Genomic DNA, 1153433 nt, shown 5'->3' on the forward strand with positions numbered 1-1153433 from the left:
AACTACAAGCTCTCATTAACCGCCTGCATGCCTGTATGTTTCCTACAGAGAATAATTCTTAAAAATGTGACTGAACTTTGAAAAATGTCTGTCGCGTGCACTCCTCCTTTACCAACTTACGCTCTCTTTACAATAATTAAAGCCAACACAGATCTTGCAAATCTGATACTAAAGAAAGAAAAGAGCAATCGTGCACACGTTTGAACTGCAACTACGCTGGTAACATTGATGAAACTTTGGTTGCATCATGATGTTTTAAGTAAAATAATTCGGGGTCCGGGGAACGCAGCGCGCCTAGATTTGAACGAAATGTATTTCCATTTCAAGATGGCGCGTCCTTTTTTTTTTTTTTTAGCAAATTGGGGAAGGGGTATGCCGCGCAAAAGTGAAAGTTCATGACGAACGTTTGGGGAACGCAAGGGGTGTGGTTCGAATGCCACACCTAAGATGGCCGTCTCCTCCAAACTCTCCTACTGCACAAAATTCACAAAATTTACTTTGGCGGTTTAGTGTTTGACCTGGCTTGGATACGGGAAGGCGGAGTATTTTGCCGCCCCTTCTCCTCTGCGTTTCTATTGGTGAGGATACCGGGGTGTTGCCAAGTGACGGCCTCCTGACGCCATCTGTGTTACAATTATTTTACCCTTGAGCGGCAGTGATCGGGGTCTGCCTGCTGAGCCGCTGTCAAAGGTTCTTGAAGGTCGGCAACGATGGCGGTTGCTACAGGTCTGCGCGCGTCCTTGCACCGGGCCCTCGACCGGGTCGAAATGATGTTGCCGGCCAAGATGAGGCCCCTATACAACCACCCGGCAGGTGAGTACTGAGTCACACGCGGTGTGAATATCTGTTTGCCATAGAAAGGGCACAGAGACTGAATCAACTGCACAATATACCCTGTTGCGCTAAGCTAAGAGTACTAACCAGATTGTCTTGCTTTGCAAAACGACGGCGAATGACTCATTGCTACTCCCCCGTTCCCAAAACTAGGAGAACATTGTGTGTCATTATCACCTTCATATGTCTGTATCATTGACCGATCACGAAGGACTTGAATTGTTTTCAATATATTAATCCCAGAATTGTGACCATTCTTTCCGTGTATTTATGTGTTTACATTGTTAAGGAGTCTGTGTACATAGCTAAATTCTAGGGAATATCCTATTTCCACGCCTTTCCAGCGAGTATCCTATTTCCACGCCTTTCCACATATATAGCTCCGCTAATAAATAAGCTTGGGACGATAACTGATGTAACTCATATTCATTTACGCTTCTGTAGTAAAAGTTGAGCACACAACAGTAAATACTAGCGCAAATTCAATATCGTTATTCCACACAGAATCCACTCGCGTGAACGGATTTGATCATGTAAAAGTACATCAGCATAGCGTCACTTTACGTGTGAGTATAGCTCTTCGCGGTGTCGTGTTTACTCTGGAGTTTGGAACGTACATAAATTGCAAAAACCCAGAAACTTACAAGTTTGTGTGTATTCATAAAACTTTGGCAGTTGAGTTGGATTTTATACTTGAAAACGGTAGATTTTCTCCAGTTCAGAGAAAAAGTAAATACTTTTCAGAATGTTATCAGTGAGTGGACATCCCCAGAACTGATATGCTTAGAAGGGGATTCTACACATAGAACATATTCTCTTCGTATGAAAAAAGGTTGCCAGTGCACTGATGCAGTATGTTTCCTTGTTGAGAAACTGTCAAACCCCTTTCAGGTGGGCAAGTAGGAACTACTGGGTCAAGTACCAAAGGCGAAGGCAGATGCAGGGAGTGAGCACAGGCTAACAACTGAAAACGCGTTCCATAGAAGTAATACATGATTATCTAGGCAACTTGTATGCATAAACAAACACAAAATAAAATATGGCATAAACAAATAGTACACACAGGTCACCAGAGGTCAGAACTCTAGTGTTAGATAGTCAGGTCCCTGAGTCCCACTTCCGTTTCTGTATTGTCAGTAGTTGCTCCCCATTCACAATAAGCAACATTCAGTTTAGGCCCTACTAGAGTTATGAATCTTAAGAGTACCACTGGACTCGTTCAAAGTCACCAGTATTCCAGCGCTACAAGGGAGAACAAGTTGCCCTGGACCCTTCAGCCCGGGTTGCTCTGCTAGAATCCCCAGGGATGTTCATGCTTGTGGAAATCTGCAGTGTCTGCCATCAGTTAGAAGCACTCCCAGCCTTGCAGGGATGGCAGCTGGTAGTCTGTAGTGTTCCCCCTCCCCCGCCCCAGTGCTTCTCCAGTAAGCCCTGGGTCTCCCAAAATGGAGACCAGAGTCTTCCATGCATTGTAGCAATCACAAAGCAAGCACAAGGAGATGATGGACGGAGCGCTGAAATTTTTCAGACACTCACCCCCAGTCACAGATCTGGGTTGAATCCATCATCGTTCTTTAGCTCACTTCGTCACCTCAGTTCAGACCCAGCTATATGCAAATCAGTCTTGACCCTGTTCCTCATGGGAACAGTCCAGCCGAACTGCCAAGCCAGGTCTTCCCTGAACCGTAAACAAGCATTCTGGGACCGGTTTCTGGGTAACACCCTTCATCAGCCAGGCTAGCTTGAATCCAGTGGCAAAGTGAGCAAGGGACCCACGTCTGGGCATACCCTGCCAACTAAGGGCGAACAAAGCAAACACAAGGAGATGATGGACGGAGCGCTGAAACACTCACCCCAATCACAGGCACACCTACAGCCAGTTCCCGCATGCATCCACATATGCTCTTCGTACTGTTGATTTAGGCCAAGGGTGAGTTGAGCACACGGCAGCAGAACTTTACTTGAGTGGTCTGTAGGCCTCACTCCAGTGACACAGGTAAAAAGGCCTGTTCGCTCCTACTGATTTCTACAAGGTATGCTGCTACCCCGCGCTCGTACTACTCAACTCATGGAAAAGGCAGTAGCCTTTCGCCACCAATAGCACCCCTTTTGGTCCAAAAAGACCACAAGCTGTGTGACAGGCTGTGTCATGGTGCACACTCATGATCCGTTTTCACCCATGACTAACAAAATATAAACGGGGATCCAGATTTCGTTGCAACTGGGGCATTCGGTGCAGGGCTGCACGTTCATCACCATGCAAGGAACTTTTCTGTCCCAACAGAAACATACACTTATTTTTCTGAATGCGCAAATATGTAGGTATCCTAGTACTTATGGGAAGTAGATATGATTGACCGCTCTAAGAAATACTGTCATGAATTACAAGAAAGTCAAAGCCTTTCTCCAACTGCATGAGTGACACAATGGGTCAAATTTCCATCTGTATACTCTTGGTGTTTCTGAACTGTTACAGATGTCGAGCTTATTGTGGTCCTGTTTAATATATGGTTTATGAAGTGGACTTATCTTTGCGCAAGCCCCATATTACGTACCTACATGGGCTGGCTGTAGTTAACTTTCTACCAGTGCTAAGTTATTTCGCAATTAGTGTCCTCTGGCCTGCAGTTTGAAGAACCTATGAATTGCAGCAGATTGCCTTTGGTCACGGTCCACTAGTTTGGTAGTTGGACATTTCTTTAGTCTTGACAAATTCCTGTGGATGAAAGTGTCGTCTGCTTCTATTGTGAAATTGTTCATGCCATGCACAGAAGTTTGTAATGAATAAACAGGAATTTGACTTACTTGTTCATTGACTACATCTATTACTTATCCAATAATTCACAGAGACAGGAGAGTGTGCTTCGGTACTTTCCTTTCAAGCTGCACGGACTGTCATACAGTACGGTAATCCGCACCCTAGGTGGCTGGGTGCTGTCACTATGTGAGCACCACTAAAAGGATTTTTTCCTTGTTCGCGACACTTGAAACTTACTCATTATGTGTGTGCATTATTAGCACTCCAGATACGTTTTGAATTTGGTGTCCAAGCATTTTGCATAGCCACCTTTTGTTTGGTTATTCTGGGCCTGAAGGTTAGTTTTCATAAATTATACAGGGTTGGGATACATATGAGGAGTCAAAAGTTGGTATCTAGTCATTAGATTCGCTTGTTAGGCCATGAGTGAATACAATAAATGCACACACAAAATTTGCAACCATCTTGTTTTGCACTGCCGTCTGTTTCTATCCTTCCCATGGCTTCTACTGATATCTTCCTCCTGAGCAACTCCAGATAGTGTTCCCAAAAATTGTTTATTTGGAAGAGGGTAGGTCACCACATATGGTGCTATAAACGAGCAGCAAAGAACTTACCTACCATACTATACCTCTTGGATGACTTTACTGTTGGTATTGTCTGGTATTGGTAGAGGGGTGTTTGTTACATTGATCACTAGTTGGGTGATACATCGGGTCCGTATTGGAATCTGAAATTCCCATAAGACCAGGAGCCTTTGACTGATCTCCTTCTATCTTTTTAAAAGAGGGCTGGGTTGACCTGGCTGACGGGTCTGCCTAAAATGGTCTGAAAGCCAGCTACCCAGTTGAGATGGTTCGGGACAGTTAAAAGCATCACAATTTAGGACAGAGTTTTTGAACACCTTTCATTGGATTGTGCTTAATTCAAATAAAACACAACAGTGTTATAGAGTGTCATAGCCAAGACCACCTACCCCATATAAACCAGTTAATAACTTTTAGGATTTTCAAACATTACCATTATGTAAAGATGCACGTACCCAATGGCACTGTCCAGTTTCCAAATCACTGCTGGTTCAGTACTAAATTAGTAATCCCAAATCTGATCTTGATTATTGCCTGTAGTAGTTTTCATTTAGAGCAGAGCTGTCTGTATTGGACCGTATGTGAATAACAGAAAAATAGCTTTCTAAATTAGTACAAAGAGAGGGGCATTGGCTCCACCCACAGGTTGATTTTCCCTTCGTACAGCAATTGATTGGTTAAGTTGTGTGCTTTCACAGAAAACGTGTGGTGGTATTGCACTTTATGACTTGTAAGGAAGCTTATGCTCAATGCTGAAGCACTGTTTTGGTTATGGTGCCAAGCCAATGACCAAGGCTACAGGTCTGATCTGTTTACTACAAAAAGGTATGTTAAAGACAGCAGATATTTGAAGGTGCATTGTTATCACTCTATCGTAAGTCCTGCAGAGTAGTATTTTATTGCGTGCAAACTCAAAAATTTCCATTGTAGACAAACGTATTGGTTTTGGTTACCCCCTTTTACAAATCATGTGGGCAGACAAACTGCACTCTGATAATCCTTGTAAGACCCTCCTAAATATTATTTTCTTTATATTTGTAATGTTATGGGTGTACACCTGATGCATTGTAGGAAGGCTTCCTCTCAATATAGCAGGCCAGAGTTGGTGATGGTGGCAAGCCAGTGGTAAAGACTAGACATCTTATCGGTTAAAATTATGTGTTAAGCCATGGGTCTGGCGCAGACTTGTAGAAGATGGTTCCTGGCCTGACGGCACACCGCAACTGGAAAATACCTCGCAAGTACTATAACATTGATGTCCACGAACAGTAGCGTAAACCGGCATCGTATCGCACTGTGTCAACTGACGGCACTTACTCATCCTGTTCAGCGGACCATGATGGGCAACATTGGCTCACCCCAAATGCAAACTATACGATTGCCTGTCTGCACGCTGGGCAAAGAACGCTATATGCCGAGAAGCTGTGTAGACATTTGTATTTCAAACAGTTTCCTCAGCATCACATACAGTAGTATGCTATGGATCTCAGTCTAGTACACTTGAATCACTTGACATGCCCGCAGTATATGTTGGAAGGTACCCTTCTAATTGCACCTTTCAAACAAAGTGCCAACCTGACACCGTTTTCAGCGGTGGGATTTGGTGTTCATTCCTGGCCTAAGCCAACACCTATTGAGTTATTCCTTGTGGCCTGCTCTATATTAACCAATAGTGGGAAGAAATCTTAAGTGACCTATTGTAGAGTTAATAGGCATGGGGCCAGATGTTTGTAAGGATTGCAGGTAGATTAAAATCTGCGCTATTACTGTGTAAATGTGTTTTGTCTGTGCTGTTGCGCACACCTCTTTGTGACAGGAACGGAAACTAACGGACATATACAGCAGAATGAAACATTTCAGTGCAAAATACCTCCACATAGAAAACCTAGAATGTTTACAGAGTTGTTGCTTTGAACATGTGAATAAAAAATGTCTTCACTATGTCTGATTGGAATACACTCTTATTCTAATTATTTTTAAGAATTTACAATGGATATTTATGCTTATATTATGCATCTTTCACACTATTGATGACAGCACTGTCATTCATCTGTCTCCAACAGTTGTCCATTAATGCAGAACTTTCCACCTTATTATTTGCAATTTCTTTATCATTAAGGAATTTGTGAAAGTGGGTTTGCTGTGCACTGGCCTGTTTGTCAATCAGAAAAAAATCAAGTAAAGCTATTTTAGTTAAACAAAACGTTATGTTTTTTAATGCTTTTCTTTGACCTGGTACAGAACTCCAATGCCTTTTGGCATGGTTCGCGATATAGAAATACCGTATAAAAACAACATACATACAAAACAAATGGGAAGCAAGAGACACTGCCTGGAATCCATTAGCCAGTTACGAAATATAATTGTAATCTTCTTTATTGTAGTTCACCTCATGTTCAAATCAAGAGTCTTTAAACTTTCCATTGTAGAATACTGTTTGAAACTGGTCTACTTCAATTTCCACCAGCAAGTGTCCCATCCTCCTCCCCCAAACCAAATTACAGTTCGAACATCCTTCTATTCTTAAATTCAATCAGCTCTTCAAGCTTTTTTGGCAGAGCAAAATATGGTTTGGGCTCGTAATGCCATGCGCAACTACACTTCACTAAGCTCCTCGCTGCACTACCTACCTTCTTCCCTCTTTTATTAAAAGATGTGATATTTGTTCTGTCATAAATTGCGACAATTTTGGAGCAATAAAACGAACTTTCCATATTTCAATTAACTTGTGCTTCCCCCCCCTCCCCCCACAATGCAACCCGAGTGCTAGCAGCAAAGACAATTCACATGCGGACGTGGTCAAAACTATAGGTCATGCCCTTTCTCCAAACAGCAGCGCAGAATGCAAAGCAGGTATCTGGGTTGGGTCTGGGTGCCATAGGTGCTGTGACGTGGGCCCCTAAGGTCGTTTGAGCAGTTATTCTAGTTACACAAGATTCTGCTAACCTAGGTTGTATCCGTTGGCAGTAGTTCCCTTACAGACTTTTGCCCCTCTGGTTTTTGTTGACATTTCTTAGCATTGCTGTACAGTAGCCATACTCTTCCCTAGAACCAATATATTATAATAGTACCCATACTCAGCACACACACAAAAGAAAAAAAATGTTGTTGCAAGTTTCTTTACCGGTGGTATGGGTTAGCTGACAATCATTTAGGGTTAGCCAGCAATGTAACAATCTCGGCCCACACCCCTCCCAGTTTTTTCATTGTCTTGTGTCATTGTCCATTGTAAACTGTGGCTTTTTATTAGTCAATAGGCTTGGTAGTCCCTCCTTAGTACCTCCTTTTCCCATTCTGTAACCTCCCATGAGGAACTCCCCTGTTACGTGTATGTTGTTGATTGGTAGGCTTTAATTCCAGCTTCCGAGCACTATTTTCTGAAAGAGTTTTGTCCGCCCTGCTGTTGCCGGCAGGAAAAGACAGGACACGCTCTCTCCTAATGCATTTGCAATGCAATAGGTCTCGCATTTACAAGAGTTCAAGCTATTGGCATTGTAAATGACAATGCCTTTTTATTTATCTGTTTTAAAAAAAAAAACTCGTAAATAAAAGGCATTGTCATTTACAATCCCAATAGCTCAAACTCTCGTAAATGCTAACCTATTGCATTGCAAATGCTTGTTATAGCGGAGGTAGCGAAACCCTCTTTGCAATTTTTGTTTTCCGCTCTAATCCTATAGTAGTACGTTGAAAATTGCTTTCTGATGTGTCCTCTTGGGACTGTCCAGTGGTGCCCTGCTGTTGTGTGGTGAACATACGACACCTTTGTTACCAGGTAAATAATAATAGAGTAACCCAGTATCCTGCAAAACCTGGGGAATATCGACAATAAACAGACCGTCGTTCTGCCATGTAGAAAGAAATTTCTTCTGAAAAATCTATGACCGATTCCACTCAAAGGTAGGAACATCAATTAATGACACACAACACACTGACCATGAACATAGACATTAACTCTAAAATGACAAATACTCAATTCAAATACAAAAACCTGTGTGCAATATATTGTAATTCATAGACCGTATGTGTTTAAAGACATACTATTAATAATATCAGACAGGACAATATACATTAGACATTACACAACTGAGAATACAAATATCAAACACAAAATTACATCAGGTACACATGTGCAAATGGGACAAAAAAGAAAATAATTTTTACACATAAATAACACCAAATATACTTGTAACAGCGTCCTACTCTTTTTATGATAGCTCTGAATAGACATGTGATTACTATTTCATATGCAGCTTTGTCTATTTGGGCAGTGAACGCTTATAAAATCAATGTCGCAGTCGACCCCTTATGTCTGAGTGTGAATGAACAGCATCAGGACTGTAAACCAAGAGTGTATATGGCCTGTCTGAGAAAAATCTCAGTAAAATCAAAGATGGTATAATGGGTGAATCTAACACTTGCCCAATAGTAATAATCCAAACCTTAGAGCCTGGAGTGTATGGAAAGGAGTCAATCCAATAACTATCACACTGAAGGGCAATCCTTTTAACTTCTTACAGTGGCTTGAAATACAGTTTCTCCGGCATGTTGGTCGACAGCGGGTCTCTCTCTCGCTCACTCTATTCCTATCTCTCTATCTCTCTCTCGAAGTCAGTGTTCAAAACACCAAAATGTCACACACCACCTTTTGTTATAATACAAAGATTTGTATAGCGCTGCATAGCCTTGCGGTGTTGCCGTAGTTTGGATATCTTCGTGACCTGGTCACTAGGATTCCGTCACAGGCTGGAGCTGTTTTCTGGTGTTTGAATTGGATCCTTTGTAGTGTGTTATCTAGAGGTTATCTGTTGTAAAATTTCGAAGGGCAGAAGATTTGTACAGCTATTGAAAATTAAGTAGACTATCAGTTTTATAATGTAGGAGGGGTAAAGAAATGGGTCAACTCTGTGACCGCCCTGACATTTTTTATGAAATTTTGCACCATGCTTGTCAAATTACAGAATATTTTCTTTCTGATATATTAGGATTTACCTTTATTTTGGCAACCAATTTTATAAATATACTATGCTAATCTCAACAGTTACACAAGTCTTTAGAAAAATAAGGGGCTGCCTGGTAGGATCCACTTCACTTTCGCTTCTACCTTGTGAGTTAGCTCACATTACCAGTAGCTTTTTAGACTTTGACCTCTACGTTGACATAGTATGATTTAGAATTGGGCAAGAAACAGACTATTCTGGCACAGCTTGTAGAGAGGGCCTGCTGAATGCAGCTACATGACCTTAAGTTTGGGATCCATACTTCACCACTTTCCTGAGCTGATCAATGGTAACGTGGCAGGCACTTGGCCAGACGTGGAAGCAGAGCTCACTCAGAGCGCTGCCTTAAAAACACAGCTTCTTCTCCCCTAGATCACCAACGATGAGAAGGAAAGGCTTGCATTTCAAGGGCATGATGTCACTAAATTGCAAGTGCTTTAGGGCGATTTGGTGCTAACCTATTACAAGAACATCTTTTTCTGGCTCTAATTGGACTTCCTGGACCTAATCGACGTAACAATCTCTCTAAATGGATAGCGTGTGACTACAGGGAGATGTACCCTTTCCATCTTCCATTCTCACTACCTATAATCGGGGTGAGTTACTTGCATTGACAATGCCTGAACGCCCTTGTCACTTGAGTCTAATGCTGGGCACAGGTTGTAATGTACCACTGATTGTATATGCACACCCATCACCATTTTGTATGTGAAATGAGTGTTCATGTCTGTTTCTACAGGAAAATCTCTGAAAAGATGTGAGCGAGTATCTGTGTATGTTTATCTGGTGTTTGTGGTGTGTTTTCACTACCAAATTAGAATATAACTAAAAAGTGAGACGCAATGTATATCATAGGGAATCTTGCAGTCCTGACAAAAGTCTTGTGACCCATGGTGGCTGTTATAGCAGGCTGAAATATGTTGACTGAAACTTAAAAAATTATGGGACAATAATTTCCCTTAACCATCTACACTTAATTTTTAACCTTGTTCAGATTCACTAACATTCCATTAAAAAATGTATTGTTAATACAAGAAAATTGTAGATCTTCTCATGCATCTTGCTCTGATCCCCCAAATATAAGAGCTCCTATATTATCTTGGCTGAGCCCATCCAGACAAAATCGTTGGGATGAAGACAGGCCTGCTGATGAAGCATCCCACAGACAGTGGATGATAGCTGTTTTGTCTTCCCAGCGGGATCTGGACATACACCATATACAACCAAATAACCGTTTGCTTTAGCCTTGCTATGCCCTTTGTGTGATAGTCTTAGCCAGAGAGGAAGTATTATTGAGCTCTCGTTTTTCTCTCACTCGTTCTGTTGGTGTATGTACATTTTGCAACACAATAATCATTAAACAATTCGGCTATAACATTTGACTATGAATTTTAAATTATAAAACAACAACCTTAAATTGGAATCACAGGCTCCCACCCCACCAAGTACCAAAATGTGCCAGATTCAATTAGTAGTATCAAGTTTAACAAATACTGAAGAGAATAAAATCAGATGGGCCGATGCATGTGCTGTCGCTTGTGAGACAATTTGTTAACTTCAAGTTTAAGGTGTCATTGGAGCCCACCGATACACCCATTGCTTATCATTGGTTGGCTTCGTTGTTGCTCTTATTTGCTGTCCCCTGATTTATTATTATTTTTTTTCTACTTATTCTTCCGCTGTTACTGAATTTCCCCCCCCCCCCCATGTCATTGCTTGGCCCATGCCCACTCTTGCGTCGTTGCTTGCCTGTTGTTGCATGCACCGTTTTTCTTTCTTCCTGTGTCCCCACCCGTACCCCTGCTGCCACAAAAAACAAAACCAAAAAAACAATGACCAAGCCAAAAAGCTGTTGCATACCAAAGGGTTAGTAGGCTTTATCAAAGTTTTTTTTTAGTCATGTTATAGAGCAGCGTGGTTGCTGTGAACCTTTTCGGATCCTCCTTCCCCCGCAGACCCAAATGGCTTCATGGCCAGGAAGAGACATGTGACGGAAGTTTGGCTACAAGGTCCTCCTTACTCTCGAAGATCTCTAAATAGGACACTACTAAAGAAATGCAAACCTAGAGACCAAATGAGTCAGCATGTAGGAGTGTAGTAAATGGAAGTTTCAGTATTGAATGCACACAGATGGGATCCTTGTGAGGTCCTGACGAAAGCCAACTAGCCTGGTGAGGCTTCGGTGTGATGACTGAAACATGTTGACCCAGGGTACTTACTCATTTCCTTAGCGCATCCCCATTCTGTCATTGTGCCCTTTGAAAATAAAATAAACCCCCAGGACACCCAAGACTATTTTAAAACTAGGAGCCCACCCAATAAGCAAAAAGCTCCCTTGGCTATCAAGGTGGAGCCCGTCCAAATATACTAGGTATCTGGATGAGGACTGTGTGATGAAGCATGCCACTTGGAATCCCAGTGGGGTGAGCGTTCCTTTAATACCATAAGGTGATCCCTCCTTGGGCAGGTACAGAGCTAGGCTGAGCACGGTAGGGGTTCCCTCCTGTGTTTTTTTGGGAAGGTGTACGAACCCTGTCCTGTATAACTTCTCACTCCCTCCTTGGAATATATTGTAACAGTGCATCTCAGCAACCACATTGGCCTGTGATACCATTTTATGGCTGATTGCACCAAGATGCAACAGTTGCAAAGATGGTTGGGAAGTACGGTTGCATAATTAATTATTTGTCAGTTCTTGATGTAAACGAGTTGTGGCGTCATTGTGTTGGTCTCTTGGTGTACTAAGCACGCCTTCTGGTCTTACTGTTGAGGGCAGTTGTTTATAAGCATGTTTAGTCAGTCTTTGCCTGTGAGGAGAGCCTAAAATATCTCCTTTTGGCGAGGTAGGGATCCACTGAAATTGTGAGGAACCTTCACGACTCGGACCACAATAAAAAAAAAATCATTTAAAAAAACCAAGGGTAATTGGGTGTAGAATTATGTAAATATCTGGAAAATAAATTAATAAGAATAAAATCTACAGGGGAAATGTTAATGTTTTACTTTTGATATTTTATTTGTCAGCTAAACTGTCAGTTGTCCAGTTAGTATAATACCAAAAAAATAATCCTACTCAACCAAGGCAGAAAATGCCAAAAGAGGAAATACTTTGTCGTAGGAGTGCTAAATATTTAACAAAAGCAGGCAAGTAAATATAAAACCATCTTTTACAGTGAACACAAAACGGTGAGTGGAAAATAAACAAAAAGCTCACCCCCCCCCCACACTCCTCTTTAAGACCTGTGCAATTTTAATATTAAAAAATATATAGAATTCCAACAAGACAACATGGTGGATCCAAGTTCCATTTTAGACTTTGAGGAATGTCGTGAGGCGTGCCTGAAACTTGAAAGCCTAAAAATAATTTGTAAGCAATAAATAATACACCTTTGTGGGAAGAAGTGTAAAAGGTTAGTACTGACTGTAGGTCTTTATTGGTATACCACAGTCAACAAGGCAATAACAGTAGGCAAAATTAACAGGCTGGCAAAATCAACGTATTACCGGACCTCTTATTTAGGTTAGTTGCGGACGGTCAGTGGTGTATATTGCGTTACAGGTCCCTTGTGCCGGCAGTGGTAGAAACATAACTATCTTCCCATGTCAATTCAAATAATTATCAATGAAAAGTATCCATTTTACCGTAATACAGTCTTCCTTTCTTAGTTTTTTAAAAAGTTTTATAACACATTTTATTGAAGTTTTGAATCTGCTTGTGCAATGAGCAAATAATGTTAACAGTATAAAAACCAAAAATGCCCACTCTTTCCAATCAACCGCCCCCAACCAACGTTATACATTATAGACCCATTAATACCCATTTTAATTCTCTGACTACCCTCTACCTAGCTTTTCAGGCCATAAAGCTCCAGAATCCATCATCTCCATCAAGTGTCGCTCGTGAGGACTTAATGGGAGCCATCTCTATGCCCCGGAAGTGGCCCCAGATTATAAGGTGTTATGCGGGCACCCTCTGGCCTCGTAGATAGGCCACCCGTTGTAATGCTGCTTCCTTTCTTATTTTTAGCGTTCTGCTTTGGCAACATTTCATTTTTTTAAATACATTTTTTACAATTATATCACTTCTGTTCGAAAAACTAATTTTACAGTGTATGTCTGAAAATACAGGAAAAGCAATTTACGGACGATGTTCAGTGTGTTTCTAAGCCAAACTTTCCTGACCTCATTGTCCTTCAACAGGCCTGCGTGCTTGGCCCTTCACCACGTGTTCCTGCTCTGGCTTGTGACTGCACCTCTTTGTTTCCTTTTTAAAGGCTTCATTTGCATTCCTGTCAACAAACTGCAGTTTATGGAGTACAAATTGGGTCAGCCTTGCTCGTTCTTTTCCTTTGCTTGAACCATTTATGCATTAACTCTTCAGAGAGTTGTTAACGTTCGTGATTACTTTTATGGACTCCTTTTATCTTAAAGTGATAAGAATGTGTGCTTTGAGTTTACAGTTTAATCTTTGAGTAAACATTGTTAAAAGCAGGCTGATGCCACATTTTCTAAAAATGTTGCTATAAATGGAAAAAGAAAATCTTAAAAAGCAGTAAAGTGGTGGAGGGGCGCAAAGAGTGTAAAAATTTCAAACCCAGTTTTAAGTTCTTTGGGGCCGTCGGTCCATTCTGTTGTGCTCACAAATCATTCCTAGCAGTTTGTGTGGTGTGGGTAGGTCATTGGCAACGCACTTATCAACCATGCCATACTGATTATATTGGCGTCGTTGTGATTCTAATCATTGGTAGATACAGCCTTTGGTATGTGGCACTGTTCTGGGTCTTTGTGTGGAATGTTTTAAGCCCAAAGCGAGTGTTCCACAAACATGCTACAGGTTTTGTGATTTTCATTTTGCAAAGTGCTTGTTTCTGAACTTTTTTGTGTTGGTGCTATAAAAGATGCCCATTCCAGAGGATTTTCTATAGCATTTTTTGCCTAACACCGAAATTATTTTATATCCTATTCGGACCTGTGTACATCCAGCACACTTGTGGCAAAATGCTCTCATTGTTTATTCGTCCTTACTTGCCCCATCTTCGTTTTTAGTTTTCTGTGCTATCTGGTAATTAATAGGGAGTTCCAATTGGTCTCAAGCTTTAGATGCTCTACCTGGGGACTTACAAACCAGAAGCCTACAGATACACATGCTATGTTGTGTTTTTGGTTCAGCTATGGGCAGAAGAAGCATCCGCTTTGAACCCCTCTTGTTTGATTTCTGCTCTACAGCAATGCTAAAGTGGCAGAGGAAGCTACTGCATGTGGTGGAGAACTTGTGTAAAATTGAGTTGCCCCACAGCCTTTGATTTAAGTGAATCCATTCTCTTCTGCTTGGTGACCATGGTGCTTGTATGAATAGCTCCACCAATATCGAAGGATATTGCATGTCTTGTTACCTGTGTTTTTTGGGTCTGGTTAAACAGCAAAGCTGTATTTTTGCATATTTCTACTAATGCTTTAATGTATACATAGAGTGGGCTTTGGCTCCACTCAGGAGTATTGCTGGCTCACCTCATGCTGTTGGCTATTTCAGTCCTCCAAAAATCTTAAAAATGTTACCAGGCCTGCCGATCTAGTGACTAGAATTATCTACTCTACTGGACTGTGGTTCACATCATACACAAACTGGTCTCACACGATGTAAAGTGTGCTGCCAGCGGTAATGGAAAGGTGACCAAACTGACTGCCAATCTATATTAAAATGATTTTTAAAAAGTATCAAATTTCAATACTTCTAGTAGTAGAGTGTCACTTTTTGCTGAAAAACATGGTGGTTGGTTAGTCGGGACTAGGGGAGGGCAAAAGGCTGAACTCTGTCCTCCAAGTCGGACGGGCCGAATTTCAGATGCCAGATAGTGTTAGTGAGCACTAACTTAGTAGTCTAGTATGCCTGGCCAAGCATGGCAAACCGTGTGCGTGTGCAGTGATTCAGATGCCACTGCTCCCGCTTCTGGTATTAGTAGGGAGGCCTCCATCAGTCTGGTTTCTCACTGCCTAGTTGCCCATGGGGCCCACACACGGACCAGGTCACTGGATGTGAGTGGTGGCAAACAAAAAAGCACATGTGGCACAGAGATGGGAGAGCCACTGAAAGCTTGAGCCGGATGCCAGGCTCAGGTCAAGGTCCCCTTGCGCTGTCCTCTGCGAGTGGTATTGTTTTCTATAAAGGGCTTTTAGCCCGTCTGTTGCTTACCATTCATTTGAATTTTGTGCCACTCTTCTTTGCTGCCTCCTAATTGGACGGTGTGTGCCGGGATTCTCTTCCTTTTCATCTCTCTTATCCTCAACTGGCACGATTATATCTTTCTCACTAGCCCCTCCCAGTCTAAAACGCATTTATTTGCAACCAAGCCAGTTCTTGCAGAAGCATTATACATGGTAATAAGCTCCTGCATCGAATCGGAGGCATCAAATGTTTACATAGCTTGTAGGCCGAGATTATTGATAACACATTGGATTATAATTGCATTTATATAGCACAAGGCTGTTAAGCGCTATAGGGCAATTTAGTAGCGACTTGGGCATCTTTCCATATCCCACGCCACACCGTGCCACTCCACACAGTGCCACTCGACTCTACATAACGCCACTCCTCACAATGCCTCTATACACAATGCTACTCCACCCCACACAGGGCCACTCCACTAAATGCCGTTCCACTCCAATCAATTGCAATTTTATTTATATATCACTTATTCCACCATACGAGGTTTTGAAGCCTTTTGCAGAATGCCACTCCACTCTGTTCAATGCTACTCCACTCAGTGCCACACCACATAATGCCAACCCACTTCATTCATTGCCACTTCATGTCACACAGTGCCACTTCGCTCCACTCCACACAATTCCACTCCTTTACCATATAGGTCAACTCCACACAATTCCACTCCTTGCTATATAGTTCCACTCCATGCCACATAGTGCCTCTCTACGCCACACAATCCAAATCCATACCGCACCACTCAAACAAAGCCAATAGATTTCACATAGGCAAGACCCATGGGCGTTGCCAATGCTTATTGACTCTGTCCTAAAACGAGTAGAGTTCTCACTTCGTTTCTGCCTGCCACCCTGTTCTAACCTCATGCACCAAGAATTGAAGTTAAAGGTGAGGGAAAACCTATCTAGTGACTCAATTGCAAAATGTGAAACCAGAAACCTAACCGTTGGAAATGAGTTGCCTTGCCAGGTTGGCCCTGTAGGCAAGAAAACTGGTTCACCCTGAAAAAAAATTACTTGCCATAGCGTGTAGACTTTTTGAGGCCTGTATTTGGAGCATCATTCTGTCTTCCAGGAAGTGCATATATTGGATTGAATAAATTATTATTTTACATATATATATATATATATATATATATATATATATATATATATATATATATATATATATATATATATATATATGTTAAAATTATGGCTAACTCCCTGTTAACAAGCTAATTCACCCTTTACAGGCAGGCTTCGTTAAGGGCCATTTTGTGAGTGAGAACACTTGCACTTCCTGCCATATAATTGAAAGAGCCTCCCTTTCGTACTTTGCATCCTGCACCATTGCCACAGATGCTTAAAAAACATTAGACTAAGTGACTTGGCCTTATTTGGAATCCACACTTCGTCCACATGTTATTGGTGAGTCCTTTATAACAGTGGTTATGGCCTTTTAGGCCAACCCCACTGCTAGAATCAGAATAAATGCTCCCCTCTCAATTCCTTCACCCTACAACAAGGAACACGCCAGGGTTGTCCGCTGTCCTCTCTACTCTTCCTACTGTAATAGACCCCCTACTTAGATTACTGAATGATTGCTCTGACATTAAAGGTTTACATTTTGGCAACAAATGTCTCAAAACTGCGGCCTATGCAGGCTATACTCTGATCTTCAATGAAGATGGCAGCTCCTGTCCTTAATATCATTCAAGAATTTTCTAGCCACACCTTAAATACTGACAAGACGGAAGTTTTTCCCTACAATTCCGCTCTGCCTTTCTGTCTGCATTGGTACCACTTGACTCCATTGGCAATCGAAATATATAAAATGCTTAGGCATATGGTTCAATAAAAGTCTTTCAGACTCAGTGAATTATAATGAAATCAAAACCATTGAGAAGATCAAAGTTTTATTTTCCCCCTGGCCTCTCCAAACACATCTCTTTGTGGGGAATATTTGAAACCTTGAAGATGATCTCCCCAGTTATAAACTTCCTTGTCAGTATGATGCCTGTTCGTTTCTCCCAATCCTTCTTTGCTGCTATTGACACAATCACAACAGAGTTTCTTTGAATAACAAAAAAAACAAAACTGAATTTCTGACAAAACACTCCGCCTCAAACTGAGTGAGGGTGGCTGTAACTTAGCAAATTGGTTTACTTACCAAACTGCATTTTTTCCACCCAATGCGCCCATTGGTAAAGAGGAACTGTTCACTAGTCCACCATGGGTTGTAATTCAATAAGCTGTATGCTCTCCCTTTCCTATGATTGCCCTCCTAACAATGGCTTCCTACAAGTTTGCCCATTCACATCAAATTTTGTATTGACACGCTCAGGACGTTAAAGTTACGTGATAAATTGGTGTCTCCGCCCCTCAGTAAATCAACCTGTGTGTTGCTATGGTACAACAAACTAAAGCAAACACCTGACTCTTCTTCGTTCCGTTCCACCTAGGCCTCCAAAGGCCTATCCCAATAAGAGACCTCTATGATTGTACTGATCCCCTGGCTTATGCTAACCTACAAACCAAATTCTTTGTTCCAAATACTGAGTGCTATAATTTCCTTTGTATGAAAGTAAAAATTTCCAAACTTGGCTCCTGTCGAATCCTGGCCTACCAATGATCCTACCAACTGATTATGTTTGGGTCATACAGCTTCTAGAATATATGTGCTATTCGGCTCCAAAGTTACTGTCTTACCTAACCCCATTCAAGCTAAATGGGAGAAATATTTTAAAGCTACTGATAGAACCCCCACTCTCCAACACCACTTGGTCCAGGCTCTTCTCACGTACACTTCAGAATAAACTGATCCCATCACTTGCTCAAACTAAGCTTTTTGCAACACACCTACATTATTGGACTCCAGAGAAACTATTCAAACTAGATTTGCAGGACACATATCTGTGCTGGACTTGCAAAGAATCGTTTGGCAGTATTGAGCATGTACTCGTCTCCTGTAAATCTGTTAATGGCTCACGCCTTACAGGAACTCAGTCCCCAAACACCTCATCAACATTTTCAACATTCCAATTGCACTGGAATTTCCCACAAGGGTGTGTGGGCCATTAGCGGCCCCTAAACCTCTTGATGTGTCAGTCTTATTTGGCTCTCTTTGACCTACTCCTTACAATTGCACTAAAAATAATTCTCATTGGATAGAAGACATTAAATCATGTCTCGTGTTGTGCTTGGTGGGCATGGGTTGCCTATCTTAAACCACACACAAGTCTCAGACTGTTCTCGTGGGAAATCAGACTATTTTGCAGAAAATACGGAGCTTCCCGTATAAGTTCATGAGTACCCCTCAGTCCTGCTTAACATTTCTGCCACATTCCCCCATAGATACTCTCTCCCTTTTCATTTCATTTTTAACCACCCACTTGGTGACTTCTCTATCTTACTTCATAGATTGCTTCCGCCTCCCTTATTGCTCCTCCCTCCTTATTGCTCCCCCCCCCCTACACGTTTTGGCCCTTTTCTAGTTCCTCTAGTTGAGGTTTTTCTTTTCTCACTTGTACTATGTTGTAACGTCTATTAACTGATTACTTCCTGACATCTTTGCTTATGACATAGTAGTTAGTCTCATCAGTTCAGTCACCAACCTTCGTTCTCCTCGTTCATTTGTACATTAAGTATTCACATTTTAGCATTTCTATGTATGATGAATATAACTTGTTCATTGCTATTTTGACGTACTCCAGGGTGTTATTTACATCCCTAATGTCTTATTTTCTGTTATTGCTTATGTTTTTAGTCTGTTATATAACATCTCTAATACAAATTATGGAAAAAAATAAGATTATTTTACGTATGAAAAGTACACCTAATCATCACTTTGCCACATTCAAGTTTTTGTCTCCTATCTTCACTCTATCAAGAGGAAGCAAATATGCAGGGCAGCTAGAATTATGTAGAAATGAGGGCCAAACTATGCGGCAGGGTTGACTAAATTATACTGCAAGAAAAGATAAATCATGCAGCGTAATACAGCACATTTTGTGATAGTATTACTTCATTATTTTCTCATTTTCAGACTTGTTAACACTGTTTGGGCATAGGTTGCACCTCATTAGTACCAGTTAAATTAATACTCAAATATAGCAGTTGGCAACAGAAAGGTGACCAGTCAACTTTTGCAATGGGCCTTCCACTGCGCGGCAATATGTGTTGCTGCGTTGTTAGTAACTTTTGAACAGTTTGAGCTAGAAAAATGTTTTTGTTCTGCGGATTATGCAGCAGTTTTGGGATTATGTGACAAATACATAATTATGCGGAAACTGACCGGGCCACACAATTGCATAATTCCATAATTGGGGAAATAACAAAAGATTTAAACTAACCAATTAATAGTGCAATGTTCCCTAAAGAAACTTGAAAAACGACTCCTTGCAGCCAGAAATCCCGCATTGAACAAAGTGATAGAAATCTCCAAGATTGGAGAAGAATCAACTTCGGCCATGACGGAAACGAACAACATAGAGATAAGGAAAAGAAGGGACTTTGGGAGCAGTAGGAGAGGATTTTACGAGCAGTGACCTTAATTTGTTGGGCAAGGAGAATGTGACAAAAGAAAAAAAACCCTTACCCATAACTAAACCTAACAGTGACTACAGGTGCGGAAGTGAATTCCACAGCTCAGATTCCAAGTTGTGTTTCACATCTATCAGGGAGTGTAGGCCTTGTGGAAAAAGGGCCCATTATGCAAGAGCCTGCAGACCGATATTTGGTGGGAACAATGTAGTAGTGGTAGAAGATGAAGGGAGTGAAACAGAAAAAATACAAATACTTCCAGAAATTGTAAAAGAGGGCGAGAAGTGCAGACCTAAAGCAGATTTCAAGGTAAATTTTGCACACAAAAAGGTAACATTTTATGGTGAAATCAAGGTTCCTTGTACACGATTATCCTAAAGGAAGTGCTAGTGAGAGAGTGGGATAAAGAAGGTATCATTAGGGTGGATGTAGTGTCAGTAGTCTGTCATGTTGGTGTTTATGTGCCACTTAATGTCCACCTAGAGTGCTTCGGCGAACCGTTGTGAATACAAAGTGGAAGTAAGGAGGCATTAGATAAGTGAATTGGTCTGGTAGGAAGCAGTATGGTGTGCTTCAACCTCCTTCCCCTCTACCCCCAAACACAAAAATCCCCACCCACTCCCCATCTTCAAGAACTGGGAGCGCTTCTGGGCATTCTAAATCCCAAATTAAGAGTAGGCACTTAAATACGTTTCACCACAACTAGAAAGAAGCAATGCAGACTTCTCCCACCCTAGATCTGTGCCATATCTTCTTTACAGAGTTAATTTTGGGCGTTTACTAGAGTAGAGCAGGTTACCTTTCCATGTCCCATGCTCATGCTCTGGTGGCAGCCGATGTTCTCGAGAGGCTCGGACAAGTCTCTTGTGTACTGTGTGAAGGAAGCTGGACAGTTGGGTGAGGGGTACTCCAAGGGTGGGCTCTCAGTCTGTGGGTTCTTCTCCATTTGGAGTCCTTGGCCTGTGCACTTTCTTGCTCTAGCTTCTTACTAGACCACTAATGTGGTGCCGGTGGAGTTCTGGAGTTTGGGCTTCTCTCTTTATATGTGTGGTTCTCTCTGAATACTGAACATAGCCCGGTCCTTTCCAACCTGAGCTGTAGTTTTTCATTTCTGCTAAGAGTGCAGTAAGTGTAAAACTCGGAGCTTGTAGAGGCTTTACGAACTTACTGAGATACAAGCACTTTACACTGTTTTGATATTTGAACAGAGGTGATCTAGTGAATGCTGCGTGGAGCGCGATTCATTTAGATACCAAGAAAAGAGAAACTGAGGTTCTCTAAATATTATTGGGTCTAGATTTGGGTCAGTTTACGTAAAAAAATAAAAACGGTTGCACTTTTAGATCACTCCTTTTCCCTCATCTTCCTTTTTTTTCTTCCTAATATTAATTTACACTGCTATGCAGACTTCCCAATGAGTACCAAGTATTCAGCTGTTGGCCTTCAGAAAGGGTGTAAATCAGCATTGCATAAAGTAATTTACTTAATTAAATAGCGGCAGATTATGTGCAGTGACCTAGTGTCAATGTCATCACATGAAACCAGTGTCTCGAACAAGTGTTTATAAGCATCAGGTGAGTGGTTGTTCCTCGTGACTAGAAACCCGACCTTCATCTGCTCCACAATTTTGTAGGCGGTTTCTTTCCAACTCCAATGTGTAGAGCGTTGTTCTAATTCACTTAAGTGACGGCTTTGCCAAAGTGATAACCCTTTCCAAGGTGACCTTCTTCTCGACCGGTATGGTAGGTTTGATTGTTAGCAAGCACATTACAGTGTTACATAATCATTTTGAGGTATGTTGGCAAATCTCTCCATGTCGAGGTAACAGACTAATTTAAACCAAGAGGTTTTACTTTATTCTGTGAGGCACTAAAGATGTCTGGCCGTGTCATGCTGATATACGCCAGAATTGCCTATGTTTTGAGTGAGTTATGAAGTACTCTGTTGGAATGTGAGTATATAGCATATGGAGTCGAGGAGCCATGTTGCAGAATGATAACTCTCTGAATGTCCTCACAGAGATGGATATTAAAAGAGTCCCTTAAACGATTTGTGATCTAGACTTTGAGATGCATGGTTTGGGCCATTCTAAGCTGTCTAGATGACTGTTTTGGTTCATGGTTCATGCATCTGTATGTAGCCTGCAGTTTCCTGGTTCAAATATCACCATTAATGTGATTATGGGATTTCGAGACCGCAACATGCATTAGCCAGTTTAGTTTTAAAAAAAAGAATACCAAGATAGCAGTGTTGCCTATGCCCTCTGATCCTTGATATAGTACTGTAGAAATACATTTGCACAGTAAAAATGACTTGGTCTGGCAGGGCATGCTGTATGCAAGAGTTGAGCCACTTCCCAGGGTTTGAGAAGCATTCACCTGGTCACTGACACTTTCTACTGCGTGGGGTTTTAAATTTCTTTTTAGAAATGCACTGGCAACGCGTCCTGTAGGGCTAATTTGCCGTCAATGTCCTGAAAACGGAGCAGCACATGTACGTCTGAATTGGAGAGTATCCATGCTCTGCTGGACACAGATTTCCACATTCAGGATCAGCAGGGACCTCCTAGTTCCAGAATGCTCTTGCGCTTGTTGGCTTTGTGCATCAGAGCTGCTTGTTCTTGCAACACAGAGTTGAAACTATAGATAACACTGTAGTTGTTGTTGTCCAACGCCAAAAATCGAGAAATGGGAGTTGCAGTCCAGGGTGTCAGATTTGACCTTCTGCAACTGCTGTGTACCACACATTTACCTCTTTTGCTAGCATCACAACTGAAAATCATATCCACTTACACTATAAGGAGATTTTAGTTCGCTAAAAGAACACCATACTGTTTCATTAATAAGGGGTGGTTGATAGTCATACTCCTCTTTCCTTTACTCCAAACCCCAAGTTAGCTGAAATGAGACAGCCCTGCACGGTTCGCAGCGCTTAAGTAAATGACAAACCCAAGGAGGTGATGGACGGAGCGTTGAAACCTTGCAGACACTCACCCCCAGCCACAGATCTGGGTTGAATCCATCATCGTTCTTTAGCTCACTTTGCCACTCCAGTTCAGACCCAACTATATGCAAATCCGTCTTGACCCTGTTCCTCATGGGAACAGTCCAGCCCAACCTGCCAAGCCAGGTCTTCCCTGGTATGCCCAGACGTGGGTCCCCGGCTTACTGTGTCACTGGATTCGAGCTAGCCTGGCTGATGAGGGGTGATGCCCCGAAACTGGTCCCAGCATGCTTTTTTACTGTCCAGGGAGGACCCGACTTGGCAGTTCGGGCTGGACTGTTCCCATGAGGCACAGGGTCAAGACTGGTTTGCATATGGCTAGGTCTAAACTGGGGTGGGATGGTGAGCAAAAGAATGATAGATTTAGCCCATATATCTTGACTGGGGGTGAATGTTTGATTTGCTCTGCGTTCCGTCCATCATCTGTGTGCCTTTTGCTTAAGTAAAAGATATAATCTCATCTTGCATCAGTCTCAGGTGAGTGAAAGGCAAGGTGTCCAGCAGCTCCACCCAATTGCCATACTGTCTTTTAAGGAAAGTATTTCCTTATTGAACCCCATTCCCAGATCAATAACCGTCTAGCTGGCTACAGTGTCCAACGTAATTCCACAAGGCCTACTCTGAATCAAAAATGTGATTGGGCTATTTCTGATAATACGATTTGTATGGAGACTACCAAAGCTGGGTTGACAACTGTGAGCAGTTTTAGATTTGCACTATTTCAATAACCTGTCAAAAGTCATTGAACTTATGTTTTAGGTATCATTTGAGATTACCAAAATAACTTGTATGACTCTTGTCGTCCATCACCTGTCAACTGTTATGAAATTAAATCCTGGAATATGTCTAATCATTTTAAGAAACGAAACCAATAGAAGAGAAGAACAATTGGATTTGGGGATCCGAATTTGAGAGAGAGGCTATTCCTTCACATTGCTCTCTGTTCCAGGGACAGTTCAAAAGTAGTGGTCTAGAATTGTAACTCCGTTTTAACCTATGATTTTAGTGCAGACCTACCCCAAAAAAGTATAGTATCTGCCACTGTTATAAATAAACAAATAACACTCACCTAATGATTGTAATAGGGTCAGTTCATGGTGGCTAAAGATATATAGAGAGCGAACTGTATAGGTAATCTAAATATTAAGTCAATGGGTTTACTTGATTGTCTTTCATAGGTAGCTAGATACATAACCAGATAGTGGATTCTAAAGCTTTTACCTTCAGAAACTAAATCGGATATTAAGTTGATCAGTAAGAGTGCAATGATCAAAATTCATAATGTGGGTTAAAATATTGAAAGGTAAGCAAATCTGCGCTCAAAAAATAAATGAAAGCTAGTCTGCCTGACACCATATTGAAATGTTTTTTTTCTTCTAGCCTTCCGTAACATGATTTAAAAAAAAAAAATTTTTTTAAACCTTTTAATTGAATTTTTCAGGTGCAGACAGAGTATACGAGCGTAAACAACATCACTTGCAGTTATTCATCAATCAGTTACATTAAATTGCCAGTGTGGTGAACAAGTGGGTGTGTTGAGTGTTTGGGCATGTTTTGTCCGTACGTGGCTGATGCGTTCTTCAGTGTTCTCGATCAGTAATGATGCGTTTGGTTTTTGGGACCTCGTCAGTGTAACTCCACTGCAGTTGTGGATAATGTGTGAGTGTCTATCTCAACAAACCACCTACAGGGTGTAACTAGGGGGGTGGAATTAAGGATGGAGTGCCGGGCTATGGCATTGAATTTTCTGCAGCGGTCTGGGCCTCACTAGGGGTCGCTCCCTTTCCTTCAGTAACATGATAATGGATATAAAAGGTATATATGTAGTTTGCATAAAATATGACCTATAGTTTCTGGGAGTGCAAGCAGTGCATCAAACCAGATAAAGCACTGTAAAGATCCTTTTTTCAATTTTCTCCTTTTCGTCCGTAACAACCCACACAGCGGCAATTTCTTTTTGGATTGCCATTGCATGTTGTCCTTGTCCAACCATGTAGTCTTTTCCTTTAGGTGGCTTAGTTGTACATTTGTGGGGCATCTTTGTTATTCATAGTTTATCAAGTGGTAGACTGTTCTTTCCTATATGATTTTTCAATTTCATGTCCACAACCGTTCTTTTCAATTAACATAACCATGTTTTCCATTGGGATCTGAGGACCCCCTTTGCCCTTTTTCAAATTGATGGGTGCCTATTCATTGTTGTAATAGTCATGTAAATTGTGGAAGCCCTTTTTGTTTTATTTTGTGGTATCTTTAAGGATTCTGTGTTAGATAATGCAAGTAAAGCAAATAGATATTGCATATGAAGTATTTAGAGGCTCAAGTAGTCCTCCAAATACTTGGAGGGTGAAACCACCTGAACCACCCCCTGTATTTTCTTTGTGTTTACATTTTGAGGGACATCATGTTTCTTTGTACGTAGTACACTTGACAGATAGTGGGTTTCTTTAAAAAAAAATTGACTATGGTTATTCTCATGACTGTCACTTGGGTCATTGAATGTTGCATATGGGATAAAGTATCCCCTGCCATACATTATAAGAATGCTCCAAGTCACAGAGTAGTTATAAGGTGATGGAGGTCCGCGTTAACGTTCAGGATCCCTTTAATATGCGGTAGGGGGATATTTTATTTCTTATAGTACATGGTCCCACCATTGCCGTTTCCACAATCTAGTTAAATCTATGGGTTTTGGCTCTATCATGTTCATTGCAGACAATAAGAATGAAAACATAATCTGCACTGCGAAGTTAAACACACCAAAAGTAGATAGTAATTTGTGCAAAAAGATACTAGAACGAGTTTTATGTAAGTCAAGTTAAAAAATGTCTCTGTGTGGAAAAATGCAGAAATTCTATTGTTCATGCAATTACCTATAGCATGGAAAAAAATAAACATGTTACCATAAATATTCTTTCTGCTGATTAATTTGTCTTTTTGGAAAAAGAAGCCGCTAGATGGAAAAGCCATTTCTGTTTTCCTGGTTTAAACTTCAGTTGTAATTATGCTCCGTTAACTGTGTTTCACTCTAGTGCAGGCCTTGACACATCAGAACTCAACTGTAATAATTTATTATAGTTGTGTAGTTGCATAATTTCTTTATTAGAGGTGACTAGAAGCATCTCAAGTCACCTGTAATAAAGAAATTAGAGAAAGGAGTTTATTCAGGGATTGCAAGTTCCCATACTAACATAACAGGTAAAGCGCTCACATGCCGTGAAATGCTTATCTTAATGATAATCCACTTCCCAAAAAGGAGCAAGTGTAGTCTATGAACTCCATACCATAGGTGTGTTAGAAGATCAACCGCTGCTGTCTTCTACATAATAGGGATGACCCAAGTGGTCTTTAGCCAAATACCAACACAGAGCACCAGGGGCGCCATTGCAGGTTTAATCGCAATCAGGTTCATTTAAATCTGCAAATTAAGGTGAAGACCCAGATAAACTTCTTTTCAAAATCCATTAATTATAAAATCCTGCTTCTTGCGGCCGCTCTAGTGGTTGGTGCCTTTCCTTTGCTTTGACCTTTTACATGCTTATCTTGTGTGTTTTGACTACAATTAAAATTCAAGTCAAGCACCTCTCATGACTCCACATGGATTTAAATTTTTCCTCTCCGATCGTTTTTGACACACTCACCCCCTTTCTTGCCTTTAGTAGCCATTTCTTTCCATGGTTAAATTATTACTCCACCATTTGCTACCAAACTGAACCCCTATGTCATTCAACTCCGCAGCAAGGTAAATCACACTATACTACAAAACACACCTATTACAAGGACTGAGCACATCATCTTCTCGTTTAGATCGCAAAAAATTTCAACAAAAGCCCACCAACCCACTTTTATACTTACTAAAAGCTAGAGTTTAATCTAGCTGCCCCTCAGAACTCTTACCTGCACTTATTGCCAAAAAGATCCTTTAATCAACCTCGGCATCTATTCCAGTCAGAAATATCATCATTATAAAATCAGGAACTTTCCCAGCGATATTAAATAATATGCCCACTATTTAGGAAGAACTTGAATCCTCAAGACCCCTACAGCTGCAGACCAATCTTTAATGTGCCTTTTTCTTAGCAAACACCTGGAAAGAGCAGCCTTTTACCAGATCCCAGATTCGTAGAAGATAATAAACTAGTCTCAGACTGGCAAACATGATTCTGCTTAGGAAGAGGGACCAAATCTGCGCTACTTGCAATTTGGGACAACTTCAAAAACCCAGTCAACAAAAATGGTGTCACTACATCACTACTCCTGGACATTTCTGCTGCTTTTGGCACACTACACCATGACACAGTACTACTTAGACTGAAAGAAGTTGGTATAGAAGCAACCCACTCAACTGAATTTCCTCTAACTAAACCGGTCCTACTAGAGTGAAACACCGCCTTTATCGTCAAATCCTTGCTGTATAAAAACAGGAGTTCCACAAGGATCCATCAACTCACCGCCATTCTTTAACATATACATGAAACCACTACAACCGTTTCAAACTCTCCTGCTAGAGCTATGTAGATGACACACACACATACATACAAACTGGAAAACCCTAAGGACCTAGAAACATCAAACTTAACACCTGTCGCATAGCCGTAGAACAGAGGTGTGGTTTGGAATCGTCTAAAGCTGAATGCTTCAAAAACGGAAATACTGACCAGCAGCGATTGGAATAACTCTGACTCTGTATCATTTTAGCCAGATGAACTGGAACACCCGCCAAAAAGTACTCACAAATGTGAAACATCTCACAATTGTCTTTAACTCTACAAATTTTCACAAATAACCAAATGGTCAGGCTGTCCCAATCAACTTTCTACACAGCAAAAATACTCAAACATTTTTCCACATCTTGGATTTCCTCAAAAGATACAAGCAAAAACCTCACTCATCTTCTAAAAACTTAACTATGCCACAGCACTCCACTCTCAACTGTCAGAAGGCTAAAAAGAATACAATACCCAGAAGCAAGACTACTTCTGAAAGTAAACTTGCAAACACACTTCTCTGATTCTGGAGGCTCTACTCTTTAAAACAACTGTGCATCACTCGCAGCACTATTAATTGGAAAAAATGCACAATGCATTGAAGCAAATGTCCCAAAATATTCCTAACCCAGAAATTTAAGTTCCAGGCTGGCACCAAACTTAATAATTCCTGCTTATAGGAAGAAAAGCATTGGTAGCACTACTTTCTCAGTGCAAGCCACAAAACATTGGAATTTCATACCTGCAAATGTCCGAACTACTGACCATCCCTTTGAGTTTAGCAAGATGGTTAAGAGCAGTGCTATCTGACCAAGAATCCACACTTTCTCAGTTCCTTCCTACTGACAGATACTCTACAGTACTCAAGACCAAGATCAAGGAAATGTTACACCAGCATCAGAATCCCTTAACAAACAAACCTTTAATATCTGGTAGATTTCTGCCCCCCTTTGAAATCCACACCTATATTTCTCCAACACATAACAGCATGATCATTGCAAACCCCATGAATTGTCCACTCCTCAAAATCTTAAGACCTACCTAACAAACCACTATCCAAGCAAGCCACATAACCCAGTACTGCATATTAAAAAGGAGTATAAAGTTAAACAGTTTTAATAATTTTCAATATCTATGTACAAGGAACACACAATATCAACAACCTAAGATGGAACACCTTATCTTTGCACGGGTAATCAACTTTAAGCCTTTCTTTCTACTCCTTCTACTTCCTTAGATTGCATCCTACCTCCGCATTCTAAAAACACCCGTATGAAAATTACCTGATACATAGCTAGGGATTAGTTTCTCTTGCCTTTCTGTTCGAATGATAGTCTCCTAACTCCCCATCTTCCACATGCCTAAATCATTCTGAATTCTTGCTATCCTTTCACATGCCTATGCCTTACTCTCTACTAAACGTCAGTAAATTAACCATACCCCTGCTCACAAATAATAAACTCCTCCTCAGCAACCATTCCTGCAGTGTCAAAACCTTTCTAACCTATCTACTGATCACGCTCCAATAAATCACAATGTCTCATTCTGTTTAACCGCTCCTTGCAATCTCCAAATATCTAAACCCCTCCATCATATTTTCTCAGCCCTTTTTTCCACTTATATTAGCTCATTGCAATAATTACACCTAACTCCTATTAGCCCAAAACATAAACACTTGAAATTGTCAGAAATTCTCCAGTTTCCTTTGAGCACAGGGCTAATGCAACCAGCAAATGTACAACACAAGTTAATAATAACTCTATTAACCACTACCTTTGGGCTACGTAGTAGTGTACAACCTGCCGTAAAGTCCTTCAACGCCTTGTCGGAGTAGTATATGCTGTACACATGCAATAACAATTCAATTAATTAGCATTGAATATGCTATCCGACATCTTAAATGTAGTAATGCTGGTGCCAATGTTGTCTTTAGCAGCTGAGAAGATTTAAACTCTCTTTTTCGTTTTAAGTTAACGCAGCAAAGATTTAAACATCAAGGTCAAAAAGGGAGCTTTGTTGAGTTAACGAAAGTTCCAGATTTGATGCAAGTTTCGCTTAGGTAACTCGTGTCCCGTATTGAGAGAGATCTCATTGGGGAATTAGTCATTGGTCAAGAATAGTGGTGAGAAAAAAATTCTCCTCCGCTGACTGAGTTTGCGGAATTTTGGGCACTCCGCATTACGCATGTAGTGTGGAGTACCGTCCAAAGTTCGACAACTGCCGTGTGGTGGAGTTTTTTCTTGCGTGCAGCTCGCCTACGGTAAATTGGCGTGAGCGAGATTTGGTGTTCCCCTAGTGCAATTTTCAGTCACTAGGAGGGCACCTGGTGAGATTTCCCTATCACAGGCGGTTTCGAGTGTTCGCGGTTAGAAAGCTGCCACTCAAGTAGAAAATCTACTTGAGCGGCAGCAAAATCAACTTGAATAGCACCGTCCTCTAGTACACTGCATGGTGCTAATCACGTGGATTTTGTGCAGCACGGAATGAGCTTCCTGCACTAAAAATCAGCATGAGAAGCGCACCATGCCTAATTCCACCCATTCGCTGAACTCCGCAGAATCTAGTGGAGTTTTTATGTAACTTCATGGAGTAAAACTCCACGAGTTCCAACCATCCCTAATTTGGAAGAAGCTAGGGGCAGATGTGCCAAGCTTTTTGATTGAGACTAGTGTATTTCTTTGAGGAGTTCTCATTAATAACCAGCATTGGCAAAGACAATAGTTCCTGCTTTTCAGTAGCATCTGACTTTTTGGCTTTGCCAGTGCTTTGTGCTGAAACTGTTCTGCATCAGCAAAATGACAAAAATGCTTGTTTGCTGATTCCCAACAGTATCGGCAAAAAAAGTACGATCAGTACCTACGCATGTGTCAATATGCTCAAGTGGCCCCAGTGTGATGATGCTTACGTACGTCTGCATCAACATGCATGCAAATGTCATGAAACAGACAGTTTTGTTTTAATTTTCCGTTCCAAGATGGCCTAAGCCGATGTTGGAGTGGTAAGAATAGAGTGCACCAAAGCTCGTTCTTTTGTAGTAAGGAGCGGCCCAGCAGCATCCCCAACACCCCCATAGTAGGACTGTCCTTAACCAGCACAATGTTCATACAAAGCCACGTTTTGACTAAATAGTGAGACCACTAGTGTGAAGTAATTTTGCCACTTTCTCTGGTAGAGCAACTACTCTTCATCTGTCCAACATCAAGCCAGCCACTCAACAAACATTACATGGCAGATTTATATTGTTTTATATTGCTGTAGTTTGCATGAATTAAAGTGTACATTTTCAAGGTATTCACGTGAACCAAGGACTGTGAAATGCAAGCTTCAGTGAGCCTTTCAATGTCACATGAGCTGGGGGTAGTAGATGCTATTTTCATTTGTCGAAGAAATGATTCAGAGGATTGAATTTTTTTCCTATTTTGGGAGGATAGCCTCTTCGGCAGTAACTGAACTTCAGCAGTTTGCAGTGCAAAAAGCTGCGCAGAATTATTGAGAATTTAGAAAATCAAAACACACATGGCACTCTTGTGTCTAATATGCTCTAGCTTTGAGTTGCTTGTTGTTGGCCGTTCACTCTATTCCTGCGTGTAGGTGGAAGCCAACTTTAAATCTAAAAAATCTCTCCCTTGGACATCTGGAATATGACATCCTTTGCAATCCTGCCAAACAGTTTTCATGTTGGTTATGAACTTGTAGACATGACCATACTGCAGCTGAGATTAAATTGTCCTTAGTTGCTCAAATTACAAGTAAAATGTTTATTACATATTGTATATTCCACATTAGAAACTGTGTTGTAACAGCATTTGGTCAAGCATTAATTCTGCTTGCATACAAGTTTCAGACTGTACCAAATACTATTATTGTGAAATTGACATTTAAACTATAAACGGGTGTTCCAATAAATGTAGGTGTTAAATTTGGGGGCTTGCCACATTTTAAAATGGATGTTCTTGTGGTTAAGCAAACCTGTGTAATTTAAGGCCGTTGTTGCAACTTCAAGGCTTCTGTTGAAAAGGAAACTGTCTTACTCCTTTTGGGGACAACTCTCAAAATCTCTTGCCCTGCTTGAGTTTCCAAGACCTGCTTTTCGGAATGTTCTTGATAGTGTCAGTGGAGACCGCTAAGCCTGAAGTAGCCAGTTACAATATTTAAGGTACCTTTACTAGTGGCTACTTTCTCGTGCTGAATTTGCCATTTGACTATGATTTTTAGCTTTATCTTGTCCTGGGTAAAGTTAATCGTGCAAACGGGATGCAAGAAGTTTCTTATCTGGCTTCTTGCAATTCTTCTGTTGGATTTCATTCTCCAGGCTTTGTAGCAGGGGTCTCGAGGAGCTATTCTATTTTAGCAAAAGCTATGTTTTCATCCTTTCTTACTGATAGATATTGGTACCAACGAAGGTTATGTATCTTACATAAAAGAGAAACGTGTAGCCACCTTTATTGGAGTCCCTCCATTTAACCTAATTAAATATACCTCTTTCCCATATACTACTGTCTTATTTTCTACTTCTGACAAAAGCTCTGGGCTTTGAGCTGCATCATAAGCTCAATGTACTGGTTTAGAATTATAGCAGACATCACAAAAAGACACATTACATTGCTGTGGAGCTGGTACGGGGGTTTCACTTTTCTTGAGCACTCTTTAAGAACTTTAAGAAGTGGACTTTAAGAAGTCTGATCACATGACATTAGTATAAAGCAGGCATATGTTGCTGACCAAACATATAATGTAAAAAAAAAAAAAAGGGCTTTATGGTTTGGAGTACATGACGGGAAGGTAAAAATACAGTTTGACGTTCTACCAGTATCAAACTTGCAATAATTATTAGTTATGTAAACCTGTGCTTAATTTGAGTCGGGGGGTTGCAGGTGGGGTACACCCGCACTCATGTTTTTGGGACTTGCACTTTGGCAGGGAGTGTCTAATGGTGGAAGAAAGAGGCATGAGGTGGAATCGGGACTAAGCAGTCTTAGTATTCACCACTCCCCGATATTCTTAATGCCATCTGCAGGTGTCTGAGCTGTATTTATTCTTTTACAAATTAGGCACTGCTTTGAACTTTCAGCTCTTCATTGATGTAGCAGAGAAATCTTTAAGGACTCTTACATTGCCACCAGGCCAGGGTTTCCCACAACTTCCGAATTCTTTCTGGAGAAACTCTTAGGCCCTGATGTACGATCCCCGTTTGCAAACCAGGCATGCACAAATTGCATGCCAACTGGTTCACAAATAGTGATCTGATTTGTGATAAACCTGTATACTAAAAGATTGCATCGTAAATTGTTCATTCACATAGTGTTCCAGATCTACCTGTGTAATGAATATTAATTGGGCAGGTCGCAATTTGTGACCCCCCCTGTGATTGATTGTAAATGGGAGCCTTCAAGCGACAGCAGACTTCTATCATCACATTTGCAAACTGCAAACATTTGTTTTTTTTTAAAAGCCTGCCATATCTATTAAAGGTACAGGTGCTGCTCTCTAAAAAAAATAAATCCAGTTTGGGAAAACATCGAGTGAGCATGCTCCCACATAGGCGTTTAACATTTTTCTCGAATGGGAAGCTATTGTATCCGCACTGCCTCCCGTTTGTGAATCGGTTCCCACCCAGACTCTGAGGTTGGTAACTAATAGTGGTTTGCAACTGTGGTCACAAACCAATAATACATAGCTTTATGACTCATACATACAAGGGCCACCCCTTTTACATTTTCCTCATATTTGCTCAATGCAATGAGTTGTATAGGCATTTTTACTGGGTCTAGGGGTGAATTCCGCTCCGTTGGCAGAGTTTTCAGTTTTCCGCATCCCTTCTCTAGTGTGCACACTGAAATGGCCAGAGTTAAAAGGAGTTTCCCGCTGAAAGGGCCAATTTCTGCCCAGAGGTAAAGAAGCTTCATGTGGGAGAAACAGCTAAGGATAGTTTGCTTTCACTACAGGGTACCACAGCCTTGGTCAGAACGCTGGGTTTTAAAAAATTCTTCCATTTTTACTCCTGTCAACCATGGCGAACTAAGAATCTTCTTCACTAACCAACAACATCACTAAATCCCATTCAGATCAGCCCAACCACACTTCTATTTGCCCCAAGATTAACAACCCCTCTTGTACATGGAGAATTCAGAGGCACATTATGTTTCTGGATTGTCACATTCTGGATGCTTAAATTGTCCATGCTGCTATCGCAGCTACCTCTGACCTGTGGCGGTTGAAGGAATTTCACTACTCGCTTCTTCTGTTACTTCACCTGAACAGATTTGAAATCTGGGGACCTATTGTGATCTTCTTTGATTGTACTGTCCAATTGAGCTCATTCCAAATTCAATTGTGTTTTCTCTGAAGGGATCTTGTGTCAAATATCTTCTCAGAGGCAGCCTTATTTCTTCTTGAATGTGGCCCACGGGAGCCTAGCATTACTAGAACATGCAAATGAAAGCCCTGATGTTGCTGGATCATTGGAAATCGAAATGTATCCTGCAGAGTGAGATTGATGATTTTCCCAGGTTGTCCTTAATTAACCAGCTCTCGACTTTTGCTTTAGTAAATGTAGTTTAGTTGAAATATCAAGATCATTGATCATCTTTTACTTGATATACTGATTTATTTCTTAAATGTTTTCACTTTTTAAGAAATTAAAACAAGGAGATTATTTATCCGCATATAGAATGTTTCTTATTCTTTGTGGACCAATATTCATTTCCTCTACATCCCAAACAGTGAAGAACTGTTGGTAATACATGGCATACAATGATTTGTCAAACAAGTCTCTCTTAAGAAAGCCTCCATCTCTTGTCCACATGACCCTGCAGGCAGGCCCACCATCACCAAATTATACATTTGGTTCTGTCCGTGCAGCTATTCTGTTATCCAAAGATACTTAAATTATAGGTGGTAAATAGGATTTTAGTTGGATCCTATTATAATCCACAAGACAGAATATTGTGTTGCCATTATCTCACTCGGGTGTAGGATTGTTCAACAAGTTAAATTGGAGACTATCACTGTGCCCTTGTGGATATATTTTGGGGTCTTCACCCACAGGTATGACCTATGGCTTGCTTCATCATCGGACCCTCGTCCCGTTCACCTAGTGTGGGGGGGACGGGCTCAACACGTTTGTAAATGGAGTTCTTTGGCTATGTTTTTAGGGATTGTAAGAATAAATTAAAATCTACTGCATTTTTAATGGTTGGTCTATTGGCAAGGTTAAAAACAGTGCGATGTCATAGGGGAGTGGTGACCCTCTACTTCTGAGGTCGACATGTTTCAGCTGTTAAAATCACCTGTGGGGGTCCGTCTGCTTTCTTCAGGACCTTATTTTTACACTAATCCCTATAGGGTTAACTTGCATTTATCACCATATATATCTGTATTTTTGTTCATTTTCAAAAGAGGCATGCACGCAAATCATACAGACCAGTATTTTGGACTTTTTGCATTAGTCTGAGGTGAGGGAGAGAGAATCAGTAGTGTTATGCCGTAATGAAATAACTTTTTAATGTTTTATCCATATTTTTTCCCAAGCAGTTGTGCGTCTGTCATGCACACTTATGTTAAAAACCTCTTATAGTCTATATTACAGGTTAAAATTGGTATCCGGCATTTATAATAAAATCAAGTGATATTGCACACCATGCATGTGATTTTAAAAGTGTACATAATCTAATGTAGTCAATAAGGCTTCATATGGTTAATCTGGGGGCGCGGGAGCTCCTTATAGTCACACTCTGTTGGAACAAATTGAGGAATTAGACTCCAGCATAGCGTGTATATTAGGTGCTCTGAAAAAGGATTTTAAAACCGAAGGTGCATCGGGGTCTCTCCTGCTTTTGTATTTCTCACTTCGTCAAAGGACAGCGCCTGCATCTTTACCTATTCTTCTCCCCGCACCCTGCATTAAGGGGACGGAAGCCTGCTGTCTCCGGTTTTATCCCCTTTCTTGTCATGTGATCATCACATGAGCGGGAGGTCTGTGAAAGAACTACAAATGTTTGGGGATTTGTAGTTCTAGGTTTTTTTTCTTTTTCCTCTGTGGGATGTGAATAAGTGTCTTATTAATATTTGTCATGTAGATTAATGGCCAATATTTTAGGCTCAGATTTATCATTAATTACAGGTTTTTGTTTCTTGACAGAAAGTTACTTCCTTTTCTTTGTCATGTGTTATCTACTGATATTGGATATTAGCATAAACCAATAAAGAAAGCTTTGAAAGAAACACAAATTCAAATGACAACCCTAGAAGAAGTTATCCCTCAACTTCAGCAGGGGGTTTACATGGCAACCACAGAGCTAAAGGGTGTCTATCTGTACATCTCAGTGAACCACAGACACAATAAGTTTCTGCACTTCATAAATGGACCAGGCACATTACCAATTAAGGGTTTAACCATTCAAGATCAAATCAGTTCCCAGAGTGTTCACAAAGTGCTTAACAGCCGTAGCTGCTTATCCGAGAAGGAAAGGAATACATGTGTTACCCCTGCCTAGACAACTGCCTGGTAAGGGCAACTTCTACTCACAAGTGCAGAGACAGTAGAAGGACAGTGATGACTACACTCCACAGACTTTGATTAACCATAAACATGGAGAAATCTTTACCCACAACAGAACAGGAGAAGCTTTAATTTGGAGCAAAAGTAAACCTAATGCAAGCGAAGGCGTTCCCATGCGATAATGGAGTACTGGCAATAACGCAAGAAGCTCGCCGCTACGAAAAATGTCAGCCTCTGACATTGAGGACTGTAGGGAAGTTGCTGGAAATGATTGCTTCCTGCACACCACTAATACCACAAGTGATGCTACACATGAGACAAATTAAGGTGTGGTCCAACATTAATGGTCACAAGCAATGGGGATCTGAGAAGATCTAGTGGTTGTCACACAAAGAGAACAGGAGGTAATGATGTGGTGGAACAGGACGAATATAACAGTAGGCAGACCCTTCATGTTGGCACCTCCAACAGTGACCATCACCACGGACGCCTTCCACAAGGAATGAGGAGCTCATATAGGAAGCTCAACATCAGAAGGATCTGGAAAGCAGAAGAAGCGGTACAACACACAAATTTGCTGTAACTAAGGACCGTGTTCCTAGCCTTTCAGAAGCGGTTGTGGAACAAATCAATTCAAGTTCAAAGAGACAACAAGTAAAGGGGGGGGGACAAAATCCTACGCCATATCAAATTTAGCAAAGTAGATATGGGAGGTGGGCCATCCAGAAACAGTTATTCATAACAATACATCTACCGAGGGTCAAATGTGGAAGCCGACAAACTGAGCAGGCAAGCATTCACCTCCCACGAGTGGGAGATGATTCGGGGGGTAATCGAAAAGGTGTTCAAAAAGTGGGGGGACACCAGAAATGGACCTGTTCACAACACCAGAAAACACAAAATGCCAGTTCTTCGCATCAAGGCACCCACACCACCACTCCCTAGGGAATGCACGGTCAATAGACTGGTCAGGGAAATTGCTTACGCTTTTCTCTCTATGCTCACTAGTGATCATCAAGTGCCGACAATCACAGATGACGTTAATACTATTTGCTCCCCAGTGGGCAAGACGTACCTGGTTCTCAGGTCTGATAGAGATGGCACACAACATACAGAGACTGCAAGCGTTACAAGACCTGTTTTCCATACGGGGGAAGGGGGTGAAGGTTCTTCATCCAGAACCAAGCACATCGAGTCTAGCAACATAGCTCGTGAAGACCTAGAATTTGGCTAACTAGAGCTGCAAGAGAAAGCAGTGATAGTCCTCAGGAAAGCAAGAAGAGGAAATGCTACACGGCAAAATGGGGGAGTTACACAAGGTAGTGTGGGAGGTCTGTCCTTTTTCAGGACAGGACACAGTCATCAGATATGTTATACATCTGTTAGAAATCTAACCCATGCGTCACTAAAGCTACATCTAGCATCGATAGTGGCCTATACAAGGGGATGCATAGCAAGAAGTTTGTTTACTTTCCCCAATGGTCAAAGTTTTCTAAAGGAATAGCCCCACCAAGGAGGGCACCAGTACCTATCTGGAACCTAAACGTGGTGCTGACCCAACTGATGAAATAACCCTTCGAACCACTCCACGGGCCACCTTCAAATTCATCAAGCTTAAGACCACGTTTCTAATTTCAATGACAACGCTTCGCAGGGTAAGTGAGATTCAAGCACTCACCATAGAAACGCCATACCTACAGATCTACAAGGGCAGACAATCTAAATACCAAGCTTTTTCCATGATCCAGAGACTCAGGCGAAAGAGCACTTTATACGCTTGACGCCCCCAGGGCAACAATGTATTACCTGGAGAGAGCAAAATCAGAAATCGGAAAAGGGATACCGCTCTTTTTATAATTTGCAGACCGTAACAAAGATCAGTCCGTCACCAAAAACACCATCACACGTGGGGGGGGGTAACTCAGATGATTCAAATGTGTCACAAGAAAGCTGGCATGCAGCTAGAAACTAAACCAAGAGCACATACGACAAGAAAGAAGGAAGCTATGGTAGCCTTCCTGTTACACGTTACACTGAACGACATGTGTATGGCAGCCAAACAGCGGTCAGAACACACATTCACAAGACACTACTGCATTGACGTCTAGGTGACCAGAGAAGCACAAGTGGGACAGAGTACTGATACACTGGTTTACAAGCTCATTCTCCTCTCCAATCCAGCCACTATAGTGAAGAAACCAATACAAAATCGATGCACAGCATGTGAATCCAGAAAAGATTCATGCTGCAAAACGAAATGGTTACTTACCTTTAGGAATAGTTTTGCAGCTTGAAGAATTTTCTGGATTCATATGCAACCCACCTGCCTATACAAGAAATGAAACCTCCAAAAAGGTGATGGGTGGAATGCTTGAATTAATCTCAGACACCGGCAATTGATCCAGGTCCCATTCCAATCCACTGTTTTTCGCACACCATGCCACCTCATTTTGGACCCAGCCATATACAAATCAGTCTTGACCCTGTTTTTCATGGGAACAGTCCAGTCCGAACTACCATGTCCTCCCTAAATCGGAATACAAGCAATCTAGGACATGTTTTGACCTGATACGGACTCATCAGACAGGTATAGCTTGATTCCAGTGGCATAGTGAGCACGGGACCCACGTCTGGGTATACACATCGCACTTAGGCCATCAACTGCAACAACAACAAGGTGATGAATGGAATGCTTGAATATAACTCAGCCACTTGCAGTCGCTTTGGGCCTCATCCCACTGGAAATGAGGCAAGACAAAATCATGAGGACATAAATAAGGTACAATCAAGGGTAAGCCCTCAGGACATTAAATGGTCAGATGATCGCCAAGGGAAAAAAGGATCCGAAGATAGTGACCACGCTCAGAGGCTTTTGGGGAGGGTGTCTGACATCAGGAGAGGATGGACTGAGCACCAAATGATGAGGACTGTTGATGCTCTACAAAACACAAACAAACAAAAAGACATTTACAAGAGGAGAGTTCCGGACCCAACCTTTAGATGGCAGAATAATGCACAACATGTGAAGCCCAAAAATTCTTCACACTGCAAAACTACTCCTACAGATAAGTAACCATTTTGTAATAAATCAAATGACATTCAGGAGACTTAGCACTCAAATATCCGCTTTGAATGTATTTTGAAAAATCATCAATTTTTCTAAAAGTCACCTTATGAGTTCTGAAAATACATATAGTTTCATCTGCAATATATACTTTTTGATTTTGATATAACTATATTAATTCATCCAAGCAAAAAGCTACACGTTTTGCGGACTGGGCTGTCCACAGGAGAGCTACTTACAGGTAGCTGGAGTGCTACCAAAACCTCACGAGCTACTGGTTGTAGAAGCCTGCCACATTCTTTTACCATAGTGTTTTTAACCTCCTCTTGCATACTCTGCCACCAATGAGTATTCCTGAACAGCATCATAGTAGCCACTGAACCAAAGTGTCCATTAGAAGCATCCTTTAATGACTTCTCATGCACAGTGATTGGTGATACAAATTTCTTCCCACACAAAAACATATCTCTATCCATTGTGACTTCACTGGCTGCTGACCTAGCTCTCCTTCAGCCACCAACCTGTCCTATTTAGGTGTTAAAAGCTTGCAGCTCTTGAAATGTAACAAGCTTCCTCTTTTATGTAAGCTGTTTAAAAACCATCCTTAAACATGCTATGATGTCGCAACAAACTCTAAAATGTTTTCTTCAAAACACTCCATGCCATGCCTAGCACCTTCTTAAACAATGTATACATTCATTTTTGAAAGAAGGCAGTGGCCAACTCCCATCCAAATGGTAAACCTAAATATTGGAAAACTCTTTTTGGTGTTACGGAAGGTGGTAAGATGTTGGCACTCGCAATAAACTTTACTCCATGATACGCAGCAATAAAGTCTAGGATAAAATAACTAGCCTGTTATCTATTTATCTTTTTTTCTCAATTTAGCACAACTCTGTACAGTGCCTCAGATGCCCAGCAATAACAGAAACCCAAGTGACTAATCCAATTCTGTAATTTTCCTTTACGCCTCACGTTCTATAACTGTTTCCCTTGGCCAAACAGCCTTGTGCTGTACTAGAATGTATTTTATCTTCAAGTTCCAGTTCAGGTATTACTTTTTGCCTTGAATAGGGCTTTATTCTGCTTTCCTCATGCTTCATACATCACATGAGCCTTGTTAATGCTAAGAATGTTTGTTCAAAGTAAGTTTGCCGTTGTTACTTACCTCTAGCCCTGGATTCCCTCCAATGCTCTTTTTATCACCACCATCTTTTCTGTGGCCATAGTTAGGAGGCACAGCTCCATTAAAATACAATCCTTCTGGGATTGATTAGGGACATTCTATTTTTGAAAGTTAAAGTAATGACTAAAAAAGTAATTCACTCCATCCTGCATCCATAGTTTATACCGTTTTATCCTGGATGTGGTAAAGCCTAGAGAACAGATAAGTAGTAAGAACCACAAGAGCGACACGGAGACGTTAGGTGGATGTGTTTTAAAGTACGCAAACAACAATGCCACACTAGGTATCATTAATGATCACAAAAAAGCAACTTAAGGTGTGATCTATAAATATGCCACAAAATCAAAAATATATAAGCCAGGATTTTATTTTTTATTTTTAAAAGAAAGAGAAGACCATGTTAATACAACAATGACAAACCATTAGTATGAGATAGGCAAGTGTATAGTTAGATGTTGGAGGACCCAGACAAATGCTTATCAAATAAACTTTTATGTGCTCAGTGTGACAAAGTGAACACAGGGTGCTGGTGAGTGAACAGAATCAACCCGAAAAGCGTGATCAAAGTAGAGAAAATTGGAGGACAGACTATATTCTAGTTTATTTTATCAAACTTTTGTAACCGATCACAACAAATATTGGTGTCCTTACATAGTCTTCTAAATATGGTTTCAACAGTGACCTTTATACTGTCCTTTTTACACCACTTCTCCAAGGCATGCATAGTTTTACAACAAATGACAAAATGTGACTTAGAATATGTTTTTTTGCACTATTTTAACTTTAGGGTTGGACAGCTTCACAATACACAGATTTCACAAAAATAATAATTTTTACGATTGATATTTTTGTTTCTTTGCAGGTCCTAGAACTGTATTTTTCTGGGCACCACTCATGAAGTGGGTAAGTATTAAACCTTTCTAAAACACAAAAAAAAAAGAAAATAACTGATGTAACTCTTGACACTTGTCTACTACACCAGCAGATTAGCAAAGTATTTGCGAGACATGACATGCCAAAAGCATGGATTCAATGCGGAGTGGATGTATCCTAATCGTATTAGAGTATTGAAAAGCTGTTTAATTAACTTGTGCAGCTAACCAACCTAACGTCTTGTTTAGGACAGACAGTAAAATAAACCCCTCCACGCTCTTACCCTCCCACCCTCCCCAAGCCCTTACCCTCCCACCCACCCACCACTCCCCCATCCCGTACCCTCCCACCCACCACTCCCCCAGCCCGTACCCTCCCACCCACCACTCCCCCAGCCCGTACCCTCCCACCCACCCCTCCCCCCTCTCCAAGCCTGTACCCTCCCACCCACCCCTCCCCCTCTCCAAGCCTGTACCCTCCCACCCACCCCTCCCCCTCTCCAAGCCCGTACCCTCCCACCCACCCCTCCCCCTCTCCAAGCCCGTACCCTCCCACCCCTCCCCCTCTCCAAGCCCGTACGCTCACGCCCACCCCCTTTCACCTCTCCGTTCCCTTAACCTGCCCCTTCACCTTTCCGTTCCCTTAACCTGCCCCTTCACCTTTCCGTTCCCTTAACCTGCCCCTTCACCTTTCCGTTCCCTTAACCTGCCCCTTCACCTTTCCGTTCCCTTAACCTGCCCCTTCACCTTTCCGTTCCCTTGCCCTCCCTCCAACCTGCACTTTCACCTCTCCATTCCCTTACCCTCCCTCCCACCTGCACTTTCACCTCTCCATTCCCTTACCCTCCCTCCCACCTGCACTTTCACCTCTCCATTCCCTTGGTGTCCACCTACTTCGACACAGGGATTTTTTTGTCAGATGTAAGTTCACTGACTGAATTCTAAATCAAGTTATTTTTCATTAGTGGTAGTTTGGCTTTAGAGGCATGCTGTAGTATTCCATCCCTGTGATTTTCTGTGGAATGTTTATTTCCCTGTCTTCTCTTCTTTGCGGAGCGCTATATTTTCTAAATCAGCACAGTGAGCTAATGCCGAACTCTACCTTCATGGGGATGGTTGTACGGCATTTGAGGCATTGCCATATATGTAGTTAATTCAGCCCTGTGTAAGAAGTGAATTTAAATTGGAGGTTTTAGGGCATGTTAATCAAGTAAGCAAGAGCAGAGCTCCTTTTCATTCAATTCCCTCCCTAGGCCTAGTGATAATTTATCCCTGAGAGTGGACAGTGATTAGGTGATTCTATAATGGACTTGAAGACACAGGAATTTTGGTCTCCAGCTTCTCCTCATAGAGTGAAGTTTGAACTAGTGCACGACTGGGATTAATTACCATTGACCCCCTCCCCTTATCTTGTGTATGGAATTAATGAGCCCTCATGTGTCAAACTGGCTTCTATGCAGCTACTTTTCTTCTACCAGTCCATTGATTGAGGATAAGTTTCCTATTTGAAGTCTACTACTAAATCTACTTTCAGTGAACAAGTAAGTACAGTATTTCCATACTGTCATGTTCCTGTATTTTTTTTTTGTTAACCTCACAGCAGTGCTACTAATGCTCTGTTACCAACCCCATGAGAAGGGTTCTACTTACTCTTAGACACTTGTTCTCTAGTAGAGTACTAGACTTATGTTCGAGCAGTGAGTGCATGCAGGGTGTTTCTGTAGTAGGGGATCTCTGTGTATAGTCATAATCTAGTGAATAGTCCCACCCATGTGCGCGGACCCCGGAGCAATAAAAATAATCTCTTAAGTTGTCAAGTCATGCAGACCTACATCTACACTTAAGAGAGAATTTCAAAGACAGATAATGCAGCCTATATCCACAGGCTACACTGTCCAGTACTTCAACTAGAAAGAATTCCACCAGCAACCACCAACAGCACTGCCTGTCCAGCTTTTTCCATAGAGAAAAAACCTGCCTCTTCCAGCAAAAGCCTCTGGAATGATAGAGAGGAAGGAATGGACAGACAAGCCCCATAGGCTGCCATTATGTGGCTCAGAACAGGATACTGTGCCTTTAAGAAAACTTTCCAGAACTTTTCCAGTATTCCAGAATGCACAGCAGGTCCCTTTTACTTTCAGTTCGTTTTTCCGGCTCCTGCTAGCAGGACCCTGGAGCATTGAGCTCTCCCTTTTCAAGGGTTTATTGGTGCTTTTTGTCAATTTTTTCAAGTGTTTAGTGTTCTGGTGCTGTCAACATGCCTGGCTTGTTCGACAAGTGCCCAGAGTGCGACAGGAAGAAGGCTAAGTCAGATCCACACAAGGTGTGTATAGGCTGCCTTCCCCAGTCCCATGTGCCTGAAGAGTGTGATATCTGCCACTCGTTCTCAGCCAGGACCCTGAGGGAAAGAATGAAGATCAGGCTCCAAGTCCTGGAGGACAGAAGGCTGAAGGCACAAGGTGGGTCAGGAGGGGCTGATTCTGCCCATGCTGAGGCCTCTGGGGGGCTCCCCAGGGGCAGGAAGACCGGCAAACGCCCCCACTCTCCACCGGCGTCGATGACGTCGACTAAGGCGTCGAGAGGGATGACCACGGTGTGTTCACCGTCCCCCCAGGGCTCTGGGGAGAAGCGACTTCGACGTCGAGGGAACTGATCGGACCGCCGTCGACGGCATCGTCTGCGTCGACGCCGTCAACATCTCCGTCGAGGCATCGACGTCGAGATCAGGCCCGGCGTCGGCGCTCGCCGTCGAGGGGAGGTCGCCGTTCGCCGTCGGTGAAGAGGAGGCGTTCTCCGTCGAGGCGTCACTCGACGTCGAGGCGTCACTCGACGTCGAGGCGTCACTCGACGTCGAGGCGTCACTCGACGTCACGGAGGCAAAGGCGATCGACGTCACGGAGGCAAAGGCAATCGACGTCGAGGAGGCGATCGACGTCGAGGAGGCGATCGACGTCGAGGAGGCGGTCGCCGTCGAAGGATTCATCGACGTCGAGGAGGCGCAGGGGGTGCCCGGACACCAGGAGTCCCTCGACGGAGTCCCCGGGCTCGGGGTACTCAGTGGTATATACGCCGCCTCCTCCACCGCCACTGACGCCACCACCACCACCGCCGACTCCTCCTCCTCCGCCTCGCAGGCCTTCGGGCCCACCACCGGTTCCGGCGCGATCGGTCTCATTGCCCAGGTATCCGCTGCAGGGAACGCCTAAGCCGCGACGCCAGGGTAAGCCACCGTCGCCGGGCCCGGCGAGGCCGGCGGACAGACCGAAGCCAAGAAGATCGCGTTCCCGCTCCGGACGGAGAGGGAGATCGCGGAGCCGTGGGCGTTCGTCGTCAACATCGAGACGACGCCACAGGAGGCACAGATCCAGATCGCGAACTCTATCATCGGCCAGGGACTTCTCACCGAGGCTGTCGGACTCACCCGGGACGAGGGTGTCGCCGGTTGACGATCTGGTCTCCTTCCAGGAGGTGCTGCTGAGAGGTGCAGCCAAGTTGGGAATCACGGTGACGGTACCGACACCTACGACGTCCGTGATATTCGAGACGCTGCACAAGAAGCACCTGTCTCGCCCCCTGCTGCCTCTCGTGCCGGGACTGGTGGAGCCCGCTATGGAGTTGTTCCTCACTCCGGCAGTGACGAAATCCGCCCCCTCCCAGCTTATGAAGAAGTATCGGGCTCCGGACTCGGACCCGACCTTTTTGAGGACGGACCCTAAGCCGGATTCAGTCATTGTGACGGCAGCGAGGAAGCAGCATGCTACCACCCCCTCATCGACGGTTCCGCCCGACAAGGAAAGCCGCTGGCTGGATTCGGCAGGCAGGAAGGTCTGTGGTACGGCTGCCACCACCATGAAGGCGGCAAGTGCCGGGGCTCTGTTGGGGCGTTACGACCGTGCCCTGTGGGAGTCTCTCCAGCAGTATGCGGAGCTGCTGCCTCGTGACAAGAGGGAAGACTTCCTGGGGACTTTGCGCGAGGGGATGCTAGTCTCCAACCAGGTGATCAGTGTGGCAGCGGATGTGTCCCTGCTGGCGGCGCATGGGTACTGTCATGGCGTCCACCAACGACGGCACGCGTGGCTTCGCCTTACCTCGCTCAAGCCGGAGGCTCAGCAGAGAGTGGCCAATCTACCTTTCTCGGGGGAAACCCTGTTTGGCCAGCATGCGGACGACGAGATGGCCCGCATGAAGACGGAGGCGGAGACCCTGACGGCTGTCGGGTTGGAGAAGCCAGAAAAGAAGAAACTCCCTTTCCAGAGACGGTTCGGGTCTGCGGGCAGAGGGCGTGGGCAGGCCTCGGGACAGCAGCAGCACCACCAGCAGCAGCAGTTCCGTAAACCCTTCCAGAAACGCCAGAAGGGTAGAGGGGGCCAGCAGTCCGCTCCTGCTACCAAGGGCCCGGCCGGGGCGCGGCCCTGAGCATTTACTTCCCCTGCAACCGTTACCCACTCCAGTGGGGGGAAGCATTCAATTTTTTCTGGCAGAGTGGAGAAAAATTACTCAGGACAAGTGGGTGCTGAATATTGTTTGCAATGGATAGTCTTCGGTTCATCAGCCCGCCTCCAGCGATTCCGCCGGTAAGCTCGCGGTATCAACTGCGAGAACTCAAGGCGGAGGCAGACATCCTGTTAAGGAAAAAGGTGGTGGAAGACGTAACTCTGTCTCAAAGGGGAAGAGGTCTGTACTCTCGTTTCTTCCTGGCTCGAAAGAAGGACAAGAACGAGTTCAGGCCCATTCTGGATTTGCTGCAAGCAAACAAATGGATTCGCAGAGAGAAGTTTCGCATGCTGTCGTTGCATCAGATTTACCCTCAGCTGCAACAGGGAGACTGGTTCTGTGCCATAGACCTACAAGATGCGTACTTCCATGTGCCCATTGCACGGAAACACAGGAAGTTCCTGCGGTTCCAAGTCGGCGCCAATCATTATCAATACACAGTACTGCCATTCGGGCTAAAGTCTGCTCCAAGGACCTTCTCAAAGTGCATGGCAGTGGTAGCGGTGCACCTGCGAAGGAACAAGGTGTTTGTCTACCCGTACCTGGACGACTGGTTGATCAAGGCCTCATCTTTTTCGGAAGCGCAGGCGCACTTCCGGAGGACGTGCGTTCTCTTGAACAAGCTGGGGTTACACGTCAACATGTCCAAATCTGTCCCGACTCCGGTCCAGTGCATAAAGTACTTGGGGGCCTCCATCGATACACGGTCAGCAAGCGTGTCTCCTTCGGAGGAGAGACGGTTATCGCTCCTTCGGAAGGCTCAGGACCTCATGGCCGCTCCATCGGCGACAGTGAGGAAGGTGTCTTCGCTGCTGGAGTCGATGGCCTCCTGTATCTTCCTCACGCCGCACGCACGGCTGCACATGAGACCACTGCAGGAGTGCTTGGAGGATCAATGGGATCAGAGAACAGTTTCTTGGGACGACAAGATCCGGCTGTCTCTACATGCTCTTCAGTCTCTGAAATGGTGGTGTTCGGCGGAGAATCTCCTCAGGGAGGTTCCCTTCCACAAGGACATTCCTGAGACGACTATCGTGACGGATGCGTCTCTCCAGGGTTGGGGAGCGCACTCTGGAGACTTACAGATACAAGGAAAGTGGTCCCCGTTGGAGTCGACGTACCACATCAATTTCCTGGAGCTCAGAGCCGTGTACCTGGCGTTGAAGGCCTTCCATCCGTCCTTCCAGACCACCTCGTTGCTGATACAGTCGGACAATACAGCCACGATGTATTACCTCAACAAGCAAGGGGGGTCGAGATCGCGCACTCTGTCGCAGGAAGCGCAGGCGATCTGGCGCTGGCTTCTGGCCCGCGGACTGATGATCACGGCCACGCATCTGCCGGGGGTGCAGAATGTTCAGGCGGACGCACTGAGCAGGCTGCTTCAGGAGAACCACGAATGGGTCATAAACGACGAGGTACTAGGAGAAGTCTTCGCAAGGTGGGGGACTCCAGACGTAGATCTGTTCGCCACCGCCGAAAACAGCAAATGCAGAGACTTCGCATCCAGGTACTACCAGAAGGGGGGACGCTGGGGAATGCGCTATGGATCGACTGGTCGAACAGCTTTCTGTACGCTTTTCCACCCATTCCCCTGATTCCGGCAGTGCTCATCAAACTGTCCAAGTCCGGGGCGCAGATGATCCTGATTGCCCCGGAATGGCCCAGGCAGTGGTGGTTCACGGACCTGCTTCACAGGTCTCTCCTTCCTCACATGCGGCTGCCGTGCAGGCCGGACCTTCTCACGAAGTTCGGGGGGCGGATGGTGCATCCCAACCTCTCGTCTTTGAGTTTGGCGGCATGGCTCCTGAGATAGTGCAATATGGCCATTTGAATCTACCAGAAGATTGTATGGGCATACTGAAGGAGGCTAAACGTCCTTCCACTAGGACTTCCTATGCTTACAAGTGGAAGAGATTCTGCATCTGGTGCAAATCCAAGAACTTTGACCCGACGACCTGTAAGGAAGATGTCATCCTGCCATATCTTTTACATTTGGCGCAGTCTGGCCTTAATTTCCACTCCATTAAGGTTAATCTTGCTGCTTTGACTGCTTACAGGAAATGCCCTTCACAGACTTCCTTCTTTCAGATCCCTGTCGTCAATGATTTTTTGGAAGGCTTGAAGAAGGTGTTCCCTCCGGTCAGACTTCCCTCGCCTTCCTGGGAATTGAATGTGGTGCTGTCCAGATTGATGAAGGAGCCTTTTGAACCTATTCACAAGGCTTTGTTTGCAGCACCTGTCCTGGAAGGCGGCGTTCCTCGTGGCCATTACATCGGCCCGCAGGGTGAGTGAAATTCAGGCGTTGTGTTGCCGAGAACCTTATACTGTATTTCATGCTGCTAAGGTTGTTATGCATACTCACCCCAAATTTCTTCCTAAGGTTATATCTGATTTTCATGTTAATCAGACCATAACTTTACCTACGTTTTTTCAGAACCCTTCTTCTCCAGCGGAAAGGTCTCTACATTCCCTGGACGTTAGGAGAGTGTTGAAGTTTTATCTTGATAAGACCAAAGATATTCATAGGTCAGACCAATTGTTTATCAATTATGGATCAGTCAGGACCGGTCTTGCTACCTCCAAACAGTCCATCTCTCGGTGGATTGTGTCCTGTATACAGTTGTGTTACCAAAAGGCTAATAAGACCTTAGGGGGTAAACCTAAGGCTCATTCCACCAGGGGCAAAGCTGCCAAGACTGCTTTGCTGCGTAATGTTCCGATTGCAGAAATCTGCAAGGCGGCCACTTGGAAGTCGGTCCATACCTTTGCTGCGCATTACTGTCTGGACGCGGATGCCAGGGCAGATGCTCAGGTTGGGCAGGCTTCGCTGCGAAATTTGTTCGCACAGTAGTGGTATTATTTTGTAATCTTCTCCACTGCCGTTTTTGTGTGGGGATGGGCTTGCCATTCTATTCACTAGATTATGACTATACACAGAGATCCCCTACTACAGAAGGAGTAGTTTCTTTTCTGTAACTCCCGTTCTGTAGTAGGGGTATCTCTGTTATAGTCATAAGCGCCCGCCCTTCTTCCCGGTGGAGAGATGAATGTTAATATAAGGAATGCTACAGGTCTGGCGTGCTACGCCTTCAAAAAGAACTGAAAGTAAAAGGGACCTGCTGTGCATTCTGGGATACTGGAATAGTTCTGGAAAGTTTTCTTAAAGGCACAGTATCCTGTTCTGAGCCACATAATGGCAGCCTATGGGGCTTGTCTGTCCATTCCTTCCTCTCTATCATTCCAGAGGCTTTTGCTGGAAGAGGCAGGTTTTTTCTCTATGGAAAAAGCTGGACAGGCAGTGCTGTTGGTGGTTGCTGGTGGAATTCTTTCTAGTTGAAGTACTGGACAGTGTAGCCTGTGGATATAGGCTGCATTATCGGTCTTTGAAATTCTCTCTTAAGTGTAGATGCAGGTCTGCATGACTTGACAATTTAAGAGATTATTTTTATTGCTCCGGGGTCCGCGCACATGGGCGTGACTATTCTCTAGATTATGACTGTAACATAGATACCCCTACTACAGAACTGGAGTTACAGAAAAGAAACTACTCCATCCTCACCACTACTAGAAGAGGCTACTGCAAAAAACAGACTATAGAGAGATGGGTGACTGGTAATAGTCTAATTCTTAGCAGGGACAGGACTATTGTGCCCATCGTCCCTGCTGCCAAGGGTATTGCAGTTTCTCAAAATTAAATTCTGCTCCGTCTCTCCTAAATACCCCCTTGCTTTCTACTGAGTACTTAGTGATTGTTGAGTGGTTTTGTGCATGATGGGTTGAAGTACTATTTGGGAACCCGGTCAGTGGTTAAAGACCCAAAAGATGGTAAGTTTCCCAAAGAGGACAGATTTTGACTATTCCAGACCTCTGTCTCCCTGTCCTTCTACAGCTGCTAGCCATTCTCTTCCTCCACCCCCCCCACCCCCCCACCACCTTTTGACCATTTAGCTGTAATTTTGTGAATGTCTGGGTCAGATCTATAATGTTGGATGAAAGCCTTTGAGTATTTGCTGCACCAGTTTGAAAATGATCCAGTAGGTCAGATTATGTCCCGCAAGAAGATGGCACGATGGAACAGAGACACCCAAGTTGCGCCTTACTATCTAGCTGAGATGAATTGGAAAGGCTGAAGACTGCTGGGAAACTTGCTCACACCTAGCCTAAGGATTCCTTCTGTACCCATCTTCTGTATACTGTGTTCATCTCAAGTAGAAGAGCTGCATCCCCTGATTAATTATGGACTAGCTACCACCAACTTCCCCTGCTGAAATTGTTGGAGAATGTGATTGTGGAGTTGAACAAGAATAAAGAGTTGCACTTGAACTTGGTTGATCATCCAAATATTTGAGTGCACCTCTGCACTGCAGCAGCTGGTTGATTTTTCTGTTCCTATTACTCTCCTCCTTAGTCCCTCTCCCATTGCTGAGATCCAGTTACTTACCTTTTTAAAGAGGTAGCTGGTGCTGCTGAGCACTTGTGAGGTGGAAGTGACCTTATTGCATTCACACTTGTGCTTCAAAACCCCATCAGGGGTACCTAACGCTATATAAATGCAAACCTCTTTTCCCTCTTCTATCCCGCCTCTACCCTTCTCTATCCTAATAACTGAATAACATATCCACCACTCAAATTACTTTCATATTTCTCTATACTAATTTTCAACACTAATCTTTTATGGGTTCCGGAGTAGCGTGCTACTTGCCCAAAAAAAAAAAAAGCGCTTCAACTCCCCATCAGGGGTAACAAGTGCTATATAAATTCAAACCTTTTTTCCCTCTTCTATCCTTCCGCTATCCTTCTGAATCCAAATAATTGAATAACCTATCCACTACTTATATTTCACTATACTAATTCAACACTAATCCTTTATGGGTTCCGGAGTAGCGCACTACTCGCCGAAAAAGCGATTCGACACCTCGTCAGGGGTAGTAAGCGCTATATAAATGCAATTAGAATACAATACACTTGTACAAGCCTACAGTCCCTTTCCCAGACAATAAATCAATTTGAGGTCCCACCAGTAGGTGGCAGAGGAGTCAGACATTGGCAGTAGGAGAGACCCTGCAGACTAGGATTCGCACCATGAAGTTCCTGAAAATTGGAGGTGGAGAAACCGAGCCAGAGTTGCACATTCCAGCCAATATCTCCACTTCAGTTACTTTACATCACATATTTCTGGCCCTGGAGTGGGGAATACATGCTGGACCCAGAATTACTTGGGCCAGGGCTAAATGTGGTTGCTGATTTCAGGCCCATTTTCGTTCACATTTTGCTCCTGCTTTCAGTAGGAGGGAAATGAACAATGAAGCACTTCGGTTCTCTTAATGCATTCCTGCAACCAGTAAAACTTCTAATCAGAGCAGTATCGATCCATGCCAACTGATTTTATAACGGGCCTCTTGCTGATTAAAAAATAAAATGTAAAAAATGCCTTAGAATAAACATATATTTATCCTATAAATTTCTGCTAAGCCTCAGTAACTGAATGTTTCTCTTCCAGTGTGTTTTTTTTGGTTGCAAAGTTCTGAACTTTGCTTCTTTCCTCGAGTGTAGGAGAATTATATTGGGTCTTCATTCATGCTATCAGATTCGTTTCTCCATCAAAGCGCTTCTCAATCTGAACTTTTCTTGCTGAAATGCAACCTATTGAAACCTTTACATGGCACCCAACACACAGAATAGGTTTATAAGTATAGGAATTACTTTCATTTTTTAAATCGTCCCTATTGCTACTTATATCAATGTGTTGTGCACTGATTAAATATATCTGAAATAGCTTTTGTCTGTATGGCACTGACTCCATGGGATGTGAATTTGTGTCATTTGGCTGTAGAACGTACCTGAGAATTGCTGTAGATGTGAGCTGAGCAAGTTGATCTGCTGGCTATGTAGGTTTCTCCACTGAGAGGGTCAGATTTCTGGTACTATAATTTTCAAAGTTAAGCATGTTTTGGGTGTAATGTGTACTTTCATCATTTTTACATCCCTAAGTCTTCTTTTTATGGTTGAAGTTAGTAACTTTAGAATGTTTGCAGGAGATTGGAAGGGTTACAGCGGGTTTAAAATGCTGGGATCATCTTAGTGTTCCCTTCAACCCACAAGACCGTTAGGGTGAAGGGAGTATCAAATCACTGAACATGGTTATGTATCAACTTAAGACTTAAAGTTAAAATGTCATCACCAATGAGGAGCCAAACACAAATGTGAACTACCTCCTCTGTGTATGAAGTAATTGTTGAATAATCTATACTGTAGTTGAAAGGAGAAGGATGATTACTATAGCAGATCTTCACCTTTTAGGCGCTTCAAGTGAATGAGACTTGTTTAAAATAAATTTGCTTGACTATGTGATGTTTGAAAAGTGGGTTATAATATCCTTATGCAAGTGAAAGCTGCACTGGTTTTTGGATTCAGCAGCATGAGCTGTTGAAACCACGTATACTAACCAATGATTTTAATTCCTTTCTGCTGTTGGAATGTTCTTCATTTTCTTTACAATATTGGCTGGGGAAAAAAGGTTCAAATTACTTTTGAAACATTTGAACTGAAGAGAAGATTGTTCCATTGTGGTTCATTAAGCCACAATTTTCAAATCCTTCCCCTATTTGAATATTGTTTAAGTGTTATTTAATAAAAAAAAGTGTGTTTATGCTTTATCAAGGGAAATCTATTGTATATTGGTGATTGTCCAAGACTTTGAACACCTTTAAATGTTTCAGACGATACAGTTTATTACTTTAAAAAAGGCAAAATAGTTTACTCCTGAAACACTCTAACTTTGTGCTTTCTTTTGAAAAGTAACATTTTGATTAAGGATCCTTCAGGTAAGTTACAGTTGTGCAATAAAAGGTATAGCAACCTGTGTCTATTATTTTGATATTAATAGTAAGAAGTTAAGATGTAACTGCGGAGTTCCTGTTTTTAATGTGACTCACATATTTACTATCAATGTTTAGTGCAATTACCTCTTGTGAGCTCTTTATGCATCTATTCTCAAAACACACATTTTCCAGTTTTTGTTTTATTTTGTTAAGCAATGTAATTGTTATAATCATGATAGTTTGTTATTGATATGCAGTCTAGATTACGTTAGACATACAGAATAATATTACATACATTATTGATTTCCTATTTGCAGTTGTTTAAACTATTTTTTTATTTACCTGCAGGGTTTGGTGATTGCAGGTCTTGCTGACATGAGAAGACCAGCTGAAAAGCTCAGCACAGCTCAGTCTGGAGTGTTAACAGCCACAGGTGAATGTTTTAAACATTTATCGTCCGATTCTGCTAAAGAAATGATGCATTTCACAAATGCAATGGGGGAGGTATTGCTTAGTTTGTGACTAGGATTTTGTGTAATCCATGTACTTAATTTATAGCATTTAAATCTGTCAAAATGATAGGCGAGAGTGACCTGGGTGGGGCGGATAATGGACCTGGAGAGTAGTGATTGTGTGTGGAATAATTGTGTGACTTCCCCTGACTACATGAATATATTGAGATGGTTTCACTTGAAATTTCACAATCAGAAGAATAGATGTCTTGGGGGCACATGATGATGTGCACAGAACTGTATTTAACTGCTGCTGCTGTTTATGTATGTTTGTTTTTCTGCAACAGGAAAAAATTCAAAATTAAAGTTTAAAAAAAAATAATCTGTCAATGATAAGTTTTATCATACATTATTAATTCACAAGAACACGGGCCACTTATTATACCAAGCAAACACAAGGAGATGATGGACGGAGCGCTGAAACTTTTTAGACACTCACCCCCAGTCACAGATCTGGGTGGAATCCATCATCGTTCTTTAGCTCATTTCGCCACCACAGTTCAGACCCAGCCATATGCAAATCAGTCTTGACCCTGTGCCTCATGGGAACAGTCAAGCCCGAACTGCCAAGCCAGGTCTTCCCTGAACCGGAAACAAGCCTCACATAATTTAGCTTTATAAACTCCAAAAGTGGAAATTGTGCTTATCCTTCCTATGGCAATGCATTGCAGTTGCATTGCAGTTGATTACATAATTTGTCTGTTTGATAGCGTTTGCTTATTTAGAGATTTGGGTTGCCAGAGAGGAAGATTCCAAAAAGTGAAGGCCCAGATTCGCAGTGGTACAATTATTCACATAAACAAAGAGCTTAATAAGTAAATCGGTTCTCTGGCCACTGCAAAGTAACAGCATTTTGCTACATTGATTCTTAGTTTGTTTTATCTCGTGCATTGGGAATGAACATCAGTAAGGCACTCTCAGGTAAGGGGAGTGTATACCAGTCTTCCTAGAGAAGGAAGGCGGAGGATACCTCTGCAGTTCACTCGGATGATGTCAGTTCTTACTTTGAGGAGTTGAGTTTCTAATTCATTCAAATATACATGGAGTACAGTAAGCAGCATTCCACATCCCTGTGCACTCCAAAAGGGATCCTAAAGAGCACAATGTGGCCCCCAGCCTCCTTCATGTTTTTGGTAATCTTGATTTTATTTGTATCTAAATATGTCCTTCATAGCCTTACTTTTCAAGTTTTCCCTCAAGTATTGTACTATCCACATTGTTGTAATAGGTTTGCATACCCATATGTATTACAATTAATTTTCCTTGACCCAAATACATTTTGCTAACAACATCTAAATTGAGGGCCAGCTCATTTGTCTCTAGATCCCCTTCAGATCCATTTTTGCACACCAGTTCTGTTGTTCCATCCAGTCGTTTAATTTTTTTCTGAACCAATTTTGCACATAATCTTGCTCATCAAGCAATAGCAGCTAGCGCCCAGTGCAGTGTCCCCTCTTGAAGGTCAGTATTATCATTGCTGATGGCCACATGGTTCATAAAAGTTACGAACACTGCCAATAACCACTGTGATAAGGTCTTAGTTTAAACACCTCACTAAAGACACTTGTCTATAACAAAGACTATCTTGGACGATAGTCTGTGGAATATAATTTGATGTTTTATGTGTTTATCATACCTGTGAGATGCCAAAGTGGCTCCAAGGTGAATGGAATAGTGTACAGCTTTATAAATTAATCCGTCCTAGTTATAAATCCTGCGTTTTTAGATTTGAATAGGGACATGTTAACTGATTGATGAGAACATTACTCATGGATTAATTAATCAGTTGTTTCTTCCAGGCATCTACACACAGATTAGGTTTGCCAGATTGAGTTTGCCAGAGCTATCTTTCATTTGTTGAGGCAGCTGTTTCTTCGAGTTCCGCCTATACTTTCCTCTGAAGTTGTCTTCCTAATTTCTATCGCTTTCTTATAGTGGCTGAGTTGTTTCTTCATTATGGTAGCTGCGCCATCATTGACTACATTGCAATATTTTATCCTCCTTTTTAAGCACTATTAAATCAGCTTTTTCTAGGTCTCGCCATTCAACAAGTATGATGTTCTAAGAATAGCTGCATCCTGCTCTGCACTAACCCAGAAGGCAATAATCCCCTCCAGTCCTTGGGAATCTGAGTTTAGGCAAATTTCTGTATATTATTGATGACCATGTGGTGAGATTCCTTATATGAAGCATTATTGTTCCAGTCAATACTACTTATCTCAGGAGATATTGTTATGTGTACCTTGAACTTTTGTCATTGGTTTCCTGATGGCAGCGCTTCTTGTGCACAAATGGAAAAGGCTTCTATTCTCTCTCCACATTTCTCATCATCCACACGTCCCTTGTTTCTCGATATTTTTCTAATAATCAACTATGGTTAACATATTACAGCTAGCTCATGCCATGAACTCTGAGCATGACTGATCATTTATTTGTATTTTTTCATTCAACATTTTATTAACATTTCAATACACAGCGAGTAAAACAGCTCACAGACATGACCGTATACTGTCAAGAAGCTATACGCTGGAACACATGGCAAATTATTATACACCAAAGGACCTGTAGGTGCAGATACGTACCCCCGCTGCCACATAATTACCGCGTTATTACGAGCCACATGTAATATTTCCCCCATATCATCTCCATATTGTGAGAATCAGTCACTTATGCCAATGTCTGAGTCATCGGGAGGGGGGGGGGCATGTTTCCCCGAAAGTTGTTCCAGTTCCCCCACACACGTGCCCACTTTCGAGGGCATCCCCTGTTGATAAAGACTGCTTTCTCTGCTACCATGGCACTGTCTAGATCTCGAGTCCACTGCTGATGGGTCGGTGTAACTCGGGCACCCCAGTGTCTTGCAATGTTCCTTTTAGTTAGGGTGACGCTGAGTGTAGCCCAGCTCTGCGCCGCATGATTAAGGTCAGCGGGTTCCCACACATTAAGTAGACACATTCGGGGCTCGGGAGGGACCTCAAACCCACATACCTGAGTGATCGTTGTCATAACAGCTCTCCAGTAGTGTGAGATGTGAGGGTAGTCCCATATTGTATGATAAAAGGACCCAATAAGCCCGCTGCCCCTCAAGCAGAGTGGCGTGTCAGCCCTCCCTATTTTATGCAGCACCGATCTTGTATAGTAAGTTCTATGTAATATTTTTAGCTGCACAAGTTTTTACCTGGAAGGGGTTGCCACCTCCTGTGGGGATGCCAGAGCCTCCTGCCACTCCTGTTCATCCATTTCCCCCACCTCTGCTTGCCATCTCTCCTTTAATGTCTGTGTGGGATCTTTCTGATTGTTTACCACTTTCCGGTAAGTGAGAGAGATTGCCTTTTTGGATAGCGCGTCTGTGAGTAGACGGTCCTCGAGCGGGGAGGACTCCGGAAGATCTGTTCCGGGGGGTATGTTCTTAGTAAGGGCATGCCTTATTTAAGTGTATCTGTACTGTTCCTTGTCCGTCATTTGATACGTTTCTTGTAATTGTGCAAAGGAAACCCCCATACCCTTTTTCCATAAGTCGCCGACCTTGGAAATACCGATAAGATCCCATCCAGTGAAACCTTTGCATGTGCGCAACTTGCAGATTCTCGGGGAGTCCCACAGTGGGGTATGCCGCGTGATCACCCCCTCCCATCCCAGTGCGCGCTGCGCTGTGTACCAGATTTGCACGGTGTGGGCCGTGGGTCCAACTAGCGTGTTTTTTGTGTGCTTATCGTACAGTGCCTCCATGGGACCATTCACACCCAACATGAGCCTATCTAGGCGCAGAGCTGGCTCATCCTGTGGGGCGTGCAGCCACTGATTGATCACTGAGCTGAGATGCCCAGTAGTATAACCGCATGTTGGGCAGGGCGATACCGCAGTCGTACCAACTGCGCGTTAGTTTACTAGAAGCTATCCGAGGAGGTTTTCCCTCCCATAGAAGAAGGCCCACCTCCGCCTCAATGGCTTTAAAATACGAGTCGGGAACCGGTGCGGGGGCATTTTGTAACACTTATAGGAACCTGGGGAGGGCCATCATCTCGAACAATGGCGCTTTCCCCAGTAGTGTCAATGGGAGTGTTTGCCAGTTTTTAACATCGTTTTTCAGTCTTCGCAGCGGTGGGAGCAGATTACGTTCCATGAAACTTTTGTGATGGGGCGTGATATTTATACCCAGGTTTTTGAAACCGGTCTGTGTTGTCTGGATCTCCGCTCCCCGGGGGACTGATCATTTATTACAACTAGGCCATAAACGATAACCATTTCCAACAAAAGATTACCCTGTTTATCCACAATATTTGCAGTTCCATTCCTTTCTAGGATTCTCAAGCTAGTAGACTGCTACTTATTATTGGTGAGGGTGGACATTCTCCTAGTTTTGACGCTGACATTTCTTCGAATTACCGATTTAAAATAAAAAAAAGAGGGTGCAAGGGATATGTTGGTGTCTAACAGACTGGGGAAGCGAAGGGGTTGTGGCACATGGCCCTTAAGCGCATTGCCATTTTCAACACATATTTTCTTTGTAAGCTTGCATATAAAGGATCAACCGAGGTCAATCCTCTGCTAATGTAGAACTGTATTGCAAACAAATTATTTGAAAGTAACAAGGCCGTGTTTAAAGCATCCATACTTTAAAGGCATAGGAGTTCCCTATTTCAAACATAAACTACATTTTTATATGGCATACTGCGAATGATGACCGGCTAATACTAGCATTGTGTGTAGCTGATAACATGAATCTGTTCAACATAAGTCATGTGAAACAGCTCACGACAGGGATCAATGTACAGTTAGGTAAATGACTTATAAGGATAAGGAAGGATATTAAATAGATGCCCTTAAAACCACAACTGAGGGAATTCTCCATTTACCCATCTTTTTCTTTCTAAGCTAATGACCAGCCAGAATACGGAATGACAATCATGCAAGATAGTTGTGTGTCATGTTCCTAAATAGCATCTTAAGGTAGGGATGCGCTTAAATGAAGGGACAGAAACCTATGACCACTGTGATGTAATGTGTGGGTTGCAACTTGTATCTTTTCTGTGTACAGTTAAAAACTAAAATGCCCATTTACTATTACTAGGACCTACATAAAAGTAATTGACCAAAGGAGAACCTCACAGCAGTGTGATGGAACCTAAGCGTTAAGATGGACCGTTAAACAGGCCAAACCTAAAGTAAATACATGAACATGTTCTAAAGTAGCCTTTTGGAGTAATAACCATATGAATTGGTAAGTGCTGCTGCTTTGCATTACTGCTTTACAAGCCTTTTACTCTAACACTTGTAACACTAAATAAATAGTGCATGTTGGATATTCGCTATGCCTCGTTGAAAAGTCACCTGGCCAATTTTAAAGGAGTGAAATTAGTTTATTTATCACAGCAGCCTCGTGGTTGATCAATATTGCAATGAAATGAAAAAGAAGCCACAAAACAAAATGGCAGCTGGCCCGCCTACACTCCGGGGAAGGGGGGGTGGCGGTCGCTCGTCTCCCCCCCCCCCCCCCCCCCCCCCCAACCTCCCTCTCAGAGCCATATTCAACCCGAGAACCCCATCCACCAGGACCAGAACCAGAATTATCAAATATGGAGAGAACAGCGAGTGCCCCCTTCTTTCCTGAGCCATTACAGGCCCCCGGAAGCCCACCCTCTGTGCTGCATTTACTGCACTCATGACATGTTCTGGGGCATCATTTATGACATCACTGCTGACGCTTCTTAATAACATACAAACCAACACACCTCAATTTCTATAGTTTAGTATGGAACAAATGCCAGGGGCCAGCTGCATGGCTTCAATGGATTCTTGTGGATACAGGCTACAGCATGCTGCTCAGGGAAACCAAGTGCACTCTCTTTATAACTGCACTGGAAATAAATTGGAGAAAGTGGTCAATAGTGCAGGAGTGTTTGCACTGCTTTTCATCACATTTTGCAAAAAAAAAAGTTTTTTGCCCTATTTGAGTTGCAAATATAAAGGCACTACATCCATGATGAGTCCATACATTGTAAAATCCATGTTGGCTGGTTAGATTAACTAATTTAATTGAAATGATTAATACCACTTGCTAACCCTGATGAGGTATTGAAGTACTTTTTCGGCAAGTAGCGCACTACTCCAGAACCCATAAAGGGGTATAGTATAGTGAACTATGAAATAAGTTTGAGTGGTGGACATCTTATTCAGTTATTTGGATTGAGAAGGATAGTGGAGGGATAGAAGGGAAGGATTTAGAATTTTTATATATTTTACTTTTTGTTTGTTTGCTTTGGAGCTCATTGCAGTAGGAGGAGGCTTGGGATGAGTAAAAGGGAGGGGGAGGAGTAAAAGGGAGGTGGAGGGGGAGGAGTCAGAGGGAGGGTTTAGAAAGGCTTGTTTTGGGGGATATGAATAGTAAAAAGAGGTATGGGATGATGCAAGGAGGGGTGGAGTAGGGATCTTGGTCACCCTATGTTGGAAGGGTATGCCCAGACGTGGGTCCCTTGTTCACTTTGCCACTGGATTCAAGCTAGCCTGGCTGACGAGGGGTGTTACCCCGAAACCGGTCCCAGGATGCTTGTTCCCGGTCCAGGGAAGACATGGCTTGGCAGTTCGGGCTGGAGTGTTTCCACGAGGCACAGGGTCAAGACTGATTTACATTTACCTGGGTCTGAACTGGGGTGGCGGAGTGAGCTAAAGAATGATGATGGATTCAAACCAGATGAGTGTCTGTAAAGTTTCAGCACTCCGTCCATCATCTCCTTGTGTTTGCTAAAGTAAGAAAACACCAACTTTCTAAAAGTAGTATTTTCTAAACTGGAATTTAAAATGCAACTTCACCATACGTTATGATTTTAAATTGTGACTTCAGTGACCCTAAACTCGAAGACTCTAACCTTTCCTAATTGGGAGTTACACTTAAAAGATGTGAAAGGTAACCCCAATGTTATCCTATGGGAGAAATATGCCTTGCAGTAGTGAAAAACGAAATTAGGAGTTTTTCACTACCAGAACATGTAAAGCTTAAAAGTACCATTCCCGCCTATTAAATACATGGCACCCTACCCTGTGGGTACACAGGGCCTACCTTAGGAGTGACTTATATGTAGGGCTTCCAGTTTTACAGTATTTAATTTTTTGAAATTTCAGTCTGTATTTATCCATATTTATTTTTTTGCTCATTTTATCTGTATTTATCCATAACTATTTTGGTCTTTGTGAAAAAATGAGGCTGAAATTAGTATATGTCCACATTTATTTAACCAATAAATATGCACCCATGCTTGAATACCTGCCAGGTTTCAGTGCTATGCACACTCACTGAAGTTAAATCAGTGGATTTATATGAAAGCGTACACATTTCAGAATCAGCCTTGTGTATATCTACTGCTGTTAAAACCTCTTAAATAAAATACCTTTCTTTTTTAACTCCCTTTCCTATCAACCCACACAGCTATTTGCTTGGCTGTCATGGCAGACAGCATTTAGAATTACTCGAAAAACAACCCAATTTCCGTTTTTATTCACATTTAAAAATGAATACAGACACGGAAATACATGTTTTCTGGCTGTATTTATCTGTAGAAATCAGTAAAAAACTGAAAACAGGGAGCCCTATTTATATGTATAAACAGGGAAGGGTTAGGTCTGGCAAGAGGCTTACCATTCCAGGTGGACACAACAGTTCAAATCTGCACAAACTGGCTCTGCAATGGTAGCCCTGAGTCATGGTTAGAGGGCTACTTATGTGGGTGACACAATGAGTGCTCCAGGCCCACTAGTAGCATTTAATTTAAAGACCCTGGGCACATGTAGTGCACTGTACTAGGAACTTATAAGTAAATTAGAAATTCCAATTGGATATAAGCCGATTTTACCATGTTTATGGGAGAGAGCACAAGCACTTGAGCACTGGTCAGTGGGCAGAGTCCTAAAACCAGCAAAAACAAGTTCAGAAAAATGGAGGGAGGCAGGCAAACATTTGGGGAAAGACCACCTAAAGGCAGGCAGGTCTAATGATATAAATATATATATATTCACACAGGTAGTGGGGAACATGGAATGGGCATAGGACAAGCCCACTGGTGAGCAAGCAACGGGGGGGGGGGGGTTAAAGAGAGCAGGTGAAACATTGAGGCAGATGGGAGGAGCACACTGGCATCAGAACAGTCTCTATGTTCCCCGCTCAGGGAAGCACAAAAGGGAGGAGAGCGGGGAAAGCAAGGAGAGGGAGAATCATATGGGCAAGAGAGCAAAAGTGAGTGCGACAGAGTGGGAAGAGATGTACATAAGGATAAAGCTAGGAAATGCATGGACTCCCTTGGAATGTTTAACCCAAAACAAAAAGGTACTGCTTGAAAAGCAAGCAGTTGAAGTATAAAGAACAGTCAATTAAAAGAAGTGGTTAAGCGGCTATCTATCGAGTGAGGGGCAAACACTAGAATAACAAGCTGGGAAACGAAAAAAGAAGCGGGCAAATGAGAGTGCCAGGACAGCTAACGAGTGGTAATCAATGGGTGAGCTCCAAGTTTTTGTAAGCTTGTGGTAAGCCCACAATATGTCTCAAAACAGACCGTGCATGCGCTGACTAGCAGGCTTGGCCTAAACATGAACAATATATTGGGGCAAGCACCTTGAAGCCCTATAAGCTGAGCGTGGAAACTCGCACAATGTGGTACTCTCTTGGCAGCTGTTATAGACGGTCAGAAAAATGGCCCACTTGCGTATCCTCCTCTTTTTCAAACAGACCCTGTGTATTATGCATTTTAGACCTCATTATATAACTTAGGTGGAATAGGGTGAGGTTTTTTCCACACATTATAAATACCATACTCTGAATCAGGCCCATAGTCGTATCCACTTAACAATATATACGTTTTCCGATAAAACAGCTGGTATGTTAGTTTATAGAAATCGTTCCTTGGATTCATTGTGTCAGTGCTCTATCTGCTTTCAATAAAATTGAGGCTGTCCGTTCTCAGAAATAAACTGCTAGTGAGACAGCTGAAGTTATTTGGCCTAGCACCCCTACTTTGATATTCATTGTTTCTTCCATAACTCCTCCCACCAGATGCAACGTGAGTAACATGAAAGGACAAAAACTTCGGGTTAATATTGAATGACTCTGAAGATGATATGTTAGAAGCTGACATCTATTTTGGCATATTGCCTGAGGAAACTACTGCCTGATCTTGTGGTGATAATAAAAATCATATTTTTAATTGAAGGGTTTCCTTATTGTAGTAAATAATTACCTTGCTAGATGTAAAAATGAAAGCATTAAACAGGCATTCAGACACGTTGGAACATAAGATTGATTTATTAACCAGAACTGACCATGCTTATAGTCTGGCTTAAGAATCAAGGTGCCTTTTGTGTGGTTAATGGGCTGTTCTTCATCTTTGCACTCGTGCATCTATCCTATCCTTTTATCCATCCGGTGACTTTCTTGCATTCACCCTCTTAAACAAAACCAATAAAGTCAACAGCACATGCAAGATAGATTAAAAGTCTACAAGTCGAAAAACTAAAACCTGTTGCCGTCTAAACGTGGCAGAAATGTGCTTGCAGTAACAAAACTAATCATAGCAGCAGGTGTCAGTCTTGCAGTGATATTGTACATAGTCTACCTGGTTTAGAGAAAGTGGCCAGTCAGAACGCGGTACACCGCAGATGAAATGAGCAGCAAGCAAGCGCCCCGTTAGCACTGCCTGAGAAGCTGTTGTATCTCCTTAAGAAAAATTAAAATAAAAACCGGAGAAGCAAAAAGAGAAGGAAAGGGGAACTATAAAGTGTGGATACTGAAAACTAAATGAACGGCCAACCAGCAGAAACACTAATACACATTCATTTTCAGGTTGATATGCACATGTGATCACAAAATGCCATCAATGGCCAGATAAGAGAGCTAATGACTGATGTGGACTGAACCATTACCCTGTGCAGTATGCTGTCATGGGCGAAAGCCAGAGTGTAAATGACACTCAGACGGATCTAAGTCAGAAGAGAGCGGACGCAAAAACTGTCTATATAGATATACATTTATATACACAAATGGAAGTTTTATTTAATGAATTTGTTTTTCTTACAATATCCAAATGATGCAAGTTTATAGTTGGCAAAGCAAATTACTATCTCACATAAGAGGGCCTAACGTGGACACTCGCAGTGCCAATCTTCTATCCTCAAAGTTTGTCAGCGAGGGTAACCAACACCAAAATCCTTACCGACTACAGTAATCTGTGAGATTCCATGTAACAAAATTTGGCCTATAGGCTTTAGTACAAAGTGATAACAGTTCATCTTTAAATACCTATTGACTTAAACATATGCTTTTCACAATAAATATGTCCGGCCTACTGCCTTTATAGTAACTTTTCATAACAATCCATTCAGCCGATGTTTGTTGTTTATCATTGGCTTCTCACCATAACCAACTCAGTTATACTGTGTTGAGCATAAGCTTCCTAACGAGGAAAAATCAGGTATATTGTGATAAAATTACAGATATGTATAAATTTACAATTATCAAAACGATATAAAATCCTTCCTAAGAGAGCCTAATAAGGATTATCGAAGTGCACAGTCTATTTGTGTGAGTCACCAGCACAAAAAACACTTGCAACATAACGTGTATTTTTAAAGCGCATGTTCACCCGTAGGCATCTTACAGTTGAATAACATGTTTATTGTTACCCAACTCAATGGTACTCATTTTATCGCCCTCCGAAGGATGAAAGGCTGAGTGGACCTACCGGGATTTGAACCTGTGACCATGAGATCAAACACATGCCCCTGCAATGGACGCGTTAGTCCATTAAGCCCCCGGACCCGGACTGGGCCCGACCTGACAACCTACAGTACTGTGTAAGATTCTATGTAGCAAAATACATGCCTAGATACTTTTAGCAATATATAATATTAACCCATCCTTAAAAGCTTATTGCCTTTAACACTTGTTTTTCCACAATAAACAAGTCTGGCCTACTGGCTTTGTCATGATCTTTCATAATAAACAGATTAAACCTATTTAATTTGGCATACTTGTTCCCTATGAACCGAGAAGGGCTATAGTGTTTACAAATAATTTGTCAGAATAACCACCTCCGGCCTACTGTTTTTAGTGCAAGCTTTCCCACAAGGCAGCCACCAGGGACGTAGTCATAGAATTACTAAGGTAGGCAAAATTACAGATAGCTAACAAAATACTACCTCTAAAAGAGCTTAACAAGGATTCTCACAGCGCAAATCTTCTAACTCATATGTTTGTCAAGATGGCAATCAATCACAAAACACGTGACTACTACAGTAATCTGTGACCTCTTTCTCTGCATGCTTTCATATCGAGTAATAAGAATCCACCCTTAAATGATATTAACATAAGCTTTTCACAAATATGTACGGCCTACTGTCTTAAAGGTACCATTTCAAAATAAACAGATCAGTCCTACACCCATTATCATTTCCTTGCTCCCATAACAAACTTTACCCTGCGATGGCAAGCATTAGTATTCCCACAAGGCAAAAAGTGCTATCCAAGCTCTCTTTTCAGTGGAAGCACACAACTTCAGCCCAATACAAACGTGCTTCTGTCTACCAACTTGTGGGTAGAGCCTAAACTCCTCTGTTGACTCCTAAACTCCTCTTTTTAGGTTGATCCAATAAGGTCTAGCAACAGTTGTGCTGTCAACCCAGCACTAAAAATCTTAGTCACATATGTGGCTTAGCACATTTTAATTGACCAATTTGAGTAGAGCAATCCGTCTCTTAAATGGTGGCACTAATCTCCCTCAATGCACTTATGTTCTGCACTTGTTAAAAAAGTAATTTTTACTTCAAATGTTACTTAATATGCTTGTAACTAGTGTGAAAGGATTGAATCCTGGTGGTAGTTGCAACCAGTGCCATACTATCCTCTGAGGCAGCCTTAATTTTTGACACCTTAGTAGAACAAACTGAAATAATGCGCCAACCCACACTAGGTAGTTTTCACATATAGCGCCATTACAAAGCAGCATAGGAATTCTCCTTGCTGATTCTAATATGTCCAAAGGCTGCAACCCAAACTCAATTGCCCAGAAACAAATAGCAAAAAATATTTCAAAATTAGATTCAAGTAGAAATATCCTTAAACTACATACATGCCCTGAATAAACTGCTACAGATAACGGCCATGGATCAAAAATATTTATTATAGAATTGCTTGACTCCGGCTGCATATATACTGCAAATTTCACCTTTGGGTGTGATTTTTGTTTTTTTCCAGCTTCTTGATTAGATAAAGTTTAAAAAAAAATTCAAAACGTAAACCCCCAAACGACCACACCAATGCCAGTGTGAAGCTTCTTTAAGGAAGTTTTGTATATTACTTTTTGGATCCACTCAAAATTACCTTGGTATGAAGTGGTTTTACTACTTCTTTTCAGCCCTAGAGGTCCTTATGCAGTCCTACTTTAGAAATAAAGGTATTGCTCTCCATCTTCTTTGTGTTCTAACAAGTATGCCCGTCCTGTGCTGGGGTCATGCCTACTTAATGAGCCATAGTGGGCTTTGTGGCGCTTCAGCTTCCCTTTCCAGATCACCTCCGTGATCTTGAGGGCAGCTGCAGTGGGTTACCAGTAGCTATCTTCAGTGCCAGTTTTTTATTTTCCCCTTCATCTCGTCACAGCTGTGTGCCCTGTGGATCTGCATCCAACCTCTCAAGGTGCTGGGTGTGGGAGTTAGTGCAGTAACAGTAGGTCACACCCACATAGAGGTGGCAACCATTTCTCCCTCTCCCCCTGCACAAACGCCTTTTGTGGCACCTTGCCCACCCTTTCCATGTTATGCAGGCAATCCTAAGGACAGCAGTCAGTTCATCAAAGGCTGATTTAGCAGCAACGCAGGCAATGTCTCCCTCCCTCCCCTCCCCCACTGTTCAGTGGCACTCATTTTCCTTTTCTCTATGGCCATTCATTCAAGTACTGTTTCACAGACAAGCCAGATTGGCACTGTCCAAGTAATTTTAGTATCTTGCAACAATAACCAGCATTTATGAAGCTAGCAGTTTTTGTCCAAAAAACCTGAAGGTTTTTTCTTTTTTCTTAAATTTGTAGTTTTTTCTCTGAACGCTATGATGCTTCCTCCAGAGTTAGACCTTAAATACAGAGAATCTAGATAATGTACAAATGTATGTGCGATTGGCTAATACCTGGTTGGTATATTTAACTTATCTGTAAGTACCTAGTTTATGGTACAGAGTATACACAGGTCTTGTAAGTTACATGTCACTAGTGGTCTGCAGCACTTATTGTGCACCACTGCAGTGACAAAGTGAAAACATGGCTCAAGAATTGTCTCTGCAGCCTAGTCAGGGTGCTTTTAAACTGCCCATCTGACATGGATAAATAAAACCTTTTGCCAAATCCAAAACCTCCTTTTTAGGTCTCGCCTAGCGCAGCGCGCATGCCCTGCTCTTAGCAGAGGGCCTCTTGTAATCACTACAGACTTCTCCAGACTTTCACTAAACTTGTGCGTGTCGCTTTTTATCCCACACTTTCTATTGGCCTTTGCGTGTGGCTTTCAGCACGCAATTGGCCAAAGGCGTGTGCATGTCCCACCTTTTCTGTAAATGTTCACTCCCACGGCCTACAGCTGTCGGTAGCGTGCATTGGCACCATCTGTTGTGGATCAGGTTACTACTTTGTCTGGGGAAGGCTGACCGTACCTGCCCATTCATTACACTAAAACCAGCACGTGCTGCCTGCCTACCCCGACCGTCTCGTGCACCCTCGCAGCTGGCATCTGCAGACCCAGAGCCCCTCCCCCCCCCCCCTCATTCACCAGCCCCCCCCCCCCTCCCCCACCTCCCTGGCCCCTCGCTCGGCACGCACCACTTGTTTCATCGTGCACTGTAGAGCTCTGGTGCCTGCCTGTCTGCTTGTGATGTGGGTTGTTTGGGGTCTTGTGTATAGTCTCGTAGGCTCACCGCATGGTGTAGTACTTTAAAGCAGGCCGCTTCTCTTCCCAGCCGATAACAGAGCCAGGAGCTTGCACCTGTGCCACATGTATGCCATTTAAATATGCGAGTCTAGTGGTTGTCACTTGTCGTTATCACCTGCAGAGACGGCAAGTCTCACTCATTGCGCGTGAGGCTCGCACAGTTGTAGGTGTGGTTGAGACCTCACTCACGGCAGGCTAATGCCCGACCTGCTGGGAGGACTAGAGCCTGGTCTCTTAGTGCACCTCTATTTAGCGCCCTGCTTCGTGCAGGGAGGCTTCCGGGAGCTACTGAAGCTTCAGAGAGCAACATCAAGTCTGGAGAGACCCTGGTCCAGACTCCTTCATCCGATGGGCGGCGCCGCTTTGGACACAAGAGTACGGCCCACAGCTTTGGTTTGCCATTCCCCCACCCTAGTGACATTTGGGTGTTATTTTATTAGCTATACCTTCATTTTGAATAGTCATTTAATTAATGTCCGATCCTATATTGTCATTGATGGCTACTTTTGTGCGACACCACTTCCTGTGATGTCATCAAATATGTGAATTCGTTCTCACTCCTTAGTATTTCCCAAACTTGAGAACTCTGACCCTGGTAAAGATGCTCACGGTGTTTTGTGTATTTTGGGGGGGGGGGGGGGGGGGGGGGGGGGGAGAATTCAGTGCACACAAGGATGTGTCCGATGTTTGTGAGGGTTGGTTTTTCGTGCATTCACGGCAGTATCTGCTTGGGACAGATTAAACCGGTGACCATGACGGTCGTACGGGGGCAGTGGTAAGAGTTCCAGTGGACACCTTTTAATTTAATTTTCCTCCCTCCTCACATACCCGCAAGTGCGAGGTGGGGGTGCCATTGTGCCACTAATACCCCTTGCCCCGCCCCTGTCTTTCTTTTCCCTTTTGAGCACGTCGTATTTTTATTATCTTTGTCATTTGTTTATTTTTCTGATTCAATGCATTTCCTTTCGTGCTCCTGTCGCTTCCGTTACTCATATGTAGATAGTGTAAGCTAGCTCAGTGGGTTAACTGAAGCGGTTGCGAGATCTCCATATTTACTATAGGTCATGTGTTTGAAACTGGGGTGGTCAACTCAGCCATTCATCCTCCCAAGACCGCTAAAAGGAGCAGCTCAGCCCAATCAACTAACTGTTCTATTCTTGGCTATTTTGGTTTTCAATGCAGAAACATGGCAGCAAAGCACCTGTACCCCACCAACACACAAAAACATATATTGAATGCAAACATTAGCCAGCATTGCAAAGCCTGTAGTTCTGGCTTGTATTGAGTCCTGTCTAAAACAATTAACCCCTTCGACACGCATGACGGAATGGTTCCGTCATGCACGTCGGTTGGGCTGTGCTTATGACGGAACCGTTCCGTCATGGCCCTGCCCGCGCTCAGAACCTTCAGCGTGGCGCGGAAATCCGCGCCGCGCTGAAGGGGTTTAAAAAAAAAAAAAACTGCTGCAGTGAAAGAAAAAAGACTGCTTTGTGTACATGATGCATCGGAGTTCAATCACTTAATGTATTATGATTCTGACAACTTCTGCGATAGAAAATTGTTCATCAGACTTTGCAATGCACGCGCTTCATAGAAATCGGAATGATAAACTAAAGAACCAATAACAAGAAGAGGCAAGAGAAACACTCCCGAGTGGAGCTAAAAGTCCTTATCTTTTTTTTTAAGAATTTCTAAGGGCAGGCCATGCATACAGCTGTGCAGTCAACCCACATGCAATTCATTTTTTTTTTTAAACAGTAAAAGCTTAATTGCCTAGCCTCCACCGGGTAAAATAATGATAAAGTGTGTGAGGGTAATGGCTACATTCAATAAGCAGTTTACCTGGTTTTAGTTTTAGCCTCCAGCGAGGTCAGTGTAGAGCCTTAGTACAGCTGTGATTAAAAAAAAAAAAAATAATAATAATTTGTATTGCTTTTTTCCACACAACTACAAACAAATAAAACATTATTACTTGTATTCATTGTCCTTCAGTCCAACAGTTCCTTTAGCCAGAAACCTCGCAGCCTTCTACATGCACATTCCTGTAGGCTATGCGCGTATACTCTTCAGGCTACCTCTCAATAGTTCTGTTCCAATGCATCTTGCAACAGGAGGACAGGGGCTTAATTATTATTAGATATCTTGTCGTAAATGTTCCCAAATGACTAATGAAAATAACAGTTAACAAAAGGCCCACCCTCCTCCCATCCCACCCTCAACCATCAAATGCTAATACATTTTAGAGCAACCACCCTCTCAGCAACACTATTCGTATGAACAGCAATACGGCATACCTTAACCTATAAGCACTCAGTTACATTGGCCACATAACATGTCTGCACTGGGGGTTTTCGTTATTTTTTCGCTTAGTATGCTGAAGCCGAACTGTACTTTCGGTCGCCACCCACTTAACGAGGTCTGCTTTCCACCTCACAAAGCTGGGCACTCCCCTCGACTTCCAGTGTGCGGTAATATCCCTCTTTGCCAGCAGCAACCCCAGGTCCAAAAACTTGCTCGTTACCTTCGTTTTGGGAGTGTGCGGAAACCAGTGTAGCAAGCACGTGACTATGTCAGTGTCTATTCGTCGATCCGTAATTTCGCAGAGCAGGCCCACCACCTCTTCCCAGAATGTTCCTAGTTGCGGACAGCCCCACATCATGTGTTGGAACTCCGCCCCCTCTAATATAAAGCGTGGACACTGGGCAGTATCTACTCCGAAATACTTCTTAATCTTAGCAGGAGTGAGATACGCCCTATGTAATAAGAAAAAGTGCACCAGCTGAAATCTGGCGTTTCTGGTCCTTTTCCACGCTCTCTTGACTATTTGTGCCCATGCTGTCTCGGGAATCTCTTTGCCCAGGTCCACCTCCCATTTCCGTTGCAAGTCTCACAGCGGCTCAGTTCCCTCTCCTACCATGCGTCGATATAAGCATGTAACTGCTTTGAAGGTCCCCGCTGCCATCACTACATACTGACACACCATGGTTGTCCACAGTTCCACAAGCGCCTCCCTCCAATTTCTCTGCATCGCCGTAACCAGGGCAGCATGTAATAAATAATCTCCACGAGGGAGATCATACCTATCTTGCAAGGCCTGGTAGGGCAACAGGGCTCCATCCTCGTACAGATCCCCCAACACTTGTATTCCCAGTGCCTCCGACTCAGCCAGCGATGTCCAATGCCCACCGTGTGGGAGGGCTGTGCACATACCCAGAGGTATCTCCGGGGCATAAGGCCTAGCTGCTCCAGTTCTGCGCTGTCTCCGGTTCCAACACAGCCTTAACGTCCGCTCCTCGTTGGTAAGCGTCCCGAGGCACAGCCGCTGCTGAAGCACTATGAAGGACAATAAATGACGCGGTATCCACCGTCCCTCAGAACCAGCAGAGCCCCTAAACTCTAACGCAACCGCTTGTTTAGTACAGCTGTGATGTGGCATTAAGATTTGGGTCCATGGATTTACCTGGCCTACAGCAGGAGGCCCAGCCTTTATGAGAGTCGAGGCGGATGCAGGAAGGGAAACTAAACTGAGTACCTACCTGATCAATACAGCGCCATGAGGCGCTCAGGGTGTTCACAAGGAGCTGTTTCTAAGAGTTGGCGCAATGTTTTAGAGCATCTCGCCACTGTACCGTGGCAACAGGTCTAGCCTCTTCCATCCAGAGTCCTGGGTTGTACCTTGATGACGTTAATCCCACCATTTTATTCTTGTGACCCTTTTCGCGTCTACTCTTATAAGTTCAATGCTCCATACCCCTACCTGTGCTGGTTCAGCCACTAGGTTTTTACCAATAGGTGTGCTGGATCTAGCTTCTTACCGCTACTTGTGCCTTCTATCACACAGATACAAATACAAGCATAAAGGATTAACAAGCATTGGCATAGCCAATAGGTCTCGCTTTTGGGGCCTTACAAGTACTTAGTTATGCAGCACAATGTCCTTGGTGCAACAGCATCAACCGTTGCATGGCTAAACACTTATAAGGTCACAAAGGCGAGACCTATTGGCTATGCCAATGCTTGGTATTCATATCAATATGCCACCTCCTAGGGTAGGCCTTAGTAGCTCTAAAGGCAGATGTCTATTACATGTTACATGTCCTGGCAGCTTAAACTTGTTATTGTCGTTCACAGTAGCCAGGCCTATCGTTCCATTGGCTAACCTGAGGTTACACTAGCCCAATGGCTAAGTGCTGACTTCGATTGTGGACCACCAAACATAGTATTTCAAGGTATCAAATTAATTGTTACATTAAACCTGACTTATTGGTGAAATCAGATTTAAGTTATCTTTTAATATAAAGGGGACTTCAGAAAGACACCGCCTTCTTGCCCAAACATTCTAAAAGCTGCCTGAAGGTGTGAGTGGCTCCCAGAAAAAGGAACGAAAGGCCTGTTGTTGGGAGGAAGTGTAACCTCCTCCTGACAGGATGGCCACATGGCTGTGGCCGCAGATGTCCAAGCTTCAAAAGGTTAGCCGCTATGTCAGTCAAATGCAAGCAACACCTTAGCTGGAAACCTGTTGCAGAACCGGTTTTTCAGGGGGAGTTGCTCATTATACTGGACACACCTCAGGAGTGGGCTCATAGCTCTGACCAAGGGAAGGAAGGTTCCGACATCTTGGATCTGTTCAGGGAGATGCACTGTGGGATTGTTTAGTGTCAATCCCCCAGAAAGTTATGTAAAAATGGGTAAGGTTGTTTATGGGATTGGTTCCCTCATTGGTTAGGGAGTCCTCCCCACCCACAAACTTGAAATTGGCATAAAGGTTGAATCCTTGGCTACCAGTCTCAGGACATTGCTGGACTCGGAAACAACAGAAGGAGGACTGCACTTACGTAACCTGTGGACCTCAGAAAGAAAGGTTGCACCTTCCGAACCAAAACAGGACTTCAGAAAACGAATAGCTGCTCCTGCTCTTAACTTCACGGAGAGATACTCCCCAAGGGCCGGATTTGCTCACACATGTGCGAAGGACCAGTGAGTGGGCTCCAAGAGCTAGTTGACTAGCCTCATGTTAAGCTTTAGGTACACAAAGCTGCACCTGCAAAGAGCCCAATTGACTACCTGCCTCTGGACTTGCGCAGGACTCTGCTGGTGCAGCCTGTGAGATAGAGCTGTAGCTGGTGCTAGAGGATACTGGAGGCTTTCTTACAATAGAACTAGAACTTTTGAGTGAACCCCTGTCACGAATCACAGCTGTCACAAGACCACTGGGCTTCGCTTGTCCTCCAGCGTTGAACCCAAGCTTCAGAGGACCCCGTCGACAAGAAAAAGGAGTCAGAAAAGTTTCTAAGTGCAAAGGTAAAAGTTTTACTGATCAATCCAGCACCTGCAACCTACCAGCGCTCCATCATAGTCCGCCTGAAACTTTGACTTTGGCTCAGAACCTCGCATTCAAACCTAATGGACTACCACTACAAGTGAAAAGCACTGATTTATAAAACTTTTTGGGTGGATTTCAGTGATTTAAAAACCATAACTTTGGTTTCCTTCATCAGATTGTTGTTGTCGGTTTGATGTCTATTTAAAGGTAGTGTATACAATTTTTATAAGTTGGAGTGGGGTTTTATTTTCGTGTTCTTTACTTTTGACGGTTTAGGTGCCGATCAATGCTTTACACTTGTTTTCCTTTGCGTTAAGCCTTGCTGCTCTATGCCATAGCTAATCAGGACGGTCACAACCACCCCAAACTAATAATCCACTTTCCCTCATTGACCACAATCTTTGTCTGCCAATTGTATCATTTAGTTTTTACTATGTAAGAGTTTGCCTTTTGGTTGTTTCAATTTAATGAAAGGCCTTAACAGCGAACCTGCACTTCATGATAATTTAGGAGTCCTGATGGAAGACTGCACACCTATGACCTTCTGTGGAACATATCTATAGTCTATGTCACGTTTTTCAGGTGATGAGGTTTTCCCCTTTAAGTCTGCAGCATGCAGGCTCAGAAATCCCAATTACTTCATTTTGGTCTTTCTGTTAAACCTTCTAAAATGTAAGCGTTGTCTGCTCAAATTCTTTCGTTTTTTTGTGTGTATTTTTACTGACTTTCAATGTAACTTTTTTTCTCACAAAAAGTTAATTTTTATTTGTTTATATTCAAATATTCCGCTTCTTTCAATATCTTTTACTTGTCATTTGTACAAACCTTACACACAGCAGTATGCTATGGTTCTCAAATAATGTCTCAATCGATAAAATGTTTAATGTGCAAGTGAACTGCTCAGCCCACGAGCATTCGGGGTGCATTGTTTCAAGTATTGATTATTTTGCACTTTTGCAATTTTCTTCCTCCTACGATTTCCAATAACTCGCTCAGTAAGTGTTGAGACTAGAGGATTAAGACTCGTGTATGCCACTGATGTCAGCTTAAACGCCCAAAAACTTAGTGATTGTGCGCACTGTAAGTAAAGTTAACATAACCAATAGTTCTCATCAGTTAACTTGACAGAGTGGATACTTCGGCTACATTTACTAGGTTAATTCTTCTGTTTGAATACAGGTTTTAGAGTGGATGTTGGTGGGAAAGCTGTGGATAGCAAATATTTTTGTCAGCAACCCTCCATTTCTCCCTTCTCTTGCTTGAGGTGACTTTTTTGCCCTTCATTGTTGAAAAAAAGTAACTACGATTGTTGATTGAAATGAGCAAGACATATTACAGATGTGTAATATGGTTTACAGCTGATTGTTCCATTCTGTCTCAAAATATCTATGGAAAGATGCATTTGCTTTCACTGAGCCTTAATTGTAAGAATATGAAATGCCAAGTGTTACAGTTTCCCAGATTGTTGTTAGGCAACCAGCGTGTAAAGTAAATCATTTGCTGTACTTTTCTTGCTGTCTACAATTCACCTTATTTGTATTCTAAACAATAATTCTCTTCTTTATTCAACAGGTCTTATTTGGTCACGATACTCCCTTGTCATTATTCCAAAAAGTTGGTTTCTGTTTTCAGTAAACTTCTTTGTCGGGTGTGCAGGTGGTTCACAGCTGTTTAGGATATGGAGGTATGTGAGTTGTGTTTTACATTGTTGTTGTTGTATTGTAAGCCTACTCCCTATAGATATGGGATTCACCAAACTGGAAGCGATTTGTGCTCTCCACGGATCTGCGAAGTTATTTTATTCTTGAATATAGCTTCAGCCCCTCTCGAAAAAAACATTCATTGAATGTACCTCTAAAAATTGTTTTAGGTATTAATTTAGAAAGGGTTTAAGTTTGGTAGAGCAAATCAGTCTGCTCTGAAGTGCTATATTCAGTCAGTTGGGCAAAGAATGCCAGGTTTTTGGTTTGAAAAATTCCCTACCTCCTTCACACTGCTTTAGAAGTAATAGAATACCTTGGTCACATAGCTCTAAATGGTTTTGTGAGAATGGCTGCTTAAGAACATGCATCCAAAGTCAATACTGCACGGCGCTGTAGTGTGTTTAAGATCATTCTGACTAAAATCTGCTGGAAATAACGAAAACTGTAAACTTGTACATAAATAAAGCATTTCAGTTGCATCTGCTACGGTCCATGTGTCAGCAAAGTACCAAGAAATGTTACTTCATCCAAATAAATGAGAATTGGAAAACGGTGATGGAAGATGTCCAGGTAGTAGAAGTTGAATGTACCTGGAGCCGTCCATGCACAAAATTGTCTTAACTCAATAAATTAGTAGGATATCATATAGTCTAGACCAGTATTCAATTCTCGGTGTACAGCCAATTAGTATTGTACAATTTTGGATGGATTTCCTAAAGGGAAATGCATGTATTAGGACGTTGTTGGAAACCGGTTTTGTGGCTGGTATAATATTCAACTGAGACCTGATTTACTCTAAAGTATACAGGCAGAAAGGTGTATTCCATGATGTACCCAAGATCGCTAAGGAAATGTATACAGTTTGAGAATTTCCATCCCAAGCTTTGTGAATATACATACTTGATTGTTAGGCTACCAATTTGTTCCACGTATCCAGAATTGTACATGCACCAGTAATCATTTTTTAAATTACTCTACTACTCATGCAGAGGGAGTCAGCATTCTTCTTTGGTCTAGTCCTGAAGAACCTATATTCTTTATTGGCAATCTTTTGTTCTCTGCACAAAGCACACTCCTTCACTTCTTTATTCTAAAGGGCTGCTTTAGCCTAAGCCTGCTTTTTACCGAGTATTTTCTCCATGCACACCGATAAAGACATGGTTACTGGGATGGTACAAGGGTTTAGATAAATGTTAGGCATTCTGAACTTAACAGTCACATTTACATGTTTGCAGGATCATTGGTTTCAGGGCAGAAATGGAAGATCAAGCAGAGGCCCCCACCCAGTTTCGAAATAAAATATATATTTTTTTTTTTTGCTTCTTTGTTTGCTGTCTGAAAAGGTGTTTTCATCGCCGTCTCATGCATGCAGTTTTCTATTCCTACACAAATTCACAGTATTTTTTCCATGTTAAAGTGCTTAGCAGGATTCATATAGTCCTGCTCGGACCCACTCATCTTTTTGTGAAGAAACACATTGACTGCCTCAAGGGAACCTTTGTTCCACGGATCTTGAATTAGTGGTTATATTGCGTTTCCATTGGTGACGATTATCACGTGAGAAAACTGGGGAGTCCACAGCAGTTGCAGGAATGCCATATTGGGAAACATGCCGACTTAGGCATTGTGTAGCTTATGCTGTTTTTTCATAATGAGACTAAGGTTTTTTTCCCTTTGTATATGATGGACTCCAACACTACACTAGTTAAAAGAATGCAAAGAAAAACGGAACTGCTTGGAAGGTGTATGGAATTCCCACAGCACCCAGTTAGTACCTTGCAAATACCTAGCTGGCACAGGGAACTTTCAGATGCATTGTGCCCGGATGGCTTATGTAACCACCTGAACCAGAGGGCCACTGGTGCTTTACAAATTACTATCTGAGGACAAAATAAAGTTGCTGATCATGGCTAGTCGAAAACAAACAAGCCTAGAATGTCAAGGTTTCTGCAGACCATTCCCAAGAGGTAGACCGATGTAGTTAGGGACTTGATTTAACATCACCAGATACCCTCCTCTTAAACAGTCTGTGTACAGAATGCGAGTGATAAAGACTAAAAGGACCACATGCATTATTCTGGTTATGTGGAAAAAACGGAATGGATTGTGGACTGCAGTTCAATTTCAGTAATTGAGGAGGTTTGTAATCGTGTGGCAGGGTTACTTCGGAGTTCATGGACACCAGCAATGGTATCGCAGAGCAACCCCTTGGTGGTAGAATGACTGAAAGAAAATCTAGGATGTTAATTAATGGACTGTCACTCGGAAGAGATTAATTTCCTTGCCTATGTATAATTCTAGAAGAAATCCCGCTCCTTAGTGTCTACATTGTTCTCATTAATGCGGTTTCTGAACCAGGATCGCTTGCAGTCAATAGCAGCAGAAATACGTGTGTGCAATTAAAAATACTTCCCTGCTCTTTGAACTGTGTAATGAAGTGTTGAAATACAGAGGAACATGGAGATAATGGGGAGTAACTAAGCATCATTGTGGAAAAATGGTCAAGGCAGTACCGTTTAAGTATGGGAGAGGTGACTGAAAAGAGTTTGCAGACTAAAGCACTTGTTACGATTGGCGAATTTGCCCCAAACCATTATCTTCGGGGATGCGAAGGAAGCAACCAGGTCTCTTTCAAGTAGCTGGTTTTCGTACCTAATAATTCGATGGCCAAAGACAACCGGATCTGGTGAAACCACTGCAGGAACACTGAAAAGGGCTGCAGGCAGCTGCTCAGTTTGGCCTCTTTAAGACCCCTGCATCTCCTCATCTGTAATGTACTATGGTCCTCCCTCCTGAACTTGACCCCACCAATGTGACCACCACTGAACCTCCTGCACACATTTTCCACCTGCTGAGCCTCTACTGTGGCATCCAGCTCTTGTCTGCTTGATGTTCCTGTCTCTTAACAGAGGGAATAGGAGAAACACATTTGTGAGGGTAAGAAATGTCTGGGGTATCCCATATTACAAACCATCAGACTCATCTCCTTTTGCACTGACATGGGTGCCTGTCTGACCTCTCCCAGCCCTACAGGAGAGTTTGACTTGGCACATGATCCCCCGCAGGGAAAAGTATGAAGGCAGGCTCCCTTCTACTTTAGTAGGAAGGATTTAGTGCGTGCTTCTTCCTCCGATTTCCTTGTACAGGCCCTTAATGTAGTGTCATACTGTGATTATTTTGTTTCAAGTGGTGGGGTATAATTTGCTGCCCATACTGGATCAAGCAAGTGAGGCTCGCCTCCTGCAATCCCTGTCCCAACACCACCTTGAAGGTTTTGAGGTTCAGACTCCTAGAAAACTTTAATAAAAATGGGGCACATTTGGGAATTTTACAGCACAGTTGGGAAATAAAAGTTCATTTCAGTAAGCAGACATATACCTTAATTTACACTGTTCCTACTGCAGACATCAAGCTATAGCTCTATTTTAAGACGAGAGTGTTATAGAAAGCTTTAAGTATAGATAATGAAAAACCTCTCTGAGTCCTGGAAAAACAGCCATAGTAATTAGTGCCCTCGAGCCGTAACGTAAGCAATGACCATATACATACCTAGTTTTGCTAAATAAAGCATTCTGATGGATACTTCTACCTGCAGATTCCATATCTTTTGAATGTCCTAGGTGTCAGACTAAATACACAAACTTTTCGGTTGTTCTCCACACCGGTAGGTAGCGCTGGCCCCACTTCAATGTCAGATTCGACACAGTCCGGACATCACTGGAGCCATAATTCACCCCCATCAGCGCCTTGACGTCAGTTTCCTTTTTCTATTGACGCAAATCTAGAATTTCCTCTCCTCGGGGAATCTCCATTTGTACGGTTCCTTATAAATGTTGAGTCTTCAAACCATGTAAGGACTATTATAGACAAATTTCCATCACTGGCCCCATGACATCTGCCTATGGTCGGATCACAATTTCAAGTCTTGCGAGGTCTACAGGAGCATGCACCCAAGGCCCTAATGGAATGGGAAACCAAACCATTTAGGGCTCAGGATTGAGATGATAGTCAAGTGAAAGTCTTGGTCCAGAACAAGGTCCCATAAGTCCACGTTGTCGAAGTCATCCTGAAGAACACATAAGAAGAAGCAAAGCCATGTCCCGAGTGTCTTCTATCTTCGAAAGGTAAGTCACCAAGCCACTCCCGCCCGCTCCCCTCTAGTCCTTGTCGAAACAAGAGCGTTTTGATCTTCTCTACAGAATTTAGCGCCGATGGCTCCTTCAAATCTGATGCTGATCCCTGATTTGACAACATGTGCAGCACAGTCTCCCAGACGTCAGCCAGCGCTGGTCAATTTATCCGTCCCTGGCGCTATCTTATTGTTGAATGCCATGTTTGACATATTTCACGGGTCCAAAGTCTCCTCTGGAATACCTGCATGCCTCATCGGTCCTATAGGTTATGCTTTTGGCGTGATGCTTGCAGCCTGTACCCTTGGGTCCTTTCGCTCTGAAATTCTTTGTTTCCCACAATCCTGATTCCGATGCCTGTCTCCACCTCATGCCTGGCGCCATTGCCAATGTTCCACCCCAGCCCTCCCAGCCCTCCCCCAAAAGGCTTTCTTCCTCTGCCCCCCAGGTCAATGCTTGCTAGCCCTACTGATACCACAGTCCACGCTACTTGCACTGTAGACACCTCCCCAGAACAAGTTTCTGCCTCCTCCCACTATCTCAGATTGCAATTTCCTGCTCCTACTTATAGGTTAAGAAGAGCGGCACAACATCTCATGGAATTGGATGCTAATTCAGTGGGGACTATGACCCACTTGAGAAACCCATACTAGATATGAATGACAGTGATGTAGAGTAGTCACTGTGGGCAGGAATTTTCACAGCGTTTGGGATAAAAGTGGGCTTGACATCATCTGAGTGGGAGCTATTCCCTCTGACTGGCCTTCCACCCACATAAGTCCCCTCCTACCACTTTATTAAAAAGGCAACAAGGCCCCTGATCTTCAGCTCCCCTCCACAGAGGCCTAAGCTAATCTCTTGACTGAAGTGTTCCATCTGACCACTCACACTACATAGCACTTACAATCCTTCATTGAAGCTCTAACTGAGCCCATTCTCGCTGTGTGCGAGAAGCCAGCCTCTTCTCTCACTAAAGCTTTGTCTTTCAAGCTTCCTTCTCCTCCCAACTATCGCAAGGGGCTCCCCCCCCCCCCTTCCCCCTCGCACAGAGTCGAAGAAAATAGAATAGTTTGCCAGGAAATCCTTTCGAGAAGACTCTCAAATCCCTCAATGTGAAATACCTGATGGGCCGTTCTACCCACACTGTATGAGGCATGGCACAGTGGGGGATCCCTAACTTGGCACAATAACTCCAGCTTCATAGATTTAGTGAAGGATGACCAGACTGCTGCAGAGCAAGTGATTTTGTTAGATCTTCATACTGTGGACTCCATAGCACAAGCCATGTCCACATCTGTATCCCTTTGTCTTCGTGCTAGGCTAAGGAATGTGGGGTTTCTCCTGACTTACAATCCACTTTGATGGATCTCCGGTTTGATTGGTTGCACCTGTTTCCAGCTAAAGCAGACTTTGCTCTCAACAAGTTCAAAGAGACCTAGACCAATATCATATCGCTTGGCCTGCAGAAACATCGGGGACTATTTGAGTACAGAAGATTTAGAGGATTTTTTAGAGGGTTCTCCGTTTTTTGGGTGTGTTAAGAAATTGGTTACAAGCCAGCAAATGGGTATAATAAATACACAAAACACCTAGTAGAACCAGACCTGCATCTTATTTCTATTTCAACTATTGACGCAAGAACCGATGCTACTTATGTCACCCTTTTCCTATTTATGTAGCACTGTAGTACTGTCAGTTGTTATGGAGCACTGTTCATGAGATTGCTACATGTTTAACTGAAGTGTACGTGTGGTGTGTATGATTCTTGTTCTTCGTTGTGCATTTGTGTTAAGGTTACAAGTGCTGCATTCTGGCAGTATATACAACTACATATGACATTTCTATATATGAAAAAAATGAGTTTCCTTGCGGTCAGAAGTGTTCCTCTGGAACTCTTAGGTAAAACTTGATTGGATCATGCACTGAGCATGAAAGGGTATTTGTTGTTGCTCCTATTAAGTATATTGCTGGTCTGCTAACTGAATGTTTAGCCATACAGAAAATGTGGACTACTAGAAACAAGTCACGGCTTATGGGAGGAAACTGAGTTACCAGGGCCCGCCTGCCTCCCATCCTTAGTGACCAGATCCTTACCCATGTTTGGCCTAGAGTATGTTGTGCACCGTATGACCATGCTCAATATTAGGCCATCTCTTGCTGAAGGAGGAGCGTTTGAGTCGTTAATGTGCGGCTGATGCTCACTGGTAAGTAGCTGTTTGATTCCGGAGCTCTCATGTTAGGCTCTAGAAGCATCTCTTGCGTTCGGCCGTCAGAAGGGTCGGACTGGCCTGAGGGACCATAACTTCATGCCAAATCTGTTGTGAATACTGTGTAAAGTGGGTATGCTCTACCCTTCCAGTAGGCCCCTCTACCCATTCCTCAGGGTACCTCTGCCCCTCCAGCAGACCTTCTTTCTATATTTCAGCCGGAGGTAGACCTTCATGAAGGTGATGGCAGTTTTAGCAGTCCTACTCAGACGCACAGGAATCCTAGTGTTTCTATACCTGGATGACTGGCTTCTCAAAGCTGGGTCCCGGGAGATGGTGTATCGCCACCTGGAAGTCACAGCCTCTCTGCTGTTCGACCTGGGCTTTTCCATTAATAAGCCCAAATCTCACCAGGTGCCCTCTCAGTGCATCATATTTACAGTGGCAGTACTGGACTAAGTAAAATAAAATAAAAATCAATCCTTTTCCTCTCCCCAGAGGCTACTGGATATTCAGGCTATGATTCTGATGTTTCAGAATGGAGCCCAAGTTCCAGTCCTTATGGTCTTATGTCTGCTAGCTTCCTGCATTCTACTAGTATGTCAGCGCACACTGGCACACAAGGGACCTCCAGTGGTGCCTCTGCAGGCATTGGTCCCAACATGGTGGAGATTTACGCAGTTCTCTAGCAATCTCGGAAGACATAGCAACAGGCTTGATGTGGTATGGTGTGGCCATTGCAACCGCCACTGTTACTATGGTGGTAAGTGATGCTTCCGCATAGAGTGGGGATCTAATCTGGCGATCACAAGCTTTTGATTTCCGGAAGCGCTGCTATTGCATATAAATTTGCTAAAGCTACGGGCCGTTCGACTGGCACCCAGGCTTTCCTGCCATCCCTTTGCAGTCAGTCCATCGAAATCTTGACCGACAACATGACCGCGGTGTGGTATATCAACAAGCAGAGGGACATAGTGTTGCATCTACTCTGTTGAGAAGCACTACTGCTCTGGTCTTGGGTGCACAAGAACCAATTCAGGCTGGTTGCCAATCCTCTGGCTAATGTTCAAGCAGACAGCCTCAGTCCGTGTCACCTGGCTGTACGCGAGTGGAGACTTCATTCAGAGGTAGTCCAATACATCTTCAATCTTTAGGGCGCACCTCCGGTGGACCTTTCGCCGCTTAATGTCCATTGTTATGTGCCCTCCGTTGCCTGTTTGGGGGATGCATTTTTGTTGGAGTGGAACTTTACGCTTTACTACACTTTTCATGCATACCCTTGATTCCATGGGTGCTGAGGAAGATCTGCCTCAACTATACCCAAGTCCTCTTAATAGCTCAAGGCTGGCCAAAAAGGGTGTGGTATGCGGACCTGATGAACATCTCTGTGCCCTCCACCTCCCACACAGGGTAGACCTCCTCTCTCAATCACAGGGGAAAGTATGGTACCCCAACCTCCTGAACCTCCACCTTCAATGCTGGAGATTGAATGGGGTAGCTGAAATTTCTTGTATGTACCACCTGAACTCTGAAGTGCTGGATGTTCTCCTTAGTGCCCAATGACACTCCTTCAAAATGGTCTATTTTGGGGGAATGGGATAGGTTTGTCAAAACGTGTATGAACAACTTGGTTAACCTTCTTAAATCCCGCTTGTCAGACATATGCATCATTAGCTCAAAATGGTGCACAGTGGGTATGGTAAGGGGTTACTTATCTGCCTTGTAGGCCTTTCCCTTCCTGTCTCCCCCAACCAACTGTACCTCCGCAAATCACCAGTAGTCATGAGGTTTCTGAAGGGCCTCGCTGACCAGTATACCCCTTCTCCTTTTATAATCCGGCAATGGGATTTTAATTTTTGTTCCGATGTTTTTAATGTGTTCCCCGTTCAAACCCTTGCACAGTTGCCAGTTGAGGCTGATTACATTTAACACTGTTTTTCTTGTAGTCATTACGTTGGTGAGGCGTGTCGGTGAGTTGCAAGTTCTGAGCATCAAGTCCCCTCTTCACTAGCTTCTTGCCCAACAAGCTGGTTCTTAGAACCAGGGCTGCTTTCCTGCCAAGGTGGTCACACCCTTTCACATGGGGCAGTCCATCACCTTACCAGTGTTCTTCCCTTCTCCACATCCCACTAAAGAGGAAGAGAGACTTGGAGGCTTCATGGGCTGGATTCCAAAAGGGCGGTCAGTGTTTGACCATACCAAGAACTTCTGGATTAACAATCAGCTTATCAAAGACTATGGTGGCAAAATGAAGGGTAAAGCCATCCAGAAGAGAATGCTGTCAAGGTGGATTGTCTGATAAATTCAGATATGCAATGCCTTGGCTCACAAAGAACCCCCAAAGCGTATCAGAGCTCACTCCACCACAGCGAAAAAAACAATCTTAAAATCTGGTAAGGGGAGTGCCCATTGCCAACCTTTGCAAGTAGCAGCATGTTTTCGAATTCCCCAGTACAACCATCGGGTCAGGTGGCTACCATTCCCCATGAGATACTGCCTGTGTATCAGTTTGTTTGTCGGGGGTTCCGCCCCAGGTGGTGCCCATGTGGTCCGAACATATCTGCTAACATTGGCTTAGAGTAGGAATGACGAGTTAGGCACACCTTGTTCCCTTACAAATGTGTCCTGATTCATTAAGGTATTATCCAGGAACAACATTCCCACTGTATTTACGCCTTTGTCTGCCCTTTTAGTTATATGTTGCGATTTTACTGTACCTAGCGGTGGAGGAAGGCCCAGCAATGTTATGTTGGAAGCATAGGGGACTAGTGCCTTCGTATAACGAAGTGCTGCTTTCCAATATTTCATTACAGTGGTTAGTAATGGAGATGCATTTAGTGGGATTTTGCTAGCTGGTAACAGAAGCTTATGCAATTCCCCTCTCTCCCATTCGCGTTTAGACATGGCTATCTCCTGCAGGTTACGCCCTGCTATCCAGTACGCAAGCCACTGCAATTGGCCCGCATAGCAGTAGGCTTTCAAATCAGGAACCCCCAATCCCCCGTTTTTTGTGCCTAGTTGAAGTTTTGACAAACCTATTCGTCTGCGCCCACTTCCCCAGATCAATTCCACCAGTAGAGTATCCATTGTCTTGAATATATGGGCTGGGGCCACGATTGGTAGATTCGTAAAATAATAAAGCAATCTGGGGAGCATCACCATTTTTGCAATCGCCACTCTCCCTGCTATTGATATTAGCAGTGACGTCCAAAATGATATTTGCACTTGGAGTGCAGCGACTGCCCGGCATAAATTACCATCCAGGAGGTCCTCGAGTTTTCTATATATATTTGAATGCCTAGGTATCTGAAGGTGATTGTCGCTGTTTGAAATGTCCAGGGACCAAACCGAAACGGATCAACCTGCGTGGTGTCTGTAAAGAAGTATGCGTATGACCTGTTTTCATTTAGTGCTAGCCCAGACAGTAATTGAAATGTATGGAATGTGGCAGGAATTGGTTCATGGTCTGCTGTAAGATCCTTGAAGTATATTATTAGATCATCTGCATAAGCAGAGATAAGATGCGCATCAGGGCCTATTCGTATTCCTTTGTGTGCCGCCACCGTTCGTAGTTTAATAGCTAAGGGCTCAAGGGCCAGTAGAAATAATAAAGGTGATAGCGGGCACCCCAGCCTAGTACCTCTCTCCACTGTGTATTGCGATGAGATATGAACACCTGTATGAGCACGTGCCGTTGGATTCGTATATAGCAGACTAACCCATTTAACATAAGCCTCCGGAATGCCAAACTTCGAGATTGCACGTAACCTGTAATTCTAGTGTAAGGAATCGAACACCTGGCGTAAGTCTAAGGATACGCACCCCTGTTTGTTATCTGTTATTGTTGCTCTTGACATGACTTGGTGCAGACGTCTAATATTAAGGGCCTTGCATCGCCCGGGTACAAACCCGCATTGGTCCACATGTATTAATTTAGGTATAAATTGGAGGATTCTGTTTGCCAATAGTTTGCTTAAAATGTTATAGTACAGTGAGAGGGGGCGATATCCCGGCATATCCTTACTGTCCCTGTCCGGTTTCAGCAGTGAAACCACCACTGCCTGCATTGTAGTGGGTGGAGGGATCTCGTGTCAAGGGAGTCTTGGCATAGGCTTTGTAAGTGAGGTGCTAATAATGTTATATACTTTGCATAAAACTCTGTTGGTAATCTATTCATACCTGGCGCTTTGTTGCGAAGGAGTTGTTTAATTGCAGCCCTAATCTCCGCTGTTGTTGTTGGTTCCTCTAGTTCTTTCTTTTGATCAGCCGTTAATTGTGGAAACTGTAGATCCTCAAAAATGGACTCCTAGTTAGCTTCGCACGGTTCTACTGGCACTGCATACAGCGTCTCGTAGTAGTTCTTAAATGCATGTATGTACTACTAAGCTCCGATCTTCTCCGTCGCGCGTCAATATTTGAGGTAGCTATTCCGTTGTTCTTCCCTGCCGTGCTCTGCACCGTTTGTGGTCCATACATAAAGTATAAGGAAGAATGTGCCATGCGTTCGAGTCTGTAAGGTCCTTATATGCCTTTCAGCATACTATGCCACCCAGGAGGTTCATAGGTGTCAACACGTCACAGAGGTTCCACTGCAGTGTGTGTTTTTGTTACCAGCCCAAGCACCACTGTGCAGATGGGATGTGGTATTGCGTCTGACCAGGTTGTGCCGCAAAGTGGACGGCAGAACATACGTTTATGCCACCAAAAAGAGAGGAGAAACCGGAAGTTTTATTATGTGCACCTCCAGTACCAGCAATGGGGGTCTATTTCCCAAGCTACTAAGCACCGCGGGTCAGTGCCATCAGAAGGAGTCGAACCGCACCAGCAGAGTCCACAGCTTCTATAGTCCTGCAGGCCACCGGGGTCCCCACCTTCGCAGGAGCACCTTTGCAGCCACAGTCCCCCACAATTCAGCGGGCCTCAGAGAGTTTACTTGCATGCCTGGGCTCCGACGTCTTCCAGCAAAGGAGCGCCCACCATCTTGTTCTGCGCCACAATACGCTCCGTACCTTGAGTTCGGGTTTCAGAGGGGACGTGAGATCTCCTTCTCGATTGCGTCCGGTACAAGCAGATTCCGAAATCACTGCCTCTCGTTGCCGTCGTCACTGCACAGCCATCATTTGCAGCGGCGCTTCCCCTCTGGTACCGGCAGGTAGTCTCGTCCAGCGTTGCTGCGGAGGCGGGTGAGTCGCTTCGCCTTCTTCAATAAGTCCACGCTCAATTTCCCCTCTCTGAAGCGCCGCCGCATTCATGGGCGTCCCCGCAGCACTATACTCTACATCCAGAGTTGCGATGGATGGCCAGTGTCAGGATAATTAGCGAAGTGTCGGGGCTCGGAGCTTTGCTAGTTCCCGTCCCCCCATGTACGGCAGTCGGCCACGCCCCCGGTCACTTTACACGGTCTGCCATTCAGTACTCTTTAGTTGAACCAGCCTTTCAAATCCACCTCCTAGTTGAACACCGATTGGGATCTAATCAAAAGGTGAGGAATCTGCAGGTACGTATCCATCAGAAAAAAGTTACTTCCTTTCTGTAACGGCCTTTCTAGTGGTTTCTCTGTCTAGTTGCAGATGTCAGTGACCTCATTCTGTTCCCCGTTTGAAGACTGGCTTACTACATCAGTTACCCTAATAAAGTTCCTCTCTAGATATTGTACTGCTCCTCATTAATCTGATGTCGTTCCCCTAATGTTCACCTCGAGCACATCAAAAATGCATTGGAAACCGACATCAGGATGCCGGTGTGGGTGTTTTATAGCACCAGTGACTTCAGGATTGCGTTGTTTCTGGCGCTAAAGTGGAACCAGCGCTTCCTGCTAGCGTGGAGAGCTACTGAAAAGTTTCCTATTCAGCCTGACGCCTGGGATGTTAACAAGCATTTACAATGCAATGGTCTCGGCAATATTATAGGTAGAGCTATTGGTATTGCTCATTATTTTTTTATCATTTTTGTATCCCTAAATAAATGGCATTGTCATTTCTATTGACATTAGCTTTTTTTGCATATGTGATACCTATTGCATTAGCAGAGAGAGAGAGTGAGGTAGTGAGATAGAGAGTGAGGTATTGAAAGAGAGAGTGAGGTAGTGAGAGAGAGTGAGGTAGATAGAGAGAGGTAGTGAGATAGAGAGTGAGGTAGATAGAGAGTGAGGTAGATAGTGAGGTAGTGAGATAGAGAGAGTGAGGTAGATAGAGAGTGAGGTAGTGAGATAGAGAGAGTGAGGTAGTGAAAGAGTGAGGTAGTGAGGGAGAGGGATGTTGTGAGGTAGTGATATATAAGTGATGTTGTGATGTAGTGAGATAGAGAGAGGTAGGGAAAGAGAGTGAAAGTGAGTTAGTGAGATAGAAAGAGTGAGGTAGTGAGATAGAGAGTGATTGAGGTAGTGAGTGAGAGATAGTGAAGTTGTGAGGTTGTGAGCTTCTAATTCTGAACTCTGCATCTTATTAATTTTCGGTCAATGCATATACGCTGTTCTCTTAAACCTACTCTGCACATTTCTTTGAAACCTCGCTGGTTTAAGGTCGTTCTGTGTAACACAATACATTCGTAACATAAATTAAGCAGTGTGTCCTGTTAAGGAGATCACGTCCGAAGGCCTCACTTGGAGCAGTTTGTTCTGCTCTGTAGTGTTTATAGGTATAGGTGACGTGATTAGCCAATAGACCTAGTTTATGATGTGCCCGTTGCAAGTTTGGTGCATCCATGTTAAAATGTAAACCTGTAGTCTATGGAAGGTGAAGTGAATGTACAAATATGTGTGGGGAGATTAGGGGTGGTAGATTTAGGGGGCGGGTGAGAAAAAGCGCTCGAGGGAGGCGGGGAAGGGCAGACAGGTAAGGTGAGAGGATGAGGGGGTGTAAAAAGGAGATGGGAAGATTTTACCAGCAACCGTTTAAAAAAAAAAAAAGAGGCAGGGGCGGTTGAGGCGCGGGGGGCGAAAGATATGAGACTGCAGGAGAGAGGGAAAAGGAGACGGGTGGGCGAGGTAAGGTGGAAGAAAGGATGGTGTGAAAGAGAGGGCGCGAGGAGGTGGAGAGCAGAGAGGGGGAAGGGGAAAGGACGTTAGAGAGATACATGGTGGGGGGGACAGTAGAGAGCAGTCACCAGGAAGAGGCGTGAGGGGGGGCCGAGGGGTGCGTGGAGAGGGTGAAAATACTGGGCAAGCATGAGGGCGAGGTGCGAGAGAGGAATGTGCCTGGCTAGAGAAGGGGGTGGAAGAGGAAGAGCACGGGTCAACGGAGAGGAGTGGAAGTCGGCTTGATGGAGAGAGATGAGTGGGGGGGAAGAGCACCATAAACACAATGCACCAAAAGCTCAAAACTTTTCACACTACTACCTCCCACACGAAACAGTTGAAAAAAGGGGGAACAAGTGTAATAGCTGAACTATTTATTCACGCTGATCAATTAACCCGTGAAACAACCTCCACGCCGGAAGAAAAAAAGTCCTAATCTACACAAAAACCGGAGTAACAAGAGTGGGTGAAGCAGTGCCGGGGACATTGTAGGCAGTGTGAAACCCCAGACATGACAGGGAGGAGCTGTGGTCGCTATCGGCCGTCAAACGCATGTATCACCCGTGCGGCTCCACGTTACAAAACCAAATAAATAAGACGCTTTGTGAACAGGTTTGCACGCCAACACCGAGATGCTGTAATACGTGTTACTTTGTACGGACACAGAAGAATACTAGACAACTGCGGAAATGACGTTAATGCGGGCATTCGAAAGAGGGCCTTCGCTTCTACAAGGAAAGAGTTTGCGGAAACTGCCTCTTCTGATTAGCAGGGGGTTTACAAAACAGCACTCATGTTTCATAAACCACGCCTCTAGATAAACACTACTAGCCAAAAATATTTTGGGTACTGGCATGGTCTGTGGGCCATGCCGTCTCCATGTCGCACAAGCTGCCGGGGGTAATCAATCACGTCTGTGTAAATGTTAACTGTCAAGACAGCAAACCAGGTTACTTCTGGCGAACTGCACGTCTGCCCCTCCTACGCACTCGCTAGGCTCAATGATGGACAAGAGGGCGGGGCTACCTGCTCCAGAATGTCATATTGTAAGTGACCGCTTGTTTATTGCCTGTGCTATTATAAGGCTGTCTCAAAGTGCTAAAGATTGGGGGGAGGTAAGAGGGAAGGGTGCGTGGTGTTTCACACTGCTGGCACAGCACTTACTCAAAACTATAGGCGAATCGAAGCGTGGGGGTGCAATTTGTCGACTTCAATCGTATTTTCCAATTCATTACCTCTACCACTCATCTACTATGTAGTCATTCAAGTTACATATCCGGTGTACAACCGTATTACCTTGTTTGGTTTTCTGATAAAATACTTTGGTAACAATACAATTACTTCGATGAGAGTGAACAGGGAAGTAGATTCTGGCGCTTCAAAGGGCCGAGGGTGAAAAAAATGCAATGGATGGTCTGGTCGTTTCTATGGAAGCTTCGAGGCGCCGCGAAGTCGGAAGCGTGTCGGAATGCAGGGGAAGGCAAGTAATCAGGCGTCACTCAATTCATTGCCATTTCATACAATGTACGCATTTTCTCATAAAAATCTCAGTACAAAAGTGCATAGACCATATATATTTATAAAAAACGACTCGCTAGTCTTAAGGTGCTTAAATCGAGAGCAAAGGAGATTTTAAAGTTCATTCACGATTGGCTCCTGAGGCGAAAAGCCGGGAGCGGGGACTAATTACTTTTAAAATCATTGTGATGTGATACTGTGTTTTTTAACTGTTACCCCCACCTACCTGAACATTTGGCTTCTCAGAAACAGCGCTACTCGCTGCAACGACTCCCTTCCTTCGGCCGCCATTCCCGAGGGCGAGGCGAGACACGCCCCCTCGGCTGGCCACGCCCCCCCGCCAAACATACAAATAGAGCGCGCCAACGCTAGGCGCCGCATTCACGATTGGCTCCTGAGGCGAAAAGCCGGGAGCGGGGACTAATTACTTTTAAAATCATTGTGATGTGATACTGTGTTTTTTAACTGTTACCCCCACCTACCTGAACATTTGGCTTCTCAGAAACAGCGCTACTCGCTGCAACGACTCCCTTCCTTCGGCCGCCATTCCCGAGGGCGAGGCGAGACACGCCCCCTCGGCTGGCCACACCCCCTCCAACCCCCCGACCCATCGGCATAAAGCATGTGTCTTGGTAGGAAGCGCAGCGGACGAGCGCAGCGGGCGCGACGTTTGCGCGCCGAAGGCGCGCCTAAGGCAAGCCCGTCTGCGCCCGTCTGCGGCCGGACGGGGCTAGGGGCACGACTCCATGCCAATTTTATCTCCTACTCCTCTGAGGAGCTTATCACCCTCCAGGGCCACTTGCCACTCTCGGACTCTGTCCGCAGGCATATTGCTTCTCTAGGGATTGCACCCTCTCCCACTCCTACTCTGCCGTTCTCTCCGCCCGTCTGTTTCCCGCAATGCCCTCTCCCACCCGGCCCTTCCCCTCCCACCCCGTCACTATCCATCCTCTTGCTTAACACCAGGTCTGCGGTCAAGCACCATCATGAGCTCTTTGTCTTGCTTGATTCTGAAAAGCCTGACTTACTGCTCTTGACCGAAACCTGGTTCTGTGACTCTTCCCTGCCTGTTCTCTTGGCTACCCTCCCCCCCCCTCCTATGTGGCCTTACACGCTGACCGCCCAGCAGGTAAGGTTGGCGGTGGAGTGGCGATTATCGTTCGGTCGGAACTAAATTTTCAACCCATCCCCTCTCCCCCCATCTCCTCCACTGAATTCCTCACTGTTCGTTCCCTCGCCCTCTCCCCTCCTATCACCTGTCTCCTAATGTACCGTCCTCCCCAGTCTTTGCCTCTATTCTTGCCGGCTTTTCAAGACCTTTTGGCCAACATGGTGGTCAATTATGCCTCGGTCTTGGTATTAGGGGATTTCAACTACTGGCCCTCGGACCCTTCTGAGTGTACAGCCTCGAAAGAATTCACAGAGACTCTCACATCTTTAAATTTCATACCACACATCTCTGTCCCCACTCACTCTCACGGTCACACTCTTGACCAGGTCTGGTCTCTTAATCTTCCAGTTTCCCCGGTGACGGTCTCCCCCTGTCCCTGGTCCGACCATGCCCTTATTTCCTTCTCCGTCTCTCTCAACCCGATATCCAAAGTCCCCCACGCTAAAAACACCTGGGCGCGGAATTGGAATAGAGTTGACTTTCCCACTCTTATGTCTCACCTTCAGAATTCTACCCCGTCCCTCTCCGATCTCTCGTCCGACTCCCAAGCCAACACTATCAATACCTGGTTGGCTAGAGGTTGTGACTCAGTGGCTCCCCTGCGCCGCATCTCCGTCCGGCGACCAAAGGAGTCTAACAGGTGGTTTAATGACCACCTAAAAGAACTAAAGCTGTCCGCTCGACAGGCAGAAAGGCACTGGAGGAAAAATTATTGTCCCTCACTCAAATCCCTTTATCTGAAATCACTCGCCAACTATAAGATCGCAATCATTTCCGCCAAAACCTCCTATTTCTCAACCAAAATAATGTCTGCCGAAAACAAACCTAGGGAGATCTTCAGCATAGTGCAGGACTTGGCTTACTCCGACAAGGCTTCACCTCAAATCCCCCCCATCCCAGCCCCTTTGTAATCAACTAAACACTTACTTCCTCGATAAGATCGCTACCATCAAAGCCAACATCCCCCCCCCCCCCCCCCCCCCCCATCAGCCTATGTCGACCCCTCTCCTCCTACTGTTCAAAACCTTCTCACCTCCATCCCCCCCCATCACTGAAGAGGTATTCCTAGACTTACTCCCCAAAGTAAAGTCAGGCTCTCCGGCAGACATCTGTCCGGCGCGAATTCTCCAACGAATCTACTCCTCTTGTCCTGAACCCCCCATTACCTTTCTTAACAGCTCCCTAGCGCAGGGAGTAGTGACCCCTACGCTCAAATCAGCCACCATAGTGCCCATCCTAAAAAAGCCTGGGGCTGACCCATTCATCTCAGCCAACTACCGCCCCATCTCCCTGCTGCCCTACTTGGGCAAGGTGCTGGAACGTTATGTCACCACGGTACTCAGCACCCATGTAGAGGCCAATGGGGGATTGGCTTCCCGCCAGGCTGGCTTTCGACCTAGGCACTCGACTGAATCAGTCGTGGTATCAGTCCTGGACAACCTCAGGAAGGGCATGGATTATAACAAACACCAGGCCCTGGTACTCCTCGATCTCTCGGCCGCATTTGACACGGTAGACCACACCATCTTACTGTCCCGTGTCAAGGCGGCTGGAATTGAGGGAGCAGCCCTGGTGTGGCTTTCCTCCTTCCTGAGGGACCGCACTCAGGCGGTCCGGCTCGGAGATTTTACAACCATCCCACTCCCCGTCACGTGTGGTGTCCCCCAGGGTTCTTCCTTGTCCCCCCTACTATTCAATCTCTACATCTTCCCCCTCATCTTCGCTCTTCAACAGCTGGAGGTCACCGTGTTTAACTACGCGGATGACCTCCAGCTCATCTTTGATCTATCCTCTTCTCCCCTCTCTGTTTCCAGCTTCCAGTACACCATGACATTTATCAGGGACTGGATGAACCATAACCATCTCAAGTTGAATCCGGACAAAACCGAGTTGGTTCTTACCGGAGGTTCTTCCAGTCCCTGGAATTCTCTCTTCTTGCCCCCTACCCTTGGTCCTGCCCCCACTCCTTCTACCACGGTCAAAACTCTGGGGGGTTAAAATGAATAATCAGCTTACCCTCCACTCTCAAATCAGCTCCGTAGTCTCCTCCTGCTTCCTCACTCTCCGAACTATCCGCACTGTCGCTCGCTTCTTCTCCCCCCAGACACTCAAAATGATCATGGCCGCTCTAGTCATATCACGACTGGACTACGCCAACGCCCTCTACAACGGCATACCAGCATACAGCCTAAGGAGGCTACAGGTGGTCCAAAACCAAGCCGCCCGACTGGTTTTTGGTCTCCCACGCTACCACCACTCCACACCCCTCCTCAGGGAGCTTCATTGGCTCCCGATAAAGGAACGTTCTCTGTTCAAAACCGCCTGCATGGTTTTCCAGGCTCGTCAAGGCACCGCACCTGCTTTCATCTCCTCACTAATAACAGAATACGTTCCCTCTAGACAACTTCGTTCCTCTTCCAAGTCCCTTCTCCAAATCCCACGCTTCAGACGCAAAAAGTGGGGTGGGTCCAACTTTTCCACCTTGGCCCCCACTTTCTGGAACTCCCTTCCAGACCACCTACGTGCGTCTACCCACTATCTATCCTTCCGTAAGGATCTTAAAACGTTTCTTTTTAATCAGGCATTCCCTGTGTAAACCCCCTCTCCGGCCCAATCCCGGGCTCCCTTCTGTCTCTGTAGCCAATCCCCTCCACTAGCGCCAAGAAACCGTTCGGTGCACGCTGCGCTTTATAAATGTTTTAAATTAGAAATTCAATCCTGGCATTTTCCCAGATACATCTGGATATTTTAAACGCACCCGCACTCCGTGCATACCGCTCCTCCCGCTGTTTTACGAAGCATAAGAATAGCAGGACGTAGGGCCAGCCCCCTCATGGAAGCCCGCATCGAAAGCATAGCGCCGATGTTGCTGGAAACATTTGATGCAAGCGGTATAATAAAGCCCATTTGGAACAACAAAAAAATCATCCTTACTAAATTCGCTCCTCGGACAGTTTTATGGACTATGAGATTATAACAACCGAAGTCAATTTTGGAGCCAGTGCTGCAGCTTCGTTCGAATAAAGACAAGCACACCGCCGCCTTTCTCCGAGGCAGAGCAGAAATTCCTCGGAAAAAGGCAGCGTCGTTTTCGGATTCGGGGGCGTGTTTTGCTGTTATCTCCTCCAGCCATTGGCTGGAGGAGATAATTAGACTTTCTGCAAAAAACACGCCCCCCGATCCGAAAAGGACAGGGCCTGATCGGAGTGACGGGACCTCTTCTCCAATGGCTGGCCAGCATTGAAGAGGCCAGCCAATGGAGAACAGGGGAGAAGAGGGGCGGGTTCAAGCCCCTCTTCTCCAAAACATTAAATCTCTCGACTTCCGGTTCTGCCTTCGGCAGACCGGATGGTCCCGAGACCTAAAAAGGGGAAGAATCTGGAGGTAGATAGAATATCCATCACAAAGACTGTTACCAAAGGCAAATAACATTTTCATTTCCCCAAACAGAAACCGTTTTCTGAACACACAATTCAGGAAGCCTTCCAGTGTTGCAGGATGGATTCCATCCGCAGCAGATGTGTGCCAGTCTTATAGTTTCATGAGAGGCTGCATTTGCAATACTGCATGCAGGTGAATACTTAGTCAACATATATTTTTCATAGACTGGCAAGACCCTGGCCATTAACAGAGTGTTGGTAGTGATGCTTCTACCGGCTATCCATGCTTTTAGAGACACACCTCTTGCTCATTACAGGAAGAGATCTGTCCATTGAGAACCACATATATCGGCTATCTACATCATCACCTGAACATTGCAAGTGAACAGTTCTCAATAAACATGGATAGCAAATTACATCATGTCTAGCGTGGCGCCTGCAGCCAGCCACAGGCTTTTATGCAAAAGGACTTTGAATGGAGTCTTTTTAGCTTCAGTTTGCAATGTTATATGTGAAACTTTACCCATCAGAACGTAACATTTTCTTGGCTAACCAAACCATTGATGAAGCTGTTTGAATTAAAGTCAGACTTTGATCTACAGGATGGAGGGTCTTTTAGACTCTGGTAGGTCCGACCTACGTTGACCCAGTAAGATATAAACTGTGACGCTCTACCTGTTTACACATGTCTCGAGGCTCTGGTTCTCACCAGAAACTTGCCTTGGGAGTGATGTCTAAAATATAAAAAAAATGATGAATAATTCCCCTGGCTACTTGGGCAACCTGAAGAAGTGGCAGATTGGTCTATGATATTGAATGATCCTAATTGGGAGGAAGCGCTCGTGTACCGATGGGAAGGGACCATCCTTGCCAGCCTTTAAATCTTTCAGCTGAACCTTCTGCATTGAACATATTATAAGAGAACCTGACTTTATGCTACGGGGTTGGTACCCAGCAAGCGCTACCAAAAGTCCAACATTAAAGACTGTATCTTTCTCAGACCCACCCTACTTATTGCCTTTTTAGGCATATTTCGGGGGGGCGGGGGGGGGGGGGGTGGAGATGTTGGACTACCCAGATGTAGTCAGATTTTATTTCAGTATGATAAAGCTAGGTAATGGTGAGGCACCACCTGGCCTGGCGCAGGGTAATAGGCTGGCGTACGGCCTTGCCGACAGTGATCTGTGAGGGACAGGTATGGCCCCAGTCAATTTTTAAGATACGAGCTCCATGGCAGGGATATTATGGGTTGAAATTAAAGCAGGTAAGTGATGTCGGGCCGAACACCATGGAAGAACCCGCTAGCTGATGTTGATTGTACGTATTTAGATGTGATCTATCCTTCGCTTGACCTGCACAGAGTTTTTGTGCGGTTTGAAGTGTTCTGCTTATGTGTTCAGCGAAACTTGATAAAATGTATTTTAAAGTGTTCTCACAGCAATGGGCCAATTTGCAGCTCCGGATACAATGTAATTCAGCACGTAGCCTATTCTGTGTGTTTCGAGTAAAGTCAGAGTTCCCATACAGAGCCATCCTGATAGGCTCAAAACAAAATACTTTTTGACTTTCTCCTGTTTTCATTGACATGAAATTATCTGTTCTTACTTTTTCCCTCTATGCATGGTGGGGTTTTGAATGATTGCGGTAGATCCAACATATTCACCCATCATAGCGTGAAATCAAATAAAAGTTAAATCGCCTTCAGTGTAGTCTTTCTTACAATTAGAATACATTCTGTTTCCTTTGCAAATTCCTGCACTGTAAACGGTGTCAAGAAACTAAGCAGAAAGAACAGTCTTTCACGAGTCGCCATACCACGCCTATGCCTTGAAAGTGGAAATTGAGGCGAGTAAGTCGGTAACAAAGGTTTTTAAGCCCGCTGCTTGGATTGGCCGTCTGTTTAGCAGGGTACACTCTCACCGCTTGCTAAGAACAGCCTGTGAAAAATCAGTGAAAGCGAATTACGTACATTTTTTAAAAGAAATGTGTTACTGTGTTGTGTCCAGGTCAGACCAGGGGGCGGTTGTTGTGCTTTGTGGTGCTCATGCTTGCCCTTTTATGGTGCTGGGCTTTTGCCATTGCTCAAAGCTAGAAATGTTGTTGTTACTGGTAATAGCAATTATGCCCTGTTTGACAGCTTTTCCTGCCCTCATTCTACCCTCAGATATGTCAATTGCGCATTGGATTTTGGGGTAAAATGAATATGCCCCACAGTCCTCCACAATGCATATTTACTGCTTTGCTGCAATCTTATTGTCGTTTGTGCCAGATTATCGAAGTACAAATAAAGCAAAGCCGTGTAAAAAAAAAAAAAAAAACTCCCTCTCTTCCGCCTGCCCTCTGACGCGACTCCGCACATGACAACTGAAGATGGCGCGTCTGTCATTCTTGCTATGTGGGATGGTGCGAGTCTGGGACTACGTAAACGAATGGGTGGGGTCCTGATGTGAGATGCTCCTCGGCCCTCCATCCACGAGGCTCGTTGGAGCCTCTGAATGCTAAACCAGTGTACACAGACACTCCTTTACTATTTATACATCGAAGGTCATGCTCAGGAAAGGCATGACACTTGCTGTATCTGCCTGAACGGGTACTTTTGTGAATAATATCTTTTCTCCAGAGAAAAGATTCTGGCACATTTATTAAATATCACACACGCTATTAACATAATTTGCAGACTCCTCAATTAACAGGCTTCCTTTGTTATTTTGTCGTTATGTTCTTCAAAAACTGTTTTTAACATGCGTATGCTGTCTTGAATTCAAAATGGCGTCTTTGCTCATATGTTCCTTAACGTCTGTAATGTTTTTTTTTCCAGGTATCACCAGGGGCTAAAAACAAACGCTATTGAGCAGCCACCGAAAGAAGAACCATGAACGATAGAATACTTGAAGCAATTAATGCAATATTTTTTCCAAGCACTGGAAAATGAGTTGCACTAACTAGTTCATCGATTGTTTTTGGTATATGGATGTTGTGGAACTTTTACTAATCCTGCCACCATTTAAAATGAAGTTTCTATAAATATAGACCTTACAGACTCTAATAAGGAAAATAAACTGTTTTCCTTTAAAGCTTTGTGGCGGTCATTACAAGCGAAGAATATATAACGTTTATTTTGGCAAGTACCATGTTTTATTAATTCACATTCTCTTGTGTTTTTTCATATTTTTCGACCTTTACTCTTCGCCTAAGCATTATTAATCAATCTTTATGCACAGTATAAAAAAAAAACTAAAACCGGAGTTCACATAAGAGGGCTATGCAAACAAATGATTGACGGAATGCTGAATAAATCATACATTAACCCCCCAGTCGAGATCTGGGTTAAATCCATTGTTCTTTTGCTCACCGTGCAACCCCAGTTTAGACCCAGCTATATGCAAATCAGTCTTGACCCTGTGCCTCATGGGAACAGTCCTGCCCGAACTGCCAAGCCAGGTCCTCCCTGGACCCGGAAACAAGCATCCTAGGACCAGTTTCTGGGTATTACCCTTCATCGGCCAGGCTAGCTTGAATCTAGTGGCACAGTGAGCAAGGGTCCCATGTCTGGGCATACCCAACCCAAGGGATTCTTACTATTTTGGTCCGTTTAGTGCAAGTGTTTCAATTGAAATAAATCCTATTCCTCAATCGAAGCACAAAACTGGTTTAGTTGTTAGCTAGAGTTTGATTGTGCTAATGTACTCTCATGGGCCTCCGTAATAGTTTACCGTGTGTCTGCAGCAACGAGGGGAATATTATGTTTAAGCCCTGATGTTTGACAATTTGTTGTACATAGGCATGGATGAAATTTAAATTACGCCAGTAAGGTTCTCGCAATTTCAAGAATTTCACATTGCGCTTATTACAGGATGTTCCCAAAATTATCCACTTTTCTTAATTGCGAGCCATTCACTGTACAGAATGCGAGCAGCTGCTGTTGCCTAATTTTGCTGACATTTTTCATAATTATTCGAAAGCAAACTATACGCATTTTGCACACCCCTAGTAGTATGTGTATCAGCTGAGCAGATTTCTGACTTCTGCACCTCGACTATATAAGGTGCTGTGTATGCGTGTCTATGGATGGATTTATGTTTTTTACTGTTCTCTAATGGATTTATTTTTGTGTTAAGTACACAGATATTTGTTTAAAAAAAAAATCTCTATTGTTTTGTTAAACCTTTCAAAGGTATACCTAGCCTTGGGTTCAAAAGTTGCTTTCAGTTAGCTCATTGTTCAATAGGTAACATGGGTTTACCCTATTTTCTATATTATAATGCAATTTTTTATTGTATGACCTGTTACTTCTGGCTGCAGTTAAGAAGATTCATTTTAACTGTTTGAAGTGCATTAGAAAACCAGCTTTGGCAGTGCCAATAGGTCTGGCATTGGCCACCATCCTTCTGGCAATTCTATTTTTTTTGTCATACTTTTTGCAAAACTTTGTTTGGCAATACACTGGGTCCCCATCATTCTAAAAACAAAAATAATTTGCTGCAAGCAAAAACGTTTATTTAGTAAAAAAAACACCGTATCATAATACTCCCTGACACTGAAGGGAACTACTTTGTGTGTGGATGTGTTCCTTGCAAAAGGGCAGCATGACATAACCTGTTTGTGAAGTCAGCCAGTGTCTGAAGAGGCCTGATACATTATCCCTTAATGCATGCTGGAGTGGGTGAAACAAACAAAGAAAGAAAGCAAGAAAAATGTTAGGAAGAAGGAAAGAAAGAATGGAAATAAGGATGAAAGAGAGAAAAAAGGGAAGGAAATAATGGAAAGATGGAAAAGAAAGTAAAAGGATCAGTTGTTACAAAACTGTTTCAAATGGACCCAATTTGGTATGCTGTGAAATAATAGCAGTCAGAAAAGCAAAACACTCCCAAATAAATTTACATCACGATTGGCTGGAGATGGGATATGATAAAGATGAAATGTGCATTAGAAGCGTTCTGCTATCACTTCAGGCTCTAAACACAAAGGTGACACTGGTGTAATTCTCAAGTAAAAACACTGGTGTTGAAGGGGGACTAGGTTTGGTGCGGATGTGTTCCTTGTGAGAGCGCAAAATGCAGTCACTCAAAGGGAAGTTAACCAGTGGTTTAAGTTGGCTGCCCCACTACCCTTGCTGTAGTGGGGTGAAGCAAAATGTGAATGACACAACAGACCAATGGCTGAAGAGATGGTGTCTGAGAGGCCCTTTATGTAAGTATGTGATGCATATTTTAGTAAAATCAAACTGTCTTGGCTTACGCCAGACCTAAAACTGACCTTTTTGAAAGTTAATTAGGAATCATGAAATATGTGAAAGTGCTCAATACCTCTGTATTCTGTTCCCTTTAGTAGCCAGAGCTATCTTCTATAAATATGTTGTCAAGAAATGTGTTAATTCAAGGAACCCACTAGAACAGTAGTTCAAATCCAACTTGTTTATGGAGATCTTCTGCAGCACCACTAACATTTCCTTGCTAGGTTCCACTCACAGGGATAACTGCCAGTCTGCCACCTACATACATCCAAGGAGCTGTCAACATTCCTTGCATGTAACATGAAGAAAGGACTGCCCACTACACTGTATAATCCCTCCAGTGTATTAACCCACAACAAATCATCCATTTCTTTATGAAAACCGGACTCATAATTGGGTATTAGATCTATCTTGACTCATACTTGCTCTCCTAATCTTGTCTTCGTATCAGAATATTATAAAAAATAAATGGATCCAAAATACATTCCTTAGTGGAAGTTCAACTCGACTGTTTGAGAGGCTACTGCATCTCATTGCGGAATATAGTTTTCAGTCATATGCCAGTCGAGCATACTTCACTATCTCCCGTCTGACACCGTTTTTAGGTCTCGCGCCTAGCGTTGCACTGCATAGCTGTGCTCGCGCAGCGTGAGACATTTAGTAGGTGAAAAACGGGGATTTAGCACTGACCTTGGAATCGCACACGCTTGTGCGTGTGCGATTCCTTTTGTGCTACCCCATTGGCCTTTGTGTGCGTTTTTTTTATAAGAGACCACGCAATTGACCAAAGGCGGGCGCATTGCTCCGCCCATGGCCTATTGGTTTCTATTACGCGCTTGGTGCGCGTAATAGACACCAATAGGCCGTGTGCTTTCAATTATCGTGCACAGACACGGGCGCGATAATTGAAAGCCCGTCTCGCAGTGGCGCGTGGCGTTAGAGTGATTTGCAACAGACGAACAAGCGCTACAGTAGAAAAGTAGGAAAACAGCCATAAAAAGATAAGGTACATGGGGCCAATGATAACACACTTATATTAACAAAGGACACATAGGAGAAAACACAAACATGAAAACGTACAAGTTGGGAGTAAGTAGCGGTGCTGGTACCTGGGAACTGAATTCACAAAGAGTGAAAAGTAGCAGGCAGTGGCCCGAGCCCCCCGCCACCCCCGCTCCCCCCCCCCCCCCCCATTTGAAGGTAAGGAAAGAAGGACACCAGAATATTCACCCGTGCAGAAGAAACAGCCAGCGAGTGGAAGGGGAGCCATCGGGCTGAAAACCAGTAGAAGGAATTAACCACGAGAACGGGTTCTCCAGATCAAGCCAGAAAAGTAACTAGGCCACGTGATGGAGCCAGAAGGGATGTAATTATGCAAAAGTCATTTTAATATCCTTGGCGAATGTAAACAAGAGGCGTTGAACAGAGTTCGGAGAGTTCCCAGTTCTGATCTGGCTGCCTGAAGTGCATCGTGCCACGGAAGGGTCTGTTTTTTAGGCCCGGGGTCCTAAAAGGAGTGCTTCCACCCTGTGAGGCGGTCGTTGTCCACCAGACATTCAGCAAAGCTGAGAGAGTTTTGTGTGCAACTCATCTAGCCTTCTGCAATGTCTGATTGCTAACATCGTAGTTTTTCGGGGAGTTTTATATAGCGCAAACTAGTCCCGAAGGGATCAGAGCGCTTTACCTGAGCACCAGTTGCGTTACAGGCGATCGCATAACTTTGTTAGGCACGGAGAGATTAACTGATGTGCCCAGATTCACAGGATGGTGAGCTTCCCTGCAGAGACTCGTACCAGGTTACTGAGCTTTGAGGTAGACCGCTCTAGCAGTTAGCCCACGTCCTCTTCCCCCTTAGCAAGCTCCCATCTGCTAACAAACCTAGAGGTCCAGGCTCCATGCCAGAAAAGATGAGCTATCGAAAGGTCGTGCATCCTCTGCACAGGCAGCAAAACCGTGCAATCCCACTCACAGCATCAGAACAAGGCCAGCGCCTAAGAGCTTTCTGTCCACCAGTCAGGCGCGCAACGCCCATTGGGCTCAAAGGGCTTCAGCCTCTTCCCCCCCAGCCCCCCACCCCTCTACCTCCCCCCCACGTGTGTGGCAGCCCCGGCACACACTCAGCCGTACCCGAGTACTTCAAAGGTCTTTTAAAGACCATTTGCTTGTTTACGAGCCTTTGTTCCTGCGGATAGTTAACTGTCCTACAGCGCCTAGAGGCCTCTCTGGTGAAAGATACATGTGCTCTACAACTCCACTGTAACATTAACATACATTTAGCCCAGTCTCACTCACTCGCAAAGTTTGTCAGACCCGCCACGTGCTGCAGTCGCACTACACATGGCAAGGAACGCCAGCCTTTGTTATATGTGGCCTGGCACGAGGGCTGCGTAGTGGCGCAAGGGCATCCGGTCCGCCAGAACACACTCGCCTCTCCCATGCAGCTTCAAAGGATGCAGGTCTACATTCACAGCAGATGGGCCCCTGAGAGCAAGGCCTGGCCACATTTAGAAGGAAAATACTTCTGAGTGTGAACCACGTTTCACGTCCTCATGTACCCGTGTTCTTTCACCGAATTGAGCTCCTGTCCCGGTTTTTAGAGAGGGTGACTGAAAACTGTGGGAGGTGCTTTTTATACTTTACAAAGCAGGGATAGTTAGCAGGTGTTTCAAGAAGCAATTTAATTAACAGGCAAGCTTCTGGGCTTAAAAATTGCTTTTTATGTATGTTCTAACTGCCTGTTCTGTAATTCTCTGCTGAGGAGCGCTGTCATTCTGTGCGCTCGCTTCAAGTAAAACTGCAGTCCTTCTTCTATTTTCGTGAAACGTCCTGGTTTTTGGCTTTAAAATTCTGGTCACCCTACTAAAGAAAACCCACTCGATTTACAAAAACGTAAAGGATGCTCGTGAACCTGCCTCCCCCCCCCCCCCCCTTCCTCCCCTCCCCCACCTCAGTAAAAGCAACTAAGGTACTAATCTTGAAGCAATGAAAAACACGGGCGGTCTAGCCGGATTCAAAGCTGTGAAACATAGAGGCCTGCAGCATGCGCCGAGCCACCGGAGCTATCTTACCAATGGCAGCTTGAACTGGCTAAGTTAGTATAGTGCTTACTCTTAAACACGATGTGCAGCCTACCAGTTAGACCAGATCTTGGCTGGGTAGGCGCAGACTTTCAGCCTGCCGAGGCGTATAAGATCAGCACCACTGTGTTGGGTGCTAGTAAAAAGTATTATTTTAAATTCCATTAAATCACAAAATGACAGTGTAGGCACTATGCTTGCTGAAATTGGCCAACAATGAAAGCGCATAGAAGGAGTTTTCCTCAGTGTTGACAGGTGCACAGAATAGTAGAATGCTCTGGTGCAACATCCGAGTTGAGTGAGCAGAGCATTCATTCATATAATTTGTGCAAATAGTTCAACAACCCATTGATTAGAATCATGTACTCCACTGGCGAAGCAAGCAAGCACTCTGGGAACTCACGCACAAACACAAACTAGTAGCTAACCGGATATTCCGCAGCAGGCCGAGAGCAGGCAATGTGACAGGTACAGGAGAAATCAAGGGACCGGCAGGTGACACTTGTGACGCAAATGCTGGCCTAAACCCATTGTTTTGTTTGCTCCCCATGCCATGGACCCAGCCATATGCAAATCAGTCTTGACCCTGCTCTGGGGGCTGCTCTGCTCAACCTCTGACAAAGGCAACTGCTGCAGACTGACAGCATGAGCTCGGCCTGTGACAATAATTACTGTGCCCTCACTGCAACACGAAAAACCGGTACCTCTGCCGTAAGTAAAACAATGTACACCGATTAAATTACGTTCCACTTCCTGAGCAGCCCTGCCAAGTGCTACATAGTGAGATAATTTTTGGGGGCTTGTGGTGATGTGGGGAAATGATTAAATTGTATTAAGCTAACCGGAGATGCGTGGCACATGGCAGAACTCTTCCCGTTCTAGGGCTGGTATAAAATAAATACATACTAACAAAAAATGCTACTAAAAATGCGATTTAATTTTGGATCGGCTCAGATGACAGCGTTTCGGTGGAGTGTCAGTGATCGCAAATGATGGCTGAATCCGCATCCGGATGGGGTGAACACCGAGAGGCAAAGGAGTTCTGTTGTAGTTTCCCCTTTAAGTCTTGACTCCCGATTAGAATGGGGTGACATCAATAGAATGTACGGGAGTGGGGAGACGGTTAGTTTTCACGGAGCCAGCGAGAGATGATGTACAGCTGGTGGGTGTATTAATAAACCAACTTTGAAGTCACGATGTTTACGAGTCATAATACTGGCGACGATGGTTGGCCTTCTTTGAATGAAGTTCCAAATTCTGTGAAGGGTTTCTGGAATGTTCGTGATGAATTGAATATTTTACAAGGTGAGCTTTTGCGTGGGGAAAGACTGATACCTCCTAATGATATGAGAGAAAATCATCAATCTAGCACATAAAGGTCATCTTGGTCGTAGTCTGACCAAGTCGAGAGTTGGAGAGTCTTATTGGTGGCGTGAGGTAGATCGACAAGTAGAAGGTGTTGTTAAGGATTGTGTAATGTGTGCAGGCAATGATAAGTCGAGGAATGTGAGGATTAGTCCTTTCTCCTGTTTCAATACCTGAACTTCCTTGGGCAAAGCTTGCTGTGGATATTGTAGGTCCTTTTGACACTTTGTATCCTTCAGAAAGGTTTGTTGTTGTTCTGGTTGATTATACCTCTAAGTGGGTTTCTGCTGCTTGTATGAATTCGGTTGTGACTAAGAATTTCGTTGAATTTCTCAAAGATGCTTAAACATGCGAAGGTGTACCTGAGGTATTAGTTTTCAGACAATGGGGTGCAGTTCACCTCCCAGGAGAGGTTGGATTTTTTTAAAAGAGCTTTCCATCACGCATCATAGAACTGCTCTTTATTCTCCTCAGGCAAATGGCTTAGTTGAGAGCATGAATAGATTAATTAGAGCTTCTGCTCAGATGGCCTTGGAGAGAAGAGTCCCACTCAAACCCATTCTTAGGCAAAAACTGTGGGCACACAGGAACACACCGTTTAAAAAAACTTAAGGGGAGAACAGCTGGTTCAAAGTTAAATCCACTTTGGTTGAGTGTAAGAGACAGGGGTCGTGTTGTAAATAATTGGAGACTTAATAGATATCAAGACCATTATAAGCGCAGATTTGACACAAAAAATGGAGTACGTCATTCTACTTAGAAAATAGGTGATCTTGTGTTTGTAAAGAAGGCAGTTTGGTCTCCTAAAGGTGAAACAAAATATTTTGGCCCTAGGTGCATTATCAAGGTAATGAGGAATGTGGTGATGCTTGAAGGGGGTGACGTATGGAGTATGTCTCGTTTGTCACAATTTTCAGGAGAGATTGGTTGTAGAAGTTCCTTGCCTCAGTCAAGGTTTCTCAATTGCAATGTTGATCGTCCTCGTTCTGATCCACCTACACATGAGCCTAGAGTCAGGAGGCCACCATTCTATCTTCAAGATTACTGTGTCAAATATTAGTAGTACGAGTACTGCTTCATTTCTTTCTTTTTTGAGTTGTTCAGTATTTACATTGTCTTCTGGATTATTAGTTTGCTTATGTATACAATCTAAGTTGCAATTTCTTTATTTTCTAATTTTCCTTGTTAATTTAATTGACCTTTTTATATAAGGAAGATGTGTTGTAGTTTCCCCTTTAAGTCTTGACTCCCGATTAGAATGGGATGACATCAATAGAATGTACGGGAGTGGGTAGATGGTTAGTTTTCACGGAGCCAGTGAGAGATGATGTACAGCTGGTGGGTGTATTAATAAACCAACTTTGAAGTCACGATGTTTACGAGTCATAATAAGTTCCTCTCCCGAGGAGCAGTGTGCTGTCTCTGCCCTGCCATCGGCGCCCTGGGGCTGGTGCTGGCTCTGGCGCTGATCCATGGTCGCCACTGATTAGGGTAGAGAAGGATGAGGCTCTTTTCAGCTCCTGCCTAAGCCATCGCCTGCACTGTTAAATGACATTTTATTAGCTTACAGTGATCTTAGATCCCACCCATTACTTTCCATTGGTTGCCTCATTGTCGATCTCATTTGCTTTCTTCTAATTCATTAGCGCATAGGAACTTCACTTCCTCTTGTTTGGTTTATTCCTCCCCCCGGAGCATAGACCCATTACATGTGTCCTTCCGCTGCTCTGTTTTCAGGAGTTAGTTTTTAGGTCTCGCCTACCGAACGCAGCGCATGCGCTGCGTCTCATTGGTGAGGCTATTGTTGGTTTGGTGTGCAAAGGGAGACAAAACATGTGCGCGCGCAGACGGCCGATGTGTACGCACACGGCATCTCTTCTCTGGCGCATGCGCACCGCGTCTCTTTTGCTCGCTGGCTTGTTATTCCCGAAGAAACTGTTGAAGAGGCCACAGAGTGCACTCAAAAGGCACACACGCCAGTCGTTCATGGTGATATTAATGGAATGCTTTTATGGCCCTGAAACCAGAGCAGCACACTAGCTTTTAGCTCCATTCCAGGCACACTTGCTTCGGAATTTAAGATTAGAATTAAGGAAGAACAACACTTGACCGGCACATAGTTTATTGAAGGAATCAACAATGTGGCATCATTCATGCCGCATAAATAATACATTGCGTTTTGTTTCTGCTTCTCCTTTTTGGTGAACAAACATATAATTTAAAAGCGGCCGCCAAATGCTAATTTGACAGTTGAATTTCCAGGCATTGTATTTTTGTATGGTGCCAAATATGCTGAGACATTTTACTCAGGGTCGTTTCACTGGTGGCCTTCTGGCCGCAGCAGATAAAGGATACGTTCTTATGCTGCAGCTACCCTGAGCAGGAGGCTCATGGGAGATATTTGTAATTATCTGTTCATGCACTTTTAACGAAATTGACCCGAAAGGTATCCGCGCGCTTTACACGAGCACCAGTTGCATTACAGAGGAACATGTTCATTTTTAGGCAGGGAGAGATTAAGTTATTCGTGCAGAATCACTGGATGTTTGAGTCTCCTGTCAGACTCTAACTTGGTTTCCCTGCTTCAAAGGCCGCCGCCCTAGTCATTACGTCATACCCAAAATATTTTTTTACTTTACACCTATGATACAGTGCTGAGATTATTAGGGAATTTGTTACTCTGTTCTAAAACACCTGGGTTGGTTTTTTGTGTAATTATATTACAAATTGGCAATTTAAAGGGGCCCTCCAATGGAAAGAAAAATAATTATTCGAACAAGTAGAGCATTGCTTTCAATCTCCTACAATAGACATTCTAGAATGTTCCATTGTAAATTATTTCCGCTTTGGTTTAAAAAAGTATTGTGGCATGATTCACATGATGCCCTTTAATAATTTAATTTAAAAGAATACATGCGTATTTGCATTATGCGTTGTTAAATAATACCATCGCTATTGTTTTAAATTGAAAGGCATTTGTATTTACATCCTCTTTCTCTAAAATATGGTGCTAGCACTCCGGCTTGTGTGATAGAATTACGCATGGGAATGGCATTTCTAAATGGTGCAGTTGTGATTGAAAACATATCTTCGCTCCGTGGGATTAGCCCTTCAAAATCAACGGGAACTTAACTACATTTAATTTAACTTCCTGTTTTATTGCAATTTTTTATAAATGTTTCAAAGACAAATAATTGAAGGTTAATGCGGTTGTAGGAGAGTAGTATCTGCTTCACATGGGTACCCCCACTTTTTTCTGGTGTTTCACTGTTTTTCGACCTTAGTCTGGCTGTGGTCCTGCTAATCAGGACGACAGCGTAGCTGCTTCCTCTCAAAAATGTACATTAGGTACATATCTAATTGGATTCTGGAGTGCCTTATAAGTCGCTAGTATATGGTATACTATGTACCTAGGGCATAGGTACCTCAGAGGCCTACCAGGGGCTGAAGCATATATTATGCCACCCCTGGGAAGCACTCCAAAATGGCACCACAGGCCTGCTACTGCAGCCTGGGTAAGGGTGTGCTTGCACCCCTTACTGTGGTATAGGCTACCTATATCACTATCATTGCACACACATATAAAACCTATAAGCCACTCCTATTGCAGGCCTTAACAATCCTGAAGGCAGAGTGCTTGGTTTTTATGTGAGAGGGTGCCCCTGCATGAGCAGAGCCCCTCTGCAGCGTTCGGAGTACCTCCTCTGATTCTGTTTGTGGTGCAGCCTGATCATATACTCAAGTGCATTATAACCTTGCGGTAAAATGCTAACTTTGGGATGGCTGCACGGAAACATGTCATGTTTGGTGTCAAACGCTTTGGAATACTACGCCCCGCCAGTTCTGGCGGCGGGGGTAGCATTCCACCCTTCTAGAGGGAGAGATATGTTCACACTGGTCTAACCCGATAGGGCTTTCTACAGCCCTGGCATCACAAAATGGATGCCTCTGCCACAGACACTGGTCTGGCCTCCTGCTGCTGACTGAAACTCCGGCAGGGGGGGGCCTGGACAATAGGTTTCCTGTCCCAGGGAGGTGTAACCACCTCTCCAGACAGGCAGATGTGTATTGTGGCTGGGCGGGAGCACTCTCTGGTGCTTTGAAGTCCTGCACTGGAGGCACACTTGGTGTCCCTGTGCATAGTCCAGTTCAAACCGGTTGCAGGGGCTACCTGCCCCTGCTCTGGCGTGAAACTGGACAAAGGAAATGGGTGTAACTACCCCTCTTTCCAAACCCTCCCATAGGTGGGTCCCTACAGTATGTCCAACCCCCAAACTTAGTATAAGCATGGGAACCCGGTCCTTGTGACTTTAGATTACCCTGGACGAAACTCTGTAATATATATCCTGGACCTTTGACGTTCTATCCTGACTGGAAGACTGAAGAAATCTCCCTTGGAGTCAAGGAGTGACTCCCCTGCTTGGCAGGCACCAAGAAGCAACTGACCAGTCTGCATCGCTGAAGCTCCCGCTGGACGCCGAAGTCTTTGCATCGCCAGAGGTGTATTTCCAGACTTCCCAGAGGCTACCCTGAGTCCACAGCAAAGCTGAGGCCCGTGACTATCGTGGGTGACGAGGAACCGTGACCCCTGGGCACCGCGTAATATTGCTGGTACATCAACTTCCTGTTTATCCTTGAAGTTCTGCTTTGGGCTCCGAGTAGCCCCAGCCTTGAGCATCGACTGCACCAAAGATCTCTGGCCTGCACTCCACGAGTGACCCGTGGGCCGGGTTCCAGTGCGACCGCTCGAGGCTCCTTCGCGATCGCTAGCCCATTGGCTAGTGGGTCCCCACAAAGGCAAATCCTCTTCTGCTTGGGCTTCCATGGTTGTTCCAGACGTGCCCTGACTTACCCTCGCTGGGTGAGTCCCTCAGACCTTGCTGGTCTGCACCGACGTCCTTCTTCTCTTTCCACGAGACTTGCCGTTGCCAAGGATTGTTGGGTCCAATCTGGTCACCGACACCACAGCACTCGACAGACTTGGTGGGACAGCTCGAATCCGGCTTGTGGACTTCGTCGACACCTCCTGGACCTCGTGGTTGAAGAGTCAAGACACCCGTCAAGTCACCTGAAGCACCCGACATCTGTGGGCATTGGTCCATCCTGCCCTCGGTCACTGGCAAGTGACCCAGACTCTGTCCCATCTGCTTTCAGGTTCCTTCCATCCTAGATCCAGGCTTGGATCTTTTCGGACACTTCTCTTCACGGCACCAGCAGTTCTTCGCCAGCTTCCATTGTATTCGACGACGCAACCCGACACCAAAAGACACCTGGCTGAGGAAACTCGAGTACTCTGGTGCTCCCGTGGGTGCTAGCTTAAGAACTGCTTAAGTCCAAAAGGGTTTGGTCCTGACTCGATTCTAAGTGTCCCTAATCTTTAAATTTCCAACCGCGACATTGCCCATAGAAGGTAACGGGAACCTGCGGTTGTGTTTACACACTGCGCACAGTCCCCGTGGGTCCCCTGTGTCACTACCTTGGGTGGTTCCTTGGGGTCCCAGCGATTCTACAGGCTCTAGGCCTTGTGTCTAGTTCAGTCGTGGTTCTTATACCACTTTTTTTGGTATATGGTTTGGTACGCCCCTAGGGCCCAAACATGTATTTGTGCTCTTACTGTTGATTGATAACTTGTAAATTAAGTACTTCGAACTCCAGTCTCATAAAGAGACTAGAGAGGTGTGTTTTTAACCTAAATACATATATTTTGAATGTATACCTGGTGTGGTTGTCCTTTCATTTGATCATTCAAGAGATTATAGACTGGTAAAACAAGCTGCTTTACATTCCTTCAAGACTCAGCCTGAAGGCTGCTCTCCATAGCTACCACTAGGATAGCTTTCAATAAAGGTTGTCTTTAACCAATTCACCATAAGGGGTTGTTTGGACTGATACAAGGTGCCCACTAGAACTAGTGGACAGCATATATCAGGCCACCTTCTCACAGCGGTCATCTGAGCCTACAGATTTTGGAGCAATTCAGGAAGCCTTTGCACTTCCTCTAGGGCATGGGGAATCATGACTTGTCATTGCTCTGGAAGTGGAGTTGTTTGGTCTTTGATCACTTTGAAACGTATTTGGGTGATTCTTGGAGGCATCCAGAAGATTGTCTTGTGTTTTTTGTGGAAAGGCGTGTTAGCCAAAGGCCATCTTTCAGGTTTGCCCTCCCCTCCCATCCAGGAGACCTCCTGCCTCCGCTCACTTGTTTTAAAGGAGCAAAAAGTGAATTTATCGTCTGCCTGTGAATTCCTGGCATTCCCGCACCACCCCTGCCATCTGCACAAGCCCTTATATATCTTTGCCTTCCAGCATCTCTGGTTACTTTATCTGCCAAAATTGGGTGTGTTAAGAAATTGGGTACATTCCAGCATGCAGGAATGCCCAAAACGCCCTTACATATAGGTATACACAAAATACATAATATACATTCAAAATCTGCATAAATAATATACAAAATAGGTATACACAAAACACTCCTAGTAGAACTAACTAGACCTGCATCTTTTTTCAACGTCCGCTATTGACGTAAGAATCAATGCTACTTATGCATCTTTTTGCTATTTATGTAGCAAAGTCTACTATTCAGATCCCCTTGTAGTACTGTCAGTTGCTTTGGAGCGCTACCCATGTTATTGCTACATGCATCACCAAATTGTACGTGTAGTGTGTATGATCCCTGTTCTTCAATATCTATTTGTGTGAAGGCAACAAGTGCTGCCTGCTGGCAGTATATACAACCGTATTTGAAAATTTTATATATTAAAAAAACAGGAGTAACTCGTGGTCAGGAGTGTTCCTCTGGAGCTCTTTCAGGTAGAGGTTGATTGGATCATGCACTGAGCATGAAAGGGTTTCTGTTGTTGCTCCTATTAAGTATATTGCTGGTTTGCTAACAATGTTCAGCCAAACAAGAAACTTGGACTACTAGAGAACAGTTGACGGATTTGTGGAGGAAACTTGAGTTACCGAGGCCTTCCAGCCTCCCATCCTTAGTGAACAGGTCCTCCCCCCCCCCCCCCCCCCCCCCCCCCCCTATTTGGCCAAGAGGATGTTCTTCTTACAACCATGCTCGATATTAGGCCATCTCTTGCGGAAGCAGGAGGGTTTGAGTCGTTCATATCAAGCTGATGCTCAACGGTAAGTAGTTTGATGCTGGAGCTCTCATGTTAGCCTCTAGAAGCATCGCTCGCGTTCAGCAGCCAGAAGGGTTGGACTTGCCTGTAGGTCAATCTGGCAGTTCCTGCGGTTCTGGTCTCATAGATCAATGTATGGGCTGGCTTTGGGGATGCTTATCAGTCGATTTTATGGTCTGGGGGCCGATTTTGATTGTTGATTTGATATTTCCACAAACCTTGCCTGCAGCAAGCAAAAATGTATAGTCTTCCATACTTCTGAAAATAAGTATACTGCTTGTATTTACAACTTTAAAACTGTCTTGATTTGCAAATGGGCGGCATGTTTTTAGCCAACTGAGTCGCTAATGGGGGTGGTGGGGAGCAATTTGGTAGCAGGGCAGGTTTTCGGTTCTAGCCCGACCTCGACCATCAGAAGCAATCAGAAAGCAGTATCTTAATCTTTGACCTCAGGAACTCCGATTTAGTGCAAACTAACAAGATTCCTAGAACTTTCTCAAGAGTAGACCATTCTCCAAGCACTTCCTCTCTCTAGCTTGAAATGATCTGAATTGGACTAGAATGATTGCTGCCCTAGTGTCAAGACTTTAGATTCATCGGGCACCCCCACATTTTGGTACAGAACAAACTCTGGTTTTGTAAAAATAAAGGTACGGAGTGGCGATATGAGGGAAAGGGGCTTGGGGAAGGTGACACCGATGGAGACCCGGAACGAGATGAGTGAAATTGTGTGCAATGTCTTGATCTGTGACTGCTTCTTAATTTTACTGCACATCCGTACAGTTGATTCTTCACCAGTATTACAGCAGCTCTTTTCAAACCCTATTTAGTCAAGTTCATCAGTTACTCTAGATGGGTTATCAGGTTATCTTTACCACTTAATCTGAACGGTCTGCAAATAAGGTATCTATCAAAATATTTAATTAACACTTAAGAGCCAACAATTTATTCAGTAAACTTAGTTGATCCTATCTTGCAAGTTTCCTTTCAGTGTAGAACCTGTTTCCTCACAGATCTAACAGTACAAGATGTAGTCTTCATCAGTACTCATGTCCTATAATAGTTTTTAGGTCTCACCTGACCCAGCGCATGCGCTGGTCTGGCGAGACGTATTGAGAGGGCTCCAAAAAGGGCTACCAGGCCAGCCTAGAGCTACAGTGCATGTGTGCGGGCGCGCGCGCCGAGCTTGACCGCGATCACTTTCGCGGCCGCATGACCGCTTGGCATAGCCAATAGGTCTCGCTTTTGGGACCTTATAAGTATTTAGTTATGCAACTGTTGCATGGCTAAACACTTATAAGGTCCCAAAGGCGAGACCTATTGGCTATGCCAATGCTTGTTTAGCTTCCAGGTGGTTTTCCCTATCTTTTTCCCTGTGGGAGGGATGTACTCCGCCTGCTGTAGTGTCCCAATCAAATGCCCTACATCTGAGGGCTCGAAAGGTCTCCAAAGATAACAACTGCAATGCACTGTACTTGACGAGGTTTATCAGAACGATGCACCATTAACTGTCTGTCTTTCAGCCACAGCACTAAATTATAAAACAGAGAAAAAGACTTGCTTTAACGGGATCAAGTGTGATCTCCTGTACACCACTAAAATCTGGGATAGTCCCCGTTGACTGCCTTAATCTATCCCTCAGATCACGAGAATAACATGAATTCAAAGTTCCAGCAATCACTAAAGTCCCCGGGTGCATCAAGAATAGGCTTGGGCGAAATTTGTTACTTTTGTCACACGAAACAGCTAATGCATCCTAGCATTTAAATTGTACGCAAAGACTCATTTTGCACGAAAATATAGCACAAATGTCACTTTTACATTTCATATAGCCTTGTGTAATTTTTTTAGAAATTTCCCATAATTGCACAAAAGAAAATGTCTTGGATTTGGCACACCCCTAGTCTAACAGTCACACTTTAACATCACAAGTGGAGACTGCTCAGCTCATTCATCTGGCTTCTAAAGTGCTCAAGTGTGAGCATCTGAGTCGGGTCTCGCGTTCATGGGTACAAGTTTTAAGGAAACCAAGGAGACCGCACTAGCATAATTTACACATCACATATGACTGGAATCTGGCAAACTTGTGCAAGACATGACCACACGGGCCAAAGTGTGTTTGGTTATGCATAGACTGGCATCCCTAAGGCGCTTCATCAAGAGCTCCACTGACATTTAATTATACCTGTCCTTAGTTATAAATCTTTAGTTTTAAATCTCAAGAACAAGGCATAACTGACATCCATTTTATGAAAATCGAATCCACAAAAAAATAATGCACATAACTAAAGAAAGGGAAATAGTTTGGAAAAGATACAGAATCCAAACGACTAGAAGATAAATAGGATCAGTGGGAAGCATCTCTGTGTGTCAAGGACAACACCCTGGGTATGGTTAAACCTGAGCAAAGCAAAAATATATATAATTTGTCATGATCAAAATAAAGAGTCCTACATGTGACAACTCAAAATGGGAACCCATTAACTTCAAAAGTTCACCTCAGCACTTGCTTGGAGTTTGAGCACTACAGGAAGCAAACGTTTGGATGTTACTTTTTTCAAATTTGAAAACATAAGTGACTGACGTCAGTAGTCAGAAGGTGATCTAGGAAAAAACAAATCCGATTCTAAGTAAAATGATGAGGCACCCCTCCTTTCCCTGTGAACAGGAGGTTGATTTGCTGCTGTGCCGGAAATGGACAGTGCTGACCGCTGAAAAGGTCAGAGTACAGCATTGATCTGGTTTATATAAGACCTATGGGTCTGATTGCTGCCCCACACCTCAGTTTTATGAATATTATTCCATGACTCCTTGCATTGGTGGGGTCTGGCACAGGCCCGACTGCTCAAAAAGGAACTGGATGTCAGTTGTATATTTACTGAGTGTGAAGAACCGGAGTTTAACCCAGCGGCGTCAGGGGCACGCCTAAGATCTTCGAGTTCACCTGTCTTGGTATACAGAGACACGGAATACTTCTGGATGGCATCAGAGACCAAGTTTATTAGCTGCAGCTAGTAACAGTGATCCTAGAAATACATCACGGTGTAAATTCTCAGGAGACTGCTCATTTTACTAAGGCGAGATGTCTCCTTTCATACCCAATATTCACATTAGAAATGTACACCCACTGCACAAAATTCTAGCCAATAAGGTACATTTTCAAACAAAGTGTCACATAACAAAAACTCAATTTACAGTATCCCAACCCAAAAGTTAATTATTAGGAATGTCCCAAATTCAATCTCCACAAGCCGGACAAACCTATAATTGAAAGCATAACCCATGTAATGAAGAAACATAAAAAAAGAAACGGTAACAGATGCTGAACAAGATAAGGCATGTGCAAGGAAACTAAAAGTTAACAATGTCCTGAACATTGATTGGCAATCTCAGACAAAGATCGATCAGGGAAATTGGCTTTGCGGGGTCAGTTTCAGGTGCAGAGGTCAGTTCCTTACAGTTCATTTCAGAGTCAAAAAGAAACCTAGTTAATGTATACATGCACTAAGAAGGCCAGGCCACTTTATTCGCCAGGCTACCTTCACAGGCCTACGTGAGGGCAACACAAAATGGTGGCACAGAACAAAATGGAGTCAGACTCGAGAATTACAGAACCTCAGACCCTCCTTTTGCCATTACGTAGGCAATAACCTAAGACTCATGTTAATCTGAATCTAGGTCTATGTCGATATTCATTAGGTCATCAAGGTGTTGCTGTAGCATCATCTTATTATTCTCTACGGACAGGTCTCCGAACACACATAGTAGCACAAAGACTATAAATGGCGGGACCACACTGGATGCAAAGACAACAAGAGAAAAGGATGGTTAAACCCATACCAAGGAATGTCAAAATCTTCAATCCCCATTTGGACAGCAGTCCCCAAAACCATCCTGTCAATGACCAGTCTCCTTCGTCTACATGGATAGACTCAGAGATTTTATACAACCTAGAGATGGCTTGGTACACTGTAGGGGCATTATCTGGTATGTAAACACAGCAACTGGATCCAATCAATTTACATACTCCTCCTCGATCTGCAAGTATGATGTCTAATACCATACGGTTCTGCAAAGTCATAAGGCGGTCCGCTTGAAGCTCAGCTGTAACATTACTAAGAGCCCCTGCTGTCTCATTAATAGTAGCTTCAACAACCCGGACAAGCTGTCGAATATGTCTACTATTGATCATAGGACCCCAAAAGGGCAAGAAGCCCTTGAAGAAATCTCCTACTTCGTGTGCTGCGGTATCTTCCTTATTGAAGACACCTCTACCATATCTCGTTCTATGATAGTCTGAAACAGTAGTGTATGTAGGGGGAAGTAGAAACGCCACATAACACGTTCCTGAAAAATCAGGTGGCAACCATGTGTAGGCTCTGTCATGACAAACAAAATATGTGCCTTTAGCTGGCACAAACAGTGGAGAAGTCTGAGATGAATAGACATAGGTTTGAGCACACACACTCTTACCTAGCTGAGCTTTCGAATTCCGACCATTACCTTGAAAACAAAAGTGGCCTCTGTGGGGTACAATCCAAATAGGGGGAGACCTTTTCGTCTCTCCTTCTCTGTCAAACTGGTACTATATCCAGTCGCGTTCCAACCAATGTAAGCCTGCACCTCATCCTTAGGGATAGAATTATATGCATCAATATCTCGGATCATAGCTACTATTCCCCTTATTAAGGCACTATTGCTCGAGTTATCTTTAAGGGAACGTAAGGGGCGTACCTCATTTGCATAGATAAACATGGTCTGAAAAGCCCACACAGACCCATTAAAAGAAAAAGGCAAAACCAAAGATGGCATACCTTTATCTGTCGTATGAGGCATAAGACCACAAACCCAACAATTAGTGGTATTTACTACTAACTGATACTGATGCAACAACTGTATAAACGAGTTGTTGACAAATTCTGATCTCCTTGTCTGTTCATGTTCAGGCAACGTATAAAACTGGTGCAAAGAAACAGTAGTGAAAGAAAGCATAGGTTGGGAGGTGGGTGCAGATGTCTGTTGTGTAGCATAGACAGTCCAACCCACACAAGCTAATGTGATACTTAAAAACATCAAAAAGCACAATATTATAAAACATTTGCTATGTATCAATGTACAAAATCTTGTCTTAAGATCTATTCTCTCAACATCTCTTTCAGTTACAACAGACTCCATCCTCTAACGTGCTGCTCGCGGCAATTTTCCTTCTTCACTGAAGTGTGCGTCCAGGTGTCCTAGACGTCCCTAGAACCGCAGACCTTTCGTCAATACGCGGGCCACCCCTTAAGTTCTTATACCGCGACCCTGCAGCTGAACCCGGATGGTGGTTCGAAAAAGAAAAAGAAAAATAGTCTCTTGTCTGAAAGAGTGTAATTCACAAAAAAATTCAAATTTTATTTGTCCTTTTTAGACCTTAAGTTGTAGCGTTCTTTACCAGGCACAGTTTGATCCTGAAAGATTGTCTCTGGGTGCGTAGTATCAAGTCTCAAACACGGCGGCACAGCTTCTTGCAAGACTTTATCATCCGCACGTTCTGACTGAGTCCATTCCAGACGTGCATCGCTAAAAGGTACAAATCTCAGAACCCTTTCACTCTCGGAATCGGCAACACCTTCCCGGACCCACTTCTCGTACGGTAAGGGCAAAGGTATCTTCTTACAATGGGTACCATGTACCCAGTTTTTCTTGCCGAACACCTTAATAGCAGTCCGAGTTGATAACAGGACTTGGTATGTACCGGTCCATCTTGGTTCCAAATTCTTTGACCTCTGGAAATTCTTTGTTAGAACCCAGTCGCCAGGTTGAATCGTGTGGCCTGCATCTAAAGAAAAAGAAGGCAAAGTGTCATGGACCTGTTGGTGAAGAACACGCAATTTAGCAGTCAAATCATGTAAGTAGTCAACCAACATAGGGTACTCGATATCACTGTACTTCTTAGGCCTCGGCACACCCCAGACATTCGCCGGGCGTCCAAAAACAATCTCGTATGGGCTAAGTCCCACGCGAGAATGTACTGTCGTTCTCGTGGACAAAAGTGCCAATGGTAAGGCATCGGGCCATGTAAGACCAGAGCTCGCTTGCACTTTGGCCAACTTCAGCTTCAGAGTGCCATTATAGCACTCGACCAGGCCTGCTGACTGGGGGTGATTCGCAGCGTGAAATTCTTGTTTAATACCCAGACCCGCACATACTTTCTTCATAATCTGACCCACGAATTCACTTCCATTATCACTCCATACCATCCTCGGCAAGCCATATCTGGGAAAGAATTCTTTAAGCAAAACCTTGGCTGTAGACAAGGCAGTATTATCCTTTAGGGGGTAGGCCTCTCTCCATCTGGAAAAGGCACAAACAACCACAAGGACATACTTCAAGTTATTGCATCTTTCCATATGAATATAGTCTATCTGCAGCACCTCGAACGGATACGTTGGAGGAGCAAAATGACCCGCTGGAGTTGGGGTTCCCTTTCCAGGATTATGCATCAAGCAAATCATGCAGTGTTTAACCAAATTCTCAGCACACTTAGGAATTCCACCATTCTGCCATACCGGAGCCAACAACTTGCATATCCCTTTTGAACTAATGTGAGCCTACCCTTGAGCCATAGTAACCACCGGAAGCACATATGCATCCGGCAACAACCATCGCTGGTGCTCTGACAACTCAACCCAACAGCCTGTTGAATCCAACATTCCCGTACTCTCTCTCCACATACTCAATTCTTTCTCAGTAGCTTCTGCCTGAATCATCTTCACACTTTCTGTTGTATCTTCACACATTCCTCCTTCCACAACCCATCTGGCAGGACCTGCAACATACATCCGACTCGTCACATCTTTCGCCGTTTCTCTCGCTACTTCATCTGCAAACGCATTCCCTTGACCCACATCATCCGTAACCTTCTTATGTGCACTACACTTCACTATCGCAATTTGGGTCGGCAAAGTAAGTGATTCAAGAAGTTCACTCACTAATTGTCCATGCTGAATTTTCGTACCATGGGAAGTAAGAAATCCTCTCTCTTTCCACAAGCGACCAAAACTGTGAGCCACGCCAAATGCGTATTGGCTATCAGTATAAACATTCACTCTCTTTCCTTTTGACAGCACACATGCTCTAGTCAATGCTATCAACTCCGCTGCTTGCGCTGAATTCTGTGCAATACGTGCGGTTTCAACAATCGTGTGCAAAGTTGTGACAGCATATGCTGCAGTCGTCTCTCCATTCGGAAGCGTAAAGCACGAACCATTTACCCATAGGTTACCATCAGGATTCGAAAGAGGAGTATCTTTCAGATCAACTCTACCCTTCGTTTCCTCCTCTGTCTGGAGAAAACAGTCCTGCTATTCCTGAGCATTTGTCTCTACAAAAATCGGCAACAATGTAGCTGGATTCAATGTATTGCACCGCTTAATGTGCACATGGCTAGCCAAAAGCGTCAACTCATAACCTGACAAACGCGCACTGGTAAGATGTTGAGTCTTCGTTCTATTCAATAGGGTATCCACTGCATGTGGGACCATCACAATCAATGTATTATCCAATACCAAACCAGCAGACTGTCGGATAGAAACAGCCGCTGCCGCTGTAGCTCTTAGACAACTAGGCAACGCCCTAGCTACCGGATCTAAAGTAGCTGAAAAATACGCACATGGGTGCTGCTTGTCTCCAAATTGTTGCGTCAACACTGACAACGCACAACCTTCTCTCTCGTGTACATAAAGTGTAAAAGGTTTACTGTAGTCGGGGGTACCCAACACCGGAGCAGAACACAATGCATCACGCAATTCGGAAAAACTCTTCTGATATTCGTCAGACCAAGGAAGAGGGTGTGGTATGTCCATAAGAGTAAGTGCCAACAAAGGTTTCGCTAGCAAAGAAAAATTCGGAATCCACTGTCTACAATACGAGGTGATACCTAAGAAGGCACGCACCTCTCTCTGTGTGCATGGCACAGTCATTTGGGCAATCGCTTGAATACGCTCTGGGGTCAATCGCCTTCCCTCCTTCGACAAGAGATGACCTAAGTAGGTCACTTCTTGGCGGCAATACTGCAACTTCGAAGGTGACACTTTATGATGAAGGTCAGACAGGTGTCGCAACAAAGAAAGAGTAACTTCTTTCCAAATCTCTTCATCATCAGCAGCAACCAGCAGATCATCAACATACTGGATAAGAGTAACACCAGAAGGCAATGCAAGAGTATCAAGCTGAGTTTTCAAAGCCTGACTGTAAATGGAGAGACTCTCACAATAACCTTGAGGAGCGCGCTTAAACCGGAAACAGCGGCCTCCTAAAGAGAAGCCAAAAATATCCCTACTTTCCTCAACAATCGGAATACTGAAGAAAGCGTTCTTCAGATCAATAACGGAAAACCAAGCAGCTGAGGCAGGGATCATAGTCAATAAAGCAGTAATGTCTGGGACAACAGGAAACTGTGGCACAACGATCTTATTGACCTCTCGAAGGTCGATCACAAACCGATACACAGGTGGCTGAGAAGAGTCAGTATGCTTAAGGACAGGCAGAACAGGACTGTTGCACACTTTACCTCTTGTTTCTTCAACCACACCTTTCTCAACCAAATCATAGATAATCGCTAAAAGAGCTCTTTCACCATCCCTGGAAATTTTGTACTGGGGAATGCGAGGTAATTTAGCATTCAACTTAAGGGTAACAACATAGGGTGGAATCTGCAAGAGACCAACATCATTGGGACCTGTAGCCCAAAGTGTATCAGGGAGAGAACGCAGTTCCAGTGGAAGGCGATCCTTAGACAGATACATCGGGGAAATCACTTTCTTACCCACCGTAAGATGTACTCCCAAAGGAGAACAATGTAATGTCGCATGCAATCTTTTCAACAAGTCCAAACCAAACAGATTCTCGCCACAGCCCGTCGTTAGAATAAGGGGAGCCTGCAATTCACAAGGACCAATAGAAAGGGGCAAAGGACAAGAAACCGGATTACGAAATGGGGCGCCAGAAAATCCTACTGAAACATTGGTCAAGCCAGACAAAGGTGCGCCGGGGAGTTTAGAGTGCATGATAGAACTCTTTGCTCCACCAGTATCCAAAAGAAAAGGTTCTGCCACACCAGATGTAATCACCTCAGCATAAGGTCCACTCTGGTCTACTGGAACTGACACTACTCCCTCCCTTTGTCCATGGCTGTCCTAACTATCATTAAAACCAGCACTCTCACTTCCAACATAATAATCATCAGTGTAGTACTGAGCGGACTGGACGGTCGGAACATTCTGTTGGTCAAAATAATTCATAGAATTCTGAGGGGAAAAGGAACGTTCATTCTGGGGAAACGTACCACGTCCCCTACCCCTAGGTACTTGTTGGAAACCACCACGACCTCTCAGACCAGACATTCCATTCGCACGCTGTAGCAAGATCGGGCAACTATTCTTGAAGTGACCTTCTTCTTTACAATAAGCACACTGATTAGCGCCTAACGGGAGTCGCGAAGCAAAAGACTCAGGCTTCTGCAACAGTTTCTGAAACTGTGGGGGTTGCTGAAACTGGGAAGGTTGCTGAAACTGACGCTGATTAGGGCGAGGCGGATAAGCCTGCTGCAGAAGAACTTTCGTTTTTAATTCTCTAGTCTTCTTCTCTACTTTATCCTTCTCATCTTTATCTCTATTCTCATAGTATTGTGCAGTAGCCAATATCTGAGCCGAAGAAGAAACAGCCCATGAACTCTGAGTCCTTTAACTTATTAGAAAGTTCAGGAAGTAAATTAAAAACAAACTTATCTACAAACAACCTCTGACCACCTTCTGTACTCATATCCTGACCACTATGATCAATGAATCTTTCCTCAAACCTAGTGAAGAAATCAGACACACTCTCGTCTTTCTTTTGTTTACATGCTGCTAACTTGTCCTAATTCACCCGCAGAGGAGGCATCATAGTTTTCATTAAATTAATGATCCTACCAGGTAGTTCTGCAACTAAGGGTTCAGGTTTGGCACCTCTTACCTGCCGACCATCTGCAGCAGTAATATTAACCCACGTATCTCCTAACTCTGGCACGTGATCCTCGTGACGGATCTTTGCCCACAAAGGTTAAGGAACTACATTACCCATCAACATATCTACGTCAGCTAAATTCATAACACACGCATCAACTGTCTGAGACAACTCCTTATAATAACCAGCAGGATTTGTACTTGTCCCAATTCACCCGCAGAGGAGGCATAATAGTTTTCATTAAATTAATGATCCTACCAGGTAGTTCTGCAACTAAGGGTTCAGGTTTGGCACCTCCTACCTGCCGACCATCTGCAGCAGTAATATTAACCAACGTATCTCCTAACTCTGGCGCGTGATCCTCGTGACGGATCTTCGCCCACAAAGGTTGAGGAACTACATTACCTATCAACATATCTACGTCAGCTAAATTCATAACACACGCATCAACTGTCTGAGACAACTCCTTATAATAACCAGCAGGATTTTTACAGGGGTCAGGCAAAGTCTGCTTAAGAGCCAGGACCTCAGCTCTCTTCCAAGGGACATGCACCCACACTCGCTGAAAATGAGCCGGTGCAGCCGCAATACCATGAGCGGCATCAGCCACAACTGCCTCTCTCCATACAGGGGGAACCTCCCTCATAGGATACTGCTTCACTTTTCTCTGAATAGAAGGGTCAGGTTCGAACAATGACTGAGGTGGAAGTCTAGACCTAAAAGTAAGTAGTGTCTCTACCGCTTCCTCAACATCGGAACCCACTATCGTTCCTTTAGCAAATTCAGACTGAACATTAAGCAATTCCAGTGGAATTGAACCCAACTCATTATCTTCCCACTCCTGACGAAGGAAGGTACACATGACATCAAAAACATACATTTGTTTTGGTGCCTCCCACTGTAGGAAGATATCCATAACCACTTGTGGACTGTACTTGGAGGTATTCGAAACCCATCTACGAGCAAGGAGATCTAACACTGCCCGCTCTTCGGGACCAGGGAGCTGACTACGTCTCTGCTTACGTTCAGAAACAGGGGTCATATTCAGTGACCCAAAGAAAGGAGACAAAAGACTAGTGACCGTCTCAGTCATTCGTTGCCGAGCAGAAGGAGAAGAGGTTGACATGAGGACAGGAGACAAAGTGTTTTGAGGTGACAGAGACGTAGGGACAGAAATAAGAGAAGTCGAAGATAAAGGAGTGTAAGGCAAAGGAGTTTGAGGCAAGGCTGGCGGCCCTGGAGGGGGCTGCGCCGGGGGATGAAGAACCACCTGTGAAGCAACGGGTGGCTGAACTACAACAGGGGGTTGAACGACAACAAGGGGTGCAACAACTGGAGGTAACGAAGGTGCAGTAGCACCCTGCACATAAGGGGGTGGTAATCTCAGTAAATGTGACATCAAAGGATCCTTTTCAGGGTCTACAGTCACATTTGAAAGGGGAGGTGGCAAAGCCGGGTAACATTTGTCACTGGCCATGCAATGTTGTCTATCTGACACTTCAATCGCACGATCTTCTTCATCATCCTTAAACTGCCTAGCAGCTTGCATTACCGATATATTCCTTTCCTTCCTATCTCTCTTAGCTTGCTTAATTTCTTGCTGTTTGGCTTCCTTACGCCAAAGGCGGAAAGAGTCAAACATCGCCGGCCGGGCTTTCTTCTTAAATAGTGCAACTTCTAGGTTATCTAAAACATCTGATTCAAAACTACCATGTTGGGGCCATCGTAAAACACCATCTTTCCTTGTATAACGGACCCATACTTCATTAAAGGTAATGGGACCTACACCATGCTTTGAATAGAGCTCATAAGTTGGAGTTCCAACCGGAGGTATCGGATACGAGTCCTCCAATCGGGAATCCCTATTACAACTACAACAAAACCATTTCCTAAATTTGCTAAAACCAGGCATCTTTTAGCTCATTAGTCTTGCTTCAAACTTCAACTTATCAAAAATGATACTCGCAAATATATGAACCCCCCGGCTTCGACTATTGCAATGGCCGAATCAAAACCAAGAAACAAAACAAAGTCGTGGGAGCGACCCACTTATACTTAACCAAAATGTCTGTCACGCCACCAGAAGACCGTCTAACGTCTCGCCTTACAAATCATCACAAGAGGGTCCAAGACAGGGCGACAGTCAGGGCAGCAGTCCTTCGCAGCCGTCGGAAAGGGGAAGCCTCGCAGAAAAAAAATCTTCGGTCCACGTCGACATGCAGGGGTCGATGAAGTGGCAGCCGTCCTCCAGAATTTCCTAACGGGGCTCCTCACAATATTCGGGCTTGGACCAGTACCGCTGAAGTCGCACCACGTTGGGCGCCAGTTGAAGAACCGGGGTTTAACCCAGCGGCATCAGGGGCACGCCTAAGATCTTCGAGTTCACCTGTCTTGGTATACAGAGACACGGAATACTTCTGGATGGCATCAGAGACCAAGTTTATTAGCTGCAGCTAGTAACAGTGATCCTAGAAATACATCACGGTGTAAATTCTCAGGAGACTGCTCATTTTACTAAGGCGAGATGTCTCCTTTTATACCCAATATTCACATTATAAATGTACACCCACTGCACAAAATTCTAGCCAATAAGGTACATTTTCAAACAAAGTGTCACATAACAAAAACTCAATTTACAGTATCCCAACCCAAAAGTTAATTATTAGGAATGTCCCAAATTCAATCTCCACAAGCCGGACAAACCTATAATTGAAAGCATAACACATGTAATGAAGAAACATAAAAAAAGAAATGGTAACAGATGCTGAACAAGATAAGGCATGTGCAAGGAAACTAAAAGTTAACGATGTCCTGAACATTGATTGGCAATCTCAGACAAAGATCGATCAGGGAAATTGGCTTTGCGGGGTCAGTTTCAGGTGCAGAGGTCAGTTTCTTACAGTTCATTTCAGAGTCAAAAATAAACCTAGTTAATGTATACATGAACTAAGAAGGCCAGGCCACTTTATTCGCCAGGCTACCTTCACAGGCCTATGTGAGGGCAACACAAAATGGTGGCACAGAACAAAATGAAGTCAGACTCGAGAATTACAGAACCTCAAGTGAGCCTGCATCCTATATCTATAACTCTCCCCTCTCAAAGGGCCGTGGCCAAGGTCACTATACGCATAGCGCTCACTTGACTTTGCAACATGGACGCCTGCTCCTCAGAGCAGCCTGTCCCTCCTTATTATATGATGCAGTCGATTTCATGAATGGTAATAGGTTCATACCAGAACTCACCCTGTTAAGTAGGTTGCCATATTGAGAAAAACAGTCTAAGAAACCTAACGTTGATTGTGCGATACAAAATTTCTTTTAAACAAAAAAATTACTTCAAAACGTAGGAGATGGTATGATGCCCAAATACAATTTGTACTTCAGAAGCAATGTAACCGCTTCAGGTGTATAGAATACTACCCTCATCCAGGCCCCAATCAGATGATTCCTCATTATTAGGGGAGTCACACTGCTTGATGTCTTTAGTGAATGATTTAGACCCTCTAATGCGTACCTGTGAAGACTAGACCAGATACAGATGGAAAACCAACAGGCTTCAATGCGCCTACTGCATTACACCTATGCTAATTGCCCTAGCTGGGCCAATTTAAAATCTAATTGTGGAAGAAAAGCATATTGTCTGACACGTTACTAACAGATTATTAAAATAAGCTAATTTTAGAGAGCCAAATAGGTGTTATGATAACTGTTGTTGTGATGCAAAACCTCAAAATCTTTGCACAATCTTTGATGACACCACTGTTAATAACACTGACATTCAGCTAAGCAAAAATAATCATGAACTCCTCATGTGTCCAAGTCGGCAGATACACTACAATCGGCTTCATAAAGACCCTTAAAACAGATTGGAGCCTCCGTTACAAAATCTTGGGGGTGGTAATACAGAGCGTACACCAAAAATCTCAGTCGGTGTCTGCAGAACTCTGTTTATTAGTGTTAGAATTTGGCGATTTATGTACCTTTATGAACCGATTTTTCGCTATGATATGTTAGCATTTAGAAGGCTATGATTAACAGTAATCGCTAGGCCTGACGCTTGTCCCGAGGAGCCATGTTCATGATTCAAGCTTAGGTTAGCATTTGCGGCACCATTTTGTATTTTTAGGCCATGATTAGGTGGAAGCTGATTCAAGCCCCTTATTTCTGTATTTCTCACCTTGACAAACGACTGCTCAGCTATTTTTAATTTTTTTTATTTGTGTTCAAAGTTGTATTTCTATTCACTAATAAATAGACAATTTTGCATCTGCATGCCTACGTAGCCCTGCTCCCACGTTGGGAAGAGCCAGGCTCCACAAGGCAACCTTGAGCTAGTGATAACGTGTACGCGCCATGCAGGTGGCAGCCCATCCTTCTTTGCCTTCAATGTTCATGTACGGCTCAGGCCAGTAACTTTCCATTGGGGGCGTGGTTGAGGGTTGTCAGAAAAGTGAATACGGGTTACCAAGTGTTGGTGAATTGGTCCCCTCGACAGACATCTTCGGGTGCTGATCAGATTGGGCTCCACTGCAGAGTAATTTGCTAATAAACAAGTGTTTGTTTTCTCTACTGTCTGATCGACTCGTCACTTGTTTGGAAGGCTAATAGGTGGTCGTGAGTGACCCGGGTGACCGTAATTGGGTCACTTCCTTCATTAGCAAAACAGTACAAGAATGTTCTGAAAGAACAGTTGGATTTGTTATTTGAAGGAAGACCAAAGGAACATTTCCTGTTTAATAATGTTTGTTCAATGGTCAAGGGTGTTTTTTGGGTGGTCTGGGAACTTCTTAATATAATCTCCTTCTATTAAGGACTGTATCACATGCTAAAACAATCCTGTATTGAAGTGGATGGAAACCACTGCCCTCATCCTACTGGATCATTCGGCCGCCTTCAACACCTTCTCCCATCACACCCTAATCACGAGACTCCACGATGCTGGCATCGACAACAAGGCACTGAAGTGGATCCAGTCCTTCCTGACTGGCCGAGCACAGCGAGTCAGAATACCCCTGTTCCTCTCAGAACCTACAGAGATCCACTGCAGAGTGCCCCAGGGCTCCTCCCTGAGCTCCACCCTCTTCAACATCTACATGGCTCCCCTTGCAGCCATCATCACAAGCCACGGACTCAACATCGTCTCCTACACCGATGACACCCAGCTGATCATCTTCCTCACTAATGAACCCACAGCTGCCAGAATCAACTTTCACAACGGAATGAATGCAGTTGCTACCTGGATGCAAGACAGCTGCCTCAAGCTCAACTCTGACAATACTGAAGTACTCATCCTGGGACCCACCCCCTGAGCCTGGGACAACTCCTGGTGGCCTGCCGCACTAAGAACCCCTCTCACCCCTACAGACCACGCACGCAACCTCGGCATCATACAGGACTTCTCTCTCAATAAACCGCCAAATCAATGTCATCCTGTTTCCACACACACAGTCTGCTTCGAAAGACATTCAGATGGCTTCCCACAGAATCCAGAAAGATGGCCACTCATGCACTCATCACCAGTAGACTTGACTACGGCAACACACTCTATGCCGGCGTCACCCAGAAAGATCTCCGGACACTGCAGAACATCCAGAACACGGCAGCCAGATTGGTCCTCGACAGCCCCCCGCCGCAGCCACATGACGCAACACCTTTGACAACTCCACTGGCTCCCTATCAACAAGACAATCACCTTCAAGCTCCTCGCATGCCTATAAGGCCATCCACAACACAGGACCAGAATATCTCAACTACAGCCTTGCTTTCCACACACCGGCCAGACAACTCCGCTCCTCCAATCTCGCCCTGGCCACCGTCCCACGGATCCACAAGACCTGAACCGGAGGAAGATTGTTCGCCTACCTTGCTGCCAAGACCTGAAACACCCTACCCCTAGACCTCAGGCAATCCGGGTTGTTGACCCAGTTCAGGAAGGACCTCAAGACCTGTCTCTTCGACTGACCCGCCACACCCAGACGAATCAGCAGCTCCCCTCCCCAGCGCTTTGAGACCCACACGGGTGAGTAGCCGCGCTTTACAAGCCCTTGATTGATTGATGGAAAAAATATAAGCTGTAAGGATTGAGCTGAAATTTATATGTTCTGTAATCCAAGGCCTTAACAGTTCTCACACAGAGACGACACCACCCCATTTGTGGCCGAGAAACAAAACACATAATCCTCATTCGCCAGTGTAGTGTTGTGCTGGAAACTATTGGATCATGGGATCGCTGTTGCCAGGAATAAGAGGCTTATTTAGAGTTTTACGGACAGGATTCTCCGCAAAAAATGTGGTGGCATACACTGCCTGCCCAACTGAAGCCTCCCCCCTTTAGTTATTTGGGAGAACTGTCACATTTCCGACAGTGAAACCTATGCTAGCTTCCCCTGCAGAAACATTTGACTAATGACCTGATGGATATTAGACTGTTAGCCAAACCAGCCACCCTAATATACCTGACATCCATTTTATCCTGTTTGGGATTGCCAGCAAAATCCTGGTGGTCCTGAACAGGAAATAGGATTAATGACTATCACATGCAGGGAAAAGCGCCTAGCGCATCATTGTTAGTTTTTCAATTACAAACTCACGCTTTCAGAGCCATGGCTTCCTATTTGGTAGCCATGCGTGTCACTAGGGACATGGCTGCCTCCACAATTCCCACCAGAGGTATTCTGGTGGCTGACATCTGCCAGCGATCATATGGTTATCCCTCCGTATGCTTGCTTACAGTAGCTGCTGCTACAAGACACAGGTATTGGGGCAGGGGCGGGAGCTGAGAGGTGGGGGGAACGAAAAAAGTTTAAAAAATAAAATAAAATAGAAAAGCACTTACCTGTGACGGACGGCTGCCGCCACCTCTCCACCGTCCTCTTCTTCCTGGCTCCGGTCCCGCCGCAAACTGCAGGAAGCACCCGGCTCCCAGTGCAATGCAGCATTGTGATTGGTGTAAGCGCCATGTATCGGTGCTCAGCCTAGGAATGGGGACCTGGGCATGTTCTCCACACAGGCAGTAAAGCAGCCTGCATGGAGAAGAGGCGAAGTGCGCTTGAATGTTTGGCAGGTCTGAGAGGGCCGGCCAAAGAGTCATGTGCACTTTGGAGTGGGCAAACCACTCCTTCCGTGGTCCTCTGTCTCCGGAGGAGCCCCACCCCAAATGCAAAGCTGCAGCAGAAAGAAACATAAAATGATAATAACTTGAGTTATATATGTTTCCTTTACTTCACTGCTACGAAGCAGTGGGGCGACGCTCCTCCGCTTAGCGGAGGGGCCGCCACTGTACTGGATTCTGCATCTTTCATAACATTCACAAGCTAAGGAAAGACCACAAACTGGCTGACTTCTTATTGAAATTTCCTATACCATGCACAGCATTTAAGCATTCAATCGCTGAAGAAAAAATGAAATGTACAGCAAGTATGCCCGGGGATCCTAGGCAGGGATGATCTTGTCAATTAAACTTGAGAAATCCCACACCGATTGCTGTGGCTCAAGGCATTCACACAGAGGCTTGAAGGGACCCTAATCAAAATAAGAGGGTTCCCAAAGGCAGCAACATGGCAGAAACAAAGGCAAATTGACACGTTGATGAGATGCTTAGAAGATAGGTTATTGTTCTGAAGAACCAGACAGATAGTGCCAGAGACCCTAAAAAAAGCATGTCTCGGACCTTGCTCATAAAGGACACAGGGATAGTATCCAACAAACGACTGCGCAGTCAAAAGTTCTAGTTCTCATTTCAGAACAGGAAAGTAAAGCAATCTTCAGCACCTGTCCTACCTGACAGTGCACCCGAGCCTTAAAAAATGTCTCCATTAGGAAAGGGTATACAGAAGGACGTTGCAATTAACTATTTTGGTCGGCTCCCAACTGAACAACATCATCTTGTCATCATGGATCAATGCTCCCAGTTTGCCAAAGTTATGACAGGGCTCAGACCCTCCAATGATTTTGTCATGCCAGCTCTGAACAAAGAGCTGATGGACTGAGCGCTGAATTTGACACTCGCCCCCAGTCACAGATCTGGGTTGAATCCATCCTCGTTCTTTAACTCACTTCGCCATCTCAGTTCAGACCCAGCTATATGCAAATCAGTCTTGACCCTGTTAATTATGGGAACAGTCCAGCACGAAATGCCAAGCCAGGTATTCCCTGGACTGGACACAAGCATCCTGGGACCAGTTTTGGGGTAACACCTCTCATCAGCCAGGCTAGTTTGAATCCAGTGGCAAAGTGAGCAAGGGACCCATGTCTGGGCATACCCTGCCAACTTAGGGCGAACAAAGCAAACACAAGGAGATGATAGATGGAGCTCTGAAACTTTTCAGACACTCGCACCCAGTCACAGATCTGGGTTGAATCCATCATGGTTCCTTACCCAGTTCAGACCCAGCCGTATGTAAATCAGTCTTGACCCTGTCCCTCATGGGTATAGTCCAGCCCAAACTGCCAAGCCAGGTCTTCCCTGGCCTGGAAACTAGCATTCTGGGACCAGCTTCGGGCTAAAACTCCTCATCAGCCAGGTCAGCTTGAATCCAGTGGCAAAATGAGCAAGGGACCCACGTCTGGGCATACACTGCCAACATAACGCTCACTTGGCCACCTGAGTTCAGACCCAGCCATATGCAAATCAGCCTTAATCCTGTCCCTCATGTCGGCGCTGAGCAACATAAGTTCCAGGTTCGGAATAGGTGAGGTCTTCAAATGGTGCAATGACTGTTTTTTTCCATGGAAATTAATTCAGAGGGTTTGCAAAATATATGGGCTTCCATTCTTGCAAAATCGCTCCCCTCTGATTGCAAGTGAAAGGCATTGTGCAGAAGAATGGCCTTTTGAGAACACCCTCCCCATCCGCCTATGGCAGACCGAAGACCTTCTATCCTTCAGGAGACTCCTCAAGACCTGGCTATTCGAACAGTAGCAGGATCCCCCCCCCTCCGCCCCCCCCAGCGCCTTGAGAACCTCACAGGTATGTAGTGCGCTTTACAAATGCTATGATTGATTGAGAGGTAGAAAAGCATGCATCACCCTCAAAATAAATGATCATTGTATTTAATGCACCAGCAGGTGCTTGTTTGTTGGTGGGGATTTATGGCATCTTACGTTTCAAAAAGCCTTGTTTTGTTGAGTCAAAAGGTGTCCCAAATGCTGATCCTTTCTTTCACTCCGTCTATGATCTGTCAATGATGCTCAGTGGAACACCTTGTGAGACCCTTCACAACAGTAATGGTATGGATGTTGAAAATCTTTCTGAGGATGATCACACACTTGATAATTGGATTCCTGAGACTGTTAACCCTAAACAATTCAACCCCCTCTCTCCTGAAACTACAGATATCTTTACCCACTGCAATCAAGCCTCCATCCAGCTCACAAATGTCATGGACTGAGCAGATGTCACTCAAGCCTCGAGTATGCCGTGGGAAATGCTGTATCACCATTTCTGATGTTCGTCTTCGAGTGCATACTTAGGAGAATGGACCAAGAGGAGACACAATGATTTGCTGAATAAGCTATCCGAGCTCAGGGGAGCTCATTGCAAACCCTCTGAACAATATTCTATACTTCATCAGTTCCTGATGATCCTAAAGCTTGCTTTTATATCTGCACAATGCTTGTCAGCGTCTCATTGGCAATCTTACATCAGCAGTTTCTGCAAATATTTCTGCTTGCTGCTGTTTGTCGGTTGATGTTTGAGGTGGCGATCCGGAAGAAGACGTGCTCCTGGCTTGCCATCTTCTACCAGTTGTCCTCTTGTATGCTCACACTTGTATCTTGCTGGTGAAGCACCCTCTTCACCTGCTTGTCTTTGCATTTGATGTAAGAACTTTGCACTTTGGATGTGCAAGTGGTGTGGTGCTGGCAGAGAATGCAACTGCAGGAAAATCTGTATGGTGGACTCACCCCATGTACTGAGAATAGTAGTAACAGAGAATCGCAATAATAATAACATTTTCTAGAATATGGATTTTAGTTGCTCCCTTCCGAGGAAAAGGAGGACACATAAAATATGTGAGTAGGTTTGTGTAGGCTGTTAAGGTTTCAGAGAAAAGGGACAGTAACATTGAGGTTTTCAAACTTCTGTGATGTGATAAATATTATCTATGATGCAATGTTTCTTGAGTTTGAACAGCAGCTTTTTCAGAACGTTCCCAGACTAAATACAACTTCTAAAAACATGGTATACTAACGATAATTAAAACGCATTCAACACTAAGCGCAACTGATTAACTCATCAAGTATCTGATCGGCTGATATAGATCCACGACTCTAAGGTCAACCTTGCTGAAATCCAAGAAAGTTGTACAAGTCAGACAGGCAATGAATTCAAGGCAGTAAAGGACCGTTTGCATGCAAACCTCAAAGTGCTAATAATGCAGATTGAGAAGGAAAAATCAAATGAAACATGGTTAGGGTGACAGAAATAAAAAAATATTTTTGCCATACAAACTTTAGATCCCACAAAGCAAATAAAGATTTATAAGAGGCAATTGCAATCCTTCTTAATATATGGGATAAAGTACCTTCTGCCTTACATTATGAAGATATTGCAAGTCACCGCACAGTTCAGTGGTCATACAGTGAAACAAGGCAGAGTGCCAAGTTTATTTGTAAGATCATAGAACTCTGAGGTGTTTTGCAATATCCTTTTAACGTACGGTTGAAAGTGTTCCTTAGAATACCTAGTCACCACATCACACTTTCCACAAACCTCTTGACGTGCTCTTTCATATTAAAGAGATAGTATGTTTGCGGACATGGAGACTAAAGGAAGAAACTGTAGTGAAAAAGTAAACACACCAAAAAAGCAATTAGTATTTTCTTGCAAAGATATTTTAAAACCAGTTTAATGTAAAACAGATTTAAAAAATGATGTAGAAACACACATAATTTTCATTTTTCCTGTTATGGAAGACAGTGTAGAGAAAATAGACATGCTGCCATAAATATCTGGTTTCTGCAAATAACTGTTCATTTTGGAAAAGCAGATAAGAGGAATTAAAAACAGTTCTCATTTTCCTTGTTTAAACATATGTGACTTGCCTTTTACCATGGTTGCTGTCTATTGCAGAAGACATTGTGAAGTCTCAACACAGCTGTAATAACCTATTACTCTTGACCACGTAGTTCATTTCAGACATCACAAATTGACTGTAATAAGGAAAATAGAGGCGGGCGTTTATACAGGAATTGCAGGCTCCCAAGTATTACAAGAGATACATGCTCTAATGCTGAAATGTAACGTTAAAAGAACCATTAACCCAAACCCAACATGTATTTATATTTCTCTCAAAAAAGGCGTACTAAAACGACAAAACCAGTAGATACCCTGACTGAGAAGCTAGCACCCAAAGGGGAAGTTATTTTATAACCAGGGTGTTATGAAAGTCTTCCTTCCTGCATGAAAATACTCACTTGATTGAGAGTACCTTTGAGCTTGTGTACTATAAGACTTTATTAAAATGCATGAATTTAAATTAAAGAATGGAGCTAAAGGATTATAAAGAGGGTGTTCACTAATGCAGAGCAAACAGAAAGCATAGGTACATGCAACGGAAAAACATAAAAAGGCCTTTAACAGAAAAAGTGTCTAAACTCAAAACACAAAGAGAAGATTTGCTACATGCAGTCAAGCCTTCTCTGGACGATGTTAGGATGAAAATCATGATTCTCTGAATGAGTGGTTCTTAAACTTTTGGCTTATGTGAACCCCCACATAATCATTACTGGAATCCGGGTCTCCCTGCTGAATCATTATTGAAATTTAGAGACCCCCACCGAGTCATGACTGAAAAGCTGAGACCCCGGCCTAAGCAATTTCAATTATGTGAACCACAAAACGAAACAAAGAAATACAGAAAAATCATTGATCGGGGGGGGGGGGGGGGGGGCGATAAAATACAGGACAGAACTAATATAGCAAGGGTGTTTGCCAAACATTTTGAACGGGTATATATGTCTCTGCAGTCGTCTACTCAGGCGGAGGCGGCGTAACTGCTTGCTACTTTGCCGCTGCCTGTTTTAGACGCCCAAGACGTTGAGGAACTCAATGCTGCTTTGACAGCCGAAGAGGTATCTAAAGCAATTTGCTCTTTGCAGTCCGGCAAGGCCATGGGCCCGAGTGGTCTTCCAATTGAACTGTATAAATCAAATGCTACGACCATCGCCCCATTTTTAGTGCAAATGTATGAGGAGAGCCCGACTCGGGGTACTCTGCATGAGACGCAAAGACTAGCTAATATTGTAGTAATTTATAAAAAGTGTAAACCCCCCAAACAATGTAGCTCTTATCGGCCTATTTCCTTATTGGACCCTGAGGTTAAAATCCTAGCTAAGATTCTGGCACAACGTCTCTACCTGTGCCTCCTCAAATTAGTGCATCCTGATCAATCCGGCTTCATGCCTAACAGCCGCCGTCTATATGGTGTCCTGGGAAGAGCTTCCAATATACAGGAAGATTCCATTATTATGTCCCTTGATGCCAAAATGGCCTTTGACATGATCGAATGGCCCTTTCTGCTTGCTGCACTTGACAGATATGAATTCGGTGGTCAGTTTCTGTCTTGGGTGCGTCATCTTTACTCTGAGCCCCTGGCAAGGATTTCGGTACATGGAGCTCGTTCGGAACCCTTTGCGTTGGGTAAGGGCACAAGACAGGGTTGCCCGCTTTCGCCCCTGCTCTTTGCCTTGGCCCTGGAACCCCTGGCGTTCTGGATAAGGGTAGACCCCCTTGTTAGGGGCCTCAATAGGTCATTGGAGTGGACGGATAAGATTTCCCTCTATGCCGACAACAACTTGCTATACCTGGCTAAACCCCCCTTTTCTACTCTTAGAGTGCTACATATCTTTGCTCTCTTTCAAAAATATTCCGGCTACGTTATTAACTGGGATAAATCCCTAATTTATGTTTTGAGTGGGGACCCTCCGAGTTTACCAACAGGTAACAAATAGTAACAGACGGCTTTCAATACCTTGGAATATATATTACGCCGGATCCTCAGTTTTCTACGAGCGTAACTTGGTGCCCCCGCCTTCGAGCGGATATACTCCATTGGAAAACGTTACCCCTTACACTTTTAGGTAGAGCTGCCCTTTACAAGATGATGGTACTCCCGCGCTTTTTGTGTGCCCTGCAAAATACCCCATATTTGCTTTGGAACCAGGGTACTCACCATATTGCCCTCACTAAACTAATAAAAAGCTGGTATGATGGAGGCATTGCCCTACCCGCCATTAGCTCTTACTACTGGGCCACACAATAAGCTGTTCTGAATCACTGGGTTCATCGACCCATATCAGACCCAGCTTACAGAATGAACATACATAACATGCTTCCTGGTACTTGTCTAAGGGCCCTTTACGGGGGCAAGGTACACGTCTAGATTCACTCCCACGTCCTCTACTGTAGCCTTATAGCTCACAGCAGTATGTGTTCTGGGATGGAAAGACAAAATAACACAAGTTACTCCATTATTGGAAACAGCCCGTTTAGGTATGCTATCGAAACAACCAGGGCTCGACAAATGGAACTTGATTGGCCTCTCGAAAGTTGGAGACATGTGGGTAAAGGGTAGAGTTATTCCATTTAGCGACCTGTAAAGAGACTACCAATTGCATGAAAGGGAAACCTTCTGCTACCTCCAGGCCAGAAACACGTTGTGCAAAGCTATTCCGAAGGATTCGGATTGGCCGGTCTCCTTGCCTCTGGAAGAAAGATTTTTAGATGACTATCTCCCGGAAAGAGCCATCTCAATGACCTACCGTAAAATTCTCAATCGTACTCCAGACGCCCAGGAGAAAACACGTACAAAGTGGGCAGACGACTTAGGGGACTTGGATGACGACGACTGGCAGGAAGCATTGGCCTCCCCCCACAAAGTGGCGATCTCCTCTAGATTCAAACTTATCCACCTTAAATTGCTACATCGGGTCTACTACACCAGCTCTGTACTGGTCAAGATGGGGCTACTGGACTCCTCTGACTGTACCCGTGGGTGTGGTCATGTGGGTACCTACATACATCAATGGTGGCACTGCCCGATCCTCCAGAAGTATTGGGAGAAGGTTATCACTGGTATGTCCCGAATATGTAAGTCTCCGATTGATGTTTCCCCTCAGTTGTGTCTGTTAAAGATCTGGGATCCCACAGATCTGTTACGCACTGAGAAGTTGTGGGTTACTTTGGGCTGCATGGTGGCAAAGCGCAATATAGATAGAACATGGAAGGGAGGAATCCAGCCCAGATACACTGACTGGGAGTCGGATATCGATTGGTGCATGCAGGCGGAGAGGGTTGTCTACGAGAGTTGGGGTTGCCCGCATGAATGGACAAAAATCTGGGGCTCTTGGAATGAGAGTAGAGGTTTGTTGTGTTCTCCTGTCAGCCTCCCTCCTTGCCTTGTAGTTGATGAAGAAGAAATGTAATGAACCACAATATGGAACAATGTTATGTGCTTCTTGCAAGGTAACCCAGTGCCTGAACTTGTATTGTATATTGCTATTATTGAATGTTTTGATCGATGCATTGTACTGCACCTGTTTTGGTTGTATTTTTGTATTTTATGTTATTCTTTGAATAAAAAAGATTTTTTTTAAAAGAAATACAGAAACAAACATTCTTCAAACAAATGCACACATTTTGAAATATTTTATTTAATTCACAAATAAATATTTTAAAATTTTTATTTTAATGGGAAGGTTGGGATGGCCTAAATTGAGGCACTGCTCTCAAGAATCATGCTAAGAGTACCAACTTAATTTTTAGCTTCCTATTTCCAAATACTTCACATTTACAGAACATTTTAAAATGTTCAATTTCAATTTAGCTTCTTTACTTATATGCACTTTATTAATCTGTTAATATTATTTAATTTTCTAAGCAGTTACCGACCCCCATGAATAGGCATCACAGAACTCCAGGGATAGGTTAAAAACTACAGCCCTACATAGCCTGCAGCGGCGGCTGCTGCGCTATGGCGGAGGAGCGTTGCCCCACCTGCCAGCAGCCCAAAAAAATAAAAATAAAACGATAATAAACCCTTGTTGGCTGGGGTCGGGGCCAAGGGATGATAGGCTGGTGGACAAGGATTTTTCATTGCTGTTCAATGAGCATGATGGTCTGGTTGGCCGTCTCAGGCTGGCCAAATTGTCTTGGGCACTGAAGCTCTCTCCAACCCGAGCTGCGTTGCCGGGTTGGAAAGAGCAGGCATAGGCTCCCAGTCTAACTGGGAGCGCAAATAATCAGCGCTCAGGCCAATCCTGATGCTGCTTTCAGCAGCATGAACGCAGCATCAGGATAGGCTGCAGTGCACCCTGGGAGCCTGTGCCAGCAGAAGAGAGGGGAGCGACGCGGTTATGCGGCAGTTAAGTGTTTTATTTATTTATGCATTTGTCATCTGTCTGCCCCCACCCCTCCACTCTATCCACAATCCGGACACTACTAATAACCTGTAAAGCATATGATGTACAGGCCACAATAACTGTAGAAACTGATTTCTCACTACTCATCAGTCAAACACCTTTATTGAGTGTCTGCCGATCTGATCAACCAAGAATCCCTAAAGAGGAAGATACCAAGGCCTAAAAAGATTGAGATGTAAACTGACTCATAAGCAATCCAGGAAAGATCTAAAAAGCAGAGCTTTTTAAAATTACTTTGAACTAAATTCTTGCAGAATGCAGGTCGCAACTGAAGAATATTGGTTTCTCACCTCTGTGATTGTACACTAACTTGACTTCTCTTCCTAAATATGTATTTCTGTCATTTCTATGAAGTAAACGAAAAGCAACATGTAGCATTTGAATACATTTATCAACTAAATAAACAAATAAATGCTGCATTGTCAGATGAATGTGTGTAGCGTATCTTTGTGTTTGGCAGTGCTGAAAGCAATGTGGTAGCTAAGAGGCATATCTGTGCTAAGATAACAGAGCCTAATATGTTCTGTTGGGTGTTGGACTGTCATGTAATGACCAAACAAACTTTACATTTCTTGTTAAGTTTTCATTATTTGCTAGGTAACCACATGATGCATTCATGAGTTACAATGGTGACCTATTAGTCTTCTCAATGATAGCCATGAGGTGGCTGGAGGCTTAAGTATGTACGTACATATGTATGTATGTGGTATTTCATTAGAACTAACCTAGATAAAAGGAAGCGGAACGCTGTACTGGGTCAAAGACAAACAAAGTCAACAAGTGATGGGAGAGGTAACTGCATTGTCATCTAGTGTCATGTAAAGGGTCTGTCTACAACACTTTCCTAAATTGGAACAGCAGTGGGGTGGTCCTGATGGATACAGGGATTTTGTTCCACATCCTAGTTGAATAGATGGAAAAGGTCTGCTGACTTATTTTGTTCATTTATACACTTCTTAGTCTGCAGTCTTATGGCGCCTTAGCTGTGAGTGTCCCAAGAGTGACCAGTGATGGCGAATTCTCTGCAAAACAAACAGGAGTACTGGCTGTGACGCCTGTGTTAATGTTGTAGCTTGTTTTGAAGATGGTATGGGATGGAAAGGGGAGCCAATGGAGTTTCATCAGGATTGGGGTGATGGGATAATATTTTTTCAGCTCCTGGATGTAATGCGCAACGGAATATAGGATGCCCTTAAGTAAGATATTTATTGTTTGATTAAGTAAAAGTTACAATTATAAATACAAGAGATAAAAATAAAATAAAAGTACCACCCCATTCACAATTAAAATTTGATTGAATAGTTAGCCATTGCAAAGCTCATGATTTTCACTCAGCGGTATAACTATGGTTCATTACTTCACTGCTATATTTAGGCAGTGTACCAGAGCGTAATCTTACTGTGCAAAACAGACATGATCCAATAGTCCTGGCCTCCCTGCTTGCTGACACATTAGTTGCTGCAGTCAAACTGCTGTCCGCAAGCAACATGGCTTTCCCCAAAGTTGGATTGGACAAATTCTGTAGGTTCAATGCCAAATTGCAGTGCGCTGCCACAATCCACGTGCCTATTCAAGTTCTCACTATTACTGATTCACAGTGGCAAATTCTATAAAGGCAGCATTTATTAAGCATCCCTTCTCAGCCATGGCTTGGTCCACCATGTAGAAAGTTGTCTTTAATGTTGCAGCCTTTCTGGAAATCTGTCTGAAAAAGGGGGATAAGAGTGCGCTCTGTTGCCGTTCCTTTTTAAATACATTTCCAAAAATACTTTTCTTCAATGTCGAGAGAAAAATTAGGTGGTCATTTTCCGGGGCATTAAAGGCCCCTTTTTAGGTCTCGCCTAGCATTGGAGCGCGCATGCGCTCCTCGCCTGCGAGAGCTATAGTAAACAAGTCAGTTTCGAGAAGGGGACTCAAGCCCCGCCCCTCATTTCCATTGGGTAGCGTCAGCGTTTATGGTAAACGCTAGTTTTTCGTTGCCTCCCTTTGGCTTTTTGCCGGACTGGCTCGCCTGATTCACGGCTGTCGTGAGGAATTTTCTTATCTGCTTTTTTATTTAAGAAGCAGATAAGAAAAGCCTTGACACAGCTGTGAAACAGGCACGGAGCTCAGAGGCGCACGGGGTCACGGGGAGGACAAGGCAATGGCGAGCACTTGTCTTAATTAACCACTGTGGTTTCAGTGCACGTGGAGCATAGCTGGCATGATGAAGAGAAAACGAAACTGCATGGCTAACTTGTTTTGGTAGTGGCAAGGGAACTCTTAACTCAAAGCGCAGTGAAGAAACTATTGCTAAATTCAGATCAAAGTGCAATTTTCCAAGTGCCGATGAACAGGGGCGAGAGGACACCAGTGAGTGGCAGGGTCTCTTGTCCGAGAAACGTTTCTTTGGCGATCTCTACGCCACTACAGGACCAGGAGAATCATCGTGGGTTTTAACGTACTGTCTTGCATCTTGTGTGGGGATGCTGCACTCCAAACTCCGTGGGCACGCTTCTCTGCCTACAGGGCGCTGAAGATCAATGCTGAGCAAACGTCGCCCTCTACACGGTCCCAGATGCAGTCTCTGAACATTCCGCCCGAACAGTTCACCCGCCTTCTGCGGGACAACAGCGTGACGGGGAGGGAGTTCATCGAGCACTTCCAGCTGTAGCCGCTGGTTTACATCCCGGAGCTGCCTCTGCCGACCAAGCTCGCCTTCGTTCTGCTCTGCGCGCTCATCTTCGCGCTCGTGCTCTTTGGCAACACCTTGGTGCTGTACGTGGTGACCCGCAGCAAGGCCATGCGTACCGTCACCAACATCTTCATCTGCTCGCTGGCGCTCAGCGACCTACTCATCGCCTTCTTCTGCGTGCCCGTTACCCTGCTGCAGAACATCTCATCCAATTGGCTGGGCAGTAAGTAGCTGGCTGTCTGTCCGGCGGTTTTCCCTTTTGATTTGTCCTATGCCAGAGCAATGAGTTCTCCAAACCAATGAAGGGCTCCTTTTTGAAAATACAAGCCATTGGAAACTTACCAGTACATTGAACCTGCCACTTCCTTCTTCCCAAGTGTTGTGGCCCACGTTTCCAAGAGAAGTTCAATATCAGAGGGATCATTTTGCATCTTGGCCCACCACACCGCCTTATGGTGCAACATGAATCCCTGCTCAGATTTGATGGCGCACACATTGTCTTTTAATTATGTTTGCTGCATTTTGCTATATCTGTTTAGGTCAATGCAGCACGATAATTCTTTGAACAGGGTAAATGTTTATAAAAACTCTCTAAGTAATTTTTAAAGTACTGGGGTCAGTGACAGAGCTTTTTTTGTAGCCTATTATCATTGCTTAATTGAAAAAAAATAAAATAAAATTGTCAGGGCCCTCGTCAGGAGACCACTGCAGCTTGCACCACCCATTGCCCCTGCCAGCACTGCCAATGACACTATCAACACAACTACTGACCCCTCACACTCCTAAAGATTTGACAATTCAGACTCTTCCAGGAGCCCATCATTATGGCATGGGCAGCAGTCCTTTTAATGGATTCTGAATTAAGAAATAACTTCTGATGTGCTCATCTCTAAATTAGATAAACAGTGCCACCATTTGACAGACTGTCATAAATGCTGTATGTTGACAATTGGGTGCTGTTGTCAAGCACCGAAAACCACCAGCTCAAATTAAGCACTACTAGAAGTGGAACTAGAAGGGGTTAATAGCTAGACATGTGAGCATCAGTATTCTAAGAATGCATACAGAGAAAGCCTTTTTTTTTTATTAAAAAAAAAGCTTCTTTTAGGTTTTGTTAAATATTTATTGTCGATTCCTGGAAGGATTGCAATATTTCTAATGGGAAAGTACTAGTGCTTCTTGGTATAGATATATTCATTTTAAAGTGAGAGCACTAGCGCTTCTTGCAGGAAACAAAACTGTTAATGCGAGAGTACTATCACCTTGTTTCCTACCCCACCCTATCAGCTCCTCCCCAAAACCACCCAAAAAACCAACAACAAAATTCAGCTCTATATTGGCTATTTTCTCAGTGCCCTCCAGAGAAATGGACGGACTCTGAGTTCCTATAGAATTCCAAGGATTTTGGAAAATCCAGGATGCAAATTTAGTGTGGATATCTTTTGTTGAAAAAAGTTTGAAGGTTTAAGCACAAACTAACCCAAACATCCAAAAAAGCATTGGTAATGCCGGTAGATCTGGCATATTAATGAAAGTGCATTTTGTGCCAATATTGGGTTTAGGCACTCAATAAGTCATCATACATGCATTTTGTCACTCATCTTTGCACTTATAACCAATTCATCCATCCACTGACTGATTCTTGCAGTCGCCCTCTGACACTACAATAAAACACACATACTCAACAATATATGCAAGATAAATTAAAAGAATACAAGTAGAAAAAAGAAAAGATGCTTGCAATAATGAACCCAAACATAGCAGTGGTTGTCCGCCTTGCAGTAGTATTGTACATAGTCCATTGTTGTTTTAAAGCTCCAGCATGGCCGCCACGTTTAGAACCTACATGTTTGTCATCTTGGAATAGTAAAACAATGATAAACTATGGACAAACGCTTTCCAAAATAGTCACCTGATTTAGAGGAAATGACCACGAGGATGTGGCACACAGCAAATTAAATGAGCGGCAAGCAACCAGCCAGTTAGCACTGCTTGGGGAGCTGTAATTTGCTCTTAAGAAAAAATTCAAATAAAAACAGGAGAAGCAAAGAAATAACAATCATTGAAAATGCAATAGGTCTCGCTTTTGATTAAGTTAAAGCTGTTTGCTTTGCTAATGGTATTGTGTTGCAAAGCAAATGGCTTTAACTTAATGAAAGGCGAGACCTATTGCATTTTTAATGCTTGTTTTGCTTTAATGGTACCAAGAGGGTGCCCCTCCAACTGTAAGATGTTGTGTTTGCAGTCAGACAATTTTGAAAGAGTAGTAGTAATATTTCGGCCTATAGAGCTTGTGCTTGTTTGAGAATAACTGTGTGTATACCTTTTAGTCTGGGCGCTCCAATGTGCCCTACTGATTTGATGGTATTCTCCTCCCCCTTATTGTTAAAGACAGCTCTGTACCATTTGGTATGGTTGAGGTTGACAATCAACAATCGGCTTCACAGTCGGATCTTGTTCTAGTACTTTAAGTTTGAGTGTTTTGAGACCAGTTAGCTGGACTGATTTTGATATAATCTCTTTGAAGTTTCTTTGATGTAGACTGATTTACCAAATTCCAGAATTTCCTGGCATCTTTTGACTTTGCAGCTTCATGTAATTTGATCCATTATTTCTCTTTGGACTTTTTGTCTTCCCAAAATTTTCTTTTCTGTATCGTGTTCTTATCTATTTTACTTCCTTTTTGTGCAATGTCACCGTTATCACGTTTTGCGGTTCTCATTGCTTTATTTAACTTGTAATTCAAATCTCTGATTTCATTCCTTTGAGCTTGAGATGTTGCATATGGCGACCCGACTGATGAGATAGCTCACCCAAACTTAATTCCCCTAATATTGTAGACCATGATTGACGGGAGATGATGAACTTATTTCCAACCATGGTGGTTTTCCCCATTTTGGGCTTTCAGTGAGCGGTTCAGGCTTTTTCATTTTACTATTTTTCATTTGATCTTTTTATCTGTTCTAATTCAACCTAGCTGTATGACCGAAATAAACGCTGTAGCAATAATGGCTGTTTAATTTAATATAACATTTACAATGCCCACTCTGTTTCTGCCTAGAAGTTAAAGAACTTGCCCAAGTGTGACTGTTCCCTTTTAGAGGGATGGGGAAAAGATAGTCTCACTCACAACTGTACATGTTAGTTAGGTCTTTTGCCGTCTGATCGAAGAGGTCTTAGCTACTTAGCCTTGTAGTTGAAACTCCCTGGCACAGTAAACCTGTGAAACTCTGCACCGGATTTCATTGATACTGACCAACATGGCATGTTTATCTGCACAGGAGACCCATGGAATATGCTCCACTATCTATTCCTCGGCAGAGTACTTAGTTCTATTAGAGAAACGATTTTGTTGTGGTTTAATAATTCACAGCTTGTTTAATTGTTTCACCCAAAGTGGACCTCTTTTTGACATGGGTGACTACTGCTCCAATTTCCTGGCCATGACATGGCTGGTGCTAGCTGATTTTTCGTGAAGGGCACTGGCTTACAGCAAGAAGACTGCTTACTGGCCCACCCTTGCAAATTTGTACTATATGCCATAATTGGGACCACTAACTCCCAAGTGTGTGACGTGCATACCTGCAGTATGCAATTGGGGATGGGGACCTCCATTCTGGGGGACCCCAAGTGTGCACAGCCACAAGAAGGTGGGATGCCATAATAGACCTGGGATGGCTCTCTTTTGGACGTCTCTCTCCACGTCCCTGTGCTGATTATTTCTGTGTCCCTCCCCTTACACTCCACTGTAGAAAAGTGATTAATACTATTTAACAAAGCAGAAACAGGTTGTTTGTGTTCACCTCACTTGTTTGAGCAACATCTATGCAAATGAAGATGTCAAAGTCAAAACCAGTGTCTTTTACCTGTAAAAATGGGATGAGATCCCTTCTCCCCCATTCTCTGTTCAAGTTTGGCAAGAGAGCTGCAGCTCAAGCAACATCCTCCAAATGTCTGAGGTGTATTTGTAGCTAGTCCTCATTCTATATTAGTATTATGGCATGTCTGCTCTTGCCAGAGATTCTGGAACACTGTTGTTCTCATTGGATAAAAGTTACAGTGGCATCTGCTGAGTACCTGGAAAGAAGCACTTGAATTTGACTGGTTCCCTCAAAATATCTATTTTAGGTACATAACCTGCGTGGCTGGTTGAGCCGATGACAACTGCCCCAGAGACTGGATATAAGTCCGACCTGTGAGCCAGAATTATAGTTCACTTTTTCACTTCAAGCATAAGCACCTGTTATGATTCGTAATGTACCCCAATATAGGCTTGGGTAGTCACCTAACCTTTCACCTACATATACTGTGACATTGTACTACATAATGGGTTTTTGCTGACCTTTTACCTAGTTAGGTGCTGTATAAATGTCATGTGGTTTTCTCCAAAAACTAGCCTAATTTATTATGCAAGAGAATTCTCAGAATCACAGTAGGACTACCATCTTCTGCATCAAAACTATGTATAAGGGTCATCCCTTTCTTCATCCTCTGCCGACATGACACAGCAAGCTAGAACCACTGAGGGTACCTTCTGGGTATATAAACACCATATCTTTGTTGGGGCAGGCAGAGGAGAAAGACTTCCATGCTGACACACTGACGCGAGACGCTGAGGTTCCTGCATGCAGGCACTCCAGCATGCAGTGGTCTGACATCCCTCATGGGGTGTCCATCTCAAGACCAAGATTGGCTCCTTCATTCTCTCACACCAGGTAATGGGGTTGGTTATATCCTAGGGGAATTCTTGGCTATACACATACATTCATGCTAGGTACATTTAAGTACATCTAGTTAGGGTCTGTACTCATTATTACTGACGTGTATTTATATGCCTGCATATACTCATTGTTTTAGCACAATGGAAGAAAACTACCATCCTTTTACTCTGTTGGTGCTTATAATCGTTTATATCTGTTTCTGTTTTATTGCTGTTGCAGCACACATATTTTACACTAGAATAGCGCTGGTTCAATAAATACTTATTGAAAACAGCCCCACTGTTTATTCTGTGTATCTCTCTGAGGCAAAGTAAGCACGAGTGACTGAGCGAATAGTACTGTACTGTTTCCACGATCCCTGAGGGGTCAGGGTTGTCATGTTCGATAGTTGACAGAAACTATTCACTCCTTGGTAAGAGGAGTTCATAGTGGCATTGTGAGCTAACTGGTATAAAGGCGAACAAATCCGGTGGAGGTGTCCGGAATCAGTCTGGACACAGATCCCACAGTTTATGTTGTCTAAACGCGCAGATCCTATATAGGTTTATAGGAACTACACGACACACCGCATAAAGCTTAAATTGAACCATTGTATGATGTGTCATCCATAGAGAATCAGGCATAGACGTTAGGACTCCCGAAAAGCAAGCTTTATGCTGCAACCTGAGGAGAATGAGATAAATTGCTTGGTACTCCTAGTGAGAACCTGTCCTAATTTGGTAGCAGCCATTCCAGTTGGCTTTAAAATTCACCATTCTAATTGGACAGGTCACATAGAGGGGAGGGGGTAGCTATTAATCACCTCAAGGAATTATCCTGCATAATTGTGTCTCCTCTCATACTAGGCTGGGTAGAGTCCTTAATTTGTAGGCATTCTCCTTCAGCTGTTTGCTTTACTTATTATGCTTCGTGATAGTCAACATAACCAAGAGACCAGCTTTCTCTCCGAGAGGATGACCTTAGTAACATGGGGAAAAATGATTAATAGATGGTCAGAGTGCCCAGATCATAGACCTCTGTAAGAAAATGAGTGGGGGACGTGATAGGCAGAGGTTGAGAGGGGATGAGATGCTGGTAACAAAAGATCCACATACACTATCTTCAGTGCTCTGTGGATGATATTTAATAGCACATTACTGTAAATGTAGCACCCTCTGGAGCGGTAAGTTGCTCTGCTATTTCTGGTTATTTACAAAAACAAAATAAATCAACAAATAAACAAATTGCACAATGTAAAAAGTTAATTTTTCTAAATGTTTTTTTTTTTTTTTACATACATCTTTTTATTGAGTTTAAAGGAGCACTCCTGTAGCGGTACACAGCTGGTTCGCCTACAACCACAGGGGCTGGCAGCTACCACATTCAAGCAACAAAGGGCGAAGGCCCAACCAATCGAGAAGATATGCCACGACCCAGGTATAGCTGGAGGTGTAGGGCTATCATGTTCAAGGTCCCTCGGCCCCAAATCTCCCTACCCAGTGACATCTCCAGGGTATATCAGCAGAGACAGGCAGTCGCAGGGTTGCCGTAGGTCAGCAGCAGGCTCAGAGAATGACTACATGCCCCGTTATAGGATCGGCAGGATACCGAGAGTGGAAACCCCTTAATGCCTCCTATGCCTGGCAGATAGTTACTGTAAGTGCGCCGCCACCCCCGCCCCCTGAAGAGAGGCAACATCTAAACAAGTGTTCACCGGGCGGGAGTCCCACCCTTCCCACTTCTCTTCCAGCCGCTCATGATCACACCTCCAGCATGCAGTGGCGGGGGGTCTAGCGCGATGGGAGCGCAGCATCTCTCAAAAGGGGCCTATCCGGTAAGGGGCGGCTCAACCGCTATTAGACGAGGCCCGCCCGCAATAAGCCGGCCATAGGGCGTTTCAGATTTGACCGCGATAGAGTGGTGCGCAGGGCCCCCGGGGCCATCCCTGAGACCAGGAGTGCCCACAATACAGTCAACTACCCAGGGGGGAAACTGGGACAAAAAGGGGAAATAGGGAGGGTACCAGGGGGGGTTAGGGGGGGGGGGGAAACTTCCTAGGCGCGGGGAAAGCCAAAAGCATCCGCTACATTACCCCCTAAACAGTGGGTGCCGCGGTGTCCCGGCTTAGTAGAGGCGAAGTCTCCTCGCCAGTGGGTTGAAGGGCGGTGGCCGGCTCTCCCTGCCCACCACCCGACAACCCCCAATGATCTCCCGGATCCACCGGGCATACAACATCGTCGAAGAACCTCAGGGCCCGCAGCCGTGGCGGCTTCATACGGGCATGTTCCAACCGCCCCAGGTGGTCCACCAGGGGCGCCCAGAGTTTCCTAAATTGAGTATCTCGGAACTGAAGCCGGGCCGTGAGCAGCTCCATCGCCACCACATGCCACAGGCGAGTAAACCATACGTTGATGGAGGGCGTCTCCGCCTTTTTCCAATACAGTGCCACCGTCTGTTTGGCGGCGCAGAGCATGTGGAGGCTAAGGTGCCGATCATGCCCCGTCATGGCTCTCGTAGTCTCCGGCCGGAGGCCCAGGACCACAACCAGCGGATCCGCAGGCAGGGGGTACCCCAGGACCCGTTTGATATGACTGAGGATCTCTTTCCAGAAAGTAGCTATCAGGGGGCAGGTCCACCAAATGTGAATGAAGTCTCCTGGCGCCTGAGTACAGCGCCAGCAAAGGGGAGACGTCGCAGGGAACATCTTCTGAAGCCGAACCGGGGTGTAATACCATTGAGTCATCACCTTATAGGCCGACTCTTGTTGCGGAATGCTACGCAGAATTTTAGGGATATCTCTCCACAGCCTCGCCCATTGAGAAGGAGCGACACCCGAGCCAGAGGCGGACTGCCATTTCGATTGGTATAGATGCGGAACAGGTCGCTGCGCGTGCTGCAATACCCCGTAGATACGTGAGATCAGTCCCTTGTATGTGCCGAATGTGCGCGCTAGCTGTTCGAACGGTGTGAAAGGTCGTACGGCTGCCTGTGTCAGGGAGGAGCCCTGGATCCAGTGGCGAAGCTGAATGTATTAAAATTTGTCATTCTCCGAGATCCCAAATTCTTGCTTGCATTGCGCAAAGGACTTAAAACTACCCCCTGTGAAGAGGTTCCCTATCGTTCTGCAGCCAGTCTCCGTCCAATTGGCAAAAAAGGGCGGATGGCAGGCTGGCGGAAACTGCGGGTTGTGCGCGATGGGGGTGTGCGGGGATGGAAAGGAAGTGAGACCCCTCCGAACTGCCACCTTGTCCCAGATCTCAAGGACTGTTCTGGTGGGGACAGCCATATACGCGCTGCGATGACGCGCCCCTTGAGGGAGCCAGGCATGATCCCACAGAGGACGGCAGGTGACAGCCCGATCCATGTGAAACCACACCTTCTCACTCTCCCACGCCCCCCATTCCAAGACAAATCGGAGATGGGACGCCCAATAGTACTCAAGGAGATTCGGGCACGCTAGGCCACCCCTGTCTCGGGGGAGCATCAAGATTGTGTTGGAAAAGCGCGGTTTCTTCCCACCCCAGATAAACGCCACTAGCTCCCGTTGGAGTCCCTGGATCTGGTGTTCCGGGATCGGCGTCGGCAGGGTTTGGAAGAGGTACAGGATATTTGGCAAGATAGACATTTTCACCGTGTTGAGTCTGCCGAGCCAAGAGAGTGGCAAGGCTCTCCACGCGCGCAGGTCCGTCTGAACCGAACACTTATACTCTTGCCAATTGGCCTTCGTCCAGGTGGCCATTCCGGAGTCAGGTTGAGGCCGAGATAGCGCAACGAGTGGGTCGCCCACTGATAGGGGGTGGAGGTCCGGAGCGCCAGCAGATCTCCATCCGGGATCGTGATATTGAGGGCCCATGATTTCGCATGATTGATTTTGAGCCCGGACGCCCGTTCAAAGTCCTGGAGCAGCAAGTGGGTCGCCGGCAGGGAGCGCAGCGGGTCCGATAGGGTAAGGAGGAGGTCGTCCGCGAAGAGGGCGATTTTATGCTCCACCCCCCGGAGGGAGATACTCCTTATGTCGGGGGACCGGCGTACCATGATGGCGAGGGGCTCCACCACAAGAGCGAACAGTAGTGGGGACAGGGGGCAGCCCTGTCGGGTACCTCTACAGATGGAGAAGGCCGGCGTGAGCTGACCGTTTATGCGCACCCTAGCTACCGGCAAAAGATAGGGAGCCATAATGCGCGCCACCATCTTCGGGCCCAGGCCCACCCTCTGGAGCACCGCGCAGAGGAACCGCCAGTCTACCCGGTCGAACGCTTTCTCTGCGTCAAGCGAGAGCAGGCACGCCGGTATCCCCCAATGTTTGGCTTTCCCGACGATGTGTGCTATTCGGCGTACATTGTCCGCCCCTTGACGGTGCTGGATGAACCCCACCTGGTCCAGCTCGACAAGATTGGGCATGTGGACACTAAGCCGTTTAGCCAAGAGTTTAGTATACAGCTTAAGATCTGTGTTTAGCAACGCGATGGGCCGGTAAGAGGAGCAAAGGGTATGATCCTTCCCGGGTTTCGGGATGAGAGCTATTTCCGCCATTGCCATATCAGTCGACGGGCCAGTCAACTCGTCGAACGAGTTGAAGAGACGCAGAAGGTAAGGTTGCAGTTGTGGCCAGAAGGCGCGATAGAAGGATACCGGTAGCCCATCTGGACCAGGCGCTTTCCCCAGCGGGAGATCACGCAGAGCGCCCGCCATTTCCTCTGAAGTGATGGGGACCTCAAGAAGTCCCGACTGGCGCTCACTTAGCGGTTCCCAGGCACAGGCCTCCATGGTAGAGGCAATCAATTCCGGCGCGGGGGGGTCGGCAGCGTAGAGAGTTGCGTAGAAGTCGTGAAACAACTGGAGCTTAGTCGACTCCGAAATGGCCCAGGATCCATCCGCCCTTTGCAGTTTCGCGATGTGGGCCTTGGCCGCCCGCGTGCGCAGGCGTCGCGCCAGCACGGCACCCACCTTGTCACCCCCTGTATAGTAACGCTGCTTAAGTGCCAGTAAGGCCCGCTCTGCCTTGTTCGTTCTGTGGGCTCGAAGCTGGCCTCGAAGGACAGCCAACCTGCGCTTGTGTGCCATCAACGGGCGTTCGTGGTCCATTCTCTCAAGCAGTCTGACCTCCCGTTCGAGTTTGTGCTCGTAGAGGCGAGCCTCCCGGGCTCTCGCGGCTGCGATAGCAGTGAGGGTACCCCGAATAGTAGCCTTGAAGGCGTCCCACAGGAGGGGGAGGGGAGTCTCCGGGAGATCAATGGAAGCAAAGTAGGCTAAAATAGCCTCCTGTATTTCCTCCTTGGCCACCGGGTCCCTGAGTACGTGTTCCGGGAACCTCCAGCGACACGAATGCGGGGGGCCATTGCTACGTTTGTGGAAACTCAGCTCCACGTGGGCGTGATCCGAAATGGATATGCTGGAGTGCGTCGCCGAAATAGTGTCTTTGAGCAGGGAGTGAGAGACAAGTATCAGGTCTATCCGGGAGTAAGAGCGGTGCGCATGTGAATAGTAGGTGTAGTCGCGCAAGCCTGGGGAGTGGTAGCGCCAGACGTCTACTAAGTTGAGGGCGCTGAGGGAACTCTTCACTGCCGCAGACATAGCCCCCACCCCGTGGAAGGCCCCCCCACAGCGATCCATCTCCGCATCCCACACCAAGTTGAAGTCACCCCCAACTATGAGGTCCGTAGTGACCGGGTCTAGATGGTCCCTGATCAGCCGGCGTAAAAAAAGGTCCTGACCCTGATTGGGAGCGTAGAGATTACATAAGGTGAGCATGCGATGACCCCTCTTGACCTCAACCTTCAAGAACCTACCCTCGCTGTCTCTAAGCACCTTAGACGCACCTGTTCAATTCCCGCCCGGCATAGAGTAGCCACCCCCGCCGTTTTAGTGGTCGCTGAGGCCCAGAACTGCCTAGGATATCGAGGGTGCGCCATGCGGGTCACATCTGCCTTAAGGAGGTGAGTCTCCTGGAGGAGAATTATGTCAGGGTTCTGAAGCAGGAGGTACCGCCACACTTGGCGACGCTTGTTGGGCGAGTTGAGCCCCTTCACATTAAGGGAAAGGACCTTCCAGCACGGCTCACTAGCCATAGTCCCAAGTCCCCCCAGCTTGCATTGACCCTCCCACACCCACACATGCCAGCACTCCCCCCCCATCAGAAGGGCACCAAAGGTGGGGAAGAAGAAGGAAAGGGAAAAACAAAGGAAAACCACATGAGTCCTGAACCGGCCAACATGGCCAACGTGTCCTATTCCAGTCTAGGGAGTAGCCAGGCCGCGTGGCACAGGCTGTCCCAGAGATGTCACTCTCCCATGGATAGGCGTGGGGGTTTGTCACCGCTCAGCCAAGAAATCACAGCACCAAGAGCCCGCTCCGGGCCACCGCCTCTCCTGTAGGTATGCGAGGTATAGCAAGAAGCAGGTCCAATCGCATCGCCCCGGCGGGGCGCCAGAAGCAGGAAAAGTGGAGCCACCCAGCAGCCACCGGCCCAGAAGATCGTGAACACTCCCCGGAAGAGCGCCTGCAGCCCGGGGAGGCGACCACCCCAGGGGATCTCACTCAGGGGGCAGGATCTGAGAGCCCGTCGGTGGCGAGCCGCCCTCTAGAGTTTTGATATGTTTGATAATGTCTTGCTTATCTCGTGACGATCTGCTGCCATCCGGAGAAGAAGGGTGCCGTGAATGGCGCACCATGGACCACTGCGGCTTCAGAGGTGCCCCGCGAGCCTTCGCAGAGCGCAGTGTCGGGCTAGCTGATGGGGAGTCTGGGATCTGGAGTAGCTGGGCCGCCTCCCGGTAGGAGCGGAGCACTCGGCGCTTGGACTCCCACTGGAAGATGAGAGCGAAGGGGTGGCCCCACTGGTAGCAGATGTGTAGCTCCCGCAGTTTGTCCGTAACGGGCCGAAAGTCCCTGCGGCGCCGGAGGGTTGTGGAGGCCAGGTCCTGGAACAGCTGAACTTGCATGCCTTTATACAGGATGTCAGGTTTGTCTCTGGCAGCTTTGAGGATCGCTTCCTTCTCTACAAAGAAGTGGACCCTCGTCAGGATGTCAGGGATGAGTCCAGGTCTCCCAGGCGGCCCCGAGACCCTATGCGCCCGATCCAAGGCTGGCGGCGAAGCGTCATCATCCCCGCGAATCTCCTGGAGCAAATCCGCCACAAATGTCATTATATCGTCCCCTTCAGCCCCAATCGGAACAACCCTGATGCGAATGTTGTTGCGGCGCCCTCTATTTTCCAAATCCTCCTGTTTGATCTGGAGCTCAACGTGCTGTTCCTCCAGGGTCGCCAGTCGCTGCCAGAGGTGTTCCTGGTCTTCCGTGCGGGCATCCAGGGTCTTCTCCATGTCGTCTACGCGATCTCCCAGGTCTCCCACCTCCTTCCGGAGATCCTTGACGCAGGCCTGGACTTCAGTGCGAAGAGACCCAATCTCCATCTTGAGTTCCTGCATGAAGAGCGCCATGAATGACTGGGTGACCGGCTCCGCGGCGGCACCCCCTCCCGACGAAGCCGCTCCGGACTTTCCCCATAGGTCAGCAACCGAGGCATCCTTGGAGGTCGCCGGGGGCTCCTTCCCGGACTTCGTGCGCGTCATGCTGCAAGTCTGCCAGTCGTTTTCGGTGAGGCCAAGTCTCCGGGCAGGCTATGGCCGCTGAGCGCGCCGAGATGAACCAAGGTCTAGACGCACCGGTCCGGCAACTTCTCTCCCTCCGGGACCCCTCCACAGGCCCCCACCACGTGCCCCTGGGTCGGCAGGGTCTCCGCAGTGCCCCACGTCCGGTCAGCCACTGGACCCCCTAGGCCGTACCGATGCCCCAACTCCCAGTTCAGTACAGTCTAGGGCCCCACAGTGTTCCACAGACTCCAGCCTTCTCGCCTGTGGGCACAAAGCCCCCGCGCAAGACCCCAGTGTAAGCAAGGTGATCAAAAGGACGAGGGCCCGCAATCCTCCCCAAGGAACAACTCACTGTGCACAAGCTGGTGTCTCTGCGGGTCTCCGTCGCCGGGTCTCCCCGGGCTCCTGCCCCCGCGGATCAGCCCACGAGGGCCAGCGTGGTAGAGTAGTCAGCCGCAGGTCGCTCCTCCGATCCCCGGTGCCGACCAATGGTCTCAACAAGAGCGAAGCAGGCCTCCAGTGGCCCCCGGGGCCGCCCCGCGTTCAGCCGCAAGAGCCGCAGGCCGGAGTTCCAGGGCACTGGTCTCCACCAACTCGAGGTCCAAAGCAGGCTCTCAGCCAGCCCCCAGACTCCAGCTGCCCACCTCAGTGCCACTATTCACCCCACCGAGGGGCTCCCAGGACCGTCACACTGCCGGAAGCAGGCCGTCTCAGGGGGTCAGGGGTGCCGCGGCTCCCGGGGCTTTCCACTCCGTCCTGCCCCGCACCGCCAACCACCGGGGGCAAGGCAAGCAAGACAACCGACCTCCAGGTAAGGCCCCAGAGGCCCCAACAATCACCGGCAGACCTGCGGGGGCCCCCAGCGGTCCAGGCCCGCACCTCCGCCGAGTTCTCTTCAGGGGTCTACCCTGCCGCCCAGCCTCAGCCGCTCCTGTCACAGCAAATGGCGGTCAGGTTCTCCCCCGCAGCGCCCCGTTGCTCCGGTGAAGCAGCGTCGTCCGTGTCCCACAGCCCGGGTCTCCTCACGGGCCTCGGGCCCCGCCTCACCTCCGCAGCCGCCGTCGTCGTGGGCCCAGCTGTCGCGCCACTGTCCGCCGCCTCTCCGATCAGCGCCCTCAGCAGCCCGGCAGGCGGGAAGGCCAGGCCGGGGGGAAGATGGCGGCCACCACTCCGCAACTCCGTCCGCAGGGACCCCAGGACCGATGCCCCAGTCAGTCCAGGGCCCGCGACACCACAGGGCAGCTCCGAAGCAACGGGGGTCAACCCCGACGAACTCCGCCGGATCCACTGGGCCTCCGCTCTCGCCCCCGCCTCAGATATCAGGCGCTGGTTGCCGGGAGCAGGCAGCAGGCGAAATGCAAGATGGCGGGCGGGACCGCGATCTCCGGCACTCCGCCGTCACAGAGCCCCGAGCCTTCCGCCGTCTCAGGTCGCCTCTAAGCCCCTCGTCAGGAGCCCCCTGCCTTCAGCCGCACGCAGGCGTTGGTCCGGACCCGATCGCTGCAGGAGAACCGCTTGAAAAATGCAGATGACCCCCGCGGCGGCCCGGAGCAGAAGCAGCGCACGTCTCACGCCATTGCCCGGCGAGACCACGCCCCCTTCTAAATGTTTTTAACGTACATTGATAAGGAAATAGATCCAAAATACAACAATTAATTGAGGCCATGAGTTCTTTTGATATGCATCAGCCTATCTGTTTACCCTTGCGTGTTAATGGTCACATTCTGCACCATATTTGAATATCAATCCTGATCATGGATTTTTTTATAATTGCCCTGATCTGACAACAAATTGATTAATTTTCTGATTGTGTCAGAATCTGTAAAGGATGCATTTTCACCGAAACCTACCGTCTTAACTTGATGTTGGAATTAGATAGATCATCGTGTTACAGGTAAAACTCTAAATCTTTCCCTAGAAGGAACACTGAACCAGAGGTTTAAATTCCCTTTGATTGAAAAGGTTCTTAACTTTTTGTTTACATGGTCTTAGCCTATGTCGCTGATCAATGTATTCCCTTTTCTTTGAGAAACTGTAGTAGAACTAGGTCTATCTGTAAATGGTTTAATGAGAAGCGGAGTAAAACAAAACTATTTGAATAGTCAACTGGAGAGGAAATGGCATTAACCTTATGATGCAGATGCTCTTCAGCTTTACACACAACACTTAAAACATATTAAGTGAGTAATATTTATACCAAATACTTATGTGCTAGCAAAAAGTTGAGAACCACCTCAAATCCTGCTTAAGAAATGCTTAGCTCGCTTTAGCCACTTATTGTGCCTCAATGCTTAGTGTTTAACATTCAGCCTGATCATGTTTTTGTGACGAATTGGCCAACATTTTCATAGGGAAAAAACAGAAAAAAAACTATGAAGGGATCAAAAATTCACTGAACTCAAAGTCGACTCAAATACCGTCTTCAGATGATAACATTAGCCATTGCATCACTTGGGCATACTTGTCAGCCTGGCCAGAAGGAGACCGAAATCTCGCTGAACAAGGTTTAATTAGGTTCCCCAGACAATTCCCATCCTGATAGATTTCTCAATCGAGTACCAAGGCAGTGGTACAGATAGTGGGAGAGATAATCTCTCCGAGCCTCACATCTGGTGCAGTCTTAGAGGAATGGTAGTAGTATTTAGGCCTCTTTTGAAAAACAAATCAATCTGGACAGCAGCAAGGTGGCGAACTATCACCTAATTACCTTATTTTATTACTGAGTGAGCTTACTGAGCAGGTAGAAGTTAGGAAACTTGCTGACCTCTTAGGAAACAATAACCTACTGAGCCTATATGATTCAGAGTTGGAAGGGGTATGGAAACAGCGCTTGCTTTGGCTGCTGAGATCTGCTCGATCAGTGATCAAGGAGACTCTGCAGCCCTGTTGTTACTCAATCTGTCTGCTGCCTTCGACACAGTTGAGGATAATATTTTGATAACATGTCTAGAAGGTATTGGAATCCAAGGTCAGGTGCTTTCCTGGTTTGTCTCTGTGATAAGCTGGCCTGGTATATGATGTCCACTTATGTAAGTGGGCACCCTGCACCAGTCCAGACAACCCTTATGGTGATTTAAGAGGTCTCAGACAATCTTAGCAAGCTCTCTAAGTGGTAGCTGTGCAGAGCAGCCTTCAGGCTTAGTCCAGAAGGAGTGTAAAGTAGCTTGATTTACCAAAATGCAATCTTGTATGTATAGATTAAGTGAAAAAGAACCACACAAGGTATTTATAAAAATACGTATTTATTATATAATCCTCTCTAATACATACAAACATCTCCTACTCGGAGATTTGCACAATGCACACAATACTTTTCAAAGAAATCAAGTAAATAGCACAGAATACACAGTGGACCCCAAGGGGGGACCAAACCATATACTAAGAAAGTGGTATAAGAACCACGAGTCAGTATGATGTCGAGAGGACGTAGAAGTTCTGGAGACCCAAAGAACCTCCCGAGGTGAGTGACGAGGAACCCCACGCAGAGCGTGTGCAGTGTGGGAACACGACCACGTGCTCCATACAAATCAACGTGTAAGTTGCAGTTGGAATTTTAAAGATTAAGGACCCTTCCCAGTGGAACCTGAAGAAACCCTGTGGAAGACAGAAGGTTGGAGAGCCACCCCACCTGTGGATATCCTAGTACCCACGTTACCTACACCAGGGAAGCTGGGTGCATATCTGTGAAGTGGTGTCCGAAACCGCAGTCGAACCCAATGGATGACTTCAGGAAAGTGCCGCTGGTGAAGAAGGAGAAGGTGTCTGATGGTATCTGAAGGTGGATTCTAGTTGAGAGGTACCTGCATGCAGAGGGGACAGAGTCTATGTCACTCGGGAGTGACCAGGGGATCTGGAAGACGAATGCCCACCAATGTCTGGAGTTGCGGTAGAGTTGGCGATGAACTTGACTCTGCAGCTGTGAGCAATGGCGATGCTGAGGAAGCGCCGGCCAGAGAAGGAGCATCCCGATGATGAAGCATGACACCCAACAGGGTGTGTGAAGGCATTACATTCCAAAGAAATGGATTCCCATCTCTTTGACCCTGTAGCCTACTGACCTTTGTATATTGCTGAATTTTAGATCATTCAGGAACAGCACACGTTTAATTTTCATATTTCATGATGTTGAGAAAGACCAGGAGCCATGCACAAGCTGTCCCACGTCGGATGTCGAGTGCTGAGGGGTTGGTGCCCAGCGGAAGCACCAACAAGCCTTGGCAAATGCAACCAATGCAGACGTCGGAGAAGGTGCAATGTTGGGACCAGCAAGGTCCAGGGGACTCACCACAAGCAGGCAAGTCAGGGCAGGCCCGAGCAATCAGGGGAGCCAAAAAGAAGCAAAGATGACCCTCAACAGGACCCACAGGGTGGAAGCACTGGAGTCGAAAGAGGACCTCAAGCAGCTCACCAAAAGATGCAGGCCACGGTGAAACCAATGTGATGTTGACAAAAAATTTGGTCACTGGAGGGGCTTGAGGTTGGGGCTACTTGGAGCCTGAAGATCGTGGTGGAAGGAAGCCAACAGGCCTTTGCAACTGCAAGTTGACGCTTGCACAGGGGTTCGGTTCCTGCGGCTCCCACGAGGGATACTGGCCTCAAACTTGGTGAGGGGGCAGGTCAGGCTTCGAGAGCTGTGGAGAACCCCCACCTGTGTTGCAGAACTTTTCGGAGTCCGAAGGACCTCAGGATCAGCAGACCGGTCAGCTTAGTTGCGACTGAATTGTTCAGTAATTGACCCACCTAGCCCTGCACATACCACTCCTCAGCGCGAAGATACCCCTTCGGGGGTAAATCCAGTGCTTTACAAATCCAATAAATAAATTCCTTCAGGTGTCTTTGATGCCCACAAGCCTTGGAAGGTTCCTGTATGGTGCACAGGCACAGACGATGCAGCAGACTGGAAGGGAGACAAAGTCGAACCCAAGCAAAGTCCAGCGAAGTCCAGAGTGCCCAGACGGTAGAAGTAGTGTCTGACTTGAATCTTGTCCCACAACGAATCTAGGGACCTACACCCAGCTAAGCCCATAAGTTCCCTAAAGAAAGGGTTGAGACAATTCAGGGGAACCTCCCAGGGGAGGGTCTGGACAAGAGGGGAGGTTACCCCCATGTCCTTTGTCCAGTTTCACACCAGAACAGGAGCCAACACCTCCCAGAGCTGGTTTGAACTGGACTATGCACAGAGGCACCAAATGTGCCCCTCATGCAGACTTAGTGGCACTAGCAAGCGCACCCACCCGGCCCCAATACACTAAATCCTGTCTGGGTGGTGGTCACACCTTCCTGTGGCAGGATACCTATTGTTCTGCCTTCCCCTGCTTGAGCTTGGCTCAGCATCAGGACGGCAGAGTCGTGTCTCTAGTCGGCAGCAATCATTTTGTGCTGCCCGGGTCTAGAAGACTGGCACCGTGAACGATGAGAGCCTAACGGAAGGCTCTTCCAGTGCTTGGAATCATACCTCCCACACACTTTACAGTGTGTGGAGATGATTCCAACAAGTGATGATAGGCTTTGTTGCAGCCAATTTCGAGATGGACATCACGTAATTACGAAGTGCCCCTCTATATGGTATATGGGTGCTTCACTTACAACCCGGGAGAATGGACTACGTAGACTGTAGGGGTGTCCTGCTCATGCGGGGCTCTCTCACCCTTAAAACCAAGCACCCTGCCTTCAGGATTGCAAAGGCTTGCTATAGGGGTGACTTATAGGTTTTAAGTGCAGTGAATGAATGAATGAATGAATGAATGAATGAATGAATTCAAATTTGTACCGTGCTACTAAGCCCAATGGGCGTCAAGGCGCCTAACCAAAAGTTAGCTAAGAAAAAGATGGAGGAACTTACTGATAGGCTTTAGAAAAACACCAGGTTTTAAGGGCTTTTTTGAAAAGTACCAAAGAAGGTTGGGACTTAATCTCCAAAGGGAGAGTATTCCGTAATAGCGGAGCAGCAATGGAAAAAGCTCTGCTGCCCCATCTAACCTTCTTGGAGCGGGGGACTACCAACAGATTAGAGTCTGAGGAGCGAAGACGCCTACTGGGAACATAGCGGGTTAGCAAAGACCCTAAAGCATCTGAGGAACCAGCCAGAAGAGCTCTATAGGTAAGACAGAGAAGTTTAAATGAAATCCTATAGTAGATAGGAAGCCAGGGCAGGCTCTTCCTGGCCATTGTAGCAGAAGATGCGTTTGGAAGTGCCAAAACAAATCTGGCCGCCGCATTCTGCACGATCTGAAGGCGCTGGACAAGGTACTTATTGGTCTCCGCATACAGTGCGTTACAGTAGTCTAACCTAGAGCCTACCAGAGCAATCACGGTCTGCTTACGCGCCTGAGGGGACAAATAATGAAGGATTCTTTTAAGAATCTTAATGACTCCCCAACATGTGGCGACCGTTCTGTTGACCTGAAGATTCATGGACAGCGAGGTGTCAAATATGACGCCGAGGTTCCTGGCTGATTGGGAAGGAGTGGGGCAGGTTCCTAAAGATGAAGGCCACCACTCACTAGACCAAATGTCCTGGTCCTTACCAAAGACCATGACCTCTGTTTTTTCACCATTCAGTTTTAAGGAGTTTAAGATCATCTACTCCGCCACCATCTGCATGCATGACCTAAAGCCGAGCGCGGATGTACTCACAGAGTGGGCCAGGGACACCATGATTTGCGTGTCATCAGCGTATGACACCACCTCCATCCCCTGCGATCTTACTAGTCTAGCAAGGGGGGCCACATAGATGTTGAATAGAGTCGGACTTAAAGCCGACCCCTGGGGCACCCCACATTGCAAAGATTTGGCAGGGGAGATGAACTCACCAAGCATGACTCTTTGTTCTCTGAGATGTAAAAAAGAGTCAAGAAGACTCAAGGCCGGCCCTGCCACACCTGCCTCAGCCAAACGAGATGTTAAAATAGAGGGAGATATGGTGTCGAACGCTGCAGTAAGGTCCAATGAGACCAAAACAGTCGTCTGACCAAGATCCACCTTACGGCGAATGTTATTAACCACCATGGTAAGGGCAGATTCTGTACTGTGGGATTTCCTGAAGCCATGCTGGGAACTGTCCAGGAACTCAGAAGCGTCTAGGAAAGTGGATAAATGGACGTTCAGGTGAGATTCAAGCATCTTTGCTGGGGCCGGTAACAGGGATATAGGTCTAAAGTTTTTAAGTGATCCGGGATCAAGGGAGGGCTTTTTAAGGAGGGGCTTCACTATCGCCTTTTTCCAGGCCAAGGGAAAAGTACCCTGGGCCATGGCCCCGTTCATTACTTCCAACAGCGGAGGCAAGAGAATGTCCCTACAATCCTTTAGAACTTTCAAGGGACAGGGATCCAGAGGGGAGGCAGACTTAGTCCTGTCTAACAGGAGATTGAGCCCCTCCAGGGAGAGCGGCGGAAAGTGAGTGAGAGTCTTAGTTGGATCTCTCGTCCAAGATTCTGAGATCTTAATATCAAGGGAAGAGTGATCGCCTAGCGTACTCCTCTGAGTTTCTAAGGCGAGATAAATATCTGCAATTTTCTTATAAAAGAACTCCGAGATGTTATTACAAAGCTCCTGTGAGCCAACAACAGGATCGGGTATCTGAAGGGAGCAAAGAGAATCCACAATCTTAAACAACTCTTTAGATGAAGTAAGAGAGGTCGTAAGATTCGAGAAGAACTCCTGCTTCTCTTTAATCACTCTAGCTTTATACTCCAGTAACAGCCGTTTATGATCCTCTCTGTCGGAGGTATCCCACGACTTGCGCCATCTTCTCTCCTTACTTCTACAGGTTTGTCTTAGGAGTCTTAAAGGCTCCGTAAACCAAGGCGCTGAGGGTTTCCGCCGAGCCACATATCGCAGAGAGGCGGGGGCTAGCTCATCAACCGCTATAGTGATGGAGTTGGCAAGATCTTGAGCCGCCTCACCCGCATCTCGCGCAGACGAAAACTCAGTACCTCTTATAAAAGGAACAAGGGCTTCATTAGTAATATTCCTGAAACTTCTTTTAGGACCTCTATTGGTGGCAGCAGGGTTAGGACACTCTCCAGAAGGGGATGCAAATTCTAGAGGTATTGCCAAATGGTCCGACCAAACCAAAGGCAGGGGGGAACCAACTGAGAGTCTAGAGTCGTTGGTGAATACCCCGTCCAGTATATGCCCAGCCCGCTGAGTTGAACTCTTCACCAACTGAATAAACTCACAGGCTTCCAGCGAGTCCATCAGCCGAGAGGTGTCCTTTGCCCCCAGATCGTCCAAATGGAAATTTAAATCCCCAAGAATGGTAATATGTGATTTGCCAAAATAGGGCTCCAAGATTCTAAAGAGCTCGGAACAGAAACTGGCCCTGGGACCAGGCGGTCTGTAGACAAGGATGCCCGTAAGGGAAACTGTGGGAGAGCACGAGATGCAAAAATACATTGCCTCAAAAGAGTCCAAGGGCTCAGACAGGGTTTTAATAGTGCAGGAAAATGAGACCTTACAGAGAATTGCTAGCCCTCCCCCTCTGCGTCCTAGTCTATCCTGTCTGTATAGCGTAAAACCCTCAGGTATTGCCAATAATAAGTCATGACCAGAAGAGTCAGACGCCCAAGTTTCGGTCACGAACACCCAATCGGGTTGCCTATCATTCACAAACTCATGGAACGCTATATTGTTCTTGATAAGTGACCTAGCATTAATCAAGAAACCCTTTCTAGATTGAGTAGCAGACTGCAACACTGGAGGGGTTTGAGGTCTCGTCCAAAGAAAGGGAGAAGGACGAAAAACCGCCCACAAGTATGACAAAAAGAAGAACGTCTCAGGCCCTCCGGAGAGAAGCGATGGTGGCAGGCTAAATGAGATGGTCTGAGAGCTAGCATCTCCCATGGAGAATATACCCTCACTACCTGCTGGGGACGGTAGAGGTCCTCTGTGTGCAGCCCGACCAGCAGCCCGTCCTCAGCGCGGACGGGCGCAGACGGGCTGAACTCAGGCGTAACTCCGGCGGAAGTCCGGCGACCCCGCTGTGCGATTCCGCTGCGCGTCAGTATGACTCCCTTTTAAAGACGTCTATCGTCCTTGGGACAGCTAGAGCGTCCAAGCTACATGATGGCGCCGGCAGGCGTCACGAAGCACTCCCAATATGGCCGCCTATCGTCCTAACCGAGACCGGGAAGTGGGCCCGCCCAACAGCGGTGAGAGTCACAGTATTATAGTGCAGGCGAGGGGCATAACATTTAAAAACAGGGTATAATTCTGAAAGCAAAAATGTAACCAATATACAAAACGAGGAGATTTTTAAAATCCTAATTAGCAGCAGTTCCGTCACACCAATCGCGCTGTATACGCTGTGCGCTGTGCGCAGGTAACAATGACAATAAACTAGCGGGAAAGAGCACAAAGTTTACCTCCCTTTAAAGACGTCTATCGTCCTTGGGACAGCTAGAGCGTCCAAGCTACACGATGGCGCCGGCAGGCGTCACGAAGCACTCCCAATATGGCCGCCTATCGTCCTAACCGAGACCGGGAAGTGGGCCCGCCCAACAGCGGTGAGAGTCACAGTATTATAGTGCAGGCGAGGGGCATAACATTTAAAAACGGGGTATAATTCTGAAAGCAAAAATTTAACCAATATACAAAACGAGGAGATTTTAAAAATCCTAATTAGCAGCAGTGACCCCAGATGTAGGAAACCTATATCTTCAGTGAGTGGTGCTAGCACCAGCTTAAACAGGCTGCAATGGTAGGCCTGTAGTTCCATTTTGAATGGTATCCCATGTGTGGCACAATTCATGCTTCAGCCCATTGGGGACCTCTGTAGTACCTATGCCCTGGGTACCTTAGTACCATATACTAGGGACTTATAAGGGTACCCCATTATCCAATCTGGGATGTACCTAAGTACTGAACATAACAATTTAAGGGAGAAAGCAGAGAGACTGGGGTCCTGACTAGCAGGATCCCAGTCAGACTAGTCAATAACACCTTAGCCCCAGGCAAAAAGTGAGGGTAACCATAAAAGCATATCCTACTTTCCTCCAGTCTCCTTTCTTAAAGTTCTCAAACTGTGATATTGAACTCTTATTGATCAAAATCCTTCCAGCTTTAATGTAGTGTGCCTCAGGGCTACTCACTATTGACAATATTGTTCAACAGCTATGTCCTGCCTCTGACAAATCTTTCAGTTGCTCTGCTGTTTCATATATGGATGACACCAACATAATTATTCTTTTAGATCAACACTCTCCAAATTCTGCTGCCAATCTACTGCAATGTCTGCTAGCTCTGAAGGATGTCCCGTAACGCCTTACTGCTAACAAGACAGAATTGCTGGTACTGGATAAAATTCAGAAAGATGCTCAAACCATCAAGGGCCATACAGTTGGGATGGGTACTTTTTCCAGTTAAATCTGTAAACTCTCTGGAGACTCCAGACTATGGCATCGCATGTCAGAAGGAGAAACGCATAAATTCTGTGAGAATAAACGACAATATTAACATAGCTGTGGGAAAAGGACCAAAAGAAAACCTAAAAGTGGCCTAAAAGGGTTGCATAGCGAAAGAAAACATATCCAAATTGCAAAGAAAAAATAGGTTGGAGGCACATGGAGGGAGATAGCACAAAGGAAAGAAAGTGAAATGAAAATGATGAAAGAAGGCAGGATAAAGGGAGCATGAAGGAAAAGGGTGCAAAAGGACAGGAGAAAAAATGTAAACGAAAAAAGGAAGAAAAGAAAGAAGGAAGGGTGGAAAGGAAAAGAAATAAATGAAAAAGAAAAATGAAAGGAGAGAGAAATACAGAAAGCAGACAAATATAATGAAATAATGCAGAAATGTGTGATAAAATGATGGGCTACTGAAGGAAAGAAGAAAAAGAAAGAATTAAATGTCAGGAATACAAAAAGTAAGATGCAAAGAAGGTGCGAAGGAGTAACAGGAGCATAAGAGTAAATGGATAGAAAGCTAGAAAAAAGGACAGACGGCATGAGAGGTGAATAGACAGAAGGAAAGAAAGATGGAAAGAAAGAATGAAGTGCACATAAAACCGAAAGATGATAGAAGGAAGAAAGGTAAGAAGCACAAAAGGAAAGAAAGAAGATGGAAAGGAATGAGAAAAATAAGTCAATACTGGTAAATTTATAGTTTTTGGCCAAATTCTTTTAAGATTATGCAATAATACTGATTTTGTACCCTTTTCTGCAAAATGTTCACAGGGGTCCAATGATCATGGCACTTAATTTGGGGTTGCTCACTTTACTCGCACATTAATTGCCATATATGGGTCAATGTGGGGGTATTTGTTTCTGGCTACTGGCTACTCCCTTGTATGGCATCACATATAAAATCTTTTGTGGCGTATTGTTTTTATCAACTGAATCTTTTGAGAACAGCCCTTTGTTCTATCCTTCTAACCTTCCTGGGCAAGTGATTGCTTCTTGCGTCTTATCCAGATTAGATTATTGCAATGTTCTCTATGTTGGTCTTACAGAGGTTTTTCTTCACTAGCTTCAGCAAGCAGAAAACGTTGTAGTCAGAGTGGTGCTTGGGCTGAAAATAAAATATCTTTTGATCAGAGTCTGCAGGCTGTGCACAAAATCTTTTAACTATTGCCCTGGCTCTGGGTTCCAAGTCTATACTCATATGGTAAATCGTTCTCCTGGAAATGGCATTCTTTTCTCTATTGCCAGAGTAGGAAAATCTAAGATAGGGCGAAGATCACTGGCTGCACTCAGACCTCAGCTGTGGAATGCGACAGCAATCAGCTTTAAGTCCAACCATTCTCACCTGACTTCTAGGATAGCTTTAAAAACGTTCCTGCTGTTATAATCTTTATTTGCTTTGTCATCCACTCATGTGCCCGTTTTAGTTTCAGAATTAGTGCCAATATGCCTTTTTAGGTGGATGTTTGTGCTTTATAAGATTCCCTTTCATTCAGTTCACTTCAGGGACTTTGAATACTGCTATTAATTTCAAGCTGCTACTAGTTTTAGAGTGCCAATGCATAGCATTTTGTTATATGTTTTTAATCAAACAGAATTTGCCATGTAGACGCTAAATCTATTCATAATAATCCATTCATGAAGTGTAAAGGCAACACTTTAGCCCTTCAAACATTATAAGAATGTGGAAATTGAAACGCATTTAGCCTGAGTAAGTTAGCTACACAGGTAAACTGTGAAGGGTCATATAGAAGTAAGACAGGTTATTAAAGGCTCGGCCATTAGACCACTGATTACCCAACGATCAGGAACAAATCCATTAATAATGCTGCAGCAGGTGAAGTGCTATCGGGCCAGCTGAACCCAACATATGTCTGTATGTCACTACCCAACAAGCAAGAGGAGGACCAATTTTCTTTCTTACACATGGCAACTTTGTTGTGCCACTGAGAATGATACTAGCTGGCATTGCAGACTAGTCTGTCATATCAGCAGTCTAATTAGCAAATAATAAGCATGGCCAATAGCAAAATTTGATTATGTAGCCACAGCATTTTCTGCATACGCAAGAATTTGCACAAGCTATCGTCCATTGCATAATTGACATATTTCAATAAAAAAATGCTGCTCAATTCAAAAGTACTTACAGAAATGGGAAGTCTGGGTAGAACCCCTTGATTACACTGTTTGGAGAGAAGCATGCATAAAAAACTAATCCTTGTGAAACTGCAATATCCTACATGCTTTGGCTAATTCAGCTGCATTACCTGCGTGTGACTTATCGTACAACACGCCACATCTGGCATGCCGCAACGCTCCCTGAGCCCAGGTGCTTCCGGTGCTCACACTCAGATGCAGATTTGCAAACTACTGAAATATGATGGCTAAAACACTCATTCGGGTGTTGGAGAGACTATCGCTCTGTCTCCAAGAGTGGCATTACGGGAGCTAGTGGATGGTCCGGGGGGCAAGAGGTACTGGTCAAGAGAGACATTGCACTTAAATGGAAGTCCTCCAAAACCACACGCTCTTGAAATGAAGATCAGTGATGGATTGGTGCTTGATATAGGAGGAGTCCATATATAAGGCCAGAGGTTGTCCTAAGAAATGTTACAGAGTTTAGGGACGGTGGTGGGAATATTAAGGTTTGAGGAATGTTACTGGCGCGGCAATCTGACATGAAGAGGACCTGTGAGGGGATACACGGCAGGGGTGGGGTTGAGTTACAGTTGGGTGGGTTTGTGTTGTATCTACAAATATCTGCCTGGGGTCAAGTACCACAGCACACACATGACGAAACCTAACTGGTCACCTTTAGCTGTTGATCGCTGTAATTAGTCACATAAACAGGCGGCAGTGTTGCCCAGATAGTATAAACATCTCTATTTGATGGGCTGGGGTTATGGACTTTTTGTCTGCAGCAGTTAACACAATATCCTTGAATCTTTAAATGTAATTTAAATAGGGTAGATAGAATGATTCCTTCTTTACAATGTTTTTTTTAATCTTACATATGTTCACATCAATGACGGTTTTTTCAACATGACACCCAGGCTTCTGACCAATCACAAACATGTTACGTCTTGATCTACGTTTCCATATCTGGAATCCAAGAGTACCTCCTAGAGAGACACATGCATAATAACTATGAAATATATCATCCTGTTGGTCCAGAAGGTCTTGCATAACAGTCACATTGGTAATTTACTAAGAAGCTGCACTGTAAGTCCACCTCTTATCTTTTGAAGGTCTTGCCTACTACACAACACAAGATGGATGGTTGCGAAAGACATACAGTGGGCTTACAGCCCAACCATTGCTTACTGTTATTGCCACTCTAATTTGTTTGCTTTATATTTGTAAGCTTTTGTAAGCTTGTGTGAACTCTCCTTTCTCTTCTTGTGTTTGGCCCTCCCAAAGCACGTAGCCTCGTAACTTGTGTGCTTCCAATGCTTACTTGTGAGGCACTACTTTTTCCTTCTGGGTTAAATACTCTGTGAGTGTGATACGTTTCCAGCTGTCTTCCTCGTGTACTTCTCTTCTCACCTCTACTGCGCTACATGGTACTCTCTCACACATGTGATTCCTCACCCCACCTCTGTGCTGCTCTTAGCCTCGTGTGCTTCTTACTACATTACTTTATCACTTGTGTTCTTTTGTGAGTGGTGCTAGCCTCGCCCTGCACTCCCCTCTGCTTCCCACCCACCTGTTCCGCCATTACAACTCCTTTTTAGAAGTCAAAGCCTACTAAGACATCTTGTGTACATTCTGAAAGCTTCGATGGGAAGGCATTCCGCCAATTGCTTACCATTGACTTTGCGGTTTGTAACTCACATTTTCTGGCTTTCTATTTGCTGGCTTTATTTGCATTCGACTGTATAGCATATCTTTGTCACTCCCATGGAGCAAACCTTGTTCACCATTGCTCCTTGTATTCTTCCACAAGTCCTTGTTTTCTGTAAACACACCTGTAAATTTTGATCTCATCTTGTCACATTTGCTGTACGTTCAAAGACAGTGGTCAAATGTCAGGCTCTGTCTCCAGAGGGAGCTAGGTGTTTACTTTTCTTTCTCTGACTGCAAAGTGAGAGGATTTATGTGACAATCTTGTTGGGTACTGAGAAAAAAAAGTTCACACAAACGAACCGTACAAATATTTTAGAATATATCATGATTATGAAAGCACAAATTAAGAACTTTTTTGTAATTCTGAAGTGTGGTGGAAACAAAAATTTTAATACGATCAAAACAAATCAGTACACCAGGTGATCCCATTTCAACTCATTATCATTTGTGCGCTGTATTGTTTTATAAGTAAGACTGTGTGTGCAAATGTAATTGTCATTTCAATTGAAAGTGTGTTGTCTGTAATGGAAGTGCACTACCACAATGCATACTCCACACTATGCCACTCCACTCTACAGCACTCTACTCCACTCTTTGCCCTTCCACTCTGTCACTCCACTGTACTCTGCAACACAACACTCCACTCCACCACACTCCACTCTACGCCTCTCTATGTCATTTCACACTAAGCCACTCTATGACACTCCATTATATCCACTCTATGACACTCCATGACACTTTACTCCTTTCTACGCCTCTCTCTACTCCATTCTATAATAATTTACTCCACTGTATGCTAGGCCACGCCACTCCACTACATAATATGGCACTGCACTCTATGGCACTCTACGCCCCTACACACTATACCCTCCACTCCATGACACTCTTCTTTACTACACTCTACCCCACTCCACACTGACACCACTTCACTCTATGCCACTATACACCTCTCAATTCCACTCTTTGCCACTCCACTCTGTCACTCCACTCTTTGCCACTCCTCTCTACACCACTTACCTTAAGCCATGCTGAACAGCAGCCACGCTGGTATACAACATGGCTAAAACACATGCGCAAAACCAATACCTTTTGCATAGGCTAGATCTATTAGCTTTGCCAAAGCTTGTTAATTTAACTTTTTTTCAGGGCAAGGTAGTAAACTGCTGCTGACCCTTTGGCTTTTTTTATGAAAAAACCCACTTTTGTGGTACTTCAATGTCATCCATCCATCTTAGATCGGTAAATAAAACAAGCATTTGCAATGCAATCGGTCTTGCCTTTGGGACATTATATGTTTTTAGCTATGCAGCACATTAGCCTGGGTGCTGAAACATCTATTGTTCTTTAACATGGAGGGAAAGTAAGCACCAAACTGTGTGCCACGCCAGGTATGGGAACACATGGAAAGAAATATTGCCTTTCAGTATAGTCCAAAGCTCTGTTTTTAATATAAAATCAGGGCCTTCGGTGGTCATATCACTGAAAATACAAGATTTGAAAAAAATATTTTTATCTATGGGTGCTAGTGAAAGATAATTTCTATGGACTGGAATCTAGAGAATGCTAAAGTGATTTTAGTATTTTACTGTGCTCTGCTGGTCGTTTTCTATCAAGAAAGTTAAATAGAGGCAGTTGCCAGAAAAATAAAAGTAAAAAAGTCCCTCAGCAGAAAGCAATTCTGGTATTTTACTGAGCTCTGCTGGTCGTTTTCTATCAAGATAGTTAAATAGAGGCAGTTGAACAGAAAAGTCCCTAAGCAGAAGCAGAAAAGTCCTAGGACTGATCTCCAGAGCCCACAAAGTACAAACACATATAAGTAGATAATAAGAGGTCTCGAAAGCTCGACCAAAAAAGTGTCTGCTAGTCTCATTTGATGGATGTGTGCATGTGTGGTGGCGCACATCAATCTCAATATTGGTTTGCACTTTACCAATAGAATACAGTATAGCTCGAAATACCTCATTTTTGTGGGCATTCTTTCTTCCCGAGGCCATCATTCTAAAGCCAGCCTGCTACAATGGAATCCATATTTATTGTATGCACTGATGACGATCAAAGAGGAACTGGTCTGCGAAGCCGTTCAGGATTACAAATATTTATCTTCAGAAGAGTCTCGGATACGCTCAGTAAACAAGAACGTTTCTCCCTTATCCGTGGGTGCGCCGCTTAAGTAAGGTGGACGTCTGTCTTCAGTTTCTATTCTGTCACAAGAGCGCGCGGTCATTGCTTTTATTGGGAGGGCGTTCGTGCAACCGCGGTCTGTACAGTGAGTTCTCTGCAGCTGCTTGTCTGAGACAGAAATATTTGCCATGACATGAGCGAGTCAGACCCTCTGTCTTTAGGACTAGGAGTTCTGTGCCTATTTTATTATTAGGTCGTAAAACTCTGGCCCCCTCCTGGTTATCTTTCCGGCAAGGGGGCACCGTGACAAGCTTTTGAAAGGGTGCTGTGGGCGCCGCATACACTGCAATCTCGTCCATTTTCTTCAGGAACGTGCGATTCCTGTTTCAGCTGTTCTAAACTTATAAACGCCTTACGTGGTGGCACACGGCTCGCGCGTGAAACGGTGACAGTTCAGTTGTACTTGTACTTTGACTGGATGCTGCTGAGAAACGCTTGAACAGTGCCCGGGAAAAACATGCTAACACATAAACATGGTTCTTGTGCGACATAAGCATTGGCAAAGCCAGTAGATCCCAAAGACCCGACCTATTGGCTTTACTAGTGCTTGTTTGTCTTGTAACCAAACTCCCTTCAGCGTCCTCTCTAACTTCCTAGGCCCCCTTACTAGCCCACTAAATCAAATAGTAAGTTGAAGCCTTTAAGAACTGTGATCCGCAATCTCCCTGTGACGTTCTGCTGCTTCCGAGAACATCAGACTCAGGCGAGCTGCCTGCAAAAATGTCTTTGGTGATATTGGAGGGGAGGCCGGTGTGGCAATTGTGGGACCCCCTGATACTCACACTAACAACAAAAGAGGACACCAGGGCATCTTCGATGCCTCCCAGTGTGGGGTGATGGAAGCTTAACTTTGCTGCCTCACAGGCCAAACACACAGGGAAGGATATTTTGTCAGGGCCTCCCTGCAAGATTTCCTTGGCTAATTGACAGTACTCGCCGTTGAAAATCTTTCTAAAGGTAAGGAGTGTGTAGGAGAGTGGGTTGATCAAAAGTAAAAGTTACTATGGTAATAATATTTCTGTGCATATTCCTCATTGCTCTCTTTTATGCCCCTTCATTACAAGCCAGCATATAAATCTGTAGTCATAAATTCTATCCCTTGATTTGGAGAGGCATCTTGCCTTTGGGATTTCCAAAAATAGAGATTAGTGTCTGATGAACTGTGATGAAAATTGAGGTTATTGAAGTAGAGGACCAGTTGAAAAGCTTCACAGGCCTATACCGCTCCTAGGCTCTCCTTTTCTGCTTGAGTGTACGCTTTCTAAAGTCCAGTCAAGCTCTGAGTCGCAAACGAACGGTGTGTCTGAGTGAGTCACTGAAAATGTCTCCATGGAAATTTAGTGATGAGCAAAGACATATTCCAATGCAATCTTCTCTTTATTCAGGTTAAGATTTTCCTTGATGAGGGACTTTCATGACAGTCTCGCTATATTCCTGCTAAGTCTTCTTTTATAAATAGCTGTCCTCAATTTCTTAAAGCAATTTACAGTGCAGTGAACTGCCTTCCTAATTTCATCCACAAATACTTCAACGGCGAATGAAATGTCACAGTACAGGTACTGGGGCATAGCTTCCATTGGTGCAGCAGGTGCCATGACGCCGGAGCCCAGGGGCCTAGGGGTCCACTGAACCATGATCCTGGCTGTTTTTCACAGTCCAAGCAGCGGTTAGGAGAGCCAGTGCTTAATTTGTAAAAAAATAAGTGCAGAGGCCCAGAGTTTTACTCCGATGACCACGGCCGATGCTACTGAATGTTGGCGGTGCCAATATCAAGGTTTTGGTAGTCTTGATTCCACCTCATGCCTCTTTAACTCACCACCAGACATTCCCTGCCCCTTTATCTCATTCTTACAGGTTCTTTTACATCACTGATTTCTCTCTTTGTCATTGCTTTCCCTCTTTCTCTTCCTCCTTCTTTCATCCGTTAGTGTTGTTTCCTCTCCCTCACTCCGAGTCAAAGTTTGATGAGGTAAAAAAAGTGCCAGTCCCTAAAAATGATTGCCGTTGGGGCCCACCTGGAAGAACCGGCTCAAATTTTCCTCTGCAGGGGGACGATTTATTTCCTTTCACTCTGGATGTGAGCAATGAGGGTTTGTGAGCTACTCTTGCTTAAGAAGGAGAAGCCAACGAAAAAATTGCTGGATTCGCGTCAAGAACGTTGAAAGAAAATGAGAATTCTTATTCTGTGATTGAGAAAGAGCTGTTAGCATGTTGTTGGGCTGTCGAACACTTTAGGTATTTTATCTGGGGAAGACAATTCTCAGTATAAACTGACCATAGACCTTTAGTCAACATTTTAAATGGCAATGTAATCAAAGATCACAAATCCAATAGCCAGGTTGAGTTCAAAACAATTACAATATAAATTCCAGATTGAGCATATCCCTAGTGGAAAGGATATCAGAGCAGATTACGTGTCAAGTTCCCCTGTTTCTAATTGTAAAGACAATGTGATTGGAGGTGATGAAGATGAAGAATGTTTGATCGCCAGCATAGATGTGTGTAAAGAGTGTGGTTTCATGGGGAATTAGTGAGTTGTGGCTTTATAGGACGATGAGATACTAAGAGAAGTCACACAATACATTAAAGAGGGTTTGCCCAGAGAGAAGTTGCTACCTGCTAGAATTCAACAGTTAAAAAAAAAAAATGTTTTATTGATTTTTGTAGAAGTACAGAGTGTTCAAGCGGCATGAGACATACACAGCCTGTTAGAATAAGTTCAATGCAATCACAAGTCCCCATCTTCTCCCGAACAGTCTGAGGAAAAAGAAAAACATCATACCATAACTCTTGTATTAACTTATTACTTTCAGTGCCTCATATTATATACCATTAACAATCTAGACAATCGTTTTTAAGGTAGCAAATGAGCTGTCTCTTGAGGGAGATGGTATGTTGATGCGAGGAAATAAATGTATACCACAATGTAGGTTGAAGGAAAAAATAATGCACATTGCCCATGAAGGGCATTTGGGGCAGACTATCACTAAGAAAAGTGAGAGCAAATTATTGGTGGCCAGGCATGGATAATGACATAGTTGATATGGTCAGAGGATGTGTTGTTCTAATAGTGACAAACGTTTGGAAACTGTGTCTGTCCCACTACAACCTACCAAGATCCCTGACGAACCTTGGTCCAAATTAGTGATTGATTTAATTGGACCTTTCAATTCTCTTCCACAGAGATGTAGATTCACCATTGTATTGGTGGATTATTATAGCAAGTGGTGGGAGGTGGATTTCATGGAGGAACCTAACATGTAGGGTGTCATCAATTTCTCAAGTAGGTATTTCTGAGAGAAGGGTATCCCAAAGAAAGAGTGCCGGACTATGGCGTCCAGTTTGCGTCTGTACTGATGAAAGGATACTTGGAAAAGAATTCCATCAGACATAGAAGAATTTCTCTCTGTCATTCAGAAGCTAATGAACTTGTAGAGAAAATGTATCGTACTTTAGTGGCATGTGTGCAGTGGGTAGTTCAGAATAAGATTGATTTGCAGGAGGGGACATTGCAGTTGTGAAACCGGGCTGAGTACAGGGACTCCAGCCCCCACCATACATCACGCCAGGAGGCGCTGACAAACTCTTTCCCTGCCTCACCATTGCGCTCATTAGCAGTCCTTCTCCCCCACTGCACCAGACACTACAGTGGCAAAACTAGGCTGAGTACTTGGACTCTAGGCCCCACCATACATCAGGCTAGAAGGCACTGACAAGCTGTTTTCCTGCCTCACCATTGCGCTCATTAACGCTCCTTCTCTCCCACTGCATAGGACATTGCAGTGGCAAAACCGGGCTGAGTACTGGGACTCCAGACCCCACCACACATCGCACCAGTGTAGAAGTAGACCTCAGCGAGGTCTACCGGTGCTAGGGGTTCGCCCTTCTTTGCGAACTAGTCCTCAGACCAATAAGTAGAGATTGGCACAGAAGCTGGAATATCAAGAAAACAGTTTATTAAACCTCATGAGGTGGAACTACATCCATACAAAACCCTCAGGCAGTGTATGAGGTAGTACAAGGTGTAGAAGAACTGTGGGTCTTTTATACCCACACAGGAACTCAAAAGGAGGAGGTTCAAGTACACACAAGAATAGCTATTCACTTACATGGACATACAGAAAATGCTCAGTCAACAAAGTAGGAGGAGAAATGAGTTACTGACATCAGTTGAAACAGCCTGACATTTACAAACTAAGACAGGTGCATTCTAGAAGCTGGGCCTTTCTGAGCATGTGCAGTGCTCTGGCTCAATACTGAAGGAGTTAATTATAGTTCCTGACGCAAGTGAAATACAAAAGCAGTCAACAGTGAAGAGGGAGAAAGCTCATGGCGAGGCACATGGTCAACTAAAATGGCTGCCACAAACATGATGAATTCAGCTCATGCTAACAGCGATCTCTGCTAAATTCCATAGACGACCCTTTTAGCATTAGCTGAAGACATCTATACTTTAGAAGAGTGCAAATATACATCACATACATCTTATCTGCATCATTTCATTAACTTCTTTGTCTAATACATATTGGTCATTTATCTTCTTGACATTGTGTCTAGCAGGTGTACAAGCAGTGATACAGAGGGAGCAACACATCGGTCCACATTGTATACATAGGCAGCATGTCATTAAAATTGCAAACAATATACATAATATCGTTAACAGTTTCCAGCCCCAGGTAGTAAACAGTGTCCATAGCCAACCAGCTAAAGTCCATGTTCCGGTATCAGGGTGAATCTCAGCAGTGATTCTATGCAATTTTGAGATCGCATCAACAACTGAAGGGGCATAATCAGGGATGAAGAGACAACAACTACTCCCGATGATGTGACATGCACCACCTCGATCAGATTGAACGACATCCAGGACCATACAATTTTGGAGCGCCACAATCCTCGCAATCTGTAGTTCTTCAATGATATTCTCCAGTGCCATAGCTGTCTGATTAGTTACAGCCTCTACGACACGTGTCAAATGTCTAATCTTTCGGCCATTCAAAGCAGCCCCAACAAAGAAAAACAGCCCCAAATTGAAATCAACATATTGCTGCAGCGTAGTATCAGTCTGATCCACTTCATCATGATTTATTGTCCTCTTAAATCTATTTTTGGAAATGTCATTGAACAGTTTGAAATCTCTATGATATGATGCAGGTGCTAAGAACACAGGTGGTAATAGGAAGGACACAAAACATGTTCCTGACCAGCCAACAGGTAAATTATAGTATCCCTTATTCCCGCAAATAAAATATGTATTGTGCGATGACGTAAAACTGCTGTTATTTACTCCAGAAATATTTAAAACCAAAGTACAATCACTTTTCCCTACAGGAATTCTGCCAACACTGTTCACACACAAATCTGCACGGACTCTAGTCACAGCTATAACAAATGGTCCATTGCCCTTAGCAGTTCGAATGTTCGGAAAAACATAGTGTGTAGAAGAGTTTCCTTTACGATATTCGGCCATCTCCCATATAGTTCCTTTAGCCTGCGGATCACCTTCATCATCAGGATAGCACACCTTATTCAGCTGATAGTTCAATCTTCCCACACCATAATCAGTGAAATTAGCAACATGGGTGGCCCAGAGTAGTGCAAACCAGGCCCTACAAGAACCGTTGTGTGAGAATGGCAAAGGAATAAAAGGTGTTCCTCCTTTTTTCTGATGAGCTGGCATCATTCCACACACCCAACAGTTGGTAATGTTCGTAGCCAATGTTCCCTCTATATTTTTTACTCTGTGTGCGGCAGTGTAAGGTCTATGTGCGCTGCAGCCAAGGTTATGTGCACCAAGAACCAGATCGCGTGTGTGGGTGCAGCGTCTAAAGAAAGGGGCGCGGCCAACATTAAAATGAAAGTGCCTATGGGGCACTTTTACACAAAGTGTAATAAAAAGAAAGAAAGAAAGCTTTGTAGCGCAGCCACTAAAGGGAAAGCGGTTGTGCTGTAAATTAAATAAATAAATAAGCTCAGCTGCTCAAGTGAAAGCGGACCGCACCGTAAATTAAATAAATAAACACGGCCACGGTAGTTAAAGCGGACTGCGCTAGAAATGAAAAAATACATGAGTAAATGACATAATATAAAAGGTGGCGGCGTGCTGCAACATCCTGGGTGGAATAGGGAAGATCATTAAAGAAAACAGTGCTCACCCACTAGATAAAGCAGACCGTGTAACAACACAAGTAAAAAGTCCAGTCGTTCTGAGAGGATACAAATGCAGACAAGGCAGTACCAAGGAGGGACTACTAAGCCTATTCACAAATCAAAAGCAACGATTTCGAAAGGACAGTAACAAGAGCCAATTAAAAAGATGGGTGGGAAATGGGCAGAGCTTCTATGCCATACCTCAACCATGCCTTGCAGAGCAGCACATGTGCTGCCCAGGCTCGAACTAAAAACAAATAGGCACTTGGCCTAAAATGATAGAGCGCTGTGTGAAGAAAATGTGCACAAGCGCCAGTTGGGCCCCCAGGGCACTGTATCTAGTATGACCCCCGGGTGGTTCTTTTTAAAGGGCGGAGGAGCATTGCCCCACCTGCGGTGACTCTCCCCCACCCTATAGACCATACCATTGTTACTACTTTAAAATTATCACAGGCAGTCAGGCACGTGCAAGCTGTTCTAGTGGCGAGTGTCAGAGTTTCAGGGCGGTCAGACTGGCAGCAGCAGGATCGGAGTGATTTTTGAAGCTGGCTGCCCAGTGCGCATGTCAGAATGGCCGGCCGTCTTGCGATGGTCAGCTAGACATGCACACTTCACACTGCACAACGCACAGCTGGTGTTAACCTGACGGGTATTGCAGGCACAGGGACCTAGGCTCAAAAGGAGCACTATGTTAACCTGCTCAAACCAATCCTGGGGCTTCTCTCATGCTGAGAGCAGCTGCAGGATTGGTTAGGTTCACGTGGGCACAAAGTCAACGTGAACCACTTTCCGTTTCGTTCTTACCCTGAACGCGTGCACTATACACCACCTGGGCCTTCGAGGAAAGCAGAGGAGCTGGGGTGAGGAGGAGAAGAAGGAATGGAGCCAGGATCTGAAATGGCGATTGTAGGCAGTGAGCGAGGCTGGGAGCAGTTGAGGAGCCAGAAATCGCTGCACTCACAATGCTGCCAGTCTGACTCTGGCCTCCGTATTGCTGGCGTCCTCGGTCTCCCAGACTAAGGTGGAACTTCAAGACAAGTAAGCGCTAATAAAGAAACAGCTGTGTGCTTGCTTTTGTTCTGCTTTGAACTAACCCGAGGTAAGGGGGTGGTGTACTGGGGGCTGTTGATGTCAATGCTCCAAGGTGCATGCTCACTGTGTCTTGTCGCATTAAGCAGTCAACTTGCCCCCCTGGCATGTCCTCACTGAACAGCAGTTAATAAATAAATACGTTTCCCTATTAATGAATTTCAATGTTTGCCCTGCCACTCCCGGCGACACGAACGATCTCCATAGCTGCCAAGGTTTCAGATTGCTTATGTGTGACATTTTCACAATTTCAGTGTAATTATGAGTGACATTCAACTACTATGAGTGACACTTCCTCGTGAGCAAAAATCAAGCAATGAAGACACTAGAAACATATAAATATCAGAAATTACACTCATTGAGCAACAAGAACTCTAAGAACTTGCACAACCTATTCACATCCTACATGATTTTACACCTCTTTGGACCACTGCAGCTAAGCTGACTCAGAAGGTTTAAGCACACGATGAAGAAAAAGTCTGGAGCTCAGTGGATAATCAGGTGGGCAAGCAGCTTAGATCCTACCATCACCAGCTACCCTTGGATTGCTGGCAAGATAACACATTACTTGTGTCTGAGTTTAAATACAATTATGCCAATGTTTCTCCGACAACAAGGTGTTGTCTCTGTTTGTGCTCTTGTGTTCTTTTATATGGGTTTGTGTATACATCTGACTGGGACTACAAGTGTGGCCCTGGCTATGGGATAACAGCTCTATGATGGCAGAGCAGGAGTCTCCACACGCAGATGTCTGCATTTGGAGTGTCGGCATGTTAGAGGAGAGAGAATGTTACATTTTTTACAGATTCTTGCTGTTCCCTCTTAAGTCATGTATAAACATAAGAAAATCTAAAATAACAAGTCACTGGGGCAGCTCAGCTTCTTATACATATGCAAAGTGAACATCCTGCCTATAGGGTTCTCTAGCACTCTGGCTACTACCAGAGTAAACATCCATATATTGTTTCCTCGCCTCTTACCTGCTCTTATATTTCATGAAACCCCGTAAAATATCTCCACATATGACCATCCCCCTAATTGACAGTGAAAGCCCTTCCTGACAGTCCTTGCCCGCTCTGACTGCTGTTCCTGACACAAAAACCAGTCTGAGCCACTGGACTCCATGTGTTTTTGACATTTTCCATCAGATGTTTGCTTAAAAGGTCTTACACCGATATCTCAAGGTTCAGTAGTTTTAAGACAAAACCTCCAATCACAGCCCAGTGCTGCCCATTTAGATAGGCGTTGAAATTATCTGCGACCCCTTCCCAAGAGGCCACCATGGCACGTTCTGAAATGTACCACGAAAAAGACACGCAGAGTAGGAGGGGAATGGGACAAACGAGAAATGGAGGGATAGAATGAACAAAAAAAAGAAGAAAAGCAGTAAAAAAGAAAGAGCACAAAAGAGAGCAATAAAGAACGGTTGAATGAATTAAGTTCTGGCTGAGGAGAACGAGAGTCAGAGATAAGACAGGCAGAAAGGGGAAAGCCAGGCCGAGAGAAGAGGTTGTTTGAAAAGTACAGTCAGTGAGTTGCAGTTTCGCTATTAAGGTTGCATGTGTGGGTTCAGTCAATGGTATGTGCTTTCAAAGCACTGTTAGGTTACTTAAAAAGCCAGTACTGCTAGGGAGTTCACATGAAATGATCCCAGTCAGTGGCGTGATCACTTGCTGTTGTGTGCTTCTCTGCAGCGTGAGTACACTGCTTTACACTGTAATGTAACAGGCAGAGGCGCAACTAGAGCCAAATTACGGGGACGGGGAGGCGATTAAAATTTCAGGGGGGGGGGCTTAATTCTTCCAGCAATATGCAGAGTGGAGATGTGTAGGGGCTCTAAGAAGGGGTGAGACAAAGCCTCGTTAACAAGTCAATGGTCTTTTAAAGACCTGTGAAGTACTCTGGTGCGGCTGGCAGCTGAAAAACTGTCTGTGTGTGTGCCCGGGAAGCTGTCTCAGCCCGGGCTGACACACATGACGGGGGAGGTGGTGATGGTGGGGGTCGGGGGGGGGGAGAGACGTAGCCCTTTGAGCCCTAAGGGCGTTGCGCGCCTGGACTGTCAGGCGACCCTGTTTCTACCGGCCTACCTGGCGCACGGATATCTGTATTTGAGGGGGCACTGAAAGGCTGAATGTGCGCGGGTTTGCACGCCCCATGAACAAACATGTCTGGAGTGCCCTGGCGCCTTCTATCAAGATATCAAACAGTCATCTTTAGGTGAACACCAGATGGTCCAGATGGAGCCCTCCCACAGGCTTTTGATTTTAAATCAAATATAAGCTGGTGGTCTCTTTTTCTTCTGAAGGCATTTACCATGTGTATGTCGAAAGGACTTATTCAAAGATGTAGTTGGGCGCCACCATAATCCAACTTCACCAGAAGACGAGACATGATCTAATTTGTTTCGTTTAATTTCCCTGTTGTGTGCAGCTGGTCAAGTATTTGTCAGACTGAACCTATGTAAATTACCAGAATATTCTGGACGGTGTGGAATTATCAAGGGTCCTGGGTTCTGGGTGCCGACTCTGTGTCTGACTGTGCGACTGAAACTGGTTCACATGAACGTTGGCAGTGTACAGTGCTTGACTTTCCACCAGACCATGCATAAGTCTCTGTTAGGGTGACCAACTGGCATGGGTGCAAATTCAGGACAGTGAGTGTAAAAATTCAGGACAAAGGGTCAAAATTCAGGACAAAAATTCAGGACAGGAGGTCATAATTCAGGTAAAAGTTACGTTTTACAGACACATCAGAGGAGGTTGCGCAATAGTATATAAGTAAGTAAATAAACAACCACTTAAGTACAAGTGAAAGTAAGTTTATATTAGGTTGAGACAATTGTGCACTTCATGGTTTTTCAGTATGCGCGCAGCTTTAGGCAAATGTGCAGGTCTTATTGTGGTAACAAACCCGCCCCCACCTTTCCAGCTCCTAGGGAAAACGCCTGATGCCCGGTCCGGCCGGTCTGGCCTTGCTACCACCCTCCAATGGCACCCCTCATCTTCACATAGAGCCTCTCTCATGTGTATTTAATTTCTTCTATAGTGCTACTCATCCCAAGTATGTGGGGCAGTGTTGGAGTGAGTTACAACTCACACTTATTATATAGAGACAATCACTCATATAAATGTTAAAGTCAATGTATAGGAAATGTTGCTTAAGATAATGAGGCTTACAATGTGTAATCATACTATCATCCATCATTCAGTCTTTCACCATTCATTCTGTCCTTCCATCTGTGTGCCCATCCATGTCCAGATTCAACCATTTACAAACCTATCCATCACGTATCCTTCCATCCTCATTTCACTCATCCATCCCTCCATCCACCCTTTTACTCATCCATCCATTATCCATCCATCCTTTCACCTTATCCATCCGTAAAACTCATCCATCCACTCTTCCACCCATCCATTCACCTATCCAGCCATCCTTTCACTTACTCATTCATCCACCCAGTCACTCTTCCTTCCACCCATTCACCCGTTCAGTCATCCATTTACCCATCCTCCCTTTCTCTCTCAATTCCCCTTTCACTTAGCCATCCATCCTTCCATCCACCCACCCATCCATCTACTCATCCACTCATGAATCCGTCCATTGAACCTCACTCATCTATCCTTTCACTCATCCATTCTTTCTCTCATCCATCCACCCTTTCACTCATCTATCCATCCTTTTGCCCATCTACAAGCCCTTACATCCACCCTTTCACTCATCCGTCCATCCATTCACCCTTTCACTTATCAATTCATCGATCAATCCATCATTTCACTCATCAATTCACCCATTCTCTTGTCCATCATCCACCCTTTCACTCATCCATCCTTCCATCATTTCACTCATCCACCCAGCCATCCATCCACCCATCCCTTCACTTACTTACTCACTCACTCACTCACCTTTTCACATTAATTATGAGCTGAGCCTTTGTCTGCAGAGTTGCAGACAGAAGAGTCCCATCAAGAACTCTACCCTCACTGTAGTTCCTAAAGCAAGGGGTGGGGCAGGGTTCACTATGCCCCTGCACATCGGTAAAGTGAGGCGACTGTGACATAGTGTTATTTCCAGAGCTTTAAGTGGGATGAAAAAACGAGGGGCGTCTCGCCAAAAGGGTGTTCGATGTAATTAAGGGCGTGGCTTAAAACACATAAGCTATAGATCTGTGCTTAGTATAATGTGCCGCCCGACTGGTATTTTTTGTTGCTTCTGTCATCTCATCCAGATATATAATACAACAAGTAACGTTACACCTAGAACAAGTAACGTTACACCTACAGCAAGCCAGAACTAATGGCTTTGTCAATGGTTGTTAGTTGCATAAAATAAAAAAGCAGGAACCATGGCTTCCCTGAATATAATTTTGAAAATGCGTCAGTTCTAAACCGATGAGACTTTGAGAGAACTATAATCCTTCCCTTTAAACTTCTTTCACCGCCTTCCTTTGGTTAACTGGATTCTCACCTAGCAGCAGCATGGGCGTTTTTGAAGTTCCATGGGACAGAATGCCCTGCCATGGACTGAGGCTGGAGAAGGCCACCACATGCTGTGCCAGCCCAGACTGACCCATTGTCATTCTGTATGTGGCAATCAGCCCCACACAGAATGACAATGGGCGGGTGGGGCTGCTCTTGTGCTCAGAGGAGTGCGAAGCGGCCACATCAGGGGCGGAGGCCTTTAACAAAGGAACAGCTCTGTTCCCTGAAAGGCCCAAAATTACGGACAAAAGGCGTCCATAAAAGGGATCGTCACGGACAATGGACGTGAGGTCCAATTTATGGACGGTCCGTGAAATTTACGGACGCTTGGTCACCCTAGTCTCTGTGCCACCAAATGAGCGCTACGAACAGCCTTTGGGTTTGCATAGTGGTCCATAGACACAATAGAAGTTATTCTTCCCACCCCTATCAAATCCGCTAGTAAAAAGCTACACTGGGTGTAATGAACTACAAATCACCTCTTCGTTTTTCTTTGATTTTATAGTTTCTTATTGGTTAATTCACATTCGACTTTTCATCAATACTCTTGCTTCTCCTCCATTTCACTTTCCTTTATTTACGAAATGCTTTTCTCACTTCAGTCCTTCTCCCCCTGTAACTTTAACCTTTTTTCTTTAGTAGTTTACCCAAACACCTACACCAGTTGCTATGTAAATATTTATCATTTATCCCGGAAGGGCTCCATCTGGACCATCTGGACCCCCCCTCACCACCACCACCTCCCCCGTCGTGTGTGTCAGGCCCGGGCTGAGACAGCTTCCCGGGCACACACACAGATTAGTTTTTCAGCTGCCAGCCGCACCAGACACCAGAGTACTTCACAAGTCTTTAAAAGACCATTGACTTGTTACTTTTATTGTATGGTCAGCGGAGATTCAGACATTACTGCGTGGCAGTCTCCGTTCTGAAAGGTCGCAATGGTGGATGTGCTACGCTTAGGAGATGGACAGCTGAGTGGGTGGTCTTTGCGTGAATGACTGATGAACAACGTTAGGCTATTATAATAGGCTGCTTAATTGATTTTCACATCGGTGCTAGTGAATTTAATTGTGCCACACTGGAATGTCGCAGAGTGATTGTTAAGTTTGTTGACAGCCCAGATCGAGCTGAGTGAGTTAGCCACCTGCTGCAAGCTGCTCGAGGGATCGGCTATGTGCGCGCTTCACATAGGACAATGTGCGCTTGGGGTGAAAGAGGTAGGCGCGCGCACGCGCGCAGGTTCGAGGGAACACTGTTCGTAGCATTATGTGTGTGGTGTAACATCTGGATAAATGTGTTGTTCAGACAGGACTGTCGATGCTTCTGCTCATGATAAGGGAGAGTAAAGTAGTGGTGCTCAATAGGTGCTGAAGTAGTGGCAGTCAAAACTCGTTGAGCAGGAGCCACTTCCTCTACAACCCAAGCAATTACTGCCATAATGATCACACTGACAGTAAACCCAACAATGCACAAAGTCTTCTTATCGCAGATTCTCGCAGCAGTCTATGTCTCTTTCATAGGCATGTTTATCTTGACGTTGAAATAAGCAGATGGAACTCTAAAGTCCTGGGCAGCCGTTGATTTCTTCTCTGAGTTTGAGACGGGTGTCACTAATAGATCCCCCCCTACTTTGCAGCTCAGTTTTTCACTAACCCAGGACGGTTGCTCAACCAGTCTCTTTCAGCAATGCAGTTTCTCTCCGGGGCAGTAGATGATATCGAGATGTACCAGGGATCGTGTGGTCCGGGAAGACTTCCTCAGGTTCCTCAGGTGATATGGCTTGGCCACTCTCTGTGTCTAGATTGTCTCGTTGGTCAGGAAGTGCAGCAGGTTCCACCAGGGCAGATGGCACCTTTTTACAGTGCGTGGAGTGAACCCAGTTCTTCCGATTGGTCACTCGGACTGCAGTTCTTGTTGCCAAGAGCACCTGCTCAGGACTGCGCCATCTGGGCTCCAAGCTATTTGACCTCTGGAAGACTTTGACCATTACATGGTCTCCAGGTCGCAATCCATGGCCTTCACCTTTCAACCTGTCAGGAAGAGCTTCTCGAACCTGGATCGTCATCCTGCGGCACGGAAGTCTGAACTGTTTGTTCAGCTGTAGCAGCTGTCTTTTTCTCCTCTCGCAAACGGAATACATCAGTTCGCAGTTTAACCAAGCGTCTAATTAAGTCAGCCACCTGGGAAGGGAGAAAAAGACCGTCACTCAACTGTTTATGATCATTTTTTATATCAACAGGCTCTAATTCAGTGGAATGTTTCCTGAACCTTTCAATTACTTCTGCAGTAAACGACTCTGTAAAATATAACTGCTCTTTCTCCGGTGATTGCTGAATTTCCGCTAGAAGATCTGGAGCAGAAGTGTCACCACGAGCTGCTTTACGAGCAGCAAATCTAAAAGCGGCTGCACGGTCAGCAGGCAAAATTGAGCGAGTCTGTTGTTTTCAATCTAATTCTGTCCCTTTCTCACCTGAGAGAGATTTGTCATCATCAGAATCAATCTCAGGGGCAGAGGGAAAAGTGTAAGGAGGCGGAGAACGATCTAATAAAAGTGAATCGTCCTGTGGTTTGTTAAGTAGAGGATAAAGGGGGCGCCGGACAGGGTATTGGCCATTTACCTGTAAACTACGCTCCCTATCCTCTTTCTCTTTTATTTCCTTCATTTCTTTGTTTTTCATCTCCAGCGCTTTTGCATAGATATTTTTGCGCTGTTTTTTTTCTACTAAAGCTTGCTCTCTTCTCACTCGTTCATGCACTTCTTTCTCCCACATTCGTACACAGTCAAACATATCTTGTCTACTTTTGCACTTAAACATACATTGTTCCACATACTGAATTTTTCTAAGATCGAAAGACCCATTTATTGGTCAGCGCAACTCAGGATCCTTGCTAGTGTATTTGTTCCATAATGCACTATACATTATAGAAGAAATACCATATTTAATGTACATATCTCTATTTGGTGTCCCCTCGGGGGGAGCCAGCTGATTCTGTTCTAGATCCATATTGGTACCTCCAAGAAAGCAACACATTCTACAAAGTGTGCTTGAAACAGGCATGCCAAGAATATTGTAGTATATACAATATTATACGTAAAATAGCACTTAACTCAAAGTGTGCCGTTCAAGTTTTCAAAGTTTTCTCATTACCTGCCTATATAAATTGCAATAGATATATACCCAGACAAATCAAGTTTTTGGCCAAACAAGCACACAAATGTCGACGACCTTACCAAGCACAAATCTCCAGCCTTCCACTGCCAAGTTCTGAATCGACCAAATAGCCTTTACACGGCGAACACCAGAAGGATTCTCAGTCGAGGCCCGGCACCACCTGGAGGGTCAGGTCAGGAAGATCGGAAGGGCACCTTGGCTGCCAAGACACGGGTCTCCTCAAGCAGTGATCATCCGTAGTAAGATTCCAATCCTCCGTCAAGACCACTCCGTCGGGCATCCGAGTTGCCGATGAGCCCCACAGGTCGGGTGCCAATTTGTAGAAGTAGACCTCAGCGAGGCCTACCGGTGCTAGGGTTTCGCCCTTCTTTGCGCACTAGGCCTCAGACCAATAAGTAGAGATTGGCACAGAAGCTGGAATATCAAGAAAACAGTTTATTAAACCTCATGAGGTGGAACTACATCCATACAAAACCCTCAGGCAGTGTATGAGGTAGTACAAGGAGTAGGAGAACTGTGGGTCTTTTATACCCACACAGGAGCTCAAAAGGAGGCGGTACAAGTGCAAACAAGAATAGCTACTCACTTACATTGACATATAGAAAATGATCATTCAACAAAGTAGGAGGAGAAATGAGTTGCTGACATCCGTTGAAACAGCCTGACATTTACAAACTAAGACAGTTGCATTCTAGAAGCTGGGCCTTTCTGAGCATGTGCAGTGCTCTGGCTCAATGCTGAAGGAGTTAATTATAGTTCCTGACTCAAGTGAAATACAAGAGCAGTCAACAGTGAAGAGGGAGAAAGCTCATGGCGAGGCACATGGTCAACTAAAATGGCTGCCACAAACAAGATGAATTCAGCTCATGCTAACAGCGATCTCTGCTAAATTCCCACACCAGGAGGCGCTGACAAGCGGTTTCCCACCTCACCTTCATGCTCATTAGCGCTCCTTCTCTCCCGTTGTGCAGGACACACGTGGGCTAAAGGCGGGTCTGTCCTGCGCCCATCAGCGCCAGCAACAGGCAGGGCAGGGCCACCCCCCCAGGCTCCTCGTTTGCTTCTTCGGCGCCAGAAATGGTAAAAACTCATAATCTCTGCACTTATTTGCTAACATTGCACTGACTGCTCTGGTTGACGTCTACTTGGAAAGTGGGCCCTATATGCTGGGAATCAAAAGGAGGAAATCCGTTGACATTCACAGCTGGCCTGATGCCATAGAAGAGGTCTAAGCCCATATGTCCTGTATAGACTCTCTAGCTGACTTATTAACTAGGCCACATATCTTTCTACCATGAAACGTGCATGGTTGCTAATATTACGGGGGATGAGGATCACAGATACCATCACGCCAGATACCAATTAAGCCTTTCCCGCTTTGGGTGCTGTATATACTATCTTTCCTTTTGCAGGCTGGCACAGGGATTCAGGCCCATTGTCATAAACTCTGACTGGTGGGGGCGTGGCCACGATGGCACCGAGCCTGGGCGTTCCTTGACAACTCTCCTGCCTGCTGTCGCCCCAAATACCGCTTTCCGGGCCTGATACAGGGATAGAATAGCACCCAAAAGATCCACAGCGCCCATGGAACACCGGGAGGCTCCAGGGTCCCGAATTTACACGCTGGGAACTGCCGGATGCGGCGAAGGAGAAACGCAGCACAGCCAGCGGCACGCGCACTCACGCTTGAGGCTCCTGGTGGCGCAGGCGCTGTGGTCTTGGGGTGAGGGGTGGAGTGTCACAGCATCGGGCCCTCCTGTGATCGTACCCCCATCTCTACCACTCCCCGGCGAGAGGACCGGCCTGACCAGACACCCGCATAACACGGAGCAGGGGAGGAGCCATGCCAACCACAGGGAGACACGAGAGGCGCGGCCCGCTGCAGTGCGGCAGCTATCGGCCTTGAGCTAACTAGTTGTGCTCTGAATAGTCAAGACTCCCTCAGCGCAGGGAGAGGAGGCGGCCCGTACCGGGTGCCCTCATCCAGCGCAGCCGGGGAGAAGGTGAGACAGCCACAAAGAGGCATGAGAGGAGCGGCCCCCGGGCCACCACAGGCCGGGAGTAACCGCAGCGGCCAAGATTCCTAGGGGGCAAAGAAGGTAGGCCGCGATCGAGATCCCCGCCGCCTCGCGCTCCCTCCACGGCACACACGCAGCAAAGAGAACAAGCACCCAGAAGGGAACACAGCCCCGCAAAGCAAACTTGAGGTGCGGGGCGCTGTGTAACCAAGACATCCTTGGAGCAGGGAGTGGGGGGTGGCCCGTAGTGCTGGAGAGGTGATGAGAGGAGGCCCTCCAGGGTTCCACCCCCTTCTCTCTCCAAATTTCCCCCCTATCTGCGGGCGGATCGGCCCGAGCAGAGAATCCACCGATGAACAGAGCAGAGCGGTAGCGGCGATCGAGGCAAGCAGAGGGGCACAAGGCCCAAGTTTAACCACCGGCGCCGCGTGTTGGGGAGCTGCGGACGGGAGGCAGGGACAGAGAGAAGCAATCCCGGGAGCACAGTATCTTCCTCCAGCCAAGGGGGCCCACTCCCCTGTAACGCCTGTGGCAGGCTGCACCGGAGGGGCGGTTCTCCCTCTCCGCCTTCGTGGTCGCGGGTCCCTCCTGGTGCCAGTGGGAGAGGAGACGCGACGAATTAGGCAACCCTAGACGCCCGGCAAAGCTTATTCCTACGTTATGGTGTCCGGGCGTCCCAAAAAAGACCGCATAATCAAAGACCTCCTTTCCCGCTCTGGGGGGACTTCATCAGAGGACACAAGCCCACAAACAGGCGGGGCGGGGTCCCAGCCCGAGCACCCAATGGAGGAGTCAATGACTCTGTCATTCATGGAGGCATTGTTTACCTCCCTGAGGGACGAGCTGCAGATCGGCGCATATAAATTTTCCCTACTTCCACGGACAGAGTAAACCTACAGTCGCACGCACATACACTCATCATACGCTAGGGCCCATCACACTGAAATTCATACTATTACTCTATCCACACTGAATATAGGAGAGAAACCTAAACCAATCTACATCTAAACGAGGTCAATGCGACCATAAAGATATTGTCCTGAGTCATGATTTTAAAACATAAGGAAACACATTAGAAATTCAATAAATGACAAAGAAATAACCACCCGACACTGGAATTCAAACAAATGGTTGTTTATCTAAATTAGTTCAAATGAAAGTCAATCAATAGCAAGATCATTATTCTCATAGTTACCTATTCTGGCTAAATGGGTCAGGACAGGTCTCTCAGTAAAGTCTCTCGAGCTGCCGTCCTCAGCATAGGTTCAGGAAGAAGTGGCCTCAAAATCCCGAATGCAAAGACGAATGCAATGACCACAGACCCTCTCTAGTCTAGTATATTTATAACAAAACTAGCGAAATAAAAGTTACAAACAAATTTTGAATGTCCGTCGAGCCGCTGAGCAGAGCGAGCAGGAAAGGATGTCACTTGGTAACATTTAGGAAACCTCCGCTCAGAAAAAATCACAAAAATAAAAACACGGAAGAAGGAAACTCGAGTTTGCAAGTGATACATTTATGAATGCTCTTCCTTGGTACCATAGCAGAGCCACCGCAGGTTTATCTTTGTCCATTGTGGCTTTATTCTTCTCCAAGGACAATTGGAAGCATGCCCAGAGCTGCTGTCCTCACGGAAACTTTTAATTCAGGCAGAGGCTGTGGTCAGGTGACTTTCAACCATGTTCAGCAAGGCCTCTCGTCAAAATTCAATCACTCGAGCGCAGGCTGTAAATAGCAGCCATCTTTGTTTAGGCCAAAACGGACCATCTTAATTAAAAGAAACACAAAACAACATTACCACATCATAATGACTATACAGTGTTAATCCCCACTAATACCCTTATGTGTATGTAACTACCTATCCGTCTGCAAAAACAAAGAAGCATTAGCACACGTTATTTTAAAAGCGTATACTCGAAACAAATAGCACTTTTGCGACACTCATTTAATAAAATTGCACATTATTATTAAGCAACATATATGCATCCCACGTGTAGTTTCTCTCATTAGTAATGTTGGTTAATCTTGACTCTTAACAAAACTAATATCTAGTGATTACAAATTAGTAATTTTAATCATAACATATAAACGAAACTGGAGCTTAAAACTCAATAAATTTTCAACAGAAAACTCTGCTCCAGCACTCCCCTCCATAAAACGTGAATTCTCCCAGGAGATTAAGGAGACTCAGGGGACATGGATGCCCTGGGGGAGCGAGTAGCGGAACTAGAGGACAGAGAGGGGGGCCGTTAAGATGAAGTGGATGCCCTCCAACAAGAGGTTATCCGACTCCGGGAGCAGCATATCGACTTACAAGCACACTTAAAGGATTTAGAGAATGGCTCCCGGAGGAACAACGTGCGCATTAGGGGAGTGGGCTCCGGAGCAGAGGGGGAGGACATATTTGGTTTTGTTCGAGATCTTTTCCATCATATCTTAGGAGGCCCCCCGCAATCCCCAATCCAACTGGACAGAGCACACCGGGTGGGCCCTTGACCGAATACTGCTAACGCCCCAGACATACTTGTCTGCATGCACAATTTTCAGGTCAAGGAGGCGATTCTAAGGAAAGCACACAGCGCACACCCCATCACTTTTCAGAGCCAATCCCCCACCCTTTTTCAGGACCTCGCAGCCCCTACCCTGCAGAAACGCAAGTCGTTCCGCCTGGCGACAGCACACCTTCGCAGTCATGGAAAATCCTACTCCTGGGGCCATCCCTTCCATCTGATTTTCCGCTGGGAAGGAAAGCTCCATCAACTGTGCCAAACATGCCGGGTGCTGGCACTGGACCCTCCAGAGGAGCAGCAAGCAGGGGCCTCTCCGCCCCCTTCCCAGAGAGTGAGGAAAAATGGTTGGCAGAAAGTGGGTCGACGTCGTGCTCCAACTAAACCGGATCCGGAGGAGATAGCCAAGGGCTGGCAAGCTGCCCTGGAAGCAGTGCCTTTAACGTTGCCCAATATTGTTGACCCCTGATTAAGTGCCCTGATTATGCATAACATACAGCCAATGGAGGGGTGGCAGGCGGGAGGGGTCGAGCCACTGGTCATCTAGATTCCCCCATCAACCTCGCCATGTGGTTACATCGGGCCACAGGACTATAAGTAAGACTGAACTTTCATTTTTTCTTATTGTTGTTGTTCATGAGCTTTGGGAGGGACTTGTTTGGGGTCCGCACTCACCCACACAGGTGCTGCTCTACCACTCTACTCTGGACTGACACCACACGTGGCAAAGCTCGCCATGCTCCCTGGAGGGGAGGTAAAAGGAAAAGGTTGGTCAAAGCGGAAGCCAATCTATCGCCAGTATGACAAGTAACACAATCCAAATTGTTACAATGAATGTACGAGGGCTCAACAACCCGATCAAAAGCCGGGCAATACTTAATTACCTTGAGTCCTCTCGGGCAGATATATGCCTACTTCAAGAAACCCACCTCCTCTTTGGTGACTGCCACAGATTGAAATCAAGGGTCTTTCCACAGCAACTCCTCTCGTCTGCCCCCTCCAAATCAGCAGGAGTGGCTATCCTGGTGGCTAAATCCTTAAAAGGAGTGGTCGAACACAAGGTCGATGAGATTAAGGGACGACTCCTGTTATATAGGTTCTCCATAGGATGGAGGTCTCTAGTGATTGGTTCAATCTATGCTCCCAATGATAAACCAGAGGGGTTCTTGCATGAGGCCCTGGAGAGGGCGCTGGGATGGGGGAACCAATTAGTGCTCCTAGGAGGGGACCTCAATTTATTATTTCATAACTCAGTGGACAGATCAGCGCTGCGATACGGCCAGTCTGAGGCTCTATCAACAGCAGAGCAAGCGCGATTGCGCAAGCTGGGCGATTGCGCAAGCTGGGCGTTGTGGATTTATGGAGGGCTAAACATCCACAGTCCAAAGAATTTTCATACTACTCCAGTGTCCATAAAACATATGCCAAGCTCGACCATTTCTTGGGATCGGGGGAAATCCTTTCTCTCACAAAAGACGAAGATATACATACAGCTGCGCTGTCCAATCATGGGGCTGTAGAGCTCTCGCTTTCTCTGCCCCAGACTGTTCCTTCCCCTAGGTATTGGCGCTTAAGGGACTCTATGCTACATCTCAAAGAGGTCATAAACCAAATCCAGCTTTCACTCAAAGACTACATTACACACAACGATATCCCCGAGACATCGACTGTGGTACTGTGGGAAGCACTTAATGTAGTCATTAGAGGGGAATTTATGGCCATAGCCTCAGCAGACAATAAGATCCGTAGTGAAAAGAGAGAGGACTTTACCAAGCGGACAGTAGAGCTTGAACACATACACCAGTGCACGGGAGCCCCTAGGGTCTAGCGCCAATTAACTAAAATGCACGCTCAATTGGCAGCGTTAGACACAGATAGGGCGGAATATTCCCGCACTTCGACTGCGACATTCATATTATGTGGGGGGAAACAAGTGTGGCCATCGCTTGGCTAAAACACTGCAGGCTAAAAGACAAGAACAGGGCGTTTTGGAGATTTACTCCTCCAGGGGGGACCTGGTCTCAGAAGTCCCAAATATAGCGAATGCCTTCAAGGACTTCTATGTGCAATTATACAGTTACCAATACTTAGATGCAGAGGCTGGATCTCAGTATCTGAAGGGGGCTAAAACCTCGACTCTCACCCCTGAGCAGGCGAATTCCCTGGATAAGGACATCCGCACTGAAGAGGTAATCTCGGCTATAGCGCGCCTTAAACACGCAAAATCCCTGGGCCCAGATGGGTTCTCAGTGGCCTTCTACAATTACCATTTGGAAGTGACAGACACTCCGTCAGTCTCTATGCCGATGATATTCTGGCATCCCTGGCACACCCGATTGCCTCCCTGCCGGCCTTTATGGGAGAACTGAGGGCCTTTGGGGCGGTATCAGGGTTCCAAATAAACATAAACAAATCTCAAGGACTTAACCTCTCCGTACCCCAGGGCACAATAGACCTCCTTGCGTCCCAATATCCCATCCTATGGGCCTCTGAGACTATCCCGTATCTGGGGATCAATCTGGCCCCTACGATCCAAGCGACAATAGACAGCAACTATAAGGCGCTTTTTCAATGCATACGGAGCAAACTAGGGAGGTGGAAACGCCTACATATTTCCTGGCTGGGGTGGATAGCAGCCTGCAAGATGACAGCCCTTCCCAGGATATTATACCTCTTTCAAACTTTGCCCCTCGCTCCTCCAAGGGGAATGATCGCCAAACTCCAGTCAGAATTAGCACAATTCATCTGGCAGGGACGGAAGCCACGTATGAAGCGCTCCCTGAGTTATCTCCCCCCCGAAGACGGAGGCCTAGGCATCCAAGACCTACAACTCTACTTCAAAGCAGCTTAGCTGCGATATTTGGTGGAGTGGAGTCGCCCAGAGTCTGAGAAGCATTGCCTCTTTCAGGACAGGTCCATTGTAGGCACGGCCCTAGGGAAGATTCAATTTCTCCCCAAAGTACACAGGCCCAGGGGTCTGTATCTGTCCCCAATAACCCGGGCAACGATGACGGCCTGGGATGGCACTAGCATTAAAATGGGTCTGACTACATACCCATCCCTGCTGACACCCCTCTTCGAGAATCCAGACTTCACCCCGGGCATGACGTAGACAGGCTCTGCAACCTGGAAAACATCAGCATGTCACTCCATGGGCCACTTCTTTGATTCAGAGGGCTTGCTCTCCTTCCCGCAACTGCACGACGATTGTAGGCTCCCAGAATCAGAACGATTTCATTACCTACAATTAAGACATTGGATCACACACACACCTCAAACTGTGCCAACGCGCAATGCCACCTAACTCAGTACGAAAGGTGGCTTTTGGCCAAATCGTCGGATAAGGGCATGATTTCGGAGTTATATGCTATCTTACTCCAAACCCAGGTTCACATATACCAGGCGGGGGGGGCAAGATGGAAGGAGGTATTGGGGCGGTCCATGAGTGCTACAGACTGGGAGGGCATAGCCTACAGGGCCCACCACACTGCACACAGCACTGCCCTCACGTACACACTGACCAAAATCATGACACACTGGTACTACACTCCGGTCACGTTACATAAAATCAAACCCACGCAGAGGGACTGCTGCTGGCGGGGATGCAGGAGCCAAGGGACATTATCACACATTCTGTGGGATTGTCAGTGGATCCAGCAATACTGGATGCAGGTCATAGACGATATAGACAAACATTTCGATACGCAGCTCCCACGTTTTCCAGCCTATGTGTCGCTGGGCCTCACGAACCCATGAACATATCCCCTAACATCTACCCGTGGCCGGCAAATAGGAATGGCGCTAGGGGCGGAGGCCCAGGCCATCTTAGCTCACTGGGGCACCATGCTAGTCCCCAAGCACATAAAGTAGCTGCACAGGATGTGGCACATTCTGGTAATGGGGGAGATTTCTATGTCACTGGCAGGGAAAGGGGCTGAGTTTCTGGAGCTATGGGGCCCGTTTGTGTCACTACTATCGCAGGAATTTCATGAGTTGACATGTCGTAAATATCTTAGACTCCTACGTCTCCTAGAGGCCCCCCGGCCAGAGAAGCCTACAGAGCACTGAGTGTCTCCATATCCACACAATGGTCTTGGTATCACATGAGGGTGAGTGGGGAAGGGAGGGTGGAGTTAGGGGGCTGGGTTTTGTGGTGCTTTTTTTTCTTCTTCCTTTTGTGTTGGTATCAATCACAGCACGGAATTCTGTTTGTATCGCTCCTCAGTGGTTCTGTACCCCTGCGGACTACAATCTGCTGTTGTACTCGTTCGATATCTTTGAAAATGCCAATAAAATATTTAAACCATAAACTCTGACTGGTGGAGTGGCCCCTCCAGTGACACATTGACTGGTTAATAGTCGATTTGGTCCAACACGTTTGAAGACTATTCTGCTTGGTTTACTGCTTCCAATGCTTTTCCTTGACTATTGTCTCTCTTGAGTTTGGCATTATCAATGCTATACCCATTTGGGGATTTGCTTACTCAATAGTCCCATGTGTTCCCCTTTTGGCATTAGTTTAGATAGAAGTGCAAGGTTTGAACCATGCTACATTGTATTCAAAAATTGTTATACAACTAATTGCACTAGGGTTGGGCTTATTGTTATTTATTGTTAAATTTCTGGTTGATTGTGTTGTTAATACCATAACTGACGCTCTCTCATTGACATTGACATTGACGCATTGGCAGTGTTGGCAAGATCAAGGGGTGGTGCCAGCTGCAGTAACCCCTTGACGGGGGCTTGGCACCTAAGTTTTTACAAAGTATGTACTGAGAGGAGCACAACCTGAACCGGTTTTGAGTGATTACAGAAAAGGTGTTGCCCGTTTCCCTAGCTGCACCTCTAGGATGGGCACAGGAGCTCTGGAGTTTCTGCCATCTTGGTGTTTGGTAGAGAGGGGCACTTTGGGATTGGTTGCAGGTGGGCACAGGGGAAATGCTGCCAAAGTGGTTAGGCTACCCATGGGACCTTTTAACCCATTGGTTAGTAAATGGTTAGGGGTGGCCCCCACTCACAGGCTGGTGCCAGGCATAAATGTGGCACCCACAGTACCCAACTCAGAACACTTTTTGGACCTGTATAAAAACAGAAGAGGATTGTACCTGCTGTCTGTGACCTGAGAAGAGCCCTTAAGACTTGACCTGCTCTTAGTCTTGTACCAAGGACAAAGAAGTGGACTCAAAGGGTCATAAGGGTAAACTCCTGTTCAAGCTACAAGGTGTTTTCTGCAACTGCCCAGCTGGCCAGTTCCACCTGAACCTGCCCTGGGCTCTTCTAATGGAGTGAGTCTTTACCTCCAAGTGATGACCTCTAGCCGTTGACAAAGTGTACTCCTCCTTACTTTTCCTTATATCCGAGACGTAGAAACATTTTTGCTTCTAAGACCTCCAGAGGACTGGGGCCAACAGGCCAAGCCAATTTCACAAAGGTGTGTTGCCGCTGGGCCAAAGATCCAGGTTGCTCCCGTTCTGAACGTTTCTGCAGTAGCTAATCCAATCCAGTGGGACCTCGTGGAGAAGGAATCTGGCCTCATGGAGCCCTCTACGGCTACAGCCCACAGCCTTGAGGAATTCAAGCTCCATAAATAATGACTGCTTTCGAAGATTGAAATCTTTACCAGGAGAAGACATGAAAGTATCTGGCTGGCGGGGGACTTTCTTTGGATGTGTACAAATTAAGTACTGAGAGGAGCTACCTCCTGAACCGGTTTTGAGTGACTACTGAGGAGGGGTTTCTCATTTCCCTAGCTGCACCTCCCACACTGATTTTTCCTGACAAAAGTCAACAGCTTCACAGAGATCTCGTCCAGCAGCTATCTGATGGTGTGGAGCTTTCTTCAACCCAGCCTGCTGCTTTGCCCCACAGAGGATTTTTGATTTTCATTTCAGGTTCGACCCAATCAGAAGGTAAACCTTCTGATCAGGTTGAACCTGGTTTCTGTATCTGACTTGCGCTCCATTGCGGTCAGCCTTAAATTGCATCTAGGCACCGGTGAAGCGCAACCAGATGACCGTGTTTTGTGCTTTCCTTTTCATATTATTTTCACATTTAAACTAAATTGGATTTTTGTTGTTTTGGAGACATTTTACTAATTACAATTTAGTCAGTGAGTCAGTCAGTCATAAGTCTTTATTTCGATTGTATCAATCATAAAAGACAAAAAATTACAAAAACTTTTTTTTAAAACAGGTCATATTAAAAGTCCATGATTTAAAAGAATATAAAAGTCAACGACCAACATTTAGAAGTAAAGGGCCCTCAGTATATAAAACACATGATAATTAAAAAATATAAAAATATACAATAGTACATACATATATACACATACATAGACATATATATTTATATATACGTATATACATAAAAGCAATGGGCCGTAAGACCACCAAAAATCGTATATCAAAATACTTTACACACTAAGTAACACACTGTCAGACACAGAAGTGTGTGTCAAAGCAACCATAATACTACTATGCTGGTCCCATGCCCAAACTCTTTGTATAATTATTAATATAAAACCTGACTAGAGTTATGGCCCCTCATATTTTTAGCACGGATAACCCACATCCAGCTCAGAAATTTGGCAACTGCAATTACGATTGAATCATGAGTATTAGTTTTCAAAATCCTTAATGCCTCCATGCTTGATCTAGTGCCCATATTGAGGCAAACAGGTTTGAGCCATTTTATCCTAGGATGCTTGTAAGCAGGGCATACAAACATTATATGGGCTATTGTTTCAGTATGTGCTGGGCATGTAGAGCATTTATCATCCGACCTTGAGTCCCAGCATTTTTTAAATTCTTTTAACGGGAGGGAACCCACCCTAAATTGATGATACCGCTTCTTATCATGGGGTTTATTGATCACCTCCCAATAAGCAAAGTTCTTAGAAGACACCTTGGGGAAGGCCACTAATAAATCACAGACCCTATTCAAGTTGGTTAACAACTTATCCAATCCATCCTGCACAGTCTCTACCATTCCGGCTTCTCAAGATCTGTGCGATTCTTTGGCTCTTGCATTTGAGGAGAAAATTAGGACCATTTTGAATGGACTTTCTGTGCCCGGACAGTCGGCGCCGTCGCTATCTTCTTCCCTGGAACCCTTTGGCTTTTCGATGTCTGTATGGGATAAATACAGGGTAGATTCTTCTTATTTGCCCTGTTTCCCTACTTTTTCGCTAGAGGATTTCGTTGCTCTGGCCAACGGAGTATCCTCAGGTTCTCCACTTGACCCAATGCCTCATAAGATCTGGAAGGCATTTCAAGATGAGCTGTTCCCTCCACTCTATTCTATCTGCTGTCAGTCATTGAGGACAGCGGCAGTCCCAGACAGCTGGAAGTTGGCAATAGTAGCTCCATTGCTAAAAAAGGCCTCTTTAGATCCCTCATGTTCAGCTAACTACAGACCCATCTCGCTTTTACCATTCGTGACAAAAATCCTTGAGAGATGGGTCTCGAGAGCCCTGTCCAACTTCCTGGAAACAAACTCCTGTCTGGATGCAGCCCAATTTGGCTTTAGACCGGCCCACGGTACTGAGACCGCATTGGTCACAGTGTTAGACGATCTACGGACGCGTGTCGACAGGGGCAAGTCAGCCTTTCTAGTGCTGCTTGACATGTCGGCCGCGTTCGACACTGTGGACCATGAGGTCCTCCTGAATCGTCTCCAAAGCGTGGGAGTAACCGATCTGGCCTTAAGGTGGCTAAGGTCCTTTCTTAGTAACAGACAGCAAGCTGTGGCCTTACCTCCATTTCAATCAGCCATACGACAGGTAAATCAGGGTGTCCCTCAAGGGTCGGCGGTTAGTCCGATCCTGTTTAATCTATATCTCCGACCCCTGATAGAGTTAATCAAGTCATTCGGCATATCAGTCATCAATTATGCCGATGACACTCAGTTGATTTTCTCATTTGAAGGTAGTGAGACGGTTTCGAAGGACACCTTTCATCGTTGTATGTCGGCCACAGCAGAATGGTTGCGAGCTAACGCACTTCAATTTAATGGGTCAAAAACGGAGGTTCTTTATTGCTCCTCTGATCGCCTCCCTCGTGCGTTACCTGATGATTTTTGGCCAATTTCCATTCCGGGTTCTGTGGAAGCCGCCAAATCGGCCCGCAATCTAGGAGTGCTGTTTGAACCGGGCTTATAGCTGGATGCCTCAGTAAATAAGACCGCAGCGACTTGTATGGGCCTGCTCCGTGCCTTGCGTAAAATCTTACCTATGCTCCCTCATAGTGCGAGAGCTGAGGTAGTGCGTAGTACCATTCTCAGTAGGTTAGACTACTGCAACGCACTACTTCTGGGAGCTCCTAAGGTTCTGATCCTCAAGTTGCAGAGGATCCAGAACATGGCTGCGAAACTGGCTTTGTCGCGACCACGCTCTGTGTCCTCATCTGCAGCCTTAGCTGATTTACATTGGCTGCTGTGCAGCAGAGGATCGTTTTCAAGGCACTATGCCTTGTATTTAGAGCGCTGCATGGATTAGGGCCAATCCCTCTTCAGAGTCTTTTCTCTTGGTACCAACCTGCCCGACCTTTGAGATCTTCATCGGCGTTCCTGGTGAGGACTCCCAGGATTACTAGAGTGAGGATGGGTGGCCGTGCTTTTAGCTATACGGCCGCCACATTATGGAACTCCCTACCTCTGGCACTGAGGAGTAGTCAAGAACTGCTTTCCTTTAAAAGGGATCTTAAGACCTACCTGTTCCCAAGAGTAATGTAAACATCTTTATCTGATGGTTTGATTGGATCTCAGCGCCAGGATACCCTTTGGGTGACAGTTGCGCTTAACAAGAAATAAATACATACATACATACATACAAGTTTCAAGCTCGGTCTCATGTTTAAGTTCCAAAAAATGCCTAGACATAGTAGACCTTATTGTGGATGAAAACCATATTCCAGTATGCTGCTTTATACACTTTTTTAGGTGGAAATGGGTTATGGGCAGGATCCTTCCACAGGCTACTCATTCCCATATCAATCAGGATGGCTTTTAACTTATATAGCCATGTAATTCTACGTGAACAGTCTGCCCCCCTTATTTCGTGCAGTGCATTAGCATACAAGGACAACTCAGGGGTAATCCAGAGCCTTCGCCAAAAAGCAACCGGCCGAAATCGCGCTATGTCCTCAATTGCTTGGCAACCCAACCAGATATAAGGGCAATAATGGCGTTGATTGCGGAAGGCCTATTAAAGATCTCATAAATTTGTTTTGTGCAACCGTAAGGGATGACAAATCCTCAAAGCCCCATAGCTCAGCACCATACAATACCGAGGAGCTGATTTTTGAATTATAAATCTTTAGGGAAGGGGCAATGGGCTTTGTCTGTGATAATCTCTGTTCTTTGATAAGGGCACCTGCTAATTGGGCGTGTTTAAGGGCCAACATATCTACCTGAGGCTTCCAATTTAGTCTCCGGCCTAGAGTAATCTCCAGATATGTGAAGACTTCTGTCTGCTCTAGGAGGACAATATTCATAAAAACTCTCCCTTTAATTACTTTATGTTTGTGGAGGACCATAAACTTGGTTTTTTCCACATTAACCTCTAGCTCATTCTCGTGGCAAAATACCTCAAAGTGGGATAGGGCGGATTGTAGACCTATTTGGGTTTTTGACAATATCAAAGTATCGTCCGCAAACATGAGCAGGGGTATCTTCATACCAGCCAGTGTAGGGGCATCCGTGTGGTAAGTAGAAAAATACTGAAATGCCCTGTTGATAAATAAAGAAAACAGGGTGGGGGCCAGCACGCACCCCTGTCTTACCCCCTTTAAAACCAGGAACCTGTCTGTGACATTCCCCTGCATACCCCAACGAACCTGCGCATAATTACAATTGTGTAACTTGACTAAGATAGCCAATATTTCCGATGGCATTCCCATGTCCACAAATGCACTCCACATTTTGGTTCGAGGGACCAAATCAAAAGCAGATTTAAGATCTATGAACGCTGCATAGATTGTACCCCCACCAATAATAATAACCCTCCAATAGATAAGCATAAATCGAAAGACTTGATCTACGGTACAGGTGTGTGAGCGGAACCCCGCTTGTAATGGAGACTAGATGTTCATATCGTCAATCAAAGACTTGATTCTGCCCAACACTCATTTCAGGTTCAACCCAATCAGAAGGTAAAACTTCTGATCAGGTTGAACCTGGTTTCTGTATCTGACTTGCGCTCCATTGCGGTCAGCCTTAAATTGCATCTAGGCACCGGTGAAGCGCAACCAGATGACCGTGTTTTGTGCTTTCCTTTTCATATTATTTTCACATTTAGACTAAATTGGATTCTTGTTGTTTTGGAGACATTTTACTAATTACAATTTAGTCTATTTTTCTTGTGTTGTGTTTGTATCTGTTTTGGTATTGCATACATACTTTACACCTAGCTTCTAAATTAAGCTTGTCTGCTCTGTGCCATATCTACCAGAGACCTCAGCTTAGATTTATTTAGTGACTTCAAGGGTTCACCCTGATAAGGGTTGTGGTTATTTCTTGAGGTGGGTACTTACCCCCCTCAAATAATCCCCTATTTCTTCAAAGTACCAATCCTTAAGCCCAAAAACAACACAGATAAATTGATGTGTGTTACTGCATCAAAGTCCACAGACCAACAAAGTAGCCAAGATAAACAAAAGACACTGGAAGTTACTCAGGGCAGACATCTTGATCTTGAAACTCCACTCTTCTCTTATAAACAGGGTCCCAATATTAGAGATCACATAGTCCTCACAGGAGATAGAGTAATAATTACAGCAAACACATTGACAAGACTGCGAGATTTATGTGTAACAGGGCATTTCAAGTGCGGGAGGGACTCTGCTTGTACTTTCATGTTGAATGCAAAGATATTTGTTTAAGGCAGTACAAACTATACATTTAAATTATTTTTAATTGTTACATTTCAAATGTTGTTCACTGTATTTGGTCTCCCTGCAGCATGGTCCTTGTGGGTCAGACAACGTATCATGTAAAGAACAGAATCTGTCAGCACAGGAGTAGAACATATTACAAGACAACTACTGCTCCACTGATGGGGCATGTTGTGGAAAATGGACATACAGAAGATGACTGATGCTGGCAAGTGACATGTATTGCAATAAAACTCATAAGAGGTGGGAACCTACAGGGGATTCATGCATATGGATGCATCGATGTGACTCCACTGCCAACGGAGTACCATTGAGAAATAAATTGATGCTTTACAATACCAATAGTGGACTATTAATCAGAGACTCCCACTCTTTTGTTTATCAGCCGCCACACTCCATAAATTCTATCAATCCTTTGCTACATATTAGATGTGCCCTTTTGTAGTGTGATATATTCCCAATTTATATCAAGGATGGCTCCGTTTTCTGTTCATTAACTGTTACCTCTTCTGTTCATCCACAACTGCTGGCCAGATACTTCTATCGAATTCTGTGGCATACATGAGATGTATTATAATTATATTTTAGTGTGTGTGAATGTGATCTACTCCGAATTTAAATACCGAAACTGCCACCATTTCTACGCATTAGCCACTGCTACCTCTAGGTTGCATCCTGTTCCTGTGGCACACACATGGCGCATACCTCAATATGAACCAGATATAATTTTAATAGGAATATTGAACGTGTCTTCCTTCCAGTTCATCCAACTGAATTAGTTATCCAATTATCCCTATATTATTTCACACACCCACAGGGCAGAGTTGTCCAGTTTGCTCCTTAAGTAGGTAAGCGAATCGTTTCTATCTGTACTATTCTATCGAGGACACCAAATAGTGTCCCACAGCCATAACTCACTCCATGAAAACAATGGATACCTTATACAGACCACGTTCATGTTTCTTTCATTTCTTATGTTTTAATTTTTGATATATACAACTATCACTTTGACTATCATTTTTTGTGTGAAAAAAAAAAGATTGATATCAAAACAATTCGCTGACTAGCTGCATATTTGTGGAGTTAAAACATTTTGTGACTGCCTTGGCACAGATTCTAATTCCCAGTTGCAGAAAGGTTGGCAGTGGCAATGCTGCTTGTTCTTTAAGCAGACTGCAACAACAGCATAAGATACTGGCCTGAGTTACTGATTTGTACTGGCACCGTCTGCATCTGCGAATATGCCATGGTGATTTTCCTCTTTTCTTTTACTTCTCCAATTGCAAACTGGCGAAAGCGAAGCCTGGCAGAATCTGTCTTAAAATGTAATGGAAGAGCTTCTGTCAAGTATGGGTATAGAGCGCCTAGAGTGTAAAGATTTAATAGAGTGTTGAGAAGTCTTGAAGCTTAACGCAATTTGTTGTGAAGTACGAAGGAAAAGGGACTTAATTGCTTTTTAAAGATTGTTTTAAAATTAAATGGGGAAATAAGATTTGCAAGCTTCATGTAATTGAAGGAGATCTAATGAGCCGAAAAGAAAAGAGTTATGCTTGTATTTGACGTTTGACTCTTTCTGAAGCTAACCATAGAAACGTTTTTAGTAAGCCTCCTTTTGCACGTTTGCATGGTTGCCAGAAACGTAGTATATGTGATGCTTACAGGGCTGACTGGTTGATCAGGTAGAATTCCAGTTGTATTTGCATCTGTTATGCAGAAGAGGGGAGGGCAAAAAGCTGGCTGAGTAGAATGCTTTGCATTATATCTAGCCAATCGATCACAGGTGATGGAAAGTCCTAAACCATAAGACAATGATGGCATATACGTGGCCATAATGACATAGGAAAAACCTTAATGTATTTTGTGGTGCCAAATGCACTGAATAACAGCAGCAGAGTATTGGTGACATTAATGTGAGCGATTGTGGCCACAAATTAAATTCCAAATTGATATGACACTGGAAAATGGACTACCGAATGTTGAAATTATTCTAAAAGCAGTGCATTGAATTCAATCCGTACACTTTAATAGCTTTGCAGGAAAAGTAACAGCGGCATCAGTAATAGTTGGCATTAACTTAGCCAAGATCATTGATTGTATTAAGTTCTGGATAATGTAGACAACTATGAATCTGTACTAAGGGATTGTGGTAGGGACTATTAAGGTCACACTATTGAATGGTCACAATTTTATTACCAGAATAGCGAGGGACAAAATATCGAAGCGGTAACCCACAGAGGGATATATGGTTTTACTATTGTTGACTCCACATTTAAGTACCTTGAAGACATATATATCAACAAGGTACATATATGTGGAGTTAGGTATAGAACATCTATACAAACTTACCTATCGATACATAAAGCTCGCCTACGCACAATTAACTAATCTATTTTACGCAATCTTATACTAAATAAACGCATTACTCCCTCAAAAACTAATTTATTTTTTATCATAGACTTTTAATAATGTTAATGAATACCCTAAGTTTACAGCTGTGTGATCCATATTGGTGGTATTACCACCATACTCAAGAACATGTGAACCGTAAGATACTATTTTAGATTGAGTAATGTAATCCATAAGAGTTTTGGCTGCCCTATTGTACGGTTTTTAAATGACAAGGGCGCAGGGGCACACCGCTGTTTCAAATCCCTATTTATTGGGATCCTGTTGGAGAGAGGTGCACTAGGAGCCAGCTTGGCTTGAATCCGTGTATTACAGTATTGTGACTGAATGGCTCGCAATAGTGGCTGAGGAATACTCCGTTTTGTAAATTTAGCCCAAAAACTGGCCTGCTCTGCAATACTGAACACATCGATTGCCACTGTGTTTCTTTGTTTTAGAGTATTTTCTCTGTGTGCAAACAGCAGAATCATGAACATAAAAGGTTACCAAACCTTTACAATGTTACTATATTTGGAGGGTGGCCATGATCCTCCATTTTACATTGCTGTGTACATGACTGGGTATCAGTCGTGAATGATACATGTTAGCAAACACTGCTTAAGTTTTTCAATTGTTACAGTAACTGCATCAACAGTGTTTTCAGGAGTATTTAATCATTGAGTGGATGCAAAGGTTACATTTTGCCTCAGGCCAGGCTTGTACCACAATGCTGTGTTCCATTACCATTTTAATGAGCATTGTGTTTTGTGTGCTTTCTACCAATTTATCTTAATTTCTTGAGAGTAACTGTACATATATTTTGAAATATTTTTTGTAGTTTATAAAAAAAAAACTCCCAACTTTAGCTGGACATTCACATATTTGGAGAACCTGTGGTAATTGTATTCTAGTGTACATCAACGCCGTCTTATCTGAGCTAGACCAGGATTGCTCATCCACCTCTACCAGAAGAGTCTGAGATGGTTTGGAAGCCAATTTCTCATATCCCAATGAATACCAAATGCCATGGTTAGTGGGGTACACCCCACTGTCGCTTTTGATAGTGCTAGGTTGTCCCTATGACTGCAAGGATTGGGGGAAAAAAGACTTGCATCAGCTACACTGCAGAATGCATATGGCTAGTGATAGTAGTAAGTTTCCAGTTAGTGACTCTGCTCAGTTACCTCAATGAAACTGTGTTCTCTTCAACTATTGGATCATCACGAGGCTGACCATGCCTTGCCAAAAGAGAAATGCCACTTGATGTACTGTTTAGTTCTGTAACGGGCAGTGGGAAGTAATGCATCAGAAAATACTGTGGGTCTAAAAAATATATATTCTGTGTGGATACCTGATATATTTAGAAGAGTGAAAACCATCTGGGGTGTACCCAAAAAGGTTGAGTTCCCATCACCCACAAAGGTGGCTATTCATCATTTGGGAGCTCTGAACTGAACCATAAAAACCAACCACTTAGGTAATGATGGCGGTTATATGGTAGTCCTAGTCGTGGGTGACCAAAAGTGGGGTGATGGTTTGCAGTGCCAAGAATATAGAAGGAAAAAGTGCTATTAAAAATGGCTACCAAGACACAAACAATTTTATTCTGGTGCTGTCTTGATGCCACTTTAAAAACAGTGCGTGGACAGTATAACAAATGACTGTCAGAGTGGTGGTCTACATGTTTCGGCTATCGGACTATGAAGTCCAAGCTCTCATCAGGACCTTTAGCGCTACTGCAAAAACGTGAACAAAGGAAACTTATGTAAATTAGTGGTTGGGATGAAATCCCAATACGACCTTTTATGTTAGTCCGTTTCCCTGGAATTTTTGGGAGGGGAAACCGGAAAACCTAGTTATAATGGAAGAAAAAAGTCAAACATTTCTAAAAATTATCGATATCCAACACAGAAGACGCTAGATACAGTGTACTAGCAGTCATGAACACAATACAAGTGTGAGTGTTGTGAACACAAAATGGTAGAAACAACAAGTAAATTTCAACAAAAGTCTTTTGACAACATTTTATGTTGGTTCAGTACTCACCCGTCAATAATCGGGTATGTACCTCGCCTCGCCTGGCATCCGCTCAGGACAGGAGGCACCGCTCTATAAGGAAGAGAGCATCAATGCATACAAAAGTTACAAAAATCGGCCCCATGGTAGTTAATCCCATCTTGTTATAGTGGGAGGGGAAGAGGGGGGAGAGAAAAACTTCCACAATATGTCGTTTGTAAATACAATTACGAAATACGGCAGAGTCAAACAGGCTAGTGAGGGGAAAGCGAACACTGAAGGCACTGAACGCTTCCATCTTTAAAAGTGCGCTGTAGCGTTGGCACACGTTAAAGAGCAGATGTCATCATATGCTTATGTATTATAAAGTGCGCTGTGACGCTGCGCAAGGTGAGAAAACGGCCAATGACTAGGCACAAGTCTCAGTGACCCGAGTAGTAAAATCTACGGCTGAGACACCAAAAACATAGCAGTATGTCATCATATGTGTAGAGACCCATGTCCCATCTGTAAATCCTGTGTAAGGTATACCGCACTGGGAAACAGAACATCAGAACAAAAGTCAAATAACAAAATATCAAAGTATCAGGACTCACCTCTCCGTCGGTACCCCACGCTGTAAGCTGAGCTGGAAGGGGAGGTGGCGGACCGGACGAGGGAGTTACCTGATATAGGCCAATGGGCGTCCGGTTACGTAATTCAGTACGGAAGGATCAGAGGGACAGAAAGGATGTGTGATTACTCATCCGTAGGGAACTTGGGAAATGTAGTGTTGTACCAATCCAAATAGCGGCGACATGTTGGAATATCTACCCGAGTGGTGCATTCAAGCTGAACTTAGAAGCGCGAGGCGTGTGAAAGAATACTCTGCAAACAGGTCACTACATGTTTTAAGAGTTTTAAGTTTTGGAATTGATACAGAGTTGATAACGGCGACGTAATGGAATGTCTGCCAAAATGATGAAATCAAGGTGTGTAATAAAGCGCGAAGCGTGTAAGAGGCTGCGCTGCATGTAAGAAAATTGTGTGCTGTTGGAATAACACCTTATAGGTTTATACATGCGGTCACATAACCTTAATTTGAACAAGTAATGGCACAGTCTAGGTTTGGGATGTGCGATTGTGATTAGTGACTGTGCTCATCTAGGATCAAATATTAATCAAAGTGGGGTAGTAGAACCAACGCTCAGTGGAGAGTCATGCCACATATAATATACAAAAAACCCAGAGTGGTGGCCATTGATTAAGTCCCCGTACTAGACAGTACAAATGTTAAGAGCTATGTCAAATGTACACAAATAGTGAAGATCTAAAGGCTGCATAATATCTGGGTCTCTCTCTGAGTTGTAGATTATAGAGATGACCATGGGATATCGTCGTTCAAGCCAAACAGATCGCTTTTGAGTTTGAACACCCATTTTTGTTCCTTCAAGAACAAAAATCTGCTGATGTCTGTAACATGAGTGGGGATGAACGGTTGCTCTAAAACCACCCATCTCAAGTCTTCCGGTTTATGAGCCAAAGACAGAAAGTGGTTGGTAAGTTTGGTGGCTTGTTTGTTCCGTCTGATAGTACTCTTATGTTCATTAATGCGAGTTTTGATCTTCCGTGTGGTCATACCCACATATCGCAGTGAACAAGGGCAGGTTATGAGATAGATCACCTTGTCAGTGTTACAATTTGTGTGTTTTCTTAGAATCCAAGGTGAGTTGGTACCAATATCTATGGTTTTAGTTGCCTGAGTTTGAGGACAGACAGAGCACTGGCCACATGGGAAATGTCCCTGTACCGGTGGCAGGTTCCACAGGGTGTTAGTAATGTTGATGGATTTTTCCCGTGGTCTTGTGTGAACTAAGTTGTCTCTAAGGTTAGTACCTCTTTTAAAAGAGAAGAGGGGTGGTGGTAACGCCTCATTCCCTACATTTAGAATACGCCAGTGTCTCCTGATCGTTTTCTGTACATGGTTAGACCATGTGCTGAATGTGTTGACGCAGGTCATTCTCGACAGTGGTGGTTTTGGTACTGGAGGCTCTAAAAGTGCCCCTCGATGGTTATTGGTGGCTCTTTTCCAAGCGCGTCTAACCAGGTTCCTAGGGTATTGTCTATCTTGAAGCTGACTAGATAGCTCTTTTGCATGGCGATTGAAAGTAGTTAGATCAGAACAGTTCCTGCGAACACGCAGGAACTGTCCTATGGGTAGGTTTTCCCGGAGTGATCTTGGATGGTGACTTTGAAAGCTCAAAAGAGAGTTCTTTGAGGAAGGTTTTCTATATAGCTCACTCCCCAATCTGCCTTGGTCCGGGCTGATCACGATGTCTAGGAAAGGCAGTCGGGTTTTGTCATAAGTTACTGTGAAGCGTAAGAAATCGTTTTGTTCATTTAGCCACACATGGAAATCCAGAAGAGAGGTAACAGGTCCATGCCACACTACCAGGATGTCATCAATGTACCTTCTCCATATCTTTATCTGCTCTCTGAATGGATTTGACTCACTTAGTACATTGTGCTGTTCAAAAAGATGGACGTATAGATTGGCTAAGCTCGGCGCGAAAATGCTGCCCATGGATGTTCCTGAGACCTGCAGATAAATTGTCTCCTCGAACCTGAAAAATTTTTCCATCATAGCCAATCTGGCGCATTCCATGATGAAATGAATTGGTGTGATGGTGTCAGGGGTTCTCATCTCCAAAAGACTCTCTATGGCTGAGAGGGTCTCTATCTGTGGAATGGAGGTATATAAGGATTCCACATCAAAGCTCACCAGTATGTCTGATTCTGTGTCAAAGATGATGTCGGGGAGCAGGCGAAGGACATCCTTCGTATCTTGCAGATAACTCGGCATCTCCTTGACAAGCGGCTGCAAAAAAACATCCACAAAAGTGGAAAGAGGTTCTAACAAGGAGCCTATACCCGATATTATCGGTCGCCCAGGAGGTGGTCTTTGTTCTTTATGGATCTTTGGTAAGACATAAAAGTATGGCATGACCGGGTATTTGGTAGTAAGAAAATTGGATTCTTGTTCGGTGATCCAGCCGGAAGCAAGTGCATCTTCGACGAGGGTTTTAATCTCTCTCGTCAATCTGGGAGTCGGATCCTCAGAAAGCGGTTTGTACGCTGTGAGATTGCCGAGTTGTCTCAGGCATTCAGTCCGGTATGTCTCTGTGTCTAAAATGACAATTGCTCCGCCTTTGTCAGCTGGTTTTATCGTGATGGAATCATCCTTTGCAAGTGCCATCAGTGCTTGTTTATCCCTCTTTGAAAGATTGTGATAAGCCTTGTTTCCTCTGGCATTATAGGTGGTGATGTCTTGGATAACTGCTTGTTCGAATACTTTTACCCGATCTGGAACAAGATGGGCTGGAGGGTTAAAAGTCGAAGCAGTTTTGAGACCTGTATTCCTATCAGGGGAATCATCTGCAGAGGGCGTAAGTTCTTTGTCCTTAAAAAAGAAATGCAGACGTATCTTCCTGAAGAATCGGGCCAATTCACAGCGGAGCTGGAATGGGTCTCCCTCATTAGTGGGTACGAACCCCAAACCTTTATTGAGGACTCGCTGTTCATCGGATGTCAGAACTTTAGTGCTAAGATTAACCACTAGTTCGTTGTGTTCGTGCTTGTCCCTGGTTGGGGTTGTCCCTTCTTGCTCCGGGTATTCGGTTGTTGTGGTTCCTCCGTTTGCCAATGTACCTGGGAGGACCCAGTAAAGTTCTGACATCCGATGAACAGCGAGTCCTCAATAAAGGTTTGCATTTCTTTTTTAAGGACAAAGAACTTACGCCCTCTGCAGATGATTCCCCTGATAGGAATACAGGTCTCAAAACTGCTTCGACTTTTAACCCTCCAGCCCATCTTGTTCCAGATCGGGTAAAAGTATTCGAACAAGCAGTTATCCAAGACATCACCACCTATAATGCCAGAGGAAACAAGGCTTATCACAATCTTTCAAAGAGGGATAAACAAGCACTGATGGCACTTGCAAAGGATGATTCCATCACGATAAAACCAGCTGACAAAGGCGGAGCAATTGTCATTTTAGACACAGAGACATACCGGACTGAATGCCTGAGACAACTCGGCAATCTCACAGCGTACAAACCGCTTTCTGAGGATCCGACTCCCAGATTGACGAGAGAGATTAAAACCCTCGTCGAAGATGCACTTGCTTCCGGCTGGATCACCGAACAAGAATCCAATTTTCTTACTACCAAATACCCGGTCATGCCATACTTTTATGTCTTACCAAAGATCCATAAAGAACAAAGACCACCTCCTGGGCGACCGATAATATCGGGTATAGGCTCCTTGTTAGAACCTCTTTCCACTTTTGTGGATGTTTTTTTGCAGCCGCTTGTCAAGGAGATGCCGAGTTATCTGCAAGATACGAAGGATGTCCTTCGCCTGCTCCCCGACATCATCTTTGACACAGAATCAGACATACTGGTGAGCTTTGATGTGGAATCCTTATATACCTCCATTCCACAGATAGAGACCCTCTCAGCCATAGAGAGTCTTTTGGAGATGAGAACCCCTGACACCATCACACCAATTCATTTCATCATGGAATGCGCCAGATTGGCTATGATGGAAAAATTTTTCAGGTTCGAGGAGACAATTTATCTGCAGGTCTCAGGAACATCCATGGGCAGCATTTTCGCGCCGAGCTTAGCCAATCTATACGTCCATCTTTTTGAACAGCACAATGTACTAAGTGAGTCAAATCCATTCAGAGAGCAGATAAAGATATGGAGAAGGTACATTGATGACATCCTGGTAGTGTGGCATGGACCTGTTACCTCTCTTCTGGATTTCCATGTGTGGCTAAATGAACAAAACGATTTCTTACGCTTCACAGTAACTTATGACAAAACCCGACTGCCTTTCCTAGACATCGTGATCAGCCCGGACCAAGGCAGATTGGGGAGTGAGCTATATAGAAAACCTTCCTCAAAGAACTCTCTTTTGAGCTTTCAAAGTCACCATCCAAGATCACTCCGGGAAAACCTACCCATAGGACAGTTCCTGCGTGTTAGCAGGAACTGTTCTGATCTAACTACTTTCAATCGCCATGCAAAAGAGCTATCTAGTCAGCTTCAAGATAGACAATACCCTAGGAACCTGGTTAGACGCGCTTGGAAAAGAGCCACCAATAACCATCGAGGGGCACTTTTAGAGCCTCCAGTACCAAAACCACCACTGTCGAGAATGACCTGCGTCAACACATTCAGCACATGGTCTAACCATGTACAGAAAACGATCAGGAGACACTGGCGTATTCTAAATGTAGGGAATGAGGCGTTACCACCACCCCTCTTCTCTTTTAAAAGAGGTACTAACCTTAGAGACAACTTAGTTCACACAAGACCACGGGAAAAATCCATCAACATTACTAACACCCTGTGGAACCTGCCACCGGTACAGGGACATTTCCCATGTGGCCAGTGCTCTGTCTGTCCTCAAACTCAGGCAACTAAAACCATAGATATTGGTACCAACTCACCTTGGATTCTAAGAAAACACACAAATTGTAACACTGACAAGGTGATCTATCTCATAACCTGCCCTTGTTCACTGCGATATGTGGGTATGACCACACGGAAGATCAAAACTCGCATTAATGAACATAAGAGTACTATCAGACGGAACAAACAAGCCACCAAACTTACCAACCACTTTCTGTCTTTGGCTCATAAACCGGAAGACTTGAGATGGGTGGTTTTAGAGCAACCGTTCATCCCCACTCATGTTACAGACATCAGCAGATTTTTGTTCTTGAAGGAACAAAAATGGGTGTTCAAACTCAAAAGCGATCTGTTTGGCTTGAACGACGATATCCCATGGTCATCTCTATAATCTACAACTCAGAGAGAGACCCAGATATTATGCAGCCTTTAGATCTTCACTATTTGTGTACATTTGACATAGCTCTTAACATTTGTACTGTCTAGTACGGGGACTTAATCAATGGCCACCACTCTGGGTTTTTTGTATATTATATGTGGCATGACTCTCCACTGAGCGTTGGTTCTACTACCCCACTTTGATTAATATTTGATCCTAGATGAGCACAGTCACTAATCACAATCGCACATCCCAAACCTAGACTGTGCCATTACTTGTTCAAATTAAGGTTATGTGACCGCATGTATAAACCTATAAGGTGTTATTCCAACAGCACACAATTTTCTTACATGCAGCGCAGCCTCTTACACGCTTCGCGCTTTATTACACACCTTGATTTCATCATTTTGGCAGACATTCCATTACGTCGCCGTTATCAACTCTGTATCAATTCCAAAACTTAAAACTCTTAAAACATGTAGTGACCTGTTTGCAGAGTATTCTTTCACACGCCTCGCGCTTCTAAGTTCAGCTTGAATGCACCACTCGGGTAGATATTCCAACATGTCGCCGCTATTTGGATTGGTACAACACTACATTTCCCAAGTTCCCTACGGATGAGTAATCACACATCCTTTCTGTCCCTCTGATCCTTCCGTACTGAATTACGTAACCGGACGCCCATTGGCCTATATCAGGTAACTCCCTCGTCCGGTCCGCCACCTCCCCTTCCAGCTCAGCTTACAGCGTGGGGTACCGACGGAGAGGTGAGTCCTGATACTTTGATATTTTGTTATTTGACTTTTGTTCTGATGTTCTGTTTCCCAGTGCGGTATACCTTACACAGGATTTACAGATGGGACATGGGTCTCTACACATATGATGACATACTGCTATGTTTTTGGTGTCTCAGCCGTAGATTTTACTACTCGGGTCACTGAGACTTGTGCCTAGTCATTGGCCGTTTTCTCACCTTGCGCAGCGTCACAGCGCACTTTATAATACATAAGCATATGATGACATCTGCTCTTTAACGTGTGCCAACGCTACAGCGCACTTTTAAAGATGGAAGCGTTCAGTGCCTTCAGTGTTCGCTTTCCCCTCACTAGCCTGTTTGACTCTGCCGTATTTCGTAATTGTATTTACAAACGACATATTGTGGAAGTTTTTCTCTCCCCCCTCTTCCCCTCCCACTATAACAAGATGGGATTAACTACCATGGGGCCGATTTTTGTAACTTTTGTATGCATTGATGCTCTCTTCCTTATAGAGCGGTGCCTCCTGTCCTGAGCGGATGCCAGGCGAGGCGAGGTACATACCCGATTATTGACGGGTGAGTACTGAACCAACATAAAATGTTGTCAAAAGACTTTTGTTGAAATTTACTTGTTGTTTCTACCATTTTGTGTTCACAACACTCACACTTGTATTGTGTTCATGACTGCTAGTACACTGTATCTAGCGTCTTCTGTGTTGGATATCGATAATTTTTAGAAATGTTTGACTTTTTTCTTCCATTATAACTAGGTTTTCCGGTTTCCCCTCCCAAAAATTCCAGGGAAACGGACTAACATAAAAGGTCGTATTGGGATTTCATCCCAACCACTAATTTACATAAGTTTCCTTTGTTCACGTTTTTGCAGTAGCGCTAAAGGTCCTGATGAGAGCTTGGACTTCATAGTCCGATAGCCGAAACATGTAGACCACCACTCTGACAGTCATTTGTTATACTGTCCACGCACTGTTTTTAAAGTGGCATCAAGACAGCACCAGAATAAAATTGTTTGTGTCTTGGTAGCCATTTTTAATAGCACTTTTTCCTTCTATATTCTTGGCACTGCAAACCATCACCCCACTTTTGGTCACCCACGACTAGGACTACCATATAACCGCCATCATTACCTAAGTGGTTGGTTTTTATGGTTCAGTTCAGAGCTCCCAAATGATGAATAGCCACCTTTGTGGGTGATGGGAACTCAACCTTTTTGGGTACACCCCAGATGGTTTTCACTCTTCTAAATATATCAGGTATCCACACAGAATATATATTTTTTAGACCCACAGTATTTTTTGGTATAATGCTTGTTGATTGGGGATTTATACTGTAGGTGGTCTCTAAACACATCCCTTGGACCCTCTTTACCCACACTTCCCCTTTTGTGTAGGGTTGTCTTATATTAAGTAATGCATCAGGCCACTGAATGCATGCAAAGTATGTAAAAGAGTTCCCCTTCTATTGGTGAACAATTCAAGATGGTGTCTCTTGGTGCTTCCAGTTCATCTGTGACCCTTATTCCTGGCAGAAGCACATTTCTAACCAGTGACGCTGTGCTACTAGTATGCTAGAGAGCAGGTAGTTCAAATTTCTCAACTGTAATATGCTGTGGTAAAGGCTGGAGGGAGGGAGGGTTGTTTAGGGGTGCACAATACTTCTGACTGTGTGCACACACAAGTGTTAGACCTGGCACCATTGGCGTGGGTCTCCCTTCCATTTTTCGCTTTTGTCTCCTCTGTTCTTGCTGGTGATAGATGCTCTGGGTACTGTGCCTCTGCCATTCAGTGCCACAGCGCGAATGCTACCTGTGTAAAGATGACATGTGAATTGGTATATCCATGATTGGCTTATTTGGTTTGCCTGTTAGTCCCTAGTAGTGTGGCCTGTGTGTACCCAGGGCTGGTAAACCAAATGCTGCTGGTGGGCCTGCAGCGCTGGTTTGCGCCACCCACAGAAGCAGCTTGTAAAGTGTGTCTCAGACCTGCCGCTACAGTGTCTGTGTGTAGTCTAGAACTGCCATCTTGGCTGTGAAGTGCACCCACTTCCCAGCCCCTGAACCTTCCCTTGGCATCATGTAGGCCACCCCTATGGTAGGATGCATTGTATGTGTAAGGTAGGACATGCTCTGATGTGTGTAGCATGTCCTGGTAGTGAATTACACCCAATTTCGTTTTTCACTACTGTTAAGGCTACCTGTTCTCCATAGGCCAGAATGGGAGGTTTGGCTATTACATTCTATAGTCCTAACGGACCCACAGAACATGGTAGAACAACAAATTTAGTATGCCTGAGCTCAGAATATTAAAATACATCTTTTAGTGAAGTTTATTTTTATATTCTGTGTTTGAAAATACCACTTTTAGAAAGTAGGTATTTTCTTGCCTAAGCCTTCCAGTGTGCTCTGCTGTTATGTGTATTGGCTGTCTGGTTTTGTAGGGACAGGGCAGGCTGAGTCACACCTGGGTTGAATAGAGAGATCTGCATTGGAGTTTGGGGAGGGGTAGCTCCTTGACCTGAATAGGGCTGTGCCTGGCAAGGTGAATGCTGGCCTCACCTCCCACTGTGCGTCTGATGGCAGACCCCCTCTTTCTGAAAGGAAGGATGCAGCTTGGTAAACAAAGTGCTCCAGGGCTGGGCAGAACTGGTTCTGGCTGGGTTCAGTAACTTGCAGCCTCTGAGAACAAAGACTTTTGGGGTATAAATATCTATGCCCAAACCCCTACAATTTGTATTGCTCCTGGACAACAAGAAGAACCTCTGTCTGTCTAATTGAAGGAATCTGCAGGAGAGGACTGTCCTTGTGTGCTGTTTCTTGGACTGGCCTGCAGTGGTTACTACCGGACTTGAAAGAAGAGGAAAAGGACTTTGAAGGAACTTTTATTTTATCTTGCTACAGCAACCACCCAAGGGCTAGAAGAGAGCTATCCTCCTGCAGGAGTCTCAGGCACATCAGACTCCACCACCAGCCTCCTGTTTCTCCCCAGCGAGGATTTCTATCTGCAGGTGAGGCTCCTGTGGGTTTCAGGGCCTCTAGTTCTACTGTGGAGAAGAGAGTGCTGAAAATCGTCGCTAACGCCCGTTTGCGAGCCGCCACAGGTGAAGAGCGTAAGGAAAATCATTGCGCTGCTGCCGCTGAGTGCTCGCTACCAGAGATCATCGCATCACCTGTTTGCGGGCTGCCAAAGGCTCGCTAACCAGAGATCATCGCATCAAGTTCATCGCTTCACGACATCGCAGCGCGGACGCCGAGCGTCCGCCATTTTCATCGCATCGCATCAGGATCGTCGCTCCTTCGCGGAGTGCCATTTCTTTTTATCGCAACAAGATCGTACACGCAACAGGCTCGGCGCATCATCCTCCCTTCGCGGCAAGGATTTCAACGCATCGACGGCTTAGCGTGGAGAAGTTTGTCGCTTTGTCCTGCACACAGATCAGCGCATCATCCTCCCTTGCGGCAAGGATTCAACGCATCGCTGGTCACGCGTGAGGAAAATCATCGTTACAACTCCTTAGCGACATTTTGGTTGCTTTGCTACAGAATCCAGGTATTTTGTGAGTAAAGGGTCGCAGAGACCACTGCCTTGAACTGAACTCCTCTTTGCACACTTTGAACTATTTTTGCAGCTTTTTAAGAGTAACCCTATTTTTCTAGTATTGTGGATTTTTACTGTTATTGGTCTTGTGTTAAGTTTATATATAAAGATACTTATTTTTTATAACTACTTGTGTGGTGTCCCTTTGTAGTGTTCTTCACTGTGTTACTGTGTATGGTCATAAATGCTTCACACACGGCCTTTGAAGTAAGCCTAACTGCTCGTGCTACGTTACCACAGGGTTGAGCAGGGGTTATCAAAGGGTGTAGCCCGCTTACTCTGACTTAGGAAGAAGGGTCCCTACTTGGACAGTGGCCAGCCATTGCCAACTAGAGACCCCCATTTCTAACAACAAGCACATTCACTTTCTGTGGCGAGTTGAAAAAGCATGGTGTGAAGTACTAATCGTTTCCCAGTTTTCCATAATGTTGTTGAGCAAATGACTCATTTTACGGTGGAAAGCCAATGTTGAAAATGTGCTGCCTGCGTCCTACTCAATATATTGCAGAATAATATGCTCTGTGTACATTTTTGCAATTGAATTATTTATTGGAAACATAAGTTTTTAGCCCTGAGGATGGGTGACTGGCCCTTTCTGAAGAACCTTCCCGATTGGCGCCGGCCAGGTAGCAGTACTGAATGCAGGTTGTGTGGCTATCATTCTGAAACAATGGAACACATCGTCTGTGCATGCCCTGCATTGCTCATGGCCAGACGGTCATTGCTGCGAGGTCAATGTATCATGTTGGGAGTTCGATCTTGCCGCCAAGCAATAATGGCCGCTCTAAACCCTGACAACACCAAGCTAAACATTGGGCTTACGAAATTCGTCACAAAGCGCCAAAATTACTGGAAGCCATAACCACAACCAAACCCTCCTCATCTTAGCATGGCGGCCGAGTCAATAGACTCAACTATCGAATTAGAGACTACAATATCAGAAAACCAGAGCGATGTCTTCCAGCAGAACATCATTAGTCCATAATGGTCCCTCTAATTTTTATTAATTTAAAACCCACAGTTTTTAACATTTATTATTGTCGTTTTTTATCGTTTGCATCAATCATGTTTTAAATTGTAAATGGTTTTTTAAACCAATCAATAATGAGTGTTTGTTTGCAATTGAAATATGTTGTGTTTGCGTGTAAGTCCCAGGGTGAAGAGCAAATGGGTTTTCAGCTGCTCAGGACATTCATGTGATGCAAGTTGTTCAGTTACGGTTAATGTGAGGAAAATTGAAGACACAAAGGAATTGAAGGGTACCAGGTGCCTTGCTGCTAGTTTTGTTAAGGTTACCAGAGGTCGAAGACATTCAAGGGATGCAATGTGCCCAACTATGCTTAATATACATGTTAATACAGACTCAAACCTTGACCAAATATTATATTTAAAAAAGACAGGTTTTATATTTTTGTTTACGAGTGAGTAGATGATAAGAACCGTCAATAAGAACATGGAAAATAGAATATTTCATTTTTTTAAAACATTTACATATTCCTTTATTATCCCTTATCCCATTGTACTATTCCGATCGAGAAAAAATTGGATTACAGCCAAACCACATTTTAAGTAGATGAAATGCATTTTGGGATTTAGAAGATCTGTCAGGCAGGGTAAAACCTGTGCTTGATCAAGAGTCTTAACTGGAAACATTATAGAGGGTTTAGTAAGAAGACGGTCCATATCCAATGCTTGGAAGGCGAAAAATGAGAATTCTCCCAAGGTGAGTTTATTAGGAAATGGAACCCAACCAAGAGTGCTATGCATAGTTTTAATCTCATTGACTCTTCTAATAGGACATGTGGCCCATTTCCTTTCATTTACGAGAATCTCTTCCCAGCAAAATTTTGAAAAATGTGATGCCTCTTCACAACTCAATAAGGAAACTTAGGAGGCATGAGCATTCCATGATAAACCAAGAAGTGAGATTAAATTATCTGCATATAACTTGAATCATGTTTTTTTAGGTAAACCCAACATACTTTTTATGTTTAAATTTCTTTATTGACTCTTTAAGATAACCATAAAACAAACAACAATACAAAACACTCTGTAAGTATTGCTATAAGCCCCATCAATTAGGCTGGCATGATACAAAAAAGAGAAATAAACAAAACCCACCACCAACCCCCCCGCCCCTCCCTCTGAGGCATGGAACTATATGTTAAGTGCCCTCGGACTCGCTCCCCGGCTGGCGACTCCTATCCTGCAGTAGTCTATGACCATTGGTATGTCTCTTCTTCTTGTGGTGTTGTTTGTGGTGGGTTGGCTAGTCGCGACAGTCTCAGGTACCTTGGGCAGGTGAGTTCTTTAAACTCAGGTCAGCAGCGACAGAAAGGGTTTCTAGAGATCTTGGAACAAGGCCCCTGGGTTGGAGAGCGAAAGAGAGATCCTCTCCATGCCAAGAATACGCCAGAGCCTGTGATGCCATTCCAGGTAAGTGGGCGAGGTGGTCGTCCCCCAGTAAGAGAGGATATTTTGGAGGCACGCCTCTAGCGCTAGTGCAATGTGTCGACCCCTCCGTGCTCTAAGTGGAAAGGTGAGAGAGTTGGGGCATCCCAATAGAGTGTAAGCAGGAAAGCGGGGTACCTGGGTATCAAAGAGGGCGTCAATGTCATCTAATACCTGCATCCAGTAGCCACAGCAGAGGGGCTAGGGTGCCCAGCGAGCCTCGCGCTCTCTAGCATTGGGGTTTTCAGGTTGGATTACCTCTATGAAGCTTTGCTGGGGTAAGGTACCAATAGGTTGCTATTTTCATTGCGGTCTCTATGCCTGCCACACTACGTGCTGTGTGGTGAGCTCTGTAATAAATGTCCGACCATTCTTTCTGCGAGAGTGTCCTGCCGAGCTCCCCCTCCCATATCAGCTGTCCGGGGGATTTATCTGTCCCGGGGGTTCGTCGGAGAAGTCTATAGAGTTCTGTTGTCAAGCGCGAATCTGTGTATTTCATCACTAACCATTTTTCGAATGGCATAAGGGCCCTCTCCCAGACCTCTGTCTGCATAACCCAATGGCGGATTTGGTGGAAGTGGAAACGTTCCTCCTATGGGAGATTCTGTTGTGTACGGAAGTCAGCAAATGATAAGGGTCTCTGCACATCAAAGAAATGGCAGCCCTCTTTAGTCCATTGAGCAAATGCGCTCGTGAATGCAGAATTGTGGACGATAGGTGTGATTGAGGACGGAAAAGTCGTGAGCCCAGGAGATATGGCCACTCTGTCCCAAGCTGATAGCGTAGAGTGTGTGACCTTTGATAGGTATAAGTTGCACGGCCTTACCGCCTTTGTGAGAAAGGGGGCTCCCCATAGGGCTGTCTAGCTAAAGCTCTATCCATGAACAGCCAGTGCTTCTCAGATGCTGGCCTTTACCTCTCTACCAGGGGTCTCAGCTGCACTGGCCAGTAATAGTCCTGCAAATTTGGGATCCCCAGACCCCCTTCGATTGGGGGCCTATAACATAGCTCTCTGTGTAATCTAGGTCGCTGATTACGCCAGATAAATCGCTCCAAATCACGGTGCATAGAGCACAACACTCCAGAGAGAGGGTTCAGTGGGAGGGTCTGGAAAAGGAATATTATCTTAGGTACGACTGTCATTTTTATCGCCGCTATGCAGTCCAACCAAGTCGGTGAGTGTGGTCTCCATCTGCGGAGGCAGTCCTGTATATGTCGCAGTTACGTTGTGTAATTCAATGAGATGGAGCGCTGTATGCTGGCTGCGAGTTGAAGGCCTAAATAGGGAATAGTCTCTTGTGCCCACTGAAGGTGATGCGTGCGTTTGAGTACCTGTATTGTGTCAGGGTTGAGGGACAGATCGAGAGCTTGTGACTTGTGGACGTTTACCTTGAATCCCGACACTTGTGCAAAGCGTTCCAACTCAGTCATGAGGGCAGGCAGGGAGTCCCTAGGATTTTCCAAGGTAGCGACTACATCATCTTTGTATAAACTGATCTTATGTTCCTCACCCCCAAACACCACCCCAGATATCAAGGGGTCAATTTTGCACCTTTTGGGCCATAGGCTCCGTGTAAAGGGCAAATAAGAGTGGTGAGAGGGGGCATCCCTCTCTTGTTCCTTGTTGAATAGGAAAGGGGTCCGAGGGAAGACCATTCACATGGACAGAAGCGGTAGGGTTGGTGTAACTACTTAGGACCCAGCTTAGAAATCTCTCTGGCCAGCCAAAATGGCGCATGGTTGCTGTGACGTAGGGCTAGTGCACTCTATCGAACGCCTTCATGCTGTCAATGGAAAGGATCATGCGTTCTGCATCAAAACGCTCGGCCTTGTCCATAATGTTCAAGAGGCGTTTAGTATCATCTGAGCACTGGCGGCCTGGCACAAAGCCCGACTGGTCTGGGTCTATCAACCTCGGAAGACAAGGGGAGAGCCACTGTGCTAGAATCCCTGTGAACAGTTTCAGGTCCACATTAAGGAGGGAGATCGGACGATAGGACGCACAGTGCAGCTTATCCTTAACCGGTTTGGGTATGACTGTAACTAGTGCCTCCAGCATCGTGGACGGTATTGGGAAGGAGAGCACAATTGCATTGTACATCCTCACCAATATCGGGGCTAATGTGTGCAGACGTTTTTATAAAAGGGAAGAAAACACATCCGGGCCTGGGTACTTAAGCAGTTTTTGTTTAGAAATAGCCGAAATTACCTCCTCTAACTTGATCGGTGAGTCAAGGTCCTCAGCCTGATTAGGCGTTAACTTGGCGTTTATCACGCCATGTAAGTATTCGGAAGGGCCATCGTCAGGGAGTTGCTGTGCCCCATATAGGGTTGCGTAGTATTGCCGGAATTTTTCTGCAATGTCCTTATCGGACGCTCTGCCCAGAGTGGTCAGTAACTGAGGGTATGTTAGAGGCCTGCCACTGTGCCCTTAACCTATTAGCCAGGAGTCTTCCCACCTAAATCCCCCTGTGTAGAAGGAGTGTCTAAGCCGTAGCGCTGCATATTCTGCCCTGTCGATGTCCAGGCCTGACAATTGGGTTTGCGCCACCTTAAGCTGCCTCCAAACCCTGGGAGCGCCTGTCCTCTGGTGTGTACGTTCTATCTCTTTTAGCTTGCTGAAGAGTTGCTCCCTCTTTTCCTGTCGAATTTTGTTGTCAAATATGGTAATAGTGAAAACTCTCCCCTAACTACTGCCTTCAGGGAGCCCCAAAGGGTTGCAATAGGGGTGTCAGGCGTGTCATTGACGTCTAAGTAATCCACTATTGCCTTTGTGATCCGCTGTAATACCATGGGGCGTTGGAGCATTGTCTCTTTGAGCCCCCAAAGGCGGCGCGCAGGCCGAGGACCAGTGAAGGCCAACGACATACACACTGCCAAGTGGTCCGATCTTGAGCAAGGGAGTATCTCTACCTGTTGTGCCTGCTGGGTCATTGTGCTGGTGATTAGGAGATCATCAATCCTAGTGTAGGTCTTGTGGGGATGTGAATAGAAAGTGTACTCCCTGTCCTGTCGGATGATGAGACCTCCAAATGTCAGTCAGACCTGCCACAGTCAGAAGCTGCCGTCCCTCATTGGTGAGTGACCCGGTCTGCCCATGTCGCTGGCTTGATCTGTCCACTTAATTATCAAATTATAAAGTCTCCCCATATAACCAACAATCTGTCAGGGGATTTAGATAGCTCCAGCACCACCTCACGAAGGAATCCCTTTTGGCCATCATTCGGGCCATATACTGTGCCGACTTTAAAGGAGTGTGGACCCAGTGTAAATGTATGTGCCTGTTTGGGGCCAACTCTGACGTTAAACTTGGAGGAGACTAGGATGGCCACACCAGCTGTCTTGGCAGAGTGAGACGAGAAGAATTGCTGAGAGAATGCCCTGGCTCTTAATCTATAAGTGTCCCTTGACAGAAGGTGTGTCTCCTGGAGAAGTCAGATATGTGCACCCGCGTTTTCCAGGAACGAAAGAATGGCCTGCCTTTTAACCGGGTTGTTAAGGCGTTTCACATTCAACGAGATAATCTTGAGGGTTGCAGTCATGTGATTGGTTTTATGAGATCGCTATACATAGCTGAGTGCCTCGTAATGACCATAAGGACCAGCCACTTTGCGAGTTGACAGGTGTTTATACACTAGTGCTCTAACTCCTGAAGTGCCTCTTTGAGCTTTAGGAGGTATATGTGGGGGAGGAGGAGGACTAAAGAACCCCATAACATTATAAACAAAAACAAGCATCACTGACAAACAGTACAATAGTCCTGGGTGGAATACCCAATGAGTAGGCGTGAGATGTCAGCAGGACCAATTCCGCCCCACCCGGGCCCCATCACTTTAAAAGAATGGGAGACTTAATAATTTAGGCCCACAGTACCCCAGGCCCCTCCCCTGTGGCATGATCAGGCAGATATCAATCTGCGTTAATAGTGTCTTCTTCCAGGGAGGCAATGACCGCCTTTCTCTCTTTGGCAATAGTCTCTGGGTCAGGCCGGAGGCGGAGCGGAGTCCGGCCCACCCTCTGCCACGTCTCTGCTCTCGGGGGTCTATTTTTGGAGTCTGCCTGTGCAGAAGCATCCAGATCATCCTCCGATAAGTTCAACAGCTGTTTGGCCTCCTGCAATGATCTGATATGGTGTGTCTTACCATCCCATTTAAAAATTAGTCAGAAGGGATGGCCCCAAGAGTATATCATTGGATCGCATGTGGGCAGTAAACGGTCTGAGCTCCCTCCTCTTTTGCGATGTGGAGGCCGCTAGGTCTTGAAACAAGAGGGGCCTGGAGGCCCGGAACTCGATGGGTTGCTTATCTTGGGCCTCTCTGAAGATCCGTTCCTTAAGTTGAAAGTCGTGGACTCGCGTGAGGATGTCTGGTGGATGGGCCAGTGCTGCTCTCCCTGGGCCTGCACTGTGCGTTCGGTCCAGTTTGATCCGCTGTTCAGGTGGGGCACCCAGAATAAAGCGAAGAGGTCCTCTACGTAGACTTCGATATCTGACCCCTCCGTCCTCGAGGAACCAAACAGATTTGAGAGTGGTTTTCGAGGTTCTCTGCATGCGCCTGGAGATCCAGATGCTGGTCCCTTAAACGGAGGACCTCCTGTTGGAGCTGATTTATCTCTTGATCCCTGGTGGATGCCTGTGTCTCCAGCTTGTTCACCCTGTCGCCCACCGAGTCTAGGTTCCTCCAAACCTCCCGAATCTCCTGGGCCAGCTCCTTCTTCATGGTGTGGAGGTCATCTTTCAGGGAGGCAAACAGATTCTCAAGAAAGGGGCGTGTCACTGGGCCCTCTGCCTCCCCAACCTCTGGGTCTATGGGGCCTCCAGACAGGGAAGGGATCACGTCTGTGCTGCTAGTGCTGTCTTAAGGAGGAGATCCTTGAAGGAGCGGTCCTTCTTATTTTTGTTTGAGCCCATTTCCAAATTGAGCAGTGGCTTTCGCTTATTTAGGTGAAGCTCAGCTGTATCTTGTGGGGTACTCTCTCAGGGTCCACTAGTTTTGGGTGTAGTGCTCTCCATCCCACTCCATTCCTGGGAACCCCAGCCCCTCAAACTCTTGTACATGACTTCAACCGCTAGTGGGCAGCCCGGTCTCCGCAACCCGCTCCGCCGGGGCTGGCATCAACACAGCGGGGGTCTGTACAGCAGGTGTTCCATTTTTTAGATTATACACCAGGTCATAGTTAAACCCTGCTTTCATGGCTACCCCCACCCGAGAAGTCTTTATAGGCCGTTTGGCCCAATCTGTCGAGGGCGCAACCCAGCTGTAGGTTCCCGGGGGGTGGGGGGGGAGGGCTGTTCTCATCTCAACCCAGTTGCAGGAATCCTGGTCAGTAAAAGCAGGGGGGCATTCTTCTTAGTCCTCTGTGTTTATTCTTGGCCCTCTAGGCCCGGGACTCTAGTCGCAGTCTTGGTGGCCTATCAATAGCTCAGCTTCTGTAGGCAGTCAGGCAGCTCCTGCAGCGAGCCAAGTGCCTCCCCTCATCTCTTTCTCGACGACGCCCACCTTCTTCTTCGCCAATCAGCCTGGGGCCCTTCTCCTGGCCCCGCGTTGCACACTGTCTCGGACCCAACCAGTCACACCCCGCCAGGCGGCAAGACTACCAGCCGAGCAACACAGGGGAGCCGGTCTCACGCTCACTTAGCCCCAGACCAGTTAGACTAGGGGGGTGCCCAGGTGGAGCGCCCTGTGCTCTAACCGTGCGGCAGTTAGATCCGCACCCCCAGCGTCAAACTCGGCTTCGCAGAACCGAGGGTCCTCAATGAAGGTCTGGGTCCCTTGGTATAGGTGTGTTTTCCTGGGTTGTGGGCAGGGGGAGGGAACGTCACTCACCTACCCCAGACTGCAAATATGGCCGCCCGGACTCCTTGCAGGCTATAGGGCGCTCAGTACTGCAAGGCGCCTCCTCCTTGATTTAGGAGCCGATCCGTGCCCCTCTCTGCCGAGAACGCTCAGCATCTTTGCCCCGCGGTGGCTCTGCCGGTGGCTCCAAAGCACTCGTCGGAAAGGGAAGGGCCAAGTCCGCCTACTCTGACTCGGGCAGGCTCTGCATGAGTCCGCTGTCTGTTTTCCCCACTCCGGGTCGTCTGGTGTGTCTGGGCCTTACGTTCTCCCCCGATTGTCTCTGGTCAATCGGAGCTAAACCAGGTTGCCCCCGCTCCCAGGGACAGCCGCTCGATTGCGAAGTCGCCCACCTTCAGGCGCTGCCGATCTGAGGCCCAACTTCACTCAGGGCCGTCTGTACTACTCGGATGAGTGCTGATTTTCTTTTTCCTCGCAGCTTGCTCCAACCAGGATTGGCTCTGGGGCATCGCCGGGGAGCGGGGACGAAGTCTCGACACCCTTCCCGGTCTGCTATGCAATGCTGTGTCAGTGGGGCCCAGACGGTAGGACGGAGCGACGAGCAGGCACGTCCTACTCGTCCGCCATCTTGGCCACACCTCCCAACATACTTTTTAACACTATGCTCTCTACAGCTTCCCAAATATTCCCAGCTTCTAACAACATAACCTCTGCTCCATATAAGACCAAAGGCAGAATTTTACTTTCAAAGGCTTTCAGAAGAGGAGTTAGTGAGAATCCCCCATATGTACGGGTTCATTTTGCTAGCGACCCTGCTTGTAACGGGGCTCATGCCCTTGTTATTTTTATATTTACTTCCACCAACCATCGAGAAGACTATTCTCTGCCTCCCTCTCACGTGTCCATACTCCCTTCATCTACCGAAGCAGAAGTGGAGGACGCTTCTTCGTCCACATCCCAGCAAAGGCCTGGAACAGCTTCTCCTCGCTACTACTGACCATCAACTCACTTCCGGAATTCCAAATGGCCCTAAAGACCTGGCTCTTCGAATTAGCCTCCAGGACCTGCAAGCACTCGGATACCCTATTGGGTGATAAGCCACGCTTTATAAACCCTTATTGATTAATTGATTGATTGATATGGTCAACCTATTTCAGGGTATCTTAAAATAGCAATTCTAGATACTTATATGATTGGACCACCTCAATTCACTTTTCATCCAAGAACCATTTAGGTTTGATTACCTTTCTCCCAAAGGTCATAATTTTTTTGTTTTCAAGATTTATTTAAAAAAATATTCTACAATAGAGTGTTAGAGCATTAAGTTTCCACTGCAGGCCTACCACTGTAAAGGCCATTAAAATTAAATCATCCGCATAAAGGAGACAAGGTATATATTGGGACCCCATCTTTGGTGAAAAGGACTGAGTAGCTTTCAAAACTCCTGGCAAATCTGACACATAAAGACTGAAAAGAAAAGGAGCTAATACACAGTTTTGGCGTGGGCTATTCATTATACTGATTATACCAAATAGCCGCACTAAGTGTCCATTTGGACCTGGGCCCAGTTTGTCCGTATGCAAGTATGAGAAATAGAAGATCCCTGGGGCTAATCCAATGTCTTAGCTTCTCCCACAGCCGCCCAGTTTCCACCGGAACTCCACACAACAACATAGCCTCTGGTTCACTTCTAATGATTTCCTAATAATAGCCGAGAGGGCAAAGCAGTGATCAGTGGTGGAATGTCCCTCCCGGAATCCTCCTTGTTGAATCAGGAAAAAGGTTGTTTAACAACACCCATTCTTCCAGGTAAGATCATACAATGTTTTAAAAAACCTTTTCGGAAATGTCCAAAAGACTGATCAATCTATAATTAGAGGCTAGGCTACCATCACTTTTATTCGATGTTGGTTTGACTACAGAGCCCTTCCAAGCATCAGGGAATAGACCAATTTTAAGAATCCAATGAAACAGATGCAAAATGAATCTGCTCAGCATTCAGTGTTAGATTTGATAATAACATTGTCAGGACCTGCAGTCCTGCTCAATTTCAGTCAAAGGTTGTGAATAAGATTGTTTCCTGAGAGAACCAGTCTTATGGGATAGCATCAGTTGGAAAATTTGCTAGAAGAATTGGTAAGACTGGAGAGCCATATAGGTCCTTAAATTAGGCCATCCATTTATCTTCCGCAATCATACATGCCAATAAAGTAGGACTATCATTATCCACACTGGTGACTATTTTCCAGAACTATTTCTGATCACCTGAATAGATTATCTCAATCATTTCTTCCCAGGGATGGTAAAAAAAAATAAGCAGTTTTTTTCTTGCTTTATATAAGATTTATACATATTTCTCAAACAACAGACTTCTTCTTTTGTAATATTTGGGCTACCTTGTTTGTATTTCCACTGTATCCTACATAGATCCGATTTTAACTTTTTACAAGAATGACCAAACCATCACTTCCTTTTCAATTGATAAACAATCTTGATTTACATTAATTTGAATATAATCAAGTACATTTTGTTTATGACTTGTATACCAGGCTATTTTATCCTTGGTCAATTAATAACTAATATTCATACTTTCTTCAACCTGATAGATGGCCAGATTATTGGAATGCAAAGGGTCGAGACGTGTGGTGAGCCTTCGAGGAAAGTCCATGACCAAGGGGAAAACTGTCTTGGATACCGGTGTTTCCATAAAACACAAACTTGCTTCCTATGCACGATGATCACTACCTTTTATGCCCAATATCTTAAAATCTTTAAAATAACCAAATTGCCAAACAAATGCTTAAATGTAATCTATTGGATTGGACAACTATGGAGGCCTGATTGGAAAGCTTGTACAAAGGGAATATCATCATAAAAATGGCCATTCAAGCAGATCAGCCACTTTTTATTAAACAGTTACCCAGCACCGTAGACTCATTCCCTTCAATACCCACTGGAAGGATGCCACAAGTAGCCTATAAACTTCAAATAGAATTTGCATCAGATCATCAGAAGTTCTTGGGAACAATTTTGCATTAAAATCACATGCTATGACCAGAATGGCCTTTGGATAGCTATAAAAAACATCAATAAATACAGGATCATGGTCATCCAGCCATTTCTTTATACCTAAAAGTTCTGCTTTATGGATGTAAATATCAATTAATGCAAACAATGTAATTTTGTTATCGTTTACATCCAGTTCCACTTTAGTTATTTCTCTCTGCTCGTGTCCAGAACCCTTTCCACAATTCTACATATTTTGGTGGATACTAGAGTCAATAGGTCCTCTGAAAGGTGGCCCGTCCACATTTGGTTCTTGGGCTATTGATGGCCACGAAGCCATTTATACTTGTGTTCTCTTATAACCAAGTTTCCTGAAGAAAAGCAATATGTACATCCTTCAATAATACACCTAAGAAGTAGGGTACCTTCATCCACATAATCTGGGAATGCATATTCATTTGAAGATACTGGGCAGATGTGCTCCAATGTATGGATGTAGTGCTCGGAACAAAGATGGAACTAGAGATTGGAAGGTGCCTCTTAAACATTTGGGAACCTACAGATTTGAGAAGTAAAGGGAAAACTTGGTCAACGCTGGGAATGGTAGTAGCCAAACGTAATATTGCAAGAGCATGGGGGATGCAAGAGGCACCAACGATCAATGCCTGCAAGAAAGATATGGACTGGTGCATGTTATTGGAAAAGACAGTGTACAAATCTTGTGGCTGTCCCAAGAAAGTGCAAAGTGCAATTAGGGAAGTGCTAAAGCATAAAACAATGTATATGCGTCAATCCCAGTATGCTGCAATGGAATAATATTTGTAACATTTTACTGTCGTCATTAATAAAAAGAATTGTTAAAAAAATACATCTGGTAGATGGTCCAGTGTAATTTGTTTAGTTAGGAATAACAACCTCAAGTTACCATTTCTCATGGGACTGATACCATACTGACAAAGAGGAGGGATAATTTCATTACCTGGTTGGGATGAGATGTGTTCCCTCTGTTTCTCAGTCAGTAACTCGTGATAGGCTGAGGTGTGATTTCTAATGCTCTCCTTACTTTCTACCTCAGGAGGAGTTAATTTTGCGTGTAAGAGGTGGAGTGCGGTTAGTCTTCTTCTTTTGAGGATGTGAAGTGTCTGTGTGCATTGCCTTGTTTGAGCAGTATGCAAACTCAATGTTGTCCTTTGTGTGCTACAAGAGGAGATAAGTGTGTCATAGCATCTACTGTACTAGGTTTGATTTGTTTGTGAACAGTCATGGTCTAAGTAGTAGTATGTCATATTTGTGGGCAAGTTGGTTCCTTGTGAGAGGAGGGGGTACGTGTTGTCCTGGTAGATCTGTGCTCTGTAGTACAACTGGAATTTATTATAAGTGCTTTGGTCAACAATGCAACAGCATAACTGCCTTTCTTAAAATAAACAAAAAATATATAATCAAAATAAGAATTATAAGGAAAAATGAAATATATCAAAAAATAGTTGTTGTAGGAAGTAAATGGTTCAATTATTCAAGTATCCTATTTGGGGAACTACATCGTGGTGCAATTGGCCTTTACTTAGATCTTTTGGAAGACTCTTTCACGGATCTCCACTTTTATCCCACAAATGGCCAGGCTACTATAACCATTGCTATGACTAATTTTCATTGTGAGCCGCCGGAGCTTTATAAAAGAGTTTCATCCAAATGTCCCAGCTTCTTCTCAGGTTTATTACCGCTAACTTTGTCATGTGGCCCAAGAAGTCGTTCAGGAGGAAGAAAATGTATTTGTTTGGTGACTCAAGCTGTTTTCTATGCAGGATGCTGTTGATTGTATTTAACTTAATGCAGTTGTACAAGTTGCAGTTCAGCATTAAGTGTTTCATGTCCTCTCTTGCTCGCACAGCTTTGGTTCCGTTGGCCGAGGTTTTTTTTTTGTTCTGGGTGTCATTTAACAGCAAGTATTCTCCACTACCTAAAGTGAAGAACCTCCTTTCTCTGTGGTTTGGTAGGGGGATGAGATATTGTTGTGCATTCCGTGAGGGGTCGAGCATGTACGTGACTCCTGGGGGTACATTTTTCAAGAGGTTTGAATTTTTGTTCCATACATAAGCTGAAAATTGTTTGTTAACTACTGAATGTCTTTATTTTTTTACATTAGCTCCAAGTTAGATTATGCAGATGGGAGTAGCAGGCTGAGCCTCATAGCTTCTTTTCCCCCTTGCTTTCCAAATGATGATTTGACATTCATGGCAAAGTATTCTTTCAGGGCCAGTCCATCAAGTTGTTGCCTGGAGCTCTCAGACTCTTCAGTGTGTATTTTGTATGGACCATCTGGAAGCTAACTTTGATCCAGAGATAACAGGTTTCTGATTACAGAGCAATTGTGGGGAAACTTAATGACAACTTAAGCAGTGATTTCCAAAATGTCCTCTTATAACAACCTATTTGACTAGAAGCTTTGCCCAGACCCCATAACTCAGCACTATATGAGATATGGAGTCCCGCTTTTGCTTGGAAGACTCTATCAATGTTGGTGGATAGATGGTTGTGTACCGTTCTCAGGATGGTGCTGGCTGCAGCCTCGGATTTTTCTAGTGTGGTTTGGGTGTGGGCAATGCTTAATATATGAAATAATGAGTGCTGATGCCCAAAGATCTGCTCAGAGGCTTGTTTTTGGCACTATTAATTGTCAGCAACCAACTTGACTGTGCTAAGAATAGACCCAGGGAGCTCTTCAACATTGTTAAAAGGCAAACAACCCTTACATCCCTACACGAAATAACAGCCACTAATGAACACAGCGAAGACATTTCCAGCTTCTTCACTGATAAAGTCACAAAAATTGATCAATCTTTCATCCAAGTCACAAATCTGCAATCGGTCCTAACCTGCCCCACTATGCTTACTAATGACCAAATGGACCTAAATGATACTAATTGCAACCATGATCTCACCCAAATGAAAAACTACGCCAATTGGTCTGACTTCAAATTCATGACAGAAAAAGAAGCCTTCAATATAATTGCGAACTTAAAGCCTACTTCCCACACTACAGATCTCATCCTATCCACAATAGTACAAAATATCAACCACATCATTGCCCCGTTCCGGACAAAAATCATCAACATATCTCTCACCTCAGGCTGTGTACCTGACTCTCTCCAACTAGGACAAATCATACCCATACTAAACAAAAACAGGGGCACACCCTAATAATCTCAACAACCTCAGACCTATCTCCAACCTCCCGTTCCTAGCCAAAACTATGGAGAAGTGCGTTCTTCAACAACTTAACCAACATGTAGGTGATTCTAACCTCCATGACACCTTCCAATCAGGATTCAGGCAAGGCTATGGCATAGAAACTGCCATGCTCCATAGCTCAGATGACATCCTTAGAGCCTTAGATGAAGGTGAAGCATGTTTACTCATTCTTCATGACCTATCAGCAGCTTTCGACGCCGTAAATCACTCAGCATTACTTGAGACACTTAAGATGCGCTCTGGTATTAATGGCACAGTACTAAAATGGTTCACATCTTACCTTTAACACCGATCATAAAAAATAAAAATCGACTCCTGTCTCTCCAAACCCACACGAGTTACCTCTTGGTGTACCGCAAGGCTCAATTCTCTCCCCTTCCCTCTTTAATCTCTTCATGGAACAAACCTCCTACAATCATCCTGATGCAAGCAGGGGTCAAATATCACCTATATGCTGATGACACAGAACTCTACTACAAAATCAAATCAACTAGGGACATCCTACACCTCAATGCCACACTAACCAAGAAACAAACTGGATTTAATGCAAACCACTTAAGGTTGAATCCAAACAAAACCGATGTAATACCGTTCTCCCCTAAAAGTAACCACCTACCAATCCAAGACTGGCTCAAAAACCTGGATGCCCTAAATTGCTCCCTCACCCTGTCCAACTCCGTAAAGTCCTTAGACATCAACCTGAACAAGAACTTGTCAATGAAAGTTCACATCAAAAATACAGCCAAAGGAGCGCTTCACACACTAAAACACCTCATGAAAATTAAACAATTTATTCCCCTGATGATTTTAAAACAGTAGTACAATCTCTAGTCTTCTCTAAACTGGACTATGGTAACGTCATCTTCGCAGGGACCCTGAAAATTCACATCGCCACCCCCCCTCCCCAGGTCAGTTCTAAACATGACAGCAGGCTCATAACAGGTGTTAAACTGTTTGAACATATCACACCAGCCCTCAAGATCCTCAACTGGCTTCCCATTGAAGGAAGATGTATTTACAAGACTGCTTCCATCACCTACAAAGCCCTTCATACACATACCTCCATTTACCTAGGCAATAAAATTACGAAAGCAGGAAGAACCAGAACTCTGAGGAGCTCCAACTCACTTCTTCTCATACCTTCCAAACTGCAAAGGAAATCCACCCAGACTCTCCCTTTTTCTGAAAATGCACCCAGGTTATGGAACGCACTCCCTAGAAATCTCTGATGCAACTCCTCCTTCTCCTGCTTCAAAAGAGACCTGAAACTCCTTCTCCTCAACTAATACTTTAACACACAAGCCAACTGAACTAGGCCCCAATAGCTCACTCTCTCCATGACTCGACCGTTTGTGATAGTTGGTTATTTGATTGTTTCAGCTGTCTAATATGTCATTCACTCCTTTAATTTATGCTGTTCTAATTAGTCTGCATACTGTAAACACACCTTTATCTGTATTTATGCTTGCTCGTGAATCTAAGTGTCTAGCATCATAGACAGAGCCACATTATTCTACTTCTCATTTTATGCATCCCATGTAAAGCTACATTATGCTACTTCACATTTTATGTAAAGCGCTCTGATACCTTCGGGTCTAGCTAGCCCTATATCAAACTTATAAATAAATAAATAATAAATAAATAAATACCCAGACTGCATAGTCTTCAATCCACCTCATTCCTATTTAATGTTCTACCAGACACCCCTAACACCTTTATCCGACTCTTGCAGGCTTCATCTTCCTCCCTTTGTGATGCTTTTCCCATCTTTCGATTCCTCCTTCTTTCGCCTCTGTCTATTTTCTCTCTCTTCCTCTCAAGAAAACGTAAGTGCCGGTCCCCAAAAATGAGTGCCGGTGGGCCCCACTGGCAGCCAGCCACTGGCTCAAATTAAACACTGGATGTGGGTATTCCATGTGAAGTTGCTATTGATTTGTTACACTCAAGTACTTGAAGGAGTTGACTTCTTCCAGTTTTGTGCCATTGAAGAACAAGCATTTGCAATGCAATCGGTCTCGCCTTTGGGACCTTATATGTATTTAGCTATGCAGCACATTAGCCTGGGTGCTAAAACATCTACTGTTCTTTAACATGGAGGGAATGTAAACACCAAACTGAGTGACATGCCAGGTATGGGAAAACTTGGAGAGAAATATTGCCTTTAAGCGGGAAATGGTATAGTCCAAAGCTCTGTTTTTAATATAAGGAAGTCAAACTTTTGGAGTGGTGCACCGCTCGGTATTGAAACAAGTGATAGTCAATTAGTCAATGAGTCTTCTGATATTAAAGTCTTGAATAATCATTTATTTAAAAAAAATTGCCAGTCAACGCGTTTCGTTCATGAAAATGAACTTCTTCAGGGCTGTAAGTTATAACGAAGACACATAAGAATGTGCACCAATAAGCATATACACGTGTATAATACAGGATTATTGTAACACAGAGGTGAGTACGGAAACGGAACAGTGATGTGGAGGGGGAGATGTGTCGGATGAGGGAAGGGGGGAATTGTGATTGAATAGCAATGATACCTGGTAGAGGTGTCTCTGAACTGTGGATTGAAGGCCGTTTGATATCAATTGTGAAGTTGTCACAGACATTATGTAATGACACTTGCTGTGATGTCATCAAGTGGAAGTAAAATCCATATGATAGCCCTTTGGTACATCTATTTTTTGTGAAACGACACTGGTGGCCTGCTCTTCTACTTTTACATCACCTTGATGGAGCGGGTAAAATGTTTTCTTTTTATATACCCAATCCATTTATATATGTTTATATTAAAATGATTAATGATTAATTATAATATTTAATAGTTTGATGTGAAAGAACTAAACCAACCTTATTAACAGAAAGAATACACGTGGGAATGCATTTGCATGGCTAAAATAATAGGTGAACTAAGTTTGTATGCATATTAAAACGATAAATGTTGCTTGAGTTATGTTATTGTGATTTGCGCTTTAATAAACCAGCATTAACGGCTTTGAATGTTGCATATGGCTAGATAAATGCATACACATAAGAGTATTAGCAAGGGAATAACACTGTTTTAATAATTTCTATGTATTAATTACGATTTTGTGTTTCTTTGCTTAAGTTGACTATTCTGGCCTACCAAAAGATGGCCGCCGACTGAAACTTAACTAAAGTACATTACATCACCATTTGAACAATGGAGAAAGGCGCCTGCACTGACTTCGTTCGTGTCCCCTGTGTGACCTGTCAGACCATGCCCATGAAGACTACCTTGGGCGAGGTGCCAATGCCCCTGAACGTGAAGAAAATGTTACAATTGAGAATATGAACTGTCGAACCCAACCTGTTTTCAACGAACTGATACATTTAGGACCACGGATTATTCTTTCCCATACATTCGCTTGAGACTTTTCCTGCATGGGAAAATTTGAAAATGTTTCCTGATGTACTGAGATATATTTGAATTCAGCCAATCATATTTCTGTGAAATGAGAAATGTAACTTTTGATATGTAAATTTTAGTATAAATATAAGTAGACTAGAGAGGGCAAAAAGAGGCAGCAGCTGTCAGAGAGCCGATGATCAGAGATCCTTTTGCTGACGGAGAGGACGGAGACTTTATATGATAAACAAGAACTCTGACGAATTTACTGAGGACCAATTCTGACTTAGAAAACGACAATTAGCCAGAATAGGTAATTATGACAAAAGATGATATTGCATTATTAAGATTTAACCTGCATTTAAATTAGATAAAAGAAAATCATTATTTGAATAAATGTGTCAGGTGATTATTTCATTGAAATGTTTATTGATTAGTTTGAGAGTTAAAGTATCATTGAACTAAATAACAACTAAATGATTCGATCGACCTATTGATGGAGGAAGTGTTAGGGTGATTCAGGAGAAGTGGTTTTCCTCTATCAAAGAGAGCAGTTGTGGTTCGGAACTGATGTCCCTTTGTAGGCACGGATAGTTTGAGAGAATGAATGTTGGTGTTATGGGCCCCACCAGCGTATGATGTGTGTATGGGCATGTGACTGAGAAATCATTCTGTCCGTGGAAGTAAGGGGAAATTGAGTAACCTGAACTGCACCAGTATTTCTGGTAGCTAGAGATGGTTTTTATTGTTTTGGTTTAATGATTTTGCATGTATATAGCTTATCGATTATTGATTGGTATTGATATACGTACTAACACTATATGTTGAAGTCGTATTGAGTTTTATGTTGTCTGTACGGCTTCTGGGATATAGGAAGTCGGGAATTTGTAACAGTTCCGTAGCAGAGCAGAGGTAAGAGCTGCTCTCGGGAAAGACGGGATTGTGGTTGCCCGTAGATACACGGGAGAAACGTGTGACAATTGAAGTTGCACAGCGCATTGTCTGGGTTCGATTCGGTATCATTGCCGAGTGTTACCATTAGTGATATTTTCTGTGTGAGAGAAGTGTGAATGATAGCAAAGGGTTACCTGTGAAATTTTGGTCTTAGGTACCAGGAAACCAATTGGCATACCGATAACGCTTATCACTGAAAAGGTAGCAGGTGTTCTCTGAGCTTGTTAGAAGGACAAAGTAGAGGTAAGCGCTGCTTTGTTAACATATGTAAAAATCCTGTAGTAGGACAGACTGTTCGCTGTTCTCGGAAAAGACAGGATTCTGTGTGAATGAACTAAATTTCTCGTGTGAAAGTGCGTGAATGAATTAGCATTCGGGTTAATTGCGAAACTCTGGATTTATTTCTCAGGAGCATTGCGTTTCCAACTATGTGTCTTAATTCTGGAGAAAACAGTTAATTGATGCTTGGTAGAAGGGTGAAGTAGAGGGATGTGCTACTTTGCCAACGGACGTACCGATTCTGTAGTAGGGCAGAGGTAAGCGCTGCTCTCGGAGAAAACAGGATTCTCGTGGGAAAGGTCATTTGCTATTCTGTGTGTAGCGAAGCAGACAATGGAGATGTTTGTATGTTGTAACTAACAGTATTGTAAAATTGAAACAAAGTCTACCGAGTAGTTTTGTAAAGGAGGGGTAGACTGAAGACAGGAGTCAGGAGCAGGAGCTGCTGCAGCGACTGCTGACGTCAGAAAGACCGCGCTGAGATTGGACAGCCAGTTAGAGGTGTAAAACTCTCTGGATTGGTACGTCAGTGTAAAACCGCGCTAGGATTGGAGAAGTAGGGGGTGACGTAGACGCTCCAGGATTGGTGCGTTAGTCTGAGTCGCGCAGGGATTGGAGATTGTGATAGTGACGTAGACGTGCCAGGATTGGTGCGTGAGTGAGAGTCACGTTGCTATTGGACTAAAGATCGTACAGTTGCAGAAAAGACTAAAGGGTTCACGAGAGAAAGGAAGATGTATTATCATTCACCCGAGAAAAAGAAAAAATCCTTGTTTAGTAAAATAAAAGGATGGTTTGTGAAAGACAAAGAGATTGTGACTAGGGAAGGACAGTTACTTCCTCCGACGAAAACACCCGCATCCTTCATGGTTGCGAAATATGGGTACCATACTTGCATCTGGTTAGACAATTGGGCGAAGTATTCAAAGGAAGACGGAGTTTTAGCGTTTCCAGAAAATGGTTCCTTTAATTTGGCCATATTAAGGAATTTACGGGAGAGGATGATGAGCTTAGATCCGCGGCCTAGACCTACGCAGTTCGAGGCTTTGACTGAGTGGGAAGACGAAATGCATGAGCGAGAAAAACAGAGAAATGGCAGTAGATATAGATATATGTTCGGACGAAGAAATGATCGCGAAACTCATTGTGATCGAATGAGAAGGTGGCGAGACGCCAGTATGACTGAAGGACTGTTTCCCGTAAGAACTGCAGGGGAAAGTGAGGGAAGGAAATGCATAGAGAAAAAGCATAATGTAGAACCGAGAAGGTATGGAGCAAATGAGATAGAACATGATGTCCTAGATGATATGTTTTACAAAAGTCCACCTCCGTACAGGCAGGAATCAGAAACGCCGACCGCAGGTACACCAGTGAGGGAAACTCTGCGGATCATTAAGACAGAAGTTACGACTCCAGAGGTAAAGAGAAGGAATTCTCTTAGGGAAAGAGAGATGGAAAATAAGGTTGAGAGTGAAAATTCTAGGGAATTAGCAAAAACCACGTTAGAACTGACAGAGAAAATAAGAGAATTGACTAAAAATCTAGAAGCAGTTACAGTCCCTGTAACCATAGGTCCAGTTATGCCCATTTTTGAGAAGCAGAAAGAAAGTGAGCATGGTCTAACAGTTCCGTATGTGAGCAATAGACAGGCGGAACAACCCCTAATGAGAGCAAAAGAGAATCCTTGGAGACACATAATGAGTGAAGGTGAACTACATGTGTCAAATAACCCATTTTATAATGCTGATACTGTAGAAAGAAGCAGAATGGTAGGGGGACCAATATTAGAACCACAGAGAATGACAGAACCAGGGAATGTAGAAAAATCAGTAGGTATAACTACAGACAAATTGAGCGAATGGCTGAAGGGCTTGCAAGGTAAAGAGAAGGAATCCCAAACTATTGATGTGGCAAAATTACGCATGGTATTAGAAGAATTAATAGTAGGGACTATCCCCACAGAGAAGCCGAAAAATTACCAGGATGAGGAACTGTTATTCCTATGTAAAAGTGTCACTTGGAGAGCAAAGAATTTACATGACAGGCTAGCAGAAATAGCAAGTGACAAGGGAATTGACATGGAAAAGGTAGAAGCTTTACAGAAGCCTTACCGAGTGGATTTCACGGAAAAGGATATTGAAAATCTGAACACTGCAGGACGAATAGGGCAGATTAAGGACATAATCACAGTGTTGAGGAAATGGGGAGATGTGGACAAATGGAAAAGCAGGTGGTATAGGAAACGGGATGATACCTCAGACAGAACTTTTCCAGCATTTCCTGTGAGAGAAAAGGAAAAGGTAGTGACAGAATTTCCCATGAGAGAGATTCCAGGAGGGGGATATGTGCATGTCCCATGGACAAGACAGGACATTTTGTCATTTACAAATGACTTCCCCCGATTGCAAGAAAAGCCAGTCGAGTGGTACAGACAGGTAGACAGATTTGTTAAGTTGTCAAAGGTACTGTAGATTGATCTAAATAGCCTATTTGACATAATAGTGCCTGCAGACTTATGGGCAGAAAGAAAAATAGTCATAGATTGGCCAACTAAAGAGTACCCGAGAGATCCCAAAACAGGAGCACCAGACCCTGAGGAAATGAAGAAATATGAACAAGTTATGGTGTTTTTGAAAAACAAAGTGCCTCCCAAAGAAACAGACTGGGTTAAAATAGATCGAACCCATCAAGAAGCGAAAGAATCAGTTCATGCTTACTATGAAAGGCTAATATTAGCTTTCAAACAGTTTAGTGGAGATGATAATCTGGGAGAAAAGGATCTAAGTCATTTTGTGTACAGATTTGTGTATGGTTTGCCTCCCGAAATTGGGGAAATGATCAAGCAGCACACCGTAGACTGGCAAAGCAAGAAAATAGATGAGATCCTAAGGCATGCTAAATACTTTAGTGATGAGATTGAGGCAAAGCAGTGAAAACTAAAAGAAAAGGCAATGTGGGCTCAAGTGAAAGTCGCAGAGAGACAGGAAGCTCAGCTGGTTGAACAAGCCAATAACCCAGGCATCAAACCGAGATTTGGCCCAGGAAAAGGAAAGGGTAATATAGAAGAAGCTAAAAAGAAGTTTCCATGCCACAATTGCGGAAGGTTAGGGCATTGGAAATCCGAGTGTAAATATCCACCAAGTACTAATAATGAAAATCCATCATTGACTCCACAGGTGCAGTGTGAAGTGAGTGGCCCACCGCAGCAACAGCAGAAGGCTGTTAATCCACAGAATCAGGTGCCAAAACCGCCATTACCGCAAAGCAGGAACACCCAAAGATATAGCAAGGAAGTGGGATTCTACAATGAAGAACAGGTAAACAAACCGCAACGCGCGAGCGCTGTGTCACAATATTGGCTGCGAAATGACGAGAGTGAGTCAGAGGAGAATTATTGACGGTGCCGAAGAGAGGAAGAAGAGTGCGTACTTGGCGCAACTCTAGAAATAGATCAGACAGGACCATTTGTGGGTGGGAAAGTTAATGAGGAAAACATTACTTTTCTAGTAGACACTGGAGCTACGCGATCTACTGTCAGGTCAGCAGATGTGAAAAATCTTCCTCTCTCGGATGAAACAATCCAAGTAGTTGGTGTGTCATACACCCAGATTAGAACCTACCTTACCGATCCGGTAAAGGTTAAAATAGGGAAATTCACAGACATGCACCCATTTGTGGTGTGCGATACTAGTCCTGTGAATCTGTTAGGAAGGGATCTTCTGTGCAAAATGAATTGCACCATATTCTGTACTCCAGATGGAATAGCATTTGAGACACCAGATGAGGATGTACAGTATAAGATGACAATAGCTAATCAAGAAAATGGAATTACAGGAACCTATGCAGTATTTAACCCAGATGAATTACCCAAAGAATTGAAGCAGTCAGTGAAGGCAGGAGTCTGGGATTTTACTGGAGAAGATGTAGGCCTTATGAGAAATATAGATCCAGTAAAGATTACACTAAAAGAAGGAGTAGTTTATCCAAACATTCCCCAATATAGACTGACACCTGAAATAATTGAAGGGGTGACACCTTTAATTGAGAAAATGATTCAACAAGGAGTGTTGAGAGAAATAATGAGCAGTCCATGTAACTCACCTATAATGGGACTGAAAAAGCCCAATGGGAAGTTCAGGATTGTGCAAGATTTGAGAAGGATTAACAAAATCGTTGTGTCATGTTGTCCCATTGTTCCAAATCCATCAGTAATTTTGTATCAGATTCCCCATGATGCAGAATGGTACACAGTAATTGATTTGTGTCATGCTTTCTTTTCCATTCCGTTGCATCATGACAGCCAGACGATTTTTGCATTTCGGTTTGGAGAGCGTATTTTGGCATGGTGCCGAATCCCACAGGGGTACACAGAGAGCCCCTCAATTTTCAATCAGTTGCTAAAGAAATCCCTGGAAAGTCTAACCATGCCTGAAAATTCAGTGTTGGTTCAATACATTGATGTATGTAAATATCAAATGGGAGGGAATGAGAAGCAGTGATCCATCCGGCTTCCAATGGTAATACAAAAAATCAAGTTGAGGGAGAATGGATCACTTGTCCTGTAGTATCAGGGTCTTTGATGTTGGGAAACTGTATAGAAAACCCTCATATGAGTACACAGGTCGGGGGCGGTGTATCTTGATTCTCCGCCTTCGTGTACTATCACAGCATCTTCATTGGGTTTCTTTTGTTAGTATGCTGTCCTCCACCTGGAGGTAGACCAACTGATTTTACAGTAGCATCCAGGTATCAAAAAGAGAAAAGAGGGATGTGCAGGGTGCTCATAAGTGGTGAAGTTAAAATTCCCTACTACGCTCAAAAGGCTACAAAAATTTATTGAGAATACGAGTGGAGTGGGAAATTAAAAATAAAAATGATGCTGTGATAGACAAAGTTACTGGTCTATTGCATCAGTGAATAAGGTCAGTGAATAAGGTCAACATGTTTCAGCCTTCTCGCTCATTCTTAAGGCTTTCGTCAGGACCAAGGAATGAAGGGGTCACGTTCTGCCGCCTTTTCTGAGTGATCAGGTAGTCACATGTATGTTAATTCATATTGAAGAGTTATTGTCTCTCTCTAGATGCCGCGTTGTGGCTTCCTCGGGACATCCGTGATCAGGTAACCTGTTCCGGTTCTTCCTTACACGTAACTTGTGCTGACTCTGATCGCGGTCGATCAGAGTCAGCACAAGTTACGTGTAAGGAAGAACCGGAACAGGTTACCTGATCACGGATGTCCCGAGGAAGCCACAACGCGGCATCTAGAGAGAGACAATAACTCTTCAATATGAATTAACATACATGTGACTACCTGATCACTCAGAAAAGGCGGCAGAACGTGACCCCTTCATTCCTTGGTCCTGACGAAAGCCTTAAGAATGAGCGAGAAGGCTGAAACATGTTGACCTTATTCACTGACCTTATTCACTGATGCAATAGACCAGTAACTTTGTCTATTACAGCATCATTTTTATTTTTAAATTCCCACTCCACTCGTATTCTCTTTTTTTTTTTTTTTTTAAAACCTTTATTTTAAATCAGTGACACAGCTATTCAGCCGACAACCCGGAGGTACGGCAGCTTTAGAGACTCAACACATGCTTGCGTCAACATTTTACTGACAGGAGAGTCAAAGGTTCTGTTTTGAATAAACATAAATCCAACCCTAAAACACAAACAAGGCGTTAAGTACCGTAAGCACCAAAAGAGGTTCCCATCAGGGGGGACGAGCCCCATTCCGTCCAACAGACACAGGTCTATAGTAAGGGAAAGGAGGGAAAGGCAGAGACTCAAGAAAACAAACACATATCAGCAAGAACTTCAAAGCCGGAAAGAAAGCTAAGGGGAAAGCTGCTCCTCAGGCGGGTCCGGGTCTGGGGGCAGGCATATGTCCCCTCTGTACTGGTTCCATGGCCCCCATACAGAGTGCCATTTCCGAGGGCGCCCTCGAGCACAATACGCTGTCTTCTCCCTAAACATGCTCCAGTCCATGTTTTCCATCCACGCTGTCAAGGTAGGAGGCCTATTAGAGCCCCACAGCCGAGCAATATCGCGCTTGGCTACCATGTTCCCTAGGGTCACCCACTGAGTCTGTGCCGCGTTGTGGTCAGTAGGACTCCAGACATTCAGGAGACAACACCGTGCCTCAGGCTGCATGGCAATTCCCGTCACCTCCCCCATCACCTCGTGGACTCGCCTCCAAAACTCCATAATCGCACCGCATTCCCAAATAATATGTAGGAAGGTACCCACCATACCACAGCCTCTCTTACATAAGCCCTCCTCAGAGAAACCCATGCGGACCAACCTGGGCCCCGTCACATAGACCCTATGGAGTATTTTAAGCTGCACCAGCCGCAGGCGCGCGGGGATAGCGACCTCTTTGGGAGAAGAAACTGCATACTGCCAATCCTCATCATCTAGTTCAAGGCCATCCCTGGTCCATTGATCGCGCAACCCTAGAAGAAGATCCGCCCGAACATTAATAAGTTTCTTGTAAATGAGCGAAATCGTGCTCTCTGGCATATGGCCATCCAGGATCCGGTCCTCCAACGGAGAGGACTCGGGCACCTTCTCCCCTTCTACAAGGACTGACCGCAAGGCGTGGCGCACTTGAGCATATCGGAAGAACTCCGTGCTCCCCAGTTCGTATTCCTTCTGCAACTCCTCGAATGACTTTATCCTACCCTTAACCAAAAGGTCTCCAACCCTGGATACGCCAATCAGGTCCCATTTCTCGAACCCTTTTGTATGCCAAAGCTTCCCTAGAATATCGGAGTCAAACAGAGGGGTGGCAAGGGTAAGCTTACCCTTCCAGCCCAGCGAGTCCGTCGCCACCTTCCATACATGAACAGCCACTCTGGTGGGCCCTGTAAGGGTGAAGTCCGACGACTTCGAGTACAACGCTCTGTGGTAATTACCCCCACGGAGCAACCATCGGTCCATGGCGAAGCCGGGGCTCAGCGCCGGACCATATACACCATGGTTAATCGCGCTCAACTGTGTGGCCCAGTAATAACGTCGAATGTCTGGAAGCGCGATACCACCGTCGTACCACGGAAGCGTCAACTTAGCGATCGCTATACGCGGACGCCCGTCCCACAAGAGCGCGCGCTGGTAGCTTTCGACCTCACGGAAATAGCTGGCCGGGACCAAGTCAAGGGTATTCTGCAGAGCATAGAGGAAACGGGGAAGGGACATCATTTTGAACAGCGCGGCACGGCCAAGGAGGGAAAGCGGCAATCGCCGCCAGCCCGCCACATCCCGCCGCAGACGCGCCAAGGGAGGGAGCAAGTTCTTCTCGTATCGTAAAATGGGGTCGGTGGAAATATAGATCCCCAAATACAAAAAGCCCTGCTGGGCTATCTGGATCGAGCAGTTGCGCGGGACAGGCGGGACATCCCCACACAGGACATACAAGTATGACTTCCCCCAATTGATGACTAGGCCCGAGTTTCTACCGAAAGATGTCAAGACGTCACAAACCACTATCAGAGATTTCTTGGGCGAGGCAAGGTATAGCAGAATATCGTCGGCGTAGAGTGAAATACGGTCTTCGTGGTCAGGTGACCAACGAATCCCACGTATATCCGGGTGCCACCGTATCCACGCCGCCAACGGCTCAAGAGCAAGGGCGAACAGCAACGGCGACAGGGGACAACCCTGCCGGGTGCCTCTCCCGAGCTCGAACGGTGCCGACGCCCGCCCGTTCACCACGACGCTTGCAAGAGGCCCCTCATAGAGCAGCCTCACCCATCCCACAAATCCAGGCCCGAAGCCGAACTTGGCTAGCACAGCCCACAGGTATGCCCACTCCACCGTGTCAAAGGCCATCGTGGCATCGAGGGACGCCACAATAGCCGGCTCTCGCATCGTGCCCGTCCTAGCAATCACTCCATGGAGGCGTCTAAGATTTAGTGCAGTGTTACGGTGCGGGATAAAGCCCGACTGATCCGGGTGGATCAAGTCGCCAAGCACCCGGACCAAGCGGTTAGCGAGAATCTTGGCAAGGATTTTCGGCTCGGCGTTGAGAAGTGAGATCGGCCGATAGGAGCCACACTTATCCCGGGGCTTTCCGTCTTTATGTATTACCACAATCGTCGCCAGCCGTTGATCGAGCGGAAGAAACCCATGCCCCCGCACCTCCACGAACATGGCGCGCAGGTGAGGAGCCCACTTATCCAGACAAAGCTTGTACAGCTCTATCGACAGACCATTTGGGCCCGAAGCCTTACCGGAGCGCAACGCACGGATAGCACCCGCCACTTCGTCTACAGTGATATCACCATCGAGGTCCTCCCTATCAATGGCAGAAAGGCAGGGCAGAGCGATGTCACGCAGAAGATCACACGAGTCCTCAGTCGGCCTATCCGAGACCGAGGTGTATACCGTACGAAAATAGTCCGAGAAACACCGAACTATACCGTCAGGATCAGTGACAACCTCTCCCCCATCCGTCAACAACTCCGGCACCACACGATTAACACGCTCCTTTTTATCCAGCCATGCCAGCAATTTCCCGGCCTTATCACCAACGTCATACAATCGACCCTGCTGCTCCCTGTTGAGGGTCTTGGCGGCGTTTGTCACCAGATCCCTATATTCCAATTGCTTCAGGCTCAAATTATGCAGTGTGGACGCCGCAACATCCCCCTCCAAGGCCACCTCTAAAGCCGCTATCTCGTCCTCTACTTGTATCACCTCGGCGTCCCTCCGCCGCTTGGCGGCCACTACCAAGGACAAAGCATCCCCTCTCAGTACAGTCTTAGAAGCTTCCCACAAGGACACCGCGGATTCAACTGAGCCCTGATTATCTCGAAAATAGTGGTCAACTGTCTTCAGCAACGCGCTGCGCAGCTGGGGGTCACGAAAGTACCAGGGGTTAACGGGAGCCACCCTGCCCCCCACCACCCGGCCAATGTCCAGACGGGCCCACACCGGTGAATGATCAGATATGCCCCGTGCCATGTGCCTAGCCTCAGATACCAAAGAGGCGTGTGCCGCCAGAGTGAGCAAATAATCAATCCGAGAGAGACTCCCGTGGGCCCCGGAATGGAAAGTATATTGTCTCTGAGTGGGGTGCCGCAGCCTCCAACAATCTACCAGACCAAAAGTATCAATGAAGTCGGGAAGCCACTTCTGAGCACCCCCGATGTCTCTGGGCGGGTACCTATCGAGCATTCCAGAACCAACCGCATTGAAGTCTCCTCCCACCACTAGCATCCCTTCGGGGAGTCCCAACAAGGCCTTGCCCAGATCAGCAAACGTGGAGGCCTGCAGGGCAGGAGGGACATAGACAGAAACCAATACCAACGTTCTGCCCTCCCACCTCCCCGCCACGGCCACAAAGCGCCCCCTATCATCAGCAATAGTGGAGTCAACCTCAAATGATAGGGAAGCTCTGACAAGTATGCCCGCACCCCTGGATCCCGAGGAAAACCCCAAGTGGGCAATGAATTTGTAGCCCTTTCTGTTAAGTGCATTACACATATTACCTATAAGGTGGGTCTCCTGCAGGAGGACCACATCTGGCGAGGTCCGTTTCAAAAATTGCAGGACTATCCCCCGTTTAATACGATCCCCTAAGCCATTTACATTCCAGCTAATTATGTTTAAGCCCCTATCCCCCATCCCTGAACACAAAGAGACCTCCCCCCCCCCCCGGAGAACCACAGTCGGACAATTCTGACAGTCAGTGCTACGCCTTGCAAGAAAAAAACAACAACCCCAAACAACAACCCCAACATCCTGAGTCCCCCCCCCACCCTGCACCCCTGCGTCAGCTTACAAAGCCCCCCCAACTTGCAGTGTGCCTGTCGCCCTATCAAAAACAAATCTACAAAAAGTACCCCAAGGGAGGAAAGAGCCCCTACCTTCCCCCCGCCGCCCTCCCATTACTGCAATAAGGTGCAAGTCACTGTCCGGGGCTGAATCAAAACAGACCGACACCGGAGGTATCACTTCTGTCCATCCCGGTCGCCTTCCGCCCCATCCACGCTGTCCCGGCCGGGCTGTCGCCGAGGGAGTGCATCCAACCAGTCCCCTGCCATGTCCGGTGATTCGAAGAAGAAAGTCCGATCCTCATATACCACATGCAGCCTGGCGGGGAAAAGCATGGCATACTTCAGGTCCATATCCCTATGCCGCCGCTTCACCCATAGGAAACTTTGCCTCTGTTTCTGCACCAACTGGGTGAAGTCAGGGTAAAAGCTCACGGAAGCATTCTGAAACGGCACCAGGCCTGTCACCCTCGATGCTTGCAGGATAGCGTCCCGATCTCGAAAATGGAAGATCCGGGCGACAATCGGCCGCGGGGGAGCTCCCACCTTAGGCCGTCCGCCAGGCACTCGGTGAGCCCGCTCCACCGCAAAAAACCTGCCGAGGCCCTTAGGCGCAAGATGATTCACCACCAAGTCCTCGACAAGTAAATCCACGGAGAGCTCCTCTGAAGTTTCCGGGACCCCAATAATGCGCACATTGTTGCGCCGGGCACGACCTTCAAAGTCTTCGAGCCGGCGGGCGGAGAGGTCATTCGCGGTTCGTAACTTGCGAACCCCGGCCTGAAGCTCCGAGACGTCGTCCGCGAGGCCAGTAGTCTGGAGGTCCAGGAACTTGACCCGCTCGTTGGTTTTGCCCAGGTCCGCGCGGATCAAGTTGACATCAACCAAGATCATGTCCACCTTGTGCGCCAGGGTCTCGAACTGCCGGCCAATCGAAGATTGCATCCCATCTATCGCCCCCTTGATGTCCTGCAATGATAACTCCGAGGCCGGGGATGAATCGGCCTTCTGCGCTTCCAGCGACTGTCCCGATCCACCAGGCGACCCCTTCTGTTGGGCATAACGATCCATATTGTTGGATTGGGTATAGCCGCCTCGCCTGGTAGTCTTAGACTTCGACCTGTCCGCCTCTGATTTGGTCGACATCTCGAAGAGCAGGACGGTCAGTCACAAAAGGACGTCCCTCACTCCGCTAGAGGAAACAGGGTCAACTAGGACTTCAGCAGCTAGTCAGGACCGTGTGGAGGTCTTCCAGACAATAGAGGGCCTGCACGGAACACTCCCCACCCTGAGCAAATAAAGGGCGAGAAAGCGAAAGTGAAAGTGCAGCGGCGTCCGTCCGTCAGTTCACTCCTCCCAAGGCCGTTGTTGTTCAATTAGTGGCCGGGCATCCTGCCACCGCAAGCCCCTGGCATCCGTCGGGGGTAGGCCGCAATCTTCCGCCACGCACAACTTCGGTTCCCGGTGGGCGATCTTGGCCCGGATAACGTCAGTCGCCCCAGCTGTGACTCATCTGCAGGATGCCGTGCATGAAAATCAGGATTTAGGACAGGATAATTGCAGGAGGGCGCGAGGGTAGCAGGAGCTCAAGGCTCACGCGGCCATCTTGGTCAAGCGCTAGGCTCCTCTCCACTCGTATTCTCAATACATTTTTGTAGCCTTTTGAGCGTAGTAGGGAATTTTAACTTCACCACTTATGAGCACCCTGCACATCCCTCTTTTCTCTTTTTGATACCTGGACGCTACTGTAAAATCAGTTGGTCTACCTCCAGGTGGAGGACAGCATACTAACAAAAGAAACCCAATGAAGATGCTGTGATAGTACACGAAGGCGGAGAATCAAGATACACCGCCCCCGACCTGTGTACTCATATGAGGGTTTTCTATACAGTTTCCCAACATCAAAGACCCTGATACTACAGGACAAGTGATCCATTCTCCCTCAACTTGATTTTTTGTCAATACATTGATGACCTATTGGTGGCGTCAAAAACACGTGAAGCTTGTGAAACGGACACAATAGCTTTGCTGAATCATTTGGCAGATGGAGGACTAAAGGTATCTCCGACAAAATTGCAATTCTGTAAAAAAGAAGTACAATATTTGGGACATACCATTGAAAAAGGGCTGAGAAAAGTAACCATAGACAGAATCAGAATTATTAGAGGAATGAGAGCCCCAATGACCCAAAGAGAGGTGAGAATGTTCCTGGGGATGGTTGGCTACTGTCGTCAGTGGATAAGTAACTTTTCCCTGATTGCCAAACCATTGGTAAAATTGACGAAAAGTGAGGTTAAAGACCCCCTTGAATTGAACAAAGAAGAATTGGCAGCATTCAGACAGTTAAAAAACAGCCTTTGCGAAGCCCCAGCCCTGGGGATGCCAGACTACGAGAAAGAATTTGAATTATACTGCAGTGAGAGAAATTGATGTGCACTCTCGGTGTTAATACAGAAACATGGAAGGCAAAGGAGACCAATTGCATATTTTTCGTCAATGTTAGATCCAGTGGCGGTAGGTCTGCCAGGATGTCTGAAAGCAGTAGCTGCTACCTGCCGAAGCCTAGAGCAGAGTGAAAGCAATGTGATGGGATATCCAGTAAGAGTATTTGTACCTCATAATGTGGCGATCCTTTTAACAAGGAGCCGAACACAGTTCATGTCACATAGTCGGCTGACTAAGTATGAGAAGGTCATTCTAGGTGCAACCAATGTAAGTCTGGAAAGATGTGTGAATGTGAATCCAGCTACACTTTTGCCTGATGCAGAGAGAGTGGAGGTAAGAGATGATGTTGATCATGATTGTTTGTATGTGCTTGACTTTTGCACAAAACCTCGACCAGACATAAAAGATTTACCATTGCCAGAAAGTGATTATGTGTTGTTTGTGGATGGATCGTGCTTGAGAACACATGAAGGATTGTTGAGTGCGGCCTATGCTATATGCACAGTTGCTGCAGTCATAGAAGCATCACACTTGAAAGGAGTTAAATCCGCTCAAGTAGCAGAACTAGTGGCATTGACAAGGGCATGCAAAATTGGGAAGAATGTGAGAGCGACTGTGATAACAGACAGCCAGTACGGCTTTGGAGTTGTCCACGATTTTGTCCAACTTTGGCTGCAGAGAGGTTTCCTGACCTCAAGTGGAACTCCTATAAAGAATGCAGAAGTGTTGGGAAAATTGCTTGAAGCAATACAGTTGCCAAAGGAACTGTCAGTGGTAAAATGTGCTGCTCATAGTCAAGGTAGTGATTATATCACTAGGGGAATCGATATGCCAATGACATGGCTCAGTACTGTGCCCGAAATCAGTATTCAATCAATAGGGCAAAGGAGAAGGAGATGTTTTCTTGCTCCATAATGTTTACTAACGTTGTGGGAACATGAGAAGAAGTGAGGCAGTTGCAGGATGAAGCAGGAGATGAAGAAATAAAGCAGTGGGTAAAAGCAGGTTGTGCACCAGGGGAAAAAGATCATGTGTGGGTCTATCGGGATGGAAGACCAGTAATGCCTGATAGCATGATGTCAACCATGGCACGGATGTATCATGGCCAAGGACATCTGGGAAGAGATGCCATGATAAGGGCTTTTAAGCAGACCTGGTACAATGCAAAATTCAGGTTGATGGCAGAGAGTCTCTGTCAAAGATGCCTAATATGTCAGCAGTACAATCCTGGAAGGAAAACAGTGGTGAGCCTAGGCACAATAGGCCGAGAGGGAGGACCCTTCACCAGAATGCAAATAGATTTCATTGAAATGCCCCCTTATAACAAGTTGAGGTATGTTCTGGTGGTAGTTTGTCTATTCTCCAGGTGGGTGGAAGCATACCCAACAAGAAGAAATGATGGAATCACAGTGGCCAAGCTCTTGTTGAGGGAATTCATCCCAAGATTCGGGTTCCCAGTGACCATAGAATCAGACAGAGGAAGACACTTTTACAATGAGATCATGGCATTGATTTGTGAAGCATTGGGTGTACAACAAAAACTACATTGTGCCTATCGACCAGAGGCTTCTGGTGTGGTTGAGCAAATGAATGGTACGATCAAAAACAGAATAGGGAAAATGTGTTTAGCCACAGGAATGAAATGGCCTGATGTCTTGCCTCTAGTCTTGATGACAATCAGATCTACTCCAGACATAACTACAGGTTTGAGTCCCCACAAAATTATCATGGGACGAGCCATGAGACACGTATTTGTTCCAGTCAACAAATTGATGACAATAACTGATGACATGATTTTGGATTACTGTAAAGGCCTGGCGGACGCAGTCCATTCTCTGTTTCACCAGGTTGGAGCGGACGGCACCACCCTTGAGAGAAAACCAGCCCATGACCTGAGCCCAGGTGACTGGGTGAGAATAAAAGTCCACAGAAGAAGGAATTGCTTGATCCCAAGGTGGGGAAGGTCAAGGCAAGTTATCTTGACCACAACAACTGCTGTGAAGTGTGCTGGACTGAAAAATTGGATACATGCAAGTCACACTTTGAGGGTTCCAAATCCAGCAGATAGCATTGGAAAATACTATTTCGATGATTCGGAATCAAGTGATGACTCAGACAACGAGAATACAAAGACAAAAGAAAATCCTGAAAGGGGGGAAAAGGAGCCAAGACTAGTTCCAACTCCAAGAGAAGAAATTCTGAGGAAGAGATTGCAGATTTCAGATGGTTCAGATTCTGGAGATGAGCAAAACGCTAGTGGCGAGCACAGAAAGAAGAAGAGAAAAGAAAAGAATGTCCCGTCAGAAGTAACATTTACACCAGATGAAAGAGTAGAAGAAGTTCCACCTGAGAAAATTCTTGAAGGAGAAGAAGGGACAGAAATAGAGAGAGAGGGACAGATTGCTGCGGAAGACCCCCGAGGAGGTGTAGGGACATCCAACACTGAGTTAGGTGAAGGGACAATCAGCAAACAGAAAGATTGCGTGTCGGAGACCCGAGGAGGGACAGAAGTAGGGCCGACTCAAGAGGTGGAAAAAGTAGCTGGTGGAAAAGAAAAATCAAATGAGACAGAATCTGAGGACAGTGAACCAGAAGGTCGAATTCTAAGGAAAAGAACTTGAAAGAAACAGTAAAGACGGTAAAACAAGAAGGAATGCTAAAGGAGACCTTTGGCCAAACAAAATAAAGAGACTGAGATATCGATTGACACGAGTCAAACCCTCAGAAGCTGAACAAGTGAATGAAGTAACAAGTCAGCACAGAGAAAAAGAGGGAGAGACAGAAGTGTCTGAAGGAAACAAACGATCGAGAAAACCAAACCAGAAGTATAAGTCATCTGAATGGACGTACGTGACACTGCCTGAACAAGGAGAAGAGGTAGATAGTCAAGGAAATCCAGAGGAGACTTTACTGAAAGTGGTGAAGGAAGAAGAACCAGCGGAAATCCTGAGAGTTATCCTATCCGATATTGGAGAAGAAACGGAAGATCAGGAAATTCTGTATGTGGATGATGAGAAGGAAGTGAAAAACGATGAGAGGCCAAGCTGAGTGATTTCAAGAAGGTCCTTGTAGAAAATATAAAGGATTGAATAAGAAATTGAAGTATTTGGATCACCTGATAAGGGCCTAGCTCTTGCAGGAAAACTACAAGAAGCGGAGTAGAAGAGGCTAAGTCAAAAGACACGGTTAATTTTAACAAGATGGCTAACATAGATGATAACAAGAGTAGATGTACCTTTATGAGAAGATGGTGCAAGGCATGTTGTTGTTGTACAGGACGATTAATGCTTCTTTGGAGCGTACTCGCTCTTTTGATCTCTTTCAAAGTAACTTTAGATACACTAGAAGGGCATACAGAGAATATGACTAACATAGTGAAGACTTCACAAAAGGTAGTTCCATTTAAAACAAGCACTGAGCATATGCACAAGGATAGGTCTATAACTGATTTTTCTAGCAATGTTTTTTCAAAATTATTGTATGAATATGTAAGAACAATGGACGTAAGGGATTGCTACGTATGTATGCAATTACCTGCCTCTGTTTCAGAAGGAGTGACTTATCATCACCTTCCAGCAACTTATGGAATAACATGTAGCGTTTTAACCAGTATATTTTATCAAGTAGGGAAATTAGAATATAATCTGTCTAATATAGATAACATTCTTGGACAATTGCCCATGAATAATGAATTGAATCCAGCTAAAACTGCTAATGTACTAGGTGAGATTTTTATAGAGACTAAAGAACTAACTTTAGAATATATTTTTAGAAACAATTTAACTTGCAGTTTGAAGGCAGAAGAGAAAACATTTTTAGATATGGTCGAAGAAAGGAGATTGAAAATACATAAAAATGCAGAAGGACATAAAGAGGGGGAAAACATTTGGGAAATAGATGGGAAAAAGGAGACAAAGGGTGATGCTAGACCAACAATAGCTATAGATTCACCACAGAAAGGCAAATTATGCATTATGAGGGAAAGATCCCAATATGATTATTATTATATAGGGACAAGTGAGTGTCATGATACATATTTTATTGCATCTGGATGGGGATTTAGAGGCGGAGAAGATCCAGTCTTTCCTGGACTGTACTATATTTGTGGGAACAAGGCTTATTACAGGTTGCCCGACCATTGGTATGGCACATGTTATGTTGGCCTGGTCTTTCCAAAAATCTTTCACATGGATAGAGTAGAAAATAGTAGACCACATAACCTACTAATGCGTAGTAGAAGAGAAACTTGGTTAGAAATTGTAGGTGATATTTTTGGAGCCTTGATACCAGCAGTGGGAATATCTTTGAATGCAAATAATATTCGGAAATTGTCCACCATAGTGGATCGCTTGTCAACAAGCACCGCTGGAGGATTTCTTTTGGTAAATACTGAAATGGTTGCTATGAGTGCTATGATTATGCAAAATCGACTTGCCCTTGATATCTTATTGGCAACAGAGGGTGGAGTCTGTGGAATGCTGAAAGTTCAACATTGTTGCACTTACATTCCTGATGAAAGCAAAGATCTAAAAGTATATATAAAAAATATTACAGAACTGCATGATGAAATCGTACCACTGGAGGTTGAAAGTATCTGGACTAGAATTAGTAATAAGATGGCTGCTATTAAGACTTTCTTAGGTAAAGTAGGTAGCACTATATTAGGGAAAATATTATTTCCATTAACGTGTGTGATTTTCATATTATTAATACTTAGATTAGGATGTATGTGTTGCAGACATAGAAGAAATAAAAAGAAAAATAAACGAGAAATTATCAAAAAGAAGGAAAAGAAACAAGAAAGAGATTTTAACGAGATAGAATTGGAAGAATGGAAGGAGAGTATGTATAACAAAACAAAAAGAGAAGATAAAGGAGAAACAGAATTTTAATTGAGCAAGAAAACATTTCGAATTTCCATAAAAAGGGAAAAATAAATTTTTTGTGGGTTTTGTTTGTGGTGATAAAATCACCAAAGGGGGGATTGATGGAGCAGGTAAAATGTATGTTTTCTTTTTATATACCCAATCCATTTATATATGTTTATATTAAAATGATTAATGATTAATTATAATAATTAATAGTTTGATGTGAAAGAACTAAACCAACCTTATTAACAGAAAGAATACACGTGGGACTGCGTTTGATTGGCTCAAATAATAGGTGAACTAAGTTTGTATGCATATTAAAACAATAAATGTTGCTTGAGTAATGTTATTGTGATTTGCGCTTTAATAAACTAGCATTAACGGCTTTGAATGTTGCATATGGCTAGATAAATGTATACACATAAGGGTATTAGCAAGGGAATAACACTGTTTTAATCATTTCTATGTATTAATTACGATTTTGTTTTTCTTTGCTTAAGTTGACTATTCTGGCCTACCAAAAGATGGCCGCCGACTGAAACTTAACTAAAGTACATTACATCACCATTTGAACAATGGAGAAAGGCGCCTGCACTGACTTCGTTCGTGTCCCCTGTGTGACCTGTCAGACCATGCCCATGAAGACTACCTTGGGCGAGGTGCCAATGCCCCTGAACGTGAAGAAAATGTTACAATTGAGAATATGAACTGTCGAACCCAACCTGTTTTCAACTAACTGATACATTTAGGACCACGGATTATTCTTTCCCATACATTCGCCTGAGACTTTTCCTGCATGGGAAAATTTGAAAATGTTTCCTGATGTACTGAGATATATTTGAATTCAGCCAATCATATTTCTGTGAAATGAGAAATGTAACTTTTGATATGTAAATTTTAGTATAAATATTAGTAGACTAGAGAGGGCAAAAGCAGCAGCAGCTGACGGAGAGCCGATGATCAGAGATCCTTATGCTGACGGAGAGGACGGAGACTTTATATGATAAACAAGAGCTCTGATGAATTTACAGAGGACCAATTCTGACTTAGAAAACGACAATTAGCCAGAATAGGTAATTATGACAAAAGATGATATTGCATTATTAAGATTTAACCTGCATTTAAATTAGATAACAGAAAATCATTATTTGAATAAATGTGTCGGGTGATTATTTCATTGAAATGTTTATTGATTAGTTTGAGAGTTAAAGTATAATTGAACTTAATAACAACTAAATGATTTGATCGACCTATTGATGGAGGAAGTGTTAGGGTGATTCAGGAGAAGTGGTTTTCCTCTATCAAAGAGAGCAGTTGTGGTTCGGAACTGATGTCCCTTTGTAGGCACGGATAGTTTGAGAGAATGAATGTTGGTGTTATGGGCCCCACCAGCGTATGATGTGTGTATGTGCGTGTGACTGAGAAATCATTCTGTCCGTGGAAGTAAGGGGAAATTGAGTAACCCAAAGTGCACCAACCTTCTCCTAACGCCTAGGTGGTGGTGGTTGGCAACGTAGACTACCAGTCTAAAATGCTGCTTTATATTGAGAGGTGTCTTTTCCGTTTGAGATACCTTTGCTCATTTCACTGGTGTGACTTTCTGTGAAGGCATTGATGTAAAATGTTTTATGCAAAGCGATTAAATAAGGTAATTGGCACTTCAATGTAATTATTTATTCCCAACACAGATCACCAAATCATTGTTAACATCACGTAACCCAGAGCAACATAGATAAAAACTTAGTACACAATCAAGAGATTTAAAAAAACATATATATATGAAAAACTGATATAATCATTCTGTGGCGATAATTTAAAATTCTGTGCTTCGTTCGCTGTGAAAAAACAACATTTGGGGAAAAAGAGCATGTAAATATTGTCTATGTTGCAGGTTCAAAGCATGTCAGACAAAAATTACATGATTAAAATGCTGGATTTCATGTTACATAAAGTGCAAAATGCATTGATGGTGCGCTAGTCCAGCCCATACCGTAGTTACGACTCTTAAAGGGTGCTAATACTTCTATGAATGTATAAAACGTGCATAGCTGTTAGTGTACATTGGCGAGGTGCCACCTTCTTTTTACTTCTATCCACCGGCCTGACAAACAAAACACCTCCATAGCCTTAAATGAGGTCACTCGCTTTCCAAACCTATATCACCCTTGTCGCCCCTCCCCAAAAGTGTTAATGCTCCATTCGCTTTAATGAGATTTCTCTTTTTATTAACGCCTTACTTCCCAGCATTTTGGAGTCGAGAGGGTCACAGGGTTGAACTATAGAGATGTTGTAAGAGAAATCATAGAGCAATACTTCCAGCCATCATAACAGCATCGATGCAAGCTCAACACCCCGAAAGCATTAGATTAGATAGATGGTTTTAAAAGTAATTCAGAACAGTAATATTTTTTTAATCTAAAATAACGCTGTATTTTAGGTTCCTGTCCTAATGGGTAAGGTTATTATGTGAGGATCTAAACGCTCTTCATTAAAAACAAAGTTTCAACGCCGTCCTCGGGACGCCGCTAACCTGCTTCGGGCAGAAAAAACACAGGGCTGCTCTCTTGGTGTCCTACAGACATCACTCATGGTTGTATCGCTCCAGAAAAAGACGTTGCATAGCGCACACTGGCACTCTCCTGCTGTCACCGGGCTCACTGACAGCTCGAGCACCGACCAGGAGCTGTCGCCCGGCGCACGGGTACCACGTGACGTCAGCACGCACCGCGCAGCCGCAGACTGACCCTGACTCAGGTCAGAACTAGTAGGCAGCGGCCCCGGCCGTGAAGGGGTTTCGGGTTGAGTGCCTATCGGGCACTGTAGGCGGCTGCAGAGGTGGACTCTGCGCGCTCCCTGCTGAACCTGCACGCCCTCGCAGGTCGGGTACCCCGCCTGCTATGGCCCATGGCACTGGACACTTGCTCTGGGACGTCCGGAAGCGATCCCTGGGGCTCGGAGATCCCTCTGAGCTCCGCATCAACTATCTGGGTAAGTGTCTGGCTGTAGGGAGGGGGTGGGCTACTGTGGAGGGGGCAGGATGATGGGGTGAGCTGCCAGCTGCTCTGTTCATTAAAGGCAGCTCGGCAAGAGCATCACCTCTAGTCCCCACAGTAGGGCACAGGAGAGGAGCAGACTCCTCGCTGGCTACTTAGGGGTTTTAGTTGCCCTTACCCCTGAGAGCAACTTAGGACACAGAGTGTGAGGTCAACAGGTTAAACGAGTCACTATAGCTTTCCACAGGCTCCTAGGTCACAGCGAGCATTGTGCGCCCTTCATACAATAGCAGGCAGTGCTCTGTGTGCGCTACACACCTGTCATGCACCATCATAGATGTCATTCAGCTTAGAGTGTACACTGTAGACCTGCCACCCCTTCTCTGTTTGCCACTCTCCCTAGTCACCAGTCTTGGATTATCCATTGCCCTACACCTTCACTTTCATCGAGCACATAGAACATATTGCACACCCGCCCTCTCAGTGTTGTAATCTCTGTTCATTGTAATCTCTGTTCATTGCATATCTGTTATCCCCAGCTTTTATTGTCCCCAGTGAAAGCATGCACTGCACACCTGCCCTTCCCCTTCTATCCGGGCTGTCAGCAGCTCAGAATACACGCGAAACAGCTGTCCATCGCCATCATTGGTGTATTCCAGCCTGGATAACGCTTTTCTTCACCAGTGCTTCTGTCTACATTAGAGCTTTCACTGCCCACCCGCCTTCCTGTAGTAGTGCTGTAACCACCTCTGAGTGTGCACTGCACACCTGCCATGCTACATCAGTGATGCCCCATTCCCACCCGTAATCTCCACACTTGTCCTACTCCTACAGTTCAGCTGTAAATGTGCATTGCTCCATCCATGCTGTCATCACCAGTGCAAATTGCAGTGCACACCTGCCCTGCTGTCCCCATCCTCAAAGTGTGCACTGCACACCTGCCTCGCTCTATCCTGGTTGTCTTCCAGCTCAAAGTATGCATTGCTTTTTCGGTGCTGTCAACACCCATCCAGATTGTATTGCACATCTGCCCTGGTCAACAAGTGCTGTCTGTTCCCACAAAGTGCGTTCTGAACGCCTGCCATGCTCAATCGGATGCAGTGGTACATCAGTGCCGACAACACCCATATTGATTGCATTGTTGTGCCCATTCTCAGAACGTGCAGGGCATCACTTCTGCCACCCAGCTCTGAGAATGTGTGAGACTTTATCAGTTCTATTTTCAATTTAGAGTGTGTACTGCACACGTACAGCACTTCTTCACTTCTGTCACCAACTCGGAGCATGCACTGCTCGCGTTCCCTAATCCATTAATGTTGCCTGAAAGCAGACTGTGTATTGCACACAAGCCTTTTTCATTACGTGTCTGTTTTCAGTGTACATTGCACAACTGCTCTTCTGCACTACTACTGTTGCCATCATCAATATATTCTGATCTATGTAAGTGCTTTTATACAGTTGATAGCGTGTAATGTTTGCGTGCCCTACTCGGTGAGGGATGTCACCTGCCCAACTTGGTGCATGCATGTACTTTTGCCCCGCTCCATTAGTACATGCAAGCTCTTTCAAGAGTGCCCTGAGTACCTCCATCAGTCCTGTTACCCCGACCGACAGCTGAACCTCAACATTGCCAATGCATTTTATTGGCCATTACCCATGTCCATGGTCACCTTATTGTTTATTCGAGTCCACCCCTTAGTTATACGAAAAATGCTCCAATTGTTTTCCCTGATACAGCCTAACCAGAACTGATTGGTATCGAAATCTTATGTCGGAGTGGGTGTAGGGTGCCAGAGCTGAAGGCTTGTAAAATCTCTAGGTTGCTGGAGGGGTCTAGTCCCAGTAGATTCTACAGCATTAAACACACCGGTTCTAATTTATTTATATATATTTATTTATTTTGGGCTTTTGCAAAACACCATGATGTCACTTTCTGCCCACTTCATTGCCAATGTATCTGGTCGACGCCTCAAGAGGTCTGTCACTACTGGTCAGGTTGACAGTACAGAAACGACTCTTGATCGTAGTTGTGAGATTGTCCCGTCAAATAACCAGGTCCTAAACTGGGCAGGTCTCAGAATAAAAATTAGCTTTATGAATTAGTTCTTGATAGGAATGAGTTTTTTTCGTTTTTAGTTATTAAAATTACTTTAGTCCATAGTGCTTTGATGATAGTCCAATATTGATGGAGGCTGAAAGATAACTCGATGTTGAAACAAGTGAGCCAAGAGTCACATGTTTATAAAGTCTTGTGTTGGACATTTTGGGCAACTACCTGGGTTTCTATTCAGGGTTTGTCAATCTAGTTGCCGAATATGGTCTTCGTGCTAATACATTTTTTTTGCAATGTTAGGATCATAGTTGCAAAGTTGCATTAGAATTGCAGTAGTTGTGGTGAGTATTGATTGTTTTGAGTCATTTCATTGTGCATGGAATAGATACTAGACATTTGGTGTATGGAGTATTAGTGCATGTGTGGCTTTGTAATGTTATAAACTTTGCTTACTGGATGCTAGTGAGACTTTTTCAGTATAACTGGCTAAACATTCATGAGTGTTGTTACTCTCATTCTAATTCTATATTAGAACACTGTTGAAGGCCAATAAATGCTACACATGTTAATAGCTAACGACAAGGCAATGGAGAAAAAAATTATTGTATAGCTGCCTCAATTAGTCTGAGTATATGTAGATCTATATGGCTCCTACAGCCTCTACTTTTGTTGTGAGTACAGAAGTTCCTGGTTTTCCCACGATTTGCTCCCCAGAGCCGTGTTAGAAATGTCACTATTCGCCTCATGGAAGGCAGTGGTAGAAGAATTTCATTGTTGATTGACCACATGTGCTTCTGTCTGTATTGCCAACAATACTGATAATTCACAAATACTTACAACGTAAAGAAACGGTTTGATTGAGCCTTGGTTCAAGCCCTCTATTCCCAAACCAGATTTACATAAACATTATACTGAGTGAATATAATTGGAAATTACTTGAACTATAGATCCCAACAGCTATAGCTTGTATCTTTACTGCAAAAATGAGAGTTCAACTTGAAACCGCATCAATCAGTAGTAATGGCTATCTGATGTGAAAATGAACCTGTCTGCGACCGTTTACGACCCTAAAGAAAAAGTTATAGATTTATTTTTCTCAAAGGCAGGATTAACCCTGTTCGGAGTGTGTAAATATGAAGGTATCAGTCCCGTAATTAATGGGGTGGTGGACGTGAAGCATAAGTGAATGGTGTTCTCCATGGGTACAAATGTCTTCTAAATAGAAGGGGAAAAAAAAGTTCAGCTGCATTTATGCAAAGGTTTTTTTGCATGCACGAATAAATGTGGTGCACGATTACCGCACTCGTATCTTCCCTTGCATAGAAATAATTCGGAATCCCCAAACATTTTCAAGAAGCACTCCCAAACAACTGCAGCTTCCATAAGTTCTCAGGTGCATGTTTGGATAGGTTTGTGCGTTCTTGAAAATTGTTTGTCTACACTCATGCTATGTGCATATTTAAAGACCCTTCCAGTTCACACTGGGAAAGGATCTGGGCCAGTTTCTCTTAGGGATTAAAGTTGTTTTGTGCTTCAGAAATTAGATCAGCCATTCTTACTGGTGCAGTGTTCGGCAATGTACCCAGCAAACATTTGTAGAAAATCTGTCACTAATTTTCATGTCCTCGGACTTGTCTCCGACTGCTGAAACTTTCAGCCTCTTTCCTTGCTTTCTCTCAGATTTCTTGCTTCGTTTCTGCCATGATATTTTGCTGTTGTGTTGATGTGGTTATATTCAACGGCTATGTGGCTTTTTGTATTACATTCAAATCTGCTTTTCCTTAGCTCTCTCAAAATATACCTTTTAGCTCATTTCATTGCCTTTTCTCTCCACATGTGTAATCGTTGCTATAAAATCCATGCCTTCCTTCTTGGACTGCTTCTTTGGCTGCAGTAACGTTAGTGATTTTGCCCCTAAGCAAATAGCTTTACATGCACCTCAGTTAGCCTCTGTGGATGGTAAATTGATTCAGTTAATCCCGGGTATTTGAGTTCTAAATCCCAGGTCCAGGGTCTAAGCTTGCTGGTCATTAAGATATCCACACACTCGTTAGGCGCCAGTGAAGGATCAGTTTCTGGACCGTGGTCGGCGGTTAAGATCAAATGTTCTCAGTGTACTTCACTGGAAGGTATGTTACACAGGGACGTCGACAAAGGTTGTGGTGCTGTATGAAGAACTGTGACAAGACTGATAACTCTTCACCTTTAGAGACTGGATGATTCAAAACAGTTGGTATTTATTTCTGCTCTTCTAAAATTACCTCATTTGTATGTGCGTGCTCGCTATTTCAAACCAATATAAAGATTGTCTTTCGTTTGACAAAAATACAATTTTTTTTTAAAGTTTCATTTACAGTCTCCATTAGCGGTCTACAGGCAGACCTGTTTCCAATACATCTCATACAACTAGAGTGGGCATTGAGTCAGCTCCATGCTAATAATTGGATGGCTTTGTTGTCCATCTCTAGTGACTGCTTATGATTCACTCTTTTCTCCCCATTCTTGTTTGTTCAGCCTAGTGAGATTTCAGTGTTTTTACTGGAAGAGTTGTATTTTCCTCTGCTGCCTTTCGAGGACTCATTTTTCCCCCTTTTGTGTATCAGCACTCCATCGGGGAGCTCGTTTCCTTGCTCTTTGCCACTTCTTTGTAATTTTTTTTTAACAAGGGCCTGGCAGCTGGAAAGTGCTCCACAGCCTTCAGATGCATTTGTTCTCGACTGCCTTTGCTCCATGCTTTGTTTGTTTTTTCCTTGGGTGTTGGTCACGCCTTCCCATCCCATCCCCGTGAGATCAGCAATGTATGTGCTCCACTTGCCTCACTCTTCACTTTGTTGCTGCGTTAGGTGAAGTTTTTCGGTATTAGAAAGGTAAAGTATTCATGGAGTATGCAGTAGAGCCATCTAGCATTCCCCTAGTTGGTGTGTGGGAGGGATAAGCTCTGTCCCTTTATGATTCTGTTGGTCTACATCTGTTCCCTTTGGCAGAGAAGCTGTGTTCTGTTTGCTTACATTTTCCTGCCTGTATTGGTTTCAGTTGTTTCCTCTGACCTGTGGATATGTAGAGCGTGCAGAAAGCAAGGGGCTGACACCCAGCTCTCGTTTGCTGTCTTTGATCATATATGTAATTTAATACTGTGAACATGTAGTTTCGCTTTCCACAAAACTCTTCATCTGTTTGATTATCACAGTTCCCCTGAACCTTATCCCCAATCCGCAGCCCAGCTAGCAACCTGGTGCTCTGTGCTTTTAGCTTAAATTTCTCACATTTTGGTGGTACTTCGTGCCTCTGCTTCACTTCGGACCAGGTGCCCCATTGTTGTTGCCACAGGAACCGCCATCAGAGACATAGAGAGAATGAGGGTACACACATACACCTCCTTTCACACAAACACCAGGTTCACAGGCCCTCTGTTGAATCAACCCTCTGCAGGCAAGCGTTTGTTAGATCTTGCTGCTTCTGCTCTGGTTTTCTTCACAGTAGGCGATGGTCGAACTGTTCTTTCCATGTCGGTTTTGTTATCTGTCACACAGTCTTCCCGTTAAGCATTTATTGTTAGGTTGCCTTTGCTCTCTGAAAGTAGAACTCGTTTTTTCAGCAGATAATTCTGTTTTATTGCTGTCTTTTAGTACCGTTCTCTTTGACTCAGTACTGTGTGAACTGTCACTTTGGGGCATATAAGCGAATCTTACCGCTGGTCCGAGCACAGCCGCAGGTCTCTCTCCGCCGCCGCAGCCTTCTACCTCAGCGCTGCCGCAGCGCGGGAGGGACCACAAGTCCCAAGAGTCTCAACGGCAGGAAGCTGCCTCCGCCATTCTACATTTCGCGCCAGGAGGCGCTTAAATCTTGAGGAGAGCCCCCGCGTCGCGGAATCGCGCGCGGGTGACGCCGGGTTAAGCCCGGGACAAGGGCGGGACCGTCGGCGGCCGTCCGAGGCCGACGTAGGCCGGGCTGGGCCCCCCCTCTGAAAAGTTCATTATACTACTGCTATTGGATGTCCCATTAACTCCGCTGTGACCAGATAAGTTCATATGTTATAATCCTGACATGTACAAGAACTAGTCGCTGTGTGGTATTTAACCGTCTTCCTTTTGTGTCCTGTGTATCTGGACTTTGAGACTATTGCCTTGTTGCACTATATTTCTACCATGGCTAAAGCTACCAGGAATGTGAAAGGGGGGGTCTGGCACTTTAGATGCGTTTCTTAAACGAGCAGAAAACGTAGTTGCGAAAGAGATTGAATTAGTCGAGAGGAGACTGTCCCTCGACCCATTGTGCAACATCTCAACAACCTTGAACACTGCCCCCTTAACCTCCTCTATGAGTAGCCCTAATGCTTTGACTGATCTGTCCCATGGTTCAGCTGTCTTGTTAAAGGAGGGTTTGTCTAGGGGGGCTACCATCATTCAAACTCCAGAGCCTCTCACAATTAGTCAATCTCTTTCCCCTCCAAATACACGCAACAGGCAGGCATGCAGGGAGCAAGCTACCAGACCCAAACAGCCCCAAAGGAAGCGGAAGGTTGATGGCAATACTACCAAACCTAAAGCTAAGCAAGCTAGAAAGTGCCCTATAAATACCGCCCAAGATTTACAAATAGGCAGCCAATCAATTCAGGATAATCCCATTATTACCCTACCAGATAGTTCCCAGACTATCCCCTTTTCTGATAAATTTAGTGAGGGTGATTTTATGTCTAGATTTGCGATAATTCTGGAGGAACGCATTAAGGTTTTGATTACTCCGGTTCTGGCAAAACTGGAGACAATCGATTCCAGACTATCAGATTTGCAGAAACAAATACTAATCCAACAGGGCTCTCTCACAGGGCATAAACAAACAACATCATGTCCCAAGAGCGCTCCAGTGCAAATGCCACTAGACAATTGCCTGGATACTGGTGTCTATGTATCTAGAGCACAGGCTGTACCACAGACAACCACTGTTCCTATCAACCCCATCCAGACAAGAGATTGTATCCCTGTTAGTGGGATCCCTAGGACCATTACAAGAGATAATCATTGTATCTCTATGAAGCACCCCAAACTTCATCTCCCCCCTGAGGCGTGTCCTTATTCTATAATTCTCGCCAATGTTCCTAAAACATCAGATGGGAGGGAGGAACACTGGTCTTCATTAAAAAACAAAGTATTGAATTACTTAAATACCAGAACAGTGTTGGGTGGTGCCTTGTACTCAAACTTTAAAAAGGCCCGTAGGGTGGAATGGATAGGAGATACAAAAAAAATCTTCGAAGGCGACTGTGTAGTTGTTAATTTTGCATCCCCTCAACTTATCGAACACATTTTGAGACAGGCAGGTTCTCTGATTATCCATCAAGATCGTATCAATATTCTCCCTCTAGGGTATTTCTATCCACCCAGTTCTATAGTTTCAGTAGCAGGGAGAGTTCAAGCTACTTGCCCTGACCATTATGTTAGACCTACCCCAATTAGCAACAGATTTGAAGTACTGAGCTCACTAGACTGTAATGATTGACTTGATCATAGCCCAGTTACAGATTCACAGGGAACACACACTCCTCTTCCTCTCGGCGAGATTGTTTCACCGCAAGCTGCCTTACATGGCGTATCCTGTTTAGATTATCATGGGGCCCAAGTCACTGAAGCTCTACAGGAAGTCATGCCAAGTTCCATACAAGGCTGCGACAAGCCCAATGGCCTGTCTTCCTTAATTTCTTGGAATGTGGCAGGGTTTAGGAATAAGGTTGGTTCTAGTGATTGGTCCGATTTTCTTGATAATAGGGATTTTATACTATTGCAGGAAACATGGTCGACCAATATGGATTATAGACCTGGCTACCTTAGTTTCTTTGTCCCTGTAGTTCCTAGTCTTCATGGAAGGGCTAAGGGGGGTCTTCTAACATGGATCAAACAAGATAGTGGATATAATCTGACCCAAATGGACTCTAAAAGCAATGATATTCTGCTTGTACTTGTCCAGTGTTCCGGCCAAAAAGATCTTTATGTTTTTAACGTTTACGCTAAGGGGTTACCTGGGGGCAAACCATCAAAAACTGTGGAGGAGTTGGACCAGCTCCTGGATTTGTATTGCGGAAAAGGCTATGTTATAGTAGCGGGTGATTTTAATTGCTGCTTCAAACCCCTGGACACTAATGACATTGAGCTCACGTTTGAGGAGGACAGTGCCTGGAACATTCCCCTCTTGTCATTACCGCCAATTAAGAAGTGGATGGAGGCTGCATTACAGCTCAAGGTTCTTTGTATTGGTCATGGGCTCCGCGCAACAAATGGTAGATCAGTTTCTGACAAGCAAGGGGCCCCCACGTCTAATAACGGCCTTTGTAAAAGTCGTATTGACTATATACTTACTAACAAAGAACATTGGTCCAGAATTAAGGATATGGAAGTGGTGGCAAGAGTAGAGAGTGATCATGATCCCTTACTACTCTTCTTCCAATTATTCAAAACCAAATGTCAAGAGCCTCCCCCTAGGAAGGTTGAAGTTGCTACAACCAATGATTTAAGGCGTGTTAAGTGGGCTAATTGTCTGGGGAATGATAGGCAGATTTTAACTATTAGGAAATTAACCATTGAGGTTAATAATACCCTACAAAATTCTATTGCCCAGGAGGAAGGTTTGGATAATATTACTATTATTCATACTCATTTTTTTAGTCAACTCAGTGTCTTTTTCACAAAGCAGACCCATGCTAAACCCAATAGACCCACTAGAAAGGAGAATCAGTGGTATGGGAAATCCTGTAGGATTGCATACCGATCCCTGTCAGATGCTGTTAAAACTAAAGACATTGCCTCCATTAGGGATGCTCGTGCATTTTATAAAAAAGCACAACACGAAGCTAAACGAGCATGGGACCAGAAATACTGGAGGGACATTCACTCTGCCAGTAAAGAACGTTCAATGTGTTCCTTTTGGGACCTGATTAGATGGGGGAGGTGCTCAAAGAGAGAAGAACCCTCAAATTTTGTGCCACCTAATCTGTGGGTCACACATTACGCATCTCAGTTCGCATCTAATGAAGTATTGGTGGACTGCTGTCCATCTATTGTCTATCTAAACAAGGGAGCAGCTTCCCTGGTTTTTACTCTAAACGAGGTGAACAATGTATTGAAATCCCTCCCCAGAGGCAGAGCGCCTGGTTTAGACTCGGTCCCGGCTGACTTGTTCATGCACGACAAAGAATTATGGGCACCATACATCCTGTGCCTAGCTAATTGCATATCCAAAGGCACACCCATACCACAAACCTGGAAGGGAGCTCAGATCATCCCGATTTTTAAGAAGGGTGATCGGTCTGACCCAGGTAATTACAGACCCATAAGTCTGATTGACTGTATTCAAAAGGTGATAGCTAGGCTTGTTTTACAAAGGATTCAAGGATGGATCGAAGAGGAGGAAGTTCTTTCACCTCTTCAGGCCGGCTTTCGCAGCCACATAAGTACCATAGACCAGGTACTTAGGTTTTTGTTAATCTATTGGCGGGTGGTCTTATTGGGTGAGGGATTACTTTTTGCAGTCTTTGTTGATCTTAAATCAGCTTTTGATTTAGTTCCTCGAGCAAAAATGTGGTCAGTTTTTACTGACCAAGGCATGCCTCAAGATATTTTAAACTTTTTAATGAAACTACATGAGGATAATTTTGCTCAAGTAAGATGGAACCAGGCGGGTAATACCACAGATAACTTTCCAATTGCCAGGGGTGTTCGCCAAGGGTGCGTTTTGGCCCCAACCTTATTTTCCCTATACATCAACAGGGTGATTAACTATTTTAAGGACACTCCCACCGATGCCCCCAAGTTGGATGGCAAGCTGATCCCCCTGTTGATGTTTGCGGATGATACCCTATTAATTTCCAAAACTCAACAAGGCCTACAGAAAGCTATTGACATGTTTGAGGTTTTTTGCAAGGATCATGGGCTTATTGTAAATGTATCTAAAACTAAATTCATGGTCCTGCATAAAACCAAACACGTCAGAGGGACCGTGTTCATGAATGGGGTTAAATTGGATCAGACTGAGGTTTTTTCATACCTGGGCATCACTCTTGCGGCAAAGCTAAATTGGAAACCGCACATAGATCAAGTATTAACCAAACACGCCCAATTAGTGGGCGCACTTACTAAAGAGCTCCACTTGTCTCAGACTAGACCTATTTTGCCAGCTCTTAAAATATATGAAGCTAAGATTAGCTCGGCAATCCTTTATGGGGCAGAATTATGGGGACATAGTAATCTTACCCATTTAACACGGGCCCAAAGTAAGTTCCTGCGTATTATTACCGGCCTCCCAGCATCCACCCCCCTTATACCCCTTTATTATGATCTGGGGGTTTTGTTCTTAGAGGATACTGCACACTATAGACCAGTGGCCTACTGAAGGTGGCTCTGGGTAACTCCGAACTCTCCGAGTATGGCCAGGCATTATTGGATGTCAGGAGGGTCGACAAGGCACATAAGATTGCTTGGATGAGTGAGGTCAGGCTACTTTATCGGGCTATGGGCCTGGCCAATTTATGGGATGAACCTACACTACACACTTTCCCCCCAAAAAAGATCCTAAAAGATTACTATTGGCGAATAGTTACGGAAAGAAGATTTGGCTCCAGTGTTAGTTCGTCCCTAACTATGGACTTTTTGGAACAAAAGGATAGTCCCTTTTTTGAAAATTATTGGGACTGTATTACAGTTCCAGAAGATAGGAAGCGATATCATCAATTTAGGGTGGGAACTCTTCCTATCAATTGCTTTGTAGCCAAATGGCGATTAGGACTCAAATCAGACTGCCCTTTTTGTTCTGCCCAGAGGGAAAGTATTGCGCATGTCCTATTTATATGTCCCGAGTATAGAAATCCAAGGCGGGTTTGGTTGAAACCAATATGCTTATTATTAGGTCTAAAGACGGGTGTCGAGGCTCTGCGGTGTCTTAAAACCAACACATCACAAACTGTGACTATTGCTGTAGCAAAATTTCTTCACTGGTTTTGGATTATACGTGTACGCAAATTATCCCTCATTTGACAATATGGTCGTCTTTTTATTGACGTTTTTTTTCTTTTAACATGAATTATTTATTGATTACTGGATATTTTAATTCAATATTTATTTGAAACACTGCCATTGTATATGCAATTTCTGCAGTTCTTGATATGAATCTGGTCCATTATTGTTTATTGCTTCTCATTTATTTTTTATCTTGTGTATTGTTCTTTGTCTTTAATGATGAAAATTCGAAATAAAGACTTGAAATTGACTCAGTTGGACCAGTCACATGGGCACTCTGGAGACTTAACAGTGGGCACTCTCAGTTTCTGCTTTTAATTTGTTGTTTCTCTGTTAAGTGTGTTTCATTGTCGCTAATTCAAGTTATGTGGTATGGATCTTCCATTCCGCTATTTATTCAGAAATCCTTTATCATTCTTCTTAAAAATGCTACATGTGATGATATTGCCTAGCTTTGGCCAGAAGCAACAGAGCAAGTTGTCCTTTTTAAGCGAAGGCTACCCCTCGATAAAGTGAGTGCTAAAACAAAGGCAATCAAAGCATAAAGGCCACAAGTATTCCTCTGAGGTCCAGACCCTTCCTGTGAGCTAATCTTTAGTATAAACTTTATTTTAAACCAAAATTGTCGTGTGTCTCTCCATCTTCTGGCAATAATGTTTAACAACGCTAGGAACATGCAGAACAAGCAAAGTATTGATGTGACCATAGCAACTGTGGCTACAGTTTTAATGGCAAAATAATTGGGAACGAACATTATGAACTACCATCATCTATCCTGAATAATCTCGAAAGGAACTGTAAAATAGCGAGTACCATATTAATTTTATTTACCCAAAGTTACTCTTTGGACAAACCTTCTCCACCATTTGTTTACTGTTTGGTTCTTTGCCAAACCTAATTTACTACATAAAAAGATTATATGTTGTTTTTCTGTGTCCTTGTCTTGTGTGCTTTTAATACCACTTGTCTATGCAGACTCCAGATTCTTAAACAATAAAGGCTCCTTGTGCCAAGAAGCATTAATTAAACATTTATCAAAGGATAGGCCATTCCTAGGCAGTTATTGACCGGGGTGAAGTCAAAGGGACAAAGGTCACAGAATTGTTTGTTAGATGGTGTGTTTTTATGAAACTAGTAAAATGCATTCTATTGAATGCCTGTTTTTGGTTGTGACAAAAAAAGGTTATAAAAAGCATGATTAGATATTTTTTCTACCGCACAATTCATTTATTGGTGGTGCGTTATTAATTTTAAGAACTTTGGTGACTGCTATGATGACGTAAGCCTATGAAAAATGCTGATCGTTTTGATTGATTTGATGAACCACTTTTGAGAATAGACTGTTTTTTAATGGAAATTATAGTTGGGTCTCCAGAAGCTACCATGAAGACAAAGGGCCATATGTATGAAAGTTTGGTTTTGCGATTCTCAAATAGCGATTTTTGGCGAATCGCTACTTGAGAATCGCAAAACGCAATGCATGTAGGATTTGCAAATAATTTAGCGAAGGAATACCTCCCCATTCATTCCATAGGAATAAATGGGAAGACACTCTCAATTTACGATTCTCAATTAGAGAATCGCAAATTGAGAATGCAATTTCAAGGGTGCCAGGGTGTCAAAAGGACACCCTGTTGCATCCCTGAAATGTGCATGTGTGCACATGTGGCACACATACATGCCCTGAGGGCATCTATGTGCGTCACATGGCACTTTGAAAAATGCAAAACAGTGCATTTTTCAGAGAAATCGCAAATTACCACCAACTTGTAGTAGGTGGTAATTTGCGATTCCTTAAGCCCAAATTGCACTTTTTCTGTGCCTCTTACATTGCATTTAAGGAATCGCAAAATTTGCGATTCCTTACTTTGTGAGGCAGTTTACCTTAATACATCCCACTTAGCTAAATTGCGATCGCAAACGCCGAAGTTCTGCGAATTTCGGCGTTTGCGATCGCAATTTTGAATGATACATAAGGCCCTTAGTTCTTTAAAAAAAAAAAAAAATGTTATCGTGCGGGCCTGTGTCAGGATGCTTCATGCGCTCGGTGCGGGGTAGAGCCTGCGGACTTTTCACATGGTCTTGTCTTGCCCACGCCTGGGGAACTACTGGGCCGAGATTGAAATCTAATTAACTGAGGTCCTAGGATGGGAGGTCCCCCACGACCCTAAGCTGGCTCTGCTGGGAATAACGGATGGGTTGGACGGATCCCGTAATGAAAAATATTTCCTAACTACTGCTCTGGTGGTGGCTAAAATAGATATTGCAGCCGCCAGGAAGCAGATTGACCCACCCAAGGGCGCTAAATGGAGAAGAGGGGTGGACTGGTGCGCCGCAAAGGAACGGACGTTGTACACTGCCCGGGGCTGCCCCAAAAAGTTTCGCAGAGTATGGGGGGAAATGGCTCGGGGGCTTGTTTTAAGGGGGGGGGAGTACGAGGGACGGGAGTGGAAGGTTGGGGGAGGGGGTGGGGGGTCTTGCGATTGATTGTCACTGATTCTGTGATAGGTCTTGTTGATGCCAATTTCATCAGGTTGATGTATGTGCTTCTTGATTTTGCTCTCTATAAGAAAAAGAAAAATTTGTTTATCAACATTTTTTTTTTTTTTTAAATTATGCATTTCTTTTTCATTCATGTGAGAAAAAAAGTATGCTACAGCTCGAAATAGAGGTTGGTTTACTCAACGTGTCAGTCAGTCAGTGCTTAATTCGAGCAGATAGTTTCTGGTACTCGGCATCGGCACTTAATTGTCAGCACTGGCACTCACTGATGACAGTCTGCCACATGGTGGCACTGTATGCCTAATTCAAAGATAAGGAAAACAACAGATGTTTATTAATTCAGTATACTTGAAAAAGTACAACTACCTGCCATCAGAGCCATTCTTATAGCTTTGGGGGCCTGGAATAGGTTGAGGGTCCCAGCAATTATGTTTTTACAAATTAAGCACTGGTGTCAGTCTCCGTTGATTCTGCATTGTTATATTCGAGATTCAAACAGTGTTCTATAACCATAACTAAAGGCCCTTATGACCTCCATGTTGCTGGAGTAGGTGCTGTAGAATTGAGAGCATTTCCTAAGAAGTAGGCTGCAGTAAATTAAACAAGCATTAGAAATGCATTAGGTCTCGCATTTTTGTGAGTTTGAGCTATTGGCGTTGTAAATGGCAGTGTTTTTAACCCTTATGTGATCACTCCACTGCCAACAAAAACACTTAATTAAACAAGCACTAGCCGCCAATGGTCCACTGAAACAGGAGTGGGAAAGTTGCGGGCAGAAAAACAAAAGTGAATATGGGTGTCCGTGTACGCAATCCGTCCTTGAACTCTAAACGCACTTGCACTGAAGTGGATGCTAACAAATCACCTGCTTATTGAAAGAGAAGCGCAAGGGCCCAACATACATACATAAGCATTGTAGAAGGAGTGCTTTTTAAAACTCCCCCCCCAAAAGTCCCCAATAAATATCAGAACAACTGACCGAATTAAACTTGTGAAGCTGAAAGAAGATGCACTTCGATTGCAAGTGCATCAACAGATAAACCTTATTTGTATGGCATGTGTAAAGTGCATTCACAGTTGGAGGTGCACATATTCCCCTTGTCCGCCAACACTAGTGGGTTTTACAGGTGGGATCAGGCAGGTATGTGAGCATAGGAGATACAGAGACGTATGCACAGAATCAGAGCAGTTCCCATTAGAACAAGACTCTTTTATGCAAAACGGAGCTCATGAAAAAGCCAAAATCATGTGTCAGGTAAGCACAAAATATCAGCCGTGGCACAGGAATTCCAAACGTTCAGAGTTACCTGGAAGGTGGGAATCCACTTCTGTACAGGTCAATAAGGCTCTGCTTGGGAGCTGTAGTCTGACCTGGGCCCCAATCCTGGAGTCCCCATTTGACTACACTGAGTAATCCTCGGCAACCGATATTCTTTTCACGAACTGTGAAAGTGCGGAAAGCTTAAAAATCTGTTGGTATTAGGCGCTATAAAAATAAGCTGCACACTTACATTATGTTCAGAGGTTAAATCTCCAAATCGTGAGCGGGGCTCCTTTCTTGCCAACGAAACACATTTTAGCAGACAATTGACCACCTTGCCAGGGCATCACAAAACTGAAAATAATTAAACCAAAATACTACATATGTAATGTACTATTAAAACACATTACCAGGTCCCTTTTCATTCAGATGAGGAAGTAACAGAAGCTACCGAATCAAAGACAATTAGGAGATGTGTTGGGCAACTCCCGATCAGGTTTGTTTCACCCAGAGATGTTGGTTCCAAAAAGCAGCTGAAATCTCTGCGTGAAACGACAGGGGGGGATTTGGAATTACCAATTTAACCTGGTCACTCTTCTTTTTTTAGTGCAAGATCAGGTGTTAACTTGTGACCACCATTAACTCTGCCCCGGTGTGCCAGTAACCCCATTATCTGCAATTCATGTCACTTGTGGTGGGGCTGAACAGAATTAGCTGGAGGATTACCAGGGCACTGACTATAACTTGGCTCTATACATATGGTATCTGTATAGCACAAACCAGATGAAAGGCTTCGGGTGGCTGCACAGAGTCACCAGGTAAAGACACTTAGTGACTGGAGGTACAGCAGTGTTCTGAGAGTGGAGGTGCAGTGTTACTGCGCCGTGATAGAGTGTTTTACCATGCTGTGATATAGTGTTCTTTAAAAAGGCTCTAAGAGATATGCATCCTGTTTTCCATTAGATATATAACAAGCATTTGCAATGCAATAGGTCTCGCATTATAAAAGTGTGAGCAGTTGGCATTGCTAATAATAATGCATCACTAGCTATTGGCATTGTAAATGATAATGGCATTTATTTATGTGTTTGTTTTATAAAATAGATAAAAAAAGGCATTGTCATGAACAATGCCAATAGCTTAAACTTTTGCAAATGCGAGACCTATTGCATTGCAAATGCTTGTCTTTGTTTGCTGGAGTTATCCACAATCGTCGGCCCACGCACCCTTGTCATTGACATCATCATATACGTCATCCTCAATGGAGATCACCCAAATACTGATTTTAATATAATTTCTCTTTGGGCTTTTAAACGGGTTTCTGTCTGCTGAGGAATGTAGATATTTATTTTTCCTACTATAATGTTATGAGTGCACATTGGTATTACTGTCTGCAGGCCTGCGGTGTTGGTGCCAACGTGAGAAACATTTAAACAGTGTCACAACGCGTTTGTAGATCGCCTCAATGTTGGCAATCTTTATTACAGCTGGGATTTTGGTGTTTTTTTTTAGGTCTGCACAAATGTGCTTTTTTTCCAACCTTTGCAAAAGTTTGTAGCAACGTTCAATGAGATACACCAACTCGAAGTGGGACACCAACACGTTCTACTTTTTTCACTCAATTAAAGATTTATGAAGTGCAACAAATCACCTGTGAGGGTCTCAAGGAGCTAGAATGGCCAGTTGCTTGGTGGTCATCTGCAATCTTCAAATTGACAAAATCTTCAGCAAAGTTCTGAAGTTGAACATCCACACCATAATAATCCACATTTGTAAAGCGTGAACAATCACCCGTAAGGGTTTCTAGGCGCTGGGGGCCGTCGGGAAGATGAAGCAAGCTATTGCCCAGAGTCACATGGTGCTGGGCTAATCTGCCGCCGGGGATCGAACCGTGATCCCCAGATTCCGGAGTCAGTCGCCCTGGCCGCGGCGCCACACCTCTTCCCTTCCCATAAGAACGCCCTCACTACATAATTTGTCTATCGCACTCTGTGACAACTATTTAAAGGGGCCCCATTTCCATACTTCCACTGGGGGATCATCGAATGTCAGCATAAACTCTGGCCTTTCTCACACACATTTGGGAACTGGCTTTGGCATTAAGCCAAACCCTGCTTACAATTATACCGCTGCAACTACATTAGGTGCACTCTCCTTATCTTGTATTACAAGGAGTGATACTTGCATCCCACACTTCTGTGATGTAACTTTCACCACGTGCAACCACACTGGTCTCCAAGATTTGCTATATTTCCATGCTACGCGCCCACCCATGTTCACACAGTAACTATATGCTGTATATGACTAAGAGGTTATAAGAAAAGTCATCGGAGATGCCATCAAAGATGTCATTTAACACGAAATGATTGATGTAATGTGAGGTAATAAGCAATGCATGGCAGGGCTGCAAGTTTTGGTTGCTCAGTGAACTATAACTGCTGAATTTCAGTGTTTTTTGTTTTTAAATGTTAGTTTTATTTTGACATCTAATTATGACATCACTTTAACCTTTCGTTTTTATGTGAATCAATATATAGTGTGTATGTGTATATCTATATACATGTAATTGCACATGGATTAGTTTTAAAATACACACTAAAGTTACATAACAGGGATTCATTAACAGCGTCTCGCGCACATCTGCCTTTTAAAGAAAGCTCGGTTGGCTAGTGCACCTGTTGTAGAACTGTACGAGTCAGTTTAATCAGAGTTGCTGAGCAGACAGATTACTTTAACCCGTCCACGTGTACGTAAATGGCTACATTTCTTGCATTCTGGTACTTGTAGTTTTTCCTGGTACCATATGTGTCGGAATGGAAAGGTCGTACTGGACGAGGTATTCACACCTGGCCTGGTACATAATCCCAAGTGGCCCCTTGGCCAGACCAGCCCAGTCATGGCTCTTTAGGCAACATTTGTGTACTGATATACTGGACCGATTCATACAATGTTAAATGGGAAACTACCAGCCCCAGAATGCAACATCCCGTTGACTAATAAGGCATGGCTGATGAAAGGAGTCAGGCATGACGTGGGGCTGCGGGACAGCTAAGCCAGTATTACAACTCGAGATCTTTGCACTAAGTTTGGTCACAAAAGCTTCCGTCAGAGCAGCTCGCGGGCACTCGAGGGTTACACCACATGGTGAAAACAAGTTCTATTTGCTGCTCTGTGCCCGGGGTCCCTGCTGCTGCCCACTGGTCTGGCAGTGCCCCGAGTGCGCTCTGCATTTTTGCCTTGCTGGCATTGCGTCAGTCCGTGCCAAGCCCACAGCAGAGGCCGTCTCAAAGGTCAGGAAGTCCGCCGACCGCGCCCCGTCTGGGGTAGTGCCTGGAAGCGTTTAGTAATGAACAAGTGAGCTGTTCCCGCCTCGCAGCTTCTCCCGCGTCTCCTCCCACTGCTCAATAATAAATGCGAGAGTTGCCGACTTCGGAACGGAGAAACTAAGGAGCATATTAACAAGCCAGGCGATAAAATTATCGCCGCTTTAGCGGCAGAAAACTGCCGCTAAAACGGCGATAATGGGCTTGATAATATGCTCTATGGAATTCCAATTGAAGCCTATGTTAAATGTGAATGACATCTAACATGGGCTTCAATTAGAATTCCATAGAGCATATTATCAAGCCTATTATCGCCGCTTTAGCGGCAGTTTTCTGCCGCTAAAGCGGCGATAATTTTATCGCCTGGCTTGTTAATATGCCCCCAAGTTTGAGCCTCTGCGTCCGTTCAACATCCTGTGATTCTGGGCAAATCACTTCAAATTCAGGTGCCTGCCATAAATGAATGTGTCTGCAAGTGGTGCTCCGGAAAAGCACGGTGTAGATGGTTAAGTGCTGGTGCTGAGCACCGGAAACCACCGACTCAAATTAAGCACTGCTTAAAAAGAAAAGCGAGAATAGCTCTTGCAACTGACCTCTGTACAACCGGCCGGCAGCTGTTTGCGTGTAGCATGTGGGCCCTAATGCGAACTCGAGTTGGGGCCACTCGTGTTTCATCCTTCAGAACTCCTTAAATGGATGCCATTGATTTGAGGAGCAGCGCCAATAAGGATGAAGCAATTTAGCCCGCGGTCATCGGCTTTTCTTTGTGAGAGACCCCAGGGCTTGTAAGGGGTTGGATTGTTCCACTTTATTGAAAACCTAATTTTAGCCGTCAATGAGCCCTGGGTCGTGCTTGGCACTTTTAGCTAGTATCGAGTATTAATTAGTAAATGCGTGACTACAGGTCCCAGAATGCAAAGGGCTAACTGAATAAAAACGAAAGCTGGCTGATGTATCCATGGCCGCTATAAACAGTGCAGTAGGCCTATATTTTGGGGGACAATACACCACTGCAACACTACCTGCATTGTATTTCAGAAGAACTGCAGTCTGTGCAGCCGCTGCACGATCTAAGCAGGCCTCAGAAGAGAGCCTTTCCAGGCTAGGCAGTGGCAGGAACAGAGTTAATCACCGCAAGTGTAGAGACAGACACGAGAAATGCAGCCAGTCCTCTTTTCGTGCATTGCTATTTTACTGTTCAATGTCTTCCTAAACAAGACAGGGTCTGAGAGAGGGAGGGGTCGGGTGAGTCTCAGACAAACGCACAGTTCAGGAAAGAAGACGGATTGGCGGGTGGAGAGACGGGAGGACGAGAGAACAAACAGAGATAGAGAAGGGGGCAGAGAGAGTAGAGGCACGAAGAACAAGAAGGGCTGGGCGAGAAGTGAGGGGGGAATGCCAGCAACAGAGGAGCCTGCGAAAGTGAAAGTGATCGTGATTACGATCGCTACGGAGGAAAGACACATGGCGCTGCGCGCGTGCACGTTCACGTGCACTGTAGCTTTAGGCCACGGCAGCACTTTGAGAAGCCCACATATATAATGTCTCTTCGAGCCTTTGGCTCGCGAGACCTAAAAAGGACGGCCTCTATAATGAAAAACAGAAGTGAATTTGTGTGAAAGCAGCAGTAGCCCTTTAATAGACTAATCAAAGAAAGATGAAAAGACGGCCCACTTCCTGTCACGGCCCTCGCTTTATAGTTTGTAAGATACTCACCCAGGAAGTGATTACCTCCCCTTCCCTCACACCCTTCAGTTCCTGGCTTTGCCGCTGCTTTGGCGAGATTCCAGACTTTACACTCACGGATGCAGCTTGCTTGACCTTTGTGTGCGGATAGGGACAGTGACCAGCATAAGTTTATGACCCTTCTCCTAAAAGCATCTCTTGCACTGCAAGAGGGCCTGGCAATGCTTTCCATCTAATGTACGTACTCGAGTGATGTGCTCAAAATTGGATCACTTCACAAGCTTACACCAATGTGCACTACAACATGGTGCACATTATTGACTCACCGTAGCGGTGCACAACCTGAAGCTTCAGACTGACCTTATACATAGAGATGTAAAAGCAGACCGATGAGAGACCGCAACATGGAGCAGGAGGGGAAAGAAGCACAGGAGAGACACAGCTGGGAAACACGCACACACTCCTGGATTGCTTGAGCATTCGCGAGAGTTACAGCTATCCGGATGTTAAACATAAAAGCGCGCGCCTCGTTGAAACATAAAGCGCAGCGCTCGTCTATATAAAAGTTATGGGCATGGCAGTTTATAAAGCGGGCGCCATGGTGATAAAAAAAATAATAAACATGAAAGAGGGCGCCGTGCTATAACATGAAGTATGGTGTTCGCTTATTAAAAAAAGTTATGCGCGCGGTGCCTGCATTAGTAGGAAATACAAAAATATATCTTTAAAAATGCAAGTGTGGCGTCCGTGAAGTGCCCAAAGAAAACAAGAAGCGCGAGCAAAAAAAAAGGAGACGGAGAGTGCGGAGCGAGTGAGTGGCCGGGACGTGTGGGTGAAGAGAGAGGCGCACGCGCGCTTAGGACAGCAGTCTGCTTATTTTTAAGCCCTGCACTCATGCTTGTGGTGTGCCGCTGCTCGCTCCCGTAAGGAGGATGTTGCCACAAGCACGAGTGTGTGCTTCAAAATGAGCAGAGCGACGGCTAAAGGCCCTGCTACGCAGCACATGCGCGCTACGTAGGCGAGACCTAAAAATGAGGGGATTAATTTTGCCATATTTACAATGTTTCTGCTCCAGATAGTTTTTATAACTGCTCAGCTATCTTCCTTATCCATGTAAGAAAGAACGTCCGGCATGTTGAGTGAAGCATGTACTTTAGCAGCAGCCTATCAAGTAGCTTTACCGCAGAGTTCTAGAGTGTTAATATTCTATATAATTAACAAATGTGAAACAGCCTGAAATATATGAGCATTGAGGGGTTAATGTAGGTTGAAAACATGATGTTTGAAACAATAGTAGAGGAAGAATGTTGTGTGGTTTTTTTGGGCATTTGTGGCCTATATTTTAAGGGCTAAACATGGTTAATGAGAGATCCCTATCTACGTGCAGCACGCCTTCCCACATCTGTTTCCTCAGACTATTCATTGTTTCCGTTGCTTAATACTGCATTCATTTTAAAACAGTAACATTTTGTTAGAGACATTTTTATTTAATATTCCATTCATATGTATGGTAGTACATTGTTAGAGGTCCAGGAAGGTATGTGCAAACTCATCCCATATTTAAATTGAAGAGATTTGTTCCCTTGTGGTTAGTAAGACGCTCTGAATGATTTGCTGTTTGTACATTTCATTCTTTTTACTTCTCTCACTTCCTTTTGCACTTTAAAAATATATATTTATTGTTTCTAAAACGTATCTCTGTATACCTTTAAATGACTATATTCAAAGGTAATTAATTCAGCCATATTTTAAATTAGGCAATATTGTGAATCGGACACACGATGAGGCAACTATTTTAAAACACAGTGTAAACCTCTATGGACGGTAACATTTTCACTAAATGTGAAAGTTCTCTCTCTCACTAACATTCTCCATATAATTTATTGTTGAATGTGGGAAGAACAATGACTCATGAAAGGCGGAGCCTTGAGTGGGCCCTGATGCACCCCCACTCTCTCATCACTAGTAATAAAATAGCATTTTACATGATTTATGCCATAGCATTTATTTCATGTACATTTTGGTTATCAAACTTATTTAACCAAGCCCAGGATGCAAAGGGTTAAAGTTGTTCAGTACGTTAAAACCACATGACAAGGAACCTGTAAATAAATTGCATTCGACACTTTAGACCACTTTAAACTTCACTTTTTATTGGATTTTCGCTACTAGGTAATGATGTTTTGAAATTCATCCTGCGTTGGTCGGCCACCTATTTGTCAAATCTTTCAAAATCTTATACAAGTAGCAGATCACTCCTGATAAATTAGTCTATATTTTGAAATAATCTCTTAAAGTCTTTGGGTGCTAGTATGGATTTAAAAGGATATTCTTGCTTATATGGTCGTTTTCCCTTGTACAGACTTACTAGAAGTAGGTTTTGGGCTACATTAGGGACCTTACTGGTCTGTATCTTCCCTTAGCAATGAAGGTCCTATTATATAGTGTTCCACCTTGAGATTCATGTGATTCTCTTTTAATTTGATAATGCTTATTACATAGCAAAAGAGTCCATTAGTAAAACTACTTATATAAATAACACTAAATGCTGCACATGTTCTTTAGACTTGGCCTCTATTACTTTCACCAGAGTATCTGTGTGAGGATGCAGCATATACGTGTTGCAGTTCTATATAGTGGCAATTTAGCCCAAAGGTATTGGAGCTCTTTACATGAACATCAGATTACATTACACTTTTCTTTGAAGCATGTGCAGATTGAGTGATTTGTCCAGAATCAGATGCTATTCAGCCAAGGCCAGGGCTCTACCCTAGTTGCCCAGTTCTAAAGTAATCTTCTCTGCCTGTTGGCACATTCTCCTTTTTGTAACTTTTCTAGTACTTATTTATGAAAGTATATGATGCCTCTATAGTGCAAACCTAGTCAAAAGGCAGCATAGCGCTGTGCATGGTCACATACAAGCTCAAGCTTAAAGTATATTAGTAAGAGGAGAGGAAGCTGGGTTGTAGATAGTTAATGAATATCCTGGGTGCATAGATGGGAAGATCATATTGCCTTGTTTTTTTTCTTTTCGAATCTTTTTAGTCTGCAGTCTGATGCTGTCCTGACTGCTGGTGTGTCTTGAGAACCACCATTGATGGTGAGCTTGTCTATCAGATAAGCCGGGGCCGGGGTCCTGGTTGTGATGGTTTTGTAAATGATGCAACCACGTTTGTAGTTAGCGGGGGCTAGCAAGTGGAGCCAATAGAGTTCCATCAGGACTGGTGATGTGAGCACAAAACCCATTGTATCTATATATTTATTACTTCTCTCCCACTGTAGGGAAAAAACAAAAACCCTTCAATTCTTTCCAATTCCCTACTCTATGTCTCATCCTCTACCTCTTTCAATATATTCTCTACCTCCACCCTCGGACTCATGCCAAACCTCATTTTACTACTATGATCTCCTAAATAATCCTTCTAGACTCTTCCATCCTCTATCCCTCCTTTATCCTATTCAATACATCTAACAGACTCACATGCCCATCACTCCAATTAACAACTTAAATTTCCATATACTAATCCACCACTAATACACTTTAAGTTCCAGAGTAGCGTGCCACTTTCCGAAAAGCGCTTCAAAGCCTCGTCATGGGGTAAGCAAGCGCTATATAAATACAATTACAATTGAAGTGGCCTCCTGACTATTAGGAGGGATGGTTTCCTGTGTAAAGTAATTGGTACATGCAACCTGTACATGTCTTTCTTGTGTCAGTGTTGCTGGACATTGGCAGTACATCTTTGCACTGCAGTAACAAATGTGCCAGTGTGTGTTGGTAAAGTTGCTGTAATTGACATGAGTTATTGGGCCATGTTTATTTTTATTGTCATGGCACAAGCACATAAATATAACTAATAGGAAGGAATGTTTTCTGGGGCTCATTTCAAAAAGTCATAGCAGCAGAGATGAGAGCCATATTCATGTACATTTTTAACTTTCTGCACACGAAGGTGAATGTCCATAAAGCAGCACTTGTATTCGCATTCTGTGAGATACGTGAATACTCTAGTTCTTTATTAGAAATTTGTGATCTATGCAGGCGGCTGTTAAGAGGAATGAGGCGTAGGGATATGATTGGTTAGGTATTCCTCTTTCAAATCTTTGCATGAAAGGGGCAAAGCAGAAGAAAGTACACCTAATAATCAACCTCCCTCAGAACACAGTAAAATTGGCCTTATACTGTTCCAGCACATTTCCAATTAATTGTTCTTAGCCCCAGAGACAACAAATTCTGACTTAACGCTGCCCACAAAATCTATTCTGTTGTGCAGGGCAATCTGGCTAATAAAACACTATAATGGGGAAATGGTGTGCACCGTTAGAAGTCAAGTTGTGGAAATGTACCCAAAAGTGGGCGCACTGATGCAGGGTCACCCTCTCGTCCACGGGTCCAAAGGCCAACAAAATAGAGATCGGCACTGGAGTCGAAGTAAAATAAATCAAGTTTATTAATCACTCGTGAGTGGGACCATGTCCACACAACACTCTCAATTGCTGCAGGAGGTAGTACACTGAACTCACAAACCATCGTTCTTATATACTCTTTTTCTGCAATGTAAACATGTGGACAGAAATGGAAAGAACAGGTTTAGAAATAGCTATCAGCAAACAAGGGCAGATGGATAACCACTTGGTCAGCAAATAGGGAGGGTGAGCAGGAATGCCTATGGCAGCAGTAAACAGTCAACCGATAACATGTAAGACCAGGTGCCCCGGCACCTACAAACCCCCCAGCACGTACATTGCTTAGCCATGTCAAAAGAGGTCAACTAAAATAGATGACACACGCAGAGTGAAAAGGCAAACAGCAGAGTGCGAAAGAATTACAAAGGAAACGAAATGGACACCACAGTCAAAATGGCTGTAGCTTATGCTAAGTAAAATATTACACGTTTCCACAAAGTAAGAAACCTTTGCTGTAATGTCTCAGTCTTTAGGCTGAAATTCTTGTTGCAGGGATTCTGTACAATTACAGAACTATGCGCAGGAATATGGGACCTTCGTGTACAGGGACTGGGTCTTCCTACCACCTTATTACCCACGAACCCAGGTCCGACTAGCTATAGTGTCTCACTTGCTCTCCTACTCACTCACAGAGAGGCAAATGATTAGACACCCCAGAACACAACACTCCCAGATCTCTCAGAATCGCGGTAACAAGACACACCCTTTCGCTCACTCTCTTGTACTTGTCCACAATAAGATCTGACAGAGACACAAAACAGTTTAACCCCTTGTGTGCCCCGCCCTTTCCACGCCCTGTGTCGTGGAAGATAGTCTCGTCATGGGCACAGCGCAACCGCGGCCCATGACGAGACCATCTCGTCATGGGCACTCAAGGGGTTAAAATATTTATTTTATCTAATTTGCCCCAACATGCAGTATACGTGCCACGACAAGCAGGGAAATGCATAGTACAAATATAGTCAGCATAGCAGCTAGTCCATATATCATGAAGGGCGATGTCGTCATAAAAAGACAATGGAGAAAGTACTGTGGTGCCTAACCTCCCTCCCCTTGCTAAGAAGAAGTATTATTATATAATAGAAGATCTCTGGGCTTTGTCAGCAGACCCCATACCTTAGCCTATAGATGGTAGATCTACACCATAGGTGCTGTTTTGCTTTAATCCCTGGAAAGGTCCCTCTCCAAGTGTCTCTCACCTATTTGTGTACCTCACTAAAAACCCAAGTACACTGTCCAAACAACGGCTGCATCTGTATGTTTTGTCTAAGAGCTAAGGTCTGGCCAGAACAAAATAACAAGGGGCATTGTTGTTCGACCTTGCACATAATGTTCAGTCAAAATCCCGGGAACAAGCATGAACGAACACAGAGATGAGATCTCATGTGAAAGCAGTCATGGAAATTATTGCAAAAAATAAAGACGTGTAGTAACGTGTGCAAAGCAGCAGGCAAGCTGCAACGTGCTTATGCTAAGTTAGTGAAAAACGACAATGTCCCAATGGTCCACGTGACATTCTTTCCATAGGGCCTGATTAAAATGGGAGTAAAAGCCTCACTGTTCACCATCCCCTTTATCCTATTTTGCATACTGAGGCGTCTAAGTTCTGCCCAAATGTATTTTAGAAAGTCAAAAACAGGTGTTGCATCAATTATAGAGCTCAATAAAATCCACCCAAACTCTGGCCTTTGTGTAGTGATAGGGACAGAACATCTCCATCCAGGCTCTTAAAAAATAGGTTCTGTAATATTTCTTATATTGATGGGGGACCGCACCTCACTTCTATAAACTATTGTTTTATAGACCTGTTTTCATTTTATTGCATCGGATTCTTAAATCTTTCTTGCCAACTTGTCATCCTTGGTCCTTAAGGCATATGATAAAGAGTTGACCAGAAAATGAACTCCAAGCATAGTAGAGCTTCACAGTGGAAGGAAGATGGGAGGTATTTAAAACAATGTATTTGTGGATGTTGGGTTAACTACCTTGAAAAGAAGGCATTGTAGTTTGGGAATTGAGAAGTTTATTGTAAGGCCAGGAGCCACCCCAGCAGCTGTGCTGCCAAACCTCACCTTACAGAAATTAAAATCATACGTGGATCACAAAAACTTAATCAAAACGATAAAAAACACATGCTGTAAAATAGTTGAAGGTTAATTTCATTCGCTTCACATCTCTTAATCTCCCCATTTCAGAAAAATCTTAAAAGTGGAAACTGTCAAAAACAGACACAAAATGACAAAAGTAAAATACAAGAAATAGTTTCTATTGAAAATGGAGGATACCATAGCCAAAACTGAATGTAAAACGTTTGGCAAGCAGTGTAGCCTCACACTCCTGTTTAAATCTGCTACAGGAGCTCCAGTCCTTGCTAAAATACCATTGCTAATCCCACTATCCAAAATCTCTGACCTTGTCTGCACGTTACGATGATCATTCCCCAATAAACTCACTATATCGTTTTTTTATCACTCTCCATACGTGGAGAACACCTCCTGATCATAAAGGGGTGTGCATCAGCAACAAAGTTTCCGTCTTTCAAAGCATTTTGAAAATCTTACTGAACCATCAAATCTGCTTGCTTAATATCTAACCTGTCTTGCACTATCCATTCAATAGCCTTTAGATCTCACTGAACCCCTCTCTACTTATTCATCCAGGCTATACATAATGATGAAGTATTCTTCTACATCTTAATAATTTTTAATAGAGTTTGTTAAAAGAAAATAGCATAGACTGCTAGGCTACAAGCAAAGATTTTTTTACTGTTACTACCCATTGTACACATTGAACAATCATCCTGTTTGTTCTTCCTACAAATTCACTGGCCTTCGGTAATACAAGCTTATACCATGGTCATGTATATTACACTGTTTCAGAATTTTTTTTATTACACAGACGAATTGTGCACCATTATCAAACATTTAATTAAAAAAAGCTTCTCTAGTATCGGCAGGCGTAAAACATAATTGCTGGATGGGTAACAGGTGATGGTTCGGCACAGCTTCAAACTTAGCTTGCATCTGTTGGTAGAATATGTCCTGGCTGTTTCCTCTGCATCATTTGTTGGAGCTTAGCACTGGATAATGGTGGTGATGTGTCTACCTTTTAACCTGGCTGTTATGAGTCTGCTACTGACTGGCTTCCACTCAGGCATTTCTCTGTTCCCTTGCTAACGATGAATTCTGCTCCTTTGTGATGTTGGTAATTGTCCCTTCCAGAGTACAATACTGTCTTAACAGTGGTTGTTTTCTTTCTGCCAGATCTGGTCCACATACTTTAGCTGACCCCCCATGTAGATTGTAGCATCTCGTTTCAGATGTTACTTGAGCCAGTTTCTTTGTGTCATACATAGTTTGTGTGATATAGAGTCTGATTCTGGTCTTACATTTGGCACTCAGAACTTGGTCATCCTGTCCGTAGTTTCCTTGCAGCTTTGACTACTGTCAGTGATACATGTCTTATGCAGAGACTCTGAAAGCCCTCGGGCCCAGAAGATGTAGTGGTTCTTTCTGCTGTTTCCATAACAAATGCTTTTTATGGGACAAGGTTGTTAGACTACTGTCAATTGGCGAGTGGTCTCTGGTTGCTGCTCCTCTCAAGTCTGGGTGAGGTACCCAATGTTTCAGTTGAACTTAATGGTATCTCTCTGAATTCGTCAGGCCAAAGTCCTGTTGGCATGCTTTAAGGGTCGATTTTGTAGGTGTGCTAAGATATGCATTAAGGGGTCAGTCTGCCTTTGTAGTGAGTTCCTACTTAGGCCCACTGTAGTTTTCCTGTATTTTAGCCTAACTGCATGTTGTAGGCCAGATTTGCTTTACAGTCCACATGTAACGCATTTATTTGTGTGCCACAATATTATTTTAGAAGTGGGCTGCATATGTTATTATTGTTATTCAGTTCTTCTGCTGGGATTCAGTCTGAACACTTCGTACAAGGTTTAACAACATTGTGCTTAATTTTTCTGTGCTCGGTAAAGCAAAATCTTCTAATATACAGACACAACAAAAGTGCAGCTGCTGTTTTCCAACACAGCACTTCTTATCATATAGACCGAGACATGACCTTTGAAAAACGGAGAGGAGGATTCTTGCAGAGGGAAAAGTCTTGGAACGGGAGACCTAGCTTTGCACAATGTGCGATGCAGACCAGCTAGCTAAAAATGCCAGGTATGGGGCAGGTTCTAATCCCAGAGGTCACTGATATATCACTGTGCTCACATAGTGAGGGTAGGCTTAGGCAGATATATCATTAACCATGATAGGGCTTTTCATTGTTTATTATAGTTTACCCTTAATGCTGATTACTCTGCTCAATTGCATATGTTTATTAATTGCAGCACAGTTGCTTCATGGTGGGGAACGATAGTTTCAATAAATATTGTAAACTGTCCTCGTGTCTTTCTTTTGTTTATTATGGACATGCAGGAGTGAGAAAATGAAAGGTGGCAATCTGTTTCCAAGGTTCCGCTGGGAACTAGAGAGTTGTGTTCTGGGGTGCCTATTTACCTGTTACTCTGGGAAGGTTAGGAGGACAGGTAAGGCACTATTAGCTAGTCGGATTTGGGTCCATAGGTACTGATGTGGTATGGTGACTCTGTCCCTACATTCTGACGTCCTGTGATCCTAGGCACAGTTCTGCTTCCAAACAGAATCCCTGCAACACCTTTGGCTTTCATCAAATGTCCCATATATATTAGCCTACCATGGCCCAATCCATATGGAACCAATGTTTATTTGATTCTTTCAGTGACCATTTGGATATCACTCTTAGTTGTGCTGCTTTATAGTATAAGGGGAAATCAGGAGGAGACAACCCACCACCCTGGGTAAGCGCAGCAGTTTATAAGGGAGGTGGGCTCCATGATTCTGCAAAATAAAACTGGCCACCAGAGAGCGGAGCGCCCAAAAGAATTCTCAAGCTAGTTCAATTGGGAGTCCCTGAAAAAGATATAGTAACCTTGGTAAGCCAGTAATTTTTCGTTGTTGCATGAATGCGACCTAACCATGATAGATTTAATGGAGCCCACCTTTTAAGGTCAGCTTTAATATGTTGACGGAGCGTGGGATAATTTTCACGATATAGATCAGAAAATTCGGGAGTAATTTTAATCCCAAATAGGTTTGGTCTTTTTTAGCCCTTTGGAAAGGAGTGGAGCCCGCCAGTGTCTTTATCTCAGATGTGAGTAGGGTCAGATTTAGAAGGAAGGATTTGTGAAAGTTAATAAGATAACCTGCCACTGTCTCATAAAGTGCCAATTTCTGCTGTAGAGCTGCAAGGGATGTCATGGGGGGTAGTTGGGGAAAGCAACACATCATCCGTAAATAGCAACATTTTGTGTTTAACAGATCCAAATGAGAGGCCCTGAATGGCTGGCTCAGCTCTCACCTTGGCTGCGAGGGGGTTCCATACTGAGAGCTAATAAGAGCAGCAAGAGCGGACACCCCTGACTGGTACACGCTCTAACATAATTAGGTCAGATCCCACTCCATTCACTAGTACGCGTGATAGTGGATTCGCGTAGTTAGCCTGGATCATGTTTATAAATTGTTTGGAAATGCCGAATCAACGGAGAGTGTGAAAGACGAAGGACCAGTCCACCCGATCAGTCTTTTTCAGCATCTAGTGCCAGTAGGACCACCGGAATGTGTTTTTTAGTAGCCTTTTCGACCAGGTGGACCACCCTTCTCAAGTTATCATGTGCCTATCTCCCTTAATAAATCCTGGCTGATCTGGGTGAATCAGATCTGGCATAATACCTTCCAGCCATGTAGCAAGGATCTTAGTTTAGAGTTTGACATCCAGATTTAACAATGCAAAAGTCTTGTAGGAGGCACAAAAATGTGGTGCCGTCCCTGGTTTTGGAAGGACCGAAATCAGTGCTTCGCTCATCGAATGTGTGATCTCTCGGGAAGTAGCTATATGATTGGACAGGACTGTCCAGTGGGCTACCAATCAGAGCTGACGGTCTTGTAAAATTGGTCCTTGAAGCCATCAGTCCCAGGTGATTTGTGTAGTTTAAGGGCAGAAATAGCGGCTTGAACCTCGTCTTCTCCAATCGGGCTACCTAAAGCCTCATTGTGATCAGCTGTCACTTGAGGCAGGTTTACTTCTGCAGATAGCCTAGCTGTTCAGCTTCTTCCAATGGCTCGGATGTATATAGCTTTTTATAAAAATCCTGGAAGGCTTTTGACTTATCCTCTACTGACGTTGCCACCTCCACACCTTTCAGATTAATGTGACTGATGTATTCCTTCTCATGCTTGACCCTTAGTTGTTGTGCTAAGCGGGAGCCCACCTTTGTTTACCTGATCATATATCCCATATTTAAAGCATAGCAAAGTAGACTCTGCCATATTCGTGTAGATCGCAATTCGCTTCCTTTGAAATGTTAGTGATAGATTGTCTTTGTGGGCATATTCTGCTGCTTGAAGTTCTGCTTCGAGCACCAACCTTGAAGGCGTCCCAGGTATTGGACAAGTTGGTATCTCGAGAGTCATTTGTTTGAAAGAAGTCCTTGATAGTCTTGCGCAATTCGTCTTGGAAGAGATGGTCCCTAACAAGAGGACCAGAAAAGAACAACCGATGATACTTAGGCCTTGGGGGATCCCACCCTAGAGTTAGTGCCACAGAGGCATGGTCTGAGAGAGAGTGACATGATGAAATTCAAATGCCATAATGGAGTGTTCCAGTGATTTGGCTTATGAAAGTGTAGTTAAGTCTGCAATATGTGCGAAAAAATGTATAATTCTGTGTATCAGGGTGGTTGCTCTTCCAGGCATCTATTAGCCCCACAGACCAGAACACTTATTTCAGGGCTTTAAAGAAGCTCCTGGTGAAGGACTGATGTGGGTGGGTGGGTGCTGTTTAACTCCAGATTCCATGTGAGATTGAAATGAAATCCCCCATCAAAGTGATCGCTCCTTCAACAAACTCTCCCAGAAGGGTGAGAAAAGATTAAATGAAAGCAGCCTGGGCAGTATCAACCCACTATGTTGCCTTTAACCCCCAATATTCTCCCCTCCTTATCAGATTTACAACCCGCAGGTTGAAACTTTAAAGAGGATTGAAAAAGAAGGGCTACCCTGCTTGGAAGAGCAGAGGATTCTTAGATCGGGGATATGCTTTATTGCGCAGTCTATGATCCTCTCTACATTTAAGGTGTGTTTCCTGTAGGCTATTGTATTGTGTCTCCTGTCTAGGATGTATTGCCATAATTTAGGAGGTTTGTCCAGAGAATTTGACCCTTTGACATTCCAGTTTAGCATTGTTAACACCATAATAGTACTAGGTAGATAGACTCAAGCAATGGCTCCAGAACTAGATCCTCATCCCATGCCCCACCCTACCGTCCTCCCGCATCACATGTAGGTAGATAGAAGCCACCCCTTTACCTTCTGCCACCCCCTCCTACCAGAAGTATCCCATTCATGGATTGTAAACATAAACAACAAAGAGCAACATTTTGGAACCTAGTGTCCCCAACAATGGTATACATCAGTTATAAATCGCATAAATGCGAGCATCTAGGTCACTTACCGCTAAGCATTCTAACATTGAACACATAAGAGCAAGGCAAATTGGCTTCAGGTAGGTATTGTAATCATATAGAAGAGCCTCACCTTTCCAATAGGCAGTCAACCATTCTCTTAGAGAGCTATGGAGAATTGCACCTGATCAAGTAGCACTGACTCCAGAAGGGAGCCTGTTATATAGGCCTGAGTCAAATATCAAAAACAACAGTTGATGGACAGAATGCAGAACAATGTCATACATTCACCCCAGTACAGAGATCTGGGCCTAAATCCATCGTTTTTTTGCTCACCATGCCATTCCAGTTTGAACCCAGCCATATGCAAATCAGTCTTGACCCTGTGCCTCATGGGAACAGTCCCGCCCGAACTGCCAAGCCAGGTCCTCCCTGGACTGAAATCAAGCATCCTAGGACCGGTTTCGGGGTTTCACCCCTCTTCAGCCAGGATATCTTGATTCCAGTGGCATGGAGAGCACGGGACTCACGTCTGAGCATACCCGTCCCATGAGGCACAGGGTCAAGACTGATTTGCATATGGCCATGTCTGAACTGGGGTGGCGTGGTGAGCAAAATAACGATGGATTAAACCCAGATCTGTGACTGGGGGTGAATGTTTTGCCAATGTGCAACATTCCGTCCATCATCTTGTGTGTTTTGCTGTTCACCCTATGTGGGAAGGGTATGCCCAGATGTGGATCAGCACATCATTTATTTCCTCCACCCCTAATTGATGCCATAATAGCAATAGTTCAACTTGTTTCTGAAACTCTATGCTAGCCGTCAATTCAATGCTGAGTTACTCCAGGTGCCTGGGAATACATCCTGCATTCAGACAACTTCCTCCTCTTGCTCACCCTTAGCTTTCATGTTCACCTTGCACTCACAGTGATCACACTGCACTTGCACTGCTCACTATGCACTCACGCCATTCATCCTCCTTGTACCTACACTCACATGAGCACACCATTCACGCTGCATTCCCAGTGACTACGCTGCACTTATGCCCCTTGCCATGAACTCACGCAGTGCTTCCTCAAACCCTGTGGTCACATGAGCACACTACCTAGCCTGCACTCACACCACTCACGATGCACTCAGGCTTTTCACCCTGCGCTTACACGAGCACACTACTCACCCTGCACTCATGTGAACCTTCACTCATCTGTAACTCTCACAGCTCACTCTGCTCACTCAGACAAGCACATCACTCACCATGCGTTAATTCCTCCCACTTTGCACTTTCACCTGCACCCAAACTCATGTCACATCACTCAACCTGTAGTCACTTCCCTCCCCTCACACTGTCACATCGCTCACTTTTCACTCATATAAACATTCTTATTACTCCCACACCTCACCCTTCACTCAGATGGGCACAGCATTCACCTTGCAATCACACGACGCAAACAAGCAGAGCACTCACCCTGAAGTCACACAATTCATCTTGCACTTCCTCTCTCATCCTGTACTCACACGGACAAACCTCTCAGCCTGCATTCTTACAGGCACTCTGTTCATCCTGCCTGCACAAAGGGACAATAGTCTTCTGAAACTCATAGGTACACACCACTCATGCTGCACTAACTCCTCTCACCACGCACTCACCAGTCACTCTCACAGATCACCCTTCATTCTCACTGCTCACTCTGCACCACACACAGGCACACTACTCACCCTGCATTTACTTAACTCACACCACCCTGCACTCCCTCCTCTCACCTGACACTCACATTGGCCCTTCTCTCACATTGAATTCATGCAGCTCACCAGACACTCACATGAGCACATTTTTCATCCTACACTGGCACCACTCACTCACACTATTAACCATCACCCAGCATTTACATGAGCACACCTCTTACTCTACACATATAAAAAGTACACAACTCTCATGAATATGAAGCTTTTCCTGAACCTTTGGAAGCCCCCCCGAGGATAGCCATCTACGACATATCCAGGGCCTGCTTGCCTCTTGAATCTTTGGACCCCCCGAGGATAGCCACAATTCAAGCATCCAGGTCCCGGCACCTTGTTATCTTCACTCTCTGAACACGGATATTCTCTGTCGGAATTGATTTACTCAGTGGTCCTTCTTTGACCCCCTTCTTCACCTGCGCCACTCGGCCACTGGCAACTATCGTCTTGATTGATACCCCACTACTAATTCAGCACTATATTGAAATCAGTAGCCATTGTCCTGATGATGACCTGGAATTGAACAGGTCGAAACGCCGTCAACTATTCAGCGCAAACTGTGGCGCTAATGTGGTCAACCAACTCAGCCCAAATCAAAATACCTACCTTGTATATATCTGCTTTGTATCATTGACCACGCAATCATTTGTATTTGTTGTTTTTCGCCTTTCACGCAGTTTTTTCACCCTTGTGTCACTGCGCCATTCACCGCCACTGGTACAGTCAGTGCACACGTGTGTCATGGTTACCTTTGTATGATACAACTACTTGTAAATAATAATCTACATTCTATGAAACTTTCTCGTGGTCTCCCATCCTTCTTCCCCTCCTTTCAGTGATTTATACAGTCCTTGTAATTGTCCTCACTAAAAGGCAAGGCAGGTATAGCAGAAGCAGCAGGACAAGCTTTTCTAACACAATAAAAGCAGAATGACTAATGGAAGTGTAAGTGGCAGTGTGTCCCCGTGTGAGTGTGACAGAGTACAAATGTACAAAACAGTGCAAGAGATATAGTGAGAATGTAGGTATGAGAAAATGTGTGTGTCAGTGTATGTGTGCTATGCTTGCAAGTGTGCTGCTGGTCTGGCATACTGGAGGTTATTCTTGAGTTATGGACAAGGGCACTAATAGAATATGGATGGGAGTTGTTACCTAGGGCAAACTGCATACCCTGACCTGCTTCTTTTAAGACACAATCATTGGCTGTGGGGATTCAAACTGTCTAACTGTAAAAGCCGATAGCACAGTCCTACACCGTGCCAGGGACACAGAACACGCACCACCACACCTGGCTAAATGCCATGACATGATGCACGTAATTCTTAGCATATTGGTTGGATCCATAGCAAAATGATGGAACTGGTACTTGAGGTAACTCTTGTCATAAGATTTCCTGCGCTCATTTTATGGGGAGTGTCAATGGCAAAATACCGACTCTTGTATACCAGAGGGAATTTTTAGAGGTACCCATGGCTGTGGCTGAAGCATTCATGGTAAATTTCTGGCACCACCATATTGAATGTACTCCTTGGCACAAGGGGCTCACCCATGAAAAAATGATGACCTTGGTATAGTGGGAGTAATTTCTGACTCAACACACTTGAAAAAAAAACGAGATCCACTCCTCGGAAAGACCAGGCTTCCCTGATACACCATTTCAGTTCCCTTATGAAAACCATGTAATGAACTTCTGAGCAGAGTGATGAGTGATAGGTGGAGTTCCTTGTTTTGGTCATGGTGTTGAGAGAGTACTCTTCCTAATTCAGATTGCAACACATATGCTTCCACACAGAACAGCAGTTCTGAATCTGGATAGATGAATGTTTAAACATTTAAGCAAAAGCTTTTTTTAAATCCTGAATGCTCTGTCTTTCTAGTCTTTTCACCTCAAAGGTATGTTATGGAAACCTTAGGGAATGGAATTGCCTGTAAAAGTTGGTCAACCTGGAAAGCCATTAGAGCTATTTTAACGTACTGAGACTGGCTCTTGTATGCTCCTGCCGTTGTGGGTGCTCCAGGCATATCGCAAGATTGCTGCTCAGCCCAACACGGGCGCGTGTTGAATATTCTCATGTTCGGAGAGCTGTATGAACATCTACTTCTGATGTCTTTCCAATATATGGTAGATACATGAGATCCATTAGAACCAATTTTTTTTTTTTTTTTTTTTTTTAAAGACCTTTATTGTTATGTTTACAATACACAGCTTTGGCCTACAACCCCTCGGGCCGGCCGCATATTTGCATACATGCACTTTGTCTTATCTAACACAGCCCATTGCCGTCAACCCGGGGGTACGGCGGCGCTAGAAAGTGCATTCGTATCACCAGTTAAAGAAGGATAATGCAGGCCTCATTTTCTCTATGTTCAGCCATAAACAAGCGGAGAACCCCCAACGGCGCCGGCGCCTAACGAGCAACTACTTCCCCCCCCCCCCCACCTCCTCCCCCCCAAACGTCCCTAAAACCAGTCACCACTCGAACCGTAGAAACACTCCGTACCCATGGGCGGCCGCGGCACCCAATTTCAGCCCCAGGAGCCACTAAAACGTGGGAGTCCTATATAGCCCCTGCGTCATCCTGCTCGACGGCAGGCGGCTCACAAATGCCACCCCTAAAGTCATTCCATTTGGACCATACTTCCCCCCATTTCCTGGGGCACCCTCTTGCAATATATACAGTCTTTTCTCGCAGCATGCACCAGTCCATGTCGCCGTGCCAGTCCGAGAGTTTTGGTGGAGTAGGGCTTCCCCAGAGTCTGGCAATGTTCCGTTTAGCCACCATTTGACCAAGCGTCACCCAGAGCCTTCCCTTCGGTGGCAGGTCCGTTGGCTCCCATATGTTAAGGAGACACCTCTTGGCCTCCGGGCGAATTTCCACCTCCCATACCTCTTCCATACACTTTACCACCCTTCTCCAATAACGTTGAATCTGGGGGCAGTCCCACAACACGTGGAAAAAGGTACCCGTACCCCCACATCCCCTCCTACAAAGAACTGTGTCCGCCCTACCCATGTTGTGTAACCTAGTACAGGAGAAATAGATTCTGTGTAACAGCTTGAGTTGGATCAGGCGCAGCCGGGCAGATATCGCGACCTCCCTAGGGGAGGCTAACGAGCCATTCCTCGTCGTCTATCTCAAGCCCGTCAGCGACCCACTTGTCTCTAAGGGGCAGCAGCAGATCAGGGGGGTTGTTAATTAGTTTTTTGTATGTGAGGGAGATGGCGTGTTCTGGGAGATACCCATCCAGTAACCTATCTTCCAGCGGGGAGGCTTGCGGCGGCTTAGTTTCGGGTGGAATATTGGCCTGTAAGGAGTGCCGCACCTGCAGGTATCTAAAGTATTCAGTGTGTGCAAGCTCATATGTGTCCTGCAGTTGGGCGAACGTACGGATCCCCGTGGGGCCCCAGATGTCTCTGATTTGGGAGATGCCTATCAAGTCCCAGTTGCGGAAGCCCTTTGTGCGTCCAAGATTGCCCAGTTGTTCAGACGCCCAGAGTGGCGTGGCTAGCGTTAGGACTCCTGCCCATCCGAGCTTCCTCTGGGCCATGCGCCAGACTTGTACCGAGTGAAGGGTAGGACCCGTGAGGTTATGTGTACCTCGTTTGGAGTAGAGTGCTCTCTCATAGTTCCCGCCGGGAAGCAGCCACCTATCCATACCGAAAGCTGGGTCGTTCCCGTCACCATACGTCCCGTGATTGATCGCTGTGAGATGGGCCGCCCAGTAATATTTACGAATATCGGGGAGGGCTATACCGCCGTCGTACCACCCCAACGTGAGTTTAGTCAACGAGATTCGGGGCGACCCTGCCCATAGGAGGTCCCGCAGCGCTGCCTCTATCGCCGCAAAGTAGGTGTTGGGGACTAAGTCGGGATAGTTTTGTAGAGCATAAAGGAACCGTGGCAACCCCAGCATCTTGCATAAGGCTGCCCGACCCAACAAAGACAGTGGCAGGCGCTGCCAGGCCTTGGCCTCCCTCTGCAGCCGAACCAACGGTGGCTTGAGGTTGCGCTCGTACAACAGGGTCTTGTCAGTCGTGATGAATATTCCCAAGTACCGGAAACCGTCGTCCGCCACCCTGATGGGGCACGCGTCAGGGAGCCTCGGGGGGTCGCCCCGCAAGACGTAAAGATGTGATTTGGCCCAATTGATCCGGAAGCCAGAATTACGCCCGAAACTCGCAAATATGTCGAGTGCCACGATGAGTGACCTGCGCGGCCTGCAAAGGTATAAGAGAATGTCGTCGGCGTAGAGGGATATTCTGTCCTCCCACCCCTCCGTCCACGCTATACCCCTGAGATCTACGTCCTGCCTTATCCAGGCCGCGAGCGGCTCAAGGGAGAGGGCAAAGAGAAGAGGAGAGAGGGGGCAGCCCTGCCTAGTCCCTCTTGCAAGCGGGAACACCTCGGACAATTTGTTGTTAACCAGTACCTGCGCTAGGGGTTCGGTGTATAAGAGACGCACCCAGGCTATAAATTGAGGTCCAAATCCGAATTTATGCAGGACTGCAAACATGTATGGCCACTCTAAGGTGTCGAAGGCCATTGTGGCGTCTAGGGAGACCACCACTGCGTCTTCCTGCAGTCTGTGGCGCTGCCCCAGAACGCCGTGCAACCGTCTGATGTTAAGGGCCGTGTTACGATGAGGCATGAAGCCTGATTGGTCCGGATGGACCAACGAAGGAAGCACTGCCTTGAGCCTGTTGGCAAGCGTTTTTGCCAGTATTTTGGGCTCCGCGTTGAGGAGCGAGATTGGCCTGTAGGAGGCACAGGAGTCTTTGGGTCTCCCTTCCTTAGGGAGTGCCACTATAGTCGCGATGCGCTGGTCGCGGGGTAGGACCCCCCTCTCCCTGCTTCGATCGAACATGAGTTTCAAGTATTTGCTAGTGACGTCCGGACGGAGTTTGTAAAGCTCTATCGGGAGGCCATTGGGTCCGAGAGCCTTTCCAGGGCGAAGTTCCCCTATAGCACGCTGCAGTTCGGCCTCGGTGATCGGGCTATCCATAGCTTCACGATCTTCTTCCGAGAGGGAGGGCAAGCGAATATCAGTTTATGAGGACCCTGGAGTCCTCCTCCGGCCGGTCAGACTCACTCCGATAGACCCGCTGGAAGTGTCTCGCGAATTGGCTAACTATTTCCCGGGGTTCTGTCACTACAGTCCCAGACTCGGTGCGTATTTCAGGCACCACCTTACTGGCTTGTTGTTTTTTCTCCAGCCAGGCTATCAATTTCCCGGCTTTATCGCCCTGATCATATATCGTGCCTAGCTTGTGTTGAGCCACTGTCTGAGCCTCCTGGGTAACCAGAGCCCTATATTCCGCCGCCTTCAACTGCAATTTGTGCCTAGCTTCACGATCCCCCCCCTCAGTCGCCTCCCCCTCCAGAACCTCCAATTCCGCCTCAATCGTAGTAACCTGCAGGCGCCGCTCCCGACGCCTTGCCGCTATGACCGAGAGCGCCTCCCCTCTAATCACGGGTTTAAATGCCTCCCATAAGGTGACCGGGGAGTCTACGGAGCCCAAATTGTCATCAAAGTACTGGGAGATTGAGTCGGACACATGTTTCCTGGTGTCCTCATGTTTCAATTGCCAAGCGTTCACGGGCACTATACCTCCCTCCCGGTGAGTACCAAATACGATGTGTGTACGGACAGGTGAATGGTCGGAGATACCCCTAGGCAGGAGCTCTGTCTCCCGGACTGTCATATCGGGGTGCAGGAGGGTAAGGATATAATCTAGTCTTGAGAATGAGTGATGCGACCCCGAGAAGAAGGTAAAGTGGGTGTCTGTAGGGTGAAGCAGTCGCCAAACGTCTGTGAGTCCGAAGTTGTCAATAAATTCCGCCAACCACCCCTGCCCTCGAGGGAGGTCGCGGGGAGGCTGCCTATCTCGGGTTCCTGACACCACGGCGTTAAAGTCCCCACCCAGCATCAACTGACCCCCGGGAAGGGAAAGGAGCAGCGCACCCAGATCCGCGAAGGCCCGGGCCTGGAGGCCAGGCGGGATGTATATAGAAAGCAGGGTAAGTGTACGTCCCTCCCACCGTCCAGAAACAGCCGTGAAGCGGCCCTGCGGATCAGTTTTGATAAGGTCTATATGGAGGGGCAGTGAGCGCCGCAGGAGGATCCCCACTCCCCGGGAACCAGATGTAAAGCCAGAGTGCGCCGCCAGCGTGAAGCCATACCTATTAAGGGCCTGACAGACATTACCCATCAAATGAGTCTCTTGCAGCAGCACCACGTCCGGCTGGTGCCGTTTGAGGAATTGCAGGACTATAGTGCGCTTAAGCCTGTCCCCCAACCCGTTGACATTCCAGCTTAGGACTTTTAGGCTCTTCTCCCAGCGGCTATCCATTGCCCTTGCTCTGCAGGGTGCCTCGTCCCACCACCCCAATGTTCCGGCTGACGCAGTGATGACCTAGTTCGTGTGACCATAAACTCCCCCCTCCTCCCCCCCCCAAACTCAACAACCCCCAACATCCCCGCCACCCCTTGCCCAACAGACCCCCCCCTCCCTGCCCCCTGCTCCGTGGGCTCAAAACTACCCACCGCCCCAATTAGCAGAGCGCCTGTCGCCCAACCCTACCCCGGTGAGAGCCCACCGAGGAACTTTACGTGGGAAGTTCGTGGGCCAGCCCCATCCTGACCGCCCGCCCGTGGTGCCCAGGTAACGCAGCCCCCAGGTCCACAATACATCTGCTACATAAGGAGCCCGGCTCAGCAACCGCGGGCATAAAGTCTAAGCACCTCATGGAGCAAGCCAGTCTCACAGTTAACAACTTTAATACGTTACTGTCCGATGGCTTCTATGTCGAGCGTCCGTGGCTCATCTCACTGCGTCGTCTCTTGGTGTGTCCCAACGGGGACTATTCGATCTTGACCGCCAAGACCGCTGGCTCTGCTCTCCCCTGTCCACTCGCCCCGTCGCTGACCCCGGGGAGGAGTTCCCCGCGCTTCTCCACTGTGCACCATCTCGCCGTGGGTCCCCCGACGTATCCTCTGAGTCCAGCCACTCCTGCACCGCCGCAGGCGATGTGAAGAAATGGGATTTGCCACCCGCTATGACCTTCAATTTGGTGGGAAAGAACATCATGTACCGAATCCCGCGGTTTCGGAGCGCCGCCTTCACCCCTTGAAAGGAGCGCCTCTCCTGCTGAACCTGGAGCGTGAAGTCTGGGAAGAAGCGAACCGTGGCGCCCTCGTACTTCAAATCACCGTGTTGCCTAGCAGCCTGGAGAATTGCATCGCGGTCTCGATAGTTTAGTATTTTGGCAATGATCGTTCGCGGGAAGGCCCCTGGTTTAGGTTTCGGGATCGGGGCCCTGTGCGCCCGCTTGACCGTGAACAGCTTAGACAGTCTCTTGGGTTTGAGGTGTTGAAGGATCAAATCCTCGATAAAGAGTTCCATACAGTCCCCTTCCAGTCCTTCCGCCACACCTACCACACGGATGTTACTTCTCCGGGCCCGGCCTTCCTGCTCGTCGAGCCGCGAGGCCATCAGCCTATGCTGGTGGATGAGTTCGTTGACCCTCCCGGCGAGCCGCTTCTCGGATTCCTGCAGGGTAGCGATGTCGGCTGCATTGGTTTTAGAGCGGTCGGTGGTGGTCCCCAAGTCAGCCCGGAGCAAGTTAACTTCTATTGTGATCTTGTCCATTTTCGTCTCCAGGTTGGTGCCCAGGGTTTGAATCGCGGCCATTATGGACGTCAGGGAGGGTTCCGCCTGGCCTGCCGCCTCCTTCGCCGTCCCTCCAGGCTGCGCCGCCGGTTTGGCCACCGTGTAGTTGTCAAGTTTGTTTGACTGGGTCGCAGCTCCTCCTTTAGGCCGCATGGCGCCGCCGGTACCTCCGGGGACAGCGTCCCCTCTGCCCCCCTCGCTCGGAGGCGCCCGCAGGGGGCCGCGCCAGCTCCGGTCGCCCAGGTGTAGTCGGGCGCAACCCTGGCACCGCCGGCACTCCCTTGGTCGAATTGCAGGGTTGGGGGGGCCCCCAGACGAACCTTGCGCGTCCGCTGTATGGTCCGGAGCCTCAGTCGCCTCCCGCCGCCGGTTATGATCCGCCCAGGCCGCACCAACGGTCGTGAAACAAGGGCCCAAGCCGGCGGGCCACACAGGTCACACCACAGCAGCAGCCCCGGCTGGTCTCCTGTCCTTGCCCCTGCCGAAGCAATCCGGAGGTCCGCCGGCCCACCTCCGGGATCACGGCGCCTCCTGTCTCAGCGCCGGAAAAGCAGGGCCCCTGCCGCCGCACTCCGCTCCTCTCTGTCCGGCCCCCAGAGGCTGTGGGGGCATTCAGTCAACGATGGCAGGCTGCAGGAAGCCAACGGCCCCTAGGCTCCGCAGGGGAACAGCGCCGTCCTCGGCGGCGCCCCTCCGCGCGCCACGCGCGTCAGGCCGAAGCCGGGCTCCAAGTAGCAAATAGGCGGCCCCGCAGCTCCGGAGCGAGGCACTCGGCCGCCGCCGTCAGACGCGGCAGCCGCGTCGAGCCGTCCGAGGGTCCTCGGGGTCCGCAAAAGCGCTCCGCTGGATCACTGGGCCCTGGGGGAGCCGGGGGGCATTCACTGGCCAGCCCCACAGCTCGAATTGATGGCGGATGGTAAAGGACACCAACGGTCCCGGCGGAGCTCCGGAATCAGGCGGCCATTACGTTCGGCGCCTGGCCACGCCCCCCTAGAACCAATTTTTGACATACAAATCTTTGGAGGGGGTATTTGGGCTCTGTGTGGGCCGGAACACACTAAACCAGCCACGTCCTCAGTGCTTCAGGTGTTGCTAGGACACAGATTTGGTAGTCGCACAATGGTGTTGCTTTACGGCGGATTGCTGGAACTTCATATGCCTCCTCTCCAGCCCCTTAATGGCAAATGAGCTTGATTTCTTGGCGAGGAATTGGCAGATGCGCATTGGGCTTGCGCATTGGAACATGTGCGGAGTGTCTCCAGGAACTCCCTCCTGAAGTATACGCAATTAGAGCAATGTCCACCAAACATGTGACCTCAGCGCACCTATATCACATCTTCTCGGTTGTCCCTTTGGGATGCCTCCGTTGCCCCGGTTCCGAGGCCAATTTTTACCACATGGTGTGGAACTGCTCGAAGATTACACAGTAGTGGGGGGACGCTGTTCAAGCCTTGACTGACATCATGGACCATCCCCTGCAGTGGGACCCACTTCACTGCCTCCATGGGCTGATCACGCGAATGCGCAAGAATCGATATGGTGTCAGGTTCCTTGACTTGGCGTTTGTACTTCTGGAGCACCGTATAGCCATGACATGAAAGGCCACTGTAGTTTCTCACACACAAGAAGGGGCGAGAGGCACAACACAGCCACTACTCCAGCCTCCAGTCCACTGTAGTGCCACCACTGTCACTTTGGCGAAAAGACCTTTGTAAATGGGCAATCGCTGGGATGGTGATATGGAGAACGCTGCTCATGCGCCGGGGGATCTGGATGCCTGGGATGCTTATATTGCTAAATTGACATCCAAGATAGATGTGAGAACCCCCTGAAGCTTGAGTAGGCGTTCAAGAACATTCTCTGGCCTTGTGTGAGGGGTTGGTTTCAGTACAATCATGTTTCCATCCACGCCGTCAGGAGTGGGCCCTCACACAAACTGTTCTCTCCTCTGTACTTCAGCTGACAGCGAAGTGGAGGTTGTGCCCCCTCTCCCCCCACCTAACCGGCAGTGGTATTGCCAATAGTTTTAAGCAATGTTTTACAGCATGGCTAAAGGTACGCACAGCACACATGCGTACGCCTACATGAGCCTGCTTTTTTCTTTTTATTTACAAATCCAAGTTGAATTAGTAAATATAAAAGAAAACAGTAGTGCAAATTCGTTTTTTATAAGCAGGTGGGGGGGGGATTAAGGAACACAAAAAGGATGCAGGTGGGGGGAAGCAACACCAAGACATGGAGGAGGGGGCGAGGTAGCAAAAAAAAGGATTGGGGGGGTCAAAGCTACAGTGAGTGTATGGGTGGAAGGAAGCAACATGGAGAGTGAGGGGGCGAACAATATAGGAGGTGGTGAAAGCACACGGAGGGTGGGGGTAGAGATAATGAGACAGGAAAAGCAGCATGGAGTGTGGGTGCGAAAAGAAAAGCATATGGGTGAGAGAGAGCAACATGGAGCTGGGTTGGAGAAGCACATGGGTGATAAAGTAATATGGAGGTGAAAAGCTTTTGAAAGTCAGCACATTACGTAGGGGAATAGGGGAGAAGAGCACAAGCGAGCGAGAGCAACACCTAGCATGAAGTACACAAAGAAGGCCCAAGAAAGACTGCTAGAAAGCACATGTGCTCTCTTGGATTGCTTAAGCAAAAAGAAAAAAAGGTCATACTTGAAAAGAAAGCTTTGGAAGAACACCAGTAATTAGGCCATGCTCCAGGAGAGAGACAAATAAAAGAAGAGGAGTGAAAGCCTACACAAGGTAATGAATAGAAAGCAAGTAAATGAGTGACAATAAAGCCACCGATAGAAAGCAATAGACAGGCACCAAGTCCAATGTAAGCTGACATTAGTTATTTTTCGCAAACAGACAGCTTGACCTGTTTGGTAGGCAAGACCGAAAAGTAGCTAGTTTCTTCAGTGATCCTTGGTGGATAGGGATCCAGCTTGAGATTGCATATTGGAGAATAGCTTATGCCCTATGGGGGGAAAAAAGTTTGCGCTGCCTCCTTTTTCTGGAGCAAAAACATCACTAGTGTGATTGGTCCAAAGAATTCATGCAGATAGAACTTTAATAGGCCAGAAATGCCAGTCCAGCCATTGTGATTAAAAAGATCAAGAGATTGAAAAAGGCTTTCACGATAAGGTGTCTCTTGATGTCATTTTAGCAGCGCAAGGGTGCCTGATGTAGGGAACCATTGCCTCAGATAGAGCTGTTGAGAACTCATCCTAAAGACATTTGCTGAGGTCAAAAAGTTGGAAGAACTGGTGCAGGCTAAGATCCAGAAACACACATTTTTTGTGAGTGTTGTTTACTTCCCCTATCTATACTACTTCTCCTCCTCCTTATCTATATTACGTCAACCCCCTTTTAAGGGCTTACGCCCTGCGTTGCCCTGCGTGAGCACAGTTGCACTGCGCAGCAGTGCTCGCGCAGGCGAGAGTCCTTTTGTCCTGGGTTCTGAAACAGTCCCTGGAAATGTACATGCCCGTGCGTGTGTTTTTACTTTTGTGGCCGCTATTGGCCTTTGCCTGCGTGTTCGTTTTTAAAATAGCACACAATAGGCCAAAGGCGGGCGCATTGCTCCGCCCATGGCCTATTGGTGTCTATTACGCGCATTCCTGCCATATGGTTTCAATTATCGTGCCCAGACACAGGCGCGATAATTGAAACCATATGGCGCGTGCGCGCGCACACCACTCGCGGCTTTGTTTTGTGGCCGGCTGTAACTCTCCATTGATGGGGCTGCGGGAGTCTCTCCTCATGCTGGTTAGGTTTTGCCTAGGCAGCGCTTGAACTGTCTCTTCGAGACATTCGAGACAGGTTAGTAGTATCATGGTATTAGTGTGGTTATTTCCGTGTACGGTATATCTTGTTGTCTAATTGTTGTTGGATGGTAGTTTTTATAATAAACTGACTGGTGGCTTTTGGTACTTTTAAAAGTAGTGAACTGGAAAGAAGAACAGAGACGTGGAATCTTTCGAGCATTGTCTGTGGGTGCTTCTTGCCAAATGTTGTAATTTTAAATGCAGCACTCCGTTGCATGTAGGTTGTAAATGTGGGTCTACCTGTTATAATGCTGTCGATCTCCTACTTCGAGGTGTTGGCTGATAACCTCGGGTTACATAAGATCACCCGCATAAAGATGGCGGAGGCCTAACAACTAGGTGCGCCCTCATAAACATCTTGCTTAGTGTTTGGCATTAGTACACAATGGGGAGATGGCAAAAAAAAAACTGTGTCCGTATTAATAGGCTTTAAAGTGAATTATTTGTATCTGTTTTTCTGATTTGGGCACAGAGATAGGTTTTGGTTCTGCTTCGCTGCCCGGACAGGATAACATTTTGCCGAGAGGGGGTAGTAGTGTTGCCTAAAAGGTGCTATTTTTGTTCATGCAGTTATTCTGGATGCACACTCTTGATGCTTCCTAAATCAACAAATGTCCTGTTGCTCCCATACTGACCTAAAATCTGTTTCTCATACAGTCTTTACCGTAGGCTTAACAAAGGCAGAACAATAGGCTCTGTCAATGATTGCTTTAGCTCTGGTTCGCCAACCTTATCTTTCTCACTGACCTGCATCCTGTCTGAGCCCTAAATCAATAAAGTGCCCGGGAGTTGACTCCTCAACAGAAGTAGCACAAAATTGGGGGTGCGGGCTACATTACAACCCTTCCCTGGCTCCATAACATTCATAATAATGGAAGTGCCAGACACATTGGAGAAAATAACACTTGATGCCAACGACCTTGTCTCCTAAAGTTAGATTAAGCATGCCGCTCAGCCTGTCAATTTGAACACTTATAGCGCCTATATATACTGATTGTAACCAAATGCTGTAGAAGTGCTTTGTCCATGGAAAAAAATATTTACCAACACAGAAAAGAAGCATTTGCAATGCGATAGGTCTGGCATTGACGTGATTTTGAGCTATTGACACTGCAAATAACAATGCCTTTTATTTTTGTTTTCTTTTTGAAAACATAAATAAAAGGCATTGTTATTTACAATGCCAATGGCTTAACCCCTTCGACGCTTATGACGGAACGGTTCCGTCATGCACGTCGGTTGGGCTGTGCTTATGACGGAACCGTTCCGTCATGGCCCCGCCCGCGCTCAGAACCATCAGCACCGCGCAGAAATCCGCGCAGCGCTGAAGGGGTTAAACTTGCGTAACTGCGAGACCTATTGCATTGCAAATGCTTGTTGTTGGTAGATGTAAGTCAGTTGTCTGGTGAGTGTCTTTTAAGGTAGCTGTCTTCAGTTTTAAGTGTGTTAACGGGTCAAAGGCCTATGATGTGTATTAGAGCTAAAAAAAAAAGTTTGATTGAGTACCCGGATGCACTGTGCCGTATGGCAACCCAACCACTTTGTCCTTTCCCCCTGAAAGTGCCTCTGTCTTTCTACTTTTTTGCAATTAACCTTTTGTTCTGAGAGACCCCTCAAACTGTAAATTGCGGCTTGTCGTAGTCACTGTTTTGGACTATGCAATAATAGTTCTAGAATGGTTGTGGTATAGGTCACTGCACACTTTATCGTTCCCAAAGCACAGGTACTACACTCCCAGAGCTTACTGTCCCAGAAATACCCCAGACTTAATATCATAACATACCAAAGGAGAAGCACTCAATATGTGGAAATCTGAAATATGTACATTTGTATTGTCAAACTACACGTAAACACAATTTAGAAAGATTCAAATCAACGAAAAAGTTGTTTTTGCTGATAAAATCAATGGAAATTAGATGAATCCAATTTATCTATGAGAGCCAATCAGCCGAATATATTTATATCATCCAGAACCTTTGTGTTTGCTAATACACAAGCATTCCAATTTGTTGATCAAGGTACCATGGACAAATATGTTAAAAAGTTAATTCTTGATTTCTGTATTAAAAAATGCCATATGGAAATGGACACAGCCAACGTTTTTCGTCCCCTATACATTGGGACTCCTTCAGAGCTGTTAAAAAGCATACACTGACATAAGCCATATTCAATGAACAGACAATTGTATACAAAGCACAAAAATGCAAAGCACAAAAGACCTCAGTTAAAAACAGAAAACACAGTATATGAGAAAACTTATTATTTGTGTGCTTTTCTAAATTGTGTTTACGTATAGTTTTGAAATTACAAATGTTCATATTTCGGATTTCTATATATTGAGTGCTGCTCCTACGTTATGTAATGTTTTGGAATGCCCATAAACCTTGTAAATTGGTCTTACCGCTTTTTAGTGTCTAAGGGGAATCAACAGTTGGCTCCCTGGCGGCTGGTTCTATATTATTTTTGGGGAGCAGATTAAGTCCAGAGGCGTGAGGCAGGTGAGAGTCCCTTCATATTTATTGAGTAAATGTGATATTTCTGAACATTATGGGAAGAGCAGTTACTGTAAACATCACAAACATTGCAAAGAGTGCCTATAGTACAACCTTTGTGAAAATTGCTAAGCAGTTGTCATTAGGGTTACGTTTTATTATTAACCAACATGTACTTTTGTAAAAACAATGACATTTGCAAGATTCAGGATGAATGCTAGCCAGAGGTGGCAGCTCTGTATCCCCATTTCTTCTTCTCTATTGTTACAGGGACTATTTTGAGGAAACACACAGATTCCATGCCAGAACAGCCCACCTGGAAGATATGTCTTGTTTTCTGTACATAGGCAATAACCAGAACAGTACATTGGCAGACGATGACCTTCTTAGACTCCTTTCTTAGGAGAAAGATCTGTGGATGAATTGTGCACATTTGTAAATGACTCGAACTGGTAGATGGCTGCTCCCCAAATCCCCAAGACTTGTTATCTTTGATGTAAACATTTACTGTGTAAAGCTCTCTGATGCCTTCAGGTCTAGCTAGTTCTATATAAAACTCATAAATGAATAAACATGCGAGCTGGAGCTTCCCTCCAGTTGTTTAATACCTTTTGGGTCTTTACCTGTGTAAATCTGCTATTTTTAGTGATTCCAGAGAGTGCAGCTGTGAGATGTTCACTTCATCTTGATTGGTACCAAGCCTGAAGCCCCTTATCTTTAAAATACTTAAGTGCAGAAATGAGAAATATAATTATTCATCCCTGTTTCTTTTTTTAAATAACAATTTTATTGAAAATAAAAACCACAACATTGCAGCAGTAATGACACTTAAATAACTCCTTCGCAGGTAAAATACACATCCGGACTTTGGAGACAGCAAGCCATACACCCAGGGTAGTATGCCTGGAATCAAACCGATCAGTAAAACATTACAGAGGTGGTTACATACACATATTCGGATCGGGGAGCTCCCCGTACACAGCCTTTGAATGGTGGTCTTGAGCTATTAGGTCACAGCGCTTGCCCCTACTTGATCCAGGATAGCTTGTCTCTCCCTACTAAGTTCCACTGTTGGAGAGATACAAATGTCTCCCTGATATTTATTCCAGCGCCCCCACTTGCGATCCCACCTCCGCGGACAGCCTCTACTTTTGTAAACCGTTTTCTCCGCCACCATGGCCTGATCCATATCAGTGGCCCAGTCGCGAAGCCGCGGCATGGTGTCTACTCCCCACTTCTGGGCAATGTTCCTTTTTGCAATGGCCCAACCCCCCGCCACCCACTCCTGTTCCACCTGAATGAGGTCTGTATCTTCCCACACATTAAGGAGGCAGAGCTGGGGGGAAGGGGCGACGGGTTTATCTATCGCCCTCACCATCTGTCGGGTGACTTCTATCCAGTATTGCTGAATGTGGGGGCATGCCCATAGTATGTGCAGAAATGTGCCTGTCATCCCTGTTTCTTGATAGTCTTGTCTTTTCTTATTTAGGAAAGTGCCTTACATGGCTCTGTGAGCACAGTTACAAATAGTTTCATACCATAACAACAATTGGGTAAAATGCGAAACTCAACACATCGGGATATAAAGGAGAGAAAAGAAGAATAGGCAGGAAAGCACACTGAAAAGAACAGGTGTATGGGGGAACACTGGAAGAGAGGGAAACAGCCCTCTGCAATCACCCATCCCCAATAATAGTCCATCTCAAAGAGTAGTCTCCCCCACTAGTGATATACATTTAGTTTCATCTGAAGGACTAAAACCGGGAGATCTGGTCTGAACATTCAGTGCAGGCTGATGACCACTTCCAACCGTTCAATAAAGGAGGACTCCTAAGAACGTAAGTAAAACTGTACTCTCTTCCAATGAGAACTCAAACACCTTGTTATCATTCCATATTTTCAATTCTGCATGATTTAGCACCTTTGTTTGAAGAACCATTTTCAGGAATTCTTCCACATTGACTGGAGTTGAAGTCTCTTCTAGGCAGCTAGAGAGCTGGGATTGGTGAAAAAGGGGACGCATTTGCCACCAACATTGAGGGATTCCTTCAATGAACTACCTTCTGCTACACCATAACACACGGGTCAAGGTCTCGTAGAGTAATATTGAGGATCCTGACATCGTTATTGCCATGGTAGCCTTTGAGTGAAGTTGGTATGCCTTGTGTCCAATTTCATCTTCATGTTTGTCCTCCACCAATAGGTGCTCATCGCCTCTATAACTATTGTCACACTGGTTATTGGGGGAAAGCGCAACACCCTGACTGTGAAAGCTCTCCTAGCTTGCTCTAGATCCTCCGTCTTTTTGTCTTAACGATACATCCCACTGACCACACTTTCTCTGAAACTCCCAGCTGCCTTTAGCCTCTCCTTCACTCTCCTATCTCTAGCCTCAAACCCTCTTCTCAAGATTCCCTTAGTGTGCCCTAGTTTTCATTCATTTGATAACTTTATTTCGGTCAGAAGACCATAAAAGCGTACAAACATACATCCTCAAATACATATACACAATAAAACAATAAATAACATTTCAAAGTTAAAAATCCTGTTTTTTTTTAAAAAAAGAGATTAAACTTAAAGTCATCAATATGAAAATAGTTAGGTTAGTTTTCAACTCCTCTCACTCTGGACTCCAGTGCAGGTTTCTTACCACTGTGGAATCACTTACCTCATGATCGCTCTGTTTATTGCTTTGAGGTTGTAAAAATCTTTTTAGTTCTTCTTTGTACTTGACCTATAATGTTTGCAGCTGTACCCCCCAGTCGTCAAATACAGTAGATAAGCCATACTCAGGACCCATTGTCACATGCAGTGTCTCTCGAGGTCTGCTGTCTTTGCTGCCACAGCCCAGGTTCCTGGACAATGAATTGCTGCTCCTGCCAGCCCTGGGTTATACTGGTGTATTATAAAGCAGGGAGGGCTCCTCACAGATCTTGCTCGCAGCTCTGAAGTGTACGCATTCAATTTTACAAGCCACAGCCACCCGCCATCTTGCATCATCCAATGGTCTCTGTGTAACTCTCGCATCTCCATTCACTTCACCTCAGAGGCTCATATGTTGTAGGAAAGTACCTACATGACTCCTTAACAGTTCCGAACTCCACCATAAGCCTCTGCTAAGCCAGTAACGCCTCATTGCCCACGCAAGGCTAAAGAAGGACAGAGATTGTGGCATGGAGCTCTAAGGGACAGAGACGGGCAGATTACCTGGAAGTCACAAATAAAAAGATATGCTTTTAATGAAAATGAAATGCTAGTGTACAGACTTCTCGTGTCCGTTCTATGAGTAAGATTTGCACATGACTGAAAGGCGATTTATAGAAGCACATGAAAGCAGATTTAGAAAGTTCTGTGTTTTTACAATAGGTGAGCAATATTTAGTGCAGGGATGTTGCTGGTTGCCCACCATGTTTTGAAGAATATCACCCTGGATAATAAAGTAACGTTATCTAACGTGTAGGCTGCTAATTCTGACTTGATATTTTTGAGATCTAAAGCCATATCATATCGTCTATTAGTTTGTCCATACACTGGGTTGTAATCTAAAAGTTATTTGAAGTCTCTTAGATCCAGCCCGACTTTGGCAGTGTAGACCTTCTCTTCTTGCAGGAGCCTGGGCTATGTGCAGACGTAGTATGTACGGGACATCATGCTCTGGAGGTAGATTTCCAGGCCCTGGAGTGACGGTGTTCTCGGATCGGGTTGGTGTAATGGAGACACTATTTGATGTGATTGCAGTACAACCCATGCCTTCACCATTAATGGCACTGCTGGGTTATGTAGCAGAGATTCCAGTGATTATTTGTGAACTGACTGCATATGCATTACTTCTCGCAAAGAGACCACTAGCTTTACTTCGGGATAAGGGAACTGCTCCTAAAGAACAAGGCTGGATGAAAAAATCTATTAAAATGAAATGTCTGATTTAAATAATATGACCTTGTCAGCTGACTCCAGACCTTGAAGTATCTGGACCCCACTGACTGCATGTAATTTCAGGATATGACATTTCCTGTAACTGTAGACTGTTGCCTTGGATTATTTTCAACTGAATAATAAAATTAAGATATCAATAGAATACAGATTTGCATGTTTGGGTAGCGAGCAGCACATCACCGAAGGGAACTGGTATGAAACAAATATTTTACTCTCTCTTTCAAAACATGGGCATGTTTATTAAGTGGCTATTTCCTAATACATGCCTGTTGCCAAAATGAAATTGCTAAATCTTTGTCCTCTGGAAATAGGAAGAAGTAAGGCTAAGAGTGTTGTGCTGATAAATTAATTTTGATCTGTCGTGTTCTGTTGTGTTGGAGTATTGGAGGTTTTGGCATGTGTTCATTGCTTTATTATAGATGTATAGCTGTTCTGCTTGTGCTCCATGCTGTTAAACATCAGCATATTGCCAACTGAATGTATGACCTTTGTTGTTGGTTGGTCGTGTGAGCATGGCTGCAGAGGTGTAGGATTGATGGAATCGGCCCCAATGTTCAGTCAATATTACCAGATTCTTTTAAATAATACAAGTATGTGTTCTTGTGAACTGGCTCCTTAGGCACTGCACTTGTTTGACACTAGTCGCAGCGACTAAGTGCCATGCCTCTTGGATAGTGTGTGTTAGTAGCTGCATTGAAGTTGCATCTTTTTGTGTTCCTTGTTAGACCACAGGTTGTTATGTTAGGGTGTTTCTTGTGTACTATGCTCTAAATCCTCAGAAGAGAACCTCACGATCAATGAATGCTTGTCATTTGTGAACCAAGCTTCATCTTTGAAGAGCACGTCTCGGAGTTCTGTAGGGAAGAGGTCATCTATACCTGAATGGTGTTCTTATGCTATCATCCATTGATTATCATGCAGCATCTATCTCAAGCGGGGAGGGGTTTGATATCTTTTTTATTACGAGTTGTGTCGTCTGTTGGTTGTAATGGTAGTTCTTTATAATGGGCAGCAGAATGTAATCTATGGAAAGCATAATGTTACTTCAAAGGGCATTATTACAGTAGGTCCGTGTATCATTATGCTATAGATTTCAACAGTAGCTCAGGATTTATCATCATACTGCCTGAACAAACCTTTTACCACGGGCAGACATCATCATGCTCTCACCCTATCGCACACTTGTGCGCACCTACACAAACACACGCACTTGGACAGATGTGTAAGCACACAAACTCTCACACAAAGTTATATTCTCTTGCTCATTCTCTGTCTTGTTTTCTCTCTCAATGTGATGGGCTGTATATTAGGCCCTGCGATATCAATCACAGGTGGAGTCACATGATTACTGGCTGTGGGGCAGTCCCTGTGCTGTCATTTACATTGTGTGACACAGATTCTGCTATTAGCTAGAGCACTGACATACAATGCTTTGCTTGAGAGCAGAGGCTCTCATCGCAGCTGTCTAACGGAACGCTAATGCACTTGCACCTTAAAGACCACAACTGTGCATGTATGAGGTAGTGAGAATGGACTGTTGACCGATGACACATGCATGATTTTTCCCTGTCACTGGAAATGTCTAAAATTGTGTTGCTGTCTGTAAAGCCTCAGCGTACATCTCCAGGCAATTGGGTGACCAGAATTTTTGTTTGATTTATTTAAACAGGAGGACAGGGAAATGGAAGGACCTTTCGATCGAAACAGCAATTCCACAGTTTGTTGCTTTAATTTTGGATTGACTTGGTAGAGGTTATATAACCAAATGAACCCTGGGCTCGTAACAGTTGGCGCGGGTATGAAATCGGCCCTCCTTCTTTGTAAGGGTGAATCAAAGGATGGCAGGAGCACAATAGAAGTCTTTTATGAGGGTTCTCAACCTCTAGTAGGATCAGGAGGGCAGGCTGTGCAATACTATTTTCATACCAAGATTAATGGGGTGAGTCGTTCTTAGTCCATATACATAGATTGGAACACTAGCAACTCATTGCTAGGAAGAGCCACCCAACAGCCTTGTAAGAATAATACTTTCAGGGGTTCTTGAACGTAGTAACCTGAAGAAACCGGACATGAGGTTCTGAACATACACACAGTATTTAAGAGACAATGGTTTTTCTGAAATTCTAAACTTTACCATTATTCTAACCTCTGCCGCACAAGATCCAATCCTTTACTCTTCAAGACGTCCTTGAAGCACTGAATAAGGTTATATCTGGAAAAGATCCAGGGCCTGATTGGGTTCTTTATAGAAATAAGCCTCTAGAATGAGGGCGTTTATATTTCGAGTAGCTAACTCAATGTTATGTAGTAGGATGATTCATGGGTGCTGTAAAAAAAAAAAAAAAGAGCTATAGCTTCCTCAGTTCACAAGAAAGTCTTTGTCTGCTCATGGACATTTGTACTCAATGTCTCTATTTTATCTTTTGATTAATTGGCGTACATTTTCTATTTGTGGGTCATTAAGTAGTTCACCTTCACATCAAGCAACTTATTGGCCACTTTACTTAGGGATTCTGAGGTATTCAGAGGCCAAGCTTTTTCATAATTTACTCTTAAAATCAAAAGCCCTACCAAATCGCCTCAGTTTGACAACTTTCTGGGAAATCAGTTCTGGATTTCTAATTGAAAGAATTACACAATTGAATGTGAAAACAGAACAATTTTTATGCTTGCTTTTGCCTAGCTTTATATTTCATGTCTTGCCTTTCCCTCAATCGATATTTACAATTTTAAATTCAATTTTGTCATGTGCGGTAGCTACATTTTAATTTCACTTTGCTAAGGTAACCACATATAGTTTCTCTAAACAACCAGTGCTTCCAAAAACATTGATGTTTCAGAAATACATTTCTAGCTGTGATTATAGCATCATCTTTATTTAAGACTCAATTTGGGGCCAGGCCCTGTTCCTCCCAAATCCATGACAATTGTTTTTTGTTTGCAGTTCCTGGCAAGTTAAGTTACCTTAGAGTGCATGTAGATGTATAGATAGGTAGGTAGCTGTCAATTACAGGATTGTTTTCCACTGATGGATTCCAAGTGACAAATGAGCAGAGAGGGTGAAGTGAGAAAAGAGCATGGTCATTTACACCTACTCATCTACAGTGTTATATTACGTATAGCCCCAGGACCATCTCCCTTGCTGTACAGGACGTAGGAGTAATGGGGGAGCCATTCACAACAAGGCTTCATCTCCCTCAGCGCTCTCCCTGTAATTGGAATTTAAAAATATCAGATACCTAGGATCCTCCTTGCCACCTCCAGCGCTTTTGTTAGTAATATCTCCTCCCCAACAAAACCCATATTTACCTGGTATCCTGCCACCCTCGTATGTAACCCCCGCTTCCTCAAAAGCACAACATAAATCCTCCATCCTCAAAAACACCCTTACTTCTTTGACCTGATATTTAAAAAGTAAAAAAAATTCTTAACGTTAAACCACCCTTCATATGACTCTTCGTTACCCCAAACTAAACAAATATTTAAAAAAATAAAATGTGATACCTGTTGTTCTGCCATTTCCCCCCACCACCCTCTGCATAATCTTGCCACCTCTCTCTGCTGTACCTACTTTGAGAAACCCAGAGTAGCGCTGGCAGATTTGCGCCTTCATGTCTGGCAATTCCTTGTCACCCGCAGCTGACCGGGAATGTGGCAGTTGGTGCCACAAATGTGCCACCCTCATTACACAGCCTCAGTCGACTATGTGCAGACCTGAGAGGTAAAAAAAAAGGTAAGTCATAGGGCGGACAGTCATCTGTCATCCACCCTTTGCTTAGATCTCTGCAGACCAGGAGGCGTCAGCGGCCTAATGTCTGTTAGAGCCGAGGCTCTGGAGCTTGTTTCCTCACTGCTCTGACTTCAGAGCAGTGAAATAACTAAATCCTTGTTTCGTGGTCTGATGTAAGAGCATGTTAAGTCGATAAGGCAGGAGACGGGTATGTGGACACTTCTATTCAAGTGCAGGTGGAGTTGGGGCCAAAACGTCCAGTCTCCTCGGTAGGCAGCAAGTAACTGCCAACAATGGAACACAGATATGTAAGCCCCACAATGACCTAACACATTCCATACTACATGATATCACTTTGTGAGCACATGAATGTAGTAAACGCAACACAGCAGTGAATAACGTTGTTTCAAAACCTGTGTTAGTGATAATATGTTTATGTAGAAGCCATTCATAAAGCGTATGTTTGTAACGATCATGGATCACGTACTGCCATATGCATGTGCACTTGGTGGTGCATGATATTTAAAATAATGCAGACTTCCAGTTTGCACCCGTGGACCCCTTTAATTTGAACTTTTTTTGCATCTTGCAAAACACAGTCTTCAACTGTCACTCTAGGGACTACAAATGGTCATTACCCATGACAAGCCAATCTTCCACTTGGCCCTCATTCTTACTTGGAATCCCTGGGCTTGTGAACTGGAGGAAGGCGCTTCGGCGGCCTGCGGTGTATAGTAACAAACGCTGCTGTTGTTTGTATGCCTTAAAATTCCTACAATAAAAAAAACACGTAACTCGATCGTAGGCCGAGAGCACACGGCGGGCTATATTTAGTCGCGCGCAGATGAAGAATCTGTGCTATGTCTGATGAAAGTTGAATGCTGTTTGCTATTGGGGAGGGAATGACAGTGCTGTTTGTTTGTACCCCGCCCTCAGCCCTTTTACCTCTAGTTAGTTAATGTTCATTGGCATCCTGCCGCCTGGCCAAGTCCTTCCATTCCTCATGTTGCTTTATCTCATTTGATAGGCAGTTGTGTCCATTTCCACAGCTTTGTAGTAGTTAAAAAAAAAATTATGAAGGCCGTATTTAGAAGAGCGGGTTGAATAAGAGACGAAGGAACTGAACTGACAAAGAGGACAAACTCAGTCGTTTGAACGGTTGCGGGCTTTCACTGTTTTTGATTGACTGCGTGCTGTGCAAAGAGCCAACACACGTTTTCATAAACCTTTTTTTCGAATGCACTTACAAACGGCTTGGTTGTTAATGCACGCTCTCAGGTACGTGTATGTAATCCTACTCATGCCTTTTGAGAACTGATGCCACAGTCAAGCCGGACAGAAAATGTTTTTCTTAACTGGAATGGTCAGAACACGAACTGCTCCCGCTATTAGAGATGTGTTTCCCACCAAGCGTTGGCCACGCCTCAGCGGGGAAACGCACCGACGACGATGGCTGTTTAGTATTTTTTACTGACTGAAGTGTGGATTCGAACTTGCTGTCTTTGTCGTCTGACTATTTCTTTCACATTGTGCGGGTGCAACGTGTGCAAACCTTTAGCTTTAATTTTACATGTTATGATTTTTTGGGTCCAAGCAAAAACATTATTTTTGAAAAATTCAGTTTCTCATTTTCAAACCGTCCCCCACTGGATCATTAGAAAACTGGTTGTTGTAATGCAACAAATATTTCCAAATAAGTGGCGTGGACATCACTCCTCTCATTATGAACGGTCAGCCATTCTGTTAACAGCCAATGTGCGTCAGAACTGCGACTGTGCAAAGCAAGGTAACGTTCCCTTGCTCTATAAGTCTTGCTTTCGTTAGGTCACTGTCTCTGGGAACGGTCACGTTCACCGCAGTTTGTAGAACACAACTCTCGGCGATGCATTTCTTTATTCCAGGTCAATGCCTTCCAGTGATAATTCTTACAAAATCTTGCACGGATATCCTTGTCAACCGTGTAATCTCCCCCACACTATCTCCAGTCCCAAACATTCGCAAGGAACCACGCAGGTCACAGCAGGAATACAAAAAGATTTAATAAGGTGAAAGGTTCCTTGATGCTAAAATGGAAAACGAGAAAATAACTCTTTTAGCTAACAACACACTTTCCATTAAGCTTTTAAAGGTATCGCTTAATTGGCATGAACAGTGCCCGTAGAATAATGCTGGTGCATGAGGCTGGCGATCAGGAATAACAGGCAAAGAGTATCCTGGGTGTGAGATCTACTTCAGTGATGCGAAAGACAAGGTGGCAAAAGTATGAGGGGTTGTATAAGGTAACTGTCTCGGTATTGTAAAGATCACTCGCACCACTTAGATGTTCCAGGAGATTTATTTTCTCACAGATGAGAAACACCCAACTGCGTTTCAGCCAGGCACAACTTTTCCCAACAGTCTCCTTATTCAAATCTTGGAATGTTACTATGTCATCTATAAAATACTCATGTGTCACTGTAGTCCCAGGCTAACTGAGACTGTCTAAGTACAATATGACACATCTGCTTTCCTTTCAACTTGTAAAATTATAATACGGTGTAAACTTAACTTATTATTGCAATAACAGAAATGTAAATCGAAAATAAAAATTCCACTTGACCAACCCACCAAAACACAAAGATATTTACGTGACAAAGCAGACCACAAAGAGCGACAACATTACTTAAAAATCCAATAAGAGGGGGGAGGAGCCTAGCGCGCAACCTCCCACGTCTATCCTGTCATAATCCTGATTTTTTCGACGGGCTTTTGTTTATGATCTTGCGCTAAGGTGCCACTCGTTTTCCGAATCGAAATTGGACTCCGGAAACCGGTTTTTTGGCGATCTGAAGTTTGCGGCGTTCTCCGGCCTTGGTCCCGGACTCGGGTTGGTGAGGTACCCGGCTGCGAAGTGAACAACAGCGGCATGCCAGGCTGGGCCTGCCCCGGACCCCGCACTTTCACTTTCGGTTTCGAGTTGGTCTACTGACACTGATGAGGAGACATTGGGAGAGCTGCGCTGAGTACGGAGTGCAAAGCCTAGTCTTGACCTGTAAACGGGCCTACTTCAGCTAGCGGCCCGGATCTCCTAGCCTTCCTCCGGGTGCTGGAGGGTGCTGTCCTTGCTGATCGCTGACGATGACGACAAGAGTGGATGGCGACAAACTGAAACCCAAATCTACCCGGAGGGGAGCCTATTCCCAGGTCAACAATATGGACCGCTATGCGCAGCCAAAGGGATCCCCTAGTGGATCACGTAAATCGCCTGAGCCGCCCAAGGAGGCCTCGGGCGCACCACCCGAATTGACTCTGCTGGATGTCATGGGGGCCATTGAGGAGATGAAGGTGACTGTGAACCAACAACTGGATACTCTGGCCAACAAATTGGACTCGGTGCTGATTGATGTCACCTTGGTCAGAGCGGACCTGTCGAAAACCAATGACCGGGTCGACTCGTTGGCTCAAGCGTCGTCGAGCCTAACGGTAGATGTGGCCGCTTTGCAGACGACGGTGCGGAGGTTGCAGCTCACTAGTGACCTGACTGAGCGTCGCCTCGAGGACTCTGAAGGCAGGGCCAGGCGGAACAACGTCCGCATTATCGGCGTGCCCGAACGATCGGAGGAGTCTGCTGTGGATCTCTTTGTGGAGGATCTAGTGGTGACTCATCTAGCACCCAAAGGGCTGAGCAAGTTCTTCGCTGTTGAACGGGCCCACAGGGTTCCAGGGGGTGCGCCTAAGGTGGGGGCCCCCCCGCGGCCGATCATTGCCCGACTTTTTAATTTTCGGGATAGAGACGCTATGCTGCAGGCATCGAGGGTGGCTGGGCCATTACGATTTGAGAACTCTAATGTTAGCTTTTACCCAGACTTTACGCAAGCGGTTCAAAAGCAACGGATGGGTTTCTCGGCCATCAGACGGCGCTTGAGAGACATGGACTTCAAGTATGCAATGCTATTCCCAGCTAGGCTGCGGGTCGAGCTAGATGGTCGCACACACTTCTTCGACCGGCCGGAGGCGGTGGGAGAGTGGCTGGATGCCCTGCCCAAGAGTCGGGAGCCGGAGGGTCGGATGACGGAGAGCGGAGAAGGTCTGACGGAGTAGGAATGGAACAGTGATTTTGGCGCTGGACTGCACTGGTAACGTTTTGCACCTGTGGCTGCACTGGACTCCAGTTTGTGACACTTTGCCCCGTGGTGTTTGGAGGTTGCGGGGGGCTTGCTGGGGCCCTTTCCTCCTTCTGGGGGTTCTTTTTTTGTCCTTTTTGTAGTGAATTTTATATTGGGGCGACAGGCACACTGCAGGTTGGGGGGGCTGTTCGGGCTCACGCAGGGGTGCAGGGAGGGGGGAGTTTTGTTGGGGTTGATGGGGTGGGGTTGGGGGTTGTTTGTTTGTTTCACAAGGCGGGGTAATATTTCATGTTGTGCTACTATGATTGTGCTCCCCGGGAGAGGGATGTTTGGTGTTGGGAGGGATGGGGGGTAGGGGGCTGAAACTTCTTTCCTGGAATGTGAATGGGCTGGGGGACAGGATAAAGCGGGGGGTAGTCCTGCAGTTCTTGAAACGTATTTCGCCTGACATTGTGTTCCTGCAGGAAACGCACCTCATAGGGAACTCTTTCCATGCCATGAACAGACGAGGGTATCGCCTTCTGGCCCATTCTGGTTTCACCTCTGGCTCGAGGGGAGTGGGCATTTTAGTCAGGACCTCTCTCCCGTTGGTGGTGGATGAGGTGCTCCACGACGACAGAGGGCGCTACACTGCGCTGGTGGGGAGGTGGGAGGGTAGGTTGATTACGCTGGTCACGGTCTATGTGCCGCCGGGCCTGCAGACGGCCACCTATGCCGATTTGGGACGCCTGCTGCTTGGGCTTCCGGGGGGGGTGTTGGTCCTGGGGGGGGACTTTAACGCTGTGGTTTCCGGAGTTGAGGATCGATACCCCCTAGGGACCTCCCTCGGGCCCAGAGTTGGCTGGGGGGCTTTCTGGATACCCTGGGACTGATAGACTGCTGGCGGTTGAAACACCCTGGACAGGCGCAGTATACCTTCCATTCCGGGGCCCATGGTAGTCTTTCGAGGCTTGACTATATGCTAGTGCCTGCGGCCCATGCTGGGATGATCGGGGAGGTGCGACATTTGGCACGCGGTATATCAGATCACTCCCCCCTCTTGTTACACCTAGATATCGCCCGGGGGGCGGAGGGGAGGGTGGCACCGATCAACCTCTGGTACCTACGAAACCCCATGATTCGTGCAGACCTGGTTAAGTCTCTGGAACACTATTTTAATGACAACGCGGGGTCGGTGTCTTCCGCCATCTCCCTTTGGTAGGCCTTTAAGACGGTGCTCCGGGGCCAGGCCCTATCTCTCATTTCCTACACCAAAAAATGCGCTGCGCAGGAGGTTGTTCGGCTAGAAGATGAGATCACTGAGTTGGAGAGTGATTTGGAGCAAGGTGTTACGGATGATAGATTGCATGTGTTGGAGCTTAAGCAAGCCGACTATAAGACGCTGGTTACTGAATCCGCTAGGAGTATGAGCAGGGAGCAACAGGGGCGTTTGTATGATATGGGTGATAAGGCCGGAAAGTTGATTGCTTGGTTGGATAAGAAGGAGAGAGCGAGTCGAGTGGTATCGGAGGTTGAGAGGGTGGACGGTGTGTGTGTGACGGACCCCGGTGATATAGTTGATTGCTTCGCGGAGTATTTTCACGGGGTCTACTCTCCGGTCTCAGAGCGCTCGGAGGAAGACTCTCGACTGCTGCTTCGAGACATTACTCTGCCTTCCCTATCTGATGAGGATAAAGTATTGATGGATGCGGCCCTGTCGCCGGATGAGATTGCTCTGGCCATTCGCTCTATTGCCTCGGGTAAGGCCATGGGTCCTAACGGACTTCCCATCGAATTATACAAGTTGCGCCCAGATGTGATTGCGCCTTATCTCCGAGACATGTTCCTTGAGGCTAGGGCGGCGGGCTCCCTCCCCCCTGACCAACGTCTTGCTACTATTGTGGTTATCCATAAGGAGGGGAAGCCGCGGGATCGGTGTGCTTCTTACAGGCCCATCTCCTTGTTAAACGCGGAGCCCAAAATCCTCGCCAAGGTACTGGCCAATCGTCTGATCCGGGTTGTGAGCGACCTGATTCATCAGGATCAATCCGGCTTTATACCCCATCGCAATACCGCTTTGAACCTGCGGCGATTGCATGGCGTCCTTGCTCGCGCTCCATTCATTCGTGAGCCGGCCATTTTGGCGTCCTTGGACGCTACCATGGCGTTTGATACCTTGGAATGGCCGTACATCTGGGCAGCATTGGCGAAGTTTGGTTTTGGCCCGGGTTTTATCGGTTGGGTGAAATTGCTTTATGACAATCCACTGGCACAGGTGGTGGTCAACGGACGTGTGTCGGCTCCCTTTGTTTTGGGTAGGGGCACCCGACAGGGATGTCCACTATCGCCTCTTCTTTTTGCGCTTTGTCTGGAGCCCCTTGCGGAGTGGTTGCGGTGGGAACCCTCGATGCGTGGCCTTAGATGGACGCCGGAATACGAGGATCGGGTCTCCCTATACGCGGACGATATCCTTTTGTATCTTGCATCACCGCGCAAATCGCTCATTGTGTTGGTGGATGTTTTGAGCTCCTTTGGTCGCAATTCCGGGTTGGTCATCAACTGGGCTAAGTCCTGTGTATACGTTCTTTCCGGGGAGGCCCCCCCCCTTCCGCGGGGGTGCCCTATCCAGATTGCGCCGTCGGGATTTACGTATTTGGGAATTTTTATAACACTGGACCCGGTGGCCCGCTACGAACGGAATCTTCTCCCCCCCCCTTCAGCGCCTAAGGGCGGATGTGGCGGGTTGGCGGCGGTTGCCGCTCTCGCCACTTGGCCGGGCAGCACTGTTCAAAATGATGTCGCTGCCACGCTTTTTGTACGCCCTGCAGAACACCATGGACGTAATGCCGGCCCGCTATTTTCGGGAGGTGGAGTGTCTCCAGCGTCGATTGTTTTGGGATGGGCGGCCGCGGATTGCTCTTGCCAAACTAACTCTACCGTGGTATGACGGGGGGATCGCCCTCCCTGACATTAAGCGATACTACTGGGCCTACCAGTTGGCTGCCGTCAATCACTGGATGTATGGCCCTGCTTTGAACCCGGCGTTTGAGATGGACAAATTGCTATTGCCGGGCAGAGATTATAATCGAGCGCTATACTCGGGGCCCCTTGATGCGCGGTTGACGGGCCCGACGCGGGTCGCGGCACAGGTGTGGCATGCGGCAAATGCGGCGATGGGGTGGAGGGATCGTTTGACTAGGGCTACGCCATTGTATGCGTCCCAGCGTTTGGGTTATTTGTATACTACGAAAGGCTTTGATAAGTGGGATACGATTGGTATCAGCACGGTAGGGGATCTCTGGACGAAAGGGAAATTTAAGACGTTCGACATGCTGAAAACTGAATACCAGTTGAATGATAGGGAATACTATCGGTACGCTCAGGTCCATCATGCCTTGTGTTCCGTGTTTTCGGACATGGCGGCTATTCCGGAGCATTCCCCGTTGGAGGACAGGATACTGGACGGCTATGTGCCGGATAGCACCATTTCGCTGATTTATAAGAAGCTTATTAATGATCGGATGGGTTTGCTGGCTTCATTGCGGGAGACATGGATTGCCGACGGTTTAGAACTGGACGACGAGGATTGGGTGTCGGCGGTGGCCTCCCCGAAAGAGGTGGCTATCCCGGCCCGGTTGCGGTTCGTCCAGCTTAAAATACTCCATAGAGTGTACGTCACGGGGCCTGCTCTGATGCGTATGGGGTATTCGTGGATGGTTTGTGTAAGCGAGGCTGTGGACTCCTGGGGAGTTTCCTCCATATCCTGTGGGAGTGTCCGGAGGTGACTCGGTTTTGGTGCAGAGTGCATGCGGTGTTAGAAGAAGTCACGCATGTTGCCTTGTTGCCGGAGGCACGAAGATGTTTGCTGAATGTCTGGGAGCCGACTGATTACAATGTGACGCAGACGCAATGGGTGACTCTGGGCTATATGGTAGCGAAGCGTGACATTGCACGATTGTGGGGCTCCCAGAGGCCACCCACGGTCTCCGAGTGGAAAGAACACATGGACTGGTGTATGTTCTGAGAGGAAACGGTGTATGTGGCGAGAGGCAAGCCTGGGAAGTGGATTAAGGTGTGGGGTCCCTGGAACTCCTATCGTGGAGGTATATGCGCCCCGCCTCAGATGCGTGAGATAGATGCCGTTCTATCTCCCTAGCCCGCGCATTCCTATATGCTCCTGCGACATGCGAATTTGGTTTCTTCGGCCTTGCCCCCCCCCCTCTGTCTACCCGGGTTGGATTACTCCCTCGATACGAGGGGCACATGCTACTGCTATTAATTTCCTCTGCCTTGTGTGTTTGCTGTTTTTCGTTTCCTTAAAATATGAAACCTTTCTTGTTTGTTTATGGACTGCGGCTGCGACCGACTGCGATGATTAACCCTCCAGTGACCCCTTTTTTGTTGCTTCATCGATGTGAATGTTCAGCTGTGCCTTGGGTTATACTGCATTTTAGCGGCCGGCCTGTTGGTTGTAGTCCCATACTTGTATTTCTCTGAAATTGTAATAAAGGTTTAAAAAAAAAAAAAAAAAAAAAAAAAAAAAAAAATCCAATAAGATAAAACAAGGGTAGACCAAGAAAATTAAGAAACATGCAACTAACAATACAAAGATGATACAGAGAAGTATACCACAATTACATAAGCATGAAACTATGCAAAGAAGAGTGCCACAATTAAATAAGCATGAAACTATGCAACTCTACTCATTTGTTGACTAACCTCAAAATAACAGCGTGCTCAAAAGTCACAAAATACTCTAACTGCAGACATAACCCCCCAAATAAACAGGAGTTTCCCTTGTTCTTACTTCTCTTTCTTCTCGTGCTATATATTCCAGTTCAAACGTTCTCTCTCACACCTGACCCTCTGTATTTACTCGTGACCTTGTAAATTCATTGTCGTTCATAAGTAACCATGGCGAAAGTTGCAAAGAATCTGAGAAAGGTTTGTGTGAAGGTGAATATGCTTTGAAGAAAATGTGTTTACATTTTATTGGTCTGTTGAATTGCTTTCATGATAATGAGAAATATGCTGCTCTAAGTATGCAACTTGCTAATAGAAGATGGTGGGGAAATTGGGAGAGACTATTGGGGTTTATTAATTTACATATGGAGAACCTTTTGAGTTAATCCGCACCTTTGTGCTGTGTTAGCCGTGTCGCTAACATCTTGCAGGACCTGTCCAGTAGGCACCATCCATCCCATCTTGCAGAGACCAAAAGGGGGATGGACATAATTAGCAACATGGCCGATAACCCAGCCACTGACACCACACGATCCCATAATATCTGGTCAATTGCCCAGGTTGCTCCACCTAACAATCTCATTAGCGGAATTGCCCCTCAGTTTAACTCTAAGAATGTTTGTTTATTTCTGGATGCCCAGGGAGGGAACCCCATCATTTTGCAGAGGCTGCCCTAGGGGTCAAACCATGTGATGTGGTTATTCAGCTGCTTCCAGCATCCACTTCTATGTTATAGTTATGACTAATGTTCCTCCTCTTAAGTATCAGGAAATAAAAAGTTTTTCAGTAGCTTTAGAATAAAGATCCACACTGGTTGACCAGCTGGGTTAACTTTGATCAACCCTTATTTCAAGAGGTTATCGTGATTCGGAGAGTAGGTTGGTTAGTGAACTCTCACAAATCAAGCACAATCAACTACATAGTTGTTAACTTATTTAACACATTGAGGGTGGGCTATATTCTTCATAATATTAGGAGCAGAACTGTTCTGAATAGTAAAATTTCAGTACTCTCATTATGCATTTTCTACCAGCCTTCCAAGATCAGGCCCCTCTGGTTTGGGGATGGGGGTGGTGAACTCTGGACCGAGAGGTGGCACAGTCAGTTCACTCCATCCGAGGCAGGGCCCTTGCCTGCAGCTTAGCAATCGCTTTGAACCATTTACTAGACTTGAGCATCTTGATTGACTGGCCCGTTCCCTGGGGAAGATAATTTAGAGATGTATAAGGTGTCACGCTCACTCATTGATCTTGAAGTATTAAGTTGGAACATAGCTGTGGTCCGTGGTAAAATCTCTGAGGACATGTGGATCAAGATTCTTGGCACCTATGATATAATTTGCTTTCAAGAGATTTGGGATGCACGGGTGGGCATACAACTGGATGGGTACGTTACACTTGCTGTTACTTCTTCTACCTATGGTAGAGCCAGAGGTTGTTTTGAGCAATGCTTATTAAATTATGCCTGCATTGCAAAGCTGAGAAGGTTGCCTCCAATTCACCTAACATTCTAGGTGTTCTCTTGATCTTTCCTAATTTGAATTGGGAATGTTTATAACTCCGTACCAGCTAGAGACAATCAAGATGATATTGGAGATCTTAGAGTGTTTCTTGCTGATCTTTAATGTTATTTGCTGAATTTCTCGATGAATATGTTGTCGTGGGATTTTAAAACTTGTACCCCTGCATGGGTTGCCATAATTTTTTTTTTGTGTGAATCTGTTTTTATTGATTTTCCACAGAAATTCATCTCAATGTTTACATACTTGTGTATTGTTGGGCATTTCAGGCTCATACACCTCATGCAGTTTCTTACATAATGACAAAACATGTCACAGATCAGTTTAAGCAACCTAACAGGACAGGTGACAAAATGTGCAGTTCCAAAGCATGCCCAATGCAGAGGAGAGGAGGGTGGGGAGAGGGGAGGGGAGAAGGGGGTTGCATGGGCATAATAGTCCATACGTATACCGCAGTCTTAATTGTCCATTGGAACGTGAATCTTGGTGGTTACTGGCCCGGGCGTGCGTGTGTTCGCGTTGCCCTATAGAGTCCTTGGTTGCATCAGCGTGTATGTACCATTGGTTGTCGATAAAAGATTCACAAATAATCAGGTAGCAAACGTAAATAACAGAACATATAAAACATGTATAAAACCCCCGCAATCCTCCCATTGCTGCGTGGACACTAATTTGTGTAGTCTAGACTATGTACAGCTCCGAGCTGCCCACCCACTTCCAGGCTGTGCATACATGTGGCTATGTGAACCAGTGTGTGCTTGCCTTGGAGAACATGATGTGGTGCATATGCTGCGACTAACGATACGTGCCCTAATTGTCTGTAGCCGGAGCCTCGGATAGGTCGACAGGTGGCGTCTGCGGCATGCTGCAGCTCAGCGTATATGGCATCCCGGGACGTGGCGATAGGGATCTTACGGGGCCCCAGTTTCCTCCCTTTTAATTGCAAAACTCTGCGCTTTGGCCCATGCAAGCATAGAGTTACGCCAGGCGTGTGTGTGGGGAGGGTCAGACTCCTTCCACTTCTTACTAATTAGCCTCTTGGCCACTATCAATCCCAGATCAAGGAACCGGGACGTGACTTTCGTGGCGGGTGTCCTGCGGAAATTATGTAATAGGTATGCAGGCCATTCAAACTGCATCTCCCGACCAGTGCAGATGTGTAATAAGGTGGCCACCTCCCTCCAGTACGCACCCAAGCTATGGCAGCTCCAGAACATGTGCAGTAAGTCTGCCCCCAGTTCCTCGCATCTTGGGCATTTAGCATCTTTGCGGTTAAAGTTGGGGTTGATTTTCGCAGCTGTATCTGCCAGAAGCGCATGTTCCTAGGGATTCGCGTTGGGCTCGCTAGTACGTGGACCCATTCTTTGTCCGTGTAAGGGCGACCCAGATCTTGTTCCCAGTGACAGCGTAGTGTGTCCAGGCTGACCGCTGCGTGGGAACTGAGCGAATCTGCAAACCAGTGTGTCAGGTGCCTACCCTGCCCCATGACGTATAGGTATTGCATTGTAAGGTGTGTCCACGGTTCTGTGGTGATATCTCCCCATTTAGCCGTAAGCGAGGCCATCAGTGCCCGGTGGGTGAGAAACTGACCAGGTGATAATCCCTCATCGTCCACCAGTGAGGCATATGACCTAAGCGCACCCTCATGGTAGAGGTCTCCAAAGGTGTGAATGTCACATTCCTGCCACTCCCCGAGTTTAAGTGCTGACCGCACCTTTCGCCCTGTGGGGGTACCCTATAACGGTATCGCCGGCGCATAGGGGATCACGCTTCATGTGATATAGAGACTCCTGCGGAAACCTTTATAGGCCACAGCAAGTAGCAAAGGCTCAGGCGGGTGTAAGCGCGCACCTGGATGAAACAGTTTGACAATGTGTTCCTGAAGGCAGTGCGGCTGAACAGTTGCAGTATCTGCGCAATGGCGGTTCGATAGTCAGCGCGCGATCCATTTTAATTGAGAGGCTAAATAGTAATGCTCAAAACAGGGAGCCTCCAGACCGCCTTGGTCTGTTGGCAAATATAACTTGCTGAGTGCCAGTCTATGCCTGGTGCTGCCCCAAATAAAGTCCCTAAGCTCTTTCTCAAATGCAGTGAAGAAAGAGGCCGGAACATAGAATGGCAAATTCGTAAAGTAGTATAAGAGCCACGGGAGTATAACCATTTGGGCGAGTGCTATTCTACCCGTGACCGCCAGTGGCAGCGCGCTCCAGAAGCGCATCTGCCACTTAATGGATGACACCGCCCTCCCTAGGTTCCCATCAAGAAGATCATTAGGTTGGCGGTAGATCTGAATCCCTAGGTAGTGGAATGTGTCCGGTTGCCATTGTACTGGTTTGCCACCCATGGTGAATACCGTGTCAGTAAGTCCTTCTTGAAACAGGTAAAGGCAGGATTTATCCGCATTTACTTTCAGTCCGGAGAGTACTGCGAACTCCTCCAGCAGCTGGGTCAGACGGGCATGGACACAAGCAATGTCTCTGAGCAGATCATCCGCATACAGCGAAACCTGATGAACTGCATCCCCCAAGGGTATTCCCACCCGAGTTGGATGCGTAGCACCTCCGCTAAGGGCTCTATGGCGAGCGCAAATAGGAGCGGGGACAAAGGGCAGCCCTGGCGAGTGCCTCTCTGTATAGGAAAGGAGGCGGAGATGTAGGGGCCGATTTTGACTCTTACTTTTGGGTCAGTGTAGAGGAGACGCGTAAGCTGTATGAAGGTTGGGCCTAGGTCGAACTTTTCCAGCACTGCCAATAGATAAGGCCACTCCAAAGAGTCGAAGGCCTTCTCCAGGTCCAGCACAATACACCCCGCTCGTGGCCACTCCCCAGCAGCATATGTGGCAACCCTGTAGAAGCGCCGTAGATTGAGGGAGGTGCTGCGGGCCTGCATGGGTTGCCATATTAACGGGAATAATTTGTTACTCCCTGATCAGGTCCATCTTAAACATGTGTGACAGGTTGACATGCTAAACAACTTGATCACCGATTAGAATTGAATTAATCTCTTTGGCAATTGGGCGACTAGACTTGATGAGAGAACGCCCACGTTCGAGGAGAGGGGTGCTAGCTCCAAAATCGATTATATTCTTGTTTCTGCATGTTTATTTTAATCCCTTGCAAATTTTAAGGTTGACCATATTACTTTATTTGCCACCTTTTTGTGGGCTGAGACACCAGAGGATGTTGGGAGTATATTCAGGCGACCTGTTACAACAGGGGTTCAGGGTCGAATGGTAAAATGAGCCACAATTACCCCAGCCGACTTTATCTCTAACCTGGTTGCTACCTGTTACTTTGATTTTTAACTTGCTTAAATGAGGAAGCTTCTAATACTAGTATTTTGGTAGCTTCCTCTAGTATATATTAAATCTACCCTCACCAGGACTGGGGCTGTGTCTTCTCCACCCAAGACAAATGGTTTGACAAGAGGTGTTCCGTAAACATAAAGTTTTGCAGGTTTGAGCGCGATAAAGGAAGAGGGAACGGACGCACCAGCTGTACACTGGTGAGGGTGGGGACCAGCCAACTTCATGGAGGATAATGGAGAGAACTGGCAGGTCAGATGCAGCCTGAGAGACTCTGTTAGACCTGTCAGGCTTAGGGTGGTCTTCCCCTATTTTTTTTTGTCAGCTTACCTCCTGTCTTTGCTGATTCTTTCTGTTGACCTTAAGACTCTGATCACTTTACCACTATTGACCAGTGCTAAAATGCAGGTGCTTCTCTTCTAAACGTGGCAAAATTGGTGAATACACAATTAGCATATTTAATTCACTTGTAAGTCCCTTGTAAAGTTTTTGTTATTTTTTTTTTAATTTCTGTTTATTGCATTTTAGGACAAACAAAAATAATAAACAAAATCAATACACAGTCTGCATTTTGCACCAGCCAGCCACTTCGAAATTGCGATAAAAAAAAATAAATAAAAAAACCCACCATTGGATCAGTTACATAACACAGTAATCAGGTGGGCACAGTGTATGCCGACGGTAGACAGGGTCGTCCCTGGTATAAAGTTCAGGCGTCTTCTAGTCCTGCGGTTCATCCGAGTTTTGTCTCTGCAGGAATTGTTGCCTTGGTTCTCAAATGTCTCTAGGCTTTGATGATATTGGCAATCCTTCTGAGTACAACTCATGCTTTTCTTTACAATAAACCATGTCTCTAATACAGTGCGGCACTTTCGGCTTCTGTTTTGTATCCCACCTCATAGCAACCCTACGCTTGGCTAATAGTAGTGCAATACATATGAACTTCCCCAGGACCCCCCTGGTTTGAGGAACGTAACATAGCAGACAGACCTGTGGTGTAGTCTGAAGTTCCGTCCCCAACATATCTTGGAGATTCCGCACCACTTGCTCCCAATAATGATCCACTCCCACACAATCCCATGCGAGATGCATGAAATAAGCATCGGTTTAACCACACCGTTTGCATCTACTATTATCTCCCAATCCGTATCTGTGTAGGCGCTTGGGTGTGTGGTAGATCTGGTGTAGGTACTTGAAGTGTATGATACGGAGATTTCCGTTAGGAGTGAGTTGACCCGTCAGACCGCATACTCGCTCCCATTCTTTCGACGTCATAGGGGGGGGTAATCACAGCGTTCCAACGGTTCAATCTTACATCCGGTGCACACGCCACATCGGTTCTTATAGCCCTATAGAGCGGTGTGATTAATTTTTTCCGCATGGGAGTTGTGATCACCAGTTGTAGAGATTGAAGGATCGGGGGTTCAACCGGTTATGTGGGATAGTGCGCTTTGATAGCATGTCTCAGTCTATGTATAGCAAACCTAAATAGTAATGAGGGATTTTCAACATACTTTATTGTCTGACATGAGGAATGTGCCATCAGGGTAGACATCCTACATTGTACCCAGCCCTACCTTTCAGAGTAGTCTCATAGATTTAGCTTCTTGTGTTACTGATAGCGCCGCGTGTTGTTCCAGCGATAATGCTGGTGCATAAAGAGGTAGTTTAATAGCAAGTTTGCCTATCGTCTGCCATGCCGCTACGGTAGTATCTATTGTATTTATGTCTGTTCTAGGAGTATTCCTCTCCGTGTGAGTTATAATGGCACACAAAGGGACCGGATGGGCGTCACCATCCTCCACCGCTATGTGTGGTATGAAATCATGTCTGTGAAACCAATAGTATGCGTATTGTGCTTGGGCACACGGATAGTATACATATGGATCCGGTGCACTAAAACCCCCTCTGTCATAATCTAAAGTGATTGTCGACCAAGAGACCGCGCTTGCTTACCCCCCCAGATCAGTCTTAATAGCGAGGACCGCAACGTGATGAAAAACCTCTGCGTTAGCTTTATGGGAATATTGGTAAACAGATAAAGAAAAGGAGGCAGCACCACCATTTTCACAAGAGCAATGCGGTCCGCAAGCGAGAGTGGTAGTGCTATCCACGTGTCCACCTGCTCGTTAAGCCGCACACATGCTCGCCCATAGTTTTCCCGCACCACCACTTCCGGGTCACGGTGCACCCAGACTCCCAGATATTTAACAGGGTCTGTTGACCAGATTATCGGATATTCCAGGGGTTGTGCGGTAGTAATTGCTGTCAAGGGAATTATGATCTGATGTATTCCCTCAGTACCTGTGAAAGATAACAAGCAGGTTCACGTACGAAGAGCACCATATCGTCTGCATATAGCGAGATACCAACCGGACGAAATTAAAATTTAAAGCTGTTTCTCTGTCTTTGACGTATCACGCACGCCAGGGGCTCAATGGCAATTGCGAACAGCAGAGGCGATATCGGGCATCCCTGCCGCATACCACGCCCTATTGGAAATGCCTCAGATGTCAATCCACCCACCCGAACTCTGGCCGATGGATCCGCATACAGCGTCTGCACCCAACCAAGGAAGATCAGTGGAAATTCCATGCGTTTCAAAATATGAACTCCACTCGATGGAATCGAATGCTTTGGCTGCGTCCAACATAACCGCCGCAGCGTGCAAGTGGGGATCAAGGACGTGCATCTTTGCAAAGATGGTACGTAAGTTGTGAGATGTGGATCGCTCCGGGATAAGACCTGACTGGTCCGGTAGAACCGGATTCGGCATCAGAGGTTGGAGCCTTGTGTCCAAAATTTTTGCAAGGATTTTTGTGTCAACGTTAAAGAGCAACAGCGGCCTGTAGGAGTCACAGACATACGGGGCCTTGTCTTTCTTTAGCAGGGTGATTATCAGTGCTTGTCTAATGGACGGTGGTAGAACTCCCTCCTCGTGTGCCTCAGCATACACCTCCAACAGGAATGGAGTAATGAGATCCGCATTTGTTTTTATAAAATTCTATCGTTAGCCCATCTGGGCCTGGCGCTTTAGCATTGGGCAGGGCACTTATCCCAGCTTTTATGTCTGTCTCATCTATTGGTTGAATGATGTATTCCCGTTGCCCATCCGAGAGCCATGCACAGGCAATTTCCTCTAGGTACTCCTCGATCATGGAGTCCAAACCCGCCCCACTCGTCGCGTATATGCCTGCATAAAAACCGCGGAACTGCTCTACTATATCTAAAGGGTTATAATGCTCCCTGCCAGCTGAATCTGTTATTTTGTCAATATGGGATAAGCCTTCTCTTGTCCTGATTTTCTCAACCAAACAAAGACCCGGCCTGACCCCTCCCCGAACCTTCGAGCCACATGCCTACTTGAAATATATCGTAGTTCTGACTCTGCGGCTGCATCAAAGTCTTGGAGTAATGTATGAATACGCGACAGTACATCCGGGGTGGGATCGTTGTCATACTCACTCTCCAGGGTTTGTAATTCAGTCTCGATTCTGGTGAGCTGTGTCCTAAGATCTTTCAGTATGCCCCCCTAATTGTCACTTTAAAGGCCTCCCAAAGAGTACCAGCACTATCCACCGTGCCCTTGTTTTCAGAAAAGTAGTTTTCTATTGCTGTACGTATTGTGTCATTATACAGGGGATCTAGTAGCGCCTCTGATCTGAAGTGCCATGTAAATGGGCGATGCGTCCCTGTGGGAATACATAGTTCCAACGCGACCGGATTGTGATCCGAGAACGTGCGCGGATAGTTGTCCACACTGATCACCCACTCCGACGCACCCTCACTGATGAGCCAATACTCCAGCCTAGACCAACTATTATGCGTGGGTGTGGCATGTGTTCCTTCCCTAACTGTGCTGTTGCGCAGTCGCCATATATCTAGCAATCCGAACTCTAACTTAGCTTGGTTGATACTACGCGCCACATTAGGCGTTCGCGTGCTCTGTCAGTTAGATTTATCCAGGGCGGGATCCAGATATGTATTAAAATCTCCGCCCCACAATGTGATCGTTTCACACCATTGCCGCAGTGTGCCATAATTGCGCTGAAACACCTCAGGCTCATCCGCAATGGGGCCATACATGTTTACAATTGTAATTAGCGTGTTTCCCATTTTACCTTGCACCATTCCACAACGGCCCCCATCATCAATATGAGATCTACGTGGTGTAAATAGAATACCCTTCTTACTCAATATGAGGACCCCCCTGGCATATGATGAATAGGAAGAAGCCAATCTAAACCCTGCCCATTTGAGCGCTATCTTAGCCTCAGAATCGTTGGTCAAGTGCGTTTCCTGCAGGAATACAATTTGAGCGCCATGTCTATTAAGATATGCAAATACATGTCTGTAGGAACTGGTCTAACAATGTCTAATTTTCTTGGGAGAGTTTAGTCCCTGAATATTCCACGTGATGAATTTATAATCGTCACCCATTTCCCTTATTAGCAAGACGATGGCTAACTGAGTAAGCCAAACAATGATAACACCCGACATAACACATCAGCCCATAAACATATTCCAGAATCCTGGTGTCCATAGAGTCACATCTATCAGATGTCTCAACATAATAGTTCTTACAGTGGCTAGCAGCAGACGCAGAAAAATCCCGTACCCACCCTCCTCCCACTACAACCTCCAAATTAGGTCGAGAATAAACACCCCCCCCACATCCAAGATCTACCCCAATTACCAACAAAAGAAAAGAAAAATACCAAACTCGAGTAGGGGATCACCCTCTGGGGGGGAGGGGGGGAACAGCAACAGACCCCCACCAATCAGCAGGGTGGCCAGGTATTTGTTATAACGAAACCTCCTAGCTTCGAAGATCCATAATACAATACATACTGGAACATGGCATTCCTGACAAATAACATTAATATTCGTAACTCTGCACCTTTGGTATAGCGCCGCGGCCCAACCCTCAAACTGTCTTAAATATCACCAACAGTCCCATGCATTATTGCCGAGCCACAAAGGAAGTAATATCTTGCATTACAGAGCTATTAAAACACTTCGTCAATCAATATCACTATGAGATGGTGACGTCGGTACACTCTTGGCGGCGGCTTTAGACAATTTACGGGGACAAATATGTTTTGTAAATTTCAGTGAAAAAATGAGCCTGACCATCATGAGTGATTCTTAATTTGGCAGGGTACATCATTGCATAGGGAATGGAAGCGGATTGTAGTAGTGTCTTAGCAGGCATGAACTCCCTTCTCGCCTCCTGTACTGTGGGCATATAGTCCGGGTAAAAGGAAAGATTGTTACCTTGATGAGTTATAGGGCTCTTTTCTCTCGCCTCTCGGAGGATAGCGTTCCTGTCCGCATAATTAAGCAAACGCGCTATGATGGGGCGCCCGGCGCTGGCCGAGGGCCAAGCGAGCAGTGCGCCCTTTCAACAATCATAACAGGGGAGAGCACAGACCCAAACAATTCTCGGAGCAAGTGTTCTATAAATGGCTCAATTTTTGATATGGCTGTCGACTCCCGAAGCCCAATTATGCGGAGATTATTGCGCTGCGACCGCTCTTCTAAATCTTCGTTTTTTGCCCTGATTACCTCTAACACTTTCTCCATATTGAGAATCTGAGTCCTGGCTTCAACAGTGGCATCGTGGGTATCTGACAGTCAGTTCTCTAACACATCTAACCTGGTCTCACCACACAAGAAGTCAGTGTGCCTCCCCACCAATGAGGACGTCCGGATCAGCCCAAAAAGTACTCCGCACTCCACCCACTGCAATATCAATCAGCTGGGAGCCTTCACCAACATGCAGCGCCAGGGTGCTGGTCTTGTAGCCGCAGGGCGCCGTCTGCGCATATCACCGCCATTCACGACTAGTACCCCGAATCGGAGCAGGCCCCACGCTTGGATGGTAAAGGGACCTGGCCGACCCGTGATACACAGGAGGAGGGGACACACAGAGGACACAGATGGCACCCCAATAACCCCAACGCGCTACGTGCTAATTGGGAGCCAGGGCACCCTCCTCATTCTCCTCCTGCTACCCTCCACCTCGTGCACACAGAACGAGCTCGGGTCCCCTCAGAGGAGGGATCCGGGCAGTCACAGAACCCCAGGCTAGGCCGCAGTACCACCCGCAGCCTTAGATCCAGGCCCAATATGGCGTAGATGTCAAGTGGAATCCTGAAACGCGCAGCGGGGCAGCGCCCCGCACCGAAGCGTCCCGGCCCCACCACTCTCACCTCTGCGTCGCTCAAGGGCTCCAGCGGCTCCGTGTGTACGTCTGTCGCAGGGCAGCTCTCCCCAGCTGCCGCACTCCTCACTCCGCAAGTTCATGGATCGGTAACTCTTCATCGGCCCAGATGACGTCACTCTTCCCATGCACGAGCAGCTGGCAAGTCCGACATCCGCCCGCAGGATCTCCAATCGTCCAGCGCAGCTCTAGGCCAGGAACGGAGCCCGCAGTTGAGCTACAGTTTAGATCTCTCTCCACCACTCAGTGGTTACATCGACCCTGGCTTACTGTGCAGTGTCGGCAGCGCGGGCGGCCATTTTCTCTCTGCGCGTCCTGTAACACTCTTGCCCTTATTTCGGCCGATTGTCGTATTCTCAAGGGACGGGGGCCACACCCCCCAACCCCAGGCGCAGTCAGCAATCAGCGCCCTCAATTTTGCGAATCACCAGGAGGAATCCAGGATGATATTTGTCGTGTGACTGGCCCTGGCCTGCGGAGCTCTCTTAGCAAGCAGCCATCTCGCACCGTGTGTGCAGTTTACTGACGCTTCGACATGGCATTTTTTTTTTGAGTTTTATATAGCGCAAACTTGACCCGAATCGGGTATCAGAGCGCTTTACATAGCACCAGTTGCGTTACATTAGGGCACATTCATTTTTGTTAGGCACGGGGCGATTAAGTGATTTGCCCAGAATCACAGGATGTTCAGCGTCCTAGCCGAGACTCAAACCCAGTTCCCCAGATTCGAGGTCGACCGCCTTAGCCGTTAGGCCAACACCTCTCCCAACTGAAACTACTTGACCATCAACTAAGGAGCATAAGAGGGAATAATAACCAGGATGCCCTCTCCTCATGTACTTCACAGAACAAGAAGACCTGATTATAATAAACACATGACAACTTTAAACAATCTCTGTCAAATGGTTATCGTGTCTTATTCATAGGTGAGGCTATGCTTACTTATCTAGGCATGCCTACCCATATGAGTTAATCGTTATTAAAAACTCATCATCCACCCAGTTAAGGTCGCAAGCCCATCAGCCAGTGGTCTCCAAATGGGCTCACAAAGTTGAAAAAAAATAAAGTGAGGTGGGTCAGAAAGTGCCTCACGTAAACACCATCCATGGAGCTTCTGGTTGGTATTCACCAGTTTGTTCACTCTGACATCATTGGCACTTTCTTGGCTGAAAAAGAATGTTACCTAACTTAAGGTTTCGTTTGTGCCATGTTTCCGAAATCTCTTGTAACGAAAACAAATCTTAAAAGGGACTTTGAGCCCACCGATTACTTACCTTTACCTACCATTGGTTGGCTCCCACATCACTCTTGTTTCCTCTCTTCCTGTTGGGCAGCACCTCCTCCTGCCTCCAGCTTCCTGCTTGGCTTCACGTCTTCATCCTTGCATTGGAGCTTGGACCAAATACTGCTTCTGGCGGCCAGTGTTCTTCTGCTTGCTGCACACTTGTAACATACTTTTAAAAAAATTTCTTTCCAGCTTACACACTCTGTTTGTTGCTTGCCCCTCCTTGCCACCACCTCAGTTCCTTTGCTGCATGCCCCTTCCCTTCATGCCCTTTCCCTGTTCCCTGCTGACCTATTCTTCCAAACACCTCGCTCCCTCCCTACATGCCCCTTCCCCACCCGTTGCTAGTTGCCCCCCTCCTACCTCCAACATAGCTTGTTTTATATAGCACAAAGTCAATTGGAAGGACTTTAAGTGCTTTACATGAGCACCAGTTGCATTACACAAGAACACATTCTTTTTTACAGGCACTTTGTGATTAAGTGATTTACCCAGAATCACAGGATGTTGAACCAGTGCCACGACTTGAACCTGGTTCCCCAGGTCCAAAGTCAGCACCTCATGTCGTAATGCCACCGCCTCTCCATGGGCAATGTTCCAGCTAGCTATACTTTGACACACTGTTAATTGCAATGGGCATTTGTTCAAGAAAATAAACGGCATATTAAGTATAGGAGAAATAGCAATTTTAACTCGTTTGTATGGTCATAGCTATAAGTGCTATAACCCGATATGGCCACTTTTTTTGTTTAAGCTATGTAGTACAACAGCTTGCACCGGGTGTGCCATTTAAAAGAAGAAATATTAACAAATCCAATAGATCTTGCATAGGCGAAAACTATTGGCTTTACCAATGCTTATTTACAGAGAGTTCTGGGATTTGTTTAATACTGACGAGGAGGCGGGCCCAAAAAGCATACATCCCATGACCTGCACACTGGGTAGCAGCCCTCTAAGTCCTTCATTGAGTGGATTCAATTTGAAATCAAGACACAATCAAATGACAGGGTTTGTGTAGTCAAACATTCCTGGAAAAAATACTGCTTTAAGCAGTGAACTGAAATTGTTAATGTAACCGTTCCAAAGCCAAAGAAGTAGCTCTTCTGGTATCTCATGTATTTTGTGCATATTTACTGCAAACTGCTGCTGTACATGAGTGTTATATAATAATTGTTTTTACTTGTTGCAGCTATAATCATCAGTTGATTCATTACCATCATCTATTTTTAAAGTGATTTCTGTGCACAGTGCTTTGCAAGTAAGAGTGGCAACGCTGATCACAGGCAAAGATATACTGATTCAAATGTATATTTGCAGGCACAACCAGTGCATAACTTGCTCCAGAAAGATCTGAGATGCTTGTATACGTAAATCACTGTATACCTCCTCACATGGTGTATTAAGATTTAAGTTTAAGTTTATACATTGCTTTAGAGGTACTGGGAGGGGTGTTGTGTGTCTAACGTGCCAGACATGTCCTCATATAGTACAAGGATGGGCAAGTCTAAGGTAGTGCAAGGATCGCTTCCAAGAAGGGCTGAGGAAGTTGGAGAACAAGAAACAGATACTAAAGTTGAGTGCAGTGAAGGGGAGGAAGGTGGAGAGCAGGTGAGAAGGCAAGAAAAGAGGTCAGCCATACACTGCAGGCTGATAGATGAGGGTCAGGAGTCTAATAAGTAAGATGCAATTGCTGTTCAGCTCACAGACAGAGGACAGGGATCAAATCAGGCATGTGGCACTGACAGAGAAGGACTTGCAAAATCCGAGAAGAGATGAAGGAGTAGGAGGCAGAGGAGTATATATAGGAGGAAACACTAGGAAACCTGAAAACCACTGCCCTCCTCCCAAACAAGTGAACTAGATGGTACATCTACTGTGACTTTAGATTTACAAATGATATCTTAGGTCACCCACTATCTGACTATTAGGTAAATAGAAAATTAAAGAAGTTGTGAATTGCTCGTTTCATATGTGTAGGTGGCACTTATCTCACTAACATGCATCTCGATATATTTACAGCGTGCAGGTGTTTTTAGTCTCAGGACTCCACTACCTCTAAAAAGAGATCTCATCAGCCAATCCCATCTTAAGGTGCAAGCTCGTACTTTGGCCAATGAATTTCAATAGGGTTTGATAAACTGATCACATGCCACTGTATAATTTCCACCACTGAAGGGATCTGCCTCCTCCTCTCTGACTGGCCTTTCCTAGTATGTTTTCTGTAATTACACATGGAACGCTGCAATACTGACAATTTCATATAGCAGTTGAACATACTTGAGATTGCAGCTGTACTAGCGGTAGGGGGTCAAAAGAAGAAAATGTCTACTTGTCCAGTGGAATAACGAGGCATTAAAACTTACTGTCCCTAAAGTGAGCCCTCAAGTCTTGGGCGTCAGGTGATACACATTTTTCACCTCTGTCTCAATGACATAGTGTCAAGTTTCTAGCTCTGACATTATAACAATTAAAATAATCACATGTCTTGTCAAGGTAGGGTTAATGGAGCTGGTGTCTGTTGTTTCATCTCTTCCACTTGCTATGGTTAGCATCTGTGGTAGAAAATCATCTAATTTCTTTGGCCACTTTCTGTTTCTTTGTTGGGGGCTTATTGAGCAGAAGAACGCTGTCACCACTTAGTCGTATTTAGCAAGGAAAGTGTGTGCTCCCTCGAAGGTACAATCCTGCCTCCACCTTGACAATGGTGTTTTGATATCACAACATAGAGAGTTATCTCCGATCCTTCTCCTTGTCTTATTTACAGTTGCTACTCCTCCTCAGATTCCTCAGTGTTACCCCTGGCACAAGTAACAGCACCAGTGCTACTGACAAATGGTACATTGGGACTCTAGGTTGATTGCTTTTACTCTCACCGCCAATCAAACTTACTCTATTCACACTAGCCCGTGTTTTTGGGGGAAGCTATAGCTGCCATCTTGGATTCTTTCAATACCACTGTAGAGAGGAAAATACAAATAACCACAAAGACTTGTCCATACAGGGGAAGAGAGTCATTGCACTTTATTTCCACCAGGAATCAGTCTGAGATGGAAGCTGTGCTGAAGCACAAGAAATGGCGATCATTACATCCGCCACAATCTCTTAATATTAGACTACCTTTTTGCTGGTCTAGATGTGGCATGTATCTCAAGGGCACTGGCTGGTCTTCCTGCGCTCGAGTGGGCTTTCAAGGGAAAGTCACAGCAATGTTTTCTGTTGAGAAACACTACATAGATGCCCAGTGGAACAGTAGGTGGAAATGGCTGCACAGGTGGGAAAACAATTCACTCATCCCTTTTTTCTGCCTAGTCAAAAAATATTTCTTTGTGTAATCCTTGCTATACTAACTACATGCATTTCTAAATTGAACATATATATCCATCAAGATCAGACGGGTCTGGTGGAATGATACGCTGAATACATTTTCAGTTTTTAAAATTTAAATACAAAGTATCAAGTAATCCGCTACATATATAAAACCTACTCTCAGAAGTGTTAACTAGATTGTCATCCGTTATAGCTTGAGGGATTCCTAACACAACTTCTCTCTTGCATATGGTACAATAACATGCATTTTTCATTCTTTTCTGTATAAATTATTTTAAATTGATTTACATGCTGCACATGGGTGATTGTTATAGAGTTGCACTACTGTTGTTTCATTACAATGTGTGTTGTGAGTCGCGTGCTACCACGCGACTCGTGCTGTTTTCCTTTATGTCTTCACTAGCATTCCAGAGCGCTGCTTTCCAATCGTGAAGATTCCTTTCTAACGCCACTCTGGACGTTGGATTCTTCGCGGCTGGAAGGCTCCGGTCGTGGGTGCTATACTCCTGCAATAAACCATGCTTTTGACTCAATTTCCCTTGTCGAGTATTTAATAACTTGGCGACGAGCGGGATCCTTCTCCGCACCCACCACCAAGAGTCTACTCATCAAGGAGGCTTCTCTCCTTCCGAGCAGCTGATCGTTCCTGAGCAGCCAATTACCTCTGAGCGGCCTGCTCCCTATCAGACGAAGCGACCCCTGCTCTCCATCAGCTTACATGACCTCATACTTCTACATAAGGTCGTATTAACCTAATTTTCACCACTTTTTACCTGTGTGACAGTTGGACCCCAGCCGGCTCCTCGCGCTTCACTGTGCGTTTCCTCAAATTCCATTCACGCACACCCGCGCTCACACGTCCTACGTCACAGTGACTGCCCCGCGCTTTGAGGCCACTCACCTCAGAAAATTACGCTCAATCGTAACCATGGTTACAGTGTCAAGCGGCCATCTTTAAAAATAAGTGAAGCTGCCTCCTGCCTACAGCGATAGGCACGCTTTATCACAGACTTGGTCTATTGTATGTTAGCTAGAAGGCACGCTTTGACAACTGCTTGACGCCTGCTTTCAGCTTCAATTGTCAAGTGTTAAGCTTGATTTTGTCTACCTGCAAATTGTCACGCAGCGATAGGCACACTTTCATCATTGCCTATTTGCATTTGTTCATTTCACGCTTTCATCGCTCTGCCTACTTGCTATTCATTTACTCAGCGATATGCACGCTTTCACCTATGTTTAATTACAGTGCATGTCTTAACGAACTGTATTCTTTGCTACACACCCAGTTACAAGCAATTCCTTCCTCATCTATTTTGCCTATTATCATATTTATTATTACGCTTTCACTGTATCCTCAACAATAGGCACAGTTGCTGCATTGTTCCAATTGATCCTCATTTTTGTTGTTGTCCTGGCTTCTTCACAACAATTCCAAACACCAGCTCCATTTTTACAAACGCCTGGTAAACCACCTTTGGCGTGGCGTAATTGGTTAAAAGGTTTTGAAAACAATTTGGTTGCCATTGATGCTGCCAAATATCCTCCGGCTCGCAAAGTTGCCATTCTGTATGGTTGTCTGGGAGTTGCAGCACAACAAGTTTTTGAAAATCTTCCAGCATTCCCTCCTCCTGCAGATTCAGGTGACAGTTGGAATATATATCAAGAAGCTCTTTGCCGTTTAAAAAAACAATATGACGATGAACCTAGCATTGTTTTAGAATGTCATAACTTTTTCAAATGTAAGCCAAAAGTAGATGAAAGTGTCGAAGACTACATTGCCCAACTCAGAATCCTAGCTTCCACATGCAAATTTGGTCCAAGTACAGATACTTCAATTAGAGACCAATTCATCTTTTCATGTTTTTCAAAGAAAATTCAAGAACGCCTGTTAAGTTGCAAAAATCCCACATTAGCAGAAATAGTGGATATCGCTAAAGGCATTGAACGTGCAACAATATCTTCAAAAATTTTACAAGAAAGCCTCTCTCAAGTTTGTGTTCACATGATTGATGAAGCTTCTTCTTCTCCCTCTGCTACCTGCTCTGTGAATCTCATCAATAAGCCTTTCAGACAATCATCAAAGAAAACCACCATTTGCTATTGGTGTGGCTCAAGAAGTCATCTTGGTCATTTCCCATCTGTTTGCAGAGGTGGCAAAAGATTCACCAGAGTGAATAACATTGAATTTAATGAGAATCTAGAGTCGTGTTCAACCAGACTTAACGATGTATTATTGTCTATTGAATGTGATTCCATTGATTTTTCCAAAGTCAAGGGTCCTTTGTGTGAATTAATTGTTGGTACAATTCCTTTACAGGTCAAAGCTGACTCCAGTTCACCGATGACTATTTTATCCGATCTGACATTTCATACAAATTGGGGTAGCAGTGTGTCTCTTTTTGAATCTGATGTCAATCCCAAAGCTTATGGCGAAAAAGATATTGACATGTTAGGGTACTTTCATTCAAAGGTCGAATACCTTGGTAGAAAAACTTTCACGAAAGTCTATGTTGCCCTCAAGGGCAGAAATATTTTGGGTTGGTTGGATCAAGCTAAGATGGGTTTAATTCTCAAACCCGCTTCAGATCAACCCATTGCTTTGGGTGATATTCCAGATGATTATTACACTAATCTCGAACTTGAGAACATTAATGTGGCTGACTTGTCTTTGTCAAATCATAAAGTTGATAATCTACTCAATCAATTTCCCAATGTTTTTCAGAACAAAGTTGGCACAGTCTTGGGCTTCAAGCATGAAATTCACCTCAAGCTCAATGCCCATCCAGTGGTCCACAAAGTTCGACCTCTTCCCTTGAAGGATGAATTAAAGAAAGTTGTGAAAAACTTGTGTGATGAGGCGGTTATTACACCTTGTCAGCCACATTAATGTTCTGATGTTCTAGAGTTGCACTACTGTTGTTTCATTGCAATGTGTGTTGTGAGTCGCGTGCTACACCGCGACTCGTGCTGTTTTCCTTTATGTCTTCACTAGCATTCCAGAGCGCTGCTTCCAACGTGGCGTTAGAAAGGAATCTTCGCGGCTGGACGGCTCCGGTCGTGGGTGCTATACTCCTGCAATAAACCACGTTTTCGACTCAATTTCCCTTGTCGAGTATTTAATAACGATCAAAGGAACTGTTGGATTGAAGCTGCAAGTCATCAGTTAGTACTCAGGTGTGGGATAAATATATAAATGGACAGCTGAATCCAAACCTTATATGGGAATAAATTATACAGAACAAAGAATTAACTTCATATTATACTGTTCACCGAATAAAATGGTTAGATTGGGACACTCAGGTTAGTCCAGTTGTTGGAATGGAAATGTTGCTGTTAGTATTTAGGTTCACGTGTTATGGCATTGTCGAAAAGCGCTCCGTTTTTGGAATTAGATATTGGAACATATGGAGTTGTGCACTAATAATTGTCAAAAAGCATAGATCAAGAGTATGGAAGACAGATGTGTTTCTCTTAGTTGAAAATTGATTGATGATATGTCTTGTTTCCAAACGAAAGAAATTGAATTTCATAAATTTGGATATAGAACACAAGTATGAGGTGATCGGGTATAATTTGAAAGATATATATGATCATTGTTGATGGATAGGAAAATGTTTTTTTTTCACTATCTCGTCTCTGTTTCATTATGTTACTACATGTTGTGCTATTATGTGGAGAGTGTCAATTTTCTTCTGATATTGTCATTATTTCTCATTTGGATAGAAGTTCCATCCATAGAAAATATTTTTGATGATGTGGGTTATAATTTGTGGTGTTGGGTATATTTTGATTGTTAATATCATCCCGCTTCTGTTACGTATATGTATGTAATAAATATGTTTTCCCCAACTTAATAAAATAATATAAAAAACTTTTGAATTTTCTACCTCGAAGAATAGGATCTTTATCACATATACGCATTTTACTGTCCACATAACAAATAAAACTATGAAAAATCCCTAGTGCAAAAGATTATTTTTAGTGTGGTCTATTGTGAACATTTTGCTTAGTAGGATGCCCCCTCTTTTGCTTCATGTTTTACCTTCATTGGAGCGAGTAGTCTTGTCCACTCTCCTTTTAGGTCTTTACCTAGTGTATTTGCTGCTGCTTGGATTGCCTTATTCGCGTGTCCCTTGTGTTCCTTCATGTACTGCCCCCTAGTTACAGTTCTAGTGAAAAGTTTTTCATGGCTGCAGACAAAATTCCGTTTTGCCTTTGGCTCCTCTCATACCCCTCACTACAAGGCTATTTCTTTCGGCGTTCTCTTGTGGCCATGTGGGCTACACTGTAATACAGCTGAATAGAGTTGTTTTCATGTAGGTCATTCACTGATGAAATAATAACTCACTTTAGAGATGTAAACCCCTGCAGTAGTACAACTTGGCCTCTTCCATCTGACCTCTGCATGTCATTTCTACCTCCGAAGCGTTTTTAGTGTTGACTTTGTACTCTTTCAAAAAATGTGTTCTCTATTTGCATTGTATGTTCAGTTTGGTAAAGTTTTTTTCTTTAAAATGTTTTAATTTCCTATTTTAGAGGATACCACACCACGCGTTCCTCCTCTTTCTTTGCACATGTAACAGAACCAGCAAGGTTTCACAATGTTTGTATATTCCTAATTGAACTATTTGTGTATTTTGTGGACAATTATGTGGTTTTAGAGTGCAGAATGCAATGAGCTGTTTGACAAAATTGAACAGTTGATTCTTATTCGTTAGCACAGAACAATTACTTTATTCAAATGTCATCTATTCTTTTCATCAGGACGCAGAGAATTTATCCAGAAATTAAAACTTGAAGCTACATTGAGTGTTCACGATGGGTGTGTAAGTAAAACCATTTTCTTTCTGTGTTTTTTCGTAAATGTAGCATGAGTTACAGTGTCAGGATGGTGTTAAGGGTACACAGTGAAGTCAGTTTGTAAGCAACCCTGGATCTACTTTCCCAAGATGCTGCTACGTGTGTGTAGATTTTGTCTAATCTAATTTGAAAAGTGTCATTCGCATTGGCATTCAAGAAAATCAATTAACCCATTATGTTGAGCTATAGTTAAACATAGGAATGCTGTTCATCTGATTTGTCTTCAATTGAACCATCAGCGTGTCATACTTCACCCACCTCCAAACACCCTTCTGTTTGCCCAGCAACCTCAGTGTATCAGCCTCTACAGCTACAGAAAGCCTCCTCTGATAGGCAAAAATTGTAGTTGCCGAGAAAATCTAACTGAAAAAGTGAAAAGAAAACCGTGGCTCTAATGAGTGGCCTACAGCGGTTGAGAACAGTTCGATATTTGTCATATCATAGCCAAGTTAGGCCAAAGGGTAGCAGGAAAGGGCCTGGTCAGATATTCGTGTAATCACTGTGTAATAAAATTATTGCAAATTATGTGTAGTGAAGGAAATATAAATGGAATATCACCATGGTGAAAAGAATGGGGAAATAAAAGAGAATCAGCAACAGGTATACTAATGAGACAGTTTAGAAATACATGTTATGTAGTACACATGCATAAAATACTTAGAAGTGCACAATATGACAGAGATTGAAGATACAACTACAGTTTTGTCAAATGTAGAACTCAGTATCAAAAATAAATATCTTGGCATATATGCAGTCAATATAAATTGCTGAGTTCAACAAAGGAGGGGTCTAATGAGAGATTGACCACCCGTGTCTTGGTTCTTTCAGCCACTTCCTTAAGGATGGTGGCTAACCTGGTGTTGTCTTTAGCTTGTCGATTGCTCATAAACTCTGGTTCTTGGGGTGATATCGGGGTGACCCAGATCGAGTGGAGCCAGAAGACTATTATGGATGTGAGTATTTTGGCGTCTGTGTTGACAAGTACAGTGGGTCAATATGAAGAACATGCAGTAGGCTCTTTCTGTGGTTTTAAGAGCAGAGTAATTTGTGTCTCTAGCATTGTGTCTGCGACGATTCCACAGTTGACAGTAACATTGTAGACCGCAGCCAATGGTGCCGCCAGGAGAGTAGCGAATGCCTATTAAAATGATGCAGGATAGCCATCCTGTCCTGGGGTTTTTTGGGTTGGTAGGTTGCAGATTGCAACTCCTTTGCTGCTATTTTGTTCCGCAAGAGGCATAAAGTCTATGAGCCTCACAGAGCAATGATAGTAGGGCAAGTAAGCATCCTGCGTGTCCAATGATAGGCTATCTCCAGCAAAAAGTGAAGTGTAGTTTGTGGTGAAAAACAATTAGGATATTCTAAGTGGCCATGTGGGAGGTACCCTACTCATTGAATATGATTTCTGGTGCGCTCTTGTTGAGTCTATATGCCAGCAGACTGTCTGCCATGTCACCTCATTCATAGTATGTGCGGTTTAAGTATAGTAGATTTTTCGATGCAGCGGGTATTAGGAGTTTTTCTAGGTCACCGCTAACCTTACTTAGCTTCCTGTGTGTGTGGAGTGAGTTGTCCTGGTTATGATGTTTCTCTAGGCGTCGCAGTTTCTCCAAGTTCATCTTTTATTTGCTCTCTTAACCTCTCATAGTATGGGAGAGGAGTTCTCCCCATATTACTGCTTTTGTTGCATCCCAGAGGACACTCTGGCACACCTCGCTGCTATAATTTTCTCTGAATGTTCTATCGTCTGTTTTATTTGGTCTCTCTCTGTGGGGTCCCTAAATGCTTTTTCATTAAGGTACCACAGGAGACTGAAGCGGGATAGGGTAGTGCAGTGTCTAGGTTCAACCACACTACTGAGTGGTCTGAAAGCATTTTTGGGAATATGTCTGTGGCCACTGTATGAGGAGTGCTGTGGTCTTCAGGAAAAAGTCAAAGTGTGGAAATTAGCCTTTTTAGGGGCTTACCTGTGCAGGGGTTTACCCTTATTTGTCCACTGCTTCTTTAAACCATCAAAGTAGAGATTGGCACGGAAGCTGGAATATCAAATAACAAGTTTATTAATCTCTCATGAGTGAGACTACATCAATACAGCACCCTCAGGCACTGTAGGAGGTAGTCCATAGTATCCAGAAACCACGGGTCTTATATACAGACTTTGTTGCAAGTAAGCATGGAGACTCAAATAGGCGGCAGAAGCATACATTAGAATAGCTATCGACTAATATGGACAGATAGAAACTTAGTCAGGCAGAGTGGGAGGGGAGATAGAACTGCTTACATCAGTTGGAACATCCTGACAGTTACACTCTAAGACAGGTGCATTCTAGCAGCTACAGGCCTTTCTGAGTTTATACAGTGCTCTGGCTCAATACTGAAGGAGTTAACTACAGTTAATGACTCAAGCAGAATAGAAAGGCAAGCAACAGTGAAGATGGAAGAATCACATGGCTAGCAAAAATGGATGCCGTAACCAAAATGGCTTCAGCTTATGCTAACGGCAATTTCTGCGATTTCCACAAAAGCGTGTATATGATCGATGCACTTTGGAGTAAAAAGGGAAGTTCCTGTCCCCTGGGTGCTGTATTCGCCATATATCATCTAGATTTAACAGATTCAAGTCCGTTAAACTCTGTAGCAATGAGGGCATTGCTCTTGTCTGGACTGGTCGTGTTGGGGATCTGTCGTGTTCTGCATGGATAGTGTTCTAAAATCCCCCACCCTCACATAAGAATGTGTCCTTTGCATGAGTGTGAGATCCAAGGTATCGTAATTGCATAGAACTGTCTTTTCTCAACGTAGGGTGCGTGGAAAGAGTAAATGGTGAGGCCGAGGCCACCCAGTCTACCCTGTATTACATCTAGCACCACCTCCCTCCGTCTTGCAATTTTGAGCCAAGCTGGGAAAACAGGCCATATCGCAACAATATGGCTATGCCTCGAGTTTTAGAATTAGCAACTGCGTGACATTGGGTGGAAGAGCCAGTAGAACTGGAGTTTAGGAACTTCTTTACGGAGGAGGTTAGTCTCTTGAAGGAGGGTTATATTCACCTCTTTTGCTTTAGGCCACTATAAGAGAACTCTCCTTTTAACTGGGGAGTTGAGTCCTTGAATGTTAAGCGTGATGACCGAAAGTACCTCCATGGAGCAGAGAGAAAATTCCCCTGTGGATATCAGTGCATCGGGAGTGAACCCCTTCTAATGGTGAAACCCATTTCCTTCCCAAAGATAATCACAGTGGGGAGTGACAAGGTGCTGTAATACTCCTTATGTTGTTATTTGTACAGCTGTTTTCGCTGTAACAGTAAGTTCACTATATTAACTAAAAAACATGGAACCAGATAATAACTAAAACATAGCTGTGAACATAGATATCTAAAAATCTTAAAAGTAAGCATACAAATGTGTCCATAAGCCACCTCTTTGGGTGCAGCTCACAAAAGTGGGGTTCTAGATCCTGGGCCGTGTCTAGGAGTATCAGCCTGTCTCTGAAGCAAGCAAATGTACTGTGACAGATAGATCAGGTCTGGATGGTCTTGCAGCAAGTCATTGTTAGGGCTAGCAAGTGATCCTAGAAGCAGACTGAGGCATGCAACAGGGATATCTGTCTCTGCAGAGATGGTTTGGTCTGGGGTTCAATAGGGACTGGCCTCCCTACAATGTAACATCGCAAAATGGTGACTTTCCTCAATCCTCCTCAGAGGAGGACAGTCTGGTCTGTTTGTTCCGAAGCTCTCGCAGTCTTTTCCGCTCCATGCGGGCTTTAGTGTAATTAGGTGTGCACCAGCCTCCTCGCATGTCTTTTCTGGAGGTTGTCACTCCCTTGTCAAGGGCATCGCTTGTACTCAGTAGGCCCAGGATATTTCTCTCCTCTGCAATCTCCCGATGTTGTGTTGTGTGCCTTTGTCGGTGAAGAGCAGTCAGAAGGGAAACCCTCATCTGTATGGGATGTTCTCACTTCACAGGTGATAAGTGATCACCGTGAGTTGTCTGCGTCTGGCAAGCGTGAGCGGCAAGACGTCTTAGAAGAGGCATAGAGCGGTGTCTCAGAATAAAACTGGCTCGTGTTGGCTGGCGGCCCGTAGGATAGCCTCTTTATCCGTGAAGAAGTGCACTCTTGTGAGCATGTCTGGCATCAGATTCTTTTTCAGGTGGTAATTTGACTGCACTCTATGTATGTGGTCGAAGCAACGTTGGTCCGTCATTTGATTATTTAAAAGGTTCAGGAACTGGGTTGACACTTATTCCTCTAGGTCTTTATTGTGGATCACTTTGGGCACCTTGGGGAGTCTGATGTTGGTCCTCCGGGATCTGTTTTCGATGTCATCCAGCTTGTTGATTTTATCATTTTGCTGAGTTTCTACGGCAGTCACTCTTTGGGCCAGCTCTTCGTGCTCGTGGGAGGTTACGGCAACTTCACTCTCTACCTGTTCTAGGCATGATTCCGTCTGCTGCATGGAGTGATCCAGGTCTTTGCTGGCATTATTTATATCCTACCACTAGGCCGTCCTGTGCTTGTGGAATTCCACCAGAGGAGCCTTGAATATCCCCTTTAGGGATCACTGCAGAATATTCCAAACAAATTTGTGTGGACAGAATATTGTGTCAGAAATTTAGAGGACCAAAATATCGAGATAAGTGCAAATAGGTAAGTATAGATTTACTATACTTTTAACACCATATCTACGTCCCTTGAAGATATATAGATATGGGGTTTATATAGTAAAACTTTGCTTACCTATAGAAACTTAACTTCAATATATTTTTATTCTTGACACAATATTTTGTTCCATAATATTTTTGTTTCGGATACTATGTTGAACTGCCCCCCTTTAGTGGCCGGAGCCTGAAGATCGGCATCCAACATTTCTGTAGTCTTGTACATGTGGGCTGCTGGCTCCTGGCTTAGGGTCTTTTTGGGTCCTTGCGGGTGTAGTAGGTCGTGGATGGTCACTGCCTTAGAGGCTGTCTGTTTTGCTGCAGCTATGGTGTGAAGAAGTAGAACGGGGTGAGCGACACGCCAGGGCCATTGAAGATGGCATCTGTCTCCATCTCCTCACCACGAGGTTCCACGACTAAACAGTTGCACATGTTTGTCTTGATCTGTCAATGCTTCCAATGAATTGTTGCAATTTCATGAAGAGGGTCAGTGATATAGCCCTAGTATAAGGGTTAGGACTCGTCAAAGGCACAACTATGGCGAGGGGTGGCCGTGCTGTCACCGGCCGCACTGTGCCTATTTAGATCAGGTCTGTGAAGGTTTGTGTTACGCCTGGGTGTGCTAAATGTGCTGCCCCTCCCCCGCAGTTGCATTTCGTGCACAAAAAGTTTGTTCCAAAAAGAGTGAAGGCTAAGTGTGCTTCCTCTGCTAAAGCCCCACTGCTGTGGAAAGCTTTTAAAGATGGAACGGTTGCAGTGCCAAAATGGCTTGTTGGAGCGCTGCAGAGTTTCCACTGTGATTAATTGCTCCCCGCCCAGCACTTGAGCACCACTACCGGCGGCCCCTGCCAACTCACTGATGCCCCGGCGTCTGGATCTTTGGCCGCCTACATAAACCCAGACGATAGCTCATATCTTGGAGTTCAAGCTGGTTGAATCTCGTTGGGTCCATGCCTTGGCCATGCCTCCTACATTTGATTCAAAACAGGATAATCTTCCATTTTTGGATCTTTCCATACAGTTTATAATGTTAAACTGGGGACCTCCTTGTAGTGTAAACCTGTAAGCTATATTGCAGCAGTTGTCCAAGGGGCCTAAAAAATGGACTACGGACAATTCCTTCGTATCCATTAGAACTGCAAATGTTGCCATGACTATTTCAGAGGCAGGGCATCCTTTCCCAAAAGTTGGTAGACAGAATTTACAGAAAACAATTGGTCTTAGGAGCTCTCAAACCAGTCTGCTACTCCCTCTGAAAGTATTATTGACCCCTCGAGAAAAAATCCAAAACACTTGTATTGCAGTATTATGGCATTCAGTCCTTGCAGTGACAAAGTGAGCAAGATAATCAATAACAATTGGTCCATTTTATGATTCAATCAAATATTCGCAGACCCTCCACTTTTTTTAATGTAAAAGAGTTGAAAAGCTCAAAGACATCTGGTACGTTCCTTGAGTTAGAACCCTTAAAGAAAAAATCGATTCAAATACCATTTCCACCTGTTTGGGTCTTCCTGTCGTTATTGGCCACTTTAAATTTCAGAACTGTTCGGTCTGTGCACTAACCGCAAAAACCAAGGAATTCCATCATGGGGCTGCTACTCATGCTTTATCAGTGTATACGAACTGTAAGTTGTCAAATGTAGTGTACGGTATCTGGTGCCCAGGTCAGCTTCTAAATATAGGCCAACCCTCACAAAAAAATCTGATTATGCATCACCCAGCATAATTGCAGGTTTATCTGCCTATCCGAGAATGTCCCCTTTGTATCACACTTCGTTTCAAAGAGCCATACTGAGACCAGCTTACATTGACAAGTAGTAGAACAAATAAAACTGCCTAACAGAAAAGGCAATTTACGACAACTGCTTATCAGAAGTGAATGGCGCTACATCTCTAAATGCCATTCTGTTAACGGAGGTCTTAATACATTAAATTAATTGAGCAGTATGGTTTGTTTGTAATTTCCCTTTTTGTTGTCCCTTCTTACAAGACCTAATTTGCATTTTAACATCTGACCTCATTTATTTTCTGCCTACATTAAGACAATTTATTCTGTGAACCATCCTTGGACAGACTTGTGTTATTCTGGGTTTTTCTTTATTAATTGGAATTTGACTTGTCTTGCTCTAAGTCCCCAATTCATACATGTCCAAGTTATTGGCTACATTGTAAGCATGTAATTCACATACTCTCTGATTCTACTCTTCACCTAATTTTCCCCCCGTGCATTTTTGGTATCTTTGTTACACTGTGAGCCTTAATTGGTCAGATGATTATATCATTGTGCCTTGTCAGTCGCTGACCTTCTCTATTGTTTTATTCTTCTCCTTTTTTGGTTGCCCCTTACTACATCCTTGTGACTTTACCATTGAGTGATATACACAGTCACACCTAATTATACTTGTAATGCATTAACATCTAGTTGATATTTCCCCTGCTCTGTCAGGCCCTGTTGCAAAACCGTTTCTCAATAGTTCTTTTCACTCTAATGAATGGACTCGCAATTGAACCACCCCTTTGGGCGGACACGGTTCAATTGTTTACATGTCTTGACTGCTCCCCTATCATCACGTCAACTAGTAATGTCGTTCCAATGCTCCAGTCCCTGGACAAGTCATCCCATTCGCTGGCAGTAAACAGGACGTTGGCTAGGTGTTCTAGGCCCTCACAAGGTGACCCAAATTTTCTTTCAGTTACCTTTCACCTGAGAGTATAGTAGTCCACGCTTCCTGCTCTTTGAAGCTTGCCCCTCGAGCTTTTTTTTTGCAGCCCCAGTAGACCTGTAATCTAAAAAGCTGTAGGCAAGAAGATCTTTTTGGCGGGGAGCATGGCACTAAATATACATGTGTTGTGGTATATGGTTAACCTAGTTGTCCTGAAACGGCCTGAAATTCTACAAGGGGATTTTTCAGAGATAGTCTTCGATGGCCAGGCTACATCCAGGCAGATTATTCAAACAGGTCTGTATAAGGTAGACTCTATAGCGAACCCTGGCTTCGGACTCCTGATTGTGTTGTGTAGTTCCTATAAATAATATACAGTATATGCGTGTTTAGACAACATACACTGTAGGATTGGTGTCAGACGAACTCTGATCACCCCACCTGGAATGTTGGCCTTCTTGTACCAACTAGCTCACAGTGCCGCTACACTTTCCTCTTACCAAGGAGGGAATAGTTCCATCGAACATGAAAACACTGATCCCTCAGCACCGTGGAAACAATATACTACCTTTCGCTTAGTCACTTGTGCTTACTTAATCTGTCTCCGAGAGAGACACCGAATAAAACAAGCTGGGCGTTTTCAATAATCATTTATTGCACAGTTGTTATTCTGGTGTAGAATAGATGTGCTGCAACAACCGTTAGACAGTATAAGTTATAAATGATTAACCGTACTATAAAGGTAAAAGAATGGTATAGTTCTACCATCTTACTAAAATCATGAATACATTCAAGTATATAAAACACATGATAAAAGATGCATACTCCTACGATGCCTCCCTATCTAGATGTACCTAAGTGTACCTAGCATGGGGTGTAGGTGTTAAGCCAAGAATTCCTCTAGGATTCAGTCAACCCCATTACCTGAAGTGAGACTATGGGACCCCGTCCTGGTCTTGAGCTGGACACCCCCGCAAGGGATGTTAGACCACTGCGAGCTGGAGTGTCTGCATGCAGGAACCTCAGCCTCTCTGGTCAGGATGACGTCAAGCATGAACTTTGTACATAGATTTTATACAGGCGATGGCAGTCCTGCTGTGCTTCCAAGAACCCTCATGCATAATGTATGAGATTTCGAACTAGGGAAAACCCGCGTTCTGAATGCAGTGTAGTATCTAGGTAAAAGGTCAGTCCATGTAAACCGTGACAAAGTGTAATGTAGGGAGAGAATATAGGTGAAGGGTATAGGTGAAGGGTAACAAGTTTATCGAGGCCTATATTATAGTGCCTATATGGAATATGACCATTCCTCTTCGGATGTCCAGACCACCTTCAGATTATAGACCATTTCAGGAGTTTTGGGGTTTCTGATGCAGGTTTAACTTTTCTCAATTCCAGTCCCCCAACCAATTCCAGCAACAATCCCAAATCCAGCTGCTTATGCAGTATAGTTGCAATGGAAAAGGCAGAGCCTTCTCAATCCAAGAGGCCTTCCGCTCTCCCAACCCACCCGGTAAGTAGCTCTAGTTCGCTCCTGTCTGAGTACTTGAGGCCTGTGGGAGGAAAGGAGCCTCCTTTCTACAGGACTAGAAGGCCATAACTTTGGACTAATGAGTCCTTCTGATTCTAGAAAGGAAGTATGCCTTACCGTTCCAGCAGGTCCCTCCACAGATCACAACTAAACGTTCCTGTTTGAAGAGCATCTCTATATTTTGCAACAGGTTGTGGCAGTCCTGCTGCAGAAAAGAGCTGTGAAGTTTGTGCCAGAGCAGGACATTGGGCAAGGGTTCTACTCAAAATATTTCCTGGTTGGTCTGATCCTAGGCCTCTGGATCTTGAATCTCTTCCTCCAGAAGGAAAAATTCAAGATGCTGTCTCTGGGTCAGCCCTGTCTGATGCTGGAAGTAGGATCCTGGATGGTGTCCCTCGATTTCTACGTACTGTTGCAGGGATTCTACACATACACAGAACTATGCGCAGGAATACAGGACCTCGGTGTATATGGGCTAAGCCTTCCTACCGCCTCAGTAGGCACAATCTCAGGATCGACTAGCTATAGTGTCTCACTAGCTCTCTTAAACAATCACGAAGATGCAAATGATTCGACACCCCAGAACACAACACTCCTGACTCTCTCCGGAATCGTGGTAACAAGACGTTCCCTTTCACTCACTCACTCACTCATACTTGTCCACAGTAAGAATTGACAGAGACACTGTTATAGTTCAAAATGTTTATTTTAACTATCGTGCTCTATAACGCAATAGACGAGCCACTGCCAACAGCAAAACGCATAAACCTAAAACAGCATTGTAGCAAGTCCACATATTATAAAGGGAGATGCCATCTTATATAGACAGTGGATAAAGGACTATAAGGCCTAACCACCCTCCCCTTGGTGAGAAGTAGTATTATTATATAATAGAAGATCTCTGGCCTTTGTCAGCAGACCCCATATCTTAGTGGTATATCTACACCATAGGAACAGCATGGCTCTTCTCCCTGGGAAGGTCCCTCTCCAAGTGTGTGCTAACCAAACATGCATTCCCATAATATCAAAGCACGAGTCTTCGGCAGCCGCAGCTGTGTTAGTGTGCTTTGTGTAGGTGCTAGGGACTGACCAGAACAGAATAACAAGGGGCATTGTTTATCGACCTTGCTCAGCGTGTTCAGACTAAACCCCAGGAACAGACCGAGAGCGCACGAAGCAGACGATTCTCATGTGAAAGGCATAAACAGAGTCTTGCAAAATAAAGTCATGTAGTAACGTGCGCAAAAGCAGCATCATGGAAGCAGAGCTCATGCTAACTTAGCGATGTCGACAATGACCCTACCAGCCATATGACAGTACCAGTCCTGCAGTTGCACAGGAGGAACTGAAGTTTTATGGTAGGGTCCACTCGCTGCCAGTTCCTATTCCAACTCTTTGACATCAGCACCTTAACTCTTCACAAATGTGATGGCAGTGGTAGGCTCATCTTGCATGGCCGGGAATCCAGGTATTTCCTTACCTGGATGACTGGCTGCTCAAAGCCGGTTTGCTGCAGCTGGTGGTGCGCCACTTGCAGTTGACAGCATCCTTGCTGTTCGATCTGGGTGTTTTTATCAACGTACCCAAATCTCACCTGGAACCTGCTCACTACCTCCTGTTCATTGAGACAATGCTGGTTACAACATCACTCCGAGCCTTTACTCCTCCTCATCCACATTTGGATGGTGCCTGAATGGGTTCGGGCTTCAGTCCTGATGGTCTTATATCTGCTAGGTTTACTGGCTTCTTTCATTCTCCCAATCAGGTTTGTATGCTGGCTGATGGAGGAGCTTCAGTGGTGCCTCCACAGGCAGTGGTTCCAGCACAGTGGAGATCTGTCAGATACCATTGTACTCTTTTTGGATACTGCAGCAGATCTGGTTGGGTGGAGAGTGAAGAAGAAACTTGCAGCAGGGATTTCCTTCCAGCCCCTGGCACCTGTCGCCACAGTGGTAACAGATGCTTCCATTCTAGGGTCGGGCATTAATCTGGAGCAGCTGGAGATTAAAGGCCTCTGAAATTCAGAAGAGCAGATTGTGCACATCAGCCTGCGCATACTGAGGGGGATTCGGATGGCGCTTGACGTGTTCCTACCTTCACATCCATTGTGAGCGTGACAGACAAGGCAACTGTGATGTGGTATGTGAACAAGCAGGGAGGAGTAGGACCTCATCTTCTATGTCGGCTAGTGCTGCGACTCTAGTCTTGAGCAGATCAGCATGGAGCTTGGCTGAAAGCTAGCCATCTGCAAGCTTTCTGAATTCCAGGGGTACACCTCAGTCAGGTTCATCTTGCCAACCACAAGTTAAGCCTCCATCGGGAGGTGGTACAGTTAAGCTGTGCCCAGTGGGGTACCCTTCACATAGACCTGTTTACACTCACAGCGACATGCATTCACTGCAGTTCTGTACCCTCCTGTATCTGTTGCAAGGAGTCTCCCATACCCTTGATTTCCCAAGTACTGAGGAAGATTTGCCAAGGCCCAAGCCTTCTGATTGCCTCAGATTGGCCAATAAGGATGTGGTATGCAAACCTCCTGCACCTCTTCCTGTGTCTTGCCACTCCTTCTTCCTCTTAGGGCAGCACTTCTTTCTCAGTTAAAGGGACAGGTTCTGCAACCCCGGTCCCCGGAGCCTCCATCTTCATGCCTGGAGATTGATTAAGGACATTCAAGTTCATTCCAATTGATAGTGAGGTTGGTAGATGTTACTGTCTGCTTGCTGTGATACCATCAACAGGGTGTACCTTGGAAGGTGGAATAGGTTTTTCGCATGGTGTGCTGACAACCTAGATCTATTGAATGCTCGTTTGTCAACCATGCCAAAATTTGCACTCCCTCTAGCACAGCATGGTTGTGCTGTGGGCACTTACAAGGGATACCTAGTAGCCTTGTCGGCCTTCCTCTGACTTCCAGACTAACCATCTTGTTCCCATTGTCATACATTTGTTGAAGGACTTTACGAATATGTTACTCCCTTTGTCATGTTGCAGTGGCTACTTAATGTAACTTTGACATTATCGATGAGTTTGTCTTTTGAACCACTTCATCTTGCCAGTTAGGGCTATTGACATGTGAAACTGTTTTTCTACTTCCCAATATTTTGGTGAGACACATCACTGAGATGCAGGAACTGAGTATAAGCCTATGTTTTATTTATTTTTCCCCGATAAGGAAGTCCTTCGAACCAGAGCTTCTTTGCTGCCTAAGGTGGTGATCAAATTCTATTTGAGTTCATTCCTTTATCCTCCTGTCCCTTTACCCCCTCCACATCCCATTGAGAAGGCTGAAAGGTTATTCGGGCTTGATCTAAAAAGGGCGTTTAGTTTTTACATTGACCATTCCAAAGATTTACGGATTAACACCAGCTTTTCTTAGGATACACCAGCAAAAGTGATGGAAAAGCTGTTCAAAAGAGGATCTTATTGAGGTGGATCTTATTGTGTATTAAGATGTGTTCTGTTTTAGCATATAAAGAGATGCTTGAGGGCATAAGGGCCCATTTCACCAGGGCCAAATTCTGTACCTCTACATTAGCAAGGGGAGTTCCTGTAGTTTAAATCTTTAGATCAGCAACATAGGTGTCTTCATACTTTTGCTAAGCACTGCTGCTTCAATTCGAAAGTGGGACGGGATGGCCATTTTTCTCATTCTGTAATCCTGAAAGTCCTTGACTGACCATCCCTTCAAGTTTCTCCTCTTGGTGGGTTACTGCTTGGTAACCAATTCAAAAGGTGAGAAATTTCAAGTAGAATCATCCATCAGAATAAAAGGTTACTTAACTTTGGTAACAATATTTATGGTGGATACTCTATCTACCTGCACATTCTTACCTATCCACCCTCTTTTTCCCCTTGAAGGATGGTAATAGATGACGTTAATAAATAGTTTCATCGCACTACACCCCTGAAGAATTGATGTCGTTGTTCTTTTTCCGCCTTGTTGGAACGGAAAAATACATGGGAGGCTAACGCCAGGGTCCCAGGGTGAGCGTTTTACGGCTCCATTGACATTACACTGATATTGTTTTCTGCTCAGGCACATATAATAGATTGCCGTGTATTTTTAAGATTGAGCCATAAAGTTTTAAAGCCGCTGTATTTAAAATATGGGATTCATAGGAGACAGTGGCACCGACCTGTTATCCAATATGCGCTTTTTTGATGTTGCTGTGGGGTTGTTTTTTTTTTAAGATCAGTGAGAAACTTGAATAATTAGGACTTACTGAGCTAGCAAAGTTGTTTCATTTGCTTATGTATCTGTTTTATGGACAAGAATGTAATAAACATATTTATTTGCCTTTACCTTTCATGTGCTGGTAGAGAGCCAGCACTCCTCTACTAGCTTGGAAGAACCATTGAAAAGTTTCCACCTCTAGTCCAGTGCCTGCGATATTCCAAATATTAGGAATCCCCAGGTAGATAGACTATCCACCAGAGAGATTGTTGCTGAAGGTATATAACTTTTTCTTATGGGATAGTGTGTGCCTTATTCAGCTACAGAGGCTCTAGCTCAATACTTCACCTTGGGCCTTTTGACACCATCTCCCCACTGGGCTGTTTTAAGCACTTTCTTGACAATTTTCCTGCAAGCCTTCTGTGGCAAGAATCGAAAAGGAAGCTCATAGGATTGGCAGCCAGACGGAAGAGGAAGAGGTGTGCGTTAGGAGCAGGGCTTAGACATTTGTGGTTCAAGAAGGTGGAGAGTGCCTTGCTGCCCAGTCAGACTTCATTAGATGTTGTTGAGAGATGATAGTGACTAAGTTGATCTGGTTGGTAATGGGTGATGGTGTGGGTTTTAGAGATACTCCTTTAAATTAGAGTTGTTCCATTACATTTTGGGATTTCTAATTCAAAGTACATTGGGGGAATGGTGGGACCATGAGGCACATGAATTACATAGTTAGGAACTTAATTGAAACTTTTTTTGTATTAACATTTCTTTGAGTTATACATATAATAAACAAAAAGGGTCAAAGTGTATCAACAATTCTGATAGTTGTTTCCAGATTACAGTAGTTAACCAGGTTTAGTGGAGAACCAATCATAAAGGCATGACTAATAAACAAATACTCCAGGTATCAGAACTCCTGCCACGACTGAGTCACAAAAGTATAAAAGTTTACACTGTTCACAGGAGAGCATGTTAACGTATTGATGGGAACATAATAAGAGAGTGTGATGTGTGTCAGGTCATCAACAATAAAATGTTAGTTCTTCTTTTACAACACTTGATCGAACTACTGACAGTTCAAAGTCACCTGGAAGAAAGGTACGGAGCTTTCCTATCTGCTGAAATTTACCTTTCTGCTGCCCATCAGGGGAACAGTGGAAGTTTTTTTTCCATACCTGCCTTGCCACTATATCCGTAGGACTTGATCCAATTTCTTGATCAGGTTCACAAAAGAATCCCAAATGAAACACGCTGAACTTGGCCCTTTCTGCATGGTCATCCCCAAACTTTTTGCCTTCACCTTCCTGTTTTCTGTATTTGTTTTTGTTGGCCTTTACGGCTCTTTACACTTTACTAGTACTAACCAGTGCTAAAGTGCTTGTGCGCTCTCTTTATCGCGTTAAAATGTGGTAGAATTGGCTTACACTCAATTGGCATATTTAATTTACTTGCAAGTCCCTAGTAATGTGGTAACGGCTGTGCCCAGGGCCTGTAAATTAAATGCTACCAGTGGGCCCACAGCACTGATTGTGCCACCCTCTTAAGTAGCCCTTTAAACATGTCTCAGTCATGCCATCGCAGCCTGCGCGTGCAGTTTAAAACTGCCATTTCATCCTGGCAGAATAAACCTTTTGCCAGGCCCAAACCTTCCTTTTTAATACACGTAAGGCACCTCTAGGTTAGCCCTGGGCAGCCCAGAGGGCAGGGTGCAAAGTATTTAAAAAGTTGGACATGTACTTTTAGGTTTTACATGTCCTGATAGTGAAAACCACTTACATTCGGTTTTCACTACTGCAAGCCCTATCTCTCCCATAGGATAGCTTTGCAGTTATCTTATATTTATTTAGCTGTAACTTCCAAATTTGAACAGGTAACTAGTTCATGTTGGGTGTCTTAAGAATTATAATAAAAAATTCTGCCTTATGGTAAAGTCCGATTTTAAACTACTATTTTGAAAATGCCACTTTTAGAAAGTTGCCATTTCCTGCTCTAACCATTTACTGCCTGCAGCCTGTCACTGAGTCCCATGCCTGGGTGTAGTTGGCATTTGGACTTTGTGCATTCCGCCTAGACAGCCACACACAATAGAGAGCTTGTCAGGGTGAGAGGGCAGAGCCGGGCACAGCCCTACTTACACTTGAATGGGCTGTGTCCTGACTCCACAAAAATGGCTGCATGCCCCCTGTAGTTAGGCTGGAGCCAGGGCAAGGGAGGCAGTAAGCCTGTGCACTTCAAAGGGAAACCTCTAGCAGCTTCTCCCATTTTGAAGGAGGTACTTGGTATAAATAGTGGACGTCAGACACAAACTCGTCAGTACACTTCTGAACTTGTGGAGACTCTGCCCTCTGCCAGGAAGAGGGACTGCTGTGCTGTTGAAAGGACTGCCACTCTGCTGGTCTATTGCCTTGCTGGACCATTGCCTTGGACTGCTACCTTACTGGGTTGCTGTCCTCCTCCCTGACTTAGAGGGATTGGACCTGCACTTGAACCCAGGACTCCCAGAGTGACTCCAAGGGCTAGTCTGCTGGGTGTCTGTTCAGAGCTACAGGGACAAAATAGGCTCCCAATCTCCTGCACTTGTCCCCAGATCCAGCTGGAGTAAACCCCTTACCCTCAAGTGGTGTCCCTCCAGTCCTGGATGCTTGGTGTGGCCTCAGTGAAACCAAATTAAAATTGTTGGGCTCTTTGCGACCATTTATGCCAAAATCTTGCTTCTTGCACTGCCCGCGAACACGAAGTTTCATCATCATGACTCTTTGCGCTACAGCATCAACCGCTCGCACGAAGCGCCACCATAAAGATCTGGCCCAAAGGTTGCCGATGACAACAGGATCTTCGCGCTACAACAATGACTGCCTGTGATGCCAGGCTGCTCTTTGCGCTACATTGAAGACAGTCCGCAACGCTTTTCTGCTCCTTGCGGCCCCCTCCACTGAGAACAGGACTCCTTGCGCTGGATTGAGAATGTAACTATTGAGTGGTACTAACAAGTTCTGTGTATCCGACCTGTGCTCCATCGCGGTCGGGCTGAACTTATGACTCTCTCCCTGTCTCGCACGATCATATAGCCGCAACTGATACTTTGGGCATTTTTGCTCTATTTTTACTCAAATCTTTAAAATTGCATGTATCCGGTTCTGCTGATTGGATTTTTGTTGTTGTTTTATGTATTCTCTATTTTTCGAAATTGGTGTGGGATGATTCATGTGTTGTGTTTTCCCTTTATTACTGCATTAAGTGCTGTATAAATACTTTACACACATTGCCTCTAAGTTGAGCCTTACTTCTCTGTGCCAAGCTACCATAGGGTTGAGCAAAGGTTAGTTTGAGGTATGCTTGTGCCTCGTCCTGACAAGGATTGTGGGTGCTGTTTGAGATTGGTTTTACCCCTCCTCAACCAGTAACCGTATTTCTCAGAAAACCATTTTACATTTATGGACTGGATATATACTTTACCATTCTGTCAAACATTGCAGTTTAAAAAATGAATGGTCTTTATTTTGTTTACAAATACTTTGTGTTGTGCACAGGTGAATTCTATATCTTGGAATGACACAGGAGAGTATATTTTATCAGGCTCAGATGACACGCATCTTGTGATAAGTAATCCTTACAATAAAAAGGTAAGCTGATTATTTTTCTTTATTCCTTGACTGCAACCATCCTTAATTTTTATGCTTTTGCTATCCCATACAGTTAATTTATTGGTCAAAAAATCAAGTGAGTATTTGTGTTGTTGTGTGGTTTCTTTCCTTATGTATCTGGTAAAGATTTTAACTGGGATATTGACTTTTTTATCTACTGTGCAAACAACTTTTATGACTGTTTTAGAACCAAACACAGTAGCACTTCGTATGCGAGCATGATCCTTTATATTGTTCCCACTGTGTTCCTTTGCCTAGTACAATGAACATTACTTTAAATTATTTAAAATCATGCTTTTATTTATATTGCTACCACGATTTTCCATGTCATTATCTCTGTAAATATTGTATTTAACACCAGTGGTATTCATTGTATCAGTCTTAGATGAACAACTAGCTTAGACAGTTACCAAATGCATCAGCAAATTAGTGTACCATATAAAGACATGCCAAGACAGCTCCTTAGTGGTGTCCCAGATCCTTGGTACATACATACATAGCAAGAGAATGCCTCTGTTTGTGTCTTTTCCTTCTTGCTGTTCTTTGTTTGAACCCTGGTAATGTTGTCACTGCTTGTGTTGTCTGTATTGCATTCACCACTGGCAAAGGAACTATCACCCTTATGCATCAAGCCAAAATCCAGTCGGTAAAATACCGATTCGGTAATAGCTCCCGGTATTGTGTTAAAAATACCCAATCCCAATGCATCAACCCAAAACCCGAGCAAATAACGAATCGCTAAATAAATAACCTCGAACATACCGAATCGCTAATACCAAAAATGCTAATTTACCGAATCGCTAAATACCGAATCCGCAATTACCGAAATCACTATTAGCTCCCGGAAATTGCCAATAGCAAATAAAGAATCGCACCCCAATGCAAGAAAACTCGCTAATTCCGAAAATCCCAAAAATCGCTATTTTGCCAGAGCTAAATAAGGGGAATCAAAACCTGGAGGTAAAGTCAAAAAAAAAAAAAAAAAAAATATATATATTCCTACATGTGCAAATGATTGAGGCAATCACTAAACCCTTAAATTTGGCCCAGGAGACCCTGTTGGCTCCCCCAAAATGGCTGCCCTCTACGTGCTTGCAAGGAGGATGCGGATCAATGCAGCAGGACAGCGCAGGAGAAGGGTACAGGAGAGAGTGTTCAGACTGCGCATAACCCTGCTCGGCCAGAATGAGGACGAGGTGTACCAGAAATATCGCCTCAATCGCGCTATGATCATGCGCCTGATTGCAGACCTGGAACCATTACTGCAGCACCAGACCCACCGGACAAATGCTATCCCTGCGCACGTTCAGGTACTATGCAGCCTGCACCTACTGGCCTCTGGGAGTTTCCAGGGGGTAATTGCGGTTGCTGGAGGTGTTTCGCAAAGCGCACTGTCACGCTTCTTCCAAAAATTCCTAGATGCCATGCTGACAATGCTCCACAGACACATCAGCTTCCCCACAACCCCACAGCAGTTGGACCGCACTAAACAGGCATTCTACCAGGTGGCACAATTTCCACATGTGATTGGATGCATCGACTGCACGCATATCCCCATATGCCCTCCGTCAGCAAATGAGTACCTTTTCAGGAACCGCAAGTCATACCACTCGATCAACGTGCAGGTTGTGTGCGATGCCAACAACATCATAACGGACCTAGTGGCACAATTCCCAGGGAGCACACACGACTCATACATCTTCCGCAACAGTGGAATGCACAGGCGACTACTCAATGGCGAATTTGGAGAGGGACTCCTGTTAGGTAAGTAGAACTACGCTTCCCCACACCAACACCACACATGTATGTACATCACCAATGCTAAGTCTATGCTTCTATCTTCTAGGTGACAGTGCTTACGCCCTGCGGGAATACATACTAACCCCATACCTAAATCCAGCAACCCCGCAGGAACATCGCTACAACGCTGCACACATCAGCACGAGGAATGTGATAGAGCGGACTTTTGGGATTCTCAAGAGCCGCTTCCGTATCCTCCACAAGACTGGCGGCGCAATGCTATACCAACCAGACACATGCTGTCGAATAATTGCTGTATGTGCAATGCTGCACAACATTGCCACCAGAAGGGGGATACCCATGGAGGTGGACAGGGATGACGACCCCCAGGCTGACCAACCACCCGCCCAACGACGACCGGCACACATCCCAAACACAGCAGAGGGCCATAGGAGGCAGACAGACATAACGCAAAATCATTTTTGACCCTGGGTAAAATGAGACATTACAAGTTGGTGTTGGGTGCAACTGTTTAATGCACAGTAGCACTGAGGATTGTGCAACAGAACTAGCATTGTGAATCATGCTCCGATTGCATAAATGTAAATAAAAGGTTCCTTAAAGTCAGGCCTGTGCAAACAGAATAATTGGATGGCCATGGTTGCTCCACCATGGACCTGCAGCATGTACAAATTTCTAGTGCCGCTTGCCACGTACACCAAGCCTCCGCTCAGGTGCATCCATACCCTCACCACGGCCTGTCCCCGTGGAGGCACGCGAACTTCGGCGCCTGGTGCTGGCCTCTGCCAGTGACACGCTGCTGACACTGGAGGCAGCCTCACTGGTGTCATCCCCTCCCAATGCTGCAGCACTGCATGTGCTGCTCTGAAGTTGTTCCACAGCAGTGGTGATGTGTCTCAGTGACTTGGCAACATCACCGCAGAAGTGCCCAAGGTCCACCTGCAGGGAGACTGTGCGGCGTGCCAACACAGCGGTGCAGTTGCTGTGCCGTTGTATGGCCTTGGTAGCGGCGGCAGAACGCAACATTAGCTGCCGGTTACTCCTCCTCTGGGACTCATGGCCCTCCCTGATGGCACGGGTGAGCTCACGTACCTCCTCCCTGAGCTGAGCATTGCCATCAGCAACCGCAGTGGTCTGGTCCCTGACCGCCGTGCCCATGTCCCTGACCGCGGAGCCCATGTCGGTGACTGCTGCAGTCATGGCGCGCATCTCCCTCGCTAGGCGCACGATGTTGCAGCTGATGCTAGCCACATGTCTTCCCTGCAGGTTCTGTGTGCGCAGCATCCTCTCCTCAATTGCAGAGGTTGTTGGGACATCCTGGTCAGCTGAGGAGACGGAACTGCGACGGGCCCTGTGACGCCGTGCGTATCTTGAGCCTCCATGTGGTGCAGCAGGTGGTGTGGATGTGCGCTGCGTGGGTGCCAATTGAGGGGGGGGGGTTGCCATCTCCTGCAAGGGCGCAACTTGGTGCCTGTGCCTCTGCGGTATTGTGGCTGCACTGGCTGCAGGCTGGCTTGCTGGTGCCGTTGCTTGTGGCGCAGGTGGTGGTGCCTTGGCTTGTGGCGCAGGTGCCTTGGCTTGTGGCACTGGTGCTGGTGCCGATGATTGTGGCGCTGGTGGAGGTGGTGCTGGTGGGGTGGCAGGTGTTGGCGGTGCGTGCGCATCCTGCACAGTCTCCTGGTCTGACTCCACGGGTGTCTCAGAGATGATCAGCTGGTCGCTGTCGTCAGAGTCCCCAGGTGATGCATCTGTGTGTGAAACAGTGCATGATTAGTGGGATGATTACACCTACATAGTGTTGTACCCATCAATGTCCCTCTGTGGTCCAACAAATGAACAGTCTACAGCCATGTACAACATATGTGTTGTGTGCGGATTTACGCCTGTGCCTGCACTCTGGGCTGACTAGACTACAACTCCCAAGATGCAGTAGTGTCATGTGTGGAACTGTCTGTGCCAGAGCTGCAGACACAGTGAGATTGGGCTGGGGGCATGGGTATGGATTTACGCTATGCTGGGTGTGGCACAGGCATGCATCTTACCTTGGGCACTTGTGGCTGCGCCGGACGTGTCCATCTGGATCACCCCCACGACGGCTTCCCGCTCTATCGTCCCTTCCACAAGGTCCTCCAGGGCTGTGTTGGATGGTGCAGTGCTTGTTCCGCCTCCAGTCCTTCTTGCCTCCCGGAGCCTCTCAGCAATCCTCTCTTTTGCGCGCTTCCGGAGGTCATACCACCGTTTTTTGAGATCGTCGATGCTGCGGCTAGTGACGCCAACCGCATTGATCCTCTCACGGATGCGCTGCCAGATGCGCCGCTTCTCAGTCTCAGGCACCTTGAGGGACAGCTTGCCAAAGAGGCGGTCGTGTTTGCTGGCCACTCCCTCGATGAGGTACTCCAGCTCCCTGTCTGAAAACTTCTTCTTGCGCTTGCGTGCAGATTCAGCGCTGGATGGCACTTCCTGCGACATGATGGATGTGTGCTGTGACTGGCAGAATCTGTGTGGCCTCACTCTGCACAGCCTGTCCTTCTTTCCAGCTCCTGTCTGCTCCTCTGTCGAGGCTATGTGGGTGGGGCAGCAGTATTTCCTGGTTGGTGATGTCATCAGCCTGTTCCCGGTGCGACGCGGCAATTTGCGATTTCGCTATTACCGATTCGGTAATTGCTAATTCGGTATTACCGAACTCGCTATTAGCCAAATCGGTATTACCGAACTCGCTATTTGCTAGTGGGGCCGTTTGCGTGCCCCGCTATTAAGGAATCGGTAAATTTAGCGATTTTTAAGGAATCGCTAAATTTTACCGAATCTGTTGATGCATGCCAATTACCGATTCCTTAATGGCGATTCCTTATTTTTCGCTATTAAGGAATCGGTATTAGTTTGGTTGATGCATATGCCCCTATGTATTTAAATGGGTTGGTGCACATCCACTGCATTAATGCCTCATCATCACCATATTGTAATAGAAGCATTATTTATGTATGATCCCATTAGGATATGTGTATGGAATGTAAAGAATTTGTGGTGAATCCACCAGCTGGTTTCTGCCAAAAAGTCAATTTTTTGAAAGATACATTTGACTTATTTTTGTTTTGTGGTAATAAAACCCTTACTACTATAAAACCTAAACATTTCGGATTTGACGAGGTTGGTGAGAGGGGACACTTTCTTTGGCAATCTTTTTTCATTAAATCCGATCTAATTTTAAGGCTACAATTTATAAGATGTAGTCAGAGTGGAAATTCTTTAGAACTGTAGTATATGTTATTTACACTTGTCACAAAACTTATGTGTAAGAACCCAGCAATTGGAGGGGGTATCCAAGATGCACAACTGTGTGGGTGTCCTCTCCATTGCTCCTGTCTGTAACATAGTTTCAGTCCTAGCCATATCTAATCTTCAAAAGATAATCACAAGCTTGGGATTTATCTGGCCCGCGGCAGGAGAGAGGATCGCAGTGAAATAAGATTGAGTGAAAGATTTTGAACTTAGTGAAAGGAGGAGGACTGAAGGATTTCAGAAAAATAATAATTGATTATTTTCAAGTGATTATCTTTTGAACATAGTGAAAAGAGGAGTTTTGAAGAAATTATGAGAAATAAGAATTGATGGAATTCAAGATATCTGGTTGTGCGCCGCAAATTTATGACACAATTTATTCGATGTTTAGAAAAAGAAGAGAATTCTTCTCTCTAAAATGCAAGCCCTGATGAAGTCCTAAGGGAAGGACAAAACGCGTAGGCAGAAAGGCTGTTGATCTATAGAAGATGCAACTGTGATCTACATATCGATTTTGTATTGTCGATTGAAACAACTCATTGAAGAATCGGCAAATTTGAAATAAGAAAAAAATAAAAGGTTACTAAAACCTGAAGGAAAGATTTCATGGACTCTATTTTTTTATGTTCCTTCCTAACTATACTCTTTTATTGATTGTGGTTTTGATGACAGTGAACCACAGGAAGTTGAGCATCTAACATTTTTCAATTGGGTGGTACTGTATGTTTTAGTTGCGCACATTGTGATCCCTTACTGTCATTGTTCTCAGAGACTTAATATTGAACAGTGGACATCCAGACATTAACTAATGGTAAGAGGAGTGCCCTACTAGCTTTAGTACAGTTATCCCTGCTCACTTTTATCTGAAATTTCTTGTTTGTAGAAAATCCCAGTGAAGGGTCACACACGTGGTATCAGTAGCACAAGTGTATTCAGGCTGCAGACAAAGATAATACTTGGGAAGATGGGGTTTACTGGTGACCCTTGCATCAATTGAGTCTTACCTCACACTGCATAGACCAAAAGAGGCCTGCATCTTAAATAAATCTCAGTGTATAAATATGAAAGGACAGTCTTGGACTGATGTGGTTCCTGTGCATGTAGGCCACGAAAGTTAGTGGAACTCTGGTGTGGTGTTGGTTTCCCAGGTAAGCACTCCTTTGAAAAAGAGGAAGCAAGTATGGGCACCTGCAGACATTGAATCATCCAGACCCAGAGTTATAAATTGAGAGGAATTAAAGCGTAGCAGCCTTCTATTGGCCTCCTATAAAAATACAAGCAATAATTTCTGATCCTTGCTCAAGCCACAGATTGACCAATGATATATGAGCTCAGTGAAACTGGGGAGCCACTCAACTCAAGGGGTGCTGGCATTTGTTGATTAACCACCAGAAATCATGGTACACATGGAAGGCCAGATGCTCTTTCTAGTAGGAAAAATCTTCTGCAGTGCTTAAACGTATTTAAATTAGAGATGACAATTAAGATACGATAAGGATGAACACTTACTAAAATATATCAGTCTTGGTAAGCTTGGTGTCATGGAAACCACAGAGACCCACTTGGATTTAAGTCTGAAACTAGGATGATGCGTGAGCACGGCCAATGTATGAAGAGCTTCATTAAGTGAATGGGGCACACAAAACAGTTCTTAGGGGCCATTTCCATTACAGTGAAAATAAGACTTCAACAAGCCAACCACTCAAATCCAAAGCTGGCCTCAAACGTTTTGAGTGGGCTAGTCCTGACAAAGGGACTTTTACTTTCAGGTGTGCTATTCATGTGATTTTGCTTTCCCTGCAGAACAGAACACATTATGTCAAAAATGGGCATACATTTCAACTTTTTAAGATGTGCGTGTTTTTTGGCTATGACCTTGGATGCAGTCTTTTTTCAGGTATTGCTTTTATCAGTTCATCAGCTGATCTACTGAAACTGGCTTGATCAAGCTCCAGGGAGCACAGAGAGGATTAAACCCACACAGTTGCACTTGAGTTTTTAATTACTTCTAATTACTTCTACATGAAGGGAGAATCAGGAGATCAGCAGTGTGGGCATGAAGAGAGAATGGGGGGAGGCAGAAGCTATAGCACTGGACATTGTGGATCACCTTGCAGCAGTATTGACCACATGCTTGGAGAGGTGCCCAACATAGGGATCCCATCTCTCATGTACCATAGGACACACCACAAACCAAAATAGGGGAACAGAGCTCTGCCATGATGTACTCAACGAATTTACCAGGGAGAACAAGTAGACACTCTCACACTGGTGTTCAGGTAAAAAATTAAAGAACTTATTGTAGTAATCTTTGGGAAAAATGTATTTATCATTTTGTAAGTATTAAAGAATTATAAACCAAAGACATGATTTGCAGCAGAACTCATTAAGTAGTTGTCTACTCTTACATAATAAACAACATACAGTTTATGAGCCTAGGTACAGAGATGGTCATTACATAAGGTAGAGGGTAAGTACAATTGAAATGGCGCAAGCCTTGAAGTATCAAAAATAGCCAAAAGTTGCAATATTGCATACATCTGGTGTCCCTGTAGGGTTCGATCCAATGGATTGAAGGTCAAGGCCATCATCCTTTCCATCAGACCTTGCTGAAGTGAAGCTCCCTTCCTCTCTCCCTAGCTAACCTTCCCAAATATTCTAATATTTCACGAGCAGGATTCAGTCTTCTTTCTTTAATTTACAAGAATTGGGCTGTAAAATGCACTATTTGTCTCAATTTATTAACAGCCTTCTAGGGGTCAGGGTGGAACGATCCTATAAATCCTTTTGAAAAACTTAAGGGTTACATACTCAGTGTGTGGAATTTTATGGCCCACCACTTACACAGCAACAAGGTGATGGATGGAATTCTTGAATTAATGCTAATCTCCAATTGCACAGTGAGCACAGGACCTACGTCTGGGCATACCCGTTGCACTTAAGGCGGCAACTGCAATAACAACCTGGTGATGGATGGAATGCTGGTAAATCTCAGCTACTGTCATTCGCTCAGGGCCTCATCCCACTCTATCGTTTTCTGCCCACCATGACACTTCAATTTGGACACAGCCATATGAAAACCAGTCTTGACCCTGCTTCAGTGTGAAGCATCCAGCCAGAGCTGCTCGGCCATGTCCTCCCTGACCCGGAACACAAACAACCCAGGACCGGTTTTGCCCTGATTATGGCTCATTAATCAGGTATTGCTTGTTTCCTGTGGAACAGTGAGCATGGGATCCATGTCCTAGAGCTCAGTTTGCACATATTATATGTAGTATTTTCACCAATGATAACAGACAAATAAATTCAAGACACCTTCAAATCAGTTTTGTATATTGACTCTTTTTATCTCTTTCAATCAAGAATGATTATGAAATCTAGGTCTTTGTTAGTGTTGCTTGGGAACACCTCTCTTCATTAGGCCAGTATTTTTGATATGTTCTTAGTTCAAGCTATGTTATGGTAAAGTGATCAAGGTAGAAGAAATAAATGTATCCCTATATTCTGGTAATTGCAGATTTCAAGCAAAGTTTTTATTAATGGAAAGTTGGACGCTCCCACAATGATGCTATGTATTATACAAAGTCAAGCAATGTTCTTAGCAGCTCAGATAGATTCTGAACCCATAGACGTTTCCTTTTACTTTACCTTTTAAATTATGGTTTTAAGAGTAACAGAGTTCCTTTGCAGGTCAGTCTCATTTGGAGTTGAGTACATTTCCTCATTTTCGTATCTTCCAGATTACAATGATAATGGCAAACTCATATTTATACTATTACATACTGATTTATTGATGAAATAATCTCAGGTTTAGGTCGCATCAAATAAATTATCCCTTGTTTCTCGCATCATCGAAAGTCATGCTTGTACAATCTATTGAATTTATAGTGGAAAATTAGACAGGGTGACAACACATGTTATGGAGACTCTATATTGTTATAAATTAATTGTTGGTATTAGAGGTAACCAATTGCACCAAATTGAGGAGATTGTACATTAGGATTAAGAGTTGACATAAGACAATGAGTCTAATTAATGAGGGCATACTCTTTACATCATACCCTGTAAATTTTTAAATTATAATTTCAATAGTTTTTTAATCCAAATTTGCACTTTTTTCATGCATAAATTCTACGGTATTCAAAGAGTATAGAATAAACATATACTGCTTCTGAGTATGTTTGAGCTCCTGCTAATAAAGATCGACTGTGTATGATATATATTAACATCATGAGAGAGAACAATTTTTTATAAACAAAAATCTTGCTTGAAATCTGTAATTACCGAATTATAGATAATATACTTTATTCTTTTCATCTGCATATACCAGGAGTTGTAACTTTTTAGTTTTTTCATTTCCCAAGTAAGCAGAGTTCCTTTCTGCATGTAATTTGTGTATACATTAAATAGAACGAGCTCAGGCAGGCAGACTTTCTTACTCTTCTTACTTGGTATTTAGTTTTGATGATAGTTTAGCGCCTGGATACCCTCATGGGTAACCAGCAATGCTCTACAAATCCACCTTACCTTACCTCACATTACATTACAGTTCTCCCAGATCAAGCAACGCTAATGGTGTTCTGTCTTGAAAAGGGTGCATTGCTGTTTAGAGAAGTATTTGATTTGGTGATATTGTTTTCCAGTTGTGACCACAGGAAGGTTCTGTCCTCCAGATCAGATGTTGATGAAATCTTCTGTATGGCAACAAAGGCAGAGGAATTACCTGTGCTTGTATGTTTAAACAAAAAATTATTGAAGTAGGAATACCTGTTTCATTGTTGACAGACCTGCTCTAAATCTGACTTGTTAGCGCTGAAAATTCCAGAATTTTGCAGTTCCTGAGTTTACCACTGATAGCTATGGCCCAAAGTAACAGACATTCACTCACAGCATTAAAGTTAAAAAATCAATTGATACAATTGACTTACCAATTTAATAAAAAAATAAACGTGTTTTATGAATAAATATGTGCACAATTAATAAGAAAAAATATAGGGATCAGGAAATATGAAGTTTTGTAGTAAATGTCAAAAAGCACCCAAAGTCAATGTTGGTCTGTGAGCATTACCAAAGCAGATATCGGAGACCATTCTTTCACCAAAAACTGAAAGATATTTATCAGCAGACTGTACAGCTTCACATAGTCTGTAGGGCTTGCCGGTTGGTCCTTCAACTGCTGTCCGCTTCACAGTGCTTTTGTTGTAACATGGATTTTAAGGGGTAGCCAGGTCTCTACCTCTGCTTCAGGGCCAGAGCAAAAAATCCAGCTCAGTTTTTTCAGATCGCTGAATATATTCCTTCTGGTCAGTCCTATAATTCCAAACTGAAATAGGACAGCCAACATAACAGAACACAAACAGCACTGGCTAATGGGCACAACCACTTCTTTAGCCAAAGCTCAACCACAGATCTCAGTTTTCACTGGTCCGCTGACACTTCGCTTAAAATGCCCATTACCCTTTATGTCCCTTGAACCGTGTAAGACTAGCTAGTCTGTCTCTTGAAAAGAACCTCCAAAATTGGGGTACAGAGAAACCAGGGAAGACCACTGTCAAAACCAAAGCAGACATGGACAGCATGCTCTTCCTCTTCTGTTGTTCTTCAGGTCAGTTTTTGTTCTGAGGTCTTCTGGGTAGGAATCTTTTCTTCAGTATTTGTGGGCTAATGATTCTTGTTGAAAGAGTGTTCTAAGACGATTTCTCACATTTCAGGTCATCCACTTTTGCTAAATGAACTCCCATTTAACTTTAGACCATCCCCTGTTTCTAGGGGCCTTATTCAATTATGCAGAGCACCAGTGGCAATACTTGGAGCTCCTGCATCCCTACCTGGGGCAGGCCTATTGGAAAAACAACTTTGCAACCTTACTAGTAAGAAACCCAGTGGAACTATTTCTGAGCACATGCCCCTACAGTTATCATTATAACTGACCAATGCTCTTGCTAAAAAATGGTTGGTTGGACCAGTTCGCTAAGAACATGAACAATTTGCTCTAGTATATATATACATTTTCTCAATACAAGTCAAATGTAGTGGTATCATGTGATAGCAATTAGTAAGTTTCAGCAGAAAGTTGTTGTTAGACCTGGCACCATTGGCGTGGGTCTCCCATCCATTTTTCGCTGTTGCCTCATGTGTTTTTTGCTGGTTATAGATACTTTGGGCACTGTGCCACTGCTGTTCAGTGCCACAGTGCAAGTGCTCCCTATAGTAAATTGATATATGGATTAGTGACTTCATCATTGGCTTGATTGGTTTACTTATCAGGCCCTAGTACAGTGCACTGCGTGAGCCCAGGGCTTGTAACCAATGCTGCTGGTGGGCTTGCAGCACTGATTGTGCCACCCACCGGAGCAGCTTGTATAGTGTGTCTCCGGTCTGCCATTGCAGAGCCTGTGTGCAGTCTGGTACTGTCATGCTGACTGGGCAAGTGCACCCACTTGCCAGTCCCTAAAACCTTCCATTTTATACATATTAGTCACCCCTATGGTAGGCCCAGGGGCAGGGTACATTGTAGGTAAAAGGTAGGACATGCCCTGGTGTGTGTGGCATGTCCTAATAGTGAATTACAGCCATTTTTGTTTTTCACTATTGCAAGGCTAACTGTTCTCCATAGGCCAGAATGGGCAGTTTAGTTATTACATTTTATAATCCTAACGGACTCAGGGAACATGGTAGAAATTCGAGTTTAGTATGCCTGAACTCAGAATGATAAAATACATCTTTTAGTGAAGTTGGTTTTAACATTCTGTGTTTGAAAATGCCACTTTTAGAAAGTAGGCATTTTCTTGTCTAACCATCCAAACCTGCCTCTGCTAGGTTGTGTATTCCTTGTCTCGAGTTTGAGTGACAGGGCTGGGGAATTCCAGGAAACTGGGTGAGGTGACCCAGTGGTGAATAGAGAGATCTGCATCCAGATGGGAGGGAGGAGCTGCACCTGGGACCTGAATAGGGCTGTGCCTTCACTCCACAATGCTGGCTCCACCTCCTGTGGTGTGTCTGATGTCCCTGCCCTGCACTGTGAAAGGAAAGAAGGAGACATTTCAACAAAGTGCTCCAGGACTGACCAGAACTGGTTTGGACTAGGCAAAGGCCTTTCTGCCTTCAGAGAACAAAGGGAAAAGGAGTATAAATATTGAGACCCAGACCCAAGAACTTTAGATCACTTCTGGGAATTAAGACGAACCTTTGCTGAGGAGAAGAACCAGGAAGCTGAAGGAGGAGACTACCCCTGTGCTGTGTGTTTGGGGGTTGGCCTGCAGTGGTTGCTTCATTGCCAAAGAGAGGAGAAAAGGACTGAGTGTGCTTTCTATCAACTTGAAGAAGAATCTCCAAGGGCTTGAACTAGAGCTTGCCTCCTGCCTGAAGTCTCAGGGATACAAGACTTCACCGACCAGCTCCCCCCTGAATTCCCTTGCTGGGAACTGAAGTGCCTGCTGTTGTGCTGGGCCTTCTGAGAGACTGCGTGTCGCTGGCAGCTGGAAGCGCGACGCAACAACGAGAAGCGTGTCGCCGCCGCAGCCGCTGTCATCGCATCGCCGAGGAAGCGAGCCGCCGCTGTCATCATCGCATTGCCGAAGCGCGGCGCATCACCGGAGAAGCGGGAGGCTGCCACAGAGGTCATCGTCGCATCACTGGAGAAGCGTGTCGCAGGGCCTGTCGCGGCTCCAAAGATCGAGTCGCCGCACGGCCATCGGCCGTGTCGCATCACACCAACGTTGTCATATCGCAACCAAGACGCCATTTTGTCGCATCGTACCGGAGAGGAGTATCGCATCGAGGTGCCAGCGTGTCGCATCGCACAGTAGTAAGAAACCAACGCATCGACTCCCCACACAGTAAGGAAGCAAGCATCAACTCCCCTGCGCAGCAGTAAGGAACCAACGCATCCACTCCCCTGCGTGTATGGAACCGACGCATCACCTTCCCTGCAACCCTTTTGTTTTCTTTGCATCTAAGGTACATTGAGAGTAAAGTGTCGCATTTACAACTTGAGAGAACTGATCTATTTTATAACATATAAGAGACTATTTTTGAGTACAGTATTGTGGATTTTTGTTGTCTGGTCTTGTGTTAAGTCTATATAAAAATCGTTATTTTTATAATACATCCTGTGTGGTGTCCATTTGTAGTGTTGTCACAGTATTAATGTATGTGTTCACAAATGCTTTACACACTGCCTCTGAGATAAGCCTGCCTGCTCGTGCCAAGCTACCAAGAGGGTGAGCAGGGGTTATTTTAGGAGTGTAGCCCCTTACCCTGCCTAGACGCAAGGGTCCCTATTTGTCACAGGTACCTACCTATGCCAACTAGAGACCCCCAAATCTAACAGTTGTCTAGTGTATAAAGGTGTCTGCAACTTTCCTCCAAGGGAGAGCAGTACAGCATTGGAAGAAAGATATCATTCAGATCTACAAATACTCTATTCTTCTCCTAGAAACCTCGCTTCCCTTGCCAAGTTTGAAAACAAGGTCACACTTACAGATGAAGTGCAATGCACACTATGAGATAACATGATTCCCAAGCCTATCATGACCCTGCAGAGCTATCAGCAAATGTAACACTTTGTGAAGCTTCAAGCAGAAGAAAACAATATTTATAGTGGTTTTCAGTGACTAATTTCTTAACATATAAAGATATGTGGTTACACACTTGTTTGATAAATATATCTAGTATAACTTAACATAACTGGGTATGTTTTCACATCCACCTGAAAAAGTGACTTTTAAAAACATTTATGATGCATGTATCAACTACAAAATGTTTCTTTATAGAGAATAGACTTTACAGACAGTTCCTCTCCTCTGCAATGCCAGGGTGCATAGACAAGTTCTAATAAATGCACATTTTCATGGCTGGGTTTTATTATAATGAAAATTATCTTGCTCAGCTGTAAAACGTACATTTTTATGTATACATTTTTATTAGCATTGTATCATAAGCAACACTACAATGCTTAAATAGTAATTAACCATAGCTTATGAGCAAGCACCGTATACTGAACTCCATGCATTGTGAGGGGAAGGCAGACTTAAAACAATAGCATCACCCTAGACAAACTTCACATATACCTTCTGCCTCTCCTCTGTCTGTCTGTCTGTGCAGTGTCTACAACTTATAACAACAAGCATACCTACAGAGGTAGTGTGTCTGGGAACTCGAAGAGTTCAGTGAGCATTGCTGCCCAGGCCTTCAAGTTGTCTATAAGTTTATTGTATCTGTGTGTTTTGCGCATGTGACTCTACTCAGCATTCGCCTGCTCAGCCATATCTCTCATCCATTCTGTTATTTTGGGTTTGACTGGGGACATCCAGCTTATGGAGTTCTACACTTGGCCAGGATCAGACCCAGCAGAAGGAACCTCCTATAGAGTTTCCTCTTTTTCTTGATCGGGATCAGCCCCAACAGACATTGTCCTTCCTCCCTAGGAATAGATCACCCTGTGGCCTTGTTCAGGGACTTAAGGCTCATCTCACAATAATCGGCAAGCTGTGGACACCCCCAAAACATGTGTACGAAGTCCGCTCCCTGACAGAGCAGCGGGGGTTTGAAGGGGGCCGTGCTGGGTATATAGCATGTGGTGTACTTGAGGTAAGATAAACCTGATCCACCACGTTATACTGGAGAAGTTCAAACCGTGTATTAGTAGAAGTGGTTTTCACCCCCTCACGGATTCACTCTTAAAAATTATCTTGTGGAGAAAAAAATGCATGTACAAGGTACACTGTACAACTTTGCAAACATTGTGATTGGTGAAAATCAGAACCGCCACGAAAAATGTCCTAGCTTTCATAAGAGAAAGTTTCAGTTCTATTAAGGACTCAGAGGCGAGGATTATGCTTGCTTTCTTCACTTTATTTTGCAAGAGCAGCCATGTTCGCCAAGCAACTATAAACTACTTTTCCCATGAAACCCGGGGAAAAGGAAAGAATTAACACATTTTCCAATCAGAGAACAGCATGTCCTGTGATAATCCTGCTCTTGTGAGGTCCCCTCTTTCTTCCTGCGACTAAAAGCCATTTCATTCTGCTAGTTCTTCCTGATTGGCTACTTCATTTCCTGCAAGAATTCAAAATGATACATGTGAAAAACATCATCCAGTGAGGAAAAAAAAGAAACTACTGTACAACAACCTAAATTAGTGATAATGCAACCATTCCGAAACGTATTCCAATGGCATAAATGAATTACGATACAACAAGCTGTTATCATGATCAAAGTGTGACGTACTTACAATCAGTAAGTTAAGTGAAGTGAAAAATTCTTTATTTAGACAATCCAGTCCATTAAAGAGCCAATAACATAGTGTGGTAAAATGTGCAAATAAAGAAAAATAAAATAGTCAAATAAGCAATGTCTCATTGTACATTACAATCCATTCATAAAAAGTTTTAAAAAACAGATGAGGCTCATAATGTACTACTAAAAGGTACCAGTGACTATTAATTTGGATATTAAAGAATGAGTTAGCCTAAGATTATTTGCCAATGAGACTTGTGAACCCAAAACACAAACGTTAACTTGGAATAATAATTTGACTGCAATTTCAAAATTCAAAAAGAAATTTAAACATTTGTAAAGTTTAAATAAATGCTGTGATATACTGAAGCGCTGTTTTCTAATAGAATGGAGCATTAAGTATAGATTCAGAGTTAATAGTAAGTAACATCCAATGCATGGAATGCTAAAGTAAAGTCGGGCCTCGCTGTGTATGTATATTTAAGATGCTATTAACTTTGACCTTGGGCTTAAATGTTTTGGTTTAAGCGAATGCCTACTAACATTTTTACACGATAACAGCAGTTTTTAGCTTAAAGTATCTGGAGGTAAAATAAAAGCCTTTCATTACAGCTGACGCATTTCCAACAGAAAGACGAATTCATCAAAGTCAAAAATTGTTACTAAAGTGTTGAGTTATAAAGTGCAGTACACTGAGAGGTAAAAGTGCTAAATGTTCACTGGAAGTGAACTGAAAATTATACCATAAACAGACTCTAATCTTTGAATTCCTATATCAGCAGAATTGGTGAGGTTTATCAGAAGATAGTCAAGGGCCAATAATAATCTCAAATAAAATCTGTATAAGAATCACCTGGCAGCCTGCTCATTTTCTTCGTAGGACTCGGAGGCGACGATTATGCTTGCTTCCTTCACTTTATTTTACAACAGGGGCCAAGTTCAACAAACAACTATTAACTACCTTTCCCATGAAACCCAGGCAAAGGGAAAGAAGTAACACATTGTCTAATCAGAGACTAGCATGTCCCATAACAGTCCTCCTTCTCTTGTCGGGCCGCTCTTTCTTTGTGCGACCAAAAGCCATTCCATTCCGCTCATTATTACGGTTTGGACACTTCATTTCCTACAAGAATCCAAAATGATGCATGTGAAGACATCATCCAGTGAGGAAAAAAGAAACTGCTATGCAACAACTTACATTAGTAACAATGCAACTATTCCTAAACGTATTCCAATGACATCACAAATAAATTACGATACAACAAGCCATTATCATGATCAAAGTGTGAAGTACTTACTGTCAATGCATTGACATGTCGATGGATCCACTCCACCCCCTAATTCTGTGTGGGCCTTGATCTGTGATTGAGGGAGGAATAACCCTTGCCTCTGAGTCCTAAATAGAATTGAAACTTTCCTTTTATGCAAGCTAGGACTTTTTCATTCTATGCTAGGGCCGAAGGCGAGGATTATGCTTGTTCAGAGCTTATTTACCACTAACGTTGCCATGTCCATCCATCACCAGTTTAAAGTAGAAACGTTTAAACATTAAATCTGAAAACCAGTCCACAGCATTGAGGATGTCTTCCAGATGAGCCCCCAGGGCGAAAACCTTTGATGCCATGGTATCCCTCGTGGAGGGATGATTATAACTGTAAAGAGTTATTTGTGGTTGAACATCTGAACCAGCTGTACACGGCTTGTTGTGTGTGATTGGATTTGTGGAATAAAGCTACCTTTTTGCACTTACTCTCCATTGTGGACCTTCAACTTCATTACAGTGTCTGACCCTTAGTGTCATCACCTCGCTGGCTGACACTGTCTCCGTAGTAGCCAATAGGCACTGACAACTGACGTCAGTGAAATGTATTGCTGTGTGGCAAATCCTATTGTGTTACATTGCAGCAGCCAGCCAGGATCCCCCAAGCCTCCCCAGAGCAATGCACACAGAGATGCCAATCCAGCTGCTTTGTCGGAAAATGGGGCATTAGCAGCCAGCGCTCCAGCTTGACAGCTGAGGAGGCGCTATAATACGTGACTTTGCATTTCAGTGCAGTGATGCAGACCACTACACTGAAATGCATTAGTCTAACGCCTGATGCGTGGTACTTGGCAGAGCTGCGCTCTAAATTCGAAATGCCGATAAAGAGCTGATCGCAGCTCTATGGTGCGCAATATGTGTGTACACTGAGCGCCCTCTAGTAGGCGGAGGCCACAACAGCACCAGCGTGGTCTGCTGAGAAAAATAAATATCTGCACCGCAAGAGGAGCACTGAAATGCGCTCCCGTGGCATCCTCTGTGAAGGAGAAAAGCAATTAGTTAGTTGTGTGACAATAATGGTATGCACGTACCACAAAACAACGTAGCAAAAGAATTGAGAATGAAGAGGCACTTACCGTATGGCTGCAAGGCAGCGAAGAAAGGAAGGTCCTGACAATGTGTTTCTTCTTTACCTGGTTTCATGGGAAAGGTAATATTGTTGTTTGTTGAACATGGCCGCTGTGGTAAAATAAAGTGAAGAAAGCAAGCATAATCCTCACTTCCGGTCCTGACATAGAATAAAAAATACTAATAAAAAACCTCTCACACCCTCTACAAAGAGGCAGTTATTTCTCAATTGAGACCTATTTATTTTTCACCTCATGTTTAATTGACATTTCACATCGTATATTTGTGCCCATTCTTACGAGCTGTTTTGCTCAGTGTTGTGTTTTAACCCCTGACCTCTGTCTGGGAGGGGTAGTGCCTTGGATCAGCACTCTCGTAGCCTGGGGAGCCCAGGGGAGGCCTCGCGTGCTGGCAGCGTAATAAATGGACCACAGACACAGTTAACTAGTTGGGCGCGAACTGCCGCTCATCCGCCCGTTTATTATTTATATGCACGCGCTCACGTCGAGGACGTGAGCGCAACCTGCGCGCGTTCGGCAGCGCTCTAGCGGAAACGCTAGAGCGCTAACTGTAACATCCCTTCTCAACTCAGTCCTTGACAACAGTTCTTTTATTACTTCGCTGCGTCACTTACTTGGCACGCAAAGGCTCTCAGCCGACTGCTGGGCCTGGGGTTCACCCTGAGCTCATACCTGGTGGCCCTTCGGGCGCCTGAGGCCGAGGTTTCCGGTGGTACTTCTTGCCTTGGTCCACCTCCGGTGCCACCGGCGCCACCTGGCTCAGAGTCTGTGTTGCTCCGTGGGTCGGAGCGGGGTGTGTCCCCTGAGTCGTGGTCCACGTCGAGATCTGCTGTCTCGGGGTTATCTGCGGGCCTCCTCACCACCTTGAACCACGATATGTTCCGGGTGACCAGGTCTCTCCCTCGATGCGCTGTCACCATGGTCCCTCGGCGGTCGACCACTCTCCAGTATCCTTTTTCATATCGAGTTTTAAACTATCCTCCTGGCCGGCGCTCTTTGAGGACCACTGTGTCACCTGCTTGAACTTCTCGGGTTACGGCCCTCCGAGCCTCACTGACTCTGTCGTTTCGCCTTTGGCGCCTTCGGAATGCTTCTTCCTCGCTGAAGGGTGGTGCTACCCAGCCTGGGGATACTGGTAGCCCATCCCTGCGAGCTCCTTGGAACATCAACGCCCAGGGGGCTTGTCGGGTGGAGCAGTGGGGAGTGCTGCGGTATTCCCCTAGGAAGCGCTGTAGTTCTTGCTCTGGGTCTAGTTGTTCGGACACAGCGATGCGTAGTACCTTATTGATGGTGCGCATAAACCGCTCCACCTCCCCGTTGGCTTGGGGCCATTGCGGGGTGATGCGCCTGTGTCTGACGCTGTGTGTCCTCAAAAGTTCTTTGAACTTGTGCCCTTGGAACGGGGGTCCATTGTCCCTCCGCAGTTCCTCGGGGTACCCGAACATCCCAAATACCTTCTCCAGGGCAGGCTTCACATGTACAAACGCGGTGGACGGTAGGGCCTCTGCAATGGGGTACTTCGAATAGCTGTCCATGATGACGAGGGTGACTCGCCCATCGGGTAGGCTCCCAAAGTCCACGCTGATCTTCTCCCAGGGGGCGTGCCCGTGCTCTTCAGTTATGATGGGCGCCAGTGGTTGGGCTTCCCCTGTTAGCTGGCATGACTGGCAGCTGCGGACGGTGTCGGTGACGTAGTCGTCCATACCCGGGAACCAAACTTTCTCCCTCATCCGGGCCTTCATCTTCTCTGTACCTTGGTGCCCCTTGTGTGCTAACTGGGTCGCTCTTGTCCGGAGTGCTCCTGGAATGACGATTCGGGAACCTCTTAGAAGGAGTCCCCCTCTGGTCACGCTCAGCTCGTGTCGTACACTCCACATGTGTTGAAGATCCTCTCGGTCTCCACTGGCCCACAAGTTCGCCGTTTGTAGAAACGATTGCCAGTTTCCCTCGAGGAAGGTATTCTTGACCTTGAATATCACGGGGTCTTGGTCGGCTACTTCTCGGAGTTCTTCAAGCGTAATGGCCCTGGGGCACGTCAATGCCGCCACCATGTCGAGGTGTTCCTCCGCGTCGTCCTCAGTGTCCCTGTGCTCGGGTGCACCGTCGTGTTCTGGGTGGCGGGACAGGAAATCTGCCGGGTTTTTGGCCCCTGGCCGGTACACCACATTCATGTGATATTGTTGCAGACCGATGGCCCACCGCTCTATGCGTGGGGGCGGGTGTGGAGCCGTTCCCCGGAACAACGGCACCAGCGGCTGATGGTCCGTCACCACTGTGAATGGGTACCCGCACGCGTAAAGATGGAAATGGCGGCAGCCCCACCGGATCGCCAGTGCTTCCCGCTCGATCTGGGAGTATCGCTTCTCCGTGTCGGTGAGGGCCTTGCTAGCGTACGCCAGAGTTGCCCACTGTCCGGGTTCCTGTTCTTGTGTTAGGACTGCCCCATGCCCTACGGGGCTGGCATCCACTAGGATTTCGGTTTTCTTGGTTGGGTCAAAGTAGACCAGTGTTGTCTGGTCTAGAAGCGCTTCTTTGATCGCCTCGAAGGCTCGCTCTTCGGCGTCCGTCCACTGCCACGCCACGTCGGTCTTGGTGAGGCGTCTCAGGGGCTCAGCTAGAGTGGCCAGATTCGGGACGAACCTTCCGCAGTATGTGGCCATCCCAAGGAAACTGCGTACCTCCGCCACTGAGGGGGCCGCGGCGGTTTTGATTGCTAGCGACTTCCGAGGGTCTACTTGGATGCCCTCCTTGGTAAAAACGTAGCCGAAGAACTCGATCTTCTGCTGGAACAGCTGGCACTTCTCCCTGTGTAGGGTGACTCCGTGCTCTTGGAGGCGCGTGAGGGTGGCCCGGACGTGTCGGTAGTGCTCCTCGACTGTCTTGGAGTAGATGAGGATGTCATCACTCACGTTCAGGACACCAGGCAGTCCGACCAGGATGTCTCTAATTGTGTTCTGAAAGATTTCGGCCGCCGACAAAATCCCGAAATTAAGGCGCTTGTATCGCCGTAGTCCCAAATGCGTGCTGAAGGTGGTAATGTACCGGCTCTCCTTGGCTAGGGTGAGTTGGTGGTACCCCGCATTTAAGTCCAGTTTCGAAAACCATCGGGCACCGTTCAGGTCGGAGACAATGTCATCCATGGTCGGCGTGATGTGCCTCTCCCTTGTGATGGCCTTGTTCGGGAGGCGCATGTCGAAGCATAGCCGGATCTTCCCAGGTTATCGTGGTTTCTCGGCTATTACCATTGGTGACACCCACGGTGTGGGTCCCGTAACCTTTTCTATAACGCCTTGTTCCTCCAGCCATCGGAGCTCCTCCTCTACTAATGGGCGTAGGTGAAACGGGATGCGCCTGTGCCGGAGGGCTGTTGGTTGCACATCGGTGTCTATATGAAGTCGTACTGGTGGCCTCTTGATCTTTCCTAGGCCTGAGAATAGGCTCTGAAATGCTCCCAGCAAGTCGTCGACTTGTCGGTCCTGGACCACTCTGAGGAATGAGATTAGTCCTAGATCTTCGGCCGCATGGCCGCTGAGAAGTGTGTCTACTTCCTGGTTGATGACATGAATGTCGAAGACAATTTCTGCCTTCTCTGACTGCACTGCGACCCTCATCTTGCCCTTCAGCGGAAGCGGCTTGTCGCTTCCATAAGCGAAGATCTTGGCCTTCGACGGGCGGAGCTCCGGCCGTGGTCTGAGGCGATTGTATTGTTGCACCCCCATAACTGTCACTGACGCGCCGGTATCTATCACAGCATTCACCTCCGATCCGGCAATCAGTATGTCGCAGCGCGGCTGAGGTCGCCGGGTGCTTTTGAGGGCTCTGGTAAACGATACGAGGTACGTTTCTCCCTCATCGTCGGATTCAGTGTCTGATTCTGGGTACTCCCTGACTGGTTCTCTCTTGGGCCGTGGCTGCGACGATAAGGATGTGTGTGATAGTTGCCGTACTAGCTTCCTCATCGGCTTGTCCCGCTTGTGGCTGCTCCGTTGCATCTTCCTGCAAACAGACGGACGCGAAGTGGTTGTTGATGCCACAGTTGGTGCATGTTTTCCCACGGGCTGGGCACGCCTTGAGGGGGTGTTCGTCGTATCCGCAGTATCCACATGACCTGGCTGGATCGGGGGCCCACCGGTCGTGGGGCTTAGGTGGTCGTTCTTTCTTCCGGACTGCGTCCGCTTTCTCCACTTTGACCTCCACCGTGCTGGCGGCTCCTTTCACTAGGGCTAGATCCATTTCCTCTGCACGAGCTGCTGACAGGGCGTGAGTCCGGGCCAGGACGAGGATGTCGTTCATCGTGATGTTCGGTTTGCGAAGTATCATGCCTCGTAGCGTCTTACTCCTGATCCCCAAGATCAGCTGTGCTCTGATTTCCTCTTTAGCCCGGTCGCCGACCAGGTGCGTGTCCGCAAGGACCCTCAGCCTTGCGTGGAACGCGTCAACCGACTCCCCCTCGCGCTGTTTCGCTTGGCGAAGCTTGAATTGTTCGTAATCAGGGTTGACCTGAGGGTCAAAGTGTGCGTTCAAGGCCGCAACCGCTGCTGCATAGTCCGTCGGGGGACCCGTGTCAGGCAGGTGCTTGAACAAGAGGTAAATCTCTTCCCCCGCGTAGTGGAGTAGTAGAGAGCGTTTCACCGTTCCATCCGTCTCTCTGGACCCAATGAAGTAGTTTTCCAGCCTCCCCAGCCATGTCTGCCACCTCGGCGCGGCGGTCGTGGGGTCTGCGGTTTCGCTAAATGGAGGTAGCACTCCGGACGTGGGGTGATGGGGCAGTGTCCCTGCAGGGCCGGGCGTCTCATCATCACCCATCGTGGCGTCAAAATCCCTGGTATGTGACCAGGAGTCGTCGTTCACTCACTTGGTGGGTCGGTCGCCGCACGTGGGCAGGTGCAGCGCGCTGCGCCGTCAGGCGAGACCTCTGTTGCTGTTCTGCCTAGCAGCAGGAGTTTCAGGGGGTTCAGAGAGGTCACCCCTCGACGCCAGTGTTGTGTTTTAACCCCTGACCTCTATCTGGGAGGGGTAGTGCCCTGGATCAGCACTCTCGTAGCCTGGGGAGCCCAGTGGAAGCCTCGCGCGCTGGCAGCGTAATAAATGGACCACACACACAGTTAACTAGTTGGGCGCGAACTGCCGCTCGTCCGCCCGTTTATTATTTATATGCACGCGCTCACGTCAAGGACGTGAGCGCAACCTGCGCGCGTTCGGCAGCGCTCTAGCGGAAACGCTAGAGCACTAACTGTAACACTCAGGTTCTCGAAGCGTCTTTTCCTAAAGATTTTCTAGGTAAATTCTATTTTATATATGTTTTGGCCTTTGTTGTGACGGTTGCAGGGTTTCTGCGTTCTACTGAATATGTTCATAGCCAATTAGCATGAGGAAATAATGTTCAGGAACAATAGGCTTAGGAAAGCTGTAGTGACAATGAAGTCGGCCGTTTGGGTCTGTGAGAATGAGCACACAGAAAAGGAAAAGCTTCATATGAATTACCTATAGCACATTGAAATTGGGAAAATTAAGCATCTCATCCAAGAACGGATTCCCTATATATTCTTGTTTTGGGAGAAGAAAATAGTTTTGTTTGCTATTTTTAATTTTTAATTCCACAACCAAATATTTTAAAACCATATCAAATTATCTAGTTTGTTAAAAAAGGTACAATTGTAACAGGTGAATGTTTCCTTATTGTCATATATTTGTTTGCATGTATCGTAGTTCCTTTACATCAATGTAAAACATCTTTTTGTTATTCAGATTTTGACAACAATTCGCTCAGGACATAGAGCCAATATATTTAGTGCAAAATTTATGCCACAAACCAATGACAAGCAGATTGTGTCCTGCTCAGGAGATGGAGTCATTTTTTACACTCATGTTGAACAAGCGGCAGAAAACAACAGACAAAGCCAGTTTACATGTCATTATGGAACAGCCTATGAGGTACTGTAAAGAAAATGTATTTGTCTTTTTCGATTGGTTTACATTAATGGATAGGAAATGTTATCCTGCATTGAATGTTTCTGTCTGTTATATGTGTCTAGTTCTGAGAGTAAAGCGGATACAAGTTTGCCAGTCATCTAAGGCTTACAAAATAATCGGACATTGAAGGAAGTAGATGTTGCAGAGTTTCCCTGTAGAAATTTAGACACATAATGCTTTTTAGAGGTATAGGCAATAAAAATGGAGGCATGAACGAGGAAATGGGGATGATAGGGATCTAAGTAAATGTGAGATCAACAGCGTAAAAAAGGATAGAGAATAAGGTAAATTGATGAAAAAATAAGTTTGGGGTCGTATTAGAGAGTTTGAGGCAAACAAAAAGATACTGTTATGTGTGGAAAGTAGTGGAGAGATCAAATGTTCAATGAGAATGGGCGGGTCAGAGCAGAATGATGACTGTTTTAAAAAAATAAAATGATTGGATTTTGGAATGTGCCACACCAGCAAAGCAACAAGACCATATGCAGTCAGGGAGTACATACGTAGTGGAGCTTTTCAATTAGACAATCCAATTCTTCATAATGCAACAGTTAAGTAAGGAACAAGGGTAGAGAGATGGGGGTGGAAAAGGAGGTGAGGGTCAAGCGGAGGGGGTGCATGGGAAGAGGATAGAAAAAACAGAATGAGGACTATTTGGTAGGCAGCAGTGGATGTGTGGTGGAGAAAGAAACAGCCAAGTAAAGGATTGTAGAGTGAAAAGTGCATTGGGACAAAAGTAAAGATGATTTATGCTCAAAAGAGGCCAGAATTAAGTAACAGAGGCCAAGAGGCCAACTCACTACAAGACTAATGTAAACCTTACTATTGAAGAAAAGTATAGTATATGAGTGTGGGACAAGTCAGGCACACTGTGGCCATTTAGTGTTTGAACATTTAATTCAAATGATTGAAAAACGCAATGCCCAGAAGAACTTCAAGAGAGTGGGTTAAATAAACATTAAGGTTATCTAATGTTAATCCAATATAAATGAGTATGATAATATATGAAACCCATTCGGGCTTGTTTTCTCTGTTATTTTATTTATTCTAGATTTCTTTGTGGTGCAACTAAGGCAGCAATTCTTATTTGAAAGTCTAAGAACAGCCACATGAGTTTCGTCCTTTGGACTTTCTAAGGGCTGAGTAGATCAATTTACAAAGTATAGATAGAATAAGGTCTCTCGTATGTTGTCGCTGGGAATGAGAACGTCATATTAATCTTTTTGTCAAATTGACTAGGTATAGACTCTGCAGTTCCATTTATTAATGGTGGGCCTGTAAACATTGTTAGTTCAATGGTCATCGGGATTCATCTTCACAGTAGATAGGTCCTGGAGTTTTTTTTGTAAAGATGGAACCCTTCGCATAGGTTCTATCAATTGAGAGAGGATACACACCCTGCTGTGTTTCAGATGAAAATTGCTGACTCATTGTCACCACAAGGAAATCCAGAACAAGACGTAGTGATGGGGGATGCCTATCAGCCAACAACAATAGGGAATGTATCCATTATTAGAAGATGTTCAGAATTGTGCATCTGATTTATTAATGCGAAGCCTTTATGATTAGGGTAATATAGTGAGCTATGAGATCAGCTTGCAGTACTGACAGTGGTTTCATTATAAACATTTTTACGTGTATTTGCACATTTTTAACTATTTTTGGTTATTTATGATGAACCTCTGTTGTATGTAAATGCACACAGAAGAATGGAAGCAAGATTGCTGATTGTGCAAGCTCATATTTGTTCATGCAAAAATCTGCCACGCAAAAAAACACAGTTTCACTTATTAAAATCTTTTTCTTCTTTTTTTCCAGTGAATGAATATTTTCCCCCATGGAGAAACTCCTTTCTCTACACTCACCTTTTTTGTGAGGGTCCTGTACCTTCCCACTCTGCAAAATGTTTTCCTTATGCCCTTTTTAGTAGATTTCTAGCTTTTTTTATGAGTGGGCGTGGGTTGCAGAGAACTTGGTGATTACCCTTATAGTTTTGTTGTGTATATCCATAAACTTAAATGGCATTCTAGCTCTGATAATACCAATTTCCATATGCTTCTAGCTCCTATGAATAGATTTGGTCACATCAAAGTCTTCAAGTAAATAAATCTTCTAGGAGTGCAAAACCAACTTTTGCATATAGCCACCAAACTTGCACATATAAATAGGTTTGAGATTCAGAGGATGCCATGCTCTACATGGCGGAGTACAAGTTACAAGGCTGATCTGGTTACTGGTGGCCCTCATCAGGTAAGTCGAATGGCAAGTCAAAGAAGGAGCTCACAAAACATAAGCTGAGCTCAGACACTCCCACTCTTGGGGAAGGTCACGCTTTTGGTATTTGCGGAACCCATCTCTGTCTACCTGTGTTGAAACCAGTACCTAATCTGGAGCCACTGTGCCCCAAGCTTCCATCATCAACTCTGCAGTAAATTGTGGCCTTCAAGGAGGCCATGCTGAAGATTTTCAGCTCCTGTTCCCCCGGCATGCTTTTGGTCCCATGTAACCTTCAGGTCCTCGAGTTGCCTGTGCTGGTGCACCCTCTCCTGATGCCGACTGACCCTGCTCATTCCAGCACCACCACTGGCTTGTGCCTCTACTCTAGGCCTGGGCGGTAAATTCCGTTCCGCTCGCGGAATTTGCGGAATTTTGCGTTCCGCGGAGAACGTGGAATTGCCCAAAATTCTGCATTCCACGGCTTTGCAGATTTTTTTGCTTGTTTGCATTCTCAAAATGCATGTTCGCAAGATATTTCCCCCCGAGCACGCAAACAGTGTTCGTGAACAGCAAAAAAGCATCGCGAACAAGCAGTTCCGTGTGTTCGCGGAATTTCTGCGTGCTCGCGGAGATTTTTTACCGTTTCGCAGAGCTTTGCGTAGCGCGACTACACACATTCCGCCCACCCCTACTCTACTCCTATGCGAAGGCATCACCGGATGTTGCTTTATTGGTTCTTCCTTTGATTCTGACAACATGGGCAATGGATCTGTTGGTGCCTGCCCCAGATTTGTACCCTTCTTCAGAGTAGGTGCACCTCATGAAGCTCTTCACAATCATTACAGTGCAGCATAGTGTAGAAGATGACTCACCTTTGGTTCCACATCCCTAACGTCAGTATATCGAGAGGATGGAAGTCATTTTTGTCTCTGATTATGACACAAATCAAATGCCTGACCTAGTCCAACACAATGAGAATGAGGATGACATGGAATGGAAGACTGTATGCTCGCTCCTCATTATACTGATGCTGTTCTTTATCTAGATTTTTTAAAATGCTAGTAGCCCATTCACTTAGCCTGCTTCTCTTCTGGAGTCTCTGCATGGACCCTCTGCTGAGAAAAGTGCCTCCTTTGTGGTTTTTACCAGGAGGACTGTCAAAGCTACCTCTTCCAACTGAGGAGACTAAAGTTTACCAATGTACAGAGCACATTAAAACTGCCTTCAGCTGAGCCTCTCTTGTCTTTCAACAGTGTAATGATGCGGAGCCTTAATCTCGGTTTAAGATGTTTATTATATGGACACAGAGCAGCCCATTTGCTTCCAGCATTCCAGTCTCCAGCAACTGACTAAACTAGAACCCTTGTAGATTCTACGTGGCCATGGCTACACGACCACAGTTCTATCCATGACATCACTACATCTTCCCCCTTCTTAACAGCAAAAGATATTACAAATAAATGACAAATAATAAAAATTGAAAAATAGAAATAAATCATTAACATTGTTCAATCAGTCTTTGAGGTTTGTTTTGTATCCTTTCTGTTCTTCTAAGAGGAACACGGACACCATCCTCTTCTCTATAGGTTTCATTTGAGGGGCTTATAAACTTTTTTAAATGTGCCTTATTTCTTATTATCACTTTATTCTCATTCTGAGCAGTGACAGCTGAACCTTTCATCTTAGTCACTTCCAAAGGAGATGGGTGAAATCTGCTCATAGACTTTCTTGTTTGATTTTGCCTTACCAACACCAGATCCCCTATTTCATAGTTTCCTCTGCGAACATACTTTCTTTGTTCCGCATTCCGCTTAATTTTTTTTTCCTTGTCTCATCTCTCTTTGCAATTTGTGTATGTTCTTTAGGAGGTCTCAAAGGCATTTGTGGCAAACGTGTTTGTCTAGACTGGCCAAACATTAGCTCTGCAGGAGTCTTTCCGGTCGAACCATGAGGTGTATTCCCGTAGTCATGTAATACTTGACACACGGCTTGATTTACAGAAATGTCTGTTAATATTGCCCTCTGCACACTTTTTTTTTAATGTGGCCATCAGTCTTTCCACTATAGCATTTGCTTGTGGCCAAAGTGGGGCAATTTTCTTATGTTTCATACCCATATACTCAAGAAATTTCGTAAATTCTTTCCCATTAAAAGGTGGGACATGGTCTGTTTTGGTATACCCCAAGCTGAATTAATGTCATCAAGAATAGGCAAAAGGGGCAAGATGGCCGATCGGACCTAATCCGAGTCGGCTCCCGCACCACCCTGGGCTTACCCCGGTTGCAGCGCTGTTCCTGGGCCCCTGGGCAGGCTGGGCGCCTACTAAGTGCCATGGCAAGCTGATGGGCACTCGTGGAGGTGGTCGAGACAAGCTTGGTGGCTGAATGAAACGCCCGAAGTTCGCGAATGCGGCGGCGCCTGAGACGCGCAAGATGGCGGCCCCCGGGGACGGATCCGCGCTCCACGCCAGACGAGGGTGACGGTCCGGCGGAGCCTGGCCGGAGGCGAGCGCCATTGACTCCCCCTGGGTGCTTCCGTGGCGGTCCGGGCCCGGGGGGGCGGGGCGCGGGCCAGTTGCCGACCCGCAGGAGAGTCCCCTGAGGCTGCAGGTTGTGAGGCAGCCGGGACCCGCGACCCGACGGCCCCGGATGTGGAGGATGTTGGGGGATGACCAGAGCGCGATCGGAGGCTGCACGGCGCCACACGGAGGAGGGAGCTGACGGATGAGTGCCGGTGGAGCTGATGAGACTGGAGAGGCCGAGAGGTGGAGCTGCCGGTGAGCCGCTGTGCGAGTCCCTGCGAGGCGGGCCCGTGGGCGGAGCGATCCTGGGGCACTGGTGGGTGCGACGTCCCCTCGTGGACACGCCGAGGGACATCAGCTATGTGCCTCCCCCCGGGGGGCAGGTGAGGGACTTCGGCGGAGATCGTGCAGGTGCAGGCCGGAGGTGACGGAGGAGATCCGGCCAGTAGTGGGAGCAGAGGTCGAGCCCTACATGTGTGCAGCCTGGTGAGCCTTCGGGGATCAAGCGGCGGCTTCGGCGTGGGGGGCTTATAGCGGCTGCTGCGCGACACCGGAGTGGTCTGAGAGCCCGGGTGCTGCCGGAGATCCGGCGGCGGCCTTCCCGTGCCCGGGGGCGACTCCCTGCTGAACACTGCGCCCACCGAAGCTGTTCAGTGCGGAACTGCGTGATAGCAGCGCGCCCGCCGAGAGGCCCCTCTTCTCACTGGTCGCACGCTGGGCCGACCGGGGGCGGCCATATGCCTGCTAAGAAGGGTTTAGGCAAAACGCACCGCCTCAGTGACTGCCTTCTTCAGCCCAGCGGATAGGGGGACATCTGGGGCTCCGGCCGACCCATCGGGGGCGATGGTGTTAACCAAGGAGGACCTCCTGGCCTCGCTTCGGGACTTCAAAACTGAGCTGCGGGAGGAGATGGGCCGGGATGTCCAACGCTCAATCGACCAGTTGCGCTCGGACCTGCGTGACCAGCTGTCCGGCCTCAGGCAAGATGTCGACGTGGTGGGCACGCGGGTGGTGGAGATGGAGGCGCAGCACCATGACTTGGACAGCAGGTCCTCAGAACACTCGCGACGGATTCAGGCAAACCAAGATCATTTGACACAGACGCAGCTCAAGGCGGAGGACCTGGATAACCGTGCTCGACGCGATAATATCCGCGTGCGCCACTTGGAGGAGCGGGCGGAGGGCCCCGATCTAGAGGCATTCTTGGAGGGCATTTCGTGGAGGTGGTGAAGCCACAAACCCTCAAAATCATGCTCCACCGGGCGCATAGGGTGGGCTCCCTGGCGCCAGGGGACAGACGGCGGCCGAGAGACATACTGGCTAAATTTCACTCCTACAAAGTCAAGGAGGCTGTCCTGGCGGCCAGGGCGTCTTCGGAGGTATCGTTCCAGGGCTTTACGTGTGCGCTGTTTCAGGACCTGTCCCCGGCAACGCTGGCGAGGCGCCAATCCTTTCGGCCACTGACGACTAAGTTGAGAGCGGAGCGCATTAGATACCGATGGACCTTCCCCTTTGGCCTATCATTTGAATACCAAAATAAGCAACGGACTGTTTTGGATCTGGCGGCCGGCAGGGCCATACTGGGGCTTTCCCCATCGGGAGACGAGCAGGAGGAGATGGGGGTCTCGGTGGCTGGCGGGTCCGGGGCGAAGGCCGGGGAGTGGGCCACGGTGGGTCGCACTCCTCCCCGATGAATCCACGGGGGAAACCATCCGGAGGACGATTTGGCCACAGAAGGGGGCCCTGTGTACTTGCTGCAGACCCGCAGGGCCCCGCTTGGACGCTGCCCCACCGGGGCTTGCCCCCAGTACAGGAGAAGGGGTCGCGCTGGGCAGTGGATTACAGGATCCGGTGTGTCTGGGACTTGGGTTCAACAGTTGAAGATGTTTTTCATCTCTCTTGTTTTCATTGAGATTTATGCGGCCGGGGTGGGCGGATTGTCATGGCCCTCCGGGACCTCTGCACTTGGATGTTGTGTGAGCTTGGGGTCTTTTGGTTGTTTCTTTTTCTTCTTTTCATCTCTTCTCTCTAGCTTTCTCTATTCTTGACACGGAGAGCGGGGGGATCTTCCCGAGGGTTGGGGGGGGGACGGAGGGGTGGGGGGGCGGATCTTGAGACTTGCTAATGCTGGTAGCCTACTTCCAAACCCACAATGGCTTTATCCATAGGCTCATGGAATGTGCAAGGGCTTAATTCCCCCCAGAAGCGTCAGAGGGTGCTGAAATACATATCGGATCGTCACCTGGACATAGTTGCACTCCAAGAAACACATCTACGTAAGGGGGACGAACATAGGTTGCGACATAGGTCATACCCACTCACATACAGTTCCTCAACTATCACCAAGCATAGGGGGGTAGTGTTGATGTTTCATAGCGGGGTAAAGTTTCAACTCTTAGAGGTGTGCTCGGATAAGATGGGGAGATGGGTGATGGTGAAAGGGGTTCTAAGGGGTCAGACATGCACTTTCATTACGATCTACGCGCCTAACACCGGTCAGGCGGGGTTTCTGTCCGCCTTTTGCGCGAAATTGGAGCAGTTTGCGGAAGGCTCGGTCGTCTTGATGGGGGACTTTAATCTGGTATGGCAGACGGATCTTGATAGTTCTCATTTGCAGAGGGCGGATTCGGGTTCCTTTTCCCCGGCATCCAAGCAACGCTTATCGGATCTGGGCCTTTGCGATGCATGGCGCACACTTCATCCTTCCACGAAGGATTGTACCCATTTTTCACATGTCCATCAGTCTTATTCCCGTCTGGATTATATTTTCATTAATCGATTTTTGTCGGGGTCCTTAAGAGATGCACAGATTCTTCCCCTCTCCGTTTCTGACCATAGACTGGTCATGATCACACTCCATTGGGCTGGCCCACGGGACCGCCAGCGCAAGCGGTACTTCCCCCCCCCCTCCCTCACTAGGGACATAGTACTGCGCACATCTCTGCGTGAGGCTATAGACGAATACTTTTCCCTCAATAGCGCGGAGGAGACCTCGGAGCTGATACGGTGGGACGCCTTTAAGGCGGTGCTTAGGGGCAAGTGCATCGCACTTAATTCCGCGCTCAACCGGCAGAGAGCAGCGGAACGGGAACGACTGGAGGAGGAGCTGGTGGCTGCAGAGCAGGCCCATAAGGCCAAGCCCTCTCGCATCACTTTACGGCCCCTTACGGCATTGCGGGGCAAATTGAAGTCGATATATGCAAACAGGGCCGAGCTTACCCTCTTACGCCTACGCCACACCTCGTACATTCAGGGGAATAAGATCGGGAGACATCTATCCCGACAGCTCCGAGTTAAAAGGGACAAGGAATATATTGAGGGGATTCGAGACGCTGCGGATGTGGTCACTCACTCCGATGAGGGGAAGGCGGACTGTTTTCGCTCCTTCTACAGCGCATTGTACACATCTGATTCTCTTGAGGCCCCGGTGCAGGAAGACTATCTGCAGGGGTTGTCGCCCCCCCAGGTCGCCGCCTCTACCAACGCGGACCTCTGCGCCCCCATCTCATTGGAAGAGGTTACCAAAGCCATTATGGCGCTTAAACTCAATAAGGCACCCGGGCCCGATGGCCTCACAGCCCTATTCTACCGTACTTTCGCACCAGACCTGGCCCCACGATTGCAGTCTCTTTTTAACGCCATAATCGCTCAAGGGGTAGTTTCCCCATCCATGGCGGAGGCTGTCATCACGCGCCTCCCAAAACCGGAGAAACGCAAGGATCAGTGTTCCTCTTACCGCCCTATCGCGTTGTTAAACTTGGATGCTAAATTGTACTCCTCTATCCTGGCCGCCAGGCTCAATCCTCTTATGGCAGCGCTGATACACCCCGACCAATCGGGTTTTATTCCGGGGAGGCAAACGCATGACAACACAAGACGTATTGTACATTTCATAGAAAAAGCCTCTAGAAGATGCATGCCGGCCCTCCTAGTCGGTCTGGATGCCGAAAAGGCGTTCGACCGGGTGGACTGGGGTTTCCTCTTCTCCACAATGCGACGGATGGGCTTCGCGGATGCCTTTATCGCAATGATTCAGGCCAACCATCGGATTCCCACGTCACGTTTCCAAGTCAATGGGACCTGTTCGGCTCCATTTACCCTTTCTAGGGGCACGAGACAGGGTTGCCCTCTAACCCCCCTGTTATTTGCCCTGAGCATTGAACCCCTGGCGATGGCTATTCGGCACAACCCACAGATATCGGGTATTCCGTTTGCGGGAGAGGACCACAAGATATTCCTGTTCGCTGACGACGTTCTCCTCTCCCTCACTCACCCTTCCACGTCGCTCCCGACTCTACATGCAGAGTTACGGCGCTTTGAACAGGTGGCGGGGTTCAAGATCAACCTGGACAAGTCATACATCCTCAAACTTATGATACCCGGGGAGGAGCTCCCGCGCCTCCAGCAGAGCACGACTTTCCGATGGGCGACTACATCGCTCTAATATCTAGGTGTCCGGCTTACTCCGTCCGTGGATGATCTGTATAAGGCTAACTTCCCCCCCCCTTCTCGCGCAAATTAAGGCGGATTTAGCACGCTGGAAGCCATTGTTCATATCCTGGCTGGGGCGTATTCATTCGCTTAAAATGACAGTATTGCCGAAACTGCTCCACTTATTTCAAGCCCTCCCCATTGACGTCCCCCTCTCCTTCTTCTCGACTATGCGCTCCCTCTGTTCCCGTTATATCTGGCAGGGGGGGAAGAGCCCGCCTGTCGTATTCCATGTTGCGGAGGCCTCGCTCTGCGGGCGGGGCGGGCCTTCCCGACTTCCACCTCTACTATAAGGCGGCGCAACTGCGCGTGTTGATTGAATGGTCTAAAAGAGAGTCGGACAAACATTGGTTACATATGGACCGGTCGGTAGTGGGACGGACTATTTGGGACTTAGCGTGGCGCGCGAAACGAGATCGGCCAGATAACGCGTACATTAGTACGCCCACCAGAACAACGCTGCGGGTCTGGGATTCCCTGTCCCCGGATGACCGGTGGACCACTTTCCCTTCCCCTCACACCCCCATCCATGGGCAGACGGCCTTCCCGCCCGCGTTCAATAGAGGGCCATTCACAGCTTGGGAGGAGGGGGGCTGTTTAATGATCGGACATCTATTTAGAGGTTCTAGGTTAATGACGTTCTCACAATGTAGGAATGACTTTAGCCTCCCGCAAACTGAACACTATAGATTTCTCCAATTACGGCACTGGCTCCAGTCATTGGAGATTCAGGCGGCGATCCGCAGGCCCCAGACCCCGTTTGAAAAATTAATTCGCACTACCACCACCATGAAGGGGGCAATTTCCTTTTTATATGGCCACTTTCTGGCCACTGTGGTTTCGCCGTCCCCGCGAATTAAGGCTAAATGGGAGGAGGTGGTGCTTAAATCGATTGAGGAGCAGGAGTGGGAGGCCCTATGGTCCGACATCTCAAAACACAACCACTCGATAGAATTACGAGAAGCTCACACGAAAGTGATGGTGGATTGGTACTTATACCCAGCTAAACTGCGGCGTATTTTTCCGGGCACCTCTGATCGCTGCTGGAGGGGCTGTGGGATGCTGGGGGACTTTCAGCACATCTGGTGGACCTGTCCTACGATCCGCCCCTTCTGGGAGGAGATTCTAGCGCAAATTAAATCTATGCTGGGCTATCCGATCCCCACCTCCATTGAGACGGCACTGTTGGGCCTTCGGGATCACTCCCTGCGCTACCAAACCAGAGCAGATAAGGCCATAATGTGGCTTTGCTTGGGGGCGGCGAAGGTGGCTATCGCCGCTAACTGGAAGAAACAGGCGGCACCTACGGCCTCGATGTGGCATTCCCGCCTTTGGAGACTCGTAAGTTTAGAGGACTATGCCGCATTCGAGCTCAAGTGGGGACCGCTGGTGACTTTCCTCTCTCGGGGTTTACCGGCGGCCGTTTGTCCGCCCCAGGTCAGGGGATTGCGGCTGTTTCAGCTGTAGTCGGCTGCGGCGGCCACGGGTTGACTCTCCTGATAGTCCATTTCGCAGTTGCGGGGCCCCCTGGATGAGGCATTGCCCTGTCTCCACCTTTGATGGGTCTCTCTCCGGCCCTAGGCTTCTAAGCTCCCTCCTTGAGTCTCTCCTCTCTCCCTCTCTCTCTCTCTTGCTTTTCCTTCTCTCTCATTTTTTCTTTTTCTCTCTCATGCTTTATGGGGTTTGTGGGGTGGGGAGGGAGGGATTTTGGGGAGTTGGGGTGTTTACAAAACGAATTTGCAATTCCGTGGCACAGAGACGGCGGGCTGTTTGGACTTTACCTTTCTGCATAGCCTACCGGCGCCGGACTATTAGATTCCGGTTGAAGCCCACTGGAGTCCTCCAGGGCGTAGTTTCAGGGCTTGCTTCCCCTCCTTTTTTCGCATCACTGTACCCCTCCATTAGCGTGTGTTACTATTGGGGAAGCTTGCCTCTTCTGTGTATGGCTTAGGGTCGGTACTCTTTTCTTTCCTACATCTTCGCTTGCTGGTCTACTCAGTTGTAATGCAATTGTCATGGTATGTCCCGTTTGTCGTTTTTTGATGCTAATAAAAACAATTTTGACAAAAAAAAAAGAATAGGCAAAAATCACAGATGCAGAAGTGGACGACACTGTTTTTATGATTGGAAATCTAGAATATTCATCAATCAGAACAAACAAATAACGCCCAGAATCCAGAGGTCCATAAAAATCACACGCCAGATCAGATGAAACCGCATCTGGCAATTTAGACATTTGCAATTCTTCAACAGTTCTTTCTCTTGTGGTTCACTGACAGAAATGATAAGACTGCACAATTTCTTCTACTTGACTGTCAAGCCTTGGAAACCACACTTTTTCTCTTAAAATACTTTTTGTTGCTGATATTCCTCTATGACTTTCATGTGCAAGGTTAATAACACGTCTTTGCAGACTGCTTGGAATAACTATTCTGTTCCCTCTTATAAGAAAACCAGAAGTGGCTATTGTCAATTCTGCTTGAATATTTTTGATAGCAAGCATATCTCTTTTGCATACTCCTGGTTGAAATTTTGTTAAAACATTGACATGCTTCCATCTATTTACGTTTATTATTACTTTCATTTCCACTAAAGTATTGTCTTTATTAGATTCATGAATTAGTTCTTGTTCAGATATCACTTCAGGAACTGTTGACTTATTAATGAAGTTTATGTGGTTTTCTGTATCATTCATTTCAATGTTATCGTCATCTGTTACATGCCTAGACAAGTAATCAGCTGGATTATACTCTTTTCCTGGCTCATGAATTATTTTAAAATCATAGTCCATTAACCTCAAACCCCATCTCTCAATCCGAAGGGTTCTTTTCGCTTTTGGATTTCCAAAAAATAGTTGTGAGAGCTTGGTGATCTGTCACTATCATAAATGTTTTTCCATACAAAAAATCATGATAGTGCTCACATGCCCAGACTACCGCCAAACTTTCTTTTTCTGGTTGAGAATATTTTTTTTCTATATCCTTCATGCTTCGGCTAGCATGTGAGACCAAAAATCTTGGGGCGTCCTTTCCTTGTCTATGTTGAAACAGAATAGCACCTAGTTCCACTGGACTTGCATCTACCACAATTTCTGTGTACAAGTTCGGATCGAAGTATTTCAAATTCGCTGCTGTTGCTATGTCACTCTTTATTTTCTTAAAAACATTGTTGCATTCTTTACTCCAAAGGAATGCCCTATTCTTTTTTGTTAGCTCTCTAAGGGATGAACTGACAGAAGCATAATCTTTGATATAACGAGAACAATAACTGGCCATTCCTAGAAAAGAACGTAATTCTGTTATGTCTTTTGGACCAGACATTGCCACTAGAGATGACCCCTTCTTTGGATCCGGTCTCATTCCTTTGCTTGAGAATAAATGACCATAAAACATTAACTCCATTTTACCAATTTCACTCTTTTCAGGGTTCAGTGTTAACCCAGCTTTCATAAGCTCTTGACAAACTTCCCTTAGTGCTTGATCATGTTTATTTTTTGTTTTTCCAAACACAAGAATATCATCACTGTAATTCATTGAATTTTTTACTGGTCTAATAACATTTTTTATAATTTCTTGAAAAATCTCTGCAGCTGAGCATATTTCAAAATTGAGTCTTTTGTAATGTAATAAACCCACATGTGTTGAAAAAAGTTGTAATATGTCTTGGTTTCTCATCAATTTCCAATTGATGATATCCTTTACAGAGATCCAATTTCTAATCCTGCAGTTCAAATGGGGCCCAGGATGTATCTCTCTCTCTCTCTCTCTCTCTCTCTCTCTCTCTCAATTGCAGTATTTGATATCCTCATATCAATACAGATTCTAATCTGGTTCGTGTTTTATTTTTTGTTGGCACTACAACCATCGGAGACACCCAAGGTGTTGGAACTGTAGCAGGCTCAAGTATGTCTTGTTTAAGTAGAGAATTAATTTCTTCTTCAACTTTACTCTGCATGTGAATTGGAACTCTCTTGTGCATTTGTGCTACTGGTTTCACTTTCACATTGATGTGCAACAAAATGGTCTTCCCCTTCAATTTTCCAAGACCTTTTGTCAGAACAGGAAACTCTTTTAAAATATGTTGTTCCGTTGTCACATGAAACGTCATAGCCAACAGTCACATTAACTGAGCTGTGACATTGCTTAACAAACATGGCCCAGCAGTTTCTCCTTTCAACACATGTATTTCTTCTTTAAGAGATACCTCTCCATACGATACATTTTCTTCAAATTTTCCTAAACATGTTACTGGGCTATTCGCACCCCATTGGAAACCTTTTACATTTGATGAAACAAGAGGAGATTTGTTTTCCATTTTGTCATATTCAGTTGTGCACATGATATTACACATTGCTCCACTGTCTAGCACAAAAGTAACTTTTTGAAACCCTACTAATATGTCAACAGAAGCTGTTTTTTCAATATCTTCCTTTTTTAACAAATGGATCTCTTCACCTTCGTTTCCGTCTGACATTAGATACAAACGCTGTTGTTCAAATTCATCATCAGAGGAATCGTCAAAACTTTTCATTTGTACATACAGCAGAGAAGTGATTCATCCTCCCACACTCTTTGCACTGTTGTCCGAAGGCTGGACATGTATTCACATGTGGAAATGGTTGTCCACATCTGTAACATATTCTTTTTTCCTTCCTAAAGCTTGTTGGTTTTTCCCCTCTGTTATTAGTTTTTTCAGCCTTCTTTTTATCTTTTTCTTCACTTTTGTTGTCTTTTTTGGTCATTTGGTGAACCTGTTCTAACGCTTTAACTCTTCCTTGCTCCATGTTATTTCCATGTTTTTTTGCTTGAGCATCAGTACGTGCCATACGTAAAATTGTTTTCAAATCGTGGGTTTTTTCAAGAAGTTTTTTGTTGAATTCTACTGAATTGCATCCTTGACTGACCCTTAACCTGACAGCTTCCTCGTTATTGAACTTATCAAATTCACAAAACATAATTTGGTCACAAATTCATCAATAGTATCATTGTCTTGTTGACACGTCATGTTGAAAGTGTACCTTTCAAAGTCTACATTTCTTTGTGGATCAAATCTTTTGTTCAAACTTTTCATGATGCCTTCATACGTCTTTTTTTTATATGCATCTGGGAATGTAACAATAATATCTTCCAATTCATCACCCACTAAATTGAGCAGTAAATCTTTTGCTTGCTCATCAGTATACTTTTTGCATGTGGCCTTAAGAAAATGTTCAAATTGTCTTGTCCATTTTTCCCATCTTTGAGCAATTGTGTGCTCATCTGTAACATCAAATGGTAACGTTCTTCTATAAATTGCGCTAGACACACTTTTCTCTTCTTGTTCATCCATGTGTCTGTGTGTTGACACACTGTTTGAATTTTCACCTTCTTCTACTAATATGGTATCCATTTTATGTTGTTTAATTGTTTAATCCTGTTTTATTTGCTTAAAACGGAGTTAAACTGATTTTTGCCTGACCTTAATATGGAGTCATATAGTTTTTAATTGCAATGTCCCAAAACTTGCCTGACTCTTAGATGGCCACCGAGATTTCTAAAGTCTCACCTTATTTCCTTTTGCCTGAATCTAAGATGGCTGCTGATTATGACACATCAGGCGAAATCACTCGAGATTTGCTCTGCGCATGCTCGCATTTATGAGAATCGTTTTGCTCCTCGCGCTGCACCGGTAAGCAGTTCTCCTACGTTATTAAATTTATTTCAAAGCGCAATATTTACTCGTACGCAGGCATATCATTGAATTTCTTCTTAATCTGACCACGCTGATTTCCTCATTTTAAACAACATACAGCAAGCGCTCTTACCGTACTCATAAGAGCAAGATAAGGCAGACATGGGTTTGCACCGGCGCTCGTCGCCAATCTGTAATGATGCCGAACCTTAATCTCGGTTTAAGATGTTTATTATATGGACACAGAGCATCCCATTTGCTTCCAGCATCCCAGTCTCCAGCAACTGACTAAACTAGAACCCTTGTAGATTCTACGTGGCCATGGCTACACAACCACAGTTCTATCCATGACATCAATACAAACATGGCTTTGGTTGATTCTATTTAACAGCCTGGTCTAAACCCTTTTCAGCTCCAGCAATGTGTTGTCCCATTAGTAGACGACATACTGCGGCACCTTGGGCCCCAGAGGTCATAACACAGCACCCTACGCTGAGAGCCTTGTGGTGCAAGCCTCTACTGTTAAACTCTTTCTCTGCTTCTGGCTTGCTTTTTCTGCATCCTTTGGAAAATGGGACATGAGGTCTTGTCCGCATTAGTGAACGATCTTTGTGTATCCTTTACTCAGATGGTATAGGAAGAGCTGATCCCCATCAAAGGGCATGTCTGGCAAGGAACCCTTGACATCGCCACATAATCTAGTGGCGCGCATCCAAGCATGCCTGTGCATGATGATACAGATTCCCAAACAGTAGGCAACCAAGTCAGTAATGTCCAGACCAGAGAGTAAGATCATCCTGACTCTGACTAGGGTTTACACACCAACCTAACATGGTTGCCACAATGTTCCATGGCTTCTTAACTCCCCCTTCACCTTGATCGTCCTCTGCCCTGTTCGGTATATATATTTTCCCTTTCCTTATCGGGCATCCAGTCTTAATTCCATACATCAGATTATTTAGACTGTATTAGCATACTGACTTCATAAATGGACTGCATAAATCCTCCTACATGATTTTTATTAGCACCCCTCACTTCCCTCCATCTCTCTTTTCTTAAGATGATTGGACCTTATCTAGTTCTGCTCTTTCAAACATAGACAACCGCCATGGCCGAAACATTAGTTCTGACTGCGGGGAGCTATGAATACAACATAACTTAGCATATACTGTTTTATTGAGTGAATCATCTTGATTCTTACACACACTTTACAACAATCCCACCCCACTCCATCGATGTTTACATTTACGAATGGACCCAATCTTGTCCTGCCCTTCCCTGCATAGCTGCCCACCATGACAACAATGTCGCCTCTGACCGAGGGCAGCCTTCCAATACAGGCTTACCAACATAAACTGAGGAGCGGATGCAGTATTTTCACAATGCATACAAACCATAAAAGACTCCCCTTCACTAAGGACGTTGCCGCAACATACTGTTAAAAAGACTTCTTACATACGTATGCCCATAATCCAAGGAACAGTTACACTGGCTCTTCCCTCCCTTTGCTCTAATATTCTTTCTTGTGGTTTCCTTTTTTGCTTTATTTTGAAGTCAATTAATCGCTTTCAGCTACTTCAATTATTATTTCTCTTGAGCTCAGGTACAAGGCCGTTTTAAATTGTACTTCTTTTTCTTAATGGCACTTATTGAAGCTCCCTGGGAGTGGGACATGTTACCCCTGTCACTTTATTAAGGCAAAATAGAAATCTTAGGCCCATCAAAAGCTAACCAATGAAGATGCATATCATTTCCCTTACAAGTCTCATTACATCAGCTAGTTGAGCAGGTCAGACCAGGCAGATGAACTAATATCTTTCCATAGCTTTAGTTTTAGACTGCTTCATTTTGGTGTTTCCTACCTTTCCCTCCATCTAACAGCTGACTATACAACCTGATTCCTCAGATAGACCTTTGTAACACTAGACCAAATACTTGGTAAACAAAAACGTATTCTTTAGTTTTTTCCCCACTTATAAGCCTATTCAAACTGCACTTGAGGTGGGTAACAACTTCTCTGTGGTACTATAACATACTATCCAACAGGGTTCACTCTTTTTCACTGTCACTATTTGGTAAATCTTGTTTATTGTACATTTGTCTTATGACAACTTGATAAAATGTCAAACCCAAAAATGGACCCCGTTGTTGCGGCATGTCCAACATTCGCACCATTATATTTGTCTCTTCGACAGTAGAGTCCAATATAATGACACTGTCAATGACTTGCTCTTCTGGTTTCCATCGATGTCTTATCCCGACGTGGATGCATCTCGAGGCCTTCCGGCCTCCGTGTTTGTCATTATTCAATCATTGCCCAACCCCAGCCTTGGTCCCACACCTTGGTAAACTTATGCGGGCACCCTATGGCTGTGTATACTAGCTCTTCAACTTGTGGCACCAGTCCTTACCATCTACCCATCACCGTATCAGCAGCATATGATGTTTCTATTGGCATTCACCTGTGTCGTGTTACAGAGTAGGAGAGTGTAACGATCAAGGGTTAAATCTCCCCATATACCCAGAATTATTCATTGGATGGTAAGTTGTACTGTTTCACCCACTGCCGATTCCACACTGTCACTGTTTGAAGTGTTTTTGAATTGTGGAAATTACATATTGTGCCTCCCCAAGTGTCCTCCACTTCTGAGTTCTATGCATGTTATTCAGTAAACCTGAACCTTGCATTTCCAGTACCAATCAATATTGAGTTCTTGATGTTTGTAAATAATTTTACATATATGTACTTGTATTAATAGCCTTGAAAAAGCCCCACCCCAGCATGCCATACAGGCCTAAACACATGTTGGCTGTTCCTCATATACATATATAACAGAAGATTTCCGCGAATTAAAGATGCGCTTTGACTCAATCAACTGAGCATCATTTGTTCTACAAGGTTGCATTGCAACTTATTGAATCTACTTTTGGGGTACCTATTCTCTAGGTGACACAGTTCCAAACTTTGCATATTTTACAATGAGTGGGCATGGGACATTACCCACATATGGAATGCACCCATGTACCATCCTAACATTATTGGCAAACTTTTGCCATTAAAGTTCATAGTTAGGGCCATGGGAGCCGTTATAACCATTAACCTGACATTGTCCGTTCCTAGGAGGATGAAGTGAGGTGCCTGCTGTGCTTGGGAGTGTTAGGGAGAGTGAGTGAAGATTTGTCCTCTGTCTGGACTTCAAAGAGCTGAATTGAACAAAGAGGTGCTTATAACAGAGGTACACTGCCCAGAGCATACTCAAAACACAGAAGAGAGAGAAAAAGGGTGCTGTGCCTGGGTTGTTAACTTGCCACAACTAATATTGTCACCAGTCTTTCTTTGAACTCGCGCACAGTAGCTCAAAAGAAAAGCTAGTCTAGTATCCATATGCATTGGTAATCCTCGCTCAGGACTTACACTGGGACAGTTTGCTCTGTCCTAGCAACATGTGTTCCCCAGTAAAGCTTTAGACCCCTTCCGGAGGCCGTGGAAACACCTTGTCACAGAATAAAAGCCACATTGGTGCTTTGGATGGGTTGTACATTAGCAGCCCAAAGTCTGTTGGCCCTCCATTTTGTGTCATAGCACAAATTAGACACCAACATATGCTTGATTGGTGTAAGTCAGTCTTTCAGCCCGTCACTGAGTAGGCGGAACAAATTACATCAACTGGTTCCTTCAGGGTAGAGGGGGCCTGCCATTTAGGGCTTGACTTTGATCGATGTGGTGGGCCAATTGAAATCCTGTAAACAACCCCAAATTGATTCTTACCCTCTACAATAAAGAACACAATATGAAGATCTGAAGCGGAAACAATGTGATAAGTACTTGCCTTGCAAAGGGGTCTGCCCCAAAAGAGGTGGGAAACTGTACCAACGACTGGGCACACTTCCCTAAGAAAATTCTGGACAAGAGAAAAGATAACAAGGTTAGCACATTCAAGGTGGTACTCAGTAGAAACGATCTGATAACAACACAACTAAGGGACTGTAACTACTAACTACCTGGTGCAGGCTTTGCTTTTGCTTAGGCCACTCACTTTAAAGCAGGTGAGTAGAAGCGTTCATAAATAATTATGAAGAAACCTCCTTGGTGCAAAACATCTCCTGTGCATTGTTCCTTAGATACATATTAATGTATCTAAGGAAGACTGGCTGTGCCAGTGGTAAGTGACTGTGTCAGCGTTCGATTATTTACAGTCACACAAAAATAGTGTCGCAAAATCAAATACAAGTATGCAAAACCAAGTTTTGTCAGTCTGAGTGTGTTGGTTTGTTGAAACAGCTAAACAGCAAGAGAACATTTCTAGCACAAGATAGTCCAGGATTATATCAGTCAGTGATAACTTTATTTCGGTCGAATGACCATAAAAGTGCACAAACGTACATCAACAATTACAATGACACAATAAGACAATAAATAAGCATATAAAGTTAAAAAGTATTAAAAAAGAATTAAACTTCAAGTTATCAATATAGGAATATTTAAGTTAAAAAAGTTTGTCTCCTACGCCACATACTGTACAAAAAGCGGGATACGGCAAAGACAATATTAGGATGAGTATCATAGGTTAATGACCTGCAAGCCTGCTTAAAATGGCGAAATCCCAGATTCCTGCAAATAGGAATCAGCCAACATTTCCTGATTGTATGATAAGCCGGACAAAAAAATAATACATGTGCGACAGACTCTGTTTTATAATTACAAGCAGGACAACTTTCCTGGTTTTGAGTCTGCCACATAGACGAAAAGGACCTAACCGGTAGGGTACCAAATCTTAACTGAATGTACAATTTTCGAGCAAGTGGGGGTTCTATTTGATCCATGAATTCCTCTAGAATGGGATCCTGCTTAACCATGAGGAAATCTAAGGACAACCTACCCAAAGCTGATGAGCTCGAGAAGGAAGAAAAGTTTTTCGTGGATATCAGGGAAGAAAGCTTTTTCCCAGATATCCCAGGGCAACTTGCCTCCGGATTTGCCCACAATTCCGGGAGTCCTAATTGGATGCAACCTTCATTAATATGTTTAAGCCAAGGGATCTTTTTATATTTGAGAGCAGGCCAAATCTCTGCAAATTCTGATCTATACGAGGTCAGTTCAGGCACTGACCATAGCCTCTTCCAATACAGAATTGGTCTCGCACTGATGATCTCCTCTATTGGGACTAACCCAAGATCAAGCCTAAGGGGGATCAACGGAGTGCTAGAAGGAAGCCCTAAAAGTGATCTTAGAAAAGACTGCTCAGCCTTAAGGAGAGACATTGTCTGCTTGTGCCCCCAGAGTTCAGCCCCATAAATTGCGGCCACTCTTGCCTGTCGACAGTAAATTTCAAGGGCAGGTGAGACAGGTTTAAAAGTTGATTTTTTTTAAATACTTTATTTAAACCCCCAGCCAATTGGGTGAGTTTGAGCGTTGACTTAGCAATCTGGGAGTTCCAGCTAAAGTTCTCCATTAAGGTAACGCCCAAATAAACGAAAGTTTTAACCCTTTCAAGTGGAGTATCAAATAAAGCTGGATTTGGACGCACCCGCTTAGGGGGGTTAAAAATCATGTACTTTGTTTTCCCCAGATTTATTTCAAGTCCCCTTAACTCACAAAACCATTCAGTGTATTTTGTATGCCTGAAGACGTTTTGGACAATAACAGAGTATCGTCTGCAAACATCAATGCGGGCACTCGACCTGATACCAATTTAGGGGCGTCATTATCTACCACACGATTCAGATGGTCAATAAGACCATTAATATAAAGGCTGAATAGTGTCGGGGCCAGGACACACCCTTGGCGAACGCCTTTTTGGACGGGAAAGCGATCAGTAAGCTCGCCATGCTTTCCACACCTTACTTGGGCAAAATTATTATCGTGGAGCCTAATTAGGACGGCCAATAAGTAAGGCGGAAGGCCCAGTTCGGCCAGTACTTGCCACAATTTGGCTCGAGGAACTAGATCGAATGCTGCCCGCAGGTCCACAAACACTAGGTAGAGGCTGCCACCCTCGACCAAGGCTGTTTTCCAGTACAAGACCTGCAGGCGAAAAATCTGATCTAGAGTAGAAGTACCAGCCCTAAAGCCTCCCTGAAATGTGGAAAGTATCCCATTCTCCTCGATCCATCCCAGGACCCTGTCCAAAAGAACCCTCCCCATTAATTTTTGTGAGGTATCAATAAGGCTAATAGGCCTATAATTGGAGGGGGTTAATGGAAAGCCCTTTTTGAAAACGGGTACTATTTCTGCCCCGAGCCAGGTATAAGGTACTTTACCCCCCTGTAAAATGCGATTAAACAGGACGGCCAAATAGGGTGCCCATATCTTTGGTTGAGCCCTAAAAAGGTCCCCTGGTAGTTTATCCAAGCCTGGAACCTTATTTGGGGGCATTTTTTCGATTGATGTTTCCACCTCAACCAAAGTGAAAAGTTCAGATGGGGCATAGCACTCTGGGGCTGGTAGGAAGTCTGGGGTATCAACAGACAGACTATCAAGGTCACTCGCACCATAGAGATCACTAAAATGACATTCCCAAATAGAGGCAGCAATATTAGGGACAGGGGCTTGAGAATGCCCACTAACTCCAGTTGCAACAATAGTCCAAAAGGATTTTACGTCCTTACAGCTGAGCGCATGGCCCAGCTCTTCCCACAGTACAGCCTCCCCTTCCTTCTTAGCATCGCTGATTGCCTTTTTGTACAGGGAACGATTTGCACTAATAACTTCCCTGTCCTTGGTTTTTATTGCAATCAGCAAGTCCTTTTTGGCTGTACGGCAGGTTTTATTATACCACCTAGCTGTTAAGGCCCGGGACTGTTTAACCCTTTTTACTGGGTACAAGGTGTCCTTTAGTGCGACAATCAGTTTGCTATGAATATCAGTGGGGCTACCCAGAGGCCCAACTCTCCCCATCTCTTCTATGAATGGAATTATTAGTCCGTACAGTTCCGCCAGCTTACTAATGGACATTTGGAGTTCTGGCCACTTTACTCTCCTTCTGCAATTTGTGATTGTCAATGGATCAATCACCAAATTATCACCCGGGGCAGGATTTTTAAGTCCAAAACTCCCCGGTTTAAGGGTCAAGACTAGAGCGTTGTGGTCACTATCGGACCTCTCAATGACAACAAATTCATGGAGCCTATCCCAATGTCTGGCTTCAATAAAAATGTAGTCAATTATTGAGGTATGATTTGCTCTATTAAACGTTACTTTACCAGGTCTGTCTGGCATCACCCTACCATTGCATGCTCGCAATGATGCGGCTAAGGAGAGTGACTGCAATTGCAAGACAAGGGGGGTCCATGCCTTGGCCAAAGGAGCCAGTGGCTCAGGAATGTTCCATAGTGCATCTACTTCATCACAATCTCCCGTATTTGAGTCCAAGAGAGGCTCAAAGTGGCAGTTAAAGTCCCCACCCAGGATTAACACAGTAGTGGGGTCAAGTGACTGTAAGAGTTTAGACACTACAATGATAGCCTTTGATTCAAGGCCCTTCTTAATAGGTCTTGAATAGACATTTATCAAGGCAATACTTGGGCCATTCACTACGTCCAATAATACAAGTTGTACATCCCGGGAATCTGTTGTGATATCCTTCGCCTTAATCCCCAAATGGGAGCCAACCCATATGGACAACCCTCCCGAGCTGTCCTTGATTATCCTTAAGTATTTACATTTTCGACACAGAGCTATTTCTATGATGACTTTAAGGTACTTGGTGTTCACAGAAGTCCAAGTACTTGTTTCAATGCACTGGAAAGGCAACTAGAGGGATGAACACTGCTGGGGTTGTTGCCTCACTCTCTGTGATGACAAAAGCAAATGTGGCCAAAAGGGCAGGCCTTCCTTTTGAAGTGGCTTTATCTCGACATAGTTGCATAGTTGCCTGCTTTCCATTAGACCTGCTGGACTCACAGGAATGTTCTTAAGTTATGTGCTGTCGTTTATGATGGACCTCCAGGAGCCTTCCAGATGCATATTATGAGGAGGCAGATTTGTGTGAGACTGCCTGAGGTTGTGGCTTGTGGGTCTGTAGGGCAAGGTGCCAAGGGCTTGGAGATGAGGGAGCGCAAGTTACCCCAGTCCTGGGAGGACAGAAGAAATTTGAAGAAACAATGCAAGGGGGAGTGGGTGGGACTGTCAAATCAAATGAAGGACATGGAAATAGGTGGCAGTCTCTCTGGTTCTGTCCTCAAGTTCACACGCTTTGCAGTACAATAAGTGCATAAGACTCCAGGACTTCCCTGATTCCAAACTGTGGATGGCCAACCACCGTTGGTGTGGGATTGGTATAACTTAATACGTTTTTAGAATGGCTTGTGAAACACTGGGTGGGCTTGGAGATTGCTGAACAGTGTCAATTTAACTGCCTTAGTGATGTATTGTTTTCAATCCATCTTGGCCCAAAGTACCTCGGGTGCAGTTTCCAGTGTCCCTTGAACTGTAGGTTCTTAGTGGGCAATCACAACTTGTGTTTTTGTTTGTATTCCGGAGCCTGACGCTGATGGACATCTGCTTATTGTTTGTAGGCTTTTATGGCTTCTCTGAATTCTTTGTTTGCATCCTCATAAGTGGGATTGGTGCAGACAAATTCTGCCATCCGTAGCAACAGAGACCCAATTATTCAATTACTGTAGGAGATAGCTGAGTAGGGAATTACTCCAGGACCTGTTTGGTCCTATTGTTCTCCCCTTTGGTCTGAGGATGGCAGCTCAATGATAGCTTACGTTGATCCACAGTGGGACACAAAGGTAATGCATGAAATGTGAGACAAATTGTGGTATCCAGTCAGTAATTAGGACTGATGAGAAGCAGCGAAAATCTTTTTCTTTTTGCTTGAAGCTTTGGCTGATGGCTGTGTACTCGATAGGCCTTTAAGAGTAACATATAGGACCATTTTCATTAAGTTATAAACTACCACTACGATGATATCCATGCAACACAAAGCATTTTGAATATCCTTTCCAGTTTTGTTTTCCCTTTTTTTTTTTGAGACACTGCTTGAGTTATTCATGGATGAGAAAACCTGGTTCGGCAGAGCTTACAACCCCATCCTCAGGCTAATTTGAATATGTCTGGATGTAATCTGGGGTGGCTTAGTGGGCAAAAAAAAGAGGGGTTGGAATGCTACCCCAGGCGGTTACTAGCGGTTAGACTCTTTGCAAGCATTCAACCCATTTCCTCTTGATTGTTTCCTGCATCTCCTATAGCATATATGTCTTGCCCACATGCTCCTAGTTTCTGGGACGCAAAAGTGATCGACCAAGATGTACCTGCACAGCAACATTAGCCTTTCATTGAGAAGAGAACTGCGTGGATACAAAAAAAACCCTGACTCCTGAACAGAAATGGCTCACTTTGGCTGATGCACTTTTGTGTATCCTCATGTTGCCCCCCACTTTTCTGCAATGAGAGTAAAGAGCATCCGGTGCACACAGGAAAGCAAATCAGCCAGACTAAGCCACTATGCTATTCATCTGTATTGGCTCTGATAGCTTTTAACCACTGCAGGGAGTAGACCAGCATTTTTAACGATTGGTTGTTGTGTGGCTTAGTGTTAAGCCACAAAGATGGTTGGACGAGAGTTGCAGGATGATTTGTATTCCTGTGGGTGGGCACAAGACAAGTTATAGGATGGTATGAGTTCACAGGTGCTATATTGTATGGGGCGGATGAGAGGAATGTGAGAGAGAAGCAATGAGGACGACTGAAATGCAGGCAATGAAAATCGGGTATATGTTATAAACTGCACACCTTTGATTTACTTCTTCACCACTCGCATTGGTGGACTGTGGATTCAGGCATTTGACTAGGGAGGAAGTATTACGGGGGCTCTGTGTATAACTTCAAAATTGTTACTGGCTTGACAATACACAATTTAATATTATGCAGTTATGATGCATACTTCTTCCCGTATACTCCTCACATAAATAAATATCCCCATGTGCCAGAATGGCTCTGGAAACTTTTTGTAATTTTTTTTTTTTAGCAGTAGCGCTCTGACATTGCTGGATGGCAATATGCTAATCGAGTTCTAGCTCTGCCCACCTATACATTCATGACACTGGCCTATACATCGCACCACTTGGGAAGTTGGTGTCTGTTTCTTTTTCCATGCCTTACTGATGCTGGTCCAGAGTTCTGTGCTTTTCAACACTTATTCAGCAGAGTTGCAAAAATGTTACCTCCTTAGACCTCGGTGTTCTGGCCCTGACAAGGCTGTCGCAAGTACCTATCCTTGTTCGATCCCTTTGACATCTGCTTGCGGTACCTACCACCTGACCACAATCTGTTGATGTACGAATCATGTGCCTTCATGGGACTGAATTCCATCAAGAAGCAGTAAGTTAAGTTTTCCGTTGCTCAGGCCCTTAAAGAAAAAATCTCCAAACAGTCCATCGTCCCTCCTTCGGTTAAGTCTCTTAACAGGTAGTGTTCCTACAAGGATACTAAAGGGTCCTTCCATTAACAACACAAGAAAAATCATAAAAAACACAAGTTCTCTTATTTGTTGTTGAAGAAACAGTACTGCTAACATGGATATATGGAAAGTAGGCAGCACCATTTCCTCACTCCACCTTTTTCCTTGGAGCCAATTCAGGTTCTTAAAAAGCTTCAATCAGAATTTCCTTCTCCATCTACTAATCCATCTCAAGTGGATGCTTTTGGTAGGTCATGCAGGATATTTTCAAGGCTACCCCTCTCTCTGTCCCTTCCGGCTCCCTAAGATGGACTAGACCATTTTGACACAGCGGCTCCAGGTCCAACACAGCCTCACTCTGTGCTTCCACTAGCTCGCTCCTGGCATCTGCTTCTATGTCTAGGGCACCAGAGAGATTGACTTCAGCGCTGTTCTCAGGGCTGTGCTCCACAATGCCTCAGCCCTTGTAATCTGAGTTTGGTAGGCCATTTTGTCATAAATTCTTTTACGGAGCCTCCAAGTTGAATAAAAAAAGTGAATATATGAAGCATTGCAGAATGCACTCAAGATAGCAACATGATGGTTATACATGAGAATAGTAGTTGTAGTTTATGTATATGTTTGTTAGCACATGAGGATAGCTCTTCAAGTGTGGAAATCCTGTTAGACAGGAAGACATATATATGCCTTGATATCCATGTATGATGTAATTGTTCCATGGTTTGGCCTTCCAAATCATGGAGGGATATAACGACACTGTGCAAAACCATTATTCACATTGTGTTTCAACGCCCATGTCTGAAAATGACATAATACTTGCTTTTAACACCAGTACGTGGGCTTGAACTGATATTGGCAATATAGGAACTTATGGAATGCTAGTAAATTTGGACACCATTCATGAAGCTAATACTTCCTTAAAAAAATTTTTTGGGGATAAGTTTAAGTAATTATATTAATGTGACTTTGTTGTTTTAGAAGAGACCAGTGTAAGTGTTAGCGCTTGAATGTGATTGATATTTGTTTTTATTATTAGTGCTATTCATATTTGTTTGTTTTTATGGTTTGTATTGTAAATGAGCGTACATTTAAAAATAAGCTAGGTGTTTAAATAAAAACAAAAAAACTAAAAGAATTTATTTGCACAACTGTTGATTGAGACAAACATTCTGACAATTTGTGCATACCTTTGCGGGATACTTAAAGAATACAGAACATTTATTTTATTATTTGGGCATTTGAAAGAGCAGCATTTTCTGGTAGCACATCTCAGTGTTTCAGTACAAATGTCAATGATTATATTCAGTGTAATAAATGTGGCAGCTAAGTTACATAACAAGCCTCATAAACATGTACTTAGGTTCAGTGATATCTATGTTAACTAACTTTTCCTTTGAACCTTTTCCCCAAATAATGAATTAAAGACACATTGCTTTGTCCTCAGATTATGACAGTTCCGAATGACCCCAATACCTTTCTTTCATGTGGGGAAGATGGCACTGTCCGATGGTTTGATACTCGCATGAAGACTAGTTGTACCAAAGAAGACTGCAAAGATGTAAGATTCAACGTCTAAAAAGTTATCTCAAATAAGATACACCCCTGATTATTGTTAAGGCTTACTAAACTGAAAAGTTTGTCTTTTCTTTTGAATGCTGAAGTGACTTGTGATCTACAGTTATTTTTATAGATTTCTTTGTGGTTTAGATCTAGTTCCTAGCTGTTCACAGTAACTTTCCTTGGTATGTTTTAAAAAAATAAACTTTTATATTTCTCCCTTTCCTTGGTACTACACATGGTGTATAGATTTCGGTGTTCCTTGGATCCTCCTGCATTGTTACCTGGCAGCATGCAACAGATTTTGTCCCCAAAGAGGGGTGTGGCGAGGTGCCAAAGCAAAATAGCGCACAAGGGAGAAGCTTCTACTTAGGATGGTGAAAACTGCTCAAAATACTGCACTGATCCTGTGATCGGGAGGCTTCTGGTGTGTCTGATCTGCTCCCAGGCCCATGGGGACGAGAGGACGAGCCGGAGCACCATTACTTGCCTGGGAGTGGTCGCAGGGACCATTGCTCGCCTGTGTGAGCCGAGGAATGCGGCTGCCTGAGTTCCGGGCCGAGAAGCTGAGTGGCAACTCTGCCAGTGCACCCACCTAGTGGGTGCTTGTGAAGGCAGTCGACTGAGGCGGTGGTGCAGGAGGTCTACAGAGAGAAAAGAGGTGGGACCGCCGCACGCTGCAAGGACTGGTGGTGTTAGAGTTTGTTTGCGCGGGCCCCAAGGCGATCAGAGCCCTGCAGAAACAATCCTGTACGGCGTCAGTGGTGCCCCACCACCAGCCAGGAAGGGTTTGGGGCTAGCCACGAACAGCAAATGCGCCCGTGAGAGATGTCTCCCCCAGGTGCAACCCCGACAGCACAACTCCTGCAGATTCCAGTCAGTGCCCATTGTCGTGATTCTTGGGTAGGCTCTTTCTGCAGTGAGCACAACACCCAAGTACGATTGGGGAGCCCAGGCACGGCCATCCTTAGCACTGGCACTACGACAACGAACCCATGACTGATGGAACAATGCTCGACAGAGGTCCACAGAATACCTGGAGAGGAGGCGTACACCCTGAACTAAGCACTAAGGTCTGTGGTTATTAAGATACCTATGGCTTGCGTTGGGCAGGCACGCGTCTAGTGTGCAAGCCAGTGGAGGGGAGAAGTTTGGAGCCCTGTCAACTGATTGGCACTCACTTTTAGACTACTGATGGGGTGTGGGAACCCTCAGGGCCAAAAGGTGCTACCATCGCATAAGCTTGAGAAATATGCATTCCTCGCAGATGCAGGGCACTGAACAAGAGCAGGAGGACGTGCTACAATTGGCACTAGGGTGTGCCCCTGAGCCTTCCATGAGAGACCTTCTGCAAGCAGTAAAAGAAATGAAAACAGCACTGGACCATAAAATGGATACTGTTGCATTGGATATTACCATTATCCGAACAGATCTGCAAAAGACCTTGGCGCAGGTGGGGACAGTGAGGCCACGATCTGGGAACACAGCGGAGTCATTAAGCAATGGAAACAGAAGTCCCCCAGCTTAAGTAGGCTACTGGTCGTCTACATGCACGAGCTGCAGATGCTGCAGGGTGATCTAGAAGAAATAACGTGCGACTGGTGGGACTACAAGAAAAAGTGTACTGTAAGACACAAATGCAGAAGAATACGCAGAAACATTGCTGAAATCTATCCTTAAGTTGCAACACATCTCGGCCCATGTTGTGGTGGGGAGGGCCACCTAATCTTGCAGCGTGGCCTCTGCTATTAATTGCTATACTTGTGAACTATAGAGACCTAGATGTGGTGTTAAAAGCAGCGAGGCTCCAGGCACCACTTATGGTTGAAAACCACACCATCATTGTTGGAAACCGGGCAACCGGGTTAGCAGTCACCAGGTTCCCAGCACAGTGGTAGCTTGGCTCGAGCGGTTGGGGATCAGGCACCGTGTTAAGCGTACGTCACACCCTCACAATAACCATGCGTTCATCCGTTCCAAAAACGACACTACACCGTAAAAATTATGAAAGACAAGATGAAAATATATATGTCTTTATCTTATTTTGTCTTAGTTGCAGGTTTCATAACATAAATACAATACAATAGGATTTTCCTATAAAAGAGCAGGTCAAATAAACAATGCTACTTTGGAATTTCAATAAATAGTTTCAGGTCCTCATTAAGCAAAGAATAAATAGTTGTGCAATAAATACAGACTGCAAATAAATACAGTCAGACAATAAATATAGTGCAGGATAAATTAGTGGATGACAATAAATAAAGCACCTCCAATAAATAAGGTAAAACAATCAATGACAGTTACAGTTCAAATCATTTTCATGAGGTCACTTGGTCTTACTTTGCCCATACACAACTTAAGGACACTTGGATGGCATGGGGGTGTCCCACCTAGATTGATCAAGGCGGGGGCCTAAGCTGAGGCAGAACAAGAGTAACCTAAAGATCTGGCCCTCCAAACCACACAACCCTTTATGGAGGTCACTGTACCAGTCTCAGTTCACCCCTGGCACTCCCAGGCTGGTTCTAACACCCCTTTAGCCCCTAGAATGGTCTTTTAGGGCTCCACGGGGCCTCAGACGCCCCCTCTACCACTTACTGTCCTTTTCAAGCTGATCGGCTCCGCTCGGCACCGCGTCGACGCCGTGAGGCGCTCCGGATCGATGTCGCTGGGCGGCCTCGACTCGATGTCGTTGGGCGGTCTCGACTCGATGTCTTTGGGCGGTCTCGACTCGATGTCGCTGGGCGGCCTCGGCTCGATGTCGCTGGGCGGTCTCAACTCGATGTCACCTTCCGGCGTCGCAGGGACTCTGACTCCCCACTTCCTGGTGTCTCCGGAGTGCGATCTCCACTCCCGACCTCCGGCGCGCTTCACCTCAGTCTCCGGCGACTCCGGAGTGCGATCTCCACTCCCGACCTCCGGCGCGCTTCACCTCAGTCTCCGGCGACTCCGGTGGGCGGACTTCACTCCCCCGTCGACGCCTCACCTCGACCTCAGGTGACTCCCGACTCGACCTCCGGCACCTCTCCACGACCTCCGTTGGCGCCCTCACTCGACCTCGGGTGATTCCTCACTCGACCTCCGGTGCCTCTCCACGACCTCCGTCGGCGCCCTCACTCGACCTCTGGCGGCTCCGGGTACGACGTCTGCTTTCTGTCAGCGCCGCTTCTCTACCTCAGGCCCCAGGTCTCCAGGCTTCTCGACGTCAGGACTCCAGGAGGACACTGCTGAACAGGTCAGGAACTTGCTGTTCTTCTTCTTTAAGGCCTGTTTCAAATGTTCAGTTCCTTAAGATGGTTCTTCTGGACTTGGTCCCACACAGGGCTCTAGGCTGGGCTTGGTCAGTAGGGACTAGCATCAAGGGTGGGTTTCTGGACCCCACTCCAAGCACTGGTTTCTTACTCCGACCTCCTTCTAACTCTGTCCTCTCTCTTCTCCAGTCAGATGCCAACTGCCACTCTGAGATGGCCTCCCAACATTCTAAACTGCCTCCCACTGTCACAGGGTTCTAGAATGTTACAGAAGGTTCTAGAAATCTCCAGTGAGTTCTGGTGATGTCACAGGTGACAATGGGTGGCCACCATTTTGTGTCTCAGGCCCTCAGACAGAAGTTCCAGGGGTAGGGAAAATGGCTCCCTGACCCTGCATCAACACTAAAAATTCTGGTCGTTCCCAAAAAGGAAAAATTATAACAGGGTTTGAGGCAAAAGTGGGACAAAATAAATAATGATGAGGAGGAGGGACCACCCAAAGGGCTGACAGGTCTAACAATCATGATCTTCCCAGACTTTACCTAGGTGTAAGCCCAACGCAGAACATTTTATAGGGCCAAAGTGGAACTACGGAAAAAGAAACCTACAATATATGATGCTTTTCTCGTCAAAATTGAAGGTTCTGGCAGAAGGCGAATACTGGTTCTTCACTGTTCTGAATCAGATGCGCGACTGGCAGGAGGACCAGTGGTTGAGGCCTGGGTGGAGTGGAGTGGAGTGGGGTAGTCTGGAAAGGAATCCCCTTGATCTGCCCACCACCAACCTCTGGACACAAAGGTCACCAGTGATGGTGCACAGAGACGAGGCTTGTACTGCAGCTCCATTGGGGTCATATAAGACTTAATTCTTGAACTATAGACACTGAAACAAGGGTATGGCTGGAGCGGGGAGGAGTCTTTCACTAGAGGCACACCGATCCCACACACACCCATGAAAAGGGAACAGTTTTCCCCAAGTTGTTATTATTAGTTGACTAGAAGTTCATGGGGAGGAGGTGACGGACACCTCAATCATTGGGGGTGGGTAGTTTGAAACCCATTGCATGAGGCAGTAGGGAGGGATAGCAGTTCACAGCGGTATCTGGGAGGAGATCGATTGAACAGAAAGGGTACAATCAGAACAGCGTAAATGGGATGGTGAACACAACTATTAGGACAGAGATGCAATTACAAGGACTGATGCCCCTTAGCTTAACACTTTAATCCTGGAATGTTAATGGACTGGGCGACAGATGAAAAGGGGAATGGTTCAAGGATTCGTTATTAGGCACAACCCAGACTTACTGCTCCTACAGGAAACGCAGTGGAAGGGTAACAATTGCGCTGTTTTGGGTCAAGGTAAAAACGTTGGCCCATTTGGGTTTACGTCTGACTCTAGAGTGTAGTGTAGTTCCTATTTCCCTTATAGGCTCTGCGCATTGGAATAATATACACTACAGTTGTGGCATAGGACTGAGGTCAGTATGCCTCTATCGAGTACATTAAACTTAATTACTTTGTGTGCCAGCTAACTCAGAGGCCACTAGAAACTCCTTCAATAAACAAGAAGGGAGTAGTTTCTGGCAACCGTATAAACATGACCACTTTGTTACCCTTAGAATCGGAACATGTCTCAGAATCGTGGAAACAACAGATAACAGTTTCACTCAGTCAATCGTGCATGCTTAGTTTCTTTAGAGTTACACATAAATAGATAGACGGGCGTTTCAATAAAAAGGATTTATTGAACAGTCTTGTTTCTCGTGTAAGAGATATGAGCTGTTACAATCGCAAGACAGTATGCGAGATATAATACGTACAGCGTAAGCAGTAAAAAGAAATAATACTGCAACAGCATTGTCTTCTAGATATGACATCTATTCATATACACATACATAAATAACATAGACTAAAAAGTGGATACTCCATATGATGCTTGAAAATAGTTCTACCCCAGTATACCTAACCTAACTGTAGTACAAGGTAAGAAGTAGGGGCTGTATTCTATAGTATGGTATGCTATAGTTTTGCATATGCCAAGATTCCCTCTAGGTTCTAGTCCACTCCATACCTTCGAATGAGAGAGGTGGGAATCTCTTTCCGGGTCTCAAACTCTAACACCCCGCAAAGGGAGTCAGAACACTGGAAGCTGGATTCTCTGCGAGCAGGGATGACAGCGTCTGGTCAGTGCGTCAGGCGGGGACTCAAATTCTTCCGAACTTGCTGTGGCGACCCGTATCGAGCTGTGCAGCCGAGCCGTGGTTTGCCATGGTAAGGGAAGGTATATTTATACCTGGAAAGTGCTTAGGAATGTTAGCATTGACGTAAAGTCAGGCAGAGGAAGACGTAGTGAATGAACCCTAAGGAATAGTAGTTAATGCATAATAGATGAGTTCTTGGAGAAATCAATAATCCTAGCTAGGGAAAGTCCCAAAGGCTTAAGGGTCTGGTTTCTAAGAACTCGTTGGGATGGACGGATGTAGGTGACCATGCCTGTATTTGGATAGCATGGCTAATGCTTAAATAGGGACTGGGATTCTATGCCTAAATAAGGGCAATACGAATTGTGCCTATATAAGGACATGATTTAGGAAAACCTATATACAGACATCTAAATCGAAACACAACAAGAGGAGTGGCAATCTTGGTCCGTAGATCCCTCCCCCTGTTGGTGACACAAAATGGACTGACCAGGAGGGCTGCTATGCAGCCATATTGGGGAAATGAAATGGTGAAACTATATTGGTGGTCCCATAAAATGTTCCCGCAGGGCTGCAAGTTAAGTATTTCTCAGACAACAAAGGATCAGTGGACTCTGAGGCACTGATATTAATAATTCTCATACAAATGAGAGCTCCACCTAAAAGTGATGTGACAGTAGAAGCCCAGCCCCTCCAGATGGTTGTGTGACGTGCATGGAGTTCCGTAGGAGAAGGAATGTTCTTTTGTTAACAGAAAAATATCTATTGACTTTTAGATTTTTAACCCATTTACCATACAGTTCTTCTTTATCAGGAAAGAAAAATCATCAGCTGATAAAATAACAAACCAGACAGTGCAGGCCACCAACCATTGCAACATTATGCAAATCTATTGATGTCTTTGCCAGAGAAGAAGCCGGCAAGCGGTTGATAGGCCATTTTGTCTTAAATTTCCTACCCGGGATCTTAAAGATTTTTTTCCGCTACTTGGGTCATTATTCCTCTACTTCCACTTGGTACTCCTAATCTGTAGTTATTTCCTAATAATCACGTCTCACTTTTCCTATACATTTCCACACTTTTGAGGGCTTCCCCCATTCTTAAATATCACACTTTCAAATTCCAAGCCACATCCACACCTGAGCGCTGTTGTCTTTACATAGGAGTAGTATGGTCAGTCTATTGCCTGGCAATATCCCTTTTAGCCACGGTCATTACCAATAGCAAGGCTTTTGTAACAATGTGATTTTCCTTCTGCACAGCAGAATACTTTTTCGAAGAGAGACTGTTTCTTTCCCTATTCCTTTTGAGACCACAGTCAATATTTGCACTCCGCATGAATGAAGGGATATACATATATTGTCTTAGTATGAAGATTTCTGTCTGCCTCACACCTTCCAGTTGCATGCAGTTTGTTTTTAGTGTAATAAATACATAAAATCACTTTTGAGCAGGGTATTTCCATTGAATCAATTCACATAAAGAATTAATGGTGACTTCTCTGGAAAATATAAAAGAGTTTGTTTCCATTCTTCTTTCAGCCTTCTTTCCCCAGGTACCCCTTTAGTTCTGCTAGAGTTTGCTTAGAGGTGCTAGAATGAATCTGTATAAAATAGTGATTGACTTAACTGGTATTGAGGTCTGGAGTATGTTGGCCCGCAGGGTTTATCATTCTGGAAGTGGGAGTTTCTCCATGCTGCTCCACGTATCTTACCGTCATGTACAGAAACTGGTCTTCAGCTTTTAGCGACATTCTGGTGATGAGAAATTTTGAGGTCTGCTCCATTTATCAAAGTTGCAACTTTCATAATTCACTTTATTTCAGGATGCACTTCCTCCATTCCACCAAACTCTGGTAGTCCTCTTCATCGCAGGCGTTTGTAGTGTGGTTTTAGAATTCCATCCAATATTGTAGTAACTCTTTCCAAGACTTTCATCACACATATCACTCCCCTGTTAGTATTTGGTGTGTTCTCTAGTTGTTCCATCATAGATCAGATGGTTCTGTAGTTACCACCAATGTAGTCCTGCTCTGAGCCAGTCACTGCGTCATCTTTGCAAATAACAGTCATTAATCACTGTGAGTTTTGAGGCCCAGCGATGCTTACAGATATCTGCAAGTTCTAAACTTTATCCTATTTGTATTGTTATAGCGTTATGTTTGCAATTCTTGGAGTTCTATCCTGCCACAGCTGTCTCTGGACCTCTGTTTTCATCCTCTTGGAAAATAGTTTGTATGATCTGACTGGGGCAATTTTGAACACCTACAGTAATCTGAGTAGTGTGATTATTTTGTACGTGCCCGTCACATCTAATGTAGATTATGGGAGTTTTTACCAAATATTGGAGCCAAAGGCATGGTAGGCATTCACATCAGATTAAAGCAGGTGATCTGTAAGCAACATGTATTCCCCCTCAGTTACAGGGTAAGTCACTGATTTACCCTGAATGTCTCCAGAATTTCCCAAACATATTCACCAGCTTTGGCTTGAGAGCATGGGTATTTTAAGCAGGTTTTCAGAATGTGATATCCTGTACTCCCTTCTCCTTTTTCCTCTGAAACATTTCAAAATTGTTTTGTTTGTATTCCACTCAGCCACAGTATCCTGTGAAAGGAGGGCAAGAGGATTGAAGTGTAAGGACACTCGTCCCAGTGTAATTTACAACATTTCCTATTGACTTGTACTAGCATTTCTCCTCCTATGTAAAGAAAGTTGACCCATTGGGGAAACCGTAGTCGTATTTCAGTCTTGTTCTGAGCCTTTTGTTTAAAGTCCCACTTTCTGTGCATTTGATGGACAGATTTTCCCCTAGTTTACATTGTGTGAAATCATCAGTGTATATAAATGTGGAAATCACTCCAATAAGCAATTTTATTGATATTCTGGCCATGGTTTTATAATTAATAATGCAATTAGCCTGTATGAGTTATGGGTATGTCCACAGCGGTTTCCTGAATACAAGCTTTTGGATAGGTACCTATTTTGTTAAACTCTCGCTAATAAGTTGATATGAATACCTCTCTAATCCTATTCTCATGTCCCATTAGGAATCTATTCGATTTTTAGGGACATAAAAGTTTGCTTCTGGCTCAATGTGCAGGCAGCTCACTTTTCTCTTTGTAATAAAACAAAAAACACATACCCACAGGAGAATATTTTCAAATTGCTTCAAGCCTTCTTCCCCTTTCTCTACACCACTCCTGAAATTATTCTGAAAACGTTTCTGCAAAGTCTGTATCACCGGTTATTTCCTGACTGCTTTTGACCACCAGTCATTGCCACAATGGACTCTTTCCATGATGTCCCTGAATATAGTCCCTTTATCCTATGCACACCGGGCATAACATCTTGCATCATCTACATAACTTTTCCTTCAGTTTATCTTACTCTGTGTATCTTTCCTACAATTGGTAATATTTTGTGCTTCCAGTTAAACCCATATCTTCTAAGCAGTGTTTCCCAAACTGGGGTCCGAGGACCCCCAGGGGTCCGTGGCACATTCCCAGGGGGTCCGCAGGCAGCAGTTTTAAGAGCACTGCAAAGTTCCTTGTAAAATTAGCAGTTTTCCAGCAACTATAAAAGTGTCAAGAAAATGGCATTGATTAATGTACCTGCTGGTGAGAGATGAGAATTTTGTCCAGTGGCAGCTTTGACTTATCTAATGTGACACAGAGGGTTAATATGCCTACTGCTAAGAACGTGTACAATGCATTTTAAAAAACAGTATTTTATATTCATAGGTTAGTGGGTTACTGATTTTGTCACAGAGATTCTTTTCTCACTGTGCAATTCATAAGGGACAATCGTAATCTAGCAGTGTCCTATAAACTGTCATCAAAGAGCTGCTTGCAAACTGAATGGTAAAAGTTAGCAACTTATGTTTATTCCCAGTCTATAATTATCCTGATGCTGCTATGTTCCCACTTCCTGCACATGAACAATTTTGTAATGCCGTTTTGTCACTTATGCAGCACACATGGAAGTTACAAAACGTCATTTTTTATTAAAGATTGTTTATGTGCAGGGATGGGCCACCTTTCTGAACATAAACAATCAAAGGTGTTTTGCTTTTTCCGTTGGAAAAAGCAAAAACGAGGAGAAATAAGGCATTTCGCCAAGTTAAGACCAGGTTTTTCATGGTCTTAATTTTGGTGCTGTCTCCTATTTAAGCTGACCTTTTAAATAGAGGGCAGCGTCAAAATCAATGGATGTTGGAGTGAAATGCCCACTGCAACTCCCACTGCCCACCTTTTTTACGCTAAGCATTGCGTGAAAGGGGGCCTTATTTACAAGGCAGTGTTAAGCCACAATAAGTGGCTTAACGCTGCCTTGTAAATAAGGCAAAGCCCCTATTGTCACAGGTATATCGCAAAAAGTGACGTTCCCATGGCAATAGGAACTTGTAAATATGCCCCTAAAATCCTTAGTAATTCGAGTATTTGTTTTGTGTGCACACGTGTGTTTATTTTTTTTCGAATTTCTGTTTTAATGTTTGAAATTGAAATCCTACAAATTGCTTGGGTCCCCGGCTTCCAGTGGTGACTCAATGGGGGTCCTCAGGAGTCAGAAGTTTGGGAACCAGAAGTTTGGGAACCACTGTTCTACTGCTCTGAGTTGTCTGTTTTCTTCCCCTCCTTTACATCGCCAAGAGTGAAAATGCTCTTCTCCCTTATCAATAGTTTATTTTTATCCTGAGCCAGTTCTCTATCATCACGCCCTTAATATATATTTTTTTTAAACGTAAGTATGTAGTCCACATTTTTTCCTTATACTATGTGTTCATTTTTTCAGGCATCTTAAATGTTGCTAGCAATAGAAAGTTATTTGATATTCCTTGTGAGAAATGTTTTGCCAGAATCACCTTGTGTGTGAAGAGTAAGCAAGGATTATTTAAACCATTCTTGAGAATGAAGTGTGGGCACAGAGTAAAAGGAGTATGCCCCCAGCCATTCCTGATCCATATGATTTTTAGTCCCAGTGAGCTCGTGAAAGTATGCAATTTCATTGGGTCCCTATGTTCCTACCTGCATCGGTGAACCTCTCCAGCCGGGAATTCATTACATCTTTGAATTCTTCACTCACAATCGGAAGTCTATAACATTCATAATGTTTTGCTTAGATATACCATAATAGTGTGTGTTATTTGCCAAACAGAAGAACTTGAAGTTTAGGTGTTCCACGCCATGCTCTCCCTAATCTTATTCCCCAAGCCAGTGTTGTTCCAGGACATGTGTTATAAGTCTGTTCTACCTCTTACGTTTCCTGTGTTTATTTGACATTTTAATTCCTGTGGCCATTATTATCCATGCTGCTGCTCATATTTATTTGTATTGTTCAGTTCTTTTCTTATCATGAATTATTATGGACTTCTAATCTACAACCAGAACTCCTTCCGCTGCCTAGACTTTCTCCCAATTTTATTGGTTAAAACTACTGAGTTTACAACCTCAAAAGTATTAACCAACCTGGATAATATTCTCCTTGCATGGTTACATATGAACTGATCTGTGCCTTTACTTTATTTCTCCCACTTCCCACTTCCCCTTCTCAACGTGTTTGATAATCCTATTCCGCCTGATTTAGATGAATGGCACGCCTGAAAGTCTGTGGTCAGAGGATCAGACTTTTCGAAAGCATTGGTGACACACTTCAGTTATTGTATTGTACAGGGGCAGGCACTAGGTATCCCTCTACTGTGTCTCCAGTGTCTAAATGATCATGTTACTTTGCCTTCACGGCATCTAGTAATCTTAACCCTTTCTGTGCCCATGACGAGATGGTCTCGTCATGGAGCACAGTCGCGCTGTGCCCATGACGAGACCATCTCGTCATGACACCCACCCACGGGGGAAGCGCTGGCGCTCCCCCCGTGAGTGGTCGATCTTTTTTTTTTTTAGTGGGAAGGCAGGGAAAGACCTTCCCCTGCCTCCCCCCGCGTCATCAATGATGTCAGCGCGCGAGCCGCGCTGACGTCATTGGAGGTTTCCCTTTGCTCTCCGAGGCGCAGGAAGCCATTTGCTTCCTGCGCCACGGAGAGTAAAGGTGAGTTTTGGGGCTGGGGAGGGTTTTTTTTTGCATCGGTGGGTTTGGGTTAGGGTGGGGGGACTTTGGTCTTGTAAGGCATGCCACGAGGCTCGGCTTCGTTCGTGTGGGCCTGTTGTTGCTTCCCTCTAAATTGTTTCCCAAGTTGAAAAACGCTCGTCTTTCAAGTTGCTTCCGTGTGAAATGGATCTAAAAATGCCGAGAAATGCCCTTCTTTGTAATTTATCGAATTCAAAGTGCAGCAGCATGATTTTTGCCTCGGTGGGTTTGGGTTAGGGTGGGGGCACTTTGGCATGCCACGAGGCTCGGCTTCGTTCGTGTGTGCCTGTTGTTGCTTCCCTGTGAAATGGATCCAAATTTGAAAAACGCTCGTCTTTCTAGTTGCTTCCCTGTGAAATGGATCCAAAAATGCCGAGAAATGCCCTTCTTTGAAATTTTTCAAGTCCAAAGTGCAGCATGATTTTTGCATCGGTGGGTTTGGGTTAGGGTGGGGGAACTTTGGTATGCCCAGGCATGCCACGAGGCTCGGCTTCGTTCGTGTGTGCCTGTTGTTGCTTCCCTGTGAAATGGATCCAAATTTGAAAAACGCTCGTCTTTCTAGTTGCTTCCCTGTGAAATGGATCCTAGAAATGCCCTTCTGTTTAGTTTTTCAAATCCAAAGTGCAGCAGCATGTAGAGAAATAGAATTTCTTATATGATACCTAACTAATAGCAAGACAGAGGGGTTGCAAAGTGGCCAGCTTGTTTTTTTTTACATCCAAATACACCAGCATCACTTTACAGAGTTTGCCAGTGAAGTGCTACTTTCATTTTCTCGTCTTTCTTTGAAGAGCATTGTTGTTTCCAGGTTGGGAGAGTGTACCATTCCTGGAGGTACTGCAATACCTGGTTGATGGGTGGATTGGAAAACACGATGTGTACCATGGCTCTGTGTTTATGGATGTGGTCTTTTTATACCATACTGCTTACGTTTTGTAAGGATATAAGCAATGGACAGTGAAACGGTTCCCTTCAGGGCCCTCTAGTCATGTCCATAACTTTTCAGGTGAAACCACTCACTGATTTCTGAATAGTTAGTGAGAGATCGTTTAGGTAACCATGTTGTTTATGCTTACATTTCACATGCTTTGCATTCCCTATGAGTGGTTGCTTTTTTTTTTTTTTTAGGCAGCATATTACTCTTATCAAGTGCATAATTTGAATTGAGCCACATCCAAGTGTTTATAGCGGGCACTATTAGGTTACAGCTGAAGGCAGTGCGAGTTTCAGTGGGCAAGTATGGTGTTCAGTGGGGATGTGGCACTATGGCCAGAGCTGTGGAATTTGGAACTGGGGAACCGGGTTCCGCATTCATGACCAGTCCACCACACCACTGTACTGAGGGAGCACATTCCCATGCTAGACCGTAGAAGGCCCCACTAGACCTTAGAAGGCTTGATGTCTTAGCACAAGCAGGTGTACCCTAGTGGTGTCAATTGTGGGTTAACCGTGAAGGCCTGTCCACCACAATCCATACTGAAGTCCATCTCAAATTTCCCACCTCCCAGCGTTCCCCTGGGTCTCCCGGTAAAAATGGTGCCTCACTTGTGTGGGAGGCCCAAGTACCTGCGACAGACAAGGGCCCAAAACGTAGTGAGGTGACATAAAAATTGCCTATCTCAAAACCACCTGGTTTTGCAAGGGGGGTCACCTGGGTTTTTGGCCCGGTGCTCGGCAGCCATCTAGGGAAACCTACCAAACCCATACATTTCTGAAAACTAGACTCCCGGGGGCTTCCAGGGAGGTATGGCTTGCGTGGATTCCCCAACGTTTCCTTACCCAGAATCCCCTGCAAACCTCAATTTTAGCTGAAAAAATCACTTTTTTCACACATTTTTGTGTGGGAAAGTTGTGGCATCACCGGGCTCACTCAAGTTTCCCACCTCCCAGCGTTCCCCTGGGTCTCCCGGTAAAAATGGGGCCTCACTTGTGTGGGAGGCCCAAGTACCCGCGACAGGCAAGGGCCCAAAACGTAGTGATGCGACATCAAAATTGCCTATCTCAAAACCACCTGGTTTTGCAAGGGGGGTCACCTGGGTTTTTGGCCCGGTGCTCGGCGGCCATCTAGGGAAACCTACCAAACCCATACATTTCTGAAAACTAGACTCCCGGGGGCTTCCAGGGAGGTATGGCTTGCGTGGATTCCCCAACGTTTCCTTACCCAGAATCCCCTGCAAACCTCAATTTTAGCTGAAAAAATCACTTTTTTCACACATTTTTGTGTGGGAAAGTTGTGGCATCACCGGGCTCACTCAAGTTTCCCACCTCCCAGCGTTCCCCTGGGTCTCCCGGTAAAAATGGGGCCTCACTTGTGTGGGAGGCCCAAGTACCCGCGACAGGCAAGGGCCCAAAACGTAGTGATGCGACATCAAAATTGCCTATCTCAAAACCACCTGGTTTTGCAAGGGGGGTCACCTGGGTTTTTGGTCCGGTGCTCGGCGGCCATCTAGGGAAACCTACCAAACCCATACATTTCTGAAAACTAGACACCCGGGGGCTTCCAGGGAGGTATGGCTTGTGTGGATCCCCCAACGTTTCCTTACCCAGAATCCCCTGCAAACCTCAATTTTAGCTGAAAAAAATCACTTTTTTCATACATTCATTTCATAAGGCTTTATTCGAACATAAAACAAGTTCATAAAAGCACCACATTAATAAACAACAATATAAAAACATTCAGAGGCGGAAAATTCATTAGCTTGGAATTGTTAAAATAGCATACTTTTCCTAGCATTAATAGATTTAAGAAGGAAAGTAGCCGTGTAAAAACACACATCGGGGTGATGTAAATTAAAAAGTAAACACATACAGTCGCGTAGTGATCTGACCCCAAATTTTACAAACAAGGGTTTCAGATAGGCTGTCCGGAAATGTTTGTACAGCTGGCAAAGCAGAAGAAAGTGCACGGTGCTTTGGGGAGTAGAGTTATCACATGGACATGGACCAACTGGACGTAGGTTCAAAAAGGGGAAGGCAACAAGGTTGTGGACTATTCCCATTCTAAGTCTGGTCAACACAAACCGATGTGCCTCCCAGGTTACTTGAGATAAATATGGTTGAAAACCCACAAGTTCATTTAAATCGTGGTAAGAAACATAAGATGAAAGATTAGAGCTATTTTGGTGTCTCTTAATGGAAAGCTGGTGTAAGAGACACTGTTTAAGGTCAGATTTGGACAATACATCTGCCCCATGATGATCCACAATGAAATTTATGTTAAAGATCTCCCGAAAGTTGTCAATAACATACTTTAACCATGGGATCCTTGTATAATAGTCCAAAGTAAGACAGTCAGAAATGATAGCTCTACACAAAGAGGTCTCTTCTTTGGTCCAAATGGAGCGCCATAGGGTCAATGGTCTAAGGAGGATCAAATCAGAAAGGTGGTAAATGCCCAATTTGTTATGCACTATGGCATTAGAGACAGAGCTTGGCAGGCACTAGAGTTTTTTCAGAAATTCATTCTCTTCGACCTGAAGGGATCCTGCCGGGGCGTAGCCCCATATGCCGGCTCCGTACAAGGCAATTGAAACACACCGTGATTGAAAAATTTTCAGCATGTCGTTTACCCGCCTATCTCCCAATTTAGTAGCCATTGTAAAAAATACCGTAAGCGCTCCTGGCCATTTTAGACCGTACATTCTTATGTTCATATGCCCAGGTATTTTTGTTTGAAAAGGTAACCCCCAAATATGAAAAGTTATCAACAGCCTGAACCTTTTGACCCTCTATAAAAAAGGAGGGCTGTTTCTTACCGTGCCTGCGACCATATTCCATAACAAAGGTTTTAGATTTGTTTAAAACTAACTTTCTGCTTTGGATAAATTGCATAAAACCATCCAGCAGCTGTTGAAGACCATATGGTGTACGTGAAATTAAAACCGCGTCATCCGCGTAAAGTAGCACAGGGACATATTCATTTTTAATTTTGGGGGCATCCACAGCCAGAGATTTAAGAAAGGAGTCAATCTCATTGATAAAAAGTGAAAAAAGCAATGGGGCTAGCACACATCCCTGGCGTATTCCCCGCCCTATTTTAAACATGGGTGTACATTCACCTTGCGGCCCATAACGGACACATGCTCTCAGTTTGGTATAGAGGCGTGCTAAAAAGAAGACGGTACCCTCCGGGGCCCCCATTTCTAACAACTTTGCCCAGAGAATACCGTGATCCACCAAATCAAAAGCACTACTTAGATCCGCAAAGCAGAGGTAAGTAGTGCCAGTCTTAGCCAGAGTATATTCACCGACGAGCAGTTCTAAATTTAAACACTGCTCAATCGTACCACGGCCCTTCCTAAAACCAAACTGGCTCTCAGCTAAAATACCGTTTTCCGCCGCCCATTCCTCCAATCTCACTAGGAGCACACGGCTCATAACTTTTACAGAAGAATCCAGCAGGGAAATCGGTCGATAGTTCTTGGCTTCCCCACGATTGCCTTTCTTAAAAATTGGGATGAAGATGGATTCTTCCCAAGTCGGGGGCATCTCATTACTGACGGCTACATTAAAAATATTGGTAAGCAGGGGCCCCCATATTTCTGGGACCAGTTTGTACACGTCAATTGGTACCCCATCTGGGCCCTGTGCTTTACCCCCTTTACTGTCCCGTATACTTTCTAAAACCTCCAATACGGTAAAATGTAATGGGATATGCGGCCATCTATCCCCTGAAACACCGGATGCACTATCTGACTGAAAAAAATTTGAAAAATGCGAGACCCACTCTACCTGCATAACGTTGGAAGTTAATTCTGGAATTTTGTCATCTTTGAGAAATGGGGAATTGACAGTTTTCCAGAACAGGGGGCAATTGTTCAATTCAGCTGCCTTAGTCAAATTGTCCCATGCCTCCTGCCGGAGTTCCAATTTCCTACGTTTAAGGGTTTCTTTGTATCTGGCTCTTAAATCTACGACCAGACCCTTGTCTCTAGGTATTACTGATAGAGCAGATTTCAGCTCCCTCAAAGCCGAAGTGCAGGTTGAGTCGAACCAGCCCCGCGGTCGATCTTCCTTTAGTTTACATGTACTTGTAAGCTTAGAGCTGATGGCCGCATTGATACTGATAAAATGCTCAATAGAGCCGATAGTACCTCTATTATCTTCTAGGATCGCGATGATATCTACTAGGCAACTAGATATAATAAACTCAGACGTAATATCAGCCTTATCCCCCTTCCATCTGAGTCTTGTGCCATTAGGACGCTCGGCCACAATACTATTAACAGTGCGGCCCGTACTACGAGCACCATCATTTTCCCATAACATAGCCTTTACTACCAGGCAGTTATGCTCACTGAGTTGAATGTCTATTACTTTAGGAGCCGTGGTCCAGGCCTCAAGACCCGCGGAAATACAAATAAAATCAATTACTGAATTCGATCTCCGGCCTATAAAGGTAGGACAAATCTCCCCCTTTGCATTTTTCTCATTGGCCATGATATACATGTTATATGAGGCAAGGAGGTTATTCAGGGCATCTCCATAATAATTGTGTTGGAAGTGAAGAATCCCATCCCTATGACCATCCACCAGCCCGCAGACGTTAACCTCTGAAAAGGGACAGGTGGTAATATTGAAATCCCCTGCCAAAAACGGGTCAAAGAGTACATTTGAGTCCTTGAAAAAATCACCCAGTGCCTGTGAAAGATCTTTAACTGCCTGATCCCTAGAATCATTAAAAAGATTATTATAAAAATTAATTAAAAGAATGTTCCTACCTCCTTTTATATACAGCCATAAAATCTGAGAGTGGGCCCCAACTTGAACGTATTTTATAACCGACAAAGGGGCTTTAACTGAGATCAAAACAAGTAGGCCCCCCCTTTGCTCTTCCCGATACCGAACCAGTAGCGGGTAGCTGATATGAATTGAAACCACTATAGCCTTTAAAATCCGTGCACCAGGTTTCCTGTAGACAGATTATATCAAAAAGATCTAAAAATTCTGACCACCCCAGACTATCTGATTTCGATCTAATTCCAGCGATATTCCAACTGGCAATATAACAGCCAGAAAAACCATGGATTCCTGACCCCAGATTAAGACAGTTACTGCCCTGTTGAAAGGTGGCCATGTTGGGGGTCTCCTTGTCTAACACAGGAGAACATACTGGATCTCCCTCCTTACCCAAAGGCATACAGACTACGATTGACCCAGGAATTTCCTCCTCCAACCCTGACCAACATACGTTTTGGGTCGAACCCAACAGAGCTTGGTTCCCCGGGGTTTCCATACCCACCACTATTCAAGATTCTGAACAGACTACAAGGTCACCCGTCTTGTCCGTTGATAAAGGTTCTTCGATTAACCCTGAGACAACACCCACCTCAAGTCAGTCATTTTGGTCCAACCCGCTCAGGCATTGAAAACGGTTAGCAGTTTCAACCTGGGAGCTGTTTACCAAGCTAAACACCCCTTCTCTCCTCGATCTCCTTCCCCCATGGTGCACTGAAAAGTGCTCTAAATGCTGACTATAGAAAAAGCCAAGAGGGCGGAGTGAAATCCCCTGGTCAATGCTGGGGCGGGCCGTGGCTCGAATCAAAGCTGTTGTAGCAAGGTGGGGGGTACTGAAATTAATGATAACACAATCCCCAGGAATATTTTTAGGGGACATTCCGATCCAATTGGTTCTGGTAGTAGCCAGAATCTGATCTGCCATAGCCACGGAAAAGCCACACTCACGGTTAAGCCATGCCACGGTTTTATTTTTGAGGGAATCATGTGATTCCACGGAGCGATAAGGCCCGTCCTCTCTGATAGGTGGCACATAAGGTGCGCAATCAGGCGGCAGATTTGGTTGGGAGAGGCCATGATTATTGAACTTCCCCCTACCAGGAGTCCTAGTCGCATTCCCCAGGGCATAGGTAACAGCGTTAAGGGGGGTACCATTAGGGCAAGAAAGCGTGGCTGGAATAACACTAGATACGTCCCCAGAAATAGGTCGTGTTAAATTACCAACAAAGCCCTGCCGTTCAGTGGCAGGAATGCTCCTACTCATTGGCTGTGAGGGGGTAATCATGCCCGCACCTATCTGACTGGTACTGGATGGATCTTTAGAGGGATGCACACTTTTATCAGTCAAACCCGCAGTCCCAATTACCACAGCGGGCGGTTGAGGGCTATTGATGGAATTAAATCCAGATTGCACCAATTCGCCCAATCTGTTCACTTCCCTAGATACAGCCTCGAGTTTATCTAAGAGTGGTAAGATAATTTTATCTAATTTGCTATCAATCATGCCAACTAGCAACTCAAGCTGATCTGGGGCCAGTGTCATGTGGGTAAAATTAACATCATTATTTGAACAGATATGCTCGAAAGAGCCCGCGTTAGAAGCAGAGACAATGTTCTTTTTACTTTTACGGCCCCCTTTCTTGGGCAGAGCAGGTCTATTTAAATGTGACCCTGATCTTAACACTCTGTGAATTTTAGGGACCACAGGGGTCAAAACAACAGTATCATTAGGGGACCTACTAATATCAGATACCCTGGGGGGGGTCGTTATCAAACAATGGAACCTGTGTTGGCTCAATTACACATGTACCCTCCCTCACTGGGGAGTCTGTAAGAGCCAAAACTTGGCTATCATCAGTGGAGTGGATCTCAACAGGGACTTGTAGGCTTATTAACTCTAGGCCGCTATTGCTGGTCAGACCTAGGGATAGTCTACGTTCCTTATTTATTTTATCTACAACTTTGACTAAATAATTATCAAGTGTAGAGACTATAGGGCGAGAAGTCCCATTTGGCTTAGACATGTTGCCTTAGGATTAAAAATAAAAATAGCAAACAAAGAAAAACCGATTAAAATAGCACTTACTATGAAATGATACCAACAATAAACATTAGACATAAAATAAGAACAATTCAATAACACGGGTAAGACCCTTAAATGGGACCACAAAGTGCAGAGGCTCAACTACACGCCACGGAAGCGCAGTGTGTAGTATGCAAGTGGCACGTACCTAATAAATGCTGTACGGCAAAATACAGTCCACAACGTGCAGCAGGATGCCAAATGTCCCAACGTTTACAAATATCACAGTACCTTATTACAGAGTCCGTATCATGAATAAAGGGGGTGACCCTGCCCTGCCTCCTCCTGCCCCGGACGGCCACAGACGGCCCGCCCTCTGCCCGGGCTCAGCCCGGCGTCGCCCGCGCGCGTCCCGCGACGTGGAGGGAGCCGCTGATGAAGTAGCGCCTCCGGGCGCGCTTTCCGCCGGAAGTGGGCGGTACAACGAGGATGCCGGTAGCTGTAGTCTCCCCCTACAGCGGCCTCTGATGTCGGTAGGCGGCGTGGGAGATACAGCGCGATGGAGCCAAGGATGCCTGCCTGCTCGTGTGCCCAGGTAGGTGCTGCAAAGAGGTTGCCGGTTGTCTGCCAAAGTCCCCTCGCTCCACCGAGGGAGCCGCTGATGAAGTAGCGCCTCCGGGCGCGCTTTCCGCTGGAAGTGGGCGGTACAACGAGGATGCCGGTAGCTGTAGTCTCCCCCTACAGCGGCCTCTGATGTCGGTAGGCGGCGGGGGAGATACAGCGCGATGGAGCCAAGGATGCCTGCCTGCTCGTGTGCCCAGGTAGGTGCTGCAAAGAGGTTGCCGGTTGTCTGCCAAAGTCCCCCTGCTCCACCGAGGGAGCCGCTGATGAAGTAGCGCCTCTGGGCGCGCTTTCCGCCGTAAGTGGGCGGTACAACGAGGATGCCGGTAGCTGTAGTCTCCCCCTACAGCGGCCTCTGATGTCGGTAGGCGGCGGGGGAGATACAGCGCGATGGAGCCAAGGATGCCTGCCTGCTCATGTGCCCAGGTAGGTGCTGCAAAGGGGTTGCCGGTTGTCTGCCAAAGTCCCCCTTGCGTGGATCCCCCAACGTTTCCTTAGCCAGAATCCCCTGCAAACCTCAATTTTAGCTGAAAAAATCACTTTTTTCACACATTTTTGTGTGGGAAAGTTGTGGCATCACCGGGCTCACTCAAATTTCCCACCTCCCAGCGTTCCCCTGGGTTTCCCGGTAAAAATGGTGCCTCACTTGTGTGGGAGGCCCAAGTACCCGCGACAGGCAAGGACCCAAAACGTAGTGAGGTGACATCAAAATTGCCTATCTCAAAACCACCTGGTTTTGCAACGGGGGTCACCTGGGTTTTTGGCCCGGTGCTCGGTGGCCATCTAGGGAAACCTACCAAACCCATACATTTCTGAAAACTAGACACCCGGGGGCTTCCAGGGAGGTATGGCTTGCGTGGATCCCCCAACGTTTCCTTACCCAGAATCCCCTGCAAACCTCAATTTTAGCTGAAAAAATCACTTTTTTCACACATTTTTGTGTGGGAAAGTTGTGGCATCACCGGGCTCACTCAAATTTCCCACCTCCCAGCGTTCCCCTGGGTCTCCCGGTAAAAATGGTGCCTCACTTGTGTGGGAGGCCCAAGTACCCTGTGTGAAAAAGGTGATTTTGTTTCAGCTAAATTTGAGGTTTGCAGGGCATTCTGGGTAAGGAAACGTTGGGGGATCCACGCAAGCCATACCTCCCTGGAATCCCCCAGGTGTCTAGTTTTCAGAAATGTGTGGGTTTGGTAGGTTTCCCTAGGTGGCCGCTGAGCACCGGGCCAAAAACCCAAGTGACCCCCCTTGCAAAACCAGGTCGTTTGGAGATAGGCAATTTTCATGTCGCCTCACTACGTTTTGGGCCCTTGCCTGTCGCGGGTACTTGGGCCTCCCACACAAGTGAGGCACCGTTTTTATCGGGAGACCCGGGGGAACGCTGGGTGGTAGGAAATTTGTGTCAGCCTGCTGATGCCACAACTTTCCCACACAAAAATGTGTGAAAAATGTGATTTTTTTTTCAGCTAAATTTGAGGTTTGCAGGGCATTGTGGGTAAGGAAACGTTGGGGGATCCACGCAAGCCATACCTCCCTGGAATCCCCCGGGTGTCTAGTTTTTAGAAATGTGTGGGTTTGGTAGGGTTCCCTAGGTGGCCGCCGAGCACCGGGCCAAAAACCCAAGTGACCCCCCTTGCAAAACCAGGTAGTTTGGAGATAGGCAATTTTCATGTCGCCTCACTACGTTTTGGGCCCTTGCCTGTCGCGGGTACTTGGGCCTCCCACACGAGTGAGGCACCGTTTTTATCAGGAGACCCGGGGGAACGCTGGGTGGTAGGAAATTTGTGTCAGCCCGGTGATGCCACAACTTTCCCACACAAAAATGTGTGAAAAAAGTGATTTTTTTAAGCTAAATTTGAGGTTTGCAGGGCATTCTGGGTAAGGAAACGTTGGGGGATCCACGCAAGCCATACCTCCCTGGAATCCCCCGGGTGTCTAGTTTTCAGAAATGTGTGGGTTTGGTAGGTTTCCCTAGATAGCCGCCAAGCCCGGGGCCAAAAACTCATGGGACCCCCTTTGCAAAACCAGGTTGTTTTGTGATAGGTAATTTTGATGTCTCCTCAATTGCTTTTGGGCCCTTGCCTGACGCAGACACTAGGCCTACCCACGCAAGTGAGGTACCATTTTTCTCGTAAGACCTTGGGAATTGCGGGGTGGGTGGAAATGTGTGGATCCACTCAGATTCCGGAACTTTCCACCACAGAAATGTGGGGAAAATGTGTTTTTTTTGACAATTTTGTAGGTTTGCAAGGGATTCTGGGTAACAGACCCTGGTGGGAGGCAGTCAAGTCACCCCATCCTGGATTCCCCTGGGTGTCTAGTTTTAAAAAATGTATAGGTTTGCTAGGTTTCCCAAGGTGCCCGCAGAGCTAGGGTTCAAAAACTACAGCTAGACATTTTGCCAAAAAAGGGTCATTTTTCACTGCGAAATCGAGGTGTGACCACGTTGCGTTTTGTGCCGTTTCCTGTCGCGGGCACTAGGCCGACCCACACAAGTGAGGTACCATTTTTATCGGGAGACTTGGGGTAATTCAGATTTGTAAAGGAACTGTTATTATCTATTGACTTTCGATGCATTTCTGCCTTCCAAATGAAAGATATTGTGTAAAAAAGAAGTCATTCTAAAAAATGACTGATAATTCTCATGCTAGTATGAGTATTCCCAATTTCAGAAATGTGCAAATATCTATTGTTTCTAAACTCTATATTTTGTTCCCATTTCAGAAATACATAGGTGTCTTTCATACCGATTTTTCCATGTACACATTTTTACAGAATAATTACTATATACCTGGTACATAATAAAAAAACATTGCAAGTTGCTGCTCAGTTTTTGGCTCTGGGTTCGTCGGGTTCTTGGTGAACCTACAAGTCCTATATATCCCCACAACCAGTAATGTCCAGCGGATGTAATGGTATATTGCTTTCAAAGAGCTGTCATAATTAAACTAAGTTACAGGTGAAAACGTTGACACAAAATGCTGTTTTTTTCAACTAATTTTAAATTTATCCTATATTTAACTGTTAGTTTCTATAAGAAAACCTTGATGGATCTACAAAAATGACCCCTTGCTGAATTCAGAATTTTGTCTTCATTTTGAAAATTTATAGCTTTCCAGGATCCATTATTGCTTTTGTACCCATTTCTGCCATTAACTTAATTAAAAGCACAAAAAATAGCAAAAATAGGCTATGTCCCAGAAAAATGCCAAAACTGTGTAAAAAATGTTGGGTTTCTGACAAAAGTCTGGTATCCCCGAAAAGCTGGTAAAATGGTGATTTCAACCCCACAAACCCTTTTTTGATAACATTTGCAGGGAAAAACCCAGATGCTTTCATTTGCTGCCCGTTTTTCCAATTTTTCCGAAAAACAAACAAATTTTGCTGTATTTTGGCTCATTTCTGTAACCCCTCTAGGAGAATCCACAAACCCTGAGTACCTTTAGCCTAAGCGCGCACTACCCCAAATAGCCAAAAAAAGGCTTGGCACAGGAGGGGGAAAAGGCCTGGCAGCGAAAGGGTTAATCCAATTGTGCTAACTGCCAGGTATACTCGCCCGCTTCACGTTTCTATCCCTGGCTGTGCTCTTTCATCAGAGTTCATCTTCCTCTGCTCTGAGCACTTCCATTCTTAGAAGAAGTATGTCATCCAACCTGTTGGCTCTGCCAAGTGTTGCAGCTCTGCTACTTAGAACGAACACTACTCTGCAGTGCTACAATGGATCATGGTGATCAACCTCTTTTACTGTCTCAGGAAAATCACACACACCTGCAACCTCGTGCCCCATTGCTGGTCACTGATCCATCCAATTGTGCACATCTTCTTTGATTTTCTTCAGGAGTTTTTGGAGATTGCTCCACCCTTTTCCCCAACATTTTGCTAAGGATTGATTGTCGAAAAGCAGTTCTTATATTTGATTTTATGCAGGTTGGTGCTAGCATAATGCAGGATTACAAGGGTTGTATGGGAGACCTCCAAGCCCTTACATCTTCACTGCTTTGTTCCACCTTCCACCCCTAGAGAGAAAATGAACATTGATATGAGGCAATAACAGAGTGTCAGACTTGCTGCTGTAGGGCGATTGTCACTTGAAAAGTTGTGCATTCCAATGAATTAGGCTTTTCTGTTTGTTATTTCAGCAGACAGAGGCCACTAGCAGGTCAGCTGAGAGGAGCAGTAAGGCTGCTTCGAAGAATTTTATGTGTATTCTTTTTTACTTCTTGAACCATAGCATATGGTGAGCTTGGCTATTGTGTTCTCTTTAATTTGTCTTCTGAGATGGAGTTCTGGTTCTGAAGATGATGTCATTGAAAAAAGGCCAGGTTAATTGACTTGACTGTTTGAAAATGAACACACATTCTCTCTCTCTCTCTCTCTCTATATATATATATATATATATATCTATCTATCTATCTATCTATATATATATATATATATATATATATACATATATATATATATATATATATATATATATATATATATATATATATATATATATATATATATATATATATTTATTATCTACTGGCGGTCGCCAGTAGATACTTATAGTTACAACCTAGTTTCCATAGGAAATCTCAAAATTCTATTTTGAATAACTTTGGCGCCGGTTGATGAATCCTCGCGAAATTTTCAAAACTAATGGGGCGCTCCGCTCAGCTCCTACCCTGAAAGTCTCGGGGTGATTCGTCAAGCGGGGGCCGAGAAAAAGGGGGGGGTCCCAAAACACGTTTTCCCCATGCATTTTTCCATAGGACCTTTAGTCGCAGCTACAGCCCGAACGGCTGAACAGAATTACGTGAAATTTGGCAGAGAGGTAGCCATAAGGTCAAGGAAGTGCCTTTTGCAGGTCTGGTGTAAATCTGTTCAGTATTTCCTGAGAAAATAGCATTTAAAAGCATATCAATATCTATACATGCGCACCGTGCGCGCACTGTGCGCGCACCCTGCCGTGCGCGAGCGCAATTCTGATTGGTTGTTAGATGTCGGTAAACATTCGAATCGTTCGAAACCAGGAAGTGTCGGCTGCCATTTTGTCTCTCGCAGTCTGAGGGGGTGAGAAAAAAAAGGTGGAGAACGTGAAAAGGGGGCAGAGTGGACAGTTCCTGACCCCCTAGCCTTGGTCAGGGGGTCACAGAAGGACCCCCAAGGGAGAAAATTATTATTATTTTTTTAAATCGCGAGGTGCGCGCACCCTGCACGCACGGCACGCACTGCGAACCGTGGGTGCTAGGTGCGCGAAGCGCACCGTGTGCCCACAGCGCGTGCACGGTGTGCAAAGGGCACCGTGCGCGCAGGGTGCGCGCACCTCGCTATTTAAAAAAAATAATAATAATTTCACGGTGCGCGCACGGTGAAAAACCTGAAAAAATTAATAATAAATACATAACTTAGCATTTAAAAAAACGTACAAATTCACTGAAAAAACCATAGGTTTCACACACGTTATAGTTACGAATTAGCATTTAAAAAACCTTGCAAATTCACTTAAAAAAACCATAGGTTTCACACATGTTATAGTTAGCTGGACATTTCACTCGTAAAAAACCAATGAAATTCCCCCGTTATAGTTACTGCAGGCAACTATAACTATGTAATATATGTATAGCTAAAGATTAATGGAAGAAGACATGGGTAAATAAGTGTCTAAATACAGTGATGTAATATCTGACGTCATCAGCAGAGGATTGCCGTCGCGTGATTTATAGTTGCCTGCAGTAACTATAACGGGGGAATTTAATTGGTTTTTTACGAGTGAAATGTCCAGCTAACTATAACATGTGTGAAACCTATGGTTTTTTAAGTGAATATATATATATATATATATATATATATATATATATGTCTATTATTGCCGAGAAGCATTATTTTGAGTAGCAAAATCAGGTCACTCAGGGAGGCAGTCCTCTTCTGAACTATGCATGTGTGTGTTCACTGTAATGGATGAAGAAGTGTGGTTGAGGTTATCTTGAATAAATCCTGCCTGATATTCAGTAGAAAAAGGGGGCTGTGGTCTTCTGTGAGCATTGAATTCAGTATGACATTCTTGCCTTTAGTCAGGGGAGAGTTGTGGTGGCTGGTGGGAGTATGGAGAATAGATGAGGGAAGAATGGAAATAAAGTAACGTAATTTGGTACTTTTGGTTTTGTGTCGAAGGAGATCTACCAACTTACATACCTCAATATCTACTTGAATATGAAGATATTGTCTCAGCATTCTCATCCAAATGATTTATTTAACCCCAGAATTGAATGTATTGTTCAGAGGCAACGCACGCAGTCAGTCTTTCAGAGAAGCTGCTTGTGCTGTGATGGAGCAAGCCATCTGGTTGCTAGCCACCATAAGGTTACCAGTTAAGTGGAGGGATGGGATAACTTAAGCATCCCTCTCCTAATCCAGTGGGACAAAGCTTCTGTTTGTTATTACAATAATGGATTAAACTCTCTTTCTATCAATGAGTTCTTAAATTGGTTGCAAAAGGAATTCCTTGCAAATTTACCCATCTTCTGGGTAATTGTCTGCACAAAATGTTATCATGGAAACAAAGTTTTTTTGATTTAAAGTATTAATGTAATTGCCCTCAAATGAAAAGAATAAGTGGAATGCTTCCACTTTTGATATGGACCTGCGGATAGATCAAGCGGTCCATCCTGCTGCTATTCAGTAGTAGTTTACCGAAAATAAACTGCATATTTGAGAGTACCATTTACCCAAATGAAGGTACTCTTAGAGGTTCAATCATTCGGCCTAACTCAAAATATATTACAAAAATTAGTTTTGCTATTAAGGGAACCCTGCTGAGCCCTTATGAAGACACTACCAAAAAGCTGTCCAATACAGGGATCAAAACATGGAGAACACACCTGGTAGGCACGACGCCTAGATCCCCAAAACAACACAAACGGACAAGAAAGGAGAGACTGTGAAATCTTCTCCCACTAAAGATTATCCCTGTCAAGTGCTTTTAAGTCCCCCTGGAAGGCCTGAACTACAAAGACTGTTTTGGATACTCCTAACAGATGTTTGTTGAAAAATCATAGTTATGATGCCAAAAAAAAGGTCCCTACCCTACTGATGGATTATTAGTATCTCCAATGTGTCTACCGGAAAATGTAAAGCAAATGTTTTGTTGCACAGTGTATAAACACCGCACATTGAGAAGTTTGAAGCCAAAAGTGGTTGCTATAAATTCTACAACGTAAGTACTGTAAGTGCTCTGTTGAACCACTTTTAATTTCAGTAAAGTACTGTTGCTTTTTGCCACAGATGAATCCCTGTCAGTCTTCAGTCAATTTGTGCAATATTTTACAGTAGGTTAGTACTGCTAAATTAAGGAAATGCCTCTATTTAAAGAATGATACATTGAAAGCAAAGCTTAATTCACACACAAGTAAGAAATAAAAACCTCATGACGTGCCCTGGTTGAGCTATTTAATCTTTTTGTCTTTGTTACAAAGAGGAAAAACAGTCACTCATAATTAGTGTGCTGAGTAGTATATAAACCTATAAATGTTTCATCACTTCAGGGGACCATATATAGCTCCAGAAACAAACATTAAAGAAAGGTCTGGGTTTCGTCATTTCTTGCTAAAGGAAGAGATGCATTGACTTGGGTAAAATAATGGTCAATATCTAAACATTTCTAGACCGCAATCCAGTCCAAATGATAAACAAAATGTATTTTACCATTCACTTTCAGCTTAACATAGGAGCTCCGGAATTCCTACAGGAGGGTTCATTAGTAAGGGCTGGAAACTTGTAAAATGATTGAATCATCTTTAAATGTATTGCTGAAAGTCCGCGATGTGGTTTTAATCTAAAACATACACTAGTGTGGTGACAATATTTTGGGGAAGGGATTAAACTGTACAATGCCTGTTCCCGTATAGTAATTCATGCACAGAATAGGTTTAATAAAAATGTATTTCCATAATACATTCTGAATGACCTGTTTTTTCTTCAGGATATTTTAATTAACTGTGGACGAGCTGCTACATCTATTGCAATCTGTCCCCCATTACCTTATTATCTTGCTGTTGGTTGTTCGGATAGCTCGGTGAGAATATATGATCGTCGAATGCTAGGAACAAGAGCAACAGGTATGAAATCTAATGGTATCACAAACTTTGTATGTTTTTCTTAATAATGTATACATTACACTAATTGCCTGTACCAATGAAACTACTTTCTTCATAATGCAGTGTTTGATATAATTCATAAAAGGTTAGGCATTCTCAAGGGTCTAGTGGAATCCCTTTAAAATACATCTATAATGAGCATACATTAAAAAAATCAAAACAATCTTTTACCTTGCAAAATCTTCGGGGCATACGCAGGTTCTTACATTTATTTTCTGTCAAACAGTAATCCTAAATTGTGAAGCTCTGGCGTCTTTTCTCCTTTGGCTCCAGATTAAAGGTACTGTTGCTAAAATGGCACCCCTAATTTTTGTGCCCGGTGTGGAAGAAAAGAGAGTTATACATTAATGGTGGACATTATTTAACTTGCATAACTTATGATGCAGACAACTGCAAGCACTGCATTGGGCTGTTTTTCAGAAGATTAAATGAAAGAGAAAGTAGGCTCCTACAAGTAAACATCATCTTTTTATCTACTTATGCAGATATTCCTTCCAACAGGGAATCAGCTAGGCCCTCTACTGAAGCCTCTAAAGTATTATGTAAATGTAAATGTATGTGTCTTGTAAAGCGCACTGCTGCCCTGAGGCGTCCTGGCGCTGTAGACCGCTGGGGAACCCGTCCAGGCTATCCCTGTGAGATGGTCCCTCCTGGGTATCTCCAAGGTGAAACCAGGCATCCCCGGCGAATGTGGGGGGCCGTTGTGGAGATGAGGCAAGCTAATGCCCAGAGTCGCCGAGTGTGATCCCTGGTTAGAGTAGGCACCGAAGCGAGAATTATCGAGTCCGCTGGCCCTGGTCCACGACCCTGCCGCGTCGGGGATTGAACCCTGGTCCCGGGCCGTCCTCTGCTTCTGGGTCTGCTTCCTCTAACCAGTGAGCCACACCTCTCCACTTATGTGAGTAAACAGAGTTCTCAGTCTCCTCCTTAGGAGCTGTGGGATGCCTCACAAACTATGTTGGATTGTTGCTGGGGATCAGTGAGATGCCTGGCTATGTCTACGTGAGATGGCAATGTTTTTCTCATGTTTGGTTTCCTGATCAACATGTCTTAAATTGGCCCTTAAATACTGTGTGCCAAGAGAGACTCAAAAAACGATTCCAGTACGAGCAATCTTTGTTTGCAACAGTTCCTCCTATTTGACATTTCCATGCAAGAGTCAGTCTGATCACGTTGACTTTGGTCTCTTTCTTGTCTAAAGTCAAAGTTTTTCCAATAGACTAATGCAGCCTCAGAAAAGACTCACAAAGTATGCCGTCAAGACATGGCTTCAAGCGTCCTGCAGGATTGGTTGTTTAGCAGGCAGGTCTTGACTCTCTCTTATTCAGGTTCAGATGAGTGAAATCCCTTATTTGCTGTATATACACCTCAGATCATCTGCACCTTCACCTTTAGGTGATGTCATATAATTTGATGACATTCTCAGCAGGTCAGCAGAAATGTTAAATATAACTATGTCTGTTACATGTCAGAGCATCGGTTATAGTTAAGGTCCTGGAACATATGATAGAGCCTCAAAATATGGTACCTCTAATGCCAGACTTTATGGAGTTTGCATAGCAAATATTTTGATTCTGCCTTTGTATGGATTGTTCCTTTAAAGGCTAGAGTGGAAGCACAAAGGTCCTTCTCAGGGATCAATTGTTTCACTTAGGCTAGCATACTGTAGGATTTAGAGTCTTTTCTGCAGTGAAGTGGAGATTTACATACCTTTCTCCTGTATTTTCTTCAGGGTCCCAGGACAAGGGTATATAGAGGAATAGACCTTTTAGGATAAGAGATCTGTACAACAAGAGCTCTGTGAATAGGCATGCCAAGCTGTGCAACATGTTTAGGTAGACACAGTGGCTTCCTTTGGGTTAAGTTTGAAGGGTTGGTGCAGCAAAAAACTACCCGATGTAGATGCCAGGCATGACATCCAAGGACTTTCTCTAAGATGGTTTGTTGTCTGCCAGAACTTGGACATGAAGGCTAGCAAAAGATATTTTGTATTTCTTTTCTGTAAGGAATTTGTTTGTTTGCTAGGCAGACTAAGGAATAGAATGCAACTGTGACCTGACCTTAAAATCAGTTGGTCTAAGGTAAAATAAACATCTTTCTTTGAATTAACCTTTACTGTCCTGTGGAATCAAGGTTATTAAAGATTTTAGACCGCTCAGTAACAACATCAAATGCGCCATCGGGGGTTTAGACACTCCCCAAAAGGAGAAACCCCATTGTGTATATGTGCAAGTATTACATGTTGTGTTGCTCTAACACACCTCTTACTGTGCATTACAATATTTTGGACTACAGGCCATTCTAGTGGAAGACTTTCTCTTGTGACACAAAACTTGCCTGGAAGATTTAGATTTAAAATACAAACTGTTAAACATGATCCACTGGGAAGATTTGTAACCCTGTCAGGATATTGGGAGGGCAGGCCACTGAATATTATGTCCCTCTATGTACCTCCAAGACTGCATTCTCCCACCTTTGCAGATCTTGGGTCACATATACTCAACCTACACGAGGGAGAACTACTTATAGGGGGCGACTGTAATGCGGCCCTTAGCGGAGAATGGGATCGATGGCCAGCAAAACAAAGGGAAAGTCCACGGGAAGGCCCTCGAAGAATTTCTGAGGGCTATGGGCCTTGTTGATGTGTGGAGGGTGTATAATCCCACAGCCCGCAAGTATACTTTTCACTCTGGGGTTCATGGAAGTCTGTCCTGTATAGACTATATATTTGGAATGGCAGACCAGTTCTCGATGTTCGGGGGTGGCTCACCTCCCGAGGGGTATCTGGAACCACTCTCTACTTATTGCACTGTATGGTGGTGCACCTTCTCCCAGGGGATAAGGGATGCCACTTAATCCTTGGTACTTGAAAATACCGATTGTAAGGGAAGGCTTAACTGAAGCGACCAGAAATTATTTCAACGAAAACGAGGGGTCGATGGACTCAGCCCAAATAATGTGGGAAGCATACACTGCAGTAATCAGGGGGCAGGGAATCTCTTCATTAGCCGGTCATAAAAAAGAAAAACAGAAACAACTGGTAGCAATAGAAGAGGAGATTTGGACATTCGAATCCGAGGTAATATTGACAAATTCCCCAGACATTGAACACAGATTACTGATTAAACAGAAAGAATATAAAGATATTGCTGAAGAAGCAGCAAGAGCACAACATCAAGCCACTCAACACTGACTATACGAAGTGGGAGATAAGGCTAGTGTGCTGCTAGCGTGGTTAGAGAAACGTGAAAAAGCTGCCAGATGGGTGTTCGAAATTACACCAGACGGGTGGGCCCCACTTAGAGACAGGCAGGAAATAGCAGAGGCCTTCGCAACATATTTCACTCACCTATATATGCCATCAGTGAAGGGCACTCAGATTGGGACCCAAGAGCTGCTAGCTACTCTCAGTCTGCCCCCCCTTGGATGATACAGATAGGGAACGTTTGCAGTCCGAACTGACCCAAAAGAGGTGGTACAGGCAATTGGGGCTTGAAAGGCAGGAAAAGCTATGGGCCCTAGTGGCCTACCAATTTAATTATACAAACTAACAGCATCCACAATCGCCCCATACTTGATGCGGTTGTATCAAGAAAGCGTAACACAAGGTACCCTACCTGATAGTCAATATCGTCGATATACACAAAAGTGGGAAACCACCAGAAAATGTAATTCATACAGGCCCATATCCCTGCTGAACACAGAAGTTAAGTTTCTCACCAAAATCCTCGCAACTCGCTTGTCTCCCCTGTTGCACAAATTAGTCCACCCCGATCAATCGGGCTTCATCCTGGCTAGAAATACACCACTCACCCTGCGGCGCCTCCATGGAGTACTTTAGAAGGCTGGGAACATTAGGGAAGAGGGTGTTATAATGTAATTAGATGCCAAAATGGCATTTGACATGATTGACTTTCCCTTTTTATTTGCGGTTTTGGAGAGATTCGGATTTGGCAGAAATTTCTTGTCGTGGATATGGCTTCTCTACTCTGATCCCCTAGCACAAGTCACAGTAAATGAGGGAAGGTCATTGATCTTCAAATTGCAGAGGGGGACAAGGCAGGGCTGCCCACTCTCACCATTAATATTTGCACTGGTGTTAGAGCCGCTGGCAATATGGATTCGAGGAGATCTGCTCATAAGGGGACTCAAATGGACAGAGGATTGGGAGGACAGAATCTCCCTGTATGCAGATGACATACTACTCTATCTAGCTAACCCCTTCTCCTCCATACATAGAGGACTGCATACATTTACCCTGTTTCAGAAATACTCATAATATACCATAAAATGGGACATTGCTATTTAGGAAATGCAAAATGGAATGTACAAAAAAATGAGAATTCCTAATAGTGATTCCAGGGAATCCCTATTAGGAAATTGCTATTTAGGAAATGCTAAATCATTCATTCATATGGGCCGTACGCATGGTTTTTCATTTCCAAATTTGCGATTTACGAATAGGAAATCGCAAATTAGGAAATGCAAAACCAAGGGTGCCTATGGGCCTAAGGACCCCCACACCTTGATGCACCCCCCAAAAAAGTGGTGTACATGTAAAGCACACAAATGCCCTAGGAGCATGTCCACTTTACAAAAAAATGCTTTTTGGGTGTCCATCGACTTGGAGGTTCATGGTAACTGCATTTCCTAAATGCCCACTTTGCGTTTAGGAAATGCTTTGTACATGCATCCGTATTTGCGATTCCCTGATTAGTGAATCGCTAAATGCAATTTCTACTGAGTTAAAATCGCATTTTGCGACCGCGTTTAGGCCTTTGTACATATTTTAAGGCAATGTTGCATTTCTTAATGGACCGAAATTGCGATTCGATCTGTTAAGAGATGCAATTTTCTTTCGTACATCTGGCCCAAAATGTTTAATGCACGCATCAGATACCCGGTGTGTTAAGTATGACATAACAAGGAATTTTGACACCCTCAGTTATGGCATTAGTAGGTTAGGAAATAGTACAACCTGTTATTTACGGTTCATGCATTCTGGTCCATATAATAAGCTTGCACCCTCTTCTTGGTGCCAGTCATTCCCACTTGGCCTTGATGGGCCAACTTCACCAATCACATCCTCAAATCTGCTGAGGGAGGGGGAGGGGGGGGGGTCATTAAATTCTCTCCCAAAACTAACTCCCCTTCCACAGACAAATCATCCTTGACCTTGAAGTAGGACTTCAGCTCATTAACCACATTTCTCTCCCGTGGCCAACACTCTGCACCGAACTTCCTAAGAGCTACCTATGCTCTCTATACAAAGGCTCAGGACTTTCTTTGATGTCATTGACTAAATCAGCCTTAGGCTTGATGCCCACTCCTGAAAGTACATGTCCCAAATGCTCCACTTCTGACAGCATAAATTGTCACTTCTCCTTCTTTACAATAAACCCATGATATTGCAAAGTTCTCAACACTTGACTCAACACTTTCAAGTGACTCTCCACGTCATCAGTGAACACCAGGATACCATTTTGGTATGCCATCATCTGCCTACTTTGCCCAACCAGTTTAAACATTAGTTTTTGAAAAACTGACATCACTGAAGCCAGGCCAAATGGCATTTGCAAAACTCTGAACGCCCCATGGAGTGCTGAACACGGTCCAAGACTTAGGCTCCTCATGTAACTCTACCTTGTGAAACACCGCTTTCAGATCTAAGGTGGGGAATACTTTGGTACCTCCCAGTTGAGACAATATTTCTTGAATTTCTGGAAGAGGAAAACAGTCCACCAATATATTATGCACAGCCTCATATCCCCATTCTACTTTTTTGCCACAGCAATGGGTGAGATCCATTTAGAAGAATCAACTGGCTCTATGACTCTTTCTGAACATAAATTATCTAGATGCTCTTTCAGGTGACTCCTAATACTCAGTGGAACATTCCTGACCTTGTGGACCACTGGAATAGCTCCATCTTTTAATACTATTTTACCTTTGAACCTATTGACCAACCCTAGGTGATCTGCAAACAAGAAATCATGCATACCCAGTAATTAATCCACAGACTGATGCACAAAAGAAAGAAGACGAGTGGTAACTAGTTAGATGGGACATTCAGTACCCGGTTTCAAAATCATTCCAAACACTCACTGATCCCTCCAACCAAGGATAGTGTGACTTTTTTTGTCACATAAATCTTGGTAAAAATAGACCTATCTTTATATGGAAAAAAAGGAAGATAACTCATCATGTCAATGGTTTGCCCTCCAAACGCCACTGTACGTATGTCAGGAAGACATGCCCCGTATTCCTTCCAATACAACTTGTCTGTGATGATTGTGATGGGAGAACCAGAACCTACCATGCCTTCTACCTCCACATCACCTACACCAACATTACAAACAGGGTCACCTCCCCATGTCCATTTTGATGGGTTCCAGCATTTTGATTGACAAGACCACTCTACTATCAAAATTTCATCTTCTCATTATGCCCTTTTGGGGAACACTCCTCATTAATGGTTACCACCTGCTAGGTATTTTTACACACTGGCAAAATGCCCGACCTTTTTACACAACAAGATTTCCAACCAACTGGGAAAACCTTGGCATTTGCTAAATGTGAACTAGAACCATGTCTGCAACAGGATGAACTTGACTTCATAGGCATTTTTCCAAATTTCTTTTTGTCCTTTGATGAACCAGAGTTGAGATTTGACCTTGAAAATATTGCATTAGCCTGTTCCACCTCTGTAAGTTTTCTGCACTTGTTCAACTCTTTTGAAGCCATCACCGATCTTTCTGTCCCTTTAGCAATTTCCAGAATTTCTTGTAGATTGGGATTGCAGCAACAACATTTTTTTCTTGAATGCATTTATCATGACAATTAACCATTATCTGGTCCCTAAAGTAATTGCCAAGATTGCCATTGAATTCACATGTTGGAGCACTCGTAATTCTGCTAGAAAGTTATCAATCAATTCATGTTGCAGTTGCCAATCTGTTAAGGACCTGACGTTCAACTTTTACACTTGTATCATCCTTAAAGTGGTTGTTAAATCTATAAATGGCTTCTAAATATACATCCCCCTCCACCCCAGACAGTTGAATGGCAGGAGGCAAATGGTCAAAAATCTTCTGACCTTCGGCTCCTAAACGGTTATAAAGTAAAGCCATTTTTTTTGTGAGATCAAACCTAGATCCATCAATAGCATTAAAATAACTGTCTAAGTTTTTGAACCATTGTTTCCATTTTAACTTGTGAACACCTGGTTCTGCAAGAAATGCTGTGGGATTAGTATTCTGCATTTTGTAGAAACACTGTACTTTTTCTGTGTAGCAAATCATTAATAAGTGAAGTAAATATCTTTTAGGGCAACACAGTAAGAATATGTGCACCACATTGAGTTAAATATAAGTTCCAGGGTTGACCAATCCTAGACCCTCAACACTTGGGAAAATCAGGAGCAGATAACATTCCTGAGCCCACTGTGCCGTGTTTTCACTTTCACAATGAGGAGGCTGGAGCAAGATCCAAGAAAGGGGAATATCACACACACACAAGAATAGGAAGGTAAATCTTTTGATGTTGATGCATAGAAATCCACCATCTGCTGAGTAAATGCACAGCGCTGCTCTTGGGTCAGCGCAAGGTGAAGAATAGCAGAGCGTGTGGCGTCTGCAAACACACCCAGGCTTGCGGTGAGGGGCGAGCGGCAGTGTTCCTTGAATGCGAGGCACGCTAAGGACTTGAAATAGAACAAAACACGCGACCACCTGCAGATACACACAGGGCAGGCTTTAGGGCAGTGTGACCGGTGCAGCTGTACTGATCGCTGACCTGGAAGGGGGCGCCGCTGACCTCAAGTGGGGCACTGTGTTCATCAAGATCTTACACTTTAAAAGCAGCTGATGCACACTTCTTGTGCATCCCGATTTCAGGCAGCAATAAAAGTGTCAAGGTAGCTCTTATGATTAATGTTCCTGCTAGAGAGAGAGAATGGAGTTTTTTCGAGTGGCAATTAAGCCTCGCCATAAAGTAGCGCAGAGGGTTAATATGCCTCCTGCAAAGAACAGATCTGTATTGAAAGTGGATAGCTGAGTAGTTTTGTAAAGCCAACCTTTACCAGTGCTTTAAAAAAATGTTATGTATGCGAGAAAGGGGGTGTGAAGAGATGAGGGGCCCTTTTGGCGGGTGGCTGTGAGGGAATCTGAGGAGGTCATGGGGGGGTGCTAAAAAAGATTGTTGCACCTTGCGCCACCAGAGGTAAAGCCAGCCCTGGATACACACCAGGCTCGCAGCAGTGCTCTGTGGAACGGTAGGCATGTGTGGAAAATGAGTTGCGGTCCGCAGAGTAATTGCACTCCTTGCAGGTCAGATAACGTGCTTAAATCACACTGAAGGCCGAGCTAGTGAAGAGAGATAAATAATTTGACAGCTCACCAATCTGAGTTTTCTGTTCATTTTCAGGTTTCCACTCCCTTTTTTATTTAACTTGAGCAGCAACCGCTTGATTTTTTTTCTTTTTCTTTTAAGAGTCTTTTTATTAAACTTTTGTCAGTTGCAGTGTACAGTGTATCAGATACAGGATGCTTGATAACATGAAATCTAAAACCTAACCGTTGCTGGATATTTCTTCCAGCATTTCGGACACAGAAATATTCTCTATACATCAATAGGATTGCATTACCAATCAGTTTCCCAATATTCTGACGTACCTTCCAAAGCATGCCTTAGTGATTTACTTATGAGCTAGTATTCAGCTCACATACCTCTCTCATTCAGCAAACACTTGATTTGTGCTCAAAAGACCTTTAAAATGCTGTACAACGTGCTGTTCGGGGTCCGCAGTCTGTTCCAGGCTCCATAACTCGTTGCCAAATCATGTTCCATCAAATGAACACAGGCAGATGCAAATATGTATAGTTGAAGGTTGATACCAAGAAACACAATGGACAGCACCTGGTAAACCCTGGCGACTGGTCCAGATCCCCACAGTAACTGCCAGGATCTGGAACACTCACCAGGGAACACTCGAATGAATATTCTATAGTTGAAGTGACCTCCCAACCCAAAAGCCAGACCATAACACTAGCTCGGACAAGAAACCTTGTGTAATTCCCTCAGGGTAGGTCTTGGAGATAAAACACACTGGAGAAAAGGATGTGGGCAATGGGTTTGGACATGTCATTCATATTTGCCAGCAGCCATCCTCCATTGCGATATTCCTGTGTGGCAAAGTTCCCAAAACCTGTGGCAAAAGAAAAAATCACAAGGGAGAAAAACACCAAAATTGAGAAGTTATGGCTACATTGTTTAGAAGGTTGGGGACTTTTGTCCTTACACCTTTACTTGTTAGAATGGTTCACTTTGTCCATCACTGTAGTTGTCTACAGTAGAGAATCTTGTCACTTCTTCAACCAATTATGCACTACTCATACAATCCACATCACTTTGGTAACCACATCATACCTGCGAGACCTGTCCCTCTCCTCCATTCTACTGATACCCGTTCCCCTTACTGTTCTCTAGTGAGACTTGCCCTGTTCCATTAATGTCAGTATTTTAACTTTGCTAGAAATGTGTGTGACCACAGGGCTCATTGACCATCTTTAATGGGCCCCAGGGAGTCTGTGCAGTTGCTGTAATGACATCAGGGACACTGGCAGAGCCTTAAGTGTACCCCTCTCAAACCACACATGTGGACATTCCTGGAGACCTCAAGGTGCTATTAGTGAGGGCTTTAAAACTTGAATAAGAATTTGGTTGGAATGTTTAGTCACTGAAACCCATATGATGAGGGTCATTCTGTCTTCCGTATGTAACCTAGTCCTATGTTCTGTCACATTCTGCTCACTTTTCTCCTGTTCTCTCTGTATTACATCCTGCTTTGTGTTGTTTCTTAAGTCCACATGCAACCCATCTCTTCTCCTTGTAGTGTTCCATTGTGGGATTTCTAAGCCCCTGTTGCCATATTGTGGCAGATTGCTGTCCATGGTAATAAGTTCACTTTGGAACCATTGTCACCATTAGTGATTCTATTCTAAATTGATGCTACATCTGTGCTTAGCTGAAATATAAAAAAGCAATTAAATGTAATAACATCGGTACACCTTTATGAACTTATGCATCCATCAGCCACCAATAACCAGGCCTGCATCTCCCACCCACACCCATGTTTTTATCTGCGCCCAAGTATTTATCCATCCACCAAACTATTCCTTACATCCATCTAGCTACCCACAATCATGCATGTATCCACCTATATATGCACTCATAACTATCCAACAGTTCATCAATGTACGTATCCGCACTGGCTACAGTCCATCCATGCTTCATTAATTTGCATGTATCTGTATGTGTTGTATGACATTCCTGCAAGCATAGAAATCTTTTGTGCTACTGTTAGTGCCTCTGTGTGTGGGTCTATGGGTGACTATGTATGCGTTTTCTGTTGATGCATCAAACCATATTACAGAACCTGGTACAGTTAATAAAGAAGGAACACACTTGCCATAAGCCAGACTTATCAGCTTTGTTTATACTGTGTAAATAAAAAACCTTTGTCAGACTTTCGAACTTACACTGTGTGACTCACAGTTTCATACCTCGTCACATGGCTACAGGATGAAGAGACACAATCTCATTGTGAACTGGAAACACCTTGCGCAGGAAAGTTTTCCAGCTCAGGCTCCAATTTAACCTCCCCGGACTAGGAGGTGGCGTCAGTCGAATTCGTTATTGCTCTGGGGAAGAGTAACTATGGCTGTTTATGGAGAAAGGGGGTCTAAAACCCACTCACCAATACCCCATCCCCTCGCCAAGGCCGCATCCAATTCTTCCTGTACACTCATACTGTGAAAAATATTCCTAGGTTGGCAGGTTTGCTGCTGAATCCCTTCTTTAAAAAAATAGACTCTAATTTCCCTTCTACCTCTGTTTGTGTGCTCTGTTGTCTGCAGCAGCATATACGGTGACAACAGACTATTTCTCTAAAGAATTAATGCAAAGCTCCCACTTATGTCTTTATGCACTTGAGCATTACATCACAAAGCAAACCAGAATATTCAGACTCGCCTCTTTAAAGAAAGCTACATCACAATGCATTAACCATCCTCAACCCAGCTTCCTCTCCCATCCCTCGTTGACTTTATGCTCGTCTTTCACCATGTACAGCACTTCGTTGCCTTTTGGCTTGGTTCGCGCTAGAAATGCCACATACATACATACATACAAACGAGTGCTGTGTTTTAGGGTAACTAGAAATAGGTATGTCTTCAAAACCGAGAAGAATGGAAGGCTTAGATTATGTAAACTTATTAAGTCCATGAACAAGTTTAAATAAGTTGTTCTTCTTTATTGAAGATAGCACGGCAGTACATCCATCCAGCTGCAGGGTGACTTACAACTGACACCACCACTGGCCAGATCCGTCCCTTGTTCCATACTGGAACTTAGAACACATGTGAAACATAACACAGCGCATGCCACTGCCAACTCTGTACAATACTTAAAGATACATACACATTTAAAATACAACATATCCCCCTCCTTCAAACAAAACAAAACAAGAAAATAAACTAAAATAAAATAAATAAATAAAACAACAATTAGAACAATAAAAGAAAATTAAACATAATCATTCAACTTCTTGGGAAAAAACGTTATCCGGTCAGAAGATCTGTTCTTAGAACAACCAGGATCATTTCCCTTTACACCTCCTGATTCTGCCATAGGACCAACCTCACATTCATAGATACGTATTGATTCATCAGACACATCATTTAAAGTACCATGCCTAACATTGAGAGGACACTTTGCAACTCTTCTAGTGTTCCAGACTTTCCCATCTTGAGTAGCAACTGAGTTCCTAAATACTCTTTTGACTTGAATTGCTTTACCATATCTACTGGAACCTTTACAGATGATTCCTGGTTTTCGAATTCTCACCCAATCCCCAACTCTAAAACTAGGAACACAAGTCCTCCACTTCTTATCAAACCACAAACAAGTTTTCATCTGTTTATTCTTCACCCTTGAAGCAACATCCTCAACACTCTCATTGCTCTTAATTTGCTTCACACACTTATCTCGAAACCACCAAGGACATATTTTAGAGGATGGCTCTCTTCCTTTCAACAATCTGAACAGACTCACTTCAGTAGTAGTATGAGGGGTTATTCTGTATAACCATAATTTTTCTCTTACTGTATTCAACCAATTCTCCCCTTCTTTCATGGACTCAACAATAAAATCCTTCAATACTCTGTTAAACCTTTCTACCTGTCCATTTTCATGCGGTCCATACAAAGAAGTAAGAATATGTTTGATCCCACACTCTTTAACAAAATCTTTCATTTCCATTGAGGTAAATTGCACTCCGTTGTCAGTAACTAAACAAGAAGGACAACTTTCTCGTGCAAAAACTTCTTTTAAAAAATTCAAAACCACATCTGTGGTAACTTTGTTCACAAATTTCACTTCCGGCCATTTCGAATGATAGTCTACCAGCACTAAAGCAAATTTACATCTTTCCGGGAGCATGTTGAATGGACCTGAAATATCAAAAGCTAACCTTTGCCATGGTTCCTTTGGCCACTCTACCATCCTTAAAGGAGGAGTTTTAACACTGAGCATCCTTTCACTTGAAACACATTGTTCACATTCCCTTACTTCTCGATCAACCAACCTATCAACCCCAGGCCACCAAAAAAAATTCCTAATCAGGAGTTTCATGGATGAAATCCCTTGATGTGTTTTGTGAGCAATCTTAAGTATAACCTCTTGCATGTCTTTTGGGGGAATGCACTTACCATTCTTAAACATGAAATTGCCTTCTACTTCTAATTCACCTGCAACCTTGAACCAAGGTAATAACTCCGGTCTGATTAAATGTTTTTTAGGCCAACCTTCCAACACAAACCTCTTGATGTTTAACCAATCCTCATCCTTATTGACGCTTTCTTCCCAAAAAGCTTCACTAATATCCTGAAACTGTGCAGGAATAATGTCATTAATGTTTAAAACAAAATCAATCTCCCTCACTACATTCACAACACTAGAAGTACATGGTAGCCTTCAAAGAAAATCGGCTGTAACGTTCCTCTTTCCTGGAACATATTCTGTCTTAAAATTATACTCCTGAAGCCTAGAAGAAAGCCTCGCAATTCTTGCAGTGGAATTCCACCCACCACCCAAAGACAAAATGTTGACTAACGGCTTGTGATCTGTTCTTAACACAAATTTTCTTCCCCAAACATACAACTTGTAATGCTCTATTGCCCAAACACACGCCAGTAGCTCTTTCTCAATCAAAGCATATTTTCTCTCTGACTCATTGAGAGTACGCGAAGCAAACGCCACATTCCATTCGTCTCTACTGTACCTCTACGAAAGTACACCACCGATGCCATATAAACTGGCATCTACTGTGATGATACACTCTTTATTAACACAAAATGGCCTCAAAGTGGGTGCACGCACTATATCCTGCTTAATATTTTCAAACGCTTTCTCCTGGTCACTACCCCAAATGTACTCAGTGTTCTTCCGTTGTAAAACTCTCAGAGGTTCCATTTTGCTTGCAAAATTGCTCACAAATTTGCTATAATATTCACACATCCCTGCAAAACTCAACAATTGTTCTTTGTTTTTAGGAGATGGGGCATTTGTGATGGCATCCACATTAGATTTCTTTGGTACAACCCCATCACCTGAAAGAGTGTGGCCAAGATACTCAACTGATTTTCTGTACAATTTACATTTACTTTCCTTCAGCGTAAGACCATTTCTCTCCAATCTACTACAGACTTCTCTAAGATGAGCTCCATGTTCCTCCTCATTTTTTGAGAAAACTAAAATGTCGTCCTGAAAACATTTCACAAACACATCTACATCTCTGAATATTCTAAACATAATCCTCTGAAAAACCGATGCAGCTGAAGGCATTCTGGTGTAACGATACAGGCCTTGTGGAGTGATAAACGCTGTAAGATTCTTTGACTCTTCAGACAGACAAATTTGATGATACGCAGACCTTAGATCTAATGTAGAAAAAACCTTTGCTCCCTCTAGCATTGACACCACTTCATTTATATTCGGAAGAGGATGACAGTCAATCACAATGTTTGAATTTAAAGACCTCAAATCAACACACACTCTCAAATTTTTGTCTGCTTTGCGTACCAAAACGATGGGAGAAACCCACTCTGAAGACTCAATCTCCTCAATAATGCCTTCCTCCGTAAGCTGTCTCAACATTTCTCTCAGCTCCTCTCTAACGTTGATAGGTACACCTCTCAACCTTTGTACTACAGGGCGTGCCTGAGGTTTCAAAATTATTTTGTGTTCAAAATCTTTCAGCTTACCCAATTTCTCACAGAAAACCTTTTTATACTTGTCTACTAACCTTTTCACTTTCTCATCATTGTCCAACACTGCCACCTTCCCATTTGAATATTGATCCCCAAGTATAACTGGTTCATCTGCTCGTGGATTTAGCATTATGCCTAGTTTCCACTGGTCTCGCCATCCTAGCACATTTACTCCTTTTATGGCAATGTACAATTTAATCTCTACACATCTACCCTTAAACCACAACTTGACGGTAAAATACCCTTCCATATCAATCCTAGTACCATCAAAACTCTCTGCAATGACATCACTAGCATGCAACTTTTCCCCAACACTTGCTTTCTTCAGCTTCTCTTCAAAATATTCTTTGGATATGATAGTCCACGGCGATCCTGAATCAGCCATGAGTTTTAGATCCACACCCCACACCTTGACCAAACATTTAGGAGACTCCAAAATAATCTCATTACCCGCACCTTTACTTACAATAGAAACCACAAAACCTCTCTCGCAAACTGCATTGACTTCATTTCCTTCCCTTCCTGACTCACAGTTATTAACTTCATTTCCACAAATAGTTGAAATTGACCGGGAAGTAGGGGTAAAAGTAGAAGGAACACTCCTTCTAATATCTCTGCACACCATGCTGAAATGACCCCATCTTCCACACTTCCTACACTCCCTGCTTATAGCAGGACACCCTCTGAATGATGCCAAATGTGTCTTGCTCCCGCATCTATAACACATGTTTTGACCACCCTGGTGCACATTACTCCTTAATGTATTCCCACTGTTGAACTTGTTACTTAAATATTTTTTCTCAGAACCCTCCTGCATGTTGCTTCCACCATGCGTGCTACTTTTCACGTTATTTTTTATAACACATACTTCCTCTACACTTTCACTCTTTTTACTATTCTGCCTGACTGTCTGCATCCAACTCTCTGACTGTTCCACTGCTTTTGCATTAGCAATAGCCTCTGTCAGGCTAGGATCCCCCATTACCCACAAGTTCTCTTGAACTTTCTTGTTCCTCACATGCACGATAATCTGATCCCTTATCATTTCATCTGCCATCATTCCAAATTTGCAATGTACACACAGAGCTCTTAACGCCGTTAAAAAGTCATCGAACGATTCTTCTTCCTTTTGCTTTCTTGTATAAAATTTAAATCTGTTCAGTGCGATACTTGTAGCAGGTTTGAATCTTTTTTCTAATCTCTGTAACGCTTCACTATACACATTAAGGTTCTCTTCTCCTACTTGAGGTGTCACTTGTGGTAATGCTCTGAAGACGTCTTGTCCTTCCGAATCCAAACAATGCAGTAAAATGCTTTTTTTCCTTTCCGCACCCATTCTCTCTCCGTCAATCGCTTTCATGTACGTCAGAAACTCTTCTTTCCACCTTGACCATGGTAGAGGTGGATCTCCCTTATTCTGTAAAAACTTTCCTGGAGGATCAAATTGCATCTTTATTTTACTCTTTTTCCTTCGAACACTAGTCCTTCCTTGCTCTTTACCTTTTCTGTCCTTGACTCTCTTCCTACATGTGACTTTACTGAATACTTCACTACCTGTGCGAAAGTATTACTTCATCCAATAATCCCTCTGTCTTTGCTTGAACAACGCACACCTTCTTTTATATTCTCCTCATGTGGAATAAGCCTTTGCGCATTTCCTTTTTTTTTTTTTTTATATATACATATAGATCTCTTCAAATGATCCTCCTCTTTTTTTTTTTTAATATGCTGCTTATCTTGTGCCACGAAAATATATGCACTGCTTATCCTCCTAATTTTCCTTCTCTTTTGCCAAAAAGCTCTACACCATGCGAAAAAACGAAAAAGATAAATCAAGAAAGTACTTCCCACCTTTTTAAACCGACACAGCTCTTCACTCCATATTTTACCCACTCAAAATGCAGTTCGCCGTTGCTTCCTTTTAACACAGAACTCGTACTGCTTCTCTTCCGCGTCGCGTACTGCGTCCTGCGTCGCCCTCGATAGACTCCGTTGCTAGGCAACGCTAATTCTTCCTCACGCTCCGCACGTCTCTGCGCGTTCTGCGTGATGACGATCACTGTTCGTCAGTACCTTCCTCCTTCTTGCTCCAAGACGTGATCGAAGAACGCTTCCTCCGTCCACGTTCTCGTCCTCGCTCCAACCGCACCAAGATGACGGTAACTTTATTTTTTTTCAAAGATTTCCTCGTATACTGCTTGTACTTCGCTTCAAATGTACAAATTGCTTCTCCAACGCCGCCTTACTTCCTCTGTAACACCGCTTCCATCACCATAACCTTGTTATTTTTCCTTTCGCTTCTTGCTTTTTATTGCGATCCGCTTCCTTCTCATTAAGCGTGGATCCAATTACTCTCAGTTCCCGTGCTTCCCTGACATGAGAGATTTTCCGCTCGTCGCCAATATTAAGTCCATGAACAAGTTTAAATAAGTTTTTCTTCTTTATTGAAGATAGCACGGCAGTACATCCATCCAGCTGCAGGGTGACTTACAACTGACACCACCACTGGCCAGATCCGTCCCTTGTTCCATACTGGAACTTAGAACACATGTGAAACATAACACAGCGCATGCCACTGCCAACTCTGTACAATACTTAAAGATACATACACATTTAAAATACAACAAAACTCTTTCTAAAATTACTATTTTTTGAGAGTTTTCAAAAGAGATACAGAGACTGAAAGTCAAACAATACCATTGTGATAAGAAGTAGATGAATCTTATGCACAGATCCAAGGAGAGGCTGATCACAACATACACTGCACTGGGGCATGTGTGAGGTGGGTGAAAAGTAGGTGCTGCAAACTCTTAACCTTTTCTACTGTTTTTAGTATCTGTTTTTCCATGTTCCAAGCAAAGCTTTGTATAAATGTCTACAGTTTTTACTGACAAAGGTTCTTAAATTTGCGGTTTGTCGTGTAGAGGTACAGCTGTTTGTCCAGGTCACCGCATCCTAGTTGCTCAGCATCACTCAGCACTCACATTTCTTCTGCTTTACTTTCCGTTTTAAAACTGTAATCAAGTATCTTTTCGAAAATGTTGGGTTGATCTTGTTACTGCAGTATAATAGAAGATAAATCATTAATGCTGAACAGGGGCTTCCTATTGTAACCTATACATACTTTGTGTTACTTAGGCAATTACGCAGGGCGGGGTACAACTGGGATGTGTGTCCGATTTGTCCCAGGCCATCTCAGCAACAAGTCCTGCCGGGTAACTTCACTGTGCTACAGTCAAGATGGCCAGGAAGTCCTTGTTAGCTACTCTTCAGACTACATCTACCTCTTTGACCCAAAAGACGATCAAGCACGAGAACTAAAACATCCATCATCTGAAGAGAGGAGGCAAGACGTGAGTTGAGACTGTACATTCCATACATTTCTTTCTTCTGAATTTGTGTTTTAATCTCTGAGTACTACTTTCTGTATTATTGAAAGATGTCATAAGAATCGGTATCTCAGTGACTTATACTTTAGAACGTGCTCTTTTTTAATTAAAAAAAATAAAGCCTTGTTTTTTACCAATTGCCTACCTGAAGCCTGACCGACCTGCAATGTGAATGAATGCACACCTTTCAGTTATCTTAGATATTGGTTAATGTGGCTAGTTAGAGCTCATAAACAATTTGGGAGGCAGATGAACTGAATATTAATGAACATGGTTTCACTAATGCATATATATTTAGTAAAGATGTTCTTTCTCTTTGTCCCCTCAACAACCGCGAAAGCCTTCTAGAGGTACATGAGAAAGAACCCTCTAGTACTTTGACATGTGTAGGCTTTCTCAGTTGTTGTTTCTAGCTCGTTTCATACAGTAATGAACCTGTTTTTTGGGGTATTGTCTCTTCAGCAGGTTATCATATACCTACTTTGACATGTGTAACTACATACACACCAAGATCCAACTTGATGAGAAAGGCAGTGAACAAACATTGGGAGATTTTGAACGCAGGCACATTGGAAATACCTAAACCCAGGTTTGCGTTCAAGCGTACCAACAATTTGAAAGATATGTTGGTACATATGAGACCCAAGAACAAGAATATCTCTAACCAGAGGCAATTGTGGGATCTCCCACCCGTGACAGGACACTACCCATGCGGTTCATGTACTGGGTGTCCACAGACAAAACACACTAAACAATTGGTTCTATCAGACACATTTACGTGGACGCTAAACAAACATACTAATTGCAACACACCACGTTTTGTGTACATGCTAACGTGCCCTTGTGAGAAGAGGTATGTTGGTATGACCATGAGGCCTGTTAAGACCAGAATCACTGAACATAAGAGCAGTATTCGCTGTCAGAAAACTAACACCAAAATATACACCCATTTTTCCTAACTAAGACATCCCCCAGAGTTTGCGCTGGGTCATCCTTGAGTCCCAACAACAAATAACACATACAGCACTGTTCAGGATTGAACAAAGGTGGGTGTTTTGCCTTGCCTTAGCTAATGGCGGCTTGAATGATGACATCCCATGGAGCATCATCAACTAATAGTTGAATCCGAGGTGGTCAACAACTGTGCACAATACAAACCATTTAAATATTAGCACTAACTGTATAGGAATCCCTCTTCTGTTAATACGACTTTGACACACAGCATCTACATAAGGCCTAATACCGCAGAGAATTGGCAGTGCCAGAACAATACATTTAAACATTAACAGAGGTGTACAAAACTACACTCCATGATGGCCGCCGCATGAACTACTCCAGTGACATCACCCCCAAACACCGGAGGTCGACATGCACCAAAGGATATCAGTTATCCTCATGAGGTAGACACACACCGATACGAACAAACCCTAATAAATATACTTACTGATATAGAAACCAGACATATCCCCTATATTGACTTCGGCACTATAGAGGTCCGAACATAGAAAGATAAAAACCTTTTTCGGACATATTTTTCAATGCAGGCACTTTTTTGCCGCGAGCATTGCCTAAACTAGATTTGAAATCACCACGTTACCACCAGCTGTTTATGAGCCCTTAAACAGATGTTTATATCGCTGAGGGAGACAGCCTTGGCCAGTTAAGACCACATTCCAAGATGGCCACCATGATTCCGCCGAAGATGATGTCATTTTACACCACCACGACAATTCACTTCAGGTGTGGCTAATTTGCCATGCTCAGCGGCCCCAGTAGAAGGTATTTAAAACAGGAACCGTCAACCACACGTTACCTTCCTGGATGCAGCGGAGTGGGTAGGTTAGCCACAAAGCTCCGAGCGGGAGCAGGTGAGTACGCACTACCGTGTGAAGGCCAAGCCCTGACGCCGGCATATAACAGAGGTAAGAGGTGCTGGGGATTGATGTTAGTGACCTCGGGTTATTGAAGGGTACTCTGAAACTTTGGGTTCTTTAAGAACCTGCCCTAAGGTACGGTTGGGTCGCTGGAGGCACTTTTACTGTGCCTCATTATTACCATAGTTCCGGGGCATATAGGCGGCGGCTCTGCCAGCTACACAGGCCAGACTGGAGCACCCTAAAACGCAGAGTAATCATGTCAACTGTGTGATTTCACTACTATTGGCCAATTTCAACCTGAACCATGCCTCCTGCTCAGTCTATTATAGTGTACCAGAGCCAGGATGCGAGCGTCTATCCGAAGTGCTTCCAGCTTACTTTCTTTGTATTTTTTTAAATACAGAGGCACTACGTTGAGTGTCCATTTACTCCGCTGCAATTTGGTGAGGCAGCCCATGAATACATAAGAGGTGAGCTGATGTATACTCACCACCATGATCTGAAAGCACGCACAGAGCTTGATGGGCTGCATGAAAGCACTGTGTGTTTTTAAGTTTGTATAGATTTTATTTAAGAATGTGTGCAGCGAAACACATCCGCTGCATTTAATAGGACCATTCACCGTTGGCTTTACTTGGTTTTTGATCCTTCTCTTTGTACTCTAGGTTTGCTGCTTTTCTCCGGGGCAATCAAACATGGAGCAAACAAGTGGTATGTAGCATTGCACCATACCACTCACTGTAGATAGTTTTTTTAGTCACCTGGTCCTGAGGAATCGCCAACTGATCTATTAGTGACATTTTGAGGCGAGAAACATGTTGACCATCTGGGGGTTGAGCGTATATTTTGTCATATTAAAACAAAATAGTCACCCCCCCCCTTTCCTTTTTAGTCAGGTTGAGACCTCTTCAGAATAAAAATAATCATAGAGGATTCCCTTACCTGTTTTAATTCATACACCACATCTACATCTTTCTAGGCCCCTCACACCCACGGCACCTATACGGCAAGGAACAAAAGATCTCAGAAAAAGAGCCCCTTTATGGGTGCCCGTCGAGCATTGCAGCGCCGGCTCGACGAGGAGCAGACCCATATGATGAAGCATGACACCTAGCTTGCTGGGTGTGTGAGGGTCCTTGTTCCGAAAGGAGGTATTCCCCACCTCCTCACTACCTTGAGTACACACCAGGTGGCAAACCTGCCACCTAGGAACTCCGTACCTTTTTTGTCTTCTAGCTATACCCAGGGCAAGTACGTTGGACCTTTATCAAGCCCTTACTGTCCCCCTCTTTGTTGACTAAGCATCCTGGATGCTGACATCTCCCAGGCAGATACACAGTTGTTGTTGTATACTTTTGAAAAGCACTACTGCATTACGACTTGGACTCGCAGTCATGTGTACATTGACCGAGGTGTGTTGAATGATTTCCTTGGTTAACCAGCACTACTCAGTCCTATCTCCAGGAGGGTTATTGCTTTGAGACTTATTTATCAGATGAGTAATCTGGGGCAGGATGAATCCATCGAAATCTACTTACCTTCGCTAACTGTATTTCTGATGGATATCTAATCTTCCCACTGATTCTTTACCATACTTTCTTCTCTTCTATAAGCTATTGTCATTTATAAGTTCCTAAAGTATGCAGACATGTGCTGAATTTGTTGCTGTCATGGCTTTCTCACTTCCTCTCTACACGCATCGATGGGGTGTAAAAAAGTCATAACTGGAGCAAGTGGTGCCATCTGGTAGTGCTGGAAATTCATTGCTGGGGATACATTTTCTGGCCAGTGTCAAGCCTGGAAGTACTATTCATAAGGTGATGTCTGTATCCACCAGCAATATTGTTATTGAAGTGAAGTAACATTTTCTTCAGCACTCCTTGGTATCTGCATATTATTTCTATTTGTTTTCCTTTTTCAAGGTACTGGTGCTGCTTACTTCCATGGGACAGCTCTTTTCTGGCCATTAGCTTCCACACAGTGAAACTCCCTTCACCCGCACTCTGCTTTATTTTTATGAATTTCTTTGTTATTTTTGCGGAGCCAGGCAGTTGCACATTACTCCCTGGCTGCTCACATCTCCTTGCTCTGCATCTTAATTTACTATTTTGAAATGGCATGCTAGATGGAATGGTAAACTAAGAACCAAGTGTACAAATAAAATCCATGATGGCCACTCATCTGTGTCAATGCTTTCTCATGCATTGTGGCCAGCATGGAATTATATTTTTCAAAGTATGACGACATTTATTCCACGATGGCTTCTGGTGCATGTTATTATATGCTGTTCTTTGAATGATTTTTGTATACTTTTAAAAACAAATCACAAGATCGGCCATTTTGGAATGCTTTTGGCCATAAACTATGCCTAAACCAACAGGCATTGACAAAGCTAATAGTTCTGCCCCTTCCCTCTATTTCTCATCTCTTCATGAGGTTTTGTAAGAAATCCTTTGCATGACTGCAGGTCCTGTTAGCCAATTTCTTCAAAGAGCAATATGGGTGCCTGCAAAGAGTATCGCAGGTCACTACTATCTTAGTTTCTGTGTTCATCGAGATGCTAACAGCATAGAGGAATCTGTTCAGATGGGGTACATTAACCACTGTCATCTCTGAATGTCACACTTGCAGACATATTACAAAGCACAGAAATCAACTACAGGCCTTTTCTGTGAAATAAGTTACTTATTATGTGTGATACAGATTTTGTAGCTTGGTATTAGAGATTTGCATGCAACCTCACTGAAGATCCCCTATAGAGGCAAACATGACAGATAACTCCTTTCTGCAGGCCCACCAGCCCACTGAGCCCAATTGAGTGATCAAAGCTATCGACCTGATCCGTTTATTATGAAAGGTTACAATAAAGGCAGTAGGCCTGACCTATTTACTGTGAAAAGCATATGTTCAACTCAGTAGGCATTTAAGGGTGCATTGTTATTTCTGTGTATTAAAGTCTGCTGAGAGATATTTTGTTACATGGAATCTAACAAGATTGTCTTGGTAGGCAAGGGTTTTAGTGTTGGTTACCATCTCTGACAAACCACAAGGATAGAAGATTTAAACTTTCATTAACATTGTTAGAACCTTTTACAAGAGCTAGTATTTTGCTTTGCCAACTGTAATTTTGTGTACATTTGTAATTTTATGACTGTAAGTCTGTGACAAGAAAATTAGCCTGATTAGGCACTGGACATACGTTTTACAGTGAACCAATCTGTTTAGAATGCAAAATTATGACAAAAGCAGTAGTCTGGCTTACTTAGTATTAAAAAAGCATTTGAAAAGGCCAACAAGCCTTCAACAGTGGAATGTTATTACTCTATGTTACAGGCTGAAGGCAGGAATATTGTTACGTGAAATCTCAGAGATTGCCGTAGTAGGCACAGGTTTTGATGTTGGGCACCTCTCTGACAAACCATGGAGGTATACATTTTTCACTGCGATAATCCCTTTTACGCCTTTTTGACAGGAGTTTTGTATTGTTTTGCCAACTGTAATTTTGTATGTGTTTGTAAACATTATGGTTGCCAGCTTATCCATGCTTTAGTAGGCCTGTGTTGGTTATGACATCAAGCCAGTGGTAAAGGCTATCAGCCTTATTGGTTCATTGGGAACAGTTGTGCAGGCTTCCATAGGTTTGGTCTCTTCCGGCTCCCTATTGGTGCCTTCGGGCCCTAAAGATCCGGAAAGTCCCTGAGTCGGGTTACCACTGGTGGGTCTGACCTCGGTGCCGGCCAAAGCACCCTACCCACCACCCCCACTAGCGGGTTCTGTCTTGGGCTGCTACAAAATCACAAAAGTGCAACCGGTCACTATACTGCCTGATTCCAGTTCTATTCCTCTTCAAGAACAGGCATGCCCTCATGCTTTCATTTGTCTTCTTGACTTAGACTCTGGTTAAAGCTTGCCCCATGTAGAGATGATGATGATGATGCTGGATCTGGGTATAATTTACAGCTCCCCACCATGACAATGAAATTATTTTTAATGGACATACAAGCGGCCAGTGGGCTTGATACCCCCCCTGATTCAGGGTTGAACTTGCCACTTAGGCCTCCAGTAAAACAGATTGCGTCATTTGCAGTGGTACTTCAACGTGCAGCTGAAGTCTTTGACCTACAACAACCCTCCATTGATGTTAAGACAAATATGCTTACTAAAATCTTGTAGCCTGAACCATTCACATAGAGCCCCTCCTTCTGTTCAGTTAGGGCCTCACTGATACTTTAATGAGCACCAGGTCAAAGCCCTGTTCTTTCCCATCTGTGAATAGGTAGTTGGCCAGACATCACCGACTGATGCCTGGCAACCCAAGAGCTCCTCACAAAACACCCTACACCAAAAAGTCTGGTCATTCAGGCTTTAACTAGCAAGATGAACACCAACTTATTCCACAAAACTCCTCAGATAGGGAGCCTTAGAGGATTTCAAAAAACAAATGTTCTCTTTACCCAGTGTGGCCTTGTGGTGAGGCAGTGCAGTTTGTTTGTTGCGCAGATATACATATGCCCTCTGAGACATGGCCAGTGAGAGCTTGCTGGTGGTCCCTGAAGACTTTAGGGCAAACCATTTAGGATGGTCAAGCTGCAGCCAAATACCTGATTTGTGCTGGCCTTGATACTATTGATTGTCTGGGAAGGATATGCGTTTTCATGGCTCACATCGGTTAGGTGAGCCAGACGACTCTGTTTTAAAATGCTTTTCAGGAGAGTAAGGCCACAACACTCTTTCTGGGTCCCTTGCCCATTGCCAAACAGTTTCCTCACCAGTTCTAAAAATTCAGAGGCTATTCTAGGAGGCCTGGTGTTTAGGCAGCATCATACTCCCCAGACAGGCAACATGCAAGCCAGAAAGGACACCTGTCTTCCTGTCCCCTTTCCCTTGTGGCACCAGCCTATAAGCTGCCTTAGCTTTCAATTTGTGGCACACAACGACACTGTGGAAGGCGGAATCCAGCATTTTCTTCAAGGGTGTCGGTCCACATGTCAGACAATAGGTCTTCCAAATTATCCAGTATAGCTAAACCCTACCCCTCATTTCTGCTCTCCCGGATGTTCCTCTCTTATGAGAGTGAATCTCAGGGGAACACCCGTCCATTTTGTTGTAAGAGGTGCTGGTTTTGCTTGCCATAGTAGCCATCGAGAGGCCCCTTGACTCGGAAATAGAAAAGGGTTAATACTCTTGCTATTTTCTACCACTGAAGTAAAAGGGGAGCCTATGGCACATCCTAGATATTTGGCCTGTGATTGCCTTCCTGCAGAAGGACAAATTACAAATGCTCACATTAGACCATATTCTGCCTGCCATGGACCTTAGTGACAAGATGGCGTCCTTGGATTTCCAGGACACTTATATTCATACACCCAGCCTACAGCCCCACAGACGTTACCTGAAGTTCAAGGTGGGGCAGCAGCATTTTCAGTTCTTCACTTGGGACTTACGAGTGTCACTCGGGTATTCACGAAAGTGACGGAGGTGGTTGCTGCCCACCTTCAGAAGATGGGGTTACCAGTTTTCCCCTAATTCGATGACTGATTGTTGAAGCTGGGATCTCCTTAGTCAGTCATAGACAACCTCCCGACAATGGCGAACCTCTTGATATGATTGTAGTTCACAATCAATGAGCTAAAGTTGCACCTGACTCCTTCACAGAGGCTCCCTTTCTTTGGACCTATCCTGGATACGGTCTAGTTCAAGGCCTTGCCTCCATTGCAACCAGTCCAGGATATTTGGCCTATCTATGATCCCGATGTGTCAGCTTGGGTTCTGAATCTCAGTGAGAGCATTTCCGAGGCTTCTTGGCTTTTTAGCCTCCTGGATCCTTATAGTTGACTGCACCAGATGGAAAATACGTGCTCTTCAATAGAATCTACAGTTCCGGTGGGCCTGACATCAACAAATCAGTAAGATGCCCTCCACATTTCAGAAGAAACTGCACATGATCTGCAGTGGTTGCTTCTCAATTCCAATTGGACCAGCGACAAAATCTTCCCCCTTGTCACCCAGAGTTGACAATGGTGATGGGTGTATCACTGCTGGGTTCGGGAATGTCATCTGAGAGAAGTAGAGCTCAGAGGACTGTAGTCTCCAATGAAAACCTGGCCTCCATATCCATCTGCTGGAGTTACACGCCCTTCGCCTTGTGCTGAAGGCCTTTCTGCCATTCATCAACAGAAGGCTCGTGCAGGTTCAACACCACCACCATGCAGTACTGCTACAAGCATCCACCCTATTGGCTCTGGGTTGGCGAAGAAAGTGTGGTACCTGGAACTTTTGGCCATGAAGATGTGTCCGCTGATCAGGCTTCCACTCTGAGAGGATCTCCTGTCACAGAAGCATGGCAGGGTCCTTCATCTGAGCCTGCACAATTAACAAGTTATGCGTGGAGAGCGGGTGGCTGCAGTTAACTGCTTTTGATCTGCCTCCTGATGTGGTGAATGTCGTCCTGGCCACCAGGTGTCCTTCCATGAAGTCCATTTAACCCTGGCACTGGTACAAATTTGTAGCCTTGTATGGAGTTTGTAAGAAAACCCCATACCTGCTAAACTGTCACATGTTTGTTTAGTCCTTGGCCCAGCAAGGCCTTGCTGTGGGCCGTTTTGGTGTTTACTGGACCAACTCTTCTGTTGTTATCAGATTTATTATAAAGTATTGACACTCATGCTCTTTCCCAAACCATTGCCACAGTGGGACCTAAACTTGGTTTTGACATTACTAATGCGTACGCCTTTTGAGCCGATTCACATCTGCTCGTTATGTCTTCTGACCTTAAAGACTGTCTTGCTCATTGCAATCATATTGGCTTGTCATGTGAGTGAACTCCAGGCTCTGTCAGGGCATCCGCCCTACAGCACAACCGCCACCACCTTCCCAGACAAACTGCTTTTGGAGAGTCAGATGTACCTCTATCCTAAATTTGACTACTGTTCGAGGCATATGAGCTGCAGATCACACACTTAGGATGCTTGCAGGTTGTTGTCTTCGGAAGAAGTCTTTGGTCACGAGATAGGTGACTCCTCCCTTGGACTACAGTGCGCATGGGCATCAACTCCATCCTCAGATTGTTTTTTTCCGCCATTGGGTTTGGATGCAACTTTTCCGCTCTGGTTGGAAATATCAATTCCAAGCTTCTCGAAGCAAAAAACTTCACAACAAAACATCGAAACACCTTCAAAACCTCGACCTCGATTACATCGGCTCGATTCCGGACGTCGACGCGGCCCGCTGGGCCTATCCACGCCGTGAGGCCTACGGCTCATGGAAAGGACTCCGTTCAAAAAATGCCCCCAGTGTGGAGCAAAATTTCCGCACAGTGACCACCACAAAGTCTGCAACCTGTGCCTATCACCGGAACACGACGAGTCCAGCTGTCCAGCCTGCGCAGCATTTCGATCCAAAAAGACCATTCGGGATCGAAGGGCTCGACGCCACATCATGGCACACAGACCAGCTCCGGAACCAGAGGACATCTTTGATGTAGGCCGAGATGTCCCGGAAGAAGATTCCGCAGATCTGCAAATAATTTCCGAAGCAGACGACTCAGACGACCCCATCACACCTGGGCAACGTGTGAATCCCACTGCCGCTGCCCCAACCCCACCAAAACCAAAGGCATTGGTCAAGACTTCGCCTGCTGGCCCCAGTCGAGACCGAAAACATCCTTCAGAAGCCCCGCCTCCGGGCTCGGCTCCGAAGAAGCATAAGCCTTCCGGTAGCTCGGGACCGAGCAAACCGCTTGTAATTGTCCAACCGGCACCATCGGCACCGAAGACAAAAGACTACTGGGCACCGAAATCGGCTCCGAAACCACCAAAGCCAATAGAGACACCGGCACCAAAGGTTCCCAAGCCCACAGATACACCTTCGGCTCCGAAACCCACATCGGCACCGAAACCATCGTCGGTACCGAAATCACCGGCTAAGGACTCTCATACGCCTCCTAAAGCCAAACACGCTACCGATCAACCAAAACCTCGATCGGAACCGAAAAAAACGGTACCAAAGACTGTTCCTTAAGAACAAGAACTTTTTCTCCCAGACCCAAGGCAGAAAAAGATCTATATCAACCCCAAGACTGGACATGTCACCGCGGTGCCATACAATAAACGGAAGCTGGACACACCAGCCCCAGTTCCTGTAAATAGGAAGGACTCTTCTACTTCCCCTATCCCTCCTTCCTCTCCTATACTGCCTCCTATCCCACCCCCTCCGCCGACATCACCATTACATATACCCTCTACATCTCATACACCACCACCACAGGATGATTATGATGACCTAGGGGGTGGGGGTGATCCTAATGATCAGTTTACGGACCCAGACACCACACCGTTGGATGATTGGGCTTTCCCCTTACCAGATATGCCTGACCCTCAGCCATATCCATCAAAACCATCGCCTCCTGACGATCACCTGGGGTTTGGACAGTTATTAAATAGAGCAACAATATACCACGGCGTCACAATGCACTCAGACGCACCAGAGGAAGACTTTTTATTGGACACTTTCGAACGGTCTAAAAAGTCTGTACAAATCCTGCCCATGATTAAAGGTGTCATAAAACACGCCTCCGAAGTCTTTAAAGACCCCGTTTGTGCCAGGGTTCTCAACCCACGAATTGAAAAGAAATATAAGCCTGCTCCTGAAGACCCAAACTACATCAAGGGCCAACTCCCTTTGGATTCTTTGGTCGTTTCCAATGCGCGGAAACGCGCCAACTCCCAAACCACAGGAGATACACCACCCCCAAGACAAAGAATCCAAACTATTAGAAGCCTCCGGCAAAAGAGTAGCAGCACAAGCCACTAATCACTGGCGAATTGCCAACACTCAAGCCCTACTGGCACGCTATGATAGGGCCCACTATGATCAATTAGAGACTCTCTTACAACATCTGCCAGACCAATACAAAGCCCAGGCAAATGACCTCGTTCAGGAGGGAAAGCTCATTTCAAATGCAGCAATTAAATGTGCACTTGACGCCACAGACACCGCCTCTAGAGCAATTAACACAAGTGTGCTCCTACGACGACATGCATGGCTACGCATCTCAGGCTTTAAGCCAGAGTTACAAACTACCATACTTAGTCAACCATTCAATCAGGAGCAGCTCTTTGGGCCAGCAGTAGACGCTGCACTGGAAAAAATGAAAAAAGACACAAACGGCTAAATCCATGGGAGCATTACAATCTCCCCAACCACGTGGGTCCTTTCGGCGCTCCTTCTATAGAGGAGCCTCCAAAAATATTGGAACGGACACCTCCTCTACATTTAAAACCGCCACACACACATCCCCCAGTAGAGGATATTTTAGAGGCGGATACAGAGGAAACAACAACAAAGGGCGAGGTCGAGGTAATAATAACACTCGCACCACCCCTGCCACAAAACAGTGACTTTCCTCCACTCCCCCCAGACCATTCAACTCCGGTCTGGGGAAGACTAACACAGTTCCTACCTGTCTGGAACTCCATCACAACAGACAAGTGGGTAAGACAAATTATCCAGTATGGTTACTGCCTGGAACTCACAACTACCCCACGCATATACCACCCAAACAGCGTCCCATGTCACAAGACCATCTTACACTCCTCAAAGAGGAGGTGCTCTCATTGCTTCAAAAGCACGCAATAGAACCAGTTCCCTTACAACATCAGGGTACAGGGGTATATTCACTCTACTTCCTAATCCCCAAAAAGGACGGGACTCTAAGACCAACACTGGACCTCAGACCCCTAAATCTGTATATCAATTCAGATCATTTTCATATGAGCACTCTTCAACAAGTGCTCCCACTACTGCAACAAGGCGATTTCCTTACCACACTAGATCTCAAGGACGCCTACTTCCACATTCCCATACATCCTGCCCACAGGAAGTATTTAAGGTTTGTGGTGGACGGACAACACTACCAGTTTGCAGTCCTCCCATTCGGGGTAACAACCGCACCCAGAGTATTCACAAAATGTCTAGCAGTAGTAGCAGCACATCTGAGACGACAACAAATCCATGTCTTCCCGTATCTAGACGACTGGCTAATAAAAGCCAAGTCATTCAACAAGTGTGTCCTACACACTCACCAAACTATCCAAACTTTACACAACTTGGGATTCACAATAAACTATCCCAAATCTCACCTCCAACCTGCTCACATACATCAGTATCTGGGAGCCACAATAAACACCTCCACAGCCCGAGCATGTCCCAATCCAGCCAGGATAGCCAATATGCAAGCTCTTATTGCAAAATTCCAAAGCCAACACTCTCTTTCAGCAAGAGTGTTCATGCAACTCATAGGAATGATGGCGTCATGCATCTTCATTGTGCCTTACTCAAGACTTCAAATGCGTCCCTTACAAGAATGTCTAGCACGTCAGTGGAACCAGGCTCACGGACAACTTGCGGATTTGGTGTTGGTAGACAGCCGCACACATCGCTCTCTCAAATGGTAGAACATAACAAACCTCTCCAAAGGGCGGCCGTTCCTAGAGCCTCTTCCACAGATAGTGCTGACAACGGACGCATCGCTCACAGGATGGGGAGCCCACCTCCTCGGCCATACCACTCAGGGCAAATGGACCACTCAACAAAAAATGCTCCATATCAATCACCTGGAGCTGCTAGCAGTGTTCCTAGCACTAAAATCATTCCAAATACATCTCCAAAACAAAACTGTCCTCATTTGGACAGACAACATGACAGCCATGTATTACATACAGAAACAAGGAGGCACACATTCTCTCCAGCTGTCCCAGCTCGCAGAGAACATTTGGAGATGGGCCATTCCACAGAAAATATACCTACTTGCAGAACACCTTCCAGGGGTTCACAATCAGATTGCCGATCTGTTAAGTCAACAGACTCAACAAATTCACGAATGGGAACTACATCCCCAAGTTCTAATACCCTTTTTCCAGCAATGGGGCCAACCAGACATAGATCTGTTCGCCACACACGAAAACGCAAAATGCCCAACCTTCGCCGCCAGGTTTCCCCACCCGGAGTCAAAGGGCAATGCAATATGGATGAACTGGTCAGGCAGATTTGCGTACGCTTTTCTGCCTCTCCCACTCATTCCATTAGTGGTACGCAAGCTCAGGCAACAGTCTCTCAAACTGATCTTAGTAGCTCCCACATGGGCACGCCAACCCTGGTTCCCAACACTACTGGAACTCTCGCTAGTGCCTCACTAAAAACTGCATCTCTCCCCATCCTTATTAACCCAGAACCATGGAGAAATCAGACACCCAGATCCAGGTCAACTGAACCTGGCAATCTGGCTCCTGAAGTCCTAGAGTTTGGTTATCTCAACCTACCACCAGACTGCATGAATATTATAAAGGAGGCCAGGCGACCTACCACTAGAGCCTGCTACGCTGCAAAATGGAAAAGATTTGCCATTTACTGCACTAACAATCATATAAACCCACTGGATGCATCCATCCAGGACATCATTTGCTACTTGCTACACTTGCAAAGATGTAATTTGGCATACTCATCCATACGTCTCCACCTAGCAGCATTAGCAGCCTACTTACAAAATAGACAACACTTGTCACTCTTTAGAGTGCCTGCGATCAAAGCCTTCATGGAAGGACTAAAAATAATTATTCCTCCGAGATTACCACCCTCTCTAGTGTGGAATCTAAACATTGTTCTTACAAGGCTCATGGGACCCCCATTTGAACCTCTGCAAAAATGCGAATTACAGTTCCTCACATGGAAAGTGGCTTTCCTTATCGCTATCACATCCCTCAGAAGGGTGAGGTGAAATCCAGGCTTTAACCATACAAGAACCATTCTTACAATTGCACCGTAACAAAGTGGTTCTTAGAACAAACCCAAAATTCCTTCCAAAAGTCATATCTCCGTTCCATCTTAACCAATCAGTTGAGCTGCCAGTGTTCTTCCCAAATCCCGACTCGGTAGCTGAAAGAGCTCTTCACACCTTGGATGTTAAAAGAGCCCTGCTTTACTACATTGACAGAACCAAATCATTCCGCAAAACAAAACAATTGTTTGTTGCGTTCTCTCCACCACATAAAGGCAACCCCATTTCCAAATCTGGGATAGCCAGGTGGATAGTTAAATGTATCCAAATATGCTACCCCAAGGCTAAACGCACACTACCAGTTCCCCCTAGAGCGCATTCCACACGCAAAATAGGGGCTTCCATGGCATTCTTAGGAAACATTCCCTTAGAAGATATTTGTAAGGCAGCCACATGGTCTACAACACACACCTTCACTAAACACTATTGTGTTGACGTGCAAGCAAAGCAACAAGCTTCTGTGGGTCAGGCTGTCCTTAAAACTTTATTTCAAACTGCTGCAACCGATACAGGTGACCACCGCTAAGGGAGACACTGCTATATAGTCTATCCTAAGTGTGTGATCTGCAGCTCATATGGTTCGAACGGAATATGCTACTTACCAGTATGCATCTGTCCTTGGCATGTAGAGCTGCAGAGCCACACATGCCCACCCACCTCCCCGGGACCTGTATCTGTTCCAGCATCGTCTTACTTAGACATTACACATGGTCATCTCTCTCTTTTCTACAAACTCCATCATTTCCCATCATGGCGAAAAATGATCTGAGGATGGAGTTGATGCCCATGCGCACTGTAGTCCAAGGGAGGAGTCACCTATCTCGTGACCAAAGACTTCTTCCGAAGACAACAACAACCTGCAAGCATCCGAGCCCAACACCAGATGGCGATCTACTATCCTAAGTGTGTGGCTCTGCAGCTCTACATGCCAAGAACAGATGCATACTGGTAAGTAGCATATTCCTTCCACAACAGGCAATCCATGACTCTTCCAGTGATCTTTGCCCCCATTTACCCCTCGAAAGTGGAGGAAAAGTTCCATTGTTTGGACCCCAGACAGCTTTAAGCTTTTACATAGATCGTTCCACGGTCCATCGGGTAGATGATCAGCTTTTTGTGGGGTTCTCCAGGGAAAAGAAAGGGAAGTCTGTGCAGAAGAGGACTCTGTCAAAAAGGATGGACCTCTCCAATAACATCTGCTACCCTCTGGACAACTCCACCAGGGCTAAGGCTGCTACCTACCACTGTGTTGGCACATGGATTACCTGTTCTTGACATCTGACAGACTACAACAAGGGCTTTGGCGCACACATTCAAAAATCACTACTCCCTTCACCTTTTCACTCCTACCTTTTTGGTCTCCGTCCACTCCAAAGACTCTACACCCTATGGCGGTACTGCTTTGGTATCTATTCTAAAGGTGAACACTCTGTGGTTAGAAGTATTCATCAGAAGAACAAGTTAAATACTTTTGCTAATGGCCTTTCTGGTGGATACTCTGTCTAATTGCAGATTCTTCACCCCCTCCCCATCCTCTCCGGTCTGTGGAGTGTCTTCTTTTAAACATTTAAAAAGGGCCCAAGCAAAGACTCTGCCTATTGCTACTGAGTTTTGGGTCACGCTCCGAATCTCAGGGTACAGAAAGATTAAAGCAAGAAATTGACGTCGGTGTGCGGGGACGGTGCCTATATCCACCAGCTAATGGCACGCAGGAGCCTAACTGAAACTTTTCTGGATCCAGTGTGGCGCTTTGACAATATTCCTAAGGTAAGTATGCAAAGAAAGAACATTCACAAAGGTAACTTATTCATTAAGAGGCTTTGGGTCAGCCCCCTTCTGCCATTCCATTGATGCATAGGAGTGTCTTTTACACTCTGCTTCCATTCATGGCAGCATATAGCATGGGATTATGGAGGAGCCCACTTCAACCATTGGTTCCCTCACCCTGTGAGTGACAGCATTTTTTATGAGCACATATGCACAGCGACCTGAATGTGTGTGCTTCAGTGCCAGGGCTGGAGGACCAGTCCTTTAGTTTTCCATTTTTCTTTTTGTATTGGTCCTCGTTCATTTTTTTTTTTCTTCTCCTCTTTATACTATTGTTCCCCAGGCAGTGCTAACAGGCTGCTTATTTATTATGCAGTGTGCCGGATCTCGCATGGGCACAAGTGATCATTATGAATTGGTATTGGCCATAGTGTACCATTCCAAAAAATTGGTTCTAAACGTGGTGGCCATGCTAAAGCTTTAAAATAAAGATCCACTATGTACTGTACCACTGCAAGATGGACACCTGCTGCTATGTTTAGTATTATTTTTTAGGGGGCGGCGTGATTTCTTTTTTTCTACTTCTTGTATTTTAATTTGTCTTTCAAATGTTGGTGAGTTTGTGATTGTGTGTTTTATTACGTTGAAAACATCTCAATTTTAGGATCCCTAATGGCCAACCAAATATGGGCATACTGGGTCATAACTTAAATTCATAGTTTTGTTTTGTATTATAAAGCACTAATATTGTACTTACTATGCCTCTTTGGGGTACTGAAGCACTTGCCCATGCTGTTAGAAAACTACACCATGTGCATGTGGCTGGAAGAGTGTTGCCTCTGTTGCCTTTGCTTTGTGCCTATGTGGGATATGTTTCCATTTGGTGACCACTGAGGTGCGGTTATTGTGTCAATGGATGCAACCCTGGATGAAGAAGTGCGAGAGATAGATGCACATTTTCAAAATGTGTTATGCTGGCAGCTCTGATTAGCTCTGCCTACCCATTTATTGCATTAGTAGTATATTGTTTATGTTCTCAATCCAATTTTTTTTTTTTCTGGCTCTGGCAGGAGGTCGCTCACTTTGTGATATCACAAACCTTTAAGAGGTTAATACCTTTGATAAACAGTTAGGAGGATCAGACATCTGCCAAGATAGACTGTGATATAGTCCTCTTTTATATGATTGCGTTGCGAGATGCCAGTCAAAAACATTTGTCAATGTGGACTGTTATTATCATCCTTTTTCTCATTGTAGAATGTCTGTGTTTAGAGTATGTGACCATTTGGGATCTGCATGTGTCATATTATACATGTAACAAATCCTTCCTGGTATATTGATAACATTTATTAAACAGTGTGTTCTTCCCACTGCAGATGCAACCTTGAGAAACTCTTCCAAATGCAGGTCCTCGTGCCAGCTCCCCCGCAACAGTTTTCCTGTCCAGCTTGTCTGCTACCCTCTGCTGCCTGTCTACCTGCTGTCCTCTGTTTGTATCATCTCTGCTAGTTTCGTGCTCTGTTTTGCTTTTGCTGCTCTTTTTTCTGCCCTCTGTTTTGCCTTTATTTGCTTGTTTCTTCACCAAATTTCCCTCCTCCTGCCACCCAGCGCCTGCCCTCCCTCTAGAACGTCCTTAATGGAGGCCACAGTGCAACCCCATTGAACAGGTCCTCGTGCCAGCTCCCCCTGCAATAGTTCTCCTGTCCCCTACCCTCTGCTGCCTGTCCTCCTGCTGCCCTCTGTTTGTGCCTCCTCGGCTCATTTCGTGCTCTGTTTTTCCTTTTCTACCCTGTGTTCTAACTTTTCTGCTCGTTTTGCTACCCTCTGTTTTGACTTTCCTTCTAGTTTTTCTGTGCTTTGTTTTGGCTTTTCTGCTCATTTTCTCCCCTCCTTTTTGCCGTTTTTGCTTGTTATTCCACCCTCTGTTTTGCCGTTTAATTCTTTTTTCTGCCATCCGTTTTGCCTTTTCTGATCTTTTTTCCTGCCATCTGTTTTGCCCTTGTTGCCCTTTGGTTTGCCTTTTTCGGTTTGTTTTTCTGTCTTCTGTTGGGCCTTCTCTGCTTGTTTTTCTGCCCCCTGTTTGCCCTCTTCTACTCTGCCTTTTCTGCTCATTTTTCTGCCCTCTGTTTTACCTTTTCTGCTTGCTTGTTTTTCTGCCCTCTTTTTTCTTTTTCTGCTCGTTTCTTCCTTCTTCCCGCAGTTTCCTCAAGACCTGGCTTTTCAACGGAGACCTCGCACCCCAGAACCCAGATACCCCCAGGAGTGACAATGTCACGCTGTACAAATGCTGATTGATTGATAGAACAAGAACATTATAGTTTACTCTCTGGTTTTCCCATGCCAACCGAAGTTGAGGGCATATTAGTGCATTAGCAATTTGAAGCCTCTACAATTCTTTCACATATTCAGACACATTGAACATAAGCTAGGCCCTATGCATAAGAGTAAAATACAACAGTGACCAATCCCAGAAGACCTAGGATCCAATTTCCTCAACTCTCTAGCTGGTCTCCTATCTTTACCCAAAATACTGGCTTACCCATCGCATGCTCTCCCTATACGACTTTCAAGATGCCCAATATAAGATCTTGCACATTCTGGGTGTTGTCAGGGATAACAGTGTCACACTGAGTGCTCATTTTGTTGCAAATACCACCCCCCTTTAGGTGTAAAAATTGATCTTCCTCAATTGTTTTGTGTGATATATACCTAGAGATTCTAAAGCAATGTAGCAGGAGCAATCCCCTACTAGTGAGAAGTATGTCTTCCTTCCATAAACATGATATATACCATATCTAATTTTAGTGCTTTAATTGCTCTGACATTTTAAAAATGTACATGCCGTTAATTACATAAACCTTTAAGATTCCCTTGTGGTGTATACAAAGCTATCCTGCCCTTACATGCCATACATTAGAAGCTGGGTGCATTAATAGTGAAGCATTTTCCCTCCATATAGTTTCACTATGTAACCTTAACACACCTTTTTGTAAACGAGTAATCCCTTCAGATAGCATGCATTGTACATCTTTAGGCATTGAAAATTTCATTTCTTTTGGTTTTTCATATAACGCTTTAAATTCTTTGTTCTCTATGAAATGTTCCAAGTACCCCTGTGTACGCAAAGAAGGGTAAATGGCACATGACAATGGAAAAAAAATTAAAGTTTGTGTTTAAGTAACTCCTTCAGCCAAGAAGGCGGGCATGACTGCACACCCAACAGTAACATTCATAACTTAGTAGTGTGTTTGGATCAGCTGGACATATGTATTTTCTCTATATATCCATTTTGGCGATGAAAACACATTTCTTTTTCATCATTTTATTTAATCTTCTGAGGCATAGATTGGGTGGAGGACCCATCATTTCTTACTGGATGGATTATTTGCATCAGCAACACCAGGATCAGTCTGATTGTGCAGGTAGTAGATGCGGCCCCCATGATGACCAGAACAATCACCCCAGCCTATGATCTCTAATCCACTTTTACACCCTGAAGGGCCTACCCTTCGGCAGACTCACTCATATAACTGGAGGGGAACCGCCCCCCTCTGAAGGAAAACACTCTTTTTTTTTCACCAGTTTGCCCTTTTACATTCACTCCATGGTGTTGGAAAAGGGAAGAAAAATCCTAACACGCCTTTCACCTCTAACAGTCGTCCCGACTGTAGTGTATCTATTTTTTCCTCAGTTAACCTTTACTCTGTCCCCTGCCCTATGTCTCTCATCGCTCTCAAAGAACTACTAGGGTTGCGCACATGCCACTTACCACAGCCAAATCGAGGTCTGGCGAAAAAGTCAGAATTTTACGGCACCACCCCTCCATTTGGCCCACCTTCTGCATCCGCCTGGATCTCCACGACTTGGCCGCCACGGATTTCTCCGATCCAATGTTAAGTGTCACCAGCATGTCCACCTTTCTCGACCAGAACTGTTAACGTCCAAATCTTAAATAAAATTAATTGGCAAGATCGTTCTTTGAGACAAGGTTTTATTAAGTTGTATGACATTGGAGCTTCTGAAATTGTCTGACAACAAAACAAATCTCTAAGCACAGGTAGTTACACTCTTTCAGCAATGAAAATGTACGGTTCAGTTCTCAGGCATGGAAAACAGATGTAAATTCATTATACATGAAATAACTCCATCCTGGTATGTTAATAATATTTGCTAAACAGTGCATTCTTCCCATTTCAGATGCAGCCTTGGGAAACACTTGCAAATGCCAGAACAAGAGCATCATATCTCACCTTGTTATATCTTGTTTCTGTATTTATGCATCTCCCCTGTTGCTTTGTCCCTAGCTGCTCAGCCAGTGTGAATGTGCTGTGTGGAATGTTGGAGTGGTGATGATGAACGGAATGTTTGGGTGCCTGAGAGGTGTTGTGTGACAGTTGGATTATGGGCTGAGCAGCAGGTAGACTGCTCCTGGTGGGGCTGTGTCCTAGAAATGTACCAACCTGCAACTAAATCCGAATAAATCCTCATAAACTACACCTCGGCTACACTTCCTGGTGTTCCCATGCCATGCGAAGATGAGCTCAGCAAAATGCACTTAATTATTAGTCGTTAAAGCTCCAGCGTGTAGTAGTGCTCTAGCAATGCGATCATGTGACATAAGCAAGATGAAGTCCGTTTAGTTTTTGCAATTGCAGCCCAGGGCTCGCCCATGCTGGACTCTGCTAGAGTCGTCCATTGACCAGCAGTTGTTGGCAGATCTCTTTGGTCTCAGCAGGCCTGTATGGTGAACTTTGAGTGGTTATTCAAGCTTGTTGATACAACCTGAATCTCTGCCACCTAGTTGCCAGCAAGGTTCCACAGGTCCTTTTCATACTTTAAATGTCTGTCTCGTTGACTATGAAGGATTAGGTAATGAAGTGATATATGATATCGTGACATGGATTATATGAAATTGATAAGTGGGATAATCATCATATAGACAAGCTCAACTGTCCTCCATATTGTGATTCGAGGTAGAGGATAGAATAGGCAGACATTACTATATAACATCAGGAGTAGTACGATATGATTCTAGCGTTGAATATTTCATTGGGCAAGTCTCCAAATGCAGATCAACAGTGGTTACTTCCAGTGTTGATTGGAGAAACAGAGTTATTATATTTTATCTGTATTTTAAGGTCTTTGTGAGGTTATGTCGGGTGGATTTCCCCAATTTGGGTTGAATGCCTGTGTCTGTCCTCTTGGTATATTATACTGGTCCATACTTTTCTGTAGTGCTTTACTGTGCTTATATTAGTAGAAGGATTATTGTGCTGGGTGCTTTCCCAGGGTCTGCGCTGATCTTGCGAATAATCATAGTTTCACCTCACTTCTGAACTCTAAATGCTCTGCCTCCCAATAGAAAGACTGTTGACTCTACACAGGCATGCATCTGCTAAGTTCTAAAAACGGCAAGTAATATTTTCATTTTATAAAACCTGGAAGAATGAAAGACTAAGTGAAGGCACCAGGTTTCTAATCATTGGTTTGCAGATGTCACTCAAATATCTGAGGCAGGCACATTAACCCACTAAGCCATCATGTTTGTTTTCTAATTAAATAAATCAAGTGTATAGGAACAAGTGAAACACCAGCATAAAGCAATAAATCCTGCTCCATAACGGGTCGTAGGTAATGAAATGTATGCATTAGCTTTTGTGAAAAATCTGAGCATTCCAGTCTGCGTGTGGTATTCGGAGTCCAGTTTTCACACATGCCCCATCGAGGATTACAATTGCCTTGGTAGGATACCCTGGAAAAGGAAATGGCAATGGAAACTACTACACTCACTGAAGTAGTGCTTAATTTGTAATAAAAAACATAAGTGCCAGAGCCTAAAACCTTTCTCAGAAGGAAACTACAGCTTGCACCATCCACTGCCCCTTACAGCGCTGCGAAATCCCAGTACCAATGTGACTTGCAAAACATCACATTGCAACAAATATGACAATTTGAACTGTTCTTGGTCATTCGTAGCTGTAGGAATAGCTTGGCCGCGCTAGTATATAAAATGCATATTAGTAAAGATGCTGCCTAAGTGCTGGGTTTATAATTAGAGAGAGCCGTCATGGTAGAATGTCATAAATTGTGCCAGCGTTACAAAATAAGTGTTGATGCTGAGCTCCGGCAAACACTAGCTCAAATTAAGCACTGCTCTGAAGAAACACTGATAAGTTTCATGAAGACAGTTTAACAGTGCGCGAGTAGTTACGTTAAAAGTGCAGTCCAGTAGCATGTTGCTGGGCTGGACCAGCAAACACTTTTGAGCAGGTTGTGCTGCCCCAGCCAAAACTCTGTGAGTGTGCAAAGAGGGCTCTGAGCTGGGAATTGGCTGGATGGCCACAGAGAGTCTCAGCAGGATTAAATAAGGTCAAGACATTGGATCTACCAGTCAGCATTTCATATGATGGCTCCCTAGAACACATGATCACCACCTTATACAAGTCTTCAAATCATGGAAATCCAATCTGTCTTTTCCTGTTAATATAGGAGTTCACCAGTGACAGAAGGGGCCAGATCCCCATATCTTACTATTAGACATATATGAGCAACCCAACACACACAAAAACTGATTAGTTTATGTACCTGTTAAAGTCATATACACTTCAATACTGCACACCTTACCAGCCACAATTTCTAATGACAACAAGGCTTTATGACTGTTTACAGGAGCTAAACTACACAATGCTATGTTGCATATATGCCGCGGACTGAACTACACAATGCTCTGATGCACAAATGCCTACCTATCTATCTATGTGTCATTTGTAATTGGCCTCCCAGCTCTGTTAGTGGGACATAGGCTGGATTAAGCGCTCTAGACAGGTTAGGTTTCAGACAGACAAGTTTTTAGGAGTTTACGGAGGGTTAGTTTGTTGTTTTTAATCCACAGAGTGTGAGGGAGGGAGTTCCATTATTTGGTCACATTGTAGCTGAAGGGTTTCCCTCACTTCTCGCCTTTTTGATGATGGTGACTACAACCTGTCGGGTGTTCGAGGATCGGAGGGTTCTCCTAGAGATGTAGTAGGGGATCAGAGGTCGTAAAATGGGGGCTATGGGGGCTAAGGGGGGCCTATCTAACAAGGCCCTATGGGCTATATGGAGGGCGATTCTCTGCTCAACTGGGAGCCAATGAAGGGAGGCCAGAGCGTGACGGGCTGAGTTGTGGCTGGGGATATTCAACAGGATATGGGCCTCAGAGTTGTGTACCACTTGCAGTTTGCTGGTGACAGATTTTGGCTCCCCGATAAAGGTAGTTTCCGTAGTCCAGGCGAGAGAGTATCAGTGCCTGAACTATGATCCTTCTGGAGAGTGGGAGAGTAGATACAGTATTTTTCAGGGCATTTTGAGAATGCCATTTCAGATGACCGAGAGCCTGTTGGCTTGGGCTTCCATTGACAGAGATTTGTTGATCCATACTCCCAGACTTTTTATGACCGTTTTTGGGGCAGGAGACGAGCCCAGGCATTCTGGCCAGCCCAGTCTGAAGTGGGGGTTGAGATTGTTTCCTAGAATCATGAGCTCAGTTTTCTCCCATTTTAACTTGAGGCAGGACTTATTCATCCAACTGGCAACTCTTTCCAAACAGGGACTCAAAAAGGGGGATAGGGGATCCTGTTTGATGGAGTGAGGGAAAACCAGTTTGGTATCATCAGTATAAGAGACCATGGAGATACCAAATGATGATACAAAGTCTGCCATTGGTCACATGTATAGATTGAATAGCATAGGGCCTAAAGAGGATCCCTGAGGTACTCCACACTTTAAAGGGCAAGTTTCCGGAATGCAGGATCCCTCCAAAATCTGGAAGTTCCTGTGTCTCAGGAAAGAGTTAAGCCATTTCAGAGCAAATCCTGAGACTCCTGCATTGGAAACTCTTTTAATAAGGATATCATAGTTTACAGTATCAGAGGCAGCACTAAGGTCAAGGAGGATGATAGCTGATGAGCCTCCCTCATTCAGCAGGCTCCTTGATTCCTCCACCACTGCCAAAAGGGTTGGTTGACATGTTTTTGAAGATTTTTACTCAGGCCAGGGAGCAGCGAAATGTGTCTGTAATTTTCTGGACGAAGAAGATCCAGTGTAGTGCTTTAACCATGGCTAGTTTCATTGCCAACAGAATAATTCCATGTTGTTAGTGAAAGATTAAGCAAATCCATCAGTGGGGAAGATGTGTTCGACTGCTTTACTAAGAAAGTGTGGAGGAGAGGGAGGTCTAGTGGGGAACCTGATTTTACTTTGTTGAAAAACGTTGTAAAGCATTCTAGAGTCAAGTTAAGAATTATTGAAAGGTCAGCCTTCCTTTTTTCCTGCTTAATTCTCTGGGAGGGCCGGAGGGGCTAATGTCCTTGGCCAGTTCTTAAGGTAAAGTATATATCAGAGATTTTTTGGGAGAAATATCTGGCCAGGTCATTGCACCTGGATGCTGATGGTTGAAGCGTGAAGCCACTGGGGGAAGGCTCTAATAATGCCTTAACAGCCTGGAATATTTCACAGGGGGAATTTGAGGCTTGGTTAATTTTGGCACCCAAGTAGGCGATTTTGGTTTCAGAATGATAATTCTTTATAAGTGTACAATAATTTAATTTATTGGTTTTACTATAGTCTTTCTTCCATTTCCTCTCAGCCTTTTTGCATTCCTGCTTTAGTAATCATAATTGAGAATTGTACCAGGGAGCTGATTTTGTTTTGGCCTGTTAGTTTAGGCTTTTTATAGGGATACAGTGATCATGTGATCCACTGTGATATCTTAGTATTCGCAGTAGAGGGATCAGAGCTCCGGTGATGGCTTGAAGTATTGAGAGCCTAAATCTGATTTGACTACCAAGTTTAGCCCATTTGCGTTCTCTCCAGATGTTTGACATAAAGACGGGGAGATGAGCTTTGGGTTTTGAAGACCATGGGAATCATAAAATGGTCTGACCAGGTTACCTGGAGAGGGTCCAGAAGGTTCATTCGTAAAAATAGAGTCAAGCAAGTGACTTTTTTCGTGAGTGGGACCAGAAACAAATTGGGTACGTTGAATGGCAGAGAGATCTTTGCAAGAGTCTGGGCTACTAAGGGGCCTGATGACTCTTTCATGTGGATATTTAAGTCTCCAAGTAAAGTAACATGTGTTTTTTATACTAGCCAGTTTGGCAATTACATAGGGCAAGGCCTGAGTAAAAAGTCCACTCGGGACAGGAGGTCAATACAGAAGTGCCTCTGAGAAGGTATATATGGGGGACAACAAGATAGCGAAAGTCATATCTTCCTAAACTGAAAAGTGGAGTGGTTCTTGGAGACTTCTAAAACTTTCCTTAAGTATTATTGCCAACCCCCACCCTTGTTGTCTTGATCTTTCCTGCAAATATAGTAGCCAGAAGGCAAGGCCTGGGCGAGGACAGGACCTGGCTCCAGTTTTTCTTCCTCTAAAAAGGAGAGAAGTTCCCATTTGTGGCTGTGAACAGACCAACAATTAATCAGAACATGTGCCAGCTCGTATTGTCCTTGTTGAGAATCTAAGGACCGCAAGTAGAGTGAAGGGGAATAAATCTGTTTTTACATTGAGATTCCTCTTTAAACAGATTGACTGACTGAGTGAAGGCAATTTTCCACAAAGGATCCCTGGAGAGCTAATAGTTGTGCTGAGGAATAAGTCGTCATGTTGGGGGAAAAAAAGGTGCAGGGTTCCTGGCCCCTGGTCCCATTCAGGCAAGGACGTGTTCTCCAGGCTTCATTTGTAGAGGCAACAAATAACGACTACATAACGGACCAAGAAGGGCCCCCACCCCCAAACACTGCCTTCCTCCAAAAATAAAGTAAAAAGAGAAGAAGCCCCTGAAGCACTTGGTGGCAGCGTGTCACACTGATTAAGCAGCCATGCCCGAGCTTTATTTATGGAGCCAACAAAAAACTACTAAAGCGTAGACCAGGAAGGTATCCCTTGCCTTGTGACTCACCCCACCCCAAACACCGTCTTCTTCCAAAAATAAAGTGGCAGTGCAATTCCTTTAAAATGTCTTTGCCAGCAGATCAATATTGCGGAATACTTTAAAAACAGTGAATTTTATGGGTTCGTCGAGTGATAAGAGATTCAGGCTTCTGCGCTGGAATGTGAATGGATTAGGGGACAAGTTAAAGAGGGGAATAGTATTGCAATTTATTAAAAGTCATTCCCCAGAAGTGGTTCTACTTCAGGACACACACTTGGTTGGAAATACATGTAGGGCACTGACCAGATGGGGATATCGACTCGTGGCACACTCAGGGTTTACGTCAGGCTCCAGGGGTGTGGGTATTATGTAACGACAATAAGTCCCTAGTCAGTGATGAATATAAAGAGTTATTATGAGGAACGTTTTTTTATGTGCAAGGGTGCACCAAACAAAAGGTCAAGACTCCATATGGATCATGTGCTGAAGAGACCTGCAGAGTGCAAAAAAGTTATACATCAATTGTGCAGTCTATATCAATAGGTACAATCAAAAGTGATTCATATATAAATGTCAAATTTATTTTGTCATAAAAAAATATTCAATACATACATAGTTAAAAACATAGTTAAAAACATCTCCTCTTTCTACAGGTTACATAAAGGTTTCTCTGGTTTCACTGTAATATAAATCACAAGAAAACTACATCAGTTGATGCGGTGTTTCGGTGAAACTTGATTTCTTCACCTTCTTCAGGACAAAGTTTTCAACAATATTCTAAATAGCAGAGAACATTTCATTAAGACACAGATATCCTTTGTGAGTTATTGACAAGAAAAGCGTTTAGATATAATAGCATATTATTGAGATCAATTCATACGTTGGAATTATAGACTAGCAATCTAATTTATAGCTATGCATGCAACAGTACATAATCCATAAGGTAAAAGAGAAAATAAGAAAAAGAAAAAGAGAAATAAGTCATATTTCTGAAACCCACCTATTAAAAGACGTGGGGCTTTAGGCTTTTACTTAAGATTTAAGCCACTTGATTGTAGAAGGAAGGCAATTGCCCATCCAGAAAAGAAAAGTATGTCCTATAGAAATACCAAAGATAATATTGGGTGGAGCAAAGTTTATATCCTCAATGGGTGGTTACATTGTTTTTCTAATGGAAACTATGACATACCTCTGAATTAGTATATAGTCCTTTAGCTTTAGTTCGTTAGGGCCACCGAAAGTGCAAAAACATTTTAAAAACTGCTTACTGATGTAAGCCTAAATATCAAGATAAAAAAGGAATAAAACACTCAACTTTACAGGTGATGAAAGTTATACTCAAACAAATTGTGGATATAGGACTTGTAAGGGCTTACCCATTACAAACAGATATTCATAGCCAACAAGATGCACCATCATTATTTATGAGCAAACCTATATCCACAATGGGGGGCGCTAGAGGGCGCGCACGCAGTATGGCCGCACTTCTGTGAGGCTCCTGCTGCCTGGACATACTATCCTGAATTTATCCTAATTATCTGACCGCCTACCGGACCGCGACCGGGTGTAGATGTTGCTGTTTTCCACCTGCGGCTCCGCCTGAAGTCTGGGAGCCGTGTGATCACCGGTGGCGGAGCAAGAGGCACCGCAAGTCGTGCCGTGCCCCTGGCTGCTGCATGGTGGTGTGTGCGGCCGGGCTCTGGAGCTACGCGATCCCGGTGCGGAACACGAGGCAGGTGAGCCCCTGAATGTCTGTTGCTGCCGCGGTGCCCTCAGAAGCGCGGATCGCGGTGACTGCTCGAAGGCGGGAGGCGGCAGGCAACGACGGGGCTCGAGATTCAGCCTGTGCCTGGCTTGCCCCCCCCCCCCGCCAAGCGATTGACCTGGGACAAGTTGGGGAGCGAGGAGACCTGTGACCCCCTGTCGAGGTGTGCTAGCGGCTGGTGGGGGCTCTCTGAGCTGCACGGGGGTGAAACGCCGCCCCCCCCTCTCTCCTTGGACTGATCGTGCTGCTTTGGGTGCTGCTGGATGGCCGCCCCCCCCCCCGGCGATGTTCCTGTACCTGCTGACTGTTGCCCATGTCACGCTGAGATAGATCCGAGTCTCTGGCTCCCTGGGCATTGGTGCCCCGGCTGAGGGGTGGTCCTCCTGTTGTGTTCGCTGCGAAGGGGCACTGAAGTCTGTCGTGGGTGGCACTGCACCGCCACTGCATCGGGGCTGTTGGGCCTGGGAGTGCTGGAGACCGGGGACGAGGTGCGACGACGTGGCCCAGGGCGCGACGACTGCAGCGGCTGCACCGGTCGAGACCTGACCACTGTTGGGGTCCCCTGTGGCTTACTCCGGGCCCCCCCCCCGCATCACCCCACTATTGTCCGGGGGTTGAGATCGCTGGCCTGAGGGCCCCCCTGAGGTGTGGCTTGCTGTCGCTCCTGGCGTGAGGTGACCTTGCCGCGGGGCTACCTCCTTCCAGTCTGTGGGTAGCGGTTGTTCGACATGGTGGGCTGGCCGGCCCTGCCACGGTGACGGCGTGGATTGACGAAGAGCTCCCCTCCTGGATTCCTCCCATGGTGCCTGACTGGTCCATCATCTGTTCCAACGCCGGCGGTGGCTGAGCTGCCCCTGGGGTCCCCTGCTCCTGATCTGCCTGTGGCGGGGGCGACTTTGGCTCCCTTGGGGTGGGAAGCGGCTCCCCTCGACGAGCCCACGATGGGCAAACATGACAATAAGCAATCGAAATTGTCATTTGCTGCCCCAGTTGCTAAGACGGGGCTGCGGAGTGCGCACGATGGGGGGGGGGGGCGCACAGGGCCCTCCGGCGTCTGACGCGGACATGGCCTCTCCGCCATCGGACCTTCAACAGATGATACGGGAGATGAGGCAGGGCTTTGCCACCGTAGTGGACAAGGTGGACCGCCTTTCTTCACGCATGGATGCGTTTGCACAGAAAATCGATGCCCACGAGGAACGTCTCAATGAGGTTGAACGGCGGATCTCTGATAATGATGACACAACCGCTTCCCACTCTACGCAGCTTATGAAAATGGACAGTGTTCTGCGGATCATTGCTGCTAAGAATGAGGAGTTGGAGGCCCGCAGCCGGCGTAATAATATTCGCGTGGTGGGTGTGCCAGAGTCCACCAATACAGGGCGCATGGAAGAATATGTGGAGAGGATACTCCTGGCCTCTATTGGCTCGGAGACTTTCTCTAAACAGTTTATCGTGGAGAGAGCGCATCGCTCACTTGGGCCGCGACCTCGTCCGGGTGCCCCACCTAGGCCCATCATCGCGCGGCTCCTAAACTACCGAGATCGTGATGCGGCGCTGCGGGCCGCGCGTATGAACCAGAACCTTTCATGCGAAGGTGTCAGCTTCACCATTTACCCAGACTTCACGCCTGTTTTTCAGGAACAGCGACGCAAATTCGTTGATGTTAAGAAAAAGCTCCGTGCCCTCCAAATTGATTATGCGTTGCTTTATCCGGCGAAGCTGCGGGTCACCCATCAGGCGAAGCAACATTTCTTCACGAACCCGCAACAAGTGGAGGACTTCCTGAAGTCCCTGCGGAGGCTGCGGGACGCCCGGCCTGATGAGGATGAAGCAGCTCAGGGGAATGAACATTGACTGCTAACCTGCGGGTCACTGGGGTTTTTTCCCTTGCACTAGTGTACGGCTCCTCTGCCTTCTCCTGGTGGCCCGTCACGTGCGCCCTTTTGATGGGCGGCGTCAAGACTGATCAAGACTGCCCTGGTCGTGTGCTGGTCGGTGATTGGTAATGTATTCCAGGCACCACCCTTCCCCCTCCTCCTGTGACTATGGTGGGGAATGGGCAGTAGTGGGTGGATATGTGTGCCCCCTGGATGACCCCCGTAGGGTGTTCCCCATTGACTAAGCTGACTGGGTTGCTCCTGTTGAGCTTTTTGATGGCAACGACGGGTGGGTAGTTTTTTCTGGCGAGTTGGGGCTGCTTCAGTGGGTGGGGGGTGGGGTTGTGGGTTCGGGGCCTTGTTGAGTTCCTTATTTCCCTTCCCAGGAGCTGATAGGTCGATGCTCATAGGGGGTGCGGGGCTCTCCCTGGGGGCTCTGATATGTATACTTCTGGCTGGACTGCAATGCAGATACTGGGAGCCCATCTGGCTTGCTGCTAGGCTCCTTGGAGCTGTGCTGGGTGTGTCAACCTTACTGACCCTGGTTGCCCTTCATGGGGGGGATCGCACTGCTGCCCCTAGGTTGGATGCCAGGTCCCAAGTTACTATGGTCGATACTGCCGGCCGTGACAGAGGGGCATGTGGCGGTAAGAGGGGTGGAATGTTGACCTCCTGTGTTGCAGGGCTGCGCACTAGGTGCGCTGGGAGGGCTGCTCCCCCTGGAATTCATGCTCTGCTCACCAGTCTGGGGATGCTGTACTGCGGGGCTGGTTCCTGGGTGGAGGGGAGGGTTCCCGGATCAGGGCTCTGTGGGATTGGGTGTTACACTTCTCCCGATGGATTGGTAATTGAGCTTTGTGCGGGGTACATGTTGGTGCAGACAGCTGGGTTGGGTGGGAGATCAGGGGTGTTTATTATTGTTGTTTCAATGTTGGATACGGCTGTGTTCAGGGCGTTACTGTCCACAGAACAGACGAAGGCTCTGGCTGGGCGTTCGCGAAGAGGTCCCCAGGTGGGGCGTGGAGTGCACGCAATTATTGGAGGTGGATACTGTCCTGGCTGACTGCTGATGTAGACTGCGGAACGATGGTGTCTAGGCGCGTGATGTGTAGAGCAGATGGCGTGCATGGCTGGTGGGGGAGGTGTGGGCGGGGGCCCTATACCAGTGCACTATATTCCTGTTTTGTATTGACCTGTCTATGGGGGACACTGACTTGAACATACTTACATGGAACGTCAGAGACCTGGGTGACCCTAGAAAACGGAGACACATCCTGTCTTATTTAGATCGCCATGCCATACACATTGCGTTTCTGCAGGAGACCCACTTCAGGGCGCAGTCTTCCCCTACCTTTGCTGGTAGGTGGGCGAAATACTCTGCCTTTTCTTCCTACTCATCATACTCTCGAGGTGTAGCCATATTGGTTAAAAAGGGCACCCCCTTCATTCTGTCGGGTACAAAAAGTGATGCTCAAGGCAGGTACTGCCTGATGTGGGGTAGACTAGGACATAGAGTGGTCACTCTGGCTTGCTGCTATGGTCCCAATGTGGACGACCCGGCCGTCTTTGTTGACCTCGGTGCAGATATAGTGGGTGTGGGCACGCAGCACCTCATATGGGGGGGAGATTTCAATATCACACTTAATCCGACGTTGGACAGGTCCCACCCGGCCCCACATCATTATACGCTGTCCCGGGGGGCGCTTTTGGAGATCGTAGCAGAGCATAGACTAATTGACACATGGAGACACCTCCACGCAGAGGTCCGTGAGGGTACTCACTTCACGGCGCAGGCGCGCTCCTGGGCTCGGGTCGACTATGTCTTCCTGGCCCCACAATTTCATGTGGCGTTGGTTGGGGCACGACACCTTCCGAGAACCTTCTCGGATCACGCGCCAGTGCGCGTTACCTTGAGAGCTGCAGAGCTCGGCCCCCCTCTGGCGGCCTGGCGTCTGCAGCCCATGATGCTCCTCGATGCCCCTTTCAAGGAGGAGCTGCGTGAGGAATGCTTGGCTTTCTTTGAGCGCAACAAGGACTCCGTGCAGGACGTTGAGACTATTTGGGATGCATTCAAGGTAACCCTGCGGGGTCTGTGTATTGCCAAGGGGTCGGGTGTCCTGAAGAGTATTACGGCGCGCCTTCACACCTTGGAGACGGACCTTCGGACGCTGGAGACATCGCTGGCTGCCAATCCGGATGATGCCACGTTGGCAAGTATTCAGGACAAAGTCTCAGAATACACTGCTGAAGCCGCCCGGGAGACAAAATTTAGAGGCAAATATTGGGTCGCCCGGAGCTATGGTGAGGGCGAGAGGCCGGGAAAAGCCCTGGCAGCGACAATGAGGCTAGTGAGACCGTCTACTACGATCATGGAGATTGTTGGGGCGGACGGCACATTGTACAGGGATACTGCGCATATTCTCAACATGTTTGTGGCCCACTATCATGTGCTTTACGCGTCGACTAGGGCTGGGGAGCTCCAATTGCATGACTACCTGGAGGATGTGTCCCTGGGGTGGCTTAGTGATACGCAAAGAGAATTTCTGAGCTCCCCCTTCGAACTGGATGAGGTGCGTGAGGCCATCATGCATATGAGGTCGGGCAAGACCGCCGGACTTGACGGGATACCAATCGAATTCTACAAAACCTACATTGACTTTATGGCGCCGGTGTTGAGAGAGGTCTATGAAGATGCGTTAGAGGTGGGCCACCTCCCCCCTTCGATGCGCATGGCCCTCATCACGTCGCTCCTTAAACCGGGGAAGGAGGCTAATGACTGCGACTCCTACCGGCCTCTCTCCCTGCTTAATTGTGATGTGAAAATCCTAGCCAAGCTCATAGCCACTCGCATTAATCTGTTACTCCCGAACCTGATACTGCCCGATCAGTCCGGGTTTGTGCCAGGTAGGGCTACGTCCCATAATCTGCGCACTTTCTTCTCGATCCTCAACTCTGTGCATGAGGACCTGCCCATGGCCGCCGTGTTCCTGGATGCCACGAAGGCTTTTGACTCCCTTGAGTGGGACTACTTGTTCCAAGTGTTGGGGCGCATGGGATTCCCGAGCGTATTTATCTCGTGGATTAAGTTATTATACACCGCTCCTACGGCCAAAGTACTGGTGAACGGCCAGCTTTCCTCTGCGTTCCCTATTACCAGGGGCACCAGACAGGGATGCCCCCTTTCACCCCTGCTGTTTGCTTTGGCCATGGAGCCTCTGGCGGCCAAATTGCGGCAACACCATCGTGACAAAGCGTTGCGGTGCTTCCAGAGGCAGATATTAATATCCATGTACACCGATGATATCACCCTCTACGTGCGCGACCCTAAGGACAATCTTAACCCGATCCTCCGGGAATTTATTCGGTTTGGCAGGATTTCTGGTATCCAGATCAATTGAAGCAAGTCTTGTTTGTTCCCCCTGACAGCCTCCACTGGGCGATTTGGGCTTGACTTCCCCCTTGCCTGGTGTGAGGGGGACTTTAAATATCTGGGCATCCGTATTGAAAAAAACAGGGATGAGCTCCTGAGGGCTAACTATGGGACGGCGATGTCCCGCATTACGGATTGCATTACTCGGTGGATTGCTCTGCCCCTCTCCATGGCTGGCAGGTCATCATTGATTAAGATGGTAATCTTGCCGCAACTGTTGTACCTCTTTCTGAATATTCCCTTTTATCCCGGCGCCTATTTTTTTCGACAACTCCGCTCGGCACTCATCAGATTAGTGTGGGGCGGTAAGTCGCCCCGGCTCAAGTGGGAGATCCTTATTAAGCCCTATGATCAGGGTGGATTTGGCATTCCCAACTTTGAGCTCTATTATCAGGCAGCCCAGGCGCATTATGCTTACTTCTGGGTACGGCAGTCTAGATATATGCCGCAGCTTGCAGCCGAACACTGGCTGGTGCACCCCATTCCTATAGAGGGCGCGTTGTACATCCCAGTGAAGGGCAGAGACAAGACGCCCACGACATTGATTAGCACGGTGACGGCATGGAATCAGTTGGCTGCCACTCTAGGGCTTGACCTGGTGTACGCCCCCCTCTTGCCTCTTGTTTACCACCCAAGCATGCCCCTGCTGCAGGAGGCGGGTTTCCGGAAGTTACTTCACACTATACAGGTGAAGACGTGGGGGGACTTGTACCACAATGGCACATTCCGGTCCATGGAGCACTTGTATGCCAGCATTCAGCCTACTCCCCTCGATGTTTTTCTATACCTCCGCCTCCGGCAGGGGTTGAGGGCACTCATGCCCGGCTTCCCCCAGGAACCCCCGCATATGGCTCCGCTGCAGCGCATACTGAGTGATGAGACCCCGGCCAAGCTCGTTTCCAAAATATACCGATCGGTACACTCCTCAACACAGGCGCCGCAGTTGGCAGCCAGGGAGAAATGGGACCGAGAGTTGCAGGCCCCGTTGACGGATAAACAGTGGCAATTCTGCTTAATGCAGACGGACCGCGTCTCCTCCAGTAGCCGCCTCAGAATTATCCACTACAAATACATTCACAGGCTATATTACACACCGGCCAGACTTCTCAGCTATCAGCTCCGTGAGGATGATCGATGCGACAGATGCCGGGCTCCTGGTGCGGACATTCTTCACCTGGCATGGTCGTGTGAAGCAGTGCACCGCTATTGGTGCCAGGTGTTTGAAGCGCTCTCAAAGATGATCAATACAGTGTTGAGGCCCTCCCCTCTCCTGGCCCTACTGGGATATGTAGAGCCTATACAGGCGACGCACCGCAAATTCATTGCGCTTGCTTTTTTGCTTGCTAAGAGAAGGGTGGCGTGTCGTTGGGGCAGAGGCAGGGCCCCAAAATTCAAGGACTGGATGCGAGATCTTGTATACTGTCAAGACCAGATCTGTACGTACTCTGAGCTTATGCCGCCCACGTCACGGCCCGCGGACATTTGGGCCCCGCTGCGATGCTATCTCCTAGCTGAGGCGACTGCCCCGGATGGCATGCAGGCGGCTGAGTGATCTCGTGCTGGGGACCTCTGGTGCTTTGGGGGGTAGCTGCTCGTGGCTGCTGCCATGGTGGGATGGTACTGGTGGCGCTGAGGTTGTGGGTCTCCAATCCGACTGGCGTGGTGTGATATTGGTGTGTGGAATGTTGAATGAGGGGTCCTCCCCCCCTGGGATCTGTACGCCATGCAATGACCTCTGTGGGTGGGTACTTGGATGCTGTTTTACATTGGATTTGAAATGCTGATCAAGCCACGACTGCCTGTAATGTATTACCTGTGCCTCCTCCAAGCCTTTTATGTATCGCCCATGATGATGTGTATACTCAGTGCCGCTCTTTGGAATGCAGCTGTATGTTTTGTTTTAAAACTCCAAAAATAAAATTTACAAAAAAACCTATATCCACAATGTTTGTGAGTATAACTTTCATCACCTATAAAGTTGAGTGCTTTATTCCTTTGTGAGCTTTCTGAGCCTCCCAAACGTGTTCTGCAGCCCTCCACTACCACTCACAAATATACGGTACTTGTTACATTTGCAAGAGCTGTACTAAAAATAAGAGGGGGGGACTAGGAGCTCGTTGTGGTCTAGTACCTGTGCTCCCTATGCTAATCACAAACCAAACAGGGGGTAACTGTTCCAGAAATGGGCGCAAATAGTCACCCACAAACAAGAGAATGAAGGGGGAAAAAAAGGGAAGAGCGTAAGATCCTAGGTCTAAATCTCACGTACTAGCGTTTTAGTGCAAGTTTTGTCTCTTGGTGCCCTCACACACCCGAAGGATGTCATGCTTCATCATCGGGCGTTTGTTCCTCGTCGGACCGGCTCTGCAATGCCCTACGGGTCCCCCGAAGGGTCACTTTAGCGGAGATCTTTTGTTTGTACTGCCATATGATGAGTGTGGGTGTGAGAAAGAGGGTTCTAACAGAACAGTGGGTTGGTGAGTGATTGATAAAACTAGCTAAGGGATACCAGAGTGAGTAAAATTTGATGTGTAGGTTCCCTTGTCAGGTTAAAAACCAGTAGGTCGTGAGTTACTGATAGGGCGTAATGTGCTTTAGTAACTAGAGGTTGGTCGACATGTTTCGCGCTGTTTAGGAGGTCAGGACGATCCCTAGCGCTGCTTCAGGACCAAATAGCGTGAGTAAAAAAGTTAGTGGGAGTGGTTGGGTCTAGAACCCTACTTAATCGGAGCGGTCCAACCCTGTGTACTACTACAAGATGGCAATAACTTAATTGTATGGCCGCTCCTGTCGCAACCTAGGAGTAAATAAGAAAAAACAAGACAAACACATGAGGAGTCAATGTAATCCTCTCCAATGGCACATGGTTGAGTGCAACTGGTGTCTAAAGACATTTACAAACAATGTGGTCAACATGCAAAATGTACAACACATATTAAAGAACAGCTTTATTCTGTGATAAAATCATAGTTCTTCTCCAGCATGAGTGCACTCCATAGTGAGTGCGGTACACCGGCTATAGTTCATGCCATGAGCGTGGCAAGGACATATGCGGCGTTGCCGGACACCCAACATAAGTGCACCACCTCTGCTGAGAGAAAGCTATTATGATATACGTTTTTGTTTTTATTTTAATTTTATTTTATTTTAAAAGCTTTATATAGCGCTAGCTTGACCCGTAGGTATCAGAGCGCTTAACATACATACTGTAAAAACAGAAGGAAATTGCATTACATAGTAGGAAGGCAGTATGGAAGCAAAACTGAGATAAAAAAGTACAACATGAAAAATAGGTAAACAGTGCAGGGGAGGGAGAGAAAACAAACGAAGGTGGCCAACGCAGTCCGGTCACCAACTACCCTTGAATGTCAAGAGAGAGAGGAGTCAGCTCGGATAATGAAGTCTAGGTTAGTTGACATCGGTCAGGAAAGTATTTGTTAAGGAGATGGAGTTTCAGGTCCCTTTTGAAACAGGAGAAGGAGGGGTTGCATCTGAGGACTCTAGGGAAAGCGTTCCACATCCTGGGAGCATTGCCAGAAAACGATCGATACTGGGTGTTTTTCTTTTTCAGTTTCGGAGGGATAAGAAGGAGTGAGTTGGAGCTTCTCAGAGTTCTGGATTGACCTGCTCTTACCAGTTTGTTGTTCAGGTAGTTGGGGGCCAGAGAGTGAAGGGTTTTGTGTGTGATGCAGGCCAGCTTTTAAATAAACCTCCCTTCCATGGGAAGCCAGTTGAGGGAGTTGAGAGCTGGAGTGATGTGTTCAATTTTTTTTACTCCAGATATTAGTCGAGCGGCCATGTTCAGCACTGCCCTTAGTGGGGCTAGGTGACCTTTTGGAGTCCCTGTTAGGATGGCGTTCCCGTAGTCGATTTTAGAGAGAACTAGGGATTGCACTACTGTCTTGAGGTCATCATGGGGAAGAAAAGGTTTCAATTTCTTAAGGTGTTTTAGTGAGAAAAGAGCAGCTTTTATAGAGTTTTTGATGTGGACCTCCATTGATAAGTTCTTGTCAAGGGTGATGCCTAGAGACTTAACTGAGTCTGATAGGATGAGGGGGCAGTTTAGGACAACCAGATTCTTGAGCCACTCTTGGATTGGTCGGTGGTTGCTTTTTGGAGAGAATGGGATTAGTTCTGTTTTATCTGGGTTGAGTTTTAAGTGATTAGCGTAAAAGTTTGGATCTCGGTTAGAGTGACATTGAGGTGTCAGATGTCGCTGGGAGACTTGATTTTGAAATAGATTTGTGTGTCATCAGCGTAAAGGTGGTAATTCACTCCAGCTTTTTTCAAGATGATTGTGAGGGGCTCCATGAAGAGATTGAAGAGGGACAGGGAGAGGATTGAGCCTTGCGGGACCCCAAGTGTGACATTTGTTGGCTTCGAGAGACAGGAGTTGATTTTAATTTGTTGCAAGCGGTGTTGAAGGAAGGAGGTGAACCATTTTACTACTGTGCCATTAATGCCGGAGCGCTTCGACAAGGTCTCCAGAGGAGCTGGGTGATTTACTGTGTCGATTGCCGCAGATAGGTCAAGAGTAAAAAAAAATGTTAAAAAAAAAAGTAGGCAGGCATCACCTTCATCTAAAGCCTTGTGAATATCGTCAGAGATGTTGAGCATAGCTGTTTCAGAGCTACAGCCTTTCCTGAATCCTGAATGAAAGGTGTCGAGGAGGTTGAACTCATCAATGTGTTTGTTGGGTTGGAGGAGAACGCATTTCTCCAATGTTTTTGCCAGGAACGGGAGTTTGGAGATAGGTCTGAGGTTGTTAAGATCATTAGGGTCGGCCCCTGGCCTCTTGAGAATGGGTGTGATTTGTCCTAGTTGAAGGGAGTCTGGGACACAGCCTGAGATGAGAGAGGCGTTGATGATTTTTGTCCGAAGCGGGGAAATGGTGTGGTTGAGTTATTTTATAATTGTGGATGGGAGGGGGTCCATAGTGTGGGAAGAAGGTTCTAGGTTAGAAATTAAACTGAAGACCTCGTTTTCCGACATTAGCTCAAAGTCTGACCAATGCGTATTGTTTTTTTAGCTGGAGGCAGACCTGATTTCCTTGGTAAGAACTCTTTCTGATTGGTCAAGGGTGGATAAAGGGGGGCAGTTTAAAAGGGAAGGAGGGTTTGCGGTTTGGATGAAGGATTGATCAATTTTTGAGACTTTATTAGTGAAGAAGGTGGCAATTTCTTCACATCGCTCTTTGGTGGCTTTGATTTCGTGAAAGGGAGTGCAGTTTGTTTGGCTTTTGACAATGTTGAAGAGTTCTCTGTCTGTTTTTCGCCAGATCTAGTTGGCTGCGGGAGAAAGATGCCTTTTCACTAAAAATGTGTTTTTTGTATGCCAGCCGAGCAGATCAAAGTTGCGCTAGGTGCAAGGTCGAAGGGTTTAGTCTCCTAGACCTTTCCGTTTGTCTGAGTTGAAGTCTTTCATTATTAAGATCCATGTAGAACCAGGGTTTAGATTTGGTTCGCCTCATTTGTTTGAGTTTGAGTATGGCTACTTGGTCTAAAACCGATGTCATTTTTTAGTTAAAGTGTGTAGTGAGGTCATCGGCCGTCCAGGAGGAGGGTTGGAGTTGTAGATGGGCATGAATCCTGGATTCAAGTTCGGGTAAAGGGACTTCTTTGATGTTTCTGGTCCAGTGCTTAGGTTTGTCATCACGAATAGGTTGGTGGCTGACAAGTGCATCAATCTTGAACAGAATGAGGTGGTGGTCTGACCAGTCAATGGGAGAAATCGCTCTCAGAGAGACCAGTTCATTGTTGGTAATGTTCGCATCCAGTGTTGCACCTTTGATGTGAGTTGGTTTATTGCAGAGTTGTTTGAGGTTGTATATTTCAAGTAGGTTGGATAGGTTCTGGACAGTAGAGTCTTCTGGGTCGTTCCAGTGGATATTGAGGTCACCCAGGAACATGTCTTTTGTGTCTGTCATGGAGAAACGTGTTATTAGGTCTGTTAGTTCTTTGGGGAAAAGGGTACACTCTCCAGGAGGATGGTTGATGGTGCGGAATTTGATGGGTGAGGTGCCTCTGGCAGTGAGTTCGACACCCAGATATTCAAACGATAGGTATTCTGCAGGTTTAAGTTTGGTAATCTGTATTCCAGCTTTGTGAATGATGGCTAGTCCCCCCCCCCCCCCCCCCCCGTTTGATTGGCCTGTCTTGTCCGATGATGTTGTACCCTGGAGGGGTGAGAATGTCAAGAATGGGGTTGGAGTGGACATTGAGCCAGGATTCTGTGTGGAAAGCGATGTCAATTTCTTCAGTGAGTAGAGCTTCAGCAATGTCTGTGGCATGTTGTACTGCTGATCTTCAGTTTAGGAGCATGCAAGAGAGAGGTCAGGGGGCCTCGATGGTGTGGGGGGTTGGTGGATAGAGAAGTATTGAGCAGGAGGCCGAGGCGAGTGGACAGTTTTAGGGATTCTGTTAGTGCCAACAATAACAGGGATGGGGAAAGGGGCTGACTTCTGGCTCAAAGCGAGGTAGGAGTCGTTGATCTCAGCAGGTTTCGGTACCGAAAAGGGGTGGCGATCCTGGTTGGGTTGAAGTGCTTGACTCGCTGACGGACTGGAGGGTCGAGGGGTGCTCTGTGGGGCCATGGGAGAGGTATTGAGGGGGGTAGGAGCAAATCTACCCGGGGAGAGGGAGCATGGTGGCTTGGTCCTGTTGAGAAGGTCTTGTTGGAAGTATAGAAAATCAGCAGCAAGGGAGTTAATTTTCTGCTTCATTCTGTTCTGTTGCTGTGTTATTGAGCTGAAAAAGTTTAAGGTTATTGGCAGGGGCTGAGAATGACTTGGGTCTATGGAGGGAGAGTGAACAGGGGTCGGGGATTGGATGGAATCAGTGGGATTAGGAGAGGGGAGAGGTTGGACACGGGGAGCCGGATTAGTAATGCTCCCATTCAAGGAGTTCAGAGGAGGAGTAGATGGTCTACTGTCCAAGTGAGGAGGGAGAGAAATTCTAGGTAGGAAGTCAGAGTTCTGGGGAATGTTAATGAGATTAGCGGTGGAGGCAGGTTGTGTATGTGGGTGTGCGACGGCGGAAGGGGAGTGGGCAGTGATAATAGGGGGTAAATTGTCTGCTGGATTGGTGAAAACGTTGGACGTGGGGATGTCACGGGGGTTGTTAGTGAGGTAAGCGGTGGAGACAGGTTGTGCCTGTGGATGTGGGACATCGGAAGGGGTGTGTGCAGTGGTAGTAGGGGGAGAGTGACCGCTGAATTGGAGATGACGTTGGACAAGGGGGAAGTAAGGGTCGGGGGAAAGGGGTCTGTGTTGGAGGAAGGGGTAGTTTGTGAGAGAGGGTTATTAGTGGTAGCTACGCGGGCACATCAAGGCTTTTGTGTGATTGCCGTGATACATGCCGTCGCTTTCAAAATGTGACTTAGCAGCGCAAATTGTCATGCAAATAAGAAACATGGCTAGCGGTGTTGGCTCTTACCTAGGCTAAGATAGTAGGTTGCTCCATAGGGTAGCGCGTGTGGAAGCCCGCACCGTAACGGGCTGGAGTGGGAAAAATGCAGTTAGGAGAAAAGAAGAACAGCGTCATCGCCGATACAGAGTGATATCGCGGATGTGAGCGTGACCTGATCGTAGCCAGAGTTGACCCTCCTGGTTGAGTACTTGCAGTTTCCTGCCGGGTGCACTGTCTGTCATCACCTACCCCTTACACGCCTGCCTGCATATTGTTTGCCTGCTCAACGCGACCGCTTGAAATAGTGCCCGGCCGTGGATGAAGGAGTGTCCGGTTTCTAGGGGCGTGGTGGACCACGGTGCCCATGCACGGGCGCTATCTTGGAGTGTCTGGACCACAACAGGGCTTTCAACCACCCTTCTTCCAATACCCTCCTCCTCCTTTTTTGGAACTGAGGCAGAGGCAGAGGAAGAAGAAGAGGAAACAAACAGGTCCAGTGGCAAGATACAGAGACACAGCAAACAACCAGGAGCAAGGCAAGCCAAAAACCTGATTATGAACATATCGAAGAGGACACTGTCCCCAGATGAAGTTACGGTATTGGAGAAGAGACTAGGATTCGTACCAACTCCCAAGGAGGACAACTTCCGACACAACGAGGAACTACACCAACTGTTCCATAAAATCAGATTGAAGTCATCCTTCAGACAATCCCATCCCAGAAAGAGAGGAATACATGACTGAGAGCACCGTCCAAGTTCACCTCCACATCCGGTATGGTCCCCAGTGAGGTCTTCACCTTTGAAAAAGCGGTCTAGAAGGAAGCTAACCAACTCAGGAAGAGGAGTACATATAACAACTTATCCAACAGACTGTGTAAGGCCATTTCTACCCTCAAAGAAGACAACAGCATTACCATACAACCAGCTGACAAAGGGGGAGCCACGGTGATTATGAACGCCAGTGACTATGAGCAGGAATGCACACGACAACTGAAAAATACCAAATACTATGAAAAGATGGACACTGACCCCACGGAACGCCTCCTCACCCACATCAGGATTAAAGTGAATGAAGCCACGAACGAGGGCTAGATCTCCCCCCAGGAAGCAGCCTTCCTTGTAAACACCACTCCCAAGGTACCGTATTTCTATCTACTTCCGAAGCATTGTCCCCCCACCTGTTCGTCCGATTGTTTCAGGTATCGGATCTCTCCTTGAACCTCTGAGTCAGTTCAGTGACTTCTTCCAGCCTTTAGTCCAGGATCACTACCTACCATCAAGTACCTCTATGGGTAGTACATTTGCGCCTAGTCTGGCAGGGCTGTACATGGTATCAAATGCTGTGGGGAGCGCGATAACGCTCCACTCCCAGACGCACTGCTGAAGTGGATACAAGATCCTGCTAGTGATTCCACTTTATGCTTTCTCCATATAAATTCATATTAGTCCACAATATTTATTCAAGAATTTTCATGCTTTCCTTTCATCTTCCACATGTATGGTGTCTTGCATTTTCAATGCTTCCCATATTCAAATGTGCCCTCCGGACCTCTTCAAGAACACGGACAAAAATGCAAAGAATCGTTCAAGACAGCGTTTCTTTTATTCAACCCAATGCATTTCGGGCTTATCCAAGCCATTCAACAGGGGTAACTGTAAGTTAACACATCAAGAAAAACACCGTAACTGCTTTATCCTCTGCATGGCATGAAAAATACAACTAGTTAAAACATTGTTTTTTAACAACTGTTAAACCCTAGTGCATATTGCTTCCCAATTAATGTCACTGAAAATAACTCGCTCCTCTATTTGTCAAACCAAAATCCCTTCTGCCCCACAATTGTGCCGTGATTAACAAACAATCTGTCATCCCCCTTTCTCAACTATTATCTAGCTCCTCCCTTACAGCCAACCTATTCTCATCAACTTTCACCCCACTCGCACTCAACAAATCTATCAACCTCTCATGCCAACACATTTACAACTACCCATCCACAACACTAATTACATGCAAATTCTAACTCAATCACAGTTTCCTGTATTCACAAAAACACCTCACCACTCTCTTCTCGTTCGCCCTTCTACCCTGCAAACATTCACTCCCGGGTATGTGGTGTGTTTTACAAATGACTGACTGATTGATTGATTGATTGACTTAATCCAACAGACGAACACATACCTGCCTGCTCCACAATCTCTATCGTCACTCCACATCCACCTCCATAGGATGTTTATACCCGTGTGTGAACCCGCCATTTCAAACCACTTTTAAACCACAATAACTCCTCCCCCTATGTGTGAGGTAACAGATTGATTACCTGACTCCCTAAAACTGCCTATGTACTACAAAGCCCATAATTCACTAAACCCCTTCACAAAACAACAAATCCTAACTTAACATGTGTATAGAATTCAACTTGGATTTTAAATGTTATGCAAGTTCAACCAGTCCGTGTATTTTGCTCTTGATATAACCACCTACAAGATGTTGTTGAAAAGAACTTGCTGTATCACCATACATGGAGTCTCAGTAAAGAAATCTTCACAGAAATATACTTTTAATCTTTGGGTGCAAAAACCAACAAAAGGGCAATATTGCGAAAGGGCTGTACATGGCACATTTCGAGTCCCTTCACATCTTTACAGGCTCCAACCCGTTCCAGGAAAACATCCTTACGTGGAAGAGGTACATCAATGATATCATCATCATCTTCTGGAAGGGTACGGAGGAGAGCTGCGTGGCTTTCCACGACTGGATAAATGGTCTGAACCCCTACCTGCGCTTCACCAAAACACTATCTAACAAGGTGAACCCTTTTCTTGATCTGATGATATCCCTGGAGAATGGACCCCTGCACACCAGGACATACAAGAAGGACACCGACTGCAACAGCCTCTTCTCATTCGAGAGTCACCACCCGAAGGCCCTTAAAGAGAATCTACCATATGGCCAGTTTTTGAGGATCCGACGCAACTGCAGCTCTATCACTGAGTTTGACCTACAAGCCACTACTCGTACTTCGAACTTAAGAGAGGGGAACTACCCAGTGGAAGTCATACACAAAGCCAGGAAAAGAGCGAGCAACAGTAACTGCCAGGGCCTACTGGAGACCATGGAGCTCCAGTGTGACGATGTTATGACCTGTTACCACCTTTACCCCACTGTCTAACCAAGTCAAGAACATCATCCTGCGTAATTGGAGGATCCTAAATTTCAGCTCTCTTAACGTAGCACAACCAATGTTTGCCTTCAAAAGTACAACAAACTTGAGGGACCACCTGGTAAACACACGACCACTCTCACGTAAAATACCAATGGATACCACTCTGTGGAACTTACCTCCTGTCACCGGGCACTACCCTTGTGGCCACTGTAACGCATGTATCTCCACTGAACACACTAAGGAACTACAACTGGGGGACTTCACATGGGAGAAACGTCACCATATGAACTGTAATACCAAGAACTCTGTATATCTTAGCTCATGCCCTGCGACCTCATCTACATTGGGATGACCACCAGACCTATCAAGACTAGGATCAGTGAGCATAAGAGCACATTCCTCTGTGGACGCACGGAACAAAATTGTGTAACCACTTCATGAAATAAGATTCTCATGCGATGACATCAAGTGGACATTCCTCGAAGCCAACCCAGCAAGGAACAACATTACGCTTCTCAGACGTGAACAGCGTTGGGTTCACCACCTCTGGACGAATACGAGTGGTCTGAATGATAAAATCCCGCGGACAGAACTCTGACCGCCCCATTACTGCATGCCCACACATTGTGTGTTTGCCCTTTCTCGCCTACATGTGCCCGCATCATATCGCTGATAACGCTTCAGCAGCACCGTTCCACATAAGCACTCTGGGTGCAATCTCATCATCCACCCACACTGTGCTTTTCCCTATCTTTCGTTTTCCACCTCTCCTGACTATAATGAACTGATTCTCTTTGAGATAGGTCAAACATATTGCCACCTTAAACTCGTGAACACCACTCACGGAGTACTGTAGCCTATCTCCTGACCTTCACTGAACACTTGCATGGGGTACATTCCAAGATGGCACCCGTTAGGTCTATCTACAATCACTAGACCTTTTCTGAGTGTCTCCACACACTCCAAGATGGCGCCCGCACATGGGCACCGCGTTCCACCACGCCCCTAGAAACCGGACACTCCCTCATTCACGGCCCGGCACTATTTCAAGTGGCCACGTTGGGCAGGCAACCAATATACAGGCAGGTGTGTAAGGGGTTGGTGCTGACGGACAGTGCACCCAGCGGAAAACTGTAAGTACTCAACCAGGAGGGTCAACTCTGGCCGCAATCGGGTCACGCTCACATTCCGCGATATCCCTCTGTATCGGCGATGACACTGTTCTTCTTTTCTCCTAACTGCATTTTTCCCACTCCAGCCCGTTACGGTGCGGACTTCCACACGCGCTAGCCCATTGCGCAACCTACTATCTTAGACTAGATAAGAGCCAACACCGCTAGCCATGTTTCTTTATTGCATGACAATTTGCGCTGCGAAGTCACATTTTGAAAGCGACGTCACATATCACGGCAATCACACAAAAGCCTTGATGTGCTCGCGTAGCTACCACTATTACGTATATCATAATAGCTTTCTCCCAGCAGAGGTGGTGCACTTATGTTGGGTGTCCGCCAACGCCGCATATGTCCTTGCCACCCTCGTGGCATGACCTATTCCTGGTGTACCACCTTCACTATGGAGTGCACCCATGCTGGAGAAGAACCATGATTTCATCACAGAATGAAGCCGTTCTTTAATATGTGTTGTACATTTTGCATGTCGACCACATTGTTTGTAAATGTCTTTAGAGACCAGTTGCACTCAACCATGTGCCATTGGAGAGGATTACATTGACTGCTCATGTGTTTGCCTTGTTTTGTCTTATCTACTCCTAGGTTGCGACAGGAGCGGCCATACTATTAAGTTATTGCCACCTTGTAGTTGCACACAGGGTTGTACCGCTCTGATTGAGTAGGGTTCTACCACTTCCACTCACTTTTTTACTCATGCTATTTGGTTCTGAAGAAGCGCCAGGGATTGTTCTGACCACCTAGACAGCGCGAAACATGTCGACCGACCTCTAGTTACTAAGGCTCTTACGCCCTATCAGTAACTTACAACCTACGGGTTTTTTAACCTGACAAGGGAACCTACACATAACATTTTACTCACTCTGGTATCACTTAGAAAGTTTTATCAATCACTCACCAACCCACTGTTCTCTTAGAACCCACTTTCTCACACCCACACTCATCATACAGCAGTACAAACAAAAGATCTCAGCTAAAGTGACCCTTTCGGGGGACCTGTAGTGCATTGCAGCGCCTGCCCGACGAGGAGCAAACGCCCGATGATGAAGCATGACTTGCGCTTGCCTCTAGTATGTGAGATTTAGACCAACGATCTTACTCTCTTCCCTTTTTTCCCTTCCTTCTCTTGTTTGTGGGTGACTATATGAATTTTATGTGGCTTTGATTTAGTCAGTTGCCACATCTTGCAGAACATACTGAAGTACAATACAATTCAACCACAAGAATTGGCTGCAATGCAAACTTTGTATGGTAACAGTTGGAGGTTTGATATGTGAATTCCAGAGAAAGGATAAAGTAAGTTAAGTTAATCATGGGTGTGTACTGGAATCCTTGTTTCGTACTTTGTATTTAACAGACCTAGATATCAGTTACCCATAGTTAATAATTATCCACCCTGCATTGATACTAACGATATTGTTTTAATGTCACATAGCCAAGTTGGCTTGCATTGAGTGTCAAATTCATAGTTACAGCAGACATAAGATTACGAGGTACCTGTTTCCTGATCAAATCTTTAAGAATTCTAGAGTTGACAATAAGCGAATAATAAAATAAGTCCTCACATTTTAGAGCCGGATGGAGAGATAATGCTTAGTGGAGTTCTCGTTCTACGTGTTCAAAATACTGATACTGTCATAATATGACCCTACACATTTATTTCCTGTATGGGTAGGTCAATGTTGAAGATATCACTAATTTATTTAGAAAAATACCTCGTATGGAGGTGACCCGTAAAGGGAACAGGGTTAGTTTGGGTACAGAATGTTGTATGTATGGTATTTTACTCATTTGAATTAGATGAATTTAGAATTCAGACTGTTGATTCCTTGATTAAGGAAGCGGAGGAAGCATTAATAGGAGATAAAATGTATAATTTGAAGTTGTTAAATCATGTGAGTGGAAGAAGAAAATTGCTATTCTCTTTGAAGAAATTAATGGCTGCATAACTATGTAAAATAGGAAGTGTGGATTTTTCTATATTAGTCCTTTTCATGATTTTAATTATGTTAATTTGATTATGCTTTTGTGTTTTTTATTTTAACCAAACAAACTGGTAAAAATGTTTTTAAATAAAAGTTGCATTTGTTTTTACAAACACTGAATTATGTAGGTACCCAATGATCCATCATATTTTATGTGTGTTTTTTCTTTCTTTCTAGTTACGACAGCCTCCTGTTAAACGGCTGAGACTTAGAGGAGATTGGTCAGATACAGGACCACGAGCAAGACCCGAAAGTGAAAGAGACAGAGAAGGTATAACCACTTTTAAGCAGTCATTTGTGATCTGCTGTGTGCTAATAAATTAAAATTAAAATGTGTCCAGCTGCATTCAGAGGAGAGCCTGTGGATTTCCACACAAATTACTTTTTTTACTAACTTTGCATATATAGGATATATATTCCTTCCTGTCTCTTTTAAGATCTCTTAGGTATTTAAACGTTTAATGTTTCCTCTTTCTCAAATCTTTAGTTCCCACCTAAAGTGTTCATTGTCTTCCCCTGTTCACTTTTAAGAAGTTGACATAACCAGTAGACAAGGCAAATGGTGCTCTTTCAGCCATATATATACTATGTGCATACCTGACAGGGAAGCGTATTCAGTCTCATGTTGAGTGTCTTTCTTGAAAGGTTTGCAGAACAGCTATATTTTGAATATTAAAATTAGAGAAAGCTAAGGGATGTTACTCCTACTACTTCCTGTTGCCCAAGAAGGATGAAGGCCCAAGCTGTTTTTGGGGCTATGCTCCCTGAATGCCTTCTTATTCGAGGACAAACTCAAAATACTCGCTCTGACCCAGGTTTTTTTTGCCCAAAGCTTGTAGTATTGGATGGCATGTTTGTCTTTGAGGGATGTGCACTTTCATATGCCTGTCCTGCAGGCGCAACCTTCGTTTTGTGGTGGGGTCGAAGCATTTCCAGTTTGCCATTTTACCGTTCTGCCTCTTGGGTGTTTAGGAAGCTGATGGCAAAGGTCATGGCCTGCCTAAGTAGGCAGATGATATGTTTATTCCCCTACCTTGACAAATGGCTGCTCAAGGCTGGCTCACTGCAGTCAGTCGTAGACCGGGTCCAGACAATGATCACCCTGCTTTCATTCATGGTTTTTCACTCAGCCAAATAACATCTCATCTGACACCTACACTGAGGATTCCCTTTATAGGGGCCATCCTGAACAAAGTGGCATAAAAAACCTTCCTACCTGTGCAAGGAGTCCAGGACATTCAGGATTTGGTCCTGATTTTTCAGGCTCCATATTGGGTCTTATTGAGGTCGTTTAGTAGGCTTCTTTAACCGCTAGCCTCATCTAGCCTTCTGATCCATTGTAGTCACTGGCACATGTGGGTCTTGCATTAGCACATCCATTGGCAGTGGGCACAATACTGGACTCTCTAACTGACAGCATCAACATCTCAAAGAACATAGCCAGGACAGGTAAATTAAAATCATAAAAAAATGTATCTACTATCTCCCCAATACTACTCGTAAAACGGTGGTTCATGCACTGATAGCTTCCCATTTGGATTACGCCAATGGACTGTACCTGGGTCTCTCTCTTGGCCTGATGCGTAGGTTGCAGACAGTTCAAAATGCGGCAGCTCGGCTGATCTGCCGGGTTCCTCTACGTCATCAGATCACCCCTTATCTGCGACAACTTCATTGGTTACCCATTGCCAAACGTATCGAATTCAAGGCTTTGACCTTAGCCTATCGAGCCAGTATAGGTAAAGGCCCATTATACTTAAGAAAGAGACTTCGCCCCTATCATCAAACAAGATCTCTCCGTTCAAATAATAAGCATCTGCTTGTCACCCCTCGTTTTGTAAAATCTAGAATGGGAGGTAAATTCTTTGAGGTGGGAGCTACCCAATACTGGAATGATTTACCGCTTGAGCTCCGCCTGATACAGTGTGAGTCGGAGTTCCGCAGGTCCTTAAAAACCTGGCTGTTTAGTCGCTCCGTCTAGTTCCTCGTCTTCTTAACTTGCCCTTGTCTACCTCAGCGCCGGGACACCCCTTTTGGGGTAGCTGTGCGCTTAACAAAATTCATTTATTATTATTATTATTATTATTATTATTATTATTCAGTGATGACAATTGAACATCAACTTGCCACGTGGCAGGCCACTCCCCCTATTCCATCCAAATATCACAGTAGTGACCAATACTTTGTCTTTGGGTTGAGGCAGAAAGTTGAAAATTGGGGGGCTTGTGGTCTGCAGTGGAAGGAAGACCCCTGTAACTTCGTGCCATCTGACTACCTCTGAAAGCCTTTCTGCCATCCTTCAAGATAAGGTCTGTGCAGGTCCTGACGGACAACATGACTGGCATGTGGTATTAGAACAAGCATGGCAGCATACGGTCCTGGAGCTTGTGCTGGGGAGATACTGCACCTTTGGAAGTGGCTGGACCTGCAAGGGATATCTCTGTCAGCCAATCATCTGGCAGAATTGCTCAACGCCAAAGTGGATGATCTCCACAGTCATTCTCTGGTGTACCCCAAATGGTGTCTTAATCCCGTGGTAACTCAGGATGTCTTTGCCCGGTGGGGCATGCCCTGGCTGCATATTTTCACTGTTGCCGAGAGTTATTGCATACTGTAGTTCCCACCTGGAGAATCCTTAGGAGACACTTTCCAGTTGCAATGGAGCATGGGATGTATGTATGCCTTTTCACCGCTGCCTTCCTTGGCCCAACTTATCTTGATCGCTCCATAGTAGCCAAGCAGAGGATGGTATCCAAATTCAGTGTCGGCATACACGCTCATCTTCACACATACCTACTCAGACTAGGATTCAGGTACGATCGACACAAAGCATTTGTTCCACACCTTTCCATGCTCCTGATCTTTTACTTCCTTTACCTGAAGAGGTGCAGAAAAGCGCGAACATCCTTAATGGATATGACCTGGTTTCTTTACTCTTACCCAATCTGAGCCATCAGTGTTTTGTGGTGTTCCCCTGCAGAACTTTATTTCTTTTGTATGGCAGACCTCACCGTTGGTCCTCCAGTTTATGATGCACACGCTATTCAAGACCATGCAGAGTACTCTTTATGGATCCTTCCCATTGAGATCGTTTTTCTCATTTTAATCACTTCTGCATGTCATCTCAGTAAGCTGGAGACCCTGTCAGTCAAACCTCCATACACCTCTTTCTTACCTGACAAATTGGTGGTGAGAACCTGGGCTTCCTGTCTGCTAAAGGTTGTATCACCCTTCCACGAGGGCCAGGCCATCACCTTTCTTGCTCTTTTCCCTCTTGCACATCCTTTGAAAGAACAGGAGGGGATATACCGGCTTGATATAAGGAGGGCCCTCTGCTTTTACACTTGAACGTAAGAGGGAAAACCATAAAGACAACATGCTCTTCATATGCTTTGTTGGTGCTGAGAAGGGCATGATGGTGCAGAAAGTGACCCTATCCAGGTTGATTGTCCAGTGCGTAAAGACATGCTATGCCCTGGACAAAAATGAATGCCCTGGGGATCTACAAGCTCATCCCCCTCGAGTTAAAGCTCCTTCAGTGGTGTTGGCGAGAGGTACTCCTGTCCAGCACTATTGCCTAGACAGTCAAGTCCACAAAGACAGTCAAGTCTGCAGAGAGGGTCAATTTGCCTGCTTTGGCCTATAAAACTTTTTTGTGATAGTCTATTCCTCAAATCCTTCACCTTTTGCAAGATACTGCTTGGGTAGCTATATTAAAGGTGATGAAAAATTTGCAATTAGAAGAATCCATTCAAAATTAAAGTTACTAACTTTGGTAACTCTTTTTCTAGTGGATACTCTAACCGCAGATTCCTCACTGACCTCCTTCCCCTCTTCTGTAGGATGGAGATTTGTATCTGTTAAGACGCCCGCAAGATAATTTGAGCATACTCGCACCTCTAATTTTTTATGATTGAGCCGTGTCTGAAGGTGTGTAGGAGAGCAAAATAAAACTGATGACAGCACACAGGAGTGGCACCTCTTGCCCAGTGGCGGCCTGCACGGCTCAGGGGCCCCGGGGGAAAGGGAGGGATTAGGGGGTGGTGAGGAGGTTTTAAAATAGAAAAAACTTACCTGATTGCCACGTCTCTCCTCCGTTGTCTCTTCAGGCCAGAATAAGGAAGCTGTAAGCACCAGACTCTCCATAGTCAATCACAACGCTGTAATGCAGCATTGTGATTGGTCTGAGCGCTGTGGTTCGGCGCTCAGCCAGGGACTGGGGGTCTGGGTATGTTCTCTACCCGGGCTGTAATGTGCGTGGAGAACATGCAAAGTGTGCATGAATGTTTGGCCGGCCCAAGACCACTGGCCACACATTCATGTGCACTTGGAGTGGGCAAAGCATTCTTCCCCTGCCCTGATCTGAGAGCAGAGCAACCCCGCCCACCCATAGAGCTGCTGCAGCAGAGAAGCATAAAATGATAATAATAATGAGCTATTATCATTTTATGTATCCTTTATTTGCACTTCTAAAAAGCAGTGGGGCGACGCTCCTCCGCCTTGGCAGAGGAGCAGCCACTCCTATTGCCACTCCATGACATCACTTCCAGAGCGGCATGAGGCAGGCGTGGAGTCAGACAATGCCATCTACCGGCTTGTAGGTACGTAACGTGTTTTGTACTGAATTTTGGTGCTTTCAGATTGAATTTTATATTTGCATCCAGAAGAATGCTTGATCTAAATGTTATTAATACCACTTATTCTGATAGGTACTTACTTGATGAATGCACGTTTATTTTTTTGACTGCCTTTCAAATGTATACTTTTTCACTTATGCAGGAGAGCAGAGCCCTAATGTTTCACTAATGCAAAGGATGTCTGATATGTTATCAAGGTGGTTTGAAGATGCCAGCGAAGTTGCTCAAAGTAACAGAGGACGTGGAAGAGCTCGACCTAGAGGTATGCATCAGAATGTAAATAACTCCGTCTGCATTTGCCGTTGTTCCTTTTGTACATTATTATTGTTAATTGTATTTGTTAAGTGCACTAATCACCCCCGAAGGGATTTCACGGCGCTCAAGCACCTCACTGGTCATATCTAAAAGAATTAGAGGTTAAAAAGCCAGGTTTTAAAAGATTTTTTAAATAACACAAAGTTCGGACAGAAGCGTAACTGCAAAGGTAACTGATTCCAATATTTGGGGGGCTAGAAAATGAGTGTTACATATGAGTCTAGATGTATTGTGCGAAATATGACTCAGTCAAGACCACATGCCAAACAAGCAGTGGTTTCCTTATTAGCCTAGGACAGACTACAGTACAAATTATGGAATTACCGCCTTCCCATAGGATATTTGGCTGAGTCAACAGCTCCCAGACGCTTTTTAGGTCTAGCGCCTAGCGTTGCACTGCGTAGCACTACTCGTGCAACGAGAGTCCTTTTGTCCGGGGTTCCGAAACGGAGCTTGGATTCGCACACACTCGTGCGTGTGTTTTTACTTTTCTGTCCTGCTATTGGCCTTGGCGTGCGTGTTTGTTACTAAGACAGCACGCAATAGGCCAAAGGCGGGCGCATTGCTCCACCCATGTCCTATTGGTGTCTATTACGCACATTGCTGACATGTGTTTTCAATTATCGTGCCCAGACACGGGCGCGATAATTGAAACCACATGGCTTTTGTGGCGCGCGCACCACTCGCGGGCTTCTATGTTTTACAGAAGCGATCGCTTTCGCTTTCGTGATCGCTTTTTTTTAATCTGTCATTTTTTTTTTATCTCTGTCCCTAGTCTCCATTTCATCCGTTCAGATGTTCTTAACTACCACACTTCTCAGCCCACTGTCTGCGCCGGTTTCTAATGTTTCTTTTACAATCCCTTGTGTTTTATTGTCTGTATTTCTTCAGTGCGCCCGCTTCCTCGCTGCCGCAGCGAGGAAGCGGAACAGCGGCCGTGTTTGGCTTCCGCCTGCCCTGGCCCCCTCCCGAGCCACTGTATTTACACCCCGTGCTCGACTGCAGGCTTCTCTCGGGGAGCTCTGGAGTTATTTTTAGATTGCGGCGTCTCTCGCAATCAATGGCGCTCAAGTAGCGCCAGAAGTCGGAGGCAGTGGGCCTGTGAGCCGCTCACGCCTGCAACGAGCACTTGAAGGCCTGTCTCGCGAAACTCCTGCTGCGACGCAAGCATGCCTCGGATAGCGTTTTCCGAAGGACGGCCTCTCACTCACTGTGGGCCCTACTGAAAGGAGAAGCAGCAGGCTGCTGTGATCTATGAACGTACGTGTCTCGTGCACTGGGCCCTTCAGCCTTCTCGACTAGAACTGTGAGGCTATGGGAGCTGCGTGATGTTTGTGTGCACTGAAAAATTGAAAGCAGTGGATGTTTTACAGTCTAACAACAAAGTAACATAACATAGCGGCACACTTTTTTGCAATTGAAAGCTCAACTTTTGCAGTACACCTATTACAAAGAAGGTAGCAAGTAATGTGTTCATCGTAGTCACCTTAATTAATCTCATACATGCTGAGTGAAATGTCAAGTGCTGTAAGGAAGACAAGTGTTTTGGTGCCAAAGGACATTCTGTTAATTAATATTAACCTGGAGCTGATACATTCGCGCTGATGTTTTCTAGTAACACGTCCCAGCCAGAAAAGTGTCTCGCATTACTTGAAGTTTGAGCTCTTGGCGTTGCATTATTATTAGCAATGCCAATAGCTGAAAGTTTCAGTAAAGCTTCAGATATCCTGCAGGCTTGAGCTCTTGGGGTTCGGGTGTGCCCCAGATCCGTGCGATCCTGATCACCAGTGCCAGCTCACCATGCCATCATTGCCAGCTTCTTACAGTTCACACAAATGGATGTTCCACTCACTGCCCTCATCATGTGCATTCTGAAGCTGTCCAAATAGTCTTCTTTTCTGAGCTTGCGGCCAGTAAACTATTTGTGATTTTCTTTTTAAGTGAAAGTTTCCCTCTGTTTCTCTTTTTTTCATGCTCTTCCTGCCCCCTCCCTCCTTCGCTTTCTCTCTCTCTCTCTCTCCGTCTCCCCTCTTCCTCTCTCTCGCTGCCTCTCCCCCTCTTCCACTCTCACTCTCCCCCCTCACAACCTCTTTGTCCCCCTCCCCCTTTCTCTCTCCTTCTCACTCCCCTCTTCCTCTCCCTCTCTTGCCCTCTATCCCTCTTCCTTTCTCTCTCCCCCTCACTCTCATGCTTCCTCTCTCTCCCTCACCCTCTCCGCAAGACAAGGCAACAGTCTCAAAAGCATTTGCAATGCAATAGGTATCGCTTTACTGAAGTTTGAGCTATTGGTGTTGCCTTATTTTAGCAATGCCAATAGCTCAAACTTTAATAATGCGAGACCTATTGCATTGCAAATGCTTGTTCTAGATTGCAAGGGTTTCAATGCAAACGGCTCATAGGGTTATTCCCACAGACCTTTCAATTTTCTGTTATGTGAACCTTGTTATTTGTCATCAGAATTCTTTTATGAAAGGAAGCTGTATACAAATGTTACATATCATGTTTTCAAATTTCAAAGTTTGTTTAAAATTTGTAAATAGAAATGTATTGCTTATGCTGACTACTTGGCTCAGTAGAAAAGCTGTCCAAATGATTTCACTCTTCAAATGTATTTCTAAGAAACCCTAAAAACTTGTATGGAAAACGTACATTTGTTTTTTGAAAGCTATTAATACAGTTGTTTTAAAGGCAGTTGGAGTATTTGTGTAAGAAATGTATTTATTTGTTTTTGTTAAGTGTACTATGTAACTGTAAGATGCATCAGACTGCAAGGGATAACAATCACAGAGACGAGAAGATCCAACGCGTCTATGCTTCAGAATACAACAAGCTCAAGCATGGTCAAAAGTCATGCTGCTGTCACTAGCATGACCAACAGTTCCTCACAACCAATCGCATAGTGCTGCCTAATGTATTCCTACACCCAAGCTGTCTCATATTTCCTACATGTAGAACCAGCCACTGGTGGGAAAAATGCTTCTGAATGTTGTAAGCATAGATATGTAACCGGTAACATGCATACACATACTGGGAGGCCAATAAATATCGTTTTCACGTTTTGATGCTATTCACATGTTTTTGACTTTGACATATGTAGCAAAGCTCTGGTTCAAGCAAATTGTGAAGGACCATGGTCTATTCTTCTACCTGATTCCTATAAAACAACCATTCAGTCCATTTCTATGCTCTGCATAGTACAGGAATCACACCTGATGTGAAATAAAAATATATCACATGCTCTGGAGAGTTGTCATCTTCTGTGGGCAACAGAGGCCAAGCCTCAGCTCCCCTCACCTTAAACTTTCTTCTAGGCTCGCAGCACTGGCTGCACAGCAAAGGGACATCATCAAGCTTTTATGTGCCATTTACAGTGCTTTCTTTTCTACTTTTTTCAATATGACCTTTATTTTTATTAAAGTTATAGTAAGCAACATACAGAAAATGATCAACAATTGTCTCTTTCTTGTTTCTGTACATTAATAACAGTCTATTTTTCCTGCATAGCCATAGACAGTACAACAAAGATAATGAGCTGTACTTATTAACATCTTAAAACAGCCCCCCAGAAGTATTCTCCCACCTCTGCCTTTCATTCTCATACCCCTCAATCCTAATCCCACATCGAGGTAAAGAAAAGGAGGATGCATTCCTAGAAAAATGCAAAATAATACAACAATATCATGATTCAATAATTCAATAAACGTCCCCTATAAGGTTGTCCCGTAATAATCCTGTCTTTGTCTGTGTGTAGCATACTACCTGCTACTGCTCCAAGCCTATCTGCCAGAATCCTTGTGAATATTGTTTGGTTTTATTGAGGAGGGAAATAGGTCTATAAGACCCACAGCTTGCCGGATTCTTTCCTGCTTTCAGAATTAGTGAGATGGTAGCTTGAGCCCAAGAAGCAGGGGGTCCGATTCCCTCAGATAGTATTTTATTAAAGAGTTCCGTAATTATTAGGTATTATTAACTCTCCCAAAGATCTATATAATTCCGCTGGGAGCCCATCGGGCCCAGCTGCCTTACTCCCCTTGCAGGCAGCAATGGCCTTCCTAACCTCCTGCTGGGATATATCCTGCTCCAGGTTATCTCGCTGAGGGGAGTTAAGGGGAGTTAATGTGCATTTCCCTAACCACTCCTGCACAGGGGCTTTATCCACCTCATTATCCTCCTTATATAATGTCTGGAAAAAGGAAAAGAAAGCCTCTCCAATTTCTTCATCTGTGGATACTGAAGAGGAATTATCCTCGCTCTCAATCCGTTTTATTAAATTCCGTGTCTTATCTAACTTGACCTTCCAAGCCAGGAGTTTACTAGCTCCCTCTCCATAGTCAAAATGAGCCATCTTGCTGGCTTCCCATCTTTTCATGATCCTGTGCTGAATGATGGTATCGAGCTGGTCTTTCAGGGTTTGTAGTTCTGATATAAATTCCTGTCTTTTCTCTGTATCTATTTCCCTATTCAACCTAACCTCGACTGCCTTCATAGCAGACTCTATTTGTATCATCTCTTCTCTGTATTGCCTATTCTTATGGCATACTCTATTTGTGACTATCCCCCTTAAGAATGCCTTCCAGGCATCCCAGACCATTGAAATCTCTGCAGAGCCAATGTTCAACTCCAAAAACCATTCAGTTTCTAGAGATAGATGATTAACCTCTAAATTATCTAAAAGTAATATGCGGTCAAATGTCCAATTCCGTGAATGTTCTCCCCCTACCAGGCATAAGTCCATCCAGACTGCTGCGTGGTTTGACAGGAGAGACGTCAGATAACCTATATTCTTAATCCTACCCCTAAAATCATGACTAGCCAGGATATAATCTATCCTTGATTTATGGCCATATTTGTTGTTATAGTAGGACATACCTAATTGTGCACCCGACCTTTCCCTCCATACGTCACACAGACCTGTCTGTGTCATCATGGTTTGTAGATATATCTGAGATTTGGACAATACATTCGCTCTATCTAACAAGTGGTCTAAAACTATGTTAAAATCACCTGCCAAAATCATAGGCTCCGGGAATTCCAACAGATTAGAAAAGATGGTTTTCAAGGAAGAGGGATCATCCTGGTTGGGACCGTAGTAGCCTATCACTGTGAGAAGAGAACCTTGAATTGATAGTTTTGCAATAACCCACCTGCCTCCCGGGTCGGTCAAAGATTCCAGAATATGCACATTAGCCTGCTTTTTAACCAGGATGGCTACTCCTCTGATATTGGCGCTCTGGTTAGTGCCAATTATATGCTCCACCCATTTCAGCTTACTAAAAATCTCAATCAAGTCTCCTCTTAAAAGGTGCGTTTCTTGCAATATGATAATCTGTGCAGACGAGTCTCTGAGATACTGCAAGATTTTCGCCCTCCTTGACTTTACTCGTAGGCCATTAATGTTCCAAGATAAAAACTGAACAGCAGTCATGGCGGTCTAAACAACAGAGACTGAGATCTGAACAACAGAGACTTGAGTGCACTAGAGTGCCGGGCCCAGACCAGGAGTGAACCATGCAAATGTATGTGGCTAAAAAGTGAATGAGGACAATTTTTTCTTTTTTTCCCCAAATGCTCCCCACCCTGTGCCCCCCCGTACCCCCACTCCATCCTCCATTTCCCTTCCCCACCCGTTCAAAACCCTACCCCCATTTATCTGGACTAATAGTCCAGCTTCTGCCTGCCGGGGCAGCCCGCCCCTTCTCCTCCTAACTTAAACATTTGAATACAGGCTAAGTACTATTCCCCGAGATCATCTTGGGTTGTACCAAATTATGATTAGATACATTTTTTTGTTGTTGTTTTTTTGTGTATACTCTTTTATAGTATCGTAAATTAACTTATATTAATTCTAGCCCTAGTAAATGATGGTAGTAGTGGACCCATATCAAAGAAATAGCGAGAAAGATGAGAGAAAAGGGACCCATATGAATATCTATCACTTAACTATAGCTAAACTATTTGGTGGCTGCAGCTTTGTTCAGACTTTCAAGCAACTGGTCTGCCTCCTGCACTGTTCTGATATTATCAATCTTATTATTGTGCATAACTTTCAAATGTGCAGGGGTTGTGTAAGGGGTAGAAACCTATCTGACTTAACTCATGATCTTATAGGTGTAATTGATCTGGCCTCTACATTCTCTTTACCCTTGGCAGTAATGACGTTGGATGCCACTAAGGCGTTCAACAGGGTTAATTGGATTTACTTAACTGCAGTGATGGAAAGGTTCAACTTAGGAGAAAAATGTTGCCGTGTCATACAGCTTATGTACCAAGATCCTACTGCAAGACTCCTAGTCAATGGGAAAGTGACTAATTCTTTTAAGATCACGAGGGGAACTAGACAGGGCTGCGCACTCTCCCCGCTCCTCTTCGATTTGTATATTGAGCCTTTTGCTCAGCGTCTGAGAGATGAACGGAGTATTACGTCATTCAAGTTTGGAGCGTGGGAGAGGAAGGTCGCACTATAATCAGATGATATTTTGATCTTGTCATCAGAGTTGGAGGTGTCTTTCCCCCAGGTTATTAGATTTGGTCGGATTTCTGGCTACGAGGTGAATGCAGAGAAAACAGAGATCATGGCATGGAATTTGCCAGGGAGCGGGTGCCAGATCAGGGGTGACATGAGTTATTTAGGCGTTAGGATTGTACTAGATATAGACAAAATAGCAGGGACCAATATCGCAAATATGACTAGAGATTGCCAGAAGCTTATGAAATCTTGGGCACATCTTCCTCTGACTATTTTTGGTAGAATTAACCTGATAGTTATACTACCGAAAATTACTTTCCTTTTTAACACCATCCCCTTACATTTTGAAAAACAGGCAATAGATAAATTACAACAAGCTATAAACTCATTCACCTGGGCATATAAATCTACAAGAATAGCGTGAAAAAAGCTCAGGCGCAGAAGGGAGAAGGGCGGTTTCACGCTCCCCGACCTTCAGTACTATGCCTGGGCCTTTCAGTTATCGTACTCTAGGATGTTGTTGAAATCCCCAGATGGATCGGAAAGAGGTACTATGTTCGCCGAGATTTTGAAGGGGGCGGGACTACCACTTGAGGGCTTCCTTTTTAAGTTCGGGAATCAAAAGTACTTCAAGAAAATAAGGTTGAAGGTCCTTTTGGTCGCCGCACGAATGTGGTTCAGAATTAAGCAGTGTACTGGGCTTAATTATTACTCTAGCCTAGCTCCTATTTGGGACTCTCCGGGAGCCCCGGAATACTTGAAGTATAAATTAGCAATCCCACTTAAGACAGCAGGGTTAATAGTATGGAGAGATTTGGCCTCGGAAGGGTACTTTCTAACTTGGGGAGTTTTTTCATAACCCGCTGGAGAATGATATGTCCAGGTTTAAGTATGTACTATTGCTGAGTTGGTCACAGATTCTTAAAAAGCCGATAGGAAACACCTTGGAGGATCAACTGGTTTTTAGGCCTGTTGGAGGGAAAGAAGTTTCTTTTTTTTTATTGGTCACTAGTTGAAACCATTGATGGAGATTTTAAATTGGCAGAGGAATTGTGGGGAGCCTTCATGCCAGATGTGTGCTGGGAGGAGGTGTGGCAGACCTCCTTCCAGACATTGTTCTCTACTGTAAAACCTGCCTGGCTGAGGAGGAACTACTATTTCACAATACATAGAGCCTATTTATCTCCAGATAGACTTTCGAAAATAGCAAAGGGTCCCCCAGTTAGGTGCAAGAAATGTGATTTGGCAAACGCCACAGATATACATATGTTCAAAGAGTGCCCAGCGATAATAGCATTTTGAGAGAGTATAGCGGCAACCATAACAGACATCATAGGGATTCCAGTCAAAATCTCTCTTGCCCTAATTATATTTGGCATAGCCAGCGAAGTTTCAGGCCCCGCAAGTGGGTTCCTCTTTTATTAAATTCTTTTAGCTAGGAGAGAGATCTGTAGGAGATGGGTAGAGGCTGCACCCCCAACTCATTCAGACTGGTTATCATCGCTCTGTAAGATTTCTAAGATCGATCTGGGCAGACTACAGAATAGTAAGAGGTAAGTAACATGGGAGGGTTTGCTTAATTGGTCTCAGCATTAGTAATTTTGTGGTCAACTTCTAGGGATATAGGGTGTATGTTGGTCATATTTTCGAGGTTAAAATATCTCTGATCCTATGATTATGCCTCGTTGAATACTCTCGGACTGGGTCGGGTCTCGTTGGGCGATTAAGTTACCACCTTGTACGGACCTTGACCAACAGTCATTTGTGGTCTTCCATTAAAAGAGAGTGAGACCACCCCTTTTCTATGAAAGGGGCATGCGACTTCTTGTGGAATTGTCACATACCGGTAAGCGGGCATTGTTCTCCGGGCCCCTCCAGCTCAAGTGCTTCACGGTATAGACATCCTAATTTTTGTCAAATGCGGTCTGAGGCGGATGAGGATAAAAAAAATCCGGTCTTTGTCCTTTTCATACTTTGCTTTGTAGCCCATGTGTCACTGCTTCCTACCCCTTTACCTGACACAAAGGCAAGTCACTTGAGCCATGGTTTTAACTATCCAGGCTACAGTAAACCTAAATGTTTTTTCTTTGGGTTTTACCGCAATTTCATCAATGATAGAACATCTGGATCAATCGAATCCTAATCATTACTCCATTCAATGGCTTTCAATGCTCTGTACTCTGTATTAGCAATCCAGATGGTATGCAGCCACCTGTTAATTTCAACAGGGTGCAATGGAATAATTATGTCTGTATACATAGGAATCTACCCGAGACTTCTTCAAATTGCAATATTTTGGCATTCATCCTGGAAATTACTCTCTCATAAGAAGCCACTGTATACATTTAATTTAGCCGGTCCTTATATGTTGCCACTGAAGTCCGTTTCCACGGGCAATCCCCCACCTTTGTGTCCTCAAGGATTCAGAATTGCCTCCCCAAGCGCAATCGCATATCATCACACCACAATCTCTTAGAGGTCCCCGATTTTCACTGGAAGAGATTGGGTGAAGCCAAGTTTGCTGTGCCTGCTTTTGGTGTTTGGTACGCTCTCTACACCAGCTTGAGAACCGCAAGCTCCTACGAGCGTTTCAGAACCCTCAAAACCCTAGCTCTTTAGACAAGCCAATGATTGATGCCTCTTCACTTTTGATTGATGATGTAGAAAGATATGTGAGTAAGGGAGAGAGTACAAGTAAAACAGTAGTAGTGTAGCAAGGATGCCATGGTGCAAGTGAGGAAAATGGCCCCTTTGACTGCTGCTGGGGTAGTGAAATGCAGCATTATCATGGTTCAGTGGGCTCTGTGTCACTGTACCTGCTGAACCAATTGCAGCTACACTCCTGGAGCACAGAAACACATGAGGGAGACAGCTGGAAAACACACACTCCTAGCGTATTTAAGTAGAAAGGACAATAATAGCCCCCATAAAAATGATCTGTTTAAGTAAACAGTAATGTGCCAGGAGACTTGTCGACTTTGAGGCATGTAGTTTCTGTATGGATCTCAGTGACCGATATGGGTTTATTGCTGCTTCTAAGACTCGTGCCCCTTCTATGTGCAGTTTTGGCTTGTCTTACGTAAAGTCTACACCTATTATCACAGGGTTATCTGATGTCTGGACCACGTCATGTATCGTTCGGACTAGAAATTTCTCTTACACAATGTTTGGGGCGTATAGGATTTCTATACTGAGTGGCTTATCCTTCCATTTTCGCACCAGGATCAGCCATCTGCCCCTGATCTATTTTGACCTTTCTTTCTAAAAATGTATGTCTCTTTGGGAAGTATGGAGACTTTGGCTTTCTGGGCATTTGCTGCTACGTGGTATTGTGTGAGAACGTGCTTAGACCACAGTCAATGTTCTTTGCATAGTAGATGTGTCTCTTGTAAGAGGCAGATATTTCCTCTTGAACTCTTGAGCTCCCCAAAAATGCTCAGATGCTTCATCGGACTATTAATCCAACAACATTTCATGTTGGTATCGGGGATGTGGAATTCCTATAGCCCAACGCCCAGGACATATTAGTTGGGGTCCAGGGCAACAATTTTTCATGTGTATTTTGTCCTTTGGACAAGTAGGCCCAACCCCCTGCAGCTCACACCCTTTGGCTGCCACTTTGCAGTACATTATGGATCAGGGAAGGGCACTGTCTGCAGTTAAGGTAATATTGTTGTTCATATGTTAATGCTGTTCAAACTTGTATTTATGGTTCATTAAGTGAAAGCCTTTATTATTAGGGTGAGCGCTCTAAGTAAATATTGTAAGCCCTGACTGCACTGACTGACACTGGTTTCACACATTTTCAAAGTTCAGCAATATGAGGCTATGTATAATGCTCCCAGGATGCTCTCTGATTTGATGTAAATATTTGCAGAAGCTTGAAAGCAAGATTGATGATTCTTTGCTTTCAAAATAAAATGTTCATTAAAAAAATGAAAGCAGGGAAAAAACATTTCACTAAACTACTGTAAAAGGTCAGGTGCCATTTCTTTGCAGCATGATTTAGTAACATGTGTTGATGCATGCTAGTATTTCCCATAAATATACATATTGGAAAATCAGTGTAACCAGTTTCAATAAGATTATGGAAAACAACAATAAACAAGAATTGGCAAAGCCAGTAGGTCTGAAATTGGTAGTCAGCTTTTTAGTTTTGTCAATGTGTGAATTGTTTTGGCATGGTTCTTGTAAAAACCTTATTGGTTTGGGAGCTGCTGGGCCCTCACCATTCTAATACATTGGCAAAAGCAAAAAAAAATATTTGTCTCAAAAAGCACACACTGCCACAGTAGTTACTGGCACTAAACAAAACTACTTTGTGTGCTGATATGTTCCTTGTGAAAGAGCAGAATGCTGTCACTCAGAGTGAAGCTAGCCGATACAGACAGAAAGAGAGAGAGAAGTTTAATAAACGCAAAAGGTCATGGTCATTGTCAGACCAAATTAGGAGCCCAATTATTAAAGAAAGTCTCAAAAGTGCACCCATCGTGTATGTCCTTGTAATAAGTGCACCTGAATGACTATCGTGATTTCCAAAGAATTTATAGAAGTAGGACAAGAAATAATACTTCTAGAAAATATTTGTGAACTGCATTTTGGCGTGAGAAAATATGCATGTGTGGATTTGCTCATGCGAAAATCCCTCCAACTACTTTTTTCCCAACTCTGGAAGAAGGTTTACGTCTGACATTGTCATGAGTAAATTTCCAACATTTCTCAGTATGGGAAAAGATTGGAGAAGTGTTGTTGAAAACCCTTAAAACGTGCAAGTTAGTAGGTTTGCACAGACTCAAAAGAGCATTCTAACTCTGGAACTATAAGGGGATTGCAAGTATTCAAACACTACTGTGGTTTGAGCCCTGGCATAATCAGAGAGGATATATCAGAGCTCCTATATAATGAGATTGCTGCTCTAATTTATTGCCACATTACATGCCACCAAAGGGACAAGTGGATTTTGTTACAAGACAAGTAGATTTATGAAGCAGCCTGCCCCATGGACAAGTAGATATTTTATTAAATTCCAAACCCCTGTTGGTATGTTCAGCTGTGCCCCTCTAGCCTTTTGTCTATTGATTTATAGTAGAATTATACGTTGAGTGGGGAGATCGCCGTGCAGTATATCAATTCACTAGTAGTGTCACTTTTCTCCCTCTGCCAATCATTAAAACTGAAGTACATAACCTAGTAACTGTGTATCCACACCATAAGTGGTTAACTGTTTTAGAGATGTGTGCGTGTGTGGTTATTAGCTTTGGGTTAGTGTCAGAGGCAATCATTCACTTCTTCGTCTCACTTTCCCTGGCCTTGTGTGGTCCTGAAACTACCATGGTGGTGTAAGAGCCCTGTGTAAGTTTGTCCCTACGCTGCAACCAGGGCCTTTCATCCCCATCCTGCAGTTCCTATGCTTTCTCTCTTTGGGTATCATAACTGCTGGTAAGGCAGCTCTGTTATCAGCTTGTAAGTTCATCCAAGTTTGGCTGAGTTGTAAAGATTTCAGGCAGTCCCCAGAGAGTGAGCACACTTTCTTTGCCTGCTGCGATCTCCTTCATTGGGCTTTCATCTCCTCCACTTGACCATTGCTGTCTTCCATGTCTTTCTCGTAATTCTCATGTCCATTTCATCCATTGAAGTCTGAGATGTACTCTGCTCATTTAATTCCAGAAGTGAACATGCTTGCACCAGGAGGCTTCAGTATAACCTTAGTCTTTTATGTCCGTGCTCTCTCCTACTTCCAACCAGTGAACAGAGTCTTTATAAAGACAACAAAAAAATGGTGGCATCAGAGAGGCAAAGACTTAAGTAGTCAGGTTTCTTCTTCAGATAACTCTGCCTAGCTGACCATCAATTTGGGATGAAGCATCAAGATCATTGGTCTTGCAGATTGCATATAACAGCCCCACTTCCCCGTCCTTGCCTATATTCCTCAATATGGAGCCTGGGTAAATCTAGCACTAAAAAAATAGGGATAATTTGCCACTTTTACCAGTAGAGAAACTATCTATGTTTCAACAGATACAACCAAGTGTCAGGTCCAGCATTCCAGTAATTTGGAGAATAAAAAGCTTGAAAAGGGGCTTGTGTTTAGTCTTAATTTCTATAACAAAGACATTTGATTTGATGCATAAGTTCAAGACAGTAAATGGTCTCCCACAAAAGGAGTAAGATATATCATTGCTATGTAAGCTATCTTTCTTTTTAAATAGTTGTTAAATTGTGGCGATTATGTTTCTCAAGGTTGATGTTTCATACAACCAGTGCAAAAGTGTCATTGTTAGCCTTTAGAGCCCTATGACCATTTTGAAATTTGTAGTGCAGTTGCTTCACTCCTTGGCTCTAGCTTCTTTTTTCCATAATTGTTTTTTACCTTTAGTTATCAGGGGACCTTGATTTGTGCATCGTTATCTTATGCTTTTTTCTCATTTTCATTTCTTTCTATTTGTAGCAAATTTTGTTTAAGGTCTGTCTTTTTATTTTATTTTTTGCATCTCACTTTGTTTTTATGGCTGCATTTATTTGCTACTGCTGCAGACTATGTACTGAGAAAACATTTTGAATAATATCTGGATTCATAAATAACAAGTGTTTTTCTTGTAATTGTGGCTCTGTAACGCCTAAATTCATCAGAGAATTATATAATTTGAATGTTTAAAATTTGACGTGCCATACAGATTTAATTTTTTTTATATAATTGTCATTTGCAGGATTCATCAGTATAACGTTTCTATTTTATCATTGGTTTTGTATAAAAATATTTTGTTTTTTATAAGGTGGACTTAATCGACCAACAACTTCAAGTTCAGGAGTCACATCCCAGGGTGAAGTTGACACACAAGCAATGGAATTGGGGTCTCTCTCTGAACAGGGTTCTGAAACACAGGCATCCACTTCTACAGAGGCACCCCCTCCAGTGTCTTTGCTACCACCAGCAGACAATCCGCAAAGTCAGTCTGCAGAAGCTTCCAGTAGCTGTTCAGCTGAGCAGGCTGGTAAGAATAAACGTGTATGTAATTAAAAGTAATTTTTACAGGCAAGGTATTTTTAAAACAGCCTTCCAAAAGGCACTGTGATGTAATTTAATCTAGAACATTTGAGCTTTCAGTGTGCAAATACATGTTTTCCTGTTAATGCTAAACCCTGTGATTGCCTGTCTTTTTGTAAGTACCTTAGAGACAAGTGAATATCAATGCTGTTTGTGAAGGAATTGTGACGAGAAAACCAATCATGTGTAAATGCCTAAAATCGTGGTCTCTTTGCAATTGGTGTGTAATAAGGAAAGCAATAGTATTGTCAATCATTTGAGCACTATCTATTGTGATGTCCATGACAAATTTAAGTAAAGAGCAGGAAGCCGGTTTGCACTTTAAGATATTGAGTACAGACAGCCTTAGTTCTATGGAACGTTTACCACTTGTTTGATATGCCTTGCTCTCTGCAAGTGAATTGCGTAAATTTCTTATAGTTTGAATTTTACTAAATAAAACCCCTGAGCAGTTCAGCAAACAGTTGATTAACACTGATACTCAGACGGCAAGTCAGTCCTTTTTCTTTGGTTATTGCTGGATATTTATTCAGTTTTTTGTTATTTTCTTCTATGTAGTTGATTTGCATTTGATCGGTTTTGGAAGTGATAATACAGGTTCATGTAAAAATAATAAATATTAATTATTTGTCTAATGACAGCACTCAATTCTTCAATTAAAGAATTGTAGTTATTTAAATATAAAACGTAACCAACTTTTGCAGCAGTTTCTCAATCTCATTTTAAAATGTAATTAAGTTTGAGTCAAGTGTTTTTTATTTGTGTGCATCATCCACATTGTTTATTGTCTACACAGCTTATGATTAGATAATGTGCTACATAATTTAGGCCTTCTCTTTGCTGTGAATAAATTATGAGCTTTCTCCTCACTGTCTATTATGATTACAACAGGACTATATATTGAAAGATTTGTAATTCATTTTCTAATACAGGAATCTGTAATTTGTTATTTCAGCAGAGGCACATCTAAGTAGCTTTTTAGCTAAATATGAATTCCTCCAGGGTAATAATAGCATCTGCCATAGCAGTGAGACATGGGAAGGAATTCCTTTGTAGTATCTGTTAAACTATATTAAGTGTAATGTGTAGGGGCAATAACTGAACACTATTTTGTTTCTGTAGAATATATTTTGTAGAATATTTCTCATTGATAAACATTGTTCTAAATACATAAGTGGTAGTCTCACAATCTTTAAGAACATTTATCATACTCTGCCCTGTCTAAAGGAATTTTTGCAAAATCTGTTGTACTTATTAGTATGACCCAGTGCAATTCATACTATGGAAGAAATAACTTGTAATTATTTTTCTCCTTCATGTTAATCTTCGTTGAATTATTTAGGCATTTTGCAATGAGAAACCTTTTTCTTAAAAAAAAAAAAAGATATTTATATTGAGTTATATTTCATGGTATTCAAACGTTGTTAAGATAAAATAAATATTGTGTCTCTCAAATATTTGACCCAAATGTTCCAACCATAACTTGTCAAAAGACATACTGGATGGAAGTAAAATCTAAGAGAAAAGTGTTCCTTTACAATTCTGCATCTCTAATGCTCGAACCATTGTTCTTTGATCATATGAGCCAAACAGACACCTCAGTAGACAAAGAGGTAAACTGGGCTAAAGCTTGGTATAGTAAAAAAGTAAGAAAAAAACGAAATGAAATAAAGTAGGGATAACGTGCCCATGACAATCTATTCCTGAACTAGTATTAGACACTGATGCTATTTTAGATTTGATATCTTTGACGCCAAAGTAATGGGACAGACAGACACCACAATAGACAGAGAGGTATACTGTAATACCACTGGGGGGAAAAAAGTAAGTAAACCTGAAAAGAAAAATACCTTTAACAAAATAGTGATCGTGTTCACCCATCAAAATCTATGTTTAACTTTTGTCAAGTTGTTTGGGATAGAGCGTCTAAAAGACTAGTGCGTGAGGAGGTGGGCAGTTTGTGTGACCCACCTGACTGAAGCCTAGCCTTTCTTAATAGATCCATCATCAGTCCTCAGTCTTGACAAGCATACATCTACTGATGTTGCACTTGAATATTCCCCTTTCTTTAATTTTATACGAGAAGTATAACGGAGCCCACTACACAATAAGGGTGTTGTATATGTCCAGGGATGGAGGATATATGCCAATTAGGAAGGCTACTTATCAATAAGATTTGTGTATGGATTGGACAGAAAGACATTTGCTCTTTGTGAAAGCAATATTAGATTCTCAAGCTTGAGACGGAAATCGGATATTGATTTTTAAGTGAATCACTTGATCACTGGATTGATGGCAAAAGAAACTTAACAATAACTTTTCCCACCCTTGGTAATGGCACTTAGTAAACTTTTATCTAAAAAATCTGTAAATCAGATTTTGCTATTATATTTGTTTGAGTTTAGCATCCGCCAGTATGAACAATCCATTTCCATAGTATCCATATTTAAATAAGGGGTGGGGACTTCACAGAATACAAAGCTAATCAATCCATAAACAAAGATAACAATAGAAGAATAAAGAATCGTTAGGCACTATGATAAATGAATTATTCTTCTAGTATGAAGTTGGGTCATTTTGCTTCTACTTTGTAACTATCAAAGGGCTTGCAGTGGCCATGGCATAGAGAAGTACTGTCGCTTATAGATGGCTAAAGAACATAAGTTGAGTTGATCAGAGCTTCCAAGGATGTGCAGTACTATGTCTATAACCAATAGTAATAATAATAATGTGTATTTTGTACATTTGTGAGAAGATAAATGCCATCTCCTCCTGGATCTTTTAACAGCTGTATACTAGGGATTTATTTTTCTTTTCACACAAACTGTATGGCAGTTTATTTACTGGTACAGCTGCATTCTCGGGTTGTGTGGGAATTCCAATCTTGTGATGGGCATCTGGGATATAATTTCTTTGTAGGAGGTTGCAGTGTTGTATTCAGGATCACCACATGTGAACCAAGCTGCAGGGTAACCTGCAGAGCCATCCAGTATAGACCTAAACAGTCCAAACATCACCTTCAGTCCGAATGGAGTAATGTACCACCTAGTCTTTACTTGTAGGAAATTTCTGCGTGTTGAGTACATGTGGATGATTTTGCTGCCCTAGATCAAATATTAGTGGATCTTTCTTACTGATTTTCTGTGTTCAAATAGCTCTCCAAAAATAGAGCATAGAGTGATGTTAAGGACTATGTTGTAAATTATTGATGCGATATCAGCAGGAGATTACTTACTTTATCTGCTTGTTATGAAAAACGAATTCTAAAGTAGTCATATCTCTACAAGTGACTTCTTTTGTAGATCTAGTGCTCCCCAGTGACATAGTTGGGTTAAAAGGTAATCATCTTAGCGCGTAGGTTTGAATATTTGACACATGCCTCCCTTCTTAACAGTTCTACATTAGACAATAGTTTGGGTAACAGAGGTGAGTTGTTTGACTCCTACCTACTATGTCCTAAACTCAGCGTTATGGATATTTGGTGACAGCAGTGACACAAATGTTGTATTATTTTTCATAGATATGCGGTTCCGGTGTTCTAGTAGAGAACATATAGATGATATGAGACTGGAATTGGTGGCTGTTTGTTTGTGTGGGATCACCAAAGCACATGATGTAGTGGGTTATAAGAGCAAAGATAACCCTTTGTTTTATGAAGGGGCGGTGATTCCAGTCTAAAACTGGGTGCAACGAGGTGACGTAAATGTGATGTTTAATATTGGGGAAGCCTCAATCTCAGTCTGTAGTGCGTCTAAACAGAATGGCTTTGGACACTCTTACATTTTGTTGTACCACAAAAAGTTTGGTTAATTTCTTTTAGATCTGGGTAGTAGTGGGCCTCTGGGAAACCTAAGTGGCAGAGTTTGTGTGACATATAAGAGTTGAATTAGAAAGTACATTTTTTTGCTCATAATTCTGCTTAGTTGTGAGATGTCCGGTTTTCCCCATCTATAAAAACTCCTGTAAGATGTTGCAAAGAGAATGGACATTGTAGTGGAAAAAACATTTAAAAAAATTAAATGAATACCTATATATTGAATATGGCCAGTGGTCCAGCTTAGTCTGTGTTCTTTTAGTGAAGGTTTGCAGGTATATAGTCGAGCTGCAATTGCATGCCCCTGAGATTTAATATAATTAATTTTAAAGCCAGAAACATTTAGAAATTGGACTATCTGTCCAAGAGAGCTGGTTGTGAATCTTCAGGGCCTGTTGAAACAAAGAATGTTGTTATCGAACAGTACCAATTTGTATTCACTTCAACTCACTGAGATCCTTTTAAAGATGAGATTTTTAGTTATGTTTCAAATGAGGGGCTACATTGACAAAGTAAAAAAACTCGGGGGGGGGGCTGTCTCATGCTTCTCGTCAATTTGATTGTTGTAGCGAATTTGCCATTTATTTTAATTTTTGCAGAGCAAGCAACAAACTGGACACAATATATTTTGTTGCCATTTTGGTTAAACCCCGTTTTTGCTAAGATCTTGATTAAATATTGGCCTAGAAAGTTTGTCTAGCAGTTTCTCTGCATCAAAGCTGGAGAAGTACCATTCATTTGTTTTCTTGTTCTTCTGGTTCAGTTAAATTGACAGCAAGTCTGTTGTAGTCTCTGATATGGTGATTTCCATTAAAGGCAGACTGGTATACAGGGAAAAGTGAGGACAGTATTTTGTAGAGGCAAGAGACGAGTATTGCTGTAACTATCTTTAATTCCTATTTTAATGAGACTGTGACCCTATATGAAGCACATGCTTTGGGATATTTTCAGCCTGTAAGTAATAATGATATTGTAGGTTCCATCGTGGAATCATGACAGATCTGAAGGATGAAAATTATTGTGGACTTTATAGAGGGGTGGATATTTCGGGTGGGTGACCTTTGGAAAAAGGGAGAGGTAATGCCCTTCGCGAAACTACAACAAGACCACAAACTGTAGAAACCGAGAAATTCCAGTACCTACAGGTACAACATGCCTTGAAGACCGTGATCCCGATGGGAATTACCTCTCCGGAGGCCTCGCCTCTTGAGGATAGGCTCCTGGATGGGTATATGCAACGAAAAGCAATTTCCCTGACTTAAAAAAAAAAATTGATCGACCATTCGCCTGATCCTCTTCCGCAAATTCGTAAAAAGTGGGAGAGGGACTTGTCGGGCTAGAAGAGTAGGAGTGGCAGGAGGCACTGGCATCGCCAAAAGAGGTAGCAATATCCTCTATACTGAAATCAGTGCAATTGAAAATATTGCACAGTATATATGTCACGGGGCTAGGTCTGGTCAAGATGGGATATAGAGAAGACCCTGATTGCAGAAGACAATGTGACCGAGAGGGCACGTTCTTGCAAATCATATGGGAATGCCGATATATTAGTAGATACTGGAGTGCTGTCATCCGATGCATGGGGACGGTACTGGGAGAGAGACCAGCAGCACCCGAGGTCAAACGCTGTTTGCAAAACATATGGGAACCAACAGATTTGGGTAGCAAGAAGAGAACATGGGTGTCGCTGGGTGAGATGGTTGGTAAGCGAAACATAGCAAGGGAATGGGGGGCGCAAGATGTACCGACAGTGATGAAATGGATAAATTATATGGACTGGTGCATGTTTCGGGAGAAAACAATACATGTATCCAGGGGGTGCTCTAGAGAGTGGATGCAAATATGTGGTAAATTGAATGCATACAGGGGGATATATGTTTAATACCGTCGCAGGACTCCTCAGACGAACCATAATCTAGAACTGCAAGAGCAATCTACCCAAGGGAGCGGCTATTTATTGTCACTGACCCATGCGTTCCGCGTCAATGATTATGGTGGCTTAAATGCAGCATTACCTGTGAAATCTGTTCTGTTGTTTGTTGTAACCAATAAAAAGAAATTTAAAAAAAGAATGTAAATCTGGGGTGTCACCTGACAATAGGTGTATTTCCTGTTATAGTGCAATGTCGACTTGTTTAAGGTATAGCCATTACAAGAAAGTCTTCCTCCTTACAGGTAAGTTGAGACCTTGAATGTTGAAAGTAATTATCATCTGAGGATTCATAGTGAAGTCAAGCGGTAAGCTTACGCAATGGTTTTTACATTGCGGAATATCAAAGGACCAGGCAGTATCCCAGAGTGGGTAGTGTGTTGGGGTTCAGGATGCAGTGTACACTAAAAGTCTTTAAAGGTAATGCTTCCCTCTCAAAACAACTCATCATATTGCCCTTTACACTGCTATTAAACAAAATGAGCTCAGAGAACATTCAGAGCATTAATACCTAGTATTAACAAGATTTTTTTCTAATCTTGAAAGAGAGGCAACTTGAACACACCGAAGTATACCAAGGGGTCAGCAACTGAGTGACAAACCAGGTCCAAATCCCCTCCCCACAAACCCAAACAGCATGATCATCAATTAAGCCAAATTTCAACTATATGTGCTGGTTCAAGATAGCTGGAACTCCTACGAAATTGATGTATAGTATAATTTCTAAATTATTGAAAACCGGTTTGTTGTGAAACAAAGTATAGTGTGTAGATGCAGTGCACCATGTGAACGTAGAGCTTAAAGAATAGGTAAAATAATTAGCAGTGAAGAAGTCCATTTGTTGTACTTGGCTCTCGTCATCAGATTCATTGAGGGAACCTTTTGTCTTGTTCGCGTCTCAGGCTTCTAGTTGCTCTTTATTCTCTATCATATCGTTGGGTATGCCAGTTATAACTCAGTTCATTGAGATGCATTAGCGGCCCCAGCAGTTGTCTCCAGGTTTTGGATAGTAATGCCTCTTACTTTGGTCAGTAGCTTCACCAAGTATTTTATTGTTGAGGGTGAACGACAAGAGACATAGGGAGGCCCATCTGTTTCTGTGAAGTCTTTGGGCCTGATTCATAAAGATAACTTGCACTTGTAAGTTTACTATTTTTGGATATTTACAAACTGCACTTTTAAATTTAATTACACTTTTGTACTAAGTCCAGCACTACACAGGGCCAACCACTGGTACTGCAACATCCTCTGGTAGAAATTAATAGAAGTAGGTACTTGCTCCAGAAGTGTAAGTTGCTACAGAAGTGCAGATTGTGAATAGCACTTTGAGTATGTTTTGTAGTACTGCTGTAGTACTACAAAACGTACTACAAAGTGAAGTTTGTGAATCAGGTCCTTTGTGTTTTGCCAACGTAGGAGATGGTATGTCTTACAACAGGGCTGTAGTCCCCCCCCCCCTTTTGATGTTTTGTTTTTGGGCTGCAGAAAGAATGCCTTTTTTCATTTTAAAGAAATACATTCTATTCAAAATATTTGGGGCAAGTTTGTTCTATTGTTGGAATGCAACTAAAACTCAATGAGTATGGTCCTAAATAACATTTATCATCTGAGTCGAAGGCAAGTTTCAAAACAGAGATTATAAGTGACCTTCTAAATCCAAATTGGGTATGATGCTTGATTCCATGATTTCGGTTATTACTTATGCAAGATCAGTTCTCTAGATCCACAATTTTATCTGCGAAATCATGTTGTTGGTTTTCAAGAGTAATCACTGTGTTAGTAATCTTGTCTCATTTTTGTGTTTGTTCTGTATGGTTGTTTTCAATATGATTGATTCAGGTTTCCACCTTTTGTGAGGAACAGTTTTAGCCAGTCAGAGCAGCCAGTAAATCCTGATGTGATGCTAAAATGTCCTATTTAAATTCCTGTAACAGGAGTTGAATGCCACCCTTTGTGCACAGGGCTTGTAGATCCAAATTTCCAGTCTGACTTCATTGTTGGATTGCACCAATTTATATAGTTCTTGGCCAGGTGACTTGTCCAGTTTGTTTGGGTTTAACTTCTTTAATGGAAGATGTTTTAGGTTGCAGACAATTTTGTAACCGCGCAATAAGCGGAGAGCAATCTATGATGAAGTTGAGGCAGGCAAATAGCTCTAGTCTGGTGTATAACAATACAGCAGACGACAAGGTGCAGCAGTCGAGCAGCACTATCTTGAGCAGTGACAAGAGGAAGAGGTGAGGTTTAGTAGCTGATCATAGGATGAAGTTGAGGATGTAGGACCTTTGTATTATATAGTAAAGCAGACCTTGCTGCTTTGGTATCCTGAACCCAATATGGGCGCAGTGTGGCGATATGGTCAAGTCTGCCAGAGAAGCCAGCAGCGGTCCCCAAGTGTGAGCAGTGGCCCCCCAGGCTTGAACAGAGGACACACAGTGCACTCTGTCTTGCTAATGTGTGTGCCAGCTCAGGGGCAGACTGAACCGCTAGTGGCAGTCATCTCCATCATGCCCCTTGGAATCAAACAGCCGCTGTAGTGCGGTGGCGGTGTCTCATTCACCAGCTCCGGGATGAAGAACTAGTGTCCATGTAGGCATAGCGGAAAATAAGTTTGTAGGTGCCTCACTCTGCTTCTCTACAGAGCCAGCCATCTTGGATATTTCTGGGAAGGTGATGCTTTCTGGGTTTGTAGCACTTGAGTTTGCAGCTTTATCGATGATGGTTCTATAATAATAACTAATTGAATCCTTCAGGTTTATTGCTGTTTCATGACATCTGTAGCCCATAACGTCGTTCTGGGCCTCCGCCCACCTGCGCCATATCTTCACTCAGCTCTGGTTATAAAATTTTCCAAAGGGTACAAGAATGACACGTGCAGTATCTTCTGAGTGTGCTACATCTTTAAAGACTTTTATAGGATGTGGATATTTGTTGAAGTAGTCTCCTATCTGCAAAAAATTAAAGAAGTTTGTCCTTCAAAGCGAGTCGAATTTGACGGCAAAGCCATCAGAAAGGTAATTTAGACTTCTCATGAGGGAGTTAATTATACCTATAAAAAGGAAGTGCATGAATGGTAGTAACACTCAAAAATCACCTTCAAGGTATGGGTTTGCTAATTTTTCTTGACGTGTCATTGATCTGCATAGAACCTGATGTTGTGATTGTACATTATCTCCTGTTGGAAGGTTGCTACGTATGTATTCCCAATTTGGCAATACAGTTTTCTTTTCTTTGAGGCTATACGGCTCAATGGTTCACTTTCATACCTAGTTTTGTCAGTAACATAATTGAAAACCTTCCAGAAGTTACAGCCTCTGAGTTTTCCTATTCATGTGAACTTGTCTGTTGTAGATGGAAAAAGAAGGCTGTGCCTTCTAGACATGCATGTTAAAAATATCTTTCTCATTGTAAAAGTATCTTGCACCTTGGATATTGAAAGAGCTATTTATTGTTTATAAATATCAGTGATGATTCCATGATGGAGAATCTTCCATATCGTACAAGCCCACTGACTTGTCAATCGAATTGCTTACATTAAAAGTCTTCTAAAACACGTTTAGCTTAATAATAATTGCAATCGTTTTAGATTTGAGTTTAATGTAGATGTTTCCTGACACTGACTTTAAAGAACGAGTATAGTACCATGAAATCAGGCCAAGCTGACAAATGAACAACTGTTTTGTTGAATTGTGGTATGTACAGATATATTGAGCACGGTTTTGTAATCAGTCATTTCTTTTAAATGCATAATTTTAATTAAATGTACACCATCTTGTAAGTCTTCCCTCATGCCCCAAAGGATCTTGGAAAGGTGGGTTATTTTCATTAATGTATTTTGTAGTACAGACATTGACATTATAATGAAGCCTTCATTATCCCTACATAGTCATGCCTCTGACATCAGAAGAGACATGATCCTCTATTTCATTAATATGTTGGCTTCATTGAGTGGTTAATGGCCAGAATGCATTTTCCAGAGCCTAAAGTACAGAATGGAGGCTTCTTATGGGTATTGAATGTGGGTTTTGAAGGTGTAATCTGTGTGTGAGATGACAAAGAGGTGTCCTTATGCAAGTATTTTGATTTAATAACTTGAAGGGAAAAAAATCTACTGTTTGGTAGGTCAGTTGTATCCTGTGCATGTTCGTCACAAGCTGTTCGGCTCAGGTGCCCTGAAAATATGATAGTGCTGCATTGGTGGCAGTACATCACTATAGTATGATAAGCTGGATTGGTATCGGCTTCCTTTGCTACAACCTGAGGTGGTGCGGGTTGGCCTGGCTCTGCAACTGCTGCTGTTCCAGAAGTGGATGCTTGCTCAACACTTATCTGCATTTCAGCATGAGCTAAACGTGCTGGGTGCATAGCCTTCATATGGCTGTATTGCTCTTTTATGCCAGCGGGAAATTCTTTATAGCACAGCTTACACATTACATGCGTCACTGAGACTCTTTTTTTCTCCAAGAGCAATATAAAAAAAATGCAAAACAAGTGACTCCTTGTCTGTTTTGACAGGCTGGTATATTGATGGTCCTGCATCTGGTCGATTCTAGAAGACAAAATCTTCTGATGTTCCCGCAAAAAAAATCCTAAACAAGTATTTGGAATGCAATAGGTCTCGCATTTGCGAGAGTTTAAGCTATTGGCATTGTAAATTACAATGCCTTTTATTTATGTTTTGGTTTTTAAAACATTAATAAAAGGCTGTGTCATTTACAATGCTAATAGCTTAAACCCTCGCAAATGTGAGACCTATTGCATTCCGAATGCTTGTTTAGTGGTGAAAGTCGACTAAAGTCAGCGATGCAGAGGGACTGCTCAGAAGTTAGCCTGCTCAAAGATGTGGAACTCGAGAGTGTTGGGCCACCAAGCCTTTTTAGGCGCTGGGAGTATGCACACATTTCTCGGGTCATTTACCAAATGTTACTGGGCTGTCCTTGCGTTTAGCCACCGGTGAGTCTTACGCCCAATGAGTGAGATTTGGGGTATCAGACGATTAGCAGCAACCACAACATCCTCTGTCGGTGTACTGTAAGGGTAAATCAGTCACTGACCATGGTTCTAACACACACACATCTGGATGTTAATTCCACATGCTCTCACTTTAGCAGCGAACGACGTTTGCTTGAAAAAACGTCTCCTACAGCTGTCTTTAAAACAATCATTGTTTCCTGTTTAAATCAGGTACCCAAATACCCTGCCTTTGCCTACTAGTGTTTCAGCTGGAGTGAAACCACAGTGTAACAATCGAAATAAGTGCTTGTAAAACTGTGGCCTCTTTTAAGACCTAGATTGCAAAAAGAAACTTATTTTGAGCAGTGCTCAGCCCAGAACATCATGTTAATGTTGCCTTTATTGCCTAACAAGCGATCCTAGCAAGGGAAAGGCGGAAAAGCACCATCCTACAAGGAAACTGAACTTGTCAAATGCAAAATGAAATGCAGCATCAATTTCAATGCAGACAAACCCAGTCACATAGATTAAGCAAGCATAATACGGGCGAGGCCTTATTTCGGACCACAGGAGCCAGGCAGGGAGATCCTGCAGGATGAAGAAATGCAGGCTATGTAATGGGAAGAATCAATTGCCCTCCCCCACCCCCACTCAATCAGTGCAGCTCCACTTTCACTCTTCAGCATCTGACAAATAATTAAAGTTATCCCGGGCAAAAACCTCATCTGTAATGACGAGCTAACTGCCGCCGCGACAAACTTCAAAGTGGCTGAATTTAATAGTGTTCAATCGGATGGTGCTGATGAAGAAGTGTGAACCTTACCCGGATGGTCCAGCCGCGCACCTCATCAGGGCCGGCCGTGTAGAAGTTTTCACATGAAACACGTGTCTGACACACATAATCAATGTTTTTGTAAGGGGAAGGCAAAAGGGCAATGAAGAGCCTGTTTTTTAAACTGAATAACAGTCATCAAATGAACCAAACAGGGGGTGTAAATACCGTGTTAAATAACTACTCCCACAGAGAGCGTTACTTCACCAAATCTGTTTGCTCAATTTATTGTTAAATAAAACAATTCTCAAGCTACAGTTCACAGCATGTGCAGGCGGAACAGCGAGCGCACTTCCAGGCAGCGAGCGACACGCACCGCAGCCGGCCACCGATGGGGGAAGCAGCGCTGCTGCTGAGCAGTGTGAGCCTGAAAGAAAATAGTGCTCACCAACAACATAACGTTGGCCGTGAAACACCGCAAGTAAAAGGTCTAGTCGTTATGGGCGGTCACAAAAGGAGACAGGGCGATAACAAGGAGGGACTAAGAAGCCTCATAATCAATCGGAAGCCAGCGTTTACAAAGGACAGTGACACTAGCCAATCAAAAATATGGGTGGAGAGTAGGTGAGGCTTCCACAGCACTTAAACATAACCTACTACAGCATGCCTCGCAGAGCGGGCAGCGCATGCGCGCTGCAACACTAGGCTCGACCTAAAAACCTTCAGGGAAGATGCAGGCTGGGCTCAGGAGTAGATGTATAGACATCGACTTGCTGCTCCGTAGTGCAAAAACGGAGGATGGGTACTTCCTTATAATAAAATTTGACATTGAGGTAATCCAATGAGAACTCTTAAATGGGCATGCCGAAGCTACTAGCCATCCATGAACCAGGCATTGTGGAGCTACTCCAGCTGTGGGGCAAGGGGTTCCATTGCGTCATCGTCCGTTAGCACTTTAGACTGCTCTACTGAGACCATTCAAGAGAAATCTGCCTTTTCCGCAGACCTAGGTATCCCTTGCGTCTAAGCGCCTCACCCTCTGCTTCTGTCCATCTAACAACCTCATCCCTCCACTTGCGCTCCTGCGGTGTCATATGAGATTGCCAACGTTGTGTTATTAACTGTTTGGCAAGCATCAAAGCCAGGGCCGCAAAGCGACGTAATAATTTCGCCGCCTTGGGTAGTGGGCAAAGCACCAGCAAGCATACCTCCATTTTGTCCCTCGGGGAACACTCTGTAAGTTGGGAAAATCCCTGAGTGACCTCCGTCCAGAACCTCCCCAATGCAGTACATGACCGTAACATGTGAGTAAAATCAGCGGGTTGGTGGGAGCATCTGGGGCATAGAGCGGATGCCATGGGATACATCTTTTGGCTTGCCAACGGTGTAAGGTAGGCCCTGTGGAATATTAATAATTGTATTGTCTTCAGGCGGAAGTTCCGGGATACCCGCCGGGGATGTTCTAGTGCAGAGGTCCATTCCCTATCTGATAATTCTCTCATTAGGGCCCCCTCCTGCTTCTGTCGGAGCGATGTTAGTGAAATGTGTAAGTGCTCTTGTAGTCCTCGGTATAGCCAGCGAACCAGTTGGCGCCCCTGCCCCATCACGTGCAGAGACTGTAGTAAACAAAACGTAGGGGGTTCCTTCTGGTTAAGTAGCCAGTACTGTGTGACATACTGTGTGACTAATGCATGCGTGAGGAAAAGGGTGTTCGGCACTGCATTGGTTTGCACGAACTCCCCATGGGGCATTAAAGTCCCATCCAAAAATAGGTCCCCTACAGTAATTGTCCCTGCCTGTATCCAGTCCTGTACCCAAACAGTGGACAGAACGCCTCGGCGGGTTGGCAAGCTATAAAGGGGGATATTTGGAGCATATGGATTGTGCACTTTCGTATATTTTAGAGCTAGCCTCCAATAGTGTAATGCACTATTTAAGAGATAGGGGGGGGGTCATGTACCATGTCGACCCCAGGGCACAACAATGTATGTAGTGTCCCACGCCGTAATTGCGCAGGGGTATAACCCACTTCAAATAAGTTATGGCCTGCCAACCAATATGCCAACCATAATAGCTGCCCAACAATGCAATAGGCTTTAAAGTCAGGTGCTCCCATTCCGCCGGCAGTGGGTGGAAGTTGCATCTTAGACAGGGCTAGTCTGTGTCTACCCTTTCCCAACAATAGAGCTGTAAGCAAGGTGTCTAGCGCCACAAAAATCCAGGCAGGCACGGCGACAGGAATATTCACGAAGTGGTACAAGAGTCTGGGCAACATAACCATCTTGGAGACTGCTAAGTGGCCCGCTAGTGTCAACGGCAAGGCGTTCCAAAACGTCACTTGGGAACGGAGTGAATTTATAGTTCTCACTATATTCCCATCTATGGTGTCAGTCGAGGATCTATACATTTGTATCCCACGGTATTTAAATGTAATGGGCTCTACCCTAAATTGTAACTGACCAAATTGCAGGTGGATCACCTCGTATGTGGCAGAAAAGGAGTACGCCACTGATTTTATGGCATTAAGGTGGAGACCGGATATGTCGGCGAAGCGCGAGAATACCGAAGCTATGGGGTGCCTATCCATGCCAAGATCCTTAAAATAGCATCTGCATAAAGTGAGACTGAATGTGTTACTGTTTGTATTGGGATGCCATAGGGGGACATGGTATCACGTAGCTGTTGCGCCAGGGGCTCCAGCGCCAGCACAAATAATAGGGGTGACAAGGGGCATCCGAGTCCCTCGTGCAATATGATATGTAGGCAAAATAATCGCACCTGTCTTGGCTTGGGCCGTGGGATTTCTATACAACAATTGAATCCATTTGCAATATTCAGGGGGTATTCCAAACTTTGTGAGAACTGTGAGCATGTAGGACCAACTCAGTGTGTCAAATGCTTGCCGTATATCTAGAGACAAGCATCCCGCCAGTTGTAGTTCCTCAGTCACAGCATGCATTAGAGCATGTAACTGACGGATATTAAGAGATGTGCTATGCTTGGGAATACAACCACATTGGTCTGCGTGTACCGCTTGCGGCAACAGGGGAAGTAATCTAGTCGCCAGGATTTTACTTAGGATTTTATATTCTGTATTGAGTATCGACAGAGGTAGATAAGATGTCATGTCAGAGGGGGTCTTATCCGGCTTCAACAGAGAGGTAACTATCGCTTCTCTGGTAGTGGGAGACAGTGTGCCTTCTGTGAGTGAAGTGACATATAATTGTAACAACTTCGGGGCCAATACATCCACGTAGGTAGAGTAAAATTCAATAGGCAGGCCGTCCGATCCGAAGGTCTTATTTCATGCTAACGCTTTTATTGCAACACGGATTTCTGCAGTGGTAATTGGGGCTGCTAATAGCTTAACAGTCGAGTCCGGTACTGTAGGAAGAGTGATTCCCTCAAAATATTCCGTTGCCACATTGGAGACATCGAGGGGGGGGAGCCCTGTAAAGAGCTGTATAATGTTCCTGAAAGGCCCTGTTTATATCAATTTGAGAGGTAACCAGTATATGGTGTGCATTGTATATTGCAAGTGTAGGAGTAGGTGTCAATAGGGGTGCAATCAATCACGCTAGTAGCGTACCAGCTCTGTCTGCTGTGGCTTGTGTACATAATGTGTAAGCCTGGAAGTCAATAGTTCGTAAACGCTCCAACAGTACAGTGTACTTGATTCTAGTTTCCTGTAAGTGCTCTGCCTCTGTCACATCTGATTGGGATGCTGTTTCTAAGGCCTGTAATTTATCTTCTAATTCCGTCAAGTCCCTCGTCACCTCTCTTCTGACCCCAACTAAATGACCCATAGAGACTCCCCTTATTGTTATCTTAAAGGCCTCCCACTCAATTGACCTGGTTGTGGCCGTGCCATCATTGTCGGCAAAGTATGTTGTAATGATGTCGGCTAGTTTGGCACGAAACACCTGGTCTTCTAAGGTCAAAGGTTGTAGTCGCCACATAGGTATAATTGTAGGGACCCGTCCCCAGTGTATTGTCATCTCTAAAGGATTGTGGTCAGATATGCTTTTTCCTAGGAAAGTGCTCTGATGAACAGCAGAGGAGAGGTCGGGGTACACTGAAAATGATCTAATCGAGTATGTAGGTTATGTGGGTGGGAGAATAATGAGTATACCCGCATATCCATGTGTTTGGATCACCAGACATCCAGAAGATTCCACCCGTGTGTTGATCTATTTAGCGCAGCAGCCTGAGTCACCGCAGCAGTATTCGGCAAGGGGGGATGCGAGCGGTTCCAATGTATATCCAGCACCGCATTAAAGTCCCCTCCCAACAACCAAGGGTATTGTACCCAATCAGAAAGTGCCTGAGATAATCGTGATAAAAAGGCTTCCTGGTCAACATTTGGAGCATAAATAGAGCCCAGCACTACCTGCCTACCATCCAGTGTCCCTCGAAACAAAACATACCTACCCTGGTCATCTATTCTAGACTCAGAGCAAAAGGGATCCCCGCCCGCACCCATATTGCAGCCCCTCTAGAAAAGGCGGAGTATGCAGTTGCATAAAATTTACCTCTCCACCTCCTCTGTAATATACTCGATTGCGTCGGCATAAGATGTGTCTCTTGAAGATATGAAATTTGGGCCTTGCGACGATGAAGTTGGGCAACTATTCTATGTCTCTTTTGGACAGACCCCATCCCTCGAACATTCCAGGATATGACAGTATACAACTTAGCGACCGACATCACCAGGCTTCAAGCAGAATAATCAAAACAATACAAACAAACCCCAATATGGGTCCAACGATTGAACTTCGCTCGACCAAACTGTGCATAACAAAGTTAACATATTATACTAAAAACTCTGGCTTTCGCTTGTGGGGCAAGCTACGTGCTCAGTACCCTAGTTTCTGAAGATACAAGACAGGAACATGCTTAGGCCGGGCCAGGCCGACATGCTTCCCGTTTGAGACCCCCTACATGGGCCCATAGAAATAAAGCTTTAAAACATTTTGCAATAGAGGCTGATTAGGTATTCATCAATGTGCTACATAGTTCAGGTATGAACTTGGATATGTGGGGTTCCGGTATTAAGCGACATAATTCTGTTTAGTACCTTCCGAGTTCAGCCCAACGGGTCATGGCTGTGCTGTGTAGAGTCAGATGGGAACAATGCTACACTACCCTCAGATTTAGAGTAAGTGTTGGTATCTTCTAATACTTGACCCTGTGTGCTGCCTTGTGGTAAAATAGGTACCCATTTTTCATGGTGCAAGAGTTAATGAGCATTGTTTTTATACAGTAACATATCTCTTTCTAGTTGTACCCATAACACTGGCACTATTACTGCATTGTACAAAGTTAACCTGTACACAAAGTGTGTCAGTGTTAAAAGAGAGCAGAAATGCTCTACTGTACCAGTCATTGAAGGCCTATTCTTGCATTTATGCTGAAGTATTAGATCGGGGCCTTTTACAAGTCAGTAGACCTTTATAAAGGAGTGTAGAGTACAAATCTATTACAACATTCTGCTCCATGAGGCCAGATTGTCCCTGGCTCAAATATACTCATAATCATTCACTCCAAAAAAAGACACGCTGGAACAGCATTTGACCGTTTCTTAGTCAGATGCCATGGTGATACCTCCATGAGAATGGAAGACTAAAGCCTCTGGTACACTCTGCTGCACAACCTCTACTGTTCAGTTTACCATGATAAATACATACGTTCTGCACAGGTAGGGTAAACATAAAGGCTCAAAACATTGGGACATTTGAAATGTTGAGAGCAAGTAATGTAAATATGCATTTATTAAGCACGAACTGTCACTCCGCAAGGAGCATCCTGGCGCTAAGGAATAGAGGAGGGGCGGGTCCAATGGGAATTCCGCCTGAGATCTGTTTAGATTATATCAGCTGATTAGTCTAACATAGATAGTATAGATATACAATTTATACATTAGTAATTGTATTTACACGAAAATGTTTTCTGATCTTATGTGGAACTATGGGGAAAAACAAATCATTAAGATTCTGGAAAGAAACATATTTTAAGTGTATGTCAGACTAAAATAGTAAAGAGCAGTTACTGTACTTCACTGCCAGCCACTCATTTTTTAAAATAAGAACTAAAATAAACCTATTAAAAAAGTAATTTCATATGTTTATCACCTACACGTTTATGAATATTCACTTATTCTGTAGAAACTTCCTTTAGTTGTATTAAAAAAGTTAATTCTATAATGCTCGAAATCCTTGCTAGACAACAAAGCATTGAACATGAACTTTCATACTTCTTGCCTGTTTAACTGTGCATGTAATGAAATAAATCTCATATTTTCTAGAACTTTGATTCCAAAAATATGAGGTAAGAATTTGGAGGTTTCAACTGTTACCTTTGTTTTAGACAAGTGTCATTACAGTCAGTCCAGCCATATTAATTCTTTTGATACACTGTGAGGTGACTTGAGTTGAACGCCTCACTGTCATGGAAAATGATGGTGACAGTAGCAATGTTATCCTATATATTGATATCTGACCAGTTTTAAAGTTGTTATATATGTTTTTAATTTAGTGTCATCCACTCTACACCTTTGTAGCATGATGATAATATATTTTTAACTCTGTCTTACAGCTAATGTAGACAGTAGACAGACTAATGTAGAATGTAGACAGTACATCTGCTCTACCCTCTGGACAGGAGTTATTCTTGCAGCTTTAAGAAACATTGTTTCAAAAGCTACTGATTGGTAATCTGGTACAGTTAGATAAAGAAATTGCTCTGAATCCATCTCTGTTCTGATTGAATGTGAAAAATTAGCACATTCATGAATCCATGAATAGCTTATTTAAAATAAGTAATTGATTATAATTTCCTCATTTTCAAGCATGTCTAGCACTATCATTAGAGATTTCTGAGCATCCTGTTGAGAATTGAAACTGAAGTGTAATACACTGGTCAACAATGTGACGCATACCTGATGTAGAAGGGCACACATACTTTTGAGCCTGTACTGAACTGAGTAGAGTTGACAGTGCTCTTCATAATTATTTGTCTTTGTTTTGTTGTTCTCAACTACAAGGGGTAACTGAAATAGAACATTTACAAATACATTACAGTAACAAGAAATTTCTCATGAGTTTGAAAATTTAAAGCCTACCATGTCCTGCTTTTGATCATTTTTCACCTTTACGGAAAGCTCTTTAGATGTTTTACTATTGGGACTTTTGCATTATCTAAAACTTTAGCAATTTTATGCTTTCTATAAATTCATTTTTTTTCAACAATGGGATACAACCCCAGCTGTTGAGCATGCACCCCTCTCAAGCATGTCTTTCTTTCACACTTGTCAGCATTCATTTTAATGTCATCAATCTGAAGAAGGTACAATCCTGATCGTGAACTAACCAGTGATAAAGCAACGCAAGACATGCCTTCTTTGAAAATAGTTTGACCTATATTTATCATTGCTGCATCCAAACTTAATCCATTACATTTTTTAATGTTAATGGCATAGGCCAAACTTATAGGAAACTGTTGTTTTCTGACATATAGGTTCTTTACCAGGAGAAATCTAGCAGTGCATCTCGCAATTTTTTTGTCCTCTTCAATATAGCCAAATGTAATTAAAATATACTTGTACTCTGCTTTATGGGCATATGCCAAGAAATCCATCATCGTACCCATTGCTGCTTAGACTACACCCTCCTTAACATTATGAATTTGTTTTAAAATTGTTCTGGAATTTTTACAGAGGTTTAGGGTCTTCTCTAAACCAGCAGTGTGTGAAACTGTTTCCTCAAGTGATTCTTGTTTCTTTACCACAGTTTGACATAGTGGTAAGTTTAGACTTTGATGTTCCATTTTATCTGTACTGCTAAGATTAACAATCTCCTGATCAAATGAAGCATTTCTGAGTTAAACAGGGCACACTCATCCAATATTGCCATGAGGCACACAATCTGTAACTTTCCAAAAGATGTTGCATTACACAAGTAGGAGAGTCATTGTGTGGGACTAGAGTGCTTACCATGCAATTAGCAAGAGCTTATGTCACTTCTTTTTTGATTATTCTTATTCTCAATTCTTTTTTTTTATTTAAAGTCCTTTATTACACTATTTCACAATACACAGCTTCCAGCCTACAACCCCACGGGCCGGCCGCACAGTAGTAACACACGCATTGCTTCGTATAGCACACAGCCCAATGCCGTCAACCCGGGGGTACGGCGGCGCGTTAAAGTGCAGATGTCTCACAGTTTCAGAGAGGATAGTGAAGGACTCATTTTCAATTTTGACTAGAAACCAGAACATGTTGCGAGGATAGCGCCAGTGAGCCCCGCAACGAACACCCTATTCTTTCAATATATTACCATACTCCATATCTTCAGCCTGTTTCATATTCTTGGTTAACTCTGCATACTGGAAATTTAACCATATATTAATATTTTTAACACTTCCCTGGGACTTTTTTGTTTTGTCATTAATCAGTTTGTTGAAAAATGGTTGACCTTTCTCAGGTGTCAACTTTAGAAAGTCACCAAAAACCGTGATATGTTTACCACCAAAGAGAACATCATAGTGCGTTTTCAGGACCGCTTGCATACTTGGATGAATGAAAGCTAGCATTAAGTTTGACAACATTCTAGCCTCATCTATAATTAGGCCCTTCAATTTCTTCAGAAGCCTTGAGACTTCATAACAAGCATCAACATCCATTACAGCCAGACACTGCAAATTTACCTCCTTCAGTGTTTTGATCCATCTTATTCCTGGATGTATAGTACTGCAGTACTTAATAGAGACAAAGATTTCTTACAACACTCAGATTGGGACAATAGGTGTCCATCATGTTGGTTTTAACTATGTCACTGCTGTCTGGATCAAACTCTGCAAGATATTGAATTTCTGGAAATGATTTTAACACCGTTTTCTTGTTGATGCTTGTCTTAAACTTACCCAAATTATGAATTTGGACTTGCCATATATGCCAGCAGAACTCAAATATTGAACAACTCATCAGATCCAGTTTACCTATGGGAATGCATCTTTAAACTGAAACTGTAAAGCTTTTTAGTTTGACTTCTCTGCTGCTATCTCTTCCCATACGTCCTTCATTTTTGTCTTTTCCGACTTTATGTATGTTATATTGTGACACTGAGCAACAGCAATATAATTGTCTGCTACAAACGGAATATTCATGTAAGCATTCCACAGAGACAGGACTACAGGAGTGTAGTCATTGAGACGTTTTGAAACCTTTATGTTGTATGTGTTCTTAGGTGATTTACTAGGAAATGTGTGCCTTACTGCAGGCTTAAAACTTGTCACTCTTCCATTAGAGATTATAGGCCTAGGGAAACCAAAAAAGGCACTTAGGGCCTCATTAGGACTATGGCGGTGCAGTGCCGGGTCCACCCTGCCGCAGCACCACCAAAGCTGTGATCGGGCAGCCTGCCAGATTAGGAGTTTCCTCATGTCTGGCGGTCTTTTTTGGGGCGTTCCCACAGCAGTGCCTCTAAAAACAGATACCGCAATGGGGACGCCAAAAACAGTTCCTGCGTAGCATGGACAGAAAAGTCCATGCATTGCAGGAACTGGTGTGCATGCACACAGGGGGGCACATGGTATGCCCCCTGTGTGCATCCACAGGGCGCTGAGGCACCAGGGGGCCTGTAGAACCCCCTTTGTTTAATCTCCACCACAGTTTTCATGGAGGAGGAACCGCTGTGAAAACCCTGGTGGAGAGGAAACCCCTAATATGCTTGCCGGTCCTGCCAAGTATATTGATGCCTCTACACCGCAAGGATACAGCAGTTCCCTGGTGGCTGCGTTGGGGCTGTGGCAGTCCGACCGCCCGACTCATAGGAAACCGCTACCGCTGCTTACTCTCGAGTCTTGCGGTCCATGGACCGACGTAATTGGGCCCTTAGTGTAGTATTTCTCTTTGCTCTGTATCTCCGTCAGCAATATTCCCCACATTTATGTAACTGGAATCGTAAGACTTGTTGAGTAAGTGTCCTGTTCTGAGAGTGAATGAATTGTGACACTGATTCATCACTGTCTTGTCCAAACTTTGGTGCATCATTCAGCCATATTAACATATGAACATGTGGTACACTTCTACCTTTATATTCTTTCCTCCAGAAAAAGTTCATAACTACACCCAGTGGTAGATTTATTTTTGTACAGATAAAGTGGAATAGCTTCATATCAATGCTTGAAGTACCGGCAAACATTTGCAGGATCAACTGAACACAATTCCCCAGGAGTTAAAATGAATGCATGCAATGTTTGCATTAGCTAGCCTGGGGAAGTCATGAAGATCATCCCACGCATGTTCTGCACAGCTCCACGAGACCAACCAGGTGGGTGCACCTAGATTACACAACATGCACTTTAGCTCACCATGGCAACAGTACCAGTACTTATTTGTGTAACACGTTGGCAAGCTATAATGTTCATGAGATTACTCTCTAGAACCTCATCTTTTCCATGTACTTTTTCAACAAAATCTCTGGCAGTCATATTGGTGAACAGTGTCCCTGTTTTCACTTAAGATAGCACTGTTAGATCACTTTCAAACAACAGATGGAAAATGTACGGAATGTTTTGCCTAAATCAAGGATCTTCAGAATATAATCTAGTTGATCTATATTTTGATGCTGAAATCTGGACTGTACTGGAGCTCTTCTCCCACATACGTACCAGTTCTCCTTTTGCTTGCTTGCTTCATTCGGTACAAATCTAAAGCACCACCCATCAAATATCTTGAGTGTAGAGGATGAATGCGGTAATGTTCATATATTTCTTCTGCTTTGCCCAAGTGAACTTTTTTAAACTGACCACAAGGATCTGAGCTAGAGGTGTCTGTTGTGACACGTTACATGTTTACATCCGCATCATTGTGAAATACATTTTCAAGTTTAAGGAATTGCAGTGCTTTCATAGGCCTGTCACTCCTTACAAGTACCTGCCAATTTCTTTAGGAGCCAATCTATTTACTAGAACCACTTGTGGTTCTTCTTACTCTCGATCGAGACCTTTAGTTTTAAAAGTCTCCTTCATATTCATAGGCAAATTTACAACTTTACCTTTCAGACCTTTCTGTAGTTCTGATGGTGGAAATGGCCTACTTTTTGTCTGCATTCTAAGAATTGCGTGGAATGGATGCACAGTCTGGATGAGAATACTCTCATAGACATTGAAGTGCTTCAGCTCAGGAGGAATTGGGAAGTCTAGCTTATTATGAACACCTCTTGCAGATAGTTTATTATCCAGTTTGTCTATACAATATTTGCAAGCAATCTGGTTTATGCACAAGTCAAAACAATCTTCTGCTATTAAGTGAAGAGCAAGTTTAATCCACTGTACTAGATCAATGTCTTCTCGTTTTTTACAAATATAATTTCTTTTGTTTGTGATTTGTTGTGGGTTTGCCTACAACAAACAGACTTAATCAGGAATTTCTGCAGATCTTGCACCACATACAAAATAGTTAAACTTTTCTAAAACATTGTTACTTTTTTAAATATCACTGTTAATCTCCACAATCTCCTCATTGTCTACGCTTGGGCTTTCAGGGCCAAAATCTGTCATCTGAATATCCTCTATAAGAGGGTTCAGCTCAAAATTGCTACCTCATGACAATTATTTAGTTTTTGTAAATGAAGGGCTGGACTTTTGACAAAATAGAACCTTCTTACTAGGTTATGTATTTTATTGTGGTGCATAGACAACATCCGTGAATGATGGAAAGTGCATTCACAAATTTGCTTTGATAAACAAGCCAAATGTCCTTGAAAGTTTGTAAGTCTTCTAACTCAACAAGAATAAAGGCTTTGCAGTATTTTGATTTTTTGTTTCAAAGTTCCTCTCCTGTACTTAATTGAAAATAGTATATGAGGCCCATTAGTATGTCAGGAGGATCGCCACCGCCCGCATGGCGGTGGCGATCCGCCCGACATTTCCTCCCGCCCGCATGTAAATTCCCCCCCACCATATTACTATGGCGGGGGGACCCCGGCGAACGGAAAGACCGTCTGCCGGTTTTCCACCCGGTCGATGAGTCGACCGGGCGGAAAAGCTGTTAATATGGTGGCGGTGTCTGGTAGACACCGCCATCCATATTAAGATACATGCAGGGTTATGCCTTTCTGTGGCAAAGGCATGCGGTCTTCTAAATTAGGGGCCCGTAGCAGGCTCCCAGGGATTCTGGGGGGTGCGCATGGGGGTACCTATGGTATCCCCCTGCATTTCAATGTACAACGTGGCAGGCACCGCGCGGTGCCTGTCAGGTTGTACATTGAAATGCACAACTTGCATTTTTGGCATTGCAATGGGCGGTGCTTTCAGCACCGCCCGCCGCAATGTTCGGGATGCGCCCGCCAGTGTGACGGGCGCATCCTAATGGTATGTGCGGGACCGCCGCATGCATTGCTGGTGGTCCCATTTCCCGGGGGTATGGCGGGCGGACAAAGTCCACCTGCCATGCTAATGACCCCCTAAGTTTCTCAATAAACTCTTGTCTTATGTTGCAAATTTTCCTGCACTTCCACTCGAAAACTGGACGTCGGGATGTTGACCTAAGCCTTCATTGGTTATATCTTCTCCTACATTTCTAGTCACTAAGTTTTGTTTCACTATTGGTGTACCTTCATTCATTTTATATGCATGAGCATCTGCATCAATTGTAAAAATGAAATTATTTTCCTGGAAGTAACTTTCCTCATTAAATATGGCTCAGTACTGGAAGTGTATTTCCACTTTCCCTGAAAAACAGTGCAAAACGTTGTTTTATTAACTTGTAGGTATTGACGACACTTCAAGTGAATTAATCTGTTTGAAATCAGAATAAACACCTTTCTCTTAAACAGAAAGGCCGTGTCTACGAGACTCTTTCTGTCCATGTAATTATTTGTCCTTTTTGACTGTTTTCATGGTCCTCATAATATTTGTAACTACTCCACTACAAAAGACGTTCTGGTGAAGTTCTTTGAATTTCTGATTCCTTATTCTAATTTGCCACCCAGTTTCCTTTGTAGTATTTTATTTATGTTTTTTTTTTTTTTTAAATAGAGGTGAGCAAGTTAACAGGATTATAGGGAGAGCTAAGCCAAGGGTCTGACTCGAATCTTAGAGCCTAGGCACGAGCCCAGCCCTAAAAATGTTTGCTGTGTAAATCACACAACAATCATCACATAAAATGTGATAAAGCTGCTTTAAAATTCAAGAAAGTGTATTTCCTTAACCTGTGAAGCTTTGATATGAATAAATCACATTACAGCACTGCGACATACGTATTAACAGTGATGGTTTTTAAACATGAACCGTTAGTGCATTAAGAGGCGAGACAATTGTCATGTAACCACTGTAGGTGACCCAAATTATTGTAGATTAACATTACAGTCTATTAAATAAAGCACAATAGGTTTTTGTATAATTGGTATTCTGAATTCTCATAGCTGGAAGGGTTTTCATACGCGATAATGAAGAAAAAAAGAGTTTTGGGGAATTTAAATATTTGCCTAAGATCAAAATATGTAAGCAGGGAAGTCGCAATTTATCCAGCGTTTCGTTTTCATGTTGCACAAATCAGCCAAGAAATGGGTATCTATTTCTCTTTCTTTATGCTAAGGCTTTATTTTTCCTTCTTTGTGCAGTTTTCTACATTTTTTATATAGCGGAAACATGCCCTGAAGATATTGGGGCGCTTCTCATGAGCATTAGTTACAATACACTTTCACATTCATTGTTTATAGGCGGGGGAGATTAAGCGATTTGCCCATCAACGAAGGATGTTGAGCTGATGCTGAGATTTGAACCTTGTTGACAGCTCTGGCAGTAAAGCCACATCCTGGGTAGTGGTAGGGAGGCAGGAAAAAGCCACACGAAAGCTCAGCTCATTATGGGCTGGAGTTTCCAACAGGACCTTTAGCTGAGTCAGGGTTCAGGCTCAAACCTGGCTCATTCTTGCAGTGGCTTGGATCCCTGACACAATATTGTGGTAAACAATATCGTTGACAACAATATTGTGCTTCTATACTTCTAATAGTAAGTACAAAAATGCCATAAAAAATTGTTGACACTAATATCATCCAAAAATAGATAGCTACATCGTTTTTTAATAGCGAGTGTAACATAGTAAATGTTAAATGTCTATTAAATAAATTTAATTTATAAGTAAATATATTCCACTAATATTTAATAGTGTATTATAAATATATACTTATATGAACATACACACACACATATATGTTTGTATTTATGTAAATATATATGTATAGTGTACCATAATTAATAAAATATTTAACAATATAATATTATATATGTGTATTACTATGAAAATATGACTATATAATATCAATAACAATATTTATTTTACATGTTCTGCTTTTTAAAATGTATGACATTTGTTTATAGAAATATATCTCTCTATATACCTATATGTATATATTCATAGTAGTACATTTAAAATAGTAATAACATTAATATAGTATAAAACATATTTCATTTATTGTTTATATATATATATATATATATATATATATATATATATATATATATATATATATATATACACACATACACAATAAAAACCATAAACCATATCAATAATTGAATAAAAAAGAATCTATTAGTGTAGAGAATAAATAAAATATTAACATTGAAAAGCCCAAAAAACACATTTACATAAAATGCGATAAACATTCAAATACATTTAAAAATGAAAACAAATAATATAACCTATACAAAATCAAACAAGTAATGCTATCAATTATATTTAACGAATATAATGAAAACTATTGGAGTCAAAGAATACTAAATATAATATTTCTGCCCTGGTTTATCCAGTACTGCAATAATAGCAAAAGTGTTGTACTTCGGAGAAGTTAGATTTACTGTTCCTACTCCAGTCAGTACAACAGTAAGGAACGTGTTAAACTTCAGATGGGTGAAATTTAGTATTCCCAAGTAGAGAAAGTGTTGGACTTTAGGGAGGTAACATTTTGTATTCCCACTCCAGTCTATGCAACAATAGGGAAAGCTTTGGATTTCGGAGGGATGAAATTTGCTATCCACACTCCAACAGTAGGAAAAATGTTAGATTTTGGAGGGGTAAAATGTACTGTTCCCACCGCAGTCTGTGCAACAGTAGGGAAAGCATTGGAGTTTGGAAGGGTGAATTTTGCTATTCCCACTGAAGTCAGCACAACAGTAAGGGCATTTTACTATTCTTAACTGCAGTTTAAGCAAGAGTAGGGAAAACACTTGAAACATATTAGATAAATATATGGAACCCCATGAATGTAGAAAAATATTATACTCAATAAAAAACATTAACATATGCATATTTGAAAAACTCAAAACAATGAATCAATTTACATAATTAATATTCAATAAAAAATGAATTATCAGTTAATAAATAATTGTAATAGCCGCTGTTGTGAAGAGCTAATAAAAATTCTTAATCTGCAATGGGTGCTGTTGGGAAGAGCAAATACAAATTCTAAATCTGCACCAAATTGTGCTCCAGAGTCTAAAGGTGACTGCCAAAGGAATGTTGGAGTTATTTTGATTATATATGTAACTCCATGAATGTAGAAAAATATTAAACTCTTAATAAAAAAACGTAAACATATGCATATTTCAAAACTAAAAACAATTAATCAATTTACATAATTAATATTCAATAAAAAATGAATTATCAGTTAATAAATCATTGTTATTTAATTATTAACAACCCACCCCCTACACCAACAAATGTAGCAGCTCGCATCTAAGATATAATTGAAAAAACTTTATTTGTTAATTAATTATTACTAAATTAACTTCCCACCCTACACCGCTACAAACCTAGCAGCCTTCAACTAAAATATAAGTAAAATAAATAAGTATTTTATAAATTATATAATTAAAAACCAATCAAATATTCAATCAATAATTAATTAATTATTACTTAACTTCCCACCCTATACCCCTACAACCGTAACAGCCCGCAGATAGCATATAACAAAAATAACTTGGTTTTACATAAATTACTTAATAAAAACCCATTATATAATTAAATAAAATTTATAAATTAATGAATAATTATTTCCTATTTTCCTTCCCACCCTATCCTTCTGCAAACCCAACAACCCGCTACACTATAAATTACTATTAAAAATGTGTAAGAAATTCGGAATTATCTATAATTGCAATCTATGTTTTGAAAATAATTTGGAACATTTATATAAGCAACAGTAACACATAAAATTGATATGGCACATAAAAGACATTAAATAATAAAAAATTGATATTTGTAACCACTGTTAGTGAAAACAATTTTTAAAAACGATTTTTAAAACATTGATATTATTTCCAACAATATTACCTCAAAAACAATATTCTTTTTAACAATATTTGTGCATCATGATATTTGTGTACCACGATATTTAATTTCTGATATTTCTGTCTCCTGGTATTTTGTCCAAACACCCAGTGTCTCGCCCACCTCTATTAAGGAATGTGGCATCTTAGGCACCAACACATCTTTAGTAGAAGTGACACCTGCATTAGAAATGTTACAAGAAGTAATCAATTTTTTAATAAGATATTTGATTCTCTTACTATATTTTAATGTTTTTTTAAACATTTTTCCTTGTTGTTGCAGTCTTTAGACTTGGCATTCCTGTTTGTGCAAGGTTTTGTCGTCTTCTGTTGTTTAGTTATCATCTTAAATCAATTTCAAGGCCTACATAAAAAAACATAAACACGCCATCCCATTTATTTCTGCTTTTAGCACAGTTGTCACTAAAAATTCACAATATTTTAAAATATTTTATATATAATAATACTTGCAGCCGCACAATTATACTAAAATAGTTAAACAATAGCAAGATGTCTGTACAGGGTATACTTTGTATATTCAAGGAATAAGTCAAACACTAAGCCGTCACCAAGCGGCTTCCACCAATGTGCTTGCTCCAGTTACTAGATTTTAAACAAAAACTGGCTCCTCCTCTTTCCTCTCCAAACAGGGTGAAAAATGTCTATGGAAGCTTTTACGAACACAGTGACTGCTTTCTATAAGGCCATAACCTCTCTCCATTGACTTTTGTAGAATAAAAAACACTTCTGCTTTTATTATACCTTTATAGAGGGTGCTTTTTTGTTGTTGTCTGATAACACACACTCCTTGCTGAGATGTCTCTACAGGGTGAAGGCTGGATATGAAATGTTTTACTGAGGCACTCACCCCTCTTCAAAGACATTTCTCTGGTGAACAGTTTGTATGATTGGGTTTTCTAAGAACTGCCTCTCTATAGACTCCTCTGCACACAGTAAAAGGTCTGTATTGAAGGTTTTAGAGAAACACTAGACCCTGTGGTATCACATTGTGTCAGTGTGCAGATTCTCTATGGTAGAGTTTGATGAAAGACTTGCTCCTTTTCTTACAACTCCATACGTGATGAATGCTTGGGTTTTATAAAACAAATATCCTCTCTGCTGAGACCTCTCAACACGGTGAAGATTGGGTGTCAAAGGCTTTACTGAGGAACTCCTCCCTCTGCAAGCACCTTTTCTCTGTATGAACAAGTGTATAATTGGGTTTCCCTAGAGTAGCCTCTCTAGTGACTTCTCAGCACCGAGTAGAAGATTTTAGAGGAGCACTAGGCCCTGTTGTATCACATTGTACCAGGGTGCACATTCTCTGTGGTAGAGTTTAATGAAAGACTGGATTCTTTTCTTACAATTCTATACAGGGTGAATGCTTGGGTTTTATGACAATATGGTCTCTCTGCTGAGACATCTCTACATAGTGAAGGCTGGGTGTGAAAGGCTTTAGTGAGACACTCACTCCTCTGCAGAGATCTTTTCTCTGAGTGAAAAGGATGTATGATTGGGTTTGCTAAGAGCAGCCTCTCTAGTGACACCTACGCATATAGTGAAGGCTCTGTGGATGGTTTTAGAGGAACACTAGCCCTGTGTCATTTCATTATAAAGGTTATAAATTCTCGTTTTGGGTAAATATGTGGGGTTTATGAACCTTCAAACCTTGCAGTCAACCACATCATACCATTTTATGAATCATAGTCGAATTGTCAACTATTGCTTGACCTTAATATTACCTCAGTCTTGCATTTTCATTTATTTATTTATTTATTTACAGAGTTTTATATAGCGCAAACTTGACCGGAAGGTATCGGGTATCAGAGCGGTTCACATAGCACCAGTTGCGTTACATGAGGACACATTCATTTTTGTTAGGCACAGGGAGATTAAGTGATTTGCCCAGAATCACAGGATGTTCAGCGTCATTGCCGAGACTCGAACCCAGGTCCCCAGATTCGAGGTAGACCGCCCTACACTACATGTACTACATTTACCATAAACCTGTTGTCAGGTTTGTAAACTTTTACTTTGATATTATTTCTAACCAGAAGAAGGTGTGGTTTATTTTGTTTTGTGGTTCTCTTATACGCTTTATGATTCTAGTACTGTCTGTCCTGCTTCACATTTTTTTCTTGTCCTCTCCATTCGATCTCACAAGCTTTTACAAGATCGTTGAAAGACCTCATGGCAAGGTACACTTTGGAAAATGTCCATGAGACATTAGTGAGAGTCTTGTGGGATTGTACGGAGCCCACACAGCAAGCTTTACCTGCAGAAGCTGGCAACCGACTCTTGCAGGACTCTAGCGTGATTGAAGAAGAATTTCAAAACCACCCATTGTAATTATTAAAAATATAGATTAACACTCATTTTTGACTTTCTAAACTACACTTACCATATTTAGATATATTCACTATGTACAATCAGTGTGTGGAATTTTAAAGCACTTTCAATACATACTTTCACATCAACACTACATTAACTTTCACAGTTATTTTCTTGTTGAAACCATCACCTATCTTTTATGGTTTAAATCTTTTATTGATTTTCAAACACAGAAAAGGAAAACAGGACCTCCTGCTCCTGAAAGACAATGCAATACAGACAACAAGTGCCAGCAATGATTGCATTACCGAGTAAAATGCTAGGAGCGGGTCTACAGGAGGGAACCCTCAGAAGAAGGAAAGGGAACCAAATAACAGAAACTCCCTACTCCCACCCCCCACCCCTTGTCCACAAACCATAAGAATAGGAAGAAGGGAATAATGCCAGATGTGTGTGAATCACCATGGCCGTTGTGGGTTGCGCTTCTCAGGGATCTGTGTGACCGCAAGGCGGAGGAGCCTGAGGTATCGGGGGCATGTCAGTTCCCGGAACTCCGTTGTGAGCAAGGTTAAGAAGGGACGCCACAGCTCTGGAAATTCGTCCCCTTTGCCCGCCAGTGTGAGGGATTGTTTCTCCATACCCAGTACCATCCACAGTCACCGTAGCCAACCCGAGTGTGGGGGAGCCTGGGGGGGAACGCCAGTGTGCCAGTATGTTCTGGGTGGCTGCCCCTAGGGCAATGGCAATGAGACGGCCTCTCTGGGATTTCAAAGGATATGTCAGCGGATTGGGCAGTCCAAGGAGGATGTATGCTGGAAAGCGTGGGAGTTGTGTGTCAAGGTGAAAGTCTATGTCATCTATAATTGTTGCCCAGTAGGGTTGGATTCGGTCACAGCTCCACAAAAGGTGCTCCAAGGTATCCACCTCCCCACAACCCCTCCAACACAAATCGCTAATGTGAGGGTCAAAGTGATGGAGGCGCTCCGGTGTATAATACCAATAGGTGGCAACCTTGGTCAGCGTCTCCGTGAGCCCTGCATGGTACGCCGAGTGTCGGGCCCTGTAGTACATGCCGTCCCATTCTTTGTGGGATAAAGTCCTACCTAACTTCCGCTCCCATCGTGCTCGTCCAGCATTATATGTGAGGGTAGAGGCCGCAATTAGGTGTTTATAAAGATCAGAAATGAGTTTTTTATCGGAGGATCGGGTAATCAGCCATTTCTCATATGGGGTTAAGAGGCGCTGGGCTCCGGATTTAATTTGCTGTTGAAGTGCCCAATGTCTGAGTTGTAGGTAGTGCATCCTATCTGTCTCGGGGACACCATAGTGTGTTCTAATTTGTGGGAACGGGATAATGCCCTCTAGGTCAAATAGGTGTCCCAGGGTCCGGCACGGGGTGAGGCGCCAACTTGTAAACGCCTTAGGGTCCAATCCTGGATTGAAATCGGGGTTATTAAACAGTGGGGTCATGGGGGAGGGAAGTGTTGTCAACTCATGTGCGATAGCGGTGCGGTCCCAGGCCTCCATTATTGTACTTGTGATGTAAGATGCGTAGAGGTTGGGTGGTCTGTGCTTCTTCCGAAGGAAGGGGATACCCTGCAGGGGCATTGCTGCAACCGCCTGATCCTGGAACAACCAGTGTTTTTCTGATTCTAGGCGGTTCCATTCTACCAAATAGCGGAGCTGTGCCGCGTAAAAGTAGAGCTGCAAGGCCGGTATGCCAACCCCTCCACGTTCCGGAGGCAGGACTGCAATTGCCTGCTTGAACCGAGGTTTGCGGCCTTGCCATATGAAGTGTGCTAAGTCTGACTGGGTTTGCTGAATCCAACCTGCGGGAGGGCGCCAAGGGAGGGTCTGGAAAAGGTAAAGGATCTGGGGAAGAATATTCATTTTGACGGCTGCAATTCTGCCCAGCCAAGAGAAGGGATAATGTTTCCATTTACCTAATTCTCTGCGGTATGGTGGGTCCTAGTTGCACCCCCAAGTAAGAGACTGTAGTGGCGGACCACTGGATAGGGTGCTCTTCCATTACGTGGGATAACATGGTCACTGACAATGAGATGTTAAGAGCAGTCGATTTGTCCATATTAATCTTAAACCCCGAGGCCTACGCAAAATTATGTAGTTCAATAAAAAGAGCCCGCAGCGTCTGGACAGGGTCAGTGATGGAAAGCAAAATGTCGTCCGCGTACAGGCTGATCGTGTGTGTATTGCCCCCCAATTTAATCCCTGTGATGAGGGGGTGGTGTCTAATTCTCCACGCGAGTGGCTCCATATAGAGTGCAAAAAGGAGAGGAAAGGAGAGAGGGGACACCCCTGTCAAGTGCCTCTACCTATGGGGAATCGTGAGGACATCTGGCCGTTTACCCGGACGTGGCCTGGGACGAGCGATAACAGTTTAGAATACGGGTGCGCAACTTGTCCCCAAAGCCAAACCTTTGCAGGACTTGTTCTAAATAGTGTCAGTGAACCCTGTCAAAGGCTTTTTCTGCATCAATAGCCAATAACATGTATTCGCCCTGCGTGCGAGACGCTTTTTCAATGAGGTGTAGTACTCTCTTCGTGTTGTCACTGGTTTGCCGTTGAGAAATAAAGCCTGCTTGGTCCGGCTCCACCAATTGGAACATGTAAGGAGCTAACCGTGTGGCCAGGATGCTCGTATATAATTTAATGTCTATGTTTGAGGGAGATCGACCTATATGCGCTGCAGCTAGTGGTGTCTTTACCGGGCTTCGTAATAACTATAATCGAGGCTTCCAACATTTCCTCCGGAATTGCTCCGGTTTGTGCAAATGTATTAGAGATCACACAGCAGGGGGGGGCCGCATGGTTGCAAAAGGCTTTATAGAAGGCTGCGGAGTACCCATCTGGGCCAGGTGATTTACCGAGCCGGAGGCGTGAGATAGCTGCGATGACCTCCTCTAACCCAATATCCCTGTCTAGATGGGCAGCCTGAGCAGGGTTCAGAGTGGGTATCTGGGCCGCTTCTAGGTAGTCAAGGCTGTGTAGCATGTCCAGGGAATCACCCGAGTACAGCTTAGCGTAGAAATCTCGAAAGGTTTCTGCGATGGCTGCATTATCCGAGGTGAGATCACCTCCAGGCGGTCGGATGGCTTGCACCCCCTGCCGTTGTCTCACTTCCCTGAGCTTATGAGCTAGGAAATTTGAAATTTGTGATTATTTGATAGATGCCCAGCCAGACGTATTGTTCCTTACGGAAACCTGGTTAAATGAGGACTCGGCTCCTGATATTCTGGAAGCCCTCCCTCAGGATTATGGCATTACTAGAATTGATCGCATGCCCAATAGAGGTGGAGGAATTGCCATTATTTATAGGCTAGCTATCCAATGCACCCTGGAGCGCACAGAGATTGAGGAGTGTAAAGCTGGGCACTTTTCTATCACGGTACCCTTAAATTGTTGTATTAAGGGGTTCCTGATATATCGCCCTCCTGGGCCGTACACACGCTTTGCGCCCAGCCTGATGGAGCAAATAATGCAGCCTGCTCTACTATATGCCAAGTTGCTACTGGTGGGGGATTTGAATCTGCATTTTGATGACCCATCGAACAATGGTGCGCAGGAGGTCTGCCAGGCATTGGCTGACCTCCATTTGACACTCAGATTGAATCTTCCCACCCACCAACTTAGCCACTTATTGGATCCGATCTTCGCCAACTGGGATGCCTTGCCAATTCAAAACCCGATCCCAGTTACATGGTCCGACCACTTTTTGGTCCCTTTTGGGATCATGTTGCCACAATCCACTGTGTTGAATAATAAGGGTCCCCCCAAACTGGTGAGGAATTGGGCTAAATTCTCTACACTCGGCTTCAATACGGCCCTATCAAGGGGTGGGCCACCTGGGGGTACTGATGTTGAGTCTGCATGTGAGGCACTTGATAAATGCATCCTGATGGCACTGGATAGCACGGCTCCTTGGTCACTGAAAGCACCAGGTAGGCAGCGTAAAACCACTCCCTGGTTTAGCAATGAACACAGAACTGCTAAATCAGCTTGTAAGCGCCTTGAGAGAGCCTGGAGGAGAAACTATGATGGATCTGCTAAAACTGATAGTAAACTTAGCCTACAAAAATACCATGCCATGATTAAACAAGCATTTGCAATGCAATAGGTCTCGCATTTTTTTTTTTTTTTTAGAGTTAGAGCTATTGGAGCTGGAATGTGAATGTTTTAAACTTAGGTGTTTTGGAGTGATATATGTGATGGTAATTGTGTGGAAAATGTTAGAAGCAGATTGTGAAACTTTTCTTTTCGGTCCTGGGGGCAAGAGGTCGTTATTGGGCAGTTACCCATGGCAGATACTGTTGCTTATCATTAGTATTTCAGATTTTAAGACTATTTATTTTAACTTGGATTATGGAGTTATTCATTTGTAACTGTGTCTCTTGAACAGTGCTACTAGTGAGTAGCGAAGGCTTACTTCAGGAGGTGGAAAAGAGCCTGGAACTGAAATACAGCACGACACAGTAATTAAACTTGATAAGCTAAATATCAGGCCAAGTGATATCATTTAAAGGAGCCTGATTTATAAAAGGGGTTATGGAATTAAACCTTAAAAATTAGTGTCAGCATGCATAATCCCTGCTGTTCTGATATGTCTTGAATGCATACTGTTACTGCATGCCCAAGTATTACAACCTCTGCGAATAACCTAATGCGCCCGGGCAGCCCGGTAGCTTCCCAGCCTGTTGGAAAGAAAAGTGCTACAAGCAAAGCGCCTATAACACAGCCAATAAGACACAATGGATTTGAAAGTGTGAATTAGCTGGGGCGTTAAGGATTTGGGGGGGTGAAGGGAACGAAGACATGGAAAGGAGCAAGGCAGACAGCTAGTTAGGGGCCGGTGTGGAGCCGTTAGACAGAACTGAACACCAAGGAGGATACGGGCTGGATTAAGAAGGATCGTGTCTGCCAGCAGCTGCAAGAGTACACTTTTACCCTTGCTGCCCGCGCCTTTCTTTTCTTCGGAGCGGCTTCGCCAACTTAATTTTTCAAAATATTATATGTTTTTTAAGCAGCGTGGTACCCTGCGCAGAAGAAAAGAAAGGCGCGGACGCCATTATTGAAGGTGAAGTGCAGCGTGCTGTGCTGCTTAAAAAAACATACAATAATGAAAAAATCGAGTTGGGCGAGTCGCGCAGAAGAAAAGAAAGGTGCGCAGCCACCATTGTTTAGGGTGAAGTGAGGTGTGTTACGCTGCTTAAAAAAAATATATATATATTTGTGTCCTTTAAAATACATAGACCTTTACCATGGGCTCCCGCCTGATAAGGAAATATTATAGCCTCCCAATCCAACTCATCAAGAAAGGATCTTTTGAGGAACTGTTTACTTTTGCATGGGATTAGCTAACTCCTCCAACCATTTTAAGTGCCTGCTAAAATCCTACCTTCTCGAAAAACACTGAAACAATATGACCTGGCAGATCAAAGACTCATATGCGTGATGTGTTCTCCAATATAACATCTTTAAAAAAGTGAAATAGGTCGAAGTAGGCAGTCATTTACGGGTTAGGCACTAGTGAATTATAGGGGGGGAAAAAGAGGATTGAATGTATCTTCCGTTTGTATGACGTGCATGGCTTATCTCCAACACCTCGCCTTAATAAATACAATAGATCGCCGTCACCATGCAATTGCACTTGGTAATATTAATACAGAACTCTCCAGTTAAACATTCAGTGCTGCTGAGCACTTTAAAAACAGCAAATAATCACGTTCGTCCTGCTTGGTTGAGGGGGGATAGTGAGATGAAAAGGTGGTGAAGTGAGATGAAAGGGTCAGGGAGCAAGATGAAGCAGCGGTGGGGCGTGTGGATTGATCGAGTTTACGCCGGGACTTTTAAAAGCGGCCATATGCATCCCTGCTTAGAAGTGCTTGTGTTGTAACTTTCGCTACCGCTTTGATGTTTTCAGTGGCCGCGTGGCTCACTGAGAACATCAAAGTGGCCGCGAAATGATCAGGCAGGCTGCCAAATGGTGCGCGCGCCCGGCGCACATGCACTGTAGTTGGCGGCCTGAAAGCACTGGTTTGCACTTCCATATCCCCCTTTTACAAAAGCTCTCGCGAGAGCAGCGCTGAAGCGCTGGCTCAGGCGAGACCTAAAAAGCGCGGGCCACCTATTATAGTATGAGGACTGAGACAGCCGAGAACTCCTCGAAAGAGCTCTCCACTATTTTCAAAGAGATCACATCTTTGGCAAGAGTAACACCTCCTGATGTCAGTTCTGCTGACTTTTTTTGCGGAGAAGGTGGGAAAGATTTACGCTGCTTTCCCCGTTTCTTCTCAACAGGGTGGTATAAACAGTAACGGGGTCTGCCGGGTTCCTGAGGCGGACTGCCTCTGTGACCTTGAAGTCCCCAGTAGGGACATGCTTAACAAAATAATCCATGGTATTAAGTCTGGCTCACCTAGTGATCCAGCCTCCCCTAAGGTTCTCTGTGAGAGTTTAGATGTTATAGAGCCCTACGTTAGACATCTTCTTGAGCTCTCTTTCTCATCAGGAGTTGTCCCTAAAAGTTGGAAAACGGCCACTGTCATTCCCCTAAAAAAGAAACCTAACATTTGCATTAGTCAATTGGATAATCTCCGCCCCATCTCTCTCCTGCCCCACTTCGCGAAAGTGGCGGAGAAGGTGGTCAATATCCAACTGACTGCGCACATTAATTATCATGACCTTCTCCACCCTACTCAATCTGGCTTCCGTGCCACTTATTCTACCGAATCGGCTCTGCTTCTATCTACTGAAGCGATTCGCAGGCAGGTAGATGCAGGACAGACAGCTGCTCTAGTCCTTTTAGATCTCAGTGCCGCTTTCGACACTGTTGCCCATCACACACTACTACAACGTCTGAGAGAAAATGGTGTGGGGGGCAGGGCGTTGGAGTGGTTCTGTTCCTTTCTATGTGATCGCAGCTTTCAGGTGGCACTGAAACCTTTCCTATCTAAAAGCGTTAAGTTGGACCAAGGGGTACCTCAGGGCTCCATACTGAGCCCAACTCTCTTTAATCTCTATATTGCCCCTTTGGCTGAGATTGTGGGGAAGTTTGGAGTCAGTATGGTGTCATATGCTGACGACACTCAGCTTGTGGTGACTCTTACTCAAGATTCAGATGAGGCAGTACTGAATTTCTCAATGTGTCTTCAGGAATTGGCGTCCTGGATGGCCTTAAATTGCCTTAAATTGAATGGCAACAAAACAGAGCTTTTAGTGGTGGGTAGGGCCCCCTCGATCTGGTCCTCTGCCTGGTGGCCCCAAACCTTGGGCCCGACTCCATCTCCCAAGGATCAGGTAAAGAACCTGGGAATGTGGTTGGATACCACATTGTCCTTTGAGACTCACACCAGGCGAGTGACAGGAATCTGTGTTGGGGTCCTGCGCACCCTTCGAAAGACATTGGATATACATCCCGTGTCAGCCAGAAAAACGATGATTCACGCCCTTGTGACGTCCCGTCTTGATTACAGTAATGTTCTGTACTTGGGTGCTAATATTAAATGTGTCCAGAGACTCCAGCGCATCCAGAATGCGGCTGCACGCCTCGTACTAATGCTCCCAAGAAGAGCCTCATCTAGCATGGCCCTGGCCTCCCTCCATTGGCTCCCGGTGAGGGAGCGGGTTTTGTTCAAAGCCATGTGTATTAGCCATCGTATTATACAGAAGAAGGGACCCTCCTATCTGTATGACCTCCTTATTTCATATGCTCCCACACGGGACCTAAGATCCAGTTGGATGGGTCTGGTCAGCATCCCAAGAATTAGGAGAGCCAGGATGGGCGGACGCTCTTTTCGCTTTCTAGCAGCCACCCACTGGAATATGCTTCCTACAGAGCTCCGGTTGGAATCGTCAGAGTTTGCTTTTCGAAAAAAGCTCAAAACGTGGCTCTTCCCATCTGACTACTCTGTTTGACCTCTTTCTCTGTGCTGTTTTTCATTCCTCGCTGTCTATTTCCGGGTTCTTATCCTTGTCGCAGCGCTGGGACGCACTAGCTAGTGCAGCCATGCGCTTTATAAATTTGTTTTGATTGATTGATTTGATTGATAGGAGCCGGCCGCATTTATCACCTCCGGTGTAGTAAGAGTGGCGGAGACGGAGGGACGCATATTCGGGTCTGTCCTGGTCAAGCGCCACAAGCTGCTTCCGCTCCGTGCAAAGCTGGCGCCAGGCCCTGGCATCCCCGGTGCCCTGATGCATCTGTTCTAACTCCGCCACTCTCTGTGTGAGTTCAGCCCGTTTCTGGCTGCGCTCTTTGTTGACGGTAGTGGAAATGGCTATGAATTCTCCCTGTAAGACAGCTTTAAGAGCAGTCCATTGTGTCGCTATTGAAGTGTCCGGATTAGCATTAAGGGCTAAGTAATTCAAGATGGTGGATTTGATCTGATCAGTTATGGACGCCTGGTGTAATAGTGAGTTACGAAGGCGCCAGTGCCGCAGTGGTAGCTGTGTGCGTGGACGTAAGAAAGAGGCTATGACTGGAGAATGGTCAGATAAGGACACGGTGAGGACCTCGGCGTCAGTGGCTAGTGCCTGCAGTGGGGTGGAGCACATGAAATAATCCAGTCTGGCATAGGTTTTATGGGCTCCTGAGTAATAGGTATATGTTCGGCTGTGGGGGTGGAAGTGTCGCCATAGGTCAACCAGGCCCAAGTCACGAATACGGGCCAAACTAGACTGTGAGAGAGCCCCTACCTGGCTAGTGCGTTGGCAGGAGCGATCAGCAAGATTGTCAAAGACTAGATTCAGGTATCCCCCCAGCAGCAGGCACCTTTCTGAGTTAGCCATCGCTTCAGTGAGTGCGTTATGGAGGAATTTGTCCTGACCCTCATTGGGAGCGTACACCGAGCCTATTATGAGGGACACCCCAGCCACTAGGAATTGGTATGTGAGCAGGCGACCCTTGATCTCGGCATCTTACTGGAGTACCTTGCCGTGAAAGGAGCGGGAAACAAGTATTGCCACCCCTGCAGACTTGGTGGAGCTGGAGGAGAACAGCTGTGTGGGGAAGGCTCGGGATTTCATCCTGTGGTGGTCTTTATACAACAAGTGGGTCTCCTGTAAAAGACAGATATCGGCGGTCGAATGTTCCAGATAACTAAGGACAGCCCTGCGTTTAACGGGATTATTCAGGCCATTGAGGGTCAAAACCTTAAGTGGTCTATATGGCATCTAGTGTACGAAAAAGGGGTGGGCTATAATGAGTGCTGCGTAGGCCATTTAAGTGGGTTGTGCGAGGGGAAGGGGGCTGTGTCTGCCCCTGAGGTGATCCGTGCTGCCAGGTGGAAGAAAAATGTGGAGAAGGGGGACCCACCCAAAAGAATAAAAAGGGGGGGGGGAAATAAGAAGGAAACCTAATAACCCATAGGAAGAAAATCCCCATAACATGTCCCCAACGGGGAACAGATCAACACGATCAAATGTCAAAAATAGTCCGTCGTCCCGGGACAACTGGTCAGTCAACTAAGTAATGGTCGTCATGTGACCGAAACAAGGCCTCGCTCCCCCCGTCGTCCCCCCATAACCAGCATGGATGCAAGTAGAAGATAAGGTAGTTCAGAAGCGTTCATTTGGCGGTCGAGTCCTCTCCGACGAGGGCCTCGTGGCCGCGGAAAGGGCTGCCTGCTGTCCGACACTGCCTCCTGATCTAAATCAGGCCCGAGTCCTTAGAACACATAATCCTCGTGCACCTAAGAATCTGCTTTTTATGCCCTTTATTCAGACAATATAAGATAGCATTTAAAGAAGTATTCTTGTTATGTATGAGTGGCACAGCTATTGTTTATCGAGTAGTAACACTCATGTTTTGAACTAACAGAAGTATTAAAGTAATCACGCACTGCTGTGTTTAAATATCGGTCTAGCAGTAGTGACTCGCATCATTTTAGGTTTAAAGTGTGTCTACATGGCTGTTATCACATTTCTTTTAGCTTGTTTTTTTATTGCCTTTTAATTCTTAAGCAGTAATAGTTGCATTCTTTTTTCAGTTTTATTATTTTATTTCATAACTGACTTGCTTTTGGCTTGTTGGGTATGGCAGTGCAAATAACCTATTTCCGGCTATTCTGTTCTAAACTACATACTATTTTCATCTAACAGTTTTTCTGTTTATTCTCCTTTATCTAATTTTTCTTTAATAGTACGTTGTAGAACATAAGTCATCGCAGTATTACATATATTCTCCCTGTATCCTTCCTGCATCAGCACGGATGTATCAGATTCACTATAAAATGTGTGTTTTTTTTGTGAATGTGGTTTCCTATTAACCTTTGTAAACTAGGAAACACTCAATCCTGTTTAAATGAGTGAAGATTGTATCCTTCCTGCATCAGCACGGATGTATCAGATCCACTATAAAATGTGTTTTTTTTTTGTGAATGTGGTTTCCTATTAACCTTTGTAAACTAGGAAACACTCAATCCTGTTTAAATGAGTGAAGATTGGTCAGGAGGGCTAAAGAGTATATTTGCCTACTTTGATTATGGTAGTTTAAAGTTACATATAAATGGGATTGTAAACCCTGTCTTCATAAAATACTTTACAACAAACAAATGATGGACGGAATGCTGACAATGCAGACATTCTCCCCCAGTCAAGAGATCTGGGTTAAATCCATCGTTCTTTTGCCCACTACGCCACCCCAGTTCAGACATGGTCATATGCATATCAGTCTTGACCCTGTGCCTCATGGGAACAGTCCAGCCCGAACTGCCAAGCCATGTCTTCCCTGGACCGGAATCAAGCATCCTAGGACCGGTTTCTGGCTATCAGCCGTCATCAGCCAGGATAGCTTGACTCCAGTGGCGTAGTGAGCACGGGACCCACGTCTGGGCATACCCATCCCACTTAGGGCGAAAAGCGTTACAACAAACAAATGATGGACGGAATGCTGACAATGCAGACATTCTCCCCCAGTCAAGAGATCTGGGTTAAATCCATCGTTCTTTTGCCCACTACACCACCCCAGTTCAGACATGGCCATATGCAAATCAGTCTTGACCCTGTGCCTCATGGGAACAGTCCAGCCCGAACTGCCAAGCCATGTCATCCCTGGACCGGAATCAAGCATCCTAGGACCGGTTTCTGGCTATCAGCCGTCATCAGCCAGGATAGCTTGACTCCAGTGGCGTAGTGAGCACGGGACCCACGTCTGGGAATACCCATCCCACTTAGGGCGAAAAGCGTTACAACAAACAAATGATGGACGGAATGCTGACAATGCAGACATTCTCCCCCAGTCAAGAGATCTGGGTTAAATCCATCGTTCTTTTGCCCACTACGCCACCCCAGTTCAGACATGGCCATATGCAAATCAGTCTTGACCCTGTGCCTCATGGGAACAGTCCAGCCCGAACTGCCAAGCCATGTCTTCCCTGGACCAGAATCAAGCATCCTAGGACCGGTTTCTGGCTATCAGCCGTCATCAGCCAGGATAGCTTGACTCCAGTGGCGTAGTGAGCACGGGTCCCACGTCTGGGAATACCCATCCCACTTAGGGCGAAAAGCGTTACAACAAACAAATGATGGACGGAATGCTGACAATGCAGACATTCTCCCCCAGTCAAGAGATCTGGGTTAAATCCATCGTTCTTTTGCCCACTACGCCACCCCAGTTCAGACATGGCCATATGCAAATCAGTCTTGACCCTGTGCCTCATGGGAACAGTCCAGCCCGAACTGCCAAGCCATGTCTTCCCTGGACCGGAATCAAGCATCCTAGGACCGGTTTCTGGCTATCAGCCGTCTGAACTGGGGTGGCGTAGTGGGCAAAAGAACGATGGATTTAACCCAGATCTCTTGACTGGGGGAGAATGTCTGCATTGTCAGCATTCCGTCCATCATTTGTTTGTTGTAACGCTTTTTGCCCTAAGTGGGATGGGTATTCCCAGACGTGGGACCCGTGCTCACTACGCCACTGGAGTCAAGCTATCCTGGCTGATGACGGCTGATAGCCAGAAACCGGTCCTAGGATGCTTGATTCTGGTCCAGGGAAGACATGGCTTGGCAGTTCGGGCTGGACTGTTCCCATGAGGCACAGGGTCAAGACTGATTTGCATATGGCCATGTCTGAACTGGGGTGGCGTAGTGGGCAAAAGAACGATGGATTTAACCCAGATCTCTTGACTGGGGGAGAATGTCTGCATTGTCAGCATTCCGTCCATCATTTGTTTGTTGTAACGCTTTTCGCCCTAAGTGGGATGGGTATTCCCAGACGTGGGACCCGTGCTCACTACGCCACTGGAGTCAAGCTATCCTGGCTGATGACGGCTGATAGCCAGAAACCGGTCCTAGGATGCTTGATTCTGGTCCAGGGAATACATGGCTTGGCAGTTCGGGCTGGACTGTTCCCATGAGGCACAGGGTCAAGACTGATTTGCATATGGCCATGTCTGAACTGGGGTGGCGTAGTGGGCAAAAAAACGATGGATTTAACCCAGATCTCTTGACTGGGGGAGAATGTCTGCATTGTCAGCATTCCGTCCATCATTTGTTTGTTGTAACGTTCATAAAATACTTTGACATCCTGGATGATGCCAGTAAAGGTTGCTCCCTAATTTTTCAACCAGTGAGATGTTCTAGATGTCACATTCTTACTGACACTTCGCACCCCAACTGGACCTTTCCACCTTCGACAGCCTCTATTTCAACTAGATAAACACACAGGATAGTTTCCTCAACACCATTTGCAAGGCCCTCACTTCAATCTTCAGCGACTCTCTAACTACAGCCATCTTCCCAACATGATCTTACCACTCCTGAAAAAAACCAACCTTGAGCGGACCCAAAGGCTCTGGCAGAGTATAGACCCATCTCCCTCTTCCCCTACCTGAAAAAAGTTCTGAAAAATTCTCATCTGGAAGCATGTGACTGACCACCTCGAAACAGACCAACTCCTGGACTCCTCCCAGTTTGGCTTCGACCTTAACCACAGCACTGAGACTGCCCTCATCGTCGCCACCAACAGCATCTATATAAATATAGGCACAGCAGCACTCATCCTACTCGATCTCTCTGCCGCCTTTGACACATTCTCCCACACCACCCTCATCAAACGCCTTCTCACTAGTGGATTTTATGGACCCGCACTCCTTTGTATCAGCTTCTTGCTCACAGGATGTAACTAATCAGTTAGCCTCACCCTGTTAATTTCCTCTGTCTCCAGCCTAATCTGAGGCCCCCCAGGGTTCCTCTTTCACCCCCACATTCTTCAACATCTACATTGTCCCTCTTACCAACATTGTCTTTACCCAGGGACTCAGCATCCTCTATTACGAAGACGAAACACAGCTCATCCTCTTCCTCAACTGCATGTCTAAAGTCGCAAAATGGATTAGGGCCTACTGCTTGAAGTGCAAGTCTGGAAAAACAGAAGTGGTACTCTTTGAAAAAGACTAGTCTCTCTAGTCCTGAGCCTGGATGCCCTCAAAACTCGGACCAACACTCAGCCTATTAAACTTAGCCAGGAATCTCGGGATCATGATTGACAATCAACTCTCATTGTCTAACTAGGTCAACACAGATGCCTGCCCTTCTTCCACCTGCTCAAACTTCTCAGATAAGTAATCAGATGGTCTTTCACTCAACTCCAGAAAAACCGTCACTTAAGCCCCGTTCACCAGCAAACGAGACTTTGAAAACACCCTCTACATCGGTATCGCCTCACAACTCACCAGGAGACTTCTGATTATTTAGAACACAGCAACCAGGCTTACTGTCAAAATCCCTTTCCACACTCACATATCCAAACACCTTCAAGACTTCCATTGGATCCCCATAGACAAACGTGCCCTTTTCAAACTCCTCACACACCTATAAAGCACTACATAGACAAGGGTCTGCATACCTGAACAACTTCATCAGCATCCACTCATCCAGCAGATACCTCTGCTTGGCCCACCTTGTGCTAGCCCATGCCACCCGCATCCGTAGTGCCAGAACTGGTGGCGTTCCTTTTCTTTCTTGGCTCCTAAAGCCCGGAAGGGGCCTCACCCTAGACATCGAAAGCGTCAGCTCGATCTTAGAATGTTTCAAGATACTTAAAACCTGGCTCTTCTAATAGACTCCAGTTAAGGTAGCTCCCCCTTTCTACGGTGCCAGGATACCCTACCGGGTGAACCTCGCGCCTTACTAATGCAAAATAACACAACACACAAATCATAGTATCTTGTGATCAATCTTCATTCTACCTTATTTACCACAATACTTCAACCAAGTACCTATTCACTTAATGTTTGGTAGGGCAGCACAGTCTATTCAGTCACATGTACAGCACTGGAGCAACTTTCAGGTTTTACTGTGAGACACAGGCAACACACATAGCCTGAGATATTTTCCTGAGGACACCCTCACGCTAGGGTGTCTACATCTATAAAACCATTTTTTAAACCTGCATAAACCCATAAAGCCGTTTTCAGATGCCTTCTGAAATGGAGGTAGGCCATCATCAGCCATAGATAAATTATTAATTGTGTCAACAGATGGATAGTTAAAAGGGAAGGATTCTTCTATTGCTTATGTTGGCTTAGTGCTTCCTATGCCAGAGTCTTGGGTTATCATGCTTCGTAGCAAGCAGGGCTGCCTTTTAACTGACTGCAGCAGAAATAAGGGAGAAAGTATCCTCTTGTATTTTCTCTATACTTCTCAAAATCATTAAATATTCTGCAGTTCAAGAAACCCAATTAGAGGATGTTTTAAGTGGAAATTCACAGTATCTGATAGACATCTAGCCACAGATTCCTTACCGTTGGATTTCCCAGGCGTCGGACTGGATCTGGAAGATTTTTCTTCAAGCAATACCCCTGTGCACCGGTAGGTGGTGTCGGTCGACTTCTCGTGGTGTAGTGACGTCCGTGTCACCTATATGGGCACCACCTCGGCACACTGACATTAGTTCTGTTCTTTCCACCCCAGTCCAGCGCTGATCTGTGTAGAAAGCTACCCTCTACCACTTTTTGACAGGATTTTTTGCCTTTTTATCAACCCCATTTTAGGTCTCGCCTGACCCAGCGCATGCGCTGGTCTGGCGAGACTTATTGAGAGGGCTCCAAAAAGTGCTACCAGGCCAGCCTAGAGCTACAGTGCATGTGCGCGGGCGCGCGTGCCACTTTTACCGCGATTACTTTGATGTTTGATCGCCATCACTTTCACTTTTGCGGCCGCACGGCCGCTTGGCATAGCCAATAGGTCTCGCTTTTGGAACCTTACAAGTGTTTAGTTATGCAACTGTTGCATGGCTAAACACTTATTAGGTCCCAAAGGCGAGACCTATTGGCTATGCCAATGCTTGTTTAGTATATAGGAAGTCATGTCCTCTAGGAAGACTTCAGCATTCAAACTGTGCAGTGCCTGCCACGCGCCATTTGCCTGTGGTGTCCGGAGAATGACAACAACTCCAAGTCGTGCTCCCACTACCAGGCCATGGTTCCATAGGCTTTGAAGGAGTAGTCCCTACAGCTGCTTGCCGGCCAGCAGGTGGTGCCACGCCCAGCTTCTCGAATATCTCGGTCTGGGACCTTTTTAGAAGAGCCAAGTCCTCTTTGTCCCACTCCCGATCCTCTGGACACTCGGGTAAGTGGCATAAGATGCAAAAGAAGTCAAAGCGTGCTTCGACTTCTCCCGTCTGTTGGCCGACGCGATGGAGGAACATTAACGTTCAAGGCCTCGTTCTCTGGAACCTGCGCCTGGGTTGGCTTCATGCCGCCTGCTTTTCCGAGAGCTGGAGTGACCCCCTGCTTAACTTCAAGAATTTTATGAGGCCATGTGCCTCTGTTGTGTCTTTGGGCTCCACAGGGTCAGTGGGGGCTCCATCGGGTACCGCGCCACCATCACGTTCCAGTCGTGCCTCTGTGACCTTCCCCGATGCTGCAGACACCATCCATATTCTGATCCCTGACTACATGGAGCCTGCACCGCTTCGACCAACGCTGATACCTGCGCCCACAGGGCCCATTGTCCTATGTTGTTGCCTTAGCCTTATTCAGACAGGCCAGGCATAGGAGAAGAATGGGAGGTGTCACTGGGTCCTTCAGAATACCAGCAGTACTACCAAGACATGGACTGGTATGAGGAATTGGGTGAGGCCAGTGGCATGCTTTCTCCTCCTACCTTAAGGGGGTATATTATGCATGATGGTGCACAGGACAGCTGAGGTCCTTGCCCTTCAGCTCCCCACAGTGGCGATCAAGACTAACATCTTGAAAGAAGTGCTTCAGCCGGGAGCTTCCTCTTCGGAACCCTTGCTCCCATTCAACGAAGCCCTCATGTACGTCCTTCTGGGAACCTGGTCCAAACTCAGCACAGGGGCTCCTGTAAACAGGATGATTGTCTGCCGCCACCGCCCTGACCTGAGTGGGTCAAACTTCTTCACCACCCATTCCACCCCACGCCAGAGAGCTTGGTGGTCCAAGCCTCCACTTCCCATGACAGGGAATCCAAGAGGCTGTATAGTTGGAGCAAGAACAGTTTTTCTTCTTTTCTTCTGCCATCCTTGCATTGCGGTTGGCGAACACTGCATGCTTATTGGGTCGTTATTCCCATTCTCTGTGGGAAACTGTTCGGAGGCGCTGCCACAAGTCCCGGAGGAGGCCCGGGCCACCTCTCCCAAGCAGTTTTCAGACAGGAGAGATGCAGCAAAGTTCTCCATTCGATGTGGTTTAGTCACAGCCGACATGCTGGGCAGAGCGATTTTCAAGACAGTGGGTGTTTGATGCCACGCCTGGTAGAGAACATGTGACCTTTCAGGGGATGTCTATGCCTTGCTCATTGACATACCCTTTGATGGCACCCGTCTCTTCGGAGACAAGGCAGACATGGCGCTGTAGCACTTCAAGGAATCCCAGGCTACGGCCAAGTCCTTGGGCCTCTCAGCTACCCCCCGTTCCCAGTCTGCATTTCACTCCTTTCGTTGGCTATGGAAGTCGCTTTTAACTGTGCCAACTCGATCTCAGCCACTGAGCCGTGCATGTTGCATAATCCCTGCGTGGATGAGGGTGCGGTTTGTTCCGACTACGAGGGTCGGGTACGCAGAGGTCCGTTCAAGCCACCAGCACCCCGGCAGCTTCAGTCTCTAAGCCCTCCTAGTCTTGCCCTTCCAGATCATGAGCGTCCAGTTGGTGGCAGGATCATCCATCACCTCCACCCGTGGCATCTTATTACATCGGACAGGTGGGTCCTCCAGATCATGTGAAAGGGCTACTCCCTCCCTTTTGAGACCACACTTCCCTCCATACCTCCTCCTTATGACCCGCTGACGGAAGATCATTTAATTTTTCCTGGAGGAAGTCATGACTCTCTTGGCCAAAGGAGCCATAGAGAATGTTCCAGCGCCAGAACTAGGTTGTGGTTGCTATTCCTGCTACTTTCTGGTCCGGAAAATGGACAAAGGCCATCGTCCTATCCTAGACCTTGGCGCCGTCAAATGCTTCCTCAAAAAGGAGAAATGCAGGATGCTCACTTTAGCTCAGGTCCTGTCTGACATGGACCTGGGAGACTGGATGGTGTTGTTAGACTTTACCCCCGTCCTGCCTGCCCATCAACGCTACTTGTAGTTTATGGTAGGTCACAAGCACTTTCAGTTCACAAAGCTCCCCTTTGGTCTTACCAGTGCCCCTTGTGTGTTCACCAAAGTGACGGAGGTGGTCGCAGCTCATCTGTGCAGATCAGGGATGCCAGGTTTCCCCTATCTCGATGACTGGCTGCTGAAGGCTCCCAGCTCCAGACTACGCCAAACCTCCTGCATTCACTGGGGTTCACTATCAACGTGTCAAAGTCACACATGACTCGCTCTCAGACACTCCCTTTCATCAGAGCTGTTCTGAACACAGTGCAGTTTCGGGCCTATCCTCCTGTGTGGCGAGTCCAGGATATTCAGGCTATTATACTGATGTTTCAGACTCTATCCTGGATTTTAGTGAGAATGACTCTGAGGCTGTGGGGCCTCATGGCCTCCAGCATCCTGCTAGTAACACATGCCAGATGGCATATGCAGGCTCTGCAGTGGGATTTGAGGTGCTAATGGGCACAGCATCAGGGGAATCTCTCTGACATGGTCCAGATCCCAGAGGGACCTTCACAAGACCTGCAGTGGTGGATAACGAACCGTGATTGGATCAGAGGCAGACCCCTCTCCCTTCCCCAATCAGATCTTACAGTAGTGACAGATGCGTCACTCTTGGAATGGGGAAGGCCATCTGGGAAAGGAGGAGATCAGAGCACTCTGATCTCCGGCGGAGTCTGGATTCCACATCAACTTAATGGAGCTTCAAGTGATCTGTTTGTCGCTGAAACAAGGAAGGCTAGTTTCAAGTGTTCACAGACAACACTACTGCCATGTGGTATTGCAGCAAACTGGGTGGACTAGGGCCGTGGACCCTTTGCCAAGAGGCCCTGCGTCTCTGGACGTGGCTGGAACAGCAAAGCATTTCTCTGGTGGTTCAACACCTGGCAGGTTCCCTGAACGCCAGGATGAATTTACTCAGCCATCGATGCCTAGCGGATCATGAGTGGCATTTCCATCCGGAGATGGAGCAAGGTCTCTTTCAGCAGTGGGGAGAGCCTTGGTTAGATCTGTTTGTCTCCGCAGAGTAGACGCAATGTAAGCATGCTTGCGCCCTGGAGTCTCCAAGGTGGCTCCTTCTCTGAGACGCTTTTCAACTCGAGTGGAGCTCAGGCCTCTTGTACTCCTTTCTGCCCATACCACTCCTGCCCAGAACTCTCAAGAAGACCAGGAATAACTGGGCACAAGTCATCCTTGTGGCTCCGGATTGGGCACAGAGAGTCTGGTATCCCAAGCATCTGCAAATAAACATCGGTCCTCTGATCATTCTGCCCCTTCGGGAGGATCTTCTGTCGCAGCAGCAGGGGAGGGTCCTCCACCCGAACTTGTCAACTCTACGCCTTCTTGTGTGGAGATTGAACGGCGACAGTTGATGGCTTTCGGCCTTCCTTCCGAAGTCTGCAATGTTATCTTGGCAGCCATGCGGCCGTCCACCAAGAAGGTATACGCTTGCCGGTAGAACAAATTTGTATCATATTGTACAGAACAGTCTGACTCTCTGTATGCTTCCGTTTATAATGTGCTGCTTTTTATTTTACCCCTGGCTCAGCAGGGCGCTGCTGTAGGAACCCTGAAAGGGTTTGTCTACTTTCCTGAGGCTGCCAGACCAACCCTCCTTATTTAAATCACCCATTGTACATAGATTTATGAAAGACCTTGTACATATGTTCTCATCTGCCCATTTCATTATGCCTGAGTGGGACCTTAATTTGGTTCTCACCTTCCTCATGTATGCTCCTTTCGAACCCTTATGTGATTGTCCCCTCCGGCTGCTCACCATCAAAACAGTCTTTTGCCTCTGCCAGAAGGGTGAGTGAAGTGCAGGCTTTATCATCCAAGCCTCCCTTCTTGACAATAATCCCTGACAAGTTGGTGCTTCGCACAAGGGCCTCTTTCCTTCCAAAAGTGGTTGCACCTATTCATGTGGGACAGTCTATCACTTGCCCACTTTTTCCGCTTCTCCGCATTCCTCTAAAGAAGAAGAGCGACTCCACCGTCTGGACCTAAAAAGAGCATGGTCGTTCTACCTTGACCGCACAAAAGGGTTCCAGGTGGATGACCAGCCCTTCGTGGAGTACGTTGGAGTGATGAAGGGTTGGGCGGTGCAGAAGAGGACCATCTTGTGATTTGTTGTCCTCTGCATCAAGATTTCTTACACTCTGGCAAAGGAGAAGCCTCCTGAAGGCTTAAGGGCTCATTCCACCAGAGCTAAGGCTGCTACCACTGCGTTAGCACATGGAGTCCCAGTCCTGGTCATCTGTCAGGCAGCAACGTGGGCACACCTGCACACGTTTACCAAACATTACTGCCTAGACAGTCAAGTCCGCAGGGACAGGTATTTTACCTGTTCAGTCCAGCTGGATTTCCTAGTCTGAACTTGTCCGCAGTCCCTCCTCCGGGGAAGGTATTGTTTAAATATCTTTTCAAAGGTAAGGAATCTGCAGCTAGATGGTTTTATCAGGTGAACAAGTTACTTACCTTCGTTAATACCTTATCTGGTAGAGACATGATCTAAACTCATGTTCCTTATCGACCAACCTATCCTCCCTGCACTGCGGACATGTTTCTAGGGTCAGGGCTGATCCCCTTCAGGGCCCTACTTTTCCAACACACTAATGTCAGTACACTACATGACTCCACGCTTCTGGCGTGGAAAGTTGTGAAAAAGTAATTGACGCCAGCGTGCCTAGATGGCACCTAAATAGGTGTTGCGGATGTCACTTCTGGTGCTAAGGACGCCATGCGGAGCCGAAAAACCCCACCTACTGGCGCTCAGGGGTAATGCTCAAAGAAAAATCTTCCGGATCCAGTCTGCCATCTGGGAGATTCAAAGGTCAAGAACCTGAAGGATCATGTCTCTACCAGATAAGGCGTAACCGAAGGTAAGTAACTTGTTCATTACTGCTGCAGGTTACCCTGAATGGCCACCTCTCCACTTTGGAGTGTTTTACAAAAATTCATTTGACCCATAACTTAATTAGATATTCTCTAAGATTCATGTTACCTCTTCAGGTGCCTCAAGACTAACAAGAGCCTGAGTAGCTTAAATGTCAGAGTACCGAGGGTGATAGCTATCAGATCGCTGTGTTGGCCACCTTGACCAAGGGTAAGGGTCAAAGGAATTAAGATCCAATTTAAATGGTTACTGTATTTCGCTTTGCTCGGTCAGGTATCCACAATCTCAAAGCTAGAAGGTTAGTTTGCATAGGCTGCTCCTATAACCATGCTCTATTGAAATAATTTTCAAACTACTGGAGGGACAAAATCGGAACTGCTCAACGTGTTTGTCTTTACACAGTTGCATGTTTTCAAATATGACACTATCTTCTTTGTTAGTGAAAAATTCTTGCATTTGTACTTTGTAACGACTACCTAAATGAACATGCTTGGGTCATAGCTGGCCTATTCATGAGGAGTGTTTTTTATGACTGAGAGGCAATTTGGTGCAAACTACAATAGAAAGGCTTGAGAGAATCTGGACGCTGTTCTTGATATTCGATCTTTAATCTCAGCTGGGACTTGAAGTGTCTATATAGAAGGCCTTATTATGACTTTGGCATTGTGGCAGCAGGCCGCCATGCCAGCGCCCCGCTGCTACACGGCCAAAGCCATATTGAGACTGCCTGCCGGTTTCCGTCTGGAATCCAGATCGGTTAATCCTGTGGTGCTGCAGTCCTGCGGCGGCTGCCCCACGGCGGTGCAGCGCTAAAGCTCATACGGGAGCCCTAGCAAGGCACCGCAATGGGACCGCCATTGCATGTTCCTGCAGGGCATGGACTCTCAAGTCCATGCCGTGCAGGAACTGGGGGTGCGTGCATACAGGGGGCACACCATGTGCCCCCCTGCATGCATCCACTGGCGCAGAGGCAACAGGGGGCCTTTGTTTCCTCACCGCCATTAAAACTGTTGCGGTGAGGAAACTCCGTGCCGCAGCAGCACTGCCAGTATGTTCGGGGCCTCAGACCACTCTGAGACTGCCAGGGATCGCGGATCCCTGGCAGCACCAGCGGTCCCATGGTGGTCCGACCGCACTACTTCTAATAAGGCGCTTGGACCACCGGTGGGGTGGTAGCTGCACCACCACAGTGGGTTTGGTGGTCTATCTGACAGCCAAACTCATAATACGACTCTTTGTATTCTTACAAACATCGTGGAAGATTTGTAGGTGTCTGTAATTCACCAGTGCTGATTCATGATTTCTCTTCTTGGAGCATGCGTTTCAGAGCAATTGCACATGAAATGGGGTTGTGATTTACCAGCTTAATTTGGTCTTAAAAGACAGATCTGTTCTGTAACTCTGAGAAGCTAATAGGAGCTCCGCTAAGGGCCTATTACAAGTGTACCTGATAAAATTCGACACTGAGGTGTGTGGAACCTATTGGATGGAATAATTATTGTGTATTCTGACTTTCTGGGAAATAAATGCAGATTTACGTTTACTGTGTCAAATTCCACTTGGCCTGGCAAATACTGTACTTTTTCCCCTTCAATTTAGAGGTCTGCCCTACCGAAATTTAACAGAGGGTACGAACTTTATCACACGCACTAATTATTTTTTCACACACATTATTTATAGGTTTTTCAATGTCACAGAGTGGTACATAGTAAAACAAACAGAAAGAATCCAAGGCAATTTTGTATAGTAGGGCAACTACAGCGTTCATTGAGTTAAGAATCAGACTGAAAAGAGGAAATAAAAACAGAAGACGGTCATTAACAGCAGATTAGGTTCATAGGGTGGGAGTTACTTACATGAAAACATTAGCAGTATTATCTGAGTGAACACGTGCTAATTATTTGGTGTGATAAACATCCCACTACTTATCCCTGTGCAAACAGGTATTCAGCAGGGGTCGTAACTTAATTGGCCTCTTGCAATCAAGCTCCAAGGGTGAATATGATGGGGGTCTATTACCGTACAACTGGGCCATATTTTTGTGGACATGCAGCAGTTTGCCTACATCTTTCAATTTCCATGCTTAATTGGAGAGGGTGAAAAGCCTTTTATGAATAAGCACTTTAGCACATTTTGTTTGCAGAAGTCTAGTTCGAACATACAATGGATACAAAAAAAATAATAGTCAAAGTGTTTTCAGTAGTCATCAAGTATAGATGTCTCCGTGGAAATTCCCACCATCTTAACTACACCGACAGCTGGCTGGGGTGAAGAAATATCTGTGTCTAAAACTTAGGCGTCAATTGACGACAAGTAACTGTGAGAAGGTAGTTTTCCCTGACACAGTCACTGTTTCTTTTGTGAGATGGATCATGAATAGAATCACCATTTTTTACTGGGAGTATATTTGGTGAGGGATTCACTTAGGGCCTCTGGCGAGATTTCATCAGGCCCTTAGTCTCTACTCCAAATGAGTCTCTTGTGGTTACTCATAGTAAGTGATGATTTTTAAAGCATGTGCACAATTGACTGGTTGATTTGGAAATAAGACTCCCCACAGTTCTAGGATCCTCTGGCATGAGATGGGAATTCAAAGAAGGTGGTGTACCATTGCAAATTCAGAATGCATGAGAAAAAACCCCATACTCAGCATGTTCTTGGTTTATTAGTGATCAGGTGTGCTGTTTCTACTATAGGGCTTATGCTCCCTGTGTTTTCTATTTCTGTGCTTTTTTCTGTGACTTTACCTATGTTTTTACCTCCTTTTCTTCTGTCAGAATTAAAAGTGCCTGGGTTAAGTTTGATTCGTTGGCGCCTACAGCAGCTGAGGCTTAAGAAGGCTCAACAGCAGAGAGAGGCAGAAATAGCAGAGGGTTCTCCATCACAGTCTACCTCTGATCAGTCTTCTCTTGTGGGCTCCTCTCAGGACCCTCAAACTTCAGGTTGTGGTTTTTTTGAGATTCTTAAACAGCTTCTGGTTTTCATAGCTTGTGCTGCATTTGTTTGCTACTTTTATCTCTTGCATTTCCAAAAGAATATACACTTTCAGCTCACAAACCTTTCATAACTGACTTGCAGTTAAGTGAACAAGTGGGATTTATAACTTTTCCTCCAAAAGAATTGCTTTATGACTTTGTAGCTGTGGTACGCTTATTATACCTGCTTAACAGAGATGGGATGGAGCTTAAATTCTGTCTCTTGTGTTTAGTGTTTATTAAATTTTCTACTGATAAGAGAAATCACTGCCACATTAACCCACACAATATTATAGTGGCTACACAAATTGCATGAAGACACACTTGTCTTGCATCTTTTCTTTGTCAACTAATTGTTTGCAACAAGTAGGACTCATTAATTGCTTGATTACCAGTATCTGAACTAGCAAGACAAACTACTTTGAGCAGCTCTCGATTTTAATGTAAAAGAACCATCTGCATAGTCGCAATATTATGTCCACAGCAATGGCCCCTTTGGACGGTTACCATTTTTAACTAGAAGGTCGTCCGTTCATTTTTCCCATCTTGAAAACAAATTGGTTCTTGGTATGCTCGCTTGTGGCTTCAATTTCATTCAATGCTTTGAAAGGAGTTTTTTCTTCAGGCTGAGTGGGATATCTGTTTTGGTTTGTGGATGTTTTTTGTGTTGCCTTTGGGGTATTCTATGATCAGATATGGTTATTTTCTTTTTTAACCTTTTGGTTAGTACGTCTCAGTTGTGTTGTATTGCTGGAATGAAAAATGCTCTTTTTGGCTATCCTTAATTTTTTGTATCCCAAATTGAGATGTGTGCTTGGATGATCAGCACGATCGCCAGGTACCTATTGGTAGGTACTCATTAATCAAACTAAGTTTGACGTGTCCATCTACAGCCTTCAGTTCTGTTGAACTACTAAGAAAGGTAACATTTTACTCTTGTATACCCAAAGAGAGCCAATCCTTATCTCATACGTAATGCTGAACACATGCATGGTTCACACAGCACACCGCTGTATGTACTACTAGTGTCGGATTGGCCTGTTGGGCAGTCTGGCAGTGCCAGAAGGCCTAATATGACAGGCCAGTGTGTGTGCCTTTTTTTGGCTGTTGGTGTGGCAGTTTTATGGTCTACTGGGCAGGTTTTTACTGTTAATTTCCCGGATATTAAAACTAACACTGCCTGCAGCAAGCTCAAATTCGAGCAGTCTTCTAAACCCCGCAAAACACTTATACAGCGTGTCTTTACGAGCTCAAAACGGCTCCACTTTTTTAGCTATCTAATTCACTAATGAAGGCCACTTTTATTGTGGTGCCCGGGCCCATTTTCTGCCCCAGTTCGACCCTGTACTTTGGTAACCCAAGAGATAATCTGCATCTCTGTGTGTTATGTTTGTGTTGCATTTGGCTGTACCATGACCTGTGTGGTACACAGTGCCACCCATGCAGTGTTTGTGATAGTTGAATAAAATGAAATACATGCTCCAGATTTTGGGCTAGATGATGAGTCTATTGCTTCTGCTGTGTTTCCAGAGTGCACATATTCAGCTGCAAACTGTACATAGTGCATGGTCTAAAATTGCTGGTTGCTTTTGCACAATTCAGTGAAAGTGTGAACTAATCACTATATGAATGCTGAACTTGGTGATGTCCAATTTATATGTTTTATGTGTTTTCATGGAAATGTGAGCAAAGGTCCTCTGTGGAGTTTTGAATGTCAATTTATTTTGGGTAGATTCTCTAATACAATATTTGTGTACCTTGACCAACATTCTTAAACTCAACATGTGTAGCCTTGCTTAATAAAACAGTTTTTCTAGAAGAGAAATGTGAACAATGTTCAAAGGAAACAACAGTTATAGCCCTGCTCAAATATCTATTTACTGCTTGAATGTTTCCTGCCTTTTAACTGTACTGATTTGCTTAACCTCTCACATTTGAATTTACAATTCTCAAACGGATCATTCGCAGCACCTTTATTTCGGGGAGATATTTCTAACTGCAGATTCCTTACCCTTGGAATTTTCCTAGGTGCCTGACTGGATCTTGGGAATTCTCTAGCAATGCTCCTGCGTACTGGCAGGTGGTGCTGTGTGGCTCCGCAGTGACTTTGCACTGCCCTTGAAGTGATGGAGATCAGACACATTTAATTATTATTTCTGCATACTAACATCAGTTCCTTTCTTTCTGCACACTTTCATGCGGATACTGAGCTTTACTCCCAACTTAATTAGATTTGTGATGGCTTTAAAATTGCAAACATTTAATTTAATTTAATTGTGGGTTTATATAGCGCTAGAATCGACTCCCGGAGGAGTATCTCTGCGCTTCGACCGCTGGGGAACCCGTCCTGGCTCACCCTGAGAGATGGTCCCTAATGGGTATCTCTAAGGTGCGACCACGCATCCCCGGCGGTCTGGGGGGGCCGTTGTGAAGATGAGGCAAGCTAATGCCCAGAGTTGCCGAGTGTGGTCCCTGACTGGAGTAGGCACGGAGGCGAGAATTATCGAGCCCGCTGACCCTGGTCCACGACCCTGCCGCGTCGGGAATCGAACCCTGGTCCCGGGCCGTCCTCTGCTTACGGGTCTGCCGCCTCTAACCAGTGAGCCACACCTCTGCACTATATGCTTGGGAACAATGGTCTCACTAATGAGTACTGGATTCAAACTGTGCCTAGACTTCAGAAAGCAGCTATCGGTCACAGACCTGCATGAGTTATGTTTGTGGAGCTTGGGCTTCGGGCAAGATAAAGTTAAGCCACAAGTGTGCCTTCATGCACACCAAGGTGAATCCAGACTGAAAGACAAACCTCTTTGTTGCTGAGTACAAAAAACAGTAGAGTTTGAAGGATAAGCCTGGTTTCCGCTCCATGTCACAGGCCTGGTTGTGCGTCCGGTCTTGAGGCTCCTCCTGTTATAAATCCACTTCCCAGTCAAAATCTTCCAGTAAGTCTAAGTTGAAGACTAGACACAAGTGCAAGAAAACCAAGTCAGACTTGACCCTTCCTGCCACTTCAAGCCTACCCAGAAGGTGCGAGGCGCGTCAAGACACGGACTGCACCCTCTAGTGTACCATGCATCTGAACTGATTCTGCAGTTGGTTCCGAGGCACCCTGAATTTCCTAGGCTATTGTCAACCCTGCAGCATCTAGTGACCTTAATGAGGCCATGCTGAAGATCTTTGGTATGCTTCTGGCTCCCTCAAGTGTGCCTTCAGGCTGCAGGAGTCCAAGTCACACTTCCACCAGCAGGGCTCAAACATCACTCATTGTGCCACTTACTGGGTCTTCACCAATTATATAAGGGGGCAGAATGAGCACATGCTGACCCACTGGGCATGTGGGAAGGTCCAACATGCCCTCTCCCTTGATTGGTTTGTTGCAAAATGGACATTGTGTTATCACAGCCATTACAGGACTCTGGGTTTGGGTCCCCATTGTCTGGAAAGCCAGGTTTTCAGGGTTACAACAAGCATCACTTATAAATTATAGAGGATAATAACATCCAAACTCCTGGGGCCCATCATTCAGCTACACCTGTATTTGCATTACACTGGGGTAGTGAGCCTGTGAGTCAAGAAATATTCCTTCCACAAGGGATGTAAAGCGGGGGCGCTTGTTAGCCCCCCTCCTTTTCAACTTGACACCATCAATAGACACTCCCCTTAGATTAGTATGGAACACATCAGCAACCTGCTGCTTACGCAGATGACGTAGCCCTGTTTAACTATATGAGAGTAGGGTTGCAGAGATTGTTAAGCCTGCTACATTCCTACTCCTCCACTAACAGCTGGGGGGCCAACCTAAAGAAAACTAACGTTGTAATACTTGGAAGGGGGTGGCTGGTTCTACAATGACAACAAGATCACAAAGGATCACTCATACAAATACCTGGGGATCCTTATTGATGCAAGAGGCTCCCTTGCTCAGCAACAGAAGGAAGTCGAACAAAAGCCCTGGTCCTTTAGATGACTCTGTCAAAATTATCAAATACAATGTGTGGGGACCAAGTTTTTCCCCCTCCTGGAAATTATGAAATAGCAAATTATTCCAACGTTGTTATACGGACGTGTAATTTCACTGGGAAAAGGATGCAAACTTTTGAACAAACTTGTCACCAGGATATCCAAATTTGATCTCCGGTTGCCGAGATCCTCTTCCGCTGCCTAGGTCAGGTTGGAATTGGGCCTCTACGATCAGTGGGTCGCCAGAGCTAGTGCCTTTCTTAACCTGTGCCACAAACTTAGGGCTACCAGGGGTGGCTGTTTAGAGGCGCTACTGTGGGATGAAAACTGGAGGTCCTAGGCAACCTCATCATCTGTACCTTGAGGACTGCCTAAGTACCTTAAACCTGAGAGAGCTGTGAGCTTCCAGCTTGAGTCAACCCGCCTTTAAGAAATGCATTAAAAAGTGTGTTTGCCTCTTTTTATGTCACTCTGCCAAGGCCATTCTAGCTAAGCGTAAGCATGCCTGGGCGGTCATCAACTCTTATCAGCCAGCATCCCCTCCATCCTAAGCGTCTTGCTCATACTATAAACTCCAGAAAGTGAGATTCATGGCCCTCAGGTTCAGGGAATGGCCTTTCCTAAAACATCTTGCCAGATGTCGCCAGCCCTACGATGGAACAATATGCATGGGTTGTGTTCTGTGTGAGGAATCCTCTGAACACATAGCCTGCCTCTGCCCAGCGCTCCTAGAGTCGAACAATTTGGGCATTTGGTCACGTCAGCAGGCTATAATTGCTTTGTTTTACCCAGGCACTCCCACTGTAAACATTCTGCTGGCAAAGTTTGTTGCTTTGGCCTTCGATAAACTTGGCCACTCTAGAACTTTGCCGATTGGCCCTGGGCCCTCTTTTTCAGCGAATCACCAGCCGACACCTGATCTCAAAACCTAACTCATCGGTTGGAAGAGTCACCGCTGTGCTTGCCCCTGAGAGGATTATTGTTTATGAAACCTTTGTCACCGGTGGCTGCAAGACTGTACCTTTCATCCTATTATTCATAAGCCCATTAAAAGAACCTTATGGACTCAACCCCCTGCAATTCGTGTTCTGTTATTACAGTGGGTGTTAAGTGTACTATGCTCCCCGTTGAACAGATCATTGGTCAGATGCTCCAGATTTGTCTGTGAAAAATTGCTGCTACCACCAGTCTCCATTCCGGTTGAATGTCTTAGATTTGACTGTGAAGAATTGCTGCTACCACCCTCCTTCGCACTAGCACATTGCTGTGAATTAACATTCTCTTTTCACTTGCCTTTTAACCTGACGATTGTCTTAAATGCCCACAAAACACTGACATTGCCCCTGCTGCTATTTATTCTGTTGTTTGACTTGATATGATGGCAAATTCATTTTTTAATGTTCCTGCATTTAGGTTGGTGGACTTACTTCTTATAAACATTAGTTCAAGATAGCGTAGGAGTGTCTTCCCATGTAATAATGAGTCCTAATCATATCCGTATGTATGTGGCTCTAATTTTATTTACAAATTGATAGTTTGATGGGACTAAGGCTGTTGCTTAATAGGACTTGGGCTGTTCCTTAATTCTATTGGACATCGCACTATCAATTTGTAAATAAAATCGGGACCACATACAAACGGATATGATTATTACAGGGAAGACACTCCTATGCTCTCTTGAACAGACGTACAATGGCGGTATCAAGGGTCTAAATCCAGTTGGAGTGAACACCTGCCAAAAATTGTGGATTCTAAACGAAAGGTTGGACCCTTAATTTTTGTGCTTCTTTTAAACATTAGCCTTCCGGTTGATGTTGAACACCTGCACTTCCATTCATTATGCTGTTTTTAATTCATTTGTGTTCTTCTCAAAGTTGTAATGGTTTTTAAATATTCACACATTAAAGATTAAAATGTGTGTGTATATATATATATATATATATATATATATATATCAATCAGAAACAGCTGCTTCTCGCCTTCGCAGAATTTTCCATCAGCAAAGCAGACACAGACCCGTAATTGTGTGCTTAAGTTCGCACTTTAATGACGGCCATTACGCGTTTCAGTCCCGAACGGACCTTGATCACATGACAACGCTGTGAATGCCAGCAGACCATTTAAAGTGCTACATTTTACCACGTGATGGGTGAGATATAATAAAACAAGAAAAAATACTCCTCAGCCCAAAAAGCATACGTCATAGTCTCACTTGGTCACATTAGAAGAAATTCTTTTTTTTTTAGTAAACGGTAAGACATTGAATACCATCTCTCTTAATTAAAATAACCAATCTAAAATCCTTAAATAATTCATTCATAATAGATAATTTTGGTTAAAAAATAGCCTGTATAAACATTTCTAATTAAATAAATAATTAATATATTCAATCTTGATAAGAAAAGTAAAAATACTCATCAAAATTTAAAAGGTTTCCTAAGAAAAGGCATATTTTCCTGAGAGACTTAATGTAAAGGTATTAACATGTAAACAATTCTGGGATCAATCCCCAATTTGACATAATGCAGTCTTAGCTTAAATGCATTAGATATATGTCTTGGACTGAATTAGAATAGTGCAAAATTCTGTTCTATTGAAAAAAGTGCTGTGTGCAACCTGAAATGTATTAAAATACCCCCATCTTTCTACTCATCGTAGATTAATAAAAACAAGTGTTGATTAATAAAGTGCAATAAGTGTAGCTTGTTAAAAAACCAGAATATTGACTGGTTACAGTGGTTTGGCAGCCTTCAATAAAGTCATAAGTGTTTTTCCCATATATTGCCATTCTATTTTTAAGTGCATATCCGTTATATTAGAAAGCAATTAGTTTAAAAATAGATATGGAAATATATATATATATATATATATATATATATATATATATATATATATATATATATATATATCACAAGCAAAAATGCTTCGTATCTGAGGAACCCAAGACCCTGCAGGGCGGCATCGCAAAACCGGGAACGAAGCATCCCGTGTTTGAAATCCAAAGAAAAGCACCATACACCTTGACACTGGATTTCAGGAGCGTAATTAAGCAAATAGAAAGGTAAGCAGCAACTCCATTTCTTACACGTTTCGGCAGTAAGTCGCCTTGATCACAGGGGAGCAGCCATTTCAAATTACAAATCACGTGCGTTTATATGCCCAATGAAGAGTGCCGTGATTTTGTCTAATGCACATTGGAAAACATGGCAATGATTTCATAGCACTGCAGTTTACACTCCTACTTTATCCCAACACTGCAGTCATGTGCTTGATAAAATTTCCTCAATGTGCTCGTTATTCTTCTGCCACTTGGGAACTGCTGCCAGAATGGTAAATGTCTTTAAAAGCGTCCTCGTCCAGGGATAGCTGGCTGGATGTAAATATGCTACCACGCTTCCCTTGCCAGCCTCCACACAACATTTACCTCGGGAACATCCTTAGAGTCTCTTGGTGGAAGTCGGCGGGTCAGGCCCTGGGAAAAATCACATGCAAAACGTCTTCGTATGTAACAGGGCCGGACTGGGAACTGAAACCAGCCCTGGCAAATTTTCCCAGACCAGCCCCCATCCGGCGCGAAGGGAACAAGTGCAACGTGCGGGGGGGGGTGTTATTGCCGTGTGTTATTTGAGATTTCAGTGAGGAGGCCAGGTGTTTCTAAATTCCTTTTTGTGAGGGTGCTTTCGCAAGATTTCCCTCTTCCCCCCCCCCCCCCCCCCCCCACCCCCCCACCACAACTACAATACCACAAATACAACAGTGAGCTCCTGCGATCATATTTCCTTATCTTGGAGCTAGTGAGCCCATAGCAGAAGCTGCTGCACCAAAAAACCCATCGTCCTCACAACACTTGACTGCAGTACTTCCGAAGTGGCTGCCGGCTGCAGGCCGCCTCTATATCTTTTGTTTTAATCCCGGCCCGGCCGCGGCCCGGCCCACAGACTAGTGCCAATGCCATGATGAAAATTAAATTTGCAAAAATGCACTCACCTGCGGGCGGCGGGCCGGCGGCAGTCTGCAGACAGTTGGCAGCAGCAGCAAGGAGCAGAGAGGGACAATGGGACACGCAGGCAGGGGCAGGGGCTACTACAAATAAATTAAATTATGGGGTGCGTGCAGCGTGCCTCTCAGTCTCTGGCTGGCTTAGTTGTTCTGGAATGCTCTGGCCTCACGGGTCACGCGCACTTTTTATTGCGCAAACACCAATACGCATGTCATGTCACCACCAATGCCGCGCGCCCCTCCCACACCCTACGGTGGGCGAACTGAGACAGCGTAGACGCAGCGGCGGAGACATCTGCGCCGCACGCAACCCACCCCCTATTTTAAATAATGATCTCGATTGCATTTGCACAGCACTAGTACAGAAAAAGAAATCAGGAGATTTATTGATGGTGTGATTTTTTTTGTTGCCCCCGCACGGATCAGCGAGGAGAGACGTAGACTACTACCAGCAGGTCGGACAAAAAAACGGCCCAACAACAACAAAACCGGCCCCCTGCTAAAAAACCGGCCCCCACCCCTGGCAGCCTACCGGGGGATTGCCCGGTGCCCGGCATTGCCAGTCCGGGCCTGGTATGTAAGAAGCCCAAGACCCTGCAGGGTGGCATCGGCTAGACCAGGAACGAAGCTTCCCGTGTTTAAAATCCAAAGAAAAGCGCCGTACACTTTGACACTGGATTACAGGTGCTTTATTAAACAAATGGAAAGGTAAGCAGCAACTCCATTCCTTACGCGTTCCGGCAGTATGTCTCCTTGATCACAGGTGAGCAGTCATTTCACTCGACGAGGGCGCTTTGGGTCTGTAAGTGGCTGCGTGAGTCTATGAGTGGGTCTGTACATAGGTGCGTCACTGTCCGAGTGAGTCTGTAAGTGGGTGCATGAGTACCTAAATGGGTATGTGCGTGGGTGCATGAGTATCTGAGTGGGTGCATGAGTATCTGAGTGGGTATGTAACTGGATGTATAAGTGTGTGAGTGGGTATGTGAATGGGTGTATAAGTGGGTGAATGAGTTTGTGAGTGTGTACATTAGTCTGGGACCGTGACCAGTGAGTGTGTGCATATAGATATAGATACTATGCTTTCAATATTTCCACCAATATTCGCGATGTTCCCGCGACGGTACACAGGAGGCCATGCTGACGGTTTCGTTGTCATTGCAAATATCATGCGCAATTAAAAAAACAATTTTGGACACATAACCTGTGTCACTAACACCCCCATTTCTCAAACATGGGGTCAGAGTGCCTTCACCATGACCCCTTATGTTAGCTTTCAGAGAAGTTATTAGTCCCTTGAACTGTTCCCGATCGATGAATTGGCGGCAGTAACTTTCTGTTCAGGTTAAGCCCTGCCAAATACAGCATTCCCGCTGGCACGTGCATTCTCGATATATACCGCAAAATATCAGCAACCATCGCAAAATCACCGCAAAATATCCATGACTAGAAATATCACTATATTGTTCAATTTTAATTTCTCAAAAATTACTGAACGGATTTGCACCAAATAACAAAAAGCACACACTGCGTAACAACATCTACCTTTCTGCAAAATGTGGTGTAATTCCGTCTAGCGATTTGGGCTGTAGGTTAGACATCGCGTTCCTATGGGAATTAACATTACATACTTTTTTTGTGCCCCTATTTTTTGGTCCCCACTGAACAGATTACCCCCAAATTTTCCATGACACATAGAACCTACTTTGAAACTTTTTTGGGGGAAAATTTCATGGAGATTGGTCAAACGAAGCCAAAATGATAGTCAAAAAATGCATTTCCTATGGAAACTAGGTCCTAACTATAATTACCTATAGGCGACCGACAGTAGGTAATATATATATATTTCTGTGTATATATATATATATATATATATATGTGTATGTACATATATGTATGTGTGCTTTGTGTATGTGTGCGTGTGTGTATATATATATATATATATATATATATATATATATATATATATATATATATATTTTCACCAAAGGTGTCCAGATCTTCGGAAATGCACTCAACAGCTTGGCTTCCATTCGGATCTTTAATTTCAGCTTTCCCCAGCATGCCAGCATATTTAGTGCCTGACGCGTTTCGAGGTTATATATATATATATATATATATATATATATATATATATATATATATATATATATAATCTAGTTTCCATAGACGCAGTTTGACAAACCTTCACAAAACTTTCAAAAGTAGTGTACTGGTCCCTTCAGCTGCTGTCTGGAAAGTTTTAGGGTGATCTGTGAAACGGGTGCTCAAAAATGCGTTTCCCCATGCAATTTCCCATAGGGATTTTGAACACAACTACAGACCGAACAGCGGAACGGAATTGCACCATATTAGGCAGCAAGCTAGCTCTTGGTCTAGAAAGAGCCCTTTCTGTAATTTGGTGTAAATCTGTACTGTATTTTTGGAGATATTAAAGAAAAAGAATGTGTATATCTATATGCAGACTTGTCCGAGTCCCAAGAAAAAGGGCAAAATTAAAATGAAGGGGGCAGGGTAGGAATACCTGACCCCCACAGTAACCCTGTCGAAGGCCCAAAAGTTTTTGTTTTTTTTACAGCGAATAGGATGAGCCCCTGTGAATACATGGAAAATAAAAAAGCACAGGCTCCTGCACTTGTTTGGCACATGCCCTCTGTGTGGGCCTGGTCCCAGGGGGTGTATTTACTTATATTATTTGGGGAGAGGTATTTGTGCGACTTCCCCTTCCCAAGCCGATATCCACTGAGGACCACCACCTTCCCGGGGCCCGGCCATTATTGAAAAGTGAGAGGGGGCTGCTTGGCCCCCCTCCCTGGCCCATTTTTGGCCCTAGGGACTGCCACCCCCTGGGGCCTGGGCGAGTTCCAAAACGGTAAGGGGGCCCATGTGGCCCCCCTCCTGGGTAGATTTCAGCCCCAGGGGCTACCACTTCCCAATAAATAAAAAGGAGTGAGGTCCGCCCCCCCCACCCCCCCTTCGGGCTGGTTTCCGCCCCAGGGACCACACCCCAGGGCAACGGCCATGCGCAAGGAGGAGGAGGAGGACGGGTCCTAGAGAGCATTCTAATATGCTCCTTGTGGCAATGCATGTTCATGAAGAAGCCTGGGAGCCGGATGGGGCCGTGGGGGCATTGGGGCTCCCCCCACGGCCTCCAACAAAAGTAAGTGGGGTGGGTGACCTGGGTGGGCTCCAGGGCACTCACCATCTGAGAGAGGTCTCAAAGGGGAGGCCAGTCCATTCAACAACCTTATTATGCACACCCGTCATCTGAGAGGGAGGTCTCAAAGGAGAGGTCAGTCCATACACACACCCACTGTGAAAATGTGTCATCTGAGAGAGGTGTGTCAAAGGAGGGACTAGTCAATCCACTCATCCTACTACACACACCCGTCATCTGAGTGAGAGGTCTTCAAAGAGAGGCCAATCCATCTACACACCCTACTACACAAATGTGTCATCTGAGGGAGAGGTGTCAAAGGATATGCCAGTCACTCCCCATACATCCTACTATGCACACCCATCACCTGATAGAGAGAGGTGTGAAACGAGGCCAATCCCTCCCCACTCACTACTACGCACACATGTCATTTGAGAGAGGTCTCAAATGAAAGGCTTGCCACTCCCCATTCACCCTATTATGCCTATCCATCATCTGAAATACAGGTCTCAAAGGAGAAGCCATTCCATACACACACCCTTCTGGGCACACCATTTATCTGAGAGAAAGTTCTGAAAGGAGAGGAGAGTCACTCCTCACTAACTATTATGCACACCCGTCATCAGAGTGAGAAGTCTTAAACGAAAGACCAGTTTATCCGACCTCACTACTATGCACACCCATCATTTGATAGAGGAGTCTAAAAGGAGAGGCCACTCCCTTGCCACGCACTACTACGCACACCAGTCATCTTAGAGAAAGGTCTCAAAGGAGAGGCCAATTGCTCCCCATGCACCCTACTACACAGCCGTCATCTGAGAAATAGGTCTTGAAAGAGAGGCCAATCCATCCACACACCCTACTAAGAACACTTATCATATGAGAAAAAGAGTTGTCCAAGGAGGGGAATGGCACTCCCCATACACCCTACAGTACACCCCCCCATCATCTGAGAGAGAGGTGTGAAAAGATAGGCCAATCCATCCCTACTCACTACTATGCACACCAGTCATTTGAGAGCGGTCTCGAATGAGGCGTGTCACTCCCCATTACCCCTACTACGAATATCTATCATCTGAAGGAGAGGTCTCGAAGGAGAGGCCAGTCCATACACCCACACCCTGCTACACACACCCGTCATCTGAGAGAAAGGAGAGAGTCACTCCCCACTCACTATTGCGTACACCTGCCGTCTGAGGGAGAGGTCCATCCCCACTCACTACTATGCACACCCATCATTTGAGATAGATGTCTAAAAGAAGAGGCCATTCCCTTCCCACACACCAACGGACATCAGTTTTTTGATAGAGGGATCTTAAAAGAAGAGTTAATCCACCCATACACCCGACTACTCACACTCGACATTTGAGAGAGGGGTCTGAAATGAGAGGACAGATCCTCCCTACACCTTACTAAGCACACTGTTCACCTGAGAGAGAGGTCTCAAAGGAGAGCAGGCCATCCACATACCCTACTGTGCACATCCGTTGCCCAAGAGAGCGCTGAGCAGAGAGTTAACTCTCTCCCACACTCTACTACGCACACCCATCATACAATAGAGGGGTCTCAGTGGAGAAGGCAGTCCCTCCTTACACCCTAGTTTGCACACCCATTATGCAAGAGAGGGTTGTCATTGGAGAGGCTAGTCCCTTCCATATACTACTATTTCCCTACAATCCTGTTGCGATTTCTCGAAAGTCTCGTGAGAGTTGAATGCAAGCTTCAAGGAATGAAGCTTGTTGCATGAGGCTTGTTCGATTCCACAAGCCTCTCGCAAGACCCGCACGGAAAATTACTGGGCCTGTCACGAGGTGTTTTACGATCCAGCGAGAATCTCACGAAATCATATGGGGAGAAGTAGAAAAAAGGGCCAAGGTGAACCAATAGTTAACATTCGTATTAAATGGTTGAAGAAATGCTGTAATGTTATTGGCTGCAGATGCAGAAATTGCTCAGATTATCCTTGGTGCTTATGAGGAGAAGGAAGTCTCTTTGAATTGTCCACAGCAGCTGTGACTTAATTTGGAACTGAAAGAGAGTGTTGTCTTTAGCTGCATTTAAGAAACATCTCCAAGTTCAGGTATTTAATATATTTTATGAAGTTTGTTGAGAAGTGTCAGTAAGTTCATTACTGTTGGTAAACGTATTCTACGCAAGGTTTACTGAGTGAAAAGCCGTTTGTAAGGGTGTAGATTTATCAATATAGCTTTTGAGAACTAGATATTAGAATGTAGAGAGATGTCAGCAAGTATTGCACGTTGTGTTAACAAATGAACTGTTCAGTCTATATGTAGTTGTAAGTAAAAGATGTTGTGTTTGTCTAATTATAAAACAAAGAATCTGGAATCTGTTAATACAAGGCCTAATGTTGTTATGAACCATAGTGTATACATACTATACCCCCGCTTGATGCTTGAGTGGAGATTTGATATTTCTAGGGTAAAACTAGGTGCTCACTGTTAAGAAAGTTGTGTGAAGAGGAATGTGTTCTTTTATAAACGGTTACCAAACCAGGTTCGATGGCATATTATGGTTTAATTGTGTGAAAAAAATATGAAATACACTGGTGGAGGGTGTGGAATTTTTTATGAGAAAGGAATAACAAATTGGTGGTATACTGGATATAAATATGTGATTATGGGTCAAAGCTGTAGAAAAATTTAGAGAATATAGAAAATCACTGTTATTCTATATTGCCCAGCATGTAAGTTTTAATTTTCTGGTTATTTTGTCGTTTTGTATGAGGAAAATGGAAAACACAGATTGTGAAAAAGAAAACTACCATGTCAAAAAATACATGGAAGAGAAAAAGAAAGCTTGTTCACTTTTGAAGGAACAGAAAAGAATAACTGTTCAAAATAAGAAAAAAAATATTAGTTGTAGAAGTGATTATGTTCTTTTTGCCTAGGGGGTCATTTGTGGTCTTCTTGTCTCGGAACGAAAACAATTATCTACTTACACAAAAAGTAAAAACAAGCCTTATTGAGTGAAGCAGGATTATTGTCTTTTTCAGCAGTAAGTACCTGAGTAGGCACAGTGTATCCAAGTTGAAAGGATTTAAAAAGCACGTGAAGAGCTCTCCAGTTCAGTAGCACGATCTAATTCTGCCCAAGCTAACCTTTGTGTGACCTTCTTTTAAAAAACTTTGCTGAGATTTTTTTTTTTTTTTTAAAGAAAAAAAATGCTAAATGAAAGATTTTTTGGCAGGCTGAGATGGTGGAGGTGCACTACACCAGTCTGCTCATCATAAGCAGATCAAGACATTATAAATTAGTGAAGTTGATTGTTTCCTTTGTTTCATAGTTGTTCAAATAGTTTATTAATACAGTTGTTGTAGTTTTGTAATGCTGTTGGTTTTTTGTTGTAATAAAAAAAGTTTAAAATTAGTAGTGATTTCTTTGCTTAATAGTTGTTAGAGATTTCAATATTATTATTGTATTGCGATGTTAACTAAAACTGTCCGCTCCATTTTCAGAAATTGCAGAAGTGTTCCTGCAAATATATACATCTATTAGATAATGTGCACATGTTCTATACTACAAAGACCTGGTAATGGAGAAGCCAAATATTTGAATACCCTAATAAGGTGCCTTGTCATGCAAGAGTGAGGTCTCAGTAGAGAGATAAGTTCTTGTCCACACTGTAGACTAGAGGCATCTGTGATACAAAAGAGCGGTTTTGGCACAGACACCACTGCATCCTCATACTCTATTATGAACTGCTGTAAGCTACTAGAGATGTAGTGGAGAGGGGAGTTCTTTTCCACATGTTACTATATATGCTTGTCACTCTGAAGAACAGTTTTGCCCTACTACATATACCTCTCACCATCGGGAGATGTCTGAGGGAGAGGTGAGTATGTCTCCACATTCAAATATGCACCCCAGTTGAACATGACACAGTTCTCAGCAGAGAGGATACTTTATTTCTATACGCTACCATGGACTTTTAGCACCATGAAGAGTGGTATGAGTAGAGACAGCAGTCTTTATCCACAGCCTACTACATGTGTGGTACTCTGGGGGTGCGAGGGGGTCAGAGGTGACCGGGCAGTCTCTCTCCATACCCTACTCTCTATGCTTGTCATCCAAGACAGACGCCTCAGCATAGAGATCATTTCCTCCTCACACCCTAGTTGTAAATCTCTCATTTAAGAGAGATGTCTCAGCGGAGAGGCTAGTCTCTCCCCACATCCTACTACACACACACATCATCCTAGAGAGAGGTTTAAGGATAGGGACCAATTCCTCCACAAACCTTACTATGCTTATCTGTCATCTAACAGAGTGCTCTAATTGGAGAGCCAAGTCCCTCCACACACCCTATGTACACCTGCTATCCAACCGAGGGATCTCGACGGAGATTGCAGTCCCTTTACAACCCTAACCATGCACCTATCAGCCCAGAGAAAGGTCTCAGTGGAGAGGCTAGTCTCTCTCCCCACCCTATTATGTTCACCCATTATTACAGAGAGAGATCTTAGTGGAGAGCCCAGTCCCTTCACACACCCTAGTATGCATACTTGTGATCTGACACAGAGCTATGAGAGCAGTGGCTAGTACCTCTCCTCATCCTTCTATGTATACTTGTCATCCAACAGAGAGGTCCCGGCGGAGAGGCCAGCCCCTCCCCGAACCCTCCTAAGCACAACTGTCATTTGAAAGAGATCTCAAAGGAGAGGCCAGTCGCTCCCCATACACCATACTAAACACACCCTTCATCTGACAGAGAAGTCTCAAAGGAGATGCCAGTCCGTCCACACACCCTACTACGCACACCCATCCTTTGAGAGAGGTCTGAAAGGAGAGGCCAGTCACTCCCCATACACTCTATTATGCACACTTTTCATCTGACGGAGAGGTCTGAAAAGAGAGGCCACTCCATCCCCACTCACTACTACGCACACCCATCATCTGAGAGAGAGAGAGGTCTGAAAGGAGAGGCCAGTCTATCCCCACTCACTGCTATGCACACCCGTCATTTGAGAGAGAGATGTCTGAAAAGAGAGGCTAGTCCCTCCTCAAACCCTACTATTCACACCCGTTATCTGAGAGAGAGGTCTTGAAGTAGAGTCCAGTCAATCCATACACCCTACTATGCACATTCATCACCTGAAAGGAGAGGCCAGTCACTCCCAATGCATTCTGCTATGCACACATGTCATCTGAGACAGAGGTCTGAAAGGAGAGGCTACTCCCCCTCACTCACTACTACGTGCACCCTTTATTTGAGAGAGAGGGTTCAATGGAGAGGCCAGTCCATCCGCAAACCCTACTAAGCACAGTTGTCATCTGAGAGAGGGGTGTCATTTGAGAGGCCAGTTTCTCCCCACACCCTACTACGCACACTGTTCACCTGAGATAGAGGTCCATTCACATACACTACTATGCACATCCCTTGCTCAATAGTGCTCTGAGCAAAGAGTTCAGTCTTTCCCCACACCCTAATACGCACACCCATCATACAATAGTGGGGTGTCAGTGGAGATGGCAGTCCCTCCTTACACCCTAGTATGCACACTCATCATCCCAGAGAAAGGGATCAGCAGAGAGGTCAGTCCCTTTACACACCCTACTGTCCACATCTGTCAGCCCAGAGAGAGGTCTCACTGGAGAGGATAGTCTCTCCTCACCATATTACACACATCTATCAGCCCAGAGAGAGGTCTCAGCAGAGGGGCTTATGTGTTTGCATGCTGTACTACCTTTGCCGAAGAATACAGGACTGTTATCCATGAGATATATGCTAAGTGTTTGAGTTTGCATGCGGTGTGTGGGTGTTCCCGTGAGAGTCTTGCGATTGTCAATATTCCCCAAAAATGGAGCCCATGCCTGGGCACAAAGAAATGCAGAAACTGTTTTATTGACAGGCTTCCAGGATTACTCAGTCTTGGGACAAAGCTCTCTTTACCATTGCCATTTTTGCGTTTGACAATTGTGAAAAGTTCTCCTTCAATTGCATTTCAAGTGCAACCCTTGTGATTGTGCATAGGTCACTGCCACCACGGTGCACTATCATCAGGTTCGGGTGCTCACAATCCAAAATGCTCTCAACCATTGGTAACAATTAATGTCACTTCATACCTTTATGACCAATCCAAGTTACGTCCAAGTTTGGAAATCCAAGATTTTTGTCAATACCAGAATTAATGGCTTATTTTCTAGCCCAATGTATGAAGCTGTGTCCCAAAATCCATAGGTGAGCCATGATGCAGTATGGAGATCTCAGTTCCAAGAAGAGTGCTCAGCAGAATAGGTAAGCTCCAGGAGCAAGATGAAGTTATAGGAGGAGAGAAAAATTGGAGTGTCAGAATTATAAATGTAATTGGTTGATTTTTAGCAGTTATAGAGGTAGGGTAGGTCATGACCAATCGCTGTTTGTATGGTGCACAGTTACTCCATAAACAGTATGAGCTTTTCTATTGTCAAGCTTCTCGCAAACTCTTGCAAGAGGCTTATAAGAGCCACCGACTATGATGGGCTTTTCCTGGCTCTCGCGAGACTCCCTCAAGAATTTCTTTGGAAAGAAAAAAGGGAAGCATAAACAAACAACATAGATGATAAAACTATAGAGTAGCTCTGAAAAGAGCAGTTTTTGTTAAATTTGTTTACCAACTTCACATTTTTTGTGTGTGTTTTCTAACTTTTTAAAACTTTTTTTGTGTTATAAAATTTTAGAATAGGGTAGAACTTAAACATGCAACTTGCGGTGGTGGACAACAACATCTCCTTAAAAACGAAAAAGAGAACATTCTGGAAAAAATAACTGTTCATAAAAAAAATAACTACTGCCTATATCGGCATTTGTGATTTTGGACAAGCTTGTCCTGTGCAGACCTGCTTGTCTCAGATGGACAAAACTATCTGCTTTCATAAACAGCAATAAAAGTGTTCTATTAAGATAAGCAGGTTTGTTATCTTCTTCAGCACTCAGTACCTGGGCAGGAACAGTATCGCCATGTTCAAATGAGGTGAAAGCCCCTGAACAGTAGTCTAGCTCCACAGCACAACCTAACTTTTGGATACATAGACATGAGCTGGCTCCTTATGCCTGTGGTACTCATATTGTTTCTACTTCTCTGGCTGAACTCCCTCTTGCAAAGTTTGCAGGTGATACACTTTACAAATAATTTACTACCTGGCCTCCTGTCATAAAATTGCCATACCAAAGACTCTTTGGCAGGTTGAGGTGGCTCAGGTGCTTCAGCAGCACCAGGCTGCTCATTAGAATCTGATGAAGACATTTTCTGTGCCAAAACAAAAAAGCAGACTGAGCAGGACAACAAGGTCTACCCACAGCAAAATGTATATTTCTGCTTTAGCTCCCTATACCATATAAATTCCAAATGAAGTAATCTGAGCTTAACTACAATACCATGTATATCTCCCACGCACCCAACATAGCTAAAAAGAGCTTTACAAAAGACTTGGAAAAAATCATATCTCCTGTATCTCGATCCAACCAATCCGTGCATCCTTAAGAGTTTCTTTTCGAACATCAATACTATTCGTGCTCATATAAATTATTTTCTGGCCACTCTTTTAGGTCATATAACCGATTTGAAACAAACCGACCTGCTTCACTGAAATATCACTTGCAGAAACACTACATGCTGTATTTGATGCCAAACATCATGTTCATCTTCTGACCTTTGTCCACCAGATATCATGAAACTGCTGAGTCCCTGGATAATCCATAAGAGTCTTTCCTTTTTTCAGTCTATCACTCAATCAAGTTGCTGTGGAAAATCCATAAGCCAAAAAGCCTTCTCTAGTTCCCGATGACCCCAATAATTATTGGTCCGCCTCTCTGCTGCCCGGTAGAAAAGTTCTAGAAAAGTTAGTCTTCACCCAGCTGCAGACTTGCATCAAACCCATTTACGTTCTACACCCATTGAAGTCTGCTTTTAGACCCAGCACTGAGCACAAAACTTGGTGAGTCGTGTAGACTGGTCAACTAGGGAGACGTGGGCGCTCTTTTCCTGTTAGACCTGCTGGCTGCAACTAGCTCCATGGACCATGATCTGCGGCTAGATCGCCTGAAAGACATTAGTGTTGATGACCTTGTACTAAGGATCTTTTCTGTCCCATCTTATGCAAACTACCTTCTTCTCCTATTTAAATCATCTTCCTTTAAGTTTTCCTGTGGGCTCGCTCAGAAATCCACCTTGTCACCTCTACATTTTAATGTGTATATGTTACCAATGGCCTTGCTGCTGAAATCTTTGGCTGCACAATTTTAAATGTAAGCCAACGACACACAGCTTTTGTATAAAATGCTTAGACTTACGCTGGCTTGTATAACCCTGCAGATAATACCTCAGCCAACTCTTTTATTATTGTCTGCCTTTGGATGGCTTCCGATTTCTTAAAACTCAGCTGGATATTTCCTTTAATAAATGTAAATACTTTCAGTTGGTCAGAGACAATGGGCCCTCATTATTCCCCAGCGCTAATTGTGAGAAATTTAGAAAGCTACATATATTCCAACCATTCCCTGGAATTTCAAACTTTGAAACTGGTTACTTTCTGTTGCTGCCGAGTCAATTGCTGAGAAACTCCTCCTACGTATTGTTTCCGAGTATCATCTTAAGTTGGCCATGGCGTTCAATAAATGCTACATGTAATATAACATAATATAATATGACCAGCTGCCCCATTATTGTATATAAGCTGACACCATCGGCAATGTTCACCTTTTACCAGAAGAAGGTCTGCATATCTCTGTAGATGAAGAATTTGACCAGAGACAGAATCTTTGGTTGTCTCTTGGGACGGGGTAAGCAACTTACTTTAGGACTCAGGAATGGACGTTTAGCTGCTGCACGGTAAATTACAAGGAGGTACGCCGCCTTGTGTGTTCAGAACCTGCCTGTTTCAAGTCAGTATGAAATCCATCACACTTTGTATGCCGCTCCAGTGAATTTTGGTGAGGTAGCAACTACAGAGATCAGAACCCAGAGGAGCTGCCCCTCCCAAATTCAGATCATAGTAAGCAGTCTTGCTGAAGAATAGCCTGAGGTTCTGTGCCTTTATGGCAGCTGCTGCTGTATCTATGTTGCCTCAAGTAGTGGTAAATAACAGAAAAAGGGTCTGCATCTATTTGAGCCTGCTGTTGTTTCTGTGTTTCTCTAACAACCCCGGAGAAGAAGCTTGAAGGCCCATAAGCTCCTAAATACTAACATATTGCTATTTTCCCAAGTAGCAGTGTTGCTATCGCTGAAGAAGAAGCCAGAGAGCCTGTCTGCCTCCTAATTTGGCCTCTCTCCCCCTTTTATCCTGAACCCCTAGGAGTCAGCACAGACCAATACAGAGACTGGAGTTGCACTGTAACCCAACCCAACATCACCTGTAAGGAGCATTGTAGCTCTTCAGAGTCACAAAGATAGCTATTGAATTGTAATTGTTAATTCCGGATGCTCTGCTTAGCTATGGCATATCCAGTAAAGACGAGCAGTAGTCCATTTCGTATAGATGTGCGTGCCTGTAAAAGTCTTAGATTAAGTTATATGATGATTGCAATAGTTATTTTAGTTGTCTGAAGCCAAGTGTATTTCCTTAACGCAAATAAAGTCAGTATCTTTCTCAAAAAGGAACACCCTGCTTGAACAAAATATTATCTATGAGAAATAACCCGTGCAGTCATTGATCGACAGTAGTCTATTTCTCTGATAAAATGAGAAAAATGCGCTATAGCAAATGCTACCTAAACACACTAACCACACTAAGTAATGTATGTGACAGATATGGGGTGGTTGTAATGCAGTAGATTTCTATTGACTATGGTGGAGTCTCTCATGTGATGGAGGCAGAAGAGGGTGTCTTGTAATTGCTAGATCCAATTATTTGCATTATGAAAAATCTGCTGTTCACAGCCACACGTTTATTAAGACTTTGTAAGGTATCCTTGCCTCTCCTTTTAGTACTTTAAGGGACCACAAGTCTTAGAAGGACCATACACTATTCTCAAATGTCATAAGTAAAAATAACGTAATAGTCTGACAAAGGGAATCCAGAAAATAAAAACTACAGCTAAGGTTTAAAATAGGGAAAAATACACTGAAACGAAAAATGTTAACTGCTCAATAGGAATTTTATAGATATGGTTCTAGACCTCATATTTATTTTAGCGGCCAATTAACTTCTAAAGATAATGTTTTGTATGCAGTGTTTGATATCAGATAGATATGACGGGATGGGAACTGATTTGCTACAGAAATTGGGCGTGCTTCATTGAACTTCTGTAGATTTCCAAAAGTTATCTGCCTGGTTATTGTGACTATCCTGGCCCTGAGTCGGGTTTAGGGTCCTCATAATAATACCTTTGCCTTTATATAATACTACCTCTCAGTTTGCTCCCAGTGATGTTGGAAGCAGGCCCTGTCTCCTAATGCGTTTCTGCTGCATAATATTCGTAAACACAATGAACCTATTTACAAACTGCATTTTGTAGTTCGTAAAGTAGAACTAATGTAGAACTGCTAAACAGTATTCACAAACCTACTTGCGGAGACCTCCCTGTCTCCTATCTTTTGTGTGTAGAGATCTTTGTACACGTAGGTGTATGTTTCAGTTGTACATATGGGAGGGACAAGAGGAAGTGGCTGGAAATGGGGAATACTTACTTCTTAATGGAAAGAGACTATGGTGGGACAAGCTAATACAATCACCCGCAGAAGAGTGAGACCATTGCTATTCATAAATTAAACTTCTAAATTTACTATTGCGCTAGTGGTGTCAAAACAGGTGTAAATGTACTCAGCCCAGCCTTGGAGTAACTCAAGCACCAAACATGGCTACTCGCCACTACTCACTATACAAAAGAGGGGACCAGGAGCGCATAAAGGTCCAGCATACGAGGTCCCAACCAGGCTATGTAAATCCAAAGTGTATGCAGTTACTGTCAAAGAAAATCTAACACAAAAATGGTCCGTGGTCAACTGAGAAACCAGATCGGGGGATCTGATTGCTCAGGAGCAACATTTTATTTGATAGGAACTGCATACTCTTTGGATTTACTACCAGTACTGCAACACAGTCAATGTTGGAAATCGCAGCAACATTGCAGCAGCTTTTAATGTACCCATTTGCTGTCAGATGGAAACTGAATCAGCTTCAGTAATGCGGTTTCCTTCTTGTCAAACTCTGCTGGGTAACTCGTCACCAGCCCCCCAGAATCATCTACATGCTGTGATCCAAGCTTTCGATAAGAATGTTGTTTCAGGAGTCCGTAAGGCACTGCTTAATGTATGCCGTTGTTTGTCAGTGCTTGGCGCACCAGTACCTATTTTTAAACACTAGCACCTGTGTATGGGAGTGCACCACACAGCCTATTTTTGAGCACCGCGCGAGTGTTTAGCAATGCAATATATTACAAATGATAAAAGTAGAACTTCCAAGCCACCCCTACAGGTTGGGGTGACTTCCAATAGTTCACAGTGACACACTTGTTTAGGTGCGATAGTAGTTAATGCTGGCACTGCCATTCGAAACCGGTCCTAGGATGCTTGTTTCCAGTCCAGGGAGGACCTGGCTTGGCAGTTCGGGCTGGACTGTTCCCATGAGGCACAGGGTCAAGACTGATTTGCATATGGCTGGGTTCAAACTGGAAAGGCATGGTGAGCAAAAAAACGATGGATTTAGGCCCAGATCTCTGTACTGGGGTGAATGCATGACATTGTTCTGCATTCTGTCCATCAATTGTTGTTTTTGCATTTGTCACCCCGAGTGGGAAGGGTATGCCCAGACGTGGGTCCCGTGCTCTCCATGCCACTGGAATCAAGCTATCCTGGCTGAAGAGGGGTGAAACCCCGAAACCGGTCCTAGGATGCTTGTTTCCAGTCCAGGGAGGACCTGGCTTGGCAGTTCGGGCTGGACTGTTCCCATGAGGCACAGGGTCAAGACTGATTTGCATATGGCTGGGTTCAAACTGGAAAGGCATGGTGAGCAAAAAAACGATGGATTTAGGCCCAGATCTCTGTACTGGGGTGAATGTATGACATTGTTCTGCATTCTGTCCATCAATTGTTGTTTTTGCATTCAGCTGTAGCGGCAGGAGCTGTGTGTGCTGCGGCTGCCGTGGAATACCTTGGGGCCTTACACTTATAGTATTACACATTTTTACAGCTGATAGTCCAACATTTCAACCTGTCCGAGGTCAGCCCTTTGTTAGGACCATTATAATGGCCGAGATTTAAAAAAAAAATGTGGGGCGGATTGCTCACAACTTGGACTGCTGCAGGATACTTACTGCCTGCTGTTCACGTGTTTTTCCCCATGCAGTACAAAGGAAGCAGAAGAGTATTCCAAAAGATACGCATTAACTGTGAAATTCCTTTCCACTTACCATAGACTAAAAAAAATAACAATTCTCCTAGCTTTACTAATTAGAGCTAAGTTTTAGCACACCTAATCTCACTTCTGAGTAATCTTTCTCAAATGTCACTCTAAGTTAGGATCACATTCACATCACACAGAAATAAAACAATTTGTAGTGTGCACCTAACAAGGAATATAGATATATACTATTTGTGGTGTTTGAAACAAGTCACACAATGCTTAAGAATAACAGTAGCATGGATGAATAGTTATAGTGTGAGGTTTGTTAGCTTATAAAATAAATGTTTCTAACATAATTAATTCATTATTAATTTATTTTGTAAAAGTGTCCTTTCTGTATTTGTAGAAACAACTAATGAAACTTTAAGTCAAGCTTCCGTGACCGGCGAGCCAGTCATCAGTTTGCATTACAGTACAGAGGGGACTACGACAAGCACAATTAAGCTGGACTTCACAGATGAGTGGTGAGGTACCTTTCTTGTTTGTATCTCTGCATTGCATTAAACAGTTTCTCATCTTTCATTTTTTCGTATATTCAATGCAAGACATACAAAGAACATAAAGAATAACTTGAAGCATTGTTCATATTAACATGCATTCCTACTGCAATTGTCTCTCAGGTTACCTTGATTCTAGTTTTCAGATTACTGTACTAATATCTAAAACCATTATTTCCTACTAATAAATGGTTAAACAGTATATGGGTCTTAAACAAGTTACAGCTAAAGTTTAACACAAATGGGAACAGACCCAGCCTGGCTCCAAGAAGGTCATCACTCCCTGGACCAAAAGTAATACAAGGAGCCCTGGTTGAGTAGAATCCAACAAGGCAACCAGCAAACCAAAAAAGGGAAATGAACACTGCCCTCTGATATTGTGACTTTCTAGGTTGCCATTCCAAGTGACTGTGTGGCCTGCATGAGGTTTCCCTGCTGCTGGGCTGGTTCTTCTTTCCTTTTTTCTGGCAATCATTGCAAGTCCTCCTGATATTTAATACAGAGTGTTGCTCTATATGATCAAGTTGATTGACTTTTTCCTCAAGGCTCAATTTACACCTATTGTCATGATCTGGACAGGCGGTAGTACTTGTTCAGATGATACCCATTGATTTAGGCTACTAGAGTTGAAACGTTGACCATATGGTATGAGACACTACGGATAGGAGGAGAGCGGAATCTTTAAAGATGTTTCCTTCGGGTCTTCAACAAATATATTTAGTCCAGTTCTATTTTAGACGTCTGAGTTTATTGAATGATTGTTTGCCACTTCTCACCCAGAGTGTAAGTCTGCTATATGGCCATGTACCAAAACAGTCCTTTTGGCCACAGTGGGTTAAGTAGGGGGATTGTGGCTGGGTGATCCATGGTACCCTTGTGTCCTACCTCTGAGGCTGGAGAAGCTTGTCATTGATGGATAGTGCTAGAACGGTCTAATACTTTTTTGGCTAACCATTTTAAGGCTCTATCATTCCCTCCGTACAGGTTGGACATGATGGAAATATCTTGAGGTCCACTGTATGCCTTAGTAAAACTGTTAGAGCACTATCTTAGAGCACTATCTTATGCTGATAAAACTAGATGAATACAAGAAGGTATGCAGTTCCTAACAGTGGAAAATGAGAAAGACCAGGTTGGCCAAGTGAAACTGAGCTCACTCTGTGACCAGAAGGAGGAAGGGGATTCCTCCTTTTGGAATTAGGACCCTCACACACCCAGCCAGCTAGGTGTCATGCTTCATCATAGGGTCTGCTCCTCGTTCGGTCGGCGCTGCAATACCTGACGGGCACACTATAAGGGGCTCTTTGGCAGAGATCTTTTATTCCATGCCGTTTGGTGCAGTGGGTGTGTGGGGCCTAGAGAGTGTAGATGTGGAGAATGTGAGTCAATAGACTAGGTGGAAGCTAAAACAGGAAGTAGAGGTCCAATCAAAACTATTTTAATGAGTGTGGCCCCTATCCTGATTAAAAACTAGGTGTAGCGCACCCCTGCTATAATGTTACAGGGTACCACGCTCTATAAAAAGGTCGACATGTTTCTTGCCTAAATGTCAAATAGACGGCAATTCATCAGGACCAAAACGGATTCTATCTACACTATATGCGGTAGTCTGGTGTAATCACAGTGGTAGACCACACACAGCACCCAAAGTGTGGTACCTGTAAGTCATGGAGGCCAACCTCTAGAAACAAAACAGAAAATCACAGTATGTTAATGCGGATGATGATATTAGTCCACTGTACAGTTCACCAGCCGCTGCACAATTTCTAACATGGTGGTGCAGCACTCAAAGTGTAAAGAAAACATGCATCACGTAATCGTGGTGTGACCATGTGTGAGGCGAAGAAGGTGAAATAAAACCTCTGGGTCTCAAAGTACCCGCGTCAAGCCTGTAGCGTGGCTATTGCCTTTTTTCAAAATGTGCCTTCATCCCAGAGTTGTATCAAAAACCAACATCTGTACCAGTCTGTATGTGGACTGCCTGCCTAATCTCTGAATATTGCAGCAGACCTGGATCAGTGAATGGGGAACAGAAAAGAGGCTCAGAAAGATTAACCATATTTTGAGGTCTTAGAAAAATGTAATGGCTGTCCACGGAGCAGAGATTGCATTTCACATGTACTGGAATGGCCTTCCTGTGTTCCTCTCCTGCATGAAGAAACCATGTGCTGGTGGGCTAGCCTTTCCCTTCCTGTACGCTACCATGTGTGAAAGCCTGCCCTGTGATTAAAAACAACCTAGGTTTTTGCAGGGATTTGAAAAACATTACATTTTAGACAAACTTATCCTGTTGTGTTCCTTGGATGCTCTTTAGTGTTGTGAGGACTTTTAGGGTACTGTGCACTATATATAAAAAAAAAAGTAAAATATCCGTCTTTTCCAAGCCTACTGACTCAAAATGTAAGTCCGGTCTTTGTTTGCAATAACTCCTATCTAAGTCTGTGATGGCAATGGCTACTTCACACATAGCTAAAGGGCAAGGCATTGCTCTCTGATGTGGGCAAGGAGGCTAAGTTGCTTGAGGTATAAAACTAGAAAATGTCCTAAGTCTGCAGGCCTTTCACTATGACAGACCACCAGCATCCTTGATAGCTACAGGCCGTGACTGTGGCATGATTTCGACTTATACTCTTCCTTGTTTCCAAACATGCTTAGGAAGTCTACAGGTTCATGCTCATCCTGGACAAGAAAGCTGTGGACCAAAAAGTGTTGATGTCTGGAACCTCATCAGTACCAGACCACCACCATCTTTTACAGCTTCAGGCTATAGCTATGACATGATTTTGATTGGCTCTCTGGCTTGCTTCCAAACTATGCCCATGTAGACTTCAGATTCGTGCTCATCCTATACAAGAAAGCTGTGGTACAAAAACAGCTGTCTTCTGGGACCTCAATAGTACTGTCATGAGTACCATGTACTCGGATTTGGCTTAAGTCCTCGGAAACCAGGGTGTGGAGACCGGGCATCCTTAAGTCTGTAACAACACCAAAGTTAGGATCTGCACATGCTGCACCGACCTAGAGTGACATGGACGCTCCCTGATGAAGTGTGGTTGTAGATCAGCACAATTACTCCTGAGATTCTGGCCGTCTATAATGTGCTGGCAAGGTGAAGATGGAGCGGAATGAGCACCGTTATATGGAGTCTAGGGTACCTTCTGATCATTAGCTTATTTTTGTGCTATGGTGTAGTCTCAGATAAACCTTGTATGCAGTACTTGACTCACTGATCAATATTAAGTGAATAGTGGCATTGGAATTATCCATCCGTTTCCTACCAGTGTGGCATTCTATCCTCTGTTGAATTTTCTATTTACCAGTAATCTATCTAGACTGTGGAACTGTACCCACATTTAGTATATACTGTGGCCTCCTGTCAGTGATTTACACCCCTAGCTGATAAATAAAACAGTGCATCTATTTTTCATTAGTAATATACACAGCTTCTCGGGCACAGGCTCAGCATCCATCACTGATAAATACATAACACTTCACTCAACAGTAATTGGAATCTGGCATTGTATCCCTCTCTATTTAATACTAGACAATGATCATTACTTGCTACTGTTAAAATAAGCAGACTAATATAAACTCCCACATATTGAACTGATAAGTATTGTAAACTGATAACTAGCTAGCAATACTAGTAATAACGCCTCACATACATTCTAGACACTGTGCTTTTAACTGATTTATACCAGCTCAAATACCCTGAGGTAATCAATACCAAATATTGCACTTTACGAATATCTGTAATACAACACACCAGTACTAGGAAACAACTGAATTTTGGGTGGTAGGGGGTGAGGGGATTGTTAACAGTCCTACAGTCCTCAAGGATATCCAACACACTACAAACATCGGTCACTCCTGACTACCAAGCCATTGATTCTGAAATGGTAATGAATTCTATCCACCTTACAGAAATAGAGTGGATTACCTTCATGGCCTTCTCTGACTGCCACTCATATACCTGTCTCTGTAAAAAATCCGGAATCTCCACCACCCACCATCCCCGAGTTGAGTCTCCATTGCTAGAAAGACTCAAATGACTGCACCACCATTGTCTCTGTGATGCCTAAATTTGACAGTTCTTCCATTAGCTCACTGGATGCCATAAAAGTGGACTCCAGAAACTAAACAAGACCCATCTATAATGGGAATCTTTGTAGATGCATCTAACTGCAGATTCTTCACATTTATTATATCCCAGACGCCAGACTGGAGCTGGAAAATTCTTCCAGCAGTAACTCCTGCATTCTGAAAAGCTGTTCGGTGCGACTTCACGTCGCTGTTGTACCACCCCGAAGGTGACTTAGGGCCACATATAGACATTACCCTTGCACGCTGAAGTGCATCTTAAACTTTATCTATTTGTGCCTTCAGTCCTAAATCATTGTAAATAATTTGTAGGTGACAGTTTGTTGAAGTGTAACTTGGGACCTTATTGCACCATGCAGATGCCCACTTCACAGAATGAGGAGGATGGAGAGCAGTGAGGAACCTGTGATTAGGTAGATTGTCCACCAGAAAGAGCATTACCAAAGGTAAGTAACTTGTTAATCTTATGGAAAATCTAATTGCAGATTCCTCACCTTTATGATAGTTATCATAACAGCATCTCCCAAACGTGGAGGGTTTCAGGAGTGATCTCAAACTAGAGTCTACACTCAAAGAGAGTCAGCACTATAAGAACTGTGATTAGTAAATCCTACTTTTACAGAAAATCAAACAAGTCATTCCTTATAGGCAAAGGAATCCATCCCTCAGTAACATGAACCAATAGCACTAAACAATTGACCCAGAATCCGCTCACTACAGTATATAAGGCATAAAGTGTGCCGTAACGATGGACATAGGTTTATGTTATTGAGGGATTGATTCCTTTGCCTGTCAGGAGTGACTTGTTTGATTTTCTGCAAATGCAGGATTTACTAATCACAGTACTAATAGTGTCGTTCTTAGAGTTGCTAGGACACTATAAGATGTCTGGGGTCCATAAAGACTTGATATATGTGTTCAGCACTATCGGTCCTGCATATAGAAATGCAACATCGCACAATAAGACATCGCACCATTTGTTATATTTTTTAATGTTAATGACTTCCTTTTCAGTCTTGGATATAGCGGAATGATTGTATTGATATTATAAATGATCTTTTTGCACCACAATTTCCCCTTTTGTTAATTTTAGTTTTAATGCGTGTTACCTGTTGTTTTTAACTCGGTTGTTTTTGTTCCTGTTGGTCTATTGTGTACCTAATGCTTATATTTTGTAGTTGGTTTTGTATTGTGTGTGTTTTAAGTTTTGTTTGTTATATGTTTCTAACAACTCTGAAAAAGTCTCACTGTTTTGGGACGAAACACTTTGGCTGTGCCATTATCCGTGCTTTTAAAGTTGAAGCAAATAAATAGGCGATAAAATAGCCAGGATTGTGTAGGAAAATCTGTAGCTACTCACAACCACCTCAGAATATTCTTGGATCTTGGAAGACTCCACTTGAAGGAGAAGGCCATGCTGGAAGAAAGAAGACTGCTGCTGGAAGAAGAGGACTGAAGGACTCATGACTCTTCATGGCACTTATTGACTTGAACTTCTCTCCAAGGGTCAGGTGGTTGGCATCCTATTTGCCTGCTTCAGGGGCACAAAATAGAGGACTCCTGATTCCAAGAGAGCATACCTGACAATAGGGAACTGGACACTTCAGAAGCACTGGCTGAAGGGAGATCTAGTGCCTAGAAGACTGTTTTGAGGTACTGGGACTGAAGGATATTGACTTCCATTTCAGAGATAAAGTCTTAGACTGGGGCAAACTACTTGGTGTATCCAACATCCTCTCCATCGTGGCTGGCCTAAAATTGTGCCTAGGTCCCAGTCAGCCATCAACTGTTTTTCAATGGGGCTTTTTATTTTTCTAGGCACTTTTTGCCATAAATCTTTAAAACTTTTATCTCTTGTTCCCCTAATTGAATATTTGCTCATTACAATTTTCTCTATTTTTCTAAATTGGTTTTGGGAATTTTATTGTATTGCTTTTGTGACTTTAAAATAGTAGGTACTCTGGGGAAGTGCCTGCTGATTGTGCAATAGCTACCAGGGGCTGGGCAGAGGTTCTCTAAGGACTGTGTTGTGGCCTAACCATATTAATAACCCAAATTCTGCCAGGTATACTGAATTCTTGGAAGTTCTGTTAAGGGAATGGGTAAAAAGGTCTCTCTCTGACTTCCTAACCACAATAGAAGTCCTTACACCCCTTTACTTGGTTGTGGCAGGGGCTACGAGAAGGCGTCCAGAATACCATCCTTATCTCCCAGTCCAGCAAGCTTCCCAGCCTATTCATGGTCACGGATCCCACAGAGGGTACATGAGTCAGACCCAGTGCGCTGCCCAGCCCCTCGCACCTCTGGCTGCCACAGCCTTCAAGCCACTTTAGTGAGCCCAGTACAACCATCAGGTTGGCGGCAGGATCAGGCACCTCCTGCCCCAGTTGACCGAAATCACTTCCGACCAATGGGTGCTCAAGATTGTGCGTAAGGGTTTCATCCTTCCATTTGTGTAAACCCTCCACCTTAGCCACTTTCCCCAGAATAGCTGACCGAGGGCCATCTCTCCTTGCTCTGTCAGAAAGTGCAGGTGTGGTTGGCCAATAGAGCCATAGAGAGTGCCAGTTCTGGAGGTAGAAAGGCTTGGTGGTTATTCCTGCTCCTTTCTGGTGACAAAAAAGGAGTGAGGCCTAAGCCCCATACTAGACCTGCACCCTCTCAATGCCTTTCTGAAAAAAAGATAAATTCAAGATGATCACCTTGACTCAGGTGATGTCTGCCCTGGACCCTAGATACTGGATTTAATGTTGGACTTGCAGGATGGTTATTTCCACATGCCTGTCCTGGAAGACAAAGGCATTACTTACGGGGGCTATGAGCATTTCTTGTTTGCTGTGCTTCCCTTTGGCCTCACCAGTGTCCCTTGGGTGTTCACAAAAGTGATGGCGGTGGTGCAGCACATCTGAGTAAGTCAGGGTCCTGGCCTTTCCCCACCTCGATGACCGGCTACTGAAGGTGCGCTCGCCCCAGGCATTCATCACCAAATTCAGAGTATGGCAAACCATTTTGCACTTGATGGGGTTCATTGTCAGTGTGCCGAAGTCTGTCCTGACTCCTTCTCTGGCACTCCCTTTCTTCAGAGCCATTCTAGACACAGTGCAATTGTGCACCTACCCTCCAGAGCAGAGAGTCCAGGACATTTGGGCTGTGATCCTGATACTACAACCTCTGTCCTGGATTTCAGTGAGACTGATTCTGAGGCTGCTGGGTCTCATGGCCTCCTACATTTTGCAGGCGAAGCATGCTCGGTGGCATATGCAGGCTCTGGAGTGTGATCTGAAGTCCCAGTGGACACAGCATCAGGGGAATCTCTCCAACCTGTGAAAGATCTCCAGTGTTGACTAACGGATCGCGATTGGGTCAGTAGCAGACCCCTTTCCTTTCCCCACCTAGAGCTGACAGTGGAGACCAGTGCATCACTTCTGGTTTGGGGTGGCCACCAGGGAGAGGTCGAGATCAGAAGACAGTGGTCTCTGGTGAAAGCTCAACTCCACAATAATCACCTGGAGCTGAAAGCTATCTGTTTGGCATTGAAAGCCTTCCTCTCATCCACCAAGCGAAGGCTGGTTTAGGTTTTCACGGACAACACTACTGCCATATACCAATGTAGGGCAGAGTGGGTTTGTGGATCTTTGCCAAGAGGCTCTGCGCCTATGGACTTGGCTGGAGCACCAGAACATCTTCCTGAATGTACAGCACCTGGCCAGATCTCTGAATGCACAAATAGCAGTTGCACCCAGAGGTGCAAGTTACCTTCCCAGAATGGGGGAGAACCTTGACTTGATTTAATGGCTTCAACTAAGAATGTGCAATGTCAGCACTTCTGCGTGTTGGAGTTTCCAAAGCGACTCTTGCTCTGAGACGCGTTCTGGTTAGATTGGAGCACAGGACTCTTGTACTCCCTAATACCATTCCTTCTTCGGGTTCTCAAAAAGATCATGATCCATCGTACCCAAATCATCCTAGTGGCTCTGGGTTTGGCACAGGGAGTATGCAATACCAAACTCCTGGGCATGAGCATCCACCCTCCGATCAGGCTGCCCCTTCGGGAGTACCTTCTTTTGCAGCAAGAGGGCAGGATCCTGCATCCTAACTGGCGCACTGTCTACCTTCTTGCTTAGAGACTCGGTGGTGTCAGTTGAGGGGTGTTGACTTTCCTCCCGAGACTTATGTCATCTTAGCAGCCAGGCATCCCTCAACTAAATCTTTAATGCGCCTGCAGTTGGGACACGTTTATGGCTTAGTGCTAATAACACAACACGTGGACCCCCTTTCTGCATTTCTGTTGGAGGTGTTTGTGTTGTCTTTAACCCATCAAGGCCTTGCCCTGGTCATGTTAAGGGTCACGTTTCGGCCATTTATGCTTTTCTGCGATTTCAGGATCAACCATCACTCTTCAAGCAACCATTTGTGACGTGTTTCCTCAAAGGTTTGCAATATTTGTTCCCTCCTACCCCATTTGTTATGTCCCAATGGGATCTCGGTCTCGTATTAACATATTGTATATGTTGTCCCTTTGAGCCCTTGCATAGCTGCCCTCTGCAGTTGCTTATGTTTGACTGTCTCCCTGGTGGCCATTACATCAGCCAGGTGGGTTAGTGAACTTCAAGCTCTGTCAGTTTACCCTCTGTATGCCAACTTTTGCCCTGACAAACTGGTGCTGCAGACTCATGCCTCTTTTGTGCTGAAGGTGGCCACTCCTTTTCATGTTGGCCAGAACATCACATTGCTTGCATTTTTTGGCCCGCTCATCTTTCAAAGTAACATGAGAGACTCCACTGTTTGGACCAAAGAGAGCTCTATCTTTCCACATCGATTGCTCCAAAGAAGATCAGGTGGATGATCAGCTCTTCGTTTGGTTCACTGGAGCGACAAAAGGCAGCACAGTGCCGAAACAGACCATCTCTGGATGGTCTGCATACAAATCTGCATAAAAATCTCCTATGGATTAGCTAAAAAGCATGTGATTGAGGACCAATTACACCAGGGCTAAGGCTGCTACTGCTGCGTTAGCACTTGGGCTGTCTGCCCTGACCATCTGCCAGGCTGCCGCATGGCCATCCTTGTACACATTTAGGAAGCACTACTGCCTGAACAGTCAGGTCCATCTAGCCCGCTATTTCCCCAGCTTGTTACTCCAGAACTTTTTTATTTGAGCCAGTTCACACACCCACCTCCAGGGAGTTATTTCTTCGGTATCCACTCCCTGTAGCTAAAATGCACCAACAGTTATGCTAAGAAATACCCTAGTTCATTAGGAGAGCTACCAATCGACTGTTACCTAGGTTTCTCATTGCCTTCTCTGACTTCTCAGGCTGTATATATATATAACAAAACTCCGTTTCGTGAACTGAAGATCTCTCCTTCAAGAAACCGAAGCAAACCCAAGGTGCGGTGAAAATTAATTATTTATTTAAATATAGTAGACACCACCGCTGCCATTACGCGTTTCAGCCCGTCACAGGCCTTGGTCACATGATGATATATATATATATCTTGCTTATAGGAACTTTTAGCTAGCTGTCTCCATCCATTGGTCTGTTGTACCATTCACATTTTTTCTTCCTGCCACTGTAGCTTTGGGCAATGGATCAGACCACTTCAGCCGTTGGCTCACTCCAGTATTAGTTATGGCATTGTACTCTTTAACTAGGAACTCACATGCGCTCAAAGTGGTTCCCTTCATTGCAAGGGGCAGTTTTTGCAATGTGTACTTTTTGAGACCAAAATATTTTAGCTTTTAGTCAAATTGTTTTTAAATTGTCAAGGTTCTGGTAGCTCCTCCAAAAATAAAGCTTTGCAAAAACAGTGTCAAAACAAAGCAGGCACTGACAAGGCCAAAAGTCTGGTAGCAACTTCAGACCTATTGGCTCAGATAATGCTTGTGTTTTCAAGGTGTCCCACCTTGATCTGTTTTCTAAATGCTGCAGGTGCAATGGTTTGAAATTCAGTGAATATAGGCCTAAATTCACCACTGAAGGCTAGCAACCACTGTAGAAACCTAACTTTGCAAAACTTTGTAATACATGCTGGCCACAATTGGCAATCGTAGACATGACGGTTCCAAGTTTATTGGCTTGTTTTTTGTTTGGGCAGAGTCATATTTCCTGTAGTATCCTCTTTCAAGAGTTCTTAAGAATTTTTTCTATTCAGGAATGATTTACACCCTTAGCTTTCTTGACACTCTCGGCCTCTTTGGTCTGCTGGCTTCGGAGAGCAAATAAGGAATGAATAAGTCACTCTTCCTGCTTTTAGATTTGGTTTCTTGTATGCAGGGATGTAAAGTTTGTGTTGGACCGTCAGCAGTTAAGAAGGGGGTTTCTCACCTAAATTCCAGCTTGTGTCATTTCCTGATCAAATGCACTATGTTAGTCTACATAATCTCATGGGATCAATCTTATCTGTCAAGGAGCACCAGCTTGTAACATGCCTCACAGGCATACCGTCCATTTTTATCACTGCGGTTGCACTCTCCTTTGCCTTCTTGCCTCAGTCTCTTTTGCCTCGTGTGGCAGCTCTGATTGTGCTTGATATTGCTCCTCCATTTTCATGTTCAGTATGTACTTCAAAGACTGTCCAGAAAGTCGAAGCCCATCTTGGACAACTCCATTTCTCAGCCACAACCTAAACTCTTTGGTGCCATATTCATCAAGAGCAGTCCTGTTTCAAGCAAGGGATCACATCGCTGCTTCGTGACTATCCCAGAAAGAGCTCAGATGCCAATATCTTAAGGATCTCTGAATGTCACTACTCTCAAAGAGTGGGTCCAGGGCCAGAAGAGCAAGACGGTGCGTCTTCCTAAGAGTGTGGCCTTCTTTTTAAAAACCAGTAATTTCAGCTAGGATTACATTCTGACATTGTAAGCGAGTAGGCTGAAATGCCCTACTTAATTCTCCTTTCTGGTAAAAACACATAAGGCAGATAAGCATTTCCCTTATTAGAAGGGTATTTTCTACTGTCACTGTAAGGCAGCAGTATGATACCATGTTGCTTAGTGCTGTCCACTGTCAGTTAGGGCTACTTGTGATTCTTGTTTGAGAACTAAGGAATTCTCCATACAAGCTGATCATTTTTAGTCTTTAAGTTTTAACAACTAATCAGTGTTTGGCTGTTATTGCGTTCACTAAGTTGCTCTTTTTCCCTATTACCTTTCTGCCCACACAGAGTTCTTCCTTTTATTTACCATCAGTTACAATTCAATCTCTCATTGTCAACGTCCATCTTTCAGTGTTGCTTGTCATCTAGACAGGAAGGTTTGATGTTTGTTAGATGTAGTTCAGTAGGTTGAGGGGCAATGTAGCCAATGTACTTGTGATCTTACCTGGGTCTTCAAGGAACAAGTGCAGGTATGTCTGTCCGGAGACCAGCTTAGCAAATATGCTACAGACATATTACACCATCCCTGATCTTGTTGGACCCCGAAAAGGAAAAGGAACCGTAATAGCCAAGCCAGGGCCTACTCAACATCCTGCAGTATAAAGCTCTATCTAGCACTTGCATGTCATTCAGGTCCTTGCATCTCCCATTTCATTCAGCATCTCACACTATTGTTTAGTGGGCAGAGGATTCAGAATGACAAATTGATGCCCATAATGGCACAGAATTGATATTCTGACAGATTTAGACAAGATTCTTTTAATTTAACATACAAAAACAAAGCATCTGAACTGGCAGGTTTAGGAGTATCACACCCAGCTGTCCATAAAAAGCAGTGAAAAAGTTCCAAAATGGCATCTATTACTGCTGCAATTTTATTGTGAAAATGGAGCCCAAGCTAGTTCAGACCCATACTAGTCATGAAGACTGCAAACAAACAGGAAACAATGGAGAATGTCAGGATGCTGGTCTTGAATCATATATTTTTCTTAATTCCAGTAGGGTGTCAGAGGTAATCACTGTACAGAGCTCTGGATTCAGACTGAAACCTCTTCATTACCATTCTCTTAATGCACTGCTGTGGTAAACATTCATCTTGGAATGAATAAATCATTTTCTTCAGCCATGCTTAGATAACTTGTTGCGTAAAGCAGACTCTCAATACAAAGTGTTGCAGGAATTTAATGTCCCCTCCATACAGAATCCGATGCTCCATGTGATATACAACAAATCACAATTTTAATATCCGTAGACGAGTCAGCAGTTGGGGAGGTGTAATTGAAACAATAATGGAATATACGCTTGTCTATTGCAGGAATGACCCCCTGTACTTAGTTGCATTGGGATTATCGATTCAGGAGCCTGCTGCATTTCCTCATAATTATGGATTTTCCGTTCTTGCCACATAATCCACCGTCTGTGGCATAATTTACTCATTTTGTCTAAATAAATGGGTTTTCTTGCTCAAATGGGTGGAGCATTACTAAAATGAGTGCCAGATGTCGCAGACCCTTTGAAAATGCTAACTGGTCTTCTTTTAGGTGCTGATTTCTATATCCAGACGAAACAATTAATGAGGTCAAATGTTTTTTCAGACAGTTTTAATGTGTTAAAATGAAACCACTGAATATGCTCCATTTTTGGTATAATTTAGTCAATTATCGCATACATTGGTCTTCCATTGCCATATAATTCCAGTGCAGCAAACACCAACGTGATAGATGGAATGCTCGAAGTAATGTCAGCCAGTGGCAATTGCACTCCAGTCCATCATTTTTCACCCACCTTGTTGCTCTGCCCTACCAGATCCTCTCAAGATAGGAACACATGCAACCTTCGGCATGTTGAGGCCTACTTAAGCCTCGTTGTTGTTTGTTGCATAATTCCAGTGACCCATTTGAACCGTCACTGATGTTAGTTTTTTCAGAAGAATGTTCAACCTGCCCGAGTTAAGTGGAATACTACATCATGGTGATTTTTGATATAGGACTGTACCACGCAGCCTGCCTATAAATCAATATAAATGGAATAACCTCAGATTTCAGGGAACTGAGAACACACCTCATCTTTTAATTCACTCCTATGGTGATGCCAGCAGAGGAAGATGATGAGGAGAGTTTCTTTTTAGAAGCTTCCCTTCACTTTGGAGACTGAGACTGATGCATTCATGCAGGAATTAAGTGCTCTTATCAACAATAATGACATTTGTCTATAGAAGGAACACTTCTATTTGATCAACTTGCTTGAGCCAAGGACAGTCTATTTAGCCAACAAAGCCCCTACCATCTATATTGTCCGAGACCATCATTATACGAATATTAACCTGACTATTGTATGATATCTGAACAAGTAGCGAGGCACAGGATTTAGAGCCCACACAAACAAAGATAGAGTGATCTGGCAATGGCTCCTGGCATAAACTCTACAAATAACAACAATCCATCTTTGAAGATTAGAAAATGAAAAAGAATACAAGTTCAGTAAATATATCATAGAGAAACCCAAGTTCTCCATAATAAAATTGGCTGATTGGGGGTTTTCCATCTGGGTATTTTTACCATTGCCATAAATGCAAACTTCTAAACGGAATCAAATTCCAGGTGGACAAGATAACTGATACACCAGTCAGGTATTTAAATGCCATTCATATCCTACCAAAAGTAATGATTAAGTACAACGATGTGGGATTGTCATTTCTTCTTAGTGACCATGGTAATGGTGGTATTCAGACTTATATCTCATTCAGAACAATCTCACTTGAGATCGCAGGGCAAACCGGATCCTTTATTCAGAGTAGGGAGCAAGATCTGTCACCACAGTCCCATGTCGGAAGTTGACCACTTGGCTTCTGAGTTTTTCCAGTAATGTCATATAAAGCACTCTGCATGGGCAGTTTGAATGAGGAGCATAAACATCTGGTTACCTGATCAATTCACACTTTCAAATGGAAGAGAGTCTTCATCTGGTGTGAGATGATTAATCTGAGGTTTCCATGTCTTACTGGGTGTGTGAATGGAGTACAGCCTCTTACAGAGGAATATCCTAATGTGCAAAGGTAGTCATGTGCCATACTGTTTGTGAATAAAGAGAAAACAAGATTGTTCCACCAAATGTGTGGTAACACTTTAAACCGAAAATACACTATAAAGTTGCAGATTACAGTTGTTGCAATCATTTGGAAGAAAGTATGATTCTAAAACCGCAGAATCAAGTGTTGCAATGATCAGAGTTCCGGACTGGGGATGATATTCTCTCTCTTGCTTTAGAATTAGGCTCTGTCGGTCCCATAAAAAGTGGTTATCTTATGACCCTGGCTCCTAGAATCTCCAGTTAACTGCTTCAACATCAGGGTGTCTGCAGATCTTGGTATTGGGAAGTGACAGAGGACTCTCTGACCCTTGGGGCTGTAACTCGTGTTGAGCACACAAGCACCAGCATACATACTAGACTCATGAAAGAAAGCTCTCTTTGAGCAATCTGGACCCAACTAGTGTGCATATGTGTTGAGTGCTGGACCTGTGCTCTGTAAGGTAAGGTCAGATGATCCCCCAACTGGCTTAGTTAAATCATTTTGCTGCTCAATGGACCCTTTTAAACTGATGAGGTACACGTGCTCAAACTAGACTGTGGGGTGTGTGTGCGCAAACCACATCGTAGTGGGATCGGGCTAGAGGCGGGGGTTCGGTAGGAACTGCTGAGTATTGGAATTGGACAAGGCAGGGAATAGTGTCACCATGCCTCAAGGGCTCACATGTAAACTTTCTCACAGGCAGAGGGTTTGTGCTCCCCAAGTCACCATTCAGATTACAGTGCTCTTGCAGGTGGTAGTTTCTTGGGCCTCCCATGGTCTCTGCATGAGTCTATAGATGGCTTCTTGGTGCTGTATGTCAGCTTTCCTGCAGTTTTTGTGTTGTTTGTTGTCATCCACTCTGTCAAGGCCAGGTAACTTTGAGGTCAGGGGTAGGAGGCAGCTTCTCTTTCAGGAAGCACTAAGGGGCCATGCAGGTCAGAATACATTTTATATTCACAGTCAATGGCAGTCGGATAGCAGTCCCCTGTCAATCAGCTCCAATGCATATTAAAACCAGGTTAGGACACAGTACTCCTTCTATAGCCCTGATTATGAGTGAGCTGTTTATTCTGATGTGCTGAGTAACCAGAGTTTCTAGGCAATCGTAATTATGAGTTGTGAAGTGTAACCCGAGGAATGCATGCAGCAGTTAGTTCTGAAAGACAGGCATCTGCATATTATTCATTAAAATGTTGTAATCTGTTTTTTTCCATGACCTGGATTTTCCAGTTTGCCCGTAGCCCCCCGTTTTTGGTAATTACAAGTGGGGAAATGACACTGCTTTATTCTAGGACATTTGTAATATGGGTTCAGAGACTTTTGGGAATGGCAGACCTTGCCCTGCCCCTTGAATGTGCTGCATTTGCTGGTGCCTACCTACCAACAGTCGGGTACAATCTCCAGTGAGCTGCTCTGGCTGGAAATTTTGTTTATCCTCCTCAGATTGAACCAGGAGACTGGGAAAGGAAGCAGCGAGCAATGTTCTGTCCTTGTCTTTTTTAATGGGAAATAGCCAGAGATGCTCATGATTATCTAAGGGTAACCATGATAACAGTTACACCAAAAGCGATGTTTATGATCAGGATTGCAAAACCAATGCATATATGCACATAATGTTTACTGATCGACTTTAAATGAACAAACTAACATGAAGTGCCCTGTTTGCCCTGGGTAAATTGACTTAGTTTACCACTTTGAATGTAGCTACTACATCCCAAACACATGATGCTGCAACCAACCTGGACCTTTAAGTGGTTGAGGGTTTCCCAGTCGTAGGGTAAATTAAGGACATCCATAAGGTGCACCCGATCTGCAGTTTGGGTGCTGTATGGGTCTAGGGGCCTCTCAAAATGTGTAAAAAATGGAAAAGGTATAGAGCAAAATAGAATATGTTGGGTATTGACTAGCTACAGAGATGGTCGGGGACTTTCATCTTAACACTGCTGAGTTCTGTTTGCCATAGAAATATGTTGTTGCTTCCCTATCGATTTGTTTCCACGTGTTAATTCCTGAGACCCAAATTTTTCTTCACTTTCTCCTAAAATTGATCTTCTGCTGACCATACGTTTCAGGTTGTACATTAAAATTGATTTCTGTTGTCCAGTTTATCCTGTTTTCATCTTTCCAAGCTCAGACGTATTCCCTCAACAAGAATGAGTGCATTGACCTACATCCAAGATATGCCTTTGTCTTGTTATCGGATGCAGATTTTTCAATTTTTCTAAAGAACGCAATGGCAGCAATGTGTTGAAAATTTGGAAATAGCACAAGCCCTTGTACTTTTAAAGTTGATAGTTTGTCCTACTTTTTGGATTCCTTTTTAATATTTGAAAGGAATTGGTATTGTCTGTACTGTAGATCCTGCAGTCGTAATAGCTATTAGAGATTTAACAGAACAGTTTTTCTTGAAAAGCTGTATTCTCCTATAATGTATCTTTTGTTTTTACATGTTATTCCCCATATCTGGTTCACTGGGACAATCTGTACAGTGTATCCCAAGAAACAAACTCTAGCAGTCATTTTGTCCTAGTAGACATAACAGAGAAGGTGCTGCCTGTGCTCAGTCATATTTAAAGCTAAGGACTCTCCGGTGTCTTCAGGAAATTAATTCTCTTAAGGCTTCACTTGTGTCTGTTATGCTGAAGTGTGACACTCATTAAACCTTCTCTCATCTCGCTTTTGATTTTTAATTTTATTATTTTGTTATTAATGACAAAATAATTGACTTGTGTCTTTATTAGGAGTAACACAGCTTCAAGTTCTAGAGGAGGTTCAAGTTACGTAAGAACGTCGAAAGACGAAGAGCAATTGAAAGCACACCGCTCAGGCCACGCGGAAACAGAAAGTGTGGAACCAGGTAGGACAAAGGTTTGTGCATGTTTTGTTATTTACAACAAAAAACACATGGCACACTGTTAAATATTCTTATGTGATTTTAATTCAGACTTTTTCCTGCTATTATCACTGCATCAATGAGAAAGTGCTTTGCTTTGTTTTAATTCAAGTTGGAAAGTTGAATAATGCAATTTTCAGAATGCTATTGGTCCGATTTATAGACATTTAAGAGGAAATCTCCAAAATCTATGAATCACAAATTTTTGTCAATCTGTGACAATTTTCAGGATTGACACAATCCCAACCAATATACAATGGAAACTTAGTGAATTGTAGATTTCCATGCATATCCCTCTTTCACCAAATATACACCTTCACACCATCCACAAGGCAGAGTTTTTACAGGTTTGTTCATTTTCATGAAAAAGTATTTCACTTTCTTTCTCAACAGGAAAATATGTTGCCCTGTTGAGAAACCCCTTGTCTGTTCACTTTGTGAAATATGGTTTCATCCCTTCCCAGTCCCATCTTAAAAACTGTTTCTTGAGCCTGTTTTGCAGGTAACTTTGCTAATGCCTCCTGGGAGGGAATGACATACTTTTAGTAGCATTTCAAACAGAAATACACATGAGATAAGCAACGATTTTCTAATATTACAGTCAGATCAACCTAATTTTCTATGATAGGCATAGGTGTATTTCTGCAGATCTTGGAAAATAGAAAAAAAAGAAATAAGAACAAGTATACAACATAACGCCTTCCATTGTTTTGCAGATTAAGGTCCAGCAATCCCCTTTTTATCAAAGTCCCTTCACCTATTAATGTGCCTATCCTCAGCATGATGTCTACTAGATCAGAAGAATATCGTGGTGGTGCAAAAACACATATTGGGGAATCTATGTCTTATACGTTCTACTTAGAACTATGTACTGCATTGCTTCTTTCCTTGGTTTGCCCTAATCTTTTATTATTACTCTCTTAATATCACTCTGGCCTCGGACCCCCCCCATCATTGATTTTCTACAGATGCTATCCTATTGTCCTATTTTTAATACAATTCTCTATTATACCAAGAGCAATCTTCTGGCAATGACCATATTGAAGGTTTGCAAATACCTAAAAACGTAAACCATGTGAGTGTACCATGCAATTTGCATGGGCAATCCTCCCAACCCCTAAACAATCTCACTTTTCTACCTTATTACGGTCTGCTGTTTTAAATGCTCTTTGTGATAGAATAATATCACATATTTTGCTTCCTGTATCATGATACAGAATTTAGAATTGTGTTTGCCATTTATAAACACCTAGTTAACAGTTCAGATTGCAAAAGAGGTTGTGAATCTAACTCTAGACATTTAGCACCAACTCCTCATAACTGTAGACAGCCAGAAGGGAGCATTGATGTTCGTAGACTTCTTTATTATGTAGATACAGTCAACATTGGGGAGTTAAGTGACATTTTCAGGTTGGAAGTTCTCCCGCACAACCACGCACTCTTTGTTTTTTATCTCTGAACTTGAAGAGCGAGCTCTTATTTCCATTTCAGGTTCACCTAGTCATAAATTTAGAGCAGAGTTTGATTGGATGCAGGTAATGTAATCTCTATGACCACGTTGGCCCTTTTCGCCACTCTCACAATTTCAATCCATAGTTTGACATTCCAGCGATTCAAGCTCATATTTGCTGGCACTTTGGTTTTAGGTAAGTGAGCAAGTAAAAGTTTATTAGCATACAAGAATATACAACCTTGTTATGCTATAATTGCTTACAAGTGAATAAGTCAAAGTACGCACGGCTAGGTAAATCTACAAGAAAGCGCGACATTTAGCCAAGAAAACTTGGGATGAGAACAGATGGTTGGACCTCAAACGTACCTGTAAAAATTGCAAAGAGTTTTAGGATGTTGTAAAATTGGGCAGCAGTGGTCGAACAACAGAACCGATAAACCAGGTAAGTCAGGACCAATGGATTAACTACTTCAAACCCCAATATGCCTGTAACCCAGAGGACAGTGAACTGCCTGAGTTCTCATATTCCTATTTTTGCGGCCCGGCTTTTAATGAGGCCGATGTTAGCCTCGCATTGAGAACCCTATTGGAAGGCAAAGCACCGGGGCCCGATGAAATCCCAGCTGACATATACCTTTTTGATCAAGCCAAATGGATTAAATACATTATGATTTTAGCTAATGAAAATGCAAAGGGTGCACCGGTCCGGGCCTCGTGGAAAGGGGCTGAGGTAATCCCTGTTTTTAAAAAAGGGGACAGATGCCAACCTGAAAACTATAGACTGATTCTTTCCAAAAAATCATGGGCCGTCTTGTACTGAACAAGGTGCAAGATTGGGTGAATGAGTAGGGTATATTATCACCTCTTCAGGCGGTGTTTCGGGCACGTACAAGCACTGTTGACCAGATATTTCGCTTCACAATGTTACACTGGAAGACGGTGGTCATTGAGAAGGGCAGCTTATATGCTGCCTTTGTTGATCTCAAGTCAGGTTTTGACCTCGTCTCCCGTGATAAATTATGGGCCGAGCTAGGTATACCCCATGAATTACTATCACTAAAAACCACGCAAGAATCAGATGGGGCACACAAGGACAGACTACTTACACCTTCCCTGTAGAAAGAGGAGTGCGACAAGGTTGCGTAATGGCACCTACAGTTTTCTCTCTGCTTATTAACGGGATCGTAAAATGTATGGAAGCTACCCCCACTGACGTTCCAGTCGTAGCTGGTGTGAGAATACAGATCCTAATGTTCGCAAATGACACGTTGATTATTGCTAAAACACCAAGCGGTTTGCAACTAGCCCTGCTGCTCTTTGAAGACTTTTCTTATCTGCGGGGCCTGGTAATCAACGTGTCAAAAACTGAGTTTATGACCTTTAGTCCACATAGATCATTTAGAGGAGGAGTGGTATTAAATAACCGACCTCTAGAGCAGGTAAAAGATTTTACATATCTAGGGGTCACAATTCAGGGAGACATGAAATGGAATAAGCAACTGGAAATGGCTACATTGAAACATCGCCAACTGGCGGGATTTCTGCTAAAGGAGTTCAATACTTCATTAACTAAACCAGTTAGTCCAGTCCTGCAAATATATAACACAAAAGTTATCGCTTCCGTGTTATATGGGGCAGAGTTGTGGGGTTTTAATAATCTTTCCAAACTTACATCAGCGGAAAATACTTTCTTGCGGAACATTACTAAACTCCCACAAAGCACACCAATACGTCCGCTGCTTCATGACCTGGGTAGGAAGTCACTGGCCGACATAGCCAGATTGCGACCCCTCCTACATTGGCGGAGAATCTGGTCAACACCAGAACTAAGAGCTTATGCACTTGGCCTGAAGGACTTAATTAGAGTAGATCGTTATAAAAAATCAGATGGTTGCAGGAAATCAGAATTATGTTATCCAATATTGGCATGGCTACACTGTGGGAAAATCCAGGAAGTACCCCGTTTCCAACTAAGGCTTTGCTAAAGGAAAGATACTGGAGTTGGGTGACGGATAACATCGTCAGAAATAGTGATCCTTTAACACTAACAGGATACTTTCTGAAAGTGAAGCCTATGCAAAAGCAGGAACCATACTGGGACTTAATCACAATACCACATGATAGGAAGCTATACTTCCAATTGAGAGTTGGCACCTTGCCAGTAAGGTCATTTTCAGCAAAATGGAACATGCAAACCAATGTCTCCTGTCCAGTATGCCCCGCTCACCCAGAATCTCTGGCCCATTTATTGTTTACTTCCCCAGCGTATATGGCCCCGTGCTGTATGTGGCTGACCCCGATTTGTAGATCACTGGGAACTGGAAGCAATGAAGTGGCACTTAGGCTACTTCACGCAGAAACAACGACATCTATTGTTATCGCTTTGGCAAAGTTCTTAGGCTGGGCATAGTCTATCAGATCTCAAATAATTTCAGCTGGGTAGCGGGTATGTTATGTGCATATGTACTGATTCTCAAATGCCCCTAAATCTCTGATTGATGTTTTTTGACTTTCATAGTCCATCTGTTTTAGATAACAGTGGTTTATAAGAATAGCGTGGCATGGCAAAAGGTCAATACTAATGAATTTTGTTTTGTACAATAAGTAACAAAAAGATATAGAGTATTTAACTATTATCAATTCAGTTTTTATTCCCAAAATGTTTTAACTGTTTTTATATTTCTTAGTGCAAATCGATTTTAATGTCCTATTAATTAACGGCATGTGTCTTCTTAAGTTTTGTATATCTGCTTTGATGACTAACATTGTCGAATAAAGCTAATATGACTGACTGAATAAGTCCTTATTATAGTTCTTAAATATTGTTATGCGTCCAGGTACAAGTTATCATAAAAACTGTGTATGATTTCTGAAGCAATACAATCTTTTCAATGTTCTGTCTCAAATACAGAACCTGAACAAATGATTAGTCACCACCAAAGCAACAGTATCCTAAAATTGTATTTACAAGTGGGTCTCAAATAACACAAATGTATGCGGCCTGGACAAATAGGTAGATTATCCATCAGTGACTCATTGTCCTATTTGCGTGATCTAAGAAAGCGTGATATGTTACTCCTCATCCTGTATCCATTGCATTTTGGCAGTTGCAATAGCTGAAACCGAATTTTCATGTAAAATGAACTGCAATATATACATGTGCAAGTAAGATTGTGGAAATATAGAAAGAAAGTGATACTCAGTAGTCCAGCCTAATTGTCTTGGTTACAATGGATTTCACTTTCAGTTTGCGCTGCATACTCGGGACCCTAAGCAGTCACAATGCTATACTGTTTCAGTTGATCATTGATCATCAAATGTGCCAATAGGAATAGAGATTTAAAATTTTACAGCACCCTCCAAATGATGAGAGATGGCACATTGGGTAACTGCAACAGAGTTTGTTCATGTACGTTATAACAATCTTAGTAACAAGTCTGTGAACTGCTGGGAGCTTGAGTTCTAAGTAAGTGAGATGTTGGGTAGTTGACTGGCTTAGAAATAGGATTAGTCAAGGGCAGGATTTATCTGTAATATCCATTTGATTAACTGCCTGAGCATTAGGAATAAAAGAACAGGACAATACAGAGGTTATTTTCCTTTCAAAAACTTTCAGTAGAGTATTAAAGATTCACCGCCAGTCCATAATTAAAACTCGAGATTACAATACTAATTTTTCCAATGCGATTAGCTAGATCACAGTGATAGGATCTCCAGATCAAAGTGCAATCAAAGGTGATGCCCAGGTACCTATATTGTTGCTCTACTTCAATTTTAACAATTTTTACATACAAGGAGTTGGAGCATTTCCCCTTCCCAAGTGTTAATACTTTTGAATTCAAATTATTCACGATCAGACAATTATTATTATTATGGGTGAATATCGTTAAAGATTCCAACAGTCTTTTGCGTCATACGGATATTTGATCTATCAGTACTAAGTCCTCAGCGTAGGCAAAAAGGGAAATTGTAGTGCACTCAATGGGGGAAGAAAACTTACCAAATTGGCTAGGTGATCCTTAAAGTCAGCCGCATAGCGGTTAAGCAGGTGGTGAGAACATACTCTTGCTTAAGGCAATTTGCTTTGCCTGACTTATTTGTTAGAACACCACAACTATCTATTTAAATTTGAACCCAAGTTTCTTTATAATGAGCTTGAATTAAATGTAGTCGGGAAGGGTAAATCCCTATTTATTTCAATTTATTGTACTGTCTACACCTGTCACCCTATTGAAGGTCACACTGTAGTCTACAAAACAACAGTGCATATTTTATTAAGCAGGTAAAGCAGTGGAAGCAATTGGATATATAACAGTCATTCATCTTTGTGACAGCCAGCCTGAGCAGGCAGGATAAATTCCTTAACCTCAATCCAGTCCTTTAGTGTGTCCATTCATTTGTGAGAGAGGAACCTTACCCCAATGTCCAGGACACCGCAAAATTTAGATCATGCCAAAATTTGCCTCAGACGGTTCTGCTTGAGGATGCTCTTGCATTAAAAGGCACACTCCCTAACAGCCAACTCGACATCAGTTTAGCAGAGTAGCAAAATAAGTAACTGAGATCACTCAATAACTGAGTTCTACATCAGAGAAAATTAAAGGGTTTTATTCCAGAAATCTCAAACGATTCATAATAATTGCCATGAAGGCTCAAGTACAAGATTATATAGAGTAATTAAGAATCAGAAATATTCCAAATTCCTAATTAGCAGCAACATCATAAAGAAATCGGGCAGCATCCATAACTGTAAGCAGTTAAGGAAAATCTCTCTGAAAAAACTCACTCTGTCAGAATTGTAAAGAAATTAACAGTCTCGCTAGTGGAATGGGCTCACACCCAAAACCAAGTGGTTCGTATACAGAATTCTTGCATAACAAATGAGAGCAAACATGGTCTCATAATGACTTGTTAAAGAGTAATAAGTTTTAGACAAATCAGAGGACCAAACGTCATTATTAAGTTCATAAGTATTAACCGATTTTTAGAAAATATCGAGAATCTCCTGTGTTGTTGCTATCTGAAGATTTTGAAGAAAGAAAATCCAAAATTTAGACAGTGAAACTCCACACCGATATCTTGAAAGAAATGTTACAGTTGGGAGCACCAGAAAGTTAATTCACAACACAGAACCAGCACTGAAAAATCCATGACATCAATTTCTCTTTGCTTCTGCAGAGCTTGTCGGTAGAGAAGATGCACGGGGGCCGAGATGGGAGGGGGAGAAGAACAGGAGTGAATATCAAAGCAGCATCAGAACAGCATCCACGTTACCCAATATGACATCTATGTTTTGTAGCACAACTAAATTACATTAATGAACACAATTCTATATATCACAGTAAACATGTCCGCATTTCCGTATTAGATCAATCATAAAAATCATTATTCATCATTCTTATTTTTCATGAAAATATAAACCTAAGGAAAACGCTACAACAGATATACCATTTGGACATGCCTTAATTGGGCTTGATTTGGTAGTCCCTTCCCAACTTGTAAACAGAATTAGAATCTGATGTTCTGATCTTATCTAGAAAGTAATTGCAAAGCAATTTCCACAAACTATAGTTTGTCAGTGACATTGGGTCGATAAGCTCTAAAGTGCTTGTCTTTGTAATCGAACATCACACAATCATATTCTGTGAAGCATGAGTCTTCAGGCTCATCAGATAATATGTTGCAGTTAAAATCCTGAGAAACAATAAAAGGAATGTCGAGCTATAGGTAAAAAAAGACTAGATAATGCATTTATCAAAATATTATCTATGCAATTTTTTTTTTGTTGAGGCAAATTAATTGTGTACACCATAAAGTCAATCCTTGCCCCTGATGATATGCCCATAAAGTAAACTGCTAATGCAACTTCTGAAGAGATCTCCAGTTTGTTTTTTAAAGGCCCACCTAATCCATTTTGAATAATTAGACCTTTCTGATAGAGACTTCTATTAGATCATTTCTCACTTTTTGAATATTCCCCAGGTGTCAGATCGGATCCAGAAGCATTTGAAGAGTACCTCTGCGTGTCAGTAGGTGGCGTTGTAAGCTCCGTGCTTATGCTTTTCCGCTTTAGAAATGTCATGTGGGGCCCTTATAGGCACCACTCCAGCTCGCTGATGTGATTTTCTTTTGCAGGATGCAGATCCTAAACTGCCTCTTGTCTGTTTGAGAAACACTGGAAGACCCCACGTCGTAACTATCTAAGGGCTAGTCTTGGTCCAGTTCCTGGTCTAGGAGCCACAGGAGTTGATCCAGGATCAATCGTCTTCACACCCCCAAGTAAGTCGAAGAAGAAGCACAAAAATTCCAAACATGTCTCTGCCCCACCGCCATTCTCAAACTCCTGAGAGAGCACGCAAATGGTCTTATGCCTCTCGATCATGCTCCCAAATTCGGTCGACGTTGGAACCCATCCCTCAACTTGTCCCAGCACAACATGAGTTTCTGGGTCAATTTGCAACACTGTGGCAAATCCAAGAGTTCTGTGAGGCCATGCACCAACTCTTCAGATCCCTTCCGACTACCTGTGACGCACCAGCAGGTTTGCAATTGGCACCAGTTGGATCCTCCAAATCCATAACTGGGACAGTTCTGGCGAACATACCAACTCTGGCTCCAAAACCCACACCGGTTCCTTGAACGTCAACATCGATGCTGAAGCCAATGCTAGAGGAAGAGATGCCACTTAAGCTCTCCATCTCACAGTCAAGGTTTCGATGACCTTTACTGAGACCTTACCCAGTTGCAATTGAACTACAGCCTGCACCACTAGATATGTTGTCACATATTCTGGCTACAATTATGTCGCAGGTGATAAAATTGGCAACCCATGCCATGAAGACAACTGTTATGATGACCTACAAGATGCTAGTGGTCTTGACACTTCTTCTGGCTCTGGCCTGCTCACACCCCCATGTCCTGCCACTGAAGAGGGTGCTTCTTTTGCAGGAGTCCTGCGGAGGATGTCTAAAGCTCTCGACCTCTAGCTCCCTTCCTCAGAGGTCAAAAACAATTTCCTGACTGAAGTCCTTCAGCCTTTTAAAACCACTATTAAGCCCCTATTACCTTTTAACAAGGCCCTCATTGATACCCTCTTAGGAGCCTAGGCCAAACCTTGCTCTCTCTTCCCCCACCAAATTGTACAATGCCACCGACCTGCCCTGGGCACCCTGCATTTGTGTCTTGGCACCTCCTCTTTGCCGATAGCTTAGTGATGCAAGCATCAACTAGCTGTATTATTCTGAACACTTTTCTAACTACTCCCCCTAATAGGGAGACCAAAAGGGTGTGCACTTTGTTCTTTTCTGCCTCGAGATTGAATGGCGGCATTAGACCTAGAGATGCCTATTTCCATATACCCGTCCTGCAGGCCCACTGGCACTACCTGTGGGTCATGGTGGGATAGGAGCATTTTCAGTTTGCTGTATGCCCCTTTGGTCTCATCAGTTCCCCTCAGGTGTTATGAAAGTGATGGCAGTGGTGGCAGCACATCTTCCGAGTTCTGGAGTCCCAGTCTACCTTTACCTTCACGATTAACTGTTAAAGGCAGGCTCGCCCTAGGCTCTCATCAACCACCTCCACACTATAGCAGATCTCCTGTCATCTTTGGGGACCACTATCAATCTGCCACAGTCACACCTGAGCCCTTCTCAGGCGCTCCCCTTCATTGCAGCTATTCTGAACACGGTTCGTTTTTGTGCCTTTCTCCCAGGAAGGAGAGGCCACAACATTGAGGCAATGATCCTGAACTTTTAACCTCTGCTCTAGATTTCAATGAGGTTGACTCTGAGACTGCTGGGTCTGATAGCCTCCTTTTTCCTGGTCATCAAGCACACAAGGTGGCATATGTAAGTTCTGCATTAGGATCTGAAGTCTCAGTGGGCCCAACATCAAGAGACCTTTCTGATCATGTCCATAATTCAGAAGAGACTGCAAACCATCTGCAGTGGTGATTAATAGACCACAGTTGGGTCAGCAGCAGGCCCCTTTTTCAACCCCACCCACAGTGGAAAGTGATGAGTGATGAGTCTCTTCTGGGTTGGCGTCACCTGAGAGAGCCGGTGATCAGTGGTCTCTGGTCTCCACCGGAGGCCTGGCACCATATCAACTTCCTGGAGCTGCAGGCCATATGCTTGGCGTTGAAAGCATTCCTCTGCCCATTAAGGGGAGGCTGGTACAGGTACTTATGAACAACACCACCACTGCTATGTAGTATTACAAGAAGCAGGCTGGAGTGGGGTCCTGGCATGGTGCCAAGAGGCACTATGCCTCTGTAAATAGCTGGACCATCAAGGGATTTTCCTAGTGGTGAACCACCTGGTAGGATCTTAGAATGCCAGGGCGGACAAACTCAGCTGGCGACTCCTAGTGGATTACGAATAGCAGTTATATCTGGAGGTGGCACAGGGTTTCTTCCTTGAATTGACCAGAAACTTGGCTCTATCTATTTTCTACCAACAATAATTTGCAGTGTCAGCAATTCTGTGTGTTGGAGTTTACAAAGCATCTCACTGGGAGACGCGTTTTGCCCCTGAGTGGACTCCTGTATACCTTCCCGCTGATGCTTCTTCTACCGTGTTCTGAAAAAGATCAGTACCTGCTGGGCCCAAGTCGTCGAGTCATCCAAGTGGTCTCAGATTGGACAAGGAGAGTATGGTATCCAGAGCTCCTGGGCTTGCGCATTTGTCCTCTGATCAGACTGCCATGCTGTCGCAGCAGCAGAGCTTTGATCTGCACCCAGGCCTTTGCAGTCTTCACCTTCGTGCATGATGACTAAGCAGCGACAGCTGATCATTTTCAACCTTTCTCTGGAGGTGGTTGATGTCATCTTGGCAGCCAGGTTTCTCTCAACCTAAACTGGATATGCCTGTCTTTGGAACAAATTTGTGGTTTAGTGCAGCACATACCAGATTGACCACCTCCTGGCTAAGTTATCTGGCTTTCTGTTGTTTTTTTTCTCTTCCTCTGCATGGCTTTGAGCATAGTTCAAGGGCACATTTCGACTTTTTGAGCCTTTTTCAGTTGCCGGACCATCCATTATTATGTAAATCACCAGTTGCGATGAGTTTTTTAAAAGGCCTACAATACTTGTTTCCCTCCTCGTATTATGTTGTGCCACAGTGGGACCTTTATTTGGTCCTCAATATTTGATGTGCACTCCCTTTGAGCCGCTTCACAGCTGCCCTATGTGGCTTCTTACCCTCAAGAAGATAGTGTTTTTGTTGCTATAACATCAGCACGATGGGTGAGTGAGCTGCAGGCTCTCTGCGTCAATCCACTGTACACTACCTTCTTCCCAAAGAAACTGGTTTTGTGGATGCAGGTATCTTTCTTATCAAACGTTGTAATGCTGTTCCACGTCAGTCAAACCATAACCCTACTGGCGTTCTATGCTCTGCTTCACCTTTCTAAGGAGAAGGAGGGATTCCATTTCTTGGACCCCAAAAAAGCACAGAGCTTTTAATAGATCGTACCAAAGAACCCCGGGTGGACAATCTGCTCGTTGTGAGGTGCGCTGGAGTGAAAAAAGGCAAGGCCGTGCAGAAGAGGACCATCTCCTGCTAGATCTTACTCTACATACAAATCTGCTACATATTGGCCAAACGCAGCCTCCCAGAGGACTACAAGCTCACTCCACCAGGGCCAAAGCTACTGCCACTATGTTGGCACGGCGAGTTACTGTTGTGGACATCTTCCAGGCAGCTACATGGATGTCAGATCACACATTCACGAAGCACTACTGTCTGGACAGCCAATTTTGACAGGAGCATTGCGTCCACTCGGTCCTACAGGACATTTTGATTTGATCCAAGTCACAGACCCACCTCCTAATAGGTACAGCTCTGGTATCTATTCAAAATATGAGGAATCTGTTGTTATAAGTCTCCATTAGAAGAACAAGTTACTTACCTTTCTGTTAGATACTCTATCTAACCACAGATTCCTCACCGACCCTCTGATCGCTCCCCCTTCTGTGAATTGGGCTCTAGCCATTAATAGGATCTCAAGTCTAGGAATCTGCATTGGTCAAAGCCAGTTTGCTGTTGGGGCTCTGTATCTGGGGGAGCAGACAGCCTAAAAACCAACTGACAGCACGCTGGAGTGGCATCTATATGAGCCCCGCATGCCATTTCCGCATCGGAACGCCATCAGTGCAGAGCTGCATTGCGCCACCTACAGTGTGCATAGGTAATGCTCAATTGTTTCTGGATCCATTCTGATGCCTGGGGAATATTCAAAAGATGAGGAATCTGCTGTTGGACAGAGTCTCTACCGGAGGAGCGTTACCAAAGGTATGTAACTTGTTCCTTTTGGGTCTTCTGATTAAAGGCATAATAGATTGCTTATCATATATCTTGTAACTCTAAAAGTATAAATTGCCTGCACGCTGTGTTTCCTGTAGGTAGATTACTGCAACAGAGTTTGACAAATCTAGGAATTCCTAATTTGAATTTAGCCTTGTAAAAACCTGCCATGTTCCAAAACATTTGTCCATGTATGTTCCTTTCATTGTTTAGAATGCAGGTACCAAAGTTAGGACTTTTGTTGAATGTAGTGCATCTCTAGTGTATAACCAATTATTGCTAAATTCATAGACAACATCCCCCAGGTCCAACATCATACTTTTGGGATTTAAGCAGATGCAGCAAAAGCCATCAGATCTGAAGAGCCTAAGACTTAAGTCACTGTTCGCTTCTTTATTAAACAAATATTGTGATCACAGTAGTTTTGATTCAGCCTACTACATTTATGTACTAAAACATACTGTTTACAGTATCTGCAACTGAGGCATTTATTCATATTGGGGTCCTACTTGAGATTAGTGTTTATACCTATATAAAGGAATAAACCTGTGGTTTTTCTTTTTTTTAAATGAATGAGGTTTTCAGAACATTGTTAAAAGTGACTTAAGTTGCTTTGAGCTGTGGGTCAATCCCTGAGCTTACAAATCCTACATAATTAATGACATCAGATCTAATACTGAATTAATTACTTTAATTTAAAACATCATGTCTTCCTTTTGATTAGTATGAGATGGTGAAGATTGAAATTGTTAGGAAGATTACTGATCGCAAAGTTTCCTTTCACCAGAAACCTGGCAGTCTTGATGCGATTGGTTAGAGGCAATGGAAGACATACTCTAGTTACAGTTTTTTCTTTATTTCAGTGCTTTAGACCACAAAAGCATATGAAAACATTGTGTTCAAACAATAGCAGTGTCAAGTAAGATTTTAGTTTGATAAAATAATTAAGATCTTAAAACTATTTTTTACAAGTGAGAAAGATCAATTAAAACCGATAAAAGTGAAGTGTCCCTATACACAGTCCATCACTGCTTTAAGGAGGTAACTAGCCAAGAAAAGAGCTTGATCTAAAAGAAATAAATATAGCAGCTAACACATTTCCTTTAAAAAGTACAATGCTGCATTTATTAAAACACGTCGACTCTGGGGCCATTGTGGGACACATGTAGGAAAGATAATCAATAGAAAGGAACTAAATATCCAATTAAAACGGCACACCCTGCTTTTTCCAATGTAGCCACACTGTATAGGGGTATCGATTGATTGCAAATACCACTCCCTGGCTAGTGTCCCATCTCAAGATACGATAGCACCCAATATGCCCTCACACCCCAGAGGGTGCACAGTGGTTTAATCCATCTCCTCCTAGCTTTGGCATAAGCAGGACAGAAAAAGAGAACATGTTCAGCATGCTCAATGGCAAATTTGCAGATATCACAGATTGGATAAGTAGTTTGGCGACACTTCCATCTGTGTGTAAAAATTTTTACGGGAAGTATTCCCAGTCTGAACTTAATGTACAATGTGCACACCATTGGTGGTTGAATCTGATCAGTGTCTTTTTCCTTGTTGGGGAGGACTTTGCCAACCTCCCTAAACTAGCTTTTTGATGATGATCATTTATTCTCTTATTCCAGAAAGCCGTTTTAACTCTATTCTTTGCATCTGCCGCCATTGAAGAAGGGTTGCTCCAAAGGTTGCTCAGGCCCAGGTCCAATATATGGAGTTTGACATGTTTTAGCCAGGGGAGAAGGCGATCATTTTTGTGGCACATGATGTCCTCCAAAGCTAACCTATAATGGTGAAGCTCGGAAATCGACCACAGGCTCATCCAGTAGAGAAGCAGCTTTAACACTGCTAAGTCACCCACCCTTTTTGAAAGAAAGAGTTAGTAATCACTAGTTACAACTAAGCTTCATATGATAATAGGAACCAAGAAAACACACCAAATTCAATTAAGAGAAAGGAAAAGGAGCCACTTTGGCTTTTCCTGTTAAGGTGCTCTGATGAGGGTCCCAGGTGGCCCAGTCTTGATAATAGTGTCATTGTTAACTAGGTACTAGCGGTTTGCCTTCTTAATAGGAGAAGTCAAAATGTTACAGCACGGCACAAACCAAGTTGCTTGGATTATGGACTTCAAGGTGCACAGAGGCAACTATAAGACCAGTGGTGCTGCACTTCAGTCACAGGATTAGGCTGAGGAAATCATCTGCGCCCCTTCAGGAAAATATTTAATAGCTGGAGTCATCTGAGATTAGAATAGGCATGAGACTGCACAGTAGCAGTATCTATCTGGATACAAATCCAGGCACTTTTGCGTTGAGTGTAGCACTAACAGATGACCAGAGAGATGAGGATGGGGCCAGAGAGGAGGCAGTGAGGGCATCAAAGCAAAGAGATTCAACTTCTGAAAGAGAAGAATGGTCAAGGAAAAGCTAGAGGAATAAATCTGGTAACCATGATTGTTCAGTCATGGATAATAATATTTACAATAAAGATAATACATTTTGAAGCTGGGCAGTTAATAGGATATGTTTAGTATAATACGGAACTGTGCGAAAAAACAAGAACATGTTTGTGATTATCAAAAACGAAGGAAGAGCAATTGAATCAAGGACGTGCATCTGAATCAGTAAATATGATAAATAACAAGGTAGAGAGCGGAGAATAGATGCAGAACATGCATGCACAAAATGTGCAGTTGTATCGCAGCACTTTTTTCTCCAAGTTAAAGAAGTACATGCCATTCTTCCAGCTTGTTCAGACCAGTGTTGACTGTATCACATTGAAGTATCCAGGTTAGTTCTCTTTTTGTCATGTGTTTAGCAATAACCCTGCTCCTTGGTGGAATGTGGAGCATTTCTACCACTCGAGATCTGAGATCATTTCTGTGTGATTATGTTCTATGAAATGGGAAATGAAGGAGTGTTGGAAAATTAAATTCTACTTGAGTGTTGGGAAATTCTTTTTTCATATTCTGACTTGTCTGGCCTCTTACAAGGGCGACCACAGACACACCATATCCAGTTTATAACATTCTTGGAATTGCAGTTCAAAACCTGAGTGAGAGGCATATGAGTTTTTGACTATACCAAGTCTTTCGCTTCAAAAGAAACAATACAAACATTGTCAATGCTGCTTTTAACCCCTTGAGTGCCCGCCCCTTTCCCCGCCCTGTGCCGGGCGTTTCATTAGCGGGCGGGGTTTATGACGAGCTGGTCTCGTCATGGGCACAGCGCAACTGCGGCCCATGACGAGACCAGCTCGTCATGGGCACTCAAGAGGTTAAAATTACCTACCATTGGGGATAAGCATCATGTGTTCTTGGCTTACTAGCAGCTAAACGTGGAAAGACGATCATAAGTAAGTCCAGAGCAAGATCCCATGGACCTAAAATGCTCAAGTGTCTCTTGGTACATTTGTTTACAAAATTTGAAAAAGTGCTGAAGGTGGTGACAGAAACAAGCATTTCATTCGAGTCGTTTGACTTATGTGTGAGTAAGCAATCCCAGAGGAAATACTGAGCTCTTTTCATTGTGACAGTGGTCTAACAGTCTCGGGTAATCTTTGTTCAGTAATCGTTCGATCAATAGACTTTCTTCCTTTTTTGTAGTCAGATTTGTGTTTGCAGTGCTGCTATATACGTAAACACTGACTATATGGTAGTGGATCTCAAAACACCTTTGGATGTAATATTGCAAAAGTGTGTTTCTTTCACTTGGTTTCATGTAAAGACTGGCAAAAGGTTTAGCTTAATCAATTTTGACTCTCATGGTACCCCTGTGTTGTTTTAGTGAATTTTTTAAATTCGAAATGGATATTATGAAATATTTAATAATTAAATAATAAATATGTACTATTTGTATATATGTTTTAACATTAATTCATATGTGTTTATATTTTTAACTATTTGAAATAATTTTATGTAATTTAAAATTATTTCCCATGGGGTTTTACATAAAGTCCCTACCTCAGTTATTTTCTATAGGAGGGTGTTGCCGTTACTAGTGGTTTGCCATGCGTAGTGCTGGACTTACTACAAAAGTGTAGGTTTACTACACAAATGTAAGTTACTACAAAAGTGCAGTTTGTAATAAACGTAATGTAGTAAACGTACTCAAAAGTGTAAGTTACCTTTGTGAATCAGACCCTGGGAGTTTAGTTATCGCTAAACATTAAAATAACCTCTAAATGTAGTCTATTTTCTGTGGTAAATATCTATTGCTCAGAAATTCACTTAAAGTGACAATATAGTTAGGTGTTGGAATAACACAAAAACTAATGTTTAGAAACCAAAACAGTGTAGGGATGACCCTTTGATGGAAGTAGAAATTGCAAGAAGGGATACATTGGTGTTTGAGCCTTCATGCCCACTGCTCCATTCATCATAGCCAAATGTTCAGTCCGCGAAGGTTACCCTAAACCTATTGTTTCTTTTTGGTTGAGGTTCCGATTGAGGTCTGATATACTACTCCCCAGCCCTGTAGGAATAAACTGCATTCATGCTTAAACGTCTTTTTCGAGTTTATTGATTTTTAAACCGGTCATGAATTCCTTGTACTGGATGAGTTCGGTGTTGATCACAGTTATAAATTGTTATTTGCACTGTTGTTTTTAAATTTCTCTTTTGCCAGTATGTCTGCCTGCATGGTATCAGAAACATGTTTTGCTGTATTGACAATAAAGATCGTGCACTTCCACAATATACAACAGCACTCTTTTCGGAAGCGTATCTCATCAAGAGAGATTCTAGGCTTCAATGAGACCTTGTAGTGCTGACTTTGCCCTCAAGTATTTTGTTATCATTGCCCCAAGCATGTCAGTTTTTCTTTGGTTCCTTTGAATATATATATTTGGATAATGATTACCACACCTCTACATGACTAGCAAGTATGTTGGTGATACTAATATAACCTATTAAAGATGGTGTAGACAATATGATTGTTACCATCTCATCATTAAAAGCCAGGCCTAGGCTCTTCTGCTATAGTAACTCAGCTTATGCCACTAGTGGTTCGTCCAGTTATTATCAAGGAAGGGGCACATAGAGTGGAGACAAAATAATTGATGACCTTTTAGAAGACACACTGCTCAACGACATTCGAATTATTATGAGACGGATGACCACTCCTACACCTACACTGCTGAACAGACCCGTGAAGAGGAGCTTGAGGGAATATTTAGGTCTATCTTTTCACCCTCCCAGGTCAGACAACTAGAACACTACAGGAAAAGAGCAGACTGGGTACACTAGACATTGAACTAGCCTTCAGCAAAGAATGCGTGTTGGAAGCCTCTTATAATGTTTTCTTAAGGATTCTGTGCCCCCACCCACACTAGGGGGCATGCTTCATCATAGGGCCCATTCCTCACTCTTCCAAAGACTGGGGTGGGCTCCCACTTAATGTGGATCTCCTGTGGGTGGAGCATGCTGGATCAAGTGGGATACCATTCAATCATTCACTGCGCTGGGAAATCAGTGACAGAGCTTCCTGGTTCAGCTTTTGAAAGCCTCAAAGTTAAAATTGCCTAAAAATGAATCAAAAATAGTTCAATCTTTGTCACCCTTTAACAACAATAAAAGCTAGACTTCCGAGTTACAAACATTTCCATAAGCGCCTGCTTGTTTCGAGCTTGCTAAGCCTATCCGACCAGTTGCTTTTCTTCTGGAGGATGGGCCTGTGTATATACACTCCTACCAGTGACCACTGATGTCACCTTTTCTCCGCATAGGTGTCGATGCTGACTACAACGTAATAGTTATTTGATGTATGATTTCAGTTACTAGTGCTTTGACATAACTTTTAAAAGTTTTCAGAATTCAGTGCGTGTTGCTTGTAGTAACATGCACTCTTTACTACTATGCACGGGAAACAAAACTTCTGTCTAGATAGACCTACCTATAGCAGCCGCACACTCGATTACTAAAATGTAAATAAATGTGCGTCACTTCCGGACACTCCAGATGTTCCAGTACCAAATTAACATCAGACTTCAAACTTCGTGTAGGATGAGAAATAACTACTATGTGTCTAGGCGTTTCATTTCTGTTAGATTTCAGTCTATTTCGAAAGGGCATTTTTATTGCGTTTGGTACAAGCGACCTAATTGCCGGAGCGGTAAATCTGACTTCAGAGTTTATTGGTGAGTAAGAGAGAAGGACAAGGGTAAGAGGCGGGCCCGGATGTAGAAGGTCCATTGGGCATATTAAGTATTATGATGTAGTAAGCGTAGTCAATACATGGAGCAACCTTCCTGAAAAATATTTAGAGATAAAAGTGTATATGTGTTTATAAAGTTCTAGTGAAACCTAAGGAACACTAGTACAGTGAAATAAACAATAAACAGTGAAAATAAAGGTCCAAGTATGGTCCATACTAAAATACCAATTGCTTGCAAGAATATTAGCAGCCTAAGCATGCTTAGCATTCCTTGTCTTCTGTGGAAATCTATGTTTATGCTTTGTTCTCATAAATATTCTAATTTCTAACTCTTTGTGGCTATCTCAGGCAGGAATATAACTGAAGAACCTGGAGCCAGAATTCAAGGTGAAAATAGCTCTGATCCCAGCGATGTGACCATGAACTCTGAAGGATGTCCACCTACAGAAAGAAGCACAGAGAAGGAGAATCCCAGCTCACAGACTCCAAATAGCTCTGGTAATTTGAACAGTACAAATGATGAAAACCAGCCGGAGTCTGAATCAGTTGGACAAACCGCTCGAGCACCATTGTCTGGCCGCGGCGCAGCTTTTCAAGAGACTGATGACAGTGATGATGATCCAGTATTGGTACCACCCTCAAGGTTTCGATCAGCACAAGGACAAAGGTTGGCTTTTTTAATTTAGATTTTTTTTTAAACATGTTATTGCTTTTCTGCAACATACAAAAAGAAACCGGAGTTTTGCAGAGGACTTCACTGTTATTACAAAAAACAGTTATGAAACAGACTAGCAGGTCATGTCAAGTGCAGAACTCCTCAAATTTCTGTCAACATGCCTTCACAACTCCCCAATTCATTCACATTTCACCATTTGGTTTTTTATCAGACATCCCTCTAATATCTCCATCTTTTTTCCACTGCAGTGGGCAGCTACATACTTAATGACATGATTTTTCCCAAAGTCATGCACCAGTCCATTATCCTCTTCTACTCCTTCAGGGTCGAAACACAGTTGCTTCCCCACTCACGGGCCATCCCTTTTCTGGGCAGTATCAGACCCTTTGTTTACAAGGACATTTTACATTTAAGCCAATTAGTCTCGCCCTGGATTCCCAAAATGCCAATGTTATGTATCCGTGTCACCTCTACACTTAAGATGATTGAAAGTTAAGGATTCATAGTGCCATCATGTGTGAATTCTAATACCGCTCCAGATTGTAGAGTAGAGGGTACCCTTCTTGAAGAGACAGCTGTTACAGGTAGGGTTATCTCATCAATCGATAAACAATTTAGATCTGTGGAAGAATATGAGTTTCATTTGTGCTAGTTTCAAACAATGGAATGGCCTCTTCTCTGTTGTGCATAAGGGCATCGTTCAATTTCCATCCTCTCTTGGTCCAAGATCTATCATCTATCTATCCTTTTACGTCTTAATTGTGTCAGGCAAATTATAAACCGTAGCGTTCTATATTCTAGTTATTACGACTCTGGATGTAGCATTTAGAGTTTGCATTTTTCTAAAAAGTGTGAAATGAGTTTGGAATCGGCCACTGGTTTCTTCCGCTCAAGAATTTTATTTCCCTGCGGCTCAGTGTTGCCAGTGATGTCATTCTGCACTTTAGCGTTGTGTGTGTTCTAATATAAGAGGCATGGCCTCATGCGAGGGATTTACTGCGCCTAACATGGCAGGACTTCACGAGTCCAGCCCTGTCTGTGGCTTAATAAGTAATGAGGGAGGTGTCAAAATAATTCCAGACATTAGTCCACCTAGGCATGGCAGAAACAGATGAATGTCTTGCATATCGGTACAAAATGCGTGGAAATATGAGATCTAGTTAGAAATATCAAGCAGGAGTACTTTATTAGAGGGAGTTGCTTGTTTATATTTAAAATGAGAAAAGCTATGTTTCAAAACTAGAATTGTCATGTTTGAAATTAAAATGAATAGTGTATTCATTTGAAAAGCTGTTTACTGGTTTATCCCTGCACCTTTGTTTGTTTGTTCCAAGTCTCCATATGTGACAATGGTAAAGCATAGATCATGTTCATATAGCAGCGGATCCTTCATTAGAGCAAACAAATAGATACAGTGATGCGGTTTCTCTAAACTCAACATGTTTTTGCTCAGTCATTTTGTTTTGTATGTGCAATATCTATGACTCACTGGGCCCCACAGCTCATACTGCAGGGGACACATTGTATTAGAAAAACTATATGCATCGATAGCATCATAAACAGGCAAGATTGTTTAGTATGCAAAGTGCTTGTCAGAGTTTCCATTTTCACCGGATTCTTATGTTCTGACCTTCTAGCTGGACCCTATACTGATTGTTTTAAGTAGAGTGACTCATGTATTTATTATAATTGAAGTATCCTGTACTGCTGTGTAATTGGCATTGCCTTTGCAGGTTCCTGGTTTCTGCCTTATAAACACAATGATGATGACCTGAAATCGGCTTCGCCGGGTATCAGATGGCTTATACCGAAACCAGGGTCGCACTGGGACAGAAACTAGGCCCGGGTACCAGAATAAAAGTGGCTCCCATCATTAAATTATATAGCTAGAAAATGTGGCCCGTGTTTGCATATTGGGGCAATTTTAGACTTGTAAAAACATGCTGTATACGTGAGCTTGCTGCAGGCAATGTTTGTTTTAATATTAGGGAAATCAACAGTAAAATCGGGCCCACCAGACTGTAAAGCAAGCAGGCCCACATACACCTCAAACAAATAGGTTTTGCATTTGTTGGAGTTGGAGCTATTGGCATTGTATAGTACAATGTTTTTCACTTATCTGTTATGAAGTGTATGTATGTGGTGTGTAGTGGAATTATGTGGGTTGGACTGAATTAGTCAGATGTGTAATTGTGTGGCATAGAATTGTTTATTGTGGAGTGGAATTATGTGGCATGGTGTGCTATGGAATTATGTGGATAGTAATTATGTGATATTGAGTGTACTATAGTTATGTTGAGTGGGATTGAGTCTTTCGGAGTGTAATTATATGGAATGGTATTTTGTGTTGTAGAGTGGTATGTTTAAGGGACTCCAATTCTTGCAGCATAATTAAATATAGATGAATAAAGGAGGTCCTAATATGTAAAGGAGCAAAAGTCGACAATTTGACAGGGATCTCTATAAACACTTATAGTGAGGAACATTGGCAAAGTTAAGACAAGGATAAGTAATGGAGTAAGTATCTTGGGATGTTTCAAGGCGGGGCTGAGAATCACTGTCTTAGCTCTGTGTGTCCTAGAGTTACACATTTCCGAGAGAAAGGGAGAGAGAGAGACTCCCTCTCTCACACGCACAAAATGAACATGTGGCACTGTGGTTGAAAATGAATGCAAACTAAATAACAGAAGCTATTAGTAGTTTGGTTAACCCAGTCACATCTAAAGGCCATCTTGTTGTATGTAATTTAAGTGACGACTTCCATATCCATCCCATCTTTAACATGTTACGATCTATTTTACAAATGACCTTTGCGTGCACTGCAGCAAATAAGGAGTCGCTCCTTCAAATCACCTATAACCTGGTTATGCCATGTCAGGTCAATGGCATCTAACAGCAGTGGCTGCAAATGCATTGAGCCGGAACCCCAATGACATTGCACAACCAGCTTTGACTAACCTGGTCTCTACATATTAGTACGAGGCATGGGTGGGTGGGTTCTTTCTTGGTAGTTCCATGGGACAAGCATATTTATTCTGTGGTGTGCTGAGCTACGTTTTTGAATGAAAAAACGCAAGGGTGTACCCAAGCAGCTGTTGCTTTGTTTTTTGGCATATCACTTTACATCAAAATGAAAGGTGCACCAGAAATTAATCCAATATGGCAAGTTTAAGCCCATTATCTTCTTTTCTTTATTCAAAATTGTTGCACATGAATTAAAATAAGCCAACGCGTTTAGTTCCTGTCACACTAGGAACTTCATCAGGGCTTCATATATTAAATAGTATGTTCACAGATAATCCTGTGTGAATTGTTGTATTGTCACTAAACAATCACCCAAACTAGGGGTATAGAATCAAGTCATCTCCCAGCTCCAGATCCGAGTCCTAGGCAAATTCCGCGTCGGTCTCTCCGCCTGTAGTCCAATACTAGATATTGTTTTTGAATAAGTTGGTTGCCTGGGGAGGATAATACAGCAGCCCTTTACTTGGTGAGGGTGCCTTGAATCCCTTTGCAGCATGCTGTTGTTGGGTGAGAGTACTTAATAAACTGTAGCCTGTTTCTGCGTCTGGTTGCTTTGTATCCTATTGCTGGGAAAGGTAGAATGATCACCAGTGTGGTAGAGAGAGAACACCTGCTGAAGAATGTAAGTAAATAGCTCACATTGTTTTAGGCAGATAGCAAGTCAAGAAAACAGTTCTCTATTAGAAGATATATTTTATGACAATATGAACGCGCATGGATACATTCATTTCCATACGCGTGCACAACACCCACTCGCCTTGCATGGAAATTCAGGAAAAGACAGAGTGCCAATTAAATGTTTTGTGGATCGAATACTCTCTCAAAAGGTGGTGGATATCCTGTCCACTGTATTACAAGGCCACATGCTATAATGAAGGTGGATATCCGCTATGTTTGTGATGGAGTATACCTTTCTCTGGACTCTAAATTAGGCCCAGGGGGTTGTGTCTTTAGGAAAGTAGAGTGTATGAATCTGAGCAACTTCAAATTGGACTGTATTAGTGGTTCTGAGTGCATGCAGTATTTTTGCAATAACAGCTCTAGCCTCTATACCTCCTCCGCCTATATCACAGCTAGGTACCTATGCCCATCTGAAGTGGACTGGTGAAGATAGCAACCCTCCATACAGTTAGCCTGTGCTATTTGCTTCTCACACTTAAAGTGGTACCATTTCATACAGTGAAATAATGTTTCAAGGTAAATTAAGAGACATATCCTCAGTAGAGAATAGCTTTTTGTTACAACTTTCAAAAATTACTAATAAGTGTTTGCTGTGATAGTTTTATCTCGAAAAGAGCATTGATGAATTAATCTTCCTTTTCTGAACACGTGTGCTTATAGTCTTTATTGTTGTATGGATACAAATTCAACAAGTATTGGAAAAACAAATAGGTCTGGCATAGTCCTGAGAGTTTCTGGATGCTTCCATCAGTGCAGTCATTTATCCTTCTTCTGTATATTTGGCTTTGCTGTGTGAGGGGGGTAAGAGTGCTTCCAGTAGTGTATGACTGCTAGACTATGTAGAATGTGAGCGAGCTCCCATTAGTGTGATACTGCTAGTCTGTCAGAGGTGTGGAGTGCTTGCTGTTGGAGATGTGAGATTGCTACTCTGAGTAGTGTGAAAATTCTGCTGTTGTTAGTATTTAGACTGATGGTCTGCGAGGGGTGTGAGAATTGAAACAAACCAAGATTACAGCTCCTACTATGCACCTGGTTATTAACTGAAATCCCATGACTGGAACATGGTACCCTGATGACGTGGAGTCCGAGCTGCCTTCAGCAGTCTCAATGGTCTAAGATAAATTCTCTGTGAGCATGTTAGACCCAGTGCCTCATGTTCAGCATGGGATAAAACATGGTCACAGGAATTGCTGAGAAAATATAATTTTAAAACACTTGGAACAAGACTAAATTTCATAGCCTTTGGATTGACACACTTTATTTCACTTCTTTTTCACACAGACATTTTCAGGAATTGTTTCCGGTGCATGCAGAACAAAGTAAAGATTTCTTTAAGCCAGCTATACTTTATCTACAATCCAGAGAGATATCTAGAGTTCTCATTTCATAATCAATGCATGGACAATACCTTTGAATGTGCTGATTTTCCATGAGGAGCCTCTGTTTAATAGAACATTGGAATGTTGGGAGCTCCATTGAAGACAATGGAGTTCCTCCAGGCTTATAATGGCTGGTATAAGCCGGGAGCTCCAACATTCCAATGTTTGTCTTCTTGTTTTTCCCTTTTTAATTTAGAAAATTCTACCCTAAATGGGTGGAATGTTCTAATGGCCTTATAGCCCTTCCACCTCGGGCTATACCTGTTGTTAAAGGCCCTCTCCCTTGTTATAGGCCCTCATAAATCACGTTCTGGGCCTTTAACAACCAGTATAGCCCCTCGAAAGTGGGCTATAAGTCTAAATTAGAACATTGGAACGTTGGAAGCTCCATTGAAAACAATGGAGTAGCTCTGGGCTTATAATGGCGGTATAAGCCCGGAGCTCCAACATTCCAATGCTTCTTTGTGGCTGTGAACAAAGGGTTCAGAGAGCCTAAGGGGATTTCAATCCCCTCGCGCTCCCTGAAACCTTTGTTTAATTTGTTAGAACATTCTTCCCTCTAGTGGCAGAATGTTCTAATAGCCTTATAGCCCTTCGTATCAGAGCTATCCCGGCTATTAAAGGCCTGCTGCCTTGTTAAAGTCCCTCGCCTTCGGCTCGGACCTTTAACGCTGGAGCGGGCCTTTAATAGCTGATATAGCCCGCTACGGCGGGCTATAAAGGCTATATTAGAACCCTGGAATATTGGGAGCTCCCTTGAAAATAATGGAGTGCCTCAGGGCTTATAATGGCTGGTATAAGCCTTCTGCTCCAACATTCCACTGTTTGTCTTTCTGTTTCTCCCTTTTTTATTTAGAACATTCTACCCTCAGTGAGTAGAATGTTCGAATAGAATTGTAGCCCTTGTGTGGGAAACCGCAGCCCTCATCTTTCTAGACCTGTCACAACTTAAATATCCTCACTTATGCTGATGACACCCAACTGATACTGTCAGTTTCAGACAAAACACCCATCCCCAGACACAAGTTTACCACACGCATGACAGAAGTGACCACCTGGATGAAATCCTTTCGCCTTAAACTGAACTTGGACAAGACAGAAGCGATGATCTTTGGAAACGACTCCTCACCATATGACTCCATCTGATGGACCACAGACCTTGGACCTATCTCCCCCCGCACTCCCCTTTCAACCTTGCTCGCAAGCATCATAGAGAACAAACTGGACATGACCGCCCAAGTCAACACAGTGGTCTCGGCCTCCTTCAGGACCCTAAGGCTGCTGAAGAAAATCTTAAAGTGGCTATCAGATTAATTATCACCCAGGCCCTCAATCAACAGGAAACTAGACTATGGGGACACCCTCCACGCAGGGATAATCAGCCAGCTCAAAAGAAGACTGCACACATTTCACACTGCTCAACTACACCTACAAAGCAGTCCATAAGACAGGCCCTGCCTACCTGAACAGCTGCATTCACTTAAAACAACTGTTCAAGGCATATGAGCTGCAGATTATACACTGTGCATAGATCGCCATCTGGTGTTGGGCCCGGATGTTTGCAGTTTGTTTTACCTCTTGGAAAGTCTTTGGGAGTCACGAGGTTGGTAACTCCTCCTCTGGTTAGCATTGCGCATGGGCTTCGGCTCCATCCTCAGATTGTTTTTTTCCGCCATCGGGCTCGGATGTAATACTTCGCGCTCCGGTTCCGAACTTCCCAGTTCACCGATCGACGCACAAATCCTCGCTCATCGAGCTTCTTCAAAGATATAAATCATCTTACTCATCTTCTCTTCGGCACTTCTTCGATTCCGGATGTCGATGGCGGCCTTCGGGCCTATTCCGGCTCCGGTATCGGCTGATGGAAAGAACTCCCTTCAAGAAGTGCCCTCGATGTGGGTCCAAGTTTCCCCACACCGATCTCCATGAGGTGTGCAACCTCTGCCTCTCCCCGGAACACGAGGCCCGAGACTGTCCCGCCTGCAAGTCTTTTCGCTCAAAAACGACCATTCGAAATCGACAGGCTAGACGCAACATGGCGCACTCTTCGACCTCCGCTCCAGTCGACATCTTCGGGGACGACGTCGAAGCTCCGGGACAGCAGGACATCGAACAGGAGGACGACGACCTCGTCAGCGCTTCCGAGGCAGACGACTCAGATGTGGAGGACATCACCCCGGCGCAGTGGGTCGTGAGTACAATTCCCCCTCCCACGCCGATACTGAAAAAGGCTTCGGTCACACCTTCGCCTCCGGGCCTAGGCAAGACCAAGGACACTGCTTCTCACACCCCACCTTCGGGCCCGGTAAAGAAGCCTATTAAGCCTTCCGGCAGCTCGGGCTCGAGCCAGCCGACCACCGGTGCCGAGAAACACCCTTCAGCACCGAAGAAAAAATCGGCCTCCACCTCCACACCGAACCCGGCACCGAAGTCTTTGGTGTCGAAACCTGCTCCTCCGGCGCCGACCAAACATCACAAGACCCTCGGCACCGACACTCCCGTGCCGAGACCTTCTTCGGCACCGACCAAAAAACCGGAGGTTCCAAGGAAGCACGGCTTCGACAAACCTATAAAGCCGTCGGCCCCGAAACCTTCGGCGCCGACCGAACAACCAGTGCAACAGGAGCTTTTCACACCGGATCCTTTGCAAAAAACTCTCACCAAGGATCCAAAGACTGGACACTCGACATTGTCTTCAAAAAAGAGACACTTGGACAAGCCAGCTCCACCTCCACCTCCAAAGAGAAAGGACATTGCTACCTCTCCTTTCAGGGTGCCTTCCCCACCTCCTCCACCTCCTCCACCCTCTCCACCTCCACCCCCTCCACCTCATCGTTCCCCCACCTTATCGTTCCCCCACCTTGTCTCCTGTCCCAGACGATTTGGGGGACCCTTACTATGATCCAGCAGATGTGCCACAAGATCCCACCCCTACTGGATCTCCAGACCCATGGGATGATTATAACAATCCGGACATCCCAGATGTTCCACAGGATGACATTTGTCCATCTAGGCCATCCCCTCCTGAAGATTCCTTGGGTTTTCACCATTTGTTACAACGGGCGGCACACTACCACGGGGTGGAGTTACATACCACCCAGTGGAGGAGGATTTTCTCCTAGACACCTTTGACGATACACATAGGTCCACTGCCATTCTACCTATGTTAAAGGGCGTAATTAAACATGCCCCTGAGGTTTTTAAAGACCCAGTCAGGGCCAGGGTCCTAAACCCTCGGATAGAGAAGAAATACAAAGCCGCCCCCAAAGACCCTTCTTACATTAAAGGCCCTGCACCATTAGATTCCCTAGTGGTATCTACAGCTAGGAAGCGCTCAAATTCTCAGGCGTCAGGCGAGGCGCCCCCACCTGACAAAGAGTCCAAGCTCCTAGATGCGTCAGGGAAGCGCACTGCGTCACAAGCGGCCAATATATGGCGTATTGCCAATACGCAAGCACTGTTGGCCCGATACGACAGGGCGCATTATGATGAGCTAGAGACCATCATGCACCATCTCCCTGAAAAGTACAAGACTAGGGCTAATGAACTTATTCAAGAGGGAAAGACAATAACCAATACCTCGATACAATGTGCCCTAGATGCAGCAGATACAGCCTCCAGGGCCATAAACACCAGTGTCCTTCTCCGTCGCTATGCCTGGCTCAGGGTTTCAGGGTTTAAACCAGAGGTTCAAGCCTCTATATTAAATCACCCATTCGACCAAGATCATCTATTTGGCCCTAAAGTAGACGAAGCCCTCGAAAAAATGAAAAAAGATACAGACACTGCGAAATCTATGGGAGCCCTACAAACACAGACTCCCAGGCGCTCCTTTCGCCGTTCTTCCTTTCGGGGCACGGGCAGAGGCTACTCCTCGGACAGTGCATCCACGTCTTATAAATCCCCTCCTCAATCTACCTTCACGAAGGGTTATCAAAGAGGCGGATACAGAGGCAATAATAATAAGGGCAGAGGCAAAACGAATACCGCCCGCTCTGCCACACCTCCTGCCCAATGACTTTCTCCCGCTCCCTCCAGACCATTCCACTCCGGTCGGAGGCAGACTAAAACATTTCCTTCACGCCTGGGAGACAATCACCTCAGACAGATGGGTGACACAAATTATTCAGTCAGGGTATTGCCTAGAATTAACATCTACACCCCCCAACATTCCACCCAGGCACCACCCTATGTCGCAAGAACATACTGCGCTACTAACACAAGAGGTGATCTCCCTCCTGCAAAAAGGAGCAATAGAGCAGGTCCCCATAAATCAACAAAATTTAGGGGTCTACTCCCTGTACTTTCTAATTCCAAAGATGGACGAGACCCTACGACCTATCTTAGATCTCAGACCTCTAAACACCTACATTCATTCAGACAATTTTCACATGGTAACCCTCCAACAGGTTCTTCCACTTCTCTCCCAGAAAGATTTTCTCACCACTCTGGACTTGAAAGACGCGTACTTTCACATCCCAGTACACCAGTCTCACAGAAAGTACCTCAGGTTTGTGGTAGACGGACAACACTACCAGTTCAAGGTGCTCCCGTTCGGGGTAACAACAGCACCAAGGGTTTTCACCAAGTGCCTGGCAGTAGTGGCTGCACACCTCAGAAGACAGCACATTCACGTTTTCCCCTATCTGGACGATTGGCTGATAAAAGCCACGTCCTACCAACAATGTGTGCAACATACCGCCGCTACGGTCCAACTACTTCACCAGCTAGGTTTCACGGTGAACCATCAAAAAACCCACCTGGTACCATCACACACAAAACAATATCTCGGTGCCACCATAGACACCTCAAAAGCCATAGCCTATCCCAATACTGCCAGGATTGCAAAAATACAGGCGCTGCGTCAAAAATTCCTATGTCAACACTCTCTCCCAGCAAGAGTGTTTATGCAGCTCATAGGGATGTTGGCCTCTTGCATCTTTATAGTGCCCCATGCAAGACTCCAAATGCGTCCACTCCAAGAGTGCTTGGTGCGCCAGTGGAACCAGGTCCAGGGACAACTGACAGATCTGGTGTTGGTAGACGGTCGCACCCATCGCTCTCTGCAGTAGTGGATCACCACAAACCTTTCCAGAGGTCGACCGTTCCTGGACCCGGTCCCACAAATAATCCTAACGGCAGATGCGTCGCTCTCCGGCTGGGGAGCTCATCTGTTACATCTCACAGCACAGGGCACATGGACGCCGCAACAGAAGTTACTCCACATCAACCATCTGGAGTTACTGGCGATCTTCCTCGCCCTAAAATCCTTCCAGGCGCAGATTTCAGGCAAGGCAGTCCTCATTCGCACAGACAACATGACTGCCATGTACTACATTCAAAAACAGGGGGGCACACACTCTCCACAGCTCTCTCAGTTAGCACAGAGCATATGGAGATGGGCAATTCCACAAAAGATTTTTCTCCTAGCCCAACACGTCCCAGGAGTACAAAACACCGTGGCAGATCTGCTCAGCAGACAGACACAGCAGATCCACGAGTGGGAACTTCACCCACAGGTTCTTCACCCGTTCTTTCAGAAGTGGGGGCATCCACACATAGAACTATTCGCCACCCACGAAAACAAAAAATGCCCAAGCTTCGCCGCCAGATATCCACACCCATTGTCTGAAGGCAATGCGATATGGATGAACTGGTCAAACAAATTTGCATACGCTTTTCCACCTCTCCCACTAATTCCATTAGTGGTGCGAAAGCTACAGCAGCATTCCCTAACTCTGATACTAGTAGCTCCAACATGGGCCAGACAACCGTGGTACACCACACTGCTGGAACTCTCAGTAGTACCACACCAAAAGCTACGCCTCTCGCCATGCCTCCTAACCCAGACCCATGGAGAGATCAGGCACCCGGACCCAGCTCAACTCAACCTTGCGATCTGGCTCCTGAGGTCCTAGAATTTGGATACCTTAACCTTCCCCCTGATTGCATGAACATTATCAGGGAAGCTAGACTCCCTACTACTAGGGCGTGCTATGCAGCAAAGTGGAAAAGATTTGTTGTTTACTGCCACAACAACGCAATCAATCCTTTAAATGTATCCATACAGCACATTATATGTTATTTACTCCATTTACAAAGGTGTAACCTAGCATATACTTCCATTCGGTTACACCTCGCTGCAATTGCTGCCTATTTACAAAATAGGCAGCACCTCTCACTTTTCAAAGTGCCTGCCATCAAAGCCTTTATGGAAGGCCTCAAAAGAGTAATTCCACCCAGAGTGCCACCCTCACCTGTTTGGAACTTGAATATAGTCCTCACACGGTTAATGGGACCCCCTTTCGAACCATTACATAAGTGCGAGCTGCAATTTCTCACATGGAAAACAGCTTTTCTAGTGGCCATCACTTCCCTCAGAAGAGTTAGTGAAATACAGGCACTCACTATACAGGAACCTTTTCTTCAGATGCATCACAACAAGGTTGTACTCCGCACCAATCCCAAATTTCTACCCAAAGTCATTTCTCCATTCCATCTAAACCAGTCGGTAGAATTACCAGTCTTTTTCTCGCAACCCCAAACAGTTGCGGAAAGAGCCTTACACACGCTGGATGTTAAAAGGGCTTTACTTTACTACATCCAGAGAACACAACCTTTCAGAAAAACCAAACAGCTATTTGTTTCCTTCTCCCCACCACACAAAGGCAACCCTATTTCCAAATCAGGGATAGCTAGGTGAATTGTAAAATGCATACAGATTTGCTACCACAAAGCAAAACGAACGCTATCGGTTCCCCCTTAAAGCCCACTCTCCAAGGAAGATAGGGGCTTCTATGGCTTTCCTAGGGAATATACCACTAGATGACATCTGCAAGGCAGCGACATGGTCAACACCGCACACCTTCACAAAACATTACTGTGTAGATGTGCAAACCAAGCAACAAGCTAGTGTGGGCCAAGCTGTACTAAAAATACTGTTTCAAACGACTGCAACGGATGCCGGTGGTCGCCGCTAGGGTTGGGTACTGCTATATAATCTATGCACAGTGTATAATCTGCAGCTCATATGCCTCGAACGGAATATGCTACTTACCAGTATGCATCTGTTCTTGGCATGTAGAGCTGCAGATCTATACACGCCCACCCGCCTCCCCGGCTACCTGTATCCGTTCCAGTCTTATCTTATTTAGATACATGGGTTTCTTTACTGTTACTACTACGCTCCATCTTTCCCTGCTGGCGAAAAACAATCTGAGGATGGAGCCGAAGCCCATGCGCAATGCTAACCAGAGGAGGAGTCACCAACCTTGTGACTCCCAACACCAGATGGCGATCTATGCACAGTGTATAGATCTGCAGCTCTACATGCCAAGAACAGATGCATACTGGTAAGTAGCATATTCCTTCCAGACACCTATGCTGTTCTCACTAGCTCACATCCCATGGAAACACAAAGCACAGCAGGGGGACGCGCCTTCTTGTACCTACCTCATAAAGCCTGTACCTCCCTCCTACAACACATCTGAGCCTCCTACTATCTTCTGGACTTTCACAAGACGCTGAAGACCTGGCTTTTCAAGTAAGTTCCCCCGGTGAAAATAACTCCAGACCACAACATACCTTCTGACAACATCTGTCTCCTTTGCAGAGGCTTCCTTTTATAGGAACTCTTTTGGGCACAGTGCAGTTCAGGGCCCTTTCGCCCCCGCAATGAGTCCAGGACATATGGGTTGTAATCCAGATGTTTCAGTCTCAGTTTTGGATCTTGATGAGAACAGCTCTGAGACTTCTTAGCCTGTTGGTCTCATGCTTCCTGTTTATCGACACACCAGGTGGCATTTGCAGGCTCTGGTGTCGGATCTGAAGTCTCAGTGAGCCCAGCGCCATAGAAGCCTGTTGGATGTCATTCAGGTTTAAGAGAAAACTGCTCATGATCTGCAGTGGTGGCTGCTTGTCCACAATACTTAGAGGCGAAGATGGCCGACAGGTGAGGAGCTCCGGCTGGGAGCTCCCGGCCAGGGATCGCCTTTTCTGGCTCTAATCCCTCTAATTCACCCCCTCCTTCGACCCTTCTTGCTCACCTGGATTGTGGGGACAGCTGACCTCGTCCTCTTCATCTCTCGTGACTGAGCCTCAAATTCTTCCTGATGAACAGCATTTGAAGTCCCGACCGCGGAGATCCTGGTCAATATGGCCGATGCCCGGTGGAGCTACTCGTTTGGCTAAAGAGGAGACAGGCTCGGGTTCTTTCCCTCGGCTGTCACCTACCCAGCTGGACATGGGTCACAGTTGCCGTTATTCTCTCCGCAGTTACTCTCCTTCCTCCTCACCGATGATTATTCTCATGATGGAGCCAGACTCAGCGAGGTACCCCTGTGCTTGCTTTCGTCTTTCGAGCCATGGGAGGCGTACCCGCCAGGTCCCCGCTGATGCCTCCATCGCCTACACGTCCTCCCTTCCATCTGGTCTGGACACTTTTTTTCCGTCCCCCTCGCTCTTCTTTCTCCCCTCACCGTCCGATTATCCACCGAGGGTTTGCTGATGGAGCATCCTTGTTCTTCATTGCAGATGCCCGGCTGGGCTACCCTGGATGTCTCTGGGGTGATGACTGGGGAGCAGCCCTCCCTCCAGCTGTTGCCCGACCTTCCGGACTTGATCCGCGTTTGCCTGGCGTCACCCTTATCCTCTTCTGACCTTTGGCTGGGACGCTCGGTGCCTGTCACCTTCATAGATCTTCAACGAGGGTTCCGATATCGCTGCCTGACATTGTCTCCTGACCAGTTTTTTCTTTCTCTCTCTCGATTTGGCACGCCCTCCTGACCCGGCTGCTGCCTTCCCCTCTTGAGATCGCTGCCGGGGGAACCGCGCTGACTGCCTCCTGACTGCATCGACCCGATTATGGCCGGCGTCTCGCAGCCTTTCCCCGCCTGATCTGGTAATCTGCTCTTCCTCTTCCAGCCATACTCCAGGGGTTGGTTCCCTTGTTGGTTTTTGAATGGACTGTTTTGATACTCGTTTTCCCGCCATTTTATCACAAAGTTCTGGAGATCATGGCCAGGATCCGCCATTTTGCGGTCTCTACAGTCTCCCGGGCCAAATCCTGATGCCGGTCTACACCTTGTACCAGTCTCTTTGTCGCCTTAATGGAGCACCTCTGGAAACTCTTTACCTTTCCCTCCTTGTCTTTTTTCCCGCTGGGATGAGTCCCTCAGCCCCCCCCCCCCCTCCCCATTCTGTCCTGTTCCCTTTTCTTATGCGACCTGAAGCAGTGTTTGAGTCCTGGCCCTGGACTTTATTGATCTACAGGACCCTTTGTGGACTCGCTTTCTCTATCCTTTTACCTGCCCTTTTCGTACTTTCCCCCTCGGCCGCTCCTTCCAGCCCTGACCTACATCCCTTCCCCTTCGTTTTCCTTACCCTCCCGTCGCACCATAGTACCTGTTTATCCGTTTTTAAATTTTTTTGTAATGATCTACCAACAGATGTAAATTATGTAACTTTGTTTTTCTTCTCTTCGCAACGATCTTTATTGTAACTGATGTAACGTTTGTAAAACTGCTAATCCTCATGTAAAGCGCTCTGATACCTCCGGGTCTAGCCAGCTCTATATAAAATTCGTCAAATACAAATAAATAAATCTGACCAGCAGCAGACCCCCCTGCCCCCTTCCCTACCCAGAGCTGACAGTGGTGATGGATGTGTTCCTGGGTTGGGGAAGTCATCTGGGAGAGGTGGAGATCAGAGGGATCTGGTCTCTGGTGGTAACTGGGCGCCACATAAATCTGTGGGAGCTGCAGACTGTCTGCCTGGAGTTGAAGACCTTCCTGCCACCCATCAAGGGAAGCCAGTACATATTCTAATGGAGAACACTACCCTCATGTGGAACTGCAACGAGCAGGGTGAAGGGGGGGTCCAGGCTGCTGTGCAAAGAGGCACTGCATCCTCAGGATTTGGCAGGAGTATCAGGGCATGTCCCTGATTGTGAGCCATCTAGTGGGATCTTGGAACACCAGTGCAGATGAGCTCAGCTGGCGATGCCTGAAGCATCACGAATGATGATTGCATCCCTGCCTGGATCTTTTCACCTCCATCAAGAACACAGTGTCAAAACCTCTGTGCATCGTAGTTCCCAAGAACTCTCTCACTTGGAGACGCATTCAGGCTAGAGTGGGGCACAACACTATTATGTGCTTTTCAGTCTCTGACTCTCCTGCCCCTTGTTCTGAAGAAGATCAGAAACTACTGGGACCAAGTCATCCTCCTGGCTCCAGATTGTGTCAAGGAAGTGTGATACCCAGAACCTCTGAGCATTCGGATCTATCCTCTGATCAGGATACTGCTTCAGGAGGATTGTCTGTTGCTGCAACAGGGCACGGTTCTGCACCCGAACCTGTGTAATCTACACTTTCATGTGTGGATATTGAGCAATAGCACTTGACTGCATTCAGTCTTCCTCTTTAGGTTGGGGATGTCATCCTTGCAGCCAGGCATCTCTCTACAAAGTCTATATATGCTAGACATTGGAACAGATTTGTGGATGTCTTGTTATTCATTTTATCTTTGGCTCACCAAGGCCTTGCCATGGACTCTGTTTAATGTTATTTGTCTGTCCTTTCCGCCTTTTTGTGTTTGCCCGACCAACTGTCCTTGTTCACATCACATGTTGTGATGCAGTTTATAGAAGGTTTGATGCACATGTTCCCTTCCAATCATTTGTGACGACACAGTGGGATCATCATTTGGTCCTAACTTTTCTTATATGTATACCTTTCGGGCCAGTGCACAGCTGCTCATTGTGTCTACTCACTACCATAATCATCTTCCTCATCGTAATTACTTCAGCTCGTTGCACAAGTGATCAGTAGGCTCGCTCTGTGCATCTTTTTTGCCTAAAGTTGTGGTGCCTTTACATGTTGGCCAACCGATCGCCATCCCAGCATTCTTTGCCCCGCCCCACCGCGAGGTGAAGGAGGAGAGACTTCATCGACTGGACCCCAGAAGAGCCTTGAAACTTAACATCACTCGCACCAAAGACCATCAGGTGGATGATCAACTTTTTGTGGCGTTCTCTGTAGCTAAGGTAAGGTGGTGCAGAAAAGCACCCTGCTGAGGTGGATAGACTTTTGCATTAAGGCCTTGCATGCATTGGTCATAAAGCAGCCTTCTGAAGGACTGAGGGCTCATTCCACCAGGGCCAAGTCTACTAACAGTGTGTTGGTACTTGAGTGCCTGTTATGATACATGCCAGGCCGCAACATGGGTATCAGTACACACTTTTACAAAGCATTACTACCTTGACAGCCGTGTCATATGGAAAGAGCATTTTGCCCTTTCGATCCTGCAGGACTTTTTGTGTGAACCCATGTACCAAGGTAAGTAACTTGTTTTTTTCCTTGTTTCTTTAACTGTTTGACCCTGGTTGGCTTTAGGTTTCATATTTTACATGCTTTTCTCGTGGCCCTTATGTACTGTTTTCTTATAGGGAGCAAGACAATCAAAATGTACTTAATCACTCCCACAGCTTGAACATTATTCAGAAAAAAAGCGTAAACCAGAACGTGCACAGGATCTGTATTTCAGTTTATGTACAAACAATTGAGAGGTTTCATTGTTTAATTCACATAAAGTAGGAATTTTGTTAACAAGCTGATTTTAAATATTGCTCTGATTGAAGCAGTATTAGCATCCCTCCGATCCAAAATAATTTTAAGTGACTTTAATCGTTATGTTCCTTTCACTAGATTTAATATCAGAGGAACATCAGTAAGTGATAGATTAATGAGGTAATTGCATACACTCCTTCCTTTTTATGAATTTGCAAGGTTGCCGTTTCAATTAACAGGCTTTCAAATTAACTATTATTGTCACATGAATCCCGACTAATTTTGAGGGGTGAAACTCACATTTGTGGCCTGTTGAATTTTGCGTGATGCATGAATTGCATGGAAATAGACTTCAGCATACTTGTGTGTGTGTACCAAATTAACATATTAACATTTTTGAAAACTACAAGTAAATTATTTTGCGATTCGCCTGATGTAGTCTTAAATGTAAATTTAAAGTATAAATATTGAAATTATCAGTGTAGCTTTACATTAGCAAGTGACATAAAAAGAATACAACATTATTTTGTTGTTTTATTGAAGGAACTTGGCTGAAATAAAATTAAATACATTTTAATGCAATGCAGTCTGTTCATACAATTTTTATCACAGAGTGTATGCTGTAACTGCTGCAAATTCCAATTGAGTAAACTGTGATTGTGGAAGGCTGCTAACTCTGCAGATCTGTGTGTTTGAATTGGTTGTTGTGCTGCTTCCAAATTTTCATATATGCATTCATACCTTACAATTTGCCCACAGGTGATCAATATGGTATGTTTTTCTGCTATTGTATCATGGTGTGCTTCTGAAGATTCAGAAAACCTTGCAGTATTTGTGAGAAAGTCCCTCTTTTTATGTGATCCTCCATTTCTTTGCTGACTGGTATTGCTGCTCTTTTTAACCCTGCCCACTGGGGCACTGTTGTCCTGTCCCTAGTGTATGTGCAGCGACCCCTAAAACATGTTAAAGTTGCCTAAAACCCAAATGGAATATTTAACTTTCCAGTAAGGTCACATAGTATGTGGTGCTGGAAAATATAGAAATGCATGGAAATGGACATGTCTCCTGTGGACTGTAGCACCTATTGTTCCATCCACTAGACTGACATGGATAAACATAGTTTCAGACCTACATGTGTAGCCTGGCAGCAGTAGCTTTTAAGCCTCTAGGCAAACCTGTCAAAATAAACCTTTCTGAGAGTAAGGAACCCTGTCTTTCAAATATTGTGGGGTACTCTGCCCGCTTGATTTAGAGATGTCTGCTGCCCCTATGCACATCTCTAGCTTTTCCAAGAAACGCATTGTAATTTTAACGGACGGCTCCATCAACATCACAGAGCTGAACATCAAACGTACAACTTTCTTTATATTTTGAAAAGCAAAATTCCAAAGAGAGACTTTGTTTTTGAAGACCCCATTGGCATAGGAGCGTTCTCCCATGGCGTGGGGGATCATTTAAAAGTTTTCACTGCCTCTTACTGCCACGTTGTTCATGGCAGTGAAAACTGACCATGTGTCTGCCCACTATAATAAGGTATTGTAGCCCACAAGGTAAGGTACCTTGTATTTAAAATTGTAGCAGGTAAGAATGCTATGTTGGCATGTTCTTACAGGGACTAGCCCCCAAAAGCAATTTTCACTGTAAAGTACTATGGCTAATCCTATGAGACAAACTAAAGTGCATTTATAATACTATTTTTGCTAACATTGGTTTGGGATAAACTGAATAACTAATTCATCTACTGTGTGTTTTAATATGTATTAAAAATTCAAGTCAATGTTTACGTTGGATTTTTGATAAATATACAGACAAACAGATTTTTAAAATGTTAGTGTTATACTTTGTCCGTCGGATGCCCTAAAAGGGAAATTTGTAGTAGCCTGCCAGTGTCAACACCTTCAACCTCTGTTGTGTGGAGATTTACACCAATCTCTCCTTCTCTGCCTTACGAGTCTACCTTCCCCTCTGGTAAGGTATCAACAGTGGTAAAGAGTGCTCAGGGTTTGGGAAGAAAGGGCTTTAGAAGAGAGAGGGAGAGAGATGCTCCTGCAAGTTAGTTGTCAGAATATCTGAACTGGATCACATATAGGACAAGGCCTCTGATCAGAAGTGAGAGCAGACTAGATATCCCCTTGTAGGTGAGAGGACCACATAAGAGAAGGGATCACTCCAAACGGAAACAGATAACTTGCACTCAGAGGATGCACATATAAGTCAGTGCAGGCAGGAGATAGGCTGTAACTAGTCATGTGCAGCCAAAATGCTGAAGTTTTCCTTGAAGACTAGTTTGTGCGCCATGGAGAGGAAACCAACTACTTGAATGCTACTTCGTTATTATGGGTGCGTTCGTGAACTATAGGACTTGGGATTCAGTGTCCTAAACTACCTGTTAAAGTCACAATCCAAAGTTTATGTCCTCTACATTATAAATATATATGCACATCTTAGGATAATGCCACAAATTGTTTTGGACACTGATAATATAAGCTATTACCATTGGAACAGCAGTGATCATGAATTCACCTTCGAAAGGAGATGCTGAGAAGTGGTAGGCAGAAAGGAGGTCATTAGACAATCCATCCAGTGTTCCTCTACATACTGAATAGATAACCAAATGCAGAAAATGAAGTTCACGACTCTTAGATGTTAGATTGGGTGCCCAGTCAAAGCTTCTTGCCACTGTTTATCACTGCAATATCAGATGCAATATCAGATGTGACACTGCAGGCATTGTCTAAAAATTAGCACACTGGGTGCACTGTTTAAGATGGAAGTTTGGCCTTCCCAAATTTCCTTAAATCTCTGGGGTAGTTTATCAGCTCATTCAAGGCTTATTTCAAAGGAGATTTTGTGAAGGTTGAGTTTAAATTTTGTTTAACAGTTGCAATAGATGTAAATGACGACGCAGAGTTCTTGTTTTCTATAAAGCAAGCAACACTTTAATACCACTTTAAGATACATAAATATAAGTACTGTAACTATTTGACAAAAACAAAATCAGTGAAGCAACAAAATATCAGCTGAGAATCACATTTGCGTCACTAGGGCCCCCAAAGTTATACATAATTTATACTGTTTATGATCAGTAGCTGATTGCCAACACTGTGCTATTATTTACTCTCATCAAAACAATGCATTTTATTATACTATTTGAGACCAATACTTAATCATGATCTGTAGGATAAAATGCACTATGCACCGAGTAAAATGAGGAAAACAAAATTGTAGCATGTTGAAAACATAGTTGCATTTAAAGGTTATAGGAGCTGGAAAGCTGCTTTGTTTTCCTGTTTTGGGTTAGCTGGTACCTTGAATCCTGGATAGCTTATGATCAAAATAGGGCCAGAAAAGCTGCTTTGTTTCCCTGTTTAGGGTTAAATGGTACCATAAAATCAGATAGCCCATGACCCAAAGTTCCTACTGGCACTTTGTCAACGTCAAAGTTCCACATTCTAGGAGACATATCTTAGTGCTGGCGGAGACAGTAAGTGTTCATACCTGTAGGGTGAAACGAAGATGTGGTCCCCCATGTTCAGATGGGACATATTAAGATCAAGTAGTAACTCGCAGATGCCCAAATAAGTCAGGATCTGAGCTTCTGTCCAGCAAAGCTGCTAAGTGGTCTCCAGTTATGCCCTTGGGGCACCGTCTATGGCACCCAAGCCAATTCAGGAAAGGTCATGGGCACGTTTTGATACGAGTTGAAAAGAGTCAATTGGGAGAATTCCAAAAATGTGAAACCACCATATATCCATACAGGGAGGCAGTGAGTCAGCATTTGCCTTTTCTGCGCAGTTTTGTCTCGGGCTTACACAGGTATGTTCATCAGAAGGGTAGGCTAGCAGAGCTTCAGTCTTGGTCCTAGCTTAGAAGAAACTAGTAGCACACAGCTGTACATTCAGAAAGTGCCATAGTAGGGTTCATGCAGGTCTGTCTCCATGGAGCTCTTCACGTTGCTAGAGAGGCACTCCTGCTATATGTTTGATCCATGGTAGTTGATCAGCTGCCAACAAGTCAGTTTGGGATTGAGTTATACTCTTCAAAAACAAAGTGGCTGACATCCTGAAGGACTGCAGAAATGATTCCCCTACACAGAACGGCAGTAAGGTACCGATCCTTTTGTTTGCCGATGACTCCCTTCTCATCTCCAAGACTCCAATGGGACTCCAGCTCCTTGTTGACAAATTCACAGATTTCTGTGCGTCAAGGGGACTGGAGCTCAATGCTAGCAAAACCAAGTTCATGGTGTTTGGGAAGGGAGTGGCCAAAAACGTAGTCGTATGTGCCGGGGAGGAAGCACTGGAGAGGGTGAGGAGCTTTGATTATTTAGGGGTCAAGGTAATGGAGAGTCTGAAGTGGAACAGTCAGCTCAGGAAAAACATGTTACTACTCGAGCATAGAGTAAATGCTATTAGTAGATTGCATAGACAAACAGTCGCTGGTGCTGTCTCGCTGGCTGTAGAAGTTTACCGCGGCAAGGCACAAGTGGCTGCTCTATATGGAGCCGAGATATGGGGATGTGCTGATGTTTCTTTATTCACTGCTGCAGAAAATAGATTTGTAAGATGGTTGGTTTCTGTTCCCAACAGTACACCGCTAACTTCCATGTTCTTGGATTTAGGACTCAAAAGATTTGAAGATCTAGCCTCTCTAAGACCACTTGTTTACTGGATTCGGCTTTGGGTCACCCCTGAGCTAAGGGAATTTAGAGATTGTCTTGTTGAAGTGCTCTCTATCAGGGGTGCCAAGTCGATATCCTGGGTCACATGTTTCTAATTGGCTCAATAAATTAGGCTTAACAAGATTATTGACTAACCCGGAAAATATCAGCAAAATCGATCCTAATATTATGAAATCTAGCTACTGGGTTTATATTCAAGACAGTTATTTTAACCTCTTCAGTGCCACGCCCTTTCCCCGCCCTGTGCCGGGCGTTACATTAGCGGGCGGGGTTCATGACGAGATAGTCTTGTCATGGGCACAGCGCAACCGTGCTCCATGACGAGACCATCTCGTCATGGGCACTGAAGCGGTTAATAACCAGCAAGTAGGCACACTGAGGAACAGGTTTTTAGATATTAAACCTTTTTGCCGTTTTGAGGAATTCTTAGATTTTGGTTTCCTCTCCTTTAGCTAAAAGCCTTTATATTCGGTTCCGATTTGGTACTCTACCCTTAAGATCTTTAACTAATATATGGCATAAGGTTCTAAGTCTCAGTAACTGTCCAGCGTGTGGCCTGGGAAATGAGAATAAGGTACATATACTATTTTTCTGCCCTCATTACTATGGCCCACCCCGGAAATGGATTATTTACTTGTGTCATAATTTAAAGGTGAATAAATATTTAGTGGCTTATAGAATTTTAAAAAGTGATACTACTCCTGTTATGGTTATTACTGTGAGCAAATTCTTACAGGCAGTCTGGCACAAACGTAGCAGATTGTTGAACTTCATTTCTAGTGCTTAGATCAACTCTTTTTTTTATCACTATTTGATTTTAATTGTGTCAACTTTATGTATTTTATGTAATAAGTAGAAAGGTAAATTTTACATGTTTTAAAGTGTTTGTCCTATTTGCACATAGCCGAGCCTGTCCACAGCTTTTGCTTTTACGTGCTAGTAACAATGGAAGGGAAGGAATTTTGAATAGCCTCAATATCCTTTTTTGGGAAAAAAAAGGGAAATTCAACTGTGATTGAAGATATTTTAAAATGCACTTTGATCTATTTATTGTAATGTTATGTGTTTCTATACTTTCGTGGTACCTGGCTACCGAATAAAGTTATATTACTACTCCTACTAGGTACTGTGAGCAAGACCTATTGTTGGTTGAAACGCGTTGGTGGTGACCATTTGCACGACAAAATAAATTCAGTTTAATTAACGACTTCCTGGGAGTGCGGTGATTTCCTTCTTGCAGAGGAACCTTGGTGAAAAATTAATTGCGAGGACTGGCCCGTCCTTGAGACCAGCACCAACTATGAAATAGAGTGCTCTCCTTGGGGCTGTTTGGTGATGGAATACTATTACTACTACTATACTCTTCAAAAAGGATGTAGAGTAGAGCAGCCATTGCCCAGTTTCCAGAATGCACTGTGAGGGCTTGAACCTACTTGTCAGGAAATCGTGTATATTCTATTTAGGCAAGCACCACTGGAGACAAAGGAGTAATAGTGAGGAACAAGTGGGGAATGGGGCTCTCCCATTTACTTATCTGTGTGCAGCAACCATTGTCCCTCTTACATTCAGTGTTTATTGAAAAATATTTGCAATCAACTTAGGGCAATCCTGACATTTGTAACTAAGGTAACTGTAATCAGTCTTTAATCCTTCTGTGTTCCTAGGTTCACAATAGGTATCACAAATTCAATCCAGATAATGATGTCAAGTGTATGTATGTATTAAATTTCCCAAACATAGAGATTCTCTCTCTCATTTTGCCAGAGGACACTAGGTTGAATAGTAGCCATCACTTCCTGGTACATTTACTTCACCCTGAAACCACAAATGCTGCCACACATTCAACCTCAGTAAAAGTGTTGATAGGGACTTCTCCTCGAGCATACAGTTAAAAAACCAGTGAAAAGTACTTTCTTTACTTCTTGCATGTCACTTGGTAGCAGGGCTTATCAAACTGTCAAAAGGAAAATATGTGTACCTCCAGGATAAATTAAAAAAGGCGAGGATGGTCCAGCTTCACAGTGAGTCTAGGAGATTTTTAATAACAAGTACCCATACTCAACAGAATGCGGATGAATCAAGAAGTTGAAGAAAAGGACGTTTTTTTAAGGACTTGTTTTGGAAATACATGTTATGGCTGATGCGTTATGCCACGAAACTGGCAGTATGGGTGTGAATGTTAAGGGGTAGATTTACTGAAGCAGTGATATTCCATTTTAAAATAGCTGCCTTGAACCTTAGTGGAATGATTAAGGGAACTAAGCATGAAAACCTGTGCTTACATCTATTGCATAGAAGCCTATGAGCATGCCAGATATGCTTTTTCTTAGATTTTTCCTACATTGTGTTGGAAAATCAAGATGTGTAACCGATAGAGGGTTTAAGTTGCTGGAAATCCCAAAGTTAGAATAATAGTGATGCACCAAGCACTCAAGGTCCCTTTTTTGTTCTGGAGTGGATATGCAGGTACGCTGAGTATTTTGATAGTCTGAAATTTGGAAATAATTAAATTTGGTTTCTAGGTAGTCTGAGATGCATGGCTCTACCTCTCCTCATTAACTGCCCAATCTTTCAGCCAGTTCTCTTTTTGGGCATTATGATTGACTGTTGTCCAGTTCAAGCTTTGGAGAGTTTAGCTTGGATGAGGAAGGATATAGTCTTGTGCTCTAATGTGCATAATCTGTGTTCTACAATTATAAGAGTTCCAGTGGTGTAACGATAATTGAGGTGGCCCCCCTGCAAGGTATGTTGTGGGGGCCCCCTCCGGACTCTATCAGGAGCTCCCCGGCCGAAGTGCAGTGCTGAGGGGGCCCCCTGGAGCTTGGGGGCCCCCCGCACTATGGGGTATGCGGGGGCCGGTGTTACTCGCCTGAAGAGCTCACTATTGGTAATTCAATTCACGTGAAATCACCTAGATTCTAAATTCTTCTTATCGATATCAGGATCTACACCATGCTTTGTTTAGCTTGTAGATTAGAGTGAAGAGAGGGAATACCATGTTTTGTCTCAAAAATGAATAAATAGCTGATGGTACTGACCTGAATTGTGGAAATGTTAATATTGTTATGTTTCAACTTTTCTCATAGTGGAAAACAGTCCATTTCAGCACAGCTAACGGAAGATGACTAATTAGTGTTCGTTATCGGTCAGTAATTGCCCCAAACAGTGGAAACATGCCCCTTAAGTAGGGTTGACATCATGTATCCTCAAAAGCCGATCTCCGAAAGGAACATTTAATGAAAAGTAATTTAGATAGAACTGGTAGCACAGCTGCATCCACACCATATAGTAAGCTCCAGCTAGATTGATATTAATTTGTGGTGTTTTGCTGCCACCCTGAGCAGGTGTTTTTTTGTTGCGGTCTGTAGGAACAAAGGAAGTGGAGAGAGGGAAGAAATGGATGAGAGGCTCAACAGAAATTATTCAGAAATCTGCGAAAAGCCATGTTTCAAGATTTTTCTGGAATAGGTGGTGATTTTGCAATTAAGGCAATGGTGAAAGAAGTTATTTTCCACACCCTAGCACTGAAAACCAAAAAACCTGTGCCCTAAGAGTGATTGACATATGTGAGGACCACTAGCGAAAGTATATGGCAAAGCATATGCGAGTGGATACATGTTTATGTAATGACTTAGAAACAGCCTTTTTCCTTTGTGCACACCAACCTTTTAAAAGTTCTCCTCAAACAGACTATGCTAATCTTGTGTAATTCTAATTTTCCAGACATCTCATTATTTGTATTTCCAGTGATTCATAAGTATTCTTTAATCTTGTAACAAAGTTTCAGCCAGATGAAGACATTACATTATAACAGGCCAGGTCTATCCTGTTTTTGTTGTTGGGATATAGTAGGATAATGTCAACGTATGATTTGACATTCAAACAGTGCTCAAGTATGAAAGTTGTCCTTTGCATTCCTTATCATTTAGGCAGTTTTTTACAGTAACATTGAAAAATGCCCATTGTTCCTCGTGACATCAAATTATTCAGTATCAGGGCCACTAAGTTTTACTGATATTGAGTGCTCAGACCACCATGTTAAGCGTTCCCTGAAGAAGAAATGTGACCACATCACCCCACTCGGATGGCACTTCCCTTGCTGGCATCCACCAGTTTCAGAGCCATCTTCCTCTTCTACAAAGCCATCATTACTGGCACCAATCCCCATCTAGCTCACCATCTACGGTGGGTCTCACAGCTGCAGCAAGGACACCATCTGACTGGAGACAAAGAAGTAAAAAAATCTAGGCATCAAGCGTTCTCCATCTGTGCAGTCAGGATCTGGAATGTCATTCCCATATCCATGAGGAACGTCTCTACACTTCATTTCAGCAAAGAGCTGAAGACACACCTCTCTAAGGAACACAAGATCGTGGAGTAGTAAATGGTCCACCACACTTTCCATAAACAAACATCCATAGCCTCCACCTAGAATCGCCCTCTGGTTATATATCTGCCTTCAACACTCTACAACACTTTGCTGCCTTTTTGGCTATTTGCACTAAACAAATACATCACACATCCATACATCTTCGACTGGGTAGTCCAGAGAGAACTCCCCGACCCTCAAAATAGTTAATGGGAGATCTTACTCATTGCTAAATTTGTAGCTGAAGGTTCCGTATGTATGTATGTATGTATGTATGTGTGTGTGTGTGTGTGTGTGTGTGTGTGTGTGTGAGTAGAAAGAGTGTGACTAGGTATAATCTCTTGTTGGCCCTGATGAATAACCAGCAACATGAACCTGTTAATTCTGTTTGCCAGTATCTTGGTGGACAATTTAGAGTTTGTGCTTATTGATAAAATTGCCTGATATGCTTGGCTTGTTGTAGTATCTTTTCCTTGCTTCAGAGTTACTGCGACTGATGCATTTCTCCTCGATAAATGTGTATTGGGAGCAGTCAGAACACTGTTAAAAATGTCCAGAGGCTTGGCAGCAAATAATCTACTGAAATCCAAGTATCCAATATATACATTTCTGGAATCCCACAAACCCTAACATTTTGTCCTTAACAATTTATTTAATTGTTATACCTATAGAGACTATATTCTAGCGAACCACCTACAATGGGAAGGTCTGTCAAAGTCAGTAATCATGATAGGCAAAAGAGCTTCTCTGCATGAATATGAAAGGAAACAAAAGTTTGCAGCCTCACTTCTTGATTCTTAACTAGAAATTCAAGCCAATCACAAACCTTTCCTATTTACTTTCTAGTTTATTCCAGTTTCAATTGGCTTCTTTATAGTGCCCCACTCTTTTAGCAAGCTATGTAACACCTAGCTCTGTTGGACCCCAGACCTTCCTAAATCTGTTTCTGTGGACATCTTTTATTTCTTGCAATATAATATTTCAAAATATTTGTTTTATGTCAATTGTAAATGGATAACGATGTTTCTAGATTACCGGTTTAGATCCCTAACTCCTTTCACCTGTCACCCTATTTTTTTTAATTTCCTTATATGTGACCCTAGCATAAAATGGGTCTGACAAACCCACCATAAATTAATACAAACTTTTGTTTTAGCCACAGTTAATTTCTTCAACCAGCAATCATTCACAAGAGATCTCATTCCATCATGGCTGTCCAGAGTTGGGAGAACGGCACTCCAATAACAGAAATTGAGGAGTGATCAGAAATATGTTTGCTTCCTTGGATGAGGCAATTACAAGCACCAAATAGCAAGAAACCATTATCTAAAATATGGCAAATCTTGCATTATGAATTCTGTTCAAATTAGTTTTAAATGTTATAGGATCATGTATACATTATAAACATTCGCTACTATGTTGAGACCCCAGCAATAAAATAATGTTTGAATTAGCTCCTAAGCCTGATGATAAGTAAGAGCAGAACTACCATATGAAATTTTGCTCTGCTCTATGCTGAGCGGGCCCGTGTTCCTGGTTTTCCTGGGGGTTGGAACCCTCGAGTCGATTTTACCAGATGGTAATTCTGCTCAGACAAATTGCATTAGGCTTTGGCTGCAGCATCAGCCGAGACTTTTCCTTGTTTTTTTCTGGCAATTGGGTGTCACCCCTGTCAGATCTTAGTTTCTACTTTCCTCACCTACTCACAACCCCTGCCTTCACCCTCCAACCTCCTCACATGCCACAGTATACATTTACCACCTGCTTAGAGCAGGTTCATTCTGCTTATGGCCAATGGAGATTATAGTTTGTCTGTTATTTAGGAAGTCTGTATATCTCTCAGAGTTTTTAGAAAGGGTCGTTTTTGAATTCTATTCTGGTATAACACTTACTTCAACAAAAACGGTTTTACTGAATTGAATATTTCTCTCTTAATATTTAAAATCATCTCCAAGATAGAGATTTCAAATCATATCCAGCACCTCACCAATTTTAATAATGTCTTGGAATGAGTGTACACCACAATGTCAGCAGTATGAGAAATCTCTCATTTATGCATATATCTTATTGCATCCTATTCTGTCCATATAGCTCTCTGAGAGAACGATTTTCCTTTGAAACTAACTTTGGGCAATGCTTGTAGAGCAGCTTAATTTTTCCTAATCTGAAACCATTATAACAGACATCAAATGATAGCAGTGTAACATGATTTCACTCAGCATTTGTTTAATAATTACACACTGCAGTACACCCAGTTGTCAATGTGTTGTTTTGCATGTGTAATGTTCCCACTTTAATATTTGAATGGCCAATGTGCCTGCAAATACCATTTGATTGTGGGCTTAATGTTCCTTGCATGATGTTTGTAGGCGATCGGCTGCAGCCCGCATTCAGGAACTATTCAGAAGAAGGAAAGAGCGAAAAGAGATGGAAGAAATGGATACACAGAGCATCAGGTGGCCTTCCGCTAAGATGATTTATCGGGGACATAGAAACTCACGAACAATGGTACAGAATGCTGCTTTTTGTTATAACATTGATCAAATGTGCATTTTTCTGAAGACGACTTTCAGTTTTTGCTGATTCATTCATCTCAACTCTTTCTTTTCAAGATCAGTGAAAGTAATTTAATTAGAATTAGTAATAGTAAATGTATTGTTACAACCCTTGAATACTCCAGAGGGCTTAACCATATTGTTTTTGCTATTTGATTGATGCGATTTTACTGTTGAAATTTTTGGTATATCATAATCGCTGCTGGGGCATGTGTCTACTTTGGTAAATCTGAAAATGATCCTTTTCTCTTTTAAAATGGTGAACCTTTACCAACAAACCTTGGACAGAAGTAAACATTTGTCTCATATTGACTTGTTGGACAAAACCTTTGACAAGTATATACTGCTTGGATTGTGTCTATGGTTGGTGTCCTGTGATGGTGCTGAATTTTTTTCAAGTCCTACTTTTGAAATGATTTTAACAGAGTGGGGAACAGTGACTTTTATATAGTCTTTCTTCCTCATGGAAATGGTTATGACCCACATCACTACTAACCCAAGTTTTTAAACCAATTTTGAAATATGCTTTGTCTCCAAATCCTCAAATTCATATTTAAGGCATTCTCTAGGTATTGAAAGGTGATGATAGATGCAGGTTAATTTGATTTCCCTTGTGATTTATGGAGCACAATGATAAATTCATCTTGCAAAGTTAAACCACAAACTTTTTCTTAGTAGTTCAGTGGCACTAAGCTAAACAACTGTTTGTAATTATACCGTTTGTGCTCAGAATTTCTGTCTCTCTTCCGAACACCTATCTTTATTATATGTGGCCACTGCCTCCTCAGCTGTGAATGTTACTGACCTTCTCAGGTTTCAGAATGTGTCTTGATTGAAAGGAGCTTTCGGACTGTCTGAAGACTGATTGTTATATGAGTGGTGATTGTCTGATAGTCAAGTAAGTGACAATCTTGGTGATGGTGTTGGAGGTCTGGGTTTAACAAAATGCTTACCTGACCAAGAACCAACTCTCCTATCTAACATTAATATCATGGATCTGGTAGTTATTCTGTTCCCTTCACGCTCATCATTACCCAAAAAACAGTTAAGCATTACAGTTTATTTGAGACGTGTAACTAGTTTGTTTTTCTCACTCTGAAGCGAATATAAATGCCATAGAGTTGAATTTTAGTATCTCCTGTTGCGTAAAAGCATATGAAAAGTTGGGCATTACCCTTTATCTAGTTTGTTCATGATAACATCAGCAGAATCCATATGCTTCTTTCATTAGCTCCTCATTGATGAATATGTTTTCTTCAAACACTGTCATTGCTCTTGGACTCAACTATCATGTTTCTGGAAAGTGGGCCAAGTGCAGATTCAGAATTAACTAGTCACTGAGCTGTATGCTTATCTTTAACACAACTAGTAGTGCTCCCGATTATCTCCTCTGAGAGCCTCCTCAAGACAGGTTGTAAAGCATGGCAACTCCATGTCATGTCAGACACCTCGACAATTGAAGGCATCAAACAGTCTTATTATATTAGATACCTCCTAGATGTCAATGGCCATTCTTTCCTATCATCCTCGTTACAAAGACATCCATTGTGGAATTAAGACTTATTTCGTACCACTAGTAATATATCTGCTGTCACAAATGCTGATACTGATCCTCTTAAGATTTTTGTGGTCAACCATCCAGTGTGACTGCAACACAATTTTCCCTTGCCATTGTAGGTCTCCTGAAAAGAGGATTTGTGCACTTTTTTATACCAGAAAGTAGTGCGTGGTTCCCTCTTCATAGATTAAGCAAGCTCAAATACAGGTAGTCACATGAAGATGGAAGTTTCCATTGCTTAATCCTCTGAGAGTGATGATAATATTACTTAAGTTCGAATGATTTAATGAGGAACCTCTACCATACTTTAATATATAGGTATGTGAGATGCTGGAGTCCTGAAAATGTTCAGTTCCAGTCTTTCTCATGGTTATCACTCCCTTAAACTAGGTTCACCTTGTAGCCCCTCAATCCCTGGTTGCCTCCTCTCTGTTTCACTTATCTTTCATCAATAAACATCATTTTTGGATCATCTCTAATTTTAGGATTGCTGTATGAGAACTTTAGTGCTCGCAACCCTCACCCCATCCCCAATATTGTTAATACTTTTTAGAAATTTGATGCTGATCCACATGAAAATAATTAGAAGAGAGAGTTGTTTTGATGATATAAATGTTAATTCTTGACTTGCAAAGATCAAGGTTATTTATTTAGTTTCATAATACAGTATATCAAGAACCTTGATGCAGGTTGTCACTGCGCTTTACAAAGGCAAGCCATAGATTAGCAATGAGACAACTACAGAACTTGCTATAAACAGGAAATGTATGTCTTGAAATATATGGTGTTTTCTTTAATGCAGGATTTGAGAAGAGCAAATAACATAGTTAGGCACAGATTACAAATAGTCTTCCTTTACATTTCACTATTGCATTATATAGAGCCACCCTCCAATCCATCTCCTCACTCTTCATCAAGGACTTCACTGTCCTTGTGGATGGGCTGTCACAGGATCTGGGTGTAGTTTTAGGCTTGTTGGTGCCTGTCTTTTTCTTGAACCATGACGCATTACTAAATCTGTCTAGATCTCTATAAGCAGTCACAATGGTGCCCTTCATTGAGATTCCTTTCCAGAGCCCACTTTTGAATGGAGTCTGTAATTGTCCCGCTATGTTTCTTTCTATCTTTGATCAGTACGGTGTCCCTTACTTAAATATCCAGTGAAGAAGAAGACCTTCTTGTTTGCCTGGTCCCATCGCCATGTTGGCCTCTTTGCTGAGCAGCAGTCACTTCCAAGGGTTTCGGTAGCCATTGTGGGCAACAGGAATGGCATCTTTTTCAATGCTGCTAATCATGAGTGATGCAGTAGTACACTGAGTGGTGCAGTGACGGGCGTTCCAGTACACACTTATAAAATGATTAATGATGTACAGTGTTTTCATCTTGTTCTGTACACATTTTCTGTGTTTTGATCAAGGATTACATAAAATGTTCCACCTCCACATTGGCATGAGGCCACTTTGGGAGGTGGGAGGGTGGATGAACTTCTGGTCTTTGGTTCCTGAGTCTTCCATTTATGGCTGGAAGTCTGAGTGGTTGACATAGTTAATTGAATGGTGCACTCTTTAATATGGGCCTGCTCAACATTTCTTCGATGCTGCAGTGATTGAGCTTTATTCAGTGGGAAGAGCAGGTTTTTAATTGCCACGGTGGTGCAAAGTTATGAGGAATTCACAAAAATGGGGGGAAAAATGGCATTAAGTAGGGTGAAGTTGAGTACTTGCAAAACTACTGAGAACCAGATTTCAAAAAGCTTCTGAAGGATTGTCATAAATGCATTTTTTAGGAAACAATCCTGGGATTCTATCATTGTAGCATCATTCTATAAGTACTTACATGCATAACTATTTCCATATTCAAAAAAATTACAAAATGCAAGTTTTACCATGTGGAAATGTGACACTAAAGTATGTTTGTGCTTGCAAACATTTTTCTCCAGAGGGAAAATATTTTTCTTTTGGAGAAATCCCCCCTGCATACCCCCAATGTGTGAGGCATTACTTTCCCATTTCCATGTGCAAATGCATTTACCCATAAATCTACAAGTGTATTTGTAGTGGGAAACTTCCTTCACTATATATGTGAATTCACAAACCTTTGAATTTGCAAAACGTCATTGCCTTTCTAGATTGACCCATCTAGGAACACCCACAATATGCCCCTAGTCGAGGTTTGATAATATGGAAAGTCCTCCATAGTAGTGTCATTCCTGTGTTTTTAAAGCATGTTATTTCTCATCCAAGGAGACCTTAGGTGCACAAAACATTCAGGAGTCAAATAGGCTGTGGTGGGATCATTGCCTAAACACCTTGTTGGGAATGACAGCATTAAGGAATTCAAGACCTCATCCTAGATTTCCCTATTCTTCACTGGTAACAATAACTGCTATGATGTAGGTGAACTAAAGGGACAGCTTACCAAGCTGATAATGTGAAACAGTTACTCACACACACTTTGGAGAAATGAGAGCAAACCTTAAGTGTCCTACAACCTTCAAAAAATTAACCTACACTTCGCACACAGAATAATGTCGGGGTGGAAATTATGTCCACATCTGTCTACGTGGTTCTTTGATATATGGGCACTGCATTGTGTGAATCTTATCTAAACCCACCCGTTTTCCAGTTATTTTCCTAACCGTGTTTAAACATTGTTTATCATTTCTACATGCAAGAGGTGCGACTTCTGCACAGTGTATCACGATGTTAAATAACTGAGCCATGTTCACCATACCAAATTTTTGTGTCTTGATTAACAATTTTATTGGAAAAGGGGCAGATAGTCATGGGTATTTCACCAAACCTTTCACGTGGAATCCTACATACAGTGCGCCAGGATACTACTATGGCATGCAATTTCCGTTTGAGAAGAATTCCATTATTTTGTTTGGATTTGATTTGTCAATGTTTCTCTCTGTTTTTGTAATGATTCAACAAAACTTCTGGCTGAATGTATTTTCAATACGAATTATAATAATTTGCAGTTGTGTACTCATTAGTTGGAAATATATGTCATTTTTGGAGTTGCAAATTGTGTTTATTGGTAATGGGAAAAAGGTTTCATTCCTGAAACTCCCAAAAGATATGTTCAATTTGGGGAACTTTCAGGGCCAAAACCTCAGATGTTTAATTACAAAATGAACAAATGCAATAAAAACACTTGAAATATTTGTGGATGAAGAGCTTCCAGCCTGGACTTCATAAAAGACAGTGCAAATAGTAAACGATGAGAAGAGAGAATTGGTTTGTCTAAAAGATGAAATCCGCCTTTTCTGCGTGGTCATCCTGATTTTTTTCCCTCATGCTGCACCCTATATTTTCACTAGCTTTATAACTCTGTGCACTTTACTCCGGCTAACTCTCGGACCTACCATTGGTGCCTGACTGTAAGAGTACACAACATGCACTGCATCCTGACAAAATAAACTCCTTTGACAGGTTAAAACCTTCATTTTAAATATTGATAAGTCACCCCATGTAGGGCTTGTAGCCCACAAGGCAATGTGAATGTTATTTGAAAGTAGTACATGTCAAATTTAATGTTAACATGTCCTTACAGTGCCTAGCACCAAAAACCTATTTTCACTGTAGGAAGCTTGTATGGCCCATAGAGAAACACTGGAAAGCAATATTAAAAAACTAAGACTGTATCTCAGGAAAGGGACCAGCTAGAAAAATAACTAAACAACTATTTTTAGTAGTTATTAAATATCCAATTCAATGGTGAAATCTGATTTTTAATAACTATAAGGGAAAAGTAAGTTTTAGAAAGCTACCTTTTCCCTGTCTGAAGCTCCTGGAGGCTGATTTGCATAAATTCTGCAGCTTGTCCCAGCCTTTAATTGGCCCCAAAACGTGTGAATGAGGTGTGCAATTCTGCCGAGGAGCTACACAATAGGTCACAGTGATTGATATGTCTTGTATGGTTAAGGATGACCCATTTGAGCTCAGCAGAAGGGTTGGGGCTGTTGGAATTCTTTTGGACACTGAAGTGTCAAGTCCTGCTTAACATTTCTGCAAGGTTCACATATAACACTTGGGGCACACTTGAAAATGTAGATAACAGGATGCAAAGACCATTCTTGTGGATCCACCCTCTGGTTGTTGAAGGACTCTGCTTTTGTTCTACCAACCCTCTGTCTGCCCAGAGTCACATGATGCTGAGCTGAGCTGATCTGTCTCCGGTGCTGGAGATCGAACTGGGAGTCCTGCACGTCGGAGTCAGACACCCTGGCCGCTTTGCCACAACTCTCCCTACTTGGGACACCTGGTGGGCAGGGGGGAGGTGCAACCCCTTCAGGCCAAGATACATATGAAGGTAATCAATGGGAGTACGCAATGCCTGAATTTGTCCTACAACTTTAGAATATGGTTGTGCCACTTCAAAATGAACTTCAGTTTCTTTCCATCTACATTAAACATAGCAATAAATGTATTTTTTATTAGTCATATTCTCTTTGTTATTATTTGGATTATTATTTAGGAAGGGTGACTACCCACCTCAAAGGAACAATCACACCCCTTGTCTGGGTAAACTCTTAAAGTAACTAAATTAACCTGTGCTTCCTTCCCCCCCAGTAGCTATGGCACAGCACAGATAGACTTAACTTATTACACAAAGTATTTATGCAGTAGTAAAACAATAATAAAGTCAAAATGCAAAACAATAACAATTCCAAACCAAAAGAAAGACTGAGTAAAATTTGATAGACAACATGACACCAAAATATCTAAACATACAATAGGGAGGACCGGAGATATGAATTTTTAAACTTTTATGTAGAAGTAGCTCTAAATAGAGTCAATGCTCGCCGTAAATCAGTGAAGGAAACCATTGAGGCAAGTGACAGTTTGAAGTCTAAGACCTTGCGTAGCCTATATGTACTCATGTCTTCTATGCTGCGATGTATCAGAATGGAATATGTAACAAACTGTCAGCTTGAACTGTCAAAAGTCACTAAATTAACCTGAGCTCAATTACCTGTGTGCAATAGCACAGAGCAGACTGGCATAACTTAGGGCAATGTGTAAAGTATTTATGCAGTATTAAAACAGAAATAAAGTCAAAATGCAAAAAGAAAAAACAATCCTAACCAAATTAGACAAATAGAGTACAATGTAATACACCAAAATTATAAAAATCCAATAAGGGGAACTGGAGATACGTATTTTTTATTTTTAAGTAGAAATGGCACCATAAAGTAGAAAGTGTTAATGGTCGCGGTAGACCGGGACCTTGAGGCAATTTAACACTGACAGTGGTGGAGCGCCAGTCGGATACACCAACAAGGTTCATCCTTGTAAAATATTTTATCTTCTGATTTAGTCCTTTAGATCCCAATGCACTATTGAAGTACACTTCTAATGGGCCCGAGGGCTGTTAGGGAGGCACTTGGAGACCCACAGGGTGCCAGGCAGAAGACAACAGCAGGGTCCACTCCAGGTTTAGTTGCACTGGTCAGTAGCAGAAACGGCCTCTTGTAGTTTGTTGTATCCCTGTACCTTGAACAAGAGATCAGCCTTATGACCTCTGGAGTCCACTTCTTTGACCCGAGAGGAGCCCTGCAGGACTTGACCTGCTCCCTTTTACCAATGACACAGACAGCTGGTCTGTTCTTCTTCATGTCAAGTAACGTTCTGAAGTGGGTGTCTGGAGGTGCACAATTAGGCCTAGGAGGTCACGACATTCCTACTCTCCCCCTTGTGGGTTTTTTGCCTTTTTTCTTTGGATTTAGAAATGACTACCTGGTTGAAGTGGTGGCAGCCAATCAGATCTCAGCATGCTGGATCTGCAGATGATTTTCATCTTTAGATAGACAGAGAGAGAGCGAGAGAGAGCGAAAAAAAGAAAACGGTTGTGTCCCCTGGATTTACCTCTAACCCCCACCTTGTTTAATGTACACGTTATTGCCCTAGTCACCACAAAACTCCCCCCGGCTTGACTCCCAACTGATTTTCCATGCGAATTAAGAGTGGTCTGCTGCTCAGTCCTCCTTTCAAAATCGCTTTGTTTCCTTAAACAGATATACTTTTATTTGGTGAACCTAACATTCCTTTGTCACACATCTGAGGGTCTTTATCAGTGGGTGCCACCCATCTAATACCTTGGTATCTTTTGATCAACCCTTAACACTCATGCCCCACTTGAAGAAACTCACATCCACTTGTGTTCTCTACCTCAAATCCGCTTGTAAAATAATTCCTCTTATTTCCCATTGAGTACAGAAAGACTGCAATTCATTCCTTGCGTCCTTCTGCCTTGAGTACAACTCCATCTACTTTGGATTGTCCCAAGTACCTCCTCATATGCCAGTTTTGTCTCCCCCAGAAACAAGAATAGTTCTAGGTCTTCACCACCTGTATCTTATCCCTTTTCACTTAACCAAACTCCACGTGTAGGAAAGAATTAAATTTAGATAGTTGTGTGTTAGCCACAGTGCAGTCCACAAGCTCCACCCTCTCCTTCCTTAGTGCTGCTTCGGAAATACTTTCCTTTCTGCAATCTCTGATCCAGTTCTTCCCATTCTATTCTAAAGTAGTCCGAGTTCACTGTGGAGGTAGATGCTTTTCCCACGAAACCCTAAAGATACATGGTTCAAAGGATATACACCAATGGGGAACAAGCAAGAAGGAACATTTTACTACAGAAAACATTCTCTTTCCATTCTACTACATTAGGCTCAGTCATTCCCAGGTTCTTGTGATTTCTGACTGAGTGGAAGCTGATTCGCTTTCAGTGGTGGAACTTTCTCTGTCAGCGCCACTCTCGACTCCAGGAACACTTGTCCCAGACAGGTTGGATTCAGCTTTCCACGAGTTCCCACTTTCTCTGCAAATTCGTAGCTTCAGTCTAGAGTATGAAGTGTCGGTCCTGACTGAAAGAGTGGTTTTGTTGTTCTACTGTCGCCACTGTTGATGTTCTACTGTGAAAGGCTGAGAATTTTCTGAATTGCCTTCCCCTTCCTCTTCAGATGCCTTAGAAACCTTCGTCAATCCCAGAGTCTACCCGCGTGACATGATTTGTTACATAGTAGGTTATTCGATATGAGGCAGTTAAGTTGCCCTTGAATAAGTACATTTTGTTCAGTGTAACTGGGAAATCTTAGTCTTTCATTGTAAAGCCTCCAATTCTTTATTACAGTGAGAAAAACAATAGCAACAGTTATAACGTGGTATATTGCCATGTTGCAGCCAAGATGGAAGAAAAATATAAATTGTCCAAAGTTAGCATAAACTTAATGTCTCATATGTTAAACACTACGAGTTAGGGAAAAAAAGATACCACAGCAAGGAAAAAATGAAATTTGAGAATGTTTGTGCCTGTGTATGATGTTAGGAGAATAACATACAATATTCATGACAGCCCTCTAAGTGACATGACCAAAGAATATTGTAGAGTTAAGTTGAGTTGTATTACACTTCCTTGTTTCTAAACATCGTGATTTCAGTCAACATCATTTTGATCTTCACTTTGAAAGTCTTCATTTCTTAAAAAAACATTCAAGGGATATATATATATACACACACATACATATCAAAACAATACCCTTTCAGGCATAGAGTGGTGCACACATTACAGCTTCTGTATAGAGTACCCTCAACACCAGCGACACTCTAAATTTGCTCACCTCAAATGTCTGATTTTCTATCAAAATCTTTAAGCATAGGATTAACACAGTGCATCCACGCAGAGATCAAAAAGGACAAAGTCTTTTGGCATTTCTACTGCAAAGTTTTGAAGCATAGAAATAGCACAGTGCCATCCATACCGAGCTGTAAAATGACAAAAGCCTTTTACCACTCCAGGCACAGTATTACAGTATCTCGGCGTGGATGGCACTGTGCTAATCCTATGCTTAAAGATTTTGATAGAAAAGCAGACATTTAAGGTGAGCAGATGTAGTGTCGCTGGTGTTGAGGGTGCTCTATACAGGAGTTGCTTTCCACTTAAACTTGGGAACTGCTTCTTTTGTGTGTGTGTGTATTAATACTTCTTGCAGTGCGCAGCCCAGGTAACAGCAAAGGCAAAGAAAAAGGAGGGGCTGAGGAAAACCGACATCTCAACATCGGTTGCAAGACATTAATTCCATTGGACATACAATTCCCATAATCCCTCAAATTACTAACGGTGATGCCGGACCATCATCCACATACCGGCTCAATGACTGCCTCCTGATTGGATTGAGATCAGCCAATTGTGGCACCAGATGGTTTAAAGTATGATGGCTGTGCATGTTCTGACATTTACCTTACTGCATTGATGAAGGCGCATTGCTGAAACGCGTATGCGGTTATTAAAGTTGTATTGAATGCCCCGTGAGTGCTCCTGGGGTGCTTTGTGGAAACGGAGCGGGTCTCACCCCCGCAATTGGTGGCACCCGTCGTGAGTTCAGCGGGATTGGTGGGAAATGTGCAGGGATATATATATATATATATATATTCACTGAAAAAACCATAGGTTTCACACATGTTATAGTTAGCGGAAATTTTACTGATAAAAAACCAGTGAAATTCCCCCGTTATAGTTAGCGCAGGCAACTATAACTCACGCGACCGCAATCCTCTGCTGATGCTAATACTGTATTTAGACACTTATTTGCCCATGTCTTCTTCCATACATTTTTAGCTATACATATATTACAAATATTTTTTTTTCATAAAGACACATATGTCATCAGCAGAAGATTGCAGTCGCGTGAGTTATAGTTGCCTGCGCTAACTATAACGGGGGAATTTCACTGGTTTTTTATCAGTAAAATTTCCGCTAACTATAACATGTGTGAAACCTATGGTTTTTTCAGTGAATTTGCAAGGTTTTTTAAATGCTAAGTTTTTTTCCCTTATAATAAGCCCTGTACATTTGGTGGCCTTCGGCCACCAAAAGCACAGGGGGTGGGGTAAGTGTGGATAGTGTTTTTTGCCCTTAACATAAGCCCTGTACATTTGGTGGCCTTCGGCCACCAAAAGCACAGGGGGTGGGGTAAGTGTGGATAGTGTTTTTTTTATTTTTATTTTTTTACCGTACGCTTACGGTAAGCGTACGGTAAGCGTACCCCGCGAAATTGCCGAAAAAAAAATAAAACCGTTTTTGCACTTGGGGGATGTTTGGGGACTCCCTCAACATGACTATGTGGGAGGGAGTTGTCAAAACAGCCCCTTTACATGTTTTTGGGCTTGATATTTTAAAAATCACTCTCAGTGCGAGAGACAAAATGGCGGCCGCCGCTTCCTGGTTTCGGCCGATTCGAATGTTTACTAAGATCTAAGAGCCAATCAGAATCGCGCTCGCGCACGCCACCGTACGCTTACCGTAAGCGTACGGTAAGCGTACCGTAAGCTGGCTCAGATATATATATTGATTTAAAGGCTATTTTCTCAGAATCTACTGAACAGATTTACACCAAACCTACAAAAGGCACTTCCTTGACCTAGGGACTACCTCTCTGCCAAATTTTGAGTAATTCTGTTCAGCCGTTCGGGCTGTAGCTCGTTCTAAAGGTCCTATGGAAAAATGCATGGGAAAAACGCGTTTTGGGACCCCCCTTTTATCTCAGCCCCCGCTTGACGGATCCCCCCGAGACTTTCAGGGTAGGAGCGGAGCGTAGCGCCCCACCTATTTTGAAAAATTTGCGAGGATTCGTCGACCGGCGCCAAAGTTATTCAAAATAGAATGTTGAGGTTTTCCTATGGAAACGTGGTCCTAACTATAACTACCTACTGGCTATCGCCAGTAGGTAATATATATATATATATATATATATATATATATATATATATATATATATATATATATATATGTAGATATAGATATATATATATATATATATGTAGATATAGATATATATATGTAGATATAGATATATATATGTAGATATAGATATATATATATATATATATGTAGATATAGATATAGATATATATATGTAGATATAGATATAGATATATATTATCTACTGGCGGTCGCCAGTAGATAGTTATAGTTAGGACCCTGTTTCCATAGGAAATCCGCAACATTCTATTTGGAATAACTTTGGCGCCGGTCGACGAATCCTCGTGAAATTTTCAAAATAGGTGGGGTGCTACGCTCCGCTCCTACCCTGAAAGTCTCGGGGGGATTCGTCAAGCGGGGGCTGAGATAAAAGGGGGGTCCCAAAACGCATTTTTCCCGTGCATTTTTCCATAGGACCTTTAGACACAGCTACAGCCCGAACGGCTGAACAGAGTTACTTGAAATTTGGCAGAGAGGTAGTCCTCAGGTCAAGGAAGTGCCTTTTGTAGGTCTGGTGTAAATCTGTTCAGTAGTTCCTGAGAAAATAGCATTTAAATCAATATATATATCTGAGCCAGCTTACGGTGCGCTTACAGTGCGCTTACGGTAAGCTTACCGTACGCGTACGGTGCCGTGCGCGAGCGCGATTCTGATTGGCTGTTAGATCTTAGTAAACATTCGAATCGTTCGAAACCAGGCAGCGGCGTCCGCCATTTTCTCTCTTTTAGAAATCTAAAAGCTTACCTTTCACAACGAAGCGCATAATATGTCCTCCATGTGCGCACGGTGCGCGAAGCGCATCGTGCGTACATGGCCCATCCACGGCACTAACTGTGTAAAGTGGGCGCGCGGTGCGCGGAGCGCACCGCGTGCTCACTGTGCGCGCACGGTGCGCGCACGGAACGAACTGCGTTAAGTGGGCGCGCACGCCACGAATGGCGTAAAGAAACTTAGCATTTAAAAAAACGTACAAATTCACTGAAAAAAACCATAGGTTTCACACACGTTATAGTTAGGAATTAGCATTTAAAAAACCTTGCAAATTCAGTGAAAAAACCATAGGTTTCACACATGTTATAGTTAGCTGGACATTTTACTGATAAAAAACCAATGAAATTCCCCCGTTATAGTTAGTGCAGGCAACTATAACTCACGCAACCGCAATCCTCTGCTGATGACATATGTGTCTTTATGAAAAAAAAATATTTGTAATATATGTATAGCTAAAATTTAATAGAAGAAGACATGGGCAAATAATTGTCTAAATACAGTATTAGCATCAGCAGAGGATTGCGGTCGCGTGAGTTATAGTTGCCTGCACTAACTATAACGGGGGAATTTCATTGGTTTTTTATCAGTAAAATGTCCAGCTAACTATAACATGTGTGAAACCTATGGTTTTTTCACTGAATATATATATAGATAGATGTATTCACATGCACACACATATTCTGAACATGCTCTATGAATGCTTACATTTTATGTACAATTTTAAACAAATCGCTGAACCAAAAAGGTTCAAACTTACATAGACAGAAAATGTCCTTTGGAATTACAGAAAAAATTTAGTGTTTTCATTAAGCAGCTTACCTTTTTTGCACAGAATATTTCAAATGGGAATTCTGTTAAATTTAATGAACAATTTGTTTGGGACTTAATTTGATACTTTTCCACTTTCCCCTCCCCAATCCCGAACAAGCATCACTTAATTCAAATCTACTTGTTTTGAAGTCTCAATTGTGTGCAGTGTTGTTCCAAAGATTGGTGTAAAGTTTAATATATACAGAAAATGTGAAGACTGCAGTCGTGTTTTTTTTTTTAGTCCTCCAGGTGGCACTGTAGTTAAGGGAATAATCGTTAGAAGTCAAATATGTGTTTTGTATGTTTTTCTTCACAGAGGGAGTAAAACAAAGGGAAAATTTAGGGCTCTGTACATGCCTTCGTATTGGTGTCGAATTATTGGTGATGGGAATTACCAATTACTGATTATGGGTATGTCATGCGTCATCTACCACAGGCTCTTGTTCCCTCTGTGAAAAAATCCATGTGGCATGCGAATATGCAGCGGAAGAATGGACCCCCATTTTTAGGTTTCAGCTGCACAATGCTTTGGAAATCTCTTGTGTAGAAAAACCCTCTTAAAAGGGGCTCAAAGCCTGCCTATAACTTACCTTCTCTTACCATTGATAGGCTCCCACGTCATTCTCCTCTCCTTTCTTCCTTTTGGCCAGTACACCCTCCTCGCCTCTGGCTTCCTCCTGGGCTTCAATATTTTTCCCTGCTGTGGAGCATTAACCAAATACTGCTTCCTGTGGCCAGTGCCCTCCACTGACTACATGCTCCTTCAGGTTCTTTTTTTCAAATGTTTTGAGCCCCCCCCTCCCTTCTCCCGTCGTTCTTTTTAACCCACTGATCCTGCCACCTTTTATTCCAACCCTCCTTCCTCTTGTTGCATTTTTTTTTCTTCAGGTTTACATAACTCAAACTCGACCCAAAGATATTGGATTGCTTTACATAAGCACCAGTTACATTATGCCAGGACACATCCATTTTTGTTTTTTAGGCAAGGAAAATAAAGTGACTTGCCAATAATTAAAGGATGTTGAGCCAACACCTAGACTCGAACCTGGGTCCCCAGTTGGAAGCTGGCCCGATGCTGCATCCTCCCCCCCAGAAAAGAGGATTGCTTGCAACACGCCCCACCTCCCCCCCCGCTGCCCCTTCCCTGGCACTATTTTCTGCTGCTAAGCCATGGATTCTAGGGCCATATATACGCAGGCAGTTTGGTTAAACAAGCACTGTCATAACCAATAGGTCTCGCTTTTGGGACCTTCTAAGTATTTAGTTATGCAGCACAATATCCTTGGTGCATACACATCAACTGTTGCGTGGCTAAACACTTATACGGTCCCAAAGGTGAGACCTATTGGCTATGCCAATGCTTGGTGTGGTTGTGTGTGTGGTTGTGTGTGTGGTTGTGTGGGTGCAGTTGTGGGTACGGGTGCGGTTGTGGGTGTGTGTGGATGTGTGGTTGTGTGTGTGGGTGTATGTGGTTGTGGTGTGTGTGTGTGTGGTTGCGGGTGTGTGTGGTTGTGGTTGTGTTTGTGGTTGTGTGTGTGCAGTTGGGTGTGGGTGTGGTTGTGGGTGTGGGTGTGGTTGTGGGTGTGGTTGTGTGTGGTTGTGTGTGTGTGTGTGTGGTTGTGGGTGTGTGTGGTTGTGTTTGTGGTTGTGTTTGTGGTTGTGGGTGTGGTTGTGGGTGTGGGTGTGGTTGTGGGTGTGGTTGTGGGTGTGTGTGTGGATGTGTGGTTGGGTGTGGTTGTGTGTGGTTGTGTGTGTGTGTGGTTGTGTGTGTGTGGTTGTGTGTGTGGTTGTGGTTGGGTGTGGTGTGTGTGTGGTTGTGGTTGGGTGTGGTGTGTGTGTGTGTGTGTGGTTGTGTGGGTGTGGTTTTGTGTGTGTGTGGTTGTGCATGTGGTTGTGTGTGTGGTTGTGTGTGTGAGAGTAATACTAAAAGCATATCAAAATAAAGGAACACAAACATTTAGTTTGTGGAAAGAGAAAGCACATTGTAAGTCAAACGGGCGTAGCAAAGCATTAACACAGCAACATGTTCTTTTGATGTTTGATGTTCTTTGTTCTTTGAACGAGAACAAAGGGGCTCCGCGAAAGTGATCGCGGGCAAAAGTGAAAGTGATCGCGGGCGCTTAATGAGCATGATGAGGTTTGCCATATGGTGCCTCTGCTCCTAAGCGCGCGCCCGCGCACATGCACTGTAGCTCTAGGCTGGCCATGGTAGCATTTTTTGAGCCCTCACTAAAAGTCTCGCCAGACCAGCGTATGCGCTGGGTCAGGCGAGACATAAAAAGGTATTTGTTCTTATCTTATCATTAGCACTTAGTAGGAGCTGGGGATAGCATTTGCATGCCTTTAGCTGCTGGTGAATGTCTGCACAACGTATTAATGTAAGCAAAGTGGGCACAACAGGGTTTTTAGGCTGGGGGACATAAAGTGTTTTGCCCAGAATGACAGGATTTTTAGCCTACGCCAAGATTCAAACTTGGGTCCTTAGCCTGCTGCTTTGGCCATTAAGCCACATCCCCCCAGAGGAGAAGAGTTGCTTGCCAAACCCCAGCCCCCCTGCACTGTTTTGAGGCATATTGCACAGCGGCACAGGCTGCTGTGCAACATGTCTTAAAGTAAATAAAACCAAGATGCAGTCAACGCTGGCCTCATCATAGCACTTTGTTTATATTTACTTTGAGTCACATCGCACAGCAGTTCGAGCTGCTGTGCAGCATCTTTAAAAACATTAACAACGCCAATAAGTCTAACATATGCGAAACCTATTGGCTTTGCCAATGCTTGTTTTCTTTGTAGAAAGCCCCACCCCCTAATCCGTACGCAAATGTAGAGTGATCCATTCCCTTTCCAAACTTTGGAACAGTAGTTACTACAGGCCTTTGCGTAGTAATATTTCAACCATATCATTGGTCCTATTTCAGTTTCTGAACGCCCACATTCGTACCTTATTGTGGGTTTCACAAATCTACAAGGCTACCCTCTCCTTGAAACCTTCCCACCCCTTACGTAAAATTTACTTCTGCAGATTTCTCTACACTCATGGTGGAGAAAACCAAAGTAGTAAGTCTATTTATTCATGTCAGTGAGCCTCTTGTCAACTCCTTGCCAATTCCTGGCAGGAGGTATTTTTTGCTATAAAGGTATGTTTACGGCTGTCAATATCTTTGTGAAAAGGTACTTGTTTCAATGGGATCAGGAGAGAAAGTCTAAGATGTGGTTAAATGTGTTTACCATAGCAAGCTTGTTCTTGATTTATCAGGGTAATTTGTTAACAAATATAAATACAAGCTGTACTTATTATTGAGCACGTTGAGAGAGCTTGCGAGGTGAAGTAAAAGTACTTGGTGAAGGGAAGCCCATTGCTATATGATTTGTAAATAAATATTGTTAAACGCACACATGCCACGACAGTTTTTTTCCTCCACTCCGCTTTGAATTTATAAAGAGAGAAAGTACCTTGTACACCAGCTACTGAATACAACATACACATATGGTCAGAGCACAGGGTCTGCCAATACAACTCTACAGGCAAGGCCATGCTAAGAGGGGGAAACTGGACACATGAAGGCTCACAATGTGAGAAGAAACCAGGTTCCGGTTTCTAGGACCTGTCGGCCAGTCCTGTGTTAGTGACTTTCTCAGGCTAAGGATAATGTCCTCAGCCACACTCAGGCTCATAGGAGGTCAGGCTCTCGATTGCAAAGTCTCAGCCATTGAGTTAAAATGTGTGTCTAGCAGCTGTTCTACAGAGGCCAGAGGTCACTTAGGAGGACTGAAAGTTGTCCTACGTGCCCAGGCTCCAGGATCCCTGGCACATGATAACAAGCATTTGTAATGCAACAGGTCTCGCATCTGTTAGATTTTGAGTTATTGGAGTTGTAATATATTGTTGCTTACTGGTGCTGATTTGAGTGTAGTGTATGTATTTTACATGTAAATACTGGTATGTATGTGTGTAGTAAGTATGTTGATGTATAACTTATGTTGCAGCTTGTGATTGTGGAAAGAGTAGTAATTGCAGACCACATGCAGAACACAGACTGCTATGGAAAATGTAGGAACAGGATGTTCTGCTGCTCGTGCCATTTGTCTTTTAAAGTTGACAGTCTATTCTATATACAATTGTGGGCTGGGATCCTGCGGGTATGAAGTGAAAAATTAGTGGGTGTTGGGAAACAAAGCAAAATGATGTTTGGCAACTTGTATTTTTCAGCATGATGTACAGAAACATAAAAAAGTAAAGGAAAAAGAGGGAAATTGAGCTTGTGTCTTGAAAACATATGGAGAGTGAGTAAATGTTAATTGTAATGTGAATAAAAAGCCTTTAGGAGCTATCAACACGTAGACTGCGTCATAGCACTTTGAGCCAAGTTACATAGCAGCCGCGGCTATTGAAAACTAAATAGCCTGAAAAAACCAAACACTACTTTCAAAGCTCTCTGGTGCCATGATTAAGCGGTGTTGCTCAATAGGCTAGCCCCTAGGTCATTGTTTACATTCGGTAACCTACAAATCTGCTTTTCTTGTGAATTTCAGTCCAAGAAGCACTAGAATGTAACTTTCAACCCAATCGCTTGCGGCAGCTACTGTGTCGCTTTCTCTGCAAGACGTGAATAATGCAGATTGAGCAAGCCTGGCTGCTTTGAGCATAAGGTGGAACACACTGCACGGCAACGCGCAAGGGACCTGTGTCGAACTCTTGCACACCTACATGCCTCTCTCCAGCACTGACCCCCGGACCTCATACAGTCCACTGAATTGCCAACACCAACACAAGAAGGCATGCTCTATTCCCACAGCGTGCTTGTATCCGCCCAAAAATTCCCGCAGTCCAGAGCGCCCATCCACTTCCCAGAAACCAGTTCAACGCTCATGTAGGCTAGGTTAGCTTGAGGTATTATAAATCATACTCAGTCAGAAGCATAGAGCAGAAATCAAATTATACTTTTCAAACTAGACGATGCCAATATGAAGGATGGCCATACGTGCCCATGTCTCCAGGAGTGATCTTCGAGATGTTTAACATACATACTAGTGCATCCTGGGTAATGTAGTCTAAATTCAGTTGCTAACTAAGAACAGATCCCAGCCTAACCCTGAGAAACAGACTGCACAGGGTAGAGGAGAAACCAAATGTTACAAAAGGGTGCTCCTTTGACATGATTCCAGAGCATTACCCGCATTTCAAGAAGAAGACGCATTAACGCCATTACCAATGTGCTGCGTTGTAAGCATTAAAAAAATGCGAGAACTATTGCATTGATGGGCCAGGGTACAGTAAAGTTGCCCACGCTGGAAGGGAGGGGTACAGTAAAGTTTCTCTCGATGGGAGTGTAGGGGTTATAGTAACCTTACCTATGCAAACCTGACCTCCCTGTGCGCACCATCCCTGTGAGGCGGACACAGGCAGCCGTCAGCTGAGCTCCTACTGTCAGTCCCGCGGAGGCTGGGGCTGAGAGAGGAGACAGGCAAGAAACTGAGTATCCAGGATTCTCCCGAGGTATAGACTTCCGGAGAAAACAGGTTACAGCTACACACCCGTGGGAGACAGACGTGCAGACAGCCAAAGGAGAAGAGGAAGCACATTAGAGTTGTAGAGTCGACACAACATTAGGCGGAGCTGGAGTGACTGGGGACGGAAGAGAGACACTGACCCCGAGGTGGCTAAAGGTTTGACGAGTGTGTGTGAGGTGCCGAGGAGCTCGAAGCATCACCTCTCTCGGCCGTCACTCAGTTCAGAGTTGGCATCTGTGCACTCCGGAGCAGGAGGCCGCCCACCCTGGGGAGGCGGGTGTGCAGCAGCTAAGCGCTAGGCTTAAAGTAACAAGCCGCGCCAGAGAAATAAAAGGCGCAGCAGCATAAGCTCCAAATAAAGTTACGGCACGACTGACTTTGCCCTCCGCCTCGGGAAGCCCATAAAAAATGAAGAGCGCAACTGTGGGAAAAGGATAAAGAAGGCAGAAGAGACGGGGATTACTGACTTGCCCAGAATCACAGAACGGTGAGCCTACTTCGAGACTGCTGACGCGCTACCGAGATGATCTGGAGCCGACGGGGGGAGGGAGGGAAAGTGAAAGTGCTCCATGCGCGTATTGTGCTTGAACGCCGCGAGCTGTGTGCGTGCACATCAAACGTCGTGAGCTGTACGCGTGCACATCTCCTGTCCGGGCAGGCACGGCGAGCAGGAGACAGGGAGGCAACAAAACATGCCTCCCTTCTAATGAAAATCACGCATTTTGGACCCGCACCAATCAGAAGCATGGGTGGAGCTTCCACCCCGCTTGCGAAGCTAAGACGACGATAATAGATCTTGCAAAGCGAGCAGCGCATGCGCTGCATCACTAGGCGAGACCTAAAAAGCAGCAGTGTTAAAGATTACAGAGAGCAGGGCACAGTGCCAGCACAGTCGGGTGAAAACTGTGGCTGGCGGTTTGTTGCATACTGTTGGTGCCGCAAGCTTCTTCGCACAGTTCAGTTCTTAACTGTGATTACAGGATCTGGGCACATTTCGTCTCAGAGCAGTGCCTGTGGAGCCCTAGGTTTCACTCTTTCAATTTCCCATTTTTTGGTCCATGCTTGATCTTGCTCAGATCACTCCCAGGCCAGGAAGGGGCCTTATGAGCACAAGCGAGAACGCACCCCATGCCGGCCGAGAGGCACCACTGCTTCATGTAGTGCCTGCAACATTCTTGGTGCAAGTTGCCTATTTCTTCCATCGGTTAGTCCACTGTCTGGACAGCTCCTCTGCCAGGCACCTGACACTGGACTTCTTTTTTTGAGCACAGTCCCCTTGCTGGGATATCTGCGGGATCAGTCTCTCAGTCAGCCTGACAGGCTGCATCATAACCAAAGCAAACTTAGTGTTGACCACAAGATAATTGCAGATACTTCAGGAAATGTGTCTTTGCTTCTGGGAACCTGACTGTCAAGGAGGACACCTGCCCTGGATCTCAGATGTTTCCACAACAGCCTGTGGGGTGTCCCCTTCACCGGTCAGTAGGAAACGTGGAATGCTGACTGACCGTTTCAGTAGTTCTCTTATACTCCTTTTTCAGATCTAGTTTGTTTGTTCCATCTGTGCTGTTCTGGAACTGGTTTGAGGCTGTTCCTTCACTTTGTGCATCGCTCTTCTTCAGAGCTGACACACTTGTTGTCTCCAGGTGATGGCAGGCAGCAATAGATGCCTGTGAGAGACTCCAGTGAAAGAAACACACAATGCGAACAACAAAGAAAAAATAAGCCTCCACAACTGACACCTATCATCCTTTTGGAAGCAGCATCTTCGATTAAATAGAAAGGTGCATGTCATGACAAAAGAATAAGCCTTCCTTTTCAGAGCAGACCGCTATCAGATACAGTACACACTCTCCATCTAATAGAATGAGAGGGGTCCAGGAAGGATCAAAAGGCAGGACACAGCAGCATTTCACTTCTGCAATCTAAAGGGAGACCTGTCTCCATCCTTGCTCACTTCAGAGTCTGTCGCTGCAGAAAAACCTCAGAAATTCTAGCGGTACTTCGTACATGTGTGGTAGGCTACCTCCAACCTCCATCTTGTACAGTATGCTTGTATTCGTAATCCAAGATGGATTCCTCTGACTAAGTCATTCACTGCACCCATACCACGTGCACATACTACCATCTACATATACCAAACGTGTGCTACTTTCCAGGCATACACTATGAAGCAAGAGGACTTACTTCATAACACAAACAGAACTTTGGAGGTGTGAGGCCAGTAAGTCACGTATCCAATCATTATAACATGGAAAAAAGTATTCTCTGCAATTATAATTAAAAACCCACTGTGCCACAACTATCAAGCTCTTGGGCAAACAAAGAGGACAGTAGTCCCAGGCGATTAGGAAGGGAAACAGGGTGCGCCCCTCCACACCACAAGCTCCAATCTAAATCTCATATACCAATTACTTGTAATGGTTCTCTGCATGAACGTTTTTTTTTTTTTTTGAAAATATGTTTATTTGCATGAAAATCACTCAAATACAGTGCAATCAACACCCAACACTTGCTCGGAACATACCAATATACAATTCCCTTTGCACCAACATCCTTATTATGACTCCACAATAGACGGAACAATTCAGTGCCTCCCCAGCAGACCTTGTGGGGTACCCCTTGGAAGTCCACCATCCAGTGCCCATACGTAGGTAGCTCGTATACCCGTAGGTCGCAGAGTCTCCACTCAGAAGATTCCGCCGTGCAATTGGACCAACTAAGCTAACGTAAAAACAGCTATCCCATTCTACATCCCTCCCCCCACCCACCCACCCCCCTCCGGCATGACTTAATGACAGAATACATGGCAAGGCACTCAAGTCTGCAACTCTACGCCTCCGACTTGCCCAACACAGGACCCCCAGCCGCCCAAGTGTGCTATTATCCGACCCCTCATCTGCATGAACGTTTTGATGGTTGTGCATTCTGAAGAAGGTAAAATAAAAACACCATAGGCACTTGAATTAAATGACTAAGGGTAAGGGGTAGATGCTCCCAGATCCATACATTGGACATCCACATCCTAACAAAGACCTTTAAAGGTTTTTCTTTAAGTTCAAGAAAGTGCATTACGACATAGTAAGCATCTTAATTTATTTTAACTAAAAGAAAAACAATGGCTGCTATGCATGGGTGTGCACGTGGCAGTGACCATCTGGGGTGGACACTATCACTAGTAAAGTCAAGAGGTGTCACAGGCTAGACCTGTTTGTATCCTGCTGTGTTTTCATAGTGGTGGTCAACCTGAAATAGGTCTTAATGGAAGCACATACCTGTTTAACAGATGTAGTGCAGATTACATAGGTTGCTTACTTCTTGGCTCATTTTAGTTAGCATATGGCTAATTCCTGTCTGAGGCGGCATGGTGGGCAAAAAATAATGTACTGTAATGTATCCCTGAGTAATACCAGTGGCTGGGATTAATACACGCAATTCACCCATCACTTTTTGGTTTTTCTCCGTGCAACGCCCTTGATGTGATGGGTATGTTCAGTCAAGGATCCCGTGCTCACTGGAATATGTAGTTAAACAAATAATGGGGTGACCCAGTATCCCTCAGAACCTGGGCAGTAAGTTTATAAGGTAAACAGTGGTTCCGTTGGGTGAAAGTATTGCTTTACGCATTTAGGCTTAGTCAAGCGTTATTCGAATAATATACAATAATTAAACTATAAGCAACACACAAGACAGTTCAACTGCAAAACAAATTCTTTATATATAAATTACGTCATTCATATATTTATAAATCAATATTTCACGAAGGGCCGTCAAGCAATGGTGTGATGACACAAGTGACACAGTGAATAATAAGTGCTCGGTGACAGTGTGCGTGATATGTACAGTAATTTAAAATCGAGGTTATTCGAAAGTGGCCAGGGGGTGTACAATAGTAAAGCTGCGCGATGGAAGGGTTCCTTTTGGCGCAGTTTCTATGCGAAGGTCCACAAAATAGTCGACGTTTCAACCCTAGTACTGCACTCTTGATAGGTCAGTGCGGGTCTTCATCAGGACTTGAATTAGGCGTGACGGCCTGTGAGTAAAAAGAGGACTAAGTAAGGTGTGTTGACATTAAAGAAAAGATCTATGTACTAACTGTGGTGGATGACTCACCTTAGTAAGGGAGAAATTCAAATTCAAACTGGTCTAAGTCTATGGAGTAGGTATCTCTGAATGGGGTTCACTCCAGTGGTCTATCTTGTTGATGGGCCTGTAAGTAATTACAATCATTGTAAATACAAGAAAGGGTTGGGTGGGGGTTAACGACCAACGAGATGAGGGAGCCTGACATGCTCACCTATGTCAATTCACTGGGCCCGTGGCATTCAAGACTCCACCGCTGTGTCTAAAAATGGTTGTATCTAAAAGATAATTAATAACGGGGTGTTAGTGTGAAACACCACTGTACATAGGCCGATGAGTGGGTCGAAAAGGTGCAGGGTTAACGCTCACCTATTTACTTGCGAAAAGCTGTCTATAATCCAGACCCTTCTATCCCCTTAGTGTGGGTAAAGGTGGCTTCTTCAGACGAAGTTAACTGTAAAGAAGCAAGATTGAAGTTTAGATTAGAAAGCTTGAGATCCGAAAGGGGACAAGGTAAGAGATTCTACGATATCGCTTTGGGAATCCGCAATTACCTCATTCGGATGAAAGGGCAGCCGGCCTGGGGGTCCTGGCTCCTCTGATTGAATCGGCAGTCAAGTCTGTAGTGAGTCTGCATAAAAGCCTGGTGTGGCGTGCGCGTGGACGCCGAGCGCTGTGGGTTGCTAGGCAACGAGTTGCGCTAACGTCGATGGACGTAACCAGTCGTCATATGTTACCGTGGTAACAGAGTAAAATTCGCCATCTAAGGGATTCCATGCGCCAATTGTTGAGCAAAAAGTGAAGCGTGGCGCGAGCGTCCACGAACGTCACTACTCGTCATACGTTACCGTGGTAACAACGTAAACAGAAAGTATCATCTAAGGGATTCTCATGCGCCAATTGCTGAACCGCAAGTAAAGCGTGGCGCGAGCGTCAGGGAACGTGACTCAATAAGGTGACCAAGTACACATTTACGTCAAGCATAGTGGAATCCATCCTCCAAATGCGGAGTATCGGGGCACAATTAAGTAAGAGTCAGAGTGTACAGTGAATGTTAGCATGTACGGGGATCGATGAGAATGTGATCCCATACAGAATAATTGGCATTCAAACACTTATTGGATTAAAGTCTCCATACAAAGTTTTACATGTGCTCGGGTGGGATGCCGAAGTACAAATAACAAGATTCCAGTAATTTGTGATACATTGTACGGTTCATAGCAATCATGCACATAACATCGATAAATTCAGGGAGTGCAAGTAAGTACATATGCAAAAAAGTTAGACATTTCTAAATATACTGAAATTAGGACGGGGCTACACAGTGAATCCAAATTATGTTAAATGATTCAGACAATTCTGACTCCTGTATATCGAGCTAGGGGGAGGTTTGTGATCAAAGTAGGCCCATTTGTTTTGAGATCTCCTCCATCTCATTCAACCCGTTCTGGACCGAGTTAAGCAAATGGATCCATCTACACTCCTTGTAGTTCAGTATCCTCGCAATTGACCCACCCCTGTTTCTGGGGATGATCTTTTCTAGTACCCACCATATGATGTTATTGGGAGAGTGATTGTGTGAGGCATAATGCTCAACCATAGGGGCCCCATGTACCTTACATCTTATCCTACTCATGTGCTGCAGAATTCGTACTTTCACTTTCTGAGTTGTTTGTCCCACATATGTAAGTCCGCAAGGACATTGGATGGCATAAATAACATTCATGCTGTTACAATTAGTAAACTGGGAAAGTTTGTATGTTCTACCAGTGTATGTGAATGTGCTTCCTTCAATTTAATTATTGTATATTATTCGAATAACGCTTGACTAAGCCTAAATGCGTAAAGCAATACTTTCACCCACTGGAATATGTAGTCATACTGAACAGGTCCAAATAGCCTGAAACCAATTTGGTGTTGATTGTGGTCTACTTTGGAGGAAACCTGGCCTGGCATTTCGGGAAGGACTGATGCTATTGGAACAGGACCATGGCTGATTTCCATATGGCTAGTTACCATCTGAGGAGGTATGGCCGGCAGAAAAATGATGGCCTGGAATGCAGCCCGAGATATTACAGTGGCTGAGAATATAAGCATTCGACCCATCACTTTTTGTTCCATGTAGGACGTTCCGCTCGTGTGTACTTGTTAAGTCCAATTTAGCATGAAGCATTAAGTATAAAACACAAGCATTTATTTGATAGAAGTACAGCACAGCCCAACTGCTCTGGGCCAAAACTCCAGAGGTCTAACACATAGAACGTAGAATGTCCGCACCATGGCAACAAAGAATAACATATGAGCCTGAAGAGAAACAGTTCCAAATGAAGTAAATTAAAGCAACAGTACAAATACAATTAATAAGGAATATAACACACCCCTTCCCTTAACAAAACATTAAACATAGTCTTTCATTCTAACTGGAGCCTTTACATGTCTATCTCCAGTTTTAACCCTGAAAGCAACAGACTCAGATTCAGCAGAATTGCCAATATCTCATGAGACTCATTTCCAAAAGACTCACACGGCATGGATGAAGTACCATGTTTGATTTCAACAGGAACAGCTTGGTGACATTTAACAACACATCTTACATTCCACACTCTTCCATCTCGTGTCTCAACACTATTCATATTTACGTTAACCACTCTGATAGCAGGCCCATACTTCGAAGTTCCTTTTATGTTGAGACGAGGTTTGGTATTCTCACCCAATCCCCAACCACAAGAAAGGGTACTCTCACCTTCATTTTAGCATCATAAAAATCTTTAATTTTTTCCTGTTTTTGTTGAACTTTAAGAGAAACTCTTTGTACGTCATCACTTATGACACCATCAGACATTTTCTTCTTTATCCACCAGGGACAAAGCTTGGATGACAGTTCCCTCCCTCTCAAAAGACGGAACGGGCTGAGATTTGTAGTGGAATGAGAAGTAGTACGATACATCCAAAGCCTTTCTCTCTGAACAACTTTTCATTCTTTACCAGATTTGTAAGTCAATTCCACACCATCCTTAAGAACTTTTCAACCTAGCCATTCCCCTGTGGTTCATAGAGAGCAGTAGTACAATGTTTAATGACACACAACCTCAAGAAATCTTCCAGCGCTCGTGATTTTAATTGCACTCCATTATCTGTCATAAGGACTTCAGGACTTCTCTTCCGAGCAAAAATCTCTTTGAAAAATTCAATAATGGTTTGTGTGGTAGCATGCGGAACAAACTTAACTTCAGGCCACCTAGAATGGTAATCAATGATCACCAAAGCATAACAATCTTCTTGAGGTAAACTATAAAATGGCCCAGAGACATTCCTCATTTCCACACTTCTGGGACAACACACCACCAAGTCCACACAAACTGGCATCTACCAGGAACCGCAGGGTTCCATCCTTAGCCCCACGCTATTTAATATCTTCATGGCTCCTCTGGCGGCAGTCGCGGAATCTTTTGGTGCCCAGGTCATATCCTACGCCGATGATACCCAGCTCCTGTTCACCTGTGACAGGGGCGGAACTTTCGATGGCGTACAGATCAAGGACTGTTTGGGGGCGGTTTTCGAGTGGTTCAGGTGTAATGGGTTAAAGTGTAATCCCGACAAGTCGGAGCTGCTCTTTTTTGGTTGCACCTTTGAACCAGATTGGAAAGCCTGGTGGCCTCAAGATTTGTTTCCACCTGACAGTGTGTCACTTAAAGCAAAAAACCTGGGAGTAATTGTGGACAGTGAACTGTCTTTTGGGCCACATATTTCGTGCCTCTCAGGTAAATGCTTCGGCATTTTACGTATGCTGAGAAAGTTCCTTCCTCTTTTGTCTGTTCAGTATAGGAAGACCATTGTTCAGGCTTTGATTGGATCGCGACTGGACTACGCAAATGCCCTTTTTTTGGGCTTACCAAAATATCTTCTGACCCGTCTGCAAGTGGTCCAGAATTCGGCAGCCCGTGCTATTTACGGGCTCCCAAGAAGAGCCGGCGCCACGGCTCTTTTGAGAGACTTACACTGGCTGCCGATCACTAAAAGAATTCTTTTTAAGTGCCTGACATTTGCCTTTAAGGCTCTACATGGCTCTTGCCCCAAGTACATAAGGAAACGTCTATCCCGATATGTACCGGGCAGGGCCCTGAGATCATCTTTGCTATCCAAAATGACAGTCCCGGTCATTAAGCGTGCAAGGATGGGTGGTCGATCCTTCCGCTACCTAGTCCCGAAGGAGTGTAATGAACTACCACTCTCTCTCAAACAGGCCCCGAGTCTCCTTGCCTTTAGAAAGGAGCTTAAAACGTGGCTCTTCACTAATTAAGTACCTCTAGATAACCTGAGTCTCTTTTCTGTTTCTCTTTTGCAGTCGCTATGTTTTGTTTTTATCTGCTAATGTTCTTCAGCAAAGCGCCGGGACGCTCCTGGGAGTAGCCGTGCGCTATAGAAGAAATAAATTAACATAACATAACATAACAAATGCAAAAAGAATGATTGATGGACAGAATGCAAAACAATATCATACATTCACCCTATTATAGAGATCTGGGCCTAAATCCATCGTTTTTTTGCTCACCATGCCATTCCAGTTTGGACCCAGCCCTATGTAAATCAGTCTTGACCCTGCGCCCAATGAGAACAGTCCAGCCCGAACTGCCAGGCCAGGTCCTCCCTGGACTGGAAACAAGCATCCTAGGACCGGTTTCGGGCTTTCAGCCCTCATCAGCCAGGATAGCTTGACTCCAGTGGCATGGAGAGCACAGGACCCACGTCTGGGCATACCCGTCCCACTCGGGGTGACAAATGCAAATAGAACAATTGATGGACAGAATGCAGACAAATGTCATACATTCACCCCAGTACAGAGATCTGAGCCTAAATCCATCCCTTGCACACTTTGCCACTGGATTTAAGCTAGCCTCGCTGATGAGGGCAGTTAGCCCGAAACAGGTCCCAGGATGCTTGTTTCCGGTCCAGGAAAGACATGGCTTGGCAGTTTGGGCTGGACTGTTCCCATGAGGGTCACGACTGATTTGCATATAGCTGTGTCTGAACTGGGGTGGCGAAGTGAGCTAAAGAACGTTGATGGATTCAACCCAGATCTGTGACTGGGGGTGAGTGTCTGAAAAGTTTCAGTGCTCCGTCCATCATCTCTTTGTGTTTGCGATCTACTGTGACAAGACACAATTTGTTCATACAGAATGGCTTCAAAGTGGGGGCCTTGACAATTTCATTCTTGATTAGTTGAAAAGCATCTTGCTGGTTCTGCGTCCAACAAAACTCTACTTTGTGTCCGGTAAGTTCTCTGAGTGGTTCCATTTTTGTTGCGAAATCTTTGATGAACTTACTATAATATTCGCACAACCCAGAAAAAGATAGCATTTTTTTGTTGTTGTCGGGAGCTGGAGCTTTCACAATGGCTTCCACCAAGGATTTCTTGGGAACAACACCATTTCCAGAAAGAGTATGACCCAAATACTCAACAGATTCGCGAAACACCTTACACTTATTCTCCTTAAGAGTCAGACCATTCAACTCTAAGCGTTTACACACCTCCATCACATGTTCCATATGCTTCTCAGGGTCTGGAGAAAACACAAGAATATCGTCTTGAAATCACTTAACAAAACTGTCTAAATCCTTAAAAATATGGTACATTGCCCTCTGAAATACCGACGCAGGTGAGGCCAAACCGAAAGGCATTCTCATAGAATAGCCCCTGCGGTGTGAGAAAGGCGGTGTAATGTTTAGAGTCTTCAGTCAAGGCAATTTGGTGATAAGCAGAGCGCAAATCAAAAGTAGAAAATACTTTGGTCCCTTCCAGCACACAAACAACTTCATTTATGTTTGGCAAAGGGTGACAGTCCACCACCAAATTCGCATTCAGTACTCTCAGGTCTACACAGAGTCTCAAACTTTTATCAGCTTTCCTTGCTAAAACGATGGGAGAAACCCATTCAGAAGACTCTACTTCTTCTATAATATCTTCTTCAATAAGGCTTTGTAGTAGCAACTTAAAATATTCTCTCTCACACACAGGCACTCCCCTCAGTTTCTGCTTGACAGGCAGGTCTTCTTGTTTTAGTTTAATCTTATGGCTAAAATTGTTGAGTCTTCCCAGCTTTCCAGAAAACAACTTAGGAAAGGAATTCACAATAGCACTGCCCTCACACTCACTGTCCTTATTCTCTTCTTCTTGTGACACCAATAACACAGGATCACAACTCCTAGGGTTGAGAATAATTCCTAAACTCCACTGGTCCTTCCAACCCAGCACGTTCACAACCTTGATAGCAACATATAGTTTAATACGAGCAACATGTCCTTTAAATTCTATGTCAACTTCCTTATACCCTTCCATGACAATTTTAGAACCATCAAAAGCCATAGCAACAATGTCTGATTCCTTCAAATCTTTGAGACTAAGGATCCCCTTGAAATTATCAAGAAAGACATCCTTGGTAATAATAGTCCAGGGAGAACCAGAATAAGCCATGAGCTCTAACTCCAAATTCAATAAGTGTACCAAGCACCTGGGTGGCTTAAGACTAACATGCCTGTCTCCACTATTTCCAACCTCAGTAATGGATAACAAAATACCTCTGTCACATTTGCTCATTCTGTCAATCACATGATCCTGATTGATGTAGGAAACTTTATCCCTTCCAAAACTCCCAGCAGCAGAACCTTTGAAATCTCTGCAGACAACAGCAAAATGCCCACAACGCCCACATTTCTTACATTATTTACCCAGAGCTGGACACTTGGGAAAAGAAGCACCATGGGTAGGACTCCCACACCTAAAACAATGAAATTCTTTGTCAGGTCTCTTAAACGCTTTTTGTCCAACACATGAAGATTCTGATTTTACAGCACACACGTCGTCTTCGGAGCCTTTGTTATTCTTATGTATAGACTTCATCCACTTTTCAGATTGGCCCATAGCTTTAGCAGTACTGATAACATCTCCTAAATTAGGATGGCCCATAATCCAGAGACGTTACTTGAATTTTCTTACTCTAGATGTGGACAATAATCTATTTCCTGATCATTTCATCAGTGATAGGACCAAAACTGCAATTGACAGACCGACCTCGTAGTGCCGTATGGAAATCTTCGAAAGTCTCACCCTCCTCTTGAGCTCTCGTGTAAAATTTAAATCCGTTCAATGCAACACTAGAGGAAGGTTTAAATCTAATCTCTATGCGAGCCATTGCATCTTCAAAAACATTCCTGTACCATCGGTTTGTGGAAGAGTTCTAAAAACAACTTGCCCTTCGAGAACCCAAGCAATTTAAAAAATAAAAAAAATCTTCCTTTCTGGACACAGTCTCTCACCATCAATGGCCTTAATCTTAATATATGCCAAATAGCAAGCTTCTCGAAGGATTCAAGGGGTGCTACTCTACAACGTTGGAGAGCAGAGGTTTTGAAATTGGCATACTATAAAGAGGTGGCCCTCTGGAGGGAAGCACTGAGGGGCATGAGATCCGTGGAACATACACAGGTCTGGAGTACAATAGTGCAGGATTCTCCTATTACAGACTATACCAGACGGATCTTTCCCCCACCACCAACCCTGGCACTGACAGGGATAGTGCAGATGAAACCGGATCACTCCCGGATGGGATTTGCCCCTGCCCCTCTCCCATGGCCCGGACACTCATCCTCATGGTGTCCCAACATCTACCTTATCACTTGCCAAGAAAGTAACTAGCAGTATCAGTTTCCAATAGCAGGTAATACCCAGTTTTAGATCCCCTATTGGTCATATGTTTTTATAGTATGCCAATTTCAAAACCTCTGCTCTCCAACGTTGTAGAGTAGGACCCCTTGAATCCTTCAAGAAGATTGCTATTTGGCATCAGGTCAGTATCAGTGTCAAATCAATACATTTAGAAGTTATTGTGTTAGACTTGGATCTGGGGAAGAGGCCCAGCAAACAAAAGAGTGGTGTTTTAGGAATATGGCGGCCTGTGGCCATTGCGACATTTGAACAACCATATGCCAGTAGTGAGAAAGGTTAGGGCATTCCCAAGCCATATGATCAAAATCAGTGCCTACTGTCTTACATCTTGGGCATGCTGCCTATGCTGCTGGGAACATCAAGTTTATTCGCTTGAGTGTGAGATACTCTTGTGTAAGACCTAGTACTAGGTGATCTTAAATCTATCCTTCTTGGATGTGTGCGTTCCAAAATAGTTGCGTAGGCCCTATCCGAGATCGGTAGGCCAATGTCTGCCAGCTACCTGTATCGCAAACCCCCAGGTCACTTGGCTTTCGAAGGAGCATTCTCTACAGTATTGTAATGGCTTTAATCTTACCATTTGTGATGCATATGATATGCAGGACTCCCTGGGTCATTGGCTCATCTGTCCCCACACACCAGTATGCCTAAACAGTGGCCCTCATTGCCCTGTATGTTAAGAAGTGATGACAGGGTGCTCAAATGACTCGAGTAAATCCTGGAATGATCTGGGTGTGTTGTACTTGAATACGTCTCCCATAGTTTGGATTCCTGTCCCCTCCCATGCCCTCAATCCCCTCCAGTCCCCCTTTGGATGTAAGACAGGCATGGTCATGAGTGGGAGGTCCCTGACTCAGTGGAGCAACATTAGCCCCGGCAGCATCCATGGTGCGGGGGGCCCCTGCCTCCAGGGGGACCCTTTGGCCTTTTGAGTCCCGGACTGGGTCCAGAGCATGGGGGTCCCCCTCCATGTACTTTTCAGGGGACCCCCCTCACGTTTCGTTACACAACTGCACTGACTTAAGGGGACTTAATGTGCGGTCTCTGTAGGGCCCTGGACCAAGCATATTTGAGAGTATCTACCAGGATATTTGGTGTAGCTTCTTGTGATTTGATGCAATGGATGGAGAATTATTTGCATCCAGGAGATGCGCGTGGGAGTACCCACACTCATCTCTCAGGGGAACTACAGCGAGCCTCCCTCTATTTAGTCACCCACACCAATTGTGCTGCCAGTTCAAAATCTGGTATTGAGAGGCCGCCCTCAGCTGTAGGGAGACAGAATTTGGCCTTGAAAATTCTACGACGTCATGTATCTCAGAGTAAGGTCAATAATAGATTGTCTGTCTCTTGGAATAGGGTCTGAGGTATTCAAATCGGGACTGTGGCAAAGAAGTATAGTAGGCGGGCAACATTACCATCTTGGTCAAGGCAGCACAACCCATGACTGATAACAGTAGTATATGCCAGAATGTTATAGTGTGGTGCAAGGAAGCAATTGTTGCTCATACATTACCCTCTAGCAATTGGGTTTCCGTGCAGTAGACGCCTACACGTAAGTATCGAAAGGTATATGGCTCCCATTGTATGTTATCCCCATGCCTGGTGGTTGTGTCTCATTCACAGGTTTTTGTACCAGTTCTGAGACCGCACCAAACTCTGTAATCTCTGCCACCGCTCCTTCCACGTCAGAGGACTCTCCTCATAGATAGAGCAGCAGGTCGTCTGAAAAGAGGGATATGCATGTTGTGGTGTTATCCATCTGCAACCCTCAATATGCCTGAGCCTGTCAGAGTGTGAGCAAGAAGGGCTTGACCGCTATGGGTAACAGTGCCGAAGACCAGGGGCATCCCTGCCTGTTGCCCCGATTGATGATGGAGGCTTCTGAGATGAAGCCCCCGTTCTTCAAGCCAGCGGCAGGGTAGGTGTAAAGGAGTTTATTCCATGTTAGATGTCCCCTTGGCCAACCCTATGCTGGTCATAACAGTGTACACATATTCCCAGCAGAGAGAATCAAAGGCTTTTTCCAAGTCTACTGCCATCACCAAGACCTAGGTGCATGTCGGGGTGTGGATGTGGGCAGTGTGGGGCTGTGTAAAACATCTATTACCTGTCTTATATTTGGGACCATGCAGCAAGTCGAGGTGAATCGGGACTGATCCTGGTGGATAAGACACTACAAATGGGGTTGCAATCTAGTGACCAGGACTTTGCTAAGGATTTTATAATCCATGTTCAGAATGAAAAGTGGTCTATGAGAGGAGACATATTCCCCCTCTTTCCCAGGTTTCAAGAGTGGTATAAGTAGGGCCTCTCACATGGTGGGTGGGAGCATTCCACGGGCACTGTTATAGAGCTTAGTTAACTTGGAAGCCATAATGTCACTGAATATTGAGTAGAACTCAACCGGCAAGACACCCATTCCTGGGGTCTTGCCCTAGACCAGAGACCTAATAAGTCCTCGTACCTCCTGCACCTGGATATCCTCCCAAAGTGTCAATGCTACTTCATGCTCCACTCTGGTGGTCCAAGCATACAGGACTTACAGGGTCTGGAAGGGCCCTATAGAGTCGAGCATAGTAGTTTTGGGACTCAGTGTCGATAACTGCCTTGGTGTATATCCTAGCCCCATTAGTTTGACATGGTATAATATTTGTTGATGGCCTCTGGAAGGGTCGGCAAGCCAAGCTAGTAGGCAGCCTACTTGTCTCGCTATGAACGTTCGTGAGGTATTGGCAGTAGTCCTATCCTCTCAGCCTTTCTACTGATTCCTGCAGTTTCCCTCTGTCTGCCGGCAGCTGTTGGTGACCAGTAGGGACACATAACCCCTTACTGGTCAAGTAATTGTTCCTGCTTGGTAATATTGGTCAATAGTTGTTAAATATATTCCTGTTGCCTACGCTATGCAATGGCCTCTGATCACCCCCTAAATGCCTCGCATTCGGTTAGTCGTTTTCCGATAAATAATCTCAAATAGCAGTCGCCAGGGACTCTCGGAATATAGGTTCTTCAAGGGTTTCTGTACGAAGCGTCCAGGTTGGTATCAGCGGCATAGAGGTTTCCCAACGAGGCGCTAATAGGAATAGGTTATTGTCTGAATTTGTTTCTAGCAAGGTATTCCAAGTATATTACAGAATGACAGAAGAGCAAACACCTGCATAGTAATACATCTACCCTAACGTAGAGGTCATGTGTTCCCGAATAATAAGAATATTCCCTGTGTTGGGGGTTGTGCGCCCTCCAAACGTGTATGAGGTTCCAATTCCTCTTCCAATCTCGGCGGGCACTTGCCACCATATATGTCAGAGAGGTGGGCAGAGGACGGTGTAACTTGTCAAGTGACGGATCAGCTATGCAGTTAAAACCTGGACCAACCCCCAGAGGATGATGGAGGGCGGAGAGGTGCGGCACCATTGATTTTAGGAAGACTGGTTGGTCTGTGTTGCGGGCATAGAGATTTATAAATGCCACATCCCTTCTCTTGAGCATACCTCCCTGCGCAGTATATTGTCCCTCTGGGTCAATGATCTCATGGTGTGGGAAGAAGGGTACCCACGCGATTATCCAAATCAGCACTCCTCGGGCAGGGGCAGAGTAACTTGTGTCATAGACACGGCCAGCCATCTTATTTGAAGTGCCAACCCTTCCACCTCGGTGAAGTGCCTTTCCTGTAGCATAGCGAGCTGTACCTTTCTACATCTAATGTAGATGGGGGCGGGTGATAGCCCATGGATCCAAATCTGTGCAGGGGACCTTGGCTCCGGACCATATAAGAAGGTGTGAAGTTGTCATATATTTTGGTGTCCTGATGAGTTCAAGAAAAAATCACAACCAGTAAAAGGAATTATCAGTAAGCATATAGAAAAACAGTTGTGAAGTGGTCATAATTTCTTCTGCAGTGCCCGAAGTTATTGTGGGGAGTGAGAGGCTAGTATCTGTTCCAGAGGCGAGCGCATTTCATCATCTGGGTTCATGGGTCTTCCAGAGCTGCTGCCATCCTGCACCAGAGTTGCCCCACAGCCAATGAGCCACTCCTGCCGGCCTGCTGCTGTGTGGGCTGTATATCTCCACACTGTGTGGGGCATGAACTTCTGAACCGTTAAGCCCCTGTTGTCGGGGGTGGGGTTTGAGTGTGATTGACCTCCAGAATCATATGTGTTCAGCCACTGCCATACCTCTTCCAGTGTTGTGTAAAAAATGTTTTTCCATCCATGTGAACACGTAGCCTAGCTGGAAAAAATGGAGCATACTTGATTCCCAGCTCTCTGAGCCTCTTTTTCACAGCTAGAAAGGAAGCTCGCTGTTGCTGCACTGCCATTGTAAAACCAGGAAAAATTGATACATGGGCATTATCCACCATGAATGGACATGCCTGTTGAAAGATGTAGTCATGATCCTGATAATTGAGCGTCCGGGTGACTATTGAGACCAGAGTAAGTCACAGGGGCACACGCCGGATCGTAAATACCCCAAACTCACCACAACAGGTTGTCCCCGGGGGAGGGAGGGGGTGCCCAGTTTTTTTAAAAGTTCCCAGGCAGTCATGAATGGCATCAGCAGGGGCCCAGCTTGTTCCGTCCTGCCCCTCCACGTCTAGCAAAGGCGCATAATGCCCGCCGTCTTTCCAGGGCGATGAGGCAGGCCATCTTGTAGCTCCAGGGATCCGTAGCATCCAGACGGGGGGTCGTCTCGCCTCTCGCGACTTAGACACCCAAGCCTGTGGGTGCCCAACAGGCTGCAGCCAAAGCTTCTTCTAGGTCAGTCTCGCCTCCTCAGCCCCATAAAGAGTGAGATTACCAAATGCCTATCCATTTAATAAATACAAGAGTAACAGTAAAACCCCACCATATGTATTTTGTGCTGAGACCCCCTCTCACACACTACCTTATAAATGGAGGACACAACACTCATTCACCACACCTCCTGGCCCGCCCTCTCCCACTGTGAGAGATAACCTTGTCGACATCACAATATAGACGCACTCACTCCACCCTTGTGACTCGATCCATGTTCATTATAGGTTATATGGGTCTTCACTTATTCCAGGGGTCTTTCTCAATCAGCATTGGCAAGCCAGGATATGATATAGATACAGGCACAATTAAGATGCAAGGTCACATGAACAAATCGACCTATAACTGTGGGTCACATAGGAACTAACCTTCTGTGATACAGCCCAATAAATAGATTTGATGGTCTCTGAAAACTGTAAAAAAGTTGCTTTGTGATGAATCGAATGTTCAGGGTATACATTAACTTGCATCATGATAACTTGTCTGTAATGCCAATAAAAACAAACATTTGCAATGCAATAGGTCTCGCATTCACGCGAGTTTGAGATTTTGGCGTTGTAAATGACAATGCCTTTTATTTATGTTTTGGGTTTTTAAAGCATAAATAAAAGGCATTGTCATTTACAATACTAATTGCTTAAAATCTCTCAAATGCGAGACCTGTAGCATTGCAATAAAGGGCCTTCTCGACTGCTTATTAGATTGTAAATATCAGAGGAAGAGACCGGCCTGCGACATCTTCAAAGTAGTGATAAATAGTGCAGTGAAGAAGATGTGTAAGTGTTGTAATTTACACAGACACAAAGTGTGAAGTGAAAGTTACATATGATCCGAGCTATAAACACTAACAAAGCGCTCCAACACCTTTCACTCTGTGATTACACTGTTGCGGCTCAGGAGGAAGAGCAGGAGGGGGCCAGTTCCCCCCCTCTCCGTGATTTGAGGGTGCAGTGTGGCTTTACGTAATGTCATTGCTATCTATGGACTAATAAAAAACATTTCAGCTGTAGTAGGGCCTTGGCTTCACCTCCTGGTGCAGGGAGGGCTGTGCTTTATGGCAGGCATGGAGGGAGGGATGGTCTCAGCTGCAACTCCATCCTCGTACAGTTCCCCTGCTATTACTAGTGAGCGAGAGGCACTGGGGTGGTGATATTGGTATTAGTGGTGGTATTGGTATTGGTGGTGGTTGTGATGGTATTGGTGGTGCTGGTATTGGTGATATTCGTGGTGGTATTGGTGGTGGTGGTACTGGTATTGGTGGCATTGGTGGTTGTGGTATTGGTGGCGGTAGTATTGGTATTGGTGGTGGGGTATTGGTGGTGGTGGTATTGGTTTTGCTATTGGTGATGGTACTGGTGGTGGTATTAGTAGTATTGGTGGTGGTGGTATTAGTGGTGTTGGTGGTATTGGTGGTGGTGGTATTGGTGGTGGCGGTATATGTGGTGGTAGTACTGGTATTGGTGGTATTGGTGGTGGTGGTGGTTTTGGTGGTGGTATTGGTACTGGTGGTGATATTAGTGGTATTGGTATTGGTGGTGGTGGTATTGGTGGTGGTGCTGGTATTGGTGCTGGTATTGGTGCTGCTACTTTTGGTGGTATTGGTGGTGGTGATATTGGGAGTGGTGGTATTCGTGGTAGCGGTGGTGGTATTGGTGGTGGGGTATAGGTGGTGGTGGTGATATTGGTGGTGGTGATATCGGTGGGGGTATTGTTGGTGGGGGTGGTATTGGTGGTGGAGATGGTATTGGTGGGTGTGGTACTTGTATTGGTGGTGGTGGTGGTATTGGTGGTGCTGGTATTGGTGGTGGTGGCATTGGTGGTATTAGTGGTGGTGGTAATATTGGTGGTGGTATTGGGGGTGGTGGTGGTATTGGTGGTGGTGGTGGTATTGGTACTGGTGGTGCTGCTATTGGTATGAGTGGTAGTGGTGGTATTAGTGATGTTGTGGTATTGGTGGTGGTGATATTGGTGGTGGTATTGGTGGTGGTGGTATTGGTGGTGGTGGTGGTATTGGTTTCGGTGGTATTAGTGACGGTGGTTTTAGTGGTAGTGGTATTGTATTGGTTGTGGTATTGGTGGTGATGGTATTGGTAGTGGTGGTATTGGTGGGGGTGATGGTATTGATGTTGGTGATGGTATTGGTGGTGGTGGAGGTATTGATGGTGGTGGTGTTGGTGGTGGTGGTATTGGTGGTGGTGGTATTTGTGGTGGTAGTGGTGGTGTTATTGGTGGTGGTATTGGTAGTGGTCATGGTATTGGTGGTTGTGGTTTTGGTGTTGGTGGTATTGGTTGTGGTGTTGGTAGTGGTGGTATTGGTGGTGGTGGAGGTATTGATGGGGTATTGGTGGTGGTGGAGGTATTGATGGTGGTATTGGTGGTGGTGGTATTGGTGGTGGTATTTGTGGTGGTGGTGGTATTGGTGGTGGTGGTAATAATATTGGTGGTGGTGGTATTGGTGTTGGTGGCATTGGGGGTGGTATTGGTGGAAGTGGCATTGGTGGTGGTATTGACGTTGGTATTGGTGGTGGTGGTGGTATTGGTGGAGGTGGTGGTATTGGTGGAGGTGGTGGTATTGGTGGTGTCGGTGGTGGTGGTATTGGTGGTGGAGGTATTGGTGGTGGAGGTATTGATGATGGTGGAGGCATTGATGGTGGTGGAGGTATTGGTGGTGGTGGTATTGGTGGTATTGGTGGTGGTAGTGGTATTGGTGGTGGTGGTGGTGGTGGTGGTGTTGGTTTTGGTGTTGGTGATATTGGCGGTGGTGGTGGCATTGGTGGAGGTGGTGGTATTGGTGGTGGTGGTGTTGTTAATAAAACAGGCTTTTGAAAACAACCAGTCAGGTGGCTTTAGTACAGATGAAATGTAACACAGATGTGCTGTTCTCAACTTCAGCCCATTAGCACAGGATTATGTTCTACCTGGAATTCACATTACTTTCGCTAATCATTTCTAAATCCATTTTACTCGGGGTGGGGCGGATGTTGAAACAGACACGAGATAATGCCGGGCTAAAGTGATTGAAAGCATGTGTCCGTGTTACTGCATAAAAAAACACAAGCGGTTTCAGCTGAAGCAGCGCATGTCCGGCCTGCTGTAAGAGAAACTCAATGAAGTAAATAGGGCTTACAGATTAAATACCAGGTCCCGTGCAACAAAGTAAGCAAAGGGCCAGTCGCCATGGGAGGGTACAAATGAAGACAAGGCAGTACTAAGGAGGGACTAACAAGCCTATTAACGAATCTGAAGGCAGCATTTACGAAAGACAATGACACAAGCCAATGAACAATATGGGAGGAGAGTGAGCGCTTCCCTCCCACACTCTACTACAGCAGTCTCCCAGAGCGAGCAGCACATGCGTGCTGCCTCTAAGCTCGACCTAAAAACTGTTAAAACAAGTGTAAAAGTATGCTAGCAATTATCTTCGGAATCCCCTTTTGCTGTTTAGACGTTAAATGAGGCTCTTCCACTTGGAGTAACCATCTTCTCAAATGCCATGCTGCACAGATGTTGAATACATCCATGTTTTTTTTTTCTCTCCATTTTTCTATGAGGAATCTTTGAGTGACGTAAAGGCATTTAACAAAGTTAATAGTGCCATAAACATTGCCATTAACTAGACATTTAAAGAAGGACAGAAGGGTGGCGCTAGGTGGTGCAAGTGCGGAATGGCTGCCTTCTGGTGAAGCTCCAGCAGTCCGGTGCCTAACATCCGCTAAATAATCCTTCCTGCATGCCTGCGCTGAGATAAGACGGAGTGGCAACGATAGCTCGGGTGCCCATGCAGCGGCGGAGCGACTTTGGGCAGTAACGGAGCAGCGGAACGGTGGAGAGCGACGTTTAAAAAGCTGACCTGGGAGGAGGTGGGCCCCGCTGGAGGTCGGACCTGGGCAGCAACGGCGCACGCGAGGCCGAGGCGCCCACGTGGAGAGTAGGCCCGGCCGACATGAGGGATTCGAGCAGTAATACCGGAGAGCAGAGGCACTGGCAGAGGCAGCGAACCAACCCGGTACAGAGAAGTGATCTGGCACAGACTGCTGGAAGACGGTGAGCTGCAGGCGTAACTGGCGCTGAGACGGCTGGCGGAGACGTGAGCGCCTCGGCCTCAAGGCAGATAAGGAGAGGCGAACGAACTGGGGATAGCAGCGGAGGAGCTGTAACTCGGCTGCAGACGCCGGAGTGCAGGCAGAGACACGACGACGGTGACGGTACACGGGAGGTGCTAGTTAGCGGGGCCGGCGGGGGAGCTGTTCGGAGGACAGACACGTGGTAGCTGGCCCAGCAGTTGCGGAGGTAATCGGCGTTGCGGCCATTGATAGCGGCGGAAGCCCCCTGGACACGCTCCCTGGGACCCGTAGGAGGGACGCGACCTGCTCAAGGAGTAATACAACGCCCTGGCAGCGGAGGGTGAACCTGGCATGAGGAGCAGAGCGGACTGACTTGCGCCTCAGTGGATACCCGGGTGGAGAGAGGGTGTGATCCTGCGGCCCGAGGAGCCGAAGGGAGTACGGCTCGTGGAGGAGACCTGGCGCCTCGCCTGGAGACGTATGTACTGGAGGCTGGAGAAACACTGACTAACCTGGGATACCGCTGGAATACCTAAGAAGAATCCTACCTGCTATATGTCTGGCAGAGAAGGCCCGGTATAGAGCAGTTGACACCGTTGAACGGGAGGCCACCGCGACCCGGGGAGGGCTGAGGCTGGTGTCGTGCGCAAACCTAGGAGTGCGGAAGAGCGGCGAGGGGAGGTACGTCCCAATCTGCTGGCCGGCTGGACGGGACCTGCTGTTGTGGAGGAGCCTTCGAGGGGCCCACTGACATTGGAGAGGAGGGTGAGAAGAGCTTGACCTTGCTGTGGGGAACGATACTCTGCGAGGCTGCCAAGGGGGAGCCCGGAGGCAATAGAGGAGATACAACACCGCCAGCACAGAATGGGGAAGACGGACGCAAGACAATCCCGGCTTCCCTTTGAGGCCAAGAAAGGCTCCAAGGCGACCCTGGAGGGAGACACTAGAGCCGCTGCGCTGGGAATCCGTGAGATGCAAAATGAACCTGAGACTGACATGAAAACTATCCTGTTGGAAGTGCGACAGGGTATAGCGACAATTGCAAACAAAATGGATGATATGAATACAAGGATGGACAATATAGTGCGCAAAATAGACGGCCACGAAGACATGATCAAAGAGGCGGAAAAGCGCATCTCAGATTCGGAAGACGCCGCCACGCATATGCAGGGAACAGTAACCCAGATGGACAAATTGTTAAAAGTGATAGCTTCCAGGAGCGAGGACATGGAAGCGAGAAGCCGACGCAATAACCTCCGCCTTATAGGAATACCGGAAAGTACCAACATGGGGAAGATGGTGCTGTACGTAGAAAAAATGCTGCTGGCGGTGATGGGGGTGGACTCCTTCTCCCCCCAGTTTGTAGTGGAGAGAGCACACAGGTCCCTGGGACCTAAACCTCCAGTGGGAGGCACGCCACGGCCTATCATAGCCCGCCTCCTAAACTACTGGGACCGAGATGTAGCACTTAAAGTGGCACGGGAGAAGAAGCAACTCAACTATGAAGGGATAAGTTTCACTATTTATCCGGACTTCACCGCTACAGTGCAGGAGGATAGATGGAAATTCCTTCCTGTGAAACAGAAACTGCTGCAGGCGCGAATTGATTATGCCTTGCTCTACCCAGCTCGCTTACGCGTCACCCACCAGGGACAGCAGATGTTTTTCACCAAGCCACAACAAGCGGAAGAATATCTGAAACATGTGAAACGACGCAGCACACCGAGACGCTCTGCGGATGAGTCTAGGTCGCCCACCACATCCGACATTGACTGATCACGAGAAAACGGCGCAGCTGAACAAGAGTTCGGATACAAACCCTGAATGCCGTCGTTGCACATTGGAGAGACTATGGACCCTACGACAATACGACTTATACTTTTACGAAACACTGTATATTCGGCATAACGGAACATGCATGGAACACACCGGACACCCTTGCTACCTCTAGGGGATGCGGAGCAACACCTCGCGCCCCGGGGGAAATGAGTGATACTTGTAACCGCCTGGCGACAGGCCCCCACTTGGGAGAACCCTCTGGCCTTTGTTTATTTCTGTTTGTCTCCAATACGTAAAGCCTGTTGGCTATGTTGGAGAGACGTAAATGGGTAGGGGAAGGGGGAGGGAAGTACCATACTGGCATGATTGGGATGTTTCAGTGGGTGGAGGGGGGGGGGGAAAGAGTTGATGGGATTATGTTACAATGTAATGTGTTGATAACGAGTGAAAGGTCGGGAGGTACGATAACAGACAATAATAGCACGACGATAGGTACACGACTAGCCCTATACACCACTTCTACTCAGCAATGGCAAAATGACACTGAATGAATGTCTGGGGGTTCTGTCCTGGAACGTGAGAGGGATGGGAGACCCAAGAAAAAGAAGACCGATGCTATCGTATCTGGACCGACACCACATCAGCGTGGCGTTTCTGCAGGAGACCCATTTCACCCCGCAGCGCTCTAACTCATTTGCCAGTAAATGGGCGGCCTATCGCCTTTTTTCCTCATACTCCTCTTACGCCTGGGGGGTGGCTATCCTTATTAAGCGTCATATGCCCTTCCAGCCCCAGGGGGAGGTGATAGACCCACAGGGACAATATGCCATAGTTTGGGGAAGGTTGGGAGCTGACACGATTACACTGATCAGCTGCTATGGCCCGAATGTAGATACGCCTGATTTCTTTTCAGTCCTATGGGGTAAAATAGTGGCACTAGATACCACACACATTATTTGGGGAGGGGATTTTAATGTAGCGCTGGACCCCACTTGGATAGATCTAGGGCAATGCCACATCATTACACTCGCTCACAAGCAACGCTGAAAGACGTCCTAGCGGAGGATGGGCTCATAGATACATGGCGACACATGCATTCACAGATTACGGAGGGTACACACTTTATGGCGGGAGCGTCGTCCTGGGCTAGAATAGATTACTGCCTCACGTCAAGAGGTCTAGGGCCGTACATCGCAGGCGTGAACCACCTAGCACGCACATATTCGGATCACTCGCCGGTGCACCTACTGATCGATCTATTAGGAAGTGGAAGGCTGCGCCCTCTCTGGCGCCTGCAGCCTACGGCTTTGCTGGACGAGGCATTCCATGCAGAACTGGAAGAGGAGATCCAAAGTTTCTTTCAGAGAAACAGGGGCTCAGTAGAGTCGGTAGCCACCATATGGGAAGCATTCAAAGTCACGATTAGAGGGATATGCATTTCCAAAAGCTCTGGGGTACTCCGTGACATTAGGCAGAGAATTCACAAACTGGAAGAAAAACTGAGGGCACTGGAGGTGCGCATGGCGGGAGGAGATAGAGGACAGGCACCCCTTGAATTTCGAGAGAACCTATCGGAATATATAGACGAGGCGAATCGGGAGGCACGGTTTCTGGGGAAATACTGGCAGGCCCGGAGATATGGAGAAGGGGAACGCCCGGGGAGGATGCTAGCGGACATGATAAGGAAACCCAAGGGCTCTACCTCCATTCTTGAGATAGTAGGACCAGAAGGGGATACGCATAGAAACACAGTAGATATACAGGCCGCCTTTGCGAACCATTACACCAATTTATATGCTACACAACGAGGGGACACTCTGGAGTTTGAGCCATTTTTAGGGGAGGTAGCGTTAGGATGGTTGGAGGATCACCACTGGGAATTCCAGTGCGCCCCGTTTGAACTGGACGAAATACGGGAGGCCATCATGCAGCAAAAGTCTGGCAAAACGCCGGGCCTTGACGGCCTCCCCCCAGAGTTTTATAAATCATATATAGATATCATGGCCCCGGTTCTGCGGGAGGTATACGAGGAGTCCTTGGAGACTGGGCTGCTCCCCCCTTCGATGAGAGAGGCCTTGATTATATCCCTTCTGAAACCAGGCAAGGATCCCATGCTTTGTGACTCCTACAGACCCCTGTCGCTCCTGAACTGCGACACCAAAATATTGGCGAAGCTCATCGCAAACCGTGTAATCCTCCTGGTTGATAAATTGGTGCTGCCAGACCAGGCAGGCTTTATCCCTGGAAGGGCGACCTCCCATAACCTTCGTACACTGTTTTCAATAATACAGAATGTGTCGCCCGACCTACCGATAGCTGCAATATTTTTGGACGCCTCTTTGGCTTTTATACCGCATGGGCTTTCCCCCAGGGTTTGTCTCCTGGATAAGGTTACTCTATCAGCCACCCACGGCTAGAGTGTCCATTAATGGCTGTACTTCAACTGCTGTCCCCATCACGAGAGGGACTAGACAGGGATGCCCGCTGTCCCCTCTCCTATTTGCCCTAACGATTGAGCCCTTGGCATGTAGGTTGAGGCAACATCATAACGACAGAGCACTTCGATGCCCTCTGCGACAAATACTGATTTAGCTGTATGCCGACGATCTGACGCTGTATGTTCGAGACCCTCAAAGTAACCTGAACCCTGTGCTGCGCGAATTCATAGTCTTTGGGAAGCTTTCTGGGATGACTATTAACTGGGAAAAATCGCAGTTTAACCCCCTGACACCGGAGGTGACCAAATTCCCCCTAGACTACCCACTAGCATGGTGTGACACGGAGCTGAGATACCTAGGGATCCGGATTTCCGGAGACAGAGAAGAAATGCTCCGCCTCAACTATGGAACTGCCATAAGCCGTCTCACATCCAATATTACCAGATGGATCGCCCTACCGCTATCAATGGCGGGCAGAGCCTCGCTGATTAGGATGGTGGTATTGCCGCAGTTTTTATACCTGTTTATAAACATTCCTTACCACCCAGGAGGTTCATTTTTTAAAACATTGCAATCTGAACTTACGCGCCTATTCTGGGGTGGCAAGAGGCCAAGAGTCAAATGGGCGACACTCATGAGACCTGCAGCACAGGGCGGCTTTGATATTCCAGACTTTGAGCTGTATCACGCATGTGCACAGGCCCACTACGTATACTATTGGGTGCACCCACCAGCTTGCATGCCGCAGGTTGCGGCGGAGCACTGGCTGGCAGACCCGATACCTCTGGATGGAGTGATATATGAACAGCCCCGTCCTCGTAGCGAGGAGCTCTCAACGATCACGAGCACGATAAGGGCATGGCAATGCATTATGAAGACCATGGGAGTGCCGTGTCTCTACTCGGCGGCCCTCCCCTGACATATCACCCCGGCCTATCCTTGCTGCAAGAAGAGGGTTTTAAGCAATTATGTGCTCGGGTACACAGGCAAACCTGAGGAGCTTTGTACTATAACGGGACCTTTTGTACATCCGCTCAATTTTTTCGTGACATACAACCCACCCCATTAGATTTATTTTTATGCGTACGCTTGAGGCGGTGGATACGGGCCATTTCCCCGGGCTTCCCACGAGAGCCGGTGCCGCTGAAGCCGCTGCAGCAGTTGCTGCAAAGCAAAAACTCTGGACACCTGGTGTCTAACCTGTATCGAATGATTAGAACAGAAGGGGACCCCCCTTGCAGCGCAGCTCGGACACAATGGGTGACTGACCTGGGCAGGGACATAACTGATGACCAATGGCGCTACTTATGCTTACAAACCGCGGAGATATCGGCAAGTGCCCGGCTACGTATAATTCATTACAAATATCTACAGCGCATGTACTACACCCCGGCTAAGTTATACCGCTTTGGGTTGCGAGAATCGGACTGCTGTGACAGATGCGGTAGACCGGGGGCTGGATTCCTCCACCTGGCCTGGGAGTGCCCGACAGTGATGGAATATTGGGGCCGGGTCTTTGGGGTGCTTGTGGAGATGACAGACCAACCACTGGAGGGTAACCCACTAGTTGCACTCTTAGGCTACACGAAACAAATCCCTAAAGCGAGCCGTAGGTATGTCACACTTTCCTTGCTGCTGGCTAAGCGCAGAATAGCGTGCAAATGGGGACGAGGGTGGGCCCCCAAGTTCAAGGATTGGCTGAAAGACATGATGAACTGTCAGGACTAACTCACAAGGTATGCGGAGACACTGCCAAGATCCTCGAGACCAATAGATATATGGGATCTCCTCAAAAGCTATCTGCTGGCACATACGATGGACTCTCCCCTGGAGGATGGAGGGACAGCCGGGGAGATCGATGGCATCCTCCCCACTCCCCAGGTAGTGCCACCCTGAAGTATAGAAAAAGGACAGTGAAGTGGTCTCTGATGGGGCGGTGGGGGGGATGTGGTAGGGGGAGGGCCGGGGAAGATGAATTGTCGGGCGAAAAAAAAAACAATTTTCCAATTGTGAGCCCCTCTGACCGTTGCATGGCTGTGAACCTCATAATGCTTTATGTAGTAATGGTTAAAAACGCGACGGTGAAGGACATGATGAACCCCAGAAAGAGCTGATAGTTACTACCAAACTTTCAGAGAAAGCGGATTGAAGGTGATACACATGTACCCAAAGGATTAATGTATTATAAATAAAGTTTTTTTTTTAAAGTTAAAAAAAAAAAAACATTTAAATAAGGACAGAAGTTTCCCACAAGTCTGCTAATTTAATGATGGTTAGATTTATTATTTTTAATAGTTCACTGCTCATAGGAGTATTGCCTCTAAACACTTACTACTACCTTCACCCTTCCTATATTAGTTGGGTGGTAGTATGTCAAATATTACACAGGTATGAAAGTAACTGGCATCTAAAACTGTAAAAAAAAAGTTGTAAAATTAATTTATTTGTCTAGGATGAGGAAAATCAGTGTTCAAGCAGATTCCCTAAACAGGTATACATAGGAGAAGGAACTCCCAAAATAAAATTCATACTAAGGAGCATGGTGAGTCTAATGCCAGAAATGGTACTGACCCAAGGCATTTATTCTACAAGCACCTATCATATGATGTTTCATGAAAGTCAAACCTGTTCTGAGCAAATGAGTGAATTTCACTGTCTCTGAATTTCATTTATGATGTAAGGTAGATGATAGGGGTCCATTGTGTTGTCCTTTGGCGTTAGACCTTTCAGAAGTGTTTTGTTTTCATAGTCCAGGGCTCTAGTGGTTGTCACCCGCAAAGTAAACTGCTCTAGTTCCCCCATTTTCTAGAACATGTTGTGACAATTGGTTGTGGTGTGACCAAACTCAGGCCCAACTGGTCAGAAACAACTCGGATATGCTTGGTTTGAGTTTCATTTTGCAAAAGTCTTCAAAGTCAGATGAGTTTGGGTGTCCTGGCTTTGCAAACATTAGATAAATAAAATTATGGAATTGCCTAGAAATTGGTGGGTGCCAGTTTGTGCTTTAAGACCAGTCAGTGGTGGAAGTGGTTGCCACAATGTTAGAAAGGAGCCAGGTATGTTTTTAGAAAGATTCTGTCTTCTTATTGCCATGACAGAAACAGGGTTATTTGATGGAAAGTTCTTCAGCCTATTATATATCTGGAATCTTTTTATTTTTTGTCCAGTTCGCTGACTTTGTTTAAGATTAATCAAACATGCTTGGTTTAAAATGCATGCCCAATTGTGTAGCCAAAAGTTTTTAATGCCTGTCAGAATGAGAATAGTAGAGTCTTTCATTAAATTACGAACAAGTCCACAAGTACTCTGTTTTTACGTGCAAAAGTTGAAACCTTATAAAGTTGCAAAACCTAGCTAACTCAAAAGTCTGCATATTAATCTATCAATTCTTGATCCTTCCATCCTAAAATGTGGCTAGGCACTCAGTTAGACCTATTGCATTTCTGTGGTAATATTTTTGGAGCCTTTTTGTACAAGAATTCAGATACGTATCCTCAGAATTGAATCCATCTGCTACTTTGAAAATGTGCCAACAAGGGATTTTATTCAGGAAAAACTGATTTCTCACCAACTATCTTTAAGATGATTCTTTGATAGTTCACCGTTAACACAATCGTGAACCAACAATCAAATTAATTAAATAAATTGTGCAATGAATGCGTAGAAGATTAAAACAACAAAACAATCACGGTAATGTCTTATAGTCAATTTATGAATATATTTTCATTTATAAATCAAATTTAGCAAAAATAAAGTTAATTCAATGCATACACATGAACAAGGTACAGTACAAATCAATTAATCAATGAATTAATCTTGTTATTCGTCTAACTTGGGGGACTGCTGTCCATTTGTCCGTCTGCCAGATTGAAATATCGGCTGACACAAACATTGAATAACAAGATTAATTCATACGTCATACGAAATCGACAACACTCCTCTGTCAACCAACACAACAGAGCGAGGAAAGTAGCACCAGTGAGTGTCCTTGAAAGTGAACCATTTTTATAAAAGTTTTCGAAGATTGGCTTTTTTATCAAAAGGGTCATTGCTATATGCAGTTTCTTTTGTCCTGAAGATGGTCTGAGGGATTTAGATCACAGAAGACCGAAACGTCGACTGTACTGTCCGTTTCCCCAATAATAATTGTATCCTAAGTGACTGTCTTATTTATTAGAATATCTGTCACTTCTCCAATTGAATAAGGAATGGATTTTTTTACCCATGAAGTATAGGTTGATTAGTACTGTACCTTGTTCACGTGTATGCATTGAATTAACTTTATTTTTGATTGCACCCTGCTAAATTTGATTAATAAATGAAAATATATTCATAAATTGACTATGACATTCCCGTGTTTGTTTTGTTGTTTTAATCTTCTACGCATTCATTGCACAATTTATTTAATTCATTTGATTGTTGGTTCACGATTGTGTTAACAGTGAACTATCAAAGAATCATCTTAAAGATAATTGGTGAGAAATCAGTTTTTCCTGACTAAAATCCCTTGTTGGCACACCTTACCTAATATTTCTAGAATTGCCCAAGCCTGCGTTGTCCCACTTTACCATTTCACTTTGAAAATGTAGCATTTGTGGGAGAAGGACTTCAAATTCGAGCAACATTTTCCTGTCTTGTTGGAGACTAAAAAAAAGGAAATGCTTATGGAATCAAATAATTGTATTTAAGTTTCAGTTTGAGTTCCTGGAATTTAGCTACATTTTTTAAAAACAATGCTTTTAGGTCTGCATGTTAACCAGAAGAATTGCTGAGCTCTTTGCTCATAGCGGATTCTTTAGTTTTCATTTTGGAAGAACACTGACACTTGCTTTTTCATGAATCTATGATTCTTCATATGCCAGTATTACTTTTCCATGGCTTTTGACTGAATCAGCCAACTGAACTATGCTAATTGAATCAGCCACAGAGCCGATTACATTGTAAATGGGTTGAACGTATTAAATGTGTTCAAGGAACAGCAGTTCTATAGATATAATCAACTTTCTTGAAGTTGAAGGCCAAGAAATAATGGTGATCTGATCAACTCTGATGAAGTAACCACTTACTTAGATAGTCATATGGCTTACAACAATATTATATGCACATTAGGGCACAAAAATGACATTTGTCCCCTTAGTTCTAATTGCCCGAGTATCCTTGTAGGAAAATTGTATGGCCATGCCATGCACCTCCCAGTGCATCTCCTACTGGATATTACTTTTTTTCCACTAGCCATTTTTTATTCAGTTTTGAAACAAACATCGTATAACCACAATAATACAGTGAACTAGCTAATAAAAATGCTCATTTGTGATATCATTATATGGTCGCTCACTATGTAATTACACAACATAATGCAATCATAAGTCTAACACCATCCAACCATAAAAGAAATCCAATCTGTCTCACATAGCTCTAGTATAGAATTGTGTCTTCTCCTCATACCCAGTGATGTAGGTGTCTGTGTCCTAGGTCCCCCACTGGTTGCCTCAAAAAAGCTCACTCTTTCCCATTAACAGGAAAATAAATATTACTGCCATTAGCCTAGGTAGGGAGGTTACATTCATCAGCTCCATTGAAAGACATGCCAAAAGTGACACCAAATTTTGTTAACCCCACTATAACGGTTTGTCAGCACCCAGCTCCAGCTCTCCATTGCAAGGAACTGCTAAAGCTGTAGGTGCCATTGTGACATGGATGGCGATTCTTTACATTTCTAATGAAAGTGCTACTTTGGCCGACACCAGGCAGTTCTGCATTAACATCATATTCCCCTTCACCTGGGAATATGTTTCCAAGAAAATCAAGCCTGTGTCATATGATAGTGGGTACTGAAATATCTCTCTCATCTCCACCAGGATTTCCTTGCAAGTACAGTATTATGTGTGGGCAGTCTCAGCAGATGCAGTTAAATTCTCCCACAAAACTAAAACCTCTCCAACATAGCAGGGGCACCCCAAAGTAGAAGCAGTGCAACTCGGCTGGGCACCTATAACATTCATGCATAGTTAATAATTGACTTCCCTATTGTGTTTACTAGCTGTTTCCTTCACTGGGTCTATGCAAATCTGTCTCCTAGTCAAGTCACCTGTCTTTGCTCCTTTGACACCATTTTCTGGGGGAAGTCTGGGTGCTTCTAGCAGCTTATAGGTTGAGGAGATAAGACTTTTCAATCCTGCATCTGTTTTCATAAACATTTCACCAGGAGTAAGGTCATCAACAGTCCCCAGTTTCATAGGTGACTGTAATAACTGATTTGTGTATATCTGAGCAGTTCCTCTTCTGTCACCCAAATCCACCTAACAAGTCTCAGAACACTAGATCAACCCAAACATATCTGACATGATCATTGGACAACGCCTTACTCCATGCAAAGAATGGGCTTAAATAGCTGAAGGCAGGGTTTAAATTAATCCGGGTGTACGGGAAAGGGAACTTCGTTGATCAGCAGCCCCATGGTCAGATCCCATATTCTCAGGGTTGCACCTACTTGTATGCTAAGATAAACATTAGTTCTTCTATCTCATCAGGGCTTTCAAGGCAGATTCCACGGATCCATCCTCACCAACATGTTCCATATGCAACTGTATTTTGTCAATCTCTTGTAAAGCCCACTTCATCAAAGCCTCAAATGTAAAGCTTTATAATATAAGGAGAAGACTGGGAGACTCAGTCTGCCCCTATCCTCCAGTGTGCACAGCAGTTTGTGTGCCAGGCACCAATGCAGGCCAAACAAAGTTCAACTGCATAGGAAGCACCTGAAAAAGATATAGGACTTGTGGGAGGACATTAATCTTTATGGCATTGATTCGACTAACCGGGAAAGGTGGAACAGGAACCACGTATTTGAATCCTCCTAATGGCTACCAAGAGGTCAGGTTAATGTGCCTTATGTAGGTCAGTCATGAAGACATGAAGCAATAATGTAAGCTTTCACTTACTGAAGTTAATTTTAAGCCCTGCCATTGTTTCTAATAGATGCAACTAGGTCATCGCTGCTGGGATTAAGTATCTGAGGGCCACTCAATGCCTTGAGGATGTTGTTGGTTAAAAGTGATATTTTACAGATATCAGGGCCAAACCTTATCCCTTCAATGTCTTTGTCTTCTCTAGCGCGTAAAGCTAAGAGCTTTAATCTGAGTGGCAACAAGAAGAGCACCCCTTCGTTGTGCCCCTGCAAGTAGGAAGGGAAGGAAATGCCACCATTAAAGCATATTTTCAATGTCGGATGGTGGTAACTGGCCATCACTATGGACAGAAACTTGTGACCCAGACCAACTTTAACCATTACCTTTTAAAAAAAGATCAGGTCAACCTGGTCAGAGGCCTTCTCTTTGTCCAGAGAGACCAGGATCACTGGGATACATTTAATTTTACCTTTCTGTGACGAGTATAAGCCTCTGTACATTATCATGTATCTGGCAACCCAAAAAAAAGCCTTATTGGGTGGGTCACGGCGGGCAAGAATGTCTCAAGCCTTGTGGCCAGAATCTTCAAAAAGAGGTTTTGTTCTATATTCATCAATGCATTGGGGCTATATGAAGGGAATTGCCTTGGATCTCTCCCCAGCTTGAGGATGAGAGTAACATTTCCTTCACCTATACTGGGGGTAGCGTCTTACCTTACCTTACTTTACAAATTAGTTGCACATATCAGCTAATCTGGACAGCCATGTCAAAAGACCTTGTAAAATCTGTTTACAGGCCCACTGTGCCCACGAGCCTTTCCTACCTTAAGCAACTCAATAGCATCCAGGACCTTGTTTGATGTAATTGGAGCCTTCTCATAGGTCTTGCTGTGGAGGAGGGATGCAAGATATGGGAAGTATTCCTTCTGTACTCTTCCTGCACCACATCTACTGGGGGAGGGTGTTTAGTGGCAAACAAGGCAGTCTGACAAAATCCTTCTTACTTCTGCTCCTCTAAAAACAGAAAGATCCTCTGTGAGGAGGTCATCTTTGAACATGTCAATTATCTTGTGTCTGCCTTACTAAACACACGTAGGGGGATTCCACTTTTTTCCTCTGGTCAGGGAACCTTTAGAGCGTAGCAGTGTAATTTCTGCTTTGTTGGGGTTGATCTCCCTGATCCTCCCCCTTCAGAGCTGTTGCTTTTCTTAGTTTCAGTAGGGAACGGGCAGTTTCTATATTTCTACTCTGCCTCCACCAAGTCGCCTTCAAGTGTGCATAGCACCTGCTTTCTCCGTTTTGTCAAGCCAGGCATTAACGTAACACATTTGCTTCAAGTAACCATCTTAAGACTATGCCACATTTTATCCATTTCCCCCCTTACCATTCAGCCCAAAGTACTCCTCCAACTTAGCTAGCAGCTGAGAGCGAAGTACCTAATAACGAAGTAGAGCTGTATGGCATCTTCATCTGCCCCCTCAACTTCTGCAATATGTCATTAAAAGTGAGATGGTCACAGGCCGTTGTCAGTCAATGTAATTGGGAGCATGGTTGTGTTGATAATCTCATCCAGCAACCCACTACCAAGTAGCGTATGATATATTCTGGAGATGGTTCTGTGAAGACGTGAGGACTATGAGCAGTCCCTAACAGCGATATTATGCTCCCTCCTGACTTTTGGTAGGTCACCCTCCCGAAGTGAATGCTTTAATGTCTTGGTGAAAGCACCCAAGTGAGGGAAAGAGGCCCCTTGACCTGTTGTTTTTGCGGGTCCCATACCATATCAAATTCCCCTGTCCCCACAATGTCCCCATCTTCAAAGTCATCAAGGGCACATTTGCAGTGTAAACCTTAGTCACTGTTATTACCCTGTTGTGCAAGCTGCCCACCACAATCCAGAACCTACCCTCCTTGTTTGTATTGCTCTTTTGAACTCCAAAGAGCACAGAGCTTTGAGAGAATATTGCCACTTCATTATCATTATGCTTCTTAATTGCCTATGAATAGAAAGCTAGTAGGTACCATCAGTGTCTAAAGCATGTTTGGTCACAACATCGTAGTTCCCCTCCACTAATGTCTGCCAGAGTCTGACTCTCTTGTTGAGGACAGTTCAGTCACTTGGCTTGACGAAATAGCTATAAAACAAACACGCCGTGGGAATGGCCCAAGCCTTTCCTGCGTGTCGTAGGTGGAATATTCAGTAAATGCAGTGACATGGCCATAGGCCTGGGTCATCACCTCCAGTCTACTTGCATTACCAATATTTGTAGACTGGCTAACCTAACCCACCTCTAACCCATATTAACAACCATAACAAAATAGCAAACATAACATTAATAATACCTTCCATCCTACAGAATGGATGAATAAGTAATAACCCTCATTAATAAAACTAAATCTACGGCTAGATTGTTCTGCCTTGAAGACTGTTAGGGAGCAGGATAGGAGAGCAGCCTACATCCCGTGCAAAAACATTCAATGGAATGCTTAACACAAGCCAATTTGCTGCTGGTATCTCTTGCCTCTGTCTTTGGACCGTATATTCATGATAGCCTGGCTGTTCATCCAAGAGGCTTTACTGTGTAAGGGTGCATCCTGCAGTTTGCCCCCCAGATTTCCTTCTCTGTGGCCTCCAAGCAAGCCCCAAAGAATCCCCATGATAGAACATTCACGCCCAGTTACATATTCCTTCTCCTGACCTTGGTTCTGTTTCTATTGTCTCTCCTGTGTTGGGCCCCAATCTTTCCCACGTCCATCCAATGTCCCCTCGGCTCATGATTCTCTCAACTGCCTGGTCCTGCCACCAGCTCCTCTACCGAGTTGAACCTTTCAAGAGTTTTGCTGATTTCTCTCTTGGCCTGATGTGTCTAAGCTTTATCACCTATTAAAATGCAATGCTAAAAAATTATGTCCATCTGTACTTTGTTTTCCTTTCCTGATACCACATATCTAAATTGATTGTAGTGTTGCGGGGGAGAGGTCGTGAAATGGAACATTCGAAACCCCAAAAGGAGTCTGTTTCTTTTGATCTTGCAGCTCTCCGACATTCCTCCTTTATATTGAAATTATGAAATGTTGTTAAGATTCCCGAGGCCTCTTACCCAGGGAACCCCTCTGGTGCACTTTGTCCAGCCTCACCTCCCCGTGGTCCTCATCAAACAAAGAAGTAACAAGCATTGGCATAGCCAATAGGTCTTGCCTTTGGGACCTTATAAGTGTTTAGCCATGCAACAGTTGCATAACTAAATACTTATAAGGTCCCAAAAGCGAGACCTATTGGCTATGCAAAGGGCCGTGCGGCCGAGAAAGTGAAAGTGATCGCAAACGCGATCACGATCAAACATCAAAGCGGCCGTGAAAGTGAAAGTAATCGCAGTAAAGCGTGGCGCGCACGCGCACATGCACTGTAGCTCTAGGCTGGCCTGGTAGCACTTTTTGGAGCCCTCTCAATAAGTCTCGCCAGACCAGCGCATGCGCTGGGTCAGGTGAGACCTAAAAAGGGCCACTGTAAATGCATCCAAGTCCAAATCCTCTGCTCCCTTTTATAGACACCTCCCCCCCATGTCTTTTTTGCCTTTTGCAATTCTACAGGTCTTCGCACTTCAGGTTTGTGGCCACTGTTTGACACTGGTTTGGTCATCGTGATTTACTTCTCCACTGCCCCTTCTTTATTTTAGAGTTCGCCGCAGCTCTCACATTTGAGACTGTGTGTATTGAGCATAGTGTTGTATTGTGACTAGTGGGTGAAGACTTGTGCCATGTTCTTTCTTAAGCAGTTTATCGTTTTATTGCCGATGTCAAGGAGCTAGGAAAAGGTACTTCTTTAATAGTAAGTAACATTTGTTTTCATAATATTCATAAACTGTGCTCCGCCTGACTCAAGAAATAAAGTAATATCTAAATATTTCCTATTTTCATAGATAAAAGAAGCGAATTTCTGGGGTAACAACTTTGTAATGAGTGGGTCCGACTGTGGCCATATCTTTATCTGGGACCGACATACTGCTGAGCACCTGATGCTGCTGGAAGCTGACAATCATGTAGTTAACTGTCTACAACCACATCCATATGACCCAAGTAAGGCCATGAGTGTCTACATACTAAATCTTGCAATAGCTTCTTGTGGGTTCTTGAAAGTTGTTATTTTGGAAATGATTAATGTTTTGTAGTTACGATTAGGAAGTAAATAAATGATTCATAGATACCACAAGATGGCTTTGTCCTTTGTCCTGTGTGATTTCATCTGTCCTGACGTTTGTTAGGCACTGTCCTTAAGTGATGCAATTTTTAATCATATAAGAGCAACCTTGAATGTTCACATCTTAAAGTAAATGTACAAGCAGCATCAATATTAGGGATACTACATCAGTAGACCGATAAATTAAACCTGCCCTCATTTGTACGAATATTGGTCCTGAAAGTTACCAAGTGAATTCCAAGCAAAAACTGAGGACACTTGTTAAAGTAAGAAATGTGCCAATAATATGTATGAACATTGATGGTGATTTTCCTTTGGCGAGTCTATTTGCCTAATCTATTTTATATTGTATATATTTATTTAGTATGAACGTGTCTCAAAGGAGTTTGTAAAGCAGTACATAGGTGGATATTGAAAGTATGTACATACACATATATGTTAAGCATTGTGCGAGAAGAGGCATAGATGAGGTACATATAACCAGGGGGGACACAAATAGCAGAGAATAATAATGTGCATACATTTGCATGTGGGGGTGAAGTGCAAAAGGAGGGTGCTACAGGAGGTACTCAGAGAGCATGACTGTATTTCAAATCATAAGCACTCCTGAACCCAGGTAATACAAGAGAAGTGATGGGAGGAATTGAGGCTGGGCATAAGGGAGGTCGTAGTGGTAAAAGTTTCGGTTTGCTATTGTGCTGGAAGGTTTTATCAGCTAGGTCAAGAACTGGTGATTGAATAGAAGTTGCTTTATGTCGCCTTTTTGAAGGTCATCTTTGAGGTGGTATGTAGGTGCTCGTGGGGAGAGTTCAATATGCTGGGAGCATAATATGGTAAATATAATAACTGTGTTTCTTGACACACGGTTCATATGTACAATAAAGGACTTGGTCACCGACTGAGGTAGTATGCTTGCTTGCTGGGTGGGGTGTGGCAGTCCTTTGTGGAGAAATTTGCGAAGCAGCAATCAGATTTTGAAGATGTATCTGGTCTGTATGGCAAGCCACTTGAGACAACCGGGCCAGAGTGGTGTGGTCAAAGCATCTTGTACCAACAGTGAACCCACCTTTTGCTTTAAGAACCTCCATGGGTGGGGCCAAGTTAGCTTTGAGTAATCAAATGAGAGTGGATTGGCCCTGCGAATGTGCCCAGAACACTGGAAGTTCTTCATTGCTGTGTGAAGAGCTATGTCCTGTAATGGTTCATAGGACATTTTGGGTGATCTCCATATAGTCATTCCGAACTATTTTCTTGTTGCATCTCTTGGTTCCTCTGTCTGCTGTGGTTGCTCTTAAAGCTGGCATCATCATCCCTCCTCCAGTACTGCATTTCCATTTGGCGGGTGGCAGTAGGCCAGCCTCAGCGGTGTTTGCAGTTCATCTGCCTCAATGACATTTGAAACCAATGTTACAGTGTTACAAACCTTGACTTCAGAGGCAATGAGAGCTTATGTCAGGGTCCTCATAGGACATGTTCACCATTCTGGCATGTTACCTTTGCTTTACCTCCAGATCCTGTCCCATAGCCTACTCTTTATTGATCCACATTGACATGTCCTTGCCAGTCTTTGCTAGCCATTGTCCACCTAGATAGCATCAGAAGCTGAATCTCTGGAATAACCAGTCTGCCCTCAGGCTCAACAAGTGACCTCTCTGGCGCACTATACACTGATGTGGACAGGCATGTCGGTTTCTGTGTGAGAGAGAGCATCTTAAATCAGTGCACTAGGTCTTTTGATAAATTATATTGTGCACTTTCTTCCATTCCTCAATAACCCCTGTTGCAGAGGAATTATTTAATTTCTAAATATAGATGCTCTCAACTTCCATACCTGAATGGTGAAGTGTCAGCACCGTTGCTCAGAAAGACCCTAGGGCCACGACTTCCTGGAGGTAGGCTGTTCACTACAGTGATGTTCTTTTGTCACTGGAAGAAATGTTTAGGTTGCTGCTAAGTTAGCAGTAACTCCATTTTCCGCAGTGACTGTCTTTGCAATCTGTAGCCTGAAATGGACTCTTATTGCACTAAAAGGTTACTTTGCTGCTTTTACTGTATTCTTTTAAATTGTAGTGGTAATACAGTGCTTCCCTACCCCTTATCAAAGTCCCAAAGCACTTTATGGTTGGTCATGAAAGTAGCAAGTCTTTGGTGTGTACATGGCTGGAAGAGGATGTTGGTAGTCACCTATGTCAGCTGTGAGTACTGTCTTCTAGACTTGAAGCAGTGACCTGTAGCAGTATCTTACCCATAGAGCAGTTTGAGAAGGGAGTGTGAGGGATAGGTTCACAAGCTGTGTATACAAATACGTCTCTTGCAGAGTGAAAGTGAGTCAGGTCCTTGCAGCAATCTATGTTCCAAATTTCTGCTCACAATCTCCATTGTCTTGAGGAGCGTTCTTCTGGGCCTAGCGGGAACTGTGCCTGACTATTCTTACTGGAACTTTTCTCTATTGGAGCAGGAACAAGTCTGATTAGTTTATGGCTGGTCCAGGTCAGGTGTGGTATATTGTTGAAAACAATGGATTGGAATGTAGCTTTAGGTAATTGCTAGTGCGTGAGAGCTTTTCAAGAATTATTCCTAACACTGTTGCATTTCTTTGTGTCTGGACCCGTCTTTTCTTGTGCTTTCAAATGCCAGAATTGCACTGGCTGCTAATCCTTCCTTATTAGCCAACGAGGTATCTGAATTCCATCAGGCTTAACGTGTCCATCTGTTGAATTTTGTTCCCCCTTCTCATCCTTCTGAGATGGTAGACAGGTTTTGCCAATTAAAACTCATCGTAAGATGGAATCTTCTGTGTATGAAGGCTTGGCATGGGATGGCAGGAAAGAGCCAGGGCACTGTTGGACAGTTCTTCTGTCCAATATCTGGAAGCCATGATGTAGTTAGTTTGGCACTTAGGCCTACATTCACTTATGTTTTTTTTACAGATCATTACTGCTTGCATTTTGTAGAAGGGGGTTGAGCCGGGCTGGGCTGGCTGTGCTGCATGATTTTGTAGTTAAGTCAGCCACTCCGTTTGCATTTTGGGGTTGTGCAGAAGTTACAAAATGCATGATTCTGTTTCAAAAGATGAAGTGTCTATGGGGTTGAACAATCAATACATCTAAATGCCCATTATGGAGGACAAGTTGAGCTTCATAGTATTGGCGTCATGTTTGGTTATGGTAACCCGGGCCATGTTCTGTGGTATGCCAATGATCCAGAGGCCTAATCAGGATTATGGGAAAAGAGTGTAGTAAAGCATGCCCTCCAGATGTTCCACCTTCTGATTGGGGAGATCACCTCTCAATTGTGATAGATGCATATGTCACGGTATTTCTTCCCCCTATCTCTCCAAAAGCGGTTATGATGTGAAGAAATAAGCTGTCATAGTGTTCCCTCTCCACCCATCATTCAGGCAATTGTGCTTCTCTGTTCCATGTCTGCAAGACCATTGTCTATACATGAGTGAAGCAGTGATCAATGGAGCCAAGGGCTCCTCCAAATCCTATCCCATCAATGGCTCGTTGGACAATTTCACAGTTAACCTGTACCCTGTTTGTTCGAGTCGTAATGAGGAATGGAAGTGATCTTCAAGGGGGGACTTCCAAGAATAGAGGGCATCTGCCTGTGGGTCACTAGTTTCCTTTAAGCACTGAGGCTGCCATCCGATATAGGAATATGCAGAGGCATTCTTGTTTCTAACAAAGTTCCAACATTCCTGTCCTTTAACATTCAATGTGTAATTGTAATAAGTAATAAACTCAACTAAGACTTCCATACTGCAAACTTTTATATATGTGAAGAAATCTGAATACTATCTAACACCAGTGAAAAAAATTATTTATCTATACTTTCTGTAGTTCACCTATTGGAGAAAACAGTTTAGACTTGAGTGTTGTAAACTTCGTGCTTTAAACACTAAATTTGTAATGTTATGGTTTTGTATTTTAATTGTCTTACATTTTTGTTGCAGTTCTAGCTTCATCAGGAATAGATTATGATATAAAGATATGGTCTCCACTGGAAGCGATGCAATCATTCAATGCAAAACTGGCAGAAGAGGTAAGGCAAAAAAAAATTCCACTGTGAGTTAAGGAGAGATAACTATATTATACAAAGCACAATATGCTTCCAATAGATAATGTTCCATCTGTTTTTATCTTTGTAATATTTGTGGAGGCTGGCTATTGGCCCATTTTTCATGCTGTTATTGCGGTGCCTCATGGTGCACTTATGTTCTATGCTTGCATTGATATTAAATTATGTGACAACACCTTAGGACACAAATCATACTGCCATGCCCATGTTATGTATGAAACCTAGGGCCTCACGCCCCCGTGAAGTAGCAGTGACCCTTGGCTCATGGACCGTGGGGTAGAAGGCATAGGGATCAGCCACCTATCATCATCTTCACAGTGAAAGTCTTTTTGGGTGTAAATGGGTTTAGCTAAGGTGGCTGCACGAACTTTGTAGTAGCCCCTCTTCATGTTTCTTATGCCTCTGCCCATTCTTCTTGGTTCTTTTTCCCTCATCATAGTATTGAGTTATGGGTGCATGCAGCAGAGCTGGGAAACTGGTCCAGCTGCCACATTACTTTGAATTCCTGTGGATTTATTTTTCATTTTATCTGGAGAAGTGTCAAAATGTTTTGTTGGTTCAATACTGCAATTGTTGCAAACATGGGATTTCAAAAAACATCTTTCCATTGGGGTCCAATGTGGTAAAAATTTATGAAATTGCAAAACCTCTGTGTATGACCTAGAATATAAGATGCTACGGGGAAATGAGTCTTCTGATTGTTCCAACTCCAAGTTTATCTCAAAAGAAAAAAATGATCATCTGAATTTTCCCTATTTCCCTTCCTTATCTCTGCAGCGTTGGAGTTTATGCCTTCATATTGATAATGTTGATCATGAGTTGAATTCATATCTTAAAAGTATTACTTGTACTCCATTATTTAGGTAAATTGTATATAGATTGTTTACATATATATATATATTCTAATTCCTAGCTGTATTCCTTTATTATCTTCATCCATTCTCAACACTAGTAGTCCAGATAAATTTCTGATTTTTAAAAATTGTTTACCTTATACATTCAACCATTTCACAACGCCTACCTTTCCTAAATCAACTGGGTGAGCCAAAGATATCATGGAATGAGTGGGTAAAAGTTTTTGATTCTTATTTGAAGCTATAGGAGGAGACAAATTCTGTCTCGTTAGGAAGCAACATATTCTCCTTCATAATTTAGTAAGCCATGGGATTATAATATACAAAACCCTTCCAGAACTGATCATTCCACCAGACGCAGATGAGGAAGATTTGGATGAATATAAGATAACATTTTTAAAGTTAGAACACCAATTTGAAGATAAAGTCAGTATTGTACTGGTGTGCCATAAATTGCAGAAGCTAAGGGAAACACGAAAGTGTTGCAAATTGCATTGCTGTACTCAGAGGATTAAGTAAACTATGTGACTTTGGCACCTTAAATGAGTCCCTTATTAGAGACCAATTAGTATGCTACACAAATAACCAACGTATATGGGAAAAGGTATTAGAAATACAACCTAGCCTACAGGAAGGCATTGAAATGCCAAATCCATTGAACATACAGCGATTTGCATAAAATAATTCAGATCTCCTACAGAACAAATTGCAGAAATATAGGAAGAGACAACAGAAAAAGAACTACATAAGATTAAAACTTTAGCATACACTGCTCAGAAAATGTGTCTGAATCCAATTAGTTGAAATGCTACCAATGTGGTAGCATCAACCATCTAGCTAACAATCTTAATTGTCAGGCCTGAAGCCCCATATTGTCAGGAAGGCCAAACGGAAACTCTCCACGGAGGCAGAATGAAGATAGTTCCCAATGCCCTCCTCCCGGAGCTCACTGCGTTAATTCAGCTGCTCCAGGCAGGGGGAAAGGGGAGTTGGACAGAGAAAGAGACACTCGAGCTGGCCTGGCTCCCTCCTCAGTCTTCAGCGGGATTTCAGGGAGACCTAATGCACAGAGGGAGACAGAATGCCTTTCAATACCTTCTCTACCTACTTAACATTTCAAGTTCATTGCTCTCTCTTTTTCTAAGCCTTTCTCCTACCAGATCTTTTGCTTGAGTATTGCCTCTCTTTATATTTTTCGATGTTGTTCTGTTCACGGCTTTCTATTGACCTGTATATAGCACAGAAATACACTAGGTTACTCTTCACTTACTTCCTTCAGAGTTCCACCTTATCATTACTCTCCTACTCTTTCTTACCAGACTTTGGTCTTAGCCGATTGGACAGTTTTCAATGTTGTTTGGATAACCTGTGATTCTTTCTTCCGCTACCAGTCTTAGCTGCTTGGAAGGATGGTTGCAGTGAAGTCTTGAGGCTCCCTTGCTCTTTAGGAAACGCGCAAAAAGGGACAGGGAAGGATAGACAGGAAAAGGGAAAGTTCAAGGAAAAGCGCTGAGGGCGGGAAAGGGAGACGGAGCTTGAGGGGAAGCAGGTGAAGCAAGTTCTGCGAAGTGGAAAATAAACTGGACAACTGTCTCTCCGATTCTGCTACTCGAGACACTGAATGTACACTCTCACCGTAACTGCTGCCTGACTCCAGGTGGACCCCTTGCTCAACGGTAAGCCTACCGAAGGACGAAGAACCCTGGAGATACGGACGCTACTCTGGAACTCTGGAACTCTGGTATCTCTTCTTCTCTCTCACTCAGGCTTTGAGTTTTCAATCCTCTCGGAGATGTATTTCCAAACACTTACTAATGTTCTGTGAAGACAACTGTCTTTCCAAGTATCAAGAGTTCTTTTGTGAGGAGCGTGAGTTAAAGCTCCCTCACACGACTATGGTCAAATTGAAGTGCGCAGCACGACGCGCTTCGTGAGGAGACGAAATCTCGTGATCCCGCGAGACTTCAAATGTAATGGGCTAGTCAGGTAAACTCGGCGGCCATCTTTGAACGAGGTCCCAAGCTCTAAATACTTGTCCAAAAATTGCAGAGGGAGGGCTTAACCCAAACTCGATGCAGTCCTAACGAACTGCGCGGCGTGATTGTAGCATTTAGCCCCATCCTGACAGTACCCCCTCTCAAAGACCGATCCATCGGTCTTGGTTTCAGGGGATGTTGTGCATGAAATCGTCTAATTAGTTTAGGAGCATGTACATTCTTTGCAGGTTCCCATGACCTTTCCTCAGGACCAAACCCCTTCCAATCCACTAAATAATGTAGAGTTCCTTTGCTCCTCTTGGAATCTAGCACTCCCTTTACCTCATATTCTAAATGTTTGTCAACCCTCACTGGGGGGGGAGGCCTGTTTAGTCTGAGGTTAGGAGCTGTCTTCTTTAGAAGGGATACGTGAAACACTGGATGAATTCCTAACTGAGCAGGTAATTTCAATTTGACAGTGACCGGACCTTGAATTTGTTCGATGATAAAGGGACCTATGAAGCGAGGTTGGAACTTCCTATTTCCCTTTAACCTAAGATGCCTTGAAGATAACCATACTGACTCTCCAACTTGATACTGTGGTGTCTTCCTTCTGTGTTTGTCTGCCTGTTTCTTGTAGCCTGCCTTAGCCTGTTGTAAGTTGGATTCTGCAGATTTACGTGCCCTACTCAGATCTGTGAATAAATCATTGACTGCTGGAACTCCAAAATCTCCCTGGTTACTAAAGGGATTAGGATGTAACCCAGAGTTTAAATAAAAGGGAGAATACCCTGTGGAAGCATGTTTGGCATTGTTATGTGCAAACTCAGCCATCCATAGTAAATCTGGCCAGTCACCTCCCTGATCTAAGAGAAACAGACGCAAATACTGTTCAAGCTCTTGGTTCACTCGCTCAGTCTGACCATCGGTCTCAGGGTGATAGCTAGTAGATAGTCTGACCTCCACTCCCATTCCCTTCATGAACGCCTTCCAAAAGTGTGACACAAATTGGGGTCCCCGATCTGAAATCACTAACTTGGGAACTCCATGGACCCTTACGATGTTTTCCCTGAAAAGACGAGCTAATTCAGAAGCTGAAGGGATCCCTTTGACTGGAATGAAGTGACTCATCTTGGTGAAAGTGTCTACAATTACTAAGATGGTGTTGTAACCCTTACTCAGTGGGAGGTCTACTATTAAGTCTAATGTGACGGTGTGCCAAGGGTGCGGTGGTGTGGGCAAAGGCTGTAACAACCCCTGTGATGCCTGCCTGCTAGCCTTTCCCCGGGCACAGATCTCACAAGACTCTACATATTTCTTTATTTGAGAATTCATATTCGGCCACCAAAAGTATCTCTGGACCAGATCAATGGTCTTCATAGCTCCCTTGTGGCCAGCCAACGGCTGATCATGGCAGTCTTTCAAAACTTGTTCTTGGATCTCCTTGGTAGGAAGGTATAAAGCCCCGTCTTGATAGGGCAAGGAATTAATGACTTGCCGACCCTCTTCTTGACTTGCCCACTCGGCCATCTCGGCTTCAGACATTAGCTCCCGGATTGTTTCTTGATAATGGGCTTCAGAAATGGAACACACAATCTTGGATTCAGGAATTATGGGTTGCGGAGTCACAGAATGTTCGGTGTCTTCGGTTTGAATCCGGGACAAGGCATCCGCCTTCCCATTCTTGTTTCCTGGTCGATAAGTTATCACAAAATCAAAATCCGCGAAGTATAGAGACCATCGTAGTTGACGGGGAGTTAACGTTCTTGCAGATCTTAGAAATTGAAGGTTTTTGTGGTCTGTAAACACTGTAACGGTGTGTCTGGCACCTAACAAATGATGTCTCCATTCGACAAAGGCGTCTTTCACAGCCAGCAACTCCTTTTCAGCGATGGTGTAGTTTACTTCAGCTGAATTCAGTTTCCGAGAATGATAGGCCACTGGATGTAGTTGCCCAGTTGACTTGTGTCGTTGAGACAAAATCCCACCAATTGCTTGATCAGAAGCATCAGCTTCCACAAAGAAAGGTTCTGTAGGGTCTGCATGAAGCAGGATGGGAGCAGTGGTGAAGCTCGTCTTAAGAAACTCAAAAGCTTGTTCAGCCTCCTCTGTCCAGTGGAACTTCACACCTTTCTTCAGCAATCTGGTAATTGGAATGATCTTCTGCGAGAATCCCTGGATGAATCGCCGATAGAAATTAGCGAATCCTAAGAATCTCTGAATCTCTTTCACATCCTTTGGTGACGGCCAGTCAACCACCGCTTGCACCTTCTTTGCTTCCATGGTGATTCCTCCTGGAGATAATACGAAACCTAGGAATTCCACAGTTTGCACATTAAAGGCGCATTTCTCCAGTTTTACAAAAAGTTGATGCTTGCGCAATCTCTCCAAGACTGCCTTTACATGATTTGAATGTTCTCTTGGGTCAGTGGAGTATATCAAGATGTCATCCAAATAAATCACTGCGATCCGATCCACCAAATCTCCCATAATGTCGTTGATGAAATGTTGGAAGGCTGCTGGAGCGTTGCACAAGCCAAAAGGCATGACTTGATACTCAAATAATCCGTACTTCGTCCTAAAAGCAGTCTTCCATTCATGGCCTTCTTTCATTCGGATGAGATGATAGGCCCCACGAAGATCCAATTTCGTGAATATCTTAGCGTCCTTTATCTGATCTAGGAGAACTGAAATTAGAGGCAAAGGGTAGCGGTTCTTGACCGTTACCCGATTGATTGCACGATAATCAATGCAGGTTCTCAGAGACCCCTCTTTCTTCGGAATAAAAAATAGTGGCGAAGACACTGGGGACTGCGATGGTCGAATAAATCCGTTGGCCAAGTAACGATCTAGGTATTCTTTCAGATAGCAGTTCTCCGCTTCAGTTAACGCATAAACCCTACTGCAAGGTAATGCTGCCCCAGGTTCCAGATCGATGGTGCAGTCGTAGGAACGATGTGGAGGGAGTTTCTCGGCCTCCTGTTCACTGAAGACTTCTTGGAATTCTTGATACTCCGCTGGAATTTTCATGGTGTTTATTACTCCAATAGACTCTCCACTAAAAGACAGCAAGGTGGCCAAAGATGGTTCGGGAGACTCGCTCTCAGAGGAAAAGCAATGGTCAGCACAATAGACGGAATCCATCTCGATGGTTCGATCTTCCCAATCGATGGTAGGATTATGCAGGGTCAGCCAAGGAAGTCCCAAAATTATCTGAAATTGCGGGGCATCAATCAGGTTGAACTGTAAGATCTCGCTATGTCCATTGGACTGAATCAATTCCACCATTTCGGTGTGATGGGTGATCGGACCTGATGAGAGGTTAGTACCATCAACAGCCCGAACTGACTCCTTCCGCTCCTTACGCATAGCCTGGATTCCCATCTTCTTGGCAAATTTGATATCGCAAAAATTGCCAGTGGCACCTGAATCAATCATAATTGTCACTCCTTGCCGCTCTTGCCTCCCAAATCTTAATTTCATCTGTAAGGTTAAATGTGGCGCCCGAGTCTGAAGAGTGTTCGAAATTTGGTGATCACTTGGAGTCTGATTTTTCTCCTTCGCCATCTGAGCGACTCCGCCTACAGATGGTTTTGGGAGTTTCCCGGATTTGGGGTCTTCGGCCTCTTCGGACACTCTCTCACAAAATGCCCAGATCCTCCACAATACATGCATAGTTTCTTCAGCCTTCTTTGATCCTTCTCCTCCTTACTCAAAGGGCCACGAACAGACCCAATTTGCATTGGTTCACTTTCTACCGTTCCACCAGTTGACTTATTGGGTTCTGTCTTCATTCGGTCAAAGCGGGGATAATTCCAGCGAAAGTCCTTCGTCTTCCTTTCGCCCCTTCTCTCTGCGCTGCGAAAATCGATTTCAAGAACTAAATCTACCAGCTCTGAGAATTCGACAGGTCGCTTGGGAATCTGTGCTAAGGTATCTTTGATGTCATCACGTAGGCCTCGATAAAACAAAGCTGATCTCTTCTCCTCTGGCCAATTGGTCTCCACCAATAGTTTATTGAACTGGGTTAAGTAAGAGATAAGATCCTTATTACCTTGGCGCAGTTCTAAGAGTTCATTATCTGTAGCTTGGGATACTCGACGTCTGTCAAAGATTCTGAGGAATTCTGTCTTGAACTGTTCTAAATTATATAAAAAAGGATCGTCCCGAGATACTAATGGCATGGCCCAATTTGCAGCATCCCCTCCCAAATAGGATAAAATAAAGGCCACTCGTGATTGAGCATCTGGGAATAAATTGGCCCGACACATAAAATGTAAGGAACATTGGGTGAGGAACAGCTGCGCCTTCTGAGGGTCTCCACAATATCTTTCGGGGGGGGCCAAAGGAATGATAGGGGACACGGAGTGTACAACCTGTGCTACAGTGCGTGGATCTTGTTTTGTTTGTGCATCACTAGGAAAGGTTTGAGCGGAGGTTCCCCCTGAGGATATCTCACTAACTCTCTGGGACAATAACAGTGTCTCCTGTCTAGAAGCCATAACCTCCTGCCTTAAACTCTTATTTTCATCACTTAGGGTGCCTAATTCCCTCTGAATCCCCTCCAACATATCCCCTAAGGCCTTTAAACTGAACCCCTCCGCCATTCTGCCCAGGTGAAGGAAACTCGTGGGCACTTCAATCTGTCAGGAAGGCCAAACGGAAACTCTCCACGGAGGCAGAATGAAGATAGTTCCCAATGCCCTCCTCCCGGAGCTCACTGCGTTAATTCAGCTGCTCCAGGCAGGGGGAAAGGGGAGTTGGACAGAGAAAGAGACACTCGAGCTGGCCTGGCTCCCTCCTCAGTCTTCAGCGGGATTTCAGGGAGACCTAATGCACAGAGGGAGACAGAATGCCTTTCAATACCTTCTCTACCTACTTAACATTTCAAGTTCATTGCTCTCTCTTTTTCTAAGCCTTTCTCCTACCAGATCTTTTGCTTGAGTATTGCCTCTCTTTATATTTTTCGATGTTGTTCTGTTCACGGCTTTCTATTGACCTGTATATAGCACAGAAATACACTAGGTTACTCTTCACTTACTTCCTTCAGAGTTCCACCTTATCATTACTCTCCTACTCTTTCTTACCAGACTTTGGTCTTAGCCGATTGGACAGTTTTCAATGTTGTTTGGATAACCTGTGATTCTTTCTTCCGCTACCAGTCTTAGCTGCTTGGAAGGATGGTTGCAGTGAAGTCTTGAGGCTCCCTTGCTCTTTAGGAAACGCGCAAAAAGGGACAGGGAAGGATAGACAGGAAAAGGGAAAGTTCAAGGAAAAGCGCTGAGGGCGGGAAAGGGAGACGGAGCTTGAGGGGAAGCAGGTGAAGCAAGTTCTGCGAAGTGGAAAATAAACTGGACAACTGTCTCTCCGATTCTGCTACTCGAGACACTGAATGTACACTCTCACCGTAACTGCTGCCTGACTCCAGGTGGACCCCTTGCTCAACGGTAAGCCTACCGAAGGACGAAGAACCCTGGAGATACGGACGCTACTCTGGAACTCTGGAACTCTGGTATCTCTTCTTCTCTCTCACTCAGGCTTTGAGTTTTCAATCCTCTCGGAGATGTATTTCCAAACACTTACTAATGTTCTGTGAAGACAACTGTCTTTCCAAGTATCAAGAGTTCTTTTGTGAGGAGCGTGAGTTAAAGCTCCCTCACACGACTATGGTCAAATTGAAGTGCGCAGCACGACGCGCTTCGTGAGGAGACGAAATCTCGTGATCCCGCGAGACTTCAAATGTAATGGGCTAGTCAGGTAAACTCGGCGGCCATCTTTGGACGAGGTCCCAAGCTCTAAATACTTGTCCAAAAATTGCAGAGGGAGGGCTTAACCCAAACTCGATGCAGTCCTAACGAACTGCGCGGCGTGATTGTAGCATTTAGCCCCATCCTGACACATATGCAGGAAATGTAATGAGAAAGGCATTTTCACTAGAATTTTCAGAGAAAACGAAGGCAAAATAATAGAAGATGATTCTCAAGAAATAAGAAGGATAGTTTTTCAAATAAATGACCAGGATAAGAATAAGCAAATCAAGTATCCAAAGTGGAAGATATACTTAGATGGCAACTCTATTAATATGTTCTCTGACTCCTGTTCTCAGTTTACATTAGTAAATATTAAAGATTTCAATTTACTCTCAAACAAGGAACATTCTATTCTTTAGATCAGGTGGCTATATTAAGGACACCATTCCCTTAAAGGGCATGATCAAAGCCTGCATTTCTTTTAAAGATCATTTTATAGTAGGCAAGATTTACATTGTGGAAGAGGGTTCCAGCCTTCTTTGAGGGCAGCACCAGAAGGAATTAGGCATCACATTACATCCCAATATCCTAGAGCAAGGCTTGATTATAAATAGATCCATTATGGAGATCAAATATGTGATGAATTCCCTGAAGTATTTTCTGATAAATTAGGCTTGTTGCTAAATGTTCAGCATAGGATAACATTGAAACCTGTTGCCAAACCTGTGGTATATAAAACTTGCCCATTACCTCATTTAATGAAAGAACCTTTAGAAAAATAACTCACCAGGTACTGTTGGCATCATACAACCAATAGAGTGCTCAGAATGGGTAGCCCCCATTGTTATAAATAAGAAGGCCTATGGTGATGGAATAAGATTGCGTGTTGATTTATGTGACCTCCACAACAATATCTGGATAGACAGACACCCATTATCACGCATTAGTGAGATGTTAAGCACGATGGGTAAAGCCACATGTTTCTGTGTTGTAGATCATCCACGGCATATCACCTGGTCGAACTATAGCCTGAATGTATGTTATCTGCTTTCACGACACCTAGGGGTACATTCATATTCCGCAGGTGGTCTAGCATCTGTGGTCTTCTAAAAAATCATGCAGCGAATTCTTAAGGATGTGCCCAAAACACTCTTTGTCTAAGGCGATGTTCTCATTTTTGGAGCTGCAGTGGATGAACACAATGGCAATTTAAGAAAAGTATTAACTAAATGGAAAAATGCTGGTCTAACTTTAAAAAAAAGACAAATGTCAAATTGGAGTCAGCTCTGTGGATTACTTATAGCATACAATCTTTGAAGATGGTTTTAAGCCCAAAATGTATTTTAGACGCTGTCAGGAAGGCACCTTCGCCAAAGAATAAAAAAGAATTAAAATAATTCTTCCGTCTGGTGGAATATATGTTGACGTGTGTCAAAAGTTTGCAGATTTATCAAGGAACCTTAGAAATTGAAGACAAAAATAGCACTCAGTTCAGATGACAAGTAGAGCATCAAACATGATTAAAAAAACCTCAAAGAAGCCATTCTCATGGCTCCATATTTATGTCATTTGTAACCTAATAGAAAGACGATTGTAACTACAGATGCCGACAACAAGAATTTGGGTGCCACATTATCTAAGATTGTTGCAGGTGAAGAAAGAATTATTACTTTTGCATCTCATACCCTAAGTAAACCTGAAATAAATGACTTACTTGTGGAAAAGGAAGCGCTAGCTTGTTTTTGGGCTGTGAAACATTTCACATTTTTCCTGTAGGGATTACAGTTCAGCATACATACAGATCATAAACCCCTCATTTAGTTGTTCACGTCCAATTAAGCATCTAACAGCAGCCCACGCATAACTAAATGGGTGTTGGGTTTGGAGGTTTTTGTTACAAAGTGGAATTTATACCAGGTAATCTAAACAAAGATTCCAATTTCGTGTCCAGAGCTCCATTAAATATACATGAAATATATGAGACTCCACAAAATCCCGTCTTTGAAATCTTTACCTCTGCCATTTCCTTGGAGGAGTGGAGTGAGTACATGGCGAAAGCCAAGTTTTTGGACCAGCTCAGATTAATTGTTTCACAAGGTTGGCCTAAAACTTGTAAAGATATTGATGAAGATCTTAAGGGTTATTGGGAAGTCAGGCATGAAATCGACATCAATGGAAACTTAATCGTAAGAAATGACAAAATTATACCTCCCTTGGAGTTAAGAAACAAAAATATTGATTCGGAACTCGAAGGCCACTTAGGAAGAAGATTAACTACATCTAGTATTAGAGCAGTATACTGGTTCTCCAATATGGATTCAATGGTCAAACTAAAATATAAAGATTAAACAATTTGTGCCAATAGCGACAAATCTAAAATAATTTGTACCACACCTTCAGCGTTTGTGTCCATTCCATACAAACTGGGAAAAATTGGCATAATTGGCCCCAATAACTGCAAGGGTGTGATAAAGCGTTTTTTGTGTGTGCTAATAGATTACCACTTACACTGGGTGCTCACAAAAATGATTAACCAACTCACTACTGAATCACTTATTGATTTCTTGAGGGACACCTTTTCAGCTGAAGGCATTCCATCTAGACTTATCTGTAACAATAGGGTACAGTTCACCTCCTATGCCATGAAAGATTTCCTTACATATCTATCTATTACTCACCTTAAAATGGTGTTGTATTGTCTCCATGCCAATGGTCTAGTTGAAAGAACCAATAGAATAATAAAAGAGTATATACAATTAGCTTTCATCCACAATCTTCCTGTTGAGAGATCAATACAAGACATGTTATGGCCCTATCACACAACTCCCAACTTAATCGCAGAAATATCCCCATTGTCATCCCTTAAAGAGAGAAAACCAACAACACCTGTATTTCCTAATGGTTGGGTAGGGGAGAACATGCTGGGAAAGATATAAACAAATAGGTGGGTAAAACCACTCTGCACTGAACCAAATACATGGAGAAGAAATAACCATGAAGTCAAGTTCTCTGAGCCTATGTGTATTGTTAAAGTCAAACGCAATGAAGCCGTAATGAGCAATGGACAAATATGGAATAGGACAGACTAATTAAATATAGTTCTACGAGTAGGAAAATAAAATGTACTAAGGATCTGAACTCTAACGAGGAAGAAAACTAGGAAGAACCGAGTCAAACAACCTAGTTCAACAAAAGAAAAAGAATACCACCTGTGTGGCATAAGGATTAGGATATGACAAAGTGACTTTTCCTCAAAATCCTTTCTAGCCTTATTTTTTGGGTGGAGAAGTGTTGTAATCTAGTTCTCCTTTCATAAATGTTACGCAGCTATTTTATTCTATTCCATTTTTTGCCATTTGGTTCTGTCCTTCGCTGCCCCTTTCATGATAATAGTACCATCTTACCGTTTGGAAATGTTGTTCCACCTAGAATGTTATGAAGATTCTATCTTGTAAGATGGAGCTGACGGTGTTAGAGGAGACAGTTAATAAATAAGCTCTTACCTTCTGTTCTTTGTATCTATTCTTTACTACACTCTACTATACACTTACGTTGACAGACCTCTCTCAATCTGGTTTCAGGCCCAATTACAACACAGAGTTGGCCCTACTTGAGGTCACGGATAACATCAGAATGACCTTAGACATTGGCACTCCAACATTCTTGTGCTGTTGGACCTCTCTGCAGCATTCGACACGGTGTCGCATCTGATTCTGCTGAGGAGACTGAAGGAGATTAAAGGAGATTAAATTTAGTGGAACGGCCTTTCAGTCGATGACCAGCTTCCTGTCCGATCGCACTCAGACCATTAATCCTTTTCAGTCTAAGACAATGGAATTGACCAAGGGAGTCCCCCAGGGCACTTATTTGAGCCCCACATTGTTCAACATCTACATTGCCCCCTTGGCCAACCTTCTTAGGTCACATGGTTTCCTGTCCATTTCTTATGCTGATGACACCCAGCTTCTCTTCTCCATTGAGAAATCTTCTTCACTGGCTGTGTCGACCTTTTCAGGAGGAATGACTGCTATTGCAGAATGGATGAAAAGCAATATTTTACAGCTCAATGCTGGAAAAATGGAGATAATGCTTTTTGGAGATGCCCCTCTTTTATGGTCCCCGAACTGGTGGCTGGCAGCTCTCGGCTCATGCCCCAGTCCCAAATCCCTAGTTAAAAACCTGGGCATTCGCCTTGATCGTGCGTTAACATTAAAGGAGCATGTTACCCACACTGCTAGCACATGCTTCTATGTGTTGGGCTTGCTACGACGTGACTTTCCTCTCCTGCCAGACTATACGCGGAAAACTCTCATTCAGACCATGGTTATGAGCCGTCTTGAATACTGCAATGCTCTCCTGGTCTCTGCAAATTAATCGTCTCTCAGAAGGTTACAGGTGGTTCAGAATATTGCTGCGCGACTCGTTATGAACTCTCCATTCAAAACTCCATCCCGCCCCCTATTACAAAAACTTCACTGGCTTCCAATTCGCAAGCGCGTAAAGTTTAAGGTATACTGTATAGTCTATAAAGCCTTGCATAACAAAGGCCCATCCTACATTTCTAGGAAAATTAAACCTTATGCTCCCTCTAGAACTCTTAGGTCAGGAAGCAAATCACTAATACAAATCCCCAGAGTTAGGAAAGTAAGATTAAGTGGTAAATCCTTTTCATACCTTTCCCCCCTCTACTGGACCAGCTGCTCATTCACTTGAGGCTATGCCCTGATTACCTGCGCTTCAGGAAACTACTTAAGTCCACTTTGTTTTAAAATTGTTTCATCAGCTTGCCAGCAGCCTTGTCCTAAGCGCAGAGATACCCCTCATGGGGTGATTCAGGCGCTCTATAAATTCAATAACTAAAAAATAAATAAACAACCTCTTGCAATTTGTTTATGGTTGACTCATACCAGAGGAGCCACTGTAGACCACATAATTGCGTGCGAAAGAAGAAAGAGTGAAGAGTATCTGCAGCCAACACATACTATGAATGGAGTATGGTACTTACCCTGTAAACATTTATTCATAGCGTGTAGTGCTGCAGATTCACATACGCCCTCCCGCCTCCCCGGTAGGTCTGAGATGGTGTCAGAAGTACACATATAAAGCAGCATATATGTATTATAAACATGTTACACGCATGTTCAACATCAACTGCTATCCTGCAAAACTCCATCCTCACTTGCCAACATAGCAGGGGAAAAAAAGAACAATCTAACAAAGGAGCCGTTGGGCATATGCTTTCCCTCGAGGAGGTGGAGACTCGATGTCACATCAGCAGTAACAAGCATTTGAAATGCAATAGGTCTCGCATTTGAGAGAGTTAGAGCTCTGGGTATTGTAGGTAACAATGTGTTATTTATGTGTTTTGTTTTGAAGTGGAGTGGATGTATGTGGTTTGGAGTGGAATTATGTGGGTTGAACTGGGATTGTGTAAGGTGGAATTGTGTGGTGTTTTGTGTATTTGTGTAGTGGAATTATGTGACATGGTGAATACATAGGGGTGAGAGCTGCACAGAAAAAATAGAAATGAAGATAGAGAAGGATAGGTAGTTTGTGTACGAAGTGGTGATCGAAACAAAAGACACAAAGGAGGGACTAAGAGGCATGACTAACAACTAGCAAGGAAGGATTTTTAAAAGGGTGTGTGTGCGCGTGTGTGCGTGTGTGTGCGTGTGTGTGTGTTTGTTTGTTTGTTTGTTTGTTTTGAAAAGAGTGCATGTTTAAAGTGGTTCAATATAATGATGTACATAGGACCTTTATGATTCCACTAAAGATGAGCAGGCTTTATGTGGGCCGGTCGTGTGACTGCTCACGTTGACATGGCCCTAGGGTATGATTTATACATATAACGAAGCTGTGCCAGCAGATATAGCATTACTGCTTTTAATGTACAGGGGCGGAAGCTACTTATAGGGGGTCCACCTAAATTAGGTCTGAATCAGTGCTCCTAGCTGGAAAAAAATAAACAGAAATGAAAAATTGATGGTCTGAGAGTTATCCTAGCCAAACACAGGATAGTTGTACTTTGGCTGAGACCAATGGTACCACCAATGCATATTTAGGTGAGGGATATGGTGGAATGGGCCATGGTGGAATAGGGTCAAATACAAATGGAGTGAAAATATGTTAAACTGACAGGATTATGCTGATTAGGTCTCAATGCTACAAATGATTTTGTATCCCCTGAATTAAAGATCCTAGGGAAGCTAAGAGGACTGGCTAAAGTGAGTGTGCTTGACGCAGGAAATTGGCAGTGACCTATAACCTTTTGTAGTGGGATAAATTAGGATGTGGAAAAAACAAAACTCAGTTCAAGGTCTATAGCAAAAGATACTGGTGCGAAATTAAAAGTACAAATGTTTTGCTGTTAAGTCAGTACTGGTATGTTTATTATCAACAAACACTGGCCAAACACGTGTTTCACAACTTTAATGTTGATTTTATTTGGGTCATAACCGTTACTTTTACATTGCAACCATCATACGAATTAATAATAAACGCACCAGATACAGAAGAAAAAAAGCATTTGCAATGCAATAGGTCTCGCATTATTGAAAGTTTGAGCTATTGTCGTTGCAAATAATAATGCAACGCCAATAGTTCAAACTTACAGTAATGCAAGAGCTATTGCATAGCAAAGGCTTAGAATACCACCGATTTTAGTGGGGCCACAGAGGGATGGGGATACTCCATAGGCACAAGACTAAAACATTTCCCACATTAAACATCCTAGAAACACAAAATGTTTTTTTCCATCTATGCACTCCTTTTTTTCGTGACACACTAAGGCACAGCAACAAAAACCCAATAAGAGCATAACTCTGGTTTTCATGCAAGATTTTAAAGGACTTGTTAAACAAGATACACTAGAGACCCACACACTTCCATCTCTACAGAGCTAGTGTGCGGCGTGGTATGTGTCCACAAATGTGTCAGTGCCTCGTCAGCGGTATGAATTATTTTAGAAATGCAACTACTGTCCTGATGCATGGAGTCTTTTGGTATCTACACTGTACTTGACATTTATTTTAAAATACGGAACGGAATAACTGGTAAACGGGCTGATCCATTACGGAACCCAACAGGTGTAACACAGACTAATAAAGTGCAAGGCTTTCAATGGCCGCTAATCAGCAATAAACCAATATCCTAGAAAGGTGGAGAAATTGGAACGCTGGTCTTAAACTGGTGAACCATTCATCCATTACGCATTATGCCGACGACACAAACAAGAAGGTCAAATGCAATCATTTAGATTCCAGGGTGAAACACAATGCTGGGAGTGTTGTGAAACAATGTCAGTGCAACAGTGCATCCATTATCGTGTCTAAATTAGGCTCAACATAAAAATGTAAATGACACAATAAGAGACCAGTGGATGAAAAAGGCTCCACGAGTATATTATTCATAGAATTTGAGTTAAATATAAAAGTCAGGTCTAAGAATATATATAAACTCTAGACAAGGCATCGATGGGACTCTTATAAATCAATATACTTTATAAAAACAGACATTCAAACAAGACCATGAACCCTCATTATGTATCATTATGTCTGGCTTAACCAAGCAACCTAAAAATGAAGGTGCATTCTGGGATAAATTGTGTAGATGAGGCAGTCGCATTTCCCTCCCTGGCACTGTATGCTCCACCGCTGGGTCTTGTTACACCTGGCCAAAGAATCCTTGTTTTAGGGCGACCGCTGGTGGCACAGCTGGTAGAGCTCAGTCGTATGTGGCACGTGAAACAGAGAGAAGCGTCGTTAGACTGGAGACGCACTGGGGGCAACGGCATATTGCCTCAGAAGTGAAAAGTTCCAAAAATTGCAGAGTGGTAACAGCCTAAACCACAGGGCAACATCCTACAGGGTGTAATGTTGCGCGACGGACCGAACCATTGCCCGAGGGTCCGCGCGCGTGTGTTAGGGTCACACCCCCCCCTAGCGTAGCCGGAGTTGGGTGAGCCCGACGTCCCCTCGGACGGCACGCACAAATGTTAATAAAAAGCCCAGGGCTCTGGGCGTGGCAGGCATTACACTGACCACCACTAGTACACCTGTGTCCACGAGCGTTTCATTTATAGGCCCGGGGCCCGACATTACACTGGCGACGAGGTGGTCTCGCCACCCCATCGAGTGATATCGAACCCTCGCTCTTGCCCAAGGAGTGGTTCCTGCCACCTGCTTTTGGCCCGGCCCCTGCGCTGCCCCTGGCCCCCCCTGGCAGCCCTGCGAGGTCCCCTGCTGGCCCTCACCTGTGTGCCGACGCTCCCGACTGCCTTCCAGACCTGCGGAGACTGGTTCCTCCTCCTCCGGCTGCCTGCCTCTACTACGGGGCCTGCGCGCGCGGAACGCTGGGACCTGCCTGCCGTCTCTCACGCATCTCGCGTGCAACACGTGGCCCGGCCCTGCCGTTCCCCACGCATCTCGCGTGAGGCCCGTTTTGGCTGCGAAGGAAGCCCCTGGCTGGCCCTGCACCCTCCCTGGACGGGCCCCGGCCCTCCACTCGCCCTACCTGCCTGCAGACGACGCCTGGGTGTGCGGTGAGCCCCAGCGGTGAGTCGGTGACGCCCCCAGCTGCCGCCTTCAGCGAGTATGACCAACGTGCCCCCCCTCGAGCCTTTCGAAGTCACGGGCACCCCGACATCTCAAGCCGCACGCTGGAAGAAATGGGTGGAACGTTTGGAGAACTACTTCGTGGCGGCGGAAGTCGCGGTGGTGCGGAGGCGCGCCATGCTATTGCACCTGGGAGGTGAGGCGATCCATGACATTTCTAAAGACGTGGTGGAAGCTGGGCCGCCCATGACCTACGCCACGCTACGCGACGCCATCACAGCGTACTTTGAACCGTTTGCAAGTGCAGACTATGAACGTTTCCTGCTCCGCCAAGCCCGCCAGCTCCCAGAGGAGTCGGTGGACGTCTTCTACGCCAGGCTCAAAAAACTTGCCAGCACGTGCACACTCCCCAATGCGGACGACGAGATCCGCGCACAGTTCATCCAAGGCTGCGCGTCGTCCAAGCTCCGTGAAAGGGTACTGGAGGCGGACAACATGCCGATGCGCGACATCCTCACGCTAGGCTGCTCGAAGGAACTGTCCAAGGCCAGAGCCGCGCACATGGAGCCGAAGCCGGCGGTCACCATCAAAACAGAACCAGTGTGCGCCATCACGGCGGAGGTAGCCGACACCCGCACGAAGCATCCCCAGCGGAGGAGCCCGAGGCCTGTCCAACCGTCTCCCAGCCGAGCTTGTGTATGGTGTGGAGGAGCGACACCACACAAAGGGGCGTGCCCGGCCCAAGGCAAAATCTGCAGCGCATGTGGCAAAGCCAACCACTTTGCGAGTGTATGCCTGTCCACATCAAGGAAGAAGCAAGGAGGCCCGCCCAGGAGGGTGAGACAGCTGGCACCCCTACCCAGCACCTCCGCCAACAGCGACATGGATGACGACGACGAAGCGGATGTCGCCTCGGTGCACGTGGTGCGGATGCTCAACACCCTGGCCGCGACCCCGTCAACCGGACCCATGTGCACAGTCTCAGTACAGGACCAGGCCGTACCGGCTCTGATCGACACCGGTGCCTCCATCAACCTGATGGCGGCCAGCGTATACCGGACGCTGAGGAGCGCTCCACCACTCCGGCCAACGAGGGTGCAAGTGTATGCCTACGGCACCCATCGCCCCCTACGCCTGTGCGGGGCTTTCAGGACAGACCTATCCCACGACACCACTCGGCTGCCCACCAAAATATACGTGTCACAGGAAGGGACAGGATTCCTAGTGGGGTGCCGGACAGCCCAAGACCTGGGCCTGATCCACTTCGCCCTCACCGTCCAAACAAGCAACCTCGACCATCTGGTGCAGGAGCATACAGCCCTATTCGACGGAATCGGGTGCCTCAGAGGACCCGCCGTACACCTCCACATCGACAGGACAGTCGCCCCAGTAGCCCTCCGGCATCGACGCATCGCGTTCCACCTACGACCCAAAGTGGAAGCCGAACTACGGACACTGGAGCAAGCGGGAATTATCGAACGGGTAAGCGGACCCACCCCATGGGTGTCACCCATCGTGGTGGCGAAAAAACCGAAACAGCCGGACGCAGTGCGGATCTGTGTGGACATGCGCGTCCCCAACCTGGCCATCAGACGCGAGCGCCACCTGACGCCGACCATCGACGACATCGTGGGAGAGCTATCAGGCTCCAAATGGTTCTCCAAGATGGACCTGAGGTCGGGATACCACCAGATCCCGTTGCACCCCGATTCCCGCCCAATCACCACATTTTCCACGCACGCCGGCCTCTGGCGCTACACCCGGCTCAATTTTGGGATCTCGAGCGCAGCGGAGGTGTTCCAGAACATTATCCAGAATGTCCTGCAGGGGCTGGACGGAGTCTTGAACGTCAGCGACGACATCCTCGTCCATGCCCCTACTCTGGATGAACATATCCGACGCCTCCGAGCTGTGTTCTCCCGGCTGCAGGAACGAGGCCTTACCCTCCACAGAGACAAATGTGACTTCCTGCGCAAAGACATTAGCTTCTTCGGATACCGATTCTCCGACCAAGGGATAGGCCCGGACCCGGATAAGGTTAAGGACATACACGCGGCCCCCGCGCCTACCTCCGTGACGGCTGTCCGCAGTTTCCTGGGAATGGTCACGTACTGCGGGAGGTTCATCCGAGACCTGTCTGACCTCACGGGGCCCCTCCGCGACCTCACCAAAGCCTCCGCCACCTGGGAGTGGGGCCCCGCACAGCAAGAGTCGTTCCAGAGAACCAAAGAGGCGCTCTCGGCTGACACCACCCTAGCATACTTCGACCCCCGGCTCGATTCACAACTCATAGTGGACGCCAGCCCGACAGGCCTAGGAGCCATGCTAGCCCAGCAGCAGAGGTGCGGAGAGTGGGCCCCCGTCGCTTACGCAAGCAGAACACTCACGCCAACGGAGCAGCGGTACTCGCAGATCGAGAAGGAGGCCATTGCGATCCTGTGGGGGTGCCGCCATTTCCACATCTACCCGTATGGACACCCGTTTGTGGTGATCACTGATCACAAGCCCCTAGTCCCGCTGTTCCAAGGCTCGTCATCACGCCCTCCCCCGCGGATAGAGAAATGGGTCCTCCAGCTCCAAGAGTTCCAATTCACTGTTGAGTACCGACCAGGCGCCCGAAATCCGGCAGATTTCCTGTCCAGACACGCCCGCCCGGCCACGGACGTGGAAGCCACGGAGGCGGCCGCTACCGAGGAGTATGTCCGGATGATTGTGGAAAGGTCCCGACCCCTGCCGATGTCCCTCAAAGAGGTTGCGCTGGCTACCGAAGGAGACGACTGTCTGCAGATGGCCATCAGAGCGGTCGCGTCTGGAGATTGGAAGCCGCTCCAAAGCCCGTCGTCCTTTCGCACGCCCGAGGCCCAGGCGTCACTGAAAGCGCTCTACATCGTCAGGAACGAATTATCGGTGTCCCCCGAAGGATGTCTCCTGAGAGGCCCCCGCCTGGTACTGCCCGGCAGCCTCACCCAACGGGCCGCCCTCCTGGCGCATGGCGCTCACCAAGGCATTGTCAAGTCGAAGAACCGCCTCAGGTGCAAGCTCTGGTTCCCGGGACTCGACAAGTTGGTTGAAGACACGGTCCAGCGGTGCCCGGTGTGTTTGGCGACCAGCCTACCCGACCCCCCAGCACCCGTGATCACGGAAGAAGGCCCGACCTCGCCGTGGGTGCGAGCCAGCGCCGATTTCGGCAGTCTACCTGGAGGACGACACATGCTAGTTGTGGTAGATGACTACTCGCGGTACCCCGAGGTAGAGATTGTCCCCTCAACAGCAGCAGCAGACGTGATCCCCAAGCTGGAGAACGTCATGGCCACCCACGGACTCCTAAGTGAGCTGCGCACGGACAACGGTCCACCATTCAACGGCACAGAACTGGCCGAGTACCTGCAATCCCACGGCATCAAACACCGCCGCATAACCCCACGGTGGCCGCAAGCAAACGGAGAGGTTGAGAGACTGATGAGGACTCTAAACAAAACTGTTCAGATTGCCCTGGCAGACGGCCTCAACGTCGAGCTAGCTCTCTACCAATTCCTGCGGGAGTACCGGCTGACACCCCACTGCACCACCGGGGTTCCCCCGAGCCACCTATGTCTGGGCCGAGCGATCCGGGACACTATCCCGCACCACCCTGTGTGGGAGTCATCACCAGACCCACCCAATCGCTCCACAGAAAATCGACTAAAAACGAACCAAGAAGCCTCCCGGCGGCGGAGAGCGGCGGACAGTACAATCCAGGTCGGCGACCAAGTGCTAGTGAAAGACCGGCACCCCGGGGGGAAATTCCGCCTGCCCTTCGAGCTGGCCCCATGGATTGTCACCAATGTACAAGGGACCCTGGTCACGGCCGTCAGAGGCGGCGAAAAAGTAACTAGAAACGTGTCATTTTTCAAGAAAACCCCGCGCGAAGAGGAGGAAGACCTCCAGGAGTTTGAAGACTACTACCCAACCCCATCTCACAGCCCTCGGAACCCCCCAGGAGCGGAAGAGCCCCGGAGGGCGGAGAACGCCGGAAAGGACTCTTCGGCGTCAACTGAAAGGGAGGAGGGGCCACAAGCGGCGCCGAGCCGCCCAGACCCGGTGGTGGCGGACGGCTCAGAGGACATGTTTCTCACCCAATCAGATGGGCGCAGCCAGAGCCAGTATCACCTACGCCCGCACCCGCGACCATCCCAGAGGTACAGAGACTTTGTGGCTCGCTGTCAACTGTGGGAGTGAGGGAAGGCTGCCCCTCCAACAGACAACCAAGTAAGACTGTTCCTTTGTTTTCCATAAGACTTTTGTTAGAGACTGTTAAACTGTTGGGTCGCTATAGGCGACTAGTTTCGTTGGGTTTCAATTCTGGGTAAAGGAGGAATGTAATGTTGCGCGACGGACCGAACCATTGCCCGAGGGTCCGCGCGCGTGTGTTAGGGTCACACCCCCCCCTAGCGTAGCCGGAGTTGGGTGAGCCCGACGTCCCCTCGGACGGCACGCACAAATGTTAATAAAAAGCCCAGGGCTCTGGGCGTGGCAGGCATTACACTGACCACCACTAGTACACCTGTGTCCACGAGCGTTTCATTTATAGGCCCGGGGCCCGACATTACACAGGGTAGTAAGCGCTATGTAAATGTTATAGTACGAATCAATACAATACATTAGTGCCTCTACCATCCCGCATTCGGCTGTCCTCTCCTTCGCAGCAAACCCAGACGTAAGATGGCATCTGCTCTTCAGTCGCACTCCACCCCACACATGCTTGTTCTTACAAGTTTACATTTTGGCAGTCCTACCAATGGATTCATTTTGCCGTCTGGGGCTGCGCACTTTTATATTTGTATTCCCTTACCTACCCTGGACCTGTTTACAAATCACGAACGTGACGCCTCCCACTGGCATAGCATTAAGATCTGACTGCAGCGACTTCCGTCTAGGAGCAAGGTGAGCCAATCGGAATGCCTGCTTACATTGACTGATAGGATAATGGAGGCAATATAGGAGGCTGGAGGGCCAGGCAGCCGCGCACGTTTAATATATGTTGCCCTACCTTGGGTTAGAGCAACCCCTGCACTTCTTCAGGACTCCCCCAGCCTCATGCATAATTCGCTGCTTGGGTCAACTCTGCTCATGCTGGTGAGATTTATCCAAGCCCCGCCCCTCACTGAGTACTTTGTTTTGCATGAGCAGATAAGGGGAGAAGTGTGTGTCCCTAGCTGCAGTTGGTAGGGTAGCTCATAATTCCATCTGTAACAGCTTCCAAGAATGGTTTGATTGTTTTGGTTGAACGTATGTGCGTGTCGGCCCATGAAGTGGGTGCCTTGGTCATTAAAAGAAATATATACAAGCATTTACAATGCAATGGTCTCGGCAATATTCTAGGTAGAGCTATTGATATTGTTCATTATTTTTTTAATCATTTTTGTATCCCTAAATAAATGGCATTGTCATTTCTATTGGCATTAGTTTTTTTTTGCATATGTGATACCTATTGCATTAGCAGAGAGAGAGTGAGGTAGTGAGATAGAGAGAGAGAGTGAGGTATTGAAATAGAGAGTGAGGTAGTGAGAGAGAGTGAGGTAGATAGAGAGTGAGGTAGTGAGATAGAGAGTGAGGTAGATAGAGAGTGAGGTAGTGAGATAGAGAGAGAGTGAGGTATTGAAATAGAGAGTGAGGTAGTGAGAGAGAGTGAGGTAGTGAGATAGAGAGAGTGAGGTAGTGAAAGAGTGGAAAAATAAACTGCCTTAACTGCCGCTGCTCGGCTTCCAGGGGCAGTGGAGCTCTTTGGAACCTTAAAGTGGCAGTGTCAAATTCTTGCTTATGAAAGTATTCGCCACCTACTTACAGCATTTTCTGAAGATCTTTTAATCTTCAAAAAGCGACAAAAATGCGATTTTGCCGCATAAAAGGCATTTGGGGAGGGGGAGGTGTGTGTGTGTGTGTGTGTGTGTGTGTGTTTTCTCCTTAAACTGAGTTTTAAAGGGACATTTGAAGTGTAAATGTGCTCTGCTGTCCCAGCACATAGGCAGAAATACCATAATGTTTAGGAATGACAAAGAAGATCCTGTGACCGAGAGAATAGTATCGGAATCTACTTTTAACTGCAAAAAATACATTTAAAGTGATGGGTTCTATGAGACTGAGCTTGGGGTGGGGGCTAGCGACATAAAATGCCTTCCATGATTGACCAGCTGACCCATGTGCTTAAGAGATCCTGTTCAGGAGTGACTCAGACCTGTCCAGACGTGACTCCAGTCATCTGGGAGTCAGGCCCGTCCATCAGATGTGCACTGGACTGTAAGCCATCCTCGATTACTGTGACTGCGCAGCCCGAGGAACAACAGAAGCGTCTGATAACGGAGGGCTCGCGGCACTGGCCTGTGACAGAAACTCCTAATCTCGAAGGACTTTCTCAAGCTAAACAGTTCAACAAAGCAGGGTTGTAAAACGGTCAAATAAAAAAAAGCTTTACATCTGTTTTCTAGGTCACACTTTGTGACCCTCCGTAGATAAAGAACACCAAATGACAACATTCGACAAGAGGGTTAGAGAGCCCCCCTTCTCCACCGCGGCTCTGTTAACATTAAAGATTTCTGCCCAGGGAGTGAAGGGGAAGGGGGTGGGGGGCTGCCTTTCATCGCCATCTCTCCGCCTCATTGGCTCCAGCCTCGCTGGCCCCTGCTCCTCGGTACGGTTACTCTACTCCAGATGTGCGGCGTACAGTAAATTGCCATCCGAGAGGGCTCGTCAATCTGTGGGGTAGAGCGCTGTGGTGTCGGGAAGCCGCACCCTGGCATCCACTCTAATTTGTACCGGGGAGCTCAGGGGAGGGGAGACTGTGAGAAAGGTGAAGGGGGGTGCCGGAGGTGTTACATTACTCCTCCGACCGCCCCCTAAGCACACTGTTGAAAAGGAAAAAGAAACCGGGTTTATGACTAACTGGGGAAATGTTCTTATGGCATCTGTAGTCTTTGTAGTAAAATATTATGCGCCTTGAAGGAGTGGGAATTTCAGAGCGCGCCGGGGTTGTTGGCTAAGCAAAAATCCCCCTGGAAAATAGCTGGCACAGTGCGGCTGGTGAGAGGCTGGTCAAAGTCCTTCCCACCGACGAGCCTGAAGCCCCAGGGTCCGGGGCCCTCGATAACGATACGGATCATGCCGGACATGCTGCCAGTGTGCGCGTCCGGGAGGTAGGGCGCTAGGGGCTGGTCCTACGCAATCTCCCCGCAGCTGCAGAAGGGAATGCCAGGGTGAGCTTAAACAATCACGGAGTCCTGCGCACTCCTCCCCTGCCGCTAGGAGGGAGGGAGGAAGGAACACCCACAGCCCGTTGCCAGCAGCCACACGGCTAAACCGGGAGAGCCCGGGGCGAAATAGGGAGGACTATTCAATGCTGCACCTTGTACGAGATGCATGGGGGGGGGGTGGGAGAGGGGGTCTTTGGTGCCCAAACAAAACTACACTCACCGCAAACAAAAGGCACGGCGTGAAAACACGGTGTGCAGGGCAGCGAGGAGGACGCAGCGCTGGGGCGACACACGAGTAGTAGATGGAAATGTGAAACGTGGTTATTAATTAAGATGCAGGGCCTAACTAGGCGGGCAGCGCGAGAGAGCAACAGCAAGAAGATCCTCACGGCCAGACGATCGATAAAAAATGGCGAATGGGAGCTTCCAAACTTTTTCGGATTCGGGGGCGTGTTCCTGCTGTTCTAAAAGGGCGTGGCTAAAAAGTGGAAAGAACAGCAAGGAACACGCCCCCGAATCTGAAAAAGACGGAGCCTATTTGGAGGGACGGCTCTCTCCTCCAACGGCTGGCCTCCGTTTAGGAAGCCAGCCAATGGAGGAGAAGCTAAAAGAGAGGCGGGCTAAATAGCCACTCTAGAAAACATTAAATCTCCGACTTCCGGTTCTGCCTTCGGCAGACCGGTAGTCCTCGACCTAAAAAGTAGGAGCTGTGCTAAATGTAAAGCACGGCGCCCGTGCACTTTTTATCCGTGCAAAGAAAGATGATAGGGGCGCCGTGCTAAAACATGATGCGCGGCGCCTGTGTAAATAGTAACACTAGCACACATTTTAAATAAGTAGACATGTTGCACGGCGCCTGTGTAAATAGTAACACTAGCACACATTTTAAACAAGTAGACATGATGCGGGGCATCCGTGTAAATAGTAACACTAGCACACACTTTAAACAAGTAGTCCTAAAGATGAACACATAAACAACTACAGCGTAAGGAAGCTGTAGTTGGCCAGTGCTCCTGAACTTCTAAACGGAAGTTACTTATCGGGAGTACCACAAGTAAGTAGCTGGGAAATACAAGCTATGCAGGCGTGAACCAATTAAAGCACAAGGCGGGATTACACTCTGTATAGAGGGATTACTACCGGTCTTGCAGACAGCGCATGGGCTGCCTAGGCTCAACCTAAAAAGGCTTCCTTCAGGAAAACAAAAAAACAACCTGCAAAGTCCGAGCCCAGCACTAGATGTCAGGATTGTGCATAGCATGTGAATCTTCAGCACTACAAGCTACGAATAGATGCTTACAGCGTAAGTAACATCCTCACCCAACTGAGGGAGATCCGGTCATATATCCAGCAGGTGAGTTTCTAAGTCATTGATTGGCAGAATAATAAATAAAATAGGGACCAGCACAACACCATGTTGAACTCCCCACACTAAATGAAAAGATTCCATGCACTTCTCATTAATACCATAGCGCACCGTGGCAATCAATGCAGATGTCAAAGAAAGGTCATGGTGCCTGGATCAACCCCATACCACCAACAGTGGTCCAAAGCGTAGGTCTATTGACATGGTCATGGCCAAGATTAGGTTCATTAAAGCAAGACGGATGGCAGTTTTTTGAAAATGCCTATGCTTATGTATATATCAGAAGATTGGCAAACGGAGAAAACTCTCCAGCCAGCAACGGAAGTAATTCACCCTGCTACCTAAACATCGCATGTCTGCCCTTCAGCTGTCTTTTCAGCGTCATGACACACTGGTGAGTAGCAGCTGCAATTAACAAATTAGTACGTAACTTAAATATGGCTAGAGTTTCCGGTTTTATTTGTTAACTATCGACTGCTAGCAAATCGGTTAAATAGGATGAAACCAATGTTCACTGTTGGTAGATTCATGCAGTTGCCCAGCGTTGACGCTTGTGGTAGCCAAAGCATTGCAAGTGCTGGCAGCCACCGGTTTGTTTTTCTGCCCGTCGGTCTTGTCTTCACGCTGTTCATTGCTTTAGGGAGAGAGGTAGGTTTATTTGTCCTAGACCAACTTTGTGCTTTCCCGACGGTGCTTTCCCACCTCGAGGAAGGTAATTTCCTGGCACCCCTATGACGTTTGCCTTGCATGACGCAGGCGTCATTACAGCTACTAGAGATAAAATACTCCTTTCTCATGAACGCCCTTTAAAGTTAAAAAGTTAAAAAAAATGTTTGTTTTGCTTGACCTATAGATTTGTTTTTATGCAATACAATTCAAAGACAATATTTGATTTGGCCTTGTAAACATTTATTTCTGCGTCCTGAATTTACTTCCACTATAACAGTGTACAATAATATATAAATAGCACATATCTGTACTTATTAACATAATTTTCGACTTGTATGGATCATTTTTGTTTTCCAGTTTTGCATTGTAATGCTTGTTTTACTAGTACGTTAAAGTTCAAAAGAGATTCATCTTTGTAGCAGAGCCTGTTAATGACATGTTTATTAGAGCTGATTGTTACAGTTAATTGAGTTAAGTATTTTTTTTTTTTTGCTAAACAGATTATTACTCGTAACGAGTTAATGCTCGAGGAGACAAGGAATACTATCACTGTGCCTGCTTCTTTCATGCTGCGAATGCTGGCATCCCTGAACCATATACGAGCAGGTATGCATTTAGCCATTCGTTGTTAAAATAGTAGTTCACTCAGATCATTGGTTACTCGTTTTGTTTTTCCCATTGTTTTTCCCCCTGTTCTGAACAGTTCCAATTCTTGCATTTGGTTTTGGGTCAGGCCATTGGTTATCATTTATTCGCTTTCTTGACAAGCTCATTTGCTTGCTTCTTATCTGATGGCTTTGCTGACTCTGCTTGTGTTTGTCCTACCACTGGTGAATAACATCTTTACCATCCTTGCGATTGGATGACTTTTATCCAGCTCATTTTCAGAGAACTACTTTTTTCCTCTTTTGTTGTTAACATTCCATGGAAGTGCATGTTTTTTCATCACTCTCTGCCAAATGCTGCTCCCGTCTCACATCCGGTCCCCCCGTCCCTAACGGCATTTCCTGTTTTTTCTTTTTTTTGCCGGGCCTGGCAGCCGCAGTTTGCTGCCAAGCCTCTCCATTCTCAAAAGACGCTTATTTGCATATTTTAGTTATTTAAAAAAAATAATTATTATTTACCACCTCAGAATGGGCATCTGCTGTCTTGGAATGATATAAAAAAAATGGCTGTATCATAACGTATGTTCACATGGTGAAGCATGCATTCATATACGTCTAGTTCGCACAATTCCTCCCACCACTTAGCTGTCTTCAAGGAGTCTCCATCCCCTATAGTAGCATCGCAAATCAAGCGACCTTCATCTCAACGGGGTGGTGGGTGTAATGATACACCCATCCCGCCGGTAGCAAGCCAGAATCGTGGCGTCTCCCTCATTGATATGCCCGTTGACATACTCCCTCCCCTCTCTGCTGATACTCTCTCATTCTGGGATTCCCGTGATAAGCCTTCTCTACCGATGGAGCACATAAGACCGATATCGGCGATAACTCATTATCCGAGCACACTGAGTACCTCCATTACAACCCACAACTTGCCCTCTACCAACCCTCCCTCCCCTGCCACTCCTTCCAGTCGAGCTGGCTCTCGTATGTTCTTAAGGGCGCAGCCCCTCCCCAGGACCTTCGCACTCCCATATTTCCTCATTCAGATATCACTCGAGATCCCCCCTCTACGCAGGTTTTCCCCCTCAGCTCCTTTCTTTGAACCAACACTCAGATTTGGTGGTGCGTCTGGACAAGTTATCTCTCCAAGTTAATCTACTCAATTACGAATTCTATGAACTGATAGCTCTCTCACCTAACCATCTACCCTTGCTTAGTTCTCTTAGTTCCCTAGGAAAGCTGCACACAGTCCCTGCCTCCGCACCCATTGGCCTCACCAGCTTTCCTCGCTGCCTATCTCTAAAACACTACCCCTTCCCAACGCCCCCTCCTGCCCCAGAAGAATGATGGTCGAACTTGCAGCCAGTGATATCGAGGATCTATTCCTTACTTACCCAATCACCTGAGAAATTGACAAGGTCCCTATGGCCCAATTCCATCAATTCTAGCCAACCCAAATAGGGAACCTTCTATCAACCACAGAGTCATAAATAGCGACAACCTCAAGCAAGTGAACATCACCCAGACCCCTACATCACTCTCGCCTATTCGGTTGAAATGCGCACTTCTCAATTGTAGATCAGCAAAAGAACATGCCTCCGATATATTCGACCTCATCCAAAACAATGAGCTAGATATCATCCTCATGGAAACCTGGCTAAATTCATCCTCCACCCCATATTAGATCTCCTAGTACCTCCTAGTCATGACATAATCCGCTTAGACAGAACCACGAAACAGGGCGGGGGACTAGCTTGTTTACACCGGAACACACATGGAGATGTCCACCTCATCCGTAGTTGAATACCTCTGCCTCAACATCTCTAGTAATCACCTCCCTGTATGCAAACTTCATACCTTCTACCACCCTCCTGGCAATAATTTCCTCTTTATCGAACAACAAAAGGAAATTATCTCCTCCAATGACGACCACTCAATATCCCAAATCTACCTCGGTGACTTCAACCTTCATTGGTCTAAACCTAATGACCATGCGGTGAGCTGTTTTAACGCTTTCCTATTGGATTTGGACCTTACCCAATTCTATGACCAGCCAACTCACAACAAAGGTGAAATTCTGGACCTCATTATTTCAAATGGTACTACCATCACATTGGAGGACATTATTCTGTGTGATTGGTCCGACCACTACAGCATCTTCTTCTCTATCAATAGGGAGGTGATACGGAAAAGGATCCAACCCAAGAAAACTAAACAGTGGAAAAAGGACCTCAGGAATATTAACATGGACTGCCTAGCTACCGAATGTAAAAATGCCTTGTCTCTCCAAGACGACTTATCTGATGTGTACGATCTCACGGACTTCTGTAACGCGACTATCTCTGGTATCATGGACTCATTATTATCTCTACATCAAAAAAATGCTGCCAAATTCTCAAAACCATTGTTCAGCGATAACCTAAACTCTGATCGCCGCAATTTAAGGGCAGCTGAACGTCTATGGAGATCAAAACCCTCTGTGTATCATCTAAATGTCCTTAGATCAGTTAGAAGCTCCTACAATAAAAAAAAAATCAAGACGACCAAGGCCAATTATTTCAGAGCCCAACTTAGACAACCCTCAAATCGCCCTAAAAAACATTTAAAAATTGTCAAACAGCAATCAAAGATAGCTCCCAATCACATCGACTCAGCAGTCGACTCACCTTCCTGCACTGATTTGGCTATCTTCTTTATTGAGAAAACTGAATCAATCAGTCTTGACCTTGAAGCCAAAATGTCCCTTCTTAAGTCACTTGAGAGTACGGCTCATCCTGTCCTCTCTGCGAGACCAAAGCCTTTCAGCATTAGCACTAAGAACATGGCCATGTGGGGCTTCTTCTCGCCCCTCAGTGAAAATGACATCTACAAAACCCTTCTTAGCATTAACCCGTCTAATCACTTCAGCGACCCACTGCCACCATCGGTTTTCAAAGATATCAAGGAGGTCCTCATCCTCCTTTGGACTAAAATTGTCAATACCTCTTTATCTCAAGGCAATATCCCCGAATGTTTGAAAGCAGATCAGGTTTCACCCATTCTAAAAAAGCCTGATGCGGACAGATCAGATTTCAACAACTTCCGTCCCATCTCTAACATCCCAACTCTGGGTAAGCTCCTAGAAAAATGAATCCAAGCGCAACTCTACTCGCACATCGAGACTTACAATCTCCTGGATCAACACCAATCTGGCTTTAAGGAGTGGTCACAGTACTGACTCGGCCCTCGTCCACATCATTAATGACATCTTAAACATGTTAGACCATAATGAATCCTGCCTCCTAATCTTCCTTGACCTTTCCTCTGCATTCAACACGGTTAACCACGATAAATTCTTAGCTATTCTGGAACACAGAATGGGCCTTTCCGGCTTTGTACCGCAATGGTTCTCTTCCTTCCAGCACAATAGATCCCAAAGTGTTAAGGTGAATCATACTCTATCCAATCCGGCTGCAGTCACCATGGGGTTCCTGCTACGATCCGCTCTTTCTCCTATACTTTTTAGGTCTCGGCTCGAAGGCTGTGCTTGCGCAGTCTCGATCCGAGATTTAATGACTTGGAGAAGAGGGGCTTGAACCCGCCCCTCTTCTCCCCTGTTCTCCATTGGCTGGCCTCTTGAATGCTGGCCAGCCATTGGAGAAGAGGTCCGTCACTCTGAACAGGCCCCGTCCTTTTCGGATTCGGGGGCGTGTTTTTTTCAAGAAGTCTAATTATCTCCTCCAGCCAATGGCAAGAGGAGAGTAAAGGAAAACACGCCCCCAAATTCGAAACCGCCACTGCGTTTCTCCGAGGCATTTCTGCTTCGCCTCGGAGAAAGGCAGTGGTGTGCTTGTTCCCTCTTGTCTTGGTTTGCTCCTCAAACCCCCCAGAAGTTGGCCGCCTCGGTGTTTAGAAGCTGCCTGCGGGGTCCAGGTGGGGAATTACAGCCCAAAAAAAAAATCAAGACCTGCAACGTTTCCGTTTTTAAAAATATTATTCTGCTGTTATCGGGTGTTCCGTTTCCTTCGTAGCCATTGGCTCGCTTACACTCTCCGATTTAAAATGAAAACCAGTTTTTCTCGTGCAGAGTTGAGCCCTCGGTACACATCCCAGCCCCTGGTTCCTTCAACGCCTTTGTATTGATTCCCTGCAGCCGGGCGCAGCAATAACACCACACGGCGGCTATCTTGTGAGGAGACTGGGTGGAGCGCGAGCGCCCGGGGGAGAAGGAATGCCGTTGTTTTAGTGCTTTCTTGTCCAGCAAAATGCGACCTTACCGGCGTGAGCACCATTCAGAGGGGGCACCATTGCCAATAATTCCTCGCCTCGGAGAAAGGCGGCGGTGTTCGGCTGCTGCTCTTGTCTCCTCCCCCGTGTTGTTATGAATACTATTTACATTGTATAGTAGTTCCTTGCACTTGGAGATTGATCTATTCGATACTTGTGCATTTCTCATTTTAATATGATTCAATTTCTGTTTTGTGTCCACTTATCACTCTCTTACTAACCATCACGCACAAGATGTGTTTCTAGTTATATTTTGTATATGGGCACAATTTTTGGCTCATTGCATACTTATTCACTCACTATTCTGACCTCATGGCTACACCTGTAACTAGGATTAGTTAGTTTATTTTTGCTTTGACTAGTCCATTTCAAGATGGCGGCCGTTTGTGAATATGTGCCAGGGACTGCCTTTTTTTCCAATGTACGTTTGCATACTTGGATTCGGTCTTTTTGGGGTTTCATGATTATATTGGATCCATATTAGGACCCACCCGCGTTACGGTGTTTATTCAGTATGTTCATTTTTTATTGAGATGATCTGGGAAATTCTACATTATCGGCATTAGTATGTGTCTTTCAACCGGCAACCTGGGAATTATCAGTAAGAGCTCATAACCTCTCTCCCCTATAAGATGGCGCCTTTTTTGGTTACACTAGTCCGCCTTTTATTTCCATTTTTTGGTCGCACGCGCACTTGCAACCACGTGACTGTCGTGGTTTGTTCTGCCTATTTCAAGCTAGCGTGTTTGACCCCAACTACAGTTTACTGGCGAGCGTTATCACGCGCGGTGACTTCTATGACACCTTGGGAATTTATGAGGTGAGTCTTTGGGCGTCTTCATATGTACACAACATTTGATACGTTTTATATACGGGGTCTCGTTTGTCTACTGATGATATAATTTATAAATTTGCAGGACTTGACGCATCCTGATCGGGATGTTTGTTTTCCGACCTTACTTCTGGTCATTATACACTTGCCCGTTATAGGAGGTGAGTGTTACGAGGCATGCCAGTTGACTTGTGTATACATTGAATAGCATAGGTATACACTAGACATTAGGTTGTGTTTATTTCATGTTGTGCACTGTTTCCCTGCAGTTTGCTCCATTTTGAGTTATATGTTTGGCACACATCAATCGCATTAGTGATCATTGCTCAGTGTAACTTTAATAATATTTCGGGTGAGTTACACTATTCACGGAGAGTAGTCTTGCTTCGCATGCTCATTATCTGACACACTCGTGCATAGCTTTACTTATTGCTGACACTCTCACAGTATGCTTGAAACTTGTAGTTTCTTTATATGAGAAGCAGAAGGACGAGCAGCAATACAAAGGACAGGATAAGGGTTCCTGTGTTCGCTGACCAATCGCCCCCACTATGGCCACCTCAGAAACCTTTCAGATAATCTGTCAATTTTTATTAGTCATTTATTTTTTAAATGCTTAATTTTTAGTGATAAATGCAAAGATCTAGAAACAACGGTGCCACTTCTGTTTTGGCTCCCAAGATCAATGTGTATGTGTCTAGATCTATGTGTGTGTGGTTCTGTATGTGTGTGTGGTTCTGTGTGTGTGTGTGGTTCTGTATGTGTGTGTGGTTCTGTATGTGTGTGGCTCTGTGTGTGTGGCTTTGTGTGTGTGGCTTTGTGTGTGTGGCTCTGTGTGTGTGGCTCTGTAAGTGTGGGTGGCTCTGTGTGTGTGTGTGTGTGGGAGGCTCTATGTGTGTGTGTGTGTGTATATGTGTGTGCCTCTGTGTGTGTGGCTCTGTGTGGGTGGCTTTTTTTGTAGGTGGCTCTATGCGTGGGTGGCTCTGTCTGTGTGTGGGTAACAGTGTGTGTGTAGGTGGTTCTGTGTGGGTGGCTCTATTTGTGTGTGGGTTGCTCTATGTGAATAGCTCTGTGTAGGTGGCTCTGTGTGTGTGGGTGGCTTTGTGTGTGTGGCTCTGTGTGGGTGCAAATGCAATAGGTCTCGCATTTGAGAGAGATTAAGCTATTGACATTGTAAATAACAATGCCGTTTCTTTAAATGTTTTAAAAACAAAAACATAAACAAAAATGTCATGAGCAATGCCAATAGCTCTAACTTTAACAATGCCGAGACCATTGCATTGTAAATGCTTGTTAATATTTTCCTTGAACCACTAGCGAACGCTATATTATTCATGAACATTCTTTTCCATATGTATGCGGATGACTCACAACTTTATCTTAAAATCAATCCATCTCACTTGACTCCTCCTTGTCGTTTAACCAAAACTGGTTAACTGAACACCGCCAAAACAGAAATCCTTCTCATTTCCCCTCCTAAGCACACCCCTAAGATTGATCTCTGGATCAAACACCTCTCTACCTTCAACTACTCCCCGGTTATCGACTTAGCTACATCTCTTGGAATCATCCTAGACTCACACTTGAACATGAAGAAAAATATTAGTAAGACTTGCAAGGGTGCGAACCACCAAATGAGGATTCTTAGAAACATAAAACCATTCCTCCCTCAAGAGGACTTCAAGGTACAAGCACTTGTCCTACTGAGGCTAGACTATGGGAGTGTGATGCTCTGTGGCCTCCCCAAATATACCTTGGCCCAGCTCAGGGCCTCGTTGAATGCCGCTGCCAAACTGGTCACCAATACAAAAAGAAATGAGCACATATCCCCAGCCTTAAGAGCTCTAAAGTGGTTACCCTACGAAGCAAGAATACAACTAAAGATTGCTTGTCTGAAGCACAAAGCCCTCCACTTCAAAATCCCTGGCTACTTGGCTCAAAAACTGGAGTTATCAGGAGGGGCAGACCCTCAAGAAGTGCAAATTCTCTACTACTGAAACCTCAGACCTTTCACAAAAAGAAAACGAGGCTCAAAGCCTTCTCTGGCGCGGCACCTAAGATTTGGAACTCTCTCCCACCGGAAATTTGCAGTATACCCTACACGGCTGCTTTCAAACATGAAGTAAAAGCAATCCTAATGAACAAGTTCCTGCCTTAATTGGTCATGGCCTGTCTGTTTGCAAAATGTCCTTTTTTGCTGTTGCTGTTTTGCCTAACAACTACATTCTATATAACTAGGATTCCCTGCCTTACCCCATTAAGTAATGTGTGCTCGCATCATTGTACCTTCTTAGTACCTCATTATGTTACCCTCTCTTCAATGTCCCCTTACTTCATTCCTCCCTCCTTTACTGTGAAGTGCTCTGATACCCTTCAGGGTCTTGTTCGCTCTATGCAAAACTTTTTAAATATATAAATATATGTCATCATGCTTGGTCACGTAGTGTGTGTGTGTGTGCGCGCGCACGTGCATGCATGTATGATGTAGGCATGTATGATGTATGCGCACATACATATTACTGAGATTTTTTCCTTTTTTTTTTTTTGCCCAATGCTGTTCAGTATTGGTAATAACCTATTTCTGATAGTAGGGGGAAAAAAGCATTGGCAAAGCCTCAGGCAAGACCTATTCTCTTTGTCAATGTTTTTTTCTTTTTACTGTTGTCTGGATAAATGGACCTAGAATTTTGAATTGGTAGATAAGCTTTTAAAAAAAAATAATATTCTGAACAACCTATTTTACGCTTTCCCAGTCTTATCACTTTTAGCACACACCTCTACGCACCGAGACGTGCTTCTGAGCAGCGAGATTACTACTACGGAGCTTCATTGCCCATTGTGGTTAAACAACCATTGATCTGGAATTAATTCAAGGTCCAGCTGATTTTTTATGCTCAGCCAGCTTGCAAGCAATTAGGGATTTATACACTCCCGTGTTTAGTTTCTCGCTCGCCTCACTGGAGCCTATGCGCCCACCTCTTCCCCTCCAGGCCCATCCAGGGTCTTTTCAGGGTACCAACCTTCCCCCTTCCCTCCACCACTGTCCTGAGGAAGACCCCGGCGTAAGGGACCAAATAACCTACTATCCTCTAGGGGTTGAAACGACGACATTTGATACATTAGCCAGTTGTAACAACAGCGGTACATCGCTGTTTCTGTTATTTGATCATGGCTTCTAGAATTTTGGATATTGTGTAAATAACTTGGCTTAAATGTGAGCCTTCTTGTTGGGGAAATACTATATTTTGTGAATTGCACTTTCGTTCATTCATTCCATCATCCTCACCTCAATCACAATACCCCCACCTTCCCTCTCCCCTCCTGGGGCACTGTTTTAACAATGTGTTGACAAATGGTATGAATCATCGTCAGTCCAGTGTGATTAAATAACACTGTACACTAAGTTTAATTCGACTCGTTCATCTTCATCTTTTGCTGTAAATATTGTCGCTCCTTTTTAAAGAGCACAATGAAATCCTGCATGCGACCGAGCAGACTACCCACCTCAGTATCAATGATGTTCACCTCTTCATCTTCCTGGACTATGCTCTTACAGTTCAACATCAGAATGCCTCCTTTGCAGGAGTGAAGAAAAAGCTTAGAGACATGGGCTTAAAGTACTCCCTGTTATTGTGTGCAAAGCTCAGGCTCATTTCTGGACATAACTCCCAATACTTCACAGACCCAGCAGCGGCCTGGAACCGTGCCAAGCAGCAGGGGACTGAGGTGCTGGCAGACACCGTCTGTAAATGGGAACAACAGACAAGAAAACACCAACGTAAAATATCTTTGAAGAGTTACTGCATGCAACAAAACTGCCTTGCAACACCCTCTAAACTATATCTCAAGATGAACAACTTTCAGCTTTGGTGATGGCAGCATCTTTGAGGGCAACAGTGGTGGCCATGGACCCAGGACATACTGGTTCCTCGTGCGAAGACAACAAAACCTCGTCTCAGATACCGCCACATGGCTGTGGGTCCTTTTCATTTGTGACCCTGCAAACAGCAGATGGCGTACTTTAGGGATGTTGCAACTTGTCTAACCACTGTTTGTTCATAATGTGCTCCTGAGGGCCCATGCTGAGGGTTCATTGCTGTTACAGCACAGCACATTTACCATTCACAATTAACTGCCTGTGTCATCCATTGATCATAATTTATGATTAACATTCATGCCCAGTTTGACACCTTAGCACCTAGTACACTCATCACCCGGTGCATCGTTACCAGTCAACTCCTGCACTAATCAGCTCGATCTGGCCCTCTTCTCACACAAGCCAGTGGATGTGAGCTTATGACCCTGGCCAGCAACCATCTTGGGGTGCCGGGTGGAGCTCTATTAAATGGTGGCTGTACCTCACACCCCTATGATGTTGACTAGGTTCACTAGACTGTTTGGACGGGAGGCCATTTGTGCCCCAGCCTATGGTTTGGAGATTTTTCTTTACCTTCTCAGAATGGGAATTACAGTTTTTTTAAGTCTCTTCTACATCACTGAGGCAGCATTTCCTATACTATGAACACGCAGTAGAGCATGCCATGTTGTCCCAGAGGAAAGAACTTTAAACTCAGTGACATCATGATGAGATCAAATAACCTCAACCTCTTCACAAGGAACATTAGAGGCATGTACTCCTCAAGCAAAAGATACACAATACACTCCTATATCAAACGCAGAGGGTCAAGCAACATTGCTCTTCGTCAAGAGTCCCATTTTACTGAATCAACAAGACTTCAAAAGTGATGGAGGGGGCTATTATTTCTATAAACTCCTTGATTTATGTTAGGAGTTGGCCCTTATTTGGGTACAAGCAGGGTTCCCTTTTCAACTAACCATGGACAAGGAGGGTAGATATGTTCTCATGGAGAGATGGCTAGACAGTAACCTGGTTCTACTGGGGAGCATCTACGCCCTGAATTCGTAACAGACCGCTTTCCGAAATAGGTTATGAGAGCAAAGTCGCTAATGGGTTGACATACCTTGGACCCTGGGTGGGGACATAAACTCTGTCTTAGAGATCAGGCTAGATCGATCGTACTCCTAAATCACATAACGCTAAACGGCTATCCTGCTAGCTAGGACATTGATCTTTGGTAGATATATTGAGGCAATGTTACCCTGTGGTCAAAATCTATTTGCCCCCCACCCCCCATGACCTATATGTTTAGTTAGATCCGATTGTATGTTCTGAGTGCAATCTGACCCCTTGTCGCCCAAACTGACTGCCATGGTAGAACTATCTCTGACCATAAACCGCTCCTTGTTGGATTAAACTGGGATAGAATTCATACTTCCATTCTGACCTGGTGGCTACAGAACTCTATGCTAAAGGATTCGGCATTCGCCAGCACCCTAAGTGAAAAAATTGGTGATTACTTTGAAGACAACCACATCATTGTCTCTTCTTTTGTTGTGAATAGAGGCATTTATAGTCATGCTGTGGTTTGAGCTCATTACATTATAAATTAGGAGCTGCCAGTGGACAAAGACTCCTGCTCTCTATAGAAAACAAAGAGACTATTGATCCTGCCCACAGGGATGCGCTTAAGGCTGCATGCACAAGGCACTTTGCCCTGCTTGAGTAACTCTGTAGTGCTGATTATACAGTGTACGTAGCTAGAGCACATGTGAAGGGGGACAGACCGGCCAGTCTGTTGGCGTGGCTTATTGATCATAAGCATTTGCATGCCCAATCTACTCTTTCCTGGTGGCACCAAACATCTCTGTACACAAAGCCTTTTATGGGTACTATCATGAACTATATGGCAACATCAGCCACAACTCTGTTGTGGTGGAGGAATTCCCGGCTGAACTACTGTTATTACTTGTCCCTCCTGAATTGAGAGACAAGATGGACTATCGTATAACTGCTTCCAAAATCATAGAAGTGCATGGTCTGGCTAATAGCAAAACTTTGATGGATTCCTCTGAGTTATTAATACCAATCCTGGACTCGCTATATGAGGCTGCAGCTGCTTAGGGCAGATAACCCCCTTCTCTCAGGGAATCCCTAATTGTCTGGGTTGCGACCCATTCAGCTATTCCTCATTCAGGCAACTGACAATTGTCAACTCCATTTGTCCCTGGGAGAGACACCTCCATCAGAATTTTTAGATGTTATAAAATTATGGTGATGACTCCTAGGATTTGGCTTTGCTCAGCCTGCCTGTTTCTTCACTTAGACAAATAATCATTGGATACCCTAGACTGAAATTACTGACTTAGAGTGTTAACCACGTTTGGCTTTGGCAGGCAAATAATACTGCTGGTTAAGATGCTTTACACTGACCCTCCGGCCAGGGTTCAAGTTGCCAAGCTCATTTTCTCCCCCTTTAGGGTTTGTAGAGGGGCCCATTAAGGATGCCCATTATCCCCATTGCTTTTAGCTCTTGCTATGAATCCCATAGCTGTCAAGATGTGTCAGGTTAGGGTCCAGAGGGTTTTCCCTCTAGATGACTGAACTTACACCTTATTGCTATATGTGGACAACATGCTTTTTTATATTGGAGACTTTAGTGTGGCTCATGGCAATATAGCACACATCCTTCAGGAGTTTGGCAGGGCCTAGGGGCTTCAGTTTAATTGGTTTAAAACGTGCCTATTTCCCCTCTGCCCAGAAACTCCTACAGTCCGGATAGACCTTTTAAGTGAGGCACTTTATTGGACTGGTCCAGTCGACTGTTAATTCAGGGTACGAATCGACCACTCTGAACACAGCTTACTTGATTGGTACCTTAACAAGATGTTTTGGCCTTAAGGCTCCAGATCTTAGTTTGGAGAGCTCCTCTGCTTTCGGTCATGGGCCACATTGAGTTGTCCAAGACGGTGATGCTTCTCTATCTCTTACACTACTTAGCTAATCTCCCATTATACCTTCTAAGGACATTTTTTCAGGACCTCATATGGCGTAATAACTTCTGCAGACTGGTACGCCCCAAGTTGTGACTCCTGGTTGATAAAGAGGATCTGGGTACCACCAATTGCAAACATTATTACTTGGCTGCCCAGCTACAGTGGATGTGTCAGAGGTTCTCGGGTCTCCCGAGGAAAATACCATAAGCTCAAATCCTTACTTAGACTCTTACACCAAACCTAGACGGTGGCAGACTCAGCTGCTGTACATAGCCCAAAATTCCTTATGAAGGTGTTTGCTAATTACTAGACACATAACTCCTCATGCACCCGCTATCCACCTACTACGTTTGCCTAAACACCCCGGTTACCTGTCCGCTGGTGAGTTAAGGCATTGGAGCACAGTCTGTTCTTATTTGATTCAGTTATAGAGCAGTAGAACATTCACAGGGGGCAATTCTTGACTGATAGAATTGTGATTAATGCTTGTCAGACCAACTGGAACATCATCACTGAAGAGCCTCAAACACATTCTCTTACAAACCTTGTTCACAATCGGTAGTGGCTGCAGGTTTATAAGCTGTATCAATAAGGGGGACATACACAAACATCCTCACAGGGACTGTGCAAGGTGTGGGAATCTTAGATCTGGAGAGTATTACATGATAAGCAGTGGGACAGGGTAGTTGCATATCCATACAATGTCTCCTGAAACGTCAAATTCAAGCATATTAATTTCATTTTCCTGCCTAGAGTCTATCTCTCCCCTGACAGGATCAAGAACGAATTCCCTGACATTAATGGCTCATGCCATCTGTTGCAGGGGCCTCAGAGCCTCAGAGCGGATCTACAACATATGCTGTGGTGCAGCTGTACTCTGGCAAGCTTCTGGTCCACAGTACCGACACACTCACCACTACTACTGGATGCTCCATACTTGGAACAAACTGCCTGCCTGCTGGACCTAATCCTACTGTTAGCTAAACCTACTGTAATACTAAAACGGAAGGCTAGTACACCTTCTTTGGTGTAAGTCTTACGTTAGAATATACAAAGATGGGCAGAGGATGAGAGTAGAGCCTTGAGGATGGAAGAGGCGAAAAGTCTCCGTAAGTGTCCTATAGTTAACGGCTGGCGTGACATACTACTCTGTTTTAAAACAACACATTAACGCCATAGTATCACACGGGCACGCTAGAAACTCCACCGCAGGGGCTCGCTGTGGGATAACCTGATCCCCTTATCAATATTACATTTCTGGAGGGACGGAAGGACTTCCGATACTTCCTGTCTGGGACGACTATAAACTTAAGTTTACTCTAACCTTGTTCTCTCATCACAAGATGCACACTGCATAGACAGTAAGTCTGTAGATCTATCATAATATTCTCATTGTATGACTACGATGCCTTGCCGTCACAGGTTGTCGCCTGCATTCCTTCAGCTGCAATATTACATGTTTGTAATGTAGGTTCAGCTTAGTACAAGAACTTTGCTTGCATCGATTCACTATGCTTGAGATCAACAATGGCAAACTGCAGTCTGCCTTGGCATTGGCAAGACAAGTTATACTCAGCCATGTATAAATATTTTGTCAATAGTAATCTTGTGCTCTGCTTGGTTTCAAATGCAAATAAAAACCATTTAAAAAGATGTATGGCAGTAGGTGTTCTTTAACCCTAATAATCCAAACAACCACACTATACATTGTAATGTGGGGACAAGGCTTCTGTCTGTTTTTTATTTCTATATCCTAATATTCCTGCATGGAAGATATGCCGGGGTGTTTTATTATGTAACGAAGCAAGAAAATTGTTCAGAGTGGCATGTTTGAGTCAGAGCTGGAGTTGCCTCCTAGGCGTAAGATCAATTCAGGCCTTCAAAGTAGGCCTACTGTCACAATATCAGAATGTCCAGTTCCTAAACCACAATCTGGAAGGGATTACCTGAAAGGCCACACTGATATTAACCGTGGCTCAGTTTCCAGATCCACGTCTGCCCCTGTGTGAGTTTGTTCCCTTTCTCCTTTCATGTGAGTCTTGATAACTGTCTAACTGCGGTGTGGTCACACTCAAATGTTGAGGCTTCTGTCGCAGATTCCAAAATTGATTTAATCTACTCCATAACCAGTGCGGAAAGCAAAGCATTCATCAAAATTGAGGGCCCATATCTCCTTGATGTTGCTGCATTTTACAATGTGATTTGTGACATTAAGACCTTTAGGTTGACAAGCCCTTGCTGCTGCTTTCGATCTGCCTTTGTCATTGCCAGATCCAGTGAAAAAACAGATGTAACTTTAAAGGATTAGGTTAAGTGAAAATAGCATTTCAGAGAAAACAAAGAGAAACAGAGGCAGGAAGCAGCAACAGAAACAAACAAATGGATAAACAGTTGAAAGTGCAAAAAAAAGCAGTTGGCGGGGGGGGGAAGGAAAGAAAAAGACGTAGATACAGAGTATGAAATAGTCTTCTACCCCTCTTATCATAATACCACCTCAAGCATGTTTGGACTGTGTACTAACTCTCCATTTTTGATAGTAGAGAAATATGATACTATCTCAACCACAAGCAGAAAATGTGTGTTTCTTAGTCCTGAGTAAGAAGGGTAGATGCATACCAATCATTTGTGCGTTCTTATGTGGAAGCAGAACAGGTATATTAGTATCAAGGGAATTATGTGTCCTCACTTCACGAACACTTTCTGCATGACATCCCAACTGGAGGTGATGATGTGTACCTTCTAATATTTGACCTGTTTCTGAGTCACCATGGCATTCCCCATCATAAAATTCTGTGGTGTATATGTTGCTTTTGGAAAGAATTGCTAAAGTATTTTGACTGTTGCTACAGAAAAAAACCTGAAGTAGAAAGCTGCTGCATATACTCCCATGGTAACCTATAACCGGAAAGGGGTTTGATAAGGCATAAAAATTCAAAGTTTCAGATAATGTAGTGCCCTGTTTGCATTTCTGCCCAGACCTTATTTGGTTATTATGGTGGTGGCTTTTAGGATATGTTTGGTCGCCATGTTCTCCAATACACCAACTGTTCCTAAGGAATAGCTGGAAGAACTAAGAAAGGCCTCATTGACAGTATTCTTGACTATGAACGTGGCTGATGCAGTAATGCTTCTAACTTATTATGATAGGCAACAGGATGATTGGTAGGCCACACGTATTCCATTCTTGCCCAACATCAATCAACAAGAGACCAAAAAGATACTTCAGGAAAGGATGTTAGTAGCTAAGCATGCTGTGGACACTCATTTGAAGTATCAGTTATGGGTTTCTTGCATATTTGAAACAAACAGGTGAAGAGGCATCCATCTTTACTGAAATGTACAACATTCCAACCTTATGGAGGGCCCTGTATTTCATTGTGATCTGTAGACAGGTAGGTATATTTGTCAAAGCTAGAGATGAGGCAATCCAGGTCACTACGAAGGACACAAATGTACATAAGGCAATGAGCGCAATAGGTGAGTAAATTTTTTTCTGCCTTTAAAGTAGTACATGATGAACCATGCTGATATTCCCCAATTCCATGCTTGCAGCTTCCTTCTATCAACAAACGTAAATGTACTATCAGCCTTGTAGCCAGACAGGTTCACTCTAACCTCATAAATTAAAGTAATTTTACAATGCTAGTGTCCTAAATCTGCACACATTAAAAGATAAAGGGAAAAAAATTTAAGCTATCCAAAGGGTAATCACCCATTCCCATAGTTCATCTGTGCTCCACACCTAATGCAAAGGTTAATGCACCATACAAGATCCACAAATTAAACCTTGCCGCTCTTGAGATAAATTGGCTCAAGCAACCAAAGCGGTTAGATTGTTTCTGAGGCTTGTATCTTCCTGCAGATTCCTTAACTTAAGAATATTCCCCAAAGTGTCAACACGGTTCCTGGAAAGTTTTTCGCTGTACTAGCTATCCTGTGCCATCAAGTGGCACCCTGCAATTCCAGCTGGAACTCCACCTGCCCCACATGATATCACTGTTGCATAATAAGCTCCAAACTACACACTGACATCCGTTCCTGTTTTTCCATGCCTCCTTGAAATATTCTGAAGATTTCACTTGCTGTGTCGCTGACAAAAATTTTCTCAGCTTGAACATCAAGTAGGTCAAATGTCTCCTCTGATCGTTTCAGGGTTCAAACCCTGCCGTTTGTGCCATAAGTGGATGTTTTTATCTGGATCTTCATAACATATGCATGTGGTGTCTTGGATCTTAACATGATGGTGCAGCCTGCTACTTGTATTCCATGATGCCAATAGCCATCAGAGAGAGTGGGGTTAAGTTATTTCTGGCCAAAACCCACAGGGACACACAAAATCATGCCCCTTTTGTTATAATTAAAGTTTACTAGGAGCAAACAATTTATCCAAAAGTCTTACCATGTAGCACACCAAACATGCCACAGGAAAGAGAAATGTTCTTCTCTCTTGAGAAAATGTTTCAGAGACTGTTAGGAGTTGCGGTCCTCTTCCCAGACACCGGGCTCTTCCTTGGAGCTGATTCCAATCCTGTCCTAACAATGTACAACTAACATGTTGGACATTGTTAGGACAGCGTCTAAGCCACTGCTGAACGGCAAACAAGCTCCTTTGGGCTTGTCAACTCTTGCAGCTCCAACCCAGAAGCCTCCTGATTACGCCACAGGATCCAGCCTCAGCGCCTAAAATTGAGTTCAAGACTACAGTGGCATCGCCAGTTTGTCTGGTGCCGTCCACAACATCAGTCACAGCACCAGTTTACAAGGCATTACAGATATCACCTTTGAACTAAGCTGATTATCCGGGTGGCTCAAGAGAAGATCAGAACTTGCCTTGAAGAACAGTCTCTTCCTAGTGTCAGTAGTTGCCTAAATGGAGGAGTTATTCTGATTTAACTTTAATATGCTTGATATGGATTATGGGCTAATAGAAGATGATACAGAAACAGACAGTCTGCTTCCTGCTTCTTACTCTGATGTAGGTCTTTACCTTATTTTACAAAATTGCGAGTGGCTTAGATACCTTTCCAGAATCTCTTTAACCTCAGGGCAATTATTCTGCTTCACAACAGTGATGCATGAAGCTGCAGGAACTTTGGATTTGAATGTTGTTTTCAAAGTTCCTATGTCTTAACGTTTTGATGGAAACCTTTCAATCTGCTTCCTGTCTTGATAGCTTGGAAGAAGCCTTCTTGGCCACAAATGTTCACAGACAAATTGCCAGATACCATAGGCCAGCAACCAGTGATCCAAGATTCTTGTCCTCACGTGTCACCGCAGAATTTGGTGGTTCAGGCAAACTGAACCCCAATGACTTTTCCATGGCCCCTCGAGAGAAGGAATTTAAATAACCGGCCCCATGGGCCAAAACGTTTTTGCGTCAGGCAGTCTCACTCTTTGTATGGAGAATGTTTCATGTCTGCTGGGCCTCTATATCCTTGCCATGTGAGAATTGACTAACCTGGCAGTTGTAAGCCTGCCAGTACAGATGCAGAAACCTTTTTTGCAAATTGGTAAGTGATAGTTTGGATGCCTTAAGAAAGATCCCGAAGTGTGGCTTGGATTCTGCAAATACAGTGGATCAGTTCATGGGTACGGCCATCATGTTATTTTTACATGCCTCAACACATTCTACTAGCTTCTTGGGAGAATTTTCATGGATATGCCCTTTGATGACTAGTGTGATTTACGGTGAAAAGGCTGACTTGTTTCTGAAACTCTTCAAGAATAGCAGGGCTATGACCCACGTGCTGAACCTGCAATTCATTAAGTTCAACAGCTAGTCCAGAGCTTAGCAGTCCGGGCAGACACAACATGCTCAGCCAGTCAAGACACATCAGCAAACCTACCACTCCTGTCTAGGCATGGGTGGTTCAAAACCTCACTCTCAACTGCAACAGATCTTGTTTTGTCCATTGACTGCCAGATCTGGTGCTTCAAAACATCACGGACTCCCCAGCCCCCACATTTACACTATTGTCTTCCGGGGAAGGTCTCCCACTTTTCCACCAGTTTGAAATCGATCACGATGGACTGTTGGATCATCCAGTTGACCTGAAGTGCTCCCTCCCTAGGTTCTGTCATCCCTCCAGCAGAGTGTGCCATTCTGTATCGCCATATTCCATCTCCTTCAGATTTTCCTGTCCGGTTCTTACTGGTTTTCTCCAAAAAGAGGTTTGTGATAGGCTAGTTAATGCCCCATGTTTTTTAATTGGACCAGATCAGGGATACTAGGAGGATTGTGGTCCTGTTGCTATCCTTAAACTGTCCACCAAATGTATGTGTTTCAATACTAGTTGATATTTTTTAAGAAGGGTAACACACGTGTATGTTTGGTAGAAGGTTTATTAAGAATACAGGAACAACCCCTGAACACCTCTTCCTCTGACAGCAACCGTCCCCGCTTCTGTGGCCAAGCTTCCAGAACACTAGGTTAGGGACCATCACTAGGTTACATAATACATGTTGCCTAGATACAACACATCTCCCTTTCTAATAGCAAAACAAATTGGAACAGAACAACAACAAAACACACAAGATAAAATAATACAAAATAAAGGAACAGCATACAGTATTCAATGCGAGAGAATAAACTTTCATGTTAGAATAACAACTGAGCAGAGGTTAATTGAATACATTGTCATCATGCGAAAGCTACATTGTAACATTGCAAAAGCCAATCTCCCACATACTCATTATGCCACACAGGCCTCCTCCTGACTCAGGGTTCCAACTCATCCACAACAGACTTCCCATTACCACCATCCACTCCTTCCCTTAAATTATCACTCGATTTCTTCATCCACAAGTCACGTTCAAGTTCATTGCATAAAGTAACCCTGCGTATATTCCACTTTTTTCCATCAGACAACCATACATTGTTGCCTACTGCCCTCGTTACACACTTAGGCACCGACCATTAAGACAAATTCTGGGTACCCAAACTGTTGGTCCCACCCCAATCACCAACCACAAATACTCTCCTTCCTTTTTTTATTTTTTCGTTGTGCCAGCTTGATGTTTTAGAACTCTGTCCAACAAATTCTCCTTGTTCACTTGATGTGTGCGACCTTTGAGCATCCGTGCTGGAGATACTCTTGTTCCTGGCTGCCTACCCTTCAAAAGCATGAACAGAGTCTCCATAGTGACAGAAAGCAGAGTCGTACGGTAACTCCATAGCATTTCTTTTACAGCCTCCTTACAATCGCCACCACTACTGTCTTTCAATTGAACGCACTCCTTCAAAACCCGGTTGAACCTCTCAACAAGGCCATTCTCCCTAGGATTATAAACTGCTGTGGTATGGTGCACCACGCCCATCTTAGACAAATACATTTTAAAATCCTCCGCCATAAACTGGGGTCCATTGTCAGTTACTAACGTGTCAGTACACCCCTGCCTGCGAAAAATTTGATCGCAAAACTCAATAACATTGGCTGCTTTGACCTCACCAGAAAACGCCACTTCGGGCCTCTTAGAGTAATAATCAATCATGATAATTGCAAACTTGTTGGATATGCCTTTAGCAGAAAAAGGTCCGCAAATATCCATGGTTACTCTCTCTCATGGTCTACTGGGAAACTCAGTAGGGGCAATGGTAGATTCCTCAACACGATGAGACTTGTCACTACTAATACAATCAATGCAAACACATACACATTCCTCTACCCCTTTGTCCATACCAGGCCACCAAAAGGTCACCCTCGCTCTCCTCTTCATCCCTGACATTCCATTATGTCCTTCATGTAACCATCTAAGTAACCTGGACCGCAAGCCTTCAGGCACCACCAATCTGTCATCCCTGCGCACCACCCCATCCTCAACAGAAAGCTCTGACCACACAGTCCAGAACTCGCCAAATTTCCTTTTTGAAATCATTTTGGATTGAGTGGAACAAGATAATTCCTTCAATAAATCCATCATGATGGTGTCTTCCCTTACTGCTGAGTTCCACTCATCTACTGATATGGCTCCCTTGCACACATCAGATACACTGGCCTCTACACATTCATCATTGGTTTCGTCCTCATCATCCACACACTGTAATGGAAACAGCGGCACACAGTCAGCATTAATATGTTTGCCACATAATTCAGAGTAAAGTCAAATCCTTGTAACCTATACAACCACTTAGCGATCCTGGGACTAGCTTTCCCAGCACCCTTAGTGGTGAACAAATCTATGAGAGGTCTATGATCTGATCTGACCTCAAAATGAGTACCCCAGACATAGGTTTTAAAGTGGTCAACACCCCACCAACACGCTAGGGCCTCTTTCTTAATAACAGAGTAAGTAGGTTCAGCACCCTTCAATGTGCGAGATGCAAACACTACCACATGTTTTTGCCCAAATGTTTTTGCACTAAAACCGCCCCTAACCCGTATGCACTAGCATCTACTACCACAATAGTTTGATCATGTGGATTGAAGGGTTTCAGTGCAACTGCTTTCACGATTTGCTCTTTGATTGCCTCTGACCAAACAAATGTACTTCCTTTCTTCATTAAAACTCTAAACTGTGCACCTTGTCAGCAAAATGTTGGACACATTTTGAATACGATTCTGCCAGTCCCAGAAAATATCGCAATTACTCCTTGTCTCGGGGTGATGGTGCATTAGTAATGGCGTATAACAATTTCTTTTTTGGTTTAACACCTGCCTTTGACAATATATGTCCTAGATAGTCTATTTGTTCCACATCAAATTTGCATTTGTGATGTCCTACAGTTAGACCAGCATGCTGCAGTTTACTCAAGGTTTCATCTAAGAACATATGTACATCCCGGTTTGAACCCTACACCAGTACATTGACCTGAAACACCAAGACTTTAGACATACCCTTCAATATCTTACACATCATCCTCTGGAAAACAGCAGAAGCAGATGCTAATCTAAAAGGCATTCGTACAAATCGGAAAGCACCTTCTGGTGTTATGAAACAAGTAAGGTATTTTGATGCTGGGTGTAGCCGGATTTGGTGGTATGCATGTTAGATTTGGGGGTCTCTGGTCAGCAGAGGTAGGCACCTTTGACCAAATAGGGACCCTTGCGTCTAGTCAGGGTAAGGGGGTACACTCCTAAAATAACCCCTGCTCACCCCCTTGGCAGCTTGGCTCGAGCAGGCAGGCTTATCTCAGAGGCAGTGTGTAAAGCATTTGTGAACACATACAGTAATCCAGTGACAACACTACAGATGGACACCACACCAGTTGTATATTAAAAATAAGTAACTTTTATATAGACTTAACACAAGACCACAAACGACAAAAATCCACAATACTGTACATAAAAATGGTAGAATTAGCTTAGTTCTATTTAGATGTAAAATGTGACACTTTGAGTTCAATGTACCTTAGGATGCGTAACGCTATACAACGAAAGTGGTGCAGGAAAGGTGATGCATTGGTTCCTTACACGCAAGAAAGGTGATGCGTCGGGTCCCTACTGATGGGTAGGGGATGCGTCTGTTCTTCTCTGCGAGAGGAGGTCATGCGTCGGTTTGTTACTGCGTTTCCGTGGCGATGCGACCCGCAACGCCGTGATGCGATGAAGATCCGGTGCAATGAAACAACGATGGCTTCTTTTTCTTGATGCGTGCAAGCCCGACGGGCGTGCGGCAACTCAACGATTCTTCTGAGCCAAGACAGGCCCTGCGACACGCTTCCCGGTGATGCGGCAGCGTCTGATGCAACGTCGATCCTCTTTGCCGGTGATGCGAGACGCTGCGATGCGAAAACTGCACCTGCGACACGCTTTCCCAGCGATGTGACGACAGCGGCTGCGACGCGCTTCTCCGATGAAGCGGCGACGTCTGGTGCGACGTCGATCCTCTTGTCCGGCGATGCGAAGCGCTTTCGCGTTGTGAAGCGACAGCGGCAGTTCAGCGACACAATTCTTCTTCGTCCGTCGCGCTTCCAGTTCCTTGCGACACGCAGTCCCTCAGAAAGCCCAGCACAGCAGCAGGCACTTCCAAAAGACTCTTGGCGAGCTGGTTGGTGAAGTCTGTTGTCCCTGAGACTTCCACAGGAGGCAAGCTCTACCTCAAGCCCTTGGAGATCCTTCACAAGTTGATGAAAGTACACACAACGTTCCTCTCACCTTTCTTTTGCAGTCAGGCAACCACTGCAGGCCAATCCCCCAAACAGCACTCAGCTAGGGATAGTCTCTTCCTCAGTTTCTCTGGTTCCTCTCCTCAGCAAAGGTTCTTCTTGTTTCCCAAAGAAATCTAAAGTTCTGGGGTCTGGGTCCCTCTTTTTATATACAGTTTCTCTTTGTTCTCTGAAGGCAGAGAGGCCTTTGCCTAGTTCAAATCAGTTCTGGTCAGTCCTGGAGCACTTCGTTGACAAGACTTCTTCTTTCCTTTCACAGTGCAGGCCAGGGACATCAGACGCACCACAAGAGGTGGAGCCAGCATTGTGGAGGGAAGGAACAGCCCTATTCACGTCCCAGGGGCAACTCCTCCCACCCTTCTACATGCAGATCTCTCTTTTCAGCCCTGTCCTGACTCACCCTGTCTCCTGGAACCCCCCAGCCCCTGTCACTCAAACTCCAGACAAGAAATACACAACCTAGCAGAGGCAGGCTTGGGTGGTTAGACAAGAAAATACCTACTTTCTAAAAGTGGTATTTTCAAACACAGAATGTTAAAACCAACTTCACTAAAATATGCATTTTATCATTCTGAGTTCAGGCATACTAAACCTGAATTTCTACCTAGTTCCCTGAGTCAGTTAGGATTATAAGATGTAATAATCAAAATGCCAATTCTGGCCTACGGGGAACAGGTAGCCTTGTAATAGTGAAAAACGGAAATGGCTGTAATTCACTATTAGGACATGCCACACACACCAGGGCATGTCTTACCTTATACTTACAATGCACCCTGCCCTTGGGCCTACCATAGGGGTGTCTGATATGAAGAAAAGGGAAGGTTTAGGGACTGGCAAGTGGGTGCACTTGCCCAGTCAACATGGTAGTACCAGACAGCACATAGGCTCTGCAATGGCAGACCTGAGATACACTTTTACTCTGTGGGTGGCACAACCAGTGCTGCAAGCCCACCAGCAACATTTGTTTTACAAGCCCTGGGCTCACTCAGTGCACTGTACTAGGGTCTGACAAGTAAACTAAACCAGCCAATCAGGGAATCACTAATCCATACATCAATTTACCTTAGGGAGAGCATATGCACTTTCGCACTGATCAGCAGTAGTAAAGTGCCCAGAGTCAGAAAACAGCTAACAGGTCAGAAAAAATACAGGAGGAAGGCAAAAAGTTCAGGGATGACCCTGCAAAAAGGGCCAAGTCCAACAATGCACTTGACCGATCAATCAAAGAAAAATATACTGCATTGGTAACAGATACACCATTTCATTAATAAGTGGCAGAGGATAACGATCAACTAAAATATTACGATTAAGATCTCTTAAGTCAATGCGCATGCACAAATTTCCATCCAATTTGCACGCTAAAACAATGAGGCTAAGCCATTCCAATGACTCAATTGGTTCAATGACTTGCGCTTCACAAAGCCTCTGCAACTCTTTCCTTAATTGCTCTCTAAGTGCAAATGGAACATTCCTAGCTTTGTGTACACATGGTACATTATTGTCTTTTAAAACAATGCAATGTTCAAATTTGGTCAAACAACTAAGTTCCTTTCTGAACAATTTAGGATATTTGACACTCCATCTGGCTTTCTCAGCATCTTCAGTTACCAGCACTTGTTGAGGATGATTAGGGTCTAACACAATGCCTATCATTTTCTGTTCACACCACCCCAACAGGGATCTGCCCTTCTCCACCACATATACCTTGCACATTACTTGTTTATCCTTATGCAATACATTGCAATTAAAGAATCCAAATAATGGCAATTAACGCCACAATAACATACAGGTTGAATGTCAGGTTGATCTAATTTGCATTTGTCAACCTTCTCCCACATATCTTTATCAATAATGGTATAAGAAGTACATGAATCTGCCCAAACCGAAATCTTAATGCCATTAATACCTAATGTACATTTTGGTGGATTGTAACCATCGTGAATTTCATTAATGGTATCTACACTCACAACCAATATTTCCACATCATCAGATGAACCTACATCACTGTGTTCCGTTATAGCATGAACCGATGATTTCCAATTGTTGGACGAACCTGCTTTACACATGTGTGCAAAGTGATCCACTTTTTTGCATTTATAACATTTCTCCTTAGATGCTACACATATGTCAAAATCAGCAGAATGTCTTGTGCTGCCACATCTAAAACAAATACGAATGTGCTTAGTTTTTAGCACTCTTGTCCCTTTTCTTAACAATGTTTTTTTCCACCTCACAAACCTTGGAAGTCTCACCCTTACCACCTTTGTCTAAAACTTGATATGATTTTTACTCTTTAACATACCTGGATGTGTTTTCTGTGCACCTAGCTATTTCTATGGTTTTTTGTAAGGATGGATCTTTCAATTCTAACAACCTTTCTTGAATTTTAACGCTGCTTGTTCTATTGATAAACTGGGCCCTAATTATTTCTTCCCATAAATCTTTAAACCTACATGTAAATGCAAATATTTTGAGAACTGAAATATATTGTTCAACAGAATGCTGGATTGTTGTGCTCTCGAAAAAATGTGTGTCTTTCAACAACTATACTGACCTTCTTGCCAAAGTTTTTCTCCAAAGCTTTTACCACCTCTACATATTCATCTGAACTGTCCTCACGTGTGTCCTTAACTGTATTACCTTCCCCACCCTCATGATTGATGGGGACCCTGGTGTGTATGGGTAACATTTTTAGCACTTTCCTGCCCTCAATCCCTAGATTATGTTTTAAAAAAGCAACCTTATGGGAAGCTACACAATCTTCTCCACCTATTGCTTCAAGATAAGTCTCAAAAGGCTCCAACCAATCTTCCCAAGGCATAATGGGCTCACCTGGATTTTATAGGAATTTAGATGGAGCTACAATGGTTGATAAATCCATCCCTAGATGAGAGAAGAAAAGAAAAAAAAACACACACAAGAACTACTACTGCCCTAAATAATACTGCTCACTGGTGCCTCAACCCATATTGTTGTTTTGTATACTAAGAATAACAATGCACAGTATATAATTATTTTAAAATAACAAATTACAATAAATGAAGTTGTCACTGTAGTCATATGCTGCATGTGATCACAACACACAGTACATAATGGTTGCTAAAACAATAAGTTAAAATAAAAGATGTTGTCACCGTTGTCACAAGTTGCAAATATTATCCTGGATGGAGTTTCTCAACAAAGTGACAAAGTTAAAATGCGCAAACCTTGCTGTGCTGCTCACTACTGACAGTGTGTCATAAACTAGTTCTTGTCTCTTCCCTACTGCTCAGCTGGAATGTGTGATGACCTCATAGAATGTTTGGGTGCCTGTGTGTGAGTGGAGCCTCAGGTGGTGAATGCAGGCTGACCAGGAGGGAGGCTGCTCCTGGTGGGGCTATGCTCTGTCATATATTCCTCTACTCATCTATCCTGGAACTAAGCTACAATAAAGATATCCTGTTTATACACCTGGCTTGTGTACCTTCTTTTACAACAGTTTGGCGACGATCTTGAAGAACCTACACGTTGAGTAAGGAAGCTCCTGTACAAAGGAACTTGGGAACCAAGACTTCGAAACATTGAAGAAACGCCCTGGTCAGCCCCACCAGTGTCCTTTACCATCTGGACAGCTTACAGCCTGGACATTTCACCTTTCACTACCGTTCTGCAAACAGTTACTGTGGAGATTACTGCCACCCTGCTGCCTTGGAAGTGTTACTCCTGCCCTGCTGTCCTTACTACAGTCTTGAGACAGGCTACTGATTTGGATTTGCAGTAGCAACTGGTGCTTGGGAATTGGCACCAACGACCTGTGCTGGGGAAAACCAGCACCCCTGTGAGGCGTTACACTTGAGGAAAAAATAATAGGCAGAGGGTGTTTGTCTACTAACATTTTTAGCCTGAATTTTCCAGAGGTGCAATGTCTTTAACATTTCCGTGCGTGGGGCATCCTGTGGTGTTTTCTTGTTGTTTTAAGCCTGTGGAGAGAGGCTACTGAAGTGAATGCTGAGGATACTGAATTCTTTACTCCTCGCACTCCAGTGTAACCTTTTGTGGGGAAAATCGGCACTACGCACACACTTCAGTAAAAGACTGCTTGCGCTGCATTATTTGGTAACTTTTGCCCGGGTTATTACTGTCCTTGGCTGCCCCCCTAGACAATTGGCAGTTTGCTCCCAACTTTGAAATTTTAAATTCAGGCGCGTGTTGACCAAGTCACGTGCACACTTACCTGCATGGTGGAGTCCTGCAGTTCTTTCGGGGGAGCCCCTGTGACGTCGTGGTATCTGCGAAGCCCTGGTTTGCTGAGAGACGCTCTGCAGCATAAACGTACCGCGAGCCATCCGGCGCAGCGTACTACCTGCAGCCATCTTGTGTTTGGCTGCAGCTGCTATTGCCAAGTTGGTGCTCAATCTGTACGTTGCCAAACACGTTTTCCCAGTTATTTACAATGCGGCAAGTCCGGCACGAGAATGTGCAAGGCGAATAGCTTGTGTGGCTTATTGCAAGTACATCAGCAACGTTAATCAAGCGTATGGAGGTATCCAGTGTCATCGCTGTGCCCTGATGGAGAAATGTTCGGCTTTAAACTTTGTGCATCAGCATATAGGGTGGCGACAGCAACATGCAGCTCTGACAAGGACTCAGTATGGGTAAGGTTTTCGGGTGAGAGACCGCTCACCGGAGCTTGGGACTTTCATTTAATTATATTGCTTGCCATTTTTATGCATGTCCTGTTTGACTTAATTCTGTTCTCTGGGATGATGTATACCATATCATGGGGAGGTTGAGTGGGCGGTCAGTTCCCAAATTTCTGTTTTTCACATGTTTGGGAAGGTTGTGGGGCCAGTCAAATGCTCCAATTTAGTTTTTAGGGTTAATGTATACCCTACGGTGTACCCTTCATTGGGGAGGTTGTGGGGCCAGTCAATACCCAATTCTGTTTTCTTCATTGGGGAGGTTGTGGAGCCAGTTAATGCTCCAATTTAGTTTTCTAGTGTGACGCATACTCTATGGTGTACCCTGGTATGGGGAGGATGTACCCTGCCATGGGGAGGTCAGTTTTCTAGGGTGAAATTCACCCTGTGGTGTACCCTGATATGGGGAGGTTGAGTATGGTGTACCTTGCCATGTACACCTATTCCAGTTACAGTTTAAATTTCTAGCAAAGAGTGTACCCACTTACGAAGAGGTTGTGAGAGGGGTCAGTGCTCCAGTCCATTATTAAGTACAGAGTGTACCCATTTACAGGGAGGTTGTGGGAGCAGTGTGTGCCCCAGTAAAATTTTCAGACAAAGAGTACCCCTTTTTGGGGAGGTTGTGGGAGCGGTTAGTGCTCCTATTTTATGTTAAATCTAGGTTGTGGGGGCAGTTAGCGCCCCAGTCATATTCTCAAACAAAGAGTGTACCCTTTCTTGGGGAGGTTTTGGAGACGGTGTGCGTCCCAAAGTCATGCCCTCGCAATTTTGTTCTTCCTCAAGGGAGGGGGATGGGGCATGGTGTTCATTTTCCTTAAGTTTGACACCTAGTTATTTTTTCAAGTAATTATTCTTCTATTTTTCATGGTGTATTACACCTATTGTCATATGCACTTTGAAGTGTTTCTTTTCATGCTTATGTTATTTCTAATGTATCTTACCTAATGATTCCTGTACATTTCTTGCATGTTCATTTTGTAATGTTTCTGTTTTTCTTTTCTAATGTATCGTTTATAATGACATTTCCACTATTGCACACCTTTGCTGTTTTAGTTCCCTAACAAAAGAGGATGTGTCATAAACTAGTTCTTGCCTCTTCCCTACTTCTCAGCTGGAATGTGTGATGACCTCATAGAATGTTTGGGTGCCTGTGTGTGTGTGGAGCGTCAGTTGGTGAATGCAGGCTGAGCAGCAGGGAGGCTGCTCTTGGTGGGGCTACGCTCTGTCTTCTTATATCTTTCTACTCATCTATCCTGGAACTAAGATACAATAAAGATATCCTGAAAATACACCCGGCTTGTGTACCGTCATTTACAACACAGTGCCTTCCTCATCCAATATGCACTGTGTAGCATGCTCTTCACTTACTGTGGTGTAGCCTCACTTAAAAACACGCTGTTAACTGTGAACAGTGCCTTCCTGTGCGAAGGTGCACTGTATTGTGCGTGCTTCAATTGCCGCATTAGAAATCTTCACTTGGGATCTTCCGCATTCCAGGCGTTGACATGCACCCATCGTCAGTGCGCGACAATGTACTGACTCTGCTTCTTGCTGCCCCAGAGACCTGCCACTTGCCGCTCCCAAAGAACAATGGAATGCCACGCTCCAGATAGCCGCGCTCCAGCCGCACTTCAAGCATACACACGGCTGCCGCACAGGAGCCATTGGCACAGACAACTGGTGAGTAGTCAAACAATGACAATGCCGCCATTACTCACTGCCGCCGCTGCTCCCAACTGAATAAATGACGGCTGCTTGCATATCCACGCGTTGTGGCACCCCTCTTCAAGGCCACATACAATTCTGCCAGCACAATTGTAACACCATTGCTCTGTTAGTCATAACACGAGTGTTAATTTTTCCACACTCCTATGGCACTTCTGTACTCCGACGCCTTGCCGAATTCCCCAGGGCGTAACACACACTTCCACCGACAGGACTTTCTTCAAGCTTCTAGCTGAACTGACTACGGCTTGACACAGGAATGAACTAATCCACCACAATTGGGAATTCAGGGGTTTAAGTTCCAGCAACACCTTCCTTCACAGCCTCTTACATTCCATTCTCGTTGCCATTATTAAGAAGGGCAACACACGTATATGTTTGGTAGAAGGTTTATTAAGAATACAGGAACAACCCCTGAAAACCTCTTCCTCTGGCAGCAACCATCCCAGCTTCTGTGGCCAAGCTTCCAGAACACTAGGGACCATCACTAGGTTACATAATACATGTTGCTAAGATCCAACAATATCCATCTTGTAATTGACATAGCTGCGTTGCTATAAGCCATCTGGGGCCGTATTAAGGAAGTGCTCCGGGGGTGCAACAAGCATTTGCGCCTGCTTTCTGTGCCCCTGGGGCAATTTGTTATTACAGAAGGAGCCGCAGACACTTGTGCGTCCCCTTCTGTTATACCAATAGTGCTGACTCACATAGAGTGCCAGCGATATCAGAGGGTGTTCCTCTATTAGCATGGGGGCATGGCCCCTTGCAAATGAGGGAATCCCTTTGCCTCTGGACCCTTGCCATATTACAGACGCGGGCGCAGAGGAAAAGAAGCTGTCAGGAGGTGCACTGTCAGTGCACCCCCTGATAGCAACACTCTGGGGGTGGAAAGGGTGTCCTATGGACACCCCAGATATCCTCTTGAAGGCGGGTGCAGTCACTCAATGTACCCTCCTGCAAGGGGATCTCTAATCCCATCCTTAAAAAGTGCAGGAAGGTGCCGCCTGCATAGTGAAACACAGAGAGGCTGCTTCAAAGCCGCTCTGTTTTTCACCTGAATGCGATGCCCCCAAGGGGGCAGCACATTCCATGTAAAAGGGTGCACTTTCCCTGTTTGCACCCGACGCACCTGTTTTGCCGAACGCAAACCGGGAAAGTGCTCCCTTTACAAGATGGGGTCCATGGTTTTGTAAAAACATAATTTTGTATTCCTTTTGCATTAATACTAATGATCAGCTGCACCTGTGTAGTACAATGTGCACTGATATATTTTTACAGTTAAATGTGGATGTCGGTTTCCTTTTAATCTGCAGTGTTGTTTAGCCTTAATATGCTTGCTTGACTTAAGTAGGCCTACAAGCCATTTTATTCAAGTTAGCACATTTCCTGCATCTCTTAGTAAAGCATAGCCTCGTTTTCAATATTGGCAACGAGAAGGATGATTTTAGGAAATTAATGAAGTCATCAGTGTATACATATATTATATCTACGGTTCAAGGCTGTCTTGCATTTTCTCCTTGTGAAGATCCTGCTACTTGCGTATTAGATAGGTTTAGGTGAAATTAATACGTATTATCACATTTATGCTTCATAGACTTGTATTGAGGGACAAATGTATAAAAAAAAATGTAAAATGTGCTTATATTATAGCATTACATGCTCCAGCTGGCCTTTTTGGGGGACAGTTCTGGTCGGTTGAAATGACAGTTGTCTCTTGATTATTTGCTGTGTTGCTTGATATTATAAATCATATTAGACTTTGGGCTTCAATAAATCAATCAGGGGTTTATAAAGCGCGGCTACTCTTCCGTGAGGGTCTCAAGGCGCTGGATTTCGTTTTATTGTAACAGTAGGTAGTGTTTTATTTTAACAGTATAATATGCCTTGAATACCTGTTTCACAGTTAACAAATGTTTCAGCAATTGTCAAGAAGGTTTTTTGTTGTAATTGGATGACTATTTGGTGATTTATCGTTCCAGATGGTTCCTACGATCTTGTAAACATTTTCCACTCTGTCAATATTTTCCTAATATTGCCTTTCATACAAGGTTTCTCAACTGCCCAAAGTATCTATTCAGGCTGTACTCTGTTCTTGCTGTCCGACATGAAGTCTGGCAGTTTTTTCTGCAGGGTTTTCTTCTCTTCAGGTTGTCTATATTCAAATACTTTCATTCTCCATATTTGACAGAAAACTCAGTGCTAGTTAGAACAGTATCCGGGAGTGGTGCGATATGCTACTGTCTAAACTTTTACAGTCTGAAATGATGTAGAGAACCAAATATTAAGTAAGAATCTATCCTTGTACATGTCCATGAACACAGAAAGGGAATGATTATTCTCAATGACTTGGATGGCAAAACTAGTGGCTGCCCCCAGAGTAAGGAAAGCAAGATGGGGATAGAGAAGCTTCTCCCTGCTGGCTTGCAAGCTGTTGATCTCTCTGCCTTTTATGTTGAGGTTCCTGTCTAATCTATCCTATTTCAGAAAAATCTTTATAACTCGTTTTTTTTTCGGTTTCAGCCTCTTAAATGTGGGCTCTTCTCTCGTCCTCTGTTTTCAATAGCAGGAATGATTAGCGCTAAGACGCAATTGGTAATTGCGCGTTAGAAAACCTTTACTTACTTGTCAACATGGCAGCACTGAAGCGTCACATGTAGACCAGTAGTCCTGTTTTACTTGTCAGCATTGTGGGTGGCACATTAAGTTCTTAAGTCCGCAGGTGACACTTAACTACCATTCTATGTGTGTATTTCCTATGCCCAAAACTATGGCCTTGCTGAAAAGTTAAATGTGTCAATTGTGTATTAGCAAATCTTACCATATATTAGGGGATCAGAGCACATATGCTGGGAACTGAACAGCAGTACTCCAGTGTGCAGAATTAAAAAAAAATGAGCAATGTCAGTTATCAAAAAAATGGATTTGACCATGCACAAAGAGGCACTATCCCGCACTGCAAGCTGTAGTTCTTCATGCCCTTTTGAATAAATTTGGTGTTCTTGCTTCTTTTGCTATTTTCTATTCTCCCACAACCCTTGTATAGGTTACACTCACAAATGATAATATAGTTGCACATACCAACATAATTATAATTTGTGCTTTGGTTCCAAATACTATTAGAGTACTGTTGATTTCATTGTGTGTTTTGAGCAATATTTAGTTATCTCCATCCTGAACTTTGCAAGTGCATGGTATTTTACAGACATATGGATATGAACTTCTCGAGTCTCATAGCAACTTTGATACTCTGTTCTAGTATTTGGATGAATCCTGTTGAAATTTGCCCATGCTTAAAAGATTTGTGGTATTTTCCCATAATGTTGTAGTCTATTGTTACAGCTGGCATGCTTTGCGATTTTTTACATTTATGCCTGATGAAAATCCAAGTGTTCTGCTTTCATTGATGCCTTAGAGCTTCAGTTAAGTTAGCAGGTTTGCTATTTAAGAAAATATTTTGACTTATGAATAGTTTTAATGTCACATATTGAAGATTCAAAAGCCCACTTTGGATGAAGAGTTCTCCCACATATCTGTATGAAATTGTATTATTATCAAGGAATGAGCACAACCCTTAAAGTTACTAAATTAACCTGAGCTCAACCCATAGTAGCTGTGGCACAGGGCAGACAGGCTTAACTTAGGGCAATGTGTAAAGTATTTATGCAGCATCAAAACTGTAATAAAGTCGAAATGCAACACAATAAAAATCTTAAACCGAATTAGGAAGGTGGTGTAAGAGTTGAAGTAGGAATAGTGCCTAGAAGCACAAAGTGCCAATGATATCAATGCTTGCGCTAAACTTGGGCCTAGGCGCAATGTGAGGCTGATCGTGATGCAGCATGGGCCAGACACACCAACCAGACTCGTCCTGGTCAAAGATTCTATCTTCTGAGTTTAGTTCTTTGACTTCCAATCCACCACAGTAATACACATCTAGAGGCCACCCAAGACCTCAGGGGAACCACTTAGAGACTAGCAGAGTGTCAGGCAGAGGCTGACAGCAGCGTCCAGTCCAGTTGCCACTGGTCAGCTGGGCAGTTACAGGAAAAGGTCTCTTTTAGCTTTTTGTGACCCTGTATCTTTAACAGGAGATCCATCTTATGACCCTAGGAGTCCACTTCTTTGTCCTGGGTACACGAGGCAGCAGATCCAGTCGCTCAGAGGTGCTCTCTGGTTACAGCCAGCAGGTCCAGTCCTCTTCTGTTCTGTAGATGCACAAGAATTATCTTGGCATCTTGTTTCCCTTCATTCAAGTGTGCCCCTAGTGTTATATGTAAACCCAACAGACCCGCTAACCAGGATTTGACACTTCAGCAGGATTTGACACTAGTGTCAAAAAGGATGTTTACAACCCCAGCACTGATTGTGGGTTTCCAAATCTGCTGTACTGATCATGGAAATCCCTTTGCTGGAGTTACCCCCAATTTCCTTGGCCTGCTCTCCTCTCCTTATGTGTTTCAGTTCATCTCTAGCATTTTGGCATCTCCATTAGTGTACTCTTCATCATTCAATTTTCGCGCTGTTTGTCTCAGCCTCGCTATATTGTTTTGAGTCCTGACTCGATTATCCCACCATTCATAATGCCATCGAAATGCCGTCAACCATAACTAATTCATTGTATATATGGTTTTCCTCATAGGCTGTGCTACTCTTAAATCGTTGATAGATGTGTAGATCACTTTCAATCACCTATATGTATCACTTAAAAAGAGAGCACCACGCACATTTGTCCATAGTTACACTCACTGCACCACTATGTGTTTTTAAATTGTTTGTATATATATTTTTGTGTATTATTAAAAATGCCATCTGGTTCTACTCATTGTTACTATTATCACTAGGGATCATTGTCTGTTTTTTAAACAACCCTCACCCTGCATATTTAGTGAGGTTCAGAACAGTCCTCTACCAATTTAGATCGGCCTATTGTTTTCCCCTTGGAGGCATTTCACACACATTCAAATGCTAATTGCTGGCTGAAAGAAGTTTGAGAGCAAATGCAAATTAGCCTCCAGGAACTTCAGGCAGGGAAAAGGGTAACTTTATTAAATTTACTTTTCCTTAATAAAAATTCATCTTCACCATTACATTGTTTTTTTATAACTATTAAAAATAGATAATTATTGTTCTATCTAGTCCTATTCCAGAGATACAGTATTAGTATTTTAATCTGCTCTCTAGCTTTCTCTTTGGGCCAGTCTGTGAAATTAGCTGTTGGGTGGTAGCACTGTAAGGACATGTTCACATTAAGTTTCTACTTGTCCTACTTGAAATACAATGTACCCTGCCTTGTGAGTGACAAGGCCTATATTGGGGTGACTTACTAATATTTAAAAAGGCAGTTTTGACCTGTCAAAAGGGTTTATTTTGACAGGTCAAATTGCAGGTTTTACTCTGTTACAGTCTGGCTTCAATAGTAGGCCTGAAACCATGTTTGCCTTCCCAAGGTAATGGATGACACAATATGTGCTGCAGTCCACTAGTGGAATATAACTTTCAAGCCCTGGGTACATTTTGTACTATGCACCTATATAAAAGTTAAATATACCAATTAGGAGTATGCAAATTAGACCACGTTAAAAGGTGAACACATACATTTCACCACTTGTTAGCAGGGTTAAAGTGCACAGAGTCCTAAAAGCCGCACAAATAAAGAGGTCGGCAAAAGGCAAAAAAAAGAGGGTGATCACACAGAAAAGCCGGCTTTCGTACAATATCTGATTACATTCTCTAGTTATAAGCATTTACCAATCGTAACTGTTGAATATCTTGAGGTCCTTAATTGTAATATGTCTGTTAGGACCCATAACATTGTTTGCACCTCCATTAATCTTAATTTTTGTAATGCAGATCTTTTGTAAAGCAATTTCTTTATGTTCTACAGTCAGCCACATTTTTTAAGTAACCTCTAACAATAGATGGATATTGAAAATTAATATTCTGGCACAGATATAATTTAGTCTTATGAATGTTTGAGTCTCAGTACAGTGGACAGATCTTGTTTTGCTAGACTTACTTTCACAATTATACTTCTCTTTATTGCAGGTCTCCAGTCTCGCTATCAATTTTTTTAAACTTTAATGTATAAAATATATACCTGGCAACATTGTCGTTTAGGTACATGAGTTCAGCCAAGTAACCTACATAACACCATTAATCCTCCCAAGAATGTGGCAGGTGTAGTCAAATGTCTTGCCAAGTATTCAGGTTAAGTCTGAATGTAGTCTTTAAATTATTCATTGGTATGTAGAGGTTTACTTGAATTTGACTTCCACAAGTATTGGTAAAGTCAAACTCACGACTACAGTTTTTGAAATATTCATTCTTCCGACTCTTATTTCAGGAACTGGCTGTTGCTTATAAATCAGGTAGTGCATGTTCCAGCTCAAATGTGATTATCACAAGAACTTAATAGAACTTCACTTTGTTAGAGAAAACTCCTATTTGACAACATTTCTCTGAAGAACATTCCATTGTCCCAGACACTTAAATGTCTGTAGAAACCTTCAGAAGGACCCCACACAGTTGCCACTCTCTTTCACCATCATGGATGTGGTATTGCAACAGATACACTGCAAGCTTAAGCATTTGAAGATGGCCCTTCAAGTGCGATATTTACTGAGCATTTATATTGGAATTATATTGTACACAATGTATAATAGTTTTTTTGCTCCAAACGACCAATATGTTTAGATGGCTGCATATTTTCTTTTGTATAGTTGTATTCTTTTAGTTTATCTTTCTTGTACTTGTTAAATTTCCATGTCTGTTTTATTGTGGATGATGCAAGAATGAATCAGTGAGTGAATGGATGGATGTGTGAGTGCAAGGATGAATGACAGAGTGCATGTATGTTGGCTTACAGAGTGACTAAACTCTTCAATGATTGAAGAGTCTCTTTCAATTATAAGCCAGATGTATTGGCATTGCCAGTACTTGTTTGTTGTACGTGTAACACAATGATCAATTATATATACGTCTTTAAATTGACAGCAACTGATTATAAAAATGTATTATTTACAGATCGGTTGGAGGGTGACCGGTCAGAAGGATCTGGGCAAGACATTGAAAATGAAGACGAGGAGTAGCAAGTTCCTATCTGCAAAAGCACTTAGACATGACAGAATTTGTAAAACACATCTATTATATTTTTCCTTACAAAACCTTAGTGCAATTTTAAGATTTTGCTTTTGGATAACTTAATGTATGATTTTGAGTTCTGTGTGCATGACTATGGAAGTGTGTGCAAGAGAATAAGCAGACTGTTTTTACACCTTTTGCTAAGTGCGAGGCGTGAAGAAAATACGAAGTGCAATATTTTTCTGAATCTGAAAAGTTTGAGTTTGGATCAAGTATTTAAAAATATATTAATGAATTGAAAATATTGGTTTAACTCAATTTGTAATTTTGCTGCATGCATGGGTTTGATTTATTATAATAAAATATTTGATCTTTACGTTTGGTGTACTTATTCTTTGAAGGACGTGCAACCCAGATTGCTTCACAATTCTCTTTACAGGCTGGTGCGCAAAATGTGATTTATCAACATGCAAAAGGCACTATTCTGAAGTAAAATAGGAATGTGGTTACAATATAGAGGTGGTAATAAGTACAAGGATTGTTGGTCTTTGTTTATCTCAGAACTTGAGCATTTCAGGAGTTATAGCTATATTTGCTAGTATAAACAAGAGAGAAGTTCTTTAGGTATATTAGCCCTTCGTGATTTTAGAAGGCCTTGTATTAGTAATGTAAGTGAATTACTATTGAAATGTTTACATAGGAGGTGCTCTAAGGATTGATTTAGAGTTTAACGGACTGGTTACTCCATCATAGTGTGACAGGTCTCCCGTCCACCTCATTACAAGAGCCATAGGATATAATGCATTTATAATATGGTGGGCGCATAAAATTAAAAAAGTAAAAAAATAAATAAAAAAAATATATATATGGTGGGCGCAATATTGGTCATGCTGTGACTGAGTAATCCGTCCGCCATCCTCTAAATCAGGTTCTAAATATAAGTGTTTATACAATTCAGCCACTTCTAAATAATGATATGCTCTCGGATATCAAATGTGGGAAAGGATGCATGTTACAAATGGGGTTTCTGGTTGGTTAAGGTATGCACCTTAGCCAGGCAGAACCCACCACTCTATTCAGGGTAAGGGAGTTACACACCCAAGATAACCCCTGCTCACCCCTTTGGTTGCTTGGCAGAGCAGTCACGCTTATCCCAGAGGCAATGTGTAAAGCATTTGCGCAACACACATACACACACACAAGTGACACTCTACACCCACCACAAAAAGGACTCCACACCAGGTTATATACAAATATCACGTATATTGTATATAAAACCCATAGACCACAAACACTTAAACCGTAAATCACTTTGCCACTAGGCAATGGTAATAACATCATAGGTAGTGCAATAAAGTAAATACTCATAGGTTGCACACATCATAAAAACATTATAAACACCTTACACCATCACTGTACATGACATGCAGTTTCTAAAAGTAATACTTGTTAGGCATAAAACAACATAAATTACAAACTTTCATTGTACATTGTTAGAATTGGCCCTTTTTGCAGGGTCATCCCTGAACTTTTTGCCTTCCTCCTGTATTTTTTCTGACCCCTTTGTGTTGGTTTTATGACTCTGAGCACTTTACCACTGCTGATCAGTGCTAAAGTGCATATGCGCTTCCTATGGTAAAATTGATGTATGGATTAGTGACTCCATGATTGGCTGGTTTAGTTTACTTGTCAGACCCTAGTACAGTGCACTGAGTGTTCCCAGGGCTTGTAAACCAAATGCTGCTGGTGGGCTTGCAGCACTGGTTGTGCCACCCACAGAATCAGCCTGTAAAGTGTGTCTCATGTCTGCCATTGTATGCAGTCTGGTACTGCCATGCTGACTGGGCAAGTGCACCCACTTGCCAGTCCCTAAACCTTCCCTTTTTTGCATATTAGTCACCCCTATGGTAGACCCAAGGGCAGGGTGCATTGTAGGTAAAAGGTAGGACATGCCCTGATGTGTGTGGCATGTCCTAATAGTGAATTATAGCCATTTTCGTTTTTCACTATTGCAAGGCTACCTGTTCCCCATAGGCCAGAATGGGCAGTTTGATTATTACATCTTATAATCCTAACTGACTCAGGGAACTAGGTAGAAATTCTAGTTTAGTATGCTTGAACTCAGAATGGTAAAATACATCTTTTAGTGAAGTTGGTTTTAACATTCTGTGTTTGAAAATACCACTTTTAAAAAGTAGGTATTTTCTTGCCTAACTATCCAAGCCTGCCTCTGCTAGGTTGTATATTCCTTGTCTGGAGTTTGAGTGACAGGGGCTGGGGGATTCCAGGAGACAGGGTGAGTCAGCACAGGGTTGAATAGAAAGATCTGTGTGTAGATAGGTGGGAGGAGTTGCACCTGGGACCTGAATAGGGCTGTGCCTTCCCTCCACAATGCTGGCTCCACCTCCTGTGGTGCGTCTGATGTCCCTGGCCTGCACTGTGAAAGGAAAGAAGGAGTCTTGTCAACAAAGTGCTCCAGGACTGACCAGAACTGGTTTGGACTAGACAAAGGTCTCTCTGCCTTTAGAGAACAAAGAGAAAATGAGTATAAAAGGGGGGACCCAGACCCCAGAACTTTAGATCACTTTGGGAAACAAGAAGAACCTTTGCTGAGGAGAGGAACCAGAGAAACTGAGGAAGAGACTATCCCTAGCTGAGTGCTGTTTGGGGGATTGGCCTGCAGTGGTTGCCTGACTGCCAAAGAAAGGAGAAAGGACTTTGTGCTACTTTCAAATCAACTTGTGAAGGATCTCCAAGGGCTTGAGATGAGAGCTTGCCTCCTGCTGAAGTCTCGGGGACAACAGACTTCACACACCAGCTCCCCAAGAGTTCTTTTGAAGTGCCTGCTGTTGTGTTGGGCCTTCTGAGGGACTGCGTGTCGCAAGGAGCTGGAAGCGCGATGCGCGAAGAAGCGTGTCGCCGCCGCAGCCGCTGTCGTCGCATCACTGAAGAAGAGTGTCGCCGCTGCAGCTGTCGCATCACCTCGCCGAAACGTCTCGCATCACCGGAGCAGAGTGCCGCCGTTGCATCAGATGCCGTCGCATCACTGGAGAAGCGTGTCGCAGGGCCTGTCTCGGCTCAGAAGAATCATTGAGTCGCCGCACGGCCGTCGGGCGTGCACACATCGTGTCGCATCAATAAGAAGATCCCATTTTGTTTCATTGCACCGGATCTTCATCGCATCACGGTGTTGCGGGCCCCATCGCCATGGAAGCGCATTAAGAAACCGTCGCATCACCTCCCCACGCCGAGAAGAACCGACGCATCCCCTACGCATCAGTAGGGACCAGACGCTTGACCGTTCTTGCATGTAAGGAACCGACACATCACCTTCCCTGCAACACTTGCGTTGTATAGCGTTACGCATCCAAAGGTACATTGAACTTAGTGTCGCATTTACCATATTAAGAAAACTAAGCTATTTCTACCATTTTTAAAGTACAGTATTGTGAATTTTTGTTGTTTGTGGTCTTGTGATAAGTCTATATTAAGAATACTTATTTTTGATCTAAAACCTGTGTGGTGTCCATCTCTACTGTTGTCACTGGATTACTGTATGTGTTCACAAATGCTTTACACACTGCCTCTGGGATTAGCCTGTCTGCTCGTGCCAAGCTACCAAGGCGGTGAGCAGGGGTTATTTTAGGAGTGTACCCCCTTACCCTGAGTAGAAGCAAGGGTCCCTATTTGGTCAAAGGTACCTACCTCCGCCAACTAGAGACCCCCATTTCTAACATACATGAATTACAATTCCATATCACCATAACCAGGCAGGGTAACTCCCCTACAATTTCAGTGAGCCCATGGGGACAGCGACCCGCCGCTTTTCCTAGTACCTTGAAGGTAACCTGTCCCCCACACGTAGGTTACCAGGCCACCTGCCCACCTACCATAGCGAGTCCTGCAGAGTGAAGAAAAGGGGCCGAGTGGGACCTCCATTGAGGATTCCTGCCCACTCTGCTAATTTGGGCAGGATGAACCAAAATGCCCCCAACAGTGAGAGGCAGCTGCCTACAGACATGTGGCGCAGATGTTGAAGCAAATGCAGCGGGGGCCGGCCACTCCGCTCAGCTCGATGGGGCCAGCCGTGCCCCCCGTAGGCCCAACAGTTCACAGGGACCACTTCTAGTCCGCTCGGTTTGCCCTACCCTGGTGAATGCCACCAGGGGCCGATCGTGACATCCGGGCTCCTTGTTCTCCTCTGGTCTCCTCGACCTGGGAGTCGTGTGAATACCTTCAGCATCCCTGGACCGTGGCGCTCTCGGTGAGGAGGGCCGCACTGCGGGATGCTCTCAGAATGACAGGGACTATGCCAGACCTCCCTTGGCTGATGGGGCTGCACTGAGGGGGGCTCTCGAGGCAGGATGCGGCTGCCAATGTTAGGAAAGGGTGCCTCAGAGCAGCATTCACCGCACACCAGTCATCGCTTGTGGTTTCCCCAAAAGAGGGGGGGGTGTTGAACCAGGACAGCTGCAGAGAGGCGCTCATTGCATAGTGCCAGCCGACAGTCCCAAGCCAGGTCATTCCACATACTGGCTGCTGGAGAGAGAGAGTGCTTCCTTCACCACAAGCTCTCCCCTCCCTTCACTTGAAACCACAATAAAAGTGCAGCGCTGCATGGGCTGTGGGAACCTAGCACAGGTATTCCTAAACAGCACTCCTTACACACTGGGCTGCAAACCAAAGCGCTCCTCATCCGCTTTCAGTTTAGAACAGAGGAGAAGAACAGTCCAGTCCTTCCCCTTCAGGAGCAGCTACTGCAGGCCAGCCCACCCCTCACACAGCAGGGGCAGCGCTCCTCACACAGATTTTCAGCTCTCCTTTTAGATGTAGCAGGTTTACTTTGGGATCCAGCAAGGTTCTGTGGCAGTCTTTTATCTCCATGAGACTTACAATAGGAGGCACACACAAGCCCTTGGAGATTCTTCACAAGAAGGATGGGACAGCAGGGCAATAAGAGTCAGTCCTTTTCCTCCACCACAGATAAAAGCAGCAACTGCAGGCCAACCCATCCCGCACACAGAAAAGGTGGCCCTCCTCACACAGCTTTCCGGAATTCTTTTTGGCACGGTCCTCTTGTTTCCAGAAGCAATCTAAAGTCCTGGGGTTTAAGGTCTCATACTTATACCCCATTCTCTCATTGTTCTCTTTTCTTCAGAGTCTCTGAGCTCAGTCCATACCAGTTCTGTCCTCCTTTGTCCAGCATGACCACATGGGGTGGAGCCAGCATTCTGCAAAGGAGACACAGCCTATTCAGGTGCTAGCTAAACTACTCCCACCTCTCTAAATGCAGACCAGGTCTATTCAGCCTAGCGATGACTCACAGAGGCAAGGCAGGACACACCTCAACCCCGCTGTGACTGTCTAGAGTGAATGCACATCCCCAGCTCCTGTCACTCCAAAACCAGATGCTGAATACACAAACAGGAAGTGGCACACAGAATGGTAAAGCAAGAAAAATTCCACTTTCTAAAAGTGGCATTTTCAAACACATAATTTAAAAACCACCTTCACTTAAAGGTGTTTTATTAAATTATGAGTTCAGAGAGCCTAAACTACATTTCTCTATCTTGTCCCAATTGGAAGTTACACATGTAAAAATTTACAGTGGCGCTCAAATGATAGCCTATGAGACAGACAGCCTTTCAATAGAGAAAAACGAAATTGTTTGTATTTCACTATCAGGACATGTAATACCCACAGGTACATGTCCTGCCTTTCACATACACTGCATCCTGCCCATGGGGGTACCTTGTGTCTACCTGAGGGATGCTTTACATGTAAGGAAAGGTAAGGTTTGGGCCTTTTACAACTGCACGTGCAGATACTGCAGTGGCATGGCTGAAAAACCTTTACAGGGCTACCCGTGTGGGTGGCACAACCACTGCTGCAAACCCACTAATAGCATTTAATTTACAGGTCCTGGCACACTCAGTGCACTTTACTAGGGGCTTATAAGTAACCAAATATGCCAATCGTGGATTGCCAATTATAATCACAATTTACACAGAGAGCATATGCACTTTAGCACTGATCAGCAGTGGTAAAGTGCCCAGAATCCCATGGCCAGCAAAAATAGGGTCTTAAAAATAGGAGGCAAAAGGCAAAAAGTTGAGGATAAACTTGCAAAAAGGGCCAGGTCTAACAATCCACTTCTATGTTAGACCTGGGAAGTGCATTGTTTTAAGTGGTTTTTAGCAAGTACTCAGCTAATAAAAATGAGGTATCTCCAATCAAAAGCTTCCAGTTTGCCTTTGGTATCCCCTTTCCTGACTCTGAACATTGGTAGTAAAACCAAGAACAAATGCTGCATAGACAATATTTTAAATGCCTGGAGGTAGGATAGGTCATCTAGCTAGATGGAATTCATGATGTGTATCTGAAAAGTGCACTTTCTGAAAGACAGAAAGTATACAGATTTCCTTTGGGCTCGCTGGGAGAACATGGCCAAGATTTGTGCAGTCCGTCCACCTGGTGTCTGTTACCAAGTCATCTGCGCTGCTATGTCTTTTCACTTTTAGGGCAATAAAACATACAAATCTGATCGTCATGTTGTCCCCAAGTCACACATAATCTTGAGTCTGGTCTGCCCTATGTCATTTTCATGCCCTTCTTAGAAGAAATGGCGCTTCAGTGCAGTTTCATAGTACTGCATTTCAGAAGGAAGCTGTATATCTCAGGAGCTGCAAAAGGTTGTATGGTTTCTAGGAACCCCAGCATAGTCGGGAGCTGCAAAGTCTATCACAGATATTGGCAATAAAAAGACCACATAGTCTTGCGTGGAGATCCTAATGGTGGCCTCTGTAAAAAGTAATCCTTATACCATCTTCTTAAGATGTTTAAATTTCATGTTTTCCCTTGGTTATGGTGAGGTTCTCTGAGCTGCAGCAGGACAGGATCTATCCTATGTTCATCGACCTCAAGTCTGCCCATCACAATGCAGGCATAAACATGCTAGGGCATACCTTAGTAGCATGAGCTGTTGATTCCAACTTACATCATGATATTTTGCTTTCTCTGCACGAGGACACATGCAGCCAACTGAGATACTGAAAGAAAGAGGAGCAAACAGGGGGTTCTCTGTAAGCCCTGGAGTCTAGCAGGGTTATGCCTTGCCTCTGACTCTGTTTAGCTGATTAATTATTGGTGTAGAAGTCACCTAAAATAAGTTTCTATATGATTCCTATATTATTCCTTACCAATATTGCTCTTTGACTATAATATTGTTTCCATTTAAACTACCCATCTGGGCCTCATTGTAGGACACTTTTGGTATGTATGTTAATATCAAACAGACAGGAATGAATGATTATCAACCCTCAAAAAAGGCTTAATGGGCACATTGCAAGTAATGTGATGGCAATGGATAGAGCTAATAGGTTTGTCTCTGCATTCACTTCCTGAAAAACAGAAACTGAAATTAACAGAAATCTCCTGCAGTGTATGCCCAGTTCCTAGGGGCGATTGTAAGCTTTTGCATTCAGCTGGGAGCATACCAGGGCAGAAGTGAGGACTACTAGAATGCTGTGAGGCTCAAACTGTGTAGCTTTGGGTATTAATAAAAAGCTTAAGGTAGTTTACAAGGAAGCTTTGTTTTTTAATCATCTGCTTACCCTACCCATAGGTCTTCCCCTTTCCCTTTTGGGTTAGAACTGGATTTATAGGTCATCCAGAGTGTGGTTTGGTGGAGGTAGCTGGTATATTAAATGCAGTTGTGGTGTCCCTTCGTCTGGTTATTCTTATGGAAACTAATAGAGATATTGTAGGGAACCTGTGGTCATTGTTGGAGAAAATAGGCATAACTGAAGAACCTCATTTGGAGACAAGGTTTCAGCAAAAGCAGCGTATTGGAAAGTGTCAGAATGACAGTGGGCTGAAAGAGGGCTGCAAGCACCTCATGGCACCAACTTGTATGCAGTTTAAGGATTCATCAGACGGAGTTGTACCTGGTCCAGCCAGATCGATTTAAAAAAAAAAATATTTTTTACAAAACAGACTTGGTGTACTCCCACTTGCCAAATACACCAAAGTATGGCACTTTAAAGGATAGGAAGTTGTGCCTATAGTCCTGACAAGATCAATTGACCCCTTCCTGATAAATGACCTTTGATATATTCATGCCAGATGGGAGTGGCAGAAGCCAGTCCTGGTGAACTACCAGAGATGCCGCCATAGTGAGGCACTGAAGTTGTGTAAATCTACTGTCAGACCTGCTGCCAACTTCACAGTCGCCAGGTATAAAGAGGCAATCTGGAGATTAGGATGTACCTAGTCATCGTGATTAGGTCTGGTAGAACTCCAGTCTAGGACCTGTTGCCCTTAATATGAGTTCCTATAGCTAGCTCATATTCATGCTGTGTGTGGGGCATTTTATTCACATTGCCAAATAGATATATCATTATTAGTCTGTTTCTAATTGCTTTTGACAAGTCGTGGATATATTGTATTGCTGTATCTGTTATATATAATCCGTTTTTATTTATTGTTAGAATTTGTTTTTATGTATGGTCTTAAAGGGTGTACACCCATAATAAAAATGACTTGAATCCGTGTTCTTTTGTATTAGTTTGACCCCTGGTTCACACTTCAGGTTAGTAGGGATAATCCAGACCTTTACAATTTAGATCATTTCAAACACAGATTTCACTGATTTGTTTTTCAGGTAATGTGTTAAGGAGACAGGCGATAGAAGGCAGAACTGAGCAGATCTTAAATGCGACCAACAGATAAACATAATCTGTAGCGTAATCCAACAGCTTCTGTGCTCACTTGACATCTCCTGACACAACATAAACATACATATACAAGTGAATGGAGCCAATAAAGTAATGAGCTGGTCCAAGAAAATGGGTTTCAACCATGTATCTGGTGACATTTAATGAACTTGCCATACACTAAAACTGGCCTTTAATCAAGTTGCTCTTAAGATTCACCTCCACTTACCTAGGCAAATACCTTCCATAAGCGCATCTACCCTCAAAGATAAAGAGGAGATGAAAAGAGCTAACACTGTAAGACTTCTAGTCTACTGTTGGCGGTCATTTAGTAGAAATCTGTCCAAATACTCCTCAACAGCGATGAAAGTCACACTGCACTACTCGTGATAGTTTGGTTGGGATCTGTTAGCCTGACCAAAGGTTAGCCTGATGGGGGCCCAGAAAGCAAGAGCTTGGCAATAACTTGCCAATGGCTGTCACACATATTACTTGAATGTATTCCTGTGTTTTAAGAGAAGCGCTAAACATCAAGCATTTTACCCTGTAAATTGAGGGGATTTCTAGTGTTGACCAAGAAGCATAGTACAGGTGCATGTTCTCAATAACTCAACATTGACTTCAGGCCACATATATTATTGCACTGAAGACATAAAACCACTTTAATTTCAATGTAATTGATACTTCCCAGTTTAGATTAATAATGCTAATGCCCTGATAGATACAGCTTAGCTCATAAATCCTGGGGAATGTGCACATTTGAGAATTTTACAGTTCCAGAATGAGTAACAGTTAGGTTGCATTTCTAGTTATCTTGGGCATGGCGATCATGAAGTTGGAGGCATTACACTAGAATTTCCATAAGTCTGCAGACCTCTAAAGTAAGGCAATGCCAAAGACCTTATCTCAACACAGAGAAATCATTTGCCGGAAGAGTTGGAACATTGTGCCTAAATTCTTCGTTGATGAAATAACTTGAGTTATGCACAAACAGGACAAGACAACAACCATCTCAACCTATTGTCAGAAAGGACCCTAAGAAACAGATTCATCTGGCACACAAAGTCTTTGGTAACTTCACCATTGTTCTTTAATCCCTGGAATAATTAACAACACAAATAATGCAAATAGAGGACCGTCCACAGTAACCACCCCCCTGCCCTCGATCTCAGTCATGATTGGGAAAACCGTCTATTTACAGACCAGCAATAGGATCATTTATTTCTGCAGATGGGTCATCCAGGATTTGCATGGTAGTTACCTCATCCCTCATAGAAAAGAGTATCATTCCCTGAAAAGCAGAAAAGGTCTTCCATTACATGCAGGTCCCGTTCACTTCCCAGTGCAATACTGTTGTATCCACACTGTGCAGCCATTGTAGGTCTCATAAATATGCACATAAACATCGCAAACTAATCTCAGCGCCATTCCTGCAGGAGCTTCAATAGCCTATTCTTTTAGCCCCATTGTATAGTCACTGCCTAGCCACAATTTCTGTCCCTGAGAGCTGGCTGTCTTGCTGTTGGCTACCATCTTTATAAGGGGAACCCATAAAAGCCTGGCCAGTTGCTGGCTAGTATCATTTCTAGATATTCTGGAGCATGGGGAGGCTGGGAAACATCTGATCCCGCCCATCCAAACCGGGTTTCAGAAAGTATGCAATATAGAGGATAAATGCATAAAATAGAAATCTTGGTGGACCAAACAATGAAAGAATGAGAAAGAACATTGGACGATGCATTTATCGACTTTGCTACCGCATATGAAAATGTAAATCGAGGTAAAATTTGGCAAAAATTAGTAAGTTGGGAAACTCGCCCCCTGTGTTCAAAAGCAATAGTAAGCATATGTTCTGACACAAGGGTCAAGATACAACTGAAATCCAAATGGAATACATCTGCAACATCCTGAACAAAGGTTTAAAACAGGAATGTATTTTAGCCGCCTTCCTATTCAATCTGCATCTGGCGGATATGCTTGTGACCTTTACATCCTCTAGAGTGTTCCTTGTGTAGCTGGCTAGGAAGATGATCAACTTTCTACAATATGTAGATGGCACTATTTCCTTAGATCAGATCAATTACAACACTCACTGTATGATTTAGTTTACTGTGCCAGCGACTATCTTCGTTTTGTAATTGTTGATCCTAAAAGAGTCTCCTTTGGTCAGAAGCTCCATAAGCCGGGGCATTGGCGAAAAGAAAACTATATGAAGGGGTTCCTCCTATAAATACCTGGGTATATAGTTTGATGAAAGACGCTGCACCATGTCGCAGAAGCAGGCAATCAATAATACTACTCTGCCACTGAATATATCTTTTATGAGACTAATTAAACATCTAAACGACCGATATTGGTAAACTGTGCAATGTAATTGACTGTAAAATAACTCCAACTTTGTTGTACGGAATGGTGACTTTCAGACACACTCTGGCTAATCCAATAAAATATCCAGTGCAGCTCATACATATATATTTCATCTATCTGATGCAACATCTCAAACACAACTTTGCTTAGAGTTTAACCTTAATAAATGCCAACTGATGCTCCTAGCCAGATACCTCTCTTACTACTTTAAACTTCAAGGGGCATAAGCCGATCCCAAAAAGTATCTTATGAGCCTGTATAAATAAAGACTCTTTGCCATGGAAAACGTATTTGGAGGATTCATTACATGCACTAGATGCTGAAAGCCTTTGAAATAGCACCCTGCCAAGTAAGTCGTTACGCAACCTTTTAAAACAACAGGTGAAATTGCTATCTGGCATCGAGGATAGGAAAGAGCTAAGCAATAAGCCACACTTTAATATGGCACTTGTACTCTGATTTCACCAATATTATAGCCTACTTTAAGCAGCCTTGATCACTGGATCTAAAAAGACAGTTAATGCGCTATAGATTTGGCCTAATCCCCCTAAGGGCCTATTGATATGGTAGATTAAAAACTGTCCCGGATATCAATCAATCCGCATTTGTAAAGTGCAGCACTGTCACCCCTAGGGGTATCTGGGTGCTGAGTTTGTCATGTTTCCATCAAAAAGCCAGGTTATGAGTTTTTTTCTGAAGTCCGCCAGGGAGGGTGCTGTTCGGAGGTGGTGGGGCAAGTCGTTCCAGGTCTTGATGGCGATGTAGGAGAAGGAGCGACCCGTGCTGCAGCTGCGACAGATGCGGGGGATGTGCACAGGTGAGTGAGGAGATCATGTGTCTTGTGAGCAGATGAAAGTTCAGTCAATGGTTGATGTAGAACGGCCCTTTATCTGTAGAGCTTTGTAGGCATCTGTAAGGATCTTGAACTAGTAGACGATAGACACTGTTGGCTACGTTGGGTACTATCAGAATCCTTATTCCATATTGTATGTATCTGTCATAACTTCCTTGAGCGATGTATATTTTTGGCTGAATGCAATTTTTAGAATATTAAACATCTGCACTTGTACTCTTGCAGTGGAATCCTGCCTGTCGGGTACCTTGGGTCACCTCACAGCACTGTTCCTAAAGTTTATGAAGGAGCCGGGTTAGAGACGCAAGCATTAACTGAGGCGACATGAAATCTGCCAGTACTAATGTACTGAAAGATACTTTTAATTTGCTTTTTTAATTTATAGGACGTCAGTGTGTCCTCAGTTGTCCTCTTTCCTTTTTACATGATGGTGCGCTTATTTGTAGCACTGGCTACTTCTTTTTAAATCTTAGGTTTTTAAGAGCTTTACCCTTCAAAAATAATTGATATATAGTAAATTGAGCAGAGTCCTGGTCTTCTGATTTTAGAATAGTGTTTGTGACATTTTTGTCCAAATTTTGAGTGTGTGGTGCTGCATCCAGAGCAGAGTGGCGAAAGGGATGGTGAACTCAGCACCACATACAGAAACGGTGTTGCCGTGGAGTGGGTGAGCGCAGTGGACCAGGCGGAAGGTTGGCCTAAGAACCCAGGCGCCCTTGGCAGGGTCTGCCTCAACAGCTCCGCGCTCTGGCCGCTCGGGCCCCTGATGAATTTTGCCAGCCCTAAAGTAAGCAGCCTTCTGGGTCTTCCCTGCTGCTGGCCACTCTCTGGATCGCCACGCCTGACTTTAAAATGGTAGCACCGGCGACTCTCTTCCCTCAGTGACAAAACTGGTGAAAGTCTTTGAAGGCCTACCAGTGGAAGGAAGAGTCAACGGCCATTAGGAGTCCCTGGAATGGGACCGTATAGAAGGCGGAGAATATTTGGAATTCCCCATGCAGCCCTAATAATGCGACATACTCCTCACTGTTGATACACCGAAATGCTGCATGCTACACCTCTCTAGGAGATGGCCAAGGCAACACTTTTGACATGCTGAGGCCTGACAGAGTCTCACCCTATCCCAGCCAGAAGGTGTCAATAAAGGAGAGGCATGTACATGCTCTAATAGGAACAGGGTCTGAGCCAGATAAATAAAGGATAACTCTAGTGCCATTTAAGTACCAAGGTGGAAGGCCTCCTAGTGGATGATACAGCCGACCTATAGAACAAGTTTCCTCCCTAACGTGGTGGCCTAGTTAGCACATGCCCATAGCAGGCAGAGTCACCTTTATGCAGCTGAAAAAAATTACAGTCCCTCAAGATATCAAGCTCTAGTCTCCCTTCAAGAATTCAAGAAAAAGAACTTCAAGAAGAACTAAAAACCGATCTGAAATCCTCCATTAACGCATTAAAAGCGGAACTGAGTGGCCAACTACTAAATCTGCAGCAGCACTTTGACTCAGTTGGCACAAGAGTACTGGATTTAGAACCTGGAGCAAAGTACCCGACATTCAGAGGACCTAGTACAATCCTTCCAAGCCCAATTGCAAGCTGCTCTGTTGAAAAATTAAGACTTGGAAAATAGATCGTGACATGATAATATTAAGATAAGAGACTTGGAGGAAGTAGCGGAGGGAGTGGACCTTGAAGAGTTTGTGATAGGACTATTTTTGGAGATTCTTGGAGAGTAACAATTCAAAATAAAAGTGGAGAAAGTGCAAAGAGTAGGAAAGCTAGAGTCGGGAAACGGAGAAAGTCCAAGAGACGTACTAGTGAGATTGCACTTGTTCAAAGTTAAATAAGCAATTTTACAAGCAGCCAGGAGAAGGGAGACTATCTTTGATGGTTCTTCGGGCTCCTTGTATCAGGACATAGCGCAAACAACCAACATTAGAACGCCGACAGATGTTCTGCCCAGTGACAGCGAAACTAACACAAGAGCGCAACAAGTACAGGTGGACATTCCCCTATGGTCTTGCCTTTGATTACCACAACAAATCATATCAGGTTTCAAATTTGATGGAAGCTCTGATTCTATTGGACATACCGCATCCCGAGGAAAAACATTCAGGAGCACTACCCAGTATCTGGAACTGGGGGGCATCAGGGATTGCAGAAGGAAACTATCTTGCTATCACAGAGACACACAAGGAACCACAAGAAGCGGTGAAACCCCATTGACGATGGAGTTGAGAGATTGCAGAGGGCTAGAACTTCGCATTAGTTGAATCAATAAGCTATGAGGCTCACCTCTAGATGACAACGATCGCAGGCTGAACTCTGTATATGATAACGAGACTATAACATGTAAAGACGCTGACAAAAAGTAGTCGAGATTATTCGGCAGATATATGGAGTGGTAAACTTGCACAAACTTTGGAACTGCAAAGGCTTTCACAGGATTTACTAGAGAATGTAATGGGAGCAGTCTGACTTATTTGCCTCACGTAATGTATTTAAGTTTCAATGGTTATACCAATTGGTTTGTATTACACCCAATGTTTTGTAAATTGGTATTATCGTATTTTTTTTTATTCAGGTGCCACAATGGAGTCTTAAGAGGGAATCACAATTTCATAAGCTGGGGAGGAGCTACTCCCGCAGGGGGTTGAGGTTGGCGCCAATGTGAGGTTGGAATGGGTGGAGGGAAGAAATGCTTGATTCATGACTAAAAGGTTGATAGCCACTTTATCTTGGAACGTGTGAGGGCTTACCTCGCCACTTAACTGCCACAAAATTTGGAAATATGTGTTACGCCAACATTTGGATATAGTGGCCATACAGGAGACCCACCTTAAAAGATTCGAAGGGCACAGGTTTATCCATAAATTATACACCCTAATTTATAGGTCCTCTTCCTCAACTATTATTTTATGGGACTCAGAAATTTTAACCGGAGGGATATAAGACCGATAATGAAGGTAGATGGGCATTAGTTAAGGGTCACCTTAGGAGAATCTCTGCACATTGGCATCAATCTGTGCACCGAACACCAATCAGGCGATGTACCTTCACTCATTCCCGATGATTCTAGGAGGCTTCGCAGAAGGAGATACAATATTAATGGGAGATTTTAATTTAACCTGGCATTCAGGCATGGACAGCACTCACCCCCACAGATCCGCTACAGGTAGTTTCCCGAAAATGCTAAAACATGCGATACAAGACCTGGGTCTTATAGAGGTGCATAGAGGTCTCTTCACTCAATCACTAAAGACTACACTTTCTCTTCACACAGCCTTTGCACTTACTCCCTACTAGACTACATCTCCCTAAGCAAGTCTCTTCTGGCTAAACTTAAAGCTTCACCCATACACCCTATCACGATCTCTGACCATGCACCAATCTGAATCACCTTGGAGTGGCAGACTCCGAGACAGTAAGCAGCTAGATTTTTTTTCTAACGCCCTAGTGAGAGACCGATTGTAAAGAGTTCATCTCAGAAAAATCATCAGAGAACATTCCAATTGAATTACCGCACCAAGAAAAACCCTGTGAATAATTGGGATGCTTTTAAACAGTGTTGAGAGGAAATTGTATCCAACTCATGTCAACCCTTAATAAACAGAGAGCAAGAGAACGATTACAATTAGAGGAAGAATTGAAATAATGTGAGCAGGCACTGAAGGCAAATCCCACTCTTGCCTCCACAGACAGGTTACAGCACTGAAAGGAAACTGAATGTGATTTATATGAATAGAGCAGAATTCACATTACTGAAACTAAAACAAACCTCTTATGAGCATGGTATTAAAGTTGGGGTGCATCTAGCAAGGCAACTACAGATTTAAACATGAAAGGGAATATATTGGGGAATCCGTATGGAATCAGGGGAATTTGTGAATTCAGAAGAAGGAAAGGTGATGGAATTTGGTGCCTTCTATGAAAAGCTATACACTGCAGATCAAACAGATAGGCAAGCATAATTGCACTACCTGGACTCCATAGACCTCCCACAAGTGACAGCTGCTCAAAATGAGTGCTTAGGGGAACCAATCACAGAAGACTAGGTTTGACAGGCAGTAAAGAATTTGAAACTGCATAAATTGCCAGGCCCAGATGGCCTAACAGCCCAACTCTGTAAGACCTTCTGGACAGATTTGGACCCTCATTTAACTCTTCTTTTTACTCATATCATGTCAGAACAGACATTCACACCCTCAATGAGCGAAGCTCTGGTGTCAGTCATACCTAAACGGGGGAAAGATCCCCAACTCTGTAGCTCAAACAGGCCAGTTTCCTTGTAGAACCTGGATTCTAATCTCAATTCGAAAATGTTGGCCACAAGATTAGAAGACTTGATGCTTCACTTAATCCACCCCAACCAATCAGGGGCAGACAAACTCATGATAATATAAGGAGATTGATTCACTTGATTGAAAAGTCCACCAGGAAACACATACTAGCCATATTACTGGGACTCAACGCAGAGAAGGTGTTTGACCGAGTAGACTGACCCTTCTTATTTCACTCATTAAAAAGATTAGATTTTTGTGGTACATTTATAACAATGAGCCAAGCACATTCTACAGAGCCCCATTCCAAATTGGCAATCAACGGAGTTCATTTGGGCTACTTTCAATTGGAGAGAGGGACTAGGCAGGGATGCCCCTCTCTCCCCATTACTGTTAGTCCTAAGTATAGAGCCGTTGGTGGCAAAAATATGGGCCACTCAGGAGATTAGAGGCATCATATTTGGAGAGGTAGAACATAAAATCTCTTTATTCGCTGATGGTATCTTGTTGACCCTCACCACACCGCAGAGCTCTCTAGAGGCACTACAACCTGAGCTTCGAACATTCGAGACGCCTTTCGGATTTCGCATTAATTTGACAAACTCCTTCTTGCTCAACTTAACCCTATCTGATGCAGAATTCACAACAATAGTTGGCAAGACCCCATTTCAGTGAGCAAAGAAAACTATTACTTACTTAGAAATTAAGATTACATCAAATCTGTCAGGTCTCTACCAGGCTAACTTTCTCCTGCAACTCCAGCAATTCAATCTTTATCTTAAATGCTGTGTGCCGTTATATCTATCATGGATGGGACAACTCCATGCAATTAAAATGGCAACCCTACCAAAACCTTTGTACCTCTTTCAAGCATTACCAATTGACATAGGCCGAGACTTTTTCGTGGCTCTAAAAACGTTGATTACCTGTTTTCTCTGGCAGAAGGGAAGAGCACGTTTGCCTTTTAAACTACTTTGGAGATTGAAAAAGGAGGTGGGACTGGCTATGCCTGATTTTCAGCTTTATTACCAAGCCGCTCAACTGACAGTTATTTCGGAATGGTCTTGCGTGAATCAGACAAACACTGGTTGCACATGGAGGGAGCGATAGTGCTAATGGCCATTTGGGATATACTTCGGCAGCCCAAACAACAGCATCCACCCAATGCATATATAAGTACACCCACACAGACTTTTCTTACCATTTGGGATAGAGTTAAAAGAATGGCGGGCTAGACAATGTTTCCGTCTCCGTACACTCCAATTCACAACAACTCTTCTTTTCCCCAGCCCTGACACCGGGAGCCCTAATTATAAGATACGTTATGATTGGTATCTGTACCCCACGAAACTAAAGAGAATTTTCCCTGAAACATCGGATCTGTGCTGGAGGGGATTTGGTATGTTAGGAGATTTTTACCTGAGTATTAGACCATTCTGGGTGGAAATTCTGGCCCAGATTAAAGATGTATTAGGAAACCCAACCCCAGTAACCCCCGAATGTGTGTTATTAGGGGTTAGAGACGAGTCTTGGAAATACCAAACTAAAAGCGATAGGGATATTATGTGGCTATTTGTAGGCACGGCCAAACTGGCGATAGCAGCAGCATGGAAGAAAAAAGAGGCGCCATCACTGACGAAATGTCATGCAGGTCTATGCCATGCACCCACCATGAAAAGAAAGAATGGCTCACATCTTTAAACATTTCGAGTACCATTGGGGACTGCTAGTGGCATATTTATTGCAAGGTCTTCCTCTCACTACATTTTCCCCAAGAATTAGAGCATTACATCCATTTCAATTTTAAGCTTTTGACCTCCTACCTACTGATCAGAGTGGCTCCCTGGAGGATGACTCTCTCTGAGATGATGCTCCTCTATTAAAAGAGGTAACGGAGACTACAGTGATTCATTGTAAGGAAACCTGAATGAATCCTATATTAATCATTTCCTTTCTCCCTTTCTTTTCTTTTTTTAGTTTTAGTTTTTAGTTGTAGGTTAGACACGGGGAGGTTTGGGAAATTTGATTTCTCAAGAGACACAGTAGTTATGACTTTTTGTTTAAAGAATTGTCTGATAAATATAGTGAGAAATGATCAACAACCTTATTGACTTGTATGAATCTGTACTAAAAAATGGCATGTCAAGGTAACGAGTAAGGTTGATATATGAGTAAGGACATCTTAATTTTTTATGTTGTATTCTGGTAAAATGCAAATAAAAACAATTCTGAGAAAAAAAAGAAATGAGTTAGTACTAAAGAATAAAAATATTATTTTGCTGTTTCTGATTTGCCAATGTGACCCTAACCATGATCATACCATGCTGAATCTATTAATAGAGTGTATGATTTGTGTATAAAAGCTCTTGGGCTTTAGAACCATGAGGGTCATTTTTATAGTTGTCACTAGGGCTGCTGCTGGGGCGATTTTTCAGTTTTTTACTTAGATTTTCATATGAGGGTGCTGTCAGTACTCTTTATGAGCTAAATATGGGATTTTGCTTAGACTTGTCTCATCGAGCTAAGTTGTATGACTCTGTATTGCTGTATTTGGACCTTCATGACAATTGATGTCATAAATCTATTTTTTTGCCTTATTTTTGATCTAGAACTCAGTTATTAATGCTTAATTTATTTCATTTTAATCTGCTGAAATGTATATTATTTTGGGAAGTTTAGTCCCTAACCATTAGATTTATTGGAGATTCTGGAGCCGAATTAATAGGGTGAACATTGAGGTGTTCAAAATATTAGGATTCAGCTGATTATTAGGGTTTGGCTCCCACACAGGTTTGGTAGCAGAAGATGGTTAGGGTTAGAGCACCTCCTCTTTAATGGATCCTCTGTCAAAGAGTTTATAGCTTTTGGACATTTATGCTCCTATTAAAGGAGAAATAAGTTTTTGCAGATTTGCCAAATTTCCTGGTGTCAGATCCTCCTACCGGTTGGCAAGCTGTGTTACTGTGTGGTCCAGAATAAACTTGGAGGGTAAGTATGAATTGAGAGAAACTGAGTTTGTGAACGAATTTTGAGATTTGTGATGATGGATTTCTGTTTCCGTGTTGAATTGCTTGGTACGTGATGATGATCGTGGTTTCAGTTGGTGGGTTGACTACTGTTGTGATGATGTACTATTCATATTTGTAAACCCATTAGAAGTCATTTATCATATAAATAGAATTGAGTTGGCCATTTGATTAGTCAAAAATGATCTTGAGATATGGATTATTTGTTTGTATTGTGGTGTGTAGTGCATGGCCCCACTTACACATCAGTAGGGATTCTGAATTAACAAATTTTCCTGAACTACAGTAACTCCGATTTGGATTTCTGCTGGTAAGAAATTGCCTAGCAGGAGTTTTATTAGATTGTTGTGGTTTTTCCTCTTATTTCTTGTTAGAAACGTTATGGTTTCTTATTGAGTTACTTTAACGTTTATTTCCTTTCTAGGTGTGGTTCTGCAATTGGTTCCCTGTTCACAAAGAAATTGTGTTTGGTTGCTCAGCTAGGGAGTTGCACTGAGATTGGTGTGACGTCACCACTAACTGTGCTTTAAAAGGTTGTCTGCCGATATAGTCATGCTGTTTTAGGTGCTGCTGTTGGTGGTTATACAGTGAGGGCCAGATGTACGACCAATTTTAACATGCGCAAACGGGTTAGCGACCCGTTTGTACATGCTAACATTGGTATGGCTATGTACCAACACAATTTTGCAAGTCGAAAATGAATTGCGACTCGTAAAAAAGTGTTTAGAGACTCGCTATTTGGAAGGGTCGTTCCCTTCCAAATAGCGACTCTCTAACCCATGTATGAATGTATTGCAACCACAATTGCCGTCGCAAAACACTCGCAAATTACCACCCTCTTCAAGGGGTGGTAATGCAGTCGCAATTTGGAAGGGGTCCTCAGGAGACCCCTTCCACTTTGTGACTGTCTGAAAAAATATTTTTTAAGGGCAGGAAATGGTCCCAGGGACCACTCTCTGCCCTTAAAAAATGAAACGAAAACGTTTCATTTAAAAAAAAAAAAAATGCAGGAAAACAGGCTGCATTTAAATGAAACACTGCTTTATTTAAAAGCAGTCCCAGACATGGTGGTCTGCTGAGCCCAGCAGGTCACCATACCTGGGCGGGCGGGCCTGTCATTCCCAATGGGCTCTCAAATTGTGAGAGGTTCATTAATATTAATGAGCCTCGCAATTTGCGACCCAATTGGGAATCACAAACAGTGTTAAACACACTGTTTTACATTGCAAATTGTGCCTCGCAAATTGCGACTCGCAAAAAGGTCGCAATTTGCGAGGCGCAATTTTGTTGGTTGTACATCTGGCCCGAAGTTCTTCGTTTACAGTGTTTTGGCTTTGTTTGACTGATTTGATTGATTTGATCTTGTTAAGTTTAAAACATGGGTAGAGTATTTATGAAACTTAAACCTAAGAAAGAGACGATATCTAGAGAGGTACAGAAGCTGCAGAGTAAGAGCATGGCACCATATGAAATGATGGAAGTGGTTGGGTATTATACGTGTGCCTGGATTTCTGAATGAAATAAATGGACAAGGCATGATGAATGTTAGTTAGTTTAGTGGGGTTACCCTAGTGTCCCTGGGTGACCGTGAGATGGTTCCTAAGATCCATGTGCTATCATATGCTACAAAGTATAGCGAGTGGGTCACCATCAATGGGCAAGGTGTGGATGCTCTGAGGGATACACAAGCTAGTATAACTATGGTAAGGAGTCAACTGTTTTATCCAGAGCAGGTAAATCACAATGCATTCTACCAAATTGTGGTGGCTGACAACAGAGAGGGTAACTATGCAGTGTCCCTTGTTGCTTTTGAGTGGGGGGTGTTCTGGTTTTCTGAAAGTTGCAGTGAGGCCTGCCATGTCTGTGGACTGTTTGTTCTGTAATGACCTTGAGCACACTACCAGGAAGGAAGTGGAGCTCAAGGCTCATGTGGAGATGTTAGAGTTACCTGATTGGGTGTGTGCTATGACAAGGTCCATGGCTTCCCAGGATGGGAGTCAAAAAGGGCTGGCACCTGGAATAATGGTCCAGCCGGGTACTAAGAAGGGGAAAGGCAGAGAGTGTGGAAAACCAGCCCCTTGCGTACTTCCAGTGAGGTGAATGGGGCACATGTGGTGGCCTCTCTAAAGCCCACTGAGGAGGGCATTGCTCCCCTTGGTGACCTGCCTGTCATAGCTGGATGGCATGTTGAAAGACGACCTACCAAGGAGGATTTCTGAAGGGCACAAAGGGAGTGTCCAGCCCTTGAGGGCATGAGGCAACAGGCTGAAGCCCAAGTCACATGTAATGTCTCTGGTAATCACCATATTTGCTGGGAGGACAGCCTCCTTTACAGAGACCCTAAGGTTCCTTTGCATGGGACAACATGGGCCCTCCCTGGTGGTCCCCCAATGCTATAGGGCCTTCCTACAGGAGCTGACTCAAGACATTCCCCTGGCAGGACACCTGGGCCAAGCCAAGACTTTGAACCTGGACCAATAGAAGTGTGGGACAAGACTTGCAAAGTCTTCCTCAGATACATTCTGTAGGGCTTGTGTGACCTGCCAGGCTAGTGGGAAGACATAGCAGAGGGTTAAAGCCCCCCTTAACCCACTGCCACTAGTTGGCACACCCTTTAAGAAGGTGGGCATCAACATTGTAATGCCTATGGGTACCTAGATTGCTTCAGGCAACAGGGTCATCCTGGTTCTGGTGGATCATGCCACTAGGTACCCAGAGGCAATCCCTCTGAAAACCATGACTGCACCTGCAGTGGCAAAGGCCCTAATGGAGATTTTTACCTGAGTGGATTTTTCCAAGGAAGTTGTGCCTGACGATGAACACCCTAAATATCGAATCAGAAATATCGACTGCCCAGAATATCGAATTCAAAATATAGAGTGGACAGAATATCGAATTATCAAAATATAGATAGGTCAGAATATTGAAATTGGGGTACGAAATATCGATATCCATAATATAGAATTTAAAAATATAGAATTACATAATATCAAATTTTAAAATATAGTCCACCATAATATCAAATTTAAAAATATAGACATCTATAATATCGAACTTTCTTTAGTGTTATGTATGGTAGTATATGTGTTAAAATGATGTATTATTTTTGTAATGTATGTTTAATTTATTTAAACTAATGAATGTTAAGTAATTTAATTTTTGCGTAATTTAATTCCGTAGCGGGTTGTGGGTTTATAGGAGAATAGGGTGGGAAGTAATTTAATTATGGTTAATTAAATATTAATTATATTTATATGTTTTGATAATTAATCGATTGATAATTAATTATTAATTGGTAATTAATTTGTATTAATTGGTAATTAATTTATGTTAATTGATTAATTGATAATTATGTTCATTGTATTTTTTTATTGTTAGGAGCGGGTTGTGGGTTTGTAGGGGAATTGGGTGGGCAGTAATTTAATTGTAATAAAGTAAATAATTATTTTTTTATGTGTATTGATAATTAATTGATAATTAATTATTAATTGGTAATTAATTTGTATTAATGGGTAAATAATTTGTATGAATTGCTCATTAATTTTTATTAATTGCAACATTATTTTTATTAATTGATAATGTTAATTGAATTTTTTATTATTGGGAGTGGGTTGTGGGTTTATAGGGGAATTGGGTGGGAAGTAAATTAATTGTAATAAAGTAAATATATATTTTTTTATTTATGTGTATTGATAATTGATAATTATTAATTGGTAATTAATTTGTATTAATTGGTAATTAATTTTTATTAATTGCTATCCAACTCTTTCCCTACTGTTGCACTCACTGGAGTGGGAATAGTCATTTTTACCCTCCTGCTATCCAACGCTTTCCCTACTGTTACACTTTTTGGAGTGGGAATAGTAATTTTTACCCCTACACTATCCAGCGGTTTCCCTACTGTTGCACTCACTGGAGTGGGAATAGTAATTTTTACCCCTACGCTATCCAACGCTTTCCCTACTGTTGCACCCATTGGAGTGGGAATAGTAATTTTTCTCTTCCTGCTATCCAATGATTTCTGTACTGTTGCACTCTCTGGAGTGGGAATAGTAATTTTTACCCCTACGCTATCCAATGCTTTCCCTACTGTTGGAGTCACTGGAGTGGGAATAGTAATTTTTCCCTTCCCGCTATCCAACGATTTCCCTACTGTTGCACTTTCTGGAGTGGGAATAGTAATTGTAACTCTCCCGCTATCTAATGCTTTCCCTACTGTTGCACTCTTTGGAGTGGGAATAGCAATGTTTACCCCTACGCTATCCAACGTTTTCCCTACTGTTGCACTCGCTGGAGAGGGACTAGTAATTTTTACCCCTACGCTATCCAACGCTTTCCCTACTGTTGCACTCACTGGAGTGGGAATAGTAATTTTTACGCTCTCACTATCCAACAAAAGCTCTACTTTTTTTACATTACTTTTATTATGTTTACATTTTAAGCTTTTTTATATTATATTATGTATGTTTTATTTAATTGTTTTAATATTTAATTACTTTTATATTATTTTTAATACATTTAAAAACTTCGATATTTTAGCTAACTATATTTTAACATTCTATATTTTGGAATCGATATTTTAATACTTACCTTTTTGTAGATAGGGAGTCGATATTCTGTCCTTCTATATTTTGGCGTCGATATTTTGGGCATTCTATATTATGTCCCTCGATATTTAGTCACTGAACCGTGCCTGACAGGGGCCACAAATTTAATATCTGTATATATGCAACCAATGTGGAACGAGTGTGGGGTAACTTACAAGTTCTCCACCCCATTACCATCCACAAACCAATGGGCTTGTTGAAATATTCAACAAGACCCTGAAAGTCATGATTAGAGGCCTACCTGAGCCCATGAGGAATAAGTGGGACATCCTCATACCATGCATGTTGCTCGCCTACTTTAAGCTTCTGTTTGGGCACCCTGTTAGGAAACTTTCGAGTTTGGTCAAGGAAGGCTGGGAGCAAGCTCCCAGGAAACCTCCCCAGGATGTAATGAGCTACATGCTGGCTTTCAGGAGCCAAATGCCTAAGTTATGGAAGCAAGCTTCCAATAACTTAGAAACCAGCCAGACTGTCATGAAAGAGTGGTATGGCAAAAATTCTACCACTGTGGATTTGCAGCCTGGTCAGAAAGTGTGGGTGATGGAGCCTGTGGAGCGCAATGCTCTCCAGCACCACTGGACTGATTCCTGTGATGTGATTGTGAAAAAGGATGAGACCACCTACTTTGTGGATCTCAAGACCCCTAGGCTACTTCACCGGATGCAGCATGTCAATCGTCTCAAACCCCACTTTGAGAGGTCTGAGGTGACCATGCTGCTGGTGACAGATGGCAAGGAGGATGAGCAGAGTGAACCTTTCCCTGACCTCTTAGCCTTTAAGGAGAAAGATGGTTCACTGGTTAGAGGAGGCAGACCTGGAAGCAGAGGTCAGCCTGGGATCAGGGTTCAATTCCCGGCTCGGCTGGGTCTTGAGTCCAAAAATGTCCATGGACTCGATAATTCTCGCTCCAGTGCATACTCGATTCATGGGTTCACACTCTGCGACTCTGGGCAATAGCTTGCTTAATCTCCACAATGGCCCCTCGCGGCGGGATGCCTGGCTTTCACCTTGCGGATGCCCTGCCGGGTTATCTCACAGGGGAATACCAGGATGGGTTCCCTAAGCAAGCGCTTAGAGACCGCTTGGTGATTTGCGCTATATAAATTCCTGCACATTTACATTTGCACATTTACATGGTTCTGTAGAGGGAGTAATCCTTTCCCCCCCTCAAACTCCTGAACAACAGAGACTGCCACCAACTTTTGGGACAGTACTCCTATCTGTTCTCCCTTATCCCTGGAACAATCTACCTGTGTTTCCATGATGTGGGCCCAGGGGAAACCCCCTGTTAAGAATAAGTCTAACAGGTTGTCAGGTAAGGTGAGGTTCAGCATTAAGGAAGAAGTTTCCAAAATGCTGGAGATGGATGTGATAAAACTCTCCAGCAGCCCCTGATCTAGCCCTGTGGTTCTGGTACCAAAGGCTGCTCCAGGAGCCATCACACATGAACCGAGGTTCTGTCTGGAAAATAGGGGGCTAATCTCAGTGACAAAAACAGATGCTCACCCAATCCCCCGGCTGCCCAGTATTTTAGTACCTTTGCTACTCCATCCGGGTACTGGCATTTCGCCCTAACAGAGGGAGCGAATGAGAGGTCAGCCTTCTCGACTCCAGAGGACCACTATTAGTTTAGGTGATGCCCTTTGGATTAAAGAATGCCCCTGCCACCTTCCCGAGGTTGGTGAACCAGGTTCTTGCTGGTATGGAGGCCTTATGTGCTGCCTATCTGGATGGCATAGCTGTCTTCAGTAGCAGCTGGTTGGACCATCTTTTTTCACCTCCAGGAAGTACTTCAGGCCCTGCAACAGGCAGGCCTGACTATCAAGGCATGTAAGTGACGGATAGGGCAGGGGTCTGTGGTGTACTTGGGACACCTGGTGGGCAGGAGGGAGGTGCTACCCCTTCAGGCCAATATAGAAACCATCATGGCCTGGCACCCCCCAACCCAGACTGGGGTCATAGCATTCTTGGGCCTCACTGTGTACTGAAGGAAGTTTGTCAAGGGATATGGCACCATTGTTGCCCCCTTGACTGAGCCGACTTCCAAGAAGCAACCCAGAAATGTGATTTGGATGGAGGCATGCCAAACTGCATTTGATTCCCTGAAGCAGGCCATGTACACAGCTCCTGTGCTCAGTGCCCCTAACTTCTCCAAGGAGATTATTGTTCAAACAGATGCATCGGGAGCATGGCATTGGGGCAACCTAATGAGGAGGACCTAAACCAACCTGTACACTTCATCTCCAGGAGGTTACTCCCCAAGGGAACAAAGTGAAGTGCTATATATAGAAGCTTTTTCTGTGGTCAGGGCACTGAAGAAGCTGAGGCCATACTTTTTGGCACTCTCTTGCTGATTCAGACTGACCACAGGCCCTTCAGGTGGCTCATGCAAATGAGTGATGAGAATCCAGAACTGTTGAGGAGGTCCATTTCCCTACAGGCATGGACTTCATGGTGGAACACAGACATGGGGTAGCCCACTCCAATGTTGATGGACTTTCCAGGTTTTTCCGCCTTAGTGAAGATAACTTCCTAGAGAATGGGTAGATCTCCCCACTTTCATCTGGAGGGGATACGTGCTAGACCTGTCTTCCCCCAAATGTTTTGCTTTTGACTGCCTTGTATTTTTGGCCATAGGACTATGAGCACTTTACCACTGCTGACCAGTGCTAAAGTGCATTTGCTTTTCCCTAAACGTGTGTAATTGATGTATTCATGATTGGCATATTTAATTTACCCATACATTCATTGTAAAGTGGTATACCATATACCCATGGGCCTGTAAATTAAATGTTACTAGTGGGCTAGCAGCACGAATTGTGCCACCCACAGAAGTAGCCTTTCAAACCTGTCTCAGGCCTGCCATTGCAGTGCCTGTGTGTGCAGTTTACTAGCACTTTGACATGGCATTTAAAACTACTTGCTAAGTCTTAAACTCCCCTTTTACTACATATAGGTCACCCCTAAGGTAGGCCCTAGGTAGCCCCAAGGGCAGGGTGATTACCTCAGCCAACCAGGAATTCCATTTCTAACAATGATTTCCTGAGACAAATGATATATGATTTTAAACCAATTCCGATAACTATTTAAAACCCTTAATAAATGGGATCAGATGGCATCAGAGAAACAAAAGGACAAGAAAGATAGAACTATAAAGAAATCATTTTGTAGCTGGTGTGAAGGCAAACTAGATCACCAAGAGACGGAATGCATGCAAACCTTTCCTGCTATAGTTGCAGGGACAGAACAAGACAAAACCAAAGAGAAGGGAGAAAAGAAGGAATAAGGATTACAAATGTATAAATGAACTGCTGATTTCAAGACTTCCTCCCTATACAGATAGACAGATAAAACCAACCCAGACTTCTGCTGGGGTTGGCTGGGATGTTGGGGAGATACTGCAGTGGTGCAAGCTCTCACTGGAGCTATACCAAATGCTCCATCAGAAGTTTCAGTCACAATGACAATGCCTAGTAAGAGTGGAATAAGGGCACCAGATGACCAGGTGCAGATAATGCCAGAAAAGAAAGTGGTGGTAAAGCCACCTTCAAGACCTGTATGCCTTTACACATAACATTCAAAACTTGAGAGAAGATTCAGCAACATGATAAGATGAAATTCATAAGCTGACTCAACTTCCTGCAATGCTATGGGCTGATTTTAATTATGTGATTTGAGGTTGTTGTTCCTGGAGATTTATGATTGAAGTGTAAGGTGGCTGTTGGATGGCCAACACAGGAATCTGTGAATCAGTGAATGTAGCTGAGAAATACAAGGCAGTGATTTAGCATGGGGAAAAACGAATTTCGGAAAAAGTTATAAATTGGGAACAGATTATGAAAACGACACAGGATCCCAAAGAGTCACTACATTTCTATTATGAGAGATTAATGCAAGTGTTTAAAAAGCATACTGGAATTAGAAATCCAGAGAAAGATGCTGTCAGGGTTTCATGTCTGGTTTTGTGAATGGATTACGGTCAGAAATAACTAATCGTACTCAATAGAGTGCGTTGTGTTGGTGGACAAAGGGTATTCATGAGATTTTGAAATGGGAAAAAAACTCACGATTATCTTGAAAATAAACAAAGGAAACTGAAGGATTGATTAAACAAAACAATTTGAAAATGGATCAATAAATGAAATAGGTTCAAATATAGATTTTGTGTGACATGATATGAATGGGATGCAAGGGGGTAGAGTAAATTGTATGATCGGAAATGTTAATTGGAAAGAACACAGATAGCCATATTTATAGGTGGATTGGACACTCGAAAAGAGAATGTAGACAGACTCCAGAAAGGGTTCAAGACAATTCAGAGAAAAATCATTTGGTGCAGGGAAATAACATGGTGTGGAACATGCAGAATTGTGGACGGAATAGTCAGAAAGCATTTTGAATACCAATGCCAAGAGCTCCAGCAATGCAACAAAACTTGAGAAATAAAATGTCATATAATGCAGGCTATCTACAAAATGCTATGATTCTTACTGATGAGATGGCAGGAAGCAGTTCACAATGGGAGAAACATTGTTTACTTTGAGTAGTTCTGGAGGTAGATCAAAGTGGCCCATATTTTGATTGAGAAGTCAATGGCCATTCTGTTTCATTTTTGATTTAGACAAGTGCTACCCATTCTACAGTTAGCTCCGTGGAAGTCCTAAACCTATCCCTCTGTGGAGGAGAAGTCCAAGTTGTAGGCATCAGTAATAAACAAATTGTTCATCAGGTTTCAGCAAACATTCCTGTTAAAATAGCACAGATAGAAAATAAACATCAGTTTATATTGTGTGATATAAGCCCAGTGAACTTGCTTGGAAGGGATCTTCTGTGTAAGATGAATTTAGTTATTTTCTATCCACCGGATGGTGGTGCAGTAGAAACGCAGGATAAAGATTCAGAAGACACACGAGTAGAATTGTACCCAGTTTTGACAAGAGAAGACTTACCTCTGTATATAAACATTCAGTTAGAGAAGAGGTATGGGATTTCACTGGGAAAGAAATTGGATTGATCAAAACAGCAGCACTAGCGAACATTAAGGTGAAACCAGATGTAATTTTCCCCAAAATAAGCCAATACAGACTAACTAAAGAGGCTGATGAATGAATGAAACCAGTAATTGAGAAAATGATTGAGCAAGGAATTCTTTGAGAAGTGCTGAGTAGTCCTTACAATTCTCTGATGATGGGAATTAAAAAGCCGAATGGCAAATGGAGGATTGTATAAGACCTCTGAAAGTTAAATAAAAATGTGATTCCTTGTTTTCCAATGGTACTGACTACAGCAGTTATATTGTTCCAGGTTCCATCAGAGGAAGAATGTTGCACAGTCACTGACTTGTGCCAAGCACTCTTTTCAATACCATTGCATGTGGATTCCTTTTTGCATTTCAATTTTTGAATGAAGTTCTCGATAGAGCAGGATCCCAAAAGGGGTATACAGAGAGCCCATCATTTTTCTCATAAATACTGAAGAAGGATTTGGAAAGATTTAAATTGCCATGTAACTCAACTCTAGTCCGATATATGGACGATCTCCTAATAGCAGCCAAGGCCAAAGAGGATTGCAAACTTGATAGCATTGCATTGTTCAATCATTTGGCTGAAAATTGACACAGTCTCCCCCCAAAAAATGCAGTATTGTAAAAAGGAGGTTGTTTATCTCTGACACCATATGGAAAAAAATGTGCAAAAAGTCTCAAAAGAATATATTTCTACAATTTCAAAATTGAATCCCCCGACTGCCAAGAAGTAGGTTTGGATGTTTCTTAGAATTTTTGGGTATTGTCGACAATGGCTCCCAAACTTTTCCCTAATTGCTCAGCCTTTAGTAAGGCTAACCTGTAATGATGTACAAGACCCAGCACCATTTGATGATGAGTGCCTTGATGCATTTAAGAAATTGAAAGAGAGTTTGAGCCATGCGCCCACACTAGGATACCTGATTACAATATGATGTTTTACTTGTTCTGTCATGAAAGTGATGCATGTGCGCTTTCAAAAATGGAGGACTCATGCGTCCAGTGGTGTATCTTTCAGGAATGTTGTATCCAGTTGCTGCAAGTATTCTAGGATGTCTAAAATGGGTTGCAGTACTTTTTCTGGCTATTTAACCTAGTGAAGGTATTGTAATGGGCCATACCCTAATTGCCTATATCCTACATTCAGTCGAGATTCTTTTGACAAGAGCAAAAACACAACCATAACAAATAGCAGGTTTACATAATATGAGCAGGTAGTTTTCGGAGCAGAGAATATTTCTATTAGAAGATGTACTGTTTTGAATCCAGCAACACTGCTTCCAATTTCAGACAAGTGTGAAGACAGGGATAGTGTAATTGATGATGAACTGGAGCATGATTGCATAGAATTGACTGAATTATGCACACAACCAAGACCGGAGATAAAAGAAGTTCCATTAGAATTGTTATAGTTGGCGTTGTTTATTGATGGTTCTCGTCTGAGAGACAATAGGGAGGATTGAGAGACACATACGTAGTGTGCTCTATTACAGAGTCATTAGAGGCATCCTCCTCGCCATATGTGAATTCAGCACAAGTAGCAAAATTGATTCCCTTAACACGAGCTTGCTGCTTATCAGAGAATTTTTACTTAATGATTTATACTGGAAGCCAGTTTGGTTTTGGTGTTCATGATTATGGACAACTATGGTTCCAAAGAGGGTTCATGAAGTCTTCAGGTGCTCCAATAAAAGGATAGCATGTACATATTGGATTTGTTAAATGCAATTCAACAACCAAAGGAAGTGGCAGTTGTAAAGTGCTAGGCCCTTAAGGCTGGCAAAGATTTGCTTCCATTAGGAAATAAATATGCTGACCAAATGGCGAAGTATTGAGCCTTGCAGGAAGCGTCAATTATTCAAGAAAATGGAAATGAAAACCATACTGATGTACAAGACTTGAATATTGTAAACTGTTTCTATATGGATTTGATGTAAACTCTTTTGAGCAAGTTAAGAGACTTGCAGGACGATGCTCCTAAAAATGAGAAAATGAAATGAGAGAAAATAGGCTATACAAAGAATTATCAAGACTTGTATGTAAATGCAAAGGAAAAATGTATCTTGCTGGACATGATGTAGCAACCTATGTGTAAATATTTGTGTAATCAAACTCATGCAGGAAGAGAGCGTTTGGTTAGTTTGTTTAAGATTTACTTGTAGGATACAAGATTTGGGGATGGCGGATCAACTCCTCGTCTGAGGATGCCTCTCCCTGAGGTTTCCCTGGGCTAGCTGCTGATTCTTATCTCCCGCCCCCCCAAAGCAGAATATTGTTGGCGAGTGCAGTGCAGTGCAAGTATAGAGCGGCAAACTTACTACTGATGTGCTGGTTTGGGCAACTGTGGGATCTAATCTTCGCCAGACGAGCGCCACGGTGGAGCGCGATACGGGTGCTGATTCACGTGACAACGAGCCCTCCTGCGCAAGGCATCAGGCGGGGGTTGGCGGCAAGACTGGCGGCAGTTCAAGAGACAGACATGGCTCCGCAACGCAGAGTTAAAGGACGCGGCCGTATAGAGGTCCCTATCCCAGTCGGTAATGGAGGAGATGGCAGTAACAAAACCGGGACTGCGGGCTCACTGCGGACTTCAGAGGCTGCACCTGGGCCAAGCAATGACCTGCAATTAGGTAAACCGATCCTACGGCTTCTACGCTCGGGCAGAGCAGCTGGCTTGCTACGATCCTGCTGATCAGAGAATTCCATCCCGGGTCTTGTGATGGCTGATATGCTTAATGCAGCAGTTGAGGAAGGCTGGGAAGGCGAGGGAAGATCTGCTTCTCATACTGCTGTACTACCATCGCCTCTGGCATCAGACTTTTGAGAAAGAGATTTGGCCGGTGTGGTTAACAACAGGATGAGTCAGGCAGATGGAGGTGATAATAATGGTATGAGCAAGGGGACCTACTGTGAATCTGATAATTCCAAGGAGAATGCTGAGAATCTAATGCAGATACATATGCAATATTTGAGTTGAACAGTGCAAGTAAAGAGGATAGAAATGTGTTTAGTGGTGGCACCTCTGAGATAGTGGAACGATCAGGCCCCATTGATTATCAGACCAAAGACATTTCTGATATTGCAGACATAGTGGATATAGAGGAATTTGAAATTGGAAGCCGCTTGGTAAATGCACAGAATGACCAACAGGGCGGCGATGTAAATCAGCAAGTTACTCGGACTAACCCGAATACTAAGGTGGGGGAGCCCTGCATTCAGAAATGCACTCCTCTAAGTGGGGGCAAATGCACAAAAGCGAAAGGTCCGAAAGTGGCTAAAGCAACTAAAGGAGGCAAGGGCTGGGGTGGTGGTGTTAAACCCAAGTTGCCGCTGCTGTTGTACGTTTAAAGGATTTGGTGGCATACACAAAGCCTGGTATTGGTACTGGGATTAGCCCCTTGCGGAAATGGGTGGCCTCAAAGGGCGATGTGAGAGCTATTGTTTCAAGGCTATCTAATACCGGCAAGATGGAGGTTGCTGGAATGGCCAGAGCGGTAGTTGAAGTTGATGCCGATCAAATAAGCAACACATCTAATCATGGGGGTTCACCACAGACAGATGGTCCTGTCAGTTGTGATGGGGGCAGAGGCAGTCTGAATGGGGGCTCTTAGTGTCTTTCAGCATCACACGCAACTTTGACTATAGCACCGGTAACAATCTTAACAACTCCAGTACTTTCAACAACCATGATTCTCGCAGCTCCAGAGACTGTTTCCTCATATGCGGAGCAGACCGGTAGAGCTGCATCTGTTTTTATAACAGCGCCCATGGCGAACACTGAAAGGGGCTCTCAGTCCGGTGACTGTGAGGAACCATCGTTGTCTATAATACTGCAGGCATTAAGTACCCAGAGAGCGGAGGCACAAGAATATTATCAACAGGCCAAGACGGACAGTAGTGAGATAAAACAAGCTCTGGGGGAGGTCACTTCAAAGGTTGCCCTGCTCTCCTCAGAGGTTACCGAACTGCAGGACCGTGTTACAGCAGTGGAAGAGGCTAATACACATACTACAACTGAAACCAAGACACAGGAATCCCAAATTATGCTTATGCAGGCCACAATCGAAGATCTCGAAAATCTCCAACTGCGTCAGAATTTAAGGATCTTTGGCATTCCGGAAGGGTCCGAAGGCTCCGACCCCCGGGCTTACATTGTTAGCTTTCAAAAAGCATTCCCAGTTCTGGCGGACAGTTCTGGCGGATTGGAATATGGACACGCAAGTATAGCGGGTGCATAGACTGCCTCAGACCTAGCCTGTTTCCCGTGCTATATAGTCAAACTATTCAAGACCAATATTGGTGTTTCTGGGCAACTTCCTGTTGCGACAGGCAATATATTTAAAGGCACGACCAGCAGCTCCTGTTAAGCTAGAAAACATTTCCATATCTGCACGTTCTGATTTGTGTAAACTCACAATGGATAAACGTTGGAGGCTGTGGCAACTAATGGATCCTCTTAAAACAGTCTGCTCTCAAGTATTTTTGCAAGAGCCTGCCCACCTTAAGATTATTAAAAATGGCCAGTTGCACTTTTTTTTCACTGAAGTAGAGGCAAAAACCGCTTTAGCCAAGTGGCAGTCGGACTCTAGAAAATGATTGCCTACAGTAAAGATGGCACCACATGGGTAATATAGATGAAATTAGATGAAATGAACACTTTGTTTACTTTTGCTATCTGGTTATGCTTGCTTTGTAACTTTTACTTTTTTCATGGTCTTTAATTTTTTCTTCGTAACTGTACCTGCCTTCTTACATTTGCACATACCATTGGGGGCAGCGGGGGGCAGAGATTGGTGTGGCTCAGGGAGGGGGGGTACCTTCTTAAGCTGTCAGTGAGGACAGCAGAGGAAGGGGGTGATTCCTTCTTGTAGGCACAGGGGTGGGTTAGGAGGGGTTGGTGGCAGGCAGAGAATGGTAGTTGGCTGTTGCCAGTCGACTGGGTGGAGCAGCCAGAAGGAAGGGGGGTTTGGGTGGGTTAAATAGCCACACTTTAGTGTATATATAGTTAGAATGTCATTGGAAGTACAAAAGGGAAAAGACTATGAAACAAGGGGGAAGCAATTAAAGTGAGTTCACAACCAGGATCTAATGTCTGTCTTTAAATACATGTGTTGGAACGTAGCAGGACTTAATCAGGCCAGGAAAGGACGGTTAGTAATGGAGGAGCTTCGTGCATTTAATCCCCATATACTGGGTCTTGCAGAGACACCTATAGCTTTCAAAGATAGAATCCAGCTAAAACAGATTGGGTTTGACTTATTAGTATGCACGTCACAGGTAGTCTCTATTCGAGGGGTAACCATATTAAAGTCAAAAAACTGTAGAGCAACAATAATACGTACACTAGCCGATTCTACAGGTAGATGGGCAATTGCTCAATTATTGATTAGGGGACGAAAAACTACCATATGCATGGTTTATGATCCAAATACGGATTGTCCGGAAACTATTCATTTTATATGTTCTGAACTGTTGGATTTGGCTGGTGACTTGATGGTTATGGGGGATTTTAATTGTATAATTGACAAGAAGATCGATACTACCAATACAGCACAACGGGCTAGAATGGGTAGGGCTAGGGCTGCAATTTTGGAACTCCTTCATCTGCATCAGTTGGAGGATGCTTGGAGGAGTTTAAATCCAACTGACCCTGGGTTTATATTTTACTCATCCCCGCATAAACATTATTCCCGAATTGATATGATTTTTGTTAAAAGAACCATGCTGGACAAATCAGATATCGAAGTTTGTCCAAAGATTACATCGGATCACAATCCGGTGATAACCGCGCAGATTTTGCGGGGCAATAAGCAGCCACTTAGGGAATTTACTTTACCTAGACATCTTTTAAGTAACCCTGAGTATGGGAAATTTATGCAGGACACTTTACGGGAATACTTAGAGAATAATCGGGGCACTGCGGCTATTGCAGTGGTATGGGATTGCTTGAAGGCGTATGTTAGAGGAGCCACACTGCAGTTTATTTTAAGGCAGAGGCATCAGGCTAATAGGGAGAAGGAGCAGGAACATAAGTTGTTATTAGAGCTAGAGCAACAACATGCAAGAGCTATTGTATTAAAAGATGCGGTGGAACAGCAAATATACTGGCGTCTGCTGGAAGTCAGAGCCAAATCGAGGGTTAGTGGATAAAGTAGGTACCAGATATCACAAATATAAGTCTAAGCAATATGAATATGGAGAAATAATCGGTCGTCTGTTAGCTACTCAGATTGCCGATCAAAGGGCTAGATCCTATATCAAAACAATAAAAGGGGGAGATGGTCTACTTTATACTAGATCAGAAGATATAGTAGAACAATTCAGACTCTTTTATACGGATCTATATGACGAGTCAGTGCCCCCTAGTATACAATCAACTCTGGACTATATACAGGAGTCTGAGCTACCGGTTTTTAATCCAATGGATTATGAATGTTTGCAAAGAGATGTTGAACTTGGGGAGGTTGAGCTAGCGCTGAGTTCTTTACCAACTGGTAAGGCGGTTGGTGAAGATACTATCCCATTGGAATTTTATAAAAACTTCAAGGACATTTTGGCACCAGTTTTTATTATATTGTTCGATAATGTCATGAAAGGAGAGGATGTTCCTTCCACCTGGAAAATTACTAATATTATAGTATTCCCTAAAAAGGGGAAACCAGTAGAGGAAAGGGGCTCGTATCGCCCCATATCATTGATTAACGCTGACGCAAAAAAAAATTCTAAAATTGTAGCTTCTCGGCTGGCCCTGACTATACATCAGCTAGTGTCGGAACAACAACATGGTTTTGTCCCCGGCAGAGACACAGGAGTACATATTAATACAGCAATTGCTGCATTTGACGTTTCTGGTCAATTAAATCAGCAAATGGGGATGTTAATGTTGGATGCAGAGAAGGCCTTTGACCGAGTTGCCTCGGGAGCACTATGGCCAATTATGTCATCATTCGGTCTCGGTCAAAGGTTCATCTCGGCAATTCAAAAATTGGATAACAATCCGATAGCAGCTCTGACGTTGAATGGCCTTACATCTGCTCATTTTCCTATTAGAAGGGGCACGCAGCATGGATGTCCGCTGTCCCCATTACTGTTCGTGCTATATATTGAGCCTTTTATAAGACATTTGTTGCGAAATGCAAGGATTTACTCAGTCTTGCTTAGTGGTATGGAACTTAAACTAACCGCATACGCGGACGACATTCTTATTTTTTCTTCTAGTCCAGATGAGGCTATAGTTGAAATCACACAAGGTGCACCATGTTTTGGCTCGTTTTCAGGTTACAAACTATATGTGAACAAAACCCAGACTATCTTAAACTATCAGCCCGCAACGGTTACGCAATTGCCAGGAATTACAACAGCAGCAGTATATCTGGGAGTATGTCTAAGGAGTCGAGTGGACGAAGTGGTCTCTCTGAACTATGAATCACTGCTCAAAACTATTACGGCTAAATTACGTAGTTGGCACCGGCTCCCTCTCAGTATATACGGGAGGTGTAATATAGTTAAAATGAACATTCTACTGAAATGTTTTTATTTTTTTTGGACAATTCCTTTAAGGGTCCCGTGTTCATATTTTAAACGGTTAGATAGCATAGTAGGTAGCTTTATTTGGGGCTACAGACATGCAATAAGAGCTCTCAGGTACATTAAATGACCGTACAAACAAGGGGGGTTTAAGCTTCCAGATTTTAAACTTTATTTTTGGGCTGCATTTGCCGGCTGAATTCGAAGTTTAATTGATGGGCCTGATACTAATTTTGTTTGGCTTTTATATCAATTGGCTTGTTGACCTAATACTGGATTCCTTCGTTATAAAACGGCAGACCCGATCTACTACAAACTGGTTAGGTTCAAGATAATATGGGACAGCACTAGGAAATGGACGGATATCTGTAAGGAATACTCTGTTCCAGTAATGCATTCATATATGAAATTATGGGGTAATCCCACTCTGCCCGACATATTTCATGACTCTATTGGTAAAAGCTGGCAGCGCAATTGTGTCTTGCAATTGGGAAACTTTTTGATGGACAGGGGTTCCGATCTTTAGAAGCCTTGAAAGAGGAGTTTGGATTACAACAGAATACATTCTTTAAGTATCTGCAAGTAAGGGACTATTTTGTACGGGGTCAAAGCTTTTAGACCTTATGAATACCCCAGAAGTATTATCAACAGTATTGATGACTGTTGGCCGAGGAACTATTGGCAAAGTTTATCAGAAGTTGTTAGCAGCTGCTAGCGATGATGGACTATTGGTTTCAGAGAAATTTAGTCGGATTTTTCATATTGAGACAACTCAGGAGGAACTAAAGGACTCACTGGAGTGTATAGACACAGCTATTACATCAGTTAATTTAAAACTCCAACAGCATCGGATAATATATATGTTATACTATACTCCATACCTAAATGGGCCACTACTCAATCTCTGGCCAAATCAAAATGTCCAAAATGTCAATTGTATGCTGCAGACTTAAAGCATATGTCCGTAACATGTCCAAGGCTGAATTTATTTTGGGCAGAGGTAACGTCTGTACTTATAATGATGATTGGGCATGATGTTCAGATTGCCGAGAAGGAAATAGTTTTAGGGGTTATACGAGATAAGGGCAGCTATATGAGACCTTTCATTTCTATTTTCATAGTTTGTGCTCGTTTATGTATTGCCCGAGTGTGGATCCAAAATACGAGTCCAAGTATTAATGAATTTTGGGTTTTACTTTGACAGTTATATGAAATGGAATTAGCAGTAGCCAAAGCTAGAGGTCCACGAGCTTGGCTTAAATTTAAAAAGGTGTGGTCCAGTCTTCATTGGGATTGATCATTGTATTTTATGTTTTATTTTTTCCTGGTATGTTTGCATAATTCTTATTTAGTTCTGACTGATGATATTGTTCTCTCATCTTATATATATTGGTCCCCTCTCGGATTATGTATGTTTAAATATTTGACATGAGATGTTTCCCTTTTTTCTGTATTATATGTTGTTATTTTGTTATTTTGAAGTAAACTTATGGCTAAATAAAAAAAAATAAAGAATACGGGATTTGGTCATGTTGCTGAAGATGTGTGTACTCTTTGTCTAGTTTGTCATTTAAACAATCAGGGTAAGAAGACTGTCACCATTATGAATCACATTGGCAAATTAGAAGGCCCATTTACAAGATTACAGGAAGACTTTATTGAGATGCAATGTAGCAATGGCCTAAAATATATCTTGGTAGAAGTTTAGCTGTTTTCAAAATGGGTTGAAACATTTCCTGCCAGGAGAGTAGATAGCCTTACAGTTGCCAATTTGTTGTTGAGGGAATTGATGCCAAGATTTGACCTCCCAACTTCTACTGAGACTGATCGTGGCACACACTTCAGAAATTAGGTTTTACAGATAATCTGTGTATCTTTGACAATCAAGCAAAGATAGCTAAACTAATGCAGGTGATGAAGGTAATTGTGCAATTCTCATTGCTCTGGTCATGATCACTTCATGGGGTGATAGGCCTGTGTTTCTGTTTTGAGAACTTCTCATATTCATTAGCACAAGGGGAATTGCACAAGCAAGGCCACTTTAATCTTGTCGAAACACAAATGTTTGCCAGTTTATTCTTGTTTGCTTCACTACACCTGAGGATTGAAGTCAATAGCTACAATGGAAGGCTGAAAGGGCACCAGAAAAGCAGAGGAGGAATGGAAGGAGAGAACATGAGAGGTGATGAATTCTGTAGCGATATGACGTTAACAGGTGAGGTGATGAGAAGTAACACAAATGGGAAAAGAGTGCGCAGGGATGGTGTAGCCAGAGTGGACTATTGAGCAGGCGATTCTTTTGAACATAGTGCGGTCTGGGAACTGACAGGAAACATGCTATCCCCTGCCCAACCCTGTTACATCAGCATTAGAGTGCAAAAGCTACTTTTGAAGTTGGAAGTTTATACTTTATTTTGATTATCTCATCCTTGGTTTGTGTTCTGTATTGCTTCTTTTGCTTTGTTTCTATGTTTTGGGAATAAGGAAAGGAGATAGTATACAGTGTTCATCTTTTTTTAGGTCTCGCCTGACCCAGCGCATGCGCTGGTCTGGCGAGACTTATTGAGAGGGCTCCAAAAAGTGCTACCAGGCCAGCCTAGAGCTACAGTGCATGTGCGCGGGCGTGCGCGACGCGCTTTACCGCGATTACTTTCACTTTCGCGGCTGCACGCCCGCTTTGAATTTTGCGATCGCGATCGCTTTCACTTTCGCGGCCGCACGGCCGCTTGGCATAGCCAATAGGTCTCGCTTTTGGCCAATGCTTGTATGGATAAAATACTCTGCTTGAGATGCGCACTTTAGCGCCCTTCGTCTGCCCTGCGCTCACATCACCACTTTCACTGGAGGGGACTGCTACAGTTAACGAATGCAACCCCTTCACCCACGTGGGTGATGGTACAAATGAATAACGAGATGTTGTGCGCGTGCCTGGTAGCTATTGTTGGAGGGCGGGTGAGCTTGGCACTTGTGCTCACTGGTCAGCCTTCCTATGGTATGGCCACTTCCGAAGACAGGCGGTTCGACGATTCACATCTGTGTTTGAATTAATTGTGTCGAAACCAACGATGGCTTCAGGATTTACACAAAGAAGCACTCGAATCACCCTCTAACTCACTCCAATTGCAGAAGTGTGCAAGTGGTTTCAGTTTCTGTGTGAGCCTACCACACCATAAGCGACACATACAGGTGCTCTTTAAAAAATTGTGCTAACAGAACTTCACTTTTGTTTTTGACTTGGACACACACATTTGTGAGTCAGACAGCACACAAGAACATTAAAGCTGGGTGGGGAAAAATCCGAGGCTAAATGTTTCCGGTCAGCAAAGCGATGCGCCTCATCCAACCATCAGTAAGCGTCACTGCACTTCACCAAACCAGAGGAAGTCTCGGTGGAGTGCTCATTTTTTTTCCCTTTGGGCTCGAGCGGGCATTTACAACAATAACGAAGGGAGAGTGTGGGGTGTATTACGTACAGTGATCCCAGCTAAAATTGCAGCACAGATTCACAAGGATTTAGTCTAACAATTGTGTTCCCGTAAAAGACTGCGGAGGTGGGGAGTAGGCCATGTGGGTGGCAGTGATCTAAAGTTGTTGTTCTTTCACGAATAAAATATTTAGTTTAGCAGAAAGCTCTTCCCAATGCTGACAATGGTTAACATAGACGATTGCTGTGTTGGTCTCTGTAATGCCCATCAGTTCACTGACCTTTGCTGGGACTAGACAGCACACAAGAACATTAAAGCTGGGTGGGGGAAAAATCCGAGGCTAAATGTTTCCGGTCAGCAAAGCGATGCGCCTCATCCAACCATCAATAAGCGTCACTGCACTCCACCAAACTAGAGGAAGACTCGGTGGAGTGCTTATTTTTTTTTTTTTATTTTTTTTAGGAGTGTCAAACCTAATCGCATATTGCCTAACTAATAATGTGTTGAAAAAGTATTGCTGAAGACGTTAAACTTGCATATCTGTCCAGAGAACATTCACAAGTAGCAAGATATTGAGTTTCAAATTCCAGTTGCCTAACTGAGAAAGGGTTTAAATTGGATCACAGAGTTTTACATACAGGCTTTTTAAATAGCTAAGAAATGCCAGCGTCAGCCACGTGTCATGAGCCTCAAGCAAAACCCCTGGGGAATAGAAGAAGAAACAAGCATTGCCAAAGCTAATAGGTCTCGCCTTTTGGACCTTATAAGTGTTTAGCCATGCAACAGTTGATTTGGTTACACCAAGGATATTGTGCTGCATAACTAAATACTTATAAGGTCCCGAAAGCGAGACCTATTGGCTATGCCAATGCTTGTCCTATGTTGCCGTTTGTATGTAAAATATTCCAGTGGCGTGGGATTCTAGGCTTTGTTATTGGTGCTGGCAGGCATGGCCGTCACCACATACTTTTCGTTGGCTGAATAAACGTCAGAGAAAGTGTGCACTACAAGAGGCAATTCACAGGACCCCTCGCTGCCTGCAAGATAAACGGATGATAACATATCAAATATCAAAAATAAGTACAAATATGCCACAAAAAAAAATCTAAAAAGTATCGTACATTCACAAAATCCTCCTACAATCAAATGTGGTAAATACAAAAGACAAAAGTCGACTCTTTCCGTAACAAACACTCTTTCTATAACTCGCATACTTTGTTCAATTAATTTATTTACTTCTGTACCAGTGTCTTACCCAAAACATACATTTTAATATGCTACATAATTTACATAAACCTTTAAACTAGCAACGGACTTGCAAGTTGCTTGAATATAATTTGTTGAAGGTCTTGAGATGATGCATGTTTCTGTCAGAAGGAATGAGAGGAGACAGATGTCCAAGTAGACACGGCCAGTCTGGTAAGAGGTGGCTCCCCTGGTATTTCAATGCCGCTAGTCACTGCTCCCTGCGGTGCAAGGGATGATGGCGTCATTGATGGAGCCAGTGATAACGAGTTGGCTCTAAGGAACGCACGCGGCGGATTGACAGTCACGTTATTCCCATTGTTTCCAACATTTACCGAGCTGTTGCTGACAGTCCACAGACATGGGTAGTGGCTGCAAAAATTGAAATAAACAATATAATTGTGAGTTTTTGCTGCAGAGTTAACATGCAACATTGTTTATTGTGATATTCAAGTTTGACATTAAAGTTTCTGATTGACATTTTAGAAGTAGTCATTAAATTACTCTGCACTAGTGAAGACGTTAAGGGTCTACTTTGCTTTTTTGGTCTGCCAGTGAGTTGGCAAGTCGTTGGCACTGGCTTTCTGAGAGAGTGGAAAGTGCAGATTTGGGTTCAGAGGCAGAATGCACAGAAGATGGTGGTGGGACGGTTAGCAGGAAACTAGGACCTTTTTGTACATTGGAGTGACACAGAGTAATACCGCAAATTGGTGTGGGTTGGTGGCAGGAGATCAGGGGCCATATTATACATTGTGCCCCCGGGGTGTAACAGGCATGTGCGCCCATTTTGTGCACCCTGGGGGCACAATGGTATTACAGAAGGGGCTGCAGGTGCTTGTGCGTCTCTCCTGTAATTCTAATAGCTCTGGCGCACATGTAGCACAAGCACTATCGTAAGAGGGCGTTCCCTCACTTGCATGGGGCATAGCCCCATGCAACTGAGGTAATCACTTTGCCTCTCCACCCGCACAGTATTGTGGATTGAGTGCAGAGCCAATAGGAGACAAATTGAAAGTGAGCAACAAAAAGGTGCACTTTTAGTGTGCCTCCGAAAGCAGCCCTCGGGAGGGAAAAAGTGGGTCCCATGAACCCCCTCAGACATAACTCTGCAGGTGGATGCAGTCACTTACTGCACCTGCATGCAAGGGGTCTCTCTCCCCTCTTGAAAGTGCAAACGGCATGCCACCTTCATTGTGAAACATGGAGCGGCTTTGAAGCATCCGCTCCATATTTCCCCTGAATGCACAGCCCAGAGTGCAGCACAAGTTCACGACTGCCCAGGGGACAGCACATTTGTGTAATACATGCACTGTCCCTGTTTGTGCCGGATGCACCTTTTGAAAGGCAGCCTAAAATGCACCAGCGCATAGGGAGAAAATAATGCACCATATCTTAGCAGATATGGTGCATTTATTCTCTCTCCCATTATGGTGTGGCGTTGCATCGCATCAAAGAATAGTTCATTTGGGCCTCAATCTTACACTCTCACTCACTACCTGTCATTGACTCTCAGTCACATACCCACACATACACACATGCTTACACATACAGACACATGTTCACACATTTACGCTCTTATTATTACACAAACACATTGTCACCCACACGCACAAAAACAACATACATTTAAAAAATGTTTTACTTGTTCCAGCTGCCACCAAAGGCCCAGTTCCAGCTAAGTGTCTTCATTATAGCTGAGTGTTTTTATTACACTAATATTTATTAATTGAATATTATTCACTATAAGTATAAAGAAAAATGTGCTGAAGATAACGAATGCATAGCCGGCCCTGTAATCTTGGCACTGATTTTGCAACATCTTAGGCTTGCAAATGCAATGCCAGGGGTCACAAGGGGCAAGCCAGGGGTCACAGATGCTACCCCTGGTGTCCCTAAGTGACGTCCATGCTGTAAGAGGGCTGTGCCTTCCTAGGACGTACACATGGGTGGACCTTCTTATCCTTATGCAGTGAGTAGAGGATGGTGCCCCAAGCGTTTGTGCCACAGCACATCAGCACTGCCTTTGACAGTGGGCCTGGGGCCTCTGTAGTCACTGAGGGAAGAAGACTGCTCCTCTTTGGTCTACACTTGGCGTTAACCACGTCCTTCTCCAACAAAGGCCCTGAGGATTGAAAATTGTAGTCCACCTCAAAACTGGATGGTCTGTGGCAACACGGGTGGGGTTATAAGGCTGAATGTGATAGAGTTAGAGCAGATGTTACTTTGCATGTGGCTTTTCTCCCATAGAATTAGGGTACAGCCAGCAATAGAGACCAGCACACCAGCGTCTCGGCTAAAAGCCTTTGGGCACCACAAAACTCATACATACTCAGCTATGTGCTGATTTGTCCACCAAATGCTTGTACAGTAATGGGGTTGGGGCTTTACACTCTAAAGCTGTGTCATCCACATGTCATGCAGTAGAGGGCGCAAGTGCTTTGTTTCCTGGTTAGTTCTTACCTTGCACTGTTGGTGGCATTGCCATTGGAGTGAGGCTCCGAGAGCATGCTCGAGTGTTGATGGGGGTAGGGCAGTGGCGTCCAGCTGCCATGTCCAGGGAAAACTTGAAGATTATTACTTGCGCTCTCTGATTTTGCTAATTCAGAGGTAAAAATAAAAATACAAATGAATACACATTATCTGCACTCGTTTCTTTTTATCAAAGCTTTTATTTAATTCAACCAATGTACCTGACTATGTCGAGAATACATAATACACTTTAATCAACTGTAATATAAATATTTTGTATGCTTTGTAGTAAGTTCTGATTAGTATCACTCGATAGTCTTTACATTATGAAATATCAGTCCAATTAAAATGAATTAGCACCATCATTGGAAGGAGCATAATAGATTTGTTTTGGGTGACAGAGAAGTCAGAAGGAAAGTAGACACATGTATTTCCTTTTTTTGTGCTGTATTTCTTTATTGCGTATTCAAACAATTTGATCTAGAAATAAAATAGGGGTGAACATACATCATTCTAGGGTATATATACATAATCAATACAAACGTGTGATGTGTCTCCAAAAAGTCTTGACACATTAAGCCTACGCATAACAGTCCTCCACTGCAATCTATAAAGGGGGTAATGACGGGGATAGGGGATGGTATGAGGAGAAACCCACAAACAGAGACAAAAACAGAAGAAAGGGGAGAGGTATGTATATGTGCATACCTGCATAGGCCCGTTTGTCTGCCTCCTCCCCCACCGGGTTGGATGGGAGATGTTGTCCTCTCCAGGTTCGCGCCCTACCTCCCCCTACCCCCCCCCTACCCACCAGGTTCTTTATAGAACAATGTGTCTTGCTTTGTTGGCGCCTTCTTTCTTCCAGAGGGAGGTCTCAAAAGACCAGTAAGGGAATGACGTGAAAGGGGGAGGGAGGGTCACTGACGGTTCCTGACGTAGTGACTCTGACATAATATGGGTCCGGTGATGGTGTGACCGTACAACAATTAGGCCCTGTGGAGCTTGGCTGCACGGTAATAGGTGTGCCCGCATTATTATGCGTGTGGGTGTGCCAGAGGGGGGGGGTAAGGTATGTGAGAGGTTGAGGGGGGGGAAGGGGGAGAAAAGTAATTAGAGAAAAAAGGGGACATCCCCCTGTGGAGATATTAGTAATACATGTATTTCCTTTAAAGGGACCATTGTTCTAATTGGTATGACGCAGTTCAATATTAGGAGACCAAATGCTGCCATTCTTTATGTAGCGTCAATCTTACAAACATATATGAGGGAAGTATTCTCTGTTGTGTCAAGGAAATAATCAGGCAATATCCTTTATGTAAATTAATCATAATAGTGAAATAAATAGGATTATTAACACAACACAACACTAGAATATAACAAAACAAATAAACAAAAAGATAAGAGGAAGTAGAACGATTAAAATCACATCAATGACAAAACAACTTGCTCATCACCTCAGGAATACAGATTGTTAAATGAGATCGGATCCCTCCATATTTTGTCTTCTATGTCCATTCTTTAAACTAAATCTTGAGAATAGAGAGATGTTAGACCTGGCACCATTGGCGTGGGTCTCTCTTCCATATTTTGCTGTTGCCTCATGTGTTTTTGCTTGTGTTGGATGCTTCGGGCACTGTGCCACTGCTATTCAGTGTCACAGTGCAAGTGCTCCCTATGGGAAAATTGATGTATGGATTAGTGACTCCATGATTGACTGATTTGGTTTACTTGTCATACCCTAGATCAGTGCACTGAGTGTGCCCAGGGCTTGTAAATCAAATGCTGCTGGTGGGCTTGCAGCACTGGTTGTGCTCCTCACAGAAGCAGCCTGTAAAGTGTGTCTAAGGCCTGCCATTGCAGAGCCTGTGTGCAGTCTGGTACGGCCATGTTAACTGGCCAAGGGCACCCACTTGCCAGTCCCTAAACCTTCTCTTTTCTTCATATCAGACACCCATAAGGTAGGCCCAAGGGCAGGGTGCATTGTAAGTATGAGGTAGGACATGCCCTGGTGTGTGTGGCATGTCCTAATACTAAATTACAGCCATTTTCGTTTTTCACTATTGCAAGGCTACCTGTTCCCCATAGGCCAGAATGGGTAGTTTGATTATAACATCTTATAATCCCAACTGACTCAGTAGACTAGGTAGAAATTCGAGTTTAGTATACCTGAACTCAGAATGATAAAATACATCTTTTAGTGAAGTTGGTTTTAACATTCTGTGTTTGAAAATACCACTCTTAGGCAAGAAAATACCTACTTTCTAACTATCCAAGACTGCCTCTGCTATGTTGTGTATTCCTTGTCTGGAGTTTGAGTGACAGGGGCTGGGGGATTCCAGGAGACAGGGTGAGTCAGCACAGGGCTGAATAGAGAGATCTGCATGTGGATGGGTGGGAGGAGTTGCACCTAGGACCTGAATAGGGATGTGCCTTCCCTCCACAATGCTGTCTCCACCTCCTGTGGTGCGTCTGATGTCCCTGGCCTACACTGTGAAAAGAAAGAAGGAGTCTTGTCAACAAAGTGCTCCAGGACTGACCAGAACTGGTTTGGACTAGGCAAATGCCTCTCTGCCTTCAGAGAACAAAGATAAAATTAGTATAAAAGGGGGGACCCAGATCCCAGAACTTTAGATCACTTTGGGAAACTAGAAGAACCTTTGCTGAGGAGAGGAACCAGAGAAACTGACTATCCCTAGCTGAGTGCTGTTTGGGGGGATTGGCCTGCAGTGGTTGCCTGACTGCCTAAGAAAGGAGAAAGGACTTTGTGCTACTTTCAAATCAACTTGTGAAGGATCTCCAAGGGCTTGAGATTGAGCTTGCCTCCTGCTGAAGTCTCAGGGACAACAGACTTCACCAACCAGCTCCCCAAGAGTTCTTTTGAAGTGCCTGCTGTTGTGCTGGGCCTTTTGCGGGACTGCGTGTCACAAGGAGCTGGAAGCACGACTCACGAAGAAGAAGTGTGTCGCCGCCGCTGTCGTCACATCACTGGAGAAGGGTGACGATGGCCGTGCGGCGACTCAACGATTCTTCCGAGCCGTGACAGGCCCTGCGACACGCTTCTCTGGTGATGCAACGGCGTCTGATGTGACGGCGACACTCTTTTCCGGTGATGCGAGACGCTTCGGTAAGGCGATGTGACGGCTGCAGAGGTGACACCCTTCATCAGTGATGCGACAACAGCGGCTGCGGCGGCGACACGCTTCTCCGATGATGCGACGGTGTCTGATGTGACAGCGACACTCTTCTCCCGCGATGCGAGGTGCTTCTGCGATGCGAAGCGACAGTGGCGACACCCTACCTCTGACAACTAGAGACCCCCAGTTCTAACATTGGTGGTCAGCGGTGAGGATTCTGGACTTGCATTTGTGACTCATATACAGTGATTGGTGAACACTACTAGTGAGTGCAGACCAAACGTGACCACATACTTTTGGTAGATTGTTTTTCCTGGGATTTTCTATTTTTGCCAAGAACTGCCAAGTGTGACCACCATGAGTAAAGCAGCATTCATAGCATCTGTTGATTTTGATTGGGAAGAGGAGAAACTGGAATGCTACAATGTGAGACAGCTAACATTTTAAGTTGCAATGACCGGTCTCACCAAGAAGGATAAGTTCGCTGAGGGCCTGGGTCGAAGCAAGGAATACCCCTGAGAATGAGGAAGGGGTTGAGAATGCAGAGGAGCAGCTGGAGGGGCCATTGGGTCCAGGGGGGAGGAGAGCAACTTCCCCAGTAGGTAGCAGTGTTTCTACCAAAGGCCTGTCCCCAGAGGAGTTTGAGGAAAGGAAGGAGTGTAGGATGCATAAGATGGAGCTGACCAAGCTCACGTTAAGTGGGCAGTTAGAATTTGAATTGCAAACTAGGGAATTGGCCCTAGAGGAAAAGAGGATGCAACTGGAGCATGTGAAAAGTTTGATGGAGATGGAATTGAAAGCAAGGATCTTAGAAATTACTCCCTCTGGAGGCAGACCCTGACTAGAAGCAAGGGTCCCTATTTGGTCAAAGGTACCTACCTCTGCCAACTACAGACCCCCAGTTCTAACAAGAGATATGTACAATCCAGTTTTGGGCCGTTTCAAGACATCTTCGGCTCTGCCAAGGATTAAATAATCCCTTAAATTCTACTCTGTGAATATCTATTTTCGTTAGTAAAGCAATGTATAAAATTAGTAGAGCTGACTTATCGACTTTCGCTCTTACAACCGGCTCCACGTGCTTTAAAAATTCAACCCAAAAGAGAACTATTTTCTGACAGCTCCAGTACATGTCTTTAAAAGAGGCAGGTGCTAAATAACAGTTCTAGCAACTGTCCCAAGTAGACAATCCCAATTTAAATATTCTAATTGAAAGCCAATATAATCTAAAACAGATTCTCTTTTCCATATTTGTTTTTATCGTAAAACGATTTTTGGATTAGTTAATACTATGTTTTTCCACATTTAAGTTCTAATTGGCAAACTCAAATCTTCAATCCAGTTATGTCATTGTTTGTCAACCTCTTAAATGAAGTGGATCTGCCTATATGGATTTATATAAAATAGAGGCTGTGAATAAATTCAATTTTTTATTTGGTTATTTTGTACATTGCATTTAAACTTTAGGAAATCAAAACTTAACATAGTGTTTTCTTGACAAACCTTTATCACTCCAGAAATCCATAACTTCGCCCATGCAGCCCAATGTAGTGTACTGTTATCAACCTTTATTGGTTGGTTCCTACAAAGCATGTCTACCCTATGAAAACGGAACACTTTTGCCTTTCTGCAAACCTTTTGGTTGTGTACAACAGGGTTTGGCAGCACGGCCTGACTTCTGGCCCGTTCCTGCGCCCAACCCTCTGTGGGAAGTCATTCCCTGTTGCGCATGGCCTTTGACCGTATGCAGGGTGGTTGGCTGCAGGGCCTGGTCTAAGGCTAGGCCCTGCAGCCAGCTCACCCCAAGAGATCAGCCCCCACAGCATACAGCAGGTTGGCCACCAGGCTTGGCCTGCAGCTGTGTCCTGCACCGAGTCCTCCACTGAGGGGCAAGGCCTGGGGTCTGCAAGCCTTCTTCTTTCCTTTTTTTGTGAATCTAGCCCTACCACTGCTTTACCAATTTTGGATCTGTGGCACTGAGGAAGCCTTGTTGGGGTCTGCTGATCCTGATGCAGGATCAGCAAATCCCACAACGAAATCAACACTTTTTTCACTGTCTATTCATAGGGGGAAGTCAGGTTTGAGTCCCCGCCACATGGACCTGGGGGTCACGGTGTGCTCACCATGCCCCCTTTTGTGCCTTTCCAGTTTATTTTCATGACTTAGGGACTGGACCCTTACGCCTTGTAAATGTGGCCACAGCATTTTTTCCAGATTTTGCGGCCAGCCAATCAGATCGTTATGTCACTCCAGATCCTTCTTTTGATCTTTTGTACTGAAATGGTTGTTGGTTAAAAACACTATCTCAGCCAATCAGATGCGCGTATTTTTTAATTTTGGGACTACAGAGGTTCCTGGTAAGGGTACCACAGATTCTCCGCATGTTAACTGTCCAGACATCTCTAAAGTTTAACCTCTTCATGTCCAACCTGAACAACTTTTTAAATGTACATTTATCAAAAACTACTGCACCGATTTGCACTCAATTTAGAAAAGGCAGTTCTTCGAGTAAAGTTCAACATACATGCCAAATATTGTTTAATTCGGTTCAGCTTTGTATCAGAGAGCAAAGCTTCCTATGAATTTAAAATGGGAACTGGCAGTTTTTGGACCCCTTCCCCCTTTTTTTGACACCCTGCTTGACATATCTGCATGGTAATTGCCATGAAGGCCCAAAAGTGAATGTACTTTAAAAAAATATTTCATGCCAAACTGTGAAACTACTGCAAAGTTTTTAGAAAACAAAATTTTCCTTTCCTAGGAAAAATCTTACTCGCACATAACTATACTAGTGCAGTATATATGTGTGTGTGTGTGTATGTATGTATCTATATGTGTGTGTGTATGTATCTATATCAACCCTTATGTCCTTCATGGTCTTTTGTACATGCCCCTGCCCACTCCCTCTTGCCCACCATGCCTGTTGTACTGCCACTAACCCTCCCGCTTGCCATGAATGGCCTTCTGTGCTGCCATAGCCCCTCCCATTCACCCTGAGGGGTCAGCCTGCTGCCCCTGACCACCTCCAACCCTCCCACCTTCCCTTCGTTGTCTGTGTGTATGCCATTATCGTCTCACTGTTGCCCTCTATGGTGTGTTGTTCTTTCAGTGCCCATCCCGTCTGCCCTCCATGGTCAGCTTGCTGCTCCAGCCCTGCCACCTTGCCCTATGTTTTCCATGTGCAGGCCCCTGCCCCCTCTCTCCTGCCCTTCATGGTCCATTATGCTCCAATTGTCCCTCCTGTTTGTCCGGTATGGACAGCTTGCTGCCCTTGCCTTCCCCCCCCTTGTTGTCCATGTACATGGCCCTGTCCCCTCCATATTGCTTTCCATGGTCTGTTGTGCTGCACTGCAGTCCTGCTTGCCCTGTGTGGTGTATTGTGCTGCTGCAACCCCTGACAAATGCCCTGTAAGGTCAATTTGGTGCCCCTGCCCTCCGTTATCCAATTTCATGTCACTACCCCATTCCCCCTGCCCTCAGTGATTCAATGTACCATATTTGCCAACATTATGAACTTGGTAAGAGGGAGATTTTGAAAAGAAAACTGGGGAATTGATTTTCTCTATTGATTTACATTGAAAAAGAGGAGAATTTAGGCAGGAGACAGATAAAATAAATCCCTTTTGGGCTTTAAAACATCGGGACTCTCCGGCCTGGATTGGGTCTGTTGGCACGTATTGTTGTACTGCCACTGCCTCTTCCTTCTGCCCTCAATGGTCTGTTATATTCCCACAGCCTCTCCTGCCTGTTCTGCATTGTTGGTTTGTTACCCCTGCCCTCTTTCCACTGCCCTCCATGGTCTGTTGTGCTGCCACTGTCCATCCCGCCTGCCCAGCGTGCCCAACTTGTTTCCTCTGCACCCTCCTCCCTGTCCACAATTATCCGACTCTGTGCCCCTGACATCTGCCTCCCCACAGTAGTCTAATGAACAACTAGATTGCTAACATTCTATATTTATTACAAAAGTGTGGCACGCCTGACGTCATCTTGATGTAATCAAAACTGTAATACCTAAAACATTCCCTTCAGAAATTATAAAAATGAGAGGATCTTATTCCCATAATAATTATGGTTAGTTACTTAGTGCTCTAAAAAACTAATATGAGGACATATTTTCTGAGTTCTCAAATAGCAACAAGCACTTTAAAATTATATGCTGTCTTTATGTTTTTTTTATCCAGTTGATCACTTGATTATATGTTGCACTTAGGCAAGAGAATGTGCCATTCCGGCCAGAGCTGTGGACTTTGCATCTGGGGAACGAGGTGTGAGTTTCAGCGTTAGCTCGAAATCCTGTGATTCTGGGCAAATCACTTAATTTCCCTATGCCTAAAGCCAAAAAGGAATGTGAAATGTAACAGATGCGCATGTAAAGCACTCTAATACCTTCGGGTCAAGTCTACGCTATATAAATCCGCAAAAAACAAAACAACTAAGTGTTTTGCACACTTCTGTCATTGGGCTATACTTCATTAACCATCGTTTCTATGACAAAATGAAACACCTCATTTTGTTCTTTTCTAAATTAAATGTTTTAAGTTTTACCAGTGTGATTCAATCAAGATGGTTTCAGATGTGCCACACGTTTGTCATAGCGCTCTTGGAGTTCTTTAGAACACTCTGGGGGGCTGCAGTAGAACACAAGGGAATCAATAGACAGGCTCTCCTGTTATAAGTACATGTTTTACTGAGAATGTTGGACTTCATTCTCATATGACTGAGAAACATAGTGTGAATTTACAGAAAATATGCTCTCATTCTAGCTTCTAGAGTACCTTATATAACCTCTATGGGAAAAGCATGAGAAAACGGTTTTCTCTCAAACATGATTCTTGAAATCCCAGCAGAAGGCTTTTTCACAGGGAAAAATCACCATAGCAACAAATGATTTAATTTGTAACTAAAATCTGTTATCACCCTTTCTACGTTCTCCTTTTGTAGACCTCAAAAACCGCCATTTACTATCCTGCATTTCAATAGGGTGATATCATGTATATTGGTCCCAAGATGGCTGCCATCACTTTCTGGTTGAAGTGCTGACATCCAAATAAGATCTCACAATAAGATCTGTGCTTAGGCTCCACCTAGATATACAAATTTGGATTTAATTTAATTTCTCAAAAACTACTGGTCGGATTTACACCAAATAAAAAGCGTAATCTGCCGAGCAAAGTCTACCTATCTGCCAAATTTGGTATAATTCCATCCAGCAGTTCGAGCTGCATCCGTGTTGAAATACTCTATGGGAATTAACACTTTTTTTACCCCCCTCTTTTTTTGTCCCTTGCTTGACAGATCACCCGGAAACTTTCCATCCACAACTAGAATTACGGGCGCACTTTTTTGGGAACATTTCACGAAGTGTACACTGAAAAACTTTTGTAAAATTAAGTTATAGTTTCCTTTGCTCAAAATAAAATCAACATTTGTTTATAAAAACATCAGAGAGTCCAATTAAAAACAGTCAGTTAAAGTGACTCACTTGTAATGCAAACCCCCCAAAAAATACTGAGATTCTTTATGTACATTGAGCAGTGCAGACTATAACTCATGTCCCCACTATGCGCTGTTGATTACCTCACACATGACCTCTCTGTGAAATCAGAAATGATATCACTGATGATGGCCATTAGTCTTGTACAATTTTATAGGCCCTTACCTACAGCTAGCCGCTGCCCCTAGACCTTCCAACCAGACCAGCTGCGCATGTCCATCAGACATGCTCAGTTGCCTCTTGGCACATGACGTGGCCTACGGCTAGGTCCTTGGCCAAAACCCCACCCCCCACATTGCATGGCTTCCCGGAGTTGGGCACAGGGCCTATTATTCAATCAACCACAGTACTCATTCTTCTTTATTTATTTTAATTAATTTTCATTGGACCTGATTCACAAAGGGCCTTCACAATTGTGGCGTAGGGGAGTCTCCATACTCGTAGTGGAATCTCTGCAGTGAGAATTCTCCTTACCGAGATTCCGCCCAAAATGCAGAAGGTCCTTTACACCACAAGTGTGAAGGGCCTTTGTGAATCAGGCCCATTTTATTTATAGGTGTATGCCACACACTAAATTATCTCTAGGCCCTCTGATTGATAAACTACAAATAACATCTAAATATTTGAATATTGATCCACCAGAATAGGATAGTCAAAATCTAACCAACCTCACAGAGTACACATCTTTCCTAGGGATAACAAGGTGACCCAGGTAAAGTTTACGAAGGAAAAAGGTGAGCACATGGAAATTGAGAAACCACCATTTTCTATTTCTGTGGTGGAAATGACTAGTGAAAATGGTATGCCTGAATGCATATTCTTAAAGCAAGAACTGTGTCATATTGCTGCAAATAATAGAAAGGGAAAGCCTGGGAATTTTAGTCTGAACTGCATATTTTTTTGTCAGCTTTAAAGACAGGGTTTACCCTTTAAATTGCTCTTGTTGACTATTTACCAGCAAAAAACTAATTGGAACATATCAAGAAAAGAAGACTTCCCTACTTGCTGCATTCCAGAACTCCTGACTGCCTTACAGAGAGGATTGAGAAAGATGTGTCTCCAGGTTTGTCTTGAATTTCCACGTTTGGAAAACTGCTCCCAGGGGGTAGTGGTGCCAGCTTCTTGCTGACTTCCATGGTTGTTCGAGACCTAGCAGTGAAGCCTGCTCATTCATGTGAAACATGATGTACCCGATCTCATGAGTTGGATCAGCTTTGAGCCTTGCCTGCCGAAATCTTTCAGAAAGTTTCAAAGTACAAAGAACAACTAACTGCTACTCAGCTGTGATCCATACTGGGTCAATCAGCAAGGGATGCTTAGGTCAAAGCCTTTCCTACCTCACCTCATGCACTGACACTGTTTTTTTTCTTTCCAAGAGTTTTTTCATTGAACAGATATTGCTATAACATTTGACCTCAAATGATATCCTTAATTCTTTTGTAGCATTTAATCATTGCATTTTATTCTCCCCGTCTAACTAACTAGGTTTAGAAAAAATGTGTACTTCTTTAATTTTAACAGTACTGCTGTTTTCATACTGTAGGACATGTACCATATGCATTTCTCAGTAGAAGCCCTTGGATGCTTTTGCCAAGTTATGAAAGGTGAGCCAGGGATTCCTCAAATAGACCAGTTTATCTTTTGGGAGGCTGATTCTTTGGACTTTGTGGGAGCTAAGACCCAGCACGCATCAAGGCTGTGGCCTCTGCTTCTCATAGCTTATCTTTCCTGTTTCTTACCCAGGCTCTGAATGTTTAAGGCCATGCATTGGACCAAACTCAACGAGTTGATCCTGTGAGTTGAATCCTTTGTATACCGTTTCATGTGTTTCTAAATGTCTAAAGGTGTTATTGGGTTAACCTGATTATGCAAGCCTGATGTAGCTAGGTTTTTGTTCTTGACACAGCATAGGAAAACAGTGTTGACCAATCACTGTTTTCTTTTGCCTTTTTACACATTTTGCAGTACACAACTGCTTGCTTCAAAGTCCTTGTAAATTCCTCAAAAATAGTTTGTAAAACATCCCATCATATAAAGCGATAATTGTACCTGTGGATTGATTCCTGTGTATATAATTAGTTGAATATGGTGAAGTCCGATGACCTCGAACGGTAGAATAATGTTCACACCCATGGTGACTGTTTGGGTTAGACTGAGAAAATGGTCGTGGATACTGATAGTTAGGACTTCCTGTTGAGCATATTGCCTCCGGATTCGTAAATAGCCAGCCTCCTACTAAGACAATGAGACAGAAAGAAAACACTATATTATGGCTGCAGGAAGAGGAAGTTGATAGAAACATTGCCTTTGCAAAAAAACTATGATTAGGAAACAGCAAATGGATGTAAACAACTGGCATTGTTACTAGACTGTTGTAATCATTTTTCTTGCATTTGAATCCGAGGGAGAATGGATGTTGTGAGGAGTTTGGTTCTGAACCAGAACTACTGCTAATATCAGAGTAAATTTCCAAGCACAAAGGAGATCAGTGGCCTCTACAAGTCACAAGAATCAACGTTTTATGTTTTTTAAAACATATTTTATTGTGTCAATTTGACTATCACAGCGCAGGGCACTGTACTCCTGAGACGTCTGCCATATTCATCATACATATACCGGCAAGCAAATGACATATGTGTACTAAAGCAAAAGATAAACAAGAAAAAGGGGTAAAATCACGATGCATAACAAATGCATATTTGAAAACACTTAGTATCCCCTCCCTGAACTCCCCCCTCCCTCCCCCAACTCCCTTATGATCGCACAACTGCCGCCTAATTTTGCCCTCCCACTCCCACCAACCATATATCCCACCCTCATGGCTCGTACCCCCACGTACCCCCTCCGTGGCCACTGGACCCTACTAGCAGCTACCCCAACGTACGGGTCTCCTCCTCCACCGGCGGATCGAACCATATTCCTCGATAGTCTGCCCACCTTTTCCAGATCTTGTAATGTTTGCGTGGGCACCCCCTGGCCGCAAAGACGGGCTGCTCCAGTCCCATACAAAAATCTAATCCAGTCTTCCATACTGTCATGGACAGCGCTCGTGCAGCCTTCCACTCCCTAGCAATATCTCGCTTAGCCAGCGTAAACCCCAACAACATAAGGTGTTGTTTATAAATATTACCCCCTATGCCTTTCATGACATGAAGTATAGCCAGCCGCGGCGATCGGGGGAGCTCCCACCCCAGCACCTCCGAAAGGCATGCCAACACTCCCCTCCAAAAACAATCTAATGACGTGCACTACCATATTGTGTGCAGAAATGTGCCCTCCTCCCTACCACACCGCAGACACTCCGGGGACGCAATCAATCCCGGCCACCACAATCGTGTTCTTGTAAAATATACCCTGTGAAGATATTTAAACTGAACCAGTCGGAGTCTCATGGCTATAGCTGCGCCCCGCGGCGCTGCCAGTGCCTCCCTCCAGTCCTCTTCCTCTAGGGCGCCCACATCTGCCTCCCAATCCCCCCGCAGTTTGCTCAGTGTGGGGGAACTGTGTGTGATCAGGGATTGATATATCTTGGACATTTTTTTTTCTCTTAAGGTCCCCCATAAAGACTTTCGCCTCCAGTTGGCTAAATTCAGGGAGGGACTCTAAACCCACCAGACTAGGTGACAGGGCGTGACGGAGCTGTATATATCGAAAAAATTGTGCCTGTGGCATGTGGAACTCCCACTGTAGATCCTGAAAGGATTTGAGTTTCCTACCCCTCATTACATCTCCCAGTGTTGAAATGACAATATCATCCCAGCCCTTGAATCCCTGTAGTGCCGCCAGTTGGGGCAGATGCCCATTATTCCACAGAGGGGTCTCCCGAGTCAAGGTGTTCCACCATCTCATGCGACACAGAGCCTGCCTCCAGATCTGAAACACTATCTGTGTGACCGGTGGCAGCGCACCTCTCAACGAGGTCGAGTATAGGAGCGTGTGTAAGGTGTGACTCCACATAAGCAGCCGCTTCAGCGCATATGCCGGATCTCCCCTCTCCCCATACCACCATTCATTAAGAACTAGCAAGTGCGAAGCCTGGTAGTATGATAAGATATCCGAGGTCGCCAGCCCTCCGCAATATATGGACAGAAAGCACCGAATTCACCAGCCTAAACCAGCCAGGTGGAATCCGGTATGGGTGGTTCTGCAGCTGATAAAGGAGCTGAGGGAGCGCCACCATCTTGAAAGTTGGTGATCTTCCAGATAGGGTCAGGGGCATACGAGACCAAGATTTAATGTCTGAGCGAACTCGCTCCCACACCGGAGCCACATTTCGCTTCCAGGAGATAGTCGGCACATCCGGCAGGAATACCCCCAAATACTTCAGGACCCCCACTGCCAATTGACTAGAGGAAGCCCAGGCACCCACTCGCGCCCGCTCCCCCAGAGCCCACAAAATAGACTTGTGAGGATTCATATGCACACCCGATGTTTCCCCAAAAATCTGCATGATGCGCAGCAGCCGCGGTCCTGTCCTGTCCACGTCAGTAAGAAAAAACAGGACATCATCTGTGTATAACGCAATCGGGTCGGACAGTCCCGGGGCCCATTCAAATCCCCAGACCTGCGCATCAATGCGTACCCACCTCGCCAACGGCTCCATGGCTAGGGCGAAGAGGTATGGAGACAGCGGGCACCCCTGCCTTGTACCCCGCCCTATGGAAAAGGTGGGGGATTGAGTCTACGTAGCAATGCAAAAAGGTAAACCCAGCTAAGGGAGTCGAACGCCCTGTCCATATCTGCCAGTAGTAGAGCCGCCGATTCTCCCGTCTTCCGTATTGCCGCCACTGTGACGTGCGCCCTCAGTATGTTGTGTCTAGTCGCCCGCTGGGGCATAAATCCCGCTTAGTCCGGGTGCACTAAGGCAGTGATATGAGGCAAAAGACGATTTGCCAATGCCTTCGCCAGTATTTTAGCCTCCACGTTTAACAAGGATATGGGGCGATATGAGGCATGCTGATCCGGAGGCCGACCTGGCTTGTGGAATACCACCACTTCCGCGTGCCTCCAATCCAATGGGAGCACCCACCTTTCCCGGGCCTCCTCCACTACTGCTCGGTAATACGGGGCCAATTGCATATTATACCTTCGGAAAAATTCACTAGGAAACCCATTGGCTCCCAGTGCCTTACCCGAGTTGAGCTCCCCCAGTGCCACCCACAGCTCCTCATCTGTCAAAGGGGCCTCCAACTGGTCCCGCACCACACCCGACACCATTTTGGGAGGCAAGTCCGCGAGGAACCCATCTATGGTGGCTCCTGGTAAAACTTCCCGCGGAGCATTCAATTCTGCAAAATAGACGGCGAAGCTCTCTGCTATGGCTGGGGGATCCGGGATCGGCCTCCCTGCCGAATCCGGAATACCCGGTAGGTCCTGGGAATGGAAGGTACCCTGACAGAGACGATGCAACATTTTACTAGACTTGTCCCCCCATTGATATACTCTGCTACGCGTCACCAACCAGACCTGACGTGCCTCATCCAGCAGCAGGGCTGCACAGGCCTGTTGTGCATAGAGCTATTGCCACGCGTTCTGATCCCACCCAGTCCTCTGACACCGACGCTCCAGTGCCTCCACCATCGCCTCTGCAAGAATCAGCTCTTCCCTGCGCTTCCTACAGGCCGCCGCGCACCAAGATATATCAATTCCTCGCAATGTGGGCTTCATCGCTTCCCACAAAAGCGTGGCGCCATTGACAGATCCCTCATTGTTCGACAGATACCGAGCAATCGCCTCACTCATATGGGACCCATACTCCGTATGTTGAAAGTGCCAAGTGGATAATCTCCATCGAAATGATTGTTTCCCCCTACCTATACATATCTCAACGGACACCGGAGAGTGATCCGAAAGGCAGCGAGGCAGAATTTCCGCTGACGCCACCCTTCCCACTGTCACCAGAGGAACAAAGATATAGTCAAGCCTAGATAATGAGTGATGAACCGCCGAAAGGTATGTGTATCCCCACCGATCGCCATGCTTCCGTCGCCATACATCTATCTAATCCAAGCCCATAACTAGCGAGTGTAGTTTCGTGGAAAGACCACTCCCCAGGCAACCCCCAACTCTAGTCCTATCTTTGGACATGTCCATCACGTCGTTCCAATCTCCACCCTACTCGGATAATCCATCTGGCATGTCAGCCCACAAGGAGAGCAGTTTCTCTACCAGGTTCCATTGTAAAGGAGGGGGAGCATAAACACTACCCAGGATGAGAAAATCCTCCCCAATTCTGCCCCTAATAAATAGATACTACCTCTGTGTATCGGCCAACTGTTGTACATGTACATACGGGACCCTATCAATATCGCCACTCCTCGCGAACCCCTTGTAAAGCCAGCGTGAAATACCTGCTGAAAGCCATACTGTTGTAAGCAAAGGGCCTTTGTACCCAACAAATGCGTTTCCTGTAGCATTAAAACATCCGCCCTAGCCCTCTTCGCCTGATGGAGTATCGCCCCGCGCATGATTTTGTCCAGGGCCCCCCGCACATTCCAGCTAATAATACGAAGACTGCCCAGGTGTAGGTTACTATTATTAGGCATTCCTATCATGTGATGGCGCACGTCCCAGCCCAGCGAGCATAGAATCGTGGCGGCGCAGAGACGAAGACCAAGTGTCCAGCATAAGTGCGATCGGAAAACTGATACAACCCCTCCCCAACTAACCCCCCACCCTATACCTCAAAGAACTCTGAAGTATCTGTCGCGGCTGGACCGAGCCCCAATCCCCAACAGGGGGATGAGACCCACCCCGACCAATGGATCCCCATCTCACAGCCCATATCGCCTGAGCGTGTCCCCCACCCCCATGGTCGTGGCTGGGAGACCCACCCACATTGTAACTCCCCCTACGAAAACAGCTGCCACTTCCCCACAATGCCCCCTTAGCATCTTATTTTAGGGTTCAATAGTTTGGTGCCCTGATATAGAGCCCCCCGGAGAGGAGACACTGCCGGACCGGGAGCGCCTCTGGGATCTAGATCTTCTGCTGCTTTTCTGGTGTAGTCACCGAGGGCCCTTCTGAGCCACCCCGCCTGATGACGAGTCAGACTCCCTGCCTGGCGGGGTATGCGGCCTTACTCGCACTGTCTCATCTGTCCATTTGAACACCTCTTCCGGGGTGTCGAAGAAATGGGTGCGGGAGCGGAATACCACCCTAAGGCGCGCCGGATAGAGCAGGGCATACTGGAGCTTAAGGTCCTGCAAGCGGGCCTTCACCGCCATGAACGATTGACGCTGCTGCTGAACTAGTCTTGTGTAGTCTGGAAATATAAGAATGCGGGCATTATTGTAATGCAGGGATTCCTGCACCCTAGCTTGCTTCAGGATAGCGTCCCGGTCGAGGTAATTTAATAACTTGGCGATAATGGGCAGCGGGCGAGTCCCCACCGGGGGTTTCTGCACCAGAGCTCTGTGAGCCCACTCCACCACAAAACACCGGGACCGGGCCTCAGGAGGGAGCCAGCTCTCTAGCCATTGCGTCAGGAATCATTCCGTGTTGCCCTCTTCACAGCCCTCCGGAAAACCAACAAACCACAAGTTGTTGCGTCGAGCCCTCCCTTCCGCATCCTCCACACGAAGTGCAAGGCCCTTCTGGACTGTCTCCATTTTAGCAACCTTCTGTTTCAACACTGTAACTTCGTCCTCTACCCCCGAGATCCGGGTTTCAGCCTCCGTGATTACGTCCGCCCCAACCGCCCCAATTTTTGCGTACAGCATGTCCCTTGACTGGGTGATGGCTGACAGGAGAGTTGCATTGTCCGGTGTTGCCCCCGGTGGGCCCCCGGCGACCCCCGCCCCCGGACCTGTGAACTTGTCGATGGGGCCTTGCTTGCTCGATCCGCCACTCCCCTTGTCTCTTGGCATGGTTGCCCCCGACGTCCCCGCACCGCACCAGGGAGAGCCGAGCAGGTCACAGGCGCGAAAACTGCCAGCCCCCGCGGTCCGACCCGGCCACCGAATGGGAGCCTGCCAGCAGACGCAACCGTTCCCCCGCCTATCTGTTCTTTACTCGGCCCCCCCTCTCCGGGGATCCCAGACTCTTATACAAAGTTGGATCCGCTGCCACTGCCCGGTCGCTATCGTCAGAACAATGGGGCGCGCTAGCACTCCTGCCGTGCGTTGCCACCCTTCGCGGCAATATCCACCGTCCCTGAGGCCCGATGGGTGCCCACGCGGCCCGACCGACCGCCGATGTGGGTAACCGCCAATCCCGACACCACACCAGGGGAGGGAAATAAACACCCACGTATAAGGCCACTCCGCAGCCCCCCCTCGTGGCTCGACGTCGCCACCAGTCCCCCACCACCTGCACTCTCTCGCGACGAAGATATACTTGGGGTCGCAGATCCACAGGCCACCGTCCTGGCCAGCTCCTCAAATAACCCAGCACGGCGGGGGAAGCAGAAACCAAACTCAAGCCACTGGAGCCCCGCCCCCGCGGCCCGCTTCAGCCGCCGATTCCCCACCAGTCCGCCAGCAAGATGGAGGTGCTCCCCAGCCGGCAAACCAGCCCCACGCGGTCCGCCCGACTGCCGATGTGGGAGGCAAGCTGACCCTCACAGAGCCCAGGTGAGGAGGAAGGAACAAAACCTGCGATGACACCCCTGCACCTCTCCCGCGGGCCGACCGCACTGCCGATCCCCCATCAATATTCAATTGCCCCTATGGGGGCGGAGGCCCACACCTTGGTCCACTCTCCTGTAGGCCTAGTAGCCGCTCCTTCGAGCCACCAGACTCCTCCACTGCCTCCAAGGCGCCTCACACCTCCCCTGAGCACGGCCCGACCAGGCGAACAGCACAGAAGATGAGCCCCCCACTCGCCACCCCCGCGGGCCGACTGCATCCCCTATCCCCCGCACAGTGTGAACAATGCCCCCAGGAGGGGGGGGGGCACACCACCGGACCCGAGCCTGCATGCCGGTGCAATGATCGCTTATGCCACCAGCTGCCTCCACCACCGTAAGGCCCAATCACAGCTCCCCGCTCGCGCCTCACCTACGCGGCCCGATCCGACCGCCGAATCCCAGCTTCCCTCCGTATCTCGGGCCCAGCCGCAGAACTACTGAGCCGCCTCCAGCCCGTCCGCTGGCCAGTCAGGTCCTCCGCTGTCATGCGTTGATGAACATGGCCCCGCGGGCCGCACGTCCCCCGCTGGTCGCCGATGGCGCCAAACACAACCCCCCCGGCTCCACCGCTCTCGGGCAGGCCACGCCCAGGCGCCCCTCAATCGGTCCCTTCAGGATGTCTTCAGGCACCCGAATTACTCTCGGGGCGAATGCAGGGAAGCGCAGCGTCAATGGATCGTCTCCGCTTCGTTATAGATCGCAAGGAAGGAAGGATATATGTCGGATGATCGGTGGGCTGGACGGAGCTCACTCAGTACACGTCCGCCATGTTAGGCTGCCAAGCCACGCCCTCCCAAGAATCAACGTTTTAATAGTGTAGCAGTCCATGCACAGGGCTTGCTTTCAAATGTGAGAGCTCAAGTTAAATATTAAAACGTATGCTACATAATGTAGAAGTTAAATTATCAAAATCCAGATGTAAAAATGTTAAAGTATAAAATTATTTGGCCAAAAAAACAAAGATACTGAAACTCCAGTTGCCCTTAAAAATAACAATGTGACTGAAACTTAAAAACATTTCTACCAAGATGCAGACAGTATTGAAAACATTCTGAAAGTGGTGAACTATTAATTTTGAAAATAATTTGCTGGGACTAAGCCATCAGGTTAATTCTGAGAAACAGAATCTTACCTAGCTGGTCAAGGTGGTTTCACTCCACAGAAAGATTGTGGAAAGGATAGAAGGTCTCATTTAAGGTTTTGGCAGCAGATCCACCATACCCCTGCCAAGACAGTGGTAGAAAATGTGCCCTATTTAGCATTCTAGCATACATCTAAGGTTTCTTACCTAAAGCAGTTGTCTTCTCCTTGGAATGAGCCACTTTGAGGAAAAAATCTCTGGTGGAAATTCCTTCAGTGACCATCATTGCTAGCAAAATATTTGGCATCCAATGTAGGCACAAGAAAAGAACCCTCACACTGGGAGTGTAATGTAAGAATCAACCTGTCTTGTCTTCCTACCATGCTGTGTTTTTCCACCCCTACGGAAAGTATACACATTTTATTTTTCCAGGGAAGCCTACCATTTCATGGTGTTTTTTCACTTCATTTACTCTACTAGATATGGTGGCGGATGGCTCATCTGGCACCATGTCTGGCAGAGATGATGCTGGAAGAGTAAGTGATGTAGCTGGGGGACATTCTGCTGGTGACTCCAAATAGGGCACTTAGACTGCAAGAGATGTGGGTCAGGCATCTAGTGGCTTTTGGCAGAATATCCGCTAATATCACCCTATAATTATAATTCAGGTTCTTAGACTCTAGCACTAATGAAAATTGTCTCAATGTGCTCAGTGCCGGTTGGCAGGGATTAACTCTTTTATTTAGAGCACTGTAAGCTCCTGATTAAAATACTAGTGGGATGAAAGGTGGAAATGTACTCGCTGATGCTTAGCATTAATTTTGAGTACATTTCTTTAAATTCTTAAAGAGTTTCAAGAGTACAGGCGCAAATCTGCAATTACCATAAATCCCCAAAACACACACGTGTATCCACTGATTTAAATTGAGGTAATTCAGTTTTCCGATCCCGTTCGTATTTAGCCACCATTTTGTGTTCCGCCGCCATTTTTTGTTGCCCTCACTCAGCACGGTGGACGAGGTGTTGTTTTCCCTCTTCCTACTGAAAAGTGTCAAATAACCTCCTGCCTCTGTTTAAAGCTGGTGTCAGGGTCTGGCCGACTCCACTAATCCTCGTCTGGTTTGACTGATCCCTGTTTCGACTATCTGTTGGTTCACACTATTCTTACCTGACTTTATCTTATCCTCTGGCCTTCGCTATTCTTTACTCGTATTCTCTCATTTCACAACTGTCCTTCGGGGCATACAAATGTGTCCTGCCACCTGCAAGTCGAATTATAAACACTACCACTGATTAACTTGTGGGGAAGGGTGACAAACACAGTTGGAAGAGAGGCTTATTTGAGTTACTTAATATCTTGTTTTCACATTCTTCTCATTGGTTAACCCTGTATGCATTGGGAGTGTTCTTTGTGAATATGTGTGTTATAAAAGATTGTGCGCCACGAAGTAAAGTGGCAGTCTCCTAAGAACGTACCGAGTGTACTTCTGGGACAACTGTACTTAGCTGCAGCTAATAAACCAAACCTTCTACGCCTCATGGAGTGTCCTGTGTCTCTGTTCGACAAAGCAGGTGAACTCAGGAGATTAAGGCGTACCCTGCGGCGCCAGGCCCATAAGGTCTCGGTTCTTCAATTTGGCGCCCGAACGTGGGCCGGCTTCAGAGGTAGCAGTTCTGCCCGAGGATCGTGAGGAACCCCGCAAGAAAATTCTGGAGGAATCGCGAACCACGTCAAGCGACCCCTGTATGTCGAAGTGGTCCGAATGTCTTTTGCAGCGTGGTTTCTCCTTTCTGACGGCTGCTGACGACTGCTGCCCTGACTGCCGCCCTGATTTGGTCCCTTTGATGATGTTTGGTATCGCGAGACATTAGACGGGCCTCTGTTGGCGTAAGAAGAAGACACTTAGTTAAGTATTGGTGGGTAGCTCCCACTATTTTGTTTTGATTTGGGTCTTTGATTCGGCTATTGCAAAAGCCGAAGCCGAGGGGTGAGTACGTTTGTGCTGTATTATTTGATTTAACCCCTTGATGTTTGTCAACAGTCCAGTGAAATAACGATGCCTGGTCTGAGTAAGTTTAGGAAGTTCTGTTGCCTTGGTTGTAATAGGGATTCCCGGCTGGAGGACTCTTGTCCGATTCCTCCGGTTGGAACTCCCACCTATGAGCTTTATTCAAAACATGGTGTCGGCCCCATTGCCTTTAATAAGGCATGGATCCGATACACGAAGAACGATGGCGTTCTACAGTGGCCACAAAATGGTAGTTTTGAGCCTGACATATTAGACAATTTGGAAGCGATATTGTTCAAAAGACAAGCCCGGCCGGCAATGTTTGACTCTTTCCGACTCTGGCGTAAGGAAGCCAAACAGAAAGAAATTAAGCAGGCAAAACGAGATAAGAAAGCACAAAATATGACGATTATACAGGCTGCCCAGCAGTTTAAAGATAATGAGATTGATAATGCAATGGAAATTTCAGAGAGACAGCATCGTATGGCAATAGATAGATGCTATCCGGTGTTGCCCAATTCCCCTTCTGATAAAAGTAAGGATCTGGAGGAAGACCCTTTGATGTCTCACCTATTGAGATTGCCTCCACCCTATGTACAAGGTGCTAATGCACCCCCGTTGTTACAACCTGTTCAGTTGCCTGTTGTCCCCCCCCCTGTTCCGGTTCTTCCACATTTGCCCCTTCCGGTATTGCCACTCCCACCTCTCGTGCCACTGATTCCTTTGTCTCCATCTCCTGAACATCAATCTTCTTTGCCTTCGGCTCCCCTTATAACTGCCAGTTCCTCTCCTGTATCGCCTAATACCTTGTCCCCTGTCCTTATGTCTAATTCTCCTACTGTGCGCAAACAAATAACAGATACTGTCTCTGGTTTTTTGTCCCCTTTCTTTGGGACTCTGAACATGTCTCTGGCTTTTTCTCGAAGACAGTCTCATAGTCAACTTCCAGGTTCCGACGAACGGGTGGTGTTGGACTCTCTCGCTCGCAAATGGATCGAGAAGGGTCCTCAGTATAGTGTGAAAGATATCATGATCACCTTTCATCAGTGGGATGCGCCCACGCAAAGATATGTATTTAATGTTATGTGTGACACTCTTGCTAAAGGATGGGAGGATATGGATTTGGGTTTACTTCCCCAGGGTTTGTTGGATGTTCAGGCTAATTTCGATAAAGGACTCATTGTGGGTTCCAAGGTTGAGGATGCCGTAAGGACACTTGTTACTTTTAGGTCCTTATTTTCTTCACAAACTTTTCTTGATTCTGATCCTGCTTTTCGGCAGACATTGAAACATTACCCAATGAGAGAGGGTCCTCCGAAATGGGGCGAAGAGGTTGCGCAAGCAGGTAATAATCCAGCTATTCCTGCTCACTTCCAGCATATATGGGTACATGTGCCCTGGAAGAGATCTGATGTTTTGGCCCTCAAACAATCTTTACCGGATCCCCGTAAAAACCCTGCTGGTTACTATAAAGAATTGTCCCAGACTGTTGATGCGTGTATTATGAATTTAGCCGATATTGACATTCTGATGGGAAATGTAGTCCCACAAGCGTTATGGGCTCGGATTCGTAGAGAGGATCACGTTCAAGAATTGGATGGTACATGGGCTGCTATAACTGCCTCGGATAAAGCACAAGTGGGTGGTGCTAAGCCTGATGTTTTGATCACAGAACTCCCTGGTAGAATTATTACTTTAATGAAAACAATGATGCCCGCCTTACGAGTTAATTGGGATAAATTAGCTGCGTGTAGACAGAAGAAAGATGAGTGTCTCCGATTTCTTCACTCGTTTTGAGGAGACGTTTATTGGTCACAGTGGTCAGGATATGACTACGGAGGGTGGACAGCGATTATTTGTAGATAAATTCGTATTTCATTTGCTCCCCGAGTTGTCACATAAATTAAAAGACACAAAGTTCATGGGCTGTTTCTTCTTCTGCTCAGATATTGGCTACTGCTCAATATTAAGAAAACCGGCACAAAGAGGAAAAAGACAAACAAGAGAAAAAGACTAAAGAATTAAAAATGAAGGGTTCTTCTGCAGCAAGCTTATCCTCCTCGCTCTGCTCAGTGCCAGTTTCAACAGCCTCCCCAGTTTCAGAGGGTGTTTCAAAAGCCTGAGCCCTATATTCCGCGGCCTTTGTTAGGTCCTAACCAATGCGCCTATTGTAGGGAGGAAGGTCATTTTAAGAATGGCTGCCCGGTTTTATTACAGCGTAATGGAGGACTATCTACTCCACGAGGTCGTGGTGGTTCCCAGTTAGCGCCCAGGGGTAGAGGTCGAGGTATGTAGCCCCAGACACAGCGTTCCCTTCCACCTCCACATTCTATGAATTACTTTGATCAGCAAAATACTCAGTCTACACAGTATTACAATGATGATTACTATGTTGAAGGTGAGAATGACGGTCTTCACGCTAACTAGGATAGCCATAGACAAAGTGAGGGAGTTGTATCGATTCCAGTAGATCAGAATGGGTCTTATGTTAATGTCACTACAATGGGTGTTTCAGAGCCATTTCTTTTAGATACTGGTGCGATGAGAAGTTCTATTATTCACTCCAAACTCCCTGGGGCACCTTTGTCTGGCTTAACAAACGTATCCGTAGGATTTTCTGGCGCCCCAGTTCATAGCCCGGTCTCTTGTCCTCTGCTTATTTCAATTGGTTCTTATGATTTGGAAGCTCCGCTTCTTTTAACGACTGGTTGCGGCGAAAATCTGTGGGTTTGGATTTATTGAAAAGATTGCATGCAACGATATATTGTTCTCCTTCTGGTGTACATCTCGCTTTGGGGCAGAAACTGACTTCTCCAATGTATTTGTCTAAAGATCAATTTCCACCTGAATTGCTCTCTTTGGGCTACGGGTCCAAATGATGTTGGTTGTCTTGAGATCCCACCCTATGTCGTTACCCTCAAGCCCAATGCTAAATTGCCACGCATCCCTCAATACAAAATTCCCAATGATGGTGAAAGAGCGTTTTTTGCTATTATTTATGATTTGGTTCAGAAGGGTGTGGTTGAGGAGACGAGGGGAAATGTATGCAATAGTCCTGTTCTCCCAGTTCTTAAACGCACTCATCCTTCTCAGCCTCCTGTTTATCGCTTTGTTATTGATCTCCGGGAGGTAAATAAAATTGTTGTACCGCAGTTTCCTGTTGTTCCAGATATCACTGCCCTGTTAACTATGATACCTGCCTCGGCAGCTTGGTTTTCTGTTATTGATCTGAAAAATGCTTTCTTCAGCATCCCCATTGCTGAAGAGAATAGGGATATTTTTGGCTTCTCTTTAGGAGGCCGAAGTTTCCGGTTCAAGCGCGCACCCCAAGGCTATTGTGAAAGTCCCTCCATCTATAGCCAAGCTCTGAAGTGCCAGCTTGATGCTTTTCCTTTACCGCCTTTTTCAGTATGTGGATGATTTATTGATTGCTGCTGATTCAGAGGATATTTGCAAGAACGTGACTATTGCACTATTGCGTCACTTGTCTGACCTTCACCATAAGGTTTCACCTTCTAAATTACAATATGCCCGCCAAGAGGTTACCTATTTAGGTCATCTCTTGTCGAAGGAGGGAAGGCGACTGACCCCAGAACGTATTCAAGCAATTGCACAAATGTCTGTGCCATCCACACAAAGAGAAGTGCGTGCCTTTCTAGGCATTACCTCTTATTGTAGACAGTGGATTCCAAATTTGTCTTTGTTGGCTAAACCTTTGTTGGCACTCACTTTGAAAGACACACCCCAACCCCTTCCTTGGACTGACAAATGTCAGAAGAGTTTTTCTGATTTACGTGCTGCTCTGTGCTCTGCTCCTGTGTTGGGTACTCCGGATTACAGTAAGCCCTTCACGCTCTATGTCCATGAAAGAGAGGGTTGTGCGTTGTCAGTCTTAACACAACGATTTGGAGACAAGCAGCGGCCATGTGCCTACTTTTCGGCTACATTAGATCCAGTAGCCAAGGCATTGCCTAGTTGTCCTAAAGCTACAATTTCTATTTGTCAGTCTGCTGGAGTGGTGCTAGATAACACTCTTATTGTTATGGTACCACATGCAGTGGATACCTTGCTAAATAGGACGAAAATGCAGCATCTTACAAGTGCTCGCTTGTCTGGGTATGAGCTGACGCTCTTGGCTAGTCATGTGCACATCAAACGATGTAACACTTTAAATCCAGCCACATTGTTACCTCTTCCAGAGGAGAAAGGTATTCAGGAACAACATGATTGTTTTCTCCGTACTGAGAAGGAGACAAAAGGTAGGATTGATTTGAAAGATACACCGCTAATGGACCCGGATGGGATCCTATGGGTGGATTGTTCTTGTTTTAAACTCCCTAATGGTGAAACAACTTCAGCTTATGCTGTTACCACCTTGCATACAATCGTGGAGACAGCACGCATCAGACATAATTCAGCTCAGGCGGCTGAACTGATAGCTTTGACCAGAGCGTGTGTGTTATCTAAGGGGAAGAGAGTGAATGTATATACCGACAGCCATTATGCGTTTGGTGTGGCACATAGTTTTGGTCGTTTGTGGACGGAAAGAGGATTCTTTACCTCCCACGGTACTAAAATACAGCATGGTCAGTTGGTAACTAATCTTCTTGAGTCACTTGCTTTGCCTACCCAGATAGCAATCATAAAGTGTAGTGCGCATAAGAGAATTACTGATGATGTTGGTCGCGGGAATGCTTTTGCGGATGAGGTAGCGAAAGAAACAGCCAGAGATGCTATAAGTCGCATGTATGTTGCGGGTCCTGCAAATTGGGTCAAGGAAAAAGGAATGTGTGAGGATACAATAGAAAGTGTGAGATCGATTCAAGGAGAGGCTACAGAGAAAGAGTTGAGTAAGTGGAAAGAGAGTACAGGAATGTTAGACGCGATGGGATGTTGGATAGAATTGTCAGAACATCAGCGTTGGCTGTTACCAGATGCCTATGTACTGCCTGTAGTTGCTATGGCACATGGTCCAGCCCACATCAGTGCGAAAGGAATATGTAAGCTTCTGGCTCCAGTGTGGCTGAACGAAGGGATTCCAAAATGTGCAGATAATTTAGTGAAGCATTGTATCGTTTGCTTGATGCATAATCCAGGAAAGGGAACCCCAACTCCAGCAGGTCATTTTGCTCCCCCAACATATCCTTTTGAGGTGTTGCAAATTGATTATATTCACATGGAACGATGCAACACTCTCAAATATGTTTTGGTGGTGGTGTGTGCCTTCTCCAGATGGATAGAGGCCTACCCCCTGAAAGACAACACTGCTTTGTCCACTGCCAAAGTTCTTTTGAAAGAGTTCTTCCCTAGGTTTGGTTTGCCACGCATTGTCTGGAGTGACAATGGAAGTGAATTTGTGGGCCAAATTATGAAAAAGGTGTGTGCCGGTCTTGGTATCAGGCAGAAATTCCATGCGGCAAACCTTCCCCAATCAGCGGGTTTGGTAGAGTGCTATAACGGCACTCTCAAACTTAAGCTTGCAAAGGTACAGGCTAGCACGGGACTTGCCTGGCTCGATGCTTTACCTTTGGCTCTCCTATCCACTAGAACAGCTGTACATTCTCGTTTGGGACTCAGCCCATACGAGGTTGTTTTTGGGCGCCCGGCTGTTTGGGGAGTCCCTTGCCCTAAAAAGTATTCTGACATACAGTATCCAATGCTGATTGACTACTTACATGACCTCACCACTAAATTACGTGTTCTCCACCAACAGGTTCAAAACGCTTTACCAGAGGCCTCCACAGACCCAGGTCATTCTATTCAACCGGGAGATTGGTCTGTGTGAAACATTTTCAGAGGACAAGGAATTTGGAACCTCGTTGGAAGGCGCCTCGACAAGTTCTTCTGGTGACACGTACAGCAGTGAAAGTCGAAGGGAAAAAGAACTGGATCCATGGCGTGCACTGCAAAAAGGTGCCCTTGCCCTTGCCTTTTGACCAGTGGGTCCGTAAGGGTGTAGGTGATTTTGAAGGCGAAAGGGTCCCCCGGTTTGTACCTTTCAGTAGTGCACACCTAGATGGAACTCGGTCAGAGAAAGAAGATGACGACATTTTACAAGAAGCCGTACCGCCACATCTCCGATTGAACACTACAGATCCACAGACACTATTTCAGGACCAAACTGTACTGAACAGAACTCGATATAATTTAAGGCCTAGACTGGTCAAGGACACCTGAGATTTTCATCTCTTTCGTGACATGTATCATCTGTCCAGGTTGCAGGGTCACGGTAGGAGTCTTGGTTCGTGACCTGTATAGTGGCTAGGCCCCCAGGACTTGCAGTGTCATAGGACGGCTAGTAATCACAGCCAAGTGAGTAAGGAAGATTGCCGTGAGCAACAATTTTAGAGGATGGATGTCAAAGTGGGAAAGAATAATAAGAAGGAAGAGATGAGAAAGAAATATTGTAAATTAGTGTACAGTCAATGTGGCATAACATTGTGTGTTCTTATGTTTTTTAGTACCTTATTGGCCTGTGTAGGTTGGATTGTTCATGCTATGCAGCACAAATCTGTCCCTACTTCTATTTCCTTGCCTATTCATTCTACTATCTCCCCACATCAATTACATACGCTTCCCCAACTTGAACTAATCAGGAGAGCAGAATATTTCATTTGTCCAGTTTTTGCATCAACACCAATTGGTAGCCAACACAACCGACTGTGGGGTGTGTGGACTTATGCCTCATACCACAGACAAAGGGATGCCATATTTAGCCCTTCCATTTTCTTATGAAGGCTCCGCTTGGGCCTATTTTGTGATGTTTTCATATGCATATCACAACCGATTTAGACGTCCAGTTGGTTCATATGGTAGTGGGCAAGATTTTAGTCATAGTTCTCTGATAAAAGGAATAGTGGCTATGGCTAGAATTGGGGAGAATAGTAGGGTTCCTGTTGATGAGAAACGGGCATACGATGGCTGGAACGTGACTCGTTACGTTACTAGCCTTACAGATAGAGTTAAACAGGGAAAATATCCACCAATTTGGACTGTGCCTCATCGAGGTAACTTTTGTTTACAAATGAATGGCCAGACTACTGACACTGGACAAGGAAAGAGTTTTTGTTCCCATACATACATTTACACATCTCAGAATTTACCACCGTTAGTGCCTCCCAGGGCACGTATTTTGTCTGCCACGATAGACACTATGAACAAAAGCCTCTTCTCAACAACTGATTAAGCTATGGGGAATATCTCCACAATCAATATACAACAGCAACCATGTACCACAGAAATGGATTTATAATTCACAGTTTTATTAATCAAATAGTTTGTACATTATTTATTTTACATTATTTTTATATTTATAATTTTCTCTTTAGTAATTTGGGTCCTTATACACGGACAACGCTTTCTTGGACACCGCTCTCTCGGAACTTGGTTGAAGTCATATCTGCCGTCTTATAGGGTTAATCCACACATACCGCTATACCTACTCTCTAGCCTGGGATGTGACCGTCCTTAAATAATTGCAATTGACCTGGCATTCGTATTCCAAGTGCTCTTCATTTTTTCTGGCGTCCGACCTAGACGTTCCGATTTGTACTGTGCTTATAGTACCATCCGTAGCTTCATCTTCCTATTCATAGCCCGTAGCTGTGCGGTTATACCCTAAAAAGTAATTGGTTGGCCATATTCTTTACATGAAGCGGGGCCCCTATCATACTTGTTACTAAAATGTTTAAACAAGTACTAATTCATATCCTCTAAGGAATTGTTAAATAAGTCTCCCGTCTGAATAAGACTCTGGAATAAGTTGGGAATTAAATTGACACGAACTACTAAAGGATTGTTGCGCCCTGACGAAGGAATTGTGGGTCTCTTGATCCTTCTCCGAAACGCGCGTCGGCGCTTCTCTCTGCTCCATTTGTCATCCTTTTTGGTTACATTTCTATTTTAATGTGTATATATTTGAAATGTATCACTATATGTTTTTATAAGTGATTTTTTGTTGCATAGGGTGTTTTGTATTGTCTGGGGGTTTTTGTTATCTAATATGCAATATGTGTTTATTATGAATGTTCGGTTTGTGTCTCACATTTGAATTTTGATTCCTTTTTAAACAAATCAACACATGATCATTTGTGTCTGCAAATGTATGTTACTAAAGAGAAAATTATAAATATAAAAATAATGTAAAATAAATAATGTACAAACTATTTGATTAATAAAACTGTGAATTATAAATCCATTTCTGTGGTACATGGTTGCTGTTGTATATTGATTGTGGAGATATTCCCCATAGCTTAATCAGTTGTTGAGAAGAGGCTTTTGTTCATAGTGTGTTTCCCTTCCCTGCCATCCTCTTCTCACATCCATATATCAGGGACCCTCTTGTTGTTTACTTAAGTCTGCCACGATAGAGCCTACACGTGGCTACCGACGGATTTTTCAGGGACGTGCTATATAGCCTTTCTTCTTCCTCCTACATACACTGCTCCTTCGGGACATCACAGAAACAGATATGGCACAGGGATTATTGATTCTAAAGACACGGCAGGACAAGAGGGAGGTGATTTCCATAAAGGATTTCTCCCTTTTTGGGGCCCAATGGCCAACAGTAGAAACATGAGACAATTGGTTTGTGTTGCTGAGACTACCATAGATGTCACTGTGGGAGCCTTGAGTAATCTCACAGCTGAACTTCAGGCGGATCGTCTCATTACATTGCAGAACCGGGTTGCTCTGGATGTTATTCTTGCGGATCGTGGTGGAGTTTGTAAATTGATCAGATATAGCTGTTGCATTTATATACCTGACGATGCCCCTACGGTATTCCAAGCCATCTCCAAATTACATGTGATCTCCGATTTGATTCATCAGGACGAAGGAGATTGGTCTTTATTGGAATGGTTTTGGGGATTACTGTCCAAATGGGGATGGAAGGTATTAACATTCCTTGGAGTGGTTTTGGCCATCATTTTTTTCCTGTTGTCTCTGTATGCAGTGTGGCCCCGCCATCTGTGGTCTTTGTGCCACTGTGTGTGTCCCAAGGCCTGTGTCACGGAAGACGGAGAGCATTAAAATGATGTTGCAGCAACAGCTTGATGACCTCATGGCCATTGACGTCGACTCAGTTTAAAATGAGTTTGTGCGTCTTGCCTGAGTAATGGCAAAAGGAGGGTCTGAGGTAATTCAGTTTTCCGATCCCGTTCGTATTTAGCCACCATTTTGTGTTCCGCCGCCATTTTGTGTTGCCCTCACTCAGGCAGCACGGTGGATGAGGTGTTGTTTTCCCTCTTCCTACTGCAAAGTGTCAAATTACCTCCTGCCTCTGTTTAAAGCTGGTGTCAGGGTCTGGCTGACTCCACTAATCCTCGTCTGGTTTGACTGATCCCTGTTTCGACTATCTGTTGGTTCACACCATTCTTTCCTGACTTTATCTTATCCTCTGGCCTTCGCTATTCTTTACTCGTATTCTCTCATTTCACAACTGTCCTCCGGGGCATACAAATGTGTCCTGCCACCTGCAAGTCGAATTATAAACACTACCACTGATTAACTTGTGGGGAAGGGTGACAAACACAGTTGGAAGAGAGGCTTATTTGAGTTACTTAATATCTTGTTTTCACATTCTTCTCATTTGTTAACCCTGTATGCATTGGGAGTGTTCTTTGTGAATATGTGTGTTATAAAAGATTGTGCGCCACGAAGTAAAGTGGCAGTCTCCTAAGAACATACCGAGTGTACTTCTGGGACAACTGTACTTAGCTGCAGCTAATAAACCAAATATTCTACGCCTAACGGAGTGTCCCGTGTCTCTGTTCCACAAAGCAGGTGAACTCAGGAGATTAAGGCGTACCCTGCGCCGCCAGGCCCACAAGGTCTCGGTTCTTCAACATGTTGATGTTCAGAAAGGCTCATTCAGAAACAACACCAAAATATAAAGCTTTTGGATTTTTCCACAATTAAACACTTTTTTTCTTATGGAGAACCCCTAACGCATGCAATCAATTTTGGAGTTGTTCCTGGCGCACTTCTACTCTGAAAACCGATGTACTCCGCCTCTTGACAGGAGAAAATATGCAAATATATTCGGGGTGAGGAAAGACTTGTGATATTTGGTTGGAGAAAGATATTACCGGCAAAATATTTATGAATACCTATGAACATGCAAGTTTAATGGTATTTACCAGTTTTTGCGGGTTGACCCACCTTGGAACGTCCACAAACAAAGATTCTTTGAGCAGCTGTGCTCACACTAGAATTCTGCCACACTCAACCAAGCAAAATCTGCCATAATCATGCCCCGGAAAACTTTCAGCTCAGGTAGTAGCAGTAAACTATCCATCTGATCACCTTTGCAATGTAACCATGCTCAGGGGCTTGGCTAGCACCCAAACATGATGGCCGCCTGATTTCCGCCCCGATCTGCCCTTATCTGTGATTTTTCTAAGGCAGATAAGAACGGAGACAACTGATTTACCCTGACATTGCGTTGTCGGAGGCATGACTTCACACACACTGACCTGCTGACAACCGGTAAGGACGACAGAAAGGCTTTTGCTGAAAGGTTGCCAACTGACTTTTTGGTCCGAGCACTCAAAGATGGCCGTCTGTGTCAGCAAGGGTCCACAATGATCTCAGGAATCCTGATCTGTACACCAGTATCTCTTATAAAGTAAGATATAAGGTCTATGCTGGTAAGCCTCTAACCCTTTTTGACAGCATGAATGAAAGGAGACTGATGACAGGAGGCACTGAAGACAACAGTGTTTATTCCACTGGGCACGCAGAGGACTTTGAAACTGCATAGCTGAATGTTCCTCTCACCTGTTTCACTGATTCACACTCTTCTTACAAGGGAACACCATATAAGATGTCTCTTTCTTGCTGAAGACACTACACCTGGGTTGCCGTACGGCGTGCTTCGCCTAATTGAGGTTTTTGGCATTTTATGATGTTACACTTTACTGGCACTGGCTCATACTATGCAGGCCCGGAAAGGTGGGCTTGTGGCTGATTTGATCTGTGCCTTGACTCACAAGGGAATACAATGGTACATGCATTCTGGAGGTCCTTCACATGGTTTTATCAATCCTGATCTGTGTACGATTGTGTCAGGCTATGTAATAGTAACTGAGTTATACTGAGTGTCCCACACAGACAGTGACAAACAAACTGCACAATACAAACTACAGGGTATAAGCTTTGATATTTCATGCCAATTAATAAAGGTGAGGTACATCTTTTTGTTCCATGTACCATTAGGGTACAACGGCCAAATCAAGGGGCTACGAAGGCTAAGACACAATAGATATGGAAAAACCCAAATCGGCAAACAAGGATCTCATACTAGTAGGATTAGGTGCACTTCACAATTTAGCTCAAGAAACCAAAACCAGCACCGATTTAATGGAACATGACATCAAGGTACTCAGAAATGACTTCGAAGAGCTGGCAGATAGAATTATGGAAGCTGGATCTAGATTCAGCATGTTGAAGGACACTAACGTGTCTATAAAGAAACAATCCAACGTGGTTTTTCAAAAAGTTAACGTGTTGAGGCGTTACTTCGGCGCCGCCTAAGATGGTCACCTGACGGGTAGGCTCCGGCACATCACGGACTTGTTTTGGTTCCTTTGGCAGTCCTGATGCTGACTTTCTGGAGGCTTTTGAGCCACGCTGTGGGAGGAAGATGAGGAGCTGCTGTTGTGCTGCTTTGAGTGAGTGGGCACCGCGAATGGTATCATCGCGGGCTCCTCACAAGTAGCAGCTGCCATTTTCTTTTCTTCTCTGGATGAAGTGAGAGAATTGAGCAAACTGAAAGGAGGCCTGGAGAGCAATTAAGATATCAATTGTTTTGTAATTCGTTGAAAACTGTTTTTAAGAGTTGCTGCATATTTAAATGAGACTGTTAAGGATTTGGGTTTCTAGGCGGCATCTGTACTGCTGTGAGGAGTGTTCCTGCAGTGTTTTATGACTGGGCTCTGAGAAGCTACACTAATACTGCAAATTTGGTGTCTTGACAGACCCATCTCTTTTTGTCTGGGGAATAGCTGGAGTGTATTTATTTTCAAAACTGCCACATAATAGTAATACAGAAGTGAGATACTGGTGGAAAAAATACTTAAGCCTTCACTTTGAGTTCCCTAGAATGTTTTTTTCTCTTCTTTAGGAAGGTTAAGGAAGCCGCATTTTGTTTTTACCCCCAAGGCACAGTCCTCTTTCGTGTTGAGTGTTGGCTCTACTGTTTCCACTGCGAAGGACTTGCTGGCGGATTTGTTTGACTCCCCTGGTGAAATGGCTGCTTCTTCTGTGCCACGCGCTGTTTCTCTACAATCCTCTGCACGTAAAGATCAATCCCCTTCTTCCGTCTCCAAGAGGTTGAAACAGGATGCTCCTTCTCCTGAAAAATCTGTGTCCCCTATTTCTTTGGAATTACTATTGGAAGAGATTCGTGCTTTACGTCCCTTAGTGAAGGAGACTAATAACAGGATAAAATGCTTGGATAACAAATGGTCGGCAATGGAGGGGCGTGTGTCTATGGTGGAACAGCAGTTTGGAGACCTGTGTGAGGAAACTAACAAGATCCACTGTTTGGAGAAGGAGGTTTTTTCCGACTCAAGAGGCACACAGAAGATTTGGAAAACTGAAACCGGCGAAATAATCTACATATTAATGGCCTTCCTATAGCATTGGAGGGAAATGATCCTGTTTCTTTTTTTACCATCTTCCTACCGAGACTGTTAGACTTACCTTCATCTACTACCCTGAGCATTCAGAGGGCACACAGGTTGGGTCCTCATTCTGCATTGTCAACGTCTCCAGCCAAGTCAAGGGGAGTCATTATTCTTTTTTTGAAGTTTACTGACTTACTGACAGTTCTCTCTGCGGCTAATGCTAAATGTCAAGTCACTTGGTTGGGACAATGAGTTTTCCTCTCTCAGGATGTTTCTAATGCCACTGCTGCCAGAACGAAAACGTTTCTTAATGTGCATGCTCCTCTTCTTTCTCCTTGACCTAGATATGGTCTCTTTCATCCTTGTGTTTTAAGGTGACATTCCAGAACAAAATTACATCATTTGAGGATCCAGCTGAACTTAAAAAGTATATACAAACACATGCCTTGGTCACTATGGATACGGCTGGTATATCTAATGGTTGAGGCTCCTTGCAGGATTAACTATGTTTAATGCATAGCTTTTGAGGCTGCCTTAATGTGTTGTGTTATTTGTTCTAAATTGATATCCTGGTCTTTCTTTGCCGATTCATCGTGTATTTTGGCTATATACAATCCGTCCTCCTAAATATATATGATCCAGGTGTGTCGCCGTTCCCTCCCGCTCTGATGTGTCATTGTTTCCTTTGTCGTCACCACCCCGTTCTTTTACTATTGATATTTTTGCAGGTATGCCCTTATAGTCGTCCTGTTTGAATATGTACTGACTCTTCTTCCTGCTTCTTATTTTTCCGTGTTGCTTTCCCCTTCTGCCTTTCTGGTTCTTCTTCTTTTTTCTTCCTTTTCCACTTTTTTCCTCCTTTGCTTCCCTTCATTGTCTCATTTATATATGTCAATAATTATTGTATTAATCTTTAGTTGATTTAATGTTCATAAAGTGTCAATCCTTTCACTTACTTTATATAATTCCGAGTAATAACATGGAATATTAAGGGATCCTGTCATCTGGGTAAATCCAATCCTGATCTTGTTCTTCTTCAAGAAACCTATCTTACTCAAGTTGAAGTACTGAAATTTAAACGAAACTGGGTTAGACAGGTTTTTGTTTCTCCTTCAGTGAATAAGAAGAAAGGGGTTTTGATATTGTGTAACAAATCTCTTATTCTTACAGTGGTCTCCCAAGAGACAGATGATACATGTAGATGGATTATTGTTAATATTCTTGTAGAAAATATACCTACGATTATAATGAATGTATATGCTCCTACACAACCTGATAACACTTTTTGGCCTTCCACTTCAATAAAATGTGCAACAATATTATGATGCTTATTTGATTGTAGGCGGGGATTGTAATAAGATTTTAGATCCTTTTTGGATAAACAGTAGTCAGTTCACTTTTTGTCACATAAAATGTTTAAACAATTCACACGTGTCCAGGGATGGCTAACGCTATTCACACTTGCACTCACGACACGAGCATAGGTGTATCCGCCGACGCTGACTACAGGGACCACAGTTCTTTGGGGTAACGCGCAGGTAGGTTAGCAGTGTGCGACCTTTTGGATTTAATTATTTAGTGGCTCTTTGAGCCGGGGAGTCGACGGGCTCAGGTTACGCACCTGCGTTGCTACGAGAGGTACATACCTGATAATGATTTTAGCAGCCTACACAGCAACCCTGCACTCTTTCCTACTCCCTGCTGACAAGAGGCAACTACCTCGAAACACGTGTCCAGGGATGGCTAACGCTATTCACACTTGCACTCACGACACGAGCATAGGTGTATCCGCCGACGCTGACTACAGGGACCACAGTTCTTTGGGGTAACACGCAGGTAGGTTAGCAGTGTGCGACCTTTTGGATTTAATTATTTAGTGGCTCTTTGAGCCGGGGAGTCGACGAGCTCAGGCTACGCACCTGCGTTGCTACGAGAGGTACATACCTGATAATGATTTTAGCAGCCTACACAGCAACCCTGCACTCTTTCCTACTCCCTGCTGACGAGAGGCAACTACCTCGAAACACGTGTCCAGGGATGGCTAACGCTATTCACACTTGCACTCACGACACGAGCATAGGTGTATCCGCCGACGCTGACTACAGGGACCACAGTTCTTTGGGGTAACACGCAGGTAGGTTAGCAGTGTGCGACCTTTTGGATTTAATTATTTAGTGGCTCTTTGAGCCGGGGAGTCGAAGGGCTCAGGTTACGCACCTGCGTTGCTACGAGAGGTACATACCTGATAATGATTTTAGCAGCCTACACAGCAACCCTGCACTCTTTCCTACTCCCTGCTGACGAGAGGCAACTACCTCGAAACACGTGTCCAGGGATGGCTAACGCTATTCACACTTGCACTCACGACACGAGCATAGGTGTATCCGCCGACGCTGACTACAGGGACCACAGTTCTTTGGGGTAACACGCAGGTAGGTTAGCAGTGTGCGACCTTTTGGATTTAATTATTTAGTGGCTCTTTGAGCCGGGGAGTCGACGGGCTCAGGTTACGCACCTGCGTTGCTACGAGAGGTACATACCTGATAATGATTTTAGCAGCCTACACAGCAACCCTGCACTCTTTCCTACTCCCTGCTGACGAGAGGCAACTACCTCGAAACACGTGTCCAGGGATGGCTAACGCTATTCACACTTGCACTCACGACACGAGCATAGGTGTATCCGCCGACGCTGACTACAGGGACCACAGTTCTTTGGGGTAACACGCAGGTAGGTTAGCAGTGTGCGACCTTTTGGATTTAACTATTTAGTGGCTCTTTGAGCCGGGGAGTCGACGGGCTCAGGTTACGCACCTGCGTTGCTACGAGAGGTACATACCTGATAATGATTTTAGCAGCCTACACAGCAACCCTGCACTCTTTCCTACTCCCTGCTGACGAGAGGCAACTACCTCGAAACACGTGTCCAGGGATGGCTAACGCTATTCACACTTGCACTCACGACACGAGCATAGGTGTATCCGCCGACGCTGACTACAGGGACCACAGTTCTTTGGGGTAACACGCAGGTAGGTTAGCAGTGTGCGACCTTTTGGATTTAATTATTTAGTGGCTCTTTGAGCCGGGGAGTCGACGGGCTCAGGTTACGCACCTGCGTTGCTACGAGAGGTACATACCTGATAATGATTTTAGCAGCCTACACAGCAACCCTGCACTCTTTCCTACTCCCTGCTGACGAGAGGCAACTACCTCGAAACACGTGTCCAGGGATGGCTAACGCTATTCACACTTGCACTCACGACACGAGCATAGGTGTATCCGCCGACGCTGACTACAGGGACCACAGTTCTTTGGGGTAACACGCAGGTAGGTTAGCAGTGTGCGACCTTTTGGATTTAATTATTTAGTGGCTCTTTGAGCCGGGGAGTCGACGGGCTCAGGTTACGCACCTGCGTTGCTACGAGAGGTACATACCTGATAATGATTTTAGCAGCCTACACAGCAACCCTGCACTCTTTCCTACTCCCTGCTGACGAGAGGCAACTATCTCGAAACACGTGTCCAGGGATGGCTAACGCTATTCACACTTGCACTCACGACACAAGCATGGGTGTATCCGCCGACGCTGACTACAGGGACCACAGTTCTTTGGGGTAACACGCAGGTAGGTTAGCAGTGTGCGACCTTTTGGATTTAATTATTTAGTGGCTCTTTGAGCCGGGGAGTCGACGGGCTCAGGTTACGCACCTGCGTTGCTACAAGAGGTACATACCTGATAATGATTTTAGCAGCCTACACAGCAACCCTGCACTCTTTCCTACTCCCTGCTGACGAGAGGCAACTACCTCGAAACACGTGTCCAGGGATGGCTAACGCTATTCACACTTGCACTCACGACACAAGCATAGGTGTATCCGCCGACGCTGACTACAGGGACCACAGTTCTTTGGGGTAACACGCAGGTAGGTTAGCAGTGTGCGACCTTTTGGATTTAATTATTTAGTGGCTCTTTGAGCCGGGGAGTCGACGGGCTCAGGTTACGCACCTGCGTTGCTACAAGAGGTACATACCTGATAATGATTTTAGCAGCCTACACAGCAACCCTGCACTCTTTCCTACTCCCTGCTGACGAGAGGCAACTACCTCGAAACACGTGTCCAGGGATGGCTAACGCTATTCACACTTGCACTCACGACACGAGCATAGGTGTATCCGCCGACGCTGACTACAGGGACCACAGTTCTTTGGGGTAACACGCAGGTAGGTTAGCAGTGTTCGACCTTTTGGATTTAATTATTTAGTGGCTCTTTGAGCCGGGGAGTCGACGGGCTCAGGTTACGCACCTGCGTTGCAACGAGAGGTACATACCTGATAATGATTTTAGCAGCCTACACAGCAACCCTGCACTCTTTCCTACTCCCTGCTGACGAGAGGCAACTACCTCGAAACACGTGTCCAGGGATGGCTAACGCTATTCACACTTGCACTCACGACACGAGCATAGGTGTATCCGCCGACGCTGACTACAGGGACCACAGTTCTTTGGGGTAACACGCAGGTAGGTTAGCAGTGTGCGACCTTTTGGATTTAATTATTTAGTGGCTCTTTGAGCTGGGGAGTCGACGGGCTCAGGTTACGCACCTGCGTTGCTACGAGAGGTACATACCTGATAATGATTTTAGCAGCCTACACAGCAACCCTGCACTCTTTCCTACTCCCTGCTGACGAGAGGCAACTACCTCGAAACACGTGTCCAGGGATGGCTAACGCTATTAACACTTGCACTCACGACACGAGCATAGGTGTATCCGCCGACGCTGACTACAGGGACCACAGTTCTTTGGGGTAACACGCAGGTAGGTTAGCAGTGTGCGACCTTTTGGATTTAATTATTTAGTGGCTCTTTGAGCCGGGGAGTCGACGGGCTCAGGTTACGCACCTGCGTTGCTACGAGAGGTACATACCTGATAATGATTTTAGCAGCCTACACAGCAACCCTGCACTCTTTCCTACTCCCTGCTGACGAGAGGCAACTACCTCGAAACACGTGTCCAGGGATGGCTAACGCTATTCACACTTGCACTCACGACACGAGCATAGGTGTATCCGCCGACGCTGACTACAGGGACCACAGTTCTTTGGGGTAACACGCAGGTAGGTTAGCAGTGTGTGACCTTTTGGATTTAATTATTTAGTGACTCTTTGAGCCGGGGAGTCGACGGGCTCAGGTTACGCACCGGCGTTGCTACGCGAGGTACATACCTGATAATGATTTTAGCAGCCTACACAGCAACCCTGCACTCTTTCCTACTCCCTGCTGACGAGAGGCAACTACCTCGAAACACGTGTCCAGGGATGGCTAACGCTATTCACACTTGCACTCACGACACGAGCATAGGTGTATCCGCCGACGCTGACTACAGGGACCACAGTTCTTTGGGGTAACACGCAGGTAGGTTAGCAGTGTGCGACCTTTTGGATTTAATTATTTAGTGGCTCTTTGAGCCGGGGAGTCGACGGGCTCAGGTTACGCACCTGCGTTGCTACGAGAGGTACATACCTGATAATGATTTTAGCAGCCTACACAGCAACCCTGCACTCTTTCCTACTCCCTGCTGACGAGAGGCAACTACCTCAAAACACATGTCCAGGGATGGCTAACGCTATTCACACTTGCACTCACGACACGAGCATAGGTGTATCCTCCGACGCTGACTACAGGGACCACAGTTCTTTGGGGTAACACGCAGGTAGGTTAGCAGTGTGCAACCTTTTGGATTTAATTATTTAGTGGCTCTTTGAGCCGGGGAGTCGACGGGCTCAGGTTACGCACCTGCGTTGCTACGAGAGGTACATACCTGATAATGATTTTAGCAGCCTACACAGCAACCCTGCACTCTTTCCTACTCCCTGCTGACGAGAGGCAACTACCTCAAAACACATGTCCAGGGATGGCTAACGCTATTCACACTTGCACTCACGACACGAGCATAGGTGTATCCTCCGACGCTGACTACAGGGACCACAGTTCTTTGGGGTAACACGCAGGTAGGTTAGCAGTGTGCAACCTTTTGGATTTAATTATTTAGTGGCTCTTTGAGCCGGGGAGTCGACGGGCTCAGGTTACGCACCTGCGTTGCTACGAGAGGTACATACCTGATAATGATTTTAGCAGCCTACACAGCAACCCTGCACTCTTTCCTACTCCCTGCTGACGAGAAGGAACTACCTCGAAACACGTGTCCAGGGATGGCTAACGCTATTCACACTTGCACTCACGACACGAGCATAGGTGTATCCGCCGACGATGACTACAGGGACCACAGTTCTTTGGGGTAACACGCAGGTAGGTTAGCAGTGTGCGACCTTTTGGATTTAATTATTTAGTGGCTCTTTGAGCCGGGGAGTCGACGGGCTTAGGTTACGCACCTGCGTTGCTACGAGAGGTACATACCTGATAATGATTTTAGCAGCCTACACAGCAACCCTGCACTCTTTCCTACTCCCTGCTGACGAGAGACAACTACCTCGAAACACGTGTCCAGGGATGGTTAACGCTATTCACACTTGCACTCACGACACAAGCATAGGTGTATCCGCCGACGCTGACTACAGGGACCACAGTTCTTTGGGGTAACACGCAGGTAGGTTAGCAGTGTGCGACCTTTTGGATTTAATTATTTAGTGGCTCTTTGAGCCGGGGAGTCGACGGGCTCAGGTTACGCACCTGCGTTGCCACGAGAGGTACATACCTGATAATGATTTTAGCAGCCTACACAGCAACCCTGCACTCTTTCCTACTCCCTGCTGACGAGAGGCAACGACCTCAAAACACATGTCCAGGGATGGCTAACGCTATTCACACTTGCACTCACGACACGAGCATAGGTGTATCCTCCGACGCTGACTACAGGGACCACAGTTCTTTGGGGTAACACGCAGGTAGGTTAGCAGTGTGCAACCTTTTGGATTTAATTATTTAGTGGCTCTTTGAGCCGGGGAGTCGACGGACTCAGGTTACGCACCTGCGTTGCTACGAGAGGTACATACCTGATAATGATTTTAGCAGCCTACACAGCAACCCTGCACTCTTTCCTACTCCCTGCTGACGAGAGGCAACTACCTCGAAACACGTGTCCAGGGATGGCTAACGCTATTCACACTTGCACTCACGACACGAGCATAGGTGTATCCGCCGACGCTGACTACAGGGACCACAGTTCTTTGGGGTAACACGCAGGTAGGTTAGCAGTGTGCGACCTTTTGGATTTAATTATTTAGCGGCTCTTTGAGCCGGGGAGTCGACGGGCTCAGGTTACGCACCTGCGTTGCTACGAGAGGTACATACCTGATAATGATTTTAGCAGCCTACACAGCAACCCTGCACTCTTTCCTACTCCCTGCTGACGAGAGACAACTACCTCGAAACACATGTCCAGGGATGGCTAACGCTATTCACACTTGCACTCACGACACGAGCATAGGTGTATCCGCCGACGCTGACTACAGGGACCACAGTTCTTTGGGGTAACACGCAGGTAGGTTAGCAGTGTGCGACCTTTTAGATTTAATTATTTAGTGGCTCTTTGAGCCGGGGAGTCGACGGTCTCAGGTTACGCACCTGCGTTGCTACGAGAGGTACATACCTGATAATGATTTTAGCAGCCTACACAGCAACCCTGCACTCTTTCCTACTCCCTGCTGACGAGAGGCAACTACCTCGAAACACGTGTCCAGGGATGGCTAACGCTATTCACACTTGCACTCACGACACAAGCATAGGTGTATCCGCCGACGCTGACTACAGGGACCACAGTTCTTTGGGGTAACACGCAGGTAGGTTAGCAGTGTGCGACCTTTTGGATTTAATTATTTAGTGGCTCTTTGAGCCGGGGAGTCGACAGGCTCAGGTTACGCACCTGCGTTGCTACGAGAGGTACATACCTGATAATGATTTTAGCAGCCTACACAGCAACCCTGCATTCTTTCCTACTCCCTGCTGACGAGAGGCAACTACCTCAAAACACGTGTCCAGGGATGGCTAACGCTATTCACACTTGCACTCACGACACGAGCATAGGTGTATCCGCCGACGCTGACTACAGGGACCACAGTTCTTTGGGGTAACACGCAGGTAGGTTAGCAGTGTGCGACCTTTTAGATTTAATTATTTAGTGGCTCTTTGAGCCGGGGAGTCGACGGGCTCAGGTTACGCACCTGCGTTGCTACGAGAGGTACATACCTGATAATGATTTTAGCAGCCTACACAGCAACCCTGCACTCTTTCCTACTCCCTGCTGACGAGAGGCAACTACCTCGAAACACGTGTCCAGGGATGGCTAACGCTATTCACACTTGCACTCACGACACGAGCATAGGTGTATCCGCCGACGCTGACTACAGGGACCACAGTTCTTTGGGGTAACACGCAGGTAGGTTAGCAGTGTGCGACCTTTTAGATTTAAGTATTTAGTGGCTCTTTGAGCCGGGGAGTCGACGGGCTCAGGTTACGCACCTGCGTTGCTACGAGAGGTACATACCTGATAATGATTTTAGCAGCCTACACAGCAACCCTGCACTCTTTCCTACTCCCTGCTGACGAGAGGCAACTACCTCGAAACACGTGTCCAGGGATGGCTAACGCTATTCACACTTGCACTCACGACACGAGCATAGGTGTATCCGCCGACGCTGGCTACAGGGACCACAGTTCTTTGGGGTAACACGCAGGTAGGTTAGCAGTGTGCGACCTTTTGGATTTAATTATTTAGTGGCTCTTTGAGCCGGGGAGTCGACAGGCTCAGGTTACGCACCTGCGTTGCTACGAGAGGTACATACCTGATAATGATTTTAGCAGCCTACACAGCAACCCTGCATTCTTTCCTACTCCCTGCTGACGAGAGGCAACTACCTCAAAACACGTGTCCAGGGATGGCTAACGCTATTCACACTTGCACTCACGACACGAGCATAGGTGTATCCGCCGACGCTGACTACAGGGACCACAGTTCTTTGGGGTAACACGCAGGTAGGTTAGCAGTGTGCGACCTTTTGGATTTAATTATTTAGTGGCTCTTTGAGCCGGGGAGTCGACGGGCTCAGGTTACGCACCTGCGTTGCTACGAGAGGTACATACCTGATAATGATTTTAGCAGCCTACACAGCAACCCTGCATTCTTTCCTACTCCCTGCTGACGAGAGGCAACTACCTCGAAACACGTGTCCAGGGATGGCTAACGCTATTCACACTTGCACTCACGACACGAGCATAGGTGTATCCGCCGACGCTGACTACAGGGACCACAGTTCTTTGGGGTAACACGCAGGTAGGTTAGCAGTGTGCAACCTTTTTGATTTAATTATTTAGTGGCTCTTTGAGCCGGGGAGTCGAAGGGCTCAGGTTACGCACCTGCGTTGCTACGAGAGGTACATACCTGATAATGATTTTAGCAGCCTACACAGCAACCCTGCACTCTTTCCTACTCCCTGCTGACGAGAGGCAACTACCTCGAAACACGTGTCCAGGGATGGCTAACGCTATTCACACTTGCACTCACGACACGAGCATAGGTGAATCCGCCGACGCTGACTACAGGGACCACAGTTCTTTGGGGTAACATGCAGGTAGGTTAGCAGTGTGCGACCTTTTAGATTTAATTATTTAGTGTCTCTTTGAGCCGGGGAGTCGACGGGCTCAGGTTACGCACCTGCGTTGCTACGAGAGGTACATACCTGATAATGATTTTAGCAGCCTACACAGCAACCCTGCACTCTTTCCTACTCCCTGCTGACGAGAGACAACTACCTTGAAACACGTGTCCAGGGAGGGTTAACGCTATTCACACTTGCACTCACGACACGAGCATAGGTGTATCCGCCGACGCTGACTACAGGGACCACAGTTCTTTGGGGTAACACGCAGGTAGGTTAGCAGTGTGCGACCTTTTGGATTTAATTATTTAGTGGCTCTTTGAGCCGGGGAGTCGACGGGCTCAGGTTACGCACCTGCGTTGCTACGAGAGGTACATACCTGATAATGATTTTAGCAGCCTACACAGCAACCCTGCACTCTTTCCTACTCCCTGCTGACGAGAGGCAACTACCTCGAAACACGTGTCCAGGGATGGCTAACGCTATTCACACTTGCACTCACGACACGAGCATAGGTGTATCCGCCGACGCTGACTACAGGGACCACAGTTCTTTGGGGTAACACGCAGGTAGGTTAGCAGTGTGCGACCTTTTGGATTTAATTATTTAGCGGCTCTTTGAGCCGGGGAGTCGACGGGCTCAGGTTACGCACCTGCGTTGCTACGAGAGGTACATACCTGATAATGATTTTAGCAGCCTACACAGCAACCCTGCACTCTTTCCTACTCCCTGCTGACGAGAGACAACTACCTCGAAACACATGTCCAGGGATGGCTAACGCTATTCACACTTGCACTCACGACACGAGCATAGGTGTATCCGCCGACGCTGACTACAGGGACCACAGTTCTTTGGGGTAACACGCAGGTAGGTTAGCAGTGTGCGACCTTTTAGATTTAATTATTTAGTGGCTCTTTGAGCCGGGGAGTCGACGGTCTCAGGTTACGCACCTGCGTTGCTACGAGAGGTACATACCTGATAATGATTTTAGCAGCCTACACAGCAACCCTGCACTCTTTCCTACTCCCTGCTGACGAGAGGCAACTACCTCGAAACACGTGTCCAGGGATGGCTAACGCTATTCACACTTGCACTCACGACACAAGCATAGGTGTATCCGCCGACGCTGACTACAGGGACCACAGTTCTTTGGGGTAACACGCAGGTAGGTTAGCAGTGTGCGACCTTTTGGATTTAATTATTTAGTGGCTCTTTGAGCCGGGGAGTCGACAGGCTCAGGTTACGCACCTGCGTTGCTACGAGAGGTACATACCTGATAATGATTTTAGCAGCCTACACAGCAACCCTGCATTCTTTCCTACTCCCTGCTGACGAGAGGCAACTACCTCAAAACACGTGTCCAGGGATGGCTAACGCTATTCACACTTGCACTCACGACACGAGCATAGGTGTATCCGCCGACGCTGACTACAGGGACCACAGTTCTTTGGGGTAACACGCAGGTAGGTTAGCAGTGTGCGACCTTTTAGATTTAATTATTTAGTGGCTCTTTGAGCCGGGGAGTCGACGGGCTCAGGTTACGCACCTGCGTTGCTACGAGAGGTACATACCTGATAATGATTTTAGCAGCCTACACAGCAACCCTGCACTCTTTCCTACTCCCTGCTGACGAGAGGCAACTACCTCGAAACACGTGTCCAGGGATGGCTAACGCTATTCACACTTGCACTCACGACACGAGCATAGGTGTATCCGCCGACGCTGACTACAGGGACCACAGTTCTTTGGGGTAACACGCAGGTAGGTTAGCAGTGTGCGACCTTTTAGATTTAAGTATTTAGTGGCTCTTTGAGCCGGGGAGTCGACGGGCTCAGGTTACGCACCTGCGTTGCTACGAGAGGTACATACCTGATAATGATTTTAGCAGCCTACACAGCAACCCTGCACTCTTTCCTACTCCCTGCTGACGAGAGGCAACTACCTCGAAACACGTGTCCAGGGATGGCTAACGCTATTCACACTTGCACTCACGACACGAGCATAGGTGTATCCGCCGACGCTGGCTACAGGGACCACAGTTCTTTGGGGTAACACGCAGGTAGGTTAGCAGTGTGCGACCTTTTGGATTTAATTATTTAGTGGCTCTTTGAGCCGGGGAGTCGACAGGCTCAGGTTACGCACCTGCGTTGCTACGAGAGGTACATACCTGATAATGATTTTAGCAGCCTACACAGCAACCCTGCATTCTTTCCTACTCCCTGCTGACGAGAGGCAACTACCTCAAAACACGTGTCCAGGGATGGCTAACGCTATTCACACTTGCACTCACGACACGAGCATAGGTGTATCCGCCGACGCTGACTACAGGGACCACAGTTCTTTGGGGTAACACGCAGGTAGGTTAGCAGTGTGCGACCTTTTGGATTTAATTATTTAGTGGCTCTTTGAGCCGGGGAGTCGACGGGCTCAGGTTACGCACCTGCGTTGCTACGAGAGGTACATACCTGATAATGATTTTAGCAGCCTACACAGCAACCCTGCATTCTTTCCTACTCCCTGCTGACGAGAGGCAACTACCTCGAAACACGTGTCCAGGGATGGCTAACGCTATTCACACTTGCACTCACGACACGAGCATAGGTGTATCCGCCGACGCTGACTACAGGGACCACAGTTCTTTGGGGTAACACGCAGGTAGGTTAGCAGTGTGCAACCTTTTTGATTTAATTATTTAGTGGCTCTTTGAGCCGGGGAGTCGAAGGGCTCAGGTTACGCACCTGCGTTGCTACGAGAGGTACATACCTGATAATGATTTTAGCAGCCTACACAGCAACCCTGCACTCTTTCCTACTCCCTGCTGACGAGAGGCAACTACCTCGAAACACGTGTCCAGGGATGGCTAACGCTATTCACACTTGCACTCACGACACGAGCATAGGTGAATCCGCCGACGCTGACTACAGGGACCACAGTTCTTTGGGGTAACATGCAGGTAGGTTAGCAGTGTGCGACCTTTTAGATTTAATTATTTAGTGTCTCTTTGAGCCGGGGAGTCGACGGGCTCAGGTTACGCACCTGCGTTGCTACGAGAGGTACATACCTGATAATGATTTTAGCAGCCTACACAGCAACCCTGCACTCTTTCCTACTCCCTGCTGACGAGAGACAACTACCTTGAAACACGTGTCCAGGGAGGGTTAACGCTATTCACACTTGCACTCACGACACGAGCATAGGTGTATCCGCCGACGCTGACTACAGGGACCACAGTTCTTTGGGGTAACACGCAGGTAGGTTAGCAGTGTGCGACCTTTTGGATTTAATTATTTAGTGGCTCTTTGAGCCGGGGAGTCGACGGGCTCAGGTTACGCACCTGCGTTGCTACGAGAGGTACATACCTGATAATGATTTTAGCAGCCTACACAGCAACCCTGCACTCTTTCCTACTCCCTGCTGACGAGAGGCAACGACCTCAAAACACATGTCCAGGGATGGCTAACGCTATTCACACTTGCACTCACGACACGAGCATAGGTGTATCCTCCGACGCTGACTACAGGGACCACAGTTCTTTGGGGTAACACGCAGGTAGGTTAGCAGTGTGCAACCTTTTGGATTTAATTATTTAGTGGCTCTTTGAGCCGGGGAGTCGACGGGCTCAGGTTACGCACCTGCGTTGCTACGTGAGGTACATACCTGATAATGATTTTAGCAGCCTACACAGCAACCCTGCACTCTTTCCTACTCCCTGCTGACGAGAGGCAACTACCTCGAAACACGTGTCCAGGGATGGCTAACGCTATTCACACTTGCACTCACGACACGAGCATAGGTGTATCCGCCGACGCTGACTACAGGGACCACAGTTCTTTGGGGTAACATGCAGGTAGGTTAGCAGTGTGCGACCTTTTGGATTTAATTATTTAGTGACTCTTTGAGCCGGGGAGTCGACGGGCTCAGGTTACGCACCGGCGTTGCTACGAGAGGTACATACCTGATAATGATTTTAGCAGCCTACACAGCAACCCTGCACTCTTTCCTACTCCCTGCTGACGAGAGGCAACTACCTCGAAACACGTGTCCAGGGATGGCTAACGCTATTCACACTTGCACTCACGACACGAGCATAGGTGTATCCGCCGACGCTGACTACAGGGACCACAGTTCTTTGGGGTAACACGCAGGTAGGTTAGCAGTGTGCGACCTTTTGGATTTAATTATTTAGTGGCTCTTTGAGCCGGGGAGTCGACGGGCTCAGGTTACGCACCTGCGTTGCTACGAGAGGTACATACCTGATAATGATTTTAGCAGGCTACACAGCAACCCTGCACTCTTTCCTACTCCCTGCTGACGAGAGGCAACTACCTCAAAACACATGTCCAGGGATGGCTAACGCTATTCACACTTGCACTCACGACACGAGCATAGGTGTATCCTCCGACGCTGACTACAGGGACCACAGTTCTTTGGGGTAACACGCAGGTAGGTTAGCAGTGTGCGACCTTTTGGATTTAATTATTTAGTGGCTCTTTGAGCCGGGGAGTCGACGGGCTCAGGTTACGCACCTGCGTTGCTACGAGAGGTACATACCTGATAATGATTTTAGCAGCCTACACAGCAACCCTGCACTCTTTCCTACTCCCTGCTGACGAGAGGCAACTACCTCGAAACACGTGTCCAGGGATGGCTAACGCTATTCACACTTGCACTCACGACACGAGCATAGGTGTAGCTGCCGATGCTGACTACAGGGACCACAGTTCTTTGGGGTAATACGCAGGTAGGTTAGCAGTGTGCGACCTTTTGGATTTAATTCACCAAGGTAGATTCATTTAGAATATCTAATCCTACTATTAGAGATGATACCTTTTATTCTGCCACTCATGGCACCCTTTCACGACTAGACCATATTTTTATCTCCAAATTTCTTTCACAGTGCCCTTATACATTCCCACATTGCTCCAATTGTACTTTCTGATCATGACATGGCTGTAAATGACTTGGTTCCCCATAGATCGCCACCTCATAGATGGAGATTAAATATTTTTTTGCTTCAAGGTGCTCAATTTTCTAGTTCATTTATTTCTTTTGCTTATGAATTTTTCTCCTTTAATGATAATTCTGAGATTTTTCCTTCTTTGTTGTGGGACACGTTTGAAGCATCTGTGCGGGACTTAATTTTAAACCATGTCTCTAAGAAAAAGAGGGATGGAACGCAAGAACATAATGTATTGTGTTCCTCAATTAAGGCTTTCGAACAATGACATTTTTCTACGAAAACGGCCACGGATCTGACAGAGCTGTTACAGGCTAAATTGAAAATGCTTGGTATTATGGTGGGAAAAATAAAGCTGGTAAACTGCTAGCAAATTATTTAAAGATAAGGAAAGAGAGACGTGTCATTGATTCAATTTCCTCTTCACAAGGACAATCTATTACTAATCATCAAGCCATTTTGGAAGAGTTTATAAAATTTTATAAGCCGTTATATACTCTGGAGGTAGTACTCCAATCTTCTAAAATTACAGAATATCTAAATCAGACTTCCCATATGGCTCCCCCTGATCTAGATTTTGATTCTTTAGAGGGCAATCTTAATTTTGATGAACTGTCTGGAGCATTACATTCTTTAATGTTAGGGAAAACTTCAGGTCCTGATGGTTTCACGGTGGAATTTTACCTTAATTTCTCTCACCTTCTTCTTCCTTATTTATATCGGCTGTTTAACTCCTTTATTAACTCGTACATCACTTCAGGCACTTTTCAGGAAGCAATTATTTCTCTTATACATAAGGAAGGTAAAGATTCACAGGATTTATGAAGTTTTAGACCAATCTCTTTATTAAATGTGGATTATAAACTATTTGCTAGATTGTTAGCTCGTCGCATGTTGTCCTTTCTTCCTCATCTTATTAGGAGAGAACAATCTGGTTTTATCAAAGGAAGACTTATATCAGATAACGCTTGATTGTTTCTTAATGTTCTCAGTAAAGCCTCTGTATTTAAAACCTCTCTTGCAGCCATAACAATTGACGTTGAAAAAGCATCTGACAGAATAAATTGGGAGTTTATGCTTCAATCGCTACAATGGCATGGTTTTGGTCCTAAATTCATAGCTCTTATTTCTATTTTTTATTGTGTTTCTCGTGCATCAGTACTAGTCAATGGTAAAGTTTCATCCTATTTCTCACTTCATAGAGGAGTTCAGCAAGGGTGTTCACTTTCTCCTCTGCTATTTGTCTTAGCGCTGGTACCCTTTCTTTCTAGAATTCATAATAATTCTTCTATCTCTGGTTTTCCTATGGAGATCGGCATTTAAAATGTGCTGCTTACGCAGATGATATTATTTTCTTTATTTCTTCTCCTGATAGTTCCCTGCCCCCGCTTTTACAGGAAATTTCTTCATTTTCACAGGTATCTTAATATAAAATAAACAAGGAAAAAACGGAAATCCTTCGACTTAATATATATACTTTTAGTCATTCTTATCATCTTACGGGGTATAAATTGCCTTCTTCTGCCAGGATTAAATATTTAGGGCTTTGGTTTACCAGTTCTATTCCTCAGACCATCCAAATTAACGCTAAAGAATTGAATACTAGAATAGAGAATATGATATCTTCCTGGAATCCTCTATTTTTATCTTGGTGGGCATGTTTAGGCTCTATTAAAATGATGATCTCTCCTCTTTTGTTAAATCTTCTTTCCATGTTGCCAGTTCATATCCCCAAGCATTTCTTTAAGGAAATTAATGTGCTTCTTATTAGATGTTTATGGTATAACAAGAAACCAAGAGTAGCTTTAGTTACTTTACAAAGATCCAAATTAGAAGGTGGTGTGAATTTCCCAAATTTTTATGAGTACCATAAAGCTTTTGCCTTCCGTCAAGCAGCTCTTTGGACTTCTGAGCTTACGTCTTCTTTTTCTCCGTTGTGGCTTGAACTTGAAAAAGCCTTTTTATGTCCTTTTACATTAATGAGGTATTATCTTTTTCTTCTACAAAGTCGCTTCTCCAGCCTTCTATTTTGAAAAAAACGGTTCCACTGATCAAATCCACATATCTTCCTAACTCTTTGACTGCCTCTATATTTCAGCAAATGCTGTTATGGTATAATTCTCTGATTAAGTTGAATAATAGATCTCTATTTTGGCATACATGGAAGGACAAAGGTATTATGTGGGTATCACAGCTTTTCCATAATAATCCTCCTATCTCTTTCTCGCAATGTTGTCTTGCTTATCACTATCCTAAATCATTTTATCCACTAATGAATGTGGTTGTTGACGTCTATTTTTCAATTCATCACTTATTCAGTTTCCTTGTATTCCGGATTTACTGATTTTCTGAAGAATGGTCTTGGAACTTCACTTATTTATAAAACTCTCTCTTTTCCGAACCCGTCTCAAACTAAGTCCAAGTTCGAACTTCTATGGGAATAGGATCTGGACGTATCTTGGGAGATTACTTTTTGGAATAAGATATGGGCACGAATTTATAAAATTTCTAGATCAGCGAGTATTACTCAGTCCTTATTTTCTTTTTATCAAAGATCGTAGTTTCCCCTTTGCACTGCTCCAGATTTTCCCCAGATGCCTCGGACAGCTGTTGGTCTTGTGGTTTCCCCAAAGCAGATCTTATACATATGTTGTTCAGTTGTCCCAATACACTTTCATTTTGGCGTAAGGTCTGGTCCCAGATTAGGAAGATTTTTGGTTTTAATCATTCCTTTAATATTCTGGATATTTCTTCAGGCTCTTTAACTAATTACCTTGTATCATCCTTTCCTAAGCATAAGTTTTTAGACATTTTATTAGTGATTGCTCTTCAACAAATTACTTTTATTGGAAATCATCATCTAAGTTATCTTATAAGGTGTGGTGGGATTCTGTATGCTCACATCATAAATTAGATATTGTTTATACTGCACAATGTTTATCTTCTCATAATGTTGACTTGTTATGGTTACCCCTCACTACATTTCTTAACCAGGTTGAAAATGATATGTATACCACCAATTCTGTATTATCTGAAAACTTTTATCCACCATGAATATTCTCTCTCTACTTTTATATTTGTTTCACTTATTTCTTCTAGGATATTGATGAGAACATTGATTTTTTAGATCATTATACTTAGGATATTGATTATTTCCCTTTTACCCTTTTGTTTTGTTCTTGTTTTTCTCCCTCTTACCCTCCTTTCCTTACAAAATTATAAAGACTTTATTATTTCTCTCCTATACTTATTGCCATATGTAAGATGTTAATTATTTATCTGAGTTCTTCATATTGTAATATGGTATTTATGGATATTAAATAAAGTCTTTTAAACACAAAAAGAAATTAATGTGTTGTCGAGAGAAGTAACCTAACTTGAATACCGAAACTGCAGGGGCAACTTGAGGATTTTTGGCCTATCAGACGATATAGGATGTGATGCTTATTCAGGTGCTGAATTGTTAGAATTTAGGATATCTCAATCGTTAGCAATTACCTTTGAGAATAAATTCGCAATTGAAAGGGCACTAAGAATCCTATCTGGTAAACCTATGAATACCTTGTGAAACCCTCCGTAATTTTCACAGACAAGGATCTTCAGAACCTTAAGATTTCACAATGCTGAGGTTATACTGGTGCACATGAGGAAAGTGCAACACATACAATGGAATGAGGCCAGGGTCTAATTTTCGCAAGATTACTGTAAAGAGAAAGTTTCCAAACGGTAAAGCTTCCTGGCATTATGCCAAACGCTGAGAGATTTATCTATTCCCATCTTATTTATTTGCCCAGACAAATTCTGAATAGTTTATAAAGGGATGCTGATGGTCTTCTCCGAACCAGCTGATTTACAAACGTTTATTTCTATATCTACTCAGTCAGAAATGATAACTTGAAGAAGACCTTAGTCCAGTTATTCCCTTTGACAGTGATATGTTGTTCACTTTATTGTTATCTTTTGTGAGCTGTAGGAGGTTAGCTTATAGGTGACGTTTCATCAATCTACTAAGCTCTACCTAGCATAATTTGCTATTCACAACAGAGCGCCTTGTTTTTGTAAAGTTAGATTCACTGATTTGTGCATTGAGATGGGAGCTGATTCTTTCTGTCATTTTTCCCAAATGGCTGGCCTGCTACCGCTTAAAGGCCAGTTAGTATTCTTACACAATCCTGACTACTTACAGCGCAGCCAGTTCCTCTTCAGGCATGTCTTCCCCACGACATCTCACCTTTTGATCCATGAGGTCTCCCTTCCTCCCTTATTAGTGCTTGTATACTTTTCATAAACAGGGACGTGACTCCTGCTTTCTACACTAGATCTACCTGACCAATGAGTATTTCGGGGGGGGGATATCACCAACATTCCTGAATCGTTCATTTCAATCTGATTGTCTCTCAATGTCTAAGGAGATGTATGCTGGTGGCGAGCCTGCTCGTAGCATCTCCTGCTCCAGAACATTTTTGGGTGGGGAGATGTGAGATCGCCGCATCTCAGGGCAGTTTTGTGGGGTGGGTTGTTTTCTCATTTGACTTTTGTTGGGTTATGTTTGCTGTTATACTTTTTCTTTTACTTTCCCTTGTCCGTCTTTCCTCCCCTATAGCCCTTCCCCGCAATAGGAGTGAGTCTGCCTCAATTCTTACACCTATCAAGCCGGTTATTCGAACGAGGGGACCGTGAGGTGTTGCTGGTGTCCCCTCAAGCTCACCTGGAGTCTCGTTGCTGTCCGCCTGGGCTCCTCTCATCGCCGCTTCACCGCGCGGCCAAAGAGCAGGGAAAACTACCATTCCCAGGTGCCCCAGCGGCCCCTGACGACGGAGAACGCGCCCGGAGGCGCTTAAAACACTGGTGCTCCCTCGGTGGAGTGGGGAAGCCGGTTATTCGAACGAGGGGACCGTGAGGTGTTGCTGGTGTCCCCTCAAGCTCACCTGGAGTCTCGTTGCTGTCCGCCTGGGCTCCTCTCATCGCCGCTTCACCGCGCGGCCAAAGAGCAGGGAAAACTACCATTCCCAGGTGCCCCAGCGGCCCCTGACGACGGAGAACGCGCCCGGAGGCGCTTAAAACACTGGTGCTCCCTCGGTGGAGTGGGGAAGCCGGTTATTCGAACGAGGGGACCGTGAGGTGTTGCTGGTGTCCCCTCAAGCTCACCTGGAGTCTCGTTGCTGTCCGCCTGGGCTCCTCTCATCGCCGCTTCACCGCGCGGCCAAAGAGCAGGGAAAACTACCATTCCCAGGTGCCCCAGCGGCCCCTGACGACGGAGAACGCGCCCGGAGGCGCTTAAAACACTGGTGCTCCCTCCGCGTCGCGGGACGCGCGCGGGCGGACGCTGGGCTAAGCCCGGGCAAAGGGCGGGCCCTCTGTGGCCCTCAGAGGACCGATTGAGGCCGGGACGGGCCCCTCCACTAAACCGTAAGACTTTGGATTGTTTTTAATTGAGTGGTTAATAAGTTTCACTAGGTATATTGACACATGTTGGCGTCGCCGCCCTTGTGAAAGTTTAATTGAAGTTTTAGGCCCTTACTGTGGCATAATAAAACATGGCCAAAGTGATAGCAGGAGGTAAATCAGCGCCTATCTCAACGTTGGATAACTACCTAGTTAAAGTTGTCACCAAAATCAACAGTGATAGACGGAAATCACTAGGTCATGGTTCAAATTCTCTGTCTGCAGGTCCTTTGTTGAATGATATAGACATCGTACTTTCTAATTCACCCCATGTCACAAACTGTGAAAATGAAAAGAATGATGTAACATCTGTGGATGATCATACTCCTAGGGATCAGGATTTATTTGAAGTTAATAGAGACTTAACAACTGACGTAATTGAGACTGTAGAAGACTCTCCGGAACGGCCAACCCAGAGAATGTTAAGATCCCGTAAACGGACTCATCTTAAACAGGGTCCCACTCGTAGCAATCTTAAGAAGACGGGCTCTGTGCCAACCTCTCAGGCTACTAAGGATACAGCCACTACTAATCATCCTATGGCTAAGTTAGACTCTGATCAACTCGAATCCCTGTTAGGCCTCGTAGAGTCTAAAATCTTGAAAATTGTCGAACCCTTAGTTACCAAAATTGGTGAACTATTTGTCGAGATTGAAGGTCTACGTAATCTCTTGGCAAACAAGACCATTTCTTCTGAGAACCCGACCAAAGCCGCGGAGGACCCACCAGTCTCTGTTAATATCACGACGCATCCAAAGAATACTCTAAACAGCACAGCCCCACCGGTGATTGTTCCATCAGCAAATGAGAAGATTACCTTTCCCTCTGGCAGTTGCCCAAGCAAAAATGATGCAACTTTAAGTACACATTTGGGAGGTGCAAAACCAGATCTCCCCCCTGATTGTGCCCCTTTTGTCATTGTGTTAAAAAATGTTCCTCCCTTGAAGGATGTTGCCCAGAATTTCTCCCCTGAAACCCATGAATCTCTTAAAAATAAATCAGTATCGTGGCTAAATAAGAATTTTGGCTTTCCAGCACATTTATCCCATTTGATTTTAACCACGAGAAGAGTTTCCTGGGTTGGGCGATCACGCAAGACTATAAAGGGGGATTGTGTATTAATAAATTTTAGTAACCCCCATATAGTGCACAACATCCTATCAAAAGCCACCTTGCTTCCCTATATAGGTGAGGGTATCACCCTCCATTCATTGGGCCATTTCTATAAAGAACAGAAAATACTACCCCACAGTGTTCCATGGGAGCCCAGAGCAAGTCAACCTGAAAGCCAGTTCCCTCCGGGACTTGCCATTTCAAATCGCTTTCAGGCTCTGAGTAACTTAGACTCTAATGATTGACTGCATCATGGGGGCACCATAAGGCTTAGTATGGAGAACTTGCCCGCTGTGGAGGGTGAGTCCATGGTACCAGGTGGTTCTGTATCAACCATATGTGGTGAGGACACACAAAATGTTATGCCTGCATTAGGGACTGTCAATGATGAAAGAGTGGATGCAACTGTTAGTATCCCACTATTGCCTCTTGGCTCAAGCGTCCTTAGTTGGAACATAGCTGGATTAAACAACAAAGTGCATGACCCTATCTGGAGGGATACTCTATTAGGTCATGAAATTATTGGACTACAAGAAACTTGGGACACTGAAAACACTTTTCTACTTGATGGTTTTTGTGCCTTTTGGTCACCAGCGGTTGCCTCAAATAGGGGAAGGGCTAAAGGCGGTCTTTTGACCCTTATTGCATTAACTATTGATGGCAAATATAGCAAAGTAGAAACGGGTTCACCTTACTGTTTAGCAGTCGAAATTAAATCCAAATTAAATGGGACCTGGCTTATAGTCAATTTTTATAATTCGTTTATTCAGAATATGTCTAGTGAACACTTACGCAGTCTATCTGATTTTCTACAAACGTATAATGAACTTTGTAAAAATCCGTATTCGGTTATTGTGCTTGGCGATTTTAATGTTCATCTATGTTTTAAAGATTGTTTTATATGGGACAGTTTAGGTCCTCAAGATCAAGGTAACTCCCATTTTGAACATACCCCACAGGGGATTCTTTTAGACGAGCTCCTAGTTGAGAATCACTTAGTTTATCCTACAAATGATATAAATGACACCCCGACTTTTAAAGGAAGCGGAATAGGTTCCACCATTGACTACATTTTTGTTACATCAAATTTAGTTGGAAATGTAAGTCATTATAAGGTTAATTGGTCTACTTTTAGCGACCACAATCCTGTCCAGTTAACTCTTATTGATGATCTTAAAAAAGGAATAGTGGATAAACCGACTGTCAGTTCACTGGACATAAGGCCGACAGACCAAATGCGACGCCTGAAATGGCGTCAGTTGGTCCCAGAAGATTTCACCAAAAATCTGTGGGAGACGGTCGGGGAGGAATTACTTCTGTGCTCACAAGATGGGATCTGTAGTGATGCAGTGTTGACAGCTTATCAAAAAATCTGCTGTCAGGTGAATAGTGATCTTAAAAAAGTATGTAAGGATAATCCCAAAGTCGGGGAGAAATGGTTTGATCACAGCTGCTCACTCTCCCAACGGAAGCTTATGTCAGCTCTTAAAACGGTTCCACCGGACAGAGCGGAAATTGCCACCTGTAGGAAGGCCTATAAATTGGCTCAGAAGAAACGTAAAATTGAAATCAGGGAAAATGCATGGAATGATTTACTGTCCACTGATGTCATTAATAATAGTGCGAAATTTTGGTCTATTATAAATAAACCTTTTTTTAATGGTAAAAGCAATACTGAGCTTGAATGTGGCATCCAAGAGGATGCCTGGTATGCTCATTTCAAACAGGTTTATGATGGAGATGGTTTAAGGGTGGGGTCTTCATTTAATTCTGAAAATTACACGTTGACCTTCACAGAAATAGAGGTGACAAATGCCATTTTACAAATGACAGGTAATAAGGCCCCGGGACCCGATGGTGTCCCGGCCGACCTTTTTAAATCAGATATTAACCTCTGGTCTAAAATCCTTTTCAATGTTTTTATAAATGCATGTCGAAAGGGCCTCCCATCAACATGGGCAAAATCGGTGATCGTCCCTATTTTTAAAAAGGGGGATAGAGGCGACCCGAGCTGCTATCAACCAATTTCTCCCATAGACTCCTCAGTGAAAGTCCTGGGGAGAGTAGTTCTTGCCCAACTAAATGGATGGCTAGAGGAATCTGGAAAACTCTCTATGGTCCAGTATGGATTTAGGAAAGGGATGGGTACCATAGACCAATGTTTAAACTTACAACTCTTAATTGGTAAATACACGGTAGCTAAAAAAGGAACCTTATTGGTTGCCTTTATGGACCTGTCTTCGGCCTTTGACCGTGTTAATAGATCAAAACTATGGCCCATGCTCCTAGATCTTGGTGTTGATAAAGAGATTGTTTATTTTTTAGCGGACCTACATAGAGAGTTAATAGCCACAGTTCGTTATGACCAAAAGGGAAACTGTACCAAAGATATACCCATATCTTATGGGGTTAGGCAGGGGTGCATTTTGGCACCTCTCCTTTTTACTTTATATATAAATGATTTGGATACTACCCTTGTCGCCTCATGTAAAGATATCCCCCATGCGGGGAAATATTCAGTCCCTGCCCTTTTATATGCTGACGATGCTGCCCTAATCGCCAGAACGGGAGTGGGCCTTCAGCTTCTGTTAAATTCTTTCGCTGATTTTATGAAGGATTTGGACTTATCTGTAAATTTTGTAAAATCTCATGTCATGGTCATTGGCCCTAAATCTGCCAAATCCAAAACTTTTTCATGTGGGGGCCATCAATTATCGAGAGTCTCCTCTTTTCCTTATCTGGGCGTCCTCTTTGATGATCGAGACTCCGGGGTAACCCAGTTACAGGCAAAAAAGATTGTGTTTTCAAGAGCTACAGTTGGAGTGCTGGGTTTTGCAAGAAAACTGGGAGCCAGACCACTGAAGGCTCTTATCCAAGTCTACAAGGCTAAGTGTCTATCCATAGCCTTGTACGGAGCTGAGGTTTGGGGCATTAAAAATGCTAAATGCATCCAGACTGTCGAGGACAGATTTTTAAAAAATCTCCTCTCAGTACCAGTTTGCACGGCTAATTATATCGTCCATCAGGAACTAGGAATTGGTTACCTTGAAGACAGCATTGCCCTGGCCCCGATCCTGAAATGGATTAATATCTGGCTCAACCCGGATTTACACCTGAACCACACTATCTTGAGAGATTGTCTCTCGCTCGATCATGGCCCGCTTATACCATGGTTGAAATATATTCGGACCCTGGCCAACAATCTCGGGAGACCAGAGCTGTACTTTTCCCCCGAGAATTTGGTAAAAGGCGACATCAACTGGTGCAAAGAAAGTTATAGCTGCATATCTTCTTTGGCAAGGGAAAAGAAGGAGCTGGTTAAGGGTTCCGTTAGGAGCCACCAGCTCTGTAAAACAACACCTTTCATGGAACCCTATCTGGGATATGTAACAAACCCAAATCATCGCTTTCTTTTAACCAGATTTAGGTTGAATCAACTATACTCTTTGATTGGAGCTAAGACAGATTGGAAAAGGGTGTTAGATCCTAGTCCTTGTTCTTGTGATAATTTCTCCCCCCAGGACATTATACACCTCTTTTTCTTTTGTGAGCACTTTATCGACATCAGGAAACGTTTCTTAATCCCAATTTTAAAAGATAAAGGCTTTGTCCAAGTGAGACCTGCTTTTTTGTATCTACAGCTTTTAAATAATGTTTGGGAAACCTTTAATATTGCGAGTTTTTTAACTGTGGTAATTCGTACTCTGAAGAAATGAACTGTACCCTTTTTAAATGTTGGTATTGTGTTATTAATGAAATCTCTGTTTTTAATATGTATTTATTGTAGTATGCTTTTATGGTTTGCACTAAACCGAATAAAGACTTTTGACTGACTGACTGGGTTATGTTTGCTGTTATACTTTTTCTTTTACTTTCCCTTGTCCGTCTTTCCTCCCCTATAGCCCTTCCCCGCAATAGGAGTGAGTCTGCCTCAATTCTTACACCTATCATATCCATGCTTTCTAATCTCATGCTACTTGTAAAAACACAAGACTTTCTTGCTATACTTATAGGATGCAAGCCCACATGCATGTCTGTTCTCATACGAGGGGTTGGTATGGTGGGTGAGTTGGGTCTTTTCCATACCCTGGTTTTCTCGACAACTCTGTTCATTGAGAGGAGAGGAGTTGGCCTACCGGCTAGGGCGGGCGACTTTAAATCTGGGGAACTGAGTTCGAGCCTCGGCAATGACGCTGAACATCCTGTGATTCTGGGCAAATCACTTAATCTCCCCGTGCCTAACAAAACAAAAAAAAAATGAATGTGTCCTCATGTAATGCAACTGGTGCTATGTAAAGCGCTCTGATACCCGATTCGGGTCAAGTTCGCACTATATAAAACTCTGTAAAAAAAAATAATTGAACTTAGTAAATCAATATGACAATGGCTCAAACACTTAAGATTCTCTCACTTAACCACAAGGGCTGAATCAGACCACAACATGAAGGTAGATTGCAGATTACAATAAACTATGAGGGGATAATATTATGTTACAGAAAATACTTCTCAATTTAATCAATGGTGTAAGATTTTAGTTTGTGGAGCTTCTCTCAGGCTTTATATAAGAAAAATGGGATACTCACCATTGTTTCCAAAAAATCTGGAACTACTATAGTGTCAACCTCCCATAATAACCAGAGTAGGTGACTCATATCCAAAGCCATGAAAAAAAAAAATGACATTGTAGGTGGCTATGCCCCTACGGATAATTGGGAGAAATTTTGACTGGAATTGGACAAGATGTCTGATTTGCCTGGCAACCTGGAGGTGGTCATAGATGAAGACTTTAACCTGCCTATCAACGAGCTTCTGGACTGAATATTGAACACTAAATTCCTAGGTACCCAAATGAAAAGTGCTGTGCGAATAACAAATTGATTGATGTCTATACAACTCCACAGGTAGTGACTTTACCACTCTTTTTCTAGAATTGACAATCTACTGGTGAGCAAACTCATACTTCCTAAGCCCACAAACTCAATACTGTGGCGATAGTAATTTCCACCCATGCTTGCATTACAGTGGAACATGAGTTAGGCAAGCCTACACCACCTCTCAAACAGTAGAGGTTCATTGATGACCCAGTTTCTAAACACAAGATATTTGAAGTGATTACCCATATACGAGATGAAAATGCAGCTTCTGATCCCTCTTCTATGGCCAGATGGGATGCCCTAAAAGCCACTGTCAGGGGATCTTGGTAAACCTAAAGGCAGCCAGAAATAAGGATGTAACCAAACAATTAGCAACACTAGAGACTGAGATTGGAAATGTAGGCAGAAATCTTTGTCAGTCAAAGGATTCAACAGACCAGACGAAACTCCGAAATATGCAATATGACCATAACAAAATGCTGAGTAAGAAGGCCAAAAAATGGGTAGACATAAATAAAGCAGTAAAGAAGAAACTGAGCTGGGAAATCGTTAGTGAACTACTTAAAAAACACCAAATACAAATCTCTCATTGCATGGTGTTAAGAGCGGTAAAGGGGAAATCATAACTTCGACACAGGGCATTCGCAAATATTTTCAGGACTTATGTTCAAAACTCTGCAACTCTAGTATCTATGCTCACTCCTTTAAAATTACAGATTATTTGGATGCAATCGGTTTCCCAAACATGAACACTGGTCACAACTTAAAGCACCTAATCAGAGTGGTTATTCTGAAGGCCATACATAGTTTTAAACCAGGAAAGACATCTGTCTCGATGGTTACTCTACCAACATTTATAAAAACATTCTCTACTTCTAGCAGTTCCACAATCAAGGCAGTCTTCCATCAATTTGCAGAATCTGGTTCAATTTCAGTTTCACCAACTGTTGTCACAATCATCGTTATTCCGAAAGAAGGGAAGTACCACCTGGATTTTAAGAAGTTCAGAATATCCCTAATAAATCTTGACTGTAAGTTATATGCAAATATTCTAGCATTTAAATTAGAGACGTTATACCCAGGCTTATCCACCCCTATTCAAACTGGATTTCTCGTATGTAGATTAGCAGCTGACAACATCAGAATGTTCTCCCATGTAATTGACAAGGCCAAGCTCCTTAAATCTCCTGCACCCGCTTTGGCACTTGGTGCTGAAAAGGCCTTTGATAAGGTATCGTGGAGATTCCATGTGTATGGTTATGGCCCTCTATTCAAACCCAGATGCGATAGGGAGGGTTAGTGGTCATTTATCCCAAACATTTAAGCTATCTTAGGGCACGTACTAGGGTTTCCCTTTGTCCCTGCTCCTATTTTGACTAGTGATAGGATTGCTGCTCTCATCATTAAGAGAAAACAGCCTTATAAAAAGAGATCCCATTTCAGTCGGGTAGACAGCTAGTTGCCGCATACTCTGATGATATGGTAATCTTCACTGAAGAAGCCGAGCAAGCCTTCCCAGTCATCATGCAGGAGATAGAGAGATGCTTGAAGGGCTTGGGTTACTCGCTCAACAGGGAGAAAACGGATGCTTTTCCTATAAATGTTCATTGCTCATCAACCGTACTCGGTGACTCAGGCCTGAAATGGCAAGCCTCTTCCCTCAAATACTTGGATATGTGGTTCTGCTACGACCTGAACAGCTGAGTAGCAATTAATAAAAATAAAATGTTGACCAAGATCAGAGTCTTGCTGCCTGCCTAGTCTCCCAAATACAAAACTTGGAAGGGAAGGAAAGAAACCATTAAAATGATGGTGGAGCCTCTTTTCCTGTTGAGTAGCTTACCCATCTCACTCTCATCCTCCTTCTTTAACTTCGTGCATAAATATATCTCAGATTTTTTGTGGAAGGGCAAAATGGCTAGGCTTTCCATGAACACACTCAAAATGAACAAAACTAAAGGGGGCCTCAATCTTCTTGACGTCCCCAGATATCAACTTGCATTTCCGGGTGTCCAAGGTACATTGTGGTTCCTGCAACAAGAACGTCAGGCCCATTGTGGTTGTAGATAGAATCCCAGTCATTATATCCTTTGCCTCCTGGCGCTACCCTCACCATACATCAGATCTCGCAATTAGAAATAGAACATTCCAGGCCCATAATTTTGGACACTGTCCATGCCCTGAAACAGTTAGATCAAGTGGCACAATACTAAAATCAAAGTACCTCAAAAGTGGGTGTACTGGAAACACTATGCAGAAAATGGCATTCATTCAGTTGATGATCTGGGCTCATGGGAAACCACTTTACCCTTCTCTCTGCACACAAGATTTTCCCTTCATGGCATAGAATTCTATAACTTCCTCTAGAAAACGTGTCCACTCACATTCCCCTGAACTCTCCAAACTGCTGGGTATATTCAGAAAGATTGGCCATTCCACCTTGCACATATACAAACTTCTTGAACCTCCAAGGTATTATCTAGTAAAACATCTAAACAATAAGTGCAGCACTCATATCTATCCTACATACACTAACTCCTTTACAAAATCTTCATGGCAAAAGATGGGGCGTTTCCCCTTCCTGGCCAAAATCACAACAGCTTTAGCACAGTCAAGATTCTGGTCCATTCATAAAAAACATTGGACTCTGGTCAAACTTCACAAACTTAACCTGATTCATTCTGGACTATGCTGGAAATGTGAAGAAGATTCGGGTTCCTTAGAACACATGCTTTACTCCTGTAAACCTCTTTGGGTTAGAATCCACAACATGGGTCGAGGTGCCTTGAGATAACCTTTCTTACTGATTTTCTAGCAAATGCTTTGGGCGTTTTTCCTCACCCAATCTCCCTCACCCTACCTACTCCTGACTTGCTATTCCTTGACCTGTTTTTGACTTTGGGAGCTAAGATAATATTGATGGATGGAAAGTCCGCTTCCATGGTATTATTCGAAAATGGGGATCTTTGCCCTGCTCTACCAGAAGTGCGGATGACAATGTACTCGGAGTTCCACTTGTTTTGTACTTCACGACACCTATGGGATAGCTCTGATGAGTACCTAAGCCAACAAACCATCCTAACCGTTTGGGGCTCCTACCTTACTTGGGGCACAAATAGTACTTAACTCTTTTTTCTAACAGAACACCGATGCTGGCCCTTGAGTAGCATTACCTGGAAAGCTCCAGATAGGAAGTAGGGACTCTGTGTGTCATTTCACGGTGCACGTTCATGGCGTACCTGGTTGATACACCACAATTCACCTACCCTCTTGCCCCTTCACCCTCCCCCTGTCGCCTCTGTCTAAGCTCATGACTTTTCTTTACTTTTGGGTACACTAACAATTGGTTATTATTTAATAGTAGTCATTGCTGGATTGCATTTGTCGTATTTTTAGAGATATTTTTCCTTCTTTCAGCGATACATGCTGTACTGTCTGTTTTATAATCGCTGCCTGTGACACAATACATAAGGTACCTTCTCAATAGATATGCGCTCTATAATTGTTCACCTCCGTGTAAAACAAGAATGCATCAAGAATGGATGTAGTGGAAGGGTTGTGGCTGCCCTCAGAAGTTCAAAAAGCAATGGGGCCCCTGGAAAGATGTTGCGTGTATTTCTGACTATGGGTCTTTCAGGAACTGGGACGAGGATTATAGGACCTAGGAAGGCTATAGAATAAAGGAACTGCTCTGCTGTAATCATAGCATATAGATATATATGTACTAGAATGTAAACAAATGTTAAAGAGTTATATGTCTTGGATGATGCATTGAAATCTGTTTTGACATGTACTAAAACCACGAAATAATGACAAGAGTTTAAAAAAGAATGGATATAATGGAAGAGTGAGTTACAACACAACTTACATAATGAAAGAAACTTCCCTTGAATCAGAGCTCATCTTCCCCAGCATTTTCAACACTGTGAATTTAGATATTTTGTATTATATGCATTTGAGTTTAGTCCAAATGAAATATATCCAGACATAGCTCCACCTCGGGCATCCTCAGAACGTGCTTGTAATAACACAATTACATTATTGGTTGCTTATAATAACTTATAACTCAGTAGTTATGACTTGGTGAACGAGGCAGTAGAGAAGTCACACATGCAGGCTGTGAGCAATTGGGTTGTTGCTTGAGGGGACGTGTGAGCCCTCCTCAAGCAACAACCACAATCCTGGTCAGGGTGAACCACAAACAGTCACTAAATTAAGCTGTGCTTAGGCCTCTGGTAGCTTGGCACACAAGCAGTCAGGTTTCGAGGCAATGGGTAAAGTATTTATGCAGCACACAAACCATATTAAAGTGAAAACACAAGACAAATACCACACTAATTTAGAAAAATAGAGTAAAATTAAACAAATGAAGGGAAACCAAAACAACAAAAATCCAATCGGTAGAATTGGAGATGTGAAATTTCAAAGATCTAAGGTAAGAATAGCGCCTGAAATCACACAGGCCCATTCATGGTTATCTGGTCGTTCAAAAACAGGAGAAAAACACAGGTTTATGCCAACCACGATGGAGTGTGGGTAAGATATACAGACCAGGTTAGTCCTGTTGAAAAAGCTACCTTCTAAAGTCTAGTGTGAAGAGTTTTTTTCGCGATGGAGGAGACTGCGGGGAGCAGGTAGAGCATTCCTTGAAGAACAGGACAGGTTAGCGGATGGTCATTACTGTAGTGTGAAGATTCTGTAAAGCGTCGCGCACGGTCATTGCTGGAGATTTGTGTTGGCCGTCACCGCTGGCCACCGATGCTGTAGCACAGGACTCGCATTGCCAGTTGTCGCTGGTGGTTGCTGTTGCATCAACAGTAGGGTTCATTATAGCTTTGCATTGGCAGTCAGCAAAGGCCACAAGAACTTGCCACGAACGAGTCGCAAAGAGCTCAGTACTTAAGGATTTCCCCTTTTCTTCAATGAGGAGATCAACTGATGCCACACCAATGGTTCAGTACCTGGGAGGGACCTCTTGGAAATCAGGAACTCACTCCAGAATGGCGAGCAGGGTTCAAGCAGTTACAGTTTCAGGTCCAGGTAGCAAATCAGCTGAGCAGATGCAGGGAGGCCTCTGGAGCTTGTTATGTCCCCGCCCGTAGCTTTACCAGGTCTAAATCAGCTGACCTTTGGAGTCACTTCAGCCTGGGATGAAGGGTGCAGGTCCAGTCTTACTTCTCAGGAAGCAGGGCAGGCCTCAAGCAGCAGGGCATCCTTCTTTAATATTCACAGCTCCAAGAGTGTACTAAAGAGATGGGTGTGAGTGTCCAATATTTATACCTGGTGCCAGCTTTGAAGTGGGAGAAGCTTCTGGAGTTTCGCCCTACAGAAGTGTCTGGAATTTCCTGACTCCCTGGCCTGGCTCCAGCCAGGTTACAGGCACAAAAGACTACAGTGAAGCTCTGCTAGCAGTGCAGGCCTCTAGAAGCAGGGCAGCAGAGCATCCTTCTTCGGTAGTATCCACGGGTCCAGGTGTGCACTGAAGATTTAGGTCTGAGGACCCAATATTTATACCTGGTTCCTGTCTTAAGTGGGAGAAGCTTTTAGAGTTCCCTCCTACAGAGGTGTATGGAATTCCCTGCCTCTCTGCCCTTGCTCTAGCCTAGCTACAGGCACCAAAGGCTAGTGTGAAGTTATTTATGTGTGAGCAGGGCCATTGCTTTTGAAGTGCAAGAGTGGTAGGTGACTGCTCCGCCCCTTATCAAGTCAGTAATAGCCAGTCCTGCCAACACCCAGTCCCTCCTTTGTGATACTGTCTGGGAAGAATACGAATAGGCCAACTGCCAACTACACCTAGGCATGTGACCCGAACAAGCGAGTAGCCAGAAAGTTAAAATACCCCCCTCTCTGAACAAAAACAATTATTGCACTAACCAAGTGAAGCAAGTCATAGCGACACTCCCCAAAAGGCCATGTTTATTTCTCCCATTTAAGCATCTGTCCATTCATCCTTTCATCCACCCACTGATATCCACAATTTCCCCTTTACATTCTGTCATCCATTCAATCTTTCGTCCATCATTTAAACAGTCACCATTCCATCTGCCCATTCGCTCATCCATCCATAACCAAGCCTATCCATCTATCCATCCATCCATCCATCCACTCTTTCACTCAGCCATCTAGCCTTTCACTTATCAACCCGTTTTATGCATTCATTCAACCATCCATCCTTTCAGTCACCCATCCGTTGATCCTTTCACTCCAACCATTCACCCATCCCCTGTTTCACTCATACATCTGCCCTTTCATTTAGCAACCCATCCTTCCATCCATCCATTTGCCCTTTCACACATCCATCCATCCTTTCACTCACTCACTCATCCATCCATCATTCATCCATCCACCCTTTCATTTATTAATCCATCCATCTACACTCCCTTTCACTCATACATCCATTCTTTCACACATCCATCCTTACATCCATCCTTTCACTCATCCATCCATCCATCCATCCAACCATCCTGTCGCTCATCCTTCCACCCTTTCACTGCCCTCATCCATCCAGGCTTTCACTCCATCCATTCATATCCTCATCCATCTATCCGTTTGCCCTCTCATTTATCCATCCATCCTTTCACTCACTCATCCGTACATCCTTTATCTCATCATCAATCAATCAATCAATCAATCAATCAATCAAAGACATTTATAGAGCGCACTACATACCCGTAGGGTCTCAAGGCGCTTAGGGGGGGGGGGTGCCGTTACTGCTCGAACAGCCAGGTCTTGAGCTTCTTCCTGAAGGAGAGGTGGTCTTGGGTCAGGCGCAGGTCGGTCGGGAGGGAGTTCCAGGTCTTGGCGGCCAGGTAGGAGAAGGACCTTCCTCCTGTTGTCGCTCTACGGATGCGTGGGACGGCGGCGAGGGCGTGGCTGGTTGATCGGAGGTGGCGTTTGGGAGCGTAGAAGTTGATTCGGTTGTTGAGGTAGCTCGGGCCTTGATCATGTAGGGCTTTGTGTGCGTGGGTGAGGAGACGGAAGGTGATTCTTTTGTTGACGGGGAGCCAATGCAGGTCTCTCAGGTGTCCGGAGATGTGGCAGTTACGTGGGATGTCGAGGATGAGTCTGGCTGAGGCGTTCTGGATCCGCTGAAGTCTCTTCTGGAGCTTGGCGGTGGTTCCGGCGTAGAGGGCGTTGCCGTAGTCCAGTCGGCTGGTGACGAGGGCCTGGGTGACGGTCTTCCTGGTCTCCGTGGGGATCCACCAGAAGATCTTCCGTAGCATGCGCAGGATGTTGAAGCACGCCGAGGAGACGGCGTTGACTTCATCCATCATGTCACTCATGCATCCACCCATTCACCCTTTCACTCATCCACCCACCCTTTCATTTAGCCATCCATCCTTTGACCCATCCATCCACTCATCCATTAATTTACCCTTTCATGCATCCATCTATCCTTTCACTCACGCGTCCATCCATCTATCCATCCTTTCACTCATTCTACCATTCCGGACGTCCATCTAACCTTCCTTTCGCTCATCCATCCATCCATTCTTTCATTCATCCATCCTTACATCAATCTTATCACTCATCTATCCATCTATCTAACCATCCAGGTGCTCATCAACCCACCCCTTCACCTGCCCATCCATCCAGGCTTTCACTCCATCCATTCATACCCTCATCCATCCATCCATCCATCCATCCATGTGCCATCTCACCTATCCATTCATCCTTTCACTCATCCATCCTCTCATCATCCATCCTTGCACTCATTCTTCCATCCAATCACCCTTTCACTCATCCATCCATCTTCCTCCATTTTTACTCATTCATCCTTACATCCATCCATTCACACATTCATCTATGCACCCGTCCATCCACCCTGTCACCCACCCATGCATCCATCCATCCTTTCACTCACTTCATCCCAGCCTTTCACGTTCATTATGAGCCATTATCTTCCAAGATGCAGACAGAAGAGGCCCATCATGAATGCCACCCCCTCTGTAGCTGCTAAAGCGGTGGTTGACAATGCCCCTGGTCCTAGGATACAGGCACCAAATGGTTAGGACAAGTAAATGCCAAAGTTGCATTTCCAGAATTGTGATTTAAAATCCATCTTTACCATTAAAGACGGTTTTAAATTAGAATTTCCCCAGACACCAAAATTGACTTTGGTACCTGATCCCAGTCAAACGTTATCACTTATAAAATGTAATAAGGTAACACAATGTTATATTATGGGAGGTTAGACCTTGCATTAGTGAAAAAAGTTTCCAGGACATGTAAAACTTAAAATGACGTGTTCAACGCTTTAAATACGCTGCACTCTACCTTTTGTGCGATGTAGGGTCTACCCTAAGGGTGACCTATATGTATTGAAAAGGAAAGGTTAGGCCTGGCAAAGGGTTTATTTTTACCAAACATAGAAATCCTAGGGTCTACACAAGTGCCAGAAGTGCCAGTGAACAAACCACACTACCTCCAAGTTATAGCCTGAACCGGTGCGGTTCAGGCTATAACTTGGAGGTAGTGTGGTTTGTTCACTGGCACTTCTGGCACTTGTGTAGACCCTAGGATTTCTATGTTTGGTAATAGTTGTTTGGGGATATAATCCTTACTGGTCTTTAAAATTGATTCCCTTGGACCCTCTCCTTTGAACTCTTTTGTTTGTCAAAGGGTTTATTTTGCCAGGTCGATTTGGCAGTTTAAAACTGCACACACAAGCTGCAATGGCAGCCCTGACTCAGGTTTAAAGGGCTACTTGAGTGGGTGTCACAATATGTGCTCTGGGTCCACTATTATCATTTAATTTACAGGCCCTGGGTACCTGTAGTATCACTTGTCTAGGGACTTATGTGTAAATTAAATGGGCCATTTGGGCGTGACTCAATTTCACCATGTGTAAAGGAGAGAGCACAAGCACTTTACCACTGGTGAGCAGTAGTAAAGGGCACAGAGTCCTAAAAACCAACAAAAATAAATTCAGCAAAATAGGAGGAGTGAAGGCAAAAGGTTTGGGGGTGACCCTGCAGAAAGGGCCTGGTCCAACACCATCCAATCCTCCTCCAGCAGCCTCTCATGCACCAGAGACCCACGGATACTGGCCCACATCCCTGCTGTAAGGAGTGTGCTTGCTAGAATAGCTGTGTGCTGCAGCCTCTCAGCCAGGATAGGCCACACAAAGGAGGGATTCACTAATTATATATCATAACATACCCCAGCTGGGTCCATTAATCAATAATTAATGATATGATAACTTGACCTTGCAATTCCATGCCCTTTTAGAGGCACTCAGTCTTTGGCATTTGCCCGAGTGCCTCTATAAAGGTTTTCCTGGGAAACCCCCGGAATCTTTCGGCCTATGTATGCTCCCACAACTGGCAGTCCTTCTTGATGTGCCATGACTTCCAGCTTCTGCTAAGTGAAACTGCAGCCCCACCTGGCCAAATTTTACATCAACAAGGCAGTGGAGTTGGCAGGCACCCTGGTCTTTCTTACTGGCCCTTAGGGATTCTTGGGAATTGCGCCATCCCTGCTGCACATTTCTCACACTTTGCAATGTGCAACTCTGGGGATTCCCTGAGGCCTAACAAGGGTGGCAAAGATGGCTAAAAGTAGCTCCACGTTGGTGGGCCCACCATCGTCACTTAGTTTTCCATCCACAATCACTACTATAATGAATGGAAATTTAGATGGGCCAGTTTTTACTTGGCACCTTATGGCAGAACCAAGGCCAGAGATTATACCACCAGGACGCTGGGATCTTCACCTACTTCTAGGCATGTGGCTGCTTTTACATGAGAACTGGAGTCCGTGTTAGAGTACCTTTCTCTTTTGAAAGGAACTACTATTAGTGCAAAGACACTTATTTTCGATCACAATAAAACAACAAAAACATTTTTTCATAGAAATTGTAATTGACAAATTAGATATACGACATTAACTGGCACATGCATCACAATGCCATTTGCGATTCCTTAATAGCGAAAAATAAGGATTCGCTAATAAGGAATAGCAAAAGGCTATGCATGTAGAAATCGCTTACAAAATAGCGATTTCTAAACATTCCTTAATTGCTACTCACAAATTGCGAGTCACAATTAAGGATTACCTCCCCATTGATTCCTATGGGCCTAGAGGCCCATAGGAATGAATGGGAGGACTTTCTCAATTTGCTAATCTCAATTAGAGAATCGCAAATTGCTCATGCTATTTCAAGGGTGCCAGGGCGTCAAAAAGACACCCTGTTGCACCCCTGAAATCTGCATATGAATACATCTTGCACACACACATGCCCCAAGGGCATGTGTGTGTGTAAAATGGAACTTTGAAAAATGCACTTTAGTGCATTTTTCAAAGTTTTTGCAAATTACCATGAAGTTCAACTTCATGGTAATTTGCTCCCCCTATTAGCGAAATCGCTAATTTTTAAACTTTCATGCATTGCATTTAAGGAACCTCAATTTGGGATTCCTTAAATGCAATAGCAATTTAAGGGATCGCAATTTAGAGATTCCTTAAATAGCGATTTTTGCATTTGGGATGATGCATCCCAAATGCAAAAATCCCAGTCGCAAAGGGGCAGATTCTGAGAATCTGCCCGTTTGCGACAGGCTTTTGCTTTGATGCATGTGGGCCTAAATCAATACTACACCTCAAAGAATTCAATTAGCTGTTAATGTTGGAAAGAAACCACATGTTTTACTCTCAATTCTTTTTTGGGGTCATATATTTTAGGATCATTCGATTGATGCTAAAATAATCCTGTACTCCATATTAACTCACTTCACGCTCTGTAAGATTTCATTCACGTTTTGGCTTCAAATTATTTCACACCAGCAGGCGCGTAGCTAGGGGGGGGCGGTGGGGGCGGACCGCCCCAGGCGGCACTATATTTAGGGCGGCTGCGGGGGCCTTTTAATTTATTTAGGGACACAGTGTCACTAAATAAATTATAAAGTCCGCCGCGGCCGCAACGGCGCGCGCGGCCCAGGTATAGTGCAAGCAGCGCGCACTAACCTGTAGTGCTGAGTGCGCCACCATGATGACCGTTAATCTCACTGCCCGCGGCGCCGCCCATCCCAGCCTGCTCCAGGGCCGTCAATCTTGGAGAGCGCGCGCCAGCGCTACCGATGACGGCCCTGGGCTACATTTTTGCCCGGCCCTCGCGATGAGAACGTAGCGGTGACGCGTCACGCGCTTCACCACTACGCACTCTCGTGAGGACCTTGTGGCCTGGGGCAGTCTGCTGAGCCTGCTGCGTGGATAATTCGTTTTAGTGCACACTGCAGTAGTAGGTAAGCGAATGTGTTTCTTTTCTTTTTTTAAATATGCGCAGGTCCAGCAGGACAGTACTTCGTGTGCGCTTCATTTAAACAGTTTTTATCATTATCATGGCCGATGCATTGGGCAAAATATTCCTTGCCACCACCTCCTTTTTTACCGGACGAACTTTCCACTTCATTGTCACTACTGCACAGGCACATATATGAGACTGTCGTCTCATTGCCCGATTTCCTGTCCGTGTCAACACCGGTTTATTCCAGTTCTTGACACAAGATAGCTGATGTAACAGAGCAAGAGTGGCTCTATCAATACTTGTAGTATAGTTTGATAACAATAAAGTTGTGTGCGCACTTGATGATTATCATTAAATGACACTGCACATCATTGTAGCTAGAGTCGGGCTTGTTGCCCCACAAAATAGTAAAACAGTTATGCTCTCATACTGCCCAACAAACATGCAAATGGTCGCCACTGACACTCATTACATGTGCATTCGATTCATGCATATATCTTATAGAGTACCCAGGATATCTACCTGGATTTCACTACTGAGTGGGTGGATGAGCCCAGCTTTGGATAAACATCGAACATCTGCTCTCCCTTGTCAGCCTGGATCCTTAGCACTGGTTTTGCACAGTAGAATCCTACTATAATCCTTGCTGATTGCTGTCGCGCCTAAAGTGCTCCGAGGCAGGCGAATGGTGATTAGTAAAGCCATGCAGAAACCGTAAATAAGTAAGTAAACAAATAAATTAAAAACATTTGCAGAGAATCGAGGCATTTCAAATAAGAAAATGTTACTGAGGACCGTTCTTTTAATCTATTGATTTTTTTAAAGCCTGTTTACCACTTTAAACCCACTCCCTGGTGCATTGGTGCCAGGGATTAGAGAAGGTTTGAAGAGGCGAGAGAGGTAGGGGCTGGTGGATCAGACTGATTTGCGCTCGAAGCAATTCCAGACCCGTGAGTGGGTTGGGTGGACTGCAAGGCATGTGTTTTTGGGTGTTTAGTGGGTGGCTCTACGCTGCTGCTCCTGCAGATCCAGGCCATAAGCAATGTGGAGCAGGAGGAATTTGAGGCCAGGCCTGATGTTCATGAAGCTCTACTCTGTGTGGAGGTCCTGGGTGCGTGCCTTGCACAGGATTTTGGGCGCAGAGTCCTTCCCTCAAAGTGCTTGGGAGCATATCAGCAACAACCGGCGATAATTATCGCTAAGCGCACTTAGCGCTAGGATAATTATCGCCGGCTAACGTGGATTTTTATCGCTGAGATAGCGTGCTACTAGCAACGTTTATCTCAAAAGCGATAAAAATCCTAGCGCTAACTGCTTAACGTGAGATTATCACTGGAAACCCAGTGATAATCTCATGAAGTTTGGCGTTAGCTTGTTGATAGGGCCCCACATACTTAGCCATGATATCCACCATCCATAGGCTATCATGGCTAAGTCAGTCCTGAAGCAGACGTAAGGAAAGTAGCGATAACAGGGGTTATCAATACTTTTCTTGCCGCTATGCTGCTTCCTAGCGTGGGGCTTGATGATAGGAGAAATGTCGCTTAGCGACATTTCTCCAGTCATGTCAGGTCAGGAACGCCCACTTAGCATCTCATTAGAGATGCAAACCTGGGCGTTAAGAATCTGGGCACTAATGCAAGGTTTCACGAGATAGCGTGACCTTGCTAATTAGGTGATTAAATTAGCGACACTTTTCGCCCGACAACGGACGCAAAAGCGGCGATAATTTTATATCGCCTCGTTGCTGATATGCCTCTTGATTTCACCCAGTGGAGCCACGATCTGCTTTGGAAAGTGCGTCTGACTAGTTATTAAATATTTATTTATTTATTTATTTGACTTAAGATGCACCAACATGTTGGATAGGCCATTTCACAGCGCAAAGAGGAAGGTGAAGGGAGGAAGCAAGTAAATCTTTCTTATACATTTTGGGAAGCGTTTCATGTGTCCATATTATGTTACATTACCCAGAAAAGGAATTTAAATGTGCGATAACAAGTCTGTTGATGAAATCGTTGATAGTTAAGGAGGTTGGGCATATCAGCAGGCGCGTAGCTAGGTGGGCGGTGGGGGCGGACCGCCCCAGGCGGCACTATATTTAGGGCGGCAGCGGCGGCGGCGGCCTTTCAATTTATTTAGGGACACAGTGTCACTACATAAATTATAAAGTCCGCCACAACGGCGCGCGCGGCCGGGCGGCCCAGGTATAGTGCAAGCAGCGCGCACTAACCTGTAGTGCTGAGTGCGCCACCATGATGACCGTTAATCTCTCTGCCCGAAGCGCCGCCCATCCCAGCCTGCTCCAGGGCCGTCAATCCAGGAGGGTGCGCGCCAGCGCTACCAATGACGGCCCTGGGCTACATTTTCGCCCGGCCCTCGCGATGAGAACGTAGCGGTGACGCGTCAAACGCTTCACCACTACGCACTCTCGTGAGGACCTTGTGGCCTGGGGCAGTCTGCTGAGCCTGCTGCGTGGATAATTCGTTTTAATGCAGACTGCAGTAGTGGGTAAGAGAATGTGTTTCTTTTCTTTTTTTAAATATGCGCAGGTCCAGCAGGACACGTACTTAGTGTGCGCATCATTTAAACAGTTTTTATCATTATCATGGCCGATGCAGGACAACAATAAGACAATAAAAGATGCCCCAATAACGCTGGTGATTAATGATTGGCTTGAGAGCAGTTATTTGTCTGTTAGTAGTTTTTAAATGCTTATGAACTGTATTTTGTGTGGAAGCTCAGTGGGTTGCTGCCTTTGCCACAGAGATCCTTGTGTTACTTGCAGTTCAGAAGTTACAATCCTAACATGGGACAGTGACCAATGAACTGAGTCTTGTCACCAAAGAGCTGCATACAAACGTGAATGGTATAGATTTGTTTTGTGATATAGTTAGAACTTCCTCAGTCTTTCATCATTCTAATGTTGCTAAAATGAGTATGTTTGGGCAGAGATACATTTTTATCAGTAAAGCTGACCCCCATGGAATACTCTTTTAAATCCTAAGGTTGTGTTTCCCCAGACCAAACCCTCTCAAAATATACTGCCCACCAGTATGGATGACACGGACCTACTTTGAAATACAGTGCGGCAAAGGCTACCGGTAATGCTATTTCCAGGCCTGCCTCTCCACAATATTTTACGGCCCATCTTAATCTGAGCCCATGAGTGAAAGCTCCGAGATTGAATGCTATGTTAGCGTTTTCTCAACATTAAGCAGTTAAGAAACCACAAGAGTCTATCACCTTCCTCCGTATCCAAATGGATTTGAATGAGCTTACGCTCCATTTAGAACAATATATTTCAGCAGTAACGAGGGGTGACATTCTAGACTGGCACCATGTACATCTTTTTTAGCACTGATTATTAATTCAACCATTAAGTGGCTCAGAAAACATCCTGCAGAGTAAAGAAGTTGACTATATTTTCCATTTCCTCTTTTTTAATCCTTGACAGGCAACAAGATCAATTGCCCTAGGAGTAGTTGAGAAACATCTGTGGCCAATAAAGCGCGTTTCTTCTTCCTTTTTAAAGAATAATGACCATGTTTTGGTCAGAATAATCATGTTACCAGTAGGCCTATGCATTACCATTTAACACCTGCTGGTCATGGCAGAAGTGTAAGTGATTAAATGAAATTTAACTAATTTCACCTCTGATGTGGCTATGTGATCTTCAGCTGCTTTCATTTCCCTTTGTGTATTATAATTTTTGTTTAATTTAAAACATGTATCAAGCTGTGCACGCTGTGCAACGTTTCGACAGTACATTGTATGGCAGCTGTTTGATGCAAGTTCCTTCAGAATAAAGCAAAAATAAAAATTAATTATGCAGGGTAATGGATTCAATGAAATACGTTTGTAGCTGGTCAGGTACAGTTCACATTAAATCACACAAATTAATAATTAAATGTGGGTTCAAAATAAATTATTGAAAAAGAAAAAAGGTATTAGGTTTTTGCAGCAAGCAGGAGTGTGTGAAGTTGAAATAGCATACACATAAAGCAACACTTGGAGTGTTTTGCTGCAAATAATCTTTTATTGGGGAGGTTTTTAGAGACATTTCATAACAAATCACACTTTTGCTTCCCTTCTCGGCATGTTTAATTCCATTTTGCTAACATTACAACGAAATCATTGTATCTGTAGCAATGAAACAAGATGAAAGAGGGTGTGGATGAATTAAAATGTGAGCGCTTTGCAGAGACAAGAAAAGACAAACAGGGGCATATTTATCAAGGTTTGCGTCGTCACAAGGGCACAAAACGGCGTCACAAAACCTAAATGAGATTTATCTAGTCCCGCAAGGCCACCTTGGTTTGAGGAATCTAGAGTAACACAAGGCAGCGCAATCGCTGCCTTGCGTTAATCTGCAGCAGGGAGGCATGCCTCAGGTGGAGTGTAGGTGTTCCAGCACATTTAACCATGGATTCTGACACATTCCCAGATTCACCAACATTAGTAGACCTGGGAATGTATCAGAATTGTACGCCTCCCCACCAGAGGCACAACGGGGAGAAATATCTTTATTTATGGTTGTTGTGTCCTCTTTCTAAGTATGCAGCAGATTCCTACACCTTTTAATCCTCATTGGCTTATGTGACATTCCCTGTAGACTGATTTACATACTTGTATGATTCATTGTCTCTGTATAATATGTTCGTGGTGTAAAGTGCAGACACACTACACTGATATGAGTAGCGCTAAACAACAAATGCATATGAGAGAGGGGCTACGGAGCGATGAGGGGCACAGGTGGAGGGTGGCAGTGAGGGAATCTGAGGAGGAGGTAGTTGGAGGGGCTGTGGAGCGATGAGGGCACTGGTGGAGGGTGACTGCAGGGCTCGAGTTTGGGTACCAGGCGGGTGGATGGCGTCCACTCACTTATTTTCACGGGAGCTCGATTACTGGAGCCACACATTTACTCTTTGGCCTCTCTGGGGCGAGATCGGAGCTCATTCAGAACGCTGCTCACGCGCTGGCTTCTCTGATGCAATGGCATCTAAGGGGTGAGCGAGGGGAGGCAATGAGTCTGATGGTGCAAGCCACCTTTCGTGACATCACTTGCTGTTGTGACGTCAGCGTCCCCCCACTTCTTTTTTTAGGACTTGTGCCCTGGGTGACAGTGAGGGAATCCGAGGAAGAGGTCATGGTGTGGAGGGGGAGCTAGGGTGAGATGAGCACTGGTGGAGGGTGGTAGTGAGGGAGTCTGAGGAGGAGGTCATGAGGGGGAGAGGCTACAGAGAGATAAGGGGCACTGGTGGATGGTGGCAGTGAGGGAGTCCAAGGAGGAGGTCATGAGGGGGAGGGGCTATGGGGAGAAGAGGAGCCCCTGTGGCGTGAGGCAGTGAGGGAATCTGAGGAGGAGATCACTAGGGGGGCCATGGAGGGATGAGGGGCACTGTTGGAAGGTGGTAGTAAAGGTATTTACGGAGAAAGAGGTTATTAGTGTGGCGCCAAAAAAGACTTTCGCATCAGCGCTAAAGCCGGCCCTGTCATGGCCTTTATGTTTTTGTTTATTTAATTAGCAGTCGGGTCATAAGGGCTACTGTGGAACATACTTTAAAGTGCATGCTAATTATATTTACTGCTATATTCAATGTTTTAAGTTTGAAGGTGATTTTACTAATGTTTTTACCGGGAAAAAGCAAAGTGGAGCCCAATGGGGCCTGATATGGGGCTGGGGGCCCAAGGTTAGCTGTGAGATAAGGTGCACTGGAGAGAGTAGTAGTGGATAATCAAGCCTGTAAGGGAGAGCGTTGCCGAGTCCGGGGTCAGGTGGAGGTAGTAATGAAGAGGGATTCTCCCTGAAGGCTCGCACAAAGGGAGCCTGTAAGGGAGTGCGTTGCAGAGTCCGTGGTCAGGTGGAGGTAGTAATGAAGAGGGATCCTCTATGAAGGCTCGAACAGATGGAGCCTGAGTAGTATCACTTGCCTGATACTCCCACCTCAGAAACCTCCTCTTCCCATCAAAGGAACATTACATGGAAAGTGATAATATTTAGAAAGAGATTTGGAAAAGAGGGAGTTTTACTGGTCCTATTTTTCTGGTTTCTTCTGAATATTCAAGGAGTGCTGCAGCTTGTCCCGGGTCTTGGATAGAGTTGAACAAGTTCCCATGGCCCCCACATCTGTGTTTAAGGATTGTGATCATAATGTGTCGCCCCTCGCTGTATTTTAGCTTTGGGCCCCCAGGCAGGCTGTGCACCATGTGTGTGCTGAGGCTGCTGTGAAGGAGAGATGCACTATTACAAGCTGGTTTTGGGTACCAAGAGCACATGTCTTTTCATTCCCAGGGAGTTGGTTGCTGCTGCCTGGAAGTAATGGCAGGGAGCGACCCCTGGTTGTTGCCTTTGGGCCACCAGAGTGGGCTTTGTATCCGGTCTGTGTTGGCAAGGTGGAGCTGACTGACCCCTTTGTGCTGTGTTTAGTTTTAAGGGCACACAGTGAGTCATTCCCTGTGAATAATTAATTTGCTGTTTTTGAAAGTTAAAAAAGAATCACAGGCTTCGACACTGTTAAGTTGGTTTTGGGTCCACAGAGCACATCACGTTTGTGCAGGTCCCCACTGCTTTAATGGGGGGGGGGGGGCCATGATGAATGGTCATTTAATGTCAGCTGTAGATGAAGGTTACATGAACAGTGTCATGAATGTGCATGTTTGCATTGTGTTGAGGGGATTACCAGGTAATTGTTCACGCAGCTCTCTGATGGATGTCACATGCAGTTTTTATGAGTCCCCAGATAGATCATGCAGTCTGTGTGTTCTCTTTTGTACTGCCAGTCACCGGTGTTTTCAACTGTGTAGCCTTGGACCGTGTCATGTATGTGCATGTAACTTGCATGATCAAGGTAACTATTAGCGGCGATACTACGGGGGGGGGGGGGCGGAAATCTGAGGGATAGCCCCGGGCGCCACAAGCTCTAGCTACGCCACTGCACACCAGGTGCCTAATGGATCAAACGGACAACTTTTCTGCTCAGTGTTCCGTGTTGACTTTCAAAAGAAGCGGCAGTACAGAATAAAATAACATAGCAACAGGCAGAAGTAATAGAAACTTTATTTGTGATCCTCATTAGCCATAAGAACAGTGTTTTCTTATCCTTACAACCTGGAAATGCACCATTTTTTTCTGCCATTGTTAGATAGCAATACTCCATGGCCCTGGTACCTTCTTCTCACTGAATGTTCTATTAGTCTACCATTGGTATAATTATTCGTTTTATCCAAGCAGGCCATTTAATAAAATGAAAACTTACAGTGCGGATATTGCAGATGTTGGCCATCGGTGGTTGGTTCTTGAGCCTCTTTAGTATAGCTTCTAAAAAAAAGAAACAAAAAAATGTTTTATCATCCTCCAAAGTGCATAAGATGTGCCATGGGACTTATTCACAAAGGTCAAAAGTAATCTCCGGGATATTTGCTCTTGCAGGAATACTCCCACGTTTGCAGAGAATCTTTGCCTATACACAGATTCACATATAATCCAACGAGTAATCGTGAACTTTACATTAGATTCAGATTTCCTTTATATTCCAACATGTAAAAGGTGTGCCTACCGAATTTTTACTTCGTGTGAGATTTTGCATGGGTAAATTTGACGACAATATTAATTTGCACAGAATGGGCGTCTTGTACTGATCTTCATTCCCAATAAGCAATCACAAATTGTGCACCAACATTTTGCAAATGGAATAGTGTTTTGCCACCTACCTATGTACTAATAGGTTGATTAAAAAAATACCAGATCGTAGAGGCTCGCAGAACCACCTGTCTAATTAGTAATTATTAAGCAAATCGTAATTTGCGACTCCCTATGACTGGCTGCAATAATAGGGATGGAGGCCTGCACGGGCCAGCAGACCACCATCCCTATGATTATGTTCCAGTGCTTCTTTAAAAAACAAAAAATGCTTTCTGTTTTGGAAAACGTCAGGGGTAGCATTCCGTGGTCGCCCTTTGAGGATACCAAAGGGATCCCTTCTCCTCTGCAAATCCGTTACCACCTCAACTTGGGGGTCAGTATATTATCAATGGTTTGCGACAGCAACTATAGTCATAAACCATTGATACATTACTTTTCGATTCGGAAATAAGGGGATGCCCGTGTCACACCCACTCCTATTTGCACTTTGGAAAGAACTGCGACAGTCCTTTTACAAGTCAGAAATAATTTTCTGACTTGTAAAATGACTTTTGCACATAAAGAAAAGCCCTTTTCAGAACACAAAGCCCATTATTTTGTGAATCGCAGGGTTTGCGATCGCAAAAGGGTTTTGCACTTGAGGCCCATTATTTTTTTTTTTCTCCATGGGAAATATTATGCCATTTGAAACCTCTTCCCTTGCAGCCCCATAAAATATGTGGGTATTGCCTCCACCACTCAAACTTTTATACACAGTTACTCTTGATGGGAGTAAATGTGCATACGAGTGCAGGGTGGAACCTACTAGGAAGCGGTACATGTATACTCACAAAAATAGTTCTGTGGTGGGTTTCCCCACACAGCAGTGTCCGGAATCCCGCTTCAGCCCTAAATTTACAATCGTGTCAATCTGCTATTTTGTTTATGTTAATAAAGTGCTTACTTTGTGCACCCAAACTGAATTTAGGTGTGCAGAGTGCTCATTCAGTCCCATGTGTACTCCAAAAATCTAACCTTGTCATCAATCAATCAATCAATCAATCAATCAATCCAATCAATCGGGGGTTTGTATAGTGCAGCTACTCACCCATGAGGGTCTCAATGTGCTGAGGGGGGACTGCTGATCCGTCTGGATGCTGGGGTCGAAGAGCCAGGTCTTGAGATTCTTCCTGAATTGGGTCAGTAACGGGGATTGCCTCAGGTGGAGAGGCAGGGTGTTCCAGATCCTGGCGGCGAGATAGGAGAAGGATCTTCCTCCGGTTCTGGTCTTGTGGATCCGTGGGACGGTGGCCAGGGCCAGTTGGGTGGAGCGGAGGTGTCTGGTGGATATGTGGAATGAAAGGCGGTGGTTCAGATATGCTGGCCTTTTGTCGTGGAGGGCTCTGTAGGTTTGTATGAGGAGCTTGAAAGTGTTTTTTTTGTTGACTGGGAGCTAGTGGAGTTCTCGAAGGGGTTCGGTGATGTGGCTGCGCCGGGGGATGTTTTGGACCAGTCTGGCTGCCGCATTTTGAACTTTCTGTAGTTCTCTGAAGAGTTTCTGGGTGAAGCCGGCGTAGAGTGCATTGCCTTAGTCAAGGGTGCTGCTGATGAGTTTGCAGGTGACCGCCTTTCTGGATTTGGTGGGGATCCATCTAAATGTCTTTTGAAGCAGGCAAAGTATGTGGAAGCATGGTGAGGATACGACATTTATCTGGCGGTTCATTGTGAGCGATGAGTCCAGTATAATGCAGAGGTTTCGTGCGTGGAATGTGGGGGTGGGGGACTGTTCCCATTGTGGCGAGTGACCAGGAAGCATCCCAAGCTGAGGGGGTGGGTCCCAGGATGAGAACTTCAGTCTTGTCTGAGTTGATTTTGAGGCAACTGTCTTTCATCCAGATGGCAATGGCTGTGGAAGTTGTTTCTGGTGGCTTTGGGTTCGTTGTTGAGGGAGAGGATCATCTGGGTGTTGGCATAGGAGACAATGTTGAGTCCGTAGTTCCTGATGATGGCTGTGAGTGGGGCCATGTAGACGTTGAAGAGGGTGAGGCTCAGGGAGGAGCCCTGGGGCACTCCGCAGATGGTCTCTTTAGATTCAGAGAGGAACGGAGGTAGTCTGGCTCACTGTGTTTGACTGGTGAGGAAGGAGTGGATCCAGTCCAGGGCTTTGTCGCAGATGCTGGCGTTGTGGAGTCTTCTGATTAGGGTGCGGTGGGAGACAGCGTTGATCGCAGCTGAGAAGTCCAAAAGGATGAGGCTGCAGTTTCACCCCGGTCGAAGAGAGTGTAGGTGTCATTGGTGGCGGCGAGGAGTGCAATCTCGGTGTTCTGGTTGCTTCGGAAGCTGGATTGTTCTTGAGATCTGTCGGGTTGGCGGATGGATTCTTAAGCAGGTGGATTTTCTCGTAGTGTTTCCAGAAGGCGGGGAAGGTGGTGGTCTAGATGCAACAGTTGATGGTGCAGCGAAGCTCGAAGGCAATAGAGGTGGCTGCTGTATGAAAGATGTGGTGGGGGTGTGGGTCCAAGGGGGTCCAGAGTGGATGTTCTTCATCATCTTGAGAGTGTCCTCTGTGGTGAGTGGGGTCCAGTTGGGCAGGATCTGTTGGAGTGTGGCGTGGCTGGGTGCAGTGGTGTCGGGCGTGGTGGGAGTGTCTTGGGTGTCAAAGCTGGCGTACATCTGCCTGATCTTGTGGTGGAAAAAGGTGCAGAGTTTATTGCAGAGGTCTTGGGAGGGTGGGATGTCTGTGATATTGCTGTGGGGCCTGGCAAACTCCTTGACGATGGTGAAGAGTTATTTTCTGTTGTAGGCGTTGCTGTTGAGTCTTGGAAGTTCGTTTTCTTTGTGGTTTTGAGGAGAAGGTAATGTGCGGTGAGGGAGCCTTTGAAGGCTGTATAGGTTGCCAGGGTTTTGTTGTTCCTCCATCTCTTCGCAAGTCATCTACAGATGTGTCTGGACTCATGGAAGGCAGGATTGAACCAGAAGGCTTTTTTGAAGTGTTGCTTGCCAGGTGCCTTCATGAGGTGTGCCAGAGTGTTGGAACAGTTGGAGATCCATCGGTGGAGGTTGCATGCTGAGGTATTAGAGTTGGTGGATTTCGACGATGTGGTGGTGCTAAGGGAGGTAGTGAGATGTTCTTTGGTGACCTTGTTCCAGCTACGGCGGGAGTGGTGAGGGCGGTGGTGTACGGTGGGTTTGGTGAGGGCAGAGTGCATGCAGTGGTGGTCATTCCAGAGGAGTTCGGTGGTGTAGGTGATGTTTTAGCTGGTGGAAAAGACGGGCTCGAGCGTGTGTCCTGCTGCATGGGTTAGAGAGGTGACTAGCTGCTTGAGTCCTATGTTGGCGAGGTTCTCCAGAAGGGACGCGGTGTTCCGATCATTGGGGTTGTCCAAGTGAAAGTTGAGGTCGCTGAGTAGGATGTAATCGGTGGATCCAAGAGCCTGGGGTGCCATGCGGTTGGTGATGGTGTCGGTGAAGGGTGGGTGGGGGCCAGGACATCTGTAGACGAGGGTGCTGTGGAGGCTGGTGTTGGGGTTGGTCTCGATCTGGAAGTGGAGGTGGCTGTATCCTCATCATTGGGTTTTCTAAGTGGGTGGTCAGGCTGAGGGTGTTTAGTGGACGATGGCAATGCCTTCTCCTGGTTGTTTAGTTCAGTCCTTGCGGGTGATCTTGTGGGATGGCGATGTCTGGGCCAGAGCTAGCGTTAGTCCAGGTTTCAATGAGAAAGGCGATATCAGGAGAGACAGAGTTGAGGAGAGCCCAGATTTCGGTGGTGTGTTTGTGGAGGGAGAGCGTGTTGAGGAGGATGCAGCTGAGCTGGTTGGGTGCACTGTGATCGGTTGGGCGGCGGGAAGAGCTGGAGTGCGGAGGTGGGCAAGGGTGCAGCTGCAGTCTCCGCAGGAGAAAGGTCCTTGGGTGTAGTTTGGTGACGCAAGGTCATTAATTTTTCATGCATTCCAATTGCACATTCCGAATTTCCACCAGATTGGAAAATAAGTGTGTATAAATGAAACAGAAATATGGAATTGCACATGGAACTTTTTTTCTCTGTCAATGGGGAAAATATGTTCCCCACGGGAAAATTAATTCCCGAAAACCCACGGTAAACACGAGGGATATTGCCTCTGCGGTCTCATCTTGTAATCGTAAGTACTTTTGACTTGAACAGGAGAAAGTGTAAATATGTTTCAAGGGTGGGTAACTATGCACCAAGTTTATGTGAATTCCCACAAACATACAAGTTTGCATGTATTTATCTATGTTTTTGGTTACCCTCAGTCCTCATGCTTCCCAATGCGACCACCAAAGCTACACCTATCAGTTTGTCCCTTTCTGTGACGTGGGATTGTATGTTTTTAAAGCTGGGTACATTACCTCGATGTACCAATGTATAGCAACCGCTACAATGACTACAACTGCCTTAAGAACCTAAGTTTTAAACATAAACCCCTCAACATTTAGCCTGCATCAACATCTACATTACTATTAGAACTAACTCTAACTTTATTTTAAAGTTAAATACATTAATGATAATAATTACTTAGTTCAACTAAATGTAACACAAATTTTAATCTATTCTGCAATCAAATTAAATTAAATTATTACCCCCTACCCTAACTATAATGGTAACCCTATTCTTCAATTATTTTACAAACTTTAAACTAAATAAAACTAACCTAACCATAATGCTAACACTGACTCTAGCCATTTAATATTTTGAATGGAAGGAAATTAAATTAGTAACCTTAAACTAAGCCTGTAGCTTACTCTAACCTTATATCTTAAATGTGTTTTATTGCACTTAAAATAAATGAAAACCGGCCTTAACCTAGATCTAATACCAACCCTCTCTTAATTTGTTCAGTTAAATTAAAGGAGCCCTGCCCCCTTAATGATATTAAATTGGTTCATTCCATGTAGTAGTATCCTCTATAATGGTAAGAACTATAGGACCTCTCATCGAGTGCCGTCTTGAAGTAGTGGCTCTGAAGAATGGAACAACTGTAGCAGTTCCCGCATACCAATGGTGTGAGTATTGTGTAATGATTGCTGTCTTCTTTATTTTCTCATATGAGTAGCTAAGCAGTTATAATGGAAAAACAAACTACCAGTATTAGAATTCAATAAAAAAACACATAAATGGAGAGGTTAATCGCCTTCCATGAATCAACCTGAGAGCTGCTGGCCACACCAGTTCCACGCCGTTGCAACGCCCGCTTTGCTGGATGGATTAGCACCTGGCCCAGATCAGCCAATGGGAGACGAGCCAGTGTCTCTCCCTGATTAGGGCTGTGGCAGGGGCCTAGGAAAAAGATGATCCGCAAGCACCACTGCTCCAGGACCATTCCTAAAATAACAAGCATTTACAATGCAATGGTCTCGGCATTGTTAAAGTTAGAGCTATTGGCATTGCTCATGACATTATTTTGGTTTATGTTTTTAAAACATTTAAAGACTTTTTCACATCTAACGTGGGCGATGGAGGCTTATGACTATCAACAGGGAATCCATGCACCGTCTCCAGCAAAATGTATTGTCCAAACGAGTGGTCTGTATTTGAGATTTCAGGTCAAGGGGCTAGTATGATTAGTGCAGGAGTTCCAGTGTAACAGGAACCTCGGGGTGTCAGGGCCCCACTGCACCCCAATTATGGCTTTCTTTTACTTCCCAAACAGTGTCCCCAGTTTCCTTCCTTGCTTTTGGGTTCACAGCATCCTTGTTACTACTGATGGGGGGGGGGCAGGGGGGGGGCAGGTTTAGGACTAACTATATATTTTTATAATCGTAAACGTCATGAACTCATAAGAAAGGTGGACAGCTGCAGGTCATGCAACTGTGGGTGTGTTAAGAGCAGCCCGTGAATAGCCTGTTGGATTGGTCCTGCAGCTATCTGCACGTCAGAGTGTTTCCAAAGGGCAAGTAAATAAATGCAACAAAATACAGTTTTCAGAGGCTTGACATATTTAACGAAAAAAAAACCACAGCTGGAAACGTGCTGCATCGTGACACTGCCAATTTTATGGGATGCTGGAGTAGTTTTCCCCCTTTCGAGTACAACATACCAATGAACATGAACACTTTGAAAAAGAAAAGAATTCTTGCCGTCTGAAGTTATACATGTCAAGCCTTCCAATGATAAGCGACAAACTTTCGGTCACGGATGAAGGGACCTATTATCATTGAAATTAGCTACGTTAAGACGGTCCTTAAAATATGCTGTTAAAAGGGTCACTGGTAAACTGTGTACGTTTAATAGAAAACGTGATCCACACAAGGTTGGAATTCATTCGTTTTCCTCCTGAAGCGTATCTCTAAAGCAAACCAGGTAGCACACTGAATTCCCGCACCATGAGCCGCAAAATCTACCTCCTGTGGGTTGATGATTAATGAGCTGTGCTGTAGGTGTGAGGAAACAGTTGAAATGTGCTGTCAAAGGTGATTTTATCATAGAAGAAGGCAAAGGGGATAATGCGTACGCTGTCCCAGGATGTTTCGCAACACCCTAGTGTAGCGCTCCGCAGCACCCCAGCAGCACGACTCACCAGTGGGAATCCCCAGCTCCTTGGAACCGCGGCCGAAGCCCTTCACCACCTCCCCCTTACAGAAATAGGGTAAAGTGTTCATGGTGACAGCTCCGAGGACGTCCGGGAAATGCACACACTGTCACAGCACAGAGCGAACCGGCGAATGGGTATGGAGAGTCGCTATCCGATAGTGACAGGCGGAGGTGGTGTGACGTCGCATCGTGCGTAGATCATTCACAACCACAGGCTGAAGGGCAACCGTTCTCAAGACTAGAAGAAAGACTAGACTGTCAACTTTATTGTTACTTCTCCGACAGCGGCCATCTTGCATTACCAATTTCCTTCTTCCGCTAGGCATCGGAAGATCCGTACACGACATTGTTGGAGTCGAGTGACGACATGTTTTCCCTTCGCGACGTACTCCACACGATGCTGCAGGAATCCCCTTGGTTAATCCACTCTGACTGATCATATGTTGGGGCAGGACAATTCTATGGTAGAACCGGCGGGGAATATTATGCTTAAACTTTCTTCTGCTTTATTAAACTACAGCCCCGTCACCGAGTAAATATACTTTAATTCATTTAAAATTGTACAAGTACCGAGGCTCGAAGAGTGGCTTGGGAGCTGGAAATGTGGCAGACTGCGGTGCCCTGAGCTGAGCCTTGCTGCCTTTCGCCGAGATGAAGCAGAAATGCCTCGGAGAAAGGCAGCGGCATTTTCGGATTCGGGGGCGTGTTTTCGGCTTCGGGGGCGTTTAAACACGCCCTGCGAAAAGCAACGAAAAAACACGCCCCCGAATTCGAAAAGGACAGGGCTTGTTTTGCGAGACAAGCCTCTTCTCCAATGGCTGGCCAGCATTTAAGAGGCCAGCCAATGGAGAAGAGGAGAGAAGAGAGGCGGGATCAAGCCCCTCTTCTCCAAGTCATTATGTCTCGCGAGCGAGACTGCGCAAGCGCAGCCTTCGCTAGCTGAGACCTAAAAATGTATGCCATACTCACATTTAGCAAAGCTAACTGTGTGAACACTGCACTAAAAGTGCAGTTATGATCACAAACATCCAATTAAGTCACTGTGCTCTGAAATGAGTTGAAGTATCGAGACTTATCAAATGCATGGTCAGATTAAGCATGGTTACTCCACCGAGGAATGCTCAGAATCCCTCCTAGAGCCTCGAATGTGGCAATTCTGCCACTGCAGTGGAATTTTGTCAATTATAAATGCAATTGACAAACCTAAACTTCCACCAGTCAGGACTAGTATTTTACTAATAAGTGCTGATTTTGCATGCTTAAGTCAAATTTATGTCTACAAAATGCTGGTGGATTGGAATCATTAACTGACATTTGGTACCCTCAACTCTAATATTCATTTTAACAAGAGTCTTATATTTAAGATACCTCAGTGGTAACTTGTACATGTCAGTTGTCATATGTGACATGGCTGGATTCAACCACTGTCGCAGTGAGCTAAACTGCCTTGATTTGTTGGTGATGAGCTAAAAGCATCTCAGGTGATGCGTCAGTAATAAATGGGATAAAAGCTTACTCCGAGGATATGGTCATATAATTAGTTTAATGGCCTGACTGTATACTTGACATTGTGCTCACCGCTTTCTTCACTTTTTATAGCGTATAATTTAACCAAGTAGAACACAACAACTGGCATAACGAGCTGCAGTGCAGAGTGCCCTGTCCCTTTCTTTGTTTCTGATGCTGGGCGAATGATGGGTCGTTATCTCTCTTTAGACTCACGACACTGCAGACCAGATAACAAAACATTTTTAACTGGGACTAATACATGTTTTTGGTGGTAAGTGAGGCATGGCTTGCGACAAACAAATTTTACCACCATATTTTGAAAGTAGAACTCTGAAAGTGGTTACGTCTGGCAATAATGTATGTGCACTTTTGTTGTGTTGCGTTTTGCTGTTGCACTGGTGTGTTGCTTTTGTGCTGCATTATTGCACTGTGTTTTTGTTGACTGTTTTGTTGTACTTTCATATATTTTAGTTGTCTTGTTTTTGTTGTTAGTGCTATGTTCTGTTACTTACTTTAGCGATTTCAGCAAATGTTGCTAATCTCCAGGCAAAAATAGCGAATTCCCCTAAAGGTCCAGTTCCAAACAGCCATTACCACTGTCTAAGGTGGCCAAAATGCTGCCTCTTTGGCACTTACTCTAAGACACAACTCAGTCCAAAACTGTGGCAGATGCTGTCTTAAATTATGTATAATTTTATGTGATATATGCACGCATTTTAAAAGGGGAAAGCGAAAGTAATCCATAAAGCTCCCTTCAAAAGAAGTCATACAGCCACAAACAGTATCACATAAATCTTCAGTGTAAGCATGCACGTTACCCTCCCTTGAGATATGGTTTATTTTTCAGTTGAGAGTCTGTTAAAATATAACACAACACCTTGGTAGGTCTTTACATCTAACATGCGTTCAGTGGCGGCTCCTCCGCTAAGGCGAAGGTGCATTGCCCCATTACGCAAAAAGGAAAAATAAAATGACAGTAACGTATCGTTATTGTCATTTTATTTTTCCTGTTGCATGCAGTCAGTGGCCTGTGTGCAGTGTAGGGCCAGGCTGACCAGAGCAGGAGAGGAGTGGTTTGCATTCCCAAAGTGCACATGAACTGTTTGGCCGGCCATCTTGGATGACCAAACGGTTCATGCGCACTTTGCATGTTCCTACCAGGTTGCATTACACAGCCTGGTGAGGAACATGCACAGGCTCCCTGTTTGAGTTCGAGCGCCGATCCACGGCGCTTAGACCAATCACAACGCTGCATTGCAGCGTTGTGATTGGCTCAGGGGAGCCGGTGAGCCGGGTGTACCGGGTGCTTCCTGCTGCTACTTCCAGCCAGGACTGGAGACAGGACGATGAAGAGGATGCAGGGGAGGCGGCGGCCGGCCGCCGTTCTAAGGTGTTTTTTTCTTGCTAATTAAACCCTCACCCCTCCGCCCACCACCCCTGTCCAGTAGCAGCAGCTACTGCATGCGTTTAATAGACAAATAATAGGCTTCAATTGTCATTTCAAATGGTCAGATTGTTCATTCGAAAAGTCACTTGGAGCATGTACTGCTAAGCTGCATGAATTTTGGATGGTTCTTATGCAATTTTCTCTCAATACATACCTTGGGAGCATACACATGTGACAGAATCTATTACTCCAATAAAACTATCGAATGAGCAGGAGGCAGGATCTATTGACCGAGAGCATGCGATAAGTCCATAAATGAAGATAAAAATACATTAACATACTTCTGAACTTAATATTGTTTTAAAATCACAATTCTATTTGCCAACATTGAAAGTGAGGCTATGGTTTACCACGAGATGCAGGACATGTGCAGATGTATTACCTCAAATAAAATGACTTATAATCCTACAGGAATCATAAAACATGGCATTCATGTTAATACTGATGAACGGGTAATTTTAACGTAAAAAGTTTGAAAGTTCAATATAATAACAATATCCAAATTTGATAATAGAATATATCGGTGCTCGCTGTGAAATAAATGTGCAAGGAAGCATTGCTATTTAAAGGAGCGGGTATAAATGGTTATGTTTTGTCAAAGCCAGTTCAATCCACCAACAGATCAGTACTACAAACTTTAAGCCGTAACACACTTTACTTCGTTCCATATCACTGATTACAAGTTTTTCAAGAAGTTACAGCCCACCAATCACTGATTTGTGTTAATTTAGTGTACATGCTTCTTAAACCAGTGCTTAATTTGAGCCGGTGGTTCCCGGTGCTCAGCACCGGCACTTACTTGGCAGCAGCGACACGTAACACGTGGTGAGCTGTTTGACTGATTTAGAGCTAGCACAACAACAGTTGTTTACTAATTCAATATCACTTAAAAAGGACGTATACCTGTCACCCGAGCTAATTTTATAGCTTTGTTGGCCTGGAATAGTCTGAACTGTCACACTTGTAGGAGTGTGATGGTTATTTGCTTGTTTGGTACTGTCATTGGTAGCACTAGCAGGGGTAATGGGTGGTGTAGGATGCAGTGGCATCCTGAGGAGGTCCATGCCATTTAATGTTTTTTTTACAAATCAAGCACTGTTCTTACCTAGACATTTGGTTATGTTAAAAAGTTGAGAAAGTGCTTGGGTTACCAACCAGAGGCTTCTGACAGGATCCACATAAGATGAGCCACAACTGTTGACCAGCTTCAGCGACCGCGTTGAATAATAGTAGCGTAATGTAATTTCCTTCTGGAAATGATCAATTGGCTACTCTTGATTAAAAGAAGAACAATCCAAGCATCATGGATTTCTAATTTTCAAAGATAATTATAAGGTTAGTCAGAAACATTTTTACGTCATTCCCTTGTCGATACCTTTGTATGACATATCATGTGGCGCATTGTTTGTGTGCACATTTGAGAGATTTCTATTATTATCAGTAGAACAAAAATCTACATTAAATCTTTAAATTTGTATTTACAGAAACATACAAAATCCTTGATGACCACTTGCAAATACTTTTATAGCGCATAAAGGTGTTAGGGCATACTACTTGCCAAACGGATGCATTATTCACCCAGGGAGATTAACACTTTTGGTCTCTTTTTCGATCAGGATTATAGATCATCCATTTTTTTAAAGGTTAGTAACCTCCTAAATGTGTCATTGTGTTTCATCCTTTCCTCATGTATATAACCTCCTCAGGACAATTTTGCAAAGACCATTGGATGGTTCTGACCTCTGTCTTCTGGGGGTTCACTTCAGCTCAAACACGTTCTGGTTGTTGCCATCCTGAATTAATGGAGCCTTTACTTCATCGCCTTTCTTTAAGTTGTAAGTTAATGCTTTCCACTGAGACAGGTTGATCAATGTTATTTGGATTGTAATTACAGTGTATACATTTAAAAGCCATTCTCTCAACTCATACTTAATTCAAACATTCAAACATAGAGGCCTATTTACAAAAGAAGTGACGGAGCGCTGCGTTAGTCTTGTTGGCTTAACGCCGCGCTCCGTCACTTCTGAAACACAGGGCTGTACCGTATTTACGAGAATATGGTGCAGCCCTGCGTTTCTCCCTGCCCTGGCGCTAACTTTAGCAGCCTAGTGCCATCACTGGCACCCTTGTACGATAGTGCATGGGTGCCTGCGTTGAGGGGAAGGATTGTTTATGTGCATGAAGGTGTACCTCCTGCACATAAACAATCTGAATTTACATTTTGTAATTTCTCTGTGTGGTGCTTTGTGCAGCACACAGAGAAGTTAAAACTCGTCATTTTTTTAAATGATTGTTTATGTGCAGGAAGGTACACCTTCCTGCACATAAACAATCAATGGTGTTTTGCTGTTTCTATGTGTGCTGCACAATGAAGTACACATAGAAAAAGCAAAAACGAGGAAAAAGAAAGCATTTCTCCTCGTTTTGCCAGGGTAAGACCATGTTTTCCCTGATCTTAATTTTGGCACTGCCCCATATTTGCGCTAGGCTTGTTAATATGGGGCAGCGTCAAAATCAATGGGTGTTGCGGTTGAACACCCATCACAACACCCATTGCCCGCTCCTTTCACGCTAATTATACTGTGAAAGGGTGCCTTATTTACAAGGCATCGTTAAGCCACATTAAGTGGCTTAACACTGCCTTGTAAATAAGGCATAGCCCATATTGCCACAGGAACGTCACAAGAAGTGACGTTCATGTGGCGATAGGGGCTTGTAAATATGACCCATAATTTTCCAAGTGGCTGCACTGGTTGCCACTTGGAACATTCATTTGATTTCTGTGCTGATTTAGTAGCACACTCTGCTTGCAGCAGTCATACCATGTTTGTCACATACGTCTTAAAACTGAAAATAAGGAAGCAAACATAAGGGCCTTACAAAATCTTAAATGTTTTCCTTCAATTTTCAGTGTTCAGTTTTTCTGAGCTTTTGCTGCCACACTTGAAAAATCTTTTTCTATTCTGCTTATATTCTTAAAATACGGTCTTAAAATAAAGTGACAGTACAAAGTGACAGTACCAATGATACATTTATTGATCTCTATGTTCTCTACGAACTGTACTAAGAGTGTGTGTCTGAGGCTTACCCAGATTAGAAGAAAACAACACAAGCCTTTGATATCAGCCAATATGTAGGGAGAGAAGATGTGATGCTCCCCTCCAAGGTTTTGGAAGTTGCCTTATACAAGGACACAAACTCCAGCATTTGTACCAGTCTTCAAGGAATCTGCACTAAAACTTAAAGAGCTAACCTGGGAATACATCCAAATGTGATCCTGAGGACTTGCTTGCGGTCACTAATTCTTCAAACTGTGGTACTGATAGTGGTTTAAAGCCCACAAATTGTTATTTTTCTGAATCTCCTCTACCCTCCTGAGTGTTCATAGAAATGCCTGGTGTTAGAAATGGGGGTCTCTAGTTGGCAATGGTTTGCACCTTTGTCCAAGTAGAAACCCTTCTTCCTAGTTAGGGTAATGGGGATACACTTCTAAAATAACCCCTGCTCACCCCCTTGGTAGCTACACAAGAGCAGACAAGCTCATCTCAGAGGCAGTGTGTAAAGCATTTGTGCACACATACAGTAATACAGTGGAAACACTACAAATGAACACCTCACCAGTTTAGAAAAATAAGTAATCTTTACTAAACTTAACACAAGACCAAACGACAAAAATCCACAATACTGAAATCTAAAATAGACTTTCAAAAAGGAAGAAACACTTCTGTTCAAAGCAAATTGCAGTTGCAACACTTTTCACACAAAGTACCTTGGATGCGTCACGCGCACAAACAAAAACTGTCGCAGGGAAGGTGATGCATCAGTTCCTTACGCCCAGGGAAGGTGATGCATTGGTTCCTTACCTCAAGGGAGTGATGCGTACGTGCCTTACTGCCACACAGGGGTGCTAATGCGTCGGTTCCTTACTGAAGGGGAGATGTTGCATCAGTTTCTTACTGTGCGGGGAGGTGATACGTCGGTTTCTCACTGCGGCTCCGGCGTTCTTGCAGGCGTTGCACCCAAATGTGATGAGTGAGGATTGGGGATGTGTTGGTTCCTCTAGCCGCGGTCTCACGATGCATTGGTTCTTGCAGCCGCACAGCCGGGCCTGTGTCGGAATCGGTGCGGTGATCTCGGACTTCGGAGATCAGTGCACTCAATGCGGCGTGCAGCAATTTCTCCAGCCGCGGGCAGACGCTGCATCGGTTTCTTCGGCGATGCTACGGAAACAGGTGCGGATGCGTCACGCTTCTCATCATTGTGTTACTTTCACAGCTCCCAACAGCAGGAACAACCTTCAGAGGCCCAGAACAGCAGCAGGCACCTCCTGGCAGGTCAGAACTCCCAGCAAGGAACTTCAGGGGAGCAGGGAGTGAAGTCTTTGTATCCCTGAGACTTCAAAAATAGAAGGCAAGCTCTACTTCACACCCTTGGAGATCTTCCTCAAGCAGGGGACACAGCACACAGCAAAGTCCTTGTCCTTTCCTTGGCAGAAACAGCCACAGCAGGCCAACCCCAGACAGCACACAGCAAAGGGGCAGTACTTCTCCGGCTCTTCTCCTTGGCAAAGGTTCCTCTTGAATCTCAGAAGTAATCTAACGTTCAAGTGTCTGGCCCCCACTTTTTATAGCACAAATTCCTTTGTTCTCTGGTGGCAGAGAAGCTCTTTGCCCAGCTAATACCAGTTCTGTTCTCTCTAGTGCAGCTGCCCAGCAGGAGGTGGAGACAGCATTGTCCCAGGCAGACCAGGCCCATTTAGGTGTGAAAGAAATCTCCTCCCCCCTACTCTGAATGCTGCAGAGGTCTATTCAGCCCAGCCCTGACTCATTCAGGAAAGGCAGGACACACATCAACCCCCCCCGGTGGCTGTCTAAGAGAATGCACATCCCCAGCCCCATGTCACTCCAAAGCCAGACAGTCAATCCACAAACCAGCAGAAGCACACAGGATGGCTAAGCAAGAAAATACCCACTATCTAAAAGTGATATTTTCAAACACACAATATAAAAATCATCTTTCCTAAATTAAGTTCAGGCATACTAAACTCCAACTTTCTATCTTGTCCCAATGAGAAGTTATATTTATATGATGTTATAAATAAACTCCCATTCTATCCTTTGGGACAGATAGCCTTTCAATAGCGAAAAATGAAATACACTGTATTTCACTATAAGGACATGTTGCACACCTCAGTACATGTCCTACCTTTCACATACACTACATCCTGCCCATGGGGCTACCTTGGGCCTGCCTTAGGGGTGTCTTACATGTAAGAAAAAGGGACATTAGGGCCTGGTAAGTGGGTGCACTTGCCAGGTCACCATGGCAGTACCAAACTGCGCATAGACAGTGCAGTGGCAGGTTTGAGTTGCATTCACAGGCTGCTCATGTGGGTGGCACAATCAGTGCTGCAGGCCCACTAGCATCATTTGACTTACAGGCCCTGGGCACACACAGTGCGCTGTACTAGGGACTTTTTTTTTTTTAATGTGTACCAAATATGATTTTAATGAAAAATACAAACATATTTCAAAAAATGTTTAAAACATTTTGCAACTGTAGAAATTACTGTTACAGAGTATAAATCAAGTTGTCAATTTTTTTTAAAAAAGGCACTAACATTTAAAACAGTAGAAATTACTGTTACAGAGTATAAATCAAGTTGCCAATTATTTTTTAAGAAGGCACTCTACCATTTAAAACAGACATACTCGAATGAATGTTTTTCCTAACACAGAAACATACTTTATTTAATCCGTATACACGTAGGATAAGTTCTACACCTGTAAGTAATACGAATTTTGGAAAAATGGAGTGCTACTTGCAGCAAGAAAGTTCTAAGCTGGGAAATGACTGGTGAGTAGAACAGATAGCCATGTCTATAATGCAATATTTCTGGAAAATTTAGTTTCTGCGCTTAGAGACCAGTCAGGATGTAGAAAACAACAGCAAACAGAAAGTTCCAACTTCACAAATAGACTGCTTGAAGAAGTGGAGTCTTAGTTGTGCTGTCCTTACACTTTGATGGGATTTAAGTTAATTCAATCCTGTTTCTGTGCCGCAGTTGTCTGCTTTGGTGATATTTTTTTTACTATTGTGTATTTTTATTCTAGTCTTGGTTTCACATTGCCCTTGGCACTGTTGCCCAAGAAGGACACATGCTCCTCTCTCTCTAGGAAGTGATGGTCCGCACGCAGTTTCAGGTAAGGAGTACTTAACTAGGTAATTGTGCTGTACTAGGGACTTACCAGTAAATCAAATATGCCAATCATGGAATCACCAATCCATAAATATAATTTACAGGGAGAGCATACACACTTTAGCACTGACCAGCAGTGGTAAAGTGCCCAGAGTCATAAAATCAACAAACACAGGGTACAAAACAAGAGGCCAAAAAGCAAATAGTCTGCGGATAAACCCGCTGAAAAAGCCAGGTCTAACACAACCTCCTTCCAGCTTAAAGCCAGGGTAGAATAATCAAACGATTCATAGATTTCTATGCTTGATGCGATAGAACCTAGACCTGGCCCAGAGCAAAGGGGGCACGTTATGGTTCTTTGCCTCTCGGAACCTAGTTGGATCCCTCGGTCTATACTTTCAGGGTCCACTAAGCTAACCCATGGTGAACACTTCTCCTCACCTGTGGACACCATCTGTGCAGCACATAACCTTAGCTTGCTCAGAGGTGTGTCCCAGCAGGCAGACAGTACCCACATGAGCAACACACTGGTGTGGCCCAGTCCAACTCCGGGGTGTGACTCCTGTCCCCCTCCTAGGGGCAACTCTGTTCACCAGGACAGCAAACTACAGTGGCCACTGATAGCTGTCAGTGATGGGAGCCGGCCCCAGGCCTTTCATGGTTCTCCAGCCCCTGTGGTGTCAGAGAGTAGGGGGCAGTTGCACCAGGTGCCTGGCACCCTCTGTCCACTCTCCCTTCTGTCAGGTCAGGGGTGACATCCTGACACTGACCCACCAGCCCAGGGTCTGTACCCTGAGTCTGGACAGGGGACTGGGGTGGGCTCTCCCCCACGTGGTCCTCCTCCTTGGAGCTCTGTACCCCCCCCCTCCCACCTGGAGCAGTACCCCCTTCCAGAATTGTCTGAGGCAAGTGACCTGCACAATTTGCCCACCAGTTCAGGGGTTTTATCCTGCAACAGGGATCCCAGCCTAGGGTCTGTACCCTTAGACTAAGCAGGGGTCAGGGTGAAGAGTGAGGCAGCCCTTACCCTGCACCCCTACTGGGGCCCTGTACCCTCTCACCTGGAGCAGTACCTCCGGATGACAAACCAGTAGGGACACTATTAGCAGTTGCCACTCCTTCCAGGTCAGGGGGACACCCTGAACCAGGCCCTCCATCCCAGGGTCTGTACCCTTAGGCTGGACCAGTGCCTGACAACCCAGGCCTTCTCGGGGAGGACACCAACTCCCCCCCCTCCCCCCCCCCCGGGAAACACACTCCTCTTGAGTTGGACAACAGTCTGCCTAACCTCCTGTCTACCTGACAGCGCATGAAGACCCCCAGGCCAGAAGTGGCCTCACCAGGGTCAGTCCTGGGGTGCTCAGACCTCAGAGCTGCCAACCCTTGATCCACTGGCCCTTCCACTAGGGACTGTGCCCCCCCTCATGCTTTTCTCTGGACTCATGCCCTCTCTGAACTGGAGAGATGCTGCCAGACACCAGAGCTGGTGGAATGCTGATTATAGCAGTCTCCCCCGGCTCATCTGACACCTTGGGATCCCCCACAGGGAATGGCCACCCGGTACAGACCAGGCCCCCGTCCTGGTGTTCCCTTAAGGAACCAACTAGGCCTGGAGACTGGGATTCGGGCACTTCGGGACACAGCCCACTCCCACTCCTTGTCCTCTGAGACAGGAAATTGGACCCTACACCCCTCCCACTACTCTGGGGCCTATATGGGTACCACAACCCTCCCCTACCTGACTTGGTTGGGAAAAACCAGAGCAACCTCCTTCAGGATCACCCCTAGATGCTTCTTCAGACCCTCTGGAATCCACCAAAAGATTTGCTTCTGGTGCGAACTCCCTGGGGTCAGAGAACTCACACTCCACCAGGAGTTGGCATAGCTCTGGAAAACAGGGACTTAAAATATGCTCTCCAATAATTAAATCACACATCCCCACACAGGTGCTAACCAAGCTATCTTTTGCCTCACCATCGAGTGCCTTGCACAAATACTCCACATCACCCTCTTGAGACTGGCAAAACAGTGTCTGACTGTCTCTGTCACTCAACCCACACTCTTCTGGGCGGTTGCCACACTCACATACCAGGACTTCTGCCATGGGGGAACCCCTCATCCTTCACCTGTCATCTAGAATCAGTAGAGTATCCCTCCCACCACTAGGAATATGATGCCCTGTGCCAGTACCCCAATTCACTTCAGGGACACTGTGCACCACTGGAACTACCTCATAAACCTAAACCCCTAGTATGCGTCAACCCCCTCCTTTAAGTCAGGTGCCACATCTCTGGGTGTGTGTACTGCTCCCTCAGCACTAGATAGCACCTCTTTGCTGCCACCATCTGAGCTGGACTCCACCGCCAGCCCAGCCAAGCTCACTTTCTGAGCTACACACATTTCTTTTTTAGCTAAGGCTCGATCCATCTCCTTGCACTCTCGGTCTAGCTGCCTCAGCCTCCGGTCACGAACACGAATCCAATTCCTCTCCTCACGAGCCAATCTTTTTCATAATGTTTCCTTTTCAGGGCCACTGCCCTCTTGGTATTCTGGCTGGAGATCCTCCCCCTCAGATTCCTCCTCAGAGTCAAATGATAGTGTAGTCTCCCAGCATAGCACCTCATAGCTATGCAGGTCTGCCTCAAGATCCTGCCTTGTGCATCTCCTCTTCACAGGTAGCCTCCTCTCCTTGCAAAATACTTTTAGTTCTTTCATCTTGTAGATGTGCAGGTGTCAAAAGTTAATTTACATTTTGCCAAGGCCCCACAGGTGCAACAACTAACCAGAGTTCAACCAACCAACTTTTGAAGGGAAACAGGGAAAAATAGTATGTGGTTGCTTAACAGTCTGCACTATACTAGTAGTGCACATCAATCACTGCATGTTAGGCACAAATGCAAGTTCTAATCTCACCACTGACACCAATGTTAGAAATGGGGGTCTCTAGTTAGCAATGGCTTGCACCCTTGTCCAAGTCGGGACCCTTCTTCCTAGTTAGGGTAAGGGGGATACACTTCTAAAATAACCCCTACTCATCCCTTGGTAGCTTTGCACAAGCAAACAGGCTTATCTCAGAGGCAGTGTGTAAAGCATTTGTGCACACATACAGAAATACAGTGGAAACACTACAAATGGACACCACACCAGTTTAGAAAAATAAGTCATCTTTATCTAAACCAAACAAGACCGAAAGAACACAAAAATCAACAATACAGTAATAAAATTATGACTTTCAAAAAGTTAGAAACATTTCTATTCAAAGCAAATTGCAGATGCGGCACTTTTCACACAAAGTACCTTGGATGCGTCACGCGCACAAACAAAAAATGTTGCAGGCAAGGTGATGTGTCAGTTCCTTACGCCCAGGGAAGGTGATGTGTCGGTTCCTTACTTCAGGGTAGGTGGTGCGTCGGTGCCTTACTGCCACGCACGGGCAGTGATGCGTCAGTTCCTTACTGAAGGGAAGGTAATGCGTCGGTTTCTTACTGTGTGGGGAGGTAATGCACCGGTTTCTTACTGTGGCCCTGGCGTTCTGGCAGGCATGGTGCCCAGATGTGATGCATGAGGACCTTGGATGCATCGGTTTCTCAAGCCACGGTCCCACGATGCATTGGTTCTTGCAGCCGAACAGCCGGGCCTGCATCCGAATCGGTGCAGTGATCTCAGACTTCGTATATTGGTGCACTCGATGCGGCGTGCAGAGATTTCTCTAGCCGCGGGCAGGCACTGTGTCAGTTTCTTCGGTGATGCATCAGAAACAGGTGCGGATGTGTCACACTTCTCATCGTTGCGTTACTTTCCCAGCTCCCAACAGCAGGAACAAACTCCAGAGGCCCAGAACAGCAGCAGGCACCTCCTGCCAGGTCAGAACTCTCAGCAAGGAAGTTCAGTGGAGTTGGGGGTGAAGTCTTTGTATCCTTGAGACTTCAAAACCAGGAGGCAAGCTGTACTGCAAGCCCTTGAAGATCTTCCTTAAGCAGGAGACACAGCAAAGTCCTTGTCCTTTCTTTGGCAGAAACAGCCACTGCATACCAACCCCAGACAGCACACAGCAAAGGGCGGTACTTCTCAGTTTTTCCTGCTCTTCTCCTTGGCAAAGGTTCCTCTTGAATCCCAGAAGTAATCTAGAGTTCAGGGGTCTGGGCCACACTTTCGTACAGCACAAATTCCTTTTTAGGTCGAGGACTACCGGTCTGCCGAAGGCAGAACCGGAAGTCGGAGATTTAATGTTTCCTAGAGTGGCTATTTAGCCCGCCTCTCTTTTTGCTTCTCCTCCATTGGCTGGCTTCCTAAACGGAGGCCAGCCATTGGAGGAGAGAGCCGTCCCTCCAAATAGGCTCCGTCTTTTTCAGATTCGGGGGCGTGTTCCTTGCTGTTCTTTCCACTTTTTAGCCACGCCCTTTCAGAACAGCAGGAACACGCCCCCGAATCCGAAAAAGTTTGGAAGCTCCCATCCGCCATTTTTTATCTATTGTCTGACCGTGAGGATCTTCTTGCTGTTGCTCTCGCGCGCTGCCCGCCTGCGTCCTCCTCGCTGCCCTGCACACCGGGTTTTCACGCTGTGCTTGTTTTTCCTCCTTTGTGCATTTTCCCTATTGTGCGAGCCATCCGATAGACCCTAATGGCTCGAATTACGAACTTCGTAAGGATCACGCACTTTGCTTGTGACAGAGGAATGAAGCCATTGTCTTGGAGACGCTCCGAGGTTTTTGTGAACCTTCTGTAACTGATGTTATCAGCAGGGCCCTAGGACGAGTTTCGAAGCTTCCATCCACCATATGTTTGATATGCACGCGCCACTTTTCACGGTGTTGCCCACCCCACCACCACCGCCCCTCGCTCCTTGTTTGATAAGCCAGGCATGTTCCAGCAACCGGGATTCCATTCAGCCCCTTCACTGCTAGAGAGAGGGGCTGCCCAGCAGGATGTCAGCGTCGAGCCGAGAGGTGCGTTTGAAACCGAAAGGGCTGCTCCGCTCCTTCTCCGTGCAGCTTCACCAGGAGCCTAGTGTCCCGAAGACTGGAGGAGCCCCCGGCCTGTGCCAGCCTCGCCTCTTCGACCCCAGATAACGCTCGCGGCTGTGTATGCCTCCCGCGTGCATTGTTGTTAGCTGATCGCAAGAGCGTGGCACAGGCTTTGCTAACATTGACTAATGATGCTGGTTTAAAATGGTGACTGGTCCACTACACATAAGGAGCCTTGCAGCTCGCTCTGCAGATTTTTTGTTTATTTTCTTTGTTAAATTAAATACCGGAAACTCAACCCGAAGATATTGCAGCGCTTTGGCTAAACAAACACCGTCAAACTGGAGGCTGCCGTGCTAGTTATGCTTTCATTATTGTGTCTCTTTCCCTGCTCCTCTACCCACTCTCTCTGCTCGCACTCTCCCCTCCCTTCTACCCCTCCCACATAGTCACCGGGCTCCTGCTTCCACATCGGGTGCTAACCTGCACGTATTTCTATTGAGGTTACCAGTGCTATTGTGTGACAGCCAACAGTACTGAAACTCGTTTGTGCAGGATGGAGTTTCAAGTTGTCGGGCAATTGTAATGTCTATGGTCATGAGAGCGGCCCGTGGTTTTACATTAAGCAAGGTGCATGAATACAGATAATGCTCAAAACGCCGGCATACAAACACAGGCAGTAAAAGGTTTAACTGCGTTTAGCTTTAAAATGTGACTTGCGCTGTTTTTTGTCTCTGTTTTTGCTTTGATTGAAATTGCTGGGACTAAAGCATCGATGCCCCATTGAGTTGTAAGATTAGAGATGATTTTATGTGCAGGGGCAGGAGATACTCTTTTATGCTTGACAGTAAAACAATTCGGGGGGCATCATTAAAACCTAGACTGGTGTTAAAGAAATATGCATGCCCCCTTTTTTTTGGGAGTGGGGGCAGGCTAAACTAATTGCCTATCGTCTACTACACATTACGAGGCACTGAAGTGCATGCCCTGCGGGTTGTACGCTACTTCTTGGAAGCCTTATATTAGTGACTGAACACGTGTGAAGTTTGTTGGTGGTAATTTCGTTTACATTCTGAACCATTCCTATGTAATTAAGCAAAATACCTCATTTCTGTTTTAAGTGTAAGTGCAATATTTAAAATAAAGCTACGCCCTTATTTACGTTAATTTAACTTCATATTATACAAACATGCCACTTTATAAACATGTCACTGTTATTTTTGCAATCATTTTTGTAGTTTAATGATGGACTGACATGCTTGCACAAGGAAATATTGTGAACTAGCTGTTTAACCTCTTCCCCAAATGATGTCCACAACCCGCCGTATTGGCCCATCTGTGAGATTGCAGTCCATGCTACGGGCAGACACTTAGACAGACAGACCCCTGCAGATAAAGCCTCTGAGAAGCAGGCTGTCCTGTTTGGGATTGCAATATTCAGAACTATAGCCACTGTTGAAATTTTGCTAAGGATTCATAACAGTTTTGTCTCCCAGCCTGCTGTCAGACAATTTATGTGAGGATGGCCATGCCCTGCTGTGTAGTCCCTCCCAAATAGGAAAAAGAGTGGATTTTAATCTCGAACTATAAAACAGTACTTCATCATGTGCTGAAAGCTGGCAACCAAACACTTCAAACACGCATGGTTTCTATTGTTTCAATGGCTCCTCTTTACTCTCGCAAGACTAGCTCCTGACCTGTACTCGCCCCCTCCAGTATAAGTACATGACATACACCACAAAATGACATAATAATGCCGATGCCAAAAGAGGCTTGCTGAGGCTGATTCCATCCAGGGCCGGACTGGGAACCAAAACCGGCCCTGGCAAAGTGCTCGTGTACTCATTTTAACAACATTTAACAGATTAAAAGGACAGCTTTGTAGAGATTTGAATCTGTTACCTGCGTTTCTCGTCAGCGAGTGCTTAGCTCGCTGAGCTACCTAATTTGGTAGTCCAGGCTGCTTCCTTTAGGGAGCCCAGGTGTAGAAGCCACTTACATTCATTAAGGGGGTCCTTCTGCTTGCTGCATGTTTCTAGTTACAGCCTGCAGATCTTATCTGTGATTTGTGTTTAAATGTGAGCTCTCGCGACAAAGTTGTAAACCTGATTGATTTGCCGACTTTGAGACACGCCCGTGCCCCCAGGCCTGTATCTCCTGGCCCCGGGCCTCTGCAGACAGTTCACAGGGGCGCCTTTGTCTCCCAACAATAGCCACAGAAGGAGCCCCCGTGGGGGGCAAACAACCCGAAACGTAATATAGTTGTCTGGCGGCGGGGCTTGGCGGCCGCACTTCCGACCACAAGATGGAAATGTGAACACGTACCGGGTGATGTCACTTAGTGAGGTGCCCCCCCCCCCCCCTGTCTTGACTCCTTGAGTGGTGCAGAAGTGGGGTGTCTGACTCTGGACCTGTGGGCTACTGTGGGGGCAGTGTGCAGGCTTCAACTGCTAATCCCGGGTTCCCAGCCAACGTAGATCCTATCTGATCCTGGCTGCTACTGGCGCTCAGTGTCTCGCCTTTGTTCTTGCGCACCTCTTTGACTGAACACTCCCAGCCCTGTGGGTGTAAGGTACTCCAAGGAATTCTTCAGCTTTTGATACGGAGTCCGGCGTGTTTTATTACCCTGATAAAGTGATGCAGGGAGACGGAGCACCGGTTGTGTTTCCTGTGTCATCTGTGACACCGTCAACCTCCTGGTGTGGCCCTAGCGGGCACCCTGCAAATTGACTGTTGTTATATAGTGCCTCACTTATGTTTCAAAGCACTGTAAGCAATAGCTGTTGTCATTACACCGTTTAATATTGCCCAATTGGGCCTCGGACACATCACATGCTAGCTGAATTCGCAAGAGTTCAAACTCCTGCCCCGGGCCAGTTAATAGTTGTGACGTACGTCAGATCTCTGGGGCCAGCAGCGCTGCATTCTGGGATTCACCTGGGCATGTACGGGCCTAGGAGCCGCAGAGGGCGAAGAGCTGAAGGTGGGTTGAACTTGTAATGCTGTCATACCCTCCTTTCGAGTTCACTGGCAAGTGGAAGTATCTACAACTAATTTAACCCCCTTTAATTAAGGAAACCCTTTAAAGGACTACTAGTTAATTGAGCCCACGGACACGATGTAAATATTGCCAGAAGATTCAAGCCTATGGTATTTTCCGGTGGGAATGACGTCACACGTATATTGCTGTTTTATGCTTTTTACGTAAATTATGGTGGAACTATTCTAAATTGTGCTTGAGAATCATAACGCAACGCCGCTGCTATAAATAACTAACTGCGGTATTGCCTGCGTCCTTCCATCTTCAACACAGTATTCATAGTTTAATCGATGCACTCTACAACTGGATCTATGGTAGCGGTGACATTTGAAGTAGCAAAAAGTAAATATGTGTCAAATTTTGTGGTTACTGTGTGGCTCTGTGCGTGTGTGTGAGGATCTGTATGTGTTGGTGGCTCTGTGTGTGTGTGTGGCTCAGTATGTGTAAGTCTGTGTATGTCTGTGTGGTTTTATGTGTGTAGCTGTGCGTGTGTGTGGCTCAGTGTATGTGTAGCTCAATAAGTGCATAGGTGCCTCTGTGTGTGTATAGATGGCTCAGTATCTTTATGTGGCTAGCTCGGTATGTGTGTTAAGTGACTCTATGTCTCTGGCTAGCTCTGTATGTGTAAGTCAGTGGCTCGGTATGTGGATGTCTGTAGCTCTGAATATTTGTGTGGATAGCTCTCTATCTGTGTCTGGCTGACTCTGTATGTGTGGCTCTGTATGTATGTCTGGGTGATACACTTTGTATGTGTGTGGCTCTGTGTGGGTGGTTCTGTATGTGTGTGGGGTTGGCTCTCTCACTACGTCACTCTCTCTCCCTAACACTCTCTCTCTCACTACCTCACTATCTCACTATCTCTCACTATACTACACTCTGTCTCACTAACTCTCTACCTCACTCTCTAACTCGCTACTCAACTCTCTCTTTCTCACAGCAACACAATATCACTACCACAGTAACTATCTCTCACTCACTACTTAAAAACTTCACTCTCTCTCACTACCTCTCTCTATTTCAATACCTCACTCTCTCTCTCTATCTCACCACCTCACTCTCTCTCTGCTAATGCAATAGGTATCACATATGCAAAAAAAAGCTAATGCCAATAGAAAGGACAATGCCATTTATTTAGGGATACAAAAATGATAAAAAAATAATGAGCAATACCAATAGCACTACCTATAATATTGCCGAGACCATTGCATTGTAAATGCTTGTTTTCTCTGGTGGTAGAGAAGCTCTTTGCCCAACCAAAACCAGTTCTGTCCTCTCTGGTGCAGCTGCCAAGCAGGAGGTGCAGACAACATTGTCCCAGGCAGACCAGGCCCATTCAGGTGTGAAAGAAATCTCCTCCCCCTGCTCTGAATGCAGCAAAGGTCTATTCAGCCCAACCCTGACTTATTCAGGAAAGGCAGGACACACATCAACCCCGGTGGCTGTCTGAGAGAATGCACATCCACAGCCCCTGTCATTCCAAAGCCAGACAGTCAATCCACAAACCAGCAGAGGCACACAGGTTGGCTAAGCAAGAAAATACCCACTTTCTAACAGTGGTATTTTCAAACACACAATATAAAAATCATCTTTCCTAAAAGATGAATTTTTATATTCTGTGTTCCGGCATACTAAACTCCATCTTTGTATCTTGTCCCAATGAGAAGTTATATTTATAAAATGTTATAAATAAACTCCCATTCTAGCCTATAGGACAGATAGCCTTTCAATATTGAAAAACAAAATACACTGTATTTCACAATCAGGACATGTCACACACCTCAGTACATGTCCTACCTTTCACATACACTGCACCCTGCCCATAGGGCTACCTTCGGCCTGCCTTAAGGGTGTCTTACATGTAAGAAAAGAGAAGTTTAGGTCCTGGCAAGCAGGTGCACTTTCCAGGTTGACATGGCAGTCCCAAACTGTGCACAGACACTGCAGTGGCACGTCTGAGTTACAGTTACAGGCTGCTCATGTAGGTGGCACAATCAGTGCTGCAGGCCCAATAGCAGCATTTGACTCACAGGCCCTAGGCACACACAGTGCACACACAGTGCACTGTACTAGGTACTTACAAGTAAATTAAATATGCCAATCATGGAATCACCAATCCATAAATACAATTTACAGGGAGAGCATATTCACTTTAGCACTGATTAGCAGTAGTAAAGTGCCCAGAGTCATAAAACCAACAAATACAGGGTCCATAACAGGAGGCCAAAAAGCAAAAAGTCTGGGGATAAACCTACTGAAAAAGCCAGGTCTAACACCTGGATTTTCTATAGCCATGTTTTCCCATTGGAATTCCCTGCAGGCGATTTCAATTTGTCAGAGAAGATACTACCTGAGCCCGTTTCTCTTTAGAGTTAATGTTTTCGAGAGCTCCATCCTTTTTCTTAAAATGCACATTTACAATTTTCAGAATCTTCTCAATGGAGATGCAACAGTCAGTTGAAAGGGCCATCCTCAATTGTAAGGTCTGCTGTAGCTTCGAAGACTAGCTGGCACATGCATCAAGCTAGGATTATGCGAGTCCTTAATTGCGAATATTAAGGATTCGCAATTAAGGACTCTCAAAATCCTATGCATGTAGGAATCGCTATAATATTAGCGATTCCTACACATTCCTTATTTGCGACCTGCAAATTGCGAGTCGCAAATAAGGAATAGCTTCACATTCATTCCTATGGGCCTACAGGCGCATAGGAATGAATGGGACATTGCAAGCGCAATTTGCGAGTACCAATAGATACTCGCAAATTGCGCATGCAATTTTAGGGTGCAAGGGTGTCAAAAGGACACCCTGTTGCACCCCTGGAATTGACCTGTGCACATATGTTGCGCACACACATGCCCTAAGGGCATGTGTGTGCGCAACATGAAACTTTGAAAAATGCACAAAAGGGCATTTTTCAAAGGTTTTGCAAATTACCATGAAGTTCAAATTCATGGTAATTTGCACCCCCTATTAGCGAAATCGCTAATTTTATTACTTTACTGCATTGCATTTAAGGAATCTCAATTTGCGATTCCTTAAATGCAATCGCAATTTAAGTAATCGCAATTTAGAGATTACTTGAAGAGTGGCAGGGAGAAGATGTATCCCATGTAGTATGATGAATTTGATATGGAGTATGTTGCTGATTGAAAGTTAGGCCCTCGTAGCTTGTTAGGAGGCTAGGATGTTAAATGGCTTGGCTGAACATTTCCCTTGAGAGGGGCTACAGGAGGGAAGAAGCGTTTTTCAAATGGCTCCCTGTCATAATCAGAAATATGTCCAGTATTATGTACAGGGCATTTTGTTTACATGCATAGTCTTCATATCAGTGTCTGGGCCTTTATGGCAATTTAAAATGTGGTACCCACAAAGAATCAAGATATATGGATTCAAGCTGAATGAATGCTTAGTCAGTCGCTGTTTAAGGGGTCAATTATTAGATTTTAACAAACTAAGAGAGACATATGGAAATGTTAGTGACTAGATTTTGACATTCCCTAAAATGTTGGCTATATGTATAAAAAAGACTTCGTTTTAATCAGGAAAAGTTCTGAATAAAATATATGATTTGGGAAATTGTTCTAGGAATTTGACAGCTTTTGAGCACAAATCAAACTCAGATGGGAGGTTTATTTACAAGTGGAGCTCACCAATACAGATTAGTTAAACGCATGTCAGAAAATCCATCAACTATCGCTGGACTTAGGTTATTACACTCAATTCAATTCAATCCACTTTAATCGATTAATTAAAATCATAAAATTACAAGACAACAATTACATTAATAGACAAACACAAATACAACAATTAACAGTAATATACACATCATAAAAAAATCCATAAAAATTATTTTATCAGCATCAGGGCTAAAATACATACAAATAACATGATTACTAATGAACTACCGACTCATCCAAATACAACACATTTTTAGAGCTACTAATCTAAATCATTGATCAATATGATCAAAAAAAGAGTTAAAACCTATGTAAAAAATACAAAAGGTACCGAAATTCATTATGTAATCCATCTAATATGGGTCTCCCAGATTTCAACTAGCTATAGTTCTCCCCTTCAACCTGACTGCGGCCACTAAAAAGGAAGCAATATTAAAAATTTCCCATGTGTTATTAAACATTTGTAGATAAAGTAAAGCAGGTTTAGCCTGTAAAAATCCCTTCATACGAAGTAAGGGAACCAAAAACCTCTTCCGAATGGCAGTATAGTGTTTACAGAACAATAAGAAATGTAGTGTATCTTGAATAGAATAGTTGTCACAAGAACATAGTCCCGCTTCCTCCGGTTTGGACCACCCCACAAAGTCCCCCAAGGAGCAATGTATCAGATTAAGTCGAAATCGAGTCAGGAGCCAGCGATGAAGCGGCTTAGTAACTATTAGCAGATAGGGTTCTATTGAGAGTGTTGTTTTTATTAGAGAATGAGCCCGAACAAAAGGTTTCTGCAGCTCATACCCTTCCCTTTCTGCCATCATTATTCTTAGAAAATTATTTTTGACCCATTTCAGATCATCCTTCCTGATGTTTTCTGGATGATCATAAAGATCCTGACGACCTAATTTAAGAAGCATGGATTCAACATAAACTAGCCACTTAATGTTGCTCACTTTATCCAACTTAACACAATCCCGCAGTATCTCTTGGTTCAAGGTTAGTTCTGGATTTAACCACACTCTGAGCCAGCAAAGTAACGGCGCCAAGCTCAGAGTGTCAGATAGGAAACCCAACCCCAATTCCTGGTGTAAGGAAAAATTAGGGGTAGATTGCGGTACTGAAAGGAGATTCCTTAAAAATCTATTTTCAGCTATCTGTAGTTGTGGCTGGGGTTTGTATCCCCAGATAGCAGAACCATATCCTGCTATGGCCAGACACTTTGCTTTATATATTTTAATAATGGCCTCCATTGGTCTAGCCCCTAGGCGTTTGGCAAAGCCTAAAACAGCCGCGGTAGACCTAGTTACTGCATTCTTTTTTAATTTTTGCTGTGGGGCCCATGTACTCCTTTCATCAAAAACTACCCCTAAATAAGTAAAAGAGGGAACAGAAGATACTAGTCCCCCGTTACAATAGAAAGATTTTGATTTTGTAGCTTTACGACCTGTGGACAGTATATGCGATTTGCCAATATTTACAACCAAATCCAGGGACGACATAAAAGCTCCAAATGCATCTAAGAGGCGCTGTAAACCAACTGCCGTTCTGGCCAGTAGTACCGCGTCATCCGCGTATAGGAGAACTGGAATTAAAGTATCACCTACACGCGGAATATCCAGGCTTGCTTTAACCAGTGTTTTGTCTAGGGCATTTATGTATAACGTAAAAAGCAGGGGCGCCATAATGCATCCCTGTCGTACCCCTCTCCTGGATTTAAAAGATTTAGAGCACCTACCGTCCTGGGACAGCCTAATTGAAGCCGTAAGGTCACGATGTAAATCTGCTAAAAAATAAACCAAAGCTGGGTCCAGACCCATATCCAGCAAGATGGTCCACAATTTCGACCTGTTTACCAGGTCGAACGCTGAAGTCAGGTCCATGAAAGCCAGCTTCAGCGAGCCCTCCTTCGCCATAGTATATTTTCCTATTAACATAAAGAGGTTCAAACATTGATCCATAGTGCCTCGCCCTTTGCGGAAGCCGTATTGAAGATTACTTATTATTTTATTGTCATCAGCCCAATCTGTTATCCTATCTAATATAACTTTCCCTAACATTTTAACAACCAAGTCAATCAAGGATATAGGTCTGTAGCACCTTGGTTCACTCCGCTGACCCTTTTTGAAGACCGGTATAATTGTTGAGTGACACCATGAAGTTGGGGGCCCGATCAAAGCCACAGCATTAAACACGTTAACCAGGATATTTGCCCAAAAGCTGGGATTATGTTTATAGATGTCAGCTGGGACATGATCTGGGCCAGGCGCTTTGTTGCTTGAGGTATTTTTAATAGCTTTTTCAATATCCATGACTTTAAAAATAAGAGGAGGAATACCTTGCTGGGGGAAAGTTTTAGGGAAAGAATCACGGGAATAGTTCGAGCCATAAATCCCTTCAAAATGGGACAACCATTGAGCTTCTGTAACATTATTATCTAGGCAATTGTTATCCAATCCTGAAAAAAGAGGCGTATTAACAATCGACCAAAACTTGGCACTATCTTTTAAAATGTTAACGGATAAGAGGGCGTCCCAAGTTTCTGCTTTAATCTCTGTCTTCCTCTTATGGATCGCTAACTTATAAATAGGGCTCCCGGTTTTCCGTATTTACGGATTTTTACATATAAATACAGACGGAAATCAATATTTCCTTTGTCTGTATTTATATTTATAAACGGTAAAATACGAGTAAATGTTGCCGCGCTAGTCTCCCGCCTCCCGATTCCTGCAAGCAAAAACCCGATGCCTCTGGGTTTCAGCTGACAGGGCAGTATTGTGTAACGTGCTAATTCTTCCCAGCAATAGTCGGAGTGGCGATGCAGGGGCTCTAGAAGGGGTGAACAACCAACAACCAACAAAGCCCCATTAACAAGCGAATGGTCTTTAAAGACCTGTGAAGTGCTGGGGGGGGGGCGGCTGTGTTTGTGCCCTTTGATTTGACAGAGGCCCCTTGTTTTACGGTGGGGGGGGCACGGGTCTCGTGGGGGCATGCGAAGACAAACATTGTTTTTCAAACTTCCTGTTTATAAGAATCAAATGCAATCACCTGGGGTCTGAAAGCGTCATCTAGAGCGTTTCGCAGTTCTGTTTTATTTGCTGGCACTATAAACCGGGCTCAATGGTGGGTGGAAGTTTCTGATTTTTTTTGTAGCGCCTCGAGCTTCTCACCAGTAGCGCAGCGCTCGGATTTCCATTATTCCGACCGTAGTGAAGTTTGGCGGGCCATTAGCACGCGAAAGCGCTACCTAATGGCCCTGCACTTGACCTGCCTGGAGTCAGAGGCCACCCGCCCTCTGCCTTTTGTTCTGCTGCAGGAAGGCTCAGCCGTTCTGGGAAGGACAGAGAACGGAGAAAAAATAAACGCTGTCTCTTTTCCTTCATGGCAAGGACCGTGTCCACTACTCCTGATCTGCCTCTGGCGGCTGCCCTCCTCTCTTTATGCCTCCATCTCTTTCTGTCTCTGTCTCGCTCCTGCTAACGTGCTGATTTAAAGAGGCAGATCTTAAGGTACTCTCTCTTGCCTCGCCTTTTCTTTATTGTTCCCCTGTGAAATTGATCCAAAAAAGGCTGAACACTTTGGCTGTAAATGTCCTCATTTTCGGACCCTTTTCTATTGAAAAGAAAAACCTTGGAATGGAGAGAAAAAATAGTTAAATACCTAAATAAAGCAATGCAGAGTGGACAGCAGACAGGCCAGACTGTTATTTACACCCACACACATTAGCGCCACTTTACAGAGTTTGCCAGTGAAAGCGCTACTTTCTTTTTATCTTCTTTCTTTGAACAACAATGTTTTCCCAGGGTGGGTAAGTGCGCCATTCCTAAAGGGACTGCAATACCTGGTTGATGGGTAGAGTGGAAACGTTTAATATGATCGTTTTCAACTTTTTAATTATTTTAGCTTATAAAATGCGGCTCTGTGTTTGGGGATGTGGTCTTTTTTAAACCAAACTGCATACATTTTGAAAGGATATAAGCAATGGACATTGAAAGGGGTCCCTTCCTGGTCCTGTAGCCATGTCTTGAACTTTTCAGGCAAAATCACTTACTGATTTCTGAATAATGAGTTTAAAACCGTTAAGGTAACCATGTTTTTTTCTGATTACAGTTCACATGCTTTGCTTATTCTTGCATTCCCTATGAGTGTTTGCTTTTTCCAGGGTGTTATTCATTTTTTTTCACACAGCATTTTACTGTTGTCTAGTGCATAATTTGAATTTAGTCGCAGCACAATTGAGTTGTGCTGAAGGCAGTGCGAGTTTCTCTCGGTGGGGCAGTATGGTGTAAATAAATGTGGAAAAATACTAGCTGTAGCGTCGCCTTTTGCTTGTGGCAAAAATAAATATGGATAAATACAGAAAAAAGCCCAAAAAATAAATATGGATAAATACAGACGGAAATGGCAAAAAAATAAATACCATAAAACCGGGAGCCCTACTTATAAAGTTTCCTTAAACTCGCTATCAAGGGCCTATCTTGAGGAGAAGTTTTCAAGGCTAAGATTAAGGCACGATGAGCCTGCGAGCAATTTTCATCGAACCATTTTTCTTTTTTCGATTGAGCTTTCCCTTTGGACTTGGTAATCAGATCCGCAGCAATCTGAGAGCAAATACCAACAAAGGCCCCTACTATATCGACCTTCGAGTTAGTAGGATCATTACACATTATTATGAGATCCCTGGAATTTATACAAAAATCTTTAAAAAATAAGGCAGGTAGCACTTTAGTCCACTTAAGTCTCCTGTCTTGATCACGGGTTACCATGTTATTGGAACCTAATATTTCCCCACCATTTCCTATAAACCCACAGTTGTGAGCTAGTTCCAGTAAAACTGGATTATGATCACTAAAAGGCGAAATTATAGCATTGTAGAAAATCACCATATCTAACAGGTTAGGAGACAAAAAAATATAATCAATAATAGTCTCACCAGTTTTAAATGTATGGTAACGATCAGCACGATTTACAAAAGGGGGTTCAGTCAGATCGGCTTCAGCCAGTAGATCCTCCAAGGCAGCACCCCTAAGGGAGTGCTCAAAGTGTGGGGTCTCTAAATAAGTGTGGGCCAAATGATCAAAAATATGACAATGATGATCACAGAGATGAATGTTAAAATCACCTAAGAGTAATATGTGATAAAATGTAGATTGAATTCTCCTATACTCAACTAAAAAAAGATTCAGTTTATTCAAATACTGGTTGAGTGTTTTACTGTCCCTTGAGTTATAAAAGTTAATAAGTAACAATTTGAGTTTATTAGAACGGCTTACTTCTACTATCAATATGTTGGCCGAATCAAACTCTATTCTTCTTAGCGTGCCTTTTAGGTTATGGGACAGAAGAAACAACAGACCACCTTTAGCTCTACCAGCCATTGATGGACGTGCCTGTAAGGAGAAGGAGCTATACCCATCTAACCAAAAATCATCCCCCTTCACCCAGGTTTCTTGAAGGGCGATTATGTCATATTGCTTTATAGCATTCAACCATAGAGGGTCATTTCTTTTAGAGTTTAGACCTGCGATATTCCAAGTAATAATTTTACAGCTTAAATTGGATTCGACTCTATTAACATCTAGATCATGAGCTGTAGGAGTCAAGTCTGCTCCAACCGCCCTTGACTCCACTGGTCAATCATTCTGATCCATTAGGGTAAGGGGGAAAAATCTATTAGAGGCCAACGGCCCTAAGTCCCTGGGTGTGGGTAATAAAAATTGCTTTTTTGCTGTAAAGACTTCAGGTTTACCCTTCCTACCATTATCTAGTCTACTGACACAGTCATGAAAACCAGACCGTTGTTGAGGTAGGTTAGAATAAGCATGTGACCACCTTGGGGGGGGATAAAAGAACCCCAAAGGAACCGCCCTCATTTCCCCTCCAAAGGGATCAGTAGCGTTCCAGAACAATCTGCTGGCTGCATTCTGGATATTGAAATTGACTATAATACAGTCACCCGAAACACATTTAGGGCCATTACCCACCCATCCCACCCGTCTAGCCATAATAATATGGGTGGATATCCCAGCAGGGCCAGAGGCATGATGCTCACACCAATACTTCGTCTTACGCAATAAGGTCGCAGTAGGTTCAATATCATCAGCAGATAAAGGTGGAACCCCCACTAGAACTGCCACCAGGGGGGTAGCTTCAGGAGGTAAATTAATTTTACCTGTGTTGGGACATGATACTTTCCCCTGCTGATCCGCAGGCCTAATACGTGCAATGTTCCTACTACCTACTGGGCGGTCAATGCAATTTATGTCTCTGATTAATAAAGAACCCTCACCAGCACCTTGAGCATTACAATCCAAATGACTAACTGCAACTTCAGTTATTGGATTAACCCGTGGTGTTGGCTGATCTCCCAATAGATGATTCCCTTGAGGGTTTGGAACAGTATCATCCACAATAGGACAAGGACACTCAGAGGAAATTAACTGACCATTAGCCTGTAAAGTACGTTTCGCATCAGATCTAAATAAGTCAATCGAGGAATTCAAACGGTCACATTTCCTCCTCAAATCCGCAACGCACCTATTCATAGTATCAATGACATCTTTTGCAACATTAGCCAATATGGCCTCAAATCGAGACGAGAAGATCTCTTCCACCAGGTTCCGTAGCACCAATTTGATGTTATCATCCAGAACAGGAACGGGGTTTACCGAACTTAATTTTAGAGCTTTTTGTTTTTTGCTAGGTTTTTTGGCCAAACCCCGAGAGCCTTGTGTTTTGTCTGCCGAAGCTTTAGTCAATTTTACCCCCTTAATGACAGGCAGTTGTGATATTATGTCCTCGACCCCCCTAACAATAGCATCAGACACTGGGGGTACAGAAACAACATTAGAGCCATTAATCACAATTACCTCAGGGTCCAGGGGTATAGAATGAACTGGGGTAAGTACAGCTTCAGAAGTATGTATGCCCTCCTGTGATATTAGGGCCAGTTCCCTTTCGGCAACCTCAATTTCATTGTTCAAAACTCCCACAGCCGATGTCAAATAGGAGATAATAGAAGACGATTTGCGAGGTACTTTGGCATTGGATCCCCCCTGTACCTGATTACCGGCCAATTTTCTCTTACCCATGACACGATGAAAGAGATGTGGCCCAGCCCAGCCTCCTCCGGACTCCGACGGGCGCGGACGGGCCCGCCCGCGCGCATCCCGCTCTGCGGAGTCCCTTCGCTGGTTTTGAGGACTCAAGGCGCCCTGTTAGTGACGCTTGCACAATGCGCGGTCCCAGGGCTTCTGGGGAATGTAGTTTGTAAATATGCGAGAGGCCGTTCACCTCACGGCGCTGTGTTGAGCAAAGGTACCGTCCCCTCAGTGCAGCACCCAGATGAAAGTCTGCCCGAACACCAAGACACCAAATCACACTGGAAAGTAGCTTCGCGCGTCCCACTCTTTTGTATACTTAGCCACAGTAACGTGTAGCCAAGGCTCCTCAGCGAAATAAATCCTACCTTTTCACCAAACCACCCTAAGTGTGAGTTTGAGAGAGCAGACTTTATACACTTAAAGTATTCTTTTACAGCTTTACAATAATTAGGGTTAGAATTGAGGACTGTCTGCCATACTTCACAAAGTAAAAGAAGTTTGAGAATCTGAAAGTTTTCGAGTTAGATGATCTCCTCTTTTTCTACTCTATTTCCTTCAGAGAAGCAAGACAGGAGGCTCTAGCCAAACAGCATCCCAAGGAAAGATACACTTCTGCATTTTTCCCAAAGTAACCTCAAACGTAGGGTGAAAAAAGCTTGGAGTGGTGTGACCTGGTAATCTGTAGCAGGCTATGTTGTGCCTTCCTTCACAAGCTTTGATTATTTCTTGTCCCAATTGTCCAGAAGCCAGAAAACAAACCCCTTCTTTGAGCAATTTGACTTAGATATTCAGTGGAATTAGCATCACACTATCCCTTGGGGTTTTGAATGCAGACTTGCTTGCGTGAAACACAAAGCATTGTTGCCATTGACTGAGAATGTCAATCCTAACATCCTGGGCCTGTATTCTGGAAGTGCCCTGGGGAGCAACGGGTGTTTGCGACCCCTTTGTGCACCCCTGGGCCCTTTGGTATTACAGAAGAGGCTGCAGACACTTGTGCGGCCCCTTCTGCAATACCGATAGCGCTGGGGCCCATAAAGTGCAAGAGCTGTCTTAACAGGGTGTTCCCTCATTTGCATGGGTGCCTGCCTCCCATGCAAATGAGGGAATCCCTTTGCCTCTGCGCTCACACAGTATTATAGATGCGGGCACAGAGGCAAAGAAGCTGTCAGGAGGCACACTGTCAGAGCGCCCCCTGCTGGCAGCCCTCTAAGGGGGCTAAAGGGGGTCTCATGGACCCCCCAGACATCCCATTGCAGGTGGGTGCAGTCACTCACTACACCCATCTGCTAGGGGATCTCTAATCCCCCTTTAAAGTGTAGGTGGGTTGCGCCTGTACTGTCAAACACGGAGCGGTTTCAAAGCAGCCACTCCGTTTTTCACATCAATGTGCTGCCCCCAGGGCAGTGTGAGTACGCCGCTGCCCTGGGGGCAGCGCATTCAATGTAATAGGGTGCACTTTCCTGTTTGCGCTGGATGCAAACAGGGAATGTATGCCCTTTACATAATAGAGCACAAGAAGTGCTAGCACCAGAATCTTTTATATCCTCACCTCAACTGCATTGTAGTTACTATATATGGGCCACGGGAATCTCTACACCCCTTTCTGCAATCGCATTTCTTTGTACTAAGCGTCCATATTGAAGTTGTAATTCATGACATTGGCCGCACTCAGCAAAATTTAGAGCCAGATATATCAACGCTTTTTGCAAATGCGATTCCCTAAATGCAATTTATTTATCTATCGCAAATTGCGATTTTGCATTAAGAAATCACAAATTACCACCAACTTCTAGTTGGTGGTAATTTGCATATATCTGGAAAAATTCACTTTTTTGCATTTTTCTGTGCCGTGTGGCGCACATACATGCCCTTGGGCCATGTATGTGCGCCACATGTGCACACATGGCTATTTTAAGCGTGCATCAGGATGGCCTTTCGGCCCCCTTGCACCCTTGAAATTGTATGCGCAATTTGTGAGTACCATGCAATTCCCATTCATTCCAATGCCATAGAAATGAATGGGAAGCCATTCCTTATTTCCGACTTGCAATTTGCGAGTTGCAATTAAGGAATGCGTAGGAAACGCAAAATATTTGCTGAAACCTACATACATTGCATTTTGCGAGTCTATAATAGCGAATCGGTAAAATTCGCTATTATAGACTTGCAAAATTTAATTTTGATACATCTGGCCCTTAGCTTTTGCCAAAGGTAGGACTCGCTGGTTGCAGTTTGTAAGCAATGCAACCCTTCCAGTTGCATATTTCAAACTTTATCCAGTCCTTAATAGGGGCTTGATCCTTATTGGGAAATGTGATGGGAAAAGGCCTACCTTATGTCCTGACCATGGATTCATGCAAAGCCAGTCATAACTTTTTGAATTGTTCATTATGTGCAGCTTTACATCTGATAATCCCGGGTCCACACAGGTTTGACCCATTCCATGGGGTTTTACTCGCTATAGGGGTAAACATGTATGGAGACGCCAGTAATTAAGGTAATTTAGACCACCTGAATCCTCTCCACATGTTTTATTCCTTCCTTGCAGTGATGTAAAAGTATCAATATTAAGGTTAAAATATTATTTACTAAAGCTCTGGGGAGAGAACTAAAGCTGTTTCCAGCCCATAACTAAACCTGATGCGCAGGACATGTATCCTTTCTTTGTCCTAAGGGCGAAAGATCTATAATCACTTTCAATTTCAAACGTGCAGGCAGGGAATACATCTACCAGCAAATCTCATTCACACTGCTTGACGTTTTTTCTCCAGTCCTCAGAACAGTATAAAGTGCAAAGAGTTTTTTAACTCACCTTTCTTTTGCATCCAGGAACGCTTTAGCAAAAGGGTTGTACTTGATTTTGAGGGCCGTTATCTAGAATTTAGAAGGAAAATGGTGTTAAATGCTACAGTGTACACTTTAAAAAGAAAATATGTGCTCATACACCTGAACCCTAATAGTTGCATAAGTGCACTCTTCCTTTCACTGGCTTTCAACAATACTTGCCTTCTATGAACAGAAGGGGTCGAGTAGGCAGAGCCATTTTGTTTTGGAAAAATATTTGTAACACGGAGAGGTGGGAGGGAGAGTAGAATGGGAAGAGCGGGAACACGAAGATTTAGGATGAATGGATTTGGGATTAAGTTTGGGGATAATTTAGTTTTACTTGTTCCCTTCTCTCCATAATCCTTCCTCTCGATCCTTCTCCCCTCTGCCATGATTCTATGATTCCACATCATTCAAAGATATTAACCTTTAGTCCGAGGGGCGTAATGCAGGTCAGTTCACCCACTGAGGTGCAGGGGAGCCCCAACCCTTCAGGCACCCCTCAACACTTTAGAGGGGTCAGCAAAAGATTCATGAACAACTATGAGTTATGGGACACTCAAGGAGCCTTCAACACCTTCTGCATGGGGGCTCCATCATTCTATGTTACAACTCTGTTTAGTCCCTCATCACTTCCTGAGAGAGAGGAAGAGTAAATGAAAAGTAATGTAAATGTAACAGGGCGCCGTTAAAAAGCAGGTCTGTGCATACAAAGGGGCATATTTATGAGCCCTTTTGCGTCGCTCTTGCACCACTCTATGTGATGAATGAGCGACGCAAATTAAGAATGAGATTTATGAAGCCACACAAGGCCACCTTGCGTGGCCCCGAATGGCTTGATAAATCTTGAGAAATGGAATGCAGCGCAAATTGGTACGTTTAATTACTCTGTGCCTGGATTTTGACGCATTCCCAGATTTACTAGACATGGGACACCTGGGAATGCATAAAAAATCGACTCCTCCCCAGGTGACGTGTAACGTGAAGAAATATCTTTATTTCTCCTCTTTTTTCCCCTCTTTCTATGTGTGCTGCATTCTATAGAAATAGGGAAAAGCTTCAGGGGATTGTTTTTATGCAGGAAGGTGCTCCTTCCTGCACAAAAATAATTCACCCTACAACGCAGGTTCCCTTAGGGTGCCTGCATTAGATTGTTTGGATGGGTCAAGGGTGCCTGCATTGTAAGGTGGATTGTTTGGATTGGTCAAGGGTGCCTGCATTGTAAGGTGGATTGTTTGGATGGGTCAAGGGTGCCTGCATTGTAAGGTGGATTGTTTGGATGGGTCAAGGGTGCCTGCATTGTAAGGTGGATTGTTTGGATGGGTCAAGGGTGCCTGCATTGTAAGGTGGATTGTTTGGATGGGTCAAGGGTGCCTGCATTGTAAGGTGGATTGTTTGGATGGGTCAAGGGTGCCTGCATTGTAAGGTGGATTGTTTGGATGGGTCAAGGGTGCCTGCATTGTAAGGTGGATTGTTTGGATGGGTCAAGGGTGCCTGCATTGGTGCTAGACAGCCAAAAGGGCACCAGCGCAGGGGATAGGAAGGAATGCGCCTTATTGACTCAAATATGATATATTCCTTCCCTTTCCCTATCATGCAGTGCAGCACAGCAAGGAGACTTGCTGTGCTGCAGTGTGCAGTGATGTAATGAAAATTGAGGGGGCCCTTCTGTAAACTACATATAGGGGGCCTCCACGCTCCTGACACAGTAAGGAACTGTCAGGCCAGGGGCCCACGCACAGTTCAAAGGGGGTAACCCTGGAGCTCAGGAACCCAGCACTGCATGCCTGGGGCGGTATTGTTACGCCATTGTCACTGCGTGACTTGGCCATAATTATGGCCCAAACTGGCTAACAAATACAACTTGAAGTCCAACTGAGCAGTGATTAATATCCAAAGAATAACAAAAGTATGCAAGCATTATAGAATGTGGGTACAGCGTAATCATCTTTTACTAAGTAGTTAAATCTCCATGCATATTTTATTTATTTAAAAAAATATATATTTTTATTGAATTTATTATACATTTTATCCCCCCCCCCCAAGCCAAGCAAACAATCAATCCATAAGAGTAAGATATACAAAGCAGCAATAAATAAGTTCATATTCCATATATGATTTACATAGAATGAATACTATAAATATTGAGACATAAATTAACTCATGCATTACATCAATAATTACAAGCTCTAAGCCATAACACTATATTCTATATCCGACAGCCAAAGTATTCTCCAGCTATTCCCCCTCTGACAAGGAAAGGAACCAGTCCCTCATAGGAGCCCATACCCATAAACCTTTTTTCTGAGCAGATTTGCCTTTCCGTGCATAAACTGCAATTTCAATATGGTATGTGGCTAAGAGTTGTGCCAGCCATTGGTGAAACGAGGGGGGAGAAGGGTCCAACCATGCTGTTGTTAAACACAGCCTCAATACTGACATTGCCAAAAACATGAATGCCTGTGCATGAGTAGGCACTACTTCATTATGGTCCCTTAGTAACACAAGTTGAGGGGTTACCTAAATGGTGACACCCAATTATGTATCCAAAAACACACTAATGTCATTTTTAAGTTTCCCAAGGGCTGGGCACCCTGCCAACATAGGTACCAAATCCACCCCATACAATTGGTATCTTGGAAATTGCGTACCTGCAATCCCCCTCTCCCCCCATTTCACTATTTTCCCAGGAGTTATATACAAATTAAAACAAGTTTTAAAATATTGGACTGCATGCATATTTTAAGTGTTATCTATGAAGTTTTCACTGTTTTCTGCTCAAAGGTTTGTAGTGCCAGGTACAATCAGAGCAACATGCCGAATAACCACTTCACCCATACTTCTCTCTCTTGCTAACTTCCATAATCACCAAGCTGCCCTGTAAGCTTCTGCATCACACAAGCCTACTAAAATAGATCCAATTACACAAGCATGTCATACTTCATATCATAGTGTCCTGCAAGTTCCTTGGGGATACAAAGGTCAGCAAGGCTTCTGTACCTCTTAGTAGCCATGGGGCCGGAGGAACAAAGGGCTTTGTGATTGCAAACCCTCCGATTTGGTAAGATACAGGATTGAAACTGCAAACACACTTTCACATATGTACTAATCTGATTTTGCGATTCAGAAAAGTATTTCAGAATCACAAAATGGGTTTTGAAATAATTACAAAATCATAACTTGGAAGTGGTGTTCCTTTTAAATTGTAATTCTGTAACCTATGTATCAAAGGTTTGTGACCATATCCCTGGTCACAAACCACTCACGAGTTGCCGACTCCCAAGTTGGGGTTTTTGGGAATCAGGGGGCAGCTTCAGGGGAAGCAGGTTGTGGTTTAGGCGCAAATGATTTTTTTTAAAGCAGCCCCAATTTCTTTAAGGAACTTTAGCTGTTTAAAGGAAAAGACAAAAAATCTATTCTGTTATTGAAATAACAGGGATGGTGGTCTGCTGTCAATTGCCAGCCACCTTCACTGTGATTGTAGCCAATCACAGAGGGATGCAAATAGTAAATATTAATTAGGCGGGTCATTCTGTGCACTCCTGTGATACTTCATGTTGTGAAACGACCTAATAGTACAGAGGTCCTTTTGCACAACCAAATAGTGGCTGCTCGCAAAAAGTTGTTATCCAATTTGTGAAAACCTTTTGCGACCTCATCTTAGTACATTTAGCTGTAGTTCCTAAGGGGATAGAGTCTACCTTTTCTGCCTCTGGCTCTAGATAGGTGAGCTCTACAGTATAAGCTCTTTCTTTTTTCTGCCATTTCTTTCTTTTAATCTGCAATTCCTTTATCTTTTCATGCCTCACTCTGGTCTTTTCAACATGAGTTTCTCCATCTTAAATTTTTTTTTTTTTTTTTACAGCTTTGCTTTCTGCTTTTCTACTTCTAAGTTCTGGATTGTGATTGCAGCAAGGTTAGAGGCTACCAACTTGTGGTGATGTAGCAAACGGAGTGTCACTAGGTCATAGAAGGCCCTTTGACATAATGGCATACTATGTATGTCAGCTATCTCTCTGCCCCTGTTGGAAGGACGTGTCCTGACTTATGAAATAAATTACGTGAACATCAAAGTGGCTGTCGTGAGTGCTCACTTCAATATTTTGGTGACGATCAGAGAAGAAGATAATTGCAAGACGAGTAAAGGGGTAAACAGGATCAGAGGGTAACAAGCACAAGAAGATATGTGCAGAAGCGAAGGCAAGATTTCTTGTCCTTTAATTTGTAAAAAAAAGGTAAGAAGCACTGCAGAGCAGCATTTCAGCAGAAAATAAGAGTTTCTTTTTGACTCTGGACTTTAATAATTTTGTTTTTTGCCTTTTCAGTAAATTTAACGGCCACCAGAGCTCAGTGTGTGAAGGCTGCTCGTCCATCGTCGGACACGCCTATGCACAGTGATGGAGGGGCGCACACGCACCCATTATATTGCCACAAACTCATCAATGACTATCTTCAGCGCATGTTCACAGACAGGTGTGAGTAGCCCGCATGTTTAAATTGCTTATTTTTAAGTCACACTGAGGAAAAAAAAAGGAGACAACTTGATCAGCAGTGTGCACTCAGACTAATCTTATGCGGTTAGACTGCTGGAGCAGAGTTTTCTGTTGAAAATTCATCGGGTTTTGAAGCTTCAGTTGTCTAAACGTGGTAAAAATAAAATTACTAATTTTTAATCATTAATTATTTGTTTTGTGTAAATGTTTTTTATTAATCAACATGTATGTAATAACAAGAGAGAAACCGACACGAGGGAACGCTTATGTGTTGCTATTGACAATGTGCATGTTTTATTAAATAAACGTTGCTGAGTGCTGTTTATTTTTAAGCACGAAACGCTTTTGAATTAATGCTTTCCTGTGTTGCTAAAGCTAGATAATTGCATACACATAAGGGTATTAGTGGGGTTAACACTGTTTAATCACTATGCTGTGGTAATGTTGTTTTGTCTCTTTTAATTAAGATGGTCTATTGTGGCCTATTGTGGCCTACTAAAAGATGGCTGACTTTTGAAGCCTGGTTTCGAGTGAGAATTTGTGATGGAAAAGGCCTTGCTGAATATGGACGCGAGTCATCTGTCCACAGTCCTTGCCTGGTTAAAACTTTCCGTGAGGACAGCAGCAGATCTGGGCATGTTTCCAGATGCATTGGGACAGCAGCCTTGGCAGCCTTGGAAAACAAAGGAGCTTTAAAGAAAGACTCTAAACTCTGAGCTCAACAGAGGAAATGTGTGGAAGTTGAGAAGAAACATTTTAAGATTTAGTTCCTGTTCTGTCTTTTTATTTTTGTGACTTTTTCTGAGCGGAGATTTTTCAAAATGTAGCGATGCTACATCCTTTCCTTCTCGCTCTGCTCAGCGGTTTGGCGGATGAAGAAATGTTAAATGTTTCTTTCCTTTGTTTGAATTATTATAAATATACTAGACCAGAGAGGGTTCCATTCCATTGCGTTTTGCTTTCTTCCCAAACCTGCGTTGGTGAGGATCGATGCTGTGAGGACGGTGACTTGGGAGATTTCTACCGAGAGACTTGTCCTGATGACCCATTCTGACATTTAGCTAGAATAGGTAATTATGAGAAAATGATTTATTCTGAATATTTTCTTTTGACTAATTTTAGATAAAGAATCATAATTTTAATACGGTGTTGGTGATTATTTCTTGTCAATTATTGAGTACTCTATTTGATTATTGATGTATAGATTGTTTAGATTATGACAATTGCAATAGCTAGGTCTTATCGACCTCGGTGTAGATGTGGGGTTTAAGAGTTTAGGAGTTTTCTTTCCACAGGTTCAATGCTAGTAGAGTATTTGAGAGTATGTTAGTGAAATGGGCCCTAGTGTATGGTGAGTGTATGTGCGTGTAACTGTGAAATTACTCTATCCGTGGAAGTAGTGAGATTTTGTACACCCCAATCTGCATCAAGACTGCTCCAGTCAACAGCAATCGGGACCTTATCAGCCCATTGCTCAGCCTTCTGGACTACTTCTATCACAGAACCTCCTTGGGAATGAAGATAGAAATGAGACTGCTTTCTTTTCCACAGCAGTAATAATTTTGTGGTGCAAATAGGCAATCAGCAATTTGCACGCTTTATTTGATACAATACTTATACAGTTTTTCAACCAGTAAATCACATGCTTATAGAGGGCCTGGATGTAATGGAAGACAACAATGCTGTAAATTTACCTTCAGTGATTTACATGCTCACTTAAGGCTAAGCAATGATATTGTGCAAATTTAGGTTCAGCGAATTGCTCAACTTACTTATTTGACAATTGTTCTGCAATTGAGACGCTATTAGTTTTTTTGCTTTTGTTCTTTTTTACAAATTTTTTGTGTGTGTTTTGTTCATTTTGATACTGTTGGCAAAATGCAAAATGTACCACCTCCTGATCCTTTTGTACAAGACCCCGGTGAACCACCAATAGAGAGGAATTTACGGTTAAGATCATTTAAAGCATATTCAGGTGCAAGTGATGTGCAAAAATGTAAGCCTGAGAGGAAGAAGAGCCTAATGTATTATTGTTTAGAGATTTGGGGTCAGAATCTGTATGATCATCCACCTGATTATGAACCCATGGGAGAAGAGGATCTGGAAGAGTTTGACACAGCTGTGGCTGAATTGAACAAATATTTTTCTAGAACAAAAAAAATAGTAGTACACAAGTATAGGTTTTTCTCAAGCATGCAGCAGCCCAATGAAAGCATTGATACTTATGTTACAGCATTGAAACTATTGGCAGCTAAGTGCAAATTTGCCAATTTCACATCAGAACTCATCGGAGACCAGCTAGTAGCAAGGTGTAGTTCAAAAAAGATACACAAGCGCTTGCTTACATGTAAAAATCCTTCTTTGGATAAAGCTATCGATATAGCCAAAAGCATTGAAGGATTGTGCAAGGATGTATCTTTAATCAAAGTTACAATTTTAGGAGCTGTAGTTAGCAAACCAATTTCCAATGTCCCTCCAGAAAATAGAAGACCTAAAGCAATGAGTTGGCCAAATATTTCGTAACAACAATTTTTAAACAATTGCTATTTCAGGTGTGATTCTCCAGGACTTGTCTCTTCATTTAGGAATTGTCCTGCCCAGAGTCAACTGTGTAGGAAGTGCAAGAAAATTGGACACTTTTTCAGAGTGTGTAGAGGAGGAAAGAACAGCTGTGTTGGGTGTGTAAACAGTATGAGGATGACAAAAATGAGGAATGTAAGGAACTAGTGTTGGGTGTGAGAACTGAAGGTGCTTGAGAAGGGAAACAGGTTGCTGCTCCTGATGTTGATGTAATGATCGAAGGACAAGGGATTAAACTTCTGGTTCACACAGGTGCTTGAATCACAATTATGTCTCAAAAGAAATTTGATAAGTTATGGTCAGATAACATTTTGTTTCCACTGGATAGCCTAACGGTGGCATTTGAAGGAAGCAGAGTGGATTTAATTAGTTTCTATTGGGCTGTCATTGAAATGTTCGATGAGTCAATTGAAGGTAAAGTATATGTTGCCAATAAAGGTATCAATGTTTTGGGATAGGTACATCAGGCTGAATTTGGAATCACAATAAGACCAGGATTGGACAAACCTAATACAATTGGAAGAAATTAAATTGGATCATTATGTGGCACAAAATAATTTTGGAAAGCAAAGTTCAGTAAAGTTTTTCAGGAAAAGTTGGGGTAAATATAAGACTTTACCTATACTATTAAAGTCAAGCAGGGTGTATCACCAGTGAAGCACAATTTATGTAACATCCCTTTAAGTGTAAGAAAAGATCTCTCTAAAATGCTAAAAGACGTGTACACAAGGTATGATCAAAAAAACAGAAGCACATTTATGGTTGGCTTTGATTGTATTAGCAAAGAAAAAGTCGGGTGAACTCAGAATGTGCATGGATTTGAGAAGTGTTAATGGAGCCATATTGGTGGACAATTTTTCACTACCAAGAATTGAAGATTTAATCACAAAATTAGGTCAATCCAGTGGGTTCAGCAAATTGGACTTAAGAGCAGCAAGCCATCAAATGGAACTTGACAAGGGTTCTTGCCATTTAACTGCCTTCATTACACCAGAAGGAGTATTCCAATTTTGTAGGATGTCATTTGCATATCATCTGCCGTGGCAGTATTTCAGAGATTAATGTCAAATATGTTCTGTGATGTTGCACAATTTGCGATTTTTCAAGATGATATTCAGATATTTTCAGACAGTGAGTGTGAGCACAGTCATGCATTGAGTGAGCTGTTGAGAGTATTAGAGAAAAGGTGGGCTGCTCTTCAAAAATGCAAGTGTATTTTTAAGAAAAAGGGAGATTGACTATCTTGGCCATATTTTTTCTGAACAGGGAGTTAAGCCCAGATCAAGTCTGGTCAAATATATATAGTTGAGGCTCCAGCGCCTAAGGACAGAAAGCAATTGCTATTCATTCTAGGGCTTTGTGAATTCTATGCAAAATTCCTGAGAACCTTTGCAAATGTCTTCGAATGCTTTAAAGTATTGTTAAAAAAGGTGTAGAGTTTTTGTCGTCTGGGGAATGTGAGTGCACTTTTAAGAGAGTCAAGGAAAACAAACTTGAGGCACCTGCTTTACAACCATTTGTAGAAAGAAGAAGAACGATTGTCACAGTGGATGCATGCAAACACGGACTGGGAACAGTTTTGTCCCTGTTGAATGGCAACCATAAAAGCCCAATAGGTTTCACTTCTAGAACATTATGTCGGTGGAACATTAATGATCAGTAATAACAAAAAGAATTACTAGCATGTGTTTGGAGTGTGGAGGAGTTTAGACCGTATCTTTGGGGGCAGCAATTTGTTTTAAGGATAGATCATCGTCCCTTAGTAGACATTTTGTCAGGAAGGAAGTTGAAACGGTTGACTTCTAGAATTGCCAGACTATCAGCTAGAGTGTTAGAATTCATGTGCTCAGTGGAGTATATACCAGGTGGAAACATTTCCAGGGGACCTGTTGAAGATCTTGGGGATTATGAGTGGAAGTCTGACATAGAAGAGCATTATATAGCACATATTAGAGATATAAGCATTTGTAAGAAGGATGAAGATTGGGTAAGAGCCATTGGTGAAGATGAAGTGTTAAAAAAGTATTGTCACTTGTGAAATCAGGTTGGACAAAAGAAAAAGGTTTGGCTGTTTAACTGCAAATGGTTTGGAAAATATCAGATGAGTTGTCTGTGAAAGATGGTAAGCTAGTGCATGGAGAAAAACCGATTCCACCTTTATATTTTGTCAGAAGACCATTGAACTCGCATATTCAGGACATTTGGGTTCAACTGTAACTAAAAGGAAGGTGAGGGGTGATTTTTCGTGGCCAAAAAGGGAGGCTGAGATTGATGATTTTGTAAAAAAGTGTACAAAATGTAAAGTAAATAACAATGTTCTGATAACTGATGGCATGACTGAATTGGTCGTGTTATGTTCCTGTAGGGCGTGCCAACTTGTAGGTGAGGACTTCTTGGGTACATATCATATTTTGCCTAATCACATGAGGAATTTTATAGTCATGATTAATTACCTTTCAAGATGGGTCGAAGTCAAGTCAGTAAGTGAGCCAACTACAAGGAGTGTGATTGATTGTTTTCAGAGAGAAGGAATCACCACTTGAAACCATGAGAGATAATGGTGTTCAGTTTACTTCTCTGGTCATTGTGTCATTTCTAGACAAGTGTGGTATTAGACATATCAGAACACTGTTATATTACCCACCAAAGCAATGGAAAAGAAGAGCATTTCAATAGGGTATTGGTTGAATGTTTGCAGTCCACGTACGCGGTACCAGGAGGGACAACTGTGCGGAGGTGCACCATCCTTGACTAATGTGTGACTACAGGGGGTCGCTCTCTTCCCTCGTGCCATTTCTGGCAGCACACTAAGTGAAACTCGATCCTATCAGGAGTATGATTACAGAACCCACCGTACTTAAAATTAACAAGTGGAGTAATTAGATTTACAATTTGTATATATATATATAGAAAGGGATTAAGTACAGGGATCTGACAGCCCTGACAAAAGCAGAGAGAGAAACGCAATCTGGCTGAAACATGTTGACCTTCATGCAGAACGGAGGGGTGATGGGTGCTTAAATACACTCACCTCATCACCATCCTTTGGTAGGGAGATACCATTTTAACCCTAATAGGGGAATCCAGGAATCAAAAATATTATGAGGATATCCCTTAGTTAGTTTTAGATGCATTTCTGCACTTATTTTTTTCTGGATCCTTTTCCTTTTCTCTGTACTTGTATTGTCTTTCCCACCCTATTGCTCCACCTCTAGCGTTGCTCTGCGCAGAGGTGTCGCAGCAGCCCTATGATGAACCATGCCACAATTCGTTGTGAGTGAGGGCAGTTTTTACAAAGCATTGAACTTTGCTACATTTTGTACTTTATTGAAAAATTGCTACTCAACAGTCCTTACTTCTTTACGTGTGATAAAGAGTTAGTATGGTCGTATCGCACAACACTTTATAGTGTCCCTAAGCAAAATCCCTTTGAATTAATGAGAGGAAGAAAAGCTGCAACAGAAATGTGTCCTTTGTGGATGATTCAGTTATTCTCAAAGAGTGCAGATCTCTGTGATTGTTGGAAATTGGTGGGTGCGTGTTAAAAATCCCAATTTAGTTGGAAATGGCCTGTCTAAGTTCAAGGAACCAGCACAAATATGTGAATTACAAAGGAAATCGGCAAAATTATTAGAGGGTAATTGGTGGAGCACATCGTACATTGCTTTGGAGACCAGTGTACACAATGGTTGTGAGGATGAATGTAGAAAAGTGCACGGAAAATAAACTTCAGAAAATAATAACAGTTGTGTTAGAAGACATTCTCATTAAAGGTAAGCACCTAAAAAAAAGGGTGAGACTTTGTCAAAAAATGAATTGTGTTTTAACTGTAATCCTTTTCAAAAGTATTTTTATTATTTTGATGCAGGAAGCATTAAAGAAGGATCATTTGACATTCTTGCGCAACAGGCGCCCAGCAGCGCGAATATACACCAACGATATGCAAGAGCAATTATGTATCACACAGTACAGTTCACAAGACATCAAATTATACATTGCCACCACATGAAGACACTCAAGTGTGATTGTGAATAACCATCCTGTTCACTTCTAGCCCACCTGGGTCTCATCACATCCTTGAAGCCCGTGTAGGGCTGCACTTTAATTCACCATTCCAATTTATATGCCCTCCACCATCCCCAGATCTTAAGGAATTTATGGGGGCAACCCCTACTGTGCTATGTCACCTTCTCAGCTGCCATGCATAGGTCCATTCTGTGCCGCCACTCCTGCAGGGAGGGAGTCTCCGGGACACCCCAGTACCGCTTTTGGCCGCCACTAGGCCCAATGATATAAACAGGAGTTTGACATGGGATAGGTCCACATCATTAGGAATCCCCAGTATAATTTAATTGTATTGCTTAAACCTTATTCCATGTATTTTGCTATGTGTATATATATATATATGTGTGTGTGTGTGTGTATGTGTGCGTGTGTGTGTGTGCGTGTGCATGTGTGTGTGTGTATATACATATATATATATTCACTGAAAAAACCATAGGTTTCAGGGGTGTTATAGTTAGCTGGACTTTTCACTTGTACAAAACCATTGAAATTCCCCCGTTATAGTTAGTTCAGCTAACTATAACTCGCGCGCCCGCAATGCACTGCTGATGACGTCACATATTACATCACTCATGACATGGTCAGTGACATCACTCATGACATCACTGATGATATCTCAAATGACATCACTGATGACATCATCCAGTGAATGTCTGTTTTTCTGAAAATTAAATATGTTTTATATATGTATATCTAAACAATGATGGAATAATAAATGGGTATATAAGTGTCTAAATGGATGATTTGTTTTTGAAAAATTGATTGTGTAACTGACTGATTAAGTGTATCATAGTGAATACATGGCTTAGTGAGTAATGTTTAAATATGTAAATATCTGTATCAGTCTCTCACTTTGTGTATAAGTGGCTGCATGGGTTGGTGAGTAGCTACATGGGTGTCTATATAGGTTATTAGTTGGTTTTTTGAGTATCAGTCTGAGTGTCTGCATGGTTCCGTGGGGGGTATTACGTAGTGCATAGGTGCATGAATGATTGACTCACTGTTTGTATGTGTTGAAGACAGCATGTGTGCAGGACTGTATGGGTGGATGAGTGTGTGTATGGGTGTGTTAGTGAGTGAATGACTGTCTCAATAGTGTCTTTATGAGTAACTACATATGTTTTAAACTAGTATAAGTGACTATCGGTGTATATAAGTGAGTATATGTGAGAGTGAGAGATTGAAAGAGTTCCTGTATGAATAAGTATGTGTTTCTATAAGTGATTGTTTAAAAGACTAAGAATGTGTAAGTTTCTGTAGAAGTAAGTGTGGTGGTGTGTGTATAACTGTATATGCAAGTAAATGTATGTTTGATTCTTTATTAGCATGAGTGACTATGTGTGTGAGTAACTCTATGGATGAGTGGCATTGTGTAACAGGATGTATAGGTGTATGAGTACATATGATGAGTGAGTACATGTATGAGTGACTGTATAGGACTGTTGGTGAATGAGTGGATGTGTATGTGGATCTTAGAATTACTGAAGAGGTTGTTGTAACTGGTATTGGTATGTCCATTGTTTTGAAAATTTTAGCCTATTTTTGAATGTGTGTATCAAAGGTTATATTAGGGTGAGAGGAGGTCTGCCACTCTATCACAAGGATGATGTCATCAGTGATGTCATGAGTGATGTCACTGACCATGTCATGAGTGATGTAATATGTGACGTCATCAGCAGTGCATTGCGGGCGCACGAGTTATAGTTAGCTGAACTAACTATAACGGGGGAATTTCAATGGTTTTGTACAAGTGAAAAGTCCAGCTAACTATAACACCCCTGAAACCTATGTTTTTTTCAGTGAATTTCTGAGGTTTTTTAAATGCTAATTCCTAACTATAACGTGCCTGAAACCTATGTTTTTTTCTGTGAATTTCAAAGGTTTTTTAAATGCTAATTTCTAACTATGCCTACAGAGATAGGACATGTGAAGAAAGAAGAAAAAATGCACAGAAAGAAAAAAAAGAAGTGCAGAAAGAAGCAACAGAAGTCCTCAAAGACGAAGAAAAGTGCAGGAAGAAGGATAACGTGCAGAAAGAACAAAAAGAAGAGCAGAAAGAATCCTTGTTGCAAAATCATCCTGTACCCTCAACTTTTTCAGACGGATACTGGTGGTAACTGAGTCTGACTAACCAGTCCTAGAGCCAGTGCTATGTTAAAAGACACTTAGAATACAGTGAAAACACCTACATACACTAGGGAACATTATGCGTTGGGGTCTCCCTGTGATTAGCATGACCTCCTCTGTAAGACCCTAGTATATAATAGGGCAGGGGGGTTAAAACTACCTCTTAAAACAGGCCACAGGGCGTTTTTGCACACGTTAACTCAGGCCCCGTCCCCTCCCTTCACCACTGTGTAAACACGCCCTGTGTCCGTTTTTAGGTGGGAGATTAAGTTCATTTGAATCCTGAGGGTCCCTAGGGTCCAACTAGCCCACTAGGTACCTCCAGTAAGTGCCACAGAGCTGCGTTGCAGAGAGGTGTAAAAAGTGGCACGGCCTGGACCACCTCTCTGCAATGCAGCTCAGTGGCGCTTACTGGAAGCACTTGGTGGGCTAGTTAGCCCCCAGGGGCCCTCAGTATTGAAGGGAAATTATATCCCCAATTTAAAACGTGCCATAGTGCGTGTTTGCACACGTCACCTCAGGCCCCGTCCCCTCCCTTCACCACTGTGTAAACGTGCCCTGTGGCTGTTCTAAGTTGAGAGATTAAGTCCCCTTGAATCCTAAGGGTCCCTAGGGTCAAACTAGACCACTAGGTACCTCCAGTAAGCGCCACAGAGCTGCGTTGCAGAGAGGTGTAAAAAGGGGCTTGGCCTCAGAACACCTGTCTGCAGCGCAGCTCCCTGGCACGTACTGGAGATGCCTGTTGGGCTAGTTGGCCCTCAGGGACCCTCAGTATTGAAGAGGAATTAATTCCCCAACTTACAACTCGCCAGGGGGCGCGTTTGCAGAGTGCTGCAAGGAGGGGGCGTGGCCTCCGGCACGATGCCAGTCTTTTATTTATTTTAATTTTTTAAGAAGGGGGGCTGTGTGGTTCCCCTTCTTATTCTAATTTATTGGCCCTGATGACCCCATCCCCCAGGGCCTGTCTCCTAATTATATTTTTTTGACCCCAATCCCCAGGGCCGGCCACTGTTTTTTATTATTTTTAAAAAATATTTTTTATAGACACACCTAGGACATGCTGGACAAACCGTACGTAGCTATCACCATGACGATTTGCGTGATATTCATTAAAAGGCGACTATGCATACAATGAATCCACGTGGAATGTATTTACACCACTAGTGAAGCTCTGACATGTCTGATGCCCTACCGTGCCTAATCCCGGTAGACACCCTTGTCGTTTATTTATACAAACATGGGTAGCTATTGACGGGCACATTTAATACACATGCACACCAAGCCATTCAAAGGGGATTCGACAAAAATTCGACCAAAACTATGCAAGAAACCCCCCTCACGGTTAATAAAACACACATCCACTGCCGGATCTGTAATACTTTTTATTTTACTCTCTGGAAAGGGGACGAACATCACTTGAGAGTCACAGCGCGCTCCTGGCAGAGCCCAATGCTGTGTTACACCCACCATTGCCTGCCGAGTGCCACACACCTCTGTGTTGTATTCCACCAGCTAGTGCATATGCTATGACATTCTCTAGCCCATGTGCACTGTAACACCACCCCGTGAATATGTCATGCCACACTTGTCTTCGCACGGGTTATATTGCCCCATCTAACGTGCCTTCCTCGATGCCTATGTTATAACGCACAGTGCTATGCCATACATATTACAATCTGGGATCCATATCTTTGTCACAGTACATATGCAACGTTACACTCCCCAGCACATATTTTATATTACAACTTTAGAGACTAGTTAGGTTACACAACACTGCCCTGTGCATATTACACTCCAAGGCGCATATCGCATAGCACGCGCTAGTGCCTGTGCTATCTCGCGCTCTCCAATGAATCTGTCATTGCGCACAATGTATTGCATATTATATTTCACGCCCGGTTCATCTTATATCACACTTTTTGGTGCATAGTTTATACCATACACTATATCTAGTTTTCATTTTCAATCGTGCTCTCAGGACTATGTTCTATATAACACTGTGTTCACCTACCCTTTTCACGGGCATTACATTTTGCGATAGGGGGTGGAGGGTCAGGGGGTGTTTCTGCCAAGTGAGCCCGGAGTCACAGACGTCCTCTTCTTCCTGAATAAAAGTGAGATTATGCTGCATACTTGTTCATATTTTAAGTAGTTCGCACAGACACACGTTTTAAAAACAATAAAGTTCCTAATACCCACCTTCTCTGAACAGTTAGCTTGCTGCCCCATCCCCCTCCTCCCTATCCTCTGTTGTGTGAATCCATGGACTAGCCTCCTCCCTCCTGCCATGCATGGTCTGATGTGCTGCCACTGCCCTCAATTTAGTATGATGTACCAGTCCACTCCTCCTGCCCTCCATTGCCCAATTCTATGCCCCATCATTGACCTCCTGCTTAAACTCTGTGCTTATCTTGCTGCCCCTATTCTCCTTCCCCCTGCCCTCCGATGTCTTTGTGCATGCCCCTGCTCCATCCTTTTTGCCCACCATGTTCCATGGACCTGCCACTCCTATCTACTCTGAGTGTTCTGTTGAGCTGCCACTCCCCTCCCACCTGCCTAGCATTGTCAGATGACTGTAACCTGTCCCTGCCACCTCCACCCTGCCTGTCCACATGCCATGCCCCTATCCTCTTCCTCCTGTCCTACATGGTCCATTGTACTGCCACACCCTTCTGCCCTCCCTGGTCTGTTGTGCTGCAACTGCTCCTCCTGCCTGCCCCGTGCGGTCTGTTGTGAGGCCCCTTCCCCTGAACTTTCTTGTCTGTGCACAGGTCCTGACCCTCCCTTCTATCCTCCATCGTCCTTTGTGCATGCCCCTGCACCCTCCTTCTTGCCCATCATAGCCATTGTGCTGCCACTAACCCTCCCACTTGCCATGCATGGTCTTCTGTGCTGCCATGGCCCCTCCCACCTTCCCTGTGTGGTGAGTTAGCTGCCCCTGACCCCCTCCCACCTTCCCTCCATGGTCTGTGTGTATGCCATCACAGTCTCACTGTTGTTCTTCATGGTGTGTCTTGCTTCTAGTGCCCATCCTGCCTGACCTCCATGGCTATCTTGCTGCTCCTGCCCTGCCCCCTTGCCCCCAGCCCTCTGTTTACATGTGCAGACCCCTACTCCCTCCCTCCTGGCTTGTCTGTTCCATTGTAATGCCCCTGATCCGTCCTTCCTGCCCTTTATGGTCTGTTATGCTGCAGTTTTCTCTCCTGTCTGTCCATTATGGTCAGCTAGCTACCATTGCCTCTTGCCCCTCTGTTCTCTGTTGTCCATGTGCATGGTCCTGTCCCCTCCCTCTTGCTTTCTATGGATTGTTGTGCTGCACTCCCGTCCCGCATGCCCTGTGTGGTGTATTGTGCTGCTGCAAACCCTGATGCCTGCCCTGCAGGGTCAGTTTGGTGCACCTCTCCATGTCCCTCCTGTCCTCTGTTATCCAAGTCCATGTCCCTACCCCATTTCCTTCCATGATCCAATGTACCATACTTGCGAACATTTTGAGCTTGGTAAGAGGGAGATTTTGAAAAGAAACTGGGGTATTGATTTTCCCCTTTGAGTTCCATTGAAAAAGAGGAGATTGTAGACAGGAGACAGATCAAATAAAGCCCATTTGAGCTTAAAAACATTGGACGTTTCCTGGCTGAATCGGGTCTGTTGGCATGTATGGTTGTACTACCATTGCCTCTTCCTTCTGCCCACAATGGTCTATTACATTGCCACAGCCTCTCTTGCAAGTCCTGTATTGTTGGTTTGTTGCCCCTGCCCCCCTTTCCACTGCCCTTCATAGTCTGTTGTGCTGCCACGGCCCTTCCTGCCTGCTCAGTGTGGTTAAATTGTTGCCTTTGCACCCTCCTACCTGCCTTCAATTTTCAGAATCCGTGCCCCTGGCCTCTGCCTCTCAACAGTATCCTAATGAACAACTAGATTGCTAACATTCTATATTTATTACAAAAGTGTGGAACGCCTGACGTCATCTTGATGTAATCAAAACTGTAATACCTAGAGCATTTCCTTTAGAAATTACATATATGAGAGGGTCTTATTGGCATCAAAATTATGGTTAGTGCTCTAAAAGACTAAAATAAGGACATATTTTCTGAGTTTTCAAATAGCGACAAAGCACTTTTAAATTTTTTGTTATCTTTATGTGTTTTTATCCAGTTGACCACTTGATTAAATGTTGCACTTAGGGGAGAGGATGTGGTGTTACTTCCAGAACTGCAGACTTTGCAACTGGGGAACCAGGTTGGAGTTTCTGCTTCAGCTCGACATTCTGTGATTCTGGTCAAATCACTTAGTCTCCCCATGTCTACAACCAAAATGAATTTGTTCTTGTGTGATGTAACCAATGCTCATGTAAAGCACTCCAATACCTGACAAGTCTGCACTATATAACACTGCAAAAACACAAAATAATAAGTGTTTTGCACACTTCTGTCATTGGGCTATATTTGGGCTACATCTGGGTGATTTTGGGCTACATTTGGGCTCTTTTGTCTCCGGTGGCCATCTTGGGAGATTTATTTGTTATGAAGTTTCCTAATTTCCTCATGTACTGCAGTCTCCTCAGTAGGAAATGCTTTCAGTTTTTTACTTTGATTCCATCATGAAGGTATTCAGATATGTCACACATTTGCCATAAATTCAGAATGTTAGCCCTTTTTGCTCATTAGATCACTGTAGTAAAGCTACTGCTCACCAGGGAAAACTGCTGCTGGTATTGAAAGTGCATGTTTCAGTCTGCATGTCAGAATTTTTTAATGAAATAGAAGAGGATTTGAGAAGTCACTCAAAATGTGCCCTAATTTTTCTTTCTGCAGCACTAATCATACTTTTTATGGAAAAATGAACCCCCTCATTTTGTTCCTTTTTAAATTAAATGTTTTAAGAGTTACCACTTTAATCCAAGCAAGATGGCTTCAGGTGTGCCATACGTTTATCATAAGTAGGACTGTTAGCGCTCTAGTTGTTCTTTGGAACACTCTGGGAAGCTGCAGTAGAACACAAAGGAATCAACTGACAGTCTCTGCCCTTGTTGGATGTACATGTTTTACTGAGAATGTCAGACTTCATTCTCACATGACTAAGAAAGATAATGTGAATTTACAGAAAATAAGCTGTCAGTTTAGCTTATAGATCACCTTCCAAACCTCTGTGGGAAAAGCATGAGAAAATATTTTTCTCTCAATCATGATATCCCAGCAGAAGGCTTTTTCACATGGTGAAATCACCTTAGAACATAACACAATTCCTAAAATGAGTATGGTACCATCAACAAATGATTTATAATGTAACTAAAGTCTTAAAACCTTCTATTAACTGCAATGCTTTTTAATGAGGTGCTATCATGTATATTGGTCCCAAGATGGCTGCCAACACCTCTTGGATGAAGTGCTGACAGCCAATCAGATCTCAGGATGAGATGTGTGGTTAGGCTCCGCCCACATATATATATGATTTTACTTTTGATTTTCTCAGGAACTACTGAACAGATTGTACCTTGGACTAAAGGTCCCTATGGAAAATTGCATGGGGAAAACGCGTTTTGGGACCGAAGGAATTTAGTAGTAGTAGTAAAGTTAGGATTTTGTCTTAAGTTTGACTTAAGACAGTCTTAAGACAGACTTAAGACAGACTTAAGACAGACATAAGACAGACTTAAGACAAACTTTGGACAGACTTAAGACAGACGTAAGACATAATCCTAACTTTACTACTACTAAATGCCTTCTGTGAATACCAAAAGTAGTAAGTTTGGGAATTTGTTTTAAGTTAGTTCTGTGAATCGGTGAATCGGGCCCAAAGAGTCTGTAGGATGGTAAAGACTTAGGCTGAGTAGAAAAATAAGGTTGTCATGTCACACTGGAAAACCATTTTTTTAACTTTATTTTATTGGTAGTAAACATGAGTTACATTTACACCAACCATGAAAAGAATCAAAACATACTTATATTTACATGAATTTGAGATTATACCAGTATACTTGTCACACACCCAAGGGCTTGAATTCCCCCATGTACATTTTACATAATACATTTTTGTTGCAATGATTACTTGTACTTGGTGAATTAGTAAGCTTGTGGCACCTAGTGGTATCCCTGTCACCAGTAGAAATGTAGTTGGAGCTTCAAACTTTCCCAAATCTATAACTTGGTAACTGACATGGAACTGTTGGGTTCTTTATATGGTGAATTTGGTACTTGTAACAAAAAAACACAATAGAGAGGGACAGGGAGCGGATAAAAGGTCCGTGCACCCAAGAATGGATATGTGGAACACATGGGGGTCGCTGTTCCTAAAAGAGTGTTGATATACAGGTGGATGGTCAGTACTAGGGAGAGGATCTTCCTAATTAGGAAACAGTGCCCTCACACACCTGTGAAGGTATTATGCTTTTTGGTGGAGATCTTTTATGTAGAGTGCAGGTGTTTGGAACAAGTGACATAATGGGTTAAAAGTACCATGGAGGTACCCTAAAAGTCAATTTATTTCAGGGTCCCCCTGGTAAGGTTAAAAAAACTGTTTCTAAATTGTTAACTCCCAATGATGAGGAGACATAATTTAGTGACAAGTGCCTGTAATGTAGGCCGACTTGTTTCATGCCTCAGTGGTCCAGGACGGACCCATGGCGTTTCATCAGGACCGAGGAAAAGGTTTTAAAAAAAAAAAAAGAAGAGTGTGCCCCTACCCTGTTTTGCAATAGGGGTGCAGGTATCCAATGATTACCACACTATTCCCACGCAATTGTGAATCTGATCCAAATATATATACCTAGTAAGAGGGTGAACCGGATGCCCGGGAGAGCTGATGCAGGGGTAGGTGACTAGAACTAACACCGCATTGACAATACTTAATGCCACAGCATTGACACGTGCACTTGCTCCAACCCAAGGGACACCTTTTTTGCTAATGTAGGGCTGGATTATAAGACATCGTCATCAGGTTCACCCTCTACTAGGTATATATGATTTGTATCCGACTCATGATTACGTGTAAATAGTTTGGTTATCATTGGATTGGGCCAAGGTAGATTTCAATTCCATAGCCAAGGATCTTTTGGCAAGAATTGGGTGTCGATCTAAGACTCTAGTACCTCCTCTCATGCATTTGGGTCCTCATACCAGCACAGTAAGCTGCGTTGTCAGGTTGTGTCTTCCTCTTGTGGCTTCTAATTGTTTTATTACTCCCTCCCAGTAGCCCTCAAGTCCTGCACATCTCAATACAATATGGTAGAATCCTGAACCCTCTTGTGCACAATTAGGGCAATTTTGAAAGTGTTTCTGATAGCCAATGGAATTTATGAGAAGTTAGGTACAAAGGAAGTAGTACAGTAGTGTATAATCGAATCATGGATTTCGTGACTTGAATTATGCACTCCCATTCTGTATCATCCGTATGTTTATTGACATCTGCTTCCAAATGTGTTTAAGGTCATTTAAATTAGTTTTCATCATGTTAAGAAGTGCCTATAAAACTATATCACTATTTTTCTCCATGTCCTAATGTGTATATCTTTTGGAGGACTTAATGAGTTGCAGGCTCCTCATCTGCCACGTCCCATTTGGAAAGTGTTCTGTAATGCTCTGCATAGAAGGAAAGGTCTGCCACGCAAGCCACCATTCTCTGTTAAATATGCTAGAGTTTTCAATAAATCTGCAGTCCTATTTCCGTCCATACACACAACTGCCAGACTGTGAAGTGGACTTTTCTCTTGGGTAGTCCAGCTAGTGGGATTGTTTAGGTGTATAATTTGTGTTCTCGTCCTAATTATGCATCTTTGCCAGCATTAAATCCCTATCAATAGTATTTTTTGGTAGACCTCTGAATGTTTGTCGTTTGCACAATTGTAGGTACGTAAATTACCCTTCCCTAACTTGAGCTTTTATGCGTCCAGTTTCTGTTTGTAAATTGGACGCTAATTTAGCTATCCTTTGTTATTGCACACCTAGGTATTATAATTCGGAATCTGGGATTCCAAACCCTTCTTATTCCCTTGGAAGTTTCAGATTTTAAAGTGCTATTCTGTGTCTACTTGAGTCCTAAATTAGTTCCCTTAGCAGAAAATCAAGGTTTTAAAGCAAGTTCTCGGGCCCAGATAGGTAAGCTGATGAAAGAGGTCTACAGCCATTTCTTTTAGTTTCAGACATTTTATTGTTTTTCACACATAGTATGGTAGGAATGCTTATAGAGACCACAACAACTTAAACCTTAGGAGAACATGCAATCAAATAACGGCTCGACCAGATTTAACTTGTTGGTGTAGGCAAATACTCTGGTAAAGAGTCAGTGTACATACCTAAAAGGCGGACGAGAAATAGATCTCTGTGGCTTAGTGGTAGCCAGTGATATATAACAGAAGCATACAATAGATTCTCTAAATCATATCATGGGAAAAGGAGAAATACAGGGAAGAGATAAAAAGAGACCAAAAGTGAGCGGGGGATGAAGATAGGGAAAGAGAAAGAGAGAAAAGAAGAAGCTACATTATAGCAATCCGACACGACCACCAGCACAATGAGATTGGCAGGAGCAGTGGATTTCAGTAAGTAACAATTGCACCCTGTATTTAGGAACCTGTTTTTCAAGAGAACACCTATGGTGGTTTGCTTTTCTGTAGATATTTATCAAAGGAGTGCCAAAGGCATCTGGGTCAAGACGCACTGTGCAATTCTGCATACAGGATGTTACCCATACCTCTAACGGAGCACAGCAAATTCCACAATTTTTCAAAGAAGCTAAATGAGGTTGGTTTCCAGTCTGAAAGGATCGTCTTAGTGCCCAGAGACAATAGAAGCGATACCAAAGGGGATGATGGTCGGAGTGCTTGAGCAAATCAAACACTCACCCCCAATCAACTGATCTGGGTTTAATCCATCATCATTCTTTAGCTCACTCTACCACCCCAGTTCAGACATGGCCATATGCAAATCAGTCTGACCCTGTGCCTCATGGGAACAGTCCAGCCCGAACCCAAGCCATGTCTTCCCTGGACCAGAAACAAGCATCCTGGGACTGGTTTTGGGTTCATAACCCTCATCAGCCAGGCTAGCATGAATCCAGTGGCAAAGTGAGCAAGGGACCCACGCCTGGGCATACCCTGCCAACTTAGGGCGAACAAAGCGATACCAAAGGGGATGATGGACGGAGTGCTTGAGCAAATCAAACACTCACCCCCAGTCAACTGATCTGGGTTTAATCCATCATCATTCTTTAGCTCACTCCACCACCCCAGTTCAGACATGGTCATATGCAAATCAGTCTGGCCATGTGCCTCATGGGAACAGTCCAGCCCGAACTGCCAAGCCAGGTCTACCCTGGACCGGAAACAAGCATCCTGGGACCGGTTTCGGGTTCATAACCCTCATCAGCCAGGCTAGCTTGAATCCAGTGGCAAAGTGAGCAAGGGACCCACGTCTGGGCATACCCTGCCAACTTAGGGCGAACAAAGCGTGCCGTGCTCTCTATGCCACTGGAATCAATGGACCCTTTGACTAATCGTCAATCCCCAGTTAAATATATTCCCCCAGAAAATCAAAATTTCATTTCTTTATATCTCAACATCTTTTGGTGGGCTCATAAAGACTCTGCAATCCTTCTAGTAAAGTTTTTTCTTTTTTCATGCACTCCTCATGGTTCCCTATCCAGATTAGATTATATCGTTGTCTCTAAATTGCTCTCCCAAAATCTTATCAGTTCTTTTATTGAACCAATTGTGATTTCTAATCATGTCATTACAGATTTTTATTTAATCCCTGTGAATTCCAAGTCCAATAGATGGAGGTTCAATAATTCCCTTTTACTCAAACCTACTTTCTCTTCTTCTTTATTGGCTTTTTCTGAAGAATTTTTTGAAATTCTTGCAGACCCTACTATCTATCCACAATTACTTTGGGATACGTTTAACGCTTCTGCTCTAGGTCATATTATTGATTTTGTATCTCAGAAAAAAATCTCTTGTTAAACAACTTCAATTTCTTTTACTTGATATTAAACACTTAGAACATCAACATTGCACTTAATCTACTCCTTCTAATTTGCAAGAGCTTATCTAAGCAAAACTACAGTTTAATAGGATATCCATAGATAAAGTCTCCTCAATTTTACTCCGTAGCAGTGCTCGTTATTATGGTGGCAGTAATAAAATCGGTAAGCTTTTGGCTAATTCATTGAAGATCTGTAAGCAAGGTCACATGTTAGATACAGTGAAAAAATATATAGGGCTTCCTGTCTTAAAAGATTCTGAGATTCTTGCAGAATTTGTTAAGTATTACCAGTGTCTTTACATGCCTGAATCTCCATCCCCGCCTTCTCAGATAGAGGCCTATTGAGAAAATTCCAGGAATTCCCTTAGCAAACATAGAGACTTCTCATCATTTGATTCTGACATTTCTTTATCAGAGATCCTTTGTGCACTTCAATCTCTCAATAAGAACTAATACCCTGGTCAGGATAGCTTCACTTGTCGATTTTTTTATTTACTTCACTTCTTGAATCTTCTTCTTCTTCGACTATTGCAACTCTTTCAATTTTTTCTGTGTCTGATTCCACTGGGGGCTACTATTTGTCTTAATTCATAGGAAGTTTAAGATCTGACTCTTTGTAAAAACTATAGGGCTATTTCATTAGCCAATGTGGATTACAAAATCTTCGCCAAATTATAGCTTTACGCCTTGAACCCTTCCTGCCTTCAATGATTGGTAAGGAACAATCAGTATTTATTAAAGGTAGATTTACCTCTGATCATTTTACATTATTTTTTAATGTTTTGAATAAGGCATCTTCTCTTTCATGTCCTCTAACAGCAATCTCTATTGATGCTGAGAAAGCATTTGATCTCATTGACTGGTACTTCTTACTCAAATCCCTAGCCTGGCATGGGTTAAGTCCCCATTTTATTTTGTTTGTTTCTTTACTTTATCAATTCCCCGTGGCTTCAGTTTTAGTCAATGGGAAGATCTCTAGTTACTTTCCCTTAAGTCATCGTGTTTTTCAGGGTTGTCCTTTATCTCCTCTCTTATTTATACTTGCTTTGGAACCTTTCCTGTCCCGTATTTGAAATAACGCTGAAATTAATGGTTTTCAATATGGAGTCGATCATTTAAAAATTTCAGCTTATGCTGATGACCTACTTCTTTTCATTTTCACTCCTGAACAGTCTGTTCCGGCTCTTCTGCAGGAAATTGCTACCTTTCCCTGGTTCCCAGATACAGGATACAGTCTGACAAAACTGAAATCGTGCCTCTTACTAAGTTTACTTCCAGTCACTCTTTCATTGCCACGGGGTTCCACCGGAATTTCTCCAAGTATTTGGGCATTTGGTTCGCCCATCCATTAATGATTGGGTTTCGGCAAATGTCAATGATTGTCTAGATAAAGTCGTCAACCTTCTTTCCTCCTGGAATCCCTTCTTTCTTTCCTGGTGGGGTTGTATGGACTCTATGAAAATGATGATTTCTCCCATAATTCCATATACTCTTTCAATGATCCCTGTTAATATTCCTGCTCCATTTTTCAATAAATTAGATTCTCATTCATTTTAAGAAATGTAGAAAGTTTAAAGAGCCAGAATTTCTCTAGTTCCTCTTAGGAAGGCCAAACAGGAATGTTGAGTCAATTTCCCTGATTTTTGGTTATAACATAAGACTTTCTGTCGCTGACAAGCCTTTAGATAGATTTCTTTGTCTCAAACCTCGTTGACCCCTTTATGGCTGGATACTGAATGATCTTTTCTAGCTCCTTTTCTTTCCCATGAAGTTATATCTTTCTCAGCTAAGCCTTCCACCATTTATTCTTCTCTTTTTAAACACACTTGCAATCCTAAAACCGTGTTTTCAATCGCGTTCTGTAACTCGTGATTCTTTGCGACAGTCTCCTCTCTGGTATAATAGTCTTATTACTATTAATAACAAACCGCTATTGGGGAAAGCCTGGTCAAAGATTTATTTTTCAATAATGGTCTTCTCTCCTTTTCAACACTTATTCAAGTGCCCTTGTTCCATTTTACCTAAATATCTCCTTTTCATAAATATTCTACCTGATGTTCTTCATTCATTACCAAGTGCTTACCCTTCTTCCTCATCAAAAATCCCCTTTCTGTTCAATTCTTACTTCTGTTTCTAATGCTTCACCTATATACAGACTTATTTCCTCTTTATCGTTTGTCAGATCCAAAACTAAGTTGGAGGTGTAGTGGGAATTGGATTTGGGGTGTACCTGGACTCTTCCATTTTGGAATAAGATTTGGGATCAACTTTACCAAACCTCCAGAACAGCTTCTACTTTTCAATCTTTGTTCTTTCTGTATCATGGACTCTACCTTACCCCTTCCTTACTAGCTAGGTTCGCCATAGGCTCCTCTCCTAAATGTTAGTCCTGCGACCATCAATTTGTTGACCTTCTGTATATGCTGTTCCACTGTCCTCCTAAAACGTCTTTCTGGGAACAAGTTTGGACTCAGTTATCTTTAATGTTTCATTTAAGTTGCCCTTTAACTCCCCTGATACTCTTTTTGGGTCTGAAGATATCCACTCGTCTTTCAGCAAAACTCTATCAATTGGAAATGTTCATCAAATATTTCTTATAAAGCCTGGTGGAATAATGTTTGCCATTACCATAGATTAAATACTGCCTTTTCCTCTTTTTACTGTCTGTCTGCTAATAGAGTTTTATATTGGTTACCTTTGACTTTCTTTTTAGATTATGTAGCTCCTAAGTCTACTATTTGTACTTTATCCCAAAATTTAAACCCGCATGATTGTTCTATTTCCCTGCCATGGGTATTAATTTTGCTTCTCCTTCTTTGGTTTGTTACATTATATTATATCGCTATTTTCTTTTCAGGTAGTGCTCTACGCTATTGTTAACTTGGTCTTCTTTTATGCATTTGCCCTCCTTTCCTTCCCTCTTTTTTCCCATTAGCTTCAATTCTTTATGATTTATTTGTGTTGATTTCATTCCTACAGTCTATATGTTGTGATGCACGCGTGGGTTCGAATCCCATCCTCGTCGCCAAAATAAATGTTGTGATCTCTGTAGAAAGACACCTGGAGCCAGGAGGTATTCTTAAGCCATCTTTATTCAGTCTCCAGTTCAGGTTACATCTGTCTCTACTCCAGCCAGCCTAGTGTGGTACCAGCCAACACTCATCCACTCAGACACCCAGGCATTCCATGCATCACAGGCACACCAACATTCTATGACCATCTCACGCTCTGGCTGAGCAGCTAGTGGCAGCAGTGCTGGACTACAATGTTAATCAATTAAGTAGGATATAACACTATACAAGTTCCTGTTTATTGTTTCAGTCATGTTAATATTTCTCTCAATAAAGCTGCCTTATCTTAAAAAACAGAAATCTCTTGGAAGGAGAAACAAAGCAACATATCAAAAGGAGAATCCATTTTTCATTCATGCAACAAGGTGCACAAAAGGCTGGCGTGCTAGAAAAGTAATTATTGGACATGGAAAGAATAATGGTACATTCAGGTGCTCAGAAGGAGTCACAAATAATTGCTTTAAATCTATCCACCATCTCCTATTTTACAGAGTATGTACAATTGGCTTGAGAAGCAACACTTTATGAAAACAGCCCGTCGATGCTGATTCTCAAAGGTAGGGAGCATGGCATGATACATGTACTTAGATTCATTGACATACCCTTCTGATCTTGTGCCATTGTAATATTTAACATGTAAATATTTAAATGGATGTTGACACAATTGGGATTTTCTGTACGCCCTGTGCAAACTTGGAAAATGAATACTTTTTTTTTTAGGGTAAATAATATTCTCCATTTGAATGACTTACCTCCTCGTTTTGGTAGGCAGTTACAGCGATAAACTGAGTTTCAGGGAATGAGCAATTCATGACCATCCTGTGAAGTTCTCCTACACGAACAATGTGAATTTGTGGCTCATATTTATGAAGTGAATTGAGCATTATCTGTACAAAAGAAATATATAGATGCTGCCGTTAGATAGACATCCCGATGAAGTACCTTAACAATCTGCAAGTAACATATTAGCATTTTTAAATTTGATTGAGTTTAAGCTGCAGTAAAAGACTGCGTTACATACAATATAACAAACATTGGCCAAGCCAATAGATGTGTCCTTGGCAAACCTGCAAAGCATTTATGTGCAAACAAAAAAAAAAACATTGAGGCCCAGATTTGCAAAGACTTTGGGGCATATTAGCAAGACCGGCGATAAAATTATCACCGTTTTAGCGGCAGGAAACTTCAGCTAAAACTGCGATAATGGGCTTGCTAATATGCGTTATAGAATTCCAATAGAAGCCCAGGTTAGATGTCCTGCACATGTAACCTGGGCTTCTATTGGAATTCTATAACGCATATTAGCAAGCCCATTATCGCAGTTTTAGTGGCTGTTTCCTGCCGCTAAAACAGCGATAATTTTATCGCCGGTCTTGCTAATATGCCCCTTTGTGTGGTGTTTGTGTTACTTTTTTAATGTAAACCCGACACAAAGTGTTGTGTTGGTATTTCCAGTCCAACACAAATCATAATCACAATCTGGTTTTCCATCTTTTCATGTGAGCTGCATTCTACAGCACACATACAAAGAGGAAAAAGCCTTAAAGCACAGTTTTTGTACATAAAGGAATCTTTTCCTGCATATAAACTAAGCTTAGCACAACACAGACATCCTTGCACTATGGAGCAAGGGTGTCTGCTTTGGCGCAGGGCAGCTTAAAGTGCACCAGCGCAGGGAGAAAGCAGAACAGCACCACATCATAGTAGGTAGTCAGCTGAGCCAATGCCCAATGGTTTTTACTGTCATGGGAGAATGTAAATTGTGAATGACTTTAGAAATATGAAAGGAGCTGACCAAAAGTACCTCCATCTATATATGTATTTTTAGAAGGATCTGATTTTTGATAACTTGAGGCTGTTGACACAGCTGAAGCTGTCTCTAGGCCAGATCTAAAAATTAACTCAATAGGTAATTTTCTCATAATACCTTAACCTTACTTGGCTTATTTCTATTTATTTTTTGAGAATCACAATCATATGACATTTGTGTTTATTACATGGTGATATTTTGAAGGTAATTAATTTGAATGGTTCTATAAATCAGCTTTTGACTGGATTCCATGGAACCATTTCAGTTTCCTTCTGTTAAGCATTACTACAACAAGAGCAGTTTAGATGATTCTACCCTAATGCTATGGAGGTATGTCAGTAGCTTGTGGATGATCCACTCTTAGCCGGATATGCTTCTCCAATCATCACAGTTTCAGAGTTCGAGCTCTGTTACACAGTAGCGCACTGTTGAGTTTTTTTGTCTTCCCACACAACACCTATCCCTGCATGAAAGTCATTGCTCTGTACTGTGTATGGCAATGCCATCTCAGAAGCTTCAGAAAGTGCTTCCTCACCTGTTGAAATGCAGTTCCATAAGGAGATGCATAGATAGCCATCTTGAATTGGATCGATTTTAGCAGCCTTGATGCTACAGACATGCTCACAACAATTGACAATTCTAAAACAGTGCCTTTGGAGCACTTAATCTTGGAGTACGTTGCATGGTAGGGTCCTAGTGAGAGAAAGGGACTCCAGATCCCTGTAGACCCTTCTATCAATTGACCTCATCTTTGATCTGTTCACCTCAAGCAATGTTTACTAATTTATTTATGTATTTATTTAAGGGTAGGTATTAAGCATTCATACTCAATGAGTCACTTGCCACAGTAGATTAACCTTCTGATGATAACATTATTGATAAATTTGAGCTAATCTGATATAGTAAAGGGTTAACTTGTTAGGTTTGGATAGTACAACTATGATTGTAAGCATTAATGAAAGTAGGCGTGAAAGGGAAGAGAGTTCCATGAAATGAGCATAAAAGCCCTCTTACCCTACTATTTACATTGATAGGTGATATGTTAGTGTATGTTAATCAATTTATTTGTAAGAGACTACATATCTTCAGTACTTTGCTGTATTCTGTAAATGAAATGTCTCCACATGGGTCGAAATAACAAAAAAAAGGTGTATTTGTGTTTATCAAATATTCCTACTAAGGATTTTTTATTTAATTACCTGGCAGAGGATGTATTTATTTGTTATGTATGGCTCTCACAGCCAGCTATCCACAGAAGCCATTCATTCCCTGCAGTGCTGAAGGGCAGGGAGCACAGCTTCTGGAGGGGAGGGAAGGAAAAGCACAGAGAGTGGTGGGCGTATGTGGCAAGTAGCCAGGTTCCTTTCTTTGAAATTTGGGATACATTGTCCCCATTACTTCTCAGCCATTGTTTAGCAGCTGAAAGCTGGAGCAGATGATTTTGAGGGCCATATTTCTCATATAAATATAGGTGGTAAAAAATTAATAATGGTGATGCTTTTCTTCATGGGGTTCTGAGTGCCAGTCCGGGTGCAGGTCCTGTCCCGCTATTCTTCAGTTGTTTCCCTCGTTATGAGAAGATCAGGTAAAGTCGATCTAGAACAATACATTTTTAGAAAATTAAAGGGAGAAGCCTGCAAGTTTATTTAAATCTTAGAGAGCCAAAGCATATGATTACAATAAATCAATATTGTGAATCTTGGATCTGAAAACAAAGGAGTTAGCTGCCTGGAACAATAATTCAGCTATTAGAATGAGCAGGGGATATATTTATTTCTGTTTCCTAACATTTTAGCAGAATTTTATAAATACGATCAAGCACTCTGTGGCAAAGATAATTGTTTGAAGCTAGATATTGAAGCATATTTCCGTGGGGTCTAACTGGACAACTTAGCAGGAGAAACTGTTCATGCTTTAGATATAATCAGAAAGAAAAGTTCAAAAGGAGGGTTCTAGGGATCATTTAAAGACCTGCAAAGGATTACATCCCCAATAATCTGATACAAAACAGTGTGAAATCCTTGGGTCTAGACTGGAAGTGATAGTGAAAAATGTGAGACAAAAATCGCTATTATGAAGTGACACAGAACCATTGGCTAGTGCCCACAGGTCTAACAGTGGGCAGATCCCTTTACACGATGCTTTAGATATGCCACTATATTGAAGTACTTAAAGGTTCCTATTTTTAACCTTCGTAGGTGTAAGGGTTCTAGTGAAGACCCGATTATCATGTATCTAAAAAGTAGGACATGTACTTTTCAGTTTGACATGACCTGGTAGTGAAAAATATCTAAATCTGTTTTTCACTAGTGCAAGGCCTCCCTCTACCATAGGATAACATTGGAGTTGTCTTATTACATTTTATAAGTGTAATTTACAAATGGGAACAGGTAACCAGTTCATGTTTGCTGTCTCTGGAATTGTAATGAAAAAGCATGACCTATGGTGAAGCTGGATTTTAAATTAATTTCCTGAAAAGGCTGCTTTTAGAAAGTCTCGGGGTCACATGACTTGGTGTAGTTGACAGTTGAGGTTTGTGCATTCCTCCTAGATTGCCACACACAATAGGGAGCTAAGTTGTGACTGGATGTGCATCACTGCCAGGATGGGAGGGAGGAGCTAGGCCAAGTCCCACTCATACTTGAATAGGCTGTGTACTCCTTGTATTTGGTCTAGAGCCAGGGCCAGGAAGGCAAGGCACCTGCACACTTCAAAAGCATGCCTCTAGAAGGTTCTCCCCACTTCAAAGAAACAACTGGGTAAACAAATTGAACCTCAGACACCTCCTTTTCAGAACACTTCTGGACCTGTGGATACTCTGCCAGGAAGAAGGACTGCCTTGCTACTGAAAGGACCACTGCTCCGAGTGACTGCTGCCCTGTTGTACTAACCTGCTGCCTGCTGCCCTCCTGCCTGTGTAAAGAGGACTGGCCTCTCTCGAGTCACATGACTGGGTGTAGTTGACAGTTGAGGTTTGTGCATTCTTCCTCGATAGCCACACACTATAGGGAGCTTAGGTGTGACTGGATGGGCCATCACTGCCAGGATGGGAGGTAGGAGCTAGGCCAAGTCTCACTTATCCTTGAATAGGCTGTGGCTTGTCTCCACACAAAGGGCTGTGTACTTCTTGTATTTGGTCTAGAGCCAGGGCCAGGAAAGCAAGGCACCTGCACACTTCAGGATTGGACCTCAGACACCTCCTTTTCAGAACACATCTGGACCTGTGGATACTCTGCCAGGAAGAAGGACTGCTCTGCTGCTGAAAGGACTGCCACCACTCTGCTGGACCTCTGCTCTGAAGGACTGCTGCCCTGTTGTACTAATCTGCTGTTTCTGCTCTCCTGTCTGTGTAAGAAGGACTGGACCTGCAACTCTGGAAACCAGAACCCAGAGTGACTCCAAGGGCTATTTGGCCGTCCTTCTGATTTGAAGCTTCAGGAACACAACAGGCTTCCAACAACCGTGCACCTGGACTTTGTCATCTGTTTGTCTGCCAAGTGGTGTTCCCCAGTCCTGGACTCTTTGAAGTGGGCTTAAGGTGCTCTGACAGCTAATGTGGATCCAGCAGATCCAATGCATTTCCTCAGCTGCACAGAGCAACCCAGAGCAGAGCTGGTGCATTGTAGCTTCTGCGTGGATTGGACCCGTTGCAAAGACCTGCATCATGTCGCAGTCCACCACAACCACCACTGCATGACACATTCTTGATGCAGGCCCTCAAATCTCTCATTGACAGCAACCTAGACAATAACGCTGGACTCTGCATCACAGCCTTGCAGCTCTTCAGAACCGATGCATCACCCTGACTACGTGCTGCATCGTCGACGCCGGACTTCGCATCACAAGCCCCGACAACAGGAACCTCCGACAGAGGCCCATGAATAGCAGCCTCTCTGCACCTTGGAACCAATGCATATTTTCCGCTGCACGACGCAGCTTTGATGCGGATCCTCACCACATGCCGCAAACCAGAAATTAAAGGTAGTTAGTTTTGCGAGCCTTACTGGACCCCTGTAGCTGGCCTGTGCTCCAACGTGGTCAGCCTCAACTGGTGACTTTTTATTATTTATTTTTATTTTTATTCAAGTAGAAAGAGTTCATTACATATTTTTGTCATCATTAACATGAATAAAATGTTGAAAGATTGACGCAAAAGCCATACATATGTACACATACAAATCATCAGAAAACCAATAACTCCATAAAAATGACAAAAATCAGAAATCATTTGAAACTAAATTTGTTATAACCTATAATCATTGCTTACTCAGGCAATGCACACCAGTTTTCAGAAAAACATTTCCATGCCCCAATTCTTGCAGCATATACACTCTTGAGCTTTTTCACCCATTTCATCTTATTTAGCCTTAGCAAAATTTCATTTTTATAAAATTAGTGACCCAGCAATCAGCAAAGCGCTAAAAACAAATTGCTGTTGCTGCACAGTAATTCGCCTAAATGGGGAAGGGGTATTCCAAATGAGGTCCCATAAGGGTCTGAATGTAAATCTGCCTGAAGCTTGTTACTAATAAACTGGAAAAAATGTTCCCAAAGTGGCAAATAAATAAACATGTAGAACATGTGTGTAACCAATCACTCATAATATTTCCACATCTAAAGTATGCAGCTGAGTCAGTAGAGAATGTCTTTTGGATTCGATACAGGGTATAGTACAAGATCCATTTTGAAAAAATAGGCCATCTTTTTATAGCTTGCCCCACAAATAGCTCAATGAGCCATTTTATTACATCATGCCCATGAATGACCCTCAATCTTGCAATTTGTGGAGGCCGCAACCTTAATTAGAAATTAAGGTATCACTTCTTCCCTTGAATTCTGGTAGAGTTGATGATAACAGTTACCTATTCCTTTGAGATCCATCACAAAGTAGGCTTTACCAATATTCTCAGCTAGTTTCCTGGATGCCTGTCTACTTTTGCGAAGAAAATGGCTAATTTGAAGGTAGGTGAATACTAATTTTGGGGTAATCGCAAGGTGATTAGAGATTAGCTGTTGCCAGGATTTTATACTACCGCCCAATATAAAATCTCCAAGTTTACAGAATCCCACACTTTCCAAGCCCTCTATGGCTGAAGTCTTTAACTGTACCCCTAACATATAACAATCTCACAGAAGTAGGGACGGATGAAACTGGGGAATCAGCAACTCATGTTTTATCTTCTCGAATCTGAAGTCCAAAATATGAGGCAGCTTGTATCTGGGTTGCTTTGGTAGTCTTGGTACCTTTAGAAAAAGAGGAAACTTAATATTGGCCTCACTTAGCATCATTTTAAGATCAAAATAATTAGAGTGAGTCCTAATGGTTGTTGTGTGGAATTCCCAACCCTCTGCCTTCCACATTTAGATGTTGTATCCTCAAATTAGTACGAGCCTTTTTACCCTGCCATTTAAAGTGGGGTATCACTTGGTCAACTTCATTAAAAAATGGTTGATGGATTTTGATCATAACATTTGATAAAATGAATACAAACAAAGGAAGAAAAGCCATTTTAATTAGTTCAGCCTGACCAATAATTGTAAGGGACAGTGAATGCCTTTGGTAGAGTTGCCCGCGGGCCTTATTCAAAGTGGTATTATAATTTAAGCAGAACAAGTCCTCAAAGTTGATTGTGACATGGATCACCAAATATCTAATGGGATGAGTATGAGAATAACGTGTCCTATATCAACAGGTAGGAACGAGGGGGCGAAATTGAATAGCAAAGCTTCAGACTTGGAGTGAATCATTTTATACCCACAATGCCGGTGAACACTTAAATCTTAGAGGGTACATTTTGGATATTTTGTTCCTCGGTGGAAACATATAATAGCATGTCATCCACCAAAAGTTTTAATTTTGCTGCGTCTTTGACTGGAGCCACTATGTGCAAGTCTTGCCTTCATGCTGCCATTAAAGGCTCAATAAAAAGAGCAAAGATATTGAGTTACATAAGAAACCTTTAACTTGTTCCCATTTTGATTGTAATGTACCATACCATTTGCAAATTAATCACTATTTTAGCGTTGGCTTGCTTATACAAACCCTGCAATAAAAGTACCAATTTCTGAGAGAACCCAAATTTTGTTAGCATTGCGAACAAGACCTGCCACTGAACAAGGTTGAAGGCTTTTCAGCATCTAGCATGATGATAGCTGCCTTGATGCTATTCACAGAATAGTAAAAAAAAAAGAAAAGTATTAGCTTGTACCAGATAGTTGGTATTGGTGGAGATCAACCTAGTTGGTAAAAATCCATTTTGATCTGGGTGAACCAGAATCTGTGCTTAGGGGGACAACCTATTTCTAATTATTTTGGTGAAGATTTTATAATCGCTGTTCAGCAAACTAATTGGATGATACTAGCACGGCTCTCAGGTGACTTGTCCTTTTTCACAAAGCTTACAATAACTGCCTCAGTGAATGAACTTGGCAAGTCTCTGCCTTCTAAACTTTCATTAAAAATCAAGTAGCTACATTTTTCGTCACTCTTTTCAAACAGCTTATATACTTCGGTAGGTAGGCCATCACTCCCACAAGCTTTCGCATTAGGAGATGTTTTTATTGCATCCTTCACCTTAGCTAATGTAATAGGGGCTACAATGGCAGCTTGCAAATCATTAGTTATGGTTGACAGCTCAATAGGGCGCAAAAGCTCCCCAATACTCTCTGGGATAGGCTTATCAGTTAATGCATAGATCTCTGTGTAATGTTTAAGAAAGACGTCCCAAATTGAGTCTGGCTGGGTGACCACTTTATTCTCAGCTACATCATAGATTGCTTTGATGCCTGTGGCACCCAGCGCGTTGGCCTGGCGTCCCTCCTTGCTCAACTGGGCCAGGGTAGAACGCATGGCCTTGCAGAAGAAGGACCTGCTAGGGCTTCGCATGTTCCCCCTGGCTATTGACTGGGGACTATTGTAAACGTATTGCAGAAGATAGATACACCCGCCGAGAACACACAGTGAGAGTCGGAGGTCTGATCAGCTCCAATGCCACATAATGCTGTCACCACTGCGACACCTCAGGTGGGGTGGTGTCCCTCAATCTCTACTTAGCCAAGCATATCATAGGATCCTAATGCACACTACAAGCAGACATACACCCGATGCCACATCTTAAGGCCTTAGGTCACGGGCAGTTACCTCCTCCCCTTTGTAGAGACCAGCAATGAACTGCGCAACTGGATGGCAGAACGTACACTGGTGCCTTCACTCAGGTGCCCTAACGATGCTGACATTTTAATCCCTCATGTTGAACATATTACATGCATGTAAATGACAATAAAAAGATTTTAAAAAATCCAATATTGCTTTGATGGTATTGTTATTCTTTCCCTTCTTGACTGACCATGCCAAATACCACTCCACGTGTTCACTTGCTTCATAACTTTTCTGAAATCATGTAGTTTGAACTTTAAACAATTTCTATAGCCATAAAATGGTCTTTTAGATTCTAACGTCTAGATCTGGTTGTAGATGTAGCAAAATCCAACTCAGACTGTAAAAGTGTAGCCAATGCTTTCCTTTGCTTGCTCACTTGTGTCTTGAAAGAAATTGCTTCTCCCGAATGAAGGCTTTCAATGCACCCCAGACAAAGAATGATAGAGTGGTACCAGGGTTCCTTTTCAAAATACATATTTCAATAGACATTCTGGCAACCCAGTTTTCATCAGTTAATAGTGACCTATCGAAGCACCATCTAGGTTGGTCAACCCTTTAGCCCACCACCTGCAAATCAATCACAAGGGTTGAATGATCCGAGAAGGGGTTGGCTAATATACCTGTTTTGCTTCTTTTCCATTTGTGGGATATCAGAAAAAAATCTATTGTAGAAGCGGAATTATATAGCTTAGAGAAAAAGGTGTATTCTTTCCCCTGAGGATGGTCAGGCAGTCGTCCGTCTATTAACATGAAGACGCATCTTAGTTTTTCCAGAAAGCAAAATGATCTTAGCTTATTTTCCTGTTTATTTGGTTGTGCGCAATCTAGTCTGACATACAGGATTACATTACAATTGCCCTCCTAGAACCGCTAACCCCCATGCTAGCAAAATAAGGTTGTATAATTCAATAATAGAAGAGATATCATCCTCGATATGGCCATAGTAGCTTATGAAATGTACCAGTTGTTGATAAATCATAATCACCTAAATGCATCTCGCCCCGGGATCCCTTGTCACCTGTTGAACTTCACACAAAAGATCTCGGGAGATCAATACTGCCACTCCTCTAACTGCTGCGCTGGCTGAAGCAAAGGATGCATGAGAAATAACTCCTGAAATACTGAGCTGTTTCGCTGTGGATCTAAGATGTGTCTCGTGCAAAAAATAGCCTATACTTTAGATGCTTTTAACCATGCCAATATGGACCTATATTCAATCTTGTTCTTTATTCCGTTAGCATTTGTAATCGTTCTCTCCCCCTTCTCCACCTGCGCTTGATATGTTGATGAATTGTTCAAAGTCATTAGCTATCTCAACTGAAGCAAAAATCAATTTGGATTGCTGGACAGTCCCAGCAGGTGCACCTTGTTCCTTGAAACTGCTGATCATCAATTGGAATTCTTAACACCGCCGTGCTGCAGATAGGGAAATATCAGAGAAGATTTTGTAAGAGTAGTTGTCCAAGATTGTAAAAGCTTCGGGGCAGATTTATGTTTCCTGGCGCATCCCTGCAAATCATCAGGGATGCGCCAGGAAAGATGCGTCACGCAAGTTTACCCTTGCGCACCACAGATGCGCCGCATTTACAATGCAACGCATCGTGGCGCAAGGATAAACAGATGCGTGACGCATCTGATGGTGTAAGGGCGGCGCATTGCTGGAGTCGTGTCGCAAGCACGATGCAACTCCAGCAATGTTTAGGGGCTGCCCATACCTAACATGCTGCGTCATGCCTTACGCCTGCTTCAAGCAGGCGCAAAGTTTTGACACAGAAGCGTCGGAAAAGTGACTGAGTGAAATCTTATAGATTTCACTGCGTCACTTTTCCGAGGCTTTTTCCAATGGAACGCCCACCCTGCATACATTAAACCTGACGCAGGTTTAATGTGGTGCAGGGCTTTACACCGTGAAACATCTCCATAGATGCGTCACAATGTAAATGGGGCGCAACGTGGTGCAGGGTTTACACTGCCGCTGCGTCACAAAAGTGACGCAACGGCGGCGTAAAAGTGGCGCAAGTCTAGCATAAATCTGCCCCTTTGTCTCTTATCACTCTGGTCAAGACTTGTTCTTCTTTTCAAAAGTCTCCAAAACTGACCAAACAAGTATGGGGGATATTCTGGAATGGAGGGCACAAATGTGGGGAGTCGGTGAGCTTGTGTAATTGTGAGAGCCATATCTTTTGCTGTTAGATCATAGATCACATATTTATTGATTGAGTCTGTGAACAGTTTGAAGGCATTTCTGGCCAACCACACAACTGTCAGGGATCCCAACAAAGTGCAAGTTGGAGTGGCAAGATCTATTTTCCATGTCTTCGATTTTTTGTTTTAGCTCTGTTAGTTCAAACTAAAGCTTTTAAATCGAGGAGTCTTGCTTGTACTTATGATCTTCTAAATCGGAGACTCTCTGCTCCACTTGTTCCACTTGCAGACTGCGTTGCTGTTTATTTGAATTTAGCAGGACAAATTGCTCAGTAATCTCATTATATACCTTCTCTTGTGAGACATTAAGCTCCCTGACTTTGCCTAAAATCTGCTAGAGAACCTCTGCCATTGGAAGAGGCAGCACTAGAGATGGCACATACATTAGGCCAGATACTGCTGGAGTAGCTTGTTCAGGCCTTGGAATAGAATGCACCAATAGAGTTCCATTTCCCCTGAGTGGAGTTGTCATCGCTTTTGGAAAAACTATTCTTTCAGGGGGATTATGAGAAATGTTTGAAATAAAAAGTGTGTCTTTTCGGCTATCTATACTTGCCCCCCCCCCCCCACCACTGGTGCTCTGTCTTCCGCTGATCAGACAGCTGGTCTTTCTCCCCTCCCACTGTTAATTTGGATACGGAAGAGGAAAACATGGGGTACATTAACAAGATGGAGGTCCTGATTCAGAGGGAGTGTTCCCAGAGTCCAAAGTTGCAAGCGCATTTAATGGCTGTGAGATGGAGTTCCGAGTGGTATTGTTGTCACCATCTCTTGCTGATCCATAGCAGCGTTCACTATAGCACCCTCAGGTCTAACATCTCTCAAAGGTCCTATAGAGGTAGACTGACCTAGCTTTGATGGATGAACTAGGTTCATGTCACTTATTCCTTCTGCTAGTGCCATATTTTGCTGAGAGCCACTGCCTCATTGGGACTCTCGACTGGGAGTTGTTTTCTGGAGAAGGTAGTCTGTTGTTCCACCTCTGAAGTTTTAATGCTTGGCATGAATGTATGACGTTCCAACGCAGTTTTTACATCGCAACTACCATTACATTGCATGATTTTACAACGCATGCTATTACAATGCATTTTTCAAAACTACCATAACAACGCATTCCATTACAACGCATACCATTACAACACATACCATTACAATGCATAAATGTTTTAGGGCAACAGTGGGGTAAGTGTTGGATAGTGTAGGGGTAAAAATTACTATTCCCACTTCAGTGAGTGCAACAGTAGGGAAAGTGTTGGATAGTGTAGGGGTAAAAATTACAATTCCCATCCACCCCAAAACCCATACACACCCTAAAACTAAAAATTCTCCATTACTTACCTCGTAATGCATTGTAATGACATGCGTTGAAGTGACATGCGTTGTAATGGCATACGATGTAAAGGCAGATGCGTTGTAACAGTTGCGTTGTAAAAGCAGTGCGATGTAATGGTTGTAATGGATGATTCCCACTTGGCATAGTGGAAGTCGCAATCTGCATACGATGCTTGGTGTCTTTTGCCAACTTACCAGGGATTCTAGTCTGTTCCGAGAGTTCACATAGTAAATGCCACTTCATTAGGCTGTGAGGTGCAGTCAAATTTGTTGTTTTATATTAAGGGTTTGCTGAAGTATCTTAGAAGATTACAAGCCACATCAGCCACTACGCGGACCACATCTGCAACCTACCGTGAATCCTTGCTCTTGAGGGGCACCTACTGTGCCCCCACAAGATGCCCACAAAAGTTACAGTCCTAGTGAATTTGGAGTGTCGTCCAGAACAATGCAGACTGGGTCTTTTCGCAGTAAACTGAGCTCTTTAACGAGTCCTCTGAGCATACGTCCTGGATCTGGATTCTGTCCACTACCTCAACTTTGCTTATGCTTTAGCTTTGCTACGTATTTTCTTTTGCTTGTAGCCCCATCGACTTCTGCCGTACGAGGCCCTTACTGCAGACTTCCAATTCAGGCCAGCCCATGCAGTTCACTCCTCTATAGCAATGCAAAATTAATAGTTCAGTATTACAGTATCTTTATGCCTCCTTCAGTTGATCGCCACACGTACCATTCGATGCTCTTTGGCCAGTTTGGTTGTCCCTCCAAAATAAAACCAGCCTGAAGTTGCTCAAATTACAAAAAAATCTGTTGCAGGAGTAGTCTTGAGTGTGAATCTATCGCTCCTCAGCTCTCCCCCTCCACATTCTTACAACCTGTAGAGATGTGTAGGAGCTTCTGCCTCCATGTGAATTTCCCTCTGCAGGTTTGAGAACACCAATCCGGACCCTCTAAGCAGAGTCCAGCAAGTGAGAGAGATATGGAAGTTGGCATCTCAGAAGAGGGTGCTCTTCCTAAAGTGCACCTGGCAAGCTGCTACTACCTCTAGAAAGGGCTAACCATTGCATTGGCACTGCCTTAGGATCAGCATGGCCAGTAGGGGTTTCAGCCAGGTGCAACTACGCAAGTCTCATCTGCGCCATCTTGTCATGCCCCCAGCAACCCAGATGCAATTCAGCGGCGGAGCATGACCGGAGCTCTTTGCCTGTCCTGAACTTGTGACTTTGTCTCGGTCCTGCGTGACCAAATATTAACAGTTGGCACTTTGTGCTTTTTGGCTCTATCGGCACTAGAATCTTTAAAATTGCATCTCTCTGGTTCTACTTATTGGATGTTTGTAGTTTTGGTCTTGTTTTATTAATTAAAGATTACTTTATATATCTATATATTGGTGTGGGACCCTTTTTGTGTAGTGTTTTTCAAGTTATTATTGTTGTAAGTCTTGCACAAATACTTTATGCATTGCCTCTAAGTTAAGTCTGACTGTTTTGTGCCAAGATACCAGAGGGTTGAGCATAGGTTCATTGAATGTTTGTGTGTGCCTCACCCTGACAAAGATTGTGGTTGCTGCTTGACCAGAGCTCACACCCCTGTTAACCAACTACCCGATTTCTTACAAACTTTATACTTAGTTTAAGAGTAAACAGGCAACTATGCAGCTCCGTAATCCTTTTTGTCCCTGCGCTCCTCGTTGCACCAATTGACATGTCAACTTTCTCATTCTAGAATCCTGAAATGTCACCAAGCAGCCAGAAACAATGAGAACACAACTTTACCCTTTCAATATATAAACAAAAACAACATTTCATAAAAGAAAATACACAGCGAATATAACATGGACAAAATGATTCCATAGCTAACAAAAGGCATGCAATAAACATTCGGACTAGACTTAGTGGCTTAATATCCTTCTACAACTCTAATCAAAACAGAAATATAGTAAATACTTTCTATGAAATAACTGTTGCTGTAAAACTGATTAAATCTTCATTCCAAAATGTAATCTTCAAATTTGACTGGACGTTTACTCTCCTGTTTGCATCGATCATTGTAATTATCAACAACATGACTTCCTACAGCTGAATCGTTATTATTACCAGCAACAGGACATTCCACAATAGAGTTTATTTTTTTCCAACAACCTTAACACATGCAGAATGCCACCATTGCTTGGTTTGATAGCGCATTGATTATCACTAACCTTATCTATTAGAAAAGGAGGGATGAATATCAGTTTCGCTTTCATGACCTTCCGCTGGTGTAATTTCACACGCACCCAATCATTTTTTTTTTTTTTTTTTAAAACACTTGTTTGGTTCACATCTACTTTTGCTCTTTTCATGACTTACTTCAACCTTTCCACAAGCATGGCTCACTAATTGATCTTGAGACATTCCATTAGCTGACATGGCACTCATGAATTTATACAAACATGCAGGGCACATAATTGCATGAACATCTACCTCTCAAAGGTTTGAAAGGAGTAGAGTAATTTCTGTGACAGAAGGAGGTGTATTACAATATGAACAAAGCATGGTTTGAACAGCATTATTCACATCAAACACATTTCACAATCGCTCTTCTGGCACACTCAGTAATCACTCTGTTCGATGTTAACACCTGGCCATCAGCTTGTGGGCGATATCAACTACATCTCTTGTCTTTGATCCATGCATCCTCCATGAATTTTTACATTTCTACGGACTTGACCTGCACACCATTTTCAGACAAAAGCTCTGATGGAAACCATTCTCTTACAAAAAACAGCAATGAAAAATGTGATATCTTTGGTATTAGTTTCTTGTACAAATTTGATCTCTAACAATTGTTGATGGACTCTCTATCATTACAAGGCTATACCACTGATTGGTAGGTAATAGTTCGAGAGGGCCAAGAAAATCGATACATAATTGCCCCCAAACTCCTTTGGGGGTGGTCCAACTTCTCCCATGTGAAATGTGTTGCACTTGAGACTTCTATCATTCTGTGCACATGTCACACACTTATTGTTCCACTCTTCAACATCCTGCTATGTGTATCTGGCCACCAGTATGTTTCTCTCAATCTTTTTTTTTGTTAAGAGTCATATCCAAATGACCTTGATAACTACACCCAGGTAGAGTAGTCCTAATTATGTCGGGCAAAACAAGTTTGTCGCATTGAAAAGGTAATACATCTTCTACACTTAGTTCAGTCTGAACCTTACTGTACAATTGTAATTCTATAGAAATATTGCCTTCCCTTGTACACCCCTTGATGAAATACGCTAAAGACTTGCTTAGTACCAAATCACTTGCAAGAGTTTTCCTCCAACCATCTTCATTTATACTTTTCACACTTTTCTCTTTGGAGATATTCCAAAATAGTTTCACAACTAAACATTCAACATCTTGCTGTTCATTTTCACTTGTTCTCTTCATGTGTGAACAAAATTACAGAAGACAGGAAAGAACATCAGCCTTCTTGTTTTTTCCTCCTGAAACGTATTCAAGATTGAAATGATATTCTAGAAGTTTTACTCTCAATCTGATTAGTTTGGCAATCCCTTTAATGGAGTGTATACTAGTACAATTTAAAATGGGAACCAGTGGTTTGTGGTCAGTATGTAAGAGAAATCTGGTTCCCCAAACACTAGCTTTAAAACGCCCAACAGCCCAAGTACAGGCAAACATGTCCTGCTCAAGGACTAAGTAAGAGTGTTTTTGACTCTTAAGAGTACATGAAGCACATGCCACAACACCTTCATCAAGAAGACAAGCATATCAAAAACCATTTCAGTTGAGAACAATATATACAAACACCTAAACACATTCTCAGTTTATCAAAGAATCCTCGCAAAATTGCTACAGTAACTTCTTAAATATGTTAAAATCAATAAAATATTCAAAAATCCAACACCAATTTCTTAATAGCACCTCTTTAAAATGAGGTGACAGCATAACAGACACAAACAGAGAGTAGCATTTGCAAATATAGTCAAGCTGGTCTAGCTTGGCTAAAATCCATATCCTTTAACACTGGAATGGCGACTTGGATCTTGAAGCAACATAAATCCTGCAAAACAGGATAAAGTGCTTTGAGCACAGAATGAATCACTTCCACATGGGCCCAAGTTGTTGACCACATTCCAACCCCCAGGGACAGTGAGAAAACAATGAACAAGATTTAACCTAAAGTTAAAAGATAAATATGGTTCAAAATCTACGCCAAAACAAACAAGGTTCTATACAACTGGTAGTTTTCAGTAAAACCGGGGCCCAGACAGATGTTTTGATTAAATCCATTGATTCTCTCTTGTCACTGCAGTACATGAGGAAGTTCATTATGGTCTGTTTCACCTCTGATTTTGTGATGAGATTGGGCTTATCATAAAGATCTGGACAACAGAGCATAAAAAGAAGATTTAATATAATTCAACCACTGAATTCTATAGGGCTATCAAGATTCAGGCAGTCCCTGAGCACGGTTTGATTAAGCTATAATTCACAGTTGGTCCAGACCCAAGCCATCTGACCAAGGTGGGCAAAGGTATCAGAAATATATCCTATACCTAATTCCTCATGAACCATATATGCAGGGATACTCTAGTGCATGGACAACAAGCGCCTGGCAAAGTTGTTCTAAAATATTGCAAAGAGGAAGGGTCAACCATACCCCAAATATCACTGCCAAAGGAAACAGTTGAAACACATTTAGCCTGATAGATTATAATCATGGCAACCAGTGGTTTATTGCCCAATCTTGAGGCAAAACTAGCTGCAACAGACCTACTAAAGAGATGTTTTTTAGAAACCAAAAGCAAAGACCGGGACTCTTTGTCATCAACTACACCTCCAAATGGGAAAATGACAAAAGCTTGCTGATTTCATGTCCTTGTATGTATTAACACTTTGATTTAGTTGATTTAGGGCCAACAACAATTATTTAATACTTTTTGAAATTGGAAGAGGGGTCTGGGAATCAATAAGGTTCCTAAGTCAGAGTAAACAACGAGCGACCAAAACAGCATTGTCCGCATAAACTAATGCCGGAATGGGTCTATCCTCTATTTGTGGGAGATGTTTTGCACCCACAAGAGGGCGACTTCAAGATGGTTAATATATAATGTGAATAAAAAAGGGGCCAAAACATTACATTGTCTAACCTCGCACTTAATTGGCCCTCAAAACTGTACCTTACAGAGAGAGTCATCCCCTTATGCAGGTCCCTTAAAAAATTACAATATCAGGTCCACACCCATAGAAGACATTACATTCCACAATTTGTTGACCCTATCAATATAAGATCCATAAAATCCATATGTAGACTACCATGTTTGCCCACCACATATTTATTGATAAGGAGGACATTGATGCAATGTGCTACTACAGGCCCTGAAACTGTATTGCAGATCAGATATAATATTGCTATCCTCTGCCCAATCTAAAAGCCTTTATAAGACCAATGGCCTACTAGTTTAACTATAGAGTTGATTAAAGAAATGGGCCTATAACAACAGGGGTGCGTTCTTGTCGCTTTTTTTTTAAAACGGTGAAGATAGTTGAGTGAGACCAAGAGGAAGGAATACCATCTCTAGCTGCTGATTAAGGCTTTCATAATTTCTTGCAGACCAAAGGAGATTTTTAAAAGGGCCAGAGAGAGACTTATATCAGATTCATCCGGGAGGGATCCATATCACTATAAACCTCTTCAAAGTGCTTAACCCATCTATCTGTTGAAATGTGAGTAAAAATAATTTCCCTTCGGACTCGGTGAAAATGGGGCAATTCACTGTTTCCCAGAAAGTTGAGCTGTGGCCATGCGTACTCACCTTAACACGCTGTTCCCAGACTTCCTACCTCAGGAGCTTTTTCATATTTGTAATTGCTGTTTTAAATTTGTGTCAACAGACCCAGACTGCATCTTTATCCCTAAGTTACTTACTCAGGTCTTTACATAGGTCTCTATGTACCCTAGAGCTCGTCTTCTTAAACCTACCACAATGACGAGCCACCTGGGAGGAACAGTGAAATGAAAAATTGTGGCTACCTTTACTAGATATAGTTTCAAAAGTATCCAAAATTACAGAATTAGTGGAGGCTTCTGAGAGTCACACATTCTAAACTCCTTACTACAGAAGGTAATTAAGTTACTAAGACAATTGGCAGGAGTAACATTAGCCCTCTTAATTCTTAGCCCTTAATCAGAGAGAGTTATTGAATTCTTGGGAAGACACTTATAATAAATAGGCCTAAACAGCCGACTCAATACTTTAGCCCGGTTTAAAGAGAAATTTATGGGATTATGATCACTACACCCCTCCACGTGACCTTGGAATCATTAATCAATTAAATAAGAGAAGCCGAAATAAACATCAAATCAATAATTGTAGAAAATTGCCTCCCAATTAAAGTTGAACACCAATGAATAGGTGTAGTAAGTTTAACCTTACCCAGCTAGAACATCAGGTTAAATTAATTTAGAATACCATCTAACACTTCCCCTAACATTGATTGTTCGACATGGAGGGTACCCCAGCTTCCTTCTCGACCTACAGACCTTGAGGACAATCCCTGATCTCACACAAATGTGAATTAAAATCATCCAAGAAGACGAGCAGGACAAAAGATCTCTGATCATCTCAATAATGCTCTAAAAAGCCTTTTGGTGCCAGCGAGTGATCTAATCTCTTTTGACTAGAGGGAGAGTTATAAAAAGTGAACACCAGAAGATTATACTTTTAGGAGAAACACAAAAAAAGCCAACAAATTAGATGACCCAGAATTAGGATGTATGACAGTGCAATCGAGTTCCAGAGAGTTCGGCTTAATAAGACAGCCTTTAGTTATTTCACATACTTTAGGAGTAGCAGGGGAAAAAAAGAACAAACCCCATCCACAAAAAAGAATTTGTAACTGCCCAAGTTTCTTGAAAACAAATATTAGAACAAAGAATAAAATCCAACTAAGTACTATCAGTTTCCCTTAAGGCTAGCCCAGCAATGTTCCAACATACAAATTCCAAAATATTAGAAACTTTGCATGGAGTAACTGAAGATTCATCTCTTGCAGAGGCCGGGACATTAGCAATTGCGAGTGTTAAAATGTCCATTCAATTATTACCACCCAGAGAGCTAAGTGACTCAAAAGAAATAAATTGAAGTAGGGATAGTAAAAGGTGAGAGAACTCTAGTACCCGTCAGCGGGACAGGGGCCTGATGAAAAGGCGATAATTTCACCAAAGAGCAGGATAGAAAATGCCCAAAACTAGGACTCTTGTTCATAAATCAGTGTTTTGGGTAAGTGAAAACTGTAAAAGCAATTTCCTGGCTATCTCGGTCTTATCAAAGTTAACAACCACACAATCCTCTTTATACACTTTAGGCTCACTCCCAATCCAATTGACGTGTTTTGCTATTTTTACATCTTAAACAGGAAATCCCCCCAACCTGCTCATTACACCAATGAACCACTTTATTAATGAATTACTGCATACATTTGACAACTTCCAGTTTCAATTGTGATGCATTTGCCAAATTAACAGCATTTGAAGTAGCATCAGGAGTCAAACTCAATCTTGTTAAAGACACCTGAAATATGTAATTTGCTATACAAGACCTAGGTGCGGTCTAAGGGACATACCTTCCATGTGTAACAGCTGAATTCAGTTGAGGGTCAGCCATCCGGGAAATAAATGGGCTAGGTACAGGAAGACAACCAGTGGAAACAGGCGGCTGTGCACTACTAGATGTCATTTCAGGGAAGGTGTGAGACCAACAAAAGTCTCCAGTCCACCCATCCTCCGGGCCCACCAGCACTTGAGTCTGAGATTGAGGGGGGAGTCCAGGAATAGAAGTCACCAGGTGATCTCCAACCTTTGGTGCTAGGAAGAGCCTGTATCTATGTCCCATGATTGATTATCCAATTAATCCCAGCCTCGTATAAATTTGCTCCAGAGAAGTCTTGACTAAGAGCTCCACCTTATTGAACAAGTCAGTCAACATTGGGATCAACGAAACAGGTTTAAGGGCACTGTGCTGTGTGTGACCTTTATTGGCATGCTTCTCAAATTCCCCACCAGCCCCCTTATTAACAAAGCTAACAGAACCCTCTAAAAGGGTATACTGCAGGTCTTCACATGAGGATCTTTATTTTCCCTCTTATGAGCAGGAGCAATCGGTTTAAACAAAGCCGATTCAGGAAAAGGATGAAAGTTGACAGTCACCAATAGGTTTCTGGAACCCTCTAATGAAGTGGAAGGTTCTGCTACTGTGGCTAGAGATGCATGGCAGCTAACTTTGCTGTGCAAATCAGACTCTTTAGCTGGAAAACCCATAGCTCTCTTACCTCTCCCAATTCCAAGCTCTTCTGCGACAGGCATGATTTTGTAAGACAAGATCCCCAATGCCAAAATTAAAAAAGATATAATTGGGGGCATGGCCAACTGCCTGGGAAGATAGGCACACACTAGCACAGCTCCAGCTTCCTTCTCCTAAACCCCTATCAATCCAACACTAATCCGTGGCCTGAGAATCAATATCTACCCAAGCCCGGGGTTGTGGATGTCGCCGGCCACGGCCGTCGTGGAAGAGCCAATCAGAGGGCTGCAGGGACATTGCCATGACTCACGGCCTGGGTGAGGAGGCGAGCCGCACGCTTGCATAGCCGCTCGGCCTGAAGGAGTGGCCTGACTGGCAACCGTAGAACGCAAGAGTGCAGCTAACGGCGGCTGGGATATGCCTGCCGGTCTCTGCAGCACCGCGACCTTGGCTGGGGACCTTGCTACAGAGATCTGCTGTGGGGGAGAGTAATTCCAGTTTGGCCCTGATCCACTGCAGCCTCCGCCTGGGGGAGAGATTAGAGGAGTGTGAGAAGAATGCAGTGAAAACTGTTGACTGCCAAGAAGAGACATCTGTTGAGCCCCAGGAGCAGCGGTGCACCGGGGGCTACTCTTGGTGGTGAAGCAGCCCTGCACTGACTTCCTTGTGAGAGCACCACATGGATCAAACTGATGCATGTCTGGTGAGTGCTGGCTGGGAACTCCCGGAGTCCAGTGGTAAGTGTAGGCCCCTGCCTGGACCGCACCTTGCTACCAGCTACTGGGGCACTCAAACACTTGTACCGAATAGAGACCCTGTCCTCGAGTCCCACTGTGACCATTATCGCCTAAAGAGCCCAGGGGTTGGTGGCAACTCCAGAGGGCCATGAGGGGGAAAACCGACAGGCTGGTGGGGACGCTTCCCTGAGCAGGTGGCAGTAATATCCTCCAGGCTCTTCCCTGTTGACAGCGGCGCAGTCCTGCTTCAGCACTGTAATTCGAGCCGTGTCGAGGAGCAAGGGAAGACATGGTTCGCACCAGTCTCAACTAGACAAGTTCACCCGACATAAGAACCAGGTGGGGGCAAGCACTCAACCTGACACAGTGAAAGCCACGCAACAGGCGGTGGTGTAGCAGGGCACCCCCACACTGCGGGACATACTAACAGCGGTCACCTGCGTGCGTACCTCTCTTGAGTCCCGAATAGACATGGTATCCACAGAAATGTCCCTGATCCATGCTGACCTCAGGAAAATGGATGACTGCGTGAAAGAGGTGGAGGAATTCACACAGGGTCTCGCTACTGACACAAAGGCCTTGGAGAAGCACGTACGTGAACTGCAAGCCACCAGTAAGGCCCTGACCGACCAACTGGATGACTATGATGGCAGGGCCAGACGGAACAATGTTAGAATTGTGGGGGTCCCTGAGAGAGCAGAGGGCCAGCCACCGATCTCTTCAAGGAGGAGTTAATCACCAAACATTTACAGCCTAAAAATCTCTCCAACTACTTCACTATTGAAAGGGCACACCGAGTATCAGGTAGCAGACCTAAACCGGGTCACTCACCCAGACCAATACTAAGTGTGTTTTTAATTTTTGAGACAAGGATGTGATTTTACAAACGGCACACTGGACCCGTCCTCTTAAATATGATAACATTGTTACGTTCTTCCCGGACTTCACCATGAAGGTGCAGAGACGGTAAAGGAGTGTTCCCAAAGTAAAAAAAGCCCTTAGGGAAAAAGCCTTGACATATGCGATGCTGTTTCCTGCAAAGCTCAGGGTGGAGGGGGACTGTAAAACGTGGTTCTTCACAGAACCAGAAGCAGCCTGGGAGTGGTTGGATGGCAAAGAGTGGGAGACCCGGACAATCCGGACAGACGCAGGAGACAGATGGTGAAAGCCTAGAATCGGACGGAACCCAGTCAAGAAGAAAGTAACCCCACCAACTAAGACCCACCACTCTGTAAATATCTGCTCCACCACAAACAGTGACACTCGAGTAGCTACTCAACGGATCTAACATGATGTGGACTCGAACTTCCTACAGTTGCATAGACCAATTGAATAGAAAGAAGGGACAGAAACGTGCTTAAGCAGGAGTTGCAGGACTGTGCTAAGCATGGTGGCACCAGAGCAAGATACCCCCACAGCAACAACAGCTGAGTATATGCAACAAACTTACTCACATTGACTCCAGACCAAACAAATGGAAAGAAGGGTCAGAAACGTGCTTCAGCAGGAGTTTCTGGACTGTGCTAAGCAAGGTGGCGCCAGTGCGAGATACCCCCACAGCAACAACAGCTGAGTATATGCAACAAAAGTACTCACATTGACTCTAGGCAACATGGCTAGTTATTGTGAAAGGGGTTGGGAGGGCGGGACTAAGGGTCTACGTCACCCCTAAAACAGGGAAGGGAGGGCGACAGGCACTCTGCAATGTTGGGGAGGCGGGCAGTTCAAAGACTCATGTAGGGAGGCAGGGAGGGGAGGAGTTATTAGTTTATGGGGTTTTAACTTAGTTTTGGTTATATACGCATTACGAGTATCAGCAGGCAGCTCACGTTCCCATTTGGATCGGGTCCCACCCCTTTAGGTTGGGATAACACAGTTTACAATATCAGCAATTACTATAAGCAAAGTCATGTCACAACTACTCGGAGGGGCCGACCCCGACAATCGCGTCCCAACATCTGAGAGAGAAAACGCACCGGGAGGGTTGGCACTTCTAGGGTGAAGGGGCCGAGACTGCATTTAAACTGCTCTCTTGGAACGTCAACGGCTTGGGCGATAAACTTAAGAGGGGGATAGTACGACAATATATTAAGCGGCTTGCATCAGATGTCGTTTTGTTGAGGGAAACACATCTGGTGGGCAATACATGTAGGGCACTCAACAGATGGGGTTATAAATTATTAGTGCACTCGGGCTGTACCACAGGGTCTAGAGGGGCAGGGATATTAATGCGAAAAAGTTTTCCTTTCATAGAAACACACTCAAGCACAGACGAGTATGGCTGCTTCACGGCTCTGTCGGGCACGTGAGAGGGCAGATGTGTTATCATTATCGGTTTACGTACCACTACACCGTATGGCCCTACCAGACATACGCAAATTGATATTGGACCTGTCTGCGGGGGAATTAGTGATTGGAGGATACTTCAACATGACACAATATGATCAATCAGATAGATTTCCACCAAGAAATAAATTAAAAGCCAAAAACACTATGGCTAATTTCCTGAGATCTCTGGGCCTGGTGGACGTATGGCATGAGGCACACCCACAAACACGACAATACACAGTCTATTCAGCAGCACACAACAGCAGATCCCAAATAGACCATATCTTGACACTGGCAGACAAAAACCACCACTTTACGGAGATCAAACATTTGGCTAGGGGCATCTTGGATCATGCCCCCCTGTGGGCCCGATATGTGGTTGGTGCCACCCCCACTCACAGAACACTCTCGATCAATCCCTGGTACCTCAAATTCCTGCATATCAAAACTAATCTCATGAAAGCCATAGATAACTACTTTACCGAGAATGTGGGGTCAGTCCAATCATCTTGAATTAGCTGGGAGGCCTACAAGACGGTGGTAAAGGGACAGTTCCTCTCCCGTGTTGTGGGATATAATAAAGAGAAGTGCAGAAAACTAGAAGAATTGGAACATGACATTCTAGCTAGGGAACAAGCAGCTACACACATGCAAGACGATGCAGCGGATCACATATTAGAGCTTATGCGTCAGGAATTTCGAGAGTTGACAACTGAGGCAGCTAGGTAAAAACACCGGGCACAGCTACACAGAATATATGAACTAAGAGACCGTGCAGGTATATTGCTGGCATGGCTGGACAGGTGAGAAAGGGCAGATTGCTGGATAACGGCAATATGTGGAAAGGATGGGATATGGAGGAGGGATCCGCAAGATGTAGCAGAGGCCTTTGCAGACCATTTTAAACAATTATACTCCCCTGTGGCCACAACCACGATAGAGGAGTCAAGGGAGCTATTGGCTGACATACCAGTCCCGACATTAACCTCAGAAGACCAACAATCACTCAAGGGTGACCTCACGATTGAGGAAATAACGCCAGTCATACACAGCCTACAAGACGGGAAAGCTATGGGACTGGACGGCCTCCCAATAGAACTCCTCAAATTGACAGCCACTAAAGTGGCACCCCACCTGCTTAATATGTATCTTCAGAGCAAACGCTTGGGGTCATTGCCCAGAGACCAACATCTGGCCTCCATAGTTGTGATCCATAAGAAGGGGAAACCGGCAGAGGACCCTGCCTCATACCGCCCCATATCTCTGCTCAATGTGGGGGTCAGAATTCTGGCCAAAATATCAGCGATGCAACTACTCCCAATAGAGACCAAGCTTGTACACCCAGACCAGTCTGGATTCATGCCGGGCCGCAATACAGCTCTTCACCTGTGGTGACTGAACTGGGTGCTTGCTAGGGAAGATGCGTTGCAATAAGGTGCCGTTCTACTGTCCCTGGACGCCCATCTGGCCTTTGGAACCATCAAATGGCCCTACATGTATGCAGTCTTGGAGTGTTTGCGTCTTGGAAAAACCGATATTCAGTGGATCCAACTATTATATGCGGAACCACTTGTGCCGGTAGTGGTGAACGGACACACATAAAAACTTTTGCCCTAAACTGAGGTAAAAGACAGGGTTGCCCTTTGTCATCAATTATATTCACATTGATTCTTGAGCCCCTGGCAAGCTGAATACACAGAGTTCCTTTGATCTGAGTGTTAAAGTGGACGGATGAGTGGGAAGATTAAATTACCTCTCTATGCCGAAGACATTTTGTTTTATGTGGCATCACCTCAATCCTCTATTAACAGGGTCCTTCATGTCTGCTCCAGCTTTGGAAGGTACTCAGGATACACCATCAACTGGTCCAAATCGGTAATATACCCACTACACGGGCCTGCCCCAGTTCTGCCTCTGGAATGCGTAGCAATTATAGTGACGGATGGCTTTCGGTATCTCGGAATATGTTTTATGACTAATTCAATACTTATCTATGAACAGAATCACCAATCCCCCTTAATTCAGCTGCAAGGCAATGTCCGACACTGGAGATCATTACCGCTGACCCTACTGGGGAGAGCGGCAATATTCAAAATGATGACACTACCTCGTTTCCTGAACGTCCTGCAAAATACGCCATACAGTTTCTCTGAAACGTACTTCAAAGTGATAGGTGGGGAAGTCAGAACCCTTCTCTGGTATGGGAACCTACCTCGCATTGCGACCCGTAAGCTGGTTTGGGGATGGTACAATGGGGGAATAGCTCTACCGAACATTTGAGTGTATTACTGGGCAGCACAACTATTAATCATTAATAAATGGATATATGGCTCACAGGAGGAACCCGCCTGCCGCATGGATAAGTGGTAATGGGTAATGGGGGATTCAGAGAGGCACTATATACGAAGCCGAATAGGCTAAAGCTCACTGGCCCAACATCCTTATCTGTGGCCCTATGGCATAACATCAGAAGAAAATTGGGCTGGAATAATATAGTGATGCTGAACACACCCCTGTGAAGTAAGAACAGTGTCCACAAGGAACTTATTCACAAACAGTCATTAACAATTTTGGAGCAAAAATTAAACTCCCAACCGATTTAATCCATAAGCCAAACAAGAATGTCTAATTACTCTGGAGTACTTATTTATTTAAACAAAAACAATTAATTGCACAATTCACAATTATATGAAAAAACATTTCAGTTTTCAGGCACAAAGAGAAGTAGTGAAAAAAGTGAAAATAGAGCCCAGTGTGAGTAGGAGTAGCCTACAAGGTGAAATAGGTGTATAAAAGGTCTTTCTTTTAAAAAACAATGAGGAGCATATAAGCGTGTAACGAGTCTTTTTTGCTCTCCCTTTGTTGGAGTCGACGACGTTTCAACCCTCTCTGGGTACGGGGTCTCATCAGGACATTATCTGGGGACTACGAACAAGCAAGGTGTAAGTGCCCGAATTGCACTAATTATATAAGTGGATTTAAGACTCCAGTAATTTGTTGGCTTACCTAATTACGTTCAATTTCAATTAGAAGATTGATAGATAGTATCTGTCTGACGAAATCTAAAATGCAAAAATGATATATAAGGAATTTCACAAGTATATCCTTATAGATATATATATATCTTTATACTGTCACTGAAAAACGGGAGTTGTGTCACTTATCCGGCCCATAAGGAGTTATTCAATTCATAAAAATAATTTGGACATCTTCCTAATAGGGGCTAAAACCATTCTGGTATAGTTCTTAAGTGTTTATCACACTGTAGTAATCTACATGGAACAATAATTATCTCCGCTATTCACACCATTATGTATGTCACTTACTTGGAGTATTAAATATCTCCGCGTTCTCCGTTAAACAATGGCAAGGCTTCCCAATTACAAGTGCTATTTTGGCCAATCCATATGATGATCTATATAAAAGCAATATAATAAAGGACAATCGGTAACTGAGGTTATACTAAACCTGTTTACCTTGTATTTGTGAAAAACTATTACTCACAGAGCCGCTGTAAGGATCCAGGGTGTCCTTGAACCAATTCTGACTGTACTCAATATGCCGGTAGTAAATACCTATAGGGCAATGAGGCCAAAAGTTAAAGCCAAGCCTTCACCTAGCGAGATAATCTAAACGAAGCAGTGCGCGTGAATAACTTACTTTTCCAATAGCGAACGAATAAAGCATCCAAATCCAGGATGATTAAAGCATCCAAGTCGCCCGCGCAAGTCGGTGAACACTGACCCCGGAGGCGGAAGTATTTAAATCCACCCGGAAGCCTGCATGTGTACAGGGGAGGAGCCGAATTCCTTGGCGGCCATCTTGAAGAGGGGTTTTCTACTCGTATCATTAAAGATAAAACAGGATCAATCTGCCGCACAAGTGAGTGCACGCTGGCCCCGGAACCGGAAGTGCTTAATTCCACCCCGAAGCGTGCGTGTGCACCGGGGAGGAGTAGGGTTACATGGCGGCCATCTTAGAGGGGGGCTTTTTACTCGTAGTCTTTAGTAGTCGGTCCTTCTGTGTGAAGAGGGCTCGAATTTATAGAAAAAGATGTACTTGGCAAATGTAAAACCGAGGGGTGCGTGTAGATACGGGAGATATATGTTAACCCAAAATTGCGCTGGGAAAAGAAATATAAATTATATAGTTCAATCAGGCCATCTGGAAGCGGTGTACTCTAGGGTAGTTGAGGGGTCCATACACCTGAATAAAACTAATTGGATAGGCAACTATGTCCAGGAGAGCAAAATAGACTAGTTAGAGGTTATCGACGAGGTATCATCATACATTGTTCATACACGTGATGTTTAATCATACTTAAGCTGGTTTCTACCAAAGATGTATTAATACTTCAGTGCTTGCCGCTGTACCGATCAATTCAGGGCAACATATCATTTTTTAGTCAAGATACAATTTACATTTCATTTAGTATGATTTTGTATGTGTGGATATCCCCACCTCTTATTTCACTGGCTAACTACCCTAGAGTACACCGCTTCCAGATGGCCTGATTGAAATATATAATTTATATTTCTTTTCCCAGCGCAATTTTGGGTTAACATATATCTACCCTACTCCTCCCCGGTGCACACGCACGCTTCGGGGTGGAATTAAGCACTTCCGGTTCCGGGGCCAGCGTGCACTCACTTGTGCGGCAGATTGATCCTGTTTTATCTTTAATGATACGAGTAGAAAACCCCTCTTCAAGATGGCCGCCAAGGAATTCGGCTCCTCCCCTGTACACATGCAGGCTTCCGGGTGGATTTAAATACTTCCGCCTCCGGGGTCAGTGTTCACCGACTTGCGCGGGCGACTTGGATGCTTTAATCATCCTGGATTTGGATGCTTTATTCGTTCGCTATTGGAAAAGTAAGTTATTCACGCGCACTGCTTCGTTTATATTATCTCGCTAGGTGAAGGCTTGGCTTTAACTTTTGGCCTCATTGCCCTATAGGTATTTACTACCGGCATATTGAGTACAGTCAGAATTGGTTCAAGGACACCCTGGATCCTTACAGCGGCTCTGTGAGTAATAGTTTTTCACAAATACAAGGTAAACAGGTTTAGTATAACCTCAGTTACCGATTGTCCTTTATTATATTGCTTTTATATAGATCATCATATGGATTGGCCAAAATAGCACTTGTAATTGGGAAGCCTTGCCATTGTTTAACGGAGAACGCGGAGATATTTAATACTCCAAGTAAGTGACATACATAATGGTGTGAATAGCGGAGATAATTATTGTTCCATGTAGATTACTACAGTGTGATAAACACTTAAGAACTATACCAGAATGGTTTTAGCCCCTATTAGGAAGATGTCCAAATTATTTTTATGAATTGAATAACTCCTTATGGGCCGGATAAGTGACACAACTCCCGTTTTTCAGTGACAGTATAAAGATATATATATATCTATAAGGATATACTTGTGAAATTCCTTATATATCATTTTTGCATTTTAGATTTCGTCAGACAGATACTATCTATCAATCTTCTAATTGAAATTGAACGTAATTAGGTAAGCCAACAAATTACTGGAGTCTTAAATCCACTTATATAATTAGTGCAATTCGGGCACTTACACCTTGCTTGTTTGTAGTCCCCAGATAATGTCCTGATGAGACCCCGTACCCAGAGAGGGTTGAAACGTCGTCGACTCCAACAAAGGGAGAGCAAAAAAGACTCGTTACACGCTTATATGCTCCTCATTGTTTTTTAAAAGAAAGATCTTTTATACACCTATTTCACCTTGTAGGCTACTACTACTCACACTGGGCTCTATTTTCACTTTTTTCACTACTTCTCTTTGTGCCTGAAAACTGAAATGTTTTTTCATATAATTGTGAATTGTGCAATTAATTGTTTTTGTTTAAATAAATAAGTACTCCAGAGTAATTAGACATTCTTGTTTGGCTTATGGATTAAATCGGTTGGGAGTTTAATTTTTGCTCCAAAATTGTTAATGACTGTTTGTGAATAAGTTCCTTGTGGACACTGTTCGTACTTCATAGTAATACCCAGTTCACAGGGACATATGGGTTGCTCTTGTTTGTTATGAATATAGAACACACCCCTGTGGCATGAAGAGATATTGGGCAGGCTAAGCAGATACCGGGGTTTCGACAAATGGGACACCATTGGCATATTAAAAGTGGGGGACCTCTTTAAAAAAGGGAAAATAATCTCATTTGCCAACCTTCAACAAGAATTTGCGTTGTCCCAGGGGGAAGTGTTTAGATACTCGCGAAAACAACACGCGCTGATGGCAGTGCCCTGGGTAGATGGTGATATACCGGAGGCCTCACCACTGGAGGATAGACTGCTGACAGAGTATATGGACCATATGTTAATTACACTCACCTATCAGAAGACAGTCAACAACTCTCCTGACCCACTACAGTGCCTCCAGGAGCTCTGGCCGGCAGATTTGGGAAATCTAGATGAGGACTGTTGCGACTCGCTATCCTCCCCACGGGAGGTCACCATATCATCACGGTTGAGACTCATCCAACTTAAGATACCCCACAGAACATTTATCCCCCATCCTTTCCTTCCCTCGCTTAATCATTGCAACCCTCTGCGCTATTATAGCATCAGAGAGTGGGGCGATTGAGAGGTGGACCCATTTGAGCAACATACCGATCCTGGGAGTTTGGAATAAAACCTTGACAGAATATGCAGCCCAAGAATTTATTCTCTCCTGATCGGTATAGGTTGATGATGGTCACCTTAGAGGATATAATGGCCGCTTTGGTTTTAGTGCAGCAGGAGTTAACCGCCTCTAGAGCAGAACGAGCAGCTTTGCAAGACAGAGTAGACAAACTTCAGAGGAACCCATTTGATGTAAGCACTGGATTTTCCTACCAATCAAGCTAGGGTAGCCTTTTTGTTTTCGTATCTGGCTGGTGATGCAGCCTTGTGGGCAGTTCCATCGGTACCGAATGACGATCCTCTTTTGTATGATTGGGACGAATTCAGAAAGGAATTTGAGAACATATTTGACAGACGGGCTCATAGTCTCTCAGCAGATAAAGAGTTGTTGGAGGTGAAACAAGGCAACAAAGACTTAATTTTATATCTTAATACGTTTCAGCGATTAGTGTCAGAAACTAGATGGCCGGAGGAAAAGAGAGCCGCCTTGTTTTATCAAGGGTTGCGGGATGATCTTAAGGATGTGATTGCACAAGTAGATCCACAACCTAACACATGTTCTGACCTTATGAATCTGGCCTTGAGATTAGACAGCAGGATGAATGAACGTAGGAATGAACGCAGAAGAACGGATACGTTTTATCCTAAGTTTGACAAACCCAGGTTTCCTAAACCTAACACAATGAGTGTTCCCGAACCTATGGAAATAGGAATGGTTAGGGCTTCTTTAACACCAGAGGAACGAGATTTAAGGCGAAAACAGGGGTTGTGTATGTATTGTGGCAAGAAGGGACATTATGGTGCCGATTCCGATCCTGTAAAACCTGGCCACAAATGGTCGTACGGAGCGTTTTCTCCGTACGACTCGTATCCGGGAATTCCACCGTACAAACCAGCAAGTACGATTCGTACAGAAATACCATTTCCGTACGAATCGTAAAAAACACCGTATGGCTAAAAAATACATACAATTCCGTTCCTGAACAGCGCGTACGCGACGTCTGCGCGGAGTCAGGCAGCGTTTTACGGACCAGCAAGTATGATTCGTACCCACAGCACTCCACATGGCTATATTTTTACGGGAGCCAAAAAGTGCCGGAAAAGCTAAGTATGCCGCGATGCACGAGGAAAAGGGGGCCCGGTACACGCCGTACATGCCATCACCCCCAGTATGTACGCACCGTACCCCCAGCCCCCCCGTATGTACGCGCCATACCCCCAGCCCCGTATGTACGCGCCATCCCCCCAGCCCCCCCGTATGTACGCGTCGTACCCCCCAGCCCCCCAGTACGAGGTACGGCACGTACATACGGGGCTGGGGGTACGGCGCGTACATACGGGGGGCTGGGGGTACGGCGCGTACATACGGGGCTGGGGGTTTGGCGCGTACATAGAGGGCTGGGGGTACGGCATGTACATACGGGGGGCTGGGGGTACGGCACGTACATATGGGGCTGGGGGTACGGCACGTACATACGGGGGGGCTGGGGGTACGGCGCGTACATACGGGGGCTGGGGGTACAGCGCGTACATACGGGGGGCTGGGGGTACGCCGTGTACATACGGGGGGCTGGGGGTACGGCGCGTACATACGGGGCTGGGGGTATGGCACGTACATACGGGGAGACTGGGGGTACGGCGCGTATATACGGGGCTGCGGGTACAGTGCATACATACGGGGCTGGGGGTACGGTGCATACATACGGGGCTGGGGGTACTGCGCGTACATACGGGGGGCTTGGGGAACGGCGCGGACATATGGGGGGGCTGGGGGTACGGCACGTACATATGGGGTGAGGGGTACGTGCCATACATACGGGGGTGGGAGGTATGGTGCGGACATACGCGGGAGGGGTGGGAGGCTGGGCGGGGCCGTACGACTCGTACTCCGGGCACAAGTGTACCCGGGGTATGGGTCGTGCAAAGTTCGCTCCGTACGGGACGTTTTCCATACGCTTGTGTATTCGGGACGCCGGTACGGATCGGACTTGTGCGCTCGGACTTCAGTTTTACGACTCGTACGTAAAACTGTCCGGGGACGTCTCGTAGACATTTCCCGAGGTCATTCGTATGTATTTTTCACGTACGAATCGTACTTCGCCGTTTGTACGGGACTTGTACGATTTGTACGTAAAAAAATACGGATACGAGTCGGACGGTAAATTTTTTTAACGGATCGGAATCAGCACCTATGTTAGGGATTGCATGGCTAAACCCAAGAACAATAGAAAAAGGAGAGGGACCCCTTAAAACTCTCAAGGGAAATAAGGTACTTGTAACCAAAATGAAAAGAATTCCCTTGAACCTACAATTCCAATATCAGTGTATCATAACTAACAACAAAAACATTGAATACTATATCCAAAATCTATATTACAAAAGTATTTTATTTAGAAAAAAAAATTACTTATTATTTCAAAACAAATAAAATCACATATCATATCACAATGATTCAAAGGTAAAATTTAAAACAAAATTATTCTTATAAAACATCATACAGTACATATTAATTTAAAAAAAATACGGAAAAAGATCTATGAGGGGTGGAGTATTTTACAAATAAAAAAATAAGGACGTTGGATCCACGGATCATTTTGCTTAATAAGCGAGAAAATAAAACGACGAGTACGCACTGATTTTATCATATATTAAGGAATAAGGAAATAAGATTGACATAGGTGGGAGACAGAATTATTGTGTCTTGAAAAAGATGGTACTATTAATTTGAAGCCATCGAAACGCGTCAACGCTGTTGAAGGCACAATCCAAGGACCAACACAGAATGGTCAAATACTGATTTAATCAATGTATTACGAGCTGTGACTTTGAGTCTAATGTGATGTGCACCCATAAAGAATAGAAGCGGTGTCTTACATATGTGTCTGTCTCTATTATGCTGGTCATAATTGTGATTTGTTGTTAATCAATTTCTTCCGATTAATATGTACTGTATGATGTTTTATAAGAATAATTTTGTTTTAAATTTTACCTTTGGATCATTGTGATATGATATGTGATTTTATTTGTTTTGAAATAATAAGGAAAAACATTTTTTTCTAAATAAAATACTTTTGTAATATAGATTTTGGATATAGTATTCAATGTTTTTGTTGTTAGTTATGATACACTGATATTGGAATTGTAGGATCAAGGCAATTCTTTTTATTTTAAACCCAAGAACAAGACAGGGTTTGGTAAAGGGGGTAGTTCAGTGCTTCCAAGGTCGGAAAACTAGCCCGCTCAAAGGAAAAAGAAGGGGGCTTTTTGAGCGGGTTAGAAATCCCTTCAACACAGGAAACGGGTGTAATCGAGACACAACACTTTAGACTTTCCAATAAAATACTTGTAAAGGAGGAGTGGAAGGAACTGCAAGCTATGATAGACTCTGGGGCAACTGGATTACTCATGGATGAAGAATTAGCGGCAGCTTTGCACTTGTCCTTAGTAGTGAAAAATACTCCTGAGATTGTTTTGGTTATTGATGGTAGGGAATTGACAATGGATCCCATCAATCTTTCCACAGAACCATTAGAGGTGTATAGTACTTCTCTTCATCATGAATCTTTGGTCTTCAACATAATACGTGCCCCACAGTATGGGATTATTTTGGGATTACCCTGGTTGGTAAAGCATAATCCTACCATTGATTGGGGGGCCAAAATCGTTCTTTTTACCAGCCAAAGGTACAAAGAACATTGCTGTCAGGATCAACAAGACCTTCAAGTGCAGGCCTTAGCCTCCTTGCTTCACGTGGCCACCACAGCAGAAAAAGATACTCAATTGCCTGAAAGATATGAGCAATATTGCGATGTTTTCAATGAGAAACAAGCTAACGTGTTGCCCCCGCACAGATCATATGACTGCCAGATAAACCTAGTGCCAGGAGCTGTGGTATCCTGTAGCAGAATTTATGCTCTTACCGAACCGGAAAATGAGCATCTGAAGACGTACTTGGATCAGTATCTGGCAAATGGGTTTATAAAACCATCCAAATCTCCTGCATCCTGGCCTTTATTTTTTATCTCAAAAGCTAATGGTGAGAAACGTGCTTGGTTTGACTTTAGAGCTCTGAATCACATTACCATCAAAAATAAGTATCCATTACCCTTAATCCCTGTCTTGCTGGACCAGGTGAAAAATGCTAAAATCTTTACAAGTCTAGATCTGAAGGGAGCATATCACCTGGTTCGGGTGAGAGAGGGGGATGAGTGGAAAACAGTTTTTCGCACTCGCTTTGGATTATTCGAGAATACAGTGATGCCACTTGTACTGTGCAATGCTCCCGCGGCATTTCAGTTCTTTTTGAACGAGGTGTTGAGGGAGTATTTGGACGTGTTCACAGTGGTGTACAGTGATGATATTTTGATAAATGCCAATTCAGTGCACATGCATGTTCAACATGTTTGTTTGGTCTTACAAGCCTTGCGTAGCAATGAGTTGTATTGCAAATTAAGCAAAAGCGAATTTCATGTCCAGAGGGTGGAATTCTTGGGTGTAATAATCGCACCTAAAGGATTAGAGATGTCTGAATGAAAAATACAAGCAGTGAAAGAATGGCCACGTCCAAGCAATGTGAAGGAAGTTCAAAGTTTCTTGGGCTTCGATAACTTTTATTGAAGATTCATACCACAGTTCTCGAAGGTGGTATCCCCTATCACTAGGTTGCTTCGGAAAAACGCTCCATTAGACTGGAATGAAGATACTGAATCCTCTTTTTCTTTACTAAAAGAAGCCTTCACGTCCGCTCCAGTGTTGGCTCATCCGAACCCTGAGACACCTTTTGTGGTGGAAGCAGATGCTTCCGAAGTGGCGGTGGGGTCCATCTCAGAGAAATGAGACAACAGGGCAACTTCATCCCATAGCCTATATGTCGTGCAAATTTAACGAGGCTGAGGTAAGGTACACCATTGCAGAGAAAGAACTTCTAGCTATTAAGGACTCTTTTAGCAAGTGGAGACATAATCTAATGGGTGAAAAACATGTGGTCACCGTGTATACAGACCATCGAAACCTGCAGTTTATGAGGTCTGCACGCATGCTGTCCCCTAGACGAATGTGTTGGATGCTTTTCTTTTCTTAATTTGATTATGTAGTCACTTATCGGCCGGGTGCAGAGAATGGGAAAGCAGACGCTCTCACCAGACGAGAAACGACCTGTAGAGTGAAAAATGAACAACCTCTTTCTATCTTGTCGCCTGATCAAGGTATAGGCACCATACACTCTGAACGGTTCTTGAGGTCGATGGCTTGGGCGAGTACGACCCCTATTTGGACAAAATGGCTCAAGGAACATCCACAATGGAAAATGAGACAGGGGGTGCCGATCAGACAGAAGCAGATGTTGGTTCCTACGAAAGGGTTACAAGAGAGAGTGCTTCAATGGTGTCATATGGTCCCTAATGCAGGTCATAACGGTGTGGATAAAACTTTATACAGAGTTCTTCGATATTTCTGGTGGCCCTCTGTCAGAACGGATGTGGTACAGAAGGTAAAGGAATGTGAAACTTGTGCAAAAGCAAAATTATGACAGCAATACTTAGCGATCTCAAATTTAAATAAAATCAATAGATCAATAAGATCAAAAATATAATCTTCAAATGATAACATTGATATTGTGTTGATTTGAGAATTTAAATAGTGCAAAATCCCAATGCATTTCGGGTTCAAAAACCCTTCTTCAGAGGTCTATCCAAATTGTAGAGTTGCGTCGATAACGTTCTTCCGTGTGAAACTACAACAAAGAATAACAAGCAAAGCGCATATGTGGTATTCACAATAAAAAAGTAAAAATGTACAATCAACAAGTTTGTAGATAGGATTTGCACATGTCACCAATACTTTCAAAAAACGAGTGCATAAGAGAATGTGAAAAAGTGAAACACAAGTGAATTACCCCTAGACTGAAGGAAAGAACCATGTGTTTAGGCGTAACATTTTGCACTATTTAAATTCTCAAATCAACACAATATCAATGTTATCATTTGAAGATTATATTTTTGATGTTTTCATAATTAACTAATTTGATGATTAATTGTATCTTAGACTAATTAGATATCATTGTTTTTTGAAAAGCATTCACCAGAATTAAATGTATACTTTTCAAACTACTTGGATTACTCTTACAACCTTTGTATCATTGTGGAAGCCTACATAGGACTTGGCTGTGCGTCTCACATACCTGGGAATCCAGGCCTTAAATATATAATTAGTGTACACAGCGGCGAGGACTTTACCCCTTTAGTGAGAGAGCACGCCATCACTCACAAAGATCAGTTAACTTCGTATGAAAACTTCTAATTAATTTCTTCTAAAGCTAGGCGTGCAGGACCACCCCTTTACCATTTAGTATAAAAAATTGACCAGGGTTACCACACTGAGTACACTGTTTACCTACAAATTTTGATTCACATCGGAAACAAGATCCGTTGATGCTCTTCTTTTTTTTATGGAAGTAGGTTTGATGACCTTATAGCCTTTCACAATACACACTGCATTCTCATCTTCCTTGTTCAAAACTTTAGCTGACTCTCGAGAGGTTTGTATGCTGTTGGAAATTTGTATTACCTCCTCAAGAGCTAGGTTTTTACAAGTTAACAAGGTTTCTTGTTATGAAAGCATCTCATAACCAATTGGTCTCTGATGATCTGTGAATGAAAACTCACACTTCGACGCCAAAACTGAAGTCACGTACATATCAGTAGTTTCAGTTGAAACTAGCTTTCTTGAAAAGAACTTGTGTCTCCTGTCTATCACATTAGGTGGTTTTAAAAAAATTCTTTTCTAATCTCCAAATAGCTTTTTCATATTCGTCAAGTTGTTCAACTTCATCTTCTGATGTAAATGTAGGCAAATGTTCAAAGATCTTCTGGCCTGCCATGCCTAAGAAATGTTCGAGTAACCATTGTTTCCTGTCTGGTTTGAACTTAAACCCATCTATGACACAAAGGAAAGCATTAAAGGCTCCTACCCACTCCTTCCACTGAATTGGTGGTTCTCCTGGTGATTGTAGAAAAGATGGTGGAGGATTAATTCCTAACATTATAGTAAACCCTCACTTGAAATGTATATATCCAGAAATGTGGTGACCAATAATATCTATAACAGGCAATAAGTAGCAGTTGGGTAGCAGGTTAGGAATAAAATTCTGCGACAAAGTGGATGAGAAAGTCAGGCGCCACAACATAGAGTTAAATGTGAATGAGAGACATTTCTTATAAAGACAAATGGTGTCTTGACGTGCTCACGCTGATGCGCATGTGTGTGCCATCAGTGAAACTTGGGACAGAGGCTGATTCAAAAACTTGTAACCGCCACACTAAATTCACTGAAGAAAAAAAAATATTGACAGAGTAGCTGCCCGCAATATCGCATTGTGTGCCAAAGCACCCACCTCACAAGTCCATGATCAACATTCCTGAAAATGAAAGATGGTTCAGAAAGTGGTCACAGTCTCATGGAATTAAGCACTAGATGTGGGCGAGGGTATGCTGAGTAGCTCGCCGCCAGTGTGGTAAAGCTAATTCATATGGCCGACACAATGTTGCAGGAATGGAGCAATAACTTTTTTCAGTTAAGAGTAAACAGGCATCTACACAGCTCTGTATACTTTCTCGTCCCTTAGCTCGTCCCTTAGCTCTTTGTTCCAACTGACATGCCAACATTCTAATTCTAAAAACCTGACTATACACAGCAAACAGGAACAACAAGAATTAAACACTAGCTCCATATGTTTGCGACATGCCCAACTCTGTCTGAGAGTTAGTCTCAAGTTATAATTTAAACTCCAGACAATCACTAATCAAATGATCTTTAGTTTACACAGAATACCCTTGTGGTTTTGAGATTTAAATATAAGTTTATTTGGACATTATTCGTTAAAACAAATGCAAATTGACACCACATTTGTAATTCACATATGATAAATTATCCATTTAGCTTATTGTGGGATTTAATTCAAAACTGTCCATATTTCTCGTAGAACATAGAAAGCATCATAATCTCACAATTTCTTCGAAAGAAAGAATACTAGATAAAAACATCAATTTACGAAATAGCACCCCATTAAAATCCATTTAAATCATTAATTCCTCACAATCCATTTTTCTCAACGATTGTAAAAAATGCCCAGAACCCACAATTAGATACGAGAAGCAAATGCACCCTATTTTAAAAATAATAGTCTTAAATAGGTCCGACTCTTAGTTAAAGTAGGGGCAGTCAATCAGTACATGCATAAAGTGCATATGCAATATCCTTTGTTTTCCCTGAAGCCTTGAAGTCATTAAGACCTATTCTAATTTTGAACATTTCTAAACTAAGTAAAGGATCCAACAGAGAATAAAGATATTGGTACCTATCCGAGCTACCCAATGAAGACACTTCCATTTGTATTGGTTTTTTTTTTAGATACATACACCTTATCTTTCGGATCCAGACAGCTACCTGGAGTAACTTCTTTTGTGGCAAAGGCTCCCAACTAGCAAAATATAAAACCTTTGAGTTTTTGGACATTTCTCCTGAGAGCCCAAGACCACCTTAGTTCACTCTGCTGGGCTTCAATCCAACATACCTGTGCTATCCTTTGTTCAAAAATAAAAAATAAAACATTTTTATAATATATGCCCAAGAGATTAACTTTACTTCACATCTAATACTCTGTATCATAGATCCTTTTGGGAGGTTTAAGACTCTTTTAATAGACATATTTCCCAAGAGTCTAAGATATCCCCTTTATCTATACATAATATTTCAGATATGTAATGAGCAAGAGAAATGATTTTGTGTAAAAAGGCCTTTGAACGTGGTATAAGTGACAGTCCCCCATATATACCGTTAAACTTCACCAGGGAGCCCACCTATAACACGGCCCTAGATCCTATATCCTGTAGATGTTCATTCCAATTGAGCTTGATATTAAAGTACAGCCCCAAATACTTATAGGATGTAACTTCTTCTATTTTCATATAATTATTATACCAATTGAATTTGGTACTTTTTTCCAAAAATGAGGACCTTTGTCTCATCTAAATAAATCCTCAAATGGTTTAATGCACAATATGCTGACAGTTTCATCAGGAGACCTCTCGAAGTACAATCTAAGATGACGAGGTCATCTGCATACTTCAAACAGGGAATATGAATTGCTCCCTTTTTTGTGTGAAAAGTATTTGTTTTATTCAGACATGAAGGGAGATCTGCTACATAGAGACTGAAAAGGATCAGGGATAACACGCAGCCTTGGCGACCAATCCATCTCCACCTGAGTCCAATTTGCGGTATGTAATTCTTAAAATCACAGATAACAGGTCCCTCGAGGCATTACAGGTACGCAATTTATCCCATACTCATCCCCCTATACACTATATCGAAGGTCATATGGAATTCCACAAAGCAACCTCACAGTCTTTGATTTATTTCCATAGATATTTTTATTTCGGTCAATAGGGCAAAACAATGATCCATTGTGGAGTGTCCTGCATTGAAGCCAACTCGGTCAATAGGGCAAAACAATGATCCATTGTGGAGTCTCCTGCATTGAAGCCAACGTATTTTTTCTAGGACCCAATCATCAAGTATTTTAAGCAATTTATTTGGAAAATATTTTTGCTGACGCATCCAAAAGACTAATTAGCCTATAATTTGCTGTCATTATATTGTCTCCTTCCTTTAACAACAGTTTTATTGCAAAGTCCCTCCAGGATTCTGGGATAATTTCTGTTTCAGCTATCCATTGAAACAAACACTTAGTTTTTGTACAATTCCTGAGGTGTTATCAGGTCCTGAGGCCCTACTTAACTTAAACCCGACTGTTGTACTTTAATCTGTTCTTTAGAGAATATCTCAGGAGTCTCGTTATCAGGGATATAAGCATACCAAGGACTTAAAGAGGGCGGGCCATAAATTGTGTTCACATTTAACACCAAATCTTCTTCAGCAATCATGTGAGTGGGAGACACAATATGTGTATCAGCAATATTATTCACCAACCACCAAACATTTTTCTGGTCCTAGGCCTGTATAACCCCCAGTATTTTGCATTTTGTATTGTAAAAGCTTGCTTTCTTATTTTTGATCAGGTTCTTGTATTTTCTTGGCAGCTGTCTGACCTTGATGTCGGTCTCCTTCAATTGGTGTGTCCTATGAAGAGACTGTAATTTCCTAAGCCCTGTGTTACACTTTTTACACTTTTCATCAAATAATCCTCCAATTCTTTGGTTACATAATTATTCCTAGTATTTTCCCCTGCTGACCCTGTCCCTGCACTACATCCTGCACCTGTCCCTGTGCTGCTTGCTTCCCCTGTGCTGCCCGCTGTCCCTGCACTCCCTGCGGCTCCTGTCCCTATGCTGCCTCTGTCCCTGCACTATGCGCTGCCCCTGCTCTGCCTGCTGCCCCTTTCCCTGCATTGCCTGCTGCCCCGTCCTGGCGCTACCTGCTGCCCCTGTTCCTGCACTGCCTGCTTCCCTTGTCCCTGCACTGCCAGCTGCCCCTGTCCCTGCTCTGCCTGCTACCCTTGTCCCTGCACTGTCTGCTGCCCCAGTGCTGCCTGCTGTCGCTGTGCTGCCTACTGCCCCTGCGCCGCCCCTATCCCTGCGCATCCTGCTGTACTGGTGTTACCTGCTGCCCCTGCGCTGGATGCTGCCCCTGCGCTGCCTGTTGCTCCTGCGCTGTCCTCTGCCCCTGCTGACACTGCCACTTCTCCTGCGTCACAACCTACGAAAGATCCTGCACCACTCCTGCCCACATGACAAGGAACACCCTGCAACTGCTCCATTGTATACTGCTCAGCGTCCGCGCCCTTTGCAAATGCAGTACTGAAATCTGCAACAGCATCACCACCCTCTCCACGGTTGTTGCCTTCATCACCAAAATGTGGCTTCATCCCTCCAGGAACCCCAACATCACCACCACCACTCCCGAAGGCTTCAAGATAATACACAACAACAAAAAATTATGTTATTATTGGATCTGTACTTTATTGTGTGACTAATGTCTGCCTTCATGACCTACTTAGTTTGCTGAAACTACTGTTTTTTATGTTTCTCTTTGTTTTTTTCTTTATTGGCACAAATAAAAAAAATAAAAAAAGATCATACACAAGACCACGCCAGCAAACCAGGTGACAGCGTCGTCATCATCCTCAAGGAAACCATCATATGCACCATCACCAACGACGACCTCACACCTCTCATGGAACAGCTCAACTTCCCACTACAAACTGATGTGAAGACCACGCTGCGAGGCACCTTCACCTACAGCCCGCGAGCAACATTATGAGACGCCATCCCCAACCTCATCGCTCCCCAGTAATCGACTCTCATCTCTACATCCTACTCAGCAACCTCAACTTCCACATTGACAACCCCAGCGACGCCAACTCCATCACCCTCCTGGAGAACCTCAACAACATTGGCCTCACCCAACTGGTCACCGAACCTATGCACAAAGCCGGTCACACACTCGACCCCATTTTCACCTCCAGCTACAGATTCAAATTCAGTCATACTACAGAACTAATTTGGCCTGACCACACCATCATACACTTCACCATCATCCCCCAGAACACCATCACCAGGGACAAGGTCACTGAAATCCAGTGGTCACATGCCCTCACCACCTCCCAACCCGAGGCCTCCACAGACCTCAACCAGGTCATCCAGAATTTCGCCGCCTGGACAACTGACAGCCCCAACAGAGTCACCCAACTGAAACCTACAAAATCCAACAAGACCCCCTGACATGCCACCTGGTATACCCCAGAACTCATGACCACCAAGCACAACTGGCACCAACTGAAGAAACAATAATGTGCCACTAAGGACCAAGCTGACAGAGCAGCTCACAATACAGCCCTCAGCAACTATCACTGGCACTTCAAAGCCAAGAAAGCAGCCATCCACCACCTGTATCGACTCCGCAGCCAACCACATATAGGAACTCTTCAAAATAGTCAAAGAATTCTCTAACCAGACAGCCCCACAGAACACCACCTACCCTCTCAGACTACCTCCACAGCAATATCACCAACACATACAACAATTTCAACCTCTAATCCGCCACCCTCAACCCTGACGACCTTAACCAACCAGCGAACACCAGCCAAACCATCACCACCTGGGTTCACTGACAGAATATCAACATCTAAAATATCCCCATACCACAATATCGAGTTATAAATATCGATTTCAAAAAAATCGACATTCTATATTTATAATGGTAAGTACAAACATATTGAGCGAAAAATATCATTGCCATAAATATAGTTGTACATAATATTGTTTTAATATATATATATATATATTATGTTTAATATAAAATTCATTTTAAAACATAAATTAGATTTAATATACATTTTAACAAATATGATAAATAAACGTAATTTAAAAAGTTGAACACACATATATAATAATTAAAATATATGCATTTACTTTAAAACAATTAATAAACAATAAAATTGTAATTTATTTTATACTTTTAAAATTATATAACATTTAACAAATAAATATATATATACATATACCAATAACATAAAATCTAGTAAAAAAAACAGTATATGATTAAAAAATAAAACATTAAACTATTTAAAATTATTTAAATTTAAATTTCCCAGCCCAGTCAGTGCAACAGTAGCGAAACTGTTGGATAGCAGAGGGGTAAAAATTACTATTCCCACTCCATTCAGTGCAACAGTAGGCAAAGTGTTGGATAGCGGAGGGGTAAAATTTACTATTCCCACTCCAATGAGTGTAACAGTAGGGAAACTGTTGGATAGCAGAGGGGTAAAAATGACTATTCCCACTCCAATGAGTGCAACAGTAGAGAAAGTGTTGGATAGCGGAAGGGTAAAAATGACTAATCCAACTCTAGTCAGTGCAACAGTAGAGAAAGTGTTGGATAGCGGAGGGTTGAAAATTACTATTCTCACTCCAGTGAGCGCAAGAGTAGGGAAAGTGTTGGATAGCAGAGGGGTAGAATTTACTATTCCCTCTTATTACATAAATTTAGTTTATTTACTTCCTACTCTATATCACCACACAATTCACAACCCACATCTAAAAAAAAATATTAAAAGTACTTCCATAATGAACATAATTAATAATCAATTAAAGAAATATTAATAATTAAAAAACAAAATAAAACACATACAAATGTATTAACTTCCCACCCTTTACACCTCCCCACAACCCACACCTATAATTAAACTGTAACAAATTAATTACACAATTAAAATAGTTTTTCAATTAAAACACTAATAGTATTTAACAACAAATTATAAAGTAAGTAAAATGTATTTACCCCCACCCTTTACCCCTATAAAACCAAAACCCATGCACAAAAACATTAAACAATTACCCTAATTAATTATCAATGAATTAATATTAATTATCAACTAATTCTTAATTAATTAATTAAAAATAAATTACTTCCCACCCTTTACCCCATAAACCCCACAACCCACACCTAAAATTAATTACACAATTTCGATATGTAATTTTCAATTAATAAATTAATATTAATTAAGAACTAATTATTAATTAATTAAAAGTAAATACATTCCCACCTTTTACCTTTATAAACTCAAACCCTACACCACCAAGAAATATAATAAAACAATTAACAAAATCATCAATTATTTATTATTAATTATCACCTAATTATTACTTGATTAAAAATAAATTACTTCCCACCGTTTACCCCTCTAAACCCAACACCCCGCACCTAAAATAAATTACACGATTATCATAATTCATTGGCAATTAATTAATTATTTATTAACAACCGATTATTAATTAATTACAAATAAATTACTTCCCACCTTATACCCCTATAAACCCCACAACCCACGCATAAAATTTACAAAAACAAATAAAAACACAATTAACACTACAACAATCTCAAATAAATATTAATAAAAACCCAAAAATAATTAATTTATTAGAATTAAATTACTTACCACACTATTCTCCTATAAACCCACAACCCGCTATGGAACTAAAAAACACATTTTTTTTTATAAATATTAAATTGATAACTACTAAAAATTGAACACATATATTAAAAAAACATCATCAATACTTATACAAAAACATATATCACATACATTTAAAATATTCACAACATACATAACACAAATTAAAAAAATTGATATTTTAAACAACTATATTTTTGCAAACGATATGAATGACTTATATTTTTGAAAACTATATTTCTTACCTTAAATCCACAGCTGGTGGCCTGCAGAACTCAGACCTGAACCCACACCAACCGACCGACCATGCATGAAACTGCAGCATCATCCTCGACAGCCGGCTGACCATGACACAACAAGTTCAATCAATCAATCAAATAAAACTCCTTTAGTTCACAATCTTTCAGTTGCATATAATGTAGATAAGTATAAACAGTTTCATTATACGCGAATTCTGTTATAAAAGATACTTTCCATCTAAAAAAATCTAAAAACAAAAGTCATTGAAAAGCTAAATCCATAAAAAATATTAAAACTCATCATCAATTTTGGCTATTCTCTAAAGAAACAGGTGTCAGGATTGCAGCACCGCGCCTACCTAGCTCGTCCAGCACTACAACTTCCATGATGCCCAGTGGGAGGAAGTACTTGAGGAGAGGAAGCGCATCGGCCGATGCGCGTAATTCCGGTTTCCCTTCTGCTGAATCTTCAGAGCTGCCGGAGGGAGAACTGATGTCCGCCATAGAGAACGTCCTGCTTCATTCGTTTCGTTTGTGTTGCTGAAGGCGTCGAAAGTTGGTGAGCGTCCCGGTCTCTCACGGAGGTAGAAGACGTTCCAGTAGGGTTGCTCACTTTTCTCACCCTCAAATCGGAATGCGGTAGTTGGCTGCTACGCATTGTCGTGTTTGGTGTAGGTCTTTGGAGGAGCTTATTTGTTTGTCGTGTTTAGGGGCTGCATGAGTTGACTTGCCAAACAGTTTTTGAAGCGGAGCGTGTTGGTGGTCTAACCACACGTTACCGTTTTTACACCACCAGAGGAAAGTAACTGTGCTGGTGCTACAGCGGAACGCGGTGGTGATTGGAACCATGCGTTGCCGTGTTTTCTTTGTTGGTACATTCTTTGATCCACATACTGACTCCAAGAGCGGAATGTGGTGGTAGACAACCACGCATTACCGTTTCTAAGGATAGTTCTTTTCTGTTTCACCTTTGGATTATGATTTAGAACTTCTGGGAAGGAAGGGTCTCTAGACTGCTCAAGGTTGTTATCATTAGGCCATTCGTGACATTTCACCTTTAGTAATGCCTATATATGATCTAGACCTAACATTTCAATTAGGTTTCAATGGCGCTTGATGGCTGACACAGCCCAATATGAGAAGGGTCCAGAGGGTTCTACTGAACGGAGAGTTCAGTTCCTGGAGAAGGTACAAGAGGGGTTAGTGAGAATATATGAGAGTAGCCTGTATTGAGCTCTGTTTATATCTGTTGTTGTTTGTCGTTTCAGGCTCCCTTCCCCGCTGTCCCTTCCCTTTCCTTTCCCTCGCCTGATCCCTCGAACACCCTGTGTACTGTGTCAGGGTGTTGGTGATATCAGGAGGTGGATCCTCATTTACTGCACCAGGATCCTGCGGAGCATATCTTGACACAAGAATGACCAGAGAAATGACACAATACAGTTGCACACAAACTGGTCCCAAAGCATATGGATGAAGTAAAGTGCCACCTGACATTGTCTGAAATGGGGTCTCTGCACAAGAGGTAAAATACATTTTCTCCTAGGCTCTTCATAAAATTTACAAAAGAAAACCAGGTGTAAATCTGATTGTGGGGATAAACCATCACATGGGCATGGGAGTAAGTCATGTGGTGAGTGCCTATTTCCCGGGTACCCCAGCATCAAGGGAAGTAATTTAGTTGGAACCTTTCCAATATAAAATGGTGTTGTAAGTTGGCAACCTCTGCCAAATAGGAGGAATGTCCAGAGGGATGGAGAAAGACATAGGTAGAGATTCACTGATGGTTTCAGATGACTGGCCTCCCTTTTTTCCTGCATAGCTTTCAGATGAAAGGCAGCATTCAGCTTGTCTTTGGTAATCAGCCTACAACTAGTTGGATTATCAGAGTTCTAAAAGGCCCAATGCCCCTTAAGTGGTTTTTACATAGTGCAGCTATTTCATTTGATCAGCATGATCCAGTTTTAGGCAATCACACAGGATGGTTTGATATCATTTTACAGACTCTCTCCACCAGCTGGAATGCCACGATATAATTGGTGCTCAGCATATTATGTCACAAATAAATGGGGCCCCCAATTCAGTGTGGTAATTATAATTGGAGCATGTCCGCGGGAGGGAGAGTAATCTTTTGTAAAAACCATCCTCAATACGCTGAAGGGTGTCAACATTAGTCATTCCCCAAATCCCTGCCCCATAAGAGGCCACTGATAATTCTTTGGCCTTAAACACCTTCAGGATTTCTGGGGTTTGTTTAGACCACAGTTTTTTCATATAGCAGAAGGCGGCCCTTATACTAATTTCAAAGGATAGGCCTCTATTTACTACCATGCTATTCCATGTTAAGTTTTCATCAAAACAAATCCCCAAATACGGGAAGTTATGAACAACCTCCAGCCTGAGTGTTTCTATATTAATGATGGTCGTTTCTTTAGCCGCTGTTCTGTTAATATTTTTGTTTGTGCCTAATTGACTTTGAGGCCCATTTGCTTCATGAAACTAGTATAGGCATCAATTAGAGTCTGCAATGCTTTACCCGTTCTTGCAATTAAAACCACGCCATCCGCATATAGGAGGATAGGGAAAGTGGCGACATTTATGTGTGTAATATCCATTGTGGACCCCAGCAGTGCGGATTCCGCCCCATTAGTGTAAAGCGAGAAGAGAAAGGGGGCGAGAATGCAACCTTGCCTGACCCCCCTCTCAATTTTAAACAGCCTTGTGCATTCCCCTTCCCTACCGTACCAGACACTAGCCGATGCATGCGAGTACATCTGACGGATGAAGATTATTATGGGTTCATCTATGCCCATTGATTCCATAACAGCCCATATTTTGGGATGTGAGATGCAGTCGAAGTCTGCTGAGAGGTCCATAAAGGCCAGATAGATGTATCCCTTCTTAGCTACGGTGTATTTAGCCATCACCAAGCTAAAGTTTAGACACTGATCAATGGTCCCTCTGCCTCTTTTAAAACAAAACCGTACTACACTGGGATTAGTCATCTATGGTCCTCTGCCCAATCCTCTAGCCTGTTTAGCAATAATCGGGCAATTCGTTTTGCTGTCCCATCTAAGGGCCCAATTCCGATCTCACTCGGAAAGCACTACGGCCAACTCGGTCCCGTAGAGCTTTCCTAACGACTTGTGCTCCTGGGCTCTGAACAACCGAGTACAATGCAAGTACGCGCTGACGGACTCGGGTCGCTCGGAGCCCCATTGAAGTCAATGGGAGCCTGTTGGATGTTGAGTACAGAGGTTTCCATTGAGAAAAATGTATGTTGCAGAAAAGGGTGCCCCCCGTCGTGGGGACGCGTCGGTGCTCCCGCACTGTACATGCATATGTAGGGGGACCCTTGGGTCCCCTCTGTGACCAAGTCGTAGGGCTACAGGTGATGGGGGGCCTGCTATGGCCCCTCAAAGTCCCCTTCCAGAAGTTTTTTGAGTCGGAGGCTCCGAGTTGATCTGGGACAAGTCGCTCGGAAATCGCACTCGCGACTCAGGTGCAGTCAGGAGCCCTTCCGAGCGAGATCGGAATCGGGCCCTGAGAATGAAATGGGCCTATAATTACAGGGCAAGCTTTTATCCCCCTTTCTATGTATGGGAATTAATATACTCTTCTTCCAGGATTCTGGGGGACCCACTTTAGCTATGGTGTTAAAAGTATTTGTCAGGAGAGGAGTCCACGTATCTTGATGGGCCAGAAATACGTCTATCTGCACCCCATCCGGCCCTGGGGCTTTACCAGGGGCGGTCTAAGCTGATCCAAGTCTCACATCTTCTATTTTAAAAAAACAGTGGTACATTGGTAGTGATCGAGAGTGTCTTATCCAGCCTGGGTACTACCCCTTTGGCTAGTACGAAAGTGTTGCTAAAATGTGCCACCCAGGCTTCCTCTCCAACATGGAGCTCTATCATTGATGCTCGGTCTTCAGCAAGGAAAGGTGCATTTATCTCTTTCCAGAAGGCCTGGCTATTATTCGTTGCTGCCTCTGCTCTAAGTGCATCCCAAGCATCCTCTCTTAAGGTTTGAATTCTGATATTACGTGCCTCTCTGTATTACTTGCGCAGGGTTTATACTACTTTCAGGTGTCTTGGGGTAACCCTAAAGGCGGCATATACATTTTCTATGGAACGAGTGCAAGCGGCGTCAAACCAGCCTGGGGTAGAGGCCTGGTTGTGGTGTGTGGAGTGCATCAGTTTTGTTTTTATACAATTAAGTAGGCCCGCAAAAGCCTTCCTTAACTGTGTTGGGTCCGGATTATGATCTAAGCAGATGAGAATTTCAGCACTCATCTCAGCCAATATCTGCGGGAAGAATTCCTCTTTATTAATATTCTGCCACTTAAGCGTACAACCATTAATTCTAGCGATTACCGGTTTTTGCGCCTTAGCTGTGTACTTGTTGGGCCAGTCCCATTTAATGGCGCCTGTAAATTATGCGTGATCAATGAAATTAGCTAAATCAATATTTATTTGTGTAAACCGATCACTGAATTTTCGATTTGCCCTGTCTTAGGGTAACTTTTATTTAATATAAATAGGCTTCTGATTATTAATAATCTATTCGACGCATTCCCATGCTGGTTGTGAGAATAGTGGGGAAGATCTTCCACGTCCCCATCCACTATATCACATAGCGCCCTGTGAGATTTATCACAGGCATGAATGTTAAAATTCCCCACCTGCGAGATGTTCAGCCGACGAGGATGTGCATAACATATTGATGCCAGTAATTAATTACTATAAGAAAAATTTTACTGGGAACATGTCGGCGGTTCCAGCCCTTTTGGAGAAGGACTCCAAAAGGGCCGGAACCGCCGACACGTTTCCCGTAAAATTGTTGTTATGGTAATTAATTATAACCCAATCCCAGTCTTCACAGCCCTTACAAAGTAATATATGGGAAAAAGGGTAAGTGTCTACAAATCTGAACACTTTAAGATTAAAGGTGTTTGCAACCAAAGTTAATATGCGGTATCCATCTAAAAAGATGGTTTCTGCGGCCCAAGTTTCCTGTAAACAAACAATGTTGTGTTTGTTCACAGTACCCTGCCAATCAGCCTTCCCCAATTTCTGCCTTAATCATGCAATATTCCATGACATGAACTTTACCCTCAAAGTATCGAGGGTTTTAATCCCAGTCTTTGTGCGGGGGCAAGGGTCATTTAGGTTTGGTTCCCTCCCAGCAGACGGGGTACCACATAGTCAGTCACACTCTTCCAGACCTTCCAAGGGGGCACAGCGATTGTATAAATTCTTAAAGTTTGAATAGTGGTATTGGGCCCTGTTATGATGATTATGTTTTACTTTCGAAGGTGGCCTGACACCTCTGCCCTATCTCCATGGCCTGTAATCTTATAAATCTGTAGAAAAAACCTAGGGGGAGAGCACTGATCTGTTATCCAGTGTGCGTTGTAATGGTTAGGGTTCTCAATAATTCTCCTACTATTGTGAGATAATTAAAATTCACTACAATGCAATCCCCTTCTATGGTTTTTGGAGCGTGGCCCACCCAGTCAACTTTCCTAGCCATTATAATATGATTGCTAAGGTTATGTGAGAACTTTGAGTTTTGATTGAACCAGTGGAGGTCTTTAGCCATGAGTTGTTCTGAAGATTTCTTTTGGGTCTCTTCAAATACGGGTACATTTGCCAGAGTTATGATGTATGGGCACGTCTCTGGGGGGAGGTCTAATGTACGCCTGTTATCACCAACTAATAGCGGTTTGACAGGCCTAACCTCCCTTGAGACCTGAGCAGTCGTACTTGTGCTTTCAACTGTTATCAGCTCTCCACAAGTCCCTCTACCTACATTCCTCCCTTCCTGCAAGGTGATGGGATAATTTGTGTATGGAGCCTCGACTCAACATCTTGAGTGGTCTTATCTGCAGGGTAAGATGTTATCGTCCCGCCTTCCCTCTTCCCTTTTTGCTGCTGGGTGCACCTTGGGCATATATACCGAAAAGATTCTAATGGGGCCCTACTTTTATCCATTGGTTCCACACTCTCTCTATCTAATATGGGGTTAGCCTGATAGACTAAAATAGAAGTTTTAAAGGATCTGTTAAAACATAATAAACCAGATGTAATCAATCTACCCAAGATAGGGTGCAGGATGCAGGTTAGTGTGTGCTCCAACTTTTAGCATAAGTCATCATTAGTATTAAGAGGTATATCAGTAGTACATGTGTTGGTGGTTGTATCATTCCTTAAAACCGACCCAGTGTTGTTAGGCTTCTTTCCCCTCTGTGCTTTTTTATTTCTTGAGCCTCTTCATTTTCTTTTTAGTGGGGGCTCCGAGGGGAGTGTATGTACTGACTCTTGTGAGGGAGTATGCTGTGTGTCCATGCTAGGGCAAGGTTTATCTGCCCAGTCCTCCCCCCCCCCCATGTCCCACAATGTCCATATGGTCCATTACGTGAAGGCCAGTGTTTTCACTAGAGCAGGTTCTTAACACTTCTAGTGAGAGACGACGCTCAGTCAGTTCTATTTGTTTTGATAGTACGTTCGCCGCCCTTGTAAAAAAGGAATCCAAGTTGTAAATAGTCTCACCTCATTGTTCGCGTTGTTCTGTCTTTCTTTTTGCCATTGACTGGACTTGTCACTCGATCGGGAACTGCGAGTTAGAGGAGGGGCCAGCCCAGCCTCTTACGGACGCCGACAGGTGTGGATGGGCCCGCCATTGGCCCGGGGGCACCCATGTGCGCGTCCAGCTCCATGGGTCGGCGTTGCGCTTTTGATCGCATTGGTGCTGCCCCAAGGAGTGGTCCGACTGGCACGGCTCACCCCAACATGTGAAGCTTTAGCACGTAAGAATTCCAGTTATGTTGGAGTGCACTCGATCGATATGTGACTTAAACAATTCTAGCAGAGTCCTGGTAAAGTGTAAACATTCCTTGTAGTTTTCGTTTTAGTATAAATAAACAGGCAATGTATTTTGCATCTTTTTTTCTGGAAGAACTTCTCAGGGTTCATCAAAAGGCCCATCATGTGGTGAGCCTATAAGAAATCCTCGCCAAGCCACAGGTACCATGAAAAGTTAATGCAGTTGACTCCACACACTTCACATGCTCTGCTGAATATTCAGATGGATCCCAACCAACACCAGAAAGACCATCACTCAATCCCTCGTCACCACCGCGTCGACTATGGCAACGCCCTGTATGTCAGCATCTCCATCCAGCTCCTAGGAGACTCCAGATCATACAGAATGCTGCAGCCAGACTCATCCTGGACCTCCCCAAACGAACCCACTTCGCCCCCCCCACCTGAGAGACCGTCACTGGCTCCCCATCCAGAAAAGGTGCCAGTTCAAGTTACTCATGCAGGTCTGCAAAGGCCCCCACGACCTAGGACCTGCCTACCTCCACCAACAACTGAACTTCCACAAACCCGCTAGACACCTGTGCTCCTCTTAACTCACCCTGGCAACCCCGTCCGTCCGTCACAATGGTGGCCGCTCCTTCTCCTTCATTTTGTCAAGACCTGGAACGACCTTTCAATCCAGCTTTGCACAGCCCCCTCGCTGAAACTCAAGACATAGCTCTTCGACAGAGATACAGCACCCACATACCCCTAGGGGTGACAGTGTGCCTCTTTACAAATGCTGTTTGATAGATTGATTGATTGGTTACATTAAAACAGTACAAAGGCACCTAAGCACACAGTCCATTAAGAATGCAAGCCAATCTAGTTTATTAGGGAAAGCACTAAAGTTAGCACCTGGTGAGAATATAATTTGAAACTCACTGAGGTCTTAGAACTGCTTGGAGCCAAGCCGAGTGTTTAGTCTATGAGGAAAGTCCACAACCTTGGTAATGCTTTTTTGATTAAAACTGCTTTGCTTAATATCGTGAGAGCCAATGGTCACTCCATTCATGGTGCAATATCTTAAAATCTTTAAACAACTTACATTTATCACAGGGCATGAAAACATAATTAATTGGGAGGGACTGAGAGTCAAACCTAAAAGTGGCACCTGCCGGATTATCAAGGTTTGAGCAACCATTCAGACTTATTAGGATGCTCCTGCTCAGCCAGTCACCAATAACATACGAATCACTCCCTGTGGACCCGGCTGGAAAATTTGCTTCTGGAATATTTATACATCTCCAGTATCTCACTCAATAATTAATCTGTTCTAATATGGTCAGTTTTGGTATTGAAATCACATTCTATATTTACAACACCGACACTGAAGTCCATAGAAATCAATAACATCTGGGCTTCCAAACTTTCCTGCAATTCATACAAATTAGCCCTAATCTCCTTATGCATATAAACGTAAATATATCCCACTGCTTTTCCTCTGTCTGAATTTCAACCAATGAAATTGGGCCACGAGTTCATAGTTTCTATCCTTCTAACACTTCTTATAAATCTAGTGGCGACCAATTTCAAGAGATCACCATACAGTCTGCCCTCACCCCTTGCATGGCCTTCCACAAAAATGTTTACATTTGGAATCTAAGAGCAAAGTCTCCTACAGAAGTATAATGTTAAAATCTTCTAAGAGAGGTTGAAAGTTACCTGACCTTACACACTGATTGTAACCATGTATATTCCAACTTCAGAATTGTATTCTCTTTGAGAGTGTGAAATCCTATACATGAAATCCCTGGCTTGTCTAGGGAACAGTTTCAGCATCTTTGCTAAGGAGGGAAAAATGATTGCTTACTTTAGGTAACTAGAACAGCACTCAAATGTATGTCTCCCATTGGTAACCCCAATTGTCACATTCTCTCTAGGTGTGTTAATATGACTGGGCATGCAGAGACTCACAATTCTAAGAGGATTTTAAGAAGGGTTCTGCTGTTGGTTAAAACAAGTTTGATTACCTACCAACCCACTGTGACAACTCAATGCCCCTTGTGGCTGACTACTTTGTGATTTTGTTACCAAACCTTATGACACGGATACCCTCAAAGAATTCAGGCTCCATTCTGACTTGCAAACCATATTAGCTGTCAAAAGAAAGATAAAATCAACTTTGGTTAATTCTCTTCCATCATTATTTGTCAAACCCACAGATTTTAGTTCAGTAGACCCAATGTATAATAATTCAGCAAATTGATAGAACAGGAAAAGGAGCACTGCTCTATTTAGAGGTCGCAGTTTCCCTGTCTTTTTTTCCTTTTTTCAGAATGTCAGACGCGAAGGGGTAGTGACCATGGTCCTTTAAAATCTGAAGAGGCTGCTTTGAAAGATTAAAATATTTTAGTTCTTTCTCTAGCTCCAGTGTGACTCCTGACCTTGATTTTTGTTCTTCTTGGCAGGTTCAGTTTTACCTTTCGGCTTATTCTTTTTACAGGAAAATTTTGAAGCACCCAGAATTTTGCCTTACACTTTTACAAAAGCTTTATCATTAGAATTGATCCCATTACTACAATGCTCCAAAAATGGTTCATTTGTTTCCTTTATTATTTTTCTGGCCATTACCTCACCTGTCTGAACAGGCTCGGTTTTCCCTTTTAGTATTCTTTGCCTCCTATGCTGTAATTTCGTATGTTATTTTCTGTAATGGCCTTCTAATATTAAATATGAATTTTTGATTTCCAGCATTATAGACTGTCTAATCAACAGACTAGTAGGAGATATAAACAGAGCCCTTCTCCGCTTCAATATTGTCTGAAGTTCCCTCTTGAACTTTTTTGACATCTATTATTTTATCTTCACTCACATTTATTGACACTGCACTTGTGTGATCTCTGCAGATTCATTTACAAGTCTTATAAAGATTGGGTAGGCAAATATTCATGTTTTGAAATTCCACATTTATATTTTGCAGTGAGGAAGTGTGGGATTGCTGATTTTATTCTGCACAACCATAGATTCCAAAATGCTTTTAAAGTCCCTTGCATAAGCAGAATTACATCCAGTAGAGCAGATGACGTTGTCGGGTTTATATTTTCTCCTGCAGTCAGTAAAGATGGAGAGGTAACTTTGTCTCCACTCCGCTTATTGTGACCCAATGCCATATCAGCTAGATTTTCTTGGAACTCCAACAATGCAGAGGCAGTACTTTCTGCACAGGCGCTTGCATTTATCAAAGAATGCAATGTTGGTCCTTAAAGGCATGGTTATTGTTATTGTTAATTTACATTTGTAAAGTGCCAAATCACCAATGGTGCCTAAGCGCTATTGACCCAGAACTCTGGAATTCCTTAATTAGTTACTGGTCGCACAGAGAGTAGAGGAGACTTATCCGAATGACTCGGAGAACAGGATCATTTTAAGTTTCTTTCTAAAAGGGAGTACCCTAGCTTCCCCACGTAGACTCTCCGGTAGCTTGTTCCAGAGCTGGGGGATCACAACCGAGAAGGCACGCCCTCCCAACGTGGCTCTATTAAAGTGCTGGCAGACCAGCTGGTGTGTCTCAGATGAACGGAGACAACGACCAGGCACATAAGATTTCAAACGGTCTTTAATGTAGCGTGCGCTGCTCCAAACTGGGCTTTATGTGCAATGCACATACCTTTGAATCTAACCCTCTGCTTAATAGGGAGCCAATGTAGTTGTTGTAACAAGGGTGTGGCCCGTGTTCTTCTAGGAACTTTGCAAATCAATCTCGCCACATCGTTTAGGACCGCCTGAAGTTTCCCCAAAATTTTCTCGGGAAGCCTTATGTAAACTGCATTGTCATAATCCAGGCGTGACAGAATTAATGCCGACACAACAGTGCGCATGGGTGCAAGTTCCCGGAGTTGTCTCAGACCTACGCAACTCCCCACTACTGCAGATACCTGACTGTTCATGGTTAATTTAGTGTCTAACCTGATACCCAAGCTTTTCACAGCTGGCACTGGTGTCGGAGTGGTACCAAGCTCCTGTGGCCTAACAAGACTAGACCATGGATTAGATCCAGTGGTAAGGGCCAGAACCTCTGTCTTGTCAGGGTTTACCTTAAGCGAGTTGGAGGTCATCCAATTCATCGTAAACCGGAGGATAGTCTGTACCTTAAGCTGTGCCTGGGTGAAATTGTCAATACGCACGATTAGTTGAGTGTCATCGGCGTAGTTGAACACCTGACAATCCAGTTTGGCCAATGCTTCCACCAGTCGTTGAAGGTAGATATTGAAGAGCATGGGGGACAACGCAGAGCCCTGCGGCACTCCACATGACAAGGCTCCATGCCTAGATGTATTCTCCCCTAATTGGAGCCTTTGAGACCAATCCTCCAGAAAAAAAACAATCCATTGGAGGACTATCCCAGTGACTCCCAGCCACCAGACCCGGGCCACCAACTGTGCATGGTTCACCGTGTCGAACGCGGATGAGAGGTCCAAAAGGATAAGTGCAGAGGAGATTTTCCTGTCGGTCATGAGCCTTAGCTCATCCAAAACTGAAAGCTTAACCAGCTCAGTGCTGTGATGGGCTCTAAATCCAGCTTGCCGAACATGTAGCAGCTGGTGATCTTTCAGAAAAGAGGAGACTATTCTAAGCACGCGTTGTTCCAGTACTTTAGACAAAAAAGGGAGTCTGGAGATAGGTCAATAACTTTTCAAATTCTTACTGTCCGACCCAACTTTCTTTAATAATGGGATCACTATGGCTTCCTTGAATTTTTGTGGGACCTTCCCCGTTGCTAATGATAGATTTAGCAAGGACAGAATTTCTGGTTCCACTACCGGAAGGCTCATCTTAAACACTCTAGGAGGACAGGGGTCATCTGGTGACCCATACTTTACTTTGGCCATGGTATGAACTAGACTAATTAAGCCAAGTGCAGGAAAGACTGAAAGTGAGTTGCCCTGAAGGTCTGGTGGATCCAACACAGGGAAAAGACAAGGACTAATACGAGTATTAATTATTTCCCTGACCAAGTCTTGAACCTTGGCCATGAAAAAGTCCTGTAACTTATCACAATCATTTTGGTTTGCGATCGTCCTTTGTTCTTTCTTTTGGCTCAGCTCTCTAAGTACATTAAAAGTCTCCTTCTGTATATCAGTGGCCTCCTTAATCTTCAATTCATAGTAGGCAGGTTGTCTCATTTAATGCTACCCTGAAGCTTGCGTCCTCTATCTTACGCCAGTTCCGTACCGATCTCCACACAGAAGGTAGGTAGTCTGGTTGGCTGCTCACCGGGATCTTAAAGCTGATCAGATAGTGATCTGACCAGCTACAAGGACCGCACCTTGTTGGTATCGTGGCTGAAGACGTGATCCAAATAAGGTCTAGGGTGTGGCCCTTCTCATGAGTGGAGGTCTCCACAATTTGTTTCATCCCCAACATGGCCATGGCCTCTCCAAACCCACTAGCCACGCAATCTCTTGGTGTCAGGTCCCAGTGATAGTTAAAATCCCTAAAACGCGAATCTGTTGATACTTAGAGCAGAGATCGCTCGCTACTTCATGAAACAGATCATTAAATAGCACGGTGGACCGTGGATGGCAATATACCACTACCACTATCAAGCAGGATGTTTAAAGGCCAAGCTTAATCCCTAGGACCTCTGCCCCATCGAGGCTCTCTTCAACAATCTTTTCAATGCTCCAAGCCCTGCGAAAAAACAATGCTAACCCTCCCCCTCTCTTGTGTCCCTGCCGGTTGTGAGTCATAACATCATAACCTGGAGGAAGGGAGGCCGCAATATTAGGGCCAGAGACATCCGCTAACCATGTTTCCGTTAGTGTGAGGATGTCATATTCCCCTTTCTGAAGCAAGGTGAAGATTTCTAAGTGATGTGTTGAAAGGGACCGGGTGTTTAACATGACGGTCTTCAAGCAAGGGAGCCCTTCCAACCCCCCCTTTATTCCCCTTTGAACCTGCAGGTCGCCGGTCTGGAAGACTACATTATCCGCCAGCAAGTTGTCTAAGAGAAGTTTTCCAACTAATACATCCTGCAAAGCCGACATAGGGGGTGAACCACGTAATTCATGAAGTCTTGCCATAGAGTAGGACAAAATTTGACCAGGGTCCCTGGCCTCTGGGCCCGGTCGGGCGGACGGGCGCAGACTGGCTTGCCTTAGGCGCACCAGTGGTGCGACCGCTGCGCATCCTCTGCGCGTCCGTGCACCACCCAGGTTTATATGCATGCGGGAGGTTCCCTTAGAGCACGTCCAAGGAAAAGTGACGTTCCTCAGCACGTCAATTAAGGAAGTTGGCGAGGAGCACCCTGGACCTAGCAGTCACCGCTCGGCGGTGAGTTTCTAAAGAAATTCAATTTTAACTGAAGATTCAACTACAATTACATACCATACAACAATTTACAGTTTTAAAACAGAGGAAACACGATCTGTTAAAAGAGGAGAATTCCCCAATTAAAATTAGTTCCCACCAATGTACAAATCAGCTTTTAAAAGGTCTAACCAGATTCTGGGAAGCCGCGTCCGCGCAGCGCCTGGGTTTATATGCATGCGGGAGGTTCCTTTAGAGCACATCTAAGGGAAAGTGACATTGCTCAGCATGGTAAGGATGATAATCTTGGAGCGGGGGATCCTTCATATAAACCAAACGATCCTGCTAAATCCATACTTTCCTGAGCTCCCAGATCAATACTTGTATTTGTTGACTATTCTTTCCACCTTTTGCTACAAGAAAGTGTTTAGTTACAAATGTCCTTATTGACTCCAAGAATGGTGATCTAAGATCCCTGCCTTTTCGGGGCAAACAGTTTAACCCCAGCTCAGTCTCCTTACTTGGCTGAGTAACAACATAATCACACTTTTCTTGCTTAGAAGGATTACTTTGTCCCTTCCCTTTAGCATCTACCTGCATCTTGTAGGACCTTAGTATGCGAGTTGAGATTTTATGGTTCTCGATATCTTTTCCTATCTAGTATGGCTTAAATTCACACTGAAGGACCCCTTACCTGCAAACTGCACTGACAAGCTGCACTGGCACCTCCTTCACTGGATTCTAGTTCTCTGCCCTATGGGCAGCACAAGCGATCAATCTCGTCTATGGGTCATCAAAGAAGGCTACCCAACCTTAGAGTCCAACACGAGGAAATAGCGGGCTTTGGTCCTGAGGGGAAGCCAATACCAGGGGCATGAGCTGAAGAACCAGAACCTTTTGGGCCTGGCGGCGCAGGGTACGCCCAAGTCTCCGGAGTTCACCTGCTTAGCTGCACAGAGACACGGGACACTCTGTCGGCGTTAGAAGATCAGATTTATTTAGCTGCAGCTAGTACAGTTATCCTAGAAGTACGCAAAGTAGGTTCTCAGGAGACTGCCACTTCACTCTGTGGCGCACAGGGTTATATACTATATAATGTTCATATTCATTAATCAAATGCACTCCCAGAGCATGCAAGAAAGAGCCAATAAGAAGAGTTGGAAAACAGGATAGACCCAATAGGAGAAATTGGAAAACAAAAGTGTCAGATGACTCGAAGAAACCTCTCCTCCAACTGTGTTTGTCACCCCTCCCTCAATCTAATTTATTAACAGACTCATAACTAACTTGCAGGTGGCGAGATACGTTTGTGTGTGTTGGAGGACAGTTGTGAAACAAGAGAATGCTAGCAGGAGACAGTGAAGGCCAGACGATAAGATAAAGTCAGGAAAAGAATAGTGTGAACCAACAGATAGTTGAGACGGGGATTAGGAAAGCCAGACAGGGATTTGTGTACTCGGCTAGTTCTAACACCAGCTTTGTAAATAGAGGCAGAAAATGTATTTCGACACCGGTTTGCAGAAAAAGCAGAATAGACTTTGTTCGCCGTGCTGCCTGAGCGATGGCAACACAAAATGGCGGCGGAGCACAAAATGGCGGATCGATTCGATCGTGATCAAAAATCGAAGTTCCTCAGAGCACACCAGCCCCACTGTGGTGCAGACGAACCTATATGGTCCTCAACTGGGCACTGTAGGTACAATCACTCATGTATTTAGGGATACACTCTTCTGAAGTTTGGGGCTTTACCCTGCCATGAGAATTGTTATTCCCAATGTTCGGAAATTACCCTCCTCGGTATATATAGGATGCGCCTCCGCGGACGTACACAGGTCAATCAGAAAAGCTCTGACCAGGGTTAGAAAGGAGAGTAGAGCAGCTTATGCCCCACCATCGAAAAACACAGGCAGCAGGACGTCCGCATCTGGCTTCACAGGCTGGCTGCAACAACAGCCTTACCCACTAGCTCATCGGCCTACCCAGTGAGGCCGATGAGCTAGTGGGTTTGGATGAAAGTGTCTTTTCCCAACCTTTTTTATATTGTTATTTAATACACAATACAATGCATGTTGCAGTACATTGATTCTTTTAGTTTTTGATTACATACATTGAAGTTGGTGGCATTTGAATATGTGTGGCATTTCTATAATATCATTTTCACTCTCATAACTGTATACTATCTGTGCTGTCTGCATATTTATACGGTGCATGACACTACCTTCCCTCCATCCCTCCTATCCCCCACAGTGGTCCAGAACTTGCTTGCCAGTATTATGCATTAGTACATGCGCTACCTGTTGCATGAGTACCGTATATGGGAGTAGGGTCTGCCTGACATCTATTATGTCAAGCCTAGCTTTCAAGTGTATTACAATCTTTCCAGGTTAGTTTTGTGATGTGGGTCAAGGTGGTTATGCTGATTATTCCCTTATCAATTTTTGGGCTTTATGGTTTGGGTATATATCCAGAATAGGGTTTGGATAAAAGTATACTGCAGCTTTTTTAGCGATAGTTATTGAGAGGTAACACATCGCTGAAGCTTGGATCATTCAGGAGCCTCCTTTTCTGCAGCAGTGGTTGGCTAACTTCATCCATTGTTCTAAACTGGAAGCCACACTGTATGGGATAAAAGGTAAGAAGCCACAGCATCTGTTTCTCTCCATTTGATGTGTGAAAGATATAACTTGATGCCAGACAACATTTCTTCAGTCATTATTGAATGGAAAAAGCTGAATATGTTTGAATATGGTATATAATTATGAGGGAGTAAGATTATAGTTCAGACTTGTTGGCAATGTCATAACAAGTCATGTCTTGATTTTTTTGGGGATTTTTATGATTTTTTAGGAATTTGCAATCAAAGAATATTAGCGATTTTTGCTATGTTGGCTGGTCACACATGGTATGATTATACGGGTGAATGGGTTGGTAGATGCGGAGAGACTCCCTTCATTGTTTCGAGGCAAGAATGATGTATTTGGTGATGTAGGCTGTCAAAACATGCCCAAGATGTGAAATAGATACTTCCAACTCACGAGGTCAAATGCCTTCTCGGCATCCAATAGGATAATGGCCACCGGGATAGAGTCTGTTGAAACCAAATAAATAAAATCAGCCATATCCTGAGTATTTGTAGACAGAGAGATAAGAGAGGAGGTCACAATACTAATCTGATTAGCTAAAGTTTTACTGCATAGCTTATAGTAGGTATTTAATGAAATAATTGGTTGATAAGACCTCTGGTCTGTTACAGGTTTCCCTTTTTTGGGAATGCTGATCAGGTCACCTCTGAGAAAAGAGTCATGGTACCCACCTGCCCCCAAAGGAAAATTAAACAAAGGGGTCAGAGGTCCTGAGGGAGTTGCTGAAAAATCTTTATAAAACTCTGGGCCCAGACCATCAACCCCTGGAGGATTACCATTGTCCAACTGTCCCATTACCTTCAGAACTTCTCTCCCTGTAACTGGATTGGTTAACTTCGTGGAGGCTTCATGTGTCAGAATGGACAAATCCAGACATGGGAAAAAATTCCTTGTATCTCTGTGCTCCCCTCTGCTCTGCCAACTTTATCCCTCTGGAACAGGGTACAGCAATATTGATACAAAATTTGCTGATTTCCTCTGCCTAATCTGTGCGCCTATTCGTGCACAGATCTCCGACCTGCAAATTCAAATTACGATTTTTGCTCACCAAGCTAACAACTGACCTACAAATCCTCCTTCTTCATATACCTGACACTGAAAAGTCTGTGTGTTTATTAACTCCTTTTTGAAATAAAAATCTCTTATCTTCTCCTTTATTTCCTGCTACCTACCTCTCAGCAGACTATTGAAGCTATCAGAGAGTGCAGCTTGGTATGCTCTGTCAGCTTCTTTCTGCAGACAGCAAATTGTTCCCTGTCCCTTTTGGTTCTAAACGCTATCGGGGAGATAAAGGTCCCTCTGGTAATGCACTTTAATGCCTCCCAGACCATCCAGGCCCCTGCCGAAAAAGCATTTACTAGAAAAACATTTTAAATCTCCATGTTTATCCACTTCAGAAACTCAGGGTCTAAGAGTATAGTCCTGTCCATGATCCATTTGGGGTCTCCAACCTTTTCTGTAATAAGAGCTACTTGCATTCAATGAAAACCATCCCCAGCTATTAATATTTTTAGATTCGTAATATTAATGTCCCCATCAGACAATATTACATTAGTCATAGTCAATGCAAGATTACAAGCAGCAGTCACCTCAGTGCAGGGTTGCCAGCAGTGTTCACTTCAATGCATCAAGCAGGGTTGCATGAAGCAATGTAAGAAAAGCTTTGTCAATTTGGAATGCTTTTACATGGTAATCCATAGCAGCCATAGCTGTATAGCCTCTGGCACCAAGATAATATTAGTAATAAATATTTTTTTATCAGCTTTAAATGTATTTTTCTCTAAATAGGTCTTAAAATACACACATTTTCGCCTCAGATGCACACACTTCAATTTTGGTATAGATATTTTCATTCAGCCAAACGAAAGCTTCAAATTTAGTAGACTGGAAGGAACACTGGAGAGCTACTTACAGATTGGTGGGGAGCTACCAGTAGCTCACGAGCTACTCGTTGGAGAACCCAGATTTAGATCCATTAGTCTGCAGGGGAACTAAACAGCTATATACTACAGCTGAAAACAACCGATCCTGGAAGCGGAGTGGAAGTGTGTAGAATAGCAGGTAAAATATATTGACCATGTATTTTTTGAACTCCATGTACCAAGTAAACCCAAACAAATATAAAGAGCTTTAAAAACTTTCTCTAAATATCTTTTATGCTGGGTGCATAATTAGTTGGAGGAGTCCAGAGCCGGGTCTGGTACCAAATTGAAATCCCCCCTAGGATGACCTCCCCAGATAGAGTAAATAGGTACGTTACCAGTTTATGAAGATGGCTAAGATCATTAATAACTGGGCCGTAACAGCATCCAACATTGATCCTGCTTGTCTCCAACTCTACTAGGAGAATGACCCGATGCCTTGCCTGGTCTTTGGCTACTTGATGATATTTCACCCTATGATATTTCCTGATCAAGATAGCAACACCCTTCTATGTCATCCTAGATGAAGAGAAGAACACATCCCATGCGTCTAAATGATTCACTTTCTTCTCCTCCCTTCCCAACACCCAGTGTGTCTCCTGTCATAAAATAATGCTGGGCTTGAATGTTGAAACCAATGCAAATGTGGCTGCCCGCTTAACATAATACATGAGACCCTTAGCATTAAAGCTAACCAATGTTAAATTAGCCATTGACAAGACAAGCCTCTCAGCCTTTTTGTATGATCCTTGACACATGTCTCACCACTCCAGACAACCAAGCTCTGCCATAATCCTTAGATAAAACCCACTGAGCCAAAAAGAGAAGCTATTCACGTGTCTCACAATCTTTGTCCTCCTATCCCTGAAAATCACCTTTCCACTTTTCTTCTGCTCTCCCCTCCATTCCTCTCCTACTTATCTCTGCCCCCCTGAGCCCGTCTCATCGCAAGGCAGACCCTGCCCACCTAGCAACATTTACGTGTTGTTATGCATCTTTATACAACCAGGGGTGGCACCTCCTTCCTACCTTACCCCCACCTGCTCCAACCTGCAAAAAGTTAAAGAAATAGCAAACCCCCAAAAGAAAACAGACATTAGGAAATCTTAACTGATTAACTAAGACACCACTTCTTCTCTTTCCAGCACATTCTAAGAACACTGTGCAACCTGTCCCTGATCCTCCGTATCTTCCGTGAGAAATACCCTGGAAACTTATGGATACCTCAGACACCCCCGCAATCACCCACAGGACAATATACAGGCCCTGACTTACCTCCCCCCACACTTCAAGGCCCCCTTTCTGGGCCAGAGACGTCTTTGGACTTTCAAGTGGAGAGGAAATTTCGATCCCCATTCTATTCCGTGAAGTCTTGAAAGTCCCCACCCCAGTTAATCTTTAGATTTGCTCAGCGAATGGATGCTGGGATGGCTCAGACCTTAAATTCTGGGAGCAAGGCCCTAAACTCTTTCTGCCTCCTGGCTGTCTGCAAGGCCAGGGCTGATAAAATTGAGAAAGTGAAACCTCTATTGGTAGAAATGCATTTTGTGGACCTGGCAGCACCCAAAATTGACTCCTTAATCCGGTAGACCTGAAAATAGGCAATAATAGTCCGTGGCCTTGTGCCCATCTTAGGGGTGCCTACGGGGACCCAATGGCCCATCGCTATTGAAAGATTCTGAGCGGGCAGCTCTGCGATTTCCCTTAGTAATTTAGCCAACCATTTTCCCATATCTTGTTGCGATGCCTCTGAACCCTCAGGGACTCCTACTATCTGTACACTGGACCAACAAGACCGGTTTTTCAGTGTCTTCACACTTTCTTGACAGGGATCTGATTTGTTGGTCCATTTTACTAATAATAGATTTCAAGTGTTTCTCAAAAAATCATGTGGCGAATTTCCATCTCTTGCTTAGTCATGAAGGTTGTAATTTTATTTAACTAAGGCTACCACCTTTTCTATTAATTTCTCCTGGTAGGGAGCTTGTTCAGTTAGAGTTTTCTTAACCATCCTAATCTCTGTTAGTATACACTTAAGCATCTGCCTAGAGGACCGGTCTCAAGAGAGTGAGGCGATTGAGCTATCTGAATCGGCTTGGCTCCCCAAGTCCAGGATCCCCCAAACTGAAGCTGTACCGAACCCTCTTGCTTGAATCGAACCTCTCTCCCACCTGAGCAGGAGCCCCTTCTAAACATCATCCACTGCTGACATCATTTAATTTTGTGATGTTGTTTGTTTTCCATTGAGCCTGGGATACTGTTAGACCTGCTGAGACCTTCCTTGGCCTGTGAGATGGAGGGGATGGCCTTATCAACAACAATTGAGTTAGAGCAATCAGGTCTGTCAGGTCTCAGCACCTCTAAATTCCCAGTCTTTCCCAAGCTCTCTGCACGTTAAGGCTGCATGCTTACATCTGTCAAGACCGCGTCAGGTTCTGGGATCTCCGGGATGTCCCCACAGTGCTGCCCAGCTTGGCTGTTTTAGCTGTATTGACCTATGCCGACCAATTCAATAGCTTTGATGGTTTCAATGGTTTACGCAAGTTTCTCTGTGGCTGGGAGGCCCTGATGGGGGGAGGGGGTTCCTTTTTCTTCTAGGGGGCAAGCTGTTCACCAGAGACAAAGAATTGGGGAGGTTACCACTGGGGTGCTGCCAAAAGCAATGGCAAGAGGAGAGGGAAAAGAGTGGAGCAAGCACCCAAATCTAACTTAGCTCTCTTATAAGGAAACTTAAACTCCATTTCGCCTCGGAGATGAATTACAAATGGCAGCATAGCAAATTATTGGCATCCATTTTCAGAGAGGTCTCTAGAAACGTCACTCCCCAAACCAGGGGCTGGCATTATCCCCACGTCTTTCTCTTTAGCACACCTCCAGCATACTGTCCAGCCGGCAGACGATGAGCCACTACCAGGACTGTGCACTGTGTCTGAAGCTAACAAGGAAGGTGTGGCCAAGGGAATGGTTGCAGCGTTAAATAAAGTACAGCTCTGCTCTGACCAGGCTCTCCTCCTCAATGCAGTTTTCATCCAGCCACGGGCATCCATCCCTTCTCCACAGGCTGCCACATTCTCATGGCTGCTGTGGCCCTTTCAGAATCACCTTCAGAGAGAAAGAAATAGAGCCAGACCCCCCTGATTGTACTGAGGTCTACAGCATCAGGGGAAAAGAATGCCAAAGCCAAAAGGCAGGTAAGTGCAAGGGGTGGCAGGTAATGACAGGAGCCCTGAGCTAGCCACCCTGCAACCTAGCTCCGTCTGCCATGTTGGCAGTCAGAGGTAGTGAGAGAAATTTAGAGAGATGCAAAATAAAGAGCTGTAAGGCCCAGAGAGGGCAGAATGAGAGGAAGTATAGAACAATGTGGCAGGTAAAGAGAGTAATGCGGCAGAGAGCAAGAGGGGAGTGAAGGGTAGAATACCAAATAAGGTGTAGCGGCAAAGATGGTGAAGTAGATATACTGAGGTGAGGCAGAGAGAGAGGAGATAGATGATGTTTATATAATTAGGGAGAGCAAGGAGGGTTATGTGGAGAAAGAGCTATTTGGTTGAGTGGGTGAGTTGAAATGGTGTAGAGGCACACTGTTTCCTCGTTTGCATGGGGGCGTGGGGAATGTCTCCTTGAGAAAAACACGGTGCTACATGTAAAACAGAAGAGGCCATGCAACCATCTGCTGCCCCTTCTGCAATACCAAAGTGCCCCAGAACACAAAATGTGGATGCACACACCTGTTTAGCTCCTGGGACACGTTTAATAATTTGCCTCCAGATGTATATTTAACTAAAAATAAAACCAGAACTGTCAGAAAAGACAGAGCAGAAGTTGATCAGAGACATGAAACCCTTTTGTTGAACCGTTGCAGTACCCCATTAATCTTTGGCAACATTTGTAAACCTTTTAATAATACCATTAGGCATTATTGTATTGTGTTATATTGTACTGAATATTGAAGTACAGTTTGGAAGCATAGACCCTTCACTGAATGCACTATTATTTATAAGAATACAGGCTCTAATTAACAGACATGTATTTAATCTGTCCTCATAGTTTCACCCACTGTTTGGAATACATTTCCGGCTTATATGGAATTTACAAAACTCCTATGGTGCAATCATGGAAAGTCTAAGGATGAGGAAAAAGTCCTTATGTGGCGTGTCCAAGATGTAAACAATGATCATATGCAAATATTATGCACATGTGATTTAGAGTGTATTTTTATTGTTTTTTCTGTGACAGGGAAAATATTTTTCCCTAGGAGAAACCAATTACCTCCACCTCCACATAATGTGATGGTCTTTTGTTATCTACCTCTAAGCACACTGACTCTTACACTTACAGTATTAGTTCTCCATGCATTTGCAGAGTAAAACACACAATGTAAACGGTTTGTGCATTTCCAAAAAGCTGTGACTTTACTCATGGGCACAAGAGCTTGTATGGCTATCCCCTACATAATACTACACTAGATCCCTCCCCTAATGCAGACTTAGGGCCTTATTATGACTTTGGAGGTCTCGAACCGGGGCTGCTATGCTGCAGTCTGTTCTGAGACCGCCACAGCCATTAAAGAACGCCCATCAGAGTGCAACTTTTTTTACTCTGTCTGGCGATTCTTTGGCAGTGCCACTGCGGAGAAAGGCACCACATGGGAGCGTCAAAGGCAGTTCCGACAGTCCATGCCCTGCAGGAACTGGGGGTGAATGCACACAAGGGGCACAACATGGGCTTCCTTGCATGTCCCCCTTGGCGCAGAGGCAACAGGGGGCCCTTTGTCCCCACCATACTTTTCATTGCTGTCGCACCACCATAAAAAGTGTGGAGGTGAGGAAACTCCTAATATGCTTGGCGGTGCTGCAACTGCACCGCCAGCATATTAGGGGCCTCAGATCACTGTGCCACCGCCAGTGATTGTGGATCCCTGGTGACAGCACCAGTCCCGTGGTGGTCCAACCCAAAACTCTTAATGCAGCAGACGGACCACCTGTCTGGTTGTCCACGGATGGCCACAAAGGGTTCAGCAGTCCACTGGACCGCCAAACTCGTAATAAGGACCATACTTTACTTATTGCGCCAAATCGATGTAACTTACCCATCAGTAAATGGAAATCAGCATGAATAAATGAAAAATCTAAAATCCTGATCTATAATTTACCATTGGGATTATACTGTATAGTATCAGTTATACGTATGCGTTGTAGGTTCGCAAACCCAACGTTTTGCATACCTAAGTGACAATTAGATGTGCAAAAGTTATTTTTGTGCAGGACGCTGGTCCATATGTGTTTTTGTAAAACAAAAAAGCTTGTGTATTCTTCCCTAAAACTCGCTTTCAGCCCTGCTTTCAATTTGCAGTGTCACCTGGTTTGGCACGTGCTCCGTGCATCAGCTGTTCTGCACACTCTGTCTTTCGCTTCAGCACGAACAAAAATTGTCCTCTGACATCCGCAACATGTTTTCCGTTCTCAGAGCGAAAGCTGCCTTCTTGCTTTTCCAAAGACCACGCCAATTCAAAACCATAATCGTAATTATCATAATTTGGAGCTAAACATGGTAATTATTTAATTTAGGAGCAGCTTTTGTTCGGGCATTATACTCCTGCCAACATTCCACTTAAGGCAACTGACGGGGAGTCGAATGAGTGCCTAATATCCACAACAATTTTGCCCCTCTAGGTCCATGTGAAACACAACATAAGATGGAGGCTGAAAAGGCCCCGGTGATTAAGTTAAACATTGCACTCTCTTCCTCAACATCAGGAAGTCCATTAAAATGTAAAAGTGCCAATTAAGAGCTGTTTATTCCTGTTTACATTTGGTCCTCTGGGAATAATTGTCTCCTGAGCCTGAAGAGGCCTTTAAAGATCGCTCTAATTACATAAATGCGCACTTGATATTTCTCTCAGTTCATAGTGTTTGTGACAGGGCGCAGGAGGAAAGAGCTTGGACGTACCTGCCCGCCTCCGTTGAGTTTGTTGGTGAGTTTGACTTTGCTGAAGGAAATCGAGGCTTTCATCCAATGGGCACCGAAGTTGGGGGAGTCGGGGTGGATATAGACGCAGCTGTGGCTCTGTGACTCGGGCTTGCCGGCGGGCACCCACTCCCCGTTGACGTACTTCCAGCGGTGGCTGTCTGCTGGGGCGAAGTCCAGCAGGAGGGAGTACATGGCGTTCGGATCTAAGCCCGACACGCTGATTTTTAAGACCGGAAACATGCGCCTGAAGAAGAGCGAAGAAATAAATGATGGTGAGACAAGTGAAGGCTGATATTTAAAAGCATTGGCAAATGCAACATGCCTCGCTTTACTGTGCAAACAAATGGAAAAGAAAATGTTGCATGTCTGCTTTTTATTCTTTACAACCATACCTATTGAATTAAGAAAACAAAGACGAAGAAGAACAATTAATATAAGGCAGTTTGAGTCAGTGTTGCAAGATGGGTTAGGCCAATTTTAAACTTTTGCTTTTTGGATTACCTAGTTTTGGACTTTTTACTAGGGCTGAGTCTCCCTGCATGTCGCACCGACAGTAATAACACTGTTAATTAACTGTGTGTGTTTACAACCAGTGTCCAACCTTTAAGATAAGGCTGCTGTGACACAGCTAGGGTAAGGGGCACTTGACTGGTCACACGTGAACACTTTGCACACGCATGTCCAACCTTTAAGATAAGGCTGCTGTGACACAGCTAGGGTAAGGGGCACTTGACTGGTCACACGTGAACACTTTGCACACACATGTGCACACATGTGCGGGCTGTGCGTGTGAAACCACCATCGTGCACAGCCCGGTAACTTCGCACAGGTAGACTGGTGCAGAGTATACTCTGCAGGGTTAGATATTGACCTGGGATAGGCCATATAATATTAGTTGGCACTCATAGGTAAAATCAGTGTGATTTACTGTATTGTCTGTAGTGACACTTTATTATGCACAAAAGACGGAAATCTGCCTTAGAGTGCAGTTTCCCTTCCCTTAGGCCTACAAAGTGCTGTGAGGTTTGAAACCGTGGTGGGAAAGGAGCGTCCAGTTCATATTCACAGATCCCAACACCTGCTGCTTCGTAGGAGGGCCCCCATAATGCCTCAGGAGAGGCTAATTTGCCTGATGGTAGATGGGGGCACCACCATCGAAACCGGAAAGTGTTGAAGGAGACTGTAGGAGTTACAGCAGCCCCTCAGTAATTTTTGAAAACTGACCCTACGTATGTTGGGTCAAGAAATCCATGACCCTTTAGGATTTTCTCACTTGTTTTAATGAACTCCCAAGGTTTTGCTTTATAGCTGGAAATGCAATCCTATATACACAGATTAATAGTAGGATGCACAATAAATAAATTTTTTTGGACTCTCACACAGAGACAAACCCAGTAAACGGTACATTGAGATCTAGTTATGCAAAAGTTAAACTCAGCCTACATTGGTGGTGTATTGATAAATTAATAAGCAACAGCACGCGTGTATTTAGACACAGAAACCTTCTTGCCACTTAAGTAAAGAAATACCATTGGTTGCAACACATTCTTTTAGCACACTGGTAATACAACACTTTGACCTTTACAACAGGTTGTTTACCTCACATTTGATGTTGTAATATATATATATATATATGTATATTTGAAAAGGTTTGCCATCTTGTGAGATTCACTCCCAGGAAGTAAGCAGACTCAGGAACTGAAATGTTAAAACACACTGACCAGCAGTTTAATGCGACGCGTTTCAGGCTTACGCCCTTCTTCAAAGCCAACTGCTCTCCAGGACGGCCAAACATTACTGCCAGCATTTTCCCTCCATTTATTCAAGTCACGCCCCAAGTGGGCCGGCAAATCACAGTGCCTGCAAAGCATGATGAGGCTGGTAGTTCCTTACCCATGTGGGTCTGTTTGTAGCCATCACTGATTTTCAAAGTTCTTTAACTGCTGGTCAGTGTGTTTTAACATTTCAGTTCCTGAGTCTGCTTACTTCCTGGGAGTGCATCTCACAAGATGGCAAACCTTTTTAAATAATTCGGCCCGCCTAGGTCGAGAGAAGCACCACCGCAAGATCCCAAGCGGGGCCGCCTGCTGTTTTATATTGACTGCGGGTGGAACAGGAGGAGCGTCCTGTAAAGAGAACTGTTTCCTTGTTTTAAAGCACCAGTTAAAGAACTTTGAAAATCAGTGATGGCTACAAACAGACCCACATGGGTAAGGAACTACCAGCCCCATCATGCTTTGCAGGCACTGTGATTTGCCGGCCCACTTGGGGCGTGACTTGAATAAATAGAGGGAAAATGCTGGCAGTAATGTTTGGCCGTCCTGGAGAGCAGTTGGCTTTGAAGAAGGGCGTAAGCCTGAAACGCGTCGCATTATACTGCAGGTCAGTGTGTTTTAACATTTCAGTTCCTGAGTCTGCTTACTTCCTGGGAGTGCAGCTCACAAGATGGCAAACCTTTTCAAATATATATATGTATTTATATATATATATATATATATATATATATATATATATCACAAACCGCAATGGTAGCAAACCGCTACCGTTAGCCCTCCCCCTACTCACTTGTGATGGTGGTCCGCAGCGAGGTGGCAAACCTGTACGTATTCCGACAACGCTGTAATTCCTCCTTTCCTGAATCCCCAGCAACCACGGACACCAATTGAGCTTCAATCCGGTCTTTTTAATGAGAGCAAATAGGCAAACAATTGTATTGTTTGCCTATTTGCTCTCATTAAAAAGACCGGATTGAAGCTCAATTGGTGTCCGTGGTTGCTGGGGATTCAGGAAAGGAGGAATTACAGCGTTGTCGGAATATATATATATATATATATATATATATATATATATATATATTCACTGAAAAAACCATGGGTTTCACACACGTTATAGTTAGGAATTAGCATTTAAAAAACCTTAGAAATTCAATGAAAAAACCAAAGGTTTCACACATGTTATAGTTAGCTGGACATTTCACTCGTAAAAAACCAATGAAATTCCCCCGTTATAGTTAGTTCAGCTAACTATAACTCGCGCGCCCGCAATGCACTGCTGATGACGTCACATATTACATTACTCATGACATGGTCAGTGACATCACTCATGACATCACTGATGACATCTCAAATGACATCACTGATGACATCATCCAGTGAATGTGTGTATTTCTGAAAATTAAATATGTTTTATATATGTATATCTCAAGGTCGATGGAAGAATAAATGGATATATAAGTGTCTAAATGGATGATTTGTTTTTGAAAAATTGATTGTGGAACTGACTGATTAAGTGTTTCATAGTGAATACATGGCTTACTGAGTAATGTTTAAATATGTAAATATCTGTATCAGTCTCTCACTTTGTGTATAAGTGGCTGCATGGGTTGGTGAGTAGCTACATGGGTGTCTATATAGGTTATTAGTTGTTTTTTTGAGTATCAGTCTGAGTGTCTGCATGGTTCGGTGGGGGGTATTACGTAGTGCATAGGTGCATGAATGAGTGATTCACTCTTTGTATGTGTTGAAGACAGCATGTGTGCAGGACTGTATGGGTGGATGAGTGTGTGTATGGGTGTGTTAGTGAGTGAATGACTGTCTCAATAGTGTCTTTATGAGTAACTACATGTCTTTTAAACTAGTATATGTGACTATTGGTGTATATAAGTGAGTATATGTGAGAGTGAGAGATTGAAAGAGTTCCTGTATGAATAAGTATGTGTTTCTATAAGTGACTGTTTAAAAGACTAAGTATGTGTAAGTTTCCGTAGAAGTAAGTGTGGTGGTGTGTGTATAACTGTATATGCAAATAAATGTATGTTTGATTCTTTATTAGCATGAGTGACTTTGTGTGTGAGTAACTCTATGGATGAGTGGCATTGTGTAACAGGATGTATAGGTGTATGAGTACATATGATGAGTGAGTACATGTATGAGTGACTGTATAGGACTGTTGGTGAATGAGTGGATGTGTATGTGGATCTTAGAATTACTGAACAGGTTGTTGTAACTGGTATTGGAATGTCCATTGTTTTGAACATTTTAGTCTCTATTTTTGAATGTGTGTATCAAAGGTTATATTAGGGTGAGAGGAGGTCTGCCACTCTATCACAAGGATGATGTCATCGGTGATGTCATCAGTGATGTCATTTGAGATGTCATCAGTGATGTCATGAGTGATGTCACTGACCATGTCATGAGTGATGTAATATGTGACGTCATCAGCAGTGCATTGCGGGCGCGCGAGTTATAGTTAGCTGAACTAACTATAACGGGAGAATTTCATTGGTTTTTTACGAGTGAAATGTCCAGCTAACTATAAAATGTGTGAAACCTTTGGTTTTTTCATTGAATTTCTAAGGTTTTTTAAATGCTAATTCCTAACTATAACGTGTGTGAAACCCATGGTTTTTTCAGTGAATTTGCAAGGTTTTTTAAATGCTAATTCTTATATTTACCTTTTTTTTTTTTTTTTTTTTGCAATGTTTTTTACATATTTTTATTTTAATTTTATAGCCTTTTTTAAAGACTATGGTTAAATTAAAAAAATTCTACAATATATTTTTTATTTTTGCCTTTTTTTTAAACTAAACATGTTACGCGGAAGTGAAGGGGCGTGCCTGTTTTGCGCATGCGCGCGTGCGCCTGTCTTTTTTACGCGCATGCGTACTTTTACCGTAAGCGCTCCGTAAGCGCACCGTAAGCGTAACGTACGCGCACGTTGGGTCATGTGATCAAGAAACAACACTTTTGATTGGTTTTTACTACTTTCAGTTCTAGAACTCTCCTACACCACACCCATTCCCCTCATTTCTGCTTGTGATCCCTTAGGAGAAGGAGCTGAGTTGTCTTTGTGATACGATGGCAGAACAGCAGACCTCTTTTGAGAGTGAGGCTAGCAGGACTACCATAAGGCAGAGAAGGAGGAAACAAAAGAGCTCTTTCATATGGGAGTATTTTTCTTTTCCAGAGGGCAAGAAAAAGGTAAATGCACCTTTAGTGACTTGTAAGCTTTGTGACCGTGTACTTTCAAGAGGGAATCCTAACAAGAAGTATTCCTTCGGGACTCACACTATGTTGAGACACCTTCATGATGTACACGGTAGGACATATGCTCGACATACTGGAGGAAACCCTTCAGTAAGTCAACCAAGCACATCCACAGCAGCTCAGCCTGGTCCATCATCTGCAGGGCCGAGTCCATCTTCGGCAGGTCAGCTGAGCCCTTCATCTGTGGGGGGAGCATCTCCTTTTTCTGGTCCTCTGGAAACTAACCATCGGTTTGCGAGGGTTACAATGCGGTGCGCCACTTGTTATGGTCTAATTTGTCATAGGGAGGCCAGTGTTGCCCTAGTTAACAATAAAATAGACCAGCACATTTGTCCTACCGACTAATATTCCCATTCTTTCTTTCCTCTGTCCCTGTACGAACACAACGGCTCTTTTAAGAGCCAACCTTACCTTTCAACTTTTTTTTATATATTTTTTTAAACTTTTTTTTGATTTTTTTTTTACCGTACGCGTACGGTACGCGTAATTTTCTTTTTTTTTTTTAAAAAAAAACACTAAAAATCAATTATCACATTACAAGGTCCTTGAGAGACTACAATGAAAAACTGAAAATGTGATTGTGGAGAAGTGGAAAAAAGGGACCATGACATTTCTGACTTACCATACCCACTCAAAAAATTATTTATTAATTAAAATATAATTTTAATTGCTATAAAAATGGTTCAAGTTTTCGAAAATTTTCTTTCTCAATCTGAAAAAAAAGAAAAAAGTATTAATATTTAATAAAACATTTTATAATACAGTACACATATTTACATATTTTCCAAAAACAATTTTTTGCCTTTTTTTTTGCTGTTTTCAGAATATATTGCATTTCACTATAAATCGTGAAAGCAATTGCATTCATCACTTAACAGCGGCCAAAAAAAAAATAACAATCTCAAAGATTGTTTAAAAAAAGCCCAGAATCTCTTCTCAGTTAAACATAACATTATCGAAATGCAAAATATTATTCATTAAAAATATCATCTAATAACAAAAACTATTTCTAAAAAATACCGTCTGACAATTTTCTTACAGAAGCATAATCTCAAAAATAATATATCTCAAATAAATCCACAATACATCTAGTTTCCTTTCTTTTAGGCCAAATGTTTATTTTTGAAATTATTTTTTGATTAAATTTCCAACGATAATCCAATAAAATTCCAAATTTAAATTGTACAGATGTTACCGATTCTCTCTAAAATTTTGGTTTCCGAAAGATTAATTAGGATTTAATTAAGTCCACAATACAATTGGATACCTTTCCTTTAGGCCAAATGGTAATTTTAAAAATCTTTTTTGATTAAATTTCCAACGGTAATCCAATAAAATACAAAAATTTAAATTGTACAGATGTTACCGATTCTCTCTAAAATGTTGTTTTCTGAAACATTAATTAAGAATTATATAAGTCCACAATACAATTGGTTACCTTTCCTTTAGGCCAAATGATAATTTTAAAAATCTTTAAATTTGAAAATTCCAATGGTAATCCAATAAAATGGTAAAATTGTTTTGTACAGATGTTGCCAATTCTCTCTAAAATTTAGGTTTCAGGAAGATTAGATAGGAATTTGCTAAATCAAACGGCAAACGTTGCTTAAAAACCAATTGACAATCATTACACATTGTCCAGCCTTTTTTACATTTTAGATAAACTGTGTAATGACCAGAAGTTACAGTAGGTCCATCATGGAAAATTATTGCAACTGTTACAAAAGTTTTTCCTGAAATTGATAATTGCTGTCCTGTAAACTTCTTTATTAAAGTATCCAATTTTGAACCATCAGCTCTACATCGTTGCATCATTAAAATTACATACTGTCCGTATTCCTTTAAAATTAACGTTGAAAACATGTCAGATTTACACTCACCGCATTCCATGCTATGATTAGCATCTTTAACTAATTTAGCAAAAGTGACTGTTTTACTCTCTGGCAATGTTAAATAAATAAACCTTTCAGAATCAACATTAGAGCCACATGTATTGAAACAGTTTTCACAACTATGTTCCCATTTATAAGAGAGACCAAACAAATTTTCAATGTGTACACCTTCTTCTTCCAGTACCTGAAGAAAATACAACAAGAATTCCTGTGCGTCTTGCTGTACATTTTGAGAAAACTGTGTACATCCTGAACATACATCTAAAAGTTTTCTAATTTCAGTAGCACTTTCTATTTGAGTTTTATCATTACTCAGCTTTTGAAAAAGGAGACTCAACTCAGAACAGAATCTTTTTCTCTGATTTACTATTATCTGCTCTTGCAAACTTTCCAGATAAAATGCAACATTCAGCACTACATTAGCGTAGCAGTTGACACCAGAGCTATTTTCAAAATGACATCCTACAACCTCATCTTCATTTTCCTTTTTCCTTTTGCTTGCAATTACATCACTCCTCTTTTTTTTCCTCCTCTCTACATCCTCATTACAGATATTCTCATTTCTCCTTTTACGAGAAACTACACGTTTCTCTAACACAGGATACTGACCTAAATGAGGAGCATAGGTTCTTCTTAATCTATTGTACTCCTTTACACAATTTGCATCAGCACTGACTTTTGAATCATCAAAGTCTATCATGAATAAACCAGATAATGTTTTCACTCGTGACAAAGCTACATAAGCCATACCTTCTTTGAACACAGTTGAACCAATGTTTACAAATGCACAATCTACAGTCAGTCCTTGAGACTTGTGAATAGTTACAGCATATGCTAGAGAAAACGGAAACTGTTTCCTTTGTACATACAAGTCTTTCACAAGCATAAAACGAACTGTACAACGACAAATGTCTATAACTTCTTCTATCTGATCGAATTTTATTTTTAAACATTCAATTCCATCTTTTTTCTGATAATTAATAAAACCCACAACTCTTCCCATAGCTCCATTAACTAAACCTTTTTCAACATCCAAATTTCTCCTTAAAAATACTCTACAGTTCATGCAAACATATAGATTTTTTTCTAATCCAGCAGTTTTGGAAATGTTCTTCTCTAGTGAATCCAATTTATTTTTCAGTTTGCCTGTTAATGTGATAGTAATTCTTCCATCCTGAATTTTGTCCACTGCTTCCAATTTCCTGATATCTTCCTTTTCCAATTTCAAAAGCTCCTCATTGAATATTGAGCATTCACGTAGAGTTGGCATTAAGCAGATGACACTTTTCTTTTCTGCAATGTTCTTGTATATCTTCTATGCAACTATTTCTTCCTTTGGAAATAAATTATGTAGCAACCGACTCTGTAATGCTTTTGTGCCAGCTTCAGTGAGTAGTCCAATTCTGATATCTTTCAGAATACTTCCATATTCTTCATCGTTTGCTTGTCTCATATTAGTAGTAAGTTCCTTGTACTCAAAGAAGGACCAAATATTTGCATTACCGATGCTTCCCAATGACTTCTTTGTGTCTTCATGTGTCACAGTATTAAACACTGGTTGTCCTTTAACTGGAGTAAGCTGTAGAAGATCCCCAAAAACTATGACATGTTTTCCACCAAATAACACGTCATAGTCTGTCCTTAGAGTTTGCTGCATTCTTAAATGCACAAAGGCAAGCATTAAGTTTGATACCATGCTCACCTCATCAATAATGAGAACTTGCATCTTCTTCAATACTCTTGAAACTTCCAAGCATGCTTCTCCAGTTAGCTTGTGGTATTGTATTTTGTTCTCATGCTCCACTGGTAACATTAGCAAACGATGTAAGGTGATTCCTTTTATGTTATATGCTGCTAACCCAGTTGGAGCAGTAACCACACAAGACAAAGTAGAATCCGTTTTTTGCTGTAGGTAGCTTCTGATGACTTTTATTAGGAAACTTTTTCCAGTTCCAGCTTGTCCGCTTACATACATCCTGATTGGATGAAATGATGTGCATGAGCACTCTTTTTTTTCATGTAGTAATCCGTGATCAATTTTGTTTCTGATTTCTTCATAAATTTGTTGCTGCTCTTCATTCAGTTGTCTTTCCAAATTTGGTAAGTCTATAAATTCTTCTTCAGCTTGATTCATAGCCGTTTCCACTTCATTCATGGCTATTGCAGCTTCATTTTCAACGATTGGTTGTCCTAGGGGATCTTGACTGAGTGTTCCCGAACTTTGGCTGTCTTGAGAACTGCCTCTAGCTACTTCAGCTGCAATTGTAGTTTCCTGTTCAATTTCTTCATTTAACATTTCCACATAAGTTGTGAATGTACTGCATTGTATGCTGTCTTTGCAAGCATTAAATGAATCTTCATAGCTTTGAAATTCTCCCAGTAGTTCGTCCTCTGTACGCCATGGTTTAAACAGCTGTAAAAGAGCCAAGTAGTAAAATTCCTTTTTGTCAGTAGTGTCGCAACTCAGCTTCCTGTGATTTATCAAACTTCCTTTTGTTTGCTTCACCAAACACCCTTCCTCACCAATGACTTTATATTTTCCATTGTTGATGTCTTCTGCGGCTTTCCGTGAATAAATGTAGTTCTGCAGCACTTCATAGAGACACATGTTCTCCAGATGATGACTTCTCTTGGGATAATATGTGTCCAACATGTTTGATTTGAAAATATCTGTACTTTCTGGGTCATTCTCGGCCAAATATTCAATTTCTCCAACAGATTTCAGTACCCGATTTCTCATTGCTGCAAGGCCTAAACTTGCCCAAATTATTCTTCTTGATTTCGAGTAGAGACTTGCAGAAGATAACCTATCTGAACATTCGTAGGATCCAATTTCTCGATGCGATAACATCTTTAAACTGAAACTGTACAGCTTCTTACTGACAGTCTTCTCGTGAGAAATCTCTTCCCACATTTCCTTCAATTCAGTTTTTTCTGATTTAGTAATGTAAGACGTTACATATCGAGCAACAGCAATGGAATTGTCAGCTACATACTGTATATCCATGTTAGCATTCCACATGGATAAAATGACTGGGTTGTAGTCATTTATATTTTTTGATTCTTCTTTTCTTTTAAGGTTGTAGGTATTCTTAGGTGATTTTCTTGTAATAGTATGTCTCACAGATGACATAAAACTGTTTACTCTTCCATTTGAAAGAACAGGTCTAGGAAATCCAAATCGACATTTAGTGTAGTATTTATCTTTGCTCTTGTATTTCCGGCGACAGTATTTTCCACACTGATGACTTTGGAAACGTAAAACTTGCTCCTTTAACTTTTTCTCTTCTGTGCTTTTTGGTATAGCACATGTTGCATATTCTTCAATGAAAGATAACACTGCTTCATCAGTATCTGTTCCAAACTTTGGGGCATCCTTGATCCACAACAGCATATGAATATGAGGAGCACCTCTTGCCTGGTACTCTTTTCTACAAAAGAAATCCTCTACTTCTCCAAGAGGTGGATTTTTTTTATTGCAGATGAAGGACATCATAGCCTCAAATCTATGATTGAAATATCTGCAAACATTAACCGGATCCAATGAGCACAGACTCCAGCTGTCTTGTATTCGATGTTTTTAATGTTTGAATTTGCCTCTCGTAGAAAATCCAGTAAATCATCCCAAGCGTACTCAGCACAGCTTAGAGTAAGGAACCATGTTGGTGTTCCTAAATTTCGTAACATGCATTTTAATTCACCATGGCGTCGGTACCAATATTCATTTGTCCCACGCTGACAAGCCATCAGATTGATCAGTTGTGTTTCCAAATGATCATCTCGGTGCTGCACTTTCTCCATAAAATCCTTAGCAGACACATTTTGTAAATGTACTCCACTTTTTAAAATGTGATTTACTGCATATGATAATGCAGACAAGTCGCTTTCAAATAAAAGATGGAATAAATAAGGAATACTTTGTCGAAATCTTGGATCTTCTGCATATAGTCTTGTAGTCCGATACTCAGAAGCTGGAATCTGTTCTGGACGTTCATCGTATCGTCCTCCTTTTCCTGTAGGAAACAGCTGGGGAAAACATCGAGCTTCCAAGCTCTCCTCCCATACACTTACAGGAGTTCCTTTTGCTTTCTTCATCTGAAACAGATCAATATTGTCTCCCATAACTTCTTTTGTATGAAGAGGATGTATGCTAAAATGTTCATAAACTTCTTCTTCCTTTGACTTGTCCACTTTTTCAATTTGTCCAGTTGGTGTTTCTGTGTCTTCTTGTAAATCTTCTTCTTCTTCTTCTATATAAATTGATTCATACCATTTGTTATTCCTTTTCAAATACAAATTTGCTCTTTGTACTTTCCGTACGTCTACCAGCTCCTGCCAAATCTTCTTATTCTTTGTAGGTACACCATTAACCAGAATAACTAATGGTTCAGTTTCCAAAGTATCTGCATTAATAGTTTCCATATTTTTTTTCAAATCCAAGGGCAAATACACCACTCTTCCTTTTAAACCTCTTACTAAATCTGAAGGAGGTAATTTACCAGTTTTTGGCTCCATACGCACTATGGTCTGGAACGGATGAACACATTGAATAAGTATAGACTCATGTATTTAATTCAGAAAGTTCGGCAGGAATAGCATCCAATTCTAAATTATTATGTACAGCTCTGGTCGGCATTCTATTTTCTTCTAATTTGTTGTAACAGTATTTACAAATACGCTGATCTTCACCCAATTCAAAACAATTTTCAAGAAATATATATGTGGCAAAATCCTTCCACTTATAATTATCTTCATTTTCACTTTTTCTGTAGAGATCAACATACCTGGTTTGTTTTCTATAATGAGTTCTGCGGCAACAAATACAAGTAATATTTGGTCTTTCATTAGAGATTATTGCAAATGTTGTTATGTGATCATTAAATGTCTTACTTACAGAGGGTTCTACATTCTCTTCCACTTCTTCCTCATTTACTGTGTCCTTTTCTGCACTGTCTTGTTCAGGACCAAAGTAACAAAACTGAATTTCATCAATAACCTTCTCTACATCTGATACCGATCCACGGAACAGAGCCCTATTCAATTCATCTAACTTTATTGCTGGACTTTTAGCAAAATACAACCGTCTCACAAACTTTCTCATTTCAGTATGATGAACAGCCAGCATCCTAAAATGATGAAAAACACTTTTACACACTTTTCTAGATAGACAAGCCAGAGAATGACCCTGCAAACCAGTATTCTCTCTCACTCTGCATGGATCTAGACTTTGAAGCACCTTAATCTTCTGTTTTACACTTTTTTTTACTATATTCTCTTAGAAACTCACGAAATTTATCAATAGATTCCTGACGCAGAGTGCAAATACTACTACAATTCCAAGTGTACACTGGGGCTTTAGGACGTCTCCCCATAGCCTCATCCGCCATCACTTGTACCTCATCTCTTGGAACCATTTTCTCCTTCTCCATTATACAACCATTTTTCACTTCGTAAGCACGACCTCTGGTGTCAACTGCATGCAGCAAACTATTACTTTGAAAATAACTCTCTTCATTAAAAAAAGGTTCACTACTTGAACTATGCATCCATTCTCCTAAAAACACTTTACAAAAGTTTGTTCTTTTCACTTCTCTTTTCCTTTTGGTTTGTGATTTCAGTACATTAACCATTTTATCTAATGTACGCATCCTATTCAAAATTAAAATGAATAGTTTCCTTTTTAATTCTAATGCCTTAGCTGCAATGGCTTCAATTTCTTTTTTTCTCTTATAAAATTTAGCCTTTTGCTTATATTTCTTCACATCCTTTATCAAATTGGACATAACTCTTCTCTGAAACATTTTTCTACGTATCTCTTTAAACGCTGTTTTTCTGTTTAAATTAATCTTTATTGTTTCTGAAGGTATATTTGCATTAACTAAATGCTCAATTTTTTCCTGTTCTTTTCTATTTAAAACATTCTTTCCAGTACAGACATTTTGTACATTTTTCCTTTTTTTGAAGATGTTCTTTAAAAAATCTTTTGTCTGCTTACCAGAAGACTTTCTCTTTTTCCCAACATGAGCATCTCCAGCTAACTTAGGTCCTCCAGTTGTCTTCAAATATAGTTTTTTTTGTGGTTTTTCCTTAGTCTGGATTTTGTAGGCATCTTAAATTTTGTTCACTGCTCTTCAGCAATACCTGAAAAAAACTAAAAAAAAAATTATTTATTTAATTTAAATATATTACATTTTTTATGATCTTTTCAAATCTTAAAATACTAAGTACCCCTTTCCTACAAGTGAAAATCACAATAACACCTTCACAAATTAAATATCTAAAAACAATTCCTGTGTGCACACAGAGTCATGGTTTGAAATTAGGCAAAAAACGAAATTTCTTTGCCAATTGGAAAGCACACTTCCTACTGCTTTTTTGGCAAGTGATAAGTACTTTTACAATCTGACACATTTCTAATCCACTTTTCAGATTCTCAAAAAAGCACATGTCCAAACAGCTTTTTCAGACCAGAAACATCTATAACCTGGGTGACTGACTACACTCCAGCAAGGGCAACCAGCCTTAGTGATGCTGAATGTATTTGCATTACTAACTGCAACCTCAAACCCCACTCGGTTGTGAATACTGTGCATGATTCCACAGGATAAGCAGCTGGCTGTGTGCTAAGAGTCTGCTTCTGCATTAAAAAAATAGTTCCCCCTTTCCTACTAATGCAACTGTAAAATTACCAGAGCAATACGCAATAAATCTCTGTCTGTAATTCCTCTTTGCACACAGAGTCATGTTTTCATATTAGTCAGAAAACGAAATTTCTTTGCCAATTTGAAAGCACACTTACTACTCTTTTTTTTGGCAAGTGATAAGTACTTTTACAATCTGACACATTTCTAATCCACTTTTCAGATTCTCAAAAAAGCACATGTCCAAACAGCTTTTTGAGACCAGCAACATGTGTAACCTGGGTGACTGACTACACTCCAGCAAGGGCAACCAGCCTTAGTGATGCTGAATGTATTTGCATTACTGACTGCAACCTCAAACCCCACTCGGTTGTGAATACTGTGCATGATTCCACAGGGTAAGCAGCTGGGTGTGTGCTAAGAGTCTGCTTCTGCATAAAAAAAAATAGTTCCCCCTTTCCTACTTATGCAACTGTAAAATTACCAGAGCAATACGCAATAAATCTCTGCCTGTAATTCCTCTTTGCACACAGAGTCATGTTTTCATATTAGTCAGAAAACGAAATTTCTTTGCCAATTTGAAAGCACACTTACTACTCTTTTTTTTGGCAAAAGATAAGTACTTTTACAATCTGACACATTTCTAATCCACTTTTCAGATTCTCAAAAAAGCACATGTCCAAACAGCTTTTTGAGACCAGCAACATGTGTAACCTGGGTGACTGACTACACTCCAGCAAGGGCAACCAGCCTTAGTGATGCTGAATGTATTTGCATTACTGACTGCAACCTCAAACCCCACTCGGTTGTGAATACTGTGCATGATTCCACAGGGTAAGCAGCTGGGTGTGTGCTAAGAGTCTGCTTCTGCACAAAAAAATAGCTCCCCCTTTCCTACTAATGCAACTGTAAAATTACCAGAGCAATACGCAATAAATCTCTGCCTGTAATTCCTCTTTGCACACAGAGTCATGTTTTCATATTAGTCAGAAAACGAAATTTCTTTGCCAATTTGAAAGCACACTTACTACTCTTTTTTTTGGCAAGTGATAAGTACTTTTACAGTCTGACACATTTTGAATCCACTTTTCAGATTCTCAAAAAAGCACATGTCCAAACAGCTTTTTCAGACCAGAAACATCTGTAACCTGGGTGATTGACTACACTCCAGCAAGGGCAACCAGCCTTAGTGATGCTGAATGTATTTGCATTACTGACTGCAATCTCAAACCCCACTCGGTTGTGAATACTGTGCATGATTCCACAGGATAAGCAGCTGGCTGTGTGCTAAGAGTCTGCTTCTGCATAAAAAAATAGCTCCCCCTTTCCATCTAATGCAAATGTAAAATCACCAGAGCAATACCAAACAGCTTTCTGAGACCAGCAACATGTGTAACCTGGGTGACTGACTACACTCCAGCAAGGGCAACCAGCCTTAGTGATGCTGAATGTATTTGCATTACTGACTGGAACCTCAAACCCTAAAAGTATTCCTTATTTATACCAGTAGACCTTAATTTATGGTGAAAACATAGTCCATATTATTTTACATGTTCCTCACATTTAAATTTCTCCCAAAACACAAAATGATAAACACAACTTCAACAAAAGGAATTCCAATGCTATTATTCATTTCTTAATTTACCATATACATCCCCTCTCAAACTCTTAACTCACCTTTAAAATTAGTTAGTTGTGAAAGAAATGTGGCACTCAAACAGCAGATTATCAGAGCCAGGATCTCTGTTCTGTACACCTCTCTCCTCTCAGCAGAACCAGATAATGGCAACGTTTCCCTCTCTTTTTCCACACATATACATGTTAGGTTCAAATCTCAGTGCTTCCCCCTTTTTTTCAAATATAATCACACATTTCTATTGGTTGAAAACCAACCCTTTTCAACAAGTACCCTTCCCCCAACTTGACTTCAGCCTAGTACCCTTCCCCCAACTTGACTTCTGCCTGCTACCATAGCAACAGCTCATGGAACACTGCTGTCTACAGTCAGGTCAGAAGTTCACCACACAATGTTTCATTTTCAATGAGCAAGAGTGCTTGACTTTTCTAACCTAACAGCAAATCCATACTAATGTTCTTTGGTAACACATTTTTCTGTACCAATACAAATCATGCTTCTATAAATTGACACACACAGCCTAGTTTTTAGTGTAGAATGGTATGAAACAGCCAATGAGTTCTTTTTGTTGTAAAAAAATATGTATGCCTCCATTTCCAAACTGTCTTTCATTTCATTTTCCCATTCTACTGAAATACACCTCCTGAGTGCATCCAGATCTCCTTGGAAGATGTTCACAGTGTGGATTGTAGGGCACACATATGTTTTCTGGAGTGAAAAGTTTGCAGAGAAAACAGGTATGGTGAGAGACCTTGCTTTGCCAAATGTAGACATTAAATGGATTGGTCAGAGAGGGTTAAAGTGGCACCAATTAATGCCATTGGTGAAATCCTTCATGCAAATCCAACACCCTGATCTCATAATAGTGCACTGTGGTGGCAATGACCTAGGCACTTTGACTGGGGTAGGTCTGGAAATGCTTATGAAGGAGACCTTTGCACAACTGTTTTCACTTTTCCCTAAAACTGCCTTTGTGTTTTCTAACATATGCCAAAGGCAAAAATGGAACTGGTCCAATCATTTTTGTCCACAGATTGACAAAGCAAGAAAGCCCGTCAACAAATCTGTTTCTGCTTTCCTCCGTGACTATGGTATGGGTTCCATTTACCACAACAACTTGCGTTACGACATGCAAGACATTTATAGAGGACATGGTGTACACTTCACTGATGAAGGGAACAGAGTCTTCCTCTTGAACCTTAGACTCTGCATCGGTACTTACTTGTAGGTACCACTAAAAAATCACTTAATAAACACAACGGCTCTTTTTAGAGCCCCCTAATATCTAAACACTTAAATCTGCATTTCATTACATTTTTTTTTTTTTTTACCGTACGCGTACGGTGAGCTTACCGTACGCGTACCCCGCGATTTTTTTTAAAATTAATAAATGTTTTTTTTGTACTTTTCTGTCCTTCTTTGACCCCCTTTCAAATGTTAGGGGGTCTGTAACTCTCTTCCTTGCCCCCTTTTCAAGTTATCACCCTTTTTTTTCTGAGTGAAACACACAAAATGGCGGCCGCCGCTTCCTGGTTTCGACCGATACGAATGTTTACTAAGATCTAACAGCCAATCAGAATCGCGCTCGCGCTCGTCACCGTACGGTAAGCGCACCGTAAGCGCACCGTAAGCTGGCTCAGATATATATATTGATTTAAAGGCTATTTTCTCAGAATCTACTGAACAGATTTACACCAAACCTACAAAAGGCACTTCCTTGACCTGTAGACTACCTCTCTGCCAAATTTCAAGGAACTCTGTTCAGCCGTTCGGGCTGTAGCTGTGTCTAAAGGTCCTATGGAAAAATGCATGGGAAAAACGCGTTTTGGGTCCCCCCTTTTATCTCAGCCCCCGCTTGACGAATCCCCCCGAGACTTTCAGGGTAGGAGCGGAGCGTAGCGCCCCATTAGTTTTGAAAATTTCGCGAGGATTCGTCGACCGGCGCCAAAGTTATTCCAAATAGAATGTTGCGGTTTTCCTATGGAAACAGGGTCCTAACTATAACTACCTACTGGCGACCGCCAGTAGGTAATAGACACAGCTACAGCCCGAACGGCTGAACAGAATTACTAGAAATTTGGCAGAGAGGTAGTCCTCAGGTCAAGGAAGTGCCTTTTGTAGGTTTGGTGTAAATCTGTTCAGTAGATTCTGAGAAAATAGCCTTTAAATCAATATATATATCTGAGCCAGCTTATGGTGCGCTTACGGTACGCTTACCGTACGCGTACGGTGGCGTGCGCGAGCGCGATTCTGATTGGCTCTTAGATCTTAGTAAACATTCGAATCGGCCGAAACCAGAAAGCGGCGGCCGCCATTTTCTCTCTCGCACTGAGAGTGTGGATTAAAATACAAAGCACAAAAACATGTAAAGGGGCTGTTTGGACAGCTCCAAAACACCTAGCCATGTTGAGGGAGTCCCCAAAGATCCCCCAAGGCCAAAAACGGAATTTTTATTTTTTCGCTAATTTCGCCGATTACGCTTACCGTACGCGTACGGTAAAAAAATGTTACAAAAAAAAATTATCCCCACTCTCCCCAACCCGTGTGCAAATGGTGCCCGAAGGGCACCATTTGTGCATGGCTTATAACCGGTGTGAAAAATTAAAATATTACCTTTCAAAACGTAGTGCATCATATGTCCTCCATGTGCGCACGGTGCGCGAAGCGCATCGTGCGTACATGGCCCATCTAGCATAACGTGGGCACGCGGTGCACGTAGCGCACCGCGTGCCCAGCGTGCGTGCACGGCACTAACTGCGTAAAGTGGGCGTGCGGTGCGCGAAGCGCACCGCGTGCTCACTGTGCGCGCACCGTGCGCGCACGGAACGAACTGCGTTAAGTGGGCGCGCACGCCACGAATGGCGTAAAGTAACTTAGCATTTAAAAAACCGTACAAATTCACTGAAAAAACCATAGGTTTCACACACGTTATAGTTAGGAATTAGCATTTAAAAAACCTTGCAAATTCACTGAAAAAACCATAGGTTTCACACATGTTATAGTTAGCGGAAATTTTACTGATAAAAAACCAATGAAATTCCCCCGTTATAGTTAGTGCAGGCAACTATAACTCACGCGACCGCAATCCTCTGCTGATGCTAATACTGTATTTAGACACTTATTTGCCCATGTCTTCTCCCATAAATTTTTAGCTATACATATATTACAAATATTTTTTTTTTCATAAAGACACATATGTCATCAGCAGAAGATTGCGGTCGCGTGAGTTATAGTTGCCTGCACTAACTATAACGGGGGAATTTCATTGGTTTTTTATCAGTAAAATTTCCGCTAACTATAACATGTGTGAAACCTATGGTTTTTTCAGTGAATATATATATATATATATATTCACTGAAAAAAACGTAGGTTTCAGGCACGTTATAGTTAGGAATTAGCATTTAAAAAACCTTAGAAATTCACTGAAAAAACCATAGGTTTCGGGGGCGTTTTAGTTAGCTGGACTTTTCACTCGTACAAAACCATTGAAATTCCCCGGTTATAGTTAGTTCAGCTAACTATAACTCGCGCGCCCGCAATGCACTGCTGATGACGTCACATATTACATCACTCATGACATGGTCAGTGACATCACTCATGACATCACTGATGACATCTCAAATGACATCACTGATGACATCACTGATGACATCATCCAGTGAATGTGTGTTTTTCTGAAAATTACATATGTTTTATATATGTATATCTCAAGGTCGATGGAAGAATAAATGGGTATATAAGTGTCTAAATGGATGATTTGTTTTTGAAAAATTGATTGTATAACTGACTGATTAAGTGTATCTTAGTGACTACATGGCTTAGTGAGTAATGTTTAAATATGTAAATATCTGTATCAGTCTCTTACTTGGTGTATAAGTGGCTGCATGGGTTGGTGAGTAGCTACATGAGTGTCTATATAGGTTATTAGTTGGTTTTTTGAGTATCAGTATGAGTGTCTGAGTGTCTGTATGGTTCGGTGGGGGTATTACGTAGTGCATAGGTGCATGAATGAGTGACTCACTGTTTGTGTGCAGGACTGTATGGGTGGATGAGTGTGTGCATGGGTGTGTTAGTGAGTGAATGACTGTCTCAATAGTGTATTTATGAGTAACTACATATGTTTTAAACTAGTATATGTGACTATTGGTGTATATAAGTGAGTATATGTGAGAGTGAGAGATTGAAAGAGTTCCTGTATGGATAAGTATGTGTTTCTATAAGTGATTGTTTAAAAGACTAAGTATGTGTACGTTTCTGTAGAAGTAAGTGTGGTGGTGTGTGTATAGCTGTATATGCAAGTAAATGGATGTTTGATTCTTTATTAGCATGAGTGACTATGGGTGTGAGTAACTCTATGGATGAGTGGCGTTGTGTAACAGGATGTATAGGTGTATGAGTACATATGATGAGTGAGTACATGTATGAGTGACTGTATAGGACTGTTGGTGAATCAGTGGATGTGTATGTGGATCTTAGAATTACTGAATAGGTTGTTGTAACTGATATTGGTATGTCCATTGTTTTGACCATTTTAGTTTCTATTTTTTAATGTTTGAATCAAAGGTTATATTAGGGGGAGAGGAGGTCTGCCACTCTATCACAAGGATGATGTCATCAGTGATGTCATTTGAGATGTCATGAGTGATGTCATGAGTGATGTCACTGACCATGTCATGAGTGATGTAATATGTGACGTCATCAGCAGTGCATTGCGGGCGCGCGAGTTAGAGTTAGCTGAACTAACTATAACGGGGGAATTTCAATGGTTCTGTACGAGTGAAAAGTCCAGCTAACTATAACACCCCTGAAACCTAAGGGTTTTTCAGTGAATATATATATATATACATATATATATATATATATATATATATATATATATATATATATATATATATAGGTAGTTATAGTTAGGACATAGTTTCCTTAGGAAAAGTGATTTTTCTTTTGCCAATATCTTTGGCGCCGTTTGATGAATCTTCGTGACATTTTTTAAACTAATGCGGCGCTCAGGTCAGTTCTTCTTGAAAGTTTCGGTGAGATTCGTCAAGCGGGGGCAGAGAAAAAATGGGTCCCAAAATAGGTTTTCTCCATTTTAATTTCCATAGGAAACTGTTGACGCAGCTACAGCCCAAACTGCTGAATGGAATTATACCAAATTTGGCAGAAAGGTAGCTCTTGGTCAAGAGTGCACTCATTTTGTTAAATGGTGTAAATCTGTTCTGTAGGTCTTGAGAAATTAATATGATTACTAATATTAATATCTGGTTGCTGCGGTGAATCCGCTAACCCCTCCCCGATCATGAGCCTGACTCTGATTGGCTGCTAGCAGTTCCAACCAGAAAGTGTTGGCAGCCATCTTGTGACTCGGTCCAACCAAGTCCCAAGAAAAAAGGTAAAAAAACAAGAAAAAGGGGCACGGTAGAAATACACTGGTACCCTAGGCCTGCTCAGGGGGTCCCACAGAGACCCTAAGGTCCTAAAAAAGTATTCATTTTTTATTTTTGGCGGGCTTTGAATAGAGCACACAAATCCAGCCGAAAATGTAAAAAAAAAACATCGAAGCGTGGTCTTCCGCGCTTCGTTTTCGTGAAGTCTGAGGGTAGGCCAGGTCCTGGGGGCAATGTTTAATCATGTACAATTGGGGTAACAGTTCCTAAGAAAAACAGTGCCGCTATGGTCTACTGTATGACAGGAAAGAGACAGAGCAAAGGAGAGTCTGAGGATAAGGTTCGTAGGTAAAGGTGTGATGAAGACCAGATACTCCTGGGTGGGTACTAGAAGTGCCCTCACACACCCTTGCGGGTGCAAAGCATCATCATAGGGCGAAGCTCCTCGTGGGGGTGGCGCTGCAGTCCCTCACGGGCCCTTCAAGAGGGCTCTCTGTCGGAGATCTTTTATTGGAGTAGCCGTAGTTGTGCATGCAGGTGTGTGGGGAGGATAGGTGTAGTGGTGAGGCTAAAAAAACCCTATGGTACCCCAGCGGTTTATTAGTGGCCCTTAGGGTCTGAGTAAAATCTAACGGGGAATAGTGCATAAATGACACTGTGGTGAGTAGGGGAGAACAATGTCAAAAAATCCCACTGCTCTCAACCCGTGTGTGAAGGTTAAAGTGAGAGAGAGGGTGTGGAAGGGGTGGTCAACATGTTTCGCGCTGCCCGTGGTCCCTAATGGATCCTTAGCGCTTCGTCAGGACCTTGGTTAGAATGAAAAAATAGATGGCATTGAGGGATTCAAGATAAAAAGGAGAACATCCTATAATCCCATCTCAACAGGAGGGAAACACGTATTATTCGTGTCCCAAGCGTCGGACCTACAGGGAGAAGGAGAGAAAAAAGAGGAAAGACAAAGAAAAAGCTCATCGCTGTCTGGGACCGCGGTACTGTTCACCAGTGTGGAGAGCGGGCCAGCTGTAATCATGCTGGGAGAAGTGGTTGTACCAGGTACCAGAGAGGGGGAAGGGTGGGTGTACAACCATGCCCTCGTCCGGGCAGAACAAGAAATACACAAGCTCAGTGAACTATACAGGAGTGATGGTCATCCATGATTGCTGATGTTGGGCACAAAGCACAAAGATGATATGGGGTGCGTGGCCATATAGTGCTAGATGGGCCATTGTGGTGTGTGTCGATAGCCACAGTGCCGGGCAATAGAGAGGAAGTGGATAGATAACGTGAGCTATACAGTCTCAAAAAAATGAAGTGTTGAAGCAGGCTAGGGAAGGTACTGACAGTAGGGTTCCCAGTGCCGGCGTATGATGTGAGCTCCGTAGCAATATGGGGGTGGACACTCTATAGCTATGTGGCGGGGAGGTAGGTGGAACATGGAAAACACGTGCCAAGAGTGCCATGAAAAGGTGTCCTACCCGCAAAAGTCAGGGTCCAAGCTGTACCGGGTAAGGACCTTCTGGGGCGGGGGCTACAGCTGAGGAAAAATCGGTCCGTTAGCAGAGTGGTGAAACTTTACACATAATGAGAGCCAGGTAACACGGAGATTACAATAGAGGAACCCCAGACTTCGTAGTGAGACATAGAAAGGCAAAAAGGTCGTGATCACCGCGTAAGTCGGCAGTGAAGTCCCAGTACTTACATATGCCCCGGGAGTTCCGATCCGTGAACCTGGGTGCCTCCAGAGTCGCCGGTAGCCTGTGTCAAGAGGCGGGTCGTTAAATACAGTGAGTTAATTGGCTATCGCTGTGCCCGGACAAACTGAGGAGGGACTATCGTTGTAGCCGGTATGGTAGCGGCCATGTTGGAACAGGTAACGAAGGGAGTCTAGTGGATGTAAGGGTATCGCTCTCGTCACTGAGGTATCATGTCTGATTAGATATAGACACTCATGTTAATATTATGGGGTAGAAGAGACTTATGAATGGTGCACCGGTATGGTCTAGCGCACCACTAATAGGTGACGTAATGGATAGGGAAGTGCACTGTAGGTTAGTCTGTAAATTGCTCTGATACCAGCAGTCAGCTGTACAATCGGTGTATGTAATGAAGTGGCACAGAAGGATGGGTAGACGTGCCAGGACCAAACGGGAGAGTATCATGAAATAAGTTCCCAAGCAAAACAACACAATCCTCTGGTGGTCAGTGTCATACCTAGCAACAGGTAATAGGGCTGGTTTCTATACGCCGAAATGCAAGTCTATGCGGCAGGTATATGCTGCAAAAAGTGATAAGTGTGGTCGCTGTATGATTCGTTACAGTCAGACAGAAGTGGGTAAGTGGGACGCAACAGTGCATGGTCAGTATAGGAGTCTGTAAATGCTGCTAAGCATGACCTGTAGTGTGTATGTTTACTATGGAAGGAAGGATAGCGGGTACTATGCAAGATGTCATAGTGGGAGGGAACTCCATAGAATGTCGTCGTTAAGGCCGATGACATTGGATCTGAGTCTGAAGACCCAGCGTTGCTCAGTCTTGAACAGGGTCACCGGTATCCATGCAGGATTATGGTCAATCACGGTCCAGCTAAGACTTTCAGGGGAGTGATTAAGTTCCAAGAAGTGATTCTGCAACCTGGTCTGAGTTCTTTTACACCGTATCGTGCTCTTATGCTCCCCGATCCGGGTTTTTACCGGTCTGGCAGTCATACCGATGTAACGGAGTCCACAGGGGCAGGTGAGTAAGTATATGCAATTTTTGGAATTACAGTTAGTGTGGCGTTTCAACTGCCATGGTCTAGGTAGTCCTAGGTCCAACTCTTTCATAGGTTTTGTTTGTGGACAGGAAGTGCATGACCCACAGGGAAAGTGACCAGTGACTGGAGGTAAGGTCCAAAGGGTCTGTGGTTGTTTAGTAATGGTTCTGGGACGGGTATGTACCAGAATGTCTCTCAAGTTCTGGGTGCGTTTAAACGCAAAAAGGGGGAGGGGGCCAGGGTCAAAAGATCCCGTCTTTAGTATTTGCCAGTGTCTTTTCACTATTCTCTGGATTTTGTTGGAAAGAGGGGTGAAGGAGGTTACGCACGTCAGAGCAGTACTCTCAGATCTCATTTTTGTTTCCAAAAGGGAGTCACGGTGATTGTTCCTGGCCCTCTTGTGAGCTGTTTTTATGATGCTGGTTGGGTATTTCCTGGCAATGAGATTCTTTTTAAGAATGGCCGCTTGGACTTCAAACTCTGTGAGGGGGTTACAATTCCTTCTTAATCGTAGAAACTGTCCCACAGGGAGGTTATCCCTCAATGCTTTTGGGTAGCAATGTTTAATCAACCCTGGGGCTATTCTAATGATATGCGGAGGCCACACAGGCCCCCCGCAGCCACAGGATCGCCACTTTCCCTGGGATTTAAAAAAAAATGCCTGAGGGGGGCTCGTGCCCCCCCCACGCTGCCCTAGTGACCGCCACCTCCCTGGGGCTTTCTTGATTAATGGGCAGGTGCCCCACAGTCTCCCCCAAGCCCCGGAGCATACATCAATCAAGTGTTGGGGGCCACCAGCTCCCCGGGCTATTCTAATGATATGCGGGGGGCCATGCTGGTCCCCCGTCACCCCTGGGACCACCACCTCCCCAGGCCTTTCTTGATTAATGGGCATGGGCCTCATGGGCTCCCCCAAGCCCTGGGGAAGCTCACCTCCCCGGGGCTTTTTTTTTTTAACATAGCATGGGGGGCTCCTGCCCCCCACACTCCCCCTAGGACCGCCATCTCCCCGGAGCTTTATCAATGGGCAGGGGGCCTCGTGGGCACCCCCAAAGCCCGGGGACCATCACCTCCCTGGGGTTACTTTAAAACAATTTAGTATGGGGGGTTTGAACCCCCCACACTGTCCCGGGAACCACCACCTCCCCAGAGCATACATCAATTAAGTGCGGGGTCCGTTGCGGATCCCGGCCCCGGGGACCACCACCTCCCCGGGTCTTTAAACCTGTTCGGATCCCTCCACGGCCCTGGGGACTGCCACCCCCCAAGGCCGGCTCCAGCAATGTCCCGGCGTGCCCACCCCCGGGACATTGCAGTTTGCTATGGCATGACGGTAGCACTGCTCCTGCCATGCCATAGCAAACGTCTGCTTTGCTTCATGGAAGCGAGAGCAGGAAATCTGCTCTCGCTTCCATGAAGCGAAGCAGAATTGCATTTGGGCAAAGAGAGCTGCATGTCAGCAGCTCCCTTTGCCCAAAAGCAATGCCGGCTCCCGCAGGAGGTGGGGAACCGATAGATACCGCGGGGACAGTGGCCAAGGCCCAGGGAATGGGGTTCCCAGGGCCAAAAATGGCCCGGGCGGGGGCGTCAAGCGGTCTCCTCTTCCTTTTAAAAAATGTTTTAAACAAATGGCCGGGCCACTGGGGTTGGGGGACCCCGGGGCCGATATCGGGTAATGGAACTGGGGGGCAATAATGTTTCCCCGGGCCTTTCTAGATTAATGGGCGGGGGACCTCGTGGGCTCCCCCAAACCCTGGGGACATCCACATCCCCGTTTTTTTTTTTTAACATAGTGTGGGGGGCTCCTCCGCCCACACTGCCCCAGGGACCGCCTCCTCCCTGGGGCTTTATTAATGGGCAGGGGGCCTCATGGCCACCCCAAAGCCCGGAGACCATCACCTCCCTGGGGCTACTTTAAAAAAATGTAGTATGGGGGGGTTTGAGCCCCCCACACTGTCCCGGGGACCACCTCCTCCCCGGAGCATACATCAATTAAGTGCAGGGTCCATTCCGGGTCCGGGATACCCCACCTCCCCGGGGCTTTAACCCTGTTGGGATCCCTCCATGGACCTGGGGACTGCCACCCTCCAGGTCCGGCTCCAGCAATGTCCTGGGGTGCACACCCCGGGACATTGCAGTTTGCTGTGACATGGCGGTAGCACTGCTCCCGCCATGCCATATCAAACTTCTGCTTCGCTTCATGGAAGCGAGAGCAGGAAATCGGGGAGGTGATGGTCCCCGGGCTTTGGGGCTGCCCACGAGATTGAAGTTAATAATCACATTAAATTGGATAGAGCTAAAAATAATATAAAAAAATAAAAATTAAAAGTTAAACTTGAATTGTATTGTGTTGTAGTACATTGAATTCATGCTTTTGTTTTGCGAATTCGCGACGGGTTCACGAATCCTGAAAATATTTAGAAATAGTATGTATGTTAAAAAATAAATAAGATTCACTGTTGGGTTATAGAGTGGATCTAAAAAGAGCTATTGTTTTCAATCTGACTTTGTTGGTGCTACTTGTAAGTACAGATGCACAGCTTAAGGTTGTTGAGAAACACTCTGTTTACTTCATCTGTGAAATTAACTACATCACTTCTGTAGATGTCCTGCATATCAAAACGTATATTGTTGTTATAGATGGAGCCCATCCTATGGTCTCCGAGGTTAGCAGAAACAGCTTTAATGACATTCTTTCTAGCCTTCTCAATCTGTGGACAGAATTGATTTGACCTCTTCCATTTGTCTTTGGCATATATTAGAGTATAAAAAGACAGATTGAGGGAAAAGTAACATCAATTGTGCAAATGTATCCTTCATTAGGATTTCCAGGGCTACCCCAGTCAATGTGCTTAGGTTATTGCCACCACAGTGCACAATCATGAGATCAGGGGGTTGGAGATGCAAAAAGGTTTTAACCAAAGGCATCAATTGGTGCCACTTTAATCCTCTCTATGCAAACCATTTAATATCCACTTTTTGCAAACCTAGGTGTTTGTCAATACCTCTGCGTTCAGCATGCCCTTTGCCCCAGAAAACATAGCTGTGCCCTACAATCCATACTGTAAGCATTTTGAAGGGATGTGTGGAAGTAATCAAAAGACGTCTGTAGCTGAGTAAGTCAGTTGGTGGAATGAGAGGTATCCAAAATGGTGGCGATTGTGCTCATTTATAAAAAGCAGATAACTGATTGGTTGGTCATAAACATTGTGTACTAAAAAAATAGGATGCATGTTACTTTCCTTAAGAAGTATGTTTCTGATAGATTATTGAAAAATGTTTGAAAGGTACAGTAGATAGGATAAGTTAATATTTTGCAAATGTCAACCACACCTGCTATTTGCATTTGTAAACTAGAGTGCTGAATTAGAAAATATGGTGAACTTGCAACCTTCTGGTACAGTTGAATGTTGCAGAAAGTGTTACTATGGAAACTAGTATTAAACAGAACTGGGGAAGGGTTGAAACTTAACTGTGGTTTTAAAATGTGAAATGCTAACTTATATATAAATGATATGCTACTAAAGTAAGTTTTCCCAGATCAGTAGTATGTTTACAAGTGTGTTGTTAAAAAATAATAGTAGTATTATTTGAAATAGGTTTTTCAACTCCCGTAAGGGTTCACGATGGAGTCACAAGTCCAGTAAATTGCATAACCAGTTTGGGAACTTTTAGAAAGAGACTAAGAAAGGGTTAATATGTCTAACCAATAGAAATGTGTTTTAAAATTTGAAATAACGAAGGAAGCATTTTGATGTGTTACTTACATTTATTTGTGAGCAGAAAGAGAGGGAAAGTTTGCCATTACTGGTTTTACCTTGTTGAGAGTGGTGCATTACATTTACTGTGTGAAAAAGAAAATCTTTTATGAGTTTCTCATATTTGATGTTCTACAATACTATTTGAGAGGTGAGTTACACATTTGTAAGGTGTCTTATGTATTGTGTAGTAGTGCTTTAGTATTTATAGTGATATTTTTAACTCTGAAAAGCATTAGTGTGATGTTTGAAATATGTTACGAAATGTACAAAGGTGAATTGTAGTTTGTTTTATTGTACTGAAATGAAGATTAAAATAGGTTGTCAACAGTGACTGATTAGGGTACTGTTAGAAATTGGACTTCTGGTTGGCTAGGGCATGCGCCTAAGCCAGGCAGAAACCACCACTTTAGCCAGGGGAGGGAGTTACAAGCTGAAGATAACCCCTGCTCACCCCCTTGGTAGCTTGGCAAAGGAGTCAGGCTTATCCCAGAGGCAATGTGTAAAGCGTTTGCGCAACACGCTCACACAACAGGGACACACGAGGCACACCACAAAAGAAAATCCACACAAGGTTATATCACAATTAGCCTTTGTATTATCCATAAAACACATTAGAACGTAATCACATTTATACACTGTGCCACCCGACACTTGGTACGACTTTACAGGGATTTTATACACTACAGGGCCAATCGGGCCACTGTCATAACATCAAATATGTCACAACCAGTAACTACTGGTAAGGGTGCACTTAGCACCAAGCACGAGGCATGGACATCATGGTAATAATCAGCATAGCACATTACACATATACATCCTCAGCCATGCACCATAGTAGGCACTTGCAGCTGTGCACACATCATAAAATACCACCATCCCCTCACTTGTGCAGATAATATATACACTTGAGAGGAATGCCTGTTATCCTGTCCATACAAGAATCATAACATTATAGGCATTAAAACACCCCTGGGGATTACCGTATCCATATCACTCTAGACACCTGTGGAAATCCTCTATAATGGCTGGGAACCCATAGAGATTGCTCCTCTGCACACCTGTTACCTGCCATGCGGTATTTTAGGTATTCTCATCAGGATCGGGGAGCCTCTGCGCTCCTCCAAGCAGAGTTACGTTAGTCTTTTCCGAAAGCACTCCTACGCTGTACTTATGGCGCCTCTGGACTGGTCATGGGGCAAGAAAGGCAGCCCACAGCCGCCCACCCCAGGTGGGCCACCATTGAAGAGGGGTGCACACAATGCATGGGAGGCGAGGGTGCAACTCACCCTGGCTCCATTACTTGGAGAATGCCCCCGATGTTGCAGCTGCCCGCAACCCAGCGGCGCAGCTGCAATGATGCCAGGGAAAATAATAGGGCCTCTCTGGGGCCTCCTTTGAGGTTTCGCTCTGAGCCCCTTTTTGGCTGCACAAGGAGCCCGTAAGGATCTGGCTCCAACTCTCCTGCCGGCCCTGCCCACAACCAGGCACCGACTTTGCCTGACTTCCGGCGGCTCCGGGTTCCGCTTCCCTCCGGGACTTCTTCACAATGCAGGGCGGCAAACGTATCCCAGGAAGGCAATAGAGAGAGGGAGAGCACTTCTTGCCACAGCTCCCCCCCTCTCTTAACAGGCATGCACCAAGCATGAGCAGCGCTGCATGCGCTAGATCCGAGGCTTCCCCTTTCTCTCGGGAGCCCCACCCACAACCAGACATGGACTCTGCCTGGCTTCCGGCCTCTCCTTTCTCTCTTCACGGCGCAGCGGCGCCTGTTCTCGGCACGTTTGAAGTCTACTTCCAAGACTCAGGGAGATGGCCATTGAAGCGCACTCCACGCTCTGTGTTGTGAAGGTGCAATTGGCTTTTCAGCATGACTAGAAAGTGCTTGGAGTAACCATAGAAATCAAGCAGACCCAAGCACTCCACCTGCCCTCAGCCCCCAGGTTCTTCAAAAGTGGAGCGTCCCACCAGTGTCCAGAGTGCTGCTCCATGCGTTGGGGGTAGAGTCTCCTCTCATTTCAATCAGCCAGGCAGGCCAGCACAACGGGGCTCTTCAGCAGGACAGCAGCATCACTCTCACAAGTAGGGAGCCCCAGATGGCGGTTCCTCCAGGCAGTCCAGCAGCCTGCCAGCCACCAGTTTCAAGTCAGCACCACACACTTTATATGCGGTCACAGCCCCAATATTTATACCACTTTCAGTCTTTGTTCTGCCCTGGCTCAGGGCACCGGACCTAGTCCAAATACGTGCACTACAGTCCCCATTGTTAGTGTAGGCTCTGGCCCCAGACACACCACGGGGGGCGTAGCCAGCATTGTGTAAGGCAGGCACAGTCCTATTCAGGTCCAGGTGCTACTCCTCCCACTACTCCAAATGCAGATTGGCCTATTCAGCCTAGCACTGACTCACCCAGCCCCTCTGGAGCCACTGCACCTCCCCAACCCCTGCCATCCAGAGCCAGACATGCAATACACAACAGGCAGGCACAAAGACACATAGCACACAGAAATGCCCACTTCTAAAAGTGGCATTTCTAAAATAGTGATAATGAATTTGCAGGCACCATTACGCAGCATATATTACCACTATTTCAAACATACCAAACTTGAACACGCTACTCGTCTCATGTCAGGAATTACCACTGACACACATATCATGGAATCCCCAATGCATTCCTATGAGAGAGCAGCCTCACAGTAGTGAGAAATCGAATAGGCTGTTTGTTACTACCAGGACATGCCACACAGTTAAGGCACATGTCCTACATTTTACCTACAGCACACCCTGCGCATGGGACTAGCTACGGCCTACCTTAGGGGTGACTGATATAAAGTAAAAGGTGAGTCACAGACATGGCAACCACTTTATGTGCCACATCACAGCGGCAGTAAACTGCACTCGCAGGCCCTGAAATGACAGAGGCCTGAGACAGGTTTGAAAGGTGGGTGGCGCAAGCAGCGCTGCAAGCCTACCAGTAGCATTTAATTTACTGGCCCCAGGTATATGAGATACCACTTTACAAGGGACTGATAGGTAAATTAAATATTCCAAACAGGAGTAGACCAATCCTACTAAGTTTACCATAGAAAGCACATGCACTTTAACACTGAACAGCAGTGATAAAGTGCCCAGGTTAAAAAGAATTTACCAGGAGTTTTATATTCCATATAGGTACCCCAACACATGCTCAGGTAACACCTAACCTTTCACTTATATTCTCCCCTACATTACATAGATAACCATTCTTGGGGCCTGACCTATTACCTAGATACGACACTGCATATAGAACGTGGGATTTTCCCTAGTAAAAGCCTTATACATTATGCATGAGGATTCTTGGAAACTCAGCAGGACTACCATCTCCTGCATAATAACTATGTATAAAGTTAATTCCCGACGTCATCCTAAGTCCGACAAAGGCACAGCAAGGTAGAACCTCTGGAGACACCTTTGGGTATATAAACATCACATCTTGCTGAGATAGTAAGAGGAGAACTAGGACTTTCATGCAGACACACTAACGCGAGACGCTGAGGCTCCTACATGCAGACACTCCAGCTCCCAGTGGTCTAACATCCCTTGTGGGGTGTCCAACTCGTGACCAAGACGGGGTCCCACAGTCTCTCACTTCAGGTAATGGGGTTGGCTTTATCCTAGAGGGATTTTTGGCTTAACACCTACACACATGCTAGGTACACTTAGGTACATCTAGTTAGGATTGCATCGTAGGAGTACGCATTTTATTTTCATGTATTTTATATACCTGCCTGTATTCATGGTTTTAGCATAATGGTAGAAATCTACCGTTCTTTTACTTTCTTAGTGCTTCTAATCATTTATATCTGTTTCTGTCTAGTGGTTGTTTCAGCACACCTATTTGACACTAGAATGATGACTGTTCAATAAATGCTTATTGAAAAACATCCATATCGTTTATTCTGTGTGTCTCTTTGAGACAAAGTGAGCACGACTGACTGAGCAAAAAGTATTACACTGTTTCCACGGTCCTGAGAGATCAGGGTTGTCATGTTTGATAGTTGCCAAGAACTATTCTCTCCTTGGTAAGAAGGATTTCTAGTGGCACTGTGAGCTAGCTGGTATACAGGCTAACATACCCGGTAGGGGTGCCTAGAATCAGTCTGGCACCAATCCTACAGTGAAGGTTGTCTAAACGTGCAGATCCTATATAGGTTCATAGGAACTACACGATATGGCGCCCAACCTTGGTTGGATACATATTTAACGGTCAAATCTGAGTAGTTCAGTCATGCTATTCTCAGAGACCCTTACTCACATTTCCCCAGATACGTCTGGAGTGGGAGGGAACAAAAATCTGCCCCTGCTAAGTAGGCAAATCCTATGTATTGGCTGTTGGTTAATCAAGCTTGAAGGACACACTGGTCCTATTGTACATAAAACCTTACCTCAGTTCCCTTGAAAAACACTTCTTACTGAAAAAATTACTGAGGAAGATGCTGTGTGTGCACTAAATCTCTCAGCCGAAGAAGAAGCCGATGCAATACAAATTCCTGAGAATGTTAGAAATGCCATCAGCCTAAAACTAGAAGCATATGGTCCATCAGCTAGGGGTGGGCCAGTAATGTTCGTGATTGAGGTACACGAGTCATATTGAACAGAGGTATTCTATTGATGGGTTAAATTCCCACAAACAGATGCACGAACAAACACATTCCATTATTATATGGAAGATGACATACCGAACGAATATTGTCCGTATGAGGACAGTGAAGTTCCGCTCACCTACCAGGAGCATATAAACTGGTTTAAATACGCCCTTCCCCATACAAGAGATAAAGTAAGACTTGGTACGCTCGGAAGAGACAGAGCAAAATGGACAGTACTAACGGCCTATACACCACATCCTGAAATTTACACAATGTCAGTAGGAGACTTACATACACTTCATAAAGAACTAATACGACTTTACAGAAACATGACACAGTTTGTGATGAGAACACTCACACTTCAGTCAGCCACGGCTATACCAACAGGACCAATTCAAACATCCACAACTAAAAAAACACCACAAATGTTACATGCAGTCATGGGTAAGATGTCCACTAAACATGAACAAATGCCATTCTGGTAGCTCAAAAAATAAAACACAGTTCGTGTACGGGAACTGAGTGCTTCTTGGTTCCTGTCATTTAGACCAGTCTGAATGGACTGTATCCTACCTGTTTCCGATGCCTGCTCTGCGGAGAAGAATGCGTGTTGGACCTCTGTCTGACACGTCCATCAGTTATGCAACCGGACTTCGATGGTTTACTGGACCTGACAACGGCCCATGTTCTGCAGTGTCTCCAGCGTATTCCCATGTTGATGGTGGCATTGTTAGAGCCACTACAGGAAGTTTCTTCTCTTGTTGGAATGGATACAGGTTCCTTCACTAACACCCAGGCCTTGGATGGCGCACAGGCTCGGCTGCAGGCAGTACAGAAGATCATCTGTGCTCAATTGACGTAATCTACGAGGTGTTACAGGGATCGTCATCTGCGAAGGCAGGCAAGGGCAATATTGCGTCTACCATCCAGGACACATAAACATTTGGCTGGTCGTGTGCTAGGAAATATTCGGCCTTTTTAAACAAACTCAAATTGGAACTCCAAAACAATTGACACTTTTTATGACCTGCATGGCTTTCCGATGCTTGTAGTTGTTCAAACTATATATACGGACACATTAGAGCTATTGCTTGAGTGACAATTTTTCGTTTTTAGCAATTTTTAGTGTCTTTTAACATTATTTTTTAGCAATACTATTGTTTTTACTGTAGTTGTTTGCGTACCAGTGCCTAGACAGCCTAGTAGTACGTTCGAATGTAATTATGTCGTCCAGTCGGATGAGGAGTGGGTCTTATATGCAATATACGTGCCACACTGTAGGCTCAGGTAACATCCTAACCTTTCACTTATATTCTCCCCTACATTACACATACACAACGGTTCTTGGGGACTGACCTTATACCTAGATACGACACTGCACACAGAACACGGGATTTTTCCTAGTAAAAGCCTTATACATTATACAAGAGGATTCTTGAAAACTCAGCAGGACTACCATCTCCTGCATAATAACTATGTATAAAGTTAATTCCCGATATCATCCTAAGTCCAACAATGGCACAGCAAGGTAGAACCCCTGAGGACACCTTTTGGGATATAAAAATCACATATTGCTGAGATAGTAAGAGGAGAACTAGGACTTCCATGCCGACACTGACGCGAGAGGCTGAGGCTCCTGAATGCAGATACTCCAGCTCGCAGTGGTCTAACATCCCTTGCAGAGTCTCCAACTTGAGACCAAGACGGGGTCCCACAGTCTCTCACTTCAGGTAATGGGGTTATCCTAGAGGAATTCTTGGCTTAATACCTACACACCTGCTAGGTACACTTAGGTACATCTAGTTAGGACTGCATTATAGGAGTGCACATTTTATTGTCATGTATTTTATATACCTGCCTGTATTCATGGTTTTAGCATAATGGTAGAAATAGTTGAGAAGAACTATTCTCTCCTTGGTAAGAGGGGTTTCGAGTGGCACTGCGAGATAGCTGGTATACAGGCTACCATACCCGCTAGGGGTGCTTAAAATCAGCCTGGCACCAATCCTACAGTGTATGTTGTCTAAACACGCAGATCCTATATAGGTTTTATAGAACTACACAACAGGAGGAAGGCAAAATGTTCAGGTATGACCCTGAAAAAAGGGCCTAGTCCAACAGGTACTTTTTATGAGTCTCTGGAAAGGTATAATTGAAGTGCACCACATCAATTTAGATGTCTGCTTGAAATGGGAAGGGAAGTCTGTGAACTTTAAAGGACTGCATGGTCTTGTGACTGAAGTATATCTCTACTTGTACATGTATTCTCACACATGTTATGCATTCAAAGATGCTATATGTGTAAAACACAGGTATACAACTATTTGTATGTTTCTTCTATGTATGATGCCACTAGCAAAAGGCACAGACACATGCATGCATGTTTTCAGGAACATGGTGAGACTTGCAACAGAAACATGGGAAGCATTGCTGTTCTAAATTTTGTTAGGCCCAACATTCTTAGGAGTCAGTGAAAACTGAAGCTGCAAAAGAGAAGTGAGCTTTAAGACATGTTGGTAGAGGGATTAGTGATTAGGGTACTTTGTATGAGTCTCTGGAAAGGTACACTTGAAGTACGCCGTATAAATGTAGGTCTCTGCTTGAAATGGGAAGTGCAGTCTGTCAAGTTTAAAGGAGTGCATGGTCTTGTGACTGAGGTATGTCTCCATCGTACATGTATTCTCACATGTGTTATGCATCCGAAGATGCTAGATGTGTGAAACACAGGTATACAACTATTTGTATGTTTCTTTTATGTATGATGCCAATAGCAAAAGGTACAGACACATGCAAGCATGCTTTCAGGAACATGTTGAGACTTACAATAGTAAGATGGGAAGGATCGCTGTTTTAAATTTTGTAGTTGTAACATTCTGAGCAGTCGGTGAAAAATGAAGCTGCAGCAGAAAAGTGACGTTTAAGACAAGTTGGTAGAGGGATTAGTGAATAGGCTATTTTGTATGAGTCTCTGGAAAGGTACACTTGAAGTACGCCGTATAAATTTATGTGTCTGCCTGAAATGGGAATTGCAGTCTGTAAAGTTGGAAGGTATGCATGGTCTTCTGACTCAGGTATGTCTCTACTTGTACATGTATTCTCATACGTGTTATGGATCTGAAGATTCTACCCCAGTGAAACAGGTATACAGCTATTTGTATGTTTTTTTATGTGTGACGCCACTAGCAAAAGGCACAGACACATGCATGCTTGTTTTCAGGAACATGGTGAGACCTACAACAGAAACATGGGAAGCATTGCTGTTCTAAATGTTGTTAGGCCCAACATTCTTAGGAGTCAGTGAAACTGAAGCTGGAAAAGAAAGTGAGCTTTGAGAGATGTTAATAGAGAGATTAGTGATTGGGGTACTTTGTATGAGTCTCTGGAAAGGTACATTTGAAGTACCCCGTATACATTTAAGTGTGTTCTTGAAATGGGAAGTGTAGCGTATGAAGTTTAAAGGCCTGCACGGTCTTGTGAGTGAGTTATGTCTCTACTTGCACATGTATTCTCACACGTGTTATGCATCTGAAGATGGTAGACATCTGAAACACAGGTCTACAACTATTTGTATGTATATTTTATGTATGATGGCACTAGCAAAAGGCACAGACACATGCATGCATGTTTCCAGGAATATGGTGATACTTACAACAGTAAAATTGCAAAGATTGCTGTTTTATACTTCTGGAGTTCTCTTGCTTCTTTTTGCACTTCTCTTGACTCTTTCTGCACCTCTGTTGCTTCTTTCTGTACTTCTCTTGCCTCTTTCTGCACCTCTGTTGCTTCTTTCTGTACTTCTCTTGCCTCTTTCTGCACCCGTCTTGTCTCTTTCTGCACTGCTGTTGCTTCTCTCTGCATTTCTCTTGTTTCTTTCTGCACTTCTTCTGCTTCTTTCTGCACCCATCTTTTCCCTTTCTGCAGCTCTCTTGCCTCTTTCTACACCTATCTTGCGTGTTTCAGCACTTCTCTTGCGTCTTTCTGCACCTCACTTTCCTTTCTGCACTTCTCTTGGTTCTTTATGCACTCCTCTTGCCTCTTTTATTTATTTATTTATAGAGCACAACATGTATCCATAAAGGATATCACGGCGCTAAGCAAAGCACATCCTCGTTAGTAGTTCAGAGAGGGGAGGTTCCTAGGTGGCAGGTCAAGTCTTAGGGAACAGATGCGTTTTAAAATTTTTTCTAAATGCCATGTGGTTATCGATGAGCCGAAGTTCAAGTGGGAGTTCGTTCCAGAGTGTTGCCGAAAGATGAGAGAAGGAACGGCCGCCCATTCTGGACCTCCTGATACGTTACACCCGTGCCTGAAGGCGCGATCTCAGGTTCCGAGTGGGAACATAGAATTCAACTCTATCTTGAAGGATTCTGGCCCCAGGTGATGTAGGACCTTATGTGCATGACTCAGCAGCCTGAATTTGGCCCTTTGTCTCACTGGGAGCCAGTGGAGTGTCCTCATACACTCAGATGCTGAGCTGTACTTGCTCTTGTTGCATACCAATTTGGCGGCCGCATTCTGGAACAGCTGTAGTCGAGAGAAGGGACAGTCTGCCATGCCTACAACAAGAGCATTCCTATAATCCAGCGCACTAATAAGTAGGGTTTGGACGAGGGTTCTTCTACACTCTGTAGGGATCCATTGAAAGACTCTTTTTAGCAACTTTAGGGTAGCAAAGCTTTTCCCACAGTGCACATACATGATCCTGCATGGTGAGTGCACTGTCAACAAGGATACCCAGATGTTTTTGCAGCTTGTTTAGGGGCAGGTGCCTTGCCCAGTGAAGAGGGCCACCAAGTTGCATTCCAAACAAGATGTGCTCCTCCAAACAGCAGAATCTCTGCCTTGTCTACATTTAACTTCAGACAGTGGTAGGACATCCATGCTGTAATTTCTGAAAAACAGCTAGTGAGTCTGATCCTAGTGTCTTCATGTTCATCAAGAGCAATCGTCAGTTGGGCATTGTCTGCCTAAGAGCAGATACTGATACCCCATTTTTCACTGATTTTGGCTAGTGAGGACACGTAAACATTAAAGAGGGTAGGGCTCAATGAGGCTCCCTGTGGCACAACAACTTCTGGAGTTGAAGAAAAATTGCCTAACTGTATAGTTTGTGTTCGATTGTTCAGAAAGGAATGGAGCCACTGAAGGGCTTCAGAATGTATATCTTTATCATACAGGGTTTTCAGCAGAAGGTTGTGTGAGATGGAATCGAAAGCCGCCGACAAGTCGAATAGGATCAGGGCGGCGGCTCTGCCATGGTTAACCACACACGTGATATTATCTAACACTGCCTAAAGAGTTGTTTCTGTGCTATTATTAGCTCGGAAGCCAGTTTGAGAGATGTCCAGAAGTTCATTAGATTCAAGGTAGTTAGTTGTTTGCCTATTTACCAGTTTCTCCATAACTTTGGATAGGTAAGGAAGCTGGGATATGGGTCGATAATTTGCCGGGTTTAGGACATCGGTACCCACTTTTTTTTAGTAGGGGTACTACCGTAGCTTATTTCCAAATCTCTGGGAATACTGCCGTGCATAGAGATTGATTAAGTATTTGTGTAACATAGGGACATATGGTTGGAGTCATCCGGAAAGAGATAAAATGAGGGCAGGGGTGTAATGGGGACCCTGATTTGATTTCAGCCATAGATTTTTCCACCTCCTTCTCTGTGAAGGGGTCGAAGTTGCTAAAATGGACTTGGGCATCAGGATTTGGATTTAAAAATTCCTGATCCAGGTCATCTGGTAGTTTCTGCTCCTTAAATGAGGAATAGCTCACCTCAATTTTTTCAGCAAAGAATCTGCTGATAGCCACGCAGCCCTCGAGGGAGGGTGCCAGGGTTTGAGATAGGCTAGCTGGGTTACAGAGCTCTTTAACTATTTTGTAAAGTTCTTTTGGTGAAGTGCTATTATCGTTCACGTGTTTTGCAAAATTATTATTTTTGGCTTTTTTGATGGCGTAATTATAGCGTCTCATTTTTGTCTTATAAAACTGTCTATCCATATCTAATTTGGACAGTCTCCACTTGTGCTCAAGAGTTTTGCACTTTCTTTTCAAGATCTTAAGGTCTGTTGAATACCATTTTTCTGATTTTGTTCTAACTTGGGATTTGTATCCTAATTTAGGGGCGCAAAGATGAAGGGTGTTGGAAATGTCTGCTATGAGGTTTTCTACACTTATATGTACATGTGATGACGCCAGGGCAACTTGGTCATTCGAACAGAAATGGCTCTCAAATGTGTCGGGGGTTACAAGTCTCCAAGCTCTTTTTACCACTGTTGAGGACATTAGGGGATGAGATGATTTCACCGGGAGGCGAAGGGTGAACGAGATCAGAGAGTGGTCTGTCCACAATAGAGGTCTTATTTCTGATTTATTGGTGGATTCTATATTAGAAAACACAAGGTCCAGGGTATGCCCAGCAATGTGTGTGGGTTCCCCAATCCACTGTTTTAATTGCAAGATCTTCATGTCGCTGCTTAGATGTTTAGCCGCATGATCATTGGCATCCTCATAGTGGACATTGAAATCTCCTATTAGTAGGTAATTCTTATGTTTCAGACATGAGGGGAACAGCTGAGTTAGGAGCTGTGTGCTAAAGTCTGGTTTTAATCCCAGAGGGTTATAGATAATTGCACCCCCAAGTATGTTATGGGTACCATTTGATATTTTGAATGCTAGAATTTCATGCTTACCCACTGGTTCGGGGAGGCACGAAAAACAGTCCTTAAAAAGTATGGCTATACCACCTCCTTTCCTGCCCACTCTATCCTGTTTCAGGATTTGGCAGCCGGTTGGAAGGGCAATGGCGAGGAGAGTTATTAACATCTAGCCAGGTCTCTGTAATAAAAGCCAAATCAGGCTTTGTTTCTGCTAGTACATCCCAAAATTCAATTGAATGCTTTGGTACTGATCTAGCATAAAAGTAAATAAATTTCAGATAGGGGTCATTCTGGGCAGTGGTGTTCTGTAACCAGTTACGGGATGTGTTATTTGCAGCAGAGACATGAGAAGGGGTCCATAGTATCCCCGGGGAAGGCTTTGATGCTCTGTATTTTAGTGTGGGGGAAACGGTCTGCAATATCTAAGAGTATATTCCTCGAATAGCACAGCCTGATAGTTTGCTCTGGGTTAGGAGATGCAGGGGGTCTGGCCCCTGGCCCCGCTCGGGCGTGGATGGGCGTGGATGGGTGCAGACGGGCTTGCCTTTGGCGCGCCGGCGGCACTGCTTCCGGTAGCTTCGGGTTTCAGCAGGTACTAAGTCATGGTTGTAATCCTCCCACTGTCCCCGAGAGCTGCGTGCAGGTAGGCACAATGTCAAATTCAAATTCAATACATATGGACAGTAAAATTATGCAACAAGAAAAAGCGAGTATTGTTAAAAGTTTTGTCAGAGCAAGTAAAAAAGGTTAAAAGCGCTATAAGTGAGAAAACTCACTAGTTCAGGCAATCCTTCGAGCATGATGCGCTGCTGCCCTGTTTTTATGGCAGCCCGAGTAAATCATGTCAGCTAGACCACTGACCTTGGATACTGCTGCTTCCGGTAGCTTCCGGTTTCAGCAGGTCCTATGACATGGTTGTAATCCTCCCACAGTCCCCGAGAGCTGCGTGCAGGTAGGCACAATTTTAAATTCAAATTCAATACATATGGACAGTACAATTATGCAACAAGTAAAAGCGAGTATTGTTAAAGGTTTTGTCAGAGCGAGTAAAAAAGTTAAAAGCGCTATAAGTGAGCAAACTCACTAATTCAGGCAATCTTTGTGCACCTCTGTTGCTTCTTTCTGCACTCCTCTTGCTTCTTTTGGCACTCATCTTGCCTCTTTCTGCACCCGTATTGCCTCTTTCTGCACCCCGCTTCCCTCTTTCTGCACTTCTCTTGCCTCTTTCTGTACCTCTCTTGCATCTTTCTGCACCTCTCCTGCTTCTTTTTGCATCCTTCTTTCTGCACCCCTCTTCCCTCTTTCTGCACCCCTCTTCCCTTTTTCTGCACCTCTCTTGCCTCTTTCTGCACCTCTCTTCTCTCTTTCTGCACCCCTCTTCCCTGTTTTTGCACCTCACTTGCCTCTTTCTGTGCTTGTCTTACTTCTTTCTGCAGTTCGCTTGGCTCTTTCTGCACTTCTCTTGGTTCTTTCTGCACCTCTCTTGCTTTTTTCTGCAACCCTCTTGTCTCTTACTTCACCCCTTTTCCATCTTTCTGCACCTCACTTGCCTCTTTCTGCACCCTTCCTATTTCTTTGTGCACATAGCTTGAGTCTTTCTGCATCTTCTCTTACCTCTTTTGGCACCTCTCTTACCAATTTCTGCACCTCTCTTGCTTCTTTTTGCATGTGTGTTGTTTGTTTCTGCACTTCTCTTACCTTTTTCTGTACCTCTTGCATTCTCTACACCTCTGTTGCTTATTTTTGCATTCCTCTTGCCTCTTTTTGCACTGTTCTTACCTTTCTCTGCACCTCTGTTGCCTGTTTGTGCACCTCTCTTGCCTCTTTCTGCACTTTTTTGTCTCTTTCTGCACTTGTGTTGCATGTTTATGTACTTTTCTTGCTTCTTTCTCTACTTCTCTTGCTTCTTTCTCTACCTCTTTTGACTCTTTCTGCACCTCTTTTATAGGTCTTTGTACACCTGAGTTGGTTGTTTCTGCAGCTCACTTGCTTCTTTCTGCACTTCTCTTGTTTCTTTCTACACATCCATTACTTCTTTCTGTACCTCTTTTGCCCTTTTCTGTACCTCTGCTTCTTTCTGTACGTCGCGTGTCCCTTTTTTCACATCTCTTGCCTTTTTTGCACCTCTTGCTTCTTTCTGCACTCCTCTTGCCTCTTTTTCTATCCTTCTTCCCTGTTTCTGTACCTCTGACGCCTGTTTCTGCACCGATCATGCCTCATTCTGCACCCCTTTTCCCTCTTTCTGCACCTCGTTCACCTGTTAGTGCACGTCTCTTGCCAATTTTGTGCACGTCTCTTGCTTTTTTTACACTCTTTGTCACTTTCAGAACCTCTCTTCCCTTTCTCTGTACCTCTTTTCCTCTTTCTGCACCTCTGTTGCCTTTTTGCGCACCTCTCTTGCCTCTTTCTGCATCTCTCTTGCATCTTTCTGCACCTTTTGTTCTTCTTTCTGCAGTTGTCTTGCCTCTTTCTGCACTTCCCTTGCTTGTTTTTAAACATCAGTTGTTTCTTTATACACTTTTCTTGCTTTTTTCTGCTCCTCTAATGCTTCTATGTGCACCTCTCTTGCCTTTTTCTGCACTTCTCTTGCATGTTTGTGCACCCCAGTTGTTTCTTTGTGCACCCCTATTGTCTCTTTCTGCACCTCTGTTGCCTCTTTCTGCATTTCTCACATTTTTCTGTAGCTGTGTTGTTCTTTGTGTATTTCTTTTCGCTGTTTCTAAACCTTTCTTTTTCTTTCTGTCCCTTTCTTTCTCTTTCAGCACGTTTTCCTGTTTCTGCAATTCTCTTGCTTGTTTCTACACTTTAGTTTTTTATTTGTTATAAAGAGAATAGCAATGTAATTGTAAGCAATTGCTTACTAGTTATTATGACTTTTGACATGTAATTAATTTAAAATTGTTAATTAATGTAGCAAACTATTGAAACTGTTCTTTGTTTTTTAGAAAATTATTTTGTTTGGATCACACATTGAAGATGGTAAGAATACATGAAAAGAGAAGACAACAAAGAAAACAGTACTACTTAAGGAAAAGTAAAAAGAGTGCATTAGAAAAAGACCAAAATGTTACTAAGGATAAAATCACTTCTGGTAAGAGCACTAAACAGTTTCTTAAAACAGTTGCACAGAGGTTAAAGATAGTCAATAATAATGAAAGGAAAAAGAAATGTTTTACAACCAAGCACAAGGAAAAGAAGAATTGTAATGGTAAAAAAAAACAGTTTTTATTATAAAAACACCACATGTTATAAGAAGACAAAAACAATTTAAAGCGATACGTATACAAATGTTTAGAAGTAGAGTAATTCATAATGTATTAAAAGCCTGCAAGTAGTTTTAAACTGCCAGGTGGACTTGGCATTAAAACTCTCTTTCCAAGCCTGAAACTCCCCTTTTATTACATATAAGACACCCCTATGGTGGGCCCTATGTAGCCCAGAGGGCAGGGTGCTATGTAATGAGAAGATTTGACATGTACTTTTAAGTTTTACATGTTCTGGTAGTGAACAACTCCTAAATTCATTTTTCGCTACTGTGAGGCCTAACCTCTCTCACAGGATAACAATGGAGATTCCTTATTACATTTAATAAGATGTCATTTCTAATTTGGCGCAGGTACCTATGTCATGTTAAGCATCTTTGGAATTGTAATGAAATACCCTATTTAATGGTAAAGTCAAGTTTATTACAATTTTGAAAATGCCACTTTTAGAAAGATCGGTACAAAAGGGGGTGGTGATGGACGGAGCATCAGAACCAATCAAACACTCACACCCATTCAACAGATCTGGGTTTGATCCATCACCGTTCTTTAGCCCACTCTGCCACCCCAGTTCAGACATGGCCATATGAAAATCAGTCTGACCCTGTGCCTCATGGGAACAGTCCAGCCCGAACTGCCAAGCCATGCCTTCCCTGGACCAGAAACAAGCTTCCTAGGACCGGTTTCTGGCATTTCAGCCGTCTTCAGCCAGGCTTGCTTGAATCCAGTGGCAAAGTGAGCAAGGGACTCACGTCTGAGCATACCCTGCCAACTTATGGCGAACAAAGCGGTACAAAAAGGGGTGGTGATGGACGGAGCATCAGAACCAATCAAACACTTTTAGAAAGATGACATTTTCCTGCCCTTAGCCTTTGTGCCTGCAGCCTGCCTTGGGCCACATGACTAGCTGCAGCTGACAGTTAGACTTTGTGAATTTCTCCCAAACAGTCTAAGTCCTACAAAGCATGGCCCAGCCCCCTTACTCCACCACTCTGCAAACGTGACTGCTAGTTAAAAAACCTTAGAAATGCACTAAAAAAGCAAAGGTTACAGGGATGTTATAGTTAGGAATTAGCATTGAAACAAAACCTTAGAAATTCACTGAAAAAACAAAGGTTATAAGGACATTATAGTTAGCAATTAGAATTTGAAAACAACTTAGAAATTCACAAAAAAAACAAAGGTTATTCAGCCATTATAGTTAGCTGAGTTAACTATAACTTGTGCCCCCACAATGCACTGCCTATGACCTTACATATTACATCACTCATGACATGGTCAGTGACATTACTGATGACATAACTGATGACATCTCATATTTCAGACTACAACCCCGAAGGAGATATGAGGTAGTAAACTGTGGTTATTCTGTAAAAATATCCCTCTGGGATGTAAATATGAGGGACAGTCCTCCGATAATGGTTATAACAATTATGTGATTTTGAGGGTGTTTACCAGCAAGTTTCTCTTTGAAGTGCAAGTAGGTAAGAATTCTTTAATCCTCACTGTGGTAAGGAATTCCTACAGTAAGCACTGCAGTTCTCACATCACCTTTCGTGGCATCCAGAATTCTACATTTGTAAATGTTACAGGGCATCCATATTTCTAAGCTTGTGAACATTGGCTTTGAGAGAAACACAATCGAAGTATTTCGAATAAAACCACAATGGTGTGGTAAAAACTTTAAATGAGTAATTATTCTTGTCTACTTCTGTCCACTTACATTCTATTTCAAGAATGCTTTGAAGATGAGTTTAGAGTCGGGAAGCCAGCAATAATGAGAAACCAAATTTAACTAAATGTGCCAGTTCAGAGAACAAATTGAATCCTCTTTTGGATTTGATCCCTACCAGGAAGAACTATATTACCATGCATTCTTTAAATGCCTAAGAGTATATTTAAAGAAGAGACTAAAATGGATTTACTGGAGCATTTTGACCCATCTGGAGCAGCGTTTCTTAACCTTTTGACTTCTGTGGACCCACCTTAATCATTACTAGAACCCGGAGACCCCCACTGAATCATTATTGGAATCCGGGGACCCTCACTAAGTCATTATTGGAAGGGGTGGACCCTCGCCGAGCATTTTTAATGCTTTGAATCTTAAAAAATATGAACAAAATAGAGAAATAAGCTTTCAGGAAACAAATACACAAATTATGAAATAATGTATTTAATTCACAAACCAATATTTTAAAAATTCAACATTTTAATTTTAATGGGAAAAGGTTGGAGCTTTCCTAAACTCAATTGAGGCCACTCATCATCTATACTATATTCGGTTTGATGCATTTGCACTGCTTCTACAGTAAATTGAAGGATACAAACTTCGGGCCTGATATAGTTCTTGGCGGATGGGTTACTCCGTCACAATGGTGACAGCTATCCCGTCCACCAAAAAATAAAAATAACATAGGATATAATGGGATTTTTATTTAAACAGATGGGATAGCCGTCACCATTGTGACGGAGTAACCCATCCGCCAAGATCTAAATCAGGCCCTTAATTTGTAGCCTCCTATTTCGAATTCCTTTGCATTTAGAGACTTTTTTAAGATGTCTAATTTTACATTTGCCTTCTTTATTTATATACACTTTATCAATCTGTTAATATTATTTAATCTTCTAAGTAGTTACGGATCCCCTGAGAAGGCTTTGCAGACCCCCAGGTGTCCCTGGACCACAGATTAAGAACCACTGCTCTAAAGTGTCCTGCCTGTTTAAAATGAAGTGGCTAAAGATCCAATGATCAGGGGCGTAGCTTGGTCAGTAAGACTGGTGGGTGTGAGCTTCAGGTTTTCCGAAAATCATGCTGGTATAACATGTTAATCATTATATGAGAAGCAACGTATGAGGGGTGTTTAAGGGCCAGTGGAAAGGAGAAAGGAGTGCAGATTGTGACGGGATACTTAAAACACAGTAATTTGTCAAATAACCAGGTTTTAAGACCTTCAAAACAGTGATGAGACTATGTGTGTTTGTGTGTGTGTGTCCATCTGTTTTGTCTGAATATTTAAAAACTCCAGGTGAAATCTGAGATACACCTTACTATACCTGACTGAAAGCTCCTGTACCAAACTATTTATTAAAAAATACATTTATTATGGGGGTGTAACACCACAAACACACCTCTTGAAGCTATGCTCCTGCCAATTATGTAAATTATATATAGACAAATTGCATGTCTGTAAAGTTCAGTATCACCACAGCATGCCGGATGTGTACTTTAAGTAGGTTTATTTAAAGTACATAGCACAGACAACCAACCCATGCTGGCGGCTCCAAGACATCGATCAACTGACAAATTTCAATCCCTACACATAGTTGATGTTCAAAGCTTTATTCCCTCATCACTGACCTAGGCAGAGTTCCAGTAAACTAGCTAATCAGTGACATTAGAAAACATAATGCAGCCGGAGCCATAACACATTGTACCCCCTACAATATTTATCCATTAGAAAGGTAAAAAAGGTCTATAGAAAAAAAAGTAACAGAAACAAAAAATACATGGAGAACTTGACACGAATAATACTCTTGGAAACAGAACATGGTTATTACAAAGTCACTGCTTATCCAGTCACAGAATTATTGTGCCAAGTCAGTTTGACTCTCAGACTGACTTGGCACAGTAGAAAGACTGCTTGGTGGTTTTATCCAGATCACTATCAGAATCATTGGCTCCATCCAGAGCATTAGAATCCTTTTCTACTAATGAAAACATCATCACTTATCCCAGATTCTACTCCACCTCTATCAGATTTTTCTTAAAATCTGGTCAACTGAGACATGCTCCCCACATCACCTGAGTCTAACACCACCCCACACTTCCTTGCCTTAGAGGTAATGAAAGGGCCCATGAACTGATAACTACCTTTATTTAGCATCCCCAGTTTCCTGACCAAAATGACGTCCCCACATTCCATAAGCACGTGTGCACAGCATTTTCCTTATCAAACTGGGCTTTGTGCTTTTCTTAGTGTGATGTTCTGCGATAATCAAGAACCTCCTCAGCAGCAGACACTTCATTTCTTCCCGTATTCAACTTCAACCACACCGGATTCAGCTTTTTTTAAGGTTTCCTACCTTTCAATGAGGCAAAGGATGCCGTTGAGGTAATACAATTGGGTGTGTTACGATGACCCCACCACGTTTATCTCAAAACATTTTTCAGAGAGTTTTGTGTAAAGTCGCTCTCTGTGCACAATTTTTAATCACCCTATTTATACTCTGCCAAACTATTTGTCTGTGGTGAGTAAAGAGCTGTATTAAAATACACAATAGATAACTTTTTTAGATACTCACACACTTCATGTAAAACAAATTGAACCACATTGTCGTAATCAGGTATTTGGGAATCCCTTCGCGGGAGTACTCCTCTGTGACAAAATCAATTGCAGTTCTGGTGTTAACTGAAGCCACACATTTTGTAACCACCCACTTAGAGGTATAATCCACTAATAACATTAGCTAAAAGTTCAAAGGGCCCGCAATGTCCAACCATACCTTGGTCTAGGGCTCCAATGGAATCTCCACGGCGAATAAATGGACTGTATTTTTTCCTGCATTTGTCATTGTTAGCACACTGCCAACAATCCTTCACAACTTCTTCAACCTGGCAATCCAATCTTGGCCACCATTACCCTTCTCAATATCTCACCCTGGTCATGTTTCTCCCCAGGTGCCCCTCGTGTGCGAGATTAATCAATTTATCTTTTAATTTGCAAGGAGGTATTACCCAATTTCCTCTGAGAATGTGTTTCTCTGCAATGCACAGCTTATCCATCACATTTAAAAACTCCTTCAAGGAAATGGGAACAATTTTATAATCTGGCCGGTTGACAGCTTCACAGATTCCATCGAGGAGTGTCTACAGGATTGGTTGTGCTGCTCTCACTTACCCGACGTGATGGAGATGAAGGTCTAGTTAGAGACATCGTAACATCTCACCGGATCCCCACAATGCATTCGGCAGCTGAAGGTACTTTCCCTGTGTTGCACATACTCTTAATGATGAAGTCAATTGGGAGTGTGATCCATTTTATTTGTTAACTGAGGATTTGTGCTGAAGTGTGCCTTGGCTGCGTGTGCTGTAGAGTCACTGACACATGCGTAACCTGGCAATTACGTAATTTGCGGACACACACGTAACATCATGCGATTGAATTATGGTGCGGAGAGCGGCATATGTGGCATATGCAGGAGTTTGAAAGATTTGCAGTAAGGAGAGCAGCAACATACGTGGACATATATTGATCAGTTGATTTGCATAGCGATGTCTGTCAAAGAAACATTATAGTTATAGACTGCAGAACAATAACTTGAAAACTTTGTTGAGGCATGTTTATGAGAGGCATGCAATGTCAATATGCGCTGTGATTTCCAAGCGAGGAACATTTGCTTTATTGTAGAATATCAGCAGTTGCTGTGTGTTGCGGCAACAGCAACAATACTGACAGCATTGGTGTTAGGCAAATATTGCATGTTGGCTGTGAGGTAGCAGCAGCTTAAGAAAAAAAAGGCAGTGCTTAAACTTACCAGTTTTTCCCCCATTTAGATAGATAAGTGAAATTCAAATGCGATTTCAAATTTGGTTGGTCAATCATGGCAGTTTCAAATATTTCTCAACCACCGCAATTTTTTACTGACAAGGGGGAGCCTATTTTGTCTTGAAAAAGGTGGAAGCAGTTAGTTGATTCACATCTACTGGCAATTGGTGGGGAGAGATTCTCTGCTATGAGAAAACAAGCTATATTTCTACACAATTTAGGGATTGACAGTAGAAATGTATATGAGAGCTTGGATGAGATTACCATTGGTCAAGGGAAGGGGAGACAGATAATGTGTATGACATGTTGGTAATGATGCTTCAAATCATTTTGGCTCACAAATTAATATTGTCCTCGTGAGGCATAATTGTTTAATTAGGATGCAAGGGAAGCAGGAAAACATTGGTAGTTACTTAGCATCTTTGAAGACCGTAGCACAGTAGCACATGCCTGGTAATTAGAACAACTGGTTTATTCCCTGGTCAGGGATCAAACAGTTAGAAGTTTCTCTTGCACCTTAACGTTGTTGGTACATCTAACAAAGAATCCTGATTTGGGGCGTGGCTTGCGCGCAGCCAGATGGCCGCAGCTTTGTGAGCTCCGGCGCGTCTCCACCTACAATGTTCGTGCTCTGAAGCTCGGGGTTCTTTCAGCCGGCTCATCTATCGGACATCAGCTCCAGAAGGCTTTGCTGATACGGCGGAAGCGTTGCGGCGCCTACGGAGTGCCTTTTCATCGTTTTTTTTTCTTCGTGCTCGTATTCTCCTCAGACGCGTCGCTTAAGATGGCGGCAGCGCGAGGAGCACGGGCGTGTTGAATTGGAATTGCTGCTTTACTGCATTCCTTCTCCTGGTCATGGCGCCTTAATTTTCTCAGGTACTACCTCCAGCTGACATTATTCCTTCATTATGTGAACTGGGCTTCGTTTTAACAGTGGGTTTACCGAAGTCTAATGCCTCATTGACTGTATGTGGATAATGCTGCTCTTCTGAGGAGTTTTTCAAGTGGCCGCAGGATGAATGTTTATGCAACCTTTTTGCCTCACAACGTATAGCGCGATTTTCTTCATCATTTGGCATTGGTTTCTCCTGATGTGTAATGTTCTCATTATGATCGCTGTGATCCAACGGCCTTAAATGTACGTGACGCTGCTCACTGAAGAACCTGTTTAAGATCCTTTTTATGATATGTGCGCGACACGGCGAGACGGGATGACTGTTTTGTGAAGAGCCCCACATTGTGCCTGTCCGTCGGTTTGGAGTGTTATCTTTGAGGTGCTGGATCTTCTTACGGATGGTCCCTGTTATTTGGTCTCGGCTTCTCTGATGCTGCTGGTGCTGATGACTTCTTAGTTCTGCTTCTATCAACAACTCACTGCTTCCCAGTGGTAACTTTTGAGCGTGTCAAACTTCAACGATATCCATTGTTGTTTTTGCGCCACACTTCTTTTTACTATTGTGGCTTCACCAGTATCGCCTGCTGTTGTCGTCTGCCTTCCCCTGTCATCATCTGCTGCAACTTTTTCCAATATGGATACTGCGCATTCAAGTAAGCCTCACGCAGGCTCCTCAGGGGGTCGTAAAGATTTGAATTCCTCGTCGGTCAAACGGTCCAAGAAAGACCCGCCTTCTCCCAATAAGTCTCCATTACCTCTTACTCTCGAAGACATCATGGAGGAGCTGCGCCTTATCCGCCCTTTTATGACAGACACTGTTGCCACTCTTCAGCGATTAGACGACAAGTGGTCTAGTCTAGACACGAGACTTTCTGATGTCGAGCAAAGGATTAGTGATGCGCAGGATGTGGTTGCACGAGTTGACACACTCACTGGGGAGATTAGCCAGCTCAAGAGAGTCACAGAAGACTTAGAAAATCGCAATAGGCGCAATAATCTCCACATTTATGGTGTTCCGGAGGGTTCTGAAGGGGCGGACATGATTCATTTTTTTAAAACCCAAGTTCTTCAGATTGTTGGCCTCCCGAAATCTTCAGACTTTAATATACAACGCGCTCATCGTCTGGGGCCTCGGAACACCTTTTCTACTTCTAAACCTCGGGGAATTATCGCCTATTTCCTTCTTTACTCAGACCTCATGACGGTTCTTCAGGCTGCCAAGCAACATAAGCAGATGATCTGGTCTGGTCATAACATTTTTTGCTCAGGATGTCTCCAAGCCTACTGCTTCTCGTCGAAAGGAATTTTTGGACCTTCGACCCGCGCTGAGATCCATGAACGCACGCTATGGTTTGATACACCCCTGTTTTTTCAAGGTGACTTATAAAGATAGAACCTACAGCTTTGAAGATCCTGCAGACTTGAGGAAGTTCATCCATACTCACAAAGGAGAACTCATGGAACTGAGCAAATCCTAATTTTTATGTTTTGTTTATATTTGTGTATTGCATCTTATTTTATTCTACTTTACAATGTATAGTCTAGTCTCTTTTGCTCATTCCTTTTTTTTTTTTTTGTCCTGCAGGTCTTCCCCTCTTGATGTTGTTGTCACGGTCACCATTCGTGTCGCTTTGTTGTCTACAATGTGTGTCTTATCCTGCTGCCGCTCCCCTCTCCCTAGCTGGTTGGTAAGTTCCTTCATTTGTACTATTTGGTTGCCTTTTGTTATGTATTCCATTCCTTTGTCTGCTTTCTTTTTCGATTATGATAGCCTGTTTTTCCTTATTGTATTCTCCTAGCTCGGCTGTCTGGTTCTTCGTGGACCCTCTCCCACATTAATGTTTTTGATTGGATGTTTTCTATGGCTAAAGCCCCTTGGCTTTTTGCCATCTTTTTTCTGCTACTTTTTGGGGGACTTGATTCCCTCTTATTCTCCTTTCTATTTCTTCCTCTTCCTTTCCCCTCCCTTTCCTTTTTTTTACCTTTTTTCCCTTCTTCCCTCCCTTTTTACCCCTTTTTTTTCTATTTTTCTGCCAATATGTACAATACCTTTTCTATTTTATATTCTCTTTTCTCTTTCTCCTTAATGTTTATGGTACTCTGATGTTTTCTTTTGTTATTCTCGTTACTATTTCTGTGGTTGGCACATGTGTTGGTCTTCTCGCCTTTGTTTCTTCTCCATTATTCATTTTCTTTCAACATCTTTTATCCCATTCTCTCTCGTTTTCCATTCTATTTTAACTTCTCTACCTTCTTTTGTTTATATATCTTTTTTTTACCTTAAGAAATGAATGGCCTTCGTGTTATCTCGTGGAATGTCAAAGGTATTCGTAACCCTGTTAAAAAGCAGCGTGTTTTATCTCACTTAGCAAGACTGAAATGTCAGGTTGCGTTGTTGCAAGAGACTCATCTTAACTCACAGGATTTGTCCTCTTTGCGTAAGCAATGGGTCGGGGAGGCCTTTTGCTCTCCGGCAGATCATAAGAATGGTGTAATTATTCTATTTCATAAATCGTTGTCTGTTCAGTTACTGAATGAATTTCATGATAACTGTGGGAGATGGTTATTTATAGATGTTACTGTTAACAACACAAAACTTTCTTTCTGTAATGTTTATGGCCCTAATGGTGTAGACTTAAACTTTTGGAATGAATTTTCTGTGCTTCTTTCGTCTCATGCTACTGATGATTTCGTTGTTGGTGGTGACTGTAATCAACTTATGGACCCTTTTCTGGATCGCAAGTCGCTCACCAGATATGTACCTAATAAGATGCAAAAGTCTTTTTTTAAGGCCATTTCATCCAGAGGTCTTATAGATTCCTGGAGACTTTCTCACCCGGACACTTTAGAATTTTCCTTTTTCTCTCCAGTACACGCATCACACTCTTGCATTGACTATATCTTTCTTACTCAGCACACCTTTCAATTCATGACTAATTCAGAGATTGGTTCCATTCTAATATCCGACCGCGCCCCAGTCATAGTTGATATGGACTTTCCTTTGCCTACTCGTACCCCTAGGCGCTGGCGCTTTAACAATTCGCTCCTCCTCGATTCACAGTTTATTGAACAATTTAAGCTCTTCGCAGCAGACTTTTTCACAAATAATCTTCGCTCTACCTCTCAATTTCATTTTATCTGGGACGCTTTTAAGGCTACTTCCAGAGGCTTCATTATTGATTTTGTATCTCGTAAAAAGAAAAAAGCTCTATCTCTGTCTGCTCAAATTCTTAAACAAATCAGAGACTTGGAGCATCTTTATTTCACTACAAACTCCTCGGATGTACTTTCTTCTCTTATTAAGGCTAAAATGCAATACAACAAATACTCTTGGGATTCTGCATGTAACAATCTCCTTAATTTCCATGCCAAGATGTACGGGGGTCGTAATAAAGCTGGTAAATCTCTAGCTAATTATCTTAAAATCAAAAAGCAAAAATCCAAAATAGTCACTATTGCTGATTCACATGGGAACCGTCATCACACGGATGATAAAATCCTCGAATGCTTTGTCCAATACTACTCTTCGCTTTATACTCCAGAATCCGTCCCCTCTCAGGATCAAATTGATGCTTTTTTTCAGTCTCTTTCCAAGCCCTCCGATAGTCTTCCTGATCTTTCTTCCCTTGATGTCCCCCTCTCGGAAAAAGAAGTGCTCAACGCTATTACTCTTCTCCCTACAGATAAATCACCTGGCCCTGATGGGTTTACAGTCCATTTTTATTTGTATTTTAAGGATATCCTTTTGCCGCACCTACTTTCCTTGTTTACCCATTTTCTTGCTCAAGGAGAGTCCAAAAGCTCCTTTACTCAGGCAATGTTATGTCTAATCCCAAAAAAAGACAAGGATCCTTCCCTCTGTAAAAACTATAGGCCTATTTCTTTAATTAACACTGACTGTAAAATTTACGCTAAAATTCTTGCCTCTCGTATTAATTTAATTATTCCTAACCTTATCAATATTTATCAATCTGGCTTTCTCAAGGGCAGATCCATTACTGATAACTCGAGAACCTTCCTCAATATCATTCACCTTGCCTCAAGGATGGACTCCCCAGTCGCTGCTATTACATTCGACGCTGAAAAAGCATTTGACAGAGTATGCTGGGATTTCATGTTTGGTGCATTGAAGTGGCATGGTTTTAGCCCTACTATTATTCGTTATATTCAATTATTATACTCTGCCCCCTCTACTTCGATCTGGGTTAATGGTTCTCAGTCTCCCTATTTCTCTCTACATAGAGGCACTAGACAGGGTTGTCCTCTTTCCCCTCTTCTTTTCATTCTTGCATTAGAACCCTTTCTGGAAAAAATTCGTCGCTCACCATCATATACTGGCTTCATATTTCAAAACATTCACAGTAAGTTCAATGCTTACGCTGATGATATTTTACTTTATATTTCTAATCCATCCAAATCTTTACCTTCACTCTTTTCACTGTTGCATGAATATTCCCTAGTATCTGGTTATAAACTTAATATTGACAAGTCTGATGTTTTACCTCTTAACAAATTTTGCCTTCCTTATATGTTTCAGGACTCCGGCTTTGAGTGGAATTCTGGCAGTATTAAATGCCTTGGTATTCTTTACACTAACAATATTAGAGATACCATTAAGCTTAATCAGAATGATATAGTTAAAAAACGTTCTTCCCTTATTGCTACTTGGTCTCCGCTTTTCTTGTCATGGTGGGGGCGGCTAGCCACTATTAAGATGATGCTTCTTCCTATTGTATATTTTTACCTTTCTATGCTTCCTGTTTCCCTACCACTCTATTTTTTTAAAATAATAAATCGTCTTTTTACCTCATTCTTGTGGAACAACCGCAAGGCCAGGATCTCTATTTCTCATCTTCAACAACATAAAGAATCAGGCGGAGTCAATTTTCCCAATCTCGCTCGCTTTCACTCTGCTTTTACTTTAAAACAGATCTGGCCCTTTTTATCTGACTCATCTGATCCTCCTCTGACAGCCTGGAGCTCTGTGGAACTTGCGCAGCTCTCACCTTTTTCCTTCAATATGGCTACTCGTTTATCTCAGCCTCCGCAGCGTTTTCTTACCCCCATTTTTCGACATTCTAGAGCACTTGCTCTCTCGCTGTTTCGTTCCTCTCTTTCGCAGTCAGAGTTTCTTTCCTCGACTCCAATCTGGTATAACAAATTCTTAAAGATTAATAATAGAGCACTTTTTTGGAAGGAATGGATTGATAAAGGTATTATTCACCTTTAATCATCTCCTTGTAAATAATACTTTACGAGATTACGCGGATATTCGTGTTTCTTTTCATCTTTCCAACACACACTCCTCTCAGTATATCCTACTTCAAAACTCCTTCAATCGCATTCTCTCTCAAGTCATCTCTCCCCCGCCTCCTGACATAATCCCTACTCTGTCATTACCAGATTCTCTATTCCTCTTAAGGCTGCTGCTATTTATAAATTTCTTGCCAGCCCCCTTACTGAACGACCCAAATCCAAACCTGAACTCTCCTGGGAAAAAGATCTCGGCCAAGAATTTCCCCTTCAGATTTGGAATTCTCTATGGTCTAAGATACATACTGTTTCTCGCTCTGCTAGCACCACACAGACTTTGTACTTTTTTTATAACAGACTTTTTTTCACTCCTTCAGACTTACATAATGTCAAACTTTGTGACTCTAAAAAATGCTGGTCTTGCTCTCATACTAATAGTGACTTCTTTCACATGTTCTTTCATTGCCCGTTAGTTAAATCTCTCTGGTTGCATGTTTGGTTAAAATTGAATGAAATACTATCTACTGACCACTCTTTTGAGATTGTTCATATTTTTTTGGGTGGCACCTCACCTATATGGAATGTCTCTTGTAATGTATGTAAATTTATAGATTTGTATATAGCAATTTCTTTGCAGATAATTACTACGAATTGGAAAGACACCTCCAAAATTTCCTACAATGCCTGGTGGAATTTACTGTGTCATCACCACAGACTTGATCGTGCTTTTGCTACCACTGTACCCCTTTTGATCAAAAAAGATTTGTTATGGTTGCCTTTAACTAATTTTCTCTCTCAAGTTACCCCTTGAATATCTTATTTTTGTACTCTCTTTTCCTTTAGTCCATATTTTAATTTTTTATATATATTTTCTCCCTTATATACGACTATTTCTTTGGTTTCTTACACGATTTTCTTTTTCTTTCCACTGTATTGATTATTTCTTCCCCTCCCTTCCTTTCCCTTTTCTTCCTTGCTCTTCTTTTTCCCTTCCCCTGCCCCTTAAACATGATACCTTTAAAAAAAAAAATAAAAAAAAAAGCTTTTTCCCTTAGTATATTCCCTGGTTTTGTTAGGCATCTATTCAACTTTGTTAGAATTTTACTGCTTTGATCGTCCTGTTTCATTGCCTATTGATGTAATTCTGCACTGATGTTTTACTTTGTTTATTATACTCAATAAAGCTTTCTAAACTAAAAGAATCCTGATTTGAAGGAGGTTGGGACTATTGTGGAGGGCATGGAAAATACCAGCACGTGGGTGCGTGAGATGAGGGAAGAGAAGCATAAAGATGCTCATGAGGTGGAGTACTGTCCACAAAATCAAAAAAGAGGGTGGCAAGAAGGGGGAACCTTAAAGATGTCCCAACATTGAGAAACCCAAGAAATATTCCAACAGCGAAAATGCCAATTTGGTAAGAGTGTTGGCATGAAATGTTACAGCTGTGGCAGTAAAGGACATCTTTCCAACAGTTCCTCCCTCAGACACCTGAAGGGTGTGAGCATTGTATGTGCCTCTTTTCTCTTCACCGCCATCCTCTTCCTGTTTCACAACGCAAGCAATGTATGCAGCTACCCTCAACAAAATCAGAGGCCGTGAGGCAATATGCGGTGGAATGTAGAAAGCCACTTGGGCAAAATCAGGAATGTGCCCTCCGCCTGCACAGAGGTGCAGAGCGGAACCATAGGCCCGATATAAGCAACAGTGCACAGCGCCTCGGGCGGCGGCTGTGCTTCCAATCTGTGCTGGTTGCAGCTCATGCTGTAACACTCATGCTATAACCGAGGTAGAACATGCCTTGGAGGCAACGAGATCTCATTAAAACGGGCACGCGGCTTTGCTCCACTGAGTGTGGAGGTGCAGAAGAAGGGCCAGATGTTTTTGGCGACTTCGTGATTAATATACAATTCAGAAAAGCTTTGCTATGTCTGCTGTCTGAAATGTACCAGGTGCTCATGTGCACACTAGCCTGTGCATTTAATAATGCCACATGTGCAACATTCTTGCTAGCTTTAATGTGGGAATACTACCTTAGTGCTAGTGCTATTTTTTGTCTATTTGCATTAAGACATACGCAAAGTCATTTGCATAGATGCGTTTTTCCAGGTCACAGCCCTGATACTTGCAGTGTGTATTAACTGACAGAAGCTGGCTTCAGGTTCTGCTATTCTACACTATGGTAGCACCCCAGGATTTGCAACGGACACCCTGATTATTCACCATTTAGAGTAGATTAATAAAACGTTTGGAATTGTCAAAGAATGATAGGAGTACAACTGGCAAGCTCCCCAGGTGTACTCAGCTGTATGTTTATGTGAGTGTACATGGAAACGTCACAATTTCTGAGCCTCGTGCAGCACCTTTTTAGTGCTTGAAACATTAGGAGCAGCTTTTTACTTTTTATTACACCTAAACATACAGAACTGATTTCTGTTTGACCCACTTGTTAACTCCAGAGAGTCGTTCCTGGGCTGATCCGTGGATCCGCGCCCAAATCAGCCACATCGCGGGCATGACTCTGGACCGACAGCTCTCGCTGTGAATGCCCTTACAGACCAGACTGGTGCGCATGTTAGGGAGCATGGGTGAGGAGGGAGCCTCGAGGGTCCACACAATCCAGGGGTGTCGGCGGTGGTGTTAAAGGGCTCCCCTCCGCTGCCTCGTACATACGCTGTTCTGAGCAGGAAGTCCAGAATGGACCGGAAGCAGCGCGTGTCCAGTGCTGAACACCCTCTACCGAGTCTAACCTGACTGCTACAGTTAGTGTAAATCTCTTCTCTGAAGAGAATTTACGCTGGTGAATCAAGCTATGCGTGCAATTAAGTTTTCTTCACATGTTCTTCATGAGACTTGCATTTGGGCATAATTCTCTACGGGTAAAAACGTCACATTTTCACTGGGACGCATGAAAATTTTAGCCAAAAAATTGTTTAAGGCGGCAGCTTAAAATGATACAATGCGCGCTGTCTTCTGAATTTACCTTCTCCGGCGAATTATATCTAAGACCAATTACTTCTCTTTTTTCAAATGTTAAACCCTCAGATCAGGGCGCGCCAATTAGCAGAATAAAAAATCCAGTCAAATAATTTGGACGAGGCACATTTGCACCCCGTGTATCACACTTGAAATATGGTTCACGCTTGATGTTGAAGTGCGGCGTTGTTTGCTGTGTGCAAAACGCGCACTCAGGTGCAGTCATAAAATATTCCAGCTCGATGGGACGCGTCGCCTCTGTTTGGCATAACTTCATAGCTATTAACTCAATGCAACCACAATATATTTCAATACAATTGTCAGTGTTTTCCCGCTATGTAGATGTTTTCTTTAATATGTGCGCCTGACACTGTTTTACATGTTCTACCCCAAATAGTTTAGCTTATTCCACTATGTTTGGACAGCGGTGGCAAAGCTCTCCTGTCCGTGCAGCGCTGTCCATTATGTAAAGCTTCAATGAGCTGCACCACCCCGCCCTGTGCTCAGAAGCCAATGGCACTTTATATAAGCAAGAGTCAAGGTGTGCAGGGGTGGCAGAGTATGCAAGATAGGGACTATCACGCTCTCTTCATACATGCTGCTTAGAAAGCTAATTATTATACTTGTGTGTCCTCAATTATCAAGCTCAAAAAACTATAGCAATACTTCTCAACTTGTTAACAAAAATCACTGAGGCAGGCCATCATTATCTGTCTGTCTGTCTGTCTGTCTGTCTGTCTGTCTGTCTGTCTGTCTGTCTGTCTGTCTGTCTGTCTGTCTGTCTGTCTGTCTGTCTGTCTGTCTGTCTGTCTGTCTGTCTGTCTGTCTGTCTGTCTGTCTGTCTGTCTGTCTGTCCATTCTGCTTTCTGTTTATGCATGCCGTCTGGTGTCCGATTCTTTGCTTCTCTTTCTGTCAGTTCAAACTGTTTCTAGCTCATATCCATTCAGTTTGCGTTCTTATTTGTAAATTACAAAAAGAAACGTGTACATAGCTTAGTGGTGTGTGACAACAATCGTGCAGGTGCATATGGCCACCTAAGATGCAGCAGACGTTGTATGTCAGCAGGCGTTGTGTCGGATGTACTGATATTTTTTCAAATTTAAACAACCTTAGTTTTGTTCTTCACAGAGACTTTTCACTTAAGCTCATCCGTCGGATGGAAATACCATGCAATACCTTCACTATCTGCATAGCCTCACATACATGCATTCTCGTGTTTTCTTATAAGTTGTAGTGAATTATACTTTTTATGCAATGCTATATCTGTCTATCTAGCTACTCATTCATCCACCCATCTGTCTATTCATCATTTCATAGCTTTCCTCAATTCACACAATAAAAAACTAGTGTGGTAATTCTCAACTTTAGATCAAAGTTTACTGTGGTCTATCTATCTATCTATCTATCTATCTATCTATCTATCTATCTATCTATCTATCTATCTATCTATCTATCTATCTGTCTGTCTGTCTGTCTGTCTGTCTGTCTGTCTGTCTGTCTGTCTGTCTGTCTAGCTATCTATCTATATGTTTGTCTGTCTATCTACTCATTCATCCACCCATCTGTCTATTCATCATTTCATAGCTTTCCTCAATTCACACGATAAAAAACTAGTGTGGTAATTCTCAACTTTAGATCAAAGTTTACTGTGGTCTATCTATCTAATCTATCTATCTAATCTATCTATCTATCTATCTATCTAATCTATCTATCTATCTATCTATCTATCTATCTATCTATCTATCTATCTATCTATCTATCTATCTATCTATCTATCTATCTATCTATCTATCTATCTATCTATCTATCTATCTATCTATCTATCTATCTATCTATCTATCTATCTATCTATCTATCTATCTATCTATCTATCTATCTATCTATCTATCTATCTATCTATCTTGCTTTCTGTTTATGCATGCCGTCTGGTGTCCGATTCTTTGCTTCTCTTTCTGTCACTTCAAACTGTTTCTAGCTCATATCCATTCAGTTTGCGTTCTTATTTGTAAATTACAAAAAGAAACGTGTACATAGCTTAGTGGTGTGTGACTATAATCATGAGCAGGTGCATATGGCCACCTAAGATGCAGCAGACGTTGTATGTCAGCAGGCGTTGTGTTGGATGTACTGATATTTTTTCATATTTAAACAACCTTAGTTTTGTTCTTCACAGAGACTTTTCACTTAAGCTCATTCGTCGGATGGAAATACCATGCAATACCTTCACTATCTGCATAGCCTCACATACATGCATTCTTGTTTTTTCTTATAAATTGTAGTGAATTATATTTTTTATGCAATACTTTCTCCAAACAATAATGTGCAATTTAAGAGCTTCTGAGTCAAAGAGCCGCATATTCAAAGTTCCCTAAACCCATCCAAACACATACACATGAAACATTGATAACCACAACTATGCACTTTGGCCTTCAGGGTGTGACAAATATCCAGCAGTGACCAGTTCATCGCTGCCTCCAGACCCCTGTCTGGTTGGGCCTACTGTGGACTAAAGCATCCACTCCAGGGATCTGTGCTTTGCCTCAGTCACAGATTTAAATCCTGGCAGGTCCTCTCTGCCATTCATCCTTCCGAGATCGATAAAATGAGTACCACTGAGTTGGATAAAAACAAACATCTGCTATTCAGCACAAAGATGCCCCAAGTGGTGAATGAGTGATTCAAAATACACAACATATGGTTATACAAGTCTGTCAGCTGCATGCATTTGTCTGTAAAGGCCTCCAGACATGTGCACTTTGCTTTTAGAAACTACAGACCCTCTGCTTCACTTCTGAACGCCAGTATGTGTGAAATCACATTATATTCTAAAACGTTCACAAATATAATGCCACAAACAAGAAGACGAGTCCACCCCTGGAAAAAAAAACAGGCTGAACCAACTGAACACAGATACAGTTAATATTTGACCTGATGATCAACACATGTGTATGTTATCACATGTGTATGGCCCTGAGGTAAGGCACTCAACCAGCAGATGCGCTCTGAGGTCGTTTTAAAAAGCAATGCATGCATGCACGAGCTCAAAGACCCTGCCCTAAATATTCATGGAGTCACGGCGCGCCCACATAGGTGCCCTTACCTGCCGTTCTTGGTGACAATCATTTCGTTCGTCACCTCTTTGAATTTGTGCCACAGCTCGCCGTCCTCGAGGGTCATCTGCAGCTGCTTCTCCGTCGGGTCCCCCTTCTCCCTCCCGGCCTGCAGCTCGCTCTCCACCACATTGAGCAGCCTGGACACGGCGCAGTCGGCGTCCTTGCAGCCGGCATCAGTCATGGTGGCTTAGAGTGCACCCTCAAACTTTTCACCAGACTGTGAACAGCTTCAAGCTAATAATTCTAAATGCGTGAGGTAGGGACAGCCGAGCGACTGGACTCCCATCACAAGGGGGGTGGGGGTCCTGCCTCCTCCTCACCTGGCGGCCTCCAATAACACGACACCAGTCCTTTCTTAAGGGTTTGCGCAACCGGGATTCAGCGCTAATTATTTGGAGGGTCAGGTGGGTGACAGGTTGACTTTCTGATTGGTTCGCTTATAAATAGCAGACATTCAAGGCAAGCACTCCATGATAATTGCCACGCGCAGTCCTTATGAAGAGTTCCCGCCTTTACATGTGAGGGCCGCTTTCTGCTGAGAGGCCGATAATTGGACAGCTCATCAAGGGAGATTATTTGCGTAACGACCGGAAGAGAAGTGGTGACATCGTGTGTGTGTCTACATGCGTGCTTATATAAAAATAAAAAAGTGCAAAGGAACAGTGTCCCGCCTAAAGTGCGCCTTAGCTTGAACCAAGTGCTCAGGCAATAACTGGCAGATGGATTCGGCTCGGAAGACACCTGTTCTGTCGAGTTATTAGCACCAGCAGCCTTAAACTCTACCCTATTGATTCAGAAAATAACTTTATTAGAAATTGTATAAAAAATATCTGCACTACAAGCGAAAGCCGCCCTAACCAAATGTGCACTTAAAACATATTTAGGAAAAACATCCATGATTGACTAGGAGGAAAACCATGGTTTGCCCATCCACATAAGAACAGGGAAGGAAATGCCATTCGAAAACGGTTTACCCAAAAATCTTAACACAAGACTGCATTTTTTTAAAAACTCAGTGAATCGCAAAGCAGTGGCAACTACATTTACAAAAGCGTGAACTGGCCACCGAGTGGCACATAAGCAAAACATGACATATTTGCAAAAACTGTTTTGCAGTCATAAATTGCTATTTCCGTGATTCCTCAATAGTGAATCGCAAAAGTCAAGTACATGACAGTCACATGTTGAGAATAATTACTAAAAAAAAGGAGCAGAAGAAGCAAAAAATAGCTGCTACGGCAAACAAGTGGTAAATTGGTGGAAAATATAAAAGGCTCACGCATGACGCGACACTGACCTCCATAAGGGCAGCTCAGTATTTCATGGTGTCATAGATGTGGATTATAGGAAGACAACAGAAAAGAACGGAAAAGGAGGTCCAGTCAAAGTAATGTTTATTTAGACCATTGGTCCTTAAACAGAAAAATAATAGAACATTTCCTTCTTTCTATAATACAATATTATAATCATATGTACACAGTAAAAAATGCAATACCATAATAAATAGTTATTTCCTTTCCTGATCTATCCTGTTATCCGCAAGTGAATTTAATAAAATCCCGGTTTTATATACACTGAAAACTTTTTTAGCCTCAAGCATGAATCTCCCCAGTGCACATGCAATGTCCAAATAGATCATTTCCGTTAGCAATTCTGCTGCCTGTGCACGGTTCTTTATACCATATTTAATAAATACTGGTCGTAAAAACTATTTACGTGTATCAAGGACCTTAAAACAATCTAACAATATGTGCAAAATATCGCATTTCGTACCTAAACTACAGGTGCCATTTCCTTCAGGATCCATCATAACCTCTTTTATCCCGTTATTCATATAACAAGGGTTAATTCATATTCTTAAATTGTCATTCCTCAGATAGCGGTTAGGTTGTATATCTATATACGGGAGCTGTTGATTAGATTTCCAAGATTTTACAACAAAGCACACAGATTTCTTCCCCTCCAGGTACTTGCAATCCTGGTCTCGTGATATTTCCTTTGCCAACACCCTCAATTCTCGTCTTGCGTCAGCTTGCAAGTCCTGCAGGTTCAGTTTAACTCCCAGTTCCCTGCATACTGTCTCTATCATTTTCTTAAACCTTAGTGCCCATTTCAATTCGCTCTGCAAGATTTCCCTTTTGCACCATTCTGCTATTTTTTGCTCCTCCCCATTTCCCAGGCGTTGCCAAAATCTTATTAATGCCATACGTACCATTACCTCCCAAGATACCATTCCTGTTTCAATTCTTACTGCCTGTATCATAGATGATCTAGATAGGGATAATATTTTTTTTTTACATTTCCCCTTTTTAATATCCCATCTTCTTTTACCACTCATGTACAGTACTTCAGCTCCATATTGGAACTGAGGCGGTTTCATGGCCATATATGCATTTAAGACAGGTTTATCTGACTTTTCTCCATACTTCCTACTAAACTTTTTCAACCCACTAACTGAGGCCAGGGATCGCATCCTTAATGTATTCAGATGAGTTTCCCAGGAAAAGGAGGTGGAGGGACACGATTTTGCAATAGGCCAGAGTCAGTAAGGAGTCGTGGGAAGTTCAGATTTAGCAAGACGGCGACATTAATAAACTTCTATGTTTGCTAGTCTCAAACACAGCACAGTCAGTCCCAGCTAGAAGTGTCAGAAGTTGTATTCAGTATTCCTCCTGGCCGTTGGCAGCGGTCATTAAACACATGCCACGATAAGTGGCATGTACCAAAGTGCTTTCTTATATGCGTCTCAACTTTTCTGGATGTTATGCTATAGAACAGACGCATCACTCACAGAAGCACTTACAAAGTTGTAGCATATTAAAGAGAAATTGTACAAAACATATAGTTTTCCAGCATTATTGGCCGCGTTGATGGAATCCACCTACCGATCTGTACACCAGAAGCATCATTGCCTACACTGTGTTTGGTAGAAATGCTGTTTTTGTTCTCTTTTATTACCATAAGATTATGTTTTATTGTCAGTTGTTGTAGTACATGAAAATGTGTTGAATAATGCAGTGTAACGTTGTTGATGAATTATTGCTAAGGCAAAACCATGTATCCTTTAAGCTGAAAATATTAAGAACATATATAAAAAAGCACCCTGTGCCATCTGCACTGCTAGCAAAATAATCACTGATTGAGTTGCATGATAGTCTAACACCATGCTATGATACAGTATGCTAGGATTTAGCATGCCCGGATGCAATATGTACAATATTAAATAATTTCTCCTCAAGTATTCCTATATAACATAAGATGCTACAGTATATCATGATAAAATAATACACAAACCTATATTAGGAAAGATCCCTAGTTAGGTACGGGGCCGAGAGGAACTCTGTAAAGGAGTACACCCTCCCGTGGGTAAACACTAAATCACTATGAGTACTCCCACGATTGATCAGTCAGCAATGAAGACTCTGCTGCTAACTAAGATGATGGTATGCCCTATTTGAAGTAAATAACACCACCTAGGCGTGGGGAAGGAAGCAAGTCCTTTTGTTATTATATTCCCTCACACACCCTAGTGGTGCCATGCTTCATCATCGGGACACCCCGACGCCTAAAGGTCAGGGTGGGCTCGACCAATATTTCAGGGAGCACTTAATGAGATGATTTTTGGCCAGGGGGTTTTAAAGATTAAAAATCGGCGTCAAACCCCAGTTTCCCTTTATTCTTGGGTTTGGCACTGATGTTAAAAGATAGAAAGGAGGGTTTCTAGGGATATTATGGTCCTAGGACCCTATTGCCAACATGTTTCTGTCCCTAATGCCCCATAAAGGGTGCACGGACATTCATCAGGGCTTGTGCCCCCTGTAAGATAGAGAAAAAGAGGGGAGAAGTTCCCTATACTAACATGCAGTAAGGGCAGATAGCTGCTCCTTATTAAGATGTTTCGTTCCGTAAATGAATTCACTCCATCCCAATTTAGGAGAGGATAAACATCTTGTGGGACCGCTACATGTGGGGTAGCCCTGTAATCACACTGCCACCAAGGGTCCTGCCCCGTGTAGACACCTATTTGGTACCTCCTTTCTATCTTTTAACATCAGTGCCAAACCCAAGAATAAAGGGAAACTGGGGTTTGACGCCGATTTTTAATCTTTAAAACCCCCTGGCCAAAAATCATCTCATTAAGTGCTCCCTGAAATATTGGTCGAGCCCACCCTGACCTTTAGGCGTCGGGGTGTCCCGATGATGAAGCATGACACCACTAGGGTGTGTGAGGGAATATAATAACAAAAGGACTTGCTTCCTTCCCCACGCCTAGGTGGTGTTATTTACTTCAAATAGGGCATACCATCATCTTAGTTAGCAGCAGAGTCTTCATTGCTGACTGATCCATCGTGGGAGTACTCATAGTGATTTAGTATCATGATAAAATATCATAACGTTTACACAGATTTAAAAAAGCAAATGTGCAAATATGACATTTCATATTTAAACATTAAGGTTTTGAAAAGAACTTCCTTTGCTTAATATAAAATTTGCAAAAGAGTATAAAATGCAATGTTGATTGTCTAGACTTCCCATCACATGGGCAGCGCGGACTATCCCAGTACTAATAACCTATTTTAGGGAATGCAACCATGTAGTGTGTTAGAAATGGGGTCTCTAGTTGGCAGTGGGTTGCACCCTGTCCAAGTTAGTAGCCTGACTCTAGTCAGGGTAACTTACACACCTAAGATAACCCCTGCTCACCCCCTTGGTAGCTTGGCACAGACTAATCAGGCTTATCCCAGAGGTGAGACACACACACACACACACATGCACCCACTCACACACACAAAGTGAAAGCACTACAAAAGGACCCCACATCAGTTTAGAAAAATAGCCATTATTTATCTGAATACAAGACCAAAATGACACATTTCCAACATACACAAGTTGAGATATGAATTTTCAAAGATTAAATAAACTTGTAGTTCTTAAAAATCAATGGTTGCACTTTATCAGGACAAAGTACCTGAGATGCATTAAAAATCAAAGACGATGCGAGGCGCAGGGGAGATGAGGCGTCTAAAAAGCATATGATGCGTCAGTTCCTTACTGCTACAGGGGAGCTATGGTGATGCTGTGCACAAGACTCACGCAGCAGCAGTTCTTCGGAGGCGCTGCGACGGAAAGCACCTCCATATGGGTTTTGTTGAAATTGATCCTATCCCTCGCCTTTTGAGTCCACTAATCCACACACCCGTTTGGTACAAAAAGGGCATCTGGGAATATCAAAATATCCAACCCACATTAAGAAGATGTCATTTGCCACAGACATGAGAAATATGTCCAAATCTTTCTCCATGGCACCAGCTACCTTTGTGAGTAGTGTAAAATTGGTTATTATAGTAATTTATAATTACAAAATCAGAATTAACTTCTACAGATAGTAAGTCGAATTGGTAATATGGGAGGGGTGGTAAATGTCTTGATCACTTTAGAAGCAAATAGAACTGATATTAAATTAGCAAGACCTCCCATAGCCCTACCCACACTAGAGGGTATGGCAGGGGTAACATATGACAGAAAACCCTCAACATACATCTCATCAACTACCCATGTTTCCTGAATATATATAATCTGATTTGTCATAATATAGTTCTGCCAGTCAGTAGATTTGAGCTTATTTGCTAGTTCGACTTCATTCCATGAAGTTATTACAACTGTACATTTTAGCTGGGGTTTGGGAGAGGATACACAGGGGACAAAACAACAATTATTGGTGCTAATATTGACCACACAGGAGTTGTCCACAGCAACTGTGGTGGGTAAAGAGTTATTCTGCACACACACAGATAGCCATTCAACTTCATTCAGAGACTCAAAAGGAGAAGACTTATTATGAGTAACATCATTGTCTTTTTGCTCTAAAAGGTTATCAGGCTTGTCGTTGTTTGGAAAATATTTAGGCTTATAAAAGAAGCAGAGAGGCAAAACTTCAATATTCCCTCTCAAACTATTTTCAGTTAGTTGAATAATAGTCAGTGTGGATAATCAACATTACACAAAACTAGGGCAATGAAGGATTATAACAATGCATCTCCCCTCACTAGTCTTCCTAAATTTACTAACTCACTGTAGTCTCCTCACGGTTAGGATTTCGTTATAAAGACGATGGACATTACTAACTCTTCGTGAAAGCCAATTAACCAATTCATTTTTGAGATCCAGCCAGGTCTCCGATAAAATAGGGTTTAGTGGAAGGACACCCTTCGTGATAATCACATATTGAGGTGCATCTGGGTGAAGGTACAAGACATCCAGTGAACGATGATTCTGTCTCAGCTGTAAATCGGTATGCTTCTTAGTGAAACCTCCCGATTTTATCATGGGAGGAGAAAATTTGCACTCTCTTTTGGCTAAAACGTTTCCCCCAGTTGGCTTCATTAGAGTCGCCGGAAAATTGAGAGCTATTTGGAGTGTTTTCCCTCCGTAAGAAGGGCGCACTATTAACCCACTGCGCTAATGACTGTGCTGTTAGAAATGGCTAAGTGTGAACACCATTATACATAGCAGAACTTTGATTAATAGGGCAAATACGTTATTTTAAGAGCTCCAACATGTTCAGCACCTCAGACTTAAATGATTCAAGTTTACTTTTTCACGTTCTCATGGACAGACTTTACATAATTCTTCCAGCAGTCCAACTCAATATTTAAATTTCTTATAAGGTTACCAGTATCTTCATTCATAGTCGTCCTTGTCTGACAACTTCCTCACTTAGTATAAGAGGGGGAATCATGTTTGGATGAGTATTGAAGGGGTTGAAGTATCCTTTGCTGGGTTGCTGTAGCTTGCGCTCTTTTTCTTTATAGTTAGAGGAGCGCTTCGAGCGGGTGGGGTGAGTTGGTAAGATTGCTTGAAGAAGCACTTAGGACACATGAATTTTTATTAAATGGTAAGATCAGGGTAACTGGAAGTACACCCACGAGGCGGCGTCCAGCCTCACTGTAGCATCTAGCAAAGATTTTTTAAAAGCCTTGTTTACCGTCCATTGAGTGACCACAAACCTTCCCTCCACATTGACTATTTCATTATTAATCGGGATCGTGGCACCAGAAAGATAGTTTATAATTGAATTAGAGGCAGGACCCTCCTTCCCAGTTGCCCCCTGCATATATTTCCTTTTCCCCCCATTGTGGACAGTTTTGTATATAAAGGCGTGAAGCTTGTGCTGAGCTTTGATGTCAAAGTGAGGAGTCTTGATCAGACTTGGACGGGCCAGTCTTCGCCTCGGCTCAGCCTACGGAAGAGTTCATTGATTTTTAAAGCGCCTCCTCATAGGTCCTGCAACACACTGGTCCTTAAAGTCCACACAGAGAGTCAGCCAGATGAAGACCACATCCTGCACTTCAGGAGAGCACGTTGAGTTTCATAGCACCTCCCAGGCTGCTCAGGGGCCTCACAGCGCACAGGTCCTTGAAGTCCAGACAGAGAATGAACCAGATGGAGAGTGTGTGCCACACTGCGGGAAAGCACGTTGATTTTTATAGTACCCCCCTGCCTCCTCTAGGTCCCCGCAGCTCACTGGTCCTTGAAGTCCACACAGAGAGTCAGCCGGATGAAGAGCGTATCCTGCCCTGTGGGTGAGCGTGTTGATTTTTATAACACCTCCCCAACCTTTTGGAGAGAGTCAGCTGGATAAAGAGTGTGTACAGAGAGTTGTTTATACACAGATATTACTAAGAGGTCCATGACACCCTGGAAACCTCCTTGGCCAACAGGATTGACGAGGCAGAGGGGTAGAGATTGGTGTTTCTGCTTTCTCTCTTATACCATTCCCTTTATTTGCTTCTAATACTGGTCCTCATACCTGATTGAATATGGTCACTGATGGGGGTGGTGAGAAATGGAAAAGAGCCTCACTCCCATTGAATCCTTCACAAAAGGTTAGTGAAAACTGACAGTGGGTAGGTAAGAATGTAGCTACATCTCCACCTTACAATCAGCTCTCCATGGTGACCTATCATATTTCCCATTTTTTTGACTATCTCTCTGTCATGTTTTCCTGGGCTTTGAAAAATCAAGGTTGTGATGATCACATTAAACAAAATGAACACAACTGTACAACCCAGAAATGTTCTGCAAAACAATAGTAACCACTGGCGGCTAGTGTTAACGGGCGATGGGGGAGTTACCTTATCTGCATCACGGAGGAGACAAAGGGGAGAGAATGAACAGCAAGAATCTTCAAACGAAGTGCTCACGCTTGGTGCTTCCCCATGGAACTGATTAAAAAATCTGTTTTTTTGGGAGGAATGGGGGAGGTCGGAGTCCTTTTGTGCATGTGCTGACTGGGTGAAGACTATTCCCTGACCTCGTGGCACAAGCAAGGGGAATGAAGTCATCCTGATGGGAGTAGCAGCCCAAGCGGCAATGCTTAGATACTGCAAGATCCACAATGCATCAGATTAAATATTGCGTAGTACCCTAGCGTTTAAACACAACATGACAGAAATCGAATATACTTACTCTCTCACAATTGTTGCTCATTTCAATTAGGGAAACCAACTCCATTATTCATAAGGATTCATGGTTTGACTACGTTTCTGAAACTCCCAATCCACCAATCAGAAGCAGATCTAAAAACACCTCAGACTACAAGTTCCTCAATGCATTAAATAAAAGAATGCTTTGGATCCTATCATCTAATCCTCAATGAAAGAATTCACTTTTTCATGATTTGATTTGAGGGGGAAGCCCGTCTCTGCTGCCGCCACTGCCGCAGGCTGTGAAGAGGGGTAGCGGACCCAGGACCACAGGTCCCAGGCTCCCTGTGGCTTGCTGACGCCACCTACGCTGCACGCACTCACTGCCCAGAGGCGCCCATTTAATCCTTAGCGGGCTCCCGCAGCCCTTCTGTGCCCGTCCGCGGCCGATCAAGGCTGGGCTGGGCCACAACTCTTGGCCTTGCACCATCCCATTTCAACCCTCAAGTTCTCTGGACAGTCTGTCCTGTTGTGGCTGTAACTACCCAGAGCTCACGAAAACAAAGGACGAGGCAGCCATGGCCATAGCGAGGTCAACCCTGGGACTAAATTGTAAGTAACTTTTGTTTCCTTCTCTAGCTGCATCTTTTATTAACTTTGACTGTCTGATTTCCCTCTCCCACTATTTTGGTACACAGGTGTGGTGGGCCACCCATTTGCTCAGTCTAGTTATAATCACAGTGTCCCCTTCATCTTACATAGCTAAATTTGCCAGCATGGGGAAGCAGACAACAATTTCCTTACGTCACGCACCCCGAGGCTCGTACCTCACTCCTTACCACAAACATCTATCGATAGAATGCTCCAAAGGGCTATAGGCGTTGTGGCCAATGAAATTGAGCTCATCGAGCATAGATTATCACTGACCCCAGACCTTCCACAGATATGCACTCTCATGGACTCCCCTAACACACAATCTGGCATTGATCAAACAACTGAAACAACAAAACTGACCCTGACTTCAGGGTTGGACACCGGCTCGACCCCCAAAGTGGTCACCAAAAGGAGGGGAGTTACAAAGGGTTCTGTCAAGCCCACACACTCAAGGCAGCCCACCAAGACGACTAGGGCTGGGGTTAAGCAGAAAAAGCCCAACAATGGTTCACCAGTGTGCACAGGAGATAGGCCAACCCAGACCGCCCAACTGCCGGAGGGGGAACCTCAGCCCACATATCCGACACCACCAGCATGGGTAACTCCCATGCTGGAATCATTACGAGGCCAAATCCGAGATATTATAAGAGAAGAACTTGCCAAGTTATCTGTCCGACTGGATCGAATTCCAACCACCTGTACTTGTTCTGCAGGACCAGCACTTAAGCCCTCTACTATGGCAAGAGAGTCCATTAAAGCGACTATAGCCTCCGCTGAACTTGGAATTATGGAGATCAGAGAGAAGTCCATCACCCCTAGCGATGTCCCAACTGCCATCCAGGAGGCCAAAAGTGATCAGTGCAAGAAGGGTCGCATAGCAAGGGGTAGTGCACTTGTCAATGAGGGTACCTCTGAAGCATCTTCTGACAAAGGGGGGACGAAGAGACTGAGAGGCAGGGAAGGGATGGACCTGCCAACAATAAACTTGCCGCTAGCCTCAACTCCATATGTCATCGTTCTAACTGGAGTACCACCTCTCTAAGAAGACCAGAAGGAAACCCACTATGAGTTAAAGAACAAATGTTTACACCTGTTTACTAGACATAGCCAATTTAACCTTGTCAATGCAGGTGAAATATTACTGACACGCAGAGTGGACTGGGTGGGTAACAGACCCAAAGATGCTAGGGGGACTGTGTCATAGTTATCTTCAGAAACCCCACTATTGTGCAAAATCTATTGCATTACAGTAACTGTTCTCCATTAACTGGTTCTGCTATTAGCCTACTTCCCCTCACCCATTTTTATGTTTCATTAACCACCTTTAACACAGGGAGGATTTTACATTTAGACACAATACATGGCGCCAGACTCGGCCAATGGCAGGGCAAGATGCCCTGTATGCCCCAGTGTGAGAAGTTGGCCTGGCATATGCTGGTCACTAGTCATAGTGGCCACCTTGCACCAGTCCAATTCGATTCTTATGGTAGATAGGTTTAAGACAACCTTTTAAAGAAAGCTATCCTAGTGGTAGCTGTGGAGAGCAGCCTTCAGGCTAAGTCTCAGAGGAATGTAAAGCAGCTTGTTTTACCTTATAATCTCTTGAATTACCAAATGAAAGGACACCACACGGGTATATATATCAAATATATATGTATTTATTTCTAGACACACTCTACTAATCTCTTTATGAGATTAGAAGTCAGGAACACATTCAAATATCAACGTTTCACAATAAGTTAAGCACACATATGGCTGGGGCCCTAGGGGCGTACCAGACCATATACTAAAAAAGAGGTTTAGGAAAGTCGACTTGCAGAATGACAAGGCCTAGGGCAGGTAGAATCGCTGGGGCTTCACTACTGCAGTGAAAGCAGGTAAGTAACAGACGCACGGGATACGCATGCAGTGTGTGAACACAGCCGCGGGTTCCCTATTGATTATAATGGAGCAAGTCGCGGTTTGATTTTTAAAGTTTTAGGGTACTTCGAGGAAGTCTACAAGCAAGCCACTTACAAGGTAAGTAATTCGAGGGCCAACACACACTAGGGTACCAGAGTGCACGAGTTACCTCACCCAGGGAAGCCGGGTGCATAGGTGTCTTTTGGTGTCGGGTCGTGTCGCTGTTTTCTATGGAGACCAAAGAAGACTTGCTGCTTGCGGCGACTGAAGAAGTGTCCGGTAGAATCCAAGGCTGGATTCTGGATGCAGATGACCTGAAAATTGAAGGGATAGTGTTCACAGTCACTTGCCAGTGACCCGGGGCCAGGAAGATGGATGCCCACGGATGTTGGGTGATTTCAGGTGATCAAGGGTTTTTTAACTCTACGCTCACGAGGTCCAGGAAAGATCGACAATGACCAACAGCTGGATTCGGAGTGTCCCACAACGTCTGCAGCTGACTGCGGTGTTGGCAACCGGATTGGAGCCAATAAGCCTTGGCAACAGCAAGTCTTGAGTAGAGTGAAGAAAGTCGATGGTGCAGACCAGCAAGGTCTGAGGGACTCACCCAGCGAGGGTGAGTGAGGGCAAGCCTGTAGCAACCAGGGGAGCCCTTTGAGTTGATAAAAAAGTCTTCAGGGGAACCACAAGCCAATGGGCAAGGGATCACAAAGATGCCTCTTGAGGAAATGCTTCACAGGAGCCCACTGTCACTCGGGACGGGGTAGGCCTCTGATTTTTGCTGCAAAACCTGCTGGAGGCTTGGGCCACAAGTGGTCCAAAGCACAAGTTCATAGAACATCGTGAAGGGGTTGCACTTGACAATAGTGCACGGTTCCCAGGTATTGCAGTTCCTCATCACTCGTAGGGTCCACTCACCTCATCTCTGCTGGGGACTCACAATGGCCGTCGAGAAATCAGGAAATCCACTTCTGGGGCTGCAGGGACTTCGGACTCCGGTGGGAGCGGGAAAGTTTGCGACCGTTGATTAGAGTTTCTTGTGCCTTCCAAGCAGGGGAGTCACTCCTTGACTCCAAGGGAGATTCTTCTGTCTTCCAAAGGTAGTGGAACATCGAAGGGCCAGGATTCTTCTTTGTAGAGCGTTGTCCAGGGTTATCTGCTTTGCAATGGCAAGGTTTGCTATCTTATACTGAAGATAGGGGAGGGACTAGCTCTAGGACCACTCCTCTGGGAGGGTCAGGGTAGGGGGTGGTTACACCCACTTCTCTTTGTCCAGTTTCGCACCAGAGCAGCGACAGGTAGCCCCTGAACCGGTTTGAGCTGGCATATGCACAGAGGAGCCTACTGCTCCCCCAGTGCAGGACTTCAAAGCACTCTAGAAGTGCACCCACCCAGCCCCAATACACTAAATCCTGTCTGGAAGGTGGTGACACCTCCCTGTGACAGGATGCCTATTGTTGGGCCTCCTCCACTGCGAGTTTCAGTCAGCAGCAGGAGGGCAGCCCAGTGTCTGTGCTGGTGGCATCCATTTTGTGATGCCAGGGCTCTTTCAGATTTCTACCGTGTTACCACAGTAGGTACATGTCGTCCCCTCTAGAAGGGTGGGATCATACTCCCACACCAGTTACTGGTGTGGGGGTATAATTCCAAGTTGTTTGACACCAAACACGACATGTTTTGATGCAGTCATTCCAAAGTTAGCATTAACCGGGAGGTTTTAGTGCACTTAAGAGTATATGGTTTAACCGCATCCACAAACAGCCACAAGGAATAGACCCTGCCTGCTGCAGAGGGGCCCTGCTCAGGCAGAGGCACCCCCTCACATTGTAAACCAAGCACCCTGCCCTCAGGATTGATAGGGCCTGCCACAGGGGTGGCTGATAGGTTTATGTGTGTGTGTATGGTGAGATATAGGAACCTATACCTCTGTGAGGAGTGCTAACACTACCTCACCCAGGCTGCAGTAGCAACCCTGTGGTGTCAGATTTAGTCTGCTTCCCAGGGGTGGCATAATACATGCTTCAGCCCCTGGTAGGCCTGTGAAGTACCTATGCCCTTGGTACCTAGGGTACCATATACTAGGGGTTCATAAGGTACCACAGTATCCAATCACTAGTGCATCTAGTATGCACTCAAAGTTGTTTAGAGAGAACAGAGAGACTGAGGCCCTGATTAGCAGGGACCCAGCCTGACTATAGCCAGAAACCAGTGTGTACATCAGAAAAAAAGTGGGGGCAACATAAGTGCAGATCCTACTCTCCTACACCCAGCATTTTTCCATGATGACAGGGCTGACCCTGGACCCAGACAAAATACATGGCACCAGACTCGGTTAACGACTGGCCAGTGTCCCCTTCAAATGCAATCCCATGTTTTCAACTTACCTCTGGCGAACATATATGGGGTTCTGGAAGAGGTAGACTGACTCTCGGCCAGGTGGCCATCTAGGTCTCCTTGTGCAAGGGAGCGCATATTGTCAAGGACCATAGACCCTAAGAAGAAGTCACCTAGCCCCCTCGAAACTGACCCCTCTAAGATCACTGATAATGCTCACACTGGGGTAATAACCCTCCTCGAATCTCTCACATATACAACGATTACCGGTAGATTTAAAGCTCCCATCACCAGTAAGGACTCACAATCTGGCACTGTTACACACCCACACAGTCCGATTTACTCACATGGAAACAGGGAAGAAATCGGCAACATAGCTTGGGGATAGACACCACGCTCGCCTTTGATTCCCCGAATGAGTTTCAAGTAAACACCATAGGTACTTCAGTGACACCAGTCATTGGAGACCACTCAAATATCAATGCTCAGGGGGACACTTTAGTCAGCAGCAGTAAAGTAAACGATTTCAAGATTGTATCCTGGAACGTGGCAGGCATCAAACACAAGCTCAACTTCCCCAATTGGGGGGGTTTTGTAGAAATGTGTGATATCTGCCTGTTCCAGGAAACCTGGTTGGTGGAGAACTCATCCAGTAAGGGTTTTGTTACATACCATATACCGGCAGTAACTAAGGGCCGAGGCAGGCCATCGGGTGGGCTATGCACGTGGGTTGGGCATCATCTTGGCTGTAGGATTGCCTTAGTGCCGCACATCTCCCCAGACATACTGTGCCTTGTATTAACGTTCAAACTAGAGTTAACAATCGCACTAATCAATATATACTCAAGGCCGATTAGGTTTGGACAGAAGTCAGCAACCCTAGAACACCTCGACAATCTGTTAGCTAGCCTCCCGAATAATGCTTTAGTAGTAATGGGAGGCGATATAAACTGTCAATTTGAACCACTGAAAGATCTAACTGGTCCATCGGTAACTGAGGAGGACGAACTGTGGTCAATCCCTGAGACCAATATCACCCCTATTAGGGCCTGGACACTATTGGCACTTCAAATTAAGGCGCTTACCTTAAAGTATTCTCTGCTTTGGCTCAGACTCTCCTGGGAACAAAACTTTTAACAGAGCTGGCCATTCCTCTATCTTAGATTACATCTTTCTAGGAACCAGGCCATGGCCCCTGGCTAAAGATTTTGTTGTCTGTCCGTGGCAAGATAGTGACCATACGCCTTAATCCTTACACTTAATCTTCCCCCCATTGGGATTAAATCAGCTAAATCTACCAGTGTTGATCACAGATTGACCCTTTCAAATAATAGGCGGAAAGTTAGGTGGGCCTGGGTGGAAAAATCACAGGAAAAATTGGCTCTCTTATTCAATCCCATCACTCCCAACATTGAGGCTCTAGCAGAGATTGCGAAATCTGGAGACCTTGCCGTGTCCCTTGAAGAGGTTAATATCATCACTGAATCCATAAAAGCAAAGTTGGAGGAGACGTTTTGGACAACGTGCACCAGGGGCGAGGTAGGACACCTAGGCAATCTTGGTTCAATGGGGATTCCAGTGCGGCCAAAAAGGCATTAATAGAGGCCATTAAAACAAAGTGCAACACACCAGTAAAAGCAGCCAGACATCATTATGAAAACACCATCGCAGCTGCCAAGACCTCGTGGGAAATAGACCAGTGGGACAGCCTGAAATTGGCCTTGGAATCTAAAGATATGAAATTATTCTGGAACATCGTAACCACTGGTAGTAGTAATAGCCAAGCGGCATTTGAGCCAAACATTGTGGCTGATTGCTGGAGAAAGCATTTCTTAGCTCTTTATTCCCCACCAGATGGTACAGAGAGTAGTCAGACCATAGCAACCTTGACCCTCTTGGGGTTGGTAACAGCCACTCCTGAGATATCCCTGACAGAAGTCCTTAAAGCCTTAAATAAAATTGTACCTGGCAAAGCTGCCGGTCTGGACAAGATCCCAGGGGATCTCTCTCGGTCTGAACCTAAGATCTGGAGCCCTTATTTCTGGGCAATCTTTAACGCCATCTTATTGGGAATGGCTCTTCCTGCAACTTTGTTAGGCGCCGAGATTATCCCGGTATACAAGAAGGGATCCCCTTTGTCACCGGCAAACTATAGACCGATCAGTTTGATCGATGTCTCACAAAAATTCTTTGCCAGGATTCTTTTAGAACATCTGCAATCTTCGTTGGAATTCTGACCCCCTTGCAGGCTGGCTTCAAGGAGAAAACATCTACAATAGACCAGATTTTCAGGCTCCAGCTTCTCTATTGGAAAACAGTCCATTTAGAAGGGGGCAGCCTGTATTTGGTCTTTGTTGACCTATAGAGTGCGTTTGACCTGGTACCCAGAGATGCTTAATGGAGTATCTTAAGCGAGCTGGGACTACCCCCATACCTTCAAAATATATTGAGAAGGCTACACAATGAAAATATGCCCAAATTAGATATGGGGAAAATGAGAAACTAACGCAGCCCATCCCTGTAAAAAGAGGTGTCAGACAGGGATGTGTGCTCGTCCCCACCTTGTTCTGCATATACATCAATGGTTTGATCGATGCGCTGAGAGTCTGTAAGGACACCGAAGCTCCTAAAATCGCGCAAAAGCAAATTCCTGCCATGATGTTTGCAGATGACACCCTTCTTCTCTCTAACTCACCAATGGGCATCCAAAGAATCCCAGATGGGTTCTGTGAGTTTTGTAGGACCAGGGGACTAGAGATCAACATTAACAAAAAAAAATATATGATCTTTAACCCCAGCAAATCTACACGCCCAAACCCGCACATGAACAGTATCCCTTTGGAGCAGGTCTCTGTATTTGATTATTCAGGTCTAACTCTCACACAGAATATGACTTGGGGGGCTCAAATTAGCAACTCTAATCTCAAAATGACACAGACCATAGGGGGCCTGGCCAAGTTCTTTAGGGAAACATTCCAGAAACCAGTGATGGAGATATACAAAATTCAGGCCAGGAGTGCTGCCCTATATGGGGCTGAACTCTGTGGGCACTCCAACCTTAGGCCTCTGGTTACTACTGAGAACAAATTCCTTAGACAATTTCTCAGTCTACTGATTAGCACCCCTCTGGTTCCATTGCGTATGGACCTAGGGGTGAGATCCATTGCTGAGGAAATTGGCTGCAGGCCATTACTATTTTGGCGGCGCCTCTGGGTAACACCAGAGCTTCTAGAGTACAGATTAGAGTTATTGGAAATTTTGAGTCTCCCCGGTTTAGGAAAGGTGCCATGGCTTAGATTCATTAGGGAGGGCCTCTATGAAATAGGCCTAAAAGAACTATGGGATAAACCAGACACAGCTTGCTTGAGAACACCACGCAAATTACTAACTACCAGCTACTGGGGTAGTTTATCCACAAAACTCCAAGTAGAATCCGCTCATGGCTCTCTTACATTACTTTTCCTGGAAGTAAAAGACACTTGCAGGCTGGAGGCATGCCTTGATGCAATCTGCCCGGCATTAGGCAGGAAATTATATGTACAGTTTCGACATGGCTGTCTTCCCCTGTGTGCCTTCACGTGCAAATGGGCAGGTGGTAATTTAAGTGGGTGTCCAGCCTGTAATATATGTGTTGAGTTTAAACTCCATGTGTTCTCCTTTTGTCCAGGATACCGCTCAACAAGACAAAGATGGTTAGTCCAGCTATGTAAAAACCTAGGCACAACCCACTGCATTGAAGCATTCAGAATTTTAAAATATAACACAGATTCTCATATAGTGTTTGCGGTTTCACGCTTCCTAAACACTATGTGGTGCGCTAGGAGAAATTTCCTTAATATGCAAAATCAAGGATTTGATTGTGGCTGACTTTTTTATCATCTTTTTAACTCAAAATTTATTATCTCAGAAGAATTGTTTTTTATTTTTTTGTTTTTTTAAACTATTTTAACTGTCTGTATATACTTGTGCTTGTTCTTTTATGGTGAGTAGCCAAAATAAAGAAATATTGGAATTGGACTACAAGTTTGAACTTCCATCCCACCAATCAGAAGGCAGCGTGTGACTTCACGAAGAGAAGAAAAAAAATAGAAAAAACCGAAGCAGGTCGAACACGCACAGCAGTCTGTGGATGCGGGGTGTCTATTGTGGAATCTGGAGGATTCATCGACTAAGAAGTGAAAGTAAGTTGTTTTCTGGCAGGTTCAGCCTTAGAGTAATTTCCACAATTTACACCATACATGGCAATATTTTAGAAGAGAAAAGTGGGAGATTTAAAAACAATCAGGAGAATGCATTTTGCCTATTGACTCCTATTGAAGCAGAGGCAAATTCAGGCGGGAGACACTCAAAATAAAGTAATTTTTGGCATCAGGAGTCTACCACCTGAATCGGGTCTATTGGTATGTATAGTTACACTGTTGTGCCAGATACATTGCCACCACCTTTTGGGTCCGCTTAGCGAGTCGTTGCAATTCAGTTGCGACCACTCAGCATCTTCTTTCGCTACACTGTTGCATCAAATTCACCAAAAGTGTTTGTTCGCCAAGCAAGCCATTAGAATTGAGCAGTAACCGCTCAAAAATCTGCACATTGAGTTTAAAGTTCCTCCCAACACTTTCTTACCTTCAGTTGATTGAATTCCCGCTTACTCAAATGCTTTTGCGCCTGGTTTGTAAAACGTTTTTCTGATGCCACGCTTTCCTCGTAAACAACTGTTTGTGCAGCAATTCATATTTTCATATCGGTTGTCGTTCCCAATAGATAACTCACAAGCTCGCTGAATGAAGAAAAGATGGTCAAAAAAGTGGTGATTAAAATACAATCTGGATACCACTGTGCTCTCATTAAACAAGTAAGTCATTTTAGAAGGAACAAACTCAATGTTTCATTTGAAAAAACATCCACCAATATATTTAACTAGTACCATGTATTTTGTTTTGATTCAGCTATTGTATAATCATTGAAAAGAAACAGACCGTCAAGAACGTTATAATTTAGAGGTGTAGCCCTAAAGTCTGAAGAAAATGTAAGTATAAAAGTGAAGTTCAATTGGAAAATAATTTTCAACCCACTAAAAAATACACAAAATAACAATGAATGATTGCAAAGTTTATTTTTTATGTTTTGTTTTCGTTTCTATTAGTGTCCCGCAGTTCTTGGTCTTGAGGAGAACCCTAAATCATTTTGGGTTTGAAACGCGTCGACAGTTCAAAAACCAGGGTGAGTTTTGTGATAAGGAACTCGGGCATTCAGGGAACCCTTTGTTTGCATATTTTACACTTTTGATCCCTGTCCATGGCTAGATCATGTAATGAGCTGTCATCCCCTGGCCATGGTCCATTTATTAGGGGCCTGCATTGATGTTATACTCACAAAAAGGCTCCTCTTGGTGTTTACAATCAAAACTGGGACAGTTATGTACATTCTTGTTAATGAGTTTAGGTTTTGTAGATGAAATAATTCATAGTCAAAATTTAATGTTCTGTTTTACGTGATGTGGGTCACCAAATTGTCCTATTCAATGTGAAATATGTTGTTGTAGTTCCAATGTTTATGACAGGCACAACAAAAAGCATATAAATGTCTTGAAAAATAAATGCAAATAAAAGGTGATCATGTTTTTTTTTTAAACAAACTTTATTGGGGTTTTTCGTTTTTCTTTACCAAACAGTAAACATATTGCGCATATTGTCTACACAGCATTTTATAAAAGGTGATCATGTTAATTGAGTTTTGTGACCAGGAATTTAAAATCTTTTTTTGTAGTTAAGTAAGGACAGTGCTGGCTTGTTTGTAAGTTTCAAATTTAATAGTGGCATAGCCTTGCTGACATTAAATTGGCCCAATTCCTTGTGCACTTAATTAGATTTCAAATAGAACGATTATGTTATGGCCAAGGACGGGGTCAGCACAGCGCCTTTCAGGTAAAGGAATAGAGGCAGGGCTGGCCGAAATCAGCACAGTGCAGTGGGTGGCAACAATTACAGCACTCCTTTCGCCTCTGCACTATTAGGCTTCCTAATAGTATAATGCAAGCTGGAGGAGTGGCCTATGGATGATTACGGCTGCTCCTATTTCCGGAATAATCAGCAGGCAGCAGGTGTGCTGTAGTGCATGTGTTGGCTCTTTAATGCTCAGGATGGACACCACTGAGCTGCTCTGAGCTGAATTGGGGGTGGGGGCTGCCATCAGTGGCATAACACAGGCCCCCGCGTTGCGGGGGGCCCCTGAGCTGCAGGGTGCCCCTCAGCACAGTACTCTGGCCTGAGAGCTTCGGATTAAATCAGGAGCGGGGGGCCCCACCATGTACCTTGCAGGGGGGCCCCCTCAAGTTTCCTTACGCACATGGCTGCCATTAGTTATAACAATCTTGCTGAGTCTGCCTGACACATTCATAGACAACCTGTGAAAAAGACACCTTGAGAAATGCTTTTTAAATCAACCTGTTTATTGTTTTCACCAATTTCTCTGTAAAAGATCGATATAGCTTTGTGCACTGATTTCGAATTGGACATGTTAAATGCTGAGAGAGAGAGATGGTGAAATAGTGCCAGTATGGTATGCAACACCAACTATACGATCTGTATAGCTCTCCCGCATTCAGGATTTCTTTCTTTACCTAAAATGTACTGCAAAGTGTCGAAAGAAAATTCCCACGATATTAAAGGCAAGTTTATTGTGAAACGCTACAGCAGAGTGCAGAAAAAAGTGGTCATTATTACAAACAGAAGCAAGGTCAGCACCCTTTACTCTTAATGTAGAGTTGTGTGCATTTTCAAACATAAACGTGTTTTTACTTACAGCTGGCATTTATTCATGTGTTTATGGTTTGAAATACACTGTTTCTTTTTATAATTACACCAGCTAAAGTTTCAGTTACAGCACGGGCCTACAGGTTCCTACAAGGTTTGACACAAGTGCTTCATAGTAGTGTCCATAGCTATTTCATTTGGCAGACCCTGCCACTTGGCACCATAATCTGGGTACAAAACTAAAGTCCAACATCATGCATGTAAAGTTATTATCTGACAAACATAGAGCAATCATTTGAAATAATACTGTCAGTGCAGTGGCATAAGTGTAAAATGAAAAGAAGCATTAAACTCTTACAATTATACAAAAGAATATCGACCCCCACAATATTGTGGTACATGATTATCGTGGACAGACTATCTAAAGGTAAGTGCATATAGGGAAGTATAGATTTACTATTCCTAACTCCACATCCACATCAATGTACCTTGAAGGTATATCACAACATAGTTACATATATGTATACTCAATATACCTTGAAGGTACATATATGTATAGATTTACTGTTCCTAACTCCACATCAATATACCTTGAAGGTATATCACAACATAGTTACATATATGTATAGATTTACTATTCTTAACTCCACATCAATATACCTTGAAGGTATATCACAACATAGTTACATATCTGTATACTCAATATCCCTTGAAGGTACATATATGTATAGATTCACTGTTCCTAACTCCACATCAATGTACCTTGAAGGTATATGACAGCATAGGCACATATATGTATAGATTTACTATTCGTAACTCCACATCAATATACCTTGAAGGTATATTACAGTGTAGGTACATATATGTATAGATTTACTGTTCCTAACTCCACATCAATATACCTTGAAGGTATATCACAACATAGTTACATATATGTATACTCAATATACCTTGAAGGTACATATATGTATAGATTTACTGTTCCTAACTCCACATCAATGTACCTTGAAGGTATATGACAGCATAGGCACATATATCTATAGGTTACTTTTGGGAACAATTTTGAGAGACTGCACATGTAATGCTAATAAAAGAAAAATATGCTGTTTAAAATTTCAGCCTGTTTTGTTTCCGGACCCACGAGGGTTTAATATGGACTCCAACTCCCAAGATTCTTAGCAGGGATTTCTACTCCCATGATGCTTATCAAGACCCACCTGGGCAGGTTTTCAAATTGAAGGGGTTATTTCAGTTGGAGTGACCGTGAAATGAACATGGCTTGGCATGCTGCCTCTGAGGAAGGAGGTTTACTCTGAAACGCGTCAGGCAAGGCATGCAATGATTAATTTATCTGTCTTTCTCTGAAGTTGTTCCTGCGCTTTTGAAAGACTTGTTGGGAGTGCATTCTGCTAAAGGCAACTTGTGAAACTTTATTAATACGGCCAGCCAGGTCGGGGATTGCACCATTGTAGGAATCAGTACAAGTCCTGTGGCATGCAGATGCAAAGTGCCATGTGGGAGCAACAAGTTGCGCTTTACTTTTGGGAACAATTTTGAGAGACTGCACATGTAATGCAAATAAAAGAAAAATATGCTGTTTAAAATTTCAGCCTGTTTTGTTTCCGGACCCACGAGGGTTTAATATGGACTCCAACTCCCAAGATTCTTAGCAGGGATTTCTACTCCCATGATGCTTATCAAGACCCACCTGGGCAGGTTTTCAAATTGAAGGGGTTATTTCAGTTGGAGTGACCGTGAAATGAACATGGCTTGGCATGCTGCCTCTGAGGAAGGAGGTTTACTCTGAAACGTGTCAGGCAAGGCATGCAATGATTAATTTATCTGTCTTTCTCTGAAGTTGTTCCTGCGCTTTTGAAAGACTTGTTGGGAGTGCATTCTGCTAAAGGCAACTTGTGAAACTTTATTAATACGGCCAGCCAGGTCGGGGATTGCACCATTGTAGGAATCAGTACAAGTCCTGTGGCATGCAGATGCAAAGTGCCATGTGGGAGCAACAAGTTGCGCTTTACTTTTGGGAACAATTTTGAGAGACTGCACATGTAATGCTAATAAAAGAAAAATATGCTGTTTAAAATTTCAGCCTGTTTTGTTTCCGGACCCACGAGGGTTTAATATGGACTCCAACTCCCAAGATTCTTAGCAGGGATTTCTACTCCCATGATGCTTATCAAGACCCACCTGGGCAGGTTTTCAAATTGAAGGGGTTATTTCAGTTGGAGTGACCGTGAAATGAACATGGCTTGGCATGCTGCCTCTGAGGAAGGAGGTTTACTCTGAAACGCGTCAGGCAAGGCATGCAATGATTAATTTATCTGTCTTTCTCTGAAGTTGTTCCTGCGCTTTTGAAAGACTTGTTGGGAGTGCATTCTGCTAAAGGCAACTTGTGAAACTTTATTAATACGGCCAGCCAGGTCGGGGATTGCACCATTGTAGGAATCAGTACAAGTCCTGTGGCATGCAGATGCAAAGTGCCATGTGGGAGCAACAAGTTGCGCTTTACTTTTGGGAACAATTTTGAGAGACTGCACATGTAATGCTAATAAAAGAAAAATATGCTGTTTAAAATTTCAGCCTGTTTTGTTTCCGGACCCACGAGGGTTTAATATGGACTCCAACTCCCAAGATTCTTAGCAGGGATTTCTACTCCCATGATGCTTATCAAGACCCACCTGGGCAGGTTTTCAAATTGAAGGGGTTATTTCAGTTGGAGTGACCGTGAAATGAACATGGCTTGGCATGCTGCCTCTGAGGAAGGAGGTTTACTCTGAAATGCGTCAGGCAAGGCATGCAATGATTAATGTATCTGTCTTTCTCTGAAGTTGTTCCTGCGCTTTTGAAAGACTTGTTGGGAGTGCATTCTGCTAAAGGCAACTTGTGAAACTTTATAGTTACATATATGTATAGATTTACTATTCCTAACTCCACATCAATATACCTTGAAGGTATATCACAACATAGTTACATATATGTATAGATTTACTATTCCTAACTCCACATCAATATACCTTGAAGGTATATCAAAACATAGTTACATATATGTATACTCAATATACCTTGAAGGTACATATATGTATAGATTTACTGTTCCTAACTGCACATCAATGTACCTTGAAGGTGTATGACAGCATAGGCACATATATGTATAGATTTACTATTCCTAACTCCACATCAATATACCTTGAAGGTATATCACAACATAGTTACATATATGTATACTCAATATACCTTGAAGGTACATATATGTATAGATTTACTGTTCCTAACTCCACATCAATATACCTTGAAGGTATATCACAACATAGTTACATATATGTATAGATTTACTATTCTTAACTCCACATCAATATACCTTGAAGGTATATCATAACATAGTTACATATATGTATACTCCATATACCTTGAAGGTACATATATGTATAGATTTACTGTTCCTAACTCCACATCAATGTACCTTGAAGGTATATGACAGCATAGGCACATATATGTATAGATTTACTATTCCTAACTCCACATCAATATACCTTGAAGGTATATTACAGTGTAGGTACATATATGTATAGATTTACTGTTCATAACTCCACATCAATATACCTTGAAGGTATATCACAACATAGTTACATATATGTATACTCAATATACCTTGAAGGTACATATATGTATAGATTTACTGTTCCTAACTCCACATCAATGTACCTTGAAGGTATATGACAGCATAGGCACATATATGTATAGATTTACTATTCCTAACTCCACATCAATATACCTTGAAGGTATATCACAACATAGTTACATATATGTATAGATTTACTATTCCTAACTCCACATCAATATACCTTGAAGGTATATCACAACATAGTTACATATATGTATACTCAATATACCTTGAAGGTACATATATGCATATATTTACTATTCCTAACTCCAGATCAATGTACCTTGAAGGTATATTACCGTGTAGGTACATATATGCGGAGTTAGGTATAGAAAATTATATTTGTTGATATTTTTTTTCGACATTTTGTCCACAATGTTGTGCCCCAGTGATAATCCGGGGTCGTCATTAGGGTGCACATCAGGTGTTACCTTGCTATTAGTAAAGCCCTTCAGTATACATTTGCAAGCCTGATAAATGCCGCCTTATACAATGTCCTGTCCCTATTTTGGTTCACTGTCTGAAACAGTAGGGTCGCTGCATCTAGAGGCCATGAGCTACCCTGTTCTGTTGATGGAAAAATGACTTCTTCCCCAGGGGCGAGTTAGTCACTCACAGGATTCTGTGGTGTACACCGTACATGACACCGTCTTGTACCAGGCCTCTACCAGCCTACAGCATGATTTCAGTATGCAATGAATGAATGAATGAATCTTCGGACACACATGGTATCCATGAAAGCCCAACATGTACATAAAAACGTATAAATACATCATGAAAATGCAATGCATAAACATGAATTTTAAATCCAGAGCATTAGCAGCATCCATCAATACAATACATCCAGCCATTAGAGCAGACGTATTCAGCGAGCATAGAGCTGCGCTCCCGCACAGCCGTTCTCAAGAAGGCACCTACATGAAAAGCTGTCATCATCCGCAAGTTGAAACAAAAAATGAAATCCTTAAATCACTAATGTTGCGCATTTTTATAAGCGAAAGTAGAAAGTGCTTTGTATACATGCTTTAAAAACCACAGAAAAATATAAAATTCAGCCTAGACTGGCCTGCTCTCCCATCACAAAGACAGGGCATTGAGTCAAAGTTTGTGTGAAAGCCCAGCAGGAAACACAGTGAATATTTTATTGTACCGGCCCTAAAACGAAACAGTAGGCTACGTTTCCAGCGACCCATTACCATAGTAAGGTATCTTGTCGGGGGGCTATCAATTACAGTGCTCATATATGCTGCCACGCTCGTCTTTCCCCGCTCTACAGTCATCCTTTCAGTATAAGCGAGCTTATATAGGGCTTGCTGTAGGTGCTATTTATTTATACAAGCATTGACCTCAGAATCTGCAAAAACACGCTGAAAGCCAATCCTTTGGAAGCTTGATTCCACACCAGCTAACCATGGAATTGCAAGGCCCTTATCGCAACTAAGGTAGTCCCTGATAATGTCTTTAGTGAGTCTCTCCTCCTCATTTTTCCAAACTACTAGCCATTTTAAGGGAGGGCACCTAGAGGCCATGAGCTAACCTTTATTGTTAATAGAAAAATGCCTTATATCTCAGTAGCGAGTTGGTCACTCACAGGCTTCTATGTCATAAACCTGACCTGAAACAGCCTTTTACTGGGCCTCTACCAGCATATAGCATGATTTCAGTTGCCTAATTGATATGCAACGAATTTGCTAGTGATGAGCTAGACAGTACCCTATGCTTGAGGTAACTGGGTGAATTATTACAAAAGGCTAACTGTCTTGCGGTAACTGGGTGGATTATTACAAAAGACTAAGTGTCTTGTGGTAACTGGGCGGATTATACAAAAGGCTAAATGTTTTGCAGTAACTGGGTGGATTATTACAAAAGGCTAACTGTCTTGCTGTAACTGGGCGGATTATTACAAAAGGCTAAATGTCTTGCAGTAACTGGGTGAATTATTACAAAAGGCTAAGTGTCTTGCGGTAACTGGGTGGATTATTACAAAAGGGTAAATGTCTTGCGGTAACTGGGTGGATTATTACAAAATGCTAAATGTCTTGCGGTAACTGAGTGGATTATTACAAAATATTAAATGTATTCCATCGTTTACCTTTTTATGCTGCTTAACATAACACTTACAATTTGCCTCCTCTACTTTTGAGTTATGTTGTTGTGTTTGTGCTAATGTAGATCATATAAGCATTCATTTGCCTGGCTGGTGAATGTGAAGACAAGAAGCGAGACACCCTGTTGGGTCAATTGGTGTCAGTCGCTTTGTTCTCTAGGTGGAAGTCAAAAATTACTTTTACATCCCACCACTTTCAAAAGTCACCGTCCTCCATTGAAAGTAACCTATGACTTCTGGCACTACCCAGGCACTAGCCTTCCTGTTGAAGTGGAGAAGGTTGATTCAGACCATATAAATTCCTGCTACACATCCCTTGCACAGGTAATGTAAACCAGCTGAATTAAGAAATGTAAGATGCAATCACCAAACAGATGCAGGGTTTGTGGAAAGGGTGTAAAAACTGTTGCATCTGCATTGAGGTTTCTTTCCAACCAATCACAACATCCTCTGTAAGTGTAGCATACCTCAGCCAATGATCACAAGATCAGAAGAACAAAATTTAATACCAGATCCTCTTGCCCAAAATATTTCAGCATGAAGAGGAATTTCTGCTTTCCAGCTGTAGTTTATTTCCTTCAGTCGTGGCCTAACCACCTCTGCAGGATAGCTATCTAGGGTTGTCACCTCGGCCTGTTTTTACCAGCCTGGCCAGTGTTTTTCTAAGGAGGTTGGCACAAACGGTGGCAACCGTAACCACAGGTGGTGTTGACATTGATACAAAAGTAGGGGTTCTCAAGTTTGTTTCTCAGGCTCTTGAATGACATGAGATGCATGGTAACCCCTTGCATATTACTCAGACTCCCATAACCTTCTCTGATGTATGAAAGGCTGAGTCTGCAGTTTTGACACTGACCTTCAGCCTGCAGGTTTCTTATCAGAGGCTCAATTTGGCGGGTTCAGTAGATCACTTAAAAGCCTGGCTTTGACCAGCAAAATTTACATGGTAAAGAGGCTCTGATACTTGCATGAGTAGGGGGAGAGAAGTGTAATTGCCAGAACCAGAGATTCTGACAGTATAGGGCAAAATTCACAAGATGGTTTCATGACAAAAATAGTATGGAGGAACCTCCTGACCCTATCTCCTTCCCAATGAACAGGCATTATACCACCCTTCTGCAATAGTCGATCCTTCACGCAACAGAGTAACATTCAAAGTTGAACGGTTTTTAGGCCATAGGTTTATTTGTGACAAAGAAGCAAACACAAAGAAAACGGGTGGAGTTGAAAAATCTCACCTACTAGGAATAGCTTAGGCCACAATCTATTCCACTGTTTTTCACACTGTATGCCACGTCAAACACAGACCAACAATATGCAAATCAGGTTTAGCCATTCACCAATTGGAACAGTTGAGCCCGATCAGTCAGGTGTGGTCTACTCGGAATGGGAACAGAAGTGACCGGAGATATAGTGGTTTAATCCCCAATTACATTTCATCAGTGAGGTATAGCTTGAGTCATGTGGTACAGCAAGCGTAGAACCCACATCTAGTAAGTTCTCTCACACTTAGACCAACACACGCTCAGGCCACATTACAGTCCATTATTTTTCACCCACTATGCTACTTCATATACATACCAGTAATGTGCAAATCTGTGCTGGTCCTGCTCCAGTAGGAACAGCCCAGTTGCGCACTAGGCCTAGTCCCCTTTGAATGGGAATACAAGTAACCCCAGTCCATCTTCGCCTAGTTAGACCTCATCAGTGAGGTATAGCTTGGGTCAATTGGCACAGCATGCACTGGACCCATGTCTGAGAATAACAGTCACACTTAGTGAGTTCCACTGAGGAAAACATACATGGTTGCAATGCTTGCAAAAGGCCCAGTGACTGGCAATAGCATAGGCCCTTGCCTTGTTTATCGTCCACTATGCCTCTTCAGAAAAAGATCAGCAAATATGCAAATCAACCTTGGTCCCAATCCAATAGGAACAGTTCAGCCTGAACTGCCAGGCATGACCCCCATCCCCCCATTTAATGGGAATACAAACAACCTCAGAGCAGTTTAAGCTTGTTAGGCCTCATCAGTGGGTATAGCTTGAGTCCTGTGGAACACTTAGAATGGGACCCATGTCTGAACCTAATCCCCTCACACTTGGGCCTTTTCCACTGACAAATTCAAAAATGATGGGTGCATTGCTTGCAAACTCTCTGCCAATGGTCATCTCAAATACTGCGTTCTAGACAATTGTTTTACACAGTTGCGTTCATGGCATCTCCGCCATCCGCACACCTGAGAACTGCGATACCTTGTGTAGTCCCACAGTTCAGGGCGCTCTGAAGAACTCATATGAAGCCTGCAGCTGCATGCTCTGAGTTTCGCTTACCTGGGGCTGCCTTGCCTCGTGCTCCTGGGCTCCTAGCGGCTGCTCTGAGTCTTAGCTCCTCTGGCTCCAAAACGGCAATCACCTATTTGAGAGTTTGCAACTGCTTTTTAAAGCTGCTCTGCAGCTAATACAGTTTAGGTTTTCATTTTCTTTTCTTTCCTTTTTCTTTTCCATAATGGCTGTTTCTTCCTTGGGTCATTCCTGATTTTCCCAATCCTTTGTATTTCCTGAATTGTATTGTTTTGGTGTAATTTCTTTGCTCTTACTGACTTGGTTGCCTTGGGGTCTATCAGTCCTCAACTTCAGTCCGACCATTCCTTCTTGCGTATTTTTATTTGGCTGCCACTCACATTGCCATACACCGGTAGGTTAAAAGGACCCCCTGTGCTTGATTGACTCTGGTCTAAGTTGAACCAGGCAATCTTAGTGGAAAACCTCTTGCACACTCAAACTTTGTTATCTGGGCTTGCAGTTGAGGATCAAATGCCAGGCTATAACCATTGGGTAGGGGCGGCACTTAACATTGTTCTACCAGAAACCTCGATTACGGCCATTGGCTCCATGGTTCAATGGTGAACTAAAAGATACAAAATGTAAGTGTAAACATGTTGGAAAACATTGGCACCTGGATTATGATCCCTAGTTAAAACAGGACTTGAGGAACCTCAAGAAACCGATAAAAACGTATTTGAGCCACAAGAGCAGAGTTTTATGCAAATTTAATACAAAATGTACTCGACCCCACAGGATAGGCTCCTTCTATTACAAATAATTTTGCTAGCCCAGCCTTTGTGTTGCAATCGTTCATCTACTCCACAGAGTTATGTGATAGCATGTCGTTTTTCTTTGATTAAAAAAATAGAAAAAATCAAGGAAAGGTTTGAAAACTCAAAACCTAACTTTTCTCAAGATTCTCACCCTCGATTCTAAAGACTTAGCAGATATAACTGCCTCACCTGCTGGGAGTAAAGGGGTATTTCCTCTCATAAATTAGATCAGATTGATGAGAATTGGATTTTGGAGCTTTGTGGGATCATATCTTCTGGATCACCATTAAACCCTATTCCACCAAGTATCTGGAAACAAATAGCAGTCGTTATGAAACAACATCACAAAATGTGTAATCTGTCTCTTTCTAAGGATGTTGTTCCCTTAGATTGGAAAAATATGATGGTCAATTAATCAGCATTTGTAGAGTTTGGCACTGTCGCCCCTGGGGGTGGGAGGTCTGTATCGAAAAGCCAGGTCTTGAAGAAACTGATGGAAGAGATGCGCAGAAAAAGGCAAAACAGAGGTGGGAAAAACGAACAAGCGTAAAAGGCAAAACAAAGGGCAGAGAAACAAGCAGAAAAAGGCAAAACAGTGGGCAGAAAAATGAGCAGAAAAGGCAACACAGAGCAGAAGAGGGAAGAAAAACGAGCAGGAAAGGCAGAATAGAGGGCACAAAAACTAGCAGAAAAGACAAAACAGAGGGCAGAAAAATTAGCAGAAAAAGGCAAAACAGAGCAGTTTATGGCAGTGGTAATGATTTTGTTAAAGAAACCTACTGCTGACTTGTTAATGAAATCCACTGCTGACCCTTCGGTTCTGGGTATTTTCCAGCCAAACTCCCTTCTGCTCTTTCCAGGACAAGTCCTAGAAAAATATGTGAACAAGGTGTTATCAGGACATCTGAATATAATCAGTTGCTAGATCCATGTCAATCTGACTCTTGGTCAGATCATGGCACCCCACCAGTTCTGGTTTCTATTCAATATGATCTTTGTTTGAATAGCGGCCTACAAGGTCAACTTTGTTGCCTTAGTACTGTTAGCTCTCTCTGACCCCTTCCACACTATCAAACATGAGATCTTGATAAGGAGATTGACAGAGGCTGCGGTCAGAGGGGTGAGACTGGGGTGATGCTGTTCGTATCTTAGGGCATCATTACGATACCGGCGGTCAGACTGCCATTGCAGCAGTCTTGAGATCACCCAACAAGCATGCGGTGGGTCCGACCACCGTATTATAATTGGCCCACCGGGTTGGTGGTCCAAAGTCAGCGGTACCATGGTGGGGGCCTGCCATGGCCATGGAAAAGGGTCGCAGCACATGCTGCCTTGCATCACCTCCTACACATCCGCACACCGTTTGCCATGAACCATGTCATGCATGGCACACTGTACATGGAGGCAAGTGCCATGGAAGAAGGGCACTACATGTGCCCCCAGGGACACTTTTCCAGGGGTAACGATGACCGGGGACCCTGTTTGTGGACCGATCCTTTTCCATCAACCTTTTCATGGCGGGGTTCCCACCATGAAAAGGCTGCCGGAAAAGGATATTGTAATTCTGACAGCGGTGCCTGCCTCTGCACTGCCGCCATTCATGGATCATGGCTGCTCTTCAAACCGCCACACCGTCAGGATCTATGATCCTGGCGGTGGCAGTGATGTTGCGTATGACAGCTGTGTTCCTTCGCTTGTTTCTTTACTCCCTTTACTTGATCATTCTGACACTTCACTTCTTAAGAATTTCAGTACATTCACCAAAGAGGTTTTTTACACTTTTGTTTTTTTCCACCTGAGAAGGTGGCAGATTCTAGAGGGCACTCGCCTACCACATATTCCAGAGTGTGGGAACATTGTGACCTCTGTAAACAGTCATCCTACATTGGCTAGCAGAAGACCCGAACCAGATTATAGGTAATGGCTCAAACCTTAACACATACCCCATAATGCCACTTCAAACAGAGTATATGCAATTCAGCCTTGGTACTGCTCCTATAGGTAGAGTTCAGCTGAACTACCAGACCTTATCCGCAATGAATGAGAACAAGAGCCAACCCAGACCAGTTCAAACTTACTTAGGCCTCATTAGTGAGGTATAACTTGATTACTGTGCCACACCGAGCACAGTACCCATGTCTGGGCAAAACCCTTGCATGTAGTTCTTTGTACTGAGTAAAGCTCAAAGGTGATGAGTAGAATGGTTGAAAGTGTCTTAGCCTCTCATAATAGTTCAGGGCTGCTTTCCAGACCATTATTTGTGACAGATTTGTTAGGCACTCCTTTCAGACTTTTAGAAAGCTTAAAATCGTCCTGCTCCAAAAGGGATGATTGATGATTCTAGGCATATTAATGAAGGTTCATATGGTGGAATGAAGAAAACAGATCTCTTGAGAAGCAGGAGGAGCTATGGCCACATCTTCTACTACCTGAAGGAAAATGGAAACACAGAAAGAATGGGCAGTGGTAAAGGTATTCAGTCAATTATATTTTTCCAAGACTGAGTGGCCTGAAAAGAGGGCCACCTTGTGGTAGTCTGCAGAAAACTTGACTAACACCTCCATAGGAGGTCTAAAATAAATTTGGACTGAAAATACCAACCTGAGATGCATAGCCCCTAAGTGATGAACCTGCCTTCAAGTGTGAAGCCAGACCTGCCATATTGCCCACTATAGTCACCAAAAAATTGAGGCAGCATTAAAAATTATCCTTAACAATAGATAGAAAATGCATCTCCTGTCCAATAATGTTGAGCAACTGGAAAACATCTAAACCCTCTTCAGTATTTAGCAATACCTGTATGTCCTTGACGAGGGCTTGATGATGTTGTATACTGCATAGGTTTGGAAACAGATAGCGAAAGTCAACATAGCATGAGACTTCTACAACGAGGTTTCTGCCCACTTGTCAATGGCATCTGTTCTCCAATACTAAGCATGAATCAAAAACACAAGCACCATCAGGATATCGTGGAACTCAGAATCAAAGCCCTGGAGAAGATTTTGCATTTCTGCAGGAGGGCCTTACAAATATTTGGTGGAACACCATACCAACTACATCACTTGGATGATAACCCATCCCCAGTGACCACTTCAGGAGAAGATAGGAGAAGGGGCCCCTGGAGCTCTAAGATGTCATGGAGGTGGGAGACCACCTCCTACAGAACATTCCGTTTCACATACATGTGTTTAATTTCCATGTCTGCCCCTCTCTCTTGTCCAGGTCAGTGTCTCACTCTGGCCTAGGGCTCTTGATCTCAGTGCCAGTAGTGAAGTATTTATCAAGTATTGTGGACACCAACTGTTTACTTACTAGATTACTACCCCCTTTGCCAGTACTCTTCTGGAACCCTGTGTACCCTTAGAATAACTTCATATGAAGCAAACCACTTGTCTAAATCATCATCTAGCACATAGATCAGTACCAGTTCCTATGGTTTGCGGGCTCTGATCTCTCCAGCATACACTGTTGGTATGCTGCCACCATCACTCTTGGGTCCTAAAGGTTGCCTTGCTTTTAGCTTCAGCCCCCTTGTGTTTTTCTCATGCTACAACAGTAGTTTTTTTATCAGCCAGGGACCTGTCAGCCTTCTGCTTCTCCAGTTTTAATTTGGCTAGCTCCAACATGAGCTTTCTGTCCTCCCTCGTGTCCTCCACCTCCACGTTGGACATGTCCCTGGAAGACACACTGCTCCCTACCCCTTCCTGGGTATCCTGGTTCTCCTCTGGGTGGCTGTTGGACTCTCCCTCCAGGTCAGGGTCCCACCCTAGGTCTTGCGCCTCATCCCCCTTTAAGTCCATCTCCACCTCCTCAGGGTCATCTCCCACTGTGGCAACTTGCAGCCTTTTAACCTCCTCATAGGCCTAGAGGGCTATCTGCAGAGCCACCTTGGAAGCTGTCCTGCCCACATTCAGCCCTCGCTCTTTGCAGACCCTTTGCAGCTCAGGCCTAATGAGTTTGTCAAATTTAATCAGCTCCATCCCCATGATAAAGAGGAGGTTAGGGTACTTACATTTGGAAAAAGAAAAAAATAGCCAATGGAAAACAAAGGAGAATTAAAAAAGGCTTGAGATTGTATCAAATTATTTATGTGGGATTTTGTGTTACACAAATCACTGTATGGCACTGTCCTGTAAACACAAGTCCTGATCCACGACACTCAATACCAATGTGAGAAATTAGGCTGTTGGTTGACTAGGGTGTGAGCCTCGGTCAAGCAACAGCCACAGTCCCTTGCAGGGTGAAAAACAAAAAGTCACTAAATTAAGCTGTGCTGAGCCCTGGGTAGCTTGGCGTAAAAAGCAGTCAGGCTTAGCTTAGAGGCAATGTGTAAAGTATTTATGCAGCACACAAACAGTAATAAAGTGGAAACACAACACAAGAAAAATCCCACGCCAATTTAGAAAACTAGAGTAAATGTTTATAAATGATTTGACATCAAAGCAACACAAATCCAATCAGTATAACTGGAGTTATGAATTTTGTAAATGTTTAGTGAATACTAGTGTCTAAAAGAAAGCGCCGACTGTAGACATCTACTCAAGTAAGATCAGGCCAAAGTCAAAAGTTATGTCCGACTGCGATGGAGCATGGTTTGGAAACACAAAGTATATTGGGCCCAGTCTCCTTCTACCTTCATATTTTTGAGAAAAAATGTCTTACAAGGTAAAGTTTAGTGGGGCAAGGAGGCCGGTGGTGTCTGAGGAGGAGGCGTCATCATCAGGTTACCACTGGACGAAGCAGCGGTGAAGCCTTCTACGTTCGGACTTAGTCTCTTTTATGTAATTCCAAAATCTCCAGCAGGATGAAGCTGCTGACTGTAGCCAATGAGAGCTCCAAGAGGCTGCATACTTTTGAGAGGAGCTTCTGAACAGGATTTGCTAATGCGGAGAAGAACGTAGCAGGAGTGACCGTGAAGTCAGGCCAACTAACGATGCAATTTGGGTGGATTAACGAGCAGGAAGGTCTCAGTCTCCTCTCGGTCCTCAGGGCACTTTTGGCAGAAAATGTTTTTTAAGTCCAGAGTTTTAGATTTGGGCTATCTGGGCACCTTAAACACCATTTCCAAGAGTCCAGGACTGGAGCGGCACCCCGGGTCCAGGTGTGTGTTCAAGATGGTTACAGCCTTTTCTGTCCTTGAGGCTCTGATCAGGAGGTCAGCCAACTGGCTTTTGGAGACACTCTGGAAGTCCTGTGTTCAAGCAGAAAAGCAGGTCCCAAGCAGCAGGGCACAACTCTGAGGGCACAAGGCAGGCTTCAGACAGCAGGGCAGTTCTCTTGTTGCATTAGTTCCTGGTGCACAATACTGGTCAGTTAGAATACTGTGATATGATTATAAAATTGCAATCTAAAACATACTGTTTAATCAGGAACCGGGATAAAGGAGGTAACTTGGTCCTGTGGGCCAAACATAAGTACACAGCAGAAGCATAAAATCAGTTGAATAAGACTCTTTGCTACAGCAGAGTAGCCAAATGTACAATGGACTCTGCATTAGCAGATTACCACTCAGAGCCTATAGACTGGCAAGATCAGGGACTAATTAGCCATGAGGAACACCAGTTTTTGAAGACAGACCACCTGAAAACACCTGTGTTTTATCTGATCCCCAAGGTTCACAAAAACAGAGAGAATCCACCAGGGTGTCCCGTCATTTGCGCTATAGGCAGAGCATTTAAGAATACATCAAAGTATGTTGACTATTTCCTAGGGGATTTTGCCAGAGGCCTTCCTTCCTATCTTCAGGATACAGGAGACTTCTTGCGAAAGATATTCGATCTACCCTGGGAAGAAGTCTATATACTTGAAACTATTTTTTTTAATTGGTACATACAGTTTGATTTAAAAAAAAGCATAAACATAGTAATACAGGCCAAGTATATAAATTATCCTCATTTTCAAAATGCATGTTAACCCCCCCCCCCCCAAAAAAAAAGGGGGGGGAAGAGGAAAAGAAAAAGGAGGAGAAATTATGAGAAGAGAAGAGCATCCAAATCTATTCAACTAACAAGTATAGAGACCTTTTATTGCTATTTGCATATTTTTACATGAATAATTCAGAATAAAGGTCGCCATATCTTGTTACATTTACATAATGCACGCACACCTCTTATTTTAATGCTAATTCGATATCGTATGTTTCTTTAACTAGTCCCCACCATTCCAATACCGATGGGGATATAGATGAAATCCATGCACGAGCAATTGTCAACCTAGCACTGACCAGTAGTATAGATATTAAGTCTGCTTGCCTACCATCAGTGCTCTGGGCTCCGATTAATACCTCTGTAACTGAAAAAACTAATGCCCTCCCTAATTTTTCAGAAATTACTTCAGTTACCTTCTGCCAGTAGTTTTTTAGTAGAGGGCATAAAAAGAACATGTGCTTTAGGTCAGCTGCATGTAATTTGTACTTTGGGCATTTTGTGCGTCGACCAGAAGAACCTTGAGGTGACCACCTTGATATCCTTTCTGGTGTATAATATAATTGACAAATTGTTCTAAATTGTTGTGGCCTTAAATTAGAAGAATGTACCGAGTTATTAATTCTAGAAAATGCTCGCGATATGGTATTAGCTGTAACTGAAATCCCTAATTTACGTCCCAGACTTTCAGCTAACCTATCACAGTCATCTGCCTTAGATATACATAAAGTTTTATATCCGGTACTTATTAGTGATTTTATGTTCTCCTTATATAGTTGTTCCCAAATAGCAGAGCCTGTGACATTTGTCAATTTCATGCTTCGAATAAAATAGTCTCGAATTTGGTAGTATTTAAATTGCATGCATGGCTTTAACTTATATATAGTTTTTAATTTCTCAAAATTCATAAATCCATTTTGATCGAATACGTCACCCAAGCGTTTTATACCGAAGCTAGCCAATCGCTTGCCCTCTACATCTTGAAAGATTGCTGGTAAGCCCGGATTACCCCATAAAGGAAGCTTATCATGGTAAAATGATGTATTACAGTTAAGCATAATAGAGCACCATATATTTACAATATCACGTGCGACCTTGAATCTAACCCGCTTGAAATAGTTTGGATCGTTTATTCTGAATAAGAACATCTTATGTTCCTCTCCTAACATAAATTTGAAATAAAAACATGCATTATGTCCTGCAGGATATATTAAACTTCTTATCCGGCCTAAGAAAGCTGCCCAGAAATATAATTTGAAGTCTGGAAAATCCAGACCTCCTTGACTACATGGAAGCTTAAGTACATGAATTGCTCTGCGTGCATATTTATACCCCCAAATAAAGCTGCCACAGATTCCATCTAGGCGTTTGAAAAAAAGAGCATTTAATCTTAGGGGGATAGAGCGGAATAAATAAATAAATTTGGGCAATATTTTCATTTTAATTATGTTTATACGGCCACTGATACCTATAGGGACCTTATGCCATTTTTTAAGTAATTTAGCAGTTTCCTTAAGTAGACTTTGATAGTTTAGTTCGATAATTTTATCTATTCTAACAGTTCATCTAACCCCCAAATATGTAACCTTTTTGCAAACTCCGGCTATTGATTCATCATCTTTGTAGTTCATTAACCCTTTCGCTGCGGCGGGAATTCCGCCGCAGCGCTGGGGGGGGGGGGGGTTGGGGGGCAGCGCGGTGGCGCTGTGCTCATGACGGAGCCACTCCGTCATGAGCCACGGTTGAGCTGTGCTCATGACGGAGTGGTTCCGTCATGACTCCGCCCAGTTGCATTGTCCCCCCGCGCAGGCGGGGAAACAGCGCCGCGTGGGCGGAGCGGCCGCCAACAGTCGCGGCATGACGGAACCACTCCGTCATGAACACACGGCAACCGTGGCTCATGACGGAATGGCTCAGTCATGAGCAGGGGAGGGGTTAATACTTGGGTTTTGTTAGTATTGAGTCTATAGTAGGCCTGGGCAAAAATTTCGTTCCGTTCGCGGAAATTGCGATAATTTGACATTTTTGCGTTCCGCGGAGAGCGCGAAAATGTCAAAAATTCCGGTTTCCGCAGCTTGGCGATAATTTGTTTCTTGCTCGCGCTGTAAAATGATACATTCTCGCGCGCGCGCGATCGCCTTACCTGAATCCCTGCGTTCGCCGACAAGTTTTCTTGATCCGGTCGCGTTCTCCATGAGATGTTGTATTGTTTTTAGCCATTTGCGCTGTCTCGCGACAGTTCGCGCCCGCAGTGATGTCATGCGTCGCGCGATCACGTCTTTCTTCTCGCGATCATGCACCGCGAGAACAACTCAAAACAAGATGGCCGCGCCCGCAAGCAACCACATGGGTAAGTTGGCGACCCGCAACCATGCAGAAAATCTCGCGAACATGCCGGAAAAAAACTTCCGCATCTTCGCGATATTTCTGCTTGTTTGCGATAATTTTAAACATTCTCGCGATAATTTGCGAAGGTTAATTCCGCAAATTCCGCCCACCCCTAGTCTATAGCCTGATATTGAACCATATCTCTCTGCCTCATTGACCACCTCATTTACTGCAGATTTAGCATCTGATGTATATAGAGCAATATCATCGGCATATGCCGTGATTATTAAACTAATCGAATCATGTAAAAAGGGAATAACCCTAGTTTGATTTTGTAATGCTGATATAAAAGGTTCTATTGATAATGCAAATAAAAGTGATGATAGAGGACACCCTTGGCGTGTACCTCGAGATATGGGAAACAGGTCAGATTGTAGTCCTGCATAGGCTAATCTAGCAGTAGGATAATAATAAAGGGATTTAACTAAGTGTAAAAATTTACCCTTAATCCCAAATGCTGATAATACCACCCAAAGAAAATCCCACCCCACTCGGTCGAATGCTTTCTCAGCATCTAATAATTCCATACCGAGTGGGGCTACCTTCATTCTTGCAACATCAAACGCTATTATAGCCGTGTTCACGTGAGCCGTGGTGTCCCTTCCTAATATAAACCCATGTTGTTGGGGTGATACTAATTCAGGCATTATTGATGCTAATCGAGTTGCAAGAATTTTTGCAAACATTTTTGCATCCACATTTATGAGTGATATGGGTCTATATGACCCACATTCTTCTGGAGGTTTATTCTTTTTTAGGAAAAAAATATCCGGGTAACATTCCAGGAATCAGGAGCATTCCCCCCTGTTCTGATATATCTGATAAGTTGAGTGAAAAATGGGAGTAACTCATCTATACACAGTTCTAAAGGGATTGAATCCTCCCCTGATGCTTTACCTGATGGCAAGGATGCAATAGCTTCTTTAATTTCTTCCTGCTGGATATCTTCTGACAGTAGTTCTGACATCTCGTTGGTTATCCTTTTTGTTGTATATGTCTGTACATAATTTACAATATCAGTCATTTGAGGTTCAGTCTCTGGCGTGTATAGATTTTGATAATATACAGCAAACTGCACAAGTATCTGATTTGGATATTCATAGGTTTTATTATTAAGGCCTTTAATTTTTTTAATATGTGTTTTAGCTTTTTCATCTGCAATTTTAAATGCTGAAAGTTTCCCGATTTTTTCCCCGCTTTCATATTGAGACAGCGTATACTTATTAATTTTAACCGCTATCTTCTCCTTAAGTGCTCGCTTTAATACTGATCTTAAGTTTATTAATTCCAATCCTATAGCTTTTGCGCATTGAAGATCATTTAGTAATGCTTCTGCTTGTTGCTTCTCTGCATTTATAATACCTTTGATTATTTTTTCCGCCTCTTCCTTACGCTCTCTGTTCTGCTTCCAGATACATTGCTGTGTGAATCCTCTGATGCTAGCCTTGCACGAGTCCCAAACTATTGTTAGTGCCGCAGAGCCGTTGTTAATTTCAAGATATTCTCTCAAATGTTGTTTGATATTTGCTATATAGATTCCGTCTGTTAGGATATACCGAGGAAACGAGAACTCCCTTGTCTGTTTTTTCATTAACTGCATATTAAATATCAAAAGAATAGGATTATGGTCTGAAGTGACCCTAGGACATATCTCCATTATACAAGACTCTAAAGTTACATCTGACACCCATGCCATATTTATGCGGGAGCATAATCTATGAGCGGCAGAGTAGTAGGTATAACCCGGCACATCGGGGTATTATACTCGCAATACATCTCTGATAGCCTGTATTCGCCCCATCTCATTGATCGCTGCGCGTGTCTTTCTCATCCTATGAAATGCATTTCGTCTGGTGGTATCTATCGCATAATTCATAATGCAATTAAAGTCCCCCATCACGATCTTATCACCTTCCCAGCTAAGCAATTCAATATTTGATATTCATCAATTTTTGAGCCATGTATTACACACAGAACATATTTTCTGCCCTCAATCAACACCTGTGTAATAGCCCATCTACCGCTTTTATCTGTTAGTAATTTTTCGATCGTACTTTTTAAATGCTTATGCTTTAAAATAGCAACACCTCTGGTTGAGGAATCTTGATCTGAACTTACAATTATTTCATAACCCAGCTGTTTCAATACCCCACGATCTTTACGAGCTATGTGTGTCTCTGACAGTAAGACAAAATGTGGATTATACATCCGCAATTCCTCTTCTACCAACCGCCTCTTGTTCCTACTGTTCAATCCTGCAACATTCCAAGCTATGAACTTTATTACTGCCATTCTATAAAATAAAGTACCATCTTTGCTTGCTTTTTTTTGTTAGCATTCACTAAAGTACCGAAGTTCACTCCGTTGTTTAATAACAAATTCATGTTGATTTTGTTTATTTTCTCTAATAGCTATCTTTTCACACGTCCATACTTGAAACTATTGATGTAACATTTCTCAATACAAGCATCCAACTCCAAGATAGCCTGAAGGCAGTAGACCACTATCTGTGTGCCAGAGCTTTGAATTTATGGAAGCATATGAAGATATTGCGCCGAATGATACAGAAATGCCTTCAGAGCAATGTCTTCATTTTTAATAATGAGCTGTTCCATCGAACCCGCGGCACGTGAAAAACAAAAAACTGCAAACAAAGCTGTTTAGGAAGACTACCTCAAACAATACTCCATTACATGCATCCAGCTTCCACCCTTGTAATTTGATAAACAGCATACCGTACGTTGAGGGCCTCAAGGTGCAATGTAACTGTAGCGAACCAGCTGAAGAAAACACAGCAGTTAAAGACTTAAGCAGTAGATTCCTGACCTGAGGGTACACACATACATGTGTTGAGAAGACTATAACCAAAGCAAGATGTAAATCTAGGGATAAAATACTATTTAATGAATGAAACCTCTCACTTGCTCTTGATAAATGTCGGATGAGTATAGGTGCCAGTCCCCAAAAATTAGTGCTGGTGGGCCCCACAGGCAAACACCAGCTCAAATTAGGCACTGCTTAGGACACAAAACTAGAGGGACACACCTTTATCTCCAGCCAACCTCTTTCAGTAAACGATCTATTAAGTGATGTAAAAAACACAAAATCGGGGTTACCTTTTTTGAAAATTAGCAAATGTGCATCCATGTAATGGGAAAGGTTTGCTTTGTAGAGTTTTCAATCGCTTCTTTGAAAACCCTAAAGCTGTACAGGAGTAAAATGTTAAGTGCGACTAAAGGACTCATTCAGGATGCTGCTCTACAACCTAGTTAGGAAGATATGAAAGCTGCATTTACTTGTTCATCTGGGAAGGAGGTGGGTTGGTAAATATAATGCAACAGATGTTTTCATTAAAAACAACCTCATCCTTGCGGCAGAAGCAAAATGGCGACCATTTGAGGTGGTTGTGCATAGCTCTCTCTGACTAGCCACTATCTGAGCCAGTCATGGTGGCGGATATCGAGCACGCTACCTGGTGCTGTAGTCGGCGAGTGGCGAGCTTTGGAGCGGCTTGGCTGGAATAACAGATGGAAATCTGAGCACACTACAGCTGAGCTAGGCCAGTAAATGCTCAAGCTCACAGAGACAGTGTAGAAAGGAGGCAATATGTCCTAAAACTGTTGCTATGGACCCAGATGCAGTAGAACATTTCCTTCCACTATCTGAAGGAACAATGTGGTCCAAGGAGGACTTTGACCAGGCTTCTGATTCAACGGGAAGCACTAAGAGCAAGTCCAGTGACTCCTGTGAGAGTAACACCCCTCTAACATCTTGTAAGCTCTGTAGAAAGAGTGAAAGGCAGGCGGGGGCCGGAGTGGATCTAACATGGGAATACACACATGCAATGGCATACCTGGTAAGAGACGAGGGGTGCTCAGGGTCGACTCATTATAAACGCATCAACTTTGGAGCTTCTCTATCAGACCCTTATGTCGCATGGGGATGAGATGCATGCGGAAGGTCGGAAAGCTCGAGCAGTGCCTCAAAAGCTTCAAGGTACGGTGTGCAAAGTGGTCAAAACATGCTCTATGATAGCTGAAAGAATGGCTAATCTGGAGCTGAGGATCGCTGTTATGGAAACTGACATTGGTGTTACTAAGGGGTTTCCAGAGGCCCATGAAGCTCAATTAGTAGACATCCAATGGAAGCTGGAAGACCACGAAAATTATCAAAGTAGAAATAATATACGGGTCCTAGGGGTCCCAGAGGGAAAGGAGGGAAACAATGCAAGAGCATTTTTAACTGACCCTTTTTCAGAGGGCCTTTCCTGAGCTCCAGGGCTGGAACTGGATTCAGGAGATTTAAAGAGCTCATAGCACTCCAATAGTACCAAGACAGGCAATGTATGATTCAGGGAGGCCTAGAGCAACGCTGGTTTATAACGGGAACTATCTGTTGTGGCAAACAATCTTTGAAAAGGCTCACCCAGATTCAAAGCGCACTGTTGATGACTGCTCATTTTTTGTCTGGCCTGACTTTTGTCACGTAACTGTGGAACACAGTTGGTGTCCTAGGCAACTAATCAAGCCTTTTCAGGACAAGGGGACACTGGCATTCCTGATGAAACCAGCAAAACTAAAGGTTATATGGAATAACTAGATACAAGTGTTCACATCTGAAATAAAGGCTAAAGAGATCTTGGAGGACATGATTGTGTAGCTATGTGTAGCCATGTGCCTTTATCCTGATTCTAATTGCGTTATCGTGAAGCAAAAAATGGGGTTTGAGGTGGCCCTTGACAGGGGGAGGCAAGAGGGACATATATTGTGAAGTCAAATCATTGCATTGATGCATTGCTAGCGTTATTCTATATCCATTCTTCTTCTTTCTTTATCTCTTCTTCTTTCTCTTCTTTTTTGGGTGGGTGCCACCCAGGCTCTAATGGGGTAGTTTCATTATGATATGTAGTGGAAATTGAATCAGAATATGATATACCTGATGGCTCAGGGGACGGGACAGAGGGAGCTCAACCATCTCCATATCTATGTGGTCTGTTTGCATCACATGGTGGGAGGAGGTCAGGGTGGAGGAGGTGGAGGGTTTGAGGGGGTCAGGGTGCATATAAAAAAACGAAGAAATAGAGCATAGCTGAGAGGAATTATGTGATGAGCGGGGCTCAGGTTTTGCCCAGGATTATTGATTTAAGCAATAAGAAGGTTGGCCTGAAACTACTAAAAATAATCTGGCAACATAATTTGATGGTAACATCACATCCAGGTATTACATTATGTATACTGTTCTAATGCTTATATGCTCAGTTAACATCTGTGGGCTAAACAATAGTGACCAGAGGCTATGGGTGGCTGAAATCCTCAAAACATGGAGACCAGTCAGTATTTGTGAGCAGGAGACTCATTTTTCTTGGGGAAAGCTGGATCTATTGCAAATCAGGGGGTATGCCATGATAGCTTGCACATCATAAAGCACTTCTACCAGAGGGGTGGCAATTTTGGCAAGAAAGGGGCTAGCTGTGTCACGCCAAAGGCTTGCGGATAAGCATGGACGATGGGCAATTGAAGAATTGCAGGTTGCTGGTAAGAGGTTAACCATTTGCTCTATCTATGGTTCTAACCCGGATGAGGTAGCAGTTTGGGAGAAGCTTGTGGTGGAGCTATTGACATGGCCAACACCTTTGATCATATGTGGAGATTTGAATATACATTTGGGAGAGGGTGGTAGTGGCAACAAGGCAAATAAATGTGCAGGAGGAAAGCTGCTAGTCAATAGAGCTGTGTCCCAGCTTAAAAGAAGCCATAGGTTGGTTGATATTTGGGAGAAAAAGAACGCTCCTGATCCCAGATACACATATTTTTCATATCCACATCAAAATTATGTCCAATTGGATTATTTCTTGGTTTCTTCAGGGCTGGCGGGAAAGTCGGCCATTAAAAGATTACTAATTATTTTTTCAGATTATAGTGCCCTAATTCTGGAGCTCTCAGGACTGGGACTGGTATTGGGTAGGCGCTCTGATAAATGGACATTCAATAGAAAGTTGCTCTTAAACCCAAACTACGTGGACCATATGAAAAAATGGATTCTAGACTTTATGGAAATAAAAGATATAGCACATCTAGAGGTGTTGTATGAGAATCCTTTAAGGCAGGCGTGAGGGGAGAGACTGTTAGGTTGATATCTTACAAATTGAAGCAGCAGAATAAGGAAATTAGGGAACTAAATGAGGCAGTGGTAAATCTGGAGATACAGCATATGGTAATGATTGAGGCAGGTCAGAACAGACAAGAGATCCATCAAAAAATGATCATAAGGAAAGCTATGATCAATAGCTATTACACAAGAAATCTGGCGGAGAAGTTTCAGACCCACAGGGCATAGGCATATGAATACAGTGAGTCAGCTGGAAGTTTACTGGCCCTCCTTATTCGTCAGCAAGAGGCAGACAGGGCGATGGATACGGTTGACTGGAGTGATGGAAGTGCAGCCACTACACCAGACGATATTATCAGAGTATTTGAGGAATATTATAGAAAAGAATATACAGAAGATAAGTTTCCCTCTGAAGAGCAGCTAGGGGATATTTTTGAGTCAGGTCACAATGGTTCCTTAGACTCTGGGGAAGCTGAGGAACTGGACTCAGCCATAACTATGGAGGAATTAGGCAATGCTTTAACGTCATTGGCTTCTGGTAAGGCGCCAGGGCTTGATTGGATACCTCTAGAACTCTACAAGGCATTCTTTTCAGAACTGGCTAAGGATCTTTGGGAAATGCTTCTCAGGGTCCTACGGGATGGGATTCCACCGCGTCTGGGAAAGCACTAATATAATTGTCTACAGAAAAAACGTGTAAGACTTCAAGCTACCCTGGGTCATATAGGTGAATAGCCTTGATAAATACAGATGCAAAACTATATGAAAAAATCTTAGCCACTCGCACGGGGAGGATTATAGCCAAGCTAGTGTCACCTTGGCAGCAGGGGTTTACCCCAGCGCAGAGGACAGCAGACCATGTGAGACGGGCTATCGCATTATTTGAGATCGCTGAGACTTTAGGTAGACCCTTGGCAATGATTCTCCTCGATGCCAAGAAGGCATTTGACATGGTGTCTTGGGGCTATTTGTAGAGAGCTCTCAATCACAAGAGATTTGGGCATGGCTTAGTGAAGGCCTTAAAGGCACTTTATCAACAACCTTTTGGCAACTCCAAATCATGGACCAGGCATCTGATATGATGCAGATGTTGTGGGGTACAAGTCAGGGCTCTCCTTGCTCTCCCATTTTATTTGCCTTTTATATTGACCCTCTAATAAATCAGCTGGTTGTTAACCAGATGATTGAGCCAGTGAGTGTGAATGGCTTTGACACCAGGGTGCTAGCTTACCCAGACGATTTAGCAGTGCTTACACCTGATCCCCTGGCTGCTCTGGTGAAAGTTGAAAATCCAGTGGAAGAATTTGGACTAAATTCAGGGCATCATCTAAATAAGGGGTTTGCACTAGCAATATTGGGATTTGATGGATAACCGTAGGGTTCATAATTGTACGTATTTAAAAATAAAGATTTCGGCGGAGGTGGGGTTTTGTTTATAAACTGAACGTTGACCCAATCCTAGAGAAGGTCAGCCGAGACATGTGGTGGATTAATTGACTGTATATCATTTTAGCTGGCAGATGCCACATCCTGAAAATGACCTTTTTGCTGAAAGCTCTGTTACTGTTTAGAACCATACCCTTGGAGCTAGAAATGCATGGCGTATAAAATTTGAAACCATGTGCACCAATTATATGGTGCAAAACTCAAGGGTGTGACGGGCTTTGAAATATATGGTCCTCCCAAGAATCCAGGGGAGAAAGGGAGAGTGGACAGTACCCAACTTCAGGTTGTACTACTGGGCAGCACTGCTACAGCATATGGGAGATTTGATTTCATATAAGGGATACAATCAGGCACCAGGATTGCTGATAGTGAACCTTCCAAGTATTTGCAAATTGGCTTTGGGTGGTGAAGCTAGGGGCTGCTTCCTAAGACACATTGAACCTAGTTATTACAAAAAAAGCTAAGTTTAAAATTGTGGGAGAAGCTGCAAAAATCTGGAGCCATGTTAAGAAAGAGACAGGAACCACCAAGTATAACCGCTATACTTCGTTATGGCATTCCCCCATCTTTCCTGCGGTGTTTCATCACAGACTATGTAAGCAGTAGGAAAAAGTGGGGAGTACCCGGCTAAGCGATCAATTCTATCAGGAACAATTGTGTTTGTTTGCTGACTTGCAGCAGGATTTTGGATTTGAGAAATTGTTTTTTTTCAAATTTCTACAGATTAAAGACAGTTTAAATAAAACTTGCCAAGTATCACTTTTCACTCAAAAGAATCCCCCATGTGTATTTAATTATGCACCAGGGCACTAAGATCTGGCAGATTTATGCAGCACTGAATGCTATGGAGGAGGACAACTTTGACTCTCAAGAAGCTAGATGGATGGTAAAGCTGGGGACCCAGGACATAGACATCCGGGCATCAATAGAAGTCAGATAAAAGTGTTATAAACTGCAAATGTGAAAACTCATCACTTCAAAACAATATTCATCTTATATTATATACCGGCCAAACTGTTCAGTTGGGGCATAAGGGTTGACGACAAATGTCCTTGTTGTGGTAGAGCACCTGCTGATCTGGTACACATGTTCTATGATTGTGTGAAGCTACATGCATTTAAAGATGGTATTGAGGGGTTATTGGAATAAGATCTTTAGAAGAGAGATAGTTTGAGCTCATCACTGATGTTATGTGGGGTTGAATCCTTGTTTTCAGGAGATGTGGGACAGCTCTACTTTATGTTTGTTTCCACGGTACAACAATTGTTTTCCCGACATTTGAGCATATATAATTTGGAGAGACCTTTGTACAATTGTAAGGGAAGGGGTGCCACAATATGGGGGGCGCTGATCTAGTCCCCCGTGACAACATGGATAAAAGACAAATTTGTCTGTAATAAGTGGCTCGCCCCAGCGCCGTGAGGTTACATGATATTTAAGCAGTTGTGATTCATGAAGGTTGCCAAACAATAAGATTTGGCTTTCACCAACAGAGTCCCACTTAACTTTTTTTTTTCTCCACATGGTGCTTACCTGGTGATCAGACAATTGGCATTAGAATACATGTGGATTGGGTATTAATGGCACCTAATTCAATGCAATTTTGTTGTCCTCCTTTTTTTCTGGATTTATGAACTATACTGACATATGCTTTATTGTAGGGGGGAAATGGAATGGAGGGGATTTGTCTCCAAGGAGAGATTACCCAAAGATTGTGATTACCTTTGACGTTAGATGAAAGAATTAGTAGTTCTTTTGTAATCATGCTATGCTCCTTTTTGACAGTAAAAAATTAAATAAAAAAATAAAAAAACCTCATACTTACTGGTGTCCCCAGAAAAATGCTCTGATGAGCCAAATGTATTGTCAACCGCTCAAGACGTGCCCCATTGGTGGAGAGGACAAAGGGGTGGCTAGTATCTATAGCACATTTGGGATAGACACCCATGTTGGTTACCGAGGAAAGGAGGCTAGGCCCAGTGAGGTCTTTTCTGTGGGACCTACGGGTAGAGGCAACAACCAAAGAACTGGAGAGAGCCCGTATTGCAACAGGCCTACTCGTTGTGCTAAGGCTCCGGTCTTGTTGTGACCGTGTGAGTTTGCAGAGGAGCATCCTATTGTCCTTGCCAAAGAAAGCTATCAGTTTGGCCCAGATAGTCAAGGTCACAGCCTGTAAATCCATATCAATTTGGCAAGTTGTGTAAATGAGGTCTTGTCAGATCCTAGAGCACAAACATTGCACTGTTTGTTGTATCCCGTGAGAACTATACAACTCCGAACTAACTCATCTGCCAGCCCATGCTTGTGCGACTGTAATACAATAGTGTGAACATGTATCTGGGGAAGGGGAAGAGAGACATAGTTGATAAGTCCACCAAGTGTACCCTGGATTTGGTCACTTGTGGCTCCGATCATCACTCTTGCTTTGTTTCCCGGTGTGATTGTTAGCTCAAGGTCAGGTAAGGTCACACTGAAAATAGGAGTACAGCCCAGGGCTAGAAAATTGACCCAAGTTTAGGGCTGTAGTCAATGATCAGGACAAAAAATATATCGGCTAGCAACTAGCAAGAGACATTTTTTACATATGAGATATCTCATGTCTTCCGAGGAGAGATCTAAGGCATAATGTGCTTGATTATATTTACACTATCAGTCTGAAAAATGCGATGCAGAGCGTGCAACAAAATTAGTTTTATTTATTTAAATGTGTACTTAATTCCGTTCATCCATATTCCGGTGTTTACATTTCCTCACCCTGCCCCTCCCCCGCCTCACTGCCCCACCGAACTCCCTCCACGGACCACTACTGCTCACAGGTACACATTAGCATCATATTACAAATATATGTTAACATAAGCCTGTATTTAAGGAAATCTCATCCTGTATTTTAACCCTCCATGCTGTCTCCCTGCGCAGCTGTTGCCTAGAATTCATGAAAGACAGCATGGAGAGTTTCTCATAAGAAGCACCATTTTCCGTATTTTTCCGCTTTTAAAAATAAATACAGACAGGAAACACATTGTTTTCTGTCTGTAAAAATCAGTAAAACTGGAAGCCTTAATTATAATCATATGAGACAATTCTACATGTTGTGTACCATGGTATGTACACTAGGTGCAGAAGATGCAGTGGACGTGATATAGAAACAGAGGTAACAAAAAGTAAAAGGTAGGTGGGGGCACAGTCCCACTTAGGGAGCGTCAACAATGGGGTCCATGCCGTTACTTGACAACTGTGGGAGAAGTGGTTTAGACCAGTACAGTGGAACAGTTTAGTGAAAGGGTGCATTAACAAATGCAATGTTAAGGTGGATCATACTCAGGGGAGGACGGCAGGTGTTACAAACAGCTGAGTGGGGACTTCAGGGGGCGTCACAGGCACTGGAGGCCTGGGTGCTGGAGATATGGACAGCTCAGGTGGAGTGGCAGTAGACGCTGAATACTTCTGAAAGTCAGCCAAGATAGCATCCCAGCTGGCAGCAAGCAGGCCCTTACATAAGCCCAGTGTGTCCTTCCTGTGCACTGCAGCACCCTTTGCTTGGGCCCATGCCTGCATGGAAAGCTCCCAAGCGGGTAGTACAGTTGGCGTTGACAATCCCACCCATGGGTGATTAAACGTTTAGCAGGGAGGAGTCCAAAATCTATGAACCATGTAGTGACTCTGTGCTTCTTATCTCTGAATGAGGTTCAGTAAGCAGGTCTCCCAAGTGTGGGGTACCGGTGTCTCCATGCAGTCCTCCAGCTTGTCGGATACGCCCAGCCGGTAGTGGTCAAGGTGGGGGAAGTCCCATAGCATGTATACTAAGTCATCATTAGGAAGAGTGCAGCTGGGGCAGGTAGAATCAGTGCGTTGAAAATAGCAGATTAATCTTTCCAGAGTAAAATAGGCCTATGTAGTATATAACATTGCATAAGGGAGAAACGTCCAGTGTATGGGAAGGATGTTCCACTATGGCTTTCCATTTCGCACCCGTGCAGGGGCGGCCTAGGTCCATTTCCTAGCAGCGGCACAATGGGGTCAGTAAAGCGGCAGCATGTGTGCACAGTGATCACAGTGATTCAGCAAACCAGCGTACCAGGCGACAGCTCGTACCCATGACATGAAGGTATTCGACGGTGAGGTGCATTGGGTGTTGTTGTTACATGCCACCCCAGCAAGTGTCAAGCGCCCCAATTACGCCCCAATTACGAAGAAGGAAATAGCCAGATGGGAGTCATTCTTCTGTCATTAGGGTTTTGAATGGTTCATGGGAGCTATAACGATAAAGGTCCCCTAGCGTATGTAGACCTATCTCGTGCCAGGTGGCAAGCTCCATGCAGAAGTGATTTGAGCCACCTTAGAGATGCCCAGTAGCGGCATTGCAGGGGCATAGAGCTGGACAGTTTTGGTAATTCGGAGACTACGTTTAAAACATTGATATGCCACGTGGAATAGTTTAGAAGACGGGCCGATCGTCTGCTGCAGGGTTGAATTAAATATGGAATGTGTAGATGGCTCCAGCCTAGTGTTGTTGTGGTGGTGGCTTTTAAATGTAATTCTGCCAACCATTGGGATACCCATTGCAATTGTGAGGCCAGGTAGTAGTGCTCAAAGTTTGGCACTGTGAGTCCCCCCTCAACAGTCGGTAAGTGTTGTTTGTGAAGCGCTACCCTACATCTCGTGTTGTGCCAGATGAGGTGTCTTGTGAGTTTTTCAAGTGTACGGAAAAAGTGTTTCAGGATATACAGCGGAAGAATGCCCAAAAATATAACAGGTGAGGTAGCATGACTATCTTGACAAGGGCCACATGCCTGGGGAGTGATTGTGCCGTATCTAAAGATTCATTGCAGGTGAGATTGCCACTGAACAGGTCTACAAGGTCATGATAAATGCAGACACCTAATTAACAGAATGTCACTGGCTGCCAAATTAACTGAGCACCCCCAAGATATTAAGTAGCGTCTGGGACAGTGGTGCCAAAGCAATAGACATGACTTCATCCAATTCACTTTGAGTCTGAAGATCATGGCAAACTGATGAAATATGGGTGCTATATCTGAGGGAATCTTGTGTATGGCATGTAGGTACAAAAGCAAGCCATCGGCATACAGTGATGTGGAGTTTAACCCGTCTTCCAATGGTATGCCCCAAGTGTGTCCTTGTGACGGGTGACCGGTTATGCTCCTCTTCATGATGTTTGATGTTCCCAGGTATCTATGATGCACATGGTCCCAGGCATACTAAGGGAGTAGCACGCAGGCATAGCGTCAGAAACCCACAGCACAGGTTCTTCCCCAGTGGGGATTCAACATGCACAGGTGGAGCTGGTGGGGCTGGGCATGTCTTAACTAGCAGGCTGTACTCAAGATGGCAGCTTCTAATCCAATGAAGCTAGGAACTCTTGCAGGAACAACAGTAAGGAACATCTCCAGTCGATGCTAGGAGACCAGAATTTATAGCACCTGTGCCTAAGGCCTGATGGGTGTAGTGATTGGCCTGGCAGCAGCTGCAAGGGCTCACATGAGGTGTGGGTGTTTTCTGGTTCTTCATGCATGTGTATTTGGTGCCTTTTAGGGTGTATAGTTGGACGAGCCAGAGAAGAAGAACCACTCACAGGGGACCCTCGTGGTGCTGTCATAACAAATTTAAAGTCCTTTATGCAATGATTGATAGGGACTGTGCTAAGTTGGGTAGATTACTTTTGGGTCTGTGAGGCAAAATCAATTGATTGAAAATGTGTATTTTACCAAAAGTCCAGAAAGGTCTGCGAAACCTCCCATTTACATTGACTACCACACTTAGCAAACTTTGATGAATTGGTAAGAGATTTTTGTGGAGTAATACATAAAAATGCAAGATGCCCAGGACAGTTGTGAGAAGAGGGAAGATTGAGGATATGTTTAGTTTTCCACCTCTCCTCATTATTACAAAGATTTGCTAAATGAAATCTCACATTTCTGATTCAAAGAGAATAGAAACTCAATACCACATTGGCACCATGTTAAAGAAACTTCTGTAAAGATTTTCAGTTTAATTCCTCTGCCCAGCATGAACAAGTTATCACTTTATTATAGGTCCTTGCCACTGGTAAAATGTATATTCTTGTTCTGTAGAAAAGATAATCCCCTTTGTATGGTACTGATTCTCTATGTAACACTGAAGCATTAAGGAATGGATCAGAGAAACAATGTAAATGGCATCTTAAGAGAGGACAATATATAGATTCCAAAAACAAGTGGGGATCCTTCATCTCAGATGCCTGACTACTTGAGAAATAACATTGAGCGCAAGTGCAGTGTGCACTTCCTGTACCTGCAATGGAACCTGCTGCATTGCAATGAGGCAGAGTGTGGATGCTGAGAAGAGGTATGAGATGGTGGGGAATGCGTTTCTAGGGAACGTAATGCATTTGATTCTAGGTTACAGTGATCCAGTAATGTTCAGTAACTTTTCCCACTCTAATTTCAATGTGTTAGACTTACTAGACTGATTTATGAGGTACGGATCCCTGTTTTATATGCTACTAAGTTTGGCACTGTGTCAAAACAACCTGTGTTAGAAAGACATTAGGTAATTCTGAATTTTGATTTTTCTGAACTTTGTTCTGTATTTCACACTGTTTTCTTCCTGAATCGATTTTATTTTACTTTCTTTTATATCACTACTGTTTGCAGCTATGGGCCTTATTATGAGTTTGATGGTGCGAGTGTGGTACCTCTTTGCTCCAACACCGCCAAACCCATGTTTCAACTTCCCGGCAGATTAGGAGTTTTCTCCTGTTTGATAGGCGGATCTTTGGTGTTCCCATGGTAGTGCCTATGAAATAGGCACCGCAATCGGAACGTCAAAATCAGTACCTGTATCAGTACCTGCATGGTATGGATTGCTGCAGTCAATGCCGTGCAGGTACAGGGGTGCATGCACACAGGGGGTGCACAATATGTCCTCCCCTACATGCCCCATGGTGCAGAGGCACAAGGGCCCCCTTTCGTCCTCACCACCACACAAGTGTGGCGTGAGGAAACTCGTAATATGCTGGGTGGGGCTGCAGTGACCCCACCAAGCATATTGTGGCCTCAAGACTGCCACGCCACAGACAAGGATCTCTAAATCCCTGGTGGTTACGGTGTCCCAGGGAAGCCCAAACTCCCCGGTCATAATAGGGCGGTTGGAAGACCGTCACCGCCACGCCCCTGTGAGTCTGGCGGTCCGTGGATGGCCAGACTCGTAATAAGCCCCTAAACTATTTGTCTATTTTTGTCTTTGAAAATAAAAACAATTGCTATATTAAATAAAACAAGAACTAGATCATGGAAATTGGCAGGTATATTGAAGAACAAACATGTATGGCAGCAAGATTCTTGGTTCTCTTTTGAATTTCTGAAGCATCATCATTTTTACAAGATGAAATCAGGTAAACCCTAGATGAAGCCTATCTTGTGAAGATTATCAGGGCCTAGACAGGTGACTTGGGTCATGATTTCAAGTTTTCATGCTGGCTCGCAATTGTAAAGCGATTTTTAGTGCTAGACTTGACCTCAGGGAATAGTGCTACTAAAATATGCTACCTTGGTGTCTAGTAGGTCACCTGGCGTATGAGGAAATACAATATAAGTATTTATTTTTAGCAACATAACGTCAAGAAAACTTCAGAAAACCAGAGATAGTGCACTCTGTGAAATGTATCCGGCCTCAGCCACATTGGCTTGGCTCCTCTCCGAGGATAAAGATACAAAGATCACAGCACTTGAATGTGTGAGAGAATGGTCCCGGCTCTACATGTGTCTCTTTCTAATAGAGGGTGCATTTCATTTTATTAAATCTAAAATACCACTACTTGTAAGCCTGTACTTCGTATAAATCTCCCCCTCTGTTTGCTCAAGCAGTGTAACTCTGATCCTATAGATCCTCTCTTGCCTGTTTCTTCTCCTCTGCACTGCTCCCAAAATGTGCCTCCGCCTCACCACTGCATACAGCATAGCCATTCTGAAAATAAATGAGGCATTCTGGGCCCATTTTTATAGTTTGCATCTGGTTACCACCTGCATCCACTTGGTAGTAAATTGCAAGTGCAAAAAGCTTGTTTGGAAACTATTTGCAAATAGCGAATGCTTTGAACATACATATACTGAACCACCAAATTGATTTTGCAATGACCTATTTGCAATTTGAAAAATGTTGACATCTCAAAAATGCAAATGAGTAAATATTTTGTTTGCAGCGCTAAAATAAGAAACGCTAAAAATGTTAAACTATGAACATAGTGATGTAATGTTTTAGCCGTCACAAACCAGTTTGCGACTGGTTACGGGTAGCAATTTATTTCAATATAAGGTCCTATGTATCGTCCTCATTAAACCTAGAAAAGGCACACCAATGGTGTTGTTTCGTGGCTTTATGGTAGCCAGGAGACGGATCCTGAAACTTCAGAAATCCAAGAATTTCCATACTGAAGACTTATTATTGTCCAGGTACGACCCAAAAATGCATTCCAAATGTGACGTTTGTTAGCAGTATGCTTAATTATTTGGTATGATGCACGGCTGAATATTCTTTCCTTTTCTTTTATTACTTGGTTAGTACCTTTCTTCCTTTCATTCCTACTATATACTTTCTTCTATTTAATATTTATTTAATGTCTTGTAACTTAACTTTCTATGGTTTTTCATGAAGTTTAGTCTATAGATAATGTTTGGTGATAAGTGTTTGTGTACATCCTTGATGGCTTATATTAAAACATTAATATAGACATTAAAAAAACTAAACGGGTTTGCTCTAATTATTGGATTAACAATAATTGCATATATTTTATATTGTTAACCAGAGCGTTTTTCACATGTTTGCTTCGCTTTATCAAGGGTGATATCAGTTATGAATGACTCAAATGATGAACTGCTATCTCAAAATATATCAAATTGTAAAAAGAACATTCCTCGATTGAAATTATTATTATTACTTTAACAAAATACTCACTTTAAAAAAGTCACAAACCATAATCCAACAGCATGGCATTAACGTATATAAGGCATCATGCTAAACTGTGAGCATTTGCCATTTAAAAACTTGAAAAAACATACCTCGAGCTCCTTCATCAAAACATTTCCAGAATACATTTAATGAAATTAATTTATAAACTCTAAATTGACACTTTTAGCTATGAAATTCACAATACAAATTTCATAGGCTCACCTATTACTTTAATGTGCATTCATAAATCCCCAAATTGCTACTTAATACATTGAATTGACTATGTATATTAATTATTATAGTACTTTCTAATTCAGTAATTATCAGAAATAATAGTTTAAAATTAGGTTACAACACAGACTTGGCATATTCTCATTAGTTCACAATATAACGTCCTATTTCTGCCCATAATTGCTCTATAATATATGGGCGGATAAATGCCTTTCTTCAATTTCCTTATTCCGGTGACATTAGACTTCTCTAGCCACCTATTGTATTGAAATGACATAGTTGCACAACTGAAATGTGCTTTTACAGTTGATTTGTGACGCCATAATGCCTACTGCCAGCAGCCAAGTAGAATGGTGTTTCATGGATCATGATTACAGCTGCAGTTTAAACAAATCAACAAAAACTGTCTTTCATTCTTCTGGTCTGTCTTCTAAAAGTAGCAGTGATGAGCAAAAAGGAGATATTTATGGCAACATATTTATTTGTTGCACACTAAAGTTCATCATAGAAAAAACAGAATCTTTCTGTATGTATTTACTCATTGTGAGCCTTACCATCCTATTATCTGGAGTACATCAAACTGATTCTAATATCCATTCCATTTATTAACTTTTTTTCGGCCACTAGGGCCATAAAAGTGCAAGAACAATAACACAGATACTGTACACTTATAGTTAAAAATGTGGATAACTCCCAATCATCTTCTTGTACAGAGTTCATCCCACAAGACAACAAGAAAAAAAGAAAACACACAGTGTAGAAAAGATACAGCAGGGATGTAGAATTATGTCTAAAACTATCTTCAACCCATTAAAAACAGAATAAAAACAACCATCCAAAGATGAGCTGTAATCTAAATTAATTTTTTTACAAAAGCTAATATCGGTTTACAACACATTTTGCACTAGATTCTGTTTTTATTCTTCATATCTGCTACCATATTATATTTCTCGAACGAAAGAGCATGACACCAAGGATTGAAGTGGTTTGGAGGAAGGGTGATATTTGGCAATGATCAAATACCCTCTGACCATGTATTATAAGTAATAAAATATCCTCTTCCATACACTTTTTTAAAACTTCTTTATTTATGCATTTTGCAACACAACCCCATTGTGCATGTTATTCATTTATACTGTAGGAAATACATCAAATAATTCTGTACCCTTCGTCCCACACCTCACCCCACTGCCATTCACATATTACAAGTCACCTTGGAGTTCTATGACCTTGCAAAGGCACTCAGCCTTTAGCCTCTTTCCTCTATATGGCCTCAGAACTCCTTGATCTATGAAGTGAATTGGTATCACAGGCTACAATTTCTGCAGCGCAGTATCTCAGCTCACATAGAATACACTCTTTAGCCAAGTGTTATTGATGTACTGTAGGTTGACTACTGATAGTAACTTTGCACTACAATTAATATCAGGGGGGGAGGGGAATCCATCAGCTTCAATAACCATAGTACATTTTATTTTAGTTCCTGTTGGGATAATTATTTGTGATCAAAATTAGATCCTGTTAGCAGGAAGACCAACTAATAGCTATTATTTCAAAACCACTCTGCTGTTCTCCCGGTTAATAGTTTCTTCAGCAAATGTAGAGAGAATTTCATCCTCTTTGTTGGAGGGTATGCCCAATTCTCAGGTTATACCCTTAACAGAGATAAAACACAGGTTCTATCCATGAATGTCCACTGCAATAGATCAGTCATTGGGATTGACGGTCTTAAATTTGCCCCGGGACAAAATAAAATATCTGGGCATTTGGTTCAGCCAAAGTCTTAGAGAGTCCTTTCACCACAACGAAAACATGAGCCTAACTAAAATCAAAGACCTACTAGATAAATGGTCAACCAGATTCATCATCTGGTGGGAATGTATAGAAATGATCAAGATGATGATTACCCCCTCATCAATTTCCTGATTAGCATGTTTCCAATCCATCTGTCTGTCACTTTCTATGCCAGAATAGATTTACTACTCATCACGTTTCTGTGGCAATCTAAAAACTGAGAATTTAACCCAAAAGACTGAGGTTTCCAAAGAAACGGAGAGGTTTAAACCTTCCAGGCTACTGGAGGTACCAAATTGCATATATAGCGAAACAAAGATTCTTCTGGTTCTCTCTACCTCATGCTGCTCCTCCTACTTGGCTTACCATCAAAAACAATCTCACCCGACGACTCTAGCTCATTTCACTCATCTCCACCAAGAAAATAAGGACGGAACACTCCTCAATCATTACCTCCAGCACAGCCCATGCTCTGAAAAATCAATAACAAACGCCCTAATAAAATGCAATTCTCTCTCCTGGCCTCACTATGGCATGATGATAACTTGAAAGCAGAGGGTAAGATGTTAGATCTTGAGAAATGGGCATAAAAAGGCACCATGTTAGTAGTGGACCTGGAATCTCCGAAGAACTGAAACCTTTCTCACACCTTAAATCCAAATTTGAACTTGAGGAAATGGCTTTAATCTTTAGAAAGGGATAAAAGTCTAGAATTTCCATACATAAATCCCCCAGAACACCGGACCGCCCCATCACATTGAAGACCTTAGCTAAGCAGGGTGTCACTTAGCTTCCAAAGTATACTCTAATCTTAAACCAATGACCTCTTCTCTCACTAAATCATTATAGAGCAAATGGGAATCGATCTTGTGCAATACAAACAATACACATAATGTGACACTAAATTGGCCTTCCATCTGGGCTAACCTCACGACTAACAAAAGTACACACTCCTTAGCACAATGCAGATTTTAGACAGCTTATATGGCACTCTGGACCCTCTTTAAACTTTTCAAACAGAGTCTGCATGACATATATTGAAGCTGCGAAAAAGAAACAGTGAACCTACAACATATGTTACACTACTGTACCCTTTCCAAGAAATCCTGTTCTGAACTCAGCATTACCATCTTGCAGATTCTACAGATAAACTGGACCCCTGACCTAACTTCTATTGTTCTTGGTATCCTAACTCCAGAAACACATCTTAGGCTGGACAATGAAGGTCATACCTTATGAGATATCCTCGTTTCAATCGTTCTTGAAACCATTCTATCTGAATGGAAAGACCTCTCCAAACTTTCTGTCCACGCTTGATGGGAATAGGTCCAAGTTACAAGGGGAGAGGATAACTCTCTAAACACCTACCTGAAAACCCCATTGGAGAAAATACATCTGGTCAAAACAAGATTCATACATCACCAACCAAGTATTACCTTAGAAGCCAACCTATCCCCTTCCCCCACTCCCTCACTAACATCATACCAACTTCCCTCTCCCCTTCTCCTCCCCCACAATCTCTGGCTCCATTACTTTATCTTCTTTCTCTTTCTTTCCTGGCTATCCTCTCATCGCTCCTCTGCCTTTGTTTCTCCATATCTTGATACTACTCTGGGGTAATTCCACCTCTCAGTACTATGCCATTACTCTAAATGCACTTCATTCCTCTCTAGCACCCATAACCTAAGATACTATGAATTTGTTATTTTGTAATTTGACGACACTATGATACCCTGATACTATAACTCTATAGCAAATCATGCTGTACCCTCTCCTAGTCTTCATACCCATTAAGCGAAAGACCCTCTTCCTTCTGTACTATATCTATATTGTTTGTCTCATAAAATTTCAATAAAAATGATTTTGAAATAAAATAAAAATGTTTCTTCACCAAACATTCACCCAAGACCTGACAAACATGTCCCTTGATATCATTAAAGTCTCATTATTTCACTTCCTCTATTACTAAGGGTAAATAAGGATTTAACTTTCTCTAAAATCAAATCACCTCCAATATAGAATCCAAATATGGGAGACATACCCTAGTGCATATTTTGTGAAGCTTCATATTTTAATGATAAAGGATAGCTCTACATTTGGTACTTGAAGGTCCAAATATCTTTCATCATTCATCTGCCCATGAGTATTGGTTATCAAACATAAACGACAAAAGATATGCTAGTACTCACTTAAAAAAAAAAAAAACGTTTTGTTGAATTTTCAAGGTATCATGCCAGTGAGTATCTGACATATAGCAATTGCATACAGGATGATAGCATGTTACACAATTTGGGATCCCTGTAAGATACACTTTGCGAACAGAACGTATGTAAAAACCAAAAAGTACTCACTATCTGAAGCAAAAATATTAATGTAGTTCTCAAAGAATTGTTTCCCATCAATTAAAGTCATCACACTTTCACTTTAAACCAATGCTGCACGTCAGTGTTTGGTCATACCAATGCCCCAGCTCATTCCGCATTATAATAAAAATGGGTGCATTTCCCTCTTTACTCAGCCCTTTAGTGACACTATCTAAAATAATGGTCCATAGGCTTCCTCCTCTCTTAATGTATGCCACAGATCAACTCCCCTATTGTCGAAACCTTTTTAAGTGATAGCAACCAGTTTAAACAGTCTAGCTTTCTTAACTTTATGATCTTTAGCAAAGGGTTCCATTACCCAGGAAAGATGATCATGATTTTTACGTCTCCTAATTGCTTCTTTCAGAATTCTTTAACTGGGAGTTTTGTGGAGCTGATATAGTGTTTCAAACAGGAACATTCACTCAGAAAAGCACAATATGGTGTTTTGTAATTAATTCATTGGAGTAGCTTGACTTTGTTGCATTATAGTTGTTAATTAGTAATGTCTTAAATATCATTTATGCACACCAAATGCACTATCCTCATTTATAAGGGCTGTCCTATATTCTGGGGAACTAAGCATCAATAGATACATTATTTAATATAGGAGACAGTGTCACTTTTACTTACAGAGTTTTTAAGGTGTGTTTTGTGCAGACTTGCAGGCCCGACCTTCTCCCTCGTTACCCACAATGCAATTTTGATTATTCCACGGTTATCCGTTAGAAAAACTCTTTGAGACTCCTTAGGGGTTGGGCCAACTCCTCCTCATGGATGGTATTGTGTAGTGTACTGTTTTCCTCTTGGTCATATTTTTTTATTCAAGTGCAGTAGCATTCGGCTTGTATTAAGGACAATACACTTCTAAACCAAGTTAGGGAGGTCTGTAATTAGGTGCATATGTCAGATATACAAGAGGCGGTGTTGCCTATATCTCATACGTAGTAGCGCGATTTATGAGTAGTCATGCACGCTTGTTAACCGCGCCACTATGCATTGGATATCAGCTACACTGTCTCTTCTGTATCTGGCACATGTTTAAAACCTTAAATACCATTAAGACAAACGAATCCCCCTTTTTCTATTTTATCTATTTTCATTATTACTTACATTTTAATAGTTTTTTATATTTTTTTTTATAGGTGATATGGGCACACCACCCCCATTTTTTTAACACGACTATTAGAATTAAGTCCATGAGCACCTTTTCAATATCACTCCTCACATGAGGTGTGTAGCACACAATAAAAGTCAATCACTATACAATGATTGGATTAAATCTACAGCTTTGAGAAAGCCCCTGCCCTACAGGCACTGTAAGGGATCAAACCTGTGTTGGCTGCAAAGCAAGATTGTATGGAACAAACCTAGGAAGAAGATAATGCAGGACAACCTGCAAATTCTGTTTATAATACTAAATTCAATACACAAGCTATGGCGCAGAACTGGATTTCTTTTTTACTTGGATGATCGAAACAATACAATTTGAATACAAAATACAACCAACAGGAAAACACTACACTCAGCACAATACTAGAGTTATTAAGGTTGTCAGTTTTTTATAAATAATTGAAGGCTAAAATTGTATATGCTTTCTAAAGCCACTATTTAGCTGAAGAAAATCTGAACGATCGAGTGGTATTGCATACACCGTCTAATTTTCCATTGAATGCTTAGAAATAGATCTTTCTGATGTACCATACCCACCCCTCCATTAAATTCGTTACATGTTATAGGTCTCAAGTGACTCATCTACAAAGGTTTGTCTGACGCTCTGTTATTCTATAACAGCAAGGGAAAATTGTGTGGGAACTTGGTATTTTGCAGGCTTTAAATTGATGAATTCATGGCGATCTGGCACTTGATGGGAACACAAGTCATGGAATAACATGCCACCTTAATAGCAATGGTTTCAAATATTGAGTTATCTTTGGAATGCCACCCACCTTTAATAAAGCAGTTCACATCTGCTGCAGAATTAGCAACTGTGGTGACTGTCAAAAAGAAAGGATAAAGACCTTAGAATCTTTGTGAACACGAGGTATATTAGAGAACAATATCTGAGTGGTACAAAAAAGTGGGAGGACTTTTGTTAGTATAGTTGTCCAACGCTAAAGTGCTCTCATAATTAATGAGTAATGCACCATTTATAAAGACGATAGAGGCACCTAATTTTATAACAATAAATGCAAACGCTGCAATTTCTTTCTAGTAAGTGTCTAATAATATTTGTACATTGTTACACATTTAAAACAATCTTTGCGCACTCAGATCTTGCACTTGTACCCAATGTTGGTAAAAAGAACTTATAGAAATATACAACGGAATCACATGTAGTAGCTAAAAAAACATTATGAAATTTTGTAAAATAAAGAAAATGCAGTACATTGCATTTACTGGAACAAAACTTGTTGCACCTACCTTTTTATATGTAATCAAAGAAATATTTATTCTGTTTAGGGTGTGAAAGTGTCCACGTCATTCTTGCTTTTATTTCAGACTCCATTCATGTAGCATTCTGCCGTGAGATTCTTTTTTTCAGTTTTTTTAAATAATACATTTATTTTCATAAAAAATTTGAAAAAATTGTGTTATGGTAACATGATACATTCAATGCATTTTTCAGAGTCCAGTAAATTTCAGACGTACACTTTATAAAGGAGAAATGTATAAGACTATCCAGACTGGCCATATAAGTTTTGTAGCAAGCATGCCTTTTCTCTATTTTTTCCCATCACCGGTCCTCGGTCATCAACACGGAAACATATTTTACAGCAGATATTTATTCTGCCTTAGTAACAATACATTACAAATCTTCTATGCGCCTTGTACGTTTTTCAAATGTTTTGGGTCACCCCATTTCTTATACACTTTCACTTCAAGTCCCAGTAAACATCTTTGCGCCATTGCTCCAGGGGTGGTGGCGATCAACTGCCTAGTCAGGCTACAACTTGATTTGCCATGGCGCGGGTGTTCTGTGGGAACAGAGTAGTGGTGGAAATGAAAATATAATAACATGTGCCTCAAGGGCTTTGTGACCAACAGAGTGCAATTATGTGCTTGGGCAGTTCCACCCACAGGACATAGAGTTTGTCCTGCACATTGCTGAAAAGGATAGAGAACGGTTTGAGTGTGCAGTACTTGTACAGAGGCATACAAGAAGAACTGGTGGTGGTTTGTGATTGGCTAAAATGGTGCAGCCCGCAATGCACAGATTGAGAGATTGTATTGTAGACCAGACTGGGTAGGAAGAATGTTCATTCAAGAGTAATCCCAGCAAGGCTGAATAACCATGATACTCCGAGGGATTATTCAGAAATGTCCTTTCCTCATTTGTGTTTGCATGGTGTCCATAAAGGCAGTGGCAAAAATGCAGTGCTGTCATCTTCTGTGTAGTAAGGGTACGAAACGGTGAGTGAAAGAAGTGGAATGCACTGAATGGCTAGTGCATGGGGTGAATGTCAGTAGAATGCATCTGTGTTAAATGTAGGAACCTAGGTTCGGAGGAGGATGCTATGGCAGCGGATGCTGATGTAAGAAGATCTATATTTTAATGCTTTAGTGAACATAATTTACTATAGTCTGGCTTGCGTTATTGCTTATTTATATATATAATAAATAAAATTGTTTAAAATAATTTAATTCAATAATCTACCGGACTGCCACAATAGAACCAACTTTAGATGGTTTGGCGACAGGCATAAACCAACCACTTCTGGCACAGTCATCTACATCATATTTGGCTATCTTCTGATGCTTTTTGTTTTTAATTTTGTGTTGGAAGTGTAGGAAATAAGATGCTTAGATGACAGAGCACTTCTAAATATGCTCCGACCATACCCAACCCATTGTTGGTCTTCGAAAAGTACAGAAAGACGCCTACATCCCTGGGCTGTGTATGAGTAGCTGCCTACACTTCACAAGACAGTGGATTTTAAAGCATTTACTCAAAACTACCCTTCCAAAATGGAGCTTTCACTTGTGTCGAATGATGTTGAATTTACGACATTGTCTTCCATAAATAGGTGTCTGTCCCTCACGAGCTAACAGTCAGTAATCTAGGGATTAAAAACTGTTACTGGCTATTAAACCTTAAGAATACTTCTCCCTGCAAAGAGGACACCTCCACATTCCTGTGGTGAATCATCATCCAATCAAGAATGGATTATGGAAATGCTATATATTTTGCCTCTCCCAAATCTACACTCTGGCAATTGCAATTAGTTCCAAACAACAGCTCGCTTGATAACGAAAACTATAAAAATGTGCCCACATTTTCCATGTCTTGTGACAACCTCCCTGGCTGCCTATTATTTTCAAAGCACTGTTAATAATATGCAGAACTCTCTAACAGCAAACCCCTGAATTTCTTCAAAATAAATTTGTCTCTTATCTACTTAAATTAGGGCTATGTTCAGTATCTCGATCTTCTGAAAAACCGTTTGGTTAGGAGAAAAAGCTTTCTCGGTTGCAGCCATGAAAATGTGGAATTCCCTCCCACTATATCTCCATGCAGTCAAATCTCCTATTTTTGGGGGAAACTATTCTACAAGAAAGATGTCCAGTAGTCCAGGGTAGATTATGTAAGATGTTTATCTCTTATAAACTTACTGTTCAATTAGTGACAGGTATTTTTCAGGATTGTTATGTTGTTGTTTACTTCAGCTGCAAGAAGCTTTGGCTACTGTCAGCGTCTTATAGGAAACACACCATAGAGCATACATGGTAACTTTACCAATGCTTATTTTGCCAGGTTTCAATTGCTTGACTGATGGGCCTAAACTGCTAAGGGGCTAAGCCATATGAATGCAGATAGACTTGTCGGCCCATGCGTAGAAAGTGAAACTTTAAGAAGGAAAATGCAAAGTGAAGTTGGCATGAAAGTCAGGACTGGCTAAAGTTGAAATGTATGACAAGGGATATGGAACCACGCAAGCCATTACAACACATGGCTTTGCAACAAACGTCTTCACCACTGCATTCCTTCACCACACAAGTCTTTACAACGCACAGCCACTTTGCCTTAGGGGAAAGCTCTGGACTTTGGAGAGGTATAAATTGCTATTCCAACTCCAGTCTGTACAACAGTAGGGAAAGCTCTGGACTTTGGAGAGGTATAAATTGCTATTCCAACTCCAGTCTGCACAACAGTAGGGAAAGCGTTGGACTTTGGAGAGGTATAAATTGCTATTCCAACTCCAGTCTGCACAACAGTAGGGAAAGCGTTGGACTTTGGAGAGGTATAAATTGCTATTCCAACTCCAGTCTGCACAACAGTAGGGAAAGCGTTGGACTTCGAAGTCCAATGCGCTTCCCCTATGGCAAGTCGTTGTTAAGGCGTGCGTGGTAAAAGAATGCAGTAGTAAAGAAGGGTCTTTGAAAAGCCCATGTTGTAAAGGCACTGCGTTGTAAAGACTTTGTGGTAAATGCTGTTTCCCTGTGACAAGCAGCCGCATGGCAGCCATGCACCTCCACAGGACACATAAACAGCCCCCATTATAGAAAAGAATCACACCATAAACCTGCATTTCATTTTGTATGAAGGAGTGGAATGGACATAAAAACACATGATGTAGTTCTGTTCACATAAATAACGCTGTCACAAAATCAAAGAAAGAAAGTCACTGGGTTAGGCAAAATATTTATTCAAATCGATTCTAAACCCAGTGAACCATTTGAATGCATGCGTCAAAGCATCCTGTGTGCCCAAATAAACTGTACACGTTGGCTGCTTTACCTCAAGCTCTCATCTGTAGTCATCGAAAGCTTACATTAAGTGTATTGGAGTGGGAGAGTATAATCTCCTCTTAACATGCCTCCTATTTTTCTGTAAGCACAGGACGACTCCTTATTGGACAAAGGTTTAAGTCGTTTGATGTTGTTTTAAACATAGTAGCCTTTCATCCCGGAGGCAAGATGGCGCCCGCGCGATCGGTCGTGGCGGACGTGTGAGCTGACCACTCTCTCTGCTCCTCGGGTCTACGATGTGTTGCTGTTATGCTCCGTCGTGAATTATTGTGAAGATCTCCCTGAAAAAAAGCCCTTTCTTTCATTAAGCGCAGTGCCCACTTTAAAAGTCTACGTTTTCACGGTTGGAAGAAAAGGAAACTTAACGAACGCCGAAACGCCGAAACGCCGATGCTGGAGGCAGTTGCCGCGCTGGTGAGGCTCCGCAGAGCCTGTTGAGCGGTAACTTTCACAGGTGCAGTGGCTCGACTACGCGGCGAACGGCGTTTGATCGTCAACCCTGATCGGGTGGAGAGAACTGTGAAAGCAGTAATGGCTCCGAAAAATATGCGCAAACAACGAGGTCATGAGGCGAAGTCAGTACTTACTACCGTTTTGACGTCCACTAATGGAGGTGAGAGAGACTTAAATGACGTAAATGATACTACTATGTCAAAATTTGGAATTGGGGGCTCTGGTGAAAAACGCTGGGAGACCAAAACACACAATAACTGCCTTATTCACCTCTGTGGAACAGAAACGGAAAGGGAAGGTGGTTAATGCCCAATTAGAGCTTCAACCAGGTAGCGCTTCAACAACGCCCCAGAGCTCTACTGTTGCTGCGGTTAATTTGATGAATAAAAAGGGAGATGTAGAATGCAGTATCCCAGAAGAATATTGTAATATTGGATCAGAGGAAAGCAGTCGGTTAAACCCTTCTGAGTTCTTAGAAAAACCTGCTGTCGCTTTATCTACGGAGGTTGAGTCTGGGGATTTTTATTCGGTCTCAGAAAACTCAGCCTCCTCATGCGAAGATCTGGCTACACAATATTCCAAACAAATGGGTATGGAGGCTGAGAGTGAATATGACGATGACTCGGCTGTACCTGGCGAATTTGGTGAAGAGGATAGCCCCGCTACAGTGAGAGCCGGAGATGACACGCCTATGATTGAAGGAGCAACTGGGCTTCAAGGAGATCCACCGGGTGATATCACTCTTGGTATGATATATCAAACCATTCTGAGCCATATGGATAAAACAGCATCGGAAAGTAAAAAAATCCAGAA

General features: G+C 44.0%; 3 protein-coding genes and 1 long non-coding RNA gene across 7 annotated transcripts; 2 read left to right on the forward strand and 2 right to left on the reverse strand.

Moving 5' to 3' along the window:
• Window positions 1-424: 424 nt before the first annotated feature.
• MPC2 (mitochondrial pyruvate carrier 2) lies at window positions 425-96332 on the forward strand. Its single transcript, XM_085622995.1, has 5 exons — window positions 425-813; window positions 41022-41062; window positions 52698-52782; window positions 73707-73818; window positions 96077-96332. The coding sequence occupies exons 1-5, from the start codon at window positions 711-713 to the stop codon at window positions 96132-96134; spliced, it is 399 nt and encodes a 132-aa protein (XP_085479121.1). The 5' UTR covers window positions 425-710; the 3' UTR covers window positions 96135-96332.
• A 16712-nt stretch (window positions 96333-113044) lies between these two features.
• On the reverse strand, window positions 113045-166882 carry LOC146805711 (uncharacterized). The gene is made up of 3 exons (XR_014967889.1): window positions 166638-166882; window positions 131094-131201; window positions 113045-115884 (listed from the first exon to the last, which is right to left on the reverse strand). It is a non-coding gene; the product is annotated as an uncharacterized LOC146805711 (long non-coding RNA).
• Window positions 166883-250690: 83808 nt separating this feature from the next.
• On the forward strand, window positions 250691-775830 carry DCAF6 (DDB1 and CUL4 associated factor 6). Of its 4 annotated transcripts, XM_085622996.1 has the most exons (20): window positions 250691-250942; window positions 335374-335435; window positions 352026-352118; window positions 375576-375761; window positions 402553-402666; window positions 430543-430678; window positions 448183-448397; window positions 494824-494917; window positions 499426-499545; window positions 512838-513056; window positions 566487-566651; window positions 590482-590599; window positions 607424-607539; window positions 625842-626160; window positions 642959-643000; window positions 654240-654378; window positions 708551-708707; window positions 712787-712875; window positions 739805-739910; window positions 775398-775830. In XM_085622996.1, the coding sequence occupies exons 1-20, from the start codon at window positions 250852-250854 to the stop codon at window positions 775460-775462; spliced, it is 2646 nt and encodes an 881-aa protein (XP_085479122.1). In that variant the 5' UTR covers window positions 250691-250851; the 3' UTR covers window positions 775463-775830. The 4 variants fall into 4 exon arrangements, with proteins under 4 accessions (XP_085479122.1, XP_085479123.1, XP_085479124.1 ...); XM_085622997.1 differs by lacking the exon at window positions 642959-643000; XM_085622998.1 differs by lacking the exon at window positions 566487-566651.
• A 40788-nt stretch (window positions 775831-816618) lies between these two features.
• TBX19 (T-box transcription factor 19) lies at window positions 816619-1106338 on the reverse strand. Its single transcript, XM_085620539.1, has 8 exons — window positions 1106211-1106338; window positions 1028812-1029076; window positions 961205-961339; window positions 934129-934190; window positions 896468-896529; window positions 829665-829850; window positions 818979-819114; window positions 816619-816890 (listed from the first exon to the last, which is right to left on the reverse strand). Exons 2-8 carry the CDS (start codon window positions 1029070-1029072, stop codon window positions 816644-816646), a joined length of 1089 nt encoding a protein of 362 aa, XP_085476665.1. The 5' UTR covers window positions 1029073-1029076; window positions 1106211-1106338; the 3' UTR covers window positions 816619-816643.
• Window positions 1106339-1153433: the final 47095 nt, after the last annotated feature.

The sequence above is a fragment of the Triturus cristatus genome, chromosome 8 (genome assembly GCF_964204655.1).
Source record: "Triturus cristatus chromosome 8, aTriCri1.1, whole genome shotgun sequence".
NCBI lineage: Eukaryota > Metazoa > Chordata > Amphibia > Caudata > Salamandridae > Triturus > Triturus cristatus.

Bases quoted from the DNA above. Each gene is read 5' to 3' on its own strand.
- MPC2 (XM_085622995.1), top strand. From the start codon at position 711: ATGGCGGTTGCTACAGGTCTGCGCGCGTCCTTGCACCGGGCCCTCGAC. The intron at 41,063-52,697 runs GTAAGTATTAAA...ATTTACCTGCAG, and splicing joins GGGCACCACTCATGAAGTGG to GGTTTGGTGATTGCAGGTCT. The intron at 73,819-96,076 runs GTATGTGAGTTG...TTTTTTTTCCAG, and splicing joins CAGCTGTTTAGGATATGGAG to GTATCACCAGGGGCTAAAAA.
- DCAF6 (XM_085622996.1), top strand. From the start codon at position 250,852: ATGGCCCATGGCACTGGACACTTGCTCTGGGACGTCCGGAAGCGATCC. The intron at 643,001-654,239 runs GTAATTGCATAC...TGATGTTTGTAG, and splicing joins GTAAGTGATAGATTAATGAG to GCGATCGGCTGCAGCCCGCA. The intron at 654,379-708,550 runs GTACAGAATGCT...CTATTTTCATAG, and splicing joins ATAGAAACTCACGAACAATG to ATAAAAGAAGCGAATTTCTG.
- TBX19 (XM_085620539.1), bottom strand. From the start codon at position 1,029,072: ATGTTTCCGGTCTTAAAAATCAGCGTGTCGGGCTTAGATCCGAACGCC. The intron at 934,191-961,204 runs GTAAGTCATTCA...TCTAAATTCTAG, and splicing joins CTGCCTACCAAAACGAGGAG to ATAACGGCCCTCAAAATCAA. The intron at 819,115-829,664 runs GTACAATTATCG...CCTCTGAATTAG, and splicing joins ACACAGGAATCAATCCACAG to CAAAATCAGAGAGCGCAAGT.